Genomic DNA, 1,083,289 nt, shown 5'->3' on the forward strand with positions numbered 1-1,083,289 from the left:
GACCCCACCCGCCAGGCCTGGCCTAACTGGGTCAGAGCGTGACGCTGCTCCGAGGAAGGAATCGAGGGAAGCGGGGGGGTCCTGGCCCAGGACCCCTAAGCAGCTCCACCCTGTGTGACCGTGGGCAACTGTCTGGCCTCATTACCAGCTGTGAAAGGGGCCGTAGGCCAGCCCTGCCAGGATGAACATGGGGGCATGCGCCCCGGGGAGCCCTCGTGGAGAAACCCAGGGCCCCAGGCTGCTTGCGCCTCCCTTAGCCCTCGGCCCTCAGCCCGGCCCCGCTGGCTGTCTGGCCTGTTTGAAGGTCAGGGCCCACCCCTCCCCAAAACTGAAAACGAAACCAGGTGTTTGTTAGGAGGCTGCAAGGAAGCAGGTGAGCTCATCACCATGGCAACGCCCCACCTGGCCCCATCCTCCCCACCTGGAGAAGGTGGCCCAGTGCCTGGCTGCCTTTCACCCTGCCTGGACTCAGCACCAATTCACCCCCTGGGGCTCCCCTCCCTCTCAGCGTGAAGGGGACGGCGGGGCCTGGGACCGACCCCCAGAACAGATAGGCAGGAACCCGTCCTCAAGGATCCTGTGGACTGTCCCCTCCTCAAGACCGGTCCCCAAGGCCCCTGGGCCTAACGGCTCTGTTGGGGGTGGCCATGGGTAAGGAGCTTGGTGGGGGGATCAGAGGGAGGCCGGGGCATGGAGCATGGCGGGACTCTGGTGGCCACCAGTCCACCCACATGCTCTCCGTCCATCCTGGGGCTGCACCATCAGTCTGACCTGCAAGCCTTTGCTCTCAGTTTCCCCCACGGCCGTGCTCCCCTCTTGCACAGATTCCAAATCTCCAGTGTACCTGTCCATCTGCCCAGGCTCAGCCAGGCCTCTGGAGTCTTCTGCCACACGGCCCCCTGGGAGACAGGGCAGCAGACCCAGGCTGAGATCCCAGCTTGGCCACGCAGCAGGCGCCAGACCCCACGCCGCCTCTGTGGCTAGTGCCTCTTCGAGGGGCCTGGTGTGTGTGTGTGTGTCGTCCCCACCTGCCTCACGGGCGCCCCAACCAGGAGGCACCAAGTGCCTGACCTGGCATGCACAGAGCATCCCCTCACCGCTCAGCAGACACTCCCCTGCCACCCGCCCACCCCGGCCAGGTAGCGCACATGGGACACCTCAGCTCATGTCACCTCCACTTCCTTGTCAGGGGCAGGGGGAGTGCAGCCCCTCCTAATGAGAGGGACACTGAGGCCCAGAGAGGAGAGCTCAGTTGCCAGAGGTCACAGCCCAGGACTGGAGCCCTAGCAGCCCTGCCCGTCCCACCTCACCACCTTCCGGACACTCAGGGACCTCCTTCCCCAAACCCGTCCATGACTCAACCTCCCAGGACTCAGCGGGCCTTGAGCAGCCCCCGTGGAGAGCCCAGGTTTGAGGGCTGACCGAGAGGCTTTGCCATAGTGCCCCCTCGTCCCCTGGCTCCCACCCCAGGTCTGGGGCTTTGGGCTCTTGGAGACTGGACCTCGTTCCCTCCCTCACCTGCTTGGCACACCCCAGGACAGCCAGACCCTGGCTGGAATGACAACTCTGACCACACAGCCAGACCCCCACCTCCCAGTCTGGCGTGGAGTGATGAGCAGTGAGAGCACACAGAACCCAGGAAGGCACCTGACCGTGGGTGTAGGAAGCCTTCCTGGAGGAAGTGCCACAGGAGCTGAGAGCTGAGAATGGAATGGGAGTGGCAAAGTGGGTAGTGAGAGGGAAGAGCGGCTTGTGCAAAGGCCCTGAGGCAGAGGGAGTGTGGAGAATCTGGGCTTCAGAGGTGACCTGGCTGGGGCACTATGCTTGGGGCAAAAGGTCAGGACCTGGAAGGTTCTGAATGGGCTGTGCCCCTGGTACTTGTTGGGCCTCCCCCCTCCGCAGCCGAGCCCCACTGTGGTCTGTGGGGGCAAAGGCCCCACGTTCAGGCCTGGGAGGCAGCTGCCACCTGGGTTCTGGAGTCTGGGTGCGGGGTGGAGCGGGGACTCTAGGCCAGGTCCCGCTGGCTCCTGCCCACACTGTATTAGATGGGAGCACGTCAGGCACCCCTGCCGTTTCTGTCCTGAGACCCAGGTGAGACATTGGGACGCTGAGGGGGGGCTCCCTCCGCCCCTCTGTCCAGCTCAACCGGCTTTCACTCACCCTTACACTCATCTGTGCTCGCTCACCCACACACCCGGGGCCTGCGAGGTGTCCACACCCCTGCCCAGCATCTGCTGGGCCTCTTGGGGCCCTTCTCCCTGCACAGACCACGAGGCCCAGGGCCTCCATCTCCCCACGTGAGTAGTAGTGTGGTCAGTGCTCAGGGACACAGGCTGCAGCTCCAGCGCCCCAAGCTCCGCTCTGCCAAGTACCAGCGGCGGGGGCGGGAGCCTCCAGCTCCCCGGGCCTCAGTTTCCACATGTCACCAGGGGCTGGCTCGCAGCGCAGGTGGCCAGCATTGGCAGTAACAGTGCACGTCTCAGGAGCACCTCCCACGTGACGAGATGGGCAAGCGCAGCTCTGCGCACCTGCCTCGACTCCCCTCACGTAACGCATCTTGCCACACGTGCCGGTCCCCTTGCGGGTCACGCCGGCTCTCTCCACTTCCGCCACCACCTTTAATGCTGTAGCAACCGGCTGTCAAGCATGGATTGTGTAGGCGCTGCCCACCTATCCTAGGTGGGGCCGCCTGCCTGCCCGCACCCCTGCCAGGACGGCCATCTACCACCCTGAGGGGGAAGGCGGTCTCTCAGGGCTGCTGGAATCCCGCCTCCCTCACAGGAAGGCTGAGCCCGTCCCACCTACGCACCTGTCCCGCCCTCCACCCCTCCTGTGTCTCGTGGTTAAAAACGGTGCCAATGCTACTGTCCTGCCACAAGGGAGCCAGCAGCGAGGGAAGGCCAGGCCACGGTGGACGAGAGGCCCAGGCTGCATCCAGCCTCGGCCCTGATGTTGGTGAAAGGGGGCCAAGGGGCCCCCCGAGTCTGCCTCTGCCCCCTGGGCCATCACACGTGGTGTCCCGGGTACAACACTCCACCCCACCTTTCCTGAACTCCAGGAGTCTGTGCTCCCACCCCTAACGTGGGAATGTACCACCCACCTGCGGTGGCTCCGGGGCCCTGGGGGAGGTGGCAGCACTTTGGGGCGCACGTGTCCAAGTAGCTGTTACCCAAGCCCAAGTGGCGGTGTGTGGCATTGTGTAAGTGACATGACGCAAAAGGGGCTTTCTGGACGTGGCAATTCCTGGCAGCCAGGCTCGGTGCCCCCATAGGGCAGGGTGGAGGGATGCTGTGCACAGGGCACTCAGGCAGGCAGGAGGGGGCCTCAGCTCCACACCCGGTGCGGTGCAGCCCTGGAGCCTGCCTTTCTGAGTCTCAGGGCTGCAGTGGGGTGGGGGCTCGGACTCTAACCCCCAGAAGTGGCCATCAGGCCAAGCTACATGCCCCAGAACTAGGTACTGGGAGCCACAACGGGGGCTGAGAAAGAAGCCCCACAGACAGGGGATGCTGAGGCTCCATGGAGAGGGCAGCACACAAGGAATGTGGCTTTGGACACCAAGGGGCTGTCCATGGCAGTGACATGGGGGCTGACGTGCCAGGAGAGCAGGGGACCTGGGAGGACCCAGGGAGAAGGGAGGGACTGAGCATCAGCCTGCTCCACCCTGGGAGGGGCATTGCTGATGTCCCCATGGTTGGGTGAGGCCGTGGCCCATGCGCAGGGACCGGCTCGCATCACCAGGAGCCTCTGGGGCGAGGGGCAGGGAGCACAGTGTTGCAGCTGCTGGGAGTGGAGGCGACTCCCGCCCCCTCCTGAGGACCCATCCAGCCTCAAGCCAGCCCACCCACTTGGAGGCTGTTGGGAAGGGCCTGGGTCAGTTTTTAGCCACAGTGCCCCCTGGTGGCCCCAGCTGAGCAGGAGCTGGGGGGTGGGCAGGGGACCCTGCGTGGGGGTGCACCAGGACTGGGGGGCCCACGCCTGAATCTTGAAAGCCCCGGGCAGCAGGGAGACCAGGGAGTCCGCTGAGTGCTGGGCCAGCGGGGAGAGGGGGAAGGGAAAAACGGGGTGACACCTGTGTGTTGGAAAGACCCTCCGGCTGCTGTGAGCATGGACGGGGTGGGGATGGCTTTCCCCCAATTAAAAGTGAAGAAATAGGCCTGGAGAAACCAGTGCAGCTTGGGGGGACCCCTTGCCCTCACTAGAGGCTGACTTCCTGGGGCACTGCCCCTCAACCCTCTTGGTAGCCCCAGGCCACGTTCTTGGGCAGAGACCCCTATACCAGCACCTGCAGCCTCACTGGGGGACACCTGCTGCCCCCAAATCCTTCAGGGGTGCTCCCCTCCCCCTCTAGTGGGTGGGAATTGTGCTGGGCCCTCATCCCTCATCCCTGCACTCTGAGGCAGGCCCAGTTGGCACTGGCTTCCTGGAGTGATGCCCACAGCCAAAGATTGCAGGACACTGTGGTCCCTTTTGGGGTAGCAGGGGGACTGGTCTGCCCAAGCCCCAAAGGGCTGCTACACAGGGTGACCCCCAGCAAGTCCTGCTCCCTCGTACAGCCTGATGAGGCCTCATGGCTCCTACTCAACAGAGGCTGAGCCCGTGGCATAGAACTCGGAGGCCAGGGATGGGCCCAGGAACTGTCACCTCTCTCTTCTCACTCTGCCTCAGGGGGAGCGGGAGGGAGGAGGGGCTAAGACTGTGTGTGAAGGCAGGGGCCCTCCTGTCTCCACATGGACACTCTCACGTCACCTCCACCTGCCCACCCGGGAGCAGGCTGGCCCATGGGAGAGAGGTGGGCTCCCCAGGCCTGGCAGATGGGGCTCCCAACACCCGGGTCCTGCTCAACTCCCAGGTGTCGCAGGGGAGGCGAACCACACCAAGCAGCCAGCACTCAGGGAGTTCACGTTTCTTTTAGAACCAGCCCCCTGCCAGGACATCAGCATCTCCTCCCAGCTGGGCCACGTCCCTGTCACTTTGCAGGCAGGGCAGCCTCCAGGGCAGACGGCCACCCCCGTCAGCTGCTGGCTGGGAGACACTGGCAGTGAACTCTGAGTGTGGTCCCCTCCCCTGCATAGCCTCGGGCTGCTCAGTGCCCTGCTCTCCTCCAGGAAGAGGCCACCAGTGGATCAGAGGCCTCCTGGGCTGGGTCTAGGGGACTCCAGTTGATGAGTGGAGAGGCCCAGGACTGTCGAGCGGTCGGGCTGTTGCACAGGCTCACATCACCGCCTCCATGTGCAGGATCCTCAGGGCCTCAGAGATCTGGGCGCTGGTGTCCATCTGGCCATACATGCCCACCAGGAAGGCCCTGTGCAGCAACACGGCTGCATGCTCTGCAGGAGAGATGAGGACCCTGCCAGGCCGCACTGGCCTGACATCCTGGCTGCGGCGACCAGGCCCAGGGATTCCCAGGAGCTGCGGTCATCAGGCAGCTCAGAAGTGGAGCCTCATGGGGACGGAGGGCTCCAGAGGCACCAGGCGCCCTAGGCAGGGTTGGGGACGGGACTCACCTTGGCAGAGAAGGGTGTACTCTGGCAGGTTCCTGAGGGCCGTCTGCACCACCTCAAAGTCCCGGCTGCCCAGGCAGTACATAAATGTGGGCAGGAAGTCAGCCGCGATGCTGAAAGAGCCATGTGCTCAGGTGGGCACCTCCTCCCCGCACCCCAGACTCTGCCCGAGAGCCGCATGGCCAGGCCCGCCGGCCAGGACGAGCTGACCTGCCCAGCAGCCTGGCCCAAGGCACTAGGCAGGCCAGCGTGCAGCCCTCAGCCTGTGGGGCGTCAGGACACAGGCTGGCGTGCCGGGCTCACCTGGGGTTGCTCTGGATGGAGCGCAGGGCCAGAGTGAAGGCCAGGTTGCGGCAGGACTCCTCGGCCGAGCTCATCAGCCGCTGCAGGTTGGTCTGCGGGGGGGCAGGGGACGGGCAGGTAGTTACAAAGTGACTCTCCTGCCAGGGGCTCAAACCCTCAGGCTCTCGGCCTCGTGATGGCCAGTGGCAAGAGCAGAGAGGGCCTGCAGGAGACCTCGCTCCCCAGTCCCCACTCCCCATCGCTGGACGGCTCTGGGACCTCAGGGCCTGTGAACGGAAAGCACTCGCTCGCTGTCAGCAAGTTCTGGCCCAGAGCAGAGGGTAGCCCTGCCTTGGTTCCAGGTTGGACTGCGAGCATGTGGGCCAGGGCTGGTTCAGGCACGTGTTGTCTCCACCCTGCTGAAGCCTGGCCGCTAAGGGCTCTGCGGGGCTCATGGCAGGAATGAGGGGGTGTGGGCGGGCTTCCCTGCCACGGCCTCTGAAATGCTGTCCCAGTCCCTCCAAGTATGTGGCATGAGCTTCACATACCCCCACAGGAGAAGGCTGACGGGCTGCAGGGTCAGCCCTCCCCGGCCCCCAGCCCACTCACCGAGAAGAAGCCCAGGATCTCGGGTCTCCGCCGGGACATCTCATCTATGTCACTCAGAACCTCCAACAGATCTAAGACAGGCACGGGCACGTGAGGGCCAAAGCACAGCTGCTGGGCTCAGGGGTGAACCTCGGTCTCCCAGAGCGACCCAGAGGCAGGAGGGGGCAAGTCCCTGGGCCAGGTCCTGTGTAGCAGGACCGCCGGGCTGTGCTGCCCCTCACACCTGCCAGGCAGGGACAGACATCAAGGGCATCATGGAGACCCCTGGGTGGGTCCCTGGTCTAGTCTCTAAGGTCTCTAGTCTCTAAGGTCTAGTCCCTCTGCCAGAGGGACCCCAGCTCTTCAGGTGCAGTGTGGCCGATCAGAACACTGGCACTAGTGCCTCCTGGAACCTTCTGTACCATCCTTAGCGCTTGGTAAGGCCAGGAGCCCCCCAGCACCTCAGGATGGACAGCCCCAGGAGTTCTCCTGGCTTCTCCATTCTGCTAGGCTAGCAACCCCCAACCGTGGGCGCTGGTGAACTGGGAAATTTTCAGAGGAGCACACCCGCCCCCAGGACCCTTCTCCAGGAGACCTGAGGGGATTGGGATCTGCGTTTGTACCACATTCTCCCGATGCCTGTCCCGCACCGCCCCAGAGTCACGCTGTGGAAACACAGCACACCCCTCCCGCCAGGTCGCTGCCTAGCCCCCAGGCATTCCTCTCTGGTGAGGGGGGCTGACCCCCGGACAGCACACACACTCCCAGGCGCCCTCAGCAACGCATGCACTCAGCAGCCCTACTCCGCCCAACTCCTCAGACCCTCAGCTCTCCCACAGACCACCGGCCATCTACCCACTGCCAGGCCTCCCTTCTCCAAGTGTCCCCACGACTCCAAGGGGCTCCCCGATCTTCTGCTTCATCTGGAGCCTGCTCCCCAGTACAACTGGCCAGCACAACAGCCCTCCCCTGCCTCAAGCCGCCCCTAGGAAGCCCAGCCCCTCTCACGGCCCAGCAAGGGCCCTGCTGCCTTCTGGATGCCCCAGAGTGGAAGCCTGGATGGCCAGGGTTCCCATGGAACCCAGGGCGCTGCAGCCGTAGAATGGGAGCCCACCACCCACGGCGGGGCCAACCTGGCCCAGCAGAGCCAGACTCCCAAACTCACCCTCAACCGTCTGGCCCCGGGAAAGCCTTTTCATGTAGGAGGCCATCTCAGCTGCCGTCAGAGGGGTAAAGAGGGAGACGCTGACCAGGGGCAGGGAGCCAGCTGAGCTCTCGTCTGCAAGACAGGAAGCCAGTGCTGTCCGCTGGAGACTAAGACAGCGCGCCCAGGAGTGCCCGTCCACGAAGGGCTCGGGGGAGGTCGGCCTGGAAAACACTTCACACCCGGGCTGCAGAGGCCGTGCGTGTAGGCGAGGCCATCTTCCAAGCAGCCCCTGGAATCAGGACTCCGGAAGATATGGCCACTGCCTTGGGCCCAGCACGGTGCCTGTACACAGTGGGCACTCAGTGAACATGAAACAAGACGCCCACTGGGAGCCACCCGGGGGCCTCGGCACTCTTGCCTCCAGCCCCACACCTGCTCTGTTCCCTTCCCATGTGCACCTGCTGCACCGTGAGCGTGGATTTTCTCTGCCAGCCTGAGTGCAACCTCAAGGCAGCAGCCGTGGCCTTGCCTGCTGCAGCCCTGGCACACAGCAGGTGCTCGAGAAACGTGCCTGTGTGCCAGACACTGTGCTAAGTGTTTCCACGAACTGCCAGGAGCCTCACCCAACATAAACAATTCGGCAAAACCGGGGCAGCAGAATGGCCGCGAAGGGCCAGGAACTGCCTCTGGCCACTCAGCTTGCTCATCTGCCAACCATTCACTGTGCCAGAGCAGCCAACGGCCCCGCCTATAGGCACAAGGTCACCATTGGGGCAGTAGGGACCACAGGACAGAGACAAGGAACAAGAACAGAGAACAGAAAGGGACTCGGCCAGCTTCCCACAGAGGGGCAGGGGTGCTGTGTGGTCACGCTGGCCATGGCCCTGGGCCCACGACGCCCCAGGGACGCCCAGGACGGTCCCGAGGGCTGCCGGGCTGCTGGGGAAGGCCAGACCTGCAGCCCCTTCCCAGCAGAAACCCCATGGCCCCACTCACCCTCGCCCTCCTCATCCAGGCCTCGGTCAGTTCTGCCGTCCCTGCTGGGGAGGCTCAGCCCTGCGAGGAGGGACTTGAGCATCACCAGGTCACTGCTGTCAAAGGACAGGTCACTGGGGAAGAGCACAGGCTCACCGTGAGGACGCTGCCACAGATGGAAGGCGGGGGACGGGGAGGGAGGTGGACCCCGGTGACGTAGGGGAGCCTAGGATGCTCAGGAGGCAGGAGCCACAGTCAGCCAATAGAGAACGTCACGGCGCATACCTAGCATCTACGGCCACCGTTCTGCGGCCAGGGGTGGGAAGCTCCGGCCTGAGCCACCCTTGCTGCCCCTGGGCCCGAGCACTGCAGGCAGCATCAATTCCTGGCTGCCACCCCTGCCTCAGGAGCTCTCAGGCCTGAGCACTGATGTGGCCTTCCCAGCCACCTTCCCTGCAGCCCCCCAGCTGGACCCTTGCTGGAGAGGAGCCTGTGCGGGCCGGACACACATGTGCACACTCACTGGAGCGCATCGGAGTGTTTCTGCAGGAAGGAGACGGCCGCAGGGGCATTGTAGGTGATGTACTTGTGGGTGAACTGCACGAACTTGCTGATGAAGGGGGCCAGGTGGCGGGAGGACTTCCTGTAGTTCTGCAAAGGGGAAGCCGCGCAACGCAGTGTTCAGACCCCGAGCTGCACTGAAACAGATCCCTGTACCCCCATCCTGCTGATGTTGCTTCTCCAGAGGTCTCACAACGGACCAGCGGACACTACCAACGCCACCAGCTTCTGCTGGCCGCTGGTCAGTATGTTACAGGGCCCTCTTGTCCTTCACGAGCCCCAGTATAGACAGGTAGACATCCAGCTGGAACTCGTGACAAGAGGTGTCACAGGCTCGACAGAGGAGGCTGCACTGAAGCCCAACCGGGCTCTGAGCTGGATTCTGAAGAAAGTGGGGTCTCCCCAGGCACATATGAAGCTGGGGGCCTTCCCAGGGTGACAGCTGGTCCCCAAGGCAGGCAGCAGAAGCTCCCGGATAGGCAGCCTGGCCCTGTCCTTGCTGCAGGCCAAGGGGCTCTGCTCTGCCGCAGGGGTCCCAGGAGCCCTGAAGAACCCACGTCCCGTGTCTGCCCTCACCCGACGGCCTCAGGCGGAGAGGGGGAGGGACCTGCAGTTCTGGTTATAAAGACGGGCCTGGCCAGGGCCGTGGGGAGCAGGAGGTAGACAAGCCGAATGGAGAGTGATTTCAGAATAGTGGGGGATGAGGACGGGGTCACACGACTCCTGGGGTCCCCACCCCTGGGCCTGGGGCCCAGGGAACCTTCCCTCAACCTGGAAGGGGCCCAACTGCCCAGGTTGTGGCATCTGGAGGGCAGAGGCCAGCAGGACAGGACGGCCTTTGCTGTCCCTCCGGAAGGCCGAGCATGTCACAGTCAGGTCCCCACCAGGGCGGCACCCACCAGAAGCAAGTGGATGAAGGAGAGCAGACAGTCCCACAGCGCCCCCTGGTGCTCGCTCTGGAACACCTGCGGCTGCAGCAGCTCCAGGACGCCCAGCACGTGCAGGAAGAAGGTCAGGTGGTTCTGCTGCCGGAACTCCTGGAAGTTGAGGTGGGTGCGGCCGTGAAGGAGAGCGGCGATCATGGGCAGATGCCTGGAAATGACCGAGAGCACTCGTGGCCCATCTCCCCCAGGGTCCTCCTGAAGTCAGGTGCGCCCACCCAGAGATCCAACCCCAACCCCACGAGAAACGCTCAGCTCTGACACACAGACCATGCTGGGCCTCCCACACACATCACCGGGGAGCTCACTGAAGTGCCTGTCCCCGTTGGCGGGTCGGGGCTGCATCTCTAACAAGCCCCAGGTGACGCTGAGGCTGCTGGTCGGGGCGCACTCTCTGAGGGGCAGGGAACTGGCCTCTACCATTCCGCCTGGTTCTGGGCTTCAGGGGGTGGCAACTCACTGACCCACCCTCTCCTGGGGTCTGCCTGGCCCCTCCCACCGGAGCCTCAACCTAGTCAAGAAGCCAAAGACCATCACTGCCCCTCGAGGGCTACCACTGCCTGGGCCGGGGCTCTGCATGCGCATACATTAGCTTTTAGCTGCAGAAGCTATTCTAAAGGAACACGCAGAGTGGAGACAGGACCTGAGCACCCACCGGAGGGCCTGCTCTGGGTTGTGAGTGGGAAGGGCACTCTGCCACTGAGCTTCTCCGCAACAGAATCCCCCCCGGGCTGCAGGCGGGGTGGGCCAGGCAGTACCTGAGCAGCAGGATGGGGTGGGCCACTGCCAGCTTCCGACAGGCCATGTTGGCATCAGCCACTCGGTTCTCGGATGACCGGGAGTCGCTGGTATCCGCAAGGAGGGTGATAAAGCGGTGAATGAGACCGTCCAGCTGAGAGGAAAGGGTGGTCAGAGGTGGGGGAGACGCCCACCCACAGCATTCACGCCTCACCTGCCCATCCCACACTGAGTCTGCTGCCCACCACTGAAGGGGCTGCGACAGGGCTCAACGGGGCAGTGTGCAGGTCTCTGGGGCCAAGGTCCCTATCCCCCAAGGACCTGGCATGGCCATGGAGTGACTCAGAGAAATCTCCCCCCAATGATTTCCGGGCACTTCCGCAGGTCAAACAGGCTGCAGCCAAAGTGTGCAGACTATCTCAAACACACAGCGTTCAGAGTCAATGTTTATCTCACAGATAAGAAAAGCTCTCAATACCAAATGCCACAGTGACACATTGAGCTGGAGAAAAGCCAACACTGTACGTAAAGTATGATTTCAACTGTGTAAAACAATAAATAAAGACACAAAAATGGGAGGAAACACATTAGAAAAAAATCAACTTCTCTCCACTGTACCGGGAAGCAGGGAAGGTAGCAAATCCCACTCAAGGCCAAGCCAAAAGAAGGCGGGTGCAGAAGGCCAGCCAGGCCTGCACTGGCCCCCTCATATCCACCCACGAGGAGTGAAGGCAGGTGCCACATGACCTGCGCACACGGCAGTGTCGTTGTCCAAGCCCCACGCTGGAACCACCACCAGTGACCACCAGCAGGAGGATGGCAAACAAGCCAGCCTGGCTGCATAGTGGAATACCACACAGCCATGAAAAGGAACATGCTATCCACACGCATTGCAGCACACGAGGATCTCGAAATAACTACATAGAGTGAAAGATGCCCAACAGAGTGCACGCTGTGTGAGTCCATCAATGGAAAACTCTAGGAAGTGCAAACTAATCTGTGGTGACCAAGCAGCCCACAGTTGCCTGGCATGGGGCAAGAGAGCACTGCTAGGGACACAGGGCACTTCTGGGGGGATGGAGATGCTGTCTCGGCCGTGGGGTGGATTCACAGTGCACACAAATGTCAAAACTGATCACACTGTGCACTACACAGCTCGTATGTCAACAGTCCCTTATGAAGGAAAATGTGGGGGGATGTAGGCAGACACCCTCTCTTCTCTGCTCCATGCCCAGACGGATTCTTTAAGGAGGGAAGATAATTTCGGGATCCTCTAAGAGGTCAGACAGGTGAGGGTGGTGGGCCAGGCCCTGCCCTCAGGCGATGAGGAGAAGGACTGTCGGGGCAGCCCTTCACCATCGCCTCCCCCAGTTTCTTTTTGTGTGTTTAAATCTGAGAAGGTGCATTTCTCTACTTCCTAGACAGGGTTTCCACCTCACAAGCAAAAGACAGCAGTGGTCCTGCAGCCTGGGCCGCTGGCCCCTCACCTTGCAGACGCTGCTGCCAGTGGCGCCTGCGCTGTGCAGCAGGACCTCGTGCACAGGCACCCGGAGCTCTGGCCGCTGCAGGTAGAGCTGCACGAGGAGGTCGCGGCAGCGCTGGCCCAGCACGCTGGAAGAGACCAGATTCAGGGCTGCTGGGGCGGACGGGGCCGAGGACTGTCTGGGCAGGGCTGGCACAGCTGCTGCCCCCCTGATGGGCCATGTACCCCTCCTGCTACTGGAAGCCAAGCCCCAGGCCTGGGCTCACTCCCACAGTGCTGGCATGGGAGGGCCAGCCTCTGGTCACGTCAGCAAGGGGACAGGCGGGGCTCCTGAACCTATACATCGGCTCCTCACCTGTCGCCCCACTGCTGGATGCAGCCTGTCAGGTGCGCCGTCACCTTCCTGACGCTCTCGTCATCCCCACGGCAGCAGCTGAGCAGCAGGGGCAGCCGGGCCTGGAGGAGGCTGCAGGCAGCGGCATCCCCATCCTGGCTCCTGGCCTCTGCTTCTGCTAGGATCAGCTCCACCAGCCCGATGAGCTCTGGAGCCTGGACCCGCAGCACCAGCTCCTCCCGCCGCTTCTGAAACCAGCCACTCATCAGTTAGCCCCGGGACGGGACGGGACAGGCTCAAGCATGTGTCACCCCACCCTGTGGGGTGGGGTACACCCCCAAGACCTGCCTGAGGGGTGCGCTGGTCCCTTCCCTGCCAGATCCGAGGAACGTGGATGCAGGCCCAGAGGAAGTCCAGAGAAGCAGAAGGGTCAAACCTGGAAAAAAGCAGAGTTCTGGCTGAGCACGAGAAGCTTGTCTCAGTTTCCAAACACGGAATACGGGCAGAGATGTGAAGATAAAACAGAGAAGATGGGGGAGAAGCCCTGGTGATGGAAGGTTTAGGCCATGCACGCCCCTTCCCGAGGAGCTCTCTGGTTACGGGCTCGGATCAGCCACTGGAGGACGCAGGCCACCTATCCCTTCAGCCCACCCATCCTCTGGGCTTGCCGGCCACGCGGAGGGGGCATTTGGCACCCCTGCAGCACAGCATGGACAACAGCCGTTCACATGATCCCAGGTGAGTGGACCGTTCCATCCCTGACCTTCTGCCCTGACGGTCACCAAAGGCAGGAACACACGGGCCAGGCAGGCGCTGTACCCCTAAGGAGGCCATGCCCACCACAGAGCCCCCTTCCCAGGGCAACGAGAGCCCCAGTGGGTTGCCTGGCAAGCCCCAGGTACCCGAGGAAGCCAAGGGGAAGGCCCCCTCAATATCGCTGTCTGAACTCAGCTACCCGGGGCAGCGCTGGAGCGGGCAGCTGCCAGAAGGGAGCCACATGGCCCACCATACTGCCCACAGCAAAGCCAGAGGAGCCAGAGCTGCCAGGGAGGTGGGGGCGCTCACCTCTGCTCCCGGTTCTTGCCCAGCAGAATGTGGATACACTGGTGCAGTGTGGACCAGCTGGACTGATGTGTGAGGAGGGCCAGGAGGTATGGTCGGAAAGATGGCACCTGGGGGCCAGGATGACCTTTGCCCTGGGGTGGAAGGAAACCTGGGATGGTCCCCACTGGACCAACCAGTTCTGCTGAGTTGAGTCAGCGGACAATGCCCTGCTGGAGCCACCGGAAAGCAGAGAAACGGGGCCATTTCGAGGAAGACCTGGGACTCCTGCCCAAGCAGCAGCGTGCACACCAGGCCGAGGCCCAGCCAGCCAACTGCAGACTAAACGTGCACAGAGCTGAACCCATTCCTCAGACACGGGGCACACACACGAGCAAAACAACAACCCCAACCAGAACCACCTCCTCCTGCTCACAGAGCCCCGGGGCGGGCATCTTCTCCACAGACAGCCAGGGGCCACAGGAGCACTGAAGGAGATTTACAGAAGAAGGGGAGTGGTTGCTGCTCTCGGAAAGGCAGACACGTGTACTGTAGGGAATGCTGGGGGGACGGGAGGAGGGTCACTCCTCCCCAGCGACACTGTCAAGTGTTTTCTAGTTTTCTCCATGGAGAGACGAGCCAGGGCAGCACGGAGCAGGGTGCCCCAGCCCCTCCCTGCAGGGCCCTGAAATGGCCTCCTCGTCAGGGGCTGTGCCTCACTCACCCTCTGCTCACCACAGTGCCTCCGGGCCCCTCTGCAAAGACCTGAGCCCACGGAGCACAGACCCTACTCCTACTCGCCTGCCCCAGGAACCAGACCTGGCCAGTTGTAGTGACTGGCTAAGAGGGGATATGGGATCCATCTGGGCTGATGATAGTCAGGCCCAGGGTTCTGCCGGAACCAACAGAAAGAAACAGTCGTCCCCTGGAGGTGCTAGGCAGACACATGGTTTTGGAACGCCTGGGACTGCTGGAGCCACCGTGAGCATCACATCAGAGCCAGCACCCGCCACACCCAAGGCCAGGGCCGGCTGTCGGTCCTCAGGTCAGCACAGCCCACCTTGCTGCGGGAGAACAGGAGCCTCTGCTGCAGGTCTGGACAGCTGCTGATCACTTCAGGGTCCAGCATCTCCAGCCAGTCAACGAGGAGCCCCGAGCAGGGTCCCAGCCGCACGGCCTCCAGGCTGAAGGGAAGGCGGGGTGGACTCAGAGACGGCAAGCCAGGGCAGCTTATCAGGCTGGCCCTGTCCCGCCCGCTCACCTGCACCCATCAGCATCCTGCTTCCCCGGGGCTGGGGGCTCCTCCTTCTCCTGCAGCAGCAGAGAGCTCACCACCACGATGGGCCTCGAGGCCGGGAACACAGACGTGGCGGAGAAGAGTGCAGTCAGCAGTTCCTCCAGGTGAGGAGACCTCACCTCGATCAGACCCCGGAGGACTGTGGAGGAGACAGAAAAAGTATTCCATGTCATCCCAGCTTGGGAGGGAGACGGGTGAGCCCTCGAACTACCTGACTCTAGGACACACACACCCCCATGCCCCGTGGCCAATGATGCCCCAGTGTGCCCAAACGGGGACCAGCCAGCAGCAAGCAGTGGCTCTGGGATCTCCCTTGGGGGTGAAGGGAGGCCGTGGGAGAAGGCTGCTCAACAGTTGGTGGGGGATCACCAAGTGCACGAAACCCCAGCAGCAACCCCAGATGAGGCTGGAGGAGCCACAGGACCTGACCCACTAGGCTAGGGTGGGGGCTTCCCTGGAAACTGCATTTTATTCTTCACAGGCCCTCACGTGGGGCACCGAGGAGAGGGACCCCTGCACGGGCAGCAAGACTGGGGGTCTTCACAGTGCTGGGGCCCCGAGGTACCTTTGCCGACAAGCTCGGGCTCCACACCACACTTCTCCCCAGACTTGAGGGTGGTGACGAGGGCCCGGACAGTGGAGCTGACCACCTCCAAGTCCCCACGGAATGTCAGGGCCTCCGCCAGGTGCAGGAACCCACTCCGCACTGCAGGAAAGTGTCCGTGTGACCTGCCGGCCTGGTTCTGGCCTCGAACCCTCCCTCCCTCCTGTCAGTCCACCCAGTCCAGGGGGTCCCTGAACTGCCAACTCACGGGAGATGCCCCTCAGTCCCCTCGTGCACTTTCCTCCCTAAGAAACCTCTCCAAAGCCCTGTCCACTAAACTTCTCAGCCACGGCTACACAGATGCCCATCCAGGGCTCGCAGACCTCCGAGGGCCAACAGACCCCTCTGTGCTAACCAGGCCGTCCTGCTCCCTGACAGAAGGGCAGAAAGCCCAGACCCCACCCCGCAGGGGCTGGCTGGCCCTCTCCGGTCCCTCACCATCGGTGATCCTGCGTCGCGCCGAGTACTGGGCAGCGAACAGCTTGAGCTGGGCCTGCAGGGGTCCCCCCTCCACGGCCGGGCTGTCCAGCCACTGCAGCATCTGCATGAGCACTTTGAGGAAGAGCGACGAGAAGCTGGTATCCTGGGGCACGCAGCGCTGGGGGACAATTGGTGGCACGTGGCTACGCTTGCTCAGTGGGGGCCACACCCACTGACCCTGCAGCCCGGGGAACACCGTCACAACTGCCACTCTCAACAGTGGCCCCCTGGGTGCACCAGGACCTCACAGAGATCCTTTCACCCCACAGCAGGCGAGGTGACCAACCATTTGCAACTTATCTTCACGTGTTCAGAGAGAAAACATTAAAGAAATACACACATATACACATAGAAACACAAACAAAATACATTCACACATAAATGTAAACAGATAAACCAAATACGGCAAAATTCCTGAACCTAGAAAGTAGGCACACAGTGAAATCCATACCATTCTTGCCTTCTCTGTGTGCTGGAAAATTCCCACAGAAAAGGTGGGGCTCTACCCCAGCTCCGTAGGGAGAAGTTTCAGCAACCAAAAACAAAGGACAGCATCAGGACACCAGTCGGCCAGGGCCCAGGAAGGCCCAGCTGCAGAAGCCCCAGGCCTTGGGGGGACTAGGTTGAAGACTGAGGCCTTCACTGCACGGGGCAGAGCCCCATGTTCCAGAACACGCAGGGCAACCCCTTCTCCATGCAGCCACCCCTGGGCACAGGGCTCTGCCGCAGGACACATCCAGCTCTCCACGGCCCAAGGACACACACCTGGTACTGGCAGAGCTGGCGCATCAGAGGGCAGGCGAGGAAGTGGTGCCGATGCATAGACATCACCAGGGCCCCGCTGTGCGGGGAGTTCAGCAGGGTGGCGATGGCCTGTAGGAGGCGCACCGCGATGCCCGTCACCTCGGGGCTCCCCTGGCGGACTCGAGCCAGCTCCTGGCCCAGGGCCTGCTGCAGTGCGAGGACCACAGGGCGGGCGCTCGAGCTCTGCCACCGTGGGCCCGGGCTCAGCGGGAAGACCTGGAGTGGAGCAGAGGGCAGCGATCGGGAGGCAAGCATGGCAGGAAGGCAGCGCCCTGCCCCTCCCTCCTCTGTGGGAGCCCCTCTCACTCCATGCTCCCGCCACAACCACACTCCCCTGGTCGGCCCGAGACCCTGGGCTTGAAGCAGCGAGGGACCAATCCCTCCCGGAGCTGCCAGGAGCCAGCACGAGGAGCCCAGTCCCCATAAGACTCTCCACCCAGGGAGGAGAGCAGTGGGTGCAAGGACACTGGATCGGGACCTGCACAGGGATCCCAGCTCCAGGAGGGAGACCACAGGCGAGCCCCTAACCCCACAATCTCGACCTCTCCATTTATAACCCAGGGCCCTGACCTCAGAGGGGCATGAGAGGACTATAGGGCTGGGCCTCGGGCTCCAGAGAAACCTTGGGAGAGAAGGCATGTGTGCGCACACGTGAGAACAGCGTGTACACGCTCTGGGGGTGTGTGCAAGCGTGTAAGTGTGAAAAGACAGCACGAGTGCTCTGCAGTGAACCTCGCCGTGTGTGCAAGGAAGGGATGAGAACATCACATGTCCACAGAGAACCACGGGCTGTAGACTCCATGTACACGTGTGTCCAGAAGAGGCAAAGCTGCAGGAGCAGGGGCAGAGCAGTGGCGCCCAGGGCTGGTGAGATGGGGAGTGGGTGCTGAAGGGCACAGGGCTTCCTTGAGGGTGATGAGAATGTTCTACACTCAGGCGGAGTGACGGCTGCACAATTGTGAGCACGCTCATGCACTGTACGGCACGTGAATCCTACAGTGAAGACCGTGAACTGTAGAGCATGCGAATGCTTAACTGAAGACCGTGTGTAGTACAGCCCGTGAACCCTACACCAAAGATCGTGCACTGTACAGCCCGTGAACCCTACACCGAAAACCCTGAACTGTACAGCCCGTGAACCCTACACCGAAGGCCCTGAACTGTACAGCCCGTGAATCCTACACCGAAGGCCCTGAACTGTACAGCCCGTGAATCCTACACTGAAGACTGTGCACCATACACTCCAGTGGGTGGACTGCACGGCCTGGGAATCCGATCTCAACAAGACGTAAAAAGCACATGCTGGTCAGCAGTGAGGCCACGTCTGGGAGGGCTGTGTGAGAACGGAGGCCAGTCTGCCTGTTTCCCATAACTGGACACAAGCCAGGGCATGTGCCGACTACAGCCAGTCCCACAGGGGCCGGGCCACTGCTGCTGGGCCAGTGAGAAGCAAGGATGGTGGTGGGGGTGACAGCACCTCTGGGCATTGCCCTCAACATGGAACACATCTTACCAACAACCTGAGGCGGGCAACAGCATGAGCCCGATTGTACGGAGGAAGAACCAGAGGCACAGGGAGGGTAAGTAGCTCGTCCAGGGTCCCCTAACCCCCTAACCCCTAAGCCAGGGTTCCGACACGGGCGGCTGGCTCCCGAGCCCTCTCTCAACTTCGATGTGAAGTTTCAGGGTAAAACCCCTCTCTCCGGGCGGAAGGAAGGACTGGATGGCCCCAGGCAGGCCGTCCCAGGCAGCAGTACCTGCAGGAGCATGGCGGCCAAGTCGTCCTCAGGGCCGAGCACCCGCACCTGCGTCACAGCCCGGATCCTGCCCTGGCCTGGAGGCTGCTCTGGGCTGCTCTTGGGCTTCGGCGCCTCTGCACTGTCTGTGGAGAAAGGGGAACAGGCCTCAGCTGAAAACTCTTCCTGGCCGGCTTCAGTGGGGGACTCTGCAAACCAAGTCCAGCCTCTCCCAGGGGCCCATCACCTGGAGAGAAGAGCTGGCCCTGCAGAAGGGGCTGCACCCCGAGGACCCCTGGCCTTCCTCAGGCCTGCTGAGGCCTCTAAGGAGCAGGGCCTTTAACTAGGTACTTGGACAGCAGTCAGCGACAAACGCTTCCGCTGGGTCTGGGGAGGCCCCGAGTGGCCGTGTGCTGAGACAGGGGGAGGGGCGGTACCTCGCCGGGGAGGCAAGGAGGCTGTGAGCAGGGAATGGAAAGTCTGGCCTCCAGACGCTCCTCTCTCATGCTGAACCTCGACCAGGTGAGCCATGTAATCTGCAAAACAGCAGCCAGAGAGTTAAACACCTAGGCGACAGAGAGCAAATGCTTCCCTGTCCCACAGAAACCTGCAGTGGGGACACCCAACCCAACGCTCCCATGGAGTTCAAAGCTTCCTTCAGACTTCAGGAGCTGAGCCACAAGGTCTCTCAGCAGATGATCAGCTAGCGCTGACCCCAAACCCCAGGTGGTGCTGACTCAAGCTCAGGCCGTGCTGGCGGGCAGCAGCAGGCAGGGCCTATCCTGACCACCAGCCCCTCGACTTTCCTGCTCAAAGCTGCTGCCCTGAGAGCCATCCTGTCTGACCCCGAGCCACACGTGGGCCCAGGGGCTGGGCCAGAGCCTGCCGCCCACGCAAGGACCCCCAGGCTCTTACTCTTGTCCATGATGTTCTGCTCCAGGGTCTGGGGGTCGTGGGCCACAGCCTGGTCCAGGTACTGGAGGAGTTTGCTCATGCTGGACACAGGGATGCCGAAGGACTGCACAAAGAGCAGCAGCTGCTGGGGTTCCAGATCCTGCAGGGCTAAGGGCGACACTCACTCAGCAACCACCGCTTGGCAAGCTGGGCTCGCAGGAGGCTGGCCGGGGCCTGGACGGCCTTGAGCCTTCCCTAGACCCCAGGCCCCTCCCGGCCCCGGATGGCAGCACAAGGTGTGACTGCTGGACCCTCAGAGAGGCTCACGGCACACGGCCCGCTCTCTGAGGCTGTGGGCAGGCCTTGGCTTTTCCTCTTGGCTCTGAGCTCCCTTAGAATCATCAGTGGCTCCCCATAGCCAACAAGGCGCCCAGACTCCTCAGAGCGTGTCCTTCCCTGTGCTTCCCGAGCCAACCCCAGTGCTCACCAAAGGCCTGCTGACCAGCTCTCGTCCTGCCCAGGCGCTGGAAGCTGGGACAGGCCCTGCTGGCACGCCCTTCCTCCTTAGTGCAGGCCACCCAAATCCCTCCCCAGTCTTCCAGAACCAACCCAGCGGCCCCCAGCCCTTCCTTCCTCCCCTCCAAATTCTCTTTATCCCTCTCCAGCACCGACTGCTCACTCGGGGGCCCTCAGCCTCACCACCTGACTATCAGGGCTGGTGGGCAGGGTCAGTGCAGGTGCTGGTGCTCCCCGCGGAGTCCAGCACGGTGCCTCGTGCACATCAGCAACTCCACAAACATCTGCTGAATAAGTCCCCCAGAACTCAAGAGAGCCCGCGGGTCTGTCCTGTTATGTGCACCAGCTACAACAGGCTTGGGCCCACAAGCAGAGGTGTAAGGCCTGGTCCACCCTCACTTGCAGCTCACCCCTCACCCAGCCCAGCCCAGCCCGAGCCCGTACCAGCGTCTACCAGGCGAGGGACCTCCGAGCGGATCATGCGCAGCTTCAGCCAGTCGGGCAGCAGCAGCGCCTCCTCCGACGTGTCCACCAGGAAGGCCGTGGGGAGGGGCTTCTTCTCTGGGAACCAGATGTCCAGCAGAGCACGGAACTCACTGTCACCAGCTTCAGGAGAGATAAGGGCATAAGCAGCAGGGACGGCTCAACCAGGCCTTTCCGAGCCGTGCCACGTGAGGAGTCCCCGGCCCACACCGTCCCGATGCCAAGGCTGGAGAGCCAGTGCGCTCCCTCGTGTTGTAAGTGGGAATCAAGGCTTTGCAGGAACACGGGAGAATCCCTGTGAGGCAAGCATGTCCTCCGGGCCAGAGGCTTTGCAGAGTTCACTTATCTGACCCTCACAATCGCTGTGGCACCCCTTTTACAACTGAGGAGATGGAGGTGCTAAGCAGCTGGCTGCTCCCCTAGGGCCAGGCCCCCGGGCTCCATGTGCTTGCTGAACCAGCTCCTGCCAGCTCTCAGGCTCCATAAGGTCCCGCGAAGCCCACCAGGCCCAGGCCAACCTCCCCTCACTGTCCACATGCTTGGGACTCCCACCCTCCTGAGGGGCGGCCTCCTCCCCATGGCAGTGTCTCCACCTGCCTTCCTGACAGGGGTCAGCATCCCAGCAGAGCCCACAGGGCACCCATCCCAGCAAAGGGACCCATCCCTTCCCACCACTCCTGGACACAATCGAGTAAGTGGGGGAGCAGTCCACGGCGGTCAGCCGGGAAGGAGACAAGGGAAGGCTGCCAGGCCCAAGAGGGTTCAGCCAGCCGGAGGACCACCCGGCTCCGGACACAGCCCACGGCCAGTGAGGTGAGGGCCACGTACCCCAGGCCTATGGAGGACCTGGAGCTCACTGCTCTGGGTCTCCGCATCCCCTCAACGGCCAGCCCCATGTTTACACGTCCACCTCCAGAAACCAAGAGTTTCACTGGCGGGGCTGTGAGGACAAGGAACAGCAGGCACAGGAAGGTGTCCCGGGTGCTGCCTGTGGCCATCTCACAATGACGTGACAGTGTGTGGACTGGGCAGTGAAGAGTCACTGGAAACCAGGCTCTCATTACAGACCATCCATTTCCAGGAGCTCAACAGTTTACAAGGTGCCGCCACGTAGAGGACATCGACCGCTTCCCCCAAAACTCTCGGAAAGAACCACCTATCTCTACTCTACAGAAGGGGAGTGAGGCAAACCGGTACAGGGACCTGTCCCAAGCCAGGGTGGGCACGGGGGCTCTTCTCATTTTGCACACACCCTGCCCGGAGGAGCGGGAGATAATCAGGTAAAGACAAAAGCCTGCCCAGGACAGACACTGGGAGCTGCCCCTTCCACAGCCCACAGGCTGCTCACCACGGGGCGGCCCCAGTGTCAGGAGGATGACCATGGCGTGGACCACCAGGATGTGCATGGTGGCCGTCTCCCCACTGGTCCAGCGAAGAAAGACCTGGTCCTGCGACTCCGACTGGAAAGGAAGAGGGGTGAGGGGTGAATGCGGCCATGGCGAGGGCTCCAGGGCGCCGATTCTGGGGAGACCACACCCCTTACCCAGCTGTAGACCTCTTCCCCCTCCTTGCTCTTGCGCATGCGCCTCACGTAGCGGGAGAAGATGGAGAGCAGGGCCACCAGCACAGCATCCGACTCGGCACCGTAGGAGCGCTTGGAGAAGAGGTGGGACATGATGGTGGAGCGCTCTACGATGAGCCGGGCCACGTCCTGGGGGCACAAGCACGGTGTCAGAGGGCTCCCAGGACCATGGGAGGGCCTGCCTCCGCTTTTCACACCAGGCCAACAGCTGACGAGCCTGCGGCAGCCCACCGTCAGGCTGCCCCCAATCACGCTTGGCACAGCCACACACCCAGCCAGGATGGCCAAGACTCAATGGCATGCAGCGTGCTGATGATGGAGGGAAGGGGCCCCTGGTACTTGGGACCCCCTCAGACACACAGGGACAGGACCCACCAAGGGGGCTGGGAGGAACAGGCAAGGAGGAACAGTTCAGGACTCCCTGGAGGGGACACAACCCGGCCCTGACAGTGGACGTGGCTGTCACCACCGGCCAGCACGGAGAGGAAAGGACTGTGTGGCCAGCAAGGAGAAAGTGCTGACATCATCCCGTGAGCAACAGGAGGACGTGATTCTCAGACCCAAAGTGGAAAGCCATCGACAAATAGCCTGACACGGTTACTTGAATTCTGCGGCAGTAACATGGGGCACGCAGGCCTCGAGCCATCCCCAGGCCAGCCGCCAGACCTGAGACTCCGAAGAGCGAGGCCTGGAGACCCGGCTGTTATTCTGATCCAGCCCCTGGTGAGGAACCCCCAGTGACCTCTGCTCGTCTGCTCACTCACTCATCCTACAAAACCTGGCCCACAGGAACCGCACTGGATCACCGTGAGCTGAGAAGAGGCCGACAGGAAAGCAAGGCCAAGAGAAAGCCAACCGGAAACAGCAGAGGGAGAAGAGAAGGGGCATGTGCCCCCCCAGAAGGGACTGAAGACCTGCTGCCACCACAGCCCAGCCCGCAGGGGCGGCCCTGTGCCTCACCCTCCCCATTCTGAGCCAGCGCTCCTGGGCAAGGCCCAACCACCCCTTGGTGCTTGGGTGCCACTGTCCCATCCTGGGGGCAAAGAGCGACAGGCGCAACCAGACCTTGGTGACAATGGCTACTCTGGCCCCAAGCAGCACCTGGATCTTGTGCCCTCAATGCCTGCTCTGGGTAGGTCACCACCGGGAAGTAAGCTGGGCACATGGAGCCCCACCCCTCTCACCAGGGCGGGGTTGCTGTGTGTCCCCCACCCCTCACCAGGGCCAGGTCGCTGTGCTGGCCCTGCTCCTCCACGGACGTGTGCTGGGACAAGTAGACCAGGTAGGCGCTGATGGTCTGTGGGTCGGTCTCCATGTGGATGGCCTGCAGAGGAGGCTGTGTGAGTGCGCTCCGCAGGGTAGCACGCTGCTCCCACCCTCCCAGCCGGCTGGCGCCCTCACCTGCTGCAGCGCCAGGGCGGTGGTCGTCTTGACGCTGTCAAACAGAGGTAGCCGGGGCAGGTCTCGCAGCAGCCACTGGTAGCCCTGCAGCGTCTCTGAGTCCCCTGAGTCCTCCTCCATGGGGGGCTCCTTCTCCTCCCCGTCCCGCAGGCTGCCCTCCGAGAGCACCAGTGACAAGCCCTGCAAGCAGACACGTGTGCTGGGCCGGGCCACCATGCGCCATGCCTCCGCCAGAGTCCACACCCGACCTTGGGGACAGATTCATGCCCTCAAAGCCCTGGGAGGACGCGGGTGGTCCGGCAGGCAGATGCTGCGTCCTGTCAGAGCTGCTACGACTCTCAGGAGAAAACAGCCGCGTGAGCGGTGTCTTCAGAAAACTGTCATTCAGCACCGATAAAACACAGCAGAACCAGTGATTAAGTCGTTCTTGGGGTATCCCACGTCACCACCCAGGGAAGGAATGCGAGACACGTGAAAAAGGGTTCTGGTCCTTGTAAATCCTACTAGTACCATCCCTTCTGTGCATGACAATCAGCTAGAAAAGAGTCTGGGAGTGAAGTATTCCTTTTCTCAGAAGAGAGGACTGTGTGCCAGGGAGCAGGTGCAGAGGGACGTGCGGGCCTGGCCCCGGCCTCACCTTCATGGCCAGCACCCTGGAGGCCACCTGGGAGGAGCCGAGACGCCGCAGGAAGTAGTCCAGCACCTCACACGTGGTCTGCTCATCGGCCTTCGGGCCCAGCAGCAGGTCCTGCAGGCGGCCCAGGAGCTGCCGCTGCTTCTGCTGCCTCTGCAGGGACAAGGGGGACCCTCAGGGTGGGCCTGCAGGGCTGACAGGGGCTCGGGGCATCCAGGGGTGGGAGGGGCCAGGGGCTTAGGGACACAGACCTGCCGCTTCTTGGCCTTCTGCTCTCTGCTCTCGCCCTCCTCCTCCTCCTCCCCGGAGGTGGAGTCGTCGGCAGCATCGTGCAGCAGGAACTCGCACAGGCACTGCACGGGCAGCACGTCCAGGGAGCCCTCGCTGGACTGCACCAGGTCGGCCAGCCAAGGCATGGACTGCGAGGAGGCCTGGGCAGGGCGACGAGACACTCAGCTCCTCCTACCGTAAACCTGCCGCGGCCCCTCCGCCTGCCCTTCGAGCCCTCCTGGGGCAGCCCTGTGCCCACATGCTCATCCCGCTCACCCCGAGGCCAAGAGGCCACATCTACCAGCTGATGGGCAGGCAGTTACCTGCACACCAAGGAGCTAGTCCCCATGCAGCCCTCTCATTCCAGCATGCTCAGCCCTCTTCTGGCTATGAGCCCACTGAAGCTTCTGGAAGGCTCCCTGAGCCTCTCCTCCCAGAGGGACAGCAGAGCTCACCTGCCTCTGGATGATGTTGAGGAGGAAGTCTGGGTTTCGGCTGCGACACAGCAGGTGCCCAAGGCGAAGGGACTGGTTAAGGCCTTTCACTTGATCCAGGATGTGAGGGGGAGGCCTCCGGGGGGGCCCTCTGCAAGTCCCAGAGGACAGAGTCTGTCAGAAAGCCACAAGTGCAGCGCCCCCAGAGCAACAGCAGCGGGTGAGGGCAGGGGAACTGCCTGCCTCCGGCCTCCCAAAGGCCGGCGGTGGGCCCTCTCTCCCCCACCCCTGCTGCCAAGCGCTCTCAGCTTGAGCCAAGGTCCGGCTCCACGGAGAACTAGGACAGCAGCCTAGGGCCTGGGCACAGCGTCTCAGTGCTGCTCCTCTGGCCTCGTCCCACCCCACCTCCCACCTGCCAGTCCAGGCTCGAGTTCCGTGTGAGCCAGTAGGAGGGGCTGGGGGATCCATGCAACACGTACTGGGGGTCCAGGCTAGTGAGTTGAGACAGAAGAAGGCTGCTGCTCTCGGTGATGGTCTGCTTGGTGGAAGCAGCTGCCAGATGTCCCTCGAATGCCAGGATCTCCTGCTTCTCCCGCTGGGAGATCTGCAGCTCCCGATTAATCATCTCTGTCCGAGTCTCCTCGTCCGTCAGGGTGCACGGGGGGTAGGAGTAATTACTGGGAGCCACACAGGGAGGAACAGGTTACTGTGTCCGTCAGGGGCTCACGGGGCCAAGGAGAGTCACAACTCATAATGACGTCTGCCAGCCAGCACACAGCTTGAGCTGTCAGGCCACATTAGGGAGCCCCGGCGGGGCCATCAGCAACGCTATCAAAGTCAGACCTCTGCGAGGGAGCCCGGCTACCCGCACAACGGCACGCTAGCTACCTCCAAAATCAGGCCTGACAGGTGTCAGAATCCTGGACCCAGCGCTGTGTCCGTCCAGGACACTCCACACTGGAATCCCCTCCAAACAAGCCAGGCGGCTCCCGCACACACAGGGCACCCCGAGGCAGACTCGCTGCTTCCCGAGGCCCAGGCAGCTACCCAGGAGGCACGAGGGATCAGTCACCTTTCACGTGTTCTAAAATCTGATCGCTCTTCCTATAACGCCCACTCCTCTCAGGCCTGTTCTTAAGGCCCCAAAGTCCGTCCACTGCGTCAGCCACAGAACAGCCCTTCAGAGGTGCAAAAGGAGCAGCCGTCTCTCCAGCCTGGGCCGCACATGCCACAGCCTCACACATTCGTGCACACACACACACACCACAGCCTCACACATTCGTGCACACACACACCACAGCCTCACATGTTCATGCACACACCCACACCACAGCCTCACACACTTGTGCACACACAGACCACAGCCTCACATGTTCATGCACACACCCACACCACAGCCTCACACACTTGTGCACACACAGACCACAGCCTTACACTCGTGCACACACACACCCCACAGCCTCACACATTTGTGCACACACGCACATGGCCGCACCCATTCATGCACACATACCACAGCCTCACATACTTGTGCACACACACAGCCTCACACACTCATGCACACACACCACAGCCTCACACATTTGTGCACACACACACCACGGCCTCACACTCGTGCACACACGCACGCCACGGCCTCACACACTTGTGCACACATGCACGCCATGGCCTCACACACTCATGCACACACGCATGCCATGGCCTCACACACTCGTGCACATGCACACCACGGCCTCACACACTCGTGCACACACACATAAACCACGGCCTCACATGTTCCTGCACATACACGCGCCACGGTCTCACGTGTCCGTGCACACGTGTGCCACGGCCTCAGATGTCTGTGCACACACGCATGCCACGGCCTCAGGCTCTGCTCCATTTCAGCTGCTGCCCTCTGCCAAGTGACCCTCACCAACCCCCTTAGAACGCACCAGCTAACTGGACCCATCTCCCGTCACAATGACAGGCACTGGAGCACATCACACACACACCGTCCCGTCTGGTGTCAACACTGCTTTATTGGCTCAGCCTCAGAAGCAAGTACACGGCTTGCAGGGAGGCGCAGTCCCAACAGCCCCGGTGTCGGGCACTCAGGCTGTGCCCAAGTCCCATGCCCACCATGGACACAGGCAGTTCACCTGCTGCTGATCCCAGGCAGCTTCCATGTGTGCACCTGCCCAAACCGCCTGTCCTGGTCTCATGCCTCCACTCTGTCAAAACCACATCTGCCTCCTGATTCTTCCATTCCATCCCTCCTACCGTCACACCACTGTCAGCCTCAACTGTCCCCACTCCTGTTATGGCATGAGTGCTGCCCAGGATGGCCTGGGGGCCCTGTAGCCTCCACAGCGCCACCTCAACCCCACTCCCTCCCCACCCCAGAAGGGGGAAGAGACTAAAGCTCAGAAGACTCAGATTCAGAGAGTCACGCCCACAAATAAAGGAAACCCCGGAGGCAGCAGAGACAAGAGCCTCAGAGCAGCCAGGGAGCTCCAGAGTGTGCTCTGCCTCCCGCTGCAGCACAGGCCGCGCCCTGCCCTCGGGTGTGCTGGTCCTAGCAGCAGGGGCCAACTCACTTGGTCATCACCATCTCCATGAGCATCTTCAGCGTGGGGTACTCCTCCCAGGCGGCCAGGCCTAGGGAGCAAGGAGACAGCGGGTGGCAGCCGGGACATAGCACTCCCCCCAGGCCACCCACCAGCAGCGAGGGTTCTAGGCCCGAGACCCACCCTCTTCCTGGCTCATCATCCAGTCCCCAGCAAGGCTCTACTCCAGGTCCTGACAAGCAAGACGTCCCAAAAGTAAGAAATGTCCACACTGAGATGACCGTGAGCTGGCCAGTGGCAGCTTACCAATGTTCTCTGGGTTGAACGCAGCAACGACCAGCAGGAGGGGCCAGGCCTTCCAGTAGAGGGTTGAGATGGCAAGGTTCGGAGGCTGATACCTGAAACGCAAAGGCATTGACAGCTCAGTCTCAGCCGTACTAGGGTCAATGACAAGAAGTGGGCCGGGCAGGGCAGGAGCAGCACAGAGATGATGCAGTGACTGCTTGACTCGGCTGTTGCTTTAAAGGTGGGAACGTGGGTATCTGTGCCTCACTAACTCTCTCCTCAGAACCGGTCCTCCAGCGACACCTGCGCCCCCAGGCAGTGCACACAGGTAAGCATGGCGCTGCTCAGAGCCCAGCCACAGGGCTCACCACCAAGCCCACCTGCCGGCTCTGAGCTCCGGGCAAGGTCCTTCCTTCTGTAAGCCTCAGTCTGTCACCTACAAAATGCGGGCAATGGGCAAGTAACACATGCTCAGTAAGTGTTAGTTATCATTCTCAACCTTCCATCAGAAACCAGAAAGACCCCAGCATCCACTGATACGTAATTGTAATAATATTTAAAAGTCACATAATGCAATTATAATTACAGTCCTTTCAGATGATGACACAGAACGCAGCTATTAGAAAGAACGAAGGAAATCTGAGATGCTGACCTGAAGAAAGGTGCAAACAGGCTGCTGAGGGAGAAAGATCAAGTTGAGAAGCAGAACACACACTAGCAATCCAAAAAAGAAACAAAGAAATAAACTCCATTTACAACAGAGTCAAAAAGAAAAAATACTTAGGTATAAATTTAACAGAAGAAATGCAAGACTGACTTATCCACTAAAAACTACAAAACATTGTTGAAAATAATTGGAAGATTTAATACTGTTACCATGACAATACTCCCTAAACCGGTCCATATAGTCAATGCAATCCCCATCAAAATCCCAGTTGGCTTTTTTCTGGAAATTGACAAGCTCGCTCTAAAATTCATATGGAAATGCAAGGACCCAGAATAGCCAAAACAATCTTGAAAAAGAACAAAGTTGGAGGACTCACACTTCCCAATTTCAAAACTCAGCACAAACTACAGTAATACAGACACACAGACCAATGGAACAGAAGACAAAGTCCAGAAAGAAACCCATACACTTATGGTCAACTGATCATTGACAAGAGAGCCAAGACTGTCAATGGGAGAAGGAACAGTCTTTTCAACCAACGGTGCTGGGACAACTGGATATTCACATGAAAAGGAATGAAGTCGGACCCCTACCTCACATCATATACAAAAATAAACTCAATGTGGACAACAGACCTTAACGTTAAGAGCTAAAACTATACAATTCTTAGGAGAAAACACAGGAGTAAATCTTCATGACATCTGACGGAGCAATGGTTCCTTAGGTGGGACAGTAAAACCCGAGCAGCAGAGAGAGAGAAATCAGACCTCATCAGAAGTAAGATTCTTGTGCTGCCCGTATATCAACAGAACAGAACTGAGAGTCCACAAACCCACATGCACATGGTTAACTGATCTTCAACAAGGTGCCAACGTAAGTCAATGGGAGAAGAAAAGTCTTTCAACAAATGGTGCTGGGACAACTGGACTTCCACATGCAGAAGGATGAACTGGGACACCTGCCACACTCCACACACAAAACCTAACTCAGAATGGATCACATGTAAGAGCTAAAACTACAAAACTCTTAGAAGAAAAAACATAGAAGTAAATCTTCACAGGCAATAGTTTCTTAAATATACCACAAAGCAGAAGACACCAAAGAAAAACAGATAAACTGCACTTTACCAAAATTAAAACTTCTTGTGTCTCAGAGGGATTATTAAGATAGTGAAAAGACAACCACAGAATGGAAGAAAATATCTGCAAATCACAGATAAGGGTCTACTATCCAGAACATATAAAGAACTCTTACACTCCAACAGCAAAAATTCGAACAACTCAACTTAAAAATGGGCAAAGGACTCAAACAGACATTTCTCCACAGAACATAAGCACACAAAAAGATGCTCAACGTCATTAGTGATTAGAGGAACGCAAACCAAAACCAAAATGAGATGCTATCTCACGCCCACTAAGATGGCTAAAATAAGAAAGATGGATGACAAGGGCGGGCGAGGATGTGGAGAGACTGGACCCTCGGACACTGCTGTTGGGTATGTGCTTTTGTGCAGCCACTGTGGGGAAGTTTGGCAGTTCCTCAAAAACGTTACCCAGCAATTCCACTCCTCCGCATCCGCTCAAGAGAACTAAACACGTGTGTCTACACAAAAACACGTATGGCCACGTGCACAGCAGCATTAACAGTAGTCGAAGAGTGGAAACAACCTGAACATCCATCAATGGGTGAACGATAAACACGGTGAGTCCACACAATGGAACGCTATTCAGCCACAAAAAGGAGTGAGGCACTGACACACACTACAATGTGGACGAACCCTGAAAACATGATGCTCAGTGAGAAAAGCCAGACACAAAGACCACATACTGCATGAAATGTCCAAAAAAGTCAAATTTATAGGGACAGGGAGTAGATCAGTGGTTGCTAAGGGCTGTGTGCGGGGCGGCAGGGAGTGGGGGATCGGGGAGTGACAGCTAATGGGTATGTGCTTCTTCTGGGGAGATAAAAATGTTCTAAAATTAGACTGTGGTACTGGTTGCACAACGCTGTAAATATACTGAAAAACACCGAATCACAAACTTTAAACGAGTGAAGCATACATGAATCATATCTCAATAAACTGGTGAAGAAAACTGAGTGTAAACTCATTGCTGTCTACAAAATAAAGCGGCATGTTAATAAACGTAGGAAAAAAGAAGCTACAAGGTGAAGACAACAGAGGAGTGATTCACTAAAACCCAGATAACGGTGGGAGAAGCAGCCTCGGGTCATTCACTGAGCACAGGCTGGTCTCCCAGGGGTCTGTGGAAGGCCACCAAGAGCTGTCCTGTGGGGAGCCAGGATGGGGCAGTTAGCTTTAGCCAGAGGAGGGAGCAGGAGGCTTGTGGACGGCGAGCCCCAGGGACAGGGGAAGAGGAGGTCGTGTCTGGGGGAAGCTGTGGGGTGCACCCGTCTTACCCTGCGGGGAGCTGGATGTTCTCTGGATGGTGGTAGGTGCAGAGGTTCAGAACGGCATCAATCAGCTGGATCCTCTCCACCTTCAGCACTTCCACATCTACGACACAGGTTTCCAGAATCCCGTTCAGATTCCCCCAGCGGACATCAAGGCACAGGACTCGGGCCGTGGATATCAGAGAGCAAGAGGGATGGGCCTTGCTCTCCAGAAGTGGAGGGGTGGGGCAGGAGACTGACTCAGGCGCAAGACAGGATGCAGATGAAATGCAACCAGCGTTCCCGAGCAAAGGAGGTATAAGAAGCCAGTGAGCTGGCCTGGGGAAACTGAGGCAAGTTGTTGCTTTGTGGCATTTGAGTAGGGTTTCAGAGACCAAGCAGGACTCAGGGAGAGCAGCACAGCGGAGCACAGGGAAGAGCAGAGACGGGAGGATGCACAGCGTGTCTGGGGCAGAGGCCCCGGTGCAGCCAGGGTGGGAGGAGGGTGGGAGACAGCAAGCCCTGACCACGGGGGCTCGCCCACCATTCTGAGGGGTCAGATCCCAGCCCGTGGCAGGGGGAGACATGCATGTTTCAGAAGCGGGACCGCTCTATTTAACACCACTGTAGCAGTTCCTTAAAGAGTAGGCAGCAGGAGCACCCGCCGCAGTTCAATCCCAGTGAAAGCGTGCAAATCCCAGGGTGACCTCCAGAAGCAGCGTAAGGACTGAGCTACCACCAAGGACACGCGCTGTCCCGTTCCCAGAGCCTGAGACCAGTCGGTACAGCGAGTGGGGGCCACCAGACAGAGCTGAAATCTGGCTGCACTGTCAGAGGCAGGCCCACCAAGCGGAGGCAGGCCCACTGCAGCAGGCCAGAGGGCGTGTGCCCAGACAGCTCCTGCAGGGGTGAGGGGAGCGAAGCCCAGCGGGGAGAGGCTGTCACCTATGCGGGCCAGGACCAAGCCCCAAGGGACACTTACCATCTGCCTGCACGGCCGCAGCTCGCTTCACCAGGTGGTCAGCAAGTTCCATGGCGTCTGCAGGGCCGAGTGGCAGCTCCCGGGACAGCCCGATGACCAGGATGCGCATCAGCGTGTCCTCCAAGATGGGCACCTCGGAGCACAGGCGGAGGAAGAAGCTGTGGGCAGAGCAGGGAGAGGCTGGGCTCCGTGGGGGCCAACTCCAAGCCCACAGGTGACTTCCTACACAAGAGCCACAGGCTGGAGATGGGGACAGTCCCCCTCCCAAGTGTAGGAAAAGCCCCAGCTCCAAGTCTCATCCCGATAGGGAGGAGGGCAGCTGCCCACCCTCTCCCGCAGTCACTTGTTTCCAATGCCTCTGTGGACGAGACTTGGCCATCCCAAGGAGGAACGTGAGAAGGTGCCCGGCCCTCAGAGGGCTCAGAGCCAGGGGGCAGATCGGCAAGTCACAGCCTGCCCGACTATGAAATGAAAAGGGCAGAGCTCAGGTGGGTGCGAGATGAGCAAGCTGGACTGGGAGCAGGGACCCAAAGGTGGGTGAGTGGGAGCGAGCCTTCAGAATGCAGGGGGCAGGGCAACTGTGGGCTCGGGAAGACGGCCCGACACTGGCTGAGGGAGGAAGGACGTGTCTGTGGCAGTTTGGAAGCACGGAGCGGGCAGTGAGTCTGAGAGTCCTGCAGGAACAGGCACTGGCGCTGGCTGAACCCCCGCCCCTGGAGGTGACTTGGCAGAGACACCGCACACGTGGGAAGAACAGCACCCAGGGTTTGCGGGTGGACAGGGACGGTGACCACGAAGACTAGATGGTGGTACTGGGCAGGCTCCAGTGGGCCCCAGACTCGACCAGTCCTTACAGGAGCAGACGACCCCCACCCCGCACACAGGAGCCAGGTGGCAGGTGTGCTCACTTGCGGTCACTCTCAGGCGGCCAGTTGTCCCACTTGTAGTAGGTCTCCGGCTGCTCTGTGAAAAGTACCTTGTGGAGGCTGCAGGGAGGCAGAGAGGACCATCAGGGTGTGGGGGCCCAGGGGACCCTCTCTACCCTGTTAGTCCCGAGATAGACATACGTCTCCCACAGGCTGGGAAGCTGCGTGCTCAGAGGGAATGCCTAGTTCCTAAGCTCTGAGACTCCCCGTGGCACCTTCCAGAGAGTCTCCAGCAACCCCTCAATAAGATCGGGGGGGCTGACAGACGACAGAGCGGTGTTTACAAACCCCCACCCCAGCCAGACGGGACCCCACCTCCGCCTCCACAAAGGGAAGGCTCTGCCTGAGATGCTGACACCACACAAGGTGATCCTCTGTCACATGGCATGAGGGACCACTGCCCACTGGCACCTCTGGCTCCTAAGAGGCTGGCATAAGCTGGTGACCACACCCAGGGGTGACAGGCTCCTGCTGGGCAAGCCCTGTCACTCGTCACAAATCAGCCCAAGGAAGTAGCTGCCTATCTTTCCCCAGAGCTGTCTGGGCAGAACGATGCCGGGGGCCACACCAGTGCACGTAGTCCTTGGGGGCGAGCTTGCTGATGGAGGGGACGACGGTGTGGAGCCACCACACAGCGTCCCGTTGGATGGCGGCGATCTGGTTTTGGAAAGAGCGTAGCACCTCCAAGTCTGAAAGGAACGAGCAGGGTTACCGGTGGGCCACACGGCAGCCTGACGGGCTCTCAGGGTCGAGTTCGAGGCTGGTGCAGGGAGGGAAGCACTCAGAGCACCCCCATCTCTGCACCATCTACAGATTACAGAGAGACACACACACGGGATGGCGCACGCCAGTGCAGCTGCAACGACACTCTGACAACCCTCACGCAGGCCCAGGAAAGCCCGGGGAACTGACACCCTCCAATTCCAAACAATTTCATTCCAGCCAATCGCTCAAAGAGCCTCTACAGCCAGACCTTCTGGCAGGATTTGAAATGACCCAAAATAGGCTGGTTTAGACACCACCTCCCCTCTTCCCCCTCCAGCCCTTGGCTGAAGGGCCACAGCCTGAAATGCCCCACAACAGGCACCAGAACACAAGTGAGCAAATGATCCAAGCAGAGAACGGGCCCTGGACCTGGAGCTGGTGTTCTCAGCCCAGGTGGGCAGAACAGGAAACGGTAGCCTCCAGAAGCTCCCCGAGTCTCTGGCTATGTTGTGGGACTGCCCCTTCCCCGCTCTCTACTTGGGCCTTGGAGGATGGTCGGCAGCCACGGGAGTATCCACTGCCGCCAGGCCTGGACCCCTGAGCAGAGTCGAGCCTGTCCTGGAACTTACTCTTCTTTTCTCCTTTGTCCCAGGCGATGCCAGCCTCCTTTACCTGCGCCGTGATGCCCAGCATCATGGACACAGCCAGCACGTCTGTGATATGCACCACAAAGCGCTCCTGCAAGCACAGGCCGACATAGGGGGGTTTGCGTTCTGGAGGGGCCTGCACCCAAGGGGCCTTACTCAGGCTTCTTAGCACACAAGCAGCTGGAACAGGAGGACGCCAGGTTCGGAGGGCACCCAGGGACCACCGAGCCAGGAGAGGGCCGGGCAGGAGGTCTTGGCACCAAGAGCTGGTTGGCAGCAAGGCCGGGTCAAGCCACACGAAGGAGGTTCAGCCAACAGAGCTGGACAGAGCCCACGCTCCCGAGAACCGGACCACCACACAGGGCCGTCTGCCAACTTGCCTGCATGGCATTCGAGATCCTCCACAACTGGCCCCAATCGCTCCTTGTCCGTGTTATCTCCCTCCGCACCCTCGCAAACTTGAAACCTCCCCACAGCAGACCACCTGCCCCTCTGTGCACACACGTCACCTCCTCCCCGCCAACCCCTCAGTTCCCCCAGTGCTGCAGGCTCCAACTCTGCCCCACCTCCACATCCTGGGTGCAGCCGGCTACTCCCTCCTCCGTCCTCATGCGGGATGGAGCCTATGCCACCCTCTGGGGCTGGCCACTGCGCACATGGTGCCCCACGTGCTACAAGCCACATGAGAGTGAAGAGAATGCCTGCAGCCCCGCCACCAAGGCGAGCGGGGCAGGACAGCTGCACACCTTGAACTCCATGTCCAGGTACTGGGGCTCCTTGCGCTCCTGCATGAGCCCGAGGCAGAAGGCCTGGAAGTTGATCTCGTGCTTGGTCTGTTTGATGATCTCCCGGAGCAGAGCCCGCGAGGCCCGCAGGTAGTCGTCCTTGTTGGTCAGCAGGTCCTGGAACACCATGGCCAGGAACTGGGCGGAGAGACCACACAGGGAGCTGCTGTGACCACGGCCGTCCAGGACCATGCCGTTCAGCAGCCGCTTCTGTCCTGTCACAGGCCCGCCATCAGGCCCTCCTTCGGCCCTACAAGAAGCCTTCCCTGAGCCCTCCCAGGAAAAGGTCCCGCCAACAGCTTTCCTGAAGCACAGCAGGTGCGTCAGCGCACAAGCACACTGCAGCACGGCTCAGAGACCGACCGTTCCCCACGGTGGGTGGGAGCCTGCCCTCTTCCCAGCCCGGCTCTCGGACAGCAGGGGCTGTGTCTCATTTAACTCTCCTGGCAGTTGGCTCGTGGGGAGCTGGTCCTCGATAAACAAGGGCACAGGACAATTAACAGAGTCTGCCTGCAGGTGTGCGTGTGCACGCGTGCTCAATTCCAGGCACCTAATCCCCAGGGACAAACAATGGCTCAGCCCCGCCCTACCCCCCACCTCAAACCGGACAATTGACCCACTACCACTTTTCCTAAAATGCTGGGCCACAAGACGCCAGAGGGCTGACCACAAGAACTGGCACTGCGTCTACTTGGGGTTTTACATACAACTAAGCTGCTTGAGAGCCTAGCTAGTGTTAATAACAACAGGAGTGCTGTACTCGGCTCTCTCTTCAAAAGGGACCCTGAATCCAAGGGACTCGTGGCTGGGCCCAATGGCTGAAGGGCCACGGAGACGTCTGCTTCGTCTGGGAAAGCCCTCGGTCAGGACAGCCAGACCACCTCAGCCTGGAAACCAGAGCCTGTCTTAGGGCTCAGTGCTGCCCCCTCCTGACAATTTTGGTTTTACTTCCCAAAAAAGACGCCACGCGTGGTGACTGCACCCACTGCAGGCTGACCAGAAGCCAAACTCCAGTGTTTCAAAAGTTCACGGGGCACAGTCCCTGTCAGCCCCTTCCACAGCATTCTCCACATGGCTCGGCACCACACCACTCACTTCACCTAAACACCCAGCATTGAGGGTGATGCCACGCGCTCCTCTCTGCCCTGAGCCTGAGTCTGGTGTGGGGGTCCCAGCCCCCCTGAACCAGGGCCCGCCCTCCAGCCCAGGGAGCCCTGGGCCAGTGACCACAGAGCTGCCAGGCTCCCTACCTTTGGCGCCAGCTCCGGGCTGTGCTGCAGCACGGTGTAGAGGGTCTGCATGTTGTTCGGGTTCCGGGCGTTGGAGAGCTCGTTGAAGATCACAAACTTGATGGTGGTGCCCAGGTTGTCCTTGTGCGCGTTCAGCAGCTCCCTGGACACAAGCCAAGCAAACGGGGCGCCTGTGTGGGCTGGGGCCGCCTCCACAGCTGCCCTCCCTCCCTCCTCCCCCATCAACCAGCCAGACCTGACGCAGAGCATGTAGTGGTTGAGGAGAACTTTGGGCTTGAGGCGGATTTTGATCAGGTGGGAAATGACATCCATGTCCTCGGAGCCATGCGTGTTGCAGTTCATGCAGACGGACATCAGCAGGTCCTGGGCTGGCCTCGTCAGCTGCAGGGAAGGCCAGAGGATGACCCCAGCAGCCTCCCAGCCTCGGGCCGACAGGGTCTGGGCACTGGCACGACCCAGCAGGGTGACCCCCATGTGCACTGCAGGGCGCAGCACCTCCTTGTCCTCACCTTTGGGTTCTGCAGCCACATCTCCAGCTTCTGCACCGTCATCACTCGCACTTCCTTATACCCACAGGTGGAGGTGAGGAGCCGCAGGAGGTTCCGAGAGACATTATCGATGGGCTGACGCCGATTGAGCTGGTCCCGGAGCATGTCGAGAACATACTCCTCCACGCTCTCCGTGAGCTCGTCATACCTAGGCCAGAGGAGGGAAGGAAGGAAGGAAGGAAGGAAGGAAGGAAGGAAGGAAGGAAGGAAGGAAGGAGAAAGGCAGGCTCTCCTTGTGGGGCCCACCTGCCTGCCTTCCAGCCGTTGACAGGGGCCTGTGCCAGCTGGGGGGCCTGTGCTAGCTGGGGGGCTGCGCGGCACGCCTACCTGGGCATGAGCTGGCCCTCCTGCTCAGGGCTGAGCTTCTCCTCGGCAATCAGGAGCTCCGTCTGGCTGTCCTCCTCCTCAGTGAGGGAGGGGTGAGGGCTGTTCCCTGCATATAGAGCACCTCATAGACACCCGGCCCCCTATGCTGGGCTCCATGGAGGGAGGAGGTGACCCCAGCCTTCCCCGTCATGCTGGAAATCCTGCCCTCTCCCCAGGCCAGCCATCTGGCATCCCTTACCAGCACTGAGATCCCCTCCGCTGCGCCCCACCTCCCCCTGCAAGAGCATGCTCTTGGGTGGCATCTTGGTGTTGAAGGCCGTCTGGATGTTGTCCACGAACGTCTTGCAGTGTGCACTGTCCACCCAGATCCGCTCCCCCAAGGAATCCTCAATGTACACCTGCACATGACAGAAGCCGTCTTCTGCCTGCCCTCTGCTGTTCGAGGGCTGCTGGCCTGCTCCCCAGCTGGGCCACGGCAGGAGCAAGACAGTGCTTCCCCCGAGGTTCCCAGCTGCCGGGGGCAAAGCTCCTAGGCGGACCTCCCAGGACTCAGTGCAGGAGGGACGAGATGCCCCAGGGCTACCAGATGCACACAAAACACACTGTTTGCCTCTTTTTCCTTATGGGGGTCCAGTGGTTCACCCCCTCCTGTGTTCACTCCAAAGCAGTGACCTCCCCGAGCCTCCCAGGAGAGGTTGACTCGCCTTGACGAAGATCTCAGGCCAGTTCTCGTCCTCCTCGTATGCGGCCATGAGGAGGTTACAAGCCAGGACAGACACCAGGCTGTTCCCCTTGGCCTTGAAGTTGATGGAGGCGTCCCGCCGCAGGAGGCTGCACAGAGCCTGCAGGAGACAGCGCACGTCGCCAGGGGGAGCCTCACCCTGCACAGGGCAGAGCCGTGTGCTTCCAGGGGAGGCTGCCTGGGAGAGAGAAGAGACAGGGCCAAGGGCCACCTCCCTCTGCCCACCCCTTCTCAGGACAAAGGAAGGGGACACCCAGCTCTCACCTCAATGACACCCTCCGTGGCAAAGATGTTGGGCTTGATTTTGGCCAGGTACATGAGGCTCAGGTACAGGGTGCTGTCCGGCTTGGCCCGGGTGACCTTCAGCTGCTTCATGGCCCCGCACAGCACGCCCTCGATCCTGTCGTCATTGCCCTCCAGCTCAGCAGCCTCAATCTCGTCCAGCAGCACTGTGGGCAGCACTGCCGGTGCAGGCAGGACCCGTCAGAGTGGGCAGCCATGAGCAGAGACTGCCCACTGGGCCCCCCAAAGCCATGGGACAACTGGGCAAACCGTCAGAAACCCACCAAGCGAGGGTCTCAGGGTTGTGCTGCAGCTGATTGGGCTCCAAGGAGGACAATGCTAACAGGGAGTGGGAGCAGGGCAGGGACTGACGGGCCACACGCAGGACCCAGTCACGCCAGACCTCTCTGCTGAATCCTGCATGGCTACCCTGGAGGTATGTGGTCCCACAGCACGTTTGTTTTTCTACAAATTGGTGAATTTTTTCTTAAGTTTTCAAATGAACTGGTGCGATGCCACTCCATCTCACTTTTCTCTATTTAACTGCTCTGCCCCTTTAGTCGCCCCCCCCCATCCCACTGGGCGTGCCTTCTCTCCCTCTTCCTCCATCTATCTTCCAAGGGCTTCTGTTTTCATAGTCTTTGCAATCAACCAACTGTGGGTCCTGACCCTCCTTCCTGCATTCACTTCCGCCCTTCCGTATTCCTCCTTTCCACGTCCTGTGGGTTTCATCTATCTGTCGCCTTCCTCCTTCAGCTGGACGCTCAGCCCGTCAACCTGCCCTAACAGTTGGCACGGGCTTCTCCGAACGCCCCTCTCAGAAGCGCTCAGCAACATCACTCTTGTCTTTGTGTCACACGCTCAGGTCTAGAAGTTTTCTAATTTTCAACATGATCTCCTCTTTCACCCAAAAGTTGTTAGGATTGGGTTTTTAAATATCCAAACATATGCAGAAAGCGTTGTTATCAATTCGTAACATAACTGCACCAAGAACAGGGGATTCAACAATATGTACTGAATGCTTTCTAGGTGCCAGGAACAAGACAAACGGGCAGGATGGATGGACTGGAATGACCAAGATCCTGGCCTTGAAGAGATCCAAACGCCAGACACAGTAATAGCTGAATTCACCCTTTTCTCTGCTGTGCTTAGAAAAACTTGTCAAGTACTTTATCATTTAGACTATGCTTTTCACAGCTGTATTTCGTTTAATTGTCAAACCCCCCTTTACCGGAGGTGATGCTAAAAAAATAACGGAGCACAGCTCGTAACTGAGAGAATCAGGCCGAAGTCAGGACCTCGGTCCCCAGCAGCACTTCCAGTCATCGCTGGCACTGGCTGCCCAGGGGAAGGCACCGGAACCCAAGGTCTGAGGCCGCTGCCGCCTACTTGTCTCCCAAAACACAGCTCCAGCTGTGTCCTCTGCTCTGCAGGCCCCCAGGTGCCCCACTGCTAACTGCATCCGGCACGAGCATCTTCCCCACTGCCGACCTCAGCTCTCACCAGCACGAGCTCCCAGCCCTCGCCTGGTCCCTGGGCACAGTTCCATTCTCCAGGACACAGGCCAATGCTTAGTGGTTTCTTCTCCAACATCCTGGACTGCCTGTCAAAGTCTCAACCATCCTTTAAGGCCCGAGTTCATATTACAATTCCCTGACGAGCCTTCTCGCTCCCGATGCTGTCACATGAGCACGTACGTGCTCAACACGGGGGACTGGTTTGATGTTTAACAGATCTGCTCTACAGAAGATTGTGGAGCCACGAGAAATAACCCATGGGAAGACGATGCACCAAAGTAGGGGCAATTTAAGATGCACGCAGAGTCAAAAGCTTTCACGTAAACAAAAAGATTATAGATACGTTTTATGTTTTCCTTTAACGTTATTATATTACCTTCCCAGCTAAAAAAAAAAAAGGAGAGAGAGAAACTCTTTGTTGTTACTAACTAGGGTAAAAGGATAAACGGAAGCCAACCTCCTCACCCCAGGTAGAGAGAGGAACTCGCTAGAACGCACAGCCCATGCGAACAAGGACCTGGGCTGTCACAGTGACTGTTTATCCCCAGTGCTCAGAGCAGAACCTGTCACAAAGGAGGTGCTCAGCAAACATGTCACACGGACAACTGAACAAAGGAACGAACCCGTTCCCAGAGGACAGTTGCTGGCAGGCCAACAAGAGTGCAGCACACACCACTCCTCCCCAAAATGGAGACGACTAAGATCCATCAACACTCTCTAGTGGAAGAAGTGCTGGCCGTGCTTTGTCTGCGTAACTGACAAGAAGCCTGAGCATTACTTCATTCCAACCTCACAGGGAAGGCCACCTGGCTCCCTGGAGTGAGGCGCCCAGTGTCGACGCTTGCTCCTGCCACATACGTGGCGGCAGCACATTGGGGCCCACACCCCCCTGCACCATCTTCCCTGGGTCACATTAGTCCCTCCCCCACCCTGTCACAGAATTCGGAAGCACAGTGAGATAAAGGCAGCTTCGTGAGAAGTCCTCTGAAGGACAAACTCTCAGAGGACACCTCTCATTCACTTTCCAAAGAACCTACACTACACCTATGGTGCTAAGCCCAGAAATGGCCTTGACCGGACCCCTGGTGGACAAACAAGGCATAGGAAAGGTGGCATTCTCTGGGAAGCCTAGGGACCGACCTTACCTTCAATTGGGACCACAGATGGCTCTTTAATCGAGGGAGAGATAGCGCGTTTTTCTGCCACCGCGGCCTCAGCCAGGCGTCCCAGGGCACTCAGAGGGGGCGTGGAGGAGAGTTTAGGGCGCTTGGTGAGACCGGTCAGGGCCGAGGCACTGGCTAAAGCAGCCGCAGCATCCCGCTTGCGCTCAGAGGGCAGGCCGGAAGGGGCAGGCTTCAGCAGGGTGGAGGCCGTTTTTGATTCATTGGCCTGACCCTTTGAGCCCAGAGCAATGAAGTCTCCCGGTGGAGGGTGCCCTGCAGAGAAAAGAGGTGGAAAGACGTGCAGTTTACACAGCAGCCAGCGGCAGAGGCGGGAAGGATGTTGGAGACTCACTCCAACCTTCCTCGGGTCCAGAGGGGATTAAACACGGGTCAGGGGAGGCAAGAAACACGCCGCCCAGCGAGTCCACAGCAGAGCTGGGACAAGCACCGCATTAGTAACCACGCCGGCTGAGCTTCACACGGCGCTTACTGCACACCAGGTCGCCTCTGATTGACAAGAGCTGGTTCACTGATTCCTAACAAATTTCTGAAACACGCATCATTAGTCCCACTTACAGACGAAGAAAACGACGCACGGCGAGGTTAAGTAACGTGCCCGAGGCCACCAGCCAGGGAGCCGCAGAGCCCGGATCTGAGGCCGGCCGTCTGCAGTCTGCGCCTTCAGCCCTGCGTCTGTGCAGCCACCTGCCGCGCGCGCAGGAGCGCCTTTGGCCACTGTCTACCGCCTGGGAGGCCCGGCCTGGACCGAGATGCCCGCGTCCCGGAGGCAGTGCGGCTGTCCCGCCTCCCCCGGGGCTCCCAGGACCAAGGGCTGCTCGTCCAGGCCCGATTCCCGGAGCAGCACTGTCTGCGGAGAACCTGGCCGGGAAGACCCCGAAACCGCCCCGCTGCCCGAGCGAGGAACGCGCACCTGAGGGCTTGGCCGCCGCGCTGGGCCTGCGCACGGCAGTGGGCTTGGCCCGGTTCATGCCGACCCCGGCCCCGCGCCTCTCCTCTCCGCCGACGCGTCACCCGCGGAAAGGCCGGTGTCAAGTCGCCCGCTCATTCATTCGCCCTCGGCTGCTCGGGGCTGGGGGCCGGGGACGAACGGCCCCGCCGGGAAGAGCGATTGCAGGGGGCCGCAGGGGCCCCGCCTCGGCTCCGCCACAGACGGTCAGCCTCGCCAGCAAGCTCCCCCTCACCTCCCGCCCACCGCAACCGGCGCCCCACCGCCGCCGCGGTCGCCCCGGAACCGGAAGGCGGCCGTGCAGCCCTCCGAGGCCTGACTTCCGGAAAAACCGGAAAGAAAACAGCGCGGTAGGCGGGGAGGCGAGAGGGGCTCGCAGCGCCAGTACGATCCCTACAGCGCCCTCTCTCGGCGGGAGGCCGGCAGGGCCGTTACGTTTCGATTCAGCCACAGCAGGGTGGGGAGCGGGGTGGGGGAACGGGGTAGGGGGGCGGGCGGGGAGTGGGCGCTGTCACCCACTCTTTCTGCAGGTGAAGCTGACGTTATCTAGTGACGTGCCGCAGGACACACAGCTAGGAAGGGTGGCATCGGGATTCCAGTCCACACGTGCTGCACCTTCAGGGTGCTGCTCTCTATGTATGGATCAGAGGGCAGGTTCTGGGGTCCCGTTGCGGGGGCTGGGGGGGAGAGTTTGTGGAAATTGATAAAAGAAACCTTAACTAAACTGGAGTTGGGAAAGCCTGCAGGGAGAGCTCTCACGCCCCATCACACATTGTCAATTATACCAAACAGGAAGAGAAACTTGCCTGCGTCTCTGACGGGAAGTAAAACTACTTGCTACTGGAAGGAAGATTTCTCTCCCACCTGGCAACAGCCCAGCTAATGAGAAATGCCCCAGCTCAGCCAATGAGAAACACTGCAGCTCAGCCAATGAGAAACACTGCAGCTCAGCCAATAAGAAGCCGTTGCAGCTTTGAACTGCTACTCTCTGCCAATGGACTTTCCTTTAGAACAGCCCCGCCCTACTCCACCTTTCTCTATAAAAGCAGCTCCCTTCCTTTGGTCTCCAGAGTGGCCTATGGTTCACCATAGTATGTGTGTGCTGAATTGTAATTCTTTTGGCTACTCTCAAATAAACTTCTTTTGAGGCTTCTCAAGTTCTCAAGTTAATAGGGGCTAGGAGGGAGCCCTGGGGCTGGCAGTAGAAGTGCAGGGGGACCTGCCTGACTCCAGCCTGTCCCCCAGGGGTGTGGAGGCCACCCCATTCTCAGAACCCGATGGAAGCAGTAATCTGCTGATTGCATCTGTAGGGCTCTGTGGTTGCAGCCGGGCTAAGACCCTGCCTGAAGCCTTTAGATGTTGCTCTGCCATCCTACCCCAACCAGTAGCAAAGCCCGTCTGCTTTTGTAGGCTGGGAAAGGGGAACTGAGAGTCCTTGTTCCTGGTGCTGGGCACAGCAGGTGGGCATGACAGGTGGCCTCACTGTCTTCCAGCCATGGAGACTCCGTCCGAGAGCTCAGGCCACACCTGCCTGCAGCCCAGCACACAAAAGGGCCCAGCTCTTAGAATGTGCTCCTTGTCCCCTGGCCCACTAAGGAACGCAGAACTCCAGGGCTGGGCTCCCTGTGGTGAGCTCTTAGAGGACAGGGAGGGTATCAGGGCACAGAGTAGGGTTCACAGAGGATTTTCTGACTGAACACTTGAGAGTGGATGGGGGACCACTTTGTCCCACTCAGACAGACAATAACAAGTGCTGGCAATGAGGTGGAGTTGGTGGGAACCTGCAGCCGCTGTGGAAAACTGTGTGGCTGTTCCTCACACGTTTAAACACAGTTACCACAGGACCCTGCAATTCCATTCCTAGCTGTAGACCCAAGATAATTAGAAGCTAGTGCTCAAATAAATACCTGTACGCAGCTGTTCACAGCAGCACTATTCACAATTGCAGAAAAGTCTATCAATGGATGAATGGATGAACAAATGGGGTATTTCCTACACACAGTGGAATATGATTCAGCCACAAAAAGGAGTGAAGCACTGACACATGCGACAACATGGGTGAACTTTGAAATCATGGTGCTTAGTGAAATAAGCCATGCTGTGGCGGTGTCCCACATATAAAGCAGAGGGAGATTGGCACAGATGTTAGCTCAGGGACCATCTTCCTCACCAAAAAAACAAACAAACAAAAAAACCCATGAACTTTGTGGCTTGTGAGTTCTATCTCAATAAAGCTGTTATTGAAAAAAGAGAGGATGGATGGATGATATGTAGTGTGTGTTTTTAGGTAGAAAAAAATTATTTTATTTTTTTCCAGTTTACTGACATATAATTGACAAATAAAAATTGTATTTATTTAAGGGGATGTTTTGATATACATTGTGAAATGATTACCAAAAACTAATTAACATTTCCTTCACATCCCATAGTTACCATTTGGATGGCACATGGTTTTGAAACATGGCTGCAAAATTCTCTGAGATGCCTGACATCGAGAGGTGGGGTCTCTTCACCTCCGTTTCAATCTGGTACCTCTGAGTGCTTGGCCACCAGGACACAGCAGACATGATGCTGTGCCCATTTCTGGGCTCAGGCCTTCAAGAATTGGCAGCTTCCACTTCCTGTCTCTTGAGACGGTGCCTCTTGGAACGTGGCCGCCATGCTTTGAGGAAGCCCAAGCCTCATGTGAGGCCCACTCGGAGAGGAGCTGAGGCCCTGCCACTCCTGCTGAGCTCCCAGCCCACAGCCAGCACCAACTGGGCAGCCGTGTGAGGGCACTATCTTGGAAGTTGTCCCACCTGACGCAGCATGGAGCAGAGACATGCTGCCCCTGCCCATCCTTGCCAACCTGCAGACTCGTGAGCAAAATGCTGCATGTTGTTACTTTAAGTCACTAAGGTTTAAAAAAATTCTTTTGACATAATTTCAAATTTATGAAAAATTTGCAAGAATAGTACAAAGAGTTCCTGGATATCCTTCGCCCTGTACCCAAAATGTCAACATTTTACTATTTTTGTTTCATCCTTTTCTCTCTCTATTCAGATTTTTTTCCTGAACCATTTAAGGAAAAGGTGTAGAAGATTCCCATTTATACCTAAACACTTGAGTGTGTTTCCTAAAAACAAGGAATTATCTAACCTAACAACAGTACAATTATCAACGTCAAGAAACGAACATCAGGGCCGGCCCTGTGGCTTGGTGGTTAAGTGCGCGCGCTGCAATGCTGGTGGCCCGGGTTCGGATCCCGGGTGCGCATCAAGGCACCACTTCTCCGTCCATCCTGAGGCCGAGTCCCACATACAGCAACTAGAAGGATGTGCAGCTATGACATACAACTATCTACTGGGGCTTTGGGGGGGGGGGGAAAAAAAAAAAGAAACGAACATCAAAACAATACTCTTCATTAATCTAAGGCCTTATTAAGACTTTGTCAATTGTTCCAATGATATCCTTTATGGCAGAGACAATCCAAGATCCTGCACTGCATTCTGTTCCCATATCTCCCTGGTACCTTTTCCTCTAGACCAGATCTTGAGGCCTCCTTGGTAGTTCACGACATTGACATTTTTGAAGTGTTCAGGCCTGTTATTTAGCAGAATTCCCTTCAATTCGGGTTTGTCCAGTGCCGCCTCCTGGTGAGGTTCAGGTTACGCACTTTTGGCAGGAATATCGCCCTGATGCTAAATTCTTCTCAGTGCATCTTATCAGACAGCATGTGATTTTAATTTAACTTTAATTTGTCCCATTACTGGAAAAGTTAATTTGATTACTTGGTTATGGTGGTGTCTGCCGATGTCTCCTTGAAAAGCTACCATCCACCTTTGTGATGTATGAGAAATAAGTAGAACATACTTGGAGACTAGGTAAGTGTCCTGTATCCTCTCAAACTTACCGCTCAGTTCAGCTCCTGATGGCTCAAGCTGGAATCAGTTCTGATGATGATGGGCAACTTCCCTCCGCGTTTCTGACGTGGCATTCTAACGTCAGGAAGGGATGTCCCTTCTTCCCCATTTATTCATTTATTGTTTTCCATCACTGGAAAACAATATGGATCCGTGGATTCTTGCTTTATTAAATAGATTGTAATCCTTTGCTATCTTTGCTTGTTTGATGCGCAAATTGTCCTAGATTTGGTCAGTGGGGGCCCTGCCAAGCTGGCTCCTGTCTTCTTGTGACGTGACTCCATCATTCTTTAAACATGTCCTGGCTTGTTTTTCTTTCCCTTTCCTTACTTTTTAAGCCACTAAGTGTTGAGGTTGTTTGTTACACAAGAATAAATAAGTGATATGGATGGCTGGGCGGGAGGATGGAAAGAGTGACGGATGGATGAACGGGTGGAGCTGGGGAGGGTGAGTCAGTGGGTGGAAGGTGGTTCTGGGCCACCTGGGAGGGGAAGATGGGTCGCCAGAGGACAGACGAGTGGAGGGACACAGGGATGGGTAGACAGCCTGAGGGATGAGTTTGGGTCAATGTGTAAAGAAATGCCCCCCCTGCATCAGACTCCTGCCACTGTCCCCAACCTGCCCCATCAAGGCTGCCCCAACTAGCACTGGAGAAGACCCTCTTTTCAAACCTTTGTGGGGGGCGGTAGAGCTGCTGGCTTCTGCAGACGGCAGGGTTCTAGGAAGACAGTGGTCAGAGAGCCATGAAACCAGGTCCAGATTTCAGCAAAGACTGCCCAATGCCGGTTCTCCCCCGGGGCCTCCAGCTGCTCCGCATGCTGTGTGAGCTCTCGAGCATGGGGCCAGGGGCGGCACACGCTGGCAAGAGCCGTCAGAATGTGAGCTGTGCCTGCCCTCCCACACAGTCACACTCCTAGGATTTGACCCCAAATGTGCAGTGGCAGCTTGACCCTCATGGAGGCCCAGTGTCCAGCGACCTGGACTGGTCAGTGCAGACACGGGGTGTCCAGACAACGCGCTTCTCAGAAGCTGCTGCAAAAGGACCACACGGAGCCGTCCGTGATGAAACAACACAACCGGTGGTGCGTGGGCCAGTACGTAGGAAGTGACCACATCTATCTAAAAGTGGAAAAAGTCTGGAAAATAATACACCCAGTGGTTCCTCGTGGTTACAAGCCACCGCTCTGTGTGTTTCCTTTCTGCAATTATGTGAATGTCCCAGAAAAAAGAGTTTCCATTAGGAAATGAAGAAGAGCGCACTTGTCCATGGGGCTGTCACAGGATCCTCCCCGAGGAGGCCACTTGGGCCCCAGACTCCCCCTCTGCTCAGGCTCCAGTTCCTCCCCCTGCCCAGGACAGGACGGGCGGGTCCAGGCCAGCGCTTAGCTTGCACTGGCCCCTCCTCGGAATGCTTCCTCCATTCACTCTCACACTCGACAACCTCCTCTTCTTCCTTCAAAACCCAGCCTCCTGGCTCAGTTCCTTCCTCCGTGAAGTCCTCGGGGGTTCCTGTCCCCGGGCACACAGTGGCTGGTCTTCTGCTGGTGCCCCCATTACAGCACATCGTGCACTGGTACTGCTGTGCTCAAGGGCAGTGCCTCCCTGGGACAGTGCCTGGCCCTTGCAGACCAAAGACTGCCTGCCAGAACATTCTGGAGAAGCCCAAGATGCTGGGGTCGGGGTCATGGAGGTCAGAGGTCATGGGGTCAGGTGGACAGAGCTTTCCTTCCTGGGATTCTGGGACAGTGGCAGCCCAGAGACTCAGATTGTACAACCAGCTCTGAAGGACTGTCCGCCACTCGGGGAATTGGCTGTGCGGGGCCCAGGAAGGAGGAAGAGGCTGCAGCGGGCAGCGGGGTGGGGGACACCAAGGCAGCCCCATCCAGAATTCTGAGTCCAGGGGGCTTGGGGCAGGCCCAGGAACCTGCATTACACAGGCTCCCCTCAGACGCTGACATCCTTGAGACCCCGCTGTGTTAGCTTCCCGGGGCTGCTGTGACAAATAGCACAGACCGGGTGGCCTAAACAACAGACATTTATTCCCTCCCAGTCCTGGACGCTGAAAGTCCGAGATCCAGGTGTTGCGGGGCCACGCTCCCTCCAGAGGCTCTGGTGGGGGGATCCTTCCTACCTCTTCCAGCTCCCGGGGCCCTGGGGCGGGCCTCGGCTTGTGGCTGTGTCACTCCATCTCTGCCGCCTCTTCACACGGCCTCCTCCTCTCTGTGCCTGTGTCCCCTCCTTTATTGTCAGAGGATTTAGGGCTCACTCTAACCCAGGATGATCTAGTCTTGAGATCCTGACCTGAATTATATCTGCAAAGACCCTATTTCCAAATAAGGTCCGTCCTGAGGGTCCAGGTGGACGTGTGTGGGGCCATTCCTCAGTCCCCTACAATCCACACCGAGGACCACCAGGTAGCATGACCTGCGCCTTCCCTCTCACTGCCCATCCCAGCACCTCGGCCTTCTCGCTGTTTCTGGAATACACCTGGCTGTCATCTCAGGCCCTCTACTGGTGCTATTTCTGCATCAGGAACCCCAGGCACCCCCATGGCTCCTGACCCTTATCTGGTCTTTGCTCAACGTGGCCTTCCTCCCTTGCCCCAGAACCACAGTCCCAGCCCCCACTGGACCTGGTTGGCCCCTAACGCCATCCTTTAGAACACTATCACCCTGAAATCCTGTTACTTACCTATCTGTCTCTTTCCTTATGGCCTGCCTCCCTGCCTGATGTAAGCCACCAGCAGCACCTGGTCTGCCCGGCTCCTGCTGGATCCAGAGCCGCACGTCATGCCCAGCAAAGGTGGGCGGGAAGAGTGACCAATGTGTGTAGAGGCCCTGGCACAGAGGAGGGTCCCGTCTAGAGAAGCCATCATTGTGGGGAACTGGGTGCAGCCTGCAGGGATACGTCAGGCTGGCAAGCCCAGGACTCTGACCCCCACAGTCCCAGGTCCTCTTCGCTGTGACCCCAGATCCACCATGAGAACTCTTACCCCCAGGCCCTGACCTAGTGACTGCATGGTGGACACACGCCTCCACTAGGCCCCCCCGAGGCACTGCTGAGGGAAGAAGGGAGGGCGCCTGCAGCAGAGAACCAGCCAGGGTGGCCCCTCCCAGAACCCGCCACTGCCAGGACCTGGGGCGGCCAACAGGGTGGGGGACAGAGGTGAGCAGGGACCTGCCCAGGTCCCCCGAGGGGAGAGGGGTGAGGCTGGCAGGTCTGCAGCTGCGTGCGGTCTAACCGCCTCTGGGCCAGGAAGCAGCTGCTCCTGTCTGCGTGGCCCGGGCCCAGAGCTGAGCCCGACCTGGGCCGTGTCTCCCTGGGGTCCAGGTCTCCTTGCCTGGGTCTGGTGTCCCCAGCCCAGGCCTGGCACTTCCCAGCACTCATGGGGGGTCGTGTGAGATGAGATACTCCGTGGAGTGACCAGAGGGTGCCCGGGGGGGGGGCTGGTCCTTTCCCAACTACCTTGTCCACTAAATTTAGAAACCGCTTCACCCACACTGGAAGCCCCATTAGCCTGGTGACTGTGTTTCAAAGCTGTGAGTCAGCGGTTATTAGGACTCAGATGCCCAAGTCCTGGGCGGGGGCAACTTGGAGCCCATCTCCGCTCAAGCGGTGGTTTCGAGAATTTCCTCTGCTAATGGACCTTCCTACGCAGAGCGTTTCAGGCTGGAATCCGCCAGTGAGAGGCTACTGGGGTGAGGCTTGCTGGCAGTGCAGGAGAAGGCACTGATGCCTCTTGTCGACCAGTGCCCAGGAAGGCTGCTGCCCTGATAGCCCAGGGCCTGAAGTGGTCCCTTGGGGGTTGATATCTGAGACCTTGCTGGGCAGCCCCTGGCCAGTGAGCGGAAGCCCCAGGGAGGCAGCCTCTGGCTGGAGGCAGGGAGGCGCTTTCCAACAATTGTCTGAAAATAGAACAGGCCGGCTCACGAGGAAGTGATTACCCCGTCACGGGAAGGGAGCAAGTGGGAGCAGGAAGACTGCTTAGCAGGCAGGGGAGTCTAAGGTCTCTAACCCCGAGAGACCCTGAGTCGTCCAGTTTCTCATCCGCTGCCATCCCAAATGTTTGGGGAAATGGAACCGAGAAAGCAGGCCTGGGGGGCAGGTGCCACTCTCCCAGATGAGCTGCCAGGAGGAAAAGCTGGTCTCGGAGAGAGCATTTCCTCCCAGGCCCTGGGTATGCTTGAACAGAGAACTGACTGGGGGTGGGAGATGTTCTGGTCCCATCTGACAACTATGTCCCCTTCGGCTGGGTCACCTCCTCTGAGCCTCAGTTTCCCTTTCTGTTCAGTTAGGGTCAGGCTAGCAGCTCTTGAAGGCCTGTCACACTCTGATGTTGCAGAGTTCAGCAGCCCTGTCTCTGAAGACCTCTACACTGGGCGCCCGTGCCTCCAGGACCCAGGCTGGGCTGAGGTCAGGGCCCTCTGCTGGGCTCCAGGGAGAAAAGGCATCGGAGAAGGAAGTGCATTCCACCTTGTTCTGATACGGCTGTGGTTTCTGCACCTTCGAAAGACTGCAAGGGGGCAGGACACTCGTGTCAACCACAAAGAGCAGGGCAGATAGAAGCTGGGGGCCCCAGACTGGGGGGCCTGGACTCCTCTGCCCAGCCCAGCTCCTTGGAACCCTGGGGTCCCGGGGAACACAGTTTGAGAACCAGTACAAGGAGGCTATGGCTCAGGAGTAGAGAATCCTATAGCCCAACTCCACACTCCCAACCAGTACCTCACCAAATTCTAAAAGTCTGCCTGGAATGGCTGAGGCTGAGGAGAGGTACAGGCTTTCTCTGTTTTGGTGGCTGGTGGAAGCCCCCAGGGGCACCTTATGACCTATCAGCTATGGTGGGGAGAGAAGGGCAGAGGTCAAGGGCATGGGCTGGGTGGGCCGGAGGTCACAGCCAACATCAGGTGGGATTGAAAGGGGGTCTGGATGGGAACGGTCTCTGGGGGCAACAGACCCAGCCCCTCAGCCTGCACCCCCACCTGCTTTCTCTTGTCCTAAGGCTGGGTGGGGGATGGGAAGGGAGGACACTGGAGCAATGGCCACATCCCTCCTGCCCTATCCAGAGCAGTCCCGATCTCACCTCTTCTGCCTCACTGTCCCTATACACCATCTGAATGCCCCCGACACTGTTGGGGCCACACTGGATTTTGTTTCCTCATTTGGGCTTTTCAAGTTTTCTGCAAAGAGCATATATTATGTTTGAAATTAGAAAAATATCCTCATGCACTTTTCTTAAAAATAAATACATACATACATAAATAAGTGTCCCAGAAATTCCAACCCGTGTCCTCATCACAGTTCCCAGTGGATGTTTTTCACTGAGACATACCGCCACAAACTCATGCTACACTATGTGTCCTAATTTTTGGCTCAGAAATTATGGTCAGGGGCATTTTCCCAGGTTGGGTTAGTCCAATGTGACATTATCAGGCTGGAGAAAGGCCAGTGGAGGGAGAGGAAGGTCCAATTTCTGAGTATTTTGACATCAAGTGCAAATCTTCATTTGTCATGCTATCGACTGTTCACAGCTGGCCTTCGGCTGGGACCTCAGGGAGCATCTGCACATGACTTGGGCTTCCTCACAGTATGGCGCTGGGTTCCCAGAGCAGGAGGCCCAGGAGACAGAGCCAGGCAGGGCTGTGTTGCTAAGTAAATACAACAGAATAAGAAAGATATATTTGGTCTTTGTCCCTGGTTCCTGGCACAGAGCTCCTAAAATGCTTGAAATTTCCTGAGTGATGTGAGTGGCTTTTCTTACTCATAATAAGCCCTCTGGGCCATACCTGAGTTCATGCTAAATGAGGTGACTTGATGGGAGAGAGCCTAGACAGCTCCAGGAGGGGGGCTGGCTGCGGGAGGAACAACCACAGGATTCCAGGGTTGGAACTTCCAGCCCCTCCCTCCAACCTCCAGGGAGGGGAAAGGGCTGCAGACTGAGTTCAATCACTGATGGCCGTAATTCAATCGCTCATGCCTGTGCAATGAAACCCCACATAAAACCCCAAACAACGGGGTCAGGGAGCCTCCAGTTTGGCGAATACACCGATGTGCTGGGAGGGTGACGCCCTGGGGAGGACATGGAAGCTCTGCGCCCCTCACTCTCTGTATTTTGCCCTGAGCATCTCCTCTATCTGGCTGTTCCTGAGTGGTACCCTTTGTAATACAACTGTAATCCTAAATACTGTGCTTTCCTGAGTTCTGTGAGTCATTCTAGGGAATTACTGAACCTGAGAGGGGGTCGTGCGTGGGACCCTCTGAATGTGTAGCCAAGTCAGACAGAAGTGCGGGTAACCAGGGACCCCGGACTTGCGACTGCCATCCGAAGTGGGGGCAGTCTTATGGGACTGAGCCCTTCCCCTGTGGGGTCTGCGCCAACTCCGGGGGTTGGTGTCAGAATTGAATTGAATTGTAGGACACCAGTTGGCGTCGGAGAATTGGAGAATTAGGTTGGTGCTTGGGAAAACCTTTCATGACCTAGCCTTGATGGTACTTGACGTCACTTCCACTGTCCTCTGTTGGCCAAGGCTGTCATAAAGGTCTGGCCAGGTTCCTGGGGAGAGGACACACACTCCACCTCTTGGTGGGAAGACACTGTCACAGCCATCTCTGGAAAATACAGTGTGCCACAGACCTGAAATGGTGACTTGGCTATTGGCCTGCCACTGACCACAAACATCGGGGGATGAGCTGCGCCCGCCACCTGGTAGATACGTGGGGTGTTTCAGTTTGGGAGATCATGAATAAGGCCAGAATAAACACCTGTGCCGTCCTTTCACGGGAACCTGATTTCACCCACATGCAAATATCCAGGCTATCGTCCTGGTTCTCTGATCCTCCTTAACTTGGAGATGCCAAAGTTGTCTTGCTGGGTTCTTTGGAGGAGTCTGAGGAATGCAAGCTAAGTACCCAGCCCAGTGTCTGGAGAAGAAAAGTGACTCAAAATTTGCAGCTATTAATATCATTCTTGGATAATTCTTTGTCGTATAGGGCCATCCTGTGCATTGTAGGATGTTTGGCAGCATCCCTGGCCTCTATGCACTAGATGTCAGTAGCAACCCCCTTCCCCAAGTTGTGACAACCAAGAATGCAAGAATGTCTCCAGATTCTGCCACGTGTCCTCCTGGATGAGAACCGCCGCCCGCGAGCGACTCTAAGTTCCACAGGCGGGAATGGTGTGTTTATTTGCAGAGTAAACGGCATGTTTCCTGGGGTGGAAGAGGAATGCAGCAGACAGCTACCCGCCCCAGAGGTACCTGGTGAGGTGTCCGGGTGCAGGGGCGTGGCCTCGGGCCACAGTCACTGCAGGCCAAAGCCTTTGTAACTCATAGGGGTTTGGCCGCAGGCCCTTAGAGAAAGGAATGAGAGGGCTCTTGAGGCACCGGTGGCCTTGAGCAATGCTTTGACATTACCTGGGTCTCAGGTGCCCCACCTGAAAAACGGGCCAGGCTCTCCTGTTGCATCCGTGAACTAAGCGAGGTGCAGTGCCAGGGTGGGGCGGCGGCCGCAGACCCGGATGGCCCCACAGGGCAGCCAGGTGTGCCCTCTCCAACAGGCCCGCTGGCAGCTGGTGGGCTGGAAATATCAACAGGAGGTGGCAGGAACCTCTCCTGGGGAGGTGCTCCGTGAAGAGAATAGGCTGTTGCCCTGTGAATGAGGGAGAGGCAGTGGGCAGGGGGGTGGAGGTGAGGAAGGTATTTTCCTCAAGAATCTTGACCAAGTTGCTCTCAAATTGTGAATCAACTTTATTACTTCATAAGAAACAAATATATAATCATCATCATTATGATAACAATGACAGTCTTTTTACCTGAGATGCTTTACATTTTACAAACAGCTTCCACCATCTGATCCTCAAATCAATCCTACTCTCTGTTTAGGGATGTGGAAAGAGGCTCAGAGACGGGACCAATCTGCCCGAGGCCACACGGCAGGACAATGGCAGAGGGTGTTTGGAAGCTAAATTCTGCTTCCTTCCTCCCCAGGGCCCCTTTCCCCCCTCCCAGATTTTAAATTCGGAGGTGCCCCTTTCCCCTCTGCTAGAGGAAGAAAGGCTGTTTCAGGACTGATGGTTTCCAGACTGATTCCTCCCCAAGCCAACCAACAGCCTCCTTTGCCCCAGAAGCCAGGTGGGGACAAGCAGACGCTCCCCGGCCACCCGCCCCAAACGCCCACCGTGGCCACCCGCTGCTTCCTGGCAGAGAACTCAGTCTGCACGGGCCTGGTCACAGGGAACTGGGCCAGACACCCATACTCTTGGGAGGGGTCTTGGGTCTGCTGAAACTTTCCAGGAAGGACCGCTGTGGCCCAGCCAGGCCCTGAGAGTGGAGGCACAGTCGGAGGCAGAGGTGCGGGCCTGCCTCTGCACGGCCAGAGCGGTCCTGCCTCTCTGAACCTCTCCTCGCTGAACCTCCCGTTCCTCAACCTCAGAGGGCGGTGGTGGACAGCGCCGGACAAGGGAAGGCGTCTCAGAGCACTGCCGGCCATGCAGAGAAGCACAAGTCATTCCTTCCACGGTCAGCAAACACCCGCCTGCAATGGCTGTCCCCTCACAGAGCGTGGGGTTAAATACTGGCCCAGTTCAGTTCCTAGAGAGCTGTAGTTGTCCACCCATGGGGCAACGTGCAGCAGGATGTCCCCAAGTCTGGCCTATCCAAGGTTCCAACCCCTCACCTTTCTGGGGTTAGGGCCCCTGGGGGTGTTTATGGGAACTCTGGGGGTAGTAACTGCTGGGGACCACTTCAGGGAGACCAGCTGCCCCCTCAGGGCTGGAGATAGCCTTTGCCCCTGCCTCTCCTCTTCCCCACAGAGTAATGGATCGTGGGGCCTTTAGTGTCCCTCCCTGTCCCTGGACTTTGGCCAGGGCCACCTGAGTTCGCCCCATGGCACTCCCTACCTCCAACTCTCTGGAAGGAGGGCAGGGCAGCGTGGACCCTGCCCCTGCCAGCAGTGCCCCAGGCTCTTCCCCAGGAAGAGCTCCACACAGCTGGGAGATGGGGCCTGGTCCACCCAGTCCTGGGGCCCTGATGGTCGAGGGACTCTTCCCAGGGAGAAGAGGGCAGTTTATCTGGCATAACCCATGCTGCCTCTGCCGTCAAGCTGCAATAAAAGGGACCACCTATCAAGGCCGACCAGGGACCAGGCAAGGCGCACAGGTCCTCACGGCTGTTTAGAAACTGAACTCTCACGAGAGTCCTGCATGTTTCCCTCTCTTTCATTTCAACTTAATTTTATAGTTTTGAATAGGTAATACACTTACACGGTCCAACAGTGGAAAGGAAACAACATGAAGAGGTTTCGTTTCTGTCTGTGCCCCATCCACACCTGACCCCCAAGGCAGCCCTTTCTATTAGCTTCTTGTTTTCCCCCCAGTCTTCCTTTTGTAGATTCAGACAAGCACGAATCCATGTTTTCCTCTCCCTCCCCTCCTCCCTAAAGGCAGCACATCACACAACCAGTGCTGCTCTTTGCTCACACATTTACAACATACCCCGGAAGTCTTCATGTCCAAGTACGGGGATCTTCTGCACCCCTGTCTTTACAGCTGCGTGGTACTCCATCGTGTGATGTCCCCCAGTTTGGTTAGCCTGTCCCTTAACGATGACAACTTGGTGGTTTTCCACCTTTTGCTCTTACAGCTGATGCCACAGTGACGAGCCTCATATACTCTGAGAACAAGTAGGGTCCAAGGTAAGTGTGGAAGAGGCTGCTCCACGCCCCTCCTGCATTCCCACCAGCAGCATGAGAGGGCCCGTTCCCACATCCCCATCAGAGGATGTGGTCTGATTTTTGGATTCTGAGAGATGAGAAATGGAATTGCAATGTCATTTTAACGTGCTTTTCTCTTATTATGAGCATCTTTTCCTCTGTCACTTAGATTTCTTTTTTTGGGAATGATCTATTCATATCCTTCGCTCCTTTTTCGTCTTTTCCTTCCATATTTCTAGGAGCCCTTTGTAAATTAGGGAGATGGTCCTTCGTGACGTGGGTTGCAACTGCTTATGGTGATTTTTGCCTTAAGTCTTTTTCTGGATTTTTAATCATGATTAGAAAAACCTTTTCCCATTCCAAAGTTTTAAAGGAAGTCACCCACATTTTCTGCAAATATTTTAATGTTTTTTTAAATTTATTTTTTTTATTGTGGTGAAACATACAAGACATGGAACTTACCATTTTAACCAATTTAAGTGTACAGCTCAGTGGCATTAAGTAAATTCACATTGCTGTGCAGCCGTCACTGCCATCCATCTCCAGAACTTTCTCTTCATCTAATGGTTTCTTTCACAAAATGTTAAATCTTTGATCCATTTGAAACATATAATGCTGGTGTACAGTGTGGACAGACTGTGGAGCCAACTTTATTTTTTTCTAAACGGTTATCACGTTGTCCCAGCACCATTTATTAAAAAGCCCATCTTCATTCTATTTTATTAAGCCCATTTTAAAGTTGAGGAAACTAAGACTAGAGGGGTGAAATGAAGAGAACCCCCCACAAGGTCACACCATAAGTGTGACCCGCGTCTCTCACTTCTGCCTAATTCCAACCTCTCAATGCCCTTCTTTCAAGAAGTTAAGGAGAGTAATTAGACAGTGCTCTCTGTAACCGAATGTTAACATGAAAAGACTGCAATCAAGTTTGGGAAATGAGGACACTCACGGGAAACTCAATTATCCCCGACCACGGTGGCGGAGTCCTGCAGAGAGGGGCCACAAAGTGGGCGGCTGCAGCTCTGCACCCAAGGCCAGAGGGTGTTGGCTAGGAAAAAGGGGAAACACCTTTGAAATCCTGGGGGGAAATCACTCTGAAAACATCCTGTAGAGATGGGACAGCTTGCAACTGCCGCTGCTGATCTGTGTATTGGCGGCTGTTCCTGTCGAGGCCATCAGCAAACACCAGCACGCCTGGTTGTCCCACAAGGCAAGTGCGCCCGACAGAGCCAGGTCGCTTGGAAGGAAGCCCACGTTCTCCGCAGAGAGAAGCCACAGCCGCTTGCTAAACACAGAGCCATGCTGTGCTGCTAACTGCCAAAGGAAGACCCACAAGCTTCTTGGCACTTTTTCCTGTTTGTTTCCCAGGATACACCCAAAGGCGCCTGAGACCAGCAAACACCCCTCAGCAGATGCAGTGTGCGCCCGTGGGAGGCCTGCCGTCACTCCCAGAGCCTTGGCGGATTTCCCTCGCTCCTTATTCAGAACTGAGACGTGCAGCCCCATTGAGGCAGCTCATTATTTCCCAGAGAGGGATGCAGACACGGTCAAGGGGCTCAGCCTCCCGTCCAAGTGCTGGCAGAAGGGGAGTGAGGTGCTGGGCCCAGCTGCAGGCCCAGCGGTGTGACTTTGGACGGGTCACCTCTCCAGCTTCGTCCTCCACCTGCGCAGGAGGAGGCTGCTCCCCTGCCGAGGCGCCGGGCCCTGAACTGAGACCAGGGCGTCGTATCCCCGTTCTGGGCCCCGTTTGCTGGGCCTGTTTCCACAGGGCGACCATCAGCTGGGGTTTCCGGTGGGCACTGTTCCTCAGGGTCCTGGGGTGCTGAGGCTGTGGGTCAATGCCATTTATCACCATCTTACACTGTTGGCTGTCCTACATAAGTCATTCTCTTTACTCTTTCTTGATCAAAAATGGGAACTCAAAAGACAGATGGGGGTGTCCGTCAGGAGGGGACGCCAGGTGCCCTTTCCTCGTGTGTGGGGCTGGCCTGTCCCGCAGACGGTGGTGTGTCTTGGACGCGTGCAGCCAGGTGGTCTCCTCTTGTGATTAAACCACGCCACTCTGAGACTTGGATGTAATGTCCGGAGCACTGTCCCCAGAAGGCAACCTCCAGCCCCACTCCCCCTGCGGAGGCCGCTCCCCCCTGCGAAGACCCCTCCCCGCGAAGACCCCTCCCCGGGAGCCCTTCCCCAACGCGGGCTTCGGCTGCGACCACCGCTGGGGACGGCAGGGTCTCCCGAAGGCTCCGGTGAGGTTGAGGGGATACGCAAGGGCCTGCCTGGGAATTTGGGGTGCAGACAAGAGCGCGCCCCGCCCCGAGCCCCGAGAGGGCGCGCTCCAGGGGGAAATGGGGGTGCTCCTGGATCGGTGCGATGAACGAAGATGACTGCCGCCACTTGCGAGTCTCAGTGTGCGCCGAGGCTGCCACCACGCGGGCGGGCTACACCTGCGAGCACAGGTACAACATTACAGCCCTGCCCAGGTGGGCACGGGGACTGCTCCCCCGCCGCCGGAGGGGCAGACGGGGGAGGCTCGGTGCGCCTGCGCCGGCGGGGGCCGGGCCTGTGAGGGCGGGGCGGTGAGTGGTGGGCGGGGCCTATGGTGGGCGGGGCGAAAGCTCACGGGGGTGGTGGGGCCCCGCGTGGGCGGGGCGGTGGCGGCACGCGGTGGGCGGGGCGGCGTGACGTGCGCCGACGCCGATCCCGGAAGCGGTGTCAGATGCTGGGAGCCGGCGGGCGGGCTGGCGGCGGACGGCTGGGGGACTTGTTGTTCTTCGCGAAGTCCGAACCCGAGCGCGCGGCGGAGGCGGCGGCCCAGGGGGAGCGCGAGTGAGCGCGAGGAGAGCGCGTGCCCGCGAGGAGCCGCCGCGCGCCCGCGCCCCCGTGCGACGTCAGGTGAGAAGCGGCCGGCGGGGTGGGGCCGGGGGCGCGGTGGGGGCCTGGGGTGCGCGGCCCGCCGGCCGCTGAGTCATGGCTCCTCGGACCCGCGCGGAGTTGGGTTGGACCCCGAGACTGCGGGACACCTGCCGTCAGGTGTCCGCCTCGAGCGGCTGCGGGCTGGGGGTCTTGTCCCGCCCTTAGACGGGTCGCCTTCTTCTGGGAACGGGAGCGCCCCTGACTCCCGACCCCCGCTCAGGGCCCGAGCCTGGAGGCGGTGGACTCTCCAGGGCAGGGCAGGTGGGGAGCCCGGCGCCCGCCCCCCCCCCCCCGACCTGCTCAGCCTTTACCCCGGGGATCCGCTCGAAGCGGGAAGGCGGGGGCGAAAATAAATGCCACGTGCAGGGGAGCGCGGGGAGCGCGTGGTCGCGCTAGGCCAACTCGGCCTCGGTTACCTGGACGCTTCCGCTGACCCGGCGTGCGGTCCTGCCCGGCCCTGCGGCCACTTTCCACCCGTGACTGCGCGCGACATGGGCCACACCGCTCGGAGGTGGGCAGGGGAAGCAGCAGGGGACTCCCTGCCCGAGGTCACATTCTGAGCAGCTGATCTGCCCGGGGGTTCCCGGAGGGAGCCCTGATGTGGAGGCTTTGGGTGGGATGAGGGGCAGGGCAAACGTGTCGCTTCCCCCGTGGCCCGCGTCTCGTTTTTCTCATCTATGAATGGGGGGTCTCCATGTCTTCTAATTTTAAATGCGGGTTCTTCTGTGATTCTGCTGAGTTCAGGAAACAGATAATGTCTCCGGCTCCCTCTTCCACGCACCTTCCCCGGAGCCTCGGAGGGGAGGGGAGTATTTGGATCTGGACCCAGGTTTGTCCTAGGAAAAGCAGACCGCTTTGCCGTCTGTCTCCCACAGTAGTTGTGGGGTCTTCTCACCAACGCAGAACACATGCTGGAGCAGTCCGTGTTGGAGTTTGCTGAAGTCCAGCGCTCTCTGTCTTGTGTTAATGATTACGCTCTTGTTGACTTTTCACACAGCTCTTGTAGCTCAGGCAGAAGTGGGATGTCCCACCCAACAATTCCTTCAGCAGTTGACCAACACTCAGCCACCTCCTCTTGCCAGGTGTCTGACCTCGGGAAGCTCCCGAGATGTACACCCATGCCCAACACAGAATCACTGGGTGCCCACAAGTGTGCCTTGGGTGCCCACCTGCCCTCCCTTGACCCCTTTATTGGTGTTGGTGAGGTTTTGCTGTCACAGCGATCACCGAGCAGGTATCTTGAGAAAGTGTAGCTGTGTGTCCTGTGTGCCACCTCTGGAGCCCAGTCTCCAAGCCCATGTCTGTAGGGGGGGATGGTGCTTTTTAAAAAAATGTTAGTCTAAGCAGGTGGGAGGGGTCTGGGAAGTTGGTGGGCTGTGCAGGTGGGTGGGGCGCACCTGCAACCTGTTGCATTGTGGGTAGCTGACAGGCTTCCTGAGCACTTCCCTCCCTCCATGACCCAGGAGGAATGTTGAAGTTTGAGGTCTGGGGGGCGGGGGGGGGGGTCTGCTTTCAAAACTTAAAACTGGACCTCTCCTTATTCCAAAATAAAATGTTTATTAACTCAAAAACACAAAGCAAGGCTTCTCCCTGGAGCGCATTTGCTTTTTGTGCTTGAACCGAGCTGGACTTTAAGGGACTGGTTCCAAGTTCAGCGTCGCTTACTTTCAAGGTGGTTGCTAAAAATGGGAGTTGAGTTGAGGCTACTGGGGGAGTCGCTCTTCCTGAGTGTGGGGCTTGCTGCGTTCCACTCCTTTCTCTGGCACCCAGGCTGCCGCTGAGCGAGGTCGTGTTCCGGACTGTTCTTTGTCCACCGTGCTTGCTTCCACTCCGGCGAGTTTGTTTATAATCACAGGCGACCTAGAAGAAGTACTCCCTGAGTCTAAAGGTTTCTGGCGTGGACTTGCTGGATTCAGGGTCCAGTCCACACGGGAAATGGCTGGGAGCGTTCTCTGTGTAGCTGCTCCTCAGAGCAGTAAACAGTGACTCACCCTCCTCTCGGCACCCCCCCCACCACCCGCCGGTCTCTGCAATGGGAGATGCATTGCTCCGCTATTTACTTTTGCTTTTTATAAGTCACAGGCTTGTCATGTTTCCTCTTTCTTACAGTTTCAGGAAATTGAAAGTGTCATCTTAAAATCGTAGAATTTTAGAGCAGGTAGAGGTGAACCTGAGTTGCCACATGGTCCACACACACACAGACCCCATTTTAAATGAGGAAACCAAGCCCCAAGGGTTCCTTGCCTGGCCTGCCGCGGCAGAGCCCCGTGTCCAGGGGCCAGTGCCGTGCCCTGCCTGCTGTCTGGGTGTCCTGGGCAAGGCGGAGGCAGAAGGTGTTGGGGTAGAAGCCATCCCCCGGCCCCCCTCCCTTTAGTGCAGTGCTGACACATCTGCTTATGCGGCCCCTTTCACCTGCCAGGAATTGAGGGGAGCGGGTGTAGGTGAGAGCATCCCCTTCTCTCCATCCAGTGAGGGAGGCAGGCCTCAGACAGAAAGACCAGGACCAGGTCTTGGGCTCAGCCCTTGATATGTGCTCAGGAGAGGGTGCCCGCCCGCCACAGGGAGGGCAGGAGGGGGGCTTTCTGATGAAGCGAGGGTTGGGCAGGGGATGACAGAAGAGTGGGAGCCCAGCACAGATTGGGGGGTGGCTGTAAGAAGCCAGAGGTAGAGGCCTGGAGTGGCGACAGGCGACCAAGGGAATGGGGAGATTGGGAGGGACTCTGAGCCGGTGGGTCCCTCTGCCTGCCTGGGGGGCTGCATGTGAGGGACTGAGATGGGAGTCCTGATGAGAAGCCGGGGGCCTGAGCATCTGCAGGGAGACTCGGGCCGAGATCAGCAGGCTGGGCTCAGCAAGTGGACGTGGAGGGAGAGGTGAGGCTTGTGTGAATGCGGTGGGGGGTCATCACCTAGCTAGAGACACAGGTGGGCAGGTGTGGCCAGAGGCCTGTGTCTCTGGGGCCTGTTGGATGGGCAGGTTGTCGGGTTTTCCGGGGAGCGTCCTGGCTGCACGTGGAGGTGAGGCTGGTTGGAGCCCTGGGCAGCATGAGCCGCTAGGGAGACAACAGAACCCTGAAGGGGAGCCTGGAGGCAGAAGGACCACCCAGAGGGGTACACAGGGAGCAGGGGCCTGGCCTGTAGCTGGGGGGGTGGGAGCCAGGGGCTGGCAGCACACGGTGGGGGGGCGTGGCGTTCAGCCTGCTGTCAGCCCAGCAGCTGCCTGAGTCACCTCTGGATGTAGCCAGGATGACACAGCTTCCTCGAACCGCAAACACAAGGTGACCAGGCGTCCTCCAAGTCGGGCAGACAGTCATGTCTTGCCTGAGGGTGGCCAGCCAGGGCCAGCCTGCAGGCTGGGTGTGGGCCGGGCCAGTGGGGTGCCCAGTGAGGCACTGTGGGCCACACCCCACGTTGAGGGGAGCTGGGGTGGGGACATCAGCCGAAGCCCTTTGTCCGGAGGCAGGCAGGGTGGTGGAGAGCTCTCCTGGTTCCGGGGTCTGTCTTCAGTTGGCGAGGCAACAGCTCATTGTGGGACGACGACTCAGCACGTGCTTGTCAGGTGCCTGCTGTGTCTGCCCCACTATGTGGTGGGCAGCCGGAGGGGCGCTCAGCTTTGGGTCACCTGTGAAAGGCTCCCAGCCCCCCAGAGAAGAGGCAGCCCCATCAAGGATCTTCTGGCTTTGGGGTTTGCATCTGTCAGGGTGAGGCGGTTGCTGCTCTTCGGCCTGGAGTGGGAACCTGCTCCTCTAGGACAGAATCCCTCCTACCCCTCCCTGTTCCCAACTCTGGCATCCTTGGGGACCTGGGAGAACGGGAATGGAAGGGGTGCCCCATCCTTATCAGTTGCTGGAAGGCTGAGTGGGGCAGGCCCAAGAGTGGCAGCCGCCTTCACCCACACCCAACGGGAACAGGTGCCAGAGATTCAGCTTCCTGCCCGCATGCAGCTCACAGTCAAGACAAGCGGGCTAGTCGGGATAGTTGTTTAAGTCAGAATTGGAGCCCTTTGAAACTCACAAACCTCCTTTTCTCTGGGATAATCTCAACCTAGGGCCCCTGGGGTGGGGCCATTGCTCCCATCAGCCACCTGGCTTTATTGATGGAGAAACCCCCCTCCCCCAGGCCCTGATCCTGGGCCCAGCCCAGCGAGGGCAGGAGCATGCAGGGGGACAACTAGGGCTGCGAGTCTCCCAGACCAGCTAAGGCCAAGCAGTGGCCAAGCAGTAGATGTTTGCTGGGAGGTGGAAAGTAAAAAGTGACCCAGAAGGGATCCGAGATCCTGGCCTCGGGCGCACCTGCCTTCTGGAAGGGCAGTCCCAGACTGTAGAAGCTGGGCTACCTGCCCTGCCCTCCAGGATGCTCAGGGATGCAATGCCAGCTCCCCTGGGCGGAGTCGCCCTGCCCTGTTCTTTATGGGGCCCGGAAGGGGAGGGGTGGCCCTAGCTCCCTAATTTATTCCAAACTATGCAGTCACCGGAGCTGACTCCATCTAGGCTGCTCGGGTGTTTCCTTTTCTTTCAGAGGAAATGATCTTTCCTGTTAACCTTGTTTAGATGTACATCAGAATGAAGTTTCTGGGTTGAAAACCAACCTCTTCAGTTAGAAAACCAGTCGCCTAAAAGGTGTTCCATGTTCTAAGTGCTGAGTGTGCACGCTTGACCAGCAGCTCCTCCGGGCTGAGGAAGACAAGCATGGTTACTCTCAGATGGGGGAGCGGGCACACGCAGCGGACGTGCAGACCCGCCGTTCCGGATGCTGGGCTGGCACGGGCCGCCGAACTTCTCAGGTGACTTCAGTAGAATTCAGAAAGCCCCGGGGAGCGCGGGCTCGCTGTGCCTGGTGTTGCTAAGTCTTGTCAGCCTGAGGACGTGGGACAGCTCGCCAGGAGCATCCTCGTGTGAAGCTATTGGAGAGGCGTTTTTGGTGGTGACGGTTGCTGATGCAATAATGCTGGCATTAGACCCTTGATAGCAGGGGAAGCTGGCTTCTCCGGGGCCTTCCTGCAGCCGACGGGTGCCCGCCTGGCCTGACCGCTCCAGGCTGCAGTCTAACCCCAGCTGGGTTCCGGCCCGTCTCAGAAAACAGTTCTTCCTGTGTGCGCTCTGGTGGCCGTTGAGGTTGCCTGAGGTTCCACGGTTTACAAATACCCATTTTAGGACAGTTGTTTTAAAATCACTTGGTTTACCCACTGTTTTTTCACACATCCAAAACTGTCCTCTGAACCTCATTCCGAAAGCAAGTTCATTTTTCTAATGTTTGAAGTGACTTTAGGTCAATACTACGTGTTTTGTGGGTAGAGATAAGTGACAGTGCTGTTCCAGTCCCCGACCTGAGTTCACAAAGAAGGGCTCTCTGCCCCCGGTGCCAGGCCCACCTGGACCCCATCACTGATGGCTCTCCGATGAGTCTCTTGCGAGGCGGGCAGCCAGTGCCTCTTCCAGCAGTTGGTGGAGACTTCCCAGCAGAGCGGGTCCCTGAAGGGGCAGAAGCCAGATCTGGTCTGCCCAAGGCGGTGGGGGTCGTGGTTATAAGCACAGAGCTGCGTGATGGTGTCCTGCCTGGGCTTTCCCTGCCTCCCCCGGTCTCTGGTTCCTCAGGGGGCCCCTGGTGAAGACCCCAAAGCCTGGGCATTGAGAGTGGAGCCCCAAGTCAGGGACTCTGTCCTGGCATCACCCACTCGGTCCAGCTGAGAACCTTTGGGAGCTGGACAGGACCGTGGGCACCCTTGGTTCCGATCCCCTCATTTTTCAGAAGAGAAGCTTAAGACCCACAGCAATTACTGTGGGTAATTGCTCCCCAACTTTGCCTCAAGACGATGGCAGCCATCACCTCTGCATCTGCGTGCATTCGCTCCTCTAGTCCTCACATCACTCTCGTTGGACAGAAGGTCTGAGAACTAGAGACGATTCCTTGAGGTCAGGCCCCACCATGGTGACCTCTCATAGAGAGAGATATCTTTCTTGCTCAGACCCCAGGTGGGACCCCAGGGCTGCTCTTCTCCCATCTCTGCTGAGGCTCCTTGCCCATGGTCCTGGGCCCCCAGAAGTCTAGGGGGGCCAGCAAGATGGGCTCAGAGCCCGTGGACATGGGGCTGTTCCCTGGGCAACCTTGACCTTGCTGATGTGGGCGATAGACCCTCATGTGCAGGGGAGGGGGCCAAGCCTACAGAGTGCTGAGGCCCAGGCCTGTGTGCATCCTGGTTATCTTAGTGTGCTACCATGCGATTCATGGCAGGCAGGTCCCCAGAGGAGGTGTCCCTGCTCTGAACACAGCCCAGGACCCAGTTGAGCTGGCACGTCACTATGCGGGAGGCACAGCAGCCCCTGTCGGGTCTGGTTGGGGGTCTGAGCAGGCCCCTCCTTCGCTGGGGCCTTCCCTTTCCCATTGGGACTGGACGGGCAGGCAGGCGGGCGCAGCGGGTCCTTGCAGGGTGGGAGGGGCCTGGGGCTGTGGGAATGTGAGCTCCCAGCTCTGTAAACAGCTGGTGACTCACCGCACAGCTATGCCCTGGCGGCTCCAGGCCCTGTGCGCTGACGTGCTTGGGAGTGCGAGCTGGAACTGTCCCGCCGCCCCGCCTCACCCGACGTGGAAAAGTTTCTCATGGTTCTCCCAGCCGCCTGGCTCCTGCCGGCCCTCCTGGTGGCTTCTCCAGCCTGACTTTGACCCCAGCACCTGGAGGGAGGGGCGGCCCTGTGGGGTGCTCGTTGGGTCCCCCGCCAGATGCCAGGGGGTCAAGCCACTGTCAGGAAGCAGCTCTTACACTGAGATCGCCCCTCATTGCTGCGTGTCTGTCTCGGGCACTCGTGTGTAACCTTGTGAGGGGTGCAGAGGAGCCCAGGGCCCCTGGAGGCCACACCAGCTTGGCCCCACTGCCATCTTGCTCTCCATCATCCATCGTTAGTGCCTGAGAGAGCAGCCACGATGTGAGGGGCAGTCGGGGGTCTGCAGGCCTAGGTGCTGAGACCTCTGTCGTGTTGGCAGCCTCTGGTAGTGAGGGGCAGGGCCAGCGGGGGGAGGTCCAGGCGGTGCTAAGGTGAGGGTCCCCCCGGGCTTCGGGCGGGGTGGAGACCACCCACCTGAGTCTCACTCACTCCCCAGATGAAGGCTTTGGTGCAGCTGTCTCTGGGCCCAGTTTCTCTGACGTTCTCTCTGCTCAGTTCACCTCATGTGGCATTTGGAACGTGGGGAGCGGCCCCCAATCCCAGAAGCTGGTGACAGTGTACTGGCAAGTCTGGTGCCGGTTCCCCTCCTGCCGCTCGGGCCACTGGGCATGAAGGGTTTTACTGTCCCACAACCTGTGATGTCTGCACCGCCAGCCTGAAGCCATTGTTGCTGTGGGCTTCTCTGTTTCCATGACGACCATCAGGGGTTGGCTACTTCCCAGGGTCGCCATGGCAACTATCAGAGGGGAATCATGCTTGGGATGCTTTGGCTGGCTTTTTCATGAATGATTAGAATGTGTGACACAATGCAGACGCGAAAATGAGAAGGGCGGGCCTTGGGGGGCTGGCGGGCTGTGGGGACAACTCCCGCCAGACAGTCGATGAGCTCGTGAGGCGGCGGCTCCCACCTCTGTGGCGGCTCCCACCTCTGTGGTCCGGGCTGGCTGGCATAGGGAGCCCCTGCCCACCCTCTGGGCCTCAGGGCATGGCTGTGGGGCAGCCTAGGTGGCGGCGGTGATGTCACAGCTGCAGTGCCCTTTGCGGAGGTGGGTTTGCCGGGAGGGCGGGGCCGGGCCAGGGCGGGTGCGGGACTCTACCCGTCCCTCGTTGGAGTGAGCTCGGCAAGGGCAGGGGCTCCCCAAAGGGGCCCTTCTTCTCGGGATGCAGGCTGGCTCGGGTAACGGGCCCTTGCCAGGGCAGGGTGCTGTCCCGGGGCCGGCGCACTCCTCAGGTGCTGGGCACAGCTGTTCTTGGGTGGGGGCTTGGCCGCTGCGCGCTTTGGCCTTAAATGTGGCCTCCTGTGCCTCACAGGTGCAGACGTCTGAGCTCAGAGGGAGAGTCAGAACAGGAAGCAACAGCTGCTCACACCCGGCGTCACCCCAAGGCGCTGGCGCTCGCAGCACAGGCCCGGCGGGCAGCGTGGGACAGCCGTGTGGCTGCCGGGCACTGGGACAAGGTGGGTCCGGGCCGCTCCGTGGGCTGATGCTGAAGTGGGGGGTACGGCCAAGCAGAGGCCCGGTCCTGGCCAGGGTGCCCCCATGGGCATCCCCTCTTGATGGGCTGAGCCCCTCCTTGCTTTTGGGATGCTGACTGGATGGCACAGAGAGGCGAGCTGAGCCTCCTTGGAGCATCTCTGCAGTGGGACATCCCTGCTTTGGGTCACTTGTCACAATAGCACAGCCCGTCCCCAATGTGGCTGGGACCTAACCACGTATATTTCTGTGTTCTGTGATCTTCCAGTGACGATTTCCAAGCAGTTCTGTCTGGGTGCCTGTTCCAGGTTATGACGACTAACCCCAAACCAAACAAGGCGTTAAAGGTAAGGGGGCCAACCTCATCTCTGCCCCTGCAGCCTCTCTGTCCCAGAACCACCCTGAGCGTGAAGGAGGAAGCCCTGTCACCTGGAAGCGAGTGGGAGCTGTTAGCTGAAGGAAGTGTCCCAGAGAAGTGGTGACAGAATTGGGGGTTGTGGCCTCAGGAGACGCTGGCTCTGACGTCCAGGGAGATGACTCCAGGGTGGAGGGGTGGGAGGGATGGATGCCCGCTGGCCGGTATGTGCTTAGCACCTTGGCACCCAGGCATGGGGAGTGTGGCTTCTGGTCCTGCAGAGCCACGGGCTGGGCGCATGTGAACGGTGGTGCTCCAGCTCCCGGGCCTGGCTCTGACTGTCCGCCTCCCAGGGCGCCTTGGGCTTCTGAGGCCAGTGTGTGCCCTCGGGCCGTCTCCTGTCTCCCAGAGCTGGGTATGGCCAGAGAGGGGACTCGGTGCGTTTATGGGCTGTGCGTCTCTAAGCCTCCCCTGAGGTCCTGCAGGTCAGTGTAGCCCGGCCCTGCCAGGCCCTGGCTGGGCCCCACCAGGTCCAAGGGGTGCAGAAGGATAGGCTGCTGTGCCTCCCCGTCACTCCCCTGCCTGCCTCAGTCCTGCACCAGGCGCTAGAGATCCGCAGAGGGCAGCACACAGGCAGGCTGTGGCCTCGCAGAGTTTGGGCTGCTAATAGTAGCTGGGTGATGGTGGGTGGAGCCAATGGCCCCCATCAGGGAACTTCCTGCATTACATCATGTGCACAATGTCCATTGACCCCACAGTGACCGTCCCCATTCCCTGGTGGAGGAGTGAAGGCCAGCCTGGGATGCAGAGGGGGCACTGCCAGGAGCCAGGCTTGTCCACGGCAGTGTTCCGAGTGGTCTCCTGGGGTCCCTGCAGCCAGTCCTCCCCGCCCGCCACCCCCCTTGCACTCCTGGTACTAACCCCGTGCTGTGGCCCCACAGGTCAAGAAGGAGGCGGGCGAGAACGCCCCGGTGCTCAGCGACGATGAGCTGGTATCCATGTCGGTGCGGGAGCTGAACCAGCACCTGCGGGGCCTCACCAAGGAGGAGGTGGTCCGTCTGAAGCAGCGCCGGCGCACGCTCAAGAACCGCGGCTACGCCGCCAGCTGCCGCATCAAGCGGGTGACGCAGAAGGAGGAGCTGGAGCGGCAGCGCGTGGAGCTGCAGCAGGAGGTGGAGAAGCTGGCGCGTGAGAACAGCAGCATGAAGCTGGAGCTGGACGCCCTGCGTTCCAAGTACGAGGCTCTGCAGACCTTCGCCCGCACCGTGGCCCGCGGGCCCATTGCACCCACCAAGGTCGCCACCACCAGTGTCATCACCATCGTCAAGTCTGCTGAGATCTCCAACTCCGTACCCTTCTCGGCTGCCTCCTAGTGCCCGGCCGAGGGTTGGGCGAGGGGGCCAGTGGGGGGGAGGGGAGGGATGTCCCTTGTGCTCGTCACAGGGTCCCAGGGGGAACACACCCCTGATCCCCTGAGTCAAAGTGCAGACTCCACGGGGCTCCCAGTGGGGCGAGGTCATGGGGGCCTGATGAAGAGTTAGGGGCTTGTGAACCCGTGTACCACACGCCTGCCCACACACGCACGCACACACATGCACACACATGCACCCGGCCTTCCTCTGGGCCCTGCCAGCTCTCTCCAGACTGTCTGTTTTCAGGGGCCTGTGTCTTTTGGGGGAGTTGGGATGTAGGCAAGGAAGGTCCTCAGAAAGTTCCTGGCCCTGTGGCTCAGATGGCAGGGGCTCCGTCTTCCATTCCTCCCGCCAGCAGCCTGTCAACACATCTGTCCCCCTGCCGTGGCCCCCCAGCTGGCGCAGGAACCCTCTCACTGCCCTGACTGAGTCCTGGGGTCGACATGCACCGTGACCCTGCTTTAGCCTTAGCCCGAGACCTGTACCCTATGAGGCGGATGGAGGGTGGGCCGCTTGAGTGGGTGCATGGGTGCACATGTGCAAAGGGGCCTGCCTGCTGTCACACCAGAGCACCTGCAGCACCGGGGGCCTTGGAGGAGCAGCTCGTTGCGGGTGGTCACGGGGGGCCTGTGGGTACAGGTGGCAGAGAGTCACACGAGTGTTGTGAGTTTTCGCTCTGTGTTGGGGTGACCGGAGGGAGGTCCCCAGTGAGGAACCGCCGGGCTGGGGGAGCCAGCCCACCCTGCTGCTGCCCCACAGAGCCAGGGAAGGTGGCGCCCCAGCGTGGGAAGGGGGCGATGGGCCCTGGGGGCTGGGAGGTGGAAGGGGAGCAGGTTCTTCGTGGAACAGGGGGAGTTGGGAAGGCCTCAGGAGCGGCCGTGGAGCTGGGTGGGGCCTGGCTGCTGGTGGTTCCCACTGCTGGAGGAGTTGGGAGAGCAGGGAGACAGGTGGGTCAGAAGACGAGGGGGGCGTGATGGTGGTGGGCAGCGGGGGTGGGGGGAAGGTGGCAGGCACTGGGCCAGGAAGTCCACGTGGACCAGCCCCCTGGAAGCACCTGGATGGTGTGTCGGCACAGAGAAGACGAGGGGGCTCTGCGACGTTGGTGCTTAATTGTTGCCTGGAACCTTCACCTGCTCTTTCTGGGGCTTGGAGCCACTGATGACCTCAGTGACCTTTCCTGTGCTTCCGTTCCCTGAGAGCTACCACAGGGGCTCCCCATGTGGGCCGGGCATGGACTGCCCCTCCTGGAAGATGCGGGGGCCACGGCCCTGAGCCCCGAGTCCTGTCGCAGGCCGGAAGCCACTGGGCTCCAGCTCCTGGTTTCCTCTTGGCCTGCCCCCCACCACCCAGGGAGACCCCCAGCAAGCAGGTGTCGGCCGTGCCAGGATCAGGGGAGGACAGACGGCCCCAGGGGCTGTGTCCAGCTTCTGTCTGCTGCAAGGAGTGGACAGAAAGCGTCTGGGGCTCTCCAGCAGCATTGCCACACGGCCTTGTCCCTGTCCTACGAGGAGGCACAGGGTCTGGGGCACTGGATCCTTACACAGCCCAGTGTGTAACAAAAAGCCCCAGTGTGTAACAAAAAGCTGTTGATCCCATAGCCATGGTAGGTAATCCACATTGGATGTCAATAAGGACCATGGGGAAATATTTAAAAGAGAGAGAAAAGTATATATATATATATATATATAAAATTATATACACATTTTATCGTACAGACCTTTCGTAACTCTTCCTGTTTGATACTGTCAGTCTCTGAGAGCAGAGCAGCATTGAGGGTGGGTGGAGTGGGAGCCCGTCGCCCTGCCTGGCTTCTCAGGCAGCCAGCTCGCAGCCCCCGCTCCCCTTGGTCTTCCCTCGTGCCCTTCCAAGCAGGGTCCCGTGGACGAGCTGGGCACCTGGGGCATGCCCCCACCCACCCCGGCCAAGTGTCCTGTTCTGCGGCGGCCCCAGGTTCGCAGAGCGCCCCATCCCATGGGGTGCAGGTGAGCGAGTGGGCAAGCGCTGGCCGGGGCCGTCAGGCTCCAGGCTGGAGGAGCTGTCACCGAGGCCGCACCTCCCCCTCCTGGGACCAGGGACCGGGGAAGGAAGACTGGCTTGCTCCTTCCTGCTTTTCCTTTTGGATCATTGAGGTTTCATTGTCACAATTTTAATATATGAGTTTTTTATTTAAGACAAAAGGCAAGGACGTCTTTGTCGTGTGGGTTTGTTTTCCTGTCCCCTGTGCTTCAGACTCGCGCGTCCCCGACGCCGGCAGGGCTTGGCCTCCCGGGGGACCGGGCCGCCACCTCGTCATTTCGCACCGATTTTCCTCGCCTTTGCCTGCTCAGCAGTTTCATTTCAATATTTATTTTTATGCTGCTTTTATCATGATATAAATTATTGAGAAGAGACCCTGTGTCGTGGCCTGCGCCTTCCCTGTCCCCTCACGGCCACCACCTAATTTATTGCTGTACATCTCTGCTGTGATGCTTTTGTACCTTTGCAATAAAGAGTTTTCTGGTTTCAGATCTGTCTCGCTGCGTAGTTGGTGCTTTGGGCCGTGCCCCCAGGCCAGGGGTCATCCTGTTTGCTGGGTGTGCTGGGCTGCTAGAGGCCCCCAAATCCTGCCTCCCCTGCAACTGAGAGTGGGGTCAGCCTCGAGCGCCACTTGTGGGTGGGTCTCCCAGGCTTCAGAGTCCTGTCAGGACAGCCCCAGGGTGGGGACGGGGTCGGGTAGATGGAGGCAGCCAGGCTCACTTTCTGGACGGTGGGCAGAGTTCCCAGGATCCCATCTGTCCTGACCAGGAGCCCCCAGTCCGGGGACATGGCTGCTCCTTTCCAGCTGGGAGTGGCCCCTTCCCCTGGGCGGTGTGCCCCGGGTCACTGGGCCAGGACTCTTACCTTGTTTTGTCGGCCTGGGGCCCTGAAATGAGCTTGCAGGAGGCTAAGAAAGAGAGGGATCTGCCTGGGGCAGAAAAGCCAGAGCCAAGGGCAGGCCCTGTCCTCTCGGATGCTGACCCCTCCTCGCCGGGCCTTCCGTGGTGGGCAACCCCTGCCCCACCAGTCCCCCAGGGCAGAGGGGTCAGCACGTGGCCTCAGCCTCTGAAGGAGGGCCAAGCTTCCAGTGAGATCTTCTCAGGGCTTCTGAAACCTGCCGTCCCTCCTGCCTGTCCTGTGCCTGAGCTGACCAGGACAGCGTCTCATCGTAACCGGGGAGATGGGCTTCGGTGCCCTAACTCTGAGAGACCTGGCCCAGTTCCTTGCCCGCTCCAAGCCTCATGTTCCCTTCTGTGAAATCGGGGTGTGGATGAATGTGCTCAGCACAGTGGGGTCACTAGCCCCGAGCTGGTCAATGGCAACTGTAGATGTTTTCCCCCAGCTGAGCCAGACCCTGCAGCCAACTCTGGGGGGACCCCCGGTGACCCCCTGCTCCTCCTTGGGGAGCCCTGGGGCTGCAGTGCCGTGACCAGAATTGGCAGCCAGCCTGTGGATGTGAGTGGGGGAGGCACGGACCCTGGCCCAGCGCTGGGCTCCAGGAAAGTTGTTAAAGGACACCCTGCCCCCCAGGCTGCCCACCTGCTCTCTGGGCTGCCACCCTCTGGTCTGGATTGCTGGGGTCATGTCACAGATGAGGACACTAAGGCCATGTTGGATAACCTGGCCGGAGCACTGGGACCTGCTTGCCTCGGCCACTCCTGGCGGCACACAGTGGAGCCCGGGGCTGGGGAACCCGCTTTTTCATCAGAGATGGTGAGATGTCCCTCCTTCCCCTCCTCCTCGTGAGCGCCCACACTTCCCCTTGGTGGGGCGAGGCCGGGGCAGCGCTGTTGACTTGCCCTGTGGCTCTGCTCCACCCGCAGGCAGCAGGCCCACGGGCACCGTGTTTTGTCCTCATGATTTACTTCATCACGTTAGAAGGAAAAGCTCTGTCCACAGGTCGAGATGTCTGGGGCGGGGGCGGGTGGAGAGCTCCACCTCTTCCCGGCTCTGTGACCTCGGGCAAGCGGCTCAACCTCTCTGGGCCTCAGCCACCTTCCCGGGGGCTGTCGTGAGGATTAAGTGTGTGTGAGATTCCCGGTCCAGTCCTTGGCACGCAGCAGGTGCTCGGTCAAGGCCGACTTCCTCCCCCTCCCAAAGCACCAGGCCCAACAAGGCTGTCCCCAGTGTACAGGCCTGGCCCCAGGGCCCCCTGCAGCCAGGAGCCCAGCCGTGTCCGAGTCTCCGGGAGGGAGTCCTGGCCCACTTTCCCTCTGTGCACACAGCTTTGGGCAACTCAGGCCCCCAAGGGGTGGCCCTCTCTGGAAGAGGGCCTGCGGGCAGCACCACCTCCCCGCGCTCACCGTGGAGCTGGGCGTCTTGCCTCTGTCCTGCAGCCTCCAGAAAACCTCCTTCCTGGGTCGCCTGCTCTCTGGGGAGCGCCGTGCCCTGTCCCAAACCTGCTGACTGAGTTGTGTGGGGGCCCGGCCGTGGGAGCCCTGTGGGGCCTGAGCTGGGCCGCCTGGGGGTCAGCCAGCTGCAGGAGGCATGATAAGGCAGGTAGGGGACGTTCAGGCCGGGCAGCAGGCAGCAGCGGGAGGGAGACTTGGCATATCTTATCAGGCAGCCCAGCTGGGCCTGGGAGAGCCGGCTGGCCTTGAATCCCGTGTCCCCAGGCCCAGGGGGTGGGGGTGACACCTGGCCTTGACACCGTAGGCCAGTTCTCGCTCTGCTGAGTCCCTCTGAGACCCTCGGCGCCTTTCCCTTTTTCTCTCGTGACGTGGGAGCAGGTAGCCAGGAGGTATGGGCGGGGGGTGGTTGCTGGGTGGTGCCCCCGGGCCTTCTTGCGTACTGCGCTGGCCTGGTCAGCCCGCCCTGGCTCCCCGTGCCTGCGGGCTCTCGGACGCCCAGGCCCCTGCCCGCCTCTCCTCCCCCAGCCAGGTCCTCTAGGAGGCTCCCTCTCCCCAGCTGCTTCTGTTTCCTTCCCGTGTTTCTAAACCTGTTTGGGGCCCTTTGCAGCTTCCGGGGGGTAGGGCCTGTGTCCCAGGCTCAGCTGTCCCAGCTCTCCGGGCACCAGCCTAGCAGATGGAGGGAGGGAGAGGATGCAGGGCGAGGTGGGGGGGATGGCAAGCTCCAGGTATGAGCCCCATGACGCCCTGCTCTCTCTGGCCTTTGCCTATGTGGCCTCATCTACCTGCCATGGGCGGAGCTAGCAGGAGGCCCAGTTTATGGAGGAAACTGAGGCTCCGAGGGGGAGGTGAGTGCCCCGGGTCTCATGGCGGCACAGGGCAGGGCACTCCGTCTCGAGTGTGAGCCCTTTGCCCCACCCTGCTCTGAGCAGTGACCATGGCTGGCAGCCCCAGGGTGGACTGGGACGACCCGCCCCCCCGTGACTCCCAGACTTAGCCAATGGGCCTCCTTTGACCACCTCACTCGGTCCATTCGTCAGGGCACTGACCCTGCAAGAACAGAAGCCACTAGAGTCACTAGAAAACACAGTGTTTATGTATAAATAAGCACGATTCACCAGGAAGCCCGCAGGCTCTGCTGGTGGCCAGGGCAAAGGTTCTGTGCAGGCAGCCCGGGCACCTTCCACACCCACATTGGGCACACCCTCCCGGGGGGGGGGGGCTTTCCAGGGCTCCCCATGGCTGGGGGTGTGTGGAGCCGTGGTGGCCCTTCTCCTTCGGGCCCAATGGGCCACAGCAAGGCCCAGCTGAGTCACCCACCCCCACCAGCCCATGTGGACCCCACCCACTGGTGGTGCCCGGAGCTCCAGTCCTCTCGGGTCCAGGCTGCCCAACTCTGTCCTGGCTGTCGTTGCCTGCAGCTGCCCAGCCTGGGATCTGTCCACCCAGGGAGGCCATGCTGGCTCCCTGCCCCCTGGTGGCCACCTGAGCTGATGGCCAGGGGAGCCCAGCAGGTCGTCAGGGGGCCCACCGGCCAGAGGGAGGATGGGAGGTGGGCTCCATGGGCCTGGCAGGAGGGCTCCCAAGAGAGGCTTGACCTTTGGTAAGAGGGTTGGGGAGTGACGGGCCCTGTCCTCTCCCAGAGGCCTGAGCTGCCTGTCCCCAGCCAGGCAGCTGGTGACCCTGAGGCCCTCCCTCCTACAGCTCCTCGTCAGGGATCAGCATCCTCTTCTCCACGTTGCGGCTCTTCCTGCCTCCACTAGAGCCACCTGCCATGCCGGGGTGGGTGCCGGGCGAGGGGTGCCCGCCCTGGCCGTGCCCCGGGGCCTCATGTGTGGCCTGCTGCGTATAGTGCTGGTAGGCAGGGGAGAAGTTGTGGATTGCATCCTGCACGATGTCCTGGGGGCTCATGGTCTCCTTGAGGCCGCTGGAGATGCTCTGCATGGGGGCTGTGGGGGCTGGGGGCAGGCAGCACGTGGGCAGGGGCAGGGGCCTCCCTGGACCTGTCATCTCCCCCTCGTACCCCCAGCCCCGGGGACATGGCCCTGCTCCCCGCCGGTCTCGGGGCTGCCCAGGGCTGGGCTTCTGCATCTTCAGGTCCTGGCCTCTACCAGCAGCGGGTGACTCCCAGGACCCCCGAATCTTAGCCCCAGCTCCTCCACCCTGGGCTGTCCCAGCCCAGACCCCCTGCCAGGGGCCACAGGAGGGGAATGCCTTGGCTAGTTTCCACCTTCTCTCTGGCCTGGGGTGAACCCTTCACACCCATGGCCATGCCAGGCTGGCTGGAGCAGCCACAGACCGTCCCTGCCCAAACGGGCCGTTCACTAGCGATGCCAGCCCCAGGCCCCTCCGTCAGGCTGGTCCAGGCACCTGGGTGTGGTGGCCGGGACACCCCAGGCTCGGGTGGCACCAAACCCCCATCACCAGAGAGTCCTTGGGGCCCAAATGTCTGGTCCTGGTATCTTCCCCTGGACTAGATGCAGACGAGGCACCTGTCTGGGGCTCGGGGCCTCCAGTGGGGATGTCTCCCTCTCCATTGAGGTGACATTCCCCAGGCCCGTGTGCAGGACGGGGACAGAGACATGGTGCTGAGGAGGCCCAGAGGAGGCAGGGCTGGCCATGCCCCAGCACAGGCCCATGGCTGCGATGCCCCTGGTGCAGCCCCTCCTCACCCCTCGGCTGGCAGGGCCCGGCATACCTGGAGAGTTCTCTTTCTTCTCTGCGTACACCTGGCAGGTGAAGGCATAGCGCAGGGCGATGGAGGCAAAGAGCATCTCGATGCAGATGATGAAGTTCTGGTAGCCAGCGGCCAGCGTGCCGGCCCCCACTTTGCTCCCATCGATGACCTGGACCTCAGGGATGACCCCACACCTCTCCAGGATGGCCAGCAGCATCCCTGGGGGATGGTGACCGCCACTCAGGCACCCAGCCTGGACAGGAGGCTGGACTGGAGCTGACCCCAGCCAAGAGTCCCTCCGAGGCTGGCCTCGTGGGCTTGACGGGGGTCTGCAGGGGAGGACAAGGTTCAGGCCCCTGCAGAGACTCTTCCGGCTGGCTCTGGGACAACCTGTCCACGTGGTCCCGTTCCGTGGAGGGGGAGGCTGAGGTTCAGAGCGGTCGGGCACCTCCAGAGCTGGGGTCTTGGTACAGAAGTTCCCTGAGCGCCCGCCCTGACCTCTCCACCCCCAGACCTGGGGCACACCCTTCGCTGTCTGGTGACCATCCTCCTCTGCAAAGTGGGGGCTGGGAGTGCCCACAGCCAGGCCCAGGGCCTGGTGGGGACAGGGCTCCATGGTCCATCTGTGTGTCCACTCCACCCACAACGGGCCGGACCTACTGGGTGGAGGACTCACCATTTCCAACCACCCCCCGCCCCTGCACCCAGGAGCTTTATGGCTTCCAGCTGAGAGGGCTGCGTTACTGACCCATGCTACAGCTGGGGAAACTGAGGCGGGGCCTGAGGGTGCCCGAGAAACTGGGGGTGGGGTTTAAACCATGCTCTTTGGGCTCCAGCCCCTGCCTCACAGCCCCACCTACCCTGCCAGAAAGACAGGAAGATGACAGCCTTGATGGTGAAGAACTTGAGGACAGGCTCAAAGGGCTGCAGGAGCTCCCTGGTGGCGAAGTAGAAAAGGAACAGGGCGTAGAGGGCCAGGCTGACGGAGACATTGTAGATGAGGGTGACATAGAGGTAGCCGCTGCGGATACTGGGGCAAGAGCAGGTGCGAGGGGTCAGGGCACTCCCCGTGCCCCCTAGTGCCCTCCCCGCCCATATCAGCTGTGCCATTGGCCTGTCTCCCCCACCCCACCCGGAGCCTGGGCACCAGCAGCGACCCAGACCTGGACTCTCCCTCCAGGGCAGGCAGATGGCACCTGAGGGGAGTGGCCAAAGAGCTGGGGAGGACGCCGGCAGAGGGGTCTTGCAGAGAGTCCCAACGCAGCGGTAAGGATGTGGCTCCCATGCCCGCTCCCCCTGCCCCAATCTGCCTGGGCACAGCCTGCAGGAATCGGCCTCTAGGCTGTGGACACACAGGTGGCGTGCGCCTGTGCATGAGTGTGTGTGTGTATGTGCGTGTGACCGTGTGTGTGCACATGTGAGTGTTGTATGTGCATGAGCATGTGAGTGTGTGGGAGTGTCCGTGTGTGTGTGAGCATGTGTGCACATGCGTGTCCACACACAGGTGAGCATGTGTGCACGTGCGTGTGGTGTGCGCATGTGGCCCTAGCTCCTTCTGGATCGTGCCACCTCCCCTCTGCCTCAATGGCATGTGCCTGGGCGGAGCTGGGCTCCCTCCGTGAACATCCTTAAATCCACCCCTTGTTCTCCTCGGGGGGAGCCGCTGAGGGGGGCTGGGAATCCTCAGGGCACACACGGATGAGGGCTGCTCCTCTGGGTCCACTTACCACGGCCTGGCCCTGGCGGTTTCCAGGGAGGAGGGGAGGCATGTCCCCATGCCAGGATGACTTGGGCTGCGCTGAGCCCCACCTCCCAGCCCCCTGTCTGCCTCCCCCGCCCCAACGGCATCCCCCTCGCCTTACTTGAAGTCCCCATCATGGTATTTGCCAAACGCCTGCAGGATGATGGTGACCAAGGCCATGACAGGCTTCACGACGCAGAACTGCAGCGTGGCCTGGGAGGCGGGAGGAGGGTGAGGGGGGTCTCCACCTCCAGGGGCCCAGGAATGGGTGAATGGGGCAGCTGGCCGGAGCTGGCCTCCCAGCACACTGGGCAGTGAGGGCTGGTCGGTGGGTGGCTGGAAGAGCCAGGCAGGGTTGGGCGAGCCCCCCACTCACCTGCTTGCAGAAGCGCAGGAACCCGATGGAGTAGGACCTGCCGCGCAGGCAGCAGGTGCCGTAGAAGCAGCTGGACCTGGGGGGCGGCAGTCCCTGAGGGGGGCTCGGGAGGAGCGTGCCCAGACCGGTAGCTGCCCTGGGCGGGGAGGCCCCGCTGGGCTCCGGGGTGAGAGCTTACCGGATGGGCTTTCCCCGGATCTCAGCCATGATGGCACTCTCGCCCCCCAAGTACTGGAAACAGAGGCTCAGGAAGCTGTAAATGACAAAGGCTGCAAGCCGGGGTGGGGGGCAGCTGTGAGCCTGGGCAGTCCGAGGGCACCCCCGGCCTGCACAAAGGCTCCCCGACACCCCCCGTTTGACCCACACGGAACACATGGTGCCCATTTCCTGGAGTCACACAGCAGGACCCTCCCCTCTCAGGAACTCCCAGCCCCAGCTCTGGGACCACATGCATCCTCAGTGTCCCTGGTGGTGGTGAGGCCTGCAGCAGTCACTGCAGCTCTGATGCCCCCCACCTCGTCCAGGGACCCCTGTTTCCCAGCTGCAGTGCTCCCCTCCCTCAACTTGCGGGCCTGGCTCACCCTCAACATCGATAATCCTGGATATCAGGCGGCCCTCCCTACAGGGCCTCGCTAAGCTGGACTCAGGCCTGGTGTATGGGTGCCTGGGACAGGCAGTGGGAGTGCCCCCGGGAGTCCCCTTACTCGGCTCCCCTGCGCTGCCCAGCCTCAGGACCTCCGGACCCTCTCACCCTCTAGGGACCTCCTGGAGCCTGGGGCTGGGGCGCTCACCCTCGTAGCAGTCCCGCACAGAGTCGAAGTAGATGTAGTGCTGGTGGGCCCCCAGGAGGAGGAGGCTGAGCCAGGAGTCGAAGGCATAGACGGGCACAATGAAGAGCAGGCGGATGATGTAGCGCTGCTCGTTGGGGACGGTGTAGGAGCGCAGGTGCAGGTAGATCTGGACGAGTGGAGCAAGGGCATGCTGTGGGGATGGGCCGCCCACCACCCCGCTGGGTGGGCCAGCCCTCGAGCAGGAGGGACAGTGTGAACAGGAACCTTCCGCAGTGGAACACTCATTCACTCCTGTGCTCATTCATTCATTCATTCATTCAAGGAGAATCTCCAGAGGGGCATCCTTGGCCCCGGAGTGGGTACGGATGTTCCAGAAAGCAGTCTTGCATTTCGACTGAGGGTGTTCAAAAGGCCGATTCCCTCTGACCCCTTCTAGGGATTGGTCCCGGGGGTTGGATCTATCCAGAAATAAAGACAGAGGTTGTGTATGAGGGTGTCCTCCTATGAGACATGGTGGGGACCTGGGCATGGTGGTGGGCTGGGCTGATCACACTGGTGCCACCATGTGGAGGGGTACCGAACAGCCAGTAAAAATGACACCCCTGAGCGGGGAAATGCTCTGATAGAGTGAGACAGGTAAACATCAGGAGGACAGACCAAGTCGGCCCCCAAGTGTGTTGAAAATCATGGTGAAAACGAAAGGAAAGGCATCACCCTTTAATCCCTGGATGACAGGAAAATATGAGTGATTATCAGTCGTCTGTAAACCTTTCTAGATTTTCCACGTTTTCTACCAGGACATGAAAAACAGTGACAGGGTCTTTAGGAGGAAGAGGCGCCGGGGAGCCAGGCGCACAGGTGGCTGGCTGTGGTCCCACAGCACCTCTGGAAGGCTGGAGGTGGAGAGAGGGTGGGCGAAGGGCAGGCTGAGCAGAGGCCCGCGTGCACCCAGCTTCTAGGGCAAAGCACGGGGAGTGGCGGGGGCAGGCTGGCGTCAGGCACAGGCTCCTTATCAGCTGGTGTAGTGGGAAGGGCAGGGCATGACCAGCCATCAGGAGACCTGAATTCCGCTCCCGGTGCTGGCTCTGCCTGGCTGGGCAGACTTGGCAAGCCGCTGTCCTCTCTGGCCTTTGTTTCCTGTCCTTAAAGCAAGGAGTCCTTTCTGTCCTGTTGGGCTCTGAATGGGCCGAGAGTCTGGGACGACGCTGGGCCCAGGAGCTGCAGCCCCTGGGTCTCCGTCAGCCCTGTGCAGGCTGTGGGGCCCCAGGAAGCACAGACACAGGCGCAGCCCGTCCCCAGAATTACAGAAGGTCAGGGCTAGACAGAGGGGGAACCCAGAGCCCAGACTGTGGCTGGGACAGGGACAGCCCCCACCCAGGACTCTGGGCACCTGCTCCCCTTGCTGTTCCTTGTCCTATAAATCACAGCTTATACCAGACCTAAGACTATTCCACCACCAGGGTGTAGGGCATGGCTTGATGCAAATGAAAACCACCACCCACCTGTCCAGTCTACCTGTCCAGATGCCTGAGGGCAGCATGGTAAGACTCAGCGCAAATACTGCCTCCTCCAGGCAGTCCTCCCTTATGGCCCCCACAGGAAGGGACCACCTCCACCTGCGGCTCTCAGCTACACCATACTCTACCTGGCCCCCCTTACACACTTGTTCACCTTCTATTCTAGTTATTCAAGGCACATGGCAGGCGGCTTTCACTGAGAGGGGCATCTACTCTTACCTCCTGCCTCAGAGGCCTCTGGCCGCCCGCCCCACTGCCTGCCAGTCGCCTGAAAGGCCCCTCCTGAATAGGCTAGTGCCAGCTGGATCACCCTGAAGGGCAGCTCTGCTCTCAGCTCCTCCCACGAACAGCCTTCCCTGGCTCCCCAGCACCCCCCAGGCTGAAGGCCAAACCTCTGCACTGATGTCCAAGGCCCCTCTTATATGTCCCTGGCCTGCACACGAGCTCCCGCCCCCACCCTTGCTCTCGCTTCTCCGGGGCAGGCGTGTCCTCCCCGCGCCTCTGGAGTATCTGAGAATTCTCAGGACCTCAGCTGTGCTTGGGCACCACCCCCTGCTGCCTGCTCCCTGACTCTTCCCGGCTGCTGGGCCTGCCCTCCTCCCTCTGGGGGGCTGCCCTGTCTCCCCATGTGACTGTTCCGGGCTTGGGCATGTTGCCTCCTTCACGAGGAGGCTGATGGGGGCGGCCCCTCCTGGAGCCCTGTCCCCTCCAGCTGAGCTCTGACCCAGCTCTCGGCTCTCAACTCCCTACAGAGCAAAGTCCTAGCCCTCACCAGGCTTCCTGGGGATGCCACGCCTCCGGAGGGAGAAGGACCTTTTCCCTCCTAGCTACATGAGCCTGGGAAAGACCCCCGGCCTCTCTCAGCCTCAGTGTTCTCATCTATGAAATGGGACATCGCTGACTTCTGTGAACAGGGTGAGAGGCTGATAGAATACTCCAGGGGAAGGGACTGGCGCCCAGCTGGCACTCTGCACTCTGCCCTGTGCCTGGAAGAGACCTCCCGTCTTCAGGTCTGGCTCCCACGTGCCATGTTCTGGGGACAGCCCCCTCCCCTACCCCATCGCCCTGTCCTGATGCCGCCTCTGAGAGACCCTGGGCACTGTTCCTCCATCCAGCCAGGCCCCTGATATCTGCCCTGAGGCCATCGCTTGAGGTTCCTCCATCCCAGCAGGGCCAGCCAGGGCCACATCCCACAGAGAGCAGGGCCCGAGGGAGGTGCAGAGGGGACGGCTTACCTGGTGGCAGGTAAGGACCAGGGCGGTCCACACGAAGATACCCGAGATGCCGCGGGCCAGTGCGGTGGTAAGGAAGAGCCGGGAGGTGTCCTGGGAGCCATTCGCCACGTGGTCCACCTGCCGCCCCATGGGCACGGTGGGCATGGCCGCCAGGGGGCTGGGCTGCAGCCAGGTTGCCCACACCAGGGGGGCGCTGGCTGTTCCCAGGAGCCCTGAGGCATTAGTCATCTGCAGAGGCGAAGGGAGGACAGACAAGGAGGAGTGAGGGCAAAGGTGCTCCCGGCGGCTGGAGGCAGCCCTAGTGCCAGCCAGGGGGAGGAGGGAGAGGGGCAGGGAGGCAGCTGCGCTGAGCGGGCGTGGGAGGGGCTCCTCCTCCAGGCTGGGGACATGCCCAGGGCTGCCCTGGGCATCGGTCACCATCCCCTCCATGACCACCCAGCCCACTTTCCCTGATTCAGGGCAGCCCAGGGCGCCCTCCGTGTGCAAGGACCCAGCTCCAAGGCCCCGGCCTGGGGCTCCCTCCTGCCCCAGGGCTCAGCCACCCGGGCACAGACATCAGTCACCTGACCGACCTGGGGCGGTCCCCACCTCTGGTGCCCTGGGCTGGCGGGGAACCCGCTTTTTAGGGGCCAAAGATATCCGAGGAAGTGTGGGAGCCCCTTTGCCCTGACTGCTTGGGGTGGCGTCCAGGAACCTGGCCAGACTGGCCCTGCCAGCCGCAGCAGATGGCATGGGGTGCAGCCCCCACCCACTGGCTCCCAGGACCTGCCCAGCTTTGCCACAGGGCCCTCGGCCACCCCGAGCCCACTTGCTAGCTCTGAGTGCCTGTTCTTCAGCCGCTGGCCAACCTGCTGGGGCACCGTCCCCTCCCGCCTCCCACGCTCAAGGCCCCATCCCAGCCTCCTCTACTCTCTCCAGCCTTGGTCACGGGCCCAGCGCCTACCTCTCAGGCAGGAAGCTCCTGGCCTACCTCTGGGAGGCCCGGCCTCCAGGAAAGCCTTGCTGGTCATTCCTGTGGCCACGTGGCCCCACTGGCGGCCCCAGTGGGGGTGGGGCAAGGCCGCTATCTGGAGACTGTACCAGGCCCGGGGAGGGGTGGCCACCGCCTCACCTCTGGGGTGGCCCACCTGAGCTCCCTGCGGCAGGGAGGGGCTGAGGAGCAGGGGAGGAGCGGAGGGCTGTCGCCTCCCGCTGTGGACACTCTATCCCTCCCAGGCTGTTTGCTCAGCGGCAGCTGGCTCCCAGGAACCTGCTGGCCGCCAGGTGCCCTCGCCTGCCTGCGCCAGACGGCCAGGCAGCTGCCACCCGGGCCTGAGATAGGTGGGAGGGGTCTGCAGTGGGCCAGGGTGTGCTGGGACTGCATAGTGGGTACGGGTTTCCATTTGGGGTGATGAAAGTTCTGGAAGGAGATGGAGGTGGCGGTTGTACAACAGCGTGGGTGTATTAAATGCCACTGAGTTGTTTACTTAAAAATGAGTAAATTTATTATGAGAATTTCGCCTCAATTAAAAGAGCCCAGTCCCCAAGAGGTACATTGGAAACATTTCTGGGTTTTTTTGGTGGGGAGGGAGTAACAGATGGGTCACTGGGCCCTGCTTGGGGCCCTCCCTGACTGGTGGTCAGCGCTGTGCCAGAGGCCCCTGTACAAAGAGGCTTGGCCCCTCTGTCTCCTAGAGGTGGTGGCAGGGTGGGGGCCTCAGCTCATCTCTTGGCCCCGCTCTGGGTACAAACGGGTTCTGTGCTGTGACAGGCCCACACGTTCCCGTCCTTCCTGCCACCCAGCCCTCCCTGCAGCCTTGTGCGATAGGGGTCAAGGCCCCTTTGGAGGTGGGAATGGGAGACTCAGAGAGGCTCATCCACCTGTCCAGGGTCCCCCAGGGGTACAGGAGGGTCTGGGGTGAGGCCGTCAATCCCCGCTCCCCCACCCCTCCGCCAGCACTGACCCCCCCAGGGAACCCCCAGCCCTGAGGCTGTGCCCTGACTCTCAGATCCAGCCCTGAGGCCCTGCCTGAGCCTGCCCGCCAGTCTCCCATACCCAGCATGGGCCTCCTCTGAGCTCTGCCTCGGACCTTCTGACTCTTCTGCCAGCTGACTGCTTGTCCTGCCATCTCGGATGTCACCTCCTCTCTCCACCACTTCTTTAAATTCCACCTGGAATTCCCCATCCACCTGGTGGCTTTGCGTGTGCCGCCTGCCCGCCCTCCACAGCAGCTTCCGGGACCTGCTGCCCCGCCCAGCCTATGCCCCGTGCACGGGAGCGAGCATCCTCTGTGGGCTCCCACTGGGCCCCCGCAGGGGCAGCGGTTGTGGTCTACACCTTCTCCAGCCAAAGTCAGTTCCTGCATGCCTAAGGTGCTCACCCCTGAGCCCCACCTGTCCATGGTGCCAGCGCCTGGCCGGCTGGCACCCCGGGACCTCCAGAAGCATCAGCTCAGTGTGCACAGGGCACACTCTCTGATCACGGATATCGTTACCATTTACACACAACTGTGAAGATGGCACCATGACTGCCCACAGGGATGACGGCTTGGGGACCTTGAAGGGCGAAGACTCAGATATCAGGACAGGGACAGGACCAGCAGGGTCCCAGGGGACTCACTCGTGCTTCAGGCGGGGAAACCGAGGCCTAGGTCCTTCCCAGGCTGATGCTGCGGATGACTGGGCGTACAGCAGCAAGCATGTGGTTAGATGACAGAAGGACTTCCCCAGCTGGTGGCACCAGCGCCAGGCCTCTGGGAGGGCTCTGAGGGGCCCTGGACCCTGGACACAGACAGACGGACTTTGGAAGCTCTGCCCTTTCTTCAAAGGCAGACACACAGTGGGACAAGGCCTTTCTGATGAGGCCGGTCGCCAGGTGGGGAGGCCTGGTGGTCTCCCCGTCCCATGGCTCTGCCAGCGGCAAGTGGGGGCGAGGGGTCTCTGGCGTCAGACTGAGCTGGTTCCCGGCCCGAGGGTCCCTGAGCTTCCATTCAAGGCCACCGCCTGCTCTGATGATGGAGGCCAGGCCACGCCACTGCTGGGGTCCTCTACAGCTGTCCTAGCCTGGCACGCTCTTGTTCAGCCCCTGCCTCCAAGAAGGCCTCCAGAGAGCCCTGGCGCTGACGCCTACTGACTCGAGGACCCCTCACACACTCTGGGGAAGGGCCCTGCCCTTCCAGCCAGTCCTGGGCCTGGCTCGCATTTTATCACCCTGGGACTCTGCAAACGGGGGAGGCTTCCCATCGTCTCTACCCGCATCTTTCCCTGGCTTCCTGACCAGGTCCCTCCAGAGGCAGCCTCGGCCCTCAGCCTTGTCCTCCCCATGGTCTCAGCCACCTTGGCGGGCCCCTCACCTCTCTGGAGTCAAGATGAGTGTGGGGTTCTCCAGTCTCCTCCTTGGGGTACAGCATGCAGGTCCCTGCAATCCCTGGGGGGTCTGGACACCCCCCTGTGCCTTGCCCTGAGCTCAGGGGAAGGCCCCCAGCCATGTGGCCCTCCCACGGCCCGTATCCCAGAGCAGGACCACACGCCAAGCATGGCCCGTGAGCAAGCAGGAGGCCTGTGGGTGGGGGTGGCGTCGCTCCGCCAGGAGAGAGAAGGAGCCGGGCTGTACCAGGTAGGCATTGCCGGGAGAGGCTGAGCACCATTTGGCTGTCCGTGGGCCTCTCTAGCCAAATGAGACCCCAGCCCCGGTGGCCGGTGCCACAGCCCACGCCCACTCAGGAGAGGTGGTTGGACTGGCTGGGCTTGATTTCCCTGCCTAGGGGCTGGACGCTGACCAAGCCCAGCGCAGGACAGACCTGCCGACCCAGATCCGGGCAGCTGGGGCGTCTGACCACTGTTTACTGTGACCAGGTGACTGGACTCCCGCCAGCTCCCTGCCGGGCTGTGGGGTGGTTGAGAAGCCACGCCCGTCCCCAACCTCAATGCCCTCAGGCCAGCGCCTGCCTTTCACCCTGTGACCTGATGCCCGTGGCTCCTTGGCCTTGCTATTGGCACCAAACCTCTGGCCTGCCCAGCCTCCTTCTCAGCCGGCCTGCCATCAGGGGATGTCTCTGAGGGCTCCTGGCTGCTCTCCCACAGCGACAGGCTCTCCCGTCCCTCCTTCCCTGCCCCCAGCCCCTTCCAGCTGCTGAGAGCTGCCCGTTCTGGGCCGGCAGAGATGGGGTGGGGACAGGGGGGCAGGGGCATGCTGACTTGCCGCTCCCCCAGGCTGGCCCCACCAGGTCCTGTGGTTCTGCCTGGGGCCCTCCCCTGCTGGCGCCCAGAGAGTGGCAGGGAGGACTTGCCACTGGGCTTTCCTCCCAGCCCACACAATGGCCACTGACTCAACTAATACCCACCATGGCCTGGGGCCTGGGGGTGACTGGACAGGGGCTCAACATTGGCCAAGGGGCCTGGTGCTCAGGCCTCTAAGTTACACACGTGGGAGCGGGAAGCAAGAGGGGCGGGGCAGCGGCTGGGCCACGGGGGCCTCCCCGTCCCCCCAGCACCAACCTGTAGGCCTGGATGACAAGTCCCAGCCTGGCCACCCACCGTCCTGGGGACCCCAAAGCCATTCCTTCCCTTCCTCTGGGCCCAAGAGGTGAGTGGGGGACTGAGGGTCCTTCCAGCCCTGGTTCTGGGGTCCCTCACGTGGTGGGCGAGCAGGGCAGCATTGCCTCCTGGTGGCCAAGACGCCCGCTCCTCACCTGGCACCTCACAGGGCACTGAGACCCAGAGCCAGGGGTGAGCAGGCCCTGGGTCAGACATGTGGGTTGGGACCTAGCCTGGCCACTCACTGTGTCTGTGACCTTGGGCAAACCCTGGGCCTCTCTGAGCCTCAGTTTCTACCAGCAACTGGAACCCCCATGTGCAGCTCCAGTCAGAGTGGGGACTCAGGAGGCACTGGCCTCTCTGTCACCTGCTCCTCTTAAAGGTGGCTGTAGGCTGCTGCAGCTCGAGAGAGCTCGGGCCTGGCTGTCTCAGTCGGCCCAGTGTCCTGCCGGCCAGGTGTGCCGCAGGTGGACTTCTCTCAACTTCCAAGCTGCAGGGCTGACCAGCGCTGCCAACACTGTTGGCCCAGTGGGACGCCAGTGTGAGGTTCAGGACTGCACTCCCTCCTGGATGCTTCTGTCCTTTCTGTCCTGCCCATGCCTGGCCCGTGTCCCTCCTCCAGACCTGTTGCCTCAGTCCCCAGAGAGAATCTGCGTGTGCCGGGAGCCTGTCCATACCTGCCCGTTGCCCCAGAGTGAGCTGCCAGCCCTGGCTGTGTACCTGGGGGGGACCCTTCCATGTGGAGCTGGGGCAAGGGCACTGACCTGGGCCTGGCCTGGTCAGGCTGGCCTGAGACCCTTTTTGGTTACTAGGTGGCATCTTGGGGCCTGGAAGGAGGCACAGCCTCTGGGGCAGAGAGGGGGTGGGGGTACAGGGGCTGTGACCCTCAGAATTCCAAAGTGGGCTTTTTTCTCCAGGACCCTCCAGCCCATGGGGGTGCATGGGGCCCCAGTTTGGACACCACACCCCTCTCGTGGGTGTGTACACAAACACTCACACAGGTACACACACACATGCACGCACACAGCTCACCTCCCTGCTGGCGCCCTCAGCCGTGTGGCCAGGCCCCTTGGCCAGGTCTGTTGAGGCCTTCAGGCCTGAGAGGGTGGTGGGGGCGTCTGCCTACAGTGGAGTCTCCAGCTTTGGTTGTCCCTCCTCACAGCGGGCTGGTCAGTCCCAGAGACTATTGCTCCTGCGAAGCCCTGGCCTCTCCCCAGACTCAGAAAACTACTCCCTCCCGCCCAGCCAGCCCGCCCTGCTAGGCCGGCCCTACCTGCCTGGTGCAGCCCAGGCCACACCCTCCACCATGCCCTGCCCAAACTCTGGGACCAGCCGTCCCTCCCATCCACCATCCAGCGGGCTGCAGAGTCTCCCTCATCTGGGCGTGGATCTTGTCTGGACCACTGACCAGGTGTGGCTTTGGGTCTCTCATCTCTTTGGCCATCTGTGTGGGCGGGGGGTCTGACGTCCACTTCATAAGGTGCAGTGAGGCTTACATGGGGTGACACAGAGTCTGCCACACCCAGATGCAGTTATCCTTCCCCCCTCTGCTCATCCTTCTTCATTTTCCCGTCTTCGGTCCCCTCATCCCTCGACTGGCATCAGGGAGCTGGAGGGAATCCCAGGAGTCCTGTCCCACTCATTAACGGGGCGACCACGTGTGGCAGACCTTCCCTGGGCGAAGAACCACAGTCCTCGGGATGCGGGGCAGGGATGAGCTCTGGCCACAAAGGAGGCTGCGGGGTGTGGACACCCTGCACGGTCCTGAGCCTCAGTCTTCCCATCTGTGAAGTGGGCTCAACGATCCTTATGCTCCTGACTGGGGTGAGCGTTGACGGCTGAGCGCAGAGCGTGTGTGTCCTGTGTGCTGGCCCTGGGCCTGCGACATCCCGCTTGAGGCCTGTGTTTCTGGGTTTCTTTTGCTTGGAGATTTCCCCCGCTTTCAATCTCTCTCTTTCCACCTCCTGCCTCTCCTTCCTTCCAGCTGCCATGTTTCTCCCAAGGCCTCCCCATCCTACCTTCTGTCCAGCCAGGAACATTCGGCCTCGTCCCTTCTCAAGGCCCAGGCATGGGTGGTGGGCAGCCCGGTTCTAGCGATCCCGCCAGAGAGCAGTGCTCAGCCCTCCAGGTCTCCCTTTCTTCACCGCGGGATGGGGCACACGGCTCCGTGCAGCCCACCTTACACGGGCGATGGAGCCCATGCGACAAGACTGTCGGCCATTGTCCTCACACACACGGGGCATCCAGCCACTCCTGCCTCTGCCCTGGGCTTTATGGGGACCCATTGGAGAGACGGTCCTGGTAAGAATGTCCCCAAACTTAGGCTTATTTCTGAAAACTTCTCCCACCTTCCTAGGGCTCCATGCCTTCCATCTCCTCACAGTCTTTCTGGAATTTACGAGCCCTCCTTTCCCACCTGAGCCGTCCTCATCCCCACACAAGACATGGTTTGTCCTCTGTTCTCTGGCTGTGATGCCAGACAATAAACCCAAGATGACAGAGCACCTCTCTGCAGCCACCCTCCACAGCACTCCGGTTTCTCTGATTTCATTCTCATCAATTGGGCCAACATTCTAGTCACTTCCCCGAGTGCCCCTCTCCTGATTTCCAATTTCACTCCAAGGCGCTGAACAGAACAGCCGACGCCAGCTTCCTCGGCTGGTCCCCATGTGCCGCTGTCTGATTCCACGGGTTTTTTGTCATAATTGGTTCAGGTGGGTCCAGGGCTCGGTGGAACCCCCAGATAAGCTGCTCAGGATGGTAACCAAGAGCAGCCGCCCTCCCTGGCTTCTCTTGACCTCCAAGGGCACCCACTCGCCCTTGGCTCTGAGCTGGAGCTGCGTGCCCACGTCCACTTAGGAAATGGAGGGAGAGGGAGGGAGGGAGGGGAGCCGGGGGGCCTCAGCTTGCAGCACAGTGGAAAACCATGTTGGATGAATCACACCACGTGGGGCCAAGGACATGGCCTTGAAAGGGTGAATCTCATCTACCAGTGCGTGCCGCAGGGGCTGGCAAATCAGCCCAACGTTCATTATCTACATTCGGCCGTAAATTGCTGGAAGTTGTAATTACAGTCTGATCGCTGGGTAAGCGCCATATGCAGCCTTTCCATCTAAAGGAATAACAATTTCCACAGCACAGACAGCCCTGCCTGCGGAAACCACGGCTTTATAGGTCTCTTTATTGGAACATGTATCTCTCTTCCTGAATTATGGCAGCTGGGAGCAGAGCACCGCGGAAAGCAAACGGCCCGGAGCTCTTCCACACGAGTCCCGGGTCTTGATTTATAAGGCAGAGCAGAACAGCAAGGCACTGGCTTCAGTGACGGAAGAATTTAGTCTCAGTCTGTATTTTTTAAGAGCTACCAGACAGCTTCGGGCAGCTGTAAATAAATATGACTTGGAGAGGGCGCTAGGGACCCTGATTTCAATTATACGTCAGTTATACCACCACCTTTGGGGTGGGCAGCCAAGGGACAGCACAAGTCACACGGGGCACAACTGCGTTTACATCCGGGGCCACCTCTGATCACCAGGGCATTGCTGAGCGACTCACCTTGTCTTTCTGAGCCTTAATTTTCTCCACTGCCTACCTGCCTCTTAAAGGCGGTCATGAGAACTCAATCAGATGGCATGGGCACCACCAGTGCCTGGCTCATAGGAGGCCCCACAAAGAACCCGGGAATGAGTGTCACTGAGGGGCCCGGGGACGGGTGAGCAGCATGGACTCTGGGGACCTCCGCCAGGGTTCAAATCCCAGCTCTGCCACTCAGGGGCAGCTGTGACTCTCCATGCCTCATTTCCTCGTCTGTAACAGGGAGATGACGAGAGCCTCGCCCTCACCCAGGTGTTGTGAAGATTAAACACGTTACCACACGTGAGAAAATGCTGACCGCAGAGCCGTCGTGGCCATGGGCAGCGTGAGCTGGTCCTATTGTTACGCATTTAGGACCCAATCAGAACACCACGAGCTGCACAGCTGGATTTAGGCTCAGACTGAAGCCCCATCCATGCCCCAGGTCCCCACTTGTTACATGAGAGAAGCCTCGGTTCCATGGACAAAACATCTCATGTTTAGATGACAAGGGTGAATAATCACAGGCTGACACTGAGCTAAGAGATGTCTGCATAATGCTGCTCTGAGGTATTAATCTGACGAGGCCACGCCCAGGCTCCAGGACCGGGGCTGAGTGCTCCAGCAGCTGGCTCCCCAACCCCCAGTTCCCTTTATCCCACAGTGACTTGACCCCCACACCTGTCACGACACACAGTCACCTTCAGGGTCCTCACTTGTGTGTGGACAGTCCTTTCCCTTCTTCCTCGGTCAGCTCCTTTGTGCCCTTGAAACGTGTGTTGGTCCAGGTCCTCCAAGAGGCAGACGCCACGTGGGGTTCGCCACATAGGATCTGATCAGGGGAAATGCCGGTGTGGGAACAAGCGCAGAGGGAGCTAGAAGGTCATGGGAGCCAGGAGGCTGCAGTTCAAGTCCACCCGAGGGGCAGAAAGAGGATGGTGAGCGGGAGCTGTGCTGTCCAGGAAGGTGGGGCAAAGCTGCTGGGAGTCTTTGAGCCAAAGCTGGCCACAAAGGAAGCCTGTGTCTCCCGGAGATGGCCCTGCCTCAGTTTCCCCTGGTGTCCCCAAAGCACGCAGGTCATAGTAGGGGGCAGCCCAGGGACAGCCTGCGAGGCGCCTCTCCTGCTCCAGCGTCAGCATCTCCTCCAGGAAGCCTGGCGGATCCCCACCTGTGACTCCTGGCCTCCTCATGCTGAGGTTACCCAGTCACCCCGAAGCCGGTCTGTCCCTGCGGGTTTACCCAACTGTGCCCTGGATGAGACTATGAGGTCTGCAAGGACAGGGGCCTGCAGGGCTGATGGTGGCCCTGCAGGGACACAGCACTGGGCACACCCAGATGCTCAGTTTGCTGAGGGAAGAGCCCTTGAACAGTTTTCCTGTCCCATCTTCAGCAAACTCACGCTCCACGTTATTTTTAAATTGGACCGGTGGTTGGACCAGTCTCTCCTGTCACCTGTTCTGGAGGGGTTTCTAAAATCAAGAAACTTGCAGGATTTCAGAAGCTGTTGGTTCTGAGAAACCAGATAGATACCCCTTCTGATCTCAGGAACACACAGATGCCACTACGGTGTTTCCTCATATGAACTTAAGAAGTGATCCTAAATGCCCGGGGAGGGCATCTGGGGGCTCCCTCCATTTCAGGGATCCCAGCTGGCTTTGCTTCTGGGTCTCGTCTCCTAACTCAGCTCTCCATTGCCCCATTTTCTCACGAGACTGAGTCCAATGGCACAAAGATTTAACCTGCTGGTTTCCGGTACCACCAGTGACCACATCCCTGCAGCTGGAGGGAGCACGAGGGAGAGCCCAGGTGGGTCCCATGCTGCTCTCTGCTGGAGGCCGGGGCAGTCACGGGCCGACTTTCGTGGCATAAACGCCATCCTGAAGCTAGTGCCTCACCCCGTGCTTCTGCAACCCATGGGAATATTTCCTGAGATTATTTCCAAAGGACAAACTGACCCGATTTGAAAGCCTTTCGCCGGCTTCTTGCTGAGCTCAGCATCGAGTCCCAAGGCCTCAGTGCAGCACAGCAGGCCCTCTGCCAGCTCTCTGCCACCTCGGGCTCCACATTCAGCCAGCCCGACATCCTGCCGTCTGACCTCAGCAGCGCCCTGCCCCCGCCGTGCTTCTCCCACCACTCAGCAGTCCCTCCCTACAGAGCCTTCCCGGGCAGTCAGTGGCTGCCTAGTCTGCCCTGGCCGGCCCTCCCCTGGCTGGCCCCATGCCCGTGGGGTGACATGCATCTGCTCCCCAGCTTTTGAAGATGTGGCTCCTGAGGCTGGGTCTCTGCTCCCTGGTTACTAGCACAGTAATCAGCACACAGCAGGACAGTAAGAAATGTCTCTGGAATGGAAGCTGACAGCCCTCCAGCTCCCCAAGCTCACTCAGAGGAATCACAGGAAGAGGAGCAAAATGAAGAGGGTGCTCACAGCCAGCTGCCCGGACCCGTCTCATCCATGTGGACCACAGACTACACTTTTGCCAAAAAAGTTTTCCTCCTACCTAAGGCACGCTAACTGCACTTAGACTGTGTGACTGAAATTTCTCAGCACTGTTAAGAAGAATGATGAAGTATTTGGGATATGCATTTCTTTTTAATAAAAAAAAAATTTCCTCTAACAATTGATACTTCACATCGAGGGCATGACTCAGGCCCAGTAACTCATTCTTTCAATTCCCAAATGTATGCCACTATTTGGACCCTGGTGAGAACCATTCATAACTCCCCCAAGACACATTCCACGTCCTCCATCCATTGATGATCTTAGCGACCAAGCAAAGAGTCACCTGAGACATGCATACTTCTTCTTCCTTCTGACTAAATGAAGAAAGAGTCTTCACATCATTGAGGAGGTGTCTTGAGTTTCCACTTGGCCCTGTTGCACAGCAGGTGTGGCCAATAACTCCAGGGTCACCACACCTGGCACATCTGGATCACCTCCTTCAAGGCCTTCAGCCCCTCCATGCTTCTGTCCTTCACGGCCACGGCCAGGAGAACTGCTCTGTTTCCAGCTTCTTGAGACACAAATGTCACCAGGTTCTTTGCAAAGACATGGATGAGAGGCTGGAGAAGAAAACCATTTTAACTGCAAGAAATCTGTTTTTCCCTTAATGCCTTCATTAACCATCCTCTAGGAACCCAGACTGGCTTCCCACAACACCATTAAATCCCCACCCGAGGAGCTCAATGCAACAGTGATTCTGAGTTCAGTGAGACTCAGAACACTCCATCGTAAACACACTGCTAAGGAGGCATCATTACATTCGTGTCCTCAGTGCCTCCTGACTTCTCCGTCTCTTCTGGCACTCTCTTATCTGGAAGGACTAATAAAAGACAAGTCTGCAGAGGAGAATCTGTCAAATCTCACAGGCAATCTTTCCAGAATGGAGCACAGACAGCCGCTCATTACCATACATATCATAGCAGGGTCAAACTGAGAGGGAGGCTCACAATATCTCTGCTTGTCTGCTAGATAAGATGCTGATGGGCTGGGAAAGGCATCCACCAACGGCAGACAGATGCCTTCAGACCCACGAAGGCCTCGGAAAAAGCTGTCACCATGGGGATGGGGCTTGCCTATCAGACACTCCATGTCCCTATTATAGACAAATTATAGCCACAGAAGCAGTTTCTCCTTCACTGTGGGGATCCCTTCCCAACCACTTTACCTCATCCTGCCCCAGGAGGACTTTAGTGGTGAGCACCGGCTTGCTGAAGTCACTGGCCACATTGCTGGGTTCCAGGGAGACCAGGGTACCCATCTTCCCGAACTGGGTCACCACCACGAGGATGTGACTGCTGAAGGCTGTGCAGACCACCTGGGTGGGGACTCCACACACCACTTCAGTCCTCTGTTTCGATACCACCAACGGTTTGCCTTCCATGGCTGGGCCTCTTCAAAGGCACCTTTAGTTTATGTGAAAAAGAAAAAAAAGGACTAAGTCAATCCAACCACGTCAGATCTGCCTTGGGGCTCCAAGATAAGTGCCACTAGTCTTTAAGACAGAAACACAAGGAGGCCCGTTCAGAGTGAGCGTCTGTCCGCCCATCAGGCTCCACCCAGGGCTTGGTGGATTCGCTGATCGGACACACGTGTGTGCATGGACAGCCCGGTCGGAGATGCAGACTGTGCAAACACGCTCGTCTCTGCAGGCAGCGGGGAATCTCTCTCCCCGAGAGCGGCATTTCCCGCGCGGGGCCTGCCGTCTGCGTTTCTGTACGACCCCACTGCATCCCGCGGCACCATTCGGGCCCGGGACCCTCAGTCGCGCCTGGGGAGGGAGGCAGGCGCCGCAGGTGCACCACCCGGCCGAAAGCAGGGGGCCCCGCCCCACAGCGCCGCCCTCCGCTCCGCCCCCGGAGGCTTCTTTCCGTGTTTGGAGAAACCACCGGTCCCGCGGGAGGGGCAGCGCTACCCACAAGGCGGGAGCAGAGGACAGCAGGGCCAGCAGGGGTCCCCCGGAACGCCCATCCCCCCCCCCAGACCCTCTGCCGGCCCGCCAAAATGCCCACACTCACCGCGCCGCGCCCGGAAGTGACGCAGCGTAGGCCACTCGGGCCCCCCAGCGCGCCGCAGCCCCGCCCCCGACAGGCCCCGCCCCACCCTCTCAGCGCCAGGCCCGCCCCCTCGCCGTGCTGCCCCTGCCGGAAGTGCAGTCTGCGTGATTTCCGGTCCCCAGACCGGGGCCTCAGGTTCCGGAGCAGTGGGGTTCCGTTCTGCCACGAAGGGCCTGGCCGGGCACCTTGGGTCCCGGGGTCCGCTGCCTGGGGACAGAGGCTGCAGCCCCAGGCCCTCAGCAGAGGGACCTCTGGCTTCTCCAGGAGGCGGTTCATGGAGACCCCTCACCTCTGTGGTGGGGGAAACCTCAGAGATGGGGCTCTGGCCCCTTGGCTGTGGGCTCCAGGACCCCCTCCTAGACAGGGAGCTGTCAGGGGTAACCCAGGGCCGGGCAGGAGTTCGAGCCGGACACAGACTGCATTCAGGGCTATTGACGTTGGGGACGAGAGGCTCAGTGCAGAGCCGGGCTCAGTGCCAGTACTGCATGGCCGGTGGGGTTTACCGCCCAGGAGCAGATGGGGTCGGGGGCGAGTGACGACCGAGAGGGGCCCCCGGGGGTGGGAGATTCCAGCTAAACCAGGCCAGGGGGAGTCTTGCTGAAGGCAGGCCGGGTGCCCAGAACACCGGGGGTTGGTGGACGGTGAGGAATCCAGTGGGAAACAAGGGCAATCAGATGTGGAGGGTGGGGTTGCTCGCTAAAACTGGAAAATGCAGAGACCACACAGGAGTCTGAAAGACAGAGCCTCACTGAGAAGGAGTTCAGGGAGCCTGGGTAGAGTTTTCTAGGAGAGAATCTTCGCAGAGCCCTCTCTGCTGTGAAGTAACAGCCCTTTCAAGCCCTCTAGAAGCCCATCTGGGATATCCTCCCGTGTCACTGGCACTTACTGTGTGCCAGGCATTGTTCCCAGTGCTTTATTTATGGTAACTTATTGAATCTTAACAACCCCATTGAGTAGAAACGTTATCATCCCCTTTTTTATAGACAGGATGTTCAGGGTCGGAGAACTTGCCCAAAGTCACAAAGCTGGTAGGGCTGGTTCTGGACTCCAAACCCTTACCCTTAATTACTGGTCTGGTGGCACACGTGCCCAGGTAAAGGGGAAGAGGAGGGACCAGTGCTGCCCCTTCAGCAGGATGATTTCTGGTTCCTCCCCGAGAACCCTGAGAGACCCCCACTGCTTATCCTCCCTTTCTCCCAGCTGGAAGTTTTATTGGCAGGTGGGGGAATCTTGTGCTGATACTGCAGTAATTTGAGCCTCGAGACTCTTCCTCGGGGGATTAATAGCCCTTCAAAACCCCACCCCCAGAAGCCTTTCTGTCCAGTTTGCTGACAGCCCTGTCCAGGTGCAGTTCTCCCTAGCCTAGTCTGTCCACACCACTTCACCCCTTAGGCAGCCCTAATGTCTTTACTCCTTTCCCATGACTTAGTGATTCTCTCTACAATCTAAGTCAGGTCAAATGAAGCATGCTCCATCCAAAATGATTTCTGGTGGCCTAAAATAAAAGGCATGTATAAAAAAACATTATCAAGATAGACGTAAAAATCAAGAGGAAACTTGTTTTTGAGCTTTCTTGCAGCCAGTTCACAGAGGGAAAGATTATGAGCTTCCTGGTTCCAATACTCAAGAAGGAGGAGGCATATCAATTTCTCAGGAGAGTCTGAGTTTTGGTTGCTTCTAAATTTAAACACACGTCCACCCACACACACCCCAAAAGCAAATTGCCAGTGTACTGCTTTGCCATTTGAAACCTTCAAAAAGTTCTTTCACTTTTAGGCACCTGTTCATGTATTCTCTCTCTGTAGGCAAATAGACACCAGAAATCTGGCCCCCTCCTCCAAAAAAAAAAAAAAAACTCTGAAATAAACTTATCACTTTTGTAAAAGAGATGGTGAAGAACAAAGTGGATGATGTTTTGATGACACTGTTAAGCAAATATGGAAACGCTTGTCATTTGGCTATTTTTTGGTCTAGGTCTTTGAGTATGAAGGAAACGAGAGATGGGAAGTTTGTCCTAGGATGGGTGGTGGCATTCTGCAGAGGGGGCTTCCTGTGGCCTAAATGGACGTGTGGGCAGAACTGACACACTTAGAATAATGGAGGAGGAGCCCGTTGTCTGCTGTTGACTGCTCTCCAGTGCAGAGCAGTCATTGGACCGGAAAGAAAGATTTCTGTAGTGAATTCACTTAAAATGGGAATCAAATAGTAATAGTCTCAAGAGTAGGCAAAACAGTTTGAGGATTTATCTTGAAAAGTCAAAAAAAAAAAAAAGGGAAAATATCTTGAATGTGTCTTATAGTCAAGGAATTTTAGGTTATTAATGCAATTATACATTAATTTGTAGAACCAACAAAGAATTAATCGAGTGTTGATTTGGCAGGGTCATAATTCTTCCAGCAAATTGTATGATAGCTCAACACATTATCCTTCACATGGTGTGTGATTTTCCCAGCTCCGTTAGAAAGAGGATTGGTTTTGCTAAAATGTATGAGGGCACCATCAATTTTCCCAAGAGCCTCTCTTAATCCTTTGATATTCAAATCGCTTCCTGTTGAAGTACGTCCTGTCATTAGCGCTGTCAGATTCCTCCTCCTCAGCGGCTTGCCTGTCTCTGGCTGCCAGGCCCTCCCACGCTGGCCAGTGGCTTTGGGCTTGATCTGAACATGTCTCAGTGTTGCATTTATGGGCTTTCTGAAATCTTGCATCTTTCATAAGATTTACAATTTGGGTTTGCAGTTGATTTGCACTATGCTTCCGCAGCTTCACAACATGATTTCCAGGCGTTTCAACGTCGGGCGTGTGTGAGAGATTCTGGAGCCCTGCCGGGAAGGGTATTTGAGTGGAGCCCGATTATGTAAACGGTCAATTCAGTAGCGAAACTCTGTGTTATGACATTTCTAGTTTCCTCTGCACGCCCACAGGCACTCAGGTAACCGGACTTCAACCATCAGGACCTCCTGGGTGTGACAGTCCTGGGGTGGGTGAGTCCTTGGGCTTCAAAATCAACCTCTTTGGCCCCTTACTAACTTCGTGCTTTGCGGCAACCTGCCCTGTCGGCCTCAGTTTCTCAGCTTAAAAATGGAGGGAACGATTGTGCCTGCCTCTCGGTATTGAGTGAGGTGATCCCTGCGCAGTGAGTCGCTGGAACTTGATGAATTTAGCTACTCAATTTATCATTGACCGACTGTTCTCTCATCTTTGCATAAATAAAATCCTGCTGCTGTATACCGGATGAGGAGCAGCCTGAGTGCAAATCACCACTGGGACGCGGGGGGACTCACGTTCAAGGGTTCAAGTCGCTGTCTGTTGCCCTTGACCCTCGCGGCCTGAACGCCTGGGCCTCGCAGGACGCTCTCTCCAGGCTGCCAAGAGGGTGACCGCCAGGCTCTCCGGGGGCCCCAGGGTCTGCCCGAGTAACGGTCTTGCAGACACAGCATTCTCCCTAAGATCTTGTGTGACATGGTGATAGGTGGCACCATTTCATTTATATGAATGATAATCACTCTCACGTCTCAGCTGGTTTGTGGAGAGGAGCTGGGTAGTAATGGGGATTACACTTGTGATGCAGGCCTGAGACATGGGCATTAGATCTGGATATTTTATTATATTTACAGTACAGGTATTTTGGAATGAGTGGGGGAAGAGGTATCCGTTAGGATTCTTTCAAACGTAGGTGACAGACACCCGTGTGAAACCATCTAACGCCCCTAAAGGGGAACAGATGGGCTCATACAACTGGAAAACTCGAGACCCAAACAATTTCTCTCTCCGTCTCTTCTCTCTGCAATTGTGCTGGCTTCGTTCTCAGACGGGCTGTCCTGTGTTGTGGTAAAATCACCAGCCTCCGCACCCCAGTAGCTTTTCTTTCCCAGTATTCTCAGTAAAAGTTCCAGGATTGAATCTCCTTAGACCAACCTGGCTCACATGCCCTCCCTGAACCAATCACTATTTAAAAAATAAGTCAATGTAAAAGCCACTTTCCGTGCATTTGGGAGATAAAAAGTACTTCTAAGTAATGTATGCCGAAGGAGAAATCATAAATGGAAATTACAAAATATTTAGAACGCTCCCCTCTCCCCTCCCCCCAGCCCTTGGAAACCACTCACTTACTTTCTGTTTCCGTGGATTCGCCTGTTCTGGACATTTCCTGTAAATGGACTCATACACTCTGTGGCTTTTGTGTCTGGCTCCTTTCTCTGGGCATGGTGTTCCCGAGGTTCATCTACATATCAGTGCTTCATTCTTTTTGGAGAAACCAATTCTTGCCTGCTGAGTAATTGGGAGGATTAAATGACATCACATTTGCCAAAGGGCCTTGTTTAGGGCCTGACACAAAGAGGATATTTAATCAAGTTTCCTTCCTGTCATGAGTCACTGGAATCCGCTGGCGATGCCACATTCCTAGGCCCTCATGTGACCAATGGCTCCAGGCTCTCTGCACTCCAGGCTTTTCGAGGAGCAGGAAGGCCAGGAATGGCAGTGCGAAGTGATCTCTCTGGTCCCCTAAGTCTCCTCGATGGGTGTAGTGACCATCAAAGCCAGCTCCGATGGACTTTACGGTCATGAGGTCATAATGCCACAGTCCCCTCTCTGGAGAAAGGCTGTGACTGCAGAAGCTGGATCGTGCTATATTAGGACATACATTTATAAACAGTCACAAAAGGCTGCAGAGGCAGCAAGGCTGGGCGCAGCCACCATGGCCCACTTCACGCTGTCTATAGATCTTTCTCCACTTGGCGACCCTGCGGCTAAGGACTGAGAGAGACTCTGTGCTCTGTGGAACCCGGTTTTGCCCCCAGCCTCACCATTGCCTTTTCTTTGCCCCAGCTGGGTTTGCCTGAACCTGCTGGCGTGGCTATGTGCCTGTAAAGTTGCTTGTGTGGCACGGTGTCCCCACACACAATGGTGGCAAAGACCCTTGAATAAATTTTTGTTGTTAGTGCCGTTGACTAGATTCCGACTCCCAGTGACCCTGTGGAGAGCAGAGCAGAACCTTGCCTGGTCTCTTTGGGCCATCCTCTCACCTTCTCGCGCTATGTCAGAGAATGCTCTGCTGCTATTCGTCGTAGAGTTTTCACGGCCAATTTTTGGGGAAGTGGGTAGCCGGGTCCTTCTTCCTAGTCTGTCTAGTCTGGAAGCTCCGCTGGAACCTGTCTACCATGGGTGACCCTGCTGGTATTAGAAATCCTGGTGGCATAGCTTTCAGCATCACAGCCACACGCAGCCGCCACAGTATGACAAGCGCCAGACGAGTGATATGGTTCCCTGACCGGGAAATGAACCTGGGCCGCAACAGAGAGAGCACCGAATCTTAACCACCGGACCACCAGGGCTGGCTCTTGAATAAATAGCATCACAGAAATAAAAGCAATTCCAGTTAGGGTGCTCCACAAGACGGAAATTACCTTCAGCAACACCCAGTTATCTAGGAAAAGAAAATGAACAATTAATTTTTTCTGAACTAGGATTATCCAAGTTGAGGAAGGGGGCAGGATATAAGAAACATATTTGCTGCTGAGGATTTTGAAGAAAAAAGGATTAAAGGCAACTAATTGAAAATTACATATATTTTATTACAGAAACAAAACCCCGGGTCTATGTGAAATTCAAATTTTTCCCAAGGGAAATTAATGAATATCATTAAAACCGAGTCCAGTTCATAAGGATCCAGGGAGAGGTTCATCCAGAAAGGGAATAAATCCTCTTCCAGGGAGTGTTTAAAGGTCATTTCTGAGATGCCTGCAGCACAGGGTCAGAAGTCAAAATATCATTTTCCTGTAGAGGCCGGTGGTGTTCCCTGTTGGGTATAGTCAGCTTAGCCAGAGCTGGCGAGGGCTGTATGCCCAGGGGTGCCCTGAGCTTTGGAGTTTTATGTCAATAGGAGTATTTTTATTTAACATCACACAGTAAACAGAGAGAAAATCCTCTTTTTGGACCCAATTCCATCATGGCACAGAACTGAGTTTAGCACGTCACTTTGTTTTCTGATGAATTTTGTGAAGCTCAAACACGACAACCTTTCTGTTCCTAAAGTGAGGCTCTCTGCCCTCATCAGAACTATGAAAACTGCCTTGCACTCACATCTTGCACTACTTGTTTAGTTCTTTAATAAATGAAACCTTAATCCATGTACAATTTCTGAAAGCCTTTCTTTCAATATTTTGAAAAGTTATTTCCCCTGGCAAAGAGGCCACCTCATTGTCCCCTGTAGAGCTGAACGACAGAGCGGGCCAGTCTGCACAGGGACTCATGGCTGCTCGTACTGTTTTCTGTCACAAGGAGAGGACAGAAACCCACATGTTGCATGTCACGATGCCTCGACCAACGTTTGTTGAATTGATGGAATTCAAGTTGGCGTGCCAAACAATGGGTGGGCGTGGTGGGGGGTGGGGCTGGGAGGGGGGTGGCCCCGGGGCTTTGGCACTAACCGCTGATGACCCTGGACAATTGTCTCCTCATCTGTAAAATGGGCGAATTGGCCAGGTGGACTTCAGGTGCCTCTGATCCACTCCTCTGAGCTCCTGCCCTGGGATGGGGACAGGGCCACAGAGGAAGAGGTGGCTGGTGTTCCTGCCTTAGAGGAGCTGGAGATGGACCTGGAGTTGACTTTGTCCAGGCAGGGATGGAGTGGACAGGGCTGGGAGGGCAGGAGATAGCCTCACCCTTCTGAAGGCCTGTTCTGTGTCTGTGGGCTGGGCCAGACGGCAGTAGAGGAGGTTCTAAGAAGGCAGACTGGGCGCAGCACGAGGACTTTCTGACCACTAGAACTTTCCAGTAATGCCAAGGCCTTCCATGGGAGGGGGTGAGCACCCTCCCTTTGGTGGAGTCGAGACCAGTGGTCATCTGGGGCAAGGACTTGTAAGAGAAGGTTGGACTCAGAGTTTTGAAGGCTTTTCCAAATTCAAATGTCTGTAGTTCTGTAAGTCAATTTATCAGCAGACCTGATAAGCACAAGGAGATACTAAATCTTACTAGAATGTTCAAAACAAAACACAAAACTAAACTAAACAAGAACTGGCAAAGCCAAGTGCTGGCAAGAATGTGGCAGAACTGGGACTTTCTTGTATTGCTGGTGGAAATGGAGAATGTATCAGCTCCCTGGGGCTACAGCTTAGCTGTTTCTTAGAAAGATAAACATCCACCTGCCACATGACTCGGCAATCCCGTTCTAGGTATTTACCCAGGAGAAATGAAGATTTATGTTCAGAAAACACCTGTGCATGAATGTTTAGAGTGGCTTTCTTTATAGTGGCCCCAACACTGGATACAAGCCAAGTGTCTTCCACATGAGAGTGGTTAAGCAAACCTGGTCTGTCCACGCACTGGAACACGACTCAGCTGATAAAAAGGAATGGACTGCTGATGCATGCAACAGTGTGGATGGACCTCACAACCTGTGTGCTAAGTGAAGAGGGCCAACATAAAAGGCTGCATATACTATACAATTCCAGTCGAATGACATTCTGGAAAAGGCAAGATCATAGGATCAGATAACAGAGCGGTGGTCACAGAGTTGGAGGTGAGGGGCAGGTGTGACTGCAGATGGGTGCCACAAATGAAGTTTTTGGGACAATGGAACTTCTGTGTGTTCACTGTGGTGGTGGTTACATGACTGTATGCATTTGTCTACACTTGGAGCACTTACGTCATCAGTGAATTTTAGGGTATGTAACTAAAAAGAGTGAATAAATAATTCAAGCAAACAACAACAGATAGAACTGATGGAAAAATCCTACTTCCAACCCAAAGCAGGCTCTCACTTTAAATTAAGGCCCATCACCCCCATTAGGATGGCTACTATATACATATGTATAGAAAAGAACAAGGGTCAGCCGGGACGTGGAGAAATTGGAACCCTCATACGCTGTTGGTGGGGATATAAAATGGTGCAGCCACTATAGAAAACAGTATGGTGGTTCCTCAAAAAATTAAAAATAGAATGACCATATGACCCAGCATTTCCACTTCTGGGTATATACCCAAAAGAATTGAAAATAGAGTCTTGAACAGATATTTGCACACCCATGTTCACCGCAGCATTATGCACAATAGCCAACAGCTGGAAGCAAACTCAGTGTCCATTGATGGATGAATGGGTCAATAAAATGTGGCCCCTCCACACAATGCAATATTATTCAGCCTTGAAAAGGAAAGCGATTCTGACACCTGCTACAGCATGGATGGACCTTGAGGACATAATGCTCAGTGAAATGTCAGACACAAAAGGACAAATACTGTATGATCCCACTTTTTTGACGCCCCTGGAGTTGTCAAATTCATAGGGACAGAAAGTAGAACGGTGGGTGCCAGGGGCTGGGGGAGGGCGATGGGGGATTGTTGTTTAACAGGGACAGAGTTTCTTTGGGAAGATGAAGACGTTCTGGAGATGATGGTGGTGATGGCTGCACAACAATGTGAATGTGCTTAATGCCCCTGAACTGTACACTTTAAAATGTTTAAGATCGTAAATTTTATGTTATGTTACCACAATTAAAAGTTAAAAAAAAGAAAATAGTTGATTTAAGAGGATCCCATTGGCCAAATGTGGGACAATTTGAGCATCGAAATAAACAATGACAGCGACAAATGGAAAAAGAAATTAAGGGCCGTCCTGGGCCCTCGCTTACCCCAAACCCAGCTGCATGGCCATCCCCTTCACGCGGCCACAGATTCTCAGCCTTCTGCCTGGGCCCACAAGCCCTGAACACGCAGGGGCTCCTCAAACCTGTTTTTTATTTTCTGCCACCAAGAAAATGCCTGCGTGCCCCCTCTCTTTTCTGTGGGGGCCTTCGGGAAAGGGTGAGCAGGGACTAGACACTTATTCGAGGAACTGGAAAGAACACAGCAAAGAAACTCCTCTGTTCATTCGCTTCACAAGCCTTTGTTGAGCGCTGACCATGTGGCCGGCCCTGCATTGGTGCTGATGGTTCCCAGGTCCCTGTGCTGTAGCCCGCAGTGGGAGGCAGACGTGGAACAAGGAATCACAGGTGTGCACAACCCGGGGAGCAGCGTGGGGCTCTGGGCTCCAGTACCAGTTCTCCACGCACCTGGGTGTTGCCAAGCCATCCTCAGGAAGCTGCATCTTAGCCGGGTCCCGAGGGATGTCTGCTAGGGAACCTGGCAGGTGAATGTTGGAAAAGATGTGCAAACATCTGGCATTAAGCAGGTTCTGGATTCACCTTTTTGAATCCGGGCCCAGGTGGATTGAGAATTCTTTTCTTCTTTCTTTAAAATGTATTGTTATTGTTGTTGTTGTTAGAATAGTTAATACATTCGCACCCTACAATATCCCAGAACACAAAGGGGTATACAGTGGGAAGTCAGCCTCTGTCTACAGCCGATGCCGCCGGTGTCCCGCCCAGACACCATCACCCTCACACCTCCATGCACACAGGCCTGAATTCCACTGCCTGTGTCTGCATTGCGTTGCTGAGGGCTGTCTCTGAAAGTATTGAAATCACGCACCTGTGCATCCATTCATCCATGCATCCACCCATCCATCCATTCATCCATCCATCCGCCCATCCATCCATTGATCCATCCATCCATCCTTCCATCTACCCTTCCGTCCATCTATCCATGTATCCATCCATCCTTTCATTCTCCTATCCATATATCTATCTATGTATCCATCCACCCATCCACCTACCCATCGATCCATCCTTCCATCCATATCTCCATCCATCATCCATTGATCCATTGATCCATCCATCTGTCTATCCATGTATCCATTCATCCATTCATCCATCTACCCATTCATCCATCCATCCTTCCATCCATTCAGGAGTGAAACATTTGCTTGGTCATTCACTCAATGAGCATTTTCTGCTAGCAGCTGGTTTGAGGGGCCCTCCGCTGGTTTGAGGGGCCCTCCAGATGCCCACCGCCTCACTGCAGAGATGACAGGTGATAAGCAAATAAGTGAAAGTCAAGGCAGAGTCAGGTAAAAGCAGAAATAATGCACCCCCAACAAATGGAATGGGCAACAATTTCAAAGGCAGTGGAAAGGAAGGAGAAAATCTTCCCCTAAGAAAACAGCTGTGAAAAAGGATGAGATGGACCCATAAGTAAAAAGGTCCTAGAAACACAGGATCTACTACCTGGCGAAAAGGCCAGTCATGACACTGTGTCACAGAGATCATTTTGGGGTAGTGGGGGGTGTGGAATTAGGTAGGACTTCCAGCTTCCGTTTTTACACATTTATGTACTATTTATATTTTATAGTTAGCATCCTTTGTTTTTATAATCAGAAAAGAAATAAAAAGGGAAAAGAAGGAAACATATTATGGCCGTTCTAGCCAGGGAATCTTGAAACCCCCAGCCCCCGAGGTGAATCCAGGCAGGGGGATTTGAGGCGGGTCTTGGCAGGGAAATGGCCAGGAGCAGGGCTACAGGATGAGCTGCAGGTGGCTCCCAGCCTCAGGGTGGGGAGGGCCTGTGTTATCAGCGAACACCCCTGGGGGGCAGCAGAGGCCACAGAACGCTGTCTGCCTTGCTGAGCAGGGACAGGGCTGGGCCCAGCGTGGGCGGAGGAATCGAGGTGTCCTGTTGTCCTCTCTCCCGCTGGGGAAACCTTCCCTCAGACCCTTTCCACCCCCACTGCATCCTCGGGCAGGGCTGTCTCTCGGCCCCACTGGGAGATTCTGCCTCTTTCCTGGAGGCCAGGAGCCAGTTCTTCTCTTCTGCTCTGTCTCTCTGTTTCTCTCTCCCCCTTATCTCTCTGTGTCTTTCTCTGTCTGTCTGTCTCTGTCCCCCCTTCCCCCTGTCTCTGCCTCTCTCTGTCTCTCTCTCTTTCCCACACCCTGTCTCTCTCTTATCTGAGTGTCTCCCTCTCTCCTCCAGTCATCTAATGACAAAGCTCCTTGTCCTTCACAGGTTCCGACATCTGTAATTTACGTCACAGGCACCTGCTGAGCCCATCCCAAGGGCAAGACCCTGTGCTGTGCACTGCAGGGGTAGCAAGAAGACGCAGGCCCAGCTGCAATCCTCTGAGGAGACTGTCGGGTACACACAGGTAGCAGGATTATAAATCAGACCAATGCATGAGCATTCAGGATCAGGACGGGGAAATACAAGCTGGACTACACGGTCAAGGCCATAATGAAAACACAAAATGGGTCCCCCCTAGTCACTATTATGGAGCCTCAGGTTTAGCTTTGACCTTCCTGGTAGCCACAGAGAAAAGGGAAAGAAGATGAGGTATCTAGGTACCTCCCTCACTATCCATGGTCAGAAAAGCAAAGCTTTCCAGACTGGGGAGGGATAACGCTTCCCTCCCAAGGGTTTCTGGAGGGACGTGGAGGTGTCAGGGTGGTGCCCACGCGCTCTCTGGCATGTGGGGCAGCAGGCTTTCACTGCTCCTCACCTGGGATATAGCCCCAACATTGTGCTCAGACAGGACTGTAGGATTGGGGCGGGGGCCGAGAGCAAGGACCCAGCCTTGCCTGGGGCTAAGGCCTGAGGAACTTTGAGGACCCTGAGTTGTTCTCTGAGGAAATAGCAGGCCTCTTAGCCAAGCTTGGTTTTCATTTTTACAACTTAAAGAAATGGAGGCATAATTTGCATACAGTAAAATGCACGTGGTGTACTGAGAGTCTTGACAGACAGCTATGGTCATATAACCATGACCACAACCACGATACAGGACGGCGCCACCATCCCCAGAGTCCTTCCTGTCCCCTCTTTGTACTCAGCCCCTCACCCACCCTGGCCCCTGTGACCCCAATCTGCTCTCTGTCCATATAGTGTTGCCTTTTCCAGAAGGTCATCTGAATGGAACCACACGGTATGTACTGGCGGGGCTTTTGAGGAGGGTGAGTGGTGTGTGTGTGTGTGTGTGCATGTACGCATGTGTGTCTGCATGCGTGTAGGGGTGTGCATGTATGACTGTGTGCGTGTAGGCAGTGGGGTCAGAGGGCTTGACAACCTGTGGCCGTGCTGCTCTCCTGCTCCCGCCTCCGGTCCCTCTGTGTCTGCGGGGGGACACCGTCAGCCCACCATCCTGCTGTCTGGCTTGCCACCACCATCAGGGATGAGCTCCCTTGGGACTTAGCGCTGTCTCTTGTCCCCCATCAGCTGACACTTTAAGGCCCCCCTTGTTTTCAGGTGGTTCCTAGTGGCCTAGCCCCTCATGAAGGGCAGAGGTGGCCCCACTCTACTCCTGGGATGCTGCTGGGCACTTTTCTAAAGAAACGTGCGGTGACACCAGGAGACTTGGTGGTGGCGCTGCTGGGCGTGGAGGGTAGGTAGGGAGAGCAGTGTCTGCCCCCAGCACCTCCTGTCTCCCTGGAAATCCAGAAACAGTCTGGCAACAGCCTCTGGCATCTTCTCTCCTGCCCACAAAGGGGTGTCCCCTGCTCCCCCCGTGGCCTCACCCGCTTTCCCTCCCTGCCGTGCGTCTGGTTTCCCTCTCAGCCCCCCAGGGGCTGCGGCCCCGAAAGGCTGCACTCTGGGCTCAGAGTGGCCTGAGAGCAGAGGAAGGAGCAGGGGGGATCTGGCTTAAACTTGTTAAACCCGATGAACACTCCTGCCGAATGATCCCCGTCTGCACCGGGCCTTTTAATCTCGTTCGGGCCGCGGGATAATTTGTTTAGCTGTGCTGATCAGTTAAAGGTTAATTCAATTGGACTTGGGTTATTTATTTGTGCCCGGATTTGCTAAGTGTCGTTAGAGGTACATGAGGTCTTCATTATGGCGGCGAGATGGCTTCATTAGGGTGACAGCCACTCCCGCCGTGCCCTCCTCCTCTGCCCTTCTCCGAGGGTGGAGGTTGGCAGCCTTGGGGCACCGGGGGGTGGTGGTGGGCAGAGCTTTACCGCCCCAGCTCCTCTGTGCAGCCCGACTCGGGGCTTGGGCTCCGCGCCCAGGGTCCGGAGACCCGAGTTCTATTCCCAGCTCCGACGTTGGCCGCCTGTGGTTCTGCTCATCAAATAACCAATCCCAAATGAGTTTGGGTGACCTGCTTTCCTGCACTCGTCCCCTCGGGAGGGCCCTAAAGGCATCCACCTCCCCGAACTACAGTTTCCTCATCCACAAACTGGGGACAAAGATCTTCCCCTAGACACATAGGCTGGGTGAGCTCCCGTGGATGCCAAGGTCACGGGGAGGGCATGCCGGGTCAGTGGGCCGGCGGGGCTCTCTGCCCGGAGCCGGGATGTCTCTCCCAGCAGCTGCAAATGATGGATGGCACTGTGCGGCCCGCCCGGGATGAGCAGGACCTGGCAGCTGACCGCTTTCCTGCCCTGGGATCTGACGCCCCAGCTGGTTCCTTTTCCCAGCACTGTGTCCTTGCACCAGGGCTGCGCCTGGGGCGGGGGGCGGGCAGGTGGGCAGCCCCAGGCCAGACGACGTGTGACGGGTCATCCTCAGGCTGCTCTCCCGTCCCTGCCCATCCCAGCCAGCAGGCTCTCTGCACGTGGGCGGGCGTGCTGCGGAAGGATAGGAGAGCTCTGGGGTGGAGCTGCGGGGCCCAGGCCGGAGGCTGTAGCCACCGAGGTCAAGGGCGATGAGCGTGGGTTGGCAGGTACCCCCAAGGAGTACCCTGGGGCCCCCCAGAGATTGCCAAGAGGGCTGGGAGTGCTGAGAAGAGGGACAGAAGAAAGGCTCGTAATTATTCACCGTCTCTGAGGCAGCAGCCCAGAGCAGGGCAGGGTGGGGAGAGGCTCTAGGGGCAAAGGTCCGCACCCACATTCCTCCACCCCAGGGAGCACCCCAGAACCTGTGGGCTTGTCCTTCCATCCCTTCCGGGAGAGAAACCAGATCCGGAGTGGAGGACTCCCCCTGGGCTGTATTTCTTAAGTGAATGCCCCGTGTTCTAAGAGCTCAGGGGGTCTCAGCAGTTTAGACCCACCCCTCAGCTGAAGGGTGGAGGACTCTGAGGCCCATAGAGGTGAAGTGATGCCTCCAAGGTCACACAGTATATCAGAGACAGAGCAGGGACCAGTATCAAGAGCCACAGGAGGAAGACACTGATGTGGATCTAGGAGCCACGCCCACCATCAACAGAATCAACTTGTCAACACCTTGAAACAGCCCTGTGGGGGTGGTTACAATTACTCCTTTTCACGGGTGAGGACACAGAGGCTCAGAGAGGTTACATGACTTGGCCAAGCCCACACAGCTGTTCTGCTGTAGAACTGACTATGGAACCTGACTTCTTACCTACTGACCCATCTGCTCGTACCCCCACCCTGTACTCCCCATGAAGACAGGCACCAGGGGTGTTCTCGAGAAGACTTGGGGATTCCCCAGAAGCAGACCCTGAGAGAAGGATCTGAGGGATTCTGTCTCCGGGAGGTGATCTCCGGGAACTCCGGTGGGCAGTGGGGAGTGAGGCAGGGGAGGGGAGACAGCCGTCCGGGGCATGTCTTCCTGTATGTCACCATGTGCATGGCTGGCCACGGCTTCCTTCTGCTGGAGGACTCTGGGAGACATGGTGGAGCCTGCCTCAGAGCCATCCCTGCCCCAGCGTTGGGGGTCTTTATACACCAACTCTGTCAGGCATTTGTGAATGTCCGTGTTCCTGGATCGTCTCCTCCCATCCTCATGGTGTCGCATGGTCCTCATTTCACACATGGAGAAACTGAGGCTCAAAGAGTCTTGGTCGGGTCAGAGCCCAAAGTGCCTCTGCCAGGAAGCCTTTCCCAGTTTTCTCCGGCTGGGTCAGGGCCCCGCACTGGGCTCCTGTGCTACCCTGAGCTTCCACCATCACTGCCCCAATGGCATTCGTGATGATTGCCTCTGACCTGTCCCACTAGGCAGAGCCCCTCAGGGCAGGGCATGTTTCTGACTCCCCAGAATGTCCCCAGCCCCCAGCATGCTCTGGGTACAGGGAGAGGTCAGTCACGTCCTGGGTCAGTGTTTTGACGGTCTGTCTTACCATGTGTCCAGTTATCCATGCTGCCTAACAGACCATCCCAACAACTTTTTTATCATAGCTCGTGATTTCCTGGGTCAAGAATCTGGGCTGGGCTCAGCTGGGTGGTTCTGCTCCGCATGGCGCTGACAAGAGGCCAGTTGGTGGCACTCAACTGGAGGAGGATGGGCTGCTCTGGAGGGTCCGAGATGGCTTCACTCACATGCCTGGCACCTTGGCAGGGATGGTCGGAGGGCTAGGCTCAGCCAGGACTGTCCAGTCATCAAATTCACATTGTTGTGCAACCATCCCCACCATCCATCTCCAGAACTTGTTCATCTTCCCAAACTGAAACTCTGTCCCCATTAAATACTAACTCCCCCTCTCCCTCCCCCAGCCCCTGGCAGCCACCATCTACCTTCTATCTCTATGAATTTGACGATGCTAGGTCCCCATTTAAGTGGAATCATAGAGCATTTGTCCTTTTGTGTCTGACTTATGTCACTCAGCATAATGTCCTCAAAGTTCATCCATGCTGTAGCAGGTGTCAGAATCTCCTTCCTTTTTAGGGCTGAGTGATATTCCATTGTATGGAGGGACCACATTGTGTGTATCCAATCACCCGCTGACGGACACTTGGGTTGCTTCCACCTTTTGGCTCTTGTGAGTAATGCGGCTGTGACTGGGAGTGAACAAGTGTCTGTTTGAGTCCCCACACCCTCTTGATAAGCAGTTACTGAGCCCACAGATTCAAGGGAAGGAGGTGTAGACTCCATATCACTGGGAAGAGGGTCAAGAATTTGTAGCCATCTTGAATCTACCACACCACGCTACACAGAGAGAGAGGTTGCTTGGAAACATTGGGCCATGTAGCAAATCAGGAGGCAGCAGCAGAGATGGGCAGATGGTGGAGGAAAGGGGAGACGGGGGGGCCCCACGTCTGGGGATGCAGGAGAAATCAGGCTGGGTCCAGGAGTATGGGTCAGAGGCAGGCGGCCAGCAGAAGTGGCCCCGAGAAGTGAAAGCCCGGGGTAGAAGCATCTGGATAGGGCTGGGCCTGTTGTCCTCAGGCCTGGAGGAGCAGGGGTGTGGCTTCAGGGGCAACTTTGTCAGGGCAAATTTGAGAGGCAGCCATGGAGGCTGAGGGCCAGGGTGTGAGTCTGGCCTTGCCACCCAGGAGCTATGAGACCTAAACTCTCAAATGTCCTCCCCCTTAAGATGGGATGACAACAGCGTGTCCTCGCAGGGCGCCGAGGGAATTCAGTGGGAAAATCTGCATAAACCTCTTTTCTGGCTCACCATCGCGTGGGAGGTTGTGGGTGATGGGACGGAAGCCCACTGTAGACTTGCTTTCTACGTGAGGCAGCGTGAGGCTGTGCCCACGTGCATCAGTTAGAAGGGCTGGGGAGGGGCTTCCCAGAAGACCAAGCAGAGAAGGATCTGGGGGGATCCCAGGCTGGGGGTTTGGTGGGTGTGAATCACAGCCATCCGGGAGGCCGGCCACCTCCGGAGCCCGCAGTCAGGAGCTCTGGGTTCCGCAGACGGTTATTGGCTGGCAGGGTGGTTCCCGCCGGTGTAGCCAGGGCCCACAGCTCAGGGGCAGTGCCCGGTGGTCGTCCTGGGGCCCACCCTCCCGAGACTGGTGGCTGGCGCTGGGCCCGCTCTCCTCCAGGGGACCCTGCCTCCCGAGGGCCAGCGGCTTCCTCCCAGGGCCAGCTCAGGGCAGCCTTCCAGGCGGCACGCTCAGAAGCCGCAGAGTTTCTTGAGGTCCAACTTGGGAAGGCTGTAACCTCACCGCATTCCACCAGTCAAAACGTGTCCTGGGCCGGCCCAGACCAAGGGAGCGGAAATAGACTCCATCTCTCAGTGGGGAAGAAGCACTGTGGCCATATTTGAAGGCAATTTGCCCCCCAGGCCAGTGTGTGACAGCGCTGGGCTCGAGGCCACTTGATGGTTGAGGCGGAGGTGGGTGGGGGCAGCAGGAACCGCTGGCTGACTCTGCAGAGGGTGGGCAGGGACAGAAATCCAGAGGACAGGCCTGAGAAAACGGGCTCCCAGAGCTGGAGCGACTTACCGGGGTTCCACAGGGAGCCCTGGGAGCATTCAGTAGGAGCTCAATGTATACTTATTGCGTGAGTTATAAACAGTGAGCGAACCAGCCAGGCTGGACGGCAGGCAGGTCCTGAATCCTGGCTCAGTGCTCACCCCCCTAGCCCGCTGGTTGTTGTTCCAGGGCCAGCTGGCTGGCAGTGGGTGTCCTTTTGCAGCCCCTGCGAGGCTGGGAGGCCTTCGGGGGGGCACCCTTCCCCCTCCTTTCCCTGCAGGCCCTCCCTCCTCTCACCGCCTTCCCTCCCAGCCTGCCTCTGCCTTGCACGTCAGCCAAGATCCGATTCCCCCAAGACTGCCTCATCAGAGATTCCTTCTTTCTCATCACCATAATTTCTCATTTGTAGGTTAAGCTGCACCTGGGTTCTCAGAAATCTGCTCACTGTCTTGCAACTTGCTAAACTTCTCAAATGTCTTGTCCGTTCCACACCTCCCCCCCCACCGCCTTAGCGCTGGAGGAGGAAGCTAGTGGGAGTGGAGAGAGGGTGGCCGGGGAAGGGGCTGCCCAAGAACACCCTCCCTGACTGCGTCGGGGCCGCAGGGTGGCGGCTCCCCAGTGGAATCCGTAGGACTGTTTACCTGGAAACGGTGGAGCTCAGGCCACGTTCCCAGCTGGAAAGGAGGCAGTGTGATCTGCTATCTGTCTGTCTGTCTGTCCACCCTTCCCAGGTACTGTGGACTAGAAAGATTCGTCAGACTCAGAGCCTTTGCTCCAGGAAGAAGGCGGCAACCACATTTCCCAGCATCTTCCATGTGCCAGGTGCTCTCTACGCACTGCGATGACGTTATCTCTGAGCTCTGAAGATTCGCACCCCGCTGTAGTCCCCATCTGTCCGCAGAAAACCAAGCCTTGGGAGCATCATGACTGGCCCCAGGTCACAGGGACAGTGACGAGTGGAGGTGGGTTAGAACCCAGGCCTGTGGATTGCAGTTTGGTTTGGAAGAGAAGACATGAGAAAGGACACTGTGGCACAGCGTGGACTGTGCCGTGGGGCTGGTCCCCTTGTCGGGGCACAGCACAGACAGAGGCAGGAGGTATGGAAGCTCGGAGAAGACTGAGTCGCTCGACGGCTGTGTGGGGGGAGCAGAGGTGCGAGGCGGGCGCTGGGTCTCAGGCCTCAGCACAGCCCGTCTGGACCCGGTCATGCCTCTGGGCTCTGGCTCTGCTGGCCTGGTAGAGACCATACAGAGAGGTTATCAGGAGGGTGGCAGAATCTCTTTGCCAGAACAACTGCTGCAGAGGCAAAGGAAGGAGCCCTCGGAAGCCCGGGAGCGAAGCCAGAGCCCAGCCCAGACGGGGTACTCTGGGACCTTGGGAAGCTGTCACCAGGCAGGGCTGGTAGGAAGCCCCGCAGGAGAGAAGGCCTGATGGGCAGCAGACCCCAGAGCACTTCGCTGGTATCCCCAGGTTCCCTGCCTCTCTGAGATGGTCCCAAGGCCCATCCACCCAACGAGAGGGCCAGAGCCCCAGGCCAAGGACGCTATTCCTCCCTCCCTCCATCCTCCCTCTTCCCTCCTCCTCCCCTTTCTCCCTTTCTCCCTTCCTGCCTTCTTTCTTTCCTTCCACCCTCCCATCCATCAGGACAGCCACAGCTGCAGTGGGCACTGGGGCTACAGCGGTGAAGAAGATCACAAAGGTCCTCGCCTTGGCGGAGCTCACCATTCGGAAGGAGAGAGAGAGAACCAACAAGGTACCCACACGTCCATATTCGTGTACGCAAGGAATGCTGAGCCTTGTGGGAGAGAATAACTGGGGGCTGATTTGGATTGGGGGGCCGAGAAGTTTCTGATGAAGAGACGTTTGGGCTGGGAGCTGACATGGGAGTGAAGCAGGCCACGGGGATGGAGGAGACGCTGAATCAGCTTGTGCCGAGATCGATGATGTGGGGCAGGGCTGGAGCAGGGGGGATGAGCTGTGGGGGGCAATGGAGAGCAGGCTATTCACTGAGCCGCTATTTAATAAGCACCCCCGGATTCCAACGCTCCAATACTCTGGTGTCCTGGGCCGGCAGGTGGAGCAGGAAGGTGGAGGGGTCCTCACTGCATTGTCCCCCACCTGGCCCCCCACCAGCCACTGCCCCTCCCCCCAGCTCCTCCTCCAGGATGGGGAACAGCCTGATTCCCGGAAGGCAGATCAAGGCGGGGCAGGAGGATGTGAAGATAGAGACCAGCCTCTCTCTCCCCAGATGGTTTTGTCACCCTGAGCAACTTCAGCTCTTCTCTCAACAGGAAGCAGCTCCCTGGTGCCCCAGGCCCACCCTGAGGGCCCGGGCTTTACCTGAGTGTTTTTAGCCCATTATACAGATTATCATTTCATTAGTGAAGTCACACAGAGGGGACCGTGGGACTTTAATCTGTAAAAGGCCTTGCAAACACTGATCACTAAAAGTTAATTAAGCATTTTAATCTCCAAAGGCCTCTAGGCTGCAATATTCCCTCCCCGTGTTGGCAGAGAGAAAAACAGCCCTGTGTGACCGATGTTCCTGGAGACATGAGCCTGCTCCAAGCCTCAGATGGTATCTCTTGCACTTTGCTCGCAGGGACCATTCACACTGCAGAGTGACAGAAATCAGACATTTGGGGGGAAGGAGCGATGGCCCGAGATGATTGGGGTCCAGTGTGTTCCAGGCTCGCCGCTCTGTCCCCCAGGCCCAGACGGCAGCGAGGAGCTGGGAGCCAAACGCATTTATCAGCTTCCTGGGGACTTAAAACCCAATGGTCTCTCTACCTCGTCACTAAGAGAGGGGCTGCTGAGAAAGGCAGGGGTGCACGCCAGCAGAACATGTGGCCCCAGATGTGGATGCTGCTCTTTACCGTGAAGCCCACAGATTATCCTCTCCAAGGGCCTGCTGCTTAGTTCATTTAATCCACTCTTGCTTATTGAACACGTGCTCTGTGGGGTGCTGTGTGGGCTCTGGGGTTACCTAGGGGAACAAGAGAGATGATGCGCCTGCCTTCACAGGGTTTGTCTTCTAGAGGGGCAGAAGGACAGGAGACGCCAATCAAGAAGTAAGCCCATTTCAGATGGGGATCTGTGCCAGGAAGGGGCAACACGGAGGCAGGCAATGGCATTGGGGGTGGTCTGGGGAGGAGGTGACATTTCAGTTGAGACCTGAGTGCCAAGTAGAAGTCAACCAGGCTGAGTTTGGGAAAAGCCTTCCAGGCAGAGGGAACAGCATGTGCAAAGGCTCTGAGGTGGGAAAGAATGCAGCAGTGTATTAGTTTCCTGTGGCTGCTGTAACAAATTACAACAAACTGAGGAGGCTTAAAACAACAGGTATTTACTCTCTCCCAGTTCTGGAGGCCAGAAGTCTGAGTTCAAGGTGTCGGTGGGGTCAGTTCCTTCTGGAGGCTCAGAGGGAGAGTCTGTTCCAGGCCTTTCTCCCAGCTTCTGGTGGCTGCCAGCAATCCTGGTGTTCCTGGGCTTGGGGCTGCATCTCTCCAACCTCTGCCTCCATCTGCAAGCGGCCATCTCCTCTCTGTCTTTCTGCGTCTCTGTGTCCTCTTCTTTTCCTCGGAGGACACCTGTCATTGGATTTAGGGCCCACTGAATCCAGGATGATCTCATCTCCCTAGCTTTCACTTAATTACATCTGCAAAGACCCCTTTTCCAGATCAGGTCCCCTCTGCAGGTTCTGGGGGTTGGGACTCAGACCTATCTTTTTTGGGGGCCACCTACAGGCAGTGTTGGCATGTCGTGAGTGAGGGAGGTGCGTGGCACATGATGAATGAGTACAGGGTGGCAGGGGCCGGATGGCGTGAGGCTGTGGGCCCAGGGAAGGGGGTCACTTCCTTCTGCGTGCGCCTGGCAGCTGCTGCAGGGGTTTGCAAGGGACTGACCCCATCTGATCTCTTTGGAAAAACTGACTCGGCTGCAGCGTGGGGAGCAGACTATAGGGGGAGCAGCAGCAGCAGGGTGACAGGGACGAGGCTGGGGACCCAGGGCAGCAGTCGCGACAGCTCAGACTGGGGAGAAGAGGCTGGATGTTGGCCTCCGATTGGAGATAGAGCAAGAAGGATTTGCCAAACGAGCGGACGTGGCCCTGGGAGAGAGGATTGTATTTGTTCTTAAGTCTTCCTGGGGACTGAGGAAGGGCCAGGGCCTCTCCCCATTTTATTGATGGGAAAACGGAGGAAGCAGAACTCCTGTGGCTTCAGAAACAGAGCAGTGCTGAAGAGGACCCAGCATCGAGACCAGCCCCATCTAGCAGGGGCAGGAACAAGATGAGGCCTGCAGAAGCTTCAGGAGAAGGAGCAAGGGCCGTCCTGAGGTCCATGGCTGGACGGGATGTCACACTGCTTCAAAAATACATTCATACACAAAGTAAAACCATCCGTTGACCTTGAGGGCTGTGTCACTTTGCTTCTGCCATATCACCGTGGGGTGAGGAGGCAGAGGCTGGAGCGGGGACACTCGCCGTATGACTCTGGTGGGCGCCTGCTTCCCCTGGGCCTCCCTTTCTCATCAATTACATGGTCTCCAGGACTCCTTCCCACCCTCACACCCCATGGTTCCAAGTCTGAAAGAAGCTTCCGGCACTCTGCTGCCTTGCCAGGTTTGCTCTCTCATGTAAACTATGCTTCAGCTAAAAGGTTGAACTAATAATGAAGATTCATTCTGTTCTCCGGGTTTCTGTGCCCAGTGGGAGCGTTGATGTCAGAGATGCAGCCTCCGGAAAGCAGGGTGGCAAGGCCACAGGCCTTCCTTGGGGCTGGCTAGGGCAGGCTCAGTGGGCATCAGACGCAAAGAGAAGATGTGTTGGGGGAGGCAGGGGCCTCCTGGCTGGGGCCACGCACATGGTGCATGGACGTGTATGTCCACGGGTGTGTGCGGCCTCCACAACCCCAGGTTCAGAAAGCCAGTGTTGTCCAGGCCTCTAGGGCCTGGCAGGTGCTTGGGGACGGGCATACACTGACCGCACACCTGGAACACAGGGGTACCTTCAGGAGGACTCCTCAGTAACCTACGAGGAGAAGTAGCGGGTGCCCGGTCTGTGGGATGATTGCAAGAACGCTTATGGAGCACTGTTTTGTGTGCACCACAGAGGTTGAGGGGCTGATGGGAGGGTCAGGGAATATTCCACCAGGCTTCAGGTTGGTCCAACATCTGCGCTGGTGGCAAGACTGGAGTGGACTCCTGGTGAGCAGAAGTCCAAGGCTGAGAGTCTCCCATGGGAGACCACCCTGGCAGTGACCAGCGCTGTCTGTGTGCAGGTTTGTGGGTGCATGTGGGGGGTGCTTCTGGGGAGCAGTGATCAGAAAGAGAGGCTCTGGTGTGACGCTGGAAAGGCCATGGAAAACTAGACCCCATCAACAGGCCGTTTGGGGAGCCGGGAGTCAGAGCCACGGTGATGTGCCGCGGCGCTGAGTCTGGGGTGAGGGATGCCTGGCCTTCAATCCCGGCATGGCCTCCAAGGAGCTGTGCAGTCTTGGGCAAGTCATTCACCATTTCTGAACAGCAGTTTCCTTGTTGGCAAGCGCCCTACTCTGCGGGTGCTCTAAGAGTTAGAAATTGTGTGTGTGAAACACCAGCCCAGGGCCCGCCTGGCCCGAGCAGGTGCACAGCCCATCAGGATAGCTAATGTCTAATCATTGATATGTGGTTATTTTCATGTGTACTGTGGGCTGGGTCCCCTCCTGGGGCTGGGGAACACAAGGGTGGGTAAGGTCATCTTCAAGGAGCTTACCACCTAGCTAGAGGGGCAGACACTCTGACAAGCAGCTCCAATCTAGTGTACTCAGTGCTGTGATGGGGAAAGAGGGGCTGTGAGTGCTCAGAGTAGCGGTAGGTGTTCTTAAGGGAAAGCTCCATGAAGAGCTCTCCCAGCTTAGACCTAATAATTGAGTAGATCTTTTGCAGGTAAAGGTGTACAGAGAGCTCTGGAAGGAGGAGACAGCATATGCATAGGCCTAGAGGTGGGAGAGACCGTAGGCTTAGACCATGAGTTGATGATGATGACAATGATGGTGATGATGGTGATGTTGATGATGATGGTGATGATGATGGTGATGGTGATGATGGTGATGGTGATGGAGATATTGACAGTGATGTTGATGATGACAATGGTGATGATGGTGATGGTGATGGGGATAATGATGGCAGTGATGAAAATAGTGATGGAGATGGTGATGAGGATAATGAAGGTGATGATGATGGTGATAGTAATAATGACAACAACAATAATGATGGTGATGAAGATGATGATAGTGATGGAGATAATGATGATGGTGATGGTGATGATGATGATAATGGTGATGGTGATAATGATGACAAGTGATGACAGTGATGATAATAGTGATGGAGATGGTGATGGGGATAATATTGGTGATGACGATGGTGATGGTGATGGTGATGTTGAGGGTGGTGGTGATGATGATCACGATGATGGTGGTGATGATGATGATGGTGATGATGATGATGATGATGATGGTGATGGTGATAATGATGATGATGATGATGGTGATGGTGATGATGATGGTGATGATGATGATGATGATGATGTTGATGGTGATGGTGATGATGATGACGATGACGATGATGATGATGATGGTTATGTGATGATGATGGTGATGATGATGATGATGATGATGGTGATGGTGATGGTGATGATGGTGATGATGATGATGATGGTGATGGTGATGGCGATGGTGATGTCAGTGGTAATGGAAATGATGATGGTGATGGTGAAGACGATAATGATGGTGACGATGATGATCGTGATGATAATAGTGATGGTGATGATGATGATGATAATGGTTATAGCAGTGATGATGATGGAGAAGCTGCTGCTGCTGACAATGAGTGTGGTGGAGACAATGGTGATTTAGCAACAGCAGCTTCCTCCACCTTGGTCCAGGTTAGCTGAGTGAACTAGAACGAGAGTGCTGGCTAGTCAGGGACTTGGATGACTTCTCCTAGGTCTGAGTTTTGCTCTCTGGATCCCTCTGCCTTTCCCCTGGTTCCATGCAGACTACATACCTGGGTTACTCCTGTCTGTCTTCAGCAGGGCTTTGGTCTGTGCTATGTCCCATCCTAGGGACAAGGACCATCCAGGCTTCGATGCCCCTCGGCTGTATCCCAAGTCTGATGGGTTCCTTCACTGATGGCTACTCCAAGTCTGGTCAGTTGAGGGAGGTGAGTTTCCATCTTGGAGGAATTCGCCACCTCTCCCCGGTCCCCTCCCCTGTACAGCCCCTGCAATGAGATGACAGTTGGCAGCTGCTGGACCACTGTCTCCAAGGCTCGCTGCAACAATGGGGCAGAGCTGACCCCATTGACCGTACCCTAAACTCATCTTCCTGGACCAGCTATGTCTTCCTAACTTCTCCTTTAAGAGCAAGTGAGTGGGATTTGAAATTAAGATAAACTTGGAAGTGCTAGAAATCCTGCAGGTACCCCATGCAGCTGTGGCATGGTTTCTACTGGAAACGAACCGATCTTTGAGCCTCTGCTTCTAACTGGCCCCCTAGCCCACATGGGCACTGGCTGGGGATGCCACACTCCACTTTCAGCTGTGACACAGTGCCACTGATGTTCCAGCCATGCTGAGCATCAGCTCATTCCCATTCACGTGAAATGGCATAATATTCTGACACTATTGAAATAATTACATTTTCATGTTCACTTGACTAGGAAACAATCATATTTCATGTTCCCTTGATATCTCCCATCTCCAGAGCTGAGTCCTGAGCCTGGTGGCCCCAGGGTGGGAAGGAGGGAGGGTCTTATCAGAACAGAGAGGTGAGTGGTCTGCCTGGGGCTGCAGAGCCAGCTCATAGCGAGGGAAAAAGATGGGACAACCTGAGTCTGTGAGAGAGAAAAAGATTTTCTCAATTCCTTTAGCTCCCATTTAGCATTTCAGGGGCCAGACCCAGCCAATTATGTCCTAGAGTCTTGCTGAATGTGTGGGGCTGAGAGAATTCTGGATGTGGTGCAGCAAAGGGGAGTTCTGTCCTGGTGATGGGGGAAAGGCAGAGAGGTGAGGAAGAGGGACCTCTCCCCCTTTCAAAGCTGGGGTCCAGGGGACTTCAGAAGCATCCATCTGGGTGCGGGGACCTGTGAGAACATGGGAAGGTCAGGGGCCTCTCCCTGGTGCAGCATGGGGAGACTGGAGGCCCCTCTTCCAACACGACATGAGATGAGGGGCCTGTGGGAAGAAGCCAGGAAGATGGGCCAGAGGGTCCTAGCCCCACGTGACCTGTGGGGGTGTTCAGTGCATCCAGAAGTCCTGCGAGCCCTGCACAGAGGACAGAAGTTCCCCAAGAGGCTGGCAGATCAGCAGAAACGAGCTCTCAGGGATGAAGAGGCCACAGCCTGGGAGGACGTTGTGACCGGGGCAAATGGCCTTGAGAGAGGACGATGTGGAGCCATCTCGTGAATGTGGCAGCAGGATGGACGCCTGGCCCTCCCCGCTGATGTCCCCCGTGGAACTTGATATGCTCATGAGCTTGGCAAGCGTCTCCTAGCTTTTAATTTGTGGGAGAAGCGACCTTTTATATTTCAGATCACATGAAGTTAATTTGCACTCCAAGTTCAAGAGAGCTCCTGAGAAGGTACAAATGTGATTTCTTAACAGCTGTTACTGTAGGACTCAACATGACAGAAATGATGAGAAGCAAGGATGCATTTTTAGACAGAAAGAAATGCACGCTCTCTCTCTAGAGCCTGCCCAGGACGGCAGCAATCAGAAGGCAAGAACCCGAGGGAGCGTGAGGGCCAACCGCTCACCTTGTACGATGTCCCTGACCCGTAGCTGTCCTGGTTCTGTTTGAATACCACCAATGACGGAGAGCTCACTACCTCAGGAGCAGCCAAATCTAATGCTGGTCAGGTCTGGCTGTGAGAGGGTCTCTCCAGTGTTGGGTAAAATCTACTTTTGTTGGTTATGTTCAGCCCTCTGAGATGCACAAAATCATCCCTCTTCCTCCTCTCATGCCAGCCTTTCCAAGATTTGAAGGCAGCTAGCTCATCTTCCTCTTCTGCTGACCACCTCCGATTCCTTAACCATGATGTCCAGGTCCTACCATCCTGTCCCTGGAGATGTCCTGGTCTGCCAATGTCCCTACAGCGAGGCACATGGGATCAAACACAACGTTCCTTTTTCCAACTGACCAGCCAAGAATCCTATCACTTTCCATCTTCTGGACACCACACCTCTAGCAAGACAGCCAAAGACCACATCCATCGTGAGCCTCTGAGGTACTGCTGGCCCACATGGTCGGTATCCACAGAGAAGCCCCTAGGTGCCAGGTCCTGTGTCAGTCACTGTTGGGGGGCAGGGCGGGAGAGGCAGTCTGCAGGAGGGTGAACCGAGTCCAGTGATGGAGATGACGCTAATGGCGGCTGTGGGTTTTAGGTGGAACCTACCAGCCCATGGTGGTCCAGCTGTACTGTTTTCCCTGGGGTCCCGCCCCATGCCCACCCGGGGCCCTGATGATTGGGCCAGGGCTGGTCATCTGACTCAAGCTAGACCAATCAGATCAGGAGCTGGGGATAGCGGGTCAGTCAGTCCCTGCAGGTGGCTGTGGGGCAGTTTTATCCCCACTGGCTCTGGGAAATCTGAAGCCTGTTTGCAGAGGAAGAGGAGACATGCAGAGGTGGGTGGCTATGGGGAGAGAAGAGTAAAGTGTGAAGCAAACGCAGAGAGAAGTGGGGGTGGCACACACTCAGAGCCTTCTTGCATCCCTGCCCTCCCAGCCACATAGACCCAGAATGTCCCATGCGGGTGGGAGGGGGTGCTGGGGGTCCGGCCCTGAGGCCTGGCTCTGCATCCGACTTCAGCTCGCCCAGCGCCAGGATTCTCCAACGTCCCTGGGACCCACCTCCACCTTGTGGGCAGATCCCAGCCAATCCAGAGGCCCAGTCTCCCAGGGTCCCACCCTCCTCACCGCCCAGGGTGAGGCAGGTCAGGAGCCAATGAGGGGCCACAGCCCACTGCCTGGGGCTCCTCCTGCCTGTGTGGTTTTGCGCCTTTCGCAATTTGCTTCCAGCCACTCTTTGGGGATGTTTATTGGCTACTGGCTCAGTATCTGCCCAGGTGTGGGGCCAGCCAGGTGGGGCCAGGTGAGGCCTTGAATCAGGAGATGACTGCCCAGGCTGAGACAGCGTGATTAAGCACTTGGCCAAGAGTGGGTAAGACAGGTGGGCTCCATCCTGCCTGTGCCCTTCATTAACACGCGCAAGTGGCCTGCCCTCTCTGAGCCTCTGTTCCCTCCTCTGTAGGATGGGGACAATAACATCCCCCACTTCACAGACCTGCTGCGACTGTTCCAGGAGCCAGCGTAGGTCGAGCGCCTGGCACAGAACTAGTCCCGTGGAAGGCACAGGCCACCACATGAGCGTGCCTTTCAAGATGGCACTCTCACATGGCTGGCAAGGTGGTGCTGGTTGAGGGCTGGGAGCTCAGGTGAACCAGAGGCCTCGGTTCCTCTCCACCTGGGCCTCTCCATGGCCCCAGGGCTCCCTCGCAGCCTGGCCGCTGGGCTCTAAGGACAAATGTCTCACCTTTTATGACCCTAGCCTTGGAAGTTGGATAGCATCTGTTATGGGCTGAATTGTGTCCCCTCCAAATTACTATGTTGAAGCCCTAATCCGTAGTAACCCTGAATGTGACTGTATTTGGAGTCAGGGTCTTTAAAGAGATGGTTAAGGCAAAATGAGGTCATTGGGGTGAATTCTAATCCAACAGGGCTGGTGTCCTTATAAGGAGAGGAGATTAGGACACAGAGGGAAGGCCACGTGAGGACACGGGGCGAAGGCAGCCGTCTGCAAGCCAAGGAGGGAGACCTCAGAAGGAACCAACCCTGCCGACACCTTCATCTTCTGGCCTCCAGGACTCTGAGACAATGAGCGCCTGTTGTTTAAGCGGCCCTGCCTGTGGTATTTGTTATGGTGGCCCGATCTGACCGATAGAGCATCTCTTCAACTGTACTCTGTCCATCAAGGTGATCACAAAGGCTGTCCAGGTTGAAGGAGGGGACACAGAAGACTCCACCTCTTGAAGGGGAAGTTTCTGGAAGAGTGGGATCTGGGCAGGTAGTGCAGAAGGAGTGGGTGCAGGGCAGGCGGGCTGTGAGAAGACCAGCATGGCTGACACGGGGAGATGTGAGGCCAGAGTGGGTTTTGGAGCTGGCCGGCCAGGCCACATTCATGGCAGCCTGCTGTGGAGATCATTCACAGGCCTGACCTGGGCCTGGTAGTCTGCAACACTTGAGGGCAGATCACAATTCTGAGGCCTCTAAATGCCCAAGATGCAGCGGGGCGGGGGGTTAGGGGGTGGTGTGGTGGGGAGGACACACATGACTGAAAAGAGCTTCTCACCTTCCGGAGACAGCAGCCAGCCCCGAGGGCCTGGCTGCAGTGGATTCCACCGGCCGCTCCTTGAAAGCCCCCGAGACAGCAGGAACGGGACCCCCCAGGCCACCAGCTCTCCTGGCTCTGCCGTCTCCTGCCCGGCACTCCGATCCCCCCATGAAGCTCCTATAGGCTCCAGCTTGTTGACTGCCTCTGGATTTGTGGGCCGCAGGGGCAGGAGGCCCACGTCTCAGCGGCTTTTATTCTTCCCATTACTTTGTTTAACAGGCTGTTAGTGACAGTGCCTCAGACAGCGGGGAGCGACAGGGCACTTGGTGGGAGATGTTGTTACAGAGAGGTTGGAGGAGAACAGCTCCATGGCGGAGGCAGGAGCTCTGAGGTTCCATTTCCCAGAGCAAAGCCGAGGCCCTGGTGTGGGTGAAGGAATAGTGTCGGGGAGGCCACGGGAGCCGGCGGCCACTCGTCTGGGTCTCCTCCAGGACCACCAGGCACAGGTGGTCTTGGGGGCCTGCCCAAGCTAGAGCCCTGCTTCATGACCATTGAAAGAGGACTTCTCCCTTCTTTTCTCTGTTCCCTCTTCTCCCAGGTCCCTCAGAACGTGTCATTCGCTCACTCACTCATTTATTCACTCATTCACATACTCATTCATTTACCCATTCAGTCATTCATTCCCTCACTCATTCATCCATCACATATTCATTCATCCCTCACTCATTCAGTCATTCATTCGTTCACTCATTCATTCGCATACTCATTCATTCACTCACTCAGTCAGTCATCCATTCACGAAAGGTCCCTTCACTGCAGAGGACATAAAAATGAATGAGAAAAAAAATCCCAGTCTCCTAGGACCAACAGACGTGGACTGTACCCTAAAGAACTGGTCTTTCGTTTCCTCTCATTTATCTTCAAAATAGATTCCTTTTAAAACAGTCTGGCAGCTCAAATTGTTAAGCACAGAATTGCCATAAGACCCAGCAATTCCACTCCTCGGTGGACACCCAGGAGAAATGGAAACCTATGTTCACACAAAAATATGTTCATGAACATTCACAGCAGCATATTCACAAGAGCCTAAAGGTGGAAGCAACCCAAGCATCCATCAGCAGATGAATGGGTAATAAAATGTGGTCTATTCATACAATGGAATATTATCCAGCAAAAAAAAGGAATAAGGTTTTGATCTATGCTTCAGCATGGATGAATCCTAAAAATATGATGCTCAATGAAAGAAGTTGTCACAAAATACCACATCTTGTAGGATGCCATTTACATGAAGTGTCCAGAAGACGCAGATGCACAGAGACAGAGAGCAGATTGGTGGTTATCAGGGCTGGGAGGAAGGGGCAATGAGGGGTGACAGCTCAGGAGTGCAGGGGTTCTTTTTGGGGTGATGAAAGTGTTCTAAAATTGATGGTTGGTGGCTGACACACAACTCCATGAATCAACTGAAAGCCAGTGAACTGTGCACTCGGAGTGGGGGACATGGATGGTGTGAGTTACATCTCAATAAAGCTATTAACAAACAACAGTGCCTACCTTCACAGGGTTGTTAAGGACATTAGTTATTTCCTCTAAAATATTTAAAATAGCACCTGGCACATGCTGACGCTCAATTGATGTTAGCTACTAAAAAATGATGGATTCCTTTCAAGCACGTGAGCCCCACCTCCCCGGGGAGGGCCTGGACAGGCAGGGCCTTCCCGGACAGCTCCTTGCCTCCCCCTGTCCACGGCCGCTCACCCCTTTTCTTTCTTTTAACATCTGGGTTTCAGACACAGACACCTCTGTCTGTGGTTTTAGCAGTCTCCGTTGAGGGCCCTGCAGTGGCCTCTTCTTCCTCTCCCTCCTCCCTCTCCCAACCCTCTCCCCTTGCCCGTCCCCACTGCCCCACGGGGCCCAGCACTCTCTGGTTACGCTGCCTTTTTGGGGATTGACCCTTCTTGTCCTCCCTCCACTCACTTGTCTCGGACTCCCAGCTCCCCTGCTGCCCCCTGCCCTTCCACTCCGAGTGAGGCCAGCAGACAGTTACACACACACACACACACACACACACACATACACACACACAGACTCATGCACGCACACACACACAGTCCTTCCCCCATGCTTTGCTCGCTCCTGCAAGAGGTAATGTGGACGGGGCCACCCTGGAGGCTGGGGCCGGCTCCCGGGACCCCGTCTGCAGGCTGCCACCATGAAGCATGTGGATTCGTGACCCAGAGGACAGGCTGGCAAATCCACGGGCGAACATTTGCGGATACCATTAAACTGACAGAATGGGTAATAATTTAGACGATATTAAAACTATCCAACTTTGTCTGAGTAAATTAGAAGAATAAAATGAGATTTATTAAGGGCAAAGCCGGAGCAATCCAACAAAAGAGAACGAAATGGAAAAGGCAGAAATTTGGAACACGGCAACATGGAGGAGGCCCAGGAGGCGGGCTCTGAAGAGAAACGACATTCTAATCGTCGTAAGGAGCCCCCCAGGTCTCCCGGGGAGCCTGGGGCACGGCGCGAGGTTTAGCTGAGTCATCCTGCCCGGCTCTGGGATGGGTTCTTGGCCTCCTTCGGCAGTTGGTGGAACTGGCCATTGGCCGGGGGCTGGGCAGGGGCCGGTCACAGGGCTCCAGGTCCCAAGAGAGACCAGAGACCCAGCCAGGGAAGTAGGTGCCTGGCAGCGTGTGCACCAGCAGCGTCTTCACGTTTACTGAGCACCAACTACGAGGCGGGCACAGGGCTGGAGCACTTCACAGTACACCGTGGAGCACTCACTGTATGCTGGGCGCCTTCGAGGCGTCAGTGCTGCCAACAATTCTGTAAGTCAGGCACATTCACTCCTCGGCTGTGTGAGTAGCCAGGCTCAGAGAAGGTCAGCAACTTGCCCACGGTCACACAGCCAGGAAGGGGCAGAACCAGGGCTTAGACCCAGAGCTGCTGAATTCTGGAGCCAATAATTCTTCCAACTGTTCCACAACTGTGTTGGGCGCCGTTCTGCCCGGGAGCGGGGGGTGCAGAGGTGAGCACAGCTCCTGCCCCGGGGTGGTGCGGCCCAAAGGGAGAGAAGGATCAACCAACAGGTTGTTATGCTCCAGCCTGATGACTCTTCTGATGGGCAAACCCAGGGGCCACAGGGCCGCATGGCAGATCCCTGTGACCCATCCTGTGCTGGATAGTCAAGCACGGCCAGGCGTCAGCCAGCCATGGGTGTGTGATGTGGTGGAAATATTCCAAGCCGATGAAACAGCAAGTTCAAATGCCAGGTGGCCTCGGAGACTTGCAAGTCATTCCTTCCCAGCTGAGCCTCTGAGCCATGAAAGGGACGGTGGAGAGAAACGTGGCTGGAGAGGTGGGGACAGCTATGGCCTGGAAGCCTTGCCAGGGAGGTTGGATTATATCTTGTGGACACTGGAAGCCTTGCGGGGGGCGGGGCAGGAGGATCAGATCTGTGCTGTCGAGGGAGCTCAGTGGCCACATGGTTCAGGGACTGGATGGAAGGGGTTCATTCTTGAGGAGGGAGGTGAGTCGGGAGGCTGTTGTAGAAGTGATGAGAGCCAATAAGATCAAGTGAAAAAGGGCATCTAGGGCTTATCGCTTACCTGGGAAATCCAGGGCTTGAGGAGTGGCTGGATCCAAGGGCACAACTGAAGTCATTCTCTCTCTCTCTCCCCCTCTCTGAGCCCCTGTCTTCCTGAGGATGAGTTTCCTCCATGTAGTGGGGGACAATGGCCACCAGAAGTTCCCACCTCACATCCTCCCAGCATCGTGACCCGAAAGGGAAGAGAAATCTTGGAAGAGGTCAGGTCCTGAGCCATCCCTGACCTGGTCACTGTGGCCAGGAGAAGGGGTTCTTCAATTGGTCCGCTTGTCACTTGTGCGAGAAGCGCTGAGCATCACGACTGCCAGCCCCCACGGCCCTGGGGAGGGCTGGAGGCCCACGGGCGCCCGGCTGCCCAGCCCACTGTGGTCGAGGGAGCAGGCGGGAGAGGCTGGGCCAGCATGGGGCAGTGAGGAGAGAGTGCAGTGAACAGCTTCCATGGACGTTCAGAAGGTCAGATGGGCAGGATCTGATAGGATGGCTGGAGGTAGGAGGAGGATGGGATCTAGAAATGATTTCTAGGGTTCTGGTTTGAGCAACTGATTAGACGGTGGTGTCATTCACTGTAGTAGGGAGATCAAGTAAGAGGAGAAGGTTTTCAGGGAAAGGTGGTGAGTTCCGTTTCAGGCACATTGAGTCTGAGGTGCCTGCAGGACGTCTGGGGGGCTGGTATCCACAGAGAGGCCCAGGGCAGGGAGCCATTTGGGGATCAGAGTTGGCTGTCAGAGATGAGGTCGTGGGCTCCTGGTGGGAGGGGGCGAGGGAGAGGGTAAGAGGGTCTCGGAGCGGGTCCTGAGGAGCCCAGCATCTGCTGGCCGGGTCCGTGGGGGTGGAGAGAGGGGAGGAAAGGGGCAGGAGAAGTGGAGTGCAGTGGGGGTGCTGATGTCACAGAGCCAAGGGAAGATAGAGTTTCCAGATGGAGAAGGCAGTCAACCAGGTGTCTCAGGTGCCAGAGCAGTGTCCATGCCTGGGCTGGGGATCCTGTGCCCGCTCGTCCCCCTGTCTCAGGATCTCCTTGGAGGAGCTGGTAGCAGAGGATAATGGGCCCCAGGGGAGACGAGAGAGGTCTAGACTAAGATGGGCATTCAGCCCAGCAAAACCAATTAGGTTCAGGGCAGGGTGCCAGGCAGGCTCAGGGGGACCCCAGGCTGGAGTCCACTGGATGGTGCTAGTTGCCTCCCGTGGGCTCCCAGCATGCCTTGCAGCCCTTTTCTGGAGGGCCTGGTCCCAACACACACACAGAGCCCTGGGCTTCCTCATGGATCCCTCGTGCTGGGCTGTCACCGGGCTTCAGCTGCCCCAGTTGGTCACCCAGAGCTTGCTGTGCCTGCGTGGCCAGCCTGGACACCCCAAAGGAGGTGGACGGCAGGGCCCAGACCCTCACACACTGCTTTGTCTTTCTATGGGCCTGGCCACACAGTGAGTGTTGCGTGGGGGAAAGGCTGAGCCAGCAATCTTATCCCCATTTTGCATATGAGGAAAGTGAGGCTCAGCACAGGGTCTGGAGTGTGAGAAGAACTGAGATGGGGGAGCCGCTGCATCTCGGATGAAGGCAGGTGCCAACGCTCTGGTTGGCCTTTCCCCTCATGCTTAATGAGACCCCCACAGAGCGGCTGAGGCTGGCCCAGCGAGGCAAACGCTGGTAATGAGGGAGGGGAGAGAGCCCTCAGCACCCAAGAACTTGGCTAGCCTTCCAGATTGGGGGATCTACGTGGGGACAGGCTGGGACCCCCAGGAGCCAGATGGAAAGAGCTGCCATGGGCCCAGCTGAGGGACAGAAGTCTGGGGAGGTGAGGTGGAGCAGGGTGTGCTGGGATGACAGCTCTGAGATGGGGGGTGGGGAGGAGCGGCCCCCCCATGGCAGAGTGCTGCCTGAGGAGCACTAATGATGGCCCTGTGTCAGGGCTGGCCCCACGGCTCCTGCCACACAGGCATCTCTGGCGGCACCACTCCAATTAAAGATGAGTTGAGCATATCGTTAGTTTCCGAATCATCAGGAATCCAATTAGCGGCGTCTTAGATCCACTCAAGCAGTTCCGACAACTGTCCACACTGGAGAAGTCGGGGCAGGGGCCGGGGGCGGTTGCTATACGTTGACAAGCTGGACTGGGGCTTCGCCAGGCAGTCACTGGGTTAAATGGGCACAGCCGGGGAGGATTTGTGGCACTGCCAGCCGTGCTGAGGCCTCAATGGAGGGGTAGGCCCTGCAAGGCAGGAAGAGCCCCTCAAGGTGGACCTCACCCAACCCTGCAGCAGACTGGAATCCCCTCGGGGTCATCACAACCAAGGGACCATTCAGCTCAGGCCTCTTTTATGACAAAGAAGGCGCCACTCCTCCCACCGAAACTTGTGTGGATCTGGGTTCTGTGTTGACCAGGGTTCATTATTTGCAAATAACAGAGACCTGGCTCAAATTTGCTGAGGCCAGAAAGGAATTTACCAGAAGGCAGGATTCTGGGGTTTTGCAGATAAAAGGATGGGTCGGATGCCACCAAGACGGCTCTCCATCTCTCGTCCCTGCTGCTCTCAGCACATTCCTCTTCTCCAGAGCAGCCTCTTCCACCTGGGAGGGGGTGGGCAGTGGGTGACTGGGGGGCATGGCCCTAGAGCCTTACGTCCCACACCATCTGCCCCCAGACAGGATCTGCTCGGCTTCCTCTAGCTCTCATGGGGAAAAATCCCAGGGAAGGACTATGCTTGGTCAGGTGCTCACCCTGAGCTAACTGATGGTGGCCTGTCGTTACGGGCTGAGTTGGAGGTGGAGCCTATTGGACTTGCTCTTGGATTGGGGGAAGGTTAGAAAGAGGGAGTAGTCAAGGGTTTTGGCCTAAGCCGCTGGGAGGTTGATGCCATTGCTGAGATGGAGAGGACGTCGAGTTCTGTCTGGGACACGCTTGGTTTGAGCTGATCTAAGGAAGGGACAGTTGAATCTGAGGCTCTGGGGCGAGGTTGGGGCTGGACTTGAGGAAGGAGTGGGGGTGTTACCCTCACTGAGGAGCGTGCGTGTTTGAGCCTGGGAGACCTGGCCGGTGGTGGAGAGAATAGAGGGCCCAGTTTGAACCCGAGCTCAGTTCTTCCTCATCTGAGTGTGGCCTCGTGTGAGCCCTGTATCCTCACGGAGCGTCAGTTCTCTCCTCTGTGAAATGGGAACACATCTCCCACTCTGCAGAGTGGTGGTGACAAACACATCCAGACTTCCCTGGCCAGTGGTGGGGCCCCCGTCTTCGCTGGCTAGCTCCACCTGCCCGTGGGTGGCTTCTGTGGGGCAGGTACCAGAGACCACTCCCCATTGCAAACTCCAATGCCCTGAATGCTGGGCATGTGGGTGCCCCACCAGCTCCCTCTCTCTCCTCCTGCCAACTGCCTGCCGTTCCCTCCTCCCCTGCTCAGACAAGCCCAGGGTGGGCTGTGTCTCCAGGGCCTGCACTGACATCCAGCCTGCCCAGTCACTCTCCTGGGCCCACCGCTCTCCTTTGACTCACTTTGAGTGACAAGTTTCCCCTTGAGCATCCCTCATGGCCTGTGACCTGGGACTTCTCTCCCCGGGTCTGACCCTCCCCAGACCTCAGTGGGGCCTTGGGGTTGCCACTGATCTGCAGCCTCCACAGGTCAGGAGGGTCTCGATAAGGTAGGGGTGCTGCTCCCCCCCCAACAGGGGTCTCCAAGGACAAGTGAAGAAGACAGACACCAAGTGGGATTTAAAGCAGGTCTGATGGAGGCACGTGTGTCCTGCAGAGGCAGGGGGCACGGCTCATCCCCTGAGAGCCCCTCTCCTCACTAGGCCTTGCCCAGGCAGGGCCGAGGGTGTCAGCGCTGCAGAGGGGGCAGTGGCGGGGATGAGAGGAAGGGGAGGAGGCCCTGCTGTGGGCAGAAACACTCAGGGGCTTTGGAGCAGAGGTTGGCCTAGAGTTGACTGAGGAGTGGAGGGCCAAACCGCTCTTGGAACAATTAGGAACATTCTCCAGCAGGCTGAGAAGTCCAGACATTGACACCCCAATAAACACCTGTGTTCCCACCACCCAGACAACAAATGCTAACATTCTGATATACTCCCTTCCAATCTCTTTTTGACGTAACTCAGTCCCACCACGTTTTTATATACTTACAACACGTGCTTATATCCAAACCACCCACTGAAGTAATTTTCCACTTTGTATAAATGGTATCTTCCTGTCTCTGACATTCAGCAACCTGATTATTCGCTCAATACTAACCTTCCGAGATTTATCCGTGTTGGTAGGTGTGGGTGCGGTTCATTGATTGTCTGTTACGTTGACCATGGATCGGTGTTCCTATGTACACAGAGTCAGTCATTCACGTCCCTTGAAATGAACATGGACGCTCTTCCCGCTTCACTCTCACAGACGAGGCTGCAGCGGGCTGGCTCCTCACGTGTTCCAAGACGCGTGTGTGAGGGTTCCTGTGCATGGCCAGGAGTAGAATAGCTGGGTCCTGGAGGAGGCGCACACAACTGTAGGAGAAGCTACCCAACCGTTTTCCAAGACGATTGCGCTAATTTGCACCCTGGCGGGTGGGAGAGTTCCAGGGGCTCCAGACCCTCACCAACACTCCGCTCCGTCAGCCTCTGATCTTGGCCACCTGGTGCTTCTGAAATGGCATCTCATTGAGGTCTTCATTTGCACTTCCCCGATGGTGACCACGGTGGAGCCTGCCACCAGGCGTCCTTTTCTGGAACGTACTGTTCCATCCATTTTCAGCTCCCCGGTTGCGCTGTTCATCTTTTTTTATTGATTCGGAGGAGTCCTCCATATATCCTGGGTATTAATCCTGGACTGGTTGTGTGTGTTGCAAATATCTTCTCGTGGCTGTGGCTATCTTATTGCCGTGTTTATGTTGTGCTTTGTCATACAGACTGTTCCCATTTTGCTCTAGTTGGATTTATCAACTTTCCTGGCATGATTTGTGCTTTTTATGTGCGTTTAAGGAATCTTTCCTTGCCCAGAGATGGTAAAAAGTTGGCTTTACCTGTGCAGGTCTCTACCCCTCTGGGATGAATTTGTAATGGGCTGAGGCAGGAATCTCATGGGGTGTTTTCTATCCCCTTAGTCGGTTCCCAGACCCACTGATCACAGATCCATCCTTCCCTCGGATTAGCACAGCAGCCCCCATCTGGATCTTGGTCTGCTCAACGCCTCCTTGTGATACGTGGGGTGACTTGAGTTCTGGAAGCCCTAGGGGAGGAGCCTGGGAAACATGGAAGCTGCGAGAGGTGAGGAGGGCCTGAGGGAGCAGGGAGGCCACACAGCGTGCAGGTGGCTGGGACACGGGGAAGAGGTGGCGGGTGGGAGGCTTCTGCGGGGAGGGTGTGTGGGAATACCAAACGGTTACATGGAGAAAGGAGACACAAGGGATGGGCAACACTCGGGTTCCATTGTCTGTTCTGTGATAGAAGCTTGCTGGGCCCCCAAAACCTCTGGTGTGCCCACTGTGCACGCAGAGGCCTCGTGTGAGGGTCGGGCCTGGGGGCGGGTGGAGCACAGGCCCTTGAGTCGGGACGCCCAGCACCCTGCCAGCTCAGCCTGCCCTGTCCATGTGACCTGAGGCTAGCACTGACCCCGGCCTCCTGCAGGCTCCCCACCTATGGAGTGAGATGCGTGGGGGGTGGGGGTGGAAGGCTCGGTGCTCTGGATGTTGGCCCCAGCCTCACCGTCCACCTGCTGGTGAGGGTCACCCAGCCCCAGGGCTGAGGCCCACCGAGGGGCTGGGCTTGTTCAAGGCCACATGGTGAGTTAGAAGAGTGAAGGCCAGACCCAGGACTCCGGGCACCCGGGGCTGCTCCTGTGCCCCCTGTAGGGCAGCCATCCAATCTGCCCAGCAATGCTGCCTCCCTCGTCCCCTGTGGTCCCCACTCCTCACTCGGCCACCAGCTCAGGGTCCTCACACCAAGGGGCATGGGGCTGCTGGCCCAACTCCGATGAGGAAGTCAGGGGGTTGCCCCAGCAGGCTAGGAAGCCAGGACACCTGGGCCCTGGGATGGGGGTGTTAGCTTCCTGGGGCCACCATAACAAAGCCCCACAGATGGGGCGGCCTCAACAACAGAGGTTTGTTTTCTCACAGTCCTGGAGACTGGATGTCAGATATCCAGGTGTTGGCAGGGCTGGGTTCCCCTGAGGCCTCGCCCCTTGGCATGTAGACGGCCACCTTCTCCCTGTGTCCTCACATGTCTTCCCTCTGTGCGTGTCTGTGTCCTCATCTCCTCTTCAGTCCTGGTGGAGTAGGGCCACCCTAGTGACCTTTTTTTTTTTTTTTTTTTTTTTTTTGTGAGGAGGACTAGCCCTGAGCTAACATCCAATGCCAATCTTCCCCTTTTTTCTGGAGGAAGACTGGCCCTGGGCTGACATCCGTGCCCATCCCCCTCTACTTTATATGGGACGCCACCACAGCACGGCTTAGCAAGCGGTGTGTTGGTGCGCGCCTGGGCTAGTGCCCTCTTTTTGCCTAATTCCCTCTTTAAAGGCCCATCTCCAAATACGGTCACAAGCTGAGGTGCTGGGGGGTTCAGGACTGCAACAAGTGAACTGGGGGGGCAGAGTTCCGCCCATATTGGGGGGGCATGGAGGAGCAACGTGAGGGGTGTTGGAGTGTGGGAGTGGTAGGTTCATGAGCAGAGGGGACCTGGCCCTCATGACCTGCACTGAGCCTTGTGGAGGTGCACTGGTGTGCAGGGGGTGACACACAGGACATGGGATGTGCTGTGTGGGGTGTTGGGGGGTGTCGGCGGGGTGGTAGGTCCAGTCCTCTGGGGTCTTGACAGCACCTGGGGGTCCCTCTTGTGGGCAGGGTGGAAGTGGGCATGCTGTCCTCAGGCTTCACAGTGGAGCAGAAGGAGCAGAGAGAGCCCTGGGGACAGGTGACCTCAGGGACGGGCTGCCTTGGGGAACTTTGAGGACTGGGGACCACACCCAAGGGCTGTGGGTGCAATGCCCCGGTGGCAGGCGGCATCGAGAACCAGCCCGCCAACACGCACAGGCCCCCCTTTGTAAGGAGAAGGGAGGGGAGCCCAGACTGACTGGGGCCGCGTCCCCACCACCCGCAGAAGGTGCCCAAGGCTGGCCTTCAGTTGAGTCACAGGGAGCTGTAAATCGTCCTTTCTCTGTAGACCTCGGCTGGGGCCCGGAGGCGGCCCTGCACAGCCTCTGTATCCGACTGCTTCTCTCAGGGTCCACGCATTCCCCCAGAGCTGGAGTTAGGGACCAAAAAGATCAGTCCCCTCCAAGCCAGGAAAAGAAAGGCCTATGACACAGTAGGTCGGAGTCCCCTCGAGAAGGGACCCCAGGCGGGCGGCAGGGCTGGGGTCCAGCCCTGTGGTGCCCAGGAAGGGGAGGGGTCCCTGATGGGGGGCCCATGTGCCCCCCTGCTCTCTCCTGGGCCTGTAATTGGATCTGGAGCCTGAGAGCTTTGGCCTGGGGGAGGTGGCAGTACGGCAGGGGGCATAATGGGATCTCCGGGGCTCAGGGCTCCTGGGTTAAGCCTCAGGTGGGGAGAGGGGGCGACAGCCCCTCCGCAGAGGTCCACAGAGGCACAGCAGGCCCCCGTGTGGCCTGCACCGTGGTCCTCACAGGCCCGCCCTTGGCTCCCGGCCTCCTCCAGCTCCCTGTGGGCCCGGCGGCCCCCTCCCGTGGTCAGCGGAGATTAGGTGTGAGGGGCCAGACAGTCCGCCTTCTAAGGCCGCTGAGCCCCTGGGCATTAGGCAGCTCCTCCTGACCTCGAGGGGATTTGACGCAGGCATCTGGGTGGGGGAGATGGGGGCGGGAACGAAGGGGCCGCTTTGCCCCGGGGCATGGGCGGGGCCGAGCCAGTCAGGGGGCCGGCTGCAGGCTCATGCACCCTTTCATCAGAGGTCCCAAATGGTGGCCCAGACATGGGCTTTGTTTGAAAAGCACAATATTTTTTAAAAAATTAGAATCAGCAGCCAAGATTTCAAATGGAGAGATTTTACATTAAAATCTTATTTCTAGCTTTTTTTAAGGAAACAGAAGGCCGGGTGACACTGGGCTCCAATTCAGGTTCTGCTCAGACCCTCCAGGTCCCAGCTCACTCAGAGGACAAGCCCTTCAAAGTCCCCACACTATCTGGCCCCTGCTCCCCTGTCTCCCACTCGCTGGCCCTCGCCACACACACACCATCATCTCCCATCCTCTGACTGGTCTTCCCTCATCTCCCCACCCCCCGCCCTCTCCCACCCCTCACCTCATCTCCTGCCTCCCTCCCCTTTGCTTACTGGGCTTCAGCCACACCGACCCCCTTGATTCCTCCAACTTCCAGGCCTTCTGCTGCCCTGGGGCCTTTGTACTTGCCTCTCCTTCTACTCCCCCCGTTTTCCCACACCCTGCTTCATTCAGGTCTTTACTTGCACATCACCATGGCTGTGAGGCCGTCCCTGAACACCCGGTTTGAAACTGCAGCCCCCTGCTTTCCATCTCCCTCCTCCCTGCTCTGCCTTCCTTCCCACCACTGATCACCATAAGTGACTCTATCGTGTGTACTACAGAACACAAGGTGAGGCTGACACGGGCTGAGACTGCTGCTGTCGACTTCTCTGGAGCCGGGACCCTGGCTTCCTCACATGTGGGGGCCAGGTGAGCATCTGGAGGGAGCCCCTGGTACAGAAAGTACATGGGATCAATTCCCTTCATGCTGGGGAGACACAGGCCCCCCCACCCAGATCCAAGAGGAGGGAGCATGACACCCTTCTCAGAGGGAGGAGCACAGTCCTGAAGACCACGTGGGACCAGAGATATTGCTGGGGCCATTTTTAGAAAGTACAGTCTGCCTTAGAATCCGTGATGCTCGGAGTCCATGGCACGTGGACGGCTGGCTACCTGCTGGGGCCCAGGTGGACAGGAGCCCACCTGACCTGCCAGGTTTCTGAGCTGAGCTGCCCACCTTTACAGAGCCTGCATCCCTCTGTCACTTCTCGGGGGATCTCTGTATGCTAAGTCCTAGGATACAGACCTGACCTTGACCATGACCTTGACCTCAAGAGGCTTTTTAAAAGATATAATTTGCATACTGTAGACTTCACCTTCTCAGTGTTCAGTTCAGTGAGCTTGACAAACGCCGTTGCATCACACAGACCATTTCAACACACCAAAAAGGTCCCGCACGCTGACCCCTTGTAGCCAGCCCCACCTCCCCAACCCCCAGCCCCTGCAACCATGGATCTGTTTTCTGTACTAATAGTTTTGTCTTTTCTAGAACGTCATATAAATGGCATCATATAGCATGTAGCCTTTTGAGCTAGGATTTCCCTATGCTGGATATTTCATATAAACAGAGTCATAGACTATGTGGTCCTTTCGTATCTCACTTTTTTTCCACACAGCATAATGTTTCCAAGGGTCATCCACGTTGTAGCAGGTGTCAGTGCTTCATTCCTTTTTATGGCTGAATAGTACTGCATTGTATGGATATATCACGTTTTGTTTATCTGTTCATCCATCGATGGACAGTTGGGTTATTTCCACCTTTTGACTAGTGTGAATAGTGCTGCTATGAATGTTTGTGTACAAGTTTTTGTTTGAACAACTATTTTCAATTCTTTTGGGTCTATACCTAGGAATGGAATAGCTGGGCCTACAGTAATTCTGCGTTGAACATTTTGGAACTGCCAAACTGTTTTCCACAGCAGCTGCACTGTTTTGTATCCGACTGGCTTGTATGAGGGTTCCAATTCTCTCCATCCTTAGCAACATCTGTTCTTTTCCTTTCCTTTTTTTATTATGGCCAAACTGGTGGGTGTGAAGTGGTGTCTCATTCTGGTTTTGATTTGCATTTCCCTGATGGCTAATGATGTTGAGCATTGTTTCATTTCTCATTGGCCATTTGTGTATCTTCTTTGGAGCAATCAATGTCTACTCAGATCCTTTGCTCTTTTTAAAAATTGCATTGTTTGCCTTTTTGTTCTTGAGTGGTAAGAGTTCTTTGTACGTTCTGGATACTAGACCCTTACCAGATTTATGTTTTACAAATATTTTCTCTCCCCTTCTGTGGGTTGTCTTCTCAAGTTCTTGGTGGTGTTCTTTGACTCACAAAAGTTTTAAATTTTGGTGAAGTCCAATTCATCTATTTTTCTTTGGTTGCTTGTGTTTTGGTGTCATATCTAAGAAACTATTGCTAAATCCAAGGCCATAAAGACTGGTATCTATGTTTTCTTCTAAGAGTTTTACAGTTTCAGCTGTTATATTCAGGTTTTTTATTTATTCTGAGTGAATTCTTGTATATGGTTTCAGGCAGGGGTCCAACCTCATTCTTTTGCATGTGGAAGTGCCATTGTCCCAGCTCCATTTGTTGAAGAGACTATTTATCCGCCATTGAGTGGTCCTGGCCCACCTGTCAGAGACCAAGTGACCACAGATGTATGGGTTTTTCTGGACTGTCACTGATCATTACGTCTATCCTGATATTAGCATCATGCTGTTTGGTTATTGTAGCTGTAGTAAGTTTTCAAATGGGAAATTGAGAGTTGAATCCTCCATCTTTGCTCTACTTCCTCAAGATTATCTTGACCATTTGGGGCCCCCTTTGCAATCCCATATGAATTTTAGGTTAGCTTGCCCATTTCTGCAAAAAAACGCAGTGGGAATTTTGATAGGAACTGCATTGAATCTATAGATCAATGTGGAGAGTATTGTCATCTTAACATTGTTAAGTCTTCCAATCCATGAACACAGGATGTATTTCCATTTATTTAGGTTTTCTTTAGTTTCTTTCAGTAATTTTTTATAGATTTCCGTGTACCACTTTGTACCACTTTGGTTAAATTTATTCCTTTTTTGCTTGTGTGTGAGGAAGATGAGCCCTGAGCTAACATCCATGCTAATCCTCCTCTTTTTGCTGAGGAAGACCGGCTCTGAGCTAACATCTATTGCCAATCCTCCTCCTTTTTTCTCCCCAAAGCCCCAGTAGATAGTTGCATGTCATAGTTGCACATCCTTCTAGTTGCTGTATGTGGGATGCGGCCTCAGCACGGCCAGAGAAGTGGTGCGTCGGTGCGCGCCTGGGATCGAACCCGGGCTGCCAGTATCGGAGCGCATGCACTTAACCACTAAGCCATGGGGCCGGCCCCTAAATTTATTCTTTTATTTATTTATTTATTTATTTATTTATTTATTTATTTATTTATTTTGAGCTAACATCCATGCTAATCCTCCTCTTTTTGCTGAGGAAGACTGGCTCTGAGCTAACATCTATTGCCAATCTTCCTCGTTTTTTTTTCCCCCAAAGCCCCAGCAGATAGTTGTATGTCATAGTTGCACGTCCTTCTAGTTGCTATATGTGGGACGCGGCCTCAGCGTGGCCGGAGAAGCGGTGTGTCAGTGCGCGCCCGGATCCGAACCTGGGCCGCCAGCAGCGGAGCGCGTGCACTTAACCGCTAAGCCACAGGGCCGGCCCTAAATTTATTCTTAAATACTTTACTCTTTTTGATGCTGTTGTAAGAGGAATTGGTTTCTTCATTTCCTTTTCAGATTGTTCATTGTTAGTCTGTAGAAATACAACTGATTTTTGTGTGTTGGTCTTGTATCCTACAACTTTGCTGAATTTATTAGCTCTAACATCTTTTTTGTGTGTATGGATTCTTTAGGGTTTTCTATATATGAGATCATATCATCTGTGAATAGAGATAGTTTTACTTAGCATTATTTTTTTTGAGGTTCATCCATGATGTGTGTACCGATAGTTTATTCCTTTTTATTGCTGAGTAGTATTCCACTGAATAGATATGTCACAATTTGTTTATCCATTCATCTGTTAATGGACACTTGGGCTGTCTCCAGTTTAGGCTACTGCAAATAAAACTGCTATGAAGATTATTATACGAGTTTTTGTATGGACATATGCTTTTATTTCTCTTGGGTAAATACCTGGGAGTGGAATGGCTGGGTCATGTGGCAGGTATATATTTAACTTCCAACTTTTAAGAAACTGCCAAACTATTTTCCAAAGTGGTTGTAAGTTTTGTATTCTCAGCAGCCATGTAGAAGAGTTCCAGTTCCTCTAAATCATCACCAACACTTGATATGGTCAGCCTTTTCAATTATAGCCGTTCTAATAGGTGCTTAGATGTATCTCATTGTGGTTGTCATTTATATTTCCCTGATGACTATTAACCTTGAAGGTGCTCATTTGCCATTTGCATATCTTCTTTAGTGAAGTATCTGTTCATATCTTTTGCCCATTTTTTAATTGAGTTGCTTGTTTTCTTATTGTTGAATTTTGAGAATTTAAATATATTCTGTATATAAATCATTTATCTGATACATGGTTTGCAAATATTTTTTCCCAGTCTGTGAGTTGTCCTTTTACTCTCTTTACAGTGACTTTTAAAGAGCAGGAAGTTTTTAATTTTGATGATGTCGATTTATTTAATTTTTATTTTATTGATTGTGCTTTTGACGTCATAACTAAACAATGCTTATCTAAGTGAGGGTCACAAAAATTCTCTCCTGTGTTTTCTGCTGGAAGTTTTATAATTCTAAGTTTTACATTTAGATGTATGGTCCATTTTGAATAAAATGTTGTGTGTAGTGCAAGGTATGGATCAAAGCTCATTCTTCTTGTGTACAGGTATCCAAATGCCCCAGCACAATTTGATGAAAAGACTATCTTTTCTCCTTTAAATTGCCTTTTCATCTTTGTCAACAATCAGATGTCCGTATATGTGTGTATCTATTTCTGGACTCTCTGTTCTGCCCCATTGATCTATTTGTCTACATTTATAGCAATACCACCCTGTCTTGATTACTGTAGTTTTATAATCTGTCTTGAAATCCGATTGTGTTAGTGCTTCAACTTTGTTCTTTTCGATCGTTTTGGCTCTTCCAGATCCTTTGCATGTGAATTTTACAAATGGCCTGTCAATTTCTCAGAACAAAACAAAACAGAACCTGGCACAGGCCTGCGCTGATCTACGATAGTTGGCAGTTGTTGTGGTTTGTATTCTTCTCTCTCCTGCAGGCTGACCTTTCTAGGAGCTTCTCCTGCTTTTCCCTGACGTGGTCCCTCTGCTGCTGTGTCCACTCTCTGAACCTACTACCCCACATTTGCCTTTCCCCCATACAGAGACACCAGGCCCCTTGCATTACCCACTGAATGTCTTGGGGCCAGGGCTCATCACTTTTTCTCTGCAGCCCACAAAGAGGGTCGGGTGCGTGGAAGAGTTTGCCCTAAGGCTCTGGTCATGTTTCCAGACAAGTCCTTTATATTGTGGACTAAAATCAGGATGCTAGTGGGATGTCTAATGCTGCAGGTTCCTACTCATCCATCCATCCATTTACACATCCATCCATCCACTCCTCCATCCATCCAGCCTTCACCCATTCATCTATCCATCCATCCATCCTTCAGCTATTCACTCATCCATCGACCCTTCTCCTATCCATCCTTCACCGATTCATCTGTCCATCATCCATCCACCTTCCATCCTCCATCCATCCATTCACCTTTCACCTATTCACTCATCCATCCTCCCATCCATCCACCCCCCCATGCTTCACCCACGTCCTTCCATTTTCTACCCATCTTCCCATCCACTCACCCATCCCTTCCTGATCACCAACCGTGCTGGACACTGAGGTACAGAAATGCCTTCCAGGACCTAAGTTTCCCTGTCCTTAAATGAAAGAGTTGAATGAACTGACTTCCTAGGGCCCTTCACACTCTGGTTTTCTTTGATTTCTGTGCTAGGACAACTGATACCTGAGGCTGACAGGGTTACACCAGTTCCCTAAGAAGGACAAGGAGCTGGGCCAAGTCAGAGAGAGAGTGTCATGCCCACTGACTCTGGGGCAGACACAGATTACCATTTGCCCCTATTTGAGCCAAGATCCCAGGAACTGAGGTCCCCATCACAGGAGATCCAGAGATGGCCCCTGTTGGCTACAGGCAGCATTAACTGGGCACCTAGAGGGAGTCCCTAGCTGTCCGTGTCCAGTGGGAGCCTCCCGCTGACCTCTGTAGCCACAGCACCCTGAGGAAGCAGTGACTGAGCACAGAGGACTGAGAGACCAGTGGTGGGGGCCGCTCAGGCCCCAGGGCAGGGCCGGGGCCTCAGGAAGCCTCAGGCTTATCTTACACCAGGGCGGGGCCCAGGTCCTTGGTGTCTGAAGCCTCTGAGCTGACATCATCATTGGACCTGGAGCCCTGCTCTGGCTGCTGCTCCCATCCTCTGCATGTCCCCATCTCGTCTGTGCACAGCAATGGCTGTTTGCTGTTGCCCCCTGTGCTCCCGGCCAGGCTGTGTGCATAGTGTGCTGGACGGGCGGGGCTGACATCCCAGGGGGTGGCGTTCAAGGTGGAGGGAAGGCGGGGGTGGGGGAGGTGGAAGCAGCCCACTCCCTTCCCATCTGCCCAGCTCCACCGCCATCAGGATTCCTGGGGCTTGCCCTGACCTCCCAAGTAGCTTGGGTCCAGTTGTGACACCATCCAGTGTGGAGTTAATAACAGAGGTTTTTATCCTTTCCGCAGTTTTCTTGTTGCTCTGTGGCCTCTGCTCATTGAATCGGGGCCCCGGCTGCCTCGGGGGGGAGGCAGACACAGCTAAGAACAAAGAAATCAATTGACTTTCTGGATGAATTTTTAAAAACTCGCAGCAGAGGCAATATTCTGAAAGTGCAGAGGATTTCTTTTGCAAGAGCAAGGCTTTTTGAGAAAGAGAGGGTTTTGGGTGAGAACATAGATTTTATTGGCATAAGCCATTGAGTGAGGGAAGGTGGGTGAGGGCCTTTTTCCTGCCCAAAAGGGGGCAATAATTGGACTGAGGGGAGGCAGAGAAGGCGCTTCCTGGCCCCTCATGTGGCCCCTGCCTGGGCGAAGCCGCGTGGAGGTGGCTGATGGGAAATCCGGGCACGTTTAGGGGTCACCAGTGCAGGAGGCCTGGGCTTGCTCCGCATCCTGCATCTTGCATCTGCATGATGCCTGACGCCATCACGGTGGCCCCCAGGGGAGGAGCCTCCAACCACGGCTCCTGCAAAGATATTTTATTGTTATTATTATTATTATTTTGGTTCACAAAGCAAATGGTTTGTGTACTAGTTGTCTATTGCTGCATAATAAGTTGCCCCAAGCTTTAGTGAAGTAACACGTATCTCACATAACTCCTGGGTGAGGAATTTGGTCGTGGCTTAGCTGGAGGGCTCTGGCTCAGGGTCTCTCCAGTCAGGAGTCAGCTGGGGCTGCATCATCTGAAGGCTCAACTGAGGCCGGAGGATCCCTTCCAGGGTGGCTCCTGAGTGAGTCCCGGCTGGTGGCCGGGGCCTCAGTTCCCCATGTGTGGGCCTCCACAGAGTGTCCTCGTGACGTGGTGACTGGCTTCCCAGAGCAAGTGACCCATGAGAGCAAGGACGAAGTGCAGTGTTCTTGTGGTCTAGGCTCGAAAGCTGCACTCTGCCTTTTCCACAATATCCCATTGCTGCACGTTCAACGTGGGACGAGACTACACAGGGCGTAAATACAGGGATGGGGGCCATTGTAGGCCATCTTGGAGGTTGGCTGCACAGTTAGTGAAGTGCTTTCTAGATTTCAAAGCAGTTTGGAGGTTTTAAAGAACTCTACCGTCTACAGCAGACTTTTGCACGCATTGGCTCATCGACCGTGAGATGTTCCCATTTTACCTGTGAAGGGACTGAAGTGGGGGCTTTGTGAGCCGTGTGGCCACTGTTATGCCCTGAGCTGGGCCTCCAGGGTTTGTGGGGCCCAGGAAGGTCTCCTGGAGGGGAGGTCCAACCCCAGCCCTAAGAGTAAGGCCAGAGCCAAGAATGATAGGGGTCAACTCTCAGCCAGCGAGGAGCAGAGCAGGCAAAGGTCCTGAAAACGCAGCAGAAGTCCGTTATGGTGGGCCTGGGACGCCTGGCTGGGATGTTTGCCAGCAGAGACTGCGTCTCCGTGTGTCCCCTCCTCTGAGTCCCCAGCACCCAGCACAGGGCTCAGGCCCCAGAGGGTCTGTGCAATCCGGGGCCATCCCAGGTTGCAGAGTAGAAGGCAGGGGCAGGGCTGTGGCCACTGACCTCTCATGCTGCCATGTAGTCAGCTCCTCTAGGGGAGGCCTGGAGGCAGGGAGGCCTGATGGAGGCTGAGGCCCTGAGGGCCAGGCTGGGGGAGGCCTGAGATGCCCCCTGGCATGGAGGTAGTGCTGGTGCTGGGCCTAGCTCGGTTACAGCCCCCCTGTGTGATTTGGGGGGAGGCCTTCCCCTCTGGGGCCATCCATAAACCAAAGGATCTGACCAGCCTGGAGGACCCATGCCCTGGTCTGACCTTGGGGCTGAGGCAGGGGCCTGTTGAGGTTCTATGAGGGGCCTGGTGGCAGCATGGAGCCTGTGATGAGTGCCACCACCCAGGCCCCCGGCTGGCTCCAAGATGAGCCAGAACCTGTAGTTTCTGGGCCAGTCTCCACTCCTAAGGCCTCCTCCTGCTGCTCTGTGGACTCTGCCAGTTTCCCCTTCCCAGCCTTCCTGGGACCAACCCTTCAAACTGCCCCTGTGGGGCCTGGTGCCCTCCTGCGTAGACGCTGCCCCCCAGGGTGCCTCCCATAGCCAGCTGTGCAGCCATGGGCACATTCCATCTCTGAACCTCAGAGCCTCCCAGGGGCTGGACTCCTAGCTGCAAGACGGGCTCCACCACCCAGCAGCAGGTGTGCATCCCAGGGCCAGGGGTGTGGCCTCCCAGCCCCTCAGTACAATAGGGGCTAGAACTCTTATGTGAAAAAGACACTGCCGGGACAGAGCTGAGCTGGGAGCCTGGGGCACCTCCATAAAGGCGGTCCCTCCCCCAGGACTCATCCAGGAAGGGCAGGATGCTTTAGCCCTCGGAGTTTCATTTTGAAGGGCAAGCATTTTAAATTTTGATCAAGTCCACTTTATCGAATTTTCTTGTACAATCTGTGCTTTTCGTGTCCCATTTAAGAAATGTTTGCCAAACCCAAGGTCACCAAGATTTCCTCCTATGAAAAGGCGGGCCACAGCTGGGAGAAAATATTCACACAACATATTTGACAAAGGACTTGTATTCAGACTGTATAAAGATCTTTTATAACTCAATGATAAGAAGACTAGGAACCCAGTTTTAAAAATAGGCCAAGTATTTAAACAGATATTTCTCTAAAGAAGATATGGCCAATAAGCACGTGAAAAGATGCGCAACATCATTAATCCTTAGGAAAATGCAAAGTAAAACCATAGTGAGACACCACCTCACACCTATTAGGATGGCTGAAATGAAAAAGACTGACCACAGCAAGTGTTGGCAAGGATGTGGAGCAACCAGCACCCTCCTGTGCTGACGGCTGACGGAGGGACGTGAAGTGGTGCAGCCCCTTCGGGGAAGTTGGGTAGTTTCTGAAAGAGTTAAACATACACCTGCCATAAGACCTAGCCTCTCCACCCAAGAGAGAGGAAGGCCTCTGTCCATACACAGACTGGTGCACGAATAGGAGCTCTGTTGGTACACGGGCTAAAACACGAGGACCCTCCATCTGGATTGCCGGGGGGATTAATTTCATTCCTGGTGGCACATGGGAAGCACTGAATCACTGATGCCATATAATTACGTCTTGCTGTGTTGCCTTCATCTCACCCAACATCTTCAGTGTGCACGTGGGGAAACTGAGGTCAGGAGAGGGGCAGGGTGTTGACCAGGATCAGCGTCCAAGCTGGACTCAGCTGAAGGCCTCTTACTGCCCACCTCTGGCCCAGCTTGTGGAGGCCAAGGTCCCTTTTCTTCCTCTGTCTTGATGGAGCCGACACCCTTCTGCTGAACTTCTATCTGGGGGGACGGGGGTGCCTTCAAGATGCCCCCGTGGCTGGATTGGGGCAGCAGAAACTGGACAGACTGGGAGCAGACACCCCTCCCTGGACGCCTGGCTGATAAGCTCGCCATTGAAATAATGTAACTAGGAGCACCCAGCCCAGAGCCCTGGCTGGTCTGGGCGAAACTAATCCGAGAAGAGTCATCTGAGGCTGAGACCTGCTCTTTGCCCTTCCGGGCAGCTTGACAGCGGCAGAGAAGAGGGAGGAAGGGAGCATCCGCTCTGAAACCTGGAGCCCCGAGTTCCTGGCTGAGGACAGGAACACCCTCCGGCTGTGACACAGGAGGCGGAGGCTGTCCTGGTCCCGCTTCAGCCCCAAACCGCTCAGGCCTGGGGACAGGGGGTGGGCAGAGCTGGGCAGCTGGGGTAGAGCTTGGACCTCTGTGAGCCAAGCACTGCCTTGTTCCCCATTGTCCTGATGATTCTGTCTATTGCTACATAGCAAAGCATGCCAAACTCAGTGGCTCAAAACAGCACTCCCTTATTCTGCTCACACATCAGCAACTTGGGCTGGCCGGCCGGCACAGGCATGGAGGCTGTCACTGCTCCATGAGGCGCTGGACGGGGCAGCCTGATGGTGGGGCTCGAGTGACCCTGTTCAAGATGACACACTCAAGTGGGGGCTGGTGGTGGGCCTCTCCTGTGGCCTGGGCTTCCTCAGAACAGGGTGTCTGGGTTCCCAGGGCGGGATCCCCACGAGAGAGCCAGGTGGCAATTGTATCTCTGTTTGTGACCTGCCCTCAGAAGTCACAGAGCATCCCTTGGCCGTGCTACATCATGGGAAACGGAGTAACACGCAGCAGCAACCAAGCGACTGCTCTCGAGCAGAGTCGCTGAACGTCGCTGTGAGCTGGCTTTGCCAGGGTGCCCTCACCCCTGCCCGGGGGCATTCCCGAACATCAGGATCTATTGGGGTCCTGCCATACCCGGGAGATTGCGAGGAGGCTCAGCATGGGAAACGGGCTTGCCCACAGCATGCAGCTGCTAACCGCGCACTGGGGCCTCGGACGCGTCACTTTTCACCTGCCGTCCAGCACAGTTTTCCCTGTCGTCGCAAGCCGTGAAGGCTTGCCCAAAGAACAGTCCTGGCCTGGGCCTTAAACCCCAAGCACGGGTCTCCTTGACCATCTAGGGGGATGCACAGCCTGGGCAAAGGCCCGGTGGTGGGCCTGCATGTGCAGGCTGTGGAGGGGACAGGAGTGGCTCCTGGTCCTGGGCCCCTGGGTGGAGCAGGGAGGGGCTGGGCAGGGCCTGGTGGATCTGATGGCCAAAAGCCCGCCTCAACCTCCACATAGAGGGTCAGCCCCGGGACTGAAGCCTGGATGGGGAGCCGCCTCCCATGTGGCCTCGGACACCTCGGGGCTCCTCCTTCCTCTTTTCTTACCTACAGCAAGGGCGTGTCATCGACCTTGCCCCGGGGGAGAAAGAAGATGACAGCAACACCCCCCCAAGCTGCCAGGTGAGCCCCAAGAGGCACATAGTGGTGGAGAGCCCAGCTTTCTTCCTGGGGGTTGAGAGGGGTCCCCGTGTCCCTTGTCTGAGCCCCTAGCCTCAGACCAGCTCTGCTCCCCAAAGTCTCCAAGTTAACAAGTTCAGGGCTGAAGATTAACTAGATTCACAAAGTTGATGAAAAAAATCGAGATATAAATAAATATTCCTGGAGATTTTCCACCCCCTGCAGGCATGAACTTTGAATAATTGGAGAGAATTATGCTGAGGACTAATCAGAACTTTTTTTTCTTTTGCTAATTACCTCTGGGTTTCATCAGTGTCAGAGTCTAATCAACTCCAGACATCTTAATCGACCCTCGGGACATGCGAGGGCTCTGGTGTCATACCAGGGGAGGACGGGAGCTGAGGGGAGCACCAGTCCTGGGTCCAGAGCTGCCCTGGTCTGGGGTGGGGGCTGGCGCTGGGCAGGGCTCAGGGAGCTGGCTTGCGGGCCGTGGCAGCCTCTGAGCAAGACGAATGAAGCCCTTCCAGGACCACAGGCCAGCCTCCCTCCCCTCCTGTCCTCATCCTCGCCTTGTCTGGAGTTTATCCGGTTAGATGGATGGGGCCCAGGTAGCGGCTGACTTCCCTGAGGCAGGTGGGTGGCCGTGGCAGGGCCTGGGAGGCCGTTCAGGATTCTCGGCCAGGGATTCTCGCATCTCCAGGTAGAAGGAGGCTTTGCTGCCCTTCCTGAAGGAAATCATTTGCATCTGATGAAAAATTCCTCTATGGAGAGCACGGATCCAGTGCCAGGGAGGAGAGGCCGGGCCTCGGAGCTGCTGATGGCTGGATCACAGTTTTCTCCTGGCATCCTGAACGCAGGGGACTCGCAGGAGCTGTGACAGTGGGGCCAGGGCAGTCTCTCAGCCCCTCGGAGCCGGGCGCCCACCCCCTCGGCCTCTCTCACAGGCTTTGAGCTGGGCTGTGTCCCCAGGGGCTGGCTTTGATCCCCTCCCTCCTTCCCTTTGGTTTCGCAGCCCAGGGAAGCCAATTTCAGAGGAAAAACTCTGTAGGGAAATCCTCCTTGACATCCTCTGTTCAAGAAACCAAACCCCACTCTGAGCCCCTCAGCCACTCAGGCACCCCCTTTCCTGCCCCCTTCCTCGCAAAGCTCCTGGGAGATACTGGTGGGCCGGGTCTGGTCCCAACTCCCCTGGAGGCCCACGTTGCAGCCTCTGTTCAGGATGAATGGGCCCTCCCAGGTTCTTTGCAGCCAGCATCCTGCAGACCCCTTGGAGCCATGAGCAAGCCCCGACCCTGATGGGGGATGGGAGTAGCCTCAGGGGGTCGAAGAAGATGATGTGCCTCATGAACCCCCAAGCTCCCCAGGGAGCCTGGATTTGGGGTCCCAAGACCTGGCTGGGGGAGTTGAGGTGCTACCCCGCACTCCCCTGTCTGGGGTCTGCATACACCCAGGATGGCTGTAGTGGGTGTCTGGGACACATCTCTCCGGGGGGCCCCAGGCAGTCACAACTGCCCCCAGCAGGCAGGTCCCAGCTGTGATTGGCCGACAGTACCATCTTGTGCTCAAGACCCCCTGAGAGGCTGGTTCTCCCCCCATTTCCCTGTGGGAGCCCGAGGCTGTGGCTCTAGTGAAGCCTCGAGCCAGGCCTCCTATATCCTCTGCTCCACGGTGGTTGGCACCGGGACCCCAGACCCTTTTTCCTGCAGCAGATCGAGGGGCCCAGGTTGGGGCCGTGCCTGCGTTCCCAGAGCATCAGAGCAGCCGCTGCTGCCTCCCTCCTGTGCGGAAAGCACCGTCTCCCCTGCTCTGATCAAAGTGAGGGCGGGCCAGTCGGGGTTTGCTTCCAAACTCTCCTACAAGGGGGTTGAGATCTCCTTTAATTACAGAGCAGGGGGAGGCAGGAGGCCCAGGGGCTTTGCAGGGAAAGTGCCCCCCACAGGTCCAGCCCCTGCAAGTGGGGGTGGGGAGCAGAGGGTGTGGGGAGGGTGCACTGAGGAGGCTTCCAGGGAGGCACAGACCCCGGGGAAGTGGGGTTAGGAGCTCCACGGTGGGAAGACAGAAGTGCATGAAGGGGTCCTGGGGGAGCAAGGGCCCTGGGTGGGGGAGGGCCAGGGAGGTGGTATCTGGGGAGGTGGGTGGTCCCAGGGAGGCAGAGGGCAGAGTCTTGACAAGGCAAAGGTCTAGGGAAGTGGGGTCCTGGGAGAAGGGAGTCTTGGGGAGGTACGGGATGGGGGTCCCTGGGGACGTGAGGCTTTTTGGGGGTTAGGGATGAAAGTCCTTGGGGGGTGAGGGCCCTATGTAAGTGTGGGGTCCCAAGCAGGCAAGGGGAAGGAGCCCCGGAAGATGGGGTCCTGGGGAAGCCGGGATACCAGGGGTCTCTCTCTTTGGCTTTCGGTCTCTCTCCTGCTTCTCCATCTCTCTCGCTGTCCCCCCTTCCTGTCTTCCTGTCTCTCTCCGCCTGTTTCCCATGGGATCTCAGAGGCGCTGCTGAGCGGGGTGGCCCAGGGCCCCTGTGGGTACAGATGGGGACTGCAGGGAGCTGGCCAGGGCTTCAGTGGCCACGTCAGGTCATTCAGGCCGGGTTGCCCCAGGTGGCTGCCCCTCCAGGTGCTGGCCGGCCAGATGCCACCTGCAGTCCCCCGTCGGGGAGGGAGGTAAGGTTCCAGCCATGGCCTCGCACCTCCCAAGGTCCAGAGAGGGTGTGGATAGGCCCAGATGCCCCTGAGTCCCGGCTACCTCGGTCTTTTCTGCCACCCCTGCAACCTCAGCCAGAACTTGGAAGTCCTTTATTTCTGCTTCCCGGCCAGACAGGGCAGGCCAGCACTGATCTGAGAGGTGGAAGGGACCTCAAGATCCTTGAGTTCTTTTCTTCTGCTTCATACAGTCAGGGGTCAGCACTCCATGTGACACAGGAGGGTACCTCAGTTAGAGTCCCCCCAGTGACGTGGCACTGGAAGCTCCACGGCCAGCCATGGACGCCCTGGGGGCCCCCCTCTGTGCCTGGCACTCCACGCACGCTGACCCTTCAACTTCCAGCAGGAGCTGTGAGGTGAGGGGACTTCCCTGGGGTCATGCGGCTGGCGAATGGCGGACTCGGGATCCAACCTAGCCTGGATCCCCAGCCCCCACCCCAGAGGAGTGGGGGTGCTGCTTCACGCGGGCGCAAGGAGGAAACAGGAGGCAGCAAGGCCTCCCTCCTCCTCTCCAGGGGAGGCCGGATCCAGGGAGTCCGTGTGCTGCTTCTCCACCACCACCCCTGCCCCAGAGACACCTGTGTTCCTTCCTCACAACGACACTGCCCGCTGTGTGCCTTTGGGCGTGGGCCTTCCCCTCTCTGGGCCTCAGTTTCCCTTCTCTCACCCCGATTGGATTCCATGTGCCCTGAGGACCCTGCTGGCACAGACACCGTATAACTCCAGCTGGGCAGCAGCCTCCGGCCAGGGCCACCAGAGGCAGCCCCGCCCTCACGGGTACCCAGGCCCCAGCCGGCGGGCACCTGGCCTCCTTGGCCGCAGCAGGAGCATCCATCATCGCTCCTGATAGATTATCTGTCCCTCCTTCTGCGCTGCTCTGTCAGAATAATGTTTATCGCTTCACACGACAGTGACACGCCTCCCTCCTTCTCCTCCTCCTCCTCCCCCTCCTCCTCCGTTTTTCCCTCCCAGGCTGCGGGCTCCCAGCAGATATCAGGAGATTTTCTTGGGCTACTTTTGTGATCTTAATTTTCCCTTCCCCATCTCTTCACCTCCCCTTATTACATTTTGGGCTCTTTTTGGGCTTCTGGAATGAGCATACATTTTCCTGGTGATATTTTTTAATAAAAACCATCATTTATGATTATTTTTCTTCCCCACTGTCAGCCTTCTCATTTGATTTCTTATCAAGGCTGTTCCCCGCCCGCTTTGTCACCCACACAGACGGGGCCTCTCAGGTTTGCTCCAGAGCCGCAGGCCTCCCTCTGGCCTCGGGACACTCCTGTCTGCGCCCTGCCCCGTTTCAGCTCAGTCTTGCTTCCCTCTCTTCACCACGGCCCCTGGTCTCCCGGGCTTTCCATTTTCTCCTTCAGGTGAGGGCCACCTGCACACCTTCCTCAGCTCCGTGTCCTTGAAGGGACTGAGGTCACAGAGGAGTGGGGCTGCTCTGCAGGCACAGGGCTCAGGAAGGCTGAGCCCACACTCAGCCTGTGGAGTCTGCCGGGCTCCCAACAGGCCCTCAACATCATCAGGGCGGTGGTTTTCCCACCCCACAAAGGTCCCTGCCTAACTTGCAGAGGTCACCCAATAAAACAGAAGCTGGCCCACCACGCCCTGCCAGCAAGACGGAGGGGGGGGGAGCCCTTCACCTCTGAGACTCAGCTCCCCCATGTTTAAACAGAGACAAACTTAGGGTTGTGGATCATTCATTCATTCAACAAATATTAACTGAGGGCCTATGTGCTGGTAAGAGCCACATGTCTGTCCTAGGGTAGGAACCAGATCCGAGGTCTCCTTCCTGCATGCACCTGTCCTAGGGTAGGAACCAGCTCCGAGGTCTCCTTCCTGCATATCAGAGCCCACACCCACACTTGCACAGTCAGAGAATGGAGCCCCCAGCTGCCCATGGTTTTGCTGTGTGACCTTGGGCAAGTTACTGACCCTCTCTGAGCCTTCCTTGCTTTCCTTCTCTGGCCTCCCTCCGCGCTTGGCTGGACATTATCCCTTCCCAATCAGCCCCCAGGGGATCCTGTTTCAAGCAGCTGCAGCTTCTCGCTGCTAGCTCCCTCGTGGCTGCTTGCCAGTTACCCTGAGAAGCCAGAACCGTCTCGAGGCACCTGGGTCCTGACTGCTCTTCTCCAGCCTGCCACGCCCAGGCGTCTGTGACCAGCTGGGCTCTGGAGCGCACATCCACGGCAGGGAGAGGCCACATGGCTCTCCCACTCTTGACCTGGCCCCTGCTCCTTGGGGATCTTTGGAGAGGCGACTCTGCTGGGTCTGCTGGTGGACGGGCTCCAAGGCCCAGGGCCACTGTCCCGGGTCCTGGCCCAAGGTTGGCAGAGGAGTGAGTGATGGGGTCTCCCTCACAGCCCACCTTCTCCCTTATGAGAGGTAGGAGAGATTTCATGAATATTCATATTCTCTCATGAATATTCACGGTGACAATGATGCACTCCTCTCCATCCCCTTGCCCTTGGGCACCTCCAGAGCTCGTCAAACTCCAGCACCCTCTTCTCTCCAGTGAGCCCTGCCTGCCCTCGGCATTCACAGTCATCACCCAGCTGCCCCCCCCACCGGGCACCCAGAAAGGGGTGGGGACCTGAATGAACCTGGTCCAGGGAGACCCCTGGAGTTGGAAAGATCCCCACCGCGGTGCTCAGGAGGGCCAGCCTCCCATCTCGGCTCTGACCCACTCCCTATGTAAGGGCTAGCTCTTCCCTGGGCCTCAGTTTCCCTTCCGACCTCCCCGGGCCCTTCTGGCCCCGAGAGGGTTCATCCAGGCTGACGGCCCAGGAACAAACACGTCCTCTCTGATCCCAATTTCTGAGCACTCCATGGTGCTGGGACAAAGCTGGGAGGCTTGGGTTTCCTGAGGGTGTGCCAGGCTAGACTTCGGTTACCCAGGACAGGTAACCAGAGAGGCCTGGGGTCAGGTGTCTCTGCTGCCCTCTGTGCCCACGGCCAGGGACTGCTCAGCTGGCTGTCCCTTGGGACAGGCAAGACAGGGGGGCCGAGGGCATTCACCGGGATGGGAGCGGGGGCTGCACGTGCGGCAGAGGGAGGATTCTGATCTGGGAAGCTGGGGGGTGGGGGAAAGGGGGCTGGAAGACCTTCTCCTTCAGGGTCAGGCTGAGCCGGGACCTTTGCTCTCTGGGGCTGGACTGCCCGGAGGGAATCAGACTCTACTGCTGACACTACATGACCTTGGGCAGGTCTCTCAGCTCTATCTGTGTCCCTCTCCGTGCATGCCTTCCCCCGGCTGTATTCAAGGCTGAGAGCCCCACTCTGAAGGTATTTGGCCTTTTGTCCAGAGGGGGCCCAGCTCTGGGAGCTGTGACACAACCGCAGAGCCCAAACCTTTGAGATTTCAGGAGGCCAGACTCTGTCGCTGCTTGACCCCAGGCCCCTGCCATGCTCCCTCACTGCTCAGGAGCAAGCAGGGTGTCTGCTGGTTCCTCCTCTGCCCATGCTGACCCCTGATACCCCGTCTCCTCTTGGCTTATCTGACTCTCACTGGGCTGCAAGCCATAGGCATTCAGGTCCCCACCCCTTTCTGGGTGCCCAGCTCTGTCTCCTACCCATGGACCCTCTTTCAGGGTAAGAGGTAGCCCTCGGCCTGCACGCCTTGTCCAGGGGGCTCCGGCAGGAGGAGAGGGGTTGGCTGGAATCATCAAGGAGAATAAGCCCTGCCCAGCACCTTCCAGAGAGTTCCAAGACACTAGGCCCCCCTGGCATGTGCCCCCCCATCTCTGCTGTCCAGCTGAGTGCCCACTGTGTGCTGGGAGCTTTGCCTGGTTCTCTGGCTCCAGGGGCTCATGACCAGGGCCCCTGTGCGCTGCCCGAGTCCTCGCCTGTGAACTAATCGATGGCTATGGGGGTCCTGGTCCCTGGGGGTCCTGATCCCTGTGCGTCCAAATGCACACTCTGACGGCGGTCCTGGGGGCTCTGCCTTGACCTCAGTGCAGTGTGGAAGTGGAGGTTCTGAGCTGTTTAGTGCTAGCCCAAGGTCACACAGGGGGCAAGTGGGGCCAGGCCCCACTCATCCACAGTCTGCGCTTCGTGCCACCTTCCCGGGTGGAGGACAGATGGAGGTCCCTCGCCTGTGGGTCTCACTTAGGCTGACCCTGTGTGAGCTCCATAGCTGAGACCCAGCCTGCTCTGTGCTGTTTGCCTAAATTTGCTCAACCCCGTCTTCCTGTGGGACCCACGCAGCCACCGCCAACATCTGTGGGGACACGGTAGAGGAATACCTAATGAAGGCTCGGCGTGGCCCCACCACTGAGTGCAGGCTGGGACAGATGGTCTATCATTACCCATTTTTATTAATTACTGGCTCCGTGTGCCGCCACTGGCTCCCAAGCCCCAGGCTTGTCGGACTTGCTGCAGCCCCAGCTATTCTGGAAGGAAGAAACGGCCCTTCATTTAGCTCAACGTGCATTGCCTCCCAGCTTCCTTTGAGGCCACGGACGTTTCTGGCTCAGCAAGGTCCCTGGGGTACCGGGCCAGGGGAGGAGATGCGACTGTGCAGCTGCCACCTGCCCGAGGAGACCGGGAGAGGGGGTGGTACAGGAACAGGCACAGGGGGCCCCTTGGTACCCCGGCCCGGGGCATGGGTAGGCAGCAAGACGCTGGACCCCCAGGGACCCAGCTCAGGGCTGAGGCCGCCTGGAAGCCCCTCCTGATGGCTCTCTCTGCTGGGCATGACCGGCCTCTGGGAACAAGTGTGTCCTCCTCCTCCAGCCCCCAGACTCAGGCCCTTGGCCTTGGAAGGGCCTTGGGGCCCACAGACCCCCTGAGGTTGCAGCCAGCTTGTGTCCCTGGGCATATGTCTGGGTCGAGGTCCACAACCCTCTCACATTTGAGGATGGGCAGGGACCCAGCCTGATCCAACCTCCCTGGGGCTCTATGGTCCCGCAGACCCAGGTCCCAGGTCCAGCACTGCCTCCGACTTGCAGGGACGCTGGGTAAGTCCCTTCCCATCCCCGGGCTTCACACGTCCACCTGCAAAAGGGGGTACAGCAACACCTCCTCACTGAGTGCCCGGTGGCCTCCATAAGCCGCTGCCCAGGGCCTGCCTGTGGTGGACGGTCTCAGAACACCGATGCTGCTGCTCCTGGTTCGGCTTTTGGCAAGTCCCTCACTGCCTGTGGCCTCCGTGAGGGGTAACTGCGTCCTGCTGGGCTCCCAACAAGAAGGGACTAGAAAGTGCATGTGGGGACAGGGACTTACAAGTCCTGGGGGGCACTGATGTTGGGGGAGCCCCCAGGCCAGGCTGGGCCCTGCAAAAGCCTGTGTCTCCCCCCCGGCCAGGACACGAGTTCCCTCTGGCTCCCGTGTGCAGCCTGTTAGCCCAGGAGATAATGGGACGTGAAGCACAAGATTTCTAGTCAATAAAAAGGCGCCTTGGAGATTTTTTATATCTTGCTTCTGTCACACCAGGTAGGCGTTTTATCTGCTGCCCACTTGACAGTCTGTCATAAAGCTGGGTCCCTGCCCTGCTGGAGTCCATCACAGCCTGTCCCGGGCTGCTTCCTGCGGAGCCCTCGGAGCGGAGACACCGAGAGATCAGCTCCAGGAGTGGCGCTGCTCGCTGCGTGACCAGGAGAGTGGGAGGGGACCTTTGCAGAGACCCAGGGGAGGTGATGAGGTTGGGGCTGGGGCCACGTGGGAGGGGGGGCGGGCAGGGACGTGGAGGTGGACTCACTACAGGCTGCCCTGAGACAGGCCGAAGGCAAGGAGGGGCTGGCTGAGGGGCCACCTTGTCTGGGGTGGGAGGGGGTGTTCAGCCCTTCCCGAGACAGAGCCTGGTATGACATAGTGGGGTGCAAAAGCCAGCAGCCACCTGGGTTGGGCGGTAGTGAGCTCCCTGACATTGGAGGAAATCAAGCACACCCTGATGCCCCACTGGGTGAGGAGGCTTGAGTGGGAGAAGCAAAGGGCCAGCATCACAAGTGTAGGGGTATTTTTACCAAAAGTAATTGGGGGAGTACAATGTTCTGGAAAGAAGTAGCAGAGGAGATGATCTTTGGGGTCCCGGATTGACCCCTCCCAATAGCCGTCCTGCTTCCCACGTTAATTGGTGCTTTAATGGAGGCCCATGGGCTGGACAGCACTGCAGGCCAGGCTGTGGGCTTGGGTCCGCCAGCAGCCCCACAGGAAATGATTTCTCCAGAACAGGATCCTGGTGGGGTTTGATGTTTACAGCTGTAAATTCCAGCCCCAGAGCCAGACCTCTGCCTGCAGAGGCATTGAACGCCAACCCAGAGGCTGCTCTCAGGGCCACGTGTCCTGTGCCAGGGCGGAGCCGGGTGGCTGTGAGGGAGGCTGCCGCCTGGACTTGCGTTTACAGCCTCTGACCCGCGGGATCAGGCCAGATGGAGGGAGCTCAGCCAGGGAGAAGGGAGGCGCTGGCCTCCTTCCCGGAGGAAACCCTGTCGGTCGCTCCCTGCAGCAGAGTGCCGCCTGGCCGGGATTTCCTCCTTCTGCCTGGTTTTCCATCAGGACGGGGGCTCTGAGTAAGTGGCCTTCCCGTGGGGCAGGGGAGGGGCGGTCTGGGAAAGAGCAGCTGATGCGGAGCAGGAGGTGGGACAGTCCCGTCAGCATGGATGCCGCAAGGGTGGTGGTGGTGGTGGGGGGAGGTTGGTCCCCTCTCTGCAAAAGCCTCCTGCTCCCTGGACCCTGCCTGCCCACCCCAATCCTGGGCTCCCAGGCTCCTCCTGCCCAGGTGACTTCAAAGTCCTCTGCCAGGCACCGGCATGAGCAAAGGCCTGGAGGTGAGAACAGGCACACACCTTCAGGAGGCTGGTCTACAGGGGCAGGGGCAGGGGCAGGGGCAAGGCTGTGGTCTGCTCTGATCAGGAGGCCCTGGACAACCGCCCTGCCTCAGGGGATAGAAGGAAGGCTGAAGGGGGTGCCCCGAGGTCAGGGCAAGACTTTGCCCTGTAACTTAGCTCTCAGCGCTTTTGCCCAAGTCAAATGCTACCTCCTGCAGAAAGCCAGCCTGGTTGCCTGGGACAGAGTTAATCTCCTCCTTGGCATTTGCAGCACCAGCTTGCCTCAGGGAATATTAGTGCTCTGGCTGTGTGATCCTGGGCAAAGGGCTTGACATCTCTGAGTCTCCCTTATAAAATGGGGCTAACAAGGTTGAATTTCAGGGCTGCTGAAGCAACCTGCATAGGATTGTTGTGGTTAAATTGTGTCCCTAAGAAAGACAAACTGGAGTCCTAACCCCCACTATCTCAGAATACGACCTTATTTGGAAATAGGGTCTTTGCAGATCATCAAGTGAAGATGAGGTCATTAGGGTCATAATCCAATATGACCGTGTCCTTATAAAAAGGGGAAATTTGGACACAGAGACAGACATGCACAGAGGGAAGACGAGATAAAGACACACAGGGAGAAGGTGGCCACGTGACTGGAGTGACGCATCTACAAGCCGGGAACGCCAAGGATTGATGGCAGAGACCAGGAGCTAGAAGAGACAGGAAGAGTCCTCCCTGGAGCTGTCAGAGAGAGCGCGGCCTGCGACACCTTGATTTCAGACTTCCGGCCTCCAGAGTTGGGAGACAATGCATCTCTGTTGTTAGCCCCCCAGTTTGTGGCACTTTGTTACCGCAGCCCAGGGACACTGCTATAGGGACAGGTATGGGTTTGTTGGGGACACACTCCGAGGGCCGTGAGCTCCTGCAGGGTCACGCCAGCATGCCCGGCCTGCGTCTGCCCCTCCGTGGATCCCGTGTGCCTGGAATGCAGAGAAGTGTGGCTCCTCGCCCCGTAGCCCGGGCACTACATGTAGGCGCTAACGGATGACGGTGGGATGAGCAGGCGCACGTGGACGGGGTGCTCACACCCACATGGAGCACATATGCACCTGCACGCACATGCTTGCACTCAGGCCCAGATGAGCACCACAGCAGAGACGGGGTGCCAGCTCTCACCCAGACCCGCCCTCCTGCCCACTGGCCTCCTGCAGCGGCGGGCACCTGTGGCCCAGTGCTCGGCTGCAGTGAGCCACCCTGGGAGAAGGCTGGGGCATCGGGGGGTCCCTCCCTGAGCAGAGCAGCAGCACCACTGGCTGAGGGCGTGCCTTTGTGGAAGGGCATGCCTGCGGCTCAGTTCCAAAGCACCTACTGTGAGCACCCACTACGTGCAAAGGTGACAGTGGTGATCAGACCAGTCCAGACCCTGAGGGGCTCACGTGAGAAGTCGGAGAAAGGACGTGCTGCGGCCTCTTTCAACGTGATGGCAGGAGGGGTGTGCATGGGCTCAAGGCCACGTCCATGTGTGGCCTCTGACAGCCGCCTCCATCTTGGAGCCTCTGGAAGGACCGGGGGACCCCCACAGGGCCACAAGACAGAAAGCATTCTACCATTCGCTCGCCACCCCGATATCCTTGATCTTTCCCTCCAAGAAGGAAATCCTGGTGGTTGAAATTATTTTTAAGAAATAAAATACCTCTTGGTCTACATAAAAGCTTGCAAAATGTCATTTTTATTTTCTAGTTAAGGCCGGTTTTATTCCTTCACTTAACAGGGTGAACATATGGGGGCCACGTGAAGGGCGCCTGGAACTCCCTAGCCTTTAACACGCAGGAGAGCAACCCGGCCTTCAAAACCTGAGGGCGGCGAGCCCCTTTGGGACGTTGAGGAGGCTGCTTTCCCAGCCCTGCCCTGCCCACCCCACCTCTGCAGCCCTGGGAGAGGTGGCCCCTCGGCTCCTGGAACATGGAGACGCAACGGGGCCAACATAGGTGTGAGACCCCATCCGTCCATCTGTCCCTTCTGCCTTCAATCCAGTCTGCAAACATTGGTTGGTCATTGACAGTGCCCCTGTGCCGGGCCCCAGGGGTCTGTCAGGGACACAGACCTGATGGCTCAGCGTCTCTGGGGGCAGGGTGCCCACGGAGGAAGGCCCGCGCTCAGCCATTCTCTCCTGTGGGCCTCAATGTGCCACAACACCCTCACCCATTGTCTTCTATATTCCTGATAGTAAATGTGGACAATTCAGAAAAACAAAATAAGAGAGAGTGAGAGAATAAAAAGCAGCTATCATGCTGCCAGGTCTTTCTTCTATGCACATATACATTTTTCTTTACAAAACTGCGATTATACTTACCGTGTGATTTATAATCCATTGATTTCTCCACCTAACATCACATCATGTGGCTTACCCCAGACACAAGACGCTAACAAAGGCACACATTTCTGCAATCTCCGGCTTCCAAGGATGCAACATCACCCCAGTTTCCTCTCATCATCACACAGCTAAAAAGAGCCCCAGGGAGCAGGTGGGGAAGCCGGTGCAAACAGAGGTACAGCCATGTTCGTGGGGTCACACGGGGAGCAAGTGCAGAGGCCAGAGCTGAAGCCACGGGGAGCAACATGAGTGTCCAAAGGCCTCTCTTTGCCTTCCTCAGACTGAGAAATGATACAGCGGGTGGTGCAGAGGGAGGGCTCCATGTGCCCACCCTCAGGAGGACATGAGCAGGCTGTGGGGCCCCCATACGACAAAGTACCCTCGGCAAAACAGAGCGACAGATGGACACATGCAGCAACATGCAGGAAGCTCAGAAACACCGCACTGAGTGTAAGGAAGCAGCCGCGGAGAGGGAATACTCCATGATCCCGTGTTCATGAACTCTAGAACAGACTATACCTACCTGTGGGGGCAAAAGTTGGAACCGGGGTGCCTCCGGGGGCAGGGGGTGTGGGAACTTTTTGGGGTGGATGCTGTGTATCTCGATGGGGGTTTGGGCAGCAGGGAAGTATACAGTAGTCAGAGCATTCGACGGTCCCCCGAGGTGTGTACATTTTGTTATGTATAAACTTCACCCAAAAGAATTTGAAAATCCTTAACAATATTGAACTCTAGTTTCATGCTTTGCCCGCTGCCTGTTTAGGGGGGAAGCACACTGTCTGCATCTCACCTGGAAAGTGACTGACTGATGGAGAGAGAGAGGGATGGAGGGAGAGGTCGCAAAGCGAGTGCCCCCAGATGTCAACTGTGGAGTCCAGGTTGTAGGTATTTGGGGGTTAACTCTTTGTTATTTCAACTTTTCTGTATGTCTGAAAAATTTCCAAATTAAATGTGAAAAACAATTAAAAAGAGTCTGAGCTCTGTGGACAGACTGCTGGACGGTGGCAGCAGTTCACTGGCCGCGTGACTTTGGGCTGGTTTCTCAGCATCCTGGTGCCTCAGTGTCCTCACTGTAAAGTGGGGATGGTGATGGTACCGATCCTCGTGACATGGAAGAATGAATGCACGTCAGGTCCCAGCACACAGCAGGTGCTCGAGAAGCGTGCACTTTGTTGGCAGTACCCCTCAACCTGTGAGTTCGCCGGGCTGCCACGTGTGCTGTGGCTGCTCGGGGAGCTGAGGGACAGGCTGGGGTTTGCCTTGGTTCCAAGAGCAAGAGACCCTGATGAGCCAAAACGATCTTGAAAAAGAAGAACAAAGTCAGAAGACTTGTACATCCCGCTGTCAAAACTTCCTGTAGTAATCAAGATGGGGTGTCCGGCAGAAGGATAGAAATGTACATCAGTGGGATGGAACTGAGGGTACAGAAGTAAAGCCTGTGTGTATGGTTACTTTGTTTTCTACAAGCCTTTCAAGACAGTCAATGGAGAAAGAACAGTCTTCTCAACAAATGGTGCTGGGACAACGGGACATCCACATGCAAAATGAAATTGGACCCCTACCTCACACCATATACAAAATTAACTCAATGGATCAAAGACCTAAATGTAAGAGCTCAAACTGTGAAACTCTTAGAAGAAAACACAGGAGTAAATCTTCACCTTAGGCAAAGACTTCTTAGACGTGACACCAAAAGCACAAGCAATACAAGAAAAAAATTGGACTTCATCAAAATTAAAAACTTTTGTGCTACAAACAATTCCAACAAGAAAGTGAAAAAACAATCCATAGAAAGAGAGAAAATATTTGCAAATTATATATCTAATTAGGGATTTGTGTCTAGAATATATAAAGAACACTTACAACTCAATAATAAAAAGATAAAAACCCCAATTTAAAAGCAGGAAAAAGATGTGAATAGACATTTTTCCTAAGAAGACATACAATTAGCCAAGAAGCACATGAAAAGATGCTCAACATCATTAGCCACCAGAGAAACACAAATCAAAACCACAATGAAATACCACTTCCCACCCACCAGGAGGGCTATCATCAAAAACACAGAGAATAACAAGTGTTGGTGAGGAGACAGAGACATTGAAACTCTCAGGCGCTGCTGGTAGGAATGTAAAATGTTGCAGTGACTTTGGCAAACAGTTTAGGAGTTCTTCAAAATGTTAACTACAGTTACCATATGACCCAACAGTTTCACTCCTCAGTACATACCTGAGAGAAATGAAAACATGCATTCACATAAAATCTTTATGGGAATGTTCATAGCAGCATGATTCCTAACATCCCCACAGTGGAAACAACCCAAGTGTCCAACAACTGATGAATGGATAATAAAATGTGGTATCCCCACACAATGGAATATTATCAGGCAATTAAAAGGAATGAAGGGGCCAGCCCGGTGGTGTAGCAGTTAAGTTCGAGCGCTCCGCTTCGGTGGCCTGGGGTTCGCTGGTTTGGATCCTGGGCGCGGACCTATGCACCACTCATCATGCCATGCTGAGGTGGCGTCCCACATAGAGCAACTAGAAGGATGTACAACTATGACATACGATTATCTACTGGGGAGAAAAAAAGGAAAAAAGGAAGAAGATTGGCAATAGATGTTAGCTCAGTACCAATCATCCTCAAAAAAAAAATTAATTAATTAATTAATTAAAAAAAACAACACAACCCTACGATATTCCTTAAAAAAAAAAAAAGGAATGAAATAGTGACACACGCTACAACATAGATGAATCTCAAAAACGTTATGCTGAGTGAAATAAGCCCGTCACAAAAGACCACCTAGTGTATGATCCCATGGGTACGAAATATTTGGAATAGTCAAATCCATAGAGACAGAAAGTAGATTAGTGGTTGTCTGGGCTAGGGGGTGGCGGTGGGGGAGGGGAAGTGACTGCTAATGGGTACAGGGGTTTCCTTTTGGGGTGAAAAAATGTTCTAAAATTAGACTGTGGTGATGGTTGCACAGCTCCTCGAATATACTAAAAACCATTGAACTGTACACTTTAAAAGGGTGAATTGTATGGTATGTAAATTATACCTCAAGAAAGCTTTTTTTTTAAAAAAAGATAGCCTTGAGTTCAAGTCCTACCCTGCCCCTCTGGGGCCTCCTTGGTCAAGTTCCTGTCACCCCATGCAGTTCAGTCTTTTTTTTTTTTTTTTTTTGTGAGGAAGATCAGCCCTGAGCTAACATCCATGCTAATCCTTCTCTTTTTGCTGAGGAAGACCGGCTCTGAGCTAAATCTATTGCCAATCCTCCTCCTTCCCCCACTCCCAAAGCCCCAGTAGATAGTTGTATGTCATAGTTGCACATCCTTCTAGTTGCTGTATGTGGGCCGCGGCCTCAGCATGGCCGGAGAAGCGGTGCGTGGATGCGCGCCCGGGATCCGAACCCCGGGCCACCAGTAGCGGAGCGTGCGCACTTAACCCCTAAGCCATGGGGCGGCCCTGAAGTTCAGTCTTATCACCTGTAAAATGGGGCTGGAAAGATTGGCCTCCCGGTTATCACAGGGACCAGCTGAGAGGACAGATATGAAACGATTTTTCACTTTAACTTTCGTATTTAAATTTATTACAAAAGGAAACATAAACACATTGTACACAATCAAATGGGCGACATGGGGACACACTAAAGAGTAGGTCTCATTTTCTGGGGTGATGGGAATGTCAGTAACTTGATTGGGGTGGTGATGACACAGATGTATACATGTGTCAAACGCATAGAACTGTAGGCTTAAGAACGGTGAATTTCACTGCCAATAAATAATATGTTAAAAATGTTTTTAATAAATCGCTCCCCTCCCCTCTCTCCCTGCCTCTCAGCAGTCCATTTCCTACCAGAGGCACTGTTTCTTCTAGTCCTGGGTCTCCTCCCACAGTTCCGTCTGTGCACACACAAGCAAATAACATGTTATTTTGTTATACCTTTTTGTACACAAATGTTTAAAAACACACAATGTTCTACCCCCTGTTTTTTTGCCCTAAAGAACATATCTCGGAGATGGACTCCAATCAGCCTGTGTTTACACGGCTGCATGCGGATCTGTGCAGATGAGCCAGGATGCATCTGAGTGCTCCATCATCCACGGGCACTGGGGATGGCTCCAATCTGCTGCTATTACAGAGTGCTTGGTGAATAACCTTGCACGCGGTAATACATCATTTTTCACATTTGGGAGCAGTATCTGGAGGACAGATTCCTAGAAGGAAGTGCTGGACCAAAGGGTATGTATTTGGAATTTTGACATTGTTTCAGTGGTTCCAAGAGTGTCTGCATCCCCACACTATTGCACCCGGGTGTGCCATTAAACTTTTTGCTCTTCGCCCATCTGATGAATGAAAAGTCATCTCTCAGGGTAGTTTTAATTTGCAATTTTGTTGTTAAGTGTGAGACCAGGCACTTTTTGTATGTTTAAGCATCCTTTTTAATTTCCTTTTCTGTTCATAACCTCTGCCCACATTTTTCCCCACTTGGGTGTTTTTCTTATTGATTTGTAAGAGCTCTTTACATATGGGGACATTGGCTCTTTGCTTGGAATGTAAGTTGGACATACTGTTTCTTTTATGTATTCTTTTATTTATGGCTTTTGAGTTTTATGGGTGTTTGTTGTTGTTACTGTGAAGTTCCGCGCACAGGAAGAGACTGTCATCATTTTACTCTGGGTACCATTTCTCAAGATGGGTGAGGGGAGGGCTCTTCTCCACATTAATCCCAGCCACTCGTGTCCCTCCCTCCTTTCCAGGCACACCCTCAGGTGATTGACCTGCTTGGGTCAGTTACTCACAACCCATCCTTAGAGGAGAGAGGAGCCGACCTCAGTGGTGCAGAGACACGTGCGGAGTCCTCATTTGCTCTGAAAGCGTGCTCAGTCACCCCTCTGTGCTGGTTCAGCGTGCAGCACCAGGACTCAGAGGTGAGTCAGACTGTCCTGCTCCCCTGAGCTCACGGTCTGGTGGAAGACAGATGTGACGAATACCCGGCCAGGGAATCCCGGGGCCTCTGGGGGCACAGGCACCGATGGGGGCCAGTAACAGCCCGGGAAGGTGGCAGCCCCATAGCCCCAGGCCTTGGGGGCCCTCACTGCCCAGCTTGCCTCTCCCCAAGAGCGCTGGGGTGGGTCCTGACATGGTAGTTGGTTTGTTCAAATAAAAACAAGAATGTTGCTGCCCCAGTTCCTGGTCTCCCTGTGGAAAGGGACATGTTAACAGTACTCACTGCTAGGGTGGCCGTGAGGACTAACCGAACTGATGCAAGCAGCAGGTACATGCTCCACATACGGAGGTGAATTTTACAATTCCATATGGGTGTACACGTGTGTGAGGGTTAGGTGTGGACTTGGGGTGTATTTGATTTGGGGGTGTATGGACCAGGATGCCATTACAACTGGCTACACCAGCTACAATTTAAGCTCGGCTTCTGCGAGGGTGGGGGAATCCGGGTGGTCCTGTCCTTTGTCCAGATAACTGCACGTGGGGGGATGGGCCCCCCGGGGTGAGATCAGGGCTGTGTGTAGACTTGCCGAGTGTGGGCGTAATGTGTGTCTACAACAGAGGGGTTTTCAGGAGGAGATGAGTGTCTGAGAGAGAGAGAGAGAGAGAGAAAGAAAGAGAGAGAGAGATGAGGCAGAGAGGGAGAGAGAGAGGGAGATCTTGCCTCACAACAGACACAGGGAAGGAAGGAGGGAGGGCTCCGGCTTTATTTAGCCCAGAGAAGGATGCGCCTCCCCTCACCTTCTCCCTCCGGGTCTGCCCTGGGGTCTCTCATTCCCCCACCTTTTAGGGTCAGCAGCGCTGCTCTGCTCTCTCAGAGAAAACAAGAGTATATTTCAACATCTCAAGGAGCTGGAGAGGGAGTTAGGGTGTGAAAGGCAGGAGAGCCCCCTCCGCAGGAGAGCCCTCCCTGGAACCAGGTCAGGGACTCTGAAGGAGAGAGGAAGTGGGAAAAGGGGGCTGCATGCCGGCCTAGGCTAAGGAAGGCAACGCACCTCCATCAGGGACCTAGGCAAGAGAGACCCCGGGCCAGCCTCTGCCCCCGCCTTCCCAGGAGGTCTGAGCGCCCCTGCGCCCGGACTCAAGAACCGGACAGCCCGAAGACAGTGGCTTCGTCCTTGACTATCATCCGTCATCCTCCGGGTCCAGGAGTCCAGGGGAAAGTGGTGGCCTATCCTCCCCACCCCCGGGCCCCTTTGGGGTCTCGGTTCCCCGCTCTCCTGCAGGGACGTCGAGCCTGGTGGAGGCACGGGGTGGGGTGGGAGGTGCGCGGAGGGCAGGCGGCGACACCGCAGGCTGGATGGAGTTTATGGGCTGCGGAGAGGCCGCTGGACCGGACCCCGAACCCGAGCCCCGCACGCCCATCCTCGGCCGGGCCAGCCTTTGGCCCCGCTGCTCGCGGCCTCACGCGCCACTCCACGCCTGTCCCGGGGCCTCCTCCAGGACGGGCACCCCCAAGGCACCATCCTCACCCCCCAGCAGCCCCTTTCCCTTTGCCACTCGAGCTCCCGGGCGCGCCGGCCGGCCCCACCGTCTCCGCCTCCCTTGACCTGCGGGACAGGAGAGCGGGGCGGGGGCGGCGTCCGGAGGGTCGCGCCCGGCATCCGCCGGGTCCCCGCCAGCAGCTTCGACCCCGCGGTTCGGAAGCTGCGCGCAGGCGGTGCCGGGCGGGGGCGCTCTTGAGCCTGGTTTGGAATTTTCACCCTCCGCTCAGCCGCAGGGCGGGCAGGGGCGGTGGGCGGTGGGAGCCGCCCCAGGAGGCCGCGTGGCCGCTCGGCGCCGGCTCGGGGCGACAAGGGGGCAGCGGGTTCAGAACCCAGTTTAGAGCCCGACTGAGCGATTTCGGACCCACGGGAATCCGAGAGGCGAACGAGGGGGAGGGGGCCGGCAGGAGGGAAATCCGATAAACGGAACCTTCCGAGAATCGGAAGGAACCTGGCTGCTCCCACGCCCCCTCCCTACCCCTAGCCTAAGTGGGGGCGAGCAATGGGAGGGTAGTGGGGGTGGGTCAGCGATCTGGGGGAGGGCAAGTCTGTGAGGCCCGACCACCCTCTCGCCCATACCCCCGCACACGCCCGGCCCTCCGCAGACCCTGGAACGCGCGCCCCTGCGGGCTGTGCCTTTGCACTGGCGGACGCGCGCCCACGCAGGGTCTGACTTCGGGTCAACTTTCACCGGGTTCCCGGGGGCGTGTGCACACCCCCGGCCCAGGGGCCCACCCCCATCGCCACCAAGTGTGCCTGCTCCTAGACCTTCGGGGGCTGTTGCTCCACACGGTGGCCTGGGCGGGGGCAGGGGCGCGCGGGGCGGGCCGGAGGAGGGGGCGAGGCGGCCTCTGGCTCACCACGCCGGCCCCACGCCTGCTCCACCTTCCCCTCCCGCGTCACCCTCCGGACAGCCCCAGCCCACCGACCTGCGGGAGCGACCCCGCCGCCCGCCCCTCCGGTCGCCCCCGCCCGCGTCCCCCGCCCCTCCTCCAGCCCTCCCCGCTCGGCTCCTGCATGAAACCTTCGATCACGCTCAGAAAGAATGTGCTACAACCTCGGCGCTGCCGCGGCCGCCACCACCGCTCCCGCGCCCGCGCCGGAGCCGGAGCCGGAGCCGGAGCCGGAGCCGGAGCCGGAGCCGGAGCAGCCCGGCCCCTCGGCGTCGCCGGCGCCGCCGCTCTCCCGCCTGCCCGGCCGGCCCCGGGCTCGGAGCGCGCGGTCCCCGCCGCCGCCCCGCGCTCGCCCCGCGCTTGACGCAGTGAGCGCCGCAGCCCGGCTCCCGCCGGCTCCGCTCCGCTCCCCGTCGCAGGCTGAGCCCAGCCCCGCGGGCTCCGGGAGGGGCGGGCAGGGCGCGAGGGGGAGGAGATCTGTCTGGAGCCAGCGAGCCGGAGGAGGAAGAGGAGGAGGAAGGAGGGGAAGCCGCCGCCGCCACCGCCGCGCTCCGGGGACCTGGGCGCGCGCGCTCCGCTCGCCCGAGACCGTGCCTCCAGCCCCGGGTCCGCACCCGGCCCAGGTAGGAAGGGGCTTGTGGGGGAGGGGGCTGCGAAGGCTGGGGCCCTCTTTGCGGCAGCTGCCGGGCCAGCGGGTCCCCGCCTCTGGGGGAGGCGGGGAAGATGCTCTCCCCGGAGGCGGTGGGGGCGGGCGCGGGGTCCCCAGCGGCTCCCTAAGCCCCGGCCGCCCGGCCCCTGCGTCCTGCCCGGAGCGTCCGCGCCGGGGCCGAGTTGCCCCGCCGGTGGGGCTTTGGTTGCGGGGCTTTGCGTCCGCGGTTCCTGGGCGTCCCCCGGATTCCGAGGCGGGAGCACCTGAAGTTAGCGGTCGCCGAGCCCCGGCCGGACAAACTTCCCTCTCCGACGCCGCGGCCCGAAGGGCCAGGACTCCGGACCCCTCGGGCTAGGAGGCGCCGCGGGGACCCCGAAACTTTCCTGAGTGCTATGAGAGGGAAGGGCGGGCTGGGCAAGGAGTGAGGGGGTGGTCTTGCCTGCGAGTGCACGGTGGTAGCCGCGGCGCCCCAAGTTGGCCCGGAGACTGCCCCCCCCAATCTGGAACCCCATCCTGTAGTCGAGGGCGGACAGGCAGTGGACTCTGGGTGCCCAGCCTTCCCACAGCCGGCGTGGGGGAGCAGCGCTCCGTCCCACGCCACTGGAGCCTTTGGAGGGGGTGTTATAGGACCCCCCCAACCCCCCCAGTCTGGTCGCCTGGCTCTGCCTGCCACTGCCGAGCTCCCAGGAAGGACCTGGCTCGCGGTTATTAATAGGCGCCTGTGACCCGAAGCTCTCCCGGCCCGGGAAGCCAAGAAGCTGGGCTTGGCTACGGGCTGGGGCTGGACCCCAGGTCCAGAGCTGGCCCCCTCCCCAGCTCTGGTGGTCTCCATCCTGTCGCTCTTCCCTCCACGCCCCCTGCTGTCCTCCCACTCTTTCCTCCCCGGTCATGAGGTGTCGCCCCCCCAACTTTTTCTCTCCCGAAACTGCACGGTGTGGCTTGTGGCCGCCCCGTCAGTCAGGCGCCCGGGCCAGACTGGCGCGATCTGAGCCCAGTTCCCAACCGAGTCCTTCTCTGCTGAATGAGTGTGGGGTCCCTGGGGCCAGACTGCTAGGGATGAGCGGGAATTCCTCCCATCAGCGTCTCTTCCTCCCAATCGACACCGATGCACGACACATTCACCCGCCTCTGCGAGCCGGTTGCCACCCCATCCGAGGGGCAGTCGGGAGTGCGGTGGTCGCCGCGGACAGCCTGGGGGGCTGTAGAGAGTAGAGCGGACCTGCGAAGCTCCTGAGAGGATTTTAGGATGTACCTACAGCTGCATGTGCAGGGAGGAGGCAATGTCTTGGGGGCCCCCCTTCCAGCGTTGCCTCCACACGCCCCGAATGCCCAGGAGGATTCCGTTTCCTCCCCCACCCCACCCCAAGCTTGAGTGAATTTGAGGATTTAGGGACCAGGGAATAGGGGGTACTTCTTCCCACCTGCCGGTCTGCAGAGCCCAGCCCCCAAGCAGCTTGGGGGTCTTTGTCCCCAGGGCTGGCCGCCGGCCCCGCCCCCTCCTTTAACTCTGGGACCCCAACGCTCTCCAGCGCTGTGTGCCGCGCTCCATTGGTCTCAGAGCCTTGATAAGTGAGCTGTCGCATCTTTTCCCCTGCTCTGGGTCTGGGGGTGGGGTAGGGGGCGTGGAGCACAGTATTGGGTCCCTGACAGATGTCCTCGTGGCGGTGGCGCCGGCGTCTCTGTAACAGCATTAATGACTTACACGCAGGCCACCAACCGGCTTGGCCACGGGGGAGGGGCGACTCGGCCGAGACTCAGGGGACGAGGTCGCAGCCTGACGGCGCAGCCTCCGCCCGGGTTGGGGGGCGCAGCGGCGAGGACCCCAACGCCCAGCCCCGCCACCAATCCTCTGCGCCCCCAACTGTGCGCTTGGCTCTCTGCGCCGGCTCAGGGGTCCTTTGGTTGTGGGGGCCCTCCCGCAGGGACCTCTATCTCGCCCCTCCAGTTGACCTCTGAGCCCCTGAAGCCCTGACTGAGCGGCCACATACTTGCCTGGGTGCGGGAAGGTCGGGCAGTGTGGGTCAAGGGCGCTCGGAGGCCTCTGGCCTTGGCTTGCACGTGGCAGAAATGGGCTCATAGCCTTTGCGCCAGGGGAGTAGCTGGGAGGTCGTGATGTAACTCTGGGTAGGCGCCTTGCACAGTCCTGGCACCCGGATCCTTCCACAGCCTGGAGCTGCTTGGCCTGTGTCGGGCTGGGGAACCAGCCGGAAAGGGAAGTCGTCCCCTCTGGCAGGGGTTTGTCTGGGAAAGGCTGCACTGGGGCCTCGGCTCCCTTCCCTCCTGACGTTCCCTGCACAGGGCTGGTGAGGCCAGAGGCTGGAAGGTTGCTTCTCCCTTCTCGGACCTTCCAAGAGTGACCAGGGTGGCCTCTAGGGGAGGACCAGTTTCTCTCCAGTCGCAGCCAGCTGGGGAGGCCTCTTATCAGAGAGGAAAGGGGAGCCCACACACCACTCACCATTCGGTGTGCCCAGGCCAGGCACATCTGAGGTCGCAGTGTCCATCTGGTGATAAACAAGGGCCTGCCCTTGGCCTGTGGCCTGCTGGGACAAGGGTTCCTAGGGGCGGCCCAAGGAGATGGATGTCCCCCCAAGGAGATGGATGTCCCAACTGCCTGCTTCCCTGTGTCTCACCCCTGACCCTGGAGCTGTGATGTGTTTCCGGACCACACTGCCCCCCAGTACTTGTGTGTAGCCAGGGGGACACACTGGCTTTTGTCCTAGTACCCCCTCATGGCTCTGCACCCATCCTCAGAGGAGCCCCACCCCGCAGGCAAGAGCGGACCATGAAGCACGAAATTCCTAAATTCCGGGCTGGCAGGGGGTGGGCAGCTCAGAGCCCACTCCCCCCTTCCTGGCCAACGTTCTGTGCCCAGGTGGTGCTGGGGGTGGGGGGCTTGCCCCTCCGTATAGGACTCGCTTGTGCTGTGGGCGTTCATTCCCATTCCCTTCCCGGTCCCCACACACTATAGGATTTATCTTGATTTGCTGCCTTTGAATTGAGTCAACTCTTTTGTATGCTCGGTGAATTGCCCAGCTGCTGGCGGGGAGCGGAGAGCGTGCCGGGGGTACTGAGGCCGGGAATCATAGGCGGGCGGGGGACAGGAAGCGGGGAGGGGGCGCGGGCGCCGGCGGGGACGGGCCGGGCTGCGCGGGGACACGAGCGGGCCCTAGGCGCCACCCGGCCAGGCCGCCCACTGGGCTAGCCGAGGGTACTGCGGGAGCCTGCCCGGCTAGAGCGGGGAGACCGAAGGGGTCAGGAGGCTCCGTCCTGGTGGTGGAGGCTGCCCCTCGGGCTCTGCTTCCGACGGGCTGTGCGGCGTGGGGCAAGCCCCTGCGCCTCTCTTGACTCAGTTTCCTCGCCCGTAACCTGCGGAAAAGGGGGCTTCCGCACACGCGGGTGGGGAGGGTCAAAGTAAGCGGGAAGAGTGCGCGAGAGACCCCCAGGGTCCTCCCAGAGGTTGGGGTGAGTGAGGGAAGGAAGGGGGGCCGAGAGTGCGGGGTGGGGGGGGCCGGCCCTACCTGTCCCCCCGCACCCCCCCTACCTCGCGTTTTCTGCCCCTGGGTCCCTGCCTTCTCCCATGTGTGCCGGACCCACGGCCGACCCGGGTCCGGAGAACGCCGGGGCTTTGCCTAATATGGTGGGGGTCGCGGTGGCTCATCCTGCCAGCGGCTGTGGCGCGCTCCCCCACCCTGAGTGCCGCCCCCGCCCCCATTTGGATGTGGGTGGCAGGGCAGGGGAGGGACGGCGAGGAAACCCTTCTGCGCTTTCTAGTACCTCCCCCTCCCTCTGCCCCTGCCCTCCCTCTCCCCTCCCCCTGCGCTCGGCGGCCGCGGAGGGAAGGAGCGAGGCGGCGCGGAGGCCGGGCGCGCAGAAGGGGTTCGGGAGGGAGGGGGGACAGGGGAGGGCGAGCACTCGGCGCCGGACTCGAGCGGGAGGAAGAGGGGGTGGGAGGGAGCGAGCGGGGGGAGGGGGAGGGGGAGGCGCGCGAGCACGGGCCCCCCCCTGCCCGCGAGGCGAGGGGCGGGGCGGCGCGCGGATCGATGGGCGAAGCTGGGGAGGAATTTCAATCCCCGGAGCGAAGTTAGAGCTGGGAGGACGGCGGCGGCAGGCGCAGCCCCGGAACGGAGGCGGGCGGCAGGTAAGCGTGGCGCCCGCGGAGCCCGAGTCCGAGCGCGGCCAGGGCCGAGGCTGGGGGCGCGGGACTCGGCCACTCCCGGGACGGCGCGGCCGGACCCCGCACCTCGTGTCCCCCGCGCGCTCGCCGTGCGCCCCCCGCCCCTGGTGCGCCCCGGGCCCGGCGCGCCCTCCGAGCGCAGCGGCCAAAGTTGCAGGAACTTGGCGGCGGAGGAGCGGGCGCCCGGCTCAGCCCAGCAAAGCGGGGGTCCCGGGTCGGGGTCCCGCTGCCGCCCCCGGGTCGCTGCTGCACCTGGCACCACTGCTCCCTCGCTGGGACCCGCGGCTTCCCCAGCACCTCTTTCCGCTCGTCGGCCCCCTTCACCGTCCGCACCCCGCCCTACGCACCCCGAACCCAGTCCAGAGCTGCTGCCGCCTGCGGTCGACCCTCCGCGGCCCCTGCCCTTCCCTGAAACCTCGGCCCTGGTCCCTGACTCCATCCGTGCTCGCATCACCGTCCCTGCCCTGTCTGCCCGTCCTCCTGACGTTGCGCTCCTCCCCACCCGGCACCGGGGACGGTCCAGCCACACTCGGGGGAGGGGCCGCATTCCGCGGTCGCGGCCAGGGACCCTAACCCTTGTCTTGGGTGTGGGGGCCTTTGCTCTGAACTTGGTGGATGTTTTCCACCCCTCCCCCCACCTTGGACCCGTTCTCATCGTCATCTCTTGGCGGGGGGGGGGGGGGGGGGAGGTGCTGAGCCTGCTTGCCCCGACCTGCCTCTAAGGCAAGGGTCCCCCTTCCATCCTTTAAAATCCGCAGGTCACTTGCTTGCTGGTCAGGGTGGGGCCCCCTGTAGGTGTTTCCCCTCAAACACAGACTGACAACCTCTGGCATCAAAATCAGACTTTTCTAGGTATTAGCTGTGTGACCTTGGGGCAGGTAACCTCTCAGAGCCTCACTTTCCACATCTGTAAAATGGGAGTATGATGATAATGTGTATTTCATGGAAGGGACGGGGCAGTGAAGCTCAGCATCTGGAGGGTCCCTGGAGGCCTCTCCTTCAGGCTCGGGGGCCATGCCAGGTGTGCACTTCCCAGCAGAGCCTCAGGTGTGAGCCTCTTCTCTCCCACATGTGCATTGTGCATCCCTTGCTGGGGTGCAGTGGTGTCTGCCTCTCACCCTCTATACTGGTCGGGGGGGCTGTGCAGAAAGCATCCCCAGGATCCAAGATCCTAGGAGCCTTGGGGACAGGAGCTTTCTGGGGGTGCAGAGAGAGAGGGGAGATATGAAGGGCAAACCTCCCCACTCGATCTCTCTCAGGGGCATCTCCAAAGAGGCCCCAGTCTCTGCCTGGCCCTGAGAGGGGATGAGCAGATGGCTTTACGTTGCTTCAGAGCCGCACATACTCCCGTCTTTCCCACCTCGCCAGGCCCCAGCCTCTGCCCTGGGCCCTTGGACTTTCACCTTTTAATTGAACAAGCACTGATGGGACAGACTCAGACACCCCATTCCAGGTTTGTGTCCCACTTCATCAGACAAGGAGATGCACCTGGAGACAGAGGGACAAACTGCAGGCAGCCAGTGCATCAGAGGGGACACCCTCCTTCACTCTGGGTTCAGGAGGTCAGAGCTGGCCGGGACCCCAGCACTTCGGCCCTGCCTTTTCTAGGCACGTGGTGAGGGAGTGCTGAACACCCCCTGGGGGACAGAAGACCTCTGGGTCAGAGAGGTGGGAGCCATGCCCTCCCCCCAGAGGCTGGACCCTCTCCCTCCGGCCACTGTGCAGCCCCTCGGCCGTGGCAGCAGGTCTGCCGTCTGTGTGTGGTTCAGGATGATACAGCAGGCCTGAGAGCAGGCAAGTCCTGCCTCTAGGAAAAGCCAGCATGGGCACCTTATCTTGAGGCATGGCAAACCTGGGGAGCGGGGGCAAGGGGTGTGGTGGGTACCTGCGCCTGCGGCTGCAGGAGGCAAGGAAGGACCATGTCCCTTCCCCATTGCCCCCATACGAAAGCTCTGGAAAGCTCAGCAGTTCTTCCAAGTGCCTTTGGAAGTGGGTGCCCCACATCTGGGCTGAGGAGAGGCTGCTGCCCCCCACCTCGCTACCCACCCCCCCCGAAGAAATAGGTGGACAACGCCCCCAGGAGAGCCTGGGGCCAGAGCTCGCATCCTGTGGCCCCTCTCTTAGACCCTGGGATTTGAATCTTTGAACCCGAAATGTCTCCTTGTCAGCGTCACCGGCTCCAAGAGAGAAAAATTAGTGGGACCAAAATTATGACAGTGACTTGAATGATGGAGTAAAATGGGGCGTCTGCCAGGGTCCTCCATCTGTGTGTGTCTCTAACACACACATGCACACAAGCACACACACACCAGCTCTAGATTTCAGTGGGATTTGCTAAACACTCAGGAAACCCCCCTCTTCAGATCCCCTGGGTCAGAGCCCCCACCCCACGTGGCCGTCCCTACCCCGTTAGGAGCCCAGTTCCCTTTAGCAGAGGACCCTGTTTCTGAGGATGCTGTAGCAGCAGGAGAAATTTACGAGCAGAGGTTGGTAGACTTGGGTGTTCATATATCTCTGAGGAAACAAACAGGCAGACCCTGTGGGCGCCCGGGTAGGTGGCGTAAAATACATCTGGAGGGAGGGCGCAGGATGAAAAATGCCGGTGAGTGACAGGCGGCAGATAGATCTCCAGGGCCGAGTGGCAGGGCCGTAAATTTCCGGGCGTGAACCTGGAGCAGGTGGTGCGTTGCCGCGGACACTGGATACATTTGTCATCTCTCCAGCCCCACCACGTCCCTCACGTGGCCCTTCCTGTTTGGTCTTCTGTCATGGATTCTGGTTTCTCCCAACAGAAGTTCGGGTGTCTGCTGGCCCTGGCCGGGTCTCTGTTGGGGTGGCTGATGGTGGGGCTCAGGCAGGGGACTGGAGCCCTGATGTGGAAGGGACTTTGGTGTGATCCATCCCAGCGCCCACTGCACAGATGGGGAGACTGAGGTCCAGAGTGGGGCAGGGTATCATCCCGGGTTGCACAGTGAGTGGGGGCAGAGAGGAGGTGGAAGGGCCCTGTGCCCCTGCTGTGCTGGTTTGAGTCTGGTCATTTGAGCAGGGTAGGCACAGCCTCGGCTGCTGGGGACTCTTGCTTCCCGTGCCCCCCCCCCGTGCCCCCTGTGCCAGTCGGCAGCCCTGGAGGTGAGCAAGAAGTGGGGTGGCAGCTGTGGGTACTCAGCTCCTCTCTCTGGGCCTGCCTGTCCATCACCCTCCACCCGCCCTGCCCGAGTGTGGCCAGCCAGGACGTGGCTTTGCCAAGCTCTCCTGGGGACCAGAGGGGGTGGAGAGACCACTCTGGGACCCAGCAGCCATCTGGGGGCAGGAACCGAGACTCCTGGCCATGTGAGCTTGAAGAATTCCTGAAGGTTTATTCAGCAAACGTATGCCTGGAGCCTGGGGACAAGACCGTGACGAGGCCCTGGCATTGGTGGAGCTTGTGTCCAGGGTGGGGAGACAGACGATAAACATGCACACACAAAAACATGTGCCCAGTCCTTTCCAGTGGAGGTCAGCCCATCCGGCCTCATCTTCCAGAAGGGTCCAGCATCGTCCTAGGTCACATGACAAGAGAGTCTTGGAGCCCCGGCTGGAATCCTCCTGGGAGCCAGGACCAGGCTGGCCTCGGGCTTGGAGAGAAAGCTAGAACAGGGGCTGAGGGCAGCAGGGGCCCCAGCAGAGCTTGACGGCCTTCTTAGGAGTTGATGGTCAAGAACAGGCCGCCCCTCGGCTCCCTGCTCTGGGCCCTGGGGGATGAGGAGGAGCAGTGGGGAAACTGAGTCCTGGAGGCTGGCCCAGCGTTTGAGCACTGGGCCACGCCTGCACCCAGGTCTCTCAGTGGCAGCGCTGCCCCCGGCCACCCCTCCAGCGGGGACTCCGGTGGGAGACTCCCGTTAGGGACGCCTCCCTTCCTGCCCAACAATGAACCTTGGTTGCTCAGGATTTATGGCCAGTCTCGCCCTCAGGGTTCCCTCCCCTGTGAGCCGGCCCCAAGCTCCTCCTTGGGGATTCCCTCTGTCCCAAGCATGGGGGCTTCCAGGGGAAGGGTCTGGCTGGCCCTAAAGGGGTGGGCAGCATTTGGATGACCCGGGAGGAAGGGGTGGGCATTCAGACTGGGAGCAGCAAGAACAAAAGTATGAGGCCTTTTGAGGAGCAGTGAGCGGGGCTGGGGAGAGGGGCCCTGGAAGAGAGCTGCGGCGGGCAGGGCGTGGACCTCGCCTGGTGGCCTGCGTTTTCTGTTTGAGGCACCTCCCTCTGCTGGCTCCTAGGATGGACTCCCACAGCTGTGGGGCTTGGACTTCCCCTCTTTGGTGCCTCAGCACCCAAAAACAAGGCTAGGTTTAGGGAGAGACCACACGCTGGGCATCTGTGGGAAGGGATGAGGACCAGGGGGCGTAGCCTGGGGGAGCATCCAGCAGCCCAGCGTCCCCTCCCGGCTGTCCGTGTGGGTCCACTGTCCTTGTCAGAGCCTCCGATTCAGTCCCTCCATTTAGCAGGTGGGGAGACAGAGGCCCAGATAGGACGATGGCAGCAAGCCAGTGCCAGAGCTGGCAGGAGCGTCCGGGCTCAGCCCTGCTCCCACGCTCCGTCCCCTGCACCACACCTCCCACCCCACCTTGGAGAGAGCAGGGCCTCTTTTCAGGCTTCCCCCTGCCTTACGGATGGGGCCGTGGAGGCCCTGCCCACAGCTCTCCAGCCTGGAAGCAAGGGGGCCCTCTGAGGGCCACGCTCCACCCCGGCCCCTCCAGGCCCACTTTAGATGCCCCCAAGCACATGTCTCTGCTGTCTGCCCCTCCAAGGGCTGCTTCTCTAAAGGGCTGATGGAATAATGAGTGTTTACGAAGTCCTGGCCGTGTTCAGAGCCGTCACCAGTGCTGGGGACGTGGATGGCAGGATAGAAGGCCGAGGCTGCCCTTGTGCAGTGTGCCAGGAGCCTGGCCCTGCCACCCCCTGTCCGCGCCACCCCCACTGTGGGAAGGGGTTAGGTCCAGTGGAGTCTTGCCTCCTGCAGGGTGGGAACCCTGGGAGATGACTGACAGCCCGGAGGCTCCCGTGTGTTTACCGACAGATCCCGGTTTTATTTTCAGCAGGATCAAACTCTGACACCTCTTAGTCATTAGCTCCCTTTAGTTTAATAAACACAGACACACAAACAGGCAGCCACGCGCCACCCCATGCGCGGGGACGAGGACGGCTCGGGCCGGCTTTGGGGGCCGAGCACCGTGTCTGGCAAGGGGGTTCGTGGACCCTCCCCGTACACAGTAGGCACTGTGGAGAGAAGGCCATGCAGAGGGCGCAGTGAGCAAGCACCGCTGCACCAGGCACTGTATCGATCCTGTGTTGTCAGAGCCCCGAGGAGTGGCTGGGAAGGGCATCAGCCACCAGCACCCTGGACACGCTCGCAGCGCGGACACCACCTCTGCTCCTCCCCAAGGCCTCTCCACTGTCCCAGCCCTCCACAGCTGCCCCGGAAGCCGGAGGGGCTGGGGACCTCAGGATGTGCTCCCTGACCTGTACCAGGGCCTTTGCCATCCCCCCGGAGGGGTCTCCCCTACCTCTCATAGCCCTACAGAAGCTTCTGGAAGGGCCAGCTGCAGGTCAGTGGTGGCCCAAGGTCTGCTCTGCCTCTAGCTGGCCATGTGAGCTGGGGGCTGGCCACCTTTCCACCCTGTGCCTCTGTGTTTTCATCTGTCCACTGGGAGCAGAGCCCAGAGGCTGGGGCGCTGTGGTTCCAGGTCAGGAGGCCCAGGTTGTGGGGCGGGTCCCTTGCCCTTGCTGAGTCTGGTCTCCCCTCTGTGAGGGGAGGGCTGGTGTAGATGGTCAGCCGTGGTGAGTCTGATTGTTGATACTAGTTCTATAAAAGACAAAGTGACCGCTGATGCTAGTGGAGTCCCCGGGGCTTTTGGCTTTGTCCCGTAGGGCCCTCACTCAGCCCCCGAACCTCGGCTTCCTCGGGCAGCACGGGCTCAGCCCTTGTGTCCCTCTGTACCCTGCTTTGCAAAGAAGCAGAGAAAGAGGATGCTGGGGAGAGGAACAGCAAGTGCAAAGGCCCTGAGGTAGCCACAAGCTTGGCGTGTTGGAGGAAGGGCAAGGCCTGCGTGGCCGACCACCAGGGGCAGAAGGTCAGTGGGAGAGGTTGCAGTGCCCAGTTCTTGGGAAGAGTTGGGGCTCGCTCTCTTTGCCTTGGGAAGCTTTTGGGGACTTTGAGCAGCTAAGGGATGAGATTGGCTTATACGGTTACAAGATCCCTCTGGCTGGAGGGGAGGAAAGGATTTCTAGGGGCACGAGTGGGAAGGACCGCTTGGTGAGGGGTCTCTGCTGATCCCTGAGAGAGACGGGCACAGCCTGGCCAGGCTGACGACGCCGGTGTTGGAGAGACAGAGAGGCATACAGCATCTGTTTTGACGTTGCTTAAAAGATGGGAGCTGCGTTCCTGTAGAGAAAGATATTCTGTAAAGCAAAACCCATTTTCTCATTTATATCCTGTACGAAATGAGGGATGCGTTCATGTAGTTAGATTGTTAAAGCAAATCCTGTGTTCCCTGTGACATTCGTTAACATTTCAGAGATGTCTTTCTGGAGGAGAGGAAACCCCCCCAAAACAGATGGGGTTGAAACCCCGGTGTTGATCTAGCAGGGAGCCCTGGGGGTGAACGTGGGGCTCAGGGCCACGTCCTCAGGCAGCCTGCACAAGCGCTTCGTTTTGGAGACGCACTTGTCTGATCTTAGTTGGCAGGTGAGTGTGTGTATAGGAGCGTGCACTGTGTGTGCATGTGTGTGCGCGTGCATATGTTCACACATGTGTGTGCATGCGTACACCCTCCCGGGGGCACTGCCCCCTTCCACTCTTCGGAGACCAGAGCAGGCAGTGGATGCAGGTCCCACGAGTTATGTTGCCCCATGAAGGGCATATTCCGGCCTCTGATTCCTCAGCCTGAGGGTTTAGGTTCTGTAAAATGAATTTGTTGTCTGAGGTATTTTTTGCAATTCGGTAGGGTGGGAGGAGGTTCTAAAATGAAGGGTGCATGGAGAGCTCCCAGGGGCTCCTGCTGGCCCCCCCCGGTGGTCTCCACTTGGGCTGCCTGTGCCCTTGGGTCTGGAGCTGGCTGGCACCCGTGTCTGGAGGAGGAGGGGCAGGGGCACAGGGAGGAGGCCAGGGCAGGGACGAGACTCAGGCCTCAGAGACCGTTGCCGTCTGACAGATATCCAGGCTTGTTTTGGTCTCCTCATTACGGTGTCCCCACAGAGCAAGAACATGCGAGCTCTGGAGGCTGTGATGCGCCAGAGATGGCTGTGTAGAAAAACAACTCACCAGCAATCCAGTATTGCCACCTGGCCTTAATCCACCCGAGTCAGGGGCTGAAACAGGACGTCCCAGCCCAGGCAGCTGCACACGAAACGCCAAGACGTGTGGCCATCACACCCTCACTCTGATGGGCAAAAATGCACACACCAACACACATGACCACAAGGGCTTGTGCGCACACAGCCCCACTCCGGGATGCACACGAGACCTCTGACGTGCACACGTGTGCACGCACTCTGCACGCTCTAGTCTTTCAGGTGTGTGTTCAGACATGCCGATCGGCATTCACTTGGGCAAAGGTGTGCCCACCTGCTCTAAGGTGACATGTGATTGGCACGTGCCCCAGAGTGTTCTTGTAGACGTGCCCTCATACATGACCGTATAATCTGGCATGCACACATGTGTAGTTGAACGCGGTGCCTGTGTTCTGACATGTCCACTCAGTGGCCTCTGCACAGCTGCTCCAGAAGGCACCCGTGTCCGGGTGTGTCCCCGTGTGCACTGACACGCAGGGCAGCCGGGAGGCTATTTCCTTCTGGCAGATTGAAAGGAGGGCCCCGGGGGGTGGTGTGTGCGGGTAGGACACCCCCTCCCAGAGCCCCACCTCAGCTTGCCTGCCGGCTGGGGTGGGGGACTTGCTCCATCGTGGGTTCACCTTTGCTGTGCAGGGGCTGCACAGAGCCTGTGGCCACGGGTCAAGGGTCACGCTGTGCCCCCGTGGGGTCCTTAGGAAGCATGGGTAAGGCAGAGGGGAGGGGCAGCTGACTGTCAGGGGAGTGGGGGGAGCAGACCCCTTCCCGGCCGTGCAGGGGTCTCTGGGGTGGGCAGGTGGAAGGTGTGCAGGCAGAGGGCCTGGCCCTTCTGGAGGGGATGCACGGTCCATGGAGGGAGCCATGAGTCTAGATGGTGGAACCGCTGTGGCCCCAGCCAGGACTGGAGCCAGAAGTCAAGGGCCACGTCACGGAGGGCCCGAGTGCCCCGCTGAGGGGCCCCAGGTGTCCTCTGGCGTTGACCTCTGCAGAAGGTAGTGGACTGTGAGGAAGCCTGGATCCTTGGTGATGTCCGTGCCTCCCCAGAGGTGGTGGGATCCAAATTCAGGTCCTTTGAGGCTGGAACCACTCCGCCCCACCGGCAGCTCCTCTGCCCGTTTTACAGATGGGAGAGCTGAGCCTCAGTGGGGGAGAGGATGGAGCCGGCTTTGGCCCTTTGATTGTGGCCTGCCCCGAGCCAGGGGCCGGGAGGGAGGAGCCCACCTGGCTTGGGTGCAGGGGGAGGGCTCGTGGGGTCCAGGCTGCCCAGCGGGGTTGGCCTCCAACCGCCTGCTCCCTCTCCACTCCTGCCTGGGGTTCCATGTGCACAGGACCACCCGGCCACCCTGGGTGACAAGCCCAGGTCCTGCTGAAAGTGCTGCCCGACCCGCCCACCCCGCAGCCTGGGCCTCCACCTCCCACCCCCTCTCCGTCAGCAAATCCCGCTCCACTCTGTATCCCACGTCCCATGCCCCTCCCTGGCTCTTTCGTTAATAACAGTCATTGAGGCCTGGACCTTCAGAGCAGACGTGTCCGGTGGCTGAAGCAGGCTTGGTCATGTTGCCCATTTTACAGGTTAGGACACTGAGGACCCCTGTGATGCTGTGTGACTGACAGGTCCCCATGGGAATGCTGGGGGTGGGAGGGGCTTCTGTTTGCTGTGGACCCCCGGGGGAGCCTAGGCTTGTCCACAAGGGCGGGGGCACTGCTGTCCCTGGGACCCCGTCCGCAGGCTGTCCGAGAGACGGCGCTCTGTCCTCCCTCAGCACCCTCACACCTGACCCTGTCCCCACGCCCAGGTGCAGGACCTGCGGCCCACTGGTCCTCATCCTGCCGCTTTACCGCAGGTGGAGCCAGGCAGGGGACTCGCAGGGCGCCTCCGCCAGGTCTGTGGCTTTGCTTCTGCTCATCGTGCATTGGGCAGGGCGGCCCCTGGCATTGGCAAGGTGTGCCCTCCCCCTCCCTCCCCGCCTCCCTCCCTTTCCCCTTCGGGGAGGGATCTGGGCAGGGAGTGGGAGCCCTGGGTGGGTGAAGAGCAGGGTGTCCCCCTTCCCCATGTGCCTCTGACCCGGAAACAACTGTTCACCTCAGGCCGGTGGTGTGACATCCCCAGACCAGCAGCCTCCCCACTGGCCTCCCTGCTCCGGTGCCCCAGCAGCCCCCATGCTGTTAGACACCGTCCCTAAGATACTGACCCTCGGCTGCCTGCCTCCTCGGCTCAGTCACCTCCCTTTATTCCCCGGGGGAGGACCCATCTTAAGGCCTCCGCACCTGCCCCAGCCCCCACGTGGCGGGGCCTCAGCCCCTCCCTGTCGGGCGGCCTCTGGGCTGGTGCTCGTGCCGTGCCCTCAACCAGCATCCTGCACAGTCCCCTGCGATGCCGGCTCAGCCCCGGAACCCTGGGCACACGAGGGCACCCCCGTCTTTTCCCGCTTGTCTCTGCGAGTGCCCCTGTGAGCGGGCGAGGGGATGGGGGACACAGCAAGCAGGAGCGAGGGAGTGAGCCAGTGTGGAATTAGGTTCTGGGGAAGGTACTGAGGCCATAGGAGGGGGTCCTTCTGTTTTTGAGTGAAATCCTGAGTGTGACAGGATGGCAGAGGCCGAGGGCCTCAGGGCTGCTAGGTTATCCTGAAGGCAGCTCTCGCCGTTGGAACAAGACTCTGGCCGTCCAGGGAGGCGGCGTCAAGCGGAGACCCCGGGGTTGTGTGTGGAATGTGCTGGCATGCTTATCCTTTCTCCGTTAACAGCTTTATGGAGGTACAATTTACCTACCGTGACATGGTAAGCATGCGTACCCATCGCACATTTACACACCCATTGTGAAGTGCTGTTCATTGGTTTTCGTACATTTATAGAGTTTTGCAACCATGGCTACGAGCCAGTTTTAGAACACTCCTGTCGCCCCAGAAGGTTCCCTCACCTCGTTCCTTCACCATTGGCATTCAGTCCCACCCCATCCTGGCGCTGATCTCAGTAGAGTTACATTTTCTGGACATTTCACATCAATGGGATCACACAACTCGGGGACTTTTGTGTCTGGCTTCTTTCACTTAGCGTGGTGTTTTTAAAGTTCCTTCACCTTATAGTGTGTGTCACTCCTTATTTATTTTTATTGCTGTATAGTACTCCATTTTCCGCTCTACCACGTTTTGTTTATCCATATACCAGTTATGGGCATTTGGGTGGTGTCCAGTTTGGGGCTGTTCTGAATACTGCTGTGAACACTGGTGTGGAGTCTGCATGGGGACGTATGTTTTCATGTCTCTTGGGGAGAGTCCGTGGAGTGGAATGGCTGGGTCATATGGAGAGTGTGTGTTTAAATTTTTTACAAAGTGCCAGACAGTTTTCCAAAGAGGCTTTGAGGTTACATCCCACCAGCGATATGTGAGGGTTCCGGTTCCCCCACATTCCCACAGCACTTGGTAATGTTGGTCTTTTTTATTGTAGATAGTCAAGTGGGTGTGCGTGGTTTCTCACTGTGGTTTTAATTCGCATTTTCCTAACCAATGAGGTGGAACATTTCTTCATGTGTTCATTAGGCATTCATATTTCTTCTTTGATAAAAATGTCTATTCAAATCTTTTGCCCATTTTAATGAGTTTGTCTTATTTTGAGTTTCAAAATTATTCCAAGTTATTGTGAGAGTTCTTTATACATTTTGGATATGAGTCTTTTATCAGAAATATGATTTGCAAAGATCTTATCCCAGTCTATAGCTTGTCTTTCATTTTCTATTATTTTTTTTTTTTTTGTGAGGAAGATCAGCCCTGAGCTAACATTCATGCTAATCCTCCTCTTTTCGCTGAGGAAGACCGGCTCTGAGCTAACATCTATTGCCAATCCTCCTCCTTTTTTTCCCCAAAGCCCCAGTAGATAGTTGTATGTCATAGTTGCACATCCTTCTAGTTGCTGTATGTGGGACGCAGCCTCAGCATGGCCGGAGAAGTGGTGCATCGGTGCACGCCCGGGATCCGAACCCAGGCCGCCAGTAGCGGAGTGCACGCACTTAACCGCTAAGCCAGGGGGCTGGCCCCTCATTTTCTTAATAGTGTCTTTTAGAGCACAAAAGTTTTTATTTATAATATAGTCCAGTTTATCCATTTTTTTCTTTTATGGGCTATATTTTTGGTGTTTAAGAATTCTTTGCCTAATCCAAGGTCATGAAGATTTTCCTTTGTGTTTTCTTCTAGAAGTTTTATAGTTTTGGCTCTTGCATTTTGGTCTATCATCCATTTTAAGTTTTATAAAAAGGTGTGTAAGGGTCTGAGTTCATTTTTTGATATACTGATACCTAATTGTCCCAGCACCATTTTTTGAAAAAAGACTATCTTGGGACCATAAATGTAAGGATTTATTTCTGGACTCTCAGTTCTCTCTCTCTCTTTTTTTTTTTTTTTTTGCTGAGGAAGGTTTGCCCTGAACTAACATCTGTTGCCAATCTTCCTCTTTTTGCTTGAGGAAGTTTGTCCCTGAGCTAACATCTGTGCCAGTCTTCTTCTATTTTGTATGTGGGTCACCACCACAGCATGGCCCCTGATGAGTGGTGTAGGTCCATGCCCAGGAACCAAATCCGGGCTGCTGAGGCAGAGCACGCCAAACTTAACCACTAGGCCATGGGGCCAGCCTCCTCTGGACTCTCAATTCTGTTCCACTGATGTGTGTGTCTTTTCTTATGCCAGGACCACACTGTCTTGATTACTCTAACTTTGTGGTAGATCTTGAAAGTAGGTAGTGTAAGTGCCTCCACATTTGTTTTTCTTCTTGAAATTGTTTTGGCTATTCCAACTCTTTTGCATTTCTATGTAAATTTTAGGATCAGCTTGTCAATTTCTTTAAAAAAAAGCCTGCTGGAATTTTGATGGGCTTGTGTTTAATTTATAGATCAATTTGGGAATATTAAGCCTTCCAATCCATGAACATGGAATGTCTCTGCATGAATTTTAATCTTAATTTTCTTTTAGCAGTTTTTCTGTTGTTTTCAGTGTATAAGTCCTGCTAATTAAATTTCCTTTGTTATGTTTATTCCTAAGTATTTTGTGATGCTACCGTGAATGGAATTATTTTCCTAATTTCATTTTCAGGTTGTTTGTGGCTAGCACGTAGAAATAAAATTGAGTTTTGAATATTGGTCTTTTATCCTATGATCTTGCCAAATTTAATTGTTAGCTGGTTCCAGTTGGACTTTCATGGATTCCTTGGGACTTTCTACATGCAAGATCTTATCGTCTGCAAATAGGAGAGTTCTACAGTTTCCTTTTCAAACTGGATGCCTTTTATTTCTTTTTCTTGCCTTATCTCATTGACTAGCACCTCCAGAATAATACTGAGTGGGAGAGGTGCTTTGTTCCTGGTCTTAGGAAACACTTTCAGTCTTTCACCATTAAGTATGATGTTAGCTGTGGGTTTCATAGATGGTCTCTATCAAATTGAGAAGTTCCCTTGTATTCTTGGTTTGTTGCGTGTTTTTATCATGAATAGGTGTTGGATTTGGTCAAATGCTTTTTCTGCATCTATTGAGATGATCATTTGGCTTTTATTGTTTTACCTATTAGTATGCTAAATGACTTGAGTTATTTTCAGATGCTATCCTAGCCTTGTATTCTTGAGATAAATGACACCTGTATAATCCTTTTTCTATGTTGCTGGATTTGGTTTGCTAATATTTTGCAGAGGATTTTTGCACCTATGTTCATGAGGTGTATTGGTTTGTTATCTTCTTATGTCTTCGTCTGGTTTTGGTATCGGGGAAAATACTGGTCTCATAGAATGAGTGGGAAGTTTTTCTCTTCTCTTTTTCTGAAAGAGTTTGTGAAGGTTCAGTAATTATTTCTTTAAATATTTGACAGAACTTACCACTAAAACCATCTGAGCCTGGGCTTTTCTTTGCGGGGATATTTTAAATTAATCATTCATCTAAAAAAATGGTTATAAGTCTATTCAGATTTTCTGTTTCTTCTTCAATCAGTTTTGGTAATTTTTGTCTTTCTAGGAATTTGTCCACTTCATCTAAATTGTCTAATTTGTTGGCATAAAGTTGTTTGTAATATTCCTTTAACTCCCTTTAATTTCCATGGGATTGGTAGTGATGTTTCTTCTTTAATAACTGATATTGGTAATTTGAATCTTCTCTCTTTTTTTTCCTTGGTCAGGCTAGCTAAAGTTTTGTCAATTTTGTTGATACTTTCAAATAACTGAATTTTGGTTTCGTTGATTTTCTCTTTTTTTTTTTTTTTTCTGTCTGATCTTATTGTTCCCTTTATTCTGCTTGCTTTGGGTTTAGTTTGCTCTTTTTTTCCTAGTTTCTTAAGGTGGAAACTTAGGTTATTGAGATTTTTTTTCTTTTCTGTTGTGCACTGAAAGCTATAAATTTCAATATAAGCCCTGCTTTAGCTGCCTCTCATAAATTTTAGTATGTTTTGGTTTTATTTTCATTTAATTAAAGACATTTTGTAATATCCTTTGTGATTTCTTTGACTCATGGGTTGTTTCAAACTCTGTTGTTTACTTTCTAAATATTTGGGGATTTCTCCAGATTTATTTCTCTTGTTGACTTCTAGTTCATTTCCTTTGTGGTTTGGGATATACTTTCTATGATTTCATTTATTTTAAATTTACTGAGGTTTGTCTTATAGCCTAGCATGTGTCTCTCCTGGAGAAGGTAAGGTCCCTTGTGCGTTTGCAAGAATGTGTATTCTGCTGGGTGGAATGTTCTATAAATGTTGGGTCACATTGGTGAAAGTGTTGTTCAAGTCTTCTGTATCTTTGCTAATTTTTTGTCTAGTTGTTCTATCAGTTATTGAGAGTCAAGTATTGATATCTCCACCTAGTCTTGTCAAATTGTCTATTTCTCCTTTCAGTTCTGTCAGTTTTTGCTTAATGTATTTTGGGGCCCTGTTGTTATAGGAATATTGATTTATAATTGTCATGTCTTGTGGAGGCATTGACTTGCTTATCATTGTGAAATGTCCTTCTTTGCCTTTGGTAAATTTCTTTTCTTAAAGTCTATTTTGTCTGATGTTAACTTACCCACTCCAGCTCTGTTATGATTGCTGTTTGCATGTGTTTTGCCATCCTTTTACTTTCAACATAGTTGTACATTTGACCTTGTGGTGTATCACTTTTAGACGATATATATTTGGATCTTGTTCTTGTAACTCAGTCTGACAATCTCTGCCTTTTGGTTGAAATGTTTAGTCCATTCACATTTAATGTAATTTTTGATTTGATATGGTTGCCATTTTCTTAGTTGTTTTGTACATCTCATCTTTTTTACCCTCTGTTTCTCCTTTGCTGTTAGGTAAATACTTTTAATGTACCATTTTAATCCTCTATTGTTTTAAACTGTATTTCTTTGAGTTGTTTTCTTAGTGGTTGCTCTGGGGATTCCAGTGTGCATCTTAACTCATTACAAGTGATTTCAGATTAATAGTAACTTAATTATGGTAAAATATGGAAACTTTACTCCAATATAGTCCCATTTTATTTTTTCTCCTTTGTGCTATTATTGTCATAAATATTAGATCAATAATGCTAAAAACCCAACAATGTGGTGTTATAATTATTGCTTTATATAATCTTATATTTTCAAAAGAAGCTAAGGAAAGCAAAGAGAAAATAATACATTTATAGAGTCTTTTATATCCATCCACACATTTACCATTTCTGGTGTTCTTTGTTCTTTCTATGGATTTGAATTACCCTCAGACAGGATTTCCTTCTAGCCTGAAGGACTTCCTTTAGTATTTCTTCTAAAACAGGTCTGCCAGCACCAAATTCTTTCAGTCTTTGTCTGTCTATGACTGCCCTTAGTTTGCCTTCGTTTTTGAAGGATAGTTTTTTGGGGTATGGAATTCTTGGTTGACATTTCTTTCAGCGCTTTGACTATGCCATTCCACTGCCTTCTCACTTCCATGGTTTCTGATGAGAAATCAGCCGTTGATCATGTGTCCTTTACTCTACATGTGATGAATCACTTCTCTTGCTGTTTTCTCTTTCTTTCAACAGTTTGACTATGATGTGTCTAGGTGTGGATTTTTTGTTTTCATCCTACTTGGGGTTTGTTGATCTTGCATCAGTTAGATTAATATTTTTCATCAAATTTGGAAAGTTTTCAACTGTTATTTCCTCAAGTATTTTTCCTGCCTCTTTCTCTCTCCCTTTTCTCCTGGGACTTCCATCACATGTATGTTGGTCCCTCGGTGTTGTCCCACAGATGTCTGAGGTGTGGTTCATTTTTCTTCTCTATTTTTTCTCTCTGTTCTTCAGATTGGATAATTTCTTTTGATCTATCTTCAGGTTCACTAGTTCTTTCTTCTTCCATCTTAAATCTACTGTTGAGCTCCTCTTATGGATCTTTTACTTCAGTTATTTTACTTCTGAATTCCAAAATTTCCATTTTCGAAAATAATTTCTGTCTCTTTATTGAGGTTCTCTATTTTTGAGTCATTGCATCACACTTTCTTATAGTTCTTTAAGCATGATTGTCTTTTATTCTTTTTAACAGATGTATCATCGCTGCTTTGAAGTCTTTGTCTGCTATATGCAACATCTGGTGATATCCAGTGACAGTTTTTATCAACTACTTTTTATTCTAAGTATGAGTTACCCTTTCCTGTTTCTTTGTATGTCTTGTAATTTTGTATTGAAAATGGACATTTTAGATAATATATTGTAGCAGCTCTGTATTCTGATTTTTTTCCCTCTGAGACTTGTTACTGTTGCTGTTTTTTTCCTTTGTTTATTGAATAACTTGCCTGGACTTTGAAATCCATTTTCCCCTGATGTGTGACCATTAATGTCTCTGCTCTGTCCCCCCAACCACATTTTTTTAAAATCCTTTCTTTTATTTTAAGTTCTGGCTTCCTAGGAATTATCTCTGTGTTTGCTTAACTTAGTGGTCATTCAATGATTGGTCAGAGGTTGTGTGTGAACACCTCCAGCTAGTCAGGCTTCCACTCTCTGCTGATGGATCTGTGTGTGGTTTAGGAGCACATTCAAAGACCAGGCAGTTTTCAGATCTGCCTTGGCTTTTACTTTCTGCCAGACCCTATTGTGTCTCCTCTGTGTATGTCCGCACATTCACAGTAGGCCAGGGATTTGTGAATTTCTTGGGCCCTCTCTGCTCTCCCCTGTGCATGCATGCTACTCATCAGCTGGGTGTGTGTGGAAAGCTTATTGAGCACTGCTGTGACTGTCACATTTCATGTCTCTCTCTGTCAAATTTCTGGCGAGTCCACTGGTGTATTGCTGCCCCAGCTAGGATCACAGTCTCAGCCTGTTAGAACTGCTGGCTTTCCCCATTCACTTGCCACTGAGATTGCTCCTTATTACTGACATCGCTGCTGCTGAGTGTGAGTTTTGTACCTTCGGCTCTAAATCAAATCAGCCTCTGGCAGTGAAGCTTTTATTTTCACGGCCTGCCCTGTGCTGTCCTGTTAGGATGATGCACCAACTGAGCTGGGAGTTGGGGGATGGGAGCAGTTCCAGGTAAAAACACCCTAGATTTTCTCTGTCTTATTCAAAGTTCAGTAGTTTTCCATGAATAAATGCCTTTGGTCCATTTCTAGGATGCCGAAATGGTTATTTTTTATAATTTTGACTAGCTTTATAGTTGTTTTAGAGCGAGGATTTGGCGACTTTCTCACTGCACCGTGCTGGAAGTCCCACCTCTGCGGTATTATCTTCTAAAAAACAAAACTTTTAAAAACTTAACATATGCAGCGCCATGAATTATCACAAAGTGAAATTTATCTAAGAACCATTTAGGTTAAGAAGTAAGACATTAATGGCATCTCAGAAGTCCCTCATGTCCCCTCAGGATCGCGATCGCTCTTTCCTCCTCAAAGGGAAACGCTTCCTGATTTTTAACCCCACAGATTAGTTCTCCTGTTTTTATGCTTTATATGAATGGAACCACACAATATGTGTTCTTCTGAGGTTGCCTTCTTTGCTCAACACAATATATGTGAGATGCATAAATGTTGGTGTTGCAGTTATAGTTTGTTTATGGTGAGTGTTATATAGTATCGCATTTATCTTTTCTACTGTGGATGGACGTGTGGATTGTTTCCAGTCTTCAGCACTATGGATAGTACTGCAGTGAGCATTCTTGTACTGCCTTCGGTGGGCATCTGTACTCCTTTATGTTGGACAGGTACCTAGCACTGGGGTTACAGGTTGTGCTTATGCTCAATTTTAGTAGATATTGTGAGTTTTCAAAAGTGGCTGAACCAGTTTACGCTCCCATGAGCATGCCCCACCTGGCAGCACCAATTCAGTGCTGGTTGTTTCACATCCTTGCCAACACTTAATATTGTCAGTCCTATTAATTTTAGCCCTACTGGTGAGCACCTTTTCATAAGTTTATTGGCTGTTTGGATAATCTCTTTTGTGAAGTATCTGTTCAAAGCTTTTACCCATTTTTCTGTTGACGTATCTCCTTTTACCTTATACATTTGTGGGAATTCTTTATATATCTATAAACTCTTCCATTCTTGATTACGTAGGTTGCAAATACCTTCTCCCATTCTACGTCTTGACTTTTCACTCTTCCAATCACGTCTTTTAATGAGAAGACGTTCTTCATTTTAATGTAGTCCAAGTTATCCTTCATGGTTAGTGCTTTTGGTTAGCCTATAACAAAACCTTTTTTCACCTCAAGTTCTTGAAGATGCTCTTCCGTGTCATCTTCTAGAAGCTTTATTGTCTTACATTTGACATTTAGACTTTTGGTCCACCAGGAATTAATTTTTAATCTATGATGTGAAGTAGGGATCAAGTTCCAGTCCTGTATATTAATCCAGTTGATTGTACACTTTTTATTAAAAATATCATCCATTTTTAATAACCTTAATTAATGTATTTAAAATTAAATTTTTTATTTTGAGATCATTGTAGAGTCCCATGCAGTTGGGAGAAATAATTCAGACAGATCTCATGTACCCTTTATTCACTTCCCCCTGGTGGTACCATCTTGCACAACTATAGTATGGGATACTGACAGTCCAGATACAGAATGTTTGCTTCAGCACAAAGATCCCTCTGTTGCGCTTTTATAGCCACACTCAGCTCCCTCCCCCCAACCCCATCTCTACCCTGGTAACCACTAATCTGTTCTCCATTTCTATGATTTTGTCTTTTTAAATATGCTAGGTAAATGGAATCATATAGTATGTAACTTTTGGGGATTGGGTTTGTTTTCACTCAGCATAATTCCCTGGAGACTCGTTGAAGTTGTTGTGTTTGTCAATAGTTCATTTTTTTAAACTGAGTAGTAACATTATTTTTTAACCTAGCCTCTCCACATAGCACACTGTATATAGAGTGTATGCATGTATGTGTGCACACACATATGTGTGTGTCCTTGCAAGTGTGAGTGTGTAAGTACAGTTTCAGGGCTCTGTGGGACCTTAGTCACGATTCCAGTCATATAATGTGTCTGGGGGCTGAGAGTACAAATGGATAAGTGAGGGGACCAAAGGGTGGAGGGACACCTGGGGGAGAACACAGATTCCCAGCTCAGTCCCCACAGCCATGGGTTGCTAAGGTACCACCTGTATTTCTGGGTGTTTGGTATAATTTGGGGATTACAGATGGACCCTTTTGCCCTGGGTCTTCAGAGGGCTCATCTGGGCAGGCATGGTCCCACCTTAGCTGATGGCTGGAACTGGTGCAGCACAGACCCTGGAGAAGCTATGGAATTGTTGGCAAGGGCAAAATGTATCTTGTACCTTTATTTTTAATCATTTTGTTGAAGCCCTAACCACAGTGTTCATTTACAGTCCTCTGAGCCAGCCAGTTTCCCTGGTGTGGCCCATCTTGAAGCCTCTGCAGTCATGTGCCTGTTACAGGTGGAGAGTATGAGGTTCTTGACCAGGTTCACATAGTCCTGAAGCAGAGTGCCTGGTGGAGGGGGGTGCTTCTCTGCTCCCTTAGCTTTTGGTTGTCTCCAAAAGACCTAGAGTAGGGGATAGGAGCTCTTCCCTGAGCAGGCAGGGATCACAGCCAATGCCAGTGACAGAATGGGTACTTCTTGAGCTTTGTGAGTACTTGGCATCCTGAAAAGGGCACTGGGTCAGGATTTGGGGACCTGGCCACTAGCCCTGGCCCAGGACTGGCACATCGCTTGCTTGATATATTCTTCATAAATAAATGGACAGGTAGATGGGTGAGGTGGTGGAGATGGATGGATGGCTAAGATGGGTGGATAAGATGGATGGACAGATGATAGAAGGGTAGATGGATAACGGATGAATAAATAAATGGGTGGCTGAAAGACGGATGGATAGATGATGGATGGATGATGGATGGATGGATGGGTAAAATGGATGGGGATGGATGGATGGATAAATGGATGGAGGATGGATGGATGGATAAAATGGATGGATGATGGATGGATGGATGGATAAAATGGATGGAGGATGGATGGATAGATAAAATGGATGGAGGATGAATGGATGGATAAATGGATCGCTGAAAGGTGGATGAATGAATGATGCTAGATGAGATGATGGGTGAATGGATGATGATGGATGATGGATAGATGGATGGATGGATAAATGGATGGCTGAAAGGTGGATAAATGAATGATGATAGATGATGGATGAATGGATGATGGATAGATATACCTACAGGGACTAGAAAAGGACAATGTCAGTATGGACAGGGGCTTGGAAGAAATGGGAGTGTAGAAGGCCCCAGCTCAAGAGACTAATGTCACCAAATGGCAGATGGAGACATTTGAGGCACAGAGAAGTGGCTTGCTCAAGTTCACAGAGCCAGGTAGTGGCAGAATTGAGGCTTGAACCTAGCTCTGCCTGAGAGCAAATTCAGGCTTCCTTCCACACATCGCCCCTGGAGAGGTGAGATAGGTCGCCTCCCATGGAAGCTGTCAGTAGTCCTGGCAGACAGAAGGTCACTTCGAACCCTCCAAGCCCAGTGCAGTGGATTGAGGGGTCAGGGGTCTGGGGTTTCCATCCATGGCTGCCACTAACTGCTCGGCAGTCTTGGGTGAGTTACTCCTGGCAGCAAACGTTTATTGAGCACCTACTGTGTGCCTGGCCCTGTGCAAGACCCTGAGAGAACCGGGTTGATAAGACCCCATGGTCCCTGACTTTGGGGGCTCGCAGCCCCCCCTTGGTTTTCTCATCTGTGAAGGGGAGCAGGAGGTTAGGATCGACACATCTGAAGGCTGCATTGGGTTGGGGTTTGCAGCTCCCCTGCCTGTTCCCGCTGCCCCTGTCTTGTCCACCCCACTCTGAGCCCCACAGGTTGGCCGCTGGGGTGGGTTTTCCGTTGGTATCCGGTGGAGCTGTGAGAGCTGAGGGCGTCGTGGAAATCCGCGTGGACGACGCGTCTGTGAGTGGCTGTCTGGGCCCCACACCCAGGGTGTTACCAGGCTGCATCGAAAGGCTGGGCCAGGGAGCCCGGGAAATGTTTAACTTTGAAAAATGGACCTTCACAGCCCATTAGGCCTCAGCGGCGCGGCCCGGCGCCTCAGGCGGCTGGGAAGAGGGAGACGGCACGGCATGAAATCGCTGAAGTATTTACAGGCCAATTCTGCATTCCTGACCAGCGACGTCTGCCTGCCGAGCACAGCAGCACCGGCCCCGGGCTGGGCTCTCACGGGTGCACAGCACTCAGGACGGCCGGGGTGGCTGGCGGGGGTGGTGCTGGCACCAGGGACTCCTGTTGTCCCCCTCTGTGTGCGGCACCCCAATCCCAGGTCAGACCCTCCTGGCGTCTGCCATTTCCTCACTCTGTGACCTTGGACAAGCCACTTCTGCCCCTGGGCCTCAGTTTCTCCACCTGCGCTGTGACTGTGTGCCAGTGGAAGACAGAATGGGAGTGGCAGCTGCTCATAAGCTGCCATGAGGGCCGGGTGAGGGGCCCTGCAGCCTCTTGAGGGTGTAGAAGCCTTTCTCATGGGGCGAGGCAGAGGGGCTGCCAGCACCCACCTCCCCACGTGCTGCAGCCACACCCCAACCCCCAAGGCTGGTCACTGGGGCCTGGGCAGCTCCGTCCAGCCTGCCTGGCTAAGACTGGGCAATGGAGGACCCCAATAGCCCCGTTAGTGGCTGCAGGGACAGGCCAGGCTGCCGTGTGTGCCCAGGCTGAGGCCCCTTCCCTCTGGCCTCATGTCCACTCAGCGTCTGTCCTCCAGTGGTGCTTCTGTCTCCCCGGCTGGGCCTGGAGGACAGAGAGTGAGGAGGGAGCTGATGTGGGGGAGCAGGGGTAGGAGGTGGGTCTGAGTGGAGCTGGGGAAGAGGCAGCCAAGAAAAATCGGAGCTAATCAGCAGAGGCGGCTGCTGCCATGATGCTCTAACGTGGAAAATTGCATTACATTAGCTCCCTGCTCCTCACTGTATGTATTAGATGCAGAGTCACAAACAGGAAGCGCACGGGGCCAGTGACCTGCTCGCCTGGGCTGCAGCTGCCTCTGGCCGAGTGGAGGGTGGAGGGACAGGCCTGGGCCGGGCCAGGAAGTTTTCTGGATTTTTGGGGCCCTTGCGAGGACCCCTCCCCTCAACCCTCACCAGCTCTGCAACTTTCCCAGGGCTCGGTGACCTTGGGCAAGTTACCTCTTTCTTTAATTGGAAACTGGGGAAGCCTCCTTAATTCCTCCCTCGCAGAGTTGTGAGATTAAAGGAGAGAAAGTGAAAGGAGGCATCGGCTTCCTTCCGACTCACGCTGGAGGGGACAGTGGTCACGGCCCTCAGGAGGCGTGGCCGAGCCACACGTGCCCCTGGATGGGTGTCTGCTTGTGCATGCCTGCGTGCTCACTGGTGTGCAGGGCCCACTTCCCCGTGTGAGAGCACACAGCTGTGTGTGGATCAGCAGCTGCGTGTGCACGCGTGCACGCGTGTGGACTTGGACGCCGTGCATGGTAGGGGCACGCCTGCAGACCTCAGCCGTGCCGTGGCCCCATGTGAACACAGACAGACAGGTGTGCCTACACTCGCCCCCTCGGCTTGTCCCCATGGCAACCCCAGGTGCAGAGCAGGTGTCTGGGAGACTTGAATTGGTGCTGACAGGTGGGGCACACGTGATGGACTCCCTGAGGTGGCCGGGCCACTCAGGGCCCCTGGGCAGAGGCTCCAGGAGGATGTCCAAGTACTTCCCTCTCCCCGGTAAATGCTGCCAGTCCCCTGCAAGCAGGATTAGGTGGGAAGTGTTCTGGAAGTCCCCATCTGGCTGTGGTTCATGCAGGGTGAGCAGCGCACCCCTCGTGTGCCAGGGTATTTGTCACGCGAGGCCCCTGTGGGCCTGGCCGTATGCCCTCCATTTGGAGCTAAACAGCCACCAGGGGTGACAGGCGCGGCCGGGAGCCCGCAGTTTGTGGTCTTGATCCCACTTTCTGGAGAGGGAAACTGAGGCTTAAGTCAGCTTCAGCCGTAGGGCCCCCTTGGCCAGCCCAGGCAGATATGGGCCCTGCCCACCTCCATCTAGAAGAAGTGGACTCGGCCCACACCCCCCTCCAGCTCCCAGCCTCGGGATGCCCTCGCCTTAAACCCGAGTTCTGCTGCTCTGCCAAGTGGCTTCCCTGCTGCCTTCGCCATTTGGCTAATTCTCCAAGACCTTTGCTGCAAGACCAGGCAGGCCCAGCCCGATCCTCCCCATCCGCCCGCCCGTGAAGTCATCAGCTCAGTTGGCAGGGTTCCCATGGCAACAGTGCTGACATCACGCGGCCTGGGAGGATGGAGGACGGGGTGGGTGAGCCCTAGGAGGGGATTCCTGGCTTCTCGGTCGCCCACAGGCATGAGCTGCGACACTGCAGAGGGGTCTTCGGTGCTCTCCAGCTGCCCCGAGACAGGAAATCGCTTCTTTGAGGAGGTGGTCCTGGCACCCAGACACCCACCTACCCAGGTGCAGAAACCTTGCAGGAAGAACATGAGACGTGAGGCTCAGACACTAAGATGTCACGGTCACCATGCCTGGCCGGCTCAACTGCTCTTTGCCAAACTGAGACTGGCTTTGAGAGCCGCTGGCCACACACCTCACCAGGAGTCCATCTGGGTCCCTGAGACCACTGGCAGCTGGCCTGCGGCGGTGGGGGCGCTGGAACCCGCACGCGAGTGTCTTGGCCTCTTTGGAACTAGCCTAAGATTAATTCTAGAAAAAGGCAAATCCTTTCTGTCAAATGAAGGTGGGGACTCTGAGAGACTCTTGTCTTCTGTGGCTGCCAGCAAGCCAGGGGTGGGCTGCTGCCCAGTGCGTGACCACCAGGTGCTGGGGCCTCCTGCCCGATGAGCACAAATGCAGCCTTCCTGCTCCGCGCAGGAGAGTCAGGACCCCTCACTGTTCACGAGAGTTTAGCATCACGAGATGTTACAGATGCACGTTGCTGTCAAGGCCGGCAGAGCCCTGTACGTGCACTTGATGTGCGAGGGGGTGGGGGGTTGGCCTCCTGACTTTGGAATCCCCCACCCCCTCCCAGCCGAGCCAGGGCTGAGACGATTCTGCTCCTGCTCCTGAAATCGCTCAGATGCTCCTGCTGACTCGGTTGCTGGGAACCTTTGCTCCCTCTCTGCCTGAGAACCAGCTCTGGCAGCCCTGGTCCAGAGTGACGAGGACCCCACTGGCCCCCTCCCAGCGCCAGCCCAATCCTCTCCCCTTAGCCACACCCTCAGGTCAGGTGCCTAAGTGGAGGGCAGGAGCAAGCCCACTGACACAGGCCTGGGCCGAATCCTGCTGGAGGCAGAGTGGACGTAGCCCCCTGCCTGAGGCCCCCACTCTTAAAACCTGGCTGGTTTTGGCTTAACTGAGTCCCATTCATTCATTCACAAACATTTGCTCTGCAAATCTTGTTGAATCTACCCTGTGCCAGGCTCTGGGGTTGCAAGACAAAGTCTGTGCCCTTGTGAAGCGTGCATTTATTAAACACCTACTGTGTGCTAAGCCCTGTGCTGGTGTAGACACCAGGGCCCAGCAGCGGAGACAGACATGGTTCCTGTCCATAATCAGTTAACAGTTAGTGAGGGTGACGAGAGCAAGCAAAAAAGTGGGGAAAATGCGAGTGACAGGGTTCTGCAGAAATGGCCCGGGGCCATCTGCTGGTGGCCACAGGGTGGCTCCTTTAGGTGGGGCAGGCTGGAGTGGCTTCTTGGAGGAGGTGGCACTGGGCTGCCTTGTCCAGGCCGTGGTCCACGGCCCAGTCCTCGACCATTTGCTTTGAGACCTTGGAGAAGCCATTGCCATCTCTGATCTGGGCTTCTGGCAGAGGGGGGGCGCCCTGAGAGGCTGTGTCAGAGAGTTTGCTGTAAGCAAGGGCAAGTGGACAGGATGACGTTCCCCCTGGGGAACAGAAAGGAGCCCTCACCCTCTGGGCGGGAGAGAAGCCGAGTCAGGCTCCAGAGGGGGCAGGGGAGGGTCTCATGCCCACGTGTCTACACGGGGACACAGGTGGGCCTGAGACCTTGGTCCGGCTCTGGCAGGACAATCCTAGGCTGGCTGCCCGTTCTGCTGCCACCTCCCCCATTGTGGGTATCTGGGCTGTTGGGGGAGTGTGTACAGGAAGGAGGCCAATCCCTGGCCTCTCTGAACCTCTGCTGTGTCCTCTGTAAGGCGGAGCTGAGCACCTGGGGGTCCACCCGCCTGCTCCGAGGAGGGCTTGGGGGTGGGCGAGTGTTTGGGGTCTGGGTTCCTGTGCTTGCCACCCTCCCACCGGCCTTGGGGCCTCTGACGCTGTTTCGTCATCCGTCAAAAGGGCTTTCAGTGGGAGGAAGATAGTGGCACATTTGTGAAAATCCGTACCTGCCAGGTTTGCGATATTTCCTCTATGATTTCAGGCCCTTTTCAAGGCTGTTCTCCAGCTCCCGCCCGGCCCCATCCGCCTGGGAACGTCTCTTTTTTTTTTCCTCTTTTATCAACGTTACCTACTCGTGAACGTGGTAAGGCACTTATCATCATTCAGCAAACTCACCTGAAAAGACATTTACTGGGCTGGGAGCAGGGACGCCAAGAGGAACGCATGGGCCTCCCCGCCAGGCGCCAGGGTCCCGTGGGGAGGCAGCCCGCCGAGTGGGGGCTGCTGAGCAGGGTGATAAGGATTGTGGCAGGTCACTCTCTGCTCCTCAGTTTCCCCACCTGTAGAATGGTCCGAGGCTTCACCCGCCAGGGTCGGAGTGAAGAGATGTGAGAAACAAGGCCTGGAATGTGGTCATTGCTCGGTGAACGCTCGTCGCTGTCATCGTCATCATCGCTAGCCTAGCGGTCAGCTGGTCAGCTCGGGTGTGGGAAGAGAGAAGAGACAGGGGCCCAGGCCCTGCTGCAGGAGGGGCTGGGGTCTAGGTTCTGCAAGAGCTGGCCTGGACCGCCTTGACAGAGGAACAGGAGTTGCTGGATGACGGCAGGAAGGTGCGAGGGGTACAGATGACTTTCTGTCACATTTCTAACCAGTCTTTCCCAGGGAGGCCCTTCTGGATATTTTGCATCTGCCTAGCATCACGCCTTTTTTTCTGTTGCGCCTGCAATGGAGCATCTCACCAAATTTCTAGCCAGTTAGAGTCTGAGGGAACCTCAGCCTTCATTTCAGGCAAACAAGCAAATTTCAAGCCTCATTTTCATATTTCTAATAAGCACTTATCAAATTTGCGGCTCTTACGTACAACTCGTCAGGCTAATGCCTTCTGAATATTCCTGCCGCCCTGTGCCGCAGTTCTCTTCCCTGCACCCTCCGAGCTCTCTCTGACTCTGCTCAGCAGATTGGCACGTCAGCTTCCTGTCAGGTGAGCGATGACTGGGCTGCAGCCGCGAGAAGGTGGGCTGAGGGTCCGAGCCTCTGTTGGCATCAGCGGGGAGTTCTCCCACGACACCGAGAGCATCGGCCGTCCTGGGTCGAAAAACACTAATTAGCACAAGCACTTTGTTTTTGGCCTGGCATCTAAATATATGTATTAGCATACTCTTTCTCTTTTAATTTCGAAAGCTATATATATGTTCCTTCACTAAACAAAATTAGGAAAGTGCTGGAAGGTGGAGAAATAATCTGTATGGTTCCACCATCCAAAGGTGAGCATGTCAGCACTTTAGAGAATTTCCTTTGGTCTTTCCTTCTTTTGAGAGTTGGTTATAGAGTTATTATCAATCACCCTAAAAAAAAGCACATAAAAAATGGAAATGTGACTTACATACAGAAAAGTTCACAAACCCCCAGTTACTGCTCAGGGAATTTTTCACAAGGTTTAATCAGCACCTAAGTCAAGAGATGGAACGAACCGTCCTCCGGAAGACTCCTCCCGGCCTGCGTGGGTCGTGGCCCTCCCAAGGTAACACAGTCTTGGCTTCCAGCAGCATATTGCTGTCTGTTTTTGCATGTTGTGTACCTGGAGTCACACGTTATGTACTCTCTGTGTCTGGCTTCTTTTGCTGGGTGTTTCACTTGTGAGATTCACTCAGCTTTGTTGTTGAATGGGGTGGTTCCTCCATCTTCAGCGCTGTATAGTATTCCGTGATATGGAGATACCCCCATCTATTGATCCCTTCTCCCACTGATGGACATTTAGGTTGTTTCCAGTTTGGGCTGCTCTGAAGAGTGTGGCTAAGAACAGCCTTGAACAGGTGTTTTGTGGATATATGTTTGTATCTCTATCCACCTGGGAATGGACTTGTTGGGTCTGATCATTCACTGATCTTGAGCAATTTCCAAGTTGCAAAATATTCATCAACATTATAAAATGATGGTGCAATATTCAGTAAGGGGGTGCCATAATTTAGTCATTCTCCTGGTATTGAACACTTAGGTTGTTTCCAGTTTTTTTCTGTGGTGTTGGAAATCTTGGGCCATACATTTTTTTTTTTTCTCTCTTTGGGATTATTTTCTTGGTTCTTAAGACTCTTGGCTCAAGGGCGTGGGCATTCCAACCACACCCTTGTTTTTTAAAAATTGTGAGATGTAATGTCCAGTATGTATAAAAGAGTGCAGAAAACATATGGACAATGGAAAGAATAATTGTTGTGTGGACATCTTTGTCACCATGATCAAGGTTGACACAGAACATCAGCAGCCCCAGGGAGCCCTCCTGATTGCGCCTCCCTGATCACAGCCCTCTCTTTCCATTTCTGAACACAGCAACCAGCATCCCCAACAATATATTCGGGGTCGGCCTGTTTTCCAGCTTACATAAATGTACTCATTGCACACATAGTCTTTTCTGCCCTCATTCTTTGGGTCAACATTATTAGGGGGAGGTTTATCTATTCGTCGTGGGTGGTGGTGCTAGTTCATTTTCATTGCTGTAGAGTATTCCATTCTGGGACTGGGTCAGGGTCGTTTCCAGTTTGGGGCTGTGGTGAACCTTCTTGCGTCTCTTCTGTTGTGTGTGTGCGAGAGTGTGAGGTTTATACCCGAGAGAGGGATCGCTGTGCTCGGTATCTGCAACTTCCCACCACCCTGCTTTCCAGTGTGGTGTAAAACGTGTGCGCCAGAGCAGAGGATGAGAGTCCTGCTGTTTCACATCTTACCCGACACGAGAAGTCACTGGACTTTTGAAGCTTTTCTTTGTGAGTAATGAAGTTGAGCATCTTTTATGGTTTGGTTTTTGGCCATTTGGATGTCCTCGTCTGTGAACTGCCTTTTCAAGACTTCACCCCATTTTATTATTGAGGTGTCTGTAGTTTCCTCATTAATTGTAGGAGTTGTCCATAGATTCTGAATATTTTTATAGTGTATTTTTAAGAGCAGAAATTCTTCATTTTCATGTAGTAAAGTTTATCAATATATTCTTGTATGAGTGGGTGGGTAGAAATGCTTCCCTGCCCCCAAGTCATCAATATATTTTTCTATGTTGTCTTCTAAGATGTATAGTTATTCTTTTCCCATTTATGTCTGTAATCAACCTGGAATTGGTTTGTTGTGTGGTGTGAGGTAGGGGTTCAACTTCATTTTTCTCCCATGTAGGTGTCTAACTTATCAAGAAGTCTCTTGTTTCCCCGTTGGTTTACTATGCCTCCTTTGTCATGTCAAGGCTGATTCCTAGGTCAGGTTCTGAATTTTCTATTTTGATCCGTGTGTTCATTTGTCTGATCTTGTTCCAAACCATACTGTCTCAATTACTGTAGCTATATAATAAATTATGATTATCTTACAGAGTAAAACCCCCACTCAACCTTGTCAGCCTTGTTCTTCTTCATACTTAGGGCCATTCTTGGCCCTTTGCTCTTCCGTGTAAAGTTTAGAATCAGCTTGTCAAGTTCCACAAAAAGAAAGATCTGGGATTTTGATTCTGATTGCATTGGATCTATAGTCACTGTTGACTTTTTAGTAGATGTTCATTCTCTGCTCACTGCAGATGTTTAGAAATCCACTCCACATCTGTATATGGATTCTAAATGCAGCACTCTAACTAAGCTCTCTTATCCATTACTGTCTTTATACATTCTTTGGGATTTTTTATGGACATGGTTATAACACCTTTGAATAACTAGAGTTTTGTTTGTTCTTCTCTTTATTTTAATTTCTTTTTCTTGCCTTATTGCAATGGCTGAGACCACTAGTACAGTGTTGAGTAGCAGTGGTGGGAGCAGGCATCCTTGGGTTGTTCTTCATCTCAAAGGAAAAGTTTTAGTTTCACCATTAAGCATGTTGTCTGCTCTAAGCTATGCACATCTTAAGAGCTTTTGATCTGTGTTGCCAAAGGACTTTCCAAAGGAGTTGGGTCAATTTCACCATAACCTTACCAGCACTGAGTATTATCTTTAGGGGATTTTGGTGGTTGTTTTTAGATCATTGTTTATTTGATGAGGCTAAATGGTGTCTCACTGTGTTTTTTAAAAATTTGCATTTTCCTGATTATGCAGGAGATTGAACATTGTCCCATATATTTGTTAACCACCTGTATTTTCTCCTGAGTCTATTCCTTTACCCACTTGTTTATACATTGTTGGTGTTTCCCTGATCAATTTGAATTAGTTCTTTACATAATGAAGAGAATTATCATTTCTCTGTCACACTTGCCACAAATATTTTTCTCTGTATGTTGTGTATCTTTTAATTTTTATGTTCCTTTCCTTATTTTTATGTGGTCAAATCCGCCTCTCTCTTCTTTTACAATTTATTCTGTTCCTCCAAAGCTTGGAAAGCCTGTCTCCCTCCTGAGGACTGATAAGTATTGAATTCTGTTTTCATCTCGCTTTTTTTTTTATGGCTTAATATTTCATATTTAACTGTTTACTCCATCTGGAATTGGTGGAGCTGTGGGGTGTGAAGCGAGGAGTTAATTGCTGCTCACAGTTTATCAGGGGACAGGGCCTCATTTGCACTCCCGAGTCTCAGGGCTCTGGCTTCCCTGCGTCTGGGTGGAGTGGGCAGAGATTAAAGGGAGGAGGAGTTGTATGCAGCCAGCACCGCGATGGCGGAGCTGTAATTACCATCGGGACAGTCCTGTCGCTGCCTCTGCCTGACTTGAAGTCAAAAGCAAAGAGCTGTTAGCCCAGCTCAGCAGGGTCCTGGGTGTTCTCCGGCAAGTCTCTTGATGTGTTTGGGACTCAGTCTCCTCCCCTGCAGAAGAGGGTACTAAGGACACCTGTCCTGGGAAGCACTATCGCTGGGAGTGCTTGCATCAGGGCATGTCCTGCAAGGAGCAAGGGGTCCTCGTTGTCTGTGTGACCTTGGGCAAGTGGCGTCCCTTCTCTGAGCCTCAGTGTGTCCATCTGGAAACCGGGGATAATAGCACCATAGTTCTCACCTCGTGGGGCTCTGGGGCAGTGCTTCTGGTATTTGGTGAGTCCTCCTATGATGCACGGTTGTGGTCTTTGCTGTTATGACCCTTATTCAGGAGAAGGGGGTGGCTCTGTGGGGAGGGGTTTCTGTGTGGTCTCTAGGTAGGGCCATGGCCTAGCTGTGATGGGGGGGGTGGGGAGGGGAGAGCAGTGGGATGGCGTGTGGGGCCTCGCCATCCGACTGGCAGGGCTGTGTGCCGAGCCACAGCTGGGTTTCAGCTCTCCCACCCCCACCATGTCGAGGCCTCACCCTGCAGACCAGTCCCCTCCTGGCCCGTCGGAGCTGCCACACCTGTCAGCCTCATCTGTCCCATGGCCACCTGCAGGCCTGTTGGGGGCCTGGCTTCCTAGGCTCTGCCACAGTAATTCCTGAAGCGCTGCCAGGGGCCCCCTCCCCTCCATCCTCACCCCTGGGCGTCTACTCTTCTTTGAGACAGGCGCAGGAATGGTGGGACCCGAGCAGGGCAAGGCCGGCAGAGCCTGTGGGACGAGGGGTTGGGGGGAGGCCGACTCTATACCATGTGTACCACAGAGGCAGTAAGAAGCCATCTGGCCCCTCCGTGTGGGTCAGCGCACACTCACGTGTGTCACCCGGGCCTGGGACAAGTGCAGGACCTGCCCCCCTGCGCCTGACCCCCCAGGGGCGAGAAGGGGCCCAGCCTGGAGCAGAGTTGGAGGAAGGAGGTGGGGGTGGGAGGAATGGAGACCTGCCCAAGGTCACCCAGGGGCAGAAGGGGGCTCAGAAACCCGCGTGGGGCCCCCCTCCCAGGATGCCCCAGGAAGGCTCCACCCATGGCAGCACTTGGGGAGGGCCCAGCTTGGGATTCTGAGCCTGACCTGGGCCTGGGGCAGGTCAGCTCGGCAGCCCCTTCCGGCAGTCCTAACCCCCTTGCCCCACGATTCTCCTCTGAGTTGAAGGTTCCTCTCCATTATGCCACCTCCGTGGGGTCAGTGCAAGGACCAGGCACCCGTCCCCCAGCCCCTAGTAGGTGCCTGACAAATGCTGCCAAAAGGAATGCAGGGGACTTGAGTTGGAGCATCCCGATTGCTGAGGGCCTACTGTGTGTCAGGCAGTGGTCTGTGCCCACAGGGAGGCCAGCTCAGGGCCTGGCAGAGTCTTTGGCCCCAGAGAGGGCCACCCTGGCTGTCCCATCAGTGTGGTCAGGAGGTGACATTGGATCTGGGCAGTGAATGATGAGAGGAGCCAGCTGTGGCTATATCTGGGAGGGAGCCTTCTGGGTAGGGGGCACTGGTGTGTGCAAAAGTCCTGAGGTCCCCACATGCGGCAGAGGGGGAGGGACGTGTTGGAGGAATAGAAAGGCTGTGGAGTGGTGGAAGGAGCTGCATGAGGAGCCCAGCATGAGGTTGGCAGGTCATTGGGGGGGCACACCTGCAGAGCCTCAGAGTGGCCAGTAGTGCCCGCACTTCACAGATGGGGGTCCTGGCTCCTTACACGCGAGGCCGTGCCCAGGTAGTGGGGGAGGTCACCCAGACAGAGGGCCGGAGTCTTCCAGCTCCTTGGGGTCCCCCACTGCCCCTGGCCTCGATGGGGGTGGGATGGAGACTCAGGACCACAGGAGGGAGGGGTGGGTGCAGCTGCGGGGAGGCCGGGCTGCTGGCATCAGCAGGAGCCCCTCCCCCCACCTCGGGAACAATCATTGCACAAAATATGCAAATGGTATAATTACTGTTATTTGTTTTGCTGATATAAGTGTTTGAAATGCAAATGTCAAGTTTGGGCGCTTTCGGTTGCCCCCCTCCCCCACCCGGACGTTTGGAGTTTTGCAGGAGGAGGAGGAGGATTTGAGGCACCCCCCCACCTCCACCTGTGGACGCCACGGGGGTGAGTCTGGGCGTTGCTCCCCCCAAACCTGCTACCTCCGCGGGAGGGGCCCCCGACTGTGCACGCCATGCGCCTCAGAAGGGAGGCCTCACATCTCCCCCGACCTCCGCTCTGTGACCTGGGCCAGTTACTTGTCCTCTCGGAGCCTCAGTTTACCCATCTGTGTAATGGGACCCTCTGGGGCTGTTGTGTGTCCGGGCCCCAGTGCTCTCTGGCCCCTGCAATTCAATTGATGGGCTTGGGCCTCAGTTTCCTACCTGCAGAATTCCTGCACAGGTGTGTTCCTATCTGTAAAATGGGGACTTAGAGTCCCTGGATGGTCTTTGGGGGCCCTGGCATACCCCCAAATATTGTAGACCGGCTGTGTGTGTGCATTTTCCATAGTGGGTCCTCACCTTTGACCCTGCCAGCCCAGGGGGTCTCTGAGGCTTTCAGGGCTCCCAGCCTGTGGGTTCAGACGAGCCTGGGCTGTGACCCAGTGAGAGGTGGTCACCATCCTGCCCATTCTATGGAGGGGAAACTGAGGCACAGCATTCCATGGCTGGTCGAGGTCACACCGGTGAGCGTGTTGCTCAGATGCCGTTTCCTACCTGGGCCTCCCCATGCCCCGTGGGCAGAGCAGGTCAGCTCCCTTCTCTCAAGCCGGCTCCTGCCAGTCCCCCCGCAAGCTGCTCCGGAACCTCCACAAATCCGCTGGCACAGCGCAGTCCTCAGGGCCGGGGGCTTCATTCAGATCCCCAGCTTTAATCTGTTATCGACGCAGCTGTTGAGACCCATGGATTTCCAGCAGCAGTGCAAGTGCCATCCTCAAGCTGTGTGATCAACTTGAGTCCTCGAAGGAACACAGCCCCAGAGAGGCCTCGTGCCAGGCCTGCGGGCGGTGGGAGCTGGTGGCTCGCACCAGGGGTGCTCCTGAGCGCCGTGCGGGGCTGGGCCGACTGGGGAAAGAAAAGGTGTTGTCCAGAGGCAGGTGGGTTGAAGTGGGCCCCAGGGTTGCGCACGGCCTGGCAGCCCTCTCTGTGGTCAGCCCCTCCAGGGCCGTGCGCTGGCGGCTGCAGGCCAGAACGCCGGCTGCTGGCGTGAAGCTCAGGGTGCTCCCGCCCGGCTCTCTGAGTGGGCCTGTGTGGAGGACGGTGAGTGTGTGTGCATAGATGTGTGTGCACGTGGCTGTGCACATGTGGAGGTGTGTGCAGGACATATGTGTACACGTGTGCACGCGTGTGTGATCTGCGGGTCTGTAAGTGATGCTCATGGGGAGTGAAAAGCTTGGGCAGGCGCCCAGCACACAGGGTGGGAACGCAGAACCCACACGCAGACCGGGAGGGAGACAGAGCTCCCAGGGTTGGCCTGGCTTCTGCTCACGTGCATGGTGGCACGGGGCTTGCTGTGCTGCCTTTGGACAGCTTTGCTAGAAAGTCTGAGAGGAGCTAGAATCCCGCATCCTGGCCCTGCCCACCGCCGGCCACAACTCTAGGTGTGCCACGAGGCTCCTGAGCTGTGTTGCCTCGTCTGTGACGGGGACTCGTTGAAGTGGGGCTGGGTATACAGTGGATGCTCGGTAAGCACGCATTCCTGCTTCTCCTGGGTATACAGTGGGCACTCAATAAGCATGCGTTCCTGCTTCTCAGAACTCTGGAGGTTTTCTCAGCGAGGCATCTGTCCTTGGAGCGCTGGGTGCCGGGCAGCTGGCAAGGCCGTGCTCGGGTTGTCAGGGTTCCCAGGACCCGGAGGAGGAGAGCAGGCATCGGCTGGACAGACCTCCAATGCCCTGGAGGTAGGAAGGGATGTGGCATCCCGGTCCCCAGGCTGCATCCTCAGCCTGGCAGCCTCCTCCAGGGCCAGGCTGGGGGAGCTTCTGAGCTCCCCACATTCTCTCTCTTTTTATTCCAATTACCTTTTCCAAGACAGGTTTGGCTTCATTAGCATATTCAAATACCATCCATTATTATTCCAATTAGCTGTTGAGTAATTAACTCTAATTGACGAACCCTCCCCCCACTTCCCCACATATTTTTTGGTTATTTACATCCGCTGCTAACCAGCAATTTTAGGTAATTCCATGCCTCTCACTCATCTATTTGCACACATGCACGTACTTCCTCGCACGACAGCTTCCTTCTTGCCTTTCAATTCCCACTCCCAGCCCAGAGCCTGGGGCAGCTTCTACGGGAGATGGGAGATGGGGGGGTGCAGGCAGACAGAGCTGGGGACCCATCCCCACTCTGCCCAGGCCCCCCTGAGGGGGCCAAGGTGCGCCAGAGCCCCTCCCCCCACCCCCCCCCACCCCCCCCCCCGTCACCACCATCCTTGCTCCCAGAATCCTCTTTGTCCCAAAGATGCCGCCTAATCTGGGCTCCCCCACTCCCCACCCAATGGTGCCACCATCGAGTTGGTGGAATCCGTACCTTCAGTCTTGACTGCAGAGCGCGGTGGCATCGTAGCTCCAGGCTTCGTCCAGACTTGCCTCCCTACTGCAGCTCAGCTATGTGTCCTGGGAAGAGGATGCCCCCTCAGCCTCAGTTTCCCTGTCTGCAAAATGGGGATCAAGTGAATAAAGAGTGAGGGGGAAAGTCCTTAGCACAGACACGATGCTCAGTGTGTTGGGGTTGATGCTGTGATGAATGAGTGAGTGAATGGCCCAACCTTGTGGGCAGATCAGGAGATCGGGGTTGTAAACTGACTTGCTGAGTCATGCGCTCGTTGTATGAGCCATGGAGCCGGGCCTCGGGCCTCAGGCTTCTGTGTCCTGACTTGGTTCCGTCCTGAGTTGTTGGCGGGCCTGGTATACAGTCTGGTGCCCCCCGCTCCCACGCAGGGGTGCTCCTGGGGTGATGGAGGGGGCTGCAGGGAGAGGGCTGTTCTGAGAGGGAGTCTTTGCTTAGCTGGCCCTGCCTCAGTTGTTCTATCTGCCTCCGTCAAGGGAATGGAGGTGGGGGGGATTTGGACACATGGGGCCTAGGGCGCACCTGCCCGTCCCAGAGCTTCTGGGGCCACCACCCCCACCCCAACACCCAGGCCCCAGCAGAGTGGAGCCAGCTGGTATTGGCAGCAGGGACCCCAGGCCTGGCAGATCTGGACTCAGCAGTTCTGTAGGTGTCTTCCCTCTGCGTCAGCTGCTCTCCCTGCCCTCTGCCCTCGCTGTGCCTCCTTGGCGTTGGGCAGTCCCAGCTTCTCTGTGTGTTTACGGGGTCCAGCTCTCACGCACTCGGTGCACACAGCACCCGTACCCCCGTGGCTCAGGCTGACGGGAGGTTCCGAAAGCTGAGATGGTGGCAGGCTGCACTGCCTCGTTCCCCCCTCACATCCTTCCCTCTCTGCCTCCATGCAGTGGGAGCTGCCTTGGTGACCATTTGTCCTGCGCTTCGTCTGGACCCGTGCTCTTCCTCTGTGTCCTGAAGTGAGGAGAAGATGTCCATGACCCCCCTCGGGGAAGAATCCACTAGCCTGTACCCCTCAGCCATGCCGGGTCATCAGCGGGCCCTAACCCAAAGGTAAGGGATGCGCTTGCTCATTGGATTCTCTCGGAAGGTGGGGGCAGACAAGGCCAGTTCACCCCGACCTGTGAGACAGGTGTGTGGGGGTCATGGGACAGGCTTTGAAGGAGACGGTGTCAGATCCGGCTGTACTGCAGAAACAGTTGTCTCTTGGGGCTTGACTCCTGTAGAGGTGCTGCCCATCTGACGGAGAGACTGGGCAGAGGATGAAGGGGCTGCCTCAGGATTTGACGAGAGGAGCTTGTGGGGTCGGGGGCTCAGGGCCAGTCCATATCATCCCCTGCTGAGTCAGGGTGGCCTAGTGGGTTAGAAGTGGTTTCATCTTCTACCACTTTACAGGAATAGATGCAGGACCGTGTGTCTGAGTGTCAAACCACCATGTGTACAACATGACATCTGTTAATATTGACTTACATGGTATATTTGAAAAACAGGTTCTTATATGGAAAAAATTATCCACAATACCGAATTGAATACCTAGATGAGTAAGGGGGGTTGCAGGCTACCACCCCGATGGCACGCCCCATGTTCCAGTGACCCCGGCTGTGCTGTCTGCTGGGAGGTGGAAGGTAGCTGGACATGTTCTTTTCCTTCACCACTTTCAGAAATGGCAGATACGCCCTATTTAGTCAGCTGTAGCGTGGATTTCTCCAGGCCGTAGGTACTCTGCGCAGTTCTGGGATTCTGACGGCAGTTTTCCACCTTGGTTGGATCACAGGGGCCGTTACCTGGGAGTCTCCTTGTCTGGTAGAGCTGGGTTGTAATCTCTCACTTGACCAGCAGGAGGTGCTGTTGAAAATGGAACAGTACATGAAAGAGTGGATGCTAGGCTTCCCATTTTTGCAGTAGGTTGCTTGGCTGCTGTATTCAGGTGCTGAAGGACCCTGTAGACTGAGTTTATGTACGGTGATTGTGGTAGTTACGCTGCCTGTTGTAACGGACCGTGAGAAGGAGGCGTTTGGGATTTCGCAGGGCTCTCTCCTTCATCACATGGGGGCACAGAGACTTTTTCCAGAAACTCCAGAGGCATGCCCTTTGGAGGTGGTCAGAGGGCTCCGCAGACTTCTCCACAGCTTTAGAGTGAGACTTCTAGGAGATGACCATGGCGGGGAGGATGGAGAGGAGCCCGCCACGAGAAGACGAGGTGGCACAGGTTCTGGGCAGAGGGACGAGCAGGAGCAGAAGCCCTGGGTGGGCAGGCTTAGCATGTGTGAGGACAGGAGCCCAGGCCAGTGTAGCTGGGACTGGTGGGCAGGGGCGGGGGGAGGTGAGTCGGACAGCTGAGCAGGGGCCAGGTCACAGGGCGGGTTAAGCTGCTTGGTCACTGCTCCCCCTGTTGTTCTTCAGACGTCCATTGAGCGCCTGCCGTTCGCCAGATCCTGGCCGTGGCGGTGCTGGAGACCCTGTCCCTCCAGGAGCTCTGAGTCTAGAAAGAGGGAGGGTGTGAGGACGTACCGTTCATTCTGCGCCATGGTCCCCTCCCTTCAGCTTACCTCGTCAAGGAAGTCTGGGGGCTGGGTTCTGACCCCATCACTACCACCCATTCCCCGTGACAATGACCGGCACCTGCCCATCTGTAGGCCTCAGTTTCCCTCTCTGAAACATGAGGGTGTCCCCAAGGGCCTTCCTGATGGATGTTTCCTGAAGCTGGGAGTTGTTGAGAAAACAGGGCAGTCTGGGGTAGGGGTCAACTCTGACCATACCAGTAGCCAAAGACCCCCGTGGGCGTCCAGACTGCGAGCCACACAGTGGTGGGACATGACACCCTGATAGACAGGACACCTCAGAGGCCCAGGGCTGCAGTGGAGCATGGACAATTAGGGCCAGGCTGGATGTACTCGGCACTGCTGACCTCCGGCCATTGGCACGGCCACAAGGGTGCATGACAGCCCAGGCAAGCCAGAGCTGGGCTTGGCTGGGACTCCTGCGACAGCCCTGTGCTTTCCCACCTCGATGCCTTTGCTCGTGGTGGTGCCGTTGCCCAGGACACCCTCTGTCCCACGTCCATCTCTCTCTGGAGTGACTTTGGTGTGGGACAGACCCCATTCTGCTGATTTTTGGACAGAGAATGCTGGGCAAGTCATTTACCACCTGACATCCTGTAAAATGGAGATAATAGCCTCTCCCATAGGCGACCATTCAGTGGGATGTATGAATTGCCTGCATACAGTAGGTGCAAGAAACAGTGGTGGGTATTGCCCCCTCCTAAGTATGAAACAGGTGCCTGGCAGAGTTGCTGGGACATCACCTTAGATAAATATCAGTTCTTTTCTACCTTCCAGAGGTTCCCTCCCAGCCCACGTCGGGCTCGGCCTCAGCTGGGCTAGTCTGCGATGGCCACAGCCTGGCGGGACCCCCACCCCCGGGCCTCGGCCCTGAGCCCTCACTAGGCCCGTACGTCTCCATCTTCTCCCTCACTCGCCCCGGGCCGCGTGTTCCGCTCCGTCAGCCTCCTGAGCCTGGCAGGTGGCAGACACTGGATGAGTGTTTGTTGAATGAATGGAGGGGATGTTTCCCAGCCCAGCCTACCTAAGAAGGCAGGTGGCAAAGCAGATGGCCCGCAGCTCCTGTGGGGTCTGGCGGAGGAGCGTGTACTTCGCACAAGGTCTCCTTCAGGAACTTGGGGGTGGGGCGCGTTGCTTCCAAGATCCTTTCCGGATAGAACGTTTTGTCATCCAGCGAGTCGAACTTTCTCCATTCTGTTCCTGCCTCCCTCCTCCTCCGGTTCCTGGTCCTAAGGCCTTGTCCCTAGAAGTTGCTTTTATGGAAGCAATGACTAAGGGTCCAGAAGGAACCGTGTGTGTGTTCTGATGACCTCAGGTGACCTGCTGGATACGGCCCAGCCCTGGGTGTGCACTGTGTTCAGCACCGGGGACAGAGCCACCAGAGCCACCCTGGGCCTGTGGGTGCAGTGGGAGGGAGGCGTGTTGGCGAGAGAGGGATCCGGCCGTCAGCAGAGGCAGTGCCCAGCCCCCTCGGTAAGACCCCTGCCCTCCTCAGGCTTCAGTTTTCTTCTCTGGGAAATGGGGGTGATGCTTTCCCCAGTAGAGGTGGCGTGACATACCGGTGACTTGGCCAAGGCCACCCTGCAGATGGAAACCACCCACCCTCCCCTCCCTCGCCCCTGCCCCTCTGCCAGCGCTCTGCACCCCGGCTCCCCGCCCCCGCCTCTCCAAGGAGCAGGGTTATTTGTCTGCCGGATGGTGACAGGCGCAGTGGCTGGAGTTTGAGCTGCTGTCCAGAGATCAGCTGGCGGCTGCAGAGCAAACAGCCCGAGCTAATTAGCAAAAGGTCACGTCAGCTCCTGGAGCCCCCGCGTTTGAAGTTGGGCCCCACACAGGCAGGCGGGAAGGAACCCAGGACTTTGAGTTAGTGGCGTGGTTACCAGGACAGCTTCCAACCCCTGCCGACGGCACATCGGCTGCTTGCCAGCCCACGACTCGGAGGCTTCACTTTCTGGAGATTTCTGTAGCCAGGGGTCCAGCCATCCCCCCGCTGCCCCCGGCTGGACAGAGATAGAGACTCAGCCCCCGGCGTGCATGGGAGGGCTGGTGCTCACCGTCGCTGGCCTCCCTCCCCATGCCCAGGGCCAGGCTGTTCCGAGCAGCAGAGGTGCAGGGCTGGGCAGTAGCCGCCCACGTGCCCCCACGTTCCCTCTGACTGTTTTTCTCTAAGTAAATTTACTTAAAAAAAACTTAAATACATTTATTTAAAATGGAAGTTTTATAGCGCTACTACAAATGGAAAACAAGCCTCCTTTGCCATAAATAGAATTCATAATCATAAAAATAAATTCGGTGGAAACAAAACAATGTTATTAAATTCTACTTGGATGCTGTAGCCCAAGGGAGGCTCGGGGCCCAAGGCCTGCTACCACTTTATTAAAAAGGAGAACAGTGAGTGTACAGAGGTGTTCAAGACTTACCGGCCCCGACTGGAGACTTTCTTTTTGATGTAATCAGAAGCACTGAAAAGAATTAAATTGAGAGTAACTTTCTAATAAAATTATGCAGCATTATTTTATGCTGTGTTGGCTAGAGATTGAATTTGGCTGCACAAGGCAGAAACCTGACCATGACGTGGTTGAACTGCACATGGGGATTCATTTTCCTTATGTAAAAAAGGGGGCAGTGGGAGTGGTGCACAGTCCAAGGAAGTTGTCAGCAATCCAGGTTCCATATAGCTTCCTCCTATACCATCATTAGCATTTGTCCTCATGGCCTCAAGATGGCTGCTGCACCTCCAGCCATTGTACCTGCATCTCAGGAAGGAAAAGGGAGTTGGGTTTGAAGGGAAAGGAGTTTAAGTCTGTTCCTGGTTATGGGAAAGATAACAGCAAGCACCTGAGCCTGTTCTCATGCCCACTGTGGTCCGCTACTGCCTCATGATTGGTTCTCACTAAAGAGTTTCTGTATTTGCCACATATTTACTCATTTTCGGGCAGTAGACCCCCGCCCTTGTGGAGGTCATGAGGTCAGATGCTGGCATTTGTGAGATGAGTCACGGCTGGATCCCATGCTATCCTCCAGGGGCTTCCTTCCCCCTTCTACCCCCACCTGGCTCCTCTGTCCACAGTGGCCAGCTCAAGGGTGGCCCCTGTCTCACCCCCTGTTTCCTCTCCCTGCAGACCCAGGCTGCCCTCGCCCCGTGGGTGTCCGGGTTCAAGTGCCTGGTCAGCCTATACGAGCTGCCCACCTCTGGGCTGCCCTGGACCGGGGAGCTGCCCTGCCCCCCCCACAGGCCTTGGGGGCCCTGGGCCCCTTCCTCCCCATTCGGCCTCCCGCAAAGCCCCCCCTTGGCTTTTCTGTCCCTCCAGCTGGGGGCAGGCCAGGCTCCCGGGGCCCCGTTTCTGCTCCTAAATCTTCCTTTGTCTTTCTTGTTCTCCTGGACTGTGCATCCCGGGGGCCTGGACTCAGTAGTGGGAGGAGGGGCGGGGCCTCGGGAGGCCCCCTCCTCTGGCCTCTCTCTGGCTGGGTAGCCCCGGGGACCCCTCCTCCCTCAGGCCAGCGCTCCTGGCCCACTGCACCCACCTCTGCCACAGGCTTTGCCCTTCAGCCACGCTCCTCACCTCCTCCCTTCGTAGACCTTACCCCTGCCTCTGACCTCTGGCCTCTGACCCCTCTCCTTGGCATCAGTGCAGGGGACCCACTACAGACCCCAGGTTTAAATATGGGTTCCGTTGCTGACCAGCTGTGCAGTCAGGGGCAAGTCACTTAACCTCTCTGTGTTCTTTGTACCATTGGGGTGACGGCAGCTACTTGTGGGGCTCTTTGATTAAGTGAATGAGAGGGACCAAGGGGGTACCCCGCCTGTACCTTCTCCCCTCTCCCACCTCCCGCTTCATGGATGTCCACATTCTACACACGCGAGCATAAGCATCTCTGTGTGTGCATGTCCACGTGACCCCGCGGGGCCCCTGTGCGTGTTGTCGCCCTGCACCCCCGCCCCCCGCCCTCTGCACGCTCAGCCCCAGTGACTCACAGCCAAGGCCACAGCCTCGCTCCCCAGCCCCATTGATGAACTGTGAATGCAGCAGCCGAAGTGTTTAGGGGGTGTGCGGGGGGCGGGGTGGACGGCAGCCGTGGGGGAGTGAGAGGAAGAGCAGGATTGGGAGCAGGCCGGGGAAGGCGGCAGGCACGGGGCACGGGAGCCAGCAGGGAAGCCGGCAGGCAGAGCTGTTGTTTCCTTAGTAATGTTTTGATGCGGAGGGACGTGGCCCAGAGCCCCAGAGATCTCTGCCAACACGTGCAGGAGGGAGGAAGGAGGGAGGCAGGGAGGATGCACTTACTGAGCACCTACTGTGTGCCGGCCCTTCCCGTGCCTGAGCCCATTGAATACAGTGACCCTGAGTGACCATGCGCCTGCCCCCAGGAAATGGAGGAGGAGGGAGGTTGAGTGTCTTGCCCGAAGCCCGCGCCCGGGGGATCCGACTTGCCGATTGTGCAGGCTTGCGCTCTCTGAATGGAGATTGAAGGTACTTGGAGCCACCAAGGGGGCCTCTCTGCCTGTCCCGGCCCAGGCTGCTGGGGGCTGGCCCTCGCCCTGGACACGTGCATGTCCCCAGCCTGGCTGCTCGCAGCTTGGCCCTGAAAAGCTGTGTGCACATCTGCAGGCGCAGTTCCAAGCTCACCAGCAGATGCTCTGAGACTCTGGGAGGGGCGGGTGGAGGCAGGGCGGTGCGCCAGGTCTGTGAGCACAGCTGCGGTCCCACTGTGTGCTCCTGACAGGGGGAGCTGGAGAACCAGCCCCAGACCCCAGGCCTGGCTGGACATATGGCTCCTGTGGCCCTGACCCTTCCAGATGGGAACTGTGAGTGCACGAGAGGAGGAGCCAGGTCAGCACAAGGCTTGTGCACAGGAGAGGAAGCGGCTGGGGCTGCGGCCGTGTGAGAGGGTGGAAAGGGGAAAGGTGGGCTGGCAGGGACGAGATTGCTGGAGATGGGGGCGTTCCTGCCTCTCCTCCATTCCCCATTCTCCAGAGCATCTCCAGATCTTGCTGAGCTCCCTCCCTAGTAATCTAGAGATGAGAAGCCCCTCATCTCTATTAGTTATGGCAAGCTGTTGAAACAAAGTCCTCCAAAAATATGGTAATTCAAGTGATAGAAGTTTATTTCTTGTTCAAAAAACAGCCCAGAGGTCAGTGGCTCAGGGCTGGTTAGGGCAGCTCTGTCACCATCACCTGTGGCTTCTGTGTCTGGGACCAAAGTGGCTGCTGCAGCTCCCACCGTCATATCTGCATCCGAACTGGGCAAGGAACGTGCATGCCCATTTCTTTTGAGGGAGTGATCAGCAGCAGTGCACTTCAACTCCACTCACATCCCATGGGCTAGCACGTGGCCATAGGCCATGCCTAGCTGCAAGGGAGGCTGGGAATGGTAATCTTTATGTGGATCCAGCTCAAACTTTGGAGTTTAAGTAGTAAAAGAAGAGGAGGAGACTAGAAACTGATGGCCAACAAGAGATCTTGGCCACACATTCTTCTTGGACGTCCTGTGGCCTCAGGACCTTCTGGGAAGAAGAGGGTGCCAGGGACATCCTCAGCCTGGCTGGCTGGTGCAGGCCAATGGAGCTGGGGGCCACTGGCCCCCTCCCAGGGCCTCACCGTGGTCTGGGCAGAAGCCTGCTGTGCTAAAGGTTATGCAGCAACAGGAAATCATTAGCACAGTTTGAAGGGCCCCTAGAGAGAAGGTGACTGCATAATGAAGTGTCCAAACCAGGGCACTTGGCGAGGAGGAAGAGGTGGTGTTAGTAATTACCCTAAACACAGGGAGAACCATGGTGTGTGGTCGTCATCTCCATCGCCTAGAGATCATCCTGTCCGTGTCCTGGTTGGGGACGCTTGAGGCCCCGGGCCTCATTAAAGTTAACGACACAGCCGCTCCTGTGACAGCAGGGTCTCGGCCGTGTCCTTGTGTCCTCCTTTCTGTTCCTGAGCATTTCAGCCTCTCTGAGCCTGGGTCTCAGCGGTTCTGAGGGTGGGATGGCCCAGAACCTGGGAGGGGAACATTTTCCAAGAGCGGCTGGGGCCAGCCTGGAGCTGTCCAGGGTCCTGCCCACCTGCACAGAGTCAGGGTGCTGACTGCTGCCCCCCCCCACCTCTTCACACCCCAGGACCACCCTGCCCACCAACAGGGCCAGGTCTGGGTCAGGCAGCCCCGACCGCCTCCAGGGCCCAGCCTGGGCACAACCATCCATGAATATGCCCATTTCTCAGAGATGGCTCCCGTCCCCAAGCCCCGTCAGCCCCTGCTCTGTCCACCCTCGGCTTGTGGTGTGGACACCTGGTCTCTCTGCACACGCCTAGCTTGTCCCCCACCCACACACACACACAGTCCATCCCTCTCTAGTGTATCCTGAGCCCTTGCAGCCCGGGGCTGTGCGTGTTACAGCTGGTTCTAGCCCAGGGGATACCCGTCTGATACACACTGAGAAGACCTCTGGAACTCATCATGATCCCAAACCACCTATAAAATAGCGACCACAATAATTACAGCTCCCCTGTTATTTCAGAGGGTTCCTATACACACAGGATTCAATGCCGTGGATCATGCCTTCTGTCTTGAAACACCCTCTTCTCTGCTCTCGGCATCTGAGTTCCTCCTACCTCTGGATACTCTTCCTTCTCAGGTGCCTCCTTAAATATTGGTCCTCCTAGAGTCCCTGCCCCCACTTTCTTCCAGCCCCCATGTTAGCCACGTCTTCGTGCAGGCAGGCCTGGTCTCTCTACCTCCTGCCCGGCCCTCTCTGCCCAGCACAGGCCTTGGGGCATCCCCCCTTGTCCTGTGTCGTGGGCACCCCAAATTCAGCATGGTTCTGACTGCACTGACCGTCATATCCCCGCCCTCATGTTCTCTGGACCTGCCTCTCTGCTGTTCCCGACCTCGGTTGAGGGTGGAACCAGCCCACCAGTTGCTCCATCAGTGTTTACTCCTTTCTCTCCCTATCATCCGATAAATCACCAAGTCACATTGATCTGACCTCCCAGCTACCTCCTGTCTCTCTTTTTTGAATCTTTTATTGGAGTATAACACACAGACAGAAAAGTGCACATATCATAAATGTCTCTAGCTCAGTTAAGTTTCACACACTGGACACACCTGTGTCCCCAGTACCCAGACCTAGACACAGCATTGCCAGCCCTCTCCCCATGTCCCCTTCCAGTCACTCCCCACGAGGGACCACTAGCCGCCTTCTGACCACACTGTTGTGCCCATTCTGGAACGTTGTGTAAATGGTTCTCTCAACATTGTATGCGACACTTGTGTGCATTGTTGCGTCCTCATGGTCTGCTCATCTCGGTCGCTGGATTACAGTATCCCATCGCGTGGCTGTACCGTGCTGTGTTATCTTGCTGGTGGGCATTTGGGTGATGTCCAGTTTGGGGCTATTATGGATAGTGCAGCTATGAACATTCTAGTCTTCCTGTGCACGTTTGTGCACATTTCCATTGGATATGGTCTGTGTCCCTTGGCTCCGTCCGTATCTTTCCCTTTCCCTTCACCACCCGGTCCAGAACACCGTCATCTCCCCTTCAGCGACTGCGGGAGCTCCCTCTCTTCTCTCACACCCGCTGTTGTCCCACAGCGGTCCATTCTCCAACAACGGCCAGGGGGATCATCCTTCCTCCACTAAACCTTCAGTGGCTCCCCACTGCCTTTGAGATAAGAGCCTGTGCCTCAGCAGGGCCCCTGGGGTGAGAGCAGAGCTCAGACCCAGCAGGTCTGCCCCTGCAGCTGCTTTCACCCCATCCACCCTCCACCCTCCAGGTTCCAGCTCTCCTGGCCGCCGTAGTCCCTCACGTGCCCTGTCCCCACCCTCCCTTCCCTCTCACCAACTGCCTTTGCATGGCTAAGTTCTCTCTTTCTTTAAGTCTCTGCAGAAATGTGGCCTCTCTGGGGAGCTTCAGACTAGACTGTAAAGTCCCCGGCTCACCCTCCCTCCACCAGCTGCTCTTTTCTAATCGCATCCCACCGGTGTAGTGGAGTTCTGTCTTTCCCACCAGACTGGAAGTTCCAAGGGGGTGGGATCACGTCAGCCTTGCTCTCCTCGGCATCCGGGTTAGTTCAGCCTCTGGCACGTGGTGGGGCTCAGTGGCCATTTGTTTATTTGACGTGGGTATTAGGGGTGGGAGGGAGGTACGGTCCCCGTTTTGCGAGTGAGAAATCAGGAGCTCCAGGAGTGACGTGCCCGGAGTCATCAGCAGGCCCACAGAAGGAGGATCAGAGTTCAGATGGGGCTACGGACACCGAGTCCGGGAGGAAGCTGCCCTTCCCACAGCCATCGGCAGAGCTGTGGAGTCTTCTTGAAAACCAAAGACACGACAGGGCCCGGAGGCCTCTTCTGAAGTGGTGGGGTGACAAGCATGTGATCTGGCAAGGAGCAGACCCCTGGGGAGGCAGGTGGCTCCTGCACCCTCATCTCCGCAGGTGCCAGCCACCCCACACGCCCGCCCTGGCCCCTCTTTCTCAGCCCAGCCGACAGCATCCGGCACGGTTTTCCTCGTGAGCCCAGGCTGCCTGGAGCTGTCCCAGGCAGACCCTCTCCTTTTCAAACCCGAGCCCACTTCCGTTTCCTAGCCATGAGGAAGCCCACGTCCTCGCACCCAGGCCCAACCTGGACAGAGCCTAGGACCCTCCCCGTCATCTCTGTTGGGAAGAGGAAGGTGGGACCCACCGGCGGGGGCCAAAGTCTCCAACGTGGGCTACAGGCTTCCTCTTCCCACCTGATTTCCCCAGAGGCCGTCCAGCTCACCTCCACTCCCCTGCTCTGTGCCTGCTGGGAGGCCGTCCAGCCTCCAGAAAGGGGCAGCAGGCCATACCCCAACCAGCTTCAGCCTCTGAGGCTGTGTGCAGGGACCACGCACTCAGGTCTGGGGCCTGAAGGAACGGGAAGCCGGCTTCCCCACCCAGTGGGGCAGGGCAGGTGGTAGACCAGATGGCCCTCTGCCCCGGCATTGGGTGTCAGGAATGTGGTGGTCATGGCTGCCGTCCTGAGATCTGTAAAGGCTTTTCCTGCTCCAGGGCCTTGAGGAGACTGCTCCTCCCTTCCTGGGGCTGGATCCCCTCCTCCCCTGAGCCTCACTCCCATCTTTGTCCTTGGTTCTCTCTTCCACAGAGTCTGCTGTTATGATTACTTTTTATTATATAACCTAGGACATCATTTCGTTATTATTGAAAGTCACAACTGCTCGTTGCTGACAGCCTGCTCAGACTGATGGTCCCAAGGGCGGCCCCGCAGCCGTCCTGCCCTGGGCCAGGGCCCAGCCAAGCCCCTTACCAAGGCGCTCCCTGCTCACACGGCCCCTCAGCTTCCTCGTCTACAAAATGAGAACCAGCCTATGATTATCCACTTCGCTGTCTTGCTGTGTGTTTAATAACATTTCAATAAACGCATGTCAGCGCTTGTAAAATCAAACATTTTACAACAGTTAGCTGGCGTTATTATAACTAATTCTCTCAGCCCCGCGGGGTAGCTGCTGGCTCTCCGGTGAGGAAGCAGCGACACAGGGAGATTTAGCGACTTGCCCAGGGCCCTCAGCTGGCAAGTGGCAGCCCTGTCTGCAGAGCCCGAGCCCTCGACCCCTCTGCTCCAGCGGCCTGTCCGGTAGTGGAGCGAGAGGGGCAGAAGGGAACTGGCCACAGGGCCAGTCACTCGCTCAACCTCCTCCAGGGCTACGGCACAGGCCAACGTCCTCAGGGCTACAGGGGAGCCCCCTGGAGAGGGGTCAGGAGAGCTTGCTGTGTGCCACAGGGAAAATTCCTTTCGCTCTCTGGGCCTAGGAGTGCAAGCCCTTAGAGGGCAGAGGCCAAAGTTGAGAGATTCTCTTCTGATTCCTGGGGCACACCGATGCCATAGGCACCTGCCGGATAGTCACCTCTGCTTGTCCCTGCGTCATCCTGGCACGGCACCTGGCACATAGTAGGCACTTTAAACTCGCTGTCGACTGGATGGAGAGAGGCTGGAGCATCAGAGCCATCGGCCTGTGAGGTGAGGGTTCATCCTCTCTCGGGGACGATTTGTAGGGCGCCAAGTTCAATCCGTCAGACGTTCCTTTGGTGTCTGGTGGGAGCCTGGGTCTGGCTGGAGAGGCTTGGGGTCAGAGGGGCGCTCTGAGGGCGGACTACCCCCAGACGCGTCGGTCACCATCAGGGCTCTGTCGACCAGGAGCTGTGAGGCCTGCGACTCAGGGAAAGGAAGCGAGAAGCTCAGGTTCAAGTGTCCCCTCCATCCTAGACTCCCCTGTGACCCCAAGACCGTCCCTTCCCCCATCTGGTCCTTGGTGTGTCCATCTGTGCGGTGGGGGCCTCTGTGTCACTTGCTGTCCACGGCCCTTGGCCCACAGCTGCGGGGTCGGGTTCCGGGGCTGGTGCATTTCGTCCCTTCCTCAGTGGCTGGCAAACCGACAGCCTCTTGCCCGCAGCCCTGGGATCGCCTGAGCTGGTCAGGAGCCCGAGTAGCCTGGGCCTGGTCCTCGGGGCCAGAGAAGACAAAGCATGGACTAGAACCGTGCCCCAGCGAGGGGAGCGGGCACTTTAAACACGCACGGATGCCGGCTCCCACCCCCTCCCCGAGACCTCTTGAATCGGGACTAGAATTGGGTCCTGGGAGCCTGTGTTCTTTAAAAGCACACAATTGGTTCTGACCTGACCGTCTTCCCAGTTTGGGAAGCACAGCTTTAGTCCACCCCCTCCAGTGAGCGCCCCCTCTGACATCCTGCCTCTCCTTGCACACCTCTGGCGACGGGCAGCTCAGTCTTACACGGCAGCCCATTCCTTTTCAAAACATTTTAAAATTTGTTGTAAAATATTTAAGACATCTCAAAGATTTAAGAAATCTCTAATAAATATTTCACTAATTATAAAATATTGAATACAGCCAAAGGTATGAAGAGTAATATCACGAATACCTGAATGCTCCCCACTCCACCCAGGACGTGGGGAAGCCTGGGAGGGTGAGAAGGCCCAAGTTCAAATCCCCTACCCTGCCAACCTCCTGTGTGCCCCCTCAGAGCCTGTCCCCCCCACCTTTCTTTCTAAGTTTTTAATTGTGGCAGAATACACGTTGCATGAAATTTACCATCTTCCCCGTTTTAAGGGTGTACTTTGCACTGTCGTGCAGCCGTCACCACCGTCCATCTCCAGGCCTTCTCCCTCTCCCTCCCCCTCCATCCCCCTCCCTCCGGGTAAGCCCTTTGCTAGATGTCGTGATGATGATTTTCACTCTCTCTGTACGGACCCCTGGATGATAGACTGGTGGGCGTGTTTTCAAGCTTTAGATCTGTGGCAGGTATGGCGGGTCCTCTGGACAGCTGGCTCTGTCATCCCCATGGCACCTTTGTGAGTGGCATCATGCCGAGCACGTGGCTGGGTGGCTCACTCGTTTTCTCTGCTGTATAGTGCTCTGCTCTGCACACCCCCCAGGATGCTTTAATCTATTCTCTGGGTGGACATCCCAGGTCCGGTTGTGCACGTCCTTGGACAGCTGTCACGGCCTCTCCAGGGACACACCCAACACTGGAATTTTGGCTCACGGGCTACGTGCCTCTTCACCTTTATGCTATGTTGCTCTGTTGTTTTCCACTGAGGCTGTCTGGTTTACGCTCTCATCAGCAGGCTCTGAGAATCCTCCGGGAGGATGAAAGGGGTCACATGCAGTGTCCGGGCCTGGGCCCCCCTGCCTTAGGCACGCTCTGCAGGCACGGATGTGCCCGAGGCCCCTTCCCTTGGCCAGACACTCCCGTTTCCTCCTGCCTGCCCTCAGACGACCTGGCTTTATGTCGGCTCTCCATCAGGGTCACTCACTCACCTTCAAACACGCCCATGTCCACCTGTTGGCCACATGACGTGTGGTCATGCCCAGGGGCTCTGGGGCCACAGTGCCTGCGTTTGAATCCTGCCTCACCACTAGAATGCTGTGGAAACTCAGGCAACTTAAATAACATCTCTGTGCCTCTTCTGTAAAATGGGTAATAATAGTTCTGACCTCACAGGTTTAGTATAACTATATAATACATTAATAGATGTAAAGCTCTTAGGAGACTGACTGGTGCATAGTAGGTGCTATATGAGTATGAGCTTTATTGTCTCCCTTGAGATCTGGAACCAAACCCTCTGGATGTGGGCTGAGTGGTGCTGGACAGAGCTGGATCATCACCTCCTCTATTCTACCTAATGTATCTCTATTAAGTCAGCCTAAGTTGCCCTCTCAGGCGCCACATTTACCTGTTGAACCAGCTCTTGCCTCTTTCTTTTCCCTGTGGGTGATGTGGAGCCACACTTCTCCGCTGACCCCTTCCTGGAGTGGTTTTTGTCATAATTCATCCAGCTGGAGGCAATGCTTGGATCCTTGTCCTGACCTCCAGCATCTGTCCCCTTGTTGCAGGCTCTCAGAGTTTCTCCACGCTGCTGCTCACAATGAGAACCGAATAACGACAGAGCCCACAGACCCCCCCAGACCGCATGTGGGTGCCCCTGGCCCTTTGAGCTATACGTTGTGTCTCCCTCCACGCCCACCGTCACTCTCCTGCCCGGGCGCTGCCCTGTCTTGCACATACATGATAACTGGACAGAGCTGGATCATCACCTCCTCTGTTCTGATATATCTCTAGTAAGTCTACTTTGCTGGAGGCTCAGGCCCCACGAATGTGTCAGACCCTCCTCCAGGAGCCCTCCAGGATTGGGGGGGCAAGCGCTGCTGGCACCCCAACACCAGCAGGCAGCAGGGGCCGGGCCTGCATTCAGGGTGAGAATGAGCCCAGGGAACCGGCTGGTGACCCGCGGCAGCCTGCGGTCATGACCCTGCGTCCCAGAGGGAGGCTGCCGTGCCTGCAGTTCCCCCTGCAGCCAGCCTGGGGTCCCAGCACTGGCAGGGGGCCTGGCCGAGAGGAGACGAGACGAGAGCTGGGAGGGCAGCAAAGGGGAGCAGCTCCCCCTGCGCGCAGCAGGCGCGGCGGGTCAGCGGGGCGCAGTCTGAGACGACAGACAGACAGACAGACGGAGACCCAGGGAGCCGTGGGCGGGTGGCGCGGGGGAGTTGGTGTGAACCACAACACAAGCTCCCTCCCTGTTTCGTTCACTCGGGCGCTGATGACAGAGCGCGTCCTGAAAGAGAGCGCGTCCTCGCACCCCACTTGGGTGCTTTCCAGCCTCGTCAATTACACCCGAAATTGAATGTCCTCCAGCTGCTCCGCTGTCGGACGCCGGCCCGCTGGGAAGCAATAATTAGACACTTGTGTGTGCGATGTGTGTGTGTGTGAGCGTGTGCGTGTCCAGTGCTGAGTGGGGAGGGACAGGTGGTAGACCCACGGCCGAGGGGTCAGCGTCTGGGGACACTCAGTCGCATACACGTGGAGTCACACACACGGTCACACACACACTCCCCCCAGTGGGTCTCAGGCCCCCTTCAACCCTGTGCGCGCCCCCCCCCCACCCTGAAGCTGTCCCACCCACAGCCCTGCGATGGGGACTCAGGGGCACCAGTGGTCTCTGGGCGCCCAGCCCCCTGCCCATGTTGCTCCCCCCCAGTTTTTACTCACTTTGGCCCTTTGAAGCCTGCAGGAGCAGCTCTATTTATAGCAGCCAGCATATGGACCACGCTGAATTTTTCCTGCTCAGACACATGTTGGAAGGAACAGCACAGCACAGCCAAGTGCAGCCTCAGGCCCCTCCTCAAAAGGCAGGAGCTCTCCCCCCACACACAGTGGTCTCCAGCACCCTGGCTCTAGGGCATTGGGGCGGGGGCTGCTGCAGAGGGCGCCCCGGCATGCAAGGGGATCTTCTAGCCCAGGCAGGGTCCCCCGAGCCCCCTCTTCTCCCTCCCCCTCCTGAATACAGTCCACTGGGTGGATGGGGGAGGACGTCGAGGGGAGCAGACTGTCCCACACCAAGGAGAGGGGCAGCCCCGTCAAGGCTCAGGTAGGGCGTGAGCCCTGCCACACCCATGAGCAGCAGTGGGCCCTCAGGGCCTGCTGGATGCCCGCTTCTCAGGGGGAGGGCCCTCTGACCCACGGGATTCATTCTGCACATTCTTACAACACATCTCGTGACCCTCTGTGGGTGACACACGTTTGTTGAGCCAGGAACTGTGGTTGGTTCTTTCCATGAGTCATTGTACTTAGTCCTCCCGGGGGCATTTTATGGAGGAGGAGACTAAAGCTCAGAGTGCATGAGCCACTTGCCCGAGGGCACACAGCAGCAAGTGATAGAATCTGGGTGCAAGGTCAGGTTAGGGTTGTGCGATTCCATAGTTCATGTTCCCTTCTGAGACTCTGTAACCCATGGAGACAGCGACCCTGTCCTCTGCTCGTAAGACAGACACTCAGTGAATACTGAGTGAGCACATGAATGAGTGAAAGTATGAATGAACAGATGGCTATGGGAAGAGGGCTGGGACCACAGCTTTCAGGGCTGAGATGGAAGGGGTGAGTCTCCAGGGTTGCCAGCCAGTGTCTTCCCATCTGCGCAGAGGCCAAAGCCTGCAGCAGCCTTGGTCTTCCTCCCCGGGGTACCTGGACTTGGAAACAAGGCCTTTTATTCTGGTGGGGGTGTCTCCTGAGGCTCAGACTTGCCGAGGGCCAAGTAACTGGGGCTGAATCCTCCCTTTGCTCTTCTCCATGAGAGGAGCAGGGAGGGGAACTGACAGGCTCCGGACCTCCAGCAGTGGCCAGGGGGCCTCCTCGGCCATCTCGGGCTGCCCCAGGCTGACGGGGGCTTCCGTTCATTTCCTCGTTCAGCTCCTGACTCTGGGCCCTTCCCAGATGCCTGGAGGCTCCGACCATGTCCACAGTATTTATTCTCAACCCTGCCGATGGGCCTTCTCTCTGCCTTGTTTGCAGGGGAGGGAGATGAGAGGGGTTAAAACCCAGGGTCCAGGCTGAGTCTCTCCACCCTTGACTGTCAGGAGAAAGCACCCCCCTGTGTGGGCCATGGACCTGGCTCACCCCAGACCCCCAGGCCAGCCCTCCCAGTGGCCTTCACTTTCTACCTGCCCAGCCCCACGTTGGGGAGACAGGCTCTCCTTGGAGCACCAAGCAGGGCCGAGAACCGGAGACCCCTGATCCCCCACCTCTGGTCGGCTCGGTGGCCTCTGCCCCCTGGCCACCACCCTAGCCTCCTCCCGTCCCCCTCCCAGAGCATCTCAGTAACAAGCAGGAGAGCAGCCTCTTCCAGATCAATCTCGTTCTTGGTCTTTCAGCTGTAATTAATGTTTGCTGAGTTATTAGATTGATTTTTTATAGACTCAGCCACCAGGAGGATTTACACAGCTGCCAGGGTGAGCAGAGGGGCACTCGGGCCTTCTCGATCTGAGTCCAGGTCTCGCCCCCCCAGGAAAAATGCCTACCAACTCTCGGGCCCCCCCAGGCCTGGTCACACCTCCCGGACTTTGCTCAAACCCTCCCCCCAAATCCTTGCAACCCCAGAACTCCAACAGCCTGTGTTGAGCACGTGTGCTGGTGACACGTCACGTTTTCTCACATAGACCTGCAGTGTCCGTGGTGAGGTGTTCCCACTTTATAGAAGAGGGGAAATGCAGACTGAGAGGGTAAATGACTGGCCAGCAGAAGCCGAGATCAAGGATCCATCGTTTGCACCTGCCAAGTCCCCGTCCTATGAAGGGAAAGGGCGCATGCTCCCTGGGGCTCCCGACCAGCCCAGCGTGTTCAGACACCGTCACATTTCACTCTCATGACGGCCCCGGGAGTGTGTATCAATGGCCCCAGGTGTCAGAGGGTAAACTGAGTCTCAGGGAAGTTAAGACAGCTCCACAAAGCCGCCCTCCTGGTGAGCAGCAGGGCCCAGAGACGCGTGCAGTTCACGGCCAGCTCTTCAGGGCTGCCGCCCTCTGACGCTGGTGCTGACTGGCTTTCCCTGAGCCTCACAACCATAGACACTGCTCTTCTGAACCCCCAGCCTCATTGCCAGCAGCGCTCATGGGTCCTGCCCCCGGGTTCTTAGGGGGCAGGAGCTGGGCTCCCCCAGCAGATGGGAAGTGAGGCTCACAGAGGGTGCAGGGCTCCCCCATCCTGCTCCCTCTCGTTTGACGCTTTCGTCGTGTTGGTCATCTGCGGCTGTGTGACAGACTGCCCCAAACCTCAGGGCTTAAAGCAGCTGATATCTTGCTCCTGCTCCTGCATCCGGGAAGGGCTCAGCCAGGCGGTTCGCCTCCATTCCACGTGGCCCCTCCACTCCCGAGCCGGGCGCTCTTTCTAGTGACACCTCATCCTCCGGATCCTCCACACACCTCGAGCTTCTCCAGCAGGCCTTGTCAGGGAAGTTGCTTTCCTTATGTGGCAGCTGCTTCCAAGAGGCAGGAAGTGGAACCACCAGACGGTCATGCTTCACTCCTGCCAGTGCTGTTGGCCCCAGCGGTCTCAGGGCTGGCGGTTTCAGGGGCGCAGAGACAGGCCCACCTCCTGGTCGGGGGGCAGGGCAGGTCCGTCGCACACAGACAGTGGAGGGTGCAGTTGCAGCCATCTTTCCAGAGTACCGTCAGCTGTAAGCTGCTGCCTCCAGTTTCCTTACTTCCTGTGTGAACTATGTTTTCTCCTCAGACATTCTGAGAGCGCCTGCGCCTTTTCTCGTTTTGTTTCTCTGTGCCCCCCCAAGGCCTAATGTGACGTCCATCTGTCCACATGTGGACGACCTGGAACGTAGATCAGAAGGTCCTAGGAGGGTGGTGAGTCCTAACCTCGCCGGAGGGAGTGGGGTGTCCCTCTAAGACCCCAGCAGCCACACCCTGGGGCCAGCCCCTCCTGTGTCACCCCATTCTCCTGGAGGCCAACACGGAATTCACCAAATAAGACGCCTTCCGAGTCGTCGTGAGCTTTCCCGTGGAGATTTCCCTGTTCTTTACCCTACACTGAGCCAGCCCTGAATCATGAAAATCAGGAATGCACAGAAGACAGATCAGAGGTGACGTTTCACTTGATAAAATGACAGTTCATTCTTTACAAAGTGGTGCACAGTCTTCGCCTACACGGCCTTCCGGAGCACATCCGCTATGGAGGGGCCCCAAGCTCGTAAACCAGGAGGCTCCATCAAAAGCATTCCCTGCCTGAGCTGTAGCCACTGTCTGGAGGAAGTCACCTCCTGTGGAGGTGAGAACAACTCCAAACCCCAGACTGCAGAGACTGGCGTGAGAAACGAACCCCCCCCCCACATCTGGCCCAGGAGTAGTGGATCAAAAATCCTCAATAAGACACACACAGATCCAATTCCACAGAATATTCGAGAGATAATCTGCCATGATTATGTAGGATTTATCCAAAGAATTCAAAGATGGCTTAATATTAAAGAAATCTATTAATATAATACATGGTATCAGCAGGTCAGGCATAATGCCATGTTAATCAGTGACGAAAGGCATATAATAAAATCCAATGCCAGTTTCTGATTTTAAAGTAACTGCTAAAAATAGGACTAAAATTAAAGAATCTATGTCTCAGCTCACCAGCCAGTGACATTCTAAATGATGAGATTTTTAATGATTCCGATTCAAAAACTTTTATTAAAAAACCCAACAGTGCCCTTTATCGTTGTCCAGGAATTCTGGACATAGCAATAAGACATGAAACAGAATTAAATGGGATGTCTACAGGAAAGAATTGTAATTATTTGCAGACAATATGATTTGAGACCTTAGAAACCCAAGAGAACCAACTGAAAAATTAATTTAATATGAGAACTCGGTGAGGTCCTGGGCCGGATATAAAACAAACATATACAGCACAAATCAATAACTTTCATCTGTACCAGCAACAACTCTTTGGAAATACACGGTTCTCTCACAATGGCAGCAACGAGAACCCCATGAGATTCCCAGGAATAAATTTACAAGAAAAATTTAGGATCATTGTGAAGAACTCTATAAAGTTTTCCTGAGAGAGAGAAAAGAAAACAAGAATAGTGAGATATGGGCCATGTTGGATATTACAAACCTGAAGGTTCTTCCGAAATTAATTTGCGATTCAGTGCAATTTTGTCTGCGCCTTGGCAGCGTGTTTTGAAGAGCTGGATAAAATCATTCTGAAAGTTCGCCTGGAAGAAAATGCAAACAGTGAAGAAGACTGGAAAATGAGGAAAGACAGAGGGTGTCTTTCCTACTAGATCTGGAAGCTTATTATGGAGTTAGGGTGATTTAAATGGTGCTGATTTAGTGTTGGAAGGGAGGGAAGGGTTATCAATGGAACAGAATAGTCCCCACACCGCGGCCTCCCTAGGAGGTGACCATACAATTGATCACCCAAACTGGGATACTCTGTGAGCGAAACGGGACCTATTAATAGATACACTGGGATGGCAGGCATAAATGGAGACCACGCCAGGAAAACTATGATGTGTGGTTGCCTCCCTTTATAGGCGATCGGGGATTTAATATTTTTACAAATTCAGTCAGCGTACATTTCCTACTCTGCTTCTGGAAAGGACAGATGAGACCCAGCCCTGCTTGCCAAGAGCTTTCAGTCTCGACTTGGACTCTAGAGGGAGAGAGACAGGGAGTCAGATCTTTGCAGTGTGGCGTCATAGTGGGACGAGCACGGGCAGCTTTGGGATTACAGAGGGGAGACTGCAGCCCCATCAGGAGTCTGAATGGAGAACACTTCTCCGTGTACAGGGGAGTGGTTGGGGTGGTGGGAGGGGTTAGCGTTCCAGGTGGAGGAAACAGCATCTTAGAGAAAATGCAAGAAATGCAGGTTGATCATCGCCTTATAGAGCAAGGTGAGGGATGGTGAGGGACAGGCAGGGACCATTACCCAGGCCTGATTGGACTCTCCCAAGGGCACTGGGGAGCCACTGGGGTTGGAGCACTCTCCGTGTGCAGGGAGAGGAGGGGGACAGGCTTGACCAGCTGTGCCCTGTGGAAGGCACGCTCCAGCCGGAGTGGGGGAGGGAGCCTCACAAATCAACTGGAAGGAATAGATTATTCAATATACGGTGTCAGGACAATTTGTTGCCTCTTGGGGGGGGGGGGAATCTATTTTGATCCTTCTTTACACCAGTGAAATACTTTCCAGGTTGACGGTCAGACTGTAAGGATGCTCACGGTTAGAGGCGGGTGTCTGGTCTCAGAATGGCCCAGAGTTGCCCAAGCTACACAGCAGTGGGAGCCATGCGGGGTAGGGGAGGGACTGTGTTGATTTGATGACGTGAATTAACCACAAGAGCCTGTGGGCCCAGGCCTGGCCATGGTGCTGGCCTCCCCTCCAGGAGCCTCCTTCCCGAGAGGCGAGCTTGAGGCCACAGCGGGGCAGGTGCTGGACGGTGCTGCAGGAAGGGCCTGTGATGAGGTCCAGGGGTACTGTGCTTTTGTTCTCAAGGCTGAGACGGACCCTTGAGGCTCCTTTGCTCCTGGAACCCCGGAACCCCAGAACCCCGGGGGGCAGCAGCCCCCCGACAGGTGTCGGGGGGATTACTTGGTGCGTGAGGGGGCTGGTGATGGAGGGCAGCCTCCTGAAGGGATGGGGCCTCTTGGCATCTGATGGTACGGGCCGTGGTAGCGGTAATAACGAATACCCCGAATGTCTCGAGGCACTAGAGGACCCTGGCGGTCGGAAGATAATTGTGGGGCGGAGCTTTGTCAGAATCCCGGTGTCGTGACGGCACTCTGGTAACACGCAGAGAGAGCCCCGTTTGCGACGTGGAAACGCCCCAGCTGTGAGGGGACCGTGCTGGGCTGTTCTCTGCGTTGTCTTTGCGCCATCCCCCCCTCGCCAGAGCGGCACCGTTTTCCCCACCTGGCGTGGCAGCCACCAAGGCCCACCCAGAGCACGGTCAGCCAGGCATCGCGGACGTGTCCTGACTGCATCCCAGCCCATTGGCATCGCTGATAACTTCTCAGATTGGACTTCGCTTGGTATTTTATTTCCCTTATTAATTTAGCATTTGAGGACTAATTGCTAATTTATAATCTCTGCTCAAAAACCATGCCCAAAATCTTTAGCACAATTAATAGCGGCCAGGAAATATGCTCTGATTAAACGATCACAGCAATGGTGATGTGAGGTGGGACCTGTGTGCGCAAAGGCCTGATCGGGTGAGCAGGGTGGGCGACGGTCACCGTGTCTGTGTGAGGACCCCGGGGTGGCGGAGTACAGAGAGTGGAGTAGCATCCCCAAAGGGCCCTTCCAACTTCCTAGGACGAGGTCCTGCCCTCCCACTAGTCTAGGGTCAGAGCTTAGAACAAGGACAGAATCCCTGGGCTCGGGGGTGATCAGGAAGGTCTTTCCAGAGTTCGGGGCTCTCGGAGGTCAGGGTTCTACTAGGAAGAGCAGAGCCCGCAAGTCTCCACCTTCAGTCTCAAACCGGCCATCCCTCAAAACAACTGGAGAGATTCAGGTCAGACTAAAGATAGAACTTCCCGGCTGCCAGGGTTACAAGGGTGTGATGGGGAACAGTGCCAGGCATCCTCTGGACACCTAGACCCTTGTCTGGCGTCAGTGACACACTTCTCGACGGTAGGGGGTAGACCGCTTTCCTGGAGAGGGTCACACGTCCTTCCTCATCCCGGGAGACAGGCAGCCACCCACATCCCTGCATCCCTGCCAGCGCCTGAGCAGGAAACCATTGCAAAGTGATTTCTCCCTCCAACGATGCCATATATCATGTTTTTTAATTTAAAAGGATGCCCAGTGGAAGCATAACAGACCTTTAAATGTTTGGGTCCCTAATTAACTCCGGAGCAGCCTGGGGCTGCGGGCTGGAGGGGGGAGGGATGGAGTGAGCCCGGCGTCATCCCGGGAGGCAGGACTCCAGCCCCAGGCCCTGCCCAGAGCTCTTCCCGCTGCGACTCCTGGACCCGGCAGCCCAGCCCCCGTTCCGGGGCCAGCACTCTGTGCCGCACAGCCCTGGGCTCCAGCTCTTGGGGCCCTCAGGAAACTTGGGGCTGAGGCTGGAAGGTGCACTTTTAACACCATCAGCGTGGTGGATGCTGATGCTGTGTGCCACTGACCTCACTCTGGGAAAATCTTGACTTTCTGCCTCTGCAAAACCGTTTTCCTTTCTGAGTCTCTGTTTCCCCATCCATCTAACTGGGGGGACACTGACACCTGCCTCCCTGGACATTAGAGAAGGGGCTCAGTGTACAGTAGGCACTCAATACGTGCAGGGTCCTGGAGGAAATAAGAGGTCACCTCCATTTGCACACTTCCTGCTCCTCACAGACTCTGGATAGGAGGGTGAAGCCCGTGAGGCTCAGAGGGGTCGCGTGGGCCACCCAAAGTCACCTGGCAGGTGCTTCAGGCACTCGCCACCCTTCCCAGGCCATCGTTCGACCTTCCCTAGTGCCCTCTGCATCCCTGTGGGGTGGGGGGCGCGATGCAGGCGATGGTCACACTGCCTTACGCCTCCCGGAGGACAAGGCCAGGGCCAGCTGAGGTCGGGGCTTGCCAGACCCTACCCTGTGGCCAAGTCCCGTGGATCCAGCCCTGCTGAGTCAGCACTGCTGGACCGCCTGCCGCGGGAGCCCCGCCAGCCTCCGTGGATAAACGGGGAGGGAGAAGAAGGGGGGAGGGTAGGTTCTAGGTGGGCGACGAGCCGGGGACAGCCCTCACTGGGCCCCCCTTATGTGGGCACCAGAGTGGTGGCTCACCGAAGTAAAACTCACAAGGTGGCTCCAGCTGGCCTGCTTGGTCTGCCCACACTGCCTGGAATTGTGCGTCCCCTCCTCCGTCTACCTGGGGCCAAGGAGCAACTGGAGAAGGACGAGAGTGTTTATAGAGCAGCCATGTACCAGGCAGCGTGCTGGAGGCCTCGAATAATCCGGTCATGTCTTCCTCACCGTAACCCTGGGAGGGAGCGATGATCGCCATTGACAGAGGAGGAAACGGGCTCAGAGAGCTTAAGTGACTTGCCCGAGGTCACACAGCCAGAGCACGGCAGAGCCGACATTCACGTCCTCGCCTAGGAATCTGAAGCCCAAGGTGGTCCCGTGCCCCCTTCAGGCGAGCAGGTCCGCCCCACACCTGCCCTGGCTGGTCCAGGTCATATAGCAGCCCTTACGTGCCCATCGCAGCCCCGCGGGCTCTGCGGCAGAGCCAGGCCACAGAGGCAGGCAAAGATTAGCAGTAAACATGATCTATCGGCACAACATTGGAATGGTAAAAAGTTATCGATCTATAACTTTCCACTTGTCCCCCCACCTCCCCGTGTGCCTGGCCCTCCGCCCAAGTTTCCCTCTGGAGGCGGAGAGTCCGCACCATCAGCAAAATCCTCAAACCAGCCTGGCCCGGCCCCAGACTGCCCTGGCCTCTGGTCTGGGCTCCAGATCGAGGAGAGGAACAGTGTTTGTAGATGGATCGCTCCCGTCCCAGCCCAGCGGCGGCGATTATGCAAATCCGGTCATAAGAAGTTTAAAAGCCTGGAACCACCATATTTCTTTATTTCATTAGCGGCGACACAGGCAGCAGAGTTGACGTGACAGAACGAACTCAGTGCCAGCTTCACGCTGGCATCGTCCCTGGGCGACGGAGGTGCTCTCTGCAGTGGGGAACGCGTGTGAGTGTGTGTGTGTGGTCAGGAGACGTCACGGGGGGCTCCGGCCAGGGAGACACTAGGCTCTGGACATCTCACAATCGAAAGGGCCCTTGGAGGCATCTGGCTCAGCTCTTTGATGCTACAGGTGGGGAAACTGAGGCCTGGAGGCGGGTTGGGGAAGCCCTCGGGCTCGGGCTCACATCCCTGGCCCCTCGCCCTCTCCGCTGTGGCTGGTTCTCTCCACACCCCAGTGTTAAGAGGAAGGAGAGGATCCCCCATGGGGGAGGGTTCCCACAGTGCCTGGAAGGTAAGGGCGAGGAAAAGGGTGGATCAAAGACCAGGCTTCTCTCCCGGCACGCAGGGCCCTGTGCCCCACCTCCCGCCACGGCATTGCCCATCACTGCCTGCTTCCTGGACACCCCACACGCCCTGGAGCGGCGCCCTTCTCTGAATGCGTGTGCCTTCTACCTCCACACTTCTGCACACACCCTCTCTGCCTGGGATACCCATCACCTCTCTTCTTTGCCTAACAAACTCCTGTTCATCTGCTAGGACCCATCAAATGGAGGCCCAGTGATCGCCCACCCCTCCCTGTAGGGCTGGGCAGGGCCTGACGCCCCAAGGCAGCCAGGGTGTCCACGTGCCCACCCCCTCCCCCGGCACCAAGCAGCAGCTCCATGACCACTGGGCATGTCCCTTCGCTCGTGGGGCCTCTGGCTTCTCCCTGGGCCACAGAGGGCATGGTGGCTGTCCATGTCCCATGTCCCTCTCAACTTGTAGAACTGTGGTGAGACTTAGTGACGGGATGGCTCTGAGAGTGTCTTGTTTGTCACACTGTCATGGTCCTGAGGGCCAGGAACATAGCCCCCTTTCCTGGGGCCCTCCCATCTCTCTTCTTCCCTCCCAGGTCCCGGTGCCCTCCTTCAAGTGACCCATAGACACAAAGGCACTGTCAGACCCACACAGACACATGTGCATATGCACGTGTAGACACATGCAGGGCAAACACGTGTGTGCACACAGACACATGGATGGACACGCACACACAAAGGCTGGCCTCGGGTATGTGCAAACGAACCCCAACCACTTGGGGCACCACCTGGGTCTGGGGGCTCAGTCTATGCTGGGCACCCTCGGCCCCACCAGCTGCAGCCAGGGGGGCCCCCGAGCTGTCCCCACGGCCCACGCCCGCTGACTAAAGGCAGAAGGGAGCTGAGCAGGGACTGGCCCCAAATTCAACCTGCCTGTTGGGGAAATGACCCCATTTTAAAGACGAGCAAACCGAGGCCACACAGCTGGTTCCTGTCAGAGCCAGAAATCAAGTCCAGGTACCCCTGTGATGTGGCCAGGCTGGGCCCTGGGCCTTGGTTTCTCCCTCTAAGAATTGGGGTCATCGTCATGTGTCCCTCGGGGCTGTCGTGAGGAATTGGTGAGAGGGCGCGGGCAGAGATGTTGGCACCAGCCTGGTGTCCAGCAAGCCCTGGACGGCGTGGCCTTTCCCGGCCCAGCTCCCCGGGCTCTCCATCGTCTGGGTGAGGAGGTGCGTGGGGTATTGTGCAGAGTGAGGACGTGAACAGATGTGTGTTTCCAGTCCCGTCGATGTGTTAGGATTTACAGACCTGAGGAGGCTCAGGCAGGGTGTGCCCAACCTGAGCTGTGCCAGTGGCCACGTGGGCATTTTGTGTCCCCTCAGAGAGCAGTGACAGTTCCCACCGCCTTGACAACACGTGGAAAGAAGCTAATGTTTGTGACAAACCCCCAGCCCTCGGGGAGGAGGCGTTTTTACTCCCACTTTACAGCTGAGAACACTGAGAGCGGACGCGTCCCAGCCGGCACCCAGCATGGTGTGACTCTGAGCCAGGGTCCCGCCCTCCCTGAACTGCTCCCGTGTGCTGGGTGCCAGTGAGCGGGACACAAGGCCCCTGCTCTGGAGTGTACACCCCAGCAGGGGGAGGATCTTCATTCCAAGAGTGAATAAAGAAGTAACTGGGGCCGGCCTGGTGGCGCGAGGGGTTAAGTGCGCGCGCTCCGCTGCGGCAGCCCGGGGTTCGCCTGTTCGGATCCCAGGCGCGCACCGACGCACCGCTTGTCAAGCCATGCTGTGGCGGCGTCCCATATAAAGTGGAGGAAGATGGGCACGGATGTTGGCCCAGGGCCAATCTTCCTCAGCAAAAAGAGGAGGATTGGCAGATGTTAGCACAGGGCTGATCTTCCTCACACACACACACAAAAAAGTAACTAAGCGAGAAACACCTCAGGGAGATAGTATGAGGCAGACACGTCAGATGGGGTGATGGGCCGAGGGTGCTGCTTCAGAGCTGGAGCAGGGATGGCTGTGGGGGAGGCTGTGACTCTAGGACTTGAATGAGAGGAGGGGGCGTGAGAAGGAAGAGCTTTCCAGAAGAGGGAGCAGGGCCCTGCAGCAGGAGGAGGAGAGTGGTGTGTGCGGGAAGGTGAGCGGGGAGATGGAGGCCTGACCATGTGGGGCTGTGGGACCCGGTGTGGACCTTCATGTGGGAGGATGGATGTCCTCAAGGGCTGTTGGCAAGGTGGCAGGATCCCATGATGGCGCTCCAGGCCCCTCTGGCTGCGGGACAGAGAATGGATTATGGGGGACCAGGAGATGAGGTGGAGCCACCAGAGGAGATGGTGGTGGTTCGGACCAGGGCGGCATGGTGGGAGTGGCGGGAGGTGGTTGATTCCGGATATATTTGGAGGTGGAGTCGACCCCGTTGCTTCTGGACCTGGTTTTGGGGGTGAGGAGAGAGAGGAATTGAGGATGACACGTCGATTTTTGGTTTGAAGGACATGGTGGGGGGTGAGGCATGAAGAGCTCCCCTTGGGGAGTATGGACTTTGAGAGGGGAGCAGCGACGTCTCTGAGTCTAGGATCTGGGGGCTGTCAAGGTTGGCAAGATGGACTGGGAGCCCAGTGCATGGAGAGAGCATTGATGCCACGGGAGGGGTGGGACCACCTTGGGGAGGTGAGGAGAAGCAGTGAGGCCCAAGGACGGAGCCTGGCCAGGCGGACGGTTAGAGGTCAGGGTGAGGAAGAGGGTCCAGCAGAGGGGACAGCAGCCAGTGGAGGAGACCGGGATGGGAGAGGGTGGCGGCTCAGAGACCCGGAGCAGAAAGCACTTCAGGGAGGAGCAGCGGTTACGTGGGCCAAATGCTGCCGAGAGGCGGAGAGAGATAAAAATAGGAGTGTGCCCTTTGGAGCTGGCAAGACAGAGGTCACTGGTGACCTTGATGGCTTAGAGGGCGTGGGGGATGGACGCTGCACTGGAGGGGCTGAGAAGAGAAGATAAAGTGAGGTGGTGGAGATAGAAACCGCTGGCAACCTTTTCAGGAAAATCTGCCACGAAGGGGAGGGGAGACGGGGCAGTGGCTCGAGGGTATTCAGTTCAAGTTGGTTTTTTTATGGAAGGTTCTAGAACTGTGCTGTCCAGTACAACAGCCACTAGCCACATTTCTAGCGCTTAGTAGCCACACGTGACCAGTGGCTGCCCTGTTGGACTGCGCAAGTATAGACGATCTGCACCATCGCAGAAAGTTCCACGGGTGCCGTGTGGGGGGAGGCAGGCCCGGGCTAATGATGCAGGAGCGGGGAGGGGTCTGAGGGCTGCAGAGGGGACACAGGGGGTACATTTGAAGGTGGCCACTGCCTCTGAGTGTCTCTGAAGCATGGGGGCCGAGGGACCAGTGGGGGCAGGTGCAGGCAGGATGAGGGGACCATGACTGCCCATGCCTCCCAGGGCCCTGCGGCCTCTACCTGTGGCAGGATCTGAGTTTGGGGTGGGGGAACTGGTGTGATGCAGGTCTGCACCCCGCCGGCCCCACGCATACACTCTGTAGGTGTCCTGGGAACAGTTGTTTAGAGTGACTTACTGCTCACAAGGGACCAGGTCTGTGTGTGTGTGTGTGTGTGAACAAAGGAGGGAGCGAGGGTGGGGGGCTCGTGGTGGAGTGAGTGAGTGAATACATGAGCCCTGAGAGGAAAAGGCTGACTTGGGGACGGTCGTGATCTGTTCAGAACCTTTCTAGGTGGTTTAGCCAGTTCCCTGGACAGCTATTTCCCGAGGCCCTGCCTCTGTCGGGCGTCACAGGGCTCCCAGACCCCCGGGGCGGCGACCTGTCCCCCACCCGGTGACTCTGACGCAACATGCAGTGGCTCTGAGGGGGCCTTGAGGAGCTCAGCCTCTGCAACTGAGGGGCCTCCTGGAGTGACGAGGTGCCCACTGGACCTGCTGCCCAGCCCCCACCCCCGACAGGAGGACAGGCTCACTCCCTGTGTGACCTTGGACAAGGCCTTCTCTTCTCCGGGCCTCAGTTTCCCCTCTGTAAAGTGAGGTGTGGAACTCTGGGGTCCCTCCAAGGCTGAGGTCATGGGGGCTATCGAAGGGGCAGAGGCAACTCTTCCTGGGCCTGGGGGACAGCCACCAGGGTCACACCCACTCTCCTAGCTGATCCCTCCACCTGAGGCCAGGCTGGATGGGGAGGACTTCTCGTCCCCAGCAGCCTGGCTCCCACTCAGCCCAGGCTCTGAGGGCAGGTGTGAAGCACAAAGGTGAGAACGGGGCACCAGGTCTGCCCAGAGGGAGCCCAGGGTGGGGACACGCCCAGTCCTCAGGGCCAAGACCCAGCCCTGCCTCCCTCATCACGCAGGCCAGCGTGATGGAGGAGGCTCCAGAGTGTGGGGGGTGCACGGGGGAGGCGAAACTGGTCCCCGGACCCGCTTGCCACTCACAAGGTGCCGAGTCAGAAGCACAGATTCCTAGACTGTCACATTGGGGGTAGGGGTGCCCATGGTGGCAGTGGGAAGAGCAGGGAGCAGAAAAGGCTGGGGCAGGGCCCGGCTGGATCTCAGAGGGACCGGCACCCCCATGCACGCTTGGATGGGGCCACTTTCACGGGCACACATGCACACGCACACGCTCATCAGATGGTCCTGATGCACGTCCCAGTAAATGTGTGTCGAAATATATTCACCCCTTACAAACCCGGCCTGTGCCCTCATGCATGCAGACCTGTGTGTACACACAGGCACAGAGCCCAGCACACGTGTGTAAGCACATGTGTATGCATGCAGCTCTCCAGCCCCCAGAGCCCCCGTGGTGCTGAGGGGCCCTGGGAGAGGCAGGGAGAGGCTGGGCTGCCCTGGGCCCGGCCCTCCTCCTCCAGCGCCGCCTGTGATGAGGGCTCTTTAGGGCCTGTAATCCTCCTTAACTTGACTTTGGGTTATTTTGAGCAAGAGATTAAAGGTGATTACGATCAGCATTGCCGAGGCGCCACACTGGCTCGAGGGCCTGCTGCTCCGCACACCCCCGTCCCGAGGCTGGAGCCAGACTCCATCAGCCCCAGGCTGGTCACCACCCCTGCTCCCACCTCCCACTGCCAGCCTCTGTCTAGGATGCTCTTGCACGTCAGGGAGCGGGGCCTGTCGGCTGCCCGTGAGCCTGCCCAGCCAGGGGCTCTCAGCCTCTCAGGAGCCCCAGGCGACATAAATCACAGCATCGGCACAGGTCGTCTGGGCATCTGGGCAGATGGGGCAGGCGCATGGTGGGGAGGGAGGGAGGTCCCCACAGGTGCTGTGAGGTGGTGGAGATGATGGTGATGTTGGAGACGAGCTCCCCCTGGGATTGTAGGTTTTATATCACCAGCCAGTCCACGCAAGGATCCCAGCTTCTCTCTAGCAGGCTCCCTCCTTCGGGGAGGGAGACTCAGGCATAGCCCACCTGCACCCAGAGCCATTTCCGATCCCACCCAGAGAGGCCCAGTGCTCTGCACAAAGTCGCAAAGCAACTCCAGGCTAAGCCCTGGCTGGGTTCCCCATGGCCCACCAGGATGTCACCCAAGCCCCCACCCCTACCCCTTCTGATCTCTCCCCCTCTTTAAATCAGAAATAGACTTCCCCAGGAGCCAGATCAAAACTATTCTTTATGAAGTTTCCAAAAGGAGAAAGAAATCTATTTCACATCATTATGTTTTCTCCTAATTTAACCGCCTCAGTGCAGACTGGTTGCAAACGTCAATATCAGTGAAATACACTCAGCTGGCCGCCCGCCAGGCCACAGAGCGGTTACAGAGGCTGCTGTAAATCCACATCTTAACAAGAAAACGCACGCCCATTCGTCTGTCCTGCGGGAGAAATACGAGGGGCAGAGGGGTGAGGCCCGCGGGCCGGCGGTCCTCCTGTCGGGCGGGGCGGAGGTCTGCGAGGGAGTGGAAACCCCATGCAGCATCCAGCCACGTCTCCCCACACGCACCCCGGCCCCTGCCTGGAGTGCTCTCCCCGTGGTCCAACAGTCACGTCCTGGGCATCCGTGCCAGCACTGGGGGTTGGAGACGGGAGGGACAGGCCTGTCCCAGAGAAGCTCAGGGTCTGGTGGGGACAGAGGGGCACAGAGCAAGATGCTCTGGCGCCGGCACATCACGTCTGAGGGCCCGGAGTGGTCGGGTCCTCACCTGGGCCTGAGGAGGCCATGGGGAGCCTGAAAGCCACTCCCTCCTTCCAGGCCTTGCTGCCAGGATCCACCAACGTGGGATGGTGACAGCCCCAGGTCCCCCGAGCCAGGTGGAAAGCTGCAGAGACCATCCAGCTGGCTCCTGGGGGAAACTGAGGACCAGAGGGGCATGATGCTCCTGGGCCAGACCACAGGAGAGCTCAGACCCAGAACGTTGCTGTCCTGGGTGCCTGGACAGTGCCTCCCTGGAGGGGAGCCCAGGAACTCTGGAAGATTCTCTGCTGGCCAGGGGAGGACCCTTCAGCCAGGGGCTCAGAGCACCCCCTGCAGGTGGCTGCGAGTGCCTGGCCGGGCCCTGCTGGGAGCAGCAGGCATCACCTAGTCTTCAGGCGGTAAAGCAGAGCATCTGTCACATGAGTGTCCCGGGCTAGAGCCAGCCAGAGCAGCCCTGACACTCGTCAGCCGTGAGACTTTAGGTCACATTTCTGGGCCTCAGTTTCCTCATCTGACAAATGGGGACTCTGATGAAATGGCACCGGGCCAGGCACATGGTTCTTGATTCTCTGTGGTCACCACGTGGCCAAGCAGGTGGTGTCATTTCCACTTTGCAGAGGAGGAAACTGAGGCAGGGCTGGAGCCAGGGCTCACCCTTCCCTCCCACCCCCAGGACACACAGACGATCCTGGTGAGTACGTAGTGAGCACTTCCTGTCACCCTGCCTTACCCTGCATCATCGCAGGCCTCCCGGAATGTGGCTCAGCTGAGCTGGATGCAGGTCCCCGCTTGACCACTCGACTGGTGGGACGCCCAGCCCCTCCTGACCTGCTCTCTCCTCTTTTGTTTTGCAGCAGGACCGGCTGAGCTGGAGGCGCAGGGTGGAGCTGTCCGGACACCCAGGTCAATGGGGAAGGAGGCCACAGCCATGGCGGGATGCGGGTGGACGACGAGAGGTGGCTGGCAGTGAGGGAGGCACATCCCTCCCAGCACTTGTGCCGTGCGACCATGCAGTCTGGGACAGGACGCCCCTGAGAGTACAGGCACCCTCCCCTCCCGCCCCTCTGTCCCTTCGGGGGCTACAGCCCAGCCCCCCACCCAGTCCCCCCGGGCAGGCTGAGCGGGGTCTCCCGTGAGGGCGTTCCCGATGGCCGGGTGCCGGTGGGGCACGCTGTGGATGTGCGTGGCAGCCGCCACCCTGCTGCACGCGGGGGGGCTGGCCCGCGGCGACTGCTGGCTGATCGAGGGCGACAAGGGCTTCGTGTGGCTGGCCATCTGCAGCCAGAACCAGCCGCCGTACGAGGCCATCCCGCAGCAGATCAACAACACCATCGTGGACCTGCGGCTCAACGAGAACCGCATCCGCAGCGTGCAGTACGCCTCGCTGAGCCGCTTCGGCAACCTCACATACCTCAACCTCACCAAGAACGAGATCGGCTACATCGAGGACGGTGCCTTCTCGGGCCAGTTCAACCTGCAGGTGCTGCAGCTCGGCTACAACAGGCTGCGCAACCTGACGGAGGGCGTGCTGCGCGGCCTGAGCAAGCTGGAGTACCTGTACCTGCAGGCCAACCTCATCGAGGTGGTCACGCCCAGCGCCTTCTGGGAGTGCCCCAACATCGTCAACATCGACCTGTCCATGAACCGCATCCAGCGGCTGCACAGCTCCACCTTCGCCGGCCTGGCCAAGCTCTCCGTGTGCGAGCTCTACAGCAACCCCTTCTACTGCTCCTGCGAGCTCCTGGGCTTCCTGCGCTGGCTGGCGGCCTTCACCAACGCCACGCAGACCTACGACCGCATGCAGTGTGAGTCACCGCCGCTCTACTCGGGCTACTTCCTCCTGGGCCAGGGCCGCCACGGCCAGCGCAGCATCCTCAGCAAGCTGCAGTCCGTGTGCACCGACGGCTCCTACGCGGCTGAGCCCCACCCAGTGCCGGGACGTTTGCCGCCCGGCCGCTCGCCGCCGGGCCGCTCGCCGCCGCCGCCACTGCCCCCAGAGCCCAGCGAGGCCCCCTGCGCCGACGACGAGTGCTTCTCCGGCGACGGCACCACGCCGCTGGTGGCCCTGCCCACGCTGGCCACCCAGGCCGAGGCCCGGCCGCTCATTAAGGTCAAGCATCTGACGCAGAACTCGGCCACCATCACGGTCCAGCTACCTAGCCCATTCAACCGCATGTACACGCTGGAGCATTTCAACAACAGTAAGTCGTCCACCGTCTCCAGGCTGACCAAGGCCCAGGAGGAGATCCGCCTGACCAACCTCTACACGCTCACCAACTACACCTACTGCGTGGTCTCCACTAGCTCGGGGCTGCACCACAACCACACCTGCCTCACCATCTGCCTGCCCAAGCCACCCAGCCCACCGGGCCCCGTGCCCAGCCCCTCCACGGCCACCCACTACATCATGACCATCCTCGGCTGTCTCTTCGGCATGGTGCTGGTGCTCGGCGCCGTCTACTACTGCCTGCGCAAGCGGAGGCGCCAGGAGGAGAAGCACAAGAAGGCGGCCTCGGCCGCCGCAGCCGGCAGCCTCAAGAAGACCATCATCGAACTCAAGTATGGGCCCGAGATGGAAGTGCCTGGCCTGGCCCCGCTGTCCCAGGGCCCGCTGCTGGGCCCCGAGGCCGTGACCCGCATCCCCTACCTGCCGGCGGCCGCCAGCGAGGTGGAGCAGTACAAGCTGGTGGAGAGCAGCGAGACGCCCAAGGCCGGCAAGGGCAACTACATGGAGGTGCGCACTGGGGAGCCGGCGGAGCACAGGGACTGCGAGCTGGGCCGGCCGGGCCCCGACAGCCAGAGCTCGGTGGCCGAGATCTCCACCATCGCCAAGGAGGTGGACAAGGTCAACCAGATCATCAACAACTGCATCGACGCGCTCAAGTCCGAGTCCACCTCCTTCCAGGGTGGCAAGTCCGGAGCCGTGTCCACGGCCGAGCCACAGCTTGTGCTGCTGTCCGAGCCGCTGGCCGGCAAGCATGGCTTCCTGTCACCAGTGTACAAGGACACCTTCAGCCACGGCCTGCAGCGGCACCACAGCGTGGAGGCGGCCGCCGGGCCGCCGCGCGCCAGCACCCCGTCCGGCAGCTCCGTGCGCAGCCCGCGGGCCTTCCGCGCCGAGGCCACCGGCACACACAAGGCAGCGGCCACCGAAGCCAAGTACATCGAGAAGAGCTCACCCTCGGCTGACGCCATCCTCACTGTGACGCCCGCGGCCGCAGTGCTGCGGGCCGAGGCCGAGAAGGGCCGCCAGTACGGCGAGCACCGGCACTCGTACCCCGGCTCCCACCCCGCCGAGCCGCCCACACCCCCCGCGCCCCCACCCCATGACAGCCTGGGCAGCCGCAAGACGTCCATCCTGGAGCCACTGACCCGGCCGCGACCCCGAGACCTGGCCTACTCGCAGCTGTCCCCGCAGTACCACAACCTGAGCTACTCCTCCAGCCCCGAGTACACCTGCCGGGCCTCCCAGAGCATCTGGGAGCGCTTCAGACTGAGCCGCCGGCGCCACAAGGACGACGAGGAGTTCATGGCGGCCGGCCACGCCCTGCGCAAAAAGGTCCAGTTCGCCAAAGACGAGGATCTGCACGACATCCTGGACTACTGGAAGGGCGTGTCGGCCCAGCACAAGTCCTGAGCCTGCCATGCGCCCACTGCTGCGCCCAGCCCCGCCCCGCCCGAAACTCGTGATGCCCACTGGACCAAAAAGGACACAAGACTCTGCAGCTATTTGTAACCCAGAGACTCTCACACGAACCCAACACACACACGCACACACACGCACACGCACACCCGTGTGACAGTAGCCACTGAAGCCCGGGCCCTGCAGAGAAGGTGGAGACCGGGTGCTGATGGTGCCCACAGAATTGAACTGCGGCCGGGCGCGTGTTCCTGCCCCAAGCCGGTCTCCTGGAGTAAGCGACCTGTACACACACACACACACACACACACACACACACACACAAGGGACTTCGGAAAACTGTGTCTTAGGGATGGGGGGTGGGTATGGGGAATTTTTTTTCATTGTCTTTCCTCTTGATTCTTCTCTGCCTTCTTTCTTTTTCTCTCTCTTTCTCTATTTTCTTCCTTTTTTTAAAAAAAATAATAAAAGTAAAGTTATCTTAACAAGACATAAAACACGAGACATGGGGGCATGGCCGGCACGGCCTCCCGACTTCTCACGTGATCTCCTCCGTCCGTGGTTTGCTGTGGACTCTGTTCAGTCTGTCTCTTCGTTGCCACCTCCGGAGGCCACCAAGGAAGGCAGAGCAAATGCAGGCGGCCAGGTGGCCTCCTGGAGCCCTGCGGGAGGGGAGGGCTGTGCCTGTGGACGGTTCAGGGGTGGCTGGAAGGGGCACGGGCTGGGTGTGTGTGCTCCAACCCAGTCCCCACTGTACACTGTCGTCGTTCTATTGTACAGAAAAATATTTCTATATTTGCAATGTTTGCTGTAAAATGAGAAAGAAAACAAAGACTATGTCTACTAAAAAAAATTCTGCAAAGGAAAAAACCCAAATACTTGTTTGTGCTGGGTTTTTACTGTGGGGTTTAGGGAAAGAGTTGGGGTTTCTTTTATGTCCGGTGTAGGGGTGGTTTTATTGATCTGGACCTTGGGTGGGGCTGGGGTTACGGGTGGGCCACCACTGAGCTCTCTTCCTGAGAGAGCGAGAGTGACCCTGATTGACCACTGGCGAGGGGCACGCGAGAGCCGGTGGGAGAAGTGAGCAGCCGACACACGGCTGGAGAAGGTCCAGCAGCTTTGAGAATGAGAGGAGGTGTGGACGGGACAGGAAGGAGCTGAGGAGGCAGGTGCGGGGCCCTGGGCGTGTGTGGGTGTGCGAGAGGGTGTGGGTGTCTGGAGGTAGTTCTCGTGCTGTGTGTATCTGACTGTGTGTGTGAGCAGGAGTTCGTGCACAGAGCCCGGAAGCTGAGTGGGTGTGCGTGGCCTGTGGGCGGCCAGAGGTGACGGGTGAGTGTGGATGGCGTGGGTTTGCGTGTCTGTGGGGATGAGAGGTTGGAGGTGTGTCGGGTGGGCACCCTGCAATGGCTGGAACCCCACCTACAGGGAAAGGGCCCTGAGCCCCTGATACTGCAGGCCCCGGGAGGCTGGAGCCCTGAGCCAGCCTCTCAGACCCGCAGCCCCCTCCACAGGTGTCTTGCCCATCCCCCGCCCGCCTTGGTGTGGCCCCAAATTCCGAGACAATGGTTTGAGTGCACGTGTGAACAGCACCCAATGGTTCAAACTCTCCAGAGAAGACCGGCTCCCAACACCCAGCCCAGAGGCATTCCCTCTCCGTGGCTAGCTCCAGTGCTTCTCGCTGCCAAGGCCATAGGTTCCCTCTCATCCCGCCCTCAGGGGCCAGAGCAAGGCTTTGAGGGGGAGAGGCCATTTCTGGGCCCTCACGTCTACCTGCCAGCAGAGTGGGGGCCTTGTGCCCACCCCCAGCCCTGGGTCCTACAGAACCACCTTCTCCCAGGGGGAGGGGGAGACCAGGGCCCTGCAGGGAAGGGGTGTCCCACCCTGGCTCCTCCTTCCCACTGACGGCCCTGGGGCTGCTCTCCTGCCGGGTGCCAAGTCTTCCAACCACTGCTCTCTACCTGGCTGGGGTGACCTGTCTCCTCTTCCTAAGGCCCCCGCCCCCACCCCCTCCATCCAGGGCAAACCCATTCCTAGTCTCAGTTTCCAATAAAGACCCAGTGAGGCATGAGTGGGGGCTGGAACTGGATCCCAGAGGCAAGGGGGAGCCCTGGGAGATGCTGGAGCAGGGAGCAGAGGGTGGAAGCAGGTTCTCAGGGTTTGGTGGGTCACCAGGAAAGGACTTGGGCCTCCAGCCTGACTCAGCAGGGGGCTGGGGAGGGAGGAATGGGTGGGGCGTGGGGGGTGAGGGCTGGGAGCAGCCCTAAGATCAGCAGCCTCTGCTTGCACATCGCTGGTGACAGGACGCTCACCCCTTTCTTCAGTAGCTGTTTCCAGTTTGGGGATCATTTCCGAGGCTGAGTGGAAACCAGTGGTTTCTCAGAGGGCCCAGCTCTGACTCTGCAGCCCCAGCGGCCACGCAGCGCTGCGGACAGGGCCAGTCTGCCCTCCTCCAGGCTGGCCCACCCAGTCCTGGCCTCTGTGCTCAGGTGATCCCACTAAGGTCCTACATAGGAGGCCTCCACGTGGGGTGCACGATCTGGGTGGGCTCTGACTGGCTCCCTTGACTGAGCCCCTCCAAAGTCATTTCCGAGGACACCACACGCCCTGCCCCGCCCTTCTTGACCTGCCAGACCCTGGGTTCCCCCAGCTCTGGGCAGCCCCTCACCTTCTGCCATGGGGTCCAAGGGGGATAGCACAAGGGGAGCCTTACACATGAGTGGGCCAAAGATGACGAGGCCACACCCAGGATGGCAGGGGCAAGGAGAGGAGGCAGGACCCAGGGCTGGTGGGAGGAGGCCCAGAGAGGGGCCTGCCTCACCCAAGGTCACACAGGAATGTGGTGAGTCCTGGCCATGGGACAGAAGCGGGGCCAGGCCAGCCAGCCTGCTGCTCCCTGTCACTGAGGAGATAAAATTGGCTATTTATAGGGAATCGGAGGACGACGGGCACAGAATAGAGCTGCCTGCACCGGGTAGGCAGGGCAACAGGCCAGACGGGCCAGGTGTGTGAGAGGGACATGTCACCACTGAGAGCACTGCCACCAAGCAGAGGTCGCAGGGGGCAGGCAAGAAGAGGGGGAGGGTGTGGGGCTTGAGAGCAAGAATGCCCGTTCCAGAAGCTCAGCCCACCCCAGACACCTGGGTCAGACAGAGGCCGCCCCGAGTGCCCAATGCCTGGCCAGTCCTGGGGACGCAGACCCATATGTCTCCATGCCCTTCCTCGAAGGAGGTCATAGTGGAGCTGACAAGAGTGGCCACACAGAGGAAGAAGTACACACTTATTAAGCACCTACTATGTGCAGGGCTCTGTGCCAAACACTGTTGGAACCCAGAGAGGGATCCACTCCCCCCCTAGCCTCGAGCACCCAGGCCAGCAGGGCATCGACGCAGAGGGAGGGGACCTGGCTCAGGATGGGTCACAGGAGGCTGGAGGAGAGGGATCTCCTGCCTGAGAAGACCCTAGAAGGTCTCCCGGAAGGGGCGGCGTTTGGTCTGGATACGGGAAACCACGGTGAGGAAGGAGGATGGAGGCTACAAAGTTGGGAGAGGTTGGAGGCCTTGTGGGCTCAGAACTGAGTTCAGAGCACAGCATGGAGGAGATCTGGGAGGGTGAGCCCTACCCTGCGGCTGGGATCGGGGCCCAGCTTCCTGGGTGGGGGTAGGGGCAGCCCCGGAAGGCGGCTCGTGTTGGTTTGTGAGATGTGGGGTCTGGAAGCCAAAAGCATGGGCTCAAACCCAGACTCTGCCACTTGCGACTGTGTGACCACAGCAAGTCACTGACCTCTCTGCGTCTCAATGGAGTTGCTGACACCTGCCCCGTCCTCCTCTGCACTGGGTCACCAAGAGGATCAGGTGTCGTGTTGGGCGGAGGCTGCATGATCCATAGTGGTGTATCAGTTACCCACTGGCCTGATGACACCACATAACAGCCACGGTACACATTATGGCTCACATGCCAGCCCACCCACGTATCTGGGGGTGGCAGGTGGGGACAGGGGGCACTGGGAGGCCCAAGCTTTGCTTCACATGTCTCTTGTGCTCCAGCAAGCCAGGCCACAGCGATGGCTAGAGAGCAAGCCCCCGTGGTCACATCTGCTAATGTTCCATTGGCCAGAGAGTCATGTGGCTGAGCTCAACGTCTGGGCATGGGAGGTTCACCCCATCCACAGTGGCATGTGGCAACAGGCATGGACACAGGAAGGGGAGGCGTTAGGGCCACCTGAGAGCAGAGGCCAAATGCATGGCTGAGCCCTGCGTGTCCTCCCTCACCAGGGTGGACCACGGAGAACAGAGGGCAGAAAATCCAAGACGGATGTTCCTCATGTTTCATTCATTCAGCATACAATTGCAGAGCACCTACTGTGTACCAGACATCCTGGAGACATCAGCGAAACCTGTCCCCCTCCCTTGAGAATGGATCAGTCACAGTCCCAACAGGAAAGAGGTGACACCCAAAATAGAGTAATTCAAGGGCGGTTGCCTCCAAAGGACCATTTCCTGAGAGAGGGTGTAGGGGACCCACAGGGATAGCAGCACCAAGCTGGCAGCAGACCTTGGACCCCTGGGATGAGGGGAGAAGCTCGAGGGAGGGGTAACTGTGCAGAGAGCCTACCAGGGCCTGGAACGGGGCCTCCAGTGGAGGACCGCGATCCAGAGGCAACCCCACTCTCCTCCCTTCCTCCCTCCCTTCCCCCGCGGGGCTCCCCCTTGGCTGAATGGCCAGAAAACCAGGAGGCAGGGAGCCCAGTGATGGAGTCCATACAGGAGAGACCATGGAGAGACCCGGGGCAAGAAGAGTGCCGCAAAGACAGTGGGGGGGGGGGTGGCGAACGGGAGAGGCGTGGGGGCCGTTTGGAAGAGGCAGCCACTGAGCCAGCCGTCCAGTGCACACTGGTGAGGTGCTAGGGGAGCAGGAGGAGGAGGCCATCGCTTCCCATGCAGAGCAGGGAGACTTCTCCAGAGGTCATTGCTCAAGACCTTGAAGGACAAACAGGAGTGGGCACGGTAGAGACGGGGGGTGGGAGGAGAGAAAGGACTTCCACCTGGAGGGAAGGGCAGGGACCAAGGCACCCACCCCACCCCACCCCCAGCCCAAGGGGCAGGTAGGTGCAGCTGGAGGCCAGAAGCTGGGCAGTGGTGGGGCCAGGGGCTGCAGGACCAGGCAGGTGGGTGAGCCACGCTTGGATGGCCTGCCTCGCAAGCGTAAAGAAATTAGAGCAGGGCTGTGGGCAGTAGGGGGCCATCAATGGCATTTTATAGAATAATAACTTGTATTGATTTTTTTCCTATCTCAGAAGTAATCTTTTTATTACATAAACTTTAGAAAACAGTTAGATACAAAGAAGAAAATAGAAATCAGTTCATCTCACCACCAAGATAATCGTGGTTAACATTTTGGTATCTGTCCCTCCAGTCCTTTCTCTCTATAAATGCAGCAGGCTTGGAATTTACATGCTCCCGCAGACGTGCACAGAAGCATCTCCTTCTGTGACAGCACATCTTACTCTGGAGTCTCTGTTCCCTTGGTGGGGTGTAGGGTGTGGTGCATAGAGATGGGACAGTGTGTTTGTAGGATCCAGGAGGGACGATAACATGAAGATGCGTGGGAGAGAGAGAGAGAGAACATCTGGAACATGTTTGAGTAACAAGAGATGGGAGTTATTGCTTAATGGAATGGCTGGTCTTGGCCAGTACCACGGACAGTTCCCCCACCTCCTTGGAGAGAGGACTGTCCACAGGAATTGAGGCAGGTGTAGGGGTGCAGGTGGGCCTTGGGGGACTTCTCCTTTGGTCACTGCAACCGTCTCAGCACCTTTTCTCACTCCAGTGCATTGCTTTTGTGTTCTACTTTCGGGGAGGTATTTTTTTTAATTTTTAAATTTGAAATAATTACAGAGTCACAGGAAGTTGTAAAAATAGTACAGAGTCGCCCAGCTTCCCTCAGTGGTAAATCTTATATACCTGTAGTTCAGAATCAAAACCAGCAAGTTGTCTTGTCCATTGCAATTATATAATTATCTAGTTACAATTATGTAAACCAGACTACAGATATTATTCAGTTTTCACCAGATTTCACATGCACTCGTGTGTGTGTATGTAGGTCTTTGCACACTTATCCCATGTACAGAGATCTGTGTAACCACCACCACAATCAAGACACAGAACTGCTCCATTCACAAAGACCTCCTTCGTGCTCCTCTATAGTCACCCCCCCCCCAGCTCCATCCCTTCCCCCTGGTACCACTAATCGGTCCTCCATCTCATTTTGAGAATGTTACATAAATGGAACCAGACACTACGTAATCTTTTGATATTGGTTTTTTATTACTAAGCATAAGGTCCTTGAGACCCATCCAAGTTGTCGTGTGCACCAGTAGTTTTTTCCTTTTTATTGTTGAGTGGTATTCTGGTGTACAGATGATATAGAGTTTGACCATTCACCTATGGAAGGACATCTGTATTGTTTCCAGTTTGGGGCTTTTACAAATAAAGCTTCTGTGAAAATCCATGCACAGGTTTTTGTGTGAACTTCAGTTTTCATTTCTCTAGGATAAACGCTCAGGAGTGCAATTGCTGGGCTGTGTGATAAGTGCGTGGTTAGAATTGTAAGGAACTGCTCTACTGTTTCCCAGAGTGGCTGGACCCTCTTACATTCCCACCAGCAGTGGATGCGAGATATAATTTCTCCACACCCTCACCAATATTTGGTGGTTTTGCTATTTTTTTGCTGCAGTTGTTCTAATGGTGTGTCATGACATCTGCCTGTGGTTTTAGTTTATATTTCCCTCATGTCTAATGTTGTTGAACATCTTCTCAGATGCTTATTTGCCATTAGTATCTCTTCTTTGATAAGATATTTCCTCATCTTTTACCCATTTTCTGAATGCTTTGTTTGTTTTTAACTGCTGAGTTTTGAAATATCTTTACATTTTCTAGATACAAGGTCTTTGTAGGATGGGTGGTTTGCAAACATTTTCTCCCAGTCTGTAGCTGGTCTTTTTCTCTTCTTAACAGAGTCTTTCACAAAGCAAAAGTTTTAAGTTTTGTTGAAGTCTAGTTTATTAATTTTTTATTATAGATTATGCTTTTTGTGTCCTACGTAAGAACTCTTTGCCTGGCCCTAGGTCCTGGAGAGGTTCTGCTATGTTTTCTTTTAGAAGACTTATAGTTTTACTTTTACATTTAAACCCATAGCCTATTTTGAATGAGTTTTTGTATAAGATGTGAAGTTTTTGGTTTTGTTTTTTTGCTGATGGATGGCCAATTGCTCTCACACTATTTGTTGAAAAGACTGTCATGCCTGCATTGAACGGCTTTTGCCCCTTGGTAAACATTCAGCTAGGTGTGCTTGTGTGGGTCTCTTTCCGGGTTCTCTGCTCTATCCTGTCAAGCTACATGTTTATCCCTCCACCGGCACCACACTGTCTTAATTACTGCAGCTACATAGTAAATCTAAACATTGAGTATAGTGACTCCTCCCACTTTATTCTCCTTTTTCAAAATTGTTTTAGCTATTCTAGTTCCTTTGCCTTTCCATATAAATTTTGGAATAAGCTTGTCTATAACTACAAAACATCTTATTGGGATTTTAATAGGAATTGTGATAAACTGATAGATAAACTCAGGGAGAATTGATGTCTTTACTACGTTGAGTCTTCCAATCCATGAACATGGTATGTCTCTACAATTATTTGAATATTCTATAACTTTTTTATCAGCATTTTGTAATTTTTAGCGTAATTTTCAGATTTATACCTAAGCATTTTTTTTTTGAACTTATAAATGGTGCTATGTTTGAAATTTCGGTTTCCACAAGTTTGTTGCTAGTATATAGAAATGTGATTGATTTTTGTGTGTTGATCTTGTTCACTGCAACCTTGTTGAACTTACTGTTAGTAATGTCTCTTTTTGAACCTGATAATTTTCTTTTCTCTGAAGTTTACATTATCTGGTATTAATATATCCATGCTTGTCTTCTAAAAATTAATGGTTGCATAGTATGTCTTTTATCATTCTTTTACTTTCAACCTATATATACAGTTATATTTGAAGTGAGTTTCCTGTAGGCAGCACATAGTTGGGTAGTGTGGTTTTTCTTTAATCCACTCTGGCAATCTCTGTCTTTTAATTGATGTATTTAGGCCATTTACATTTAAAGTAATTATTTATTAGTATTCAACTTAAGGCTGACATTTTATTATATGTCTTTTGTTTGTTCCCTCTGTTTCTTGTTCCTGTTTCCTGTTTCTTGCCTTCCTGTGGGTTACTTGAACATTTTTAATAGTTTCATTTTGATTGATCTATAGTCTTTTTGAGTATATCTCACTGTATAGTTTTTTAGTGGTAGTTAGCTCTAGATATTACAATATACATATGTAACTTATCATAGTCTACTGGTACCAACATTTTATCACTTCGAGGGAAGTGTAGAAAACTTACTTCCATTAGGCCCTTTACCTTCTCCCCTCTTTTAAAATATGATTGTCTTAAGTATTTCCTCTACATACATTGAGCACTATATCTGATGATGGTTATAATTTTTGCATCAACTATCAAATATAATTTTGAAAACTCATTGGGTGAAGGACAGTCTATTATATTTACCTCCACTTTTACCCATTATATTATTCTTTCTTCCTTCCTGAAGTTGCAAGCCTCCTTGTGTTATAAATTTCTTTCTGTTTTGGAGCACTTCCTTCAGCAGTTATTTAAAGGTAAGTCTGCTGGTGATAAATTCTCTTAGTTTTCCTTCATCTGAGCATGTCTTTATTTCCTCTTAACTCCTGAAGGATTTTTTTGCTGGACATAGAATTCAGGGTTGACACTTATTTTCTTTAAGCATTTGAAAAATGCTACCTTCTGGCCTCCATGATTTCAGATGAGAAATCTGATGATATTCAAAGAGTTGTTCTTCTGTAGGTAACGCATCATTTCTCTCTAACTGTTTTCAAGATTTTTTCTTTGTGTTTAGTTTTCAGAAGTTTAATTATGATATGTCTTGACGTGGATTTTTTGTTTTCTGTTTGGAGATTGCTTAGCTTCTTGAACCTGCATGTTTAGGCCTTTCACCAAATTTGGGACATTTTTAGCAATTCAAAATAGTTTTGGGGGCCGGCCCCGTGGCCTAGTGGTTAAGTTTGGCATGATCCGCTTTGGTGGCCCAGGTTTGGTTCCTGGGCATGGACCTACATCATTCATCGGTGGCCATGCTGTGGCAGCGACCCACATACAAAATAGAGGAAGATTGGCACAGATGTTAGCTCAGGGCAAATCTTCCTCAGCAAAAAAATATTATATATTTTTTCAAGCCACTAAAAATAAAGTAGGCTGCTTGGATAAACACAAAGGTTTGAGAGACAATCAAGAGGTAGGGCACAGTTGAATGATAAGGTTCATCTCCTACACAAAGTCACTCCTTCAAGACTGGGAGAGGCGGCTGTTTTATCTAATGCATAGAAACCAACACAGAGTCAAAGAAAATGAGGAAACAGAGGAATATGTTCTGAAGGAAAGAAAAACCTCAGAAAAAGACTTTCATGAAACAGAGATAAGTGATTTACCTGATAAAGAGTTCAAAATAATGGTCATAAAGATGCTCACTGAACTCAGGAGAAGAATGGATGAACAAAGTGAGAACTTCAACAAAGAGATAGAAAGTACTAAATAGAAGACACAGCTGAAGACTATAATAACTGAACTGGAAAATATACTAGAGGGGCTCAACAGCAGACTAGATGAAGCAGAAGAAAGGATCATTGAAACTGAAGACACGACACTGGAACTCAGTCAGAGCAGAAAAGGAAAAAAGAATGAAAAAGAGTGAAGATAGCTTAGGGGACTTATGGGACATCAAGCAGAACAACATTTGCATTTTAGGGGTCCCAGGAGGAGAAGAGAGAGAGAAAGGGGCAGAAAACTTATTTGGAGAAATAATGGCTGAAAACTTCCCTAACTTGGGGAAGAAAACAGACATTCAGATCCAGGAAGCCCAGAGAGTTCCAAATAAGATGAACTCAAAGAGACCCACACCAAAACGCATTATAATTAAAGAGTCTAAAGTTAAAGACAGGGAGAGACTCTTAAGAACAGCAAGAGAAAAACAACTTGTTATGTACAAGGGAACCCCCATAAGACTATCATCAGATTTTTCAGCAGAAACATTATAGGCCAGAAAGGAGTAGCACAATATGTTCAAAATGCTGAAAGAAAAAACTTGCAGCCAAGAATACTCTACCTGGCAAACTTGTCATTTGAAATTGAAGGAGAAATAAAGAGTTTTCCAGATAAGCAAAAGCTAAAGGAGTTCATCACCACTAGACCATCCTTACAAGAAATGCTAAAGGGAATTCTTTAAGCTGAAACAAAAGGGTACTAATTGGTAACAGGAAAACATATGAAAGCATAAATCTCAGTGGTAAAGGTAAATATATAATAAAATTCAGAATACTCTAATGTTGTAAAGGCAGTGGGTTGATTGCTTAAAGATAGTACAAAGGTTAAAAGACAAAAGTAGTAAAAATAACTATAACTACAATAATTTGTTAAGGGATACACAAGATAAAAATATGTAAATTGTAACATCAAAAACAAAACTTGGAGGTGAATAAAAATATAGAGCTTTAGAATGCATTCAGACTTAAGTTGTTATCAACTTAAAATAGACTGTTATAACTCCAAGATTTTTAATGTAAGCCTCATTGTACCCACAAAGCAAAAACCTAGTAAATATACAAAAGATAAAGAGAAAGGAATCTAAGCATACCACTACAGAAAATCATCAAATCACGAAGAGAGCAAGAGAAGAAGAAAGGAATAAAGGAACTACCAAACAGCCAGAAAATAATTAACAAAATGGCAATAAGTACATATCTATCAATAATCACTTTAAATGTAAATGGACTAAATTCTCCAATAAAAAGACATAGAGTGGCTGAATGGATTTTAAAAAAAATCTATATGCTGCCTACAAAAGACTCACTTCAGATGTAAGGACACACACAAACTGAAAGTGAAGAGAAGGAAAATGATATTCCAAATAAATGGAAACCAAAAGAAAGCTGGGGTAGCTATACTTATATCAGACAAAATAGACTTTAAGACAAAGACTGTAATAAGAGACAAAGAAGGTCATTACATAATGATAAAGGGGTCAATCTAACAAGAAGACATAATTTTTGTAAATATTTATGCACCCAACATAGGAGGACCTAAATATATATATAAAAAAATAGTAACAGATCTGCAGGAAGAAATAGATAGCCATACAATAATAGTAGGGAATTTTCATACCCCACTTTCATCAACAAATAGATCATCCAGACAGATAATCAATAAGAAAATGTTGGCCTTAAATGGCACATCAGACCAGATGGACTTAGCAAACATATACAGAACATTCCATCCAAAAGCAACAGAATACATTCTTTTCAAGTGCACATAGAACATTCTCCAGGATAGATAATATTTTAGGCCATAAAACATGTCTTAATAAACTTAAGATGATTTAAATCATAGCAAGCATCTTTTCTGACCACAGTGGTATGAAACCAGAAATCAATTATGAGAATAATACTGGAAAATTCACAAATATGTGGAAATTAAACAACATGCTACTGAACAAGCAGTGGGTCAAAGAAGAGATGCAAATAGAAATAAAAAAAAATACTTTGAGACAAATGAAAATGAAATTATAACATACCAAATCTTATGGGATGCAGCAAAAGCAGTTCTAAGAGGGAAGTTCATAGCAATAAATGCCTACATCAAGAAATAAGAAAAATCTCAAATAAACAACCTAACTTTACACCTCGAGGAACTAGAAAAAGTAGAATAAATGAAGTTCAAAGTCAGTATAAGAAAGGAAATCACAAAGATCAGAGTGGAAATAAATGAAATAGACACTAAAAAGATAATAAAAAAGATAGATGAAACTAAGAGCTGATTTTTTTAAAAGATGAACAAAATTGACAAACTTTTAGCTAGACCCACCAAGAAAAAAAGAGAGGACTCAAATAAAATCAGAATTGAAAGAGGAAGTGTTACTACTGATGCCATAGAAATACAAAGGATCATAAGAGACTACTATGAACAATTATATGCCAATGAATTGGACAACCTAGAAAAAATGGATAAATTCCTAGAAACATACAACTTATCAAAACTTGAATCATGAAGAACTGAAAAATCTGAATAGACCAATTATCAGTAAGGAGATTGAATTAGTAATCAAAAATCTCCCAACAAACAAAAGTCCAGACATCTTCACTGGTGAATTCTACCAAACAATTAAAGAAGAATTAATACCAATCCTTCTTAAACTCTTCCAAAAAATAGAAGAGGAGAGAACACTTCCAAACTCATTTTACAAGGCCAGCATTACTCTGATACCAAACCAGACAAGGACACCACAAGAAAAGAAAATTACAGGCCAGTATCCCTGATGAACATAGATACAAAAATCCTCAACAAAATATTAGCAAAACTGAATTCAACAATACATTAAAAGGATCATACACCATGATCAAGTGGGATTTATTCCAGAGATGCAAGGATGGTTCAACATCTCAAAATCAATGTGATATACCACATAAACAAAATGAAGGATAAAAACCATGTGATTATCTCAGTAGATGAGGAAAAAGCATTTGACAAAATTGAACATCCATTTATGATAAAAACTTGCAATAAAGTGGGTATAGAGGGAACAGACCTCAACATAATAAAGGCCATATATGACAAACCCACAGCTAACATCATACTCAATGGTGAAAAGCTGAAAACTTTTCCTCTAAAATCAGAAACAAGGCAAGAATTCCCGCTCTCACCACTTGCATTTAACATAGTACTGGAAGTCCTAGCCAGGGCAATTAAAGAAGAAAAAGAAATAAAAGGTATTCAAATTGGAAAGGAAAAAGTAAAACTGTCACTATTTGCAGATGACTTGATATTATATATAGAGAACCCTAAAAACACCACCAAAAAAACCATTAGAACTAATCAACGAATTCAGTAAAGTTGCGGGATACAAAATCAATATACAAAAATGTCTTGCATTTCTATACACTAATAATGAACTATCAGAGAAATTAAGAAAACAATCTCACTTGAAATTGCGTCAAAAAGAATAAAATACCTAGGAATAAATTTAAACAAGGAAATGAAAGACTTGTACACTGGAAACTATAAGACATTGATGAAAGAAATTGAAGACACAAATACATTCATATGTTACTTAACAACGGGGGTACGTTCTGAGAAATGCATTGTTAGGTGATTTCATCATTGTGTGAACATCATAGAGTGTATTTACACAAAGCTAGATGGTACAGCCTACTACACACCTAGGCTATTTGGTACTAATCTTATGGGACCACCATCGTATATGTGGTCCATCATTGATTGAAACGTTGTTATATGGTGCATGACCATAAATGGAAAGATATTTCATGCTTATGGATTGGAAGAATTAATATTATTAAAATGTCCATACTACCCAAAGCAATCTACAGATTCAATGCAATCTCTATGAAAAGTCCAATGACATTTTTCACAGAAAGAGAGCAAATAATACTAAAATGTGTATGGAACCACAGAAGACCCACATAGCCAGAGCAATCTCGAGAAAGAGGAACACAGCTGCAGAATAGAAAGCCCAGAAATACACCCATGTGTATATGGTCAGTTAACTTAACAACAAAGGAGCCAAGAATATACAGTGGGGAAAGGACAGTCTCTTCAACAAATAGTGTTGGCAAAACTGGAAAGCCACATACAAAAGAATGAACCTGGACCACTGTCTTACTCCATACACAAAAAACAACTCACAACGGATCAAAGACTTGACTATAAGGCCTGAAAGCATAACACTTCTAGAAGAAAACATAGGTGGTAAGCTCCTTGACATCGGTCTTGGTATGATTTTTTGAATCTGACACCGAAAGCAAAAGCAACAAAAGCAAAAACAAACAAGTGGGACCACATCAAACTAAAAGGCTTCTGCACAGCAAAGGAAACCACCAACAAAATGAAAAGGCAAACTACCAAATGGAGAAAATATTTGCAAATCATATATTTGATAATGAGTTAATATCCAAAAAATATGAAGAACTCATACAATTCAATAACAAGAAAACAAACAATTTGATTTAAAAGTGGGCAGAGGATCTGAGTAGACATTTTTCAAAGGAGACATACAGATAGCCAACAGGTACATGGAGTGTTCAACATCTCTAATCATCAGGAAAATATAAATCAAAACCGTAATGAGATATCACCTCACACCTGTTAGAATGGCTATTATCAAAGAGACAAGAGACAACAAGTGTTGGCAAGGATGTGGAGCAAAGGGAACACTTGTGTACTGTTGGTGGGAATGTAAATTGGTGCAGCCACTATGGAAAACAGTATGGAGGTTCCTCAAAAAAATTAAAATTAGAACTACCATATGATCTAGCAACTCCAAAGACTCTATTTATCCAAAGAAAATGAAAACACTTGTAAAGACATATGCACCCCCATGTTCATTGCAGCATTATTTACAATAACTAAGACATGGAAGCAACCTAAGTGTCCATCAACGGATGAATGGATAAAGAAAATGTGGTATATATACACAATGAAATATTATTCAGTCATAAGAAAGGAGGAAATCTTGCCATTTGCAACAACATGGATGGACCCTGAGGGCATTATGCTAAGTGAAATAAGTCAGACAGAGAAAGACAAATACTATATGATCTCACTTATATGTGGAATAAAAAAAAACTGAATTCATAGATACAGAGAACAGATTGGTGGTTGCCAGAGGTGGGAGGTGGGGGGGTGGGTTAAATGGATGAAGGGGGTCAAAAGGCACAAACTTCCAGTTATAAGATACATGAGTCACAGGGGTGTAATGTACAGCATGGTGACTATAGTTAATAACACTGTGTTGCATATTTAAGAGTTGCTAAGAGAGTAGATCTTAAAAGTTCTCTATCCCACTACTGGGTATTTATCCAAAGAACTTGAAATCAACAATCCAAAGAGATTTATGCATCCCTATGGTTATTGCAGCATTATTCACAATAGCCAAGATGTGGAAGCAACCCAAGTGCCCTGCTATGGATGAATGGGTAAAGAAGATGTGGTATATATATACAATGGAATACTAGTCAGCCATAAAAAAAGACAAAATCATCCCATTTGCAACAACATGGATGGACCTTGAGGGAATGATGTTAAGTGAAATAAGCCAGACAAAGACAAATACTGCATGATTTCACTCATATGTGGAAGGTAAACAAACACATGGATAAAGAGAACAGATTAGTGGTTACCAGAGGGGAAGGGGGTGGGGGGTGGGCAAAAGGGGTAAAGGGGCACGTATGTATGGTGACAGATAAAAATTAGACTACTGGTGGTGAGCACGATGCGGTCTATATGGAAACTGATATATAATAATGAACACCGAAAATTACACAATGTTATAAACCTTTATGATTTCAATAAAATAATTGAAAAAAAAAAGTTCTCATCACAAGAAAAGAAATTTTTGTAACTATGTGTGGTGATGGACGCTAACTAGACTTATTGTGGTGATCATTTTGCAATGTATACAAATATCAAATCATTATGTTGTACACCCAAAATTAATATAATGTTATATGTCAATTATATCTCATTAAAAAAAAGAAATAGATTTTTTTCAGCCCCACACTCTTTCTTCTCTTCTTCTGGGACTCAGCTGACACAAATGTGAGATCTTTTGTTATTGTTCCACAGATTCCTAAGGGTCTGTTCATTTATTCCTAGTCTATTTTCTCTCAGTTGTTCAGATTGGGTAATTTCTATAATATGTCTTCAAGTTTACTGATTCTTTCTTCTGTTGTCTCCGATCTACTATTAAGCTTGCCCAGTGAATTTTTAATTTCGGTTTTTGTATTTTTCAATTCTACAATTTCCATTGTATGCTTTTTTATATCTTCTATTTCTTAGCTGAGATTTTCTTTTTCATTTGTTTCTAGGCTGTTCATAATTGTTTGTTGAAGCATTCTTTATGATTGCTGCTCTGAACTGTCACTTAATTCCGCCATCTGAGTCATCTCGGTGTTGGGTCTGTTCTCATCCAAGTTGTGATTATTCTGCCTCTTGGGACGATGAATGGTTTTTTATTGTGTGCATCATTTTTGTCCTTTGAAAGTTTTTTTTTTTTCTTTTTTGGCATACAAACAACAGTGATACTCAGAATCCTTATTGACTGGAATAGTATGGAATTGGCCAATCAAAAAAATTACAGCCCACTCAGCATAGATGCTGAGTGTAAACAGCCAGGCTGTCCATAACACTTCATAGAGCCTAACTAGCTGCGTTGAAAACAATATCTTTCTGAACTCTCTGAAAATATTAATTATATATATGTGTGTGTGTGTGTGAGGAAGATCAGCCCTGAGCTAACATCTGCCAATCCTCCTCTTTTTGCTGAGGAAGATTGGCCCTGAGCTAACATCCGTGTCCATCCTCCTCTACTTTATACGGGTCGCCACCACAGAATGGCTTGACAAGCGGTGCGTGGGTGCGCGCCTGGGATCCTAGACGCGCCCGGGATCCGAGCCAGCAAACCCCAGGCCGCCGCAGCAGAGTGTGCGCACTTAACCGCTACTCCACCAGGCCGGCCCTATAATTTTGATTTTAAATGAGTCCTTTTACCCATTTGTCTTAGTGTTTGCCACTAGAAACATTCCTTGGATAGCTGGTGGGTCTTGGCTCTCCGTTTATACTTAAGAGTGATGTCTTAACAAGCTCATTGGAATCTTTTGTGCCTCAGCAGGGTTTGCCAACTGGTGGGCCTTGTAGGATGATGTGGCGGGGCATTTTGTCGGGAGACACCAACGGTCAGTGCATAAGTCTTTTGTCTTGGGCCAGTTTCTCCAAAACTTACTCCTCTAATCTCCTGAGTGCCCACACACCTGGGAGATGAGTGAAAGAAGGGGACCAGGAGTCTGTGCTTCTTAGGGGAACTTTCACTCAAACCTGTTTGTCACATACTCTCTCTGTTTGCACCCTTACCTGCAGCTGAGCCAGGTGTCCCTAAGTCCGAAGTCTTTGTGGTTCATCCTCTCCTGGGACTAAATTTCTGAACAAGAAAGACAGTCACCCAGTGGCTTTGCTTCTTAAAGTAATATAATGAATGAATCCTCTGATCTTTAGCCCGGAGATTTGCCCTGTGTGTAATGAATTATCTTCTCCCCCACACATCTAGAATGGTACTATCCATGAACCATCCTTGAGAGACTTGAGGAAACAGTCACTCAAACAATTTCCTGTAGGACTTAATTCTTTCCAGAACTTCCATTGAGAAAGGCTGCCATAGAGTTTGCCCTGTCTTGGGGCAAGAGAGTGAGGCTTTTGTACCCCTGTATCCGTCAGTCATGAGCCACAAGCGGCCCCAGGGGCACAATTTCCAAGCACCTCCATGAGAGGTGGTGCAGATCCCCCCGGGGCCATCCTCCAGAGGAGGCTGCAGGTGAGGGCATTAGCAGCAGCGCTGGCAGCAGCTGGAGGACGGGCACAACAGGTGGGTACAACAGAGCCCGAGCATCTGGGTGGGCACCAACAGTGTCTGGTACAGTTTACCCCTTGCACCGTTCACGTGCATCACCCTCTCACATTTGATTTCTTCTATCTCATCACAGCTTCTCCTGGATTGGAGTGAGTCATAACTGCTGGGAACACTTACAAGAGGAGGGTGATTGGGGTGAACTTTGGCCCCTTTGTGCAGTAGGTTCCTAGCCCCTAACTGATGCTCATCATCTCCCTCCTCTGCCACCTGCTCTGGCTTCCCCTCCGCCCCCTCCCACACTGATGCTCGTCCAGATGTCTCACCTGATGTGTGATCAGACCCCCCGCACTGAGAGGTCTGAGTCCCTGTTTACAATATTTTACCGGGTCAATGTTGCCTACTTTTCTCATTTACGTTAAAACTGGACATGGCCATAGTAAGAGATGCCGCAGAAGCTACCTGAGTGTAAGTCACATTCCTCCCTGCACCACTACGTAGCAGGAGCCTTACTTCCTCCCGCTGGTCGCGTCCACCCCTCTTGCCAGTGTGGTGACCGCTTCCTCTGCCTGCTCCTTTCTTGCTAAAAGGAGTCCGAAGTGAACAGGCAGCGGCCATAGCTTTAAGTTTAGCGGGACTCTTGTCGTGCCCCCGGTGGAAGCATCTTGCCTCTGGAACCAGATCTCTGGACCCACAGAGCTGAAAGTTGTGGGGGTGGGAAGCAAACGCTCCCCCAATGGGTCACTAGCTGTGACGTGGAGCAGGACCACCCCTACTTGCTCCACCTGGGTTCTCGGAGACATGTCTTCTACTTATTGGAAAACAGCACCATAGAAGGGCCACTGTGTGAAGGCAGGTACCACACGCTGAGGAGGGCTCCCAGCCTCACAGGGTGTCATCTCCAACCAGGCCCCTCAGCTGTGTCTTTACAAGCTCTTCCATTGCTCCTTCAGGCTGGCAGTTTGGGGATGGTGTGATATGTGGTAGGACCAGCGGATAGCGTGGTCATGTGCTCACCAGCATGTCTTATTTGCCATCAAGTAGATCCTTTGATGTGAAGTGATGTTAAGTGGGCTCCTGTGTCAGAGACTCAGACGCTCCATGAGCCCCTGATTTGGTACCGGCTGAATAGCGGCTGGAAGAAAGGCACACCCATGCCTGGAATATGGATGGATCCCAGTTGGGATGCGTCCAGGGTGGAAGGGTCCAACGCAATCCACTTGCCCTCCACTGGTTGGTCGGTCTCCTTGAGAGATGGGACCATATTGGTGGTCTGGGTATTAGCAGTGACAAAAGCTAGCTAAGCTTTGGGGACAGGGAAGCCCTTGCACTGGGCCCATGCATGGCCTCCACTCTGCCACCCTGGCTATTCTGAATACAGACCCATCGTCCCAGCATGGGAATGGCCGAGGAGAGAGGCTAGCTGATACCTCCTGGCTGAGGTCTCTTCCTCCTTGGTTGTCTGTGCCTCCTCTGCAGCGGCTGCTCTGTGGTGCGTGTTAACATGTGATACGAAGACCCTCACGCTCTGTGCCACACCCACAGCTCCATCCTGCCTCTTCCGCAGATTTACTTGTCCCCCATCTTCCAATCTCGTTCCTTCTACCTCGCCAACTAACCAGCCAAGCCATGCGCCACCGCCCAGGAGTCCACAGATGTCCTTACCTCAGGTCCCTTACAGATATCCTTACCTCAGGTCCCTTCTCTGCACACAAAGTGGATGACAAAGGGCACTGCCTGATGCACTGCCCACTGGGGGACTTCCCACACTCCTGCCCCCCAACCAGCTCTAACCTGGGCTCTGGTGCAGCAATAGTTCATTTTCAGCTTACAAAATGTAACAGAATCGACCCATCCAGAACCAAGCTCAGGCTTCCTCTCTCTCCATGAGCTCGTCTTTGAGGAGCCCCCATGAGCCCAGAAGCGTGAACAGATGGAGAGGCATCAGTAGAACAATAGTGGTGACATGCGGTCTGAGCCTCCTTTCTGTGGATCTTTCCTTTTCCCTGTGGACCCGCTCAAACCCAACCCTAGACAGACTGCTGAGGGGCCAGTGTGATCTCACGACTTGGGTTGCTCATCACCCGGCTCGTGGTGGGGAGTTTGGGGAGCATAATCCCTTGAGGTCCCGTGGCTAGAAGCCCAGTCTCCACCAGGCAAAGTGGCATGCCAGGCGCTGCTTCTTTGGATTCGGGTGTGGTTCCCTGCTGCAGCAGCGTGCCCTTGCTCCAGAACCCGGCTCCTGCTCTGTCTGCAGCTCTGCACTGGGGCTGGGCTGGCTGACGTTCTCCAGAGCACGTTCATCTACCACAGATGCCGTTAGCACGTGGGATCTGCCAGGTGCTATGATATGGCCCAAGTGACGGGACTTCTTGCACCGCAGCCTGGAGCTCTCAGAGTCCTCACGTCAAGCCCCACTGAAAACCAGCAGCCTTGCGTGTCAACTCCTCGCTGTGTCGGATCAGCGTTCCCAAGTGCAGAGCGCGCTGCCTCTACAGGCAGCGAAACCAGCCAAGCCGTGTGCTGCTTCCTGCGTGGTGGAAGGTACGAGGTGCAATAACTTGTCTTTATCTTGGAGGGAACATCCTAGCATGTCCAGTCCACTGGACCTCTAAAACCTTCACTGTGATGTGGCAGCCCCCTGAATCTTTGCGGGGCTCATCTCCACCTTCCGGAACACGTGTATTCCACCACGGCATTCAGAATACTTGCTACTTCTTGCTTCTCAGGTCCAATTAATGTGATGTCATCAAGGTGATTTCTGTGGAATGTCCAGGTCACGCAAGTTTCTTCCTACTATATTGTGGCCGAGAGCAGGAGATATCATTATCCGGGCGCAAAACCGTGAGCGTCTACTGTCGTCATCCCAGGGGAATGTGAGCTGCTTCTGATGCACCCTCCTGCGGGGCATTTAAAAGAACGTATTGACCAAACCAAGAGCTGCGTGCTGTGAACCCGAGGCTGTGCTCCTCTGTCCTGGTGAAGGTAGCAAATACATCAGAGCAGCTACAACTGGGGTTTCTGCTTGATTAATTTGTGGTGGCCATTGTCACCTGTCGCAGTCCATCTGGTGTTGCAGAGGCTAGATTAGTGAAGTAAATGGAACCATCATGAGAACCGCTGCCCCTGATCCTTCAAGTTTGTAGGGGTAGCATGAACTTCTTCCACCCCAGCCTGAGATGGGATACCCTTTTTGACTTAGCATCTTGGCAGAGGGATCCAGTTTCAGGGAGTTCCACTTGGCCTCTCTTCCTCTAACAACTCTTATTCCACAGGTCGAGGAACCCACTGTCTGTCCTTCCAGCTGCTGTGTATGTTTATTCCAACTACACTTTCAGAAACCTTGGAAGTGGGGCTGACCTGGTGGCGCAAACAGTTAAGTGCACGCGCTCTGCCGCGGAGGCCCGGAGTTCACCGGTTCGGATCCCGGGCACGCACCGATGCACCGCTTGGCAAGCCATGCTGTGGTGGCGTCCCATATAAAGTGGAGGAAGATGGGCATGGATGGTAGCCCAGGGCCAGTCTTCCTCAGCAAAAAAAAAAAAAAGAGGAGTATTGGCAGATGTTAGCTCAGGGCTGATCTCCTCACAAAAAAAAAAAAAAAAAGAAACCTTGGAAGTGACCCACTGGATCCATTAGGAGACAAACCTGGGGTTCAGCATGATGGGCTGAACTGTGTCTCCTCCCCAAATTCACATGTTGCGGTCGTAACCCCCAGGACCTCAGCATGTGACCGTATTTGGAGATGGGGTCCTTTTTTGTTTTTAACTTGTTGGAGCAGATTTGTTTATTTATTTTTATTGAGGTTATATGGCTTACAACATTGTGTAAATTTCGGGTGTACATTATTATATTTCAGTTTCTGTATAGACTACATCGTGTTTACCACCAATCATCTAGTTTTTATCTGTCACCAGAAATATGTGCCCCTTTATCCCTTTCACCCTCCTCCCACCCCCTCCTCCACTGGTAACCACTAATCTGTTTGGAAATGGGGGGTTTAAGGAAGGAATTAAGATAAAATGAAGTCACTAGGGTGGGCCCTAATCCAATAGGACTGGTGTCCTATGACAGGAGGAGATGAGGACACAGACACACACAGAGGGAAGACATGTGAGGACACAGGGAGAAGACGGCATCTGCAAGCCCAGGAGAGAGGCCTCAGGAGACGCCAGCCCTGCCGACTCCTTGATCTTGGACTTCCAGCCTCCAGAACTGTGAGGAAACGCATTTTTATTGTCTGTCACCCAGTCTGTGTGTTTGTCATGGCAGCCCCAGCAGACTAACACAGCCAGGACTGCGCTTACTCCCGCCCCGTCTGCCCCTACTCTAACAGAGCCCACGGGTTCCCTGGGTTCCTCGGTGATGGATGTCAGCTTGGACTCTGCATCCAAAAGCTCTCGAAAGATCTGTATATTCTCCAGTGGACTATCCCCTGGGTAAAGGGCCTTAGGCACCTTTGGGGAAGGACTGAGGAAGTGACACCGCATGGCTTGCTCTGGTCCTGTGGGGTCCTGTTGTCACACTTGATGGGTTCTGGGTCTGGGAACGGCTCAGGTCTGGAACCTGGGCAAGTGACCCTTCCTTTCTCTCAGGACAGCTGACACCAGTTTTCTGCTCATCCTCTTTCATGTATTTCCATTATCGACGTGACGCAAGACACTTGTTGGCTGCCCACCTCTCTTGCCCATAGGAGCAGCGTGCCCGTCAGCCACAGATTCCGTGGCTAGGCTCCCTGGCTGCCGTTCTGACTCTGCTGCTCATTAGCGTAATTGCCTCCACGTGGCCGTGGGTAGTTGCGAGCTGCCGCGCGGCCTCTGCCTTTCCCGGATCCCATCATCACAATGGATACTCGCGAGCCTGCTTCCATCACATCGCCTCCTACCCAAAGCCCAGGCCTGCAAAGGACAGCCACTCCTGAGCTTCTCCCCGATGGCGGCCCCGCTCCATCCACGCCTGTGGCCTTGGTTCATGGCGCATCTTCCAGGCTTCCTAAGGAGCACAGACAGCTGGCGCATCTCCAGATCTTATCTAACATATCCATTCTGGCATGCCCCCTTCTAGAAGACTTTTAATCCCTTCCCCCCACTCTGTCATATCACTTCTGGCATTTACTTACGTGGACCATTAGCTTTTCCAAGCTTCCAGGAGCCATACCTGCTCATGAGGCCAGCCCTCGAGGTCCTTGCCTGGGCATTGAATCCTGTGACACATGAGAATGTCCCCATATTGAAACAATCTCCTTTATATAGATTTATATTCCGTTCCCCCTTAGTCTAGCATCCTCGAGATCCTCTCCCAGGCAGACTCTCCAAGTTCCTGCAAGGATATATCAGCTGGATCCTGTGGCTCCCCCGGTGTATGGTCCATCTCTTAACTTAGGAGACGCAGCGCTTCCCCAGGCAGGTCACGCGATGACTTGACCCTAGTTACTGGTCGGGAGGCGAGGCAGGGGCAGGCCTGGGGGGACTGCATCGTTCTGCAAGGCACCTGCTTCATCTGGAACTTCTGTGTGGTCTTCAAGCAGGGGAGCTGTGATCCCCCAACATGGAGGGGTCACTTCCACAGGCCCAGAGCGTCCCAGGAAATCTGAAGGCTCAACGTTCTCAACAGCATCTGCCCAGACACCTCCGCTCAGGCCTCAGGGTCTCAATCCCTCCTTGTCAAAGCTCTGACTTCCATACCGGAGACCCGATAAGGCTGCAAAGAGAAGTTCCTCTGTGCTTGCACAGAAGTCCCTTGCCTGCTCCTCACCGCTACTGGCCCTCTGGTCTGCCATCCTCTGTCCACAACCCTTATAATCCTATGTCCTCTGTGCTTCTCCGACATAAAAGACACTGCCCAGGCCAGGCATCTCTCCCCTTGTATCCCACCCACTCCACTGCAGATGGAAGCCTTAGAGCTGCACTTCTGAAGATTCTGGAGACCACCAACACTCCACCTGCTACCAGGAGGGGGGTCTCTTTGTCATTGGCCCAGTGGGTGACATCACCTTAGCGCCTCATCCTTAGAGTCTGCAGGGCCACCTCTAGTCCCAACGGTTTTAGGTCGGCTTCTCCAGAAGCAGAGCCCGAAACAGGAATGCTTGGCCAGTAATGAAGGGTCCTCCCAGGAGAAACCTGAGGGCGGGAGGAGAGGAGGAGAAGGGGAGAGTGGAGGAAGTTAAATGAGGGCGTGCTTTCACACGAAGTGCAGCCTCAGCCAGATTCCACGGGAGCTGAAGGCTAAGTTGTATCGTCGGATCTGTCCTGCCTTGTGACGAGGGAGGAATCTGTCAGGAATTGGCCCCAAGCCGCTCCAGCGGGGTGGGGAGTGCCACTCCCAGCAACCTCAACCACCCAGGGCGATCCTCGGAGAAACCGCAGGTGTGAGGGTCAGCATCGTTACCTGCACAGCTGCGGAACAACACACCTGGGGATCTGGGTGGGGCACCTACAGCCACCTGCCCCATCCGTGAAAAAGCTGCACCAATTTACACAACCGTGCGTGTATGTTCATGTTGACTTAAAGAAGCTTTGAATGTTTATTTAGCAAAATACATCAATCTTTCTTCTCTGTAGATTCTATTATTTTTACAAGAATATTCACAATAGCCCAAAGTGGAAACGACTCAAATATCCATCGTCAGATGAAGGGACAAATTGTGAAATTACCATAGAACTAAATACTGCTCAGCAACGAAGAGGAACAGTGAGAGGCACCAGAACAACGTGAGCGAAGCTCGTAACCCCCAGGCCGCACGAAAGAAGCTGCCACAAAGAGCACACGCCACGTGATTCCCGTGGATTCTATTTCTAACGTGCTGAGAATACCAGCCCACTCCCAATATAAAACAGTAAGATATTTTCTTTTGGTTTTTAATATATCTTCTTATCTTAAATATTTAATACTCTGGAATTTATTTTTGTCTGTCATATGAAGAAGGGATTTTAGAAAATTTCTTCCAAATGGTTGACCAGATGTTCAACACCATCATTGAACGATCCATCACGCATCCACTGACTCGGATGCCACCCCCACCAGCGCTAAACCCTCATCCATGCTGGCGTCTGCTCCTGGAGCCTGAGTTCTCCCTCATTGATCTCTCTGTCTGCTCCCCTCTGGATTCCCGCTGTTTTAGTCGGTTTAGTTAGTGATGCGTTGTGATATCTGGTAGGGTAAGCCCCTTCCATTATTCTTTCACATTTTCAAATGTTTCTTGGCTGTTCTCACACATACATTCTTCTAGATGAACGTTAGAATCACTATGTCATATTCCAGAAGTCATGCTGGGCTTTTGTATGGAATTGCTTTAAATTTATAGACTAACTTGGAGGAAAATTACATCTTTACAATATTAGGTCTTCGGGTGCAGCAACATCATAACTCTCTCTTTTTATTCAAAGTCTTTTTTTATACACCCTGGTGTAGAAGACATTTCTGTGTGTGTGTGATCTGCCCAGCAACCATTCCCCACGCCCTCTCCTTCTGCTCTGAGAGCCCCTCCTTCTTGAGAGAGAGAGAGATGCCCAGGGGTACTATCCTCACCATGGGGTGGGGGGTATGTCAACTAATCGGAGCTCATCAAAAACCTCCATCCTCCGCCAGAGTGATTGGTTCATGGCTCAAGCAAGACCTGTTGGTCCCTCCATGAGATCTGATATATGGATGCTGGGAAAGCAAGGGTCTCCTTTTCCCTGGAATTACCAGCTGTAAGGATGAGTTGGGTCTGGGGAGAGTCTGCCTGGGTGAGAAATGCAACAACAAAATAACTGACACTTACTGAGCAGTTTCTCTGTGCCAGGCACTGTTCTCTGAGTTTTACAAGAATTGAGCCAGTAACTGACCCTCACCATAACCCTATGTGATAGACAGGGGTGAGAGTCAAGGCATCTAATAACAGGTAGGACCCCAGCGCTGACCAATCAAAGGGACGTCCAGGCTGGTGAGTACCAGCTACATTTCAGCTCTGAAGGCAGAATCATCATCACCCCATTTTGTAGATGAGTAAATGGAAACACAGAGAAGCTTAGGAACTTGCCCAAGATCACACAGCTGGTCAGTGGTGAAGCCTGGAAAGTAGCCTGAGAGTGGGCTGTTACAAAGGGCTGACCTTAACCTTGGGCTGGCCTGAGGGGTGGCAGCGTATGCCGTGGTGATGAGCCCCCATGCCCAGCTGGAAAGACAGCGATCCTCATTCTGTGGGAGCAAGTTGTGTAAATTTCCCTTGTTGCTATTGGGACGCAGCATTTGCCGACAGAGCCTGGCCTTCTGGGTGGGACTGTCCACTGCATTTGGAGGAAGGGGGTGTCTGCTCTCCTCTACTGCGCTGCAGTCTGCTCCATCCACCTTTCTGGGTTCTGCTGACCGCTCCAGCGCAGAGACCAAGATGCGAATAGGCTGAGGGCCGGGGGAAGGCAGAGGGGCCAAGGCTCATGGCTGAGAACAGAAAATTCAAGTCAAGACCCATGACCTAGATCGCTCCTCTCCCAGACGCACGGCCTCAGCAGAAATTACATGCAATTGCAGCTGCCCAGGAGAAACTGGGTCCTTAGGTGACACCATCCAAGTGTCCTAGAGCAGACATGGTCGCATTGTTACCAGACAGGGGCTTTCTGAGGTTGAATTGAGTGACAAGGGGACAGGTGACGTTTGCCTTCTAGTCTCCTCTCCTGTTACTTTTCTATGTGAACCTCTCCTTGTGTTTCAGGGCTCATGACCAAGGCTGGGCCTGCTGGAACATTCCATCCCTCTGGCCAGGGTGTGCCCAGCATATATGATACCCAAAAGAATCATTTCTATCACCTCTCTCCTCTATAATCCTGAAAAGAAATGAATAACAAAAATGGCAAGAAAAGAAATGCAGCTGTGAACTTTTTGGGGGAGTTGAACTTCATATATATAAGCACACCTATAAAAGACAATAATTGATTTCTGTGAAACCAAAATATCTTGAAAAGGTACAATTTAGCCAACTCCTTTATTTTCTTGACTCATTCTTCAATTTTAAAACAAAAATTAGAATTAAAGAATACATTTCAATTTTTAAAAACTAGTCATATTCAGTAAAATATTTCATTTATGAAATAAAATTTGCACTTACCAAACCAAAATACTATGCACTGCAATTCACGCTCTGTGACACTTTTAAACACAAATAAAATCTCTCAGTGGTTGCACAGGACGAAGGCTTGAAGTCACTGAAGCTGTTTCTTTGCTTTTACAGTCACTGTATGGTGGTAGAATAATCTCCAAAGACGTCCACGACCTAGTCCCGGGGACCTACGTTCCTTCACATGGCAAAGGGGACTTTGCAGCCGTGAAGTGGGGAGATGATTCTGGATTATCCAAGTGGGCCTAGTGCGATCACAGAGACCCTTTCCCGGCTGTGATCAGAGAAAGAGCTGGGACAATGGAAGATAGTCAGACACAGACAGAGGACCAACCCACTGTCACTGGCTTTGAAGTTGGAGGAAGGAGCCACCAGCCAAGGAAGGTAGGTGGCCTCTAGAAGCTGGAAAGGCCAGGAAATGGATTTTCTCCTGGAGCCTCCAGAAGAAACCAGCCTTGCCAACTCCTGGATTTCAGCCCAGTATGACCCAGTTCAGATTTCTGACCTAACCTGTACCAAATGCACGCGATTTTAAGCCACTAAGTTTGTAGAAATTTGTTACAGCCGCCAAAGAAAACTAATACATGGTGCCGCCATCGCTTATGGTGAGTCTACTGTCGAAACAGGGAGAATATAACACCACAAGTCAGAGGCACTAAGTGCTAGTCCAGATGACTCCGGACCTTTATGAATTTGCTCTCAACTACACGTGTGTGGCCACCCTGGGCTGTGTTGGGGCCAAGGGTGTAACCAGGAGTTCGTTCTCCAAATTGACTTCAGGAAGAAGACAATACCTATTATACCGTAAGTGATGAAAACGTGCTCATTGGGAGCTCACATCCTGGATGAGTTTGCTTGGCGCCATAACAAAGGACCACCCACTGGGGGGTTAACAACAGACATATACTCCCTCCCGGTTCTGGAGGCAGAAGTCTGAGACTCAGGTGTCGCAGGGCTGGCTCCTTCCCGGGACTCAGGGAGAGTCTGCTCCACACCTCTCTCAGCTTTTGGTGGTCTGCAGTCAATCCTCGGCACTCCTGGGCTTGTAGACACATTGCTCTGATCTCTGCCTCTGTCTTCACGTGGCCTCCTCCCTGTGAGTCTGTGTCCACGTGACCCCCCCTTATAAGGACACCAGCCATACCAGATTAGGGACCCCCCCCAAGGACCTCATCTTAACTTGATTACGACTGCAAAGACCCTATTTCTAAATCAGGTCATGTTCACAGGCCCTGGGAGTCAGGACTTCGACATCTTTTGGGGGGACACAATTCAACCCATAACATATATATGTTATTAAAATTCAACAGTGATGGCAGCATTGCTTAGAACTTAGACCAGCGAGAAGACTTTTTCTGGGGAGGAGTGTGTGTCAGTGGTGCTGTTGAGAGTGGCCAGCGCACGGTGATAAGAAAACCAGATGGACCTTAATCAGCTTGTTATTGATTTTAAATCCTCCACGGCTCACACCTCCTCCCCACCCCGCCGCTGCACCTGGCGGGCCCCCGCTTCCTGCCACAGTGATAGAAACAGGGATGAGCCACTGTCCTTAGACGGACCACCTGGCTTTCCTGAGAGGCTCTGGGAGAGTGGGGGTCTGTCCGCCCCGGGGACCATGGCTCCAACCTTCTCCTGCTGCTCCGTGGAGAGCGCTGGCCAGCAAACGATGTCACACGGAGGCGGGAGCAGCAGAGCCATGCGACCTGCGTCCTCCCCGGACCTCGGCGTGTGCAATCTGGTTCGTCTGCTCTTGTGTCTGCTGCCTGGGGTTGGCATTCTGTTAATTCCAACAAGAGCAGCAGAGAAGTGCTCATGAATATTTCCTCTCAAGTTGTATCATTTTCCCCAAGCCCTTATGCATTTCTAATTTCGTGTTGTCATTATTTTGAATGGGCTCTTATTCCAAACGCTATTCTAATGGTTATTGCTGATACACAGAAACGTGATTCATTCTGGAATACATTTGTTCTTTTTTAAATGGATGTTTTAGTTTACATACAGTAAAATTCCGTTTTCTGGCATACAATTCTAAGAATTCGGCAAACCCAGAGAGTCGTGTAACCACCCCCCAAATCAAGATACGGTTCCAGCGCCTGGCAAATACCTCTCTGGAGTGGACCCTTGTAGCAAACCTTCCTGGGCCCTCCACCCTGGCTCCCGGGCTTCTCCATCCCGAGTCTGCCTCTTCCAGCTGACCTCACAGGATCCTTCCACGTCATGGGATCATGCCGTGTGCAGCCGTCAGTCTGCCTGCTTCCATCAGCATGATGCACTGGAGGTCAACCCGTGGTGTTGGGTGCGGCCTTTTTATGGCCGAGTGAGTTCCATTGCACCGTGTTGCACGGCTCGTTCATCCGTTCACCAGCTGAAGGACATCGGGTTGCTTTCTGTAGGGGCGATTAAGAATAAAGCCACTACAAACTTTCAGGCACAGATTTTTGTGTGAACACAATTTTTCCTTTTTCTAGGGTGGATATCTGTGATGGATTGCTAGTTTACAAGGTCGCTGTATGTTTAAGAAACTGTGAAACTGTTTTCCAATGTGGCGGTGCCATTTTGCCTTCCCTCTGGGAACGCAGGAGCCTTCCGTTGGCTCCAATCCTCACCGGGACTTGGTCGGCCAGCTTCATTGTAGCCATTTTAGTAAACGCGTCGTGTTATCTCAGCATCATTTTAATTTGCATGTCCCTAACGGCTGATGTTTTTATTTTTCATATGCTCATTTGCTAGCTGCAGGCCCTCTTCGGAAACACGTACATTGAGACATTTTACCCATTGTAAAATCTGGTTTATTGTTTTCTTGTAGTTGAGTTTTGAAGGTTCTTCGTATAGTCTGGATGTAAGTCCTTTGTTAGATACGTGATTTGCAAATGTTGTCTCCTGTGTGTGAGTTATCCGTCCATTCTCTTCATAGTTGCTTTCACAGAGCAAAAGTTTTTAATTTTGATTTAGTCCAATTCACCAACATTTTCCTGTGTGGACTGTGGTTTTTGTGCCATAGCAAAGAACTCTGCCTAATTCTGAGGTCATGAAGATTTTTCTCATTTTCTCCTAAAAGTTTCATGCTTTTAGGTTTGACGTTTGGGTCTATGATCCATTTTGATATAATTTTTGTATAGGATGGGAGAATAGATCAAAGCTGTGTAAACTTACATTTTTCACCAAATTTGGGGAGTTTGGGCCATGATTTCTTCAAACATTATTTAATGCACCCATTTCTCCCCTCCTTTTGGGACCCTGGGCACAGGGACGTTAGACCTTTGGGCATCGCCCCGGAGGTTCTCGGGACTCTGTTCATTTCCCCACTCTTTCCTTCCCTCTGTCCTCAGAGGGGACCAAAGCGATTGCTCCATCTGCCAGGTGCCTGACTCCTCCCTTTCAGCTCCTGTTGAGCCCATCCCACGGACTTTTTATTTCAGGTGTCGCATTTTTTCAATTAGGAAATTTCCATTTGGTTGTATTTTCTAGTTTCTCTTCCTCCACAGAGAAATCCCATCCTTCCATTCGTTTCAAGACTGTTCATCGTAACTACACGAGGGGTGGTTGGGACAGCTGCTTTAGAACCTTCATCCCATCGTCACCGCATCCGGCTTACCTTGGATTGGCGTCTGTTGATGGTCTTTTCCTGCATGTTGTTCAGATATTCCTCTTCCTTCGAGAGTCGAGTAGTTTTGGGTTGTGTCCTGGACATTCTGAATACTGTGTTGTGAGACTCAGGCTCCCGTTGACCCAGCCAACACGGGAGAGGCTCTGGAGAATGTTGCTTTGTTGTTGTTGTCGTTGTCGTTGCTTTAGCGCGTAGTCAACCCGGTTAGGTCCAGACCACGGGTTCTGGCTTCCTTCTGTAGGCGGTGGTTCCCGTATCAGCTCGGTTTCAGAGCCTCTCCTGTGTTGGCTGGGTCCATTGGCACAGGTGCCACTGAAGGATTGGTTTGGGATTTGCGAGCTGGTCCAGTTCCTGAAGCCTCTGATGTGCTTCTGCAGGAATGTGCTTGAGCGCTCGGGCATGAGGGCCTGTGCTGGTCACACAGAACTAGGCAGTGCCCTCCCCAGCTCTCTCCTCGGGGATTCCTTCACCCCGCCAGCTCCCAGGGGCCCCCTTTCCTGGTCTTCTGGCTACATACATATCTCCCCTGTGGCTTCCCTGTCAGTGCTGCCACGTAGGACGGAAAGGTGGCCCACTCTCGGGTCAAAACTGGGCCTCAAAGGAGGAAAAAACTGCAAGACTCACCCTGGTTTCAGGTTGTTACTCAAGTTTTGACTTCAGTTCCCAATTGGCCCGCCCTTCACAATCCTCAGATTGCTTTTTATATTCTGTCTGGAATTTTCCATTGTAATCAGGGGGTGAGACAGACTGTAGTTGGTTTACTCCATCTCGGCTGGCACCAGAATTCAGGATACACATTTTGTTTTTGGTGAGGAAGATTGGCCTTGAGCTAACATCTGCACCCATCCTCCTCCATTTTGTATATGGCACGCTGCCACAGCGTGGCTTGATGAGTGGTGTGTAGGTCCACGCCTGGGATCTGAACCCACGAACCCCAGGCTGCTGAAGTGGAGTGTGAGAACTTAAGCACTATGCACTAGGCCGGCCCCAGGATACACATTTTTTAATTGGCCGCCTATTGGGCTCTTATGAGTTCCAATATCTTTTTTCTTTTTCAATTAAAACTGTTTGATACATACACAACAACATATGAAAATATATGTAAATCATGACGTTTAATAACAGAGCAAACCCTCAGGAACCTATGCTGCTCCCGTGTCCATTCTCTGATGCTGTCCCATGGCCACCAGAGGGGACTACTAATCTTTATTGTCATTACAATCCTCCTTCCTTAGAGTTGTGTTATATGTGTGTATCCAGCATTTATTTTAAAATTATTTTTAGACACAAAAATGATGTCACAATGCAAGTACTTTTTTGCAACTTGCTTTTTTATCCAAAATTATCTGAAGATTCATCTACTGATGTGTGCGGCCTCAGTTCATTTACCTTCACTTTTGTGTCACAGGCCACCGTATGAATACACATCAATATAATTATTTGTTCATCTGTTAATGGAAATCGAGGCATTGCTAGTGCTTTGCTCTTGTGAACAGTGATGCCGTGGCCCTTCCTGTCCCCGTTTCCTGGAGCACATATGAGACTTTCTCTCAGGTTGGTACCTATGAGAGGAATTGCTGGGCCAAAGGCTATCACGGCGTCCACATGGCTAAATGATTGAAGTTAATCTTCAGAACAGCCAAACCGATTTATACTCCTGTTGGTGCTCGAGTTTCTGCTGACCCACATCCTCGCGAACACTTGGTAGTGTCAAGCTTTCATTTTTGTCAACTAGTGTGTACAAAACAGTCCCCCGAGGAATTTCCGTTTTCCTGACTGCTAATGAGATGGAGCATCATTGGCCATCCGTGTTTTCTTTTCTGTGGAAGCCTATTCATGCTTTTTGCCCACTTCTCCATTGGGTTGCCAATTCTTTCGTCTGGATTTTAGAAATTCTTCACTCTGGTTGCTAATCCCTCGTTGGTCATGTTGTTGCAAATGTCTTCTCTGTGTGTGTGACCTCTCTTTTCACCTTCTCTCTCTTGTCTCTGGATGGCAGGCATTCCCACTGTTATTACGGTTGGACGCATGAATTCACTTCTTCATGGTGCTGCCTTTAGTGTTTTTTGTGTGTTGATTTCTGTTTAGGGTGTGAGGAAAGGATGGAATACTGTTCCCACCCTCACCCTATAGGGATAACCAGTAGTCCCAGCGCCGTTCACTGAAGAGGCCATTCCCCCCACCGATTCTTATAACCACCTCTGTCTCATATCAGGTCCACACAGGCGTGAGTCTGTTGCTCAGCTCACTGTCCATCCTGTTCCTGTGGTCTGGAATGACACCTAACCCCACACAGGTGATGACAATTGATTTACAACATGTTCTATTAACTGAGAAGCTAAGTGCCCCCACCCAATTCTTCTCCAAGGCTGTTTTAGCCATTCTTTTTTTTTTTTTTTTTTTTTAATTTTTTCCCCCAAAGCCCCAGTAGATAGCTGTATGTCATAGCTGCACATCCTTCTAGTTGCTGTATGTGGGACACGGCCTCAGCATGGCCGGAGAAGCGGTGCGTCGGCGTGTGCCCAGGATCTGAACCCGGGCCGCCAGCAGCGGAGCGCGTGCACTTAACCGCTAAGCCACAGGGCAGGCCCAAGCCTTTCTTGACTCTTTGCTCTTTCATACAAAGTCTGGAATCAGTTTGTCAAGTTTCATTCAAGTCCTGTATGTGCTTCTAATGATTCACCACTCTATGGTGCTGCTGAGGTTTGGGGTTGAGGAAATTTTCTTTCTTTCTTTTTTTTTTTTTTAAATAATTTTATTTATTTATTTATTTTTCCCCTCAAAGCCCCCAGAAGATAGTTGTATGTCATAGCTGCATGTCCTTCTAGTTGCTGTATGTGGGACACGGCCTCAGCATGGCTGGAGAAGCAGTGCGTCGGTGCGCGCCCAGGATCCGAACCCAGGCTGCCAGCAGCGGAGCACACACACTTAACCGCTAAGCCACAGGGCAGGCCCAGGAAATTTTCTTATGCTCCCCTTTTCTAGGCATTTTTATCATGGATGGATGTTTCTTTTCCTTTCAAATGCTATTCCTTCGCTTATGAGATGGCCAAAGATTTTTCTGCTTTATTCATAATGCAGAAATGCAGAAATACATCTTCTAATGTTAAAGCACCTTTTCAATCCAGGATAAACCAGATTTGGTGATAACGTGGTATATATTTTTTAATGCTACTAAATGGTTTGCTAAAATTTATTTTTAGGATTTTGCATGTCTGTTTATCAGAGATTGCCATGAATTTCCCTTTTGCTTATCGCCAATGTCTATTTGGGCAGAGAGATTTCCTAATCCTCATAGAACACTCTTTCGGTCTCTTTTCTGGAGACTTGGAATAAGATTGGAATCACTTGTGCCTTGAAAGCTTTGCTAGAACTTGTTCAGGAAACAGGCTGAGCCTGGTTTTTACATTATGGGAAGATTTCAAAATACTGATTAGATTTTTGTTGTTATTATAGTACAGTTCAGGTTGTAGCTTTTGAATCTGTCTTGGTAATAATTTGTATTTTCCTGGGAAGTTGTCTATTTCATCTATAGTTTCAAATTTATTGGCAAAAAGATGTTCATAATATTCCCTTATTAACTTTTAAATGTCTACCGTTGTCTGCAGTAATGTCCCTATTTCAGTGCTAATAGTTCTATTCGTGTTTCTATCTTTTTTTAAATTGATTTGTCTTGCTAGAGGTTTGTCAGCTACACTAGTCTTTTCAAAAAACCAACTTTATTTGTCATTCCTTCCCCTTGTGTATTTTTTAGTTCATTAATTTCCAGTTTTATCTGTATTATTTTTCCTCCATTTTCTTTGGATTTATTTTGTTGTTCTTCTTCTAACATTTTAGGTTAGACACTTAACTCATTAATTTTTCCTTTTCTTCTCATATATGCATTTAAGATTATAAATCACTCTCTAAGTACCGCATAGTACTACAGTCATTATCATTTTTTGGTGTTTTCATTATTGTTTAGTCTTGAGTATTTTTAAATTTGCATTATGAGACTTTTTACCCATGAGTAATTAAAAGTATGTTTTTGAATTTCCAGATTAAGATTTTTAGGTTTTAGGGTTTCTTTCATTGTTGTTGATTTCTAAGCTACTTGTGCTGTGATCAGAGAATGTTCTTTCTATGCTGCCAATTCTTCTGTCCACTGAGATTTGATTTATGGCAAACATGCAGTCACTTTTATAATGTTCTCTGTGCACTTGAAAGCATATTCTCCAATTAATGCATGCAGAGTGCTATAAATATCTCAGAGATCAAGTTTGTGACTTTTGTTGTTCAAATCTTCTAAATCCTCGCTGATTTTTATCTGCTTGTTCTGTCTTTACCAAGAGGTGTGGGGAAATCCGCAGTGTGCTGGTGGATCTGTCAGTCGTTTCCTGTAGTTCTGTAACTCATTTTCTTTATAAAATTTAAAGTTGGGGCTGGCCCTGTGGCATAGGGTTGAGTTCGTGCACTCCGCTTAGGCAGCCCAGGGTTTGCAGGTTCGGATCCCAGGCAGGGACCGACGCACTGCTCATCAAGCCATGCTGTGGCGGTGTCCCATGTACAAAATGGAGGAAGATGGGCACAGATGCTAGCTCAGGGACAATCTTCCTCAAGCAAAAAGAGGAAGATTGGCAACAGATGTTAGCTCAGGGCCAGTCTTCCTCACCAAAAAAAAAAAAAAATTAAAGTTAAGCTAATGCAAGTTCAGAGTTATTTTATACTTGTACTAAACTGAACCGTTATCGTGAAGTAGTGACTCTTTTTATCCCCAATATTCTTCCTGCACGTTGATTAGAATCTTCACCTCCTTCCTTTCAACGCATCTTTGTACTAAAGACTTAGGTGTGTCTCTTAAACAGTATGTAACTAGATTGTGTGTGTGCAAGTGTGTATCTAGTCCAGCAATGTCTAATTGGAAGATTACCTTTATTGTGAATATTTTGATTAATCTTTTCCATTTTATTTCACATCATGCTTTCTCTCTGTACACTTTTCTGTAGTTTTTCTCCTTTCTTTGCCTTCTTTAAGAGAGTTTATTCATTCTCATTCCTCTTTTTTAAAAAACTCTACTGGTTTGCCCATTAAATATGTATTCTTTCAGCGGTTATTCTTGAAAACGCACACCTAATTTAACAAAATATAAAATGAATCAGTATTTTTCCCCTTCTCCAGAAACTATTTGGGGATCTTGGAAGGCGTTAACTTGAATTCTGCCCCACCAACTCTCACGCTGTTGTTGCCTAAGGTGTCAGGTCTTTCGGTTTTTTCCGCCCTACAAAGTAGACATGACCATTAAGGTTTGTCTAGACATATCTGTACTTCTGTGCATTTAGCTGTACCTGCACTTGTTTCCAGAGGTGTCTACAGGTGGACTATTGTCTTTCCTCATCATTCCTTCCGAATCTCAGACCTCTTTCTGGCACCATGTTTCTCTCTCATTTTGAAGGATGGTTTTGTTGCATCTACAATTATACCACTTTTCTGTAGGTTATTTTCTCTCCATCCTTGGAAGCTGGTTTCCTTTCGCTTTGTTGCATGTTTTCCTCACTTTCTCTTCGGAGTCAGACTTGGGCCCACTCGCTGGAGCGTGGAGGTGGCTGGTCTCTTCTCTTGGGCCTCTTTTAAGATCTCTGTCTGGGAGGCCCGCAGTCTCACCGTGATCAGTCTGAGAGTGGATTTCTATGTCTCCTGCTTTGGGTTCGTCTGGGCTTCTGTATTCTGAGAACTGGTGTCTCCAGTCAGTTCCGGGAAATCCCCAGCCCTTGTCCCTTCCCACAGCGCCTCACTCCCGTCCTCCCAGGACTTCTCTCTGCAGCACTGACCACACGTGTGTCGCACCCTCTCACTCGGTCGTCCACGTCTCATGACCTGTCTTTTTACCTCTTCTCTCTCTGCTACGTCCTTGGAACTCTTTGGGTCAACGTCCAGTCCCCCAATTCTTTCTTCAGTGGCCCTTCTGTGGCACTGAGTTCCGTGGATCCCTTCAGGTCTATTTTCTAGTCCACTCATGTTCTAATTCTGTGTTCAATGGTGTTTATCTGCTGCTTAATCTTTCCAACAATTTAACATTTTTCTCATGATCATCTTTGTTCTATTTTCCTTCTTTCCTAGTCAGCTGTTATGTTCTCTTACTTAAGTTTTCCTTCCCTGTTTTGTGTCTGTAAACACATTGACCATGTGTGTGTGTCTCTTGCTTTGCAAAGTCCGACATCCACAGTCTTTAGGGGCCGAGTCTTGTTTGTTATTTGGGTTTTTTTTTTTTTTTTTTTTTTGCATGTTGCTTTGCTTTCTTGAATGTTGTTATTTTAAAACCCATGGCATTATATATTTATGTCTTTGATATAAACATATAAATAACTGTTTGACCTTGACCGTGGAGATTCCCTGAAGCCTGGGTTGAAGTGTGTACCTTCAGAGAAAATTAGTGTCTGCTCCGGGCAGATACCTGAGCGCCAGGTCCACTTCGGATTATAGTCCTTACTTGCCATTTTGGGGATCGTGCAACGAGTGTAAAATTCAGGTTCCAAACCCACACCAGGGCTGGCCAGTGCCCCAGATCCCCAGAGGACTGAAAGAAAGAAACTTTCCCCAGGACTAGGGTTGAGACGGTGTCCTCGCTGGCTAAAGATCAGGATGTTTCTACCTCATTCTGTCATGACGGACGTGTCCTTTCTGAGTCCTGGCATCAGGCTGGGGTCTGATCACTGTGGCCTGTGTGCCCGGCCCAGTCCCTCTGGGTGCGGGAGCTGAGTCAGAGCCACACGTAGCCCTGGGGTATGTGCAGTGTCAGCCTCTCCCCCTACGTCTGGGACTCATGCTCCTACTTCATTCACAGACTCCCAGAATTTCCCTACTTACTTGCAGGTTCGTCCTGGCTACTTAACTTACTTTGCAGGAAGCAATCTCGGGGTTTTTGGTCCAGCTTCTCAATTTTAGCTCACATCAGAATCTCCTGGAATGCTTGTTAAACGAGATTGTTGGGCCCCCTCACCATAGTTTCTGATTCACACCATCTGGAGTGGGGCCTGAGAATTTGCATTTCTAACGAGTTCTAGGGTGATGCTGCTGCCACTGGTGTGGGGACCACACGTGGAGGGCCTTCACCTTTCAATGTTCTGAAGACCTGAAGGACACAGCGCTCCTGTTGGGGGAAGAATCACCACACCAGGAGTTTTCAATTAAGCTAATGTACCTGCCCAAAAAGACACTATCACGGTGATTTGCAAACTTCACGCATCAGAATCATCTGGATGGCTGATTAAAACATGTATTATACTTGCCATCAATGTGTTAATATTGGTTTCAAAGAATCAGCTTCAGAGTTTATACATTTCACTGATAATCTGTTTTTTAATAAAAATTCTGTTTTTCATTTATTCCTTCTTCCTGTTTTCTTTTTAGGTGTGTTTTGATGTCTTTTTAAGTTCTTGGCTTTTATTATTTCTTGTTAAATAATGAAAACATTTAATCCTATACGCTTTCCTTTTCGCAGTCTTAGCTGAATCCTGTATGTTTAAGTATCTAACCTTCTCACCATCATTATAGTTTAAGTGCGGTTTTTAATTTCCTCTTTGAGTCAAGACTTATTTAGGAGAATATTTTTAAAGACTAATTTAATTATAAGAATGCTTATTAATTACAAGTTATATTGCAGTGCCACTTGAGAATATAGTCTATATCATAAATATTGATGTTTTTGCATTGTGTTTCAATATATTGTCAATCGCTCTAAATGTTACAGAGGACTGAGTCAGACGGTATGTTGTCTGCTTGAATGAAAAATAATTAGAATATATTTGTCTCTCAAGTAAGTCCTATTAATTACAGGATTCAGATTTTCTCTATCTTTTCTTATTTTTTACCTCCTGAGGGAGTCCTGTGATTCCCCAGCTTACTGCCCTGAGCGAGTTTCCAGACCATGATGCAGGCAGGGGCAGCGGAGGCTGAGCCTGGTGGACGGTCAGAGGAGGACAGGCACACACAGAAGGTCACCAGGCTGCCGCACGGAAGCCTCCACAGCTCCCAGATCCAGCAGAGCCTGCATGGGCGCCTGACTCTGTTCACCTGACTCCCCAGCATCTGTGGCTCCCCCGAATTTCCTGAAGCTGGCCCAATGCAGACCCCACGTGCTCTAGGCCTCCTGCCCCCAGCCCCTGCACTTGCTGCCCGGTGTGAGCCGCCTGCACCGCGGGGCTCTCCTGCTCTCCCGGTGGCCGTGGACCAGCTCTTGCCCCGGACACCCAGCCGACTTCTGACACAGTGGAGAACCACAGCTTCTTCAGTGAGGCCCTCTCGAGTTCTCTTTCCTGCCCTAGCTTGATAACTCTTTACATTCTTTATATTAAGTCTCCCTGCTTAAATTACTGTGTGGTTTCTGTCTGACTGGATCCAGATCAAAACTTGAAAAATCAGAGCAAATTAACCCTAAAGCAGGCAGTGGGAAGGAAAATATAAAAAAGAGCAGAAATGAGTGAAGTTGGAAAGAGAAAAACAACAGAAAAATCAATGAAACCAAAACCTGGTTCTTTGAAAAGGTCAATAAAATTAATAAATCTTTGGAGGAGAGAGAAGAGGAAGCAGGAGGAGGAGGAGAAGGGGGAGGGGGAGACGCGGGGGGAGGGGAGGGGGAGACACAATGAATTACAAGGTCATAAATGGAAACAAGAACACCCTTCCAGTCTACAGACCACATTACACGTTACAGTCCCTGCAGACCTCGAAGGGAACATCACAACCAACGCTGTACTCGTAAATCCCAGAACTGAGAAGACCATATTCTTTGAAAGATATGGACCACCAAAAAGCTCAAGTCAAGAAAAAAGTAGAGAAACTGGATAGTCCTATGTCTATTAAAGAAATGAAATTCGTACCTAAAAACATTGCAAAAATAAAACTCCAGGCCTAGACGACTTCCCTGGCAAATCCTACCAACTATTTAAGGAAGAGAGAACACCAAGTCTGCACACGTTCTCAGACGTTGAAGGGGAGTCGTCACTTCATCCTCAGTCTGTGAGGCCGTCATTACTCTGACACCAAAACCAGACCAAGACATTACGAGAAAAGAACATCTCAGAACGTGCCTCATTAACATAGACCCAACAATCCTCTAAAAAAAGCCAGCAAACTGAATCCAGCGATGTCTAAAAAGGATAGTCTATCGTGACCAAGTGGGGTTACTCCCAGGAATGAAAGGTTGGTTCAGCATGTTAGGAATCAATGTAATTCACCATATCAACAGAGCAAAGTAGAAAAACCATCTGATTACCTTGATAGATGCAGAAAAAGCATACACTGCAACACCACAGCTATTCATAATCAAAATGCCCTGAAAATTATGAACGAAGCAGGACTTGAAGTCAAACAAGGGTATCAAAGTCACTCACAGAGAACATCACATCAATGGGGAGACGTTGCACACTTGCCTCTTGTCGGTAAACAAAACGAGAAGACCCACAACCACCACTTCTACACAACATGGTGCAGGAGGTGCCAGTTGACGCCATCAGGCAGGCAGAAGAAAAGTGATAAAAATTGGATTTGAGGAGGTAAATTATCTTTATTCGCAGACGTGACTGTCAGCATGGTAAATCCAAAAGAATCTACAAACTATTAGAATTAATAATGAATTTTGCAAAATTCACTAGAGACCTTATTTCAAGGCTTTATATAAAGCCACAGTAACTAAGAGAGTGTGGAATTAGTGATCAATGGAACAGAACGTAGAGCCTAGAAGTAGACCACCACATATATAGCCCCTGGTTTACAACACAGACACAACTATACGTCAGATGAGAAGGGTAAATTTTTCCATCAATGGTTCTGGAGTAATTGGATGTTCATGAGGAGAAGAAATGAAGCTGGACCTCGCACCATACATAAGATTCATTTGAGATGGAGCCTATGTCTAAACATGAAAGGTAAACTACAAAGCTTCTGGAATAAAATATGCGAGAATACCCTCATGATCTTGGGCTAGACAAAGATGTCTTAAATAATATGCAAAAAGTGCTAGCCATTAGAAAGTGATAAACTGGGCTTAACTGAAGTTAGAAACTTTTGTCATCAAGGGACATGATTAAGAAAATAGGTGAGGCCACAATCGGGGAGAAGTTATTTGTAACACACATGTCTGACAAAGAAGTCATATCCAGAGTATCTAAAGAATTCCTACAAACCAAGAAGAAAAAGGAAAACAACCCAATTTAAAAATAGGCAAAAACACAACTTCTGATGTCTGCCCTACATAGAAGGAGCTTGGAGTCGTCGCTCTGTCCTGACAACCAGTAAAAAGCTGAACAAACTGGAAACCAATGACTCAGATTCATTAGAGAAATGGGGTCAAAGGATAAACGCTTAGTCAGAGGGCTAGGCGGGTCCTGGGCATCACAGCTCACCAGAGCCTCATCCACCAGCAGACAGCTCCCCGGACGGCGCCACCACAGGAAAACCCGAACCGTAACCCAGGACAGGCTGGCGGCTCGGCGTGGACAAGGCTGAGCCCAAAACTCCAGGCCCAGTCGGAGGGGGCCCCACGGTTTGTGAATTTTATCTCCACCAGTTCTCCCAGGTTCTCCCAGTGAAGATCAGAGAAACGTCCTCTCCTGCTTCCTGGAGGGCGAGGGCAAGGGACTGTTTGCAAATACGCCAGAGCGCTCTGCTCTTTTTAAAGAGGCCACCCCAGGAGAAACTAGTTAAATTAACCAGAGCCTAACCTGCCCGACTGATCCAGGGAGAAACAGCAAAAGATTTAAGGAAGCCCTGAACAGAAGAGGACGGCCAAATGGCCAACTCACATCGGAAGAGGCGTCACCTCGTTACTCACCAGGAACCACAGTTAAAACAGCAGTAAGACAGCGCTCGCCTCACCGGGATGGGGAAACGGACTAGCAGAAAACCCCCAGTGTCAGCTGGGATGCAGTAACTGGAATTCGCCCGTCCCTGGGACTGGCGTTAGCTCAGCTGCCTGGCACAGTGCTTGGCAGCATCTAAGAAAGCCCAATGCGTGCTCCACCCCCGTGTGTGTGCCCCACAGACGTGCACACGTGTATTCTCCAGCAGGCATGAACATGAGTGTCCACAGGGTTCTATTCTTGAAGCCGAACTGGAAACTGCCCAAATGTCCATCAACAACAGAAGGATAAACCACGACATGCTCATACTGGGGAATTCTGCACAATTATGACGATGGATGAGAAGATCTCCCCGAAACTTAAATGTCCTCTCCATCACAGCAACGACAAAACGGTAACCCTGTGAGGTGAAGGATGTGCTAACTACCCTACTGTGGCAATCATTTCACAGTATGTATGTGCATGCAATCATCCCATTGTACCCCAAGCTTACACAGTGTCATGTGTCAATTCTATCTGAATAAAGCTGGGAGAACCAGAAGAGCCATTGCCTCCTGGAGGAAGAGGTGAGGATTGACTCCGAAGGAGAAGGAGGGAACTTTTTGGAGCGATGGCAGTGTCCTGTACGTGGTTGGGGGTTTGGGTGACACAAGTGTATGCATTTGTCACTTCAGATTTTTTTACATTTCACTTGTAAATTTTACTTCACAAGGAAGAAACTGTAAACATCTAGTGAACTCTAGTTAATCTTACAGATGCTGAAGGATCTGGCGAGAAGGGTGTGGATGTCAGTAATTTACTCTGAGATGCATTGAGAAAGAAGATGGATTGATGGAGTGATAGACGGATAGATGGGCGAGAAACCAAACATAGTAAAATATTAATGGTAGAATCGAGGTGATGGGTAAGTGTGTTCACTGTAAAATTCTTTCATCTTTGCTAAATGTTCTCCGTAATAAAAAGCTGGGAAAAAGTAGCTACTCCCAGCAACCAATCACAAACTTAATGTTGGTCAGAAGATGTCAGACCCAGAAGAACGCACACCGTCTGATTTCGTTCATATAAAGTTCAAAAATGGGCAAACCTCCAAGGGTGAGAGGTCACCTTCAGTGGGTGTCATGCCTGGAAGAGGGCACGTGACAGTTTCTGACGTTCTGATGATGTTTTGAGTTGGGTGCTGAAAACTGGAGAGTCTATTGAGCTGAGACTTATGATGTGTGCGTCTTTGTTCATATCTGTTATGCCTCAATAAAAATTTACATATAAAAACTCTTAGGAAAACAAGGATAGACTGGAACTTCCCTACGCTGAAGAAAGGCTCCACCGATAATCTCCCTACAATCTATGGTAGTGAGACACGAGGAGGATTCTCTTTAACAAAACAACAGAAACATCATTGCAAGAACATAGAAGCCCCCCACCCCGTCCCCTTATGGCCACTGTCCTTGCCGAGCGTGTAGTTCTGTAATTAAGATGGTTTGGCGTCGACGCTGGGGTAGACTTAGTGACCACGGAAAGGAACAAAAGCCCGGAGCAGACCTCCTTGCTCATGGAAACCTGATTTATGACCGGGCAGGCGGTGGAGACCACGCAGGAGAGAGTTGACTACTTAACAAATGCTGCCCAGACAATTAGTTATTCGTGTGGAAAAAATGAAATTGGATTTCTGTCTCACCCCATAAATAAAAATCCCTCGTGGAAGACAGTGTGGGAGACTATGGCGACGACCTCGCTGGGCTGGGAAGGTTTGCTTAAACAAGACGTAGAATGTGCCAAGCTTTAAGGAAAAGTTTGATAAATTTAACGACGTTAACATTGAGAACTTTGTTTATCAAAAAAAAAAAAATGAGGAAAAAAAAGCAAGTCACAAAGTGGGAGGAGATATTTCCACATGTGAACCAGCAGAGTGGTCTCAGAGCGTATAAAGAACTGCAAAAAATCAAGAAGAAAATGACCCACAACCCAGAGGAAAACGGACAATAGACAGAAACAAGCATCTCACAAAAGAGGGGACACAATGGCGAATAAACACGAAACGATGCGCGACTTGCTTGGCCTTCAAGGAAACACACTTGAAGACCCATGAGTCACCAGCCACGCTGGGACAGTCTGACAGCGCTGTGTGGCTGGCGACGGGTGCGCTGCTGGTGGAAATGCAAACAGGTCTGGGCACTTTGCAAAATAATTAGGCTTCATCTTGTAAAGCTGAACGTTTGCAGATGCGATGACCCAGCAATTCTACTCCTCATTAAATCCTAAAGAAATGTTTGTTTATGGGCCCAGGGAGACATGTAGCAGGATGTTCACAGCACATCGCTTTTAGTAGCAAACACTGGAGCGGGTCCAAATGTCCATCTGATGGGTGAATGGATGAATACATATCTGGGATATTCATACAATGGAATTTTACACAGAGGTGAAAACGAATGAATGATGACAATGCGCAGACCATACAGACGAACCTTAGAAACACCACGTTGAGTGGGAAAGAGTATGTTGCATAGACTGCATATAGTAAGCTCGAAGGCAAGCAAAACCCAACCACAGGTTGTTTAGCATTATAAGTGTGTGACAGCTAGGAACCGAGTGAAAGGATGAATAAGCCCACAGCTCGGGGTAGTGGTTAGCTCTGGGGTGGACCAGGAGCAGGGACAGAGTCAGAAAGGCTCCAGCTCAACGTAATGACATTGGGAAGGGAGGTGGGGGGTCCGGGTGTTCACTGCCTCATCACGCCCCAGAATGCACACTAGATGACACCTTCTCTAGCATGTGTCATATACTACAAGACCAAATTAATTAAACAGAAAGGGAACATTTCGTATACTCAAGCGTCGTGGAGCAACTCATGCCTGATACACACATTTTCTCTTTCAAGAGTAATGATTCATGTTTCATTCCACTTCACAGACAGGCTTACAGAAATATTTAGACTCAGTCCTTGGAAGACGTGCTGGCCCCACCGTCCCCAGACGAGTTGTCTCGGGCAAACCAGTGTCCCCTGTGTCTCGGGATCTTTAATCTCCAAGGGGCTTGGCTGGTGGGGAGGAACCTCGCTGCTCTTGTGCCTCGTCTGATAATCAATTCGCTAGTCTTCCGAATCTATTAAGCATATTTCCCTAAATATTTAAACACTCGCACAATTAATGAATCCCAACTAAGAAAAATAAACCAACAAAATTTCCCAGATATTTAGATATTGATTATAAACTTTAATCAAATGCTTTTAAATGTTTAATTAAAATCACAAGCTAAATATATCAGATTCGCTTAAATTGCTCCAAATGCCTTTATAACTAAGTAAAACCCACATGTTTGTGCCCCCCCTTCCTATGTTGAAGCCCCAACCCCCAATGTGACTCCCTTTGGAGGTGGGGTCTTTAGGAGGCGATTAAGGTTAAATAGGGTCACAAGGGTGGGGCCCTGATCCAATAGGGCTGTGGCCCCACGAGAGGAAGAGACACCAGCACTCTCTCTCTCTCAGCCGCGTGGTGACACAGCGAGCCACAAAGCCCTCACCAGAAACCAACCCTGCCAGCACCTTGATCTTGGCCTTCCAGCCTCCAGACTGTGAGAAATCAATGTCTGTGGACTAAGCCGCCCTGTTTGCGGTATTTTGTTAGAATAGCCTGAGCCAAGACACCACATAAATTATCACAAAGACTTAAAGGTGGGGGAATTTGGGGATGGGGTGGGGGAGATGTTGTGGTGGGTACCCGATCGTATGCTTTTGTCAAAATGTGCAGAACTGTGCTAAAAGGGGTGAATTGTCCTGTCTATAAAGTGTACCTCAGCAGGAAAGTAAAACCTTACAATTTGCCTGTAAAAACAGTCCCCGGACCTGCATGTGGTTCTCCATCATCTCTTATTCTCCTATCATCCTGAGTTCCTCTCCGTGGGGGCTGCCATCTTCCAGAAACAGAAAAGAAAGCGTGCGCCCTCCAGTCCGCCTTGTCTGTGAGATCTGGGTTCCTTGCAGGCCCCCACCTTCCCTGCGGCAGCAGCGCCCTCCCCCAGGGAAGCCTCGCCGGGGACGTGTTGACCTACGATCAGTCTGCATGACCTGGACGGTGAGCCCCCGGGATCGGTCACAGTCACCCAATGACTAGCAGGTCCTCATCATTGGCAGGGCATTGACAAGTACCATCCCCTGGGGGTGAGACGGTCTGCAGGATGACGCTCCTCTTTGGGACCGTGGCTCCTCTATCCTCAGGCACACGCAGCAGTGTCCACTCTCTCCCCTTGGTCACTGTGGGTGAAGCCCACTGCCCACCTGTGGGCTGCCTTCCTCGCTGCTGCTTAGCTGTGAGCACTGCTGTGTCCAGTCCTTCCTGTTCTGGCCGGTTCCTACTTTTTTCTGGTATCCCCCATCCCTTTGCAGTGCCCGGGGCCCCTTCCCGACTTGCACAGGCATGACAGCCCGCCCTCCTCCCTCGGACAGAAACAGCTACAGAAGCGCCATGGCACCCACTGGGTTCGTGCGTCACCGAGTCCTAAGATCAATAAAGCAACAAACATAACCCGTTCTATTCCCCCTTCCCTGCATGCCAACTATGATTAGCTATACTTATGCTAACCTCTTCCTCCTCAGGATCCTCGCGGGTCTGTGGGTTTTCCCAGACTGGAGTTGTTCCAAGTCACTTCATTTATCTGTCATCTGTGTGTGCTTGGTGCGAACATGGTTACAGCTGTGGCCAGGAGCCCTGTTAAGTTGGCCCGTCAGTCCTGTTGGCAGGTTCCCCGACACCCCTGAAAACATCCCGGCCTCTGCAGACTCTGCAGATCTGCTTCCCCGGGACGGCGAGGAGCCAGATGTGCTGCACGGCTCCAGCTCCGGGGGAGATTCAGGCTAGGGGAGGTCTGAGCAACGTGCGGCTCCCAGGCCCCAGACAGCGGCGCCTGAGACCCCAGCTTGATTCCGACATGGCTAACCCACGATGTTTTGCACCAAAACAAAAACTTACAGAACACCCTCTTAACATTCATTCTCTAAACTGCGGATTCTGTCTTCTCCCTGTCCGTAATTCCTCTCTACCATCTTGACCGCCCATGTAAGGCCGCTTTGTTGACATTTCCGAGCCTCAGTTTCTCCTCTGCAACATGGGAGCACCCTGGGAGTGTAAGCTGGGGAAAGGCTATCTGGCTGAGTGTGCACGGGGCCCTCTAACCATCCCTGCCATTTGACCCAGGATTGCCCAGGAGGTGCACATAAGGGATGCTCAAGGCAGCATTACAGGTGATTGCTAAGAAATCACCAGAAAGGGAGAGAAAACTATGATTTTCTCACAAAAAAGGTCAAATAAATGGAACACCCAGTGAGCCCCCTGCCCCCTTTGGAGCCGCACAGCTGAAGACATACCGCCACAGAAGGGGCTGGACGGGGGGGCCTCAGAGGAGCAGAAACACCACAAACCAGCATGTGCCCATGCTGGAGGAAGAGAAACATCCGAGAGCTGCAGGCCCGGGGTAAGGAGGTCATTGCACACACATGCGCACACACAAGCATGGGCACAACATACACCCACAAAAGGCACTGCACACGTGTGTGCACACGTCACAGAAGTAACACACGGACATGCATGTGTGCACACATGTGAAACACACAACACGTGTGTACACATACACACACACATGGGGGGAAGTTCCAGAAGACAAGATGTCCAAAGTGTACAGTAAGCATCTCTGGGTGTTGGAGTAATAAGCAATTTCCATCTTCTTCTTGAGACTTTCCTACATTTTCCAAATGTTTTACAACGACTGAGTGTGAACGTTACGGGAAACAGAAATCCCCAGATATGTTTGTTTTTCAGGTAGAAAACACCTTCTCTACCTCCTGGCAGGGTTGCCGCAGGAGAGAACCAATGGCCCTGAGCCCTGGGGCCGGTCCCTAAGCCACCCTCTGCCTCCCTCCTGTCTTGGGGACCTGTGGGCTATCGGGATCGCGTGGCTCCCTCTGGCTGCCAGGAAGGGGTGCAGGAGCTGGAGGGCTCTGCCACTGCCCTGGGCGGTGTTTAGCCCCTCTGGCCCTCGGGCCGGCTCCGAAGAGGTTAAGACGCTCCACCGATGCAAATTAGATTTAATTAATCCTTTTCATCAGTTGCAAATATACCTTCTGAACCCTATTAAAAACATGAATATGCAAATGAAGACCTTTTTAATTCTCATTTTCAAGGACGTGGTGTTGGGGTTTATGATTAGTGAATTCCGTTAACAGCCTGTAAACCTGGTGCAAAATTTAATTTACATTTTAAGTTTAAAAAAAAGAAAGAAAAGGCATGAAGGCTGTTGGTAATTGAGCTAATTATAGTGTGACACTGAAGAGGCCACACAGGGAGCCCAGGCCAGGTGGAGGCACAGGGACCTGGGCTGCTGGCCGTGCCTGGGGCCATCCACAAAGCCCCTCCTGGCAGGTCCTGCTGTCTGTCCATTTTCCGGATGTGGAGACTGAGGCTCAAGTAGCTGGGAGATGCCCGAGAGCATCTTGCACGTGGGGGCAGAGCCAGCATTGAACCGGGCCGCCTGGCGTCCAGCTGACGTGTGCGGCTGCCTGGGAGGAGGGGGCACTCTGGAGGGAGCGGACGATGGGCTTGGAGCATTGGGCTTGGCTCTCTGGGCCTCTGTCCATGGGGGACGTCGCTCACACTTCCTGGCTCTGCCACCATGTCCACGAACTCCCGGGTGCCCCGCTGGGACAGCCACTTCTCTTATTAGTCAAATAGGCAGACAATTCAAGGGCGCCTTTAACAGGCACAGCGGATTGGCAGGCAAATGCTTGGGCACTGGAGTGGTGAGGCGCCGCTGGGTGCCCGGAAGCCGCGTGGACAGGCCTGCCCTTTGTGGAGCTGACGTGCTGGCGCTGGCCTGTCCCACGCGGTGGCCACCGGCCACACGAGGCTTTGACACATGGCTGGTCCGAACTGAGAAGGGCAGCAAGTGTAAAATAAGACACTGGATTTCCAAGACCCAGGGCCGAAAAAGACGATAAAATGAATGTCTCATTAATTATTTATATTGAGTACACGCTGAAATAAAATTTTGGATATATTGGGTTAAATAAAATATATTTATGAAAATTACTTTCACCCGTTTCTTGCTTTTTCGATGTGGCTTCTACAAAGTTTCAAAATACACGTGGTTCACATGTAATTTCTATAGGACAGCACTGTTCTATGGGTCCTTGAGAAGACACTAAACTGATGAAAACATATGCATATTATACATACTGTATGTAATATATGTATATTATAAATAAAATATGCACAAAGAAAATGTCAGGTGTTAAGTGCCATAAGGATGAATCTGGCAGGCTCAGGAGGTGGGGGCGGGACCCATGTGTGTGTGGAAGTGGTGGCTTCCTGGGACCATGGTAACAAAGCACCATGGATGGGGCGGCTCCGACTACAGACATTATTCTCTGAGTCCTGGAGGCTGAAGTCCAGATCCAGGTGTTGGCAGGGCTGGTTTCCCCTGAGGCCTCTCCCCTTGGTGTGTAGACGGCCGCCTTCTCCCCATGTCCTCACATGTCTTCTCTGTGCGTGTCTGTGTCCTCATCTCCTCTTCTTAGAGGACACCAGTCCTGATGGAGTAGGGCCACCCTAGTGACCTCATTTGACCGTAATCACCTCTTTGAAGACCCATCTTCACATACGGTCACATGCTGAGGTGTGGGGTTAGGGTTGCAACATGTGAATTGGGGGGGACACATGATTTAGCCTGTAACAGAGGACAGGACAGGTGAGACTCAGGGCAAGGATGTTTCCCCCCGGGGAACAGCGAGGTGGGACCAGGCTGGCATGTTCAAGGCATGTTAATAGTTCTCAGAACTATTAACTGGGTAGGAAAAAATCCCCCAAACCTACTGCTCATTCCTGAAAAGGTACAGTTAGAAAATCTGGAACGTGAGTGGGGTGGGGACCAGAACCAGCAGAATAATGTTTACAAGCAAGACTGATTTAATTTGAATCTGGAACGTAGTTTTTTGTTTGTTTTGGCTTTCATTTGTTTTTTAAAGTAACGACCAAAATGGTTGAGAACGGTGGAATTTCTGAGAGATGCTGCCGATTTTACTTTAAAATGAGAATCTGGTGTTTCTGTAGGTTATTGCTTTCAATAAAATTTGAGTGTTTTGGAAATAACAACAAAAAACCCAATGAAATACATCAGTAGATGCTCTCATGGAAAATTTCCAAGACAATTGTGAAGTGAGAAACAAGCAGCGGAACAATCCACAGTTATTTGAAAAACCACACACAAACCCAATGAAACCAGACAATGTATTCGTGTGTGTGCCTGTGGTAGGTGTGTGAATCCACGGCAGATGGCAGAGGCTGGCATGGGGGCCGGCGGGGCTCTTTCTTTCTACTCTACATTTCTATTTTTGGGGAGTATTTCTTTTCACATTGAAAATGCATTAAAAGTGTGCAGTTAAAGAAAAGAATGAAAAGGAATGTAAGCCACAATAAGGCAGGCAGCTGGTTGGGCTAGATGGAACCTGCACTAGGGCCCTGCTCCCACTGTTGGCCCTCTGCCTGTGTGACTTTGGGCAAGGCCCTGCCCCTCTCTGGGCCTGAAGCAGGAATTTAAGCAGTTTGCTAAAGCCACCTATCTTCACTGTGCGTGCATGCATGTACACACACGTGACACAGTCATTCAAATACACAGCACACATGATACAGTACACGTGTGCAGATAGCCACGTATGTGCCAATGCAAACACGCATATATGCACACAGTGTATACATGCTTGCACACACCTATATGTACAGTCATACGTGTACACACAGACACAGTCTCCCATTTACACAGTCCCACATGCACATATGCGCACACACACATGCACACTCCCCCATGCACACAAGTCCAACTTGTACACACATGCAGTCCCCGTGTACAACCTGCAGTCATACATGTATACCCATGTACACATGTTCAAAAGCCATACATGTACATCACCCATGTACACACGTGCAGCCATACATGTACACACATGCACAGCCCTCTGCACACATGTGTACAAGTCATACATGTATACACATGCGCAGCCACACATGCATGCACACGCACCACCCTATGTACACATGTGCAGCCATACATGCACAGTCCTCTGCACACATGTGTACAAGTCATACATGCACACACATGCACAGCCCTCTGCACACACATGTACAGGCCATACATGTACACACATGTGCAGCCCCCATGTACACACATGCAGTCATATGTGTACACCCAGGCACAGTTCCCCATCTACACAGTCCCACAGGCACACATGCACACTCCCCCATGCACACAAGTCATACTTGTACACACCTGCAGTCATACATGTACACCACATGCACAAGTCATACATGTACACACATGTGCAGCCCCATGTACACAGATGCAGCCATACATGTACACACATGCACAGTCCTCTGCACACACGTGTACAAGTTGTACATGTACACACCAGTGAAGCCTCCACGTACACATATGCAGTCATACATGCACACACATGCACCGTCCCTCATGTACACATGCACACAGTCCCACATGTACACTTGTGCACAGTCCTCTGCACACACGTGTACACAGCCATGCATGTACACACAGGTGAAGCCTCCACGTACACGTATGCAGTCATACATGTGCACACATGCACCGTCCCCCATATACACGTGCACACAGCCATGCATGCACACATGTGCACTTGTGCATGCTCTCCTGCCTACACGGCCCTGGATTCAACACCCCTGGACCTCTGAATCATCCCTCCAAGAGCCCTGGGACAGAGGCCCAGGCCGTCACTCGGCTCTGGCGTCCTAGTGACATTTAACCAGGAGGGAAGTGGGCCAACTCTGACCCAGAAGCTGGGGTGGCAAAGGGCCGCTGATTTTGGTCAGGAGGGCTGGGTTTGGGTCCGGGCCTAACACAGACCTGCATGTGGCCTGAGGCAAGTCTCTGCCCTTCCCGGACCTTGGCCTCCAACCCTGACAAGATCCAACCTGCAGGGTCAATATAGGCTGGGGATGAGCTGCATTGGTGGGAAGGAGCTTTGCGAACGGGGCTGCTTCAGTCAGGGGAGGGCTTCACAGCCTTGAACGGGGCACACGAACCCCTAGGGCAGTGTCAGACGCAGGTTCTGCTTCACCCCTCCGGGTGGGACCTGAGAACCCGCATTCCCACCCAGCTCCCGGGTGAGGCTGCTGCTGCTGTCCACAGTCCCCATGCTGAGTGGAGAGGAGCTGGAGAAAACCCAGTCGTTTATTCGTTTCCAGAACACGAGCTGGGCGGAAGCAGAAGGGAAAGAGACACTAGTAAGTACTGTGAGTTTCTTGTGCTGGCTGCCCCACTGCCAGCTCGGGTGGGAGGCGGGGGTCCCGTGGAGGCCCCAGCAGGCGGCACCATCCACCCCGGGCGCCTCGGGGAAGCTGGAAGGAGCCCTGTGGCACACCAAATCCTGTTACATCCCGGCAATTACAGTGCATCGCGCGGCACTAATCCCTACAATTAGTCATTAGCAGCTTAAGAGCCACTTAGCGTCGGGCGCCCACTAATGAGCTGGCAGAAGAGGGGATCTGCCGGAAGCAGAACTTTCTGTGGCCTGGGTGCCGGGAGCTGGTGGGACCACGGCCCGCGAGCTCATTCAGTCCGGGCAGGTGGCAGGAAGAGGAAGTGGACACACTCCAGCAGTAGGTGAGGGACTCAGCCCGGAGAATGTTCTCTGCGCCCCCATCCTGGTCAGTCACGTCTGTCGGGAGGGCGGGCTGGCCGATGCTGCCCCTTCCTGCCTCTCTTCAGGAAGGAAAATCCCGGAATCGGAGCACAACCACTGTCAAGCTGGGGTGGTCAGGGCCTGGGGTGGGCTTTCCAGCTGGAAGGGGCCCGTGGAGGGAGGAAGGTGGGTGAGACCCAGGTCTCGCGCTCACATGAGGCTGTGCTGGGAGAGGGGACCCCCACCCTCCTAGCGCAGTGTGGGTGGGGCGGGGCAGGCAAGTGGCCCAGGCTCAGCCAGTCCAAGATGTAGGCAGGGACTGTGACCCTTGGGAAGGTGACACAGAGCTTTGGGAACAGTTTAGGAATCATTTGAAGGGTGGTGTTGGTGGGGCCCTGTGGCTGTGGGACCCCATGGCATGTGTTGGGCAGTGGGGCAGGTGGTGGCCAGGGGCCCCCTGGCCACAGGGCTATGCGGCCACCAGTGGGAATCAGGGCCGGGGCATGATGGAGTGTGGCTTCCCAGCTCTCTGAGTCCCAATGCCTCAGCCCCAACCCAAACCTTCCAGAACATTCATTTACTGCCTGGGTTGGCCGGAGTTTAGTTCTGACCTTGCAACCAAGAGCACCACTTTTGGGGGTGTCCCGCCTGGCCCCTGCACTCCCTTGTGGGCCCAGTGGTGACCATTCTCTCTGCTGCCCACTGGGCAGAGGTCAAGAGCTTCTGTCCTGGCCCACATTCCAGGACACTGTGGCCTTCCAGCCTGCATGACCCTCTTCCTGCCTCCTGAGCTCCCTCCTGCTCCCAGGGCCCAGCTGGACCCCACTACCTCAGCCGTCTCAGCGAGAACTGGCCTGCTCCCCCCTGCCCCAAGGGATGACTGTCCACATAAGCTCTGTCTGAGAGCCACCACCTAGTAAGCACCATGTGCTCGCAGGGAGGGTGTGATGTACACACACGCACACACACAGGGGCCTCACGTTTTTATGGGCTAATGATTTTGTGTCAAGTTCTGACCTGAGTGTTCCATTACTTTAGCAGCATCTGGTCTCAGCCTATTTCACACACCAGAGGCATGCCGGGCCTAGGCTGGGGCCACATAGACACACCTCCACCCACACCTGGGCCCGGCCCTGCCTGGCCTCCATGGGGCACGGGGAGGAGGGCAGAGCAGGAAAGAAAGGCCTGGTCGCCCGACGCCTCGCTCCCCGCCTGGGGCCCCAGAACGCTGGAGGGGCCTTTCCTCCCACGAAGGCGGCAGACAACTGCCATTGCGGGTTTGGGGCTCATGAGAGGAGGGGGCGCAGGACCAGGGGCAGATACGAGGTCTGCAGGCCTCAAAACCCCAAACCCCTATGCACTCTACCTTGAGAGTGGCAGATGGCACAGAAGGAGAGAACGGGGACTCTGTGCTGGACCCTGGCGCCTGGGACAGAGCCCTGTGCACAGGAGCGGATGGACCACAGTCTGAGTGGAGGCTGAATGAATGAAGCCTCTTTGACGCCTGCCTGAAATCCCCTGACCAGGGGGTCTCCATTCCAAATGCCGGGACCCCCGGAGCTCCCTCCTGGTTCCCCCAGAGGAGCTGTTCCGCGTGGCTCCGCCAGCCTCCAGCAGAGTTATGGAATGAGTGTCGAGCTGTCCCATCGGCAACAATGATGACACAGAAAGCAGGTGAGGGGCGCCTCAGTCCTCCGCGAGTGGTGTTCAGGGCCTGAGCCCATGGCGTGGGGAGCCCGGAGCTCGTGGAGGGCTGCAAAGAGTGCAGACAGCCCCAGGCTGGACCAGTCCCAGTCTGATTAGCTTGTGGCCCTGGGAAGCCACTTCGCCACCCAAGCTTGAGGGTTCTCATCTGTGAAGCGGGAGTGACAAAGTCCCTCAGGGCCGTACCAGTGATCGAAGGAGCCAGGGGCTCTGGAGTTCTGGCAGGAGGCCTCGTGGCCGGGCAGCTGACATTGCTGGTGACCCCTGGGCTGGCGGGGCCACGTCTCCATCTGAGACACGTTTGCGGTCCGAGCTCCGGAGCTGAGCGGCCCTGACCTGAACGCACAGTCGAGTCTCCTTCAGCTCGGCTGGGGTGGGGAGTGGAGGGCACAGCCCTGCCTCCCCAGGGTCAGCACCTGGAGGTGATGGACAGACGGCACGCTGGCCGCACTCTCCCAGAACTCTGGGCTCTAGGAAGCAGGTGCACCCATTCCCGGCGCCCCCGCTCACCCCTCCCCTGCAGCGGCCTCAGGGTGACTGTGCAGCAGAGCCGGCTGGCTCAGGTGGGGCCCTGTGGCTGCTCCCACTCCTCCGCTGGGCTCAGACAGCGGGCTCACTGTGCACAACATACTGACTATGGCGCCCGTGGTGAGGCTGCAGGTCGTGGGCCAGCGCGGTGATGGAGACATATGGGGTGGCTGATGTCAGGACTCGTTTTTCCCATGACTGGTGATGGGCCTGGAGTGCCAAGCCGTGCATGTGAATGGGCAGTGCTCCGGCTCCACCGCTAGGCCATCCATCTCTGTCCCCACTGTGCGAGGGGTGGGACCACCACCCAGGTCCCCTCGAGTCCCCAAGCTTCCGTCGGCTGGTCCCTCCCTCAGGCCCAGAGCTATGAGCATAGAGGCCAAAGTCCCTTGGGGCCTGCAGGCTGCACCCTCGGTGTGGGCCCCTTCTCATGAAGGCAGCCCCCCATCCCTGTGCCACCTGAACCCTGACCCGCAGGAACCTCAGGTGGGGAGTGGGGAGAGGGCTGACCCGAGACTTGGCCGTGAACCCATTAGCCCTGGGCACCTTGGTGGGAAGTGTGAGCTCCTGGCACCCCGAGGTCCAAACCCTGCGTTACAGTTGGGAGGACGGTGGTCCTGAGATCACCAAATGAAGGAGAGGATGTGAGTGTGGAACCAGCGCCTCACCTATGGGGGCTTGGGATTTGAGGAGACCCCTACCCCCGTGAGGGGCCCAGGCTGCCCCTGTTGCCAGCACCTATGAGAAGGGCTTGAAGCCGCCTCCCGGCCAGCTCCCGAGACCACAGAGTGCGAGGGTCATTGGTCCATTTGGCAGGCAGGGAACCTGAGGCCAGGGGGCCACTGTGTCCCATCTGAGCACTAGCTGTGTGTGGGCTCTGTGCATAGACGCGCAGAGAACGCCTCAACCCTCCAGATGAGCGGGCTGCTCCCTTGCTTCTGTCGGGGGTGGCTGTTCCTGGGCTGCCCACCCCACTGTCCCCCAGACCTCTCCTGGGCTTGGACTGCACGGGGGCCATCCCCTGGTGTCCAGACTGAGTGTCAGCAGAGGGAGCCTGTCAGCTCGGGGGCTCAGACACACACACACAAGCCGGGCAGGGGTGGCTGAGGAGAAAACTTTATTTCATAAGGAGCCAGGGACCTTGGCTGGTGGCTACAGGTCCACCCACCAGGCTCCATGCACGGCCGAGTTTGAGCGGTGTGTGGGCGGCGGGACACCATGGTGGTGGGGGGATATGAAGTGGGGCCACAGAGCACTGCCCCCAGGCTGTCTGCAAGAGCAGCCTCACGTTGCTTTCCAGGACGGAGGTGAGGAGGAGGGTGGGGCCCTTTCCTGCAGAGCAGGTGTGAACTCAGGGATCCAGGGGGGTGGGGTGGGGCATCCCGGAGCAGCTTAACCCCTGCAGGCCAGCAGTGTGCCCACAGGGGTCCTGTACACGGGATGCTGACCAGTGGGGGGTGACCGGGTCGGGGCTCAGAGGGTCCCATCATGTCATGACGCTGCCCTGTCTGGGCAGAGGGTGGGACATAGGCTGAGGAGGCTGGGCTGGGCGGGGGGCGGGCAGGGGTGGGATGGCACAGCTGGCCTGGGTGGGGCTGGGACCTGCTGGAGGCCGAGGACATAGGCACCGGCGGGCCCACGGCTGCCAGCTAGGCCACGGTCTGGCGGCTGAAGAGGTCGAGGGTGAGGGCGCTGAGGAAGGCCGGGATGCTGTCCTGGCGCAGCAGGTGCAGCTCGATGAGCTCCTGCACCGTGCGCGAGAACTCCGTCTCCAGCAGCTGCATCTTGGCGCCCGAGGGTCCTGTGGCCTGCAGGGTGGGAGGGAGACACAGAGGACACGGTTAGCGCGGCGGCGGGTCTCTGGGGGTCTCCCCGCTCCCTCCCCACCGGCCCCTGGAGCAACAGGACAGGGAGGAGCCGGGAGGCCCAGACAACCAGGAGGGCTGGCTGCCGGGGGGCCAGTGCAGCCTGGCTCAGGCGGGTGGGAGGCCACGGCCCTGCTGTCCCAGGCTTCCCTCCACTTGTCAGAGCTGGGGCCAGACAGGGACCGGCCGGTTCCCAACCCCCCCGCCGAGAGAGCCCGGCCCGTCTGCCCAAGTCCAGGCACTTCCCAGCAGGCGATGCTATCTCTTGGGCCTCCCGGGAGTGGCCAATCAGGTCCCAGTAGGCGGGGGTCTCATGCACATTTCTGGAATCCAGAAGCCAGGAGGTGGGGTGTGGACCCCAGCTCACCAGCTCTCAGGGCCAGCCTGTCCAGCCCTCCCCACTCTCCGACCCCAGCAGTCAGTTATGAGGAAGAGGGACTAAGGAGTGCTCGTGCCAGGCGCCGTCCTGAGCACGCACAGGGTTAACTCGGGTGCTCCCCGAAGGTGCGGGGCTGCGAGGGCTGATGCTGCCCCATTTTACAGAGGAACAGTAGAGGGGCCAGTGTCACACAGCGAGGGGCTGCTTCGTGCCCAGGCGGGTGCCGGGTCAGGGCCTCGCCCACCTCTGCAACCACTGCCCTGTTCTGTGCAGACCCAGCAAGGGCAGGGTCTCTGTCATCAGGGCGGGCGCAGGGCTGCCCATGGAGGCAGCCGACCCAGGGTGAAATCCTGTGTCTTCCTGGCCACGCGGCCTCGGCTGCAGAATGAAGGGGGATTCCCACATGGCAGCCCCGCTGGGAAGTTAACTCCACTAGGCGGGGCTTGCTGTAAACGCCCCTCTAGGCCGCAGTTTTCCCATTTGTGCAGCGAGGGAGCCGCGGTCCACAGCTCTGCCGGCCCACAGGTGCTGGGGACCCGCGTGAGGGGCCGAGGGCAGGGAGGGCAGCAGCAAGCAGCTGTGGGGGCCGGGAGCGGGGCGGGCAGCCCTGGAGAACCTGAGGGGGAGCTGCGGTCTCCGCCCCAGGAATCCTGGAGCCCAGGCTCTTTCCTTCCATTGCTTCTTTATGTAAATGTCACTTGTACTTGGGAGGAGCCACAGAGGAACAGGCCTGTCCCTCGGGACTGAGGAGACGAGCCTCCGAATACTGTGTGCCCAGGGCAGGCCCCCAAACTAGCTGGTCGGACCCTCGTGTGCAATGGGGAGACTGAGGCCCAGAGAGCTTGAGGCTGGCCCAGGTGACATGACAGGTCTGACAGAGCTGAGCCCAGCACAGGGGCTCCTGAGGGGGTGCAGGGCAGCCGGGGTTCGAGGCTGGGGGGCAAAGGCCGGAAAGTGCCTGAACACCTGGGCAGGGGGCTCTCAGTGCTCCCTCCCTCCCTCTTACAGACCCTCCTGTGGCCCCTGGAGACTCCCAGGGGCAAGAGAGGCTGCCTGACCCCAGACAGCGCCCTGCCCGCCCTGAGGTGGGCCTGGCCTGCCCACAAGCCCAGCCCAGGTGAGTGAGACACCTGGGGCCACCCTGGCCCAGGCTGCAGCCTGCCTGCTGGCCTGAACGAGCGCCACCTGTGAAGGCCAGCCCATGGCAGCCGGGGATGGGAAAGTGTTCAGGGTGAGCTGGGGCCCCTGCCTGGGAAGATGGAGCCGTAGGCCAGACAGAAGCCTGTGGCCTCTGTTGCCCGGTTCAGCGAGGCAGGGCCCTGGCAGGGGCAGCTTAAGAGGTGTCGGGAGCTGTGTGGGGTGGTAGACGCTGAGGGCCAGCCCCCGCCAACGGAATGAGCACCCTCCCGCTCTGCACATCTGACCCGGTCAGCTCAGGGTGGGCTCGGACACTCCCTGCCCTGAGGACCATGGCTGTCCTCGAAACTAGAGAGTCCCCAGGCTGGAGGGGACATGCCCGCAGGGGACAACCCAGTGACACACGCACACTCCTGATGGTGGGGAGACCCCCCCTTCCCAGACAGCTCTCACCAGGAAGGGCTTCTCCTCACTGATCCCCAAACCTGCCGACTCCCCGCTCCCTGGTTCTCCCTCAGTGGGATTCTCCTAAGGGCCACCAGAAGCTGAGAAGCACCGCCTGCGGCCCGTCCATGGGGCTGGGACGTGTCCTGTGTGCCCGTCAGTGCAGCCCCAGGTCAGGCTGGAGGTGGACATGCTTCTCCCGGCCCACAGAAGCCTGACAAAACACTCCCTCTCAAACCACGCATCTGATGAAGGACTCATATCCAGAATATACCTGCACCTCTCACTACTCAAAATAAAAAGACAAATGACCCAATTAAAAAGTGGAGAAACACCCTGAACAGACATTTCTCCAAAGAAGATACACAAAGGGCCAACAAGCACATGAAGCAACGCTCAACACCATGAGTCTTCAGGGAAATGCAAATCGAAACTGCAGGGAGACACCACCTCACACCACGAGGACGGCCACAGTCAAGGACAGACGAGGTGAGTGGGGGTGAGGGTGTGGAGCCCATTGGTGGGCATTAAAATGGTGTAGGTGCTGTGGAAAACAAAAGTTACACATATGACCCAGCAATTCCACTCCCATGTGCACGCCCGAGAGAAATGAAGACCTCTGTCCACACAAAAACTTGTGCGTGAACATTCATAGCAAGGGTATTCATGACAGCCACAAAGTGGGAGCAATCATCGACAGATAAACAGATAGACAACATGTGTCCAGCCACCAGTGGAATATTACTCAGCCCTGAAAAGGAGTGAGGTTCTGCTACATGCTACCCCATGGATGAACCTTGAACACATGTGCTAAGCCAGACACAGAAGGCCATGTTTGTAGGATTCTACTTATATGAAGTGTCCAGAACAGACAAATCCAAGGAGATAGAAAGTAGATTAGTGGTTGCCAGGGGCTGGAGGTTAGCTAGGGTGGGGCTGAGGGAGGGAGAAATGAGTGACTGCTAGTGGGTACGGGCTTTCTTGTGGAGTGATGGAAATGTTCTAACATTAGATTGTGGTGATGGCTGCACAAATAGGAATATATGTAAAAAAAACAAAAGCTCCCTTCTGCCAGCAGCCCAATGGGTGCTCCCCACTTCCCAGGAGCCACAGGGGGTGGCCTGGCAGTCGCCAGGCAGTTTGCTCTGCTGGTGTGCACGGCTCACCCCTGCACCTGGGCAGGCCTCAGGCCCAGCCCAGCCTGAGACAGGGGGAGCCCACACCTGCTGGCAGGCGTCAGCTCCACCTGACGGCCCAGAGGGAACCCGGGAGGCCCCACGTGGTCCAGGCCGGGATGTGCCCGTCGGGGGCTCCCTCTCAGACTCCAGGGAAGGAGTCAGCGCATGTCAGCAGGAGCCCGTTCCAGCTGTGCATCCTGCCCTCTGCCACACGACCCCACGACCCCTGAGCGGCCTTCAGACTCCCGCTCACTCCGCGGGCTGCCGCCTGTCTTGTCTGCTGCATGTCCCTGCCTCTGCTGTCTCGCTCGCCCCAGCCGCTCTCTGGGCAGCGGGCCGTGTTCCCTGCCCATTAATACATGCAGCCTTGTCATAGTTCAACAAGAACCATTTCTAAACAAAAGAAAGAGAAACCACTCTGACCTTTTACCAAGAAAATCCTTTCATTTCTGCCTTCTGCTCTTGATTCTGAATTTTTTTCCCCTAAATGTCAGAGGCGCTGATTCTCCTGCAGCTGTCGTGGGAGAGGGGGGATGGCGGGGCACAGCCCAGGCTGGGGGCTCTCCTGGCTCAGTGGGTGGGGGGACCCCTGGGCCCTTCACACGGCACTGCCCCGGCCGGGCCTCCCGTCCCCCGGAGGTGCTCAGCCGCCTCTGACTCAGGACAGCCGTTGTCTGGGCACCTCCCGGACCCGTCCTAACCCTTCTTCCCCCTGCTCTCGATGAACAGCCAACACCAAGCCCGGTTTGGATCCCCCGGTCCGCCCATCCAGCATTCATAAGGCGCCTACTCTGTGCCTGGCCCTGGGCAGTGGCGGGAGAATGAGGCCACAGAGATACCCGCTGTGCCTGAGGCAGGAGCACAGGGGGCATGTGGGAAGGAACGGTAACCAGAGCCACTTTCTCATCTCAACCCAAATCAAGGCCAATCCAGTGTCCGTGCCCTGCCAGCCCCCGTGGACCAGTGGCGCCCCCTGCAGGCCGCCAGCCTCTGCCCCAACTTGGTGCTGTGGGCCCAGGAGCCTCCTGGTGGCCGCGCTGTCCGGTTCCACTGGAAGGGTCTGGCCTCCTCAGCCGCAGCCAGAGCAGTGGGGTTATCGGGAGGTGTCACTGCATTACGCTGGCTGATCAATCTGCTCCGGGCTCTCGTGTTCAAACACCACCCGGTCCCCAGGTACCTTGTAAATCACTCTAATTAGGGGCTGTTCACTTAAAATTAGAGTGCAATTTTTTAAAAAGCAAATTGCCCAGTAAGACACGTTGGCTGTGGCTAGAAATATTTATGGGCGGCTGCACTGTCTGTCTGCGTCCTCTGCCCCTGGCGTTCAGCAGTGACAGGCTGCCATGTGGCTGCAGGCGCCCCGTGGAGAGTGAGACGCTCGGCCGTAATGAAGACCTCTGCTGCCCGGTGGCCGGCTGTCACGGTGCTGCAGCGGCCCAGACCTGGCCTGGCCTCGCCTCGGGGCCTCCTCCACCGGAGAGCAGAGCGGGCCAGCCCAGAAGGTTTCCCAGCCAGACCTGGGATGCTGGGGCCCGGCTGCCATGGTGCATGTCCGCGGAGCAGCAGTGGTGCTGGGGCATCGCAGGCAGGGGCAAGGCCCCCATTTCAGGGTCAGCTGGCCGGGGGCTCCGGCCCTAGCTGTGCTGCTGTGGGTCACTCTACAATGAAATGCACAACACAGTCCCTCTGTGGTGCTTGCACGATGCCTGGCTCCATGGGGGGTTTATTAAATGCGGTCTCACCCGCCACCCCTCAGGCTTCTTGGTGTCCCAACCAGCAGGACGGCACTTGGTGATGCTCCCGGAGCAAGAGCCCTGAGAAGGAAACTGCTCGGGGCCAAGGAAGGCCCCACAGAGCAGAGACAGGCCAGCCCTCTCCCCCAGGGGGTCTGCGTCCCCAACTGCAGGGGTGGTGAGGCTCGTGGGCAAGGGGCAGAGTGTGAGGGACTCCTGTCCAGTCAAGATCACCTTTTGCTGAGGGCACTGAAGAAGATTCCATAAATGAAGAAACACACGAAGGAGGAATCTAGAGACTAAACCCACTGCGAGGTGTGGAACCTGAATCCTGGTCCAAACACAATTCAGATAATACAACGAGATTATTCCACAGTCAGGGAACGTCAGAGCTGCTCTTCTCAGACATCGGAGCTCTGTGAACACTGCTCCTCTGTGATGTGGCACTGTGGTGTGTTAATGAAACGTCCCCACCGCTTCCTGAGGAAGTGGCTACACCAAGGCTGGAGGAGGGAGAACAAGATGAGCCTGGAGCATCTTGGGGTGCCTGAGAGGAGAACAGAAAGTAGGGGCGTGTCAGAAGGACACGGGAGCCAGACCTCAGGGAGAGAGACAGCAGGGAGATCTTGAAACATGGGGAAATTAAATAGCACTCTTCTAAATAATCCATGGGCCAAAGAGGACGACGTCCCGAAGGAAAGGAAACTGTGCAGAACTGAACGAAGGCGAAACTCGTCAAGGCTGTGGGCGGACCTGGACAGTGAGGGACACTACAGGGCTCGAAGCTCACGTCAGAAAAGAGGGGAGACCCCAGGACAGCTGGCCAAACTCCACCTCGAGAAACTAGAGAAAGAAGGGCAAAATAAACCCAGAACACGCAGAAGGAAGGAATAACAGGGCGCAGAGCCGGAATGAACAAAGTTGAAAACAGGACAAGAGAGAGTTATTGAAACTAAAGGCTGGTCCTTTGAAAAACAGCGATAACGTTGGCAAACCTCTAGCAAACTGACAGAGGAAAGAGAAAAGTTCCCAATATCAGAATGAAACAGATCCTGAAGCTATTAAAAAATAAGAAGAAAATACTACAAAAAACCCTGTATGCCCATAAACTTGACAGCTTATAGGAACTGGGTAATTCCTTGAAAAACACAAAGTACCAAAACTCAGCCAAGATGAAACAGAAAACCTGAATAGTCCTATAACCATAAAGACAATGAATCTGAAACTAAAAAGCTCCTCAAAGAGAAATCTCCAGTCCCAGGTGGTTTCACTGGAGAATTTTATCAAACATTTAAGCAAAAATTAACACCAATTTTACACAATCCCTCCAGAAAACAAAAGAGAGGGAATACTTCCTGCTCAGTATTAATCTGCTTCCAAAATCGACAAAGACAGCAAACACACAGAAAGAGTAAAAGAAAAATCCAGACCACATCTCTCATAAACTTAGATGGAAAATTCCTCAACAAATATTAACAAATGTAGTCTGGCAACACATAAAAAGACGATTACACCATGACCAAGTGGAACCTATTTTTATGTAAGGCTGGTTCGATATTTGAGATTCAATCAACATACCCACCGTCTCAATGGGGTAAAGAAGAAAAGTCACATGATCCCATCAATTGACAGAAAAAGCATTTGACAAAATGTGACATCCATTCATGATGAAAACTCTCAGCCAACCAGGAACAGAGACGCAGCCACTGCGTCCAACAGACAGTGCGGTTCCAATGCTGTGGGGCACAGACACAGACCAACAGAAGGAACAGAGAACCATGAGGGAGAAACACACAAAAGGGTAAAAGCAATTCAGTGGAGGAGGGGTGGCCTCTTCCACAGACTGTGGTGTAGCACTTGGACATCCCAGTTAAAAAAAAAAAGAATTCTGACTTAAACCTCACACCTCATACAAAATTTAACTCAAAACGTACCATGGACTTAAATGTAAAACACGAAACTATAAAACTTAAAAAAAAAACACACACAGAGGAAAAATATCCAGATCAAGGACCAGGCAAAGAATTCTTAGACTTGACACCAAAAGCACAATCCATACAATAAAACAAGGAAACACCCTGGAGCTCATCACAGTCAACAGCGTCTGTGCTGTGGCAGCCTGTGCGGAGGACGGAGGACAAGCCACAGACTGGGAGACCTTTGCAAGTCACGTGTCTGACAAGGGCGGGCACTGATGCGTCTGCTCTCCCTTCCAGAGCGTCAGGTCCACAGGTTGGTCCTGTCCAGGTGTCTCCCCACCTGGAAGGGCCGGTGCAGAGGAGGCCCAGCGAGCACTCGCCACGTCGATGGTGCTGCGCCAGCACCTCTCCTCCCAGCGCTGGCCGTGGCTGCCATGTCCCATTTATGTCTGTGCTTCAGTGATGACTGTCTATCCCCTACTTGCTCCAGGAGCGCAGGCCTGCTCTGTCTTGTCTCTGCTCTGTTCCCAGGATAGACCTGACCTGGGGCTGAAGTCAGGATGGGTGGCCAGCCGACGGCCAGCACGGCCCACAGGGGTCACCTTGCCCACATGCTCTCAGACGCCCTGAGGCCAGCTCTCCGCTCAGCACTGGCTTCCCTGAGAGAAGCTTGTTCTGTTTCCAGATAGGAAGCTGGGAGCTGCAAGGCCCGGGGGAGGCAGGCTGATTGGTGGCTGTTTTCACAGTGGCATGAAAATTCCATGTTCAGATCTGGGGGCAACACATACTTAATTGCACACGGCTTGAGGCGGCCCTGCTTTCTGCGCAGCCCAACCACTCCTGTCCTGGCCTTCTCCAAGGCCTGCTCCCTGAGCCTCAGGCTGCGTTAGGAGGGAGGGGCTGGGAGGATGGGAGCCCTGGGGAAGGTCACGTGGTTCCCACCTCAGGGTGGGAGGGGGACGTCAGGGCTGGTTCAGGCAGAGCCACGTCCTGCAGCAGGGACTCAGCCCGGCCTGCCTGGCCGCCTGGCCCGAGACACTTTGGGGCTGGGGGTGGCTCTGTGGGGGGCGGTGGGGCAGTCGCGACCGGCAAGTGTGCACTGAGGGCTACTGAAGTGCCAGGCCCCCATGACTGCTCAGTGCCGCTGTCTGCAGCCACCTTCCGGCCGCCACTCATGCCCACCACAGGCCTTTGGGGGGAAACGTGCCATCCCCACACTCAAACGTAGTACCTACCCGACTGCTCTGCTCTGACCCCTCCACCTGGGCAGCCCCCACCCCAGTGCTGGCCTGGTGGCACAGCTGTCCAACATCCGGGCTCTGAGGTCAGTCAGAGCTAGTTTCTGACCTTGGCTTCATACTTAGAAGCTGTGTGTCCCTGGGCACACTGACAAACCTCTCTGGTCCTGCCTGTAAACTGGCATGGCTGAGAAGACTAACGACATCAGGGGCGTAAAAGCACCTGGCTCGAGGGCAATGCACACAGCGGTGGCCAGCTTCAGCCCAGTCTAAAGGGGACGGGGGCTGTCCCTCGGCCCTGACCCCGTCAGACAGCCTCCACTGGGAAGGGAGCTGCCCCAGCCTTAGGCCCATCCCGCTGCATGGGGGACAGGTCTTCCACCAAACCCTGGGCCTCCCAGAGGCCCTCCCACCCCAGCTGTGGAGAGGACATGGGCCTCCTCCCCCCAAGGACCGGCTCGCCCCTGCTGAGGGCAGCCCCGTCGCGTGCGATCCGGGTGTATGCAGACACCTGCTCTCAGAGCTGCATGAAGGAGGTTCTGTCTTGATGAGGCCGCGAGAGAATCAAAGCACTCCCATCTTCAAAGGAGAATCTGGGTTTCTCAGCCGAGAAGGTGACACATTCCGTGCGCTTCCATGCGCTCACAGGCTGACTGGGGAGAGTGGCTCAGCCCATCAGTCATGAGCTCGCCTTCGACTTCCATGCTGGAGAAAGCCCCGCGAGTCTGCACTGTGGTGGTGCACACTCATACACACACACACACTCACATACAATACATCCTTGTGCAGAGAGAAGAAAAGGCCGCTAAAAAATACATCGAAATGGTAACAGCGGTCAGCTCAGAGAACTAAGACTAAAGATGGTTCATTATGGTTTTCTGCATTTTCCAGATTTTTTACTAAGACTGCACGTTATATTTGCAATCAGAAAAAATTATATCTAAATTATATCCACAAGAGCTGAAGAGCTTTGAGAACAGGCGAATAAGACACGTGCACACGTCGGGGCCTTACCCGCTGGTCGGGGCCTGGGGCCTGTGCAAGGCCCGGCTGTGGTGCGGACACCTTGCATCCGGCACTGGCACTCATGGGACATCCTGCCATGGTGCCCTGCTGCTACCTGTCAGCCTCCAGGGCTGGTGTGAGCTCGGCCCTACAGGGGCACCTGGCTAGCTTCCTCCCAGAACCACCCCACCTGTGGACAAGCACCTTAGGGGGTGCATTGAGGCCAGCAGCTTGCTGCCCACCTGCCCCCAGGTGTTCTGGGCTGCAGGTGACACACTGGGTGTGGCAGTGGGTGATGCTGCAGATGCTGGTGTAAGTCACAGTGCTACCTGGGCCACCCATGCCCTGCAGGGAGAGAGACGCACAAACTGCCCATCTGGCTCTTCAAGAACCTCGGCCTGTGGACTCCTCCTTCAGGCTGGCCACTAGGATGTGCTTTCACAGCCCATACCCGGCTGCGCCTCTCCCTCACCTCGGCTCCAGTGGCTCCTACCGCCTTGATGACCCTGTCCCAGCCCCACGCAGGCCACCCCTACCCTCTGCTGAGCCTGCCAGTTCTTCCCAGCCACGTGCAAGCTTGGTCTCCCTCCTTCTCCATGGCCAATGCCTCCTCACTCCCCCGAGGCCCTTCCTGACGCCACCCCCAGCTCTGACGCATCGCTCCGCCCAGGATGACTGGCATCCCTCAGGGCGAGTGGGTGACACGGGGTGAGGCCATTCTTCTCTGGGTCCCTGGTGCTCGGTGCAGGTGGACCCCAAGGAGGCCTGCAGCACGAGTGAACACAGAGGGACACAGTGACAAGTGGGTCAGGACAAGTCGGACAGAACGCTGAGAACGTTGTCCCGACATGAAGTTCCAAAGAACGGAAGCATGTCCAGCACGGGGAAAATAGCTCACCCAATTATCCAGCTTAATTGTACCGAGAAAAACGTCTAAATACTGCACGTTCTAATTATACCACAGTTATTGGAATTCACCGTCCCTGGCGAGGGGTGACCTTTTCCAAGAGTGATTTGTGGGGAGGGCAAGGCCAGGCACCCCAACAGTTGCAGATCAATCTCAAACCCACAATTATTATTATTATTCTATTTATATGGCTTTCCATCTTTCCTACGGGTGCTCCATTTTAGATCCACACACAGCTGCGCCCATAGCCTCACGAGGGAGGGAGAGGAGGGCGCACGTGGGGTGGCGAGGACCTGAGTGGTCATTTCCAGTGAGCCTCGCCCATCACAGGGGGGCACCTGAGGCTACAGTTCAGTGGCGCAGGGCCAGGCCCAGTCTAGTTTCTCCATTCCTGACCCAGGCCTCCTTCCAGGTCCTCCGCAGCCAGAGAGGGCCCATGGAAGGGAGCGGAGGCCACCAGGAGTCCTGGGGCGGGCGTGGGGGGCAGGGAGAAATGCAAGTGGGGCAGGCAGGAGAGCCCAGTTGGAGCTGCCACAGAGCAGGCCGCCTCATCCCCATTCTCTCCAGGGGGGCAGAGGGCCAAGTGCAAAGAGCCCCAGAAAGGACTCTGAAGGCCCAGCTTGTCTCTGGACGTGGTACTAGCATTCTGGGAAAGCCTGGGCCAGCCCTGCCACTCAGCGTCAGCTGTCTCATCCAGCAAATGGAGCCCATTTCCCCTTCCAGCCCTCAAAGGCAGTGACGAGGACAGTAAGAGAAACGTTAGGAAGCCTCTCTCTCCTCATCCCTCCATCCAGACATGTTGCACCACCTTGGAGTGATTTTCTCAGGAGCTCACGGGGGAACAGAATTGTCTGAAGAGCGATGTAGCCGGGGGAATGGCAGCGGCTGAGAGCCAGAAGACCTGCACTCCACCCCTGGCTGCCCTCCTGTTCACTGTGTGACTGTGGGCACATCGCTTCACCTCTCTGAGCTGGAATTTCCTGTAAATGGAGACACTGTGTCCGTGCTCCCACCTCAGATGACAACACACGTCGAAATGCTTGGCAGGTTTCCCGCCAAGATGGAGGAACAGCGACAAGTTTACCCACCCATCCATAACAGTCAGAGAAACGAGACACAAAAACATGAAACAGCGGTTTCAAGTTCCGGGACAGGAGGGAACGAAGGGCGGTGGTCCCTGAGAGACAGGAAACCAGCTCTGTGATGGTCCTGCTACCCCCTTGAGAGATTTTCTGGGCACAGTGAGGGAGGGGCCCAGGCAGAGCCGGCGGACTCTCCAGGTTGAGGAGACAGAGCTGAGAGCTGGGGGACCATGGCGGTAAGGGGTGCAGGACAAAGTGCCCGAGAGGAGAGCCTCACACAGAGAGAGGACTGAGCAGAGGGTCCCCGAGGACTTGGCAGAGCATGGACAGCACACGAGTGTAAGAAACTATGAGACCAGGAAAACGCCCGTGAGGATTAAAGCAACACCACCACAGGGCGTGAGCCCACAGAGCTGGAATAGTGCCGCCCCCGCCAGCCACACCAGAAAACCTCCTTGTCACAGGCGCAGGGTACAGGGCCAAGAAGGCTTCCCCTCAGCGACAGCAAAATTAGCCCTCGGCTATGTGCCACTCTGGTCCTGCTCACCAGTCTTCAACCAAGACCCGAAAGGATCACATTGCTCCCGTGATTCACTGCACCCTGAACCAAGCGTTAAGAACAGTCACAGGAAAACAAAAACACCCAGCCCCCAACTGGGAGAAATGCACAGTGTCTGGCACCCATCAGAGATGAGAGGCACGCAAAACCCAGGAAGGTACAATTCACAGTGAAGGAGAAATCAATCAACTGAAACTGATCACAACCGATACTGATGTCAGAATCAGCAGATGACATTACATTAGCTATTATGACTTTATTCCACATGTTCAAAAAGCTGGGGACATAAAAGGTATAAAAAAGAGTCAAACTGAACTTCTAAAGATGAAAACTACAACATATGAGATGAAAAGTGTCCTGAGAGGGATTAATGGCAAATTAGATGTTGTGGAAAAAACATCAGTGAACTTGAAAACAGCACTAGAAACCATCCACAATGAAAAGAAAAAAGTATAAAAGAAGAAAGAAACATGCATGAGTGATGAGAAATGTGCATCCAAGGATGTACTATCCGTGCCACTGGGCTCCTGAAGGGAAGGCCCAAGACGTGTGAGGCAGGCAGCTTCTGAAGCGGCTCCCATGGATCCCTCCTGCCTGCTATTTGCACCCCAGATAAACCCCTACAGAATGTGGCTTATATAAACAAATATGGCAGAGGGATGGCACGTCACTCCTGAGGTGGCGCTACAAGACTGTGACTTCTGTCTTGCTCTCTCTCCGGTTCCTAGAGCTCTGATGAAGCATGCTGTCACATAGTGAGCTGTCCACACAACAAGGAAGTGAAGGCAGCCTCTGGCCACCAGCCCATAAGGAAATGAATGCTGTCTACAACCATGCAAGTGAGTCTGGAGCTGATCCTTCCCCAGTGAAGACCTGAGATGACTGCAGCTCCAGCCGACAGCTTGACTGCAGCCTGAGGGCCATGCTGAAGGGAGGAACCAGCTAAGTGCACTCAGATTCCTGACGTTCAGAAACTGTGAGCCACCATGTTTGGGGATAATTTGTTATTCAGTGATAGATGACAATACAGGAGGACGGAAAACAAGTACTTGAATAAATAATGGCCCAAAACTTTTGAAACATGATGAGAATTAAACTGACAGATTCAAGAAGTTCAGTGGACCTCAAACACACACACAAAATGAAGAAAACAACACTAAGGTACATCATAATCAAACTATTCAAAACCAATGATAAAAAAATCTTAAAAGCAGTCAGAGAAAAAGACACATGACCTCAGAGATAAAGAAGACAGCAGATTTCTCACTGGAAACAATGAAAGCCAGGTGACAACTGAATAGCATCTACAAAGTACTGAAGACAATAAAAAACCAAAACCAGTAAACCAAGTCAATTCTATACCCAGTGAAGATATCTTTCAAAAAATGAAGACTTCTTCAGACATGTAAGAGCTGAAAGAATTCACTGCCAGCTGACTGGTACTACAAGAAATGTTGAAGGAAGCCCTTCAGACAGAAGGAAAATGAAGATGGAAACATCAGCCTACACAAAAAGAAGGAAGAACACCTCACTCCTTCAATGAATGAGGAAGTGGTAGCTGCATGTATAGATATATGAAAAATTTAACTATTATTTAAATATCTTTGAAAGATAACTGACTAGTTAAACAAAAATAATAACAATGTGTTATGGGGTTTATAATATGTGTATACATAAAACGTATTTCAAGGAGAGGCCTGAGGCAGGAAGGAGAGACCTGGGAGGAGCGTAAGGTGTACGTAGAGAGTGTAAGAACTGTGAGGTTCTTATACTGTACGTGAAGTGTATTATATCACTGGAAGTGACGAGATGTACACTACAAATCCTAAAGCAACCTGTAAAATAACAACATAAAGAGTTACAGTTAATAAGTCAAGAAAGGAGATATATGAACTTGTACAACATACGCAATTAATCCAAAAGAAGGCAGAAAAAGAGGAACAAAGGAGAGGACAAATAGAAAACAAATAACGAGATAATAGGCTCAAACCTAATCACAGCAGTAATCAACTTAAATGTAAATGGCCTAAAGACGCCAGGAAAAAGGCAGAGATTGTCACACTGGATACAAACAAAAGGCTCAATTACATGCTGCTTGTCAGAAACACTTAAAATCTGAAGACACAAGTAGCTTAAAAGTCAAAAGATATACCACACTAACAGAAGCCAAAAGCTGGAGTGGCTACGTTAATAGTGGACGATGTAGACTTTAGAGCAAAGAATATTATCAGGAATAAAGGACATTTCAAAACAATAAAGAGATTAACTTATAAATGAAATAAAAACCAATACAAACGCAAGAAGGAATAGATAAATCCATAATTATAGTCAGAGACTTCAATACCCCTCTCTCTACAATTCACAGAACAGGAAGACAGAAAATGAGCAAGGATACACAAGATTTGATAATACTGTCAAAAAAACTTCACCTAATTGACATTTATAGCACACTCCAGCAGAACACACATTATTTTCAAGTACATTTCTCTAGTTAGTCAGCATTCTGGACCTTAAAATAAATTTAAAAGGATTCACGTCATACAAAATATGTCCTCTGACCACAATGAAATTAACTTAGGAACTAGTAACAGAAAGATATCTGGAAAATTTCAAAATATTTGGACACTAAATAACACACTTCTAAATAACCAATGGGTCAAAAAAGGAATCAAAAGAGAAATTAGTAAGTAATTTTAATTGAATAAAGATAAAAACAAAGTACCAGAATTTGTGGAATGCCACTAAAGTAGAACTTACTGGAAAATCTATAGCACTAAACGTCTACATTAGAAAAAAAGAAAGGTCTCAAATCAATGACTTTGCCTTCCATCTTAAGAAACTAAAAGAAAAAAGGCAAATTAGACCCAAAGTAAGCAGAAGAAAGAAAATAAAGATCAAAGCAGAAACAGAAAACAGAAAAGCAATAGGAAAAATAAGTAAAACCAAGAGAAGTTTCTTTCAGAAGATTAATAAAATTGATAAACCTCTGGTCAGACTGATCAGGAATAAAAGAGAGAAGATACAAATTGCTAGTATCAGGAATGAAGGAAGTAATAGAGCATTACAAGTTCTATAGACAATAGTTTATAGACAATTCTTTCAAAGACACAAACTACCAAAGCTCACCACAAAAGAAAGAGTTAACCTGAATAGTGCTGTATCTATTAAAGAAATTGAATTTGTAGTGAAAACTTTCTCACAAAGAAATTTCCAAGGCTAGATGGCTTTCCTGGTGAATTCTATCAAACATTTAAGAAAGAAATACTATCAACTCAACATAAACTCTTCAAGAAAATTGAAGAGGAGGAACACTTTCAAACTCATCCTATGAGACCAGCATTACTATGGTACCCAAATCAGATAATAATATTACTAGGAAAAATCAAAACCAAAGACTACAGACCAAAAAGCTTCAGGAATATAGATGTAAAAATTGTAAACAAAATGGTAAGCAACGTATGTTCAATAACATATAAAAAGGATAATACATCATGATCAAGTTGGGTAGGAGGGTCTAACCCAGGAATGCAAGGCTGGTTCAACAGTAGAACATCAATCAAAGTAATTCAATATGTTAACAAAGAGGAGAAACCAGATGATCATCTCAATAGATACAGAAAAGATCTGACCAAACCCAACACGCACTCCCCAAAAATATCCTTAGCAAACTAGGATTAGCAGAGCATTTCCTCAGCCTGATAAAGCATATCTATAAATAGCCCACAGCTCACACCATATTCAGTGGTTTAAGATGGAACGCTCCCCCCTCAGATCAGAAACAAGACAAGGATCTTCACTCTCACTACTTCTATTCAACGTTGTTCTGAGGTCTACCTAGGAAAATAAGGCAAGAAAAAGAAAGAAAAGCCTCACATTTGGATAGGTAGAAGTACAATGGTCTTTCCTCACAGACATCACTGTCCATGTAGAAAATCCAATAGAATGTATTAAAAAGCTACTAGAATTAATACACGAGGTTAGCAAGACTGTAAAGTAAAAGATCAATACACAAAAATGAACTGTTTTATATACTAGCAACAAAGAGAAATTAAAAGTAAAAAACAATACCTTTTATAACAGCATCAGACTATGAAATACTTAGGGATAAACCTGACAAAAGATGTGAAACACCTGTGTACCAGAAACCAGAAGCCAGTGCCAAGAGAAATCGTTGATGGGTTGGAGGACTCACGATTGTTAAGATGGCAATTCTCCCCCAAACGATGTATAGGTTCAATGTAATCCTAGCAGGCTTCTAAGGTAGAAGTTGACAAGGTGAGTCTAAAATGAATATGGAAATGCAAAGAACCTAGAATACCCCAAACAACTTTGAAGAAGAACGAAACTGAGGCTAACACTATCTGATCTGAAGACAGTATTGGAGAGAGTGTGGTCCTGGTGAACAGATGGCCTGGCCCACGCCTCCAACCCCAGCCTCTCTACTGGGACCCCTGCTCTCCTTGCTTGGCTGCTCACCCTCCTGGCCTGCCCCACACACTCATGCCCTGAACATCTGCACACATGGTCCTGCTGCCAGAAATGCTCTCCCCTCTTCCAGCCGGAAAGACTTGTGCTTCCCCTGTGAGCCCAGCTCCACACCACCTCCTTGGGGCCTCCCCGCTCCTCTGCACTCCGGTGACACTTGGGAGACACGTCTGATGGTTTTCATATCGGGTTGTACACATATCTGTTTCTATCAGCAGCATCATCATAAATCTACACCACAACAAGCCCACAGCTCAGGGTCTTCTTTTATTGACCGAGCAACCTGAGAGGGAGAGGGAGGAATTCTCTCCCTGCTTGGACCCAAGCTGCCTCCCTCCTCCACTGGTACTGGAGGCCAACTCCACGTCCCGCACTAGACAGGGGTACAAAGACAGCTGAGACCCAGGCTGACTGTAAGGAGCGGGCAGTCCAGAGGGCACAGAGGCCAGACAAGGGAGGGCTAACGGGCCAAGAGAGCCAGGTGGTCCTGGCGTGTTTCAGAATGGTCCAGACTGTCCACATTAACATCTCTGGCCTGTGCTGCAGCCTCTTCCCTGGCCAGTGGCTGTGGGGGGCAGCTCTGACTGGTGGGGTCGGACGCTGTAGGGCCACTCCTGCAGGGGTCGCACTTCACAGGTGGCAGGCGGGACATGACTGGTGGTCTGGGTGCCCGTCTGCTGCTGAAGCTGCTGGAGTGCTCCTGCCTGTCAGGCGCATTATGCTGGCTCTGAGTTAAAAATAACCCCATGACTGACTTGGACTTCCAGAAAGTTCCATCTCTGCAGTCACTCTGATGTGAAGAGCGGCCAGACGTGCTCTGCTCTGGGCTTCGCCACTCACCTAGGTGAGCAGGCCCCAACTGGCTGAGACTGCCGCTGCTTCTGTGCAAAGTGGACAGTAGTTATTCAGAGCCCAGGTGCCGTGGGAAGAGACCGTTGTTTGTCCCGAGTTCCGACACATCCAGAAGACGCCCACTCGAGCACACGGTGGCGCAGCGCAGCTCAGCCTCTGTGTCCTGGTTAGAAGATGAAAGCTGTCTCCATCTCGCACAGCGCGAGTCCATTCTTCTCCCGAGCTTCCAGGCCAAGGGCTCTGATGGCAGCTTGATTTCTGTCTAGTTCTCAGTCCAATCAAAAGGCCGAGGTTGAAAGAAGCAAATAAGGTGGCTCAGCCTTGCACCAGCCTCACAGCCCCTTGGCCCCCAAGAGAGGCTCTTCCGAGGAAAGGAACAGGGTCCAGAGAGGGGGAGGGTGCTGGGAGCCCTCAGTTCAGAGGGACTTGAGCACCTGAGGCCAGTGTCCATCAGTCAGTGCAGCCTAGAGGCCCCTGGGCCCCCAGGACGAGGGAACACGTCTGCGTGCGAGGCTCCAGGGCACCACCCTCTCCGTGGGAAGATGCCCCCCTGGTCTGGCAATGTGACAGCCCCTGTGTGAGTTCACCTGGCCTGACTTGGGGGTCTCCATCCCTGCTGCAAACCACAGGTGTGCCCAGCTGAGACTGTGGGGAGCCGGGTGCGATGGCGTCCCCATGGCCCTCAGCCCTGGTGTTTCTGCCACCATCTTTGTGCCAACTACCCCACTCACTGCTTTGGCATCGGTATCATCTGCAAATTGCCTTGTTTTTCATCTTTGGCAGGGCTGGAAATCTGATCATGAAAGGGAATTTTCTTTTTTCTTTTTTAATTAGTACTTGGTAATATCACCAAGCTGTGAGTTTATGGCTTTGTAGATCTTGTGTTTTTGACACTAATTACTCACAAAGGCTTTTTAAACTGCATTTCAACTCTGCAACTGCCATGCCGGTAATTAAGCAAGAGAGGAAGCCACAACAGATTTCACATTTGCACACGGCCCTTCCCACCTGGGCTCCAGGCGTCCGTGTGGCCGCAGTCCTGGTGGCCCCCACAGAGACCCAGCCATTCCCGGGGCTCCGTCCGGCCCGGGAGGCCTGAGGTGGGTTCATGCAGGATTCTAGCCCTCAGCCATCCCGGCTGGCGGCGTGGGGTCTGCTGTCCACCCAGGAGCTAAATTATAGGCCCCTGACAGCAGTAAAGGAGCCAGAACTAGACATTTCACCCAAGACTCCTGAGACTCCGCACTCGAGGTGCCTGTTCCAACAGCTGACTGTCTCCTGGAGCCCCCAAGAGGGCCAGGCCGCCGCACAGGACAGACCTGCCCGCTCTGAGGTCCTCCCTCACCCACGGGGCCCTGCAGCCAGGTGCTCACCCAGACATTTCCCGAGCATCTACTGCATGCAGCCGCAGCGCTCTGTCTCTCCCCTCCCTCCTCCTCTTCTTCTACCCCCCGTCCCCCCCACACTCCCTGCCAAGAGGACATGGAGTCAGGTCGCTGCAGGCCCAAGCAGGGTGTCCAAGTGTTAAAGGCCACGTCCACCTTCGCCCTCCCCGTGGCTGAGTGTGAAAGCCAACTTGGGGGGAGAGTGACTGTGTCTGAACCCTAAGCCGGGGGCTGGGCTCCAGCACGGCTTACTAGTGGGTCTGCAAGATAAAATGGTACCTGGGCTTCCCAGTCACTGTGCTCCCGGAGTGTTTGCAGAGTCCCCGGGAACCTCCTAGAACGGAGAGTGGCTGGAAGAGCAGGATCTGGTCACTCTCCAGCAGGACTGTACCAAATACCACCACGGACCCTCTGCAGTCAGGGTCTGGCCACCTGCCAGCTCCCACACCCCTCTAAAGCTTCACTCTGAACCCAGCAGGATAGTGCCTTGTGGTCTCTTCTCTGTCTTCCTGGGAGAACCTAGAGGCTCTTTGACAGGCGATAAACCATCCGGACAGAGTTGCACCTTTCTTCTTGTTTTTAAGACCCAGGCCAAGCCCTCCCTGCAGAGCAGGCCAAACCTGGAACAGCCTGGCCTCCAGCGCCACCGAAGGCTCTGGTTCAATGACTGGGCGACATCGGCCTGCCCGCCCAACTGTGCTGAGGCTTCCTTAAACACAACTGGTTAGGCAAGGTTTAATGCTCCTTATTGCAATTCTATTTTAAGATGCAATTAAAACATCTCGTTGCCGAAGTACACAGCTCCTACTGGGGTTTTTTTCCTAATATGAGGGAGTCAGAAACAAAGATGGAGGCAGGACCTGGGCTCCAGACTCGTTTCTGAAGTGGCAGGTTTTGTCAGGACTGGTCTTCCGGGAGACAAGGCCGGGGAGATCCGTTATCGGAAGATGCCACCCCATGGGCGAACCATGTGGGTTGCTGAGCCCTCTCCCACCAGCAGCAGGGCAGGGCCACGAAGCCGACTTCAGGACATGAAAACCTCCTCCAGTCTCCACATTTCTGCCCATTTCAGGCACCACCATGCTGCCGCCACGGCGCGAGGGACACTTGGGAAGTTTCGTTTTTTGTAAGGGGACCAAGCACACCCACCAATGAGAGAGGCGCTGGACAGCGGTGAGCAGAACCTGCTTCTGGAATATTCAGGCAAGTCAGTGCAATCTCACTATGACTGAAAAGGCAATTTAAAAAAAAGCCGCCGATTTCGGAAGCATCTCAGCCAGTGTGGCTGAGCCTCACCCACGCTGGCTCCACTCAAGTTCACAACCTGTTGTATAACTGTGTGCATCGCCAGCCGGCCGGGTCACCCAAAAACCTAGGGAAACAGTGAGTGCACACACTTCTGTACAGGCCTTCCTCGACTGTAGGCTGACCTCGGGACAGGACAGGCTCATGCCCGAGCCTGGTGCTCCATCAGCGCTTGGGCTGGACTCTGGGAGAGAGTCTAGCAGGAGACCACGTGGGCCCCCAACAGGCAGATCCGGAGAAGAGAAGAGCTTTCATGAGGCCCTGCTGGAGGGCAGTTGGCCCAGAGGACAGGAGAGCGGAGCCTGTGGGGGGTGGGGGCGGCAGGGGCGGGCAGGGAGCTGTAGCTTGGGGTGGGGTGGGGAAAGTGCCCCGCAAAGCTGCCGCACGTGGGACCTTCTTGCTATGTTGGGGACTCTGGTCTGGCTGGGCGTCAACATCTCCCTTAACATTTGCCTTCTCGAGGCAGAGGGGGGTCTGGGTAACACAGAAGCCCAGGGCCCCACCCCTCCTTCTCCAGGGCTGCCCCACAGGATGATCAGGTGTGGCTCAGCATGCACTGGGCACTTCACAAAGAGGGTCCACCGGTCTGACTCCATCTTCCTTTTGGGGCTTCTCAGGAGACAAGCACTTGGAGATTAGGAACCCGGGCTCTGGGCTCAGATAGAGTCTGCCTCTCTGCCCTGCAGCCCCTCCTCTGAACAGGGGAAAGACTACCGCCCCGCAGGCAGCTCTCAGGATGCACGACCAGTGAGGTGTGCATTGGCAGAGAGCCACGGTCACTGTCACCTGCATCAAGCCTGTGCAGCAGGACAACAGGAGAGGGGGGGAACCACAGTGACACCCAGGGCTTGTCGTGCTCACACTGGGCACAGGGCATGGGGGAGGGACACAGGCAGCTACTGCCGTTAAGGGCACTGCCCAGGCTGGGCCTCAGGGACTGACCACAAGGAAAGACTACAGCGCGGTGGGGGTGGGGGAGCTCCTCCCCAGCGACCCCTCGTGGTGGACTGCTGGCCGGATACCCACCACCTGGGCACAGCGTGCTGGGCTCAGGGTTGGGAGGCCCCAATATTTATTCCCAGCCCGTCAGTAGCTTTTCTGACGCCGAGGCCGGGACTCGCGCTCCAAAGTGCGACTTGATCCCGCACAGGCCGTGCACAGAATACTAATGCAGGAGAGGCGGACGGCTGCGACCTTGGCCAATTAGACAGCCCTTGCCAACTCCCTTAGTTGTCCTGACGCTGGGAAGTCAACAACCAAAAAACAACGGCCCGGAACCCAGCTGAGCCCGTTTAACTCTCTGGTTCACGTCGACCAGGAGATGAGAGGCTGGGCCTTACCTCTGCCTCTCTGTCCCCAAGTTCCTGCGTGTTCCTCAGCTGGGAAACGAACTGGGAGGTTTCCCAGCCTCCAGCTCCGAGGAGAGGCTTCCACTCCCTCGGGAAGAGGTGTGCAAGGCCAGGCTGGGCCACTGTCTCCGGATCTCTCCGAGGGCTGGGAGAAGCCCTGAGTTGGCACCAGGATGGTGGCCATGAGCACAGAGATGTGCAAACACATTCAGCTCACCACACAAGTGACAGGCAGACAGGGAGCCTTTCACTGGGGCTGCACTCCGGGGACCTGTTCTAAGGCATCACCGTCCAGACTGTTGGAGGAGCCTAGACAGGGCCTGTGCCACTGGAGCCAGGGACAGACAGGAGGGGGTGCCGGGCTCCATGTCCTCTGCAGACTGCACGGCGCCAGGCATTCTAGAGCATTCCCAACGCCAGGCATGTCCCCGCTGCCCTTTCCCACAGGGGCTCCATCTTCTCGCCGGCAGCACATGCCCCCAGCCACGGCAGCCCTGGAAGTCACTGGGTGGCAGCCCCAAGCCTCGTGTGGCTGCCCCTCCCTCTAGCTCCGCAAAGACTGGCAACATTCTGGGCAAGTCAGAGCACAGCCAGGGTGGGGGTGTGGTTTGCCCTCACAGGACAGCATCTCACCGCCAGGGTGGATGATGCAAAAGCCACTTAGGGAGCACCCACGCCCAAGGGTGCCCTTCAAACAAGTCATTTGTACCCAAAGTGAACTTGAACAGAAGGGGCTGCTCAGAACCGAGGGGCGACCTGGAACCAACACACAATGAGGATGCAGGACCAGGAGGTGACTGCCTGGATCTGAGGGGTCATCTGAACCAGGGCTCTCCCCTCAGACGAGGACCCAGCTCCCCCAGCCACACCTCTGGCCCTCAGGAAGGAGACACTGTGTGCACTGGCATCATTGAACAGACCTGAGCGAACCCGCCCCTCACTCTGTGAGTGGGCATCCGAGTCGACCAGCGCACAGGTGCATGGTGCTGCCCTGCCCCCAAACTCCCGCCCTCAGACAATAGGGAGGAAGTGCCTCATTCTCTGCAAAAAATACTCCAACTGATGCAATTTGCGTGTGCAAAATGTGTGAAGTGCATTTTCCATTTCATCAGTGCCTCAACCTGTATGAAGCTGCTATTTGCTTTCAGACCCGTTTCACGAGGCCTGAATTATATTATGGGATTTTCTTCATCTTGCAATAGGAGATTTCATGTCCTGCTGATAGCTCTGCATTTTCATTGACCACATTCATTTAAAGAAGAAATTTCACAACATCTGCAGCTGATTTGCCCCTTGGTCCCAAGAATGGAATACAAATCATCTCCTCACACCCGGCAGGTATCTTTCTGTGATTTAATTTCGGAAATGATTTTTTAAAGGACTCCAATGTCCCTATCTGTCCTGGGAAAGGGAAATTACTCTTCCTTCTGGGGGTGTGTGAAGACCACATATCTTCCCCAACTTGCCTGTCCTTTTCCACTGAGTAAGCACCGGTTCTCTTTCAGGACACATCCCACATGCTGGAGCTGCAGGAGCCACTGTATTTACGGAGCAGCAAACCAGGCAGTGGCTGGCAGTACTGGCAGAGGCTGGGGACAGGACAGAGGGAGCTCAGCGGTTCAGGACAATCCTGCAGAGCTGGTAGTTTAGGAAGATTCAGGGAGCCTGGCACCTCTACCAACAAAGGGCAGGAGACCTTTAATTGTCATCTGTCCTGCACGATGCAACATGCAGGAGGGGCTGCTCTGTGCCTGGGAGAGGAAAAGTTCCACAGGCTCTCTCACGTCCCACCAGGGACCGTTGAGCACTCAGCTCCCTCCCAGCAGCTGCCATCACCCTGTCTCCCCCAGAGCAGGACATCTCCCAGGGAGCAGGATGTCTCCCCCAGAGCAGGATGTCTCCCCAAGAGCAGGACGTCTCCCAGAGAGCAGGATGTCTCCCCAAGAGCAAGTGTCTCTCCCAGAGCAGGATGTCTCCCTGAGAGTAGGATGGCACAGCTTTACAGGCACGTCCAGGCTGCAGAACCTGGGAAAGTCACCCGCCCTTCAGAACCGCGGTTTCTCCTTCTGAAAATGACGGAGAGTGGGGCCACATTTGATCCCCTCTGTGTGCCTGGTGCCCAGAACAGGACACGGCCTTGCTAAACGTTCGAACGGATGAATCAGCGAGCTCTTCCAGCGCCCGTGCCGGGCGCTGGGCCATGACCCAGCCGCTGCACCTGATTCCCAGCCCCTCTCTGCCCTCTGCCAGCAGCCAGGCTCTGGGTCCTGCGTGACGCCGGCCCAGGCCAGGGGCAGCCTGGGGTCTCCGTGACTTGTGCTCTCTCTCTCCCTCAGGTAGCTGTTTGTCTTCCAACTGCCAGGGCCCATCAGCTTCATCAGACACTGACTGGCTCTTTCTAAACACATACTCAGTCGGTCTGAGCTCCCGACAACACTGGATCTTTAGTCCCCTGTGGGGGCTACTCTTGGGAGCAGCTGCTCATTATGAGCAGGGGAGGGGTTCTGGGAGATGCTGGCAGGGGTGGGATGGGCCTGGGGTCAGGATCCCTGCAGGAAAGGGACCCTAACAGCAACGCAGCCAAGGATGGAAGCCATGTGCTAGATGCTCCAGGAACAACCTGTGTCACCCCCTCAACCATGTTAGCAGATGGACATTACCATCGCGCTGTCCCTCCCTCAACATTCCTCATGCCTGCAGTAGCCAGGCCAGTGTCAGGGCTCAGGGTACCGAACAACCAGACGGGACCAGCAGGTGGTCGGGGCCTGGCCAATCAGCCCTGCCCGCCCAGCGACAGGACCCCACCTGACTTGGGCCAGCCAACATGTTTCGGGCTGATGCTAACAGCCAACCGGGGCCTTGGACTGGAGGCTCATGGCCGACTGTCACTCCACATATCTTGTTTGATCCAGAGTGCTGTTTACAAATGTGAGTCAATGTTTTAAAATCAGGAAATTTAACATGAAAATTGGGAGTTTCCAGCTACTATGAAGCCTGGAAACCTGGGTCCACGTGCCCCATGGCCACAGTGTGGGCCGAGCAGGATCCCCGCCCCAGCCCCCACACTGCCGGCTGCTCCCCGAAGGCTGAGGCCAGTTAAGGGTCACAGCTGGGCCTTCGTCGTGGCTTCTCTCACAGGACAGAAAGGTCCCCCTGTGCTCAGGCTACCAGTGGTGGGAGATGAGAGGAGAGAAAGCTGCACGAAGTGTCGCGTGTCCACTGCACTCCCCAAAGCAGGCTGTGCACCCCAGGAACGGGGGAAGGAACGAGGGCTGGGTCCCAGGAAGGAGGAAGAGTTCACTTAATTCTGGGTCGAGGACAAGCCCGGGGCCTTGGTGGTAACTGTGCAGCCCACAGCACCCCAGGGATGCCATGTCCCCATGGCGGGAGCCTGGGCCACCTGCAGGACACCAGCCTAGGCCTCAGTGGGGCAGCCAACTGCTCACATTTATTTTGTGATATTAAATAATACTCTTTATGGACAATTTGTTACTCCAGAAAAACATGAGGACAAAAGCAATGCTCATCCGTCATCCAATCACTCGGAATCCTAGCAGCACAGCTAAAGCAGAGACAACACTCATTTCCTCGGTCCTCCTTGTAAGTGTGTGTGCTCGTGTGTGTGCAGTGGAGACACAAAGACACACTCACATGTACAGACATACATGTAGTCACACAGACACACTCACACTCTCACATGTACAGACACACATTCTCACACGTACACATTCTCACACATTCACATACACACACATTCTCACATGTACACACACATTCTCTCACACATTCACAAACACACTCACATTCTCACACGTACACACACACACACTCACACGTAGCACATAGTGGAGCGACTCTGTGATGCTACGTCTGGCCCCCAGAGGCACTCAGTGTGTGTGTAAGTCACCCACAGATATCATGTTACTGGCTGCAGGACCGTGCACATGGGATAAGCCACGTTGACTCATTAGTTCTCCCAAGGTATGTCATGTGTCTTTTCCTGCTCCTTATCCTGATGACATCTCAGTTGTGCAGAATCGCCCAGAGACCCCTAAAGGAGGCCAGGTGTCTCCTCTGGCCGTGTTCTGCTGTACAAAGTGTGTCCAGGCCCGACTGTCACCTGTGTGGGGTGGCCAAGGAAGGCCTGGGGGGCTCAGGGCTGTTGGATGGGGTGGATGGGACCTCACCCTTCCTCACCCCTCCTTGCCCCTTTCTGCTTCACCAACAGAGCTGGGATGGTCAGCGGGGGAGGGGCTGGAAGGCCTTGCTGAGTTTTCCCCACAGCAGAGAAGCGGGAAACTGCAGCTTCTCAGGGCGACTCCAGAAGACCCCTGAACTGGGCCTAATGGCACGCGTGGCACAAACGTACGTGGGGTGAACCGATAAGTCAATGGGGTGTTCCCGCCTCCGCTTGGGCAGAGCCTTGAGATGTCCTGAGGTGGCGGGGCCTGGGCAGTGTGAGCAGCACAGGACGACACTGAGCTGGCCACCAAGGCCGCGCTCCCTGGACTCGGGTAAGAGAGGGTGTTTGCTCTAAGAGCGCACACGGGGAGTGACTGCCCTCACGATGAATGAGCTGCCAGACAGGTGGCCCCCTGCCCTCCAGGAAGAAACAGCCACGCTCTGGTTAGGAAACACTGGTTAATTTTCCAGCAGAGCATGTGACCTTATGGGGGTCTAATTTCCTGAAGGGCCTGGCAAGGCATTCCCTCTCAGGACTCCCACTCACCCTCATCTGAGCAACAGCCAGTCCCAAATCCCCCAGACAGGTCTCCCCTCCGGGAGCGTGGGGGTGGCTGACAACCACTCAGACGAGGAGTAGAAGCTCCCCATTGGGGGGTCTGGACCCATTCCTCAAGATTTCCAGGCTGCTGCCCTTGCTGCCAGGTGTTGGGGGGGTGCAGCCAGCACAGTGGTGAGCCTGGACCTCAGGCCACACAGAGGAGGCTTTTCTTAGAGCCCACACCCCGTCTGAAAGGTGGAGGGGCATGGCCCTCACCCTGAGTTGCACGAGTACAGACCATCCTGAGGTGGATGCTCGCAGCAGGGCCACAGCGCTGTCCACCTCTGCCAGGGCTGAGAGGCCTGACTGGCACAGATGCCCCTCATCACAGGGAGACTCTCATTTAAAGATGACGAACAAAGGTGATGTCATGTGTGCTGGGTCTTCTGTCCAAAGACATCTTGGTCCTTGTCAACACTGGTCACCCTGCTCTGGAACATCTATGGACAGTGACTTTCTCCCTCCTCCCCACTTCCACCTTCCCAGGACCAGGACAGAACCCTGGTGACTCCAGGGTGACCCTCGCCTGTGTCCCCGAATAAGACGCTCCTTGGCCAGCAGGGTCAGCAGAGGGCACAGAGGACGACCTTCTACGAGGTGCCTAACGCACCTACAGGGGCACCCTGTGGGGGTGCACCCCGACTTCACCACCCACTGGTGGGGAGAGCATGGGCTGGGAGCCCTGGTTTCTTGGGTGCCTACCTCGTAAATGTGAGATGCTCTAAGTGCCAACTGTGCCATCACCACTGCCACAGCCAAACCTAACAACAAGCACGAAAGGGGAGTATGTTTGGAGTGCTCCAGAATAAGACAGCTCATCTGAAAACTTGGAGGAAATGGATGATTTCCTGGCAAATCACAAATTACCAACCCAACTGGACCAGTGAACAGAGCAGGGGCAGAAGCTGGGCAGAGATGTGCACTGAAAAAGGCACCAGGACGACATCCTTAAAGTGCAGATATTTCCAGTGTCATTAAACCTATTCTACATCCCAGAAAACACTGGAAAGATCCCGGCTGATTTCATGAAGACTGAGTGCCTCTGGGTACTTGGGAACAGAAAGGCGAGGGAGATCACGCTGATGCGGCTGGCCGCCTGGCACGGAGCTGGGGGCCAGCGGGCGGTGCAGAAGCAGCACGGGAGCCTTAAGGTGTTGGTGCAGAGGACCAGTGTCACCAGACTCGCTCTGGAAATCCCCCCGGCAGCCATGTGGAAGGTGACCTCAAGAGGCCAGACTCTGCCCACTTGTCCGTCTGTCTGTCCTCTCACTCACTCCCCAGCCCAGCTCTCATCTTCAGCGAGTGGGGTGGGGTTGGTCTGGGCTGGGTGTTGAGAGAAGCTCGGAGATTCAGGAGTGTGCAGTTCAAATGCTAGTGAGGCAGGAGGAGGCCTGGCTGCTGGCCCAGGGAGGGACGCCCTTCCACGCGTGGCCTGAGCGTTGGACGTGACAGGCGCTACAGCAAGGCGCTCTGATGTCCACACTGACCCTGGCAGGGTACCTTTCCAGCTATTTTCTCAAGGATGGTGACATACCTGCTCTTGTGGCGAGAAGGTACCCTGGGGCTAGCACTGGGTGTGGGCGTCACCTCATCCACTGGACTGGGAGGGCCCAATCCGGGGTGACTCTGAGCACGCAGGCCACCTAAGAACTGCGAGGGGCTGGGCAGGAGGGTCCTGGAGCCGCAGCCCCGGGTACCCACCTCCCGAACCCTGCATGGGGGCTGAGAGCCACGTCCTCGGTTCCCTGGGCAGACGTGGGGCAGCATGCAGGCCCCCCCAGCCCGGCCCAGAGAGCTGACATCTGAGAGCAGTCCGGGCGACATTATGTGATTTAAAAGTTAATTAAACAGAGTGGTATAAAGAACAACACCCCAGGTGTTTATTTCCAAAGAGCGTCTGGAAGGAAAAGGGGGAAAATCTAATAAAAAGCTTGTGAGCTGTGGCATCAGGAAGTAATCACGTCACTAAATCACCCATGTCTGCAGCAGCCTCCTAATGACGTGGCTGCCCGGTGGGCCCCTTGGGGTTGACTCCCCTCGCGGCCCAGGCTGTGCCAGGCCAGGCTCCCAGGGACATGTGGAAGACACAGGAGCCAAACGGGGGCTCAGGACTGCACGTGCCTGGCCTGCCCGGGAAGTAGGGTCCTCCAGAGGCAGGCAGACCCCTCAGAGTCCATTCCAATGAGTGCACTCACTCATTCATTCATTCACCTACTCACCCACCCCATATACTGAGTACTAAGTACTCGCCAGACCACAGTGTGAGGCAGAGGAGAACAAAGCACACAGCAAGGGCCCCACCTTAGCGTTGTGTGGCCAGATGAGTCAACAATGCACAAAGAGACCCAGCCCCTGGAAGCAGCATTTGGGCTGAGACTACAAGGATGTGTAGGGTCAGAGGGGCAAATGGATGGGGGGATTCCAGGCACCTGGGGACCCCAAGGCAGAAGGGACCTCAGATGTCGTCTTGTCCAGATTGCCACCTTCTGCTCACGGTAAGTGACCCTGCTTCAGCATTGCGCTGATGGAGAGCTCACCACCTCACAGGGCCACCTTCATGTCAAGAAAGCTCCAACAAGAACATTCTTTTGCTCACTGGGCTGAAACCTGCCTCTCTGGCCATCCTATCTGCTCACGGACAGTATAGCAACAACGGGGAGACTGGACCTCCGGGAAGGTGGGCCTGGGGCTAAGCATGGGTGCTCTCGGGGGCGGTGGGCAGTTGTGGGCAGCCCTGGGATTCTGGGGAAGGAAGGTGGGGACCCAGTGGCAAGATGCACAACAGTGGCCCATATTTGTTCAACAAATGTTCACCGAGGCCTCCTGTCTGGGCGCTGGGGTGGGTGCCCCCAGGATCTGGTGGGGACAGCCCAACAGGTGCTCCTGCACTTCCAGGAGCCCAGTCCTTCACGGCCTGCAAGGCCACCCTCCTGGCCAAGCAGAGCAGGAAGCCCATCTTCCTCCCCCAGCTGGGCACAGGTGGGGTCCCCTCCCTCCTCCGTAGTCGCTGGACACCCCACCATCCAGGCCAGCCTCCAGAGGCAGCCAGGGCTTCCTGGCTGTGAGTAGGGAGCCGAGGGACCCTGAACAGAGCCTCCAGGCTGGCCTTCCTCCTACGGTGTCTGAGCAGGAGGAGGAGCACACACCCAGAGCATCCAGCGTGGCCCCTAAGAAGCTCTGCCAGGAGCTGGGCCAATGCCCCTGTCTCCATAATTTATCAGGGCAATGCATGCTTTTCCTCTGTGGCTTTCCTCACCTCGACTCTCGTGTACTGTGTTGAGGCGCCATCCACGATTAATAGCACTCACTGTCAAGTGTAATTACCAGCTCCATCCCAGAACACCAAGCGCCTTCAACCATTCCATCCACTGGCTAGCTGAAGCCCACATCACTCACCAGTGGGCCGCCCTGCAGCACCTCTGTGCCTACCCTGGCCTCCAGGTCCTCTGGGCCCTGACATCTCTGAGCTTCTCTGAAGGAGAAGGTAGGGTGGCACCTACCATGGCCCCTCCATATTGGGTTCTGGACCCAATGGACCAGGAGGTGACTGCCCACGGCAGGCTGAGGCATGTGGGCCTGTTCCAGGGCCGCCATGCATCCCAGCCACGTGGCTGCCATGCCCTGACGCCCAGAGAAAGCCCGGGGCCTCCCTGTGTGCTGTGGAGGAGCTGTGCCTGGCCCAATGGCCTAATCAAGGTTTAGCAAGGCACGGAGACAAAAGCTGGGCCCAGGGAGCTCCTGTGGCCGCCTTCAAAATCAACTTCCAGAAGGACAGTGGAAGGTCAAGGGGTGTGGGTAAGGTGGGAAGGGGCCGTGTCAGAAGTGGGTGTGAGAAACAGAGAGCAAGGACATCTCAGTCCTAGCTGAGGGCGCGCCTGGTTTCACTTCCTGGAATCCAGGCCATTGAGAAGGCGAGTGCAGGTGCCCGCGGTGGGTCTCTGCCCTGTGACCTCTGCTACACCCCTCGAGTCTTCTGCCGGGGACTGTGGCAGAAGCATTAAATGTGACCTGATGTCCTCTTAGCGCCATGGAGGTGCACGGCCCGACTAACTGTGGGGGCCGTGTCTGGGATCTCCCAGTTACTGGAGCTGTCAGAAGAACCGGTCAGTCTCCATGAATGGAGGCATACGGTGGGGGGGGGGGGGGGGGGCGGCGGGGCGGTGGGGGGTGTCTCAGAGTGACGGGGGGAGGACAGCACCTTCCTGCAGGGCCCCAGCCGGTGCTATCTGTCGGGGTGATTTGTTAACTAATTCGTTACCCCTTGGGCAGATAATTCATCATCTCGCCTGCTTGGCCTGTTTCACTGCCTGCTGTCTGCATTCCCGTGAGAACAGAGACAAGAGCGACTAATAAAGGAAGGCTCAGGAGGCAGCTCTTGGTCTCTCCTGCCGAGGCCCCTAAACTCTTCTCAGCAAACGCCGAAGGAATAGAACCACGGGCCTACGGTGCTCCAGACAAACTCTAACTCCTCCCGATGGCACGTGCAATCAAGCCCATGGGCAGACCCTATATCCCCCAGGTTTGGACGTATAATGCCATCCTGACACGCCCCAATGTTAGGCAGTTCCAGATCACGACGGCTGGAGGGGGCTTCTCACAGGCCCCTGCACCCTGAGAGGGGCCAACCCCGCCTCTGCTCCAGCCCAGCTCCCAGGAGACAGCATCCACCAGGATGGAAATCACCAAGGAGCACCCCCAACAAACCGCGCCAGCCAGCCCACCCTCAGAGAAGGCCCACTATACCTGCCATGGCCAGGGGACACCAGGGTCAACCAGGAGGGGCCGAGGGTGAGATGCACCCTCTCCCGGTGCCTACAGGATGCCTTCACGGAGCGCAGCCCTCACAGGCTTGGCTGGACAAGCTGAGGGCCACTTGTCCCCCGTGGGCAGGAGGAGGCTGTGCCCCCCCACGTCATGCAGGCAGGCGGTTGGTCTCACTCCTCTCCCGTCACATCCCCGGGGTGGTGAGTGGATGGCTGAAAGTCCTCCTTCTGTCACTCAAATGTTATGACCCGTCTCCCGGGCCTCTCTGTCACACCCTCCAGTCACCCCCATCTCCCCAGCACACACGTCTCCAACGAAGGCCTGCTGAGCGTGAGCAGGGAACCTACTCTGCAGACGGGGAGGAGTCTGGATTCCAAAGCGCCTGGACTCCAGGGCCTCCCTTCTCTCCCACAACAGTCCCAGCAGCCCTGGTTTCTGCAGCATCCACTGTGCTAGGAACTGGGCCTGCTCCTCCCCAGTCACTTACTCCACAACAGCTGTTTCCACTCCCGGACAAGGTCACGGGGAGGGGGTCGGGGAAGTCAACTTACAAGTTACTCAGCTGAGCGCTCCAGCCCCTCCTGATACCCCCTTGATGGGGCAGCCTGGGATGGGCAGGCACTACACCCTGAGGGTCCTGCTGACGCCCCTAGAGGTGGCCGAGCCGCTCTTGTCCCTCCCCGTCCGCTGACCAGTGAGCACACCTGTCACTCCTCTCTTGCTCTCCCCTGACCAGTGGGTGCAGCTCTGGACTGCACAAACATGGGTTCTGGACCAGGCTGCCCAGGCACACACATATGCTGATCTTCTAAAGTGGAAAGCAAGCCATGCCTCTGGTTGCCACCCTGAGTCCCCGCCTCACTGTGGGCTGGGCAGACGTACAGCGGGGCCTGGACCCACAGTCGGAGCTCCTGACCCAGGACCCCACCAGGGAAAGAAAGAGGAGAGGCAAGGCCAATTGGAGGAAGGTGGGGAAGGGAGTGCTGGAGAGAGGATGCACTGCGGGGCTGACGACCAGGCCGTGCCTGGGGCCGGGTGAGAGATGTCTTGTCTCTGGTCACTGGAGGCCCCGTCGAGATGCCAGCTCAGCACCCCTCTAGGGGCTCTCAGACTTCCCACCAGCCCCATCTCCCACCCAGTCAGTCAGGAAACGCACGTGGTACCCGGGACCTCTGGGCCTGGGGTCAGACGAGGGCTCTGGGGCCAGGCTGCATTCCGACCACGTGGACGTGCAGAGGCTCCCTCCTGCTCTGCACCTGCCACGGCGGGACGTGTCACGGGCCTGCGCCCGTGGAGCGCACTGGAGCTGCCTGCCCCGCAGAGCCCAACTCTCCTCCCTGCATACATTAATTACGACAGAGTAAACAACAGTGTTTTGAAAAATGCATGTTTCTATGTGATTGCTTTTTTTAATTGGTTAGTTTAACATTTGAAATTTGATTTAATTTCAACTTGATTTTCCTCGCCACGGGGTCGGGCTGAGAGCCGGGGAAATCATTACTGGAGTGCCCATCATCAACGGCGGGGATCCTGGAGCGTGTGCCCCTTCCCTGGGTGCCCCGGGCGATGTGCTGGCCCCCGAGTGGCACTGCAGCCTCGTTTTCACTGAGCGGGAGTGGGGCGGGGATCTGTCCCCAAATCTCTCCCCTCCAGATCCCAGACTCCTGGGGCAGTGCGAGGCCAGACCTGCACACCCCTCCCCGCCTGCTCTGGAGCTGACCAGGGACGCTGACCTCTAGGGGACCTCAGCTTGGCCACTCGCTGGCTTCGAGCAACTCTGGGCACGTGGGAGCACTCATGTCCTCAGTTTCTGAGAACTTGTCACAGGCCGGGGAGGTGAGATTCGGTGAGATGCTCTCGTGGTGGGAAGGGCCTGCTAGCCCAGATGTTGCCTCCGTGAGGAGACTCACGAGACAAGGGCGGCTGCTGGCAGTCTGAGCAGGGATGAAGGCCAGCAGTGGCACCGGCCTGCTGCTGAGGGTGACGCATGCCCTGAGGCAGGCAGGCCTGGCTCCAAACCCTCCAGAGTAAGTGACCCCCCACTGAGCCTCTGTCCCCTCAGATGCAGAACACGGACAGCATCCACTGCAGAGCCCACTGTGGAGACAGAATGAGATGCACCCAAAGAGCCTTGTGCTCTGCTGGCCAGGCCTGCGTGCTCCACAACAGGTCCATTCACAGCGTGCCGATGCCCCGTTTCCCCCCAGGCAATAAGAAGGCCCACCCGCCTTCCCCACAGCCCTCACTGGCCCCCGCACACAGGCCAAAGTCACGGTGGGCCGATACGATGGGGAAGCCGAGATCAAGTGTGAGGAGGGGTCAGCTGCACTGCTTGCAGGCTCCGGGTGGGAGGAGGTCAGAGGAAGGACTCGGCACCAAGTCTACTTTCAGCAGCTGTGGGCTAGAGCCTCAGCTTTGCTGCTCACCCCAAGGCTCTCCGTGCCTCAGTTTCCCCCTTAAAACACGAGCAGAAGCACCACAGCCTGCCAGCTAACATGCGGAGACAACAGGGCAGAAAGGGCCGCTCCTGAGTCCACTGCACCTGCGCAGTGCCAGGGCCTGGGGGTAGGACGAGAACACACAGGGGTCAGGTTTAGGGATGACACAGCCAACGTTCCTGGCAGTCCCAGCTCAGTGCTGGACCAGGAGCCTGGGGACCAGCTCAGTCGGACAGCTAAGTGGCCGCACCCCACCGTGTATGCCTCGGTCTCCTCAGCTGTAAAATGGGATGGCAACACTGACCAGGGACACTCCAGCTCTGCTCTTCTCAGAAAACAGGTTGTGGGACGCAATGACAATAGGGGGCGGGGTCTCCAGGAAGGAGCTGGCCATGAACAGGGCCTTTCACAGGGAGGAGAGTCCAGGAGGCGACCCTGGTACGAGGGATTGGGCCCCAGGGGAGAGCTGACGTGGGGGCAGCAACCCTACTCTGACACCATCCAGCAGCTTCTCCTTGGTGTTCCTGCCCCGGACCCCTGTTTTGAAACATGGGACACTCTACACAAGCTATCTTACGTGATAATCCATTTGTTTCCCTATTTTGCTACGAACTGATTTAGTCAGTCAAGATCCTGATGTGTCTGCAATGACCAGGTAGCTATTCCAGCTCAAAACAACGTGCTGGACACTGTCAGCGGTCAACAGCAGCCTCACAGAGAGGCTACAGGACTTTGGAGGGACATTTGAACCCTGAAAATTGCCTGTAGACCACGGCTGACCCCATGTGGGCCCACTGGTTTAGGAAGCATCAGAAACCAATGTTAGGAAGGAGGGTCAGAATGAGGCCATGGCAGGTAATGCAGACACCAGCAGGGGTGTGTGTGCGGTGCACGGTGGGGGAGGGTGCAGACACCATTGCCTACATACGCGGCTGAGCCGGGGTGGGGCTCTAGACGGAAACAGTGATCCCTGACCCAGCAGTGAGTCAGCAGATGAGGCAGCAGGAGGTGAGAGCAGGTTCCACATAGCCTTCGTCGTGTGCAGAGCCAACTCCTGCCCAGGACTGTACTGGGCACTGGGGGTAGGTGTGAGAAAGGAAACTGCGGGGATGAATAAGGGGTCCCGCCCCAGAGGAGACTGCGCCCAGACAATCCCTCTGGGAACTGTGTCCTTGTCCTCTCTCTCTGTGGGTCTGTGCACAGGCTCAGGCCAGGGGCCTCACCTTGGACAGAGCACATGTTGTCTGTGCTCTGGGCACGGCCTACACTCTACCCACACTGTTCTCTAAAAGCATTCTATACTTTCCTGTCTCATGTCTGCGCGTGCTGGGTCCTCTGCCTATGTGACCTGCCTCCCACCAAGATTCTTCTCATCCTTCAAGATCCACCTTAAAATCTGCTCCTCTGTGACAATCCCCAGAGCCTTCAGATAGAATTAATCACTTGCTCATTCATTCTTTCATCCACCCACCTATCTATCCAGCCACCCACCCCTATAGGTTCCACCCATCCATCCGTCCATCCAATATTTATCAAGTACGTCTCATGTGTCAGGCGCTGTTCCAGGTGCTCAGGATACAACTGGAAATGAATTAGACAAAGTTATTGCTCTCACAGAGCTTATGTATTCTAGTGGGATAAACAAAAACCAAGTAAGCATGTAACACAATGTTAAGAAAATGAAGCAGAGGAGGGCCTAGACAGAGATAGTGGTTGCTCTTCCAGACAGGACAGTACTGAAAGGCCTGTCCACAGCGGACATTATAGCAGAGCACTGAATGTGGGGAGGGAATAAGCCGTATGGCTCGCAGGGGGACCCAGGAAGGAGGAGAGGCAGACGCAAGAGTCCTGAGGCAGCGCATACTTCGTGAGCCTCGGGGAGCCCAGCGGCCAGTGGGCCTTGACTGGAGCACGAGCGGACGTGTGCGAGGAGCTGAGGCTGGAGAGGGATGGAGACATGGTAGCAACTATCCTCCCACGGGTTTGAGACGCCCTGTTGGGCCTTGCCTCTGAGACTGAGCACTAAGGGCAGGATCGGCCTGGACACACTTTGGCCTCCCTGCTGATCAGCACAGTGGCCAGCACACGGCATGGTGGACTTCCTCAGGGAGCCCTGCCCAGCAGTGGCCATGCCGCAGGTCGGCTGAGAGGGAGGCTGACTCTGACCCAGAGGCCACGTCGGACTCTGGAGAAGCTGAGCTGGGGCCTCAGGCTACTCAGAGTGACAGGACAGATGGATGAGGGGCTGAGGGGCGTAAAATGTCACCCACGTGAGACTGATTCCTGGGAATGGCTCCAGACGTACTTGACCACATGTGGAGAGGTGGGCATGGAACAAGTGGCTCAGGCTGCCTGATGGCCAGCAGTCACATCACGCCTGCAGCCTGGGGGACAGAGCCCTCTGTACATTTTCCTGAGGCTGAAGGGAGAGCTAGGGCTGGGCACGGGCCTCGGGGCAGCCCCTGGAGCTGCCCTCCACCACGGCCCCCACTCTGGGGCCCCAGCACACACGCCTTCTGACCACAGCTTGTGGGGCAGGACACATGACAGTAAAAAGGGGACACTCTCCTTCTGCAGAGCTCCAGCGGGCCCAGACCACCGGCCGGGGTCAGTCAGAGCATGTTGCTTCTGCAGCGGGGCAGCTGGTACCCAGTCATCCCCCTGGCAGTCCTCCTGGACCCCAGCTCTCCACAGAGGATCTGCTAGGGGCCGGCAGGGACAGACAGGAGCTTTTCCAGGGACCGTCAGAGGGTCCTGGAACACAGGGCTCTGCACAGCCTACTCCTGTCCCTCTTATCAGAGATGGCCTCTCGGGACAGAGATCAGAGCCCCAGCCCCCATCCCGGCCCCCCGTGCCCTGTGCCAGTCTCAGGACACCTCGCCCACTCCACCCCTACGCTCCCTTCAACCTCCTCGGGAAAAATTGCTTTAATATTATTTACAACAGCGACGCATCGGAGGTGGGGCCAGACAGGAAGAGGAGTCTCTTTACGACTCAGGGAGGAATTGAGAACCTGAGAGCAATGTTTAGTGTTAACATCATCTCCTCGGTGAGGAATCTGGTCCTCTTGGTAACCGGAGGCTGTTCACACAAGCTCCCTGAAGAACACCTTCCACAAACTTTGATGTGAACTAATTAAGTTTGCACAGTTAATCAGGACTGGCTGCCTCGGAGACCTGGCATCCACAGACACACAGACAGGCGTGTGAGACATGAAGCAATTCATCCCTCATCTCCCGTCAGCCCTCCTGCCCTGTGCCCGTCCTGGGCCTGCTGTCTCAGGCCCTCTGGCTTCTGCTCAGATGCAGACGCTCAGGCCCTGGCATGAGCAGGTAGCCCTGCACCTGGGGTCTTGGTGGCTCCATGAGCTGGATGATGGCTTTTAATGACCCACTAAGGTCTCGGGACCCATGATCTAGCCCAGCAGCATGATGGCACCATTCCAACCAGTGGTCCACACGGGCTAGGAGAGGTGCCTGTGTGCTGACGGGCCCTCTCCAGGCCAACAGTGCTGAGACAGGTACCCCTGTGACGGGGAATGGGGACCATCTTGGGCCTGGGGAACAAGCCAGGGACTTCTGAGCCAAGCTCTGGGTGAGGCCAGGGTGTGCTCAGGCCAGGGACCAGGGCTGCCCTCAGACGCGGACCCTAGCTGGGCAGGGAGCCAGACACCGGGGTGTGAACGCCGACATCCCAGCCAGGTGCAGTGGGTCCCCGGGCTCTCCCCCTCCAGGACATGGCTGGCCAGAGTGGGTCTCCTTCCAGGGCCCACACTTGGAATCCTAAAGCTTTTCCAAGCACCCACTGCTGGTCAAGCCCTGGACCATGCTCTACAACAAACAGAAAGCAGAATCAGAGATGTGAAAGCAGGCTACACCCTCCAGAAGCTTCCATCCTGGAAGACAGTGGCCTGCACTAGAGGAGAGTTGTGCAAGGAAAGAGGAGGCAGTCGTGCAGGGGATCAGAGGGAGGGCTGCACCAGGAAGGTCCAAGAAGACTCAAGTGGTCCAAGGCCGCTGGCTGGCCCAACCCAGAGCAGTCTAGCTGGGCCCGAGTGACGGGGCCGTGAAGGGCGAAGGGCAGCAGAAGGCAGGCTGGCAGAACGGATGGGTCCATTCCATGGGCTAATGGGCCCCTGAGGGACTGTGGTGAGGGGGTGCCATGACCAGGCCTGGGCGAGGAAGCCAGGGCCAGGAGACGCAAGGCAGGAGGCACCGACCTGCTGGGAGACCATGGGGTTGGGATCAGGGGTCAGGTGAGAGGCAAGAGGCATCTGGCTGGGGGGAGAAGGAGGCTCTAGGTGTGGAGCTCCCACCCATCCTGGTTCTGGACACTCAATCTATGCCAGGAATGCCATCCAGTTCTCACAACAGCCCTCATGTAGGTGTCACCTCCAGCTACCAGAGGAGGAGACGAGGCTGTGAGAGGCAGGTGTGCTGGTCAGTGGTGAGCCAGGGCTCACTGCGGGCCCGATGGCCTCCGTGGTCAACATAGCAGCACTCAGTTGCCCAGGGCGTGGGAGGACAGGGGTGCTAAGATGACCACAGTGGTGGAAGCTCGAGGCCTGGGAGCCTTTGCCAAGCCAGAGCGGAAGGAGGAAGAGGAAGCAGGCAGAAGCCCGCAGGGTCGTCAAGGGCCTCCCCTGGCTGGGTGGTGTCGCTGGGCCATGTATGGGGCACACAAATGCAGCTGGTGCCCTGTGGGAGGTCCCACAGGCCCTTAGGGACCACTGGAAGGGTGGGCAGGGAGACAGGCTGCCAGGGCAGCTGACGCTGCAGCCGGGGAAAGGCAGTCACCCGGGAGGTGCAAAAGGGAGAGGGGCCTGTGCCTGAGGCCTGGGGGAGGCAAGGGGCAGGAGGGCCACGGATGAAGCAGCACCACCTCCTCCAGGCAGTTCGGGTGTCCCGGACAGCCCAGGAGCTGGGGAGTCCCCGGAACCTCAGCAGGACCTGGGCATGCAGCCTCCACTCTACGACTCCCCGGCAGCCAGCTCACCTCCCACAGGGGCCTGATTGTGTTTCTACCTGCCGCTCTGGGCCAGTTCTCATTCCGAGCACCAAGGCAGCGCACAGAGGGGCCAGCGAGGCCACTGTTCCTGCCCCGGGAAACAAGGTTTCTGGGCGTCTGGTAAGGCGAAGTGAAGTCCGGCCGTGGGGAGAGGCCCCCGTCAATGGGATGAGGGTTTGAGCACAGGGCAGCTATGACCTCTGGACGGGAACCAGAGCTGAGCGAGTTCCAGTAACTTATGAAAGATAGATGAGGACGCACGTAAGAAGGCTCTGCCCAGAGGAGAATCCCATAATTAAAACACTGTCTGCTGTGTCTTCCCCCTCTCGCAAAGAAGAGCGACACTTGCTCTAAGAAATCTTCTGGGTCCCCATCCCTCATGCAAATGAGGCCTGTTCTGCCGGGCTCTGCTCTCAGGAGACAGGCTGACGTTTCTCTTTTGATTTTTTCAGTCAGGGTCACTGCCGTGTCTGGGGCCTGCAGTGACCCGCCCTGCAGCCAAACCCAAGGTGTGTGCTGGACCCCACGGTGACCCGAGGGGGTGGAGGGAGGCAGAACTGGGATTAAAGCCCCATCTCTTGCCGGCCTGAAGTAGCCAGAACCTTCCAGATCGGTGTTGAATCATCTGTCAGGTTCCCTCTCCAACTCCTCGCTCGCTACTCTGAAGGCAGCCTGGGCTCCCCTGGCCTCTGACCACGTGCCATACTCTCCCACATTTGTCCTTCAACAGCCAATGCTGAAGGTGGTTCTTCAGCAGGACCTCCCCATGCCACCCCCGTGTCCCTCATTGACAACCTGTACGTATGAAGTGCTCAGGACCCCTCTCCAGGCTTGGCTGGGGGCTCCCTGAGGACCCCTGAGGATCCCACTGTCAGCACAGCCTCCTCCTTGAGGCAGGGCAGTGCTTCCCAGCACTGAAGCCTGTGCCTGCAGAAATGCCCCACAGACACGCTGAGTGCTATGCACGCAGAGCCAGGGCTCACCAACGCTTTACACGGGATCTGAGTGAAGACGGAAGGCGGGGCTTGTTGTGCAGAGTTCTCACAACCTATGTGACGTGGGACCTGCCAGCACCCTCGATCCCCGTACGTGCAGACGTGGCATTAATGTGGTCAGCTTGCTCCAGGATGTCCTAGTCTGCCCAGCAGGGACCACTGCACCCGAGAAGCCTAGCACGGTGACCCTGCACTGCTGACATGCTCCTCGGTGATGTCGGTGCTGCTAGTCCGTGGGCCACACATGGATAGCAGGCCCCAGACTGAAATGTCCCTAAAATGGACTGATGACAACAGCACTAACAGCTGTCTCATGCAGTTGCTGTGAGGGTCTCATGGGTAAAAGAACATCAAATTGGTCTGTGGGTGACTGCTAAAACTGAATGTTCATATGCCCCCAAAATTCATATGCTGAAGCCTAACCCTCCAAGGTGATGGTGTTAGGAGGTCGGGCCTTTGGGAGGTTATGAGGCCATGAGGGATTAGTGTCCTTATAAAAGGAACCCCAGGGAGGTCCCTCACCCCTTCCATCATGTGAGGACACAGTGAGAAGTCTGTGACCCGGAAGAGGGCCTCACCAGAAACCGACCATGCTGGCACCCTGATCTCGGGCTCCCAGCCTCCAGAACTGTGAGAAATAAATGTCCGCCTAAGCCGACCAGTCTGTGGTCTTCTGTTGTAACAGCTTAATCTCTCTCCCTCCTCTCCAGCCTTCCTCATCACAGGGACCTAAAAAAACGCCTGGAAACTGTGACAAGACTAAGTGTAATCACGCTCTAACCTAGGCTGTGCCATTAATCTCCCCGCCACCGAGCGGTAATTCAATTAGAGAGAGTCTGTAATGAGTTACAATCATCAATTAGCACCAGCACAGCTACTAGGGGAGCAGGCGGCCAGGAACCAGCACAGCCCACGTGGCTAATCCAAGTGCCAGCCCCATGGCTTGCCAGGCCCCTGTGCTGAGCCCGGGCACACTGGGGCTGGCGAGATCTGTGACCGCAGGAGCTGATGCTGCCCAGGCCCAGACTGGGCTCCACCAGGTTGCCCCTGATGAGGTGGGGAAGTTCAGGGGGAGTGGCTGACAAGGGAGCTGGAGGAGCCAGCCTAGGAACGGCCATACTGGCCCTGCTGAGTGACCAACAGGTGGCTGGCTTGAGGGCTGGAGGCCAATAACCAAAGAGGTCGCCCTCCTCCTGCCTCCTCCCCGCCCCCAGGCAGGACTGTCCCCACCAACCTGGCAGTGCCTGGGCACCCTCCAAGCCCACACTTGGTTGGTGCAGTGTCGGAGGCCCAGCCGCTGCCCCTGAGAACAGGCCTGACCTTCAGCCGACAGTCAGAGTGAGGGAGGTTGACCGCGCACCACAGCGTCAGCAGAACAGAGGTGCTCCCCTCTCCCCGTGTACCGGCAGGTAATTCGGCCATTAACATCAAACAGCAATAAGGCCTGAGCAGGCAGGGCCGTGTCCAGCTCACTCAGGACTGTGTCACTGACACCTGGCTACATGGCAATGCATGAACACACACTACACTGAATTCCACAGGGCAGTCTTCCTCCGCAACCTGGGACCCTAGAGTTCTGGCCATCAGAGCCATAGCCTCACTCGGACACGTGCTCCTAGATCCCACCTGGGGCAGACCAGGCACTGCCCAGTGCCCTGGCTAAGGGTTTTGGTGTGGATGGTGGGCAGCACCTGCTGCCCTGAGTGTCCCTTCACTGAGGCCCCAGAGCTACAAGTGGTTGAACGTGGAACGTCCAGCTGCATGGCCATGTCTTCAGGGTGTAAGGTGCTGTGGCTGTCCCTCCTCGCTGCCGTGAATGGGCAGGCTGGTGGGAAGGGCAGCTGCTCCTAGGGTCCTGGTGGCCCCTGCTTCCATGTAGGCTGTTTTTCTTCCTTCCAACCTGAAAGAGACCAATCGGGTTCCATGTCCCACCATGCCCTGAGCCTGGCCATGGGCCTGCCTGCATCCAGCCGTGCACACATGGTCCCCCGCCTTGAGGGGCTTCTATTCCTCATGTCCCCGTAAGTCCAACATCAATGCTGCCTTGCTCCTCGGAGATCCAGGGCACCTCATGTGGGATCATATGGAGGCTGGAATTTGGAGAAACGCTGATGTGGACTTAGAAAATAACTCACTGTTTACCTGCCTCCCTGCCCAGTGGACTGGCAGCTCCTGAGAGGGGCTACATCCTGCCTGCTTCTGAATTCCTAGCACCTGGCGTAAAGGCTGGGAGCTTGTGGACATGTGGAAACTCGCCTGGGTGGAGGAAGCACGCTGGGGAGGGAGCAGACAGGACAGGTGACTCTCACCTGGAAAGGTGTCAGGTGCTGGAGAAGTGCGGTAAGCCAGCAGGGGACACCTGCAGAAGGGAAGAGCATCTGGAGGGCCTTGAGGGACAGAACCCTTGATAGGCAGCAGTGGAGAGGGCACGGGGCTCCTCTGGAGAACAGCCTGGAGCCTGTGCCTGGCATGTGTGTCGCTCAGGCACCTGTGCTCCCTGGGGACCTGGTGCTGTGAGCGGCTTTGAGGAGGGAGGTCTGTGGAGTAGCCAGCGTGGGCTGTGGGAGGCAGATCTGTCAGTGGGACAGAATGACCTGGCTGGCGGTCCCCATGGGGTGGAGAGCCCCAGGCCTGGACCCATGAGAGTACTGGGGTGATGGGAGCATGCGAGCAGAACAGGGGAGTCAGGGAGCCAGCCAGGACCAGGCAGGCAATGACAGAGAAGGAAGCTGGGGGACAGGCTGCCAGAGCAAGATGTCAGCCCAGAGCCAGGTCCAGCCTGGAGACGGCTCGTGGGAGGAACCTGGAGGGCCAGGTGGGAGAACAGCCTGGAGGGGACACAGCCTGGGCTTCCCCGCACCTGGGGTGAAGGCAACAGAGAAAAAAGAGGGAGCAGGAACGCAGCATCTCCGAGACCGAGGGTTGGCAAAGGCTGCCGGCGAGGCGTGGAGAGGGGAGACTCCTTGTCCCCCAGGCCTGCCTGATAGCACAGAGGCTCCTCCCCACACCCAGTTGGTGCCGAGCCCCCTGTGCCCCGTGTCTGGGGTCTCACGACAGTGAAATGGGTGCCACCCACCAGAGCCCGCGGCCCCATGACAGGCTCTATCATGGGGAAGTTCAGGCACCCTGCAGGGAGCTGGCCTGACCACCTGGGAAAGAGGACTGTGGCTGCTGCCCCCAACCCGCCAGGCTCACTCCGGTCTTTTGGGAAAACCTGGCGGCTTCCATCCCCACGCTGATCCCCCTACTCAGTGTCTATGAAAACCTTTGTAAGGACGCACCGAGTCCAGGGAGCCAGGAGAACAGACCAGCCAGACCCAGTGACAGGCACTGTGTCTCTAGTCAGGACAGGCCATGTCTGGTGAGGTGTTAAAAGGAGAGCTTACAGGAAATGCCGTGGAAACAGCTCATCTTGTATCTTCAAACGTTTAAAGACCGTTCCCTCAGAGGCTAGTAAGGAAATCTGGTTACCACGGTTGGCGGGCAAAGGCTTATGATGGGATTTCCGGTGCTAAAGAGCAGGCGGGAGGGGCATAAGGCTCGGGGGATGGGGTGGGGCCCCAGCAGTGCAGACAGCAGCACCTCGGGGAGTCCCATGCAGCTCAGGGCAGGGCCAGGGCCAGGATCCAGCCTCCCTGGCCTCTCCCCTGCATGCTGTGATGCCCTTCTCCCAGAGTGGGACAGCGGGCTAGTGAAGACCACTGAGAAGTCAGAGGGAAATATGCTGTCCAGAGGAAGGGACCCAGAGAACATGGCCGGGCACTTGATGGGGTCTTCAGAGAGACTCAGGAGGCATCTGCAGCTGGTATGCGTCCCAGGTCACCTCTCCAAAGTGCGGGTAAACCTCAGATGGAGGATGGGCATCAGGGTCTGGAGCAGAGCCGGCTGGCACTTCCTTGTGTGTGACCCGGGGCCAGTCACCCTCCCACTGGGATGCTCCTCCCTTTCCTCCCCTGTAAAATCAGGATGACAACCCTGGCTATAGCCCACTTTGGGCCACTGAGTGGATCAAATGAGAAAACAGGTGAGAAACTGCCAAGAATAAGAGAAATAGTATCTGTTCACTACACGTTAGAGGAACGAACCATAACGGGCATGACAGTGGACGTGTCTTTAGCACGGGCCACTCCTGGAGGGCTTCCAGAGTGCTGACTTTCCCAAGCCTAGAAACTCCACATGCCTTGACCACTGCCCCTGCATGTGGCTAACATACAACTCAGTCCCCACCGTGAAGGCTGTCCCTGGGAAACCACTGGTGTAGCCCGTCCCAGAGGTAAGTCAGTGGGTTCCAGAGGCTTCACAGGTAGTACAGAATCTGCAGACCCAGCCTCACACCAGCCGGAAGATGGATGCCAGCAGTTATCAGCCCTGTTCGACAGCTCGGGCTGACCACCGGCGGGCCAGGGAGGACCGTCTCGCTGTGATAGAGCGAGTGCAGGACGGGTACTGTTACAGTTCCTCCAGCAGCACCGGCATAACCAGCCCTGCGGGCAGAGCACCAGGGAGGTGGCTCCCACTGTGGACACAGACTCGCGCTGGGCCAGTACCAGGGTGCATCCTCCTTCGCCTCATCATCTCTGAGCAGAGTGATGGCTTGTTTTCAGCGTCTCCTCAAAGTGGGGGCAGACCGCCTTCCGGAGCTCTTTCTTCCTCCTGAGGAAGCCCAAAGGACAGCAATGGCCGGGAGCAAGAAGCCACGAACCTCAGGCGGTGGGTGGGTGTGTGGCCCTGGGCAAGCCAGCAGGCCGTGTGGGCAGCGTGCTGGAAAGAGGAGTACCCACGGTGGGGACCCAGCAGCCCAGGGGACCAGATGCCGCTTTTGGTAAATGAGAGAGGTGGCTGGCGGGAGGTGGCTGTCCTCCCACCGCTCACAGACAACTCTCCTGTCTTTCTGATGTGGAGAGAATGCAGGGGCGGCCACGCTTCTGAGATCATGATGAGGAGGCAGTATTTTGTCTCTGACACACGCCCCCCGAGCAGGGCTCCCCCTCCCCTGAAGGCACGGCGTTCCACTGACAGTGCCCTGGGTGGCGACATGGGTACGACATGCTCACAGAGGTACCAAAGTGGCAGGAATCACGGCAGCAGGCCTGCTGGGGATGGAAGTGCCTGTGGGCTCATACTTTCATTGCGGCTGTGGCAATGAGGACATGCTCCCTTTCCAGGGACTCCCAGTGACATGGTGGACGTGCCATGCTAAGGTAAGCTGGGGACTTCCCATCGTCCCCCAGAGCTTCCCCGCCGCCTTCCTGCTTGCTGACTCGCCAGTTCTAGGGCCTGTCTGTCCCTCTACCTTCACCCTCTCCCCTCACAACAGGCTCAGGTAAAGCTTGCTTGTGCTCATCGCTAGGGTCCAACCCAGGCGAGGGCCCACCTTTCTCCCCTGAACCTCCAGTGCCCTGCACAGGTCCAGGCGGACACACGGCATCAACGCTGCTTCTTGAATGAACAAGAAACAACACAAGGAACAAACCAGCTCTGAGCCTTCTAGCCCCCAGATCTGGCCCGGTGCCAAGGATTATTCATCACACTGTGATGAAGTTGCTAAAACGTCAAAGCTGACAGCCAGTTCCACCAACTAGGGGTGGGGGTCACATCCAAGGAAAGAGCCAACATCTGTCACAGACAGAAAAATGGTCACATCCTCTGACTCAGCAATCCCCCTTTGGGATTCTGTCCCCAGTGAGAAGTCAGGAAAGGCAGGCCCCACCATGGAGATGACATGGCTCTGTCACATCAGGGAGGCCGAGACAGCACAGGGACAAGGACCCAGGAGAAGCACCTTGGCCTCGGCAGGTCTGGCTCCAATCCTGGTCAGCTGCCTTCTGCCTGGAGCCTCAGTTTCCCCCTTTATGAGAGAGGGGTGATAGTCCCGTCCACACACAGTTTGAGGACTAAACGAGATGCCATGTCAGGGAGCGGAGGTCACCAGCCCCACACCTGGCCAGGGGTGCCCCCTCAACTCTCACAGGCTGGGAATTTGGCTCCTGTCCTGGGGCCTCAATGTGGAGAGAGCACCATCAACGTAACAGAGCGTGAGCAGGGGAGCCCAGGGGAGGGGTGAAGAGGGGGCCCTAGGGCTGCGTCCTGCCACATGGGAAAAGCTTGTCAGACAGAGAAGGGAAGGAGCGGGAGCAAGGGAGCGGGCACATGGTGAGGGATAGAGTGACGTGGCGTGATGAGGGGCGGCGTGGCGAGGCATGACGAGGCGTGATAACAGGGAGCATTTGCAGGGAACGGGGTGGGGTGATGTGGCTAGTGGGGGTGCACAGGAAACTGGCCAAGGGCTGGATGGTGTGCTAAGGCATTCGGACAAAGCCCCCTGGGTCATCTTCAAGGACAAGGAGGCAGCTGGCTCTGGGGCTGGGGGGCTGGTGGGCTGTTCTGGTTTGAGGGAGTCACTAAAGACCAGTGACAGGCTATGCCAGGCCCGGCGAAGGCCAAGCTGACCTCTGCTACCTCCCTCACCGTATCCCTGCCCCGCCCCGCCCGGGGAATCTACTGCTTCACTCCCCTCCAGGGCCATGGTTTTTCACTTTCTCAGGCTCAGAGCTCTCTCAAGGTCTAAAGAGAATGAAAGCCAGGAGCTTTATCCCCCGGGAGACACCTCTGTGTAACCTCCAGAGGTGGCCCTGAAGCCCCTCAGGGAGCCCATAGGGGCATACGTGGGTCAGGGGACTGGGCGCAGCACCTGTGCCAGGATCGATGCTCAGGATTCCTGGTCCCAGAACCACTCCTGGGAGCTGAGAGAACCAAGCTGAGCCCCCTAGGTGACAGCTGGGGGGCTAGAAGGCACGTGGAACGGGGTTTAGGACCAGGTCACTTCTCTGAACACCCCATGTGTGGGGCTGTGCCTGGGAGGGCACGAGACGGGGCTGGAGGCTGTGAAGGAGGCATGGGGCCAGACTGGGAAGGGCTCTCGTGTCCAGTCCTGCCATCCAGCAGGTAGAGAGGAGAGGCTGGGGTCACACCCCTTGGCCTTCCAGGCTTGTTTGTCTGGATCCGGAACCTCTCCACTCGGAGGGAGAATGGTGCCCAGGAAAGGAAGACATGACCGATCAGCAGACAGTGGCCAGGCCCGGAGATAATGTAGCACAGCATGACTGCACAAGGGTGAATGAGGCCCAGTGCCCCCGCGAGGCCCAGCCCCCCGCGAGGCACTCTCAGCTAGGGGGGCCACACAAGCAGACGATGGCGACCACAGTGGAGGGGGATTAACTTGCCTAGGAGGGGCACGGAGGTATCGTGGGAGTGGACCTCACAGTTGGGCACTGGAGGGAGTGCAGAAGCTCCCCATGCCAAATGGTGGAACCAGAGCATGGCGGGGAGTGCTGGAAGACCTTACCACATGGCCAGGGGTCTCTGGGGTGGGCAGAGCCCTGGCAGGGAGGGAGGAGGCAGAAGGGCCAGCCCTTTGATCCTGATAATCCAACAGCATCCACACAGTGTGGGGGCTGAGCACGGTTTCCTCAAAAAAATAAAAGGGGTATTAAGTTGCTCTCACAAATCAGCATCACCCAGGGATGGCGAGCTCTTCCTCGACTGCCCAGTGGGCTCAGGAATTGACATGGGAAGGGACACCATCTTGTAACACACCACCTGCCACCTGTTCAATTGGCAGAGACAGGCCTGGGCGGGGTGAAGGGGCAGGCCCGGGCAGTAGGGGTTGGAGCCCTCTGACCCCTCTGTAGCCAGAGAGAACAACCAAACCCTGCCGCGGAGCTCCAGGACACCGGCAACGGCACCCGGTGGGGCAGCAATGGGCCGGGCCTGGGAGCTCTGGCAGGGCGCACTGCAAGCCGGGGCCGCCCGAGGAGGACCTGGTCTCCTTCTCCTCTGCAGGGTCAGCTAGGCAAGCACAACTGGTGCAAGCTCCCCAAGTGTCCACTGACCCAGGCCTCTGCCCCGGAAGGTCCTTTCCTTCTGCCCCAGTCAGATATCAGACGAGCAGCTCCCTGGCCACCCCTGGGGCAGGGGTTTTCTTCCACCCTGCCCTTCGTGCCTGCCGCCCTGGCTCTGCAGCGTGTATGCCTGCCTGTCTCTGCACTGGGGGCACCCACAGAGGCCAGCTGAGCGCTTCATCAGTAACTGGGCTGAAGCTGCCAGTTCATGGGAAACAGGAGCTGAGAGACCAAGAAGAGAACACCCCTCTGCCTGGATGACAGTCTGCCCTTCCTCTGGGCTGAAAACACCACAGAGACCAACTCAGTTTGGGCGAGACTGTGGGCAAGTCTGAGCCAGGCAGCCTTTGTGCATCCTCCCTGGCTGCTCACTGATCCCATTTAGAACGTCCCGGTAGATGGGCAGAGAAGAAAAGAATGCCCGGGCCCAGGGCAGGCGCTTCCTCAGGCTGGAAGGTGGGGAGGGAAGTGAGAGAAGGTTTGCAAGTGTAAAAGAAGAGATTATTCTAGGAAACCCCCAGCAGGTATAACGTGATCCCGTGTATGTGGAATCCCATGTGCTCCGTGTAACACGTAGTTCATATACATATACAGACTTGTATGAATATCTGATACGTATCAAGTGAAACACACAAGGTGCTCGCATAACAGCTTTTATGGACTGGACTGTGCTCCCCAGAATTCATATGCTGAGGCCCTAATGCCCAACATAACTGTACGTGGAGACGGGGTCTTTAAGGAGGAGAGTAAGGTAAAATGAGGTCGTAAGGGTGGGCCTACCCCTACAGCACTGGTGTTCTTATGAGAAGAGGAAGAGACACCAGTGAGCTCTCTCTGCCCCCACCCCTGGCGTGAGCGCCGAGGAAAGGCCATGCGGACACAGTGAGGAGGCGACTGGCTGGAGCCAGGCGGAGAGCCCTCATCTGCACCAGCCCTGATGGCACCCTGGTCTTGGAGTCACACAGCTTCAGACTGTGAGAAAACACAGTCTGCGGTGTCCTCTATGGCAGCCCAAGCTGACCAACACAGCAGTATCCACAGCATGGTCTTATTTTGGTAAAAACCCATCAAGCAGCCACACAACCCCTGTAACGTATTGCACACACTTGTGCTCACACACGTGCAAGGGAAGGGTATGGGGCAGGCACAGCAGCGGAAGAGTGTCGGGGGGGCCAGAGGGCAATCGCGTGGCCTTTAGGCTAACTTGGATGTTGAGGTTTTCCTGAGCACGGTCACTGTGAACCAGCATAACAGCTCCCTCTCCAGAGGCCAAGAGCCCACCTCGGTCAGCTGCCGGCCAGGGCCCGAGTCCTCCATGGGACCCCGCGCGCTGGCCCGACAGCTCGCACTGCGACCCCTTCTCCTTCGCTTTGGTGGTCGTACAGCCTTCCCTCCCCACCACCTTTACCCATCCACACAGCCGTGTGTGACAACGGGCTCCAGGTAGGGCTGAGGGTCACTGAGCTTGCAGAGAGAAACACTCAAATGCTCAAGTGCTCACAGATAAAATGACATGAGGCCTGTGGTCTGCTTCAGAACCATGAGGAGGGAAGGGGCTTTACGTGGGATTCTTGATACTGTTTTCTATACTTTCATGTATGCTTGAAATTTTCCATTGTAAAAAGTAAAAACAACAGTAATTGGAAACAAATCTAGAAACCAAAGGCCACTACTCATCCTGCCCAGTCAGTCATGCTGGGTTATCTGGGAAGCTAGCCTGTCCCTGCTCCCAGAAGGAGAGGTCCTGGGCCCAGAGCCCCACCCAGACTGCCTCTGTGCCTGGCCCTCAAGATCATGGCCACACATGGAAGAATCCCAATAGCACTTGTGGAGTTAAGGAAGCAACATGTCAGGTAAGGGCCGTTCCCACAAAGACCCCCTCCCACATCCTCCTCCCCTGGGACCACAGTGGATCGTGGGTCTTAACCACACTGAGGGCCACAGCACTTCTGGGAAGGTGAGATCCCTCTGACCTGGATCTCTGCACACGACAGACCACATTTCCTATACGGTCTCAGAACTACTGGAGCCCCCACAGCCCACCTGAGTGCCCAGGCGCTGAGTGCTCCTCCTCACACGTAAATCCAGGACTTCTGCTGGGAAGCTGGGACCAGATATCCCTTCAGTTGTCAACAACCAGAAAAATGGACAAAACATACAGGATAACTGTTTATAGATATTGGACAAGCGCTGCAGTGACCCCTGAGGAGACAAATGAGGTGAACCCACAACTGCCCATGTTTTGCCCACTGGCACTTCCCAGGCTGTGGTGCAGGGAGGCGCATCTCACATGCGTAGCCATCTTGCCAAGTTGAGGATAGAGGTCTGGACTTAGGGTTGAGGTGGCTGGACTCTGAAAGGCAGGGTTCTGCAGAGGATGGAGCTAAGCAGGGAAAGAGGTCCATGATCTGGACAAAGGTCCCATTGAATAGCATGCTCCACGTCCACAGGGTGTAACTCCATGAGGCTGAACACAGACCTGGGGGCCGGCCAGAGAACAACCCCGAAGCTCCCACGGACTGGGCGACACTGAGCTCTGCCAGCCAGGGAGGAGTCTTCAGTGAGCACCCGGGGCATTTACTAGGGACCCCAGCAGGGTTATGTCTTAGTACAGACTTTAACTAGCCCAGAATAAAAGCAAATCTAGACAAGCCTGGACAAAGCTTAAAAACAAGCCCTGAAAAGATTCAGCCGGCCCACGTAACTTAACTGCCTGCCAGAAAAAGTCCAACACCTTTAAAGGAAGACACTCAACAGCACCATATTCATGATGTCTATCACAGTAAAAGACTACTAAACACATAAAAAGGGAAAATGTGACCCAGAACCACAAGAAAGATCAGTCAATAGAAACAGGTCCAGAAATGATGGAATTAGCAGACAAGGATATTAAAACAGCAATCATAAATATACTCAAGGATTTAAAAGAAAACCTGAACACAATGAGAAGTATGATAGCTTCCAAGACAGCCCTCAATGAATTGTGCCTCGTGGCAGTCACACCCTTGTGTAGTCTCCTCCCACACTGCACCACAGTTGGTTTGTGTGACAAAGAGGAGATGACAGGAGTAGCAGTAGTCACTTCCAAAATGAGGTCATAAGAGACACTGGCGCTCCCCCTTGGGCTGGCTCTATCTCTGGTTCTCTCACCACTCACTCTGGGGAAGCCAGCTGCCATGTTATGAGGATGCTCAAGCAGCCCTATGGAGAGGCCCACGTGGTGAGGAAGCGAAGCTTTCTGCCAAGGCCATGTGAGTGAGTTTGGAGCAGATCCTGTGGACATCATCAAACCTTCAGAAGACTACAACTCAGGCCAACAGCCTAACTGCTTCCTCAGGAGAGACCCTGAGCCAGAACCACCCCGATAAACTGCTCCCAGATTCCTGACTTTCAGAAACTGTGTGAGGTAACAAATGTTTGTTGTTTTAAGATGCTAAGTTTTGGAGTAATTTGTTACATAGCAACGGATAACTAAAATGAAGGGAAAGAATAAGATATTAAAAAAAGGACCAAATGGATCTTTTAAACATGAAAAATACAATATCTGAAATGAAAAATCCATTGGATGAGATTAATAGCAGATTAGACACTCCAGAAGAAAAGGTCAGTGAATTAAAGACATGGCAACAGAAGCTCTCTAAAGTGAAGCACAGAAAGGAAGATTCACACGCACACAAACAGAGCATCAGTGACTGACAGGGTAACACCAAATGATCTTAAATATGAGTAACTGGAGTCCCAGGAAACATTAAACAATATTTAAAGAAATGATAGCCCAAATTTTCCATATTTGATTTTAAACCCACAAATCCAAGAAGCTCGATGAACCACAGGAGGAGAAACACAAAGAAAATCTTTAAATCAGCCGGAGTGAAAACGACTTTGTGTGCAAAGGACAAAGGCAAGACTGCTTGCCCTGCAGCCTCCTCCAAATCCTCGCTGCTCGTGAACTCCGACCACAGCCGAGGCCTGGGCTTTGCAGAGTGTCGGGGCCCTTGTCCTCAGCAGTCACGCTCCAGCTCCACCAGGGGCAGGCCTCCTGCTCTGCCCCTCTGTCACCAGGACCTTTCTGCCATTGGGACCCCAGCCTGACCTGTGCACTGGCACCTCGCTGGGCTCCGGAGCTGAGGGACAGGGGGTGCGGCTCTGTGGGGAAGGAAAGGGCAGACAATGGCAAAGGGGAAGGCTGTTTTTCGGAGGGCTGCTGAGAGTTGAGAACTGGTGCAGAGGGTGAGGGAAGCCATGTCCACCTCCAGGCCAAGTCCTCCCTCGGGACACAGAAACCAGCATCTGCTGAAGGTGTCCCACGTGTCCCTCAGCGTTTCTACCTATGGGACCTCGGGCCCAGTTTGCTGATCTGTAAGATGGGGTAACAGTAACTGCCCCCCCGCATGACTGTGTGGTTTGATTAGGATTATTAATCATAAAGTGATTTAGTTTACTCTAAGCTCCCACAGACCTAAAGCGTTAGTATTTCTACTGGATGAGCCAAGCTTTGTTCCCTGAAGTCTCACTGGTTTAAACAGATTCAGAACAACTCAAACACGAGCTTGAGAATGGTCATACCCTTGAACTAATAATGTAATTGGATTAAACTAATAACCAATCCACTAGGAATTTAGTCTAAAGATATAATCAGGGATGCAGAGAAAGGTTTGTGCGAATGGATGATCATCACGATGCTATTTTACAACAGTAAATAAATAAATCAATAAAAAAAATAGAGGAACAAGTTAAATGTCTGACCACAAGGACATATATTAAATAAATTATGGCATAACCAGAAAACAGCACATTACATAACCATTTTACATCACCACTGTGGGGAATACGTAATTGAGTGTAAAATGCTCATGACTTAGCGTCAAATGAACGAAGCAGGAAACGGAAGGATATGCTGTGGCCCCGACATTACCAGGAGGTACACCCAGGAGCACGGAAACCCCCAGGAGAACGCTGGCCAAGAACACCCTGGTGGTGGCGGTGCCACTGTCGTCTCCAGGTGAGGGGACTATGAGTGACCTAAATTTCATTCTATGCACTTTACTATACTTGGATAGATTTTCTGCAATTGTTTTTATAATCAGGAAGTCACAAACTAGTAAGTCTGTGTTTGGTTGACAGTGAAGTGTTGGTGGCAGCGAGGAAGGTGGTTTGAGCCAGGCTTGCTCAGAGTCCTTGGGCGTCTGGCGCCAGAGCCTCTGCCTGCCTGTACCTGGCGCTCGGGACACACTCCTTACGTGTGCCCTCCTCCCAACTCCCACTGGAAAGGCCTGGAAGAGGGTGTGAGCTGCAACTGCAGGCCAGGGCAAGGCGGCGGCCCAGGGGAGGCAGGGCTCCCCTTGCTGTGAGCATGAACCGTATATCCCACTCACCACTCTTCCTCCCCAGATCCACTTCCACCCAGCTCTTCCAAATGTCCACTCGAGCCCTCGACTCTTCCTTAAAAACTCGTTAATGAGGTCCCACTGCTCTCAGGATCAAGAGCCAACACTCTGCTCTGGCCTTCAAGGCCCTGCGTGCCCCAGACCCTGCCCCGTCACCAGCCTTCCCTTAGACCATGCTCCTCCGCACCCCTGCGGTTCAGCCCCACAGCCTTGTTTCAGTTCTGAGGATGCCCAGGCCTCCTTCAACACAGGACCTTTGCATAAGCTGCTGGAATTGAAACCAGCCCTTTCCACTGCTCTGTGTGCCTCACACTGTCACGGGCCCATTCTTGGGAAGAAGCTGTCATCAAGTCCAGCCCTGCTTTCACTCTTCATTACTGCCAGGAGTCCTCTGCCTCTCCTTGGATGCCTCCAGAGACCGGGAACACAGCTCTCACCGCAGGCCAGGCCAGCCAGTTCTTTACTCCTCTTTGTGAATCTTCATCCTGAGGTCAGTAAGCCTTTCCTTCTCCCGAGCTGAGGGCTGTGTCCTGGGATCCCCATTGCTGTCCAAGTCCTCAGGTCCCCCAAACAGGCCAACCCTTCCTCGGAAGGGACCAGCAAACACCAGGAAGCAGCAGATCTGCCTGGGGATTCCTCTAGGTAAACACGAGCCCTGGTCTCTTTCACCCCTGTCCCAGGGGCAGGCGAGTCTGGGCAGAGGGGGACCAGGGGCCACAACACATTCTATGTGGCTACTAGAACATTCTGAGTCATTCCAATTCCAGTCCCTGCTCAGTCTGGTCAGCATGCGTTCAGAACAACTCCATTTGAAATTCAGGAGACCCAAAAAAGGCCAATTCAAATTAAAGTGTCTATCTAGATCTCACTGGTACAGCAGGAAATTGGAATGCTCCACAAGTCGGCTTCTTCCTATAGGAGCCTGTGCATGGTCCCGACTGCCTGTTGGGAGGAAGCCAAGGAGAAACAGTGCGCAGTGTGCCCTCCCCAGGCCTCCCAGGTGGAACCCTGTCAGCTTTCCACTTCCCGGCAGGGCTGCCCATGGATGCACGGGCTCGCTCACCATCCTCCCTCAGCCAGGCTTGAGCCTGAGACCCCACAGCCCTCAAGAGTGGCCAACGAACGTACAGAGCAGGGATGAGGCTGGGCTGGGAGGGACGAGAGCTGGCTCCCGCTGAGCTCTGCCTGGCTCACTGTGTGGCCTGGCACCCCTTCCCACCTTTGGGCATCCCATCCAGGCCCATCCGAGGTGGACATGCAGTCTGCTCTCTAAGGCTCGCTGCCTGCCCTGGCAGCCTGATTCAGATCCTCAGTCAGAGTGGAGGAGCGAGAGATCGCTGGTGGTCTCGTCCACTTATTAGTCTATGTGGGGAACCTCAAGACCACATCACAAATGACCATGCTTAATGGGCACTTCTTCCAGAAGGAGCAGCATTCCTGCATGCCCAGAGATCTGAGTCTGGAGGAGCTGTCCCAGTCAACAGAAGCCCCCTCTTCCCGGGAACCACTCAGCTCCTCACTGGCTGGTGGCCTGGAGGCCAAACCTCTCGCTTCGTACCCCAACCTCAGCACCACACAAGGGGACGGCTCCTGGCCCCGGGCCCCCGGCTCAGCAGGGATCTCTGGGTACAAGAAAGAAAGGTCACACAGCCTCGTTGGTTTACCGATGAGAAGGCTGACAAGGGCCAGGCTCATGCACAAAAGTCCCAGTGCCCTTAGGGCCTGTATTTCCTCTGCTTTAACAACAAAAGAAAGCAAAGCAAAACTCCCTTTTCTCTCTTAGTCAGCTCAAAAGCAGATCTTCACTCCAAGTATGGATTCTAGGAACTGACTCGAAGGCCTGACCCTCTGCGTGAAGTCACTGTCCTCCTGGGACCTCTGCCTCCTCGTCCACAGAACGAGGCACCGGTGAAAGAGTTGAAGTCTGAGCACGGCGGTGTCACAATCGTTCCATGAAAGTCTAGATGGAACCACGGTGGGCAGGGAGGCAGAAAGGCCCGTAGCTTGACCGGACTTGTAGGTTCTGACACTCAGGGCTCAGGCAGGGTGCCTCCTGGATACTGGGGCTAGCAGGACCACACCCACTGAAGCGACGCCTGGCCAGACGGGCGGCCTGCCTTGCACCCGTACCACACTACGCCCAGCCAGCCATCTACCTGCAGCAAATGGTTTGCTCCTCACAACCCCCATCGGGGGACACCAGGGCAGGGGAATAGGTGGCTGGGCCAAGAAGAGGCAGTGCTGGGATTTAAACCCAGGGTTGGCCTGATCCCACGGGCTGGTCTCCGCCCTGGGGCGGGGCCAGTGGGCCAGAGGGGGAGAGCCAAGGGACACAGCATTCCTCAACCCCCCGGATCTGCCTGCGGCTGCTGGGCACAGAAGGAGCGTCCACTTGCCTGCCTGTCCATCTGGCAGAGAAGACCTTAGGAGCCACTGTGCTCTTAACCCAAACCCTGTGCCTCAGTGCCCAAGAGGGGCAAGGGTGGGCCAGTAACCCAGCCAGCACCCCAGTGCACGGGGAGGCCCGGAAGTTGCCCTGTTGGACGTTCCCTGGGTCCACACTTGCATCTTACCTGCCTGCTTCTTGACCCAACCACGGCAAAACTTTATTTCAATTCCAATGTCACCAGATTGAAAAGCACATCAGACAGTGGCCTGGTCCAGACCAGAGAGTGCCTCTAGTGAGGCTGGTCAGCAGATGAGGACGGAGCTACGAGCCTGCTCAGCCTCAGCGCGGGGTGGTCCAGGCTTCAGCCTGGCCAAAGGCCCCAACGTGTGGATACATCTTTCCAGAGGCCATGTGCCAAGGAATTGGCCCTGGGACCATCCCCTCCACAGAGCTCCACGAGGGGCTGCCTCCTGCCTGCCCCCTGCCCAGACCAGCTGGTTGGCCCTACTCAGCCACCAAGAGGTCAGGCGGAGGCCACAGCGTCCCTTCTCAGGTCCTTTGCTCTCAGTTTTCCCCCTAGGAGCCTCTGTCCCGACTCTGCTGTGCAGAAAGAGGAAGAAAGCTTAATGCGGGCCTTGAAGTTCAAACCCACAGCCATGAACACCAGGCGGAGGCCAGGTGCGCTCGGACGAAGAAAAGCTCCGGGACATCTCAGCCACTGTCAGCGTCCCAGAGGCTGCGAGGGGCCGCGGGGCTTGGGGGGCCGGTCCCAGGTTAACATCTGACAAGAGGAAGAGCAGGCTTGTTTCAGGACACCTGTCCATGAGCGAGTAGTGAGAGGCCGCTGTACAGGGTGGGGCTGGGCCTTCTGAGCCCCTAATTCCTTGTCCTCCAGCCAGAGCTGTTGCCATGGCAACGCCAAGGCCCACTCCTGGCTGAGTGGCTCCGGCTCCAGCCTGTGCCACAAGATGAGGCCGCCGGACACCTGAGCCGGGCCATGCAGGCTCCTCTCCCCACAGCTCGGCTTCTCTCCTGTCTTGGCCTTGTCCACGTCCTTCCTCTTGCTCCAGCCCCATCCCTGGGGGTGGCTCCAATGAGACAGCTCTCTCCCTGGTGGCTCCCTCCCTGCCTCCCCAGGGGAGGCACAGGGGGACAGAGGATGCCGCAGGAGGACCCTCCCTGCCTCTGCTGCCCCACCCACAGCAACTCTTCCTCCATGAAGCCAGCCCCGTGGTGGGCTGCCCTCTTGGCCCTCACTTGCCCTGCCCCGGCGGGCCGCAGGAGTCTGGGGCCTGTGTCCGTTAGACAGGAGTGCCTGAGGGCAGGGGTTTATCCCAGGTAGCTGGTGCCAGCGCAGGGCCTACGATGGGGGGCAGTGAGCGAGGATGGTGGAGCAGTCTGCTCTGTGCGTGACCAGCACCGAGGAGGGGCAGGCTGGTAAGTCTGCTTATTTACGAGGCTGCTTTAAGAGGAGAGAGTGAGGCGGCTGGAAGGTCACGTCTACACCCACAGGCAGCAAAGCGGAACACTTCCTCGGGGAGCAATACGCCCTGCGCAGATCTCAGCCTGTGTCAACATGCCCCAGCTGGCCGCCAGGTCCCCTCAGCAAGGGCCACGCCACGTGAGGGGAGCATGGGACAGGCAGAAAAGTGGAGAGGCTCGGGGGGGTGGGGGGAGGAGAATGGCTGCATGAGGTGGGGGGTGCTTGCTGGTGCCCACACGCCAAGTCCCTTCCAGGGCAGGCAGGCAGGCAGGCAGCGGGGCCATGGGCAAGCTGGGCACACACGGGGGCCTCAGCCTGAGCCTCTCCCCTGAAAACCGGACGACTGAGCTGGACCCTGCTCTGCTCATCCCCAGGGCCCAACAAGCAGAGATCTGCTGGAAGAGGCAATGGAGGGAGCAGGTCTGTGGGGGTGAGGGGAGGCCGACTGGACCCCAGGCCCTCCTGGCTGCAGGCCAGCATCTCCCTGGGCCGTGTGGGGTGTGGACTGCAGACTTTCCCAGGGGAGCAAAGATTCCAGAAGGTGGTGCCAGGAAATATTTACCTCACACAGTTCTGCCCAGTACGTCTGCTGGGGGGGAAGCTCTGGGTGTGAAAGGAATTGGGGCTGTTGTGATCTCAGGGGCTATGCCTGGCTCCCCTGCGTGGCAGGAGGACAGCGCGAGAATCCTCTCAGCTGCTTTTCTAGCATCTGCACTTTGCACACCGTGGGCCTTCACAGCCTCGGAAACATCCAACCAGGCTACTCTTCTCGGGGAAGAGGAGACCCTCTTGGGCTCCAGAGCACCCCACTCCACGGTCTCTCCCTGCTCTCCCAAATTTTGATTTCTCAGGAGCAGGAGCCCATGGGAAGCCCTAGGAGATGCACTGATCAGGTATGACTAGACAGAGGCAGATAGGAGTGTGTGCAAGTGTACACATGTGTGAACATGAACATGTGTGAGCGTGGGCGTGTGCACATGTGAGCATGAACGTGGGTGAGCGTGGGCATGTGTATGCGTGTCTATGTGGGAGTGTGGGTGTGTGTGAGCGTGGGTGTATTGAGCGTTGGTGTGTGTGTGCATGTCTATGTGTGAGCATGGGCATGTGTGTGCATGTTTGTGTGAGCGTGGGCTTGTGTGTGCGTGTCTGTGTGTGAACGTGGGCATGTGTGTGCGTGTCTGTGTGTGAGCATAGGTGTGTCTGTGCGAGCGAGAGTGTGTATGAGATCTTCGCAGGGCCAAGCATCACATACCACACCATCCACAGGGCCAGGTAACTTTACACACATGGTCCAAGTGCCCCATCCCAACGACCTAGGAGCCCACACAGCCATCCCCACAGTGCACACGGGGAGATGAGGCTCACAGAGGTGAAGCCACATGAAGATCCCGAGGCTGAGTGGAGGCAGGGTGACAGTCACACCTTGGTGGCTCTGGCCCAAGTCCAGCATCTTCCCATAACCTGACAGGGGCTGTCCTTGCAACAATGCTCCAAAAGTCACCTCCATCTAGCAGACGCTCACACGTCACCAGTTCTGGGCTCACGTGAGACACCAAGGGGGCCATGGACAGGCTGTGGGCCACTGCACCCTAGAGGTGTGAGCCCTAGAGGAGCAGACACACCACCCAGGACAACCCACAGCAAACGTGAGCTCAAGGCAACAACGGACAGGCTCTGTGGCCTCACACTCACCCTGCCCCTGGACCTCCATTTCCCCTACTCCTGGGACTCTCGTGAGCCTGCTGCCTGGGCCGGGCCCAGGCCAGGCCCCAAACGAGCAGCTCCCTGCCCAGGTGCTTGGTGGCCTAGCCCTCAGGAGGACTCTCGCCCCCGCGGAGATGGGGAGGCTGCCTTGGAGCTGGGCTGTGAGGGTCGCCTGATCTGGACACATGAAATGGAAGAAAGGACTGTCGGGGTGAGGGAGCCATGTGGGCTAGGGCTGCAGACTACGGCCCACGGGTTGAACCCAGCTCGCAGCCTGTTTCTGCATGGCCTATGGGCTAAGAATGAGTTCACATATTTAAATGGCCGGGAAAAGTTTTTAAAGCTATTTATAGCAGCTTTATTCATAATCACTAAAAACATGGAAGCAACCAAGATGCCCTTCAATAGGTGAGCGGATAAACTGTGGTCCATCCAGACAATGGAATATGATTCAGCACTAAAAAGAAATGAGCTATCGAGCCATGAAAAGACATGGAGGAACCTTAAATGCACATCACTAAGTGAAAGAAGCCAATCTGAAAAGGCTACACACTGTCTGATTCCAACTACATGACATCCTGGAAAAGACAAAACTGTGGAGACAGTAAAAGATCAGGCGTTTCCAGGGGTAGGGGGAAGGAGGGAGGGATGAACAGGTGGAGTACAGGATTTGTAGGGCAGTGGAACTGTTGTGTAGGATATGACAGTATGCTCTGTCAAACCAACAGAACTGTGCAACACAGTTGCACGGCGTGAACCATGGCTTTCACAGTTAATAACATAAAAGTACTGGTCCGTCACTTCTAACAAAGGCACCACACCCTGGAGGGCTAGGGACCTGGCCATACTCCCTCTACCTCCTCTCCACGCACATTTGTGGCCTGCTCGTAGATGTGAGCCCGGTGGGCGGTACAGGCATGAGGGGACAGTGCCCCTCCTCCTCCGCCCCACAGCCCCTCCTGGCTCTGCTCCTGGGCCGCACAGTGTCCCAGAGAGCAAGCAGCCTCAGCTTCTCCGGGGTTCACGTCTGTGACACTGGGGTGACAGTGCCTGCAGAAAAGTACTTGGACATTCTGGGGGGACCTCCCGACACAGTATCACATCTGTTGATTATAAGTTTGGGCACTAGGCTGAACAAGGTCCCATCTCTGAGCACTAGAGTCAGCAGGGGCCTGAGACGACCCTTGGGAAGCTCCCCGGCAGCGCTCTGGAAGCAGGTCAGCACCAACGTACCCCCAACCCCAAGGGCAGAGCCCCCGAGGGAGGGACGCCTCACACAAGCCAGACCTCTCGCGCAGGCACTGACTCCACACAACCAATCCTGTGGGTCCAAGCGTCCTGCCCACATCCCCAAGGAGGGACACGAAGGCAGAGGGGCAGCACCCTGCCGAGGCCCGCAGACACTGTGCCCCAGAGCCCTCACTGCAGCTGGGGAGGAGAAATCTAGAACCTTCTGAGGACGCTGAGGAGGCAGAAGCAAGCCCAGCCACACTGTGTGTGCTCACAGGGTGAGATTTCCACACACACACACCTTTCCTCTCACCCACACAACCACCCGCAAGTGGACATCATCACATTCCCACTGTGCACATCTAGAAACTCAGGCTCGGCAGCCAAGACACGCAGAGTGGCCACACTGGACTCGAGCGCCGTCTGTCTGACTCCAGGATCCGTATCCGTCGTCTTGCTTGTCAGCCCCTGTCTGATCCTGCAAGGCCTGTGGGTGATGCTGGGCCCTGAGGAGGGCCCGGGCAGGGAGGGCACCGACAAAGCTGACTGTGTTCACTGGGCACCATGAGTTCATGCTTGGGTTCTGAGTTCCACTGCTGGGTGGCCTGGCATCGTGATTCCATTGCCCGCTCTTTTTTTTTTTTTTTTGGTGAAGAAGACTGGCCCTCAGCTAATATCTATTGCCAATCTTCCTCTTTTTTGCTGAGGAAGATTAGCCCCGAGCTCACATCTGTGCCTATTTTCCTCTATTTTGTATATGGGACGCCGTCACACATGGCTCGATGAGCAGTGCATAGGCCCACACCCGGGATCCGAACCTGCGAACCCCAGGCTGCAGAAGCAGAGTGCACGAACTTAGCTGCTAACGCAACCAGGCTGGCCCCCCACGGCCCACTCTTATCATCAGTTTTCTCTCTCACGCAATAAGGAGGTTTCCTTCCCAACCTCCTTAAGAGGAGGAGAGGAAAATTCTTGTGCACTACAGCAAAACCAGGGCTGTGAAAACATCCTGCCCACACACGGAGCTTCTGGAAACTCCCATCCACCTGCACAGCTCAGCAGGCGCCCCTCGCAGCAAGCGCATGGCAGGACAAACCTTTCCAACAGAACTTGGAAAGCTTTGGACCTGCTTCTCCTCTCAGAGGAGCAGGCCAGGAAGGAGGCCAGGACCCCACTGGGACAAGCCGGAGCTGAGAGTTCCTGCCTTTTCTGAGAATGGCGGCCGGCAGGCAGCTCTCCCACCCACGGCAGCAAAGGCCAGCCCGGCCGGGCGCCACGTCTTCCCCTCAAGCAGAGCTCGTGGAGCTGAGCCCAAACCCTCAATTATCCTGGCGCACATCTGCAGAGCCCGCTCAACTGCAACAGCGCTCAGCTATTTCCAACTCTGACTTCAGCCCCCTTCCGCCTAAAACATCATCTTTGGGAAAATAAAATAAAGTGGCCAGAAGGCTGCTGTTTGCTGTGATCCTTCCCCAGCCCAGTTCAGCTGCGACCACACAAATCTGTGCACCAGCCCCTAAGCAGCAGGGCCATGACGCAGCATGGGGGGCAGTGGGTCCCCCAGTCCTCCCATCCCCCTGGTCCTCTCGGGCTCATCTCTGCTCCTGTAGTATCTCCCGCTTAGGAGCGCCAGCTCATGTCCAGATCCTTCCTTGTGGCCCTAACGAAGGCTCGGCTCTCTGGGGACGCCCTTCTGAATGTAGAAGACCAGAGTGAGAAGGACCCAGAGAGCATCTAGACCAAACTCCTCATTACGGGTGGGGAAACTGAGTCCCACAGAGTGCAGTGACCTGGCCAAGGGGCACAGCTGGGTCAGGAGCTGGCGCAGGGATGAGATGACTCCAGGGCACCTCACTTCCCGCCTGGCACTCTGGACAGCGCCAGGGGCAGAGGCTGCCTCTCCCTGCGTGCCCGGAAGGCAGTGACTATCTGTAGGTAGAGGTGTGACTCTGGCCGTGGGCCACCTCTATCCCCATGGTCAGTGTGCCGTCTGTCCTCTATCTTCTCTTTCGCTTTCTCCCTGTCAGTCCGTCTGTCCCACAAATCCTCAGCGAGCACTCTGCATGTGCCCGGCCTTGAGCAGGCGGACAGGCAGCAGTAGGGATGGTATGGTCCTCTATCACCGAGCTCAGTGTTCTTGGGGAATAGTGAGCAGGCAGACATGACAGCGGATCTGCCGTCAGGATCAGTTCCGGTGCCCTGGTTAGAGATTTCCTGCCAGAGGCCTGACAGCTCCTCCGTCGTCCTCTCGGAAGTATTCCCAGGGGCCCTCTCCGGGGCCCCCAAGCGCCTGACAGCACTCACCACGGAGCAGCTTGGAGCTCAGCATTCCAGGGTTTGGGGAGGCTGAAAAGAGGAGCTGCTCGCAGAGGGGGCCTGGCTCTGAGGAGGCCTCCGACTAAGTGAACAAACACACGCACACCATCCACCAAGTCTGCAGAGACCCTGATGCTTCAGGCCAGCAGGGCCTTGTGGCAGCCATTTCCAGTAGCCTGGCTACAGAAGGCAGGGGAGGCATAGAGGAGAAAGGCGACAGGCAGGGGCAGCCAGGAGCCCCAGCGGTGGGCCAGCGCCGGCCTCCTCCTCCAGTGCCCAGCTCTGGACAGCTGCCCCACGCTCCCTGAGGTGGGGGCAGAGCTGCTAACTCCCCGCAGGACCAGGAACATTCGGGAGGACTCGAGAGCTGGGCTGGGTAGCGGATGAGGCAGGCACGGCGGGGCTCTGATGGCAGGTCAGGGAGAGGAGGGGAGGGTGTCTGTGGGCTGGAGGCTGAACCAGCTGAAGGGACGGACCTTTGCCGGGCCCCTCCTGTTATGGCGACATATGACCCTCACCAGGGCCCTCCCGTCACAGCCACACACGGACCCTCACTGGGCTCCTCCAGTTAGAGCAACACATGGACCCTCATCAGGCCCCTCCCGTCACAGTCATACATGGACCCTCACTGGGCCCCTCCCATTATGGCGACACATGACCTAAACAGGCTGAGTTCTGCCTGAGGTGCCCGTCTGACTGGAGTTACCTTCTCAGGCCCCCTCCCAGTTGGGCCACACGTGAGCTCTGGGCAGACCCCATGGATGCCCCCAGGCCTGGCCCTGCAGGCGCCCACGTGTGCCGGGTGAACGGCAAGTGAGCGAACGCTTAGATGAGCAAGTGAAGGAGCAGAGTGGGACCGGGATCGAGGCCTTCTCTCGTCCAGACAGGATCGCCCACACTCACCGTCCATGTCAGGCGAGCTGGCAAAGCAGGCAGTATGGGACAGCCCCTGTGGAGGGGGTGCCTACCAGCTGGGCAAGGCTGTGGTAGGCTTTACCTGCAGACCTGGAAGGCCTCTCAGAGGGACCCCCACCAAAGGGGCCAGTGCTGGGCCTGGTGTGGAGGTGGCCGGGGCTGGGTCCTCACAGGAACGCTCACTCCTGGGGCTGGCATGGGCACACAGCCCCCACTCCAGTAGGAGGACGCAGTCTGTGGGGGAAGGGTCTACCCGAGGTCCCAGAGAGTGTCAATGCCAGCTTCAAATGCAGGTCGGCTGGTTCCAAACCCTCTGCTCTCCTCCCTTTACAGCAAGTCACTCCAGTCCTTTCCAAAGAGCCAGGATAACAAGGCAAACCCCCACCTGCCCACCCACTCACACCCACAGCATCCGACACCAAGGGGGTGACGAGCCTGAAGACAGCAAGGAAGTGGACTTTGTCCTCAGAAAAGCCAGGCTCTCGGGGGAGCGGCTATGAGCAAGAAGCCCTGAGGGGCGTGAGGGCCGGGCCAGGAGATGGGAGAGATGGAGTGAGGACACTGGCGCACGCAGCACTCGGAGGATGCCAGTCCAAGCACTGTCCTGCTGGTCAGCCAGGTGTTCTGGAAGGTTCCTAACTGTCAGGGGGCCTGTGAGAGGCCCGAGGAGAGAAGGCAGCACCAGGTGGGAGGTCTGGACAGAGGCAGGCCCATGCGTGCGCCCATCACACGCACGTGTAAACTTATGTGCATGCACACACGCACTAACGCACACATACACTCACTCACATACACGTGCATGCATGCACACTCTTAGGCCCTTGGAGTTGAGAGGAAGCCAAGGAGGGCCACTCTGCCTGGTTCCCAGGATGGCCCCCAAGCCTGTGGGGGCAGAGCCAGGCTTCCTTCTCATCCTTCTCCTGCCCTTGACACCCTGGGGGCGGGGGCGGTATCTGATTCCCTGAGGCCTTGGAGGATCAACTTTTGCTGAAGGAAGGAGGCTGTGACTCAGTGGTCTCGGTTCTTCCACTTGTCCAGCAGCCACTCCAGCTGACCCACCTGTGGTTGGAGCAGGTCCTGCACCAGGGGCTGCCACGGCATCTGGGGGATTCCTGGGGGGCAGAGCACAGGTGGGGGCACCCGGGCCTCCATGTCATGGACCGGCCCGGTCCTGTGCTACGTCCCCCCTGCTCTTGGGAGAGGCCGGCACGCTGGGCAGGGACACAGGACTCACCTGGCCCAATTACAGGGAACCAGCCCGAGATTTCCGGGGATAAATGAATACAAATAGCTCCTGCTTCCTGGCCTCCTCCCACCACCCCTGCTGCTCCCAGGGCTGGCCGATGCTTCAGCTGGTGGGTGGCTGGCGCTAAGCCTGGGGTGGAGGAGGAGGGGACAGAGACCACGAGCTGCTGGCCCCATGAGAGGGCAGGGACACAGGACAGAGGAAGCAGGAGGCACTGTCTGCCCTTGCCCCAGCCACCCCAACTCAGTTCTTCCCAGGACTCAGCAAAGTCTCTCCCCTTAAAGGCTCTGTCCACTCAACCAGCATTGGCAAGCACCTTGTGTGCCAAGCCCTGGCCAGGGACCAAGGATAGGGGCCAGGTGGCCCGTCAGATCCTGGCTCCTGTGCAGTCTACTGTCTAGCATGGAAGTCAGACCAAAAAGGGGAGGCAACAATAATGCATGCTGGAATCTGAGGGTCAGAGTCCTGACTTGGCAAAACTCATCGCCTCTTCATACCCACACAAGCATTCGAGTTTCCCACAGGCAAGGGCAGGCGGGGCCCTCTGGGGACCCAGATGCAGGTGGTTCCTGCCCCCAGGAACAACTCATCTAACAGAACGAAAGCCACATGCATAACTATCAGGCAAATGGAAACTGACACGTGTCCTGAGGGGTGTCAGTGGAAGGTGGTCCCATCCCTGGGGAACATGGGAAGCCTTCCTGGAGGAGGCATCTGTGAGCAGATCCGGGCCTCCATGCTGGGGTGGGACAATCTGACCAGGTGGACAATCTGGGGCAGGGCCCGACTGCAGGGTGTGTAGGGTGATGGACCCACACCAGAGAGGGCAGAGACAGGGGTCCTGGGGACAAATGTGGGCACAGAGGAACAGCTTCTGTCTGCTGAGGGTTCACTTCTCAGAAATAAAATCCTGACAGACCCTGAAACCCAGGGTGGAACCGCAGTGACTGCTGCTGCCCGCCCCCACCCCCGACCCGTTAGGCGCTGTGGTGGGTGTACGGCATGAGCTCATTTACTCCCAACACCTGACTTACAGACGAGGAGACCGAGGCTCAGAGCGGCCTCCAGCTGGAGAACTGCAGTGTGTGGCACTGACCCTCATACTCCAGCTCAAAGTCCAGCACCTTCCCTTGGCGTCAGTGTGGCTCCCAGCCCTGGGATAATGGGACACCCAGCCCACCGAATGGCTACCTCTGCCAGTTCCAGACAGGGATTCTCGGTGTCGGCTCTGAACACCCATGAGCACAGCTCTCCACACTCAGCAAAGGCCCTCCATCGCTTCACTGAATCCTCCCGATAACCCCGTGAGGCCTGAGGAATGAGAACACGGCCGGGGAGCTGAGCACTGCCCCGTGTCACACATCGAGGACACGGTGGCTGTGAGGACACCTTGGCTCCTGAGGCTGCGCTGCGTGACTCCACTTCTCCCGAGTAGGGAGGCCCAGCCAGAACGAGCGGAGGACAGGGGTACCTGTGGGTATCCACGCCTTGCTGGACATCAGCAGACGGCTGAGCCATCACCCCTCCTCTGTTGTCCTTTGAGGGGGCCGCCTCACACCTGCGGCTGCTCACACCCATTCCTCATGGCCTCGGAGCCAAACCTGCAGCTGGAAGGCAGGGGGCTGCCAGGACCCCAAGATGGGCACTTGGAGGAGAAGCCGGGGGAGTGGGCTAAAGGTCAAATAGGAAGGGTCTGGGGAGATGCATCAGGTCGCCAGGACTGCGGGGCACGCTGGACCCTGCAGGGACCTCAGCTCCCGAGACGAGCTCTGAGTGGAAGGTGTCAGTGTTACTGCACCAACACCGGGAATCCGGCCTGGAGTGAGCCGAGGGTGCTGATATGCTCCCAGAGCCTGAAGGCCTGGACTGAGCAAAACCAGGCCCAGGGGCGTGGGGTCCAGAGAGCCTGGAGGCCTAACGGTGCCTTCTGCCGTCCCCACTCTGCAGTGGCTCTTGAGAGAGAGACGGGTCAGCTCCCCTGGGGCGTGTGGCTTGTGGCCTCTGCCATGCCTGCTCCCCATCCTGGACCCCCTCCCTACCCTCCTGGCCTCAGGAGCCTGGGTGCGGGGCACAGAGGGCTCAAAGGTGGAGGGGAGCAGGTGCTGGATGGCCCCCCAGGAGCTGGAGCCGGCCCTACGTCATCCGTTCTCAAGGACATCTTGCTATGGCCAGATCTGAGGGCAGATGAGGAGCCAGGAGGCAATAGCGTGGTCAGGGCAAGAGGAAGCGGGACTAAGATGCTGGGTCTTCCAGGAGAGCTGCTCAGCGCTCCTGTGTGATGGGGAAGACTGAGTGTCCAGCTAATCTGAGACCCCACAGGCAGAAACAGATGTGGGCCACCTGTCCATCCCTCTGTCTCCACATGGGACTGGACAGAGGGTGTAGGCCATGGATAAAGATGGACAGTAATAAGCTACTCACAGACAATGTTTCTAGGACCCACGCAACAGGATATGCAGTGTAAACCCAGCATCCCGATTTTGGAAATACAAATTAACAGATTAAATTAAGTAAATGTATAAACTTATGCAAAGACGCCTGCATGTATGAAACACTGAAAGGAAATGCATCAGAGGTGGCTGTGGCTGTCTTTTGGAGGTGGGATTATAAATAAACTGTGTTCTTCTTTTGGATTTTCAACAATCTATAAATACTAAATACTTTGGAATGTTTTCCCAAGGTTTCGTTGGGGGTAGCTTGTATAAGATTAATCACTTCAGCTAATGAATATGTGAGAATCCACTGAAAACTATGGCTCCTATTTATAAATGTTGATACAATGAGCGATAAGTTAAATAGTGACTCTTCATAACAATTGTTTTGCTCTCTTGTTAGTGCCGTTGAGTCAGTTCTGACTCCCAGTGGCCCCGTGGACAGGACAGCAGAGCGGAACCCCGCCCAGTCTTTCTGCACCATCCTCTCACCTTCCGGTACTATGTCAGACAATTCTCCACTGCTATTCATAGGGTTTTCACGGCCAATTTTCTCGGAAGTGGGTAGCCAGGTCCTTCTTCCTAGTCTGTCTGAGTCCGGAAGCTCTACTGAAACCTGTCCACCATGGGTGACCCTGCTGGTACCTGAAATCCCGGTGGCATAGCTTTCAGCATCACAGCCACACGCAGTCACCACAGTATGACAACTGACAGACGGAGTGTGGTTTCCTGACCGGAAACAAACCTGGGCCCTGGCAGTGAGAGTGCCGGATCTTAACCACTAGACCACCAGGCCTGGCCATAAAAATTGTACATCTCTGTTTATTTATTTATCTTAAAAAAAAAAAAAAACCATGGGATTTCTGCAACGTATTGCACACCTATCAGTGATCCTGAATTATTCAAAAGTATGTACAATTACGCAAAAGTGAAGAAGTACATTTCTGTGAGTTTACTTACTTAGAGACTCTGAGTATCTGAATATTCTACTTATTTGAAGGTTGAAGAGTTTCAAGAAGTGTAAAAATGGACAAACAAGACCTAAGGAGTCTGAGAAATCCAGCAGAAATGCTATGACACGTCAGAGGAGAGCAGACACCAGGCTGAGATGCAGCTCTGAAAGCAAGATGGAGAGAGACCACCAAGAAGGAAGAAGACAGGTGGGAGGAGGAGCCGCCACGGAGGGGCCGCCAGGAGCCAGACGAAAACCTTCGAGGTGCAGACTTCCTGTAACGCCTAGCCCTGGAAAACTCGGGTTGGATCCCACAGGACCACCTCCTACCTCGTGAGCCCCCACTCCTCCCCCAGTCATGAGAAGCCTGCTTCCCTGTGACCCCTGTGCACCCTCCCTGTGACCTGGCAGCAGGCGCTCTGGTCACAGGCCACTCCCAGTGTCCTCAGAGCCTGGCCTCGGCCAGCACCTCAGCTGGGAGGCAGTAGGGTGGTCACGGGTTTATCATGAAATTCATGATGAAATGAGAGAGGCAATATTTCCTTTACACTCAATTCTGCTCAAAGAGTGTAAGTCACACTAGCTACAGTTTTTATATAAAAAAGAAAAAGAAAAGTTCGTTCTTTGTTTCTACATGGCCAGGAAAGGCTGATGGCCCATTCCACATCGTGGCGGTCCTGGGTGGTAACAGCCACTGCCCGCTGCGTCCTTCCTGGAGCAGCCATGTGCCACACTGGGACCACGGCACCATCTTCAGGAGGGGCAGCTCAGGCTGGCGGGGCAGTGACAGAACAGCCCTCTCCACCCAACTTCCAGCTCATGCTGCCAGCCTCCCCCGGCCCTGGTGGGTGACGCAGTAAAACCCTAGCTCTGCTACTGGGACCACTTGCCCCTCACCCCACAGTGCTTCATTCCCCATGACCGACCCAGCCCAGAAACCTAGAAGGCAGCCCAAGCCTCGATGCACACAATTCCACAGGCCCAGTGCTGCCCTGACTCAGGGACCCTGCTCGTGGGGCCCCCAGCCCAGCCCAGCACTGTGCGCTGGCAACACTTCCCAGAGCAAGTCAGGGCAAACATAGGCGGAGAGTTCCTGCCCTCCCACCTGCCTGTGGCTCAGGCCCTGGCCTCTCTGGCAAACTTGAAAAGCACGCGCTGGACAGAAACCCAGTGGCTTCTCTTTTCTTGTTCTGTGTGCTGTGTCTCACATTGACCTCTGGCTATGGTCCAGCTGCTCACTTTGGCAGCATCAAAGCCATCTCCCTGTCCCAACACTAACCTTCACCCCTTTACATCAGTCCCCAGTGGGTGCTGCTGATGCTGGTCACCCTCCACCTCGCTGCCCCTGCCCCTCCTAGGGATGGGCTGATGCAGCTGCAGGTGGAGGCCGACGTGGAGAGGAGGCTAGAGTGGGGCTGGGTAGGGGGTGGGCTGGCACTGTCTGTGGAGGTCCAGGACTGTGGGGTGAAGCTGGGGGTGGCCGAGGGGTGGCAGGCCCCCCTCCGCCCGGCTGACCATGCCTTCCCAAGCCCTGGCTGCTCCGGCTGTACGCAATACCCATCAAGGCAGACGGCCCCGTCACCCACGCCGAGGTGCATGCTGGTGGGCCTACCTTGAAGATGAGGCAGTCAGCCTTGTGCTCCGCGTACATGGAGGTCAGCCGGTACTGGTTCTCTGTGGTGATGTCTATCTGGTAGCCTGTGAGCGCATAGCAGACCTTCCGGAACTCCTGGATCTTAGTCTGGAAGACCTCCTTCAGCCGCTGGTTCTTCAGCTCTGCACTTTCCACTTGCTTCTTCAGCTCTGAGGGAGGAAAGGACGGACAGGTGAGCTCACCAGCCAGCTGGACACAAGGGGCAGTGCTGGGGCCACAAACCCGGAGGAAGGACAGGGACTCAGAGGAGCAGCAGTGTGCCAGGGGCAGAGGTCACTGACTGAGGGACAAGGTTGAGGTAGGGCCCCAACGTGAGCTACTCCTGCCCTGGGAGGGACGGGCTGCACGCCACACCAGCGAGCCCTGACGCATGCACTCAGTCACCGGATGACACGAACAAGCTGATCAACAGCCTGACCTTCTGGTAGTAATAATGATCAAGTTATTTTAGCAAAAACAGTAACTCTCAAGACAACAGTGCCTCTGAAAGCCAGCTACCTTCTGGGCTCTGAGCTCCAGACTCAACACCTGGCCTGGTTCCTTTCAAAAGGATTGGCTCTCAGCTGGCACAAGGACAACGGGGAGCACCGAAGACTGTCCCGAGTCAGGACACGATGGGCTGGCGATAACGGAGTGTGGACTTGCCCCCTTACCGGCCGACTTCAGGCAGGAATGCTCTGGAGGAGGGGGCACTGACTGGGAACCCTGACCCTGGACTGAGGTCCTGGGTCTGCACACACCACCCGGGTGATTTGACAAACAATGCCCAGTCTGCAGGCAAGTCATTGCCAGGACCAGATGCCCACTCTGAGAAGCAGCGAGGGAACAGGAACAGCGAGAGCAGAGGTTCTTTGGAAATGGCAGATCACGGTGCCCTGTGGGTTCCCCTGCCGGCCACCCGGAGACGAGACCACAGGTGAGGACAGGCTCCTGTGCGGTGGGTCTGAGCGGATTCCCCTGGGCCCACCATCCACCCACCCTGTGCTGCTCTAACTGGACTGTTCAGGGCAGAGGCCCCCTGAGCCCACCTGCCACTCCCACCACGGTTTATAGCCGCACGGGGAGAAACCAGCTGTGCAAAGTCAGCAGGAGGATACACAGCAATTACCACAAATCCTTCACTCAAGGTGCCTTCCAAGTAATCAAACCTCGATTTATCCCCCCATTAATTATCGAGGCTGGCTTTACTTAAGTGTACACGCAGTCGTCTCTGAAGTCAGCCGCTTCCTAGTGGTCCTGTCTGGAGCTGACGGCAGGGAGCCCCTCCAGGGCCTGGGGTTGCCCCCGGGCAGGACGGGAGACCAGCTGGCCAAGGGGGTTGTGGGGAAACCCCAGGTCTCGGAGGTGGTCAGCCTGGGTTTGAGTTTGGCCCTCTCTGCAGGCTGTGTGAGTCCCAGGACCGCCCCACTGTGCCAGGGACAACAGTCCCTCCTCCTCAGGCTGAATCACAGAACCCGTGGTGTGTCCTGTGCTGGTGTGGGCGCCCGTGTCCAGGCCTGGTAACCACCAGCTCCCCAACGGAGCTGAGAGCAGGCAAGGTCAAGTCAGCCAGTTTAAGATGAGAGGATGCAGTCAGGGTCACTTCCTGGAGGAGGTCGGGGGGACAGGGGACAGGGGAGCCTGCGGTCCAGGGACAGAAAGCCATTGAAAACCTCCCTACCCTCCTCTGCTCCTCCTGACCCTTGGCCTCGAGCCTGTCACCACACCCTCTGGCTCTTGGAGCTCGTTGGTCTCAGAGCCACCTTCAGAAGCTGTCACAAGGATCAAGTTAGATCCTTCAGGAGGCTGGCAGCTGAGCACTGGGAAGGTTCAGGTGACGCCTACGACGGGGGGAGCTCAGCTACGCACCAGGCATGGACACCGCCACCAATGTGCCATGAGGTGGCCGTGGACTCTCCCCATTTTACAAACGAGGACACAAGGCCCCAAGAGATCAACCACTTGGCCACAGGTCAATGGCAGAGGTACAGCTGTCCAACCCCAGGGCCAAACTCCTGATAACCCCACCGTCTCTCACATGCTCTGGAACACACCAGGTTCTGAACAGACACCCCAGGGCTTGTCTATACCACCTGCAGCTCTGCGGGGGACTCAGCTTGGCCTAGTACTGGCCACGCTCTGTTTCCGAATGGGGCGTCCTGATACCAGGGCACTGCTCCTTCCGGCCTCTCCACAGCACACAGAGGGGCCGCACTTGGCGCCCATCCACTTGAACGTCCGTCCACCTGGCCGTGTGCCCTGCCCTCACCTGCCCTCTATCCATCACCCGGCTCTACAGCCCTGGCACACATTGTTATTCTGGAGCCAACAGCCTCTCCGCCGGGGACGCAGGCGCGGAGTCCTTGATTAATTGAGTAATCAGACTGTGAAATCAAAGGGGTAATTGGCAGCTCTGACCCAAAGCTCTTCCCTGTGTTCCTCAGCCGGCCCGCCCAGGACGGATCCGTCAGCAGGACGAAAATCTCCAGAAGGAAAATTCACTGACCACGCTTCCGCAGTGATGCTTCACCCCTGCCAGAGACGCACTGCCTTTAATAGATCTCAGGTGTCCGATGGGAAAAATTAAATTTTGGTGATAAATGCAGCCTGACCTTGGAGAAGGAAGCAGCCCCTTCGCCTCAGATCTCAGCATGCTCCCTGTTACGCAGTTCACTGGCTCCAATGAGTGGCCGGAACTCAGGTCAATGAGCAGGGGTACGGCGGGGAGGGGGCCTTCCCTCTCGGGTGAAATGTGCCAGCCCACCAGGAGTGGCAGGGTGTGGCCACGCTCACTTTGGGCACCTGCTACTCTGCGCCAGCTACCAGGACCTCCAGGAAAGGCACCTTGCCACCTTCCCCAGCAGAGCCCTCACAACACTACGAGGCAGGTCTCCCAGTGCCCTTTGACGGGCAAGAATATGGGGGCTGGGAGAGGCGGTGACTTCCTCAAGGTCACACGGCCTGTTGGGTAGAAAGGGGACCTGACCTGTCTGTCTGGTCCAGGTGGGACAGGAGGGATGCAGCTTTCAGGTAAAGCCCACCTGGGTAAAGTGTGCTCTGGGAGGGAAACCCTGAACTGTCACCTTGATTTGGGGCATGGCAGAGTCAGTGTTTTGACCTCCCCTTTATTCTTGTAGTTCAATTGCTTACATAAACGTGAATGAATAATTCACATGATGCTTTGGATTGAATAAATAAAAGATGGGCTTTCTGCCTTGGAAGCGCCACGGCTCTGACACAGCGTCTTCTAAGAGCGAGCTGAGCCTTCCCCTGGGCAGGCTGAGTGGCCTGAGCGAGTGGCACTCAAGAGACGTCCTCTGGGGTCTGTGGTGACCCCACTCCACACCCACCAGGAGGCAGCCAGAGCCGCCCTGTCAAGGCCCAGCGGCTGCTTTCAGGCCTGACCTGCTGGTGATGACCACACGTGGGCAGGCAGAGCCAGCAGAGCAGACAAGTGGCCCCGTCAGGTCTGCCCAGAGCTCCTGGGCCGCCCACCTCAGACCCGCCCTGTCGTGTGAGGCCCAGGCCACTTGGCTGTGCTGGGGATGCAGCACCAGACACTTAGGATGAAGGCCTCACACCTGGGCCCCGGCCGCTGGCGCTCTGGGAAGCCTAGCCAAGGGCCCCCTCCCCTCCCCACCAGGCCCCTCAGCCCTGAGATCAGGCCTACACTCTGTGAGAGGCTGCTGAGACCCTTCACGCCCAGTGAGACTCACTCTCACTCTCTCTCGCCTCTCCTGCCCTCCACTGCGCTGGCCAGGGGAAACTGTTCATAAACCGCCATCTTACCTCCCTGCCCGAGGCCTTCCCTCCTCACCTGCTGCCACCTCGCCCCCAACACCTTGGGCCCCTCCTTCCCTCTCCAGCCCTTCACACAGGCTCTCCGCACGTCCTCGGTGAGGGACAGGGGATGAGGAGGGAGGCCGGTGGACAAGCAGGCGTCAGAGAAGAGAGGCACATGATCATCCCGAACCCAGGTGCAGAGGCAGGTGGAGCCTGTGTGGGCCAGGATGGACATGGAGGTCAAGGGGCAGCTGAGGCCAGGGCTTCTGAGCAGCGCCCTCTGCTCCCTGACCTGGCCTGCGGGCTGGCCCAGGCCTACTGGCGGCTTCCACGTCCACGGGAGGTCATCCGAGAGCTCTGGCCTCCACTCCTCCTCTGCCATCTATCCCCAACCCCTGGCTCCTTCTGGACTCACAGAAGGCAGCTGGGAATCTCCGTGGGAAAGATGCAGAACAAAAATAAACTTCGCTCTGTTATATAAAGGCTGGCAGGAGGAGAGCTGCTTCACCCCAAGAGCAGAGATGTCAGGATAAAGGAGCGTTCGTGGGCACATGCCTCTGTGATCCCGTTCACAGCCTGAATGTGGAGAACGGTTTTATTCCAGAGGGGTGGGTAGATCAAGGGAGAGGCAGAGGGACGGCCGGACGCAGACACGCAGGAGAAGTCAGGCCGGAGCCCAGCCTGGCATCAGCAGGGCTCCAGCACGTGGCCTCACTGGCCAGCAGAGCCCAACTGTGCTTCTCTTTCACTGAAAGTGCACACACCACAGCGACTGCACTTCCTTCTTACCAGTCTGCAGGCGAAAGGGCAGGGAGTGGGGGTGGAAAAGGTCTCTGCTCTGTGCTCTTGCGCAGCCCCGAGGGCCGCCGGCACTCGCAGCAGTACCTCCAGCTCTCAGTCAGACCCGCGGGATGGCTGACCCACACTCTGGGAGGGAGACGGGGTCCAGGCCTTTCAGAGAAGGAAGGAGCCAGCACCTGGCACTTTCCTCTCAGGTCTTTTTATTCCTGAGTGTTAAGACATACACGCAGATAAGACGGCGGCAGAAACGCTTTTAACGATGCAAACGGCTCTCAGGAGCGTGGCCACCGGGGTCCGCTTGCCCATGTCCCTCCTTTTCTGTGGGCCTAAGCTGTGCCCACACCCGAGCTAGGCCAGACAGCACTGGAACACAGCCAGCTGGGCTGTGGGTGATGGGTACTGCCCACCGAGGGAGCCTGGGCCTGGTCTGACCCTGCACTGACGCCCTGCTGAGAGCTGGCCAGCCCTGTCCTGCAGCTGTTCTCTGTGGACAGACAGACCTCCAGCACCACCACCCGCTCCATCCAAGTCCAGAACGATTCTGAAGTAGAGCAAGTACCGTCCCCTGCTCCCCAAGCACCGGCCCCCATCCACCGGGGCTGAGTGTGGTGGATTCAACTACCCTGCGAGGAAGCCAGCCGGCACGGGAGACGTCAAACTCCACAGAGAGCAGACCCGGGAGCAGAACATGGGGTTGCTGGACTCCAAGGTCGAGCTGCTTTGTGGCTTGAGGCCTCCCGCCAGGGTCACCCAGGAGCTCTGCAGCTCGGCCCAGGCCAGCCTTGGTGGCAGGTCAGGCCCTCTCTTCTCTGGGCTCCCACTCCTCCTTCTGCCCTATGTCCAGCCCCAGTCCTGCGAGGGCCCAAGTCCTCTGGACAGAATTGTAAGCTCCTAAGGGAAGACGTGGTCTGAATGAAAACTCTCTCCTGTGGCCATCAGGCCGTTGTTGAGTGACCGGCCTGCTGCCTCTGCAGTTCCGTCTGCGCTGGCTTTACTCCATGCCCAGAAGGCATGCTCGCCTCCCTACCTCAGGGCCTTTGCAGTTGTCTGGAGTAGCCTCCTCCGCTTCCTCACTAACTCTCATATGTCCCAGCTTTAAACTCACGTCTCTGGAAGAGAGCTAGTCTCTGGTTATATATTCTCAGTGCCCACTGTGTTTCCCTTCATAGTATCTATCATAATATAAGGAAGCATTTTTTAAAAAGTCTTTGCTTAATGCTCATTGCCTCCAATGACTCTGCTCCACTCAGGCGAGGACCAGGCCTTTGTGTCATTACTGTGTCCCCAGTGCATTTTGAGGATCCTGCAGTGCTACTGCCGTTTCTCCACTAACCCCAAATCACAGCCCCAGAGAAGCTTTACAGTCTGTTTACAGACGTCAACACATACACACGGGGACTTCCCTTAAGACATGGTGAATGGAACGGATCCTCGAACTCACGTGTTTATCCTTGCTCCCTCCCGAATGACAGTAGAGGGACGAGAGGCGGCAGCAGTGGACAAGAAGGGTGGACAGAATTTCCTCTTTCTTCAGAAGAGGAAAAGCAGACAGACGAGAGGACAGGGACTCAGCAGACCGGGGATAGCAGGAACTATCTCGAGGCCGCTGGAGCAGGAACAGGGCCCAGGAGGCACAAGTGCGGGTGGAGCCAGTGGGAAGGTCACTCCTCCGTCCCCCAGGTGACGGCAACGCCCCTCTCGCAGAGAAGACAAGTTTCCCCTGCAGGGACACTGAGCCCAACAGGCTCGGTCGGACGTTAGGCTGAGCTGAAGGAAAGGGTGACCCGGGAGAACTAAGAGACTGCTAAGAACCGCCCCCACCATCCTGGGCAGCCAGGCTCACGCCCACAGGGAAAGGCTGAGGACTTAGGGCAGCCAGCCAGCTGCGGCACAGCCCCATCTCAGCAGCTTGCTTCCTGAGAAGCCAACCTGCGAGATGCTGACACGGATCCACACCTGTGCAGGGAAGGAGGCGGCAGCAGAGGCTCAGTAGGAGGAAGTCAGCCTCAGCCCCCAGCCCAGCTGACCCAGTGGGGGTGGCAGGAAGCTCTGCAGGACAGCAAGGCCTTGCACGGGCCTCCTCAGTCACCCACAGGCCACCCCATCTGCACCCCGGGGGCTGCCAGCCGAGCTCCCCGCTGACCCCATCCCCCCACCCGCAGCTGGGTGGCCGCGCATCTCTGTGTCCAGTGGACCAGCCCGAGGTGGGGCCCCCTGCCAACCAGCCCATCCAGAGAACAGGCAAGCAGAGGGCAGCGCCTGCCTCTGACACAGAGACAGATGTGGGGGGCCGCCAGACTGAGTTGCAGGAAGCTCCTAACGTGAAAATGCTGGAAGAGAAGAGAGCAGTAGGCACAGCCACAACCGAGACCTCCAGCCTCACTGAAGAAGTCTGTCCGAAGCACAACAGGGCTGCTGGGAGGTACAAATATCATCACAGACACACACACCCAAGGAAGGGTTAAAAGATAAGCAGAGACATTTCCCAGAAAGTGCCCTTTTTAAGAAAAAAAATCCAGAGATGGAAAAATAACAAAGAAAAGAAAGATAAAACAAGAGCTCCTGGGAGCTCTGACTTCGAACCCACAGGAATTACACATAAAGAGATTACAGCCCTGGGAAGAGAGAGATTATCAAGGAAACCACATGAGGAAAACATCCAGAAGCGAAGGATGTGTGTCTCCAGGCTGCACAGGCAGAACCTGACGACGGTCAGAACGCCACAGAGAAAACCCACAGAATGCCCCAAGAATGGGTATCCCACTGGGCAGTGATTATCAGTTAACACCACCCAGGGCAGGTGACAGGACTGGTCAGTGGAGGGTGCGCACAGCTTGGAGGAAACTGAGCCCCCACCTAGAAGGTTACACTTGGCCACATGCCGATCTGAGTGGACCAGGGACACTCTCATCCACACAGGGTCTCAAAGATGACCCTGCCCATTCTCAGCTCCTGAAGGACACGCCCTACCAAACAGAGACACAGCAGAGAAAGATGGGATTCAGGGAACACCCAGCAGAGGGAGACCGGAAGGCAACTGCTCTGAGGGCGAGGGGGGGGCTGGGCGAGTGCTGGGCAGGCAGCCAAGGGGCATGAAGTCCCCATCAGAACAGGGAGACAGGGTGCAGGGGGACAGGAGGGACACAGCCAAGGACAAGAAAGCAATCCCAGAGCTGATGGAGGGCCAGCTGTGTCTCCAAGTCCTGGGAAGAGGGTGACAGCTCCACCAGAAGATTCAAGAGCATCAGACCCGTCAAGCAGAAAACCTTGACATGAGAGAATGAGGCACACGGTGAGTCTGGGGCAAAAAGACAGAGGCACCCCCCAGATGGGAGAAGCAGCCCACGCAACCACCTGACACTGTGTGCTCCAGCCATCAAAAATACGCACAAAGTCACGAGACTGCAAGGTACTGAATATGGATTCAGTACTTGCGAGGGGGGCAGGAAGACAAGTGTGCATGTGTGTGCACACTCACGGGGCATAAGAAAGTTAAGCCTCACTTCCACTGAAAACCCAAGAATCTGTGTGAGCACGGGCCATCCAGAAATGGAGGGGGGTGCAGAAGAGCAGGTGTGGGGGTGCTGCATTTTGGGGGTGCAGTAGCATTTGGCTTTTTTTGTGTATGTGTGTGAGGAAGATCAGCCCTGAGCTAACATCCACGCCAATCCTCCTATTTTTGCTGAGGAAGACTGGCCCTGGGCTAACATCCGTGCCCATCTTCCTCCACTTTACATGGGACGCCGTGACAGCATGGCCTGACTAGCAGTGCGTCGGTGCGCGCCCGGGATCCGAACCCGGGCCGCCAACAGTGGAGCGCGCGTACTTAAGCACTATGCCACAGGGCCTGCCCCCGCATTTGGCTTTTTATTACATGACAACGTGGGAGACAAAGCTCGAACTATAAGTGGGACCACCCCACACCCCTCTGTTGGGTATGGAGTAAAGACCCCCACAGGATGAGCTTCCTAGTGGCCTCACGAGGAAACTCCTGGACTTGAGGCAGGCAGGAAGGGGCTGCCCGCTCTGCCTCCCTCCTGCTCATGCCCATTCTCGCTGTGGCCAACAATGGTCACTAGGAGAGCATGTGCTGACTGCAGGGGCTTGGAAAGGGCTTTCGTCCCTGAGAACGATGGGTATGAGAGCCCAGGACAGGTGGTGGGGACCGACGTCACCAGGGGTGGCTGGTGCTGAAACTGGACTCCCCCACCACCCTCCCTACCCCCACCCAACGAATGGGTCCCCCACTATCCTCCTAACCCTCCCACTGTGGCAGATCCCACAGTGAGGGAAGTGGGAAGAGGGGGTGCAAGACCCAGCCCTGGTCACGGGCACAGAGAAGAGAAGCCCTGCACCGGCTGGGGACCGGGTCTCTGCCGGCTGAGCCATCAAAGGCCTTTGGCAGTCGCGGCTCCTGCAGCAGCTCTTTGTTTAGGAACTGGAAACAGCTTGTGAAATTTTCCTTTGGGGACTCAGGACAGAGTCATTTTTCTTTCTGAAAAGTGAATAAAAAACACTTAGCAAATGCTGCGCTTTTCGGGCTTTAAAAAAACAACAGAAAGGACTAATATTTCACTGTTAGAAAGAGCAGCCCTCGGAGCCCAGGCTGAGGCAGGCAGCTGTTTCTAAACCTGGCACATGTGGGTCTGCTCCAAGGACACCAGTGTGCAAGGCAAGGAAGAAGGGCTCGGAGACTGTCTGGCCGGGAAGGAGGCTGCCAGGTGAGGTCCAGGCTGCTAGGACGGGTGGTGCATTTTCCACTTTTCCAAGAGCCTGGACAACTAGCGCCCAGCTCTGCTCCAGGCCAGGAAGGCGGTCTGTGTGCCCCTGATCCTGGACCCTCTGCCCTCTTGTCTCTGGGCGTCCCCGGCTCCTGTGCACCTCACCTCTGTAGCCCAGAGGGGTCTTCGGGGCAGAGACGATGGCTCACCATCCCTGGGGTCCACACCACACACATGCACAGGGGGAGCGATGACCACCCATCTCTCTAACGCTCACCAGACTTATTCTCCACGGCCTCTGTTTTCTCAGCACGTCCGTAAAGAGGCTGAGGGAGCACCCCGAGTCCACAATGGGGACACGGAGGCTCACAAAAGGGATGGGACCAGCTCTCCACCGCCCACCACTGGCCTGTGGTTCAGACTGAGGCTTCTCTACCTTTAGGAACAGGGCTTCCTGTGGCCTCTGTCAGAGCTGAACAGTCAGGTGACGTCAGCTGGATCTGGGCCCCAAGGCCAAGGTTCTGCTGGTGATGAGGGTCGGGGTGACAGAGGAGGGCTGCCTTAGCATCAACAGCCGCCTCTTGGCAGCAGGACTAAACTCTCCAAAGCCAAGCCAGCTGCTAACTTTGGGCCACCCTCATCCCACAGATCTTGTGTGTCTTCCCTAGGTCCAGAAGGGCAAGACTGGAACCAAACTTGAGACTGGACATGGGGATGAGTGAGAAGGCAGGATGGCGCCAGGCTCCTGGCCAAGCTCCGGAGGACAGCGCCATCTGTTGTGAACAGGCCTGAAGGAGCAGCGGGTTTGGGGTTCTAGGTCCTGAGTTGGGTTTTGGCCTCCTTGGCTTCAAGGTGCCTGTGACAGGCCAAGGGAGGCGCCCGCTCGGTGTCTAGAGGGTCTGGAAGAAGGACACACAGTGGGGACAGTGGTCGAGTAGGTGGGAAGCCATGCCATGGTACCAGACAGCAAGGGCACATGGGAGCAGTGATCCACATGAGGCGTTGGGTCTGGAGAAGGTTGGGGAGAAGGAAGGGTGCCTGGGGGAACGAACGCCAACATGCTCTCAGTGGTCCCTGACTGAACAAAGACCAGGGAGGGAACCCGCGTCTGCAAGGGGCACATCCTCAGGTGACGCAGAGTCCTTTACATGGAGCTCAGGCCTGACCTCAGACAAAAGACTCACTGCGCTGGCAGTGAGAGACTGAAGCCCGCCCGAGGGCATTGTTGCAGGAGTCCCGTCCACCCTCTTCTCCACAGACCAGGCTGCGGCTGAGGAGCAGGCTGGGCCTCAAGGGTCCCCGTGGGACGTACTCCCGGGCCTCCTGGGCAGGTGGTGGGGAGCATTGGCTCTGCTCAGGCCCAAAGCCGGGCCTCGCTTCCAGGGATAAATTATTCATGTCTTGTAACTTCTAAACTATTTCAGTTTTACATTTTTAAATATTTAATAATTAGGTATCAAATATTTATGCAATTTTATTAGCAACCATGGGAGCCAGCACTGCAGGGCTGTGACTGTGGGTTTGCATCCTGGTCCTGGCTGGCCATTTGGAGGGAGGAGGATACGTGCCTATGGGCTGGACCGACGCCCCCAGGTGGGCCTCTGTGGGCGCCGAGCCTGGGACACCACGCACAGAACGGGTTCTTGCCCCAATGCAGCATGGGTGTCCTGCCAGGTTCCTCTTGGAGGCTGCCTTCCTGTCCCAAATCCAAAATCCAGGAGAGTGGGTGGGTGGGTGCTGATAGGTGCTGAGAGGCATGTAGCCAGTCTGCCGAGGTCCACGCGTACCCAAGCCAGCCGGGCAGCTGCAAGGTCCCAAGTCCCCTCCCTGCACTGTGCTCAGGCAGGGAGGCCTTCCCAAGAAAGAATGCGGCAGGGCACCGCGGTCCCCAATGCTGGCCTCAGTGACAGGTGGACAGGACCCCACTGTCCGCCAGCCAGAGCCGCCTGCTGGCCCTCAGGGGACGGCTTCGCCTGAGCTGCCTGGAGCCAGAGGGCCCCTGGGACATGGTCTCCATTATGAGCTGCCTTCTCCTGCTGGGCCGGAAATTGCACGTTTTACACCAGAAAGAAGACACTCGCCTTGGAATTATATGCAGATGAGCAGCACATGTGCCCACAGCCAGGCTGCTGGCAGACACCCACCCTGGGTACGCTCGGGGCCGGCTTTCACACAGGGCATCTCTGTGTGATTAATGGCTCACTCTGGCAAGCAGCTTGTCACCTTGCACAAAAATGATCTGAAAAGACACCAGCAATTACAGCCCACCAGATTATGGGGTGGGAGAGTCCTGGGGGTGACAGGCGGATGCTGATGTGATATCATATTCCCAGGAAGATGCCCTCCCCCACCACTGAGAACAGAGAGCGGGTGAAGCCCCAGAGGACGCCGGTCCCCCAGCCTCACCAGGCGCCAGGATCCCCAGCCTCCTGGCTCTTTCGGGAGTGGAGGACCAGCTGAGCCTCAGGGGAAGGCCACAGCCTGCCCCTTATCCAATTCTCAGAATGGCCCTGTGCAGGGGCACAGGGCAGCCATCTGACAGACGTGGGGTCAGGCCCAGGGAAGGTCAGTGCCCTGCTTGACAGTGCCAACCAGGGAGCAGAGAAGCCGACACTCAGGCCAGGCCTTCAGGGTGGGACGGGTCCCCCAAAGGCCACCAGGCAGTGCCAGCACTGCTGGGAGGACCACCCCTGAACACCGAGCGCCGCCTTGGCCAGAACGGCTGCCCTCAGCGGGTTGTTCAGGCCGTCCTGACCACCCCACCTACAGGGGCCCCTCCAGGAGTCCTGCATTTGGTAGCTTCATAGATCTCACTACCCTCTGACTTCATTTTACTTATTCACCTGTTTGGTTGTTTACCACCCATTTCTTCCAACTAAAGCTCAAACCCCACGAGTGTGGGGACCTGGGCTACGCTGCTTATGGCTGGTGCACATAGCAGGATTGAGAACGCTCATCCAGTGAACGCCTGACTCACTCTGAGTGCATGGGCTCGTCTTAGCTTTGTGACCATCCTATGAAGTGTCACTACATTCGTCTCCATTTCACGGATGGGGAAACTAAGAATCACACAGTTGGAAACTGCCTGAGGGACATGCTCACTCACGCACACACACACTCACACACGCCACCAGAGCCAGAAGCGGTCCCAAGGAGAGAAGCACACAGCAGCCACATCACATTACAAAACCCCTGAGACGTGAACCAGAGCATACCACTGCTTCATGCAAGCTTCTGGCAGCTTCCTTCCACACGTGCCCCAGCAGGGGCCTGGCAGGGGCTGACTGTGCAGTGGGGGAGGCCTGCGGCCACTGGGCATAACAGATGTTTCCTGGGAGCAGAAGAGTGACATGGGGCCCCCGGCTCACTGGCGCGGGGCGGGGGACGCACCACGGAGACGCACCACGGAGACGCAGGCAGTGAGATGCTGGCAGTTGTGGCACAGTCCTCTGAGTGTGTCTGTGGAAGGCTGTGGCGCTCTCGAGCCATTCGTGTGCACATGTATTACTAATTTCTGACAGTGGGCTTTCAGAACCCTAATTTCCTGGAAGGTGAGCTCCCTTTCAGAAGAGGGAAGCCTTTTCAGAGCTCATCTTTTATTGACTGAGTCATTTTCAAGTCAATCTGTCTGCTTTTGGCAAGACAAGAGTTTTAAATCCCCTCTCCCTTTCCCTCCTTTGGAGACGCAGCAGTCTATTAAAACCCACTAACGTATGCACCAAGGCCTCGGATCTGAAATGTAATGACTTCTTCAGATAGAAGCAGATGAAAGAGGACCCTGAATTGGTTCGGCAGCTGGAGCAGCCAAAGACAGAAGGCTCTGGAAGGAGGCCAAGGAATGACAGAGGGGTGTGGTGGGCAGCGGGTTAGCTCTTTGGGGACAGGGAAGGCAGCCCTGAGGGATCAGAGGGGTAGGACGGAGGCTTCCTGGCAGAGCCAGGCCTGGGCCTCCCTGGAAGATCAAGATGGAGTCTGGGGTGAGGAGTGAATAAATGAAAAGCACACTGGCTCTGCCTGTGAAAAGGAATGCGCCAGGCGCACATGCGCCCAGACTGGGGAGTGGGGAAAACTGTTCCGTGTGGAGGCTCTCTGGGGTGGTCAGCACTTCACTGTCGAGGACAAACAGTGGTGAGGCCTTCCGGGCCCCTCTCTGGCCTAGACAGTGGCTCTGGTGTCCCAGGAGTCTGCTTGGGGTCAGCGGCCTGGGGGCTCCATTCCAGAACCACACGCTAGTCACAGCACACATGACCCCATTTTGTAATTCCCCAGTGCCCAGCGCAGCAGGCAGTGCAGCTGTGACAGCCTCTGCCTGAGGAGGAAGCCGAGGCTCAGAGGCGAAGGACTTGTCTGAGGACACACAGCAGGTGGTGACGGAGCCAGGGCCAGCATCCAGGTTGTCTGAATTCTGCTACGTGGAGCAGGGAGTGGGGCTTTCCCTGACAGCCAATGAAGTGCGCAGCTGGTGGCTCCCACCATCAGAATTCAGAAGAAAATGCCATTGATGCAGCCGTGCCCCACCCCCCCCACCCCAAGTCTGGTCACAGGACTCCCTCCTCCTTCCAGTCTGTGCTCAGCTCTCACCTCTCCAACGAGGCCACGCTGACCACGCTAGAACTGCAACATGCGCCACCACCGCCAACGTCGTGGCGGAGCAAGAGAGGGAGGAGACTACGCTTCTAGGGGTGTCCCGCCTGAGGCTGGCACAGCTTCTGGAGCCCCTGGCCCCTTCCTCATAGCTGGCCCACCGCGCTGCCCGTCCAGGACCTGTGGCCTTTATCTCAGGACTGGGAGTCCAGCTCTCATGCTCTGCAACTGCAGGCTTTGCCCGGAGCGGCAGGGCTGCACTGCTTCTTCTCCCCCAAGTCCTAATGATCTTGTGAAAGTCAGAGGGAGGAAATTATTATTCCAATTGAGGGATGAGTGACCAAGACATACACAAGTGGTGTCACCTCCTGAGGCCCAAGACCTGGGACTGTTTCCTCACCCAGAAAAGGACTTTGCAGGTGTGAGCAAATTAAGGAGATTGAGATTATCCAGGTGGCCTAATGTCACCACGAGGGTCCTTATGAGAGGGAGGCAGGAGGGTCAGCAGGAGACCTGAAGGTGCTACGCTGCTGGCTGAGAGGATGGAGGACAGGGCCACGAGCCAAGGACTGTGGCCGCTTCTAGAAGCTGGAAACAGCAATGAAACGATTCTCCCGAGAGCCACCAAGATGAATGCAGCGCTACTGACCAACTGATTCCCAGAAGCCCGGTGAGACTTCTGACCCCAGAGCTGTCAGATAATACGTGTGCTGTTGCAAGCCATTAAGTTTGTGGTGATTTGTCACAGCAGCCATAGGGAGCTTACATGGGTGGCTGTCCAAGGATAGAGAGAGACCTCTGGATTTCCAGAGCTGAGCTCTGCTGCCAGTTAGCAACAGCAGCCTGAACTGGGCCCTCACCATGAGCAGCCCCGTGCCAAGCACTTCAGAAACACTGGTCGGCTATTGAGAGTGTGCTGTGTGCCGGTCATCACTCTAGGTTTGGAAGACACAGTGTGGTCAAAGAGATAAAAATCCCAGCCTAATGGAAGTCACATTCCAACTAGAGAACACAGATAAAGAACAACATAAATAAGTAAGACAGGTGGTGTTCCAGAAGGTGGTGAGAAAGCAGGGGAGGAAGGAGATGGCGGTCAGGGTGCACAGCAGGTGGTAAGCACTACGGAGAATGAGAAAGCAGGGGAGGGGACAGCAGTTGGGGGCACCTCACTGAGAGGGTGAGGCCTCAGTAGACCTCCAGGAGGACAGGAGGAGCTGGGCGGCTCCCTAGGGAGAGCACGTCGCAGGCAGAGCAAACAGCAGGTGCAAAGGTCCTGAGGAGGAGAGAGCTTGGACTGTTCAAGAGAAGCAAGGAGACTGGAAGCCAATTTGGAAAGCAAACAAGCTTTAAAAAGAACGACAAGGTTGGAGGACTCATGTTACCAAGCCTGTAGGGTATAGTGTAGACACCAGCAAATAGGTCAAAAGAAGAGACCAGTGGGCCGGCCCTGTGGCTTAGCAGTTAAGTGCGCACGCTCTGCTATTGGTGGCCTGGGTTCAGATCCCAGACGCACACCAATGCACCACTTCTCCGGCCATGTTGAGGCCGCGTCCCACATACAGCAACTAGAAGGATGTGCAACAACAAAAAAACTACCAACCCAATTAAAAAATGGGCAAAAGACCTGAACAGACATTTCTCCAAAGAAGATATACAGATGGCCAACAGACACATGAAAAGATGTTCAAAATCACTAACTATCAGGGAAATGCAAATCAAAACTACAATGAGATATCACCTCACGCCTGTCAGAATGGCTATAATTAACAAGACAGGAAACAACATGTGTTGGAGAGGATGTGGAGAGAAGGGAACTCTCATACACTGCTGGTGGGAGTGCAAACTGGTGCAGCCACTATGGAAAACAGTATGGAGATTCCTCAAAAAATCAAGGATAGAACTACCATATGATCCAGCTATTCCACTGCTGGGTATTTATCCAAAGAACTTGAAAACACCAATTTGCAAAGGTACATGCACCCCTGTGTTCATTGCAGCCTTATTCACAATAGCCAAGACTTGGAAGCAACCTAAGTGCCCATCAAGGGACGAATGGATAAAGAAGCTGTGGTATATATACACAATGGAATACTACTCAGCCATAAGAAACTGAAATCCAGCCATTTGTGACAACATGGATGGACATTGAGGGTATAATGCAAAGTGAAATAAGTCAGAGGGAGAAGGCCAAATACCGTATGATTTCCTTCATTAAGTAGTAGATAATAACAACAATAAACAAACACATAGGGACAGAGATTGGATTGGTGGTTACCAGAGGGGAAGGGGGGAGGGTGGAGGGTGAAAGGGATAATTCGGTACATGTGTGTGGTGATGGGTTGTAATTAGTATTTTGGTGGTGAACATGATGTAGTCCATGCAGAAATAGAAGTACAATGATGTACACCTGAAATTTTTGCAATGTTATAAACCAATGTTACTGCAATAAAAGTGCCTTAAAACTTGAAAAAAAAAAAAAAAAAAAAAAAAGAAGGATGTGCAACTATGACATACAACTATCTACTGGGGCTTTGGGGAAAAAAAAGGAGGAGGATTGGCAATAGATGTTAGCTCAGAGCTGGTCTTCCTCAGCAAAAAGAGGAGGATTGGCATGGGTGTTAGCTCAGGGCTGATCTTCCTCACAAAACAAAACAAAACAAAACAAAAAAAAGAAGAGACCAGAGACCCTAGACCAAAACACACACCATCAGCAGATTCTCAAAGCACCAGTAACAGCAATTTCACAGGGGAACCTTTCAACAAATGGGCCTGGAACAACTGAATATCTAAATGGAAACAAATGAACTTGACTCCTTCTTTACACCATATACAAAGTGAACTTGATATGCACCATAGGTCTACATGTAAAAGCTTCCAGAAGAAAACACAGGAGATTGCAACTTTGGGGTAAGCAAAGGTTTCTTAGGACAAGCGAAGCACTAGGCGTAGAAGAAAAAATGGATAAACTAGAATTCATCAAAATTAAAAACTTTTGCCTATCAAATGATGGCATTAAGAAAAGGAGTAGAAGAAAACAATCCAATTAAAAAATGGGTGAAAGATTCACCGAAGAAGATGTATGAATGGCTAATAAGCAGGTGAAAAGTGACATCAGTCATCAGGGAAATGTGACCGCAGTGAGCCGCCCCTTCACACCTGTCAGGAAGGCTGTCATCGAGGAGTCGGGTCATAACGAGGGTTAGGAAGAACGTGGACCCTCATATGGGGAATGTGAGGCAGTACAGCCACTTTGGAAAACAATTTGGCAGCTTTTCAAAAACTTAAAACACAAATTCACCACACAACCCAGCAATTCTACTCCTGCCCAAGAGAAATGTAAACCTGTGTTCACACAGAGACTTGAATTCAAATGTTCCCAGGAGCATATTCACAATAGACGAAAAGTGGAAACAACCCAAGTGTCCATCAACTAATGAAAGATATACAGAATGTGGTGTATCCATATTATCAAGGGAATATGATCTAGTAATAGAAAGACACAAAGTACTGACACGTGCTAAACACAGGGGAAGTTCAAAACATTACGCTGAATGGCAGAAGCCAGACACAAAGGCCCATATACTGTACAATCCACTCATATGAGATGTCCAGAAGAGACAGATCAATAGGGACAGAATGCAGATTAGTGGCTACTTGGGGCTGTGAGTGGGCACACTGACTGCAAGTGGGCAGGAGGGTCCTTTTGGGGTGATGGAGATGTTCTAAAATTAGACTGTAGTGATGGCTGCACAACACTGCACGTTTATGAAAAATCACTGTACACCTGCAACAGGTGAAGACTAGGAGTTTAGTTGTTTTGTTAAAGGCTATTACAGCAGTTTTAGGTTCATAGCAAAATTGGGCAGAAGGTCAAGAGATTTCCCATCTACCCCTGCCCCTGCACATACAGCCTCCCCCACTGTCAACAACCCCATCATATGGTACATTTGTTACCACTGATGACCTACAATGACACGTCATCATTACCCAAAGTCCACAGTTTGCATTAGGGTTCACTCTCGGCATTTTATGGGTTTGGACAAATGTATAATGATGTGTATTCACCATTATGGTCCCATACAGAGTAGTTTCAATGCCCTAAACATCCTCTGTGCTTCATCTGTTCCCGTCTCCTTCTCCCCAACCCCTGGCAACCACCGATCTTTCACTGTCTCATAGCTGTGCCTTTTCCAGAATGTCATATAGTTGGAATCTTACAGTGTGTAGCCTTTTCAGATTGGCTTCTTTCACTTAGTGATGTGCATTTAAGGTTCCTCCATGTCTTTTCATGGCTTGATAGCTCATTTCTTTTTAGCACTGAATATAATATTCCATTGTCTGGATAGACCAGTTTGTTTATCTACTCACCTACTGAAGGACGTCTGAGTAGCTTCCAAGTTTTTGGCAATTATGAACAAAGATGGGAAACACATCGATGTGCAGGTTTTTGTGTGGACATAGTTTTCAACTCATTTGAGTAAATACCAAGGAGCATGATGGCTGGGTCGTATGTTAAGAGTATGTTTAGTCTTGTAAGAAACTGCCAAAGTGTCTTCCAAAGTGGCTGCACCATTGTGCATTCCCAGCAGCAATGGATGAGAGTTCCTGTTGCTCTACATCCTCGCCGGCATTTGGTGGTGTCAGCGCTCCGGATTTTGCCCATGTTGATAGGTGTATAGTGGGATCTCGTTGTTGTTTTGGGACTTCAGTTTTGAATGTGCTAGTTCTGCAGTGCCTCAGAGACACCCACGTGGAGGTGTCAGGTGGAGAGCTGGGAGCCGGGGGAGTGAAGCACGGAGACCCACAGACCCTACAGACCAGCTCTTCCCTGGATGGATCCCAGCCAGGGCTCCTGCCAGCTGTTGGGTGCTGAGGCACCCTGATTTCCCCAAGAACGCTCCCCCCACTGCTGGTTCCTGAGCAGTAAGCCTTACCCAGGTGGGCTGACTCTCCATTGCACGGCACAGAGCTGTCCCCCAAGCAGTGGAGAGAAGGGTTAGGGAAGTGAATGAAGGTGGGCTGCTGACCATCCCTGGACTGCATCAGGCCCTACCCTGCAGACAGAGCCAATGCCCAGGTGGGCTCAGGCCCCGGTGTGTGCCAAGTCCTAGTGGCAGGGCCACCTGGGGGAACTTATTTACAGGGAACGGGTGAGGCAGGGCTGGGTCTCTGGCAGCCAAGACTGATGGGCAGGTATGCCCCTTTGTCTGCCCTGTCTGCCTGCAAATCCAGTGATGCAATTATACGACTTCTTTACAACTCCAATTAAACACCCAATTGATGGTGTTGCCCTTTATTACCCGACATTGAGAATAAACAAACAGTGAGGAAGGGAACAGACCAGGACACGCAGTAATTAAAGTGCCAGTCAGTTTCCAATGAAGCCCACTGTCTGGAAGCGGGAAGGGGGTGGGCTGGGGCCTCAGGCTGTTCTCCCACCTGGATAGTACGTGCCTGCCTGAGACCTATCAGAGAAGACGTGCCCGGCGTCTTGGTCCAGGGTCGACCCTGAGGCCGCCCTCCTTGTCCCTGTCTTGTTCCCTCTCCCGCACTACAGGGACTCTGCTGACCTTGGGGCACTGCGAGGCCTGGAGCAGCTGAGAACATGAGGCCACCACCACTCCTGCCCTGGGTCATCGCAGGCTCTGCAGAAGCCGCAGCCAGTGACAGGGACGTCTGTTCCGGTAGCTCTGGGCAGCAGCACTCCCTCGTGCCATGTGCCCCTGCTCTGACTCTCCCCGCCAGCAAGGACAGTGACCTCCCACCGTCCATCTTCAGGACTGTCTGCGCAGACACTGTCTGCCCACCACCCTCTCTCTCGGTGCCTCCCGTGGCCCTCACGACTGCCTCATGGGCCTGGCTTAATGTCCCATTTCACAGACAGGGAAGCTGAGGTTCAGAGAAGAGACGAGCCCTGCCCAGGCCACTCAGCTGTTAGGTGGTGAAGCATGACTTGTACTCAAGTTCTGACCATCAGGCCACCCGGCAACTTCCATCAAAGCCAAAAGTGACCTCAGCTTCCAGGGTCTTCTCTGCCCGCTTTGCCTTTCCTAGGGCCTGGAGCTCCTGCCTTTGAAGGTGGATGCCCTAACCCAAGCCGGCAGGCCACCATTTACGGAATTGAGTTGGGAGTGGAGTTGCCAGGCAATAGGAGTTGTAGAGCCACTTCCGCTTCTCCACGCAGAGAAGGTTCTGCCTTGGCAGACAGGCTCCTGGAGGCCCAGGTCAACGCGGCTGATGACAATGGCAGTCATCATCGTCACTGGCACACGAGCACACATCACGGCCCAGCGCGCATTGCACCAGGGCTCAGAGGCAGCCATCACGAAGGCCCTGGGACGGGGATTAGCCTAGTCTCAGAGCTGAGGGACTGAGGCCCGGTGGGCACAGAAACCAGAACAAGGTCACACAGCTAGGCCACAGTGGGGATTCCCAGGAGCCAGCGCTGCCCCATTCCAAAACTCACAAAGTCACAGACGCGCAAGGTTTCTCGTCAAGGCCGTGGCGAGAAAGCACCACAGCTCGTCATTCACCGGCTCAAGAGGCCCTTCCCTCTGGGACCCAAGATCACCTTGACCTGGACCCCAGTCCAGCTGCAGATGGCGGCCCAGGGGGTCCCACGCTCCCGGGGTCAAGCATCTGCAGAGGGCGCTCTGTGTATACAGGCGGTGGCCCCCTGCGGCCGAGAAGGGGGTGCTGCCACACAAGTCTGCGCCCAGGATCCCTCTTTGTCCCAAGGGCCCGGCACTCCCCTTCCCCTCCAGAGACACTAATGCGGTGAAGTTGAAAATTGGCCTATACCAAAGTAATTTATATCTTTAATGCAATTTCAATAAAAAACAAAACCTCAGTGGTGTTCCCCCCCCCCCAAAGCCTCAGTAGATAGTTGTATGTCATAGTTGCACATCCTTTTAGTTGCTGTGTGTGGGATGCAGCCTCAGCATGGCCATCAAGCGGTGTGTCGGTGCGCGCCCGGGATCCGAACCCAGGCCGCCAGTAGCGGAGCGTGCGCACTTAACTGCTAAGCCACGGCGCCGGCCCTCAATGGTGTTTTCCTGGACTTGACATAGTAATTCTAAAATTCATTTAGAATGATAAACAGGTAAGAAAATCTTTAAGTGAAAAAAAACAGTAATGGCTTGCTCTGTGACAAATATTAAAACATAATTGGAATGAAATAAAAAACACGAATACAGATCCTATTATGCATAAGAATTTAATAAAGATATGGACACATTATAAATCCATGGGGCAAGGAAGGATTATCTGATAAATGGTACAGGGGAACTGTTTAGTGATCTGGGAAAAGATCAATTTAGATCTTGACCCTATACCATACACCAAAATAAGTTTCAAGTAGATTAAATTTTTAAATATAAAAAAGAAGCAAAACAATCCCAGAAGAAAATAGAATTATTTATCAAATCACTAAAGAACTTTCTAAGCTTAAAATTAGTGGAATTAATAGGTGAAACTCCAAAAAAAAGTTAAAATTTTCCATACAAAGTAATCATACAGAAAAACTAAAAGTTAAGCTTCTACACAAACTTAATAGAAAAAGAGATAAAGGAGTACTGGTCATGAAGAGACCATTCTGAAGAGAAGAAATACAGGGGCCGGCCGCATTGCTTAGCAGTTAAGTGCACGCGCTCCGCTACTGGCGGCCCGGGTTCGGATCCCGGGTACGCACTGACGCATCGCTTGTCTGGCCATGCTGAGGCCATGTCCCACATACAGCAACTAGGATGTGCAACTATGACATACAACTATCTACTGGGGCTTTGGGGAGAAAAAGGGGAAAAAAAGAGGAGGATTGGCGATAGATGTTAGCTCAGGGCCCATATTCCTCAGCAAAAAGAGAAAGATTGGCAATGTATATTAGCTCAGGGCTGATCTTCCTCACAAAAAAATAAAATAAAATAAATAAATAAATGAAAGAAAAAATAAATAAAGAGAAGAAATAAAATATTCTTCCTTATTAGTAATTAAAATGAGATACCATTTTTACCTAAAATTAAAAAAAATTATGCAGTAAAATTGACATTTTTGGTGTATGGTTCTGTAAGGTTTAACAGTACAGATTTGTGTGCCGGCCACCCCACCAAGATTCAGCTCAGCTCTGAACAGTTCTCCGCCACACACTTGGTGGCACTCCCTGGCCCACAACACCTGTGGACACCCGCCTGCTCTCCGACTTGCACTTCTGCCCCTTCCAGAATGTCCTCTCAACAGAACCCTGCAACATGGACCCTGAGGACTGGCTCCTTCTCCCAACACAGAGCCTCTGAGATCCCTCCACGCTGTTGAGCACACCAGCGGTAGTTATTTTAATGCTGAGAAGTATTCCAGTGGCCGATGTACCAGGTTGTTTATCCATTCATCCATTAAAGGACGTTTGGGTTGTTAACCGTTTTTGTGACTATGAGTGACACCGCTATAAAAATTCATGAGTTCCAGTTCTGGGAAAGATGAAGAAGGTAAATTCAACCCTGTCTTTCACTGAAGGCGTCGATTAACACTGGAGAGAATGCATGGAACAGCCAACTGCAGACCCAGAAAAGTAAAAGGCTGCAAGCAGACTGAGAAAGGAACTGGAATTCTGAGCATCACCAAGCCCGAGGTGAGCTTCCTGTTTTAAGTCTACGGATCAACTTGGGCAGACTGGACATCTTCACGATGATGCATCTTCTCACCCATGAACTTGGTACGTCTCGGTTTATTTCGATCTCTTTTGACTTCTTGCCTCAATGCTTTGTAGTTTTCAGTATACAGATCTTTTACCTGTTTTGTTAGATTTATTTTGTTAGATCTAGGAATTTCATACAGGGGAGAGTGAATAGAAATGGTTTCAGCTTCCACATGTTAGTTGCTAGCATATAATACATATTATATACACACGCACACATACATATCATATCAACTGAGTTCAGCAAGGTTGCAGAATACAAACTCACTACACAAAATCACTGCTGAACTCACTTTGTTAGTTTTTTAACTTCTTGGGATTTTCTACATAGACAATCATGTCATCTGCAAGGAGGAAAAGTTTGTTCCCTTCTTTCCAGTCTGAATGTCTTTTCTTTCCGAATCAGGGTGAGAGTGAACATCTTCGCCATATTTCTGATCTTAGGGGAAAAGCACTGAGTCTTTCACTACTAGGTATGATGGTGGATGACGTTCGATGGAGCGTTTTTGTAGATGCTCTTTATCAAGTGAGGAAGTTCTCCTCTTTTCCTAGTTTGCTGAGAGTTTGTATGGGTGTTGCATTTTGTCAAATGCTTTTACTTCAACAACTGATTTGATCATGTTGATATCTGAATGCTGAACCAGCCTTGCATTCCTGGAATAAATAAAAAAATAAATTCCTGTAGGTTTCGGTTTTGAAATTAGGGTAATATTTGCTTCATAAAATGAGTTGAAAAGTACTCTGTCTTCAATTTTCTTAAAGAGAACATATAGAACTGGTGTTAATTTTTCTTTAAATGTTAGGTAGAATTCACCAGTGAAACCATCCGGGCCCAGAGATTTCTTTTTTGGAAGCTTTTTGATTGTGGATTCAGTTGATTTAATAGTTATAGGACTATCCAGATTATCGACTTCATATGGGTGAGTTTTATAGTTTTGCGTTTCTCGAGGCTTGCTGTTGCTGTTTGTTTGGACTCTGGTACCAGCCAGGCTGGATGCATGCAGAGAGCGAGTGTTGAGAGAAGGAAATAGGAGAAACCCCGCTTTTCTTCTTTTTCCATCCTCTTCTATCCTGGCCCCCAGGCAATCCTGCGGAGGTGCAGCTGCAACTAGACAGACGCCTAGAACCTAGAGAGAGAATCTTCTCTCAGACCCGCAGAGCTGTGACCCCAAGAGAGTGGGGTGAATCCTGTTACGTTCCTCTCTGTTCCCCCGCTGGTGCTGGCCTCGAACGCTGACGCACTTGTGGGAAGGGCACGGTGGGGCAGGAAAGCAAAGCCCTGGATTTCTGGCCAGAGGTCTGTGAAGGGAGCCATCAGGGAACCGGAAAATGTCGCAGAGGTCAGGGAGAGGAAATTCCAGAGGACGTTCCCACACAGCGAGGTATGGACCCCTAAATGTACCTCTGAGCTGGGCGTGTGGGGATCTGACCCTAAACAGCACACCAAGTGAGAACTGCACTGTGGGCCAGACCACTGCCAGGACCCAAACAGGCCAAGGGAGCACAGCAAAGGCTCTAAAACTGAGCTGATGGCAGAGGCACAGCTCTCAGAGGGCAGTGGGGACTGTGACTGAACCCACTCAGGCTGACTGCCTGCTGAAATCAACCAGCCAACAAAGATTAACATTCCCCACAGAACTTCAAAAAGACCTAGAATCTCATGACATGATTTTCAAAATGTACAGAATACAATCCAAAATTAAGTAGCACATGAAGAACCAGGAAAATATGAACCTGCTAGGAAAAACACAGCCAACAGGCACCAAACCCAAGATGACAGAGATGTAACAATTGCCAGACACTCCGAGAAGTGTGTGATTACAAAATATGTACCTAGCTTGTCACAGTCTACTTAGAAACAATATTTTACCACTGAAATTGGACACAGAAATCACATCAGCATACAGGCCCCTGCCCCTTTATGCTACTGCTGTCATCACAGTGACATACACCAAAACCCACCAGACACTATGTTTGCCTAGTACACCTTTCCCGTCCCTTCACTTTTAACTTACAGATATTGTTATACTTGATGTAGGTTTCTGACACTCTCCGCTTTTTACACAGAGGGGAAATTATCTGAATGCCTGCAGATTACTCATCAGAAACCATGGAGGCCAGAAGGTAGAGAAACAATGTCAATTATTAAAAGAAAAGAACTGCTGACCCAGAATTCCATATCCAGCAAAGATATCCTTCAGGAATGAGGGCAAGATAAAGATATTATAAGATGAAGGAAAACTACGAGGAGGATCCGTTACCACCACACTTACTCTAAAACAAATGCCAAAGGAAGTATTTCTGGCAAAAGGAAATGATACAGAGGGAAACTTGGAATTTCAAAAACAAAGAAAGAGCAACAGGAATTCTAAAGTCTAGGCAAAAATCATGAACTATTTTTCTCCTCTTATATTCTTTAAAATATGTTTGACAGTTAAAAGCAATAATTACAACATTTTATGGTGGGATTTTCTATGTTAAGAGAGTAAATACAAATGACTACTACTACATGGGGGGTGGGGGCAGTGGAACTTGACATTCCAAGATCTTATCATCCTCAAGTGGTAAAATATTAATTATAAGTGCACTGTGAAAAGTTAAGTATGTACACTGTAATCCCTAGAAGTCACTTTAAAAAGTATCCAAAGAGATAAAATTTTAAAAACTAAGATAAATCAAAATGAAATACTAAAAAATGTTCAAACAATCTGAAAATAGGTGGAAAAGGGAGAATAGGAATAAAATACAGAGGGCAAACAAAATGAATCATAAAACGTTAGGTCTAAAACCAAACGTGTTTTAAAAATTACATTAAATATAAATGGTCTAAATATGAATGGTGTGGTATCAGCGAATGTACAGACACTCAGATCAACGCAACAGAAGAGAGGGGGGCCGAAATGGACCCACATAAACCAGCCAACTGATTTGACGCAGGGGCAAAGGAAATTCAATGAAGACATGATATTCAACAAATGATGTTGGAACAATCAGACATTCATATTAAAAAACCCCAAAACCAAGAAAGGACCTTGACCTAAATCTCACATTGTATGCAAAATGGATCATAGATTTAAACGTAAACTTAAAAACTTTTAGTAGAAGACATAAGAAAAAAAGTGTCTTAACCTTGGGGTAGGCAGAGTTCTTAGATCTGACTCCTAGAAAAGAAAAACTGATTGCTAGAGTGCATCAAAATTAAAAAGGTTTGCTCTGAGAAAGACACTGCTAGAAAATGAAACTCCCCAAACTCAATACTAAGAAAACAATCCAGTCAAAAAATGGGCCAAAACTTGCACAGAGAATCCACCCAAGGATACAGGCATGGCTGACGTGGAACAAAAGATGCTCCACGACTTTAGACACCAGGGAAATGCGAACTGAAACATGCCAAAAGCCCACTACCCACACACTAGAATGACTAACAGACAAACCATACACCACGTGCTGGCGAGGACATGAACCATGGGACGCACATGCGGCCGCTGGGAGTGCAGACGTGCACAGCACTCTAGAACAGTGTGGCAGTTTCCCACAAAGTGAACTGTCCACTTACTACACAATCCGGCAATCCCACTCCCAGGTCTTTTCCCTAAAGAAAGGTACTAACATTCATGCAGGAACCTGCACAGTCATTTCTTGTCTTCAGTGCTCCTCAGTTTGATAGCGGCCTCCCTGGCTGTGTCTGACCCAGCTCCGTGGGCTTGGGTTCCAAAGTCAGCTCGGTCTCCGAGCCTCTGCCGGGCTTGTCAGACCTGCCCTGCGGGTGCGCATCTGGTCCCCTGGCCCCCGCCTGTGAGAGTCTGCCTACCTGGTCTCCATGCCTCCTCTGGCTGCCACCATCTTGGAGCTTCCTCTGCCTCTCGAGGAAGACACTGGGGCCCAGGCCACCTTAGCTCGGGGTCCAGAAATCTCTACCTCCCCTTCAAGGCTCCTCAGTTGCTCAGCCCCCCAGGGACAGAGACATCTGGTGGAGTGTGAGGGCTCTGGGGCGGCACATGAGTTCCCACTGCCCCGTCTGGGGCATCACAGAGCTCTGGGAGCCAAGCTGGCCAGCTGCACCACCAAACAACCGCCTCTTCAAAGACCCAAGCGGTCCCTCCCTCCCCACGTGCTGCAAGGCCCAGGCGGGCAGGTAAGGAAAGCCGCAGACAGAGACACAGGTGCTCCTGCTGCTCCCAGTGCCGGTGGGGAAGCGGGAGAAGTCCTCTAGGGAGGGCAGAGGAGCGGCTGGGGGAGGCCAGGGAGTCGGAATCCTGTTTCTCCCTCTGCACTTCCCTGTAATCCTTATGCCTGTTCGTTCAGAGGCACCCCCTCTAGCTGAGAGGAGCAAGCCGAGCCAGTGCAAGTGCAGGGCAGGACTCTTCCTACTGCGGGCCGGGGAGTACGACAGGTGGGTGGCTCTCACCTGTTCCCCAAAGGCTCTAAGTTGTCAGAGGCAGCTCCTGAGCCAAGCACGGCCTCTGGATCTCAGTGTTACAACCGTTTGTAGACCATGTGCAGCCAGACCAGGTGGCCACAGCAAACACTAGCTCTGTCACCTTGTGCCAGGTGCCAAGCCACATGGAACCTTGGTGTCCTCATGCGTGAGCCATGGCTAGCCGGGGCCTCCTTACTCACCGCAACGTCTTCCCAAGGGAGTGCCAACTCTAGGACTGCTGCCAAGGCGCTCCTGCCCCTCTGGCCTGTCCTCCCAGCTCCCTCCCAGCTCAGCCATCCTGAAGCACTCACTTCCCACACAGAGGAAAGCAGCTGGCTGGTCACCGTGGCTCCTCCAGGCTGCCTTTTCCCTCTGTCTGTCCCACCCTGATGCCACGATTTACCCTCGGCCACGCCCTGCGTCGCCCCCTAGGATCACCTGAGCAGGATGGTCTTCTTTCCCCACCAGGTTCATGCATTCCTTGCTGGTGGGACCCAAGGCCTGGCACAGGGCCGGGCACACACAGCGGGTGGGTAGGGCAAACTCGCATGATCCCTTACCTGGAATACCTGCCCTTCTGCTTGGCTCCTACTCGGCCTGCAAAGCTCAGCTGAAGCCCCCTGCCCTGGCCCGAGAAAGCTGCCCAACCCCCTCCCCCCCAACCCCCTCCCTGTGCCCCTCTGCACACACCATCCCCACCCCCAGGGCTGCTCTGAAGCCACCTGATTCCTGTGGCTTCTCCCTCACTGATGTCCTGAGGGCAGAGAACAGGTTCTACAGACACCCGTGAGTCCAGAACACAGTACAAGTCCAGTGGTTGCTGACCAATAAAGTACGTGTCGCAGCTTTGGGAGCGATAGCAGGCCTACTCGATCTCCTCAACTGCCATCACTGCACCCTCACACACGAGGAGACGGAGGCCTGGGGTGGCTGCCTGGCCCGGGGGCACAGGGAGACAGCACGGACTCAGACAGGCCTGCGTCAAGTTGGAGCCCATGTGCAATTTCCGCCACCCACCGCACCCTGCACCTAGGGCACCCAGCTGGCTCGGCACTGTCAGGCACTTCTCTGGCCCATGGCCGTGGCCTATCCCTCTTGCCCTGGCCAGGCCAGCACTGGCTGAAGTAGGAAGGAGGCTGAGTCACAAGTCTGGAGAGAGAAGTGGGAATGGAAGAGGACAGGCAGCAGACCTGCTCTCAGCCCAGGTGGCGCGAGTGCCCGAGTCGGCCTCGTCCCAGGGCCTCGCGGGGGTGTCCACTTCCCCAGGCAGAGCAAGTGGGCTCCAGAGAGGACCCCTGATGCCCCACCACCCTCCTCTGCTTCTTCCTCCTCCTCCAGAGACACCTTGAGATCAGCTGTGCCCACACAGTCAGGCAATGACAAATTTGATCACCTTCAACGTGTTGCTCTGACAAGATTAGGTTATTTTAATATTAATGCAGTACTTAATTAAACTGCAATTAATAATCTCTCTGGCCCAGCCTTGATAAGACGTGGCGCCACGCGGGGAGTCAAGAGCCAGCTGGGATGGCTGAGGTTTAGGCTCCTACCAACCCAGGGGTCTGTGCCCTCGGTGTGGATGTTTAGCAATTCCTTTGTCAAGATCCAGAAAAATCTCAAGCTTGTCCAGCCTAACCGTCAGTCAGAGCTCAGTTACCAGAGGGTGGGCAGCCGCCTCTCATCTTTCCATCCCCAGAGTGGCTCCCAGCGTGTTCACACTGAGCCTGGATGTGTCCTTCTCCTATTTAGCAAAGCTGCTTTCCTCAGAAGACGGGGCTGCCCTGCCGCTGGTCCAGCCTCCATCTCCGCCCACCCCACCCGGCTCCGTGCTCCCATGATCGTGCTGGTCGCAGCTCGTGCCACTGTGTACCTGCTCTATCTGATGGCCTTGCTCGCTCACAACGACCTCCTGGATGAAGGCCAGCAAGGCCAGTGAAAAGGCCACATCCTGTGCACAGCAGACAGGGACCCCCTGTGAGTGTTCTGTCAGGGAACTGGCCACATTTTACATGATCTGTCCATGCTAACTCCAGGGTGCCCGAGGGCAGGGGCTGCTGTACCTGCTTCCGCATTGTCTCTGCCCCTTGGCAGGGGGCCCAGACCAGAACAAGCCTGGCTGCTCCCAGCAACACCTGTTCTCACAGCGATGCGCCTGGGTAGGAGAGCTGCCCACTCAGAGATGGTGGGGCAGACTGGCCTGAGAGGTCCGGGGTGGACGGTGGACGGTGTCTGGGGGGTGGGGGTATTTGCTGGTGGCTAGAAGGCCCCCAAAGCCCTACTCTCCAGGACGTGTCTTTGGGGTACCCAGAGGCTCTGGTCAGAAGCCTCCAAGCGCTGAGGCTTCTCCAACTGGGGGGGAGGTCACAGATCACAGCCCGGGAGCCTGGTCCCCGAACTCCTAGGGCCCTGTGCACTGACGACAGATGCAGGAGGCCCAGGGGAGGGAGGGTTTGCTGAGTCACGATTGCTGACGACTCTGAGCCTTGCAAGGCAGAAACAAACAAACTCAGCCTCCGCAGAGGCCAGCATCTAATCACCGTACTCAGCCTGTAAGCCAGTGATCCATTCAGTAACAGCAGCGCCACTGCCATCTGTCTACCTGGGTGCTTAAGAGCCATCAACAAGGCGCCTGGCTATTCTAACACGCTCCCTCTGGGGACGAAGCTGCTGCCCGGGCAAGGGGACCAGCTTTTGGCGCCAGTGGGCAGCAGACACGCCTGGCCTGGGGGCAGACACCCAGCTCAGCCACGGGGTTTCAACTCTCTGAGCCTCAGCCGCTTCACTTGCAAACAGAAGTAGCACGTAGTGGGGCTGAGAGAACAGAGGGTCACAGGATTTCTGTGAAGAGCAAGACAAACGCTGGAACGAGGTTGTGGGTAACCTCAGGCTGCAAACTCAAGGCGGTTCTCAGAGCTCCCTCGCCCACATGGAAGCACGTCCTCGCCCACAAGGGGACACGTCCTCACCCACACAGGAGCATGTCCTCGCCCACAGGGCAGCACGTCCTCGCCCACAAGGGGGCACGTCCTCACCCACACAGGAGCATGTCCTCGCCCACATGGGAGCACGTCCTCGGCCACATGGGAGCACGTCCTCACCCACATGGGAGCACATCCTTGCCCACAAGGCAGCACGTCCTTGCCCACACAGGAGCACATCCTCAGTTTCAGCAGGGACACTCCCCAGGAGTACCCCTGAGAGCTGACCCTGCCCAAGCAACTCCTCACGTGCCCTTAACCTCCTCCTCTCAGTGCCCACCCTACCATGGCAATGGCTTGGTCACCCTGTGCCCCCGAGGGAACCGGGGTGACCCAACTCCTCTTTACCCACGCACACTTCCGGTCGGCCACAGCCCACTAGGTCTAGCCCAGGACATCTCAGCATCGGGCTCCCAACCTCCCACTGCCCAGGCCCCACTCCTAAATGAGCCTCCTAAATGAGGCTTCAGCCTCCCTCCTCAGCCTCTGTTGTCCTTCCTCACAGGGCCTGTGCTGGCCCTGTGTCCCAGGGCAGGCAGAGCACCTCCATGGGCTGTCACTAGCCTAACTTGGGTTTTTTGTTTTAAACTTTAGGCTTTTTTTTGCAAAGAAGGATTCACCCTGAGCTAACATCTTTTGCCAATCTTCCTCTTTTTTTTGCCCTCTCCAAAGCCCCAATACATGGTTGTACGTCCTAGCTGTAAGGCCTTCTAGTTCTTCCACGTGAGCCACCACCACAGCATGGCTACTGACAGATGGGTGGTGTGGTTCTGTACCCAGGAAACGAACCCTGGCTGCCGAAGCGGTGAGGGCCGAACTTGAACCACTAGGCCATCAAGGCTGGCTCTCTTAGGTTTTATTTTTATGCAAAACTTACATGGAACATGTTTCAGAGAGCCCAGTCATGGGACAACAGCATCTCCCGCACCCCTCCGGGCCCTTTCTTCTCCCCAAGGGCAATAACTCCACCTCTGCTTCTTAAAGAAATACGCTTGCACTGCGACTTCTGGGTCTGAGAGCTGAGGCCTTACATACCAACTCCCCCCACTCTGCACACGCCTCTCCTCTCCAGTGACCTCCTCCCAGTACTGCATGCCCAGAATCTCACTCCCATCAGGATCCAGTACCGTTGTGACTGTGTCAATGCTTTGCAGAGCTGGGCTGGGCAGCAAACAATGATTACTTGTTTCTTGCACAATTTTTGGTTTTCCCTGGAGCTAGCCCCTGCATGGTTTCCACCTGTTTAGGTTGCTATGTGCTCGTTACTAACTCAGCCATACCTCTTTGCTAACTGTCCACGCCTGAGCCTCCTAACCGAGGAGGAGCTTCCTTTTTGGTGGCGGCAGACATAAAACACGAGGTGTGAGTTCGGCACATGGGGCAGAGGTGACTGCTGCGTGCAGCCACGCATCTATGTCTATATCTACAGCAGGCCACGCGTGGCACACAGGTGTGGAAAGCTCTGCTCCACATCGCCTCTCAAGACTCTGGACGCATTACGTCCTGTTAACTCTATCTGTCTGCAGAAGTTCCAGAACCTCCTGACCAAAACCAACCTGCGCCAGCTGCTGCCAAGGCCACTGCCCCGGGTTTTCCTTCATCCCTCTCCCGGGCTGGCACTTGGCTCTCTGAATTTCACATCTTCTTTCCTAGTTTCTTTCTTCATTTTACTGGAGTGCACCCTCTACTAGCCTCCTGAGAAAGGGGATATGGGAGGTAAACGTTTTCAGACCTTGAACATCAGAAAATGTACTTAGTTCTTCCTTCCGACATGACTGAGGGTTTGGGCGGCCAGGCTGTGAGGGGCAGTCAGGCTCCTCAGGAGATCTGGAGGCAACGCCCGTGGCTTTCTCCCTTCCAGGGTTGCTGTTGAGAAGACAGAAGCTGTTCTGATTCCTGATCTTTTGACAAATGACCCATTTTTCTCCTTACTGGAAGTTTACAGGGTCTTCTCTTTGTCCCCAATGTTCAGAGTTTTCAGGATGATGGACCCTGGCATGGGAGCACTTTCATCCACTGGCAGGCCCTTCTGAGTGCCCACCAGCACAGGGAGGTCACCTCCTTTCTCTCAGGGAAACGATTCCACACTCGACCTCCTCCTTTCCCTGTTCTCTGCTTCCAAGTTCCCATTATTCAGATACTGGACCTTGTGGGCTGTTACTTTAATTCTTTTACCTTTTTTCTCCTGTTTTCCATCACTTGTTCTACTTTTGAGATCAACTCTCTCAATTTTATCTTAGAAATCTTACGATTTTCACTTTTGATATATACATATATATTTTTCTTTTTTGGTGAGGAAGATCAGCCCTGAGCTAACATTTGTTACCAATTCTCCTTTTTTTTGCTGAGGAAGATTGGCCCTGGGTTAACATCTGTGCCCATCTTTCTCTACTTTATATGTGGGATGCCTGCCACAGCATGGCTTGATAAGCAATGCGTAGGTCTGTGCCTGGGATCCGAATCTGTGAGCCCTGGGCTGCCGAAGTGGAGTGTACAAACTTAATCACTACGCCACCGGGCTGGCCCCAACTATTGATATTTTTAACTTATAAAAGTTTAATTTTCTCTTTGAAAAAAATTTTAAAGTATCTTGTTCTTGTTTTGTTGTTGAAACGTCCTTCCTTCTCTCTGAGGATAATCCAGGCTACAGTTTTATAGAGGTTTCTTCACTCTGATGGTCTGCTCCCTCCAAGCAGCATTTTTTTCCTCCTTGTTTACTCGCTCTATCTCTGAGATGTCTGGGAATCCTCAGTGATCTACTGGTAATTAGGAGTGGGTTCTACAGGCACAGGGTCCTCTGAGCAGGACAGCAAAGTCTGTCACCTGTACGTCACTGTGGAATGATCTGGCCGAGCTGTCCAGCTGGCGCCTCCACTGTCAGTGCCTTTAGGTCTTCTTCACTGGTCAGATCTCCCCAAGACAAGCCTGCCCTAGCGGCTTACAGCTAGCAGCTGGTGTTCCCGAAGGGAACGCAGCAGAGAGAGGGTGTAGGGTGGGCTGGTGCCTCGGTGTCCATCTGTACTATCCACTTCATCCCTGTGTCCAGCTCAGTGCTTGTCCTGAACCGTGTCCTGTCCAGGGGTCCTCTCCATCCCCCTCCAGAGCAGCGTTCACAAATGTGAGCGAGCATCTGGACGGCTGCAGATTGCTGCCCATTCCCAGGACTTCTGACCCGGCAGGTCTGAGACGGAGGCTGAGAATCTACATTTCTAACAAGTTCTCGGGGAGGCTGCTGCTAGCCTGGGGACCACCCTTTGGGAATCACTGCTCCAAGAGAATGAACCTGTTTTTTGTCTTCCGGTTTTCATTTTTGCTGGGGGAGAGGAGAGGCAGGTGCCCAGTGCGTGGAGTTGGGTGGGAGATCTGGGGATCTGACTGCCTCTTCATACACTCCCCAAGCAAGCCTGCCTACCCTCCTTATCTCAGCCAGGCACTGCCCCTCCCCCATGCCACTTGCTGCCAATTCTGGGCCTTTTGGGAGTGTGGTGGCAGAACTAGCTGGTTCCTGGCTCTACTGTTGCCAGCTTAGAGTTCCGTTTTCCTGAGTCTGCTCATCATTTTACCACCCACCCACCGACCTTCCACGTTCCAAAGGTTTGCTGTTGAATTCTCTCTTTGTGGGTTTAAGCCTTAAGAAAAAGAAAAACAAAACCCCCAAACCACCCTTACTATGATTTATGGGGCCTCGAGAGGCAGCAGAGCAGAGGCATGTGTTCAATTGGCATCTTTGCCTGGATGCCCGTGGCCCCGAGTCTGCCTCCTCCATCCTCACTCCAAGCAACCTGGCTGGGCCACAGGGCTGCCCGGGGAGGCCTGGGCCCTTGTCTTCCAGGCAGCCTGGGGCCTGACTTATGCTCCAAGGTCCGTTAGGGAAGCCGATGGATACCCTTCCCTGCAGTGTGAGACAGAAGCAACTTCTAAGCCCCGTCCGCCAAGGCCTTGGGCACCTGTCACAGTGCCCTCGCCAGACTCCAAGCAACCCTGTCCCCCCAACTGAGCACAGAACTGGCTCGACGGGAGAAGTGTGACAAACCTTCCTGGATAAAGGATCCATCCTACCAGGTGATGGTAAGTGACCCCTTCTATGAATCCTTTCACAAAGTAAGGAGCCACCTAAAAGCACTCTGAGTTCGCATTTTCAGCTCTTGAATTTGTCAAGAACACACAGATAGCTCGAGGCAGGAGAGGAGCCGTGGCTGGAAAAACGCTGGGAGGAAACGAGAATTCAGACCTTGAAAACCACAGCATGGCCACCCACTTGCCGAGTAATCTTGCAAGAGGCCGTCCCCTCTCCCGGCTCTCACAGGGGAGGACAGGACATTTGGCGAGCTGGCCATGAGGTCACTTCCAGGCTGAAGAACCCCTGAGCAGGCACTCAGGCAGCCAGCACGGTCAGTTTGCCTGGCAAGAGGGGGCTCTGTCTGCTGCCCCAGAATGGAGGCTCTGGGGACGCCTGTATCTCTGCATGCCCGGATTCCAGGATCCTCTCTTGAGATCTGGCTGCTGCCCAGTGGCCTCAAGCAGCTGCTGCTGCTGAGAACTGAACAGTGAGGAGGTGAGAAGAATGTAGAAGCACAGGGACTGGCTGCCCGGCAGGAGAGCAGAGCAGCACCCTGGAGGGTGGCACGCCGGGGTTCTGAGCTCTGGCGGGGCCTCATGCTGCCTTAGTGACAATCTCTACTCCGCCCAGGAGAAAGGGAACAGTCTAGGAATTCAGACATCCTTCTGTCACACTTCTTACTGTATCCTGATGCTCTGATTTACAGAAAAAGGGACAGAATTTAATAAGGGTCCCTATGGTCCTGCACAGAGGTTAGAGATCCAGACTACCTCTGAAAAATGAGATGAGAAAGGTTGTGCGTGAGGCATGAAAGGGTCTGTGTGTGCAGAGGTGTGAAAGGGTGCGTGTGTGCATGTGTACACAAGAGGGCGTGCACTTCGTGCACACATGTCCTGCGCTCGCTGTTCATAAGCCCAATATGAGATAACGGGAAAGTCGCTGCAGAGCAAATGTAACCTTATGAAACACCCAGAGGCAGAGTTCAGGTGAGGCTGGCAGATTGCTGTTCAACTCCATCCTGCTAGAGTCACAGCTGAACCCCACAATGGTGCATGAACCCCAGTCTCACAGAGGACAGTGGCCGAGGGTCCTGGGGATAGGTCATGGGAACCGGGACAAGACTAAGAACCAGAGGCATCCGATGAGGAGCAGTTATTGAGCGCCCACTGTGTACCAGGCACTGTGTTAGGGGCTCTGAGGCCTGTCGTCTATAGGACTGTCAGTCTCACTTGTACAGCAAGACCCTGCAGCTTCAAGAGGGTGACAGTGTGAGGAGGGGCAGACCTGGGAACCCACCCAGGGCTGGCTGACCCCAGGGCCCTCGACCTCACAAACCAGGCCAGCCCCTAGTCCTGTGTGTGCCAGACACTGTGCCGAGGGCCTGCTACCACCATGATCTCACAGGGCTGTGACCACTGTCCCCAGGCCCTTTGAGAAAGGCTACTTCCATGTCAGCTTGACAGTGAAACACACAGAGGGAGAGGGGACTGCATCTGAGACCCCAGACCGAGAAGCAATGTTGAGAGCAGCCCAGTCCAGACTGGGCTCGTCACAGCCAAGGGAGGAAGACAAAATGACGGCTACACACCCTTTCTGACTCTGACTAACGGATAACTGCCTGGCCGCCTTCACAGGGGTGAGATGACAGATGCATGAACAGGAAACAGGGAGGGCTTCAGAGAGGAAGAACAACTTAGAAACACGAGAAGCAAAAGTCAGGAAAACAGCAGCCTGACCCCCAATGCGCCGTCCCTGCAAATATCCCCAAAGCGGGGCAAAAAGAGCTGTCAGCAGACGTGAGAGCTGAGGGGCGTCGGTGCTGCTCTGACCAAGCGGGGAGCCCTCCTCCCAGGCCAGCTGAGGCCCTGAGTGGGCAGCAGCGCCAGGCACCCTCCAACAGCAGAGCAAGGCTGCGGGCGTCCCTCTGGACCCCAGCCCTCCCCACGGGGCCGCACTGTGTATGGTGACCCTGGGAATACTGGGCCCCAAAGGGTGTCCCCCTTTGTGCTGATGGACCTGCTTTTCTCCACCCTTGCAGTGTGGATGTTCCTGGGGCAGGGGTTGGCGACCGTAAAACCCTCCAAGGCGTGGAGTGACCAGGCTCCAGTGGTCACTTTCCTAGACTGGAGGTGACGAGCCGCACGTTCGGAAGCAGTTACCCTGACTGACAGCTGCAGAGCGAGGGGAAGATGTGTGTCCTAGGGAAAGCAGCTTCCCCTGGCCTTGCACGCTCTGCACTGGCGCAGGCCTCGGCCGCAGAGGGCTCCCCACGTCCTGCGAAAGGTACTCTGACCAGTGAAAGATGGTCTCTATTTCCACGGAGTACTGGATTTACTCATGATTAACTGGGCACTTGTAAACTGATAAGTGATTTTTGTCTTAGGGGATCTGAAAAGGTTTTAGCCCCTTGTGTCTCCACTGCTGCTTGAGTCACTTCCTGCTGTGATTTGCAGGCCCAGGCTGACTAACCCTTCAGCACTGCCCCCCAGTAGGCCCCGCCCCATCCAGGCTCTCCCGTGGCCTAGCTCCCTGCACAGGACGGACAGACGCTTGAGTTGCCCTACCAGGCCGTCTGGGTCGGCTTGCCCACTGACCGTCAAGGACAGGGAAGGTACCTACCTGTCACCTCCTTGGATGAGGGCAGACCGGCGGCAGCTTCCAGGTCTGCGGGGACGGGGCCGCCTCTCTCCAGGGCGCGCACGAGCTCCCGCAGCCGCTCACACTCCTCCTGCAGCTGGGCCCGGTCCTCGCGGAGCCGCTGCTTTGCCACGCTGGCCGGGTTCATGCTCAGGTGCAGCACCTTGGTTCTGCTCTGGTCGTAGTCGCCCTGCAGGACCACATGGCAGGAGATCAGCTCACCTCGGACCGAAGCCGAGGCTTCTGCGATGAAGACAGAGGAGACGACGCGTTCATAGAGCAGGGGCGCCTCCAACACCGAACACTGAGCATGAGAATCGGGAAAGTCTCACAGCAGACACAGCGCCAGGGGAGTCAGGCCGCCCAGGGTGACCCAGCCCTCCCCTAGCAGGTGCCACTCAGCTGGTCTGTTCCCCCAGGCTCCTGTGCCCTCAGCAGTAAGGCAACAGTGCCATTACTTACGTCAGGGAGTTGTAAGGAACGAGTGGGGGAGAAAACAAGAAAACCCCACCCAATGCACCTCTGGACATGGTAGGCCCTCAACACACCACTCTCTCCTCTTAGTCTTCTTAGGTGCCAACCGTAAAACAGACTGTGACGGGCAGCTCTTTAAAAGTGCTACACTGCTTAAACATTCTATTGGCAAATACTCTAGTGAGCTGGGGCTCTCGCTGGCCTGCAATGCCGCCCTGGGCAGGACTCTCGTCCACCCTTCTGTCCCAGGGTCTTTAAGAGTGGGGCCCATAGGTTAACAAAACAAACTTACAGAAAATTGTGAAGACAGTTCAGAGGGCTCCCATCCACCCTGTGCCCGGTGGCCCTGTCACCATGCTTCATGTCACGTGGTACGTTTGTTATCATTCATGAACCAACACTGACACGTTCTTGTGAACTAAAGTCTCCGCTTTCTTCCTGTTTCCTGAGTTTTCCCTAATGCCCTTGTCTGTTCCAGGGTTCCAGGCGGGATCCTACAAGACTTTCAGTCCTCAGGTTTCCTTCGGCTCCTCTGGGCTGTGACAGTTTCTCCGACTTGCCTCATTTCTGATGACCCTGACAGTGTTGGGAGTGCTGCTCAAGGGTTGTGTAGACTGTCCCTCTACTGGATCTGTCTGATGTTCTGCTCGTGATTACTGAGGTTATGGGTCCGGGGAGGAAGACTCAGAGGTATGGTGTCCTTCTCAGCATGTGCCATGAAGGCTGCACACTGTCAGGGTGACCTTGATCACCTGGCTGAGGTGTGTGCGCCTGGTCTCTCCACCGTCTGCTCCCGCCTGCCCATCCACACTGCGCTCTCTGGAAGGAAGTCACCGTGCACGGCCCACACCTCAGGCTGGGGGGCTGTGCTCCCCTTCCTGAGGGCAGAGTGGCTGCTATTTGGGATTCTTCTCTACAGGAGATTTGTCTCTTCCCCCCATTTATTTATTCAGTCACTTAGTGATGTTAGTATGGACTCGTGGATATTAACGTTATGCTCTGGCTCATAATCCAGTACGACTTCATCTTGCCACTTTGGCCACTGGGAGCTCTTTCACTTGGCCCCTGTGTCCCTCTGACGTGCCCCCTCAGTGTCTTACGTGTTTTGAGCACTTCCTTACTCTCTGGCACTAGAAGGTGGTCCAGGCTCACCCCGTGTGTCTCCTGCCCCAGTCCTAGAGCCAGCCCTTGCTCCAGGGTCTCGGGTTCCTTTCACTGGAGATGGTAGAATCCACGACACCTGGGCACTGGATGTGCTTGTTGCTACTGGGGTGGTGTTGCCTCTAGGCTCTCGCAGCCGACAGAGCCAGGAAATGTGTGTGTGTGTTGTGTGTGTATACCATGTGTATACAATCGTCTGTAAACATTTCTACATGTAGCCCCCTGGATGTCTAGTAACTGAACACACGTCCACACTGACGTCTCCCCCTCTGATCTGCCATCATGTGGTCATTCCAGCCCCCTCCCCTTGCTGAGCTAACCTCCCACCCCACAGGAAGGGCCTGGCTCCCACCATCCACCGTCCATCTACCTACTTGTTTGATCCAGTGCACCATGTAGCAGTAGAGAAATGGTACCCCATCTCCATGGAAACACTTTATCAGCTAGAGCACAATGCTCAGTGCACTTTCTCCTGCCTTTAGTTTACAAACTCACTCATTTCCAGAGTTACTGAGGTCAGCACCTTTCCCACCACCCCCTTCAGTAAGACTGTTTCATTTAATCTAAGTTGGGTTGTTTTGTCACATTCTAGATTCCATCCTAGGAATTGCCCATCCTCCTGAACAATTTTTAAAGTTTTGCGTACATTAAGGTTCACTCTTCGTGCTGTCAAGTTCAATGGCTTTGACAAATGTGTCGTGTCACGTGTGCAGCACACAGTGTCACACAGTGTAGCCTCACCACCTAAGACATCCCCTGTGTCACCACTCAGCCCTCACCCCACCCCAACTCCTGGCAAGCACTCATCTTTTTACTGCCTCCATAGCTGTGTCTTTTCCAGAATGTCACAGAGCTGAAATCACACAGGGTAGAGCCTTTTCAGACTGGCCTCTCTCACTTAGCACTATGCATTTAAGGTTCCTCCATGTCTTTTGGTGGCTTGCTAGCTCGTTTCTTTAATCGCTAGATAGTATTCCATCCTCTGGAGGGACCACGGTTTGCTGACCTACCCACCACTGTAGGACACCTTGGCTGCTTCTAGTTTTGGGCAATTATGAATAAAGTGGCTACAAACAGCCATGTGCAGGACTTTGTGTGGACATAAGTTTTCAAGTCATCATGTTTAGCTTGTCTCCTACCACAGCACAAATACGGACTGCACTTTCAGCCCTCTGCGTCTCTGCTGGGGCCCTCTGTTCCTGGGACGTCTCACTGAAGAACTCGTGCTCAGCCATCAGAGCCAGTTCAAAGACCCCTCTCTATTAATTTTGCTGTTATTTTCCAGTCGGCCTGGCAGCCACTTCTCTGTGAAGGAGCAGTTCCTTCTCCACTCCACAGGAATGGGCACCTGCCTGAGTCTAGTCAATGTTGAATCCCCTTCTTTCTGACCATGGCAATCAGTGTAAGAGTGGAGATGTGACCCAGGCTAGGCCAACCATGGTTTTTCCTGAAATTTCATATTCTGTAGCTGGGAGAGAAGTTTTCTCTTTCCTCGGAGGTTGCTAGCTGGGACGATGAAACCCTGAACTGTCTGTGACATGTTCCCATCTCTTTCCCTCCCGGCTTGGAAGAAGCCCACTTGCTAGAGGGAAAAACAAGGTCAACTACACAGAAACTGCGAGTGGAGGAGGCCCGACATCAGTGTGGGTGTTAACAAGCATGTGCCGAGTGACCTACAGTTCACCTACAAGACCCAGGGCCCAGCTGGCTGTGGCGACCTTGTGGGAGAGGAACCAGGCTGGAAGACCTCCCCGGCAGACATCACGGCATGCTGTAAATCGACAGTAACTGAGACAGTGTGCTAACGACACAAGGACAGACAAATTGACCAGTGGGGAGAGGATGGTCTCCCCAGTGAACGGTGCAGGGTCAACGGGATGCCCAAACGACCACACCTTACAGCACGCGCAAACATTGATTCCCGAGGGATTGCAAATCTACACATACAAGGTAAACAGTAAAGTCCTAGAGAGAACATCTTCCTGACCTTCGAGTAGACAAAGATTTCTGAAATAATGTTCAAAAAGTGCTAACCACACATGAAAAAAAGTAACAAACAGGACTTATAAAAATGAAGACCTTCTACTCACCAAAAGAGTAAAAAGGCAATGACAGAGTAGGGGATTCCATGAGACACATGAATCTGACAGGACTCGCACCCAGAACACAGAGGACTCACACACACCAGTCAGAAAAAGCCAGACAATCCGACTTGTAAAATGGGCAAAAAACGTGAACAGAGGCTTCACAAAGAAGATATCCAAAGAGCGAGTAACATATGAAAAGGAGCTCAAGTTAATCATCAGAGAAATGTAAACTGAAACCACAGTGAGGTCCCTACGTTCCTCCTAGAACGCCCAGTGGGCACTGAACGGATTCAAGGACCAGGGTGCAGAGCCACCAGCCCTCAGTGGCGAGAACACAGGCTGGGACGGCCACTCGGCAGTATCAACTAGAGGCGAACGTGCACACATCCTACAACCAACACCTCAGACTACGTACGAACATTCACAAGAGTCAGGCACCAAAGGTCACCGTCCCACTCTCCTAACAGCCCAAACAGGAAACGGCTCACGTGCCCATTACACAAAGTGCAGCGGATTCAACAACGGAAGACTGACATCAGCGGGAACAAAGATCTATGGGCACAAATAATATGGACGAACATCACAAACACAACGTTGAATGAAACAAGTCAGACACGGAGGAGTGGGGGCTGTGTGGTTCCACTGATACATCCTACAAAAACGGGCAAAACCGCTCTGTGCTGTTTGAGGGCAGGGAGGGGCTACCCAAAGACGGCGTCTGGGAGGAGCGGTGGGGGGGGCCCCCATGATGTCTGTCATGTTCTGTTTCCTGGTCTGGATGCTGGTTCCCTAAGTGTGGTCAGTTAGCGAAAATTCATTCCTGATATCTGCACTTTCTGTATGTATATTATTATTTAATAAAAAAGTTTTTAAAAAATGTGTATTGAATGAGTCCACGGGTCCTTTTTTTTTTTTTTTTAATAATTTTATTTATTTATTTTTTTCCCCCAAAGCCCCAGTAGATAGTTGTATGTCATAGCTGCACATCCTTCTAGTTGCTGTATGTGGGACACGGCCTCAGCATGGCCGGAGAAGCAGTGTGTCAGTGCACATCCAGGATCCGAACCCGGGCCGCCAGCAGCGGAGCACCAGCACTTAACCGCTAAGCCACAGGGCCGGCCCCACCGGTCCTTTTATACCCAGGCCAGTTCTGCCTCGACCTCCCCACTAGGTGAATCAATTAATCCTGCCTTTCTTTGTTAAGTTCATTTGCACCGGGTTTTGCCACCAAGAGTCAGGTCAATAGATGAGGGACAGGTACGGACTACATGCCCACTAAGCAGATGATCGATCAATAAACTGAGAAGAAAGCACACCCCGTTCTCCATCCCTTATGACAGGGACGCCCACAAGGTAGATGCTAAACAGCCACATTTGAACGACGGAACCCCAAAACCTCAGCCGGCTGTCAGGCTGTCCGTCCGTCAGCCAGCACTTCAGAGACGGGCAGAGCTGACCACGCCACACCAAGGGGCAGCTGCCATGTTTGCAGTTCTCATGACCCTTAAGAGTTATTCGATGGTCACTGGCCTCTTATTACTGCTCTTAATTCCAGCTCATCCATTTTTAATCTGTTATCTCTAATCCGCCTCCCCTCTGAGAAAGAACAACAACAAAATCTTAAATCAAGAATCCTACCCTACATATAATTTCTAAGTAGGAAAGATCCCAGTCACTCTTCAAGTTGGCACTGAAATGCGTGGACTTTATGACGACGTTCCCTCGGGGCTACGGTCCCCTTCCCGTGTTTGCTAAATCCCTCCCATCCCTCAAGGGTCAGTGCAGATTCCGTGGCAACAGTGGCAGCCTTCCCATGATGTTCCATTTCCCCTGGAGGACATAATAGGTGCATTGATGTCTACTGAGGACTTAAGGCCCCAGGACCCATGAGGAAAGATACTGTCAGCTGAGACAGTAGTGCACCCTGTGCACACTCACGGCAAAGCCCCGATCCTCTGCAGGGCTCACTAGCCAGGAACGACCTCCTCCCCGCATCGTTCCATTGGGCTGACTGTCTCCACTTCCAGGGCCCAGTGCAGGCTCTGGCATACAATAGGTGCTCAGAGAGAGTTGCTGAATGGAGCAGAGTTCTCTGACTCACATCACTTGCTAAGAAGGCTCGAGGGGCCTTGGTCCTCACAAGTGGTCACATCAGAGGCCACTTGTGGGGTCTTAGCCTCCTGCAGGCATGAGTGGACCATGGCTGCCCCCACAGCACCATGAGGCAGAGCTGGTCACTTCCACAGGCCAACAAGACTCGTAGAGCCAGGACGTGTGGTTGCTGGGGAGCCAGTCAGTCCCTTCCCCCCGGAAAGTGGTTTCTACACAGATCTAACAAAAAGTCAAACTCTGACAAGGCAGTATAGACACTCTCTAATAAAAATTTAAAAAGAAAAGATCAGCTTCTAGGAATGGCCCAATGTCTTCCACATAACAAAGCACATTCCCATTTGCTACTCTCTCTGGTTTCCATAGGACCCCAACGAGGTGGAAGGATGGGCTTCATCACACTCCTCTAGCATGAACTCAAGACAGGCGGCTTGCTGGGGCACACCGCTGGCATGGCAGGACCCTGGTCTCAGCCCACCACAGAGCTCTGGGGCCTCAGAGATGCCTGCAAACCCAAGGCCCGCTCCCTGTTCAGCAGCCGTGATAAGCTGATGTGCTCAGACACCAAGAACCATCCAGACACTTCAGAGGGAGCAAAGACGGGGCTAAATGCATGACTCTACCAGAGTCTGTTTATGATCAGTAACAAAGACGTATACATATGCACACACATACACGTGTGTACACACACACACATTTACAAAGATCAGAGAACCCCAGGTGGGGACTCGACGCCCTGGCCCTGGTGCTGCTGGGCCTTCTCTTCCACCCATGAGGTCTAACTCGGAGGCCCTGATGACTTCATGCCAGCCTGCAGGTCTCTCTTCTTCCCCTGAGTTCTCCTAGATCTGCTGAGAACAGCCCTACTCCATCAGCCGGCACAGAGGCTGTGTCTAAATGACTTGCCCTGTGTCTCCAGAGAGTGGAGGCAGAGCGTGACCTGGGTCAGAGGCCCCTCCCTTGGGAAGCTCTCCCCTGCAACAACCCCCCTCCCTTCTGTCTGGAAGCCTCACCTCAGAAGGACAGGGAGGCTGCTGCCTCCTCATGCGCTGAACACTGCATCCTCAGCCAGGAGGGACATTTGTGGGGTCCGAGGCCCTCAGGAAGTCACAGCAAGACACACGCCTCTCTGGCCATCAGCTGCCAGGGCCTCCCTGACAAGGAAAGATGCCACCGCAGGACCTGGGAGAAGGCCAGTGTCAAAGGCCTTAAAGTCTCCCAGTGCAAGGAGTCCACCACAGAGAACTGCCGTCTATGCTGAGGAAGGCCCTGTACCCTGTTCCAGCGGGAGGCCAGGGCCGGCAACAAGACCGGTGGTGCACACTCGTGTGGCTCAGGGGTCTCCCTCCCACCAGGTGCTCTAAGATTCCAGGGTCCTCTGAGATGACAGGCAGTGTGTCACTGGCCCCGGGACCCCGCCCACCTCTGTAAATGTGGGGCTGTGCACCAGCCCGACAATCGCCTGCCTGCCTTTCAGCTCCAACAGGCAGAGACTCTCCTCCTCCTCTGACAGTCCAGTCTCCCACCGCCTCTGTGACTTCTGCCCACACACGTCTCCTCTCTCCTCCAGGGGAACCGGGAAACGGCGTCCTTTATTCAGATCGTCAAGTTCTCCCGAGAAAGAGGCTGGGTGTGGACACAGTGATTAAGGGAACAGTCTCAGCACAGGAGCACAAGCTGCTGTGGGCACCATCCCTCCAAGTCACTGAAGGACAGTGCGGCCGCCGCAGGGCAGCTGATGAGGGGCCAGCGCCTGCCAGCCCTCAGCCAGCCACCAGCCTAGAACCCCTCAAGTGTGTCTCCAAAATGGAGGAGAGAGGGGCTGGGGGAAGGAGCAGCAAGATCCTACCTCTCCTGCATGCCACCCCTTGGAAAGTGAAACATCTTCCTGACGTCACTTTGCACCGGCAAAGGGCAGGTCCTGAAGTCCCCTTGCAGAAGGGGAGAGGGGAGATGCTGACTTCAGCCAGAGACCCACGGGCAATGCGTGTGAGGCCCCCAAGCCACCAGCAGAGAGCAGCAGGGTCTGCATGTGTGGCCCCCTCAGCCCTTTTCCTTCCGTGCATCACCTCGGAGAGAGGGCAGGAAAGTCCACCCACCAGGCCCAGCAGAAGACTGGAGGCCTGGGGCCGGGCCGCCCTGTGGATGCCTGCTGGGAAGAGAAGGTGCTGCACGGGGAGGATGCGCAGGGAGGATATGTGAGGCTCTTCACGGGTTTCTGAGAACCTTGCAAAAACCTCCAAGGATAAAGAGACATCCTGTAACTCTGGGTGAATCACAGATTTTCCGGGTTGAAAGGGATCACAACTTCACCCAATGTTAACAGTCTGGGAAAGAGAACCAAGCGTGTGAAACCCATCACCCTATGCGCTCTAGCACAGGCCCTCCCACAGCAGATGGACCAGCAGCTTGTTCTCTGGGGCCTCTGTGAGCTGGAGATGGAATGGGCGTCCATGTGGGACTCCTGTCTCCCCCACTGGTCCGTGGGGCCAGGACGGATGCAGGGAGAGGACGAGGACAAATGTTTTCTGCAAAGGGTCAGAGAGCACATGCGTCAGGCTCTGACGGCCACACCATCTCTGCTCCGCGTCTGGTGAGAAAGCAGCCTCAGCCAACAGAACGAGTGAGCGCTGTGTGCCGCGGAAACAAATCTGAATTTCTTATAGTTCTCATATATCCCAAAATACTGTTCTTCTTTGATCTTTCTTCAACCCTTTAAAAATGTAAAAACAAAAGCAGGCTGGCAGGCTGATGTGGCCTGGGTCCACCCCTTTTCCTAAGGCAGAGAGTCAAGGGTCCTTCTTTCCTTTGGGCCATGAAGCAGATGCTCTCCTGGGTCCAAGGGCTCAGACACTGGCCATGCTGCCTACTGGCTTCATCCCCCTGCCCCACAGGAGGGGCCTGTGTGGGGAGGTGGGTTCAGTGGCTGACCAGAGGTTACCTGACACGCCTTGGCCAAGGCGCTGGACCTTGCCAGGCCTGGGCCTCCTCCCACTAAGCAGGTATGGGAGGATCAGGCGAGATGGCGCCTGGACATTAAGGTCCCGGGGCAGGATGCTGTGGAAACATCCAACAGCCCATGGGCAGGAAGGAGAGCCACCAGCTGCCACCCAAGACCACGGCTTCTGACAACTGTTCTGTCATTCTGGGGTGAGGTGTTCCCCTCAATGGGAAACTGAAGGTAGAGAAAACGCTTCGGTTCTTTGAGGATATAAGGATCCAACTGAGAACCAGCAGGGCTTAACCAAACCAAACCAACCAGAGAGGGGAGTCAAAACAAATTCTTACAGATTTCAGATGAGCTGGGAGAAATGACAAGCCTGTGAAATCTGCAGGTATCAAAATGAGGGGCCGGACACTGAAGGCCTCAAACATCGCACATCTATGTAAGAACGTCTCTGTGGGGGTGGCGGCAAACACTGATTCGGTTACAGCAGAACAAGTCACTTCCCCAGTTTGGGGATGAAGCTGCAAAAGCTCGTGCTCCCCATGGCTCCGGCTCTGGCCACGGAGGAGCTGGGTCACCACCCCACCCCAAATGGTGCAGCAGGGACAACAGAAGTTTGGTCAGTGTACAGCCCTGCATCTGAGCTGGGATGACCTCTGACCTGGTCCTCATTAGCACCAAGCATGAGGCAGGACTTGGCCCTCCCTGGGGAGGCCTGATAGGCTGATTGAAAAGTCCAGAGAGCAACGCTAACACTGGCTCAGAACCCGGATTCCCTGCCGCCAGGCCTCCGCTTAAGCGGGAAGGCACCCTGGGTCATGGAGACAGCACCAGTTGGGTGCCTGCGGCCAGGGTCAGAGTGAGTTCTGCTGCTGACCACAACCCTGACCTCGGCCTTGAGCCCCTCCCCTGGGAAACGTGAGGACTGATGGGATGACGTCTGCTGAAGCAGTTCGTAGACTGTGACGTTTTGCACTGATGTTAACCATTTCTATTTACGAAACAGACTTCATACCTGATGCCCAGAGAAGGCAGAGCCCTCTGGAGACAACATGGGGAGGGGCCTGGGCACCAGGGTTCTGTCTCTGCCTCATCTCACTCACCCACCCTCTCACTCACTGAACCACCCCTCCCGCACCCTCTATTTCTCCCTCACTCACCCACCTACCTCCTTACTGTCATTTTGAGCCAAGTTCTTGACCTCCTTGGGTTCCTTCTACCCTTCCTTTCTCTCACTTATCCACCCACCCACCTTTCTAATCATTCAACCTTTCTTCCTTCCTCCCTCCCTCCCTTCCGTCTCTCCTTCCTTCCACCCACCCTTCTGACCATCCATTCTTTTATCCATCTATCCATCCATCCATCTAGCAGGTAGATTACTAGGCCCTGGGCTGCCCTGCAGAAGCACAGGTGTGTACAGGGCGGTGGAGCCCACCATTCATGAGAGGAGGAGACCTGACAGCAGGTCAGAGGCAGCCCAACACCTCCTGCTGGGCAGGACTGTCTGGGCCAGAGCTCAGGGAGCATAGAAGTCACTCCTGACCCTTCTAGGAAGGCCATGCATGTGTCCCCAGGCTGTACCAGTCCTTTGCTCCAGATGGAACAGTTCCTAAGGTGGAGGGCTGGGCCATGCCTGATGGCAACAGCTAAACTTCTAGGATGTGCTGCTGTAACCAAAAGCCGGAGGGCTGTGCAGGAGAATGAGCCACATCCGTCCTATGCATCAGCAGCCCATGTGCCAGGCACTCTGCTGGGCACTATGAATACAGAGGTGAAAGGGGCAAGGTCAGTCTCTACCCTTGTGGGGCTTACACTTCAGGGAGACATCTGTCTGCCTCTCTCCTTGGAATCACACGCTTGTAGCTGTCCATAACTCTCAAGTTTCAAATGCTCTGGCTTAGCCCCCAAGGCCCCAGCCTTTCAGTGATCTGGTCCTGCCTCTCTGCCATCTCAGTGGCCCACTAGCTCCCATGGAGCAGCAGGCGCACCACACAACACCTGGCTTCCCGCCCACGCGGGTCCCGTTCCCACTGTCTCCCAGCTTGCACACCTCACCCAGCTGACGGCCACTGCCCTCCAAACCTCCTCTGAGCTGCCCTCTCTCCAGGTACCCACCACAACCACCCCTCTGAGCTGCTGTCCCCTGTGATGTCCTCCCGGCGCCCAGGCACCCTCTCGTAGCACTCACTACGTGATGCTGGTATTACCTGCGTGTACGGCCATCTCCCCATGAGGCAGTGAGCTCCTTAGGTTAGAGACATGTCCTACCCCATGGGGACATGGGCAATGTGATCCTGGTCCCTCCTTTAGCACCTGAGCAGTGTCTGAGACATATGGGCCCTCAGTAAAGGAGAGAGGGATGGAGAGAGAAGGTCTCTGAGGCTTCTCAGTGGAGAGACGTTCCATCAAGTGATTCGGCAGCCACAGCCGGATTCCTTGGAAATGGAATGAGCCTCTGCTCATTCTCTCTGTCCTGTGTGATGCTGTAAGGACCCAGGGGAGCAGGCAGGGGCCAGAATCCTGTTCCCATTGTAAACATGAAGAAATGAAGGCCAAGGGGGCTAGGAAGCCTTGCTGAGATGGGGGTTGGTGGGGAGTGATCGGTGGGGCTGGGGTCCACCCCCAGGCTCGCTCTCCTGAACCGTACGATGGGCCCGCAGGTTGGGGTTTGGGATGGCGGAGCATAGTCTCCAGGCTGAGTCTCCAGGCTGCTCTGAACGTTCCTCAGCCTGGCATGAAGCAAGTGCACCAAGTCTGCCAGCCCCAGGCCTAGGGCAGGGAACTTCCCAACTAGGCCAGCCATGCAGAATCAGGCCATGAGGATGTCACATGCCCTGTGAGCGCAGCCTGTGGCAAATCAGTTCTGGGCACCTGAGCCCACCTTGCTTTTTCCTGTTTTACATTCAAATTGAAGAGTGCGCCTAAGGCAGAACCTGCCGAGGCCATTCTCTGACTGCTCTGCTTCCGCCTGAGGACCAGCGTCCGCAGCTGGTGCCCCACTTCCAGGACCCACCCAAGGACAGCAATGAAGCTGTCACTGGTCAGTGGGCCGACAGGGGTTGACCCACGTGACAGGACTGTGTGGCCGGGCAGTGCATCCATCGGGGGTCTGCTCGCTACACCACCCACTCCCTGGAGCAAGGAGGCCTGTCCTCCTGCTCTGTGTGGGCACACAGTGTGGCAAACACCACAGAAGGCCTGGGAGAGGAGGGAGACGCAGGCACCCACAACCAGCTCGCCTGGGGACGCCGGCCACCCAGAGTGGGCGTTCCACAGACACTCCCAGCAGGCGGGAGCTCCGTGAGGACAGGGCGTCCTCCCATCCCCCCTGAATAGTGAAGGGAATCCAGCTCCTTGGTGTCTCGTCCAAAATGAGCGCCTATGAGGACCACTGAGGAACCAGTGATGACACAACCTGGCCCCCCCCCACTCCGGCTTTGTTTCTGTCTGTAGCACCGATCTCCTTGGGACACGTCATGTCATCTTTCAACTGTATTTCATCACCTGCCTCCCCCAATGGGAGGAGAAGGGCAGGCACATGAGTAATAAACGTTTGTTGAATGAATGAATAATGATCATTAACATTTACTAAGCCGGGATTTGTTCCCGGGGAGGCTTACACAACAGAGCACCCAATTGGTGAAAACAATGTGAGAAGTAGGAGCCAATGATCCGAGAAAGGCCCAGGGCCGGTGCTCCTCCTGCAGCCTCAAGAGGCCTGGCCGGGCTGCCCAGCACCTCTCCGTCCTTCCCAGTTCCAGGCTTTGCCCTGAGAGTGATGTGCCTGGGCGCTGTCACTCTGGTAATGAGGGAGGGGGTGCTGGCCGGTCCCTCTGAGCCTGCCCCTATCTGCCATGGGATGCAGAGAGGAGCTCATGCCCCCGTGAAGGAGCGCCGTCCGGGGGGCTGGTGCCGGTGAAGCCGAGCAGATGGAGAGATCGAACAACTTTGCTGAAATCTGCTGCTAGATGACAGCTTTGAGGAAGAAAGGGAAAAATGGCTATAATCTTCTGCTAAAAATTTGTTGCCTTGTTTGATTCACAGCTGAGAAAACTGTTGAGAAACTGACAAGAATCTCGAAAGGAGAAGTTTTCAACCTTCCTTTGATCTGCTGGTGCAATTATTGACTAAACAGAACTATTTCACTTGCCGAGGAAGCGGGAGAGCTGACGCTTCTGTTAATGACTGCAGTTAACAGAGGAGACCACAGTTGGGGGCCTGGGGGCGGGCTGCAGAGAAACACCAGGGTGGACAGGACAGGGGAGCGTCCGCCGGTCTGTCCAGCTTCCTCTGCACCTGCTCCAAGCAGGCCGGGGTCCTGTGGGGCAGGTGCAGGGCATGAGCAGTCATGAAGGAGTTGGCGCAGAGCATGAGGGGGCTGGGGGGCTCAGGGAGCATCAACCAAACATTTCTGAGGAAACAAGGCGGAGTCTGAAGTCCAGAGAGGGTAAGAGGCTCGCTCGAAACCACCAGCAAACCCAGGGCAGGGCTGGGACCCAGGAGGGCTATTCCATGGGCCTGGGCAGATGCTCGCTTCCTGGGGCTCATGTGGCTCGCCTGTCCCCCAGAGCCTTGAGGCTCCCCGCCTCCTCTCCATGGCATGGATTTCTTTCTTTTGCTCAGATTCTGTGCAAGCTCAGATGAATGGCCATTTCCCTCGCATCCAGAACCACTATGCTAGCGTCCTGGTCCTGTGGGCACGTGGGTGTGGGGGGGTATCTGCTTCACTTCTGTTTGTGTTCAAGCTCTGTCCCCAACTTGCTGGTGGCCCTGAGCCTCCTGTCCTCGCTGGGCCTCAGTTTCCCATCTGCAGACAACTGAGGGTGGTCAACTTGATCTTGAAGGACCTTCCAGGCCTAATGCTCCTAAGACCTAGACAGAGGACAAACCCCCCCAGAGCTACTGCCCTGCCTGTGGATGGACCTGGAACCGAGAGTGGGCCGTGGCTGCCCGCAGGCAAAGGAAACTGCTGCCCCAGGCCCGCGGCCCCAGGGAGGGAGGGCGCCTGCCACCCTGGGCCTGACGTGCATACTAAGAGACCCTGCTGGAAAGACGCAGACATGAAGAGAATTAAAAAGCACAGTTAAATAACCTCCAATGCTCATGCATATTTACGAACCACCCGGCCTCAAAACTCAATCAATCTCTCCGCCGGCTGAAGGAAGCACAGCTCTGGGAGGAGAGCAGGGGAGCTCTGGGGATGTCCGCTGTGTCTGAGGGCAGGGCCAGGGCTGGACCTGCTGGATAGGGGGAGCGCAGCCCTCCCCAGGGCCCACGGTGGTGACCTCATGCCCCGCCTGGCCGGCTGCCCTCTGCTGCCTGCCGCAGCCCTGGCCTGCAGACCTGCCTCCGCCAGGCTCAGGGCTGGTGCCCCTGCTGCTCAGGAGCTATGTGACCTTGGGCAGGTCCCTCAGGCGCTGGCCTTGTGTCCTACACGCCTCACGGCTGGAGTGAGCGTGCACGGTTCTCACTTGGTGTTTTGTGGGCTCCCAGGGACATTCCCTGGCTCTGAAGCCTTGGGCACACGGCAGATCTGGGGGGACGGTGTGCTGGCACAGGAGGAGAGCGTGGGGATCGGTGGGAGGTCACGTGGAGCAGCACAAGCTGGATTCCCCCCAGATCTCCAGCACCATGAGTGCTGGCCCTCCTCCTCGCTCAGAGACCGAGAAACAAGCCCCGAGAGGATAGGAGGCCCATGCAGCCGCCAAGGACTCATCACTGGAGGGTGAAGAGAGGAGCAGTCCAGGGCTGGAGACAGGACAGCTGGACAGGGGAGGGAAAATAAGGGCTCGTGGAACCAGCTGCCGGCCCCTGGGGACCTGTCGCTCATTAGAGACACTCCACTGAGGGGGAAACCAGCTCCACAAGCCCATCTGCTCCGGGACCCATGGCCGTGCGCAGGAGAAGCCCCTGCAGCCCCCACCTCCTCCGTTTCTGCTCGGCCCCCAGACAGAGGCTTCCTTCAGAAGCTGGGCACAGGGCATTCCCACGGCCCAGGCACCCTCCCAAAACACCTGTGTGCAGGGCCCGCCACCTCTCTGTGGGCTGTCAGGGCCGAAAAATGACTTATGACCAACACTTTGTGTGACACTGTGGGCCCAGCACCCTGCAGCAGGCCCCAAAGGGACCAGTTCACTGTAGCAGCCAAGGTGGCTGGGCCTGGAGGAGGGACCACCCCCATGTCTCAGGGGGTCACCAAACCAGCAGCAGGAGCTGGGGGGCCAAGCGACTCCTGCAGGGGCCTGGGTCTCCGGGTCAAAGATCCATCTGGTGGGTCCAGGGGCGTGGCAGAGGGAGTCCAGAGCCTGGGGTGAGCAGTGCCTGCCTGGGCCAGAACATGTGGGGAGGGCCCTTCTCACACCACCCTCCCGACAACTGTCTCTCCCAACTAGCGCCCAAGAATGTGGAGGGCATGTTTATCCACCACCGGCTTCGTGGCCCTGTGTGGGCCCTGGGCACAGAGGTGAGCACAGCAGAGTGTGCCCTGTGGCTGGCACCAGCCATTCCAGAGGAAGATCACTAGGGCCAGTAGGGCCCAGAAGGGGCCCTCACCCAGCCAGGCCTTCTGCTGGCCCTCCTGCTGCCAGTAGCCTCCTCAGGAGGAACACCCAGAGGGAGGCCACCCTGTGCCAAATCCTGGGGCCTGTTCCAGGCTCTTAGGCCATTCTGTGGTCCTTGTCTGAGAGCTCTGGTGGCGAGGTGTGATGTTTCCAAAGATGGAGGGCAGGGACAGGCAATGAAAGCACTGGTGGCCTTGGCAGCTGGAGCAGGCTGCCCACATGACACTCCTAGTCACCAGGAGGGACAGCACAGGAGCTGAGACTGGGGGCTGCTCTTGGGCTAAATCTCAGAGCACCCAGCTTGCTCCAGATGGGCATCGCCAGCATGACCATCACCAGCGAACGCCTCCCCTGCCTCCCTGGAGATGAAGAAACACAGCTGAGGGGTGAGACGAGCTGCCTCAGTCACACTGCCAAGCGGGAGTGGACATCCCTCCTCCGCTCCTGCACAACCTGGGGGGCTTTACCAGACACCCCCACAGGACCCAGAGGAAGGCTAGATGCTGCCATCCCAGGACGCCATGTAGTGCCATGGAGGGCCAGGGATGCAGCTTCCTTAGCCCCAACAGCACAGGCCTGGCCCAGCAACCCCTCAGTCTCTCCTTGAGGTTCCAGGAACAGTCCCCCAGAAAGTGGCCCAGTGTGTGGTCCTTGGGGCTGGCATTCTGTTGCCCCAAACGTGACTTCCCTGCACCAGTTCTGAGACTTGACCACTCTCTCTGAGCCTCGATCTGCTCATCTATAAAATGGGGATACTACTGTTGACCTGCCCAAGGCCTGGGAAGATCAAATGCCCGATGGATGTGTAAAGTCTTCAACCACAAGCAGCTTTGCTGGGTATGCAAGTACCCATGAGGACCACTGGAGTAAAACCCCGAGTTACTCCTGACAGCAGCCTCTCACATCTGCCAGACGGACCCCAGACTGCCATGTCTCCACAAAGGCCTTTGGGCCACTGGAATGCCACACGTGTCCGAGGACCCAAGCCTTTCTGGAGACATTGGTAAACGCAGCCACAGTGCAAACCTAACCCCTGTGAGGAAGGAGGAGGTGGCAGAGACAGGACGCCCCTCCCCAGGACCACAGCTCAAGGGTGGGGGAACAGAGCAGCTGTGGCACAGGACACGGGCCTCTCCCCACCCCAAGAGTACTGCAGCTGGAGCCTGTCCAGGCAATGTGCTCACCCCACCGGCGGGCCACCAGAACCCTGCTGGTTTCAAGGAGTCCATTCATTGACCCTGCACTTCTTGTCTCAAACCCCATGAGTACCTGCAGGTCCCTTCCCTTTCTCACTCATTGAGCAAAAAGGCAGGTCTTGTCCATTTTCCCTCCAAACAGGCTCAGAAGCCAAAAGAATGTCAGAGCTGGAGGATGCCTGCACAGTGCTACACGTGGGCTAGGAGCTGCCCAGATGGTCACTGCAGCATGCCTACAGGGCAGATGCTGCCCTGTCCTCACTTTCCAGGGGGACCTGGGTCTCTGCGGGCTGCTGATCAGCTCAGGGCCGGCCAGCTGGGGCAGAACTGGGGGAACGGTCAGGCCTGCCTTTGTGTTCCTGCTCAGGCGCCTGTTCTCTGGCACAACTGTGCATGTGCAAGCAAATGCTGAGAAAACTAAAGAGCCTTCTTTCACCTCCTCTGAATTCCCATCTCTACCCAAGTGACCCCCAGCTTTACACAGCCCGAGTAGCGACAGAAGGCACGGGTCGACGGAAGATAGAGATGCCCAGCGGCTGGTCTCCAGGCACATCTCCATCTTGGGAGAAGACGGCAGAGACCGCTGGGTGATTCTTGCACCAATGTGTCCTGCCAGCCTGACCCGGGCCTGGGCTCTGCCAGCTACAAGCTGCGTGACCAGGCAAGTTCCCTAGACCACTGAGCCCAGACTGTACTGCCAGAGCCGAGGAAAACCATCTCACTGGGCAGGCGGGAAAATGCAGAGAGAACGCAGAGCCCCATCACACAGTCTGTCCACTCTCTGTCTGCCGTCCTCTTCCATGCCAGGCGAGGCCCAGGCTACCCCGCCACACACGTCTCCTTCCCCTGTGCCACCCTGCTGTCCCACACAATCTCATTTAAAGCTCCCCTGACCTTGAGCTCTAATCAGCAGACAGAGAACGGTGTGCACAGCCAATTACAGGACACGGTCATCACCCAGTGACTTCCACCCAGAGTCCTTCAGAAGGTGATCTGCTGGGAGAGGCTTGAAAACAGTATGGAGGGAAGGCATGGAAGACAACTCCATTAGGAGGGCTGGATAGTGGCCATTTGGGCTGAGGACCAGCTTTCATGGCCTTGGTCCCTGCCCCAGCCCTGCCCCAGGCCCTAGACCTATGGAGCCCACCTGCTGCTGCCCTACATGGGGCTGCCCTGCAGGCCCCACAAGTGGGCGCTGCTCCAGTGGCGGCTTTGGCAACAAGGGGTGTGGGGGGGCAGCAGATGTAGCTGAGTGGGGAGGAGTGGCCACTGACAGCTGTGCTGTACTCGGGCTCAGCTGCCCAAGCTCCTCACCCAGTTAGCAAGCCCGCCTACTGCTCCTGTCCACAGGCAGGGCCCCTCCCTGGCCTTCCACAACGTCAGAGCAGTGCACGTGGAAGGGCCCATGGGACACCAGCTGCCACTGGGGCACACAGGGCCCTGTATCTCGGGAGGAGGAGGAAGAGGAGGGGCACGGCTTCGCCTGTGTGTGCTCCTCCTGCTGCGGTCTGGAGGCTGCTGTTTCTGGCAGCCCCCCACCTGCCATTCCACAACAATGTCACTGGGCCTGCCAACTGACTGAGCCATGGCCCTGCTTGGTTGGGTGGATGAGCAGAAGCTCTTGAAGTCAGGCACCCTCGGCTGCCATGATCTCCCTATTACAGGGAGCAAACAACAGCCGGCACCTGAAATCCATGCTGTCTAAGCCGGGAAGCGCTGGCAGGAGGACTCCGTGGTTCCGGGCGGCAGCTGCAGGATCAGCTGGCAGAGGACGAGCGCCTGGCCGGCCACAGTCAGCAAGAGGGCTGAGCAGGAGATAGAGCAGCCCCCAGGCCTCGCCGCCCTGCGTACTCACCACAGACACCAGGCGCTTTGCTTCTCCCGCCCGAGCTCTGAGTTGTACCAGAAGGTGCTAAAAAAAAGCCGCTTAAAAATTTTTCTTTGAATTGTGGTAAAATATACATAAAATAAAATTTACCATGTTAACCATTTTTATGTGTACAGTTCAGTGGCATTAAGCACATTCACACTGTCATGCAACCATCACCACCACCCATCTCCAGAACTTTTCATCTTCCCAAACCAAAACTCTGTCCCCATTAAACACTAACTACCCACCCCCCCCCCAGCCCCTGGCGCCCACCATCTACTTTCTGTCTCTATGAACTCGACTCATCTAGGACCTCATACAAGTGGGGTCATATATTTGCCCTTTTCTGTCTGGCTTATTTCACTTAGCAGAATGTCCTCAAGGATCATCCGTGTTGTAGCAGGTGTCAGAATTTCCTTCCTTTTTAAGGCTGAGTAATATTCCATTCTATGGATAGACCACACTTTATTTATGCATTCAACAACTGACTGGCACTTGCATTACTTCCACTTGTTGGCTGTTGTGGATAGTGCTGTTGTGAACATGGGTGTGCAAATATCTGTTTGAGACCCTGCTTTCAATTCTTTTGGGTGTATACCCAGGAATGGAATTGTTGGGTCATGTGGTTAAACAAAGCAGCTTTTTAAAATCAGTTACAGCATCTGTGGTGAGGCATCACGAAGTCTCCACATGAGACAGTCCTTTCAGAATTTCTGTCCACAAACCCCCTCCACAAAACCTCCTTTCTACAAGAGGAATTACATAATTGGTCAGTATTTCCTTTCTCATTGGGCTGCCAGGAAGCCCCACTTCACCAACAATGTCAGCCTTGACGGTTAGAACATTTGTGATAGGTTTCTTACAGGAACCATGATATCACCTGCCAGGAATTCTATGCAGAACAGTGGGAACTTATCTAAAGGAAATAGATGTGATCACAGAAGATAGTCAGATGACCCTCACAGATTGATGGAACCCAAGTTCCCTGGGCAACTCTGGCTATTCTAGAACCTGTGGTGAAGATCCCCAAGCGCTCAAGGAGGCTGATTCCACCTTGACTATTCTAGAACTTACAGTGGAGAGCCCCAAGTGCTCAGGGAGGCTGACTCCACCTTGACCATTCTAGAACTTGTGGTGGAGAGCCCTGAGTGCTCAGGGAGGCTGACTCCTCCTGTCCTTCTCTGAGCCACAAGAGGAGATCAGGAGCACACGGTCCGGCCAGGTCCTCACGTGGCTGCTCCGAGCGCATTCCAATGGCCTGCTTCCTTTTCTTCGCATCACTGCCTCATTTATTTACTTGTCTATATAATCAGTCCCTTGTTTGTCTCTCCCCACAGCACACAAGCTCATGGAAGTCAGGGCCCTGGCTGACTCATCCTCCACCGTACCCCAAGTTAGAGCAGTATCCACACTGTGGTACCCAGTAATGGTGGGCTCGTTTACAGGAGGGGCAGGGCTGGTCAGCGCCAGCACTCCTGCAGGGCCCAAAAGTGCCACACTCCCAGGATCCTGCCTCCTGAGAAATGGTGGCTCATCATGAGCAACAGAGGTCCACTCCTTTGCTTCACAAATGAGGCCGGTGGGGTCCCGAGAGAAGCACTTTCCCAAGGCCACCTGATAACTCAGGACAAGCCATGTTGGTCTCGAGGCTCTGGGGCCATGCTCTGTACAACATGGCAGAACACTCAGACAAAGAACCAAACTCGGGAAAGGAAGGTCATGCCAGGAAGCCGACCAATCCATAGTGGGGCTTCTAGAGAACAGGAGTGAGGTGCAGTCCACCAGGACCTCTGCTGGCGTGGGCTTCGAGGTCAGCACCAAGTGGCCGCAGGCGTCCCCAGCCCCACCACAGTGGGCACAGACACCAGCACAAAGCGGAAGCTGCAGGAAGAACTGGAGATTTGGAAATGCCCAAGGACACACTTCCAATTCGCTCCCACAACACTGTTCACTTCTGGATCTTACGGTCAGTCTCACTGTGGGAAGGTGGACAGTGGCTGTCGCCTCTCCAGCACCCACGCCTGCCCCTCCCAGCACCCCAATTCTGGTTGGGGCCCTTCTGGTTCTGTATTCCCCATCCACAGCACTGGGGTGGTGAAACAACCTCGGCTCAGCCTCAGATCCTCCTCCTTTCAGGCCAAGGCAGTTGGTACAGGGAGGGCATGGGGCCCAGTGACACGCTCAGAATGAGTCTTGGGCCTTGAGCCCTGGATCACTGGACCACAGAGGCTCTTCCCTACTCCCAGGTAAACAGGTAACATCACCCCTGGAACAAAACCACCTGATTCTGAGGGAGGCCAGCGTAGGGATGGACCTGACAAGGTAGAAGGAAGAACAGAGACAGAGCAGGAAACCAGCACTCAGGCCTGGATCAAGCCTAGCCTGCCACTTTCTTATTTGAGCCACTTTGCATTGGGCTTTCTGATAATTGCAGTCAAAAGCACCCTAATTTGTAAAATGGTAGATTCTTCTTAAGCATAACCCACTGGAGGCTGCCATCGTCTTCCAGAGCAGCCAAGTCCTCTGTCACCACCATCATTCCCAAAAGAAGCTGGCGGGGAGAGAGAGAATCCTTGACACAGAGCAAGGGAATCTGAGGACAAAGCAGCCTTCTGCACCACATGACGAGAAGTCTCTCTGCCCTCAAGACCACCCTCTTTTCTAAGTGCCAGTGCAAGCTGCCCACTGAACAGAGAAGGCTGTGTGGGCAAAGACGAGGCTTGGAGCTGCCAAGGGAGGGCCTCTGCCACCACACAGCTCCAGACAGCGTGACACTTCAGCTCCCTGTTCCACCCAAGGCCCTCTCTGCAGCACCCCTACCTCTCCCCTCATGGGGCAGGGCAGGTGAGATGGGCATGCACATGAAAGCTCCTCTGCCACCCCCTCCCATTCTGTCCCCGGAACCCCTGATTTCTGCCGTGAGGGGCAGGGCAGTCTGGCTCCAACACGGACAGCACCTTTGTAGTGCGTGTCCCACGCTCGACTGTGACCCCTCGCATCACAGGACTGCGGGGAGCTTCCTGGAGGAGAGGCCCAGTCACTGTGGGAGCAATGCGAGCCTGGCTGCAGGGGAAGGTCCGGCAGGTGAGGAAGCAGGGAGTCGGCGGGCTGTGCCAGGGCTGTCGGGATGAGACCTGGACTCCACAGCAGGGCAGAGGTACCGCGTGTCCTCCACCCAGCTGGGCCTGTGCCACATGGTCTGGCCTCACCCGACACAGGAGGGGCAGACAAATCCCAGGAGAAGGGGCCGGGTGATGGTCCCCCACCCAGGCTGACATCTAGCATGTCTATACAAAGGACCAGTGACACAGCCCCTCTGAGGGGTGGGGCAAAGCCGGCAGGAACAGGAGAGCAGGCTCCCCCATGGCAGCAGGACGTGGGTCAGAGGGGAGTCAAGGCCAGACTTCAGATCCCCTACCCAGTGGGTGAGGGCAAGACCCTGGCCAGGGTCGAGGGGACAGGAGCAGGCTGGGACACAAATCCAGGGTGCCAGTGGGGTCATACTGGGTGCCAGCTGTACGGGGAGAGAGGTAACAGGCAATTAAAGGGGCACATGCAGGCACCACCCACCAGGGGCTGAAACCCGGCTGTGCAGGGCAGAGCGAGGTGTCCTGCAAGTCCTAAGACAATTACGAGGACTAAGCACCCGGGGCCCCCTGAGCTGGTTTCACTTCTGCTAGTCCTGAATTCTCTGGTCACGGAAACTCCTTGACTTGAAGGGAACCTGTGAGGACAGCTGGCTGTAGCAGAAAGAGTCCTGGATCTGGAGTCTGCCTCTGGCTCTGTCCTGAGAGGCTCTGGGCCTCTGTTCCCGGCTCGGACAAGTGGGAGTCGCTGGGCAGAGCTGCCCTGATGCTGGGGATGCCCCACTGGCCTGCCTGGACCGCCCTGTTGGACACCTGAGGCTGCACCTGGCTGAGCGGGCCCCTGGGGCGCGGGGCTGTCCTCTCTGCAGAGACGGGTCCCATGTGGACCGCCCTCGCCACATTCAGCCGTCCCTGCCTCCACCCCATCGGTGTCCTATGACAGGCCACTAGGAGCGAGGGCACGACCTCCCTTCCCCAAGGAGGACGAGACTCAGAAGATAAAGCATTTGCCCAGGGCACATATTATTGAGCGGAGGCTCAGAGGAAGCCGCTGTGCCCCACCCTCTGCCTGTCCGCCTCACTCCGTGGCTGAAACACTCTGTGATCAGAAAAATGTCACTTGCCTAAAAATGATGATTACATGTTATTTCTTAACATGCCTAATTGCTAGGTTTGTAAAGTGTTGGGTCCCTAACTTTTTTGTCTAAAAGCTTTGCAAGGACCATATGCAGATAAAGAGAGGTGTCAGAGCCACAGTCTGAGAACACCAAGACTTAAGCGACCTCAGACGGCACTGAGTACAAGTGCAGACACCAAGGCCGTGAGGGGCAGCAGCCTGTGGCTGGAGATGGCACCGTTCACTGTGCTATGTGCTTTTTGGGTCTTGAGCAGGGCCAGCGGCAGAGTGGGGCTGGATCAGACTCCTGAGGGTCGCAAGGTAAAAAGACCCCAAGACAGCTGCTCAATGGGGCCCTTGGGGTCACCACGTGGCCTCATCTGCAAATGTGGGCTAGCCAGCAGTGTGGGGGTCTAAGGTCCCATGATACCCGCTGGCACCAGCTCCGGGTCCCAGGGCCCATGGGGCGAGAAGGGGCTTAACATTCACAATGTGTCATTCTCATAAAAAATCAAAAGAGATCAGTGCCTGTGGAAATTTCTCCACACAAATGCACATCAGCCAGCTGGCTTTTTTCAGTCCTCAGTGTTAATAAACATGAGCAGTCTGGTGCCACCTCGGTGGGGGTTTGGGCTTTTTCCTCATTAAGTGTCTTGTTTTACATAGAACATTCAGGAAAGCAGGGGCAGATCAGCAAGGCCCTGGGACTAGATGCAGAGCCCCTGCTCTGCTTGTGGCCACAGGGGCATCAACGCCCAGCCCTGAGCTCCAGCCCCAGCGCAGCTGGGATGCAGGCCGTCCAAGATGGGCACACGCAGCCACCACAGGGTAGGTTACAGACCTCACAGACAGAACCCAGGGTCTGCATATGTGGACAGTACTAGGTAAGGGGATGAAACCGAAGAAAAGACCCACCCACAATGAAAACAAAAAAGAAGACACAATACCAAGAAGTAAATTCAACAAGAAATGTGCAAGATAAATACATATCCATAAAACATTCCAATGGGATACCAAGAGGACCCCAACTGATGAAAAGACACAGCAACGTTCTTGTGTAAGAGAAGTAACATTCTGAAGAAGTGCCATCTCCAGAGGTTCATGTTTCATGAAATCTAGCAAAATTCTAGACTGATAGGGGAAGACAGTAGCTAGACATATTGATTTTGAAGTTCATATAAAAATAAACAGGGATAGGGCTGGCCCCGTGGCTTAGCGGTTGAGTGTGCATGCTCCACTGCTGGCGGCCCGGGTTCAGATCCTGGGCGCGCACCGACGCACTGCTTCTCCGGCCATGCTGAGGCCACGTCCCACATACAGCAACTAGAAGGATGTGCAGCTATGACATACAATTATCTACTGGGGCTTTGGGGGGGAAAATAAATAAATAAATAAATAAATAAAATAAAAATAAACAAGGACTGTTCGGAAAATTCTGGTAAAGAAGAGCTGTCAGGGCGGGCAGGACAAGATGTATCAGATGCTGAAACACTGAAGAGCCATAATTAGAACAATCCAGAACTAGCCCTTGATCTGACACATGAACTAACAAGGGACAAGACAAAGAACAAAAACAGACCCAAAGACACATGGGAATCCAGGACACGAGGAAGGTGGCATCTCAAACCAGGGAGGAAAAGACAAGCTTTTCAACAAGCGGTTCTGGGACTACTAGGGAGAGGCTCTTTTAAAAAACAGGTTGAGGGGGCTGGCCTGGTGGTGTAGTGGTTAAGTTCAGTGTGCTCCACTTTGGTGGCCTGGGGCTCACAGGTTCAGATCCCAGGCACAGACCTACGCCGCTCATCAAGTTCAGATCCCAGGCACGGACCTACACCGCTCATCAAGTTCAGATCCCAGGCACCACCCACTAGACCAGAAAAATCTAAAAGTCTAACAGCGCACTCTGTTGTCAAGGCTGCTGGGACAACACGGTCCTGCGCTGTTAGTGGCATACACTGACGCACCTGCTGTGAAGAGCCACTCGGCAGTGCCCGTCGAGATGAACGCAGGTACCCTGTGATCCCGTTCTCTCTCACCTGGAAGTTCATCCTACACACAGACGTGCACACACAGGAAACGCCATATACAGAAGGACACCTGCCACAGCCTTGCTTGGGATCACAGAAAGGGAAGACCACCCACATTTCCGTTAACAGGCTACCGGTTAAATAAACGACAGCACATCCGCCAGTGAGGCTCCACGTAACCGTGTAAAGATAACCAAGACACCACGTACTGAGAGGAGAGAGCTCTCAAATGCAATAGGCTATCTTGTGAGCTAAAGGGGGGGGGGGTGGCAGGAAGAACATGTATTAGGAATAAAAATAACCCCAGTTCAAAAGAAGTTACTACATGAGAGGAACTACCTGAAATGCCTCGTGTGCATGATTCACTTAATCCTTGCCACCACCCAAGGAACAGGCCATTTCATCCTCATTTTCCAAAGGCGGGAGCTGGGACTCAGGAGGTGACGTGGCTCGCCCAGGCCGTGTCTGAGAAGTGACGGGCGGGAATCCACATCTAGACGCCCTCCCTCCAGAGCCACATCTTGGGCACTCTGCCCTCTGCCTGCACCCGCCCACGTGGGCCCGCTCCATTTACGCCCTGAGAATGCTGGCTGGGGGCCAGGCCTGAGGCTGGTGCTATCCGGGTGACCCAGGCAAGGCCACTGCCCTCAGAGGACCAGAGTGACCCACACACAGGTCCTGGGACGTGGGCATGCAGGCTCAGAGAGGGGTGACGCCGGAGCTGGGCCGTGAAGGACAGGCGGGGGGACCGGCAGATGGAGAGGGCGCTCCAGACAGAGCAGGTCATGAGAGCCTAGGGGTACTGCCACACCAGGGGCCGGGTAGGAAAGGGGAGGGGAGCCAAGAGGAAGCCAGCTGGGGGGCAGCAGGGCCAGCTTGTGGTCTGCCGGCCCAGTGGTGCTTGGCCTGGATCCCTACAGCCCTGGTTCCACCATGATGGCAGGTGGGGAGATGGGAGGCAGCCAGCCCTGCAGTCTTCACACAGACATCCCAGGATTTCAGGGCAGAAATGGGAGCCAATGGGGCAGGGAAGGGCCTGGACTCGACTAGGAGAGATGGAAGCGCAGCTCATGGCAGTGGGCTGGGATCTTTGGAGTTGGAGGACGTGACTGTGTCCCCTCTCTGCCGTGTGGCAGATCACTGGCTTCTGTGACCCTGGGCTTCTTTGTCTGCCTGGTGGGAATGACAACACCCCTTTCTCAGTGCCCGTGAGCATTATGTGAAACCGCCCAGCAGGGTCAGGCCCAGACAGTGCCCAATGCACGTGGCCAAGAGGGAGCCGTGCCTGGTGTTACAGCAAGGGGGGTGAGTGCAGTGGAGATCCATCCTGTGGCCACAGACACATCAGTCCAGCATCCCTGTCCTCTGGCTGCTCGGCCCACACTGAGGAATCAGACTGTCAGAGCAATATCAGTCTCTGGGCGCAAGCCTTCCTCACCTGAGGGAACACAATCTCCCAACCCTGGGACAATCTCTGGGGCCCACCTCATGCCCAGGTGCTCCCCAGTACCATGGCCTGCACGGTTCTCATGGCTGCGGGTTCTACCCCCACCAGGGAGCATTCCTACCCCCTCAGAGAACATTCCAGAAGTGTGGGCATCAAAAAACAACCTGTCCAGTAGCGGGTAGGATGCGCCCAGGGACCTGGTCAGCAGCCAGAAGATCCACAGAACAATCAGAAGCAAGATGGGTTCTGAGAAGCAGAGGCTGGGCCTGCTTTGGGTTCAGGACTCCCCGGCAGGTAGGAATAGGTGGGAACAAGTGGGAACAGGTCGGGCAGGAGAGGGCGCTACAGGTCAAGGACTGGCAAGTTTGCCCCTGGGGCGGCAGGCTAGACAGGAGCCTGCAGGCAAGAGGGAACCAGTGGGGGCTCAAGGTGGATCTGCTGTGTGGAAAGTAGATGGGGGGCCCAGGGGCTGTCCCAGCATCGATGGGGAGAGGGCAAAGAGGTGTGAACAGTGGTGGAAGCCCTCCCTGCCCCCCGGATTTGGGAAAGGGAAGGAGGCGGGGGCCGGAGAGTCTATGATTAGACAGCATTGCTTGCCTGGTGGCACAGGGACGGGAGTGGGGACGGTCTCCACGGGCACTGTGAGCTTTCCGTTCACAGGGAACCCAGCAATTTTCTACCCACTCCATTTCCAAAAGAGATACACTTATTTTAAATGTCATAGTCTGCAGGCTGGTGGTGGGGTAGCCCCATCCAGCCACAGAGGGGGAGCAGGCAGGGCTCTGGGGCACAGGGAGGGTAAGCGGGACCTCTCGGGGGACGGCTGCAACACAGGGGGCTCCATCCTCCCCAACCATCAACCTGCCTGAATAAGCAACACTGAGGCACTGTGGACGTGGGCTCAAACCCCAAGGATGAATTCTGCTTAATTACGTGCATGCTGGAGCACTGAGAGGGAAGGGTACAGATGTTTGCAATTTGCTTTAAAAAATATCCAAAAAAAAAAAACCACATGACTGATGGATGGAAGAGGGGTGGGTAGGGACGTCATAAAGCCATCACAGAAAACACACACGGCAGAATCTGGGTGGTGGATATGGGTGTTCACTGTAAAATTCTGTCAACGTTGCTGCATGTTGCAGAATGTTCCTAAAATGAGGAATATTCAGCAGGCTGAGCTTGCATGCTGGCCCCTCATCACCACCCGAGACTTGGGGTGAGCCAGGGTGGTGCCAACAGAGCACGAGTGTGTGGCCAGGCCACGTCTCCACACACGAAGCTGCTCCTCACAGAGGGGTGACTGCAGGAGGCGGCATCCAGCCCGGGTCGGGGCTCCTGACGGACACATGTCCGCTGGGCCCGAGCTGCCCGCCATGAGTCTGGCCCCAGACTGCACCCTCCGGAGTGCCACACAGCACACTGCCCCAGTAAACCCCGAGTTTGGCCCGTCAGAACACAGATGTGGAAAACCACGTGTGTCATGGTCAAGGTAAGCAGAGGATGGGGTGGTATTAACAACCCGAACTAGCAGCAGCAGAGGCGCCCTGCCTAGGCACCGTCACTGTGTTACCAAAGATGGCCTGCAGCGGAGTAGTGTCAGCTCCTCGTCCAGGGCCACAGTCAGTGCAGTACAGCGCCACCACCCACGCCCAGTGCCCACTCCTAAGAAGGGGTCACAGGAGGTCTGTCAGAACAAATGACACACATGCCCCTGCTGCCATTCCTCAACCATTTTCTTGGTTCTGGGAAACCCAGGCCAGTGGATAAGTGCGTGGGGCAGGGGTAGGTAGGGATGGGAGGTTGGAAAGGACCAAGGGCAGGAGGGAGGTGGGGGCTACCCAGAGACGCCAGGCTGGGAGGACCAGGACAGCTGGGAAAGGTGGGGTGAGGGTGAGGGCCGTGGGCTGCAGACCTGGGGCACCACGGATGCGTTTCCTGTTCTGTCTCCCCTAGTTCACTCCCAGAGCCCTGACTCCTGCAGCTACTTCCAGAGCCAGAGTTCCAGGCGGTTTGCTCAATTTCAGTCTTTGAGAACACTGTGACATGTTCAAACCCCATTCTGCCTCTAAAATAAGGCATGTCTGAGTTAGTCATTCATGTGCTGGCTGACTGTGGGCCTCAGTTTCCCCATCTCTGAATGGGGCCTTGCATGAGCCAGCAGTAGTCAGGGGCCTCCCAGCTACCTGTGTCCCTGACGGCTGGGGGGAGGTGCCGCCTCCTTGAGCTACATTAGAAACACACACGGTCGCCCCAGGTGAGTGTGGGAAGTGCCAAGAAGCCCAGACAGGCTGAGTACCCCAGGAGAAGCCTGTCTCCCAGCCCTGTCCAGGCAGTGCGTGGGCAGAGACCAGCAGGCACACTCCCCGCTCTGAGCGGTAACTGCAGTTCTGTAGCTTCACCAACCAGCTGTGGACTAATTACAAAAAGTTCTAACTAGTTGAGCGCCCTCTCCAAGCATATGTTCCCAATTAAGTCAAACTGCAGCTGATTTTAATCAATCTTCCTTGAAGCGGCCTGACTTGAAGACTCTCCTCCAGAGGGAGAGAGGAGAGAGGAGAGAGGAGAGAGGAGAGAGGAGAGAGGAGAGAGGAGAGAGGAGAGAGGAGAGAGGAGGAGAGAGGAGGAGAGAGGAGAGAGGAGAGAGGAGAGAGGAGAGAGGAGGAGAGAGGAGAGAGGAGAGAGGAGAGAGGAGAGGGTATTTGCATAAGGAACACTCGGGATAAACACATGGCCGGCCAGGCGGGGCTGACTGCTAACTGAGCCCTCTTCAGTGCTGCCTCCTCCCGCTGCCTGGCCACTGACCTGCAGTGCTGGGGGGCACAGAGGAGCGTGGGGGCTCCGGGCAGGAAGGAGAAGCACCTGAGCCAGCACACTGCAGCCAGGCCCCTTGGAAGGGTGTCACGTGCTCTCCTGCTGCTTCCAACACCCGGGGACAGAGGTGAGGGGGAGAGGTCTGTGCCCTCAAGATGGAGAAGACAGGGAGCAGCCACAGATGGATATCAGCATCTACTGAGCACCTACTGTGTACCAGGTGTGGCAGTCAGACATGGCGTTTGATTGCCCCAGTAGCCCCCCATGTGGGCATCATTATTTCCAATTTTATAGAGGACATATTGGGGGCTCAGATGACAAAGCCCAGCATGCCTAAGACCATGCAGGCAAGGGACAGGACAGGATTCCTGTCTGCCAAGGACAGCCAGGTCTGCCGACTCGGAAGCCAGTGCCCCCATGGCACCCCTCAGGGCTCCTCACCCCCCGTTTCCACGTGTCCAAGTCACCTGCAGACCCATTTTGATGCTGCCTGGACTGGCTCCCTGGGCTGGACACAAGTTCTACCTTGTCCATTCTGTCGTGACCAGAATGACTGGTCTTCCCACCCTGAGCCGCAGCCTTTGTTCCTGTCTGCCTGGGGGGGAGGGGTGGTTTTGGTGGCCGCCCTCAGTCCAGGGCAGAGCCTGCCCCATTTCCTGCATCCTCAGAGGTCCTGTGCACACAGGTGCTCCTCACATGCTGGATGAGTGGATGGCGGTGGGACAAACTCTCCCTCCCTGACATCAGGGTCAGACTGGAACTGCTGCCATGAAGAAGGTGACCAACACCCCTGAAATGATCAGCTCAGCCTTTAGGATATAAACCCCTCCTTGCCCCAGTGCATCATACAACGGACCCAGGTCAGGGTAGCCAGCATGGGCAGGTGGGGGCAGTGCTAAGGGTAGGGGAGCAGACCAGGGTCCCCAAGCTGAGGCTGGGGGACAGTAGGGCCATCAGGGACACAGCCCTGAGACTGTAGGGAAGCAGGCGTGGGCAGGGTGCAGTGGGGTGGGCGGACGAGAAGTGCAGAGGGGGAGCCCAGGCTCTGGAGGTGACGGGCCTGGGTTCAAAGCCCAGCTCTGGTCCTTCTGGCTGGGTGCCTGCAATCACATACGGAACCTCTCCCAGGAGAGGTTTCCTCATCAGGGAAACGGGAGTAGAGCGCACTCTCTCTGAGGACCACAGACACAGGAGACTTAATGAGAATACGAGGCCACAGGGCCCAGTGACAGCACACAGCAGAGGCTCGAGGCAGTTATGACTACTCAGACGACGGGTTAGGAAATGGGGATGCAGACCGCCTGCCAACACACTGACCCTTCTGAAACGAGCCCCATTTGAGGTACAAGGATGGTCCTTGGATTCAAGCTGAACTGGAAACGTGGAGAAAGGGGCTATAACATGGGACAGAGGCGGGCAGGAACGGCTTTTTGCTGTTGTCTCAGGATCTGGGTGAACAGTAGAGCTGCAAGAATCAGCAAAAAGTCCCCGGGCTCGAAGGTGGTGGGAAACAATCAGAGCAGTCACGGGTGAGAGCCAAGTGCCAGGGCCCCCGAGCACCCATGGGGAGGGGCATGTGGCCTCACCTCCCAGGCTTTGCTCTGGATATCCACTTCCGGGAACAGAGGAGAGGTGGATGTGTGGCTATCTAGAAGCCTCCACCACTCCAGTCCCCTTGGCTTCAGCCCCACCATCCTGCCCCAGGGCCGTGGTGGAGGCTCAGGGAAAATACCAGCCTGGGCTCCAGTCATCACAACTTCACAGGGGCCTCTGTTCCCCCAGGATGACGGAAACAGGCCCCACATGCCATGCCATCTCGGCCACGCTGTGGGCACTGCTCACACACACTCGGCTGCATGTGAACTCAGTGCTCCACACGGCTGCCATCAGCCAGTTCCCCTCTCCCCGCCCACAACCAAGGATGAGAAACCTGGGCACTGAGAGCCAGGCCACACCAACACCAAGGTGAGGACACTGACCTGTGCCCTCCCCATGCTGACGTGGACACCACCTGCCTCCTTGGCTGTGAGCGGCACCAGGAGGCACAGCAAGGCCCCCCACTGTACTCGAGGGCACACACGGAGCTCAGGAGGAAGTATATGGTCAACAAGGCTAATCCCGCTGGTGGAGCGCAGACAAAACTAGACCCTGCCCACCCTTGTCTCCAACACAGAAATTCTCGAGAGGGGCACAAACATTCCATCTTCCCAGGATCTGGTGCTGGTGGCAAACATCCATTAGGCATGGTGCTCCCCTGCACCTCTCACCTCATGTGACCCTCAACAACCACTGCAGGCTCCTTGTGAAGGGCCTGGAAGCCCAGAAGCAGGAAGAAAAGGAAATGAACACTTTTGGCAGGATGCACTGAACCCCAATCACCAGGGAGGCCTGGAAGCCATCAGCCATGATCTCAGGCTGTGCTCAGCTGAATACCCAGCAAGAGATTCACGAAGCCTACTCTGACACGGCACCGCTGATGGGCGGCCGGGGATTCACCTGCCAACAGCCCAGCTCCCCGCCTGAGGACTGCAGCCCAATTAAAACGGTACGAGATGACAGGTCCTAGAGCTGAACACGGTCCAGCCGTGGCTCACAGTACCTCATGTTATCAAAGTTGTCACTTCCCCCATCTCCAGGAATTGGTAATAAAAAAGAGACTTGATTCACCTCTAATAGGTGTCAAGATAAAATCAATGGTCTGTCCAAAATCTGGGTAATCGCAAACCTGCGGGTTGCTTGCCATGGAACAGTTTAGACATGAGGATAAAAATGAAAAAAAAACTAAAATAAAACCAGTGTAAACAGCGTCCAGCTCCACAACTGCAGGTGCAGGGTTCAGGCTTGGGTATAAACCCAGAACCCAACAGAGGAGGCCCCCCTGGGTTCCTCCCCCAATAAAAGCATAGATAATGCGGACACCAGACAGGCTCGGGGCCAGCAGCAGGGAGAAGGGGAGGAAATCAACAGAGTGAGGAGACTGGAGGGCCGGGGCTGGGGACAGGCAGCTGGTGGGCAGGACATCCTCCCTGCTGGGCTCCGGGACACACACTCTCGGCCAGCTAGAGGTGTGTGCGTGAGAGAATGTCCCCGGGATGTCTGTCGGTGCAGGAACCATGGACATACATCCAGGAAGAAAGCAGCAGGGCAGGGTATGCCTGATGGAACACTAGTTCTAGGACCGGTTTCTCCCAGGTGGCTGCCCGCCAGCACGTACCTGCAGGGTAAGCCGCTCAAGCTGCATTTCCAGCATCTTCTTGTCTTCTTCCAGACGACTCCGCTCCCCTTCCAGCTCCTCAATCTTCGACCTGCAAGGAGAGTGAGACCATGACAGGACACCCACTGCAGCCCATGCTGGAGAAGGCCTGCCCTCGGGGTGAAGAAAAGATGAAAGGTTATGAGACAAGGTCATGAAGTTTTGTTCCCAAATATACATACATGAAACTATGACTTTGAAGGGATGACATTAAGAAAAAAAGGGTAAAATACCCAAGCTCAGGATGGGAGGGTGCAACCAATGGCCTCTATTCCGGTGGGAAGGTTCTGCGGGGGAGGAGTTTTCACGGACCACAACTGGACAGGAGCAGGGAGGAAAACCAGCCAGAGGTGGGATAGGTGGGGCCTACGTGTGTCCTGGGCCCAGTGGTCCACTCCCAGAAGGTGTGACTGCGTTTTGGAGAGGACACTGAGAACTGAGAAAACAACCTAAAGCATCTCCAAAAATGAGGAACGGATGGAAGGATCTCCAATGTGGGCCGTGGAGACGGCTGATGACGGGAGGCTCAGGAGGAAAATCCAGGACGAGGAACAGAAGCAAGTGCTGGGGTGACCGTGTTGAGTCCCTGAGCCCTCTGGGCCAAGGAAAGGCCAATGGCCGAGACACGGAGGGGGGCAGATATCAGCTCACTGTAAGACAGCACCTATTTTCGTCTTCATTTTTAAACTTAATTTTTGGAATAGGTACCATATTCATATGATTTAAAAATCAAAAAGCGTATCACAGAGACAGTGCCCAGCACTTACACAGCGTCAGGAACAGAGCCTTCCCCACCAGCCAGAATGGTAAACTCACTTCATAGAGTGTTCAGGAAAGTCTTGGCTTGGGAGGGGGAGATGATTATCTCTAGACTGAGAACTGCTCCAGGACAGCCTAGCAAATCAAAGCAAGACCTGAAAGGACCAAATGCTTTCCAACAAACCCAATCACATCTCTGAAAAAGGCTCAAGAAGATTTACATGAGTACAAAAATGTTCAGAATTCAACAAGCCAAAATTCACAATGTCTGACATCTAACCAAAGATTACCAGGCATTAAAAGTAGGAAAACAGGGGCTGGCCTGGTGGCGTAGTGGTTAAGTTCACACGCTCTGCTTCAGCAGCCTGGGGTTTGCAGGTTCGGATCCCAGGCATGGACCTACACATACTTATCAAGCCATACTGTGGCGGCATCCCACATACAAAATTACAGAAAGATTGGCACAGATGTTAGCTCAGGGCCAATCTTTCTCACCAAAAAAAAAAAGAAAGAAAGAAAGTAAGAAAACATGACCTATAATGAGGAACATAATCAATCAACTGAAACCTACCAAGAACTGCACAGACATTAAATGAGCATCAAGGACATTAAAACAGTTATTGAAACTGTTGGAACAAGGGAACATTATTGCATCGCTCAGTACTTAAGTACAGATAATGGAAGATATAAACAAGACCAAATCGAATTCCTAGAGGTGGAAGCTATAATGTCTGAGATGCAAAATATACTAGGTGGGATTCATGATGGATTAGACTCTGCAGGAGAAAGGTTTAGTGCACTTGAAGACATAGTAATAGACACTATCCAAAGTAAAACACAGAGAGGAAAATGAATCTTTAAAAATGGAAACAGCATCAATGAGCTGTGGGCATCTTCATGAAGCAGAATACATGTGTAACTGGGGTCCAAGAAGGAGAGAAGAGAGGGAGGAACAGAAAAAACACTGCAAGAAAGTTCTAAATTTGATGAAAAGAATAAAGCCACAGATCCAAGAAGCTCAACAAACCCTGAGCTCAAGAAACATGCCGAAAACAGCCCCAATGCAAAAAATAATCCAACTGCTCAAAACCAGTGATAAAGAAAAATCTTACAAGCAGCCAGAGAAGGGAAGAGATGTTACACGCAGAGGAACAAAGTAGATTTCTCAGCAGAAATGATGGAAGTGAAAAGCTGGAGGAGGAAAATCTTTAAAATACTGAAGGAAAGGTAAAATACTGAAAGAAAGGAAAAATACAAACCTAGGATTCTACGCCCAGTGAAAATATCTTTCGAAAGCAAAAGTAAAATAAAGATGTTCCCACACACACAAAAACTGAAAGAACTCATCACCAGCAGACTTGCTCTGAAGAAATGTCACGGGAAGTCCTTCAAGCAGAAGGAAGATGACACCACATGGAAATAGGGACCCACACAAAGGAGGGAGGAGCAACGGAAATCATAACTACATGGGCAAATACAGTATTAAAATCTTTTACAAATATTTAAATTACTAACTATTTTTAAAGAGATTGTTTAAACAAAACTAATAAAAGTATATTGGGGGCTTAAGACCTAAGTATAAATAAAATGTATGACACCAATAGCATGAAGGCTCAAAGGGAAAAAACAGACAAGTGCAGTTGTAAGGTTTTATGCTATATGTGAAAAGATCTAATATCACTTGAAGGTAGACTGTGATCAATGAAAGATATACACTATAAACCTTAAAGCAACCCTTAAAATAACAAAACAGAGAGTTACAGCTAATAAGCCAAAAAAGGAAATAATATAGAATCATAAAAAACACCAGAAAGAAGCCAGAAAAACAGGAAAAAGGGAATGAAGAAGAGATTGGACAAGTAGAAAAGAAAATAGTAAGATGACAGTCAAACCTAATCACACCAACAATCACATTAAATGTAAAGGGTCTAAACGCCCCAATTAAAAGGTAGAGAAACTATCAAAACGGATGAAAAAGCAGCACACAATTATATGCTGCCAACAAAAAAGCACTTTTGATATGAAGATGTAAGCAGACATAACATGCTAACACTAAGAAAACAAACAGAGAAAGCTGGAGAAGCTGCTAATATGAGAAAAAGTAAATTTTAGAGCCAAGAATAGTACCAAGAAGGTAATTTTGTAATGATAAAGAGGCCAATTGACCAAGAAAGCATAACAATCCTAAACATTTATGCACTTATAAAAGAGCTTCAAAAGAGAGCTTCAAAAACTGATAGAAATGCAAGGAGAAACAGACAAGTCTACAAGTATCATCAGAGATTTCAATATCACTCTCTCAATAATTGACAGAATATTTTGCAAAACATCGGGCAGGATAAAGTAGATCTGAACACCACTATTAACCAACTTGACCAAATTGACATTTATAAACAACCCAACTACAACATCAGAATACACAGTCTTTTCAAGGGTACACAGAATATTTACCAGGACAGACATATTCTGGTCCACAGAAAGAGGCTCAATATATCAAAAAGAATTTTAGTAATTCAAAATATGTGACCATAATGGAATTACACTAGAAATCAGTAACAGATAGATATTGGGAAATATCATTTACAATGATGTTTAAATACATTCACCCAAAATATGAACTATGCAGTTCATCAACTATGCAGAGATAAATCTGGAAAAGTGATGCAAGGCCCGCACACTGAGAACTACAAGGCTCTCAGTTAAGCTGACAGAAATTAAAGACAAGCTGAACACATGGAGAGAGACACTGTCTGCATTCACGGGTGAGAGACTCAATACTGTTAAGATTTCACTTCTCCTCAAATTGTTCCACAGAATCAGAGCAAATCTCAATCAAAATCCCACGAGTTTCTTTGTACAAGCTGACAGGCTTATTCTAAAAATCACACGGAAATGTAATGGACCTAGAATAGTCAAAACAACATTGAAAAAGAAAAAGTTGGAGGGTAAATAGTACCTAATTTCAAGAATTATTATAAAGCTACAGTAATCAAAACAGTCCTGGCCTGAACACAGATAGACCAATGAAACAGAACAGAGTCTAGAAATAGATATACATGTACACACGGACAGCTGTTTTTGGTAAATATACTAAGGCATATGAGGGTAGAAAGGATGGTCTTTTTCTTTTTTTTTTCTTTTTTTTTTTTTTTTAATTTTATTTATTTATTTATTTTCCCCCCAAAGCCCCAGTAGATAGTTGTATGTCATAGTTGCACATCCTTCTAGTTGCTGTATGTGGGACGCGGCCTCAGCATGGCCAGAGAAGCGGTGCGTCGGTGCGCGCCGGGATCTGAACTCGGGCTGCCAGCAGCGGAGCGCATGCACTTAACCGCCAAGCCACGGGGCCGGCCCGCAGATGGTCTTTTTCAACAAATGGTGCTGGAACAATTGGGTATTCCTAGGAAAAAACCCCTAAAACCCATATTTTGTACAATATAAAAAACTAACTCAAAATGGAAATAAACCTATATGTAAAATGAAAAATTATAAAATTGCTAAAAAATATAGGAGAAAATCTTTGTGAATTGGGGATAGATAAAGGTTTTGTAAGTACGGTATCTAAATCATCATATATAAAAGAAAAAAACTGATAAAAACTTCTCTTTAAACGATTTCATGAAGAGAATGAAAAGACAAGCTGTATAATGGGAGGAAGTATTTGCAAAGCAAGTATCTGATAAAGGACTTGTATCCCGAATAATAAAGAACTCTCCAAACTCAACAACAAGAAAACAAATAGTCAAATAAAAAAAGGACAAAAGACGTGAACACTTTGCCAAAGAAGACATATGATGACAAATAAGCACATGAAAAGATGCTCAATGCCATAAGTCACTGGGAACATAAAAGCTCAAACCACAAGGAGACACCACTACGCATCTCTCAGAAGGATTCAAAGAAAAAGACTGGCCACACCAAGTGCTGGTGAGGAGGAACCAGAACTCTACCCTGCAGGTAGTGGGGTCTAAAATGGTACCGCCACTTGGCAGTTTCTTGGAAAGTTAAACATACAACTACCAGCCATTCCACAATTAGGTGTTTACCCAAGAGAAAAGAAAGCATTTCTACACAAGGACTTTATTCATAATACAAAGCCAAAAACTGGGGAAAACCAAATGTCCACCAACAAGTGTGCGCATAAACAAACTGTGGTACATCCATACAAGGGAATACCACTCAGCAGTGAAAAAGAACAAAGCACTGATGTGTGCACACAGTCATGTCTCACAACAACTGTGCTGAGAAAGACGCCGGACAAAGAAGAGCACGTACTGCACGACTCCATTTCCGTACAACTTTGTAAACCGCCCACCAGGCTGTGGAGACTTGAGAGCAGCTCCCTGGGGGTGGGGGAGGGAAGGTTACGATCCAGCAAGAGGAAGTGTTGGGGGTGATGGACAGGGTCGCTATCTTGAGTGTGGTGATGGTTCCACAGGCGTGTGTGTGTGTAAACCTATCAAACTGTACACGACGTATGTGCAGTTTACTGTACGTCACTTACCCTCAACAGAGCTGTAAGAGCACACACTGCAATAACAACCTCTGACCTTTAGTGCTTCACCCTGCACAGGCGCCACTACAGGTCCAGCCCGAGGTTGCCTCACCGGGCAGAGGAGCGTCTGCGCGCCATCTTGGCAGACGCTGCACCCCGCCCTCCCTCGGGGTGCGCCCATACCCCCTCGCAGGAGCACTCTGCGCATGCGCCTAAAGAAGGTGCTTCTGCGACTCGGGAACGCGCTGCCTCCTGAGGCGAGGTGCTCCAGTACTGGAGACGTCTGCCCACGCCCGGGTACCCGTCTCTCCTAGGGGCCACAGACGAGCACTGAGCTGGCAGGTGTGGGAGGTCTGCTGTGCAGCCCAGGGAACAGGGACGTTTACTAGAAAAGACTCTGGCCCCCGGCAGGGGCCGGGTGCTCTGCAGACAGCGCATATCCAATCCAGCAGGTAAGTCCTACTATCCCTGTTTTTTTAAAGGGGAAACCAAGGCTCACAGAGGTTAAGTGACAGCTGGGAAGTGGCCCATCAGGACAGGGACCCTGGCAGGCGGGCTCCAGTGTTGATGGCCTTACTGGCTAGGTCAGTGCTTCTCAGAGGTGTGAACCGACGCACTCAGTGAGGCGTCCCAGAGAGTGTGTCCTGGGGTCAGGGTCCGAGGCCACCTCCAGGAAGCCCCCTTCTGCAGGAAGGACTTCTGCATCTTAGGAACAGGCTGGATGAGAAGCCCCAACAGGGCATTACGGATTCTGAAGGCTTGTGAGCAAATGTTCTTGAGGGCTAAATTCAAATAAGCATATGTACGTAGCTGCAGATGTATTAATAAGGCCTGCTATAATCCATCCTGGCTGTCAGAAAACAAGGCCACATAAATAACACTTGTTTATGCATTTTAAAACCGGGTACTTTCTTTCCTTTGTCCTCCTTTTCAGGCAAACTGTTACCTTGCCCAGAGAGAGGGAGAGAGAGAAATGGAGAGAGAGAGAGAGAGAGAGAGAGAGAGAGAGAGAGGGAGGGAGAGAGGGAGAGAGGGAGAGAGAGGGAGAGAGAGAGAGAGGGAGAGAGTGTGTGTGTGTGTGTATTCAAAAGCTCAGAATGCTGGTTTGCCTTCAAATGGTTCAAAGCAATCAGTTCTGGTATAAGTTTCTTGAAATTGACTTACTGCAAGTTTTTCAGACATTGAGGGTATTCTATGAATTGGCTGATAGTCCAGATTATTTCTTGAGAGCACTCAGCCAGTCAAAGCAGGTGTGTGTGTGCGCACGCGCGCGCGTGTGTGTGTGTGTAGAAATCAGCAAGAAAGGGGTAGTTGTTATCTTGCCATCATCTATAATGAATATACCACATACTCGGGACCACTTCTGAAAGAACGATTGTTTTTGCTGAACTAAAAGACAGGGTAATGGATGTGGGGGGCCACTGGCAAGCCTCCAAAATGGCCTGGGGACAGGACAGCCAGTGGAACTGGAGGCACAGCTGGAAAAAGAGCATGTGGGCCACGACGTCACTTGTCCAGCTGATCACTCACGGGTTCCAGACCCCACGCCCTGGCCTGTCAGCCCCCGCCTGGCAGGTCGAGACTGCCTGCTCAGGACCATGCTGCCACACTGTCACTGCTGGCTTCTCTGTCCCCTTCATCAGAAGACCACCTCTGCATTTCTAGTGCTGAGCAAAGTGTTGGGCACACCATAGGCATCGACAACCACGTCCTTGAACAACGACCATGGCAATCTTGCAGTAGAGGCTGGAGCACAGAGAGGCCGACAGCACCAGCTCTGGAGTTGTTCATACACAGAAGGGGGTGTCCTGCTATAGACAATGTCTGTGTCTCCCCAAAATTTGTATGTTGCAGCCCTAACCCCCAATACAATGATGGTATTTGGAAGTGGGGCTTTGGGAGGTACCTAAGGTTAGATGAGGTCATGAGGGTGGGGCCCTCATGATGGGATTAGTGCCCTTTATAAGAGAGACACCAGAGAGCTTGCTCGCTCTCTCTCTCTGTCCACCTCTCGAGGACACAGCGAGAAGGCAGCTGTCTACAACCCAGGAAGAGAGTCATCAGCAGAAACAACCCTGCTGGCACCCTCATCTCAGACTTCCAGCCTCCAGACTGTGAGGAAATAAATATCTGTTGTTTAAGCCACCCCGTTTGTGGCATTTGTTATGGCGGCCTGAGCTAAGACGGGCTTTGCTACTGAGAGGTGAGGTGCTGCTGTAACAAATACCTCAGTGTTTGGAAGTGGCTGGAAGAGTTCTGAGGTGCATGCTAGAAATACGGATGTTGTGGGCAATGCTGGTGAGGGCTCAGATGGAAATGAAGAAGATGCTGAAAGAGTGGCTTGATTTCTCCTGACTGTTGACAACAAAATGTGAAATGAAAGCGATGCATTGAGGAAGGAAATTGTTAACGTTGTCTACTCCCTGATCTGATGTGAGGAGAAAGCACCTCTGTGGTCCTCTTCCAAAAAACCCAGAACCCCATTTCATCATGAAACACATCAGACAAACACGGAGTAGGGACACTCCATGGGCTCCCTGGCCAGTACTGCTGAGGTCGTGAAAAACAGACTGAGAAACTGTCAAAATACATGAAGCAAAAAATGCCAGAACTGGAAGGATAAATAGACAAATCCACAAGTACAGTTTGAGACTTTAAAATTCCTTTCTAAGTAACAAATAGAAATTGTGGACAGAAGATTAGCAAGGACACAGAAGGACTGAACAATACCATGAACCAAACAGATCTAATTGAAATTTTTAGAACACATCACCCAATTATATTGAATTCTTGAATTCTTCTCAAGCACAGATAAAACATTCCCCAAGATAGATCATATTCCTGGGGCATTTAACAAACCTTAACAAATTCTTTAAAATTGAAATTATACAAACTACATTCACAGACCACAATTGAATTAAACCAGATATCAATAACAGAAAGATAACAGGAAAATCTCCAAATATTTGAAAATGTAACAACACACATCACAATAACACACTGTTTAAAGAAGATGACTAATGAAATTAGAAGTGTTTTTAACTGAACAAAAATGAGAATACGCTATTATCAAAACCGTGGGATGCAGTTGAAGCAGTGCTTAGAGAAAAATTTGTAGCCTTAAAAGCTTATATTAGAAAACAAGAAAGATCTCAAACCACTAATCTAAGCTTCTACCTTAAGAAACTAGAAAAAAAAGGGAAAAAATATACGCAAAGCAAGCAGAAGGAAGAATATAAAAAGAACAGAAATCAATGAAATTGAAAACGGAAAAAAATAAGAAAAATAGAAGAAACCAAACACTGGTTCTTTGAAGAGAACAATTAAAATGCAAACCGCCAGGGCCGGCCCCGTGGCTTAGCGGTTAAGTGCGTGTGCTCTGCTACTGGTGGCCCGGGTTCGTATCCCGGGCGCGCACCGACACACCGCTTCTCCGGCCATGCTGAGGCCGAGTCCCATATACAGCAACTAGAAAGATGTGCAAGTACGACATACAACTATATACTGGGGCTTTGGGGGAAAAAAAAAAGGAGGAGGATTGGCAATAGATGTTAGCTCAGAGCCGGTCTTCCTCAGCAAAAAGAGGAGGATTAGCATGGATGTTAGCTCAGGGCTGATCTTCCTCAAAAAAAAAAAAAAAAAGTTAAAAAAAAAAAATGCAAACCTCCAGCAAGACTGGCAAAGAAAAAAAGAGAGAAACACAAAGAAACAATATCAGGAATGAGTTTTCCACATCACCAACTCCACACACACAAACCTGACAACTTACATGTAACACTCCAACTCTACAAAACCCAAAATCTACTCAAATTCACCCAAGATAAAATACATAACCTGAATATTTCTATGACTACTAAAGAAATTAAATTGTTAGTTAAAAACCTTCCACAACAGAAATATCCAGGCCTAGGTGGTTTTACTGGGTGCAAACATTTGAAGAAGAAATAATGCCAATTCTACACAATCTCTTTCAAAAAACAGAATAGAAAGGAACACCTCCAAACTCATTTTATGAGGCCAGCATTATGCTGATACAGAACCAGACAAGGACAGTACAATAGAAGAAAACTATAGACCAGTATCCCTCATGAATACAGACTCAAAAATCATCAACAAAACATTAGCAAGTTGAATCCAGTAATATATAAAAAGAACAATACATTACAACCAAAGAGGGTTTATCTTGCGATGGCAGGCTGGTTCAACACTGAAAAATAAATCAATGCAATCTACCACATGGACAGTCTAAAGTAGAAAACCCACATGATCATATCAGTTGATTCAAGGAAAAAGAAGAGATCTGATAAAATTCAACATCCATTCATGATAAATCAAGAATAGAAGAGAACTTCTACATCCTAATAAAAGACACCTACAAAAAACCTATAGCTAAACACCACTCGTAATGGTGAGAGCCTGAATTCTCCCCTCCAGACCAGGAACAAGGCAAGGATGTCCACCTTCGTCCCTCCAACTCAACATTGTACTAGTCTTGACGAGTGCAAAACACAAGTAAAAGAGACGAAAGGCATACCACTTGGAGGAGAAGACATAAAACTGACCAAATTTATACATAACAGAATATTGTAGAAAATCCCAAGGAATCAATCAAAAATAAAGACCAAAAAACCCTCATAGAACTGATAATTTAATAAGGTTGTAGGATACAAGATGAACAACTCAAAAATCATTTATTTCTATATAATAGTAATACTGTACAATAGAAAACCAAAGTAAAATTTCCAACTGATATAAAAAGACAATTTGGGTATAAATCTAATAAAACACGCAGAATCTGTATACTTAAAAGTACAAAATGCTGGTAAGAGAAATCAAAGACTTAAATAGAGATACATACCATGTTCATGGAATGGAAGACCCAATGTAATGAGAATGTCAGTTCTGCCCACATTGAAGTATAGATTTAACACAACACCAATCAAAATCCCAGCAGAACTTCTTTTGTAGACATAGACAAACTGATTCTAAAATTTATATGTAAAGTCAAAGGAACTAAAATAACTAAAACAATTTTGAAAAAGAAGAGTGAAATCGGAGGAATCTCACTACTAGATTTTAAAATGTACCACAAGGCTACAGTAATCAAGACAGTGGTGATGGGATAAATGCTTAGATCAGTACAGCAAAATGGAGGGTCCAGAAACAGAAACACAGAAGTATGCCCAGTTGATTTTTGCAAAGGCACAAAGGCAATTCAGTGAAGGAAGGACAGCCTTTATTATAAATGTTGCTGGAGCAATTGAGCATCTTTAGGTAAAAAATAAAATAAAAATAAATTCTGTGTAAGATATTAGGCCTAAACCTCACATCTTACACAAAATTTAACTGAACATAGATCAGAGACTTAAATGTAAAATGTGAAACTATAAAACTTTTAGAAAAAAACACAGGAGAAAATCTTTGATACTCAGGGCTAGGATCATTTTCAGACTCAACATCTAAAAAGAAGTTCCATGAAAGGAAAAATTGATAAATAGGACTTCATCAAAATTAAAGACTTTTGTTCTGTTAAAGACATTGGTAAGAGAATGAAAAAAAAAAAAGCTATAGACTAAGAAAATATTTGCAAATCATGAATTTGACAAATGTATATCCAAAATACATAAAGCACTTGCAAAATTCAAAAGTAAGTTTAAAAAAAAAAACTGGGTAAAATATTTGAACAGACACTTCACTAAGGAGGATACACAGATGGCAACTAAGCACATGAAAAGATGTTCCACATGAGCAGCCATTTGGGAAACACAAGTGAGAGCCATGATGAGACACCTCACAGCTAGCAGTAGGGCTAAGACAGAAATGTGACAACACCAAGTGCTGACAAGGACGGGGAGGCTCTCAAACTCTCAGATGTCTCTGTTCTGATGCTCAGTTCTTCTGCATCTCTGCTGCTTTTCCTCTAGTGGTTCTGCCAATGGCTGAGAGTGTTGTATGAAGTCCTGACTATCTCTATACACAATGTTTGTTTCTTTCTCCTTTCAGTTCTATCATTTTTGGCTTCATGTGTTTTTTTTTTATCCTTTGGTGAGGAAGATTAGCCCTGAGCTAACATCTGTTGCCAATCCTCCTTTTTGCTGAGGAGGATTGGCCCTGGGCTAACATCTGTGCCCATCTTCCTCTACTTTACATGTGGGATGCCTGCCACAGTGTGGCTTAATGAGCAGTGTGTCGGTTCACACCTGGGATCTGAACCTGCAAACCCTGGGCCACCAAAACGGAGCATGTGAACCTAACCACTATACCACCAGGCCAGCCCCTGGCTTCATGTGTTTTGAAGTTCTGTTGTTTGGCACATATACATTTAGGATCGTATGTCTTCTTGGTAGACTGATCCTTATGTAATGTCCCTTTTTGTCCACAGTAATTTTCTTTGCTCTGACATGTATTTTATCTAATATTAATTAATTAGTTAATTAATGTAGCCATACCTATTTTGGAAAAAAATTAGTGTTTGCATGCTACATCATTTTTCATCCTTGTATTTTCAATCTACTTATGGTTGAAGTGAGCCTCTTGTAGATAAAATATAATTGGGTCATGCGTTTTTATCCACTCTGCCAATCTCTATCTTGTCATTGGTACATTTAGATCATTTACATTAAAAGATATTACTGATTTCTTATGCTTAAATCTGCCATTTTATGTTTATTCTGTTTGCTCTTTTTCTCCTTCCTTGCCTCCCAGTGGGTTACTTGGACATTTTTTAGAATTCCATTTTAATTTATTTGTAGTGGCTTTAAGTCTGTTGCACTGTATAGCTTTTGTAGTGTCTGCTCTAGGTACTAAAATACACATTTGTAGCTCAGCCTCGTGGTACTGGCACTTTACCACCTTGAGTGAAGAGTGGAAACTACCTCCACGCAGATCCATCTGCCCTCCCCACTTTAAAATGGCAACGGGCATACGTGTTTCATCTGTGGACACTGAGCACCATGACATGATGTCACTGGTCTTCAACCATCGAGTGTCATTCAAAAAAAATGCAAGGAGGACAGTCTGTTATACATATCTCTATTTTGATCCATTCCATTGATCTTTCCATTTGGCAAGTCCAAGCTTTCCTCTGTCAACTTGTCCCTTCTGTTTGGAAAGCTTCCTCAAGCCGTTCGTTCAGAGCAAGACTGTAAGTGACAAATTCTCTTAGTTTTACTTTATCTCAGAACGTCTTCATTTTCCCTTCATCCCTGAAGGATATTTTCACTGGTTGACAATTCTTTTCTCTCAGCAGTTGAAAAATGTTGTGCACTTCATTCCGGCTTTTGCGGTTTCAGATGAGAAATTCACTGTCACTCAAATTGGTGCTCCCTGTAGATAATACAGTGTTTCTCTCTAGCTTCTTTCAAGAATTTTTCTTTGTGTTTATTTTCAGAAGAGTAATTAGCATGTGTCAAGGTGTGGATTTTTGTAGTTTTATACTGTGTGGAGTTCACTCAGCTTCTTAAATCTGTAGGTTTATGCCCTTCACCAAATTTGGGAAATTTTCAGTCATTATTTCTTCCGATATTTTTCTAGCCCCCGTCTTTCTCTTCCCTTCTGGGCCTCTAATTAGATGAACACTGTGTCTTATGTTCTCATCCTGCCAATCTCTGAGGCTCTGTTCTCCTTTGTTTGTTTTCCCAATGAGGTGATTTCTATTGATCTGTCTTTGGTTTCACGCTTTTTTCCTCTCATCTCCAATCGACTGTCGAGCCTGTCCAGCAAGTTCGTTATTTTGGTTATTGTATTTTCCTGGTCTATCATTTCTGCTCGGTGTTTTGTTGTTGTTTGTTTTTTTAATAATTTCTATTTCTTTACTGAGGTTTACCACTTTTTAATTTATTTAAAGAGAATTCGTAACTGTTCACTGAAGCATTTTTATGATTGCTGCTTTAAAATCATCGTCAGGCAACTCAAGCATCTGAGTCCCTAAAGTGTTGTGTCTGTTGTCTTCTCATTCAAACTATGGCTGCCCTGGTTCTGGGTATGATACGAGGTTTCTTCATTGTATCCTGGACACACTGAGCATTACACTGTGAGATCTGCATCCTAGTCAATCTTCTCTTGGCAGGAAGCTACCCTATTTAGGTGCCAGGTCCAGGGCACAGCTGGAAGTCCTGCTACCCTTGGGCCCTATTGACACGATGCTGCCCAAGTGGATCCAGCAGACAGTGGAGGTATAAGCTGGACTCCCCAATGGTCCCACCAACACCAGGGATGGGGAACGAGAGCCACCTCACTACTATGGGGTAGGAGCAGGAGCTTTCTGCTGAGCCTTCTGACCCTGGCTCAGTGGGGGGAGGGAGTGACCAGCCCCCTACCATCTTGCTCTGGCTCTTTGATGTCACCAAGTGGGGGTGCGGCTCAGTGCCCCACTCACCCACTGATACCTCTGCAACGAGTGCCTCCTCCCGTTGATAGGGGCATGGAAGGTCAGCTCCCGTCTAGCCCTGCTGACGCTCCCTGGGCACTGTCAGCTCTGAGGGCTGGAGGTGGATAGTGAGCCCCTGCTGGCCTAGCTGGCACTGCTGGGCAGGGGCTAAATGTTGCTGCTTGCTGCTGTGGGGCAGGGGTGGCAAAGAGACAGGTTTTTCCTGGGCATTTGGCTGGAGTGGGGTGGGTGTTGTCAGAAAGGTTTCCCCTGTGGCCAGGGGCACAGGCCTTTCTTGGAGCTTATGTGTGTGTTGTATGTGTGTATCTGTGGCTGGTCCGCATCAGTCTCTGCAGCTCCTTGTCCAGGTACACGGGCATCAGTAAGGAAACTTGGAACTCACCTCCACACCATTCCTCAAGTCCTGGGTCCCGATGCAGGCCACCCTCTCTCCACCTTGCAGGGTCCTCCTCGCTTGCTGTGTCATGTCAGGGTTTTGAGTTGTAAGGAGGAGGACCTGGGAGGAATGGGGCTACTCCATTTGACCAGAACCGTAAGTTGAAGATCTTTAAAAACCAGCATCTCCACATCCTCTTCTGCAGTTTATTTTATACCGTCTCTCCCTGTCTTTGAAGAATACCTGAGGTTTCTTTTCTTGAGAGAGAAAACATCAGGTCTCTGGGCTGAGGGATAACAGATAAAGGGCAAAGTTACCTCCAGTAAACAGGGTTACAGAAACATTTCCCGTGATGCTGAGCTTCCTACACTCTCCAGACAGGAGTGTCCCCCAAAGATGTGATCAGGCCAAGAGAAAAGACCAAAGACGGCAGTGTTGAGGGCTCCCCAGTGAGACAGCCCAGCCATGTTCCACTAAAGTGAAGCCACAGGAGCCAAGGCACAGGGCCTCTCCAAGGAGCTGCTCGGGGCCCTGCTCCTAACATGAGCAGACAGCCGGGACCACCGCACACCTGACAGCATCCAGCACAAAAGACCAAGGTCCAAACCACCAAGTGACGGAAAAAAGCAGCTTAGAGGAAACGGAGTGCACAAAGAGAAGAAACTTCAGAAAGTCCCTCGAACATCAAAGAGACAGTGGACACACTGCATTCATTAACATCAACAAAATGTTTTATATGTAAACGAATATTCAAAGAACAATAAGAAAACAACAAAAGAATATCAGGAAACAAAGTATGATAGGAGAAATAAAGGACAGGATGATAAATTTGAGAAAATTTTACAGAAAGTAAAAGATGGAAGATAGGGTCAAAAATGTTTTTAAAACAGAACTAATTCAGGAAGTTCAACATCCAAATAATACTCTCAGGAAGAAGAAATAGAGAAAATGGAAGGGAAGTAATAATCAGTGAATAATTCAAGAGAATTCCCAAGAACTGAAGGATATGAGAGACCAGATTGAAAGGCCACTGTCTCCCCAGCACAACACGTAAAAACAGACCACGCCAAAGCATCTTTGTGACATTTCAGAATACTGGGGCAAGGAAAAGATTCTTTGGGCCTTTGGAGAGAAGAGACGCAGGCACATGCAGAGGATCCGGATCTGAAGGCTCTGCTCTAGGGCATGACCGCCTGTACCGCCCACCGCAGGGTCAATGCAAGGAGTAGAGAGACATGATAATTCAACTGTGGGCACAGGTCCTGTGATGTGGTCACCAGCCCCACACTGCAGAACCCAGGGGTGGATGCCCCTGTTGTTACTGGCCGCCGGGCAGTGGGTCAGCAGAGAGGGCCCAGCTTTGGTTGTCAGGGGACTGCTCATGGTGGTGCCTGCAGCCCAGTGGGAGGAGTCTCCCTGACCATGGGCTTCCCCAACTCCAGCCTCCAGATAGAGCTACGGCGGGTAGGGGGCAGTGTGAGGCCACAAAGGCTCCCAAGGGTTCGCCCTGGCCTCCCTGATCAAGACTGGGACCCTCGCTGCTGGCTGGAAAGCTCATGACCAGCACCCTCTGGACAAAGCCCTCAGCCCAGAGCACCAGCGTTTGAGGGCTGCCTCATCCTGGCTGCAGCTACCTTTCAAATGGCATCACTCGCTGAAGCCATAGACCCAGGCCCAAGGCAGCAGCAGGTCTGAAACAAATGGAGGCTGGTTCTGATTTCAAGGCCCAGGTTGGGGGTGGTGACTGCGCGGCCTTGCCCCTCTCCAGCTGAGCCGCGTCTCAGCTCAGTCAGCCACTCTGGAGGCTCAGAGGGCAGGGGCTGTGCTTCCTGATTGCAGGCTCAAGGGTGGACAGAAAGCAGGGGTGTTGAACAAGGATTTGTTCAATAAAAGGTATTTTTTTTTTATTGATTTAATGGTTTCTAACATTGTGAAATTTTGGGTTGTACATTTTTGTTTGTCCATCACCATATATATGACTCCCTTCACCCCTTGTGCCCACCCCCCACCCCCAATGCCCCTGGTAACCACAGTCCAGTTTTCTCTGTCCATGTGTTGGTTTATATTCCACATATGAGTGAGATCATACAGTGTTTGTCTTTCTCTTTCTGGCTTATTTCACTTAACATAATACGCTCCAGGCCCATCCATGTTGTTGCAAATGGGACGATTTTGTCTTTTTTTATGGCTGAGTAGTATTCCATTGTATATATATACCACATTTTCTTAATCCAATCGTCAGTCGAGGGACACTTAGGTTGCTTCCACTTCTTGGCTATGGTGAATAACGCTGCAATGAACATAGGGGTGCATAAGCCTCTTTGGATTGTTGATTTCAGGTTCATTGGATAGATTCCCAGTAGTGGGATGGCTGGATCATAGGGCATCTCTATTTTTAATTTTTTGAGGAATCTCCATACCGTTTTCCATAGAGGCTGCACCAATTTGCATTCCCACCAGCTGTGTATGAGGGTTCCTGTTTCTCCACATCCTCTCCAACATTTGTTGTGTTTTGTCTTGGTGATTATAGCCATTCTAACGGGCGTGAGGTGGTATCTTAGTGTTGTTTTGATTTGCATTTCCCTGATGATTAGTGATGTTGAGCATCTTTTCATGTGCCTATTGGTCATCTGTATATCTTCCTTGGAGAAGTGTCTCTTGATTTCCTCTGCCCATTTTTTGATCGGGTTGTTTGTTTTTTTGTTGTTCAGTTGTGTGAGTTCTTTATATATTATGGAGATCAACCCCTTGTCAGATGTATGTTTTGCAAATATTCTCTCCCAGCTGGTTGGTTGTCTGTTCATCTTGATTCTGGTTTCATTTGTCTTATAAAAGCTCTTTAATCTGATAAAGTCCCACTTGTTTATTTTTTCTTTAGTTTCCCTAGTCTGGGTAGGCATGTCATCCGAAAAGATTCCTTTAAAACCAATGTCAAATAGTGTGTTGCCTATATTTTCTTCTATGAGTTTTATAGTTTCAGGTCTCACCTTCAGGTCTTTGATCCATTTTCAGTTAATTTTTGTGAATGGCCATAGCATATGGTCCACTTTCATTCTTTTGCATGTGGCTGTCCAGTTTTCCCAACACCATTTATTGAAGAGATTTTCCTTTCTCCATTGCATGTTCTTAGCACCTTTGTCGAAAATTAGCTGTCTGTATATGTGTGGTTTTATTTCTGGGCTTTCAATTTTGTTCCATTGATCTGTGTGTCTGTTTTTGTACCAGTACCATGCTGTTTTGATTACTATTGCTTTGTAGTATGTTTTGAAGTCAGGGATTGTGATGCCTCCTGCTTTGTTCTTTTTTCTTAGGATTTCTTTAGCTATTCGGGGTCTTTTGTTGCCCCATATAAATTTTAGTATTCTTTTTTCTATTTCTGTGAAGAATGTCATTGGGATTCTGATTGGGATTGCATTGAACCTGTAGATTGCTTGAGGTAATATAGACATTTTAACTATGTTTATTCTTCCAACCCACGTGCATGGGATATCTTTCCATTTCTTTATGTCATCATGGATTTCTTTCAATAATGTCTTGTAGTTCTCATTGTATAGGTCCTTCACCTCCTTGGTAAGATTTATTCCTAGGTATTTTATTCTTTTTGATGCAATTGTACATGGTATTATCTTTTTGAGCTCTCTTTCTGTTAGTTCATTATTAGCATACAGAAATGCAACTGATTTTTGTAGATTGATTTTGTACCCTGCAACTTTGCTGTAGTTGTTGATTGTTTCTAATAGTTTTCCAACAGATTCTTTAGGGTTTTCTATATATACAATCATGTCATCTGCAAATAGTGAGAGTTTCACTTCTTCGTTACCTATTTAGATTCCTTTTATTCCTTTTTCTTGAATAAAAGGTATTTTTTAAAAAAGAGTAATAAGAGCCTAGCACCTTGCAGTTTGGAAAGGGTGTGGGTGGGACCACGGGGCATCGTGCCATCCTCTGAGGGCCCCCAACAGCCAAGGGCCCCTCAGCCCCCAGAACCAGGGGTCTCCATGTGGCTGGAAACAGGCCTGGGGCTGGGCGGGTACGTCAGCAGGACCCGGATGGCAGTGAGTGCGCCATGGAGCGGGGACTAAATCCAGACAACATTCAGGATTTGCTAGAGCTGCTCTCTGACAGCAGAAAAGAAAGAACCCAGATTTGTTCCAGTTGAAAGGGTCCTTTGGCTATTGCCACTTAAATATATATACATATAATTTTACATGTACACATTTAATATATCACATGTACTTAATATATTGTATATACTGAACATATACATAATTCATACATAACAAATCTGTCTGCGTGCGTGTGTGTGAATGACAGAGGCACAGCCTGCGCCGTCCCCGTCCTCTGGGAAGAAGGGGTCTCCAGGTCCCCTGTGTGAGCAATGCCGGCCCCGGGCCCTGGGCCCCCATGCCCGGCCGTGCTCACAGTGAAGGGCACTGGCTGTGTGGAGGCTGTGGGGTGGGGTGACAGATGACAGGCCATCAGCAGTCCGCTTTGTCTTCCTCTGAACCGACCACTTCAGTCAACGCTGCTTGGTGAATTTTAGAGATTTGCAGCAAAAGCACTTCACGCTCCAGAGGAGGAGAGAGATTAAGAAGACACCTCGGTTTTCATTCAGAGGGAAGCCTTTCTGAAGCCTCTCTTGCCCATGGAGGATGGCGGCTGCAGGGACGGGGTGACAGTGAAGGCCTGTGTGCATGCGCCCCCCGCCCCGAGCCCCTCACTTGCCCCCAGAGAAGCTGAGGGGGCAGCACGGGCCCCACCAGGCCTTGTTTTCCACCCACTGGGCTGGGTTCTGGGGCTCCCCGAGCCTGCTGACAGGTGCGTTACGCCAGCACCCTGTCCCCACTGCGAGGGCTGAGGGGGAACCCCAAACGGGGCCGTGAGGCCGGGAAGGGTGTGCAGTGCCCAGAGCAGAAGCCTGGACGTCCGTGTGCAGTGTCAGCCCCAGGTCAGCCCCATCTGCTTGGCTCTGCCACCCGCCCCCCATGAGCAGCTGGACACGGGGAGCACGAGGCGCAGCACCTCCCGGCAAAGCGCTGTATGCAAGTGCTGCCCGATTCTAGTCATCAGCCACAGAGGCTCTTCTCTCCACAGCTGCGTCCTCCAAACGAGTTGGTTGGGACAAGAAGCTTGGATCTTGATGTAGAAGATATCATTGATAAAGTCTTTTATTTAGGTTTTTATAAATAAATAAAAATGAATAAATCCAAAGCATGCCAGCCTACACAAGTCTGATAGATGCCTGGCCGTGCTCACGTCAACAGCAGATGAGAGCCTGTCTGAGAGAGGAGAGCACCGTGCAGCAGCAGGACGGCCCCACCTGGTGGCTCAGGGACCGCAGGCTCCCCAGGTGGGGCAGGCCGCTTCTCCTCTCCTGCCACAGAGGAAGGATGCCACGCAAGGCTGGTGAGAACTAAGGCAAACACCCCAAATCTCATCACTCTCCTCCATCCATCACTAAAGAGCCCAGCCATGGCTCCCAGGGACAGAGGGACCAGGGCTCCACCTGCCTCATGGGGCATTCGAGGCCCTTTAGGATTTGGTACCAATCACGCCAGCCCTGTCCCCCAGGACTTCTCGCTGCCCCATGAAGGTGCCCCTGCGGCCACCTGGGACAGCCCCACTCTGCCTCTCCTTCTTGTCCTATTATTAAGACCCACTCAACTGCCACCAGCTCTCTGAGGCCCTCCAGCCCACCCCTGTGATTGCAGGAAGTACCTCATCAATAGATTGGGGCTGCTCCCCAAAGTCAGGTTATTGGAGGGGTGTTTTATTCATCTCTGCACACAGACGGCTGACTGCAGCTGGAAAGGGGTGTTCCCACAGCAAAGGCTCGGCCGGCACATGGCTGGAGAGACAGCTGATCCACCCCTGCCAAGGGCCCCTTCCATCTCTGCACCCTGGGCAGCCAAGGATGCTTTCCAGCTATAAATGTGGTTGTGTCACTCATCTGCTGTGAAACCTTTGATGGCTCCTCTTTGCTCTTGGGAACAAGGCCACAATCCGTACAAGGCCTGGAGTATCTGGCCCTAGCCTGGGCCCCTGCCGCCCTGCTGGTCTCTCTCCTTCATTACAGTGCCTTCCCTCCCACATCACGTCCTCACAACCTGCCTCCTCTCCCACCTCGACTAACCCTCCTGGCCCGCAGCCCCAGCCGGCTTCAGCCTTCACTCACACACATCCCTGGGAGCTGCCCCATGCCTCCACACAAGGGCAGACCCCACAGACGCCTCCTCACGAGGGCAGACCCCACAGACGCATGCTCCTATGGCACCTCTGCCGCACTTCCCACCATCTGTCATTACACAGGCATGATTCTATATGAATAATACCCCCCTAAATCCCCACTGAATGGTAAAATTCAGGAAGACAAAAAGATGTGTCCTTGCTCACCATTATTCATCCTCAGGCTCAGCCGTGAGGAAGCGCATGGCACACACTCAGTCTCTGAACAAGTGAATGACTGAACAAATGAATAGCAAGCAAGCAACTTCAGAATCTGGTGGGTCCCCAGAGACACTCTTCATGAGACCAAGGTCCATACATGAGAGATGCTTTGGAAATGATAGAGAAAACCTGGAATCCAGAAGAGGCCATGACTACCACTTAGCCCTAACTGTGGGCCAGGACATACAACCTGCAAAGTAGGCAATCCCACCACTTCTGACTAGAAACAGAACCTCGGGGAGAGGGTGTGCCACTGTCAAGGCCATTCAGCCACAGGGGAGAGCCAGACTTCTCCAGGTGGGCTGGGCCGAGGCTGCAGCTCTCCCTGACTCCCCACTGTCTCACTGAGTGACCAGGGTCTTCATCCATCTGGTGGACACCGGAGCCATCTGGGTCCCAGGTCTGTCTCCTGTGACCCACAGAAGCAGCTCATGGGGGAGGAAACTGGACACACCATGCCTGGCCTGTGGCAGATGTTCGGAGCAGAGGAGCTGGCTGATGGCACCGGAGCACCCCAAAGCCGAGGGCCGCTCGGACTGCGCTCCCCCTGCACCCAGAGATTCTAGAGGGACATTGTCAACTTGCCCATTAGCCACTTTCCAATTACAAATGGCAACAGCAGGGCCAACACAGGGACCCAAGAAGAGCCAGGAGCAGGCTTCTCAGCGAGCTCTGCCTATGTCTCCCTGTGTCCAGGGTAAGCGAAAGGAAGAGAGCTCTAGAAAAGGAATCCAGCCACGCCTCTCCTGAGAAGTGCTGCTGTGCCGGAACGGGGTCAGGAGAAACAGCGAAAGTGCTCCCCGGGAGTCGCGGGGGCTGTTCGCATGCTCGCCTGGAACGGAGCCTGAAGATGGCCTGCTAACACACTGGAGCACGGCTAGCCGGGCTGCTGCTTTGTGAGTAATTCTCTTCTGGAACCGGGTTGGTTCTGCATTGGCTCTGAACAAGCCAGTGCTCCCAGTCCCCGAAGCCCCTGGAAGCAGTGTGGAAGGCAGAGGGGCTGCTCCTGTCGTCTCTGTTTTGCTGGCAACAAAGACAGGCCCCATCAGAGAGTGCTGTGACACGAGCCTCTGTTCTCCTCTGTCCTGAGCCTGGGAACAGCCTGAAAAGGGATGTGAAAAAAGCCCAAACCAGCGGAGACCAGTTCCTCTGCAGAGAGGACACTAAGTGGATGGAACGTGATTTAAGAAGACCACATCCTCCAGGAAGGCGACAGAGGAGAGAGGCGCAAACAGACCCCTGGTGCTGCCGCGGAGTGAGGCACGTACCTGAGTGAGCTCACCTCCTCCCTGGAGAACAGGAAGCTCTGCTCAGTGGGGTCTGACTGAGACTTCAGCATCTTCAGCTCCATCTCCAGCTAGGAGAAAACACAGGACGAGGGTCAGGGGGGACGGGTGCTGCTGGAGCCCCTTCAGCAGGGGGCTTCCAAGAACCCTCGGCCAGGCACCTGAAATCCAGAAGGCGGCATCCAGTTTCCCTCGGCAGTAGGGCAGGATCCCCACCTTGTGTGGGGAAGCTGGTGGGAGACACCATTCTCCTGGCTCCCTCATCTCCTAGGAACCCAGAGACCTGAAGCTGCCAGACCTTAAAGTATTCTAGCTTGTGCAAACACAACTTCTTTCTCTTTTTTAGAACTTGTCTCCAGAATAGCAACAGAGACACACAGTCATTCTGGAGTATGTTGAGGGGAAATATGAAAATCTGAGGAAAAGGGGGACGCAGCAGTTGGAAAGAACATATTCTAAATTTACCAATGCTTTGATCTGTGTTAACAGTCACGGGATTTTATTTATTTGCTACTTCAAATTCCTCTATAGAATGACAGGTGATGCAGATTGCCCGGAAGGGAACATGGATTTTCAGACACCTGGGGGAATGGAGGCGGGTAGGGAGCCAGATGCACTGAAGGCTCCAGAAAGAGCAGGAAGTAGACTCCCACCCAGTGGTCCTGGGTAGAGGAACAAGAAGGGGCAGGATGGGCCCGGTGCAAAGCAGTCAGACTCTGGGCGGACCTTCCCATGAGTGAGCCCCTGGCTCCGGCGGGGCTGGGATGTGCTCATCCAAAGCAGCACTCGGCTGCCTTGGGCTTCAAAGGCCCCTCTGACCAGACAGCTTCTCTAAGGGACTTGGGGCCTCTGATGGCCTCAAACACTGCCAACAGCCTGGAAGCACACACTCAAGCCTTGTCAGCTGGTTGCAGGCTCAGTGTCGCTGTCCTCTGACTGGGCTCTGGCCATTCCTCAGGGCCTCCCCCACCCACAAGGCAGCTTAGTCCTCAGGGCATGTGAATCAGTAAGAGAGGAGGGCCAAGCGCAGGGGCTAGAGGGAGGGAGGGAAGCCCTGGTTTCGTTCCAGCTCTGCCACTTACTGGCTCTGCACCCAGGCCACTTGGCCTCCTTCCCACCTTCACTGTCAGCACCAGGTAATTCTTGCTCTTCCCGCTGGTCCCACAAAATGGACCTCCTTCCCTGACCCCAGCTCCCTGCTGAGAGCGCTCCTGCACCCAGTGCTGTTGGTCAGGGCACTGAGCTGGATGTGATCAGGGTCTGCGTGTCTGACTGCTGTACGCCCAGTTCCTGGACCAGAACAGGAGCTCAGTAACTACTGGTAGAACAAGAGTCTCCGTGTGAGAGGGAGGCAGGCGCCGTGCTGAGCCAGAGATGCAAGAACCCAGATCCAAACCACCAGCCTGTGCTCAGGCCCCTCAGCGTGCACCCAGGATGATCTCCATCCTCTCGCACAGACGTGGGTGCTGAGGCTCCTTCATACGATTCTCACACTCTGGTGGTTTTCTAGCTGTCTCAGACCGTGTGCTCAGTGCCCCTCAATTTCTCAGGTGTTTAGCTTGCCCACAAGGAAACGAGCAGGTGAGGAGAGGAGACAGTTGCCCCTCATTTTTTACAGGGCTTTCCAGGAAGGCACAGTCCACGTGGCGGGTGCAGCACCAAAAACTGGGGGCGGCCGAGAGCTCCCAGCTCCTGCACCAGCACGTGAACGATGCTATATCCTGTGCTGAGATGGACAGGATGGGATCAGCAAGGAAGGCACCGTGACAGATTAGCAAGGACGGACTGACGGGAGGAGAGCAGGGCACATTTCCACTTATCTGCCTTCCGGGCCTAAATGAACAGCCCAACATCTGCTGTGCTTGCTTCTTGAAAACATTCTCTCCAGGCCATTTCTAGAAAGGTCCTCCTTGGGCAACCTGATTTAGGAATTCTTGGGCCCAAGGCATCCACTCTATGAAGCCCCAATATTAACTATCAAGGTCCCTGGAAGAAACCTTGCTCCTAAATGGGACCAATGTATAACTGGGTGACCCCAGTCCTGCCCCCAAATAGGACTAATGCACAACCAGGTGACCTCAATCCTGCGCCCAAACAGGACCAATGCACAACCAAGTGACCCCAGTCCTGCCCCTCAAAATGGACCAATGCACAACTGGGTGACCCCAATCCTGCCCCCAAACAGGACCAACACACAACTGGTGACCCAATCTTGCTGAACAAGCATGAGCACCCTCTGGACCATGTTTCTAGAATGGCCTCGGCAAAGTTCGCAAAGGCAGAGGAGAAGGGTCAGAACCCAGTGACATGTGGCCCACACCTGACCTCCCTGAACTCTGGTGCCGCCAGCACCCACTGAGCTAGCCACTTGCACTGACAGATGACAGGTGCCTCTCACAGCATGCCTTCTGTCATTAGGGTGATGTCTCACTTTACAAAGTAAGCACTAAGTGACCACTTAGTGGTGTCACAAGATGGTGTCGCAATGTGGAACAAAACCTGTTCATATTCCAGAAGAAGCAACATTCACCGTGTCCTGTGGCCCTCTCCCATTATTCCCACCTCCCCCAGAAAGCTGGCACTCAGATAAAGTTTCCTCCTAGGAACCAAGTTATCTTGATGCACGGAACACTCTCTGTCACTTTTCTCTGAACTGTCTGGGTTCAGTCACTCCTTTCTGATGCCACCCAGACTGCTGACCTAGCAGCTGGTGGTCCCTGCCTTTTGCGGTGAGGTTCAGCTCACAATGGTCTTTGCTGGGTGGGCTCCCAGAAAGCCCTTGTCCTAACTGTGCCCATCCTCATGGCCACAGCCGAACAGACTAGTAGACACACTGGACCAAGAAGATTCTCTCCTGGAGGGACACAGGACAGGGCCTGAGAGTCCAGTCTGGGCTGATCCATCTCTCTCTGTTTGTTGGGTGGTGGGGCTGATCTCTTGAGCAGAGGAGATGCACATCTTAAGCACGTCTCCGTTCTTCCCCTTCTTGTTACAAAAATGGGAAGATATCCTACACGTTGCTTTATACCTTTCTTTTTTCACTTAACATATTGTGGAGATGTTTCCAAACCAGTGCATAGAGAGCTTCTTGGTTCATTTCTGTGGCTTAATAGAACTCCACCATGTGGGTACCCATCTCTTATTTAACAGTCTCCTACCGACAAACATTTAAACTGCTTCCCATATGACAGTGTTATAGTCAATGCAGAGGTGACCCAGCTCTTAGACACTCTGGTTCCCATGTGTGCAAGTTCATCTCAGGATGACCTCTCACGAGCCATTCTGCAGGGTCAAAGGGCATGTCCATTTGTAGTTTCGTCAGACACTGGCAGGCTGCCCTTAGGAGACGAACTACATGCCCCAATACTATGTATCAAAAGGCTGGATCGCTTCCCACGATTTAATACTCCACTTTATCACTCACTAAAGTCCTGTTTGTAACCGGGTCTGCTTCTGACATCCTATTCTGTTCCACTATTCTGTCCACAAGAATCTTACAATCTTGGGATCCTTTCTCTCCCCATCCTATCCCACCCCTCTACCATCAAAAAAAAAAAAAAAAAAAAAAGACCATCAAAAGTCTTTAAAAAAACTGTTTTAAACGTACAGGGTAACTTGGGAGAACTCACGTCTCAGGGTACTGGCTTCCTGCTAAAAGCACACAGCCCCTCTTCTCACGGACACAAGTCATCTTTCAGAACTCGCAAGAGCTTGTGGAAGGTCCCCCATTCAGATCCTACAAATTCCCTGTAGGCCCTTAGTCTTGGGTATTTTTTCTTTTTGCCTTTTTTTGTTGTTGGTGTTGTAAATGGGGGCATTTCTTCTACTCTCTCTGTAACTTGTTTTTGTATATACATATGACTTTTTAAATTTCTGCATGTGGTTTCCCATCCTTTACTAAATTCTCTGGCTGACTACAGTCATTTTCAGCTGACTGTCTCGGCACACAATCATGTAGCTGCAAAGAATGATCACTTCCCTCCTCCCTCCCAACATTTTATACCTTTGATTTCTTCCTCATCTCTAATTTTGATGACTAGTATCTCCAGAATAGTAAATTATAGCTGTAATACTGGCCGTCCTTGTTTGTGGCTTCACTGAAACTGAATCTAGGATCTTCTTATTTATAGCATGTCAGTTTTTGGTTGAAAAAGATATATTTTATCATGTTGAGAAATTACCCACATATTCATATTTTAAGAGTTTTTAATCAAGACCGAATGTTACATTTTGCCAAATGCCTCTTCAGCAAACATGGAGAAGATACCCTATGAACTGATATCCTAAAATCAAACCAGCAGTGCAGCCCTGGAGAAGCCTACCTGACATGGTGGATGCTAGCGTGCTGACTTCACTTCCTGACATGGGAACACGGGCTTTCACCCGTGTGACTGGTCTGCAGTCTGTACACACGTGTGTATGTGTGCATGCACACAACACAGGTGGGAATTGTCACAGTCGTGTCAATAGAACACTCCCTTCAAGAAGCTCTGCTCCTCCTCCCTGCTCTAGTACAGTCTATACAGTGTGGATGGTACTGGTATTTTGAAGATCTAGTAGAATTTCCTCATGAAATTGACTCAACTTGATGCATTTTCTGTTTCTTTTTGTTGGGGAGGCAGGGGCGGCTTTTCTGTGACAACTTTATAAATCAGTCTGTTTAGAATGTCTATCTCTTCTGGAGTCTATATTGATAGGTTATATTATCCTACAAAATTATTCATTCCATTCAGATTTTTATTTAAATAGAGTTGGGATATAATTCATAATTCTTTTTAAAGAATTCATGTAGAACTCCTGATTCTTTTTAGGTTTATTTTCATTTTTATTTATTTTCTTTACTATTGAGGTAAAGCTTACACATGGTAAGGTGCATAAATCTTATGTGTACAGCTCAGTGACTTTGTACACACGTCTACACCTGTGGCACCACTGTCCAGATCAAGATACAGAACTCTCAGTACCCAGGTCACTCTTCCAGGCCCCTCCCAGTCAGGAAGTCCAAGGTAATTACTCCTATTCCTTATTTTGAGTGGTGATGCTTTCTATTAATTTTTTACTAGGATTGTGAATAATTTATATGTTTTACTGGTATTATTTCAAAGCACAGGCATTTGGATTTATTATTTCTACCATTTTTCACTTTCTTATTAACTTCTGCTTTGATCTTTACAAATTCCTACCTTTTGCTTTATTTTGTTTTCTGGGCTTATTTTGTTTTCCTTTCTGAATTCTTGAGCTGGGTGGTTAGCCCACACATATTCCTTCTTTCTTGTTCAATAATACAACATTTACACCAGTGATTTCTCCGCAGAGCATGCTCCACTGTTCTCAACAGGCTCTGAGGAGCAGTGTTTTCATTATGATTATTTTCTAGATTTTATGCACTTTTGAACTGCATTTCTTCTTTGACCGAAGAATTATTTAAGACAGAGGCTTTTCTTCCTTTTTAATTTCCAAGTGTTCCAAGAGCTTTTTCTTTTTGGTTTTGTTCTTAATTTTAAATTCATCACACTGTGACCAGAGAAAGTTGGCTGAATTAGCTCTACCTGTTTGAATTTATAAAGGTTCTGTATTATCTGAAATATGGTTAGTTTGCATCAATGTTTTCTATGAGCACTTTTTAAAAAAAGTGTTCTTTAGTTTCAGGGTTAAGAGTTTTATATATATATACTAAACGGATGTTATCTTTTCTGTTACTTATTCTTGACCACTTGATATATCGGGGATTACAAAATACAATAAGTTCTCCTACTACCGCTGTCCCTGATCATTCCCCTCAAATGGCCCCTCATTTTGGCTTTTTTGGACCTCGATCCTGCTGGTTGTGGCCTTTTCGTCTGGTTTGCTTTTTTGTGTGAAATTCTCTCGATACTTAGACAAGTTTGTGTTTTTGCTTTAGTGGCTGCTTTCATAACTCAACTTTACACAATACCTGTACTTTTCTGTTTCCAACAGTTCCTATTTATTTCCTCTACTAAGTATCTGATTATCAAATACATCATCCTTATTGTTCCCCTTTCTCACTTAAATATGCTTTTACTATGTGATGTTCTCCTTAAATGGTATGTTTTAATCTTCAGCTACTGATGATGAGAAAAACAGCATTCTTATGTTTTCTCCCATCATCTTCCTTCCCAAGAGTTTTTACTAAATATATAAATTCTACATTGCCAGAACATGTAGCCTTTACATCTGGCTGCTGGTCCTCTCCATTACTGCATCCTCCTTCGTCCCGATGCGTTTTCTGCTCTGACTTCTGTCTTGAGGTCGACTGGCTCCTGGTTCACCTGCTCCTCTGGTCTCACTACCTCTCCTCTGAGCGCTTGCCTTTTGTTCTAGCTTCATGGATTCTGTTGGATTGCTAAGGTTTATTTCTTGGCAAAAAGTTCAGATACCATTTTCATCTGCTCAATGTCAGTTTTTTTCTGTGAAATTCTTTTCTGTTGTTTTTTTACAAAATATTTTGGTTTTACAAAATTGTGTGATGTTGCCTTTATTACTCATCATTTGAAAATGAGTTTTATTCAATCCAGCTTTGTGGAAAAGGCTCACATTGTAGAAAGGATGGGGCGTTTGTTTTGCTTTTACATCTGATCAGATGGTTCTGTGTGAGTTCCATTTGCCTTCACTCCTTCCCTCTGGTAACAGAGGCCGCTGTGAGCTTTCCCGTGGGAGCAAACGTCTCCTATCCTCTCCATCAAGGAGACACTAACACTTGTGTGTACGAGTCCTCAGTCAGCTCCACGTCTCCTGCTCCTGTGAACCGAAACGGAGCCAGGAAGCTTCCACTCCAGCTGCTGCGCCCCGTCCACGCTGCTGCAAATAGGAGGGCCCCTCGCTGGTGAGAGGTGTTTCATTAGCTGGCCCCTTCCCACTTCGGCACTGAGCTCTTTCCCTGCAGCACCGTATCCTGGCTCCTTCCTGCACACACCTCTACTGATTCCACACTGAGGGCCTCTTCCTCCCATTCAGGGGCTTGGATTTTAGCTGTATTTCTGTTTTGCCCAAATTTAAGTTCGCCTTTTTGGTTTTCATGCTTCTTGGTACTTTTGGACGATTTCCAGGTTCTAAAGAAGGGAGAAATGCTGACGGATGCCACAGTGTTCAAAGCAAAAATCAGGCCCTTTATTTTAACTTGTAACCTCAGACTCATAACTAGCACACTTTCAACTTTATTCCACTCCCCTTTGAGCCTTCCACCCCAGCTGTGCTGCACCCCCAGCCTCCAGAGGGCTGCAGCCCACACACGCTGACCTTACAGGGCCACGAGGATTGCTGGGCCTGCCCGCATCCTGCTCTGCAGATAGCCGAGCCCCCCCAAGTGCCCCGCACCCCTCAGTCCACAGCCTAGGACTGTGGCTGGCAAACAGAACACACGACACTTGTCCACAATTCAGTTTTCCGTCTGCACCCTGACTCCTGTCCACCTCTCACTCTGCCTCAGATGCCACCATCTCCATCAATCCTCCTCCATCAATCCTCCTCGAGCTGGAAGTCAGCTCCCATTTGCTTTATTCGACCATGTAATCTGACTTACGTACGTGACTCCAGTGGCCTGGATCCTGGAGGCTGACATGCCACCACTCAACCTTTAACCCCTATTCCCAGCTCAGGTCTTGGTTCGCAGGAGGTGCTGCAGGCACGCAGGCAGGGATACTAGAGTGTGGGGGTGACGTGAATGCAAGCAAATGCCCAGCGCTTCCCGGCGGGTGCAGCCGAGTGGGGCACAGCCTGGGGATGGTGAGCAGGTCCAGCCCCCACTGGGATTGCAGCAAGGGGCCCGTGAGCAGAGCCATGTGTGGGGTGGTTTCTAAATGTTTCTAAGGTAAATACACAGGGAATTAAGTCAATCCAGAAAGAAAGAAGATCTGGAGTCTGTTTACCTACAAGTCACCCAATTTAAGAAACTATTTAAAGATATCAACATTCAAAAGGAGGAAGACCCAATCAGGCTTAGAAAGAGGCTGGCAGGAGATGAGAATGAGTGAGGTTCCCGTGGATGACCTTGCTGACAGCTGGGAACACTGACCCACCTGCCGGGCCCAGGGTGGCAGCCCTGGCCACAGCCATCCCCCGAAGAAGCCTCTGCATGGTCCAGGAACTCTCCTTTTCTACCACTCCTCTCACAGTAACAGGCTTGTGGGATGCAGGGGTCCAAAGGGGAAGATTAGTGAGAAGATGCTGTTCCCATGCTGGCTGGATGGGAGCCAGGATGAGGGACGGGGGTAAAAACAGTCTCCGTGATCATTCACACGCAGGCTGGACCTCAAATCTCTCCTCTTGAAAGTGAGATGACAGCTCTGTTCCTGGAGATGTGAGCATTAAGTGGGAAAACCTGAATTCAAGTGCCCAGCCTGGGACATGGCGCAAAACGGGAGCTTAGTACATGCTGGATCCCCTGCCCTTCACCCACCACCCCAGAGCCCCAGAGCCCCTGCCCCAGTGCTCCCTTACACACCCCAACACAGACGCACACTCATATACACGCTCACCCACACACACTCTCACCAACACTCATACCACCATACACTAACACACACTCATACTAACCACACACACACACCCATGCACACTTGCACTCACTCTCACACACACTCACTTGCTGAGTGTGAGTGAGTCCCTTCCCCTCTCCTGTGTCCCCCATGCATCGTGGGGGGCTGGACGGGTGCCCCAGGGGACTTCCCTTCTCCATACCCTCAGGCCAGTCCTGGCTGGGAGCCAGAAGGCACAAGTGTCTGTCACCAGCTCTTTTCAGCCAACATAAGCTAATCCACATTGCTATTAGCTGGCACAGGAAGAAGTGAAGGGAAAGTGGAAAGGCATTAATATTGCAGTCTGCAACTACCTATTTCATACTTCACTGAGAAAAATCTGTATTTAGAGTTGGTTTTAAAAAAAGGAACACAAGGACTAATTGGATTGCATCTTCTGAGAGACCCTGCTAAATGACTTAAAACCATGAAGTCTCCGTTCTTTAACCCATTCTGAAGCAAATTTCCCTCCCAGCAGAAAGGATTCCAAAGACAAGTGTTTTCTGAGAGGGCTGGCTGCAACTGCGGCATGCCAGCCTGAGGCACAGGCCCGTGAAGGGACCGTGGACAGTGTCCCCGGGGCCCACACGCGCCCAGACGAGGTCCTCTGCCTGCTGCAGCTCAAGACAGCTGTTTCTCAAAGTTACCCTGAACGTCTCCCTGTTTCATTTCCAAATTTAATCTCCCAGAGAGAGGGCTCGCTCTGCCCATTTCCAATCTCTGAAGTTAATATACAGATTTATATTCCTTTCTTAGGCTTGCTCTCCTAAATTAAGGGGCATAATTACCAGCAGTGCCTGCTCCCAACGAATCAAGCACCCAGGGAGACAGGCTGGCAGCTCTGGACCTGCGGCTGCTGCCCTGGGGGAGCCGCCAGGCACACAGAGCCCTGAGCTACTGGCAGGCTGTGCTCACACACCAGACCTGGAGGTGGGGCGCTCCACGGCCCCCCAGGGGAAGCCAGATAAGTAAAGCCCGCAGTGACTGCAGGCCCTGGGTCAGCCGGCTCGTCTTCACGGCCCCTTCTGAGGCCTCTGCTTCTCGTTCTGCAGGTGAGAAAGGGAGGCCAAGGGAAGTGAAACATTCTTCCAGAGCCATGTGCAGGTCCCAGACGCCCCACCTCCGAGGGGTCCCAACTCGCTGCTACTTCCATGCCATCTCCCGGAGCCACACAAGCTGTGGGGACAGGGCATCAGGGTGCAGGTCATCTCAGGCATGGCTGAAGGTCCTGCCCACCCCAGCTGTGCAGGAGGAGGGTGTGGGAAGAACAGACCCCGTCCCAGGGGCCTGGCCAGCCTGGCCCACCTTGCTCTGGGGGCCACAAAAGAGTGCAAGGTGCTCTGGCTACAAAGTCACAGATCGGGATGGAGTCCCAGCCCCACCACTGACCCTGACACACCCAACATACAACTCTGGGACCCTTTGTTTCCTTTACTTGGAAACAGGCGTAGTGATACTGGTGTCACAAGGTCGCACGAGGGAGAAGTCAGATGGCGTATTAATGAAACCAGCAAGAGAACACACCTGCCTGCCCCAAACAACAGATGACCCCGCTGCCTCCAGGAAAGAGCAGTCAGGGCAGGGAGGCAGCTTATTTGTACCATTTTACCCCTTTATTTATGTTCTTCACTTGGCTCCATGTATGTGTGTTGCTTACTCAAACAGTGAGAAAACTCTAAAAATACCCACTTATTGGCCCAGAGCCTAGGCCAGTATCCACCAAATGGCAGACCACCCAGTGGAGCCTTTGTTTTCAATAGCAAACCACAGCTCGTGGCGCACACGGTCAGGCCCCCGCGCACACCACACCGCAGATCCTGACCCCTCCTCTGCAGCACGAACAACCCCGTGGACAGACCCCTCCTCTGCAGCACGAACAACCCCGTGGACAGACCCCTCCTCTGCAGCATGAAAGACCCCCATGGACAGACCCCTCCTCTGCAGCATGAACGACTCCCATGGACAGACCCCTCCTCTGCAGCATGAACGACCCCCGTGGACTGACCCCTCCTCTGCAGCATGAACGACCCCCATGGACAGACCCCTCCTCTGCAGCATGAACGACTCCCATGGACAGACCCCTCCTCTGCAGCATGAACGACCCCCGTGGACTGACCCCTCCTCTGCAGCATGAAAGACCCCCATGGACAGACCCCTCCTCTGCAGCATGAAAGACCCCCGTCACAGACTCCTCCTCTGCAGCATGAAAGACCCCCGTCACAGACCCCTCCTCTGCAGCATGCAAGACCCCCGTGGACAGACCCCTCCTCTGCAGCATGCAAGACCCCCGTGGACAGACCCCTCCTCTGCAGCATAACGACCCCCGTGGACTGACCCCTCCTCTGCAGCATGAACGACTCCCGTAGACAGACCCCTCCTCTGCAGCATGAACGACCCCCGTGGACTGACCCCTCCTCTGCAGCATGACGACCCCCGTGGACTGACCCCTCCTGTGCAGCATGAACGACCCCCGTGGACAGACCCCTCCTGTGCAGCATGAACGACCCCCGTGGACTGAGCCCTCCTGTGCAGCATGAACGACCCCCGTGGACTGACCCCTCCTGTGCAGCATGAACGACCCCCGTGGACTGACCCCTCCTCTGCAGCATGAACGACCCCCGTGGACAGACCCCTCCTCTGCAGCATGAACGACCCCCGTGGACAGACCCCTCCTCTGCAGCATGAACGACTCCCGTGGACAGACCCCTCCTCTGCATCATGAAAGACCCCCGTGGACTGACCCCTCCTCTGCAGCATGAAAGACCCCCGTCACAGACCCCTCCTCTGCAGCATGAAAGACCCCCGTGGACAGACCCCTCCTCTGCAGCATGAAAGACCCCCATGGACAGACCCCTCCTCTGCAGCATGAACGACTCCCATGGACAGACCCCTCCTCTGCAGCATGAACGACCCCCGTGGACTGACCCCTCCTCTGCAGCATGATGACCCCCATGGACCGACCCCTCCTCTGCAGCATGAACGACCCCCATGGACTGACTCCTGCAGCACGAACGACCCCCGTGGGCTGACCCTTTGTCTGTCGGCCCCAGCAATGGTGAGCTCCGGAGAGGCCAGACTGGCTGAGCCCACCCTCCACCTCCAGGCTCTAGCAGGTGCTGACAGAGCTAAACTAGCACTGGCTGAACTGCTGAATGAACTTGGGTGTCCCGTGGTTCTGCTCTAGGACCCTGGGGCTTGCATCCCCTGGCAGGGCAGAGCTCTCAGCCTCCTCACCAGACTGCAGGGAGGGCGCCTGTTCAAGGGGCCGCTAGCAGGGTCCCGTTCGCCTGGGCATCTGCTCCAACAACTGGGATGAAGCCAAGGTGTCCGTCAGCGTCTCTGCTTGGACCAGGCTCGCCTGGCTTTGGCAGATGCCAGCAGAAAGCAGCAGGGAACGGGGTCCTTGGGGTCTCTGCTGGTTTACTCACAGCCAGGGTTCTGGGAGCCTGTATCTGGGAGGCAGGCAGTACATCCTCAGGGCCTGAAGCCCACACGTCAAGGAGCCTTCGCAAGCGTGCAGAACTCTGGTTCTAGTTATAGACACTGGAAGCCCAAGAATAAGAGGTGACGCTGCCTATAAGTATCTCCTACACCAGGGGCCCTTCCTGTGTGAAGGGCAGGAAACGTTCCACTCTATAGGACCCATGACCCCGCTGCTGTCGTACAAAAGCAGCTGCAGGCAACACGCAGCCGAACAGCACGGCAGCTTTGTGGCAAGAACACTACTCACAGAACCTGCGGAGGGCAGGATGGGCCTGTGGGCTGGTCCGCTCACCCCGACCTGGACCAACCTTAGCCTGTTGATGAGGAAACACATCAGCCGGCACAAAGGCCAGAAAGCTGAAGAGGGCACCGTCTATGGAAACACCTGCCTAACAGCCCAGCAGGGTTTGCAGGCCTGCCCTCTGTCACTACAGCCTTCTCTACCCACTTGTCTCTGTTGCCACTACAGGGGTCCACTGGGACCACCGAGATGGGGAGACGCCCAGGAGATGAGCTACCAACAGGTCTGGGCTGCTCCCTACCCTGAAGGCACAGGGGTGAAGAACTTACTCACAAGGCCAGCACCCTGATTTTTCTTGCTGAAGAGATGGGGCTCTCCTGGGTGCTTCCAGCAGCCTGGGACGGTGGGGGGAAGGCAGCCAAAAGGGCCTGGGGGTGGTGGGCTCCTCGAGGGCCCCCGTGCTGCCTGTCAGCCCCTGGTGGCAGCCACCTGGGCCAGTCCCTGGTGTTCAGAGGACTGTTGACGCCCTGGACTACTATCAGGGGGTGCTCTCTCCCCCAGGGTGGGACCAAGCTCAGCTCAACCATGCTCCCAGCCCAGTCCAGCACACCCTGCTACCCGAGCCCGGCTTGGGTGTTCACACGAGCTTCCAGGCAAGCTTCTCACTGAAGAACAGTGCTAACACACAGTCAGGGCCCTGGTTCCCAGGGCATGGCAGCCCCCACGCCTGGGCACTTTTTGTTGTCCACAGCAAGGGGGCTCTATGGCACTTCGTGAGTGGGGCGTGACATCCTGCAATGTGCAGGATGCGCCTACAGATGGAAGAACTATCGTGCATTTGCACAACTTTCAAATGTCCTGCCATCATCGACACAGGTGCAAAGGCTGTTTATCATCATCTGAGCCTAGCCCTAGAACCTCACTCCTCGGACAAAGAAGCACAAAATGCTTTTTGCACACTTTCAGTATCAGTGAATTCTTCAGGAAGGCAGCTGCAGTTTTAGAGGGAAGATATACTTTGTTTTGCTTAAAACTCAAAAACTGTTCATCATCGAAGAAGCCTGCACTGCCGTGGCATGCTATGGGCCTCAGAATTCCAGCGCGACCCCACCCTCCCTCCAACCCCTCAGTGCCAGTCGGGACTCAGCGGCCACGTTCACAGCGTGTCCCTGGAGAGGCAGCATCTCTTCTACTGCAACTTTCAGGGTTGTCACACCCACAGACCGACTTAATGAAATACATATTATTATAAATTACTCTCCTGTTTCCCCTTTATCTTACACTCAAGATGCTACTGAATGTTGATATCGTGTGTGGCCAGGTGAGGAAGGGGACTTTACAAACCATTTGCTATCAAGGGTCCTGGGTCTGACAGGCTAAATTGCCCTGGGGGTCAGGTCATGAAGAGGGGGCACAACTGTCATGAAGGCCCACAAACCAACCATGAGCCTGAATTTCCCCTCCATCTCAACTCCACTCCCCTGGGGGGAGCTCAGGGACAATACCTGCAGGCTGCCTGCAGTTGGGGGTCAACATCCTGCTATTTGGGACACTTGCCCAGAGCACCTCCTGCCCAGCCTGCTGGAAGTCTCGATGGCCTTTGAGAACCGAAGGATCCCCAAGAGAAGGTTCTCATCAGAGAGATGCCCTGGGTCAGCCCTAACCCTCCATCTCTGGCAGGGCCAGGTCACAGGGCAGTCTCTGAGACTGAAAATTAACCAAGTCTATGCCCAGCAGGGAGACTGGCCCGCTGAGAAACCACACTACCACCTCGGACACCGCTGGATGCAGACACGCACAGGAGGTCGACCTGGAGTACAGAGGGGCAGGTTCCAGGAGAGGTGATAGGCAGGCACGAAGTGAGGGAGTGAGGAAGGAATTTTCCAGATGGAAAAGGAGGACCATGCAGCGGAACAGCACATGTAAAGGCATGGTGGTATAAAATACACAGAAATGGAGGAAATTTGGGAATCCCCAGAGGAGTGCATTAGGAGACAAGGGGAGAGAGGGCCTGCGATCAGTCACGAAGATCCTCATCTCAGAGGTTCCATATAGATGAGAGCCATGGTGCAAGAGCTCAGGGGGGCTGGAGCTGTCCAGGCGTCTGCTCCGATCCTCCGTAGTCAGACCAGCTGGCCACCAAACCCCATCAGAATCAGGCATGGGAAGGCGGCGAGAAGCAGGGTGGATTTACAGAGGGGCTGGGAGAGAGGTGGAGGGGGAGAGGACATGACAGGGGTCTCTGGAGCTGGTCGCAGCCCAGGAGGCAACACTATTTCTAAAAGCTACTGTTCTTAGGACCAGTAGTCTGCAGAGGTCAGTGGAATACTTAGAGAAAACTCCCTCAATGAACCAGAGACTAATACAATGAAGGTTGGCCAGCCTCCCAAAGGGACCAGAAAACCTATTGATTATTTACCCAAAGGCCACAGACCAAGACTACGTCCTAAACCTTCTGAGGGTGAAATCTGCTCAGGCTGCCTTGGGCAAAGTGCACACCATCGATCGCCTGTCCCCATCTGGCAGAGACCACAGGCCAGGTCCATGGGATGGTCAGCTGTGGTGCAGCCAGGACGAGACCTGGGACCACAGACAGGAGACTGGGGTCCCATCAGTGCAGCAGTAAGGTGGGGAAGAGCCTCCTGGCCAGGCCTGGGGGAAAAGGCATTTACCTGGACACAGCCCCAGACAACCAGACGCCTCCCAGAGGCCCTGGCATCAAGCAAGCACTTGGTATGTGAACTTTGGTTTTATTCATTTATTCCTGCAAATCTGTGTGTCGTGGGTGACCCTAAAGCAACAGCATACCCCCCGACACCTTCTGGAAGAAATGCCTGGGGCTCCTTGGAGGGCCAGGTGCACAGCGGGACAGGGAGAGAAGCAGCCCTGCCTGGAAGAGCACTGCAGAAGGGACAGGACTCCCAGCGGCTGGGCTGCCTGCCAGTGGCCGCATGCATGCCTTAGGCATTCCCAGCACCAAGCCTGCTCTGGAAAACTATTCTCCTGCCTGAGCCCCGCACCCCACACCAGGCACAGGGAGACAGGGCCATTGTCTGTGCAGACTGCGGGCGTGTCTGGGCCCTCCGTGGCACAGCACGTCCCCTGTGAGGCCCAGAGCCACGGCCATGTCCTCTACAACATGACCGTGATGCCCGGGGCCCAGCACCCCCTCTCTCACACCAGAGCCAAGCGATGGTGCTTGTGGCTGAGACGGAGGAACAGGGATGGGACTGAACCTCCCACCTGAAACAAACAAAATACATAAGACAGTGCTTCCTAAGACACTGAACAACAGGCAGCAAAGAACAGGATCTTGGAAAGACAGCAACCACGAGGCGAGCTTGCCGCCCAGCTTGCCGTCTTGAGAGGGTCCAGGACAGAGTACAACCTGGATTGAAGAGGCAAAGCCCAGAGTGCAGGGAGAGTGAGGCAGCCAGAATCCACAGTGCAGGGGTGTGCAGGGGGTCCCCTCGAATACGCACACAACTCTGCCTGGCACATGTGGGAGAGGAAAGACCCCCAGGCCGAGGACTGAATCCCGAGGAAGCATGAGAGGGAACAGTGCCTGCTCCCTCCGCCAGACTGGAAACCTCCTAATTCACAGGGCAGGGCACTCAGGAGGCCAGGACCCAGAAGTGGGCAATCATCAGCCCTTCCACACTGCTCCAGGACAGCCCAGCACATCGTAAAAATGCCATAAGAAAGGTCAAGACGTTTCCAAGTACTGATAATGTTTCACTGAGTCCCTGAATGGAGGTCAAGAACCTTCACAGGAATACTAGAGCACCCAGCATCCAACCAACACAGGTGTCAGAAATAGCGGAGAAGGACTTGAAACAGTCAATATACCCGGATTCCATATTGTGAAAAGTTAAGTAGAGACATGGAAGAAAAAAAAAAGACCAAAATAAAATATAGAGGTGAAAACTACAATGCCTGAAATAAAAAATACATGGATCATCTTAATGGAAGATTAGATATTAACTAAAGAGAAAATCAGAAAACTTGAAGACACAGCAATAGAAATGACTCAAAATGAAAAACAGAGAGAAGAATAATTTTAAAAAATGAAAAGAACCCAAGAGAGCCATGGGACAAGCATCCTTGAAGGAGGCCTTTCCAAAAGGATGAGCACAGAAAGTCCAGAGCTAAGAAACACAAAAACCTTCATGAAACATGAAGAAAAACACAACAAGGCACATCATCATCAAACTGCTCAGAACAGCGATAAAGAGACTATCTCAAAGGCCATCAGAGAACACAGACATGTCACCCGGAGGGACGACGATGTGAGCTGGAGTCAACATATCAGCATCTTTAAAGTCCTGAAAGGAAAAAAGGCCGTCAACTAAGAAAATTAACAAAACTGACAAACTTTCAGCTAGACTGATTAAGGAAAATAGAGAAGAATTAATTCACTCAAGTCAGAAGTGAGAGAGGGAACATTACTACCGACCTTAAAGAAGGAAGGATCATAGGAGAATACTATGAACAACTGTCCATCAACAAACCAGACAACCTAGATGAAATGGACAAATTCCTAGAAACACACAAACCACCAAAATGGACTCAAGAAGAAATAGAAAATCTGAACAGACCAGTAACAAGGAAGGAGACTCAGTAACTGAAAATCTCCCAACAGAGAAATGTCGGGACTAGACGGCTTCACTGGTGAATGCTACCAAACATGCAAAGGAGAATCAACACCAATCCTTATCCAAATTCTCCCAGAGTGTTGAAGAGGAGAGAACACTTCTTAACTCATTCTATGAGGCCAGCATTACCCTGATACCAAAGCCAGACAAAGACACTACAAAAAAAGAAAACTAAGACCAATAACCCTTTTGGATACAGGTGTAAAAATCTTCAACAAGATAGAAGCAAACCGCATCCAGCACAGAGTAGAAGGATTACACACCATGTGGGATTTATACCAGGTATGCAACACACAAAATCAATTAGTATAACACACCACATTAGCAGAGTAAAGAAGAAAAATTACATGATCATCTCGATTGAGGCAGAAAAAGCATTTGGCAAAAATCCAATGCCCTTTCATGATAAAAACACTCAGTAAACTAGGAACACTCAATGGTGAGAGACTGAAATGTCTCCTCTAAGATTAGAACAAGACAAGGATGCCCACGCTCACCACCACTATTCAAGATTATATGGAATTCTAGCCAGGGCAGTTAGGCAAGAACAAGAAATAAAAGGCATCCACACTGGAAAGGAAGAAGTAAAGCTACCTCGATTCACCTATGACATGATCTCACATGCAGAAAATCCTGAAGAATAAAAAAAAAAACTCTTAGAGTTAAACGAATCCGGCAAAGTTACAGGAGACTAAAATACTTATGAATAAGTTTAACCAAGGAGGTGAAAGACGTGTACACTGAAAACTACAAAACATTGCTAAAAGAAATTAAAGAAAACCTAAATAAATGGAAAGACATTCTGTGTTCATGGGCTGAAAGACTTAATACTGTTAAGAAACAAAACTCTTCAAAGTGATCTATAGATTCAATGAATCCCTGTCAAAATCCTAAGAGCCTTTTTTGCAGAAATGGAAAAGCTGATCCAAAATTCAAATGGAATTGCAAAAGACCCCAATTGCCAAGATGATCTTGAAACAGGAGGAGAAAGTTGGAGGAGTCACACTTACCAATTTCAAAACTTACTACAAAGCGACAGCAATCAGAACAGTGTGGTACTGACATAGGGACAGACATAGATCAATGGAACAGAACTGGAGTCCAGAAATGCACCCATATGTCTATGGTCAATTGACTATCAACAGGGGAGCCAGGACATTCAATGGAGAAAGAATAGTCTTTTCCACAACTGGTGCTGAGACAACTGGACATCCACATGCAAAAGAATGAAGGTGGACCTCCACCTCACACCATCTTCAAAATTTACCTCAATTGGATCAAAACCTACATGTAAGAGCTAAAACTATAAAACTCCTAGAAGGAAACATAGGAGTAAATCTTCTTGACCTTGGATTTGGCAACAGTTTCTTCGGTATGACACCAAAAGCACAAACAACAAAAGAAAAAATTGATAAAATGGACTTCATCAGAGCTAAAAACTTTCATGCACCAAAGGACATCATCAAGCGAGTGAACAGACAACCCAAAGAATGGGAGGAAATATTTGCAAATCATATATCTGATAAGGATCTCGTATTCAGAATATATAAGAACTCTTACAGAACATAACTCTTACAGAACTCTTACAACTCAACAACAAAAAGACAAACAGCCCAATTTAAAAATGAGTAAAGAGGGTCCAGCCCGTGTCATAGTGGTTAAGTTCGGCACACTCTGCTTTGGCAGCCCGGGTTTGTCAGTTCAGATCCTGGGCGTGGACCTACATTACTTGTCAGCTATGCTGTGGCAGCGACCCACATACAAAAAATAGAGGAAGACTGGCACAGATCTTAGTTCAGGGTGCATCTTCCTCAGCAAAAAACAAGAAAAGAAAAGAAAAAAAAAGGGTAAAGGACCTGAACAGACATTTTTCCAAAGAAGACATACAAATGGCCAACAAGCACATTGTTGAGAAGAGAAGCTCAACATCACTACCATCAGGGAAAAGCAAACCAAACCACATGAGACACCACTTCACTCACACCCACTAGGTAGCTCTAGTCAAAAAAAAACAAAACAGAAAATAACAAGTGTTACTGTCACCTCTCTCATTCCCGATACTGGTAATTTGTGTTTTCTCTCCTTTTTTTCTGATTAGTTGATCTCAAAGAACAAGAGTTTGGTCTCATCTATAGAACTGAACCCTAAACGTGACTGAGATGAAAACAACTTCTTCATTTCAACGGCCACAGGCATTTTCCCAAGATGGAACAAGAAGCAGAGGTGCAAGTAAGAGGCCAGGAGGGTCCAGAGACCCCTGGGGGTGGGGAACCCCACACGTAAAGACTGAGCTCTCTAATGGGCTCGTGGACTGAGCAGGAGCCCAGCCCGGGCAGGACCCAGCAGACGTGGCTCCCCAGAGAGCTGCCCAAGCGCCGGGCATGGACCTGCCTGCCAGCAGCGCCTGGCTCAGTGTGACCAGCCTTCTGAACTGCCCTGCGTCCCTCTGGTGACAAAGTCCCTCCCTCTTCGTGAGGCGGCCTGGCCTGCCAGACTCCCTCACAGCTCCAAAGCGTCATAAACCTTTAATGCTAATGGTACTCGAGGACAGCTCGCCAGTACGGCATAACCTCTAAATAGACACTGTGTATTTCAGTGTAGCTCAAGAGGATCCATGGCTCTATCCCACGGGCCTTACCCAGCTCCACAGAGCAGTTACAAGCAGGAGGCGGAGCAGGGCAACATGCTCTCCCCTCCCCCATGGCAATTCTAATTAATGTGACCACTTCTGAGCGCGGAGTGAGGATGCTCACACACCCAAGCCGCTTCATCACCCATTCACTCAACACACGAGGCCAGTCTGTGCCAAGTACCACAATGGTACTGATGGAGCTGAGGCTGGGCCTGCAAGAGCTCTCAACACAGGGGCCCACGTCCCAGGGATCAGGCCACTACCTTCTCCCCAGAGCCCCATCTTGGCAGGTGTTTCAGGCCTCTTGGAGGAGAGATGATGCTGAGATTAGCAGTGGGAATCCTGGTCAAAGGCTACCTTTCTGCTCAGCTTTGGACCCATCAAGTACCTGGGACAGTCTTGAGTGGCTGTTGCTTCCTGGTGAGGGGTGAGAAGGATCTGAAATTGACTCCCCTTCCCCTGTCCACTCCAGCCTGGAGGGACACACCAGAAGTGACAGGCCATGGGCAGCCATGATGGCTCACCAGCTATTTGTTACTGAGCACAGCCAGTCACCTGAGCTGGGACATACCCTCACCTCAGAAAAGGAAGCCCAGCTGGAGAGTAGGTCCAAGCCAAACTTTCATCCTAGAAGGCCAGCTTATCATTTCTTAAGTCAGCACATTTGCCAAGAAAGAGAACTTTAATGAAATCCCCAGCTTGCCCACCCCTGGGAACAGGCAGCTGGAGAGCTCTGGGAGCCATTATCCTTAGGGCTGGAGAGACTGTCTAGGGCAGCCCAAGGCAAGTGACGGATAAATTGTGAGCAAACTGTGCCTTAGTTCTAAAGCAGCAGAGGGCAGGACGGCCCCAAGAGACAGACTTATAGAAATCTAGCATTTCAGCTGAAAAAAATAGAAACAAAGCCAAAAGTTGTCCACATCTGGAGGCAGTATAGGCAACTCAGCCCCCACCTGTGTGCCTGGAGGGGCGCCAACCGACCCGATCGTGGTTTCTGCTGCCCCAGACCCAGCTCTGCAGAGATGGGAGCCCATCCCCATTTACACGTGAGAGGAGACTTGTCTGGGCCAATGGGGGATGTCTGGGTACGGCACTTCCAACAGGGTCTGGAGGTTTAACTGAATCGATGAGGCTGCCTCCTCTATAAGAGCAGCTGTTAACATGGTGGGGGCGTCACAAATTCTATGAATATCCAATGAAAGTGGGAAACTCCCTTCCAGAAAATACATGCACCTAACAGAAACTTTTCTACAACTCCAAGGGCTTTCTGGACCCCTTGATGTCTCCATGGATGCTGATGCTGGATGAAGACTTGTGCTGAGAAGAAACGACTGAATTTGAAAGGTCTGGCTAGGGAAATGGCCCTCCTCTGAGGTTATCTCTGCCAGATGGGGCTCTTTACTGTATCACGACAAACACAAGTTTCCATGTTTCCCAGTCACGGAAGGCACAGGGAAGTCCATCTACAGAAGAGTGGGGCAGACATGGTGGCCATGAGAGCTACCACCACAGGGCAGCAGAGCACTGCCCGGCAGTGGGCCTGGGGTCCACAGGAAAGGAAGCACCAGAGCAGGTCCTGGTTGTCAGAGAACTGAGGACGCTCTAAGCCCCTGCAATGAACCGTGGGCACCGAGGCAGGACCACGTCCGACCAAGCTCCATCTGAACACACCTGCAAGGCAAACGCACGGGAGAGGAATGCTCCCGGTGGCTGGTGAAGATGCTGCAAACCTAATAATACAGGAAGTAGTGAAATCACTCAGTGCAGACACAGTAAGAACTAGTAGCTGAGAAAGAGCTGACCCAGAGAGGGTCACTGTAGAGACATGAGAAAAAACAAGCTGTACTTAGCACTGGGATGAGGGCGAGGTCTGCTGTATAGGACTTTCCCTTGTCTGGAATCATTCCCATAATTTTTAAACATAAATTAACCAATTTCTATTTTGTGGCTGTTATACACTAACTCTCACTCTGTACCAGTTCTGCCGGGGGGCGGGGGGCATGACCCACCAGGGTTTTCACTTTCCAAGTCGGAAGTGCCCACCTTCTCCCCGTCTCCCTCCCCTGACCCCAGAAAGGGGTCCCAGGAGTCACATGGGAAAAATGGAGCTAGCAGCTGGATAAAAAAGCCATGTGCAAGTAACAGAAAGGATGAAACACCCAGGAATAAACCTAACAAGAAACATGCAAGACTTACTAGAAGAAAACAACCCAACTCAGGTCAAAGACGTGAGCGAAGACCTAAATAGGCAGAGACGTACGACATTCCGAATGGGAAGCATCAACACTGCAGATCCCAAGCGTCCACGTTAATTTATAAACAAAGGCAACTCCAACAGGATTGCTACGTGAAACCTGACAAGCCCACTCCACACTCTACCTAGGAGAGAAAACATGAGAACACCTAAGAAAATGCTCAAAAAGGAAACAATAAGAAGGCCATGCCCTATCAGGTATCAAACACTCTCTAAGGTTCTGGTAACAAACAGCGTGTCACCGAGTCCAAAGACAGACGTCAGTGGTCCCCCCGCATTAGGAGCCTTCTTCTCCTGTTTGGAAGGGGATCCAAGTATCTTCTGCAATCAAGGGCTAGGAATTTATATTCTAGGCAAAGAAACCATCTTCTCAGGCTACTGTCTCTAAAATGCAGATGGATCCTCGCAAGGTAACAAACTAAATCATCAGCCTCTTCTTATTAGATCTTTGCAAACAGGGCAAAACCAAAATGACTGGGCCCCAGACTGAGGGAGGGGCAGAGGGAGGATGGACTGCTTCCTCCTGGGTCCACACCCAGCTGCTCAACAAGTACTTTAAAATCGCCCCTGGCCTGCAACATGGGGCCCGCTGGCCCAACCCAGGTCTGGAGAGAGGCGATCATTTGAACCCCGCCTGCTATCTGCCCGCTCGCTGGACCTCCTTCCTGGTCTGAGTAACTGTGCGGACCAACTTGAGGGTGTGCTGTGAGGAAGTGAGACCATCACAACCATGCCTGTGCCAAGGGCCACGGCTATGGCATGTGTGACATGCACGTGTCTGCTAGAAGGAACGTTCAGTTCAATGCTGAGGGAGAACTGGGCTCTGTGAGACCGAAGACTTTCCAGGAGGTGGGAACAGCATGAGGAATAACACGGAAGGGGAAGATGATGATGTGCTCAGGACTGACAAGGGGCCAGATGGGCCAGCTGGCGGGGCTGCGGAGAGGACGTGCAGACGTGCAGACAGGGAGTGAGGGAGGACATCCGGGTGGGGCACGGCAACCACACAGTGGGAAGAGGACAGGCACACACAGAGCCTCTCGGTCCCTCACAATGGCTGCCCAGAAAACACTCGCTGAATCTGCCAAATTTACCCCAAATGTGAGAGGCATTTAACACCACCTGGTCCACTGTGTGTGATCCCTCCCCTCCCCGGGGAGGCTCATCCTAAGACACAGGGACCTCCAGGGGTGAGGACAGAGAGCCCAAGCCAGCCTCCATTGGGGCTGGGGGGAAGAGGGGCCTGTGGCAGAGAACCAGCAGTGTTGGCTCCACCAACATGTCCCTGCAGAGCCTGGGTGTGCTCAAACACAGGAACTCACTTCTCTTCACAAGGCTTCCGAGACGCTGGCATCTCTCTCCGCCTGCGGAGAAGTCCAGGGCGAGGGCACCCGAGCCTGTCTGGGGTGGAGAGCAGGCACAGAAGCTCCTAGGCAGGGGCCAGGGCTGGGGGAGGCCATGTCTCAGACCCTGGACACATGCTCGCTCAGGACCCCCCACTGGGGCTCAGGGGACAGACATGCAATGCCGTAAGAGCAGCAGGCACCATGGCCATGGGAACCCAGCCTCAGGGCAGCCCTCGAGGGGCAGAGGCTAGAAACCAGCTCTGTATCCTGGTCGCCTGGAGCCCTCTGCCCTGAAGCACTTGCTCTGTGAGGTGGCCAGTTGCCAACCCAGGCCTATACATCCCAGGGCAACTTGACGCTGAATTCTAAATATACCTCACTGAGCCATCCTCCCTACATCCCTGAAAATGGGCCCTCAGCAGCCTGCAGAGCTGCCCCAGCACTCGCCTCTGGGGAGCCAGCACTCAGCAGTGGATCTAGGCAGTTGGGAACAGAGGAGGGGACGAGGACCGTTGGGAGGCGAGCTGGCTGCAGAGTCCTGGGTGCGAGTCCTGCCAGCATCTTTTCCCAGGAACACACAACTCTGGACACGTGACTCCCCTTCAGTCTGCTGTCCTCAACTGTAAGGTGGGGACAGTTGTAACCCTGCCTGTGTTAACATACGAGTCAGCGTGGTGATGAACATGACGTTCAGGAGTCCTGAAGGCCCAGGCAGAGTCATGTAGTGGTGAACAGCAAAGCCTCTGGGGCTGGAGCCCACTAGAACGCTGGCCATGACTGGATGGATGTGGCCTCCGCCTCCTGATGTGTCAGGAGGAGGACACAACCACCTCACAGGGTTACAAGAGTTACGTCTGAAGCTCTCACAACAGCGCCTGGCTGTCAGGGCCAGGTAAGCGGGTGTTAATAAACTGGTATCGTCACCATCACCTAGGGGCTCACAAACTAACCCAACCTGCATAAGTCCACCTGAAATCAACTTTACTGTTCACTGGCTCATTTCATTCAGGCCAGGCACTGGACACCTAGATGGCGAGGACACTGTTTTGACCTAGAGGAGCCAGCACTGCCACTCAGCACTGCCAGCGACCACTGGACTTGCTCTCCTGCAGCGAAGGCCACCTCCCTTTACTGGCTGCCCTTGAGGAAGCAGGATGGCCAGGGTCATGGCTGGCAGCTGGCACAAAGGTACATAAGCAGCAGACCAAGGAAGACATCTGGGAGTGAGCAGATGCGGCAGAAAGGCTGAGACAGGGAGGAGGACAGGACCAGGCCCTGGGACACACACAGTGCAGTCCAGACCAACTAGGTCAGCCTCAGAGCAGACCTCCGGGCAAGTGCCAGAGGGAGAGAGCCCAGGCTAGCTGGGGTCGCTGCTGCCTCTGAGGCTGAAACACCCAGATTCTGACTCAGATAGTGCTGCTCGGGGAGAAGAGCACCATCACAGCATGCAGGGCCATGTCTGCCCCCCAACCTCCCACTTCAGCAGCAGTCACTGGGGCCCAGCCACTCTGCCAGCTCTGGTGTCAGGGCCAGGGGACAAGGCACCCTGTCCCCTGCCCAGCACCCGGGGCCCCACTGGATCAGACTCAGATACCAGACTGTGGGCTGCAGAGTCCCACATGTGGTCCCAGTGATTACCTCCCACAAGCCTTACTGACACGTCTACTAAGGACAAAGTTCTCCTGTCGTGGCAGAGGGTATTCCAGTGTGGCGCTTGCTCCCGTGGCAGGATGGATCCAGAACGTGAAATGAGTCACTATCAGTCATAGAACCAGGAGGTTCTTTTAATAATTTACCAGAAGGCAGCTGGCCATGCTGGCGGACTGTGATAAGGCCAGATTCACAGGCAGAAGGCGCATATGGATGATGACTGCAAGCAGTGAACAATGGAAGCTCACACAACTCCCTCCTGATGATTTACTGGCCCTTGACACTGACTTTAACAAGGAAGCATCAGCAGGCCCACTTGGCTTTGCACGGCCCCTGTAGAGTTTACAAATGACTCTCACCAGCATCCCGTGATCTGTGCACGAGCCCCTCAGAGCCAAAGTGAGCACTGCTGGTGCTTTTGGATGAAACCCCGAGGCTGGGAGAGGCCAAGTGGAAGGCCCAGGAGGGCTGCACGCTCCCAGATGAGATAGGACAAGAAAGAACGTGGTCCTTCCTACACCGGGACGACGAGACCTGCCTTGCTGGACTGCTGTCTGGTTGTAAAATCCATCTGTAAAGCGCTTGTCATCGGGCTGGTACAGAGCAGGCTCAACACGTGTAGCCACTGTCACACTGCCCACTGAGAGCTGGAACAAAGAAGGAAGAGCCCCAGGACATGGCCTGCCAGGCCCTGCCTTTCCACTTCTCCCTGGTCCAGCCACAGCCTTTCCAGGCAGACCCTCTGCAGGGCTCCCCGGGAGGCAAGGAGCAGAAGCCAGCAGGCACCATTAAGGGAAAACGTGACTCAAGGAAGGCGACTGTTTAATAACACAGACTTATGAGGGGTGTAATTCCTCTTAAGAAATAAATCTTCAATTCTCACTCCCTGACGTATATAAAATATTAGAGGAATTTTCATAGTTATAATCAAAAAACTCATTTCTCCAGACACTGCTGGCCATATCTAATTAGGTTGAGGTATGTTAATGATACAACTATGGCCCGAGACATCTTTCTTTGTGATATTAATTGCATTTAAAGAAAAAAGCATTGGGCCGGCCCTGTGGCTTGGTGGTTAAGTGCGCGCGCTGCGATGCTGGCGGCCCGGGTTCGGATCCCGGGTGCGCATCGAGGCACCACTTCTCCGTTCATCCTGGGGCCGAGTCCCACATGCAGCAACTAGAAGGATGTGCAGCTACGACACACAACTATCCACTGGGGCTTTGGGGGGAAAAAATAAAAAAATAAATAAAATCTTTAAAAAAAAAAAAAAAGAAAAAAGCATGAATTATGCTTACTAATTTGCATGGGATTGCTAATTAATAACAGAAAGTCAAACTGTCTTTGTCCTGTCACCTGCAATTAGCTAAAGATGTTTAAATTTTTCTTTTTTCTCTCTCTCCTTTCCTAAATAGTGAAACGACTTTGGGCCAGAAAACAGCAGGTGAGGGAGCTGCAGGCTGGGAGAGATGGGGCAGTAACCAGGCCCCATCCCCAACCGTCCTGGACAGAGGGAAGGGGGACACAGTCAGTGGTCCCTTAGATGTGGATCTCTCACAATCCAGGTCAGAAGGAGAAGGCCACCCAGAGCCCCCCGCTTTCCTAGGACCAGAGACACCCCTGGCAGCAGCCATCACCAAGGCTGCCACTGGAATGGGTGGGAGGGCGGCAGAGCCAGACCCAGGGTTGACTCTGGCTCCCCCAGCCTCATAGTGAGCTCAGGGCCACTGTTGCCCTCTTCAGTCTCCAACACCCCCACCGTCTCAGGGTAATCGATTACAGCAGAGCAGAAACCTGCTCCTAACCAATTTGTAGGCATTTTACGGGTAATCCCACTCCCTGAGGATTTGAACACAGATCTCTCGGGCTCCAGACCCCCACCCCCAGCACCACCCTGCCTGGCCTTTACCTCCTTGGGGGCCACAGAAGACACCGCTGGACCCAGGGAAGATTTAGAGGGAGAACAGAGGCTCACAGGCTCCCCAAGTAAGCGCAACATGACTGCATTCCTGGCCCCCAGGCACTGTCATTTCTCATTTTCCCTTTAACTGGGAAGGAGAAGAGAGAAGTGAAATAAACAACATGAAATCAGCTCAAGATTAGACAATCAAAGGCAGAGATTAAAAACCTGGCTGAGGAGACAGGTACAGCCCAGTTCCAAAAACAAGCTTGAAGGAACCAGCGCAAGGAGCCCATGGCATCCCGTCCATGTGCACTAGGGCCTCCAGCATCTCGGGGTGCGGGCATCCCCCCCGTGTGCACTAGGGCCTCCAGCATCTCGGGGTGCGGGCATCCCGTCCATGTGCACTAGGGCCTCCAGCATCTCGGGGTGCGGGCATCCCGCCCGTGTGCACTAGGGCCTCCAGCATCTCGGGGTGCGGGCATCCCGCCCGTGTGCATTAGGGCCTCCAGCATCTCGGGGCGTGGCCAAGAATCGACTCAGGGAAGAGCCAGGCCCCTGCATTCCTGCCTCTCTCTGCAGGGCCAGTGCCACAGGGACAAGGCATACTTCACCCAAAGCTCCCTGTGGAGCCACATCCCCAAAGGTCTCCCAGGGGCCTGGGGGAGGGGCTCCTGCACCTGGGTTAGGGCGCCATGTCTACAGGCAGCTCCACCCTAGCTGACATCAGAATCACCTGGGGAGAAGTAAAATAATACCGCCGCCTGGCCTGCCCTCCACAGATTCTAATCTAACTCGTCTAGAGTAGGGACCAGGTGTCTGTATTTTAACTGACTCTTGGGAGCTTTACACAGGGAACCGAAACTATATGGGCCAAAAATTAAAAAAGACACAGGCCAGAAAGCAGACCACCTTCCAGCCCCATGCCCCTGTGGCACCCTCATGAGGAGATGTAGCAGTGAAGGGCTAGGGTAGGGGCCGAGGCGTCTTCCCTTCTGGGGCGAAGTGGATGGCTGTGGGGCGATGTGCAAACGCTCAGCCTCGATGCGGCGGGCTTGGCACGTGCTCGGCACAGCTTCATCTCTGATTCCCCCTGCCTGTGTACATCAGGAACAAGGTCCTCGGGCACGCTGCAGTTCAGGTCAGCACCAAGGAAGCGATGCATGTTGACACAGAACATGGGGGTCTCCCCAGGGTTTCTTCACATGGATGCATCCGTGTTCAAAGAACCCCGCCCACTCCGGGCTTCCCTTAGTCACCAAGGAGCAGGCGCCACATTGAAGGGACCTGACATGCCAGTGGCCGAGGAGGAAGCACTGACCCCTGTGATCTGGAAACCAGGCAGGCCAAGCTGCCCCACCTGGGCTTGTCCCCTGCCTGCCCAAAGCTGCTGCAGGCTGACAACAGCCATGGCTGTTGATGACCCACTAATGACCTTCCCACTTGTGCACTCAATGTCACAGGTTACAGAGCTCTTTCCTATCCACAGGCCCACTGAAGCAAGCATGCCTGTCAGGCCCCACCCCCAACGTGGGGCTGACCACCCCCAGCTGGCTTTCTGACCCTGCCCAGGTGACAGCAGAGGGTGTTAAGCAGAGTCCCGGGCCTCCCAGTGAACAACAGGTCCAACAGATCCCTCCAGATCCACCAGTAACAGACGCTCACTGAAAAGAACTCAGACACACAGCCCACAGGCCTCCCCACAGCCTGAAGAGAGGATGGCTGATGTACAAGTTTAAAAAACACATGCACGTAAACTGGATTGTGCTGTCACACTGTTTTAGAGCCTGCTGTTTTCCTCCATTTAGCAAAGTATCGCAGCATCACCGCCCTCCCTCCATCATCCTCACCTGGCAAGCCCTGGCCCTGGGGAGACCCAATTAACCACCTGTCTGGCCTACGGGAGGCACCTAAGCGTTGGAGACAAAACCTACCGACCAGCCTTGCCTGAAATTCACAGCCATAAATCTCAAACAGCGCCAGGTGAGCATACCTCCCTCCCCTAATAGATCTCTCCCCGACTCCCCAGGATGAGGGGCGCACCTCCCCTCTCTCTAATGTCCCAGCCCGCCTACACAACCTCACAGCCCACCTCCCTCCCCTCCACCTGGAGCCCCCTTTCCATCCTGCTCCCTCCAGCACCATCACTCTTCCTGCTCTACTGTTCAAGCCCTCCCTTATGCAACACCGTGTGCAGCTACAGGCCACTTTCTGGGCCCTTCAGAGCTCACACCTCAGTGCAGTCTAACTCCGCGTATTGAGAATGTCTGTGGGTCAGTACGCTTTCCGTGCCCCTGAGGAAGCAGCTCTCACTAGGAGCATTGATGAAATCCTGTCCCCAGGACCACAGGCCACTCTGCTCCTCTCACAGCTCTGTTACAGCATGTGACCCAGCCAGTCCCTACCTAGAGACTTCCTTCTCTGGCTCTGTGGGTGCAGCTGCCCTCCCCAGGTCCCCTGACTCCTGGATGCCCCTCTCAGGCCAGATGTCCAGATGCTGGAGCAGCCTGTCAGGGCTCCAACCTCAGGCTCTACCTTCTCGGCTACCTGCGCTCACTCCAAGAACATGAGTACACCCAGAGGCTTCGCTGGCCTCGACTCAAGGCTCCAGATCCCCAGACCCAGGCACCCAATGTCCAACAGCATCTCAGACCTCCAAGTTTCCCTCCAAACCCGTGCTCCCCAATCTTGCCATTCCCACCCATGACCCCCGACCCACCACCCAGGCCAGAAGCCCCAGTGCCATGCCCGAACCCTGCCCTCATGCTCTCTACCTAATCTGTGTCTCCCTTCAGCACAGCCGAGTCTGACTACGCCTCCCCAGGGCACCCCTGCTACCCTTGCTCATCTCTCACCGGTCAGGGGCTCTGAGCACAGCCAAGCCTGGGCTCCCAGGTGCTGGTGACTGGGCCTTATCCCTGGTCTCATTCCTCATCCCCATCCCGTGCCTATCCCCCTAGGTCCCCTGCCTCATGAGTGGGCTGATTTCAGGTCCATCCAGCCCCTCCCTACAGTAAGGGCCAACAGTGACAGCAAGGACCACAACCACGATGACCACCTTGGCTGTGGGGAGAGCTGCCCAATCGATAAGCAAATTCAAGGACATATCGTTTCAACTTGGAGGTCATTCCCATTTTCAGGCTAAGGCCAGATGATCTTCTCAAGGTCAGGGGGTTGACAAGCGATGAGACCAAAACAGGAACTCCAAGAGCTCTCCCAACACTGACAGCAGCCATGCCCTGTACCCCAAAACCGGCTGGGGCAGGGCAACCCCAACACATACAAACATTCCCTGTGGCCTTTGTGTGTCCCTGCGAGGCTTAGTCCTCACAGAGACCAGACCAAGGGCCAGAGCAGCGTGGAGGGACTCAAGGCTTATATAGGACAAAGATGCTTTGAAGGCAAAGCCCGTTTGTCCCCCAGAATGGTGGTGACGAGCCTCTTAATACTGGAGCACCCAGGCCAGGGTCACGGGCCTCACCTGCAGGTGCCCACACCAAGGCTCGGCAGGCAGCAGCTGGGGGGGGCAGGGCTGATGGGGTGTGGGGAGAAAGCATGTCAAAAGTCAACCCACACAAACAACAGAGAAATAAATCTGTTGTGCAGCAAATCAAAATTGTAGGCTGGAGAATCCTGCATCTCAGGCTGGACACACTGTGTGGCAGAGCCCCAGCCAAGGCTGGGTGACAATCTAATGACAACACGGGGCACGTGGGGCAGGATAGGGATCCGTGTGCCATATGGCTCTTCATTGCTCACGCGGGTTTCACATCTGTTTTATCATCGCACAAGCCATGACCTTGGGCAGTAAGCACATGGCTGTCCCCACCTTACCGCTAGGCAGCGGAAGCTCCGCACAGTCTGTTGCTGGGAAGCCAGCACGCGGCTTCCAAACCCCATGTCCTCTCCATTCCCACCTGCGTTTCTGAGGCCAGAAGGACCATGGCTATCAGGGACCCACAGGCTTGAACCTGCAGGATAAGCCCTGATGGGAACAAGCACTTCTGCCTGGGGCCCAGGATCTAAGGCACTGCAAACCCCAGGCTTCCCTTCGGCCACAAAGGCCACCAAGAGCCTCAGGGACTTACCATGTCTGCTCTTTGTTTCTGGCCTCCCAGCTCCTCCAAGGCCTGTGACAGCTGAGCCTTCAAAACAAAGAAAGTGGGGTCAGTGGGCCATCTCCTCCCAGGGCAGAGGGACCACACCTCCCCCATGTCTGCTGTCCTCCCAACCTGCTGGGCAGGTGGCCCCCAGGAGCTAGAAAGCAGGAGCTGGCATAGTCAGGGGCTCAGCTGCCCCCTGGGGGAGGCCCCATGTTCCCACTGTTTGGAGAGGGGAACTGACAGGGCAGTCGGAAAGCATAACAGAATGCCAAGTCCACCTTAAAACCTGCCACTTGAAAGTGACTAAGGAGTTACGGGTGGGGAGAGAGAGAGAGATTCGGGCAGGAAAACAATTCACCTCTGCTTGGCAGGCTCACGTCTGGAAGAAGTAATTAAGGCAACTTTCCTGATGGGGCCAACATCCAGGGAAACCCCAGATGCCCCTCAACCATGGCCCACTCAACAGGACTCTGGAATCCAGGCAGAGCAGTCCCCATGCCAGGATGCCTGGCTCACCCCAGGGCAGAGGTGCAAGGGAGGTTCCTGACGATGGTGCCAGCCTGGTAAGAGCTGTGGCTGGTGTCATCAAGCTCAGCTCCTGCTTGTCACATTCTCCCACAGAGACCAGGCAGAGCCCAGGGGCTGCCACGCTCCAGCCTGGGCAAGTCCGGCTGGCATGTTATATATCTGTCTCCACAGAAGCCACCCTGGGAGAGGCAGCAGACCAACTGCAGAGCAGGAACACCAGTACTCAAAAGTCGGGGTCAACTGGGCCCAGGCCCCGATCGCACACATATGCCCTGCCTCCCAGCCTCAAAGCCCACAAGGTTTGTGGTTTGTGTGGCTTGCCTCAGGTCAAGGATTCCTCCTCGTGGGTCCTCAGTACCATTAAGCCAGGACATGCTCACAAAATGAGAACCGGTCACACACTTTTCTCCAGAGAACAGTGAAAATGAATGTATCAAGTGAGTTTCGGGCCACTATTTGAAACACTGCTTGGTAAGGGGCGCTAGCAGCCTCTGTGCAGAAGCACTGTGCACTCAGTACCCAGGCAGCGATCCACGGGGTCTGTGCACCACCACGCGGAAGGGACTGACTCTGAGAGGAGACAGCTCTTGTGCAGACAAGCAGAGCTGGGACCAAACACAGCCGGTCAGACTGGAAACCCTGTCTTTCCCCAGAGCGGCAGGATGGCAGACACACAGACATCACACCAAAGGCCGCTTCTCTTGCGGCCCCTCTGTAAGGTCACGAGGTCCAGCCCCTGAAGGCATGAAGGGAGGGAGACTCGCATGCGCTGCCGGGCAAAGGCAACATGCTGTCAGAGAGCTGGGACATCCCCGTGGTCTTGTCTGTCTACAGTCCGAGTGCACCCCAAACAGCCGAGGGCGCGTGCTTCCTCACGCGAACCCTTTCTACGAGGCCAGGATGCTCTTTAAAAGCTCATCGTGACTCTGCAAGCCCATCTGAGCTGATGCTCCCAGGAAAGTAATGCCAAGCCAGGGAGAGAGGAGGATCGTTACTGCAACAGCCGAGCCTTCTGAAGTAACACCTCCAAAGCCAGCCAACCACCAAAACCACCCCCAAGGACCAAGCGCTGAGCCTGATGCCCAGTCCTGCGGGCCAGTGAGGCGGGTTCTCCATCCCTCTGCCTCTGCCTCACCTCAGGCCAAGCACCAAGGAACGGGTGCAGCTGCCAGGGGGGCAGGCAGGGGGCAGGTGGGCAGGGTGGCCTCACAGGCACCACAGAGGGCACCCCTTGTGGGCGGGAGGTGGTCTGGAGAGGAGGCAAAGGGAACATCTGCACGGCCTGAGGTGGCCACTGTGGTCTGCCTGTAAATTCACCACCACCGAGAGCTGACGGTCCACAAACATTTACACAGAGAAAACAATCAACTTTACAGAGCAGGGAACAGCCATGCCTGGAAGCGGAGTGGTGCGCTCTCTTTCTGGCTGGCAGGTCCACGAGAGACTGCTCTGAGAGATGGAGCAGCCCTGGGTATGTGAGACGGAGAGGACACACCTCTCTGCTCTGTCCTCGTGCTCAGAGCAGACCTTCCAGAGCCTGGTCCCACGGACAGACACTGGTGTTGGAGGTCAGACCCCAAGGGAAGAACCCTGGGTTGCCCTCTGCCCCTCGCTGCCGCCATGCTCGGCCTCCACCTGTGCACTCACTCCTGGGAGGTGGGTCTTCTTACTGGTCCTAGTTCAGGAAGGAAGAAACTGAGGCCCAGAAGCTAAGCCGTACCCACCCCCACCCAGGGTGGGTAACGAGGCAGGAGGTGACCCAGGGCTCATGCTCCCCTTCCCACACCCCAAGCAGCAAGGAGCCCCTCAGAGCCCCATAGCTGCCGCTGCCTCCTTTGAGAGAAGTCCTCTCTGCATGTCCCACAAAGGACGCTCCAGCCTCCATGCCTGCCTCATGGCCAAGGGGGTGTGGGGCAGGAACCCACAACCTCTTCCCCTTGGTCAGTGCTGGGGTACACAGAGAACACCCACAAAGCAGTAAGAAAACAAAAGGTGTGACAGAAAAATGGACAAGAGATACAGACAGACATCTCCCAGCAGAGGAAACATATGTGGCCAATGACTGTATGAAAAGGGAATCGACGTCATTAATCAGGAAAATATACATGGAGACCCAGCAGAAACTACTACCACTTTGCATCCATCCATGTGATGGGCAGAAATCCAGGATTCTGGCCATACTGAGCACTGGGGAGGATCTATCTACACCAATGGTGGGAAGCACACGAGTAACGCACTTCAGAAAATACTGTGGTGTTGCCCTGAAGTCTCACACTCACAGCTCCTCTGACTCAGTAATTCCACTCAGGTATACATTCAAAGAAACTGTGAAACGTGCACAGCCAACCTGGACAAAACCAGTCCTCGCTGCACTGCAGCAGTAAAATCAGAGCCAACCGAGATGCCCATCAGCAGGGGAATGAATCAACACGCTGTGGTACATTTATGTGGACACAGAGGCCGGCAGGGAAAGGCAGGTGACCTGCTCACAGGGAAAATCAGCCTGGGGCAGGGCTGAGTCTGCCCATGGCTGTGCCCAGGCGACAGCTCCATGCTCACACACCTCTGCACTTGGACCCTGTTGAGTGAGTGAGGAAGCGACGAGCAAGCCACAGACATCGAGGGGTGACCACTGGGAGCCAGTCCAGACCCGCCGTGAGAGCAGGTGAAGCTTCAATGACCTCAGTGTTACGGCCAGGACGCCGCCACCAAAGTTTGTAGAACACTTTACCACGGTTTCTGCGAGGACATGACTAAGCAACGGGGCACAGCAACGGGCAGATTTACAACTGGCCAGTCGACTTAGAGCAGAGACTTTGACTACTGGGCAGATGCTGATCCAAGACGCTCATTCCTGTGCCTCACCCGCTCCGTCCAACATTCCCAGCAATGACTTGAAAGAAATGTAGAAAGCATGCTTCTCAAACCCTCATGTGACTGGGGATGGGAAATATTGCAAATACAATGGAGACCAACAAGATTTAGAGAGATCTCAAGAAGCCAGAATAATTAGCAGAAACCTGACTTGGAGAAAAGTCAACACTGCATTTGGAATCGAGCATTTGCCTGCATTTACCTAAGGGAGACGTGCCCTGGAGCAACTCTTATGAAAAACGCAACCCAGGGAATCAGGCCAGGAAGTGTCTGCCTCCGCAGCCAGGGTGGCAGGGGGCTTGGCTCGCTCCCACCAGCCAGGAAGCTGAAGCTCTGTAGGATTCTATGTCTCCTGGGGGACTGGGCCAAGTTCATCAAGGCGGACACTGACCAACTAAAGTGTTTCCAAAGAGGTGACCAAGACAGCGGAGGGCATCAGACTGAGTCGTTTAGCCACGAAGAAAGAAAACTTCTCGAGATGCAGGAGCTATCTTTATCCAAAGGACAGAAGCCACATCCACAAGGCAAAGAAGGACCACAAGGGGCTGACGACGCTCTGTCTCCATTTGGGTGGTGGCTGCAGAGACGTGTTCACTGGGTGATAATTCATTAAGCTTGTACACTTAGAACATGTGCATTTGTGTGTGTGTGTTATATTTCAATGAAAAGACAGATCTAAAATATATATATACTTCAGCACTCTGGAGGACAAATGAGGGAGAAAGAGAGGGACAGCTCTGCTACATAACAGGAAGATGTCTCTAAGAGCAGGAAGCTCACCATCACTGAAAATGATCAAACAACCTGTCACACTATCCACATGGGAGGGCAGAATGGGACGTCACCCAATGGCCTTCCGTGTCTAAGATCCTAGGAGCACAGGAGGGCTCCAGGCTGGGGATGCAGCAGGGTGGCCTCCCAACAAGCCCAGCAGGCAGAGGGGTAGGATTCCAGGAGGGTGGATGCACAACCAAGAGAATGAGACAGGGCAGGCAGCGGAAGACAGAGCCTCTTGGCTGGGTTTGCAGACCCTCCCGAGGGCAAAATCCACGGGTGTGGGATGAGCGTCTGTCTCCTTGGCTCATGCCTGGGAAGGGTGGGAAGTGGGAGCTCCTGAGAACAGGAGCACAGGACCCCGGGCACCATTCAAAGAGATGCACTGCTGCTGGCGCATTGACCACAAGGGGCTGTGCAGAGCAGAAAAGCCTGTTTTTCAAAATGCAGCAGACAGAGCAAGCCACAGTGGAGTGGGGGGAGGCTGTGGATGGGGGGTACTGAATACCTGGCCTGACCTCCAGCCTGTGAGGCAGATCCACAGAGGTAGAGCCTAGAAGCTTCCAGCAGAGTGCCTGCACAGAGTAGACATCCTATAAATCCCTCCCTCGCTCGTCATTCAGTAAAAATGTCCTGGGGATAGAAAAACAAAGGGAATAGCCACACACCCACAGCCCGCCATCAGGAAAGGCAGGACCAGGGACAACAAGGCTGCAGATACCAGGGCCCCAGGGAGGGCTCCCAGGGGACAGAGTAGCTCCCAGATGGGGCGTCAGGAAGGCCTCTTGAGGGGAGGAATTCTGCTTCTGGACAAGATGGAGCAACAGGCACTAGATTTATCCTCCTGCCTCAATCAGCCAGAAAACTAGACAAAACCACAAGACTGTGGTTTTCTGGCATCAGAGGAGGGCAGCACAGAACTCAGATCCTGAGAGGAGGAGACACCTGGGCTACCACTGACCAGCTCACTGCCCACCATGCAGCGCCTCGGGACACAGGCAGGGAGGGGACAGGCAGGAGCCGGCTGGACGCCGCAGGGCAGAGTTCCCAGAAGGAGGAGGAGGAGGGGCAGGTCTGAACAGACACTTCACCAGGGAAGATGCACAGACGGCCAAGGAGCATGTGAGAAGCTCCACCACGTTCTCAGTCACCAGGGAAATCAGACTGACAGGACCCAGAGTGGGACGGATGAGGGCTGCTGGAGCTCTCACACGTGCTGCAGGGAGACTTCTAGAAGGCGGAACACAAAACAGTGCAGCCGCTTTGGAAGACAGGTTGGCAGTTCCTGATACAAGTTAAGCATACGTTTACCCTATGACCCTACAATCGCTCTCCTCGGTATATACCCCAGAGAAACAAAAGTGTCCACACAAGGACTTGTATTCGGAGAGTCGTAGCAGCTTTATCCATAATGGGCAGGAACCAAAAACACCCTAATGTCCACCACTTGGTGAACGGATACACAAATTTGGGTACGGCCCTACAAAATGCAATCCCATTTAGCAATAAAAAGAAATGAACTGTTGATGCAACAAGTGGATGAATCTAAGTAGCACTGGGCCAAGTCAAAGGAGGCAGACACAGACCAACTGTGGGATTCCATCGACATGCGTGCCGAGGAAAGGCAAAGCCACGCTGACGAGAAACAGGGTCTCCAGGGCCTGGCAGAGGGGGCTAATTGCAAGGGGCAGAAAGGAAGCTCTGGGGGGATAAAATTGCTCCATACCATGACTGCAGTGGTGGTTACACAACTACATACATTTGTCAAAATCCACCAAACTGTACATATAAAGCTGAGGAATTTTACTGCATATAAACTATATTTCAACAAAGTTGACTGTAAAAAATTAAAGTTTCCAAAATAAGAAGGAATAATGCACTGAGGGTTGATCCCCTCTCCTATGCCCCCGAGTTAGTTAACCTGCCACCAAGAACAGTGGGGAGGCTTCTAGAAGATGGGACCAGCAGGGCCGACCCCAGCAGGTGCTCATGCCCCTTCTTCCAGAGTACTGCCCTCAGTCAGTACAGCCCACTCCTCATAAAGAGAGGGATGGGGGCTCTGTCGCCAACCCCCCATAAGGAGAGGGATCACACAGCTAGGGGATCTGCTATACAGTCACATTAGGCCGACCGCTGTCCGACTGCTGTCAGCTCTGAATTGGCTTCTTTAAAAATTATATTTTGAAGTCACATTGAAGTCAGACCTATAGAAAGTAGCTTGAAAATCATGGCAGAATGGACAGGGAGGGGTCAGGTTATCACTGAGGTTTCGGGCCCACAGCGGTCCTGACAAGTCAAAGCCACTACAAGGAAGCTCCGTGAGCTCCTGACTCGGAAGCTGACCCTGGCCCAGACCTCCCTGGGACCTAGAAGTCTGACGCCTGGAAGGCTTCAGTGGACAGGGAAAATGCAAAGTGCAGCCCAGAGTGAGGCAGGAGGGCCCTCAGACCCAGGCCCCAAGCAGAGAAAGAGCCGGCCCCACCTCTCCCTGGTCAAGACCAGACGCTACAGGGAGGTCTGGGCCGTGGGGCTCTGTCCTCCACAAACCCACGTCCCACACCACATCCTACCAGCAGCGCAGCCCCAACTCGTCACTCTCAGCACTGGACACTCGCTGGCCCCACAGACCCTCCTCCATCCACAGCACCCCTCCACACTGCCACTCTGTCTGGTCTGGTCAAGGCCACTGGAGTCTCTGGGCTCCATCCCCTCTGCACCCTGCCCTGGGGCCTAGGCTCGCACAGGATCCTGGGACAAAGCCCCAGCCCCACTGGCCAGGCCCCACACACAGCATAGCAGGACGGTGCCAGACCCCAATGGAAGCCCTGCCGGGTGCTGCATCAGCCCCAGGCATCCTGCTCCCTGTGGGGGAACCACTCAGTGGGGTCGGCCCCTCCCTGCCTTCTGCAACTACAGCTGTTACTGCATGCAGTCAGGTTCCCTTCTCCAGCATAAGGTCCGTGCCTCTGATCTCTGTTCCTGGGGCACCTGTACTCTGGCTGCGGGTCACATCCAAATTAGGGCAAAGCAAGACCCTACACATGCTCACACATGCACACATGCACTCACACGTGCACACACACTCCACACACACACACGACACACACCACACAAAGGTGTATTATTAAGTTGGGAAAATCAAATCAATCTTCCGAATGCTTTGAACAACCCTCATGTAACAAGGCTTACCTCCAAGGTGGAAGGCCTTATGGACTTCAGTTTCTTCAAACATAAAATCAAGGATTCTACACTTTTTCATCAAGTTAGAATTCCCCTTGAGAATTTATGAAAGTTATATGATCTCTACCCAGGAAACCATCCACGCTAGCAAAACCTGGCATTCACAGTAAGGCAGAGGGTTGTCTGGGATTTGCTTATCAACAATGGCCCACACACTTGATGAGCCTCCCATGTGATTGATTCGTCTGACTCTCAGCACCTCCCTCCACAGGGGAGGCACCATCACCATCACCCACCTGACACGTGAGCAGAGAGAGCCCACCATGGCAAAGCCATGGCTGCAGCTCGGGCTCCTGCTGGCAGAGCCAGGAGGACACCAGGCAGTCTGGCCTGGGTGAGTGCCAGCATTCAGTTTTGAATGAAATCCTGTTGAGGGGTTGAGAGGCATACCCGGCCCCAGAGGTGCACAGGCAGCCCAAGACGGCCCCAGGAGGGTTCTAGGAAGGTCCTGGGTGGGTTCTGGTGGGGCTCTGCCACAGGCTCAGCCCAGAAGTAATTTCATCAAAGGTCCCAGGATTCCCAGGGGCAACGGTAACTCCCCAACAGAACCAGATCTCCAGGGCTCCGCAGTCCCCTCAAACGGCACAGAGGACTCGTGGGGAAGAAAAGCAGAGATCAGTGGAGGGCCACACTGCAAGCGTCACCCCATAACCCTGACGCGGGATGCAGAGGGGCCAGGAGGAGGCCGCGGCAGACACAGTACCAGCCAATCACCCCATTTACAGAATTCTGACCCACAGCTTCGTTCTTTGCACACGAACTTCGCTGGAAGACAAGGTTCCTGCTCTGAGGACATTTCTAAACCTGTCAGGCTGAAAGGTCATGGGCAGGGCCCCTGATCCCCTACAGAGCACTGGCTTCTCCTGGCCACAGTGGCTGGGCTGAAGGGTTAGTATGCCAGACACCACCCTATCCCTTGGCAACCCCTTGGGGGTGGGTCTGTCACAACACTGACACCAGGGAACCACACCTTCCTCCCTAGAGTGGCTGAATCTTGTCCCTAAAAGACTGGTCAAGTCCTAACCCCAGAACCCGTGAAGGGACCTTATTTGGAAACGGGGTCCTTGCAGATGAAATCGAGTGAAGGATCTTGAAAGAGATCTTCCAGGGTTTAGGGTGGGAACAAACTCCAATGGCAGCTGTCTTTGTAAGAAACAGGAGAGGGAGATGTGAGACTCAGAGACACAGGGAGAAGGCCAAGTGACGACAAAGGCAGAAACGAAAGTGATACAGCCACGAGCCCAGGAACGCGCAGAACTTCTGGAGCCTCCAGAAGCTGGGAGAGAAGCCTGGACCAGACTTTCCCTCTGAGCTTCAGAAGGAAGCAGCCCTGCTGACACCTTGACCTCGACCTCTGGCCTCCAGGACAGCAAAACAGTAAATTTCTGTTGTTCAGAAATTTAAACCACCTGGTTTGTGCTTATTTCTCACAGCAGCCCCAGGAAGCTAACACACCCCCCACTCCAGGCCTCACAGCGTCAACAGGCATGGGGGTCACATAAGCCAGTGTGCAGGGTCTGTGAGCGAGAAGGCACTGTGTAAAGGCACCCAGAGCCCGCTGGGTGGGAGGGAAGGCCCTCGACACTCCCACAGCAGCATCTGAAATACACGTCCTCCATGTTCACTGCTGTCACGGAACTGAGAGAAAGGGCAGCAGAGAGCCCTCCCCACAGGACCAGTCTGAAGTCTGGTCGCCGTCACCTGGAGTCACCCAGACCTGACTGGCCATGTCCACCCCCATTACGAGACACAGAGGCCCAAGGAGACCTGGGAAAGGAGAGACCAGCATCGGGCAGGGACTGTGGCCCCACGTGGGCCTTGGAATCATTGTCCCTGGAGCTGACGAGACGTCTGAGTGGAAGAGCCTCCAACAGCATGTCACAGAGAAAGAAGCCCACTCGGTGACCAGAGCTCAGCCGAAGCAGCCAATCGAAACAAAACAACCTGCACTGAGTGTTGGGTGCGTCTGCCTGCACCAGCTGGTGGCCCCAGCCCGGTGACCGTGTCTCCCTGGACCTTCCAGTCCACACCTGGACAGCAAATACTGAAGGTCTCACCAGTTCTAACATGCCAGCCTTTCTCATAGAGGACTGGGAGACGGAGCACAACGTGCACCTCACCTGCTGAAGGTGTAGAGTCTGCTGGCAGCACTGAGTGACAAGGATTCTGAAGGCCAGGCCTCACACCAGAGGGATGGACCCCTACAGCGGTCGATTACCTGCCACTCCCCTTGGAGGCCACAGCCAGGCTCCAGATCAGAGCCCACCTTCCGGCTTGAGCTCCTGGACTCCTTCCTGCTGCCCCTGCAAGCATCACCCCACCCTGCAGACACGTCCAGGCACCCCCAGGAGCAGCCCCCAGCGCCCAGCCAGGGCACAGGTGGGTGTGGGTTCAGGTGTGCCAGGCATCGCCTCCCAGTGGAAAGCATCTCCTCTGTAAGCGCAGCCCCTTGTTGGGCCATTGTCTGTTCCAGCCACGTCCTGCTCGGCCCTGCAGTGATTCAGGAAGAGCAGGTGACGATGCAGCTGATTTATTCCTGCTTTTTCCCTGAGATTTTCTGCTCAAGCCAGGCTGCTGCCTAAGCAAGTAGCATTTTAGGCCATGTCAGTCCCACCCATTGTTCTTCCTCAGCCACGGGTGGCCTGCTGCAGGGCACGCTGTCTACAGCACTCATTCCCCTCAGGTTGTCCAGGCTCCTGGCTCTGCCCAGGATGCCGAGGCCTCAAGCAAAGCATGACAAGGACCTAACCTTGGGGCTCTCACCCCAGGAGGAGAGGAGAATGGTGTGCCTGGAGCCCTCAGACACAGCTGCACAAGGTCTGGGAGCTGGCAGCAGTGATCACTGTTTATTTTCTGGAGGGGGTTCCAGCAGGGCTCACAGAAACTGCAGTGTCAGGTGGGACTCACAGCAGGGTACTTCTCTCCAGGAAGCTGGCATCTGTGACAGAGGGCAGTGGGGGTCAACAGAGCCATCCCTTGCAGAAACACACACGTGCCCCTTTCACTCAGCCATGACCGTGTGCCCAGCACTGGGAGGTCCTAGACGTCACTTACTCCCAGTGACCCTGCTTGACCCCTTGCCAGTCTCATCACCTGGGAGAGGAGAGCAAGTAACTAAGTGGTCGCCAAGCTGGCGCTCGCTCTGCACATCCATCAGGAGGGATCCTGAGACGAGGACGGGGGTTCCTGCGGAGGTGAGCCTTCAAGAGGGGGCTCTGCCTGACAGCAGGAGACCAGGGAGCAGCAGGCTGGGGGTGCCGCAGGGCACATCAGAGGCTCCCCTCAGCCTCTCCTCACAGCTGCTTATGGTAAGTGAGACCAGAGGCACCTCCTGAAGGGAAGAGACACCTGGAACAGCCTCAGGCTGTCACAGACCCTCCCGGTTACTTTCCAGGGGCCAGCAGGGAAGTCTGGAAGGCCGGTGGAGTGTGGCGGAGGGGTGAGCACGTGGAAGAGACACAGGAAGAAGGGAACAGCCTGTCCCAGAGGAGGCAGCATACCTGGGAGCCCGTGTGAGGTGGACGAGGTATGGGGAGAGGACGCCCTGCCACAGCCTGGAGCCCCCGGCCACAGTGAGCGAGCGCAGAGCTGTGTCAGGCCTGGAGCGGTGCCCAGCGGCCCACACAGCTCTTCCTGGTGGGGGCACTGGTGATCCAGCTGGGCCTCCAGGTGGCCGCATGCGCTCAGACACCAGCCCCAGGCCACGCACCGCTGGTGACAGGGAGAGGCTGCTTGAGACCTCGTGTGGCTATTTTCATCTAGAAGTGAGAACTGCTGCGGAAGACCCAGCACCCCACCAGAGCACAGGAACCCAGGCACAGCAGAGAAGCAGTTCCTGTAGGTGGGGCACAGGCTGGGGATAGGCTGCTGTAAAACTTCTCGATGCCTGGGCGAGGGAGGATGCGAGAGCATTAAGCACAGTTCCCTCAGTCTTATGGGGGGGAAGCTACAGACCAGGGAAGTCTGGGGTCCCCCAAGGTCACAGGTCACATGGAGAGAATGAGATGGAAGCCTCAGGCCTCCTGCTTTTCTGCTCCACTTTACACATGGGTTAGTGACAATGTATAAGGAAAAAGGAGGAGACGATGCCAGTGATCAGGGGCCCTTCTAGGGGAAAGCATCCAGACCCACTCACGGCTTCTGTCCGGCAGTGGGCCCCAAGTGGCAGAGAGGAGCCCTTCCCACATGGACGGCAGCCCAAAGACAGGTGTGAGCTATACTTCTCATGGCTGCAGAGCACACTGACACACAAGCAGGCAGGCAGCTCACGTGGCCAGGTGCTCAGCCCAGAGCCTGGGGCTCTGATGGGTGACCCCCGGCTCCAGTGCAGCTGTCAGGACCCACTGACACAATTGAAGAAGCCGATATCTCTCTCAGACCTAGAGCGTGCAGGCCCCGCAAGGCGCTCAGAGGGCCACAGTGGGCACTCCTGCGGTGGAGACCTGGACCTTGTCCTGGGCTCAGTCCACCCCCTTTAACAGCCCAGGTGGTTATGCTACAGGCAGTGGTTCTCACAGTGTGGGCCTGGGACCACAGCTGTAGCATCAACCGGGAACTTGCGGGAAGTGCAGCCCCCCACGCCCCCTAAACTCCCCTACAGAGCTGGGAGAGGACCCAGCAGATGTGTGTCTTCACAAGTCCTCTAGGCCATTCAGACCATCACCGCACAGTTTAATTTGAAGTTAGACAACCAGAGACCAATCCCAAAGTCTCTGCATTCCAGCAGGATGACCTGAAACAAGGGACAGATCCGAATGTCAGCAAGGTGGTGGAGCAGTTTTCAGCTGTCCTTCCCCCCACAGAACATCGACTCAGACGATCACCCCTGACAAGAAGAGAAGAGATCAATGGAATTAAGAGCTGGTCTTTTAAAAAGATAAACAGGGGCCAGCCCGGTGGCATAGTGGTTGAGTTCTCGTGCTCCTGCTTCAGCAGAGCAGGGTTCACAGGTTCAGATCCCAGGTGCAGACTGATGTACCGCTTGTCAAGCCATGCTGTGGCGGCGTCCCATATAAAGTAGAGGAGGATGTGCATGGATGTTAGCCCATGGCCAGTCTTCCTCAGCAAAAAGAGGAGGATTGGCAACAGATGTTAACTCAGGGCTAATCTTCCTCACACACACAAAAAAAGATAAACGAAATTGACAAATCTTTAGCTAGATTAAGAAAAAGAGAGATAAGGCTCAAGTAAATAAAATCAGAAATGAAAGAGGAGACATTACAACTGACACCGCAGAAATACAAAGGATCATAAGAGACCACTATGAACAATTAATTATACACCAACAAATTGGACAACCTAGAAGAAATGGATAAACTCCTAGGACATAAAACCCATCAAGAATTAATCATAAAGAAACAATCTGTCTTGTTTTTGCTTTTTTTTATGTGTGAGGAAGATTAGCCATGAGCTAACATCTGTTGCCAATCCTCCTCTTTCCATTTTGCTTGAGGAAGATTATCGCTGAGCTAACATCTGTGCCACTCTTCCTCTATTTTGTATGTGGGACCCTGCCACAGCATGGCTTGACAAGTGGTGTGTAGATCCCCGCCTGGGATCCAAACCTATTAACCCCAGGCCACGGAAGCAGACCGTGCAAATTTAACCACTACGCCACCGGGCCTGCCCCAAGAAACAGACAATCTGAACAGACCCATAACGAGTAAGGAGATTGAATCAGTAATAAAAAACCTCCCAACAGACAAAAGCCTTGGACCTCATGGCTTCCCTGGTGAATTCCACCAAACATTTAAAGAACTAAAGCCAATCCTTCTCAAACTCCTCCAAAAAGTGCAGACACACTTCCTAACTCCTTTTACAAGGTCAATGTATGACCTTTTTAATGTATTATTGTATGCAATTTGCTAGTATTTTGTTGAGAATTTTTGCATCAATGTTCATCAGTGATATTGGCCTGTAATTTTCTTTTTTTGTGTGGTCCTTGTCTGCTTTGGTATCAGGGTAATGTTGGATTCACAGAATGAGTTAGGAAGCTTCCCCTCCTCTTTAATTTTTTGGAGGAGTTTGAGAAGGATAGGTATTAAGTCTTCTTTGAATGTTTGGTAGAATTCACCAGGGAAGCCATCTGGTCCTGGACTTTTATTTTTGGGGATGTTTTTTATTACTGTTTCGATCTCCTTACTGGTGATCGGTCTATTCAAATTCTCTATTTCTCCTTGATTTAGAAGGTTGTATGATTCTAAGAATTTATCCATTTCTTCTAGATTATCCAGTTTGTTGACATATAGCTTTTCATAGCATTTTCTTATAATCTTTTGTATTTCTGAGGTGTCTGTTGTAATTTCTCCTCTTTCATTTCTTTTTTTTTTTTTTTTTAAAGATTTTATTTATTTTATTTTTTCCCCCCAAAGCCCCAGTAGATAGTTGTATGTCATAGCTGCACATCCTTCTAGTTGCTGTACGTGGGACTCGGCCTCAGGATGGACGGAGAAGCAGTGCCTCAATGCGCACCCGGGATCCGAACCCGGGCCACCAGCATTGCAGCGCGCGCACTTAACCACCAAGCCACAGGGCCGGCCCTCCTCTTTCATTTCTGATTTTAATTATTTGAGCCTTCTCTCTTTTTTTCTTAGTGAGTCTAGCTAAAGGTTTGTCAATTTTGTTTATCTTTTCAAAGAACCAGTTCTTGCTTTCATTAATTTTTTCTATTTTTTTTTTTTTTAGTCTCTATTTCATTTATTTCTGCTCGATTTTTATTATTTCCCTCCTTCTACTGATTTGGGGCTTTGTTTGTTCTTCTTTTTCCAGTTCCTTTAGGGGCACACTGTTAGATTGCTTATTTGAGATTTTTCTTATTTGTTGAGATAGGCCTGCATTGCTATAAACTTCCCTCTTAGAACCACTTTTCCCATAAATTTTGGCATGTCATATTTTCATTTTCATTTGTCTCCAGGTATTTTTTGATTTCTTCTTTGATTTCTTCGTTGACCCAATCATTGTTCTGCAAACCATATATCTGATAAGGGGTTAATCTCCAAAATATATAAAGAACTCATACATCTCAACAACAAAAAAACTAACAATCCAATTAAAAAACGGGCAAAAGACCTGAACAGACATTTCTCCAAAGAAGATATACAGATGGCCAACAGACACATGAAAAGATGTTCAACATCATTAACTGTCAGGGAAATGCAAATCAAAACTACAATGAGATATCACCTCACGCCCATCAGAATGGCTATAATTAACAAGACAGGAAACAAGTGTTGGAAAGGATGTGGAGAGAAGGGAACTCTCATACACTGCTGCTGGGAGTGAAAACTGGTGCAGCCACTATGGAAAACAGTACAGAGATTCCTCAAAAAATTAAGGGTAGAACTACCATATGATCCAGCTATTCCACTGCTGGGTATTTATCCAGAGAACATAAAAACACCAATGCGTAAAGATACATGCACCCCTGTGTTCATTGCAGCATTATTCACAATAGCCAAGACTTGGAAGCAACCTAAGTGCCCATCAAGGGATGAATGGATGAAGAAGATGTGGTATATATACACAATGGAATACTACTCAGCCATAAGAAACGATGAAATCTAGCCATTTCTGACAACATGGATGGACATTGAGGGTATTAAGCGAAATAAGTCAGAGGGAGAAGGTCAAATACTGTATGATCTCATTCATAAGTAGAAGATAAAAACAACAAACAATCACATAGAGACAGAGATTGGATTGGTGGTTACCAGAAGAGAAGGCGGCAGGGGGCAGGGAGGAGGGCAAAAGGGATGATTAGGCACATGTGTGTGGTGATGAGTTGTAATTAGTATTTTGGTGGTGAACATGATGTAATCTATGCAGAAACAGAAGTATAATGATGTACACCTGAAATTTATACAATGTTATAAAACAATGTTATCACAACAACAACAACAACAACAACAACAAAAACGCATCCTAATCAGAAAGGAAGAAGTAAAACTCTCTCTTTTTGCAGATGACATGATCTTAGATATAGAAAATCCTAACGATTCCACCAAAAGCTATTGGAATAAATGAATTAAGTAAAGTTACAAGATATAAAATCAACATAAAAAATAAGTTGCATTTCTATACACTAACAATGAACTATCTGAAAAAGAAAAGAATCCCAATTACAATAGCATCAAAAAACAATAAAAATACTTAGGAACAAATTTAACCAAAGAGATAAAAGATCTATATACTCAAAATTATAAGACATTGACAACAGAAATTGAAGATACAAATAAATGGAAAGACATTCCATGCTCATGGATTGGAAGAAGTAACATTGTTAACGTGTCCATATTACCCAAAGCAATCTACAGATTCAAAGCAATCCCTATCAAAATTCCAATGGCATTTTTTTGTGTGTGAGGAGATCAGCCCTGTGCTAACATCTGCCAATCCTCCTCTTTTTTTTGCTGAGGAAGACTGGCCCTGGGCTAACACCAGTGCCCATCTTCCTCCACTTTATATGGGATGCCGCCACAGCATGGCTTGAGAAGCAGTGTGTCGGTGTGCACCCGGGATCCGAACCGGCGAACCCTGGGCCGCCGCAGCGGAACGCACACACTTAACTGCTTGCGCTACCGGGCTGGCCCCACAATGGCATTTTTGACAGAAATAGAAAAAACAATCCCAAAATTTGTACGGAAGCACAAAAGACCTTGAATAGCTAAAAGAATCTTGAGCAAGAAGAACAAAGCTGGAGGCATCACGTTCCTGATTTCAAATTATATTACAAACTATAGAAATCAAAACAGTATAGTATTGGCATAAAAACAGACACATAGATGAATGTAACAGAATAGAGAGCCTAGAAATGAATCTACGCATACACAGTCAACTAATCTTTGACAGGGTGCCAAGGATACAGAGTGGGGGGAGAGGAGAGCCTCTTCAATAAGTGGTGATGGGAAAACTGGATAACCACATGCAAAAGAATGAAATTGGACCCTTATCTTACACCATACACAAAAATCAACTCAAAATAGATTAAAGACCTGAAACCATAAAACTCCTAGAAGAAACAGGTAAAAAGCTTCTTGACATTGGTCTTGGTGATGGTTTTTTAGATATGATACCAAAAGCACAGGCAACAAAAGCAAAAAATAAACTAAAAGTCTTCTGCACAGCAAAGGAAATCATCAAAAAAAAAAAAGGAAAAACAACCTACCAAATGGGAAAAAATACTTGCAAAGCATATATCTGACAAGGGATTAATAGCAAATATACATAAGGAACTCATAAAACTCAACAGCAAAAATAGAAATACCCAATTAAAAAATGGGCAAAGGACCTGAACAGAAACTTTTCCAGAGAATAATACAAATGGCCGACAGGTACATGAAAAGGTGCTCAGCATCAGTAGGCAGCAAGGGAATGCAATCAAAACCACAAGGAGATAATCACCTCACACCCGTTAGGGTGGGTATCATCAGAAAGACAACAGATAGCAAGCATTGGTGAGGATATGCTGTACACTGCTGGTGGGACTGTAAATTGGTGCAGCCACTATGGGAAACAGGATGGAGGTTTCTCAAAAAATTAAAGATAGAACTGATTCACATGATCTAGCAATTCCACTTCTGGGAATATATCCAAAGGAAATAAAATCACTGTCTCAAAAAGATATCTGCACTCCCATGTTCACGGCAGCATTATTCACAATAGCCAAGACATGGAAAGAACCTAAGTGTCTGTCAATGGATGAATGGATAAACAAGATGTGGTGTATATATACATATAATGGAATATTATTCAACCTTAAACAAGTAGATCCTGTAATTTGTGACAACATGGATGAACCTAGAGGATATTATGCTAAGTGAAACACGCCAGACACAGAAGGACAAATACTGCATGACCTCACTTACATGTGGAATATAAAAAAGTGGAACTCATCAAAACAAGGTGGTTGCCAGGGGCCAGGGTGGGGTGGGGAGAAGAAAAGGGGGCGAGGTTAGTCAAAGGGGACGGACTTCAGTTATAAAGTGTATAAGATCTGGAGACCTAATGTACCACGGCTACAGTTAATAATAATTTATTATATACTAGAAACACGCTAAGAGAGCAGATCTTACATGCTCTCACACAAAAAGAACAATGTGAGGTGATGGGTGTGTTGATTAGCTGGATTGTGATAATGATTTCACTGTGTATACAAATATCAAAACACCACATTGTACACCTTAAGCATATACAACTTGTATTTTTCAATCACACATCAGTAAAGCTGGTAGGACAATGACTGGACCTCTACAAGCTTTAACCACCTCACCTCCCAGAGAATCATCCACCCCATCTATAAAATGGGTATGTAATTCACACCTCCTGGAGCTGTTGTGAGAATTAAACCAAAAACAGCACGTGAAGAATCTGGCACAACACAACAGCTCAATAAACAGAAGCCACTGTTTTCTGCTGAAAACCAGCCTTTTGGCTCTGACCTCCTATGCAGACGCCTCTGTCCTGAGTTTGGGAGCTGGTGCTGAGAGCAGGGTAACCTGTGCCATGTCTCTGCACGTTCAGACACCATGTTCAACCGCAGAGGATTCCCACGCCTGGGTTTCTGGAGTTGTTTTCTTCCCGTTAACTTCCTTCCTTTTTCCATTTCTCTTTAATATATTGCTTATCTTGTAACTCTGTCTCAAGACTCTTCATCTTGTTTTATCTGTGTGTTTTACAGGAGAGTCATCTCAAGTTCACTATATGAAGGGAGCAGTAAATACATACATTTGTGAGAAAGAAAGAAACTGGATCTGGTGAATGACCTACGTTTCAAAAGTTGATGTTCTTCCTGAAGCCAAGCTACCCATGCAAGGAGGCGAGAATAGAAACTGCCTTGTCTGAGCCCTCACACGAGTAACAGGGGGAGAGGGAGATGGATGCATGGTGATGCCCATTCTCCCCTGAGTTGGAAGTCGGAAATTATTTCAGATCCACTGTAACCCAAAATTGGGACTGTCCACATACCTCCATGCAGCCAGCAGCACTATAATCTGTTTTAATTAAATAAATTGGAAAAACAAATCAGATTGATATGTTCAATCAAGGTGGCATGTGCTGCATATTTATAGCTCCGTCGACAGAGGGGGATTCGTGACATACGCTACCAACTTCTGCAGCCGCTTTATTAAATGGAATAAATAAAATCCATGCAAATTGGCACAAACTTCACCAGAGACAGGCTACTGGGGTTCTCCCAGTCTCAACACTTCCAGTTTGTTTTAATGAAATGTTTTTGCCAGAATCAAAACATGTTCCCCATTAGAACTGACTGATTAAGCTAAATGGGTGAAATGTAATGACTCTGAAAGAAGCCGATGAGCTTCTCAAACTACCCGTGCCCACCCCTGTGCTCCCTCCCCTTCCCGTCAGTGAACAGGGAGGTCGGGGGAGCCACCCTCTCCCCGCACCTGCACCTGCGTGAGGGCGCCTGCAGGGCAGCACACTGAGTGCTCAACAGGCCCCGTGGGGCCCAGTGCCGGTCAACCTGGCCGAGAGCTCACAGCGCTGAGGGTGAGGGCAAGGCCAGGCCCTGGGCAGTCGTGGTGGCTCTCACATCAGGCAGCAGGGTCCTGGGGGTCCCAGAAAGAGAGGGGATAGAACAGGGGTCTGACAACTACAGTCTGCGTCCAAATCCAGCCCCCTACCTACTTTGCCAATTAAGTTTTATTGGCACACAGCAAACCCACCGTTTACAGATGGCCACAGCCACTTTCCAGCTACAACTGCAGAGCTGAGGGGTTGGGACCGAGACCATGTGGCCGCACAGCCCGCAGTATTGACTGTCTGGCCCTTTACAGACAAAGTCTGCTGACCCCTGAGTGAGAAGAAACAGGAGCTTGGGGAGAGGACTCGGGTGGAGACAGAGGCCAAGGCGGAGACAAGATATAAAGAGACAGACATGAAGAGAGAACAGAAAGAAAATAAGGATGCTAAGGGACAGAGACTGGAAACGAAGGAAAAGAGAAATTAGTGGAGGTGGGGAGAGGCAGAGAGAAGTACCCCCAACGCCCATCAGGCACACTCTGACCCCCCCAACACGGCTAATGACATCCTCTCCCTCTCAACGTCCTCCGGACCCTGCCTTCTAGACCAGCCATGATACATCAGGCGGGCGAGGGAGGCAAATGTCCTCGTTACTTGAGTTAATCCATCTCCGTAATCAGGCCCGGTGGGCTGTGGGGGCGTTTTCCCAGCATGCACCTCGCTGACCCCCCGTAGCTCTTTAGGAAGGCTGAACAAAACGGGCAGCCTTGGGGCTCACCAGGGAGCGACCGGTGCTCTGCTGCTCCTCCTGAGCCAGCGTGAGCCCCCCAAACGGTGCTTGCCTCTCGGCCGAATGATGGATGAGCTATCTGGGAGGTAGGAAGGAACCCTTAGCCATCGAGTTCTATGAAGTTACGTAACTCTTTACTGTGTGTCAACAGATGATGCTCAGTGAACAAACTTCTGACAGGCAGCTCAAAGCTGCTTTTAAAGCTTTCCAAGTGTGGGTAGCTCTGTCTCTGATACGTAAAATGTTACTGTTTAATGAAACAAGACTAGGAAAACCTGCCCTCCCAAAGCCTGGAAAGTCCAGAGTCCAGGGTCCAGGGTCCAGCGTGGGGCTGCTGTGACCTAGAGGTTGAGGTCAAAACCTGAGGTGTCTCCAAGCTGGTTCCCTTCCTTGGGGCCTCACAACTGAACCAGCAAGCAGCAGCACAGGCACCTGCTTCTGCCCACGTCCCGCGTGGCCCAGGAGGAGGGCCTCCCTGCCCATTAAGGGTCCCCCTTGGAGCAGGAAGGCAGAGCCGAGGTGGCAGCCCCTGGCCTGGCAGGTCTGGTGGGCCGTGCAGCAGCAGCTGAGGGGGCCAAGCCTGGTGAGTAGGGGGAGCGGCAGGGCCTGGGCAGACAGGGGCTCAGGCTCCTCTCTGGAGCCCAGTCCCCACAGCTGAGAGAATCAGCAGTCCAGGATGGGCCTGGGGAAGTCGACTGAGCAGCAGGCTGTGCCACGGTCAAGTCAGAAAGACGGGTCTCAGCTCCGCCCTCCTCCATCTGGGCCTCAGTTTCCTCAACTGCAAAGTGCAGACGACAACCCCTGCCCTCAAGCAGGGCGGGGCGGGGCAGGGCAGGGGAGGGGAGACGCGTCCAGCACTGCAGCTCAGTGCCCGTAGGTCAGCAGCACCAGGCGAATGGCAAACATCCCCCCGCTATCATTATCAGAGGATTAGCACATAGGTGCCAATCTGAGAGGGTCTGGAAGGCTGCTCAGAGCCTCAGAGGGGTGAAACGGGGTTCAGAGGCCCAGGGTGCCCAGTGTCTGAGCTGCCCCACAGTGGGCAGCATTGACCCAGAGGCCTGTCCCCACAAAAGGGTCAGTCTGGAGATGGGAAGAGGGTCTGGGCCAGGGATCCCCAGGCTGCCAGAGTAGGTGCTCAGTAAACATGAATCGAGAGAACGAATCCCCCTGCTCCTCCATGCACCGCCTCCCCCACCCGCACGTTCACACTCCCGCCCGCCCGCCCGCCCGCCATCAACGGATCTACTCGAGCCACTCGGATGTGCACAACAACTCCTAGCTCGACGGGGAAATTGCTGGGACTGAAGGTCAGTCAGGCCAGCATTCCAGGTTTTGGTGTTTTGCCTTAAAGCAAGGTTCTGCCACCCCCTCCTGGAATCTCCATGAGCCTCCCGAACCTGGAAGAAGGGCTGGCAAACTGCAAACAGAGCAGACTTAGACCCCAGCCCCAGGCCCAGCAGAGTGGCACTTCATCCTTCTCTCCTCACCTCCCGATTCCCAAGGAACCTCCACATCAAATGACCCATCTGCCACCTTGCTGGGGGTTCCTGTCTACAGTCTTTCCCTCTGCCTTAACCAAGAACCCCGAAATGCCTCCAGGTGCTCTCCTCCTCTTGGTCTACAGAGAGAATGACAGTCCCCACGATGGCCAAACCTCCACCCACCCACCCTCACTTTGGGGGCACAGGATGCCCACCAAGCCTGTTGTAGTAAAGAGATGGAGGCCAGTCACAGAAGGTGACAGCAGGAGAGGCGGGACTTGCCCCAGGTCCTCTGACCAGCTCCTTGCTCCTTCCACACGTGCCGACCGGGTCTCACGGCTGGCGTAACTGGCCTGGAATGCTGTCGGCGCTGCAGCTCTGGGCACGGCGGGCACTGCGACCTTTACATCCACTTCATCTGGAGCTCGTCCCAGCTCTTTCCCAAGCCCAAGACCTCCCCACCCCTCTCCAAATCCCTTCCTTTTGTTTGCTAAAGGGTTTAGTTCCTAAAGTTAGAGCCACGTTCTCCCTAACTCAGACCTCCTCCTGGGATGACGAGCATCCATGCTGAGGAGAATGGGGTGGCCCCAGGGCCACAGGAGAGCAAGGAAGCGCTCCCAGGTACTTGCTGTGTGCCTGAGTGGTGTTAGGCAAGAGAGAAGATCCTGATCGAGGGTGGACCCTTCCTTTTAAGGGCTGCACATTTTCCAAGATGCTCACGGAGCCACCTCAGAACCCAGGTGAGAATGGCCACGACGCTAAACGCGAGGTGGCCCCCTGACAACCTTGCTGGGAGCCTCCAGGGAGCTCAGTCAGCCAGTGACGCGATGCTGGGGCCGCTGGCTGTAATGCACAGGGACAAGGTGAGTACTTCATGCAAGTTCTCAATTTAAAAAGGTATCACCCTCCAGAAACTGTAGAGAAAAGCCTTCTGCTACCCATGTGCTTCCCCATACATGTCACTTCTGTCACATTTCAAGTGTTTGGGAGAAACCCCTTAGGGCCCAGCCAGCGATGCAGGCTGCCCACACTTGAGCTGTCAGAGACCTGGTCCCACTCCTCATTCAGCGACTACACAGCATGTGGCAGTGTGAGTGACCTTACCTCTCTACAAGGACAATGTACATCACCGAAAAAGGGACGAGAGCAGAGCTCTTGGAAAAGCTAAAAGCCCCCACGTGGGCCCTCAAACTCCACGCCCTGTCCTTACCCAATAACCAACCCTGAGAGCCAAGGCTCACTCTCCCCAGTGCGGCCAGCACATAACTGACTCATCAGGCACTGGGTCCTCCTTGTGGAAGGATCACTGCGGATCCCACATGGGGCAGGCATCCACACCCAGCCCACCCAGGAACCCTCGTCCTCAGCTGTACCCGGCACTGTCCCCTCCAGGGGGTGCTCCCTGACCTCCCATGGAGGCAGCTTCTCTCCAGCCAAGCTCCTTTACTCGCTCTGGGCAAACGGCACGCACAGCCCCTGCATGTGGCCGTCCAGTCCCGCTGACTCCTTAGTGCGCTGGGAGCTCCCAGGGCCTGGGGCCTTCCTGAACATAGGGCCTATGCACAGGGGTGCCAGATATAGACCGAATCAGAGGATGACTAGGGGCGGGGGGTAGGAAGGAAGACCAGGGGAGAGTGGAGGGGAAAGGGAAGAGGAGGACAGAGGAGAGAGGAAATGACCTCCTCCCCGCACAGGTTTCGAGAGAGGGGTGGGAAGGAGACGAGAAGGGGTCTTGGGTCTTGGCAATGAGCAACAGCCCCAACCCCACCTGGCCTGGACTTGGGAGCAGGAAGGGCCAGCTTTGTCTGCTGCCACCTGGTGGAGGCCTGGAGGCATACAGCTCTCAACACCAAGTGGACCTGGGCCTATGGGCAGAACCGGGCGGGGGGGCCAGGCGTGACCCCCAGGGCACACTGAATCCAACCACTGCCTCCACCTTCCAGAGGGGGTGGGGCTGCCAACTCCCAACACCCAAAGGCTGTCAGCTTCTCTCCACCTGCCTGCTGATGCTCCCAAAAGACCAGAGAAGAGTGACCAGCTGGCCAGGCCCAGAAAGGCCTGGCTGCTACCTCCCTAGGCTTGGATCCTCCCCAAGACAGCAGCTCAGGCCCAGGTGGGGCCCTCATGGGAGTTAAATGGGGCCTGTTGAGCAGGACAGGGTGCAGAAGGCATGCAGGAAAGGACCAGACGGCCAGAAACACACAGCCCTGCTCCACAAACCCCAGAGAGCAAGAGTCACAGGCCCCTGGTCCCAGGACAGCTTTGCAGGGAGGGCCGGGGCCTCAGTTCCAGCAGCTGGGAAGATGAGCATAGCCAGAGTCTAAAGCACTGAGAGTGGGCCCCGGGGGTAACCCCCAGCCATCAGACAGAGGATTTGAGGGAGCAGGAGCTCTGGGCAGGGGTCTCTATCCCAATGAAGATCTGGGGTCATTGTCGCCTGAGGGGAGGACAGGAAGCCAGCAAAAAGGGCTGGCCTGCTTCTGGAGGGCCCATGTCCAGGAGAAAACAGGGCAGGGACAGGAGCCCCAACGTGGATGGGGTGAAGGCGGCTACTAGGGCCGGGGAGCAGCTCCTCACCCTTCCTCTGCCCGGTACCTCCTGCCCTGTGTTGGGACCGGCCGTGTGAGCTTCCACGGCAATGATCACAACAGAGGAGCAGACAGTCATGGTGGCGAAGCTGGCTGAGCCTGTGGCATCTCCACCTCCCTGAATTCTCTCCTGACTCTAGGAGGTACACAGGAAGGCTGGGTGACCACCTGCTGCACTGCTGACCACGGAAACGGGAGAAGTCAGGGACTTTCTCTGTTGACACTGGGACAGTCTTGGGCAGGCCGGACGAGTTGGTCCCCCTGCAGGCAGGACTCAAGAAGGGGAAGACAGGGAGGAGAGAGGAAGCCGGTGCCAGTCTGCCAGAAGCCTTTGCCCTTGCGAGGTGGGGGAGGGCTGAGCCCGTGCTGTGAGCCTCAGGGCTGTGGGCCAGATGTGCAGGCCCCACAAGATAAGGGAGGGCGACCATGCTGGTCCATCAGTTCTGAGGTCACTGACGGCCCCTCATCACCCGACATACAAGAAACCCAAACATATGGCACTGGAGGTGCCACAACTGTCAGCCTCATAATGAACTGATTAGCGTGCATATGGCGCACAGACAGGAGGAATCTCTCACTGTAAAAAATGCCAGGGACGACTGAAGGTGTCAAAGAGGCTTCCCTGCAAATCTCTCTTCATTAATGCTTCATAGGGAACCAAAAGTGTTGTAATGAAATGGCTATTAGTGCACCTATATTTATGATGATTTGCTTGGTGCAGCATGGAGTTGACATCTAAGATCAGGACTGAAGGTCTGCGTGCAGCAGCACCTATCGCAGCCCCTGTGGGCCCCCTTTCCTGGCCACGGGACCGGAGCACGAAGCCGCGTGGTGAAGGCGGGCAGGCAGGTGGACAGCCGGCTGCACTCACCTCCATCTCCGAGCTGTGGGCGTGCACCTTCTGCACCATGTCCTCCGCCTCGCGCATGCGCCGCGTCAGTTGGGGCGAGTACTCGGCCGGGGTCAGCTCACTATCGTAGGACCCCAGGATGGCACGCATGCCATCCCGCTCCTGTGGACACAGAGGACAGGTGGTGAGGCCCAGGGTGGTGACGTGACACCAGAGAAACGCATGTGAGGGAAGACGCCACACAGAGACAGGAGCAGGAGTGTGGGCTTGGGATCAAGTTCAAGTGGCATGCCAGCAGGTAGGGGGTCCCTCACATGGCTCCTCAAAGAGCTGAGGCTGAACGCTTAGCAGCATCTAATTTACGATGTCAACAGAGCCCAGTGAGACCAAGACAAGGCCTCAGCTGCTCTGGAGTAGCAGCCCGAGCACGGCCAATGCCCAGCGAGCCTGCGGCCCCATCTTTGGTCTGGGCGCTCTCCCTGACCACTGGTCTCAAGCTACAGCAGTTGTAGAGACCTGCAATGGTCACAGAACCCACAGACCAGCGGCGTGTGCACCCCTCCCTGAGTCTGCTGTGTCCCCCATGTCCTGGGTCAATATAATTCTTGAGTTCCATCAAACAGGCCCAGGAAAACATCAATGGGATGAGGCCAGGAAGTAGGTTTGAGGAAAGATCCATCTAAGCTCCCTGAAAGGTCCCAGGATCCCCATTGAAACAGCTCTGGCCTCAACAAGCTCCTCGTCTTCTCACAGAGCTCATGGAACCCTGAGCCCCAACCCTAGGCTGCAGCATGTCACCCAGCACCAGCCACATCGGCACCCTTCCTCCGTGTTTTGGGCAAAAGCTGGTGCCGGGTAACAGTGCAGCTCAGGTTTTGTGGGATGACACACTGACCACACAGCGTCAGGACAAAGTCTTGGAGCCATACAGAATCACTGCTCAGGGGTGCCCTGCTAGAAAGGCTTATTAAGGCTGACAGCGTGAGCCAGGAAGTCAGGGGCCCTAGGAGAGATGGGTGGCTCCTCCTGAGCCAGGACTGGAAGATCCCTTCCTAAGATGCTCACCAAGGGAGAAAGTTCTCCACAAGGCCAGCAGGAAGAAGGCCTGTAGAGACCAAGGTGTCCCTGGGTCCAGGAACTAAGCTGCTCTGACAGGCCTGCATAAAAGGCACCCAGCACCAGGAAAGGAGCCTCTGACTCCCCAAGGGCTGCCCACCACCATTTCTCCCTACCCCAACTGTGGGCCTAAAACCACAGGACTGGACTCTTCCAGCCCCAGACCCCGAGTATGGACGGAGGAGACCTTGTCCCTAACAGATCCCAGGAGTGAGCTGGAGGCCAGCACCTGCCCTCCTCCTGCCCCACACTCCTCCCACCTACTGTCACGGACAGACACCCACCATGAGCTGCACAGTAGAGAAGATTCACCCCCACAGAAAGCCCAGGTTTCCTAGAGCACCGCTTCTCACACCCCCGTGCATAGGAACATCCTGGGGGGCTTGTTAAATGTTGACTTGGATTCAGCAGGTCTGGGGGGGCAGGCCTGAGAGTCTGCATTTCTAAAAGGCGCCCAGAGACGTCAATGCTTCTGGTGTGTGGGCCACACTGGGGAGCAAGATACAGAGCTCAGTGACCTGTGCCTGGGGACAGCATGGCCCAGGAAGAAGAGGGTCAGCTGAGGCCAGTGCTCTCATCCCAGAGCCTTCGTTCCCTGATGAACGAGGTGGGTAATCAGCCGATCTCAAAGGACGGCTGTGAGGATCAATACCATTATGGATGAAGCATCTGGCGCACACAATAATCCAACGACAGCAGAACGATCTTATCCACATCAGCAAACGCACCTCCAGTATTCACGGCACATCCCTTTCCAGCACACACATTCTGGGACAGCTGCTGGAGAAAGGTCAGTCCAGCCCTGGCACAGCCTCACTTTGCGACCCGGCTAGGTGCCCCCTCCCAGCTCCCAGCTCCACAGGACAGGGCATCCAGGTGAGCTGCAGGGTCAGCCCGCACCAGCACTGGCTCAAAGGCAAATTCATGGACCTGAAACAGACAGGGGGAGCGAGACCCCAGGGAACGCCCCTCAGGTGTTGGGGACAAGGTCCTCCTCCACTTGGCGTTCTTTTGCTTGGTGCTTCCATGAGCTGAGGCCTGACTATGCCACGTGGAGAGACCGTCCCAACTGCCCCGCTACCCGAGCATCGACACCATCCACCCACCCCCACCCAGGCCCTTCCTTCTCAGGTGAGACTGAAGGAAGACCGGGGAGGGTGGGCTTCCACGACCCTCTGCGTCCTCCCCAGAGAGCCGATCGGGCCCTCGGCTGCTGTGCTTGGTACTTCCCGTGCTCACAAGCCTGACTCGGCCATCGCCCCAGCATGGACTTCATAATTAGCTGATGACAAAAAATTCAATAACTGAGAAATTAAAGTTACAAATCCAACTGGAACTGGTCACATATCCGTGGAAAAATTTGTTTCCACAGGAAGGTTTATCGAGTGTCATAATTTTATTGAAATCCTATATCTTCCCATTGACTTTTATGGTTCCGAGCTGGTTACCAGAGTTATCATCACCAGAGCACCGATGCCACACAAGGGCGGGGAGGGGGACTTCCTTTCACAAACAAGCTGTAATTGTTTCCTTTATTGACCAATAAATCTCCAAAATGCTGCCTTTCACCACGGTTCTCTTCCATCACATCTCCAGGCTAGCAACACTGGCAAAGAGGAAAATGCAAAATTGAAAGTTTGTTGTTTGTACCTTTTAAAGAAATTGTTTTGTCATTAGTAGTAAAACAGCGAGGACTGTGCTGGTTTGATTTGAAAACGACTTTTTAATGACTGATTCCACTTGCAGTAAAGTTCGTTTCATTTCCACTTGAGCAAATGCCGGCGATTAATCGCTGCGTGAACAGGCGCCCAGCCTGTGCACAGAAGCCCCACACAAGGCGAGTGTCCACTGAGCGCCTCTCCTCGGTGCAGAACAGTCCTCTCTACAGGCAATCACACTTGCTTGTCACGTAATTAACGGCAACAGGAAGAGCATGGAAACAATGTCTCATGTACGAATAAGTGAACCAAGGACTGTGGGGCAGGGGTGGGGCGGCCGACGGAAGGGCCCCCCGACCACAGGCCTGGCCACATGGGGCTGCACACCCAGAGGAGTGCAGAAGAGCCGAGGGCCACACTCAGACCCTGCTCCACATGCACCAGCCCCAGCCTCGGTCTGCAAATGAGACAGCCCCACTCTCCCCACAGCTGAAGCATTTAGGGTAACATTTACTGACCCTCCGGCACACAGGCCTCAAGGAGATGGACCAGATGGAGAAAGTCCCACTCTGCCCTGCAGACGGAGCCTCCTGGCTGGCGCTGGACAGGCCCAGTTGGGCGGCAGAGCATCTGTACACATCCTACGGACCAGCGCCCAGTGTACCCATCGCTCCCGGTCCCCGGGCCACCACCTGCACACAGGGGGTTCAAGACAACGCCCGACTTGGGGACGAGGGTAGGGCCACTCCCTGGAGTAGGCAGCAGGGAGTCCAGCCTTGGGCCTCTCCGGATGGGCCGACAGGATGCCAAGACACACAGTTCAAGACACTCTCTCTTCCTGTCAGTCCTCCTGCCCCACCTCCTGAGCAGCTCTAAGCTCTGCAGGCTTGTAGGTGCGATCGGGCCAGTACCAAGGACAGGATAGGCTCTTCTGGAAGCTTGAATATACTCTGTAAGAGCCCAGAACCTGAGGATGGCAGAGAAGAAAGAGATTTTGGCAAATAAATGCTTTCTTCTTTTATGGAAATCAGGGAGTGGAGTGCCTCAGTGGTGCTGGGAAGTGGTGGGGAAAGAGACAACATAAAAAGCTGGGAAAGAGTCAAGATCAAGTCCAGGCCACAGCTTTCTGGAAAGGAAACTAAGGTGCAGAGGTGCACAGTCGCTTGTCTGAAGCGCCATAGGGAGGATGGGTACTGGCCGGCCAATGACCAGGAAGAGGGCAAACCCTGCAGCCCCAGGCCCACCTGGGCAGCACGAGCATGGACTCCGTGGGCAAGCGGATGACTGTCCCTGAACACACACATGCACAGCAACAAACAGGACGAGGCAGGAACCGTGCCCACTCCAGCTCCCCCAGATCCAGGGGGTGTGTGGGTGCTGAGTCCTGGCAGGGAGAAGGCTGGGCTCAGGGAGTCGGGGGAGGCCAGAAGGGGGCACCAAGGCTGATGACAGCCCAGGGACACAGAGGCGGTGCGGTGCAGTCTGATCAAGGACCCCCTCACATCTAACCCATCAGCAAACACTGCCAATTACATCCACAGGGAACATGCCTCGCCCCAACTCCCCACGCAGCAATCACCTGGGTGGGACTGGTCAGAAGCACAGGCTCCGGGGCCCACCCAGGCCTGCAGCTCCCATGATGATTGATTTGGGAAGCCCTGTCCTCAACAACAGCAAAGGACACCCTGCCTCCCGTCTGTCCCTCAAAGATGCTGAGCCCACCCTGGCCTCAGAGCCTCAGTTTGACTGACCCCTTGGTGTGGAAACTTCTTCCCCGGAACAGGTCTGGTTCTTCTCCGCCTTCAGGTCCAGCCCCACCAGCCATACTACCCAGCACACCTCACTGCACACACCCCTGCTTGTCTGCATCTTGGTCTTCTCTTCTGCAACTCCAGCCCCAGGAGGGAGGAACCTGGACGTCTTACTCACGACTCGTCTCCCAGGCCTGACATAGCTCTAGGTTGACAGGGGGACTCAGTGATGGGGGCAGGGGGATTTTCTCCTGTATCAGGCTATAAGCTCTTGAAAGGCTGTGACTTATAGGCAGGGAGGGAGGATCCTCCTGCACATGTGGTTTGATGTCAGCCCTTTCTGCAGCCATGGGAAAAGGTTCATGTAACTCCAGAATCCGATGGCTCTGGGTGAAGAGGCAAAGCTGTGGACAGGGAGAACAATGTTCTAGAACTATAAAGAGGATGAGAAAACCCAGATGGGTAACAGAATAAATTGAAGAGGCAAGAACACAGAAAGATGGAGGCTTCTAGCTAAAAGTGTGTATGTGTGTGTGTGAATGTGCATGTGCATGAGTATGTGCATGTGTGCACGTGTGTGTAATAACTTCACCACACCAAGTTCTCGATATTCCTGCTCACTAGAAGGTGGCAGGCACAGGGCGGGGTGCTTCTCGATGCTTCTGACCCTAACAGGCCCGATCCTCCTGCCACTGGCAGAAGAGACCCTCTGGGGAGCCCCTGCTGGTGTGAGGGGTCTCCCAGGAGCACTCAGTGCATCCACACAGGCTGCCAGAACCTCCAGCTACCCTGGAACCTGCTTCATTCATTCATTGGTTCATACTCTCAATAACCCTCTGCTCTAGTAATGCTAGGCTTGGGAGGGGGTGGGGCTGCAGGGAAGATGGGCAGAGGTGAAATGCAGGCTCCACACAGGGGCCCACAGACCAGGCCTGTAGGCTCCTGAGCGCTGGGGAAGGCATGCAGACACCGGAGGTCCTCAGAGGGAAGGCTGTGGGCACCACAGGTCCCAGAGGCTTTAGGAAGGCCTGGGCTTCCTGGCTGGGCGCAGTTGGGGAAGGGCCCTGGGCACTCCAGTCAGAGGGCACAGCATGAGCAGCCCCCAGAGAGCCTTGCAGGAGACGAAGAGATGATGAGCATGTTCACAATCAGCAGGTCCTCCAAGGGCGGGTAATTAACCCTGAGCTTTGAAGTGCAGCCCCAAAGATGCTGATAAATACCACAGGACAGAGACACGCATCCCATGCAGAGGCTGAAGAGGCACACATGGGGACAGGGGTGTCCCCTGGGCAGTGGGGGTACTTCTGCACACGCCACTATGACAGCAGAGGAGCAGGCCTGGCCCCCCTCTGGCCTGCCCTCCTGCTGGGTGTATATGAGGTACCACCTCATGGCACAGCGTCCTTCTCCAGGAAAAATCTGAAGCCTCAAGCCTTGGGCGTTGGTGTGGGAGGGGGCCGTGGAGAGAAGAGCAGGGAGGCCACGAAGACAAGGATGCAGAGCCACAGACCCCAGGGCCAGCGCAGGGAGGGCCACAGCCTAGAGAAGATGTAGAGCCCACAAGGAGAGCGCCCAGATGAGAGCTTGGACCCTGAAGGAGGCCAGCCCCCCAAAGGAGCACAAATGAGGGAGGAGGACCGGCCCTGCAGCCTCTAGCCCTACCTGGCCCAAATCCTTGCTTCACACTGACTAGCTGTGTGACCTCAGGAAAAATAACTGGCCTCTCTGAGCCTCAGGATGCTCAACTGTGAAAATGGAGAGAGCAAAGGAACCCTGGGGTCACTGCGAAGTTTGAACACAGCACTGCACATAAAGCGCGTCAGTGCAGAGGCTGGTGCTCGCCGGCTGTTCCGTGGATATTAGTGTCCATGGCTGTCACTGTGGTTCTCATGACCATTCTGTTATTTCTTCTACTATGACAACTACGACAACCACGCCTGCTTGGGACAATGGCCAGGACAGTCAGCAAGCAGGACAGGGAAAGGCCAGCCCCTCCTGCTGCCCAGCACACCCCCATTTCGGAAGCCTCCTGCCCAGTGAGGCAGGTGGGCACGCAGGGATCTACAAGCCCACTCCTGGGGGAAGAAGTGTGCGAGAGAGACGAAGGGTCTGCCCAAGGTCCCAGAGCTTGGTAGGGGCCCTCGCCTGCCTCGTGCCTCCTCAACCCAGGAGGTGGGCGGCACACGCAGTGCAAGGGGCCCCCTCCTAACAAACTCTCCACCCGCCTCCACTTTCAAGAAGAGCTGCAGGTGAACCCAGCTTCCGCGCATCCTCAGCTCCTCCAGAATGAAGCAGCAACCCTCACTTACCTTCATTTTCATGACGCCCACCTCCCAGCCTCCACTGCCAGAGCCGCTGGCCGGATTCACTCTCCTGGCCGCCCACTCAAACCTGGTGCCCATTCTGGAAGGACTCTGCGGGGGCCACTCAGCACGAGGGGAACATTCTCCGTGGGCACCTCCTCCCCGGCTCCTTCCACCCCACCATCCAACTCAACAAGTCTGTTACCTCCACTCAACTCAGTCACTCTGCGAAATTTTTTTTTTTTTTTAAGAAAATGAAATTTATGACTCTAAATAGCTACAAAGCCCTGTTCTAATGACCTCTCCCACCACACAGAGTCACCAAAAGAAATGGAAAGGGGGACCAGCCCAGTGGTGTAGTGCTTAAGTTCACGCACTCTGCTTCGGCAGCCCGGGGTTTGTGGGTTCAGATTCCAGGCGTGAACCAACACACCACTCATCAAGCCATGCTGTGATGCCATCCCAGGTACAAAAATAGAGGAAGACTGGCACAGATGCTAGCTCAGGAACAATTTTCCTCACCAAAAAAAAAAAAAAAAAAAAAAAAAAATGGAAAGAGATATAAGCAGAAATATGAAATCGCAGTCTCTGCTCCCGCCTGTGGTCTCAGCATCTTTGTTTTCTCTTGGCCGACCTTCCCCAGAGCCCTGCACCCATTCTTTCCTACATACCCACTCATCGGCCCAAGGGGTCATCTGCAGAGGTTCTGGCAGAGACCATCAGCCAAAACCAGCACCCTGCTCTAGAAGGAAGGAGCTCCACGAGGCAGGAGGCCAGCTGGGAATGCCAGGGTGAAAGCTGGCCTCCGTCTGAGCCTGGCCAGGTACTCGAGCCTGCTTCTGGGCCCAAATCCTGGCCAGTCACTTCCCAAATGAGTGGGGACAATGCAGAGATGTGCTGTGACTCCGGCTTCCTTGGACTCCACTGAGAATGAGGTCTGACAATAAAATGACAGTGACGAGCACTGAGAAGGTGTGGCTCTGGAGTCTGACAAAGGACTCAAATCCTGACTCTGCCACAAACCAGCTGTGCAGTTCTCGGCAAGTGACTTAACCTCTCTGAACTCAACCTTCTCATGCAAAATGGGGGCATGACCACCCCAAAGGTGGGTTAAAAGATGAACAAAGATTACTTAATAAACATGAGACAGCGCCTGAGGACAGGAGGCTGGGAAAATGGTCATTTGCAGTAGTGAGGGACACAGAGGCAGAGGGAGGACAGGGCCCTGCCCATGAGCTCTGCCTGTGCCTCCTTTCACGGGAGCACCTCCACCTCCCAAACGCTTGCTTTTCTCCTGGTCTATCCCTCTCTCCTCCTCCCCAGGCTCACTGGCCCTAAACACGTTAGTTATTTCCTCTCTGACACTGTCTCAGCCAAGGCTCACCAAGGTAAATGTGAACAGGTCACTCACACGGCATGGCGTTCTACACGTCACAGATCACTACTGCGTGTCATCTCGTCTGCTCTTCAGGACTCCGTCAGGCAGGCACAGAGCTGAGGAAAGCAGCTCATGGTGGTGGGACATGGAGCATGGCACGAGGGCAGGGCTCCCCGCCAGCGGCCAGCAGTCCCATTGTTTCCACGACAAGCCAAGGGACCGGGCATGGCTCCCCCCATCAGCTCTGCGATGGAATGGCCAGAGTGGCCAAGGCCTCCTCACCCCTCCTCACCAGGGCAATACTGACACCTACCTCTCTGAGTGGCCTGAAGATGACACCATGAGAGCACTGAGCCAACAGGCCAAGGCCAGCAGTTGCTGGTCCAAGGCCCCAACACAACCTGTGCTCCTGCCACCCAGCAGACCACCCATGCCAAGACCGTGGGGCCTCCTCCCTCGTCCCTCTGTCAATTCTAACCGCCCGTCCCTGTTGACGTGACCAGACAGCTTCAAAAGACCAGCACGTGGCCAGCACAGAGGCGTGAGGGGGATCCGCTGAGCTGACTGCCAAAGCCGCCCCCGGGATCAAGAGAGCCAGGAGGACGGCACAGGGACCCTCCCGGCCATGAGAGCGGTGCTGAGCTGACGAGAGGGCACAGTGGGTTCTCGGCGTCCTCCGCTGCCCAGGACTGGGAGTCTGGGCCCCATGGGAAGGAGGCCAACCCCAGAGGCTGTGGGTGCAGAGACTAAGGAAGGAGGCAGGCAACTTCAAGCTCCTTTAAAATAACAAGAAGCAGGAGAAACAGTCGCTGTCTGAGGACAGAGATAAAGTGAAAAAATGGTCTCATCACCTGGCATGTTCTGGAAAACTAACAGCATTTTAGAAAAATGAAATTGACTTTCTTTGGCTTGTATTTACTGATGCAGAAGCAACTCCAGAAGGAGGGACAATAGTGAAGGGAAGCGGCAGATGTGAGAAGTATAGCAACTCTGAGGGCAGCTCAGAGCCGCAAAACCACAGCTGGGCAGGCTCCTGGGGGCAGGCCCTCCATGGGGACCCGGGTGGTCTGCACCTCGGCCCTTGCCCCTCCCACCACCCTCTCCACCAGGAGCCCCGATTCCATCTCCCCAGGGGCAGGCTGACAGGTCTGGCTGGGCAGATGATGTCCACACTCCTTCCCGCTATCCAGGCCCATGATGGCCTGCCACTGCCCATGCTCCACAGCATCCTTGACTGCTCTCGCCACCTCTGGTCACAGCCTCCAGTCGTGCCACCCTCTCAAGAACAGCTCTGCTCACGGGACAGCCCTGCAAGGAAACGTGCAAAGGCTCCCTGCTGCCTCTTACCCTGTCTGGCCCTGGGGATCCACACCCACCTCCGCATCCTGCAGGTCAAGGACAAGAACATGACACCCAGGGACACTAGCACTTCTGCCCTCGACATATACCAGGACGTGGCCCTTGTAGCTTCCCCGACGGGTGCTCTGAACATTGGATGTCAGGAGAGAAGAGGACGCAGAAAGGAGGAAGGACATGGGAAAACACGCAAAGTCTGAAAAACTGCGAGGGGCACACAGCCTGCATAGCTGGCAGGGCCATGGGCTGGCATTCGAGATGTTTCTCTTCTACCTGACTCTGTTTCCTCCCTCTGCCTCCAGCCTGTACACTTTCTACTCCAATGCCAGGGAGATGGACCTGACCCAAAGTCCCCACATCACAGACAAAAGCACGCAACATGAGACCCTGAACGGGGCGGGAACACTGGGCTGGGAGGGTTTCCTGGGCCACCTCCATCCGGGCCTTTTCCTTCTGCGCGCACTGGGAGGTGTAAGCAAACAACGCCAAGGACTGCAGGCACAAGGAGTTTGGCTCACAGGGTCACAGGCTCTGCCTCTCCAGGTGCTGCCAAACTCCAACAGGGCACGGAGGTCAAAGGTGCTGTGCCGCGCTAGGCGACATCACCCTGACTCTAGCACCAGGACTCTAGCGCCGGGCACTCCCGAGCTCCCAAAGAACAGGTCTGTCCTACTCCACGGGCTCCACCGTGCAAGGCCCCGCAGACTGTCCCAACAACGGCCGCACCTCACAAGTGCCCCACCTCATGTTAACTGACCCAAAACCTCCCGGGCTTCCTGAGTCCAGGGGGAGAGACCAGCCCCGGAGCCCAAGGCAGGAGCTTCCCGCGGTGGACTGGAATCTGGTTTCCGATGGGTCCCTCACACAGGGTAGAAGACAAAAAAATCTGATCTTTGTTGGAAAAGCAGAACTTCAATGCAGGCATGAAATAAATTCCAAAGATAAAATGTGAAAGACCATAAGCTCATGGTAAAAAATCACAAAAAACAAATGAAAACAGACCAGCAAATACAAGAATTCAGAGAATTAAACCCACAGTATTTGGGTAAAGGAATAACCAGAAGCAGAATAGAAAATAAGTGTGCATGATATGTTTAGAACAGTAAAGAATGGGATTTAAATTATTAGTAAGAAACAATGTACCAAAGAAACAACAAGCATATTAAAAACAAACAAAAACAAAACAAGATACAAACTAAATAAAGTTAAACACGGTAAAAATAGAATAATTTAAAAATAAATTTTATAAGTAAAACAGCAATTTAGGTGTGGCTAAAGAGAGATTTAGTAAACTGAAAGATAAATCTAAAGAATAAACCAGAAACAAGAACAAAAGACAAAGAGACAGAAAATGTGAAATAAGAGGTTGAGAGATACACAGGGCAGGATGGGTTTCTCTCAAAATTACAGAAAAAGAGTAGAAAGGACAGGAGGGGCAACACTCAAGGAAATAATGGCGGAGAAACTTCCAGAATTGATAAAAGGAAATAAAGTCGATTGTTTACCAGCAACACAACTTCACTAGATAGAAGAACACAGGATGTATCTCAGGAGGAAGGAAAATGATCAGGGAGGGAAGGTTTGAGAAACAAGACAGAAAAATGAGTAAAGCAACTGACACGTGTGCTCCTCTACACAATCATGACTTCCTAAGATGGCAACACGTCTAAGTCACGGGGTGTGAGACAAGACAGAACTGAAGCAGCTCCTCACATGTTGATAAGGAATGAGCTGCGAGAAACACTGAAATATTTAAATACCTGCAAGATACACATAAGAAAGTCACAGAGAATGTGAAGGACAACAATAGTTTATTTTAAAAAGATGTGTGCGCACACAGTCTCTGGAAGCACAAACAAGAAACCTGGTTGCCTCCAGGTAGGTGAACAGTGCAGGTGGCGGGAGGACAGGCTAGGAAGTTGTACTTCTCACTGTGTACTCTTTTATAACTTTTCTATTTTGTAATATAGGTTATATGATCCATTGAATATATTACCTATTGAAAAATATACATTAAAATAGAAATTCAGAAAAAAAGATATAATTAAAATACAATAAAAGCAATTATGAAAAGCCTGGAGCCTTAACTTGTTCTAGAGGGGGGCGAGGATATCCTTAGCTATCCACTACATTAAATATACATGAAACCACTAAAAGAAGAGAAACAGAGAAAAAATGAGAGAGAGAAAAAAAGAAACGACATGAGAAAAAGTTCCAATAAATCCAAAAGAAGGCAAGAAAAGGAGAAAGTAACAAAAAAATGAGACTATAAAAAGTATTAAATAAGATGGAAGAAATTAAATGAAATAAATCAGAAGAATATAAACAAACTAAACTTTCCAATTACAAAACAAGGATGATCACACTGTACAAGAAAACACAAGCATCAGCTACAGTCTATTTACAGGAAACACAACCACAGAGAGACTCAAAGCAACAAATATGGAAAAATAGTAACAAAAGAAAGCTGCAGGGCGCCGGCCCAGAGGCGAAGTGGTTAAGTTCACATGCTCCGCTTCAGCGGCCTGGGGTTCGCAGGTTGGGATCCCAGGCACAGACCGACGCACTGCTTGTCAAATCATGCTATGGCAGCGTCCCATATAAAGTAGAGGAAGATGGGCATGGATGTTAGCTCAGGGCTAATCTTCCTCACAAAAAAAAAAAAAAAGGAAAAAAAGAAAGCTGCAGCTACAGTAATATCAGAGAACCCACAAGGCACAAAGTTTTCACCACAGTTAAAGAGGCTTACCATAGAACAATAAAAGGTTCAATTAGTGCATCAGGACTACATATGAGTTTACACTTATAAGAACACAAAATAGATAAAGCAAATACTGATAAAATGGCAAGATTCTAATATATCTCTAATAGTAATTGATAGATTGAGCAGATAAAGAAGAGTAAGAAATAAAAATTCTGAACAGCACTGTTAAAATTTCTGATCTAAAAGACATTTATAAAACATTGTCCCAAATTACATGGGGTGACACATTGTTTTAGGCACATAAAGAACACTTATAAAAATTTAGCAAGTTCTGTTAACATAAAACATGTCTCAACAAATTTCAAATGCAATATCATCCAGATCTAATTCTTAACTAAAAAGTGATTAGGTTAGATATCAATTCTAAAAATATTACCAAGAAAACCCAATACATTTCTGAATTTGAAAAGGTACTTCAATTAATAATAGAATAAATAAACACCATAGAGGAAATTTGATAATACGTAGAGCTGCATAATGAAAATAGACACTAAAGTTAGTGTGATCGTTGTGAAAATTCCTTGACTTTTTCTGCATTTTCACAACAAAAAGGTTTCTATAAGAAATGGCCAAGCCACACACCTCTGTACTATCAAAATGCCATACAGACGCCCACGCCCCCTAGACACATGCACCGGGACACAATGCAGACACGTGCCCCCACAGACACACGCTCCCTTGCACACATAAACAAACACCTAAACAACTACTGGGATGCAAGAAAAAGAATTTAGCAGGAAATTTATAAATTTATAGTTTATATTAGAAAACCTAAAAGCTGAAAATGAGCTAACAAACCAACTTAAAAATAAGAAAAAGAATAAAACAACACATGCAAAGAGTATAAGAATGAAAATAATAAAGAGCATAAATGAATAAAGGGAAAACAAAGACATAAAGATATGTCAATAGAAACTTCCCAAACTAAAATGTGTGGACCCGGAATAACAAAAGAATAAGCAAAATGGATTCACTACGGCTAAGGCCCAAATTACAAAATGGGGTCAGGCAGCCACGATAGGAACAAGGCCAACCATGTATTCTGCTTGTAAACTGGGGGACTTTCCCCAGCACCAGGCATTCTGAGGAAAACCACAGATCATTGTCTCTCTGCACCTAAACCAGCAATTGACTGTGGTGAACTTTATGGCCTTGCCTCAGAGATTTCTTTGTTCCAGCTGAACCACATTTCCCCTCCTCTGTTGTGGTTTTCAAATTTAAAAGCTTGCCTTTGTCTCTTCTTCGGTGGAGCATACCTTCAGTTCTGCTGGCAGCTATGTCTCCCCAGTTTGCAAACTGTTCTAGTAATAAAGCCTGCCTTTGTTGATTCCAAGGGAATCCTTGTTTCCAGTAACTTTCAGTCAACATTTCTTGGTGTCAGAAGTGGGTTCCAAAGCGACCACCTAGACCCTTCTCCACCCAGCCTTGGACCAACACATCGGCACCTGCAGGTGCCCACTGAGATCAGTGGCTCCCCAACGGTGTTGAGAACATCTGGGCAAGTCCTCTTGGATCAAGACCTCCCTACTCCTTGGTTGAGGTCTCAGAGGCTTTACTGCTTTAGGCGGGCTTCCCTCATTCGAGTCTGGCAGAGAATCCCACATTACAGGCAGGTAAGGAATTTATTGACTTGTGAGATATTAACACGGGTAATCCACCTTCTAAGTCTGCCACAGCTGACCAACTGCCATCAGGCACCCCAGCCGGCTTCATGTTTAAAAAAAACATGGTCCAGATTCCTGTAGATTTCTTAATCTCTGGACTAAAATCACCAGAGATGATCTAAAATTACATTGGCAAACCTGGGTCTCCTTTGAGATACCTAAATTAGTCTATCTTCGTGTGCGATTAGAACAGAGAAAATATAAGACTAGGAAATCACAATGGGAAGCTTATTTCAATTGGTATTTTAAGGCATCAAAACGAAACCAAAAATCTCTTGTTGCCTCTCTAAAAGAGACAAATTCCGAATTGAGTGAACAAATAACAAAATTGGAAGAAAATGCCGGCAAACGCACAAGCGAAGCTGCTACGCCACCTCCGCTGCCCCTTCCTCCTCCTCCCCTCTATCCCTCGCTCGCAGAACTTCCTTTCTTGTCCTTGTCTGAAATCTCTCCCCCACCTTCCTTCCTCGAAGCAGTTCCTGCTGCCCCCTCCTTAACAGCCCCTTTAACCTTCAAACTGGAGCGAATGGAGGACGCCAAGTCACCTTTGCTTCTTGGACAAAACCAGAATTACTAGCCCTAGCTAACAATTTCCCAGACGCTAAAGATAACTCTCTTGAATTCCAACAACACTTTGCCCTCCTTGTCAGTGCCTATCAGCCTGGATTTTCAGAACTCTATCAATTAACACACACGTTAGTTGGAAATGTCCTTGCCAGAGAATGGATGTTAATGGCTGAATGCGAAACTCCCCTTGATGATTTGAAACTTACAGGGGCCCAAAGCATTGAAAAGGCCCAAAAAACAGCAACCAAATTAATTCAAGCTATCCCTACTATTTTCCTCCCCAAGTAAACTGGAAAACAATCCAGCGTTGTATTCAACACAAGGATGAATCTGTTTTAAACTATTTCAACTGGTTTGAAAAGAGCTTCCAACAAAACTCCGGCTAGAGAAATAAGTGAGGAAACTTTAAATTTATTCAACTCACTTTTTATTGTGGGGCTTCAAGAAACCTAGTCACCCTCCTTAAACAACATGACCATGTCACTTTGGCAACCATATGGGACCTATCCGCTAGACTGATTATCAACACTGCTTGACGGCAAGTTTCAATCAAAAAGGGGAAATGCGGACCCCGAATAACAAAAGAATAAGCAAAATGGATACACTATGGCTAAGGCCCATATTACAAAATGGAGTCAGGCAGCCATGACAGGAATAAGGCCAACCACGTATTCTGCTTATAGATGGGGGGCTTTCCCTGGCACTAGGCCTTCTGAGGAAAACCATAAGATCAGTATCAGCAGCATGTGGCTGTGGTGAACTTTATGGCCTTGCCTCAGAGACCTCTTTGTTCCAGCTGAACCACCTTTCCCCTCCTCCTTTGAGGTTTTCAAATTTAAAAGCTTGCCTTTCTCCCCTCTTCAGAGGAGCATATTTTCTGTTCTGTTGGAGGCTATATCTCCCCAGTTTGCAAACTGTTCTAGCAATAAAGCCTGCCTTTGTTGATTCCGGTGAGTCCTTGTTTCCAGTACTTTTTGGTCAACAAATGTAAAGGAAAAAGTGAAAAAAATAGAATATCTAAGAACAGTGGGACAATCACAAAATGTGTAAGACATGCTTAACAAGAATACAGAAGGAGAAGAAAGTGAGAAAGGAGCAAAAGAGCGAAAGAAATATTTGATGTAATAATGGCTGAGATTTTTCAAAATTAATGACAGTCACCCAATCACAGATCCAGGAAGCTCAGAGAATATCAAGCAAGATAAATACCAAAAAAATCTACACTTAGACATATCATAGTCAACCTTCAGAAAATCAAAGACAGAGAAATTCCAAAAGAAGCCTAAGGGCGAGAAAAACACCTTACTTATCAAGGAATAAGAATAAGAAATACATTTAGCGCCTTGTCAGACCCATACAAGTGAGATGAGAATGGAGAGAAATATTTAACTCTTGAAGGAAAAACGCACCAACCTAGAATTCCATATCCAGTGAAATTACCCTTCAAAAGGAAAGGAGAAATAAAGACTTTCTCAGACAATAAAAATTGAGGGGCTTTGTTATCGGTACACCTGCCCCACAAGAAATATTAAAAGGTGCTCTCCAGAGAGAAGCAAAATGATGTAGGTCAGAAAGTCACACCTCCATAAAGAAAGGAAGAGCTTCAGAAAAAGACAGGTGAAGGTAAAATAAAACCTTTTACTTTTCTCAGTCTTAACTGATGTAACAGATAACTGCTCAAAGTAACAACAGCAATAATGCAGTGGGAGATGACAGCACACGGGTAAGCGCAATGAATGACAGCAGTGTTAAAGGACAGGAGGGAGGAATGGAGAATACTCTGCTGTAAGGTAACTGTGCCACCTGTGAAATGGTATAGTGTTATTTGAAAGTGGACTTAGATTACTTTTAAATGTATATTGTAAACTCTAGGGTAATCATTAACAAAAATTCTTGAGAAGTCTACTTCATGAGCTAAGAGTGGAGAAGAAATGGAATCATATAAAATGTTCAATTAAAACTAAACAAGGCATGTCAAAAGAGGAAGATAAAAAAGAAACAAAGAACAAGTGCCCAAATAGAAGAAAATAACAAACGTCATAGATACAAAACAAACTATATCAATAATCATTTTAAATGTGAATGTTCTAAACATGCCAATTAAAAGAGAATGCTAAAGTAGATTAAAAAAGACCCAATTGTATGCTGTCTATAAGAAACCCACTTTAAAAATAAAAAAAGACAGACTTAAATGTTAAGGGATGGAGAAAGATACACCATTCTAACCTCCATCAAAAGAAAGCTAGGGTAGCTTTACTAATCTCAGGCAAAGCAGACTTCAGGACAAAGAAAGCTATCAGGGATAAAGAGGGTCATTACACAATGACAAAGGGGTCAATACTCCCAAGAAGACGTAATTCTTAACATGTATGCACCTAACAACAGAGGGTCAAATACATGAGGCAAAACTGATAGAACTGCAGGGAGAAATGGATGTATCCCCTAGTATAGTGGGAGATTTCCACACCCCTCTATCAGTAATTGACAGATGCAGCAGGCAGAAAATCAGTAAGGATATACTTGAACCAAACGGCACCATCAATCAACTGGATCTAATTGACATTGATAAAATACTTCATCCAACAACAGCAGGATACACATTCCTCTCAAGCTCACATGGAACATTCACCAAGATAGACCACATTCTGGGCCATAAACATACCTAAACACATTTAAGAGAACAGAAATCACATAAAGTAAGCTCTCAAGAGCACACTGGAATTAAACTCGGAATCAGTAACAGAAAGATAGCTGGAAAATCCCAAAATATTTGGAGATTAAACAACACTTCTAAGTAACCCATGGACCACAAAAAACTTTTAAGAGAAATTTAACAATTTTTTTTTTGAGGAAGATTGGCCCTGCATTAACATCTGTTGCCAATCTTCCTCCTGTTCTGTCTCCCCAAAGCCCCAGTACCTATTTTTCTTTTTTTCTCCCCAAAGCCCCAGTATATAGTTGTGCATCATAGTTATAGAGTTGTAGCTCTTCTATGTGGGACACTGCCTCAGCATGGCCTGATGAGCAGTGAGTAGGTCCGCGCCCAGGATCCGAACCAGTGAACCCCGGGCCACCAAAGCGGAACACACAAACTTAACCGCTATGCCACCGGGCTGGCCCCAAACAATATTTTTAACAAAATGAAAATATGACCTACCAAAATTTGTGGGATATAGCAAAAGCAGAGCTTAAAGGGAAATTTATAGCATTGAATTCATATTTTAGGAAAGAAGAGAGATCTGAAATCAACCACCTAAGCTTCCATCTTAGGAAACGAAAGAAAGAAGAGCAATGTAAGCCTAAAGCAAACAGAAGAAAAGAAATAATAAAAATTAGAGCAGAAATCAATGAAACTGTAAAGAGGAAATCAACTGAGAAAACCAACAAAACCAAAACTTGGTTCTTTGAAAAGATCAACAAAACTGATAAACCTCCAGCAGGCTAACTAAGATAAAAAGAGAGAGAAGACACAAATTACTAGTATCAGAAGTGAGAGAGGGTCACCACTACAAACACCATGGACATAAAAAAGAATGAAAGAGTATTACGAAAAACTTATTTGATAACTTTTTTTTTTTTTTTTTAATTTTTCCCCTGAAGCCCCAGGCGATAGTTGTAAGTCATAGTTGCACATTCTTCCAGTTGCTGTATGTGGGACGCGGCCCCAGCATGGCCGGAGAAGCAGTGCGTCTGTGCACGCCCGGGATCCGAACCCGGGCAGCCTGCATCGGAGCGCACGCACTTAACCGCTAAGCCACGGGGCCGGCCCCTTATTTGATAACTTAAATGAAGCGAACAAATTCCTTGAAAGACACAAACTATCAAAATTCACAAGAGGAGAAATATGAAATCTGAGTAGGCCTATATCTTGAATAATTAATAACCTTCCTAAAATGAAAGCATCTGACTCAAATGGTTTCATTGGTGAATTTTACCAAAAATTTAAGTAAAAAAAAAAAAAAGATAGCAATTCTCTAAAATCTCTTCCAGAAAATAGAAGCAGTCATACATACATTTTTGCACATGATACATAATATTATGAATTTACCATTACAGTATTTATCAAAACCCATGGAACTGTACAAGAGTAAACCTTAATGTAAGTGATGGATGTTAGTTAATGATAATGTACCAATATTGGTTCATTAACTGCAATGTATGTAGCACAATAATGCAGGATGTTAACATTAGGCAAAACTGTGGGGTGGGGGAGATAATAAGGGAGCTCTATACCATCTTCTCAATTTTTCAGTAAGTGTAAAACTGTTCCAAAAGCAAAGTTTATTAATTAAAAAAATAATTCTAGGTATAAAAGAACATTCAAATAATCCTCCTCAAAAAACAAAAACAAAACAATAAAAAGCACTGGAGGAGAGGGAAGATGATGAAGGAGCTCCAAGGAACCACAGTGAGACTGAGCTCATCTCTGAAGAGAGTCAATGGAAGTCACGAGACACCGGACTCATCTCAAAGAGCATGCATTAGGGACAGACTAGAGTTTGCAGGTTGGGATCCCGGGCACGGACCTATACATTGCTAATCAAGCCGTGCCGTGGCAGGCGTCCCATATATACTTCAAAAGTAAGAGTTTAATAAATACATTTTCACACCAAGAAAAACTAAGATGACTCCTCAGCATCAGATCCACACCAAAGGGTATACTAAAGGGTATTCTACAGGGAAAAGAAAAATGATCCCAGAAGGCCATTTAGAGAGGCAGGTACTAAGAAGAGAACAGAAAGGTGAACAAATATGTATGAATATAAATGAACTTATAAAAACAACAGTTGAATGATATAACAGCTCTTCAAATACATAAATGTGTATGTAAATGACTTAACAATAACTGCCTATAAATTGAGCAAAAGGTGAGTAGATGCTAGTGTTCGAAGGCTGTTGCATTGCCTGGAAGAGAAAGAAGTATTAATTTTTATTAGACTTTGATAAAGAGTCTACGTTATAATCACCAAAATAGCTGCTAAAAAATTACATAAAAGCAAATGTAATGACAAGATAATGAGGATGCAGGAAATGGCTTATTCTACAACAAAGTATAAAAAGAAAGAAAAAAGAACAGAGGCAGAAGGCAAATAGTAAGATGGTTACTTTAAATGAAAATTTATCATTAAATGCAACTAAATTAAATTTTTCAACTAAAAAACATTTTCAGACTGAATAAAAATATAAACTCTGTTTCTAACCTGTATATGAGACACATCTATAATAAAATAATAAAAGGTTCAAAATGAAATGCAAAAAAGTAAAAGGTACAAATGCTGTAAAAAAGGATGCTGATGTATCTTATATTGACATCACACAAAGGAGATTTAAAGATCAAAATAATTCAAAGAGATAAAGAATATTTCATAATAATAAAAGGCTATATTGACCAGGAAGATGATAATTCTCAATTTATATGGGCCTAATAAAATAGCATCCAAAGATATACTGCAATAATTGACAAAATTAAAAGGAGAACAGACGAACCCACAACCAATCTGGGAAATTTCAATACAACTCCCTCAGGATCTGAAAGAAACAGAGATAAACATCACCAAGGATACAGAAAATGTCAACAGGATGATTAACCACTGATAAACAGATATTCAGACAACACTGCCTCTGACACTGCAGAGCACACATTCCTTTCAAGTGTGCATGGGCCATGGACAAACACTGACTTTCTGTGGGGTCATAAAGCAAGTCTCTACATTTCAAAGGATTGATATCATTCAGAGGATCTCTGAACACAACGACATTAAGCTATCAGTAACTGGACAGAAAATCACAAAATGCTTGGAAATTAAGAAACTTCTTTCTGAATAACCTATTGGTCAAAATAAAAATCACAACGGGAATCGATACATGTTTTGAACCGAATGATAAGAAAAATACGATATATCAAAACCACACTATGCATCTAAATTTACAGCCTTAACTACATACCTTAGAAGAAGGGATAAAAACCAACCATCTACATACACAATTCAAAAAGTGAGAACAAAGTAAACCTAAAGAAAGAAGGAAACAATAAATAGAAAACAGATATTCAGGAAACAGAATACATACAATACAGAATTGATAATGCCAAAAGTTGGTTCACTCAAATGACTAATAAAATTGATAAACCCTTGATGAGACAGATCAAGAGAGAGAGTAAACAACTAACCAAATAATATTGAAAAAGACGACGTAACTACAGACCATAAAAATATTAAAAAATAACAGGATATACTGAACAACTTTACACAAATTTACAAGTTTAGATAAAATGGACAATCTTTAAAAAACAAAGCTTACCATAACTGAATCAAAAAGAAAAAGATAATCTGACTAGTTTCAAAGCTATTAAGAGAAATCAAAGCCCCAACTTAAAACCTTCCCAACAGAAAACTCCAGGCCAAAATGCCTTCACTGGTGAATTCTAGCAAACCTTTAAGGAAGAAATACCACCAGTCTTATACAAACCGTTCCAGAGAAGAGAAAAGAGAATTTCCTAACTCGTTTTATAAAGTGAGAAAAACCATGACACCAAAACCTGTTAAGGACATTATAAGAAATGAAAATTAATTGTCAAAATCTCTTATAAACATAGATGCAAAATCCCTAAACTACTTATTAGCAAACCAAATAAAGCATTACTTGCAAAGGATAATCCACAGACAAGTTTGTTTATTCTTGAAATGCAAGTTTGGTTTAACATTTGAAAAGCAGTTAATGCAATTCTCCACATTAACAAAATAAAGAAGAAAAAATCATATGACCATCTCAATATAGCAGAAAAAGCATTTGATTAAAATTCAACATCCATTCATGACTAAAACAAAACAAAATAAAACAAAAAAACCCTCTTAGCAAACTCGAAATAGAAGAGAACTTCTTAATCTGATTAAGATTCCTTTACTACAGTCCACATTATCTTTAACAGAGAAATGTTGAAAGCTTTCCCTCTGAGATTGAGAAGTTAACAAAAAGACCAGCTATTAACACTTCTGTTCAAAGCAGTATTGGAGATCCTAAGCATAAGAATAAGGCAGGAAAGGACATAAAGGGATAAAAATCAGAAAGAAAAACTACTATTAGTAGGTGACACAGATGTGAACCCAGAAAATCCAACAGAACCTACAAATAAACTATTAAAGTAAGTTTAGTAATGTCACTAGATCAAAGTCAATAATCAAAATTATCAAATTATATTTCTCCATGCCAGCAAAAATACTTAGAAAAAAATTTTTGGAAAAGATACCATTTATAATATCATAAAAACAAAAAAACCCTATGGGATGTCCTTATAAAGGAAACTTTATGAAAATTATTGAGAGAAAATAAAGACGACCTAAAAACATGGAAGCCTGTAACATGTTCATGGATTAGAAATTTAATATTACAAAGATGTTATTTAATCAATGCATTCCCAATAAAAATCTCAGCAGGTTTATTGGTGGAAACTGACAGGCTGAGCTCTAAACTTCACATGAAAATGCAAAGGATCGTGATGTGCCAAGGCAATGGGGAAGAAAATGAGGGCGGCTCCTCCACCAGGTAACAAGACCTTCGAAAGTCTCAGTAATTAAGGCAGTGTGGTTTCAGCTAAAAGAGAGAGAAAGAGCCAGTGAAACAATACAGAGTCCAGAAACAGACCAATACATACAGAGACAATTAGTTTGGTGACGTAAGCAGCACTGCAGAGCAGTGGGAAGGGACCATCTTTTCAATAAGTGGTGTCAAGTCAATTGGATATCCACACAGGGGAAAAACAGAGCTTGCCACAATACAATAAAGCTTCACTTTGAGAGGTTAAGTGTGAAAAAGCAGAACAATAAAGAGGATGATATTGAAATATACATCAGTGACCTCAGGTAGGCAAAGGGTTCTTACACAGGACACAGAAAATAACAACCATAAAGGAATTTAAAATGGACAAATTAGATCTCATTAAAATTCAGAACTTCTGGGCCGGCCCTGTGGCTTGGTGGTTAAGTGCGTGCGCTGCGATGCTGGCGGCCCGGGTTCGGATCCCGGGTGCGCATCGAGGCACCACTTCTCTGTCCATCCTGGGGCCAAGTCCCACATACAGCGACTAGAAGGGTGTGCAGCTGTGACATACAACTATCTACTGGGGCTTTGGGGGCAATAAATAAAATCTAAAAAAAAAAAAAAAATTCAGAACTTCTATTAAGTTAAAGAGAGTGAAAAACTGCTACACACTGGGAGGAGATATTTGCAATACAAATACCTGACACAAAGCTAGTATCCAGAATATATACAGAATTCTTACAGATCAGAAAGAAAAACAGGCAGTGGATTTGAAAGGAGCTTCACCAAAGTGGTCTCCAAATGGCCAATAAACATATGAAGAGTGTTCACCCTCATTAATACTCCGGGAAATGCAAACTGAGAACACCCTGAGATCCACTACCCACCCTGGAATAGCACGAATTTAAAAACGACAAGATTAAGTGTGAACAAGGTTCTGAAGCACCAGGAACACTCCTTCCCTGCCAGTGCCACTCCCCACACCCTGTGTGAATTGTCACTAGCAGGGTGACAAACTGACACCAAATCTAAGGTGAACACATTACATACCCAATGACCGAGCAGTTACACACCCAGGTACACGCAGACAGAAATTCACATACGTGTGCACCAAGACAAGTCAAAGAATGTTCAGAGCAGCAACATTCACAATCGCCAAGAAATGAAGAAACACAAATGCCCATCAACAGAAGAATGAAAAGATATGCTGTGGTATACTCATAAAATAGAAATGAATTAACAGCAAACATCAACATGATTTTGAGCAAAAGAAATCTAATACAAAACATTACACACTGTATGATTCCACTTATATAAAGTTCAAAAGCAGGTAAAACTAGTGTGTGGTGTTAGAAGGGTGGTAACTGTGTGAGAGTGGGGGGGGCATCCCTGAGGGAGGGGAGTGGGGGCAGGCACACCTGAGAGAGGGTCGTGGGGGGGCACTAGAGGGAGGGGGTGCCTGTGATGGTCCAGCCCTGATCTTATAGGTAATCACACAAATGGTTGACTATTATAACTCGCTGAGCTGTACTCTTGGGACAGAATACTTTCCGTATGTATGTCATACTCCAATAAAAAGTTGGAAAAAATATTTTTAAAAAAGATACTCTGGGTGCTGGCCTGGTGGCATAGCAGTTAAGTTTGCGCATTCCGCTTCGGTGGCCCAGAGTTCACTGGTTCAGATCCTGGGCGTGGACCTACACACCGCTCACCAAGCCATGCTGAGGCAGCATCCCATATAGAACGCTACAACTCTACAACTATGATACACAACTACGTACTGGGGCTTTGGGGAGAAAAAAGAAAAAAGAGGAAGACTGGCAACAGATGTTAGCACAGGGCCAATCTTCCTAAAAACAAAAAAAAGATACTCTGCAGTTTTAGAAGCACAGCTACGGCTGTGCAGTCACACTACAAACAGCTTATCGGAAAAAACATTCAGACAGAAGACCAACTTGGTATTCCACCACTGATCCTGAGCACAGACCGGACTCAAATGGGAGATGCTGAAGGGCGGACCGCACATGATACTGACTTCTAGCACACAGATTCAAAGGAGTCAGAGCATTTAGTGAAAGAGGAACAGGAGGTGGAAAGGGGTGGGGGGACCCGGTCCCAGGGAGCTCTGACACACTACACGGTCTGGAAAATGAGGAGCCCTAGGAGTTTGTGAGCAAAGAGTGACATGCATGGAGACACAAGAAGATTAATCTGGGAGTTGTAATGACAACGAAATGAGAGAGGGGAAAAGAGGAGAGATGGAGCAGCAAAGAATATAAACATCCATGAAACGGAAACAAGGTCACAGACCAGAAGAGAAACACAGACCAGATTGAGCACCAGGGAAAGGCTGTGACTTATTGCCCAAGTCTCCAGTTCTTCCTGAGAAAATTCAGCTCTATAGGCCTGAGGTCTTCCACACCGTTGGCCCTGGAATTCTCCTAGGGACACACCAGGAACAAAAGGAACAAATGGCTCACTGGAGGTGTCAATGTATGATCTCAATCCTGACTCTCCAGGCCACCCGGCCAGCGGGGAGAGATCCAGAAAGTGACTGCAGCAGAGAGAAAGCAGCTCATCTGCGCATTCTCACCCCACCCTCCACTGTAGCAAAAGTTACACGTCAAAAGAGACGTGGAAGAGGCTCCCTGATAAAGCCGTTCAAACCCAGGTTTGAGAAAAGAAGGCTCTTGGGATAAAAGTTTTCAGAGTAGTCAAAACTCATTAACTCTAGTTAATTGGGTAAGAAGGCCAGCTCAATTGATGATGAGTGAATTAGAGGGTAATTTTAACAGAATGCAATTCTATTAACTTCCTTCTAGTAACTTGAATGAGCGTTAACGGTGTCAACAAATCATTTCTTGCTTGGCTTCTTTCGTAAGTAGATAAGGCTAATTTAGAATGCACACACCACTTGCTTACGACAATTAGATCCTGTTGGACACCCGTCTCCGGTACAGTCTTGTGCGGTTCTGGAGCGGCTGAAGCTTTAACACAAGATAATGTAACCCTTTTAAAAGTGGCAGAAACTATTATTCTGTGCTTGATGAAAATGCTTCCAAAATTAATCAGACATCGCCCTGGTCAGAGTAAACTGAGGACAGTGAGGAACTGCTAACCTTTCCTAATGAGCTGGTTCACTGTAACAGTGCCAGTGGTCCTGTTTGCAGCAGGCTATTCTCAGAGGTTAGGGAGGAATGAGGTCCCTGGGCCGGTGGAAATGCCCACAATCGCTCTGCTCTTGGCCTTCCTCGGGCCTCCAGTCCTTCCATCCACAACCAGCACACTGTCTCTGGCCGTCCGGGCTAACCTGTTCAATACGGCCTTCCTCCCCGTTTTCCAAGACTACCTTCTTCTCTGCTTTTCTTCATCTTTCACTCCCTTGGTTTCCCTCAGCCTCATTAAAAGATAATCTTACCTGACCAATAAAGCAAGTCTATTGTTTCCTGAGCTCTATTTCTGCTGGGTTCCCAAGTTCAGAGCAGCCTCGTAGAGGACAGGGCCACCTGTCTCGGATTTGTCCTCCTCTAAGGACCTACCCAGCCCTCCCCTCCAGGCAGCAGGAGGCGAAAGGCCAGCCCCTCACCAAGAAGGGCCGTGGTCCCTGTTTCATTCCTTCACCTGCCCTCGATCTGCACCAGGTGCAAAGAACGAGTTTCGCTCCTCTCCCCAACAGCACAGCCTGTCTGAGTCAGTGCCGAGACCCAGGCTCTGTCTCTGATTTCTCTGTCAGCTCCCCACCCCCACCCCTCCACCACCAAAACTTAGACAGAAGGGTAGAGGGATGCGCTGCTGCTCTGTCTTTCTCACCAGCAAGCCATGTTCTTGCAATTTCAACCTCCTGATAAAAAGCTCTACAACACCTATTGTAGGAAGGAGTGGGAATCAATTGAGATTTCCCGAAGCAATTTGACTTAGATTTCACACTGCTCTATTACAAATTCCATTTCATTTATGTTCGTTGTATAATGCATCCCAGCATTCACCCTGAACCAGCAGTGAGCTTTCTAACAGCAGGTCCTCACACGCGTGCTGACAGCGTGGGTGCCGTCTTAGAGAGCTGGTGTTCCTGGGGTGACGTGCGAGCACGGTGCCAGGGCTTCCTGCACTGTCTCCTCTGTCAGGTCTATACCAGGGAGGGGGAGGTGAGCCCCTCAAGGTGTGTCTATACCACACAAATGTTGTGGGGCCACCGGCTGAGGGAGCGACCGCAGTGTGGCCTGGCTCTGTGTTAAGCACGACTTCTCGGACGGGACACAGAGGAAGAAGAGCTGAGAAATGTAGGGACAGACGGTGAATGGGGTCCAAGCCAGCTCTAGCACAGTCAGAGAAGCCCCTGCCCCTCTCTGGGCCTCAGTTCCCCCATCTGCAAAACAGCGATTGAAGTCGATGGACTTGGTATTCTGCAGTTCAAAAGCTATAACATTACAAAATCTAAGCAGCTTTCTTCACTGGAAGGTAAGGACACAGGCTGCTGATGTCTGCGTGTACTCACCACGTGTAAGGCATCATACCAGGCGACTTCCACGCGTCGGCTCGCCCAGAGTTTCCTTCACTACTGCAGACCCAGCCCCTGGCACAGTGCCTGGAACCTAACAGGCTTCATGAAATACTTTCATCTGAAGGATGAATGAATGAAACAATCAACCTTCAGAACAACCACAGGAGGCAGGTGCTGGCACACTCTCTCTTTCAGAGGAGGAAATAGGCCTGCTGAGTTCAATGACTTGCCCAAGGTCCTTAGATCCTAGTGACAGAGCTCAAATCTGAACCCAGCTCTGCAGGAGGCGAGAGCCTGAGCTCTCAGTCATTACACGAACAGTGGGATGGACAGTCCGATGGAAACACGTTTTATAAATCAAAGCCCCAGCGCAGCTCTCGGCTCAAGCACTCACTGATCGCAGACAGCAAAAAGATCATGGGACAACAGAGATCCAGTGATCCCAAAATCTTCAACATTCACCCGACTGAGTCCCAGGGGACACATGACATGACCCAAGTAGCTCTCGCTGATTTAAAAGGTCCCTCCTCAACTCAGAAGGCCAAGCCCCAGACGGGGAGCTGACCATAGAGCCCAGGGACGGCGCTCCCTTTGTCAGATCCTCCTGCAGGGCACTGCTCTGCCACCCAGGGCCAGAGACCCAGATGAGAAGGACCCAAAGCACAATGACCCACCAGCTGGGGAGCATCCTCCACGAGGCCAAAGGAGAGCCGCGTGCTGCTTCACATCCCAGACTGAGAGTCAAGCGCAACGTCGCTTTCAGTTCATGTCCAGTGTCACGGGCACCATCCAGAGTCAGCCCAGTTCTGCAGGGAGTGCCAGAGGAGGGACCACCCTGCTCTCCAGGAACTCAGCCTGGGAGGGAGTCAGATGTGAACATCAAAAAAGAAGAGGGGGCCAGCCCAGTGGCACAGCAGTTGAGTTCATGCGCTCCACTTTGGTGGCCCACGGTTCACAGATTCGGATCCTGGGCGCAGACCTACGCCTTGCTCATCAAGCTATGTTGTGGCAGGTGTCCCACATATAAAGTAGAGGAAAATGAGCACGGATGTTAGCCCTGGGTCAATCTTCCTCAGCAAAAAGAGGAGGATTGGCAACAGATGTTAGCTCAGGGCTAATATTCCTCACAAAAAAGAATAAGAAGAAAGAGAGCAAAGGAGAGAACATGGTGGAGATGGGGGTGGGCCTGGCAGGGACGGGGTGTCTGAACTGAGCCTCGGAGGATGGAGAGTGCCCCGCTGTGCACCAGGAGGGGACTGCTCCAGCAGCGGGAACAGCATGGATGGGCAGGGCTGTAAAGGCACCTCTCCAGAAGGACATCAAATGGGCATCTGCTCAGAGGACTTTCCAAGCCCCACTTTCTACCTGCTAACACCATTTACGTGCATGTGTGCACACAGATCCTATGCCCCTCCGGCACCTGGGCTCCCGGGCAGACCACTATCACTTGGCTATGCTTTCTCCGAGCTCAGCCAAGTGGTCTCACACACGTCAGAGTCCCAGGACTCACTTCTGATGCCACCACAAGATACAGAACACCAAATATTTCACACCCCCAGCTCAACCAATGTCATTCATTCAAAAAATGTCATCAGCTCCCAGTCATGTGCCAGGCCCTGTGCTGGGGCCCGGGGTGAAGAGCAACAGGCAAAACACAACCCTTCACGTGTGCCATGTCACAAGGCTGGAGCCACATTGACGTCAGACCCCAGACCCTGCCCTGGCACCAGTGTGGGCGTGAGTAAATGACTCAGTCTCTCTGAGCCTCAGTTTTCTCAATATAAATGAGGAGAAATCGCATAACATAGGGTGATTTTTAGGACCAAATAGGATCAGGTAAAACTCATAATATCTAGTTCTAAATTTCAGTTATTGTTGATTATTATTATTAGTCCTACCTTCTTGGAATGTCCTCCCCCCTATTAAAAAAAACAAACACCTGCTTATTCTGACTTACCCGCCCATCTCAGATTAACTACAGCTGCCTCAAGATGCCTTTCCCAAGCTGATGACTGGATGGGAGCCCACCCAGGGGGTGTCCCAGGGCAGGGGCCCGCCCAGGGGGGGTCTCTCAACACACTCTGTGCCCCACTCTCTGGCCATTATCACAGCTTCATATTTCACGATTCTCTGTCTGCCTCCCCAACCAAATGGCAAGCTCCTGCAGGGCAGGTGAGACATTCTCTTTCACTGTTGTATTCTCAACACCCAAGAAAAAGATGTTAAAAATGTATTTGCTGGGCCGGCCCCGTGGCTTAGAGGTTAAATGCACGCGCTCCAGGGCTGGCGGTCCGGGTTCGGATCCCGGGAGCGCACCAATGCACTGCTCCTCGGGCCATGCTGAGGCCGCATCCCACATACAGCAACTAGAAGGATGTGCAGCTATGACATACAACTATCTACTGGGGCTTTGGGGGAAAAAATAAATAAATAAATGAAATTATTTAAAAAAAAAAATGTATTTGCTAAACGCATCACAGTACTTGGTCGGAGGACTCCGTCTGTGCCTCATCCCCTAGTTCCTGCTCAGGGTCAAGAGAGCACAGGCTGGCTTCTCTGGCTGGGCCGCCTCCCTCGACACCGACGGCTCTAAGTGTGGCTGGCAGCCTGCAGGGCCCTGAGTAGCCAGTCCTGCCCTGGCTCCTCCAGGCGCCCCCAGCTCCGGAGGGAAGGAGGGGAGTGCAGCGGCATCCTGTCTGCCTGTGCCAGGCCCTCCAACTGCTGCAGTGACAGGCTCTCTGCTGGAGCCCCACAACCACTCAGGACGGAGGGTGCAGTTAGACCCTGCAGGTGCCCACAGCCACGGGCACTCCAGCCCTCTGACTTCATACATCACACATGGTTGCTTCTAGGACATCAGCCTCGTGCAGAATTGAATGAGGCACTATCTCCGCTCTCAATATCCCCTATGCCAAGAGCTCCTGGTCACTCAGGGAGACGCTGCACGTGTCGACAAGAGCAGGAAGAGGAGCCTGGCACCTCCATGAGGATTCAAAGCTCACAAACCTGACACCCGCTCCCAGCTTCAGCGCTGTCCATGGAGCAGGGCTCCGACAGCCACTGCCATCCACACTTGGCACAGAACATTCCTTCCCCGGCAAAGCAGCTCCCATTCCTGAGGTGATGGCTGGTGCCAAGGCCTCTGTGTAAGACTGCCCGGGGGATGGGGACCCCAGGGGATGGGGAGACCCCAGGTGCCATCTCTCACCCTCCAGTCCCACCTCACACTGAATGGGGCAGCAGGACCAGAGGGCTCAGGGACAAAAGGAGCTCTAACCCCAACTCCACTGAGGCTTGATCTGAAGAACAAATCTGTCGCAGACAGAGAAGCTCTAGAAGGATAGAGAAAACGGACTCATGCTGTCCTCAAGGAGAAACGCAGAGGATCTCTGCTGAGTTGGTTCTGCAAGCCGCAGCAGGATCGCCGGTCAGTGGTCAGGGAAGAGGAGGGAGAGGCCTCCTGCTCCACATGCAGGAGAGCCGCTGCTCGGACGGTCCCATTTCCTGGGGCTGCCAAGAAGCGGTGGGAGAAGTGCCCGTCTCACCCGCCCCTGCAGACTAGGCTGGGAATATCCCAGAGCAGCAGCCCCTAACGCTCAAGGCCCCCCTCCTCAATTCTCCCCTTGCTGAAGACAGACGGCAGGACAGGTGTGAGGTGGCCATCCCCAAGTCACTGACCATTGACCATTGTCGGGAGAAGGGCTCATGCCTCAGACACGTGCTCCCAGGACCTCAGAGGGATCTGACAACGCTCCTTATGATCTGTTTCCTGACACGAGGTGAGAAAGCAAAGCAGCACCACAAACGTCAGCACGGGGCTCCTCCAGGGGCGACAGGCCGCACAGGCGTGCACACGCTGAGCAGCCATGAACTCAGACTGCGACAAACAAACGATGTGGCGCTGTTGTCTAAAGCGATCAACCGAATCCTTTCATAACGTGAGGTGCAGCCCCTAGAGTAACCTCGGGGCAACTCTGACTTCAGAAATATTTGATTGGCTTTACCTCCCCTGCTTTTAGACTTCCCTCCTTCTGGGGGAACTGGACTCCGGAGCTGGATTCCAGCTCTCCCACGTCCCAGCAATGCTTCCTGAGCAAACTACTCAGTCCTGGGAAACCTCGCTTCCTTCTCCATAGAACACATCAGGTGAGACGAGTGGAGTGAATGAGGAGATCTCCAGCACATACCAAGCTCTCGCGGTGTTCGCGCTGTGACTGGCGCATTGTGACGTACAGCTGCAGTGTTCACAGAGGGGACAGGGGACTCCTCCATGGACCACCCAGGGAGTCACAGGGCAAGGAAGCAGCTAGAGCCACACTCACCATCAAGAAGCCTTTGCTCCCCTTAACGGTGACGTGGCACTGAGCCCTGTCCCGGCCGGACCTTGTCGTGCACACCAGATATAAGAGGACAATGAGCTGCTGCAGGAGCACAAGACTGGCCATGGCGCCACAGAGTGGTCACTCAGGAACAGCCCGGGCAAGAAACAGTCCATCGCGGATCAGCAGGGGAAGGGCAGAGGGCAGGGAAGGGAGAGACGGAAGGGAGGGAGGGAGTAGTCCCCACAGGGCCAGGACGGCTGAGTAACTCCCAGGAAGGTTCTGTCTTTCTGCACACCTTCTGCCCCGTGGCTTAGCAGTTAAGTGCACGCGCTCCGCTACTGGCGGTCCAGGTTCGGATCCCAGGCGCGCACCCACGCACCGCTGCTCCGGCCATGCTGAGGCCGCGTCTCACATACAGCAACTAGAAGGATGTACAGCTATGACATACAACTATCTACTGGGGCTTTGGGGGGGAAAAAGGAGGAGGATTGGCAATAGATGTTAGCTCAGAGCCGGTCTTCCTCAGCAAAAAGAGGAGGATTAGCATGGATGTTAGCTCAGGGCTGATCTTCCTCACAAAAAAAAAAAGAAGAGACGCAGGCGAGTGGGAAGGAATCAGTGTGCAAACAAAACCCCTGACAGCCTCCAGGTCTCTGACGACCCCTCCGCTCCTCACATCCACCCAGAGGGAGGTGCAAAGAGGACAACCAGGATGCAGTGGTGAAATCACGCCCCGAGGGCGCACAGCCAGGAGAGCAGGCCACAAACCCAGGCCCCAGGGTGCCCCGGCCTCCGCCCCTGCTTCTGCAGAACTAAAGAAGACATACACAGGGGCCGGCCCCGTGGCGTAGCAGTTAAGTGCGTGCGCTCTGCTGCTGGTGGCCCGGGTTCGGATCCCGGGCGCGCACCGACACACCGCTTGTCAGGCCATGCTGTGGCGGCGTCCCATATAAAGTGGAGGAAGATCGGCAGGGATGTTAGCTCAGGGCCAGTCTTTCCTCAGCAAAAAGAGGAGGATTGGTGTGGATGTTAGCTCAGGGCTGATCTTCCTCGCACACACACACACTAAATAAATAAATAAATATTTAAAAAAAAAAAAAAAAGACATACACAATACGAAGTCAGTGCATCTCAAGACAAAGAGAGGCTTTATCCATAAAGCACTGGGAGGAATGAGAAAGCAAAAGGTCGCACTTTTCGACCTAAAACACCTCTGTGTGTCCTGAAACGTTAAAAAAACAAAAGGTAAAAGACACCCTGGGGAAAACCTACTGTGCACAAGTCAGTGAGAAGGCCCCCCCACACCTAACAGAAAGCTGAGCAGAGCAAGCAGACGGTCAACAGAGAAATGTAACTGCCAATCAACACGGGGAAAAATCCACAAAGACCCATTTCTCACCCAAAGCGGCAAGAAATAAAACGCACGGGGCGTTCACTCAGTGAGTGGGGCTGCAAGCGGCGCACCCCACACCTGCTGGAGAGGATGGCGCCGAGTCAGCCACGTTGACCACGCCTCCGACAAGTGTTCTTGCCCTTTACCCAGGAATCCCAGGTCCAGACAGATGTCCCAAAAGATGAGCTAGAGATACCGTTCAAGAGCTGTGTCCAAGGATGCTGGTCACATTAGCAAAAATAATGAAAAATTAGAAGCAATCTAAATTTCCAATAAAGAAAAGAGTTTAACTTTGGCACATCTATACATTATACAGCCACTAAGGGTTTTATTTTCAAAGACTGTTTAATGACACAGGCATTTGTCACAATAAGTGTGAAGTGACAAACAGGTCTTGTCTGTCCTCTTTATGGCTGGTCTCCTAATATCTGGAACAGCTGTGGGAACACCCACAGCACCTGGCACACGTGGATGTCAACCAATAATTACTAATAAATGGATGCATGCATGGACGGATGGATGAGGGGGAAAGGAGGGAAGGAGGGAGAAATGAAGGAAATATACAAACACGATTTTAGTGCTCTCTCTCGGTGAAGGGATCAAGGTCTTTGTACATGTCTTCTTTATACTTTCCAGCAGTTTCCAAACTCTCCACAACGCCCACGATTATAATGAGAGAAAGAAAGAGGCGCTGTATGTTAAAGGAGTCAGGGCTTACACCTAAGGCACCTTAGGACGCATTAGCCAACCCACCACCCATCACTCTGCAGACACCAAACCCGAGGCCCAGCGAGGTGAGGGGCCTTCCCCTGACTTACCTGCAAAACTGCGGCCGCTCCCCAAGGGCCCAGGGCTCATGGAAGGGAGAGTAATCCCCCAGGTAAGCCAACAACCCTGCCAGTACCCTGAGGGTAGAAATGCCCAGGTACAGCGTGGGAGAGAAGGAAACTCAGCAGCTTGAGGAGCTGGTGGGCGAAGGCCCGCTGGGTCCAGCCAATTCCAGCCCACTGGCTGTATCACCAAGTTGAACCACCCAGCGCTGGAGGGCTGGAGTTCTCTCCAGTTTCGGCTATTACATACCAAATAGCTAGGAACAGTCTCACACAGATTTTCCTGTAGACATAAATCTTACTTCTTTGGGATAAATGCCCAGAGTGCAATTGCTGGCTCGTATGGTCACTGCAGTTTAGTTTTTAACAAACTGTCAAACTGTTTTCTAGTTTACACTCCCAGTAGCGACGGAGGAGAGACACTATCCCCCTGCATCCTCGCCAGCCCCGGTGGAGTTGCCACTGTTTGTTCTGGCATCCTGACCGGCACACGGGACTATCTCACGCCAGTTCTACCCACCTTTCCCCGCTGGCTGGTGAGGTTGAACCATTTACTGCTCATCCGCCATCTTGCATGACCTCTGTACATGTCTTTGTCCGTTTTCTAATCACATTTTTTTTTACTACTGAGTGTTGAGAGTTTTTTTTTTTTTTTTCGGCTTGAGGAAGATTGTCCCTGAGCTAACATCTGTGCCAATCTTCCTCTATTTTGTATGTGGGATGCCGTGACAGCATGGCTTGAAGAGCGGTGTGTAGGTCCACACCCGGGATCCGAACCTGCGAACCCCGGGCCGTCGAAGCAGAGCATGCGAACTTAACCACTACCCCACCAGGCCGGCCCCCGAGAGTTCTTTCTGTATTCCAGGGCACGGCCTCTCATCAGATATGTGGTTTGCAGGTAGCTTCTTTCTCAGTCTGAACCTTGACTTTTCATCTCTTAACAGGATCTTTCACAGAGTAAAAGTTTCTATTTTTTATAAAGTCCAATTTATCAATTTTTCCCTTTATGGAATGAATCATATTTTTGGCGTCAAGTCTAAAAACTCTTTGCCTAGATCTGGAAGATTTTCTCTTATTTTTGAATAAAAGTTTTATACTTTTATGTTCTACATTTAAGTTCATGATTAATTTTGAGTTAATTTTTGTATAAAGTGTGAGGCTTAAATCAAGATTCACTTTCTGCCTGCAGATGTCCAATTGCTCCAGCACAATTTATTGAACAGGTTATCTTTCTTCCATTGAATTGCTTTTGCATGTTTCTCAAATATCAGCTGACCCAGAGCAAGCAGAAGAAAGGAAATAAAGATTAGAGCAGAAATAAATTGAATAGAGAATAGAAAAACAATACAGAAAACCAGCTGAGGGAAAAATTGGTTCTTTGAAAAGATCAATAAAATCGATAAACCTTCAGCTAGACTGACCCAGAAAAAAAGAGAAAAGATTCAGATTACTGAAACCGGAATGAAAGAGGAGACAGTATCACCAACCTTACAGAAACAAGAAAGGTTACAAAGGAATAAAGGAATACTATTAACAACTATATGTCAAAATGAAATAATCTAGGTGAAATGAACAAATTCCTAGAAAGACACAGACAACCCAAAACTGATGCAAGAGGAAACAGAAAACCCGAACAGACCTGTGGTAAGTAGTGGTGAACCAGCCCCCCACACCCGCCTGCTGTCTCTGGGGCTTCTTTGGTCCAGCCCTCCCTGCTCTCCTGGGACTACACAGGGTACTGTTAGCTCTTCTGTTAGGGCCCCAGGGCCCCAAGGCTCTGTCGTTTTTCTCTCTGTCCTCAGATTGGGTCATTCCTACGGTTCCATCTCCACCTTCACTGATTCTTTCCTCTGTTCCCTCCATTCTCCTGCTGAGCTCATCCAGTACATGTTTATTCCATTTCTGTATTTCCAGTTATTGTCTAAAACGTCCTGTTTCCCTAGGACACCGCATTCCTGGCCCTTTCGCATTTCTGGGCTGCCATCCTCTTCAGCTCCAAGTACAGGATAAGAAGACAACCACCAAGCCCAGGGCTCACCATGTGCTGCTCCTTGGGTCCCAAGGTCCCCAGCCTCCACTCTCCTGAGTCTTTTTTTTTTTTTTTTTAAAGACTTTATTTATTTATTTTTTTTCCCCTTAAAGCCCCAGTAGATAGTTGTACATCATAGCTGCACATCCTTCTAGTTGCTGTATGTGGGACGCAGCCTCAGCATGGCCGGAGAAGTGGTGCGTCGGTGCGCGCCCGGGATCCGAACCCGGGCTGCCAGCTGCGGAGCGCGAGCACTTAACTGGTAAGCCATGGGGCCGGCCCTCCTGAGTCTTTTAATGTTTGTGTTACACGTAATGTCCAGGGTTTTTACTTGTATTCAGCAAAAGGAAAAGGGAAAAATACGTCTACTCCATTTTCTTGGAAACAAAAGTCTTAGTTGCTCTTTAAAATTGTTCATTCAGCAAATAATTAGCCCTGCCTAGGTGCTGGGCACTATAGTAAATGCTACCCTAAGAAGCTTGCTCGAAGCTGGTGTCTAGCACTGCTCCTGGCTCACAGGTGACACTCAAAGTAGGTGAATATAACCAGATGAGGAAGGGCTTTGAAAGCATCTAATTAAATGATGGGTCACTAAACCCTCTCTGCCTGAGGAAGGGAGGACTCCATCAAAATAGTATTACTTCCAAGTTGCAAAGGTGCCAGCTATCACCATGGTGGCCCCCCCGGGGGCGGGGGATGCTGAAAGAGAAACTCACGCAGATGCCACCTTCTCCTGGCCGATCTGCCACCAAAGCTCCCTAAGTACATCCAGCTCTGCTCCAGTGAGACCAGGGTAAGCCTGCCTTCCCACCCAACAGAAGCAGGGAGAACAATCCCCTGGAAAAGTTGCTGGCGGTTGTTTCTATCCCCAGACAGAAAGAGATACACAACCCCCTAACACCCACAGCTTCTGGACTACTGCAGCTCAAGCACCTCCCACGCTGGTATCAGCCGTCCTGCATTTATCCAATAAACACTTTAATAGGCCCACTTTGTGCACCATGCCTGTTCTTCCTTCAGAGTGGTATTCAGAGCCAGAGGCCACAGCCACCAGCTGACCCTCTGAAGCTGAAAGTTACCTTCATGGAGGAAGACAGGCCTGCACTTAGAAAGTTTTGTCCCTACTTTCTGCATTCTCTTTATTTATAAAATTGTTCATGCAAAGATATTACCATGCATAATGCATTCAATTATGCAGTGTAAGATGTAGCCTTAATGGAGAAAATTCGAGTCAGCCACATAGACACTTCAGGAAATATTAAAAAAAAAAAAAAAAAAGACCTTGCCACTAACTTTCAAATGTGTTTGAATCCGCACACCTCTCACTATCCATAGAGACACAATATAAATATATAAACTACTGCTCATCTCATTTTCCCACTGATTTCTTGCATGATAATGTGCCTGGAGCTGACACCTCTCTTCTTCTCAGTGCCGGCCCGCATTAGCATGTAAATAGCTGGCAGATAGAAGGAAATGAAAGCAGGGAAGAGCTCCTTAATTAACTTTAATCCTCTGAAAATCCAGGCAGCAATCTGCTCTGACAGTTCTCCCAGGTCCTCCTCAGGAGGCCCTCACCCCGGCCTGGGGAGTCCTGCCAGGCCAGCACTGAGAGGGTGGCTGGAAAGGGCCAGCTGGGGAAAGTGACATTTGGGTATTTGGCCCACAGAAAGCTGTGCCATGACTGTCATCGGAACTTTGGGATGCTCTGCTGAGCCAAGCCTGGGTGGATACACAGGGGGACCTGCCAGCTGGGGGCCGGGTTGCTGGTTGGGTTCACACTTGCTGAGCACCATTCCTAGTCTTAGCTAATCCTCACCAACAGCCCTGCAGGTAGGTCCGGCCTTTCTCTTGAAGGTAAAGGGTCAGCACTGCCCCAGGCCTCCTGCCAGGCCCCAAGGAGCTCTAGGGTCAGGTGTATCTGACTCGTTTCCTACTCTCCAACACCCACCCTGCCCATCCAGAAACAGTACTGAGTCCATGGTTGTTGAACCACTGAATGAACGAGGCCAAGGAGGAGGACCTGGCCACCGGAAGACGCCACACACCTTATTCTGCAGGCAACAGGGATCTGGGGTGGCTCTGGGGCTGAGAAGTGACTTGGGTGCAGCCAGGCTTCCAGCACGTCACTCTGAGAACACACAGGACCCACAGGGCGATCCCCGGCGACAGTCAGGCAGTGGGTGCAGGGGAAGAAGGACAAGTGCGAGAGCAGCATGGGAGGAGGCGGCGTCGAAGCCACCAGATGCGATGGGCTGAGCAGAAAGGGCAAGTGGGAACAGGCCTGAAATAACCCACATCATAGCAATGCTCACAGAGCAAGTACTGCAGCTGTGGCTCTCGAAGAAGGTGCTTCTGCAAGCTCATTGTAACTCATGCCACCTGCCAGCCACCTGCCAACAACCTGACGAGGAGGTGCCATGGCAATGCCCATTTTCCACGATGACAAGAGGAAACCGTAGACCGACTAAGCGTGGCCAGGCTGCCCACAGCAATACCTGGTGGAACAGGATTAGAACACACACGCTCTGGCTCTGAGGGATCATCACTCAGACCACTGCAGGACCTCAGGTTTGGCCACATGGGGTTGAGATGCCAAAGAGAAGTCTTCTGGGCATGTGCTGGGAGGAGAGGAAGTACCCAAAAACACACTGGAAACAGTACTTTGGAAACACAAGCACTAGATCCCAGAAGAGACTGGCGTACAGATTCGATTATAACTCACAAAGATTTACAAATATGGTTTAGCAGTAAAGACAGCCTGGGCAAGGAGTCTGGAGGTTGGGGCCGAGGCACAGCACTAGCTCACCCAGCGACGTGGGCCAGTTTCTCCCTCTGCTCTGGGCCGCAACTGTCCTTCCTGTGCCCCACGGTAGTGGGGGCTAGGGGAGGGTGTCTAAGCAGTGCCCACTTCTTCTCCTGCTCGATCTCTCTGGATTCTGTCAGAATAAGAAGAGGCGACATGGGAATGGAAGTGGCCTGCTTTAGTGAAATGGGGGAGCACCAGGAAAGGGGGCCTACAGACATTTCTCTCCCACGTGAAGGGCACATACGTTATTTCCAAAGCCACCGTACGTGATATAGATGAGGACAGTTAAGGGGAAGGAGGGGATATGAACGTGAATAGAGCAGGCACCATGCTGGGCCTGTTCCCCGTTTTCCCTGCATTTCACAGAGGAAGCAGAAGCTCTGAGGGGAAAATCAAGCCCCAAGCCACACAGCTGGTAGAGTCAGAATTTGAACCCAGGCCTTCCTGACTGCACCCCACTGCACCATCGGCTCCAGGGGCAGAGTGATCAGGAGCCAGCAATCTCAGGAAGGTCGCTGACCCCCTAGACCTTTGCAGTCTGCAGTGTTCTCCAGCACAGAGCTCATCCCCCCCTGAGTAGATCTGGCATCTGTGAGGGACGGGTCTTGCCAGGGACAGCCACCGTTTGCCCATCGGCAGGCCAAGGAATCACTGCAGCAGGCGGCCTTAGCAGAGCTCTTGAGCTCCTGACATGTGATGCAGACAGATTGCTCTCCAGTCCACTGTCACTTCGTGCCAAAGGGAAAGCCCCAACGAAGACAGAGTCACAGGCCCCCTGCCACCCAGCATTCCCCTTATACATGCTTCTCATTATCTGCCCAGCACTTTGCATTTATATAGCACCATTCCTCTCTGGCTTACAGGTGGTAAACGAGGCTGGCTTATACAGGAATAAATCATGCTTCTGTAACTACCAATATTTCTTAACCGGAGGTTAATAAAAATCACTAGCAAAGGCTAGCCAGTGGATCTAATTTATTTAGAGACTTTCATAAAGCTGTGGATAAAGCCCTTTATAAAAGCTTATTAGAGAGCCCCAAGGAAGTCCCAGAAAAAAGACCGTCACTGACTGGGATTTGCAGGCCCAAGAGTGAAGTGAAAAGTCTAACAGAATCCCTCAAAGGAAGAAGAGGGGAGAGCGAAGTGGCAGCCAATCTGTCACCTAGAGAGCTTCCTTAGGCAGACGCCACCTCAAGGCCGGTTGCAGGGAGACATCCGGACAGCCCCAGGAGCTCCTCAGGAGAAGGCCTGTCCCCTGTCCCCGGGGCTACGTGCCCTCAGCTCTGGGGAACATGTGAGGGACATAAGAGCAATTAAGTCCACAGTATTCTCCTGGGGTCCCAAAAGGAGGCCAAATACCCACCCCTAGAAGAGAGGACGTGGCACCACCCCGAGGCATGGAGTCCACCCACACCCAAGTCCCTGGCGGCCACGCTGGGTTGGCTGTTCCTGCTTCATGGGGAGGAGCTGGGGGCACCAGCTGCGAACAGACAGGCTCAGGGCTGGACCGGCTTCCCTCCTGCTGGTTGCCCCCAGCACCGGCTGTTTGCCATGCCAACTCCCAAGCCCCCAGCCTAGGATCAGTGTCTCTGAAAGCCCCCAGGCCACTCGGACACAGGTGGTCCATGGGCAGACATTGTCCTGCTGAAATCCCCCCTGCCACCAACCCCTGCAGAGCGGAGGCACGCTCTCTCTGAAGGACAGCACTCAGCACAGAGACCTGGCTTCTCTCACATATTCACCTGCTGATCTCAACTGGACAGCTACGTAGACCAGAAAGGTCATCTTCCACTGTGCATAAAAATGCCGGACAGGGGGCCGCCCGGTGGCATAGCGGTTAAGTTCGTGTGCTCTGCTGCAGTGGCCCAGGGTTTGCAGGTTCGGATCCCAGGCGTGTATTGACGCACCACTTGTCAAGCCATGCTGTGGCGGTGTCCCACATGTAAAGTAGAGGAAGATAGGCACGGATGTTAGCCCAGGGCCAGTCTTCCTCAGCAAAAAGAGGAGGATTTGCAACGGACGTTAGCCCAAGGCTAATCTTCTCACACACACAAAATAATGCCGGACAACCTCTCCCACCCACGGACTGGCCTCTGCAAACTCAGGGCTGGCAGGCTTGCTAGGAAACCCAGCCAACAATCCCATTTTCTTCTTCTCCTCAGAGGCACCTATCACACCAGAGCCGCTCTGCCATGGCACAGCCCCTGCCCGCTGGACACCTGAAGCTAGTGAGGAGAGAAACCTTTAAACACAGTAAACTGACTGGGACCTTCCAGTCTAGAAGAATTAAAAGAACTTTGGAAGTGGCAAGTTCAGGAACTGTCCAAGCTCTCTCACATTTTTCTAGAAACCAGGCCCTGTGCATGGACAGTGCAGCTACACAAGCTGTGGGAATACCTTCCAGAGCTGATGCCCCCTTACAGGGCTATTGGTACAGCACAAATGACATTAAACCTTGCTTTCCACATCTGCCCCACACTAAACTCTGACTTCATAAAAAGTAACGTCATGATGCCTTGGTCAGCCAAGGGGCAGGCAACACTGACCACCACCAAGGAGCCAACATCTGACCTCGGGCCAAAGAAGGCAGAGCCCCCTTGGAAACCCACTGTGGCTCCCTCGCAAGTCCCACAAGCACACAGAAGACAGGCCGGTACTGGCCCAGTGCCACCTGAATTACCTGAGAAGCCACGCACGTGCTGGGTGTGATGCACGGTCACAGGAGCTACCTGACATGACCCTCACATGCACCCGGTTTACAGATGGAGAACATGAGGCTCCGAGACTCAGGAAAGGAGTGGGCTGTCAGTGAGAGGGTCCCTGTTCCGCCGCAGACACCCCAGGGTACCCTCCACAGTTTTTTTTACTGCGACCGGCTCTCTTGGGCAGACAGTCTGCAACCAACCTCCCCCTTCCCAAGCCCCCAGGTTCTGCAGGCAAATGTTACTTCTACGTTGTCCCCCATTCTCTAGACCCAGTCGAAGCTGGAAATGAGCTATGGCAAAAACAAGCAACCAGAACTCTGGAAGGGGGCCCATGGCCATAGCATAAAGTGCAGCACAGACAGAGTCGCCTCGAACGATGCTGTAAACCACAGCGACAAGGAACACCGTGATCTTGACTCTAGAGATGGTGCTGGGGACTGCTCCGGTCTGGAAGAACTTCCTCCCCTCCTCTTTGGCATTTTATTGGGGGCAATTTGGATCTTTATGGGTGAAGTTAACCAAGAGAATATTGACTCCAAACAGCACTCCCTGCACTTGACTGTTTTCCATTGGATGATGGATGTTATTTAATACCTTCCAGTCTGAGCACACTCCGGGTCGGTAAATACAGATCCCAGTTTATTGCTATTTAATAACTATTACAATGGCAGGGCCAGTCCTCGTCTACTGGGCCTAATGTTCCTTGAGGGTCTCATGAGAAAAGTAGTCAAACTCCATAAACAACTGGCTTTCCAGATTGGAAACACACATGCACACGTGCACACTCATACAAGCACACACGCACACGCATACTCACATATACAGACTCACACACGTGTACCTTCACATGCAGACTCATACACACGTGCGTGCACAATCATATACACATGCACGCTAACATACGCACACTTGTGCGTGTAAATATATATGCACTCACATGCCCAAGCACACATATGCACTCACACATGCACATGCACACACACGCACTCGCAGATGCCCCACTCCCTAACGCAAGGGGGCAGGGATCGGGACAGATGGGACAGGAGCTCAGGTCGGAGTCAGGCGCACCTGAGCCGGACATGGTCGCTTGTCTCCACCTCTTCTCCTGGGCACACTCAATCTTCCCCAGCTATAGACTTCTCCCAAAAAACGGGATTCTGCCCATTTTCAGAATGACTTCTAAATGGATTAGAAAAATGCTAATGAAAATGAGGTAATCTGATGGATGTTAGCAGTCACTACTATTCATGGAATGCCTACTTGTTCCGGGTCCCATTCCAGGGATTTGGCATACATTTACCAGAAAATAACTTTTATTAACAACAATCAACATCAACCATGCCGCATAAGATGCAGCCCAGAATACGCGGATGAGCTGTCCATCAGCCAGCTCGGCTGCATCTCTCCTCTTGGAAAAGCAGACTTGTCCTGACACTGTGGATAAATCGTGAGGGGCTGGCCTGGGGGATGCTGAGTGATGACAAATCCCCCCCCAGGTAATTTGGTGAACCACACTAAGCAAGCACAGAAAGCTGCACTCAGCTGAACGGGACCGTGCAGGAACACACAGGAACACGCACATCTCCGATACCCAGAAGATCCTCAGGTACAGCACGTGGTAGGGGCCGCACCCAGGCACACCTGGTGTCACACCTTCCCTCCGATTTCAGGTAGCCCTCCTTCCACAAGAACTTGCAAGCTGCAACCTTTCCCATAGCCCCCCTCCCCACTTCCACATACAACTTCAGTCTTATCACAGTAAAGTGCTGTATTGATTGTAGTATTTGTATGCTTCTTAACCAGTGAACACACTAAAACTGTGCTACCCTTTTTATTAGGTTTCTTTCCTTTTTTTTTTTTTTTTTGGTGAGGAAGATTGGCTCCGAGCTAGCATCTGTTGCCAATCTTCCTCTTTTTGCCGAGGAAGATTAGACCTGAGCTAACATCTGTGCCCATCTTCCTCTGTTTTATATGTGGGACACTGCCACACATGGCTTGATGAGTGGTGTGTAGGTCTGCACCCAGGATTCGAACCTGCGAACCTCGGGCTGCCGAAGCGGAGTGCGCGAACTGAACCACTACACCACTGGGCCAGCCCTGGTTCCTATCTTATTTTTAATGTGTCATTGATGAAGTTTTTGAGTGATTGTTTTCTGAGTCTTAGTCCCAGGCTCTTTCTCCCCAGAACAGAGAAACTGGAGCAGAGCTTGCCCCAAGAAGGCCACCTCCTCTCCACCTCCCCAGCCAGGTGCTGACTCCCTTCCTTGCACAGTAAGGCCCATGCCGACCTTGGAGTGCCAGCCCACCTGGGCCGCCAAAAGGCCCAGAGTTGGTCACAGATCCAGAAGGCCTCTACATCCCTCGAGAAATGAAATGGAAAAACAGGTTTCCAGAGAGGAAGAGGAGAAAAGATAGCCTGCTGGCCATGGGCCTCCTATAGAAGGAGAATGGCTGCTCCACACTCCCAGCCAGACTGGAGGGCACCAGGCACTCCCTAGCGTGGGTTGCCAGGGACGTCGCCATCCCTTTGAGGACATGTCAGCCTCTGCAGGTTACGCAGCACCTCATGGAGCACCCCAGAGCACGAATGCCGCCTTGGGTCGTGCTCAGCTCTCGGGGGAGCTGAGTGAGCCAGCAATTATGCCCATGTCAGAAGTGAATCGAGAGAAGCTGAGGGGCCCGCCTTCTCGGCCCACTGGAGGCAGTGAGTTCTCACTGACCGGCTGCCTCAGACACATTTCCACACCCGGAGAGGAAAAGGAACAGCAGAGCTGAGGAGGTGCAGCTGAGAAGGTCTGGGCGGGTCCCTGTGTGCCTCAGCCTTGGTTGGGGTCCTAGCAAATGGCTTGACCTATCAGGAATCAGCCTCGTCACTGGAAACAAGTGGCCATTCCAACAGAACCGCAATGACTAAAGGCCCCCATGAGCCTGCTGGGTGTCCTAGAACAGCACTCCAAACTCCCTGCTCCCTGCCTAGAGGCCTGGAGGCACTCCAGAGCCTTTCCTCAGCTTCTGACCCTGAGGTAAGCCCCAGACTGAGGACAGGGTGACCCTCCCTCAGACTGTGGGCACAGGGACCCTTCCCCAGACTGAGGACACAGTGACCCTCCCTCAGACTGTGGGCACAGGGCTCCTTCCCAAGACCAATGGCACAGGGCCACCCCCCCCCCCAGAGGGAGGGCACAGGGACTCTCCCATATTCCTTCTTTAGGCAGTGAAACCAAGGACAACGCCCTGGGGGCAGAGGCGACTGAAAGAAGAGCTGCCCAATAAACTAAAACGCTGACATGGCCCTCCGCAGGCATACTGGACCATGCCACCCCAGGCCAAGGGCAGACACACTTGAGCCAGGATTGGCCAGAGCAGCCCAGCGGCCTCTCGAAAACCTCTGAAATAATCACCAGGAGTGGCCTGGAGACAATCCAAACCACAGCAGCAAGATGCTGAGGCTATTTTTAGCAGTAACACTCAAGAGGTTGCCTGGCAGGGAACCACGTCTTTGAGCCTGACCATCAATTTTCACCTGCAGCCAACTTCCTTTCCCTTCAGGATGAAGGTTATTCAAAGATTTGGATTTCTTCGAAATTGAGTTAAAAAGGGAACAGGTCTCTACAAAGATGAGAGGGGATTTCAAAGTGTAAACAAGGACAATCCTGGCTAACAAAGCCCAGTCTTCCCAGGGCTGCCAGACGCCCTCCAGACTCAGAGGCCCACTCCAGGGCCCCCACATCCACTTGCGGGCAGGGCAAGGCCACCCGTGCTGGGGTGGAAAGGTCTAGCCCAGGTGCTGGAGGCCCCCTCCCCGTGCACCCTGCCAGGCCTTGCTCCTCCCTAAGCCTCAGTCTCTTGTGTGTAAAGTCAGTCCTGGACCTGGGGCCTGCAGCCTCTTCTCTAGTTAAGACCCTCAGCTTTCCCTGCTGCGGATGCCTCGGGCTGTGGGGCCCTGGAGTGACAGGCCTTGGGTGGATGCGGGTGGGGAGAGGGAGGCACTCACCTCAGGATGAAATTTAAGGAAGCACCAAACATCTCAGCAAACGAGATGGAAAGTATTTTAATGCAGTACTTTAGAAACTCAAAATTAATGCAGAAAACCCATAAACAAAATACCAAAAGTGTAAAATGAAGACAGGATCCACCCAGCATCTGCACACGTACCTTGCTGGTCCCCATCCCCTTCCCATGGGATCCCCCATCCCATGGGATTTCTCAGAGCCATGGACAAGCTAACTGGCATGACGACGTGGCAAGCTACAGTACGCAGGGTTTCACAAACAAATTTCACTGAAGAGACCTTTTTCTAGGAGGCTCTCAAAGGACTAGCATCCCCTGGGAATACACGTTGAACACGCTGGTGTAGCAAAATCTAAGGAATGAAGCCGAAGGTGGAGAGCACACCATTCCTGCCCGACCGAGCAACACCAGGCCTCCGCGTGCCACACATGAGCCAGGGCTGTGACCATACCGCACCAGGGCGGACCCCAGAGAAGGAAGAGCCAAAGTGAGATGAACAGGGACAGGATGGGGATCAGGGGACGGTCGAAAGCACACCCAGTGGCTCGGCCGTCTGCTTCCCCTCCCGTGAGCAGCACAGACGGGCGGCCACTGGCCTGTATGACAGCCAAGGCCCAGCCCCTGCCCCGCGGTCTGTCAGGAGCACCCCCAGGCGTGACCTAGCATCCCTCCACGCAGGGAGCCCGCGACCCAGGGGTGCACAGGACAATTCAGGGGGGCGCAGGAAACAGTGGAAATCCTACTCATACTAATTTTTATTAATAACTTTATTTTTTTAAAAATCTTTTAAAAAATGTACTCAATATTTAATTATTTAATATTCATCACTGACCACAGGTCACATATGTGCTTATAAAATGAGTGTGCACATATTGGCAAGCACAAGAGAAACTGTTTACAAAGGGCACACAATCAGGCCGGTCTGGAGAAAACACGGGAGAGAGCTGAGGGGGAGTCCGGGGTGCCATGCACCCCAGGTTTATCCAGTGGGGATGAGGTGACAGCACCCCAGGTGGGGGATAAGGTGACAGTACCCTAGGTTTGTCCAGTGGGAATGAGGTGAAAGCACCCAGTTTTATCCAGTGGGGATGAGGCAATAGCACCCCAGCTTTATCCGGTGGGGGAGGTGACAGGACGGGAGGGAGGCACAGCCTGCATGCTGGTCTCCGGAAGACGGGCTATGGGCCTTCTGGAACCAAGCTTAGAGGCTGTCTGAGGGGCAAAGAAAATCAGGAGCTGCCATAGGCACCGAGACCCCTTGCACCAAGCACAGGCAACTCCAAAGACCTGAAGAAGGACGGGGGGTGTCTCCAACCCCTACAACCCTAGGGCAGAGCTCCAGCCCCACCCCAGCACCTGCTCCCACCACCACACCTTCCTGCCCTCTGCAGCTGAGAGCTGCAATTCTTTTCACTTTCATTGTTGGGGAGAAAAGGCAATTAACACCATTTTCCAAGTTGCTAATTTTAAGTCACAGCATCAAAAATAGACACATCTGTATCAGCTTTCTTGCCGCAAGCACTTCTGAAGTCCCCACAGATCCACTCTAGGCAGGCTGCCTGGGAGGGGGAGCCAGGAGGGAGGGAGCCCAGGGTCAGGGTAGGGAAGAGAGGGGAATGCTGCTCCTCACCCACTAGGGGCTCCAGCAAGCCGTCCTCTCTGGGCCACATTTCCTCAGGGTCAAATGAACACTAACAGACATTTCCTGAGTACCTACTACACCAAAGTGCCTACTGTGTGCAACTGCTGGTGAGTGAGACAGAAAAGGTCCCTGCCCATCAGGTGAGACAAGAAAAGATGACAGGTGTGCCAGAAAGAATCAGGACAGAGGACAGGCATATGCAAAGGCCCGGGGGCATGGAGGTCCCCTTCCCTGTCCCTTCCATACCACCTGGCCCGCACTTTCCAGTTGGGCATGAGGAGTAGACTCTCGGGCTGTGCCAGGAAGGCAGGGAGCAGGCCCAGGCAGCCCCTGGGGGTGGAGGCAACATTTTCCAGCCCCAACAGCACGAATAAGCCAGGGGCCAGTACCATGCAACAGGCCTAAGTTAGTTAGCTCCTGTGACTAAAGCTAGGCGTTACCAGCTATGTGCTTTTTAAGCTCTCAGATTTAACTCACTATTATGGAGTGCGGACACAGGTCATCACTCCTAGCAAAAGAAAACAGGTCCAGTTCAAACAGCACCTCAGAGGGCACGTCACTGGAGCTGCTGTCTCCAAAGTCGAGACACAGCAGGGATGCTTTATCTCAGCCATGTCATCTAGGAAGCCCACTGGGATGGGGTGGAGAGCACCGGCTTCTGATCACACATACACCACCAGGACCACTGCAGAGGAGCCACACATGCCCACTGGCCAGGGTGCCCTGGGACTGTGAGCACCTCCACCCCTGCCTCCCCCAAACTCCCGTCCTCCATGAAGGCACTGTTAGGTCCACACAGCACCCCCCTTCCCTCCGCTGGCATATCCCTAAGGCTTCTGGAGCCCAGAAAGCCCTGGCACGGACAGGGTGGGTGCCAGGGGCTGTGGTTTCTTCCAAGAGTATATAAAAGTTAACAAAGAATAAAGACATTATCTGAACCCAGCAGAAGGCAAACCGAGAGCCCAGAGAGGAAGGCCCTTGGGTGGCGGGAGCCCACCGAGTGCGGCTGAGACCTGGGGAAGCCAGGCAGCTCTGCTCCAGCAGTGATGACAAGCAGGCGGGCCGCCCTCACCTCCCTGCCCCTCCGGATCCGAGCCCTGCTCAGCCAGAGGCGGTCCACGAGCACCTCTCTCCACACTCCCACAGACTCTATCTTAATAAACATCTCAAACTGGAGAGGGATAAAAAGCATTTTGTTTTGATTTCATTACATTTCCTAAAATTGCTTTTCTCTCAGGAATTTTTTTCTGCCGCAACCCAGTACCAGCTGCCCCCATGGTGGGATAATGCAATAATATTGGTGACAAGGCTGGCTTTCTAATAACTTTGCAAATGGCACTTTCCCATAACAAAACAGGTGGGCTTTTTTACTTAAATGGATGTAATAGAAAGGTCAGCCTAGAAAAGCAACCTGAAAGGACAATATATTAACACCTGAAAATTAAATTTTAAAGCGGAGAGGATCCTGCTTATCTGTGGAAGGAGGAGGGCCGCACACTAAGCAGAACAAATGCTCAATTAGAAACCCTAGGCTGGGGCCGGCCCTGTGGCTTGGTGGTTAAGTGCGCGCACTGCGATGCTGGTGGCCCGGGTGCGGATCCCGGGTGCGCATCGAGGCACCACTTCTCCGTTCATCCTGAGGCCGAGTCCCACGTGCAGCAACTAGAAGGATGTGCAGCTACGACACACAACTATCCACTGGGGCTTTGGGGGGAAAAAATAAAATAAATAAAATCTTTAAAAAAAAAAAAAAAAAAAAGAAACCCTAGGCTGGGGGTGTCTCACTCGACCCCCTCTAGGCTTCTCTGGAGGATCGGGCAAAAGTGGAGGGAAGCATTTAAGTGGAAAAAGAGCAGGGTCTGAATCTGAATTCGAGTTTCAAGAATGCGAATGCCACGGCCCCTGTGTGCCACCCCCCCTCCACACACACACACACCGTGGCGAGAGAGCGTGAATCTCGCACGGCCAGGAGAGGGGGCTGCTCCTCGGGACACCTCGAAGCGCCCAGGCTCCAAGATCCCAACACCAGGTCCGCAGTACAGACGCCACCAAGTAGCAGAGCCGCGTTAAAACCCAGGGAGGAGGGCCAGCCCCGTGGCTTAGCGGTTAAGTGAGCGCGCTCCGCTGCTGGCGACCCGGGTTCGGATCCCGGGCGCGCACCGACGCACCGCTTCTCCGGCCATGCTGAGGCCGCGTCCCACATACAGCAACTACAAGGATGTGCAGCTATGACATACAACTATCTACTGGGGCTTTGGGGGGGAAAATAAATAAATAAATAAAATCTTTAAAAAAAAAAAAACCCAGGGAGGAGAGCAGAACCCAGCTCCTGCGAGCCCTGTTAACTGGGCGTGATGCTCGGTCACAAAGGTGGGGAGAAGGATGGGGAAGGGACCCTGCCCTTGAAGAGACAGCAACTGAGGCAGGACAGCAGGTGGAGGCGCGAGAATGCCAGGCCTGCACCACGAGGGCACTCGATGAGTATTTATAGACACAGGACATGAATGAACCCCAGAATGCATGATCCTCTGGGGGTGGAGAGGAGCTGAGGTGACAGGGCTGTGGCTGCAAGAGGAGGGTGGGGACCAGGGCTGGAGGTGGACAAGTAGGAAGGCCCAGGCCTGCAAACATCCTCACAGACTTAACCAACAACACAGCCGACTAGTCATCTGAACCAGACACCACGAAGATAAGAACACGCTTCCACAGTGTGCTATCTCAGCTCAGCATAACCATCACAGGTCCCTGTTCCCCATCTCTGAAATGGACTGGGCTCTGCTATTTGACACTATCCACAGATGGGCAACAAGGACATCACCTGGGAGCTGGTCAGGTAGGTAGGAGCTCAGCACCCCCAAACTACTGACTCAAACTGCAACTTCACAAGATCCCACATGATTCATCCGCACATTAATGACCTATGCCCTAGAAGATCTCCTCAGGCTTCTCCCAGGGGGCACTGTAAAGTCAGACCAGGACCACAGTCCTGGATCCAGCACTCCTAAACGTTACTTAACTGCTCTGGCCTGCAGTGTTCCCATTTCTAACATGGAGAAGATAAAGATAACAATGCGCACACTAAGCACACGGCCTGGCCATGTCGTTCATCTCAAACATCAGCTCCCATCTTATTACCACTCCTCCTGGCTTACTGAGAAATCACCAAGGCCCTCTGCAAAGCCCCGGCCCAGGCTGCAAAATTCGCTTCCCTCAAACACCCAGGGCTTCAGGGGACCTGGCGGGAGCCACCTTGTCACACCAGGCTGGAGTGAGAGGAAGGGCTAGGCACCAGGACAGAGAGAAGGGGAGCACAGTGAAGGCCGAGGCCCCCCAGGAAGGACAGGCCTCAGGGTCAGCAGAACAGCCTGGTCACGGTCAGGCCTGAGATGAGGCCAGCCAGAGGAAGCTCCTCAGCCCATTTCAAGTTGGAGGGACTGAGGGCTTTGGTCAAATTCAGCTCAATACATCTTGGCAAGGCCCCCCAAGACCAGGCGCCAGGCCGGTGGGCCCAGGACATCACAAAGGGCGTTTGTCTGCAGAAGAAACCCTGATGACGTGGGTCCCAAGGAGGAGCATAACGCTGACAGCCCGTGGCTTAGTAACCTCCCCTTCTCAGAAAGGGGCTGTGACTTCAGCAGCTGCTTCAGCCCCACAAGGACGTGGGGACTGTCGGACAGGAAGACTGAAAACTGACCTGTACCTAAAGGCACCAAATACCTGCACAAACCACATGCACCTGCCCACCTCCAAGGGCCCCAACAGGATGGCTTTCAAACTGAAACTCGTGGTCAAGAGGAAATATCGTTGCACTGTCCACACACGGAGTGCACATCAAGGTGCAGAATAAAGCATGCATGGGGGCTGGTTTCAGGTGCAGGGGGTGGGAGGTGGTGAGGGGACACAGCATGATAAGAAATCAGAGATAAAAATCCAGCCTCTGTTCCCGCCCCACCCTGACTAGCTGTGTGGCCCAAGCCAGTCTCCAAGCTGCCCTCCAGCCTTAGTTTGCTGAGATGGAGCCAGGCCCACAGGTCCCATCCTCCACGCCTCGGTGGGTGGCAGAGGGAACATGTGTGAAAAATTGCTCTGAGACAGAGCAAGCCAGACACCCCCAAAGGACTGCTGTTCTTCAGAAGGTAGAACATGTACTGAGTATTTTAAGTATTTCCTTCTGTGCTACCTAAGACCAAGAATTGTCAGCGCTAAAAAAGAAGGCGTACAGGAGAAATCCCTTTAATAAGATTAGGAAACTCACAGACTCTAAAGGATGTGGGAAGAGGATGAAGATGGGTGATCAAAAGCAGCTGGGGGCGTTTCTGTTCTCTTGCAAGAGAAAAGGACATAATCTGCTTTTCTCTAAGAGAAGGCCTAATGTTGGAGCTGTCAGCGACGTGCCTGTGCTCAGGCCCTAGGAAGGAGGAGCACGCTGCCAGGTGCAGGTTCACACCGCAGTGGATGCAGGGGCAACAGAAACGCTGCTGCTGAGAGGAAGGGACCAGACTGCAGGGTGACCCCAGGTTATACCCAGTGAACTGGGGCGATGCTTATGCAGAATCTACTCACACCACAGAGCTCCTCCCAGCACGGGGCTCCTCCTCTGCATGGCCCTAGTCCCTGCTGTCCGTGCCACCGCACTTAACACTCACTGTCACTCAGGAAAAGCAGAAAGGTCCCTCTGAACACCACATTCAGGCTCCCAGAGGTTCCATAAGTCACCCAATTATGCTCAGAGATGTAACGAAAACAAAAAACAGAGATGTTTAAGATGCCAGCAGCCACAGATGAGATGTTGCTATGAGGGAGGCCTGATGGCAGGATGAAACTAGCAGGAGGCCAGGGTGGAAAACTGGAACCCCGTTATCTGAGTTCCAACTTCAACATCACTCCTCCCCTGCTCTGAGTCTCAGTGTCCCACGGGAAAAACACAAACACCCTCATCTCAAAGAGTTTCTATAAGAAGGAAAGAAAATATAGTGTGTGAAAAGCTTCATGAGCAGAGAGTACAGCTTACCACAGGATGTGCTGGTGTTGGAAGCATTCAAAGCTACACACACTCTCACCATGCGATCCAGATATTTAGGTTGAAAACATATGTCCACACAAAAACCTGCACAAGGATGTTTATAGCAGCTTTGTTCAAAACTGCCAAGACCTGGAAGCAACCAAGATGTCCTTCAGCAGGAGAATGGATAAACAAAGTGTGGTCCCTCCAGACAATGGAATATGATTCAGCACTAAAAAGAAATGAGCCATCAAGCCATGAAAAGATATGGAGGAACCTTGAAAACACACTGCTAAGGGAAAGAACCCAATCTGAAAAGGCTGCATGCTGTATGACTCCAACTATACGATACTCTGGAAAAGGCGAAACTATGGAGACAGTAAAAGATCAGGGGTTGTCAGGGCCTAGGGGGAGGGAAGGTGGGAGGGATATGTGGAGCACAGAGGATTTTTAGAGCAGTGGAAGTATTCTGTGTGATTCTGTAATGGCAGACACATGAAATTATGCATTATAGGTCAAAACCTACAGAAGGTACAACCTAAAGTGAACCCTAAACTATGGGCTTTAATAATAATGTAGCAATAATGATTCATCAGTTGTAATAAACATACCAAACTAATGCAAGATGGTAATAATAGGGGAATTGTGGGGCGGGGGAAGAGATATATGGGAACTCTCTACTTTCTTTTTTGTAAACCTAAAACTGCTCTAAAAAATTAAAGTAAAAACAACCACTTTTTTAATGTCACATACTATATGACTCCATTGATGTAATATTCTTGAAATGCCAAAATTACCAGAGATGGAAAACAGATTAGGGCGCAAGGAGGCCAGCGTGGCTTCAGGGGCAGCACGCAGGAGGTCTCTGGTGTGGTGGACAGTTCTGTGTCTTGGCTGAGTGGTGCTTCCATGAATCTACGTATGTGATAACATGACACAGAACCACACACACTGTTCCAACGTCAAAGGCCTGGTTTTGATACTGCACTGTCGTTTCCTAATATGTCAGCACAGTGGAAGCCAGGTGAAAGGTACATGGGACCTCCCTACCATCTTCACAACTTCCTGTGGATCTATAGTTATTTTTTACTTATTTATTTATTTGGTGAGGAGGATTGGCCCTGAGCTAACATCTGTCGCCAATTTTCCTCTTTTCGCTTGAGGAAGATGGTCCCTCTTTTGCTTGTGGAAGCTAACATCTGTGCTAATCTTCCTCTATTTTGTATGTGGGACTCTGCCACAGCATGGCCTGATGAGCTGTACAGAGGTCCACACCTAGGATCCGAACCTGTGAACGCCAGGTTCACCCCTGTGAAGCGGAGCACACGAACTTAACTACTATGCCACTGGGCCAGCCCCTATAGCTATTTTTTAAAAAACAGAAAACAAAACCCACCCACAGGCCCCAGCATGGAAGATTTACGTGTGTCCTTCCTTTCCTGGGTGCTGGTCTCCTACTTCCCCCCAGGGCTCTGCAGTCTCCTGCTGAAGGCCTAACGCATTCCTCCCTCCCTGACACACTCCTCTGTTGCTTTCCTTCACAGCACGAACTCCCTCACCGTCCTCTATCTTCATTTGTTCATCCTCTCCCACCTAGAGGGAGACCCCTGAGTTCAGAGGCTGCCTGTTTGGCTTCCTGCTCTTTCAACAGTGCCCAGAACACAGCTTGGCTCCCAGGAGACGTTCCGTAAGAATCTGCCAAATGAGAAAATAACGGAGCGAATGAGTGAGTTTGGGTTCTTTCGAGTCCTTTCAGCTTTCCCATCTGTCCACATTATGTGCTTTGAACACGTAAACTTTGCTTGAAGGTCAGCCTTTACAAATCCAGATAGACTATGAGAAAATATTTTGACAGAACAATAATAAAAGTAACCCACATCAAAATGTATGGGGTAGGCATTTATGATAAAACCTCTTAGAAAATAACAAACAGAAGGGGATTTCATTAATCCAATAAAGAGTATCTACAGAAACCAAACAGCTTACATCATACCTCGTGGTGAATTACTGAAGCTTCCCAAGATCTGCACGAGACAAGGACGCCCACTGGCATCACCTCTCCCGATGCTCTCCTAGAGGCTCCAGCAACAGGACGAGGAAGAAAAGCAGTAAGGCCCGAGGGCTGGCAAGGAAGCAGGACCGGGCGTCATGCACAGCTCCACGCAGGTCGGTGTCAAAGCCATCGTGACAATAAGCAAATTCAGCCAGGCTGTTGGGTCCAGGGTCAACAGACAACACTTAATTATATTTCTCTATTCCATTAACAAGCACATAGAAGACAGAATCCTAAAAGATACTACTAAAACTGCATCAAAAATAGAAAATACTTAGAAAATAATGTGCAAGATTTCTACCCTAAAAACTATAAAATATTGCTGATAGAAATTAAAGAAGATCTAAATAAACAGAAGAAATGATGTAACATTCTGGTTTAGAAGATAAACTAATGTTAAGATGTCCTTTCTCCCCAAACTGATTTATAAATTCATTGCAATCCTGATCATATTCCAGCAGTTTTTTGTGTACACTGACAAACTGATTTCAAAATGTACAAGGATATGCCACGAACCAAAATTAGCCAAAGACTCTTAAAGAACAGTAACAAATTTGGAGGATTTCACTACCAGATATCAAAATACTACACAGACACAGGAGCAGGCACTTCACTAAGCACCAGATGCCTCCAACCAGAGCCACAGGTTCGGTGCAGAGCCCAGGGGCCAGAAGTCACACACCTGCTGGGGGTGCAAACCGGGCAGTCACTGGGAAACAGTGAGCAGTCCCCAGTGAGACTGAACGTGGACATGCTCTGTGAACCAGCACTCCACACCTCAATGTGACCGACAGAAACGAGGCCACCGCCCACCCTGCCCCCCATGAGAACTACCACCCCACCTTTCCCCCCTCAGTGGACCACCCACCCACCCCCCAGGAGGACCACCACCCGCCTCTGCCCTCACCAGGGGCACAAAGCCATTAGGACACAGCACCTATTACCTGCCTACCTTCCTTCCAGAAAGCCCATCATCTCCTGTCCAGGACAGCATCTAAGGACAGGAGGGGCCACTTTAACCCAGAACAACCTAGGGTCTCCCCACTCCTGACCTGACCCAGGCCCGGACTTCTCCACGTACAGGTGGGAACCACCACCATCCCTGCGGCAGCTGAGTTACTTGAAATCAGGAAGGAATGGGAAGGATCTCAGAGCTAACAGCCTATCCTCCTTGTATCAAGGGTGAAAAATGGGGCCCAGAATACCTCCCGCCTGTTGGCAGGCTCTGGAAGGTGCTGGAGTTCAGCAGAGAACAAGAGGGATGCGCCTTGCCCTTGGCCGGAGCCTGGACCTCCCTGCTGCTGAGATGCTGACCTCAGAAAAGCTGGGCGAGCAGCTGGATGAGCCAGCACTGAAGGAACAACGTGGAGAGCCCCACCCTTACACACCTTCTACATAATTACAGGTGATTTTTTAAAGCTGCCATGTAAATATGAGGAATATAAAGACCTACATTTAGCTCAAAATAAATCATATGAATACAATACCCAACCCGAGCCCCTCAGCCAGAAAAGGACTGGGCAGCGTCGTGGGCAAGAGGCCAACCCTGGGCAGGAGGACGTCCTGGCAGAGTCGAGGGAGAACACGCTCAGGGACCCCTGAGCCAACACCTGCTCCCCTGGTCCAGGGAGGGCTCCCAGGCTTGGCTCACTGGGCGCCTGTGGATCATGAGCAGACCAGGTGGAGAGCAGCCTTCTTCTGGGACAACCTCTTCTGGACATGAGGCAGGAGGAACTCTGAACTCCTCTGAGAGACACCCCTTGTACTTCCGCCTCCATTTCCCAAAGGCTCGCCTCCTGCCACGTATCTGATTGCTCCTTAAGTAGCAGCAGCTACCTGTGCTGACAGGTCTCTACCTGCTCCTCAGCTCTCCTCCGAGATCTGAATTCATCTAAACTGCACATTGCAGACGAAGTCACCAGTCTCCCTGAGTCCCTGCATCATCTCCAAGGGTGGAAGTAACATCGGGACCCCAGCCATCTTATCCTTTCCGAGCTCATCTGGGAGTCAGGCAAAGCACCAGCAGGGCTTGTCCTTCGTGAACATCCCAGAGCAGTGCTCTTCAGACTGTAGACAATCACTTGGCCTGGTGAGGGGCTTTCTAACCTACAAGGACATCTCAGGGGTATGAGAATATCTGATCCTCCCAGCAAGCCACAAAGCCAGGGGGATGGGAATGATAATTAGGATGCCTCTACTCTCCAGAGAAGGGACTTGGGGTTAATCTGCTCCTGGTAACAGAGGAGCCAGCACAGATCCAGCACCTTCCAGGAACTCAGAATCTAGATGTCCTCCCGATGCTCCGGCGTGTGCAACCTCTCACCTCCCGACTCAGGGACCCATCAAGGGGAGGCGTCATCACCAGCAAAACATGCGCTCTGACCCTCGGGGTAAAGAGAACACCAACGACCTGTGTCTTTCTCCAAAGGCGGCTTCACTCTGAACTTTGAGGGGAGGGAGGGCGCAGAAAAAAGGGGAGGAGAAGCTTTTACTTACATTAAAAAATTTTTTTTCGTGCTGAAAGTTAGCTTTCACTGCTTAGGTTCTATAAATAAGACTCTGTAACCATATTGTAGAATATTAGGGGCACACTGGAAATAGCTCATTTCAAATAGGAAAATGGTTTGTGTTCACCCAGTTCTGGAAGCCAATTTTCAATTGCTTAAAATAGTCATGGTATTTTACCAAGGTAATTATGCTCTTAGCTATCAGAAACAATTAAACCCTTAGACGAGAGCCGCTTAATAAGGTCTCAAAATAAAATCGCACATTCCAAGCAGTGTACACTGAAATGTCAAGCACACAAATAGGACCCTGATGGGACACAGGCACTGAGAGCCCAATCAACTGGCCTGCTGCGGGCCTGGCCCAGGCCTCAGCGGAGGGCGGGGGCGCCGCACTGGCCACACTCCGCTCCAGGGCGCCGGGCTGGGGTCTCTCCCCAGGAGGGACAGACCAGCAACCAGAACATCCTCAAGGCCTGACAGCCACCATCCTAGAGGTGCCTGCAGAGGAAGCACCTCTCAACCACGAGCGAGCGGCGCTGTGGAGCTCACAGGGTTCCTGAGAAGGCGAGTGGCAGTGGACATCACCAGGCACTCCTATCACAAAGCAGCAGGCTCGCTGCATCCCTCCACAGACGGCCTGACGAAAGGCTTAATCACGCTGCTGGCCAACTGGATCCCCGCGTGCCAGACCTGGGGGCTGCGCCAGCAACTGGTATCAACCCATCGCAAACACACCTTCGAGCAACGGTCAGTATAAATAACCAGCAGTGCCGGGCAATCAATACCCACCCTCTCCCTCACTCAGCACAGTGCGTGGGAGCGCAGTGGGTTAGGGTGAGGACTAAATCAGGCCAGAAAGTGCCATCCACTTCCAACCGGCTGAACTAGGGGAGAGAAAGGGAAAATTTCCTGCCTTGGGAGCCCCAGGCAGTGGACTTCAAGGACAGAAAATCCCCAAGAAGGAAGCCAAGCAAAACCCTCATAAATGCCGAGGGATGTGGTCTGGGCAACAAGGCGCAGACTCCACAGGTGGAGGCCACACCACCAGCCCCAGTTGGGAGGCTTCCCTGTTCCAATGGGGGATCCAGTGGGGGCCTGAACATCCATAGAACCGATGTCATCTTGGTGAAACAGAGCAGGGGGCACAGCCCACAGGCTGCAGGCTCACTTCAGCCCCCAAGAACACTTCGTTTGGTGCTCGCGCGGCACCACATACACTAAAATTGGAACACAGAGAAGATGAGTGTGGGCTTGCACAAGGATGACACGCAAATTCCTGAGGCATTCCACATTTTTTCTTACCTGTTGATAGTCAATGGTCAAATCTTCCCAAAGGTGCTTACTCATCATAAATATAAGGATGGACTTGAATTCTGTATAATAATTGCTTTTCTGAGTCCTATACTTAAGTAAAACTAAACTATTGCCATCTCCAAAATAAAAAGTAAGAACTCTTTGTTTGACCCACAAGATGATTTGTGAATGGGAACACTTCATATAAATATCTAAATTGCTGTCTTCTCTTAAAAACTCAGAATATTCCTATGGGACCGCAGTGGCCAAGCCTGAGATGGGCGGCCCATCTTGGGTGGCACACACTCTCCAATTCACCCAGCCCCGCCGAGGGCAGGCATACCCCGCATTTGTGCTGTCTGCCTGGCACTTGTGGGCAGCCAAGTTTTCAGATCTTGGCATCTACATCATTACCCATCTTTGACCACACGTGTGGTGGGCCAATAATGTGACCAGATTACCTGACAAGGCAAAGGGGTTTTTGCAGAGGAAAATAAGGTTATGGACCTTAAAATAAGATTACCCTAGACTGTCTGGGTAGGCCAATCCAGTCACACCAGCTTTTAAAAGCAGACAACTTCCTCCAGCGCAGCAAGAGAGACGGAAGAGAAAGAGAAAGTGGAGAGATTTGAAGTGTAAGAGGGGTTCGACCCACCACTGCTGGAGGGGCCACATGCAAAGCATGAGAAAGAACACGGGCAGATTCCAGGAGCAAGGACTGCCAGCAAGAACAGGGCCCTCGGTCCTACAAACACGGGAACCGAATTACACAATGACCCGAAGGAGCTTGGAGGCAAACTTCCCCCAGGAGCCTCAGGACAAGAGCCCAGCATGGGCTGAGCTGTCCCTGATGGGGTCTTGTGGGAGCCAGTGCCCAGGAACCCACAGGGCTTACCCAGACTTCTGACCCACAGAACTGTGAGTTAGCACACTTGTGCTGTTCCCAGCTGTCACCCTGTGGCACTACCACAGCAGCAACAGAAAACTAGCACACGTGGGGCCTAAGGAAGAATTGTCTCGTGCCTCGACGAACTGGAGCCTCAGCCCCAGCCGCTCTATCCAACCACCACACCTCTGCTCAATGAGGAAGAGCTTGTCCCTGAAGGCAGAGGCCAAATGGGGCAAGAAAAACAGTCGCCCAGGCTTCCTGGGAGCCTTTCCCCAACAACCAGGGGTCCCCCGCTGATGCAGGACTTCAGCAATCAAGCTCAAAAAGCCATTGCCTGAGAGCCAGCAATCGCATTCCTGGGCATTCGTCCCAGAGAAATAAAAAGCCCATGTCCACACAAAACCCGTGCACCATTGTAGAGCAGCTTTATTTGCAATAGCAAGACCTGGAAACAGTGAAAACGCCCTCCAGTGGGTGCACGACTAGCCCAATTGTGGTGCAGCAATACCAAGGAGTACTGCCCGCCAACAAAGAGGGACAAGTGCTGACACGCAGCAGTCTGGTGCAGCGGGGCACTCCGCTGAGTGCAGAAGCCAGTCTCAAAAGGCCACAGACGGTATGCTTCCATGTATATAACATCCTGGAAAGGACACGATTTTAGGAAGGAAAACAGATTACAGTGGCCATGCTCGGGCTGTTGCAGGGAAGGGGTGATGTGACTATGAGGGTGACACAGGAGATCACCCTGCACCTTGACAGCAGCAGTGGTCACACGAATCTCCTCATGTGGTAACATGACACAGAACCACACACACATTGTGCCAATACCAGATTTCTGTGCCATAATTATGTAAAATGTAACCACTGGGGAAACTGGGTGAAGGGTACAGGAGGGCCCTCTGCATTGTCTTTGCAACTTCCTATGATCTATATTATTTCAAAACAAAAAGTTAAATAAATCATCACCTGGAGTTAACACTTCTCACACTGCTACATGGTGCACTGGATCAAACAAGTAGGTAGATGGACGGTGGATGGTGGGAGCCAGGCCCTTCCTGTGGGGTGGGAGGTTAGCTCAGCAAGGGGAGGGGGCTGGAATGACCACGTGATGGCAGATCAGAGGGGGAGACGTCAGTGTGGACGTGTGTTCAGTTACTAGAGATCCAGGGGGCTACATGTAGAAATGTTTACAGACGAGTGTATACACATAGTACACACACACACACCCCAAAGCAGGCAGTAGATGAGGCTGCCCGCTGCTCACCCAGGGGCTCCAAGGGCCACCATTCTGTCCCATGGCTGAGGCCATCAATGGCCCATCGTTCACTACTAAGACCTGGATGAGGACAAAACGAGATTCTACCAGCCCACAGAGCCTCCCACCAGCGTGACTTCCAACCCGTTTAACTAGCCTCACCCTGGACTCACTCGACGAACTTTCCCAAAGCCTCCTTTCCTCCTAAGAGGGCCAAATGCCCACTCCCTCCACGCAAACAGCCCAAGAGGTCATCAGCCTCCACCTCAGGGTGCACTCTTGCAGCATTCGCGAATTCATCACAGGCTGGGGACACGACTGGTCCAGGACAGGGAAGCTGCATCCCCTCAACACGGGGCAACCCAGAGCCTCTCACAAGGAGGGGGATGGACCAAGTCTTCTGTGGTTTGTACTTTTTCCTCTTTCTTCAATTTATCTTACAACTGCAAGTTTGTACCTTTTGACCACCCTCACCCATTTCCTCCACCCCGCAACCCCGCCTCTGGCAACCATCAGTCTGCTCTGTTTCTAAGAGTTTGGTTTTTTCAGATTCCACATCTGAGTAAGATCATGCGGTATTTTTCTTTCTCTGACTTACTTCACTTAGCATATTGCTAGCATAATGCCTTCAAGGTCCATCCATGTTGTCGCAAATGGCAGGATTTTCTTTTTTAAAAAGGTTAAATAATATTCCATTGTGTATATAAACCACATCTTTCTTATCCGTTCATCCATTGATGGACACAGGTTGTTTCCATGTCTTGGCTATCGTGACTAATGCCGCAATGAACACGGGGGTGCAGATATCTCTTCAAGATAGTGATTTCACTTCCTTCAGATAAACACCCAGAAGTGGGATTGCTGGATCACACAGCAGTTCTATTTTTAATTTTTGGAGGAGCCTCCGTCCTGTTTTCCTCTTCTGTGGCTGTCACAGTACCTCGTGAGCACTGTTTGAATGAGAGCCCACCAGGCTGATGCACTAAGCATCAGTGCACTAAGCTACTTCAGTGTCAGACATGGCCGGCATGCTCAGAAGAGACCCTGGGGTCATCCAGCCTGAGTTGTTGGCTCTGCAGACAGGAAAATGGAGACCCAGAGAGACTGAGCGACTTTCCTGAGGTCACTCATATTCCCAGGAAAGCTCTGTGCTTCCCCCATCAGAGACCACAGCCCACCCTCTGTCTCTCCTTCACAGGATGTCAAGTCCAGATGCCCCACCGCCCCAGCCGCAGGGAGTCACGCCCCATCTGACCCCTGCCCTGAGCTCAGACATCCTTGAGCCCACCCGTGCCCTCAGGGGAGGGTCTTGAACCACCTACAAGCCAGGCCCCCAGAACTGAAGTCATCGCATTCTTTCCTGTTTCCATGTATCTGGTCTGACCCTGGCAGCACCCCTAATTGTGGCTCTCTACCAACAAGGCCAGATTCTCCACACACCCCTTCATAAACAGCCACCCCTCAGGTCTCAGCTCAGCCATCAGCTCCTCCAAAAACTGCTGTGTGATGAGCTCCACGTGCTTCTGTCACAGGTGGCAAGTGTGTGTGTCTGCTGCGCCTGTGCCACTAGACTGTAAGTTCCAGGAGGTCCGTGACTGCACATCCGCATCACGGCCCTTCACGCAGAGCCGACACCAGCAGACACACAACACATTTGGAGGAAGAAGGGAAGAAGGGATGCAGTCATAACAGGTTGGCTCCATATAACCGACCATAACTGACCAGGCAACAGGACCGTGCCCTCTGCTTTGTGGAAAGGCAACTGACAGCTCTGGGTGGCAGCGTGTGAGGACATTTGGGGGATGTCTCTACTGTGGGGCCACCTGCAAAGCCAGGGCTTCAGAGGCAGCACCTGGGGCCTGTGTGGAGAGGTAGGCTGAGCCCCACTCGGGAAGCCCCTGAACCCATGGCCCTGAGTGACATGGCAGGCTTTTAGTAACTGAAATATGACTTGTTTTCTAAAAGTTTCATAACCAGGAGGTCCTAGTGACTAACAGCCTACATTTTCATAAAAAACGACCAAGAACAGGCAAATATTTGTCAGACACAACTCCTGATATTTCCCTCGTGGACCATCTTCCCCTGAGGTCAAGAGTGGCCCACACAGCCCCCTCACCATGGGCTTGGGGGCAGGCAGAGGAGTCTCTGCCAGCACACTAGACACCCTCACCCTTGCCTAGAGAGCATCTGGGGACAGAGTCGGGCTTTTTCCTTCCACATCTGAAATTTCAGTGTCCAAGGCAACATTTTAAATAACACTCTCTCACACAAAAACCTTAATTCATGCTCCAGCGACCTCTGCTTATCAAGCCAGACATCAGGAACAGAACAATTAGAGAGAATCCGGCCCCACAGAAGAGGCTAGGAACAAGAATGTATTCCACCTAGTGCATCTGGACACAGGTGCGTTTTCATCACAAACCCTGGGCCGCAGACCCACTGCGATTTACCGCGCGCTTGCCGGGTGCCGAAGGAGGAAAGGCTGCCCCCGGGGATCCACCAAGTCTAAGGGAGGGCTGACCCCACTGGGAGAGACACAAGGGCTCAGGGATGACTCAGATACCCCAGGTCAGTGCGGAAGGCCCGCAGGCTCTGCCCCCCAACCAGGAGGGGACAATGAACTACTGGAGACGTGTCTGGAAATGAGGGCCACATCAGGGCCCTCAGTCCCAGTAGGGAACACCAGGGTTGGGGGAACTCTTTTTTGCATTTCAGAACCCTCTCGGCAATCCAGGATAAACCACGCAGCCTGACTAAACCTCCAGACTCTCCTTTTGGCGAGGGGAGAGCTCACGCTGAACTGAGCCGTGACTCACAGGCGGCTCCGTGCAAGTCTGACTGATCCAGAAGTGCGGACGCAAATCACTGTGGTTGAAAGGGAATCTTGACACACATGGGGCCTGGAGAGAAAAGACTAAGAATGGACATGGTGGGGGGCGGGGTTGGCAGGGACTGGGAGCTGCTGACCTGGAAGACAAGCCCTCTGCGACCAGGGCCAGCCCGGCCACCCTCCGCCAAGCCCTGTACCTTGGTCAGCAACAGGACTCGCTTCTGAAGTCTCCGGGCCAGAGCCTCGTGCATCTCCCGCTTCTTCCTCTCCTCCAGCAGCTGACCGTTGACCTGGCGGACCTCCTCCTGGAGCTGCTGCCTGACCTTCTCCAGCCCCCGGGCACTACACGGAAAAGGCAAAAGGCAGAGCGATGAGGCCTGGCCCACAGGACAGCACCCCAGCGACAGTCCCCCCAGGACCAGGACGGCACTCTCACTCTGGTCCCAAAATAGAGCTGCACGTGCAGCCAGCTCACTGTCATTTCCTCACTTCTGAATAGCTACTTAAAGCCTTTCAGGAGTTTCTGGATTTCAAATAGACACCAGGGTGATCCCAGAACATGGCAGGCAGTGGGGGAGGGGACACAACTCCACACACAATGGGAAAAATTGTCAGCCACGGGGTGCTTCGGGAGACGGCAGTTCTGAATGAGCTCAATCACCAGCGCCAGCACTTCCCTCTGAATCGTAGGCGGCGGCAGATGTGCAGCTTGGGGCGGGAGCCGTTCTACAAATACTTTGCAAAGGCGAACACCAGCCAGACCTTCCACACGGGCCCAGAGGCCTCCTGCAGGGCTCCTCCCGAGAGGCCAGGCGCGGACAGGCCCGCTCCCGCCGGACCCTCAGCAGGCTGACCCTTTCTGGCCATTCTGCTTTACACACCTCCTGCCCCTTCAGGCTCCCAGCACCTCTGCCTCAGCTCATGCACGTGTCCTTTCCCACCTGCATTACTGCTGTTGTAAGAACTGCCTCTCGACAGCCCCCACTGACAGCCTCCGCCCCTACCAGGCCGTCCTTTCACACCCCAGATAAGGACAGGGCCCCGATGCAGAGGCTTCTTGCACTCCCAACCACCCACAGGCTGACATCCCCACCTCTTGGCACAGTAGCCAAGCGCCTTCAGAGTTCGGTCTTTGCCTGGCTTTCTCTCACAATGCCATCAGTCCTTCACAGTGCTGCCCCAGGGCCGTCCTCTGCACCTGGCTTTTCCCTACACATTCCTCGGAAGCCGGCCCAGGAGCCACAGTGAACAGCAGCCAGTGCCCAAAACTAGCGGGAAGACCCCATGACTCCCGTGATCATGCACCCTCAATGCTGCCTCCCCAAACGAGGGCCCACACGCAGACACCTCCACATACGTGCATGAGGGGATGATAATCAGGATGGCTCCCAGGAAGGGATCTCTGCAGAGGGGCCAAAAGGGAAGTCATCCTGAGAAAGGAGTGATCCTGCTGCGGGTGTGGAGCCAGATACATTACCAAGCGTGGGTGGGAAACTCAGTATTCGTGCTATTTCTTTAAGGAGAGGACACCTCTGCCCAAAGGAAATCTTTAAAATCTCAAAAAAATAAAACAGAAATAGAACATCATTAGGATTATAGGGTGACAACTGTAAAGTTTACCTGAGGTGACGATCAATAAGAACAATGACACTGCTTTGAAAATACAAAAATTGAGATGAGGGGCTACAGATGACACCTGCAGTCTTGCATCCTTCCTGGCATCTAATTATTTCCTTTTTGCTTTGATTACACAATTCCAAGAAAACTTGAATTCACCGGGATGGCAGAAGACGCTTTCTCTGGAGTAGTCTCCACTGTGCTCATTTGTTCTATTCCATGTCTGAGTGAGTACTGGGTTTTTTATTATAATTTAGTATAATTCTTTAAGTAGCTAAGTATAATTTGAAAACAGAACCTTACAAGAGACTTGGCAGAGAGCCCCTCTCTGGGCCACCCGAGATGGCCCACAGCACATGCCTTGGACCCACAGGAGCTGGGACCAACGCTCTCACTGCAAGGGCCCTAGCATTTCATTTTGATGGAGCCATCTCAAAGTCTTACACTAGTATTTAACCCAAGTGCACAGCTGGCCACCTGCATCTGCCACCTCTAGGTGCTTCATAACCAAAAACAAAAAATAAAAAATAAGTACAAACATTCATTTGAAACAGACATATTAAGAGGCTACTTTGAGTTCTAGTTCAATTTGAAACTATTCATAGGTCAATTTAATAATCAAGGACTGTGAAATCGACCCTGGAATCACTGAGTTCAGGTGGGGAAGTTCAAGACCACTTTAAATCACCGTTCCACCATGGTGACTTAATTAGAAGGGTGGCACTGCTCCCCCACTCACGCATGCAAAGGCAAGAATGTGGCCAATGTCATCTTTTGGGTGACTGGGCTTAGGGGGGAGGGGCTGCTCTGAGAAGCTGTCCTCAGCACACGCTTGTTAGGTACAGCCTCGGGGGAGGCTGACAAATCCTAAGACCCTCAGTTTTAGGAGCATGATGCCCACGTATCGTGCAGGGGTCTAACTGGAGACCTCCTCACCACAAGTAGGTGCAAGCACACTGTGAAAAGGGTGACTACTATCCACCTGTGGAGAGCCAAGAGCCCACCCTCTGGTGCCTGGGGGCCTGGGCCCAGTGCAATAGAGCTGTAGGCAGGCCTGCACAGGATACCTGCATCTGAGTCTGTCGGCTGCCAGCTCCCTGTGCACGTCCCTAAAATGCAGGTGGGCCTCAGCCCCTTGGGAGAGGGGACGGGGAGCCCCTAGCCCAGTCCTAAGATGGCATAAACACCAATATGTCAACTGCAGGACACAGCACCAGTCATGTGTCCAGCAGCACCACAGGAAGATGACAGCCTTTCAGGGCTTTGGGCTGGGCCCAGGGTGGCAAAGCTCCTGTGCCCAGTTAGAAAGAAAACCTGTCTCTCCCAATGATAAAATGCTTTTCATGCAATCAGGATGGGAAGGAATGAAGCCAGAGGACACTCAACCCTGAAGGAGACCGGACACTAGCAGGGTCAGCACTGGGAGGGCAGGCCCATTGCAGACTCGGCCTGAGTGTCTCTCGGCCTGCCCAGGCCCACGGGGTGAGCCCCATCCTCAGGTTTGTCAGCCCTGCATCGCCCTGTGTTCCTACGGCCTGGCACAAGGCCTGATACTCAATTTTTTAAAAGACAGAACTAGATCTAAAAATCCAACTTCAGCGTATTACAGGAGACGATGCTACTGAACACTCTCTGCAGAGCCTCGCTCAGGACCATCAGCAGCTTAGATCTACTCATTCATTCATTCACTAGGCATTCACTGAGTCCCAGCGACAAGCTTCCCCAGGCCCTGGAGAAGCAGCAGGGATCTACCACCACCATACGCCAGACCTCATGGGCTCTCATTCTAGGAGTATGCATCTCAGGCAAAGAAACCACACAGATACGTGAACAGAGGGAATGTAACATCAAGCACCATTAACCAGGCATAAAGCCATAAGGGGGTAACTGCAAGGGAAAGAAAGAGACCCCTAAGATATCAAGGAGGCAGCAACTTCAGGAAGCAGCTGTGATTCCTTGGGCTGTGGGAACCAAGGCAAGAGGCTGAAATCATTAAATCTAGAACCTTAGAGAATCGGAACTTAGAACTTTGGGGAGGCACCACCAGTGTCAGACCCAGGCCTCAGAAGAGCACCAGCCTGCTGAGCTGGTGCCCTGAGCGCCAGGAAAACCGCGAATGGGCATCAGCTGCTGCTGGCAGTGACAGGCGCTGCTCAGAGAAGCGACGGGAGGCCCGCAGGCCCGTTCTAGGAAAAGGAAGGAGTGCGTCCCTTCCTCCTGCCAGCCCTGCGGCCTCTCCCCAGCGTCCCCACTGGACAGGCTGCAGGATGCCAGCAGGAAAGCCAAGCGTGGGAAAGGGAGGCTACAGTCCACAGAGACAGTGCAGTAACTGCAATGGGCAGAAGACGGACAGGAAGCAAAGCGATGAATGCTTGATCACCTCGAGAGAGGAGGTGCAGGGGAAGAAAGCAGGAAGGACCCAGAGGCGAGGACATGCTGGGTCATCAAGGGGCGGGGGGGCCTCTGACTCACGGACCCTCAGGAACCACAGGGAAAAGAGCAGCCCTGCAGAGGCGACAGCAGGCAAAGGGGCAGGAGATCCCCGAGGGCCTGGAGCCCCCTGGGAGGGGCATGGAGAGGGTCTGAGCAGGCGCAGAAGGGCAGCGGATGAGGAGCAGACCGAGAAGGGCTACATTGAAGGACGTAAGAGAAAATGAGAACTAAGACAGTACTGACCGCCTTCTCAAGATGTCCATTCAGCTACAAAAGAAAGTAGACACGGGGGCCGGCCCCGTGGCTTAGAGGTTAAGTGCGTGCGCTCCACTGCTGGCGGCCCGGGTTCGGATCCCGGGCGCGCACCAACGCACCGCTTCTCCGGCCATGCTGAGGCCGTGTCCCACATACAGCAACTAGAAGGATGTGCAGCTATGACATACAACTATCTACTGGGGCTTTGGGGGAAAAAATAAATAAATAAAATTAAAAAAAAAAAAAGAAAGTAGACACGGGTTGGCAGATGGGGGTAAGAAGTCAGAAGCTGTCTATGTTTTGTACAAAAATCCCATGGGAAGCAGAGTAACAGCACACAGCACGCTCAAGGAAGGGCCCCACAGAGTGGGGAGTCTCATTCACACATGAGATAAGGAAGACAGAGAGCAAGGCCCTCAGGTAACAAGAATCGCTGGACCATCCGGCACAGGCAGGGGCTGGCTTTCCACAGGGAATCCAGTCAAAATGCCCCAAATTAGTTTTTCAAACCACCTGCAAAGAGATGGCCTCCCTGATCCTCGCATGCCAATGGGGGAGAAAGCACTAGACGTGGGGCCAGAAAGGGACGTCTGCAGCTCTGCCCACAACCTCGAGGGATCTCTCTACAGCGCGGAAGCATCTGGGTCGCCAAACCCCAGAGCCCCGATCTACACCACCAGCACCCCAGACAGCCAGCTCCTCTCTGTCAGGGATGTTCTCTCTGTTCAAACTCAGCCTTTCTTGTGAAGCAAAGAAGAGAAAACTCATAAAAAATTAAACCTCTAGTTCCATGCTTAAGCTGAACTCTGAGGTCACTGGCATTTCCGAGAACCTTTGGGAGTTCAAAATGAAGTTCTTAGTTCTTAAAGGAGAATTCGGGCATGTTTATTGATCAATGCTGTTTTGAGCTAGCATCTGCTGAAGGAAACAAGATCTGAGCTTTTGAGAACCCATCTTTGTACTCTGACGGGCCACTGCAGTCCACTTTAATGTAATCTTCATCAGAAAGCTCCCAGCCTAAGAATATCTACTTCCAAGGAACAATGAAAGGACACAACACACTCTGAAGTGGCAGGAGACATTTTAATGACTTTCTTCGAGACAGCGCTGATTCCGGCTCTGCCCCCGCACGACCCGGGCAGTCCCACTGTCTCTTTGTCTACCTTCTCCCAACTCCAGCCCACCACCCCGAGCCATCCTCGATGCTTAGGAACAAGTGTCAGGACCAAAAGCTGTCACAGACGCTCCCTGTGACAAAAGGCCCGAAGGCCTGGGCCATCGCGTCTGGGAAGGACCAGGACAGGGTGGTGCTGTCCATCCCAGGAAGGACAGTCAGCGCCTGTGGAACTCTGGCTCGATGCTTGGTGTGGGGCAAGGGCTTCACACTAACTCTTGCCTGGCACGTCTACATGGAGGGTGTAAACACGGCCACGGCCAGACCCAAATTCAAAACAAGAACAACTCTAAGGCGAGTAAACCCTGTAATCCATAACACTTGGACGAGATGTTCACATGTAAGCGTGGGATTAGGCAGAGAGCTGTACTTCTTTTTTTTTTTGTGAGGAGATCAGCCCTGTGCTAACATCTGCCAATCCTCCTCTTTTTTGCTGAGGAAGACTGGCCCTGGGCTAACAACCGTGCTCATCTTCCTCCACTTTATATGGGATGCCGCCACAGCATGGCCTGACAAGCGGTGCGTTGGTGCGCGCCTGGGATCTGAACCGGCAAACCCCGGGCCGCCGCAGTGGAGGGCACACATTTAACCGCTTGTGCCACCGGGCCGGCCCCAAGAGAGCTGTACTTCTGATGACTGCCCAGAAGTATTAACCGGACAGCAAAGGTTAACCCTCCGCAGGTCTCCAACAGGTTAAGATGTAAATACAATTCAGGAGCACACTGATTCTTAGTCATTACACTGTTGTATGAAACTAGGAAAACATTAATAAAATTTTATTCACACTTTTGCAAAACCCCTAAAGCATCTTGACTCTTAGGGCTCTGAGGAACACACACGATCTCAAAGCTTCTCTACTTTACTGACAAGTAAATTCAGTCGCTCACTTGAGGCCACTCTGCTCCAACCAGGACATGGGAATGCCTGACTCCAGGTTCTCCAGCACTATGCCCCAGGCACCCCACGGGGCCACCAGTCAGGCCAAGACAAGCCACCATCAAATAAGTGACTCATTGTCTGTCTCTGCCTGGGGCATAAAGGGCCCGCTATGCTATGTCAGGAAGGAAAGGACACACATAGGCCTGGCCCCAGCACCAAGGACCTGCTCTGCGCCTGTCTCATGCTCAGACATCACCTCCCCAGCCCCACCCCAGACTGCACAGAGCCACCCGGAGCGGGAGGCGGGAGAGGTCTTGGCTCCATCACAGATCATCAGGGAATCTTCAGAAGCGGAAAACTCAGCAGAGAGAAGTCTGCTTGTCAAGCGAATGGCAGGGAAGGGCTGTGAAAAAGCCAGGGCAGAGCTAAGGTCCCAGGAGGGGACAGTGGGCAAGAGCTGGCTGGTCCGACAGGGTGAGTGTGACTGGCGCGTAGGTCAGGTGCTACTCCCAGGCCCAGGACCCCCACCCTGCGTGCCGTCAGGCCTCAGGGACACGACTGAGCTGCAGCATATACCGGACGGATGTCAGGGTTTCTGCTGACAACAAGGTCACCACCAGCCCGATGGGACAGGGCTGCCAAGATGCCCTGGAGCAGCAGGGAAGGTGGGGCGAAGCCGGCAGGAGATGAGACCCAGCCAGAGGGAGGCTCTGAGGCGCAGGGCACCCTGTGTGCAGAGCCCTGACAGGGACAACCTGGAGGGATCCAAGAGCAGAGTGGGGGGGAGGCCAAGGGTGCTCAAGGCCTCACCATCTAGGGAGTGCCTGGGTGGGAGAGAGGGGAGGACGCGGCAGCTGGCTCCCAGGCTGGCTTCAGGTGGTCTGAAAGCGACAGGAAGACAGCAGTTAGATCCTAGAGACAAGAAATCTCTCTCAGACCCAGGGACAGAAAGCGCTGCTTGGTGAGTGGTCAACCTCCACCCCGAGGGGCTTTAGTTACAGATGGCCTACTATTCGGGAGGGAACCTGCAGAGAGGCTGCGGCGCTGGGGGCCGGATCCCACGCAACGAAGATTTCCTCGTGGTCTTAGGGTTTATTCTGGAAGCTACAGCCTGGAGGATGAACAGTGGATGGACTGAATGACTACAAGTTCAATAAAACACCAGCGGCAGCAGATCACACGCTAACCGGGTGTGCCCATACCCTAGAGTACTCACTCACGTCCAGGTCGGCAGGGAGGAGCTCGGGCCACACTGCCTCCTTCGCACTCATCCTGTGGAACTTAGCCACAGGTTCACTCCCTTTCCTCCAGTTTCCTCCAAGCAAGGCTTCAGTTTCCAAAATATTCTTCAGCAGCACCCTGAGCACAGAGCAGCACCTGGAGTGAGGAGCTGGGCAGTACTCTCTAAGAAAGGCCCCCCTGGGCGGGAGGTGGGTGCTACCAGCAGTAGGAGCAGAGTCCCCACGCTCGCCCCTTCAGGAGGGGCCAGGGCAGTCCTGAGACACTGCCGAACTGCCCTCACTGCACAAGGCCACAGGCCCGCTGGTGGGTTTGCCACGCCCTGTCCTAAAGGCAACCACGGGAAGTTGTGCTATAAGGCAGCAGAGACAGTTCACACCCAAGATCCTCATGCACCCTCAGCTATGCCCTCAGCCTGGGCAGTTTGCAAGAACATTTCTGCAGGAAAGACGAGAGAGGCCATGGTGGCCGTGGGCTACAGACCAAGGAAGGGCAGGGCCACCATTCATGTAAGAGCATTTCTGGAGGAAAGACGTTCTGAGGGAGGTGCTGGAGATGCAGACAAGGAAAGACCAATATCTGAATGGGGATTTGGAGACAATGAAAACCAGCCTGGGTCAGTGCATGGAACAGGTGGATAGCAAGAGAAGGAGCCAGCCATGCCCAGGACACAAGGCTCCCAGGCAGGGAGCCACCCACGAGGGAGGGCTGCACTCTGCCACTGACCCCGAGGATCTGCTCTCGCTCAAAGCTTCCCATCCCTGTGAAGGGCGTCACCACTTACCAGCTGTGCAAGCTGGAACCCTGGCACCACCCTCTAACCTCCCTTCCCTTCCCCACCATGCCAGGCCTCAGCAGACCTGACAACCCCACCTCCACACATCCTGAGCCCAGGCTCCCCCATCTGTACCGCCAGACCTGGTCCAAGCCGTCCCTCCTCATTGGCCCCCCACTGCTGCCTGCCCATCCCATCATCCCTCCTTTTTGCGTGGCCAAACACGCAAATCCACCTTAAAATGCGAATGCCAACACGCCAAGCCTCCTTTTACAGAGCCACAGCCTCCAGTTACACTCAAAGAACAGCCAACTCCAAGGCCAGACCCAGCTGAACTCATCCTCACCTCTCCCTCCCTGCCTCAGCCACTTCCTCCTCAGGCAGATACGTTTTCCAGTCAGAGCCCTGCTGCCTGCGCACGGCCCAGCCCTGCCACCCGAGTCGTGGCTCATGCTGAGCACACAGGCTGGGAAGCTCTGCCATCCATCTATTCACAGGCATCCTGTAGCCTCAGGTGATGCCCACCTCAGGCCACCTTCCCTTCCGCCACCTTACTCCAAACCTTCTCTTTCTCGCTCATGGCCCGGACTTCTCCTCACATCACCATCTGCCTCACTGACGTATGTTTATCTGTCAGGGCCTTTCTCCCTTCTGTGTCCTACCAAGGCAGAGATGGCGTGTACTCACCACTGCACACCCATGGTCTTCAACAAACCCTCATCCACAGTTCACACTAAGTCTAAGTCCGAAGCCCGAGTTCACAGAAAGCTCAGGGGCTCCTGGACTGGTCGAGGAAGAGAGGAGACAGGATAGTAGAGGAATGGCAGCAGGGCCAACTGGGTAATGGGGAATTCACAATCCCAAAGGGAGGGGCGGGCTCAGGCAGGTGTCAGGGAGGCTTCTGGGAGCAGAAAGCAAGGGACACCGATGGGGCTTAGGATGTATGAAGAGGCAGGCAAGGGCGGGAAGCTGCGTGAAGATCCCCTTGAGGCCAGGCTGCGGAGATAGTCTGCCCTGCCCTGCTCTGGAAGAATCCGCCAATGAAATGCAGAACTGTCTGCCAGGATAATGTGCCAAGCCCTGTGTACATGTGCTGCAGCCACAGGAAATGCGTGCCTGGCCACATGTACAGGGGACCTGGCCGGGAGTCACATGGCAGCTCCACAAGTACTGGTTTCAGAAATGCTCTCCCAGAGGGCAAGGGTCCTCGAAGAAGAGAGGCAACACTCCCAGCGAGTGGGTGTGCCCTGGAGGCCAGCACGGCCACGATGTAGCTCACTGCCAATCCCAGGGCACTCACAACAGGGGAAACTAACAGCGGCTTCTCAAAGGAGAGAAACAAGGAAACGGGGCCCTGGGTCCAACAACCACGTCTGACTGTCCACTCCTTGCCGATAAGGGAGCCTTTGATCTCTGCCCTGCCCAACAAGACACATATGCAAAGTGCAAAGCCCAAGTGAGAATTCAGGAGTATAAACTCCCCTCCCTCCGTGTCCCTGCCTTAACTGGGGGCGGAGCAAGCTGGCAAACCCACCATCTGCATTCATTAGAATGGGGTGGAGAGGCAGCGGTTAAGCCATTTTTTGCTTTTGGTGAGAAAGATTAGCTCTGAGCTAACATCGGATGCCAACCCTCTTCTTTTTGCTGAGGAAGATGGGCCCTGGGCTAACATCCGTGCCCATGTTCCTCTACTTTATATGTGGGATGTCTGCCACAGCGTGACTTGATAAGCAGTGCGTAGGTCTGTGCCCAGGATCCAAACCTGCAAACCCTGGGCTGCCAAAGTGCAGCGTGAGAACTTAACCACTACGCCACTGGCCTGGCCCTGAGGTTTGGCCTTTTTGAGTGCCTGAGAGGACCACCTTGACAAAGAGCTGGTTGAGATTCACATCATGATTTACTTCTCTGAAACTTCCCATGGGACTAAAGAAACAAGTGGAAGAGGTCAGTAGCCAGGAGTCCGGTAAAAGTTGGAACTCAAAGAACGCTCTCACAACCTGATCTTGCTGAACACCCATGAGAATCTGGGAGAATGGGTATTGCCACCATTGTGTCCCAATTCCCCTGAGGAGGGAACAGGCCTTGCTGGAGTCACGCAGCTGGGCGGTGGCGAGCCAGGCTCCTATTCAGACCCGGAGCACCATCTACACATGTGGGCGCCCTCTCACCACATGGCCAGCCTCGACCAACACAGCTGAGATAAGGTCTCAGGGGCAGCAATGGGACCACAGGCTCTGTTGGTCTTGCCAAGTGGCAGCTTTGGCATGTGGGGGGAAGGAAGGGGACCAGAGGCAAGAGGTGGGCAGCCCTCCTCTCTGGGTCCCACTCCTTGGAGAGGGAGCAGCGAGCCTCGCCCCACAATGCCTGGGCCTAGTATGGCACGCAGCTGTCTTTATTTACACCATCTAATTCCAATCTTAAATGCCTCTAAGTGTCATTGCACATTTCTCTGAAAAAAAAAAAAAAAATCCAAACAGCAGAAACAAAACCAGAGGATGAGAAACACAAAGGCTGTAATAATTACCAATCAGAGGAACGGCCGAGGGAGCAGGCCATGAAGCTGCAGTCTGGCCTCCCGGTCATTTCTGCCGAGCCACCTCTGATGAGCTCTCTATTCCTAACATCTCATCAATTCGAATCACCAAATTCAATTTGCATTCCCAGATAAACAGAGGCCACACAGTAAATACTCTCATCTGACCTTGAAATGTGAGAAGGAAAATTACCCTTTGCAGTTTCAATTCAATCCCAACCGTAATGAATAATCCAATTTAGCCCATCCGTTACCAACCTGTAATCACAGGGGTGGGACTGCCTCCAAATTGCAGGGGTGGGGAGCCCAAGCAAGGCAAGCTCAGTGCACCCCAGGCACACAGTGGAAGCCCCCAGGCCACTGAGACTCAGGAAATGAGGACACGGTAGAGGCCAGGAGGCAGGTTGGCCCCTCAAGTCCTACTGAGCAACTGCCCATACCCTACAGCTCCAGCCTTCAGGAGGCAGCAGTCTCACGTGAAAACGACGGTAGACAGATAATTAAGGTAACCATTACTCCCAGGGCGACACAGAGATGCATACCAAGTGTCATGCAGACGGTCAGTCCTGACCTCTCAGGATGAGGGAGAAGGGCTTGCCTGTGTATCATTTCACTTAAGCCCCACAGCATCCCTGAGGATGAGGGTCTGGCACAATGTCCCATGTCAGAAAGCAGAGAATGCAGACCTAGGGAGAGTCACACAGCCAGCAGGCAGCAGGGCCAGGCCAGGAGCCCAACGAAGGGTGCTGTGTTCCTTCTCCTGTACCTGTAGTCAGCAAACAGTCCACTGCCTGTCTCCGTAAATGAAGTTTTACTGGAACGCAGCCACACCCGCTCATCTATGTGGCATCTGTGGCTGCTTTCCTGTGACAGAGATTCTGAAGCTTGAAAAGGCAAAACCATGTACTATGTGGCCCTTCACAGAGACAGGCTGCCAGTCACTGAGCCACCAGAGCTGCCTGATTTAAGGTTTAGAAAGGCAGGCAGTGGTCAGTGGGATAAAGACAGACTCCCACCACACTGACTTCCCACCACCCCGCCCCGGGGCGCTCGCCCCCAGGGGAGCTAACAGCTACAGAAGCTCCTGCCAGCCTGAAGGGCCACGGGCACCGAGAATGCATGCACTCCTTACCAGAAAGATGACTCACATCCATGCCTTCTTGTAAGGACTCCCAGACTCCAGGGACTCTCTCTGTCTCGTCTGAATAGGACTCAAGCAGCTCCACCACGTCTCACGTGGCGGCGACCACCATGGATTTGCCCCAGGACGTTCTGAGGTTGGCCATGTGGGCTTGAGGACACCAAGAAGAGCTCAGAGCAGCAGACGTGGGTGTTCTTCCCAGTTTTCTCAGTTACACTGTGGCTCCTGCCTCCTCCTCCAGTTGAGGACACTGAAGTTCGGGGGGAATGGCCTTCCCAAAGTCATAGTGCTCCAAGCGGCAGGCAGGATGTAAACCACCCCACCGTCCTCCTACCCTCAGGCAGCCCGGAGCACCTGGTGCAGCCCGGGTGACAAGCTCCAAGCAAGGGAGAGAAAGGGGCAAGCGGGGAGCATTCTTGTGCACACCCTCGCTGAGAAGAAATCAGAGGGGGTAGAAAGAGGACTAAGATGGATGAGGTTGAGATGCGAAAAATAAACAAGCTTCAAATACTCAAAGCAGCCCCGTGATGGTGACGGGTAAACACATGCTTAAAACAGCTCTGGAAAGATGTACAATGTCCTTGTCCAAGCACCATCACTGAGTACTGATCCTCAGGTACTAAGCACTGGGCCTCAGGTACTAAGCATTAGAGCCTCAGGAACTAAGTATTATACCTCAAGTACAAAGCATTACACCTCAGGTACTAAGTCCCAAGTCTCAGGTACTAAGCACTTAGCCTCAGGTATCAAGCACTGAGCCTGGAGTACTAAGCAATGAACCTCGGGTACTAAGCACTGAGCCTCTGGTACTAAGCACTAAGCCTCAGGTACCAAGCACTCAGCCTCAGGTACTAAGCACTAAGCCAAAATGTGGTCTGTGCTCCAAGGCAAGGAGGGTAAAAAGATAAGAGCGTAGGGAGTTTGGGGGCTACAGAAGCACCTGCCTTCACACACCTGGACAATCTTGGTCTTGATAAGAAACACTCATGAAAAATCGGCAGACTGGGCAATGAGGAAACGTCACCCTCAGACCCAGTTCTCAGAGCCCTGAATCTCTAGAGACCTCGACTTCCACATCTACGAAGCCTGGACAACCCACATGAGAGATGTATAAGGGGAAGTTGTGGTGAGAGCACGGACGTCTGATCTGGCATATCTGGACACAATACTGGCCCTGCTATGACATGCTCCATGGCCTGGCATGCTCACCTTTCAGAGCTCCAGCTGCAGAAGCATAAGGCAGGACAACAGTGCCTTCCCTGGGGGCATGGATGCAAATGTAAAGGGCCTTGACCCAATGGCTCTCAGTGCCAACAAGATGCACCCCGAGTGTGGTGGGGAGGGGAGAGAGGGAGGCAGGGTACACGCAGAAGGGCCTCCTGCCAACACTCACACTTGCCCACCTTGGGGCATGTCAGTGACTTCTGCTGGACCCAGCTCCAGGTGGGGTCCCGAGAAGAGACCTCAGGTCAGGACCTTCCAGCACTCCATCTCCCCAAGAGACCATGGAAGGCCATGCTGCTGGGACACACAGTGGGAAGCAGCCCTGACGACTCCCAGAGGTCAGTCCCCCCATGCCAAGGCAGGGTGATGCTGATGCATGTGTCGTCTGGAGGGCGCTTGGTAAATGCTGACACGTCACTGTTTACTCACTAGAATGTTATGTCCACCTCCTACCAGTGGCACAAAACCAAACCTGAAATTCAAATGAGGCCATTTAAATAGATATGGAATGATCATCAAAAATTAGACATTACGGGATAAGAAAAATAAACAAACTACCCCCAAATTATCCCTGTGTCTCCCCTATCTACTGGAGTAGAGAGAGAGTGCATGCCCAAGAGCGTAGTTAGGAAGCTAAGATATTTACTGTTCACACATCCAATATATCGAGCACCCCTGTGTATCCAGCCTTGGGCTTTGCTTCAGAAATACACACAAATAAGACAATAAAAAAAAATTTAATGTCACAGCTCCTGTCCTCAAGGAGTTCACCATCTAGTGCAGGAGACAGACCAAAACCGGCAGTAGAGACAATCAGGGATGTGGCAGATGCAAGAAGCTGAGAGGGAAGAGAGAATTAGGCCCAGAAAGAGACTCAGGCCTTCGAAGGAGACTCAGGCCCAGAAGGAGAATCAGGCCCTCAAAAGAGTAGGAGGTCCTTGAAGGAGAATCAGGCCCAGAAGGAGAATCAGGCCATACCAGCAGAGAGCTGGGCTCCAGCCCAACATCTCCAAAGCTTTCCAAGCCAGGGCAGAAGGTCAACAGAAGGACCAGGCCAAGGAGGGAAGAGCTCCAGCAGACACGTGGGAAGTGGGGACTGTGAGAGAACTCAGATGAGAGGGTAAAAGAGATGGCAGGGGCCAGCCCCGTGGCATAGTTGTTAAGTTCGGCGTGCTCCACTTCGGCGGCCCGGGTTTCGTTCCTGGGTGTGGACCTATATCACTCATGGGCAGCCATGCTATGGCGGCAACCCACATACAAAATAGAGCGAGACTGGCACAGATGTTAGCTCAGCGTGAATCTTCCTCAAGCAAAGAGGAAGACTGGCGGCAGATGTTAGCTCAGGGTGAATCTTCCTCAGCGAAAAAAAAAAAAAAAGGAGACAGCATAATCTCACCACATCTCTGCAGAGTCGCCCAATAGCCCAATTAGCACCTCTGATGCTGAGGTTCCCAACATGCTCGACAATCGATTGCAGCGCATCGGCAAGCAGAGGTGGACTGCCTGCACTCAATCGACACCTGTGCTCCATTATAATACCTCCAGCTGCCTTGGCGGTACCTGATTAGCAAAGCCCATTCTGCCATTTATTTTCCCATCGATTTTGCTGTCCTCAACCCAAAGCACAAGAAGTCAATACTCAGTTAGGTGTGGCACCTTCGTGGGCAAGCTGACGTCAACTATCTCCTGGAGTATCACTGTCTCCCCGCTGAAGAGGAGCCCCCATCAGGCATGCAGAACATGGAGGCTACATGGGGGTCTCCCCTAGGGAAGGAGCAATCCCTCTGTGCATGTGACACTGGGGAACCATGGCCAACAAGTCCTCTAAATGCTGTCACTCCACTAATAAACATCTCTAAAGCATTTCCCAGGCTAGAACAACAGAAATGAAAGGAGAAAATGAGATTTAAAAAAATTACTAGTTTCTCTTTTATCCTTTTTAGTGAGAGGTGAGAGTAAGGGGAGCATCATCTGCTCACCCATCACTATGTCAACACAGCAACTCACTTATTAATCTCACTTCCTCCTCACCCCAGGCTTGGGGGCTTGGAGAGTTGACACTTGACTTGAGAAATGCCAGCTCTAAGTAGTTTATTTCCTCTTGAACTTTAAGAACTGACTAAGACAGAAATGACCTTTAAAAGGCAGGGTTAGTGCTTGTCGGAATTGCTGGAGTGCTCCTCTGCTTACACTTCGGGAGGGGGTGCTAGATCAACTCTCCCACGCTTGGAGGGCTGGCTGGCGCTCACGGGGAGGCAACTGCACTGCCAACCACATCTCTGCAGGTTCCAAGGCAGGGGTGGGTGGAGGAGGCCACGTGGGGGCAACTGTCAGGAGACTCCAAGTATAACAAGACGACCACCTGGACGGTGTTCCCTGTGGCCAGGGCTGAGGAGGCAGGAGCATCGTACGGCAGCAAGATCTGGGTCAGACGTGGGTTCCAACCTGGCCTCCCCCACTCACCAGCGCAGGACTATGAACTGAGGAGACCAACATTTACCTCTCAAGACTCTTCAGATCTGAACAGCTTTTCGCAAAGAAACTCACAGACTCCCTGACATATTGCAGACACTCCTTTTCCAATCTTCCAAATAATTTTTGTTGATCACCTCTCGAGTATCTATGGGGTATCTTCTTATGGACTGGCTGCCGCACGTCCTAGGTGACAATCAAGTGAAAATGGGAGGTCTCTACCCTAGGAGTTCCGCAGTTTATTCAGTGACAAGGCGAAGCTGTGGCCCAGGAACCAAGAAAAGAAGTCAGACAGGAAAGGCAGTGAGTCTCAGGAAAGGCACGGTGAGCTCAAGCAGAGTAGGGAAGGCTCCCCGGAAGAGGTGTCACTCAGAGGCTCTGGTCATGAGCCAAGAGTGAGTATCACGTCTGAAGAGGGGGACGGCACAAGTGAGGAGGCAATGCTGGACAGAGCCGGCCTCCCGGCTGAGACGGCAAGTTTACGTTATGGAGCAAACACCACATGGGGTGCAAGAAAAGGTAATAAAAAGAAACTGGAGACTCCTGCCCGGCGCGAAACCCAACCACAACAACATGCACTGAGACCAAAGGGCCTGGAAAGACAAGCCCACCCACACCCACCTTCAAGTCAGGCCAGTCAGGCAAGGACTGCAAAGGGACTGCCAAGAGCAAGGGACCTGCACCCCGGAGTGCGAGGGGTGAGGGTCAAGAACAGAAAAGTCATTTTAGGGGGCAGGGAGGAGTCACCTCATCACCAGCTTACTGACTCCATACAGACTGTCCTCTGGCTAAGGTCTGGTTTTCCACACAGACCCAACCTTGCGGAAAGAACACTTCAGGGACACTGACATCCATGCAGTGATTCTATTTCTCGTTGGAAGTCAATAAAAGGACATCTTACCTGTACACCTGCAGAGTGTTTTGAAGGCACAGCGCTGGGCAGGGGCAGAAGGGGAGCAATGGAGCAGCCCGGATATTCAACAACGGTCAGTAGACTCTGGTCAATGTAATTCAGAGGGAAAGTTTAGAAGTGTCTGAACAGAGAGTGTAGAAAAATAGAGGTTTGGTGCGATTATGAATACTCATCTAATTTTCTGAAATTCCAGGAGGAGAGGAGCCTGACCAACCGTGTGGACAAACACAGCAGTGCCAGGAGTGTCACATGGCCCCACGACCAGGTGTGGAGGAGCCGGTGACCTTCAGGTCCTGGGAGTGGCCTCAGGTCCCCATGCAAGCCAGGCGTGCAGGGGGACAATGCGGCAGGAAGCGGGAGACGTTTCCAGAGAGGCCTCGGGCGGTGAAAGCATCGTGCATCTGTATCTCCCACGCACACCACCCACGACTGCTCGTCTCCCACAGATGCCGGGCAGGGAGGGCCATGCTTGGCGGCTGCACTGCGCTTATGCCGAAGCCAGGCCCATCTGCTAGAGCAGATTAGAGACGAGACGAGCGCCCAAGAGAAGCAGACTTCCAAGCCACTATCGCGGATGCCTACTGCCACTCACCCGCACCATTCAGGGGGAAATTCACCACCAGTGTAATCACTTTCTGAGAAACAGACCCTCGGAGTTTACCTCACACCATCCAATAGCTGCGCCTTGACTTCCTGCTGCCAGCCCCAGGGAGCTCTGGGAGCCTCGGGAGCCACCGTGGGACTCGGAGCAGGAGCAGAAAGAGGAAGGAGCGGAAACAAACAGAGGGCCTAGGAGAGGTGTGACCGCCAAAGAGGGGACCTGCATGCTGGGACCCTCGGGAGCCACGTGCTGCGTCGGACATGAGAGATCTTCAACAGCACCGCCACCTCCTGCACAGCAGCACCCAGCAAGTGCCCTGAGCATCACTCAGCAGTGTGTATGGTCTATTTAACGTCACCTACTTGGCCAAGCCAAGTCCCATCATCAGCCCCGGCGGAGATGGGGGCGCCCAGGCACTGGAGAGGTAGTCAGTGATGCAGCGAGAGTGCCAGCTCAGGTCTATCTCAGTCCTGACCCTACACGAGTCGTGACTGCTAGCTCACATAGGGAACCACGGATTCACTGTTTGTTGACCAATAAATTGATGCAAACTGAGCACCTACTGTGTGTCAGGCACCACGCCAGGCAAAGGAGACACAACAGTGAATGCCTTCAAGGAGCTCATGGCAGAAAAGACACACGTCCTGGAACATGCAAGGAGTGCGTGCACCACCAGGGCCTCGTTCTCACCTCACGGCTCTCCCCAAACCTCTCCCCAGCCAGCAGCCGGCCCTGAACCAGTGCCCACAGGAGTGGACGCGCGGCCCGTCCTTCCCAAGATTCCTTGAGGCCTTCTAACCACCCTGGGTTTCTCCCAGGGCGATGTCCACCCTGGATGTTCTCACCCACAGGGCTCAGTCGCGACAGCACACGCCACAGTGAGCCTCGAGCATCTCTGCCCAGCTGTTACAGAGCTGCCAGAGAAAAACACCAATCCGTATCCACAGGCTGGTGTTCGATCTGAATTGAGATGTCTCACCAGCAGAGGCCAAGAGGACAGGCAAAAGGATTTAAATTCCATGAAACGCTCAAAGGTCCAGCCTTGCCTTGCCCACAGACATAAGGCTCCAGCAACCACAGAAACACAGAGACCTGCTACCGAAGCACAGACATCGACCACCAGACAGGATAATCCTCCTGTTTGTTTCCCACGTGGCTCTGAGTTCACCCTGAACATGACTTCACACATCAGATACTAAGAGCTTATGACTAAAAGACGGTTTTCTCTGAAATGACCCCTTTACAGCAAATTACACAACTGGGAATTTCAAGGGAGAAATGGCGATTGAGAGTACCCACTGCAATGCCCACTTTTACACGTGAGGGAACGAGCCTCCAGGTGCCCAAGTGGAGGGCCGTGTCCCCCCTGAGGAGCTCTCAGCAGTGAGTTCAGACTCTGCTCATCTTCATTCCACTCCAGCACGGAGCTCACACCAGGAGGACCCTCCACTCGCCTCCATCTCGTCCCCAAACGGCCAGGGGCCAGAGGACCAGCCACACACCAAGGCTTCCCCCATCCACCTGATTTACACAAAAGGAAATGAGGTTACTTTGGGGGGCATCTTCTCAATGAGCCTCACTTGGTTCTCAGGCATTAACTAACATTACAAAATCACTTATTGAATAATTGACTCTTTTTTCAGTGAGATACAATTGACATAAAATAAAATTCACCATTTTAACCATTCTAAAGTAAACAATTGAGTGGGTTTTAGTATATTCACAATGCTGTCCAAACATGAACACTAATTTAAGAAGATTTTCATCACCCCAAAAAGAAACTCCATACCCATGAGCAGTCACTGCCCATTGTCCCTCTCCCCTGGCCACCACTAAGCTACTTTCTGGGTCTATGGATTTGTCTACTTTGGACATTTCATATTAATGGAATCACACACACGTGGCCCTCTCTGGCATCTTTCACTGAGGATCATGTTTTCAAGGTTCATCCTTAGTGTTCCCTGCATCAGTGCTTCAGTTCTTCCACGGATGAGTAATATTCCCTGGGATAGATGTACCACAATTTGTCTATCTATCCATCAGTTGATGGGCATTTGAGTTCTTTCCATCTTTTGGCTATTGTGAATAATGCGGCTATGGACACTCAAATGCAGATTTTTGTGTGAACATGTTTTCAATTCTCTTGGATATACAAACAGGAGTGGTATTGCTGGGTAATATGGTAACTCTAGGTTTAACATTTTGAGGAGCTGCCAGACTATTTCAAACCCACAGTGGCTGCACCGTTTCACATTCCTACCAGTAATCTATGAGGGTTCCCACTTCTCCACATCCTCACCAATACTCATTATTTTCCGCTTTTTAAATTATTATTAAAAGTACTATGTAGTAACATATAATTATTTATGTAACTTTATTGTTATGTATGATATATAATCATCATCATTCTAGCCACCCTAGTGGGGGTGAAGTGCTAGCCCATTGTAGTTTTAATGCTTTTTGTGTGCTTGTTGGCCATTTGTAGAAATGTCTACTTAAGTCCTTTGCTCTTTGTTTTTGTGGTAAAATATACAAAACAAAATTTTAACCATTTCTTGGTATACAATTCAGGGGCATTAGTACATTCACATTGTTGTGTAACCATCCCCACCATACATCTCCAGAACGTTTCATCTTCCCAAACTGAAACTCTGTCCCTATTAAACACTAACTCCTATCCCCCTACCCCCCCAGCCCCTGGAACCCACCCTTCTATTTTCTGTCTCTGTGAATTTGATGACTCTAGGGACTTCATATAAGTGGAATCATACAATATTTGTCTACTTGTGACTGGCTTATTTCACTTAGCACAACATACTCAAGGTTCATCTATGATGTAGCGTTAGTCAGAATGTCATTCCTCTGTAAGGATGAATAACATTCCATCGTACGGATATATCACATTTTATTTATCCATTCACCCACTGATGGACACTTGGGCTGCTTCCAGCTTTTAACTATTGTGAATAATGCTGCTGCTTTTGAACATGGGTGTACAAGTATCCGTTCAAGTCATACTGTCTTCCATAGCACCTGCACCATGTCACGTCCCACCAGCAGAGCACAAGGGTTGCAATTTCTCTGCATCCTCACGGATACTTGTTTTCTGTTGTTTTGATAGTAGGCATCCTAGTGGATGGGAAGTGGTGTCTCACTGTGATTTTGATCCCCATTTCCATCCGATGCCAATCTTCCTCTTTTTGCTGAGGAAGACTGGCCCTGGGCTAATATCCGTGCCCATCTTCCTCTACTTTATATGGGATGCCTGCCACAGCATGGCTTGATAAGCAGTGCATTGGTCTGTGCCCGGGATCCGAACTCGTGAACCCCAGGCTGCCGAAGTGGAGCACACACACCTAATCACTACACCACCAGGCTGGCCCCTGTCCGTTTTTAAATTGTGTTGTCCTTTTGATGTTGACTTGTGAGAATTCTTTATATATTCTGGATACTAGATCCTTATCAGATATATGATTTGCAAATATTTTCTCTCATTCTGCAGACTAACTTTTTACTTTCTTGATAAGTGTCCTTTGACACATTTAAGTTTTTAATTTTGATGAAGCCCACTTTATTTATCTTTTCTGTTGTTGCTTGTGCTTTTGGTATCATATTTAAGAAACCATTGCCCAGGGGCTGGCCTGGTGGCGCAGTGGTTAAGTGCGCACGCTCCGCTGCGGCAACCCAGGGTTCGCCGGTTCGGATCCTGGGCGCGCACCGACGCACTGCTTGGCAAGCCATGCTGTGGCAGCATCCCATATAAAGGAGAGGAAGATGGGCACAGATGTTAGCCCAGGGCCAGTCTTCCTCAGCAAAAAGAGGAGGATTGGCAGATGTTAGCTCAGGGCTGATCTCCTCACAAAAAAAAAAAGAAAAGAAAGAAACCATTGCCCAATCTTACGTTCACAAAGATTTACAACACCATCATTTCTTCTAAGAGTTTTATAGTTTTAGTTCTTGCACGTAGGTCTTTGATCCATTCGAGTTATGTATATGGTTTTTTGTATATGGTTTAAGACAGGGGTCCAAATCTATTCTTTTGAAGTTGTCTTAGCACCCTCAAATGAGTTGCGTGTTAATTCCTTCTTTAAATGTAAGGCAGAATTCACCAGCGAAGCCATCTGATCCTGGGCTTTTCTTTGTTGGAAATATTTTGGTTGCTGATTACTTATTATAAGTCTTTTCAGATTTTCTATTTCTTTTGAGTCAGTTTTGGTACTTTGTGTATTTCTAGGAACTTGTCCATTTCATATAGATTATCTAATTTGGTGGCATACAATAGTTCATAGTGTTCTCTTATGATCCTTTATATTTCTGCAAAGTCAATACTAATGTCCCACTTCCATTCCTGATTTCATTAATATGAGACTTCTTTTGTGTTTGCTCAGTCAGTTGAGCTAAAGGTTTGTCAATTTTATTCATCTTTTCAAAGAACTAACTTTTTGTTTGTTGTTTTTCTCTATTGTTTCTCTATTCTCTCTTTTGTTCATCTGTAATCTTTATTATGTTCTTCCTTCTGCTGCTTTTTCTAGCTTGTTAAGGTGGAAAGTTAAGTTTTGAATTGAGATCTTTCTTCTTTTTCAAGGTAGGCACGTACAGCTATCAATTTCCCTCAGAGCACTGCTTTGGCTGTATCCCATAAGCTTTACATGTTATGTTTTCATTCTCATTCATCACAAAGTATTTTCTAATTTCCTCTGTGATTTCTTCTTTGAGTCATTGGCTATTAAGGAGTATGTTAATTTCCACCTATTTGTGAATTTCCCAAATTTCCTTTTGTTATTGATTTCTAATTTCATTCTATGTGGCAGGAGAACATACTTTATGTGATTATGAATCTTTTAAATGAGACATGTTTTGTGGCCTAACATGTGGTCTATCCTGGACACACTGTTCCACGTGCACTGGAGAAGAATGTGTATTCTGCTGTGGAGTGGATGTCCCCATGCCTAAATTTCCTCGCCTACAGATGGGGATCAACATCCCCATCTCATGAGCTTCTTACACAAATTCAAGGAGACGAGGTGCATCAAGAGTCCACTGTAGCCCTGTGTGCACAGTCAGTGAATCTGAATCCACATCTGTGGGCATGGCAGAAATAAGGCAGTACTCGAGATAAACTCAAGAGGCAGCAGTGCTGAGTCCTTCCTAAACTGCACGCTGGCTCACCTCTGAATCAGACTGATGCCAGGACTATTCTGATTTACCAGAAAAGTCTGACACAGAAAGGGGATCCACCTTGTGGCAGGAAGGAATCAGAAGTCCCAGAAGCACAGGCAGGTACAGGGGTTTACAAGCACATGCCCTCAGGGACACAGTCCACAGGAGCAGAGGCGCAGGCCCCACAAAGACAACAAAGGGCAGGGCTTCCGGTGCCTCTGGGATGACACTGCCGGGCACCTTCCTCACTATCCTGTGGGTGTCCCACTAACACTGAAGAAGAGCCACCATGTGGAAAGCTGTGGGCTTGTCTCAGTGAGTCACCCTCCTCCCCCTTCTCATGCACACATCACCACTGCCTTTCAGGAGAAGCCGCTCTGCTCAGCAATCCCAAAGGCATACAGCACCCAGCAATAGGAAGAAAAAGCCTGGTGACAAAGAAAAGTGCTTCTCTTTACACAAATTCTTCATAGGAAATGGATTTGAAAGTGGCCATCTGTCGATGAGATTAGCATCCCAAAGCTACACAACCACACAAGCAAGGAGCTGAGCCCAAACTTCATCACAGTCACAGAAAAAGCCCCATTTAAATGATAATCATGTTAAGTGCTTAGGAGGCATCTTACAGAAGAAGACCCCCACTGCACTCAAGCTTCCAGGAAGAGCAGTGACTCATGGTCAAGCTGAGGAGAGCTGGACCACACTGCTCCTCTCTCTGCAGGCTGTCTTCTGGCCCACTGGGAGGCATGGTGAGCTGGAAGCCTGGACCTTCTAAGCTGAGTCACTGAGGAGAACAGGAAAGTAAGCTGGGGGCAGTGACCAAGTGACTACTTCCTAAGACGGGGCCAAGGTTCCACTTCGGGCACACCTCCCTCAGAAAGAGACTGACCACCTGCAGCCCCTCGTCCAGGGTCTCTCCTTTCCCCTAGTCTCAACTCAAGCCATCCACTCATTTAGATGCCCCTTCTGTTCCCTACTGGTCTCTTCCACTGTCTCTTCAGGCTTCCTCTTCAAGATGCCTCGCCGAACGACTCTGCCAACTGCCCAGCCCCTCCCCAGCCTGGGTTAATCCAGCTCCAGATGATTCCACAGCACCTCAGCTTCCTTCCATCACAGCACCCCCTGCAGCGTGTCACTCACTCCCTGTCCCCATCAGACGGCATGCTGCAGGAGGGCAATGGCCACACAAAGTCCCAACAGAGTGTCCAAAATCTAGGAGGGGTCAGCAAAAACATTTTAAATGAAAGAACAAATGAAATGAATGGCAGACAAAGAGGCCAGAGCACCCGAGGACAGGGAGACACACAGGATGCAGTGTGCTGCTGCAGGAGAGCACGATGTGCCTGCTGTGCCTCTGCCAGCCCAGGCCCAGCAAGAGGCCGAGGCCAAGACTACTGCAGAGGAACCCCCGGGCCCAGACCACTCAGATCTGCAGACAAGTGAGGGGGGCCCTCAGCACTGGAAAGACAGAAGAGTTCGGAAAGGAGAGACCCCCGCTTAAAACATACACTGAAAGCAATGGCCATCATTAGGCTTCCCACGGTATGGATGAGTGCTCCTAGGAGGGGCATCGAGACGGCAGGACAACGTGCTCCTCATCCAGCATGCTTATGAAGCCCTGCTGAGTTCGGCCCAGCACCTCTGTCATATCCAATAAAGGAAATAAGGCTTAGAAAGGCTACGAAAGTGGACTCAGTAAGGATCAGAACCAAGAATAGGGCCAGCCCGGTGGCGCAAATAGTTAAGTGCACAGGCTCTGCTGCGGTGGCCCAGGTTTCGCAGGTTCGGATCCCGGGCGCACACCAATGCATCGCTTGTCAAGCCATGCAGTGGCAGTGGCCCATATAAAGTACAGGAAGATGGGCATGGATGTTAGCCCAGGGCCAATCTTCCTCAGCAAAAAAAGAGGAGGATTGGCATCGGATGTTAGCTCAGGGCTGATCTTCCTCACACACACACACACAAAAAAAGGATCAGAACCAAGAATAGAAATCAGATCTGATTCGGAGCCCACGCTCTCAATCGTGATTTTGAACAAGGACTTATCCTCCTGTTTCATGGATTAGATGTGACTATTATTGTGGTGTACCAAATGAAATGTTAGAAGATATAATGGAAGAAAAGATCCCAATAAAAACAACAAAAAAGATAAAAATGAATTTAAAAAATGGTGTAAAATCTATATGAAGATAATTTTAAATACTAACGACTACAAAAGAAAAACCAACAAACAGGCACATCCTGGGAGAGTTTCTGGGAGTCGACATCATAAAGAACCAACGCTCCCCTGAATGAGCCCTGTGGTTAAGGCACTGCCAACTAAAATCCCAGTTATTTGGAACTAGATAAACTGAACTTGAAGTTCACGTGAAAAAAACAAAGAAGCAAGATGTCAGAAAATATGCTAAAAATGTAACGAGAAAGACCTGGCCGCCTGGGTATTTAAACCACAGCACATAGCTCCAACAACTAAAGCAAGGTAGTGTTATTACCATCAAAACAATGAAACAGAATCTAAAAATCCTAATGTAGACTCAAATTTATATAGGAAATTGGCTTAAAGAAAAGACTGGTTATTCATAAAATCATGTTAGGACAACTGGGAAACTCTCTGGCATAAACATACAGTGAAATCCTACTTCATAGCTCCTATCAAAAGACAATCTCAGTGGATCAAAGGTGTTAGACATAAAACATAAAATCATGACAGAGGAAAATATGGGAGAATGTTTTAATGACTTAGGAAAGAGAAAGTCCTTTCCACGTCCACACAAAAACAAAAACAACATAGGGGCCCATGCAGTGGTGCAGCAGTTAAGAGCGCCCGCTCTGCTTCAGCGGCCTGGGGTTCACAGGTTTGGATCCCGGCGTGCACCAATGCACTGCTTGTCAAGCCATGCTGTGGCGGCGTCCCATATATACTAAAGGAAGATGGGCATGGATGTTAGCCCAGTGCCAATCTTCCTCAGCAAAAAGAGGAGGATTGGCATTGGATGTTAGCTCAGGGCTAATCTTCTCACACACACACACAAAACCAACAACATAGAAGCACCAAAAGAAAAGGCTGATGTATTCAACTAGATAAAAATTAGAAATTAATGTCTGGAAGAAAACTTTATAACCAAATAGAGGGAAAATGTCAAACTGGGAAACCGTGTTTTCAGACAAAGGGTTCATTTCCTTAAGCTATTAAAAACTCCTCTGAAAAGACAAAAAAACGAATAAAGATTATGAACAGACAGAAAACTATGTAATTAATGGCCACACTGAGAGCCCTTCACAAGAACAGTCCAGAGCTCACAAGAAGGTGCTCAGCATGGTAAGTTATTAGGGGAACCCATGGAAAGCACAAGGAGACACCCAGACACCACCCCGGTGGCTGAACAACTGACAATAGCAGTGCTGGCAGGGAGACCAGCACCTGGCATTCTCACGCCGGGCTGGCAAGCAGGGCAACCGGCGCCTTCTCATCAAGCTCACCATGCAGCGACTCCGCTCCTAGGATGTGCACAAGGGATGTAAGCACGTGTGTCCCCCAATAGACTTATACAAGAACAATCTACCAGCTATATTCCCGGGGGTTGAAAATTGGACACCCCTCAGACCTGTGCCGTGGCCGAACCGTCAGGCTCCTGCTCGGCAACAGCAGAGGAGAGCGGAGGCTGCAGCAGCAGCAGACGGGCGTCTCTTCTGTTTGGCACCTGTGGCTTGACATGTTCAAGATCCACCTATGCTGCTGTGGGATCAGGAGTTTGTTCCTCTTTTTTACGACATGATTAAGTTCTAGAATCGGCAAGACTCACCTACGGTAAAAGAGGTCTGAAGCGTGGCTCCCTCTGGTGGAGTGGGAACTGACAGGGAGGGGCACAGGGAAACTTCACTTCTGGTGACACGCAGTGTACTTAGGAAAAGCGTCCATGAGCTGTACACTAAGGTTTTTGCATTTTACTATTAGTAAATGACACCTCAATAAGGTTCTAGTTAAAAAAAAATACTCACATACCATTCTCACCTAACAGGTTCTCACCTGACAGAATCAGAAGGTCAGACTGCTCTGAGCAGGCCGTAGGAAGTGGGCGTCCTCCCACCACGGCGACGGGCTCCTCCCCTAGAGCTCTGCTGAGATACATGCAGGAGGACTTGGCACGACTAAGGAGCATGGCACCACCCACTGCTTGCTTCCTTCAGATCCTATTGCCAGGAGTTTGGCAGATGAACCCACCAAGATCAGTCCAGCCCCATAGAGCCGTGTCAGTGTCTAATAGGGAGGGAGTCAGGCCCCACAATGCATCAAACCCAAAGACAAGACGAAGGAGACTCAGCCCTGGGAAAGGGTCAGAAAGCGGTCTATTGACAATGCCTCACTCGGGCCTCAGCCACAGAACTAACAAGGTCCCAATAACATGGTAATTAAAGACAAGAGCTGCCAGCGTCCCTCTAATTAGAGATTCCAGACAAACGGCTCAGTCAGTGATGAGGAGCAGGACAAAGACAGAGCGGGGGACAGCCAAAGACAAATCTCCACAGCTGCTGGCACTGCCTACGCGTCCCTCTGTGGGACCTGGGAAATGCTGCAAACAGGTGATGGACTGGACTCCCCTTAATCGCTCTGCTCTTCTCAGACTGAAAGTGAAGGTGGCAGGGGAATGGGGTACCCAAAGAGACGGGAAGGTGCAGCCAGGAATCCTGAGGGTCACAAGCCGAGCTAAAGGATAGAGCTTTAAGACAACAAGGTCGCAGGGAAGAGATGGTGGCCACCTATTTGAAAATCTGACTTCAAAGTTCACTGAAGTTCTTCCCTTTAAAAACCACAGTGGGGGGCCGGCCCCGTGGCTTGGTGGTTAAGTGAGCGCGCTCCACTGCTGGCGACCCGGGTTCGGATCCCGGGCTCGCACCGACGCGCTGCTTCTCCGGCCATGCTGAGGCCGCGTCCCACATACAGCAACTAGAAGGATGTGCAGCTGTGACACACAACTATCTACTGGGGCTTTGGGGGAAAAAAATAAATAAATAAAATCTTTAAAAACCACAGTGGGGGCCAGCCCGGTGGTGTAGTGGTTGGGTTCATGCACTCCGCTTCAGTGGCCCGGGATTCGCTGGTTCAGATCCCGGACTGGGACCTGTGCTGTGGCAGGCATTCCACATAAAAAGTAGAGGAAGATGGGCATGGATGTTAGCCCAGGGCCAATCTTCCTCAGCAAAAAGAGGAGGATTGGCAACAGATACTAGCACAGGGCTAATCTTCCTCATCAAAAAAAAAAAAGAAGAAGAAGAACCACAGGGGCAGAGGCGGAGATGGGAGTGGGCTGCCCACAGAGGGCTGTGCAGGGCATCTTTAGGGTGATGGGACTGTTCTGTATCGTGGCTACGGTGGTAGATGCTCCATGATTGGTCAAAACCCAGAGCACTGTCCACAAAAGAGGAGTTTACTGTCAGCAAATTAAAACTAATCCAGATGTGGGGACCCAAACAGAATAACAACTGTTAAAAAACCACTACAAACAGCACTCTGCAAAGTTCTGTTGACAGTAAGGTCCAGCAGCACTCACATCTCTGGCCTGCACCCATCACAGAGATGGGCCGGGGCATCTCGGCTGAGAGAGAACACTGTTGCACAGGCCTGGGGAGGGAGCTGAAATGAAGTCAGGACTAAGTGTACATTTACAGAGAGTTTTCCCGTTCAAGAATAGTTAGATCAAAAAGATTCAAGCACCCCTTAGTATCCAAAACAGCATGGTACAAACAAGCTGATCTTTGGTCAGCAAGCTGGCTGCCACTAGGAGCTGTGGGCCATGCAATGACGGCTCATGAGGAGCAGGCTGCAGCGGGCAGGCACTGCCCCATGGAGCACAACCGTGTTAACTCATTTCTACCTCCCCTTCCCCTTCACAGGGAGCCCCTGCTGTTATTCCCATCAGGGAACCTGAAGTACACAGATATTAGTGAGCTCCTCTGACCAGCGGTTCAGATCCAGGCAGTCTGGCTCCATGCCCATCCCAGGAACCCTGTCTTACTGACTCTAACATGGCAAATCCCCTCACCTCTTCAACCCTTAGATTTATTAGTTCTTGCTGCTCCACATCCTCACCAGCATTTGGTGCTGTGAGTTGCTTTAGATTTTAGCCATCCTAATAGGTGTGTAGTGGTATCTCGTTTTAATTTGCATTTCCCTGATGACAAATGATGTGGAGCACCCTTTTTTATGCTTATTGCCCTCTACATATCTTCTTTAGTGAAGCGTCTGTTCAGATCTTTTACTCATTTTTTTCCCTTTTTTTTTTTTTTTTTTGGTGAGGAAGATTGGCCCTGAGCTAACATCTGTGCCAATCTTCCTCTATTTTCTATATGGGATGCCGCCACAGCGTGGCTTGATGAGCGTTGTGTAGGTCTGCACCCAGCATCCGAACTCATAAACCCCAGGCCACCAAAGCGTAGTGCGCGAACTTCAGCATCACGCCACCAGGCCAGCCCCTTTTTACTCATTTTTAAACCAGACTGTTTCTTATTGTTTTTTTTTTTTAAAGATTTTATTTATTTTATTTTTTCCCCCCAAAGCCCCAGTAGATAGTTGTATGTCATAGCTGCACATCCTTCTAGTTGCTGTATGTGGGACTCGGCCTCAGGATGGAGGGAGAAGCGGTGCCTTGATGCGCACCCGGGATCCGAACCCGGGCCACCAGCATTGCAGCGCGCGCACTTAACCACCAAGCCACAGGGCCGGCCTGTTTCTTATTGTTGAGTTTTAAGGGTTCCTTATATATACTGGATACAAGTTCTTTATCAAATATGTGATTTGCAAATATTTTCTCCCTGTCTTCTCTTTTCATTCTCTTAACAGGATCTTTCACAGAGCAAAGTTTTCTATTTTAATGAAGGCAAATATATCAATTTTTTCTTTTATGGATTTTGCTTTTAGTGTTATCTCTAGATACTTAGTGTCAAACCCAAGATTATACAGATTTTCTCCTAGAAGATCTAAGGGTCGTTTTAAGCGTTAAACAAGATAATGTGCATATAAAAGCACTTGGCCCAAGCTAAACATTCAAAAATTGTTGGCTTCTTTAAAAACATGCATACTTTTTGAACAACAATTCTGCTTCCAAGAATTTCTCCAAAGGAAATAATCAGTGATGCAAACAAATATTTGGGGACATGTGTATTAACCAGAGTATTATTTAGAATAATGAAAAAAACTGAAAGCAATTAAATGTCTAACAATAAGAGTTTGGCTAAATAAAGTATGCAGAAAGAAAGTAGTTTTACAGCCAAAAAGTTATGTTTTAAAAGAGTATTTAATACGGAAAATATTCACCAAAGATTAAACAAAATAAGAAGACCCAAGCCAACTAGGCATGTAGTATTCCATTTTCCTAAAAACTCCCTCAGGAAAACACATATTTTATATACATGTATAAATGTCAGGAAGAATCTAAGCCAGCACATTTACAGTGGCTTTCACTGGGCAGAAGGATTATGGGAAACCTTTATTCTCATCTGTTCTGTTTCTTTTCTCCCACATTGTCGAATGTTCTAAATGAAAATGTATTCCTTTTGTAATCAGAATTTAAAAAGTTATTCAAATAAAATGCTGACATTTCTTTCGCCTCCTTCTTCCTTCCTTCCAGGTGTGGAAACAAAACTTCCAGCACATGGAGAAAGCAGATACAGCAAACCTGGAGGAAGAAAACCTCCTCAGTCAGCTCCTCTGCCTCCTCCCCACTTGTGACCACAGACGCTGGCCCCGCGACACACAGGACAATAAGGAAATGCTCTTTACTGACTAATCAAAGGGAAACAGAGGGAGGCTGCCAAGAGAAGTTCAAGAATGCTGACCACAGCACAGTGGGGGCTGGGGTGGGGGGCCCAAGAAGAACTCAATCAGCTGGAAGGCACAGGATGAAAATGTCAGGTCGCCAGCTTGAACATCCAGAAACTGCTCCCAAAGACATGAAAACAATTTGGAGAGACAAACAGTACACATGGAACCACAGAAACTATCACAAATGGGAAGTGCCACCTTGGAAAAGATGACCCCTAAATGTGTGGGGCTCAAGGAAAGTCTGAAACCAGGGGTGCAGCACAGAGTAGGGCCAAGCTGCCAGAAGGTTGCAGATACGCCGATGCAGGAGCAAATTCACAGTCACTTGCTGGTCACTGTTCTGAGGTGTGTGAGTGCAGCACCAGATACAATGGACAGCCACCACAGGGGACCCAGGAGGGCACGACCCATGGTCAGTGAGGGTGAAGGCCATCCTTGAGGCCCCAAGACCCCATCCCGACACTGAATCAGCAGCTCTCACTGTGCACCTGAACCATGCCCTCAACAGATGACAGCCGACCACACAGATGACATGTCTGGCAGCACGTCAGGCACTGTTCACAGCACTTCTGCCTGTGCTCCTTCCACTCAAGCGAGAGGAGAGAGATGATAAGCAAGGCAAACAAACAGAATCTTTGAGAACCAACAAGATTTGGCCTAATTCCCTACAATTTTAGCTCCTGGTTCATTGCCAATCCCCAAAGTGTACCTACCTCATCACCTTGCTGACCTCAGTGGTCATAAAGATAACCCCCTAATATCTGCCTTCTCAGCTCCTGCCCTGCTCCCTCCCTGGTGCCCACCCTCTGACCTCAGCTCTCCCACCCAATGAGGTCTGACTGTGTCCTTCCAGTAACCACAACTCTGCTATGATCCCAACTAGTGACCCTCCCTTCCCACCCTTCAGTCACTTCTGTCCCTGCAACCCACAGACCGTTCACTCTACTTTCTCCTCGCCATCTCTCACCCCTATCCTCGCTTTCCTCCTCATTCAGGGGAAAATTCTAGTATCAATCATAATAATTACTCCTTTGCACACATCTTCACTCCCACTGCCCTCTCAATTTCACTGTAGTCAGCTGACAAAGCCCAAGGCTGGTCAACCCCAAACCTGCTGCAGCCCCTGCACCAGCACAGGTGCTATCACTGAGGAAGCCACACACCAATGTCCTGGCTGGGCCCCCTCGAAATTCAGGACAGCCATCCTCCAGTGGCAATCACACTACATCCCCTGGTCCTCATCATCTCTGACAACTATTTCATGTCATTCTGTCTTCACCAACCTCAGGCTTAGCTGCTAAGTCTTGCTTTGTATTTCCTTGAGAAAACAGAAACAAATGAGAGACCTTCCTCTGTGTATCCCCTCCTGCTGCCGTGGATGACTGTCCACGTACCAGGCTCAGGCAGACCCCTGCCTCCACCTCCTCTCATTAATGACGCACACCCCCCAGCACCTTTCCCCTCCCCTGGACCATTCCCAACAACATGCAATACACCAGGGCACCTCCCATCCACAAACAAAACCTGTCTCATCTGCACATCTCCCCTCCAGATGCCATCCCAAGCCTCTCATTCCCTTTACAGAAATGAAGCAACCAACCAACCCGCCCTGCTATCCCTCTGTCCTTTCTCTCTCAAACCCATTCCAATCAGGCTTTCCCCTACACCACTCCACAGAACCCACTATTGTCTCAGCCACCACGAACTCCACTCTGTGAAACCGCAAATCCTCATCTGACCAGGTCAAGCTGCAGCATTCACACAGTTGGTCACTCCCTGCTCCACGAAACACCCTCAGTACACAGCTTCCAGAACCCCCACAATCCTGGTTTCTTTCCTCTTCAAACACTCCACCTCAGTCTCTTTGGCATGTTCCTCCTCATTCCCCAGTCTCACAAAGGTGGAGTCTTCCAGGGTCAGTCTTCTGACCTCTTTTCTTCCCTGTCTACACTCATCAGAAGGAAATGGGGGTAGAAAGATTAACTAATAACCTCAGGAAGTAGAGAAGAGAAACAGACTACATGTGTATAGTTGATTGGTTACACAGTCCAGTAGGGAAAGGTGGTCTTTTCAAAAAATGGCCAGGTCATCTGGTCATCCATTTGGAAAAGCATTATTCTTGAACCCTGCGCTTCACACCATTCCACAAATTTCAGATGGACGGTGGACCTAAACACGAAGGGCCAGACAAAGGTTTTTGAAAAAAAGCCTTGTAGAACATTTGTCTGATATAAGTAACCAAAAATTTAAAGAGGACACAAAAAGAGGTAATCATATAGGAAAAAGTTGATAAATCGGACTCAAAATTAAGAACTTCTATTCACCAAAAGACACTGGTGGGAGCATTAAAAATTAAGCCACACACAGAGAGAAGATATTTGCCGTATAACACACGTAGATTATATAAAGAACTCCCACGAATCAGTAAGCATACATCAAACCACTAAAGAGAAAAACAGGCAAAAGACTTGACTACGCCCATCACAGAACAAGACATCCAAAGGGCCAGGAACACACAAAAGGGACTTGCTTGCCTCAATCTTCAGAGAAATGCAAAGTAAAACCCAATGAGATACCATTACCTGTCCATCAGAATAGTTTTAAAAAAGTCTGAAAATACCGAGTGTTAGTGAGAAAGTAGAGCAACCGAACCCTCACACACTGCTATCAGGACAATAAACTGATACTCCGGCTTGGAGAACTCCTCCACAAATGCATATCTGACGACCCAGAGATTCCACCCCTCGGTTTTTATCCACCACAAACACGACATGTTCACTGAAAGACACGGACAACAATGTTCACAGCAACACTACCCATAAACGGCCCCAGCCTGAAAACTACCCAACCGGCCACCAAGAGCCGAATGATCTAAAAACGATGGTAAATTCACAACATGGGATATCACAGAGCAATGACAAGTACACACAACACGCATGACGCTCACAAACTAGATGTGAGCAGAGAACACCAGGCACAGCCATTCTGTACTATTCTATACGAACGAAAGCATGATTCCACTTATACAAAGATGAAAAACAGGCAAGACTCCTCTCTGGTGCTGGCTGCCAGGCTGGTATCTCCCATGAACAGGGTGGGCCCCTGGAGAGGGGCAGGAGGAGGCTTCAGGGGCTGGGGACCCTGATCTGGGAGCTTGTTACACTGCTCACCGACAATGTGTGTTTCTCTTCTATACGTTACACTTCGATAAAAAGTGACAGAAAAAGTTAATGCCTCAAACTGAAAAGTCATTAAACAGCAAAAGTTACTAAATAAATGTAAAGTAAAATAAATGTCTTTTACAAGAGTTTTTTAAAAGGAAAAGCACATGTTCCTTCCACATCTGCCCTTCCTTTAATTTCAAAGAACAGAGAGAAGCAAAGCCCATCACGTCGGTGAGCGGTGAGTGCACTCCCAGAGATAAACAGAGAGGTCAGCTGCGGCCTCAGGCTGCTTCGCTTGGAAAAGCGAAGGCCACACATGATAATTTATTGACAGGATAGAGACCTGACCACAGGGAGGGAAGCTGAGGGATACAGCAGCAAAGCCTGACGGGGTGAGGAGGCAGATCTCTCGTAAACTGCTTCCGTAATCTGCCTCCTGCTGCAGATTGAAGGCCCAGAGACGCACACGCACGCACACACACTCACACAAGCTGGGCGGGTATGGCCAGGACACCAGGGAGCACTCAGGAGAAGGTGCAAGGACGAGCCGTGCGGGAGCCGCCGCACCCGCAGATGGTCACCGCAGGGCTATTTACAGCACGTTCAGGGGCAGCGCTGAGTATGGATCCAAGTGGCTAGAGAAAGAGGTGAGGGGGCGAGGGTCCCCCCAGGGGAGGCTGTGGCTCTATAAGGCGGAGAGCACATCAATGGGAAGGCTCTGGAAGGGGTGGCAGTGCTGTGGCAGGTGAGATGGGGTCCCCCCTGAGGGTCTCAGAGCCACTTAAATCTAATTCCTCTGAGATCAGTTAGGATCTGATTGTGTAATGTTGTCTTGGAGATAACAAAAAAGTGTAAAGCTGGCACATGGATAAAGCTAGGCATCACAGACAGCCAGGCAGGCCTGCAGGCCCTGCTCACGAGAAGAGGGCAGTCCAGACCCAGAAGGGAAGGGCCCCAAGGAACAGCCTCCCCGAGACTCACCAATCCAAAGGCTGTCCTAGTCAGGCAAAACAGGGATTCCCAGAAAGAAAAGGACGTGTCCAACTTGTGTGGTCAGATACAAACCCAGTCCCTCTTGAGCACGTGAGCTGTGGGCATCAACTCCCCAGTGCCCGGCCGCCTGGGGACTAACGGATGAAATCCGGTTCCAGGCATGCAAACCCTGTGGCTGAACGGGAACTGGAACTCTGGTTCTTTCTCTCTGGAGCACATGTCTTTTTCTCTGCTGCTTCTTCACGAGGTTTTGCATCTTGCATTTTTCTGCTGCCCTCTTGGGATTCCAATAGCGCTAATCAGCACACCCACGTTCTGCTTCACTTGCTGAGTTCAGAAGGTGAGGGGGTTGGGGGACATATAAACAGCTCTAGAAGGGTAGCCCCGATTGAAGATGGTTTCCAGGGCAGCCTCACAAATCATGGAGTTCCCCGGCAGACAACAGAAGGACCCAGGCCAGGGTCACTTAGATCCAAACTCAGCTGGAGAGGGCTGTGGCTGCTGGGAGAAGCTTCTTGTAGACATGTCAGGCAGGCTAGTCAACTGGGCTCCTCCAAGGAGCCCAAGAATGGATGCAAGGGGACGGGCTGGCTCAGGTTGCACCCGCCTACCGCCACTGCGCCCAGGGCTGGGGCTGAGAGCACAGACCTGTGGCGCAGCCCCCTGGTCAGAACACAGGCTCCAACCCCATCCCCAACCTTGACCAGCTATGCAACTCTGGACAAGGGGCTTTACTTCTGAGCCTCCATTTCCTTATCTACAATATGGGACTTTCTCTATTGCTCTGGGGATTAAGACAAGTTACACGTGAAGTGCGCTAGGCAAGGAAAGGACCCGATCAACTATGGCAGCGATCATGGGTATGATAAACCTATCAGTAAACCCCCACTCTACACCGGCTACAAGGGAAAGGACTGGACAGGAGCCCAGCTGGGGTTCCACACCATCCCAGGCAGCTGCTCCCGTCACTCTGCAGCCCAGTCTCCTCATTTCTATGATACAGGGTATCAGACGACCTCTGACATCTCCTTCAGCAGCCACAGGTTCTGTTGACAGGCAGCACAAACCAACAGAAGGTCATGCTCAGCATGTAACGCCTTTTTGGATGAAGTCCAGCTAGAACTGAACGAAAGTCTCATCTCTGACAAGAGGAACCAAGTCGAATCACTTGTCGAGTCGGCCTCACTGTACACAGCTCATCGTCTTGGGGTCCAGAAGGCAAGTCAGCAATGCTTCCCCCTTAGTCTGAAGACACACTTAAGACAGCTTCAACTCAGAAGACTTTAGAATGACCTCGTTTGGTGTGGGGTAACCATCTGATGTGTGTGGCGTTGGTCTTTGTAAGAAGTCCCACAGCATGACCTCATCAGTCAGGATCTACACACAGAAGGTGCCCAGTAAACGCTGGCCCATTCCATGGAGAGGCCGTGATGACCCACTGCTGCTCCGGCCTGATGTCTCAGTCCAGTGAAGAACCAGAGAGCTCAGAGCCTCCTAAACCCGTGCAACAAACTAGGCTGAAGACAGGGAAAAGACACCATGACAGGGCTGCACAGGGGGGAGACCGACACCACAGCACAGCATTGTGCCAGGGAGTCACCTGCTCTGCTTCTTGGGGCCCAACAGAAGAAGGTCATGTACATCAGTATGATGACCCAAGCACAGAATGAGAAGGCTGGGTCATGCGGCAGCGTGTGTGCGTTCATCCATGTGTGTGCATTCATCCATGTGTGTGCATACGTGTGTGCCCAAGTGTATATGGGTGTGCCCGTGTGTGTGTGTGTAGTCTTGTCTGGTTAACAAGTTAGGAAAGTGAGTTACACTAAAGGGGACCTCCCTTAAAAGAATGCACAAGAATCACATTGCAGACTTCTGTGCACCCGGCACAGCTCCGGGCACTGGGAACAAAGGATGACCGAGTCCACCCATCAAGGAGCTGTCACTGCAGTTGAAAGACTGATGGGACAACAAAGCCAGGCTGCCTGACATGCGGCTACACAGGACAGAGAGAGAGAACGGGCTCAGGGGCCAGGCAGGAGGGAAGGGAGATACAAGACCAAACAGGTCATATGTGTTATCTTCGAGGTGGTCACCTCGGCTCAGTGTCCCGGTGTCACCCCTGAGGCAGGCCAAGAGGGCCAAATAAAGCCATCAGAGGAGACTTCATTTGCACTGGACCTCAAGGGCCAAGGTGGAGTCCTTAAACTAAGCAAGTGGGCAAGGGACTTCCAGGGAGGGAAACAGCAGGAAGGGAACGGAATGTTTTGGGAAAGGTGTGTAGCCTAGCGGGGCAAGAAGGAGGATCTGGATGGGACAGCGATGAGGGGTGAGACAGAGCGTGTGCTGCGGGGCGCTGGAGGCCTGCAAAGAAGCCTGAGCTTCACCTTTCAAGCACTAGGGAGCCCTCACATTTCTATGTTCAGCTGTCATATGCCCGCCTGGGCTCTCTACTGAGCACCGGCCATGGCACTACGGAAGCCGGAGACTTGGAATCCAGCAAGTTCAAGGACAGCAGCCGGGGTCACTTTCTCACTAGACTGAGACGCCTGCCCTCCACACTTCACTCCACAGCACCTGACCACGGAGCCAGCCAAGCTCTCACGAAGCTCCTGAACACGGGCAAGCTCCCCATGGCAGTTCATGTTGCCTCTAAGCGTCAGTGTTGGGCAGCAACTTATTCCTCTCCTTTGCCTTCTTTTGTGCTACAGAGATAAGTAACACTGCTAATCTCCACTATTTCCCAGCGGCAAATGTTCATTTTTTTCTTTTTATTTAAAAAATAAAACCTCATCTTAGATTTGCAAGGGAGAGAACTACCCATCTTTACTGTACTAACAATCCGCCACCCAGAGGCCAGGCAGGTACTGCAGAAGGAAGATCACACGTCAGGCTGGGAGACATCGAAGCCCCAGAAACCTGAACTAGAAGGTCCACGTCCCCTCAAACATCCGCCAGACACAGTTCAGAGGCCTCTTGCCCACAATACAGAAACCCGCCCAACCCTCACTTCCTGCTAACTGTCCTGAGGTGAGAGCTACAGGCTCTGTGGGGAACGGCCAGCCATACTGGCCACGTAACCATCCCAACAAAAGTGGCTGCTAACTGCGAGGAATGCCCTCTGAGAGCCAACCCAGCTGTGGGAACCAAGAGCGCTGATGCTCCTGGTGTTGCGTGGAGTGAACGAGGCAAACAGGGGTCAAGGGCTGTTCACTCTCCACAGTTCTTACTCCTAGCTGGCAGTGGCTCCCTGTAGGGCGGGGTTATCTCGCACTTCACTTCCAGCCACACAACACCTGGAGCAGTTCGGGAACAGAGGTGGTCAAAGGTAGTCAATGTTACTCGCTGATAGACTGGGGTGAGGAGTCGAGCCAACCCCATGCAACTGTCGAGATATAGAGCTATAGAGCCAGACGCACACTGCTGCCCCAAGGCTACAGCGGGAGACCCAGAGCGCCTGCAGGTCAAGGCTGGTGAGGAACAGGGGGCAGAGCTGACAGATCCCACCTGACTGATGTCTGAGTTCTTGTTTACTCCTGAAACCCTGGGAGAGAAAGATGCAACTTTTTGGATTCCAGCTTTTTGGCAGGAATAAGAGATTTAAAAGAATGCCACAGCCAGGCACTTCCAAGAATGAAAAACCTGTTTCCTGGAAGGTGGTGATAAATGTCACCTGGCCTTTACAGTGCTAGAGGGGGTCTTGCTCTGACCTACCCAGCAGAGAGCATGGCTTGGCTGCTCCCTCTTGCCCTCCCCGCCCACGTCTGACATCGCTCTCTGCCTCCCCCTCCAGCTCAGAGCCTCAACCCCACCACCACTCCTGCACGTGCACAGCCAGAGCCCAGGTGCTGTCCGCAGTCCTGGACTCTGGCTGCGCACCAAGGAAAGTCCTTAGAAACCGTGGGTCCTGACCAGCACCCAGAAAGCAGGTGAAAAACTGAGAGGGAAGTTTGCCTGAGCCTCCGGTCCCGGCTGCATATCATAACTTCATCTTGGCAACTCCTTCTGTTTTTATTATCATCTTAAATAATTATTCTGGTCCTAGAGGGGTTTGGAGGGCAGAAATGAATGGCTCCTGCCCACAGCAAAGCCCCAGGGATCTGAGGAGGGACCTCTGCCCCGTCTGGACTGAGGTGCAGGAGCCACAGGCACCTCTCCCTCAAGCTCACCTCTTTCTCCAGACACACTTCACAAGTTGACATTGGTGTTAAAATTTTATCATTTATGTAACAGCTCAGTTATTAACGGAGTCTCATTTGCACGTGTCAGAAGAAGAGAAAAATCACCTAATTAACCACTTTCCCCATCAGCAAAAAGAAGGGGGGCTGTGCTGCCAATTTGTTTTCAAGTCCTTTCTTCCTACTCTCTGAAATTCGTTCCTCTTTAATCGGAAAAGATTTATAATCCTTTGTCATAAGGGACTAGAAAAATTCTCCTTCCAATTACGGGAATTTTAAATAGACCATACTGTCCTTCCCATACTGTCCTTCCCACTCTGGGAGCCAACCACCAAGGGGAGACCCTACGTCCACTGTGTCCAGACACGAGGCAGACAGCTCTGCTCCTAAAAAAGTCTCCATCCTGGAGGCTGTTCAGATGCAAAATAACACCCAGTCCAATCACTGAAAGACCAGAAGGAACAAAGATACTCGTTCCCATCACCTTACCAAAGTGAATGGCTGCTACCGTGCTTGTTCACCAGGCTATCTGCTCTGTGCACCCAGGCACCATTGTAGCCCCAAGCCAGCACAGTGCCTGACACATGCTCGATGAATATTTATCAGTTGGTCGGAGAAAGGAGGAGCAAGCTGCGTGGCACAGTGCAGAGAGCAGAGGCCTGGGAGCTAGGAAGGCCTCGCTCACCTGGAGCCTTGAACCTACTACTGGGTGTGGCTCACATCACCTCTCTGAGCCCCTGATCCCTCTTCTTCTGTAACATGAGAACAAGAGTCTACCCTCCAGAAAAGGCTGCCATGAGGTCACATGAGAGAACTCTAGGTCCTGGCACCGGTCGGCACGTGGCAGGTTCTCCACAGATACCAAGCCTGTTGTTGCACCCACCACCAGCACCAAATACTTTCAATCCAGACGCAACCCCCAGGGCTACTACCCAAAGATGGTGTTCTCCCCTGCTCCTAGGGCATGTCAGTCAGGTCAATGTCTGGAACAGGCTCTGCAGATAGGGCACTGCTCCCTCTTGGGACATCAGCCCCACAGCCAAAAGGAGAGAGACTGGTGTCTCCTTTAAGGCTTCACCACCCTGGATCAGGTTCCAGGACCCGATCACACAGCCTGCCCCTTGGCTATGCCACCTTCTCTCCTGCCGTGTGTTCCCCCTGCCTACAGACCCCTACAAACGAATAACTCCCACTGTGCTTCAGGTCTCAACTTCAATATCCCCCATTTCCTCGGGGAGCTGTCCCCTGATTCCAGCCTGCGTCACATTCTGGGCTAGTCCCCCACAGCCACGCAGTCCTCGCCCACACTGGCTCAGTGTACGGCTCCTTGCTGGATTACAAACTCAGCGAGGATACGGGCCACGTCGGCTCTGTTACCTGAGTAGAGGCATATGGTATGCGGTAATGCTCAATGAACACACTCCTGTTTGAAAGAATAAATGGATGAGGAAATGAGAGGAGGGAGGGCAGGAAGAAATGAAGCTGCACTGAAAGACTGCCTTCCCTAGACACGTTCACAGAGGTGAACGTGCAATCAGACAACAGACACTGGAGGGGCACCAGACAGGGCACACCACCCGGAGCGTCTGAGTTCAGCAGCTCCAGTACCTCAGGAGCTGTGAACCACAGATGGCAGAAAACTCAGACTAGGTCCCAAAGGGGACAACTAGGGGAAAGGGGATGACAGTGGGGGCAGGCGAGGAGCACACTCCCCACCAATGGCACTCCACAGTATGGCAGTGGCACGACAGACTGAAGCACAGACGAGGAGCCCTGGGCATCCCCAGACAGACTGACAGTCATGGATGGCACCCTGGACTCCAGGGATATGGTGGGGAGAGCGTGGGATGGGGAGGACCATCATGCACTCCTGAATCCTGATCACAAGCTATAAAACGCCCCTCCCAGGTGTGAGAGAAAGGGGTCCCCCAAGAACCGAGCAGAGAATTAAATATGCAGCCAGCATCTGAAAACCACCAATGGAGATAAGAAGTGTGCTCTTTAGCTGCCTTGAGCAAAACCGTCTCCAGCCAGATAAGTAATGACCACGGCTCTCCAGCCAACCGCTCAACAGGCAGTATCTGTTATTCCAGTTGCTGTGGTCTGATTACCAACACCCGGCAGGAAGCCAACGCTGGCCAGGACAGGTGGAGCAGGGACAGAAGGCTCCCAGGCACACACTCTCAGCCCGCCTGGCCCTCTATAACGGAGAGCCCATCAGAGACAACTGAGGACAGACCAGGGCTGTGCTGTGGCCCACAGAGGCATTCAATTCTGGATCTACACGTCAAACACACCACTGGCAACAGCAGTGGCCAGTGCTGGCCCCGCAGACCTGGTGCTCTCTCCCAGGAACTCGTGTGAGAAAGGATGAAATGTCAGCAGCAAGGAGAGTCCCACCACATACTTTTATGGAAGAAGTTCCCCTTAAGCTAGTTCTTTGCTTTAAGTGAATTTAGTCCTCGTTAAATTCTTAACCTGCAAACATAACTGTTTTGTACTTACATGCCTCATTCTGACATCCCTAATGCCTTTTCTGTGGAAGACGGTGCTGCCAAATCCCTTTAATTATGCCAGCACAGGTGAGTCCAATTTGCACCCGGCACATAAATCAGCCTGGTCCCTGCTCTGGGGCCTGTGCAGCCGGGAGGGCCAGGTCCAGTCTGAGGCTGCCCCCTTCCCATGTGTGGTACAAATGGCAAGAGCCTATTTCCCCCAGGTCCTGATGGCTTTGTGGCCATAACGTCCCAACCCGGGGCCTCTTCCTGGGACACAGGGAGAAGGACTAGGCCCCTCCTAAATATTGTAACAACAATGAGAATGACACACAGTTGGTTCTGAGCCCAAGATGGGGCTCCTGCCCAGCCACCTGAAGACAGAGTCCTGCCTCTCTCCACGTGCTGGACGCTGGAGCCAGGCAGGGACTTCACATCCGGTTTTCCGAAAGCTGTCCAGTGGTGAGAAACTCGTGCGGCCACCACCACCTAGGACAGCCTCCCGTCTCTCCGAGACCACAACACAGGCACAGCGCCTGTGGGGGTTTGTCGTGAACAAACAGGGAAGGAAGGGCCCTGCTGCCGGGTGCTCATCTTTGAATGAGAAGTTAGTAACGACCAGGTAAACAGACAGACGAGGCCATTCCAATTGGTGAATGCCGTGAGGAGGATAAAGTGCTGAGCGCCGGCCTAACAGTGTCGTTACGCAAGGCCTCGCCCTGACCCAACGGTGCCAAGGAACCAAGCAGGCACGGGAAGGCGCACGCCACCTGGTGGAGGGCAGAGGGTCTTGGCGAGCTCTGGGAGCAGCCTGAGAGGAGAGGCGCAGGCTCAGAGAGTGAGGGGCCACCCTGCAGGCTCCACAGAGCAGCGACAAAGTCAAATGCACGCTTTCTCAAGTCCACGTGGTGCCCTGTGGAGAAGGGATGAGGCCAAGAGAAGCAGCAGGGGCCAGTCCAGGCGCAACAGGACGGAGGTTTAGGCCAAGCTGGCGGTGGAGGGGGAGGGAAGCCTGCACAGCTGAAAGCAGGAAGTCCCCGAGCAGGAGGTCTTTGTCAAAGAAAGTCCCAGGCAATCCCAAGACAGCGCAGGCCACGTTCCGAGCCACACGCTGGCAAGGCCGTCCTGGAGATGGGGAGAGACAGGCTCCTGCAGGTGACTGCCCCCCTGACCAGGAGGACTTCGGACAAACTGAGGCCCCTTCTCCTCTCTCACCATCACCCCCCAAGGCTCACCCTTGGGCGTTGGCCTGTCCCTCTCATGAAGTCTTCGCAGGCCCCGTACCTCCCATTCATGGTCCCATAATAAACCATCCTCCAGACACCGTCTTGAGAATAGTCTCCCAGCCAGCATTGCAATACAAGCCCACACTCCTGTCCCACTGGACTCCAGGCCCCCAGCTCGAGCCTGCCTCGCGGTCAGAGGCCTGCAGTGCAGCAGGCTATGGCCGGCCCTCTCTTTCTTCACCTCACTCTTTCGTGCCTTCTCTCTGCCCTGCACCTCTTCTCCAGGCTCCCCTGGAACCCTCGGAGCAGAACAGGAGGAGAGGAGAGACATGCAGGAAAGGCCTTGCCTGATCACCATGAATGTGTCTAGCTGTTGGGGCCTTCCCGGTGGGCAGATTCCCAAGGCTGGCCCTGGCCTCTCAGAGGTGCTCACATGGGCTCCTGGGGGGAAGCTGCACTGGGCCACCAACTCACAGCTCTGCCAACACGGTGCCACTTCCCCTCTACCTGGCACTGGGGACCCCACCCTTGAGTCTTGAACGCCCAGCAGTTCGCTTCTCTGCTGGATCAGTATCCCTGGGTGGAATGCAAGAAAACCCCAGGCCTCTCCCTCTATGGGGTCTACAACTGGTTCCTAGAAAAAACATGTCACTTTGGCCCCCATCCATCCGTCCGTCTGTCCATCCATTTATCCTTCCACTCCTAGAGGGACTGGTTCCCCCAGCTGCTCCCAACATGGCAGCATTCATGTTCCCTCTCACCGTCTCTCAGGCTGACACACTCACAGCTCACAACCCTGACTTTAACCCTCGTCTGCATGCTCCTGGGAACACCTGCCAAGCCTTATGTAGCTCTCCTGAGGTCACCACTCCGACCTAGTATAAGCACTGAGGACGAAACACTTGGTCCCTCTCTGTGGGGGAGGAAGAAGGAGAGGCAGATGCACAGCACATGACTCTCTCTCCTGAAAGACCCCTCTCTCCTCCTCCCCAGCCTCTGCCCTCTCACAGCCTCCAACAATGGCTGACAGCTAAGGACGCCAGCTGGCGTTCAGGCACACCCTTGGCAAGGCCTACACAGGAGGTCTCTCCTCTTGTCTGGAATGTGGACGTACTTGTTCACAGCCTGTAGGGCCTCAGCCAAAACAAGAGAAAGAGCCTCATTTTAACCTCGTTTTGCAGTTGATGCTGTGGATGACCTTCCCACACTGTTACAACGTCCTTAGACCATGAGTCCTCTGATTCAGCTAGGGAGGGAGTCACCCCCGTAGCCCAAGAGGGTATCCTGCTGTGGCTCTCCCTCATCACCAATGGGGCTCTTGAGGGAGATCCTCTCAGGCCTGACCCGGCACCAGCTGTGTATCAGACCCTGGGGATGCCAGGATGCACCTGCCCCATCTCCCCTTGAGGAGTTTCATGGATTGAAGAGAGCCAGCCGGTGACCGAGGGAGTTCTCACTGGGGTCTGCACAGGCAGCATGGCAGAGGGGGGCACCGCGGCCTGGCTCCTGGAGGGTGGGCACGGGCACTCCACGTGAGACCATCACTGCCCAGCGCCTGGCAGCCAGGAAGAAGGTACGAGAGAGAAGGGCACCAGGAACCTGGCCCTGCGATGAAGCCACGTTTGTCCCCCACAGGTGGCACCAATGGGGACAGGATGCTCCGAGTTCGTGAGACCTTGCTGCACAGTGAGTGGAGGTGGGAAGGCCAGATGAGAGGCAGCCAGGAGTCCAGAAGGGACAGGAGGCCTGGGCAGCGGCAGCAGAAACAAAACAAACTAGAGAGGTCCTGGGGCAGAGTGGGCGTGACTCCCGAGGGGTGCTGGTCACTGCAGGGGGTCATGACCCCAACAGCCCCTCACCTATAACCATGCACACTCCTGCCAACAAGTGCCCTGCTCCCCATACCCAGAAACTGGGTCTCCAGGTTGATTTGAATACGTAAATTAGTCACGGTGCTCTGCACTTTTAATCTTTAAAAGGCCAGCCAACAGCTGCCACTGACAATCCCAACCCTTCACTGGGGCCAACCACGCGCCGCCAGGCCCTGGCGACCTCCCCAGTGCTGGGACATCACCCCCACCTCCCTGCGAGCCGCTCTCACCTCCTCAGCTCCCGGCCCTGGTGCTGACTGTCCTCTCACCCCAACTGGCCCAGCCACATGGCGCTCCTTTCCCCCTTCCAGGCTTCTCTCCAACCTGCCGCTCAGAGAGGCCCTTCTCTGGCTACCTCTGTGGGTGCCCACCCCTGAGCCTACTGTGCTCCCAACTATGCCTCATCCTTCCCACAGGTGAAATGCATTCGCTCACGGCTTTTTCTCTCCCTCAGAACACCAGTCCCAAGGGCAGGCGCCAGGCCCACTGCTCACTGACATGTCCACAGCAGGTGCAGGAGCCCCTGCCTCTCAATAAATGTTTAAGACAACCGAAAAATCAACCAACTCATCCTCAGTGTGAATTTAAACAGAGTTTATTTGGGATCTGACTCAGGATAAAAAAACAGATTTCACAAGGCCTAGATTTCAACATTGGAAAGTGCATCAACATCTAGGTCTTGTTTTACTCTCACTTAAAACCACCGGAGAAGGTACTGTCATCCATGCTCAACAGATGAGCAAACTGAGGCACAGAGCTGCCAAGTGGTTTGTCCAAGGACACTGGGAGTCTACCAGAACCACCCCAGCGTGCTGCCCTTACAAGGTTCTCAACCCTGGACGTGCATCATGGTCGCCTGCCAGCAGAGGATAACAAACGGATGGAAGCAGGGCCAGTTAGGAACGGCAACTTCTCAGCTGCCACCCAGACCTGGTGCCAGCAGCCTGGGGATGGTGCATGGGTGCCTGCTGCTGCTAACTGCTGCCTTTGGGCTGCGTCTACCTGGCAACACCTGAGCCCCACGCCACAGAGCACCCAGGCCCGCAGCGAGCAGGGGGTACCAGCGACCTCCGAGATGCCCCATCCGACTCACCTGGTGCAAAGGGGACAAGGTGCCATTCAGTGCTCAGAAATACCTATTTTAAAACTTGCTGACCAAAACACCCCAAAATGGATCATTTTAAAATAAAAGCGAATGCTGGAGATGTTCATGATATAGGATAACGTTTCTATTAAGACAGAACAAACTCGGGGTTATATCACACCAGTTCCGGTGGGATTGGTGTCCGCTGTATCCACTATTCAGGCTCCATCTCATTAACATAGCAGGCTTAATTGGCATTTCATGCCTACATTGTGTCGCAGAAACGAGCAAGGTGTAATTATGGTAAAAAGAGTGCTCCGACAGTTCCAGTTTAATTCATGTCATTCATCGCGTCAGAATAAGCACAGATGTTCCATTGGAGGACAGAGAGGAAGATGAGCGGCTTTCAAATGACACTTTTTTAGTTTAAAACTTTATTTAAAATAAAAAGTTATTTAAGTGAAATTTACAACACAGTGTTTTCTCCTTTTGTTTTACTTGCTATAGGGCATTAACTTTCAAAGGCTGGTTCCGCGTAATTTGATTTTTCATTTTCAAATGAACATCTGTGTTTAGGTCTAAAAAGCTCTTTGTTTGAACATACAGAGCCCCAGAAAGGGTCTGAACAAAGCCTGCCTCTGTAAACACTTGATTACAGGAAGGCCTGCTTTTCAGAGGAGCCAGGGGTTGGCAGGTCGGGGAGGTTTGCTCTGGCTCTCTCTTTCGAGTTGGTGAGCAACTTTCCTCTTTTCAGAGTGGAAACAACAAAGTACCCCCATGGGATAATTGCTTAGGCTCAGTGCTTCCACCCGAGGTGGGGACATGGGCAGGAATGGCTGCCAGCAGTGGATCCGCATGGTCTCAGGGAAGGCAGCCCAATCTAATTCCATTCCCCCTTCAATGGCTTGTGTCCGTGCGAGCTGCTGGGGAGGTACAGGGCCCCCAGGACCAGTAGGCAGGCGCCCTCGAGTGGGGGCTTCAGCCCGGCCATCCCTGGGCTCCCTGGACCCACCACGCACTCCCCACGCCCGCCCCTTGGCTCAGAGACCCCCTACACAGCTGTACCACTCTGAGTCCCACAGAGGACAGGCCTGCCTCTGGGGCCCCCATCACCTCACATGCCACCCTGATGGAACGCCTGAAGGTGGTACCCCAGCTCTGTTCCTGAAGTGGCACAGGCCCTCAGATGTCCAAGAGATGGGCAACTTTCCCATGCCTCAGCTTCCCTCTCTGCCAATGTGGATTAATATCTGAGCTAAGCTGCCCACAAGGCCAGTGGACGCACACCCAGAATCAGGTGCAGAAAAATGATTTTATGAGCACACAACATGAATAAAACAAGAACTTAGCCCACATCAGTCAACCCCAGCAAGGACACTCAGCAATGGGGGTCCCAGGGGCTGCCGGTGTCAGAAGTCATGAGCCCGGGAGGCATGGGGGCCATGGACCCCAGGGACAGCCTGACAGTCTCAACTGTGCTTTTCCTTGTTGTCCGCGTACAGAAGTAAGCCCAGCCTTCTCTACAATCATCCTCCTGGTTAACATAGGAAGTTCAGCCCAGAGCTCGTGGCAGCAGTGTGGGTCTAAATAGTTTGAAACACTTCTATGTTTTTATAGTGCTATATTTAGAAACCTCTAAATAAAACCCATGGAGAGTGCTGCAATAATATACATTTTTTAAACTCACTAATTGAATGTTGCCATTACAAGTGCTATTTTGGACCATCTGCTAAATATGTAATTTAGGAATTAAGATTCATATCTTACAGGATACGCTAATTATTCCTTTGAATCCATTTGGGTACTTTCTGAACACGCACAAGAAGTCCTACAGTTAGCAACAATCGCCCTCATTTCCATGGCAGGGGTCAGGGCCATGACAAAGGGCACGGTCAGGGGCTCAGCACAGCCACAAGGCCATCGAAGCCCAGGGATGGAAGGACAGCGAGGGTCATGAGGCCACTCCTTCCCAGTCTGAGAGGCGGTCTATTCCTGCAACAGGAATTCTGTACGTTAAAGCAAAGCCTTTCTTCTAAGGCTTCTACTTGCTGATGGCGGACAATTTGTCCAAGTCCAATGCGCACCACTATCCCCAGAACACAGTGCCTCAGACAGTCTGAAAACGTCCTTTAGCCACCACACTGCAAGTTGGCGACCGTGCTGCACCCGTGCCCCGTACCCGTGCATACAGTGGGCACGCCTCTGATAAACAACCAAAGCTGTCCCCATCCCGTGGTTCAGTGTCCTGATGTCCTTCTCAGGAGCCAGGCCCAAAATATCGGGCAGAGCCCAGAGGGCTCTGTGAGGCAGGGAACAGCAGTCCTATCACCTCCTTTCATGGGATACTCTACTTCTATTAACACAGTCCAAGAAAGAGCTCACTCGTGGCATCACAACGCAGCACCAATTCACTCTGAATTTGACTGGTGCAAAGCCCCAGAGTCATGCAGCCACGCAGCAGACGCAGCCTCTTCTCCAGCTTCAGTGTAGGCTGTGGGTTTTGGTCTCACATGTCTCTCTTTTGTCCCAAATAAAATTCACCTTGCTGAAGGATCCATCGTTTCAGACTATTAAGATGCGCTAGGGTTCCTCCATGGGTCTCACTGATCAATAAATACCGTTTCTGTATCAAGACTCACCACCTGCCGCGACGCCAGCCTGGGCAGAGTCCAGGATACACGCCCACAAGAAAAATGCCTCATGCATTTCACAACAGCTCCCCAGAAGAACAAGTAAACACTTTTTATCCAAACAAAGCTCATTAAGTCCTTGAGCTTCTCTTCTCTCTCCCCATTCCCTTAGGTCCTGTATATAACTGAAGGGAAAGAAGACTGATCAGGAAAAAGTAAAATGTAAAATGCAGAGAAGAATTTCAATATGAAGTCCCCAGGGCGCACTGAGGCTAAGTCCTTGGAGCAAGACTAAATTAAAAACAAAGAGGAACAGAGAAGGAACATTAACCGGAAGGGACCTCACCCCAAGGGTCCACCACTGGCACCTCACCCCCAAGTGTCCACAGAGAGGGAGGTGTGGTCATCGTAAAGATGAAGAGGGGCTCAGACAGATCCAGTCACTCGCTCATGGTCAAGACAACTAGTCAGAGGTAGACCCGGTCAACGTGGGCAGATGCCAGATTCCACCCGCTGCCCCCTCCTCTGCACGCTGGCCTGTTCCCTGTCTCAGCCGTCAACCCAAACTGAACAAGGACAAACTTCCAAGACCACGAAGCTTAGTGATCAGTGCTGCTCTAGGCAAGGAACAGCGCCCCAGATGGACGGGGTACAGTATCTCCCTCCGGTCATAAGCAAATTGAAATCAATGAAAAAGCAGGCTAAGGAAGGGAAGAAAGATAAACGACCTTGGGGCTTTCTAAGTGTATTAAAAGACAGAGGAAACCCAACCAAAGGCGCTGAACTGTGACCCTGACGCGGGAAGTCAGGGAGGACAGGCTCTATTTAACGTGGTCAGGAAGGCTCAACTGCATGACCAGAGAAACAAGCATCTGGACAGGAAGTGTGAGCCATGCGCCCGCAGGGCTGGGAGGGGAGGTGCCGAGCACACGGGAGCAAGTGTCTGAGCCAGGTGGGGGCTCGGAGGTCATGCTCTTCAAAACCCCACATGCACCACCCACACCCCTATGACAAGGGCTGAGATGCAAGACCAAGCGTGAGCAAGATGTATGTGACTGGAGCACACGCATGCAGCCCGGCAGGTACATACGAGGGCGTATCCACTCTGGAGGACAGTTGGGACGTTTCTCATGGTTAAACATAGTTATGACCCAGCCATCCCACCCCTAGGTATCCAGTCAAGAAGAATGGAAACTGTTGTTCACAAAGCCAATGTTTACAGTAGCTTTATCCAATCTCATCAAAACCCAAACAACTCAGATGTCCTTCAACAACCACACAATGGAACACTACTCAGCCACAAAAAGGAGCAAGCTATGGTTCATGTAACAGCACGGATGAATCTTAAATGCATTTGGCAAGTGAAAGAAGCCACACCTAAGACCACACGTTACATGAGTCCCTTTCCATGGCATTCGGCAAAGGGCAAAACTGGAGGGACAAAGAACACTGTGGTGGTGTCCAGGGCGAGGGATGCAGGAGGGCCTGACCACAAGCGGAATTTGGGGTGCTGGACGTACTGCGTGTCACCACTGCGGAGGTGGATGCACAGCCAGCGTGGTGACCGTACACCACAAAGAGTGGACACCCCTGTGCGTCAGTGACTTAGAACCAACCAGAACAGGGAGACTGGAATGAAACACAGATGGTAACTGGTGAGCCCAAGAGTACCGCAAACAAGGGACGACACTGGGGAGAAAGCAGCGCCCAGCTCTGGGGACAACAGCACTCTGACTACATGCTGCCCGCTACAGACAGGAAGGCCTAGGTACAAATACGGTGCCCTGGTGTTTCTCACAGTTACAGGCTAGCGATTCTGGAAAGACTTTATGTATACACTAGGACTGGACACGTAAGTACACAGACGGGGTGTAATGACAGCCAGGTTTCTCAACATCAAAGAAAGAAATTACAAACAAGGAGATTAGGATGATCCTGGCGGTGCTGGGTTGGAAATGGAGGTATCAGGGGCACTCCAGGTTTTTCAATGTCCACGCGGACAGGCAGACACAGAAATAAAGACAGACACGTGTGCATGGATTAGGACACACACACACCAGCTCTGTCCACTGAGAGGCCGAGAAGCATGAGCACAGCCAGCACCCAGATCCTGGCTCTTCATCAAAAGGAGCCAGGGCTCCTGGAAAAGTGGTCGATTCCAAGAAAGGGGCAGGGAAAATATAAGTTCAGAGTATCTCATGGTGCTAAAAAGAAAGAAAATGCTCAAAAAAACCCAGAAGGACAACTCGAAAACGCATAAAAGCCAACCCAAAAGAGCTCCCAATGGCCGAGGCCAAACCATCTGAGTAACAGCCCACAGAGTGAGATGAATGTCCCCAAGTCAGACCCATATAAATGACTGATTAGATGGACAAGCAGGGAGAAGAGACAAGTCCTTATCTAAGAATTCTGATTAGTGACTGTAGAAGAAACAAGGGAAAGAGAAAGTCACCGTGATGACACCACAGTAATAAGTAAGTGTTGCCAGTGAGATCCTCCAGTGAATGTAAAACCAGTGGGTGAAAGTGTGAGAGAAAACAGGACATTTGCAAAGTCTCAAAGCATCTCCCCCAAGGTATTTATTAATCACAAAGGAAACATCCCAGACTAACGGTGGAGAAACCAGCAGTCAAGGCTGATGGCATGGTGTCAACACGTCAACGTCACATAACCCCGACACAATGCACCAAGAAGGCAAAGCATCGTTTTTATGGTTTTCTGTCCAAAAATGCATGCTCTCAATCTAATCACGATGAAAAGTCAGGCGTGCCCCAATCTCAGGGCAGTCTACAAAATACCGGGCCAGTGCTCTTCAGAAGGTCAAGGTCATGAAAGACATGGAAAGACCAATAACCCATCCCAGATGGAAGAAATTAAGGAGACGTGACCAGTAGACGTAATGTGGGATTCTGGCCTGGATCCCAGAGCAGAAAAAGGACATGAGTGGGAAAATTGGCAAAATCTGAACCAAGTCTGTAGTTACTGGTGCTGTCTCAATGTTTAATTGTTCAGTTTTTGATAACTGTACTATGGTTACACAGGATGTGGAATTAGGGGAAGCTGAAGGGTGTACTGGAACTCTCTGAACTATTTTTGCAACTTTTCTGTCAGTCTAACACTATTTCAAAATAAAAAGTTTTTAAAAGAACAAGCAAAAGACATTCAAAAAGACAAAAAGGTGCGTGGCCCAACCACACCGCCATCCTAAACCCCAGGCCAACAGGCCTTCAGGCTGGGAAAGCCCCGGTCAGAGTGCAGTGTGGGCAGAGAGTCCCAGGGACCTTCCCCAAATAGCACACAGCTCCTGCCCTTCAGCCCGGTCAAGGCTGGGAAGCGCTGGCCCAGGCCCACAACCAGTGCATACTTTTCCCACCAGGAGCACAGGACGTGCACACACAGGGCACCTCTCTGGGAAGAGTCAACTGTGAGAGCTGAAAGTACATCTTAGCATTCACCATCCTACAGGGCTGCCTCCCACACAGCCAAGTCTAAACTGATGTCACCTGATGGGCAGACACATCACAGAGATGGGTGCTTCTATGACGTGGATGGTGGTTTTTAATGGGGACCAGCAAACTACAGTCTGCAGGACAAATTCGGTCCCAAGCCTGATTTTGTAGATATAGTTTTACGGGAGCACAGCCAGGCAGGTTTGAATACATGTCTCTCTCTGCTTCCATGCCCCAATGGCAGAGCTAAGTATTGGCAACACAGACCACCTGCCTCACAAAACCCACGAGGTTTCACCTCTGGCCCTTTACAAAGAAGGTCTGCCGACCTGTCTTACAAGGCCAACAGGTGGCACTGGGCTTACAATCATAACGGGGCCAACGATAGGCTATTGGGGGGAGCACTACTGCACTATTAGGGGTCCTTTACAGAACCATTTGTCCCAGGACAGGGGTGGCAAGGATTTTGGAGCTGCCCTGTAATAAGAGCTCAGAACCACAGCAGCAGCAGCAAACAGCAGAGCCCATGGAAAACTTGGATGAGAATCCAGAAACTGAGGGCAGCCCTCAGGCGTCTTTTCTGAGCACCCGTTTTCTCATCTGTCATTACTCCTCCTCCCAGCCCTGACAATACCAGAGCTCTCCCAGGACAACACACAGAGACATCAGATGGTGCTCAAATAGCATGGCGCTGGCTTGGGACATTTCTTAATGATCCTGGGACATACTCCACCATCTACAGGGTCAGAGGGGACGATCCCCATCAGGCCACACGGTGGGGCTGCAAACCTACAACCGTGTGCCCAGCCTCATCTGGGAGGAGCCAGGACCCCACCTCTGAGGACAGGAAAGAATCAGTGGCCAGAGGACACACAAGATGAGAAGAGGGAATGCAGGGGGCCCAGACTAGGAAAGGCGCCTGCAGGGGCAGGACGTGTACTAGGCCTAGGAGGAGAAGTGCTTAGGGAAGTAAATGCCCCCACTCCAAGCACAAGCCTCTCAGCCGCCCCCACCACCTGAAGGCAGAAGGGGAGGCCCCCCTGCAGAGGTGGCAGGCAGCTTTGGTCCCGGCCCACTCCTTGCCTCTTAACCCGATGTTCCTCGGTTTCTCCACATGTAAACCACAAGTGCGGGGAGCACAGGAAGAGCTCAGTAGGATACTAACAGAGCACAGCTAGCCCTTGGACGTCAGCTGCTACTGCCGATACACTCGCCCCCACGGGCCGTGACCTCTGGACAAATGTGCCTCTCGCACCTCTGTCTTCTCTGGCACTGCAACCTCAAGAGCGAGTGAGGAGGAGTTGAGCATGTGGATGAAACAAGTGAGGAGGTGGCTCCACTTGAATCAAAGCTGAAGGACAAATAAGACAACTTGATTCATCGTCATGTTTGCTGAAGCACCTAAAACACACGACACAGAGCAGGTGTTTAATGAATGTTTCCTAAACAAGAGGGATGAGGCACCTCTGTCTCCCCCTTGGGAGAAGGGAGAATCTAGCCAGGAGGATGACTGACCACAGCAGGCATGGGCCAGCCCTGGGGGACAAGGGGCAGGGGCACCCAGTCGAGACGGCAGGAGGGGTGCAGAAGAGAAGGACTGGGGGCAGGCAGGGCATGGGTGGGCGCTGGGAGGCAGTGCTCAGTGAAGTGCAGGGCAGGCCACGTGCCACACTGGTGCAAGGTGACTGGTGCAGGGCTGTGGCAGACAAGGCAAGACAGGTCAGCAGATTCTACGGGGAGCAAGACATTCCAGAATCAGTCAGAGGGCCTTAATGCAAGAGGCTGCACATCACCATTGCACACAGAGCTTTCCTGCCAGGGCCCCACCTGGACCTTAGGATCCTGACTCCAGTCTGGGTGGTGTCCCAGGCTCAGTACATCCATCAAGTCGGCCTCTGGTAGAGAGGACTGCTGTCAGCAATGAAGAAGTATTTGTAGTAAAAGGTCCCTGCCAGAGGAACAGGCGAAGGTACACAGGCAAGCACTCCTGGCTGGAACAGCACTGGCACCACCTGAAGAGGAAGCTCAACCCTCATGGAGCTCAGGCCAGTGGGAGACGGGCCCTGGGGCTCTGGTCCCTGCAATGCAGCCTTTCCTGGAGATCAGTCTGCGGCATGAGCAGAGGCTTCTCCCATCAGCCCTATCAGCCCCCATCAGCCTGAGCTGGGCCTCTCCTTCCCAATAAGCCGGACTTGTCCAGGAGGAGCCGAGGGTCTGAGGAAAGCTGCTGCTGCCTCCACACAGCTCCCTGGGGGCCCTCACCCCCCCACCCCCAGGTGCCTCCCCAATCCAGGGGAACCCTTGGCCAAAACTCACACACAGGTGTGGCCCTGCACTCCAGGAGTTATGACCATCCCAGACAGGCAGCTGCCGTGTCGGGTGATGGTGGGGGGAGGGGAGAAACTCCGGCCAAGAGGGGAAGCACATGCGGAGGACCCAAGCATGACGTGTCTGCTCATCAACAAGGCGCAGTGATTCCTTTAGATGCACAAGAGCCTCAAGAACTGAGGACGTTCAGCATTATGCAGAACAAAGAGTCCCTCAAGTCTCTCCCTAAACATCTCCCAGTGCCCTTGGAAGGCAGCTCCAAGGAGCCAGGAGAAGACCACACCACCCGACTCCGGGGCACTGAGTGGCTCTCAGACTTCCGTCCTGCCTGGGGTCCTGGCACAGTCCTACATCAGACAGCCTGTCACTCCTGCACACCCGCCTCAGGCCTGCCCACCCCTGCCTGGAATGAACTGGACCGTGCCCAGAGGACAGAGCCAGCCTCAACTCTCTGTGGCCCCTTCCCAGAACTTGGCCTGCACCAATACCCAGGGCACTATCACAGCCCCTGGTATGACCTGCACACAGAGGAGGAACCCCCCCTCCCCACCCCTGCCACCGACAAGCGTGGCTTCTTACTGTGGACAAGTAGACTATCAGCCCCAAGTCACATGTGCGGATAATCACAGGGGCCAAGTGTCGGCCCTCAAAGCCCAGGCTTCCTGGAACAAGTGATACAGAGCAAAGACCTAGGAGAAGCTTACCTCTCAGCCCCCCTCAGACTCTCCCTCCCCTCCACAGGTTTGTGCTTCTGGAAGGTGCATCTAGTCACCCCTGCTGCTCGCCAGCCTCTATCTTTTGTGACACCAGTGGACCTCTGGGAGGAGGCTCCACGCAAACCTTCCTCCTGGAGGCAGTGCTGTCACAGGCTGAGCAGGTCCTTTCCAAAATAAATGTTGGACCTAACAGGTTAAATGAAGGGCCGCAGATGTGTCGTCTGGTGTTCCACTGCGGTGTGGATCAGATCGTATTTTTAGAAAAGAAAGCTTCCCTTTCATGCATGTGCCATCTCTTTCCCCTACCCTCTGTGCAGACTGGGGCTGAAAAGTCCTTGTTCAAGACCCCAGACCCTGGCGCACTCACTTGAGCAACCAGCCACCAGGCAACGTCGTCAGCATCAAGGGCTGCTTTATAAACTCCTGCACTGACAACTCAGAGGTCGGCAAGGAAAAGCCACACGTCTGCAGGGCTACAAGGGGAGGCTTCCCGTGACTCCTGGCAGGTGGTGCTCCTACAACAGACGGGAGTTCACACCTGGGTCCAAGTTCCACTTCTGTTGTGTTGAATTTGCTCTGACATTTCTCCTGTCCAAACCTCCCTCCTTTCCCTCTCCATTCTCCCCCTACTGGAAAAATCGAAACAAGCAGCCCCAACAAGTGCCCTCCCTCCCCAGTTCTTCGACGGGAGAAGCTCCCGGCCAGAAACTACGTGCCCTTGGACCACCAGGGCCCATCTCCCATCCTTCCTGACAAAAGTCCACGTGGCACCAGGCATGCGGCGAGAGCTCTCCTCCTCCCACCTGGACGCTGCAGGCAGGGTGTCACAGAGCATACATATTTTAATTGGGACGAAGCTGGAAGATGCCACTGCAAGTGTCCCTTTGATTCACCACCCTGGGCCCTGTGGTGGATGGCCCCGGTCTAAAGCTCCCTCAGGCCTCTGAGCTCCTGGGAAGGGTGCAAACTCAAACTTGGGCCCGTATGCAGAAGTCAGCTGTGGGAGAGGTCAACGCAAGGACAAGGGTAGGAGATTCGGGAGGTGATCTGGGCTGAACGACAATGCCCCCTGAAATCCAGGGTGCTGCACTGGGCAAGTGCTGCATGCCCCACGTCGGCAGCCCAGACAACAGCCTCTCTGCTCCAGCCCATTCTCAGCAGCATACATAGCTCTGTGCTCTCCTCCTCCTCCTCCTTCCGAGCACCCTGACCAAGGGTCCCTCGTCTCCCTCTAAAGGAGTGTGCTCCCCGAGTACTGCGCTCAGCGCCCCTCTCCTCACTCCACCTCCTCCCATGACCGTCCCAAGGTGGCACTGTCAATGCCCTTGGCAGAGGAGTCCCGAAGTGCTCTCCATCCCAAGGTCTGATGCCAGCCCGAGTCCTCCTATTCCCACTGGGCCTCTGTCCTGGAAGCTCACAGAGGCACCTCAAATCTCCACACACCCAAACGAAGCCCTAGGCCTTTGGCAGCCCTGCTTCTCCTCCCCAGCTCTCTGGATTAAAGGCACCTCCAACCACACGGGTTTGATAGATGTCCAGACATCCAAGAGCCTCCCGGGCTCTCAGCCCGCTCCCCGCAGTGGCTGCCATGGCCTGCCCACCGCCCCCAGTGCCACACGTCCGGCCCAGCCCCATCACTGGACCTCCAGGACTGTTTCCTTACAGCCCATGTGGTCCCCAAAACCACCACCTCTCTCCTACTGATTTCCCACTGGCTAGCTCTCACCCCAGAAAGTCATCCTGTATGTTATACCAACTAATGCCTTGGAATAGAGTTCTGATCACATCACTCCCACACACACACACACACACACATCGAAAAACCCTCCATAACTTCCTCCTAGGCTGAAAATAAAGTCAGAACTCCCAGGGGGCAGCCCTCCTCATTCTAGCCACAAACTATCTCCACAAATAACATCCTCTGAAATAGGACAAGACTGTGGTCCACCAGTGTTGCACATCGACGCTAGTCGACAGAGCACCAAGAGGGCTTGGAGGTAACACCTCCAGGTGTCTAAGTCATCACTGAGATGTGGACAGGCCGCGTGTGGGGCCCTCATGCCTCTGAGACTGGGAGGAGATGCCTGCAGTACAGGCCAGGCTTTCAGACACCACGGCAAAGTCCTTTGTGTGGCGAGGGCCTGTCACCTTTCCCCACCTCCACCTGGCTTTCCGTGCCATTTATGAGAATGGTTCTCAGAAGCCGCCTCAACGCCAGGAGCTGTGTCTTCCACCACTGTGTTTCCCCAACAACACAAAGCAAAGGCTTTTTTAAAACACAAAACATTATAATTATCTTGGCGCATCATCCCGAGAGAGATTTGTAAACAGGAGCACATACTAGGAAAGGCAAGGATGGAGGAGAGACAGAGGTGGCAAACAGCCTCAACACCACACTGCACAAACGCACCAAGGTGTTTAACCTGAAGAGAGGAATTGTGGGTCTCAGAGAAGCTGCCTTCCAGCTTGTCCAGGGCTAGAGTGTGGACAAGGGTCACCCTGGTTTGTGTGGCCTCTGGGGGCAGAGCAAGGAAGGGATCTTCCTTCGTTCACCCAATGCTGTGGCACATGGACCATGTGCCGAACACAGAGACCAGTGATGGGGGCTCAGTGAAGAGAAGAGAACAGCCACTGAGGCGGAACACATGGTCTAGTGGGGAGATGGGCATGAAGTGGAGCCCTCATTGGGACATGCTCACAGAAACATGCAGCTACACAACACGGTACTGAGACTGGCACGAACATTCCACGTCTGGGGGGCTTTACAGGGAGACTGGACAAGTGGTGACCACAAGGTTCTTGCAAGGAGCATCGACACCCAGCCAAACGGGACACTCCAGACTGCAGGCTCCCTGAGGGCAGGGACCGTATCACAGCATGTACAAGACCAGAACTGGACCAGACAGCTCGGAAGGTCCTTCCAGCTCGGAGATCTCGTGGCGAGTTTGTCCCACACAACTGATTAGCAACCTCTGTTTTCATGTTAAGTGCGGGTGCTGGGAGCAGGTACGAGGATGAGCCCCGGTGCACAGTTAACCACCTTGGCTCCTCAACCAAGGTGTGCAGCCTTGCATCCCCAAACCCTGCACTCTGCAGCCCCACTGGCAGCTCTAAGGGAGAGTGGGGATGAGATGAGGCTATAAACAGGCCACATGTGGGACCCTCATGCTTCTGAGACTGAGAGGAGATGCCTGCAGTACAAGCTGGGTTTCCAGACACCAAGGCAAAGTCCACGTTTAGTCCGGCAGAGCCAAGGAGCACGTGCCCTCCTGCCTGGCGCTCCCAACGTGGGGCTGGCAGTTTCACAGCGTCCTGAGGGAAGCTCATGAGCATCTTCTTGCTTTCAGGGTAAGCATCTCTGAGTGCAACGTGGAGGAACCAGGCAAGGATCATGCTGCGGATCAGAACCATGGCCTGCGGGAGGTGCCACAGCCAGGCGGGCCTGACAACACTGGCCACTGGCACCAGAGCCTGCTCAACCACCTGCAGGAGACGCCTGTCGGGGAGAAGCAACTTCTTGAAGCATGACCACTGTCTCCATCGTGCCTCCCTCACTGGCCTGTGAGCTCCATGACCCTCTTGCTCTCTCCTAAGAATTGAGCCCACTGCCTGCCAACAGTCAGCACCACAGGGACAAACAGATCTGTGCAAACAGACAGACAGAAATGGATGAAGCAGAGACAGGCAAGCAGAGTCACAGATATATACACAGGTAAAAACTGAGGGAAAAGTCTGGGAAAAAAATCCTTAGTTGTTAAAAGTGATGGCCCTAGTGGGTGAAACTAGAGGGACAGAACTGTCGCCGGCTTACATTACGCATTAAGTAAAATGGTGGGATAAAGAGTAATTTCTACTGTTTTAATTTTTAATTAAATACTTAAATGGAAAACAGAAAATATACAAATATTTCATTGCAGTTGAAGAGCCTTGGTTCAGACAGAGGGAAGCTAGGGAATCTCAAAGGGGCCGGTCCCAGGTGACCACAGGCAAACTCTTTGCCTCCTGGGCCTCAGGACACTCACGTCTCCTCCCGCTCTGAACCGTCAGGATAACGTCAAAGTTTCAGCCCAAACATGGGGTCTCCTCAATGCGCCTCATCCACAAAAGAGTAATCACCAAGAGCAGGCAGAGCAGTGGTTCTCTCTGCACGTGGCAGAGGCATGGGCCACAAGGGAAGCTTCAGGGGCTGGGAATGTTCTAAAGCTTGACAGAAGTGCAGGTTACACAGGTGACCACCCAGGTAAACATTCAGAACTGTCTAGGTGTGCTGTCCACTTTATGCACTTCCCTGTACCTTACAGCTCAAAACAGTTTAAGTAATATTTTCCAGCTATTTGATAATTGTCACTTAAGAATCTAATCACTGAATCCTGGAACTACAAATCAGGGCACTGACTCATGCCTGCTCCAGTCAGCTGAGAGCCAGCAGTGATGCCACCCCGGCATGTGAGGGTGAGCCCCTGCAGGAGGCTCACCCCCAGGGCACTGAGAGCAGCCCCCGTCCATAAGCCTCCAGGGGAGGCCTGGCTGGTCAGGGCTGGCATCGTGAGTCCCACTTGCACAGATAAAGAAACTAAAAGTCACTCAGCAGTCACAGTTGGTACAGGGTGAGACAGAATTTACACTCAGATATGCAGAATCTGGAGCCTCGTGTCCATCAACCAAAAGGCTGCTGTGGTCAATAGTTACTTTTGTCTCCAGCACCCGTCTCATGGAGAACTGGCCATCTGCTGTTCCCTCCAGCTCCTGTGGGACTGTCTGTCCATCATGCCCTGACCACAGGGGCAAGCACATAAAACAAGACAGATCATCTGGACGTCCCATCCGGTCTGCTCAAACTGGCCCCAGGGGCAGCATGAGACTGCACTAGCTCGGGGACTGGAATGAATTTAGTAACCAACACCAGGACAGAGGCTCCGGGCCACCAGCAGCCTACTGACCAGCACAGGAAAAGCCTGACAGCAAGTGAACCCAGGCAGGGGACACAGTAGAGAGGTGGAGGGGGCACGGTTCCACCCAGGGTCTGTCTGTGACTGAGGCCGACACCCATTTCCTAGCCACTGGCAGAGGTGACACATTCAGCGTTTGCCTACCTTGGATATAGTTGGGCTTCCTTCTCTTACAACCAGGAGACACTACCTAACCCACCTGCCAGTCCTGGCAGTTCGTGGGGCCAGAGATGAAGCCGTGGCCAGCAGGAGCCTGGCTCCTTCAAGGATACACACTGGGGAGAGAATTCATTCCCAGGGGAGGCCACAGCCTGAGCTGAGCGACAACGGCAAGATTTATGGGGACGCTTGGTGCTGGGAAGCTGGTCTTGAGGCAATTAAGCCTATTTCAGAGTAGGTTTGGCAGGAGGTGCCAAATCGATCGACTCCCTCCAGTCGCCGTCCCCGCAGGTGAGGAATCAATCAGGCGAACGCTCCCAGTCTGTTCCTGCTGAGCCAAGAAGCAAAGCTGTTTACCATTCATGCCCAGAAATGAATAAATAAAGCCACCAATTAGTCAGCACCCTTTGTTTCTCTGGCAAAAGCTTTTTAGCTACTTCAAGAAAGCCAGTGCCCTGCGTGGCCCTCCATTAAGGCACATATGGACGCAGAGAGTCTCAGTGCCGCGCCTATGACTCAGGGAGGGGGGCAGCCCGGCCCAGCTTGGGGACCAGAGAACTCAGCCTTGAGAGCCAGGACCTCAGGAGGCAACCTGTGGCCAGGCTGGGCCACCTGCCCTGAGCCGGGAACACAGGCACTTACCGCCGGGAGCCAAGGTGCTCCAGATACAGACGCTGCAGGGCCCCAGTCCTCCACAGGTCACCCCAGAGCTTGGGATGAATTCGCCACCAGCTGGGCTGGTTCTGGGACCAGGCTCCTCACTTCTAGGTGCTCAGTGTCCACCCCACTCACTGCTGGTTCCTATGGCTGCCAGCTGGACAGAGTCCTGTCCCTCAATGCATGCTCAGCTGCCCTCTCCTGCAGCCTACTCCAGCCCATCCCTTGTCTAAGTGGGGAGCCAGCTCTCAGGCAAAAAGGCAGGACGTGGCCACCAGCCACACACACACCCAACCCCACCAGGGTAGTCACTCAGAGGGGACCCTGTGCCAGTCCACCTCACCCAAAAGGGCATCAGAAAACAGACAAAACCCCTCTACTGGGGCCAATGAGCACCTGACAGGGCAGCAGGTGGATGACCCAGTGCCAGGGTAGATGACCCTGGATCACTCCCACACAGGCTCATGGTAACGATACCCTATGACGTCCTGCTGTAAGGCAGCCATGAAGGCCAGGCTGTGGCCCCTGCTCACATAGCCCACCCAGCAGCAATGCAGCGGAGGACAGCTTGGTGTAGACTGGGGGCTCTGGACCCACGGACAGTGCATGCAAGGCAGGCCATCGAGGCAGCAGCACCAGGACCCCCTCTCCTGGAACCCTTCCAAAACTCTACAGGGTACAAGTGCTCTGAAGACCCTCTTTCTTAAACAAAATGTACACGGAGAACTAAGGAGGTAGACCTGCACTGTATGCACAGGGCCTCAACTCCAAGAGACCACACCTGCCACATTAGGAGGCTCCCCAAGGCTGACAGCTCCAAGGCCAAGGAGGCTGACAGGGCATGAGGGGCCTGGGAGAAGGGCCAGTGGGAAGGTCTGCCTGCCCTGAGGGGTAGACAAGCAGGAGCACCCCGAGTGCCTGTGGAGGCCAAGTCCAGGCAGACCAAGGAGAGCAGAGTCTCTGGGAGGGGAGAGGGGAACCAAGGAGCCCTGGCAGAGATCAGCTTATGAAAATCCCCAGCTCCACTGGGCCTAGAAGGGTCTGGAATCTCCACACTTCCCCTGAGAGCTGGCAGAACTGTGGGTCCCCTCCCTGGTACACACATGCTAGGTCCTCACACACCACACTGCCTGACAGCACACTAGAGGTTGCAGTTTATCCAGACCCTGCCTGGGAAGAGGTAAGAAAATCACTGGGCAGCAGCATCACTCACACACACTATCAGCGGCCCTGCCCCAACCCTCCACTTACTCACAAATCACTTCTTCATTCTGGATGCTAGGTGCTACACTGGGTACTGTGCAGGGTGCTATGTGCTGTGCAGGGTGCTGGCTGCTGTGCTGGGTATTGTGCAGGATGCTGGGTGCTGTGCGGAGTACTATGCGGGGTGCTGGGTGCTGGACTAGATGCTATGCAGGGTGCTAGGTGCTGGGTGCTGAGCAGGGGGGCGTGGCATGCACACAAGAATAGGGGCCAGTGTCTCTGAATCCAGGAACCGCAGTCTGAAGGGAAGGCAGCCTGCCTTCATTCAATATGGTGACAGTGAACAACAGAGGTGCCTCCCCTTGAGGTGTGTCACCAGGACTCTGCCTGGCCGAGACGGGGGCCTCCTGTGGAGGGGACATTTCAGGGGGACTTGAAGACGGAAGAGAGGCTGAAGTTTGCCGAAGAGCGAAGAGAAGCAGAGGGAGGATCAACTGGCATTGTAGGTGAAGAACAAGGGCACCACCTGCCCCAACCACAAGCTGGACATGCAAGGGCAAGGCTGGCGACAAAGTGGACCGCAGCTACGGAGGCCCCGAGCAGAGAACTGTGACCATGACAGTGACAGTGACCATGAGGATGAAGCAAGCCAGGCAGCCTGCTGAGTGCTTCACACGAACTGACACGTGAACCCTCCGACAACCCTAGGAGGTGCAACGAGTGTCCACCTCTCACAGGTGAGCGGCCTGTCAACAACAAGTCCAACACTGAGGTCTCATGGGCAACAGATGGCAAGGTCGGGCTACAGACCCAGGTCTCAGACCCCAGAGGCTCCTTAACTCCTAAGGGGGCAGCCACGGAGAGCTAGAGCAAACCCACCTTCAGAAATCCACCTGGAGGCTAGACGCAGAGCCAACGGGGGCAGGGCCCCCAGGGCAGAAATGCAGAGGCTGGCACATAGGCAGGGCAAGATGTGATGAGAAGGGACAGGGCAAGGCTGAGAGGAACACAAAGCAGCCACACCCTGGAAAAACACTGCAGGCTGTGTCCCAGGTAACGAGGCAGCAAGGTCACCAGCACAGATGTCTCAGTGCCTCTCAGTGCTTAGGGGAGTCCCTGGACGTGCAGGGCTCGTGGGAGGCCAGAAGAGCCAGTGACAGGCAGATGTCAACACGGACCCAACGTGGCAGAAACGGGCTCAGTGTTCCTCACAATTACTCACAGATAACAGGGCAGATCTGGGTGGGCAGACCCCATTAGCGAGAGCCACACCTGGGCCACCCTGTAAGAAGCCTTCACTCCAACCACTGGCACCAGGTGTCTACCTGGTGACATTTCACAAAACCAGGTGATGATGCCTTCCCCAAGTCACTTAACTGAGAGCCCCTGTATTTTCAGGACGAGATTTCTGACATGAAGTTCAAAACATCCTCTGCATATTTATGAGTTCTCCGTCCAGGTGAGCCGAGGGACTGCTCTGGCTAACAACCCGGCGGCAAATTCCCACCAAGGTAAGCAGCTCCTAATTGGTAAGGAGATGGTTTGAGGTTTGTGAAAGTTTCCACACAGGAAATGATGATTAACCGCCAACCCTCTTACCCAAATAGAAAGAAAGCACGTTCCGAAGCCCCAATGCTGCGCGATGCAAGTCTTCCAGACACTGTTTTAAGACTGGGTTGATATCTATCCAATGGTTTCCTGGGGTCTTTCAACAGCAGCTCTTAAAATAAACTAAGGAGAGAATATCGAGAAAGAGCCCTGACATTTGTCCAGCCTTAAAATCTGAGGAAAACAGACTCCCTGAAAAGTCAGCTCAAAGCATCTATTTAAAAATAAAGTGAGCCAGCACTCAGCTTCTAAGAAGCGGCCAATTAGCACCCAGCCTGCTGTCCCTCTGCCTGCTGACATTTGTGGTTCTGTAGATGAGAAAAGCCAGTGGCGGTCAGCCAGTCCCTTGGAGAAGGAATGATGTCCCTGTGCGGTTTCCCCAAAAATGGAGCTCCTGCCTGGGCAGGAGGTACAGTGACGGGGGACAGAAGACTGGGTGCAGTCCTACAGCCATGTTGTGTGCGTGGTGGGCTCCTCATCCATGAGGTGGGGGGACAGCAGCCTCTCTGCCAGTGGCCAGCGTGGCTGCCAAAATCTAGTGATAGAATTAAAGTAAGGGCTTACAGGATGGTCCACTGAACAAAAACTCCTACAGAAAGCAACTCCATCAGGCTCCCAGTTCACTGATCCAAAAATAAAAGAGACTGGACCTAAACGAGGACATAAAATGGGCAGCTTCAAATTTCATTCTCGAATAAAGAGCCAGGCCCCCAGAGACACACACGCAGAGGGGAGGAAAGACACAGGATGGGGCAGGAATCCCATCCCACTGAGCACACACACTGGGACCCTGGAGGGTCCTGGGACAGCCGGAGCACCTGCTCCCTCACAAGTTGGGTGAGGAACAGGGTGAGGGGAAGCTTTGACCTGACAGGAGGCCACAGTAAGTGTGCCCTGAACAGTCACTCAAAACAAAGATGTAAAGCTGTCCATGGCCTCCTCCCGTGCGTGTGGACCCTTCAGGGCTCTGCTGTGTGAGGCCCACACCAGGCACAGCTCTGCTCTGGAACCCCACGTGAGAAGACCCAGGGCCATTTCTGAGGACTGCCTGCTACTGTCACTTACAGAGTTTTTAAACACGCAGGTTCAGTAACTTACTGCTGCAAGGAAGTCTTGAGATCACCACTTGGGCATGGCGTTCAGCCCCACACTGAACAAGTCGCCTTGGCAACTGCACTGTCCGCCTCTGGTACAGGCTTCATTAGAAACCACAGACCTCAGAATAAATAACCCAGCTTCCCACTGCCAGGAGAATCAGCTGATAAACTGTGTTACTGTGCATCTAACAGGGCATTGCAGACAAATGGTGAATTAAAACTGAGGACTTGTAATAAAGCCGTCGATGTGAGTAATGATGCTCGCGTTGCAAAGGCACACCCGACTGCCTGTCTCCAGGGAAAAGGAAACACAACTGGGCACAAAACATCTGAATCTCTGCTCAAGGGGTCTCTCATTGACCTTCCCTTGGGGACAGGCATCACCTGTGCTGCCACTAACCATCTGTCAGAGCGCAGGCCACAGGCTGGTTCCGTTATTCCAGCAGATGTCTGCTCAGTGCCAACGTGAGTGGGGTCCTTGGCGCCCCCACCTTGGTCCATCGTAGGAAGACCAAGGAGAAGACAGTCCCTGCCTTCTCCGTGCTGACAACAGGGTGGGAGACAGACAAAGGCAACAAATGGTTTCTGAAGGTGTCACAGGACACACAGAGGGAGCTCTGGGAGCATGGAGAGTCGGGGCTAGGACAAGGCCAAGGGGGCAGGAAGTAAGAGCCCACAGGAGGCAGGCCTGGGCTCTATCCTAGAGCAATGCAGAGATGACAGTGAGTTGCAGGCCGGGGTGACGACATCACATGCCTTTCAGACAGATCCCTCCAGCTACGATATAGAGGCAAAGAGCTTCAGGAGGAGAGAGAAGGGAAGCTGGGCCAGGGTGGTGCACAGACCGGGAGGGCAGACGGAGAACAGAGGTGTTCAGGAACCAGTACTACTGGAGTAAGAGGGGCGGAGGTGACAGAACCGGCCCTGCAGGGGTCTAGCTGAAGGAGGGAGATTGCAGCAGCACTGCCTGCCAAAGAGGAGCTTGGGAAGAGAACAGGGTACGGGAGAGGAGTCTGGGAGAGGAGCTCTTGCAGCCCTCAATTACAAGGGACACCACTGTGTCTACAATGGCACAGCCACCAAGCCCGCTCCATTCAGGAGAGATGCTGGACAATGCCCAGGCCAGTAACTGTGGGTCTCGGTGCCACATTCCTGTGGAGGTGAGCCGAGAAAAAGGCCCACCGGGGACAGTGCAATCTGGAGGGTGCTGGTCCCCATGAACCCACTACCCTCAAGGACGCTGCTGGCACTGGGAGCGGGGGTCAAGACCTCAGGACAGAGTGAGAATGGAGAGCCTTGGAACCGGCCTGGACGGGGTCGAAGTACTGGCTACATGACCTTGAGAGAGAGGCTACATGACCTTGAGAGAGAGCCTTTAGCTCTCTGACTCGCACCTAAAGAGTAAGGCGGTTAGGCTCCCCACCTCCAGCACTGTGAGGAAAATTACAACCAATGCCTGTCAATTCCTGACAAACAACGGGCACTGGATACATAAGATGCACTTTTAATCATATTTACCTGTTACAAGAACGGACAGAGGCCACTGCAATTCACAGTCAATTCAATCTCTGGTCTGGTCCAAAGAGCTGGCCTGGCTTATCCACCATCAGTGCTCCAGAAGCTGCTGGAATGCTCCCGAGTTGTTCCCAAATCAATTTGGTTTGCATGAAGCCAGATGATTATTCCACTCTGCATATATTCTTTATAGTTCTCTGGTCCCAGACTAATTATTCGACATTTCTGCAACTGAACTGCATTTGTCATCAGCTAGCTCAGCCACCCCCTGGAGCCAGTAGCCCTGCTCATCTCATCACAAGGCTCTGCTTAAAAACTGGCAGAGACGTCAGCCGAGTCCCAGAGGCCAGGTTACTGTGTGGAATGCAACACTGGTCACTCTCAGGGCCGGCGGCTGGAGGTGGAGGAGGCCAGGCCAGCATCCAGACCAAGGCAGTTCAACTCTCATAAACAATCTGCTCATCAGGAAAGGACACATGAAAAGCAAAAGCTATGAGGGCTGTTTGGAGAAAATGACGGTTCAGTGCGGCTCCGGAGGACCTGCATCCACGTCACAGAAACCTCTCTGATAGGAGCCATTTAATCAACAGTCCTTAACAGAGAGCACTGTGTGGAGGCCACTCAGGTCGCGCCTGATACGCAGACTAGCTGAAAACAATAAAACCCAATTAACCTCTGTCAGAGAGAAGGCTGAGAGTTTAGTTTAGTCTGGAACCTTGGCCATCACAGGATATTGGCCGATGGGAGCCCCAGCACTGTCACTCCAAACAACTCCCTGTGCTACCAGCTGGGCTGCCTGCCTGGCACTAAAGCCCCTCTTGTCCTCTGAACTCGGGAAGCAGCACAGGCAGCTGCTGGGATCGTCCTCCAGCCAGCTCCACTTGGACCTGCCCGCATCCTCAAGCCAGTCTGGAAACATGCCGCTCTCCCAGCCGGAGCAGGAGGACCATCCACCGTCACCCTAGAAGGAGGCAACTGCTTAGCCCTCAAACGTGCTGAAACCCACTCTCGTTTCCCCAGCTGCACTCCGTCCACGGCCGGTCACAGGTAAATTTACTGTGGGAAGCAAGGAGGGAAACCAGAGGATGCCAGCAGGAGGGGCGCCTCATCTCCAAAGGGAGTGTTGATCAGAGATGTCTAGGATCACAGGGAGAGAGAAAAGTGCTGCCTGGTACTGATCAATTGGCCAGAGCAGAGGCGACATATTAACCCCACCCCTGCCAGCTTTCAGAAGAGGCCAGCAATGGAGATGGAGGAGAAGCCCCTCCAGAGGGTGAAATTGAATTTCTGGGCAAGCAGGGCTTTGATCTTCTTTCTAGGCCCAGAGCCAGTGGGAACTCCGCTAGACAGCTGAGGAGAGCAGGGACTCAGCGGCATCATGTCCGTGACAGGCCTGGCAGGACACCTTGCAGAAGCAGCGAGCTCCAGGGTACGGCTGGGGCTAACAAATGTGGGGGTGGGGGAGGCGGAAAGGTGGGGAAACAAGAGGCCCAAAAGGAGGAGCCTGCCACAGGAGGGCCAGGTCTAACTGTGTTTTTAACAGGTACGGAAAAACAAAAGGTTTATCTCCCCAGGACATTTGTGTGTTCTGTTTCCAAAGGGCTCCAAGAGGCTCCCGTCGACACCCACTCCTGTCTTGCGACAGCCCTTCCACGGCTGCTGGACTCACTACCTGCCAATGACAAGGATGCTGAAGAAATCTTGTTTCTCAAGGTCAGGTAAACAAAACTCCAGAACATGAAACCCTAGGTATTTCCTCTCACATGGGTAGAAAACACACACGGGGAGAGGAATCAAGATGGCGGCGTAAGCAGACTCGGAACTCACCTCCTCCCGTGGACACAGCCAATTTACAACTACTCGTGGAAAAATTACCCCTGAGACAGAACTGAAAACTGGATGAGAGGAACTCCTGCAACAACGGACAACCCTAACTGAGGTGGAAGAGGCAGAGACTCCCTTCTGGAGAGGAAAAAGGCCGCCTTCACAAGCCGCCAGCTTCACGGCCGCCGGGAGCAGCTCACAGGAGGGCTCATAGCCCTCCCTGGAGGCGCGGGGTCCTGAGCCGGGGAGCGCCCCCGCTGTGGGCATTTTGTGGACCCAGCACAATCGACACCAGCGGCATAATATCTGACTGTGCCTGCTACTAAAACACTGGGGAGCACCCCCAGAAAACCCGGTTCACAAAGAAACTAAAACTGGCTCTTAAAGGGCCCGCGCGCAAACTCACCCGTTTCAGGAAGCACCCTAAAATCACCAGAAAGAAAGGTGCACAGTGCTTTGGTGACAAGAGACTCACCTAATAGGCCCTGAGTGCATCTCGGTGAGGGGTGAGACCTCTCCAGGGACTGGGACATTGGCAGCGGCCATTGTTGTGGCCTGGTGTGGGCATGCTGACACAGACACCATTGGAGTTCTCCCTGGGGCCTGCTAGCCCAGGGTCTGCCCCACCCGCTAGAGCACCGATTTAATCCAGCTCAGCCAGGGCAGGCAGCCCACCCTAGAGACTGGCCCCACCCAACAACAAGCCCTCAGGCAACTTGTGGGCCTGCATAGATTGGTGACTGGATTCTCTGCAGCCTGGCAACTGAGCCGACTTGAGCAGGGCAGGGTGTGCACAAGGAGCGGGTGGAGAGTGTGGGGCGGTGGCAGAGTGTGTGGGGCTCCCGCCGTGGAGAGACTGGGTCCGCTTGGGGAGGTCGGGGCACTCACACGGGGCAGGACTGTGTTGACTGTGTGTGTGGACCTGTGGGCAGCAGGGCTTCTCAGCCGCAGAAGACTTGTGCTTCTCAAAGACCCACATAGGAGGTTTGCTCCACCTTCCAAAACCTGATACAATTGGGTGCTCCTGTGCCTGAGGCCAGCCCCACCCAGCTGCAATCCTCAGAGAGCTGACAAGAGACCTAATAGGCTAGAGGCTTACAGCAATTGTAAGGCCCTGAGCCTAACAACCTGCCACGGTGGGGGCCTACTCACTTAAAAGAAATACTGCAACACAAATGTGGTATTAGAACTTGCAGCCAACTGTGCTGGGGATCCCCACACCTGATAAAGAGACTGAAGGGCCCACAACAACTACAAGCAGCTGAGCATTACAACAGCCGGCCAGGAGCATAACTCAGCCTCCCTGGGCGCCTACAGGGAGAGCAAACAGGCCACAACAGAAAGATACACGTAGCCCACATAGGAGTCACCCCTGGAACATTGAGAACTGAGGGAAGCACACTGGAAGCCTCCTAAGCCATCAGTTACATAAAGTCACCTATCCAAGAGCAGGAGACGTAGCTGACCTACCCAATACGTAGACACAAGCACAGGGAAAGAGGCAAAATGAAGAGGCAAAAGAATACATTCCAAGTAAGGGAACAGGACAAAACCCCAGAAAAGGAACTAAGTGAAACAGAAATGAGCAACCTACCTGACAGAGAGTTCAAACTAAGAGTGTTAAGGATGCTCACTGATCTGGGGAGAAGAATAGATGAACTCAGTGAGAATGTCAACAAAGAAATGGAAGATATAAAAAAGAACCAATCAGAAATGAAGAATACAATACTGGAAACGAAAAATTCATTAGAGGGACTCAAAAGCAGAGTAGAGGATACAGAAGAACGGATCTGTGAGCTGGACGAAAGACTAGAAGAAATTACCCGAGGTGAACAGGTAAAAGAGAAAAGAATTAAAAAGACTGAGGACAGTCTAAGGGACCTCTGGGACAACATCAAGCACACTAACATCTGTGTTATAGGTGTCCCGGAAGGAGAAGAGCGAGACAAGGGGGCAGAGAATCTATTTCAAGAAATAATAGATGAAAACTTCCCTAACCTAAGGAAGGAAACAGACATCCAGGTACAGGAAGCACAGAGAGCCCCAAACAAGATAAACCCAAAGAGGCCCACACCAAGACACATCATAATCAAAATGTCCAGAATTAAAGATAAAGAGAGAATCCTAAAAGCCACAAGAGAATGTCAAGTTACTTACAAAGGAAACCCCATAAGGCTATCAGCTGACTTCTCTGCAGAACCCTTACAGGCTAGAAGAGAATGGCACGGTATATTTAAAGTGCTAAAAGGAAAAAACTTACAGCCAAGAATACTCTACCCAGCAAGGTTATCATTCAAAATGGAAGGAGAGATCAAAATTTTCCCAGATAAGCAAAAATTAAAGGAGTTTGTCACCAAGAAACCAGTGCTACAAGAAATGTTAAAGGGACTGATTTAAGGGGAAAAGAAAAGACCACAAATAGGAAAAATTATCTATTTCCATGATTAGAACGTAATGGATACAAATGCACAACAAAGAGGTTAGATATGATATCAAAAACATGAGGGAGGAGGGGAGTTAAAGAGTACAGCTTTCAGACAGAGGTCAAATTAAAGTGACCATCAACTCTGTATAGAAGAAGAAAGGAACAGAGAAGGACTACTAAAACACTGAGAAAAAAAAAAAGTTAAAAAATGGCAGTAAGTACATACTTATCAATAGCTACTTTAAATGTCAATGGACTAAATGCTCCAATTAAAAGGCATAGTGTGGCTGACTGGATAAAAAAACAAGACCCATATATATGCTGCATACAAGAGACACACTTCAGACCTAAAGACACTCACAAACTGAAAGTGAAGGGATGGAAAAAGATACTCCACGCAAATGGCAATGAAAAGAAAGCTGGGGTAGCAGTACTCATATCAGACAAAATAGACTTTAAAACAAAAACTGTAAAAAGAGACAAAGAAGGGCATTACATAATGATCAAGGGAACAATCCAACAAGAGGATATAACACTTGTAAATATCTACGCACCCAATGTAGGTGCACCTAAATATATAAAGCAATTATTAACAGACATAGAAATAGACAGTTAACACAATAATAGTAGGGGACTTTAACACTCCACTTACACCAACGGATAGATCATCCAAACAGAAGATCAATAAGGAAACATTGGCCTTAAACGACACACTACAACAGATGGACCTAGTAGATATATACAGAGCATTCCATCCAAAAACCGAAGAATACACGTTCTTTTCAAAGGCACATGGAACATTCTCCAGGATTGATCACATATTAGGCCACAAAACAAGTCTCCATAAATTTAAGAAGATTGAAATAATACCAAGCATCTTTTCTGACCACAACGGTATGAAACTAGAAATCAACTATAGGAAGAAAATCAGAAAAGCCACAAATACGTGGAGATTAAACAAAATGCTACTGAACAACGACTGGGTTAACGAAGAAATCAAAGAAGAAATCAAAAAATACCTGGAGACAAATGAAAATGAAAATATGACATGCCAGAATTTATGGGATACAGCAAAAGCAGTTCTAAGAGGGAAGTTTATAGCGATACAGGCCTATCTCAACAAACAAGAAAAATCTCAAATAAACAATCTAACAATGCACCTGAAGAAACTGGAAAAAGAAGAACAAACAAAGCCCAAAATCAGTAGAAGAAGGGAAATCATAAAAATCAGAGCAGAAATAAATGAAATAGAGACCAAAAAACAATAGAAAAATTAATAAAACCAAGAGCTGGTTCTTTGAAAAGATCAACAAAATTGACAAACCTTTAGCTAGACTCACCAAGAAAAAAGAGAGAAGGCACAAATAAGTAAAATCAGAAATGAAAGAGGAGAGGTTACAACAGACACCTCAGAAATACAAAAGATTATAAGAGAATACTATGAAAAGCTATATGCCAACCAATTCGACAATCTGGAAGAAATGGATAAATTCTTAGAATCATACAACCTTCCAAAACTAGATCAAGAAGAAGTAGAGAATTTGAATAGACCAATCACCAGTAAGGAGATCGAAACAGTAATCACAAACCTCCCCAAAAATAAAAGTCCAGGACCAGACGGCTTCCCTGGTGAATTCTACCAAACATTCAAAGAAGACTTAATACCCATCCTTCTCAAACTCTTCCAAAAAATTGAGGAGGGGGAAGCTCCTAACTCATTCTCTGAAGCTGACATTACCCTGATACCAAAACCAGACAAGGACAACACAAAAAAGAAAATTACAGGCCAATATCACTGATGAACATCGATGCAAAAATCCTCAATAAAATACTAGCAAATCGCATACAACAATACGTTAAAAGATTATACACCATGATCAAGTGGGATTTATTCCAGGGATGCAGGGATGGTTTAACATTCGCAAATCAATCAACGTAATACACCACATTAATAAAATGAAGAATAAAAATCACATGATCATCTCAATAGATGCAGAGAAAGTATTTGACAAGATACAGCATCCATTTATGATAAAAACTCTGAATAAAATGGGTATAGAAGGAAAGTACCTCAACATAATAAAGACCATATATGAGAAACCCACAGCTAATATCATCCTCAATGGTGAAAAACTGAAAGCCATCCCTCTAAGAACAGGAACCAGACAAGGATGCCCACTGTCACCACTCCTATTTAACATAGTACTGGAAGTCCTAGCCAGAGCAATCAGGCAAGAGAAAGAAATAAAAGGGATCCAAATTGGAAAGGAAGAAGTGAAACTGTCACTATTTGCAGATGACATGATTTTATATATAGAAAACCCCAAAGAATCCACCAGAAAACTTTTAGAAGTAATAAACGAGTATGGTAAAGTTGCAGGATACAAAATCAACATACAAAAATCAGTTGCATTTCTGTACACTAACAACGAAGTAGCAGAAAGAGAAATTAAGAATACCATCCCATTTACAGTTGCAACAAAAAGAATAAAATACCTAGGAATAAACTTAACCAAAGAGGTGAAAGATCTGTACACAGAAAACTATAAAACATTTCTGAAAGAAATTGAAGAAGACACAAAGAAATGGAAAGATATTCCGTGCTCTTGGACTGGAAGAATTAACATAGTTAAGATGTCCATACTTCCTAAAGCCATCTATAGATTCAATGCAATCCCTATCAAAGTTCCAACAACATTTTTCACAGAAATAGAACAAAGAATCCTAAAATTTATATGGAACAACAAAAGACCTCGAATAGCTAAAGGAATCCTAAGAAAAAAGAACAAAGCTGGAGGTATCACACTCCCTGATTTCAAAATATACTACAAAGCTGTAGTAACCAAAACAGCATGGTACTGGCACAAAAACAGACACACAGATCAATGGAATAGAATCGAAAGCCCAGAAATAAACCCACACATCTGTGGACAGCTAATCTTTGACAAAGGAGCCAAGCACATACAATGGGGAAAAGAAAGTCTCTTCAACAAATGGTGTTGGGAAAACTGGATAGCCATATGCAAAAAAATGAAAGTAGACCCTTACCTTACACCATATACAAAAATTAACTCCAAATGGATTAAAGACTTGAATGTAAGACCTGAAACTGTGAAACTTCTAGAAGAAAACATAGGCAGTACGCTCTTCGACATCAGTCTTAGCAACATCTTCTCAAACACCACGTCTGACCGGGCAAGAGAAACCATAGAAAAAATAAACAAATGGGACTACATCAAACTAAAAAGCTTCTGCACAGCAAAGGAAACCATCAACAAAACGAAAAGACAACCTAACAATTGGGAGAAGATATTTGCAAACCATACTTCTGATAAGGGCTTAATCTCCAAAATATATAAAGAACTCATGCATCTTACCAACAAAAAAACTACCAACCCAATTAAAAAATGGGCAAAAGACCTGAACAGACATTTCTCCAAAGAAGATATACAGATGGCCAACAGACACATGAAAAGATGTTCAAAATCATTAACTATCAGGGAAATGCAAATCAAAACTACAATGAGATATCACCTGACGCCCGTCAGAATGGCTATAATTAACAAGACAGGAAACAACATGTGTTGGAGAGGATGTGGAGAGAAGGGAACTCTCATACACTGCTGGTGGGAGTGCAAACTGGTGCAGCCACTATGGAAAACAGTATGGAGATTCCTCAAAAAATCAAGGATAGAACTACCATATGATCCAGCCATCCCACTGCTGGGTATTTACCCAAAGAACTTGAAAACACCAATTTGTAAAGGTACATGCACCCCTGTGTTCATGCAGCGTTATTCACAATAGCCAAGGCTTGGAAGCAACCTAAGTGCCCATCAAGGGACGAATGGATAAAGAAGCTGTGGTATATGTACACAATGGAATACTACTCAGCCATAAGAAATGATGAAATCCAGCCATTTGTGACATCTTGGATGGACATTGAGGGTATAATGCAAAGTGAAATAAGTCAGAGGGAGAAGGTCAAATACCGTATGATTTCCTTCATTAAGTAGTAGATAATAACAACAATAAACAAACACATAGGGACAGAGATTGGATTGGTGGTTACCAGAGGGGAAGGGAGGAGGGAGGAGGGTGAAAGGGATAATTTGGTACATGTGTGTGGTGATGGGTTGTAATTAGTATTTGGGTGGTGAACATGATGTAATCTATGCAGAAATAGAAGTACAATGATGTACACCTGAAATTTTTACAATGTTATAAACCAATGTTACTGCAATAAACAAAAAATTTAAAGAAAACACACACGGTAATCCCGTGCCTCCAGAGGCCACAGTCTGCACAGAGACGGTCAGGCAGACACACTTGTCTCCCTGACGAGAGGAAGACAAGCAAACCGGACACTCAGCGGGACTTGCTGCTCGCTCTGCCTGCCATCAGAGAAACAAACAGAGTTATTTCTGCACACATGGATGAGGGGTCCACGGAAAGGCTGCAGGGGTAAGGGGGGAGCTCACGCTGCAGCCCCCAGCCCAGGCTGACAGCCTCCCCTGGGGCCTGTCTGCAGCCACCACAGACAGAGGGGCAGAGAGGCGGGCAGCAGGGTCAGCAGGCACAGGGAGCTCACAGAACTCCCCCGTCTCCAACCTGACCTCTTAGAGAATCAGGGCCCAGCAGGGGAATGAAGAAACCTTCACCACAGGAGGATGATCCCAAGGCTGACAGAAGAGCAGGCACCACAAGGGTAGAGGACACTGCCGCCTTATAATGACCCTCCGTATCAAGGCAGTCTCCCGTGTCAGCACGTGGGCCTCCATGGGGCAAGACCCATGGTCCTGTGCCCAAGGTCCAGGGACAGCATGTCAGTCCTGCCAATGCTCTCCCCCAACACTGCTCAGCCTCCAAGGTGCAGATCCAGCACAGGCCCCCCTCAGTGAGGCCCCAACAGTGTGCCCCTTGCCCACCAGACCCGATTCACTCACTCTTGCTGACTCCTGCTGTTGCTGGGGGCTCTGGCCCTCTCTCCATAACAGGTACCTGGGGACGTCAGACTAGACTGCAAGCTCCACAGCGCTGACCATATCGACAGCCTGCTGGTGTCCACACGGCCAACAGAGGCTAGCACAAGATGGGCTGCAGTGGGCACCAACAAGCTCAATAAGCATCAGGCTGGCTGCTTCCTGTTCCTCCTCTGGGTCCTGGAAGACTTGGACTCCCAACTCTGCCTACAAAGCCCAGGACCTTGATAGGGAGGGCATGGACACAGCAAGGAGAGCTGAGCCGTCAGGACAAGGAGAAAATGAAAAACACCTGCAAGACTGCCCCATCCAGCAGCGTGGCTGCCGTGGCTTCAGGGCACCATGAGGGGCGCTCACATATTAAACGAGCACTGTCCTGGACAGCCATAGTTACTCACTTGAAACTAATTTTTGAAGGTGTTTTTTAATTAACACTAAGATACATTATGGAGTAAATTACACAAAAGTCATGGGTATTTAAAGAGATCATGAAACTGCCACAAAACGTCCTCGTTGGGGCAGCTCTCCTGGATGACGTGCCCGGCCATCAGAGCTCACCTGAGGAGAAGCCCACAAGCCCTGAACTTTGCCGCACAGGCAGCATCCAGTTGCTTCCCACACTGAAGCTACCACGTTCTGGGGCCAGAGAGGGTGTGGGACCTGCCAATATACATCCAGGGAATCAGGCTGTCTCCAAGCCAGAGCTCTCTCCTCTCTCTTCCAGCCTCACGCAGGAATGGCCTCTCCCAAGACAGAGTCCACCAAGGGGTAACTGAGCAAACAGAGCAGAGAAATAATGGCATCTAACCAAGAGGCGTCTGTAACTAAGAAGCAATTCTCTATACGTGAACGAGACATCTGAGAAAGCAGCCTGGGAATCCCTAGACCTTGGTCCCTAAGACATCAGCGGAGCGAGCCACTCCTCCCCCGACACTCCCCATCTTTGCAAACATGAGCTTGCACAGGTGTGTCTTGTCTGCCCTGCTGCACTATGAGCTTCTGAAATGGAAAACAGGTTATGGGCTTCTGCTGGGTCCCCATAGCCGGCCAAGTACACACAGCAGAAGCTCTTGGGGCCAATGCATGAGGGGCATCGCAGGAAGGCTCCAAAGCAGTCCTGGCCCAAATGCTTAAAAGGGAAGAGACAAGTGTTCTGAGGGCTGCCAAGGCATAATGCCCCTCGTTCTCTGGCTTTTTATGAGAGGCTATATTAAAAATGGCTTAAACATAATAAAATCTGTTACATTTATGGCAAGAAAATATGGAAAGACAATAAAATTAGCAGAGCATAGAAATGAGAGAATACTAAACATTTTTGGCTCTCCAACAGGAGCAGACAAGGAACAGTCGAGATTGTTAAATCGAAAGGAATTTAAACCAATTTGAAATTCAAAGTTCCATTTCTCCTTCCCTGCTGAGCCCTGTCCCCAGGGACACTGTGCAGAGCTGAGGGCAGTGCTGCTGGAGGCTCCCAGCTCATCTCACAAATGCGCTCACAGACATGGCCTGGAATAGCCATGACTGCTCTGGCTGGGACCCCAGGTTCTGATCTGGGGTGCCTGCAGAACAGCCCAGGAACGTCCCCTCCCACACACCTCACTCCTCACTCCTCCAGGGGCTTCCTTTACTGAACGATTCCAGTGCTCCACCCTGGTTCCTGGAGCTGAGGTCATACCAGGGCTGGGAAGCACACCAAGACGTGACAGTGGTTCTCTCCTTAGGTCTCCCTGGTCAAGAAATGGATCTGCTTCCACCAAAATGGAAATCGGCAGTCACAAAAGTCCTATGATCCCCACCAGCACAGGCCTGAGGGAAAGACCATGCATACCTGGAACCCCACCTGGAAGGAGCGCCAGACACCAGGGTGAGCCAGGTGTCTTTAATAGAGTCTGGTGAAGGGATGTGCCTACGTGAAAACAGCTGGAACTCACGGCCCCTCACTCAGTGCAGCCCTTTTCTCACGTCTCTGTGCTGCCAGGAAAATCAGACTCGGGAGAAAGGACAAATCTATTTGCATTTATCTCAAGATTCCGACTGCTGGGATAGCTCTTTCTCTAGGCCCATCTTACTTGGTTTCTGTTTGTTGTAAATTAATAGACATTATTTTTTAGAGCAGTTTTAGGTTTACAGAAAACTGAGCTGAAATTACAGAGTCCCATGTACCTCCCACCCAGTTTCCTGTTGTTAACATCCCGCATTAATGTGGCACATTTGTTACAACTGATGAACCAATGTTGACACATTATTATTAACGAAAGTCCATAGTTTACATTAGGATCAGTCTTTGTGTTGTGCATTCTGTGGGCTTTGAGAAATGTACAATGTTATGTATCCACCATTACTGTGCCATACAGAATAGTTTCACTGCCCGAAAAATCCTCTAGGCTCTACCTCCTCATCCCTCCGTCTTCCCTAACCCCTGGAACCAACTATCTTTCTACTATTGCCATAATTTTGCCTTTTTCAGAATGTCATACAGTTGGAATCATACAGTATGTAGCTTTTTCAGATTGGCTTCTGCTACTTAGCAATATGCATTTCAGGTTCTTCCATGTCTTTTCATGGCTTCACAGCTCATTTCTTTTGAGCGCTGAATAATATCCCACTGTCTGGATGGACCACAGTTTATTCATTCACCTAGTGAAGGACATCTTGGTTGTTTCCAAGTTTTGGCAATCATCAATAACGCTGATAGAAAAACATCCATGTACAGGTTTTTGTGTGGACATAAGTTTTCACATCTTTTGAGTAAATACCAAGGAACATGATTACTGGATCATATGATAAGAGTATGTTTAGTTTTATAAGAAATCACCAAACTATCTTCCAAAGCGGCTGTACCATTTTGCATTCCCACCAGCAATGACTGAGAGTTCCTGCTGCTCCACATCCTTGTCAGCATTTGATGTTGTCAGTGTTCTGGATTTTGGCCATTCTAATAGCTGTGTGGTAGTATCTCGTTGTTTTAACTTGCATTTTCCTGGTGACAGATGATGTGGAGCACCTTCTCATATGCTTATTTGCCACCTGTATCTTCTCTGGTGAGACATCTGTTCAGACCTTTTGCTCATCTTTTCAATTGGGTTGTTTTCTTACTAAAGTTTTAAGAGTTCTTTGTATATTTTGGAGACCAGTCATTTATCAGATACATGTGTTGCAAATATTTTCTCCCAGTCCATGGTCTATCTTTTCATTCTCTTAACAGTGTCTTTCACAGAGCCCAAAGTTTATAATTTTAATAAAGTCCAGCTTATCCACATCTTCTTTCACAGATTGTGCTTTTGATGTTGTATCTAAAAAGTCACTATCAAACCAAAGGTCAGCTAGATTTGCTCCTGTTACATCCTAGGACTTTTATAGTTTTGCATTTTACATTTAGGTCTATGATGCATTTTGAATTACTTTTTGTGAAAAGTGTAAGGTCTGTGTCTGCATTCATTTTTTTAGTTTAGCATATGGATGTCCAGTTGTTCCAATACCATCTGTTAAAAAGACTGTCTTTGTTCTATTATATCACCTTTGATTTTGTGTCAAAGGTTAGTTGACTACATTTATGAGGGTCTGTTTCTGGGCTCTCTATTCTGTTCCACTGACCTTTTGTATATTCCTTTACTGGACTGTCTTGATTACTGTAGCTTTCTGCTAAGTCTTGAAGTCGGGTAGTATCAGTCCTCCAACTTCGTTCTTCTCCTTCAATACTGTGTTGGCTATTCTGGGTCTCTTGCTGCTACATATAAACTTGAAAATCAGTCTGTCAATATCCACAAAATAACTTGCTGGGATTTTGATTGGGATTGCATTGAATCAACAGATCAAGTTAAGAACTGACATGTTGACAATATTGAGTCTTCCTATCCATGAACATGGAATGTCACCATATTTATTTAGCTCTTCTTTAATTTCTTTCATGAGAGTTTTGTAATTTTCCTCATATAGATCTTGTATATATTTTGTTAGATTTATACCTAAGTATTTCTTTTTGTTTTGTCTGTTTATTTTTGCTGCTAATGTAAATGGCATTATGTTTTTAATTTCAAATTCTAATTATTCATTTCTGGTACACAGGAAAGTAACTGAATCATATATATTAACTTTGTATCCTGCAACCTTGCTATAATCACTTATTAGTTCTAAGAGTTTTTTGGTTGATTCTCTGGGATTTTCAACACAGACAATCATGTCATCTGCAAAGAAGGACAGTTTTATTTCTTCCTTCCCACTGTATATGTTTTATTTCATTTTTTTGTCTGACTGCATTGACTTCCTTGACTTGCTCCTGATCTTGGCGGGAAAGCATCCTGTTTCATATTTGAATGAAAGATGGAAATATGTGATAACAAGAAATCAGCTTTTCTACCACAATAAAAACAAAAATCTAAGGTGACATCAGCTACAGGGCGAAGTGAGCTGTTCCCTTTATCTCTCCCCCTTCGAACTACAACTAAATGGATATTCACTGATCAGTGGAGGATACCCACACAGCACATAAGGATGTCTGAGAGACCCGTGCAGTTACACATCTGAAGGTGGATGGACTACCCCTGGGGAGGTGGTGGAGATAGGTGAGCACTCTCCAGGGAGGTGGTGGAGATAGATGAGCACTCTCTGGCCCCCTAGCAGCCCTGTACATGCATGCAACTGCTCTCCCGGCTGGAGCGCCCATAGCACCACTATGGCCCCAAGGGTGGGAGCACACCTTGGCACAACTGCAGGAAAAGGTGACGGCAGCCCTGAGCCCCAGCATGACTGCTCTCTCATCTGGTGGGAGAACCCACAGTGCTGCCACAGTCCCAGGGAGTGGCCCAGGCTTGGAGTCAGTGAGGAGGCCCCGCCCACCAAGCACAACAGCTGGTGCAACCTAGGAGGAGACAGCAGCAGATCTGCACGCCCGGGCAAATGAGCTCCCAGCTACCACGAATTCCCACAGTACCACTGTGGCCCCAAAGTCATGTCTCAGCGCGACTGTGGGAGCAGGTGGCAGCAGCCCTGAGACCCTGTGTGATCACCTTCCCATTCGGTGAGAGAGCCCACAAGGCCGCTGCAGCCCCAAGGAGTGACCAAGGCTCAGACTGGCAAAGTTGACAGGGATCGCAGTGGGCTCAGAATACACAACTCTTGTCCCCCATCCCAGTGGTGGCAGGTGGAATCTGCGACCAGACACTATCACTATGTGAAGGCACAAATCTACCCCATCAAATAGTATGAAGAAATAGATTAATACTCCAGACCAGAAGGAAAAAGACAAAAACCCAGTAATCAATCCTGAAGGCACAGAAATCTACAACCTGAATGACAGAGAATTCAAAATAGCTATCATAAGAAAACTCTACAATGGGGCCGGCCCAGTGGCATAGCCATTAAGTTCACACATTCTGCTTTGGCAGCCCGGGGTTTGCCGGTTTGGATCCCGGGTGCGGACCTACTCACTGCTCATCAAGCCATGCTGAGACAGCATCACATGCAGAGGAACCAGAAGGACCTACAACTAGGATATACAACTATGTACTGGGGCTTTGGAGAGAAAAAAGAACAAAGAGGAAGAATTGGCAACAGATGTTAGCTCAGGGCCAATCTTCCTCAAAAAAAAAAAAGAGGAACGTCTCACTTTACATATATTAAAAAAAAAGAAAACCCGCAATTGTAAATTCTCTGCCCTTTGAAATATAAATCTTCTACAAACCAGGAATGTCTTTATAATTTTATTTATTTATTTATTTTTCCCCCAAAGCCCCAGTAGATAGTTGTATGTCATTGCTGCACATCCTTCTAGTTGCTGTGTGTGGGACGCGGCCTCAACATGGCCGGAGAAGCGGTGCATCAGTGCGTGCCCAGGATCCGAACCCGGGCTGCCAGCAGCGGAGTGCGCGCACTCAATCACTAAGCCACAGGGATGTCTTTAAAAAAAAAAAAACTCTACAAGTTACAAGGGAACTCAGAAAGACAGTTCAATGAAATCAGGAACAAAATTAATGAAAAGAGGGAATTCTTCACAAAAGAGATTGAAACTATAAAGAAAAACCAATCAGAAATGTTGGAGATGAAAAACACAATGAATGAGATAAAGAAAAACCTGGAGTCCCAAGATCACAGAGCTGATATTATGGAGGACAGAATTAGCAAGCTAGAGCATAGGAATACAGGAATGCTTCAGATGGAGGAAGACAGAGAACTAAGACCAAAAAGAAATGAAGAAATTCTCCGAGAAATATCTGACTCAATTAGGAAATGCAACATAAGGATTATAGGTATTCTGGAGGGAGAAGAGAGGGAGAAAGGAGCACAGAGCTTGTTCAAAGAAATAATAGCTGAGAACTTCTCAAACCTGGGGAAGGAGCTGGAATTACAAATAAAAGAAGCTAATAGAACGCCCAGTTACATCAATGTAAAAAGACCTTCTACAAGGCACATATTTGTAAAACTGGCAAAACTCAATGACAAAGAAAAAATATTAAGGGGAGCAAGGCAGAAGAAAATAACCTACAAAGGAATCCCTCTCAGGCTTCCAGCAGATTTCTCAGCAGAAACCTTAAAGGCTAGGAGAGTGGAATGATATATTCAAAATTCTGAAACACAAAAACTTTCAGCCAAGAATACTATACCCAGTGAAAATATCCTTCAGATATGATGGAGAAATAATAACTTTCCCAGATAAACAAAATCTGAGGGAGTTCATCACCCCAAGACCACAATATGATCAAGAGGGCCCTCATACCTGAAAAAACAAAAAAGAAAGGGTTTACAAAGCCTTGAGCAAGGAGATAAATAGGCAGAAAAAAATCAGAAAATTGCAGCTCTCTATCGGAACAGGTTAGCAAACAATTATAACATTAAAGATAAAGGGAAGAAAACATCAAAAATAAATATAATCACTTCATTTTAACCACAAACGCACAACACAAAACAAAATAAGTTGTGACAACAATAACTTAGAAGGGCAAGAGGAGGGAGCTGGAACCTGCTTAGACTAAGGGAATAAGAGGCTATCAGAAAAATGGACTATCTCATCTACGAGCTCTTTTATACAAACCTCATGGTAACCACTACACAAAAAATCAGAATAGAGATACAAATTAAACATAATGAGAAAACCATCACAGAGAGCCACCAAACTGAACTGGCAGTCCAAAATACATGGGACGAGAAACAAGGGAAATAAAGAACAACCGGAAAACAAGTGATAAAATGGCAGTATTAAGCCTTCATATATCAATAATCACTCTAAATGTAAGTGGATTGAATCAAAAGACACAGAGTGGCTGCATGAATTAAAACACAAAACCCAACAATATTCTGCCTCCAGGAAACAGATCTCAGCTCTAAAGTAAAAAGAGGCTTAGAGTGACGGGATGGAAGACAATACTCGAAGCAAATGGCAAACAAAAGAAAGCAAGTGTTGCCATAATTACATCAGACAAAGTAGACTTCAAGATAAGAAAGACAATGAGAGACAAAGAGGGGCAGTATATAATGATAAAAGAGACACTCCACCAAGAGAACAAAACACTTACAAATATATATGCACCTAACACAGGAGCACCAAAGTACATAAAGCAATTATTAATTGACCTAAAAGGAGATATTAACAGCAACACAATAACAGTAGGGGACCTTAACACCTCACTTTCACCAGTAGATAGATCAACCAGACAGAAAGTCAACAAGGAAACAGTGGAACTAAATGAAAAACTCAACCAGATGGACTTAGATATATATAGAACACTCTATCAAAAATCAGCAGAATACACATTCTTCTCAAGTGCACATGGAACATTCTCAAAGAGAGACCGTGTGTTCAGAAACAAGGCAAGCCTCAATAAATTTAAGAAGACTGAAATCATATCAAGCATCTTTTCTGACCATAACACTATGAAACTAGAAATCAACTACAAGAAAAAAGCTGGGAAAGTGACAAACATGTGGAGACTAAACAACATGCTACTGAACAACCAATGGATCACTGAAGAAAGAGAAATCAAAAAGTATCTGGAGACAAATGAAAATGAAAATACACCATACCAACTCATATAGGATGTAGCAAAAGTGGGCCTAAGAGGGAAATTCATAGCAATACAGGCCACAGGCCACCTTAACAAACAAGAAAAATCTCAAATAAACAATCTTAAACTACACCTAACAGAACTATAAAAAGAAGAAAAACAAAGCCCCAAGTCAGCAGGAGGAAGGAAATAATAAAAATTAGAGCAGAAATAAATGAAATTGAAACCAAAAAAACAGCAGAAATGATCAAGGAAACTAAGAGCTGGTTCTTTGAGAAGATAACAAAATTGACAAACCCTTAGGCAGACTCACTAAGAAAAAAAGAGAGATGGCTCAAATAAATAAAATTAGAAATGAAAGAGGAAAAATTACAACAGATACCATAGAAATAAAAAGGATTATAAGAGAATACTATGAAAAACTATATGACAACAAATTGGACAATCAAGAAAAAATGGATAAATTCTTAGACTCATACAATCTCCCAAAACTGAACCAAGAAGAAATAAGAGAATCTGAATAGACCAATCACAAGTAAAGAGACTGAAACAGTAATCAAAAATCTCCCAAAAAACAAAAGTCCAGGACCAGGCGGCTTCTCTGGAGAGTTCTACCGAACATTCAAAGAAGATTTAGTACCTATCCTTCTCAAACTATTCCAAAATATTGAAGAAGAAAATGTGAAGAACACATCTTACAAGGCCAACATCACCCTGATCCCAAAGCCAGACAAGGACAACACAAAGAAGGAAAATTACAGGCCAATACTGCTGATGAACATAGATGTAAAAATCCTCAACAAAATATTGGCAAACTGAATACAGCAATACATCAAAAGGATCATACACCATGATCAAGTGGGATTTATACCAGGGATGCAGAGATGGTTCAACATTCACAAATCAATCAATGTGATGCACCACATTAACAAAACGAATAAAAATCACACGATCATCTCAATAGATGCTGAGAAAGCATTTGACAAGATCCAATATCCATTTATGATTAAAACTCTCAATAAAATGGGTATAGAAGGAAAGTACCTCAACATAATAAAGGCCATATATGACAAACCCACAGCCAACATCATACTCAACAGGGAAAAACTGAAAACCATCCCTCTGAGAACAGGAACAAGACAAAGGTGCACACTCTTGCCACTCTTATTCAACATAGTACTGGAGGGTTTGGCCAGAGCAATTGGGCAAGAAAAAGAAATAAAAGATATCCAAATCGGCAAGGAAAAAGTGAAACTCCTGCTGTTTGCAGATGAAATGCTTCTATGTAAAGAAAACCCTAAAGAATCCATCGGGGAGCCAGCCCAGGGGCGTAGCGGTTAAGTGCGTGCGCTCGGCTTCCACAGCCCAGGGTTCACAAGTTCGGATCCCAGGCACACACCAATGCACTGCTTGTCAAGCCATGCTGTCGTGGCATCCCATATAAAATAGAGGAAGATGGGCACACATGTTAGCCCAAGGCCAATCTTCCTCAGCAAAAAGAGGAGGATTGGCAATGGGTGTTAGCTCAGGGCTAATCTTCCTCACACACAAAAAAATACATATATATGTCTTGACATGAGTGCAGCCATGTTTGGCCGTTCCATTAACCTACAGCCACCAGCACACAAAGAAGTACGAAGCTGCTTTCTGTGTGATGGGAACTGGCCTTTCTCCCATGGAGATAGGTGCAACTTGTAAGAATCTCAAGGTCCTTTGGGCGTCACGGCCTGGGGCAGACTGGCCATCTGTGCCAGGCTGGGACGATAACCAGGGAAAACAATGCACGTACACAACTGCCAGGCTGGGATGATAGCCAGGAGGCTCAGTGCATGAATGCCACTGATAACCATTTGTGCATGGAAACACTAAATGCTTGCTCTGTAAACTCTTTAACTGCTTATGTAAACTGTTGAAAACTGGGGCCTGGTGAGAGTCTCACCTGTGGAAGGGACACCTTGCCCAGGAGGTGTGATTCCCGCCCAGCCGTGTCAATTGAAGGGAATCTCCTGGCAGTGGGGCGTGGATGTTGCGAGTAACCCATCTGAGGTGTTTGCTTTTCAGTCAACCTGGTGTTTCTCTTTCCGGTTGATTTGTGTCATTTCCCTCAATCAATGTGGATGTTTTCCCTTTCCAACCAATCTGATGTTCTTCCCTCTCATTATATGATCTATTCGAATCTGCTGCTATATCAGTCAATGTGGATGTTTTCCCTTTCCAGTTGAGCTGATGTTTTTCCCTCTTTATTATTTGACCTATTCGGATCTGTTTGCAGACTATTGCCTTTACTCTCCTCTATATAATAAAATATACCTTCGGTCCATTTGTTTGGAGTGGAAAGCTTCTTTTATGCCTCCAATCGAATCCCCCAAACCTCTCATAACATAATTGGCACTGTGAGCAGGATTCGATTAAGGAGATGGCTTTCCTGTTCAAACAAAAGGTAACTGAAGCCAAGGTAGAAGAAATTCCAGGATGGGAGGATCCTCCCTTTTGCACTCTGGCTGGGGAGTGGGCTCGTAGGTCAGGATTATGTGAATCCTGGGATGTTCATCTGCGAAATATGAGCCATTGGATGTGAACAAAGCTTTGCATGTTTCTTTTCTGGCACGGCGAGGTTGATGTTTGTTGACTGCTTATCGTCGGGCTATAGAAGACAGGGATAAAATACAAAGAGAGAAGGTGCTTCTGGAAAAAGAATTTTCAGATTTGCAGTCCCGGCTGATGTCACCCAAAATAGGAACTCTTTCCTTGCCATAAGCCTGGCATCCTAGCTTTATTTGGCCCCTCTTATGTGACAAATAGAGAGCTTGAATATGTATCCAATAATAATTTGGTGAGCCAGCGGTGAGGCTCTTTGCCTGTGGCTCGGCAGCCCTGGGCCAGGTGGGATGTCCTGGGAAACAGTCCAGCAGCTGCCTAGGTGATTTGCCCTAGGGACTGCTCCCAGTGCTTTCCATCTGACCTGGCGCCACTGACCCTGGGCACATTTTCTTATGACAGGGAAACAGGCTCTAGAATTATTTGTTTGTTTGTTTGTTTTTGCTTACATCGAGAACTCCGTTCCCCTCCATCTGGGGTCCTATCTCTTTAAGAGGCAGGGCTATCCCTACTGGAGCGGGAATAGTTGCAGGACTTTTACCCAGAATCTGTTAGATGCATCTATCTGTTCTGTTTGGGGTCCCATTTGACTGTCTGTTCTGTATGTTTGTAATTTTGAAGGGGAGGAATTCCATCTGTCCCCAAGAAAAGCCCTCTGGGCCACCTCTTGACTAAATGGGCTGACTTCAGCTAGGAGCCCGTATCCAAGAAGAACAAAGTTTTTCTTGTAACACCACATGGCCAAAATATTCCATAGACTCCAGAGAGAAAGTGGCCAAAATGGGGCAATTTCAGTTTACCAAAACTTATGTATTTGCTTATGCAATTGGAAAAAGCCAGCTAAAAAGTTAAACAACTAATGGGAAGCCTATTTTAATCTTTTGAGGCTTCTAAATAAAATCAGGAATACTGTACTGCCTCTTTGAAAAAAAGTAATTAAACATGCCAGCAGCGGAAGCCGAATCTGCTGCTCTTCTCCCCTCTCTTGCTGAGCTTCCCCACTTCAACTCACCCGGAATTCCTCATCTAAAATTAAGCAAGTAAAAATAAGTAAACTTTTGAAGTAATTTAAAATTATAATGGCTATTCTGGAAAACCTCTGTTTCAGACAATCTCACCTTAAGAGTCACCCTTAAAAGAGAGGATTCAAAACCTCTCAAAATGAGATGCAATCTTTAATTAATACACAGAAACTTCTAAAAGACAAAGTTATTTCAAAAACAGCTTCCAAAATCTTTTGGAGCTTGAAAGCTTTAGAGTTTCAAGCTTTAGAGTTTTGCTAAATTAAGTTGATAAAAATTTACTGAGTCTCTGGGTCATTTCCACATAAGATAAAACATTAAAAATTGGTTACTAAGCATAGATTTGTCTGCCTTTGGTTTCTTATCTCAGAGAAACTAAAAGATGCTTGGGTTTATTGATAAACACGTTCTGTGCATGTTGAGGAATTTTCTATGAGAAAATACACATTTTTAAAAAGTCTGTATATTGAGCCGGCCCTGTGGCTTGGCGGTTGAGTGCACGCACTCCGCTATGGGCGGCCCGGGTTCGGATCCCGGGCACACACTGACGCACCGCTTGTCGGGCCATGCTGAGGCCGCGTCCCACATACAGCAACTAGAAGGATTTGCAACTATGACACACAGCTATCTACTGGGGCTTTGGGGGAAAAAAAAAAGGAGGAGGATTGGCAATAGATGTTAGCTCAGAGCCGGTCTTCCTCAGCAAAAAGAGGAGGATTGGCACGGATGTTAGCTCAGGGCTGATCTTCCTCACCAAAAAATAAAAATAAAAAAATAAAAAATAAAAAAATAAAATAAAAAGTCTGTATACAAAAAAAAGCAAAATGTATGTTGTCCATAAAGAAGGTACAAAAAATAGAGATATTTTTTGTTGGTTTTATTAAAAAAGATAAAGTTGTCCTAAAATACTAAAAAAAAACAAAAGGGACACGAGACAAATTCTAAATGTACAAAGTAAGTGACAAAAGGTTTGTGAAAGTAAAACCCTGAGGAGTTTTGTACATGGTCAAGTTGGCTAAAGTAAGCTGGTGAAAAATTAACATTTGGCTTTCTCTCTTATAAAGGTAATTTTCCTAAACTTTTGGTCTGCTCTTTATATAGAGATTAAAAGGTGTTCCTTTGAGTAAGCCTATATAAAAGACAAAACATCTATGTTTTGTTAAAATAATTTCCTATGTTCAGAAGGACTGAGGTCTCTCTATTAAGGTTTTTGTTTTTTGACTGTTTTAACTCTCTGTTTGCCTTTGACTGTTTCTGTTGTCAACTTGATTAAATTAATAACTAGGCATTGTTTCCTATTTGACCAAGTGTTTTAAAATCTTTTGATATTTTTGATAAACTTCTGCCAAAATTAAAGTCTTTTTTTTAACTTAAAAAGATAATTATGGTGCCAAAACACAATTGTTACTGTATGTCATGTTGATGCTCACAGTTCTTTAATTTCTCTGATCAATTGGTGCAAATTCGTGCAGCGCACAACCCAGGCTTAGCATGATGGGTCCACAAAAAGAGTGGACCTATTCGGATCTGTTTGTGGACTATCGCCTTTACTCTCCTCTACATAATAAAATATACCTTCAGTCCATTTGTTTGGAGTGAAAAGTTTCTTTTATGTCTCCGATCGAATCTCCCAAACCTCTCATAACAATATATACTACAAAGCTATAGTAATCAAAACAGCATGGTACTGGTACAGAAACAGATACACAGATCAATGGAACAGAATTGAAAGCCCAGAAATAAAACCACACATCTACGGACAGCTCATCTTCGACAAAGGAGCCAAGAACATACAATGGAGAAAGGAAAGTCTCTTCAATAAACGGTGCTGGGAAAACTGGACAGCTACATGCAAAAGAATGAAAGTAAACCACTATCTTTCACCATACACAAAAATTAACTCAAACTGGATTAAAGACTTGAAGGTAAGACGTGAAACCATAAAACTCCTAGAAGAAAATTTAGGCAGTACATTCTTTGACATCGGTCTAGGAAGAATCTTTTCCAATACCATGTCTAGTCAGGCAAGGGAAACAAAAGAAAAAATAAACAAATGGGACTTCATCAGACTAAAGACCTTCTGTAAGGCAAAAGAAACCAGGAACAAAACGAAAAGACAACTCACCAACTGGGAGAAAATATTTGCAAACCATATACCCGACCAGGGGTTAATCTCCAAAATATATAAAAAACTCACACAACTCAACAACAACAAAAAAAACAACCCGGTCAAAAAATGGGCAGAGGATATGAACAGACATTTTTCCAAAGAAGATAAACAGATGGCAAATGAAACAGGCAAATGAAAAGATGTTCATCATCACTAATTATTAGGGAAATGCAAATCAAAACTACAATGAGATATCACCTTATACCTGTCAGAATGGCTATAATTACCAAGACAAAAAACAACAAATGTTGGAGAGGATGTGGAGAAAAGGGAACCCTCATACACTGCCGGTGGCAATGCAAACTGGTGCAGCCACTCTGGAAAACAGTATCGAGATTTCTTAAAAAATTAAAAATAGAAATACTATATGACCCAGTTATTCCACTACTGGGTATCTGTCCAAAGAACTTGAAATCAACAATTCAAAGAGACTTATGCACCCCTATGTTCATTGCAGCATTATTCACAATCGCCAAGATGGAGAAGCAATCCAAGTGCCCATCAACTGATGATTGGATAAAGAAGTTGTGGTATATATATACAATGAAATACTACTCAGCCATAAAAAAGACAAAATCGTCCTGTTTGCAACAACATGGATGGACCTTGAGGGTATTACATTAAGTGAAATAAGCCAAAAAGAGAAAGACAAACACCATCTGATTTTACTCATACGTGGAAGATAAACAAATATATGGACAAAGGAAACAGATTAGTGGTTACCAGAGGGGAAGGGAGTTGGGGGGTGGGTATAAGGGGTGAGGGGTCACATATATATGGTGACTGACAAATAATAATGTACAACCGAAATTTCACAATGTTATAAACTATTATGACCTCAATAAAATTAAAATTAAAATTAAAAAAAGAAAAGAACAATCTGCCCCCTTAAACAGCACCATCATCACCGAGCCCAAGTGAGTTCAGCAGTTGTCAATGTCTCTGGGAGGCCCCCTCCTCTCTCACTAAGGACTGTTCTTGGACCTCAGAGGCTTTATCCTCTCAGGGCACATGGTGGCCCCCCTGCACTCCAGAGAGCATTGTAAGGCTGCCCAAGTTCTTAATGTTACCAGAAATCAGGTGGGAAGCAATCTCAAGCCAGTGGGCCTCCCACGCTGATCATCTAGAATGAGAACGCCTCAAAGGAAACCTTCCTCGAGGAAACCTGCTGCTGCTGAAAATCAGAGACATCCTCCTTCAACCACCCGCAATGTGTGGCAAAACGGCCTTTTCTCTGAGACACGAATAACACATTCCCCCGAAAAACCAAAACTGGGGCAGTCTTCCCAGAAATGGAGGAACATTATAGACGCCCTCTAAACTCAAATCAGGATCTCAGAGAGACATCACAGAGAAAGGCGGTACCAGCAACAGAGGGTGTCAAAGGAGAGCCAGCACTGGCTCCTCCAGCCCTCCATCCACACGAGGAACAGTGCTGGGCACCCACCGTGTCAGGAGGAGCTATCTGGTGCTGCAGGGCAAGCGGGCTCTCTGGGGATCTGCCAGGCCCTCCTCATTCCAACTACAGATCTGTGTGAGGCCAGACTTCCTTCATGTACTTCAACTAAAGCACGCATCCCAACAGACTGAACGCAGAAGCAGACATGAGAATCCAACCACCTCCTATTCGACAGACGTTAAAGAAGATTTGCAAAAGTGTAAAACAATGTCATCCTTCTCACTAAATCTTGTTGTTTCAGAAAATATGTTTTTCTAGGCAGTACGCTCTTCGACATCGGTCTTAGCAACATCTTTTCAAACACCACATCTGACCGGGCAAGAGAAACAATAGAAAAAATAAACAAATGGGACTACATCAAACTAAAAAGCTTCTGCACAGCAAAGGAAACCATCAACAAAACGAAAAGACAACCTAACAATTGGGAGAAGATATTTGCAAACCATACATCTGATAGGGGCTTAATCTCCAAAATATATAAAGAACTCATGCATCTCAACAACAAAAAAACTACCAACCCAATTAAAAAATGGGCAAAAGACCTGAACAGACATTTCTCCAAAGAAGATATACAGATGGCCAACAGACACATGAAAAGATGTTCAAAATCACTAACTATCAGGGAAATGCAAATCAAAACTACAATGAGATATCACCTCACACCCGTCAGAATGGCTATAATTAACAAGACAGGAAACAACATGTGTTGGAGAGGATGTGGAGAGAAGGGAACTCTCATACACTGTTGGTGGGAGTGCAAACTGGTGCAGCCACTATGGAAAACAGTATGGAGATTCCTCAAAAAATCAAGGATAGAACTACCATAGGATCCAGCTATTTCACTGTTGGGTATTCATCCAAAGAACTTGAAAACACCAATTTGCAAAGGTACATGCACCCCTGTGTTCATTGCAGCGTTATTCACAATAGCCAAGACTTGGAAGCAATCTAAGTGCCCATCAAGGGACGAATGGATAAAGAAGCTGTGGTATATATACACAATGGAATACTACTCAGCCATAAGAAACGATGAAATCCAGCCATTTGTGACAACATGGATGGACATTGAGGGTATAATGCAAAGTGAAATAAGTCAGAGGGAGAAGGTCAAACACCATATGATTTCCTTCATTAAGTAGTAGATAATAACAACAATAAGCAAACACATAGGGACAGAGATTGGATTGGTGGTTACCAGAGGGGAAGGGGGGAGGGAGGAGGGTGAAAGGGATAATTCGGTACATGTGTGTGGTGATGGGTTGTAATTAGTATTTTGGTGGTGAACATGATGTAATCTATGCAGAAACAGAAGTACAATGATGTACACCTGAAACTTTTACAATGTTATAAACCAATGTTACTGCAATAAACAAAAAATTAAAAAAAAAAGAAAATATGTTTTTCATAAATACATTTTATATTAAGAGGTAACAAGTTGTTTTTAATGAAACTATAATACAAATATAGTTGTAAATAATTTTTAAAATTTCTTTTAATTTCCAAAAATGATGAATATTGATAGATATGACCCCTACAAACAAAAGCTCTTTGTTTTCAATAACTTTTTAGAGTAAAGGGTCCTGAGACTGAAACGTCAGAGCTGTGCTGGGGTAGGAACGAGAGTGTGCAGCACGTTCAGGTGGCGAGGAGTCCAGTCTCTGGAAGACCATGTGCTGAATTCTCACCCATCGGGTCATAACAACAACGTGTGTGTGCTTATTAACACGAGTGAAAAGCGTGGTAATAAAGAGGCAACACAACTATATACAACTATGTACTGTGGCTTTGGTGGGGAGAAGGAAGAACAAAAGAAAAAGGAGGAAGACTGGCAACAGATTTTAGCTTAGGGTGAATCTTCCCCTGCAAAAAAAAAAAGGAGGCAACACGTATTTAGCAGAGCCCTAAGTCCAGATCTGTGGAAGTGAGTCCAAGAATCTGCACTTTCAGGATCTTTCCCTCCACATACTTCTCAAGCAGCCGCCTGGGAACCTGTGAAATTCTGGCCTCTGGGAACCAAGGACAAGCATGTACCAGACAAGCCAACCCTTCCCAGTCCCGGGCAGAAGGAAGCTCCTCAGGTGGAAATCACACTCGTCACTCCTTCCGGCCGTCTGTGCACCAGGCACAGGGAGGTGTACGCAGGTGTTCAGTGCTGGCCTACGGACTGACCAGTACTGCTTGATCGTGGCTAAACCCACAGTGCTCTTCTGACCAAGTCTGTTCAGCTGTGTGCCCTGCCTCCGTATCAGGAAAGGGTCAGGACGAGCAGCCTCATGAACTAAGGAGCAATCAGGCTAACCAAGCATGAGAAACAGCCCTGATAAGAGGGCTGCGACAAGAGAGTGCAGGTGCTGGAGACAGACACACCTGAGTTCATGTCCAGACTCCAGTACCGTGTACACACGTGACCTTGGGGAAACTGGGGTGAAAGGAGGAGCACGGTACTTAGTGTGCAGGGGGAGTGCTAGGATCAAGGAGGAGGATGTGCATAAAGTTTCTGGTACCCATAGGTGCCTAATAAATGCAAGTTTCTTTGTACCTACTCTGTCTTATCCAGTTTGAACAGGACCTAGAGAGAGCTCTCAGAGGTACAACCAAACCTGCAGGCCAAATGAGCCTTCCAGAGGCCCCTGTTCCCAAACCAGCCGACCTGAGCTAAGTGCACTCACCAGATACTGAGGCCTCCAGGCCGTGTCCTCAGAGAGAAGAGGCTCGTGCCCGCTCTGCCACCTCATCCCTGTCCCATCTCCCTATACCTCCTCAGGGCCAGGTTATTGGACTGAGGCCACTGAGGGTCTCTCCAGACTGTTTTAACACTCTGCCAAACAAGGCAGGAAAGTGTACTGAGATTGCCTTACGACATTAGAGCATTGCTCTCCTACACTTGTACATGGAGAATCAATATGTGTGTTTTCCTGGGCTTGTTCCTTAAAATGAGCCAGCGGCAGTTGGGCTTCACGGCTGAGTAGGAACGTCTTTGGCTCAGAGCCTATCAAGTTCACACAAGTTACCAGGGAACTTGAGAGAAGCGTCAGTAAGAAGCCTTGACTCTTCTCATATGGGAGCCCTGAGCATGAGCTCAGGGGCTCAAGAAATTCGGACCCTTATGTACCTGGGACCCCTCTTCAGTCTCAGCAGACAGTGGATCAAGGAGCCCTAACCATCTGCTCTAGCTCTTGCTGCAAGGGTGGGGCTGCTTTCTCTGGGCTGGGCCTCCGTGAATCTCTTCCAAATAGGCAAGGAAGCAGAACCAAGAGATACGGAGACCAACCAAAGGATTCTCTCACTATCTCCTTCATTCAACAACAAACAACATTCAGATATTATTCACTTCTGGTTTTGTCCAAATGTTTGAGGAAATCTAGATTCTAACACCATCTTTGGGGGGAACGGGGGGTGGGTAATAAGGATTTTGCCTGCTTCCAAAGGATGGAGGTGACTCAGGCACCTTCTTCAACCTAAATGGCTCTCCAGATGGTATTTTCTTACTTGGGGTGCTGAGCCCAGGCATTCTCTGCTCTCTAACAGACACATCACAAAGTAGGTTAAGGATGTGACATAACTCTACATACTTCGTTTTCCTTCTCTTTCTGCCACTTGCACACATCATCTCTTGCCCTACGCAGCTCCAGAAACCAGAAACAGCTTATCAATACCATCTCTTCCCCAGGTGGAGGAAGATCTGTGACACAGTGATGTCTAAAAACCTCAGCCAGAGAAGACAAGCTTTTCCAGCCGTCTCTGGGTCACATGTGACGTGCCATCGCGGCTCCAACATACAAGGCTGACCCCTGCAATATGAAACAGGAACTTCCTCTAGCCCCTGGAGGTTCCCCACAGGGAAAGCCTGGCAGGCATCACACTGGGGCACCATGTGGTTTCAGGCAGTAACAGTCGCAACGGCAGCAATCGTTACTGAGCCTCCACATGTGCTCCTGGTCCACCATCACACGCAGAGACAAGGCAGGGCAGCAACGTTCCGCCGTCACACTGCTGACGAATAAGAGCCGGGACTTGGCCTGGGCCTGCACCCCACTCTGTGCTCTAACCACCACACACGCCGCCTCCTGAAGCAGCTCCCTGTGACCACTGTTACGTGCGAGTCTATGCGGGTGAGAGGGAAATGTGCCACAGCCTAATTTTTTTTAAAACCCTGCCACAGAGGGTTGAGGAGAACATGGCAGAGTTTCACACAGGTTCCAGAGGAAGCAAAGGGAATGGAAATACGTTAGCCAGCACAGAGGGAAGCTCTCCTCTTCCACACACTTTTCACAAATTGTCCTGCTCACTGTCTCTGTCCACACCTGACCCTTTCAGCTCCTGCTCTGCCGGCAGCATCTTCAGCAGACTCAAGGCAGAGACTGTCTCCTGCATAGCCACACACTTATTCCAGAACCCACTTGGCCTAATGAAGAGGGGGGGGCAGCTGCAACCAAGTGGCCAGAGGAGATACGTATTTCACTGTGGAGAGGTTAAAAAAAAATTTTTTTTTTATTGACAAAACAGAAGGAAAACTATACTGAGAGGTGGGGATTTGGGGCATAAATACCAACTCCCGTTTCCAGCTTGTTAAGATAAAGACAAGTTCGAGGTGAGGAAGCCAGTGAGGACTAGCTTCCAGTGCCCCCTTCACGATGCCACAATGTCACCTTGTGCTGGCTCCATCGCTGAAATCGCCTGAGCCCCCAGGGGCTGAGTCAGGGCTGAAATGACAGCAAGGACAGCACGCTACTACTTATTCAGCACCTACTACATACGGGGCTGCACCAGACCTTTAAAGACACCCTAGTAACGTTGGAATTAAACCTTTGTTACAGATCAGCAAACTGGGCTGAGAGACAAGTGACCAGCAGAGCCAACATGGGGACCCAGAGACCACAAACCCACACCTGGGATGGCAACGGCTGCCATTCACTGAGCACTCACGTGGTGTCAAAACTTCCACCATCTTCAATTCTCCAAGAATCTTGCAAAGCAGGTAGCATGAGCCTGACTTTCTAGATGGAAAAGCAGGAGAGGTTCTGAGAACCTGAGGAAATGAAAGTGCCTATAATCTTGGGTTTGACATTCAATAAGAGGCCCCAGAGCCCGGCCCTGGACGAGACAGACAGGCTCTCCTCTCACCAAGCTGACATTCCAGCACAGAGGGTGGACGGCGAGTGAGCATATGGGAGATCCTGCCTCAGTCTCACCTCCCCACGCGCATGGTCCGACCTCCGTAGGCAGGGAGAGGACTGAGGGTGAGGGTCGAGCATGATCTGAGGCAATGTGCTGCTCAATGCCTCAACAGCACCCCACATGGTGGCCATGAGCCTGAGCTCTGGCACGGACAGTGCAGCACTCCACGAGCTGCTGTTCCCACCCACTGAGCAAGCATGATTTAACAGGACACCCTGGTCTAAGCTAAGGGCTGTCATCTCACTCCACTACAGTCACAGCTCCCAACTGCCTCAGCCAGGGGGTGCACTCATAACCAGCCAGCCCACAGGGGCACAGCCCTTCCTCCTCCAAGTTCACAGGTCTACAGCCCAAGGCTTGCCAAGGAAGGTGTGCCCGGATGTCCCCTCTGCTCTCAGCCAATGTAGCTGATGCTCCTTGGCCCTGGCCCACAGGATTCATGGCCCTGGCAGCCTAACCTGGCCCCCAGTCTCTGTGCCCACCTCTGGTCTCTGGAGGAATCAGCTCATAGACCAGAGCCCTGAGCATGTGGGAAGAACAGCAGAAGTGCTGGGAGAAGCTGTCATTCAAACAGTGCCAGAGGCTGGGCTGGGGCAAAGGACACATCCTGAGAATCCCCACCAGCCACAAGAAGAAATCAGACATGGCCTTCAAGGCCATGATGCAAGAGGCTTCGAGAGACGCAACCCAAGCATGTTCCAGTATGGGCCGGTGTGAGGGTCTCCATGTGGAGAGATCAAACACACTCTGACACTCGTGTCTGTGGCATCGTGGCACCTGAAGAAGGCCAACCCTCCACCTGATCACTCCAATGAAAGCTGATGGTACCCATCGCCTTTTAGTGACAACAGGAAAAGTACTCACTCTGGGGGTTGCTGGCAGAGTCCTCACCAGGGCACCCTTCTGTCGGACCATCTCCAAGAAAGCAAAGCAGTGCGGGCAAGGACTAGGGGTTTGTGACAATGGAAGGTGGCCTTGTGTGCTTAGATCTCGTGTCACAAGTTCATAGAAATATTTAAAGAGCTTTTAAAAATTAAACAGATTACATCATTTGATTTTTTACTTTGTTTATAGTGTTTTCTGCCATGTAAACTTTTAAAATTTTTATATAGTCAAATTTATCATTTTGTCTTCTATGGCTTCTAAGGCTTTGTGTGCTACTTAGAAAGGCCTCTCTGAGATGATAAAAAATTTAATGTTAAAAAAATAAATAGCCTAAAGACCTGGAAGCTCTGTATTCTAGGTCTCACTACATCTAGGACCCAGGGTGGGGTCTTGAACAAAGCCCCTCCCTTCTCGGCCTCAGTCTCCCTGGCTTCTCCAAGGATCTTCCAGTTTGGTGTTCTATTATGTGGACTCTAAAGAGCCCTCGATCTGCTCTGCAACACACCAAACCACATGGCAGGCCATCATGGCTACATTTCTGTGGGTTCAAAAGCCCTGAACTGCCCTGCAGCACCTGGTCACCTCCATGAGCTATGCCTGGCTTAAGACCAGGCCCACACAAGATCCCCAAGTTGGTTGGCAAGGCACAGATGCCCATTCCAGAACCTCCCACACTTTGTCAGTCCTCAGTGTCTCCACTCAGCTCCCCGCCACCCAAACATCCCAGAAGCAAAGGCTTGGCCAAACTCATTGGTACTCAAACATAAAGAAATAGGAATACTGGTAGCTCTCTGACCAGCCCCAGGCCAGCACCTCACATATCCTTAAAGTGCCCCTGATAATACCCCTCAAGAAAAGAGGGCAGGTGCCTCTCCTCCCCACAGACAGGACCACAGCATGGAGAGGGTGACCAGCTCTGTCCAAGTCCCTCGCTGGCATCAGCAGAGCCGGGAACACAGCGGCTGTTTCACTGGAGCTAGGTTCTTTTCCCGTACCAAGCTGCCTCAAATGCAGGGCCGAAGCTGGTGCAGCCCTGTGGTGACAGGGGCACTTCTGATACTAGCAAATAAGAGGAAAAGGGAGGCAAGGGAGTCCAGTGCACTCTTGAAACCAGCCTGGATTTGTCCCATAAAAGGCTGACTGGCAGACCTCAAGGAAAGGCTCAGCCACATCCCAAACCAAGCATCTTGTCTACCGCCCCCCCCACAAAAGGAAGATGGGAGACATGGGCCCCAGCGCTCCCCAGATGGAAGGCAAGGTCCCAGCCAGCAGAAATCCAAAAGAGAGACGAGTCCTCAGGGCCTGATTGCAGATGGGGAAATAAGGCCGCAGGCCACCCAGCCTGGTCTCTGCACGCTGAGGGGACAACAAGATGAACCCTGGGACATGTGGCTTCCAGAGTAATTTTCCTACAGCAACTGCTACAGAACTAACCACTCAGAAATTGATTCCATTTAGGGGATGAAAATTTTTTCCAGTGCTTGAATAAAAGGGAGAGCTTCATATTTAATCCATTTCCACACCCCTTAACAATAAAACTTATTTAAAAGGCCCATGAATATGTAAATGTTGTTTTAAATACGGAAATGCAAAACATGCAAGAAAACAGTCTGGGTGTGAAATATTAATGGCATTTCATCTTGCTGAAAAAAGACAACACAAGCTGGCTGAAGTGGCAGGTTGAGGAACCCCCGGCTGGCAATGCCAGGTCAGCTGGACGCCGGGCCCTGCTCAGTCAAGAGGACCAGCGCCTGTGCCCAGAGAGCTCCCCTGAGGAGGAAGCGCCGTCAGTCCTGCCGCGGGCATGCAGAGCCTGGCCTCAGCCCACATCCACCTTTGCCCTACGGAGGCCTGCCCAGGCTCGCCTTTGCTCCTAGAACTCTGCTATTCCTGACCCGCCGCTGGCCAACACTGCCTGCCACCACTTCTTGGCCACCTCTGCTCCGTCACACTCCCCTCCAGAGCCACAGGGACCAAATCTTGTGTCCTTGCCAGCACAACCTCAGACTGCACAAGCTCCACCAGCACGTGTCTGCCCCTTGCCTCCTCCTGGGCAGAGCGTGCTGAAGGAGCACCAGAATGAGAGCTGAATCCTTCCCCACCCAAGCCAGGGTCAGGAGATCCCCGTGAGGATGGCATTCTCTCCCCAGGTGACAGAGCAGGTGAATCTCACAGACTCGGGAAAATCGAGCACAGGGTAACCTCCTGGGTCAGAGGCAGGGGGACTCGACGGCAGGCCACGCTGGGCAGGAACTCACCCAGCACAGTCCCATCCAAGGCTCAGAACCTTCAGGTCTCCGTGTGGAGCGAAGGGCCTGGAGGTCGGCCAAAGACCTCAGCTGGCAGGTCCTGCGGTGGGCTACACACATGCCACCTCCAGGTAGCAGCACACCTGGTACGTCCACTGAAAGTGAAGGCCCCAAAAGCACGAGGCTGATGACCCCCAACACAACAAGGCCAGTTTTCTTACAGAAAATCCTGCCACCCTCCCTCCAGGGAGCTCACACGACTTTAAGGACCTTCTTGCAAGGTACTGACAGGAAAAGGAGTAACAAGCCCTCTCTCCACTTGACAGATTAAGAAACCAAGGCATGTAGAGTAGTTAAGTTCTTAGTACTCAAACTGTGGTCTCCGGACCAGCAATGTCACCATCACTGGCAGCTTGTAGGATATACAGACCCTTGGTCCCTGTTCCAGACCTGCTGAACCAGAACCTGCATTTGAAGACCAACAGATGCTTCTTTACACTTCCTGAGCTGGAGAAGTGCTGGGCTAAGGGACTATTCAGAGATTATCCCATAGAAATCACACAGCAGAGAGGAGCGAAAAAACTCCCCACTCCACAATGGAAGCTGAACTCAAATGTTACCTCTGGGAAATTAAAAACACCCAAGTACCAACGGCAGCAATGGACTCCCATATACATCTCCCAATTTATCCTCAAGAAAAAGCCTGTGAGAAGGTACCGTTCTCCTGCATCGAGGCACAGGCCGACTGTCCAGCTTGTCTGAAGGCTTCATCTCTAAACAGCACATCCCCATACCCAGGTCCCAGGCTCTGCCCCCACCAGAGCTGCTCATCTAAACCACCCTTTTTCCAGCAGCCACCCCGGGCACTGCCAGGTGCAGATCGCACAGCCAGGAAACCCCTCAATGTTTGCCAGTGAGCCCAGACTTCCCTCTGTACCCCAGGATGGACTGGATTCTCTCCTAGGATTGAGGGGGGCTTGGTCTCAGGGGCAGAAGCCAGATGGTTACAGTCTGGAAAATGAGAGTAACTCAGATCCCAGGTTCAAGCTGGAAGAGCCGTCAGTGCTGAAGGTGTGTGCCCACCCTAAGAAGTGCAGTATTGGCGCCCTGCCTCGATGTGCCCGCCCTGTGGGTCTCACCAACATTGATCAGGAAACAACTGGAAGACCCAGAAAGCGCTGCTTAAGGGGAGGAAAGTGGAAGCCCGTTCCCAGGGAAGCACCTGTGAAAGACATCCATGCACCTCCAGTTCTTTCAGCCTCCGTCCTTGTACTGTCCTCCCCACCCCCACCCTCCCCTCTCCCCCCACTCTCTCTAATTGGCCACAGAATTTATAGGCTTGGTGACAGTACTCCCACTGGGGAGGCCATGGAGGAGGTTGTGAGGACCGGCCAGTGGAAGTGGCTTCAAATGCTGCCGGCACCACCTCACGTCCAAACACGGGCACTGCAGGCAGGTGCCAGTGCCCACCAGGCCTGATGCCTGAGAACGCCAGGGTCCCTCCATTCAGCCACAACTGTCACAGGTGTTCCTGGGTTCTCTTGTTCCTGCTAAGTCCCAAGCAAGAAGGGAAGAGGTTTGAGAACCAAAGTGATGGGCAGACTTAAGCAGATGGCCAGGAGTCCCTGGGCAGATCCCAGGGGCTGTGCCCACACTGCAGTGTCCCAGATAGCAGCAGGGGAGGAGTTCTGCCGCCGGCCCCCAGGCACAACAACACAGGCGCACTTGCTCAGCCCCGACCACCCCAGGTAGACCTCACGCAGAAAGGCTTGCTCCTAACGTCCCCTCGAGTGACACGGCTTTGAGGCACCAGCCATAACTCCTCCCACACGTCACCAGTGAGGGAAGGAGACAGACTCTGATTTCCTGAGAGGCACGTGTCAGCATGCGTGTGCCAGACACTAGACATGGGGCAGGAGCCCACTGGGCAGTCACCAGCCTCCTGAAAGGGCCTGTTCCACAGCTGGTAACCAATATAGGCTGCCTTCTACTGAGCGCTCACAGCCGGGCCAGGTGCTCGGACCTTGCGTGACAACCACCACCCAAGGAAGGAGGCACTGTTGTCACCCACATTCCGGAGATAAAGAAAACGAAGCCTTTGTAGCAAGCCCAGCCTCACACAGAGGCTAGCACCATGGCCAGAGACGTGCATCCTGTCTCCCCAGTTCTCTATCTCCTCGGGCAGCAAGGCGCCCCCTGCAACAATGCAGACACCGTCCACCCCTGCCCGGGGGACTGCTGGCAGTCAGCCCAGGTGCAAAGACAAGGGGCAGTCGGGGACAGGGCAGGACCCAGGTCCTCCTGGGACGGGCCCTCAGAGCCTCACAGGAGGCCCTCCATCTGCACGCACCTCAGGGCCTGCTGCAGTTTGTGCCCTGGCGGTTCTGAGGAGACCACAGCCGAGGTCTGAGGGCCCATGAAGCACATCCCTCCTGGGACAGCCCCGAGCTGGCCCGCATGGCAGGGTAAGACTATGGAAGGCAGGGCAGGCACTCAGATGCAAACGCTCGCCCTCTTTGTCAATGTCCCACCTCTGGGTCATCACTTATGCTATTTTGTGGTTTTATTTTTACTGTTTTTCACAATTCTAGCCAGATCTAACTCAAAAGCTACTTCTTCCAAGAAATGTTCCCTGATCTACTTTGTAACCAGAAAATAAATACATGTCTCCCCCTGAACAAACATCTGAGACATTTCAGCGCTTCCACTGTTAGTGTGCGTGAGGACACGTGCGCATGCACTCACAAGTGTGCACACACCCAGGCCCTCCGCACGGGTCATCTGTCTGTTCTCCTCCACAGCCCGCCGCACCCCGTGCACAGTGCACAGTCCACCCACGTGTATGTCACACTTGGTAAAGCGGCCGAGCGCTTGTCAGAGCCGTGATCTCGATGACACCACCCACCCGCTCAGAAGGACGCTGTCATAGCCGTGCTGAGGAGAACATGGGCAGTCTCCACCTGGGCTCCAGGCACAAGCCTGCAGCAAGAACCACCTGCCTGGGTGCCATCGGAAGGACAGTCAGATCACTCATCACTGGGGTACGAAGCCAGACAGCAGTTTCCTCACTAGCGGGACTCTGCACAAACCTTTCTCAGCAAGGCTTCTGCCGCAGCGGGAGGCCGAGCAGACACACGTGAAAGCCAACAGGCGCCGCGGCCAGGACAGGGTGTCAGCAGCCAAGGAGACCAGTGCCAGGCCAGGGGACCAGTGCCAGGCCAGCCGGAGGAGTCAACTCAGCCACCTCAACTGCTGCCGCACTGGGTCAAACAGGAGACCAAACTTGGTGGGGGGAGCCATGATGAACTGAAAGAGAAGACATGAAAGCGCCAGTCCATCCTCCACAGGCACTCCAGAACGACACTCCATCCGCCTGTCCCCAGTCCCGGTCGGGCTGTGGTGAGGACACAGGCACTCCAGAACGACACTCCATCCGCCTGCCCCCAGTCCCGGCCGGGCTGTGGTGAGGACACAGGCACTCCAGAACGACACTCCATCCGCCTGCCCCCAGTCCCGGCCGGGCCAGGGTGAGGACACAGCCACTCCAGAACGACACTCCATCCGCCTGCCCCCAGTCCCGGCCGGGCTGTGGTGAGGACACAGGCACTCCAGAACGACACTCCATCCGCCTGCCCCCAGTCCCGGCCGGGCCGGGGTGAGGACACAGGCACTCCAGAACGACACTCCATCCGCCTGCCCCCAGTCCCGGCCGGGCCGGGGTGAGGACACAGGCACTCCAGAACGACACTCCATCCGCCTGCCCCCAGTCCCGGCCGGGCCGGGGTGAGGACACAGGCACTCCAGAACGACACTCCATCCGCCTGCCCCCAGTCCCGGCCGGGCCGGGGTGAGGACACAGGCACTCCAGAACGACACTCCCTCCGCCTGTCCCCAGTCCCGGTCGGGCCGGGGTGAGGACACACGCACTCCAGAACGACACTCCATCCGCCTGTCCCCAGTCCCGGCCGGGCCAGGGTGAGGACACACGGACTCCAGAACAACACTCCATCCGCCTGTCCCCAGTCCCGGCCGGGCTGTGGTGAGGACACACGCACTCCAGAACGACACTCCATCCGCCTGTCCCCAGTCCCAGCTGGGCTGCGGTGAGGACACAGGCACCCACAGAGCCATCACACTGCCTCCCCTCATCCCCTGCTCAGGGAGTGAATAGCACATCTTGGGGGAGAGAGAAGACATTTACCATTCACTCAACAAATACTACCGGGCATCGATTTTGTGCCAAGCATGCAATGCCCAAAGCCCCTGCACTCTTACGGAGTTTACATTTTAATAGGGAGAAATACACAATAAACATCTCAATCAGCCAATCAATAAACAAATGTGTCCGATTAGTGCTATGAAGAACATGGAAGCAAAATCAGGAGGAAAAGGAGCAGCTGACAGCACGGGGAAAGACGGCCTCTCCCGCAAGGTGACACCTGGACAGAGACAAGGTGAGGGAAGGACACACACCGGTGTCTCAACAGGACCAAGTGCAGAAGCCCTACATCAGGGAGCATGCTTGGAATGTTCCAGAACCGAAAACAGCCATCTGACCTAGCAGATGAGGTGAGCAGAAGACTGAGGGAGGTGAAGCCCCAGTCACAGGGTGGGGTGACAAGGGGGGTGAGAGTGGCAGGGCCCCACAGCATCAACAGACCACAGCTTTCCTTGCAAGTCAAACGGAATGCCCTGGAAGGTTCTGTGCATCCAAGTGACATGAGCTGACAAAAAGGCCCCTCTTGCCACTGTGGGGCCCTGGTGCAGACAGACAATGCTAAGAAGAGGGCCGACCATGGGGATAGATCAGAAGCAGAGAAAGTGGTCAGGGGCTAGCCTCAGAATCAGGCAGATGATGCTGGCTAGCGGTGGGGCAGGAGCAGTGATTGGATTCTGGGTGTACTTTACAGGCAAAGCCAAAATAACCTCCTTGTGGTTTAAATGGGATATGAGCAAGACGAGAGGGTGGGAAGGCCCGCATGCCCAGAGCACTGGTGGCATCCTTCACTTCTAGCACCTTCCTCCCGCGTGCACCCACTCACTCCGCACTGAGTGTCTCCTTCATGTCATGAACCGTGCTCTGGCCAGAATCACAGTGGGGAAAACAGTAGCCCAAATATAGTGCCCACCCTGATGGAGACAATTAAACTAAGAAGTGTATGATGAAGGTAAACTTAACTACACAATACATAATCCAAAGGGAAGCCTAATTTAAATGGGAGTCAGCAAAGGCCACCTGAGAAATTAAAATTCAGCCAAGAGCTGAACTCAGTGCTGGTGCTAACAGGGAGACAGGAGAGGAGGGCGCAGGCCAAGTCGAGATGGGGTTGGGGTCCGGAAGCTGAAGGAGGACTGACGCGGCAGAGGCAGGGAAACAGGAGATGGTGAAACGAGATGAGGCTGGAGAAGTCAGGGGGCCGGGACCCCAGGGAGGAGTCAGCTTTTATTCCACGGGAAATGGGGAGTCACAAAAGGGCCTGGGGTGGGGAGCAGTACGATCTGATTTCCATTTTATAAGATTCCCACAGACAGCTTTGTGGAAGTGGATGGCAGAGCGTGCAAGAGTGGAAAATAGTGACACGAATTCTTGTCATCTGGAGGAAAAATGGTAAGTGACGGAAGAGAGGTACAGATTCACGAACACACGTGGAGCAAAGAGCTAGACCGCGTCAAGAAGAGCGAGCACCCACTTGCAGGTAAGGCCTAAGACAGAGGAGCACTGGCCCTGGGCCCTGAAGGACGCGTGCTGGGACCCGGGGCACACACACAGGTCTGCAGCGGAGAAGCAGGGGATGGTAACAGCAGGCATTCGGAGCATGGGGGCCTCAGTCTGACTCTTCATTCATTAAACACTTACCGAATCAGCACCAAGCCCATGCTGGACATCAGAAGTACAATCTTGAATGTACAGAGTCCAGACCTCAAGCAGCTCCCAGTGTAGCTGAGGAGAGGGACAAGGGTGGACAGGGACAAAGGCGTGAGCGCTACGGCAGAAGAGAACCCCACGTCGGAGGAGATCACTCCTACCTACATTCAGGGCAGCTGGGGGGCTTCACACCAAAAGGCTTCCTTCCGGCTCCAGCCAGGGCTGCCAGAAAGTGTCACCTTCCTCTCCACAGTGGGGGCAAGGCGAGCAGCACAAGCCCATGAAACAGCTCTGGCGGTCCGCTCAGTAGAAGACAGGCAGACCAGCAGGACCCCTATGCCCAGGAGGCTGATGGGGCTCTCCCCCTAGGGAGCTCGCACACAGCAGCTGCTGGCACAAACCTTGCAAAGCTTTCAGCAGGCGCCAGGCTGAAACGCCAACACGGGTGGAGGGCAGGGTCGCAGATAGCCCAAAGTCCTGCCAGGAAATGGGCAGACCCAGAGCTGCCATCCACTGCGCTGACCAGACAGGGCAGGTGACTGAGTGGAATAGCAGAGGAAGGGTGTTAAGGAATGGGAACCGGATTGGCACCTAGAAGGCGGTGAGTTCTGATGTTCCAAGATCTTCATTACCACAACAGGATGACAAAGTTGTCGATGATGCTGCTAACAAACAATAGCAGCAGCTACCATGTACTGAGAGCCGACTACTGGTCAGGCACTGTAATATGCGACTTATGTATGTGATCTCAGTTAACAGAGACAGAGACAGAGACAGGGTGAAGAGAGATGCTCAAGAATTGTTCACTGTGGTATGCGGCAGAGCTAAACTTTGGACACTGGTCTAAGGTCACGGTGCCCAATATGGAAGCCACTAACCAATGTGACTGTTTAAATTACAGAGGCAGTTCTTCACTCACACTAGCCACATTTCAAGCGCTCAGTAGCTACACGTGGCCAGTGGCTACTGCACGGAACAGCACAGACACAGAACACTGCCAACATCACAGGAAGTCCTGCCAGACAGTGCGATCTATGCCAGACAGATGGCCCACCTACCCCAGACAGACCGCGTGGTCTAAAGCGGAAGCCTGGGCTCTGGCCTCTGCACTGAAGCAACCAGCCAAGGAAGGCGGCCACGAGTGCTACCTCTCAGAGAGACTCCACAGGGCCCTGGGAGACAGTGAGGGTACGAGTAAAATTGAGGCTCCAGAAAGGGTGGGGCTTCCTCAAGACACCACAGCCATAAACGGAAGGAAGGTGCAGGGATGCAGCTACAAATGTGAGCCCCTGACGCTCCAAAGATGTGTGTGCCTGCTGGGGGTCATTTCTTCCCCTCTCCTGGAGAGAGACATACACGCTTCTCAGTGCTCCTCCCATGGCCAGGACATAGCGCTCGCACCAGGACTCCAGAGCCACATGCCGTGCAAGCCGTTGTGACCAGCACCAGCTGGGGGAGCTCAGCCTGGCCTGAAGAAGAGGCTTTGTGGTCTGGACCCACCAAGCTCACAACCAGCGTGTTCCACCGTGTCCTTGGAACTTATGCACTGCAGCAGACTGCCACTAAGGAATGCGTGGAGACAACCCATTGGACACAGGCTGATTCGACACCTGCCAAAGCCCATTTACATCGAGTGGCGCTAAGAGCCAAATGGATAGGCAAGGCCTCGGCTCTCACCACTGAAAACCCCTGGTGCCCATTCTTGCAGGGACAGTAACTGGCTAAGAATGAGGCCTGGCGCGGGGACTGCCCAGCTCAGGGGCAGGGTGGGCCATGGTCATCGCCCACTCACAGGCCACTCCTCTCCAGGACAGAAGGAGACAACTCTCCACAATGGATTCTCTGCAACAGGCAACCACAGTCCATGGCCTCCATGCTCTCCCTGCAAAACACAAGCTTCTTCCAGGGAAGACAAAGGGACAAGTGGATGTGGCAGGGTCCCCCCAGGATGCACGAGTCATCTTGGCAGGAACCTGAGGCAGAACTCAGCTGTGGCCCAAGGTCAACACCACAGTGCAGACCCCCCCTAGGGTCTCTGACTCCCAATCAAGACCACCCAGGTGATCACTGAGCCCCTGGGAGCCTGCAGAGGTGGAGCACCACGAACAGTAGACATAGCACAGAAGGATGAGCTCCAGCCAGCCCAGCGGGCGGTGAGGGTCAGAGCGGCACCACTCTTGCCCTTCAGCAAGCCTGTCCAGAGCCCTGACGACCTGCGCCTCTGCCAAACCTGACTTTCACTCGTGCTCCAGCACTTCCAAGCTGGTGGCCCTGTGACCAGCACAGCACAGGCAGCATCCCCACAGGCCTCACACCATCCACCTGTCTCAGTCACTGTGTGTATTCAACCTCCGATGGTTCTTTCCTTCGTTCTTTCATTCCACACTCACTCACTGAGCAGCGCATTGGACCAGCCTTCTTCGAGGTCCAGGAGCTTACACGTAGGGAGAGAGAGCACAGAAGGAGCACAGCGAAGGCAGGAATGCACAGGGCCACTGTAGACAGGGCAGTCCAGGATGGCCTCACTGACCAAGAAACGTCTGAGCACAAATCCCAAGGAAGGAGAGGCCAGGCCGCACAGGTACACCTGAGAGAGGAACGTTCCAGGCAAGGAGAACAGAGGCCCAAGTTCTAAGGGCAGGACGCCAGGTGGACTAGAGCCAGCTCTCGCTCCCACTGCCCCAGAATCATCTGTGTCAAGATCCTGGACTTCCACACTGCTCTAGCATCCCCACTTGCCTTGTCAGCATGGGCCATGGGCAGAGTCTGCAGACTCCAGCTACACCCTTCCCTGTCTTGAAGGAGACGTCTTCCTCATTTAATCTCCAGTCCAGATCTCTAACCCGATTGCAGACTCGATGGCCAACGACCAAGATTCACTTGGTAGTCTGACGGGCTTCATAATATCATCACATCCAAAACTGAATTCCAGGTTCCCTCTGCCTTCACCTGCTCTTCTGCTATGTTCTCCATCCACATAAGAGGCAAACCCATCATTTCATATGCTCTCCCCAAAACCTCACCCATGTCTTTTTCTCTTACCTGTTGTACCTGATCCAGAGCAAACTCTGCCATGTCTACCCTTCACACATACCCACAGCTTCAACCCCTTCTGGTCTTCTCTGGCCAGACACAGGAGACACACTTTCTCACCCCTAATGAGCCGACTGGGAAACTCACCACCGCCATGCCCTGAACTGTCCCAGAACTCACACTTTCCCAGGTACCTTGAAAATGATGACAATGACAACAACGATGACGACTGTAATAAGCAGATAATGATTTGCTCACTGTGCCAGGCACCAGTTGGAACGCCTTACAGAGGTTATTTTACTTAACTCTCACGGCAGTCCTACAAAGTTATCACCATCATCATCATCTTGACAGGCGAGGCAGAGGAAGGCCAATTAAACTGTCCAGGGACACAGAGCTCCTTGGCAGTGAGACCAAGATCCCAACACAGGCAGCCTGTGCTTACACCAGTCAGAGCTTCCAAACCCTCACCTCATGTCAGGCACAGCATGAGAGCCACGAGATGCAGAGAATAGGTCCCTCGTCATCATGAATCTTCCACACCCGCCGCTGGCCTTGCTGGACAGCTTGAGAGCACTATAACTCACACAGACACAGGGTGACAAGGCCTACTTACATTCCAAGATGGTTTGAGAGGACAGCCCAAATGCTTTGGACAAACAGCGGGTAAAGAGCCACATTAAAAATTATGACTGTCATGCTGACCTTAACTCACCCTTGGGAGGCGACAGGAAAACCCATCAACTGGGTAGATGCCAGGAAAACACACCAGCCAAGGGCATACCTCCTCTGAGATGGGCAATGAGGGTGAAGATGCTCATTCCACCCATTTATGCCTGAGTCCCCTTCACTAAACAACAACAACTCTCTTCCCAACATCGCCCATAGCCCCAGGCATCTGAGGAGGGCAGCAGCGGCCCGGGCCGAGGCACCAGGAAGCTGGCAGGGGCGTCCAGGAAAAGACCTGCTGGCCTTCTACAGCAAGACCATGATGCCAGGTGCTTCGGGGCTTTTCAACCTCTGATGACTTGAGGCCAAGGGCTCTTCTGAGACATCTACAGCCAAGAGGAGGCAAAATGTGATCTTTAAAACAAATTGCAGGGCCGGCCCCGTGGCTTAGTGGTTAAGTGCATGCGCTCCGCTGCCAGCAGCCCGGGTTCGGATCCCGGGCGCGCACCGACGCACCGCTTCTCCGGCCATGCTGAGGCCACGTCCCACATACAGCAACTAGAAGGATGTGCAGCTGTGACATACAACTATCTACTGGGGCTTTGGGGGGAAAAATAAATAAATAAAATTATTAAAAAAAAAACAAAACAAATTGCAGTGATTAGGGCAGCCCAGAGCTAGAGTGTGCTTCTGGGTGTGAACAAGCAGCACTTGAAGGTTGACTGTACAAAGGGACTCATCAGCCTAAGAGCCGGGCCCAGCCAGCGGGAGCACACAGTGCACAGCAGCACCAGCCAGGCTGATTCTTCTAGTGGCCACGGCAGAGACTCGATGAGCTCCGCCGTATCCACGTCATTCAGTGGCTTCTTTTCACTCACTTCTACAGGGTGTTCTACCTTAAATCTGCATGCAGGAAGGGGACCTGAGGCTTCACACAAGCGGGCTGCCCCTTAGCAATGCAGCGGGCCCTGACCCAGTCTCCACTGCAGCAGAGAAACAGTGAGAAAGGGCCCTCTCCACAGCCACGTCGAATGCTTCTCAGGGATGTGGGCGCCATCTCAAGTAACCATGTGCAGCACTGAAGACGACAGAGATGGATTCAAATCCTGTGTCTACAACTTCTTAGCTGTCTATCCTAGCGCCCAGGTTTCTCTGCTGTACAACAGAGGATAACAGCAGCACCCACCCTGGAGCTCTCAGGGGAGGCCCCATGGGAGGCACTCAGCACTGAGCCTGGTACAGGCAAGCACTTGATAAACACACATTGCTCCCGCCATCACCACCAACGCCACCACCATCACCGTGCTTACAGGGGAGAAACCTGGGTCCTACAACCTGGCAGGGTCCTGAGAAGCCCCTGCTCACTCCAGCACCTACTCTCCGAAGTGAGGCCTTTATTTCCAGCAAAGCAGAGAACCTGGACGTCACAGCCCCACATGTCCCTGCACAAGGTTCCCAGTCCTGGTGCTTCAGCACTCCTCAGAGCACGTCAGCCCCTTACCCATCAGACCCTGGAAGACAACAGTGTGGCCGTGGTCTGAGCTACAAGGCAAGGCAGCCTCCCCCATGGCCTGGCCCTCAGAGTCCCCTGGCTCTACCAACGGCAGGGCTGTGAGCAGTGCACGGGGTGTGTGGGTCCCAGAGACCCCAGGTTGCTCATGAGGGCCCAGCAAGGGCAGATGGGCTGCACACCAGCATCATATGAGCACTGTATGGAGAACAGGACACACCCGGATCTGCCCCCAAATCCTGAATGCTCATGTGTCCTAGGCACGCAACCACAACGAAGAGTATGAGCCTTAAGGAACCGAAACCGAAGCCAGGGCAGCAACAAAGGAAAGAAGCTTCCCTGTGCTGTAAGTAGACTCTTGTCCAGAGGCACTGACAGGCCGGTTCACACCAGTGATCAATGGGGCCCCTGGTGCTGCCCAAGGATGGCGACCAAAGAGAAACACACAGAGAGAACTTGGCCCGACAGCTTATGACCCCTCCACCGGAAGGGCATGCCGACACTCAGCTGCCCTGAAGATGCCCTACAAGCTGCCAACCAGAACTCTGCCCGACCCCTGGCTCCACGAGGGCAGAGGACTCGCCATATCACACCATCACATCATCCGGCGATCCCTGGGTCCTACTGGATGCCAGGTGCTTTATCACCACCTCACTTCATCCACAAAATGCCCTACAAGACACTAGCCCCATTCTGACATACGAAAAAGTTACAGAAATGTACTTAAAGCAACCAAGTCCATCACTACCTGCTGGAAGGAGGAGACACCACTGCCTCCTGCAATTTGGAGGGCTTAGGAAAGTTCATGCCTCTGAAAGCCCCAGCCCCAGTTTGAGGATGAGGCACAGGCCCAGCACCAGGCTCCCAGCCCACTGTCAGAAGGCACAAACATTAAGGAAGGTAAAAATCCCAGCCAAACAAATGGTAGAGTGTAGAACCAGGACTCTCCAGTAACAAGGTAGGGAAACACTCTCCTCTGCTCCAGGCACACAGCTGGAAGTATGTCATCTTATCTCCCCAGTGAGGCAGGTGATGGCTTGTCCACTCAGCTTCTGTGCATGCGGGACACTTTTTCCTTCGCCTTGTTTCCCACAAAGTTTGTACGAGACCCTCCCTTGGCTGCTACCCCTCGTTCAGTACATGGTAGGGAAGAGGGTCAGATTCTGTCCTGAGATGAACTGGAACGCAATGATGGCCGTAATGATGGAGAGAGGCCGATGCAAACCTAAGCTAAGGCAGCAACAGTGCGACTTCAGTGGAGGAGACAGACGCCAATAAGACACGCTTGGGAGACAAAAACCACAGCACCTGCTCTCAGGCATGGGCTTTGTGGGGTGCTGGAACAGGAATGCCCTGTGAACTCGCAGGACTCATCCCCCACCTACCTGGGCACTAGCTGCACCGCTTGTTCTCACCTCTTGCCAAGGTGCCTCTTCCCATCTAACCTGAATTTCTGCTTAACTGCCTTTAAAGAAGTGCAGAAATGAAGTCAGTTGTTCCAACCTCACAAGGTCTCCCAGCCCTCCACAAAGAAGGTCACTATCAACGGCGTTGTCATTTTGCTGCCTGTGACAACAGCAGCTGCCCACACCCCTGCCAGCTCGAATGACACTGTACACACATCTCCTCTCTGTTCTGGTCAGCAAGGGCCTCAAGGGCCCAGGATCCCAGCTCCCCGCCACCTCCCCATAGGGGCTTACACATAAATCTATTATAGATGAATGAGGCAGGAACTGCCCAACAGCTCCTTATTGTCTGACGCCTCAAGAACATTCCTGGACTTCTCTGCGCCCATTCTCTCATCTGGAAGAGGGAGACCACAGTAACGGTCTCCTCCATGGGGTGCTGTGAGACGAAATGAGACAATGCATGTAAGCACTGAGCTCGATGCCTGCAGGCACCCGTCCCACAGCAGAGGGGAAGACAGAGCTCTTTCGTGGGTGCTCGAGACTCACCCTTGTTCCAAGAGGTGGCTGCATCAGCTCTCAGAAGGAACCCAAGGGTCCTGAGAGGTGGACGATTGCCATTAGTCACGCAGACCACCTGCCCACCGCAGAGGGCTTCTCCCTGAGGCAGAGTCCATTCCTCAGCCAATCCCGAAAAAGAGATGAGATGGCTGAAGCCACATTTATGACTACAAGAAAAGCCGCCATCGGGCACCTGCAGATGGGAGTTATTTCTTCCTCATGGTTCTCCGGATATGGGGGCTGATCTTCCTGCTGCTGGTCAAAGCAGGTAATTTTACAAAGAACCTCACAGTTTGGCGGGAGAAAAATGCAAACAAGTTCCCTTTTCCGTAATAGTTCATTCTGTTTCATATTCAAAGTAAAATGAAGAGGATTGCCTGGAAAAATGTTAAAGCTTTAATTTCAATCACTTTTAATGCCCGTTTCATCTAACAGTAGCTCTGAAAGCAAAAGGCAATCTTTATCATTTGAGGTTTTTAAACTAAATTGATGTGATTATGTCCAACATTACCAGATGCTTTTAAAAGCCAATTTTCAAAGCAACATCAGCCCCCAAAATAAGAAAACCTTCCTTCTGGCTACTAATAAATTATTAAAATGGTATCTCCACAAGTGGATGAGGCTGTGGCAGATAATCAATGGCCAACAGGCTGGCTCCTCACAGACCCGTCCAAACCACCAATCGGTCAGTTCATGCGGGGCACCCAAGGGCTCCCATTGTGGTCACCTGCCTCTCAGCCTGTCCCTGAGCCCCTTGCTCACTGGAAGAGCCCGACCTCACTCAGCTGTCCAGCTTCCTCAAGTGGGAACTGGACTAGTTGAAGCTCGTCATGGAATCCCATCCTCTGTGGGTAACTCGTCTGAAACAGGCATCTGACCCCATTTGGGCCACCAAGGCCTGAGAGGGAATCTGCTGGCAGTGGGGGACCCACAAAAGGTTTCCTTGTTCCAAAAAGGAGACCCAAGAAAGAGGCCCCTCCTTTCTGCCTGTGGATGTGACACCCAGAACTTGGGCAGCCCCCCTGCCTGGGCACCAGAGAATGGCGATGACAGCCTCCTCGAAGAGCCCAGGTGTAGTTTCATAAGAAATAAATATTTGGTCTGTGTCCCCATTCTTGGCACAGACCTCCTAACCCTTGGGATTTCCAAGGTGAGAGGAGCATCTTTCGTTATTCATAACAAGCCCTGAGTTGATGCTAATGAGGTGACTCCTGGGGGCCCCCGACAGCTCCAGATGGGGGCTGGACACCAGAAGAACCAAAAGGAGAGGGCTGGAACTTCCAGCTCCACCCCCATCTCCAGGGAAGGGAGAGGGGCTAGGGATTGAGTTATTCACCAACAGGCAATGACTTACTCTAGCGTGGAAACTCCGTAAAAACCCCTGAACCACTGGGCTCAGAGAGCTTCCCAGTGGGTGGGGTGCCCAGAGAGGGCATGGAAGCTCTGCACCACCCCATATCTCACCCATGCATCTCTTCCATCTAGCCATTCTGACTGCACCCTTTATAATAAACCAGTAACCATAAGTAAAGCGCTTTCCTGAGTTCTGTGCATCGTTCTAGCCAATTATTGAACCTGGTGGGGGTGATGGAAGGAAACCTCTGAATTTGTAGTCAGACAGAAATGGGGAGGGCAGCCTTGTGGGACTGAGCCCTTCACTTGTGGGATCTTTGCCGACTCTGGGAGTTGGTGTCAGAATGGAACTGAACTGTTGGACACCCAGCTGGTGTCAGAGAGCTGGAGAAGCAGTGTTGGAACACATACCACGCGTTTGGCATCAAGAGGAAAAACCTAACACCAGGCCCTGGAAGGAGCCACGCAGCTGGACTTCCTGCCGGGGAAGGAAACACATTCCCTCCCTGCTAAATCGGGGGGTAAGGTTTTCCTGTTATTTGTAGCAAAGGCGTCCTGGCTGCTCTGTTACTCTCTGTAGACCTTGCCTGAGTGCACAAGCCTATACACACAAACATCAGACACTTTTCCCCGGGGTCCAGGTTTCCACACCATCAAGGGTTCACTGGGAGCCCACGCCACAGCAAAGATGAAAAATCCTTTCTCACAGACCCACACAGCAGGAAGCTAGCCGACCAGGGATCCAGCGGTGATCTGGCACACCGTTGGGATGACAGCATCATGCCGCCTCAGCTGAGTCTCACTGCCACACGGCAGGAACGTGGGGCACCCTGCAGCCCTAGCACCTGCCCACTCAGGCTAAGGCCGACAGAACAGCGAAGCACAGCTGTTCCCAAGCCAGGGGCACACACTCACCGGCCCCCAGCTTTCCAAAACAGAGTTGTCCCTGTGAACACACAGGCCGCCAGGCCTACCTGCTGGTGATGGAGTTGTTCCTGTCCTTCAGGGCAAGCTCTCGCTGCTGCAGCTCAACAATGAATCTGGAAAGGTCTTCAGGGGTCCTGTGGGATCAAGAACACACACTCAGCATCAGTTGTTTCCTGGAGGGGGACCTGGTTCTGCACACTAGATGGCCGCCAAAAGCCATGCCAGCAGCTGCTGATTCACAGACCCGGGATAAGTCAAGTCCTGTGCCCTGTTCCCAGGGCCGTATCTGCGGCACCATGCACTCACCACCTCCTGGGTTCAACCCTCAGCCCACCCCTAAGCTATGGCAGAACGAGAAAGTTATTTTTATAAGCCTTGATTTTATTTCACCTGTGGAAATAGGGTCAATACGTAACAAACAGTGTCACTATGCAGAGGACATGAAACGTTTAAAAAGCACCTACCAAGTCCCTGGCTCAGACGAGGTGCTCCGTACACTTCAGTTTCCTTTCCTCCCTTCTCCTTCCAACCCACACGTAACAGCAGCAGCAATAATAACAGTGAGAATAACAGATGCCCATAGGTACAATGGTGCTTTATAATTTTCAAAACTATTCCAGATTAATTACCTCAGTTAATGCTCAGAGCAACCCTGTGGTTTATTGTTTCCACTTTACAAATGAGAAAACTGAGACTCAAATGGCTGGTTCACAGGCCACTCTGCTTTGAACAGCACTGAACCTCAATCTGAACCCCATCCTCTAACTCAGCACCGTATCTTAGGAGAACACACACCAAGAATGTCTCTGAGAGACTGAAAGAAATATTCAGTGGGGTGTGCACACTCCCCAACACACACATACGGCACGCACGCTGAATGCTCCCTGCATGAAGGGGCCAAGAGGTGGGTGAGCTCAAGGCCTGAGGACTAAGCACAGAGCCGCATGGGGCACTATATGAGGCCCGCAGCCTCACCCTACTCCCATTTAGGGAACAACCACTCCATCACAGTGGTCAGAGGTCCACCTTCCGTCCACTAGCCCAGGGGGCCGTGACCCAAGCTACACCAACCAGATGCACACTCTGTGGAACAAGAGTCCTACGTAAAGCTACAAAGCAGGTGGGTCCTGGTCACCGTGGTGCTCGAAGGTCCTCTTCCTGGCCTCCAAAGTCACCACAGTGCTGGCTTCCAGGGGTGCTCTCAGGCCTCAGGTGCATCCTGGGAGCACCACCCCACACCCAGCAATAAACCTCTTCTACTGAAGTCAGCAGTGGGCACCTGGAGGCACATTTTAACCAAGGACCCCGCAAAGAAACCTGCTTAAAACCCAACCTCAAGTCCACGCTCCACAAACCCTGCAGGAGCAGACCCCTGCAGCCTCTCTGCCTCCCGCTGGCCTTCCCTCCACCCCATTTGCTCCCCAAAACTCTGTGTCAGGCAACCCTGTGCTTGCAAAGCTCTTCCCTTGGTTTTCCCAGGGCTAGCTCTTCTCAAAAGAGAGGGCTTAGGAAAAACATCCCTTCCTTGAAGAGGATTTCTCCATCAAGCCCCCAAGACACTCCCTACCCCATCACGGCACTGCCGAGGCCCACCTCGCTGGTGATTAGTATAGGGGTCTCAGCGTCTGCCATCACTAGAAGGTGAGCTCCCATGACCTCTGGCTCATTGGCAGTACGTCCTGAGAGCCCAGCACAGCCCAGAGACAGAGCAGGGCCCCGCATAACTCCTCACACCTGGGCCTCTGCCGTCACACTCTTCCGTCGGGTAAGTCCGTGCTCTCTCCCTTTCAGATCACCACACAGAGGCCTTCCCTGACCACCAAGGAAAGGCCCCTCTACTGGACATCTGTGAGGATGTGGCCTCAGTGTGGAAGGAACCGGGAGGCACCGTGCAGAGATTTCCACCCACACTCCTCCCTAAATACAAGCGGGCTCTGCGGATGAGAAAATGGTTCCGTTGAAAAGATGCTTCTCAGTAAAAGGCCTCTGAGAAGCTGACATCTGGGAAGTGTGAGCCAGCCTTCAGCACCACTTCCCACTCTTCTCAGAGCTTCCTGCGGCTTTCCAACCTCAGGGAGTGAAAAATACCAGTAGGAAGATAAGTAAGCAAAATAAACAAATCCTTTCGAGCCAAGAGAGATTGTTTTCTGTAACGTTGTAAAGAGATACTTAAGCTGTTTTGTATTTTTCTGTTACTTAGTCAAAGGGGTATGCAAACTGTTACTAATCAATGAGAAGATGTCTTTAAAACAATAAACAAAACATCTTGCATGTCCACATGTGCAAGGTCCTCCAGCCCCCGTGGGCCAGCACCAGCCGACGCCATGTGGGAGAAGCAGACGGATGCTGCAGAGGGTGAGAGAGGAAGCACGACCCTGACCGCCCTCTTCCTCACTTCCCTGCCGGGCTGGGCCGTGTCCACTCAGACCTGAAACAGTGGGAAGGGCCCATGGAGAGGCAGCTGCCAGGCAGACAGCCACCAAGTCGCGGGGGGTTCATCTAACTGAGATGCGGCTCTCTCTCAACAAGGGCAAGTTGCCCACAATACCCTCCAAGTAGAAGCCTTCCTGGAATCTGGAGAGCAATCAGCTTGTGACACCAATTTAAAAACAAGACTCTTGCCCTGAGGTACAAATCAGCCCCACAAAGCCCGAGAGCCAGACTCACTGTTAGCCAAGGCTCTCCAACCTCCTTTGAAGTGAAGATAATTTGAAATATAACAATTTAATAATGAGAAAATTGGGAACAGTTCAAATGAAGAGAAAAATGAACTTATTATGCTATCCTTCTGAAATGCTCTACTCCCACTGATGCCTCGGGGCATCGGCATCTTCTTGTGACACCTGCCCAGACCAATGCACACATAAGGTGCCACAGGGCCGCCCACAGCACACGTGCCACACCCAGGATGGCCTGAGTCTCATACATCCTTCCGTTTAACGCTTCACAGAGGCCATCAGACACTCGAACAGTTTGGAACTTTTCAGCAGCCATTTCAACTTAGCATCAAGGGCCTGGCTCCATGTTCGCATAAACCAAGCAGGAACTGTCTTGCCTACATTCTCCTATACTCCTCCTTTCCCACGAAAGAAGACCAGCCATGCAAACACATGTCCACATACCTGAGGAGCAAGACCTCAAGGCATGTGCCCTCTGAGTTTGTGCCACCCCTTCCGGAGAGGGTGGAGAGAGCTGCTTTCCCTGAGACAGAAGGGGGTGGGACAGCTGGGGTGGGTCACCCCCACACAACCAAAGAGCAAGTCTACACGCCTTTGGACGGCCACAGCAAGTCTGGCTCGCACACCACTGAAGGCGAGCTCTCCAGCTGGCTGGTTCACAGCCACACCCTGGACCCAGATCCCATGTGCCATCTTTCAGATACACCACCCTCTCTGGCAGAGTGAGGACTCGAAGCTGTACAGCTTGCCTTTCTTGTGGGCCCAATTCCAGAAGGCTAAACTGCACAAGCCAGGACGCCCACTTCCATTCTCACTTCAGTCCTGTCCCAGCAGCTGCTGGAGGGAACACAGCAACTGGACAACCTTTCCCCTCATGGCCTCTTGGGCTGAAAAACCTGAGGCAACTACTTCGGCTGAATCAAGACTCAGGTGTCCAGTCATTCTTGCTAGCCATGATGTTTCAACTTCTCCTAAAAAACACAAAGCCCAGTAAGCTAGATGACAACACTCAAGAATTTCACATCAGACCAGTTTATTCCACCCACAGAGAAGAGAAAGGGCAGGAAATCTTCAAAGGAAAAACAGACGAACTAACTGCAGAAGACTGGAGTCAAGTCACAGCTCAGACAGCTCCAGGCTGACCCGCCAGCTCGACGAGGCTTCCTTACGCTCATTTCCACAACCCCAGACCTAGGTGCAGCGCAGCACTGCCACCTGACGACCCCTTGCACACCCATTCATTTCACGGAGCAGAAAAAGACAGATATCCAGGTACACAACTCAATCCCGTTTTCACACTGAGAATGGGAAACAAGGACAAAACATAGGTGACAGTGAAACTGATGTAAATGAGGAACACAAGTGTCAATGAGAAATAATTATTAATCAATACACTGCATGGCGTGGAATTCTGTTCACCCTTAGTGCTGCAGTGTTGACCAGAAAGAAAACATTCTGTTGGAGGAGTGAAGTACATGAGCTTTAGTTAGAATGGTTTCAGAATGTCCCACATGAGAAAAAGACAAGACAGTACAGTGGTTTTTGCCAAGTGTGGACACTCCTGAGGCCACAAGAGGGGGTGAGCCAAGGGTGCGGTGGAGTTTGATCAAGCGGGGTGGGGGCCTGGCAGTCCCTGCACCTCTGCGGACATTAACAGCATTATCATGCCTGCAAAGGAAGTGGGCGAGTACTGGGGACCACAGGACTCACACGTTAACCTGGTCCCCCTAGGGCACGGATGAGGAGGAATTCAGGAGGTGTCTGGCCCACCAGCGGACTCGACCACAGGTGGACGCGCATGTCCCCAAGGCCCCGGCCAGTCAGCACCTCGGGGCCTCCACGCCGGGAGGAAACCCAGGTGCTGGGAGATGGAAGAGCTTACTCGTCTGGTGCGGTGGTTCCCGTGACCTGGCAAGTCAAGTTGCTGTCCTGCCCCAACGGCCCAAGGATGGCCGGGCCGCCCAGGAGGACGAGGTAAGAAAAGCCACCAAAGTGGGAATCCACACCTGTCGACCAGCAACTGTACTTCCAGGAACACACCTCAAGGAAGCGACCAGGGACGAGCGCCACAGATGGCTAAGGAGGCATCGTGGCACTGTTTGCTTTTAATGGTGGTAAAATACATGTAACATAAAATTTACCATCTTAATCATTTTTAAGTGTCCAATTCAGCAGCATTAAACACATTCACATTGTTGTGCAGCCATCACCACCACCCATCTCCAGGACTTTTTCATCTTCCCAAACTGAAACTCTGTCCCCATTAAACACTCACTCCTCATTCCCCTCTCCCAGCCCCTGGCACCCACCCTTCTACTTTCTGTCTCTCTGAATCTGGCTCCTGTAGGGACCTCATATAAGTGGAATCATCTAGTATTTGTCTTTTTGTGACTGGCTTATTTCACCGAGCATAATGCCCTCAAGGTTCACCCATGTGTGGTATGTGTCAGAATCTCTTTTTATGGCTGAAGAATAACCCATTGTACGGACAGACCCCATTTTCTTTACCCATTCATCCATCAGTGGACACCTGGGCTGCTTTCACCTTTTGGCCATTGTGAATAACACTGCTATGAATATTGGTTTACAAATACGTGTTCGAGTCTCTGCTTTCAACTCTTTTGGATATATACCCAGAAGCAGAATTGCTGGATCATTCCATTTTCAATTTTTTGAGGAACTGCCATACTATTTTCCATAGCAGCTGCACCATTTTACAGTCCTCATGTCACTGTTTTTAACATTAAAAAAAAAAAAAAAGCTCAACAACAGAAAACCAGTGAGTAAGTTCTCACAGCCATAACATGGGATACTATACACCCATTAAATCTGATGCTAGGCAAAAAGAGGGGCTACATGGTTGCTACAGACAGCAGAAAGCACAGAACATGGGAGGGCACACTCACTTCTGGTCAGGGTAGTGGGATCCATGTGGTTTTGCGGGGTGCGGCATCGTAAGGGGGTGGAGAGCGTCTAGAATAGTAAGAGTGGTCTGTGGACCATCTGCATCAGAATCATCTGGAATAATCTGAGACCATCCACTTCCACCGCTCAATCCACTGACCTGAAACCCCTGCAGCTAGGGCTCAGGATCTGCCAGCAAGTTCCCCGGTGGTTCTTACGCACAACTTAGAACCACCAACCATCTGCAGAAACAGAGGAGGAATCCAAGCGGTAAAAAAATCCTATGACTCTGCAGATCAAGTTCAAAAAACTCCCTGTGCCGTTAAGAAAACCACTCACTGGACATCTGACAAGGAAACATTCTCTGACGTTCTCTGTCAACTGGATGGACAGATATTAGGTTCCAGAATCTAGCCCAAATCTAAAAGAACCCAGAGGACAAGGCAGAGTCACTCAGCTACAAATATCATTGCAAGAACTCTGGAAACAAACACCTGAAATCAAGTGACTGCTTTGGCTACTCTCTAATAAAAGACTACCAGAATTCTTGGCAATTTGATACATAATCAAACATCTCCTTCGAAATAATATAAGGCTGCTATAAACAGGGCGGCTCCCCTGCACAGCTCCAGGGAGAGCCACTTCCACAGTTCGTGGAAATACTGTTTCTGAGACGAAGTCATAACACGGCAAAGTCGCTGCACACTCCCAGACAGGGGCTACTCCAAGCACTTACACATATTAAGCCTTCAATCCTTCCAGCTGCCTTACAAGGCAGGTACTATTATTATGCCCATTTTATAGACGGGGAAGCTGAGGCACAGAAGAGCCAGGCAGCCAGGCTTGGAGGCCACGCTACTGCGTCCAACAACTTCAAACTAGGTTTATAAAACAGGCCATACACACAATACCATTAAAACAGTCAGTGTAAGTGACAAGAGAAAGTATTTTAAAATGCTAACGTTTGTCTCTTTTTAACAGCAAATATACATATACATCGAAAAAAACAAAACCAGAAAATAAAGTTAAGTGCATTAGATTAAAAATATATCTGTGCTGGGCCGGCCCCGTGGCTTAGTGGTTAAGTGCACGCGCTCCGCTGCTGGCGGCCCGGGTTCGGATCCCGGGCGTGCACCGATGCACCACTTCTCCGGCCATGCTGAGGCCGCGTCCCACATACAGCAACTAGAAGGATGTGCAGCTATGACACACAAGTATCTACTGGGGCTTTGGGGGGAAAAAAATAAATAAAATTTAAAAAAATAAAAAAATAAAAAATAAAATAAAAATATATCTGTGTGGAGACAAGAATTGGAAGAAAATTTTTAGAACAAGCAAGAGTTGTATTACAGTCGCAGGATTCCTAATGTTTTCCATTTTTCAAAAAATTTCTATAATTTTGTTGTGAGAACTTTCTACAACAACCGTTTTTTTTTTTTAACTATAAGGTCTAGCTGTGGAAACTGGGGGCCACAGGGACCAGTTCTGACAAGGTGAGACCGTACATCATGCTCTATGGCTCACAAGTGGCTTTGTGGGCTATTCCCAAGAGGAGCTCCCAACCGTTGTAGTCCAGCAACCACAGGGAAACCACCGTGAGGACACCCTGAGACTGATGTCTGTCCACTGGCCTCGTACTGTCACAGAAGCCAAGTGTGGGAAGCTACCCACGGCTCCCCTGGCTTGATAATATCAGAAGGTCAGTCAGCACCCCCAGGGCCAGCTCTGCACAGTGCATGGGGACCTGAAAGACCACCCGTGCCATTCCAGAGGCCCAGGCCTCTTTCTCTTGTGCCCTGACCTACGGCAGAGAACAAGAGGCAGATGTATAAACATGTGTATACAGTATGTTATACATCATATGTGCACGTGCGTTTTCCTATCCACGCTCTCCAGGTTACACAGGTCTGAGAGCTGAGCACAAAGTCAGAGATGCGAGAACATCCTCCCAAGGTACAGCCAAGACACCTGGCGTGCTTTCACACAATCACCCCTCAAGTAAACGGTCAGTGCAGGAGGTACCAAGGAGGGACAGACAACCACGTGCCAAGCAAGAAGAAGGCACACAGGAGCGGGGACGCTGATTTCTGGGCCCTGAGGAGGGAGTTCATTTATTCAGAACTTAAAGACCACCTGGCCCTCGGGCAGGGCCCTGGCCAGCACTGCACACAGCAACAAGTGCACAAATAGTATTCTGCAGAAGCATGCCCTCCTCCTCCTGGAAGAGCCGGGTGAGCCGGGCTCACACAGGTGCTCAAGTGCAGTGTCTGCCTCCGTTCAGGCACCCAAAGCTGCACCTACAATGTATTTCTAGGCACAAAGAGAATCAATCAATGATATGTAGGTATATTTATAAAACAATTTAGAAGGATTCACCCCAAATGGATAGCGACGATACCTCCAGGTCAGGGCTGAGACTGGTGGTGGAATCAAAGGGATCTTTAACTTCATGTGCATTATTGAATTTCTTATGATGGGGATTCGTATGTTACATGTATAAGTACAAATGAAAACTAAGGAGCCCCTCCCCGCCCCAGCATGCTAACTATGAAAATGCCGCTGGAAACGCCCAGCTGGAGAAGCAAGGGAGCTGACAGAAGTTGGTGTTTCTCCAATGTGTGCTCAGCATGGGCCCAGGGCACTGGGGACCAAGGGAGAAGGGCATCTGGAAAAACAAGAGGGGACACACCAGGAGATGTCCTGGAGTTCAGGCACTGGGACTGCATCCTGCAGGAAGAGAGAGCCGCAGCCATGCACCACTCACCTGCCAGGAGCTCCAAGTGCGAGTGGAGGAACGTTCCTAAAGAGCTGTTGAATCATGAAGGATTATTAGACAACTGCAGCCTTCATCACACATCGAATCAAGGACCCGAGGCCAAAGTGCCTCCAACTGGTAGGAAGACTGTTTATTTTCCAGAAACCTCCTGACCTGCTGTGTGGCTGGAGCTACTCAGGGATGTTTACCAAAGGCACTCTGGGGATTAGGTAAACGCTCGTAACTAGCAGGAGTCGGGCCAAGTATCATCACAGCCCAAAAATAGCCCAAGCGCACTCCAACAGGAAGATCAATCCACCCTCAAACTTCACTTCACACACTGAAGTGGGGGAGGCCTTCAGAGGGCCTCAGGATCCTCCAACTGGAGATGACAGGAAAGTGACAGTTCCAACTGCAGCCCAAGCTGTGACAGCTGCTGTTTAAAACCCTGGCTTCAGCTGCAAAGCCTTTTAACTCTAACTGGTGGGCTCTAAAGGGGGAAAAAAGTCTTTTTGTTCAATCCACAGCTGAAGTTTGATTCAAACTCAGCTGTGAGCAGAACAGCAAGGCCTGGGGAGTTGAGCCCAGTGGTTTATTTTCAAGGTGAAGGCATTCCAGCCCAGAAGCAGCCATTCTGAGGCTCCTAATAGCAGATGCCAGGACTCATGAAGCCCAAAGTGCCAGTTTCAGTGGGTCTGAAAGACATGAGATCCAGAGGACGCCAATTTCTAAAGCGAATGAGATAGCAACAGCCACAAACTAATTAACAAACAGGAAACCTCAAGCTCTCTTCCAAGGAGCTACAGCTACTTTCCCGAGAACAGAAGCCCACAGGGTGCAGGCCACAGTCCAGAGGATGACTTCAGCTGGAGGGCCCTACAAGAGGGGACGAAACCCAAGCGAGATGGGCATCTTCCCAGGGCTCATGTCTGCAGGAAGTATGCAGAACCGGGAACAGAAACCATTAGAAGCAAAACTTAGTGCTAAAACCCGAGAGGAGGACAAGCATTCACGGCTGCAAAGTCATGGGTGGCAGGATGTCCTGTAAAGCCAGGTTCTTCCTGAGAACGTGACACAGCTATGTGGGGGGTGCAGCTGCGGTCAGGAGGGATTCCTGTCACCAAGGTGAGTTAAAACAAAACCTGGTAAGCATCCCAGGATGGGGAGAAGGAAGCAGCTACTGTAGAAGAAGAGGGACAAGCTCCAGGCGGCCCAAACCTGGGCCAGGTTCTGAAGGGTCGCCTTCTGGTGGCTGTTCCTGCTGTGCACAGCCCTGAGGCCACTGAGCTGGAGGTCGGACAGTCCAGCGAAAGGAAGGCTGTGACCAGTGGTCCTGAGACCACAGGCACCCAAGCTTCAGAGGACTGGGAAGGTCACCAGTCCCTCTCGCCACCCGGGCCAGGGCTATTCCATGACATCTTGGCCATATAGTGGACAGTGGCCATTCATATATCTTCTAAAGCTTCCCATTTCCCAGATGGACAGAGAACAAGTCACTCTTTCCCCACAGAAAGGTGGCCAGTAACAGATGAGGTCTCAGGCTCCAGCAGCCCTCCCACACCTCTCTCCAGCCCCTGCACGCGTCCTAAGGGCCCCCCAGCAGCACACGACACAGCAGACCCTCATCACACTGCAACTCTCCCCTGTGATCAATGATGGTTTTCATATGGAAACAAAGGTCTACCTCCTCACCAGTCATACTGACTCCCTAACGAGAAGAGAGGCACAAAAAGGCATATGCTTCTCTAATTTACTGCCCCAGAAAAATAAATTACTGCACATCAACGGACCCTCACTTTACTCTGAGACATATGCTTGTTCTCCATACTTCCCCACTGACCACAGGGGAGCCACACGGGTGTCCAACCCCAAGAGGTCTGCTGACAGCATCACTGCAGATGCATGTCCCGTACTCTCCAGCACTCTGGACCCCCTACCCCGGAGCTTCTGCCTCCTCCTCAGATCTCCTCTACCAAAAGCACTCCCTGAAAAAACTGCTCACTGCCTCCAACTCCACTCCACCCATTCCTCTCCAACCCTCTCCAGACAGGACTCGGCTCCGAACCTCTCCACTGAGACCACTCGGGAAGGTCAGCTCTCACGCCCAATCTTAGCCGTCAGCTTACCAGCCTTTTTGTAGCATCTGACACAGTGATGGCTCCCTCCTCCCTCACACACTTTCCTGTTCTCTCCTAGGACGCTACCCCGTCCCAGTCTTCTTCCCACCTCACTGCTGCTCCTTCTCAATTTCCTTCACTGGCCTCTTAACACTGGAAGGCCTCCCGTCTCAGTTCTTAACCAACCTGCTCTCCTCCCTACCCATCTCCTCCTCTGGGGCTGTACTCATGACCATGACATTCCATGGCTTAAATACAAGCTAAATGCACTCACAACTCCAGATACTGAATTCTAGAGTCATCCATTTGCCTGCTCAACATCTCCTCTCATCCAAGAAGTACCTCGAACTTAGCATGCCCAAAACCATATTCCTGACCCTCCTCCTTCTCCAAATCTTGTTCCTCCCATGTCTTCTCCACCTCATAAAATGGAATCTCTGTCCTGCCAGCTACCCAGGCCAAAAACTGCTAATCCCCAGAGCTTTCCCACACCCTACCTCTAATCTGTCAGCAAATCCTATCAGATCTATCCTCAAATAGATCGCACTTCAACTACTTTGTACCAGCTCTACCACAACCGCCATGATCCAGGCTGCCATCTTTCCCCAGACCATCACGATGCCTCGTAATTGGTCCCCTTGACATCGTACTTGCCCTTCAAGCATCTATTTTGCAACATGGCAACCACAGTGATTACTTTACAATGTAAGTCAGAAAACATGCCTCTTTTGTCAAAACTCTCCAGCGTGTTCCCACCACAACACCAAGTAAAAGCCAAAGTCACCACCAGAGCCTATGAGGCCCAATGTGGCCTGGCTACAGCTGCCTTCCTGACTCCGATCACTGGATTCGAGCCACACTCCCACCTCAGGGCTGGCACTTCCCTCTTCTAGAAGACTCTTCCCTGGGTGTCTACATGGCCTGCTCCCTCATCAACCCTTTCAAGCCTCTGCTCAAATGTCACTGAGTTCTCATTTGGGCCTCCCCAGCCAACCTGTATAAAACAGTAAGCCCCCTCTCTCCTTCCAGAAAACCCTCTGCCACTCTTCCCTGCACTACTGTCCTTCATAGACTTAAGATGCTATATATTTTACCTATTTATTTATTTGCTGTCTTTCTGCTTCAACTGGAATGCAAAGCTCCGTAAATCAAGGAACTACTTTTATTTTGTTGTTTTTTCACCAGCTGTGAATGGAGAATAATGCCTGGCACAACAGCAGGCTTTCAAGAAATATTAGTTGAATGAGTCTAAATCAGGATACCTTTCCAGAACAATAACTACCAAACTAAATTCTACCACAGTTTAAACTCAGACTACTGGATTAGAAGTTTAGTTACTACTGGCTAAATAAATTACAGTCCATCCATTTAATGGAATCTGTTTAAAATAAAAAGAATGAAGAATCTTTTTATATGTTTATATAGGAAGGTCTCCAAAATGCATTGCTAAATAAAAATACAAGAAGCAGAACATGAGTATACTATGCCACCATTTGTATAAGAGAAATAGATAATAAATAAGCATAGCTGTATTGGTTTATATATACATTAAAAAGGTCTCGAAGGATAAGCAAGACAAAAACAGTGGCTTCCTGTTGGAGCAGACAAAAACTGGGCAGATTTATCACTATTACCTTTTTAAGAAGTTTTAATATTTTTACCAAGGAAATATAACACCTATTCAGAAAATAATTGTCTAAAGCTTAGTGTTATAAACTTACATTGTGGAATAAGATATTATTCAAAAATTTTCTAAAAAGAAAACAATTATTCCATGATGAATTAATGCATAAAAATCTAATTATAACCACTTATAATAAAATCATATGTTATTCCTAAATGACGTTTAGCTACGTGTAACACTAAGAATAATTTGCATTATAAGTGGGGCAAAAATATATTAGTAAAAAGCTTCCTACTTTTTACTTTTTACCTATCTAAAATAATCAAGACTGGTAATTGATCCCAAAAGTTAGCTAAAGTGGGGAAATCAAATGTTTTATATATATATCTCTCAAACAGTTTAACTTAAAATATTACAAATATACAATCATTCCCCAAGCTGCAAACTTTTTCTTCAAATATGGGTCCACTAACTTAAGTTTCATCTTACATTTTTTGCATAAACCACAAAACATAATCCATGATTTTAGCTTTGTTTCTCTAAAATGGACACCTGCAACCTTCCTAAATTCTACTTTTTCTCTTAATCTTTTATAGTCAATTCACTTTATCCAAGAATTTAGCAACTTTCCTTTAAGACTTTCCAACGCATCTGACTTCGTTTTCACAGAAACATTGCTTTCTTCACACATTTATTTTTCATCGGCCTCTACAATATTTAATTAAATTATGTAATTACAATAACGTGCAATTGGCAGAAACAGGCATATCTCGGATGGACCAACACCGCCTCCTGGGAGCGGGACTGGGTAAGCAAGCGCTCACAACTATCAGCAAATTCTGGAATGATCCACACAAAATGCCAGCAAGTGCCCTACTGGGCAGTGACCCCCCATCCCTGAGAAGGGAGATGACAGGCAATGGGCAGGCTGCTGGAGGCCCTCTGTGGGTAGGCAAGGACCTGCAGTAACAGGGCCATGGCTCACTGGCGAGCACACATGCCCACAAGTACACTGATAAAGACAAGCCTGTGACCAGAATTCCACGTCTGAGGTCCAGTCTCCAATCAGTGAGTCCTGTGGCTGGAGAACTCCATATTTCTCTGTGGAAGAGGAAGACCTGGAGTCCACACTGACCACCTCAGTCAGGACTGTGGAGGTCACAGGCTCCCTCACATGCAGAATCTCCACAGTCCTGGCTGTGGTCAGCAGCGCTAGCCACCTGACTGTGCCCATCCAGGCACTAGAATGCTGCTGCAGCCCTGACTCGAGCCATGGTTTGTGGCTCTTCTGCCAGGACTGGCTTCCCACTCCAACCTAATGAAGTCTAGATTGCACCCAGCTGTCCACCAGCCAGCACCTCAGCTTAACTGCTTCAGGGAAATAAATTACATGGGTCCCCAGACATGTAAATAAAACGAAGAAATTTCAAATTTATAGTTGCTGCCTTCAAATTCTTTCTCCCAGCTCAGGAAGGATTAAACGGACTTCAAAGCAGCCTGGGTTCCAATTAAGCCAGTGTGACCACCCCAGGGACGCTAGAATATTCCTGTGATTAACAAGAGGCGCTCTTTGAACTGCTCGAGCTAAAAAAAGCTCTCAGAACCTTTCAAACAAATGCTGTAATTCTCTCTCCCTGCTCCCTCACTCTTTGGAGAAGTTGATCTTTTGAATGCTGGAAATATTCAAAAAGGCAGCTGGATAATGGCCCCAAACACAACTTCAGCTAGAAGCTTGGAACAGGGGTAGTGAGCGGAGGGCTAGGCCACAGCTGGGCACAAGCAGGCTGGCCACCATCCACACCACGAGTCAGACCGAAGCAGCTGAGCGGGGGGAGGGCCTGAGCAGAACCATGCCTGGCAGGAGCAGAGGGGCCCTCTGCCAGACTCCCACGTCCATCATGAAGCCCCAGGGCCCCGGTGATGAGGACCTCCAGCAGAAAGAGGCACTGCGCAGAGCATCCATGGGCAGATTTGCTGGCCCACAAGAACAGTCGTCATCTCGACACCTGAACAGTGCACGTCACAGAGCATGCTTTCAGAAACAGGCCGACGGTGGTGGGAGACTGAGCTGGAATCGGTGGAACAGGCAGTGCCCTCATTTTACCGAGGAGCCACTGCAGCTCCTGCAGCCAAGGTGACCAAGAAAGACGCACGTGAGCTCAGAACATGAAATGACCCCAGAGGGGCAGGTGGCACCCCAGTACCACAAGGTGGCAGGTAAGCAAGGAGGCAAAGGCAGGTTGTCTCAATCTGGGCAATAGATATGTTGGAAGGGCACATGTGACCCATGGGGAAATCAAGCCTCATTTCCACTGTGTGACTACACTATGACTTCAGAGATGCCAGGTCACCACCTCTGACTGATCTGCTCCTGGCCATGACTCAGTGTTCGAGAACTAGAAAAACCTTCCCCTCTCCCCAACACACGCAGCCTACGTACAGGGATATCTCCCGGCAGAGAGGCAGGAGACTGCAGAGCAGGGAACAGTGAATTACAAATCAAGTTGGCTGGCTTCTAGGGTGACAATCAAAGGCGGCTTGGGAACAAAGGACTGCTTCAATACAGACACTCAGAGAAGGAGGCCCGCAATAGTGAGATGCTCTCCAAACCTGCTGAGCAACACAGGGGAGAAAGGTCTCAGAACCTTGGAAAAGCAACAGGCATGTTGGAGACCTGGGCTATGGTCCCAGGAGGGACCCAGCTGCTATGTGGCCCTGGGAAGGTTATTGTACCTTTCTGAACTTTGGTTTATCCATCCTGCGGTGAGAGGAAGGGACGAGGGGAAGAGGAGCTCTCATTCTGACCTGGGATTCTGTTTCTAAAAACAAAAGTCCCCTAAGAACCTGCTCCCTGATCATGTGAACAATGGGGGAGAACAAGTCAAGTGAAGGAAAACTTCCAGGCAGAGGGCACAGTGAGGGCTAAGTCCTGAGGCACAAACGATCCTGAGGGGGATCTAGGAATGTCAGGACAGACCACAGGTCCAGAGCGCAGAGGGGAGAGGGCAGAGGGCCAGAGCGGGGGGTGCCTGGCAGCCAGGGTAAAGCCTTTGAGTTTTATTCTAAGCCTGATAACAAGCTACTTGAGGAGGAGAAAGACATGGTTGTATTTGGTGATTTGTTTTTAAAATGTGTTTTAAAAAGAGATGTGCAGGGCCGGCCTGGTGACGTAGTGGTTAAGTTCGTGCGCTCCGCTTCAGCAGCCTGGGGTTCACAGGTTTGGACCCTGGGTGGGGATCTACGTACCGCTCATCAAGCTATGCTGTGGTGGTGTCCCACATATAAAGTAGGGGAAGATGGGCATGGATAAGCCCAGCGCTAATCCTCCTCAGCAAAAAGAGGAGGATTGGCAACAGACGTTAGCTCAGGGCTAATCTTCCTCACCAAAAAAAAAAATAAGAGAGAGAGATGTGTAGCAATGTTAATAGAACTGGAAACAACCTCAATATCCCCAACAGTGGGGCAATGATCACAGGACCCCATAGGGCGGCCTAGCAGGTGGCCACAACAAAGGACACCATGCAAGTGTTTTCAGGAAAGTACTAAGATTTAGGACACAAAGGAGATGCATGCAGCATTTCTGAAGTCCATGTATTGACCCTGACCCTGGAGAGATCCACAAGAACCTCTTCAGAGAGGTCACCTCTCCGTGGTGGGAGTGTAAGGTGTGATTTCCTCGTCTCTCTTTATCTGCATTTTACTGCTTTGTGGAGAACATGACTTGTGAGATAAAATTAAGAACAAAGTTCCACAGCCACCCTGCTCCACTCTTTTGTCAAGAAAAACAAATATTTAGGAACACAAATTGTTATTTACATGGAAAAAATCTCTTGGCCCCGTCCCCAGAGGCCCAGAGTAAAAGTATGCATCTGTGCTCCAGGCGCCCCCATGCACTCACAGGCCAGGCATGGCTGGGCACCATGACCCCACACCCTGGACAGGTGGTGCGTCCGTACCACATCGAGTTACAGGAACACAGAACAACCGGCAGTTGGTACCAGTGCCATATTGGGGGTGCTGACAGCCGAGGCAGGTAAGGGTGGGGAGGGGCCCACAGAAGGTTTCATGAGAGAATAAACCTAAACGATGAACGAGGGTCCTCTAAGAGAATAAGGGGGGGTGGCTTCTCATTCAGGCAGTGCTGACCCTGGGCCTAGCCTGAGCTCTGGCCACAGCTCCTGCAACCATGAGGCAGGTACAGTGTCTTGATAAGCGCTGTCCCCGGGGCCCATCCTCACGGGATCCAGCCACACAGAAAGGCCACAGGAAGGAGAGTGGCGCAGCCTCCCGGGCGTCCATGAAGGCATCACATGGTGAACAAGCCAGCCCGGATGTCCCACCCCGAACAGCACCTGACTGCAGCCACTAGATTAGCCACAGGCCACCTAAGAACCATGCAAAGCTATCCAGCACTGTTTGAGGCCACGAAGGGTTGGCATGGCTTGTGTGCAGAACTACATCACCGACACCGTGAGCCACAGAGAGAAAGAAGGTGGAGAAGCAATGCTCACTGCAGCTGTGTGCAGATGGCCGAGGAGGTGATGCAAGAGGAGGCCGAGAGAGGGGCTGGGGCCAGGCCAAGGGGCATCTTGTCAGCCACATTACAAAACGAAACGACGACTTTATCACAAGAGCAACAGGCAGAGTTAGGTGTTCAGAGCTTCATTTTACAGAGAGCCCTCTGAATGCTGGAGTGAAGAAGGGCTTGGAAGAGGCAAAAGTAGAGACAGGAGCAGTGAGGCGGCCACTGACAAGGTTTTAACACAATGTGACAGCAGTGAGGACAGGCCAGAGCTAGAGGGAACTGAGGAAGCCTCCAGAGAGGGAAACAGGAGGCAGCCATACACTGGCTGACAAGGGAGGGGAGCCCAGGATGAGACCGGGGTGTCCGGTACGGGCGCGGAGTAGATGGGGTGCCGTTCCAAATGACGGGGAACAGAGAGGCAAGCTGCTCATGGCTGTGACAGGCAGGAACATGGGAGGTGGGCTGGCCGGCACAGGGATCAAGAGCAGAACAGCTTCTTTCTCTCAACAATTCAAAGGTCTCAGCTGGAATACAGACAACCTGCCAACACAGCCAGGATTTAATACTGCCTCAAGAGGGTCCAATTTTACCTCTTGCTACACTTTGGGTGGCTCCAGTTAAAGAATGGGTAGAAAAGAGACAGGGGAGAAAATTTGGAAAACCTCAACATTCAGTTGAAGAGAAGCACATCAGAGCAGCAGCTAGGAACATCTACTGAGCACCATGCAACTGACCCCCACCACTGCCCCTACTGTCCAGGTCATGCGCCTCGACCAAGAGGCCTAAACCATTTGCCTGAGGTCACACAGCTCCAAGAGGCAGCACCAGGACTCAAGCCAGCTTCATAACCGAAAAGCTAGAAAGACTCTCTGCATTCTGTGGAGTCAGAACCAAAGTGTGTGGAAAAGCGCACGTGTGCACACATCCCCTGCAAAGATAGTCTAACTTTATGCCTGAAAGGACCCGGCAACTTACATCTGATCTGCCCTTTGCCATATAAAGAATCGCAGAAAGCACTGCAGACGGAGTGAGGTGCTGGATTCACTCAAGTCCAGGCCCAGCTGCCAGGTCCCTTCTCTGAGCCTCTAACCAGAGAGTCCCACCTACCTTATCAGGCTCTGGACAGGTGAGACCACCTCGCCCAAGACAGGCCCATAAAAGAGGTAATAAATGAGCTAAACCAGAACAAGAGTCCTTTAGGATGCCACTCAAAGCTAACTATTTAGAGACCGCATCTGTTACAAAGGGCACATGTAACAGTGGAACCTTCTGGTAGGCAGATTCCTGCAGCAGTGCCCCTACAAACCAAACCAGTCTTTTTCAAAACAAAAATGTAATTCTTTCTCCAAGGAACTTCTTCCTTCAAATGCAAGTGGGACTCCAATACAAAAGGAGATAAAGCTGAAGTGAGAGGACAAGAACGCCACTCTCCCCCGACCCCGATCTTCCCCACCACAGATGCCTGTGAGTGCAGGATCCAAGGAACCGTCAGAGTCCAAAACCAAACCACTACACGCCGAAGGACATCCTGAGAGCACAGACCTCACATAACAAAGCACTAGTCACACAGGCACCTCACAACACTGCTCAGGCAGGAGAGATGGGCAACGTTACAACCACTTTTGTGTGTGTGTGTGTGAGGAAGACTGGCCCTGGGCTAACATCCGTGCTCATCCTCCTCTACTTTATATGAGATGCCGCCACAGCACGGCTTGACAAGTGCGTCGGTGCACGCCCAGGATCCAAACCTGCGAACTCTCAGGCCGCCAAAGCAGAGCGCACGCACTTAACCGCTGCGCCACTGGGCTGGCCCCCGTTACAGCCACTTTACACACGAGAAAACAGAGTCTCTGGGCAGCCCTATAAGTAGGGTCCTACTTCTCAGTTGTGAACGCTTCTCTCACCACACCCTCCTCAGCCCAGCTGTCCCATGAAGCAGGAACAGACACGGAGGAGCCATCTCTTACCAAGTTCTTCCAAGACAATCCCACAACGCCAGTCAGCCCCTACACCGCCAGTCAGCCCTGCCAGCTTGGATAAGGAGGGATGGACGAAAGAGACCACAGGAAGGTGCATCCTGGGCCCTTGTCTACTTCTCTCCATGTGCCTGGAGGCCCCAGTGGGTGACATTGTTCTCTTTTCCTTGTGAGAGTGACAAGATGTAAGTCACAGAGCATGCACAGCTCAGAGTCGGAAGCAGGGCTGGCACAGAAAGGACGTGCTGCTCGATTTGCCTGGAGTGAACAGGTGAATGAGGGCATGGCTAGGTCCCCAGACCCTGAACCCAAGGACACCCATGCAGGCCCAGCAATCCCAGCCAGCTGACCCTGGGGGTGCAGCTGTGTTTCACCACAGTGTTCTGACACGCTGGTCCTTGGCCTGGCTTCATGTTCTTATCTCCCACACACCCGTCCACCTGCAAACAAACCAGTCAGGCCTCCAGAAGCTTCCGCATAGCAGATCTTGATGACTTTCCCAGGCCACCTGAATCGATACTGTCTTCTTTCTGCACTACGCAGCTTGGTCCAACTCAGGAGCCACATGTTCCACAGGATCCTCTTGTGTCTCCTCAAGACACAGAAGTAAAAAAGAGGCTACATACAGCATTTTTATGACTCCATTTACTAAGCAGCCACACAGTGCCAAGTACTAGGTACCTTGTAAGCATTATCTTTTTCAGTTCATGCAGCCTGTGACAGGCATTCTAAGTTACCAAGAATGTAGCAAAAGCACCATGAGAATGAAAACTCGCAACTACAAATCACTGCTAACTTTGACCCTGGGACAGGCACTGGACCAAGCGGGCTGCAAAGCCAAGCAGCCTCGGATGGAATCCTGCCACAGCCACTCGCCAGCTGCGTGTCCTCATGATGGCTGTGAACCTCTCCTGCTTCCACTCCTTGTTCATAAAATGGGTTTGACAAGGGCACTCACCACCTCGAAGCCTGCAGGATCCAATGAGTTAATGCAAATGAAGTGCTTACAACAGCGGCTAGCATGTAGAAGGGGCTCAGCGAGTGTCCACTGCTGTCCTTACTTCCACGCAGCCTTAAATCCCAACAACCCTATAAGCAAATAGAGGCTCAGGGGAGTGACATGACTGGCCCAAGGACATACTGCTAGGAAGCTGCAGAATCACATCAGAACTCTGGACACACATGGGCTCTCAGACCAATTCCCATCGACCCCCATCCCCACCTCCAACCTCCTCATGACACTCTAACTCTGCAAAGGGCCCCAGAGGTCTCAGCTGGAAGCTCCTGTTTCGGTGCTGAAGGCCCCGAGTCTCCCAAGAACACTCATGTCTCCTTGGGGAAAAGGATTTCCCTGGGAAAAGCCACAAACACTGCGTGAATCATGTGCTTCCCAACAGAGAAAATGAGATGACACAGCCACCCCAACAGGCAGAGCGAGTGCAGTTGTGGGCACCAGCATGGGGCAGCTGCTTCCCACCTGGGTCCGCTCCATCTCCCAGCCATATCCAGCACAGCGATGAGCAGCCTTCCTCCTGCCGTCTAATAGGGCCTCATGGGAGGGAACTAAAGGATAAGTAGGACTGAGAGCCTGAAGAGCTGACACGCACCTGGCTGTTCACAATACCATCTCAGCCCTGCCCACTGCACAGACGAGTCTGGAACCCTGCACGTGCTTCCTGGGCCCTGCTGTGGACATATGGGAGGTCCGGAGTCAGCCGTGCACAAGGCCGTCCCGTTAGACACTATGGTCTGTGTGTGTGGAACACCTCCACAAGCTGGGCTGGTACACACACCTCTGGCTGAAGCTACAGCACCTGCCAGCAGGCCGTGACATTCTCAGGAGAATCTCCTTTTCTCCCATTTATAAAGAACTTTTATCAAAATTATACAAAGTGTAAATAGTCAAACTACAAGGTTTGCTATGGAAATCAACAGCCCTCTGCCCTAAACTCTGTCTCCTGCACCACTTCCCTTGGCCCAGAAGCAAATGCTCTAAGGTAGCGGAGCCAATTATTTTGAAATTTACCTCCATTTCTCTAGATAACCTGCTTGTACTACCATCCTTCCTGACTTCTTCCTTTAGGGCATTATCGATGACTTCCCACTCCAGACGATGAGGATTCAGCCCTTTCCTCTCACCCCTTCCAGCCTCGAACATACACTCCGGCCACCAATATAACTGAGTCCTAAGTCTGGCTGGATCAAGCCAGCAGTTCCATTCACGTGACAAGTAAACACCATCCACACCAAGGCCACGGGAAACCACCTATTTCCATTTCCTGCACTATCTGTGTTTTCCCAGAGGCTAATGATAGGATCGTTCTTTTGTTTGCTTAGTCCTCAGTGTACTTACCACTAATTCCACCCTGAGCTCTTAAAACTACCCAAATCTCAAGGAGTCCAGAGGGATGAGGTTGCCCATCAATTCATCTTCAGGAAGAACTCTTTCCCAGAGCCTTCCTCCTTGCTCCAGAAGGTCTGAAGACCCTCCTCCCCGGTGCACAACTGTCACCAGGCTCTCATTCCCTCCTGTTCCCAATATTCCTGTCCCCTGCATCCAAATTCTCCCTCTTTCATCGGTTACTCTTTTTTTTTTTCTTCTGAGGAAGATTGGCCCTTTGCTAACATCTGTTGCCAATCTTCCTCTGTTTTTTCTTTTTTCTCCCCAAAGCCCCAGTACATAGTTGTGTATCATAGTCATAAAGTTGTAGCTCTTCTATATGGGACACCACCTCAGCATGGCTTGACGAGCGATGAGTACGTCCACGCCCAGGATCTGAACCCCGGGCCGCCAAAGCAGAACACGTGAACCCAACCGCTTAACCACTGGGCCGGCCCCGGTTACTCTTTTTTTAATAGAATGCATCCTCCAGTAGCATTCTGGAAAAGGATAGGAGGGAGACACGTTTTTTGAGACTTTGCAAATCCCAAAATAGCTTTAGTCTGCCCTCTCACTGGACTGTCAGTTTGACTGGGTATAGAATTCTAGGTTGTAAATCATTTTCCTGCAAACTCTGGAATGCACTACTCTCTGCTCGATTCTTATGCTGCTGTTAAGAGGTCCAAAGCCATTCTGATTCCCCACTTGTATGTAATCTATTTTCATCCTTCTGGAAGCTTACAGGATCATGTCTTTGCCCTAACATTCTAAAATTTCACAGAAGGTGCCTTAGTGAGGGTACACCTTCATCCACTAGACTGGGCACTTTCAGTCTAGGATATCTTCAGTTCTAGGAAAATTTTTTTGAATTATTTCATTTTATAGTCATCCCTCGGTATCCCTGGGGGATTGGTTCCAGGACCCCCACAGATACCAAATTCCGCAGATGCTCAAGACCCTCATATAAAATCGCCTAGTATTTGCATATAACCTACGCACATCCTCCCGTGTACTTTATTTATTTTTAATAACGTGGTTTTTATTCTTTTGTCTGTTAATACAGTGGATTACATTGATTTTTTTTTTAATAATTTTATTTATTTATTTTTGCCCCAAAGCCCCAGTAGATAGTTGTATGTCATAGCTGCACATCCTTCTAGTTGCTGTATGTGGGACGCGGCCTCAGCATGGCCGGAGAAGCGGTGCGTCAGTGTGCGCCCAGGATCCGAACCCTGGCCGCCAGCAGCGGAGCGCGCGCACTTAACCACTAAGCCACGGGGCCGGCCCCTCCCGTGTACTTTAAATCATCTCTAGATTACTTGTAATAACTAAAACAATGTAAATGCTATGCAAATGGCATATATCCTGTATTGTTTAGGGAATAATGACAAGAAAAGTCTACGTGTTCAGTATAGATGCAACCATCATAGGTCTTTTGATTGCAGTTGGTTGAATCCATGGATGCAGAACCCGCAGACGTGGGGGGCCAACTGTAATCTCCTTCCCTTCATTTTTTGCTGTTTTCTTGACAATTCCTTCTATCAAATGTGGTCCACATGGACCAATCCTCTGATTTTGTTTTTTGTGTTTGTTCTTTTTGTCTCTTTGTTCTTCTTTCTAGGAGATTTCCTCAACCTTTCCAACCCTTGCATTGCTGTTTTTTCTACATCCACTAACGTAGTTTTACTCTTCTGGAGCTCTTCTTGTTCACTGCATGTTCTTCTCACAGAATTCTTTTCTTGTTCCAGGTTAAAATATCTACTCTCATCTGAGGATATGTATGAGAGGTTTTCTTCTTGAAGTTTTATTCCTGCATATAGTCACGTGCCGCATCAAGACGTTTCGCTCAACGACAGATTGCAGAGACAATGGTGGTGCCATAAGATTAGTACCACGTAGTCTAGGTTTGTAGTGGGCTGTACCACCTAGGTTTGTGGAAGTACACTCTGATGTTCGCACGATGACACATTTCTCAGAACATGTCCCCATCATGACTGTAACTTGCATTTCCTCTAAGTTGCTTTCATTCCTTTGTTAGTTTTGGTCTCTATCTTTTAGCCTAGCAACTTTCCTCAGATATCTCATGCGCTCTAAAGGAATGACCGGGGCTTGTCCACCATGAGCTTCCCGCAGGAGGAGCCAGGGAGCACAGATCGCAGTGCCTTTGGTCTCTTCCTGATCTGGTCAGGGCCCCAGGGGAGGAGTTCTAACCCTTGCTTAGTGGACAATGGTCAGACCGCCAGGACTCAGAGAGCCAAGTGGGGTACAAAGGCCAGTAATCTCGGCAGCGGCTATGCGCAAGTTCACTTAATCACTAATATTTCCTGTAAGGTACCCCACCCTCTAAAGCAGGCCATTGGCTTGCTTTACCCTCTGCTCAGTAAACGTCAGTCTTCTGCTGGGCAGAGGACAGGGAAGCTGCCCCAGCCGCACTGAACGAGTAGGGACCTGGGCTCTGCCTGCCTCAAAAGCTGACTTCCAACCGATTCTTCTTCTCTGCCCACTGGTTGCCACTCTACAGGTGGATGATGCTGCAGAGCCTGTGCCTTCTGAAATCTCCACAGCACAAATCAAGCTGCTCCTCAGCTTTCACCTCTCTCAGTCAGCACTTGGTTCTCTCAGGTCAGGAAGTCCATCAGCAACTCTGCAATCCATGCCCAGCTTCCAAATGTGATGCTGGTGCTTCCTTTCACACCCTCCCTGTTCACAGGAGCTTTTACCTTCACTGTGGTTGTACTACGTCTCAGGAAGAAAAAAGTAGACACAGCTATTCAATCCAACTTCTTCACCCGGCAAGCTTTATTTCACTTTTACTATTCTCCACACCCTCCAACTGGTTCTGGAAAAAAATCTAGCAACACAAGGTCCCATTTTACCAGTCAGCCATGTGCCTTAGGCTTGTTTACTGATGACCCAAGGAAGGGCCCACACTGACCTGCATGAAGCTCAGGATGCCAACCAACAAGGACCATCTTCAGTCCCACCTGTGCCCCACAACCACCAAGAGGGCTTGCTAAGCATGCAAAATACACCCAAAGAAAGGAAATTAAATGAAATAAAGACAAAGGGAAAAATAGGTGCAACAAAAAACATACAATGGAATCAACCAAGTCAAAAATCACTTATTTGACAAGTCTAATAAAGCTGATAGACATCTGGAGACGCTGATTAAAAGAAATGAGAGGAGGCGTAAATCACCAAGACCAAGAAGGAACCAAGGGTGATCAGTGCAGGCCCCACACTCAGTGTAATTCTGAACATTCGAACAAGTCTGAAGAGAAAAGAGATGCTGCTAAGACCAGTTACTTCTGGCTAGAAGGACTGAAAGTTGGGTTCAGAAAAGAAATTTTACTGTCTATGTTATACCTTCCTGTAATGTTTGAGAAAAATGTTAACTGCCTGCAGGTATTATATTTTAGATGTGTAGGGAGATTCCCTGCATATTGGAATACTGGGTCATCTTTATTTTCTGCTTTATCCTAAAAATCTATTATCTTCTTTAAACTTTCTACATTTAAAAAATTAGCATTTATAAAGAAGCTGCAACTAAAATCATACTTAACAGTGAAATAGTGAATGTTTTCCCCTAAGAGCATGAACAAAATGAGCTGTCTGTTATCACCACTGCTATTCAACACTGTACGGGAGGTCCTAGCCAGTTAACAAGGCAAGAGAAGAAATAAAGGGCCTTAAGATTGAAAGGAAGACGTAAAACTATCTTTATTTGCAAACAGCACTACATAGAAAATCCAAAAGAATCTAAAAAAAGTTCACTGGCACTAAAAGTAAATTTAGCATTTTAGTGCAAGATACAAAGTCAATATACAAAAAATATTACACTTCTCATATACTGACTAGCAGCAAATATTGGAAAGTGAAATTTTTTAAACTTTTACTCAAAATAGCATCAAAAATATAATATTTAAGATTAAATTTATCAACAGGTATGCAAGATGTCTTTAATAAAAAGATATGCTAGAAATAACTGTTGTTTGGTGAGGTGCGTGGCAAGAGCTGTGAAGCCCAGAGGAGCTGCACAATTCTCTAGGATGAAATCTGTGTAAGTAAAATGTTGTTAGTAAGTACTTCAGAAACCGTATGCTTCAATGGAAGTCCCTGGAGATCTGTCAATGCCTCTACATTCCATAATAGGTTTCTATCTCAGGATCAAAACTCTTATTTCAAGGTTCTGCCAAGTTTTTCCGTATCAGAGTCCTACAGGTACTCTGCCTGATGGTGTCAGGTAACAACCACATAGTGTTCACAGTCATGATTTCAGCTGTTATTTAAAATGCTGATTAGCCACAACAGTGCTTCTTTAATTGGCATCCAGCATCTTCTGGGCCAGTGGTTCTCAGCTGGGAATGCCTATCAGACCTACCCATGGAGTTTTATAAAAATAACGATGGCTAGGCTCTATTCCAGACTTACTAAGTCTCTTCATTTGATATTCTTTGGTACATTCCTGGGATATTTTGTCTTAGGATTATTATATGTTATATCTTAAGATTGTTTTCTCTGTAAAAGTTATGTTCATCCATTTTGATAAATCTGATGTCAACATCCACTGACTTCTTTGAAAACAGGCTTAATCATTATCCTCATAGATATTCTGTCTGATTTTTTAATTGCCTTTTTATCTTTGTTCTGGATGCCACAGAAACAACCCAATTTCCTTGTCAGCTGCATTATTCTTATTTATAATAACCTCATCAGACATTTCACATTTGAAATTTATCAGTAATAAATTAACCAAAGCCATTAAGTGTCTGTCATCTGTGGGTAGTTTTGTTTTACTCGGATGCCTGCCTAGAGGCTGTGTACAAACTACAGGCCAACGTTTGCATCTTCCCCAGAGAAGGACAGTCTCAGAGGCTCATGGAGAAGAACTAGACCAGACATCCCAAACTACTAGCCTCTCAGTGCACAGACTCGGAGTACAGGCCTCTGAGGTGACATCATTCAGACACACCAGCAGACTGAATCAGGACTTCCTCATTCTTTTCAGTCAAGAAGCAGATGGTCTCAGACTTCTGCTAACCCCAGATCTCACAGGGTAAGAATTAATTACATAGAACTAATGAACTAAAGAGGGACATTTTATCAAGGTTCTTTGTGGATGCTGGTTGTAAGCTGTCTTTTCTGGATACTTAAGAAAGTTATTACTCTTTCTTCATAAGCTATCTAACATACAACAATGTGATAAAAAGGAAACATTTTTAAATGAAATCTGACCCTCACTGACATCCCAGAATTCAGAAACTCTTACTGAGTCTCCTTACTTTTCACGGCACTATGATTATTTGCAAAGGTTCAACAAGAATCTCTGCCGTTTTAAGAGGATAGAACTGGACAAATTGTACAACAAAAGCCTTACCTGGAGTGTCACATTCGAGAACAATGCTCAGTCAATAAAGCAATGCAAACCATTTTTAAGGGTCAAAGGATGCAGGCAATGCCAACAAACCCCTAGGAAAGCAGCCTGGTTACCCGACTTACAGGGTCCAGCCTCACAGGTGGTAAGACAACTTCCAAGAAAGCCAGGAAACTTAGGGTATCTGGGGGAACCTCACCCAAATTTATGGGTATGGCACGTGAAACTAGTGGAGAGAATTTATTGGGCTTGGTTTCCTAGCCTTGAGATGGCAAATAATAGACGTTTTATAATTCCAATCTGAGCTCCCTTACGTAAATTTCCAGAGAGAAGTTAATTTTGTAACTGATCACAACTGTATGGTTCTAGGATTTTGCACAGCCAAAGAGAAAGCCTGTAAGGTACACCAATACTTCTAGTGCAACTACATCAATAATCTGGTCAAACCTGTTGAGACCAGCCTTATTTTGTGATCAAGAATAATCTTTCTAGGGCCGGCCCTGTGGCTTAGTGGTTAAGTGCATGCGCTCCGCTGCTGGCTGCCCGGGTTCGGATCCCGGGCGCACACCGACGCACGGTTTCTCCGGCCATGCTGAGGCCGTGTCCCACATACAGCAACTAGAAGGATGTGCAGCTATTACATACAACTATCTACTGGGGCTTTGGGGGAAAAAAAATAAAAAGAATAATCTTTCTTTGAGATTGTTATAATCACAAAGAGGGAGGCAACCTGAGAAACTTAAGTGGGCAAAAAAAGATGACCTGTGTCCTGTCTAGCTTACTCATTAAGGTTATTTCTAACTTTCATCATCTTTAAGCTACTTTACAAGTTGGTAAGTAGAAGAAAACTGATAGCAACACGAGTGATTCGTGTCACAGAAACATCAATTCTATCCTGTGGAACGCAGCTGATTCCTGCCCGCTGGATAGTGATGGTTTCCTCAGTGTGGCATCTATCTGTAAATTAATTCCAGGGGTCCCTCTTTGACGATAAACACATGATACTTTGAATTCTCCTTTGGACCACTTTTCGACCCTAGTTCCTTCATTAATTAATGAGTTAAATAACATACTTGACATCTCTAGGAAAACAGATTAAATACAACCTACAAGATCACTATATTTAAAATTATAAAATATTGTTGCAAAAAATGAAACAAAGAGATATACCACGATTAGAAGGGTCAATAGTGCTAAGATATCAATTCTCTCCAAATTGATCTAAAAATTCAACGCAAAATCAATAAAAACACAACACAGGTTTTCTGCTTGTTTTTTTGTTTTTTTCTGTGAGGAGGACCAGCCCTGAGGTAACATCCAATGCCAATCCTCCTCTTTTCTTTTTGCTGAGGAAGACTGGCCCTGGGCTAACATCCATGCCCATCTTCCTCTACTTTATATGGGACACCGCCACAGCATGGCTTGACAAGTGGTGTGTCGGTGAGCGCCCGGGATCCGAACCAGCGAACCCCGGGCCGCCGCAGCAAAGCGCACGCACTTAACTGCTTGCGCCACTGGGCCAGGCCCTACAACACAGTTTTTTGTAGAAACTGACGATCTATTTCTAAAATGTATATAGAAAAGCAAGAGAATTACTAACAGCTAAACAATCTTAAGAAAGGAAAACAAATTTAGAAGACTTGCAATACCAGATTTCAAGACTTACTATGAAGCTACAGTGCTCAAGAAAGTAGAGTATTTGCCTAAGGATAGATACGTATCAGTGGAATAAAACCGAGTCCAGAAATGGACCACCACATTTATACCAGATTTATTTGACAATAGTGACAAAGCTGTTCAAAGAGAAAGGAGTAACTTTTCCAAAAATGCACTAAAACTTGATAATAGGGGTACAAAAGTGAACTGTCATTGACTCAAGCATCACACCAAACATGCGATGGATCATAAACCTGTACATAAAAAGTTAAAACAGAAAGCTCCTAGAAGAAAACAGGAAAATTAATTTGCAGCCATGAAATGGAAGAAGATTCTTTTTTTTTTTTTTTTTGAGGCGATCAGCCCTGTGCTAACATCCGCCAATCCTCCTCTTTTTTTGCTGAGGAAGACGGCCCTGGGCTAACATCTGTGCCCATCTTCCTCCACTTTACATGGGACGCCGCCACAGCATGGCTTGCCAAGCAGTGCGTCAGTGCGCACCCGGGATCCAAACCAGCGAACCCCGGGCCGCCGCAGTGGAGCGCGCGCACTTAACCGCTTGCGCCACCGGGCCGGCCCCATGGAAGAAGATTCTTTAAAGCACAGAAACCACTAACCATAGAAGAAAAAACTGATAAATTGTATTTCATCAAAATCAAGAAACACCATTAAGACATCAGAGACTGGGGGCCAGCCCAGCAGCATAGTGGCTAAGTTCACGTGCTCCGCTTCAGTGGCCCAGGGTTTGCAGGTTCAGATCCCGGACCTACACACCGCTAATCAAGCCATGCTGTGGCTGCGTCCCACATACAAAATAGAGGAAGACTGGCATAAATGTTAGCTCAGGGCCAATCTTCCTCACCAAAAATAAGAAAGACATCAGAGACTGAATGGCTATGGTTAATTTATTACTGATAATTTTCAAATGTGAGAGGTCTGGTGAGGTTTTACAATAAGAATAATGCAACTGACAAGGAAATTGGGTTGTTTCTGTGGCATCCAAATCAAAGATATAAAGACAATTAAAAAATTAGACAAAGCATCTCTAAGGATAATCATTTGTATTAGACTGTTTACAGCTAGTGTGAAGAAATACAACTGATCTTTTAAATACTGATCTCGTATCCTGCAACTCTGCTGATCTCGGTTACGAGCTCTAAGAACTGTGTGTGTGTGTGTGTGCACGTGTGTGTGTGTGTGTGTGTGTGTGTCCATTAGGTTTTTCTACATACAAAATCATGTCATCTGTAGACAGGGAGAGTTCTTCTTCTTCCATTCCAATCTGGATGTCTTCTATTTCCTTTACTGGGTTACTGCCCTGGTAGAACCTCCAGGACAATACTGAAGAGAAGTGGCAAAAGCATCTATCCCCTCTTCGTTTTCCTTCATGTTCCTCATAGTGGATAATCTCCACCAACAACCTTCACGTTGCTGAGGCTTCTGACTGCTCAGGTCTGCAGCTGAGCTTACCTGTGCATTTTCATTTCAGTTAACTATGCTTTTCAAATGTACAATTTCTGTTTGGTTCTTTTTTATAATTTCTTTTTATTGATATTTTCTATTTCTACTGATTGCTTTTTCCCCTGCATATGAGTTATACTTTGTTTTTTTGCTCGTCTCATAAGTTTGGTTGAAAAATGAACGTTTCAACTCTGGAAACCAGACTCTCTACCCTCCCCAGGGTTTGCTGCTATTGCTGCTAGTTGTAGTTATTGTTTATTTGTTTAGTGACATTTCTAAATTAATTCAGTCATGTCTCTATCTTTGTTGTATGTAGCCACTGAAGTCTACTCAGCTAGTTTAGCCAAAGGAAATATAATTTCAATCACAGTGAAATATCACTTTATATCCACACTAAGACGGCTATAATTAAAAAGGCAGACAATAACAAGTGTTGGTGAGGATGTGAAAAAACTGGAACCCTCATACACTGCTGGTGGAAATGTAAAATAGTGCAGCCACTATGGAAAAGAATTTGGCAATTCCTCAAAAAGTTAAATAAAGAGTTACCATATGACCCAGCAATTGAAATTGAATCTACTCTAGGTATCCAAGAGAACTGCAAACATATGTCCACACAAAAACCTGTACATGAATGCTCATGGCAGTCCTCTTCATAATAGCCAAAACTGGAAACAACCCAAATGTCTATCAACTGATGAATGGATAAACAAAACATAGTATATCCACCCAATGGAATATTATTCACTCCTAAAAAGGATAAAGGACAGAGACATGCTATGACATGGATGAACCTTGAAAAGATTATGCTAAGTGAAAAAAGCCAGACAGAAAGGCTACATGTGGTATGATTCCATTTATATGAAATATCCAGAGTAGGCAAATACATGCAGAAATAAAGTAGATTAGCGGTTGCAGAGACGGGGGGAAAGGAGAATGGGGAGTGTCTGCTAACAGGTACAGGGTTTCTTCTGGGGGTCGTGAAAATGTTCTGGAATCAGATAGTGGCAACAGTTGCACAATCTTGGGAACACACTAAGAAGCACTGAATTATACACTTTAAAACAGTCAATTTTATGGAATGTGAATCATATTTCAACAATTAAAAAAACATTAAGAAAATGAACAGCGAAGCCACAGACTAGATGAAAATACTGGCAAGAAATATACTTGATAAAGGACACATATACAGAATATATAAAGAACTCATAAAAATCAATAAGAAGAAGAAAACAACCCAATAAAACTCTGCAAAAGACTTAGAACAGACACTTCCCAAATAACATATACAAAGCCAGTAAGCACACGAAAAGGAGTTCAACACAGTCACTAGAGAATTAGTCACTAGGGAAATGTGCACTAAAACCAAAAATAAATACTATTTCACATCCACTGGAATAATTAAATAATTTTTTTAAAACAGTACATCAAATATTGGTGAAGGTCTGGTGTAACAGGAACTCTCAGACACTGCAGATGGGAGTGTAAAATCGTATAATCATGTTGGAAGAGTTTGGCAACCTAAATGGCCCAGCAACTGTACTCCTAGGTATTGACCCAAGAGAAATAAAAACACAGGTAGACACCAAATTTGGACATGAATGTCTATACCAGCTGTATGCACAATAGCCAACAACTAGAAACAACCCAAATGCCCACAAACAGGAGAATGGATAAACAAACTGAGGTATATTTGTAGAGTGGACTACTGCTCAACAATAAAAAAGAATGAACTACTGATAAATCCAAAAACATGGTTGAATCTCAAAAGTAAGATGTTGGGAACAGGTAGGGCTGGGAACAGGGTGAAGCAAGAGAGATGCCGGGGCACCAACCATAACAAGGTGTTCACTCCGAGAACCTCACTCTCAGGTTGTACAGTCATGCACCACATAACGACATTTCAGTCAACTACGGATCACACAGATGACAGTGAGTGGTCCCATAAGATTAGTACCACATAGCCTAGGTGTGTAGTGGGCTGTACCATCTAGGTTTGTTTAAGGACACCCTATGATCTTCGCACAATGAAATCGCCCAGTGACATGCATTTCTCAGAACATATCCCCGTCGTTAGGTGACGCACGACTCTACAAGGCAGGTCCCAGCCTCTCTCGCCTCATCCTAATGTCAGCCCTGGGCAAAAGAAGACAGCAATTAAAGAGTAAACACACAGTACAATTCCATTTAGTCACAACTGAAGAACAGACAAAACCAATCCGTGGTAATAGAAAGCAGAACAGTGGTTGCCTCCTGGGGGGAAGAATTGATTGAAAGAGAAAGAAAGAACTTTCTGAGGTAATGGAAACTTTCTACAACTTGATTGAGGTGCTGATTAACAGGTGGTACTTTTTCAAAACTTAAGGTCTGTCCATTTCACTGTATATAGGTTATTATCTCAATTAAAAATTTTAAAAGAAATTGAAAATAGTTTTTTTTTAAAAAAAAAGACCAGACTGAATGCCATTGTCAAAGCAAGTGAACTAGATCTAGCAACATAAAAGTATTCTTTGAAGTCATCTGGCACACTTTTGGATCTCTGAAATGGGTTTCTTGAAAGCAGAGACAAACCTTTAGTCCCAGGAAGTTAGTGGGACCAAGGATTCATGCCCTAAACGTGATAAAGGCAAGAATGTGTCCTCTGCCTTCACTTACAGGGGACTTCCATTATTGTCTAAGCAACCAGATATGCCTCCACCCCCCCACCCCACCCTAGCCTTCCTGCTGAACAGTTCAGTGGGCCCTGGGGCAGGTGGGCAGCACCTTTGGAGCCCCAGATTCTTGTTGGGGTGATGGCTGAGAGCCTGAAAGCTACCAGGGCAGCAAGAAGGATGTGAGGACAGGAAGCATTGTCATCTAAAATAGTCTGTCCTGAAAAGCACCGTGATTTAAGATTATAGCAGCTTAGGGGGCCGGCCCAGTGGCACAAGTGGTTAAGTGTGCGCGCCCTGTGAGATTCGGGGATTCACCGGTTTGGATCCCGGGCGTGCACCGAGGCACCGCTTGTCAGGCCATGCTGTGGCGCCGTGCCATATAAAGTAGAGGAAGATGGGCACAGATGTTAGCCCAGTGCCAGTCTTCCTCAGCAAAAAGAAGATTGGCAGATGTTAGCTCAGGGCTGATCTTCCTCAAAAAAAAACAAAAAAAAACAGAATATAGCAGCTTACTTTTTTTAAGTTCATAGGGCAAAATTTAAAAACACTGATAACATCAGTGGAGCTGGAAACAACTGAAGTGTACACTAATAGGGAAGCAGTTAAATAAAATATGTGTATTCCTATGGTGAAATAACAGACAGCTACTAAAAAGTAAACACCAGAAATTCCACATAGGTCAATCCAAGGGAAAATCAATCATATAATAAGGCCATTTGTTATGCGTGTCCACACACACAAAAATTATCTAAGAGGACTTACACCCAACTGTTAACATCAACTAATTCTGGAATTGAATGCAATTTGAAAAAGCAGAGAGATATGAAGAACTTTCACTTTAATTTCCTACTGTCTGTATTTTTTTTTTTTACAGGGAGCATGTTTTGATATGATACTTGTACAATATTTTGAAAAGCCTGCCACAGAACTACATATATGATCACATTTGAGTTTAAATTCCGTTTGTGGCCTTGAAGGACTAACTGCGGGGACAACAGTTTTCCAGTGCAGCCTGCAGAGACCCTCTCAGGCCATCTTGTAAGATCAAAGCTGTTTTCATAATAATACTAAGCTATTCTTTGCCTTTTTTCTTTGTTTTTCCTTCACTGTGCTGACACGTGCGCTGAAGATACAAAGCAAAGATGGGTAAACACGTTAGTGAGCCAAACCCCCAGAACCAGCTTTATTAGCAGTCATTTTCTTCTCATGGCCACACATTCAAAACTCAAAAACAAGGACAATTTCACTTAAGAATGTCCTTGACGCAGCAGTAAAAAATATTAATTTTATTAAATCTTGACCCCTCGTAACATAACCTCAACATGCTGTGTGAAGAAATAGGTAGCACACATAAAACACTTCTGCTGCAGACCAAAGGTGTGAGCCGTCATGAAGAAAAGCACTTCTGTATTTAAGCTGTAAGCTGAACTAGCCACTTTTTTTTAATTGATGTTTTAATAGTTTTTAACATGGTGAAATTTTGGGTTGTACATTTTTGTTTGTCCATCACCATATATACGTCTCCCTTCACCCCTTGTGCCAACCCCCCACCCCCATTGCCCCTGGTAACCACAATACAGTTTTATCTGTCCATGTGTTGGTTTATATTCCACATATGAGTGAGATCATACAGTGTTTGTCTTTCTCTTTCTGGCTTACTTCACTTAACATAATACCCTTTAGGCCCATCCATGTTGTTGCAAATGGGACGATTTTGCCTTCTTTTATGGCTGAGTAGTATTCCATTGTATACATATACCACATTTTCTTGATTCAGTCGTCAGTCGAGGGACACTTAGGTTGCTTCCACTTCTTAGCTATGGTGAATAATGCTGCAATGAACATAGGGGTGCATAAGCCTCTTTGGATTGTTGATTTCAGGTTCGTTGGATAGACTCCCAGTAGTGGGATGGCTGGATCATAGGGCATCTCTATTTTTAATTCTTTGAGGAATCTGCATACCGTTTTCCATAGGGGCTGCACCAGTTTGCATTCCCACCAGCTGTGTATGAGGGTTCCTGTTTCTCCACATCCTCTCCAACATTTGTTGTTTTTTTGTCTCGGTGATTATAGCCATTCTAATGGGCGTGAGGTGATATCTTAGTTGTTTTGATTTGCATTTCCCTGATGATTAATGATGTTGAACATCTTTTCATGTGCCTATTGGTCATCTGTATATCTTCTTTGGAAAAGTGTCTGTTCGTTTCCTCTACCCATTTTTTGATCAGGTTGTTTGTTTTTTTGTTGTTCAGTTGTGTGAGATCTTTATATATTATGGAGATCAACCCCTTGTCAGATGTATGTTTTGCAAATACTCTCTCCCAGCTGGTGGGTTGTCTTGAACTAGCCACTTTTTATGGAAAACCATTTTACTTGAAAAAATGACTGACAAACAATAGTTACTCAAACTTGGGTGTTTGGTAGACATTTTCTCAAAAATGAGTTAAATAAGCTTCTCACTTCAAAGAAAACAACCAAGAATATTGTTGCCAATGACAATCTCAAGCTTTCAAATATAAGTAAGAATTTTTTTTTAATTTTTATCAGCCACCATAAGCTTGACAGATTCCTAATATTTAAAGACTTTTCAATAACTGGTGGTGATGTTGGCTCATGTGATTTTCTTATGATGTAAAATAAAATATGATAACATTTAGAAGATCTACATAACTCAGTGAACCAGTATTTTTGAAATGACCAATGTATGATGTTACATAACCATGCATGGCTAAAATGTCCACTCAAAGAGCAAGCTAGACCAATGAATGTTAACGCAACAGTTTGAAAAGATAATTGATGGTTTTCAGATCCTCATTACTACTAACCTATAACAAATTCTCACTTGTAGAAGACTTAATATTATTATGATGCCAATGCTAACCAAAGCGATCTACAGATTCAGTGCAATCGCTATCAAAATCCCAATGACATTTTTTGCAGTAATAGAAAAATCCATCCTAAAACTCATATGAAATCTCAAGGGACCCGCAATAGCCAAAACAATCTTGGAAAAAAAGATCAAAGTTCGAGGGCTCACACTGTGATTTTAAAACTTACTACAAAGCCACAGTAATCAAAACAAAGTGGTCCTGGCATAAAGACAGATAGACCAGCATAAAGACAGACAGACCAGTGGAAGAGAACAGAGAGCCCAGAAATAAACACTCGCACATATGGTCAAATGATTTTCAACAAGAATGCCAAGACCATTCAATGGGGAAAGGACAGTCTTTCCAAAATATGGTGTTGGGAAAACTGGATATCCACACAAAAAGAAGGAATTTGGACCCTTACCTATGACCATATACAAAAACAAACTCAAAATGGATCAAAGAGCTAAATGTGGGGCCGGCCCCGTGGCTTAGCGGTTAAGTGCGCACGCTCCGCTACTGGCGCCCCAGGTTCGGATCCCGGGCGCACACCGACGCACCACTTCTCCGGCCATGCTGAGGCCGTGTCGCACATACAGCAACTAGAAGGATGTACAACTATGACATACAACTATCTACTGGGGCTTTGGGGAGAAAAAGGGAAAAAAAAAAAGGAGGAGGAGGATTGGCAATAGATGTTAGCTCAGGGCCAGTCTTCCTCAGCAAAAAGAGGAGGATTGGCATAGATGTTAGCTCAGGGCTGATCTTCCTCACAAAAAAAAAAAAAAGAGCTAAATGTACGAGTTAAAACTATAAAACTCTCAGAAGGAAAGATAGAGAAAAAGCTTCCTAACATTGGATTTGGCAACGACTTCTTGGCTAAGACACCAAAAGCACAGGCAACAAAAGAAAAAATAGATTAAGTTGGACTTCATCAAAATTTAAAACTTCTGTGTGAAGGACACTATCAGGAGAGTGAACAGACAACCCACAGAATGGGAGAAAATATCTGTAGATCACATATCTGATAAGGGTTTAGTACCCAGAATATATACAGAATCCTCAACTCAGCATCAAGAAAACAAATAACCCAATTAAAAAATGGCAAAGGACTTGAATAGACATTTCTTCAAAGAAGAATTACAAATACCCAATAGGCACACGAAAAGATGCTCAACATCACTAATCACTAAGGAAATGGGGGTCAAAACCACAATGAGACCATCTCCCACCTATTAGGATAGCTACTATCAAAACAAACAAACAACAACAACAACAAGCAGAAAATCAGTGCTGGTGAGGATGTGGAGAAATGGGAACCCTTGTGCTCTGCTGGTGGGATGTAAAAGGGTGCAGCCACTGAGGAACACAGTTTGGTGATTCATCAAATAATTAAACATAGAATGACCATACGATCCAGCAATTCCACTTCTAGGTATATACCCAAAAGGATTAAAAGTAGAGTCTGGAAGACATTTTTGCACACCCATGTTCAAAGTAGCATTATTTACTATAGCCAAAAGGTGGAAGCACCCAAGTGTCCGTTGTTGGATGAATAAACAAACTGTAGTACATATGTACAATGGAACATTCTTCAGCCTTAAAAAGGAAGGAGATTCTGACACATGCTACCACATGGATGAACCCTGAGTATATTACACTACGTGAAATAAGCCAGTCATAAAAGTACATATACCGTATGATTCCACTCGTATGAGGTCCCTGGAGTAGTCAAGTTCACAGAGACAGAAAGCAGGATGGTGGGTGCCAGGGGCTGGAGGAGGGGGATGGGGAGTTAGTGTTCAATGGGGAGAGAGTTTTAGTTTAGGAAGATGAAAAAGTTCTGGAGATGGATGATGGTGATGGCTACACAACAATGTGAAGGTACTTAATGCCACTAAACTGTACACTTAAAAATGGCAAAAACGGTAAATTGTATGTTATGCATATTTTAACACAATTAAAAAAAAGAAGAAAGAAACTACAACTTGTTTTTGGAATAGTACCAAAGAATAATACCCACAATTATCTGAAAAGCCTATTAAAATATTTCTCCCTCGGCTATGGGGAAATAAGCACTTGCATCTACTGCTGGTGGGAATGTAACATGGTACAGCCCCTGTTGAGAACTGTCCAACAGCTAACAAAAGTACATATATAAAAGTGTGTGTATAGATATATATACACATACAATAACACACACATACTATATATATGTGTATATATATACACACTATATATATACACACACATATACTATATATGTATATATAAACATATACAAAAGTGTGTGTGTGTATATATATATATATCTCCTTTCATCCAGCAATCCCAAGTCTAAGAATTTACCCAGAATACCACACCAACATAGGTAAATGCATATGCACAAGGTTATTCATCACAACATTATTTGTAATTGCAAAATATCAGAAACTATCTAAATATCTAAGCACAAGAGATTGGCTGAATAAACTATGATACATACACACAACGGAATACTAAAAAATAGAAAGAGGAATATCTATATAAACTTATCATGCAGTGATTTTCAAGAGATACTATTAAGTGAAAAAAGTAATGTGTCAAAGAGTATATACAATATGTTACCTTTTATGTGAGAAAGAAGGGGGTAAAAGAAAATATACATATTTCTGTTTATATTTACAAAAAGAAACACAGGAAGGATAAACCAGAAAAAAAATAATATCGGTTACTTCTCAGGGAAGGGAGGAGGAGAGTAGAGAGAGACAGGATGGAGAGACACTTCTTCGGATATGCGTTCTCATAGAGTTCTGACCATGTAAAACACACTGACGTTCTACATATTCAAAAAATTAAATGCAATAAGTAAGAATGGGAGTGAAAAAAATAAAAGTAAAGAGTAAAGTGAGAAAGTAACCCTAATCGTTACTTCAAATGAGGATCATAACCACTCAAGAGTAAAAAGGAAGAGAGGGAAGAGAAAGAAGGGGAGAGAGAGAGAGAGAGAGAGAGAGAGAGGGAGAGAGGGAGAGAGGGAGAGAGGGAGAGAGGGAGAGAGGGAGGGAGGGAGGGAGGGAGGGAGGGAGGGAGGGAGGGAGGCTGGCTCACTCAAGAAGAAACAGATACCAGGAGAGCCCTCTCTCTATTAAAGCAACAGCATTTGTAAGACAAACCTTCCTACAAAGAAAACTACAGGCCCGATGGCTTCACTGGTGAATTCTACAAACATTTAAGTATGAAATAATGCCTATTCTATACAAACTCTTCCAAGAAAACAGAAATAGAGGCAACACTTCCCAACTCATTTATGAAGTCTAAATTACCCTGATACCAAAACCAGATCAAGATATTACAAGAAAAGAAAACCACAAAGCAATATTCCTCATGAACAGAGAAGCAAAAAACTTTTAAAAATATTAGCAAATCAAATCTACTATAAATAAAAGGATAATAATATCATGATTAAGTGGGGTTTATCCCAAGAATGCAAGGCTGGTTTAGCACTGGAAAAAAAAAATCCATTAACATACTAACTATATTAACGGAATACAGAGTAAAAACCTTATCATCATCCCAAAAGATGTAGAAAAAGCATCTGATAATATTTAAAGCTCATTCATGATTAAAAAAAAGAAAAAATAACTCTCAGTAAACAAGGAATAAAGGGAACATCCTCCACCTGAGAAACAGCATCTCCCAAGAACCTAAAGCTAACATCACACTTGATGGAAACCTGAAGGCTTTCTCTCTAAGACTGGCAACAAGCCAAGGATGGATTCTCACCAATTCTACTTAGAATTCTACTGGAGGTCTCAGTGAGTGCAATAAGGCAAGAAAAAAGAAATGAAATAGATGAATAAGTGAGTGATGAAATAGTAAGCATATGGAAAGAAAAAAAACCTGAAAGCTGATTCTAAAATTTATGAAAATATGAAGTAACTAGAACAGCTAAAAGAATTTTTAAAAAGAAGAAAAAAGTTGGAGGGCTTCCTACCCTACTTTAAAAGTTATCATAAGGTTACAGTAATTATGACACTATTGTACTAGCGAAAGGATAGACATATGGATCAAGGGAAAAGAATAGCCTAGAAACAGATCCATGCATATAAGGTCAACCGATTTTTGTCAAAAGTGCTAAGGTAATTCTAAGGAAAAAAGATAGTATTTTCAACAAATAGACATCTGTATTGAACAAAAAAAAGGGACCTTCAACTATGACCACACCACACATAAAAACTAACTCTAAATTAACATAAAAGCTAAACCTAGACAGTTTCTAGAAGCTTGAGCTAGGCAGACACAAAAAGCACAAACCATAAAAGAACAGAACTGACAAATCAGACTTAAAATTAAAACCTTTTACTTTTCAAAAGACTACTAAGAAAATGAGAAGGCAAGCCACATACTGGGAGAATATATTCATTCACCAAACATCTGACAAACTCCACCAAGAATATAAACAGAACTCTTATAACTCAATAATAAGCCGAGAAACAACAATCCCATTAAAAAGTGGGCAAAAACCTTTGAAAAGACACTTCACAAAAGAAGACACATGGATATCGTATAAGTGCACACATGGGAAAATGTTCAACATCATTAATCACCAGAGAAATGGGAATAAAGACCAGTGCAGTACTGATATACACCCACTAGAATGGCTAAAATTAGATAGACAAAGTGCTGCTCAGGACAAGGAACAACCAGAATCCTCATACCTTGGTGATGGGATGGGCAAAACAGTGCAGCCAGTTTGGAAAAGAGCTCAGAAGCTTCTCACCAAGTTAAAATATGCTTACACATCACCCAGAAACCCCTCTCCTAGGTATTCACCCAAGAGACCTGAAAACATGTACAAAGACTTGTACACAGGAGTTCTCAGAAGCTTTACTTGCAAGAGCCAGACAGTGCATAAAAATTACGGTATATTGGGGCCGGCCTGGTGGCAAGCGCTTAAGTGCGCGCGCTCCGCTGCAGCAGCCCAGGGTTCACCAGTTAGGATACCAGGCGCGCACCGACGCACCGCTTGTCAAGCCATGCTGTGGCAGTGTCCCATATAAAGTAGAGGAAGATGGGCATGGATGTTAGCCCAGGGCCAGTCTTCCTCAGCAAAAAGAGGAGGATTGGCAGATGTTAGCTCAGGGCCGATCTTCCTCAAAAAAAAAAAATTACGGTATATCCATTCAACGTAAAAAGGAGCAAGCTACTGATGCAGACACCAACATGGATGAAGGTTTTTGAAAAGACATTTGCTAAGTGAAAGCAGCCAGACACAGAAGACTACACGCTGTACAGTTCTGTTTACATGTCACTCTAGACAAGGCAAAGCTACAGTGATGGGAAGCAGATTGCTGTGGCCAGGGGTCAGGGAATCGATGGCAAAGTGTATGGGGACTTGCAGGGGCCGCAGAAATGTTCTGTACTTTGACTTTGGTGGTTACACGACTGTTACACATTTGTCTAACTGCATAGAATCGTACACATTTTAAGGGCTAATTTTATTATATGTAAATCATACCTCAATAAACCTGCTTTTTAAAAAATAACAATTGTGTAAAAGTGTCTGTACAAGCACACCCAGAAGGCCTCATGTCACACTATTAGCACTGATTGTTTCAGGAAGGCAAGATCAGAAGGGGAAGGGAGCAGGGAGGCAAGGAATTGGTGTAACTCAAGTCCTCTCCAGGTCAGGTTCTTTGCATACGGGATTGGAGTCAATATAACTTTCTTAGGAGAACACAGCACAAAAATTCAATCACGAGCCACAATAAGACTCATTTCCAAACTTCAAAGTTAACACATTAAATACTGTAATTCGAAATTTTAGGTTAAAACATTTGTAAAATCAGTTTCTATAAACATGTTAATTTTTCTGTGCTATCACAACTAAAATTGTTCTTTTTAACCATTAGAATAATTCCTTTTTATTTCTAATTTTGTCCATCAAATAAATATACTGTAGTAGGTAGCTTCTGACATGGCTCCCAATGACCCCGCCTCCTGGAATTTACCTTCTGCAATCCTCTTCCCTCCAGTGTGGACTGACTTATGACTTGCTTCTAACAAAGAGCATCCAAGAGTACAGCAAAAGTGATGGGACGGTCCCTCCGTGACCCTGCTACCAAGACTGGCTTCCACCCTGCTAGCATTCACTTGCCCTCTCGCTCACAAACCCTGAAAAAGCCAGCTTCCATGTTGCACAATGCTCTAGAGAGGCCATGTGACAAGGAACAGAGGGATGCCTCCATCCAACGTCTCATGAGGAACCCAGGCCTACCTGCATGTGAGTGAGCTAGGAGGCAGAGCCTTCTCAGAGGAGCCCTGAGATGCCTGTGGCCTTGTGAGAGAGGCCCAGGGCCAGAGGACCTGACTAAGCCGTGCCCGATTTACGACCCACAGAAACTTGAGATAACAAACGCTGTTGTTGTAAGCCACTAAGTTTTGGGGTAACCTGTTATACAGCAATAAGTAACTAATATAATATCCCTAATCTCCTCCAAGAACCCAGGCGGTAGGTGCTATTGGCTCCATCCTACAGATGAGAACCTCAGCAAAGGAAGTGACTTCATCAGAGGCAACCTGCCATCCACCATCAGGCCTACAAGTCCTGGCTCCTCCCCCCACACTGCCTCACTCTCCAGGATGGCCTGAAGTGGTTTCCAAGAGGTCAAGTCAGAACAAACCAGCAAACGTGATCCTCACTGGTACTTATCAGGCTCCACTGCAGCCCCATATCAAAGCCTTCAACTTCTATGCCCTCACCAAGACAGAGCGCAAAGCCCTAGCCCTCTGTTCCTGATAGATCCATTCATAAAATGCATATAAGACAAGTTTTTCCACTACAAGCTAAAGCAAAAATGAAAAAAGAGAAAAAAAAAAGAAAAGCTTGGACCTTGGCAGGTGGGTCCAGCTTGAGCCTCCTTCTCAACTCTGAAACAGTGAGAGAAGCGCCATCCACGCCCTGGCGTTTTCCTGTAATTCACACACAGAGAGACGAGGAAACCGCATGGGGTAACAGTCTGGGGACAGGAGAGCTTAGGACACATACGAGGCCCAGAGAGGTGAGTGTGGCTAGAATGCGGGCCCGTGGGAGAGTGATAGATGACGTGGCTGAAACACAGGCCACACCCACGCTACCTGACAAAGCTGCAAACTGGTGATCTTCAAAATACGGCTTACTGGGCCCAGGCAGTGTTTTTTAAATCAAAAAATTTATATAAAAATCCATACTCTTAAATCCTGGTGAAGCAATTGTCAGGTGGGGCTCAGGAGGACCAACCCCATTAGACAGCACAGGCACTCTGGTTCACCTCCCCCAGCCCGTCACCAGGACCTTCTGCAGACATCATCTGCTTGGCCCGGTATCCATTGGGCGAGAGGACCCAGGCATCAGTGATTGTTCACGTAAACGGATCACAGAGGGAAGGTCTAGACTGTGGGGAGGCATCAGTGATGATCTACCTTGCAGAGGAACCGCCTGAAGATAAGGCAGGCTCAGGCATTTGTTACCTACACTACAGTTAGAAGTCGGGCAGGCAGTGTGAGTTCCAATACTACACAGGAAACAATCCTTTCTGGAACAGCAGCGTTTCTCAAAGAAAAAGGAAGAGGTCCAACGAAAATCCCTTGTTTATTTCCACGTGGATATAAAGAGTGAGTTTGTTTTTACCTTATTTTTAATAACACCAGTGTAATCCAGAATTAGGATGGAGGTAGCTTACAAATTAGAAAACCATATTTTGGGCCGGAAACGGAGGCCCCCCAGAGGCTGTAATCATTATCCCCTCCCCCACATCCCCCTCAATGATATGACCTTTGAATTTAGGGAGACAGTCAGGAATTCCCGTGCGCCCTCAGAAAGGCCATCAGCTACTAAACTGGTAGAGCAGCAAAGGACAGAGGAGGACTGAGCTCAGACTCCCTGGGGACCAACTCTCCAAGGGGTAAAGCTTGAAACAATTCCTTCTGGGGAAGGGGGGAGCAGGGTAGCTTCTCTCTCCCACCTGCCTCTGTTCCAGGCTAACGTCACGCCCCGAGGAAATCACAGAAAAGGATGTCATTAATAAATTTATTTCAACTTTCTTTTCAATGGTGCTGAAAAGTATATGCAAATCCACCCATAATTAGGTTTAAAAATTCCATTTCATGGGATAATCAGACTTCAAAAAACTCAATTTTAGTTTTAATCAGATTTTAACAAGGATATTAAGTCCATTTCGTTTAGAAAAGGGAAAAACTGTGAATTTAACACAAAATGTATTCAAGCTTAGCCCTGGGAGATAATTAAATAAAATTAATTTGGCAAGGGTTGTCAGTAAATGGAAGCACTCCAATCCGTGGTTGTTTCTGATGGAAACAAAAGCAACTCCTTCCTGTAAAAACAGACACAAGGCTTGCTGCTCACTGAAGAGGGAGTGGTAGCGTGTTCATGTAGCACGAAGACGGGAACCCCTAACCAACCCACCAAGACAGAAAGTCCTGGGTAGCCTCCAGAGGAGGTGCTGGGAAGGGATAAGGCTCACACCCTCTCCAGGAGGGGCCTGGAGACCACCAGGGAACGGGCCTGAGGGTGATAGGGGTGCAGGGAGGAGAGCTTGGGGGTCTGTGTCTGTGCTTTTCCACTCCAGCTCCCTCACCCATCCAGCCATCAAGGGGATGAGATAACGTGCCCCCAGCCCAGCTCTGGTAGCCCCCCACCTCTCGGAGAGCCCGCCTTCCCTAGCCCTGGAACAGGCGAGGCCCTCCTGCTCTGGTCCCCCGGCCCCATCCCCTTCGGCACCCTGTAACATAACAGTGCTCTGTCAGTGTCAGTGCGGGGACCACGCTTATCTTGTTTTCTGTGGCATCTCCAACCTGGCATCTGCCAAGCTGCAATCGCTCAACAAATATCTGCCGACTGAACAGATATGATCACAACCCCTGTTCCTGGGAACTCTTGGCTGCCAGAAAGAAGGCGAGACAGAAACGAGCATTTCTCAGCCCTGGGAGCCACTGTATAAGGGCTTCCCCTTCAGAGTTCTTAACTAAAGGGTAATGTATCCTTCAGATAACTCCTGGCCCCTCAATAAGACCTTGTTGTACAAGGTTGATACTAGTGGAGCAGGCGCTGAACCCATGACTGAGGCGCCCCGATCCCGCACTAGGTGCACTTCCAATAACTACCCTCAAATAGGGTCACATCCCGCAACCAGATTCTCCCAAACCAGAGAACAAGAAAGAAAGCAATCACCATGATCCTGCATGTGCAGAAGCTGTAGGGAAAGGAGAGAGCAAGGCTCTGAGCTGGGTAGCCAGCCCTATACTCTAATGCAGGGGTCAGAAAACTATGGCTTTCAGGCCAAATCAGCCCACCACCTGTTTTTAAAAAAATAAAGTGTTACTGGAACACGGCCATACATTCATTTACTTAGTGTCTGTGGCAGCTTTCCCACAGGATAACCAATGGTCCTGTTTTGTCCTGGGTCATGCCAGTGTTAGCATGAAAAGCCCACGTCCCAGGACAAAAGGGAGAATTGGTTGCCCTATTCTGTGCCACCAAGGCAGAGCTGAGGACTTGCCACAGAGACCTTAGGGGCCACAGAGTCCTAAATACTTACTACCTGGTCCTTTATACAAAAAACTTGCCAAGCTCTGCCCTAAATCCATCCCATCATACGTCCTAATTGTTTAGTTATGAAAACTCAAAAAGAAAATCTAGCCTACTGAATGGATGAAACGAGAGAAAGCACATTTCTGTTACTGAAAGTCTTTGTAGCCAAAGAATCAAGGTTAGCTGACCTGTTAGCGGCCCCTACTGGGAAGTCTATGACACTGCAGCTAAGCTCTAGTAAACAATAAAAACGCCCAAACCAAAAGAAATACCAGTAATAGCTGCCTGTGACTCTTCTCCACTCGGTCTAGTAAAAACCAAATCTAATTTCCCTATAAGAGCCAATAAGAAAATGAGCTTTGATTTAAAGGAGCCTACTCTAAAACCAGCATGCTACAACTTACCTATTCTAAACAATGAGTGACACCTGCATTTTGTAAATGCAATCCTAACAAAAGGCAAAATACTCCCGAAACCTAACTGCAGTAAACTCTCGCAACACAGAACAAGCAGAAGCCAGAAAGAGCAGATGGGAACACAGAGAACTGGTGTCTGAATGTCCTCCACACAGACTCAGAAACCACCCCTATCAGCTCAAAAGCAGACAAACAGCAGTGCTCTGAACGATTAAATGAGGTAGGAGCCTGCCCCCCTTGCTGTGGGAGGACTGTTTGGTTCCATGAAACTGAAGAGTAGTTTGCATGTAATAAAAAATTAATTGCTAATCTTCTAACTCAGCCGCCTCCGCGAACTAGATAGTATTGTGTTGCCGCCTCAGAAGTTAAATCTTCCTCTCTCTCAAGTAATTACCATCTTACTCCACCTCGCAGAGCCTCCCCCAGCTGAAGAGCAAATCCCAGAGCCTGCCAGAAGGTGTTCAGCTCTGAGCAAAGGCAGGGAGGTCAGCTCTCTGGCAGGGTGGCAGGCCGTCCTTGCCAAAGCTGGGCTGGGAGCCATCGGGTGTAAAAGAGCTGCTATCAGCTGATGGGATTCATGCCCATGGACGTGCTGAGTGCTACTCAGGCTAAATGGATGGGCAGCAAATCAACAGGAGCCTGTAAGTGCCAGCAGCAGGCTGATCAGCTCACAAAGACACAGGATCCAGCTGTATGGCACCATGTGGCCAGCCAGATGGACAGAGGTTAGGAAGGGAAGAGTCCACCATGCACCGGGACCAGCCAAGCAGTCCACCAAGGGTGGCATAAACCCACTGGGTGACCTTGGCCAGTGAGCCCCTCTTGGAACCTCTGGTCCCTCCTCTACCAAGTGGAGGTAACACCTCACCTCATCCACGGAGTTGGGAGGAAGAGCAAATAAGACACTAAGTCAAATGGCCTTTGCGAGCCCTCAGCAGCTCTCCAAGGTGACCCCAGCCTCAAATGGAGCCATCCTGTCAGCAAGGTGAAGACCCTAGAGGGTCTGACTGTCTGTAAACAAACAAGCCCTGGAGCCTCTTGTTGGCCACCGATTTCCAGGCCAGAGAAACCATCTGGCCTTCTGCCCCCCAACACTATTCAAACCCAGCAAAGACACAACAACCAAGGCTTGTCTAAAACTAAATCAGATACTCCTGCAAAATGCTGCGGTAGCATTTTCAACTCACCAAGCCTAAGAGGCTCCCCCTTTACTTTCACTGATCAAAACTGTCTGTCCATGTCCTGTGAGGGCAGAAGCTGTGAGGCATGACTCTCTATTCCCAGAGGCAGCCCGATGTCTGGCAAATGGCAGGTCCTCAAATAAATGTGCAAAGGATGAATACATGAATGATCTTCCTAACATCACAGTTCTATCAACAGATGATGGGGTCAGAAAGAAACAGGCATTTGCCTAAAGAGGAAACAGCACAGACTAGAAAGAGCCTGGCCTTGAACACAAGACCCCTTCAGAAGTCAGAAGACCTCCAGGCAGGGAGGGCCACCACCTCAACTCTGATTGTCCCTACGAGTCAACTACGCTTTGCTCATGGGCACACTGTCCCACTGAACCTGATGGGGCACCCTCATCTCCTGGAGAAGACCACCGTCCTCCCCCATGCTACAGGGCTGGGAAACCTGCACGGAGTCAGAGAGCCCCAGGGACTCCCACCAGGCAGGGTGGAGCCAAGGACCAAAGCCCTGTCTCAGTGAATTCAGGGAAGGAAAGAGGCCCACGGAGAGGAAGTGCTTTCTACCACAAACAGTGTCTATTACCCACCTGTCACCTGCAGGATTAAGTCTAAACTCCTCAGCATGACCCAAAACACCTTCAGGATCTGATCCCTGCCACTGCTGCCACCTCCCTTACCCCCTCACCACGGGCTCTGGCTAGAACCATTTGCAACTACGTGACATCTAAGCACGCCAGTCCCTCTGGCTTGTGTGCATTTGCACAAGCCACTTCCCCTGCCTAGAACATGCTCCCAGCCTCTCAGCCTAAGGTCAAGCATTACCTCTTCCAGAAGCCTTGCCTGACACACCCGTGTACTGGCTCTACTAGATCTGACAGTTCTACTCAAAAACTGCCTCCCCTAGAGCTGCCTCCCAGCACCCGGCACAGGGCCTGACACATTGTAAGTGCTTAGGAAATGTCCACATATGAACACAAGGAAGAAAGGAACATCAGTAAGAGGCCGCAGGAGGCAATGGGAAGAAGACAGGCCAGCCATCAGACACGAGGGCAAACCTCACGCCCCTCTGAAGAGACCCCAGCCTCTACCCTCCTCTCATCGCTTCCTAGCAGGAAGGCCCAGGACTTCAATCAAATAAGGCGCGTCAAGACCCGTCTTGCCAGCTGCCACATAAGGAAGTAAATGATTAGGACGTACTGGCTCCCTGACCCCTTTGGAGACTAGCAGCCAACGTTCATCTCTACCACCATCCATTTTGAGAAGTTATTCCTGATGAAACAACTGCCCCAGCCATAAGACCCTTGCTCAGCACCACTCCCAGACCACAGGGCACAGAGCCTGCTGAGCAGTGACTGTGTCTTCAGCATTTCATCCAGCTAGGCCGAGTTCCCAGGAGCCTCAAAGGAAAGGAGAGTTTTCAGTCCTGCTCACCTCAGGGGCCTGATGGTTGCAGCTGGCTCTTCACTCACTGCACAGCTGCCCATGGCTGGCCTGTGTCCTAAAGGCTTCCGCCGGATCTTCTCAGGCTCAGAGGCCCTCAGGCATGTGGAGAGGGCTCCACTCACTCATGGGGGAAGGGGAATTGTGGCAGAGAGAGGATCCATGCCCAGCAATTCTGCACGTCCCTGGGGGATGCCATGTGTCTCTCGGAAGGCCCTGCCTCCCCTTTCGGGTGGCCATGTTGGCCGCCTCCTGCTGGTGAAGCTGGCCAGGCTATCCCCCAGGCCTCAAAGATACACGTACAAACACGCACATGCCAGTCCCTTGGAAATTCTCCTCACTTAATAAAGAGCCTGGAGGGGCTGGCCCAGTGGCGTGGTGGTTAAGTCTGTGCGCTCTGCTTTGGCGGCCCAGGGTTCACAGGGTTGGATCCTGGGCGTGGACATACACACCGCTCATCAAGCCATGCTGAGGCGGCATCCCAGAGAGCAACTAGAAGGATGTACCACAATGACATACAACTATCTACCGGGGCTTTGGGGAGAGAAAAGGAAAAAAGGAAGAAGATTGGCAACAGATGTTAGCTCAGGGCCAATCTTCCTCAAAAAAAAAAAAAGAGCCTGGAGAGAGCTGCATGCTAAGAGTTGAGGTCAGCACTTTCAAAATTATTGTAGGAAAAAAACCGATTCCAGGTGTTTGATAGAAATCCAGAAATCTCACCACCTTTCCTCTCAAGTTTCAAAGCCTCAGACTTCACAAATGTTACAGCCACAGCCCCCACACCCGTGCATGGGCTCAGCACCCTCCTCCTGGGACAGGGGCTCACTCGTTCTACATGGCCCACCCTGACCCCTTCTGGCACCTCTAACCTTCAAAGATACAGGTAAGCAGCAAGTAAGGGGCAGAACAGGCAAGAAGGTTTCTACCCAGACTGAACACAGCTAGACCCAAAGAAAGGCAATGTCCTATCTCCCAGGAAGTACAGGCCCGGGGTGTGTCCCAAGGTCTCCTTGCTCCAAGGGCATCGTCCCCCTACCAGGGAACAGGGACTGACAAGCACTGCCGGCCACCACACACCAGTCAGTCTGCCTATGCGTGGAGCACATGATGGGTAGAGGGTGCCACCCTCTTTCTGTGAATGAGCAAGCCATCTTCTCTGCAAAGCCTCCTGACCTGGGAAAGGCCCTGGTCCCCAGGCCCTGAGGCCGAGTCCCCCATCACCTGCTCTTCCCACTCCACCTTTGCTCCCTAGGCCAGCTCGGCCCTGCCTGTTGTGATCATACGAAAGAGACTCAGATTTAAACCTCACTGCCAGGGGCGAGTCCGGTGGCATAGCAGTTAAGTTCATGCATTCCACTTCGGCGGCCCAGGGTTCGCCGGTTCACCTCCTGGGCATGGACCTACTCACCGGTCATCAAGCCATGCTGAGGCAGTGTCCCACATCCAAGAACTAGAAGGACCTACAACTAGGATATACAACTATGTATTGGGGCTTTGGGGAGAAAAAAAGAAAAAGAGAAAGATTGGCAACAGGTGTTAGCTCAGGGCCAATCTTCCTCAAAAAAAAAGACCACTATGAGATATCAAACAAAAAAAAACCCTCACTGCCAGACCTGTATACATCTGAAAATGCCTTCTGACTATTTCAATGATGCTTCAAATGCAAGTGTCCCAAAAAGAGGCGACAAGCTCTCCCTTCCTAAGAGCAAACCTGTCCCTGCTGCTGTCCCTTCTACCTGCACCCTCTCGGAGCCCCCACCGTCCCCAGCTCCCCCCATGTAACCCAGATCACCTCTTCTCTCGTCTCCCAGCTCCAATTGTCCCTGCACCACTCCTGCTCCAAACTGGAGCCAAGTGGTCATCTCAAAGTTTACCGTGTCATGGCTGGTAAACTGTTTCAAAGGTCATCAATGAAGACGAACGTCTCAGTGTGGCTCCCCGGCCACTTGGGCTGACGGAACACAGCCGTCTGCCATCTCTTGGACCGTCTCTCAGCCCACCCAGGCCCCCTCTGTCCTGTCCTGTGTACTCATCCTCTTCTCTCGCCCCACAGGCCTTCGGCAGAAGCCCTCCACTCTCCACCAGTTACCGCTACCCTTCACATTTAGCTCTACCATGTCCCACAGCAGCCCCTCCCCTAGGTCATGCCCCTCTGAAAGCTCCCAGAGCACACGACACCTCTCTCCTGGTGCTGGCTGCCCCTTCATACAGTCTGTGTGATGCTTTCAAGAGCATGTACCTCCCACGAGGGCCAGGACCACATGCCAGGGCTGCCTGAGCCCTGCACACCACGACTGCCCTTTGAGGCCCAGGCTCAGCCAGGCTGCCCCAGACCCAACGTGTATTCTGCCCACGAGCTCCCCAACACAAGTGTGATGGGAAAGACATCAAGGACCCTTGGCAGGGACAGCCTGTGACCTAGGAGTCCCACTACCAGTGAACATAGACTGACATGACACAGGAGTATAACTTCCAGCAAAGGGTTCTAGGGCCCTTCCTCAGGCAGGAGATTAAGAAAATATGCTGCCAATAAAGCAGATGGAATTATCAATCAAGAAAAAACAGGCTTCCTGAGAAAAGGCCTCATTCCATCGGCACTAATGAACAAGTCACTAAAGCAAGCTGGCTGGAACAAGGTTTATTTCCTCAGAAGTGAGGCTAATTGTACCAAATTAAGGATGGGGAACAAGACAATTTATCCTATCACCTCACCTGAGCTTGCTCTGTTCCAAGTTCAACATGATTATTTCCTCTTGTGTAATAAACCATAACTGTGAGTGCAAAGCTTTCAGGGAGCTCTGCGAGCCCTTCCAGTGAACCACTGAACCTACAGGTGGTCCTGGGGACCTCCCAACCTCAGAAGTGAGGGCAGTCTCCTGCATTGGCCCCTAACTCCAAAATATCGATACAATGAAATATGAAGTACCTTTTAAAAAGTGATCTCTCTGTGCATGCCATGGGAAGAGTGTCAGGGCGATGTTAAGCAGGAGGAGGGAGCTGCAGGACAGTGCATTTAATACACTACAACTGGAGTTAAAGGGGAAATGCACTGGCATATGCATTAGCTTGTACATGTACAAAGTATTTGTGGAAAAATGCACAAAAACCAGGAATGCTATTGTCTACGGGGAGACTAGTGGCTGGAGTGGCAAGAGGAGACCTCATCCCTGTCAATCTGTCGTGTCATTTGAATACCGAGCCACGTGAACGCATCACCTGTTCAAACCAGTTGCTCCAGCCCCTTACAGATCTGAAATGATAGAAGTCTCTCCATGACTCTTCCCCAAAGGCCAGAGAAAACACCCAGCCAACTTCCTTATCCCCTGAGGCATCAGCACTTGTGCCCAAAGATGCCTGGCATCCAGACCATGTTAGTGCCTGTCACCGTCAACAGGTGTGCCCTCAAATAAAGACCCCATTCATGGCAACAGGGGAAGCTCAAGACACAACCATTAGAAATAAAGTGAAAATGCAGTACGCAAATACACGTGAAAAATTAATAGTCTCAAGGTATTATTCTGATACCACCTCCCGACCAAGAATGACACCAGCTACACAAAACCAGGCTGGAGAGCTCAGGAGGAAAAAGCTCATTCTCCTGCCCCCAAATTAGTACAGGCTTCTCAGTGCCTGCTCAGCAAAACCCATGCAAGGCCCCTGCCCTCCAGAACCACTCACACAAAGGGTCCGGCCACACAGGACTGCTCAGTCCTCCGGAGAGGCTGTGCACCTGCCCCTCGTGGAGCTTTGCTCTCCCGGTTTTCCAGGATGATCTCCCCTCTACCCTTCACCTCTCAACACTCGCCGACAACCTACCTGTCCTTTAACACCTCCACATCTCTTCCAGAGTCCTCCTACATACCACCTCCCTGCCTCCCACCCAAGCTCGAGCGTCCCTGACTGTCACTCCACTGGGGCCACCCTGCCCCCATCACTCAGTGCTGGGCTTCCTCTCCTTACTAGACCGCAGGTTCCAGGGTACAGGGATGACTGACTCAGATTTGTCACCCACGAGCTCCACTCAGCCTTGCACAGAACCTCACCCAAAGCAGGGACGAGTCCAAGTCTGCTTTGGAATTACCAGTGAACTCTCTTCATGCAAAGTGTCACAAACTTGTATGTATAGACAAGTGGTGGCATCCAAACTGATAAATCAGGAAGACCCACTCATACCATCTCCGGCCCAGCTACTTTCATGCTAAGAGTAAATAAGACTTCTTTGTTTAAAAAAAAAAAAAAAAAGCAAGTACTCAGCTATTTCTGAAAGCTATTTTTTAACTTATTACAAAAGCTCTTCAGTTAATAAAAACGGTAGTTTAATAACTCTAATCTGTAGCCCCTATTGGTCATCTTTTAAAATATCCATGTAACTGAAAAAGCTTCCTCACTCTACCACGTGAGTTCAAGTTTAAAACTCTCCAATGGCAAAAGGTTGGAGATGTTAGAATTCACACCAAGTCCTTTGGAGCCAACGAAAATTAAGATCATACAACGCACTACTTTCCTCGGACAGCTAAATCTTCTCATCTTTCATGAGAGCAAGAAGGCAATCTGTGCCTTAGTGAACTGGCCACTGAGACAGGGGTGAAGGTGGTCCCACGTTTTGGTCAACAGCCCAGGGAAAGGCTGGAGCTGGAATGGGAGCATTCCGCCCAGTTAGTTCTGAAGAGCATCACAAATGTCTGACACGTCAACATGTTATTAAAGCCCTTCCCATATGCACTCTATTTGAAACCTGGCAACCCGGGGAGAGCACCCAATGTGGTCCTCAGAGGTCATCTTGCTTATGAGCTGCCCAGGCCAGAAAGAGCAGGGACGAGAGCCAAAGCCAAGGTTTGGTCCCCACCATCAGCCCCAGGGTCTGGGAGTCTCAGAAGCAGCAGCAGTGTCTGAACAGGCTAAAGACAGAGATGCCCTCTCCAGCCCCCGCTACTGGCAGGTCCCGGGAGCTTAGGTTCTTCTGAACTCTCCCCAGGGAAATCCAAACAGCCGATTTTCCACCCAAAGGAGCACACAAAAAGCAACCTGAAAGAGCATCCGCTGGTGCGAGGCCAGCAGCGCCTCTGGCACCACCTCCCGGCCCTTCATCTTGAGGCTCCCGAGCACTGGACTTGAGAAGGGGCGGCCAAACCAAACAACAGCTTTTAGTGCATCCACCACCTGAAGGGGCAGCTGGCTGCTTCCAGGACAGAGGCCGGTCCTTCGTGCCACTCAATGTGCTGGGCCCTCTCCAGGTGGGCCCAGAAACGCAGGGATGAACCAGACTCGGCCGAGAGCTCACAGGCGAGAGGCTGACGAATGGTGGAGCCTGGATCCCCAGCAACCTTAAGAGGCTGAGAAGTAACATGAGGGTGAAAGGAAGAAGCCTATTAGAGAAAATTCCAAACATGTATAGAGCAACATTACAGTATAATCAACTTCCTGTGCAACACAGGTTCAAAATTATCAAGATTCTGCCACTCTTGTTTCATCTAATCCTCTACCCATTCTCCACTCCCAACTGATTTTTTTTTTTTTTTACCTATTTTATAATGTAAATTTTACCTCAAAAAAACTTGACCTGAGATCCTCCTCTCAGGACTCTGACAAGGGGAGACATATGTAACCCACTTCCCTATCAAGACACAGCAGAGCTCCAGCCCCTTGAAGAGTGCGGCCAGGCCCCTCCCAACCAACCCTCGACGCTTACTTCAGGCATCACCATGCCGCGGTTTGGGTGCGGTTTTTTGGCCTTAGATTCTATTCTAAAACGATTTTTTTAAATTTCAACAGCTTTCTCTCTTCCAGTCTGCCTGGATTTGTGTGTATTTCAAATGAAATACTATTTATGGAAGATTGTCTAAAAGCCAATCTTGCCATTTACTTAAGCGGGACCCCAAAAACTCACTCTTTCAGAGGGTACTTCCGAGCAGTGTCCCAGCCTGCACTGCAGTCAGGACGAGCAGAGGCCCAGGAGACACAACGCGTTATCAAAGCTGTCGCAAGGCCAGGCATCACCACACAAGGAGGGTGCTCCATGAGGACCCACAGAGTGGAAATAAGGACATTTCCTCAAGTCTCAGTGCCAGTTAACAGCAACACTACTGACTCACTGGGTGGTTCTCATCCTACAGACACTGGCTCATGTGAGGAACTGGGTTTCTCTATTTCCACGGACTGCCAGGAGGCTCCAGGCCAAATATGCAGCCACCTAGAGCTGGGTGGACAGGCCCCATAGCAGGAATCCCAGGCCACATCTCACACTTGGCTTCATCTCAGATGCTTCCCACCTTGTGCTCCTTCTCCCTCACTCTGTCCACACACACCTGTGTTTGTATGCATGTACATACACGTGTAGATACATCTTTGTACTTTCATTAAGCCAACCCGAATTCTTTCTGAATGAGAAGGGAAAAAATAATACAGAAGAATGAGATGCTCTCCAGGTAGTTTTCTCTACAAAGGAAAGTGAGGGGGGATAATATTTACCAAGCATCTATCCAGCATCTTCTGCTTTATGGGCCAGAGTGGGAAAAGAATAGGAGGGAGATCTGCCAGGAACATCTGCACCGTTTCTCCCCACAAGCTCTTCTTCCCCGCTCCAGGGTGCGACGAGGGTCTGTGCCACAGCAGCAGTAGCAGTGAGCTGACGGTCCATGGAGGAGCCCTCCTGGCAGGCATCTTGGTTTCTTCTCCTCAGAGCCCTCCTCCGCCTCTGCCAGCCAGCCACTCTCTCCACAGGTCAGGGCCAAGACCGCCCCGCCAGCAAGCCAAATCGCTGCTTAAGCAACCAGCCTGCTCTTGAGCCCCAAGGCCTAGATCAACGAGAGCTGCCCATCCAGAGTGCCAGATACCCCGGTATGACATGAGAATGCAACATGTAAATGCCTTCCATCCGGGCCACCAAAGTTGAGCTCTGGAGCACTTGGTCTTCATCAGAGGCAAATGCTCACTGAGGGCCGGGAATCCTGGACATGAACTGCCGGCCACATCTCCCAGGACCACAATGATGGTCCATGAGATAAACACCCCTCTGCCACAGGGGCTTCTCCTCCTGCCACCGCGTGACTCACCGAGAGGTGCAGAGCCACTTGCTTGCAGGGGCCACCTGTGCACTGGGTCCTAGAGCACAGCCCGCACACAGTCAACAGGCATGGGCCATCTGACGGGGCAAGGAAACCAGGTTCTGCCCTTCAGGGGCTCACCAACTCAAGCTACAGAACAAGTGTTTCAAGGCCCAGCCACCTGGAGGAGGCCATGCCCACAGTCTGCAGACAGATAGACCGCAGTGCCCCGACAAGCCAAGGAGAGGCAACAGGTCTCCCCTCACGGTTCCCCCAAGCGGTGGAGGGTGTGCTGCCCACCCTTCCCGCCTGGGACTGTTTCATTTTTGACTCTCAGCAGCCAAGAAGGGAAAGAAGGGCACATCCGTTCCTTCTCAGGTGCCTCTGTCATGGTGCCTTAAAAAGGAAGCCTTTGTCTCCCCTCTACAGATACAGGCCCTGTGTACCAGAACAAATGATGATCCAGGAGGACTGAGCCAGGCTGCTTTCCCATCCCCAACCAACATTTCCAGTTCCTTGTGACAGAAAGCATGAGGATGGGCGTTCTGCACAAGGAAACGCCAAGGCCATGAGAGGGGCCCAATACAGACAGGAGGATGGACATGCTGCACAATGAAACGCCCAAGCGGTGAGAGGGGCCTGATACAGGATATGCTTGACATGCTCAGGAATGCAAAGTACTTTAAAAGAGTTTTAAAGTCCCCCAGCTTTAGGGCACAAAATGACACCAAAATAAAGGGGACTGAGAGCTCTCCTAGGCCACTGGCAACACATCCTCCATGAAACCAAACCCTCACGAAGACATAAGGGCAAGAGGAGCCAGTGACCATGGCCCTGCATGAGGCGGAGGGTCTGTAAAGAGAGCTATTCAACTCATGTCTCCCACCACCCACCCTCACAGGGCACACACCGAGATAGGCCGAGAGAAGAAAGAACAAGAGATCCAGGGCGATGCCTCCTGGTCCCGCCTCTGCCACAGGCAGACTGACACAGCAGCACCAAACTCTGAAGGGTGGCTGCCATCCCCTATCTCCACCCAAATCGCCTCTCCAGTCCCACTCATGCTGGTTCTCCCCTCCCCCTGCACCTAGGACAGTTTCTTCTCATCCTCAGGACTCCCTCCTGCAAAGGCACGGTTCCCGTTAGACAAGAGCCCGTCCGTGGCCACAGCCAGAGCCTGTGCATTGCTGGGGCCACACTCAGTAGGCCTGAGGAGGTGTTTGCCAAACGGGTCCAGACACCATCCCCACAACCATCAGGGCCTGAAAGAAGCCTGAGCTGGGTCAGAGCCACAGCACGTGTGGCACGGAGGCGGCAATGACTGCCTCAGCACTCTGCTCCCAAGACGCTCAAACGCAAACACTCTGACTACAGGGAGGTCAAGGCTTCGCGCCGGGGCGACACGGGAGCATCACAGAAGAGCTGCAGTGAATCAAGATCACGGAGTCCATCAGCAGCCCCCAACAGCCCTGTGCTGATTGGCCTCTGTTACTTAAATGATCACTTCACTTCGCTCCATTAGTAAGGACCTGTTCTCCTGGATGGAGCTCAGGCACACAGCTCCCCAGTCTCAGTCACTCAGTGCTAACAAAGGCCAGCCCATCCTTCAGGGCCTCACCCCTGGTCTCCCGCTTGTCTCAGCAGAATCAGAGCCTGTGTCCCCAGGTGGCCAGCCACCCGGGAGAAGAGGGCACCAGGGCCTTGGGAGGAGTGGGATATGGGCCTGACTGACGCTGGACTCTGGGACATTCAAAATGAGGGGACATCTGCTCTGCCCTCGAGAGAACTGAAGCCAAGCTGGACAGAAGGAAGAGGACCTCTAGTTTCTGACACAAATGATGCTGGCCATGAGAAAGGACAACAGTGCTCTGGCCACGTGCAGTTAACCCCAGGATGACCCTGGGTGATGCTGTACAGGCCACCACTCCTCATTGCCTCATAGCTGACACTCAAGGCTGTCAGGTGGGGAAGCCCAGGCTAAATGCCCACTGAAATACCTCCCAACTATTCCTGCAGCCTGCCTGAGATACTGGCTCTCCAAAGGCCACGGTAGTTGCTGAAAAAAATCTCCCAGGCAGGGCAGGCCCTGGGGTGCTGCTCCGGAGGAGGGCTTCAGCTCTCCAGCTCACACTGGGTTCACTCCGCCATCCAAGTCCTCCTCACACAAATCCTTTGCCAGCAGCCACGCAGCCCCCTCCTCCCTTTCGGCCCTCTCTTAAGACACACCCCACTCTGCCCGGGGACTGGGGGACTTGGGCACCGACAAGGGAGAAGCCTGGCTCTTCCCATACCCCCAGGAGGTCTGGTACCAAACAGGACTTTAGGAAGCATCTGCCAAGTCTGAATCAATTGGGACACCAGAGATGCCTCCTCATTCTCTAAAATAATCCCCTGGGAATCCAGCATAGCCTAATTTGTCTAAATCCTTTTACTATCTGGCTTTAGAGTTTTTAAATCAATTTAAAAGGCAGTACAGAAGTAGAAGAGCCATATCTACAAAGCTGGGAGAAAAGCCCCCAAAAAGTGCTTCAAGAGCAAAATGAGAAGCACAGAATTACAGACATGCTGACATGGGGACCTGCTTCTCTGAGTGCCTTGCTGTCTGCAGCGCCCAGGACAAGCACACGTCAGGGACACAGCCCTGAGGAGTCTGGAGAGTTTTGTCTGGAGAGCATGTCTCTCTTATATTCCCGACAGTGCTGTAAAGCCCACAGCCACATGGCCAGCCCTGAGCATGCAGAGTCAGAGGGAGTGGGACTGTGCCAGACTGGGGTCTCCGTCAGAGCTACCAGCAGAGTAGCCGTTTCCCCTCCGGCTCGCTCGCGCAGCTGCAGCTGGGCCCGCAGGGGCAGTGAGCCTGTCAGGGCTCCTGCTCCCTCCACACCTGGCTGCACAAATCCAGTCCGGCCAGCAGGCAGAAGCCGGTCAACATTGCTGCAAACTCACATTGGAAACCCCACCAGGGAGTGGGCGGGAGAAGGGCAGGGGCTGCTCTCGAGCCCAGGCGGGGCTGTAACAGAAAGAATGACAGTTGTTAGGAAGCTCTCCGCTACACTTTTTTTCTGATCCCCACTGGGACACAACAGCGTGAATAACACAAGGGGCTTGTCACAGCAGCCAAGTAAGCCAAAAGAGGCCCCACCCTAAGTCACAACTAACCACAGACACAAATGCACAAAAACAAAGCAGTCATGCGCCGTGACTCACCCACTCACCGATTAAATGCCCCCTGGATACCAGGCACGGAGGCTCTGAAGACGAGCCCCTGCTCTTAAATCAGTCTTAAGACTGAGAATAACCAGTAAAGACAACAACCACAGCTTCCAAGGCAGAAAAAAGCTGGGACTCAGCCACCAGGAGAATGAGCTGCTATTTAAAGGCCAAGAGTCAATGCAGGGGAACAACTGCTTTCGTCGCTGGCCTCCACAAGGACGCGAAGAGAAGTCCCCAGCCTCTGCCCCCACACTCCTCTGTGCAGAGGACACTCACGCTCTGGGAGCCAACACATCACAGATGCGCAGGCCTGAGGGAGAGCCAGATGTGGCTAAAGGCCCCTGTCCAGAGCCTAGGCTCCAAGAGACCAGCTCATGGTGAACAAATGAGAGAGTGAATGAATGAATAATAAATAGGAACACGGCCAAGACCACTGAGGCATGAGCATGCAAGACGAGAAGAAAGGGCCATGCTCACAAGTACCCAGAGGGTAAACCACTTCTCCTTCCTCCTCCTCTCACACCTCCAAAGAAAACCAAACCAAGACCAATTAAAAAGGACCAAGATGCTTGACAGCTCACCCACCTTCCCCAGCACCGACAGTGCTTCTTGTATTGATCGACCCAATACCTAGGTAATTAGAAATCACGAACACAGTAACGAGGGTAATAAAAGTGTCCAGTTTGGTCAATACGATCCTTTCTTAGAAGAAAATTATGCACTCCCCCTCACAGTCCTCCTAATTGGCCCCGCACATCAGGGGAAACTAGTCCCCAAGACTTGTCATCTGGCCAGCCTACAAGTGTTTTTGGGAAATGTCCAGGTCAGCACTTGTCAGTTCCCAATTTTCACTCCAGGTGATGGGTCAACAGTTTCAGGGGGTGCAGCTGCCAGGCTTCAGAGCCAGCAAACCCGCCTGCCTTTCTGTCTCCCCAGCACCAGCATCCTCCGCAACCCCTCAACTCCATCAAACCTGCAGTCTGAATGACAAGTATTACGCCCCACCCCCACCTGGCTGAAACAGGCCAGACTCAGGCACAAAGGGACGAGGAAGGAGCCAAATCACAGAGGCATTCCTGCCATGAGCCAACTATTTCCTCTATAAAATGGGAAGCTGACTACAGAGGGGCTCAACGTGCATTCCATGCCTATTTAATAAGGTCCAATATGCATTGCTAAATAAACTTTTTAAAAGCCAAACCACTGGAGAGTCCTGCCTTCCTCACTTCACTTTGAATCTCTGCTAAAGCCTTTGAAAGCGTACTGCTCAAAGTAAGTGATAACGCACGTATACTATGATGAAAAGGTAAAGAAGGACAACATTTTTGGAAGACAATTTAGCAACATCTATCAATTTCAAAGGCATTTATCTTTCGAGGTAAAAAATCTACTTCTAAGAATTTATCCAGGGGGCCGGCCCCGTGGCGTAGCGGTTAAGTGTACGCACTCCACTGCTGGCAGCCCGGGTCCGGATTCCGGGGGCGCAGCGATGCACCGCTTGTCAGGCCATGCTGTGGTGGTGTCCCACATAAAGTGGAGGAAGATAGGCACGGATGTTAGCCCAGAGCCAGTCTTTCTCAGCAAAAAGAGGAGGACTGGCATGCATGTTAGCTCAGGGCTGATCTTCCTCACAAAAAAAAAAAGAATTTATTCAACCAATACAGCACTGCTTATTGGGAAAGAAAGAAAAAAAAAACACTCCACTGGAAACAACCTAAATGTCCATCAAGAGGGGACTGAAGTAAACCACAGACCATCCACACTGCAGAACACTGTAGCTCTTTAAAGTAACTCAGTAGAACTATCTTTGCCGTTGCAGAACTACTGTTGGAAATTCAGTGAAAACAGCAAGGTTGCAAGGTGGAATTACAGAATGAGCACCACCTAAGAGCTTGTATGTTCACAGGACATCTCTCGAAAGGCACAGGCCTTTAGCAGGCATTGCCTACACAGACAGACTGGGGTGGGAGCAGTATCCCCCCATTGCCCACCTCTGAGAACATCACCCCCTGAGAATAGACAGAGCACCAGGAGATGGTGGCCAGGCAGTTGCAGCCCAGGGTAACCCCAGAGGAGGCCCCCCGCAGATGGGGAGGGATCAGGCCCACTTTCACTTTCCGTCTCCTCCTCTTCCACAGGGCTTGGGTCTGAACCCACAAACCCCAGGCCACCGAAGTGGAGCACACAGACCCAATGGCTACATCACTGGGCCGGCCCCTCTTGTGTCTTTTGAGAGCAAAAGTTTTTAATTTTGATTAAGTCTAACTTATCAATTTTTTTCACTTATGATTCATACTTTTTGAGTCCTAAGAACTCTTTGCCAAACCCAAGCTTCCAGAAGTTTTAGTTTTTACATTTAGATCTATGCCCCATTGAGTAAAATTTTGCATACAGTATGAGGTATCTGTTATTTGTCCACATGGATATCCCATTGTTTCAGCACCATTCGTTGAAAAGACATCTCTCTCCCATTGAATTATCTTGTCACCTTTGACGAAAATCAATTGAGTCTATATTCTTGGATTGTTCCCGAACTTTCTATTCTGTCCCATTGATTTATATGTCTATCCTCACACTGTTACCTCTGTCTTGATTAATGTGGTTTATAGTGTGTCTTGAAATCAGCCATTGTAAGCCCTCTAACTTGCTCTTCTTCAAAGTTATTACAGCTATTCTAGGTCTCTTCCATTTCTACAGAAATTTTTGAATCAGTTTGTCAACTTCTACAAAAAAAACCTGCTGGGACTTTGACTGGAATTGCATTGAATGTATAGATCAATTTTAGCAAACCAACATCTTACCAATAGTGAGTCTTCCAATCCATGAACACAGTATTTCTCTCCATTTATTTATATTATTACTTTGTTGTTAGTGCAGTCGAGTTGATTCCGACTCCTAGCAGAGCAGAACCCTGCCCGATCTTTTTGCATCATCCTGTCACCTTCTGTTGCTATATAAAACAATGCTCCACTGCTATTCATGGGGTTTTCATGGCCAATTTTTTCAGAAGTGGACGGCCAGGTTCCTCTTCCTAGTCTGTCTTAGTCAGGAAGCTCCACTGAAACCTGCCCACCATGAGTGACCCTGCTGGTATTTGAAATAACAGTGGCATAGCTTTCAGCATCACAGCAATACGAGCCACCACAGTATGACAACCAACAGACAGGTGGTATGGTTCCCTGACCAGGAAATGAGCCGGGCTGTGGCGGTGAGAGCGCCAGATCTTAACCTCTAGACCACCAATATTGTTAGGTTAGCTTTAATTTCTCTCAGCAACACTTTGTCGTTTTCAGTGTACAGATCTTAACATATTTCGTTAAATTTATCCCCAAGTATTTCATGTTTTCTGATGTTATTGTAAATGGCACGTACTTCCAATTGTTTGTTGCTAGTATATACAAATTCAATCTATTTTTGCATATTTTCATTGTATCCTGTTAAACTCACTTATTAGTTCTAGTAGCTTTTTGCAGATTCCCTGGGATTTTCTACATAATTATGTCATCTCCAGATAGAGTTTTTCTTCTTCCTCTCCAGTCTGCATACCTTTTATTTCCCTCGTCTCCCTGCACTGGCTAGGACCTCCAATACTGTGGACTAGGAGCAGTGAATGCAGACAGCCTCGCCTCACCCCCAGTGCTGGGGGAAGCCTTCATCTTTCACCAGAGCTTCATACTAGCTGTAGGGGTTTGTAGATGGCCTTCATGTGGTGGAGGAAGTTCCCCTTCTTTTCCTAATTTGCTGCGAGTTTTTCATCAGGAATGGGTGTGGGTTTTTTACAAATGCTTCTTCTGCATCTATTGAGATAATCGTAAATTTTCTCTTTTATTCTATTGAAATAGTAGGTTACATTAATTAATTTTCTGAAGATAAGCATCCTGTATTCCTGGGATGAACTCGCTTCCACTCCATTTTTCCATCTTGCCTCCCTCAGTTCTTCCTTCTCCAGTGCCCCATACAGTCCTGCCTAGGTCACAGACACCTCCAAGGGTGTCTCCCAGTGCCCACCTTCAGTACCCTCAAACCACTCCCCCAGACGGACCACACTCCTAAGGGATGAAGTTCAGCGCATTGCAATTCTCCATACACCACACCCACTCTGTACTGCTGCTAAATCCCTCAGTCCAACTTTCAAAGACCTGTGATAAGGATGTCCAAACACCAAGTTCGCCTACCCTGCTCCCCATACCAGCGTCCACCCCGAGCGCACAGGGGCCCCCCTCCTCTGCCAGCACGATGACGCTCAAAGTCGTGAGGCCCCAGCCTGCCTCTAACCCACATGACCTATGTGCTGGAGACGAGGTATCAAGCAACACCAAGGATGGACAAGCTTGTCTGGCAAATAAGGAAACACAGCCCAGGAGGCTTCCCTGTAGGTTCACACTGGCTGACTCACCCAGCCAACTTGCCCTCCCACCTCTCATAGTATCTCTGGGCTCCTCAGGATGTAAGAAATCCCAAACCGGGAAGAGGGTGATCACTGTCATGCCATGTAGAGTCTTCAGGGGTTTGGTCTCTCCAGGTGTTAGAACTGATCTCTGTTCCTAACCTTTGAGGTCACAGAGCCCTCTGAGAACCTGAGAGCAGCCACATCCCCTGTCCACAGAGGAGAGCCCACGCAGGGAATACTTGGTCTAAAACACCAGAAGCTTACAGACCCCAGGGGTTTAAGGATCTTAAAGAGACTGGTCAAGAACAGAGTAGGTGTGGGACAGTCAACAGTGGCCACTGGCTGCCCAAAGGCAGGCAGGAACTGTAAGACCACAGGCTCCTCATAGCCGTGCTCACCAAAACCTGGTTCTGGCAAGAAGTCCCATGGTAGAATGGCAGTGGGCCTAAAGCCAGGAGTCCAAACAGACTGGTGCAGCTCCATGGAACCCGGCGGCTCCTGAGGCCACAGGGAGCCAGGATCACCAAGGGGGGTGTGCCACCTAGTGGTGGCAGCTCTCAGAAACCCACAGAGACACTGGACACAGGCCAGAGGCTGGGGTCATGACATGCCCCAGTCACGTGGCCTCAGTCCCAAAATTATGTCAATGCCTTGCCCTAAAGGCCCAATAGACTCAAGCCCACTCTAGCCCCTTGAACTTCTGCTTCCAGGACACTTACTGGACTCTGACTTACTGCCATCTGTTGGAGCCGGCCGACCACACTTTGAGGGGGTAGGACCTGAACCAGCACACAAAAGCATGTGTCTACACGCACCCACACACAAACGTGCATTTTCATGAGGAGAAAGTCGGTGATTTGCATCAGATTCTCAGAGAGATCATGAACCCATGGTGAGAAATCAATGTTCTAGAAGAGGCCTTCCATTTACAGATGTGGAAACTGAGGCGTAAAAGAGACCCCACAACACAAGGGGGCCAAGCTGGGGCCAGACGGATGTCCAGCCATAGTTTAACAGGGTCTGAGACTGCCCATCCTCACCCGGTTGCACTGACACCATGAAGAGGTGAAGGGCGTCTATCCTAGAGCCACTCCTGGCAGACCCCGCTCTGACCACCCAGACAGCGGCTCCCAGACAGTGGCTCCCAGAGCTCCCTCCTTGTCTACCCGCCTCCCAGAACAGTGCCTGTGTCTCCTGCTCAGGCCCTCCTGCAGGGACCCCACGTGCAGCATGGATCCCAACATTTCCCTGCGTCCTAAGTCCCCCTGTCTGCTTCCCACCCCCATATTCAACTTAATTAAATGGGGACTCTGCCGAGTCACCCTCCTACTCAGAAATCTCTAATAACTGCCCAAAACCTGGCAAAAAAAGATAGCCAAACTCCTCACAGTATTCAAGGCCATCCCAAGACTCAAGTCCAGTGCCTGGAGGGGCTAACCCACCGGGCCTGGCTTCAGCCCAGGCGTCCACATCCATACCAAGCTCTCCAGGTGATTCCAAGACTGGGGCATACTCACACTACAAGTCTGCGACTCACGCCTGTTATACGAGACAGGTACCCACTTAAGCGGAGCACAAGTCGCTGGAGGTAAAGGCCTGCCCCAAGTGCCTAATGAGGCCAGGAAAGGTGAGGGGCAGGAGCTGAGGTTTCTAAGGTGCCCCTGGAAGTGGCCCAGACACAACCAGCCACAAAGCCCATGAAGGAGAACCTTCCCTTTACAGTAGGCCCTCACCAAGGGGGCCACAGGAGACAGGGCAACGAGGCCGTCCCACCTGCCTCTCTAGAAGGCAGCCACTGGCTGCTCAGAAGGGACACCGTCACCAACACTCTGCAGTCTGTAAGGCAGTTGTGAAGCACACGGTGATGTTGCTCTCCACAAGCACAGAGAAGGAAGGTAGTGCACCCCCTTTCCAACAACCAGAAAGCTGGCCCAGAGCCGTGCAGAGACTTGAAAATGGCACGTTCGCTGGTGGGAGAGGGAGGCAAGACCCTAGTCTCTGCTACACTGTCTGTTTCCCCACCACAAAGGCATGCCCCTCCTCTCCTGCCCGACCCCAAGATGGCCGTGGGCACAGGCATCCCCCGCCTCTGTCAGCCCTCGGGACCACCCCTCCTCTCCCTCATCCAGGGCCTGGTTGCGAAGGGCAGGCTGAGTGAGCACCCCAGAACTCCACCTGGGCAGAGGCCCAACCCCGTCTGGCAGTCAGCCTGCGAAAGTCCGCTTACCCGCATGCCAGCCATGCTCAGGGGAGGGCCCTCAAGCGTGGAAGTGGGATCAAAAGAGCTCAAGGAGCTTTCCAGCCTGGCCAGAGACAGAGCTGGCTGGCCTGACAAACACCAACTGCTTTGTGGCATGCACTGGGTGCTCCAACAGTCCAGCAGCCAGACCGATCAGGCACCAGTGGGCCTCTGATCTCATGCACAAGAAGGAAGTCACGGAGGCTCTCTTCTGACAGGAATCTCCCTGGAAGCAGGAGGGAAGCTTTCCAGTGAGTTAATAAGTCCAGAGAACAGGAGGAAGCACAAAACATTTAGTTCCCGCTGGGGCCAGCCCTACGTGAGTCTGGGTTCTGCAAGTGGAGTTCCAGATGAAACAGCAGCCTCATCTGTCCTCTGTGACTCAGGGAGGCGAAAGGAAAATGAAGACAGACAACTGGAGTCAATAACGCCAATCGGAACAGTCACTGGTTCCAGAACCAGCAGTGGGACAGTGTAATGACAGGACAGCTCTTTAAAGAAGGTTCTCAATCTTGGCCCAGTTTCCAAGAGCAGCAGGAAAGACAACCAAGAAGCTACAGTCTTAGAATCACATGAGCAGATAAAACAAAAGGCTCTTAAACACCACAGGCCTCGTGCCCCAGGCTCCAAGGACTAATCCAGAATGACCAGTCCTCCACCGTCTCCCCCAGGCTGGAGCAACCAGGCAACGACAAAGCTGCTGGGGCATAGTCGGTCTGCAAGGGGTCCCAGCTGAGAGGCAGGCAGTAGCAGAGCAACGCTCGAGAAAGACGGGCAGCGGCAGAACAGAAGGGATGGGTAGCAGGGGGCAGAGGCAAGATGCCCGCCCTGCCTGCCCTGCCCAGAGACAGCAGCCCCGCCTGCTGCCCCACTCTGCATCCTGCCACTCCTCGCTGGCAGTAGCTCAACACAGATGAGGTGAGGAGGCTGCTGCAGGGGCCAGACTGGGGCAACAATCCTCCGTTTATGGTGTTTTCTGTTTTCACCCCTAAAAATTCAGTTCATCTCCACTCCTTACAACCACCTAAAAGGAATGACTTCCCCCAAAAGCAATTATTTCCTCAGTATATAAAAAAAAGAGTCGTTTAACAAAGTCAAACAATGCAGGGCAATTAAATACCTGGCACCACTTGGCTGCGAATGCTCCGACCTTAAACGAAGATGTCATTACGACTTCGGCAGGGAGAGTCACTGAGTTCCGTTTCCCACCCACTGTGAATGTACCTCATTACACCTGAGCAGCATCCAGCAGAAGCTTCCCCAGCAGCCGCTGATAGGGCTCTGCCGGAGGGAACTGGGGAGGCAGGGTGCCACCGTGTGCAGGAGAAGATGGGGACACTGAGAGGCACCGGCGCCTCCGCCTACCTGATGCTCAAGCCCGTGGTCTGGTCCAGTCTCTCCCAGCTCTGCAGCTTTGCCAGCAGCCTCTGAAAAGACATGGATGTAGAAACTTAGAGCACCACGCCCCATCGCCTCCTGTCTGAGGACCCCACGACACTCCGGTTGTCCTTCACACCAAATCACTACCTACCATCTCTCACCCACCACGTGCACATCGATCCCCAGACCGGTATCCTCACACGAAACTGACAGTGATGATGAGGACAGTAAGCCTCTCTGATCCTTTAGAGGAGCCTGCACTTATCTCTGAGCTGAAATGCAGAAATGCTCCAAGTCTGCTCCAAAGCAAACAGGTTACTTCCCAGTTGCTGAAGCTACACTGCACACTTAATGCCTCATTCATTCCTGCTCCCATAAATCCTGTGAGAATGCCAGCAGGCTAAAAGGAATGTAGGTGGGGGAGCAAACAGTCTCACGGATGGTCCTGCAGGAGTCTGTGCCCAGAGAGCAGACGCTGGGCCCTGAACCACAAGAACCCACTGCCTCCCCTCATTTTTCAGGTGCTCTTGAGGACGCCGGGCCCCAGGGCAGGCGGACTCAGCAGCCTAGAGCCAAATTCCCCCATCCGACATAGCCAACTAAGACCCGTGGCCCCGGATAGGAGGAAGCCAGCTCCGAAAAACGGAGAAGGTGGTAACACCCCCACCTGGCACTGCCCACAGGCTTGCCCTTGTACCTCACAGCTGCTCCACGCTGACCCACATCCCCTAGAGCCCTTTGAGTCTCATCCCCTTCCAGAATGTAAGCAATGTGAGGGAAGGGACCACGTGCCTTTGGCCTTCCGTCCCCTCTGCCCAGAGCCAAGTGCAGTGCTGTGAACACATTCATTCAGTCACTCAAATATCTCCTGAGCCCATTATGTGCCAGACACGTGCTTGGTTAACAACTTCATCACTACAGCCGATGCTGTTACTCATTACACAGATGAACAAACCGAGAGGTTAAGTAACTTGCCCAGGGTCATACAGTCAGGAAGCATCCACAGCAGGATTTAAAACTAGGCAGTGTGATTCCAGAGCCAAAATCTTAACCAGTTTCAAAATAAACTACATCCACAGAAAAAACTGCTCAGCTCCAGAGTTGTCTTTCCAGGCTAAGTTCCTACAGAAGCCAGCATCCGAGAGCGGAACTCTGCTCTCGCCCTGTGACATCTCAGGCTGGCAGTGAACCTAATGGGTGGCGCAGCTGACAGCACTGAAGACAGTGGAGTAACTTTTAGTCTCCTACTAGACTGTGGAAACGATCAGGAAGTGGTGACAGTTTACACCAGGCAAACCAGAGAAGTGAGGTGAAGCAGTGCAGAAGGACAGAAAGACTCTGGGCCAGGAGCCAGGAGGCCTAAGTTCTTCTGGTCCCAACTTGCGTGCACTAGGTAAGACAGAGAGCTTCTCTGAATCTCAGTCTCCTCATCCGCCCAGAAGAGGACTGTGCGATGCTTTCAGCACTGACGTCCTATGACCATCTCTACAACAGCGTCCCTCGAAAGGCTACCTGCCGAGTCCCAACAGCAGACACCGGGGGAAGAAACATAGCACAGGTGCCCCTTCACGTCTGGGTGGTAACATTTGTTCAGGTACCACACGCCATCTCCTCTCTCTGACGCACCATCTCTATCAGTTTTCCTATTGCTATTGAGTGGCTTAGAACCACAAATTCACTATCTTACAGCTCCATAGGTCAGAAGTCCGACCACCCGGGTCTCAATGGGCTAAGATCAACGTGGCGGCAGGGCTGCGCTCCTTCTGGAGACTCTGAGGGAAGAATCTGTTCCCTTTTCCAGCCTCTAGAGGTGCCCACATTCCCCGGCTCGCAATCCCTTCCTCCGTCTTCAACGCCACCAGCAGCAGCGGGTCAAGCCCTCCTCATAATGTCATTCTGACCTCCTCCACCGCCTCTTGCTCCTGTGAGGACCTGTGCTCACGCTGGCTGACCCAGATAACCCAGGGGCATCTCCCTGCCACCAGCCAGCTGACCAGCACCCTCACTTACCCTCTGCCATGTAAGACAGCAGATTCACAGTTCTGGGGATCAGGACATGGCCATCTCGGGAGGCCACTATTCTGCCCACCACACCAGCACAGCGGCTTCCGTATCTTAGGTGACCAGCCAGAACACTGGACTGAAACATCCAGGGTCTAGACACACAGAGGACATCCCACAGGGAACAGCTAACTGGGTCGGGCCCTCACCTCCTTCTCCAGCTCCAGGTCAACCAGGTTCTCCTGCATCTTCTCCTGACGCCCCAGCCTCCGCCGCAGACCCTCCAGTTCCTCCCTGAGCAGCCCGTTGGAGTCTCGCATCTCCCTGGCAGGACCAGAAATAGTCACTCAAACAGCCACACATCCCGAGGCAAGTCCAGGAGCCCCAGGAGCACAGACACAGCCCCCAGGGGGCTGCACACCCATGGTTCTGAGCCCTAACCCAGGAAGGCTCCAGTCCCACGGCCCACACCCGCCTCACCGCAGGTAGACGTTCTCCTCCCTCAGCTGCTTCAGCTCCCTCTCCATCTTGGGCACCCGCACCAGCTCAGACTTCATGTTCTTCACAATCACAGCATCCTGCTCCTGCAGGGACAGCTTCTGCTCCAAATCCTAATTGAGGCCAGGGACAAAGAGGAGAAAGTGACAGATACCACAAAGTTCTCTGATACAAGCCAAACTGTCCCAGGTCCTCAGCGACCTCCATGGCCCTGCCCCCTCCTCTGGGAAGACTGCCCTGGCTGCACCAGGTGTGCCTCTGTGCTTGAACTCAGTATACGCTTCTAGGGAAGCCCCCCACAGTGGACCGCAGGCTAGCGTCACACTGCTGCACTGTGCTGCCCTCAGAGGCAGGAAACTAGTGCACATCTGGTGCAAAGACAGTTAGCAGAGGCTCCCTGAATAGACGGGTCGGTAAATATCCCACTCCTCCCGTGCTAAGTCTGTTTCTTTCACTCTAGCAACACACATGTAATGACTGAATCTTTTCCATAGTGAGGACAGCCTTTCCTTTACAATCTCTAGTCCCCTTAGGACACAATGGAGACAGCTGGCATCCATTAGTGACAAGTCAAAGAACAGGTTAAGAGTATGAGACTGGAACCAAATCAGTCAGTCATTTGACAAACACTAATGGGGCCCATCTCTGTGCCAGGTACTGCATCAAGTAGCAGGAAAAGGGTGATGCAGAAGACAGATGAGGTCTCTGCAGGGAAGAGCCTAGAGTCTGGTGGGAAAACAGACATCAGGCCATGCAGGCAAATACTGAGAAGTGGGCCAAGGGCTGAGGACGGGAGGATGAGGGGCAGAGCAGACATAATGGGGGTGTGTCAAGTGGGGCTTGGGGAAAGGGGCACAGGGAAGCACTGTAGCCACAGAGAACAGCATGTGAAAGACCAGAAGCAAGAGGGAGCAGGGAGATGTCTGAGACCTGACAAGGCAAGCACAGCTGGAGAGGGAAGCAGACAAGACGGAGCCGGGAGGGCAAGAAGGAGCCCCCGGATCATACAGGCGGGGGCCCAGAGTTGAGATATTACTCTACAGGCAATGGGCAGCCATGCCAGTGACCTGGAGTCACCGTCCCCCTGGCAGCATTCCTCCACAGTGAAGTCAGGCCGACCTGCTTTGAGAGCCAGCTTAGTCCACACTAGCTATACAGTGTGGGGCAGGTGTTTCGACCTCGCGAAGCTAGCATACCACCTTCACAGCACTCATCGGTGCTTGAAGCCATCATATGTTGACTTTTCCTTTGTGTATTTGCTGTCCATCTTCATCCACTAGAATGCGAGCTCCCTGGGAGCAGAAACTGTCTCTTACTCACAGCAGCATCCCCAGCCCTCAACAATCAATCAGCGTAAACAGCTACAGCGGGCACAGGCAGCTGAGTGTCCCCAGAGGCCACTCAGCACACCCCCAGCTCAGAAACAGCTAGGTGGGCAGGAGGGCTGAGCCCACCACTGGGATGTCTCCCTGACTCAGGCCAGGGACTGACCCGGAGTAGCTCACCTTAATCCTCTGCTCCTGGTCTGCCCTCATCTCCTGGCTGGCCTGGAGTTCCTGAATCTTCTGATTCGCTTCCTGCCATTTTCTATGAAGAGAAAGGTGTATCATGTGCAGAAACAGGTATGTGGTGAGACCAACGATTCCCTCATCCTAAAAGCTCTTCAGTGTCGACACACGCACATGCACACACACACACCCCTGTACACTCCCTGCAGGGACACCCCAGGATACTAGACTGTAGTCCCTGCCAGTGGCTCCGTGGCCTCAGTTGCCTCACGGGGACAGGGCAGGTAAGTCCAGAACACCTGCAAGGTCCTTTACAGCCTTGGTGCCCAATAGCTCTCCTCCCTCCCAAGAGCTGCTCACAACTGCAGCTTCCACTGGCCCTGGTACAGCCACAGCCAAGAACACACTCACAACTGACCCCCAACTCCACCAAGTGGCCGGAACTCTCCTAAGACAACAGCTACTACGGTAAAGTCCAAATTCTTAGGGAGAGTATTCAGTCTTCTGCCCTCATCTCCAGGCAAGTTTTTTCACACTTCGGTGCCCTTGCTCAGAATGTTCCTCTACCTAAAACGCCCTTTCCCAACCACATCCCACCCACCCCAGGGGATGTCCTACACAGCCTTTAAAATCTAGCTCAAACAGAGTATCTTCACCAGAAGCTCTCTCTGAGCAGGAGTCCCACCCCCTGCGGAGGGAAGAAATGACCGCTCCCTCTTCTTGTGCTCAGAACATTTCAATCACTGCTCTGTTCTGGCACTTACCATCCTGGTTTCAGAGGCCCCGGCCTCTGTCGCCCCAGTGTCTGTCCCCCAGACAGTCTGTGGACTGGGAGGAGAGCATCTGAAGGGACACGTGCAGATTCTCAGAGCTTCAGTGCACACAACGTTCGTGAACACTGGGTGCCCAGACCAGAGGGCACAGGATGACAAACCTGGGACTTCCTATTTGTGGCTTCCACATGGTTAACAACTGGACATCCAGCTTAGCACACAGCCCTTCAGGCTAACTAAATCCAGGGCGACAGGTGGGCAGGCTCCCCTGGCAAAGGGGCCCTGCCCACTCCACACTCACTCACTTGTGCTGCAAGTCCAGCTGCTCCTTCAGCTCCTGCTTCTCCGACTCCAGGCTCTTCACCTGCATCTCCTGGTTCATCACACTCCACTGCAATTCGGAGATCCTCCCCTTGAGTGCACTGATGGTCTGAAAGCAGAGAAGGGCAGACAAGAGCTGCTCACTGAGGCTCCTGATGCACAAACGCAAGTGAGCATCACATACAGAAACGGACGGGACAAACACCCTCACAAGAGCCTGTCCCCTCCCAAGGACAGGACAGAGCCATCTTCTCCTGCAGAACACATGACCGGGGCAGACCAGACACCACCCTTCAACCCAACCTCAGAGCACACCAGCCCGAGCCCTGCATTTCCCACAAGCCAACAGGAAGACACTGGGTCACAGTGACAGGTGGTCTCAGGAGCAAGACCTGCTGCTGGCCAAGACAGGCCTGGCCTCACACTTGGGCCTCCATACCCATGCCCCCATGACGTCCCTTCCCACAAAGCGTCTACACGTGCCCCATGTCCTGTCACCTTGGACCCTCACCAGTCCTGGCATGCTCTGCATAGTTCTCCCTCCACACCCTGTTCTCATCTCTCAGCCTGGAATTCCTTCTCTAACCCCCCACATGCCACCATTCCAGCAACTTACCAAAGACACTACCTATGCCCCACAGCCAAGTACCTGCCAAGAAGTTGGAAATGAGGGATTAAGGCTGTCCTCAGAATGACGCTACAAGAGCCACACAGAATGGAGAGGAGTTGCAAGAACGCTGTGGAGACTGAGGCGCTCCCAGGCCACAAGTGGTCAGAAAGGGAAGCAGAGGCCTGGGGAGGCCGCCCCTGAGCAGAGCCCAAAGGACAGCAAGCCCAGGGGACATTCGGGGGCAGAACAGCCACCCTTAGCTCGGACTGCACCCTCACCAGGCAACCTTCTGGTGACCGCACTACCCTTGTGGCTTCCCCAGAGGAAGAGAGCATGACAGTCAAGCCAACAAGAAAACCCACACCTCTCAGGAGCGTCACTGTAAGTTAAGCGGAAACGTGGCCACACAGCCTCTGAGAGCTGAGGAGAGCCAAGGACAAGAACCAGACCTGCAGACTCAGTATAGTACACAACACCTGGCAGTCCCTGGGGGGCTGCCTCTGCAAACAGGGCCACGGCACTCGTTCACCTGGCCACGAGAATCTGCACCAACCCAGGACCTGTTTAAATGCATCAGCACTGTCTGCCCACATGCCCCCAGGGAGGCTAACACGGTGCGTCTGCGTCCCGCACTGTCGATCTACACGGTTTATTACAACAGTGAGTATCAATGTGGGAATCAAAAAAGAATGAAGGCACTGAAAACGTCTTTAACAATGAACATCTCCTTTGAGAAGTCTTCCTGAATTCAATAAACGCACACTGGGCACCAGGCTGTGCTGGCCACAGGGGTCAGACAGCCAACCCTATGGAGGACAAAGCTATGGGGAAGCCAGGCCATCAACAAGACAACTTCATAGTGACAAGCGTACGAACCAGGGCACTGTGATAAGAGAACGCAGTTAGGTGGGGGGTGTTACAACCTTAGACTGAGTGACCATTCGGGGTCCTCTGCCCAACTGGCATGACCTTTCCCAGGCTGGCTCCATTCGGCATCCAGCTGTGACTTCTATGGAAGTGTCTCCCTATCTTGCTCCTCAGTGGACAGTGTGCAAGACTTGCCCTCCCCCACGAGTCCCCATGCCCCCACCAGAACACAGCACAGGGAAGCACACCAAGGACGAGCAGGGACTTGTCTTCAGGCCGATCACAGCTCCTCTCCTGCCAACATCCACATCAGAAGACAGATGTAGGAACAACCTTAACATGCTCTCCAGCGTTGCCAAGGCAAAAATAACCTGGAGCCTGCTTCCAAAGATCTATCAAGTGGAGAAAACCAGGCAGAGACAGAATACCAATGATCCCACACCCTCAACTCCTCCCTTGGCAGCATTTCATCTTTTTCCTTGCAGCTCCTGTGATCTCGAGCAGCACAGCAAAGGGACAGGAAAGGTCAGAAGAGTCCAATTTCCCTCAGCATCAATGTTTGGGCTCTGTTTCTAAAATTTATACAACCTTGGTAGAAACAGTAAGGACTACAGTTGGTATATGCTCTGGTTTCAAAGATACTCTCAGATGCTAATAGACCTTGCTAATAATCAAAGAAATGCAAACCCAGAGGCACCTAATTACATCTTCTGAAGAAAAAAACCACAAGTATTTCCAGAAAACATCACCATCCACGACAGGTAAGACTACAGGGAAACTCGAATGCTCAACAACGCTGTTAGCACAACACGGCACCTCGTGGCAAGCCATAGAGCGAGCTACAACTGGTGATCTTATGACCCCACTCCTAGGCACTTGTCCAAATAAAATAATTCAACAGAGGCAAAAAGGCTACGTATGTGAAGCTAGCTGCCACATACATACGCATGTACATTAGCATGTGTGTATAAAAAACAAAATATTTAGAAATGATAAAATATAGATAGTCAACTATTAAAAATCATAATTACAAAGACTAAAAAAGTGCTCAACTTATTAACTGAAAACCATAGAATGGAAAATTAATATTTTTACTATGATTACAAGTATGTAAAAAATGAAGGCACCCGTGTGGGAAGGAGAATTATGAAATGAAAATATCAGGGAGCTACAGGGGGAGTCTGGAGCGCATTCACTCTTCTCCCTGGAAAAATGGCTAGGGGAGAGAGTGCGGCCCCTGCAGGGCCCCTCACCTCGCCAGCTTCCGCCAGGCCGTCCTCCTTCTCCCGCAGCTTCTTGCCGGCCGCATCCAGGCTCTGCTTACACAGCCTGTTGCGCTCTAGCTGCTCCTTCATCTTTTCCTCCACCTCGGCCTCCCGCTCCTGAAGCTGCCGAATGCGTGTCAGGAGCTCCTGGTTGCGGTCCACCTCACGCTGCCAAGAGGGGAGGAAGTGGTGAGAGTGGGTCAGAGCAGGGAGACCCCACTCCACTCCTCCCTCAGGACAGGACTGAGACCCAGAGAAGAGCCACCGAGGAGCCAGGAGCAGACCCAGGGCAAGAGCCAGGACCCCATCCAACGCAAGTGCTCCAGCCACGGCAGCAGACGGGTAAGAGGCCAGGCCCCTCTGGGAGGGCACTCGGCATGCATCACCCCCCACTGTCATTAACTGGCTGCTCACAGTGACCATCTGCAGGGAGGAGATGGAGCATGGAAACCTCGAACTCAGACTCGACCTTGGAAAGCAGCCTCAGAGCTTGGCAGCGCCAGCAGCTTTCATTTAACTGCACTCAGGCTACCGTTACAATGAGTCGGCACCCCCTCAATGAGCAGACGACTGGGCAGGGACAGGCGGCGTGGACATGAGCCTGCAGACAGGAACAGCTGACCCGGGCCCCAATCTGCCGTGAGGGCACATTATCTCCCGCAAATCTTCAGAGCCACCCTGTACTCATACCCTCGGGGGCTGTGTGGCTCGTGCTGGTAAGGAAGGCACAGAACTAAGACTCCTCTCTCTGATGATCTCTGGGGGTCTTAAGGTTCAACTGTCAGCCACTGAGGAGGTTACCCTCAGCCAGAGAGGCAAAGGGACCACCAACTGGGAGCCAGAATCCCAGGAGCAAAGGTAGTGAGAGCTGGTTACATGGGGCCTAACACTGCACACCTCTGACCTCTCATCAGGAGGCAGAGTGGAGAAGCTCCCTCCAAGGACCACAAGGTACTTTCAAGGCCCACCTTACTCAGAGTATATGCTTACACCTGGACCCGCCAGCCCAGCACCAAGGAGGGGCTTAATAAAAGCAGAGACAGGGTCTCGGCCTCCTCGAGGGAAGCTGATCCAAGACTCAAAGGAACTCAGGGGGATGAGGAGCCGCAAATACAGCCTCCAAACAGCCAAGGGACCCTTCTGCAAGGCAGGAGCTAGGGTGCCTTGGCTGTGCAGGGACCTGGTAGGCACATCCCAGGCCAGGATGTGGCACCTCTACTTGGGCTGCCAGTCCCAAGTGCACATGGGGCAGTCCAGGCAGGTCCCGAGACCTCAGACACCAAAGTCTCACCATCTAATAGGTATTTCCAGGTGGGAGGGCTGAGATTCCCACTCACCTGTCCTCCCCATCCACTGCCAAACTGGCAGGCCCCGAAAAACCACTGCAGACGCCCCAGATTCAAAGGAACAATTTAAAATCCACTGGCTCAGATGGTTCCGGGGTCGCCTTCAGCTGTGTCTGTGGGCAGGGAAGGAAAGGCCTCTCAGAGGGAGGCCCCACTTCAGCGAGGGCCCCAGGATTAGGTTTGGTCAGCCCTGCACCCTTGCATTTCCCCAAGAAAGACTTTCAGGGACCCTACAACAATCCCGGCCTCATTCAAATGTTTTCTGAGCACCTGTAAGGTGCCAGCACCCACTGGAGATCCAGGGCAGTCAGGACAGGCCCTGTCCTCAAGGACTCATGACCCAGAGAGACTCCAATAGCCCCACATCCCGTGCCTTCTACCTGAGAGCCAGGGAAGCACACCAACACCGCACTCCTACAGTCTGATGGCCCTGGTGCCACCTGCCCAGCCTAATAAGGGCACTTCAATACTTACGAGATTCCCATGGCCTCTCCCTCCCCCTTCCCACCAGTTCCCGCAGGACTGTCCCTCCTAGGATGACGCAGAACATCAGCATCAGCGAAAGCCCTACCTCGCAGAAAAACACCACTTAGAGCAGCCCCAAGGCCAATGCCAAACCAGCGCTACCCTACCCACAGACCACGTCTCTGAGCTACTGAGCCACACTACACACCACAGCCGGGAGTCTGCATATTGGGTCCGAATACATCCAATTAGCATCACACCCTGGAAGACATCAGCTATCTTTATAGGGACTAGGATAGCACGCGAATACGCCACATAAGGCAAGAATGAGGCCAGACATGCAGAGAGGCCAGAGACTTTCTGGTCCCACGCTCTGCCTGAATCTTGGCAGTATTTCCACAACCCATCAGCACTTATTGAAAAACCCTGGCAAAGTGCTGTTAATCAAAACACAGGGCGCGAGGGATTTATGCACCAAGTAAAAACCTAGCACCTTCTCTGGGTAATCGGGGGGTACACGTTCCCAGCCTGCCCTGGGTAAGCCAGGGGCAATAGGAAGCAGCCCTGAGATTGGGGCTCTTTGCTCTGAGGCCCGATAACCCATGTGAGCAAGACCCAGCCGGGATCTGAGACCCTTACACAACCCAGTGACTTTCTAAGCCTGTCACTCTCATGCCACCTGGTATTTCTGCCAGATCTGCATCCCAATTCTTCCAGAGGGAGGGGGAAACCAGGAGACCCAGCAGAGAAGAATGCCTACCAGCACCTCACCGGGTAGACACGGCAGGGCAGCTGTCCCTTCACAGGTGTCCCCTGCATAGTGCCCTCCTCGAGGATGTAGAGCACAGTTGATATCTATGGCCTAATAAGGAAGGCCCTGGCAACACAGAGGTAGAGCGCCTGGACTCCCAGCTAGTGAGGCTCTTATTTCGTACGGTCTGGCAGGTATCGTGCACAACCCCCTTGCTCCAGGGGCTGGCCGGCCTGAACCCACCTCATAGCTCCTGGCACTGGTGCTGGCCACTCGCTCCAACTCCACTCTAGCCCTCTTGTGACTCAGCTCCATCTGCATCTTCTCTCGCTCCATCTGGATGAGATGCGACTTCGAACGGATCTGCTCTGCCCGTTCCTCCAACTGACCAGGTCACACCCAAAGGAAAGAGAGAATCCTTAGTAGCTGCATCAAACAGACGAGTGGCTCATTTATCACTCACTCACTGAGCTCGCAATAAGGCTCTGTGCTCAGCCTTAGGGAAGAAGGAAGAACACTGGGTCTCTAGTTGGGAAATAGGTGCAGGGAGGCAGCAAAGAGATGATAAGGAATGAGAAACGGAAGGCATGCTTTAAGATGACAGTGTGTAGGCTTGTTATAGAAAAGACGGTATATTAGTTCCCTACTGCTGTGTAACAAATTACCATGAACTTAGCAGCACAGAATACCCGTATATTAACTGTCAGTTCTCTGGGTCAGAAGGCACACAGGGCCGCGTTCTCTGATCAGAGTCTAACAGGCTACAACAACAGTCAGCCAGGCTGTGTTCTCATCTGGAGCTCAGGATCCTCGTCCAAGCTCACGTGACTATAGGCCTGAGGTCCCATTTCCTTGCTGCCTGTTAGCCCAGGGCTGCTGTCAGCTCCTAGAAGCCACCCGTATTCCTTGCCATGTGGCCCTCTCCCATCCAATGCCAATAAGGGAGAATCTCCATGTGGAAGCCCTCTCTCACTCTGCTCTGCATCTAACTTCTGTCTGATCTCTCCACCCAGATTCAAAAGGCTCACCTGATTAGGTCAGCTCACACAGGTACTCTCCCTATCTTAAGGTCGACTGATTTGAGATCTTAATTATATCTGCAAAATCCCATTGCCACAACACCTAGTCAGCGTTTGATTAAGTGGGAGAAAGTGCGGTCCACCAGGGGTGGGGAATTTGGGGGCCATTTAGAAGCCAGCCTCCCACAGAGGGTAGGTAAATAAAGGCGAGTTCAAGCCTTGAAGGGCCTCAGAAGACACGCCAAACAGTTTCCCAGAATCACTGATTGTAAGGGTCTCTTCTGCACGTGGGCTAGAGGCTGGCCACTCCAAGAACGGCCTGCAGTCCAGCAGCACAGCATCTCCCAGGCACTCAAAGAAATGCAAACTCTCGGGCTGCATCCCAGAGATATCGAATCAGAATCTTCCTTTTAAACATATTCTCAGAGGACTCACATGCACATTAAAGTTCGGGAAGCATGGGCTAAAGCATGTGGCTCTCAATTCAATCAAGGAGACATGTCAGTGTCTAGAGACACTGGTGACTCTCACAAGAGGGGGTGGTAGTATGCATTTGCTACTGGCATCTACTGGGTAGAGACCAGGGACGCTGCTAACCTTCCTACAAGGCACAGCCAAGTCCTGCAAAACAAAGACTTACCCAGCCCAAAATGTCAATAGTGCCGAGGGTGAGCAATCCTGGGCCAGAGAAAAGGCATCCTCTCCACCTCCCCCCAACTCTTTGGGGGCCCAAGTCCACCCTTTTTGACCCCTCTGATATTTTCTCATTTCAATCCCCACCTCTTGACATTTGGGGGCTCCTAACTCTACCTATCAAACTCACTAGCCTTCCTAGTCTCACTGTGTCTGCAGCCAGGGCCCAGCTTCTCCAAAGCACGGCGGGACCCCAGTTCCGGGGGCACCACTGCACAGGGACCAGGAGTTCTAGAAACATGGGTCCATGGGCCATATCTTGCTGGAACATTGACTGTATCTGAAGGAAAATAACTGAAACATTATTGTTATATTTAAGCCAACACTGATGTGTAACAGAGCAGACTATAAACACTTTCAAACGGAAACAGGAACTTTAATTAAAAGGGGGGGGGGGGGGCCGGCCCGGTGGCATAGTGGTTAAGTTCATGTGCTTAGCTTCAGCGGCCCAGGGTTTGCAGGTTCAAATCCTGGGCATGGACCGACACACCGCTCATCAAGCCATGCTGCAACAACATCCCACATACAAAACAGAGGAAGATTGGCACAGACGTTAGCTTAGAGCCAATCTTCCTCAGCAAAAAGAGAAAGATTGGCAACAGATGTTAGCTCAGGGCCAATCCTCCTCAGCAAAAAAAAAAAAAATGGAGGGGGGAGGGGACTGGCAAGTAAGACATACTGATCTCTCCTCCAGGCTCCCCAGACCTGTCGGGTCTCAGTTCCCTCACTGGTAGGAAATGGAGGCATGGTAGGAAAGAGGGCACCCCTGACTGAAGTCCTGGGACAGGACAGGGCTAAGTTCAGGGCCAGAGGCAGATCTTGTAGCCACATGACTCTAACAGCTTGCTCTGACTACACCACTCATTTACTGATCCCCCAACTGGGGAAGCCTTAACAGCACTGAGTGAAAACTAGGGACCTCTGGAATTCTAGATTCTACAGCTCTGACCGACAGGCAATTCTAACACTTTCTTAGACCAAAGTTGCCAACTTCTTATTTTGCCAGTGAGTAAGGATCAAAACTACAATCTATTACCATCTTTATTTCAAAAAATGTGTTTTAACACCAAAGACAAATATAAAAGACCTAATTTCAGAATAAAGAACAATCCTTGCCAAAAAAGGGCAGTGAGCAAGTCAGCCCACCAGCAAGCATACGGTAAATCAATCACTCAGCAAATGAAGGCACACAAACATACCGCGTGTGTTTTCCCAAATGCTGCATGGCATGTGCCTCCTCAGGGCTCCTGGAGCGACAGGAAACCCTTTGCTCGTCTGACCCAGGATGTTATCACGGAACGGCTCCAGCAGCACATACAGGGTTGACAGGAAGGAGGAATCCAAGCAGAGAAGCCAGGGACTGCCTGATGCAGCCGTCTATGCAGAGAGGCCGGGGCCTGAGCAAGGCTGCAGACACCACATCCCCCTTCCTGTGTGGCCCCAGTGATCCCTGCCCCACTGGCACTGACCCCACAACTCTTTGGAACCTGAAGTCCTTCAGGAGACCTGACCTCCTTACAATGTGTCTTCAGTGAGCACTGCCAAGAACTTGGAATAAAGTGAAATAAGACTAGAATCAGAGTAAAACTGTAAAAATCACCCCATGACAGACTGAAGCAAAAATCTGCAAATGGCCCCCCATAGTCTGAGACCATTACACACCCGATCCGTCACCCACTGCCCTGGCTTTCCAGCTAGGCTGACCACGAGCCTGTGTTTACAACATAGCCTTCCCAGGTACTCCACTTCAAGGAAGCCAGCAGCTGGCTGGAGAATGCTGGTGGTCATGCTCCCAGGCAGTTTGGGGTTTTTCCATCAATGAAATGAATAAACTGGCTTTATCCCCCTATCATTAGTGTCTGTGAGCTCACTGGTGTGAGCACTGCTGAGTACCAGACCCACTCTGGGGTGCTGATTAATCAGGCTGGAAGCCAGGACAGTTCAGGGCCAGACCGTGGCCTCCAGCTATCTTCCCAAAACTGTGAATGCCCACGTTGGAGACCTGGGAGACGGCCAGCTGGCCTCTAGGCTGCAGAGACACTGATCTGCCTCAACTCAATGGAACTTGAACAGGCCCCACCAAAGGACAGGTGTCTTTGCCTAGTGACCCCTATTCCAACACACGCTATTCATCTGAACCCTGTGGAGCTTGAACCAGCCCCACATAAGGACAAGTGTCTTCAGAGACCCCTGTCCTGAAACACCCGCTCATCTGAACTCTATGGAGCTTGAAGAGGCCCCACGTAATGGCAGATGTCCTTACCTAGAGACCCCTATCCTGACACATGCCACTCACTTGAAGTATATGGAGCTTGAAGAGGCCCCACCTAAGGGCAGGCGTCTTCACCTACAGACCCCTATCCCGACACTCGGCACTCACTTGAATTCTATGGAGCTTGGACAGGCCCAGAGCAGATGTCCTTATCTAGAGACCCCTATCCTGACACACAGCACTCACCTGCATGCTCTGCTGGTACTGCATCTGCAGAGAACCCTGGGCAGAGCTGGAAACATCCAATCCAGATCCTCCCTCCACTCTTTGAGAAATGAAGTTGTTCAAAGATCTCAGGGTGGATAGGACGGTGGTGTTTTCCCCCAGGTCCTCCATGGCCATTTCCCTTCTGGAGGAAGACAAGGGCAGGGTCACAGTGAACATTTCCATGTGCCATCAGCTCTGACAGCTGCCCGCTGAGGGGGTACCTTTGGGCAGTCCCACTCCCTTAACGCTCTCTCAGAGACCTTAAAATATTCCAGTGTCCATAACCACATTCTTCGGGATTAAGTGGGAGCACATACTGCCAATTTATCAGAGAAGAGATGGACGCATAAAAAGACAACACACCACAAAGTCACTGACAGTCAGAGTGTTGCCAGCACACCAGCTCCCAGCAGGAGGTGGTCAGCAGGCAGGTGGCACATCTCCCACATAAACACTCACAAAAAGTCTGGCCTCTGGGAATCAGAAACAGAGCCACAACAGTGGCAATAAGGATGATGACCATAGCAACGCTAATTATAATATACGTTAACAATGACACTAATAAGATTACTACTATTTCCAACCAGGTACCAAAAAGAAAGGTATCCGACATTTACTGAGCATGGAGACTTCTTGAGCCTCAGTTTCCTCATCTGTAAACTGAGGATCATGAAACCCACTTTGCAAAGTTGTAAGGATTACAGTGTCTATAAGAAGTCTCCAGAGGGCAGATGGTGCGACTGTTGTCACACTTTTGACTATCATTCTGCTTGTAATTTTACACAGGACATATCAATCTTCACAACAGGCAGATTAATTAGGTCTTTCACGCTTATTTTAGAGATGATATAAGAGGAGGCTTCAAAAACTTACTGAACTGAGATTGGAACGCGGGTGTCTCTGGCTCCAAAGGTTGAGTGTGTTCCACAAGCAAATGTATGAAGGGCCGAAGACAAGCAGCGGCAAAGAACCTGCATCTCCAAACCTGTGCTTATTACGCCTCACACCAGGCCGTCTAACAGCCAGAAGGCGTGGAGCGTCCCAGGCACAGTCAATAGCCAGAAGGTATGAATGCCTACAGGTGCACTGTTTTTTCCCCTTAGGAAAACAGCCGGCTCTCACTGATTTCCCCTACGTATTAGACTGAAAACACCTCTCCCCACTCAAAAAGAAGATGCAGAATCTTAGATTCTGAATTTCCCATTTAACAAGGACACTGGCCTTGTGCATGCACAGCCCTTGTCTTCTGCAGGCCATCGTTCCCATCTCTGAACATCATACCTGTTTGCCCCACCTCTCATCCCTACTATCAGTGGAAATGGGTTGGAAGAGAGAACAGAAGCACCCAAGTGCCCTGAGCCTCGCACATATAGGCCTGCATGGTGGGAGGCAGCATCACTCTGCTCTGGACAGCAAATCCTTCCATTTGCCAAGATTAGACCAGAGCCATACTCTCCATCCCATGATGGGAAATTTAGCCAACATATCCTCTTCTGGAGAGGCATCCCGGGTAAGAACTGATGGACGTAATACACTAGAATGAAAAAGAACACATACATTTTCAACTGTCTGGAACTAAGCCGCTCCATAAGGCAGGCGATAAGGCAGCAGCTCAAACTTCATCCTCCTTATCCAAGAGACAAATCTTCCAGCCACCTAACCACTGAATCTGAACCCCTCTCAACAGAAACCTGGAGCTGGGAGTCCAGAGCACGCTGCCTCTCCCCTGCCCTTCCCGTCCTTGGCAAAACGATGGCTGCGGAAACCTAAAGAAATTACGAGGCTGCTCATCACTCCGCGACACCACTTCACGCCGCCACGGGCACCATCACGCGGGCCTGATAGTTCGCCACCCGCTTTTTCTGCTTTCTCCAAACTCATACTAGGTGTGAAACGCAAGCCCTCATTCGACGAGCTGCAGGCAACGTGACTCTGGGCAAGTCACCTCCAATCTTCCCGCCGGTCTCCTTAGTTGTAAAGCGAAGTGGCAGCACTACCACACTGCTCAACTGAAGAGGCGCAGGGGACAGCGCTGGTCACCGCTCAGGGGCGGCACCCGAGGGAAGAGCATCTCTTCCCCTGGACAGTCTCGGGGGAGGCCGCCTGCGCCTGAGGACCAGCCGGGGAGAGCGGACAGGTGAAGAGCCCCTCCTCCGTGGGCGCCCCGGCCCTCGCGGACACTGGCCATTCCCCGCTGCTACCCCTCGGAGGGAGGGAGTCCCCCGCAGGGGCCGCCGAGAGAAGCCGGGGCTCGGAGCCCGCCCCAGGCTCAGCGGGACGGCGCCGGGAGCAGAGGGGGCGTGGAAGGGGCGCCGGTCAGGGCCCCAGGGGCGGACAGAGGGAGCGGCACCCGCGCCCAGCCACGGCGGGCAGCCCTGGCCCCAGCCCGGGCAGGCACTTGCAGCCCAGGCCCCAACGGGCTGCCCCTCCCAGCCTCCCGCCCCGGCGCCCACCCGGGACCCCCGCCGCCGCGCTCACCCAGCCGCTCACCTCACCTCACCACCGCCACCGCCGCCCCAGCCGCCGCCGCCGCCGCCTCTCAGATCTCCCTCCTCTCCATCCGCGCCCGCGTATCGCGAGACGTGTGGCTGCGCTCTCGCGAGACCTAGGCGGGGCTGGCGGTGGAGCTCCGGGTCTGCGCACCGGTGGGTTCCGGGGCCTCCGCGTCGCCCTTTGGAGCCCCCACCCCGGGGCACACCGCTCGAGACCGAATGCCGGACCGCGGACTGTCCGGGTGCCCTGCCCCCGTAGGATGGGCTTCCACTGAGGCGGTTGCCTCGCACCGTACAGTGTGGAAGAGCACCGCCCGACGGTGGCCTCGGAGGGCCAAACTTTCCTGCACTTTCGACTGGTCCCCACATTTTGCTACTGTGGTATTAGCTTGAGTTAGCGCGTTCTTTTACTTTTCTCTGGGCCCACTGGGAAAAGTAAAGTACCATGCTACTAGGCCTTCCTCCCCCTGCCCTGTGGGCCGCCAGGGTCCCCCCGTCTGACCCCCTCTCACCCTGTTCTCAGGGCGCAACAGCCAACAGGCCCCTCTTGAACTAGAGCAACCCCGTCCTGTAACTTGGGTATCACTGTTTCTGGGTTCTCATCCCTCCTCCTCCCTGCACCCCCAGGCCGGGGCTGAGCGCCCCAGGGTCGTCGCTGAATACCCTTCTTCCAGACACAGTACTCGTTTGTGTGCCCCGGGAATTCAATGCGATGGGGACAGGGACGATGGGGAAGAGGTGGGTCAGGGGGTTCTCTGTACTCAACTGACTACAGCCAAAAGTAAAATGAATAACTTTAAAATCCGGCCTGCAGCGTACTCCAGGGAGCTGGACCAAGCCCTGGGACTCCTGGAGATTCCTGGGCATCTACCATTTCTTCCGCAGCTGGTCTTTGGGATGTAATCATCCTCACAGTCAACGAACTTGTCGAGGGATAAACACACCTCCACAAATGACTTTGAAGAAACCAGCAGATTTTTTTAAAAATGGAAATCCCTCAAGATGACACAATCTATATAGTTTTACAAAGCAGCACCAAGTTCCTGGAGGAGAATAAAAGGAAATAAATGAACACACCACATCGCAGCTTGCTTTGGCAATTACCTTAATGGTCTTGGGAGCCTGGAGCATTACAGCAACACACATTCGCAGGAAAAACCAAAGCGCACCCACCCCATGCATAATTCATACCAAATGTCTTCCCTCATTGCTCTGGGAACTCTCACTGCTTGAAGAATGGATGTTTCTAGATCATTCACCAAAGAAATGGAAATTAATCTCCAGTCTGAAATTTCAGATTTTTCTACATCGCACTGTATAGCCAAAATAACAACTGGAAACCTGTGTGCTGTGTTCTTGGAGCCATGGTGGAAACCTGTTTCTCTGTACATGCTAACAGTCTGTAAGATGAGAAGTGACATACAGGTGTGTGAATGTCTGTCTGTCTGTCTGTCTCAGCGTATTCGTGTTTATCCTTCTCACTGTCTTCTCATCCTTTTATCTTTGCCTGTCTCCTTCTCATAACGTCCTCTTCACAAATCATGTTAGAGAGACTGCTGTTTACCATATATCGTGGACACTGGACACTGAATATAGTTTTGTCCTATCTTTTTGGTTTTTAAAAAAAAAAAAGGTCCCCCACTTGTCCTGCTTGCCGCATCTCCCAGATCAGATCAAGCTCCATCTCCCCAGCCACACTTCAGGAAAGAGCTCAGGCTACATTTGCAGTGAAAAAGGACCAGAAGAGGCAGAAGAAACTCTCAGTCCTTCACAGACCCCTTCACTCTTCGGTATTGTGTGGCCAAGAGGTACACCTCTGATGACTCTTTCCTGCTGGCTTCAGGTTTCACAGTCCTTGTGTTCTGGAACTCCTCTGTCAGTCTCTTCTGTAACCGATGGCTTTGACTTCCAGCCCAGGTTTTACAAAGGAATGTTCCTCCGGGGTGCAGGATGTCTGGAGCCAAGTCCAGAAGGGACAAGCACAGACTGATGAGCCTGTCGTGATCGAGGCCTCGGATCCCTGTGGCATTGGGTGCCATGTCACTCAGAATCACATCTGCTCTCCCACCAGGAAGCAGTTCTCGGATTCTTTGGAAGGTTCTTGGGTCAGTCACATCAGCAGGGCACAGAAAAGTTGCTCCTTCCAGGGGGAAGATGTGAAGAAGATCTACCCCAAGTACAAAGCCAACAGGAGCGCTGGGATCTAAGGAAGAAATGGTGAATGCGTTATTTATTTGCACCTTGCATCTTCCCACAAAAATACATGCAACAAAATAATGAAGTAGAAATAAAAAGTCAGGACAAAGGAAAAGAGCTACTGTGCAAATATGCAGACACAGGCTTTTTCCCACTTTCTATACATCCTATAAAAACACATGGTGGGGATTGGTGGTCCTTCACTCTGCATCTGAGGAAACTGAGGCCAAGAGGAAAAGTGACTGTCCCAGAGTCACAGGGAGAGATAGGCAGACCTGGAGCCACACCCTGAGACTTGACTTCATGTCTGATTTCATTTCACTCCATGAGGCTTGCTCTCCGTGAAAGGGTTCTTATCTCTGAGTGGTCTTTGTGATAAACTAAAATAGAAAATGACACACTCATATATCAAGTGCCTCTGGATTAAATCAACAAATCCATTCTGCAGCTTAATCCAATCTCTTTTGATATAGAAACTATTAGAAACAAGCCAGAGAAGGGGAAGATAGAGAGATGCCAAATAAGGTACCAAAAGTAATGTCTTGCCATATTTGAGTGATAGCCACTGTGACAGAAAAGATGTCATTGTTTCACGTTACCAAAAACAAGACACCGCGCCTGCACAACTGCTGTCCCCAGCCTCCCCCTCGTCCTCCTCTCGTACTGCACCCACATTCAAAGCGCTCCTCCTCACAAGCCCTGACGTCCTCTCTCTGCATCACTTCCCTCCACAGAGGGGGACCTTTGCTCTGCTGACACAGATCAGGGTGGGTAAGGTAAGGGTACGGCCACAGATTTGCTAGCTCAGTCTGCTTAATAAAAGGCGGGGGGGAAATGTGTATTTTATTTCTCTCTAAATATCGGAAGTCCAGGTATTTTGCAGGTGAAAACTCTCCATTTCCGGCCGTGGAAAGTGGGACAGCTCACATCTCATGTTAGGCACTTGACCCTCTTTAACACCCATGTGCCACAACCTCAGCAGCGTCCACTCAAGGCAAACGGCTTTGGTCGCATTTTTGCAACTTCTGGGAGGAAAAGAAACCAAGTCATATTATCCACACACTCCTTGCTTCTGCCACTTCCTCCTACAAGTTCAACCTGGCCGCTTTTCCGCTTCTCCTGAAGAGCAGTTAGGGGAACAGCAGCCACTCAAACCAGCTGGTAGCAAGTCTGTGGAGGGGCCCAGCAGTGGAGAAGGAGCTGAAGTTTCTGACACAACTTCATTCACTTGGTCGATAAATAGTTAGTGAGCTAAAAAAAATTTAGACTGTTCTAGAGCCCCTTAAGGCATCCCACCCACAGTAATGCGGCTGATGAATGAACCTGGGGAGCAGCATCCCCAGGTCTATACTTTTAGCAGGTCACTCAACTCCTCTGAACCTCAATCTACTCATTAGGAAAATGGGCACAAATGTCCCCACTCAAAGATGTTTGGGCGAGATCTTTGTGACTGTCACATGTCATACAATGCCAGTGGATGCAGCACCCTCAGACTTCCTGGCAGGAAATACTAATGGTAAGGATATTCACCCCACATTGTGCATAGTAGCAGAAGACTGGAAAGCAACCTTGACGCCCAGACGAGGAGCCAGGATAACTGCCAACAGCACGCCATTCTCTAGAATACTAGGCAGCTAGTTACAAGGATGACACAGTTTCCTAAATTTTATGGGTGGTTGGTTTATCTGTTTATTAGTCAGGGAACCTTTTTGATATAGAAAATCTTTGACAAAACCCTAAAATATAAAACAGATAAAAGCTGAGTCCCTTGGGTTGAGCCAGAGTGGAGAATCCAGAGGCCTGGCTGCGAGGGCTCCCCTGAGCAGCCCCAGCAGGACCTCCAAGAAACCCACGGCTTCCAGCAATAGGATCCAGAAACCTCTGGGGTTGCTTCAGTTGTACTGTCACAGAAAGAAGGCAATATATCAGTAAGTGAAAACAATAGCTCCATTAAGGCTCCAAATCAGCAACAAGAGTGTGGTGTAATATCACTTTCGAAAAAGAAGTTATATATGTGTAGCTATGTTTGCAAACACAAATTCCGGAAGGATGCACACCAACATATTAAAGCACATATTAATGTGGTGTGGTCTGAAGTGGTTTTAATTTTCTTTATACCTCTCTACTTTGTCTTTCATTTTGAAAATGTCAGTGTCCTATCTTTACCATTATTACTACTAAACCACCAAGTCAGAAGTATGCGCCTTCACCAAGCGGCTCAGCTGCCCTGTATCCCTGGGCAGAAGGCAGCTGGCTGGCATCTACAGACTCCTGGTGGTCAGGGGCCCTAAGAGCAGCAGGAGGCCCCACCTGTGCCTGCAGCATTGACTCGCTGCACTGCCACCTGGCTCCACGCACCAGGAGCTGCCCCACAGTCCAACACCCGGAGGCCGGGCCGCAGGATCCGGTGCCTCTCGTTCACCTCCAGCAGCTTGAAGGCACTTCGACACCGGTAACTCTCCACCTTCGAAGCCTTCACAAACGGGTCTTTCAAATGCCGCGTCAGCCACAGGTGCTCAGCGCCTGTCCGACCCTTGTAGTGACTCCCAGCAGTGTGGAAGCTTTGACGCCGAAGGGAAGCACACAGCAGCTTCAAGGACCTGATGAGAGAAAAAGGGAGCAAGCAGGTTGGCATCATATAGACCCACAGGTCACGAGCTCAGTGTGGCCCTTGGTTCAACCCAAGCATTTTATAGGCCCAAAAGGGGATGCGACTTGACAAGGCTACACAGCCAGAAAGCAGGTGTTATGGGCTGAACATTCGTATGTTGAAGTCCCAACCCCTAGTACCTCAAAGTATGACTGGTCTTTAAAGAGGTAATTAAGTTAATATGAGGTCATATGGGTGGGCCCTAATCCAATATGACTGGTGTCCTTATTAAGGGAAAATTAGAACACACACACACAGGAAAGACGAGCAAGAAGACAGCTCTCTACAAGTCAAGGAGACAGGCCTCAGAAGAAACCAACCCCACTGACACCTTGATTTTGGAAATCTAGCCTCCAGCACTGTGAGACAATACATCTCTGCCCTTTAAGCCACCCAGTCTGTGGCGCTCTGTTATGGCAGACCCAGCAAACTAACAAAGCAGGCATCCACCCTTCAGTCAAGAAGTGTTTCTTCTCTCCTGAAGTTTTCTTCAAAAGGAAAACTCAAAAATCAACGACAGTCACCTTATTTATATCAACCAAAATTTTCCCAGTACTGGTTAATGGTACTGATAAAATTAGCAAACATAATATTCTTTCTCACCTGGTGCTAATATTCATTAGGCTCTGAGACTGTGAGAAACCCCATGAGGACAGGTCCTTGCCTTAGTGACTTAGTTCCATGGCTTCAGTGGCTAGCACATGGCCTGACCTGTCACATTTCTTAATAAAATTGAAATCAACCTGTGTGAATAGTTGAAGGGCCTCTCCGTGCTCTTCACAAGCTTCACTTCTACCTGCAGGGCCCCCTCACCTAACCCCTCCTCTTCTCTACCTGCACGGCCAGCTCACCTGCCCCTCCTCTTCTCTCCCTACAGGGCCACCTCACCTGCCCCTCCTCTTTTCTCCCTGCACGGCCCCCTCATCTGTCCCTCCTCTTCTCTACCCGCAGGGCCACCTCACCTGTCCCTCCTCTACCCATAGGGCCGCCTCACCTGTTCCTTCCTCTTCTCTACCCGCAGGGCCCCTCACCTGCCCCTCCTCTTCTGAAGCCCTCTACAGCTCTCTGCCCTCCCGTCGCTCCTGGGGAGGCTTCGCCGACTGTGGCTTCGTGTTTGCAGTCCTCCTCGAGCCCCCTCGCCGGGCTGACCGTGTCAGGGCCAGGACAGAGGTGGGACCTGCGCCCCTTCGGACGAAGAAGAGTGGGGCGGCCTCTGGCCACTCCCGCTTCCCGCACGCGTGCAGCAGGCGCTCCAGAAACGCCGCCTGAGCGCACGGACGCCCCGCTCTCCCCGGCCACGGCCCCTTCCCGGCTCACCTGGCCTGCTCCCCGGACCCCACTCCCCGACTCCCGCTCACCGGGCCATGGGTGCAGACCTGCTCCGGCCCCCTGCTGCCGGAAGTGCCCGCCTCGCTTCCGGCTCGAAGCCACGCCCCCGGCGGCGGCGCGCAGATTCAGAAGGCGCGCGCGGAACCCCAGCCAGCGGAGACCGGTAGTGAGCCGGGTGAGCCGGGGATAGGGGAGGGGGCGAGCGGGCCAGGGGAGCCGGGGATAGGGGAGCGCGGGTCTGGGGTGGGGGGCAGCTTAGCTGAGGCCGCAGGAGATGGATCAAGGACTGGGGTGAGGGCCTGGGGGCGCCGGGCCCCTGGGAGGGACGGCCAGGGAACCTACATTTAGGAAGTGCCCGCGCTCTAAGTTTATTGTCGCTTTCAACCCTGGTAAAGGCCTCAATTTACAGACGACTCGACTCAGAGGCCACATGGCTAACAAGTGGGGCTGCCCAGCCCTGTTGCCAGTCTCCCGGCCCCTGACATTAGGTCGGCTCTCTGAGGATCCGTCTAACCGTAGTGCCAAGCCGCCTGCTCCGGGAGATGTGGGCCAACTAGACTTCCACATCCAGTAGACCCAGGCTTGGGTACTGGCTCCACTATTTAGCCTCTCTGAGCTTCAGTTTCCTCCTCTGAAAATGAAGAAAGTAAGTGTTAGTTTTTAGAGTTGTTGGGTCTATTAAATGGGATAATTTTTGAAAAAAAATATATAGTCAGTGCTTAATAAGTGATAGCTGACATATGCAGTATCCATCCTCATCACCGCCACAGTTTACTTAGGAAGCCAGGACTTGGGGTGTGAACAGGTCAGCGTCAGGACAGAGTATGCAGGCCTAAAGGGAGTCTCCGCCACAGATACCCACTTCCTCCACCACCAGGACCCAGCTATAGGTCCCTTTTCTCAAACACAGTAACTTCCCAGGAGGATCCTGGTCCTGAATCCTGTGTCTAATCTGGTGTGGTCCCCGGAGTAGGAGACTTGTGTTCGATGAGCCCCAGGCTGGGATAGGGATGGATCAACAGAGACCTTGGTCCTGGTTCTCCAGCAGCAACCCAGATGTGACCCTCAGGGTCTCTTGCTGGACCATGCACACGCATTCGAGCAGGAGGGGCCCTTGTGGATCCAGTGCCCTCTCTGAGTGCCAGGTCCCAGAGCAGCAACGGTTGTGAGCAGAGTATGAACTCCTGTCACAGGACGGAGGACCAGCCAGGCCTGGCTGGGTGGACTCTCCACTGTCGGGAGCATTTCTTGGCAATCTGGAGGTCTGCTACTGCAGAGAGGAAGAAGCCAGATCCTAGAAGGCCACATTAATGAAAAGGCCAAAGCTAAAAGCCTGACCCAAGAACCGTTGGATAAACTGCATGGTTATCTTGGTGTCAGTGGGGCACAGAGGCTGGACTACCCTCCCACTTCTGAAGAACAGCTCTGTGCCAAGGAGTGGGGAAGGGGAGATGTGGCCATCGCCTGACCTGCTGCATCAGCCCTGGCAAATGAAGGGCCTGGGCACTGATCCCACTGGGCTCTGAGGGCCAGGCCTCTTTTTACCGCAGAAGATCATTTGTTCAATGGCAGGCTTCCACCTGCACCGGGCAAGCCACACATGGCAGAGCTTAGAAATTACCACCAAGCTTCCCCTCCCTGCCTTCCAATGCACAGTTCTGTTCCAGCTGGACCCTGGCCACTGCAGTACACATGCTTCCATCCACGCCCAAGTCAAGCTGACCCAGCCCTCTTGCCTTCCTCATAGAACCCAAGGGGACCATGGGTGCCTCCAGGCTCTACACCTTGGTACTGGTGCTACAGTCTCAGCGAATTCTCCTGGGCATGAAGAAAAGAGGCTTTGGGGTGGGCCGGTGGAATGGCTTTGGGGGCAAAGTTCAAGAAGGAGAGACCATCGAGGACGGAGCCAAGAGGTAAGGGAGGGGTAGGTCTGAGCCCAGGACCAGCTTCTGCAGGGGATAAGGATTTGAGCTGTAGAGCCAGACCCCTGATGTCACCACTTAGAGCCATGTGACCTGAAGCATGTACTTAACCCTTGAGCCTCAGTTTCTTCATCTGCAAAATGGGAAAAATAACGGTACCTGTCGCTTAGGATTGTTGTGAAGATCAAATGAGAAAATAAATATAAAGAACTTGGAACAGTGCCTGGCACATGGTAAGTGCTGAGTACATATTAGCTGTTGCTATGGGGGTTAGGACGTATGTGGGAAGCTGCTGTGCACATGGCCTGGGTTGAAAAGTTCTGGCTTTCTCTTTCTAGCTAACAGGCCGGTTGGTCACTTGTCACTTGGTTTCTTGGTTTGTTCAGGGGGTTGAAGATGAGGGTTTCTATCTGAACCCTTTTGCACACACAGTCTCAGTTAATCCTCAACACAGCCAGTTTCACATGGGAAGGAACTGAAACCCAGAGAGGTCGAGCAGTGTGCCCAAGATCACACAGCCCCCCAGACTTCAACCTCTTTGCCCCTCTTCACAGGCTTGTGTGGATAAAATGAGATTGTGTGTGTAAACATCGCAAAGCACTACACAAACCTTAGCTCCTGCTGATGTTCTTCTTACTCTGAAAAAGGTTGGCAACCTGAAGTCCACTCTCCCTGGAGAGGGCAACAAATCCCCAAATGCATACTACCGAGGTTTCTGGAAAGGACGGAAGCTGCCGATGCTGCAGCCCAGTGGCTTTCAAGTTTTGGGGTTTTTTCCTTAAATCACAGCCCACAGTAAGCAATGTTTATACTCTGATATAGCGATGCCCTTACTACATGAAAGCATGCTCCAATATAATTTTTTTTAATTGCCAGTCACAATCCACTAAGTTGACCTCATGGTGCATGACTGGGTCCCAGCCCCCAACTTAAAACGCCCTGCAGGTGGTGTCCCTGCATGCACCTTCCCTCCCTAGGCCTGGGACCCAGGGCTGCTGCCACACGGATGCGTCTGGTCGTTCATTTTGGCAAGTGCTAGGCAATGTGGCTGGAACCCGCTGAGAGGACACAGCTGGGAAGAGACCCAGTCTGGGGAGACTCGGGTATCCAGCCCTGTGAGCAGTGCTGGGGTGGGAAGGGTGCAGAAGAAACAGCATGGAAAATGGACAGCAACAGTGGGTGCCAGAGGTCTGCTTTGCCATCCATTTGAATGTCTGTGTCCTCCCGAGACCGTTCACCGGGTCACTGATTTATGTAGCACCCACCACCTAGGCACCGCTCAGTGTCGGGACACAGAGGTGCGGGTCCCAGCCCCTGCGGGGCTCCTACCTGCTCTGGCCCGCGGGTTCAGGGGGCTGTGTACAGACAGCAAGTCTAGTGAACACCCCTAGTGGTCTGGGGCATCCAGCATAGGGAGGGAGAGCAAGTAACTGGGCACGAGGGAAAACTCCCGAAGGACCTGAGTTTGGTCGGAGGGCCGGGTGGAAGGTGGGAATGCAGCACTTGCAGAAGCAGAGGCTGCAGAGGCAGGGCCGGTGCAGAGGAGTGTGGCGTGGCCAGAGGGCCGGGGAGGGAGGGGAGGCCGGATGGACAGGCTGAGACCGCACAGGAGGAGCCCCAGGTGGCTTCACTTCAGCTGTGCTGGTGACAAGCAGACTTCAGGCCCCCCAAGGCAGCCCTAATGTATTTTCTTATGAACTTTCTCAGGATCTAAGGGACTTTCCTTCCTGCCCTCTCAATATTATTCATTTCTTCAGTGAGACACAGACATAAGAAACCGTGACTCCAGACCCTCAGTACTGAGTATAATGGTGGTCTTTCCTAAGACCAGGTCTGAGATAGGGGAGGAACCTGAAGGACAGAGCAGGACACATGTAATTTCTATCCCCAGAATATAACTCGAATCCATCCGGGTCTCACTTCCTCCACTGCCGCCGCATTCAGACCACCCCTTCTCACCTGCACAGGTGCAGTAGCCTCCTACCTGGTCTCCCTGCTCCTCTGGTTCCCTCTGAGGTCCTTCACACAACTGCCTGCTGGGTGACCTTCCTGAAACTACGTCTGGGTCTCTTTGTCTCTGTCTCTGTCTCTGTCTCTCACTCATTCACACATTAACACCCTTTAATAGCTCCCAGCGCACTTGAATCCAACCTCCTGTGTCATCCATTGAGCCCCACCAGGGTCGGGCCTCACCCTTCCCTCCCCACACTCTGCCCCTCCCTCTCCACACTCTGCCCCTCAGACACCCCCCTCTTCCTGGCTCCTCATCCGGCTGGCCCCTCCTCAGCCTTCACTTGTAAGAAGGTGCCCCCCCCCAGCTATTCCCCGTTAAGTCTCATCCTGTGTATATATTTCCTTCACAGTACTCTCACCCTTTCTAATCATTTAATTATTCCCTTTCCATCTGTCTTCCCCCAGAAGCACTCCATGAGGCCAGGTCTGAAGATGTTTTATAAGTCAAATTGGTGTTGAAATATAACATGCATATAGGAACATGCACAAATCTTCACCAGGGAATTTTTAGGACACGGGTCCACCTATTTAACTGGCACGTGGATCAAGAGATGGAAATGGAGCGGGGACCCTGCCCTCTGAAGGGCAGCCTGCACCCTGACTTCTGTCGTGGTGATGATTTGGGCCTATTCAAAATAGCACATAAGTGGAATCCTGCAGGATGTACCCAGTGTGTCTGGCTTTTTCCCAGCATTTTGCCTGCAGGTAGCAGTGGTCCATTCGTTCCCACTGCTGTATAGTATTCCAGTTATGAATATGCTGCAGCTTATCCATTCTGTGGACAGGCATTTGGGTTGTTTGTGGTTTGGAGCTGCAAGTAGTTCTGCTAAGACAGCCGTGCACAGTCTTCGGGAGCCTGTGTGAACTTCTTGCTGGTGGATATTTCCCTGGGAGGAGAATTAGAGGTGTTCAGCCTTAGTAGATACTGCCAGTTTTCCAAAGGAGTTGTGCTAATGTCAGTTCCCACCAGAGGTGTGTGAGTTCCACTTCCCCAAGTCCTCAGTGACACTTGGTATTTTCTGCCTTTTTCATTTTAGCCACTCTGGTGGCGTGATGATACCTCAGTGAGGTTTTCATCTATTCGCCCTGATGACTCCTGAAGTTGGGCGCCTGCTCGGTCTCTGTGGCCACTTGGATATCCTTTTTTGTGAAGTGTCTGCTCAAGTCTTTAGCACATTTTTTAAATCAGGTTGCCTGTCTTTTTCTTACTGATGTGTAGTTCTCTGTACCTTTCACTCTGTCCTTCCTGATTTTCTGCCTGATAGATCTGTCCCTTTGTGATAGAGGGGTATTGAAGTCTCCAACCATGACAGTGGGTTCGTCTGTTTCTCCTTTAAGTTCTATTCATTTTGGCCTCACATAGTTTGATGCTCTGTTGTTAGGCGCATACATGTTAAGTAAGGGTTGTTGTGTCTTCTTGGAGAACTGACTCCTTTATCATGATGTAATGCTCTCTTAATCTTTGGTAACTTTTGTTGCTTTGAAGTCTACTCAGTCTGAAATTAATATAGCTGCTTCTGCTTTCTTTTGATTAATGGTAGCATTTATCTTTCTCTATCCATTTACTTTTCATCTATATGTTTTAATCTTTATATTTTTTAATCTTTATACTTTATACTTTTAATCTTTATATTTAAAGTGTGCGTTTCTTGTAGACAACAGATATTTGGGTCTTGTTTTTTGATCCACTCTGAGGATCTCTGTGTTTTAATTGGTGCATTTAGACCTGTGATGTTCAGAGTGATTATTGACATAGCTGGTTCATATCTACCCCATCCATTACTGTTTTCTATTTGTTGCCCTTGTTCATTATTCCTGTTTTTATCTTCCATTCTTTTTCTGCCTTTTATGGTTTTAACTGAGCATTTTATGTGATTCCATTTTCTCTTTCTTAACATATAAGTTATCATTCTTTTTTACTTTTTTTTAGTGGTGGCCCTAGAGTTTGCAATATACATTTACAGCTGATACAAGTCCACTTTCAAATAACACTATAAGGTACTGTGAGTACCTTATAATAACAAAGCAATCCTGATTCTCCCTTCCACCCTTGTGTCATTGCTGTCACTCGTCTCACTCACACATCAGCGTCCACAAGCATTTATATGTAAGACATACACATAAGCATCCATAATTGAACACATTGTTACTATTATTATTTTGAACAAACTGTTACCTGTTAGATCAATTAAGAATAAGAAAAAAAGTTTTATTTTACCTTCACTTGTTCCGTCTTAGATGCTCTTCCTTTCTTTATGTAGATCCAAGTTTCTGACCTATAAATTTTCCTTCTCTCTAAGGAATTTCTTTTAAGATTTCTTGCAAGGCAGGTCTACTGGCAACAAATTCCCTCAACATTTGTTTGTCTGCTAAAGTCTTTATTTCTCCTTCCCTCTTGAAGGATAATTTCACAGAGTAGAGAATTCTAGTTGCTGGTTTTTTTCTCTCAGCACTTGACATTTTCACTCCACTCTCTTCTTGCTTGCACGGTTTCTGAGGAGAAAGTGGATACAATTCTTTGTTCCTCTGTAGGTAAAGTGTTTTCTTCCTATGGCTTCTTTCAGGATGTTTTCTTTGTCTTTGATTTTCTGTAGTTTGAAGATAACATGCCTGGATGTGGGTTTTTTGGTAATTTTTCCGCTTGGTTTTCTCTGAGCTTCCTGGATCTGTGGTTTGGTGTCTGACATTAATTTGGGGGAAAGTCTCAGTCATTATTGTTTCTCATGTTTCTTCTGTTCCTTTCTCTCTCTCTCCTCCTTCTGGAATTCCCATTAAACATGTGTTACACTTTTTGTAGTTTCCCACAGTCCTTGATGTTCTCTTCTGTGTTTTTTCAGTCTTTGTTCTCTTTGCTGTTCTGTTTTCAAGCATTCTGTTGACATATCCTCAAGCTCAGAGACTCTTTCTTCAGCCGTGTCGTCTACTAATGAGCCTGTCAAAGGTAGCCTTCATTTCTGTGACAGTTTTTCATCTCTAGCATTTCATTTTGGGTCTTTCTTAGGATTTCCATCTGTCTGCTTACACTGCCCTCTGTTCTTGCATGCTGTCTACTTTCTCCAGTAGAGCCCTGAGCATATTCATCATAGTTGTTTAAATTCCCAGTGTGATAATTCCACATCCCTGCCATGCCTTGTGCTTGTTCTCTCTTCAGATTGTGTTTTTTGCCTCTTGGTGTAGCTTGTAATTTGTTCTTGACAACAGACATGATGCGCCAGGTACAAGGAGCTGCTGTAAGCAGGCCTGCAGTGATGTGGGGGTGAGTGTGGGGGGAGAGGAAGCGTTTAGAGTCCTGTGATCAGGTCTCGGTGTTTTCATGAGCCTGCGCCTCTGGACCGCGACCTTCACAAGAGTTTCTTAGGTTTCTCCTCCTCCCCACATTAGGTGGGACAGGATAGCTAGAGCCAGCTGGCGTTGGGTATTTCCCTTCTCCCATTTCAGTTAGGATCTGGTTAACTAGTTCCCCCTGAGGCACCTTGTGAAGAACAGAGGGCTCCGGAGTATTTCAAAGTGGTTCCTTTCCCTTCCCCTTCCCCCTGCAGGAAGCATAAGGGGGTTTTTCTCCATTATTTACTATGGGCACCTGGTCGAGCTCTTGGAATTAAATCCACAATATTGCGCCCCCCACCCCTCCCAATGACTGAGTGCCTCTGGAGTTTTTAACTCGCAGACTTGGCCACGCTGAGCCTCCATCAACTCCTCAATTACTGTTCAGGGTTTCCTGCCCTGGCACTGGTTCCCGCAGCGGTTTCTGCTCATGAGTCTGCACCGGGAAGCCGTGACACCCTGTATGCACCTGTCTCTCTCCAATCATGGGGGCTGCGGTTTGCGTCCCCTCTCATGGATCCAAGAAGAGTTGTTGATTTTTCAGTCAGTTCAGCTTTTTACTTGTTTAGGATGGAGTGGTGACTTCTAAGATCCTTACATGTGGAAGCAGAAACCAGAAGTCTCTTTATACATTTTAGACTTGAGTTGTCAAATATATGTATTGCAAGTATCTTCTCTGTGGCTTGTGTCTTTACTCTTAATGATATTTTGATAAACACAAGTTTATCATTTTAATGTAATCCCATATACAACTTTTTTCTTTATGGTTACCATTTTTTCATCCTTTTTAAAAACTCTTTGCCTATCCCAAGCTTAAGAAGATATTCTCCTGTTTTTTTCCTAAAACTTTTAGAAGTGTTAGATCTTTAATCCACCTGGCGATAAGTTTTGTGTATGATGTAAGGCAGAAGGTCCAGATTCATTTTTTTTCCATATAGATATCCAGCTGATACAGCATCATTTATTGAAAAGACCATGTTCCCCCACTGCACTGCAGTGTCACCTTTGTCATAAACACAGGACATACGTGACATAGAACCGTGATGTCGGTTTCCTTTTCCACTGTCTCCAGTGCCTGCACAGGGCAGGCCTTCCATAGGCATGACATGGCTGGATGGATACACAAATAAATGAATAAACTCGGCATAGCTGACCAGACGCTGTGCTGGGCCCTGGGAGTCTGCCCTCCAGACACTCACTGGATAACCAGAGGCCAGAGGAGCAGCAGTCTCGTGCCCACAACCTCATTCCTCTGTCCTGACCTCACCCAGGTCACAGAACCATGGTAAAACCGATGACTTTTTCTTGTTGTTTAGACTTACTCACAGCTTTATTATAAAGGTCTCAATACCCCCTGGAGAACACCCTCCCCATGGCCACAGGGCATTAGTGTTTCCATGCTCAGAAGCAGTGAGCCGGAGGGCCAGGCCATCACCCTGCAGATGCTCTTCATGAAGGCAGACCCAGGCCTTACCTGAGACAGAGAAGTTTAGCATCCAGGGCCACACACCGACCGCCCAATTTAGACCAGTCAGCCTTGGTGACCACGTGGCACCATGCTGGCTGCTAGGGCCTTTGGGTCAGCTCCAAGGAGCTCTCTCCAGGACCCCTATCTCCTCTTCCCTGGGGCATTGGGGCACCAGCCCGGAGTGTCAAGTGTGTAGGATGGAGCCAAGGGTAAGGACACCCTCTGACAAAGACTGCTGTGCCCCTGCCCCTGTTGGGTGAGAGGGGCAGGCCGGATGGCACATTCTGATACACGTGAGGAGCAAGCTGAGATGGGTCCCAGGACCCCAGGGACTCCAGCAGCAAATGGGGCCTTGCTAGCCTTGAGGATGACTTTGCCATTGGCCCCGGGCCACTATGGCTGCCCCTGTTTCCTTATGTGCACACGTGCATGGAGCTGCTCCCTAAGCCCCAGGCCCTGGCTGCCCCTGCTTCTGATGTGCAAGTGAATCACGGTGGCCTGGGTGGTGAATCTGGTGCACACTTTATCCACTGCACTGCCCAAAGTGGGCCCCAGATCAAGAGCCGGGTTAACATTCCCTCCTCGCTCACCGGCATGCAGGTGCAGGGTGGCCGTGTGCAAGTGGTCATCCCTTCCTCTCTGCCCGACATCCCTGTGGCGGAAACCCTCTGAGCATCAAGGATGATGCATTCTTTCACGGGGGAGGTTCCAGGCACTGGGGACCTGGAGTCCCTCAGAGAGTCAGGTTTGGGATTTTGCTGTGTGGAGTGTACCCGTCTTCCTGGCCAGCATCCCTGATGGCCCCCAAAGCAGTGAAGAGGCAGAGCGCCGTGTTCAGAGAACTCTGGAAGGCGATGGAGGAGGAGGATGACTGAAGCGGGTCCCTGAGCTGCTGCACCACAGGCCTCCCACACCCACTGCGGCACTTGGCTGCTCAGGAGTTTGTGTAACTTATTACTCATCCTGTTCTCCATCTGGCGTCTGGGGAAAGGAGCATCACAGAGATACAGTCAGACACGTTAGCAAAACTGTAACATTGTCATCTCTGCTGTCTCATTATCCCTGTCTGTGAAATGGAGATTTAGCCCTGTCACCGAGGAGATATTGGTGTCTCATACACTGCCATGTACTCAGGGAAGATGAACCAAAATTAGTCAAAACATTAAATCAGTGGGTGAAGTTTTTAAAACGAGATCCACCAGCCGCTGCCAGAGCTGGTGAGCCCCGCTGGGCACTTCTGTTACATTTAATTGGGGAGCCATTTGCACCCCCCAAGTGAAAACACACATTCGTATTTCCAGGTCAAGTCTAATTTTAATTAACCATCTCAATGAATAGATTCCAGCTTTCAAAACATTACTCAGGCCTGCATCCAAAATGGCAGCAAACGGAGGCAGTTCCTCTCTAGGCCTGACAGGAAGTCGGGCCGGTTCCAGGCTGAGAAAGGCATCTCTTTAAATAACACCACTCAGCCCAGCATGTGCGTGCTGAATGAACACGGTGGTTCCCCGACTCCTCGGTACAGGCACAGGAAGTAGTGATGCACTGTGTTCCTCACCTCACCTGAGTTCAAAGCTAAAAACCTTTTTACATACAACTATAAATGGTCAGACGTAATTAGAACATTTTTGTAGACAGAAATAAATACAGGGCGGTGGGGAAGTAAGAATCTCTAAAGGGAGGAACAGGCTCTGAGCTTTGCGGCTGCAGTGGTTTCGGGGGTCCCCAGAGTCCTGAGCACGGCACATCTTCCAGAAAGCGCTTGCTGAGTGACTGAACAAGAGGCGGAGTGAGAGCCCACGCTGAGCAGACAGGATGAGAAGTCAGCAGTGCAGGGGCTTTGTGATGAGCATGTTCACATTTTTTATTCTCTAATATACAACCGTTGAGCAACGGGTTGAATTCCTTGAGGTGCAGGATGTTGCCCCACTGTTGCATGAAAAGTGCAGGTACGATGTGTGATGTGTCTGCGGTTTTTTAAAGGGATGTACAAGAGAGAAAGACCCAAAGGAAGAACACTGAGATGGAAACAAGGGCTCCTTCTGGGTGATGAGTCCATGGGTGCTTCCCAGATTGTCTACAGTGAAAGTTTTTGAATAGGTGACAGCATTAGAATGTTTAGGGGGCATCCTGGTTCTGCTCGTGGTGAATCACACCTGTGTGCTCAGGTGGTGCGATTACCCCTCAGCCCCTCCACACACTGGTTGAGCTGGTGGGGAGAGTCCTGAGAGTGGGTGAGGAGGGAGGAGGCAGCGAGGCAGGCCCAAAGCTGTACATCCCCTATGATCAACCTCGGGTGTTGGTTTGGGGAGTTGGTTTGGGGAGTCGGTGGGGGGGGTGTCTCCTTGGTGGAACAGAAGTGAAATCGGGCCTCCTTCAGGAAAGAAACAATAGACACCTGCGGTCTGGTCCTGCGCCCTCTGAGCATGGGTGTGAGGAAGGATGATTCTTTGGGCAGAAAGGCTTCAGTGTGGGGCCCAGGGCCGCAGAGCCTGCAGCTCACAGAGCAGCGTTCATAGGCTGCCGCAGCCCTGCAGGAAGAGAACGGGAACCAAAGGACTGGGTGGGGGTTCCCAGCTCCACCACTGGCCTCCCGTGAGGCCCCCAAGCTACTGAGCTTGGCCAGGCCTGGGCTGCCACGTGGTACAGAGGGCGTTGAACTAACAAGGCCTGTGCGCCCTGGGCCAGCGCTCATCACAATCTGGACCCCTCCCCAGATTGTGAACCAAATCGGAGTTTTTAAAAGGTCCCCAGATAACTCCAAAGTTCTGCCAGGTTGGGAGCTACCGGTGCATTCCAGATGATGTCCCTGGGTTTCCAGCCCATGCAGCTCACTCACAGCTCCCTTGACCCCTTCGGCGCTCCTCTATCCTCCCAGCACCTCTCTCGGGTTCTGCGTGGACATGGGCGCCTTGCTTTAACTGTCGTATTCTTTCCATCTGCCTGTCTCCTCGCCCGCAGGGAGCTGCAGGAGGAGAGTGGTCTGACCACAGACGCGCTGCACAAGGTGGGCCAGATCGTGTTTGAGTTCGTGGGTGACCCTGAGCTGATGGACGTGCACATCTTCTGCACACACAGTGTCCAGGGGATGCCTGTGGAGAGCGACGGTGAGTCTCAGGGCCTGTCCCTTCACCACAGCAGGTGAGAGGGAAAGCCAGGTGAGGAGCTGGCCCTGGGCAGCCCTCCCTCTCCACGAGGCAGGTGCTGCAATGCACCAGCACCCAGCTGAGCTTTCTTCCTATCGTGTAAAATAAGAGATACAGTCACGAGGGTTAAAAACAAAAGTACATCAAGTCCCTCACACAGACTTGCTCAGTTAATGCCTCACCAAAGGTCAGTTTGAATCTCAGTTGAACATCGGGCCTCTCCCTTCTCCCCTGCTACAGAAATGCGCCCTCAGTGGTTCCAACTGGATCAGATCCCCTTCAGTGACATGTGGCCTGATGACAGATACTGGTTTCCCCTCCTGCTTCAGAAGAAGAAATTCCACGGGTACTTCAAGTTCCAGGGTCACAACACCATCCTGGAGTACATGCTGCGCGAAGTGGACGAAGTCTAGGGGCAGAACCGTGCCCGCCCTCCGGGCCCAGAGATTCGGCTGCTCACAGCTGCACCGTCGATGTCCCGAGTCAGGGTTTACATTTTCCGTTTGGAACACCATTGGACAGGAAGGAAAATAAATATCTTTTACCTTTTCAACATTGTTCACCCAGCCCCACCATAGCCAGCCAGTCACATCCTCAAGAAGCCACCAGGCGTGCTGGGCTGTGCCCCATGCCACTGGACACACATGGGAGAGGAAGAGATACAAGCCCTCGGGGTGAAGAGGACAGCTTTTCTGACTGTCCCCATGGTGGACAGCTGGTGGGAAAGGGCTGGGCAGTGATTTGCTCACTGCCACAGGCTCTTGGTGGAACCACAGGGTGGGGCTAGAAGGTGCGTTCTCCTCTCTCACCACCCCCCCCTTAAAGGGGAAACTGAGACACAGTCAGGGCCCAGTGTTAACACCCAGACCTAATGCATCATAGGCTAGTCACTTTCCCTTAGCCCCAGAGGACGGGGCACTTGTCCTGGTTTCTGACCACTGGGAAGAGGGGAGTCACCACCCACTTATGCAAAGAACTCACAACTTCACCCAACTCTTATAAATATATTTAATAATAGTTGTTCGTGTGAGTTTATTGATAAAAATCTCGTAATGTAGATCGTTTGTAAACAATTCCAGTTTACGGGGTGTAGAGTAATCGATTCCTGCAGCCTCATAAAGTGCTTCAAACATAAAGCTGACTCACAAACAAGAGGAGGGGCCTTAGACGCAGAACAATCCTGACCGCAGTCGGGCCAGAGGCCAATGCGTCCCCACGTTAGACCTTCTAGCTTACGCCTTCCCTTCCTATTCTGCGTCTCCGGCTGATGACTAGAACGTGTCTGTAGTTACCACTGAGGAAGCGGGACAGGCTGGGGGACCTGATCCAGAGGCACACTCCCGCAGGCCAGGCTGAGGCTCCAGCCTTCTGGGGAGAACGGGTTTCTCGGAATGGCAGGAATGGCAGGAATGGCTCCCACGGAGATAAGATACTCAGATGTCCTTTCACGGGCCGTGGCAAGGCTGTGGTGGTGTGTGGGCTCTCCTGGCCAGCAAGGAAAGCTCCGGCAGCAGGAAGGGCGCAGAGGTGATCAGGGACTCCCCCACCGTCACCCTGGGGCCTCTACCTTGGAACTGAGAGCGGCCCCTCCTTGCCCTCTCCAGGACAAAGCTGAGCAGAAGGTGTCAGGCCCCGAGGCTGGGAATCCACCAGCAGCCCAGGTTCAGGGCTGAGAGGGAAGCTTTGTGGAAAAAAGGTGGCCTCTGCTGTCCCCAGCCGATGGGCATGGGGATGATGTGACCTTCCCTACATCACTCCCAAGAAGTCCTCCCCAGCAAGTCTCCTTCCCGTTGACGTCTCTGTGGTGCCTGGGGGTGGGAGGGGATGGATAGAAGACATCCCTCCAGATGAGCCTCCGAAACACGAGGCCAGGGCTTCAGCCAAGAACCTGCTCCCAGTTTCCACCGCAGGAGATGCTACCAGGAGCGAGGAGCACGTCAGTCAAGTTCCCTTCAGAAAAGTACATTTGACGTCTTTGGTGGTAGAATTCTCCCTAGTGACCTGTACAAGGATGCCTTCACCTGCTGTGGGAGATGCCCCCGCAACGGCCCTCTGCCTTCTGGGCGCCCAGCCCCCGCCACCCACCACACGCAGGGCCTGGTTGGGGTCTCTTCCCAACTCTCCACTGTCCTGTGGTCGCTTGTCTCTCACCACCTGCAGACAGGCCCCAGGCAGGTGAGCAGCAGCTGCCACAGGACAGGACAGAAGCGGCCCGGCGGTCATGCTTTACCGTTCAAGTGTACCCAGCGCTGGGAGGGACCAGCCCCATGGGGCCGCAGGATCCGCTCAGAGCAGCTGAGAACCCGTTTCTACAGAGGCGGATCAAAAAGCAAACAGCCCAGAAATGGACGAGTGATCCAAATGGCCCCTGCTGGTTGGGCTGGGGTTGGGGGGCGGTCAGTGCCCTCTCTTTGGCCAGGAAGGCACATGTCAGCTGTCGCGGGGGCTCAGGCTGGGGCAGGGCACTCCCCCCTGCCCCGGCTGCTTTGCTGGCACAGGCAGAACCCATGCATGGGGTGGGCCTCGGGCTGGGGCGGGGCACTCCCCCCTGCCCCGGCTGCTTTGCTGGCACAGGCAGAACCCATGCATGGGGTGGGCCTCGGGCTGGGGCGGGGCACTCCCCCCTGCCCCAGCTGCTTTGCTGGCACAGGCAGAACCCATGCGTGGGGTGGGCCCCATATGTGGCTGGACCTAAGAGACACTCTCCCCTGGACTATGATGTACGTCAGCTCAGCAGGGAAGCCCACCTGTCTGTGGTGAACCAAATTCCCCGAGAGCCTCGCCCTCCATTTCCAGTCCTGCAGGCTGCATGTGGATATAGGGGCAGAAAGACTCCCACATCAGACACACAGAAAACCCCCTTGAGTCAGGCTCGTATCCCTGGGAGGCAGGAATCTCAGAAATCCTACAGTCCTGGTTCGAGCCTCCTCCAACCCCACCCCCAGCCATTGGGAGCAGTGAGCTCCAGAAGGCCCGAGGGGCCAAGGGGGCCAGTTCCAGGCCTGGGAGCAAGGCTCCATGAGGTGTGTGCATTTAAGGCCAGAGGCAGACACTCCAACCCCAAGAGCTCCGGGAATGGCCAGCCTCCTCGGAGCAGGTGGCTGGGTCAGCAAGGGTGGGAGGGAGGCTGGAGGAGGGTCCTAGTCGCCCAAATAAGTGAGGTCGGTTTAAAAGGGGTTAACCACAGCAACCCTCCTCCAGAGCCCCAGCCGGAACACCCTCACTGCCCTCCCCTCCTCTGCCCTTTCTCAGGCCTCGAAGCTCATGGTCTCCAAAAGGGGGGCGTCTATACAGGAAGAGAACAGAGCAGTTCCTGGCACTTGGACAGACAGCAGAAGCCCCAGGCACACCACAGGGTCACAGTATGTGCATGTGCACGTGTGTGTGCACGGAGTGAGGGACACGGACACTCCGCCCCGGAGGCCAGTCCCAGACCAGGGCCCTAGGGCACTCACTGGAGCATGTCCCCTGAAATGAACACTGTGCGCCCAGCAACCCTCAGGTCCCCGCCTTCCCTCCTCACTCCTGCTGCCCGCTCTGGCACTCACACTGTCGCACCACACCCGCCCTGGGCTGTCTGCCCTTTCACTGACCAATCACGTGTCAGAGATACAGCCACCTCCTGTCCAATGGCAACATAGGGACAGTCCTGCCTTCCGTGGGGTCTCAGCCTCCCTCCACACTCAGCTAATCCAGACCCCTCCCGACTGTTCTAGCACATGGGGTCCCCCTGCACATGCCCCCAGGCTCCATCTGCTGTGTGAGAACCATCCTTGCTGCACTGCCTTCACTATCGGGAGAAAACCATTCCAGGGAATCTTAACACTTCTCAGGGCCAGACCAACAGGCCACAGCACGGGTGTGAGGGCAGGTGGGGGGGCAGGAGTGGTCGAGGGCAACTCGGTTTCCACGGATGCTCAGAGGCCTCAGGGCGTGTCCTCGGCCCTGCTCCCCACGAGGGGAGGGGAGCCATGGCCATGTGGACCCCAGCCCCACCCAGCCGGATGTCAGCTCTTCTGCTCCAGAGGTGTCAGCCCGCCGCCAGGGACCCCTGGGGGTGGGGGTAGCGCCGTCTGAGGGGAATTAAACAGGGACACACCGTTTGGAAAGAAGTTTTAGTGAGGCGCCAGGGGCTCGCGCCCAGGTCCTTGGCACTAGTGAGGAGACACGCCGTCCTGCGGGGACCTCGGCGGGGTCAGGGTGCTGTTTGGTCCAGCAAAGAGGCAGCTCAGCTTGGGCTTCAAGTCGTTCCACACCTTGCTCATCTGGAGGAGGAGAGGGGGCAAGAGAGGGTGAGAAAGACAGGGGCACCGGCCCCACACCCTAATGCACTGGTCCTTCAGAAAACGCCAACGAGGGGCCTCAGGACAGCCCATCCTGTGGCAGGGGGCAAGAGGGGACACGCCGCAATAGCCACCACCAGGCCTGTGTGTCGCCTCCCCCAGAGCTGCCCTTTCCACTCCCTGCAACGCGGCACGTTCCTCCACAGACGAGGCCCAAATAAGGAGAGCGCCCGAAACCAGAGGTGACAACCGGCCGGACCCTCGACCCAGCACACAGGACCGAAGGGGCAGTCTGCTCAACGCGGAAACTTAAGAACCTTTGTTGAGTCATTTCCAGCACGTTCTCTAACAGCTCAGCAAGCGCTGGCCTCTGGCTCAGCAGGTCACACACCAAGACAACGTCCACCAAATGAACACAAAAATGAATGAGGAATAAGGCGGGAGGAATAAGACGCCGCCGGCACTTGCCAAGCACTCTGGTATCCAGGCTGAGGAATGGATACTGTGGGTACAAGCAGCAGGGAAGCTGTGAGTGAGGCAGGTGTCCCAGATCAGTGCTGGGGGCCAAGTGGCTCATGTGATAACAGAAAAGCAGAGTGTGGCCCTGGGGACATGCAGATGAAGCAGAGTCTAGTCTAGGCACTACGAGACTGGGGACTAGTCAGCCAGCTACAACAGAGAAATTTAGGATCAGGGTGACCGGACCCAGGTGGTACACAGACTCACCCGGTGTCCCCTAGGGTCCTCTCACCCTAGACCCACCTGGTGTCCCCTAGGGATCTCTCATCTCAGACCCACCTGTGTCCCCTAAGGATCACTCATCCCAGAGTCACCTGGTGTCCCCTAGAGATCTCTCATCCAGACTCACCTCCTGTCCCCTAGGGATCTCTCATCCCAGACCCACCTGTGTCCCCCTAGGGATCTCTCATCCCAGACCCACCTGTGTCCCCTAGGGATCTCTCATCCCAGACCCACCTGTGTCCCCTAGGGATCTCTCATCCTAGCCTCACCTCATGTCCCCTAGGGATCTCTCATCCCAGAGTCACCTGGTGTCCCCTAGAGATCGCTCATCCAGACTCACCTTGGGTTCCCTAGGGCTCTGTCATCCCAGACTCACCTGGTGTCCCCTAGGGTTCTTTCCCCAGACTCACCCGGTGTCCCCTAGGGATCTCTCATCCCAGAGTCACCCAGCGTCCCTGCTAAAAGCACAGATTCTGACTCCCGGCCCCCCGAGATCCTGAGTTAGTAGGTCTGTGGTGGGATCTGCACCTCATAATCCACATGTTAAACAAACACTCCAGGTTGTTCTGGCACAACTGCTTCTAGACGAGGGTCCAGACTGGCCACTGACCTGGTCAGTGACAAGTGCCTCCCGACTGGATTCACAATCTCTATCCTCTACCCCACCCTTCAAGCCCTTGACAATGACCTTTCTGAGATATGGATCCAAGTTCATTCTAAGTGCTGCTCACAAAAAGCTCCCTGGCCTCCACGCAGAACTGCCAGCATCCTAGACTGTACCCCACCCTACCCCTGGGCTCTGCACAGGCCTCTGTCAGAGCATGAGAAGCCTGTTCCTCTGGCAGGCCAACCGGTCAGGATATCACACTAGTCTGTGCAGTCCCTGGTGACAGGGACAGCTGCAGTCCAGCTGTGTGCCCAGCACAGCCACAGAACCTGGCACAAAGCAGCTACTTGCAGTCCGTTACCCACCAAATCCCCAGGCCAATCTTAGAAGGCTGGGAGAGTCATATTTTATGCCATTTTTCAGGGGAAATTGGGCCACAGAGGTTAAATAACCCAAGCAAGGCTGCAAGAGCTCATAACAGCCACAGAGCTGGGATTTAGAAATTCTGAGACTGTGCCCCGCCCCCCCCACCCCGGCCCCGTGCTGTATCAAGGAGCCGGAGGTGGCCATGGGCAAATGCATCCTCCATTAGGAGGTGACTGTGCTCCCACGGCTAACAAGAGGCATCGAAGGAACCCAGGACAGACAATACCAGAAAGCAGGAGGGTGCAGAAGCTACACAGAGCGAGCAAAGCAGAACTGGACAGGGATCACCTCTTAAGTGTTTCTTCAGCCCTGGCCAGACACATAGCATTCTAGGCTGTCTGGAGATGGACACACATGTTGCTGTTTGAGAAGGGTGGGCAAAGAGCCAAAAACACAAGCTGGAGTTATACGGCTGTAGACAATTCCGGCCAGGCAAGTGTCGCTGCAGCTTGCAATGTCTTGGGACAATCACAGCATTTCTCCTCAAAGGTTTGGGAGCCACCATCTGGAGGAAGCTTACCAAGGGCTTCAGGAAAATATCCCATCTCTGTATTCCCGACCTCCTCACACTGATTCCCCGCCGTCTCTGCTCTCAACATATCTCAATTCTTGGGGATTCTATATGCTCTACCTCTGCCTTCTGGAATTCCTCCAGAAGATGAGAAACTGTTCCCTTATAGTCTCACTCTGCTCCTCCCACCACCATCCCTCCCCCCAGAATCACGAGGACAACATCACCATTACCACTCTGGCTACACAAGACTAGGGGATTCAAACAAGAACAACGTGTTAACGGTCCCGTGCTCACCCCAACTCCACTAACTTTCCCACATGATTCTTCGAGGTCAGCTGCAAAGGCCAGCAGACTGGCAGGAGGGGCCGCTGCAGAAAGAAAGGTGCTGACCAACACAGGGGTCGGTGCAGGGGGAGACCCACCTCCTTGTGCCCCTGGATCTGTGAGTTGACGAAGGCCCCGAGGATGTGGGAGGTGAGGGGCAGGTAGACGTGGACCAGCTGCGTCTCCTGGTGCAGGCAGTACAAGGAGAAGTAGTTCCGAAGCTCCATCGTCTGGATCGCGTTCTCCTGCTGCAGAGGAAAGAGCCTCCCCTTGCACCTGGCCCAGCAGACGGCAGGGAGGAAGAGCACCCCGGCCGACACGCTGCCTCTTCCTGAGCCCTTCCTCTGTGTAACTGCCGAGGCAAAAGCCAAGCCACACATTGCAACCAGGCGTCCAGAAGGTGCCGAGGGAAGAGAGAGCACCAAGCGTCACTCTGGGCACCAGGGGCGGCTTTCCCACCCCCAGGACCCCCCCACACGCTTGTTATACCAGTACCTGGGCATCGACATCCTGGAAGCTCATTTAGCCAACCAACAGTTGCCCAGAAGTACGGTTCCAGGGTCCGGCCCCACCAGGTGTGGAAAGGCTCCCCAGGAGGCCGCCCGAGGCGGCCCGCGCCCTCCGCCCCCCACGCCAGCACTACCTCCATGATGCGGGACTCCAGCTGCTCCACGGACTCGGGCTCGCGGCTCTGCACAGCGGCGCTCGTCGCCGGCCGCTTCATCAGGCTGTACGTGTGCAGGGCCCGCTGGGGCTTGTGCAGCAGCCCCTTCTCGTGCCGCGCACACAGGTCCTGTGGGGACAGAGGTGGCGCGCGAGGCCCTCAGCCATTAGCCAAGAGGGACCCAGAGCCAACGAAAATGCTGGGGCCCCCTCCCGCCTGGCAGGAGGAAGCACTGAAAGGGGAGAGATGGGAGGAGGCTGGGAAGAGACAGCACTCAGGCTCCCAGCACACGGCCTCAGAGGCAGTGCTGTTACCGTCCCGGCGAGAGGAGCCCTTTCCAAGCATGGCTTTTCCTCCTCAGAAACGGTTCACATGCACCCCCTCACTCCACGCTCAGGAAGTGTTCATGGAACAGAGCAGTCAGGTGAGTGGGCCCAGGGTCGAACCACGAGGGGGGCGCAGTGCGAATCAGCACCGCAATCAAAACGTGGAACAGGCTCCCTTCAGAGAGGAAATGTACAGTGCTGGGACAGTCCTGGACCTCAGCTCTAACGCTGCCCCATGTCCAGAAAGCCAGTCCCTCCAGCAGCAGGAAGACCAGACGTCTCCAAAAGGAAGAAGCACTGGCATTTCCCTGGGGCCCTAAAATATCCCCAGTCAGAAATCTTGTGGGAAATACTAGCCACAGAACCACAGGGCGGGACTTTCAAGGCCACCTGGCTACCATCCCAACTCAACAGAGAAATCCCTTCTGGAACATTCCCCAAAGCGCTGGGCCAGCTCTCCTTGAGCTCAGCACAAAGGATTCTGTGGCTTCAGAGGCGATCCATTCGGTCACCAATGCTCCGACAGTTAGAAAGCCAGCCCTACATGGAGCTGAGGTCTGACTTCCCTGAACCTCCACCTGGGATGGCTGGAAGAGGACATCTTCCTCTTTGCTGGGCCAGCCCCTCACATATTTATAGAGAGCTATGATATTCACTGACACACACACACACGCACACATAACCCCTGTTCTCAGAGCGGGGGAAGCCAGAGGCCCGTCTGCACGCCTGCTGGGGCCACAGCCCAGAGACTCCGCAGAGCCCGCCAAGGAAAAATAACATCGGCAAGTCTGCGTAAGGCCTGTCTTCCCTCTGCAGCCCTGGCTTCTCGGTGTTTTTTCCATTCCCCTAGAGTTACACCCCTGAAAGATCATAAGATCCTTCTCAGAGGCTCTGTCCCTGCCCAAGGAGCAGCCAAGACTCACTTTATAGGACTGGAGCAAATCCAAGAAGAGGTTCAATTTCTCCACCACATCATTCTCTTCCTGTTTGCCCTGGAAAACAAGAGGGGGTTAGCCTACGCTGAGCACACGCAGCACCCAGAGACCCAGCTGGGGAACACACGCCCATCCACAGGCCTGGGCAGGCTCTTCCCCCAGAAGCACCAGCCAGCTCTGCAGAAGAGCCCCCTTCCCATGACAGCCCACCAAACACGAGGCAGAGGAGCCTCAGCGCCCAGCAGTCTGACGAGATCAAGGGCCTCGGTTCCCAAGGCCATCTACCCACTTGTGCTAGCCCTGCATGTCCTCCCAGCGTCCCAAAGCCAACATCTTCCCCGACACACACACAGGGAGAGCCCAGCACCTCAAACGCCCTCCTCGCAGCTTTGCCAGCACCCCAGAAACCTCGAGCTTCTATTTGGAGCTGTGAGCGGTGTTGAAAAGGGGAAACAAATGGGAGGGATGTGGCTGGGAATGAAGAGGAGGCTTTAACAAAAGGGGAAAGGAGCACAGGCCTCGGAGGGGCGAGGGGACAGCAGCTGCAGGACCGCACTTGGGAAATCAAGGTGCGATAAGAGAACAGACGCCTTCACTCCTAGGCTGATGCAGGAGATGGAAAAAGGCCACCAACGGCCACACCGCACACAGCACATGAGGGGGGTGGGCCAGACAGGTGCTCTCGTCTGGATCCTGTGCGCACCTCTGCTCACAGGCAACAGAGTGATGGAGTCAAACCTACAGCTGTGCGGTGAGCACGCGGTGAGCCCCACAGCTCATTTCCCAAACCACAGAGGCCACAGCAGCCTGGAGGGCAGCCCTGTTAGTGGAATGGGGTATCCTGGTAATAACAGAGGGGGTGAAGCCCTGCTCCTGGAGCCAGCCACAGCATCCTAGGGACACGAATATGACCCAGGCTGCCCCAGGCCTGCCAAGTGTGCTCCCAGTAGCGGCAGCTCAGGGAAGGACGCACAGACAAGCCATCATGCATACGGCCCACCAGCACTGATGCTCAGAGCCACTCCCAGGCAGGAAGAGTCCACGCCAAAGCCCTGGGCTCAGGCCACCTTGGGCAGCGAGCGTCCACGCTCAGCAGATGGCGAGTGACTGAGGGAAGGCAGTGGGAAGGAGCAGCGTGGTCTCTCCACTTCCTGCTCCAGGAACAGGCAAACACAAGCCCATGAGGCCACCACAGACCCTCCGTCAGTCACCACAGCTACACACTCAGGGCCAGGGTGGTTTCCTGGGAACCCCCCATGCTAACTCTGTGGTCACAGCCGTGGGCCCTGCAGGGCTCTAGCACAGCTCATGTCTCTCAGCCACCAACGTTCACCGAGTGCCTCTCCCAGGTGTTTGCTGAGCCCCTCTCACAAAACACTAGCTCCTTGGGGAAACTGAGCCCCTTCTACAACCTCTAGAGCTCCAGGCGTGGCAGAAAGGGAAAAGCTGGGCCGGCCCTGTGGCTTGGTGGTTAAGTGCGCGCGCTGCGATGCTGGTGGCCCGGGTTCGGATCCCGGGTGTGCATCGAGGCACCACTTCTCCGTCCATCCTGAGGCCGAGTCCCACATACAGCAACTAGAAGGATGTGCAGCTATGACATACAACTATCTACTGGGGCTTTGGGGGGAAAAAATAAAATAAATAAAATCTTTAAAAAAAAAAAAAAAAAAAAAGAAAGGGAAAAGCTCATCCCATAAACTGCACATGGGACTTGGTGCAGGGAGGGTGCAGGCAAAAGAAAAGAAGAGGACGAGTCGATGGGAATATAAGCACCAGACTGGGAGCAGGGGACTCCCACCCAGGCTGTGGTACCAACTCAGGTCAGGACCCTGGGACTCTCAAGCTCACTGAGCTCAGAGGTTCCAAGTAACTCAATTCCATACCCACAGCTGAGATACTAGCCAATAAGGTTATAGGAAAATAACAGCCATGTTACAGGTTTTTAAAACTCAGAAAAGAAAATACCAGATGGCCACAGGTGCCCTGATCCCTCCTGACTAGGCAGAGGGCATGGGAGAATGGAGGTGCCTCCTCTGATCTAGTATCAGTGGTGACTCAGGTCCTTCCTGCTCGTGTCATTTGCCACCAAGTCCCGTTTCTGGTCTGATGCCACACACCACCCTACACCACCAACACGAGTGCCTTTACCAACACACACATCCCATCAGCACAGGAACAGCAGCCCACTCTGAGTCTCACTTGTCTTGCTGGGATAGAGTTATCTAGGTCTCCCAACAGGTCTGGGGAGAATAAAACCAGGATTCGTAAAAACAGACTTAGGAAAACTAGCCCTCAGATGTCTTCACTTGCACAGCGAGAGTGAAATGGAACTCACTGTACTGGATGAAAATTCTGATGGGTGGTTTGTCTGATCCAGTTTCATGTTAAAACTACATTAATTTCACTTCAAGGTGAAAACCACCAAGGAGGGTGAGGAATATTCGAGAAACAGCACCTCTCAGACGTTAAATTCCAAAGCACCATTCGTGAGATATCAGAGGATCTCAGAGTGGGGAGGCACTTCAAACAACAAACTTGGCCATGTCAGAAGCCTGACCCAGCTCTCCCTCTTCAAGGCAGACAACCGGCATCAAAGTTTGAATCAGAAAAGACTGGAGGGGGCCGGCCCCGTGGCGTAGCGGTTAAGTGCGCACGCTCCGCTGCTGGCAGCCCAGGTTCGGATCCCGGATGCACACTGATGCACTGTTTGTCAGGCCATACTGTGGCGGTGTCCCATATAACGCGGAGGAAGATAGGCCCAGATGTTAGCCCAGGGCCAGTCCTCCTCAGGAAAAAGAGGAGGATTGGCAGATGTTAGCTCAGGGCTGATCTTCCTCACAAAAAAAAAAAGAAAGAAAAGACTGGAAATCACTGCGTTAGGAATTCCCATCCTGTATTCTGCATAACGCTGGGGATTCGTGCCCCGCCCCCCCCCCCCCCCCCACCAGGAGGCTACCTGTTGAAGAGGGAGCTTTGTGGGCCAAGGGCCGAGGTCCCTGCAACCAGAATAGCTTCACTTTTATGTTTTACAGACTGAGCTTTGAGGAAAGGTTCAACGGGCTAAAAAGAGTTTTTTAATCATCTGTCCACCCTTCTCGTTTTTAATTGACGGGGAAACAGGCCCAGGGACCAAAGTAACCAGAATAAGGTCCCAGCACGAGACACCAGCCAAGCGCAGAGCAGGCTGCCGAGCTCGCCCCCTTCTCTATCCGGCCAAACCTCCCACACCACGTTCTTGGTCCTCCCGCCGTGGAAACATGGGCACCTCTGGGACCTGGAGATGGATCAGGCCCAGTGCCAATTGTGAGACGCCCACACCGCCCTACACTCAGTTTCTAAAGGGAACACCCAGGCCCTGGAATCACAGAGGAAGAAACCCCAGGACTTTCCACACCAGCAACGAGATCAAGTTCCCTCTTCAGCACTTAGAGACATCCTGGCACCTGAGCGCCCCCCTCAAGCCTGAAAATCCCCCAATTCCACAGTCACAGATCTGACTTACTGCTAATGAGCTTCAAGTCTCAGACAGGCAGCAAGGTTTCACAATTACATTGTTTTAATTTACTTAAAACCATCTACTAGGGGCCGGCCCAGTGGCATAGTGGTTAAGTCCACGTGCTCCGCTTTGGTGGCCCAGGGTTTGCCAGTTCAGATCCTGGACATGGACCTACACACTGCTTTTCAAGCCACACTGAGGTGGCGTCCCACAGAGAGCAACTAGAAGGATGTACAACTATGACATACAACGATCTACTGGGGCTTTGGGGAGAAAAAAGGAAAAAAGGAGGAAGACTGGCAACAGAGGTTAGCTCAGGGCCAATTTCTCTCAAAAAAAAAAAAATGCTATTAAAAAACAAAAAAACATCTACTAGCAGCCTAAAGACCATTTCCCCAAAAACTAGGCAGCAAACTCTCACCCTCAAAATTATGTAACAGTTTTATAGCATAAAAGCACCAGATGAACCCTTCGGTCTGACGGGAAACACTGTATCTCAAATTAATCTCCAACCACTACAAGAGTCTTTGCAGATCTCTACAAAGAGCAGCTGCCCGTACAGCAGAAGCGCTTCCTTAGTTAACTGGGTATCTAGTGTGAAAGAAGGAGGGAGTCTCCCAGGGTGCTGGGAGCTTAGTCATTGTTCTAATGAGTTATCGAGTGACCAAATACTGGGACAGCAAAACGGGAACTATCTGGGCCACCCAGAAATATCCTGGGAAATCCAAGATTACATCTTCAAGGGCAGATTATATCTTCTAACCTCAGCAAAGTCAACTCTCAACAGACCCAATTTGTTTTTATCATTGGCAACTCTCTTAAGAGCATAACTGGGTCACGGGGAGCCACCCGGAACAGATGGAGACATGCAGTTCTGAGCCGAGAACAGCTGTCCACTCACTCGAGACTCAGAACTTTGAAGTCCACCTAAGAAGGAGACGCTCACGCCCGCCAAGGCACAAAACATTCTTTGGAAAAGGTGCCGCAGAGAACAGACTCACTCACCTGCTGTGCGGCCTTGTCAGCGAGCAGTGCAAATTCAACAGACAGGCCTTTCAGCGCCTGCTTAAGGAACCCCCATGTGCTACTGTTCAGAGTGGCCCAGGAAGGGAGCGGGGTTGTGTCAGACCCTAAAGCACTGAGAGAAAATGAAACACAGGAGAGGAGACACTCACGACCTGGAAGCTGACCAGGCAGTCCAACCTGACCCCTCCCTCTGCCTGAACACGTCTCCCAACCTAGACCCTCGCCACTCAAAGAGTGGTCCGCGGGGAAACCGGGAGTCTGTTAGAAAGGCAGGGTCTCAGCCTCCCTCCCCCAGACATGCTCAACCAATTCTTCTCAAGACCCCCAGGTGATATGTGTGCATCGGCAGATTTGAGAAGCATGGTTCTGGAGGCTGCTGAGCGGGGCACAGTCCTGGCCAAAGGTCTTGCCTCTCCTCCAGAGCAGAGGAGGCATGACCAGCCCACAGTGTCCTTTACCAAGTCAAACAAATCTTTTTTTAAGTCTAATCCTAACAATAGGGAAAACGCCCTATGAGAAACTGGCAAGCATTCATGTGTTTAGGAATCCACATTTCTCTGCCTAAATTTCCCACCTTTTTTCTTCTAAATGTGATCTCCCATTTCTCCAACCTCCTTCTTCCCCTTTTGAGTGAACCAGAGGTCAGAATGAGGGTTATTAAGTAAATGCACCTTCGGTTCCAAACCATCCCCAAAGTCTAAAGACCCCCTCCCCACCTAACCAGCCCCTGCAGAACCCAACAGGGTCACCTGCCTCAATTCCTTCCCGAATATGAGAAGGTCAGCAGCATTGTCGATGGCCCGTGACGCAATCCGCTCAGCCCGATCGCGAAGCTTGTAAAAGCTGTTGTAGATATTTCGAATCAGCTCCCGACTAATGGCAAACTGAGTCTGGATGTCAGCTGGGAGGAAGTCCTGACAGGGCGAGGAGAGAGAAAAAATGGGTAATACTAGACATGAGACCCTTTCAGAAAAGATGGCCCACAGGAGATGAGACAACTCCATCCGATAGAGCAGGTCAGTGAGCCCCGATGCCCAAACCCGGGCCAGGCAGAGACCGGCCCTGAGCCCACTTCTTCTCCAGTGCCTGCACCGGACCTCCCTCCTTGTCCAATCATGGATACACCACCAACACTATGGATCCCGGGACATACGACTCTAGTGTCCACTGAAACTGGATCAAACTGGAGGGCCTGCCAAAAAACACTCAAATAATAATCTTCAAGTCTAAAACAATGAATGTAAAGTGTTGACTCTCCACGTGAGGGGAAGGCCTCCTGTAGTCTTCATTTATTCTGAAAGAATAACTTTCTACTAGTTTTAATATTAACTACCTATTAATATTAACTAAATAATATTAACTAATATTAACTATGTAACACTTAGAAAACAGAAAGCTTAAGGAATAAAATGAAGGTAAAAGAGTCTGTATTTTTTATGGAGAAGCAGATAAAGAAAGAAAAAAAAAGCTACCAAATAGCTACCTTCCTCCTTTTTAGAAAAAGACCAGATTAACTAAATTTTAAAATAAACCAATGCAACAATCAATCCTGTGAAATCCGAAAAGCTGGAGACCAGGCATATGTCTATCTGAATCATAGATGCCTCAGGACATGGTGCGAGAGCCTGGTGGGCCCTGGGGTCAGACAGCCCAGTCCCGTCTGGGCTCTGCTGCTTAGAAGGTTGAGACTTCAGCAAATGGCAGCCTCTCCAAGCGTGTTTCCTCACCTGTGACATGGGCATGACACCCACTATATTTTAGAGCAGCTGAAAGGAGGGTTAAAAGAGAAAAACATGCAATGCATCTTAGCATGATCCCTGGCACATGGTGGAGGCAACTCGTAAACAATATCAATTGTTAAAATTATCATTGCTCTTGTTAAGAAGGGAAGCCATAATCAAAATGAGAAAAATACCTTGGCCCGAGTAGCCAGCTTACAATTCATGAATTCATCTCCCACAAGCTGTGCCGATTCCTTTAACTTGTTCTGCACATCCTACAAAAGGAAAAGAGAAGCAACTTCACCCTCATCAGCTGCAAAGAAGTCAGTCTGAGACAAATGAAGTCAATAAAAGGCAGGACGCAGGCCTTTCTCAAGAGAAATGTGTTTCCACATGTCGCTTTTACATAAGTGTTCCAAAATCTCTTCACTGTCTCCTCTCTGGTTTTTTTCCATTGACCTTCAACTTTAGGTGGTCTTCCACAGACAGGAGAGCCTGACTTACTAACAGTACTGCAAAACCGCCAGCTCAGGAGTGGAGATCTCTCTCCAGAAAAACACTAACTCATCTACAGACCACAGACATCAGACAGAAGTCGGATTCATTAGATCCGTTAGGTCCACGTGGGGCACAGAGACAGAAGCTGAAGTCTTTTCCTTCCTGTGAATCAATTCACGGGACCGGGGCCCCCAGAGCCCGGGGAGCTGATGGACAGCACTTGGGCTCCCAAGCCCTGCTCTCCAAAAGCAGGCCCTTGGCAAAGCCAAGCCTTAAGATAAGGCCCCCACAAAGAGCCACAGGAAGTACAGGCAGAGAGGCTAACGTGAATGGGCAGCTGTGTATGGGTCACAGAATTCTAAAATTTCAGAGATGCCTTAACAATCATCTGTCCCAATTCTCTCATTTTACCAAAAAGGAAAATGGAATCAGAGAGGTTCTGGGGACACCCTATCTGTGTAAAGGCAAGGGTCAGCAGAGCCTAAGGCCTCCAGAACGGGGACGGCACCCAGCTCTGCGCCCAGCTGCACCCTCCCCACTTCCCCTTGCTCTGTCCTGAGCCGTGCACAGCTCCCACGTCCCACCACATTCCTCTTCTGGAATAAAGATCCCTGTTCTAAGGGAACCTGTCCACCCCCAGGGTTCAAAAGACCCCCATTCCCAGCTCAAGGGCAGAAGGTCACAGCAAGCATTCACTAATGTCTAGCATGGCTCCCATAAGAGGGGCAGCACTGATGGGTACCCCCGGGGTATCACGGAGGGAAAGCATGCAGCCTTCCCTAGCGGTAAAAGGCCCCTTCCACCTCTAGGAAGTGAGAGGATAAGGCAGGCAGGCTTGCGCTGTCCCTGCCTTGGCTGCTGGAGTCCAGCATCTTTATGCAGCAGCAGTGAGGGTGGGGGCTGAGCCCCTTCCCAGGTCCCTGCTCAAGAAGGGGTTTCCTCCAACTGAGGAGACGGGAACACACATATTCCACTGGCCGAGCGTCCTTGCTGGAGCCCCCCACCACCACCCCCCCTCAATGAGAAGGTCCCTCGGGCAAAACCTCTCTTCCTACAGAAGAGCTAGAGGCCCCCGGGGCAGGAGGCCTGCCAAGGCAGTCTTCCTCCTCAACTGGGAACAAGGGCTTTGCCTCAGCTTCCTGACTAGGAACAAGTTTGGAGAAAGAAGCTGCCACTCTGCTTTCTACCTGGAATCAATGTACGCACAGAGATAATTTCCAGGACACAAGTCTACCCTGCAGGTCTGCTAAGGAGACTCGGCTTGTTCTTATGGCACTTAGTCAACGTGGCCTTTTTTTTAAGTGAACGCTTATTCACATCTGGAGTCTAGCACTTCTGTAAACCCTCCAAACCATACAGCCTTCTGTGTATTCGCTTCAAATCCCACAGTGACCGCACCGAGAACCCACCACTTCCACCTGGATACCCTGAATCTTGCAAGGTCAAAGCCAAAGACGCCTCCTAAAATCATACTCAACCTGCTATTTGGGAAGAAAATAAGTCCTATTTATGGCGGTCGGGTGTGAAACAGATTCTGTCAGGGCACCCAGACAAGGGAAATGAGACAAGAGGGGAGCAAGAGAACAAAAGCGAACTTAAGAATGAAGAAAGAGCACAGGGACCGGCGGGACCCACCACGCGGACTGCATGGACACAGTCCCTAATGTACTCACAGGACCACTGAAGGACAGGAACAACTTGAGGACCACGTCCTCAGAGAAGGGGGGGTGCCGGGCCACCAGGTTGATGAAGCGCTTCAGCGCTCTCCTCCGGGCCTCGATGAACTCCCTGTCAGCTGAAGACAGAGGACACGGCATCACCAAGCAGGGCCTGGGGCACCACCCTCTCCCAGGGGAGACCGCACTCTCAGGGCCCAGCCTCCACGCCCAGAGTCCTCAGAGCATCTTAGGAGAGAAGCCCAGAGCAGGCCACACAGCCAGCGAGGGCCCTGGACAAGGAGTGACAGAGCCATCCGCTCCCCACCCCACCCTCGCCCTGCCCCCCACAAACACACTCGGGTGCAGGAACCGCCAAGGAAAACCACAGATCCCATTTGTTTTAATTAACCGTATTTGACCCCCACTTCAATCATCTAAATTAAAGACTTCTATAATCCCTTTCTGGAGCTTCTCTCTATGAACAAATAGGTTTTACTATACTTGTACATTAACTCAACCCCGTGTTCCTATGGACATCACTTATAACTCCCTCTGTAATGGATACAATTACTAATTGCTTTCATTTGGGTTACATATTTTCACTTCAAGGCGAAAAAAAAGTAAAAGGGTACCTTGATGCATTAAGGGTATTTAAATCTGATCACAAATAGAAATAGTATTTAAAATATTTTTTTATGATACTGAAAAGTACAGTTGGATGAGGTTCCCTCCCCACTCAAGACCACCAGGAACCCTTCTAGAAGGCTGTGCTTTCATAATGCTGAGCCACACAACTAAGCATCCACATGCACATTTCCAGGTCCCCAACAGTAACTACACTGAGTGGACTGTGATGTGTGGATTTCAGTGAGCACTCGCCTGACTTCCAAAGCACTTCTGGCCTCGCTGCCCTTAGCACCCTCCCCCCTTCAATGTGACATAAATGATTTGTTCTATGGTGCTCTCGTGGGGCAGGAAGAAAGTTACATTATCAGATGCTGAGCTGGTCAGTGACCAGTGAGAAGCAAGAGTACTTATGTGCAATGTTAAGAGATTTCAGAATGCTGAAAACTGGACGACTGTATTAAATCCCAAGCTATTTCCCCATTCGAGTACAGAGTTACTTTAGGATCATTGGGAAAATGGGAGAAAATAATCTGGTCAGCTTTGGGCACTCACCTTCTCATTGAGTTTTATTTAGAATTTGAGAAAAGCACTGTGGGAGGATCGGTGAGACCCCAGAGAAGGCACCACCATCTCCCTGTGCTCTGGAACCTGGGAGAAACAGGCCAGCCCAGATGGGGCTGGAGCCACCTGTGACCTCTCACCTGGCCCCATGTAACTGCAGGTGACGCAGTGAAGATGAGGCAGCTACTTATGTGCTATTTTTATCTCCTTTAAGATGCAGATTAGATTGCCTACCTTACATTTACTTCTGCTCTCTTCCGGGGGACCACCTAGTGCTGTAGTGGGACCCACTGCTCAGTTCACATCACTTTGTGAGAGCAGGCAAAACCAACAGTGCTCCTGGTCCCCCACCCGGGAGCTCTAGGATGTCCTGGCGACTGCCCTCTGGAAAGGAGAACTGGGGCACGTGCTTTCTCTCCTGCACAATGGGGCACCTCCCCACATGTCAGTCACCAAGCAGAAGACTCACGTAGGCCAAGGGTACGAGGTGACGTCCCCCTCCACGTGCCACACCTGGGCTCTAAGCCACAGCAGCGACCCAGGACTCCCAAGGGGCTGGTACTGCTCTGCAGCCCTGCTGCCATCCCCTTCTATGGGGCAGAGGGCCCCTAGGAAGAAGGAAGACCACCCCCCCAGCATAAAGTGGCATCCATCACCAAGGCAAGACCTCAGGGCCCTGGAGGCGGGCCCACTCCCTTCTGCCCCCCACCCCCCAGCAAACCAGCTTTACCTCCCAGCATTCTCTTGGGTGGCAGGGCTGGCACCATGCGGTACGGGAACTTCTGCAGCAGCATCTCGTGGAAGACCACAAAGTCATTGTACCGTCTGTACACAGAGGACTGGAAGCGCTACAAGACAAAGGGGTCAGCGCTCAGACCTGACATCAGAAACATCACCTCTCACTCTTTCCCCTTAACTTCTCTTTCTGCCACTGAACAGAACCAACAGAAATAATTTAACTAAATTCCTCGTCTCCTCTCACCAGGCCTTTACTAAAATGAGAAATCCTGTACCTCCTTAATGTATGGTAATACAGCTTTTAAACACTGCATAGCTCTAACTTCATTTTTAACTACCTATTATTCTGGATCTTCTGACAGACACAGATTTCCACTGCGAAGGTGGGCATCCATCCCAGCCTTAAAAGATAGCACAGAACAAGGATGCATCCTTTACTTCATCTTAGGGTGTGTCCTCCAGGTGCACCTTCAAATAATGCTGACACACATAGCTCTGCTGCCTCCTGACAGAGACCCAGCTGTCTACAAGCAGAACAAATGTTGAAGATGGAGACTGACACTGGACTCAATGAAACTGCCCATAAATCCCACCATAAACCTGATCGGTGACAAACCTGCAGGCTCCCCCAGGTTAGCATCATATTCAAGAGCAACCTCATCGGGTTAGAAGATAAGAGCTTACACAAGAAACATGCATGAGCAGCCACCTTTAAAGTTAAATGTGCTATACTAATTTCTAATTAAGATTACTAAGTGAAAGAAGCCAATCTGAGAAGGCTACTTACTACGTGATTCCAACTCTATGACATTCTGGAAAAGGCAAAACTATGGAGACAATAAAAGATCAGGGGTTGCCAGGAGTTAGGGGGAGGAAGGGATGAACAGGTAGAGCACAGAGGATTTTCAGGGCAGTGAAACTACTTTGTATGATGCTATGATGGTGGATGTGCATCATTGTACATTTGTCTAAACCCACAGAAATTACACCACCAAGGGTGAACCCCAATGTAGACTACGGGCTTTGGGTGATTATGATGTGTCCATGTGGGTTCATCAATCCTAATAAATGCACCCCCCTGGTGCGGGGTGTTGACAGTGGGGGAGGCTGTGCCAGTGTAGGAGGCAGGGGGATTATGGGAAATTTCTGTTCCTTTGGCCAATATTGCTGTGAACCTAAAACTACCCAAAAAAATACAGTCTATAAAAAACATTAATTATGCCATATGAAGAAAAACTATGAAATCAGGTGTGTTCACCTCTATTCGGGACCCTGCGCATCATGCCACGGTTGCATTTACTCTAGACTCCAGCAAGAACGGTGAGCAGGGTGCACATCTAGAGAACACACGTGGCCCAGAAGGCTTCCCCCACTGTTTAAACATTCACAGGCTGACCCCTTCACAGACATTTCAGGAGGTAACCCGGGCAAAATTACCTCCTTCTAAAAATGCTCACTATGAGGCAATCAATTTACTTAAGGAACGAGCAGTTTGATGAGACTAAAAAAAAGGCCAGCTCCAGAGCACTTGAAGAACAGCAGCTTCTCAAACGCTCGGAGCCACCCGACCTCCGGGATGAGGCCCCAGAAGGAGAGCTGGTGCCTCCTCCACTGCGGCTAGTTCTCACTGCTGACTGCGGCCGAGGCCGAGAACCACGGTGACGCCAGACGGCAATGCTGCCCTAGAAATAATCCGAGGAAATAATCCCAGGAAGGGGCTCCTTGCCTCGCTGACCTCTGGAGCAGCACCAACAAGTGTCACAGGCTTTTGTCACTGCGGCTTTAAAACACAATGAAACTCCATCCTGTGATTCCTGATTCTCACAGAACACAGTGAACAGCGTGAGGGGAACTGCTCGTTAGATTCTGAAAACACGTCTTTTGACCTGGGGTGACAACTGTGAGAATTTTCCACCCAAAGCCCTGGCCATGCTGCCTGCGACCGGGGCGGCTCTCTCGCTGGCGTGGGGTGCCGCTCCATCTTGACGAATCCCCCACAAACACAGCCCAAGGATGTTCTTAGTTCATCAATTACTTAATCCCCAGGATAAAGAATACAAACTCCCATCAAAGTTTATTCTAACTGAACCAAGAGATGGAAAGATAATGGACGAAAGGACAGAAAGGTCAAAGCTGCTGATGCCACACAGCTCTACACGCACACGGCCAACCCTGGAGCCAGGCGTCTAGCATCTGATTACCTCGGATAAGAGGGGTGCCCCTGACGGAGAGGCAGCATTATTAAAGGGATTCGGAGTCCATATTCTACGGGATCCACATTCCAATCCTCAGGGATTTCCTGATATTGCAAAACTGGCTGGCCTGTGTCCGGGGTGTGTGCTCTGCAGACCACCTGTCTGAGCTTCCTGGGCAGTGGCGTCCCAGAGCACAGGGATGGACATGGCGGGTTGAGCTGGGGGTGTGGCTGAGCAGAACATGACACAGGGACACACACGCTATGGAAAGTCTGGTGGGCAGCATGGCTCCCTGCCACCCGGTATGGGGTCCTACCTTTAAGCCGGGCACACTGACTGTCTCCCTCCAGCCCTTCTCCCCTCACATCGCTCCTGCCCCAGACCTGTCCCGTCTTCCCCCACGATGTGCCCATTACCTGGCTGGAAACCTCATACTCCACATGCTTCAGGAAGAGGCCCTTCTTCTCGGGAATAAGCTCCACCTGCACGGTGTCCCTGGCCAGCAGCTCCTGCAGGGTGTGAGAAAGCAGCAGCGGGTTCCCCTGTGGCATCTGCATTCGACTGGGGTCTGGGTCCCTGCGCTCGCTGACCTGGGGCGTGGGCAAGTCTGGAGGAGAGAAGGCGAACGCCCAATGAAAACTGCTGCTCACAAAGCGCAGGCTCCCTCCAGCTCTCCTCCCTCTGCTCTGTGCTGGCTCAGCACGTGGACTCTGGCCACGTCCCCCAGCCAAATCCCATCTCGCCAGGTCACACTCATTCATTCACGCTGTGGAGCTGATCGCGGGGCGCGTCCTTCTGCTCACACCAATCACCACACCGTGAGGCAGCCACCTGCCTGTGAATCAGCAAAGACGCCCACATTTCTAGGACCAGCCAAATCTAGTTTTCAACTTGGGGAAAGAAAAAGAAGTGAAATATTTATAAGTCGTGCAAAAAAGAGTCCTTCTTTTCTCTAGAGTCGAGAAAAGAGGTTAAAACAAAAGAAACTAGCCACATAATTGTCTATATGTCCCAGTGTTTCTAGAATTAATGCATACTGCTTTCATAGGCCAAAGCAATCATTCTAATATGCAAAAAACCTATATGCTTGCTTAGAGCTAGGACTCCTGACCACACAAATCAAAGAATTAAGCCTAAAACTTCAGCTTCCTTATAGACAAGAGTCACCATGTGTCATTCACAGAGCAGCAAAAACAGAAGATTTTATGCCTAACAACCTGCAAACAAACAAAGAAATCACGTTAAAAAGTCGTTTGGTTTTGAGTACAGAGCGAGTTTTAGAACTTCAGAGAGAAAAAAGTTCTTTTCAAAATAAAAAAAAACAATAAAGTTAAGGTATCCTACAGGGGAAAAAAAGGTCTTATTCCAATTAACATTGCTATACATAAGTACAACAGACTGTAGATTTCTTTTCTTTATTTTCCAAATTTTCTACAATGTGGTTGTATCGCTTTTTATGATTTACTTCTTAAAGTAATTCTTCAGTGCAAGATTTGGTCTACATTCTAAAACAAAATTAATGACTAGATTATTTTCATCAGTGAAATCACTCAGCATTTTAGGATTTAAAATGAAGCTGCCTTTAACTGACCTTAAAGCTTAAGAAAAAAAATAAACCAAGGCCTTAATGTTTATTTGGGAAACCCTAAGGGCCTCATAAAAACTCCACCCAAAAACTAAGTATTATATGCTCTAGAGCAGTGAGCTCCCAGGTGAGGGCACTCGTCCCAGGTCAAACAATCCACGGGGTGCAGGAGGAAAATACTAGCAATTCTAGGTGTATTTCTTCTCTCTTCCTTTTTACTTTATATTCATGTTATTATATGTACACAATACAGTATATTTTATTGTTCTTATAATGTACATAATTATGTTATTATAATGTACATAATACAGTAGGAAAGCACATGCATATAACATTAAAATATGTACGTGTACGGGCCGGCCTGGTGGTGTAGTGGTTACGTTCGCGCACTCCGCTTCGGCGGCCCAGGGTTTGCAGGTCTGGATCCCAGGCACAGACCTACGCAGCACTGATCAAGCCATGCTGCAACAGTGTCTCATATATAAAGTGGAGGAAGATTGGCACAGATGTTAGCTCAGTGACAGTCTTCCTCAAGCAAAAAGAGGAGGGTTTGAGGAGGATTGGCAACAGATGTTAGCTCAGGGCCAAGCTTCCTCACACACAAAAAAATGTATGTGTATAGATGTGCATGTATAAGTGTACGTGTGTGTGCATGAGTGTGTGTGTACATGTGTTTATGTGTACGAATGTATATGTACATGAGTGTATATGTGTATGAATGTGTGTGTATGAGTATATGTGTATATGAGAGGTTATGAGGGGTATGTGTATGTGGGGTATGTGTATGTATATATGTGTGTATAAGTGTGTGTGTATGTGTGTGTATGAGTGTATATGTACATGAGTGTGTACCTATGTGTATGACTGTGTGTGTATATGAGTAATATGTGTATATGGGGGGGTGTGTATATGCGTGTATGTGTTTATGTGTGTATGTGCAAGGGTATGAGCATGTATGTACAAGAGTGTTTACATCTGTGTATGACTGTGTGTGTATATGAGTATATGTGTATGGAGGGGGTGTGTATGTCAGTGTGTATTAGGAGTCCCCAATACTTAATGGCCAAAAAGGCATGGAGACCACAGCTCTAAAAGGTACCTGTTCTCCGAAGTCATCCCAAGAACCCAGCCCCTTTCCGTGTAGAAATATTCTGATGGCCCTAAAACTGTATTTACAGTCTCCTTAGGGACCACACGTATCCTCAATGAGCCAACAGGCGTCTCTTAAACACCCCCTCCAGGGAATACAGTGATGAATGAGAGCACTGAGCTCACTGATTCATCCATCCACTCAGCAAACAGCCAAGCACAATCTATAAATATCTGAGCTCCAGGAGGATGAGAATCACGCCGTGATAGCTTTAACAGCACCCTGAGAGTCAGAGAAGGAGGCCAAGACACAGCACCAGCACGCAAACTCCAAGAGGACAGGTTATTTGGCTCTGTCCTCGGATGCATCCCGGCTGCTCAGGGAGCCCGGCACACAGGAGGGGCTCGAGGAACACTTGCTGAATGAATGTTTACTGACACATTGTATTTTCAGAAGTGAAAAATAGAGCATCTCTGGGGAAAAGCAAAGTCTTATTTAACCAGACCACAGAATATGTGGAAAAACAGGAAATACGAAAGCTAAAAAGGTAATGGGGGAGGAACACTTTTATCAGAAAAAATATTTGCAAATTGTATATATGGTAAGAGACTTGGAGTTGGAAAATATAAGAACTCTTAAAACTCAGTAAAAAAAAGAGACAACCCAATTTAAAAATGGGCAAAGGATTTGCATAGAATTTCTCCAAAGACACACCAATAGCCAGTAGGCACACGACAAGATGCTCAGCATCATTAACCATCATGGAAATGCAAATCACAGCCACAGTAAGATACTGCCCACCATGATGGCTCTAATTTATTTATTTATTTTTTTCCCCCAAAGCCCCAGTAGATAGTTGTATGTCATAGCTGCACATCCTTCTAGTTGCTGTATGTGGGACGCAGCCTCAGCATGGCCGGAGAAGCGGTGCATCGGTGCGCGCCCGGGATCCGAACCCGGGCCGCCAGCAGCGGAGCGCACGCACTTAACCGCTAAGCCACGGGGCCGGCCCTGACGGCTCTAATTTAAAAAAAAAAAAAAGACTGCAATGAGTGTTGGCGAGGATGTGGAAAACCCTCACATGTGCTGATAGATAGGTCGACGGTGCAGCTGCCTTCAAAAACGGTCTGGCAGTTCCCCAGAATGTTAGAAATAGTTACTATACAACCCAGCAATTCCACTCCTAGGTATATATGCAAGAGAAATGAAAATGCATGTCCACACAAAGACCTGTACAAATGTCCACAGCAGCGTTATTCATAAGAGCCAAAGAGAGGGAAAACCCAAATGTCCATCAACTGATAAATGGATAAATAAAAGTGGTCCATCCATACAATGGAGTATTATTCAGCCATATAAAGGAATGAAGTACAGATTCAGGCTACAACATGGATGAACCCTGAAAACATGATGGTAAGTGAAAGAGGCCAGTCATAACAGCCCACGTGTGGGATGATCCCATCTACATGAAATATCCAGAAGAGGCAAATTTACAGAAACAGAAAGTAGATTAGCACTTGCCTAAGGCTGGGAGAGAATGGGGAGGGACTGTTGAAGAATAAGGGGTTTCTTTTGGGGGTGATAAAATGCTCTAAAATTGACTATGGTGACGGTTGCACAACTCTGTAAATATACTAAAAACCATTGTATTTTACACTTTAAATGAGTGACTTGAATGGTATGTAAATGATATCTTTATAAACCCTTTAAATATAAAAGGTAGGTGGCATCAGTAAGAATGGCAGAGTACAGGGCTGGCCCCATGGCTTAGCGGTTAAGCGCGCACTCCGCTGCTGGCGGCCCAGGTTCGGATCCCAGGCGCACACCGACGCACCACTTCTCCGGCCATGCTGAGGCCGCGTCCCACATACAGCAACTAGAAGGATGTGCAACTATGACATACAACTATCTACTGGAGCTTTGGGGGGAAAAGAAAGAAAAGAAAGGGAAGAAAGGGAAGAAAGGGAAGAAAGGAAAGAAAGGAAAGAAAGGAAAGAAAGGAAAGAAAGGAAAGAAAGGAAAGAAAGGAAAGAAAGGAAAGAAAGGAAAGAAAGGAAAGAAAGAAAGAAAGAAAGAAAGAAAGGCAGAGTAAGGACCGCCAAAAATCCTCTCCTCCACAAAAGCAATGAGAACACTGGCAAAAATCGCCAGAATCAGCTTTTTGAGAACACTGGAAACTGACTAAAGGTTGGTGGCACTCCAGGGTACATGTATTGATGTAATAATAAGTTAAAATGAGGTCATCCTGGAGTAGGGTAGGCCCTTAATCCAATGTGACTAGAGTTTTTTTGTGTGTGTGAGGAAGATTAGTCCTGAGCTAACATCCGATGCCAATCCTCCTCTTTTTTGCTGAGGAAGACTGACCCTGGGCTAACATCCATACCCATCTTCCTCTACTTTATGTGGGACGCCACCACAGCATGGCTTGACAAGCGGTGTGTCGGTGCGCACCCGGGATCCAAACCCTGGGCCGCCACAGTGGAGCACGCACACTTAACTGCTATGCCACCGGGCCGGCCCTGTGACTAGAGTTCTTATAAGAAGAGGAGAAGACCACATGAAGATGCAGACACACTGGGAGACCATGTGACAACAGAGGCAGAGATTGAAGTGCTGCGAGTGCAAGCCAGGAACACCAAGGACTGCCAGCCACTCCCCGAAGCCAGAAGAGGCAAGGAAGGATCCTCCGCTATAGGTTTCAGAGGGAGCATGGCCCTGCTGACACCTTGATTTCAGACTCCTGGCCTCCAGAACCATGAGACAATAAGTTTCTGTTGTTTTAAGCCCCCCAGTTTGTGGTTCTTTGTTATGGAAACCACAGGAAACTCATACAAGAGACTTTACAGAATTAGTTCAGAAAAGTCATTAAATAAACAAACAGCAACAACACCTGGGGGGATCTGATTTCCCAAGTTGCAACATGATATTATTTAAATTGCCCAGTTTTCAACAAAAGTTTATGAGACATGCAAAGAAACAAGAAAGTATGGCCAGAGACAGGGGCAAAAATAATCAATAGAACTGTCCTTGAGGAAGCCCAGAATTGAACTTATTAGACAAAGACCTTAAATCAACTATTTTAAATATGTTCAAAGAACTGAAAGGAACCATCTCTAAAGAACTAAGGAAAAGTATGAGAACATTCAGGGAGTATCTCACCATCAGGGAGTATCAATAAACAGAAATTATAAAAAAGAACTAGATAAACTCCGGAGTTGAAAAGTTCAATAACTGAAATGAAAAAGACCAGAGAGGCTCAACAGCAGATATAAGTGAGCAGAAGGAAAAATCAGCAAATTTGAAGACAGGTCAATTGAGATTTTTCAGTCTGAGGGACAGAAAGAAAAAAGAATGAAAAAAAATGAAGAGATCCTCAGAGACCTGTGGGACACCATCATATGCCCCAACACAATCATAATGAAAGTCCCAAAATGAGAAAGGGTTAGAAAGAATATCTGAATAAACAATGGCCAAAATTTTCCCAAATTTGATTTAAATAATCCAAGAAGTCAAAAAACTCCAACCACAGGCCCGGCCCCACGGCGTAGTGGTTAAGTCTGGTGTGCTCCACTTCAGTGGCCCAGGGTTCACAGGTTTGGATCCTGGGTTCAGACCTACACCACTCATCAGCTATGCTGTGGCAGCAACCCACATACAAAATAGAGGAAGACTGGCACAGGTGTTAGCTCAGGGACAATCTTCCTCAAGAAAAAAAAAAAGGAAGATTGGCAACAGATGTTGACTCAGAGTGAATATTCCTCTCACACACACACAAAAAAAAACAACTCCAACTAGGATAAACTCAAAGAGATTCACGCTTAGACACATCATAATTCAACTGTTCAAACTGTACAAAGACAAAGAGGAAAATCTTGAAAGCACGAGGAGAAAAGTAACTCATCAAGTACAAAGGATCCTCAATAGGATTAACAGCTGACTGTAGGCAGTAGGATTACCTATTCAAAGTGCTGAAAGCCAAAACAGTCAACCAAGAGTTCTACACCCAGCAAAACTATCCTTCAAAAAATGAAGGAGAAATTAAGATAGTCCCAGATTCCCCAAAACTGAAAGAATTCCTCACTAGCAGGCCTTCCCTACAAGAAATGAATCCACATGAAGAAATAGAGAGCACCAGTAAAGATGACCACCTTAGCAAATATAAAAGACAGCATAGGGGCCGGCCCGGTGGTGCAAGCGGTTAAGTGCGCGTGCTCCGCTGCGGCGGCCCGGGGTTCGCTGGTTCGGATCCCGGGCACGCACCGACGCACTGCTTGGCAAGCCATGCTGTGGCGGCGTCCCATATAAAGTGGAGGAAGATGGGCACAGATGTTAGCCCAGGGCCGTCTCCCTCAGCAAAAAAAGAGGAGGATTGGCAGATGTTAGCACAGGGCTGATCCCCTCACAAAAAAAAAAAAAAAAAAAAGACAGCATAAATGTACTTCTTATTTTTCACTTCTTTTTCTAGCTGATCTAAAAGACAACTGTGTAAAGCAATAATTATAAATCTGTTTTGATGGGCATACAATTTATACAGATGTAATTTGTATGATGATAACAGCACAGAAAGGGGAGAAGGAATGGAGCTATACAGGTACAGGAGCAAAGTTTTTATACACTACTGAAATTAAACTGGTATAAACCCAAGCTAGATCATTATAAATGTTCATTGTAATGCCCATCGCAATCACTAAGAAAATAACAAAAAAATACAGGAACTGAAACAACAAGGGAATTAAAATGGTACACTAGAAAATACCTATTTAACGGAAAGAAAGCAGTAATGGAAAGACAGAGGAAAAACAAAAGTTCTGGGGGAAAGATCATTGGGGAGCACCAAGAGGGCTCTATTAAAACTTTTAAATAAGATAAAGTTTTCTCTATTAAGCATGTACTAATTTTTATGATTTTCCTGATGATTCAAATAAGATAATCTTCCAAGACAGTATATAAACTCGGTAATGATCACCAAATGATGACAGGCTGCGGAAGAATGTGAACTCTGATTGCTGGAGAATTTATTTACAAGACAGAACCCAAAAGGCAGATTTTAAATCAAAGACACTATTCTCACTCTTGATCTGTCTCAACCACCTTAAGAATAACCCCTCTATAGAAGTTTCAATCCTAAGAAAGCTACGATTCCAAATATCGATTTACTAAACTAGGACAGCCATGTTTTCAAAAAAAAAAAAAAAAAAAATTGAAATGGAAAGAAGATCATTTCAGACAGGCTACACTGTCACGTGATGGACCACACACTGCAGAAAGAGCAGAAATGCCAGGAAGAAGATTCCGGTTTGCTGGAGTAAACGTTAAGTTCACTGACAAGACTTGGATACTCTTATCAAATGGACACCCTCTTAAACCAACTTAAGCAGCCCCACAAGGCCAGTGCCTGGAAGATGCACTGGACACCAACCCAGCCCCTACACAGTTAAAACAGATTAGACAAGAGGCCAGCCAGGCCCTGTGCTGAAAGGCTGTAGACAAAGGATGGGTTTTGACCTCAGATAGATGCGGGTTAAAATCCAGTCTCTGTCATTTCCTAGCTGTGGCCTAGAGAGTGTCCACCTCTGAGCTCACTGTTTATAATGAGTAAAATGGGGGTCAGGATGCCTGCCCCTGGGCCCGGCCATCACGTCTGCACCTTGATGATGGCAACAACCCTGTCTAGGCCTCTCTAACAGCGTTCCCTACCTGCTCCTACCCTTCTGGCACAAAACTGCTCAAGTTCACCTGGATTTGGAAGCCCTGGCCTTGAAATGCCACTCACTATCCATGAGACACTGGGCAAGGAAGCAGCTCTCAGAGCTGCAGGCTAAGCGCCTTGGGCTAACACCACCTTGCACAAATGGCCATTGTGGGAAGTGAAGGAGACAGCAGAGCTGAAAATAACCGGCAACTGGAAAACGTTCAGTAACCCCCCTCACCTCCCTTCAAGATTTATTACATTCCAATCCAAACAGATTTTGTAAATCTGCAGCCTAAAACTCAGAACCTACTCCCCATGACAATATGTGTTCGGGGCCACGAGTTCCAGGCAGCGGACAGATCAAGGCCTTACATGCGACACGGATGAGGCTTATGCTCAGCTCCTCTTTGGGTATCTAGCTACCCTGACAGAGATGCCACAGGCTCCAGAGTGACTGTAAGACAGGCCTGGCAGGTGTCACAGAAACCAGCATACTGATGGGAGCTGTGTCACTTCCAGGCCAGCCACCAACACACTGTGTGACCCTAAGCAAATGACTTTGCCTCTCTGCAGCACGTAGAGGGAAATAGCCAATGGGCAGTATTTAACATCCATTCAGCTCCAAAATTCTGTGATTCTTCAAGTCGGTTATCCACAAATCAAAAGTAATGAAACTTCAAGCGCACGTGCGTGCACACACACACACACCCCACTATCCTTCCCAACATACTTCCATCAGAACCTCCAGGCAGTAATCCTGCCACTGGGATGCATCCAGAGAGGTCCAGCCCCACACATTCTGTTAGCAGCTAACATCTGGGGCCCTGACTCACCAGAGTGCAAAGCTTTGGGAAACAAACTGGATTTGCCCAAAAAACCTGCTGCCACACATGCCCTGGCTTCACCTGAGCAAACCTTAGCAAATGCTGACCAGTGCAGAAGGCAGAGGTTGGGAGACCCTCTGCACGGTGAACACAATCCAGCCACTCACAGGAGGCCATGCCTAGCCCAGCCTGGCTGGCCAGCTCCCCAGGATTCATGCTGACCCAAGTGGAGGGGCTGCACGAAGACTGGGAGATAACACTAACTCCACTCGGCCCAGGCACTCCCTGGGGCTCTCCCCGCTGGCGGAGAGCCTCTCACGGTAGAAAGTGCTTTTTAAGCCATGATAGGCCATTTGGCCTCCAAAGGCAGCCAAAGAGGAAGTTTCCTTTTGTCCCCATTTAGTGGCAGGTAAACACAAACATGTCTTCTGATGGACTGCAAGTTCAGTGTTCTACCGCCACACGGATTCACCAGTACGCCATCTTCGGCTGCTGGTTCCCCAGAATGTGGGGATGACAAGGACGGGCGAAAGATAACACAGTCACAGGGCTAAAGTCTCCAAACTGAGCATGCATCAGAATCACCCAGCGGGCTCGACTGAACACTGATGGTTAAGAGAGCTATTATCATAAAAAAGAAAGAAAACACCGTTGGCAAGGATGTAGAGGGACTGGAATCCTTTTGTGTGCGGCTGGTGGGACTGTAAAAATGGTGCAGATACTGTGGAAAACAGTATGGCAGTTCCTCAAAAAATTAAACATAGAATCACCATCTTATCAAGCAATTCCACTTCTGGGTATATACGCAAAAGAATTGAAAGCAGGGTCTCAAAGAGATATTTGCACACCCATGTTCATAGCAGCACTATTCACGGTAACCAAAAGGTGGAAGCAACCCAGGTGTCCATCAACAGATGAATGGATAAACAAAATGTGGTCCATCCATACAAGGGAGTATTATCCAGCCACACAAAAAAAGGAAACTGTGACACAAACTACCACATGGATGAATAAGTGAAGACATTATGCTAAGTGAAATAAGCCAGACACAAAAGGACAAATAATGTATGATTCCACTTATACAAGGTACCTAGAATAGGCAAATTCAGAGACAGAAGTAGAATGGTGGGCGCCAGGGGCTGGGAGAAGGGGAATGGGAGTGAGTGTTTAATGGGGATAGCTTCAGTTTAGGAAGATGAGAAAGTTCTGGAGATGGATGGTGGTGATGGTTGAACAATGTGAACATACTTACTGCCCCGACCTGTACACCAAAAAATGTTTAAAATTTTATGCTATGTATATTTTATAGTTAAAAAAAAAACAAACACAGATTGCCAAGCCCCAACCGCAGAGTCTAGGGTGAGGCCTAAGAATCTGAATTTCTAACAAGTTCCCAGGTGCTGGTGCTGCTGCTGGTCCAGGGGCCACAGTCTGAGAAGCACTGTCATAGGGCATGCAGAAGGAAGGAACCCAGTGCCTTGCCCAGATCCACACCCCAAGATCTAGCAAAGATCGGGTGTTTCTTAACGCTGCCGCCTTGCTTGTATTTATTCATCAGATGGGGGAATGGACAATGACATTCCAGACTACAACTTTTCCACCAAAATAACATGAAATGGGGTCAGTAGGTGTCCTCAATTCTCAATATGAATGTTCCTTCTCAGGCTCATGAAACTGTTTCTACCTTTGATTAAAAACTTTTCTAAGCTACTCTGTTATCCTGAAATTAACAAATTGTTCTCTGGAAATGGAAGCAGAAGTTTCCTCATCCTTATTACGGACACGGCCTCAGAAATGAGAATTCAGCAGCTCTGAGGCCAGGGAACGCCAGGACCTCCCAGCCATCAGAAAGCAGAGCGGCCTCCGTCTACAGGCAGCACTCCTCAAAAGGGACCCATCCCCGTCAGTTCTTTGATTATCCCTTACTCGGGAGCTCAAACAGAAACTTGTCATGGCCTCAACTTCATTAACTTTAAGGTTTATTTTTCTTTTAATAACTTGTTTTATGTAACATGACAATATTTTGAAATAAAGAAAATCACTCCAACCCTACAATCTGTATACGCCCATATTCATTTTGCGTATTACTCTCCACGTGCACAGGGCTATAACATGACACAGAGACGATTTTTTACATATCAAGCATGTTCCCATGTTTCTACATGACCACATTTCTCCTTCAAATTTTCTGTAAAAGCAAAAACCTCCTAAATTCCTAGCCACTCAAATAATCACTATGAACACTGTCTCATTTCCATTCACTCTTTCTTCTTATATACCCTTTAAATACACTTACACCTGTTTCAGTGTGAAATATTCCAAATATACATGAAAATACAGAAAATATCAGAACACATGTATCCACTACTGAGATTTCATTGAAGATGACATTACGCCATTTTTCTGAAAAAAATGTTAATAAAATATTACAGATGCACACCATCCTCCCGTCCTTTCCTCTTCAAAAGTAACCACTATGCAGAGTTGATGAGTATCATTTCCAGGCAGGTCTTTGCATTTTTCCCGAATAAGTGTCCACAAAGTACAAATATTATATTTAATTAAACATAATAAACGTGTATAATTATTTTCTTTTCCCATGGGTTTTTTAAACCTTTTTATATTGAAATACAGCATGTGTATGGAAAAGTGTACATATCAAAACTGAGCAGCTCAATGAATTTACACACGAGTGTAACAACACTCTGCAGATAGGGAAATGCAACCTACGAAGCTCCCCACATCCCTCAAGTTCCCTGTCAGCCACTTCCTCCCCAAGGGAGACTGCTGACTTCTAACACCACAGGTTATTTTTGTCTGTTTCTATATTATATAAATGGAATCAAGCGGTAAGTTCCTCTGTTTCTGACTCCTTCCACGGAACATGGTGTGTGCGACCCACCCACGTCACTGCACGGAGCTACGGACAGTCCATTTCCACTGCCCTAGGTTCCACTGTGGATCAGGCCACATCTAGCTATTCGTTCTGCTGTTGCTGGGCATCAGCATCGTTTCCAGCGTCTTCCTATGCTGCTATGAACATGCCAGCACACGTCTTTTGGCAGACACACGTACGCACTTCTGTTGGACACATTCCTAAGAGCGAAACCGCTGGATCCTGGGATTTCATACATTCAGCTTAGTAAGTATTTCCAGTTTTCCAAAGTGACTGAGCCAACTTACACTCCCATCAGCAGGAGTTCCAGCTGCCTCCCACACCGGCCAGCACAGTATTTTCTGTCTATCTTTCCCTCACCATTCTGGTAAGCCCATGCCTCTTTAACATAACTGGAATAAATTCACCATTTTATCTTGATTTTTCTTCCTTTTATATTATAAACACTGTTCCATATTTCTAAGAAGTTAAGACTATTACCTGTACTGATTGCACAATATCTTAGGCATGGAACTAAAAATCATTTAGCCATTCTCCTATTAACTGTCTTCTGCTATTATAAATAGCATGAAGAACATCCTCCTTCACAAAATATTTTGCTAAGAATTCCACAGTTTTTCCTGCTAATGGACACTTGCCCAAACGGATTTTATATGTCCCTATGGACAATAAATACCACATCACTAACAGACACATATCGAGTAAGACTTTCTTCAGAAAACCTCTTTGGAGAGTTACTCAAGTGGAGGGCTGCACAAAGACCTGGAGATACCCTTAACTCCACTTGGCCTTGGTAATCTGTGGATGTATCCTAGTGGTATTAAAAAAAGAAAACTAAAATTTTAGCTTTCTGAGGATCAGAATGGCAACTGTTCTCTAAGGAGAACAGATCTTAATGCAAGGTTTCCTCAAATCCACTGCCATCCTCAAAAATGTTCTTTTATCCTTTTTCAGCCAGCAAGCACTCCTGTCCTCCCGCCCCCTTCACTCACCTCTCTTCAGCCACACCAGCTGCCTCGCTGCTCCCTGAGCACAACACACATCTGCCGGCCTTAGAGCCTTCGCACTGTGGTCTCTTCTGCCCGGGACGCTCTTTCCCCAGATATGCGCCAGACCAACTCCTTCATCTTGGTGCGAACATCACTCTCTGAATGACAGTTACTCAGTGACAACCGCAACCTGCGTCCTCACTGCCCCCCACGGCGCTCTAACATATATCATTTACTTATTATGTCTACTGAATATTGTCTGTCTCCACTACAAGAACGTAAACTCCAGGACAGCAGGCTTTTTTGTTAATTTTGTTCACAATTAATATCCCAGTGATCAAGAACAGTGCCCAGAACAAAGTAATAAACATTTGTGGACCGAACAAAAGAAATCTAATTCACACGAGCAAGGAAGCCACATAAATTAATCAACGTCTGGTCTGTTTCCCAGGCAGGGTAACAACCTCCTGCCCTCCACGCACCAACGAACCTCATTAAGGTCTCACTGGTGACAGGAACCGTGCCTCAGTGAGCCACCGCGAGAAGCCAAAGCTGCTAACGCAGAGGACAGCTGTCAACGGATACTGCCACGGTGAGCCCTGAGCAGCATCCTCACACTGGCAGTATCTTCCCACCTCCCCATGGCGCCTCTGCCAATTGTCAGCTATATCCATGTCTTCCCAAAAGAATATATGGCAAAACCCTGATTATATAAAGTTGTAATGTGCCATATGGATAACCAACCTACACAGCCAGAGAAGAAAGTTTTTCATCTTCCTGCAACGGTTTAAGTGTTTTTACCTTGAAGCAAAGTATAAAGAAACAATCTCTTAAGGTCCCTCCAAGCCCTCTGGCACTTATTAGCTGAGAATTTCTCAACTGAATCCTCTCCAGCCTCCAAAGCTCAGTTCAAAGACCACTTCAACAGCCAAGTGTTTCCTGAGCCCCAGGGAGAGATGATTATCCTTCCGACTCTCATGATTGGCTGGGATCTCCTTGTGGAGCTTTCCTCAGTCTGTCTCGTTCGTGGGTTTCTCCCACACTAGGACATACGCCCGTCAGGAAGCTTTGATCTCCCAATACTGTCTCGCACAGGGGAGGCACAGAGCATGTGCACCCAAGAAGTGTTTTATGATGGACAACTGGGTTTCCACACGCAAAAGAATGACACTGGACCCCTTCCTCACACCATACACAAAAACCAATTCTAAATGGATCACAGACCTAAATGTTAGCGCTAAAACTACAGAGCTCTTAGTAGAAAATATGGAAGTAAATCTTCATGACCTTGGGTTACGCAAAGCCTTCTTAGATATGACACCAACAACTAACACAAACAACAAAAGAACAAAACAGATCAACTGCACTTCATCAAAATTAAAAAGTCTTGTACTGCAAAAGGCACTATCAAGAAAGTAAAAAGACAGCCCATAGAATGGGAGAAAATATTTGTAAATCATGTATCTGATAAGTGACTTGTGTCTAGAATATATAAAGAATTCTTATAGTTCAAGTTTTTTATAAAAAAGACAAATTACTTAATTTTAAACATGGGCAAAGGATCTGAATAGACATTTCTACAAAGATGTACAAAAGGCCAAGAAGCACATAAAAAGATGCCCAACCACAACAGAATTCCACTTCACACCCACTAAGATGTTTATAATCAAAAAGACAGGCAATAACAAGTGTTGCTGAGGACATGGAGAAATTGGAATCCTCATACTTTGCTGGAAAACAGTCTGGCAGTTCCGCAAAAGGTTAAACATAGGTTACCATATAACCCAGCAATTCCACTCCTAGTTATATATCCAAGAGAAATGAAAACCTATGTCCACACAAAAAATTGTACATGAATGTTCATAGTAGCATGATTCATAATAGCCAAAGCATGGAAACAGCCCAAATGTCCATCAATTGATGTAAACTGATAAGTAAACTGATAAGTAAAATGTGGAGGATCCATATAATGGAATGTTGTTCAGCAATAAAAAGAAATGCAGTATTGATCCATGCTACAACATGGATGAACCTTGAAAACATTATGCAAAGTGAAAGAGGCCAGACACATAAGACCACGTATTATATGGTTCTATTTATATGAAATTCCCAGAAGAGGCAAATCTATAGAAACAGAAAGATCAGTGGTTGCCCAGGCTGGGGGGAGAAGGGGACGGGGGGAATGGGGAGTGACTACTAACGGGTACAAGGGCTCTTTCAGAGGGATGAGAATGCTCTAGAATTAACTGTAGTCAACATTACATACCTCTGTGAATACACTAAAAACCACTGAATTGTATATATGAAAGGGGTGAATTATATGGTATGTGAATTATATCTCAATAAAGGTATTAAAAAAGTTTCAGGAGTTCCCTCTCTTCTCTCATTCTTGTGAATACACACTAATTACTTTTCTACCCCAGCACTGTGCCCAGGACACAGACGGCTTGCCATCATGAATGAAGGGAAAGTATCATCCACCTAGGAAAGGCTTTGGCTCTTTCAGGCACAGGTAGAAAAGTCTAGCTGGTGACGCTGCCACAAAAACTTCGAGTGGCTGTGCTCAGTACCTGGGAACCTCCCTGGTGTGGCCAGGGAGGTTCGTGTGGCCTTGAAGCTGCAAGTCAGTAGAGCTGGAAGCAGCCACAAATTCTAAGGAACTAGTCAAGTTCCCCTTAATAAAGTGCTCCCCACCTTCTTACCCTTCCCATGAATTCAAAGGCAGGGATGAAGATGGTGGTCTGGGCAGCTGGGTGTAATACTGACCACCATTAACCCAAGAGCCATGACCAGTGAAACTTCTCTGGGACTGGAACCTTACTGGATGCTTATATACCATCTCTATGTAGGTGCTGTGATCCCATTTTACGGATGAGAAAACAGGACCCAGCTGGCCGCACAGCCCGCCCGAGGTCACAGAACAAGCCAGGTGACTTGTGGGGCCAGTACTCGCACCAGGTTACCCAATGACACCAAATCCTGTGTTCCCTCGTGTGCTGACTCATGCGGCCTCACTGGACACCCAAAACACGGGAGAGGAGCAGAGGCAAGCACACCCCAGACCTGGGGCCGGATTCCAGACTCCTCTGTGACTGTGAACAAGCAGCTCACCTCCCTGCACTCAGCTCTCCCATCTCTAAAATGGGGACAACGCCATCTACATTACTGTTCAGGTGCAAGAACCTTTTTAAAAAGAAAATACATGAAAGCATCTAGCACAGCGCCTGGTGCCTGAGCTCTTCTTTTTCAGAGGACGTGGACACCAGGCAGGAGATTCCCAGATCAAACCACAGACCAAATGAACTGCTGGCCAGGGCATGTCGCTGCCTCCAGCGCTGGGTTCTAAGACGCGATGTGACAACAGCACCTTGTTCTCATCAAGAACCAAGCAGCTCCCCAAGTTCCACTGGCAATCACAAACAGGTCATGGATGGTCCCTGGGACCTCAGGATACGTGTGAACCACATGCACACACTCACACACACAGACGTGCTCAAGCTGTGAGTGGCTACTCCTCTCCAAAGGAGACGCAAGAGACCAGACCACGAAGAGGAAAAAAATCACCGGTTTGTTTCCTAAAGACGTCACAAAACTGGAGCCGAGGGCCGAAACAGTCACCTCTCAGAGGACTTCCTCTGACTCTAGTCGGAGCAGAAGGAACCAGCAGAGGGGTCATCAGACTCTGCTTCTCCGTGAATCTCACCAAACCTGCTCCTCCAAGGGCCCATTCAAGCCGAGGCTATTCCTCAAAACACCTCTTGGGTCTCTCACTTGGAGAACATTTCTATGTGGGGAGGCCCAATGACTTTTTCCAGAGTTTATAAAGAAAACTATTTTAGCGAATTTGGGGAATCTTGGAATGATTTACAAAGTAGGGAGTTCAAAGTTCCAAAAAGAAACCTCGTCTCTCTCAGTTTAACTAAATTCAATCCATCTGGGGGCTTTGTTCTTTTTTTAAACCCTCCTCCCGGGTCTAGTTGGTTCAGGCTGAAAGTGACTCAGGTTTTCTAGGATCTCTTGACATGAAATAGTCCAAAACATCTGACAGGACTAAGTGCATCTCAATCCCAGTAAAGGCTGAGGGAGAACCCGCATTCACAACCAAATGAGGTCCCTCTAATGAAATTCCAAGCAGTCACCCGATATTATAAGCCAAGTGAGATACAATGAAACCCACTTAAACAAACATATATTGATCTATGGAAGAAACTACAGGAGTAAGACAAGGTCCCTCCCTTCCAGCTGCCTGTGGGGTAGACAACCAGGAATGCAATTAATCAACCATAAAATGACACGCCTCGGAAACTGGCATGAACAAATTCGGAACTGTGAAAAATGTCACAGTAAGGGAAATATTTAGTCAGTTTTCCCCCTCAACTAAATTTCTTCTAAATCTAGAGACCTAGTTTTCCACGCAAAGAAGGTTAGACTCTCATCTAGTGTCTGTATACCCCAAAACTCCAAAATCGATTACCTAGGATAATCTGAATATCTTCATCAGATGAGGGGAACCCAGCCCGCACCTCCCAAAATTTGTGACGTGATTTGTTGTTTGAGAGCTATTACAGTCAACTCAATAGGAAACAAACTCCGTTGGACACCCAGGGCCCAGATGAACGAAATATTTTCGGTAGATGTGGTGCAGAGCTGAAACCCAAACTCGAGGGCCGGCCCTGTGGCTTGGTGGTTAAGTGCGCGCGCTGCGATGCTGGCGGCCCGGGTTCGGATCCCGGGTGCGCATCGAGGCACCACTTCTCTGTCCATCCTGAGGCCGAGTCCCACATACAGCAACTAGAAGGGTGTGCAGCTATGGCATACAACTATCTACTGGGGCTTTGGGGGCAAAAAATAAAATAAATAAAATCTTTAAAAAAAAAAAAACAAACCCAAACTCGAACCACGCAAGGAACAGCTCTCCTGGGAAACTGCTGGGCACGTACACACACATCCTGAACTGACACGCACTTTCATTACATCCATTTCATTGTTTTAAAGTGCACTCCGTTCTGAAAATAGAATGACAATGTCGTACAATGGTCTTAGGTGGTATTTCTGAGAACAGTCTCACTGTAAGAAAAAGCATCGAGAGAGGGAAAGTCCTGTGTCTGGGAAGGGCTGGTTATGCAAATCCTGAAGGGAGATTCATCAGTGGTGGGTACCCGATGCCAGCCTCCACCAACCATAGCAAGTAGACAACACCTGCCACTGGGTGCCGCTTCCCAGCCGAAGCTGGACATCTGGCGTGGGTACCAGCTGCACCCTTTACTAGCTGTATGGCCCTGGGCAAGTTATGGGACCGCTGTGTGCCTCAGTTTCCCCATCTGTAAAGTAGGGGTGATAAGACTACTTACTTCACAGGATTGCCATGAGGGTTAAGTTATTTTATACACGAGGCACGAAGAGAGCACCTGGCACACAGTCCGTGCCCTGAAGGTTAGTCACCAGCACCACCACACTACTCCTTCTCTGCAAAGAGCCCTAAACAGAAATCTCTCCCACAGAGGAGGCAGAAGATGGGAATACCTTCCACTCATGACACAGGCTATCTTAGGGGGAAACATGCCCCCTGCCACATGACACAGTTAAACTCTGAACTCTTGCAGAGACTTCCAGAGACTCCCTCCTTCACCCTCCAGCCTGGAAGGAAGGTCAGCGGTACACACGTCCTCCCAAGATAAAGGAGTGCACACACACAGACCTTCCTCAGATTCTGAAGAGCTGAAAATGCACTTTTAAATCTCCCTTTGGTGCAAAACAGCAGCAGCGAGTGGCCAATTCCTGGAAAGCCGATCCACCCCCAGCCTGGACTAGAATTTCTCAGGAGTTGGGAGGGGAAATGACAGTTCTAAAGATAATTAACTGTGCTAAGTCACGAATGTCACCTGACTCTCCTTCACGGCAGATGGCCTTTGCCAAGAAGGTGCTTTTAACAGTAGAGGAGGTTCCCAGATGTCCCTCCTGCTGCTACACAGACACCAGTCGCCCCGGGGTCTGGGTCCTCCGTCCCGCTGGTCCCAGGGGCCACGGAAACAGCCAGACTCACCAGTGCTCTGGGCCGGCGCCAACAATACTCAGACCCAGACAGCAGAAACAGCAGCAGCCGGGGGGTCTCCTGCTGATTAACCATAGGATTCTCCATTAGGAGTGGATGTTGATACAATATAGTATTTCACTATAAACTCGCCTCCCTCTAAGTAAATCCAATATTGACTAGAGAGTGGAAACAAAGGGAATCCAAAATTCCTACAAAACTAGATGAAAACAAGATCCCTTGCCTCCACCTTTACTTGCCAAATCGTGTGTTGTTGGCAAGTCCACCTAACGTCCCAGGATCTCGGGTTTCCCCCCAACATTTTCTACTGTGAAACACACTTACAGAAAGGGGTACAGAATGTCTATGGACAGTGTAACAAAATTATATATCAAACACACATGGAACCACCCTCCAGGTCAAAAATCACCAGACTACCAGCATCCTGGAAGCCCCCCGTCTTGTATCCCTTGTAGATGGGAAGCGCCTTTCTCCTACCGGAGGGGACCTCAGCCTAATTGTCACGGTATTTCCCTTGCTCTTCATTTATAGTTTTATCACCTGAGGAAGCACCCTACACAACAGAGTCCAATTCTGCATGTTTCTGAACTTTATGTAAGTTGGAGTCACACAGTACATATTCTCTCTCTCTGGCTTCTTTCAACATCCGCAGCGGAGAGTGAAGGAACTCAGTTCTTGTATTTGCAAAAGGTCATTGAACACAACATCGCAAAGGTCATCAAAAGACATCTTCCCAGCTGTAAAAGCCTAATAACTGAGTTTCCTAAAACTCGGATTCAACACGCACAGCTGACACAACATAACAGTGGTACCTCTAGGGTGGAGAACTAGTTTAGTGGGAGGGAGACTTTGTTTAACAAGTGCAAGCATTAGGACAAGCGTTAATACTGATTCAATTTAAAGAATCATTGTCTGAAAAACATGTGACAACATGTATCTTTAACTCAAATTTTATGACATTAGCACTTTAGAAGCACAAATAGCACATCTTTGATGCATTATTTTGCAGACATTAAATAGCAAATTATGAAAACTATTTTTAGCGGTGTAGAAAAATGTTAAGTGAAAAGAATAGGCTATAAAATGTATACACACTCCAAGGATAACTATGTAAAAAGCAGATGCACAGGAAAAAGGAAATACACCAGAACGCAGTGGTTGTGTTAAGGTGGTGGAATTATGGATGATTTCTCTGTTTACAAAATGTTTGTACTCGCGGTTATATTACTCGTATAACAACATTCTCCTCAAAGTGCCAATTCACATATGACAATGAAATCTGACTGGTCTCATCACCACTCATTCGTAAGACTTCTTGTAGACAACTTTACCAGCACAAATCAGGTTATGATTGATTCTTGGGAAATAATGTAAATATGCTTCTCAGAGACATTATGTAATCACAACTTTCTCCAGTCCATATCAAGCTTCCCTGGAATTAATCAAACATCTTGTAATTTCACATTACATTTGCTTAGCATACAAACTCCAAATTGGTTAAGAGTTATAAAAGACCCCCCCCAAAACACGTCCTACACACACACACAGCAAACGTGCTCTCCTGCAGCCCAGCCAACAGAACACAGCATCAAGTACGGCCTCAGATTCTCCTAGCGCTCCACTAGCAGAACACACCTCAGACCCTCCTGAGTCCACCCAAAAGGGGTCCCACGTGATACTTTAATACTGACATTTTCCCAAAGGACATCTATCCCTTCAGTCTGGTTATGATTTTTTAATGATTCAGTAATAAAAACATGCAGAGGGTGAACACTTCTTCAGACGGTACTGTGATCAGGAGTCACACTCTTCGCATACCTGTGGGGTGGAGGCCTCCTACCGCATGCTCCGAGGCTGTGATCACTGAGTCGGCTCCTCCTAACAAACACAGCAGGGCCCAATGCTATACACACCGATCCTGCAACTCACTGCTCCAGTCTCTCCCCGTCCTCCCAGCAAACATGATGGGTAAAACATCTCTTTTTGTGCTGCGTTCTTCTTAGGAAGGGAAAAATAATAGCAAAACAGAATTCCCCCACCCGGGACGCATCACTATCTTGCAAACCACAAATTCTGGCAAAATCGGTTCTACGTACTAGTGATTCAGTTAGTTCCTCTTTCTTCAAATTGACGCAATTTACCTCGCAAATTGTGTATGTCTGTGTGTGTGTAACAGAGAAAGGAGAGAGAAAGAGAGTTTAAAGACCAATAACTAAAATACTATACACATTGCTACCATTGTTAATCAAATTAAAATGTGATACCATCCTAAAAAAAATGATAAAAATGTAAATCAAATGAAACATTTGAGCCTTTTTTTCATAGCAGATATTATTCTAGATATGGGATGTAAAGAAAAATAATAGCTTCTGCCTGTCAGGAGTTGACAATGGAAATGTGTGTAATGGAGGGAGAAGGACGGACAGGAAGGTTTTTTGCCTGAACGCAAACAGTACTTTGAGGTACAACTTACAGTCAAATGCATACATCTTAAGTGACAGCTCAATGAATTCGGACAAATGTGTACACGCAAAGAAGCAGGCAAGGTGCTGGTCGGAGCACAGAGGGCATAGAAATCACACAGGCGTGCAGAAAGGGTGGCAGCCGGTTGTGGCAGAGCGGAGATGTCGAGCAGAGTTCAGACCTGACCCCAGAGAAAACCAGGAGGCATCCAGAGGCTTTGCGAAGGCAAATGGCCGGGAGCTTCCTAACCAAATGGAATGTACGGAATGCCATCAAATGAGCCACTCAAACAGAAGTGAAGCCATTCTCCCTTGTTCTGAAGACCAAGTTTAAGTCCGTAGGATTGTAGGAAGCAGGGCTGTGATACACAGTGGTCGTCTGTATATATTTGCATCAGTGTATGATGCAATCCCAAAAAACCAGATTAGACAATCAAGCACACATCACACATTCTTTGCTGTTCTTATTCTAAGTCACAATCATTGAGCTTTATAACCTCAAAACAGGCCCTGAAATAAACTCTCATCCTGCACAGTCAGGGAACGGAATGTTCCAATCAATCAGATATTTTGATAGTTATAATTTTAATATAAAATCCACAAAGAGTTAATGTCCAAAATACAAAAAGAACTACGACAAATCAGTAAGAAAAAAGATAATCCCTTAAGGAAATGGGCAGTCAAAAGACCTGAAGAGTCAGTTCAGAGAAGCCATACAAGGTGAAAATTATACAAGAAACTAAACTTCACTAATAAATGAGGAAATGGAAATTAAAACAAAAATGAAACATTTTCATAATTTTTCTAAGTCTGAAGGGAGTTTAAAAAAATGGTATTTACTGTTGACGGGATGATGGGGAAAGGATGCTTTAATATATTGCTGTTATAAGTATAAATTGGTATGGTAATAGACACCATAGAGGATAATGTTAGTAGCTGTTAACACAAAAACGTGCAAACCCTATGACCCAGCAATTCCACTCCTGGGGTGTCTACTTGTGGGAAGCAGAATAATGGGCCCCCACAGATGTCCACATCCTAACCCCCAGAACCTGCGAATCTGTTAGGTTACGTAGCAAGGGGGGATTAAGGCTGCAGATGAAATTCAAGTTGCTAATCAACTGACCTTAAAATAGGGCAAGGGCTGTGGATTATCCAGGTGGGCCCAATGTAATCCCAGGGGTCCTTAAAAGTGGAACAAGTACACAAGAGGGAACAAACCAGAAAGATGACAGCAGGAGAAGGGTGTGCCCAGGGTTGCTGGAGAAAGGAGGACCACCAGCAAAGGAATGAACGAGGCATCTGGAAGCTGGAAAAGGCAAGGAAGCGGACTCCCCCCAGGGCCTCCAGAAGGAATGCAGCCCCGCCCACACCTGGATTTTAGCCCAGGGAAACCTAATTTGGACTACTGACTCCAGAGCAGTAGATGGAGTCTACTGTCTACCGTGAGATGATAAATTTGTGTTGTTTAAGCCACTACACTTGTACTAATTTGTTACAGCAGCCACAGGACACTAACACACCGCCCCAGGGAAACAAGGGCAGGTATGCACAAGGAGGTGCATGTTTTCTGAGTGCACACATGTGTAAAATATAAAAACAGAACTGAGAGGATCTATCCCAAACTGATAACAGTGGTCACCTCTGGTAAAAAGGGGGTGACTGCAATTGCGGTGAGACTTTAACTTAATCTATAATGTTCTATTTTTTTTAAAGAAAATATGTTTGTCCATGTATTACATAATTGAAAATTAAATTTTTAGGAAGGGAGTTACCGTGCACAACTTAAGCTTCAAAGAATAGAATATAATAAGACTCGACGCTGAAAACCACAGCGAACACAATAATTTTTTCTGACAATCCCAAAGGTACTACAAAGACCTAGACCTCACACAATTAATTCTAATGGTAAGACGTGGCCGTGTGGATAGAACACCAGAGAACAGGAAATTCCTTCTAGGTCCATAAGCCACAACCCCTCCTTCAACAAAATCAGCCTTTGCTAAAGTGTGAGATATATACATATCATCCTTGGGCAAAATTCACTCTCAAAGGCGTAGGTTTTCTGACTCCAGCCCACCCAACCTCGGTCACCACCACCACACACCCTCTAACACTGCCCACTTTGGGCAAGTCACTTGCCTCTGGGTTTTAGTTCTCCCAGTGTAAAAAAGGTTTGCTCTACCCCTTCACCTGCCTCACGGGAAGGTTGAAAGGTTTTAAACAGAATGAAATGACAGGCTTCCTCCGGACAGTCCATGAACCCCACTTTGAGACTCACCTGGCTGTAGGAAAGCGTCCGTAAACTGTGAACTGCTACACTGTCTATACCATGAGCATGCCTAATAAAACCATCACCGCCCCAAGGAAGGGAGACTAGGGTGGGAATTCCAAGTGAAGTCACAGGGCGGGCAGCCTCAAGAGCTCGTCCCAAATGACACCATAATGGCAGCCAGTGGATGAGGCCTGTATGAAACATTTAGTGCAGTCCCTCTATGTGCAAAGATCCTTGAGCCACCATCACCATCCAGCAACTCTGAACTGCTTTACAATCTGCGGGGGAACAAGCATTCCTAGCCAATCACAGCCTCCCATTTTCAAGTGTGACCCAGCCAAGGGGGCCAGTCTGGGGCTCCAGTGAAGGTGGGGCCAAGCTGTCCACGCTGGGCTCTAACGTGTGACCACATGAACACAATGTTCTAACCAACAGCAAGAGCCATTACCTGTTTCTCCTTACACAGCTACAGATTAAGAGGAAAAACATCAAGACCGATTGGGGGAGGGGGCTGCCATGCCCCCACCCCCCGCCCCAGCGCAGCTTCCTTGCCACTCGGGCCTCCCGTTTCTCCCTAATGAATAAGCTGTCTAGGAGCCCTCCAGAACTCACTTTAAGTACGGCCTCCTCAGGGACACCTTGCCAGACCCCCTAGGCAAAGTCCCCCAACGTTGTGCCCCCCAAGAAGAAAGAGTAACTCGCACCAACATCCACCTACATCTATTCTCCAGTTAGAGGACTGGAGAAGGGAATATTTAAATAGGAGCAGCCTAGAAAAGCCAAGCCTCGCGCAAGCTTTTAGTATTTACGCTCACCCATCAAGAAAAGCGCTGATAGAGAAATAAGCCCGGTTTACAGATGGGAACACCCAAGTCCTGAGCGGCCAAATGACTCGTCCGCGGGCCCGCGGTCCAGGGCTGGGCCCCACGAGGCTGGGCGGGGAGTCCCCGCAGGAAGCGCGCGGCCGGCGGGCCCCGCCGCCCCGAGGGATCGGGACAGTCCCAGGAGGCGCGAGAGGGAGCGCGGCGAGGGGCAAACCTAGACAGGTGCGCGGGCTCCAGGACCCGCGGCGGCACACCGAGCCCCCCGCCGCGGAGCCACGCGCCCCCCAGAGCGTGAGGACTGGAGAAGGGACACGGGCGGGCGCGGGGGTAGGAAGTGAGCCGAAGGCGCGCGGGCGCGGGGCGCGGGGCCCGGGCCGCGCGCGCGCGCGCGCGGGGGCAGGTGGGCGCCGCCCGCCAGCGCAGTGTACCTGTCGCTGCCGGACCCGCCTCCTCTGTCTCCGCCTCAGCTGCCGCAGCGACTGCCGCCGCGGGCAGCGGGTCCATCACGCCGCCAGTCATGTGAGCGCGCGCCACGTGACTTCCTCCGCGCCCGCCTGGCCGCAGGCCCCGCCCACCAGTGCATCGCCCCGCCCAATCCCCGCCCACACCCGGCCTCACCGCGCCCCTTGCCCGGCCTAGCCACGCCCGTGCTCGGCCTCGTCACGCCCACTCCCAGTCTCGCCCCGCCCCAGCCACGCGGCCACCGGGAGGACAGGCCCGCGCTCCCGCCCTGCGTCCGCCGCGCCTCCCCGCGGGCGCGCTGCCATCGCCACCGCCCCCTCGTTCACTCCCACCTGCCCTCGCTCGGGCACCCGCTCAGTCATTCATTCACTGAGCCGCTCACCCCTCGCCCGCTTACTCACCACTTCCTCATTCGTCTGCCCACTCACGCACCACGTCCTGCGGTCGCTCAGTCGTTCACCCGCTCATCCACCACCCTATTCATGCACTCACGCACTCATTCATTCCTTCACTTACCCACGCACCCACTATTCACCCACCCACTCATTCACTCACTCGGCCCTGCATTAGCTTATTCACCCCTTCATTCATTCATCCACTCACCCACTCATTCATTTACCCACCCCGTTCCTTCATTCACGGCCCGGTTTATTCACCTCCCCCTCTATTCATTCATTCACCCATTCCATCCTGCATTAGCTTACTCATTCACCCCCCATTCATTCATCCACTCACCCTATTCATTCATTCTGTCACCCATTCAATCATTCATTCATTCGTTCACCCACTTCATCCTGCATAAGCTTACGCATTCATTCATTCATGTGTTCACTTCCGCACCCGCGCAGTCACTCACTCACTCTGTAACTCACTCAAGTCTACTGGCTGCAGCCTGGAGGTCAGGCAGGCCCTGCGCTGGACGCTGAGGATACAAAGATGCCTTAGGTACCTCCTGATCCGGAGGACCGACAGGTGCCCAGAGTGGAGCAAGTGTCCTGACTGTTCCAAAACAAGGCTGTGAGAGCAACGCAGAAAAGGGTCACCTGGATGGGGTAGAGCCTGAGCTGATGCTGGAAGAATGAGGAGATAAGCAGGAGGAGGAGAGAGCGGGTTCCAGCAGGCGCAAAGGCTTTGAGGCATCTAACAGCAGCAAATGCTGTGGTCTTCCTGCAGCTAAAGGGGGAGCGACGGGGGCAGAAATGGCAGCAGAGGAAGCTGGAACAATTGGTAGAGTTCATCAGGGAGAGCCTTGTTTCCAAAGTAAGGATCTGGGACCTCCTAATACTGATGCCTACCAATGCCCAGGGAGTGGGTTACAATAACCAAGAGGCCAGACCCCCTGCCAGGGTCCTAGGAAGGGTCCCCCAAGTAGTTAGTTCCCTTGCCGTAGCTGCTAGACCCTGCCTCCGTTACAGACCACCGCACTTAGGACATTCTTGTCCCAGCACACCACAACGTCCATGTGAGCTGGCACAATCAACGATGCTCCCCTCCACTATAACCTAGGAAGCGCTGTCGCCCTTCTACAGATGGGCTAGGAGCAGCTTCCCAAGTCACAGTGGGACTGCAGGATCCTGTGACAAACACACCTCCCATCTGCTGCAGCTTCCTTCCGCCACCCTGGGCTTCTTTTCAGCTCCTATGGCATCAAATGACGTGCTCAGCACTTTACCCGACTCCACGTCTCTCCCCTCCCCAAACAGACACACACACACAAACTCTGCTAACTTGCTAACTTCCTGGAATTATTCGTTTCGTATCTCCACTAGATTATAAGATCTTTATCAAATTTTTAAAAGTTCATTGCACTTTGAAAACTGTGAAGCATTAAACGAGTATAAAATTAGACATTATTCAAGAATAATAGCGTATTAACTTTATTATTTGACTTTATTTTAACACCCCTGACATATGGTTACACAGCCTTTAGTTCAGTGGTTCTGGATCTTGGCTGCACTTGCTAACCACCTATGGAGCGTTCAAATGTGCTCTGCCTGGAGCCCATGCCCAGAAGTTCTGATTTAATTGGTCTGGGGTGTGGCCTGGACATGGGATTTTTTTAAAAAGCTCCCCAGATAATTCTAATGTGCAGCCCAAGTGGAAGACCACTGCTTTATTTATTTATTTATTTATTTATTTATTTATTTACTTATTTATTTATTTATTTATTTATTTATTTAGTGAGGAAGATCAGCCCTGAGCTAACATCCATGATAATCCTCCTCTTTTTGCTGAGGAAGACCAGCTCTGAGCTAACATCTATTGCCAATCCTCCTCCTTTTTATTTTCCCCCCAAAGCCCCAGTAAATAGTTGTATGTCATAGTTGCACATCCTTCTAGTTGCTGTATGTGGGACGCGGCCTCAGCATGGCCGGAGAAGCGGTGCGTCGGTGCGTGCCCGGGATCCGAACCCGGACCGCCAGTAGTGGAGCACGCACACTTACCCGCTAAGCCACGGGGCTGGCCCCAAGACCGCTGCTCTAAATTGAACAGTTTGCTTTATTCCCACAAACCTTTCCTGAACATTTACTAGGTACCGAATTGTGTGTGGCTGGTGGGAGAAGAGGGTGGGAGAGGAACACACAGATAATCAGATGAGGTCCCCGGCCTCCAAAGTTCCTGATGGACTTGAATGGAGGAGCAGAACACAACAGGATTCTCCCACCATGAGTGAAGCGAGTGTTAGGGCTGGAAACATGGGTGTTCGGGAAGGAAAGGTGAACGAGCCGTGGGTCCTGAGGTGACCAGCTCTGAATGCCTCCAGAAGCGGAAATTCAGTCGTTGCAAGTTGTGGGCTCCGTTGCCAGATATCTCTAACAGTTAGAAAGTTCTTGGGAAACGTGCCCTGAAATAGGTCTGCCTGTAACTTCTTTAAATCCTCACCAAAGAAGCCCAGTCCTTATACTATTTCTGTTTCATTCAAGGGACATTCAATTAAAAATTTCTGATTTTTAAAACTTTTTGATTCATGGGAAGAATCCAATTACATTAAGACTGTTAATCTGTTTTTTGAGTCACATTTACTGCTTTTCATTTAGGAAAGTGAGAACTATATAGACAAACTGCCAGTACTCAGAATGCAGGACACTGAAGTGGGGACTTCACTGCACAGGTGCACATGCAGAAAGGGGCTGTTATCAGTCATCTTGCTAAAATACAAGGATTTCCAAGTCCTGCTAAGGACCTTTCAAAAGAGTTACTAAAATGCTTTGAGGAGTACATCCTAGAAATATTAACAACAGTCGATATACTAGTCGGGATAGGCTATGTCATGCTGCAGTAACAATCTCAGATCTCAGAGGCCTGATATAACAAAGAGGTTATGCTCGTCACAGTCCCTCTGAGACCCAGGAGAACGGAGCAGCCACCAGCTTGAATTCTGCCACCGTGACAAATGGAAAGTGGTCTGGAGGGTCTGGCATGAGCAATTAAACGCTCTGGCTCAGAAGTGACATACAGAGCCAGCCCCCAGTGTTAGCGGTTAAGTGCGCGCGCTCCGCTACTGGCGGCCCGGGTTCAGATCCCGGGCGCGCACCGGCGCACCGCTTCTCGGGCCATGCTGAGGCCGCGTCCCACATACAGCAACTAGAAGGGTATGCAACTATGACATACAACTATCTACTGGGGCTTTGGGGGGAAAATAAAGGAGGAGGATTGGCAATAGACGTTAGCTCAGAGTCGGTCTTCCTCAGCAAAAAGAGGAGGATTATCATGGATGTTAGCTCAGGGCTGATCTTCCTCACAAATAAATAAATAAATAAATAAAAATAGACGTGATATACAACACTTCTACTCACAACTCATTAGCCGGAACTAGTGACATGGCTCCACCCAACCACAAGAGAACCACAAGTACACCACTACCATGTGCCAGAAAGACAGAAAGCCAGAAATATTTGGTAAACAGCACTAAATACTAACCACCCTAACCAAACTAACATTTATTGAATGCCTACTGTGTACTGAGCACTCTTCTTAGTGCTTTTTATTTACAAACTCATCTACTCCTCACAATAAATCTATGAAATAGTAGTATGATCGTCTCCATTTTGCAGGCAGGTAAGGCCAGAAAATTCAACACATGAAGATCACAAAGCTAGTCAATAGAAGAGCTGGGATTCAAACTCAGACTGTCTGGTACCAGAGACTATCCTCGTAGCCCCTGTGACATTACCTCTATGCTATAAAGCTAGCAATTCCCTCCAACACTCTTAATCAGGAGATTCTGGTCCACCCACAACCTCTTGTTTTAGGAGGCTTAGTATGGAAGCTGCCTACAGCTCTGTAAATCATATTGGGGGGAGGGAGGAAGAGGGATTCTAAAAGCAGAGAAAATTATAATAATTTTATTAATAATATTAATGGCCCCAAACATTTGTTAAACACTTACTATGTGACAGGCACTGTGCTAAGTGCTGGACCAGTATCATCTCACTTAATACTGTGAAGGTCATGAAACCAAATCCTCCTGTGTCACTATAAGATACCTTCCCAGGCAGTGCTACTCAAGTATCCATTCTAAAATTCCTGTCTGGAGTAAGGAGATTTGCTCACATCCTCCATCAGCCCCAGGAAAGTTTAAATATCTCAAAAGTGTTGGCTCTCCTAATTAGACTTTGGACAAACTGCTTAAGTTCCCTCAGGTTCAGTTTGCTCGTGTGTAAAATGGATACATCAATATTGCTGACTCCACAGGGTTGTTCCTCAAAGGTTAAGGTTTAAATAAGAGACTTCAGATGGTGGTCTGAACTGATGCAGAAGTCCATTCACCCTCCTTCCCCAAACATACAGAAATTCTAGCTAAAATTTTACCCCCAAAACTGTTTTCATTTTTTTTGTTTTTTTATTTTTTGGAAGATTGTCCCTGAGCTAACATCTGTTGCCAATCATCCTCCTTTTTTCCTTTTTTCTCCCCAAAGCCCCAGTAGATAGTTGTGTGTCATAGTTATACATACTTCCAGTTGCTCTATGTGGGGCGCCACCTCAGCATGGCTTGATGAGCAGTAAGTAGGTCCACGTCCAGGATCTGAACCGGTGAACCCCGGGCCACCGAAGCAGAACGCGCAAACTTAACCGCTCCAACACCGGGCCAGCCCCAGCCAAACTGTTTTTAATACATTGCTGGAGTCAAAAGCAAGAAAGGGTGCCAGATATAGGGAGAACTTCAAGTTACAGGGATGAACAAAAGCTGAAGCCAAACAATTCACCGAGCTTTCAGAAATAATAAAGGTCTTAGGAACTTGGGTTAAGGCAACAGGAGAGGAAGGCTTAGGCCCGCAAGGATGGGAAATGGACATGAACTTCCTAGATAAAATCAGGATTAACGAAGGGATGACCTACCAACCTTTAGAAGCAGCACGAAAGCTGGCTGTCCACACAGGACCAAGAATGGAGAAAAGAATAACCCTTGAGGCAATCCCACTCCTCGATATTTACCCAAGAGAAATAAAAGCATATGTCCACAAAAAAAAGGCTCATTCCTAGAAGCCTCATTCAAATAGCTTAAAACTGGAAATAACCCAAATGTCTATTAACAACAGACTGGATGAGCATATTGCTGTAGAGTCATAGAATGGAATGCCACATTGCAATGAAAAAGTACAAAATACTAATACTGGTACCTGGAAGTAGGGTATTGTTATAGAAAATACCTAAAAATATAGCACTGGCTTTGAAATTAGGTAATGGGTAGAGATTGTAAGAATTTTGAGAAGCCTAATAGAAAAAGCCTGGATTGCCTTGAATAGATTGTTAGTAGACATATGAATATTAACAACTTTGCTAGTGAGGACTCAAGGAAATGAGGACTCTGGTATAGAAAACCTATATCCTCTTAGATGATGGTGCTTAAATGGTCATAAACAGACTGTTGGTAGAAATATAGACATTAAAGGCACTTCTGGGGAGGGCTCAGAAGGAAATAAGGAACATGTTATTGGAAAGTGGAGGAAAAGGGATCCTGTCATACAGTGGCAGAAAGCTTAGTTGAATTGTGTCCTACAGTTACACGGAAAGGAGCCCATCCAGATTGCAAGAAACAATAAAATTAGGAGACTCACTGTCAGGAAAGGGTACTTTGGAGAGAAAACCAAGAGTGTGTCTGAACAACCTTTTTCTAGTGCCCAGAGAGGAACAAAAGGTCACAATATTTGGTCACACAGAGGGCTCTTTGAAGAGATTAGATGTGTGCCATCTCAGCAGAAGCAAAAAAATAGAGATAGAATTATTCAGGAAAGACCTGTGGATGAACTTCTTTTCTAAAGACATTCATAGGAGACCCACAAGGTTTTTGAGCATGTTATATCAGCAGAAACACTGCCAGCTTTGACTGAAAGAGACAGAGAAGATGAAATGAAAGAAGGCTGTCTGACCCCCAAAATTCTACAGGCAGAAAACAGACTGATAATACTACTCAGTTGCAGACATGTGCTACCTTTTATGAAAAAGGAAGGAAGACTCTTAGGGTGGAGCCATGGGCCCAGAGGGCAGAACCTCGAGCCACAGAGGATAATCCCCAGGCCTTGAAATCTAATTGAGTTTACTCCATTGGATTGCAAAATTGCTGGGGACTGCAATTCCTTTCTCCTTCCATTTTTTTCCCTTTTTGAATGCGAATGTTTCTAACTGTTCTCCTATGCCTATCACACCATTGTATTTTGGGGTTACAGAATTTGTTTTCCTGGGTGCAGAGATTGAGAGGAATTTTGCCTCAGGATGAAGTGTACACAGAGTCTCACCCATACCTGATCTACACTATTTAGATGATGAGATTTGGGACTTTTTAAGGTAATGAGTTTTTTTTTTAATTTATTTATTTATTTATTTATTTATTTTGTGAGGAAGATCAGCCTTGAGCTAACATCCATGCCAATCCTCCTCTTTTTGCTGAGGAAGACCAGCCCTGAGCTAACATCTATTGCCAATCCTCCTCCTTTTTTTCTCTTTTTCTCCCCAAGGCCCCAGTAGATAGCTGTATGTCATAGCTGCACATCCTTCTAGTTGCTATATGTGGGATGCCGCCTCAGCATGGCTGGAGAAGCGGTGCGTCAGTGCGCACCCAGGATCCAAACCCGGGATGCCAGTAGCAGAGCGTGTGCACTTAACCACTAAGCCAAGGGGCCAGCCCTGAGCTAATGAGATTTAGATGAGATTTTGGACTTAGTTGATGCTGCAATGGGTTGAGACTTGGAGGGATGTTGGGATGGGATGAATGTATTTTGCATATTGGATGGATGTGAATCTTTGGGGGCCAGAGGGTGGGCTGTGGTAGACAGAATAATGCCTCCTCAAAGAGGTTCTAATCCCCAGAACTTGTGAATATGTTACCTTACATGGAAAAAGGGACTTTGCAGATGTGTAAAGTTAAGGATCTTGAGATGGGAAGATTATCCCGAATTATCTGGGTGGGTCCAATGTAATTACAAGGGTGAATATAAGAGGCTGACAAGGGAGCCAAAGTTAGGGAGAAGGCCGTGTGATGATGGAGGCTGACTAGAGTCATGCAGTCATGAGCCAAGGAACGCCAACGTCCTCTAGAAGCTAGAAGAAGCAAGGAAAGGATTCTCTACTGGAGCCTCCAAAAGGAACTAGTCCTACTAGCCCCTAGATTTTAACTTGTAAGGCTCATTGCAGACTTCTGACCTCCAGATCCTTTTGTTGTTGTTGTTTTGAGCCACTAAATTTGCAGTACTTAATGCCATCGAACTGCAAACTTAAAAAAAAAATGGTTAAGGTGGTAAATTTTATGTTATGTGTATTTTACCACATTCAAAAGAAAATTAAAACTTTCTCACAAAGAAAACTCCTGGTCCAGGTGGCTTCACTAGTGAGTTCTATTGAACTTCTAAAGAAAAAATAATAGCAATCTTATGCAAGTGGAGCTTATGCCAAGAATGTAATGTTGGTTTAATTATGTGAAAAATCAAAGTAACTCACTGTATTAACAGAAGAACTATATGATCACTTCATATGCAGAAAATATAAACTGCAAGAAAAAATAATGCAAAAAATGCAGAATAAAATTGACAAAATTCAACACCCATTCATGATTATAACTCTCTGCAAACTAGGACTAGATGGAAATTTCTTCAACCTGATAAAGGGCATCTATGAAAATCTAAAGGTGACTTCATACCTAACGCTGAAAGACAAAACATTTTCCCCCTGTGATTAGCAATAAGGCAAGATGTTTACTCTCACTTCTTCTCAATATTGACTGGAGGCCTAGCCTGTGAAGTAAGCAAGAAAAAAAAGGCATAAAGACTGGAAAAGAAGGTGTATATGGAAGGATATAGAAATTTTTAAGGAATCTAAAAAAAAACAACTCAACTAGAACTAGAATAAGTGAATTTACCGAGGTTGCAGGATACACCACCAATATCCAAAAATCAACTGTATTTCTATACAGTGGCAACAAACAAATGGAAAATGAAATTAAAAAACAAACTATTTCCCCAATTTTTCCAAACCCTATAGAATGTATAACATCAAGAGTGAACCCTAAGGTAAACTATAGACTTTGAGTGATTATGATGTGTCAATGCAGGTTCATCCTAGGTAACAAATGCACCATTCTGGTGAGTGAGACTGATAAAATGAGGGCAGCTATGCATGTATGGGGGCAGGGAGTATGTGGGAAATCTCTGTACCTCCCTCTCAATTTTGTTGGGAACCTTAAACTGCTCTAAAAAAGAGAAAAAGTCTTTTTTAAAAAACTATTTCCCCAAACTCTTTCCGTAAAAGTCTGATGCCAAAATAAAACAAAGATATTAGAAGAAAATTACCTTGATAGGAAAATCAGACAAATATATTACAAGAAAACTACAGATAATATTCCTTATGAACATAGACACAAAAATCTTCAACAAAATATGAGCAAATCCAATCCAGCAATACACCTAAAATGGATAAAATATTGTGACCAAGTGGAATGGAAGTCTGGTTTAACATTTCAAAATCAACCAAGGTAATTTCACCACATGCATTAGTTTCCTAGGGCTACCATAACAAAGTATCACAACCTGGGTGGCTTAAAAAACAGAAATTTATTTTCTCACAGTTCTGCAGGCTAGAGATCTGAAATCACATTGTTGGCTATTCTCCTTCTGAAACTTGTTGGGGAGAATCCTTCCTGGGCTTTCTAGCAGAAGTTTGCCAACATTTCTTGGTGCTCATTGGCTTGTAGACATATCACTCCAAGCCCTGCTTCTGTCGTCACATGGCTGTCTTCTCCCCGTGTGTCTCTGTCTTCACAGGCATTTTCGTTTTCTTATAGGGACACTAGCCATATTGGATTAGTGCCCACCCTAACGACCTCATCTTAACTTGATTACATCTGCAAAGACTCTATTTCCAAAGAAGGTCACATTCCTAGGTACTGAGGGTTAGGACTTCAACATATCTTTTTGGGGGACACAGTTCAACCCACAACATCATGTTCATAGAACAAAGGAGAAAATCCATATGATCATTTCAATAGATGTATAAAAAGCATTTGAAAAACCTCAGCATCCATTCATGATAAAACTCTCACCAAACTAGCAATAGAAGGGGGCTTTCTCAACCTCACAAAGGCGTCCGCAAAAAAACAAGAGCTAGCCATCTGGACCAGTATGATAAAATATTGAATGTTTTCAATATTTGAATTGAAACGTTAAAATGCTTGGGAAGAAGGCCAACATGCACAGTCTCATTGCTCATATCAACATTGCCCTGGAGGTCTAGCCAGTGCACAGAGAAGCAAGAAACAGGAAAAAATGCACATAGGTAGGAAAGAAAATCTGTTCATAAAAAATATGATAATGTGCGTGGTAAATTCTGTAGAATCTAGAATCACTACTAGAACTAGTAACAAAATTTAGCAAGTTTGCAAGATACAATATCAAATATAAATATATATTTCTATACATTAGCAATGTACAGTTGGAAAATAAACTTAAATATAAACCAATAACATAAAAAAAGGAAATATTTAGGGATAAATTTTTAAAGATATGAGCAAAACTTCAATGAAAACTATAATACATTGCTGAGAGTAATTAAAGATCTAAATATTCATGGGGGCTGGCCCCGTGGCTTAGCGGTTAAGTGCACGCGCTCCACTGCTGGTGGCCCCGGTTCAGATCCCGGGCGCGCACTGACGCACCGCTTGTCCAGCCATGCTGAGGCCGCGTCCCACGTACAGCAAGTAGAAGGATGTGCAACTATGACATACAACTATCTACTGGGGCTTTGGGGGAAAAATAAATAAATAAATAAAATTATTAAAAAAAAGATCTAAATATTCATATTGACATACTGTTAGGATGTCAATTCTTCCCAAATTAATCTAGAACCTCAATGCAGTTCTAATCATAATCCTAGTATGCCTTTTTCATAGAAATGTATATGCTAATTATAAAATTTATATGGAACAGCAAAATATCTAGGATAATCAATACAATCTTGAAAAAGAGGAACAAAGTTGGAGGACTCTTCAAGATTTCCATAAAGCTACAGTAATCAAGATAACTGGTGGTATGGTTATAAGGAAACACAAATAGGTCAATGGAACAGCATAGAGAGCCCAGAAATTAACGCACTCATATATGGTCAATTGATTTTCTTTTTTTTTTTTTAAAGATTTTATTTATTTATTTTCCCCCCAAAGCCCCAGTAGATAATTGTATGTCATAGCTGCACATCCTTCTAGTTGCTGTATGTGGGACGAGGCCTCAGCATGGCCAGAGAAGCGGTGCGTTGGTGCGCGCCCGGGATCTGAACCCGGGCCGCCAGCAGCGGAGCGCACACACTTAACCGCTAAGCCACGGGGCCGGCCCTCAATTGATTTTCAATAAAGCTGTCAAAGTAACCCAGTGAGGGAAAGGATAGTGTTTTCAACTAATCTTGTTGAACAACTGAATGTCCATTTGGAAACGTGAATGAACCTCATCTCTTACCTCATATTATAGAAAAAAATTAACTCAAAATGGATCATGGATCTAAATGCAAAACTTAAATTCAGCCTCTAGCAGAAAACAGCAGAAAAAATCTTTGCCACCTTGGGATAGGCACAGATTTCTCAGAAGGGGACAAAAAGCAGGATCCAGAAAAGAAAAAATTGATACATTGCACTTCATAGAATTCAAAACTTCAAAAATTCAAAACTTCTGGATTTCCAAAGACCCCGAAAAGAAAATGACAACACAAGCCCCAGACGATGGAGAAAATCTGTGCCATACACATACCTAACAGAAGACTCACATCCAGGAAACATAAAGAATTCTCAAGTTCAATGTTAAGAAGATAACCTAATAAAAAATGGGCAAAAGACTTAAACAGAAACTTCACAAAAGAAGATATAAAAATCATCAATAAGCACATGAAAAATGTGTTTAACACCACTATTAGGGAGATGTAAATTAAAATCTCAGTGAGATACTACGACATGCTCACCAGAATCATTAAAATCAAAGACTGACAAAACAAATGTTCACAGGGATGTGGACCAATCAGAATTCAGAGGAACGCAACGTGGTATGATGGGTTTGGGAAAATGTTTGGCCATGCTTAATAAAGGTAAATATATACTTAACTCTATGAACCAGCAATTCTACTCTTACATATTTGATATCCAAGAGAAATGAAAACATATTTGCACAAAGACTTATATAAGTATTTACATAGCAACCTCATTTACAATAACCAGAGACTGGAAACAACTCAGATGTTCATTAAGAGTAAAATGAAGGGCCTGCCCCGTGGCTTAGCGGTTAAGTGCGCACGCTCCGCTACTGGCGGCACGGGTTCGGAACCCCGGGGCGTGCACCGACGCACTGCTTCTCCGGCCATGCTGAGGCCGCGTCCCACATACAGCAACTAGAAGGATGTGCAACTATGACATACAACTATCTACTGGGGCTTTGGGGGGGAAAAAAAAGAGTAAAATGAATAAACAAATTGTCATCTATTCATCCAGTGGAATATTACTCAGCAATAAAAAGGAACAAAGCACCAATATATGCAGCAACAAAGATGAATCTCAGTAACATTGTGGTGAGTGAAAGAAGTCAGACATAAAGTAAATCTATTTTTCCTTTTGTATAAAATTCTGGAACAGGCAAAACTACAGGACGATCCAGAAAAAGGAAAGTGAATTCGTAATAAAAAAAATCAGGATGGTGGTTGCCTATCATTGCCAAGGGCACGGGGGAATTTTAGGGGATGACAGAAATACTCTATCTCTTGATAAGGGTATCACTTACACTGGTATACACATTTGTCAAAATTCTTTGATCTCTAATACATAAGACATACCCATTCCTTTTATGTAAATTATACCTCAATAAAAATTATTAATGAACTGCTAGCCAAAAATCTCCTACATATGTGGAAATGTAAAAGAATTCATAATGAAATACAGATGATTTGGAATTGACAATGAAAGTACTACATAGAACTCAAGAGAAGCAGACAAAGCAATGTTTCAAGGGAAATGTATAATCTTAAACGCACATACGAGAAAACATGAAAGACTGAAAATTAATTAGCTAAGGGGTCACCTCTGGATGTCAGAAGAACAGGGTAAATCCCTTTATTACTTAAAAAAAATAAGAATTTACATTGGCTCGTCCTAGGTGCTTAGGCAAACTACCAGCCTGAGACCACTTTGCTTTTGAAACAAGGTTTTGGGGATCGCCAGTTTGGGCTACAGATCCATGCGAGGGCTTGTTTATGGTCACAGCTTCTCAAAGATAAGCCTCCCCCACTCTGGGTCCTTTCTGTATCAAGTCAACTTTCCTTATAATTTCCTGCTTTGGTGAGGAAGGGCAAATTTAATTTTGCTTCCCTCTTACCCTGAGGATATATATACATAGCCTTTGGAGTCTCAGTTTTAAGGGACAATGGCTTTCTATCATACTCCCAACATTGTACAGACCCTGGTCTTTAACGCCTTCCACATTCTATGAGGCCATCTGCTGAAGCTCAAGTTCACTCAGGCTGGCAAATGCATTAGTGCTCTCCTTACTTTCCCTCGGATTTTAATTCTTTATTTATGATAATCATAATTCTTTATTTATAGTAATTCTTTATTATCTTCTCAGGTCTTCAATGATTTTAATAAGGTGGTGTTTACATTTTATCCAGCATTTTAGTTGTTTTCAGCAGAAGAGTTGATCCAAATAGCCCATCTAACCACATTCTCAAACCAGGGAGGCGCACAGAACACAAGCAATAAAGAAAAATATGGATCATCTTAAGTGCCAGCAAGACAAAACTGTGTGATGAAAGACACCATGAACGAGGCGAAAAGATAAGGCACAGACTGGAAGAATATACTTTAACATAATTAAAATTTAAAGATTATAATCCAGAATATGTGAAGGACACATCCACTTTGATATGAAAAAGACGAACCACCCCACAGAGGAAAAAGATGTGTATGGGTAATTCACTCAAAAGGAAATCTGAGAGGACAATAAGCATATAAAAAGATGTTCAACTTACTATTAATTAGGTATAGTGAACGTCTGTCATTATCTCTGGGCCATTCGGCATCTGAACCTTTCTTTCTATGTTTGAGGAATTCCCTCCTTTGAGCATCTCTTCCCACTGTAGAAGGCAAAATGTCAAATACTCATTTCCCAGCTGCACCCACCTGGGTTCACATTGGAAGCTGGGGTCATGAAGCAGAGCGGCCTCCACGACAGTGGTAACTCATGGCAGCTGCAGCGCGTGCCACCCTCCTCCCAGGGGAGTAGAGGCTGTGGGCTCCCACCAGCATCCAGGGTCCACTGTCAGCGGTATCAGGCTGAGCGCTGACATCTGGGACTCAGCAGCAGACTGGCCAGCTCTTGGCATGATCTGCACATTTCTGGCTGCTTAGCTTTGAGCCTGATTACCAGCCCTCCTGGAGATTTTAGCTGCTTGTAAGAATTTCCTTTTCTGCTTAAATCAGAAATCTACTTACATCAGGGAAATGCAAATTCAAACAACAATGAGATAGATATCCTTTCATGTATGCGAGATGATGAGAAACAAATATTCCCACTCTGCTGGAGAGGGTATAAATTGGTATGGATTCCTTCGAGGACAATTTGTTAATGTGTAAAAAATTGGAATGCAGATAACTTATGACCCAGTATCTTATGCCCTACTTCTAGTCATATTCTCTAAACTATAGCTCATGGAGACAAATACAAGACTGTTCACTGTGGCACTATTTATAACACCAAAAAAACAAAACAACCTACTTTAATGTCAGTGTGAGATGAATAATAAATTGCAGTATATTCAAACAATATATGAACCAGAACAGCATGTACCAAGATGGATAGATCTTGGAAACATCATTTTGGGTGAAAAAGGACATTGCAGAAGGATATGCATAGTATACTACTGATGTACATTTAAAGACATAACATGCAAACACAGGGGGCCGGCCTGGTGGCGCAAGCAGTTAAGTGCGCATGCTCCGCTGCAGCAGCCTAGGGGGTTCGCCGGTTCAGATCCCGGGCATGCACCAAAGCACCGCTTGGCAAGCCATGCTGTGGTGGCATCCCATATAAAGTGGAGGAAGATGGGCATGGATGCTAACCCAGGGCCAGTTTTCCTCAGCGAAAAAACAGGAGGATTGGCAGATGTTAGCACAGGGCTGATCTTCCTCACACACACACACACAAAAATATGCAAACACAAATGAGGAGGGGTAAACTGAGATAAGGTACATCCACGTCAATATCCTGGTTGTGATGTTACATTATAGCTTTGAATCCCTAGGGGAAACTGGACAAGGAGTATCATTTCATACAACTGCATGTGAATCTGCAGCTCAATCAATTAAAACTTCATTAAAAGATACTAAGCAATGTATATATTATTTATAGATACATGATGGCTTCTTCTGAGGAGGAGGGAGAAAATGGAATTTAGGAAAGATAGGGGACTTTGAATCTTTTTTTCTTTCTTTAGAAGAGAGATCTTGAGGCAAATATGGCGAAATGTTAACATTTAAAAATCTGGATGTAGCTGAATAGGTGTTTATATACTTCCCTTTGTGTTCAAAAATGGCCAAAAGATTAAATGAGATACTGTTCATAAAGTATTTATGCCTGGCTCATAGCAGGTGCTTTGTAAATCTCAGCACTCTTGATGATTACGGAGCCTATTAGCCAAGAGGGTAAGGTTTGCAGTATTTGGCATAGCTCCAGAGAAGTATATTTTTCTTCAACTCATCCCCCAATTTCTCCCTTCTGCTGAAGGATACATCATCACAAACTTCACTTTCCAATTCTCATCACCCATCTTCACGAAGGACCACAGCAAAGGCATTAGTCCCTAAGAGAGAGAGGCAGCCCAGCACGATGGTGTGGAGGGGAGTGGGGCGCAGCCTCTGAGGCCAAGCCGGCGGCTGGATGCCTCCACCGTACACAGGGAGATGGGCAGTCCTGCCTCATAGGGATGCCCTGAGGACAAAGTGGGCAAAACGCGTGGCGTCTCAGAACAGAGCCTGGCAGCTTGGTTCTGGTTCCCACAGGGCACAGCTGGGACCAGGGTGTAAATGCTCCCCACCCTGTGGACCTCACGATCCTGTTTCCAAGTCAGTATTTTTGACCCATGTTACAGCTGAAGAAGGAGGCTCAGAGATCAGTAACTTGCCCCAGGTCCCTTGGAGTTAAACAAGGACTGTCTGATTCCCGACCCGGCCCCGCATTTGAAGAAGGTGAACGTCTGAGGAGAGAGGGTCAAGCTGGCCATTGGCCGAGGCAGCAGATGGGCTTGGCGGAGTGAGAAGAGGGGAAGTTTCGTTGATTTGGGCCATATTTGACCCTTTGGGTCCATCTACCCCTCTCCCCACCTCTCCCTGCTCTGCGAGCTTAGAGACAGCCCCGTCCAGATAAAATATCCTGGAGAAATGTCTGAGAAACTCATCTGAGATAAAATTGCTTCCCAGGATTCCCACTATGTGAGGAATTTTAAAACGAAAGGAGTGAAAAAGCAACCTCACGTCACTACTGAAAAGAGTGGGCCGAGATCGCCATCTGTAGGTGAGTCGTTTCTTCTGCTGCCTCTTCAATTCTTTTCATGATCCCTAAACCCAAAGGGGCCCCCGGAAATCACCTCCTCCAGCCTGCACATTTCACCCAAGAAAAGACCAAGGCCCTGTCAATTCAGCATCCCACTCAAGGTTACCCACTCAAGGCAGGAGAACTACTTCCAGAAATGATGGCTTTCAATAATTGTTTTTCTTTTAAAAACATTTTATTGTGGTAAAGTATACACAAGATAAAATTTATCATTTTAACCATTTTTAAGCGTTCATTTCAGGGTATTAAGCACATTCACATTGTTGTGCAACCATCCCCACCATCTATCTCCAGAACATTTTCATCTTCCCAAACTGAAACTCTGTCCCCATTAAACACTAACTCCTCAGTCCCCCTCCCTCAGCCCCTGGTAACGACCATTCTACTTTCTGTGTCTATGAACTTGACTACTCTAGGTCCCTCATATAAGTGGAATCATATAACATTTGTTCCTCTGTGATTGGCTTATTTCACTCAGCATAATGTCCTCAAGGTCCATCCATGTTGGAGCACGGGTCGGAATCTCCTTCCTTTTTAAGGCTGAATAATATTCTATTGAATGGATGCACTACATTTTGTTTACCCATTCATCCATCAGTGAACACCTGGGTTACTTCCACTTTTTGGGTATTATGAATAACGCTGCTATGAAAATGGGTGTGCAAATATCTGTTTGTCTCAAGAATTTTTTTTTTTTTTTTGGTAAGGAAGATCAGCCCTGAGCTAACATCCATTGCCAATCTTCCTCTTTTTGCTGAGGAAGATTAGCCTTGAGCTAACATCTGTGCCCATCTTCCTCCACTTTGTATATGGGACGCTGCCACCAGATGGCTTGATGAGTGGTGTGTAGGTCCACACCCGGGATCTGAACCCACGAACCCTGGGCCACCGAAGTGGAGCGCACGAACTTAACCACTATGACACCAGGCTGGCCCCTCAATAATGTTTAATGAACTATTTGGGGGGAATAATTTCAGATTTACAAAAATGTTGCAAAGATAACTCAGAGAATTCTCATAAGCCCTAAGGTTAACATCTTATATGACCATGGCACATTTGTCACAACTATGAAGTTAACATCAGTACATTGCTAGTAACGAAATTCCAGACATTATTTTGATTTCACCTGCTTTTCCACTAATGTCCCATTTCTGTTCCAGGATCCAATCCAGACTACCACAGTTTACTCAGTCAACGATTTTTTTAAAGATTTTTTTATTTATTTATTTTTCCCCCCAAAGCCCCAGTAGATAGTTGTATGTCACAGCTGCACAACCTTCTACTTGCTGTATGTGGGACGCAGCCTCAGCATGGCCAGAGAAGTGGTGCGTCGGTGCGTGCCCGGGATCCGAACCCGGGCCGCCAGCAGTCGAGCGCGCGCACTTAACCGCTAAGCCACAGGGCTGGCCCTAGTCAACGATTTTTTTAAATGATAATTACGAACACTACATAGCAATGTGGACAAAAACACGGATGATACAATGTTACAGGAAAAAAAAAGTAAATTGTAAGATCATATCTGCGCAAAGCTGGCATTATTGAAACTATTTGTATAGAACGTGTCACAACAATCTTGTGAGGCACAGAGCATCATTCTTGCATTTTACAGATGGAGGTGAAGCTGATGTCACCCCACTCAGGCCCCCAGGTCCCCAGTGCATCCCAGCTGCTGCGGCTGCTGGTGGCTCTCAGCTGTACCTTTCTGTGGAAAACTGTTCCCGGTCCACATCCTCAGCCCAGAGCTGACCAATACGGGGCACAATCGGGCCCCTTGCCTCCAGGTTCCATTCGTACTCCAGAGCTCCGAGGACCAGGTGAGGCTAGACCTCAGCTTCACTCCTTCCCCTACCTCCTCTGCCTGCCTCACTCCTTACTGTTTCTCCCAAGAACACTCTCTCATCAAGGACCCCCGGCCCAGGCTCGGCTTTTGAGGAAGCTGGTCTAAGAAATTCAGAGAGGCGAAGTAACCGGCTCCCTGTTGCACAGCTGGAGGGTGAGAACCTTGCTCTCTCTTCAATGTCGAATTCCAAAGCGGCACTCAGACGCCCTCTGCTCCAGCTTCTCATAGGGCAAAACTCATCCCAAGGGGTCAGGGACATGAGTATGAGAACTGACCTTACGCAGGGGCTCCCCAACGCTGTACAATCACCCCAATTCCACCAGCACTGCTGAACGTCGCAGGAGCCTGGACTCAGGGGTATGGCAGCCTCAGGATGACGGACCAAGCACAGGGCAGTAACCCAGCTGAGTTTTCCCACAGATCCGTTCCTTCCAACACAATCTTAGGAAGAAGCTTGTAAAGAAAACAGAAGCAGGCGGAGCCACTCCAGATGACATGGGACTGGCAGCCCTGATGGCCCATCCACTAGACTTCTAGAAAGTTCTGAAGCCCCATGACAGAAGTCAGAAAATGCAATAGTACCTCAAGCAGTCTGAAAAAAAACCACAGCTCTTGACTGTCCATTTTCAAATGTGCTTTTGCTGAGTTTGAAAGGAATCCATGCTTGGTGTAAAAAAATTCAAACACTGCAAAAAAATATGACCTCCCTAATTCTTCGGCCAACAGCAAACCTCACCAGGGTTTATAAGGCCCCACGCCATCCAGCTCCTGCCCATCCCTGGCGGCAGTTCCTACTATTCTCCAGCCACTCACCATGCTGGACAGAGGCCTTTCATCTTCCCCACAACTGCCATATTTGTCCCCCTACTGCCTCAGGGCCTTTACGCTTCCCAGTCCTCTTCCAGAAAGCCCTCCCTCACTGCTGTTCTGTTCTCTCCACCCCTCCCCGTGCAGCCCCCCCTTCTGGCTTCTTAGGACTCAGCTCAAATGTGTCCTCCTCAGGGAGGCCTCTCTGATCCCACATCTAGTGATGCCTTCCACTGCCCCCCAGTGATTGTCATAACTTGTCTTCACATCTAGCTAGCGTGACTGAGGAACTGAATTTTTCACTTTATTTCATTTTAACTAATTTAACTTTAAAAAGTGATACTCGATTCAGCTATTGGAAAACTTTTAAGTATGTTTGGAACAATTTAGGTATATGAATCTACTTTATCAACCGTAAATTTTATGAAATCTAAACACAGATCACGCATTTCTGATGAAACTTTAGTGTCTGAATTGAGATGTGCTGTACGTAAGATACACATTGGGCTGCCAGGACATTGTATGAAAAAAAGAATGTAAAATATCTCATTAATAATTTTAATATTAATTATATGATAGAGTGATAATATCAGAATACATTGGGTTAAATTAAATATATAATTAAAATTGATTTTACCTGTTCTTTTCACACTTTTCAGGTGGTGACTAGATAATTCTAAATTACACATGGGGCTCACATTCTTTTTTTATTGGACGACACTGATCTACTCCGTGCTGGGGATGAGCCAGGCTATCACTCTGTATCAAAGTTTGTAAAAAGGTCAATATTGACACAAGGAATTCTCGACAACTGTGGTCCAGCCAAGACATCACATCCTTTATTTATTAATTTGTTCTTTCATTCACTTACTCAATCATTCATTCAGTCAACAAACATCTCCAAACACTTGTTCTCTACTGGGCACTCTGTCAAGCTCTGGTGCTCCTAGAAAAAGAAATCACAGTTCTTGCTCCCAATCTTCCCCGAGTTTAGGAGGATCTCCTATCTCTTTTGTTCACTGGCATTAACATTTTACCCTACGTGCTTCAGCACTTGCAATCTTTATCTACACATTTGAGAGTAAGTTGCATGTATCATGGAGTTTTACCCTGAAATACTTCAGGGTGTATTTCCTTAGATTGGGGAAGTTCTCTTACATCACCCTAGTACACTTATCAACTTCAGTAAATTTACCCTTGGCAATATATTTTATCTAACCTACTGTTCGTCTTCCAATTCTGTCGGTTTCATCAGCTGACTCAATAATATGCCTCAAAGCCGTTTCCCTCCAGTACAGGACCCCGCCACGGTCAGGCCCTGGAATTACTGTCATGTGTCTCCAGGTCCCAAGTCCCACTGAAGCAGAGTTTTCTCTCCCATTCTACAGGTGAGTAAACTGTGGTCTACAGAAGCATAAAGATCCACCTGAGGCCGTTCGCTGGGTCAGTGGCACAGCTACTGTAACTTGTCCTGGTCAGCCAGGGACTCTAAATTCTTACAAACACCCAGGACTGAGCTGCAGCCTCTTGAGGATGATATCACTTTAAGAATTTCAAATTTATGCACAGCCATGAGAGAAGCTTTCTTTCGACGTCTCCACAGAGGGAAGCCAACCTGGCTACACAACTACTTTGGAAAAAATTTGACCTCATCTTGCAAAATTGAAGACGCCCTACCCTGGAACCATCCATTCCAGCCCTAGGTTTTACGTTCCTCAGATAAACTCTTGCACACATGTCAGAACGTTCTTCGTTTGCACCATTGTTTGCAACGTCAAAAAACTGAAACAACTTGAACTTCCATCGACCAGATAACAGATACAGAAAGTAGAATGTAGTCTAGTGGAATGCTATTCAGCAGTGAAAATGAATGGATGTAGCTTTGCACGTGAAAATGAATTAATCTCATAAACATAGTGGAAAAAAGTGCAAAATCCAGAATAATACATACAGATAAGGTTCACAAACATGCATTATGTTGTTTGGTGACATATATATTACTCTCTCTCTATATATATATATATACATACACACACTAAATATATATTTTCATACTATATATACTAAATGTTTACATTTATCATGCTCTTGTCTTTATAGATATAATTTTATAATAATAGTATCTTATGCTATGTATAGTTATACTAGTTTATATAGTTTACATATTTATAATACTATTTTATACTACATATAGTATATATAATGTATATATAAATATATTATAATACATAAATATATATGTTTACTATATATAGTATTTTGTCTGTATATATATCTACTCTATATTTTACCCTATATAACTATATATTTACTATATATAGTATTTTATCTATACACAGTATTTTATCTCTATACATTTTAAAAATACATTTTAAATACTATAAATACTATAATAAATATATAAAATAATTTTCTTATTTATATAATACTATATAAATGTAGATAAAATACTACATATAGATAAAATACTATATATAATAAAATTATAAATCTATAAAGAAAGACAAGGGCAGGATAAACATAAAATGTATTGCTGTTTCTAGACAGTTTTAAACGTTTTAAAACTTAGAGTCGCACGTGTGTGGAATCCCCTGCAGCTGGGCTGCCCGTGGAATTCCAGCACTCTGAGGATCACAGTCTGAGAACCATGGGGCTGGTAGCTGTCTAGATTCTGCCCACTGAGGTTCAGTTCCTTCCTACTTGATAGAAAAATCACAAAGAAAACGCAAATCTGTTCTAACAACCCAGCCTCTCTTCAAAACGTATACACACAGCAATTTTGCAAACAGAAACTTGGATGGGACACTGCTGTTTCTCAATTTTCCCTCATAAATCATTTGTTTTGTTTTTGTTTATTTTCTTTTCCCACCATTTAGATTCCTCCTCCCCCAAATCAATGGTGTGTGGACCGGTTGCAGAGGGAGGATGAGATGCCCAGGGGCCTGGGGAATCTTTCAGGAGGGGTGGAATACTCTGTATCCTGAGTGAGGCCATGGTTTCCTGGATATACATATTTATCTGTCAAAACTCATCTGCTGTTCACTCTGAAGTTTGTTTGCAAATGCGAAGGTCAGCGCCCGGCACATGTATGTGCTCGGTCATCCAAGGGTTCTCACATCGTCCAGCACTTCAAACAAAACAGTGGAGCTGCTGTCCACAGAGGACCATCGACAGAGGAGCAACGGGAAGCTCTCCCAGCTTTGCTTTCCTTCTTTGTTTCCTCTGGCACAGATGTTTCCTTTCCTCTTTATATTAGAAGAACAAGGCATCGTCTCCCACACGGACACATCGACTAGAATGAGCGCTGATGGGTGCCATGGTGCATTTCTGTAATCTCTAGAGGGCTCTCGGGTCAGCCCTCCAGGGACATGGCCCAGAACAGGCGTGTCTCCACCCACACCCCACAATCACATAGGTCCAGGTCAGCTCGATAAGTATATCCCAAATCAGGCCATCAGAGCTAATGACAGCACCATTTACTGAGCACTTATCATGTGCCAGGCACCATACTCCACATATGTAAGAGGGTGAATTAGATGTGCAAATGTCTTCATTTTTCTAAATCACAATAGATCTGATAACAAGCCTACACTCATCTGGGTAAGATGAAATTCAATTTCACTCTTTGTTTTGTTTTAGGGGAGGTCCTTCAGGCCACTGAGTTTGGGCCACAATGCTGACAAAGCAGCCCGGGCTGGCCCGAGGCTGGGAGGTGAGGCGGGAAGTCAGGCCTCTGCTCACACTAGCACCGGTCAGGCCCTCCAACCCAGCAGGATTTCCAAGACTCTGCTGAGGCTCCAAGGTACCCATGAGCCATGTCACTATGGATCCTGGGACCCCCTAGGGCCAGCGTGGATCTCCGCCACCCTGTCCATTGCCCCCCAGGCTCAGGGACTGGGTACTTTCCAGCTTTGAGCCTCCTTCTGAAAACAGAGAGTCATCTCCACCCTTCAGAACCTGGTCAGCCCTCTTGAAAATACTTCTCATTCTTTTAAGATAAGGCTTCAGGAAAATAAAGGCACACATTATCCACATTATCTTATTGGAACCTCTCCCAAGCCTATGAGGTAAGTACTATTATTGTTCTCATTTTCAAGATAGGGAAACCGAAGCTTAGAGATGTGACATAAACTGCCCTAGGTTATCTAGTAAGCAAGGGAGGCGGCTTAGAGTCATCCCAGCTCTCTCTCCCCTCAGCCCTAGGCCCCCCCAAGGGGGGACACGGCAGAACATTTTTCATTTTAATAATTACATATTAGTGTTAAGCTGAATTAAAAGACAACTATCCCATCAAACTCATGATTTCATGGGAACTCTAAATTTGGCCTTAAATGAATTTAAGTTTAAAGATGGAGTTTTGACGTGTTGAAATTAGTTTCTAGGCCTAAGATGCAGCGACTCCTGGCCTCGGTGCCAGGTCAGCAAACTGAAACTTAGATGACTGCCACGTCTGTAAAGACTTCGCTTGACTAGAAACGTGGAATATCCAGGCAGCCTGTCCCCAAATGCCAAACCAAGTCTGGGCCCTATACTTATTTGCTTGTTCCTTCTCACCCCAAACAAGTTGACTATGTGGCCCCAGCCAATCAGATACGTTCTATTTTTCTCTTCTTTATTCTTTATCCTGTAAAAGCTTCCTGCCTTCCATTCCATTTTACTGTTCTCTGAATGGAGACTGTCCCTTCATGAAGTTTAAACAAAGTTTGTTCGCATCACCTAAATTGTCTTCTTTAATCATTTTTTCACAGATGGAAATGAAAGTACTACCTCTGGAAGCATGGCAATGGGCCGTACTGCCTCTCAGCCGAGTAAGCTCAGAGATGGAGCCTTGTCCCACACTCTGGCCACTGGGCAGTGATTCTGACCCCAAGGGGCTCCATAATTGGCTGCAGGGTCCAAATCTTGGGAGTGGGTCTAATCGAGGAACTGGGCTTGATTAAAGGCCCTAGCAGCAACTTGCCAACTCATTTTACCCACCAAAGTCTATTTCTGATCCTCTGCAAGAGCAGGAGGGGCAGAGGCAGGCCACCACCACAGGGGACAGCAGGCAGGATGCTTCCTCCTCTCCCACGTGTCTCACACTAGCATGTGACGCCCCCATGCAGATCTCCTCTCCCAGGGCAGGAAGCCTCTCCTGAATGTTGGTGGTGCAACACACACGAGAGACAGCTATCGAACTCTTATGTGGTGGAATGAATTGGGCTACTTATTACAAATGGGGGCAAACCCCAAATAAAGCATATTCACACGTGTGTGAATGGACCTATCCACAAGGATACTCGCTTTGGCAAAGGATGGGCAACAATTCAAATGTCTCCCACTAGGGCTAAATAATTGTGGTGCATCCTGAGACATTTTGACTGAGGGAAGTGGTGCACACCTGCCAGGTAACGAGGAGGTGCTGAAGGAAGGACAATGGAGATACCGCACAGAGACGGCCTGTCGTGGGAGCTTTACGGCTAAATTCTGGAGGCTTCCAGAGAATCAGCAAACCGGTGAGATTGTTTTCTCTGACTCTCCTCATCAGTCTACTCAAGGGCAGACGACTTGGGCAGTTAACCAGTTTATTCAAAATATGTAAAGCAAGATTTCCTTTCCTAGACTGCAGTTTTTTCTCCCCCCTCTCTAGTAAATATTGTTTTTGCCTTGGTTTATTGAACAGTCTTTTGGCTGTCTCCCTCAAATCAGCACATTTAATTTGCATGTGGATAACACCCATATGACCAAGCCATTCTTTGGCGATCCACACCCTGTGAAAAAGAACGAGGCGGGTAAATATGTACTGACGTGGAAAGATCTGATGATAAATAGGGTGCGAAAAGCAAGGTGCATTTCAGTGCGCATAGCACGCTGCCACTTGCATAAGACATATCTACATACACACACACGTGTGTGTGCGTGCTTGAACATGTATGGAATGTCTCTGGAAGCACACATGAGAAACAAGTAACTGTGGTTGATTCCAGGATGGCAAATGGGCTAACAGAAAGTTTGCACTATAACCTTTTCCTTATGAATTTTCTACCCCGTGCATGTGTTACCTATTCAAAATTTTTAAATTATTTTTTTACAAATGGACTTGTGCTCTTTTGGTTTGTTTGTTTGTTTTGCTGAGGAAGTTTCACCCTGGGCTAACCTCTGTGCCAATTTTCCTCTACTTTGTATGTGGGTCACTGCCACAGCATGGCCGCCAAGGAGTGGTGTAGGTCAGCGCCCAGGAACTGATCCTGGGCCGCTGAAGCAGAGCATGCCAAACTTAACCATTAGGCCATGGGGCCAGCCACTGTGCTGTTTTAAAGGTTGTGGTTTTTCAGTCTTAGGATCCTCCAGGTGGAACATCGGGTTTAGAGGAGGAATCAGAGAAGGTGGTGGAAATGGGCTCTCAGGCTGACTTGGTACTTGGAATTTTCTGCCTTAGGTCAACCAAGCCTTCTGATATCACTGATATAATAATTTATCCGTGGGGTTAAACTTGATTCATAAGGTTGTGGCATTTTTTAGTATACTCAGAGTGGAGCTTGGTCTACAGTAAAGAATCTGACCTTGGGGACAGACAGAAGATCCTAATACTGATGGAGGATTTTGATCAGGTTTTGTAGTTCCCAAACTGAAACTCTGTCCCCATTAAACACTAACTCCCCATCCCCCTCCGCCAGCCCCTGGCACCGACCATCTACTTTCTGTCTCCATGAATTTTACTTCAGGGCCCTCATATAAGTGGAACTCTACAGTATTTGTCCTTTCGTGACTGGCTCATTTCAATAGCACAATGTCTTCAAGGTTCATCTGTGTCATAGCAGGTGTCAGATTTCTTCTGTTTTTTTTTTTAAAAGATTTTATTTATTTATTTATTTTCCCCCCAAAACCCCAGTAGATAGCTGTATGTCATAGCTGCACATCCTTCTAGTTGCTGTATGTGGGATGCGGCCCCAGCACGGCTGGAGAAGCGGTGCATCTGTGCACGCCCGGGATTGGAACCCGGGCCACCAGCACCTGAGCTCGTGCACTTAACTGCCAAGCCACGGGGCCGGCCCAGGTTTCTTCTTTTTTAAGGCTGCATCATATTCCACTGTATGGATACACCACATTTTGTTTATCTTCATCCATTGATGGACATGTTGCTTGCTTCCACCTTTTGGCTATTGTAAATAATAGTCAAGCTGCTGTGAATATGGATCAACAAATATCTGATTGAGTCCTTGCTGTCAATTCCTTTGGGTAAATGCCCAGAAATGGAATTGCTGGATCACATGGTAAATCTATGTAAAATTTTTTGAGGAACCGCCATACTGCTTTCCACAGCAGCTGCTCCATTTTACATTCCCACCAACAATGCACATGGGTTCCAATATCTTCACAATGTCACTAATACTTCTTTATTTTTCTTTTTTATTAATAGTCATCCTAGGGCCGGCCCTGTGGCTTGGCGGTTAAGTGCGCGCGCTGTGATGCTGGCGGCCCGGGTTCGGATCCCGGGTGCGCATCGAGGCACCACTTCTCCGTTCATCCTGAGGCCGAGTCCCACATACAGCAACTAGAAGGATGTGCAGCTACGACACACAACTATCCACTGGGGCTTTGGGGGGAAAAAATAAAAAAAATAAATAAATAAATAAATAATAGTCATCCTAGTGGCTTCTCATTGTGGTCTTGATTTACAGTTCCTTAATAATTAGTGATGCTGAGCATCTTTTCATGTGCTTATTGGCCATTTGTATACCTTCTTGGAGAAATGTCTATTCAAGTCCTTTGCCTATTTTTAAACTGGGTTGTTTGGTTATCTATCTGTATCTTTATATTAAAAATGTGTGCCTGTTTCACTTTGACAGTCTATGTCTTTTAATTGATATATTTCGACCGTTCATGTTTAAAGCGATTATTGAGACAGTTGGATGAATATCTACCATGCTTGTAACAGTTTTTTGTTCTTTGTATTTTGTTCTTTCTCTCCTTTTCTGCCTTCTCTGGTTAACTGAGTATTTTTTATGGTTCCATTTTCTCTCTCCTTTCAGTATATTGTACTCTTTTAAAAAATTACTTTAGTGGTTGCCCTAGAATTTGTAGTATACACTTACAAATAACTTTCAAATAACACTATGCTGCTTCAGGGGTAGTGCAGGTACCATACAACAGAGTGTGCCCAATTCCTCTCTGCTGTCCCTTATAACAATGCTGCCGTTCTTTTCACTTACCCACATGCTATAATCAGCCAATATACTGCTGCTATTATCAGAACATCGTTCTGATCTACATGCTTTCCCTTCTCTCTGAAGCACTTCCAATATTTCTTGCAAGGCTGATCTAATGGTGACAAATTCTCTCACTTTTTGTTTTCCTGAGAAAATCTGTATTCTTTCTTCACTTCTGAAGGATAATTTTGCCACACACAAAATTCTAGGTGGGTGGGTTTTTTCTTTCCACATTTTAAATATTTCACTCCACTCTCCTCTTGCTGGCATGGTTCCTGACAATTCTGATATAAGTCTTATCCTTGTTTCTCTACAGGCTTTTTCCCTCTGGGTTCTTTCAAGATTTTCTCTTTGTCTTTGGTTTTCTGCAGTTTGAATATGAATTTCTGGTACTCCTCCTGCTTGGTGTTCTCTGAGCCTCTTGGCTTTGTGTCTTGGTTTCTGTTATTAACTTTGGAAAATTCTCAGCTATAATTACTTCAAATATTTCTTCTGCTCCTTTCTCTTTCTTCTCCTGGTATTCTTATTATGTGTGTGTTACAATTTTTGTTATTTTCCTTCAGTTCTTGGACCCTTGATTTTTTTCCTCATTCTTTCTTTTCTTTGTATTTCAGTTTGGGAAGTTTCTAGTGACATGTCATCAAGCTCACTGATTCTTTCTTCTGTTGTGTCCCATCTACTGATGAGCCCATTAAAGGCATTCATTTGTTATGGTATTTTTGATCGCTAGCATTTTCATTTGATTCTTTCTCACAGTGTTCATCTCTCTGCTTACATTGCCCACTTGGTTTTGCATGTTGTCCACTGTTTTCATTAAAGACTTAGCATATTACTCATAGTTATTTTAAATTTCTGGTCTGATAATGAGAAACCCTCTGTCATATCTGAGTCTGGTTCTTGCTCTTGCTGTCTCTTCAGATTGTGTTTTTTCTTGCCTTTTAGCATGTCTTGTAATTTTTTGCTAAGAACTAGACACAATGTTTCATATAATAGAAACTCTGGTAGACCAGCCTTAGTATAAGGTTTTATGTTTATCTAGCTAGGAGTTAGGCTGTTTGCTATTTGCAGAATGCACTACAGAAATGTTAAAGGAAATTTGTCAGGGTAAAGGGAAAAGGTAACAGATGGAAATTTGGATACCCACAAAGGAATGAAAGCACCAGAAGTGGCAAATGGGTTGGTAAATATAAAAGACATTTTTGTGTCATTTAATGTCTTTAAAATATATCATTTAAACCAAATATAACAATATATTGTGGGGTTTATAGAACAGAATTACAATGTATGGCAACAATAGTATAAAAGACAGGAGGGAGTAGAAGGAAATAGGTAAAGGGGAGTAATACTATTTAAAGGGAGACTATGATAAGTCAAAGATAAAACACTGTAAACCCTAGAGTAATGAGTATAAAAAATAAAAGTGGTATAACTAATAAGCTAATAGTTCAGATAAAATATAATAAAAATAGTCAATTAATAAAAGAAAGGCCAGGAAAAGAAGAAGGAACAAAGGACACATAGAACAAAAACAAAATAAATACTAAAATGGTAGATTTAATCCCAACCAGAATTATAATTATACTGAATATAAATAATGTAAACATTCCCTTTAAAAGACAGACATTATCAGATTGGATTAAAACAGTAAGATCCTATTATATGCTATCTATAAAATCCACATTAAATATCAAGCTATTTATAGGTTAAAAATAAAAGAATAAAAAATTTATACCATATATATTAGTTTCCCAGTGTTGCTGTAATTTGTACCACAAACTGGGTAGTTTATAATAACAGAAATGTATTCTCTCGCAGTTCTGGAAGCTAGACATCTGGAATCAAGGTGTCAGCAGGCTTGTTTCTTCTTGATATTCTGAGGGAGACTCCATTTCATGCCTCTCTCCTAGCTTCTGGTGGTTGCCAGCAATCCCCGATATTTCTTGGCTTGTAGATCCATCGCCCCCATCTCTGTGTCCATCTTCACAGGGCATTCTCCTCTTTGTGTTTTTGTGTGTCCAAATTTCCCTGCTCTCACAGGACATTAGTCATTGGATTAGAGCCCACTCTAATCTGATATCATCTCACTTCAACTTGATCACATCTGCAAAGACCCTGTTTCCAAATAAGGACACATTCACAAGTGCCAGGACTTAGGACTTGGACTTGTCTTTCTAGTGGACACAATTCAACCACAACACCAGGCAAATACTAATTAAAAGAAAGCTGGAGGTTAGCTGTACTAGCAGTAGACACTACAACAGGGGACATCACCAGGAATAAAAAGGAATATTTAAAATGCTAAGGCAGCCGATTCATCAAAAAGACAAAGCAACCCTAAATGTGTATGCACCTGTTATAGAACTTCAAAGAACATGAAAAAAGTGATAAAACTGAAAGTAGAAATACACAAATCCATCATTAGAACCGGCGATTCCAACATTGCTCTCTCAGCAAACTGACAGAACAAGTGGACAGAAAATCAGTAAGGTTTTAGAAGACTTGAACAAAGCTCTCAACCCACTTGACCCAAGTGACATTTATTGAACACTTCACCCAACAGCAGCAGCACATTTGTCAAGTGTACAAGGAACGTGCACCCAGGTAGATCACACTCTTAGCCATGAAACAAATCTCAATACATTTTAAAAAGGATTGAAATCATACAAAGGTATGTTTCAGTCACAACAGACTTCAACTAGAAAGCAATTTTGGAAACATGTCTGGAAAATCCTCAAACATTTGGAAATTAATAACACATTTCTAAATAATCCATGGGTCTGAGAAAAAATCATAATGGAAGTTAGAAAACACTTACAACAGAAAATACAACGTATTATAATTAGTGGGATGTAACTAAAGTAGCATGTAGAGGGAAATTTACAGCCTTAATCTCAGGTGGTGTCATTCTGCTCCCTCCATCACACGGTTCCCTATCAACCTCTCATCCACCGGTTGCAGGACCATTGCTTAGATCTTTATTTCACAAGGGTTGCAGAATGCTGCCTCTCCAATTTTATTGATCCTTCTGCATGTATTAGCTAGAATTCTTCAATAAAGAAGGACAATCCCTATTCAACTATTTGGTTACCTTAAAATATAAGGTAAAATAAGAGAGGCAAGATTACTTATTTTTTGCTAGAGTCTTTTGTCTTTACAACAATGAGATAATGTCCCAGCAAGAGTCACCTGTGATGAATGTTTTTTTTTTAACAGCATTATGAACTAATGGATTTAAACATACTTTATTTATGTCAATCATATGCAGTTTTTTATTCTTTTTGAGGCTCAAATTGTTCCAGTGGGGGGCCTCTTAAAGCTGGCTCCTGAGTCCTTCCCCCTCAACAATTTATTATAAAAATTTTCAAACATACACAAAAGTTGAGAGAATTTTACAGTGAAGAGTAAATCTACCACCTAGAATCTATAATTAACATTTTTTTTGACCAACACTACCAATACTACTTACCTTCATCAAACACTTTTTTCAGTTCAGCGTGTATCCTTCTAGGCCTTTTTCTATGTATTTTACCTACGGTATTAGTTAGCTCAGGCTGCCGTAAAAAAAATACCACAGACCGGGCAGCTTAAACAACAGAAATTTATCTCTCACAGTTCTGGAGGCTGGGAGTTTGAGATCAAGGTGTTGGCAGGTTTGGTTTCTCCTGAGGCCTCTCTCAAGACACGGGCTGGCGCTGCCTCCATCTGAAGGCTTGACTGGGGCTGGAGTATCCATTTCCATTTCATATGTCTGGCAGCTCGGTGCTGATGCTGTCTGGGGAGCTCAGTTCCTCCACACTGGGGCGCCTCCACACACTGCATGAGTGTCCTCAGGACAAGGTGGCCAGCTTCTTTCAGACCCAGTGATTCGAGAGAGAGTGAACCGGGAGCAAGCATATCATTTTTATTTTTTATTTTATTTTATTTTTTTGTGAGGAAGATCAGCCCTGAGCTAACATCTGATGCCAATCCTCCTCTTTTTTCTGAGGAAGACTGGCCCTGAGCTAACATCTGTGCCCATGTTCCTCTACTTTATATGGGACGCCGCCACAGCATGGCTCAACAAGCAGTGCGTCGGTGCACGCCTGGGATCCGAGCCGGCAAACCCCGGGCCGCCGCAGCGGAGCACGCGCACCGAACTGCTTGCGCCACCGGGCCGGCCCCAAGCATATCATTTTTAGGACCTGGACTTGGAAGGTACACAGCATCACTTCTGCCACAAGCTATTCATGAGAAGCCAGTGACTAAGTCCACCCACACTTCAGAGGAGCAGGGTTTGGCTTCCCCTTTTGAAAGAAAGCGTGTCAAAGAATTTATGAACCTATCACAGATGCACTTTTACACTCACATCTGTGATGCTTTGATTCCTGAATGTTGCTCCTGTTACACTGCAATTCTAAGACGGCAACAATCATACATGCTGTACTCACCACTGTATCCCCAATGCAGAGCACCTCCCACTTAGGCACTTATAATTTGAGTATCAATTACAGTGCTTCTCAGGCATTTGAGGATAGCGGAACTGCTGATCTTGGTCCTCTCCCTAGAACACTATGAGATATATTTTGAAAATGTAAGTTTCTTTTTTTTGCATCATGAGCACAACACAATTTCACCTGCATTAAAGGATACAATTTTCCCCTCACTGGGAAATAGTAATGAGTGGCTACTCTATGCAACACATGCATGCCACAAAAGTCTTTCCTAAGAAACATGCAGCTGGCCAATGAAGGTCAACTATTTTCCAGCTTTTTTTTTTTTTTTTGTGAGGAAGATTGGCCCTGCTCTAACATCTGTGCCCATCTTCCTCTATTTTGTATATGGGACGCTGCCACAGCATGGGGCTTCATGAGAAGGGTGCAGGTCTGCACTCAGGATCTTAACCTGCAAACCCCAGGCTGCCGCAGGGAAGCGCCCGAACTTAACTACTATGCCACCAGGCCAGCCTCTGTTTTCCAGCTTTTCTGTGAATATTTGCTTCTTGTTCATTGATTTGTCACCTTTAGCACCTTCTAGAAGAGAAGGGGTAGCATAGCCCAATGATCTATGAAAACTGCAGATGCAACTAGAAATCAAGAGCATAACTTTGACTTCTAGGAGAAATCAGTTTGCCTTGGTGAAGGCGGTCCACAGGCCACGCACACAAAATGAGTTACCCCTCATTTTACAGATGGGATAACTGAGGCAGAGATGCCAGGAGACTTGCCCAAAGTTACACGGCTGAAAAGTAAGATGAGGAGGATTCACACCTAGTATTAGGCAACCTAAGAACCCTAGTTCTTTTTTTTTCTCTCTTTCAATTGTGGTAAAATATACATGACATTAAACTTACCATGTTAGCCATTTTTCAGTGTGCAGTGCAGCAGCATTAAGCACATCCACACTGTTGTGCACCATCTCCACCATCCATCTCCAGAATTCGTTCATCTTCCCAAACTGAAACTCTGCACTCATTAAACACTAATTCCCCATTCCCCTCCCCCAGAACCACAACCACCGGCTGCCACCAAAATAAGAGCTACAAATACAGAACACCCTTTCCAGAGCCAAACCCACCCTCCAGGGCCGGCCCCGCCCCCGCGGCTGGCTCCGCCCCGCCCCCACGTGACCCGCGCTCGCTGCAGCGGAGGCCTCCGTGGGCCGAACCACGGCGACCATGAGAACGGGGAGAGGTGGAATTACAGCCGCCGCGGTGGGCTTGGGCGTAAGTGATTAAAGCAGCTCTCATTCATTTTCGTATCGTGCCAGGCAATCGTCTTCCTAGTCGTGTTGTCCATCTCCGGCTCAACGGCCGAGAATTCCTTTTATATTTTGGAAGCGTCCATCCATGTGCCCACTCAGTGGACGAGTCTAAACACCGACACGTGAAGGGGGGACCTAGTAATGTAAGCTAAACTGATGAGAGGCTAAAGATATCACAATAAAAATAGTTGGTTGAACTTACAGTTTCTTGTAGTATTACTTTTTGAGTTACATATTTTCATGCAGTTCCCTATACCAAGATACCTTCTGCTCCCTCCCTGCGGCGTCACCAATAGTTAAGTCCTTCGCCGCAGCGCCCGACGGGAGAAGGAGGTGCCTGGCTGCCATGTTGGACGGAACCACTCGCTCCCACAAATGGGGGAGCTCGAGCTCCCCATGAGTTTGTAGTTACACCAGAGGCGCTTTGGTGATTGGAGTTTCGCACGTGCTTCTCACACGAGCGTTATCGTAATCACCAGTGGACACAATGCTGCCCTTTTGTTCCTCTGGCCACGCTGTCAGGAGTCAGGGCGTGGGCGGCCCACCCCCGCTCCGAGTCTGATGGAGCGCCCCGAGCACGCACATGGCCCGCGGTCGGCGCGCAGTGCGACCTGGGAGAGTCGGCAGCGCGGCGCGGCGCGGCGGGGCGAGGTGCGGTGCGGTGGTAGCGGCGGGCCATGCAGGACGCGGAGAACGTGGCGGCGACCGAGGCGGGCGAGCAGCGGGCCGAGCCCGGGCAGCAGCAGCAGCAGCAGCCGGCCTCCGAGCCGCCGCCGGGGGAGGACTCGCCGCGGCCCGCGGGGGCCGGCGCGCAGGAGGCGGCGGGCGGCGAGGACGCAGCGGCGGAGGTTGAGACTGGGCTGGGGCCTGACGTGCGAGCCGAGCCCGCAGCCGACGGGGAGGAAGCGGCCGGCGCGGCTCCCGGGTCGTCTGCGGCGCCGCTCGAGGAGCCCCCCGCCCCCGTCCCGGCCGCGGGCGAGGCGCCGGGGGAGCAGGCCCAGGACGCGGCGGCCGAGGCCGGGTCCGAGGGGGCGGGCGGGGAGCAGGGCGGGGCGGCGGAGGACGCCGGCGCGGACGAGCCTTCCTTCAGCGACCCCGAGGACTTTGTGGACGACGTGAGCGAGGAAGGTGAGGCGGTGTGGCTGTCTGCGCGGAGCTTCCCGAGGCCCCGAACGCGGAAGGGGTCACCGCGCATCTTGGAGCCCACCAGGGGCTTTGCCCCGTGGAACTCAGCATGGAGGTCCCCATTCTCCACTCGTCGTCCCTCACGTAGGAAAGGTGTCCTGTGACAGCCTGGGTGCTTTCATTTCTCTCCAAAAAGAAAAGAGGGAACAGGATGGAGACTACTTGGGGAGCCAGTCATTTGCACTCTAACCGGGAATTCGGGGAGTGGCGACGGCAGACGGCGTGCACGCAGGAGCTGTGGCCGTGTGGGCAGTGGTGTGGCTATTAGGGTCGAGCAAACAGGACACTCCAGTGCTGCACAGTCTCGGGTGACAGTTTTCCCTCAACAGGCCTGGATGCCTCGAATGACAGCCACACCTGTCAAAGGTCTGAAAGTGACTTAGTGCCGGCTTCTTAGGGGCAGATAGGACGCTGTCCTCAGAATAGGTTATGGCAGAGCTGGTTTCTTTGCCGCTGCCCCACGGAAGCGTTTTCTTCCAGAGAGTTCTTAGTAGGACAGTGCCAGGCCGACTCTGCCAGCCACCTGTTTGGTTCTCCCTTTTCCTAAGTGTAGGCAGACGCCATTCTTGTGTTGGCAGATCTCAGGGTTTAGTGTTGTTGACTGTAGCTTGCTTTGCCTTCCTTTCTACATTGATTCAATTTATAGGCAATACCTCTGCTTCCTGCCTGGGAAAGCCTGTCTTCTAAAGTGACTTTTGGTGATAGCTAATCTCATTTGTTTTTACTCGTGTATGTTTTGTTTTTAGCTATTTGAATTTTGCAAGCTGGGAGCACATCAGTGGGTTCCTTTGTGTATTGACTGTTGTAGTAAAATAGGAAAAATAAATAAAACATCAATGAAGTAGCCAGTAATACACCAAAAAAATAAGATGTTACAACATCGAGATGTAAATGTGTTTTTGAGATATTGTGTCTGATCACACTGAAGTTGAGTCAGAATTATAAAGAATCTCAAGTAAAATGAGAAAGAAAACTTAGGGAACCAACACAGAGTTGTCAACTTTTAATTTAAACATAATTTTAAAGAGCTACCTGTTACTCTCGCTGTTAGCGTACATTATTTCGTAAGACAAAAGATATTTTAGCATGAAAAGCAGGAAAGGCTCCACAAGCTAGTGAAGACTTGAGAGCCACGGACTGGAAGCCCCTCAGCCAAGAGGAAATGTGTTCCTTATGGCGAGGTAGGTTGCTGAGAACTCACGGGGAGGCGGTGTCGCTGGGACACCCCCTCCCCATCCTGCTGCCCAGACCAGCATTCGTTTTTACCGCACCAATTTATATTGTATTGTAAAATCGAAGTTTTGATGTTAAAGCCTATTTTGAGCTCTTCAGTATTTACTCTGTGATTGATTTTTTTAAAGCATTATTTGAGCACATCTAATTCATACAAGATTTCTAGCATGTGAATTATTTCCAGAATTGGAGTGTGTGGCAGTCAGAGGATGCTGCAATGAGCATAGGCCAGCCAGGCTAGGTGACTGCTGGGAGGGCCTTTGGGAGCTTTGTGATCCTCATGTTTTTGCCAGAGTGAGCTGTGAAGCTTCTGGTCCTAAGGAACTAAAACTGAGCAGGCCAGCTGTCAGTTTTTTTGAGGCTACTTGGTTATGGTCAGTAGCTCAAGTACAAATTGTGGGGTGAGAATTGCCCAGTAGGGGGTCAGAGAGCACTGCAGAAGGCAGTAAGGGTTCTTTTGAAAATGGACTGAGTCTCCTGAAAAGCCCTCTCGTGGGTGCAATATAAGCACCACAAAGTCATCTTGCCTCATTCTTTGAGACAGATCAGCACTGATACCAGCTCAACACGAGGTTGACATAAGGGAAGCCGTATTGTAACTTTGAATGATCTCTGACTAACTCTGGATTTTATGGCCCCTCCCAGCTGCTATAAGTTGGTAACTTTGTTCTTTTGAGTTCCTTAGAAATGTGGTGATCCCTGGGCAGAGACTCTGCTGATAGCCATCATCAATGACAGCTGAAAGATTAGGGTACAGGGTGTTGCTCCAGTCTCTGATGCATATCCAGTAAAACAAAAGACTGCCAGGGACTAAGACCAGATGGATGCCCCCACCCTGAGACCAGATGCCCCGCCTAGAGATCAGAGGGATGCCCCTACCATGAGACCAGATGCCTCCCACACCTGGAGACCAGCCGTCTATATAACTGGCCTGTAGTCTTTGTTCTGTAAGATGGTGCTTTGAGACATTAGTCAGCCATCTTTTCCCTTGCTAGCAGGCTCTTATAAACTACCCTTTCTCTGCCACCATCTTGCCTCTTGACGATTGGCTTTTGTCTCTCAGTGAGCAGATCGTGCCCTGTGTACAGTAACAAGCACTGTCGCGCAGTTGCATCTCAATTAGTCATCCTTTCAGTTTTTCAACTGCCTTTGGTGCTCTGTCAAACTGATATATGATAAAAGTTTTAACTAAATGTCTTCTGTTTTGGCTCATTAAACATTATTTATATTTGCTATTTAGTTTTGAGAATTGCTTCTTTCTTTCTCTCCTGGAGCCAGATTGGGAATCCATGAGTTAAGGGTGACCAGGTGCGAATGCTGGTAATGGTGAAGGAAATGTGTTTCTTCATTGTGTAGTTACTACGTTTATTCACCTTACTGTGTTTGGGGAGATTCTTAGAAACTAGAGAAGGTTGTGGGAAGAGTCCACAGTTTGTATAAAGGCTGAATTTGTTATTGGAAACCTTGTAAATTCAGATCAGGCTTAACAGGCCATTTAATTGTATGGTAAGTGAGCTTTAAAAATAACCCAAGGATTTCACTCCAGTCTCTCTAGGGAGGATGTCTCGCATTGCTATGACTCTAATCTGCCTCTTTCCTTCTTTTTTCTCTTCTTGGTCTCAGTTTTATCTTCTTTGAAATTTAAGTGGCAATTCTTTTTTTAAGGTAATATTTTCAATATCATTCATAAAAGCGTTGAGTTTAATTAGATATAGTTGATAACAAAGCTTACCTCTTGAAATTAAAGGACTTGTTTCCCTTTTTGTGGACTTTTTTAACTTTTTATGATGGAAGATTTCAAACAAAAGTGGAAAAAATTCATCTTAACTTTTGAAAATGAAATGCAACAGAGAATATTTCCTGACGTGTCTTATTTAGCACGTTGAAATTCTTTAAGAGCGTGATACAAAAATTAGAGTGATAATTAGGTTCCGGAACACATAGATACGTGAGTAACAAGCCATTATCTTCAGCTGTTGTTTAAAAATTACCTTGTACTCTCATTCTGGCTGTATTTACTGATGCAGTTTCATCTCATGAGTGTGCTTGGATGGCAGCTTTGAAAGGTGTCTTTCTGTTCCAGCTCTTAACCCACTGCCTGGTAATTTTACAGCTTTCTAGATTAGCTAATTGAGTTTAGGATTTGTACAGAATTTATATTAAAATGGTAGGGTTTGCTTTATGTGATCTGATACTCCACTTGACCTCCGAATGTGCATCTCTAGAGCCGGTCAGGCATTTCTGTGGGTGCTGGAGGGTTATGGTCAGAAGGACTGAAGGCCTGAGACAGGCTCAGGTAAGACTGCAGAGGGCAGGGCTCAGATGGCATTGGACCGCCCGGAAAGACCAGTGGGCTTCCAGTCTGCTTCCCAGACCTGTTCGTGTTGGTTCCTCCCAAGTTTCTATTTTCTAGTCCTTTTTATACCTGTCTTTCCTTCTTTTCTTATGGAAACTGGCCATTTTGTGTAAATGAAGCAATCCTAAGAAGTTTGAGTACTTAAGATTTGGGTTCTATGATCCTAATTTTACAAGCAGGTGATGTGAACGTAATACATTTTGGGTTTTTTGAGTGTAGTTATGAAAATATTAGTTAACATATTGTTTGCTATGTTCCAAGCACTGTCCTAAGCATTTCTGGATTGAATGTCTATAAATGGCTGGTGTCAGCAACAGCCCTGTGAGGTATTTCATGGACTTGGAGACAGTGTCAATCGTGAAGCTGTAATGTGTCATTATTTGTGCGCTCTCATGAGCTTCAGTGTTCTCTAGTCTCCTGGTTTAGATGCTGGTCTCAGCCCCGTGTTGTTTTCTAACAAGGCTTGTTTTAGGAATATTGGGTAACGGTTGTTTTGTTTTAAACTAAAGACAGTGCCTGGTGGTGGGTTGCATTGGAGGTGGGTTGGGGAGGGCTCACCACAGGCATCCCCCAGCTCACTTTGGGTTTTTCTGATTCCCAGTGAAAGGCTTTCCTCTTTGTTTGCATTCTGCAATAGTAAAGTCTTTTTTAAAAAATTCATTTAAAATATTCCATTATTGCCAGAAATCGATTGACGTATCTTGACTATCAAAACAGAGTGTGAACAGGGCCGGCCCTGTGGCTTAGCGGTTAAGTGCTCGAGCTCCGCTGCTGGTGGCCTGGGTTCGGATCCTGGGCGCGCACCGACGCACCGCTTCTCCGGCCATGCTGAGGCCGCGTCCCACATACAGCAACTAGAAGGATGTGGAGCTGTGACATACAACTACCTACTGGGGCTTTGGGGGAAAAAAGTAAATAAATAAAATTATTAAAAAAAAAAAAAAAGTGTGAAGAATTGACGTATCTTGACTATCGAAACGGAGTGTGAAGAATTAAAATCTTCCTAATTCTTTCAAATGTAAATTTTGAGGCAAGCCAGGGCCATGATTTCTTTTGTTCACAGTGGAAGCATTTAGGTCAGTTATTCATTTTTTGCTTCTTGGAAATGTGTTCAATATCCTAAGCTAATAGATTGTTTTGGTTGGTCAAAAAAAGTCATTTGACAGATCTTTTACTTATACAGAATTACTGGGAGATATACTCAAAGATCGGCCCCAGGAAGCAGATGGCATTGATTCGGTGATCGTGGTGGACAATGTTCCTCAGGTGGGACCTGACCGTCTGGAAAAACTCAAAAATGTCATCCATAAGATCTTTTCCAAGTTTGGGAAAATCACAAATGATTTCTATCCGGAGGAGGATGGAAAGACGAAAGGGTGAGTGATGTTCCCCCTCACTGAAGAGTATTTTCTTGGTATCTGATGCCTCACCATGGCCGTTTGACCTCATTCGTTTCTTCACGCTGCCCTCAGCTGGCAGCTGTGCGGACAGAGTGGTGAACTGGTCCTGGGGTCATCAGGCAGGGAGAAGGAAATGAAGGGGGATGGCTCTGAGTTAGGGTATTGTAGGTTGGCTGCTAAATTCTTAAGAAATCACAATATTTAAATCTTCTGCTGTCAGAACACTAATCGACACAAGATACATCCTGGGTAAAGGGCCCGACAGATCTGGAAGCTGGCAGAATTTCAGGAACGTTTTACATATGGTATTTTATTAATTTAAGATGTGCTTTTTTTTTTCTCATTTTAACATCTCTGAAATGGGGATACTTCTTACAGTCTAGGTGAAAGCGTTGTGTCGTTGCTTAATTAGCAGCTTGTTTCCCTAGTGTTACCTAAAACAGTGCATCTTTTAAAAATGGTAGTGTGAGGTGTGTGTCCTGGAGTTTGCTTTTTAAATTCAATATTAGGTTTTCTGTGTTGGTGAATGTAATTCTAGTTCCTTCATTTTAAATGCTGTGTATCCTCTTGTATCATACAACAGTTTGTCTGTTTTCCTAACAGTTGACATTTAGTGTTTTGCAATGATAAACAGTCTTGTACCTATCCCCTTTTGAACAGGTGTAAGTTTCTTTGTTACATACCTAGTAGATGAATTGTGAGGTTGTGTAAAATGCCCCTAGACAATGTCTGCAGTGCTGCTAGACAGTGTCAAATTATAACAACCACTCGGTTGTTACCAGTTTACTCTCGACCGGCAGTAACAAAAGTTCTGTTTGTGGCTCCACAAGCTTGTCAGACTTTCTCCATTAAAATTTCATGTAAATATCAACCTTTGAGAGTACAGGCAAAATTGTCTTTTATAGGATAGGAGTGAGAAAATGGTGAAGTTTAATTTTTTTTTAATACAGATTTTGGAAACTACCTAGAATAGTTTTAGGTTCTAAAAAAATTATCCAATACAAGTAACACGTCTAATATTTTCTGTTTCGGGAACTAGGTGGAAGGGTAACCTCTGCTTTGACCAGCAGTGTGTTATACTTTTAGTTATGAGAGCTTTTGTAATTTTACCTGTAATACACAATGTTAGACTATCCATGTTTTTTAGATTTGCCAACAGCTTTATCAAAATAATTGACGTACAGGAAACTTGCATAGTTTTAAAGTGTTCAATTTCATAAGTTTTGATGTACATACGTCTGTGCAGCCATTACTACAGTCAAGATAATGAACATTTTTATTAATTAGCTTTTCTGTAATTTATGGTTGTGAAGTCAGAGACTTTGGATCTTCTGGTAGGATTTCGTTTGTGTTTAGGGAACTACTCTGCTAGTGATGTCACTGCCTCGGGGGCGTGGAGTAAGACGCTCACAGATGCTTACAGTGCTTAACGACGCCTGTGCAGGGGTCTGTGTGTATGGTGCATGACCTGTCTGATCTGAAAGTCCACACTTGTGCATGTTGCCCTACTTCTCCCTTCAGGTACATATTCCTGGAGTATGCGTCTCCTGCCCATGCCGTGGATGCCGTGAAAAATGCCGATGGCTACAAGCTCGACAAGCAGCACACGTTCAGAGTCAACCTCTTCACTGACTTTGACAAGTGAGTTCTGACTCCGGTCCTGAGAACCTGGACAGTCACCTGTGCCTGAACGGCTCGGCATTTCTCGGGGGATTGCTGGTTCCATTCTCCAGTCACACCACTGCAGGACCATTTCACATGCGTGGCCCCCTCACTCCTGCCAGTAGCTCCCTCACCACCAGCAGCCCCTCACCTCATGGCTCTTAGTCATCCTTTCCCTGCTCTAGGGGAGACAGAGGAGGAGTGCAGAGCTGCCTGTGGTTGAGAGGCACCAGCCTCATCACCATTCTGGTCACTCACCCCTTGTTCTGATCGTTACTGTGTGGTACTAAACAGTCTTTTTCTCTTCCAGGTATATGACAATCAGTGATGAGTGGGATATTCCAGAGAAACAACCTTTCAAAGACTTGGTATGTTGTATAAATCTGTAAGTAGTTGAGAGAAATGCTGGCTAACCTCTGGCCTTGAGGTGGTGAATTCCTCAGGAGTTGAAGATGCTGACTGAATTAGTCACATCTAAGACCAATAGTTATGAATACATTTTCTTTGATTAAAATTAATGAAATATATTACATTCCTTGCCTTTGGTTCTTTTTCTAGGGAAATTTACGTTATTGGCTTGAAGAGGCAGAATGCAGGGATCAATACAGTGTGATTTTTGAGAGTGGAGACCGTACTTCCATATTCTGGAATGATGTGAAGGATCCTGTCTCCATTGAAGAGCGAGCGGTGGGTATTTGCTGACACGTGGAGACTTACCTCTGAATTTCCTTAACAGAGGGGAACTTGGGTACAAGAGCAGGTCAAGTGAGGATAACTCTTTTCTTCCAGCTTTGAAATAAGTCATGAGAAGTGAATAAGCTTCTCTGTTTTTCAGTTAAGAGATTGAGCAGTAAATTCATGTGAAAGGAGGGGTCTTTGCATTTGGCTTTTGTTGTCGTGTTAATGTTGGCACTGACTTTTTCCACAGAGGTGGACAGAGACATACGTGCGCTGGTCTCCAAAGGGCACCTACCTGGCAACCTTCCATCAGCGAGGCATTGCTCTCTGGGGGGGAGAGAAGTTCAAACAGATTCAGAGGTTCAGCCACCAGGGGGTGCAGCTGATTGATTTCTCACCTTGTGAAAGGTAAGCTGTTAGAAAGTGCAGATAGAGTCTATTCTTTTCACCTCATGCCACCCTTCTACAGATGATTTTAAACTTTTTTATTTTACAGTAATTTCAAACTTAATAGGAAAAGTGCAAGAAGAGTACAGAGAACTCCCATACACTGGTTACCAAGAATCTCCAATTAACAGTTTGTTGCATTTGCTTTGTCAATTTCTTCAGCTACACTTACCATACTTTTTTCATCAGCTATTTGGGAGTAAGTTGAAGTGTTATGTCCCTTTACCCCAAGTGTGCATTTCCTAGAAACAGGAAATTCTCATACATACCCACACTACAGTTACTAACTTTAGGGAACTTAACATAGACTTAATACTTTCATTTAAACACTAGCATTTTCCAGTTTTGTCTCTTGATCCAATAATGTTCTGTGCAAAATATTTTTTCTTCAGGATCCAGTCCAACATCATGTATTTTGAAGATAATTTTCTTGTGAATGAATTTTTCTCATGTATGAAATGATCCATGTAGTAAAGCTTTGTGTGAGGAGGTGTGACATGAGGAGCTTGAAGGAGCCCTGCCCACGACCCTGTAGCATTCTCCTTGCTGTCTGCTCACGGCTTCACTGCCCAGAACGCTCTCTCCCCCCAGTTCTCTGAGCCCCCTGAACAGGGTTTGTCTCTGAAGCCTTCCCTGGGTTGCTGGTGCACTCCCTGTCCCATCCTCTGTCTTTGTCGATGCTGTGCAGCGATGTCTGTGCAACATTTCAGCATCTTACTATGTAGTCTGAGCTCATGTGGGACTGATGGGAGCACCTTGTGTTGCAGGGCTACTGAGACATCGTGTTGCACCTGCTTTTTTAATTTTTTATTCAATTTTATTTTATTGAGGTCATATTGGTTTATAACATTGTGTAATTTTAGGTGTTCTATTATATATCAGTTTCCATATAGACTGCATCATGCTCACCACCAATAGTATAGTTTTTTATCTGTCACCTTACATATGTGCCCCTTTACCCCTTTCGCCCACCCCCCACCCCCTTCCCCTCTGGTAACCACTAATCTGTTGTCTTTATCCATGTGTTTGTTTATCTTCCACATATGAGTGAAATCGTGTGATGTTTGTCTTTCTCCGTCCGGCTTATTTAGCTTAACTTAATACCCTCCAGGTCCATCCATGTTGTTGCAAATGGGACTCTTGTCTTTTTTTATGGCCGAGTAGTATACCGCTGTATATATAGACCACATCTTTATCCGTTCATCAGTTCATGGGCACTTGGGTTGCTTCCACGTCTTGGCTGTTGTGAATAATGCTTCAGTGAACATAAGGATGCATAAATCTCTTTGAATTATTGATTTCATGTTCTTTGGATAAATACCCAGTATTGGGATAGCTGGGTCATATGGTATTTCTATTTTTAATTATTTGAGAAATCTCCATACTGTTTTTCATAGTGGCTGCAGCAGTTTGCTTTCCCACCAGCAGTGTTTGAGGGTTCCTTTTTCTTCACATCCTCTCCAACACTTATTATCTCTCACCTTGTTAATTATAGCCATTCTGACGGTGTGAGGTGATATCTCCTTGTTCTTTCAATTTGCATTTTCCTGGTAATTAGGGACGTTGAACATCTTTTCATGTGCCTTTTGGCCATCTGTATATCTTCTTTGGAAGAATGTCTGTTCATATCTTCTGCCCATTTCTTTTGGGGTGAGGAAGATCAGCCCTGAGCTAACATCCGTTGCCAGTCTTCCTCTTTTTGCTGAGGAAGGTTAACCCTGAGCTACAATCTGTGCCCATCTGCCTCCATTTTATACATGGGATGCTGCCACAGCATGGCTTGATGAGTGGTGCATAGGTCCGCACCTGGGATCTGAACCTGTGAACCCCTGGGCCTCTGAAGCAGAGCGTGTGAACCTAACCATTACACCACTGGGCCAGCCCCCCCCCCCCATTTTTTGATTGGGTTGTCTGTCTTTGTGTTGTTGAGTTGCATAAGTTGTTTATATATTTTGAAAATTAACCACTTGTGAGATATATGATTTGCAAACATTTTCTCGCAGTTGGTGGGTTGTCTTTTCGTTTTGTTCATAGTTTCCTTTGCCTTGCAGAAGCTCTTTAGTTTGATGAAGTCCCATTTGTTTCTTTTTTCTTTTGTTTCCCTTGCCTGAAAGATGCTGCTGAGACCGATGTCCAAGAGTGTACTGCCTCTATTTTCTTCTAGGAGTTTTATGGTTTCAGGTCTTAAATTCAAGTCTTTAATCCATTTGAGTTAATTTTTCGTGCGTGGTGCAAGATAATGGTCTACTTTCATTCTTTTGCATGTGGCTGTCCAGTTTTCCCAAATACCATTTTATTGAAGAGACTTTCCTTTCTCCATTGTATGTTCTTGGCTCCTTTGTTGACGATTAGCTGTTCGTAGATGTGTAGTTTTATTTCAGGGCTTTCAATTCTGTTCCATTGATCTGTGTGTCTGTTTTTGTGCCAGTACCATGCTGTTTTGATTACTGTAGCTTTGTCGTATACTTTGAGGTCAGGGATTGTGATACCTCCAGCTTTGTTCTTTTTTCTCAGGATTGCTTTAGCTATTCAGGGTCTTTTGCTGCCCCATGTGAATTTTACGATTCTCTGTTCTATTTCTGTGAAGAATGTCATTGAGATTCTGATTGGAATTGCATTGAATCTATAGATTGCTTTAGGTAATATGGACATTCTAACTTCTTCCAATCCGTGTGCATGGAGTATCATTCCATTTCTTTGTGTCGTCACCGATTTCTTTTAATAATGTCTTATAGTTTTCAACCTATAGGTCTTGCACCTTTTACTCCTAGACATTTTTTTTCTTTTTGTTGCAATTGTAAATGGGATTGTATTCTTGAGTTCTCTTTCTGATAGTTTGTTGTTAGAGTATAGAAATGCAACTGATTTTTGTAAGTTGATTTTCTATCCTGCAACTTTGCTGTGGTTGTTGATTATTTCAAATAGCTTTCTGGTGGATTCTTTAGGGTTTTCTATATGTGAAATCATGTCATTCGCAAACAGCAAAGGTTTTACTTCTTGCCTTCCAATTTGGATACCTTTTATTTCTTTTTCTTGCCTAATGGCTCTGACAAAAACATCCAGTACTATGTTGAATAGGAGTGGTGAGAGTGGGCACCCTTGTCTTGTTCCTGTTCTCAGAGGGATGACTTTCAGTTTTTCACCGTTAAGTGTGATGTTGGCTGTGGGTTTGTTGGCTGTGGGTTTGTCATATATGGCCTTTATTATGTTGAGGTACTTTCCTTCTATACCCATTTTATTGAGAGTTTTTGTCATAAATGGATGTTGGATCTTGTCAAATGTCTTCTCTGTATCTATTGAGATGATCATGTGATTTTTATTCCTCATTTTATTAATGTGGTGTATCACATTGATTGATTTGCCATCAGTGGCATCCCTGTGAACCATCCCTGGGTCCCTGGTATAAATCCTCCTTGATCATGATGTATGATCCTTTTAATGTATTACTGTATTCAGTTTGCCAATATTTTGTTGAGGATTGTTGTATCTATGTTCATCAGCGATATTGGCCTGTAATTTTCCTTCTTTGTGTTGTCCTTGTCTGGCTTTGGGATCAGAAGGATGTTGACTTCTTAGAATGAGTTAGGAAGGGTTCTGTCTTCTTGAATTTTTTGGAATAGTTTGAGAAGGATAGGTGTTAAATCTTGTTTGAATGTTTGGTAGAATTCTCCTGAGAAGCCATCTTGGTACTGGACTTTAATTTTGGGGGAGGCTTTTGATTACTGTTTCAATCTCTATTTGTGGTTGGGCTCTTCAGATTCTCTATTTCTTCTTGATTCAGTTTTGGGAGGTTGTATGAGTCTAAGAATTTATCCATTGCTCCTAGTTTGTCCAATTTGTTGGCATATAGTTTTTCATAGTATTATCTTATAATTCTTTGTATTTCTTTGGTATCTGTTGTAATTTTTCCTCATTCATTTCTAATTTTATTTATTTGAGCCTTCTCTTTTTCTTAGTGAGTCTGGCTGAGGGTTTGTCAATTTTGTTCATCTTCATATTTTCATAAATGTTATGTCCTCTTGGTGGAGTGTCCTTTTTATCATTATGTACTGCCCCTCTTTGTCTCTCATTGCCTTTTTTATATTGAAGTCTGCTTTGTCTAAGTATGGCAACATCTGCTTTCTTTTGTTTGCCATTAGCTTGGAGGGTTGTCTTCCATCCCTTCACTCTGAGCCTGTTTGTCTTTACAGCTGAGATGTGTTTCCTGGAGGCAGCATATTGTTGGGTCTTGTGTTTTAATCTATCCAGCCACTGTGTGTCTTTTGATTGGAGAATTCAGTCCACTTACATTTAGAGTGATTATTGATATATGAGGGCTTAATACTGCCATTTTATCACTTGTTTTCCGGTTGTTTTCTATTTCCCTTGCTTCTCAGCCTGTGTATTTCTGAACTGCCAGTTCAGTTTGGTGTTTCTCTATGATGGTTTTCTCGTTTTTCTCTTTATTTATCATTTGTGTCTCTGCTCTTATTTTCTGTTTAGTGGTTACTGTGAGGTTTGTATAAAAGATCTCGTAGGTGAGATAGTCTGTTTTCTGATAGTCTCCTATTTCCTTAGTCTAAGCAGATTCCATCCCTTTCCTCTTCCCCATCTAAGTTATTGTTGTCACTACTTATTCCGTTTTGTGTTGTGAGTTTGTGATTAAAATGAAGTGAGGATAGTTACTTTTGAGGCTTTCCTTCCCTTTATCTTTAATGTTATAATTGAGTGTTTGCTAACCTGTTCTGATTGAGAGCTGCAATTTTCTGGTTTTGTCTATCTATCTCTTTGCTCAAGGCTTTGTAACCCCCCTTTTTTTTTCTTCAGGTATGAAGGCTTTCTTGGTCATTTCTTGTAGGGTGGGTCTTGTGGTGATGAACTCCCTCAGCTTTTGTTTATCTGGGAAAGCTTTTCTCCATCGTATCTGAAGGATAATTTTGCTAGATAGAGTATTCTTGGCTGAACATTTTTGTCTTGCACAATTTTGAATATATCATTCCACTGTCTCCCAGCCTGTAATGTTTCTGCTGAGAAATCCACTGAAAGCCTGATAGGGGTTCCTTTGTAGGTTATTTTCTTCTGCCTTACTGCCCTTAATATTTTTTCTTTGTCATTGGCTTTTGCCAGTTTTACTAATACACGCCTTGTAGAAGGTCTTTTTACATTGATATAATTTGGAGTTCTATTAACTTCAGTTAAATGTAATTCCAGGTCTTTTCCCAGGTTTGGGAAGTTCTCAGCTGTTATTTCTTTGAACAAGCTCTGCTCATTTCTCCCTCTCTTCTTCTGCTGGAATGCCTATAATCCTTATGTTGCATTTCTTAATTGAGTCAGATATTTCTTGGAGAATTTCTTCATTTATTTTTAGTCTTAGTTCTCTCTGCTCCTCCATCTGCAGCATTTCTATATTTCTGTCCTCTAAATTACTGATTCTGTCTTCCATAATATCAGCTCTATTTTTTAAGGACTCCAGATTTTCCTTTATCTCATTCATTGTTTCATCTCCAACTTTTCTGATTTTTTTTTTTTTTTATATTTTCCATCTTTTTTGTGAAGAATTCCCTCTCCATTAATTTTATTCCTGAGGTCATTGAACTTTCTGAGTTTTCTTGTAACTTGTTGAATTTTTTTATGGTAGCTATTTTCAATTCTCTGTCATTTGGATTATAAGTTTCTGTGACTTCAGGATTGATTTCTGGATACTTGTCATTTTTCTTCTGGTCTGGAGTGTTAGTATACCTCTTCACGCTGTTTGATGGGGTGGTAGTATCTGGTCGCAGATTCTGCCTGCCACTACTGTAGGGGCAGGAGCTGTCTTCTGAGCCTGCTGCCACCCCCGGTAGCTGTGCCTGTCTGTTGGAAGCTGTGCCGACAGGGCCTGGCTGCTTTACACATGTACGTGCAGGCGTTCTGGCGAGGATCTTCTGTTTTGGCTGACCAGCTGAGCTGGTGTGGCAGATGGGAGGGGAGAGAGGCGCTTTCCTTCATGTGCATGATCCTGCTCTGCATGCAGTGTCTGCTGGCTTGGGCTGCTTGGCTTGGTGTGGATGCCCCCACGATTGTTTATCCACCTTGGTGTGAAGCCTTCCCAGAGGCTGGGAGGCACCTCTGAGAATGCAAGTGTTTCCATGGGGTGCTGTCTTTTTTCCCTTTCTCCTCTCAGTATCGCACACCAGCAGCCCCGGGAGGTCCTGCTCCCTAGATCGCTACTGCTCGGCAAGGGAGAGGAGATCTCTTTACCTCTTTCCGCTGCCTCCCAGGGAGTCCCGTACCCCCACCTTCAGACATATGGCTGTGTGGATCTCTGAGACGTCTGTTGTCTTGTGTGTGTGTGTCCTCCGTGGTTAATGAATGTCCTTTTCGTTGTATCTTGGTTGGGAGAGACTAAGGGAAGAGTTCACTCCGCCATGATGCTGATGTCACTATTCTTCATTTTTTAAAATCTTAGTTCTCTCTCCTCCACCTGAAGCATTTCTGTATTTCTATCTAAATCACTAATTCTGTCTTCCATATCATCAGCTCTATTTTTTATGGATTCTAGATTATTTTTTATCTTATTAATTGTTCTTCATACCTAGAATTTCTGTTTTGGGGCTGGCCCCGTGGCTTGGTGGTTAAGTGGGCGTGCTCCACTACTGGCGGCCCAGGTTTGGATCCTGGGCGTGCACCGACGCACCGCTTGTCCAGCCATGCTGAGGTGGCGTCCCACATACAGCAACTAGAAGAATGTGCAACTATAACATACAACTATCTACTGGGGCTTTGGGGATAAAAAGGGAAAAAAAGAGGAGGATTGGCAATAGATGTTAGCTAAGGGCCGGTCTTCCGTCAGCAAAAAGAGGGGGATTGACATGGACGTTAGCTCAGGGCCGATCTTCCTCACAAAAAAAAAAATGGCATAGAATTTCTGTTTGGTTTGTGTTTTTTAGAGTTTCAACTGCTTTGGTGAAGTATTGCTTCTACTCATTAATTTTATTTCTGAGCTCATTGAACTGTCTTTCTGAGTTTCTTGTAACTCGTTGAGTTTCTTTGTGATGACTGTTTTGAATTCTCTGTCATTTAGATTGTAAATTTCTGTGACTTCAGGATTGGTTTCTGCAGACTTGTCATTTTTCTTCTGCTCTGAAGTGTTACTGTACTTCTTCATGGTGTTTGATGAAGTGATCCTTTGCTGGTGCATTTGTGGTAGTATCAGGTCGCAGATTCTGCCTCCCACCACTGGTGGGGTAGGAACTATGTTTTCTGATCCTGCTTGTCTGCTGGAAGTTGTGCGCGTGGGGCTGCTCTACATTTGTGCGCTGGCGGCAGCCACTTGGCAGGTTACGCATGCACACACACACACGTGGGGCCTCTGTGTTCCACTGGTGGGTTGCTCTGGTGTGGCACCACTGCACTTGGCAGGGCACTGGCCAAGCTGGTGCACTAGGTGGGAGGCAAGGAGCACTTTCTTTTGCCACAAGCTCTGTGCTTGTGGGCTCTGCGCTCACTGGTGGGTTGGCTGAGCTTCTGTGCTTGGTGGTGGCTCCTTTGCAGGGGCTGAGTTGCACCATTCAGTGGGGTGTCTTCCCTTGGGCAGGGCCATTGTGGCACTGTGGGTGCTCCCACGGGCTGGGCTGTAACTTGAAAAGCATTTGCGTGGGCTGGGCTGCCCCCGCCGCCTGTTACAGTCATACTGGCTACTGTGTGAGGACCCACAACCTAGATCGCTGCTGCTGGAGACCGGGAGGGGTGCGCTCACCTATTTCCACTGCCTCCTGGGGACCCACTCCCTCCACCTTCAGATGACTGGCTGCATGGATCTCTCAGATTTACTCTTGTGCTGTGCACGGAATCCTTTGTGGGTTAATGAATGTCCGTTTAGTTGTAACTTAGAGGGGAGAGACAAAGGGAAAAACTTAACCCTGCCATGATGCTGACATCACTCCTGCTTTATTTTGTTTTAGCTTTTTAGCATGAAACTTTTGTAACATGGAAAACTAAAAGAGAGTACTTACAGTAACATCCATATATTAATTACCTAGATTTAATGATTTTTTTATTTTGCCATACTTGCTTCAAAAATTTTTTGTGTCTTTTATAGTGGTAGGCATGTGTACAAAAGTGTGCATCACTTCAGAATAAAGATGTCCTGTGTAATAACAATTCTGTTACACACCTAACAATGCTGGTAATGATTCCTTAATATCATCTCATATTGATAAATGTTCAGGTTCCCCATTTGTCTGCAAATAGCTTTTATTTACAGCTAGTTTGTTCAAACCTGGATTCAGTCTGGTGTGCACATTGTGTTTAGTCCTTTTTTCTCTTAATCCTCTTGCATCTTGAGCTGTACGTCCTTCCCTGCCTGTTTTGATATTGACTTGTTACGACAGGACCAGATGGGTTGTAAATTGTCACCTTGGGATCAGTCTGATTCCTTCCTTGAGGCGATGTTTAACTTGTCCCTGTTATCCTTGTATTTCTTGTTTACTGTAAGTTCTGTTTGATGGATGTTGGTTAATTTTGATAAAATAGTTTTTACGTAGTGTATTCTTGCATGTGTTCGCAACCACTTTTCCTGTGTTTGGTACAGAATAATTGATATTTCTCATTCCAGCAGCAATATGTGGAAATCGGATCCACATAGAGACTCTTGGTCTCTGTGCTAAGATGACAGGCAGGTTAGAAGGCTTCCTCCATCTGTTCATCTCATGTGAACCTGCCTCAGTCCTTCAGGCAGTTACTTCCACCTGCATTCTCATAGACATTGTGTTGCTAGACTTATCACATTAAGTTGTGATTTGTCTGTTTACACATCTGTCTGTCACTCAAGGATAGAGATTGGCCCATCTCTTACTCATAATTATATTCCCGGTGCTCTGCAAAGTCCCCAACCCGTGAAATACTTGATTGAGTGAGTGAATGCCTGCTTTGGTCATACAGATGACAATGTGAAAAATCTATTTTTCAGTCAAGCACTTAGTTTCTGTAGTTCAAGGATAGTCTTGTAGTGTGTCCTTTCGAGGTGTGTAGGATAGGTCTGAGGAGGGAATTTAACAACTTGTCGGGGGAAGTGACTCCAGCCACTATTACTAATCTAGTGAATTAGGATGACACAGAGCCTTACGAGGAGAAGGTGCAGTCATTAGAAGTATTACTGAGAAACCAGCAAGGGGGCTGGCTCTGTTCTCTCTTGCGTCTGTTTCTGCCTTTCCTACCTTGCACTGTTCTGAGAGAGCGGTGTGATTTAGATAGTTACACTTTGTGTAAGCTACATGCATGGGTGCCATGGGTGTCGACAAGGCAGCAGTTGGGTGAATAATTACCAGGAGAAGCCCTGGGCACCAAACGCCCCATCAGATGTAGACTTGCTTTTGAACCACACGTGACCAGCTGTTCGGTTCACCTGTTGTCTTCATTAAATTTCAATGAAGATAAAGTCTGAGGATTCCATATCACTCCTCCCACTAGAGCACACGAGCAGACTTGTTTGGAATCTGTTGGATCTTTCCTTACCTTGATTTTAGTGGAGAAACATTTTAAGATGACCCTTGGAGTGCCCTGGTGTCAAGAGTGACCCAGTGCTTAGTGACGTGGAGATGGTTCCACTCCATGTTTCCAGTAGGGTCTCCTGATGAGAGAGCATTGTCAGGGAAGCCTGGGGTTTTGGAGGAAGTGCATGAGCCTTGACTGCTTGTTGTGGCAGCCTCTCCCATGCCTGGAGTGACCTTCTGGAGTGGCAGCTCACCCCTCCACTGTAGCGTGGGTGCAGGTGTACTCACCACATCTGCACATAGTTGTGACCTCCAGTGAGAAGATGGAGAGTGCAGGAGATGATAAAGTCTTTGCTCTGTTACAGGTACCTGGTGACTTTCAGCCCCTTGATGGACACTCAGGATGACCCTCAGGCCATCATCATCTGGGACATCCTTACTGGCCAGAAGAAGAGAGGGTTTCACTGTGAAAGCTCAGCCCACTGGCCTATTTTTAAGTAAGTAGACCACTGGTAGCCAGTGATGACCTCTTTGTAGCCTTTGCTTTTCAATGACAGAGCCTGGCACTTCTTTTCTTCTTGTTCTTTGTAGATGGAGCCATGATGGTAAATTCTTTGCCAGAATGACAGTTGATACTCTCAGTATCTATGAAACTCCTGTAAGTGACTCAGTTATCTGAGAAAAATGAGCAGCCCTGTCAGTTGCTTGTCGGATTCACTAGCTGCTCGCAGACGAGTGCTTTCCCTTAGCTTTTGGTGGAGGAGCTGTATGCGTGCAGAGTGAAAGCAGGGTCCCCCTGTGTTGTTACTCTCTCCTGTCCTGGATTCTGGTCTTGAATCTGCCAGCCCCTACTTCTGCTGCTGCAGGGAATTAAGGATGGGAGTTAATGAAATGGCTTGGGGATGTGAATTGTTTTCATTGTTTGTATGTCACCCTCTGTGCTGACACTGCTCGCTTAGCAAGCTCACATCAGAACCTCTTGTAGCCTTTTTGTAAAAAATTGTGTATATTATCAAGACATTGGCGTGATTTGACTGAATCATAACCCTCGTTTTTTCTGGCAGTCCATGGGTCTTTTGGACAAGAAGAGCCTGAAGATCTCTGGCATAAAGTAAGTGACTGTCTCACCCAGTCAGGTTGGTTTGCTCTCTCATGTAGGCGCTGGGCTCTTACACGGTAGAGAAAACACTGTACTTGTTCTAGGCACAAGGATGGCACAGCAGGTTTGAGGCTGCTACCACCTGGGCTGCTGGTTAGTGGGCCCCCACTCAGCCCTCCTGTTAGCCTTCCCCTTTCTGCACAGAGGTGCATCTTGAGGGCCGCGGAGTCTCGGGTCCGCTTCCTTTCATGTTCCCTGCCTTGGAGCCAGAGGCTTGGGGGTGCAGTCTGAGGAAGAGGGGGACTGCTCTTAGTTGAAAGGTCTTCTTGTTGCTCTGGTGATCCATGCAGTGGGGTTTGGATGGCCTTCACCAAATTGCAACTCTTATTCCTTTTATTTTTACATTCTTGGCAAAATTATGGCTATCTAGGAACTGATTCTCAATAAATGCAGAAGTGAAGATAGTCTCCACAGAGGGAAACTCATGAATTGTTCATCCCAGCACCTGCCCTCTAGGGTAGTTACATAGTGGAGAGAATTGCCCTCATTCTTCCTTAATCCTCTTACACTTTCGATTTGGGGTTTTTCCCCTTCAGCACCTTAATGAATCCTCAGAAATCATATAGCTGGGCCCAACAGCCTAAAACTCATTTTGCTTGCCGTGTAGCAGCAGGCTCTGTGGTGGTGAAGAGTAGGGGTGGTTGCAGAGCCTGCATTGTGCATCCTTACTGATCCACTGTGTGGCAGTATTAGCATCTCTGTCTTTCCTCACTGGCAAAGTCAGCGTCCTCATGTCCCAGAGTTGTTAGGAGGATGAGGTGAGCTGCACATACAGTTCCTGGAGCAGTGCTCACGGTGGGCAGCTCCCAGGTAAGTATGAGCTGTGGCTCTTGGTGGTGGTAAATGTGCCAGTGCCAAGTTTTAATACAGGAGATGAGCGCTTAAGTTCTCTGCTGCTTTTCGTTTTTGTCATCACTCAGCCGGTCCTTATATAACGTTTTATTTTCTTTGTTCCGCAGAGACTTTTCTTGGTCTCCTGGTGGTAACATAATAGCCTTTTGGGTGCCTGAAGACAAAGATATTCCCGCCAGGGTGACCCTGATGCAGCTTCCTACCAGACAAGAGATCAGAGTTAGGAATCTGTTTAATGTTGTGGATTGCAAGCTACATTGGCAGAAAAATGGAGATTACTTGTGTGTTAAAGTAGATAGGACTCCAAAAGGCACCCAGGTAAGCAGATGCCAGTAGGCAGGGGTCACTCCCTCTCTGTGCAGCACCAAACTGGCCTGTTCTGTCTACAGGATGTTAATGGGTTTTGGAGTTCACACATTTGTGAGTTATTCTCAGACCCACCTAATAGCAAAAGTAGTTAGCTGGCATGTCATGGCTAGAGCTCTTGTCACGTTCCAGCAAGGAGCGTCGTTTTTTCTGTAAAACTCTGAGTGGGTGATATGTTCATGTAGTTGAGAGTTCACAAGGGGATTCAGTGACGTCTCCTCCAGGCATCCGTCTTCCTTCTCTGGGGGAGTCAAAATCAATGTGTTTTCTTTTTAACACAAAGAGTAGCATGCTTGACACAGTTCTGCACCCAGGTTTTGTTTGTTTGTTTGTTTTTGCTGAGGAAGATTTGCCCTGAGCTAACATCTGTGCCATTCTTCCTCCATTTTGTGTGTGGATTGCTGCCACAGCATGGCTTGACGAGTGGTGTAGGTCTGCATCTGGGATCTGAACCCACGAACCTCGGCTGCTGAAGCAGAGTGCACAGAACTTTAACCACTTGGTCATGGGGCCGGCCCTAACACCTAGATTTTTTTGTTTGCATTATTTAGTATTTAACTTATCAAAAAAACTGCCTGATTTTTCCCTCTAATGAAAGTATTCCTCTTCCTTTTAGAAAAAGAATTTTTTATTGAGGTGTAATTTGCATACCATAAAGCCCACCCTTTTAGAGTGTACAGTTCGTGGTTTTTCTTACATTCACGAAGTTGTGCAACCGTCACCACTATTTTCACCACTATTTTTTTGTGTGTGAAGATTAGCCCTGAGCTAACATCTGTTGCCAGTCCTCCTCTTTTTGCTGAGGAAGATTGGCCCTGGCCTAACATCCGTGCCCATCTTCCTCTACTTTATATGGGACTCTGCCACAGCATGGCTTGACAGGCGGTGCATAGGTCCATGCCCAGGATCTGAACCTGTGAACCCTGGGCTGCTGAAGCAGAGTGTGCAAACTTAACCACTGTGCCACCAGGCCAGTGCCTTTCACCACTATCTTAATTCCAGAACACTTGCATCACCTCAGAAAGACATTGCACTCCCATTAGTCACCCCCGTTACCACATTGCCTACTCCCTACCTCCTGACATCAGCTAATCTACTTTCTTGCTTTCTGTCTCTATGGATTTCTCCATTCTGGACATCTCATGTGAATGGCATCGTAGACTGTGTGGCCTTTTGTATCTGGCTTCCTTCAGTAGCATGTTTTCAAGGCTTCTCCAGGTTGTGGCATATATCAGTATCTCATTCCTTTTGATGGCCAAGTCATTTCCCATTGTACAGCTGTACTACCTCATGTTTGTTCATTCATCTGTTGATGGACATTGGCTTGTTTCCACCTTGGCTATTATGAATATTGCAGCACCCTGCTTTTTATAGAAGAGTATTTCTTGAAGATCATGCTGCAGGATATTCCACTGTTTTGAAATAGTTTAATCAGTCCCCATTGGTGGACTTTTAGGGCATTTCAGAAGTTTTGCAGACAAGCTGCCATGAGTATCCATTTTTTTTTTTAAATAATTTTATTTATTTATTTTTCCCCCTAAAGCCCCAGTAGATAGTTGTATGTCATAGCTGCACATCCTTCTAGTTGCTGTATGTGGGATGCGGCCTCAGCATGGCTGGAGAAGCGGTGCGTCAGTGCGCGCCCGGGGTCCGAACCTGGGCCGCCAGCAGCGGAGCGCACGCACTTAACCGCTAAGCCACGGGGCCGGCCCTGCCATGAGTATCCTTGAACCTACATGTGCATGAGTCTGACCTTTAAGGCAGTTCTTTGAAGTAGAATCTGGGCCAGAGAGAGAGAAAGTGTATCCAGTTGTTCTCCATGAGACTACCAATTTGTACGTCCATCAGCATTTGAGAGTTCTGGTTTCATCATGAAGGGTGTAATTTTAATCACTTCAAGTACTCACATCTTTACCAGGTGTATAAATTTAATCTTTCATTAAATTCTTAAGTTGTCCTTTGATTTAAATCTTATGCTTTCAGTTTCCAGAATGTCACCCCTTCCTTTTTTTTTTTCTTTTTAACAGGGTGTTGTCACAAATTTTGAAATTTTCCGAATGAGGGAAAAACAGGTACCTGTTGATGTGGTCGAAATGAAAGGCAAGTCCCCCTGTGGTTATGTGTAGTTGAAGGGTCCTTATGTGCTGCTTTATACTTATACTTTGAAACTTCAGTGTGAATTCACTGCCAAAGCAAAAATGGTCCAGACTCTGGACTGTAACTCACAGTGAACAGTGTCTGTCCCTCTTACAGATCATGCGTTCGTGAGTTTAGGTTTTTCTTTTGTCCTTTCCAACTTCAGTCTCTTAACTTTTCTAGTTGCCAGGCAGAGATGCCCCGCTCTCTCTTCACATCGGTTACACAGAGAGGGGCAAGGACTCCAGCCATTTTTCACACTGAGGAGAGAATGTGTGAGGACTAGGTTTTCCTTACACGTTCAGCGACAGCAGAAGAGCTCTTCTTACATGCAAAAGTTCTCCGTTTAATAGAGCTTTTCTTTGGACTCATGAAAACTGTTCAAATGCTGTGTTTCTGCCTTTAGGTGGAACATTTAACCTATGTATTTTGTTTGGTTGGTTTTCTGTTTTAGTTTTGTTTTCTGTTTTGGTTGGGAGGGAAGGAGGGAGGGAAGAGGAAAGTACAGAGATGGGAAAGTGTGAAACCAGGCCACCCTGCCTAGGTAGAAGGACATTGGTAACCCTCCTGAGGCTGTAGAATTCTACTGTGAGTTCAGCAGCGACGGTAAGAACGGTGACGTCCACAGGCTACACCCGACATCAGGCTCCTCACAGCCCAGCTGCGGGCGTGACTGTCAGGAAAGGCCAAGTTTCACGTAGGTCACCTTGCACGAATTAAATGTGCTGCTTTTGAAACTCCATAGGAGCCAGAGCCTCTGTTCCTGTGCCTGCTCTGTGGTCCTTTTAATGAATTCAAGAATTTGGGGCATTTCTCTGGTTCAGTAGTGAAAACTTTTAACTAATCAGGAATGTTGTTTTCTTAAATGACCAAAGAGGGACTCACCCTTTTTCTTGGTTGTAGAAACTATCATAGCCTTTGCCTGGGAGCCAAACGGGAGCAAGTTTGCTGTGCTGCACGGGGAGGCTCCTAGGATATCAGTTTCTTTCTACCACGTGAAAAGCAACGGGAAGATCGAGCTCATCAGTGAGTAGTCTCGGCCCGTGCGGGAGTGGGCGGACAGGTCAGTGCATACAGGATAGGACTTAGTCGTTGCTCCACAGAGGGTGTGCGGCTGGCCCCGGAGCAGCTGCTCAGGCCTAAACCCGCAGCTGGATGAGTCCGTGTGATTTCCCATTGTTCATGAGTGGTGCTGAGGATGGTGGCGATGACTCACCTGGAGTGCTTTATATCCACGAAGAATCGGCCTTCTGTGAGCTCCCGTGGAGGGCCTTGTACATTCGTGTTTCTAGACTTCAGCTCCCACCCTTGTTTTGGGTGGATGGTCTCGTCTTTTCGTGGCCGCAGCTGCTGTCTCTGGGCTTGGGGGGGTCACATGGCCCACCACCCTTCAGTCTGGATGCCCTGGTTCCCACTCTTGCTCTACTCTGCCTGCAAGGGACCTCGTTCATTCCCCCGTTTGTGCTGTAGAGGTAAGGAGGGCCCTTCTTCCTCAGCAGTGTTGGCACTGTCAGACTGGGACTCTGACTGCTGGCTGGCTTCTTGCACAAACTGGGCTCCTCCAAGGCCTCCTGTTCCTTCCTCTCATCCTGCCTCCTCAGTGCTCAGCGTGGAGCTCACACGGCAGGGCCTTAGTGCTGTGGGGTTGAGCTAATGCCGGCCTGTTGCTTCATAGCACTTTCTTCGTGTGGTGACTGAGGAAATGGAAGATCTCTCGATCCCCACCCTGGGGAGGGGGCTCCCGGGTGCATCACACAGGGCTTCCTCAGTGTGTTTATCCCAGTACCTGACTGGGATTCATGTGACCCAGCAATAGCTTTTCCTGAGAGAATTCTGTAATGAATTTAGTTTTCATTTCCTAAAGCTTAGTGGTGTTTGTGATGGAATCATTTTGTGATAGGATCTTGGGCTGTCTCACAAGGTTGATTGAATTATTAATTCCCTTGATATAAAAGGAAATGGGGACAGTCATAGGCTATCAGAAGATTTCTCTCGTCTCGTTATAAAACAGACACAAGTATAAAAGGCCTTCTACCCCCTGAATACTCTGCGTCCTCCTTTCCTTGAATGCTCAGGGTCGGTGTTGGAGCTTCTCCCCTCTCCCCACTCTGCCCGTGTTTCTTGGATCTACTGCAGGCTGAGATAAAGATACCCCAGATGTTAACTTTGTGTCCACTCTAAGTGAAGAGACCCCCAGGGTACACACTGAACTCCCCCTCCAGTGGCTCTGCCCGGGTCCTTGCAGGACATAAGTGGTATTTAGAGTATTAGGATATTGGAGAGATGATGGATTTAAAAAGTTTTTAGGAGCATGCCATTTAAAAAGATGTTTGAGTCACTGGAAGAATGATTTTAGGCTCTTTTGGGTCCCATATCTCTTTGAGCATCTGCTGGAAACTGGATTCCTCGCCGTGGTGTAGAGTCCCTGTGCTAATGAGTATTTACTCTAAATGGAGTTCTTTGTCCCATTACCTTGTGAAGTAAATTGTTTTGAATATAGAATGTTATTAAAAACAGTATTGCAGCTCCAAAATACCCCCGCCCCCTCTTTTTTTTTAAAGTGTAGGTCATAATTTAAGGTGTATTTAAATGATGGGTTTTCTTGTTCTCACAGGTAGCAAATAGGCATGGTACATAGAGAGAGAGTTCTGGCTAAAAGTCGGCTTTACGAGACGTACCCCTAGGGGGCAGCGTGAACCCACTGCCCATCTTTCGGTCTTGACTGCATGTCCTCTCTAGAACCTTTACAAAGACTTCATATTTTCTTTCCTTGCAGAAATGTTTGATAAACAGCAGGCAAATACCATCTTCTGGAGTCCCCAAGGACAGTTTGTGGTGTTGGCTGGTCTGAGGAGGTGGGTTTCTGCTGTCTGTCGTCTGCTCCCAGAGTGGTGCTCTGTGGGCTGCTGTGGAGACCCTGACCCTGGAGCCCACATCTTGTGCTCTGGGCTCTAAATGGTAATGACGGTGCTGTCATTCCTTGAGAACTTGTCAGAGAGGGTGTTCTTGCAGAAAAGGATCATCCCAGTGTCGGTAGGTGGCACCTCATTGTTCCACGGTGTCTCTGTCGTGCTCCCCAGACTTAGGCCAAGACCAGGCAGAGGAAAACAGTCACTTGCAAATGCTTTCAATTACTGGCCCTGGAAGACATGTCTGCATGTTGTTGTTCCATCGTGGTTAAACAGGAACTCTTTCTGGCAGTCCAGTTACCCTAACGTAAAATCCACGTCATCTTGTAGGAAGAATATTTACTTAGACAGCTGTAAGCCTGTCTTCACTTCACCAAGAGAGCGGAAACATTGTCCTCCCTTGCTCTGTACTTAGTTGCTGTTCCAACAGAACGTATAGAAACAGTGAGGAGCTTGCAGTGTTCCTCCTGTGTGTTAGCAGAATACCCTTAGTTGGTTATTTTCCTCCTTCATTGTAGACGCTTCCTATTGTGTTTTTGGAGGCTTGGCCTCAGATAATCTTCTAAAAATAATACTAGCAGACATATACAGTGCTTATCACATGCACTTTATGTGTCTTCATTCATAGCATCCTCAGGACATCCTTACTGTTATTATTTCTACATTCACAGTGAGACAGTGGTTAGGGAGTGCCCGAGGTGCTGCATCCATGCTCTGTATCCTCACCATAGAGCCTCTCCAGGAGGGGGAATGCGAGAACAGGGTGTAGTACATAAGCCAGGTTCTTCTTGAAGGCTGACCGTGCTGTCTGTCTCCCCAGTATGAATGGCGCCTTGGCATTTGTTGACACTTCGGACTGTACGGTCATGAACATTGCAGAACACTATATGGCCTCCGATGTGGAGTGGGATCCTACTGGGCGTTATGTTGTCACCTCTGTGTCCTGGTGGAGCCATAAGGTATGCGGACCTGTGTAGCCTTGGTGCAGTATGAAACCAGGCTGTGCTGGGCTTGTGGCTGACTCTCCTCACCTCGGGAAGGGTACCAAGCACGGCATCACCTTCTCCCTTCCTGTGTCTCAGCAGGGGTGGGCCTTGCTGATGATCCGTTAACTAGTCGATCTTTCATGCCCAGCCCAGGCTGTCTCAGAATACTCTCAGCAGAGCACCTAAGGCAGCCAGCCTTTTCCATAAATAGGTTGGCGTTCCTTGGTTTCTCTTTTTCCTAAGTTAGATCACGTCTATGCCTGCTACAGCCCAAGTCCAGGCTGCCATCATCTGGTGCAGTAACCAGAGAGCTCTTTAACATGGGAATCAGAGTGTACAATTTCCCAGTTTATAACCCTCCCACTAACGTTTAGAATTCAATCAAGCTGCTTACTGTGGCTCATGGTTGGAGGGAGAATTATTTCCCTCCAGTTATTTCCCTCTCAAGGTTCCTGGTTTGAACCATCATTATCTGGTCGCCCAGCCTGTTAGGTCCTCTGTGCTGTAGCTTCTGCTGGCCTCTGGTGTATGCCCCACGAGTGTGCCTGCTCCCTGAGTGGAGGCCGCACTGACCCCAAGCACCCATGCTTCTTCCTACTTCATGGCCTTTGCACCCCTCCCCTGCCTGGAATGTACTTCCTGTGGGTTTGGTGCTTCCTACTGTTCGGGTGTCCTCAAGCGCATGACCGCAGAGGCCCCCCTCTCCTGCCTGATCACTGCGTCCTCTCACCCTACTCTGTTTTCATAGTGCTCAAAACGGTCTGAATTTGTCCTAGTTGATTGTTAGGAGTTCATTATCTCTTTTCCTGCTAGAATGGATCATCGTGAGGGCAAGAGCCTTTTTTCTTCTGTTCTCAGCCATGTCCCAGCATCTGAAACTGCGTGGCACATAGTGTTTGCTGACTGAGTGAATTGGCATGCAAGAAAACCTTTACCATTCCTGTTTTTAATTTCTTGAAAAGATCATCATCTTTGTCTGGCAAAAAGTTGAGAGTCTGTCAGTGGAAGTAGAAGTAGGGTTCTGTGAATGCAGAAGGAGGTTGAGTCGTGGCGGGAGCAGGGTGTGGCCACTGGTGAGAGGGCTTCCTATCCTGGGGCCTGGAAACTCCCTGGAGGGCATGAAAATGTGCGTGTACACAAGTGGCTTTTGGGGGAGAGGATCCAATTCCTTTAGAGTCTCAAAAAAGACACATAACCTGAAGAATTTAAAAAAGTCTGTGCTCTGCCTCGCCCTGTCCCCGGGGGTGGGGGGCAGAGTTTGTGTCTGTACAGTGTCTGAATGCTGCTGTCTTTTTTCAGCACTGTTCCCCAGCTCATTACTCCCCAGCTGATGGTCAAGTTGGCTGAGGATTTCTTTTTGTATTGGATTGCTGTTTTTTAATTGGTTGGGGTATTGACGGTTGAACCAGCTCATGCACATACACGGAGCCTGTGAGATCAAGTAAGGGTAATTCTGTTTAATGACCTAATGAACTTTTAGGAACACAGACTTAGCAGACATCATCTTTCCGTTCAGATCAGGATATATTGACCATACCTATGTCCTGATTTGTTCAAATGTCGCCCCATGAGGCCTACCTTGACACTTAAAAACCTTTCAGATTGTTCACCACTCTGTGTTAAATTTTGACATGGTCCAAAAGTGCTGGTCTGGACCAAGATTACCCTGGAGAATAAACTAAGGCTCTGCTTTCTTCATCAAGAAAGTCTTCTACAGAAAAAATGTCAGCTGAACTAGACAGTCTGTCTGGTGTGTAGTCACTTTACCTTCTGGCACAAGTTCCTTGTCGCAGATAAAGCCTGTGCTTTATTAGCACTGTTCTAGCTGCTATGTATGCTGCACTCCGTAATTTACAACATAAGTTTTTGTCTCTCTTATTTATCGACTGTGTTCCCCCTGCTGCATGTCAGCTCAGTGGAGGGAGTGGAGGGAGAGATCTTTGTTTTGTTCACCAGTGTCTCTCAAATACCAACAACATCATTTGGCAAGTTATTGGTTCTCAAACATCTGTTGAATGAAGTGGTTAATTTTGTTGGTTCTGTTGGCAGTAAAGATCTCAGGATCTCACGTGTTGGTGTAACTCAGTGGAGTGAGCAGCTCTGTTTGGCCTCTTTTCTCTCCTAGGTGGACAATGCTTACTGGCTGTGGACTTTCCAAGGACGCCTTCTGCAGAAGAACAACAAGGATCGCTTCTGCCAGCTGCTGTGGAGACCTCGGCCCCCAACACTCCTGAGCCAGGAGCAGATTAAGGTCTTGGGTCCCCACCAGGTTAAGGGACGTGGAAGTGATTGTGAAAGAGAAAATGCAGTTCTTTTTTCCTGTTACTGTTGGGGTGGTGATGAGTGGGAGTGGAAACGTGACGTTTATGGGGCCCCTTTGAAGGGATGCAAGAACAATAGGAAGCAAACAGAACAAGATAGTGAACTTAGGTTTTCAGGGTAAGGCCATGTCAGCACCGTGCTAGGAAGTTTGCATGAACTGAGGGGCAATGAAAAGGTGCCAGGGGCTGTGAAAACATCCTCTTAGGGTTAGGAGGGACCCGCCTGTGGGGTTTACATAATTATGGTAAGAGGTGCTGATGGCATTAGGGCAAAGCTAAGAGGAGAGTATAGCCCCCAGGAAAGGGAGCAGCCTCAAGGATGGGAACCTCAGAGAGCAGACACTGAGTGCTCCTGGGAGGCCGTGTTCTGTTCATCTGGGAGGGTGTCATTTCCTGTTGGCAACTTCCAAGATTACATTTTTGGTTCTTGCTTTGAATGTTTAAATCCTGAGTGACTTGTCTCTGTTTTCAGCAAATTAAAAAGGATTTGAAGAAATACTCCAAGATCTTTGAACAGAAGGATCGTTTGAGCCAATCCAAAGCCTCCAAGGTTAGCCTGGTTCTAGGACTGAGGATACGCAAAGAGCCCCCGGCCCTCCCTGGGGAGTGGGGCCAGCAGAGGGCCAGTGTCAGGCTCTGGGAGGAGGGTAGTGTCTGCTCAGGGAGAGTCGTTTCTCCAGGCGGGGAGAGTCTGGTGGGGGCAGCTGTGGGCCTTAGGGCCTGACTGTAGCCCTCTTGGTGGCTGGCTTCTCAGATACGGTGGGGGTATGTGGGGGGCAGTGTTAGAGGAAGAAGATGAGACCAAACACACCCCACCATTCCTGTCCCGAGTCTCTTTAAATAAAGTAGGCCTTACATTAGGTGGGGTTACTGCTGACCACGTGTCATTTTCATTTGTTCTGTAACTTTACCCCAACTCTGTACATAGGAATTGGTGGAGAGAAGACGAACCATGATGGAAGATTTCCGGAAATACCGGAAAATGGCCCAAGAACTCTATATGGAGCAGAAAAATGAACGTCTCCAGTTGCGAGGAGGTAATTTTATTAGCCAAAGATACATTTTTAAAGCATATATTTGCTAAAATATTTTTCTTCTCTGCATCTAATTTCCCAAGTTTTTCAGTAGAGTGTTGTCTGAAGATTCTTAAATTATCAAAGAATCGAGAGTTTCCTGCTGCCTACAGTTTCAAGTCCATAGTCCATTGCTGTGTTCACACTGGCCTCTTGGCTGGTGTGTGTGTGCATGTGCGTGTGTGAGATCCAGGAGGTTGAATCCACCAGCACTGGTGTGGCTCCTGCATGTCTGCACGCCCTCATAGCCCCTCCTCCTGCTTCTCCTCTTAGGCGTGGACACGGACGAGCTGGACAGCAACGTGGATGACTGGGAGGAGGAGACCATTGAGTTTTTCGTCAGAGAAGAAATTATTCCTCTTGAAAATCAGGAGTGATCCGAGAGCACTGTGGTAAGACTTTTTCAGACAGGAACAATTAATATCTTCTTGGTTATTTTTTCTTTTCTTTCTGTTATCCCACAAGTTAGAAAATATCTTGTTTAAGGTAATGTGTGAAATTTCATGAGTTCAAGGTTAGTAAGATCCTTGCATGTGAACTGGCGAGAGTAACACGCAAACCCTGGATGTCCGGAGCTGGGGCTCCTCATCTGAAAGCTCCGGGCCTCCAGCTCCGGTTTCAGGAATGGCACCTTTCAAGCAGGGTTTTGTTGTGGATGAGAAGGAGGGCCGGGGCAGACACTGGGCGGGTGATGTGACATGCCTGGAGAAGAGGAGGACCATCCCCAGGCGGCTTTGTTAGAAGGCCTCGGTGTGTCCAGCAGGGAGGAAAGATGGGCATTCCCGGCCATGGTGCCCAGTTCTGGTCAGTCCCAGTCGGTGCTAAGACCAGAGCCTTCAGAATCCGCTCAGGTGTGGCAGGGAACCAAAAGCTTCTCCATAATGGAGAAAGGATCCAGAGGTTCTGCACCTCGAGCTGACGTGAAGCGGGGGAGGTCTGGGGCTTTGTGTGCTTTGGGGCGTCCACGCAGTGCTGTGCTCAGGGCAGGGAGAGGCTCACAGCCCACCAGAGTAAATGTGGTAGTTCCTCAGGCGTGGTCTCCTCATCAAGGCTGCTCCCCACGACGTCCATTCATCTCACAAGCATCAGACTAAAGCAGGTCTTCGGTGTCCCTTCCACCTTTTCTTTTTTTTTTTTTTTTTAAAGATTTTATTTATTTATTTTTTCCCCCCAAAGCCCCAGTAGATAGTTGTGTGTCATAGCTGCACATCCTTCTAGTTGCTGTATGTGGGATGCGGCCTCAGCATGGCCGGAGAAGCAGCGCGTCGGTGCGAGCCCGGGATCCGAACCCGGGTCGCCAGCAGTGGAGCACGCACACTTAACCACTAAGCCACGGGGCCGGCCTCCACCTTTTCTTTTAAGGTTGTGTGGTGTCTGCGTGCTGTACCTGCTCATCGGGGGATGACGGTGGTGGTGACTGTTCCTCATGTTCACTTGTCATGAAGGTGCAGGACAAAGAGTAATGGTTGTTCCCTTGTTGCAGCGTCACCGTGTCTCGTAGTGGACCCGAGGTCATCCTTTTGCAGACAGCCTGCACAATTCCTGAAACTTCCCCTGTGCTTTCTCCTGCTCTGGACTGTGACTGCACCTGGATTCTTCCACCTCCACACATTGTTGTGCCTTTTAACCCCTGGTGTCTGCACTGGGGGAGGTTTTAAGGCACTGCTTTAAATTTTTTCTTCTTTGGGTTTTTTTTAGTTACACCACCAGTGTTTGCTACTTAGGCTCTTTGATGCAGTGCTCCAGCAGGTGCTTTTCCTCCTGCCGTGGGTGGTACTTCTGAGGTGCACCATCCACAGCTGAGCGGTTTCCCTGCAAGGACCCTTACTGTCCCGTGTGTGAGGGCCAGTGTTGCTGTGTCCTGGACGCCAGCAGGGAAGCAGGGCACTGCTGTGTCCCCGAGTGCTCGGAGGGCAGTGCAGCAGGGGCTCCCCCGCCATTCAGGGTGTGGCAGGTTCTCTCAACAGGCTGAACGTGGAAATAAAAGCAAACCTGGATGAAAAAGCTGTCTTTCTCCTCTTTAAACGTAGATAGCGGCCTTGAATTTTGGTGCCTCTCCCCCTCCCTGCCGGCAGTAACGGCTGCTGCTGGGCTGGTTACGTCCATCTGCCACGTGCATACGTGGCGAGGAGGGAGACACCCACCCTCATGGTCTTGTCTGCATTTTCCTCTGAGCCCTGTAAAGTGACTCCTCAGTCAGTCCAGGAAACAGTGTCTTCATGTTCTTGTCTACGCTCGTCATTTCACCTGATGAGAAAAAGGACCCTTTAGACTTCTCCGGGGAGTTAGACAAGTTTGCAGACTTACGTTGAGAGCTGACATGGTAGCCACTATTATACGGCTTTGAATATTTAACTTTTTTCCCCCTGCTGAAAAGGGAGTGAACAAATCCATGTAATTTCAGCCCATTTTTGTTCGCAGTGTCTTGCTACCCATCAGTGCCTTGTGAGATTGCAGTTTTTTCCGCCTCTTTTTCTTTCCTGGAACCTGGAGCTTAGTTTAAAAAGCAGCGAAGCACGGAACAGGCACACTCGAAAGTCACCACTGTGACATGTCCAACCCTCAGTGTTTTGGGATTGGAGGAGGATCTGTCATCCGTGGGGCAGAAGACAGGCGGACGCCTGCAGCCTGGTCAGCTAGTGCTGAAGCGGTGCTGGTCCTGTGGGCTTCCAGCAACCGTGTTTGCAGGCTGCCTACCGCAGGCTCGTCCTCACGAAGGCCCCGGGTCCCCCGGGTGAGGCAGGCGCTCTGTGCTTCTCCTTTCTCGTGAGCCTTAAAATTTCTCTGCGTCTGTGCTTTCTCCACAGTCCTTAATTGTTGGGTCCTGCCGGTTAGCACATCTGCAGGCCTTGTCAGTGCACATTCTACAGTGATTCTTGTTTGCTCTCGTCTGTAAGCTTGAGTGTGCCAAGACCTAGTTTTTCTAATTTCATGGCAGTAAGAAGAAAAAGGCACACGGTTCTATCATATTAACAGATTATTAACAGAGCTTTCAAAAATTTTTCACTGTTTTAAACTTGCTAGTTGTAATCGTTTTACATAACTTGTAAATAAAAGAATTTCTGAAACACTTTTGCCTGCTGTAACTTATCCGCTCCCGTTTCCCAGGGCCGCCTTGGAGAGAATTTCTTGACCCAGCCTGTGGATGGGAAGAGGTGGGCAGAGTGTCCCCCAGCACTTTGGCTCGGGGCATCTGGGTGGGTGCTGGCCGGGTCTTGGTCGTTTATCCAGGAGGTCAGGATGAGGGGATTTGCCTTCACGTTGTAACCCATAGATCTGGCTTCTCCAACAAGTTCCTGGGTGGGTCGGAGGCCGGAGCCTTCGTGGAAGGGGGCATGGAGGTTCAAGGGATGCTCCTCCCTCTCTCCTCGCCTCACCCACGTGGCATGGAAATCTTGGGCCGCATCATTGACCTGGATGCCAAAGAGGAGGGTGTGGCCACGCGCAAACACGTCCTGAGCATGCTACCATGTACGTGGTTGGTCAGTGCTGCTGGGCCGGGCAGACTTGAGAGCTACAGTGACCTTGAGCAAGCAATTTACCCCGAGGCCCAGCCCCCTCTGCTGTGCTGGGCATCTGCGCCCCTTTCCGCTCTGGTGGTTGGATTACTCAGTTTAACTTCGTGGATCCAGTCTCTCTGATTGTATCAAAATGCAGGAGTGAATACTGACCCCAGCTCTCAGCAGGGACGGTGCTGTCATCTGGCACTGGTTGGCTGCACGACCGGGCAGGTGCAGCCGGTGTTGGTTGGTTCATGGTGACTTACCTGGGGACTGCAGTGGAAAAGTTGAGCGCAGCATTTAAGCAGTAAATGCACCTGGTGGTTAATCTGAGTAAGGCCTTGGGTGCGGTACGGACTGAGCATGGGAAAGGGGCTAAAACCCTTTAAGGATGTGTCTTTGGGAAAAAGCCCTGACAGCTGAGATGATTTCATTAGCTGTTAGCTGGTGGCGTTTGACCCCCCTCTGGGGGGGAAGCTCCAAGGCTGACCTTGGCCTGCTCTGTGAGGGCCCCTGGGGTGGAGGGGCAGCACCTCTTAGGCCTTTTCTGTGGCTGCCCCCTCTCCTGGGCTGGGCGGGAGAGGAGGACCCCACCCTGCAAAACTGTCTCCTCTGTCTTCTCTCCCAGTGTAGCTCTCAGGCAGGCTCACCTGTAGACCAAGTGAGGCAGCAGAGGAACCCTGGGTTGCCATGGTGTTAGATGAGCACGTAGATGTGAAGGCTGGACTGGTGCCTGGTGCTCGTCCCCGTGTGCCCAATGTGCAGCCGGCCTGTGCCCACTGGGGCCTGGGCCACCCAGCTGCTCGGGGCGTGCCTGAGCCATGTGGGCAGTCCCGGTGTCACGTAGACAGTTAAGGACCAGCTGGGCTCCCGGGGGACCTGCTGATGTCACTTGGGCGGGGTGGGTGGGGCAGAGCTGACTCGCAGACAGATCTGTCAGCAGCCAGGGTAGCAGGGAGCGCATCCTTGGCTGGCCACATGCCCTCCTGCCCTGCCGCTGGCCCCTCCCCAGCCTGGTGCAGCCCGGCCCTGAGGGAGATGGAGCCCAAGGACCAGCAGCTCATGGTGAGCGCCCTTCCTTGCCTCCCCTGATGGCCCCAGGGATGCGCATCCCTGAGGCTGCCTCCTCCCTGCTCCCTACCCGCTGCCTGCAGCACCAACTAGGTACAGTTGAGGTCTCTGCCCTCAGCTCCCCCAACCCAGGGGTCTCCAGCCTTCCCTCACGGAGACCTAGTGACCCCCTGCTTGCCTACCTCCTCACCCCAAGCCCCTAGATACCCCCTTCATTCCCTGCCGTCTGAATCTCATGCCCCAGGGAGCTAAGGGCCTGGACCAGGACCCCCAGGTGGGGTGGGCACCGCGTACTTTGGCCCAATCCAGGCCCTGTGAGGCCTGATCAATCCGTCTGCTGGCCGACTTGGAACTGCAGGCCATTTGACAGTCGGGTGCTGAAGCCAGGGACTTGCCCCCAAACTGTCAGCTGGTTACAGAGAGACCTCAGTCCTGACTGCCCCTGGGGAGAGCCATGGCTACTGTTTCTGCCAGGAGGAACTTGCGCATCCCACGGATGAGAGAACAGAGGCCCAAAGGGTTGCACTGGCTTGCTGGGGCCCACAGCTCATATGTGGTCGAGGTGGATTTGAGGCCTGGGGTTAGCGTGATCCCAGAGGGCCTCCTGTGGAACTCCCTAAGAATGGGGGCAGGGCAGAGAATGATGGCAAGCAAAGCCCATGGAATTCCTACTTGCGAAACCAACTTTCCCTCTGAAAGTGCTCACGTCCTGGGTGAAGGTTTGGGTCCCTTCTGGTGGTGGGTAAAACAGAAGTGACTGAGTGAGGGGTTAAGACCCCTTAGCAGCTGTGTGGCCTTGGGCAAGTTACTTCACCTCTCGGTGCCTCAGTCTCCCCATCTGAGACTCAATGAGGGTAACAGGAAGGACAGTGCTCCTCTCAACTGTCATTGTGAGGCGTGAACATGTGCTGCGTGTTAGGAGGTTAGCGCCTGGCGGGGCACTTGGGGTTCGGTGGCCTTGACTGCTTCACTAAGAGCGTGGAGCTCACGAGGTGCGGGGGGAGGGGAAGGAGGAGCAGGAGAGAGCATGGGCCGGGGGGTCTCTGGTGTACTGGGAGAATCAGCAGCTGCCGTGGTGTCCTGCCCACAGGTAGTGCTGCGGATCCGCCCACTCAGTGACACAGAACTGGAGGAAGGAGCCACCGTCATCGCCCACAAAGTGGGGAACCAGGTGAGGCTGTGGGGGTGTGGGGAGTGTGTCCACGGGGTCGCAGAGCTCACCCTTCCCGTGCATACTTCACCTGTGTCACTCACTCACTCACTCATTCAGTCATTCCTTCAACAAATGTTAATGTCGAGTGCTCACCATGGCTGGGGCTGTTGCAGACATGAGTAGAGCCAGGAGGCAGACAAGGACCTGCCCCACCCAGCTCACTTTCTAGTCGGGGGTTCGGGGCAGACAGATGTTGGGGGAGTTCAGTGCCACAGAGAAGAAGAAAGCATGGCAGAGGTGGTCCCGAAGGCCTCTCTGATGAGACATGTAAGCAGCACCTAGAAGAGGGGAGGCCAATGGTCTTTGGGAGAGAGGGATGCTCCAGGCCCTGTTGCAGGAACGGGCTGGGCTCGGGGCGGGCGAGCCATGGGAGCAGGAGACGGCAGGGAGGCCAGCGCAGTTTTAGCAGGTCCAGGTCCAGGTCCAGGTCTCGACCTGTAGTTTTGAGAAGGGCGGCAGGAGTGGGATGGCGCGCTGCCACCCTGCCGAGGATCCCTGCTCCTCGGAAACAGGCTCAGCTTAGACAGGTTGATGCCCGTCATAGTCGCCTGCCAGAATAAATGCCAAATTTGGGGGAAAACAAAATTTTGTCAAGTGAATTGGATTTTCGCATTTGTTGTTAGAAAGGCAGCTTTAGTGAGGAATTGAGTGTTGTTCCTAGGAGCATGTCTGCACTTCAAAGACAAAGGGCCCTGGTGTTGGGGACCCCTGGCTGACACTGCACACCGGGATTGGGGCACCCAGTGCTGACCCGGCAGGTGAGGAGCTGGGGGGGCAACGCAGCGGGAAGATGAAATGGACGGAATGTCTGGGGTGGGGGTCAGAGAGGCTGGGGTGAACCAGTGCTGAGTTCATATATAACTAAGCAATAAAACAGGATAGAGCTGTTGTAAAATCGAGGGAAACGAGTTTTGCAGGAAAGGGTCTGGCTTAGCCACGAAGAGTGCTATGTAGTTTTAGTAGGGAAACAGCATTGATCTAACTAAATTCTCGCTGTAAGTGCTCCGGGAGGCGGGGCACGGGAGCTAACCCCTCGGGATGCTGCAGAGAACTGACACGCGGATTCAGGACACGGCGTGTGCCCGTGTTATTACATAGAGACAGGGTATTGAGTGTGTAATGTTGGGGCAGCAGGGCTGCACCCGCTCACAAGTCTTCATGCTCAAACTGTGTGCCCCTCACTGATTAAAATAACAAAAGTTAGAGGAAGAAGGGAGGACACTTTAAATAACTTTTAAGACCCATAATTTGCTGGAATCGATGGTGGCTCTCAAAGTAGTCTCACCACTAGTCCCCAGACCTTGACTGACTGACCTCCTCCCAGGGGGCTGCCCCGCCGTCCCTGGGTCAGGACCTCCAGTCCCATCTGGTAACGGAGGCCTCAGGTGCACCCACGTGTGGGTCAGAATGCCCCTTTTGTCTTGCCTCCTGCTGTTTGCCGGCCACACCCCTGGGAGATGACCTACCACACCTGAAGACAGCGTCCCCTGCTGGCCCCAGTCCTGGCAGGTCCGTGGACACCCAAGGCTGTCTCCTCAAGTTGAGGATACCTTTCTCCTTAGAGGGAGAATGTCTCCCAATGCCCTGGCTTTGGGGATCGTGTGAATCTAGGCAATTAGGACACTTCTGGATTTCATGGGGGAGGGGCTTGGGCTGGGGGGATTGAAATTAGACGAGTGCATTGTGAGAAAGGAAAACTGTGTTAGCAAGTTGACCTCAGGTTTTCTGGTGCCACAGCCCCCTCAAAATCTCGAGGAATGTTGGGATTTGGTCACTAGGCTCCGCAGAAGAGTGTTTCAAAACGATATGGGGATGTGCATGTGGGTGACAGTGTGCGGTCACAGGTCCCCCTGGATCCCTCTCCACCTGCGCACCCCCCCCCCTTGTCCTGTCTGGTCTGCCCTTCTGGGCATGTGGGCAGGAATGTCTTGGGGCCATTTCAGAGCCCACCTCAGGCCTGGCTCCCAAAGGCTGCCTTGCTGTGTGCTGTACAAAAGACGCGGCCCACTTTTTAAAAATTGAGGTGAAATTCACATAATATAAAATTTGCTGTTTTAAAGTGAAGAATTCAGTGGCATTTAGCACATGCACAGTATTGTGCAACCACCACCTCTATCTAGTTCCAGAACATTTCCATCACCCCGAAAGGGGACCCCGCACCTATTAAGCAGTTGCTCACCATTTCCCCCTCAGCCCCTGGCAATACCCACCTGCTTCCTGTCTCTGTGGGTTTGCCTCTTCTGGATGATTCACGTGAGTGGGATCCTACAGTGTGTGGATTTTGCCTCTGGCTTCTTTCACCAGCATGACGTTTCTGAGGTTCGTCCATGTTGTGCATGGTCACTTTCTCTCTTAACTTTTGATTTTGAAGTAACTTCAGAAGACTAAGCAAAATGCTGCAAGAACCCTACAAAGAGCTCCCCTCTTCCCTGTACCTGGGTTCCCAGATGTGAACACTTTTACCACGTTTGCTTCGTCCTCCTCTCCCTCTGCATACACGCTTCTTTTTACTGGCCCGTTTCAGCGTGAGTTGTGGACATAATACCCCTCCACACCCGAATATTTCAGTGTGCATTTCCTCAGAACAGGAACGTTCTGTGACCCCAGTACAGTGAGAAAAATCAGGAAATTAACATTGATACAGTCTCACCTAATCTACAGATGTATTCACATTTTGCTGATTTCTCTCCGTAATATTATTTATAGCCAAAGGAAAAAAAATTTTTCTCTAGTCCAAGACCCAGTGCAGCTGGTATGTTTTGAACACGCAGTGCTCAGTGCTGTGCACATGATCTCATTTACCCCTCATAGCTGTGGGTTCTGGTATTACGTCCACCTTACAGATGAGAAAACCGAGGCCCAGAGAGGTGAGGGAACGTGTCCAAGGCCTCCCAGCTGGTGATGGGTGGAGCCAGGGTTGGAAACCAGGCTTCGGGCTCTGGAGCCTCAGGCCCCAGGACTGGGCTGAGAGCCCCCGATTCCTTCTCCAGCTCAGGGTTGGCCCACAGCGCCACACAGGGGAAACTGCGTAGAAGGGGCCGCCCCTGAGTCCTCCTTTCCTCAGATCCTCTCCATCACTGGAAGGAGAAGAAAAGCATAAAGGAAAAGAGAGTTAGCTTATGTCATGGAGAAGGTCCTGGCTAGAAGCTGGGCCAGGCCTCAGGGGGCTGCTCCCAGCCCTGCCTGACTCCCCAGGAACCTCTGGGCAGCCCTCACCTCTTGGGACCTTGGTTTCCAAAGCTGTGGACCAAGGGAGGGGTCGGGTGGGTGGCCAGGTCAGGGGGCTCTTGGTCAGCCCATTCATGCCCCCTAGGACTCCATGGCTCCTCCCTGGAGCCTGGCCCTGCAGGCCTGGATGGGCAGCTGAACCCTCCAAGCCCCTCAGCAGACAGGAGCTCCTTGCACAGTAAACAGAGCTGACTGGTCTCTAGCAGCCTGACCCCCTCCCCTGGGAAAGGCTCTTTTGAACCTGCCTGTCCCCGGAGGTCCTGAAACACCGCGCTTCGTAATCACATATTTATGTGAGATGGAGGCCCCGGGAGGGGCGACCCGGGCGCTCAGAGAAACGAAGGCGGGGCTGGAAAGCTTGGGTGGGTCCTTTCCTTCTCCAGGTGCCCGTGGGCCCCTACTCCTCCGTTCTCCCCTTTCCTTTGGGTGATGCAGCCCCCCGAGCAGGAGGTAAAGAGGTGGGGCATGGACATACGTACTCAGGGTTGTGGGGAGAGTGCAGCAGCAAGGCTGCCCACTCAGCAGTTGACAGTTTACACTGCCCCTTCCTGTCCCTCGGTCCATTACGTCGTCAAAGGCCCGTTCCTGTAGTCACTGGCCAGCCAAGGGTGTTGTGGTGGGAGGGGCTGTTCACTAGGACCTCAGCCCCCAGGGCCCGACTGCTGGCAGGAGTGCTGGGTGCTGTGCTGGGGCGGCTGTGGATTCAACGTTGACTGGGCGCCAGTGCGTGAGTGCTGGGGGGTCTGGGGGGCTTACAGTCAGGGCTGTGGGGTGCAGTAGCCAGGAGATGCTGCCCCCTCAGATAGAAAGCAGAGAGGCTGCCTGGGGCTGAGTCCCCCCAGTCCCTCTCCTGGCTGAGCACAGAGGCCTGTGGCCCTCCTCGGACCCAGACCAGGCCCTTGGATGTCGTCGAGGGCAGGTGCCAGGCCTGGGGTCCTTCTGGGGGCGTGGAGCCTGTCCTGCTTCTGTGAGCAGCCCCTTCTCTGACCCCTCCCTCTCACTGTCCATAGATGGTGGTGCTTATGGACCCCGGCGAGGACCCTGAGGACACACTGCGCACACACCGGTCCCGGGAGAAGACCTTCATCTTTGACACTGTTTTCGACCAGCATGCGTCACAGGTGCCCGCCCCACCCCGCCTACGGCTCCCCTGGGCCAGGCTGGCCATGGGCGTCTCACCAAACCCTGAGCCCCCTTGGGACGACTTGGTGGCCAGGTAGTCTTGTCCATGATTTCTCACAAGGGTCTCCCTGATGAATGAGGAGATGGCGCTTTGGGTGATCCCAGGGGCAAGGAGCAGGAGTCCCTGTCCATGGGTGCAGTGGGCGACCAGGTGCCCTGGCTTTACAAATGTTCTCACTCATCCATCCATCTGTCCACCTGTCCGTCCGCCCACCCATCCCTCCATCCAACAAAGCACTGTCCTGTCCACCCTGTGGTGGGAACACACTTCCTGCCCACAGGGCTCCCATCCCAGCAAGGGAGACAGACAGTGAGCAGGTAGATACAAACAGATTGCTAATAAGTGCTGTCGTGGGGACCAGCGAGGCACGCGGTGGTGAGTGGAGCCTTTCTGAGGAGGCGCGTCTCAGCTGAGACCTGAGGGAGGAAGGAGCCGGCTGAGCAGAGGAGGGAAGAGGTCCAGGTGGATGCTTTGGCATACCTACTTTCTGAATGAAGAGCCTGTGGCTCCGCAAGGTCACACAGAGGCCAGAGTCAGGTCTTACTCCTCCTCCCCACCTTTTACTGAGGACAGAAGGCTGTCCGGTATGTCACCTGACCCTGGCCTGTGAGAGGGGCCTTGTCACCTCACGTTGCAGAGGGAATCCCGGGGCTGAGGGCAGACTACACCGAGTGAAGGACACTCACTCCTGAGCCCGGTGGAGCAGGATTTGAACCCAGGCCTGCTGAAGCGGGAGTGTCACACCACCAGGGCGATGAAGTCTGGGGGATACTGGGCCCCGAGACAAAGCCAGGGAGGGACGCAGGGCTCCATGCTGACTCAACCCTGTGCCCAAGTGACTTTCCCTTCCCACGAGGCGTGGGAGCCCAGGGAGTCCCCTTGCACTCTGTACCACGTGCAACTGCCAAGACGCTCTCCTTGTTCTTGACTGCAGCAGAACCAGTCTCCCCAAAGCTAGGTGACTTAGATCCACCACTTACTGCCTCTCTCATGGTTGTGTGGGCCAAGGAGGATCAGCTGGGCAGACCCTCACAGGGTTTTAGTCATATATGGGGGGCAGCAGTCATCCAAAGGCCTGACTGGGCTGATGTCCAAATGGACCCCTTGCTCGGCTCTCAGAGGACTTGCTGTTGGCCTGGAGCTGGCTGGGCTGTCACCTGGAGCCCCCACATGAGGCTTCCCTGTGTGGCTTGTGCTGCCTCACAGTGGGATGACCTCAAAGCTCTGAGAGGGTGAGCTGGAGGCTGCCAGAGCTCTGGCGGCTCAGCCCACAGCTGGCATGGCACCACTTCTGTCATGCTCTACTGGCCAAGCAGGTCACCAAGGCTGGCCCAGCCTCAAGGGAGGGAGTTGGACTCGAGTGGCGGGAATCTGCAGCCTCTTTAATCTACCGTGCCTTCTTTTCCTTCACGCCTGGCAGCTGAGTTAACACGGAGAGCATCTCAGGGAGGGCCTGCTCAGAACACACCGGCCACCCGTTGGCACTAGGAATGTCCCCCTCCATTCAGGGCTGTAATTATAAGGACGGATGGGCTTGGCACGGGCAGGCCCAGCTGCTGTCTGGGCACACACGCTTCTTTCACTCCTGAGATCTCAATGGTAGCGGAGGTGGAAGGGACCTGGGCATTAACACTTATGAGCAGGTACTGTATGCCACGTGCTGAGCTTAGCTGTCTGACAAGCATTGTCTGACAAGCCTCACAGCAACCCTAGAAAATATACAATAATATTGTCCCCATTTTACAGATGGGGAAACTGAGGCTTCAGGAGGTCAACAGCTTGCTCGAGGTCACACAGCTAGAGAGCTGCAGAACCAGGACTTGGGCCCAGACTGTGTAAGTCCAAAGCTGGGGGAAAGCAGGACCAGCTTTGGAGTCTGTCCAGCCCAGGCTCCGATGCTGCCTCTCCCTTCTCTGAGCTGTGCAACCAGCCGGGGCTGTTGGCACAGTGAAATGAGATGAGGAGCAGGGCACAGAGTGGGGACCCAGGAAGGGCAGAGGAAGTGGGGACTGTCCTTTCTATCCTGTCCAGCCAAACCTACACACCCTCCAACACCAGCTCTGGAGGTGTCGTTTCTTGAATACTCCTGTGGACAGGGAGCTCACTACCCACACACTCTTATTGCTATGTACTACTGCCTTAAATGAAATTATGCCAGCCCGAAACTTTCACTCCCTGGTCTTAGTTTTATCTTGTAAAGGGGAGTCATAATGCTCTTCACAGATTTCCAAACCCTGTCGCTGCCTTCCAGTGCTTTGCAGTCTTTTTGATTTCTCTCAGTTCTCGCAGCAGCCCTTGAAAGGACTCACGAGCGTTTAGTACCAAACACGTGTCAGGGCTCGTGGCGGGAGCTGCGCACACCTTCTCATGTAATCCTCCCTCGCACCGCCCTGTGTGGTCGGCCTCGTCTGGCCCGTGAGGCCGGGCACAGCTGAGGCGGCGTGCCTGAAGCGCACGGACGCTGACACTGCCTCCTGCTTGTCGGTCCCTGTCCATGTTCAAGGGGAACAGGACATTCGCAGGCACCGCACAGTTGTCCTCTCCAAACAGCCAGGGGCCCCGACTCTGGCCGAGCTGTCCGTTTCACCGTCTGTCCTTCTGTCTGTCCGCAGGAAGACGTGTACTGTGCCACCACCCGGCACTTAGTGGAAGGCGTCATTTCTGGGTACAACGCGACGGTGTTCGCCTATGGCCCCTCAGGTACCGCCAAGGGCAGGTCCCGAGGAGGGAGTGGGGTGGGGGCCCGGAGCACCTACTGTGTGCCGGCGCTGCACTGTTCTCTCTGCACCCTTGGCTCCTTTCATCCATGCAGCAGCTCTGAATGGCAGCTAGAATGATCTCCTTTTTACATGTGAGAAAACTGAGCCTCACGGAGGTAGAGTGACTTCCTCAAGGCCACACAGCTGGTAGGAGTGAATCAGGAATTCAGTCCAAGCCTACACTTTGCTGCCCATGAGAACTCAGATTTCTTCTCTGTAATGACTAGTTGGGCTCGACGCACGCTCGCAAAGCTAAGCTCCCTCTCTCTCCCTGAGAACCGGAACCACAGAGGGTCAGAGCTGCGTGGGCCCTACCCCCTCACTGTGCAGAGGGGGAAACTGAGGCCCTGAGAAGCGCCTTGTCCAAAGTCATAGCTTGTTTATTGCTTTCTTTCTTTCATTCATTCATTCAACAAGTGTTAGCGAGTACCTCCCATGTGCCAGGCTCTAGGGAAGGAAGAGCGGTCTGGTCCTTGCCTGTAGGGCGGACAGATGGGGGGAAGGTAAGGCCTCCCATGAAGAGGCGCGCCTTAAAAAGCATAAGACACCAATCCTCTTCTTATAAAAGCAACACAGACGTCTTAGAGGGAGCTGGGGAGAAGAGCAGCTGTCTCGCACATCTCTGTCCTCTGACACGGGCTGCATCCTGCCTTATGTCTGCCCCCTCTCCCTGCACCCGGGTTTCTCCACAGAGTAGCCATCAGGCTGTGCAGACAGCTTTTTTTCCTTGTTTCCAAAATGGAAAACAAGCGTGTCAGAGCAGCCAGGACGGTTTCACGACAAAGGAGGCCGGTGCGGATGGTCTCTTGGTGGCACAGCGTCCACGTGGGGTCAAGCCCGCCTCAGGAGTCCCCACCTTGCGGGGGGTCCTGCTCCTCCTGCAGGTGCAGGGAAGACCTACACCATGCTGGGCACGGACACAGAGCCTGGCATCTACCTCCAGACCCTCACCGACCTCTTCCGGGCTATCGAGGAGACCCGGGACAACATGGACTACAGCGTGTCCATGTCTTACCTCGAGGTGAGTCTGCTGCCCGCCTCAGTTGCCTTGTCTGCAAAGCGGGCATGTTCCTGTGTGTGTAAAGCCTTCTGCGTGTTACCCCCAAATGCCTGGTGGGGCTCCAAGCCCCAGGACATGTAAGTCCCTGCACTTCTTTTGCACAAAGCTGCTTCATTTCCAGTTGTTCTGTCTCATCCCAGATTTATAACGAAGTGATCCGGGATCTCCTGAACCCCTCCTCGGGATTTCTGGACCTGAGGGAAGATTCTAGGGGCAGCATCCAGATAGCAGGCATCACAGAGGTCTCCACCTCCCATGCTGAGGAGGTGAGTGTCACGGGGCCCACGGAGGGAGATGTGGCTCAGCAACAGTGGCCACGCTTGCCAGAGCTCACGAGGTCCTCCTCGTTCACGTTCATGAAACAGACCAGCCACAGAGCTCCACAGTTGTTTCTGAGCTAAGGGAAGGAATGGCAGACATCTGCGCCCACATCCCCGCTCTCCCAGCCTGTGCTCAGGGCAGACGTCAGTAATAGGTCACATGCTTTTCCCTCTGTGTCCAGAGGCAGCTCAGAATCCTTTCCTACACGGCACCCCAGGCAGTCACGACCAATCAGAGTTGGCCTCAAGCCTGAAATCCACTTGCCATCCCCGATCCTAAGTTTGTTCCTGTAGGGAGGGCCAGTTGTACACATTTCTACAGCTCTCTGTCTCTTCTGTGTACCTCCCCTCTCTCTGTGCCAGCCCATACTCGACACCGCCCTCAGGTGGGCTCCCGGGCAGTGAAGGGGAACCTTCTGGCCTATTCTTGAACAACGACTGTATCAGTCTTCCTCCACACGTGCTCTGTAATCCTAGCAGGGCCTGGCACACAGTAAGTGCTCAGCAGAGGCTCGTTGGCCTGATTTCCACAGCTGCTTACACAGCAAATGAGTTTCAGCCCAATTGCCAGCTCCAGTGAATCCATGCAGCTGCCTGCAGTTCTGTATGGAAAAGGGTTCTGGGGCTGCACTTGGTTCCGTGTGAAGAGGTGGGTAATCCGTTGGTGATGTCTGCCATGGGTAGAGGACGGGCAGAGGCAGTACAAGTGTCAGCAACCTGCCACTCCTGCTGGATTAGTTGACTTGATTAATTAATCACTTCCTGCCGCAAACCGGAAATTGCTTCCACTGGATGAGGTTCTGCCATCGGTGTCCCAGCCATGGGGGCTGGTGAAGAGTTGCCCAGAGGAGCTCGGGGGCCACCCCTCCTTGTCTTGCCTGGGTGGCTCTGGAGGGAGTGCGTGGCCACTCAGGGGCCCTTCACCGCTGGCCCTCCTCTGCCTCTGTCCTCAGATCATGCAGCTCCTCACCAAAGGCAACCGGCAGCGCACCCAGGAGCTGACGGCCACCAACAAGACGTCGTCGTGCTCCCACGCCGTGCTGCAGGTCACCGTGCGCCAGCGGAGCCACGGCGCAGACTTGGAGGAAGTGCACGTCGGGAGGCTCTTCATGGTGGACCTGGCAGGCTCGGAGCGGGCGTCCCAGGTTCCTGGCCCCCGACAGACCTCCCTGCCCCTTCACCCCCCATCACAGCCTCTCCCCTGTGTCCATCTGCACTTTAGTCTGTGGGAAGGAGGCTGGCCAGCCTTGTCCAACAGTGTCTCCCACACCTCCCACCCAGGAGGGGCGCTGCTGGACGTTTGTTGAGTGAATGGATTCTCAGCAAGTGCTGGGTGACCAAGCCCACTGAGCCAGTATTTGTGGGGGGGCTCTCTGCGTGCAGAGCTCTCCTGGGCACCAGAGGCATGAAGACGAATGACACCCAGACCCGCCTGCAGGGAGCTCAGAGCCTCAGGGGGCGGGGGGAGACAGATGTGGGAACAGATAATTACCGCACCGGGAGATTCGGGGTCTGCACAGAGGCAGTGGGAGCCCAGAGGAGGGTGGGGTCTCAGGGCAGAGCCTGAAAGGGTCATTATGAGTTTGGTGGGGTGCAAGGAAGAGCATGTCAGGTGGAGGGAATAGTGTGTGCAAACTGTGGCTGTTGGGAGGACGATGCACAGTTTACTAGAGCTCGGCAGTCCCTCTGAGGGTCCCGCCCGCCTGCGACCAAGCCCTTGGCTCACCTTCCTTTGCAGCACCTGTTGCCGGGAGTGAGGGCCATGCTCACTTTCTGCAGTGGCCTGAGCATCCCTTGAGGGCAGTACACAGCCCAGGGCAGAGATGGAGAAGGAGCTGTTCCTCCAGGCACGGGAGGCGGTATCAGAACAACAATAATATGATCAACAAACGACATTTTCACATCCTTCTACTGCACCAGGCACTTAGCATTCATAACCCCCAACCTCCCGGCGCAGTGTCAGGTGGGCAGCATCAAGCTGGTTTCACATGCGCAGAGCTGAGACCTGGGCGATGGTGTGACCTGGCTGTGCACGAGGGTATCAGGTGGGGGGTCTCGCTGGGGACCGGGAGGAGTCTGACCCAAACCCCTGCCTTTCGCTGCCGTGGTGTTTGTCCTCTGGTCGCGCCATGTGCTCTGTGTCTTTGGGGTTGATCATTGGGTTGCTTCACTCATTCATTTGTTCACCTGCCCTGCACCTGGCCCTGCCCTTGGTGCATCGGCTGCTGGAATGAGCAGGGCCTGGCCGGCAGGCCTAGACTCAGACTGGTTTAAAATATAGTGTTTTAATAGAAAATTGGAGGTACGGTAAGGCCAGCAGATCAGGAGATAACTGCCATTGAAAAGATAGTTTCTTTCTCACTGATCCCAAGAGGAGGGGGCATGCAGTGCCATGCAGGGCCACACAGGGAGCACCAGGGTCCGTCAGGTGGCAGAGGGAGGGGGGAGTTGTGGACAGGAGCCTTTATTGTGGTTTCTGTGGGAAGGCAGGCTTAGGGTTGGCTGGTTTGGATAATTCCACCAGGCTCTGGGGCAGACGGGCTGTCCCTAGTTGTCTGGAACCTGGCCCTGTGATGAGGGCCTGAGTGTGAGAGCCCTGTGGAGGAGGGGTTGGGGCGTGGGCTCTGCGTTGGCTGGTTTACATTTGAAAGATGTGCTCGTGGGTGAGTTGTTTGCTACCTCTTAACTTAGCTAACTCTGGGAGGGGCAACAAAGCCCCAGATGTCAGAGCATCAGAACACAGAAAATGAAAGACACGGTTGACAGACAGATGTGGGTGCAGACAGTTTCATATCGATGAAGCCGAGTGTGATGGAGGACCGAGACTCTTGCCTGTCCCAGCTGGGCTTGGCTGTGTCCTCAGGGGGCAGGGTGGGAACCAGCCTCCCCAGGACTTGGCTCTGGGAGAGGCCACCGGACAGGGGGTCCAGGCCCTGGGTCCTTGCTCTCGCTCCTCCAACTTGCTGTGTGCATTTGGGCAGGCCACTGCCCTCTCTGGGCCTTGGTGGCCTAGTGGGCTGTCTTTAGGATCTGCTTGGCTCTCACGGGCCATCATTTCCTCATAAACAATCACTCACAAAAGTGTTTGTTCCCAGCATGAGGGAATAAGGCACAAGGGCACGAGGTCTCTGAGAAAGCCCCTAACTCTGTGCCACAGACACGTGACATGCGAGTAGCTGCCCTGGCTCCAGCCACGCCGGCCGGCAGCTTCACTCCTGCCCTGAGGGGACTCCCACCTAATGAAGGAACGTTTAGTGCTGGCTTCTGTGGGCCCCGTCCTGAGGGGGCCTGTCCACACGTGACCCGTCCAGTCCTCACCGTAACCCTGGGAAGTCGGGGCGTTTGCCCGAGATGAGTCGTTTAGGCCATTCTCAACCCACCCTCCAAATTGGCTCTAAAACCTGTGCCCTTAAAGAGAACGTGTTATTTTCCGCTCTGATTTCAAGTATAATAAATGCAGTGCAGAGAAGAGGGGCAAGCACAAGGGAGAGAGCACCAGTCCCTGCACCGGAGTCTCCCCGGCGGCCGTCTGGGTCCCCCGGCTCCTCCATGCGTCTCCGTTCATTCTTCCAGCACACGGCCATCGAGCCCCCACTGTGGCCAGGCACCTGTGGTGTGCTGGGCTCTGGGGACACTGGCCAACCAGAGTGACAGCCCCCTCACGTTCTGGTGGGGGAGCAGGTAGGAAATATCGAACCCATAAAAGAGCAAGGTAATTGGCAGGAGAGTTCAGTGATTTGAAGGAAATATACAGGATGGTGTGGCTAAAGGCAACAGGTAGGCTGCTGCAGTGTCCCCGGGGGAGTGTGGTTGAGGGTGCTCCCACAGGAGGGGACGCTAAGCTGAGACTGGCAGAATGAGAGAGTTTCGGTGTGGGGGTCTCCCTAGATAAAACATACACATTCATATTTTTATTATAAAAATGGGATTGTTCTGCAGACTTCCCTCTAACCCATTTTTCTCTCATTTAATAATGAGTGTCTTTCAACATTAGTAAATAGCTCTACATCACCCCTTTTCATGGCTGCGTAGGACTCCAACATAGAATCCTGTGTCATTTGTGTCACTGGTCCCAGGATTTCAGGAGTATAATCAGTGCATGTGGAGCCTGAGCATCTGCAGGGTGGGGTGGGGTTACTGTGCCCCTCCAGACCTCAGGCTCCTCCCTTGGGGACCAGGATGGGAGAGATGGCGTGTAGAAAAAGACCATCTCGCCACCAGCCTGGCCTCTCCCTGCTCAGACTCAGAACCGAGGCAAAAGGATGAAGGAGGGTGCGCACATCAACCGTTCCCTGCTGGCACTGGGCAACTGCATCAACGCACTCAGCGAGAAGGGTGGCAGTCGGGCGCAGTACGTGAACTTCCGGGACAGCAAACTCACGCGCCTGCTGAAGGTATGAGCTGCAGGCTGGGGGCAGGGGGCTGCAGCAGCTGATGGCATCCTCCAGGACTTACCTGCCGGGGGAGAGGCCCAGACCTGGGTCGAAGGGCCCTTCCAGGAACCCCTGAAGGCAGGAAAACACCATAGTAACCATCTCTAGTGACTGCCCGACCCTGCCTGCCGTCCCTCTGAGTGTGGTCCAGCCTGTGCTTGCATACTCCCAGGGGCAGGGAGCTCACTACCTTATCGAGGCTGCCTGTCCCATCACGGACAGTCTGACTGTGAGAAAATTCCTCTTTATACCGAGCTAAATGCTGTTACCTCTACTCTACAGCAAGGCGGGGTATAAATAAACAAATAGGCAAAGCAATAAATAAATGTCCCTGTAAATTCAGCCTCTTGGTCTAATCTGCTCTCATCAGAGTGGAAATCAGATGGGATGGGCCTGGGATGGGGGGGTGCCACCGGGCAGGTGGGGGCCCTGGTTCCCATCACCCCCAGCTCGTGCCTTCCCCCGAGCAGGATGCCCTGGGAGGGAACAGCCGGACAGTGATGATCGCCCACATCAGCCCAGCCAGCACGTATTTCGAGGAGTCGCGGAGCACGCTGCTCTACGCCTACAGAGCAAAGAACATCAAGACCAGGGTGAGCCGCCCGCTCCTTTCCTCCCTCCCTCTCTCCCTCACTTGTTCCCTCACCTGCTCACTGAATTCTCAGACAGCGCTATATCAGGAGGCTCTAGAGGAGGGCCCTTCCTTGTCCCTGCCAGCTTCTGGTGGCTCCTGGCGTTCCTTGGCTTGTGGCCGCCTTGCTCCATCTCTGCCGCTGTCTTTACAGGGCCTTCTCTTCTCTTCTCTTCTAAGGACCTTGAATTTAGGGCCTCCCTAATCCAGGACCACTGCATCTCGAGATCCTTCATTACATCTGCAAAGACCCTTTTTCCAAATAAGGCCACACTTGGGCTGGCCTGCTGTTGTAGTGGTTAAGTTCGTGCACGCCGCTTTGGTGGCCCGGGGTTCGCACTTTTGGGTCCCGGGTGTGGACCTACAAACTGCTCATAAGCCATGCTGTGGCAGCGTCCCATATACAAAATAGAGGAAGAGGGGCACAGATGTTAGCTCATGGCCAATCTTCCTCACCAAAAAACGAAAAAAAAATCAGGAAAAAACCCAAAAACCAAATAAGGCCACATTCACAGGGTTGAGGGGGTTTAGGAGGTGGGCTCATCTCTGTGCCTGGCAGCACTATAAGCTCTCCATGTGATTTAATTAATTCTCAACAACCCTCTCCCTAGGAGGTAGGTCCTATTACCACCCCATTTTACAGACTGGACAGCTGCAGAGAGGTAAAGCAACTTCTCTAACCTGCCACAGCTAGTGCAGAGCTTGCTCCAGAATCCATGCCTTAAGCCGCTGTGCTAGTCTGTCTACACTGCTGTGCTGGTCTGTCTACACTGCTGAAATCAGTTTAGAGGATTCCTCTCTTCAGGCTGTATGAGAATTCAGTGAGATAATGCAGGTTGGCCACTTAGTGCATGAATGACTTGTAGTCAACACGTGATAGGTGTTATTTTATATTATCATTTGTCCACAAACACGTGACGAGCCCTCCCAATGCCCAGCCCTGAGCTAGGCACCATGATAAAAAAAACCCCATAGGAGGGAGCTTCTGCTCCCATGAACTCTGGACTCAGCAGTGGGAGCAGGGAGATATTAGACCTGAACTCACACAGATAAATACATGGTCTCCAACTGTGGCACGTGCGCTAAATGAGAGCCGCAGGTGCTACAAGAAAGAAGGTGAGAGGAATAACAGAGAGGCCCCAGTTAAGAGGGCTCGTCCGCAAAGGGAGCGTGAGTCGGGCAGGGTCCTTCTGAGAAGCTGACGCTGGAGCTGAGGCCTGACTGAGAGAGTGCGTGTGATGTGTGACTTAGAACAATTGAGCGTGTGCCCTGCAAACAAGAATTGTACCCTCCATGTCTAGCAAAGAGAAACACAGGCCCGTGTGCTCAAGGAGCCTGCATCACTGGAAAGCCCCACAGTTCCCATCGAAGGGGACGGGACAAGTAAACTGGCACGTCCCTCCCACGGGCCTCTCTGCAGCTGTTGGAGAGAGCGGGGTGGACCCGTCTATGCAGATGGACGGCCTCCAGACACATGGTTGGATGAGAAAAGCAAATTAAAGAATAATAGCCGTAGTCTGATAAAATTTACATAAAACCCCGAAGCCGTACCTACACCAAAAGAAATCCCCGAATGTATCTCCCTAGATACACACATGTACAAAACTGCACAGAGAAAGATCTGGAAGGGCACGTTGCAAAATGATAGCAGTGGTGACCCAAGGGGAGGATTTTTTAAAAAAACTCTTGATGGATTGTTTGAATTTTTTATTGTGGCCAAATATACATAACATAAAATTTATCGTTTTAACCAGTTTTAAGTGTACAGTTCAGGGGCATTAAGGACATTCATGTTGTTGTGCAGCCATCACCACCACCCATCTCCAGAACTTGTCATCTTCCCAAACGGAAACTCTGTCCCCACTAAACACTAACTCCTATCCCCCTCCCCAGCCCCTAGCACCCACCATCTACTTTCTGTGTGTGACTCTGACTCCTCCAGGACCCTCTTGTAAGTGGGATCATAGAGTATTTGTCCATTTTGTGTCTGGCTTGTTTCACTCAGCATAACGTCCTCCAGGTTCGCCCGTGTTGTAGCGGGTGTCCGAGTTTCCTTCCTTTTTAAGGCTGAATAGTACTGACTTGAATTTTCATAACAAAAACGTGTTTGCATGTTTCTGGTGTAAATATATCGCTGCTAAAACGTTTCCTTCATGGGGCTGTCGGCCTGCCCCGACCTTGGCCGGGTGTCCTGCCGCACCAGGTCAAGCGCAACCTGCTGGATGTGTCCTACCGCATCGCGCAGTACACGGACGTCATCTCCAACCTGCGCAGGGAGATTGGACGCCTCAAAGCCAAGCTCGAGAGGCAGGAGAAGGAGAAGCGGAGCGGCCCTGGCGTCAGGGACGTACAAGGTAGAGCCGAGAGCAGCCCTGGGGCCGCGGACGACTTTGCCCCCCGCCCGGCAGGCCAGAGTCCCTGCCCCGGGCCCATCACCTCCTCCCGTCCTGGTGCTTGGTGCTGGGTCCACTCTGAATGTCTACACCCAGGCATCCGGTTACCCTGCCGTGGGCTTCAGTCCCAACTCCACCAAGCCTTACTGTCTCGGCAAGACCCCGGCTTTAATTTCCTGCCTGTAAAATATGAGGACTGGGCTGTTTTCTCTTTCTTCTAATTTCTTCCCTTTTTACGTTTCTTCTCACTCTCCTACTTTTTTGTTTTTTCTTCTCTAATTAGTTTTTTTTATATTTATTTATTTATTTATTTTCTCCCCCAAAGCCCCAGTAGATAGTTGCATGTCATAGTTGCACATCCTTCTAGTTGCTGTATGTGGGACGCAGCCTCAGCATGGCCGGAGAAGCAGTGCGCCGGTGTGTGCCCGGGCTCCGAACCCCGGGCTGCCAGTAGCGGAGCACACACACTTAACTGCTAAGCCACGGGGCCAGCCCAAATTAGTTTTTTTTTAAATAACTTTTTTATTTTGGAGTAATTTTAGATTGACGAAAAACGTTGCAAAGATAGGACAGAGAGAGCCTAACTTCCCCTGTTAGCATCCAGTGCCTTTAAAAAAATTACTGAGGGGGAACTCGTGTAACATAAAACTCATCACTTTAAAGTGAACACTTCATCCAGTGGTATCTGGTGCATTTGGTGCATCCATGATGTTGTGTAACCACCACCTCTGTCTAGTTCCAGAACATTCCATCACCCCAGAGTGAAACCCATACCCATTAGGTAGTTTCTCTCCATTCCTCCCTTCTCCCCAGATCAGTTTTGTTTAGGCGTCCTTTTGGGGTTAGAGGCCACCATAGTTTTACCATAAAATCATAAAATTAATCAGTAAGTTAAAAAGGTACCTGTAAAAATACCTATAACGAAGTCAAGTTCAGTAGACATGAGTCAGGAATACACACACGTACATGTTCTTTTGGTTTATTAAGATAAGTTTTACCATATTTAAAAAGGACTTTTGAAAATCATAAGAGCCAACAGCCCAATTTTAAAAAATGGGTGCAAAAATGAATAGGTAATTCACAGAAGAATTCCTGGTGGCCAATAAACCTGTGAAAAGATTCTCAGTTGCATTAGGAAATGGAGATACAAATTTAAACAATTTTCATTTATTGGATGGCTAAAATTAAAATGTCAGGTAGTATTAAGTGGATAATATAAAAAAATATAAAATTAAGCGTGGAAATGGCAGCCTTAAACACTAGTATTGGGAGTGTAAGTTTTTTTTTTTTTTTAATAAATTTTTATTTATTTTCCCCCAAAGCACCAGTAGATAGTTGTATGTCGTAGTTGCACAGCCTTCTAGTTGCTGTATGTGGGACGCGGCCTCAGCATGGCCGGAGAAGCGGTGCGTCAGTGCGTGCCCGGGATCCGAACCCGGGCCGCCAGCAGCGGAGCGCGTGCACTTAACCGCTAAGCCATGGGGCCGGCCCGGGAGTGTAAGTTAATGTGTCTCTTTGGAGGCTGGTTTAGCAGAATCTGTTAAAACTTGAAGTATGTATTCTGTGCCCCAGTAATTTCACTCCTGCAAATCTACCACAAGGCGCATGCCCTCGTGCGCCCGAGGAGCTGTGTGACCAGAAAGTGCCCGTCGAAGGGGGCAGGACAGTTAAACTGGCGCATCCCTCCTGTGGACCGCTTGCTCTGCAGCTGTTAGAGAGAATGGGGTGGACCCGTCTGTGCAGACGGATGGCCTCCAGACACATGGGTGGACGAGAAAAGCAAATTAAAGAATAACAGCCATAGGCCCATAGAATTTACCACCAAAACCCCCATACATCTGCTTAGAAAACTGCGCAGAAAAAGACCCAGAAGGGCACATGTTAACATGACAGCAATGGCTTCCTGCGGGTGGGGAACTGGGATCGGCCGATGGGCGAGCAGACGATGGAGAGGGTCTTGATGTCTTGACGTAGTATTCCAATTTTTGTAATAAAAAGATGTTCCCGTATTAGTTGTGTAAATACCTCATCTTTATTGTAATAGCGAGCTGTGTTTATTGTTCAAAACTTGCAGAATCCTACAAAGTATAAGAAGAAAACGGAACTCGCTTACTTAGAGTCCCACAACTTGGAGTAACCACTGTTAGCATCTAGCTATTTCTGTCCACTCTTTTAAGTAAGTACCCACCCACCACCCATCACACACACGCCCCCCCAAAACTGGGAGTCAGGACCATCTATTTCACATGCTTATTGAGAGCCTACCATGTACCAGGCGCAGTTCTCAGTGATAGGGGTGCGTGAGAAGGGAGGTCTAGAGGGCCCTGCTCTCAAGAAGTACGCATTCTCATGGGAGAGAGAGACAATGAATGAGGAGGGTAGAAATCTGAGGAAAATAAAGCCAGGCAGGGGACAGAGGTGCAGGAGGAGGGGAAGGGGTGCTATACCAGCTGAGTGATGTGGAAGGTCCTCTCTGAGGAGGCAACATTTCACTGTGGGCAGGAACGAGCCTTGCAAAGATCCGAGTTCAGAGTCCTCTGGCAGAGGGAACTGCACGTGCAAAGGCCCTGGGGTGGGAACGGATTTGGTGAGTTCAAGGAGCAGAAAGAGGCCCATGTGGCTGGTGCACGAAGAGAGGGGGTGCAGTGGGAGATGAGACTGGAGGACAGGCAGGGCTGGAGGGTGGACAGGGATTTATCCTGAGCGTAACGGGAGGCCAAGGAGGGTCTGAATAGGAGGGCGATGTGCTGAGCTGCCTTGAGACGTGTAGTCATGAAGTGGAAGAGAGACCACTCAGCAGAGCTGTGATTTCCCTCAGCCTGCGGATGGGGCAGGTGGAGGATTCTTCGTGGTTGGAGCCTTGCCTGGCGAGCGTTACAGGAGTACAGGAGTTGAGGGAGGAGGCCAGGGTGACTACAGGGTCAACTGTGAATGCCAAGTAGAGGAGGGAATTAGAAAATGCTGACACTTTTTGTTATGGGGCACTTCCAATACTTTGGAAGGAGAAAGAATAGCACAGCAAGCCCTCACAGGTAACACCACTCAGTTTTGCTCCCTCTGTCCTCTCACGCTTTTCCCCCATCATGTTATCTAGACACAAATTCCAGATATCCAAATTCCAATAAGACATTGTCTTATTCCTAGACATGTCAGGATAATCTCTAAAAAATAAAGACTCTTTACAAAAACATAAATACAATATCATTTCCATACCTAAAAAAATATGAACAATGGGGCCGGCTCGGTGGCGTAGCGGTTAAGTTCGCACGCTGCACTTCAGCAGCCCAGGGTTCACAGGTTTGGATCCCGGTTGCAGACCTGACCACCACTTCTCAGGCCATGCTGTGGTGGTGGCCCATATAAAGTGGAGGAAGATGGGCATGGATGTTAGCTCAGGGCCAATCTTCCTCAGCAAAAAGAGGAGGATTGGCATCGGATGTTAGCTCAGGGCTGGTCTTCCTCACACACACACAAAAATGAACAATAATTCATTCATATCATCAGATAGCCAATTGGTGTTCAAATTTCCAACAATCTCGTCAACATCATAAATCTCTCTTGTTTTTGAACCAGGATCCCAGCAAAGTCCACACATTGAATTGGGTTGATAAATCTTTTCAGTCTCTCTTATTCCCTGGGCTTCCCCTCCCTCTTTTTTTTTCTGGTTTTCCTTTTGATTCTTTTTGAAGACACTGGGTCCTCTGTCCTGTGGAGTTTCTTACTGTCTGGTTTTGCCAACCACACATTCCTCTGCCCTCTCTATTCCTATAAATTGGTAGTTGTGTCTAAAGGCTTAGGAGGGGGTTTAAAAACTTTTTTAAAAAACAAACTTGAGAGCGTGTCATATTTGGCGGGGGAGAGCTCAAACGCGGTCGTGGAATCGAGGGACTAGAGGGGCCCTGGGCCAAGGGAGTGACGAGCCTGGAGGCTGCGGCCGGGCCAACGACCGGCCTCTGGAAGCCCGTGGAGGGGGAGGCGAGGGTCAGTGGAGGTTGGGATCTCCAAGGACAGAAGATCAAGGGACAAAGGTTCTTGGTGGTGGCTGGATTGTCTGTGAGGATTTTAGAGTCACCCAGAACGATGACGAGAGCAGGGATAGGAGAAACTGAGAGAGCCCGTGTGAAAATTGTCCAGGGGTGCGGGACAGTGGCCACTGTTTTGAGGAGGAGCTGGTGATAGAGTCTCTAACTGGCTCCTCAGAGGAGTTGGGAGACAAGCGTTGAGAGAGACGACATGTCCAGAAGGAGCCCCGAGGAGCCAGGAGGACAGCCACCCCAGCTCAGGCCCGATAATCGGGTGGTGGGAGACAAAACAGCCACCTGGGGAGGGCTGCCCTGAGACGACCACAGCCTTCATTTCTTCCCGCTTGATTGCGATCTAGTTGACACATCACACTGCATGAGTTTAAGGTGTACAAAAGGATGATTTGATACATGTATATATTTGAAATGATTACCACATAAGGTTAGCTAACACATCCTCCTCCTCACATAAGCACCATTTTGTTTTGGTGGCGAGAGCATTTAAGATTTCTTCTCTTAGCAACTTTCAGGTATACAATACAGTATTGTTAACTACAGTCACTACTAGATTCCCAGAACTGACTCATCTTCTAACTGGAAGTTTGTACCCTTTGACGGACACCTCCACATTTCCCCCCATCCCCAGCCCCTGGCAACCACCATTCTACTCTCTGTTTCTACGGGTTCTGCTTTTTAGATTCCGCGTGTAAGTGAGATCATACAGTATTTGTTTCTCTCTGTCCAACTTACTTCACTTAGCAAAATGCCCACAGGGTCCGTCCACATTGTTGCAAATGGCAGGATTTCCTTCTTTATTGTGGCTGAATAGTTTTCCATTGTATATATATATACCACATCTTCTTTGTCCATTTATCCATCAATGGGCACTTGGGTTGCTTCCGTGTCTTGGCTTTGTGAATAATGCTGCAGTGAACATGGGGTGCAGATATCTCTTCAAGATAGTGATTTCATTTCCTTTGACTATATTCCCAGAAGTGGGATTGCTGGATCATATGGTAGTTCTATTTTTAATTTTTTGAGGAGCCTCCATACTGTTTTCCATAGTGGAAACAATTGAGTTCTTTATGTTCCCACCAACAGTGCACAAGGTTCCCTTTTCTCCACATCCTCGCCAACACTTGTTAGTGCTTGTCTCTTTGATGAAAGCCATCCTAACAGGCGTGAGGTGATATCTCACTGTGGATTTGATTGGCATTTTCCTAATGATTAGTGATGTTAAGCATCTTTTCATATACTTGTTGGCTATTTGTGTGTCGTCTTTGAATAAACGTCTAATCAGGTCCTTGGCCCATTTTAAAAATCAGATTATTTGTTTTTTGCTGTTGAGTTGTATTAGTTTCTTATATGTTTTGGATATTAACCCCTTAGCAGATATATGGTTTGCAAATATTTTCCCCCATTCCATAGGTTGCCTTTTCATTTTGTTGGTGGTTTCCTTTGCTGTGCAGAAGCCTTTTAGTTTGATATAGTCCCACTTGTTCATTTTTGCTTTTGTTGCTTGTGCTTTTGTTGTCAAATCCAATAAACCATCACCAAGATCTATGTCAATGAGCTTTTTTTCCTATATTTTCTTCTAAGAGTTTTATAGTTTCAGGTCTTACATTTAAGTCTTTAATCCACTTCGAGTTAATTTTTGGGAGTGGCATAAGATAGGGGTCCAGTTTCATTCTTTTGCATTTGAACATTCAGTTTTCACAGCACCTTTTATTGAAGAGACTATTCTTTCCCCATTGAGTATTCTTGGCACCTTTATCAAAATTAATTGACCATATATGCATGAGTTTATTTCTGGGCTCTTGACTCTGTTCCATTGGTCTTTGTATCTGTTTTTAAGCCAGTACCATGCTGTTTTGATTACTATAGCTTTGTAGTATAGTTTGAAATCAGAACCTGTGATGCTTTGAGCTTTGTTCTTCTTCCTCCAAGACTCTTTCTTCTCACTACAAAGACTTAATGTCTTTTGTAGTGCCACATGGATTTTAGAATTATTTTTTCTACTTCTGTGAAAAATGCCATTGGGATTTTGATAAGGATTGTATTGAATCTATAGATGGCTTTGGGTAGTATGGACATTTTAACTATATTAACTCTTCTGATCCATGAACATGGGAAATCTTTCCATTTTATTTGTGTCTTTAATTTCTCTCGTCAGTGTCTCATAGTTTTCAGTGTGTAGGTCTTTCACCTCCTTGGTGAAATTTATCCCTAAGTGTTTTATTTTTGCTGATGCTTTTGTAAATGGGATTGTTTTCTTTATTTCTTTTTCAGGTAGTTCATTATTAATGTACAGAAACACAACTTATGTTTGTATGTTGATTTTATATCCTGCAACTTTAATGAGTTGTTGATTCGTTCTAACAGTTTTTTGGTGGAGTCTTTAGGATTTTCTGTACATAAGATCATGTCATCTATAGACAGAGACAGTTTTATTTCTTCCTTTCCAATTCTGATGCCTTTTATTTCTTTTCCTTGCCTGACTGCTCTGGTTAGGACTTCCAGTACTATGTTGAATATGAGTGGTGAGAGTGGGCACCTTTGTCTTGTTCCTGATCTTAGAGAAAAGCTTTCAACCTTTTACCATTGAGTGTGATGTTGGCTGTGGGTTTGTCATATATGGCCTTTATTATGTTGAGGTATGTTCCTTCTATACTCATTTAGTTGATAGTATTTTATATGAAAGGATGTTGAATTTTGTCAAGTGGCATTTTCTGTATCTATTGAGATGATCATATGATTTATTTTTATTTTTTAAATTTATTTTATTGAGGTTGTATTGGTTTATAACATTATGTAATTTCAGGTGTACGTTATTATATATCAGTTTCTGTATAGACTGAATCGTGTTCACCACCAATAGTCTAGTTTTTATCCATCACCATACATATGTGCCCCTTTACCCTTTTCACCCTCCCCTTCCGCTCTGGTAACCACTAGTCTGTTCTCTTTATCCGTGTGTTTGTTTATCTTACATGTATGAATGAAATCATATGGTATTTGTCCTTCTCTGACTGGCTTCTTTTGCTTAACATAATACCCTCAAGGTCCATCCATGTTGTTGCAAATGGGATGATTTTGTCTTTTTTTATGGCTGAGTAGTATATCATTGTATGTATATACCACATCTTCTTTATCCAATCAACAGTTGTTGGGCACTTGGGTTGCTTCCACATCTTGGCTATTGTGAATAGTGCTGCAGTGAACATAGGGGTGCATAGATCTCTTTGTATTATTGATTTCATGTTCTTTGGATAAATACCCAGGAGTGGGATAGCTGGATCATATGATATTTCTATTTTTAATTTTTTGAGAAATCTCCATACTGTTTTCCATAGTGGCTGCACCAGTTTGCATTCCCACCAGCAGTGTATGAGGGTTCCCTTTTCTCCATGTCCTCTCCAACACTTATTATTTCTCGTCTTGTTAATTATAGCCATTCTGACGGGTGTGAGGTGGTATCTCATTGTAGTTTTGATTTGCATTTCCCTAATAATTAGGGACGTTGAACATCTTTACATGTGTCTGTTGGCCATCTGTATATCTTTGGAAAAATGTCTGTTCATATCCTCTGCCCATTTTTTTGATGATCACGTGATTTTTATCTTTCATTCTAAATGTGGTATATCACATTTATTTGATTTGTATGTGTTGAACCATCCTTGTGTTCCAGGGATAAATCCCACTTGATCATGTTGTATGCTCTCTCTTTTTTTTTTTTTTTTGTGAGGAAGATCAGCCCTGAGCTAACATCCATGCTAATCCTCCTCTTTTTGCTGAGGAAGACCGGCTCTGAGCTAACATTTATTGCCAATCCTCCTCTTTTTTTTTTTTTTTTCCCCAAAGCCCCAGTAGATAGTTGTATGTCATAGTTGCACATCCTTCTAGTTGCTGTATGTGGGACGCGGCCTCAGCATGGCCGGAGAAGCGGTGCGTCGGTGCACGTCTGGGATCCGAACCCGGGTCGCCAGTAGCAGAGCGCACACACTTAACTGCTAAGCCACGGGGCTGGCCCTGTATGCTCTTTTAATGAGAATTTTTGCACCTATATTTAGCAGGGATATTGGTCTGTAGTTTTCTTTTCTTGTAGTGTCTTTATCTGGCTTTAGTATCAGGGTAACGCGGGCCTTGTAAAATGAGTTTGGGAATGTTCCCTCCTCTTCAATTTTTTGGAAGAGTTTCAGACGGATTGGCATTAATTCTTCTTTGAATGTTTGGTAGAATTCACCCACGAAGCCACCTGGTCCTGGGCTTTTCTTCATCGGGAGGTTTTTGATTACTGATTCAATCACATTACTCATTGTTTGTTCATTCTCTATTTCTTCATGATTCAGGTTTTGCAGGTCATATGTTTCTAGGAATTTATCCATTTCTTCTAGATTACCCAATTTGTTGGCATGTAATTGATCCTAGTTCTCTCTTATGATCCTTTGTATTTCTGTGGTATCAGTTGTCATGTCTCCTCTTTCATTTACAATTCTATTTATTTCAGTCCTCTCTCTTTTTTTCCTGGTAAGTCTAGCTAAAGATTTGTTAATTTTGTTTACCTTTTCAAGAACCCAACTCTTAGTTTTGTTGATCTTCTCTATTGTTTTTCTATTCCCTATTTCATTTATTTCTCCTCTTATCTTTGTTTTCTCCTTCCTTCTTTTGGGTTTAGTTTTTTCTTCTTTTTCTAGTTCCTTGAAGTCACTGCTATCGTTTTGATGTGTACCTTTCTGGATCTTTTCCTGTGCAGTTTTGTACACATAAACGCATCCAGAGAGATGGTTTGTGTGTATGTATATGGGGGGTAGTTGGCTTTGCGTTTTTATATAAATGATATCAGACTATAGCTATTATTCTTTAGCTTGCTTTTCTTATCCAATGATGTGTCTTGGAGGCCATCTGTCTGCATAATTGGGTCAACTTCATTCTCTGTGGCAGCTGCAGAGCGTTACATAGGGTGGACGTGCTGGGTTTGCTTATCCCATCCCCTTTGATGGGCACTTTGGGGCTTTCTAGTCACACAGCCTCCTTAAGCACGTGGGTGCCTGTTTCTCTTTGGTAGATTTAGGGGGCTCAGGTTTCTGTTGGAGCAAGAGGGTGAAGGAAGATTTCAAAGAAGAGGGGCTGTGGTTGATGGCAGACTGAGTCTCATGGGGCCAGCAGAGGTCTTGGGGGACTGGTGGGGGTGGAAGATGGGGTCATTGTGGAGAATTTACAAAGCTAGGTGATGACAGAGAAGCTTGGGCTTCTTTGGGGTTGGGGGTCAACAGGGATGCATGCCACAATGGCTTTCACCCTGATGGCCTCTTAGTTGTTGGGACTGGTCTTAGGTGGTCTGTAGTGACAGGATGGACAGTGTTATGGAGGGGATGGTGGTCTCATGGTGAGCCCTGAGGGGATGATGGGCTTCCCTTGGGTTCTGCTATGGCATGCCTAGGGTGGTGGTGGGATGCTGGTGTGCCTGGCTCTGTCAGGAACATCGCTTTATGAGCATTTCCCAGGATACTAAGTACTCCCCAAAAGCCTTTTTTTAATGACTGCAATGATTCCGTCATCTGGATGCACCATAATCCAATCCCAGACTGCTTGACATTTAGGGAAAAGGTACCCCTTGACCACTGCCCTCAAGGTCAGAGGAACACAGTGTGGACAAACTGTGTATAGAGCTATCTATTGGGGCAGGCAAGGAAAACCATCGTTTAATTACAGGGCAACTATTAGGTCAGAACTTACCAGGGGAAATAAAAAGACAAAAATAGTTTTGTTCTGTGGAACTTACATTCTAGCAGGAATGGCAGATGTTAAACATTTATCACAAAACGTTACCTAATTACTGATATACAGAGGACTGTGAAGGAGAAGGCAGGGTGTTATCAGAGCAGGTGGCAGAGGGACCCAGGTTGAGGGTCTTGGACGGTTTCCCTGAGGAAATGAGGTCTGAGCTGAGATAGCTTAGCCAAGCCCCACCCCTCCTTGGATTCCTGAGCCTCCAAACCAGGTAACCTGACCCCAAACCAGGCAAAGAGAGGGTCTAAATTCATCTAAATTATCCATCCATTGATCCACCCATCCAAACACCCATCCATCCATGCGTCCATCATCCATCCTTCACCCATCCATCTGTCCATCTATCCATCCGTCTATCCTTCTGTCCATCCTCCACTCATCCATCCTCCACATATCCGTCCTCTGCCCACCCACCCATCCACCCACTCATCCATCATCCATCCATCCATCCATCCGTCCATCTACCCATCTATCATCCATCCTTCATCCATCCATCCATCCTTCACCCATCCATCCATCCATCCAACTATCCATTCTTCCTTCCTTGCTTCCTTCCTTCTTTCCATCCATCCACCCATCCCACTATCCATCCATCCATCCATCCATCTATCAATCATCCGTCCATCTGTCCATCCATCCAACCATCCATCCATCCATCCATCCATCCAGCCACCCAGCCACCCACCCACCCACCCACCCCTCTATCCGTCCACCCATCCGTCCATCCAGCCAGCCAACCATCCACCCACCCATCCATCCATCAATCCCTCCATCCATCATCCACCTACCCACCCTTCCAGCCACCCACTCACCCATCCATCCATCGTCCATCCATCCATCATCCATCCACACATCTGTATAGAGCTCCTCCTTGGGCCAGACCCTATTTTGGTTGGCAAGCATGGAGTTCAACCCTGGCTTAGGCAGCACCACTCCTGGTACAGCCGGCTTTCTTCCTGCTCCCAGCCACGATCCCCGCCAACGACACAGAGGAGGATAGCCACCTGCAGATGAACAAGATTCAGGCACAGCTCATTGGGGCCTTCAAGGAGCAGTTGGAGATGAGGCGCAGCCTGGTGAAGCTGGAGAATACCAACATTGAGCTGCACATCGACACGTCCCGCCACCTGCTGACCATTACAGAGTGAGTGTGCCACCCATGGACACCACCCAGGGCCCCAGTGCCGTACCTCCCAATGGGACAGGGAGGCCAGCAAGGAGCAGAGGGGGCCACTGGTGGGAGCTCCTTTTTTTGCTACTGTCCAGCCTCCCCCTACTGCCTACAGGTCCCCAAGGGGGACTTTAGCCAAGGGCATCCTCTTTTCCCAGGCAGGACCTGGCTTGATCCCTCCCCTGCTCTCTGCCCCTGTAGTTAGGCTGGACCAGGTGGGAGGAGGCTTCCCGGTCCTTTGATCTCTTTGTCACAGGCTGGAGTCCAGAGCCAGCCCGGGCAGGTCAACTAGGAGCAAGCCCATTTTACAGAAGAGGCTGTGGAGGCTCAGAGGGGATGTGGGTGTGCACCAGGTTGTGCATCCATTGGCCAGGACTCTTTCATCCATTCCACACCTACTCCCTGTTCATTCCTACTGGGAGTGGACTGACCATGTGTAGAGGGACTGACCAGACAATTTATCATCCAGACCAAGGTGTGTGTGAGGGTGAGAGGGGCCGCTATTAGCAGTCACACGGGGACAGCGGGTGTCACCTGGGACTGCCCTGGACAAACTAGAACACATGGCTGCCCCGCTACGGGTAACTTAAGCAGCGCTGTGATTTAAGTCCATTTCTTCTCCAGTCCTCCCCACATTTCTCCTCTTCCTCCTACTTCATCCTTTCTGCTTATTTTCTTAATTATACAAACAGCATGATCCCTGCATTCAAGGAATTCTAAATAAAAGGAAATGCGCTCTCCATCCTGTCCATTGCTCCCAGCCCTGGCTCCCTTTGGTCCTCCTTTCTCGCAGTTTCCACATGATCCTCGTGGTGTAGATTCCGTCTGGCACCCTAACGTGCACCTTTGGGGGTTTTGCCCTGAGCCGGGGTTATCGCAGTTAATCCTCGCAGAGCCCCAGGATGTCCTCTGTCATCCAAGTTTTACAGCCCAGGGAACCAGGCTCAGAGGGCATGTTCACGCAGCAGGTGGCCCGGGGTCACCCAGACGGCCTTGGTGGATCTGGGGTTGGGGGCGAGCTGGGCCCGCTGCAGAGTCCGGTACTCTTCATCACTTGGCGATCCTGCTGCAAATGTTTACTGCTTCTTTATTCCCTACCAGTTTTTGTTCAGACCTTTCTGTTTTTCACAAATATAGAAGAGATCATATAGCAGACCCAAATCTGCCCCATTTTTGTGCCCATGCCTGTGAGTAGACCAGCCAGGGCCAACAGGGACTTGGGGACAGGAGGTGCCAGGCCTCCCAGCCCGGGTGTGGCTTACACTCTGACCCCTGACCCCTCTGTCTGGCTGCAGCTGGGAGCGGGAGAAGACCCAGCACCAGACGCACAGGGACAGGACGCCCGAGAGGGACGAGGAGCCAGTGGAGCCCGACGCGGATGGGGGCGAGGGCGAGTCCGCAGAGCCACACGAGGTGGCTCTGGCCAGAGAGGAGGTCAACATGCTATTAGCCGAGCAGCGGAAAACTGCAGCCCTCAAGGTGGGGGAGAGGGACCGGGCGCATCCATGTCACAACGGTGGTGACGAGGGTTGCTAACACTTGTTGATTGCTGCCGCTGCACCGGCCCTCTTAAGGCAGTCCCATGGAGCAGGGCCAATCACGACCATGTTATAGTTGGGAAAACCGAGGCTCAGAGAGATGAGATAAGTTGTCCCTAACCCCCAGGGAGCAGGAGGAGCGGAGATGGGACCTGACTGGGGTCTGACTCCGAAGTCTGTGCCCCTTTGTGTTAGACTTAGGGCTACACTGGGGGGCTGCAGGGGCCAGTGCACAGGGCAGGAGGCCCCTGAGGGACAGAGGAGCCAGTGGCTGTGAGAGTGGGGCAGGAGTGGCAGCATGGGGGTCCACCAAGACCCCCTACCTGCCTGGGACGGCCGGCTCTTCCACCTGGACCAGCAGAGCCTCCAGCCCCCAGGGATCCTTGCAGTCACCCGCCACGCGGCAAGCCCCTTACCCTCTGCAACGTGCGCTCTGTCGGCATCTCACTCAGTCCTCCCCCGAGTCTGGTCTCGGGCATGTGGTAGGAGGACAGGGACGTGGCCAGAGGACGCCCAGACCCCAGGTTCCTCCCTGGGGAAAGAAGTCTTCTCACGTTCTTGTCTTCTGAGAAGACCTAGCTCTTTATACAAGCTATTTATGGAATAGCTAATTGTCAATAGTCTCCCTTCAGAGAAATGACAGAACCGGCGCTTGAGGGAGACGCTGGGGAAAGTGCCAGTGAAGCTGGCTACTCTTTCAGCCCGTTAGTTAGCTGTTTGCCGGTGGGTTTTCGGGCAAGTGGAGAAAGCGTCTTATGACATCACGTTGCTAAAGGCGCGTGGCATTTATTTCACTTAAAAGCTATGAAGCCAAATCAAGACCCTCTTAATATTATCACCTCTGCCCACAGCAATCTGGAGATTACGTGATCTCACTTCCCAAGTCCTCCAACAGTTAAAAATAAGAAAATGCCTTTTGCTCAAACCAATAATGTGCATTGGCAGAGAGCATGCATGATCTTCAAGAGCCAAATATAGAAATTGAGATGCAATGTAGCATATAAATGTGAGTCACTTAATTAGTTAATCAATAAAAAACAATTCAATGTTTTAAGTGTCCAGCTCAATGCCAGGCCCCAGGGACATAAAGATGAACGAGATACTCTGTGTGACTTAAGCTCACAACCTATTGGGAAGAGACACAAACACAGCTGTCCACAATTCAGTGTGGTGGCACAATGACACACGTAGGAACAGGTGCTGGGAGCCAGCGGAGGGGGCTGTTAATCCAGCCGGGGGGTCGGGAGGACTTCAGGGAGGACAGGAGGATCATGCTAGGGGAGCTGGGCCAGCTCCTCCCGGAGTGGTCCCCTCTCAATCCCAGAGGGTGGAGAAGTAAAAGGCTGGAGCACGTCCTCTTCAGCTGCACAGGAAGTTGTCACCCGACCTGTTCCTGGGACCCTGATTCTGGGGTGGGCATACACGGCAGCTTTGGCCCGAGTGTTCCTTTCTGGGGCCTATGTGGAGTTACATGGTGTGGTGGGTAGATTTGTGTGTCAGCGTAGCCGGGCTATAGTGCCCCGTGAGTCAATCAAACACAAATCTGGGTGCTGCCCTGAAGGGGTTCTGTAGTGTGACCAACATCTGCAGTGGGTTGGCTGAAGTCAAGATTATCCTGGATAATGTGGGTGGGCCTCATCCAATCAGTTGAAAGCCCTTACCAGCACAAACAGGTTTCTCAGAGAAGAAAAAATTCTGCCTCTAGACTGCAGCATCAGCTCCTGCCTGAGTTTCCAGCCTGCCAGCCTGCCCTAAAAATTTTGGATTTGCCAGGCCCACAATCACATGAGCCGGTTCTTTAAAATAAATCTCTTTGTGTATACATATATATATATATATATATATATATATATATATGTATACACACACACAAACATAAATATATATATGTGTGGCCCTCTCCTATTGGTTCTGTTTCTCTGGAGCCCTGACTGACCCACAGAGTAAGGTTTCCGGTCACTGGCGGGTCTCCTGGGGTTCCCGGCTGAGTGTCCGCAGGTGGGGAGCGGTTCCCGGTGGCTGTAGTGGATGACCTGGTCCTCACGTCTCCCTGCTCCCGCACACGCCTGGCTTTGGTTTGAGAGAACCAGGACCTCAGTCCTAGACAGGATGTCTGTAAAGTGGTGGGTGTAGAAGGCACCCCTCAGAGAATACTCTGTGAGGACCAGAGACAGCTTGTGAAGGCTTCCTAGTGTAAACGGGCAGCACTGGTTTCCTGTGGCAGACACAGTAGGGAGAGGTGAGCCCTGGGTGCGTTCTACAATACAGTGTATTAACAGAACATTTGAGGTACAGTAAGCGCAGTAGATCGGAGATGACTCATTGAAAAGATAGTTTCTTTCTCACAGATCCCAAGAGGAGGGGGCACGCAATGTCACCAGGGCCTCATGGGGAGCACCAGAGTCAGTCAGGAGGCAGAGGGAGGGGGAACTGTGGGCAGGAGCCTCTGTTGTGGTTTCCATGGAAGGAACGTGCGAGGCGGGGTGAGCAGACTTAGGACTGGCTGGTTTGGATAATTCCAGTGGGCTCTGGGGCAGAGAGACCGTCCCCAGTTGTCCGGTACCCAGCACTGGGGTGATGAGGGCCTGAGTGTGAGAGCCCCGTGGAGGAGGGGTTGGGGTGCGGGCACTGGGTTGGCTGGTTTGCACATGAAAGGTATGTTTGTGGATGAGTGGTTTGCCATCTCTAGGACTCGGCTAACCCTGGGAGGGGCACTCCCTGCAGGGTCAGCAGGGCCCCAGATGTGAAAGCGTCCGCACACAGACAATAGAGGACGAGGTTACCGCAGGGTGACGGCCACACGTCCTCAGAGCTGCTCACCCGCGTGTTTGTGAGTACTATTTGCAAACCCAAGTGCATGAGAATGAGCAGACCCCGGGCACCTGCCCTGAACTCTTGGTCTCTCCACCAGGCCGGGCTGGAGCAGCGGCTGGCCAACGCCAAGAAGAAGGCCTCGCAGATGGAGAAGCTGCTGCCCCGGCAGGCCATCAGCAAGGACCAGAGGGAAGTGCTGCGGCTGCTGTGCAGGGCCCACGAGCTGGAGGTGGAGAACACGGAGCTGCAGGCCCACAGCCTGCGCAGGAAGAACCTGCTGTGCCAGAAGGACTTCGTGATCCAGCGCTACCACCAGCACCGGCGGCTCTGCGAGCAGATCATCCAGGACCAGCAGCAGCTGATTCGGGGTGAGCCCGCCCCGCCACCCCTGCCCGGCACCTCTGCGTTTTATTATTGTGTTCTGGAGAGACTAGGCGGTGCATGTGCGGAGACGCTGGTCTCCCTGCCGTCCCCACCCTGCCCCGGCCCACTGCTCTCACTCACTGGCACGTCCGCCGTAGATGGTCTGTGCAATGCGTGTGCGGGTAAAGGGATTTTTTACACGAATAGGAGCACACCGTGCACACTGCTCGGTGCTCTCCTTTTTCTCACTTATTTGGATGTCCTGGAAATCACTTTGTAAGAGCATGGTGACCTGCCCTGTCTGCAGAAATGCACCGTGGTTTATTTCACCATCTCTGCCAGTGGCTGCTTGGGGTCTTGCAGCCTCGCGTTCTTACGACTGGCCCGGCTTTCCCTCCTCTGCGTCTCCGGGGGCAGCAGCTCCGGGTCAGCTCCGGTGCCGGCTGTACCCCTCCTTCCTGGTGTCTCTTAGCTCCTGCTTCGGACTTTCTCTTCTTTTTTAACTTTCTATTTCGACAGAATTTGAGACTTACCGAAAAATTGCAATACTACAAAGAATTCCTCCAGTTTCCAAGGATTAACATTTTTCACTTTTATTTTACATTTTCTCTCTCTCTCTCTGTGTCTCTCCCTCCTAAACCATTTTTGGATACCCTTAAATATCGCAGGGTATATTTTCTAAAACAAGGACAGTGTCTTCCATGACCCCGGGATATTGACATAGGTATATTACTAATCAACAGGCCTCTTTCGAATCTTGCCTGTGCCCCCACAATGTCCTCCATGCTGACAGAAAACCCTGGACTGCCCTTGCTCTCAGTTGTCATGTCCTGTGTTTTCTTAATTCACTGGTGACCCAACAGCTGCTCACCGGGACAACAGGGCGGCTGTGTCAGACTGAGGTTACCGCTGTCATCAGAAGACAAAGAAACTTCTAGAAACCAAGTGCTGTCTTCTGGGCTCCATTTAGGATTGGGTGTGGGGTGGGGGAGCCCCCTGATATTCCTCTACCTTCCACACTGCGGAGTTGCCGCAGAGCATGGAGCAGGATGCAGGGCCTTTCCTGGATTTCTTTGTGTGTTTGTAGCGGGTGGTGTCTTCCAGAAGCACACGGGGCGGGGCGGGAAGGGAGCTAGGATTCATCCTCTGCTCCCGGCTCCCGTTCCCTCCTCCAAGGTCAGTTTTCTCTGGGCTGAGGCCAGGCTCTCTCCTTGTCTGCCAGATGCAGTGGGAAGGGGGAAGGAACTAATTCCTGTTCGTTTGCTCATTTGTTCACACATTCAGTCATTTGATAAACCTTTTCGGAATGCAGGCTTTGAGCAGCAGGCAGGACCTGTCCTCATGGAGTTGACGGTCTCCTTTGCGGGGGCAGACACACATAGTTAATCACATAAGTAGTTTTGTAATTGCAAACTGGGACGAGAGCCGTAAAGGAGACACGGAGAGAACTGTGGGAGCAGAAGATAGGGGCTGGCCCAACCTCGTCCGAGGGTGGTGGTCAGAGAAGGTTCTGGGAAGAAATGATACTTGAGCTGTGACCTGAAGGATGAGGATGCCTCACCTAGGGAGAGCAGAGCACACCTGAGGCCTTAGTGCACGTGTGTCCATGTGTCTATATGCACACGAGTGTGCACATGTCTGTGCTTGTGTGTGTAGTATTCGGGGCTCGAAGGAGCTCGGTGTGTTCAGACATCCTCATCATCTTCATCGTATTTTTATGGTCAGCACTTGTTTAGGCTGAGTAGTGAGCTTCCCTTTGGGGAGGCATCTCCTAGGGCCTTTTATAGTGGGGAAAAGACACTTTATTTTAAAAAACTGTAAGAGCATTAAAGAATGTTTTAGAAAAGAAAACAGGTTACCTATAACTGAACCCCCCTTCTCGTCCCTGCCTATAAGCAGTGAAATTTTGTCAGAGCTGTAATTATGCCATCTTTCAATTTCTTACTTTAACTTTTTTTATGGAGGTAAAACTCACCATTTTAACCATTTTTAAGTGTACAACTCAGTGGCATTTAGCACATTCAGAATGCTGTGCAGCCATCACCTTTGTCCAGTTCCAAAACATTCTCACTAGTCCATAAAGAAACCTGTACCCATGAAGCCGTCACCCCCCCGTTCCTCTTCCCCAGGCCCTGGCATCCGTGAATCCACTCTCTGTCTCCATGGGTTTGCCTGTTCTGGACATTTCATATAAATGGGATCATTCACTATGTGGTCTTTTGTGTCTAGCTTCCTTTGCCCTGTTGTAGCATGCATCAGAACTCCGTTCCTTTTCCATCGATATATCACATTTTGTTTCTCCTTCACCACTTGGTGCACATTTGGGTTGTTTCCGCCCTCTGGCCGTTGTGAATATGCTGCTGTGAACATGGGTCTGCAAGTTTTGTCTGAACACCTGTTTTCAATTCTTTTGGGTATACACCTAGGAGTGGTTCTTTACCTTTTAAATTAAATTTTATTTATGCTTTAAAATTGTTAATAATATTATTCTACGATTAAAAGGCAGTACATGAACATAATAAGAAAATTTTTACAATAGAGAGACACATAAAGAAGACAATATACAGAAATCTCACTCTCTGGAAAAACCTCTTTTATCATTTGAAGAATTTTGCCTTCAAACTTCAAAAACAACATACTGTCTTTTTAACAAGTGACGGCGTTTTGCCTGACCTCTGCTCCCCTTGCTCCTGCAGACGGTGGCGTCCCGGTGCCGGAGCCCCTGGCCCAGCGGTACCGCCTGTACTCCCGGGAGCTGGGCGAGGGTGCGCTGAACCGCCTGCTGCTGCTGCACTCGGTGATGTCCAGCTCCCTGCGGGTGAGTCCGCCTCCTCCTGGTCAGTGCCGTCCCCTCCTGCCCAGCTCTGAGCCCCTGGCCTGCGCACCAGGCCCCTGGGGGGGACCGGCCCTTGAAATGGACAGGGGAAACTTGGAACCGCCACGAACCAGGCTGCCTGGAGCCAGAAGCACCTGGAGTGCTGGGCAGGCCATGTCCTGGGGTCAGGGCTCAGGGAGTTTTGGGAGAGGTGAGCACCCCCTGGGCCCCGAAGATTTGCGCTAGGGAGGAATCCCTGGGGTGGGCCAGTGAGCTGTTCACCCACCGTCTCTAACCCTTGGCTGTTGCTCAAGATTCTGCATGGGAGACAAGAGGCCAGTGAGAAGGAAGCCTGAGCCTGGGGTGGACCTTGTTACCTCGGTGACCCCGGAGAGGCATCTTCTGGGAACCTCAGCAAGACACTCCTAGTGTTAGGTCTTTCCTCTTGGGCTCGTTGGTTCTCCAGGGGGCGCCTCCAGGCTCTTGCATGAGGACAGCGTCTGGTGCTGATCCTGGGGTCTCCCTAGGGAAGAAGGCCCAGGGGAAGGCGCTGCCTTCATTATTTAGACAAATGCTGTTGTCACAAGCTCCACCCGTGCCCTCGGCCAGGCCTGGTGTCTCCCAGCCCACATACCCTCTGCTTTACCTTCTCGAGAGAAGAAAGGAGAAACTTCCAGGCTTTAGCCAGAGTGGGTGAGGGGCAGTTGCCCAGAGCATGGCGTGAGGGAGGGGGTCCAGGGATCCGACTGCATCTAAAGCCACTTCCCCACCCCCAGTCACAGAGGTACCAGGCACCGACATTGTCTATACCTTTGGAGGTGATGCTGTGTGGATCTAGATAGTTCTCAGCTTCTGCTGCTGCCAGCGAGGTCTGCTGGCTCAGTTACCACTCAGACATCTGGCTTCCCGCTCATAGAATGTTACTGCTGTGTGCTGGCCTCTCCCGCTCTTCCCACACACATGACTAGAACAGTCCCTTCCGTCTGGAATGTGTCAGGGTCCCCGAGACAATTCTCAGGTTCAGTTCACTAGAAGGACTCACAGAACTCAGAAAAGCTGTTGTACCAAACTGAAACTCCATCCCCATTAAACACTGACTCCCAACCCCCTCCCCCAGCCCCTGGCACCCACCATCTACTTTCTGTCTCCATGAATTTGACTCCTCTAGGGGCCTCATATAAATGGGATCATACAGTATTTGTGCTTTTGTGTCTGGCTTATTTTGTTAAGCGCAATGTCCTCGTGGTAGCAGGTGTCAGAATCTCCTTCCTTTTTAAGGCTGAGTAATATTCCATCGTATGGATGGACCACATTGTGTGTATCTGTTCACCTGTCGGTGGATGTTTGGGTTACTTCCACCTTTTGCTGATTGTGAATAGTGCTGCTGTGAACATGGGTGTGCAAATATCTGTTTGAGTGCCTCTTTCAATTCTTTGGGTATAGACCAAGGAGTGGGATTGCTTGGTCCTATGGCGATTCTATGTTTGACTTTTCAAGGACCTGCAGGCTTTTGAGGGTGCTCTGACAACATCTCATTTGTGCACCGTTTTTGCTCAAGGATCAAGGCCACACCCTGGCCCCCTTCCTTGCACAGAGCCTCCTTTCAGTCTGGGATGGGAGGTGCAGCGGGAAATGAACTAATGGGGCGGCTTGTGGCCTCACTGCTAGGTGGTTTCCTCCATGTGCTGGTGGCCAGGAAGAAAGGGATGTTCCCATGGCCCCTCAGGGACCCCCGCTTGACAAGGACACTGCTTGCCTGTGTCCATGGTCCGAGCTGCCTCCCTCAGCTCCTCTGTCTGGTCCCAGGATGGCTCTGTTCTGAGCATCTCTCCCCCACCGGAGGAGTCCAGCCGAGACCAGCCGGACGACAGGAAGGACCTCCCGTGGGGCGCCCAGTTTGAGCTGCCGCCGATGCTGCTGGAGACGGACAGGTAACAGCTTCCCCTGTCCTGGCCCCGGGACTCGTGCCCCTGGGCACGTGGCAGAGCCCCTGTTTTGTCCCATGAAGTGTGGCTAGCGTCCCCTTCCTCGTGGGTTGTTTTAAGCAGAACAAGTACATCCTAGAAGGTGCGCGCTACCCGGAGCAATTCTAAGGTCGTGGAGTTGGATGCTAAAAGACCATTTTCACTTTCTATTTATTTTTGTTCACTGTTAGCCACTTCCTCCCACCCTCGATGCTTTTTTCCCTTTTTCTCTTCTTTTTACTTTTTGTTTTGATATTTCCCTATACACCAAAACTTAGGCCAGTAAATTGAACACCCGTAGACTTGTCACCTAGTTTCAATAGTTAACATTTGCCAGTTTTTGTCACTGTCTCAGTCAGCTCAGGCTGCTGTAACAAAATACTCAGATGGGGCAGCTTAGGCAACAGACATTCCTTCTCTCACAGTCCTGGAGGCTGGACGTCAGATTGAGGTGTCGGCAGGCTGAATTCTGCTGAGGGCCCACTTCCTGGTTGGCAGACGGCTGCCTTCTTGCTGTGTCTTCATGTGGGGAAGAGATCTCTCTTCTGCTCTTCATAAGGCCACAGTCCTATCAGATCAGGGCCCCACCCTTGTGACCTCATTTAACCTCACTTACCTCCTGCAGATACAGTCATGGGGGGGTTGGGGCTTTAGTGTAGGAATTTGTGGGGACACAATTCAGGCCATGGCGATCACGTATTTCTTGGTTACATGTTTAAAGTAAAACACAAACATGGTGACATTTCACCCCTCCCTATGTTAGAGTGCAGTTCTAAAAATGAGGTGTTTCCCTCCAGAACCACAAGGCAGTTATCAGCCCTAACAAAATGCGTGATACTTCTTCAACATCATCTCATATCCTACCTGTAGTCAAATTTCCCGAGTGTTGCCCCAAATGCTTTTGCAGCTGGTTTGTTCCAACCAGGATGTGGTGAAGGCCAGACATTGCTGCAACGCCCACGTCTAACCCGGGTCCTTTGGGGTGATGAGGACACCAGGGCTCCGGCAGAGGAGGGGCAATTCCCACAGTGTATTTGTGCATGTATGTGCATGCACACGCGTATTTGTGTGTGCGTGTGTTTGCATGCATATGCGTGCACAGACGCGTGTGTTTTATATGGGTGCGTGTCTGTGTGTGTTTGTGTGTATGCACGTGTGTGTATAAAAACAAAGTGCCCCGTCCCCCTAGATCAAGACCAGACGCCTGTCCCACTGGCTCCTGGCCCGAGCTGCTGTCCACCCTTGGCCCACACCTGTGTGAACTTGCCGCTTGACCCGCTGATCAGAGGGCAGGTGTCAACCCCACTCTGCACCGGGCTGCTTGGAGGTCGGTTGTGAGTGAGCCCGGGGCCCCCCACCTCCGTCCTCAGTCTAGAGCGGAGGTGGGCTCGGCCTCGCCTCTCCCAGAGCCGTACCTGCAGTAGCAGCCTGGGCTGTGGTGAGACAGCAAGGAGCCCCTCAAGCTGTGAGCTGGGACAGTGCTCCGTGTTCTAGACAGCAGGAGAGGAGCTGTGTCTCCTGGCTGATGAGTTAGGCTGATGCCACCCACGGCCCAACCTGCAGGGCCCACACCAGGTTCCCATGGCAATGACAGAGGCCCGGCACACCTTTTAGCAGGGTTGAGTCCCTGGGACCCTGTCTGTGGGCGATTGGCAGCCAGCCGGTGAGCCAGGCTGACCAGGGCTGGACTCCTGCGTGTGCCAGCGCCCCACAGCTGATCTGGTCAAGCGAGTGGTGCCTGAGCCTCAGGCGCCTCGTCTCTAGGTGGTTCAACACTGCCTCCCCCGCAGGGCTCTAAGTGCCTGATGTGGTGGGGACACAGTAAATAGAGCTCCTATTATGGTGATGACCCAAACGCAAGGGGGTGGAGGAGGGAAGCTGACCAGCCTGCCTCGTTCAAGTAGGAGTCTGGTACGGGAGTGGTGCTTCTTTCTCCATTTCTCGTCTAACTTTCCAATTGCTGTTGGCTCTGAGTCAGTTAGAATGCTTTTGGCTGTGAGTAACAGAATTCGTAATGAGAGTGATCTAATCAAAACAGATGTGTATTGTCTGATGAGAATTTGGGAGGTGGGTGGACCTCCCTGGTCCTGGGGTGTTTAATTCAATGACTTGGTGATGCCCATGAGGCCCTAGGCATTCCCCATCTCTGTTCTGCTGTCCCTGGCACGTAAATAATGTCTCCTCTTATGGTCAAAGAGGCTGCCACAGCTCCATAGATCACACCTTCACATAACCACATCTAAAAGAGGAAGGGAGCCCCTTTCCAGAAGTTCCCCCAGTAGATGTCTCCTAACAACTCATTGGCTGAAACTCGATCACAGGCTCACTCCTAGGCCAATTCTCTAGGGAGAAGGGGAAAGAGGACCACAACAGGCTTGGGCCAACTATGACGCGTTTCTTGGGGCTAGGCACGTTGTCACACCGAAAAACACTGGGGCTTGTTATCAAGGAAGTGGGGACTGGCTGCTGGGGAGGCAAACAGCAGTATCTGCTAAACCTCATGACATGTTTATTGAGCACCGACTGTATGCCAGGCACCAAGAAGTGAACAAGATGGACACAGTCCCTGTCCTCTAGGAGCTGCCCCTGTGGGTGCGAGGGGCAGGTGAGGAGAGGGTAAAGATTGCTCTCTGACCCCGAGGGAGATTCTCATGTAATGTCCTAATTCTGGGGCTGGTGTAAGAAACATTGTTGCCCTTGGTGGCCATCTCTAATCCCTCTGTGTTGGCTGGCTGGGGCCTCTCCAGCCACCGTGGCACGTTCGTGGAGACTGGGTGTGTGCACGGTCTCGTTCCACGTGCGCATGGGTTTGGAGGGGCTCAGGGTCTTGTGCGGGGTTCACCGTGGGCGTCTGTCCCCAGTCCCTGCTCCTGGCCATGGTGTTGCACTGCCCTGTGCTCTGCTGGTGGCACCCAGAGGCTTTGCCAGTTCACGTGGGCTTCAGCACCATGGTGTTGGCGAGCCCCTGACAACCTTCTCAGTAGTGCAGGTCATTACTGCCCGACTTTGTGGATGAGAAGGCAGAGGTGAGGAGCCCACGGCCACTCGTCAGTGCTTGGGTTCAGTGCTTGGTGTCTTGTTCTTACACGGTCACTGGTGACCTGACTTCACAGAGAGCTGCTAGAAATGCTCTGTTCTTTTTACAGTGGAAGAGTAGAACCATGGAAATTTCCAGCTGAAAGTCTGTCAAAGGTCCTTGTCCCCTCCAATGGCCAAAGTCTTCCACACAGTCCTATAGGGAATCACATGGCTCTGTCCCATCCTCATCTCCTTGCTGTGCCTTGCATGTGCCAAGCTGGTCCCTGCCCCAGTGCCTTTGCCCATGTTGTGCCCCCTGCCTGGAATGTTCTTCCTCCAGCACTTGGTATGGCTTTCATTCTCATTCTTTGGGTCTCAGCTTATGTATTCCCTCTTGTTCTGTTTCTACACCAACTGGTCTAACACTGACAGGGTGTACGGCCGTTCAGTTCTGGCAGTGACTGCCCAGAGTCAATGCCAGATCCCACCAGTGACAGGCTCCCTTCTCCACAAGACTGTTCCCACATCAGATGCTAGCTGCAAGAGAAATCCCCAGGCCACCTGCACTTCTGTCCATCTGGGTTCCCATGACCCCCTTGGGTTTGATAATTCAGAACTCACTAAAAACACGATACTTAGGATTCTAGTTTTACTATAAAGCACACACATTGGACAAGGTCTGGAGGGGTCCAGGATGCAAAGCTTCCATGTCTACACTTCCTGTGGAGTCAGGCTACATCAGCCTCCTGGCACATTGATGTGTTCACCGGCAGGAAACTCCCCCGAGCTTGGTGTCCAGAGTTTTTATTGGAGTTTCATTGCATAGGCATCATTGATGACATCATTGGCCACAGAATTGACCTCGGTCTCCGGCCCCTCCCCTCCTGGGGGTTCAGCTGGCCCAGAGTTCCCGCCTCTAGCCGCCTGGTGGGTCTTTGTGGTGAGCAGCCTGTATCCTGATGCTGTCTGGGGGCCACCAGGAGTCACCTCATTAGCATACAAAGACATTCCTGTCACTCAGGATGCTCCAAGGGCTTTTGGAGTCGGTGCCAGGACCTGGGACAAAGACCAGATCGATTCTTTATTCTGCCAGCCTCCCCACTGAGGTCTGTCCTGACTGCCTGCCTGAGGAAGTCTGACAGCTCATCTCTCCTTCAGAGCAGTGTCACAACTGGCACTGCTGTCCACAGTCATCCTCTTGTTGATGTGTGTCTCCCCCCCTTAGCACGCAGCGTGCTCAGGGCAAGGCCATGCCTTCTGGGAGCCAGTGCACACTTGGCTGCAGGTACAGGCTCTCCCAGGGTGGGTGACCAGCTCCTAGATGCCTGAGGGAGGGGGCCAATGAGCCCGCCTGGCCCCAGAGCACAGCAGCGTGGCAGAGGCCCCTCGCCCTGACCCGACACCTGGGCTGCAGCGGCCGGAGGTTCAGGCTCTGGTTTTCCCCTGCCCACAATGGAGGAGAGAGGGGCCCTGGCGGCTGGCTCTGCTGATGCCTCTGTGTTTTGTCCACAGTGATGGTTACAAGTCATCGAAAGCCACACCATCGAAAAAACCTGGAAAGCAAGATTCGCTTCTCCCTCCATCTTCCCTCTGCATCCTGCTAACTCCTCCAATTCACGAGGTCGGTGTGTGCGGCGCTAACCAGGACCCTGGGCCCTGGGGAGGCCTCCCTTGCCCCAACAGGGTCGTCGGGGCCCATGAGAGTTGCGCTGGGCCAGGGGCAAGTGGGAGAGAAGCTTCCAGAAGGACTCTTCTCAAGCAGCCGTCACAATGGCAGTGACCACTCACTGGGCCTGGCACCTAGTGGAGTGTTTCAGTCACTGAGTTAGTGTCCTGGGGCCACTGTAACAAAGCACAGCAGATGGGGTGGCCTGAACCTGTACAGACATGTATCCTCTCCCAGCTCTGGAGGCCAGAAGGCCGGGATCCAGGTGTCGCAGGGCCGCGCTCCCCCAAAGGCTCTAGGAGAGGCTCCTTCCTGGCTCTCCCGGCTCCTGGTGGCCCTAGGTGTTCCTCGGCTCGTGGCTGCATCCTCCATCTCTGCCTGCGTCTTCTCGTGGCCTCTCCTCTCTGTGTCTCTGTTCTCCCTTCCTGTAGGACACTGGTCGTTGGGCTTAGGGCCCACCCTCCACCCAGGATGATCTCATCTCGAGATTGTTAACTCAATTACATCTGCAAAGCCCCTATTTCCAAATAAGGTCTCATTCTGAGGTCCTGGGTGGACATGGGTTTGGAGGACACCATTCAGCACTACGGACACTCCACCAGCCCTGTATGAGCCTGGGGTGGTCATTACCCTCAATTCGTAGACAAGAAGTGAGACTTGGAGAGCTCAGGCAGTCGCCCTGTGATGACTACTGCTGGCTCCTGGTGGCTCTGCGGAGCCTCACTTTGCTCGCCTGGGAGTTGGGGATGATCACTTCCCTCCGTGGGATTAAATGAGCAAAGGAATCAGAAAGCTCTGTAGGGGCTCCTGTGGAATCCCACTGGGTTTCCCCTCCTCCAGAGTGTGGGCGCTTTTGGGGCTCGGTATCGTTTAATTGCTAAGAGGTTGGGCTCAGGAAGCAGCCAGGCCTGGGTTCAAATCCCCACTCTGTCCCTTGCTAGCTGTGTGACCTTGGGAAAGTTACTTCATGTCTCTGAGCCTCCATTTCTCCACCTGTAAAGTGATGGATCCAGGAGCCTCAGAGTGGTGCCAAATTCAAGGAAACAAGGTGTAACAACCCAAAGGAAATTTCTTCCTCTAGAATAACAGCAAAGGGGCCTTTTCCCATCCCCTGAGATACTCTTCTCATTCCCCATCTCACTCAGTCTCCAGCCCCAAACTGCCTCCCACACCGAGCAAACGTGAACTTCCTATCTCCCTCCACTTCCTTCCATCCCTCTTTGGTGTGATCAGCCTGGCCTCTCTCCCAGCCAAGCCAGCGAGAAGTCTCCCCTTCCTTGGGGGTGGGGCCAGGCGGTGGGAAACCAAATGGCAAATGTCAGAATCTCTTTGGCAGATGGGCGGGCTTGGGGGGGCGGAGAGAAAGCTGGGAATCTTCACAAATTGGTAATTTTGCTCCTTTCTTATGAACCATTATTCAGAAGCTATTAGTACTCAGTATCACTCCTAATAGTACAAGGGCGTGGTCTCTGGACACTTCTGGCCGCCAACCTCTGGGTCACTGTGCTGAGGGTGCCCTCCTGCCCTTGCCGGGGTGCTGGGGAGTTAGGGTCCCGTAGGGGAGGCCCCCTGTCAGTGACTCTGGGAGCAGCCCTTGGGCGGGGTGACCCTGAGGCCTGAGTGTGGCACTGTCTCTAGGGCGTCCCAGGCCAGGGACTGGCTTCATCACATGCCTTCATTGGCCCTTGTTCTACCCCCAACGGTGTTCCCCCCAAGCAAACTACTTGCCTTGAGCCACTGTCTCCAGGTCTACTTCTGGGGGCCCAACCTGGGGCCACAGTGACAGCCCGGTGACATCTGACCCCCCTGGCATTGCTGGTTTTCTGCAGAAGCCGAGCTCCCTGAGCGTGAAGAATTTGGTGTCCAAGCTGTGCTCCCCGGCCGGCCTGGAGCTGGGCCCCGTGCAGACGGCGGCGGAGGCTGGGCTGAGTGCGCAGGCCCTCAAGGAGATGGCCGTGAGCACCAAGAGCATCGCCCTCATCGCGGCCACCCGGCGCTCCAAGGCGCAGGACCGCGAGGGCGGCAGCGGCCGCTCCTCCCTCCACCTGCCGGAGGAGGTGGCCCCAGACCCCAGCCCGGCAGACGGGAGGTGGCCCCATGTCAGCCCGTGCAGGGACCGCTCTGTGGAGAGGAAGGCCAGGAGGCGGCGGTCACCCTCGTTCACCTGGAGCGTGCAGCTGGTGGGTGGACAGCAGCCCGGGCGCCCCTGTCCCAGGGGTCCAGCCAGAGCAGCAGAGAGGGAGGGTCAGGGACTGACCCCATCAGAGTCACAGTGGATGCAGGAGGGCCCTGACAAAGGAGATAGAGGAAGAAACAGAGCCCCCACAGCACACCCCACTTACCATGTCCCTGCTCCGTTCTGATCTGAGGCCACATGTGCACGTATTTTATGTGGTTATAATCCCAGTGGGAATACAGCTTTGTGAGCTATTTATTTTTTCTTAACATTATTTCATAAATATTCGTGTGCCCACATAGCATAGTATTTTAACTTAAAAAAAGGGCCATGACTTGGTTCTAGAACATATCACTCAACAGTGCTTGTGTGGGAGGTGAGTTGTGAAGTGCTAACAGCCATGAGATGATTCTTTCCCCCGGTGTCTGGCGCTGGCCCGGCCCAGACGGGCCCTCCATCTGTGTCTGCAGAGGAGTGACTCCACACACGAGCCCATCTCGTGGCCACTCTGTGGTTCTTGGTCCCCTTTAAAGGGCCACTTAGCTTGTCTTTCATTTTTGACTGTTACACAGAATGCCTCAGCATCCCCATCAAACAGTGCTTTTCATTTCGCGTGACTTTCTTGGGATATTGGACAATGAAAGGCAGAAGAATCCCAACAGAATAGGATTAAGCAAAAATCCGAGAGCACACTGCAGTGTCAGACTGACTGCAGTGGGTAAAATGGTGTTTGCACCATTTTAGGTGGGCGGGTGGGTTCCACACAGGCTCATAGGGAAACAGCTTTTACTTTGTGGGGTTTCTTCCCCACTGGCCACTTGGGTACGTTCAAGGGGGAGGGGGAGTCAGTGAGCAGCTCCTCCCCGGGCGAGGGGGCTAGTGGCCGGGGGTCTGATGGATCCCCGTTCTGCCTGTGCTGGCCAGCACCCAAGCCCTACCAGACACACAGTGGGTGCTGGCTGACTCAGACTGAAATTCCTCTGGCAGTTACTCAGCAGACCTAAAGGTAGGACAGGAGCAGGGATCAGAAGGTATATTAGTCAGGGTTCTCCAGAGGAACAGAACCAGTAGAATGTAGATCGATCGATCTATCTATCTATCTATCTATCTATCTATCTATCTATCTATCTATCTATCTATCTAGAGATTTATTATCAGGAATTGGCTCATGCAATTATGGAGGCCAACAAATCTCAGATCTGCAGTCAGCAAGCTGGAGGCCCAGGAGAGCCAATGTTTCAGTTTAAGTCCAAAGGCAGGAAAAAGCCAATGTCCCATCTTAAGACAGTCAGGCAGGAGGAGTCTCTCTTACTCACAGGAGGGTCAGCCGTTTTGTTCTATTCAGGCCTTCAACTGATTGGGTGAGGCCCACTCCTGGGCAATCTGCTTTACTCGGTCTATTGATTTAAATGTTAACCATCACTGTGGGTTTGGATGAGAACCCCCTCCATGGGGGTGGGGAGGTTGAGCAGGGAAAATGGGAGGGATAAACAGCCAGAAGAGCATCATTCATGCATTCATTCATTCTTCTTTGGGGGCTGAAGGAGAATGTTAGTGGTGATTCTGCCCATGATGTTCACTGAGGCACCCCATGTGCCTACAGCAGTCTACTGGCACACAGTAGGCGCTTAATCAGTGCGTGGCTTCAGCTCAGAATGACCTTGACATTTCATTCCTCCCTACCTGCTCCCCTGCCCTGCTATGTGACTTTTCCCTGCAGGCAACAGAGAAACTTCAGCCCCTCTCCATGGACCGTGTGGCTGAGACCCAGCACCCCGCTGCACTCCCTCAGCTGTCAAAGTCGTCAGGAAAGAGCTTTTTCCCTGCTGTCCCTGCAGCCTCCAAGATAAAACCTAGCCTCAGTTTCCATGCAGGTACAGGATCAAAGAAAGAAAATAGCATGTTTTTTTTTTTCTGTATCTTTGTTTGTTTTGTCTTTTTCAATTATTTTATTGAGGTCATATTGGTTTATAACATTGTATAATTTCAGGTGTACATTGTTGTATATCAGTTTCTGTATGGACTGCATTGTGCTCACCACCAACAGTCTAGTTTATATCTGTCACCGTACATATGTGCCCCTTTACCCCTTTCACCCCACTCCCACCCCCTTCCCCTCTGGTAACCACTAATGTGTTCTCCTTCTCCATGTATTTGTTTATCTTCCACACATGAGTGAAATCACACAGTGTTTGTCTTTCTCTGTCTGGCTTATTTCGCTTAACATCATACCCTCAAGGTCCATCCACGTTGTTGACAATGGGACAATTTTGTCTTTTTTTTATTGCTGAGTAGTATTCCATTGTATATATACACCACATCTTCTTTATCCATTCATCAGTTGAAGGACACTTGGGTTGCTTCCACGTCTTGGCTATTGTGAATAATGCCTCAGTGATCTTGGGGGTGCATAAGTCTCTTTGAATTGTTGATTTCAAGATTTTTGGATAAATACTCAGTGGTGGGATAGCTGGATTGTATGGTATTTCTATTTTTAATTTTTTGAGGCATCTCCATACTGGTTTCCATAGAGGCTGCACCAGTTTGCACTCCCACCAGCAGTGTATGAGGATTCCCTTTTCTCCACAGCCTCTCCAACATTTGTTATTTTTTGTCTTGCTAAAAATGGCCATTCTGACAGGTGTAAGGTGGTATCTCATTGTAGTTTTGATTTGCATTTCCCCAATAATTAGTGATGTTGAACATCTTTTCATGTGCCTGTTGGCCATCTGTATATCTTTTTTGGAAAAATGTCTGTTCATATCCTCTGCCCATTTTTTGATCGGGTTGTTTGTTTTTGTTGTTGTTGAGTTGTATGAGTTCTTTATATATTTTGGAGATTAACCACTTGTCGGCAGGAGCTGTGTTTTCTGATTTGCAAATATTTTCTCTCAGTTAGTGGGTTGTCTTTTCATTTTGTTCCTGGTTTCCTTTGCCTTGCAGATGCTCTTTAGTCTGATGAAATCCCATTTGTTTATTTTTTCTTTTGTTTCCCTTGCCTGAGTACACGTAGTATTCGAAAAGATCCTTCTAAGACCGATGTCAAAGAGTGTACTGCTTGTATTTTCTTCTGGGAGTTTTATGGTTTCACGTCTTACCTTCAAGTCTTTAATCCAGTTTGAGTTAGTTTTTGTGTATGGCAAAAGATAATGGTCTACTTTCATTCTTTTGCATGTGGCTGTCCAGTTTTCCCATCACCATTTATTGAAGAGACTTTCCTTTCTCCATTGTGTGTTCTTGGCTCCTTAGCTGTCTGTAGATGTGTGGTTTTATTTCTGGGCTTTCAATTCTGTTGCATTGATCTGTGTGTCTGTTTTGATTACTATAGCTTTGTAGTATATTTTGAAATCAGGAATTGTGGTGCCTCCAGCTTTGTTCTTTTTTCTCCAGATTGCTTTAGCTATTCAGGGTCTTTTGTTGCCCCATATGCATTTTATATTCGTTTTTTTTTTTAGAGTTTAATGTCTTTGGTGAAGTATTCCTTATGCTCATTAATTTTATTCCTGAGCTCATTGAACTGTCTGTCTGAGTTTTCTTGTAACTCATTGAGTTTCTTTATGACAACTATTTTGAATTCTCTGTCATTTAGATTGTAAGTTTCTGTGACTTTAGGATTGGTTTCTGGAGACTTGTCATTTTCCTTCTGCTCTGAAGTGTTACTGTACTTCTTCATGGTGTTTGATGAAGTGATCCTTTGCCAGTGCATAGTGGTAGCATCAGGTTGCAGATTCCACCTGCCACCTCTGGGGGGGCAGGAGCTGTGTTTTCTGAACCTGCCATGTCTGCTGGAAGTCGTGTTGGTAGGGCTTGTCTGCTTTTGCCCGCTGGCTGCAGCTGCTTGGTGGGTCACACACGCAGGGACTCTGGTGTGGAACTGCTGCCTTGGCCGGGGACCATCTGAGCTGGTGTGCTGGGCGGGATGGGAGGATTACCTTGTTTTACACGCGGGCCCACTCTGCACTCACAGGTGGTTCACCTGGGCTGCTGGGCTTGTTGGGGGCGCCCACGCAACGTCTGAGTGGCGCCACTCAGTGTAGAGCATTCCCACGGGCTGGGCTGCAACTCCGAAAGCAAAAGCGTTCCCACGCAGGCCTGCCTGCCCCACCCCGCCCCCTTATAGTGGCGTGCTGGCTGCTGCATGAGGACCTGTGACCTAGATCGCTGCTGTTGGGGAGGGGGAGGGGATCCACTCACCTCCTTCCACTGCTGCCCAGAGATCCAGTCCCTCCACCTTCAGATGCTTGGCTGCGTGGGTCTCTCAGATGTCCTGTTGTGCTTTGTAGGGACTTCTCTGTTGGTTAATGAATGTCCATTCGGTTGTAACTTAGTGGGGAGAGACTAAGGGAACAACTCACTCTGCCATGATGCTGATGTCACTCGTTTTTTCTGTTTAAGACTCTGTCCCTCCTCTCAAATGTAAATCTTTGGGAAGTGTGACAGTTTGGGCTGTTATCAGTTGTCTGCTCCTTGGTGTGAGTGGGCTTCAGGTTTTTAGGGTAAGGAATGGGCCAAGGCCACTGACTTCATGAAAAGAAATGTTTACACAGGCACCCAGTTTTGCTTCTGGCCTGCCTGACACCCCAGTAGAATTTAAAATAATGATTAAAATTGTGCACATACAGTTGGCGGCCTTTATTCAGTCTGTCCCCTTGGCCCCTATGGCTTCTTTCAGTGCATATAGGTTTGCATCCTGGCCCCTGTGGTTGTTGTTATTACAAAAATAATATATGCTTATTGTGAAAGCTTTGGGATATAGATAAAATTATAAATAAGAAAAACTCACTTGTACACCCTCCCTTCCAGAAATAGACACGATAAGATGACTTCCTCACTATGGATGGACGGTAACGTGAACATCTCTCCCCTGTTATAGGATATTGGACTTGTTTCCAATATGTCACAATTGCAAAAGCAGATTGGTGGACCTCAGTGCTCCTCAAAGAGTGCCCACAAACTGTCACCGACCTGCAACAGGAGAGTACAGAAGTTGACACAGAGCATTTAGAAAGGCATGTGGCAATTTGACGGAACCACGACTTGTGATCAGTGGCCTGGATTCTGCCTTTTCTACAATTTTCATTTATTCTTTCTAGTGATCCATTCTTATGATATTTACAAGAGCATCAGTCCAATAGAGAGTGGAAAAAACAGACAAGCGAGCTAGTCCTCTCCATGGATGGTTGAGATGGCCTATATCGCTGGTTCCATGATAGCAGCTCACATTTATTTAGTACTTACTCCGTGCTAGGCACATCACGGTGTCAATCCATTTGTCCTCATGCTATTTCTATGGGGTAAGGAACGACTGTTATCCCACGGTACAGATGAGTATGGGTACAGATGAGTAAACAGAGGCACAGAGAGCTTAAGGAACTTGCCCAAGGTCACACAGCTGGGAGTGGCAGAGTTGGGATTCAAAGCCAGGTAGGCTGGCTCCAGATCCCTAGTTCTTACCCACACCTCCAGAGGCCCTTTCATGTCCTGTTTTATTAGAGTCCGTTCTTAGTGGGTCAGAGGGTGAGTGCATTTAGGGCTCTGATGTACACTTCAAGGACAAGGGAAGCACTGGACACACCCACGCTCTGGCTTGCTGGTGGGTGTGCGGATTCACAGCTGGATTCACAGCCACGCTTTCAAAGGCTTTTCAGAAGTCTTTCATCTTGAGGATGAGATTCAGATTTGTCTGTGATTTCTCAGTTCGGCCACTGTAATTACTGAGAACAACACAGGCCTGCAGGAACACTTAAGAGACTTAGAAAACACTTAGAAAACACTTAAGAGACTTTAAAAAACACTTCAAGTGTTCTTCATTCTTATGGGATTTGCTACCTTCAAATGTTTTATTTTTTTTCTGTTTACGTGTTCATAAAACAATAAAAAATCACAATGAATGCAGAGCAGTTAGGAGCAGGGATTTTAAGAGCGGGGAGCGGGCGGCCCCGTGGCTTAGCGGTTAAGTGCACGCGCTCCACTGTTGGTGCCCGGGTTTGGATCCCGGGTTCGGATCCCGGGTGCGCAGCGACGCACCGCTTCTCCAGCCGTGCTGAGGCCGCGTCCCACATACAGCAGCTAGAAGGATGTGCAGCTATGACATACAACTATCTACTGGGGCTTTGGGGGAAAAAAAATAAATAAAAATAAATAAAGAGCGGGGGGCTGGGGTGGCTCTCAGCCCCTTTCCTCCCAGCCGGCCTCCAGGAGGGGCCAATGGCAGCACCCACCTGGGGGAGGGGAGCCGTGAGTGCCCGTGAAATAATAGATGTGGGGGCCACAGCCAGGCTCTGCAGGTGACTCGTCATTACTGCTTAACCAGAAGGTTCAAGTCTCCTGCAATCCCCTCCTGCCCAACCCCAACCGCTGAAACTGATGTTTCTGTCTCCTCTAGAGATGAGCCCCTTGGAACGTGTTTGTATAGGTGATTGCAAAAGGAGTTTGCTTCCCCAGTGGTTTATTATGAAATTCCCAACACATGCAGAAGGAGAGAGACCAGCATAATGACCTCCTACATAGCCCTCACCTGGCTTTGACAACGGTCAATGCTCTACCAATTTTGTTCTATGTATTTCTTTGTTCGTTTGTTATTTTCTTTCCTGGAGATGTTCCAAGAAAATCCCAGATCATGTCATTTCACCCATAAATATTTCAAGAGCTCTCTCAAACTGGTAACAGAGTATTACACGTCATAGTTGGAAGAACTGAGAGCAATTCCCTCATATCATCTAATGCACAGTCTGTGTATAAAAGAAATCAGGCTTTTGCAAATAAAAATGAGTGGACTGTAACTGGCCCTCTCAGCTGGCAAGAAAGGGCACACTGGAGCCGGGCTGAGCCCCCAGCCCGCAGAGGGGTGCTAAGCCCTCCTTTGTGGGCTCTCCAAGGAAAGGCTGGCACCTCTTCTCTCAGCTGTGTCTACAGAGCGTCCCTGTAGGGGGCAGAGATTCTCTCCACAACTGTGTGTTCCTGTGGTGGAAAAGTCAGAGCATATTGGAATCGATGGTCCAGGATCTGTAGCCCAGCTGGTTCAGATGGGTAAACTGAGGCCAGGGGAGTGGCAGTGACGTCTCCAGGATCACATTGCACATTGATGGCACAGCCAGGATTGGCACCCCCATGTCCCTCCTGCTGAGCCTGGCCGCCTCTGCTTGGAGGAAGAACATTTGTACTTGGCAAGTGTACAATGAGGCCTCCACGTATCCCATTTCTCCAGCCGGGGGCCATGCAGGTCTGTGCTGAAAACGGACCTTCCCAGGGAGCCCGAGGATCATGCACTTACAATGTTTGCAGAGGCCTGGGCTCCCCAGGGCAGGGCCCTGGGCCGAGAGATCCCGGGGCTTGCAATCTGATTGCTCGTTCACAGTTTAGGGCAGTGGTGTTGCTGGTCCTACATTCGTGCCCTGATGTGTATCGCGTCTGGGTGTGCAGTTCTGAGCCACGGCCCTGGGTGCATCTGAGGGGAGGGCAGAGCAGCCATCACTTACAAGCCAGTGGGTACCAGGAAGGAGTGGACCTGTCGCCTCATTCATCATCCACAACAACCCTATCTGGTAGGGGCCCGTTTCCCAGAATGAGAAACAGGGAGCAGAGGGGCGAAAGGAGCTGGCCAGGGCCACACAGAAACCTGTGGGTGGCGGCCCAGGTCTGCTGACCCCCAAGTCTCCACAGGTGTCCCTACACCTGTTCTCATTCCCATCCTGGGGCCAAGCCTGAGACAGGTCTTCCCTGATGCAATCTACCAAGCTCATGTGAGGAGAGTGAAACCCGTTCCAAAACCTTTCTAAACAATGGTTAAATTCCTCTAAATGAGGATCTCTTTTCCCCCTTAATTAACGACTAGAGCAGCTTAGAATGTTCCTACCTAAAGCAGAGACTGCACACTGGCAGTCCACAGACCAAACCCAGCCCTGAGCTTGGAGGAGTCTGGTTGACCAGCACCACGTTTTAAAATAACGTGAAAAGTTAGCTTGCACATAGAATGCAAAAGTCCAACTTCTCTTACAAGAGGAAGGTCTGGAGACAGATGGCTCCCTCCCTCCCCGCCTTCAGAGCCTGACTTGGCTGTCAGCTTCTCTCGGTGAGGTCTTCCCTGAACTCAACCATAGCATGTGTCCCCGCCGGAGGGACGACACATTGGACTTATGTCCTTGTTCATTGTCTTCCTCCCCTACCGGTCTACAGGCCCCGTGAGTGCAGGGATGTTAGTCTTGTTCACTGCTGTGTGCCCAGGGCTCTGAGCAGTGCCTGCATGGAGTAGATGCTCAATGAGTGACAGTCGAATGGACGAATGGATGAATGAAGGAATGGTCTCCCTATTGCTGAGGCCAAGGGGTCTGTTGCTGTTGACCGTTGATCATGCCGTGTCTCTGTCTCCTTCCCTCAATTGTGTTTCCTCACTGGACCTTGTGTGCATCTGACTTTGCTGGCCCTGGAGTTCTTCAAGTCCAACCCTCACACTCTTTTAAAATTGAGGTAAAATTCACATAACAAAACTCACCGTTTTAAAGTGTGCAACACAGTGGCATTTAGTACATTTACAGTGGTGTGCATCCACCACCTCTGTCTAGTTCTGGAACATTTCATCACCCCACAAGGAACCCTGAGCCTGGTAAGCAGTAACTCCCATCACCTCTTCCCCCGGCCCCTGGCAACCACGAAGCGACGTTTGGTCTCTGTGGGTTTCCCTAATCTGGCCATTTCATGCAATGTAAAATCATACAACATGTGGCTTGGTGTCTGGCTTCTCTCACCGAGCATCATATTTTCAAGGTTCATCTAGGTTGTAGCAGGTGTCAGCAATTCCTTCCCTTTTAAGGCTGAACAATATTCCATTGTGTGGACATACTGCATTTTGTGTATCCGTTCATCTGTTGGTGGACGCCTCTGTGGTTTCCACCTCTTGGCTACTGTGAATAGTGCTGCTATGAATATCTGTGTACAGGTTTTTGCTTAACTATCTGTTTTCACTTCTTTGAGGTGTATACCTGAGAGTAGAATCTCTGGGTTGTGAGGTCTTTCTTGTCTAACTTTTTGAAAAACCGCCGAACTGTCTCTAATAGTGGCTGCACCATTTCCCATTCCCAGCAGCGGCGTACGAGGCTCCAGTCCTCGCTAGCACTTGTTAACTTCTGTACCCTTCTCATTTGAGAGAAGGGGAAACTGAGGCTCAGAGAGAGGAAGTGCCCTGCCAAGGGCCAGGTAAAGAGTCAGCTGCAAACGTAAGACTAAAGCCCAGACCTCTCGACTCCCTGTTCAGTCACTTATTCATTCAGCAAGAATTTATCACACACCCATCAAGTGTCAAGCTCTTGTCTAGGCCCTTGGGAGATGGCAGGACACAAAATGGGGCCCTTCTTCTTGTGGAGCTGACTTTTAACTACGGGGAGACAGAGAGACGGATCAGCACAAAACGTGCCAGGCCGTGAAAGTGTTGGGAAGAGGATAAAGCCAGCGAAAAGGATAGAGTGTAGAGACAGTGTGATTGTGGCTCAAGCAGTCAGGGGGCTTCTCCGCAAGGTGACCTGAGGAGGGGGGTCCCCAACCCGTTTCTGGGGGAGAGACCCACTTCTCCCCCCACCACGCCGCCTGTACTTCCTTTTCTGTTTGATGATGTTTCTTTTTTTTTTTTTATAATTTTATTTATTTATTTTCCCCCCAAAGCCCCAGTAGATAGTTGTACATCATAGCTGCACATCCTTCTAGTTGCTGTATGTGGGACGTGGCCTCAGCATGGCCGGAGAAGCGGTGCGTCAGTGCGCGCCCGGGATCCGAACCCCAGCAGCCAGCAGCGGAGCCCGCGCACTTAACCACTAAGCCACGGGGCCAGCCCTTGATGATGTTTCTGATTAAACTTTGTTCAATAAACCCAGAAAGTCCTCTTCGTTGGCATGTAATGGCCAGCTCAGGGCATGGAGGGAACAGAAGAAAGATGGAAAGGAAGAGCGTAGGTGCTGGAGAAGGGGAAAGGAACCAAAGCCAGAGGAGGGGGAAAGTTCCAGAAAGGACAGAGCTCAGGAGTTCCTGTAAAAAGTAACCCCCTCACAGGGCTGTGGGGAGTACAAATGAGGTAACCTCGGTAAAGAGCCAGCAGGTAGTGGGTACTCAATGTACTGCATCTAGTATTCACTGTTTCGTTTTATTCCCAGGATTCCCTGGGTGGTCCCTAAAAATACTGTTCTCTTCTCTCTGGTTCACTGTTTAGATGAGAACACTCTCCACGTGCCTGAGGTCAGCTTCACCTTCCCCAGCGCCATGTGGCAGAGCAGCACAAGCCCGAGCAGGGTGCCCCTCCTGCCCCGGGACATCCGAGGTCAGTGCCTGCCTCCTCCCCTCCCTGTGCCAGCCCGAAGCTCCCACTCCACTGGCTTCCAGGATTCTCAGGCTAGTCTCCATGGGGAGAAGTTGGGGGGTGACAGCAGTACACATACCCTCAGACATGACCACTCACCAAGCGCCCCCTCATCTGTCAGGGAGTGACAGCAGTACATGCACCCTCAGACAAGACCACTCACCAAGCGCCCCCTCATCTGTCGGGGAGTGACAGCAGTACATGCACCCTCAGACATGACCACTCACCAAGCGCCCCCTCATCTGTCAGGGAGTGACAGCAGTACATGCACCCTCAGACAAGACCACTCACCAAGCGCCCCCTCATCTGTCAGGGAGTGACAGCAGTACATGCACCCTCAGACAAGACCACTCACCAAGCGCCCCCTCATCTGTCAGGGAGTGACAGCAGTACATGTACCCTGAGACAAGACCACTCACCAAGCGCCCCCTCATCTGTCAGGGAGTGACAGCAGTACATGTACCCTGAGACAAGACCACTCACCAAGCGCCCCCTCATCTGTCGGGGAGTGACAGCAGTACATGTACCCTGAGACAAGACCACTCACCAAGCGCCCCCTCATCTGTCGGGGAGTGACAGCAGTACATGTACCCTCAGACAAGACCACTCACCAAGCGCCCCTCATCTGTCGGGAGTGACAGCAGTACATGTACCCTGAGACAAGACCACTCACCAAGCGCCCCTCATCTGTCGGGGAGTGACAGCAGTACATGTACCCTGAGACAAGACCACTCACCAAGCGCCCCCTCATCTGTCGGGGAGTGACAGCAGTACATGTACCCTGAGACAAGACCACTCACCAAGCGCCCCCTCATCTGTCAGGGAGTGACAGCAGTACATGTACCCTGAGACAAGACCACTCACCAAGCGCCCCCTCATCTGTCGGGGAGTGACAGCAGTACATGTACCCTGAGACAAGACCACCCACCAAGCGCCCCCTCATCTGTCGGGGAGTGACAGCAGTACATGTACCCTCAGACAAGACCACTCACCAAGCGCCCCCTCATCTGTCAGGGAGTGACAGCAGTACATGTACCCTCAGACATGACCACTCACCAAGCGCCCCCTCATCTGTCGGGGAGTGACAGCAGTACATGTACCCTCAGACATGACCACTCACCAAGCGCCCCCTCATCTGTCGGGGAGTGACAGCAGTACATGTACCCTGAGACAAGACCACTCACCAAGCGCCCCCTCATCTGTCGGGGAGTGACAGCAGTACATGTACCCTGAGACAAGACCACTCACCAAGCGCCCCCTCATCTGTCGGGGAGTGACAGCAGTACATGTACCCTGAGACAAGACCACTCACCAAGCGCCCCCTCATCTGTCGGGGAGTGACAGCAGTACATGCACCCTCAGACAAGACCACTCACCAAGCGCCCCCTCATCTGTCAGGGAGTGACAGCAGTACATGTACCCTGAGACAAGACCACTCACCAAGCGCCCCCTCATCTGTCGGGGAGTGACAGCAGTACATGTACCCTGAGACAAGACCACTCACCAAGCGCCCCCTCATCTGTCGGGGAGTGACAGCAGTACATGTACCCTGAGACAAGACCACTCACCAAGCGCCCCCTCATCTGTCGGGGAGTGACAGCAGTACATGTACCCTCAGACAAGACCACTCACCAAGCGCCCCCTCATCTGTCGGGGAGTGACAGCAGTACATGCACCCTGAGACAGGACCACTCACCAAGCGCCCCCTCATCTGTCGGGGAGTGACAGCAGTACATGCACCCTGAGACAGGACCACTCACCAAGTGCCCCCTCATCTGTCGGGGAGTGACAGCAGTACATGCACCCTGAGACAGGACCACTCACCAAGTGCCCCCTCATCTGTCGGGGAGTGACAGCAGTACATGTACCCTCAGACAAGACCACTCACCAAGCGCCCCCTCATCTGTCGGGGAGTGACAGCAGTACATGTACCCTGAGACAAGACCACTCACCAAGCGCCCTCTCATCTGTCAGGGAGTGACAGCAGTACATGTACCCTGAGACAAGACCACTCACCAAGCGCCCCCTCATCTGTCAGGGAGTGACAGCAGTACATGTACCCTGAGACAAGACCACTCACCAAGCGCCCCCTCATCTGTCGGGGAGTGACAGCAGTACATGTACCCTGAGACAAGACCACCCACCCAGTGCCCCTTGTCTGTCGGGCAGTGACAACAGTACATGTACCCTCAGGTTCCAGCAGTCACCAAGCGCCCCTTCACCCCTTCATCTGCACTCAGAAGCCATACTTGGTCAGTGGCTACTTAACTGGACAGCACAGGTCTAGAACACGACCAAAACCATGCCACCCTGGTTCTTTCGTTCAAAAACATTTGCTTGTTTTATTTGCTTGACTACAACCTCTGGCCAAACTACATCCCAGAAAAGCTGTAGTAATTTTACACAGTCACCAGCAGTCTCCTGAAGGTGCAAGTTTCACCATAACATCGTGGTCCTGGGTGTTAACCTTAAAACAAAAGACACAGTTTTTTCTGCGTGCCTATTCCCCCTCGTCTTCTCCCTCTTCCCTCTCCTTTTCTTCTTCTGTTTCTGTATCTTGAAGCAAGAAGGACAGCGATGTTTCCTGGGTGTCTGCTAAATCCCAGTGACGGTTTAAGTCATGTTAGCATCCATGTTCATGTCATCCTCACTCCAGCCCATGAGGCTTGTCTGGATCCTTTCTGGAGATGGGAAACGCCCTCTGCATCATTGGCACCATTTTCTCACTCCCTGAACCAATGCACAACCACCTGTCCAGAAGGATGGGTGTAAATCAACAATGGGATTAAGGACCACCAGAGAGGGCTGGTCCCCTGCAGGAAGTTCTTCCTTATGTCTAACCTCAGTCCTTCTTGCTGAACCTTTAACCCTCCTCATGTTAGTGTTTCAGAAAAGGTTAAGAACTTCTCATTATTATGCCTTTCTTTTTAAGGTTCCTTGTGAAAATGGTCTCAGAGGTGTTTACTGGCTGTGACCTTGGGGCCAGAAGCTCGCAGACCAGAACAGGCTGAGTAACAGCCAACAGTTCACGGCCTGTTTAAACAACTTGTCGTTAAATGTGAGGGGCGGGAAATGTTGTGCAGAGTTTCCCCCATCCTCACTGCGTGTCCACCACAGTGGAGAGGTGGCTGAGGGGAGTCCTGTGGACAGGCCTGCTGTTACTAGAGGAGCAGAGGCCAGGACAGACTCAGAAGTGAGGCCCCTGTTTGGGGAGCGAGAGTCTCACAGGTTCCAGAAGGTGGCCCCGGGCATGGGCAGGCTGGCAGAGGGAGAAGAGCCCATGTAGGCCTTGAACTGAGTCTAGCAGGCGGTTTAGGCCAAGGCCAGGGCGTCCACACTGGGAGGGACCCAGGCAGCGACTCCAGCTGGGACTCTGGCTTCACTGGGGTTTGCCTTGACCACAGACTGAAGTCTCCCCACCCCCCAGGGTCTACAGACTGCGGAGGCCGACGCCACAGCCCACTGCACCCCAGCAACCTCCGCAGGCACCAGGGCAGCAGCGCCAAGAGGCCAAGAAGACCAAAATAAAGATGGCAGCAGGCAGAGCCAGGGGAAGGCCAGAGAGGCTGATCCTGGGCGCTGGGGTCTCTTGCCCCAGAGTTGGATTTGAGAGATGGGGGCCCTGGCAGGGACACTTTGCGGGGGCAGCCCGCCCTAGCTTTCCACGGCCATTTGCACAGTGTTCGCCTCTCCAACCACCTGCAGAAGCGGGGCTGTCCCTGGAGCATCAGAGCCTTCCCCAGGACCCCTCACAGGGGAGCTAAGGGCCTTGTATGGGTCGTTCCCAATCACAGGTGCTCTTCCCAGGATCACTCCACAGTGCGGTTTCTGCTTCGGGAGAATGCTCTCTGGGGGCTGGGACACCAGGCCATCGCCCTCCAGGTCAGGATCAGGCTGAGGAAGCCTCTGGGGACACCCGAGTAGCTGCCAGCAAGAGGAGGAGAAGAATTTGTCCCCCAACTCCATGTATTAGTTGAGGTTCTCCAGAGAAACAGAACCAGTGTGTGTGTGTGTGTGTACAGAGAAGAGGGAGAGGGAGAAAGGGATTGAGATTTACTTTAAGCAATTCATTCACGTGATTGTGGGGACTGGCAAGTCCGAAATCTGCAGGGCAGACTGGAGACCCAGGGAAGAGCTGATGCTGCAGCCTTGAGTCTGGAGGCAAAATTCACTCTTCCTCAGGGACCTCAGTCTTTTTTCCTTTCAGCCTTCGACTGATATGAGGCCCACCCACACTGGGGGGGGTAATCTGCTTTCCTCAAAGTCCACTAACTGATTTCAAAGTTAATCTCATCTAAAAAATACCTTCACAGCAACATCTAGATTGCCATTTGACCACGTATCTGGGTCCTGTGGCCTGGCCAAGTTGATGCATAAAATTAACCCTCATGCCCCACAAGCCTTGGGCAGCCTGCAGAGTGACACTGGTCCCCTCCCCATGTGTACACAGGCTACTGGACAAGCCAGCATCAGGGAAAGATGAGAATGTTCTCCCATTCCCATGACCTACCCATCCCCCACTGTGTTCTAATGTCCCTCTCAACACCCCAGTTACGCAGAGGGGAAAATGCTGCCAGCTGTTAGAAACTAGATAGAACTGTCAAGGTGCATGAAACCAGCCATGTTAACCAGGAACACAAAAGTCCCGGTTCTAATTGCATTAGGATTGTATGAGCTTCAGTCATTTTTTCCTCAAGATAGGAGAAAACCCAGAAAATCTCTGCACGCTGGCCCGTGGGAGCTGGACCATCACCTTGTCTGGCTATGCTTTTGGCACTTGCTGTGGTTGTCAAACCCGCACCCTCATCCCTTGCTCTCGGGTCACCTTGTTTGGAGGCCATGGGGACCAGCGCCACCTCCCCTGTGGCAGGAGCCACGCTGGGCAGAGCACCTGGCAGGACCAAGATGGGGAACAGAGACGAGCCCTGTGGATTTTGGGAATCGGCCTGTAGCACGTCAGGGCAGGGAGGTGGCGGTGGTGTTGTGGTCTCGTTCCTGAGTGGGAAGCGGGTCGTATTGGACTGTGCGTGCCTGGCACGTGGTGGGGTCCCCATAAGTGCTCTGCGAACTGCCCAGCTGGACGCCACGGCCTGGCCTCCCCCTTGCTGTAACCCCTGCTGTCAAGGAAGAAGTGCTAGGGGCTTCGTCAGAGCCATGTTTTCCTTTCTGGTCTTCTTGAGGAGAGTGTGGAGGTAGGCAGGTGGGTCCTATGAACCTTTGGGGGCTCTGCTGCCTGCTGTGCGGCAGACCTGCCATGGCGCTGTCAGAGGCCCATTTCCCTCGCCTGGAGGGAGGTGCAGAGCCCGGGGTGGGGGGCAGAGTGGGAGGACTTCTGCTTTCCTGCCCAGCTCCAGATCCTGGGTGGGGCAGAAATTGCTGGTTGCCTCTCTATGTCTGCTCTCTTTCTTCCGTGATAATAGGACCCCCAATTTTAGCTGGCCACGTGGCTCCCAAAAGAAAGACTGTATTTCCCAGCCTCCTTCGCAGCTGTGTATGGCCACGTGACAAAGTTCTGACAAATGGGATATAGGCCAGAAGCAGCTGCTTCCAGGAATCTTTATCATAAAGGATAATCAGCATGTTCCTCACGCCTCTTTTCTTCTTCACTTCTTCAATCCTGGAATTTGAATGTGATGCCTGGAACTCTAGCCACCGTCTTGGGGCCATGAGGGCAAAGGCCATGCTCTAGGTAGGATGGAGGGGGGAGCCGGAAGGAGCCTGGGTCTGTGAGGAGCAGAGATGCCTCTCAGCACTGTGACATCCTGCCTCCAGACTTTAACTTGAGAGAGAAAGAATGTCTACCCAAAGACATTGTGGTTTGGTGAACCTCATCCTAGCTGATAGATGAGGGGAGACCCAGGCAGTTGGCAAGTCGTGGCTGGAGAAGTCTCTGGTACTTTTGTGGAGTGACAGCAGAGGAGTAGAAATGGCAGCATTGGGGGACGAGGCATGGGGGTCAGGCATGGCCCCTGAGTTGTTCCTGGGGTGGTGTAAGAGTACAGCAGAAACTTCTGGTCTTTCTACACCTCGTCTTGAGTCAGGTATAAAAGTTGGCCAAGAGAGAGCTGTTGGATCTCGGGAGTGGGGGTCTTCACTGTGAGGCTGTGGGGTGGCCCATGCCTCTGAAAATGAGCTAAAGAGGCACTTACATCTCAGGAGGTCCCAGCCTCGTGGGGGGAGTGTATTAGAGTTCCCAGCAAAACAGAACGAATACAATGTGTATATATAGAGAAAGAGATTTATTTTAAGGAATGGGCTCATGCGATTATGGAGGCTGGCAAGGCCCAAATCTGCAGGGTGGGCTGGCAGGCTGGAGACCGAGGGAAGGGCTGATGCTGCAGTCCAAGTTCAAATCTGAGTCTAGAGGCTGCCTGCTGCAGAACTCCCTCTTGCTGAGGGGGAGGTCAGCCTTCTAGCCTATTCAGGCCTTCAACTGATTGGACAAGGCCCACCTACGTTATGGAGAGCAATTCACTTCACTCAAAGTCCACTAATTTAAATGTTAATCTCGTCCAAAAACACCCTCACAGAATGATCCAGAGTAATATTTGACCACATATCTGGGCACTGAGGCCCAGCAATGGACACATAAAGTTAGCCATCCCAGAGGGGGCACACCCAAGGGCCACAGGAGGCCAGCAGAGGACCAGGAAGAGCCAGGATGGAGAAATACACACCCCCTCTGTGCCAGCCACCGTCACAGCTGAGGAGGCCCTTGAGCTCGGGATCAACCCGGGTGACAGCAGCCGAGGGAGGATCTTGAATTTGGCCGTGTGAACCCAAAATGACTGAGGAAGATTACACAAGCGTCCGAGTGTACACAGGGGTTCTATTTGAGGACTGAGTTCATGTGACCGTCGAATTTGTGCCTGTGACATAAAGATCATCCTGTGATCTCACCACTTAACAAAAGAGAGAAAGTTATATAAAGTGAGAAATAAAAATGCCCTCCCTCATCTCACGCCATCTTGGAGGTAACTTCTCTTTAACAATTGGGTGCGTGTTCTTCCCAATTTTCCCTCAAAATAATCCAAGTTAGAAGGGTCTCAGTTTAGGTTCCCACAAATGTGGAGACTGCGACAAGACCAAGGTGCAGGTGGTTGACCCCGAGGGCCAGGAGGCACTTGCAGCCCCTGGCAGTGGAGGGGGCCGTGGGGGCATTAACCCTGCAGGGTGGGAGTCCAGGCAGTGGAGGGACCCAGGGCAGAGGATGAACACTCAGGGGTGAACCTCAGAGCAAAGAGCACTGCAGCCAATCAGAGCCATCCACGCCTGCAGCGGGACTCAGAGGCCAGGCCCCGGGCTGTGAGCACGGACCAGAGGCATCTGGGACGAGAAAGTCCTGTACACACTCACTCACACTCTCACGCACACTGACACTCACTCTCTCACCCTCACACACTCACACCCTCCCCCTCCCCCACACCCATGCACCTGTCTCCAGCCCCCCTGCTGTCGCTCCCTCTGCCCCCTCTGCTCGGATTCCCCTTCCCCACCCTCTCTCACAGCTCTGGGTCCTTCCCAAGCTCAGCGCAGAATCCCACCTCCCTAGAGGCCTCCTTTCCTTACCTGCTAGCCCCACGCGCTCAGAGCCTTCCCGCTCACTGCACCTCCCCACCAGGTGACGACTGCCTTTCTGCAAGTGTCCCCACCTCTGCACCCCCAGCTCCTTGGACCAGGCCCTGCATCATCCCTGGCCCAGGGCAGGTGCTCAGGAATAGCTGTGGAATGAACGAATGAATGAATGAGTGCAGACGCTGTGCTGAGAGCTGGAGCGACAGGGCTGGGGTGCTGGCCTGGGACATCGTGGTGCTGTGGGAGATGGGTCCCTCAGCAGACAGCGTGCAGCATTATGGGCTGTGCAGATGTGTCCACACACCACGGTGGCCCTCCAGGGGCCTCGCTGTGTGTGTCCTGGGATCCAACGGAGACAAGAGGAAGCAGGTGCTGAAACTAACAAGATGTCAGGGATGTGTCCAGATGTGTGCCCAGCACGTTATTCATGGCCTCGTCACAAGCCTCAGGTGCCGCCATCAGCCTGTGGCCCAGGAGGCGGGACCCTTGCTTGGTTACTTGGTGAACAGGTGGTGAGCCGGGATTTGAACCCAGGTGTGTGGCCTTTTCCCTTGTCACCTCCAGCAGCCAGGCAGGATGTGCTGGGCAATAGGGAGTCACAGCATATTCCTGAGCAGGGGAGAAACCTGAGTGTGTGTCATCGTTGCATGGTGCGTGGCGGCTCGTAGCTGCTTAGCGAACATGGGCTGAGAGCTGGGGGATGAGGAAGGAGGATGTTAGAGAAACAGGGTCCTTAAATGTGTGTGTGTGGAAGGAGGGGCAAGTTATGAAACCTGGTGAGAATTTGTGTTATATACGTGTATGCATATGCACACATTTGTGTATCTGGAGGTGCAGGTGTGTGTGTGTCTACACCGACCCATATGTGCTGCAGAGAACAGCTTTGGCAGGAAATCCAAGAGACTGGTCACAGTGAGGGATTCGGTGGCGGGCGAGGAGTGGGTAGGAGATTCCCTTCACATTGTACACGGTTTTGAACTATTGGATTTTTACCATGTTCACATAACGACCTAGTGCAAAAAAATTATTTTTAAAACAGCCATGGTTCTATTATATGCGGGTGTGGGCAGCTCTCTGAGATAAACCAACTGAAAAAAAATAAAGGTTCAGAACAGTAGGTATGACATGATTTTATGTCTGTATGACGACGCTTATATAGATGTATACAAATGTGGTAGACATAGATATTTCTGGAAGAATTCCGAAGATGCAAAGATGAAAACTGGTGCTGTGTTTGCAAAGTGAAAGCCACTGATGAGCGGTAGGATGGGGCTGTGAGGGAGGGTGGGAAATTCCCCTTCGAAAAGGATTCTTTGTTCTGCAGACGGAGTCTCCCCAAGTTTCGAGAGCTGGTGAGGTCCCAGTTAAGCTTATGGGGTTTCAGAGTCCTTTGTCAGGGCTGTGTGTGTGTGTGTGTGCATCTGTGCCCATATCTGTGTACCTCTGCATGTGTATGAGTGTGTGTGTCTGTGCATATGTGTGAGCATCTGTGTCCGTATCTGTGTGAGTACAAGTGTGTGTGTGTGGTGTGTGAGTGCACTCGTGTGTATCTGTGTATGTGTGAGTGTGAGCCTCTGTGTGAATGTGTGTGTGTGCTGGGCAAGGAGCAGGCCATCCCATGGGGATGGGAGAGCTTCCCTCCCAGGAAGGGAGAGCTTTGTCAAGGGGACCTTTTCGCTAAGAGCTTCACACGCATTCTGAGACATCGGGCTGCGTGCAAGAATTGACACAAGAACTTGACACTCTGGGCAGAAATACAACTTGTGACTTTTTTTCACAAGTTTAGAATTAGCTCAAGTACTACTCAGCAGGATACTTACCGCTAGGAAGGATCAGGTGGAATGTCCGTGTAGTTTCCCAGATGGAAAAGGAAGATGAGCCCATGGCACAATATTTGGATTTCAAAAAGCTTCAGCGATTGTTTCGTATTGTCCTAAGAAGAACTACGTAGTCACTTTTCTCAGCTCAGTGCATTCCCAGACTTCCATAGACTAAAACCCCTGCACAGGCAGCTGGGGGTCTTGTACTAACCAGACTAAGGAGGGTGGCCACGTGGGAGAGGGGGTCAGAGCCTCTGCCTGCAGAGAATGGCCAGGGGGCGGCCTGCGGCGACATCCCTCGGTGGGTGGTTGGGGTGGGTTTCCCTGTGTGGGAGAAGCTTCACTGACAAGTTGTAAATTCACGAGAACACAATTCCTCATGCAGCCAGGACAGAACTTGCAGGAACAGACCTGGAAGGAGGAGGAGATGCCCTGCCCTCTCTACCGTAATGGTCTTTCGCCGCAGGTGTCAGAGAGCAGGAAGAAAGGAAGATGTTCTCTGTGTGCTGGCTTAGCGTCCTGTGGCTGCTCTAACAAAGCTCGACAAGCCCAGTGGCTCAGAACCACAGACATTTATTGTCTCGCAGGCCTGCCAGCCAGAAGTCCGTGGTCAAGGTTTCGCCTGGGCCGCACTCCTCCTGAAGGCGCCAAGGGGAGGATCTGTTCTCGCAGCCTCTGCTGGTTCCTTGGCTGTGGCAGCGTAATCCAGTCTTCCCATGGCGTTTTCCCTGTGTGCCTGTGTCTCTTTTCATAAGGACACCAGTTTCATCGGATCAGGGGCCCACCCTCTTCCAGTCTGATGTCATCTGAGCTAATTACATCTGCCACAACCGATAAGGTCACATTCTGAGGTGCTGGGGGTTAGGACTCCAACAGATGCACCGGGGGGCAGGGGGGACACAATCCAGCACATAACAAATGGAGAGAAAAGAAGTAGAGAAAGGCGACCGGTGGGCCGCAGGTGTGTAAGGACGTTTGCCAAGGGCCCTCAGCTGGGCGCTGGGCCCACCGCAGGCCTGATGTTTCATTGGTTGCATGAAATGTGTCATTTGCTTTTTATTTTTCATATACAACGAGATTTGCTATGTTTATTTGCTATGTTTAAATTCTTATTAGGATGTCTAACAAAGTTTTTTCCACTATCCCTTTAACTATGCTTCTGTAAACTATTTGTAAAATGACTTCAAATACACATATTTAAATGGATCCACTGGACCCAAGTGGTAAATAGTGACTGTGATTTTTCCTGGTATTCGAGGGTTAAAGCTGAATTAAAAGTTGCAAACTTGTCTTTCCCACACCCAAATGACCAACACATGCAAAACCTGGGCTGACCAAATGTGTGGCATCAAATTGCCTTTTTTTGTGTGTGAGGAAGATTAGCCTTGAGCTAACATCCGTTGCCCATCCTTCTCTTTTTGCTGAGGAAGATTGGCCCTCAGCTGACATCTGTGCCCATCTTCCTCTACTTTATATGGGACTCCGCCACAGCATGGCCTGACGAGTGGTGCGTCGGGTCGGCGCCCAGGATTTGAACCCGTGAACCCTGGGCCGCTGCAGTGGAGCGTGAGAACTTGACTACTACGCCACTGGGCCAGCCCCTCAAGTTGCCTTTAATGGCTCCATGTGGAGCCTCCTCCACCCTCAGCCAGCGCGGGAGGGGTTCCAGGATGGGCTGCCTTCCGGGCCTGGCTGCCTCGTTCTGCCCTGGTGGTGGTGGGGGTGCCATGGCTGCACACCTGGAGCCTCACTTGTCTCCACTTGCATTTCTCTCCGAGTTTCTGCTTTTCCATCTGTTCGCTGGGGCCAGTGGCACCCACCTGCCTCCCTCCGAGGGCTACGCTGAGGGTGGACATGATTGCAACTCTGGTGGAAATGCTTTCTCTGCTGGCCTTACATGTGGGGCAGAATCAGGTAAGCTCCCCACCACCCTTGAAAATCTCCTGCATCAACTACACAGAGCAGCATCCGTTTTAAGGCCAGCCGTTTAAGGTTACACAGTCAACGCGAGAAGCCCCGAGCTCGACTCAGGAGGGCAGCAAAGGAGGCTCCGGGCAGACACGTGGCTATTCTGGCAACTTTAAGAGAACCGGCAGGTGTCATTGGGGACTGGTGCATTGATGGAGGACGTGTGACGACTTCTGAACAGCCCCCACCCATCTGCAGGCAGCATGGAGCCTGTCCTGTAACCTCACTGGGGGTCCTGGTATCTTGTACAGGACAGAGGCCGAACGTGCAAACGAGGTGACTCCACTGGGAATGTCCTGTGTTTATTTCTGTGGTTGTGGTTGTTCCGAGGCTTCCTTGCAAGAGCAGAGGGACGTGCGGGAGCCGATTCAAGAGTGTGACTGAGAGAGAGATGGGCAAGGAAGAAAAGCCCTTTGGAAAATGGTGGAGAGAATTAGTGGGGTTTTCCTGAGGAGAAGATGCATAAAGTCTGAGTGGCCCAATGGTAGGGAGTGAGCTCCACAACTTGGAGGTGTGCAACTGGGGGAGAGCCCCCTTGTGTAAAGAGCGTGATGTTGGTGACTAAGCCATCAGGTGAGAGGAGGTTTAACCATCTTGGGCTCCTTCCTGAGAGTCATCCTAATTCCGAGGCGGCTGGAGACTCATTCCCCCAGCTGGCTTGTCCTTTCTGACTTTGCATGGATTCACTTGTGGGGGTCATCTTAGCCAGTGGCTCCCTCCTCAGGGGTCCCCAGGCTCCTGTCCATACCCCACAGTAGCCTTTAGGATGAGGAATTGGGAGGCTGGATCTCACTCTTCCAACATTCTTATAGCTCCTCCAGCCAGGGCCCGGGCCCACCCAACCTTGGCCCCTCCAGGGTCCTCCCCATTCCCTCCCTTTGGGGGCTCCCACTGCTTCCAGAATGAAATGCAGCCTCTGTGGCATCTGGCCCCTACCGGCCATTCCAGCAACCAGGAGGGGAAAGCAGAAGGCGGTGGGGAGGGTTTGCCAGGACCAGGTTGTGGAGTTAGGTGCCAGGATTTGGCTTGTGGACCCCTGGGTGATGGCACCCATTTACATCACTTCCTATGCACCCCCTTTCCCTGAGTTAAAGATGCAGTTATCCAACTGTCTCCCTGACAGCTGTGATATCCAGAAGGTGGCTCCCTCTCTGCACGCACAACATCACATTCATAAAGTTTGCTCCCCCAAACTGTTGTCCTCCAGGCACTCCTCTCTCTCATGGTGGCACCACCATCCACCCAACCGCCCATGCGGACATCGGGGTCTCACCCTTGACTTCTCTCTCCTCTCTCCCCCCATCAGCCAATCCCTAAGCCTACTCTCTCCTCTATGCGCCTTTCTCCAAATCTCTCTCCATCGTCCTCTTCCCCCCGTCTCCTCTCCTGCCCCCACCCAAGCCTAAGACACCATCCTCCCCATCAGGACCACCGCGGTGCCTCCTAGCTGGTCTCCCCCAGAAATGCTGTCAGGGGCCAGGACTTTGCACACCCCATCTCTCTCAATGATGCATAACCACCGTAGGAGGGAGGAGGGAGGGGCTGTTATTTCAAGCATGAAACAGGTAAGGAACTGAAGCTCGGAGAGGCTGGAGGACCTGCCAATAGCCCCAGCGTCAGGGGCTGGGTTCCTACCACTCCTGTATTACCCCACACCACTCCCAAAAGGTCTGAAACAGAAACACAGCAGTGAGCCTGGGGTGGGGCTGAGGCAGGAGCTCAGTCTTAATCAGGAGGGTTCATCTGTTCGTTCTCCTGGGTTTTCACATCACCTGCAAAGAAGGAGAGTGGACCTTGCAAGTCTCACACCTCCTCTTCGTGTTTTTCCTTATTCTGTTGGTGCTCACACCCATCAAGCGCCCAGAAGTGATCAGAAGCTGCTGCTATCAGGCACGGCTGGTATTTCCTGCCCAAGCCACAGTTACTTCTTTTTCCTGTTGCAACGCTGGTTAGGAAACCAGAAATAGTTGTAGCCGGTAGGGGACATCGCGACAACTCGCACTAAAACCGCGGGACTGAGCCAGGCTGTGGTCAGCCCCAGGGAGGCCGCAGCCTTTGCACAGTGGTCCAGGGGCCCTAAAGGTGGGACGCAGCCAGCAAAGTCGCTGTGGGCAAAGACAGCCGGTGGGGTCCACCAGCTTGAAGGAGCTCGGGGAATGGAAGACCGGGAGATGAAAGTCACCACGGGGGGCATCTCCAGGCAGAGCTGGCTTGCTCACAGACCCCCCATGGCAGGTGCCCTCCCAGTCAGGGAGGTCACTGGAGTGCAGTGGAGCTTTGGCTCCAGAGCCCCAAATTTGGCTTCTGATCCCCACTCTTCACTTACACAGCTGTGCATCTTGGGCTAGTTGGTTAACTTCTCTGAGCCTCTGCTACCTTTTCTGTAAATGAGGAGATAATATGCAGCTATTTCAGAGAGGGTAAGTAAAAATGTAGGTGCGTTGCTAATGTAAGAACTAGGTTTTTTTTTTTTTTTAAATCAAGGTGTAATTGACAAGATAAAATCAACCATTTTAAAGTGAACAAGCTGTCACATTTAGCACATTCACAGTGCTGTGCAACGGTCACCTCTGTCTTGTTTCAAAGCATTTCATCACCCCAAAAGGGGACTTGGTCCCATCGTGCAGCTTCCCCCCATCCTGTCCCCCTAGGGAAGGGTGGTCTTTATCTTAGCTCCAGGTCCCATCAGCTGAGACCCTCGCCCTGTGTCAGAAGCCCGAGTCCTGGCACTCACCCAACGGCCTTGGAGCTTTGTTCAAATTCCCAAAAACCCTTTTGCAGTGTGAGAGTCTGGCTCCTGGGTACTTGAATCTCTATTTAATTCAAACCAACCTTCACCAACCTTCCCAGGGGCTGGGATCTCATGGGAAGCTCTTCAAAATCCACCACATGCTTTATCCTGGCAACCGGTCTGAGAAGTCTGGCTGGAACTCAACATTAGAGTTTTATTTCCTGTGTCCCACTCTCATTTGACCAGGGAACCCTCTATCTTATCAAGGGGCACCCATAACCCTCTGCATGCCACCATTTCAGGGGACAGTTGGGAATTGCTGGCCTAGTGGAAACTTTGAGTGCCTCTGAATGCAGGTCCTCTGGGTACTGATTTCATTTCATCTTCATCATGTATCACTTCTTTGTAATTAGCAAAATCTTGGCTGGGGAGGTTTTTTAATGGAAGTATAATTTATGTATGACAAAATTTATCCTTTTGAGGGTACAATTTTACGAGTTTTGACAAACGCATATAGTCATGTGACCACCCCCACTACAATCAAGATACAGAACTATTCCATCACCCCTAAATTTCCTCCTGCCCCTTCCTAGTCAATGCCTCCTCAAACCCCAATCCCCAGAAAGCCCCTGTCCCTATTGATTTGCCTTTTCCAGAATGTCACTTAAATGGAACCACACAGTATGTACTATTTTGTGATCGGGTTCTTTTACTCAGGGGAATGCATCTGAGGCTCGTCTGTGTTGGTGTGTGGATCGGCAGTTTGTTCTTTCTCATTGTTGAGATGTATTCCAACGTACGGATGGGCCACAGTACATCTACTCATTTGTCAGTTGAAGGATTTGGGGTTGTTTCCAGTTTGCGGCAATTGTGAATAAAGCCACTAAAAACACTCCTGTACAGTTTTTGTGCCAATATGAGTCTTCATTTCTCTTAGGTTAATACCTAGCAGCAGGTTGGCTGGGCTGTAGGATGGATTTATGTTTAACTTGTCAAGAAACTGCTGACCTGTTTTCCAGAGGCTGTGCCATGCTGCATTCCTGCCAGCAGTGGAGGAGAGTTCCAGCTGCAACTTCACCAGCACTTGGTATTGTCAGTTTTTTAAAATTTATTTTAACCATTCTAATAAATATTTAATAGGAAATAACACTTAAAAACGGTTTATTATGTAACTTTTGATAAATATTATTATGGGCTACTTGTGTCCCCCTCCAAAAAAAGGGTATGTTGGAGGCCTAAACCCCAGGACTTCAGAATGTGACCTTATTTGGAAAGAGAATCTTTACAGAGGAAATCAAGTTAAAATTAGGTCATTAGGATGGGCCCTAATCCAATATGACTGTGTCCTTATAAAAAGAGGAAATTTGACACAGAGACAGATGCACACAGAGGGAAGTTAATGTGAAGAGACACAGAGAAGACAGCCATTAACAAGCCAAGGACAGAGGCCTGGACCACTCTCCCCCTCACACCCTCAGAAGGAACCAACCCTGCCAACACCTTGATCTTGGACTTCCAGCCTCCAGACTGCGAGAATAAATTTCTATTGTTTAAGCCACCCAGTCTGTTACTGCAGCCCTAGCAAACTAATACACATACAAAACAACATAGGTGATACATCTCTAAGCTTTGAATCTATTAATAAAATGACATATCTACCACCACCCAACTTAAGAACTAGAAGGTAACCAAGAGCTTTGCATCTCCTGCCAAGTGCTCCTTCCCCTGACATCCCGGTGCCTGCCTAATGGAGGAAACCTCTTTCCAGGGAGTGGAGTGAGTGGACTTAGGGAAACCGAGGCCGTGGAGGGAGGCCACTGCTTTGGGAGGTTAGCTGAGAAGGTGACAGCCGGAAGTGGGTAAAGGGTATCCATTTGGTTTTTGCTTTTAAAACGGGAGAGGCGGGATTGTGTCTAATGCTAAAGGAAGGATCCAGCGGAAATGAGAGGCTGGAGTACTTGTTTGTTGTCTCCCCCGCTAGAACAGAAGATCCGAGAGGACAGAGCCTTCCTGTCTCCTTCTTCAGACTCGACGTCTCCAGGTCCCAGCAGGCGGGGACTCCTCGGTGACAACAGTCAGGGAAGGAGTGAATGAAGAGATGGCCTTCCATCAGAAGCCAGCCCGCTGTCCACTGGGAGGAACCACGTAAAACACCACCGGCTGAAAAAGTTCTGTGGTGCACAACAATGTGAATGGACTTAATGCTACTGAACTCTACACTTAAAAATGGTTAAGACGGCAAATTTCGTTATGTGCATCTTACCACAATTTCAAAAAGTCATTGCTACTAAGAACAACGTTCGAGTGCTCACTACGCATTAGGCGTCTTGCTAAGCGCTTTACATGCACCATCTTATTTGGGTCTCACTAAATCCCGCAGGGTGACGTCACTACCCTATTTGATGGACAACCTCAGAGAGGTTCTGTCACTTGCCCAACGACACATAGCGAATCCAAGGCCCTGGCTGGGGAGCATCACAATCCTCTGCAACCAGTCGGTGCTCGCGAACCGGTCTGGTAGACAGTAGCCGCTGCATAAGTGTTGGTTGAGACTGTACCGGCTGCCACACCGCGCTGCGCTCGCACAGCAGCGCCCCGCGCCGGGCGGCTGCCCGCGCTCGCCCCACTGGAGGCGGAGCCAACGCCGCGCCCCGCTGAACAGGATTGGCTGCTGGGGAAGGGGGCGGGGCTCGCGGCCAGGGGGCGGGGCCTATCTTGGGTCGTAAATACGGCGCCACATGGCACTGGCTGGGGAGGGCGGAGGTGGAATGCGGAGGGCGCAGGCGCGTGGAGGGCGCCCCTCGGTCTCCGTGGCCCCTCCGGCGATCGCGACTTCTCGCGAGAAGAGGAGCGGGAGGCGGGGCTCCGGTGCCGGGGGCGGGGCCGGCGGAGGGGCGCCCTCGGGAGGGTCCGCGGGTCGCGAGACGGCGGCGGCGGCGGCGGCGGCGGCGGCAGAGGCGGGAGGTGAGGTGAGGTCAGGGGTGCCGGGCGAGGCGAGGGGCGCGCGGTGAAGTGAGGGGCGAGAGGCGCGGGTGAGGGTCGCGGGCGGGGGTCCCGGGCCAGGCGGTCCCTGCTCCTCCAGCTGCCCGGGCCGGTCCGGCGCCGCGGCCCCGGCCCAGCCCCCGCGCCGCCGCTGTGTGACCTTGGCCTGGCTCACACCTTCTCTGATCCCGGCCCTCGCGGGGAGGGGGAGACTGGGGACGGTGCGCGGGGCGCCCACCCTCAGGGAGGCTCCGCGCTCGGTCAGCTCCCGCTGTGGGCCGGTCCCCGCCCGGCTGCTGTCGCCCTGCGCGGGGGCCAGGCGGTCTGGCCCTGCTGGGGGACGGCGGCGGTGGGGGCATCCTCCTTCACGCTCATCCGCTTCCTTTCTGGGCTCCTCGGGAGTCTGGAAGGAAAATCAATAACTGTGCAGAGCCGGCAGAGATGCCGCAGTGTCCCGGAAGCCTTTCACCGGAGTGTCCCCGTGTGGGGACCCGCGGCGTGGCCGAGGTCCCGGGCTGACCCCTCCACCAGCTCCTCGGAGAGCTGGAGAGTTTCTCGGCATCCTCAAGCTGTGGGCATTTCCCTGTCGCCTGAGCTTGGCTTCCCGCGGTCTGCTGACCACTGACCACTGACAGCCACTGCAGACCCCGGGGATCCCGGCGGGTCTCGGAACACTGTCACTTAGATAACCCTTTGCTCCAGAAACAGCAGTTCTTCCTGGTCGAGGAGAGGAAACCATGTATTAGTCGCCAACAGTAGGACTTACATCCTCTCTTTGGGCTCCTGGCCACCAAGTCATTACTGACAAACCGTTGGCCGGAGCTGAGGTTCTGTCTGGCGCCCAGCACAACAAGCCATAGTGTTCCCTTGATCATTAAATTATTTGTTTTATAAATCGACGCCGGAGGGACTCCGGGGACTGGGGAGAAGGAGAATGTGAATTGCAGGCAGAGCGGGTACAAGTGCATCTTTCAGGGTGGTGTCCCCTGGAGTGTGGGTCCAGGCCGAGGGTGGCTGGGAGGTGGCTCAGCTGGTCATCACCTGCCCCCACACCAGGACACAGGCAGCCCTTCTCTGTGAATGTCTGGAGTGGGCAGTGTGAGTCAGGGCTGGTGTCTGGGTGGAAAATGAGAGAACACCGGGATGTTAGGAGATCGCTTATGTGAAGGTGGCACTGCTGTGAATGGGGAGCGTGCTACATGGAATTGCACAGATGGTTCGTTTTCTCGCAAATTAGTTGATAGGACTTTGGGCTGGCTTTTTCAGGCCAGCGGTCCTGGTCATTGTTACTCAGTGTGCGGCTGTGTCATCAGTTCAGCAAACACAGAGCTTCTGATCATCTGCAGGATGCCAGGTGGGACTGGCTGCTGGTGTGCAGTTAGCCTGACTTTAACATGGTGTGGCTGGTGCTGTCACCCAGGCACTTACAAAACGGTGAAGAAAGAGGAAGCAGCCAAGCTTATTTCTCGGTGTTGGAGAAGTTTTCCACGGCGGAGACGACTTGTGAATGGGACTTTGAAGGCTGAGTGAAGGTTGGGGAGAACATTCCAGGAGGAGGCAGCAGGGCATGCAGAGACGTGGAAGCGAATAGGACATTTGGGGGGCAGTGAGTCCCTGTATTCATTGTGGGAGGGGTTTGAGGATGAGGGTGGAGGCCGAGACTGGAAAGAGGTTTCTGACAGAAGGGTTTTGAATGCTGTTCTAGAGAGTTTGGATTTTTATCCCTTCAGTGAGGAGTAGTCGAGATTTTGGGTGGGATATGATAGAGCTGTGCTTCAGAAAAGTAACACTAGTGAGTCCGGAGGTGGGGAGGTGGAGACCGAGTTGGGCAGAGTCGTGGGGGCGTGGGTCCAGGACAGTGGCCAAGACGGCGCTGGCACCTGTGCTGAGGAGTGCTGGAGCGAGTTTGGAGAGGGGAGGGGCGAAACCGCATTTGATGGTTAGACTTGGAGAATTTGTGGTGTTTCTGGGCCATCCCACATGAGATGTGCTCTCATAGAGAAAGAGTGTGTCCCAGGATGGAATCTGGGAAATACCAGCTTGGAAGGGAAGAGTGGGGAGGAGAAGCCTGTCGGATGGCTGACATTGGATGTGCAGTTTATTGCCATTACTGCACATTCATCAAGGCTGGTGGGGATTCTCTTCTGGAAAGGTCTCCAGGCTGAGGTGCCATTCGTGGAAGAGAGACTAGTTATTGATCCTACTGAAACAAATGTAGCTAGTCTCTCATTTTTAAGAAAACTGGTATCTTATTTTTGATTTTCAAATTGTTTCTTTCTGCTTCTCTTAAGAAAGTAGTGGTTGGTTTCACACCTACTTAGTGTGTCTGTGGCTGCAGCCGGGGCTGATGTCCCCAGTCTCTTGCCAACAGACATACCTAATGATAACTGATTCAGTAACTCAGTACTTCCTGCAGTTAACCAAGGTGGTGGTTTCTGTGACTGTTGAGAGAACTTTAAAAATATTTCAGAGAGGAATGGGGAACACCGGGCAGAGTTGAATAGGGGGAGAGGGGAGCACAGCCACACACAACACAAGAGGATGAAGCGAATGCAGCCTGTTCGGCTCCAGAACACGACCAGCTGGTGCTTTCCCTTCCAGGCAGGAGAATGGAAGGGTCTTTGGGGAGTGTGTGTAGCCCAGAAGAAAGGACCTAAAAATAGTGACATCAGGGGTCCCCAGTCAGGAGGCCCTGCTGGATCACTTGCTAATGAAGCTCATAATTAATAACCCCCTCCCAGGTTCAGAGCTTCCAAGTTCTTTTAATCCCCCACCCCTTAAACAGGAACAGATAGCCAGGACACATGAGGAGACCTCTGATTCGGAAGATGGAGACCATGGAACACATTGGAGGCGGTGGAGAGTGTGGAGGAAGAAGACTTGAAAACAGACTGTCACTGATACACACTTGGAGATAAGAGACCATGTTGCATGCATGAGGCAAGAACAGGATGCTCTAAAAAAAGGAGTGTTCAAAGAACCAAAAAGAAGACTCTTGGATATAAAAAACACAATGGCAGAAATAAAAAATTCAGTTGGTGGGTAAAATATAAAGTGGAGGGACTTAGAGAGATGAATTGAAAAGCACAGAGATGGAAAATAAGAGAAAAAAGGAAATTAAAGGAGCAGATCAGGAGGCCGACAGCTGAAGAATAAGAGTTTCAGTAAGATGAACGTGGGAGGAAATCATCCACAGAATGGTACACGATAACCTCCTAGAACCAGAACTCTCTGCATAGAAGGGGCCCCTGAGGGACCAGCACCACGGATGAACATGCAGGTAGCCTTCTCTCTCCCAGTCTTGGTGGGTTCCTGTTTGGGGTATTCAGCGAGTGGGGAGCAAGTGTGGATGGTGAGGGGTGCCAAGTTTCCAACAGCGACTAGTGAGGGTTTGGGAAGCAAGAGAGCTATTTGGAAGTGCGTCTGAAGCTGTCGGTTCCGGAATTTAGGGAATGAGAGTTCAGATAGAGAGAGAGTGGAGGCATGCTGTTGTGAAATTTCAGAACTCTGAGACAAAGAGGATTGTGCCAGCTTCTAGAGAAACAGTAAAAACAGGCCACCAATAGGTCATCACAGAAGGAAGCAGAATGGCTTGAGGACCCATCTACAGCAACACCGGAAACTGGAAGACAAGAGAGCCTGGCTTTCAGAATGCTGAAGGAAAATATTTTCCACCTTGAACTTCATACTCAGGCAAAGGAGGGTAGAATAAAGATATTTTCAGACATGCTCCAAAAGTTCCCCTCTCCTGGACTTTAGTGAAGTGACTGGCAGGCATGCTCTCCCAGAATGAGGTGGTGAATCTGGAAAGGCAGAGCTAGAGGACACAAGATTTTCCTCAGAAGAGAGGTGAAAAGAATCCGCTAGATGAGCTGGAGAGATGAGGATGCCAGCCAGGCACCGGGCCTGGAGAGCAGGCGTCTCGTGACCCGAGCCGGTCAGAGGCTCCTCAAAGAGAGTTTTGGGGAAGGATGAAATTGATAGGGCACCTGATGCGCTGGAACATCTGGAGAGGAGATTTAGACGGTTGGCGGAGTTGGGGCTGGATTAGTGATAAGTACATAGAAAACAAAGCAAACGAGAACACAAGACTGTTATTAGTTGCAGGGAAAATAAACCGTTGTGCGGGAAAAGAAAAATAATTATGGTGTACTGAAGGCTCAGCTGTGAATAGCCTTTGCACAATGATAATCATTTATGTAAACATCGAATATTGCTCTAATTGAAATGATGATATGCCTGTCTGGAGAAGGTGCGGGGATGAGCAGGGCGTGGCTGTGGAACAGGTCGAGGGGAAGGAAGGGCGGCTGGGTTTCCACCTGCCATCGTGGGAGGTGAATAGATGATGCCCACATGGAGCAATCCGGTCAGGTTACCTCCTAGAGGAAGGAGGTACCACCAAAGGATTCAGCTAGAAGAATGAGGGAGAAGGATGGAGGTGGGTAATGGGAAAGGGATGGGGGCTGCTGTGTTTTGTAGTAAAGTCCTGAGAACGATTTAATCTTTAATATGTGTGCATCACATTGCTCAAGATAAAGACAGAGTCGCAGGAGGCGTCTGACTCTGGAGGGAGAGACCCTGATCTTGCCTCTGTCTTGTGCAGGGAGATCGCTCACCAGGCCCTTTTCTTATCAGGCGAGTTTGCTTGTTCTTATTTCCTCTTCCTTATTGTAATTGTTCTCTGTATCCTGTCTCCTAGCTATGGTTACATATCAGAGATTTGCCTCGTTTAGCTTTTTTTTTCTTTTAACTTGTTAAAAGGATTTTTAGACATATCCAAAAGTAGAGAGAATATTATTATGAACTCTTCCTTACCTGTCCCCCAGTTTCAGAGATTATGAAATCAGGGCCCCTCGTGTTTATCTGGTTATTGTTAGCATAACAACTCTTTGTTGAGTCCCTACTGTGTGCCGGGCACTGGTCTGAGCCCTGAGGCTGCAGCTGTGATGAACGGGCCAGGACCTGCCCTCTAAAGTGTATATTCTGTGCTGAGAGACAGACAGTGAGCACATAACCAGTGACTAGGTAGTGCTGGAGGTGACGACAAAGCCCTGGGGAAACAGCAGGGCTGGGGCTGGGGGTGGTCAGGGAGGCCTTCCCTGATGACGTGAGCTCTGAGCAGAGATCAGAAGGAAGGGGGGATTGAGCCGCAGGAAACCCCGGTGTAGGCCAGTGAATGCAGGTCAGGCAGGGGAGCCTGGTCAGAGTAGTTGATGAACAGCAAGGGGGCTGCTGTGGCTGCAGTGGGGCCAGTGGGGGGGGGGCAGTGGGAGAGATGAGAGTGTGGGATCCCAGTCATATAGGACTTGTCATGGGCCATTGTAAGGATGGGAAATGGGAAGCCATTAAACTCCAGTGATTGGAGAGTTTTGAGCAGAGACGGGACATGACCTGACTTTTAACAGAGTAACTGTGACCACTGGGTTGAAAATGGATTGTTTGGGCTCGAGAGCAGAAGCAGGGAGACTGTCGAGGCGGTTGCGGTAATGCAGGTGAGAGGGGATGGTGGCTTGGACAGGGCAGGGGGAGAGTTGGTGCGGTGGAGGGGCTGGGAGAGGTTAGAGTCTGCATCTGTTTCGAAGGTAAAGCCCCAAGCAGGTTCTTAAACTAATCATGGTAAATTTCTTATCATTATTTTCCCTTGAAATAATTTCTTTGACTTAACTCTGAGAAATGAGTTATTTGGATTCCAGAGTCAAATACCATGCAACAAACATCTGAGTCTTGTGAGGAATATGGAAATGTAGTAGACATGATCTGTGTCTTCTAAGAACTTGAACTCTAGTTTGGGAATATGGGACTGGTACATGGGCACTAGTATCCTGTCTACTTGTGAGATACGGACGGGGCTTGGAGACCAGGGACGGAGAGACCAGTGTGAGCAGAGACCCGTCTGTGCTGGGCCCGGCTCTGTGGGGAAGTTACTTCCCTTCAGAGGCCTAGTTCAGGCTCCATTTTCATTTAGGTCTTCTGGGATGTACATCAACCTTCCGTTCCCATCAATGTGACCATTTATTACTTATTTTTATGTGGATACAGTGTCAGATTTACTTCACGGGGTTAACTGAATACAAATGAAGTAATTTTATAAGCAAATAAACCCTAGGGAGGTACCTAGGTGGTACCTAGGGAAAGTCTGTCTTACAAAGGGGGTTTTAATCCAGCACCAGAGCGTCAGTTCCAGGGCTGGATGGCACAGGGTGCAGAGAGTAAATGTTGACACCGCTAACAGAAACTGTCCGAATTTCTGTTGACTACAGTGGTGGGAACCACAGTGAATTATTTGCCTTATATAGTGTTTGCAAAGCTGGAAGAGATGTAGGTAGTTTCTGGTCTTTTTGCCAGTAGCATAAATAAATAAAACTTGAAACATTCTTGGACTTCTTAATGAAGGTCATGTCAGTTGATTTAATGCTCAGAAGTTGGTTATTTGGACAAGAAGAAGCAAATTCTCTCAGAGATAAAGGTACTAAAAGTCTGAGTGTCTAGTAAAAACCAACCAATTCTGCATTAACTATATCCTGCAGAGGCTTGGTGGAGTGGAGTGGGTAGGAAGGTAGGCTCTCAAATCAATGGCCTGAGTTCAAATGCCCGCTCTGAACAGTTGCTAGCTTTGTAGACTTGGGCAAGTTGCCTGTTTTGCCCCAATTTCATCACAGTTAATGTGAGGATTAAATAAATTAATATATGCAAGGCCTTGTAACAACACTTTTGAAACATTAGCTATTATTATTATAGAATCAATTGAAAACATGCCGTTTTCTTTGACTGCTGGTAACTGGCTATTGGTAGAAAGCATGAGTCATAATAAAAATAACATGTTATATTTATATAATACAAATATTTGAGGGCCCGATGAAGGTGGAAAGATAAATCAGGCCAGTGGTATGGTCTAAAGAGGGTGTTATACTATTTTACAAAACACTCAGCTGCTATTTTCTCGTTTTCATACTCTCAGTGGCTCTGGTTAGCAGAAAGGCCCCTATTGGTCTTGTTTTATAGAGGAAGAATTGAACCTCAGACTTAAAGTGATGCCCCAGGCCGCCCTGGAAGACTGGAGTTGGCCTCAGAACTCCTGCCCTCTTCTCCCGGTCTCTAAATGTCTCTGTAGGACTTGGGTGCTGTGTTTTTATTCTGTATTGTGGAAATCAGAGCTGGTTCATGGCATTCATGTTGAAGAGAAGAGTTTTAGCTTCTGGAGATTGACTTAGGAAGACCACTAACATTTTTTTTCCTTGAAATCAAATGTATTGAGGTATAATATACACGTAGTAAAATGCACACATTTTAACTATATAGTTCAATGAATGTGGACGCATGTATCCACCTGTGTAAGTATCACCAAAATCATATCAGAACATTTCCATTACTCAGAGTTTCCTCCTGTTCCTTTGCAGTCTATGATTTCTGTCACTATTTTTGCCTGTTTCAGACTCCCTATAATTGGAATCCTGAGGTGTGTACTCTTGTGTCTGTGTTCTTTTGTTCAGCATAGTATCTGTAGATTCATCCATGGTGTTCCCTGTGTTGATGGGTGACTCAGTGGTTTGTTCTTTTTATTGCTAAGTAGTTTTCCACTGAATGAGTACACCACAGTGTGTTTATTCCTGTGCTTGTTGGTGGACCCCTGGATTGTTTTCAGTTTATAGCTGTTTTGAATAAAGCTGCAATGAGCATTCTTGTACAGGTCTTTGTGTGGACAATGATTTCATTCATGAATAGTATCTTTGGTGTTGTATCTAAAAGGCATCACCTTACCAAAGGTCATCTAGGTTTTCTCCTATGTTGTCTTCTAGGAGTTTTATAGTTTTGCATTTTACATTTAGATCTGTGATCTATTTTGAGTTAATTTTTGTGAAGCGAGTAAGGTCTGTATCTAGATTCTTTTTTTTTCCCCATGTGGATGTCCAGTTGTTCCAGCACCATTTGTTGAAGAGACAGACTATCTTTGCATCGTTGTGCCTTTGCTCCTTTGTTGAAGATCAGTTGATTGTATTTCTGGGTTCTCTGTTCTGTTCCATTGATCTATTTGTCTATTCTTTTGCCAGTACCACACTGTATTGATCACTGTAGCTTTATGGTGAGTCTTTTTTTTTTTTTTTTTTGTGAGGAAGATCAGCCCTGAGCTAACATCTGTGCTAATCCTCCTCTTTTTGCTGAGGAAGACTGGCTCTGAGCTAACACCTATTGCCAATCCTCCTCCTTTTTTTTTTTTCCCCCCAAGCCCCGGTAGATAGTTGCATGTCATAGTTGCACATCCTTCTAGTTGCTGTATGTGGGACACGGCCTCAGCATGACCGGAGAAGCGGTGCATCGGTGTGCGCCCAGGATCCAAACCCGGGCCACCAGTAGCAGAGCGCGCGCACTTAACCGCTAAGCCATGGGGCCGGCCCTATGGTGAGTCTTGATGTCAAGTAGCATCAGTCTAACAACTTTGCTCTTCTCCTTCAATATTGTGTTGGCTATTCTGGGTCTTTTGCCTCTCCGTGTAAACTTTAGAATCAGTTTGTTGATATCCACAAAATAACTTGCTAGGATTTTGATTGAGATTTCCTTGAATCTATAGATTAAGTTGGGAAGAATTGACACCTTGACAATATTGAGTCTTCCTATCCTTAGTCCTTTGAACATGGGGTATCTCTCTGTTTATTTAGTTCTTCTTTGATTTCATTCACCAGAGTTTTGTAGTTTTCCTCATACAGATCTTGTACATGTTTCGTTAGATTTATACCTAAGTATTTCATTGTGGGGTGTGCTTATGTAAATGGGATTGTGTTTTTAATTTCATATTTCCATTGTTCATTGCTGGTATATAGGAAAGCAGCTGACTTTTACATAGTAACCTTGTATCTTGCAACCTTGCTATAATCGCTTGAGCCCTTAAAATTTCATAGTTGGAAAATCATTGATAATCTAAGATTTGTATATCATGTTTTGATGGTCAGTTTGATTGCTCTTTAAATAGAGTCCCTAAGCATTATTATAGAATATCTACTTTTATGGATCTTGTAGAACCTTCGAGGAGCTGAAAAATCTGCTTGGTATTTTTTAATACCATCTTTTCTGACTTTTTCTTTTTTTTTGAGGAAGATTGGCCCTGCACTAACTTCTGTTGCCAGTCTTCCTCTTTTTCTTTTTTTCTTTGGTCCCCAAAGCCCCAGTACATAGTTGTATATCATAGTTGTAGAGTTGTAGCTCTTCCCTGTGGGATGCTGCCTCAGCATGGCTTGATGAGTGGTGAGTAGGGCCGCACCCAGGATCCGAACCAGCGAACCCTGGGCCGCTGAAGCAGAACGCGCGAACTTAACTGCTACGCCACTGGGCTGGCCCCTTTTCTGACTTTTTAAAAGTCTCAGCATAAAAAAAAATTTTGATCTCTATGCAAAAAAGGTTGATATCAGCTTTATTCGTAATAGCCAAAAAAAGGGAACTAACCCAAAAGTCCATCAATTGGTACATAGATAAACAAATAGTGGTGTAGCCATACAGTGGAATACTACTCAGCGGTAAAAAAAGAACTTACCACGGACACAAGCAACAACTTGGAAGAATCTCAAAAGCATCTTGCTAAGTGAAGGAAGCCATATAAGAGCCTACATCCTGTATAATTCTGTTTGTGTGACATTCTAGAAAAGGCAAAACTATAGGACAGAAAACAGATTGGCAGTTGCCTGGGGCTGAGTGTTGGGGGAGGATGAGGGAACTTTTGGGGTTGATGGAAATGTTCTGTATTTAATTGTAGCGCATCTTAATTGTAGTGTACATTTGCCAAAACTCATCAAACTATACAGTTAGAGAGAGTGAGTTTTATCGTGTGTAAATCAGACCTCAATAAACCTGATTAAAAAACAGAAAGAAAAGCAGAGGTGCCAAAGTGATTTAATCAGGAAAGGATGTTTGTTTTTTTTAAAACAAATTGTGCTGGAACAACTGGGTATCTATATGGGAAGAAACGAATCGCAACCCCTCCCTCTGGAATACCTGTGTTGGATAGTGGCCAGAGTTCTCTGTAGTTAACATTCCTTTCCACGGTGGCAAATACATTAGTTTCCATTTCTTAACACTTACAGTTCAGTTCTCACTGGCTTGATCACTTCTATCTATAATACGTAGTAAACGCACACACACACACAACCAACCCCAGTCCAAATGACAAAGCAAATATATATGTTAGTCCGGGTTCCCAGAGAAACAGAACCAATAGGACGTGTGCATATGTGTGTGTACAAAGAGATTTGTTATAAGGAATTGGCTCACGTGATTGTGGAGGCTGAGAAGTTCAGAGCCAGGAGAGCTGATGGATGTTCCATCCGAAGTCTGAAGGCCTGAGAACCAGGAGAGCTGATGGTGTAAGTTCCAGTACAGTCCGAGTCTGAAGGCAGGAAACCGATGTCCCAGCTCGAAAACAGTAAGGCGGAGAGAGGGAATTCTCTCTTCCTCCTCCTTTTTGTTTTATTCAGGCCTTCAACAGATTGGATGAGGCGCACCCACACTGGGGAGGGCCATCTGCTTTCCTCAGTCTACTGATTCAAGTGTTCATCTCATCCAGAAACACGCTCACCTCACAGACATGCCCAGAATAATGTGTGACAACTATCTGGGCAACCCGTGGCTCAGTCGAGTTGACACATATAATTAACCAGCATATAACGCTTGACCTTTTGGACTAGTTCTGCCGTAAATGTGTGCAAAATGCCCTTCTATAGGTCTTAATGTGGGTCTGGCTATGTGCCCCTCTCTTCCAGATCAGGATGACACGCACCTGGATGTGAGGGAGCTCAGCCCCCAGCTGTCTGCTACAGACCACCCTCTCTTTCCTCTCATTTTTGCCTGCTCTTGGGGTGAGGGCTGCTTCGGACCAGTGGCCTTACGTGGGCAGCCAGTGTGGGGAGCTTGCTTCCTGGGGCTACCAAGTGTGCCCCTGGCATCATACCCTGCCATGTTGTGTGCATGAAAAGAAATGCTTAACCAGCTCACCCTCAGCTAAGAAACAGTGCTGTCTGCCTAGCCACAGTGTTTGGGGTTAAACCTGACCTGATTCTTGATCGGTAGCGTTTCTGAGGCCTTTGACAAAGCCGTTATAGAAAACCAGCCCCTGGAAGGTGAGGCTTTGGGATGAGACTCTGCCATCAGTTCTCTTGCAGGAGACAGAAGCTGGGAACTGACACGCAGCAGGCCAGCTGTAAATCATGTCCTCTGTGAAGCCTCTCCAGGCTCCGCTTCTTCAAAACTTGTGGGGCTGTTTGTTGACTGCTTTCTGAAATAGTGGGAGATTTACGTTTGGAAATAATGCCCTTATTGTTAGAATGAAAAATTACTTTATGAGGTCAGTGTTGTCCCCTGACATGCTTTTGAAGAGGTCAGGACCACGACCTTGGCTGGCTTTCCCCACCGTGCTTCTCTCATCCCAGAAGGCACTGAAGTGCTATCCAGAGCATCTGGCTTGAGCTGCCTGGGTACCTGGGCCAGAAATTCCTAGATGTCCCATTCCCTTTTAAAAAGTAAACCTCGTTGTTGGCTGTGCTCTCTGGTAGTCTTTTTCTCTTTCTCTTTGCAGTTCTAAGAAACTGTGAACTGATGGTCCATGCGTGTTTTAAAGTAGCCACAGCCCTTTCCTTCACAGGACTGCCCCCACAGGCCGTTTAATGCACTCAGCCCGTCCTGTTTCCACAACTGCTGTTTATGTGGCTTGTTTGAGGTTAGAAATGACAACACAAAGGACCGCCCTTGTTCCTTGATGTTAAAAATGAGCCATGGCCTCAGCCTCATCGGTAACTGCTGTCTCAGCGTGGTGTTTAGGTGGTCGTCACCTTGATTTGGAAAGGCCTGGAAAGGGCTGCAGCCGAAGCAAACCTAGTTCCATGGAGGACTGCAGGGTGAGACAAGGCTCCCGGGACCAGCCTCGCCGTTGACTAACTAGACACATGGGGTTTGGGCTGCCTCAGAGGCAAGACCTGTCTTGTTTTCATGCACCCACCTGCCCATTATCAATTTTTAAAACTAATGTTTGTCTAATAAACAAAAGTCAGCCTGTTGAGCTTTGGTGCAAGGTTGTGAGGGTAAGTTGTTTCAGTGGCAGGCTCTGAGTTCAGCCTCTGTTACAATTCTCAACCAGATTTAAAGCCTTTTTTTTTTTTTTTTGACATACTGTCCTGCATTTTGCTTTATTCATTCAACAATACCTCTTGGAAGTTCGCCCAAGTCCACTGTTATAGCTCTAACTCATTCTTTTTTTTCCAATTTTTTTATAGCAGTAAAATACACATAAAATTTATCATCTTAACCACTTTTAAGTGTTCAGTTCAGTGGTGTTCACGTTGTTGTGCAACCATCACCACCATCCATCTCCAGAACTTGTTCATCTTCCAAAACTGAAACTCTGTGCCCATTAAACACTGACTCCCCATCGCCCTCCGCTAGCCCTTGGCACCCACTCTTCTACTTTCTGTCTCTCTGAATCTGACTCCTCTGGGGACCTCATATAAGTAGAATCATGCAGTATTTGTCTTTTTGTGACTGGCTTATTTTACTTAGCATAATGTCTTCAAAGTTCATCCACGTTGTAGCAGGTGTCAGAATTTCCTTCCTTTTTAAAGCTGACTGATATTACATTGTATGGATGGAGCACGTTTTATTTATCCATTTCTTCTTCAGTGGACAGTTGGGTGCTTCCATCTTTTAGCTATTGTGCATAGTGCTGCTATGAACATGGGTGTGCGGATATCTCTTTGAGACCCTGCTTTCAATTCTTTTGAGTATAGACTCAGAAGTGGAATTGCTGGATTAAATTATATCATAATTTTATATGGTAATTCTATTTTTAATTTTTTGAGGAACCTCTACACTATTTTCCACAGTGGCTGCATCATTTTACAATCCCACCAACAGTACACCAGGGTTCAAATTTCTTTACATCCTCACTAATACCTGCTATTTTCTGGGGTGTTTTTTTTTTTTTTTTTGGTAGCCATCCTAATAGGTGTAAGGTGGTATCTCATTGTGGTCTTGATTTGCATTTCCCTAATAGTTAGTGATGTTGAGCGTCTTTTCGTGTGCTTATTGGCCATTTGTATGTCTATTCAAGTCCTTTGCCCGTTCTTGAATCAGGTTGTTTGATTTTTTTTTTCTTGTTGAGTTTTATGAGTTCTCTAAATATTCTGGATGTTAATCCCTTATTGTATATATGATTTACAAACATTTTCTCCCGTGCTGTGGGAGCCTTTTTACTCTGTGGATAGTGTCTTTTGATGCACAAAAGTTTTTAATTTGCATGAAGTCCAATTTGTCTATTTTTGTTGTTGTTAATGCTTTAATTTCTTATTGTTGTGTATCTTTTTTAAAAGGAAAATTGTTTTTTCTGATAGTAAAGAACAATAAATGCTCAATATTAACAAAAGCAGATTTAAATACAGAAAGCCATAAAGAAGTAAGTCAGAATCACCCAAACACCCACTCTCCAGGGGTATTCACTGACACTATCTCGGAGCTGGGCGGTGGTGGTGGTGCCCTTGACCCCTGTGTGGAGGCCATGCTCACCACATGACTGGATCGTACCTGGTAATTTTCCCTGCAGCTGCCCGCAGGGAGAGGCTGTGCTGTTCACGGGAGTGATCTAATCTGCGTGATGTAAGTTACAAGTCTCATTATAAATCAATCAATTCAGTCGCTATTCAAAAAAAGCTGCAGATCTGCTGTGCTGATGAGGAAGGAGCCCTGGGATGATGCTGCGTGACCTGCTGCTGGCCCAGGCAAGACAGAGATAAATCAGCTGGGCTCCTCATTCCTCCTCTGGAGTCAGTGCCCATCATACTTCAGTAGGTTATTGATTGACTGAGAACAAGACTTTAGACAGGAAATGTATTAAAGACTAAAAGATTGTTACGTTTGGTGCTAATACAACAAATGAGGAAAGCATTAGAGTGACTTTAATTTCATCAAACATCTTCATGTTAAAAGAAGACACGCTTTCTTTGAACTTGAGAAGGACACTCGGGACGGTTAACAAAGAACCATCAAGGGAGTCCGTTCCGCCTCTGCCGGCTTCGATGAGCCTAACGGGAGCGGGTGGGGCCGGTTCCAGGCTGACGTCCCTTCTGCGCAGGGACTCCTTCCCACTGGAACCCTGGTTCTGGGAGGTGCTCTTTGCCTCAAGGACTAGTGCCTTCGTTGGGTCAGAAAAGCCAGGATACCCCTGCGTGTTTGTGGCAGAGACACAAGAGTCAGCGGCTGAACTCCTAAGGAAGCGTGAGCCTTCCAGGCCCGCTCTGTCGACCAGATCTAACTTGGAATAAGAAGAAACTGGTATGTGTGACTTCAGTCCCTGGGGAGAGCTGGGAAAGCATGGGCGGGTGTGCACGTGTGCGTGTGTGAGTGTGTGAAGTCCAACCATGACTGCTGCATAAATACTTGTTAAGTGGAATACCTTGGCTGCGGAAGGGAAGGAACTGTTGATGTATGCACCCATGTGGATGAATCTCAGCGTACATACTGTGTGATTCCATGTATATAACACTCTAGAAAGTACAGCCTGATTTGTAGTGACAGAAAACAGATCAGCACTTGTGGGAGGGGAGGGGCGGGGGGGAGAAGATTATGAGGGGCTTGAGTAAGCTTTTGGGGTGATGGAGATGTTCACTGTCTGCTGTAGCGATGGTGTCCAGGTGCAGACATACCTCACATCATCAGGTTGTACATTTTAAATAGGTGCCTTGTGTGCCGGTTATACCTTGCTAAAGCTGTTTGGAAGAAAGAGGACTTTCAACAGTAAGAGAGCTGAGGGCGTGTGTGTGGAGCTTGACTTTTAGAGTCAGACTTGAATTCAGAAGTTGCTTTGACATCTCTGAGCCTCAGTTTCCTCAGCTGGAAGACGGTTCACTGCCCTCCCTGAGATTGTGTGCAGAGGGTGTGAAGTGACATGCAGTGTACACTTCTCTTCTCAGTGCCTGGCACATTGGAAGAGCTCATCAAATGGCAGTTGCTATTACCAAGACATTATCACTATATATATTGTTATTATCCTAAGAATATTTTGACCATGTCCTTTCCTTGCAATTAAACTGAAACTTATTAAATTATCAATAAAGAGAGAGTTTTTACAAAAGGTTGTAGGCACTGACATTGGTTAATGTGCATATACTACTTCTCGGCTGAAAAGTAAGCCAAGGTGCGTGGGTGTCAGGCCTGGTAGAACCAGAACTTGTCTGGTTCTCAGCGTTCCGTATACGTGGAGGACGGCACGATCCTTAGTCTGTGGCTCATGCCTGTGTCCTCGGCGGGGACTCTGTGTGACTCGACTCATCATCACACTGCTTATGGGTCTTTTTTTTTTTTTTTTTTTTTTTATTTTATTTTTCCCCCCAAAGCCCCAGTGGATAGTTGTATGTCGTAGCCGCACATCCTTCTAGTTGCTGCATGTGGGACTTGGCCTCATGATGAACGGAGAAGTGGTGCCTCGATGCACACCCGGGATCCGAACCCGGGCCACCAGCATCGCAGCGCGCGCACTTAACCACCAAGCCACAGGGCCGGCCCTGCTTGTGGGTCTTGATCTTAAAATTGGAAACTGATCTCTCAAATCACTTGACATTTGAAGTCACTTTTTCTCTTTGCTGCTTTCTCAGCCTTGGGTAAACCTTTTGTTTTGATGTGGTTTCACCTTTATCTCTAGAAACTGTTCACCTTTTTACATCCTTGATGACGTGGGTTCTTAGGATCTAACTTTAGGGCCGGCCCTGTGGCTTGGTGGTTAAGTGCGCGTGCTGCAATGCTGGTGGCCCGGGTTCGGATCCCGGGTGCGCATCGAGGCACCACTTCTCCGTCCATCCTGAGGCCGAGTCCCACATACAGCAACTAGAAGGATGTGCAGCTATGACATACAACTATCTACTGGGGCTTTGGGGGGAAAAAATAAAATAAATAAAATCTTTAAAAATAGGCTGTAGGGGCCCGCTCGGTGGCTCAGCGGTAAAAGTTTGTGCGCTCCACTTCGGCAGCCCAGGGTTCACGGGTTCGGATCCCTGGCACAGACCTGCGCACTGCTTGTCAAGCCATGCTGTGGCAGTGTCCCATATAAAGTAGAGGAAGATGGGCACAGATGTTAGCCCAGGGCCAGTCTTCCTCAGCAAAAAGAGGAGGATTGGCAACAGATGTTAGCTCAGGGCTACTCTTTCTCAAAAAAAAAAAAAAAAGGCTGTAACCTTGTGTGGTCATAGCCACTGAAAGGGTATTTGAAGCTGGTGTAGTGCTGCTTGCTCTTATTCCCTGATGCCCACGACGTACTCAGAGGGGACCAGCTAAATGGCCAGCAACAGTTGTGTAAGAGACAAGCAGGATATTTCACTTCCAATCCCAATAGTTTCCACGAGTATGATGCAGTTATTACCATCACAGTGTGTAATAATTATATAATAAATGTATAATGTATAATAAATACGAAGCTGTGCGTCACCCTGGCACATGGGTGAGGGGAGATGTGACCACCACCCCCCAGGGTAGTGATCGGCCAGGTTTCTCTGCACTCTCGGCTGGGTGTCCTTTTCTGGGGGGCTCAGAATTGAGAGCTCTGGGGGCTCAGGAAATACTAGGTGAGAGTGACAATGACCAGAGAATGACCATCTCAGCAGCTTTCTTGCAAAAGCCCACACCTCCCTTTGTGCGCTCACACACACACGTCTTCTGTGAGTAGTGTTACTTTTCTCCATTAGAAAAAGATGAATGAAGAGTAAACAAAAGCTTCAGAGGTGGATGGGGATTGCATCCAGATCTCAGCCTCATGAACTTCTAGGTTCATTTCATGAGGTTGTATTAGGTGCCAGGTACACAGCCGAATGTGTACAAGAACTGTAGACTCAGAGAAGTGCACGCTGGGAGAGGCCGCGAGAGGGTGCGTGGTGCGGGCCTCTCCCCTAGAACGCCCCCCAGACCTGATCCGTCTGTGCTCTGATGGTGCAGTGACAGTGGGCCCAGTATGTCTTAAAAACAGCCTGTTCTGGGTTTGGGCCATTTGTAATTGTGAGTATGTTCCTTCTTTCGTTGGGCAAATTCGGTTTCTGGGTTTGTCTTCTGCAGCTGCACGGGAGAAGCCTGCTCCCTCTCCCACTTGACAGCACTCCAGGTAGCTGAAGCCCCGACACGCGTGTCCTCTGGCCTAACAGGCCCCGCCCTTGCAGCTGCTCCTCTTTCGCAGGTGCCGGGAGGGAGGAGAATCAGGCCCCGCCCTTGCAGCTGCTCCTCTTTCGCAGGTGCCGGGAGGGAGGAGAATCGGAGACTTGTCAGCAGCCCGCTGTGATCAAATGCCCGAGGAGAGGCAGGGACCCACCCAGCAGACACCCGCGTAACCTTAACAGCTACCCAGAGTACAAGGAGGGGGTACATGCCAGAGCATAGGGGTGCAGATCTAGAACTTTTCCAGAAACCTCAGATGATCAGGTCACACTCACTATTTGTCTTTACCCTCCGTTCCTGAAAGGGCGGTAAGATGGACCAGTCACAAATATGGGAGAGAGAGATGAATTTGACCACTGGAAAAGTTTAGTGCCTTCTGGGGACCGGTGAGGGTGACTAGCATTGTTTCCTAGGGCGTGGCTGATGTGACAGGACTGCCGTGAGTGCAGGTGGCTGGTTTCCTGTAAGAACCACACAGAGGCCAGGTACAGTGGGTCTGCACCTGCAGGTTTGTGTGTGTGAATGCGAAACGGCACTGCATTCACTTTTTTTGTCTACCTCATCCCTTTTGCCTTGTATCCAATTCATATGTGTCACTCTCCCATCCTGTGTGGTTGCTTATTTTTGAGCTACGTGGATAGCTGAACGTTTATCCCAGTTTCAGTGTCCATCTCTGTATTTTCAACTCATCTTTCCAGCCTGTCTGCTCATCTTTCTGAATCCAGATTCTGGGAGAACCTGGACTCGGTGGCAGAGTGGGCCAGATATGGTGCCGGTAGCTTGGGGGATTGGACCCTATGGGGAAAAGAGTCTAGCAGAAGATATTAGGTAAGCTGGGTGACACACTGGCTGAGGGATCTGGCAGGGGACTACGGGCATGTTGGCCCTGCGGGTGACCTCTTTTTTTTTTTTAATTAATTTTATTATTTTTTTTTTTTGTGAGGAGGATCAGCCCTGAGCTAACGTCCATGCCAGTCCACCTCTTTTTGCTGAGGAAGATTGGCCCTGAGCTAACGTCTGTGCCCATCTTCCTCCACTTTTTGTGGGACGCCGCCACAGCATGGCCTGACAAGTGGTGCGTCGGCGTGCGCCCGGGATCCGAACCTGGGCCACCACCAGCAGAGCGCACACACTTAACCGCTACGCCACGGGGCCGCCCCCGATGATTAATGTTTGCATGACTGGTGTTTCCCATCCTTGGGGAGGGGAGGAAGCAGAATGCCAACTGGCCCCGACTCCTGCCACCTCAGTCCATCCCAGTGGTACCAGGCGGGAGTGGGGGCAGCTCCCTCTGGTCCTTGCTGTCTGCAGGGGAGGGAAGTCAGAGTGTGACTGCCCTACGTTGTACTGTCGCCTTCTGCCTGTTGGTGCCAGGTGTGGTCAAGGCTCAGTTCCCCACTAGACCACACTGAGACCACCCTGGAGGGGGAGTCGGAGCACCCACCACCTGCATCCATGGGCAGGGTGGGAGGTCAGCTCCCTGCTCAGCCCCGCAGACACTGCCCGTTGGGGTGGAGCACTGCCTGTGTCTGCCAGGGAGGGATGAGAGATCAGCTCCTAGCTCAGCTCTGCCAACAGACATGGTGCCTGTGAGGGGACAGGAGAGTGCCACCTGCCTTTGCGGGGCAGGGGGTAGGATGGAAGATCAGCTCTCTGCTTGGCCCTGCTGAAATTGTAGGGGTGGGTGTGGGTTTTCCACTGGTGTTTGGCTTAAGTAGAGTGGGTATTGCCAAAAAGATTTTTCTGCTCTTAGGTTACTGCAGAGTTAGGAACAGTTTCCAAGACTCCTTTATGACACCAGTAGAAAGTGTGGGATGGGTCCCCAAGACCACCCTCAGGTTAGAGAATTAAGTAAAAGAACTCACAGAACCCACTGAAAGATGTTGTACTCACAGTTATGGTTTATTACAGCAAAGGAGTCAGATTCAAGTCAGCCAAGTGAAGAGACGCAGGGGGCAGAGTCCAGGAGGGTCCCCACGCGGAGCTTGCAGTTGTCACCTCCCAGCAGAGGCCTGGACAGTGCTGACTTCCCGGCATCGATGTGTGATGACACGCACAGAGTATTGCCTGCCAGGGAAGCCCCCTGAGCCTTGGTGTCCGGAGTCTTTACTGGGGCTTTGTCATGTAGACGTGTTGACTCCCAACGTGGCTGACCTCAGTCTCCAGCCCCTGGAGGTCAGAGGTTGAGCTAATACCAAGTGGCCCACAGCCCTCACCTGAAATCACATTCTTAGGCTATCTAGTGTGGCCCAAGGCCCCCAGGTAAACAGAGACGCTCCTGTCAGGCAGGACCTTCCAAGGGCCCAGAGATCCCCTCCCAGGAGCCGAGGGAAGGGCAGAGCTCTCTGGGCGAGGTTAAATCCTTTACAACACAGCCACCCTTTCCCATCCTTGGGCTGAACTCTTGGGAGCAGACTCTTCTTGGAGCTTTTTCTCCTGTGCCTGTTGGCTGTTCAGGGTCTGTGGCTTCTGCAGCGCCCTGTCTGGGATGTGTGGGAGACAGTGAGGAACCTGGCAAACTCACCCCCTTGTCGCTCCTCACGTCCGCACGTCCCTAGACTGTTCGCCTCTTCTTCCCTCCTGTCAGCGTCTTCCTGTGCTTGTTGGTTGTGTAATGTCCATAGTTCTTTAGTTACAAGGGACAGATCTGGGAGGAGTGGGGCTGCTCCATCTGGGTGGAACCAGACGTGTCACCAGGCAAGGCGTCATAGATGTGGGATGTGGCCTGCACTATGCTTTACCTTCTTGTTACCGTTTTTTGTTTCGCCGTCCTGCCTCTCCTTTTGTCCTCGGCGCCCCCCCCACAGGGGTCTGCGTTCCACACAGTGACTGCTCTGTCAGGCCTCCCCTTCTTTGGTGCAGGGGTACAGGATCTCCAGTCTCCTCGTCAGTCACACTCGTCTCTTAGGCCTGTCTAAGCAGCGTGAGTCACGATACACGGAGAAGTCGAAGCTCCTGATCAGGCAGCTTAACAAAATCCAACTCGTGGAGGGTGGAGGTGGGAGGGGGAGAAGCAGGGCGGATGACGGCGGAGTGGGGAGAGGATCTGAGACACCAGCCAGCACCTGTCCCCTCAGGATCTAAGACGGCAGGAGGAAGCCTCAGCTGGACCTTCATCTTTAACGTAGTTTTTCATTGCCTTTCCAGGTGCCCGAGAGTGCAGTGTCCAGTCTCTACATGAAGCTCAAGTGAAAGGATACGGGTGCCAGGGCCCCACGTCCACGGACAGAATGACCAAGACCCGGCTCTTCCGCCTGTGGCTGGTCCTGGGCTCTGTCTTCATGATCCTCCTGATCATCGTGTACTGGGACAACGTGGGCACCGCCCACTTCTACCTGCACACTTCCTTTTCCAGGCCGCATCCCCTGGAGCCCCTCCCGACCCCCGGGCAGGGGGAAGAGAAGGAGTTCACATCAGACGTGGACGAGTTTTTGGAGAAGCTCTTCAGTGCCGGCATGAAGCAGAACGTCCTTTCCGGTAGAAAGACAGAGCAGCCCTCCCAGCTGGCCTCCAGCAGGCCTGTGCTGAGCAACATGGAGGAGAGGGTGAGGGGCTATGACTGGTCCACCCACGATGCCCAGCAGAGCCCAGACCTGGACAGGCGGCAGGCCGAGAGGAGGAGCGTGCTGCGGGAATTCTGCGCCAACGCGAGCTTCGTGTTCCCTACCAAGGAGCGCTCCTTCGATGACATCCCCAACTACGAGCTGAATCACCTCATTGTGGACGACCGCCATGGGGTCATCTACTGCTACGTGCCCAAGGTGGCCTGCACCAACTGGAAGCGCGTAATGATTGTCCTGAGCGAGAGCCTCTTGGACCAGGGCGCCCCCTATCGCGACCCCCTGGACATCCCCCGGGAGTACGTCCACAACTCCAGCACCCATCTCACTTTCAACAAGTTTTGGCGTCGCTACGGGAAGTTCTCCCGCCACCTCATGAAGATCAAGCTGAAAAAGTACACCAAGTTCCTCTTTGTGCGGGACCCCTTCGTCCGCCTCATCTCGGCCTTCCGCAGCAAGTTTGAGCTGGAGAACGAGGAGTTCTACCGGAAGTTCGCCATCCCCATGCTCAAGATGTACTCCAACCACACCAGCCTGCCCGCGTCGGTCAGCGAGGCCTTCAGCGCGGGCCTCAAGGTGTCCTTCGCCAACTTCATCCAGTACCTGCTGGACCCCCACACCGAGAAGCTGGCGCCCTTCAACGAGCACTGGAGGCAGGTGCACCGCCTCTGCCACCCCTGCCAGATCGACTACGACTTTGTGGGCAAGCTGGAGACCCTGGACCAGGACGCGGCCCAGCTCCTCCGGCTCCTCAAGGTGGACAAGCTTCTCCACTTCCCCCCGAGTTACCGGAACAGGACTGCCAGCAGCTGGGAGGAGGACTGGTTTGCCAAAATCCCCCTGGCCTGGAGGCAGCAGCTTTACAAACTCTATGAAGCAGATTTTGTTCTCTTTGGCTACCCCAAGCCTGAAAACCTGCTTAGAGACTGAAGGCATTAGGGGAAAATCCCCAACACCAAAAAAAAACCCTGCTCGTGTTGTTACTTTAAAACCGAACGAAGGGTCTGCCATACCACGACCATCTTCTGAGGATGGCGATGGGTCGCCACATGTATTTTTTTATGGCTTCTTTTCCCTCCCCATTTGACACATTGCAGAATTCCACAGTGCTCCTGTTGACGAGGCAGCTGGGAACTCCCCACAACCACACCCACACTCCAGTTTTTAAACTAACGTACAATTTTGCAATCTAGACTGTTTACTCCACTGCCTATCATTCATTGAGTACTGTGTTAATATTGTTTTTTAAGATTAATATATTTCAGATATTTAATATGAAAAGTGGAGAAGGAAATGATGGAGTAAAATGTTACATCTGCTCGTTCTGCCTGCTCTCATGGTTATTCTGGTGGAGTGACAAACGCACAGAATAAGGGGCTCTGAGCGACCTAATGCTGATGTTCTGACCTCAGAAGCTTGGTTAAAGGAAGGGACCTGTCGTGGTCATCTTCAGCAAAAAGGAGGAATGTAAATTTGAAATCAGGCCTTAACTGTATTTGTAAAAGCAGAGCAGACAAATCCTTCAACAGGGAAAGCTCTCTTAGGTGCTGTGTCAGAAGAGGGAAAGTGGTTCTATATGGGTTTTATATTTGAGATCAAGTCAGAGGTACCTGACTTCCAGGTCACAGTCACAGAGGGAGGAGTTGAACCCAGCTGCTCCCTTTAACGTATAGGTCATGGACGTGAGGATTTGCACGTTTGGCGTGGGTAGGAGTTTGTCCCTAGAATACGTTTCCTGATGTCGACAAGGCGAGGCTCGGGTGTGATTTTCATCACAGACCTGCCTGGTTGGGTTCAGCTCCAGTGTCATCCACTCTGGAGGATGTGACAGACACGGGATCGTCATGTTTGATGGTCCTGACTTGGTAAAGTTGTCTGTGCTAGTCCAGGAAGGCTCTCTCTAAACGTCTGGTTCAAATTCCTTTGCGGTCTTTGCTGTGAACCTGTAATTGGTGAGGAATCCGCAGTCAGGTCGTGGTTTGGGCATCACCCTTGATCTCGTCTTCTTCATCTGGAGCACTTGGTCCTCAATGCCCAGTTCCTGAAGGGCTGGCAGTACACGAGGAGGGCTCCCCCGGGTCTCCTTGCTTTTCTCGGCTGCCAGATGGCACTGAGGCCTGTTTGAGCTGGTGGCCTCTGGGTGCTCACCTTACAGACTCGGGGCTCCACGGTGCTGGAAACCACCACTCTCCTTATTGAAGCTTCCTTTCTTTTTATGAAACAGTCAGCAGCAAAGATACTGAAGCTTGAGTTGTCCAGTTTTAGGATAATTGTCTGAAGAGCCATCGTCACTTTGGATATCTGTTGGGACACCTGTTCATTCAGTAGTTGTCTGTGGTCCCTCGTGTTCTGGGCTTCAGGTCACCAAGCAGACAAGATGGCTCTGTCTTCGGGGGACTTTGTGGTCCTACGGTGTGGGACGAGAGCAGGGCCCCCCGATCCCAGTCCAGTGGGCTGAGTGTCTTCAAGAACAAAGCCTCAGAGAGTCAGAGATGAAGGTGGGCTTCCTGAGGAGGTGGTGTTTGAACTCGACCTGAAGTGGGGGGTCAGGTCTTGATGTTCAGGGTAGAGTGTGTGACATCAGCAAAGGCGCAGGGTGTGTTTGGAGACAGTAGGTACCAACCGCTGGCTTTCATTGCTCAGTGCATCCGTTGTGTCATTTCACTCTGCTCTGATGTCGATGTGTTATCAGTGTCCTGTCCTCTAGCGAGGACACCGATGTGTTGTCAGTGTCCTGTCCTCTAGCGAGGACACCGATGTGTTGTCAGTGTCCTGTCCTCTAGCGAGGACACCGATGTGTTGTCAGTGTCCTGTCCTCTAGCGAGGACACCGATGTGTTGTCAGTGTCCTGTCCTCTAGCGAGGACAGCGATGTGTTGTCAGTGTCCTGTCCTCTAGCGAGGACAGCGATGTGTTGTCAGTGTCCTGTCCTCTAGCGAGGACAGCGATGTGTTGTCAGTGTCCTGTCCTCTAGAGAGGACAGTGAGTGGTAGGGGTGAGGTGGCGCCGGGATGTGGACCCAGGTCTACTCCGGAGCCAGTGCACTTCCCTGCCACCCCACAGGGAGGGGGATGGGGCCGCAGGTGCTCAGAGGAGGCTCAGAGGGGAGGGACTCGAGAGTGGAGCCTGGTTGCCTTGACCTTCAGTCCCAGGAATGGAGATTTCACTGAGGCAGCAGCGAGCCGTGGGGGTTTGGACAGAGGAATTTGAGTGCTTTGGGGTCAGTCTGATGCTGGCGTGTGGAGTGGAGGGGCCAGGGGTTCAGTCAGCAGGCGATTACAGCCGCCCTGTAGAGAAGGGGCCACACCCGGGATGATGGGACAAAGGAGAGACAGGAGACGCCTGTTGACGGAGGAACTTGGAGCCGTTGAAGGGAAGAGGCGCTGCCTTTTTCCGTGGTCTTTTGGGGTGAGGAACGGGGCTGGAGGTGTTGGGAGAGATCCCCCCACTCCGTTCCAGTTTCCTGGGGCAGAGTCAGCGAAGGGATTATGATGGAGGTTTCTTCAGATGCTTACAGGGCAGGATCCCCCCAAGCACACTGCTGTCACTCAGATATGCGAGGAAAGGGAAGAAGTCAGGAGAGTGTGAAAAAGACCTTCCTTTTGACCTTTTTTTGTTGTGGTCAAATACACAAAATATAAAATTTATCATCTCAACCATTTTTGAGTGTACCGTTCAGGGGCAGAAAGTACATTCACATTGTTGTGCAACCATCACCCCCATCCATCTCCAGAACTTTCTCATCTTCCCAAACTGAAACTCTGTCCCCATTAAACACTAACTCCCCAGTCCCTGCCACCCCCACCCTTCTACCTTCCGTCTCCATGAATTTGACTATTCCAGGGACCTCATTGAAGTGGGATCATATAGTATCTGTCCTTTTGTAACTGGCTTATTTTACTCGGCATGATGTCCTCAAGGTTCATCCATGTTGTAGCAGGTGTCAAAATGTCCTTCCTTTTTATGGCTGAATCATGTTCCGTTGTATGGATGGACCATATTCTCTTTATCCATTCATCCATTGATGGGTACTTGGGTTGCTTCCACCTTTTGGCCGTTGTGAATAATGCTCTATGAACATGGGCTTACAAATATCTGTTTGAGTCACTGCTTTCAGTTCTTTTGGGTACAGACCCAGGGGTGGAATTGCTGGGTCATATCTGACCTGGTAACGTTTTATAAACTGAGTCATTGTGGGGAAACACACAGACTTTACTGGACCTTTGTCTTGCAAATAATACCTCACAATGTCAGAGATGAGTTGAGGGAATGTCCTGGGAAAACAAGATTGTATTTGGGATAGTTTCAAATCTCCTTTACATGGATTAAATACTGTGGATTTCAGTCCTGAGCTTTAATTTTGAGTAACTGGTATTCTTCAAAACAAGCCATAATGTTTCAAGTAAATAATGTTATGATTCTGAAATACCTCTCTGCCGTCATTGGCACGGCTCTTGGCATCTGCCTCTGTTGGTAGGTGCTCACTGAAATGTGGTCATTTAGAGAATGTTCAGACAAATGTCAAAACTTACTGGGCTGTGGGCTCCTTAAGGGCAGAATGCGCATCTCCCTGGTTTCTCTAGTCCTGGTTCTTCGTGTACTCACAGCAGGTAGGTTTCTCTGAGCATCGGAGCATGTTGGCAGGGATGTCGAGGCCCAGGGACTGTTGGAGCAGGTGCCAGCCGTGTCCACACAACCAACCAAGTTCTAGTGCCAGGGTGCCAGCCGCCACCTGGGCCCAAGGGGTGACTCAGGATGTGATGGCAAAGTCCCCCGGGCCAAGGCGACGGGTTCGAGGAACAGAGGGGAACCCCCCACCTCGGCCCCTTTCTGGGGCCTGTGCCCAAAAACTCATTTCCTCTTATTCTTTGCATTTCCCTGACCCACAGAATAATATCTTATAGAGAAATTTGGCTTCATTTTTTTTCTGCTAAGACACCAGAAAATTTTTTAACTTGATATTGTACAGTTAGATAATTTAACCAAACAATTCCATAAACTTAAAATTCCTTAACTCTGTTTGCCTCTGTCTCCAGCACTCGTCAACACGTTTACCCATAATCCTAATAACACCATGGTTTGTGGTACAAAATCCTCACGTGTCATCGGTGAGCCCCAGCATGGCCCCCAGGGCACTGTACCTGTTTACAGTTGGGGAGGGATGAGGGGAGACTCGCCCAACACTCAAAGCTGTGGGGGGCTGAGCCTGCCCTGGACCGGGGCCGCCCGACCTCCGGGCTGTGCGTTTTCCACCTCCCTCAGCTATTTAGCACGGGTGTGTGTGTGTGGACACTGTCAGTGTCCTCTTTCCTCTTAAAATGTTCCATACACTTCTTTTTTTTTTTTTTATAATTTTATTTATTTTTTCCCCCCAAAGCCCCAGTAGATAGTTGTATGTCATAGCTGCACATCCTTCTAGTTGTTGTATGTGGGACGCGGCCTCAGCATGGCCAGAGAAGCGGTGCGTCGGTGCACGCCTGGGATCTGAACCCGGGCTGCCAGCAGTGGAGCGCGCGCACTTAACCGCTAAGCAACGGGGCCGGCCCTCCATACACTTCTTCATGCATCGATACAGCGTATCCACTTATGACTTCTAATGAATATTTAGGTGGCATTCTGCTGTGTTGCTTTCGCCGTCTATTTTAAAGGAATTTCCACGACTTGAAGACTTTTGAGCTTGTTTTTCGGCAAAGGCTGGGGTCTTGTTTTCTCTCCCCAGTGCTGTTAGTGGGTATCCATCGTTTGACAGAAGGTGGGGCTTTAACCCGGCCCTGCTACTTAAGGGGCAGTCAGAGGGGCTGCCCCGGCATGGGGGCTGGCCCACCCTGCACGGCCCTGCTCTCCCCAGGGCGGGGGCTGCCCTCTGATCGGCAGGGAGCACGTGGCTGGGAGGGCAGGGAGCATGTGGCTGGGAGGGCAGGGGAGACATTCCCTCCCTTGGGATGTGACAGGAGCTGGAGAGGAGAAGGCAGGCATTTGCGGGACAGAGTAAGGCAGAAACCTGAGAAGCGTGGCCATCTAACCTGTCTGCCCCGGGAAGCTCCGTGTTAAAGCACTCGCAGACCCCGCCCGGTGTTTCCAGGACTAGAGTTCCCACGGGTTTCATTGTAGCTGGATCTCTGCCCTCAGACGTGAGCAGCGACAGCCCCTCCTGCAGTGTGAGTCTCCCTCCCATTCATCCGTGCCTAGAGCAGGGCCTGGTGTGCCCAGGGCACCCAGTAACTGTTATTGAGTGAGTGAATGCAGGAATGAAAGAACAATGCCGTTTAGCCTCGTTCTGGCCCCTGAGCCAGGAGGGCTGCCATCATTCTCCCCATGTGTTTAATAAGGGGACCGCGGCTGGTGGAGCTTCAGTGACTGGCCCGAAGTGGGCGCGGAGCTCACTCCCTCTGATATCTGGCGCTTTCTAAGCCCCAGGTTGTCTGCGGGGCTCATGAGGGCAACTTGCACTATTCCTGGGGCGGTGAACTGTTCGCATCTGTTTCAGAGAATCATAATGTGTCTTTTTAGTCCCTTCCTGTGTTCTCTCTTCCCTTTGAAAGATGCTGGCACTCCCCCTTTCCTCCTCCAGAGAGAGCGAGGATTGCTGTCTTCCACACTCATCTCTCGCAGCCCACTGCTGAGGGAGGCCACGGTCATCAGGAGCCAGCCGGGCTGCCCTCTCCCTCCCCTGCCCTTCTCCCCTGCCCCTCGTCTGGAGAGGCCTCAAGGGTTGGAGATGGGAGTGGAGGACGCAGGCAGGCTGGTCTGGCCCTGGCGGATGGCTAGGAGCTCATGGACGTCTCCCTCCTGTGGGTCCAGGCCCCACAGTGAGGTGTGCATTGTGTGAGCGTGCTGGTCCCCGTCCCCAAATAGCCTTTCGGAGCTGCCCAGGCACGCATCCCCGGACATCAGCCGCCTCAGCTGCACCTCTGTGAGGGGACCTAGCTCTGCACCAGCTGTGCCGGCTGTTTGTTAAACGTGGCGCCATATGGGTTTTCGGCGGCAGGACGTCGGAACCTCCATTTCTGGTGGGGTTTTCTCCTCAGCATGTGCTCTCCCCGCTCGGATGAGAGGGCTGCCCAGAGGGACGTGTGATGCTCTTGGCAGATGGCTTGGGGGCAGTCTGTTCTGCTTGGGGGCCCCCCCTGCCGAGTAACAGGCTCCCAGAGCACACAGACTCCAGGGGGTCCGCTCACCCAAGCAAATTATCCAAGAGTAATTATTGCTCATTTATTTGTAAACTACATGTCTTTTTCTGCCCACCCCACACTCCAAAACCTAAAAATATGAAAAGGTAAAACTTGGATAGCATAGACGTAATTGATCTAAAAATGTTTAAATGTTTCTCCCAAAAGGGAAATTTGGAGTGACTATTATGGTAGATGTCTGTTGTCTTTTGCCAACACACATTCCTCCTTCTGGTCACAGAGCCTGTCTCTCTCCCTCACCCTTAGCCCAGGAGGGTTGAGCAGGTCCATCCCCACCCAACACCTGAGCACTGGCCAGGCGGGTGGTCACCTGCTTGCTGTATACAGGCTGCACTCACAACCCAATCTGGACCCATCAGACCCCGACCCTCAGCTGGAAATCTTTGGGAAGGGGCTTTGTGACCAGCTCTGCCACTCCTAGAAGAGCCACACGGAGACTAAGACCACACAGTGAGGGCACGGGGCCGAGGGACGGAGCACGGGACCGCCTAGAGGACGTGTAGACGTGAGGCTGGGTCCACCTGCACTTTGCAGGTGTGGGGCCAATATGTTTCCACTTGCTTGAGCTCATTGGAGCTGGATTTCTGGCACTCAACATACAGGATCCTGACTCGTGCACTGTTTAATAGCTACACTGGCATCTGATAAACTAGGTTAAAGATGCTCCACTAATGACGAGAAACCATGTGACCTGAGCGTATAGCTTATTGTTCATGTTGGTATGAACAATTTATCAGCATTAGGAAACCTTATAAATATTTTCTTACTCTGCCAAGACCCAGTGACAGGGGCAAAGGTCCCCTGTCGGGATACCAGTTCCAACCAGCAGAGGTTAATTAGGGGCTGTGGGATTCTTTTTCCCTTGGGAATTGTTTCTCCATGCATTGTCCAGAGGGAAGCCAATGAGGACTGACACCTGGTTAGCACGCATCTCCACACTTGCCCTTGGGTGCTCCTGATGCGGGTCGAATGTTGTTCCTCAGGCCTGCCTGAAATGATTCAACTTGGCTGTCCTGGTCGCCATCTGGATCACATTTGCTCACGGCGATGGCACCGTCACGCTGGTGCGACAGGGATCTGTTGGGTGACTGTCGGTGATGAATGAACACAGCCTGTCTACTGCCTTCTGCACTTTTTGCATCTTTAGTGTTGGAGCTGGAAGTCTTGGTTGGAGGCTGGCCGGCTGGTGGGACCATGAGCGTGTGTGTGGTGAGTCTGAGAGGTGGGTCTGAAAAGTGCAGCGAGGTCTTTGCGAGGGTGTTTGACTTGAACTCAGAGTTAAAGCCTGGGCCTCCAACACTTTGGAGACTGGGCACGCTTGTGCTGGGTGTGCATTTGAGTGGGACAGCTGAACTTTGAAGAGAAGAAAGCTTCCTCGGAGGGGTAAGGAGAGGGTGCCAGCCCGGTGGTTAGCAGAGGTGCCCAGAGCGAAGGGATCTGCACACTGGTCTGTGAGTCAGCTTTCTTTTCTGTATGGTAATACATTGTCCCACGAGTGGAAAGGTTTTTGTACACTCAGAACTCCAAAGAACAGCACCACCACTTAGGTGAATCCGATAGAACGAGCCATTCGGTGAAGCCTGGAGACGGTGCTACGGTTCTGCATCTCTGCATTTGTCCTGGGCTGGGGGAACCAACAATATCTCTTGTGGTTTCATTTCTGCAGTCATGTGGAATGACCACCTCGGGAGTGGTCATAAGTCATGTGCCTAAACACTTTGAATTCCTTGCGTGAAAAAAGGTCGGGCACCGTCTCTCTTCCCTCCCTAAGCACCATCCAGACTGTGGGGTTGGTTAGTGGAGACATGGCTGCCCCTTCCGGTTTCTGGGGCAATGTTCTGCTTATAATGTTTCAAGAGCTTCAAAGCGCAAGGGCCCGTGCTTGGTGAGTGCCCCGGCCGGGGTCAGCAGAGGCCACTGTGCTCATCTCAGGAATTCCTGCAGGTGTGAAGGGAAGACCAGAACGAGAGGGGAAGAGTGCAGAGCCTAATTTAGCGCATGATGGCTGGGCCAGCGTCCAGACCTTCCAGACGCGAGGGGCAGGACAGCAGCCGCGTCCAGCATGCTCACTCTGGCGGACCGAGCTCGAATCTCAGCTCTGCAGGGCCAAGGAAGCCCCAGCCAGGGAGCAGGTGAGGGGCCAGGCAGTGACCTTCAGCCTCAGGGCTTCTGTCCTAGAGTTCACTTTTAAGCAAATTTGGGTAGGAACCTTTAAAATGCTTTTTTCACCCAGTAAAATAATAATGGTAATAATAAAGCTATTTATTTTCTCATTAGATGGCTGACCATCCTGTTTAAGAGAATGGGTTTCTCAGAAGAAAAAAAAGTTGACCTTGTGAATAGATTTTCTTGGATGAATTGGGGATGGTGGTGATGGTTTCAATTGGTGTTAATTTCAATTCTTTTTAAAATTGTGGTAAAATATGCATAACATAACATTTACCATCTTAACCATTTTTAGATGTACAGTTCAGGGGCATTAAGCACATTCACATTGTTGTGCAACCATCACCACCATCTGTCTCCAGAACTTACTCATCTTCCCAAACTGAAACTCTGTCCCCATTCAACACTAACTCCCTCACTCTCCCCCAGCCCCTGACACCCACCATCTACTTTCTATCTCTATGAATTTGATGACTCCAGGGACCTCACAGGGAATCAGACAGGATTTTTCCTTCTCTGACTGGCTCATTTCATTTATCATGATGTCTTCAAGGTCCATCCATGTTGTAGCATGTGTCAGAATTTACTTTGTTTTTCAGCCTGCATAATATTCCATTGTGTGGATATCCACATTTTCTTTATCCGTTCATCCATTGATGGACACTTGGGTTGCTTCCACCTGTAGGCTATTGTGAATAGTGCTCTATGACATGAGTGTACAAATATCTGTTTGAGTCCATGTTTTCAGTTCTTTTGAGTGTAGACCCAGGAGCAGAATTGCCAGATCATATGGTAATTCTATATTTAGTTTTTTCAGAACTGAATTTCAATTCTTTTTATTGCCAGAAGTGTTTGCAGAGGATGGCACATGATAGTAGCACATAGCAGTACTCCACAGTTGAGTTTGCTTCCTTAAATCCACGTAGAGTTACACTCATTAAGGCAGAGCTGCTACCGCCGTCCTTACATTAGCTGTGATGGGGTGGCCCCGTGTTCGCTGCCTCTGGCAGGTGGGCAGGTGCTGTGAGCGAAACTCCAGTCTCAAGTCCCAGATCAGGGCAGTTTCCAGCAGGTCGTGCAGAGGTCTCATCTATTACCCATCAAACCGCAAGCTGTGTGTCCACTCTGAAGGATATGGCACCTTCACGCCCTCACTGGGGAGAAGCCACTCCTGATGTGCACAGCTTGGGAGACCCGTGCTGGGTGGTGCTACCACCAGGCTGGGAGCACCTGGCACCTCAGCGGTCTCATGGCAAAATGGGGAGGTCCTTCTGCCCTGAGAGAAAACAGGCCCTCGGTGAAAACTGAGCGTAAACTCCAGGCACGTGAGAAACGGTCAGAAAAGCAGTGTAATTCCAAACTCAGTACGGTGATGACCCTTGAACCACACACCCTGCCCCCACTAGCCCAGGCTTCCATGTGACCCCTGCGTATCTCTGTCTGTCTTTCATGGCTCCTCACTCTCCATCTGCCTCTGCGCCAGGAGCTGGGGGCAGTGGTGGCAGAGAAGGGAGAATCACTCGCCCCAGACTGGGCCCTCAGAGGTGCTTACTGAGGCTTGTCGGAGGAATGAAAGTGGGAAAGACGAGAAATCAAAAGAGGACAGTGCTCATCTCTGTCGTCCCCGCCTTGCCCAGCGCGTCCCTGCGTCACCGAGGTCTGTCACTTCATGCCTTCATCCAGCCCGCTCAGCCTCCAGAAAGGAATCGCGAGGCTTGTCGAGACAGAGTCTGATGCATGGTTCTGGGATGGGTTTTTCCACCCTGCTCACTGGAGGACCACAGAATGGGGCAGAAGAAGCCAGAGAGGTTGCTGGGCAGAGTTTGAGAGAGGTGTGTGAAGCAGAAGATCGAGGACTTCTCCCAAGATGGGGACGCAGCCCCTGTTTACAGCCTGATGTGTGTCCTTATGGAACGAGCACGCACTTCCAGACATCCGAGCTTCTTCCCAGGGAAATTCTAGTGGAAATTCTGGCTTTGACGAAACCACTTTACTTCAAGGCAGTTTGCAAAAATCGGGGGCTTAAAAACAATCCAGATGAAACCGTTCTGCCATTTTCAATCGGTTGTCTTCCAGAGTATCTTGCTTCCAGTAGGTTTCCAGAATATTTTGGTTTCAAAACTTTGGGGCACAGATTCGCAAAGTGGGTTTTAAAGCGTCAAGTTTCCAAGTAGTTTTGAAAGTGGTCTGGGTCTCTAAAAGGTTTGGTGGAAAAACGTCTGGGTTCTAAAATGTTTCCCAGAGCACAGAGCTCCCGCGCGCTGTGGGAAGGAGGCCGGGGCAGGAGCGTGAACTGAAGAGGCTGCAGAGGGGTGTTGCTGGGGGTGGACCAGGCCGTCCCCACTTGGGAGGGCCTGTTTGCCCAGCCCTCAGCCAGGAGGTGGAAGGGGCTCGGCACGCCGTCTTCTGTCTGGCTCAGGTGAAGGTGTTTGTGTCTTCAGAAATCCATTCCCGTGTGTCATTTCTCCTCCAGCCGTCCCCTGGCAGGGCATTCTGCTGATGGGCCCTGGTCTCTTTGTGAGGAGGCCCTCTTTCTTCCTGACCTCAGCCTGCATGGCTGCTTCCCAGATCCCTGTCCCCGGGCATCCCACTCGAAGGAGGAAGCTGACTTGAGACCAGACTTTCCAAGGAAGGAGGGCTCATTTGGGAAAAGGCATATTGATGGAAATTCCAGGCTTCGTGGAAGGTTCTTGTAAAGTCATGGGCCGAGCCAGACTCTATAATCATATGGATTATGGGTCCCATTTTCCAGATGGGGAAATTGAGACCCAGAGAGGCCGTGATGACCTGCTCAGGTCCCACCAGCACTCAAGAATCCAAGTGTTCTGACCCAAAAACCTGCTTCCCGCACCTTTTATGAGCTACCCGGCAGCACTGAGCACTGCCTCCCGGCAAGGTGTTCCACCCAGGCCCTCCCCCACCGTCCATCCGTGTCTGCACAGGCTGTGTGTCCTCCGAGCAGAACCCGGACCTTTACAAGAGCCAACCTGGGACTAGACAATGGCTGGACGGAAGACGACAGGCCTGGCCTCGGGATGCCTCAGCCTCAGACTGGTGACGGTGGAAAAGCAGGGATTTGGCGGAAAGGGCACATAGCTGAGAGCCAGCCGCCCGTCCTGGGGGCGGAGTGATGTGGGTGACTCCGAGTGTTGGCAGAGAGGCCCAGAGCAGAGGGGAGGAGAGAGGAAAAATCCAGCACTTAGGAAAAGCATCGCTAGGCCAGCCGAGGGAGTGGCCGGGGCATTAACCCCGTCCCACCCGGGAAGCGGCCCCACCATGGGCAGCCACGCCCGTCCAGGGAGCCAAGAAAGTCTTGCCTGAGATGTGTGAATTAATTTCGGGGCCCCTTCCCGTCCAGCAGAGCTCACGCCACTTGGGCAACAGCCAGGGAGGGCTGGGCGTGCCTGCACTCGGCGCTGCTGGTTCCTTATCTGCCAAGAGGACGAGGATGTCCGAGGCCTCGGCTCTAACAGTGGCCGTGCACTCCTTACAGAAGCCAGTCCTGATGCCCCTTGAGGGACAGATCTCAAGGGCATAATCCAAGGGAAACCGTCCTGGTACAAAGATATTCAGGCAGCATCAACCCAGGGGGTGGTGGGTGCCCAGCAGCATCCCCACATCCTTATATCCTCCTGGGAAGTGGGAACCCCATGCCCACAGCGAATAGGAAACCAGGCAGCCCTGGCTCTCTGTCCCCAGCCCTCCCCTCTCCCGGCTGGAACTGCTCCCTGCCTGGCTGGTGGACCCACGCGGGGCGCTAGTTACCTGGCCGGGAGATGTGACCAGGTGCCAGGGAAAGGTGAGATGGAAGCCTTAGTCATCCTGCTAAGAAGGCCCAGAAACACGGACTCTCTGAGTTCCTCGAGGCTTCCCGTCATGGAGTTCTAGGCTGAGAGCGGGTTGGGATGTCCCCACGTAGCTTCCCAGCCCTGGCCCCACACGCTGTGGGATTCGGGGTTCAGGGCTGTGTCCCACCTCCCAGAGACCAACGGGCTCCTCTCTACCTTTGCTCTCTGCTGGCTGCTTGGGCACGCTGTCCAGAGGAGCTGGAAGGACCTGCACGTCGTCGGGGTAGCTGCTGGGCGGCAGGTAGGCCGGCGGACGTGGAGTTGGTGCCGAGCCTTCCCGGGGAATTGGACCTGGGCGCCTGTGGGCAGGGCTGCATGCTGCGGGTCCCTTCCTTCGTGCTGGTGCTGGACCCACCTGGCCAGCCCCATGCCTCTCTGTTGCCTGTCCGGCCCCTGAAGGCATTTGGGTTGGCCCCCCCGACAGCCGAGGACCCCCATCTTGGGGGCACAGAACTTGCTGAGGTCACAGAGAGGGAGGACTGGTGGGGAGCCCTCGCGCCAACTGCCCACCCAGGCTTGTTTCGCTCGCTCCTGCCGGCAAGGCACAGTGACCACATAGCCCTCTGGTGGCCGCTGTGGCTCTTCTTGTTCATGGGTGCCCCCATGTTGAGAGCACATGAGGGTCCCAGAGGGCTAGAGGCAGAGGAAGGAGAACGGCAGGCAGCCCCTCACGCCCCACCGCACCGCTCCGTCAATCCAGGCCCTCGTGAATCTGCTCCTACCTCCGTCCAGGGCTGCCAGGGCCCGCCATCCTGGCTGGCAGAGGCCAGGCCCAGGCGGCATCACCTCCGCTGGGCAAGGATGGCAGCCTGCTCACGGCCTCCCCTTGGCCACTTCTAACCCATTCTTCCCCCGAGACGACTCCTTTGGGCCATAGAGGCCTGCGAGTCCTGACCACAGGCTTTCTCCAGAGCCCCTCCGTCTTGTGTCTTCCCACCCATATTCTGTGCTCCCCACTGGACCCTCTGTGCTTCCACATGGAACCATATGGGGAGCACAGAGCTTCCATGTGGGGAGCACCAAGCGTCGACGTGGAGAGCACGGAGGTTATTCTGCAGGACTCTTCAGAGGTTGCTCCTTGGTGCACCCCCACCTCATGAAGTCATCCTGTTGAGTGAGTGTAAAATCTGTACAAGTGAAGGAGTTGGAGCCAGAAAATGTTTGAGTGGGAGGAGATCTTGGTGTCACCCTGGAGCCCAGGGCCACCTCCCTGGCAGGTTGGGTCAGCCTCGCCTTGCACACCTGCCATGGCAAGGGGCTCACTACCTCACTGCCCCAGGGGGCTGGATACCTCTTGCGTTTACCATCTCTTCCTGATATTGAGCCAACTCTGCCCCCCTTGAACTTGGGAGCGGCACAAATCCGTGGCCTCTTCCACATTAGATGCCTTTAGATCTCAGAAGACAGCTGCTGGATCTTGTCTCCTCCAGGTTAAAGGAAAACTCGTATGAAAGCTGGCATGAGTGGAGGTCAGAGCCTGGCTCTCTGACCCAGCCTGGCCACCATCCCGTCACTGCTTTGGGGGACTCAGAGACGCCACCCCTCAGCTTCTGCCTCCACTTCCTGAAGAACCTTTGAGCGGGTGAACAAAAGCTGCTGCAACCATTCTGTAGGGGTTGTGAGTGATTCCGAACCTCTCAGCTGGTGAGACTCCGAAATCTGCTCTGCTCCGCAGACTGTCACGCCTTGAATGGAAATGTGTTCTGTCTTATGCAAACACCTCGTGTATTATGTAAGAATTGGCCGCCAGCTGCATCCACTTTCCCCAGCCTTTCTCTGAACCCTGTGCACTAGGAGGGTGTGAAGACAGCAGCTGGGCGTGCAGCCTGGCCACGAAACTCGGGTGTGCCTGTGTGTGCACACACACGCATGTGTGTGTGTTTGCGTGCATGTGTGTGTGCATGCGTGTGTGCGTGTGTGTGTGTGTGTGCATGCATGTGCCGGCTCCAGGCAGAGGGAGGGAGGAGTAGTCTGAGGACCAGCTAGAAGTGCAGGAAAACGCAGCCCCAGCTGGCAGCCGCGCCTCACGCTAGTTGCGGTCAGGGAAGCAGGGGGCAAGCAAGCAGATCCTCCCTCAGGTGCACGGACAGAGGCTGGGGGCAGTCCACGTGCAAAGAGGAGTGTGGAGCATCAGAAGACACTATCAACAGAGTGAAGAGGCTGCCACAGAAGAGGAGAAATTATGTGCAAAGCATATATCTGATAAAGGTTTCATATCCAGCATATATAGAAAACTAAAATTCAACACCATAAAACCAAACGACCCCATTCAAAAACAGGCAAAGGACTTGAATGGACAGTTGTCCAAAGAAGGTCTAGGAATGGCCAAGAAGCACGTGACAAGCTGCTCAACGTCGCTGGTCATCAGCTAAATGCAAGTCCAGACCACAGTGGGATTCCACCTCACCCCCCAGGAAGGCTGTCATCAAAGCAACTGTGCTGGCAGGATGTGGGAAGTCAGACCCCGTGCACCGTGGCTGGGACCGGAAGATGGGCCCTGCGGGTCCGCGGTGCTGAGCCCAGCGGCCTGGCGCCCAGGGCTCGGGGGAGGTGGGCGTCCTCTGAGGCTCTCCCGCCCCCCGCAGCTCAGCCCCTCAGTGGTCCAGGGAGGAGGTTCCTCTGGGCTTCCTCTGTGCTCAGCTCTCCTCAAAGTGAGGGGCTCGGCTGGCAGGAACCGGGCACAGGTGCCCCAGGAGGGCTCGTCCCACGGGCCTATCTCCTGGGGGCGCCCAGTGCTGCCTGCATTCTCCAGGACGTTCCCCCAGGCTAGCTGTGCTCACATTGCCGTGTGCAACGAGGCTGAGCGTGTGCCCAGCGGGGTTGGGGTGAGCGCTGCCCTGGAACCCACGCATCTTCTCTAGCACTGGCTGGGCCTCCAGTGGCCCTGTGCGCTCTGCGAGGAGACCAGCTGCTCCACCGGCGAGCTGGCAATGACAGCACTGCCCAGATACTAGCGGGATGGTGGAGGAGAGGAGCTCTGCCTGCGGAGGAGGGATCGTGGCTCTAACGTCTTCTGGGAGGGGACACTCCGAGCACAGGGTCTTGTCCACCTAGAGCGCTCTGTCCCCCTGAGGCAGCCAAACTCTCCCCTCAGCTGGCATCAGCTCCCAAGAGTTTGAATGACAGAGCTGGGGGGTTGGAGGCCACACTGAAACCTGCCGCAGGGAAGGGGTCTGGGGGCTGCCTTGGCCTTCTCTCAGTCCCAGCCTTCAAGGTGGCACCACCTCCTCCAGGAAGCCTCTTTTGGTTTCTCTCCCCATCTCCTGACAGCTGGGACTTCGCTTTTCCCCAGATCTTGGCTGCGCTTGACCTCTGCTCCTCTTCTGACTTGGGCCTCCACCTCTGGCTTGACTGTTCCTCTGGTGGACAGTTCCAGAATTCCCCAGGCCCGACTTCACGTGGGGCTCCATCGCTTACTGGCTGTCTCTGAGGAAGGTCACTCCCTGCTCTGGACCCTTCTGGGGGATTCCAGGAGAGGTGTAACTCGGCCTCTCCCAGCCCCTCCTGAGGGATGGAAGCAGCACAGACAGTTTTTTCTCCTGTTGTTCAGAGCACGGGGCTGTGGACAGGGCTCGAGCCGGGCCAGTGGGGTGGGGCTGGATGCGGTGGGCTGTGAAAGGGTGGGACTGGGCCTCTCTGGACCTCGGGACCGTGAGGTGTGCCCAGCCCTCTCTGCTTCCCTGGGGAAGACCCCTGCCGCTGGGCCTGGGTGGGAGGGGCGTGCTATCCACAGGTTAAAAGGAGGCCCGTCTCCCTCAACTGGTGACTTTGATCCAAGTTTTGTTAAAAAAAATTTTTTTTTCGTGAAAAGAAGTATAGATAGGTTATGGAATAGAGTGCAAAATTACTATGAGTTTTTCAGATAAAACACAAGGTTTTGGAGAAATTCCTCCTTTTAGTGGCAGCTCTGTGCTAGTAAAGACAGGCTGGCCGCCATTGATCGGGGTTTGCTGATCACCGGGTGCTGGCCTGCTGAATCTTCCCAACAACGCTGTGAGCCACATGTTTATTTTAAATTTTCTGGTAACCTCCTTAAAAAGTAAAAAGCAAGAGGTTAAATTAATTTTAATAATATGTTTGACCCAATATATCCAAAATATTGTCATTTCAACTTGTAAAACATATAAATTTATTTGTAAGATATGTTACATTGTGGGTTTTGGGCGTTTTATTTTTGTACTAGGTTTTCAAAATCCAGTGTGTATTTTTTTTTTTTAATAATTTTATGTATTTATTTTTCCCCCAAAGCCCCGGTAGATAGTTGTATGTCATAGTTGCACATCCTTCTAGTTGCTGTATGTGGGACACGGCCTCAGCATGGCCAGAGAAGCAGTGCGTCGGTGCGCGCCCGGGATCCGAACCCGGGCCGCCAGCAGCGGAGCGCACGCACTTAACCGCTAAGCCACAGGGCCGGCCCAGCCAGTGTGTATTTTATACTAACAGCTCATCCCAACTCAGACTAGTCACGTTTCAAATGCTCAGATAGCCACGCATGGCCAGTGGCCACCAAGTGGACAGTGTAACTTTGTGGAGTGGGTTCCGTGGCTTCTCTGGTTTTACAGATGAGAAAACTGAGGCTCAGAGAGGCTGTGGCTTGCCCAGGGTCTCACGTCTCTTGAGGCCCTGCCCAGCGCCTGCTGCAGGGTTTTGACTCTGTCCTGGGCAGGGGGCCTCCCCAGGGTATTGTCCTGGCCCCTTTGATTCAGGGCTGGACGCTGAGCCTGCCCTGTAGCCCTGGGGATGGCCCCCAGCAGTTCCCCCACCCCAGGGGTGGGACGTGGCGATGCCCTTCTCCCGCTGACCCATGGGGATACTGCAGCCCCCACTGCCGGTGCGCAAGGGGACGTGAAGAACAGGCCCTTAGAGATGCTCCCTGTGGGGAGGGGACCAGCTCTGAATCTGGCCAGCAGCCCAGGTGGTGTGTGTCCTGAAGGGGCCGTGCGGGGCTGGGCTCACCTGGTCCCAGCACTTCCCACCAGGGGGCAGCCTCTGCTCAGGCTCGGGCCGGCCCAGGGCTCTGCTAGGGTTCTCCACGGGCGGCGGGCACGCTTCCACAAGGGCGGCTGTGCCCGGGGCTTGCTAGTCAAAGTGCGTGGGCAATTCTACGGCCGGTGAATCTTCCTGGAGTGGTGGGCCCAGGACCTTAACCCGGGACGATCTTGAAGCCCTCTGAATGTCAGGGTCTCTGTTGGGGGTGGGCGGGACGTGCCCAGCACAGAAGTCAGGTTCTGAACAGGCCACTGGGAGGCACAGGGAGATCAGACCCCTGCACAGCTGAGCCAGGATGGCCTGCAGGGGTCCGGTGGCCTCAAGGAGGGCAGGGGCTGGTCACCCAGGCCTCTGATGCCCTCACATCCCCATTTTCATGGTGAATGTCCCTGGGCCTCCCACACCCACAGCAGGAAGTTGACCAGAGCTGGCCTCCCCCAGGCCAACCCAGCTGTGAGGGGGTCTCCTCAGCCTGGCATGGCTGGGCCCACTCTGCAGGCCCGAGTTTACACTCAGCTCTATCACTCCCTTGCCATCTCTGAGAAGGGTTGCTCTCTGCCAGGCCCCTCTTGGGGGATTCCAGGATACATGTGGCTTGGCCTCCCCAGGCCCTGAAGCCCCACGATGTGTGCCCAGGACCACTGGGCCCAAGCCTCTCCTTGGGCCCCTCTATTCTGGGGGTGGCCAAAGGTCGACCTGGAGGCACGTGGATACAGAAATGTGCACACGCGTGCACGATGCTGCCTGGGTGTGCCAAGACCTGGCCCCCAGCCCACCCTGGGTAGGGAGGCTCGTGCCCCACCCTCCAGCGCACGCTTGTCCACTTGTGGTGGCCCCGAGGGGAAGGATGCTGGTGTCTCTTCCCATGAGTTGCCACCTCTGCCTGGACCTCTGACCCCAAAATCCCATTTTCATGCCCTGCAAAGCCAACTGCTGGAAGCCCCCTTTGGGAGACCCCTTTGGTGAATGAAGAGTGCTTGTGTTGGGGAACAAGGGCTTGTCCCAGCTTCCTGGGACAGGGTCCCACTGTATTTCAAAACCATGGTCCTGGTATGGATCCGTCTGTTCCACTCAAGACATGTCTTGCTCCTGAAATGTTCTGTCCTTCTCTTTCCTGAGGCTTCAGCCTACTAATACCTCCCAGCCTGCAGGCTTTGCCTTCTCCCAGCCATAGCTCCTCTCCAGGTCCCAAATCCTTCATAGCATTAGGCCTCCTCCTCCAGGCAGCCTTCCCTGACTACCTCCCTGGCTTCTTCTAAACATCTGCTATATTTGAACTTGGAATGGTGGCTCTCCCCACCCCCACTGGAGTTTATGTTCTAATCACCTCTTACCTGGGCCATTGGAAAGTATCATTATTTACCTTCTAATTGAGGGATCCCCTACATACAATTAGGTGCAGAAATCTTACATGCACAGCTGGATAAATTTTCACATGAGTCCACCATGTAACCACCACCCAGACCAAGATGCAGCACATTTCCAGCCCCTGGGTGGTGGGATGGCCCCACAGGGGTCTCCTGCCTCCGGTTCCCTCTCCCTCTGCCCAATTCATTCTGCTCTGCTGTCAGAACCTTCTTCCTCTAGCCCGGCTCCGACCAGAACACTTCCTGTGCTCAAACTTTCCGAGACTCCCCAGTGCCTGCAGAGCCTCTGAAATCCTCAGCCTGATACCGCAGGCAGGCCACCCAGATGGCGCCCGCTCCCCTTTCCAGCCCCTCGCACTCCCCTCCATGCACCTCCCTCTCCCGCCTCCACGCCTTTGTCCGTGCGGTTTGCCTGGCCAGAGTGCCGCCCCCACCATTCCCTTACATCCCAGTCCAGCCTGTCGCTCTGGGGCAGCTCCCAGAACCAGGGGCCGGTGTCTCCCTGTGTGACCTGCCCTAGCCCACCCTCTGGACCTTCTCCCGTTCTCCTGTGACATCCTTATTTATGTCCAGGTTGAAGCCAGGGACCAGCCCACCCCACACGCCTGGCCCTGGGCCTCCCTTGGAGTAAGTGCTCCATGAACACCTTTTGGAAGAACAGATGTGGGAGTTTTGCCTGGCTCAGTCAAGGTTACAAACAACCAAAAGTGACTTTAACAAAATTAAATGAAAAGAAAAAAAGAAACAATTCTGATGTCTGGCACAAAGATGGTGGATTGAACGCACGCATCTGCTTTCACTCCCTTCTGAAGCGTCACTAAAGTGACAGTAATGAGATATTTTTACAGGCATGGATCTGCAAGGACGAGGACGGGCGAGGATGTGACAGCAGCCAAGGGTTAGTAGCTGGAAGCAGATGACAAGTGGTAAATGACACAGCCGTCCCAAGAAGAGAGAATCCTGAACAGCTGTGGGGAAGCCAACACTAGCCTGACTTGCACCCGGAGTCCCCAGAGGGCCTGGGAAGAGGTGGAACCAGGGAGTGGGTCAGGGTGTGAGAGACAGTCAGACTCTAGATGCAGACTAGACTGCATCTCCACTGACTCCATGCAGCCCCTCCCCAGCCCCACTCTGAGAGGGTAAAATGCTGGGTGCCCAGCCTAGGCAACCTAGGCGCCACGGAGAGCAGGGGTCCTGTACTGACGGCACATGGAAACAGACGTCCACTCCACTCAGGAAACGGGAGTCTTCTCTGGGAACTCTGACCAGCCTAGTGGAGAGACCCAGTGATGGTACTAACATCAGAGCTCCCTGGCCAGCCAGTCCGTCCGGTCAGCAAGCCCCATCCATGTGCTCAGAGCTTCCGGCAGCCTCCTAGCCCCCAGACAATGGCTTTCTCCTTGCTGTCTTTCTTGGGGGGTCCACTGGTCGAGGAACTGAGACCCCCACCAATAGCCAGCACCAACTTGCCAGGCATGTGAGGGATCTGCCCACCCCAGTCGGGCCTTCAGATGACAGCATCAACCAACATTTTGACGGCAGTGTCATGAGCAACTCCGAGTCAGGACTACCCAGCTACGTTCCTCTCAAATTCCTGACCCACAGAAACTGAGACAAGAAGTGCTCGTTTTTGTTGTTGTTGTTCTAACTTTTTATTTTGACATAATCATTGGTTCACGGGAAGTTGCAAAGATAGTGCAGAGAGGTCCCGTGTTTCCCCCAGTGGTCGCATCTTATATAATTACAGTACCATATCGAAACCAGGAGATCGACATTGGAACAACGTGTGTGTATAGTTCTACGTCATTTTATCGCATGTGTAAATTTGTGGAAACACGACTGTGCCCGGAACAGAACTGCTCCAGCACCACAGAGATCTCCCTGTCTGCCCCGTTACAGTCACATCTGCCCCCAGCCCCACCACCCCTCATCCCGGCAACCATTAATCTGTTCTCCATCTCTATAACTGTGTCATTTCAAGAATGTTTTATAAATGGAATCATACGGTTTGTGGCCCTTTGAGATGGGCTTTTCTCACTCAGCATAATGCCTGGAGACCCATCAAGTCGTTGCATGGGTCAATAGTTCACCCTTTTTATTGCTGAGCCATAGTCCACGGTGTGCCTAATTGTGGATGGACCAGAGTCTGTCACTATTTTTATTTCAGCTCCTCTAACAGGTGTGCAGTGGTGTGTCATATCATAAACGCTTTTCATTTGCATTTCCCTAACGGCTAGTGATGCTAAACACCTTCTCATGTGCTCATTTGCCATCCATATATCCTCTTCCGTGAAATGTCTTTTGCCCACTTTCTAATTGGATTTGTTTAAATGTTAAGTTTTGAGAGTTCTCTACATATTCTAGGTATGAGTCCTTTGTCAGACGCGTGGTTTGCAAATATTTGTTCCCGATCAGCATCTTGTCTTTTCGTTCTTTCAGAGGGTCTTTTGGAATGCAGAAGTGTTTGATTTTGATGAGATTCAATTTACTGATTTTTTTCATCTAAAGATCGTGACTTTGGTGTCAGTTCTAAGAACTCTTCACCAAGCCCTGGGTCCTGAAGATTTTCTCCTATGTTGTCTTCTACAGGTTTTATATTTTACATTTGAATGCATGATCCATTTTGAGTTGCCCTTTTAATAAGGTGTGATGTTGAGATGGAGGTTGACTGTTTCACCTGTGGATATTCAGTTGCTCTAGCATCGTTTATTGAAAAGGCTCTCTTTCCTCTGCTGAATTGCTTTTGCACTTTTATCAAAAATCAGTTGGCTGTACCTGTGCAGGTCTTATTCTGAGTCCTCTATTCTGTTCCATTGATCCATGTGTCTGCCCTTCTGGCAATACCACATAGTATCTGTTACTGTCACTATCTAATATGGCTTGAAATTGGGTAGAGTAATTCTTCTCACTTTATTCTTCTTCAAAATTGTTAAAACTATTCGAGTTCCTTTGCCTTTCCACATAAATCTTAGCATAATCTTGTCTATATCTACAAAAAATATTGCTGGGATTTTTATGGGAATTGTGTTGAATCTGTGTATCAATTTGGGGAGAATTGACATCTTTACCATGTTGAGCCTTCTAATCCGGAACATGGAATATTTCTCCGTTTATTTAGATCTTCTTTGATTTCTTTCTTCAGTGTTTTGTAGTTTTCAGCATAAAAGTCCTGTACATGTTTTGTTAGATTTACACCTACATATTTCTAGAATTTTTTTGAGTGATTGTAAATGGTATTGTATTGTTAACACAATAAAATAATACAACAGAGATACAGTACAATAATACCACAAAAATAATCAATGTTTGTTTCTTTAAAAACGGCTTTGGTGAGGTAATGTTAACATAACATATAATTTACCCATGTAAGTGATTTCTAGTAAATTTACAGTGTTGTGCAACCATCACCACAATCCAATTTTAGAACATTTCCATCACGCCAGAAGTTTCTTCAAGCCCATTTACGGCCAATCCCTCCTTCCACCCAAGCCCCAGGCAACCACTAACCTGCTTTCTGTCTTTAGAAACCTGCCTCTTCTGGACATTCACATAGATGGAATCATGAAATATGTAGCCTTTTGTGTCTGGCTTCACTTAGCATCATGTTTTTGAGGTTCATCCGTGTCGCAGGTATCAGCACGTCATCCCTTTTATTGCTGGATAGTTTTCCATTGTATGGATGGACCACATCTCATTTATCCCACTCCCCAGTTGATGGACATTTAGATTGCTTCCAGTTTGGGGCTGTTATGGAGACACCGCTGGGAACATTCATCTACATCTGTGTGTGGACACGTGGTTTCATTTATCTGGGGTAGATTCCTGAGAGTGGAATTGCTGGGTCATATGGTAAATTTATGTTTAACTTTTTAAAGAAACTTCCAGACTGTTTTACGAAGTTACTGTACCATTTTACATTCTCACCAGCAATGCACGAGGGTTCCAATTTCCCCCACATCCTCACCTACACTTCTCATTGTCTCTGTGATTATAGCCATCCCAGGAGGTGTATAATGGTATCTCATTGTGGCTTTCATTTCCCTAATGACTAATGATGTTGAGAATCTTTTTATGTGCTTATTATCAATTCATATATCTTCTTTGATGAACTGTCAATTCAAGTCTTTTGCCCATTTTTAAATTAGGTTGTCTTCTTATTGAATTGCATTTGTTACATATTCTGGATACAAGTCCTTTATCAGATATATGCTCTGCAAATATTTTTTTCTCAGTCTATGGCTTGTCTTTTCGTTTTCTTAATGGTGTCTTTTGACGAGAAGTTTTTATTTATGATGAAGTCCAAATTATCGATTTTTCTTTTATGGATTTTTTTTGGTGTCACGTCTAACCCAAGATCACAGAGATTTTCTCTTATGTTTTCTTATAGAAGTTTCATAGTTTTGGCTCTTACATGCAGTTCTCTGATGCATTTTGAGTTAATTTTTGTGTATTATGTGAGGTTTTACTGTTTGTTTGTTTTTGCAATACCCAATTGTCCCAGCACCATTTATTGAAAAGCTTTCCTTTCTCCATTGAATTTTCTTCCTACTTTCATTGAAAATCAATTGACCATAAATACAAGGCTAATTTCTGGATTCTCCATTCTATTCCATTGATCTGTATGCTTATCCTGGCACCAATATGACACAGTCTTCTTTACTGTGGCTTTATAGTAAGTTTTTAAATTGGGTACTGTTAAGTCCTCCAACTTTATTCTTCTCTTTCAAAATTGTTTTGGCTATTTTAGGTCCTTTTCATTTCCATATAAATTTTGGGGCCAGCCTGTCAATTCCTACCCAAAAAGGCCAGTTGGGATTTTGATAGGCATTGTGTTGAATACAGTCGGTTCCTCCACATTTGCGGGTTCCATATCCACGGATTCAACCAACCACGCATCAAGAGGCCTACGATGGTTGTGTCTGTATTGAACATGTTCAGACTTTTTTTTCTTGTCATTATTCCCTAAACAATACAGTATAACAACTGTTTACATAACACTTACATTGTATTAGGTATTGTAAGTAATCTAGAGATGACTTAAAGTATACGGGAGGATGTGTGTATGTTATATGCAAATACTACACTATTTTATATAAGGGACTTGAGCATTCATGGATTTGGGTATCCAAGGGGGTCCTGGAACCAATCCCCACCCCTCCCGACTACCAAGGGATGACTGTATATAGATCAGTTGGGTAGAGCTCAACGTGCAATATCTCTCCCTTTACTTAAATCTTCTTTAATTTGTCTCAACAATGTTTTTTCATTTTCAGTAGACAAGTCTTGCACTTCTTTTGTTACATTTAGTCTTAGGCATTTTGTTATTCTTTATGCTATTGTTAATGGAATTGTTTTCTTAATTTCCTTTTCAGAATGTTTGTTGCTGGTATATAGAAATACAATTGATTTTTGTATATTGATCTTATATCTTGCCACCTTGCTAAACTTGTGTATTAGTTCTAGTAGCTTTTGGGGGAGATTCCTTAGGATTTTCTACATACAAGACTTTGTCATCTGTGAGTAACAGTAGTTATATTTCTTCCTTTGCAATCTGGATGCCTTTAATGTGTTTCTTTGTTTTATTTCATTTTATTTTTGCCTTATTCCACTGGCTAGAGCCTTCAGTATAATGTTGAGTAACAGTGGCAAGAGCAGATATCCTTGTTTTGTTTTTTATGTTAGAGGGGAAAAATTCAGTCTTTCATCATTAAGTATATTAGCGTAGCTTTTCATAGATGCCTTTATCAGTTTGAGGAAATTCCCTTCTATTTCTCGTCTGTTGTGAGTTTTTATCTTGAATGGGTGTCAGACTTTGTCAAATGCTTTTCCTGCATCTATTGAGATGATCTTCTGGTTTTTGTCTTTTATTCTATTGATGTGGTATATTACATTTATTGATTCGTGTGTGTTAAACCAACTTTGCATCCCTGGAATAAATCCCACTTGATCACGGTGTATGATCCTTTTTACATGGCACTGTATTTGGTTTGTAATATTTTGTTAAGGATTTTTGCTTCTGTGTTCATTAGAATATTGGTCTGTAGTTTTCTTGTGATGTCTTTGTCCAGTTTTGGTATCAAGGTAATGCCGTCATCACAGAATGAGTGGGGAAATGTTCCCTCCTCCTTTATTTTGTGAAAGATTTGGTATTAGTTCTTCTTTAAATATTTGCTAGAATTTACCAGTAAGACCATCTGGGCTGGACTTTCATTTGTGGCAAGAGTCTACATTACTAATTCAATTTCTTTACTTGCTACAGGTCTTTTCCAATTTTCAATTTCTTCTTAAGTCAGTTTTTAAAATTTGTGCCTTTATAGGAATTTGTCCATTTTGTCTCAGTTGTTTACTTTGTTGACATAAAAGTTTTTTCATAATATTCTCTTATAAGCCCATATTTCTGTGGGGTCAATGACGTCCCCTCTTTCCTGAATTCGATAATTTGTATCTTCTCTCTCTTTTTCTTGGTCAGTCTAGCTAAGGGTTTATAATTTTTGTTGATGTTTTCAAAGAACCAATTTTTGATTTCGTTTATTTTCTCTCTTGTTTTTCTGTTCTCGGTCATTGATTTCCGCTCCAGTCCTTATTATTTCCTTTCTCATGCTGGCTTTGTGTTTAATTTACTCCTCTTTTTCTAGTTTTTAAGGTGGAAACTTATGTTATCGATTTCAGACTTTTCTTTTCTGATGTAGGTGTTCAAAGCTATAATTTCCCTCTAAGCACTGCTTTATTGCAATGCTTGATATGTTGTGTTTTTGTTTCTATTCAGTTCAAAATATTCTCTGTTTTCTCTTGTGATTTCTTCTTTAACTTGTGTTTTTTTGAAATGTGTTGTTTATCTTCCAAATATTTGAGGATTTCCCAGATTATTTTCTGTTGTTGGTTTCTCATTTAATTCCATTGTGCTTGGAGAACATATTTTTTTTGGTGAGGAAGATTGGCCCTGAGCTAACATCTGTGCCCATCTTCCCCTATTTTGCATGTGGGACACAACTACAGCATGGCTTTATGAGTGGTGTGTAGGTCCACGCTTGGGATCTGAACCTGCAAACCCCGGGCCGCCAAAGTGGAATACACGAACTTAACCACTAGGCCACCGGCCCCTCCCCGGAGAACCTACTTTGTATGATTTTAGTCCTCTTAAGTATATTGAGACTTGATTTATGACCTAGCGTATGGTCTATCCTGAGAATGTTCCAGGGGCACTTGAGAAGAATGTATGTTCTGCCACTGTTGGGTGGAGTGTCTACAACACTCCAACTAGTGTAGGTCTAGTTGGTTGATACTATTGTTCAAGTTTTCTCTACACTTGCTGATTTTCCGACTAGTTGTTCTATCAGTTAATTAGCGTGAAGTATTGAAATATCCAACTAATATTGTTTAATTTTTTCCTTTTGATTCTGTCAGCTTTTGCTTTATGTATTCTGAGACTCTGTTGTTGGAGGCTTGTGCATTTACAGTTGTTGTATCATTATGCACTGTGTCTCTGTCTCCAGTAGTATTTCTTGTGTTAATGTCTATTTTGTCTGATATTAGTGTAGCCACCCCGGCTCTCTTATGGCTCTTGTTTGCATGTATATCTTTTTTTCAGTCCATTTACTTTCATGTATTTGTGTCTTTGAATCTAAGGTTGACACAGCATAGAGCTGGATCTTGATTTTTAAAATTTTTTAAAAATACAGTCTGAAAACCTCTGCCTTTTGATTGGGGTGCTTAGAACCCAATTCATATTTAATGTAATTATTGACATAAATAATATATATCAACCTAATTCTCCAATTCTCTGATGCTAGCTGGGTGACCTACAATTCGATTCAATTCTGACACCAACTACCAGGAGTCAGCACAGACCCCACAGGGGAAGGGCTCAGTTCCATAAGACTGCCCCCAGTTCAGACGCCGGTTGCAAGTCTGGGGTCCCCGGGTTATCTGCACTTCTGTCTGACTTGGCTACACATTCAGAGGGTCCCACACATGACCCCCTCTCGGATTCAGTAATTCTCTAGAATGACTCACAGAACTCAGGAAAGCACAGTATTTAGGATTACAGTTGTATTACAAAGGGTACCACTCAGGAACAGCCAGATGGAGGAGATGCTCAGGGCAAAATACAGAGAGTGAGGGGCGCAGAGCTTCCATGTCCTCCCCAGGGCACCACCCTTTCAGCACACTGGAAAGTGAGTTCGCCAACCTGGAAGCTCCCTGATCTCGTTGTTTAGGGTTTTATGTGGGGTTTCATTGCACAGGCATGATCGATTGAATCATGGCCATCAGTGATTGAACTCAGTCTGCAGCCCTTTCCCTTCACTGGAGGTTGGAGGGAGGGGCCGGAAGTTCCAACCCTGGAATTCCATGGTTGTTCCTCCGGCAGCCAGCCCCAGTCCTGGAGCTGTCTAGGCTCTCTCCCATCAAGTCACCTTGTTAGCATGAACTCAGGTATGGCCCAGAGGGTTTATTATGAATAAGAAAAGCCACTCCCATCACCCAGGAAATTTCAAGGGTTTTAGGAGCTCTTGCCAGGAACCAGGGACAGAGAAAAAATACATATCTTTTATTATTCCACAGTTAGGTTTACATTTTTCAATTTTGCTATTTATTTTCTGTATGTCTCCTGTCTTTTTTCTTCCTCAATTCCTCCTTTACTGACTTCTTTTTTGTTAAATAAATATTTTTGTAATGTACCATTTCAATTTCTCTGTTGATTTTTTTAAACTATATTTTTTTAGTTATTTTCTTAGTGGTTGCTCTGGGTATTACATATGCATCTTATCACAGTCTCCTTCTGATTAGTGCTGACTTAATTCCAGTAAAACAGAGAAACTTTGCTCCTTATAATTCCATCTCTCCCCACGCTTCTGTGCTATTATTGTCATATATGTTATATCTATGTATGTTATAAATACAGAGGTAAAATTATTTCTTATATAATTAAATATATATAGTGTTATTTATTTATGCAATCTTATGTCTTTTAAAGAAGTTAAGAAATCATCAAAATATGTTTATGTGGCCTTTTACATTACTGTACATAGTCACCATTCCCAACACTTTTCATTTATTTCTGTGAATTCGATTTACTGTCTTGTATCATTTGTTTTCAGCCTGAAGGAATTCTTTTAGAATTCATTGTAAGACAGATCTGCTAGCAACAAATTCCCTTAGATTTTTTGAACCTGGAAGTGTTTTTATTTCACCTTCATTTTTGAGTCATAGTTTTGCTGGATATAGGATTCTGGATTGACTGTTTTTTTAAAGCACTTTGAACATGTCATTCCACTGTCTTCTGCTGGCTTCCCTTGTTTCTGATAAGCAGGGAGCCACTAACCCTATTACTGTTCCCATATGTATGAGAGTTGTTTTTCTCTTGCTGTTTCCTAATTTTCTCTGTGTTTGACTATAACCTGTGGTGGCCATGGGCTGGCAGGTGCAAGCAATAGATCTGTCCTTGCATCCTTTGTTCAAGACCCAAGTCTCAGCAGATGGCGCCATTTGGCCTGTCCCTGGCTGATCCGGGCAGTGAGAAGAAGGTCCAGCCAGAAGACCCTGCAGGTACCTTCAGCCTCCAAGATGGGAGGGCAGACCCCAGGATTGCCTGCACCCCAAGACCATGCTATGCCGGGGATGGGCAAGTCACCAGAGAGAAGTTGCTGTGTGCTTAGAAAGGGGCAAGAGCAACAGTGTCCCTTCCTGTTGGACGGGAGGAGTTAAGGAAGGTGACAATTTATAGGGAAGATTCCTGCCCCAGGAGAGAATTGAGAGGAGGGCATTTGAGGAGAGAAGTCAGTGGGGGCAGAGGTTTGGAGGCTCGAGGCTGTCTGAGTAACGCGTGCTCCTGTCTGCCTGGGGACAGGAACACAAAGGGCAAGAAGGACCTGGTGAAGCCGCCATGTCGGCCTAGACGTGATCATGATCCAACCACAGTGACACTGCCGTGTGAGCTTGGCCGTGTCCACCATCTGTCACAGTGACACTGTTGTGTCAGCTTGGAGGTGTCCACCATCAGTCACAGTGACACTGTTGTGTTGGCTTGGACGTGTCCACCATCCATCACAGTGACACTGCCATGTGAGCTTGGACGTGTCCACCATCCGTCACAGTGACACTGTTGTGTCGGCTTGGACGTGTCCACCATCAGTCACAGTGACACTGTTGTGTTGGCTTGGACGTGTCCACCATCAGTCACAGTGACACTGTTGTGTTGGCTTGGACGTGTCCACCATCCATCACAGTGACACTGTCGTGTGGGCTTGGATGTGTCCACCATCCGTCACAGTGACACTGTTGTGTGGGCTTGGACGTGGTCATGATCCAACCACAGAAATACTGTCATGTGGGCTTGGCCATGTCCACCATCTGTCACAGTGACACTGTTGTGTCAAGTTGGACGTGTCCCTCATCAGTCACAGTGACACTGTTGTCTGGGCTTGGATGTGTTCACCATCAGTCACAGTGACACTGTCATGTCGGCTTGGACGTGTCCACCATCAGTCACAGTGACACTGTCGTGTTGGTTTGGACATGTCTACCGTCCAGTCAGAGTAACGCTGCTGTCCTGCCGATACCCCCTTGCAGAGACTGGGCATCCCACCCCGGGTCTGACTGCCTCGGAGCCTTATCCCAAGGCTGGCCCTGCTTCCCTAATGCACTTCTTCTCCAGGCCTCAGTTTCCCCGTCTACCAAAGCCAGGGCCTGCTCACCTTCTCGGGGCTTCGGAGAGCCTGGAGCGTGGGAAAGCGCTTGGCTCCATGTCCTCCCCAAAGGCGCACCAGGCCGTTGTGCCAGCCCTGGCTCCTGGGCGGGCGCCACACTCTGGCGCCCCAACAATGGCCGCCTCTGAGCAGAGCTGTGGGTGGGCCGTAACCATGGTGAGGGGCCCGCAAGGCAGCCGAGCCGACTCGCCGTCCAGGGTCAGCCGGGCCCGTGGCCCTGGTTACAGCTTTGTCCCGAGGGCTGGAACTGGTCCCGTGGAGCAGGCTCTAAATGGCTGGCTGTAAGGGAGGGCAGTGCTGACCGTAAAGGAATGGGGCTCTTGGCTGCAGAGAGGGTTGGGGTTGAGGTGACGGCGGCAGAGCTGTTTCCCGGGTCCCCAAACCACCGCCAGGTTCGGGTCGGAGCGTGGCCTGAGTCACTGTGCTGGCAGTGCCCTCCCCACAGGGCCACACGGAGCACCTCCACCCCTGCCACACCCCCTCCCTCTGTGCTGCCACCTCCACAAGGCTCAGGGCCTGGTGCTCCGGAAGTAGGCTGCCCCCTTCTCCAAGTTCCGGGATGTTCCAGGCAGCTGGCCAGAGTACGCAGGGTCCCCCCCAGGCTTCCCCCGGGCTCCCTCACAGCCTGCACGCGGCACAGCCACTGGCTCTGCCCGCTTCCCGCTCCCTGCCTGTCCCCATGGCCCCCCTCAAACGAGCAGGGACTGGGCATGAGCATGGGGCCTCTGTCAGGGCCCAGAGTGACTAACCTCTCTCCAGCATGGGCATCCGATTACCCCCCCAAAATCACGTTTACAAAATCCATGTTTGCAAACTCAAGACCTCTTTAAAAAAAAAGTAAGGAGAAAAGCAATAAAAATGGCACTAAATATATATCCAACCACAGCCGTTTAAATACCTAGAAGACTCGGGAATCAGATTGCCTGGGTTCATATCGCAGCTCCGGTCATGAAGACCCCAGGTGGGGCAGGAGAGTGAGCAGAGAGGGAAGTGGGGGGAGGTGGCCCCGACTCTGGAGGAGGGCAGCCCGTCCCCCAGGGAACAGAACCAACTGTCAAAGGTTCTACCACCGACCCCCCCGCTGGGAATGGGACCCTGCCCCACCACAGGGGCCTCCAGAGGAGGTGGGGGCGGGAGGGCTTTGGGGGAGTGGTGTGGGAGGGAGAGGTCTCTTCCCTGTCCACATTTATCCCCCCCAGCCATCCTCTCCCCTACTTGGAGCCTACTCAGCCCCCTACCACAGGTGTTCTGGGCTGCTCTGCCCCTTCTGGTGGTGGGGCTGGGATCCAAGCCCTGCTGGGGGGCCAGGGAAGCCTGGGGAGTGGACTTTCCTGCTATCTGCTCTCCCCACCCATGGGGACCTCAGATACGGCTGGGGGAGGCTACAGCACAGGGAGGCCAGCCAGACCCCATCCCACCTGCTTCTGCAAGCAGAGGCACTGCCCCCCAATAAAAAACCAAGACCCCCAACCCAGAGAGGAGGCTGAGCCCACCTCTCTATAGGACCCTGTCCCCCATGGGCCTCCCCAGCCCGGATGAGTCGTGCCCCCAGGACCTGCCAGGACACCTGCCAGAGTGGATGGCCCCAGGGTCAGGCCCCCACACCAACACCGCCTCAACCTCCTGGAGGAGAGCCAGTGGGTTGGGAAGACCCAGGGCTAGGGGCTCGATGCCAACTTGAGGAGCCCCCCCAGCCCTACCCAGTGCTGGGGGCTAGCACACTGGGTTCCTCCTGGTGACATCCATGATGCACCAGGGCTGCCCAGGGGGCCTGGGGCACTCTGCGGGGAAGGGGTGTAGGCATGGGGCGCTGAACCTCCCTTTTTGCCCCCCCACCTCTGCTTGGCGATCTTGGGGCTGAGGAGGGGGGCAGAGAGGGGAAGCCTTCGGGCCTTATCCAGGAGGCATGCTCCCAAGAGAAGAGGACCCCCACTTCCCAGGCTGCAGAGAGGACACAGCCTCTGGCAAGTGCCCTCAAGAGGAGAACAACCCTCCTGGGCACCCTCCCTCGTCCCAGCTGCTCTGCTTGGCCCACTTTGAGCCCCTCAGGCCCTTCCTGCCCAGGTGCTGGGTGGAGGCCACCCCCCACCCCCAAGTCCCCCGTTCTAGGGGATCCCTCCTGCCTGGGGTTCCTCCCCCAGCGCTGCCCAACACCTGCCCACGGTGCCCCAGTGTCCTGTCCTCCATCCCCTGGGGCCGCTTATCACCTTGTGCCCTGGGGTCTCCGCAGCCACCACTGATGGGGCTCGGGGGGCGTACCGCGCCCGGGACCCTCACCCACCCGGCTGGAGAGAAGGGCCGCTTGGTGCTGAAAAGACAGCTCCGGCCGGTGGAACTGGGAGGAGGAACCTCAGGAGGAATGCACGCGCGCCTGCCGCCAGCGATGCAGAATGACCTGCAGAATGACCGAGGGGGTGAGGGGCGCCAGCGGGGTGGGAAGCGGGAGGTGGGACAAAGGTCCGGGTCTGACGACTGACCGCCCCTCGCTATTAACACCTTGCCCCATGCCCCCGCTCCATGTGCCACCACCTGCAGCCCTGGGGCCCCCGCAGCCCCCAGGCTTATAGAGACGGTTGATACCCCATTTTGCAGAAGGGGAAACTGAGGCTTCAAAAAAGAAGAAGAACCGTAAAGAAGTATTGAACTTTAGTTGACGATATGCCTGTTGAGCATCCAGGGCACAGCGTGCCGGTGTCCACGCTTACTCTGAGACAAAACCCAGGATGGACAATCCGTGATAGGGGAGCAAACGTTCTTTGTGGAATCCAGGCAGTGGGTATACGGGTGTTCACTGAACATCGGTTCAACTTTTCCGTGTGTTTGAATTTTTCATAATAAAATGTTGGGGGTGAATTAAAAATGCAAATTTAAGAAGGACACTCCAGCCACCACAGCCCCCAGGTCCTGGTGGCCTGCTCAGAGGCAGCCCCTGTACCGGGTTTTCTGAATCCCTCCAGGGATGGTCGGTGGAGGGTCAAGCGTCTGCACATCTGTTCTTTATGTTCCAATGATGTAGGGGCCTCGCCACCCCCACTGCCGCAGCAAGCATCCCTGTGGGACCTCCAAGCTGGAGGCGATTCCCTGCGTGGGACTCTGGCCGGGCATGCCTGCAGGGCCCCCCGTGACAGGCAGCACTCACACCACTGGGACCCGGGAGTCACTTCCCCCCTTGTGGGAGCTGCCTTGGGGGCCCAAGGGGGTGACAGGTTTGCCACTCAAGCCCACCTTCTGCCCTAAGCAGAGGAACCTCACAGAGAGGAGGCGTCATGGCAGCCCCCCACCACATTGCTGTGGTGGCCCCGGCCCTCCTGGGTCACGCTGAGACCTGGTCAGAGCTCAGTGGCGGCCTCCCTCTGCAGCCCCCAGGCGTGGTGGCCATCGAGGAACCGTGGCAGCCGTTACTCAACCTGAAGCAGGAAGCCGTGAGCCGAGGCTTAGGAATCCTGGCTGGGCCCTGGTGTGGGGACCTCAGCTGTGCCAGGCCAGGCTGGAGACATCCCTCAGGGCCTGGCATGGAGCGGCCGTGGCCTGACCCAGTGCCGTCTGGGTGGACGGCATCCTGCTGCACTCGCCGGGCGCTATCCACCCCTCACAGCCACCCCATTTTACAGAATAGGAAACTGAGGCTCGGAGAAGTTGTAATTTCCTCAAGTCCACATGGCGTTTATTCATTCCATCCTTCGGGCCAGTGTCAGGCCCTGGGTTCTGCAGTAAATAAGACAGGTAGGGCCTGGCCCTTCCTGATTCTCCCTGTCTCAGCCTCGGCCTTGGGCCCAGGCTGTCATTCTGTGGGGACAAAACCCTAGGGCCCAGGTGTGCAGACCCCACCCTGTCCGGGTGCTGGACTTTGCAACCTGAAGTTGGGGTTGTGGAAAACCCGTGTCTGGATCGCCCTCTGCTGGTTGGTCTATTCCTCACGGGCCCAAGAGGCTTTAGGAAGGGGCTGGAATATGGGGGCCAGGAAGGCACCTCCCACCCTGGGATGACCAGTAACCTCTGTCCTGGTGGGGAGGAGTGGACAGAGCAGAGGCCAAAACAGGGCAAAAGTTGGTTATGGAGCAGAGGTCTCAAAGTAGTCGCCCCTGGGGCAGCTTGCTTAGAGAGACCTGGTTTAGGTCTTATCAGAGTGGCCAGTATCTAAAAACAGAGATATTGGACAAAAAAATATAACGTCAGATTTTTTTTTTTAAATGAGAAGATCTGCCCACTTTGAACCCACATTTCCCTGTACATAGTTGGAGGGACCTGAGAATGATGGCGGTATGTGCTGTCCTGTTAGCCACAAGACCCCACCAGTCCCTATTGCCTGCACCACCTGCCTCATTTAGTCATGTGGCCCCATGGGCATTTGAACTCTCTCCCCGAAGAGAGTGGTGTTGGCAGCCTGTAGACATAACCCTCCAAGGGCTGCAGCCTCTTTGCCAAGACAGCTGTGTTTCCCCAGGCAGTCCCAGCCCAATGGATCTGCCCTCTCCCACCAACACCAGACGGAGAACTGAGGGAAGACAAGTCTGAGAGATTTGGCTTAGCTTGCCAGGAGCAGGGGGCTGCCCCGGTTGACCTCGTACGGCTCCTTCAGCTGGAGCACAGCACCCTGCTGAGGCCTCTGGGTCTCTGGAGGAAGATGTGGGCTCCTTCCAAAGGGCCCTTGTTATGGCACAGGAGAGGGACGGGAATGCATGGGGGGAGGAGCAGATTGAAGTCGACTCTGGAATTTGCTTCCAGTCAGCAGGGAAATGGGCTATGGGAGGTGGTGAGGTGCCTGGCCCTAGAAGGGTTCAAGCAGGGTCTGGTTGCATTTACTCATTAATTTAACAGATATCGGTGCCTGTGCTGTGCCAGGCCCTGTTCCAGGTATGGGAATCCAGTGGTGAGCACACAGGCCAGCTGGCCCATGTCAGGGAGCTGACTCCAGTGGGGGAGAGAGCCAGCCAGCCTGTAAGCAGGAGAATCCATGAGCCATAACTTGCTACTTGGGATAAAGGGGACGAATGCAATGGTGACAGAGACTAGACCATGGCTGGGGATGCGGGCGGTCTTTCTGAGGAGGCAGCAGCTAGGAGAGAGGCCTGAACCATGAGAAGAGCCGGCCAGCCTGAGTGCTGGGAAAGAGTGTACAGGGAGGTGCCGGTGCCAAGGCCCTGAGGCAGGGATGGCTCAGTGTGCTCCAGGACTGGAAAGGAGGAGGATGAGCGAGGGGAGAGATGAAGCCAAGATGCAGGGCCTTTGGGCCGCGGTGGGAGGGGTTGGGTCTGTTCTCATGTCTCAAGTGCAGGGACCCGGTTATCCAGGGAGCAGGAGGCTACAGTAGACCCCTCAATGGTTCCACGGCCTCTATTGGGAGGGGGTGTCTCTAGCTTGTTCAAGGCTCTAAGTGATTTTCCCCAAGTCAATCATTCATTTATTCGCTTAGTCATTCAGCAAACATTTCCAGAGCTAGACATGCCCTAGGGCAGCTGAGCTGGGGGCTGGGGTAAGACCCGGTCCTGACGTCCAGAAGAGGCAGTGTGATGGGGGTTGGGGGCTGGAGGAAAGCAGAGGACGTCAGAGCCCAGCTGGAGGTCAGGGACGGCTTCCCAGAGGAGGTGTCATCTGAGCTGAAGGAGCAGCCAGCATTTCTGGCCACGGGGCTGCAGCGCTGAGCTGGGGCGCGGTTGCAGACAGGCCAGACAGGCACTGCACTGTGTGCTGAGGGTGGTAGGAGTCACGGAAGGGTTACAATACGGCTGCAACTCTTGCAGCAGGACGCTCTGAGATCACAGCCCCCTGCGCCCCATTTCATAGATGGGGAGACTGAGGCCCAAGGATGGAGTGGGTCTGGGGCCCCGGCAGCCTGATTTGCCCCATGGCAGCTTGTAACCTGGAGTGGACAGAAGGGCTGATTCGAAGCTGACTCAGCTCAAGGCCAACAGTAGAGGTATGGAGTGTGCGTGTGTGGGCCCGTGTGTGCCTGCGTGTATATGTGCGAGCACGCACGTGAAATCTGTCAGACCCGGACCTTTTGGCTCCATCCCTCATTTGCTGAGCAACCCTAGGCAAGTCACTTAACCTCTCTGAGCCCAGTTCACGTTGTAAAATGGGTGTTGCCTTCCACACCTTGCCAAGTTCTGGGCCCTTGGCTAGAGGCCAGACTCCCCACCCCCAGCCTCCCCACCCCCCACAAGAAAAGAAAGCCTGGCGTCCTCTTGTACTTCACCTCCCACCTTGCATTGCACTGCTACTGGAGAGGCAGCCCGTCACCTGGAGGGGCGCCTTTTGTCTACAGGGAAACAGGCCCAGAGGGGGTGAGTAGCCAGCTCAGGTCACAAAGCAGGGCCCTGGCACCATGAGCAGGGACGCCCCCATCAGGAGGCTTAGAGCCCCCAGGGGTAGGAGCAGCCTGGTTTCATCACAGAGCCAGGCCGGGGTCCCCGCTGTGTGGGCTAACCCCTTGCCCGCCACCCGAGGGCTCCCCGGCCCCTCCCAGTGGACACAAAAGCCAGGCCTCCCGCAGGAGGGGCGGGGAGGGGCTCTTGGACCAGCTGGGCCGGGACAGGCAGGGAAGTGAGCGGAGACAGGAAGGAAGCTGCACTGTTGGAGTCTGGGGCCACCATTGTCTCACCTGGGGGCGGGGGTGCCGGCGTCTCCCCTCTGTCCCGCTCAGCCCAGAGATGGCTCCTCAGCTCTGCAGGGCAGCGGGGGCGCTGGGCCCTCCCCTCTCCGGGCCCCACCCTGCTGCCCACTCCTTCCCTGCCCCCAGCCTCAATTTCCCCATCTGTAAAACCTTAGAGGGCAAGACGTTTGCGGCAGATCCGTGTAGTGCCTAGAATCCCACGGCAGGCGACATCATGACAAGTGCCAGCCAGCGCTCTAGTGCTTTGCCTGAATCAGCTCGTTTGAGCTGCACCATTCCTGTGAGGCTCCAAGTGTCCCCAGAAGCTCAGGAACGTACCCAAGGTCACACGTAGGGCAGCAGGGCTGGGACTCAGACCAAGCAGCAGATTCCAGGGTCCGGGGCCTTGACCACCGCGCCCTCCTGTCTGTGCTGTCCTGACCTGCTGCTCGTTTTTAAATAACTCACTTGTAAAGGTCGCAGACCTGGTCAGCCTCATCCAGAGCTGCACAGCTCCAGTTTAATTAAGATAGATGGACAGATGGTAGACAGATGCTAGATTGATACATGATAGATAGGTCGATAGAAATAGATTGATAGATGATAGATAATGATAGTAGACAGATGATTGATAGATAAAGAATAGATTGATAGTTATGACAGATAGGTACACAGATAACAGAGAGATGTGATAGATGAGCTGGGGTCTGAAACCAGGGCTGAATGACCCCCAGCCGTGCTCCCTTCCCCCACATGGCCCTCCAGGGCTCCCTCCCGCCCTCCCTCCACCCCCCACAGGAGGGGGCAGGGACAGCAGCACGTCTCACTTCCAGGTGGGAAGAGGAGAAACAGGAAAGACCCCTTCCCTCCACTCGAACAGAAGTAGGAGGAGAAGGAAGCTTCGGGACCTCCCAGCAGACTCTCTTGGACTGGGCAGGATGCGCCCCTGAGGGCTGAGCCGGAGGGGTGCGAGCCCAGTGGTTCTGGGCGGGGACCAGCTGGGATCTTCTGACCCATGGAGGGGGCTCCCCACAAGCCTGTGTCCACCTCAGCCCCACCCCACCGCCGCTCACAGCAGCCAAGTCCTGCAGCCTGCTCAGACTTTATTGAAAGTGGAGCTGGAGCGGGGGGCCCCAGAACCACAGACCTCTCCCTGCAGCTTCCCCAGGGTGGGCTCCACTGGACGTGGGATGGCCGAGGCTCGCTCCTGGGACTCCGGGCACAGCTCAGTAGCCCCCCTCCCTGCAAGCATCCGAGACGCCAGCCTCAGCTCCAGTCCCACCCGTGGCACAGACTCGGGGGCGGGTGTGGACAGCGGAACCTGCTCCCAGTGGCCGGGTGGCAGAGGAGCTGGGCGGAGGGACCAAGCCGACAGCCCCCCTCCCAGGCTGACGGGGTCCTGGGGATGAGGATGCACAGCAACGTCCCGGCTGCTGTGGGGGGGCGGGCGGGGCTAGGCGGCAGGGGCAGGAACGTTACCCCCAGCTCAGGCTCCTCCTGGCCAGCTCCACCTGGGCCAGGCGGTGGTCGCTCAGCACCTGCACGCGGGTGATGGCCGCCAGCGGCCTGTGGCGGTGCGCGAACTGCAGCACCTTGTGCTCCTGGGCGTGGACGTGGAAGTGCTCCGCGTCCGAGCTCACCTCCATCTGGGAGCCAGAGGCCAGTGACCTGCGGCCCTGCCATGGAGCCAGGCCCTGGTCCCCTGTCTTGCTCCGATGTGCTCTTGGAGTCCCAGAAGCACGGCTGGGTGGGCCCAGGGGTCCCCCCACCACGTGGAGCCCCCCATCACGCAGGCCCGCCCCAGATGGGAGCTCTGAGCTCCTCTCTCCTCGGAGGCAGCCAGGGTGGTGGGCACCCCGTCGCACACCCCCGACCCAGCAGTGAGGCTCTGCTCTGGCCTATTTACCTCTGACCATCCAACAAGCCCCACCCCCATGGGCCCTGGGAGGGGACAGCGGTGCCCCTGGAAGCCAGGGACACAGGAAGCCCAGCTGCCTCGCAGCAGCCTTTGCATACAGCAGCAGGGCGGCCCCGATGCTTCCATAGGCACCCAACCCCCAGGCCTGCCCTGTCCCCCATGGGCCTCCCCTCTCCACGGGCCTCGCCTCTGCTCCCATCACCTCAAAGGGCTCCCCCAGCACAAGTGGGAAGACGCTGGACACCTCCTCCTGGCCCCAGCGGCCGCCCTGGAAGGCGTTGCCCACCATGGTGGCGCTGGAGAACCGGGGCTTGATGTGGAAGACAATGTCCCCCTTCTCAGACAAGAAGTTGATCTCAAACCTGGGAGGTCATCGGGGGGATAGCGAGAGCAGCAGACGGCAGTCATGACCCCCTCCCCAGGCCAAGGAGGGGACCCCTGGGGAGGGCGGTGTCCCTTACTTGTCCTCTCCAGAGTCAGAGTGTCCCTGGACCAGCAGGTTCCAGCCCGGGACCAGGCCCGCAGCACAGAAGGCTTCAAACTGCAGGCAAAAGAAGGGGACAGAAGCCTCTGCATCCGTGGCCTCCTCCCCGTGCGCACCCCACTTGTCCAGGAGGCCCCACCAGCTCGCGCCACCCCCAGTGTGTGCTCACAGCACTCCCTCTGCAGCGTTCCCTCCGTGATAGGCTGGCAGTCCTTCACCCCGTGCCCTCTGCCTGGGCACGAGGAGAGGACAGCTGTGTGGGGACGAGAACAGAGTCCACCCACCTGCAGCACCATCCCTCCAGCTTCTGTTGTGGTGGAGCGAGCCCAGGATATAGGCGGGTGTGCTGGGCGGGGGCGCGGAGCCCCACCCCGCGATGGCCTGACCCGTCACTCTGCCCTCCCTGCCCCCACTCCTCCCTCCACCCTTGGCCTCCCCCTCAGCAGGTCCTCCATTCGAGCATCAGGGACAGGGTGCCCCCCGGGCCCATCCAATTCCTCAGGGGCTGGTATGGTTCTCAACTTCCCCTCGCACACAGGCTCCTTCAGACACCTAGGGGAGGAGCTTCTCTCCCATTCTGGAAGGAGGGACGCAGCCACTCGGCCCCCCAGCCCCTTCAGCTGGGGTCCCAGTGACCCAAACCCTCCTGTCTGGTCAGGTGAGGCAAGGGAGGGGAGGCAGGCCTACCTGCCCTGACCTTCAGAGGTCCACTCTGATCACCTGGGGCCTCCAGCCGGTGTCCCCCAGCCCGGCCCGGCCTGGCCCAGCCTCCCTTGCTGCCCTGCTCCGGCCAGCCCCACTGGCCCCACGGGGCACCGAGTGGGGATTAGGCTGGCCGCTGTGGTCAGCGCATTCCAGGGCTCTGGCAGCTGGGACTGGCTGGGGGAGGGCCTTTCCCACAGCCCAACGCCCCCCTGGCCTGGTGCCTCAGTCCCTCGCAGCTGGGCCAGGAGGGGGTTGGGCGGGGCCCCTCACGGATCTGGAAGGGCGGAGGGGCAGGCCCGCCAGGCTCTCAGGGCCTCCTGGCTTGACGGTCTGGGGAGCCGGCCGGCAGAGGAGCCAGGCTGGGTGCACGGAGCACTAGGGCTGCACTGTGCGGTGAGTGTGCACGTAAGGGTGCAAGTGAGTGTGAGCGTGTGGTGAACCTGGGACCATGTGGCTGTGTAAATGCAAGTGAGTGTGTGTGGACACATGAGTCCATGCGTGTGCAAGTTGTGTGCGAGTGCCACACTCTGGCTCTGGGTGTCCCCTGCTGTTTCCCTGCTGGTGTCTCAGGAGAACGGGCACTTCTCTGGCCCCCCAGGCCCCCAGATGCCCCCAGGCCCTGAGGGGTGATTGGCCAGGATTGCAAGCCCCATGCGACCCCTCGCCCCCCTCAGGCCCCTGCCTTCCCCTGGACCCCTGTGGGTCCCAGTGGCCTCTGCCTGTGTGCTGGTGGCTGGCGTGTGCCTATTCAGTTTTGGGGGGGTGCTAAGGCCGAGAGGGGCCACGGAGATGGCCCTGACTGCCCACTGGTGGGCAGCAGTGCAGAGGCCGGGCCCTCGGTGCTGTCCTCCCCTGCAGGGCACGAGCAGGGCTGGCGGGGCCTGCAGGGGGCAGTGCTGGGCAGTGCTGGGCAGTGGAGGTGCTGCGGGATGAGTCCGCCTGCTGTGCTGCCCTGGCTCAGACACCTGGCCTGCCCTGCGCTCCATGGCCTGGCAGGGCCGTCCTGGCCACAGGCTGCAGACCCCGGGCACCTACTTCCCCGCAAGCAGCACAAAGAGGGGAGCCCCTACCACAGTGGCCCAGCAGGAGGGTGGAGCCCAGTCCTGCCTCCCTCCTCCCTGTCCTGTCCCCTGTCCAGGGGGTGCTGGGACTGGGCAGTCCTGGCGTCAGCTTCCGGGTGGGGACACGGAGCCTGGACTCTGGGTACAGTGCTGGCCAGTGCAGTCCTGCTCCGCAAGGCTGACCTCTGCTCCCCATGCCTATCCCCTCGGCGGGGGAGGGTGGCCCTGGGCGGCCACAGCCCTTGCTGAACACAGGCACCTGGGCTATTGTCTCCTCACTTTGGGGTCAGCAGGGGCACCGGGAACGGACCGCGGGAGTCAGCTGCCTGCAGCCCCAGCAGGGCCTCAGGGGCCTGTGGGTGGGGCCTGGCCCCAGACTCTGGACGGGAGGCCTGGGTGCCTCTGCCTAGGTTGGGGAGGCCTGAGGGACCCCTGATTCGGGCAGGCCCGTCCCTCTCTGAGCCTCAGCCTCCCCAGCTGGGCAACGGGGGTTGGTTTCAGGGAGGCCAGAGGACCTCGAGGGGGCAGGGTGTGAGCCTGGCCCTTCCACACCAGCCTGGAGAGCTCAGGAAGCCCCGCCCAGGATGGAGCAGGCTCTGGGCCTCGGCCAGCAAGGTGTAGCCTGTACTGGCGGGAGCACACACCTGGCCAGGCCTGTGGCGCTGGCTCCTCTCCCACGAGGGTGGGGGCAAGGAGCCGCTGGAGCTCTCAGTGACCAGGACGGCCAAGGGCGCAGAAGGCCCGAACGGGGCTGGGGGACGGCCAGAGGGACGCCGAGGCCCCATGTGGCCAGCTAGCCCTGCAGGCCCACCCCGACGGCATGGAGTCCAGGTGAGACCCCAGCTGGGCCTCAGGAGCCGGGCCACAGCGGGTGGTGCCCCCGCCCTGAGTTGCTGGCCAGCCGGGGCGGGCGCTGTGGCTCGGGGCCCAGGAGCACACAGACCTGCTGGGCCAGGCGTGCCCTCCTCCCCTCCCGGATGTGCGGTTTTGCCCCTGGCTGTTGACTCTCACTGGCTCCCGAGGAGGCAGCGGGATCTCCACCCAGCTCGGCTCAGGATCTTCACCAGGATGGCCGTCTGGGCTCCACAGCCCATCCTCAGCCCCGGGGCTCCCATCGCCAGGCGGCGCCCGGCACAGGGCTGGTGCTCAGAGATGCCTGGTAGATAAATCCTGCCCATGGCACGGTACTAACCACTGTCTCCCCAGGGCTCACTCTGTGCCAGGCACTCAGCTAAGCTCTCCACGTGCATCGTCACGTGTACTGCACCTGACAACACCGGGAGGGTGGCACTGTGATCACCGTTTCACGGAGAAGGATAGCAGGGCACAGAGAAGTCAAGCGACTTGCCCAAAGTCACACAGCTAGGGAGTAACAAAGCCGAGATTTGAACCCAGCAGTCTGCCCCCTAGACATGGAACGCTTCACCCGGCCAGGATAGGGGGTTATCAGGGGCAGCTTCCTGGAGGAGGAGGCACCTAAAGCAGGTCTTGAAGAATGAGTAGGAGTTAGGAGGTGGCAGGGAAGGGTGCCTTTGGGACAAGAGAACAGCAAGAGCAGGGTGGCTGGGCCCAGCACTGGGAGGCAGGGCTGTGCTGGAGGCAGGCCCGGCCACCGGGGTGCTGATGTCAGGCAGGGAGGGTCTGATACACCTCAGTGGCCCCAGGGGTGTCGGGCACAAGTCCCCTGGGACAACTTGACCAGGACTGCTTCATCTTTTGGGGAGGCCAGCCCAGCTTTCATGGGCTTCCTGGAGTCAGGCATCATGGGCCAACTTGCGCGATGAGGAAACTGAGGTTCAGACAGAAGAAATCACCCCCAGAGCCACGAAGAGGGATGGTGGCATCAGGACGGGAGTGCAGCCTCTGGACTCCCAGTCCAGTGCTCTTTTCAGCACCCCACCGCAGTGCGAGCCCCAAGCCTGGCCCACTGGTGGGAGATTCCGGGTGCCAGGCCCTGGCTGTCGGTGGTCTCTGGCTGGGCCAGGCTGCCTTCAGAGCCCCCTCAGGCTCCAGAACATTCCTAGGACCCCCCCACCCTGCCCCCAGCCCACATCTGGAACCACTTGGTGATGGTGAGGTCAGCACAGAAATTCTCAGCCCCCACTTGGCAAGGAGGCACGGGCAGCTTGTGCCGGGCGGGGCGGCGCCAGCCCTGGACACACAGCCTCAGGCCAGCTCTGCCCTGGTGGGGTGCGTGGTGGCCTTGGGACACAGCGGGCACTCTTTTCCCCCTGCCAGGGCCGTGGCGTGAGTGTGCCTTCCAGGTCAGCAGGGCGAGCAAGGGCAGTTTGAAAGCGCCGTGGCACCATTGCACAGATGGGGACACTGAGGCCCGGGAGGTGAGGGGCTTGCTGGGAGCCAGCACAAGCAGCAGCAGAGGGCACCGAGCTCTGGCTTCCGCTGCCCCTTTGAGGACCTTGGCCGTGAGGCCTGTTAAAGGCTGGAGCTGCCCGGGGCTGGGGAGGGTGGTCCGGGGTTCACAAGGACCCCAGGGCTCTGGGGAGGGGATGGCACTGTCCCCCACTCCCTGAGGCTTCCTCTCCTGTCCCTTCCAAATCCTCTGACAGCTGTCGCAGCCACCACCTGCCCCGTAGAGTCCCGTTCTCTCAAAGCTTGGTTCAGTCTCTCCTCACGCCTTCCTGAGCTCTCCCTCGGAATAGCACTCTTCCCTTAGGACCAAGGTCACGTTCAATCCAAGCCGTTCACTGAGGCCCTACTGCATGCGGGAGCCGCCTCGGACCCTCAGAGGGCTGTGGAGGAGGAGGCGGGGCAGAGCCCGATGCGTGGGGGCCTCTCCTCTCCGCCTCCTCCAACCTGCCAGCGGGCACCCGCGCAGCTCCTGGCACACAGTAGGTGCTCAAGAAAATGCAATGACCCTGCCACTCGGGGCAGACGGAGGCCCCCAGGCTCAGGGAAGGGAGGCATGGGATGACCCAGGGATGGTCTCTTGGCTGTACTCGCTGTCGCTGACCAGCTGACCGACTGTGCGCTCTGTGCTGCGCTGGGGGCTGTCACTCATTCCTGGGCCGGGTGGGGTACAATCCCCACGTCGCTGATGGCGAAGGCAACTGGCTGCCTGTTCACTTACTCAGCAATTATCCTGCCTACCATGTGGCAGGCCCTGAGCTGTGGTTCACAAGACAGACAGACGGAGAGACAGACACAGTCCTTGCCCTCCTAGAGCTCCCAGTGTCTGAGGGACGGGGACAGATGTTAAACGACAAATTCAGCATCACACCATTGAATTATCATTATGATAAAAGCTCTGAAGGGAAGGTATGGGGCATGACAATTGTGGACAGGAGGGACCTGGCCTGATACTGCAGTCAGGGGAGACTTCCCGGAGGAGGTGACATTCAAGCTGAGCCCAGAAAACGAGGGCCTAGCCAGAAGGGGTGGGGGGAAGAGTGTTGCCAGCAAAAGGAACAGCATGTGCAAAGGCCCTGAGGAGCAAAGAGCCGTGGACGAGTGAACAGCCAGGATGGGGATGGAAGACGGCTCTCTACCCCACCTCTGCTGCCTGGCTGGGCCCAGCCCTTCCTGGCCTCCTCTGCCAGGCAACCCCTCCCCCTCCCCAATTTGGCCCGGCATTGTTCCTGACCCAGCCGCCCACCCAGTGCCTGGCCATTGTCTGGGTCTCATGCTTCCCGCCCTGGAGTCTCTTATCGCCCAGAGAATCTGCTCACTTGGGGGCATTTGGGGGCTGATAAGGTTTTACTGGAGCCGACAACGAGCCGGGGCTGCCAGTTCCGATGCCGCCCCTCTCGCTGGCATGGGCGGGCCGGCAGTGGCCTGAGGGACACTCAATGTCGGCCTGGCCTCCCTCCTGCGGGGACCCTGCGGGGTCCTGCCCTCCTGCTCCGCCCCTTTCCCTCCAGGCCCCGCAAACCAAAGCAGGCCCATCTGCCTCGGACAGACAGAGAGCCCGGGCCCCTCTCTGGGCCTCAGTTTCTCCATCTGAGGTCTCCAAGGGTGCAGTGAGCAGTGCCTGTGTGCTCAGCCCAGGACAGAAGCAAGGCTGAGGGGACACGAGGGTGGGGCTCCGGGAGGGCCAGGCCACTGAGACGCCACGCCGGGCAGCTGAGGCCAGTGCTTCTCCCTCTGTGGCCGGGAGCCTCGGGCAGCAGATGGAGCCCTACCCAGACAGGGGCTCCCCCAGAAGGAGGGTGGAACCCACGTCTACCGAGAGCCCGCCTCGCGCCAGGCCTTAGCCCCCTAGTTCTCATGAGCCCCCTGGGAGGGGGCATTGTTACGCCATCCCGTTTCATCTCCCATGTTACAGATGCAGCAACTGAGGCCCAAAGGGGCGATGGAACTGCCCAGGCTCACGGAGCTGGGCACTGGCCGGGCTGGTATTCATCACCACTGCCCTGCAGAGGTGGGGCTGGGATGTGGGGGCAGGACAGAGCCTCCCCAGTTCCCCCGCCCCCATTTTCCCAGCTCCCACAGCTCTGCTCCTTGGCCCAGTGTGTTAACAAGGGCCCCTCCCTTTGCAGTCCTCAAAGTGGGTTTATGTCCATTCACACCCTGCTGGGTGAGGGCTTCTGTTCCCATTTTACAGATGGAGATGCTGAGGCCACTTTGGGCAGTGTGTGTGTCTCCTTGGTGAGTCATTGCTGTGAATGACCTTAAGGGTCACTAGGGAGCCTGGTCAAAAGGATGTGCCTGAGAGACTCCCAAAGCCCTTGGTGGTGCTGCTTTCGGGGGACCAGGGCTGTAGGAGAGGGCTCCCTAATGGCCCTGGATGGGGTGCATCGAGGCCTGGCAGGGGCTGTGGGAACCTGTTGGGCCTTGACCCGATACCAGCCGTGAGTAACCCATGATGGCAGCCATCTTTGAGGAAGCTCAAGTAGCCTGGACAGGCCAACCAGAAAGGCTGTCAGGGCTCTAGGGCCATCGGCCAGGAACAATGGCCAATGGGAGGCCTCTGTGGCAGGCCAGGGGCTGGGGGCCAGCTGGGCTGGGCAGGGCGGGGCAGGACGAGCGGCCAGCTGACATCTGGCCTGGAGGGGGGACCATAATGATTTCTCCAGATGTGCACTATGCTCCGACAGCCTCCAGGGATGCAGGCTGTGCAGGTCTATAAACAGTCTCAGCAGCAGCCTGGATTTGAGGAAGGAAGAGCTGGGAATCCAATTCGATGAGAAAGTGGCTGGGGGATCCCGGAGCTGAACTGAAGATGGCCTGGTGATGGGGGTGCTGGGGCCTCAAGGACCCTGGGAGCCCCTCCCCCACCTCCAGGCCAGGGTCAGGGATGACCAGAGGGGACACAGGACACCGGGAGTGGGTTCAGACCCCGGTCGGTAGAGAGTGGACCTCCACGTGCTGGTTTGTGACCTGGGGGCCGTGAGCCCCCCGGGTGGGGTTGAGGCGAGGGGAACCAGACGCACGCAGCCTTCCTTTGCTCGCTCCCAAGCATTTGCAGAGCTCCTCCTGCATGGCGTTGTGAGGAGCAAGACAGAGCACGTACTGCAGTGCAAGATTCAGATAATAGCCCGACAAATACATGGGGTATTCTAGATGGTGCCTCGTGCTGGGAAGAAAGTAAGAGGATGGTAGCATGGAGCTGTGCAGTCCAGTTCAGCAGCCGCTGACCACACGTGGACGTGGGGCCCCTGCAACGTCCAGATTGAGACGTGAGTGTAAAAAAGCACTGGATTTACAAGACTTAGTGCAAAAAAATATATAAAATAGCTCCTTCATAATTTCTATATTGATTACATGTTAAAATGATAATGTTTTGGGTTAAATAAAATATATTATTAAAATTAATTCCACCTTTTTAAAAACTTTTTTTTTAACCCGGCCACTAGGAAATTTAAAATTGCATCTGTGCTTGTGTTCTCTCTCTACTGGATGGTGCAGGATGGAGATGGCAGGAGGGGAAGGGGGGCTATTTCAGCAGGAGCAGGGAGAGTGCTCTCAAGGAGGTGACTGCTGCCTTGAGATCTCATGTGAAGAAAGACCCAGCCCAGGAAACCCGGGAAGAATGACCCAGGCAGAGGGAACTGTAGGTGCAAATGTCCTGAGGTGGGAGCAGCAAAGGGGCCAGGTGGCTGGAGTGTGGGAGTGTGGGGAGCGGTGTGAGGCAAGGTTGTGGAGGTGAGCTGAGGCCACACTCATGAAAGGTACAGGCTGGGGCTTCCATTGTCCTCCTAAAGGCTGGGGGCAGCAGCATGGGGAATGAGCTGGTCTCCAGGCAGGCTCTGGCCCAGCACAGCCACAGAGCCCCTGGCCCTGCCTCCACCTTGGACACCAGAGGTCAGTGCTGTGCGCCGTGTCCCCACGCCGGGGCCAGCCACTACATGTCCCCCGCCTGCTCGGGCTGCCCCTGCTGGCTTCGAACGCTCCCGCCAAGACTGTTGGGAAAGGCTCAGGGGAGCCGCCAGCTCCCAAAATAACTTCACACCAGTTCCAGGACATCTGTGAAGAGGCGGGGTGCCGGATCCCGGAGCTATGAACACGCTGAGCCCTGTGTGGATGGGGGGTGGGGGTGGGGGGTGGGGCGGGGCTGGGAATGGGACAAGGGGGGGACAGGGAAGGGGAGAGAGGGACAGGGGGAGAAGATGATGGCTAGAAAAACCAAGAGATGGGCGGAGACTGTAGAGGCCCATGGAGAAACAGTCAGGGAAAGGGGCAGAGGGCAGAGGGCAGCGAGCGCAGACCCCAGATGGGGCAGCCCCAGCCCCTTTGGAAGGGAGCCTCCCTCCAGCCCCCTGCCCAGGTGAGGCCGGCCTCCAGGAGAGGGAGAGGTCTGCACCCCTGAACAGAAGGTGCGGTTGGATGGATGATCAGCGCCAGGGCTGGGGCCCCCACAGCAGCCAGAGCCCCATGAGTCCCTCTGACCAGGCTGGGCCCCACAGGGCCTCAGAGGGTCTGAAGGACTCGTCTCCTAGCCTCCCTATTTTCCCAGAGGGGAAACTGAGGCTCAGAGAGGCCGAGTAACTTGTCTGAGGACCACAGCACATGAGTGGCAGGCAAGGACACGGCTGGCCGGGCACGATTCCCTCTGCGTCCTTCACACGCTCGGTCATCACTCCCCCGGCTGGCAGGCAGGCTCTGACAGAATGTTCTTCCCCTGCCCTGGGGACCCAGGGGTTTGGGAACTGTCCTCTGAGCAGCGTGGCCAGCACTGGCTGAGCCTGTGGAATTTCCCCAGCCTGAGGAGCAGCAGGGCAGGGGAGAGCCGTAGTGGGCTGGAATCTAAAGGGTAGGGGTGGGGAAACTGAGGCAGAAAGGGGCTGCCTGGGGGCCTGGCCCTCCCTGCCCCAGGGCCCAGCCTGAGATTCTGGAAGTGGGGACTGAGGGCTGGTCTTTTGAGATTAAAGGGTCTTTAGTGCAAGATCCTCATCTGGTCCACATGATCCATCCATCCATCCATCCATTCATCCACCCATCCATTCAACAAACACTGAACGTGTGCTGGGAGCTGGGAGGCCACGATGAACAAGGTAAACAATGGCAAGGGGGGAGGGGCAGAGGCCGCGGGGAGGCGGGCAGCCGTGGACTGTCTGGAGTCTGCAGGGTCGGGGTGCCCCCAGCCCACGCCTCCTGGAGAAAAGAGGCGCTTCCTACTGAAAACACGTCTGTGAAATGACCCCAGCAGTCGCCCCGCCCCACCACACTGCCTCCCAGGTTCTGTTTTGTGACATGGAAATTTCACAACATGTTTCTCAGGAGAGAAAATAAAAGCAGAGAAAACCTACTTGCGTGTATGACTCCAGGGGTGACAGAGGGCCTTCTAGGGGCCGGGGAGGCCCGGATGAGGGCCAAGTTCAAGAAGTGAGTGCCCACGAGGTGCCCGAGGGAGAAGTGGAACATGGGAGGGGCAGGTGGACTCGAGCGGGGCGCCCATCTGGCTGGAGGGTGCCTGTCCTTCGGGCCACAGCAAGATGTTCCGGAGGAGGGCCCGGGTGTGTGCAGGACTCGGGGCCCAGGACAGAGCCCTGGGCACCTTCAGGGGACAGGAGAGGGCCAGGTCGAGAGGCAAAGACAGTGGTGCACGGCCAGCAGAGAGCCAGGTTTGGCTCTCTGGTGGACGGTTTCCCGGAGAAGCTGATCTACCTGATGAAATGGAGCAAGAGGTCCCTGAGAGGGACCTGGGCTTAGCCATGGGGGGCTGGGGGAGGTGGAGGGCAAAGTGTGAGTGGGCAGGGAGGAAGTGAAGACCGTCGCTCCCCCTCGCCTCCCCCCTCCTTCTCCCCACTCCAGATAGAGGCTCAGGGCCTGGGTCCAGCATGGCAGCTCACCCCGGCCAGCAGGGTCACCAGGGTCCCCCATCCCCCGTCCCCATCTGACTGCTGATCCCACTTCCCTAGGCTGGGACAGGACACAAGATTCTTTCAAAAACATTTCCTTTGCAAAATAATCCTTCGAAATATGTTTTTGGAAACGGACTCCTGATCTGAACAGGAAGAAGTTAATTACAGTCCCTCCCCAGAGGGGCGTGGGGGAGGAAGCCTGGTGGTCAGAAACATGAGTGAGGGCCAGGGCAGCCAGCTCCGACACCCCACCCATGCCCGGCCTCACCCTCCCTTCCCCATGACCCTGCTGGGCCCGCCCATCCCCCCGGCACCCCCCTACCCCCCCCATCATTGGCTCCCAAGGAAGGGGCCAGGCCCCTCAGCCTGTAGACAAGGAGACAGAGACCCACTGAGGGTCAGGGACTTGGCCAAGGTCACAGGTTTGAGGCAGAGCAGAGCAGAGCCCCCTCCCCCTGCTGCCACGCGTTGTCCATGGGAGAGTGTGTGCATGTCTGTGTGCATGTGTGTGCATGTAGGTGCGTGTGTGAAGGTGAGTGAGCACATGCCACGTGGAGGTGGGCTGAGGAAGGCACATGGGGTCTGTGGTGTTGGCTCGGCTGGAGGTGGGCCTCTGCAGGCCTGACTTCCTCACCCTGCCAGGCCACACTTCCCAGGTGCAGAGGTGCTGGCTGGACTAGGGCCACAGGAGGAAGGGGACGGGGGCTCCTATCTGCTCCTGCCCTTAAACCCCAACCACCCTCCAAACAAGGGCCATCTGGGTTCCCCGTGGGCCTAGACGAGGGCCCATGAGAGACTGTCTTCTGGATGTCTCTATGTCCATCTCAGTAAGCTCTGATGTTCACGTTCTGGGTCATATCTTACAGGTACTAGGGCTTGTGGTTCTACTGGAAGTTTGGGGAATCTAAACTCTGATCTTTGCTTAGTGATTCAGCCAGGGGTCTTACAACCCAACCTATAGAACCAGGGTTCATCTAAGTGTAAATCTAAGGAATAAGCCCTATGGGCCATCCTTCCACTCGTCTATCCTTCTGACCATCCACCTACCCATCCACCATCCATCCATCCATCCATCCATCCATCCACCCACCCATTCATCCATCCATCCACCCACCCATCCATCTGTCCATTCATCCATCCATCCATCCACCCACCCACCCATCCATCCATCCATTTATCCACCCATCCACCTATCCATCCATCCATCCACCCACCCATCCATCCACACACCCATCCATCCATCCAGTCATCCACCTATCCACTCATCCACCTATCCATCCCCCACCCACCCACCCATCCACACACGCATCCATCCACCCACCCGCCCACCCTCCACCCATCCATCCATCCACCCACTCACCCACCCACCCACACACCCACACACCCATCCACACACCCATCCATCCACCCACCCACCCATCCATCCACCCACTCACCCACCCACTCATCCATCCATCCATTCGTCCATCCAACCAATGTCCTTCTATCCATCTGTATTAGTTTCCTATTGCGCTCATAAATTACTATAAACTTAGTGGCTTAAAACAACACAACTTTATCATTTTACAGTTCTGGGGTCAGAGATGGGTCTTAGAGGCTAAAATCAAGGTTTTAGCAGGGCTACACTCCTTCTGGAGGTTCTAGGGGAGAATCTGTTTCCTTGCCTTTTCCAGCTTCTAGAAGCCACCTGCCTTCCTTGGCTTGTGGCCATAGCCTCCATCTTCAAAGCCAGAAATGATGTCACTCAACCTCTGCTTCGGTCATCACATCTCCTTCTTTGACTCTACTTTTTCACTTATAAAGACCTTGTGATTGCACTGGGCCCACCCAGACGATCCAGGATAATCTCTCCATCTCAAGATTCTTCACTTAATCACATCTTCAGAGTCTCTTTTGCCAGGTAAGGTAGCATATTCACAGGTTCCAGGAATTAGAATGTGGACATGTGGGGGGCACTATTCTGCCTGCCACATCATCCTTCCATGTATCTGTCCATCTGCTCATTCATCCATTCATTTTTCTGACCATCTATCCACCTATACATTATTTAGCCATCTGTCCAGTCAACCAGCCAGCCAGCCAGCATTCATCCATCGGTCTTTCTATCCATCTTTCCATCCACCTATCTATCCTTTTGTCTACCCACCTACCCACTCATCCATTTATCTGACCATTCATCCACTATCCATCTCTCCATCCATCAGTCCTAACTTCCATCTTTCCTCTCCATCATCCGTCCATCATCTATCCATCCATCCATCCACTCAGATGCCCATCTGTCCATCTGTCTGTCCATATGGGGCAGCAGGCTAAGTGGGGGGTGATCAGAGAATCACAGAGGATGTGGTGGGGGCACAGGGTGGAGCCCCAATCCCTCCCTGACTCTGCCTGGCTGAGTTTTCCTCTTCCTCACAGCTCCTTCCTGGAACCATCAGTTGTCACCACACCCCCCCATAGACAAATGGCTTCCTCTGCCACACCCAGCTGCCCAGATGGGGGATCTCCGAAGACGGAGGCCACAGCTGACCCTCTCGGTCTCTGGTCCAGGCCCCCGAGGAGCCAGCAGATACCCTCTAATTCAGGCAGAGCCCCAGCGGCTGCAGAGGGGACCCCCGCTGCCCAAATGGACGGATGAGGCAGGGATGAGTGGGCGCTCCCTGACCCCCACGGCTCCCTGCTGCCCCTCCTGGCTCTGTGCAGGGGCGAGCCCTGGGTTCCGGGAGAGGCTGTGGGAAAGGCCCCTTGCAGACCCTTCGCTGGCTTTAGGGCGTCTCGTGGGGGAGTGTTGGTCACCCCAGGGCTCAGGGAGAGGACCCTGGACCAAGTCCAGGATGATTTGATGGAGAAAAAATGCCCCCAAGAGGAGTATTGCGCCTCAACTGCCAAGACAGCCCTGCTTATCACGTTCTCATCCTCCTAATCTCCCCGCCGGGACGAGCGAGGGGGCTCCGGGCTCTCCGGCCACTAGTGGGGCCCGAATCACAGGGTCGGACCCTGGGCATGTGCACACTCCCTTTCTGTTGAATCCCACTGTGTCTGTCCCTCACTGTCTCTGTCCCTCACTCTCTTTGTCTCTCCCTCTCACTGTCTCTGTCTCTCATTGTCTCTGTCTCACTGTCTCTGTCTCTCACTATCTCTGTTCCTCACTCTCATTTTGTCTCTCGTTGTCTCTGTCCCTCACCGTCTCTGTCTCTGTCTCTTCATCTGTGACTCCTTCCCTCCCCAACCATATCTTCCCTCTCGGGGCCTCACTGTGCAAAGGAGCCCCTGCCCTGTGGTCCAACAGCCCAGGATTCTGCCCTTGTGCCCACCCCACCCCCTGGCCTGAGGGACCTCGTCCTCAGGAAGGCCTCCTAGTGGCCATTAGGAGTGACCTCGGCCCAGGCAGCAACCCCCTCGCACGCCCCCCAGGACCTGCATTCCCTCGTCTGCCTGCCCAGGTGCCGAGGTGTGGCCAGTCTGGGTCCTGGACCAGGACAGGGTGTCGTCAGGGCCTGTGACCCAGCATTGCCGGGGTCAGTAGCTGGCGCTCAGGAAGGAGTGCGGAGTGAGCAGGTGGGCGGGCAGGGGGGCGTGTGGGTGGATGGGTCGGTGGATGTGTGAGTAGTTGGCTGGGTTGAGGCAAAACGGATGACAGATGTCTTGGTCCCCACTGGGCAATGGTGTCACGTGTGCCCAAAGCTGGTCCCACACCCACTGGCCAACTCCGTGCCCCATGATCTCCCACGTGTCCTCCCGCACGCGGGCCAGAGAGGCTGCCACAGGACCCTGGCACGTACCCTCCAGAGAGGCAGACAGGAACAGGCGTGTCTGCCTCATGGGCCAGGGCTCCTGAGGAGGGGACAGGAAGGGAGGCGGGTATGCCGGCGGGCATCCCCGAGGTCAACCAGGAGGCAGGCTGGGCAGGGCCGACGGTAGCTCTAGAACACTAGGTCACCCCAGCCTGCTGGGGCATCTTTCAGGGCCTCGAGGTGCCCTCCCAAGAGCCCTCCACCCCGAGTCTGGGACCCAGCCAGGTCTGCACTGGTCACATCCTGAGGGGTCCTGCGGCAGGGGACACCTACTGCATTACAGAGCCAGTGGGGGAAGGAGTGGGGCTGTGGGAAGAACACATGGCGTCAGGATCTGAACCCCAACTCCGAGCCCCCCATCTGCGTGACCCCGGGCCAGAGGATGAACCTCCGGGGCCTCAGCATCTCGATCTGTAGCACGGGCCCAGTGGCCGCCCTCCCTTCAAGACGGCCAGGTCTCTCATTTCCGTCCCCACCACCGGCGCCCGGCACAGCTCTGGGCCCAGACAGAAGGCTCTGTGCATTTGCTGATGAGGCCTGAGAGCTCCAGCCCCCTGGATGGCGCAGGGCCTGAAGTCCCATCATTGTCACCTCTGCTCACCCTGTCTCCTGAGACCCCTCAGCAGGGGCCCCCAGGCCCAGAACCCCGGGGAGACCAGACGGGCAGTTGTCTAATGAGGAAGGGGAGTGACAGGGCTGTGCTGTGTCTGAGGCCACCCCTAGGGCCCATGTCCCAGCACCCCTGCATCTCCCAGGGGAGCAGTGTGGGCCCCTTCCTCTTGCTCCCTGATGCCACAGCTGCCTCCCACATCCCACTGCCCCTGTGAGGCTGGGGCGCCATGAGGCTAGTGAACCGGGTGGAGTGGGTCATTCTCCAAGGGGGGTGGTGGACGGGGCTGGGGTCCAGAGAAGGAGAGAGGCTGGTGGGTGGGGACGGGGGTCTGGCAGGGAGGGTTGCAAGCCCCTCTTCTCTCCCCAGGCTGCTCCTTCTCAGCCCCCCGCCCGTCATGAACACACACACCTGGGCATACTCGTGCATGTCCCCCGGCAGCTCACCTCGCACTGTGAGTATTGGTGCTGGGCTGGGAGGGGCACGTTGGGGGTAAACTGGGGCAGCAGACCCCCACCCACTCCTTCCTCCACCAAGCACCAGCCCCCTGCTGCCCTGCTGGTGGCCTGCGATGTGCCATGGGCCCACCCTGACCTCAGCCTTTCCATCTAGGCAGTGGGTTGTGGTCCTGAACCCTGAAGGACGGCCCCCACATCCACCGGGGAGTCTGGTTTATGGTTGGATGCCCCCAACCCCAATCCCAATGCTCTTTGTGGTGGGGGGCGGGGTAGGGGGCAGTCAAGGCCAGAGGGCCATGCCAGCCGCCCTGGGGACTCATGGCCAGCAGGCAGGACTGGAGCACAGGGCAGGCCCCCCCCTCATCAACTCAGGCTCTGCCCAGGGTGGGGGCTGTGTCCTGTCCTGTCTGTCTGTCCATTGTTCCCAGGCCACCAGGGCCCGACCACCCCACCGCACTGCAGAGACGAGGAGCTGGGGGAGGGGGTGTGGGAGCAGTGGTGGGGAGGGGAGGGCGGGACCTGTTAACAAGCTCTTCCCAACCCCCACCCCCCTTTACCCCCCAGGCCCTTCCCAGGCGGAAAATTCAATTAGTTTCGAGCAACTGCTTTGCTGAAGAGCCAGAGAAAGGGGCAGGGGAGAAAGAAGACCCGCCCAGCGGCTGGTGTGCGCTGGGGGCTGGGGTGGTGCGGATGCAGGAGCCAACCGCCAGCTTATGTCCGTGTCTTTCTGCCGAGCCCCCGGCTCTGTGTGTCTCTCAACATGTCTCTGCGTGTGACTGTGTGTCCCTGGGTCCCTGTGTGCCCATGTCTGTTCCCTGCACAAACATGGCCCTCACAGCCCTCAGCACCCCCAACATGTGCCCCCCGCCTCAGCCATAATTGCATCCCCCATCATGAGTCACTCCAGGCTGTGGTTCTCATGGGTAGACGCCAGGTTGTGTGTTGTGGGGTGAATGCAGAAGGGTAAGACCACCCCCTGCAAACTGCATCATGCCATCTCCTACTCACAGGAGCCCCTTGGCTCCCAGACTAGGTGCCCCCTGCCCTGGTTCCACACTGGCCTCTTGTCCAGTCCCCAAACGCTCCAACCTTCTGGCCACAGGACCTTTGCACGTACTGTCCTCCCATGCCTGGCAAGCCAGCCCTTCAAGAACCTTGCGCTAGAGTGGGTAGGTCCTTCTTTTCACTCTCCCGTCATCCCTGGGTGTCACAGCAAGCAGCCAAAAGTCTCCCTCTGCAAGGGAGTGGGGGCAGTCCTGTCTGGATCACTCTGTCCCCGTGCCCAGCGTGGGGCCTAGCACACAGCAGGTGCTCAATAAATGTTGGCTGAGTGGATGAAGTGCCAGGCCCACACAGAAGCTTAGAAAACAACAATGAATCCTGCAGCAGACACACCCTTCTCTGCCTGGTAAACTCCTATGCACCCTGCTATGGCCTGGCTTCCAGTATCGCCTCCTCCAGGATATCCGGAGTGCTCTGAGGACCAAAAAGAAGGAGCCCTGCAACTTGGCCCTCAGCCCTGGGGTGTCTGCACTTTCCTCTGGGACCCATTCTCCCTTATCTCTGGCCCAAGGTCTCCCTTCACCCACACAGGCACCCCTGATTGAGTGCCGACCCTCTTCTTCCTGCTGTGATCACACTCAGGGCCCAGGGGAGAAGATCTGATCAGTCTGCCTCTTCATGGAAGGCCTCCATGCCACCCTGAGTGCAGGATGGGACAGGGGTGCCCACCTGACCCAGCCCCTCATCCTGGCACCCTGTCCCCATGGCTCAGCTGGTCTTCCTCCTTCGACCCTCCTCTTCCTCCCCTCCCCAGTTGCAGGGCCTCCCTGAGCCCCGCGTGGGGAGTGGGGGGCACCCACCTGAGCCAGGGGCACAGCGGGTGTTCAGGACACAGAGCTGTGGGGGGACAAGGGGTGGAGGTACTCACACACCCACTGGAAGGACAGGTCGGGGAAGGGGGGCGGCTGCCTCTCTGCTCAATTCTTTATTGGGGTCCCCAGACACTGCTGGGGAGGGGCTGCTGCCTTCTAGGCCCCTGCAGCAGGTCCAGGGTGGAGAGGGGGTCCCAGGGCCTGCTAGGAAGGAAGGAGGTTTGGGAAGACCAGATGTGGGGAGGGGCCGTGTGCAGAGGAATGTGGGCTGGCCCCTCCTTCCCTACCCTTGAGGAAGGACAGAGGCAGATGGCAGCTGGGGGGCTGAGGACAAGGGGGAGGCCCAGCCAGCCCGGCCCAAGGCTCCTATGGGCGCCTATGGCCCCTCCTCGGGGGCGACGGGGGACACAGCCTTCTCAAGTTCCTGGTCCCTCACCCTCTGCCAGCTGTGTGCAGCTGGGGCCTCGCCCTGAGGAAACCCAACACTGGTGGCAGGGGGGCCGAGAGGCCCCAGCCAACTCCCTGACCTGGGCGGGGGGCCATTTGTGCCCGGCTATACCACTCTTTGTTAAAAGGGACGACATGGGTGAGCGCCCGAGCCTGGAGCCTGGCAGATGACATCATCCCGCTGAAGGCTGGAGAGCACAGTGTTGAGGCGTGGGGTCCCTGTGCTGGGCAGGAGCAAGGAGTTGCCCAGCCCGTCCCCCACCCCCAGCCTCAGTCTCCCCGGGTCGCACCTCCCCCTGCCCAAGCTCTGGCAGCTCCTTTCTCCCGCAGGAGCCTCGCCACCTCCCAGAAGGGACAGGGCCGAGCCCACGACTCTGCCTACGTTCAGGATGAGGGACGAGGCTCGGAGACGTGGGCACTTGCCCAGCGCCCCTCATGCCACGTGGAGCAGGCTTGGACCTGGAGGCCCACTGTAGAGCCCGCCTTCTCCCCACCCCGCCCTGGGCTCTTTGTGCCCTCCAGCGCCCAGCCCGCCACCACCCCACTTTGCAGAAGAGGAGACTGAGGTCCAGCCCAGGGTGCCAGCCCCCCGAGCCCCCCCTGCCCCAGCTCCCTGGGTCCTGCCCAGAGCCTGGAGGGAGGGGGCCATGCGGGGAGGGGCTGCCAGATGGCTGTAATCCCATGTCAACAGGGGCTTAAACACCTGCCCGGTCTCCTCCCACCCACCTCGGGCCTGCCCCAGCATTTCTGCACATCTCAGCTTGCAAGGGGCTTTCCCGCTCCGCCAGAGTCTGGGGGGCCTCTGCCCACTCCTCCTGGGACAACTCGGCCTCCAGCCACAGCGCGCATCTGCCAGTCTCCCCAGAGGGCCCACCCTGACTCTCCCTCCCCAGGCCCCCAACAGACCCCGTCCAGTGGGTGCCTGGCCGGGTGACTTTCAGGCCCTCTCAAGCCTGGGGGTCCCAGCCAGGACCGCGCCCACGCGAGCCGAGGATGAAGACACCAGGCAGCTCCGGAGGTCCGTTCCATGGGCCCAGCCTGTGCCGGCTGTGGGGGAACGCAGGGCAGGAAGGTGGGAGCTCATCCTCCCCCCGCCCCCTCCCCCCCCCCCCCCCCCCCCGCCGCCCAACGGGCCCTCCTCCTCCTCCTCCTCCCCCCCCTTTCAGGGTCCCACAGGCCTTTCAGGGCTGACGATGGCAGGTCTGGATTTCCATGTCAATGGGCCGGCAGGGCTGCCTGGCAAGCTGGTTAACAAGCCCGAAGCCCCACTGGGGAGGCTGTGCTGGGCGTTAACACCAGCTCCATTCTCCCGGGGGCTCCGTGGCCTCGCGGTTGCCATGGCGCCCTGCGTGGCCTTTGGGGCCACGGCTAATCCTTTCTCTGGGCCTTTCATCCTGGCCGCCCCACCCCCGGGCTGGTCGCTGGTGACTCGGGCATGCCCAACAAGGCTGGTTTCTCTGCCGGGGTCAGAGGAGGCCATAAATCCAGCCCCGTGGCCCCCAGGCCCCTGGACCCAGCCCTTGGTCCCTGGCATTGTCCCCACCTTCCCCCTCTGGGAACTCTGGTGGCGGGAAGGAGGCTTTGCCAAGTAGTCAGCTCCTGTCCAGTTGAGCGGAGGGCCCCAGGCCCGTCCTCGGCCCCGTCCTCTGCTCGTCTGTCCACACTCTCTCCTGGGTCCTCATCTCCATTCACTGTCCCGCGCTCCCTCAGCTTCGGCCAGGGCCTCTGTGCTGTTCCTGGAAGGTGCCAGGCCTGGTCCTGCCTCAGGGCCTTTGCTCCAGCTGTTTGTTCTCTCACCTGGAATGTTCTTCCCCATGCTCCCCTACTCACAGCCTTGAGTCTTCACTAGAATGTCATCTTCTCCATGAGGCCACAGGCCCGGCCCCTCCCAGCTCCCTGCACCCGCCTCAATTTTTCCCGCAGCCTTGTCCCTCCCAACGCGCCATGAGGAGCATTGTGTGCTGTCCTTCCTTCCAGAACACCAGCTCCACAAGGCAGGGACACAGCAGCAAGGAGGTGGCTGGCCTCTGCGTGAGAGAATGGGAAGCTATCAGCTCAGAGAGGGGGAGCCTGAGTCCTGAGGACACACAGCAATCGAGAAGCGGATGAGGTCCCAAGTCTGGGCTGGTCTGACTTCCCACTAGAGGTCTTCACTGTCCCCTCTGCCTCCTGGGCCCAGAATCTCACCACGGAAACCACCTCTCCCTGCTCCAGCATGGTCTGTCCCCAGAAGACGGAATCCTGGGGTCCTGCAGTTCCAGGATTCAATTAGCCTGGCCTCCAGGCCCAGGCTTGGCTCCTCACTGCTCCTCCCCTGCCTAGCTTCTGCTTGCATGCATCCAGTGAAGGGGCGCTCACCACCTGGGCGGTGCAGACAGGGAGACTACCTCCTTGCATGGGCGTGTTCCCAGTTCTGGGCTCCAGCTCAAAGGGACCTTGCTGGGGCCTCCTGGTCTTACGGTACATGGGTAATTGCTCCCTAGCTGGACTGTGGGCGAGTGGCTGTTACCAAGGATTCAGGCCTGATGTGCCCTGAGTATCTCCTGAAATTAGCACCCAGGGAGGCTGGGCCTGGCTGTTCTCCCACAGCCAGGCACCTGCTGGCTCTCACCACCCTCTCTGGAGTCTCGAGGCAGTTGCATGAGGCGGGAAGGACAGGAAATGGCTCCATTTTACAGCTGAGAAAACTGAGTCTTAGGAAGAAAAGCCAGAGCCTCCTGGAGGAAGCAAAGCCTGATTTCTGACCCCAAGGCCTCCGCCCAGGCCATCTGGCAAGGGGGCAACAGCCCAGGGTCACTGCTTCTCCCTGAGGGACCTCACACCACCACCACGACAGCTTTCTGAGCCTTAGTGTACCCAGTGAGATGGGCGCGACAGGCACCCACGTGGGCCTTGTGGCCGGGGCCCGGGCCCTCCTCCCACCCCCACCCCCAGGGATCTCCGCTCCCAGGGGCCATGGGGACTGACAAGGGGCTGGTGGCCCAGATCCCTGCCCTGCGGCGGCCTGGCCAGGGGCAGCCCTGAAGGTGGGAGCCATCCAGACAGGCCTGAGCCATCTGGGGGTGAGGGGACAGCAGCACAAAAATGGGGGTGAGGGTGCCGGCTGGGCAGGGCCCCTGAGAAGGCGGCCCCAGAGGGAGGCAGAGGCCAGGAGGGCATGGAGGGTGGTCGGGGGTGTGGTGAGAGAGGCCAGCAGCGGAAGGGCCATGGAGGCCTGCAAAGCCTCCGGGCGGGGTGACAGAAGCCCTGCCAGCCTTGGTTTCCTCATCTGTTACAGGGAATGAGGAAGGGAGACCCCTCCTCCCGGAACAGCAAGGGCCCCGCACACCGCCAGCGTGGAAGGGATTGTCAGGGGCCCTGAGAGACGGAAGGGAAGCCGAGCGGGGAGGCCAGGCCGGGAGCCTCTCTCCGCAGAGCGTGGGCGAGGGTGAGATTCCAGAACTCCCCAGGGAGACTGTGGAAGATCCAACCTTGCAGCTGCCATTGGCTGTGCTGTCGAAGCCTGTGGCTGTCCCCACCCTGTACTTCCTGCCTTCCCACTCTTCCCGGAGGCCATCGGCTGACAAGTTGTGAGGGTCAGGCACCTCTCACTGTATGGGAGACATCACAGCCCAGAGAGGACAAGGGACTTGCCCGAGGCCACACAGTGGAAACCTTGACTGTGAGCAGAATGAATGAATGAGTGGATGAATGAATGAAGGTCCCTGTGCCATGGGCTGCCTCCTCTGAGCAGGAGAGCCCTGGAGGAGGGCAGAGCACGGGCATGAGCAGGCCTTCTTGCTGCCCTGGCCACTGCACTTGGGGGCAAACACCAGCTTCCATGGCCTCCCCCTCCCCAAGTCCAGTCTTGGGTGGAGGCAGCAGAGACAACAGCCCTCACCTGCAGCCACCCCGCCCGCTGTGGGGACACCGGGCCACTCACGGAGGCTGGCACAGGCCCCTCGGGGGAGCGCACGGATCTGCCGCTGTGTGGGTGCCCGCGGCCTGGAGCCCTGCCGGGCGGCGAGTCAGAGCAGGCTGGCCCACCTGGGAGCAGGCCGGGCTTCGCGCCTGCGGGGCCCCGAGGCCCCCACCCACTAGCTCTTCCTCTCCCCCTAACCCCAGCCTCAGCCCCCCTGCCCAGCCCACTCAACTGCTTCTTGGCACCAACCAAAACCGGGGTGCCTTTGTGCAGAGGGTTTACCCTCTCTGGCCTCAGTTTCCTGACTTGCACCATGCAGATAAAGGCACCCCCTTAGGGCGTGGCTGTGTGGACCCAAGAGAAGCCCCCTCAGGAGTGAGGAGCGCGGGCTTGTGGAGGGGGGCTCAGCGGAGACTTGGCCGTGGGAGGCCGCGGGCTCTGGAGGGAGGCAGATCTGGGCTCAGCTCCTGCTAGTGGGTTAGAAACCTCCCCTGAGCATAGAGCCTGCGCTGGGGATGCAATCCACAATGAACAGACAAGATGGGGGCTCTGAATTCCGGGGAGGCCGGACGACGACAGTGACACAACAATGGCAATAATGATAACAACCGCCACGGCATCTCAGTGCACTCAGTGTGCACTAGGCCTGGGGGCATTCGCTCCTCAGATCCTCACGACTCCCTCCAAGGCCAGCCTTCTCATGACTCCCGTTGTACAGTGGAAGAAACTGAGGCACAGAGAGGTCCTGTGACTCCCCTGAGGTCACCCAGCTAACAATCAGCAGAGCCAAGACTTAAACCCCGGGGGTGTGGCTCCAAGAGGCAGATAAACACGCCCAGTGACCCTGAGCAAAGCGTCTAGACCCCCTCGGCCTCGCTTTCCCCAGACTCCCCCGCCTGAGGTGAGGCCCCCAGGGCAGGCTCCGCGCAGTCAGAAGAGGGACGTGGCAGACGGGAGTCCTGGGCGCAGGCTCGACAGCTTGCAGGCTGTGGGGCCCCCACCGCACTTGCCCCCTTTTCAGTCCCTGTAAAATGGGGGTAGCAATCCAGATCCCCAAGACGGACCCACAGCTGAGGAGGGCAGGCCCCTCATCAGGGAGTCTTCCAGCACTCGCTCAGCTGGCTGCAGGCAGTAGCCCCCCGCTCGCCTGAGCCTGTGGACTCCAGACGGGCCCCACACCCCCAACCAAAGCCGGCTGGGGCTGCAGAGACAGCTGCAGGCGTGGACCACCCCCTGGGGGGCGGGAACAGGGGTCGTGGGAAGGGGCCGCGGGGGAGGGCCCTGTGGACACACCTGGGAGGCCCAGCCTCCCAAGGGACGCGGGAGATGGCATCAGAGCCAGCCCGGCCTGCCTGCAGCCAGACGGCCACCCCACCCGCCCGCCATCCTCACTGGCGGCCTCTGGGGAGTGACCCTCCCTCTGGCTCCACGGAGGCGAGAAGGGGAAGAGGCAGAGGAACCGGCTGTGTGGGACACCTGAGCCCGCTGACCAGGCCTCCCAGGGGGCGGCTGCCCGGGGGCTGGGAGGCAGAGACGGGGCCCGTTCCCACCGTCTGCCCCCAGAGGGCCCGGGAGGAGGCAGGTCAGCAGGTGGCAGGCCAGCTGGGGCCCGGGCCTGCCGCCACCCGCTTCTGCAGGCCAGGGGAGACAGGCTGGGTGCCTCTCGGCCTCAGATTCTGTATCTGTGATCAGGGACACTGTCCCTCCCCTCCCAGGTCTCCTGGGAGCAAGACAGGCGGGCAGGCTATTACCCCACTTCACACAGTGAGGGCCGAGACTCCGAGCAGGGCTCACGGGAGACACAGTGGGGCTCCCAGCTCTGCTGCTGTGGGGCTGGTGATCAGGGCCAAGGAAGCCACCCTCGGCGTGGTGCGTCCCCAGACCCGGCCTCAGTCCTGGCTCTACCACCCCCGCTGGGTGAGCTCAGAGCCAGGCTTCCACAAATTGTAAAAGGCACTCGGGCAAATCAGCTGAGCCCGTGTCTTGGCATGGGTGATGACGGGGCGGAAGGCGCCTTCCGGCCGGTGGGGCAATCACAGTGGGGCCTCGCTGGCCCAGAGCCTGATGGCTACTCGCCCGGCGGTCATGCCCAGACCTGAGGGCTGAGAGAGACACGTCCCACGAGCGAGAGGGCCCAGCAGAGCACCGGGTGGTATGGGGTAGTTGGCTCTTCTGCACGGACCCCTCTATCCTTGGGCTGCGCAGGTGCCTGGGGCGCCTAGACCCAGCCGGGTGCACAGGGGCAGGGCGCCTGTCTGTCCATCCATCCTGTGTGGAGGTGGGGACCGTAGGCCGCATTCCCGCTGAGCAGGCCTGGCGCTCCCCACTGTCTGAGCCGCCACCCCTGCCTCCACCAACCACCGGGCCCTGTGCCCTTCCTGACTCACACATGTCAAGGGGTGCCCCCCACAGCCCTGAGGTCAAGGGCGGGGGCACTGGCATGGCAGTGAGGGGCGATGCGACCTCCCAGGTCCGTGGCACGTAGGGGTGTACTGGGTTGAATGGTGGCCCCCCAGAAAGAGTGGTCTAAGTCTTAACCCCCAGAACCTGCACAGGGGACCTTATTTGGAAAAAGGGACATTGCAGATGGCATGAAGTGAAGGCTCAAGATGAGATCATCCTGGATTTAAGGTGGGCCCCAAATCCAATGACAGGTGTCCTTCTAAGAATAGGAGAGGACACAGAGACACAGAGGGAAGACGGCCGGGTGAAGGTGAAGGCAGAGATGGGGTGATGCATCTACAAGCCCAGGAACACCAGGATTGCCAGAGGCGCCAGAAGCTGGGAGGGGGGCCTGGAACACACTCTCCCTCTGAGCCCCCAGAGGGAACCAACCCTGCCGACACCCTGATCCCAGACTTCTGGCCTCCAGAACTGGGAGACAATAAATATCTGTTGTTTTCAGCCAAGTTTGTGGTCATTTGTTACTGTGGCCCTAGGACAGGAATATGGGGGACAGTGGATCTAAAAAGATCCCCCAGGACCTGGCTGGTGGGGGAGGGGCGAGGGCCTGGGAGAGGGGCCCCCGCTGGGGGACCGCTTTGGCGGCCCTCCCCCAGCACCTTTCACAGACATGAGGGGCCGCTCCACAGACCCCTGACCCCCACTTGGGCCTTCAGCTCACTGGTCCAGATGAGTGTGGGGGTGGGATCACAGCAGACTGGGCCACCTGGGCCAACGGGACCAGAACAGACTCAGGTCTGCCTGGACCTCCTCCTGCAGCCCAGCCATGGGATCCCTCCCAATACCTACCTTCCCATAGGCTGGTACCCTCCGCCAGGCGGGGCCTTCTTCTCACTCCTGTCTCCTCCAGTTCCAGCTCCTCGAGGAAGGACATCTCCCCATGGCCTGGCCCAGCCCTCGCCCCATCCACCCCAGACAGGCCCTACCTAAGTTGAGTTGCCTCTGCAGTCTGATCCATCGTCCAACACAGCTCTGGCTCACAGGAGGTACTGCATAAATGTTCCAAGAGGGGGCAAGCAGTGGGTACGGAGCCTCGGTCAGCCCCAGTGACTTTGCACCTGCTGTTTTCTACCCTGGGATGATGTCCCACGTGCTTTGTGACACCCTCTGGGTCTCAGCCCACATGTCACCTTGTCCATTCTCTCCTTGACCATCCAGCCAAAGCGTGTTCCCTCGTCAGCTCAATCTCCATTCCCTTCTTTTCTTTTATCATGATGACCCCTACATGAGCTGTATCTGTTTGCTTACACACTCTTGGCTGGCCCCCAAAACAGTGTGAGCTCCAGACAGCAGGGCTGAGTCTGTGTTGCTCATATTCTATCTCCAGGGTCCAGCACAGGGTCTGGCATCTTTTTTTTTTTTTTTTTTGTGAAGAAGATCAGCCCTGAGCTAACATCCATGCTAATCCTCCTCTTTTTGCTGAGGAAGGCCAGCTCTGAGCTAACATCTATTGCCAATCCTCCTCCTTTTTTTTTCCCCAAAGCCCCAGTAGATAGTTGTGTGTCATAGTTGCACATCCTTCTAGTTGCTGTATGTGGGACGCGGCCTCAGCGTGGCCGGAGAAGTGGTGCGTCAGTGTGCGCCCGGGATCCGAACCCGGGTCGCCAGTAGCAGAGTGCACGCACTTAACCACTAGGCCACAGGGCAGGCAGGGCCTGGCATCTTGATGACTCTTCCAGCCACATTGGGTGACTGCTCAGGACTGGGCAGGGTGACCCTGAGATTCCCAGCAGGAGCCCCCCAGTGGTCTGCCCAATACCCACCTATTGAAGGCCTCAGGATGAGCTGCCCCTCAGCCCCTGACCTCTCCTGTGTCTGGAGGGGCCACCAGGCCTGGCCCTGGGAAGAAACACCCAGCCCCAAAGGCCATCCGCTTCCAAAGCCAAGCTCAGTGGTGTCCAGAGTAGCCGCCCAGCCAGAAGAAGGTTCTGGAGTGAGCAGTCCAGGGGGAGTTTGTGGCTCCAGCCACCAAGGGCCCTGAACTCGGAGGTGGGCTCCCCAGGGTCCAGCCGTGTCCTTCCAGAGCTGGCTGTGTGCCCCTAAGCAAACCCTGCCTGTCTCGGGGCTGACGGCTCCTTAGGGCAATGAGGACTCGGGGAGTATGTCTGCTGGGGCCTGGGCTCTCGGGGAAGCAGCAGCTCAGCCTGGAGGGGTACAGGAGGCGCCGAAAGAGCCACGTCTCCACCTGCCCCCAAAGTTCCACAGCCAGGCCCACGGGCCAGAGGGAAGGAGGCTCCACACTCAACTCGCTCTGCGGACAGAGGCAGCTGCGGCCACAACAGAGGTCAGGGACAGCTCCTGGACGAAGAGGTGGGAGAGGAGCAGACTCCAGAAGTCCCACTTCTCCAGGCAGCGCCTTCCTGATGGGGCCAACCTCCTGTCCAAAGTTGCTGCCACCCGCCGGACAGGAAGCACGTGGTGGGGGCCACACCCCGGCCCTGGCCCCGACCTCCGCCCAGCACTCTGGCTTGGCCTCCGCCTCCCACCTTGGCCCGGCCACCTCTCTGGGGAACCAGGCTGAGGCCAGCCTCATCCGCCTCCCCCTTCCCGAGTCTGCAGCTGTGCTGGAGGGAAGGCGCCGGCTGGGGCTGCCGGGGCCAGCTCTGGGTGTGTACACGTGGACACAGGCATCCTCTGCACACGGCCACGCGCTCGTCAGCTTGCACGTGCAGCCCCGCAGTCACCATGCTCTTGCCGCCCCCAGCGCACACACGGGCTCATCCACATGCGTGAAGGTATGCACACATCTGCACACATGTGCCGACACACATGTGTCTGGGGCACCAAGAGGAACACAGCTGGGCCTCTCTTTGCCCAGCTGGGCACAACGGCCCTGCAAAACAGATCCTCAGGACTGCAGGGGGAGAGATGGTGCTAGAGGTGGGGCGTGTCCAGGCCCGGCAGCTGAGGCATCTCGGCCACTTCCCACCGACAGCTCTACTCATTCCCACACTTGATTCTTCAGGGAGGAAATGCGAGGCCTTGCCGTTAGGACCTGAAATCGTCAGCCTGTCCTCCCCTTCTTTCTCATCTCCACTGGCAGGGACTGGCCTGCGGCTTCATCAGCCGAGGATGAGCCTTGCAACCTGAGCAGGGGCTGGGGAGGACATTGTCAAGAGGAGCACAAGAGCTGAAGAAAGCCTGGAGAGAGGCAGGGAGGGGCTGGGGGCAGTGCCAAGGCTGCTGTGCACATGTGTGCAGGTTGTGCACCAACCAAGGATAAATGCTTGAAATCCAGCCCATGCTCTGCTCACCAAGCTGCAAAGAAGGAGTGCCTTTTCCCAAGCAGTGGCCCTGGGCAGTGGGCACGGTGCCTGGCAGGGTTCTGAGGACCCAGTGTGTATACGTCCCCGCCTGCGTGGCCGGGGTCCCTGCTTCCTCAAGATCCCATGTTGACATGCGCCTGTGTGTGCTCCTACCCTGGAGGATGCCCATCAGCCCCCAGACCAGGGCTCCCGTGGGCAGGGAGGCGCATCCCTGTCTAGCCGGGGATGCAGCTGTTCCCACGCCATCACAATGGCCACACAACAGGGGCCCCTGGGGACGGAACCTAATCGCGGGCTATTGAAGACCTGAAAGCCGTGGCCGCTGCCCTGAGCCAGCAGACGGCCCCGCCCAGGACATCTGATCCACCGCCGCCCTCGCCTCAAAGGGGGACACTGTCCCCCCAGGGGCCCCCACCCCACCGGCAGAGACAAGGAGGGAAACTGGGTCGCTGGGATAGAGTGACAGCAATGGCAGGCGGGGATGAGACAGGAGTGTGGGCGGCTGCCACCAGGCACGGCCAGCCCCTGAGGATGCTCCAGGCCTGAAAGAGATATGCCCCAGGGGCACCCAGCCCTGGGGGGGCAGGGGACTGGCCTCGGAGCCCCAAGGAAGGCCGCAAGACAGGGGAGGCAGCTGAGGAAAGGGAAACCATCTGCAGAAGACCCCCACATCGTGTTGGGGACAGAGCCAAGACTGGGATCCCTCCCTTCCCCATCTAGAGAGGTACCCCAGGTCATGCTGCGGGCTGGGGTGTGGGGACTGGCCACCCCGTCCCCTCCCCTCTTGGAGCAGGCCAGCCAGCCACCCGCTCCTCGGCCTGGTATGCAGCTTCTGCTTGGTTTCCTGGCCGGGGCAGAGCTGTCCAGGGGCAGCCTGGGAGAGTCAGGCGTGCCCAGGAGCTCCTTGTGGGAGCAGTGACCCAGCCCGTCTCTGTCCGAAGGGCATTCAGCATCACCACCCTGCCCCTGCGCCACGTACGCATGCTCCCGTAGACCCTGCGCAGGGGCCCTCGAGCCTGGGCCCCGCAGGACTACGGGATTTCCAGGGTGTGGGAGACACACAGGAGGTACGAGCCCACAGATGCCCGCTCTCAGGGGGCTGAAGATGCCTGCTAACTACGGTGTGACCGTGGGCAGGGCCCTGCCCTCTCGCCTTGGGTCTTCCCATCTGTGAGACGGAACTCAGCTCTTTCGGGATCTTCGCACGCCCAGCAACCTCTTAGCTCCATTTGGTTGCCACCATAGTCGAGCATGTTCTGGGTGCCAGAATGTGTGCTGGGGGCTGGAGGGGACCCAGGGATAGACCAGAAGGGAGTGAGCCTGGAAGACTTCCCCAAGGAGGTGGCAGCTGGGAGGGAAGGCTTGGACAGTGATGCTGAGACCCAGGGAGAGGGGGCAGCGGAGGCAGAGGCGCCAGCTGGGAAGGTGAGAAGAAGGCCGGTTGGCTGAGCCCGGGGGTGTGTGGGAGCTGGCGGAGGAAGTTGGGAGGTTGGCAGGCAGCAAACGCCAGGGACAGGGCCAGCCCTCCCAAGTGGGTAGTGAGGAGCCAAGGAGGATGTCAGACCAGAACCCCACTTCCAGGATTCGGGGGTTGGCCCTTGTGTCTCATCCGAGACCTGCTCCAGCTCTGGGCAAGGAATCAGCATCTTGGCCATGGAAATGGCCTGGAGTTCTGACCCACCACCCACCCCAGGCAGCCAGGGAAAGTGTGCAAAACTCACCCAGAGAGGTGTGTGGGCTCCCTAAGATGGTCCAGGGGGTGGGCTGACTTCGGCCCTGCCCCGCTGCACCTTGGTCCCACCGAATCAGCTGCTTGGGAGGAGAAAGGGGCCCCTGGGCCCTGCCTGGGCTGACATCGCTGTCAGGCGAAGTGGCTGCCCAGAATGACCTAGAGGTTGCCCGGGGCATGCCCTCCCTGCCCGGTCCTGCAGCTTCCTCTGGCAGCGAGGAGATTTATGGCCTGGGCAGCAGATGCTCAGCAAACACTCGTGGTCACTGAGGCTGTGCTGAGCACAGAGCTGGGTCCTCCCTCCTGGGGGCGCCAGAGAGGGGGCACTCCGGGAGTCGACTTGGGTCCCCCTTCTCTGCTCATTCAGATGGCGGTGGTAGACAGCACCACACCCAAGCGTGTTTCAGAACTGGGGTGGGGGCACCTGGGCAGACCCTCCCCACCCCAGCTATGTTACCCAGGCCAGCTCACTTCCCTCTCTGAATCTCTGCTTCCTCATTTGCAAAATGAGACGGACACGCCCTGCTGAGCCTGTGACCCGGGAGCCCCCGCATCCCCCTCCACTTTCCTGCCCCCCCTCGCCCTCTGGCTCCAACCCTCCTTGCAGTTGGCACAGCGGGCTGACATGCCCTCTCTCCACGGCCTGGTTGGCATCGCCGGCACAGCCTAGGGGCTGTGGGGGAGGGTGGGAGCACTTGTACTCGAGGGCGGGGTCTGTGGGGAGCCCCCCGGCGTGGAGGCAGGCGGAGGGGGGCTGGAGAGCTTAACCTGGCAGGCGCATCGGCAGTTCCGTCTGCTGCTTCTGTCAATATGAGCCTTCCTGTTTTGGAGATTAAACCTCGGCTAAGCAAACAGCTTTCAAGGAGGCCTCTCCCTGCCACCTCCCCATCCCCAGCCCCTCCTGAGGCTGGAACCACCTGGAGGCTGTGGGGGTTGGCAGGGCGGGGAGCCCAGCTCTGCTGCCCCTGCCCTCGCCAACCCCAGGACCACAGCCCAGGCAGCCCGGCCTTGGCCCCAGCCCCCACTGACCCCCGCCAAGGCCACCGCCGGAAGCCCCCTGTGTAATCCTTCCGCTCCTGGGCGGGCACACTGTCCCAGTGGCCCTGCCCGCTGCATCCTCTGCCCTCATGTAACCTCCTGCAGGACGAGGGGAGCAAGCTGCTCCTTGGGGCCTCACTGCCAAGTCCATGCCCACCTGGTGCAGACCCCGGGCGTGGCAAGAGAGCCACCCTGAGCGCCCCACCGAGGGCCGTGTCTGGGGAGAGACCTGTCATCTTGTTGGTGATTTTTCCTCCTGGGCCTCCCAGCACTGTGGGTTGGAAAGTTCTTTGGAGCCTGTCTTGTACATAGTATAGGATGGTTAGCAGCATCCCTGGCTTCTATCAACTGGATGTCCTGGTACTGCCTGACCCCCAGGGCGACAACCAAAAATGTCTCCATTCATTGTCAAATATTCCCCCGGGGACCAAAATCGCCCCTGGGTTGAGAACCCTGGGCTGGTTCCTGCAGACCGTGTGTGTACAAGAGACCGGGGCTGCAGAGAGAGGGCAGAGCCTCAGACGCTTGGTCCTCCCTCTGAGGCTGGCCTCAGCCCAGCCTCTGTCCTGTTCCCCCTGCCTCCCCCACCCCTTCCCAGCAGGGTCCACCCACCTCTGAGCAACCTGGCCCTGCCCTCCTCTGAAAATACTCCCCAGACTAAGCTTTACTATTGGCAGAGCCTCCCAAGGAAGGGAGGAGGGCGAACAAAGGCTGAGATGGCCCCCAGCACCTCCCAGCTTCCTCCCTCCCTGGCCACAAGGACACAAGGCCTGGAGGGACAGACAGACAGATAGGGAGGTCCAGGGTGGACTCCTGTTGTCTGAGCTGGACCTCAGAGTCACTTCTCCTCCCTGTATAATGCAACTTAGACCACATCCTTCTTGCTCACAGACCTTCTGTGGCTCCCCAGTGCCTCCCAAGCCTGACCCTGAGGCTCCTGCTCACTCTCCAGCCTCATCTCCCACCACTCCTCTACCCCCCCCAAAATCGCAACCTCTCCAGACACTCCCAGGTGGCTCCCTCTCTCTGCCTTCCCATCCACCTCCGCCTGCCCAAACCTTCGAGCTACAGGGCCACAGTCACCATCTTTTCCTAGAAGCCTCTCCTGAGCCCCCTACCCTTCGCCCCGGCGCACAATGGATTTTCCCTTACCCAGGCCTTCAGCACACTTGAATTTGAACCTCTTCCAGCCACCCCCCACCCTCTGTTTGGGGACATCTGGGTGCCTAACGAATCTGCCCCATGAGACTGTGAGCTCCCTGGGGTCTGAGTCACCTCTTAAACTCCCCCGGGGCCAAGCAGAGCCAGGAATGGAGAAAGTGCCCAAGGATGCTGTTGAACAGGTGGGTGAATGGACAGGTGGACAGGTGGATGGATGGGTCCCACGGCAGTGGCTTATCTCTTTGTGGGTGTGACTGCCACTCCTGGGTACCCCTCACTGCCAGGGCAGTCTGGAATATCCATCGTTGCCACATCCACCCCCACCTCTGTGAGTGAGGGGGAAGGCTGCAACATCAGCCCGTGTGACAGAGGAGGAGCCTAGGGTCAGGGAGACACAGAGACAAGCCCAGGATCACGCAGTAAGCAGAGTCCACTTTGAGCCAAGCCTCTGACCCTGCTACTTCCATCCATCCCAGAGCCCCTCCTCCCAACGCTCCGGGGGCCTAGTCCCATTGACATGGGCATCGGGTCATGACTGGGGCGGGGGGTCATGCCTGGGGCCTGGCAGGCACCAGCACTGCCATGTCCCACCCCCTACCCGCCTGTGGCCGCAGCACAAGCTAGCCATTCTTGGCAAGACAAAGGCCGGCTGGGGCAGAGTAGCTCTGGTGTCTCCCCGGTGGGTGTCTGGCCTCTGCAGGATGTCAGTAATGGGTTCTGGTGGCCAAGGCTCTGCTCCTGGGGGCTGCAAATCAGATTAGCCCAGTCCAGCTCTGGCCCAGGCAGCCCCAGCCCAGAGCCACCAGGAAGAGATGCAGCTGCCAGGCCCAAGCCTGCCGCCCTCTTGGTGTGCATAAACCCTGGCCCCGAGAGACCCCCCTGACCTTGCTGTGGGGTCAAGGCCATGCCTCTTCTCATCTCTGGACTCCCATGTCCAATCTGCAAGACCAAAAGGTTGACTGAGACCTTCTGAGGCCTTCCTGAGACAGTGTTTGGAAATGCTGCCAGTGCGAAGCAGGCACACAGCGTATGGCCACCAAGAACTTCCACAGGCGTCAGCCCCTGCCGGTCACCACAGCCCTGCGCTCAGGCCCCATCTCCCATGCCAGCTCAGAATTCAATAGGCAGTGTTGCTGGGCCTCCTTACCCTGAGACCTATGTTCCCCGGGGCTGGGTGCTTGGGAGAGGGAGGCAGTGGAGCACTAGCTCTCTTGAGCCTCTGTATGTCACATATCTACATCTATCCATCCATCCACCCTATCTGTCCATCCATCCCTCCATCCCTCCATCCCTCCACCCCATCCATCCATCCATCCATCCATCCATCCATCCATCCATCCACCCCATCCATCCATTCATCCATCCATCCATCCATCCATCCATCCATCCATCCATCCATCCATCCCATCCATTCATCCATCCACCCATCTATTCATCCATCCATCCATCCATTCACCCACCACATCCATCCATCCCTCCATCCATCCCTCCATCCCTCCACCCCATCCATCCATCCATCCATCCACCCATCTATTCATCCATCCATCCATCCATTCACCACATCCATCCATCCATCCATCCATCTACTACATCCATCCATCCATCTATCCATCCATCCATCCATCTATCCATCCATCCATCCATTCACCCACCCCATCCATCCATCCATCCATCCATCCATCCATCCATCCATCCATCCATTTATCCATCCCTCCCTCCATCCATTCACCCACCCATCCACCTCATCCATCCATCTACCCCATCCATTCACCCACCCCATCCATCCATCCATGCATCCATCCGTCCACCTACCCAACCAACAAATATTTCTCAAGTACCTTATATATGCCAGGCACTGGTCTGGGGACTGGGGCACAGCCGTGAACAACACAGTGTTTCTGCCCTTAGGTAACTGACATCTGGCACCACCAATCCACACATCATCTCTCTGTTTGTCCATCCATCCATCCATCCATCTGTCCATTCCCTTACTCATCTGTTCAACCAACGTTAATTGAGCACTGATTTTGTGCCAGGCCCCGATGAGGAACAAGCTGTGGCCCCTGCCCTCATGGAGCCCCAGGCTAGTTGGGCAGTCAGGCAGTTATAATCTCATGTGGTCAGTACCAGGATGGGGGGTACCCTAGGAGGTTGGGGAGGACTTTCTGGAAGAGGTAGCACTTCGCTGGCCTTGAAGGGTGTCCCCCAAAGCTTTACTCAGTCACCTAGGCCAAGTCGGCCTGGCCACTCTGACCACGACAGGCCCCAGGGTTCAGGCAAAAGGGCCAGGCCATCAGTGCTCACTGGTGTTGTCTGCCTGCAGAGTACCAACGTCCAGCCAGCCCGGGGCGGGCAGGGCAGGGAAGGCGCCAGCCACAACCCTATTATCGAGTCGAGTCAAATCCTGAGACCCACAGAGAGAAGGGAACTGGCCCAAGACCACACAGAGTGCAGGCCAGGGGTGAGGGGTTCCGGGCGGAGCAGGCGGGCAGCCGGGACCGGGCTGTGCTGGGGGCTCGATTCACAGCTGTAGACTGTCTACTCTTCTCATGGGGGCAGCGCCCACCCCAGCTGCAGTAATGGGAATCAGCTGCCGCCGCCTGCTGTGCCCCACTCCTGCTGTGGAGCCGGCTGCTCTGAGCTGCTAAGCCAATCCCTCTCCATTACCTCCCCTCCTGCCAGCATTGACTCTTCATCCAGAAGCTTCTGGGCTGGGGCCCTCACTGGGCCACCGTGGCCCTTAGGAAGCTCCAGGTACCCTGGCATCTAGGAGGCCCCCCACATCACTCTCCTCCCACGGCCTCCCAGCAGCCTTGAGGGCAGGCATTCTCACCTCTGCCTGTGAGGCCCCACTGCCCAGCTCCACCTTCCTGTCCCCACCTCGCAGTGGAGCTGAGGACCGTGCCTTCCGTCTCTGGGCTCTGCCGCTGGGTTGGAGAAGGCCTGTTCCCGGGACACTGAGCAGGACCGCCTCGGATGACTTCCTGCGAGTTAATGGGTCACTCATTACGTCTCCTGGATCTTCCCAGGAAAGAGACAACCCAGGGGAGGCCAGCCCCAAGGCCCCCAGGAGCCCATGGAGAAGGGGCTTCCAGAACCCGGTGGGACTGACTCCATCCACAGGAGGCCCCAGGCCAAGGCCCAGCAGGGAAGGGGGCCTGAGCTCAGATGGGGACACAGCACTGCCTCGGAGCCTGACAGGGAGGCAGAGTAGGGCCCCACGGGCAGCAGGCTGGCCCACTGTGGCCTCCCTGGTCATGTGGGTCCCATTTTCTCTGCCACTTCTCCACCCAGCCTCAGTGGGCAGGTCTCAAGCCATTCAGCCACCCGGCTGCCCAGGAGCCCCACACTGGGGCTGGTGGAGGGACCGTGCTGGGCAGAGGTCAGCTGCCCAGGAGGCTAGAGGGCCAGGCTGCCTGCTTGTCTGACCTACTGCCCATGAGCTCCTTATCAAATGGACGGTAACGTCATCCTCCTGTTATGGGTGGGGAAGCTGAGGCTCAAAGGAGGAAACTCCCAGGTCCAAGGTCTTAAAGCTGAGAAGTGGCCCCTCCGGAAGGCAAACAGTATGGTCCCTAGTACAGCCTCCACCCCCTCAGCCCCCTTTCTGAGGACCCTAAGGCCCCAAGGGGCTTCCTGGCAACTTGGTCAGCCATCCCCATCCCCTCCCCAGCTCCCCATTTCCTGTCCTGGGCCCAACATCTCCCCCTACCCCCGACGCTGTTTGGCCCAGTGGGTCCCTGGAGGCAGCCTTTGGGCCTAGGATGAGGGCAGGGGAGGGGAGTGCCTCAGGCTGGAGCTGAGCCTGGGGAAGGGGGTGGGGGAGGTCGGCCACCCCTCTAGAGTTTTCAGACCTCAAGGAGTCACCACGAAATTCCATTCTCCTGACAGCAAAGAGATTGAATCACTCTCGCCAAAGCTCATGGCCCCCACAAGAATGCTGTAAGGCTTCGTCCTGCTGTTCCCAGACGGGCAGCTGCTCCTGGGCCCCCCACTCCCACCCAGCCTGGCCGCACAGAGGTGCAGGAAACCCCTGCCGGGCTCCATGCCATGCCCCTGCCAGGCTGGGCAGTCCCTCTCTGGACAGCTGCTCCACCCCTCTGTGGGTACAACCCAACAGTCATTCTCCTCTGAGTCTCACCTTGCTTTCTGTACATTGGGCACATTGTTCCCACTGTCTAGTGTGTCGAAGGGCCACGTAGCCAGGGCTTTGTAGCACAAGTCAGAGAAAGCAAAGGTGCTCTGGAGCTCAGGGTAGGGAGTCCCACCCCCAGGGCTGGGGGCCACTGAAGGGCTGGCTCATGGGATCTTGTCAGGTGGTGGCAGAGGGTGCCATGACTGTATGCCACCCACCCTCCTGCCTCTTGCAGAATGCGCCGCACCTCGTGAGTACCACTAACGATGGATGCCACCAACCTGAATCCCAGGCTTCGGGCACAGCCCATGCAAAGATTTGGGGGCTCAACAGTGCTTGGGCTATGGGGGAATGGGGAGGGATTGCAGGGAGCAGCCAGAAAGAGGCTGGGACTAAGTCATGAGGTGCATGGACACCAGGCCAGGACTTGAACTCAGAAGCCAGGCGGAGCCCTGGAAGATTTTGATGTGTGTGCGCATGTGAGTGGGGTATGAGGAGAGCTGTCTGGTTGTGGAGTGGAGAATAAATAGAGCAGGTAGATTGGAGACAAGAAGACTAGGGTGGAGGCTGCCCAAGAGGTCCAGGGGAGAGATGAAGGCGGTGGAGGAGGCTCTGGCTCAAAATAGCCCAGATATGGGATAGATAGGAGTTGGTGGTTGCGTGAGGGACATGGGAGCACAGAGACCCTTCAGACCTGAGCTGGGGCTGGGCTGGGGCTCAGCTGACTGTTTGGGGGTGACCTACCCAGCTATCGGATCCTTGTCTCTCCTGCCCAACCCCTCCTCTCCAGCTGCCTGGAGGCTCCAAGGCTGGGCTCTGGCTGATGGGGGAGGGGTTTATGGCAGGAGGTGACACCACGGGAGACTTGTCACTTGGGCACAGCCAGCACCATCTGCTCAGGCATCTGCCCGCCTGAGGTGGCGCCTGCTAATTACCTGAGAGGGGGGTGGGACAGGAAGAGGCCTGGGAACTCCCATCCCCTACCCCACCCATCACAGAGGGGCTAGGGGTAGGGCCCCAGGGCCCAAAGAGCAAATGGGCCACAGCCCCCTGGGCCGGAGTCTGGTGTGTGTGGGGGGGTGTCCATAAATCTTTGTAGAGCACCTACCATGTTCCAGGCCCTGTTCTCCTGCAGGTGACATTCAGGTGGAGGGAGAGGGACCATGAAGGGGAGTGTGAACAGCTAAAAGTGTCATTGCAGGCAGAGTGGTAAGCGCTGTGAAGATAACTGGCTAGTGGGCAGAGTGAAGCGCTATGGGGGGCCCAGAGGAGCGGTGGTGGTGGCAGAGGGCCTCCTAGGAGGGGATACCAGCAGAGCCCGACGGGAAGGAGGCCCAGCCAAGCGGAGAGCCACCCCCGGCTGCGCTTCCGGAAGATGCTGCGGGCAGGGGACCCTGATCCCGCGCCAGGAGGAGGGTGGTCCTTGGCCACTTCCGGGCCTCTCGCCCTTACCCTCGACCCGAGCTGCAGGCGCGCATTCCTGCCTTCCCTGCTCGTGTGGTGGGCCGGGCCGGCCCGTGGGAAGGGCCGGGGGTGGGGGCCGCCGTGTGCCGGGGAGGCGGGGCGGGGCACAGCTGGGCCACATCTGGCCCGAGCGCAGAGGGACCAAATGGGACAGAAGGCAACCTTTCATCGCGCGCGCGGGGAGGGGCGACCTCAGTTTCTTCTCGCTACGGGGCGCCTGGAGGATTTCGGGGGACCAACCCCGCGACGTTGGGCCTGGACTTGAGGAAATTAGCTAGGGGCTGGAGGTGGAATTTGATACAGGTGCTTTCTCGCTGGAACCTCGTGTCCCTATCTGTGACTCCTCCTTGATGTTAAGAACCGCTGCCCTTGACCGCGCTCATGTCCACCCAGGCGCCGTCCCAGTTGCTTGGCCAGCACCATCGCAAGGGGAGGAAGCCGGGCTCGGGGAGGGGAAGTGCACAGCGAGGAAATAAGGACGTCCCCTGTGGGACGACTGAGCCTGAAGCCCCTGTCCCAGAATCCCGGTCACCGCCCCGAGGGCGCGCCCCTCCGCGTGCCAGACGCCGCAGTGCAGCCCCCGCCGGCGCTAGCCAGCCTGGGTTTCCCCTTCAGGGCCACCAGGGCGGGCCGGGCCCAAAGCCCCACGCCCCTCGACTGCCTGCTGGGGGCGACAGGGGCGGGGCGTGCACGTGCGCAAAGGGGGCGGAGGCCGCGGCGCCCGCGGGGCAGTTCCCAGACCCCCGCCGCGGCCCCACGTGGGCCCTGCCGGGCCTGAGGGGCGACCCGCGCGAGACCCCGCCCCAGGGCCCGGGAGCCAGTCAGCGCGCGGCGAGGGCCGAGCCTCGCGAAGGGCCCCGCCTCCTGGGGGGCGGAACCTGGGCAGGGAGATATAAGAGCTCGGGGCACAGGCGGGACACAGCTGCACTCGCCGCCGGACCTGGGGTCCTTGGCGCGGGTGTGCGGGGCAGGGCGCACCGCGCGGCCGCCACACCACCATGCTCAAGCGCTGCGGCAGACGCCTGCTGCTGGCGCTGGCGGGCGCACTGCTCGCCTGCCTCCTGGTGCTCACCGCCGACCCACCGCCGCCCCCGGTGCCCGCCGAGCGCGGCCGGCGCGCGCTGCGCAGCCTGGCGGGCCCCGCGGGGGCGGCCCCGGTGCCGGGGCTGGAGGCGGCGGCGGCGGCGGCGCCCGGAGCGCTCGCCCGCGAGGTGCACAGTCTGTCCGAGTACTTCAGCCTACTGACCCGCGCGCGCAGAGACGCGGGCCCACCGCCCGGGGGCGCCCCCCGCCCCGCCGAAGGTCACCCGCGGCCCCCGGCCGAGCCGCTGGCACCCCACGACGTCTTCATCGCCGTCAAGACCACCAAAAAGTTTCATCGCGCGCGCCTCGACCTGCTGCTGGAGACCTGGATCTCGCGCCACAAGGAGATGGTGAGCCCCCGCGGCCTGGGCGGGCGGGTTAAGGGGTGCCGTCTTGTCCAGCTGGTGGCAGTATCCGATGGGCGCCAGACTGCATCTCTGGCCAGCCACTGGGAATATCTGGGGGCTGGTGACGTCAGTCCATCCCCTTCCAGGCCACTTTGCCTGGTGGAGCCACTCTCCCCATACAGTTTTAGAAGTGTCCAGTGGGGACCCATCCCCAGCCAACTTCCAGAGTCCTGGATGGCGTGCACTGACCCTACACCAGCCACCAGTGCTTGGGGTTGGTGCCCTGTGATGCTTCTTGCCCAAACATTGGAGCACATTAATAGGGTGTTATTGTCCCTAAACCTCCCCAAGGCAGATTCTGCATGGGGCATCCACACTGGGCTCAGACCCTTCCCTGGGAGGAAGATTTTCCCTAGAGGTGGAGTGCGGGATTAGGACTCCTGGCTCAGGGGCCGTCCTCTCCCCATCCCAGTCATTGCTGAAGATATTCTGGAGTTGGGGTGGGTGTTGGTGAGCCCTGGAGAGTATATCTCAAAAGAAACAGCACTGAGTTTCGGGGTCTGTGCAGGGGACCCTCTCCCCACAGTGCAGGAGTCTCTGGAGCCTGGAACCTTGTGCTTAATATGCCTTAGTTGCGCATTGACTTCCTACACACACATAATAAAGACACACCCCACTTTGAAAATCTCCCTTGAGGCTGCAGCAGGACGGTTGGGTTGGGGCAGGCGGGATGGGGACAGAGGGTGGGCCCTGCAGAGGGAAGGGCAGCAGGGGAACATCCTTGGGCTGGGAGATTCAAGGAACTAACTGGGCATTTGGGGTGAGAGTGAGGGACTCTTGACTGGGGCGGGAGGTCAGAGAAGACCTTGCACCTCTTCCTCCCCGTTTAAACCCTCGAGGCCTGGGGCCTTCTGGCCTGACAGAGCCTTTTTGGGGGCAGGGTCCTGGTGAGGTCATGATAGGGGCTGGGGAGTCAGGGTCCTATCTGGTCCCAGGGTGGGGAGGGGGCCCTGGGAACCCCATGGCAGCCTCCTGGGAACACAGAGTCCCTTTCCCAGGGGCTCAGCGGGCCGGTGGGAGGGGGTGGCGGGGGCCGTGGGTTTTGTTTGGCGGCCGGGCCGTTAGGATTCCCAGCGCTGGGCGGCTCTCACGCCGGCCGCTTGGGCAAGGTAACAAAGCCCCTTTCTCCAGCGGAGAAAGGCGTCCGGCCTCTTGTGTGCAGCTATGCGCTCCATGGGAACCGCCGCCGGCGCGCTGGCCACTCAGGTTGCCTGGCGATGAGGGGGCCTATGGGGCCCCCCCACATCCCTGACTGACAGCGCTTGTGGGGCACCATCCCTGAGCCAGGCACCCCCACCCCCAGGACTCTGCCTCCCTGCTGTGTGACATTTGGCAGCATTCAGCCCACTCTGGGCTGACACCAGCTCTGAGCATCTCTCATCTTGGACTTGGGGGGCTTTCTCTAGCACAAGGGATGTGGTCGGGGGTCTCAGATACAAGTCCTAGCCGAGCTAGGTGATCTTGGGCAAGTGACCTAGGGCCTCTCTGACCCTCACTCTCCTCATCTCTGAAATGGGGAAAGCATTGCCTTTCCAATAGAGTGTTGTAAAAGGACTAGACAACTTGGAGATGCAGGGCATGAGCCCAGAGGGCACTCAGAATCAGGTGGGGGCCATCACTCCCCTGGGTGCTGAGCTCCCCGTTGAAGGGCCTCTCAAGTTTCCTTCTCGCCAGCTGACCCCACCCAGAAGAGGCTGAATCTGCCCCTAGCAATCAGTTCATGTGTCACAGCAAGCAAGAGCCCCTCTTACAGTGTATTGTGGGGCAGGGGTCCTTGAAACTGTCACAGCAGAGGGTCCTCCTTTCCCAGCCCTGTGCAGGGTGATTCAGACCCAGTCTGCTGGGGGAGACTCAAGGAAGAAGGGCTGGGTGGGGGAAACCCAGAGAGGCTGTGTGACCTGAGAGGGGGCATCTGACCCACAAGCGGGTGGGGAGGAAGACTTCCTGGAGGAGGGGCCATTTGAGCTAGACTGAGAGTAGAAAATACCCAGAAAGGGCACCCTGGGCATCATGAACACAAGTGTGAGGGATGTGCAAGAAACTTCCAGCAACTGGAGTGACCCGGGGAGGGGCAGGGGGAGGTCAGCGGGGCCACAGTGGCAGGCCTTCACGTCCAGGATGAGGGGCTCGGCCTTTGGCCCACACGGTCCTCCCCCACCCCTCCCAGGAGTGGGCCAGGCTGCAGCGGCTGCCACCGCAGCGGCCACAATTGTTGGGGGAGAGCTTGGCATCCTGTGTTTCTTTGAATCGCAGCTCCAGGAACAATGCCGCTTCCTGTGGGTGTCCCCCGGCCTGCCCCCAGCCAGTCCTGCTGCCCTGGCTGCCCTGCTCTTCCTCCTCCAGCCTCGTCGTCAGGGAAGTGGGGAGGGGGCCTGGGGGGGGTCTCTGTCCCTGGAAGGCAGGGCCAGGCTGGACCAGCATCCCCTCTGCCCCAGGGTATGACCACAGGCAGGGGGCTGCCCTTCTCTGGGCCTCAGTTTCCCGACTCGGGTAGTACCGGTGCCTGCCTCCCAGGGCCGTTAGGGAGATGAAAGAAGAGAGTCAGTGTCTGCGCTTTGCTCTGGGCACCCGTGAGCTCTTGTCATGCCCACTGTACAGAGAGGGAAGCTGAGGCTCTGAGCGGCAGGCGAGGCCCACCCGGGCAGCCCGTCCCTTCCTCTCCCGGTTGCTCTGATGTGGGGAGGCGGGAGGCCCGGCACCCTCACACCCCCACAGCCCCACCCTCCACAGCACTCCCTCTGGGCGGTCGGCCTTGCTCCCCCCAGCCGAACAAAGGTGACTTGAATCTGAACAAAGGTGACTTTAATCTCCGTAGCCTTGGGCTGGGTTTTTAGGGCACCACCAAAGCGCGGGAGAACAGGCCTCGCTTGATCTCATTAAGAAAGCATTTTCCTTTTAATCCAGCGGCAGCAGCGGCGCGTCTGCACCGGCCGGCCTCAGCCTCCCACGGCATTCCTGGGCTGAGATGCTGGGGAGCGGGCTGGAGGCTGGGTGCGAGTCTGTGCGTGCGGGCTGCCCTGGGGTGTCCACTGGGCTCCGGAAGGAGGGCCTCCTGTGTGGAACCTCCCACCCTCCTTAGCTCTAAGCCTGTGACCCACAGCTCGTGGCCTCACCTGAGTGTGTGCCCGGGTCTGGGGTCAGGCTGGGCAAGGAGCTGAGGCCGCCCAGGTGAGGGTGGGCACCCCATGTGGGTCTCCCAGGTCCTTGGGTGCCACGCCTGCACATGCTAGATCCTCCCTTGGACCCGTTTGCACACAGAAGGAAACTGAGGCCTGGTGGGCATGGAGGCGGGGGTCTCCTGCTGCCTGTGCTCAGAGCACCCCCCACCCCCATCCACCCCCGCTCAGGCTTTGCACTCAGCCGTGCCTGGGTGCGCCCGGCGGCACGCGCTGGGCGGGCGGCAGAGGAAGGAACATTCCTCCCCGTGTGCAGACGGGCCCAGGCGGGCGCCAGCAGCTCCTGGCCCCGCCCTGTGGCCCCCCTTCCTCGGAGCGATCCTGGCAGGGGTGGCCCCATGCCGGCAAGGTGGAGCCTTGATGTGGCCTTGGGCAAGGCCTGTCTGTGAGGAGCCCGGGTTTCCTCGCCCACCCGCCCCAGCAGCAGGAGGGGGGTACCGGGCCCCATGGCTGCTCGGGGCACCGATCTGTGGGCTGGGCCATGTCAGACTTCCTGCCTCAACCCTGCTGACCGTGGGCATTTCCATAGAACAGCAGTGTGGCTTTGGCTCAGAGAAGGTGACCTGCCCGGCTGGTCACACAGCCGGGGGTGCGTGGACCCAGCGTGAAGGCCTGGCCCGGAGGACCGCAGTGCTGTGGCTGCACCCCTGCCCGCCGGACCTCGCGCCCAGCCTGGCCCAGTTAACCAGGCCAGCTGTATGGTAATGGGCAGCGCGGCCACTCCCGCTTAAGGCAGCCGAGTTAAGGCCGGCCCGGCGCCCCTCGCGGCGCGCGCGGCCCGGACAAAGCTGGCGGACAATGCCTGGTGATTCATCCTCCCTCCGGGCCCTTTGTCCGCCAGGGCTTGGCAGCCGCCCAGCAGAAGCCTTTGTCCCCGGCTGATTGAGACTTGGCTTCCCAGAGCCGACCTCCTCTGCCTGTCCCCGCTCCGCCCTCTGCCCCCTCCCGCAGGCCGGGCGCTGTGTCAATAAGGGTGTGTGCCCCACCAGGTGCGCGGGGCAGGCGGGCGCCGGTTACCTGGCGGGTGGGCGGGGCGCCCCACCTGGCTCGTGCCGGCACAGCTGCCAGGTGACCTTGGGCGCAGCTGTCGACATGGGGGGTAGGGTCTGCATGAGCCCCAGCCCTGCTTCCACTCGGGCGCAGCACTTGAGCCTCACTCTGTGCACAGGGGGAAACTGAGGCCCAGAGAAGGGAGGGGAGTGGGCAGGACTGAGCTGTAGCTGCTGAAACCGCAGGATGCCCAGCCCTGGACCCCCGCTGTGGCCCGGGGGTGGGGGACACAGGGCTGCCAGCTCAAGGCCGTGTTTCTTCTTCCAGACATTCATTTTCACCGACGGGGAAGATGAGGCCCTGGCCAGGCGCACGGGTGAGCCCTGGACTTGGGGAGGCGAAGGGGCTCCACTCCCAGGAGGAAACCCTCCTCTCCACCCTCCCACCCCCGCCCCTCCGGAGAGGTCACGGAGGCCACGGGCCTGGGAGGGCAGTTTACTCAACGGGTTTGCTCAAGGCCCCGCCCCACCACTCGGCCCCCCCAATTCTCATGCAAATGAGGCCCTTTCAGCTCCCCGGGCCCTTTGAGCTGATGTGGCGGCAACAGGTGGCCGGTGCTGGGAAAAAGCTGCCTGAATGGGCCGGGGCGGGGCGGGGCCGCCTGGGGAAGGGGTTGGGATGGGGGGGCAGGCACCAGGCCTTGTGTCCTGCTCTGGGGAGGGGGCTGAGGGGAGAGGCCACTGCAGGGCACAGCCTGAACCCAGGGCGCCTTGGGACAGACAGCCACCTACTCTATCCTGCTCTGTCTCACAGGGCCTGCTGGGTAACTCCAGGCCAGGCTGCCCTCTCTGAGCCAGCTCGGACCCACTTACAGCCCCCTCCCCTTGTTCACAGGCAACGTGGTCAATACCAACTGCTCGGCTGCCCACAGCCGCCAGGCCCTGTCCTGCAAGATGGCCGTGGAGTACGACCGTTTCATCGACTCGGGGAGGAAGTGAGTGTTGGCCTCTGGCTGGGGCCCAAGGAACGTCCCCAGCTCCAGGCACCTGCCCTGGCAGTACCCACCCCTGGCACGCCCTCCTGATGGCCCTGCCTCGCCCCCAGGTGGTTCTGCCACGTGGACGATGACAACTACGTGAACGTGCGGGCCTTGCTGCGGCTGCTGGCCAGCTACCCGCACACGCAGGACGTTTACATCGGCAAGCCCAGCCTGGACAGGCCCATTCAGGCCACGGAGAGGGTCAGCGAGAACAAGATGGTGAGCGTTCCACCCACACATACCTGAGCTGAGTGGGAGGAAGCTGAAGGTGTCCTTGCAGCTTGGGGCGGGGGTCTCAAGATGTTCCCCTCTCCTACAGCGTCCTGTCCATTTCTGGTTTGCCACCGGTGGGGCTGGCTTCTGCATCAGCCGTGGGCTGGCCCTGAAGATGAGCCCGTGGGCCAGGTGAGTGTTCTGGGGCACAGGTGAGGCTGACCCACCAGCTAGGTTGCCCTAGGTCCCAAGGTCCCCCTGAGTGAGGCCTGGCTGGGTTCATCTTCCCAGCAGCGGGTATCCACAATCTCATATGCCTGGACCGGTCAAGTCGTGCCCCACCACCAGCCATTTCTGCCTACCGGGCACCAGGTGTAGTTAGCACCCAGGCCCGGGCACCATTGGGCAGGACCCCTTTCTTGCCTTCGGCCCTCCCCACTCAGAGAATCCTCAAGCTGGGAGAGTGGAGGGTGCTATGCTGGGGCTCAGGGAGGGAGGGAGCTGCGGGCAGGAGAACTTGTTAGGGACACAGACGTGGTCTGCACCCTGCTCCATGGGGGCACATCCACCTTCTCTCTGAGCCTGGCTTCTTTGCTCTGTGCAACACTCTGCCTGGCAGGGTCCTGCCCAGCTCCCAGTGGGCAGCCAGCTCCCACCTCTGCTCATCCATTCATCCCTTCCCTCCCGCAGCGGGGGCCACTTTATGAGCACAGCCGAGCGGATCCGGCTGCCGGACGACTGCACCATCGGCTACATCGTGGAGGCCCTGCTGGGCGTGCCCCTCATCCGCAGCGGGCTCTTCCACTCCCACCTGGAGAACCTGCAGCAGGTGCCTGCCTCGGAGCTCCACGAGCAGGTGCGCCTCCCCTGGGGGCCCGGAAGGGAGTGTGGACAGAGGAGAGCCCAGAGGAGAGCTGCTGGGAGAGGAGGCCAGGGGCAAATCCTAGAGAGGAATGGAGTGGGTTGGGGGGAGGAGGGAGTGGAGGGTAGGGTCACTCTTTTAAACAGGGAGGTCAGGAAGGGCCCTGCTGTTGGCTGCCACCCAGACCCCAAGTCCCCCCACCAACACGGACCCCGCTCAAATCCTGTTGTCCATCCTTCCCATCTTTGTCTTCAGTGCAACCCACCTGCTCTGTCTGTTTCGGGTCTTGTCCTGCCTCAGTAGATATTCTCTCATCTGCGGCTGGTAATGCTACCAGCCCAGCTGAAGCCCCCACTTTGGACTTTATTCCTGGGGTGTGCAGCGCAGGTGGGGGAGGTACAGCGTGGCCAATGGACCTTCCTTCTTGGTTTGAGGGAGGGCCGAAGGCAAGGCTGTTCCCTCATTCAGAGCCACATGGGCAGCCTTGGGCAGAGCCGGGGGCGTTGGGGCCCCTCCTAGCATCACTGGGCCCCTCTCCCTGCAGGTGACCCTGAGCTACGGCATGTTTGAAAACAAGCGGAATGCCGTCCACGTGAAGGGGCCCTTCTCAGTGGAGGCTGACCCATCCAGGTGAGGAAACTGAGGCCCAGGTAGGGGCGGGGCTGGCAGAGCTAGAGCTGGGGGTCACTATAGACAGTCCCCAGGAGCCCTGCTCAGGGTGGCGTGGGGCCCCTCCGGTGCTGTGGGTCTGAAGATGGGTGCTCAGCACCCCCACCCCACACGGACCAGCCCCCCCTCTGTCCTCACAGGTTCCGCTCCATCCACTGCCACTTGTACCCGGACACACCCTGGTGTCCCCGCACCGCCATCTTCTAGCAGCCACGGCTAAGACCCCGTCCCCGGGTGCCCCTGGTATCCAAAGGGCCTGGGGACCCTGTTGTGTGGCCCTGGCCTTGGCATTCGAGGCTCCCCCAGGGCTGTGCCTGCGTGTGTGTGTGTACTGTGCGCCCAACCGTGTAGCAGACTGCTGGGCAGTTCTGCTCTGCTGAGGAGCCAGCAAAGTGCCACTCGTCTGTCTTTCTGTGTTCCGTGGGGTAGTGCGCTCTGGAGCCCAGGCCCTGGCAGGATTTGTATGTCAGAGGTCACTCTGAGGGCAGTTTCATTATTGCGTTTATTTGGAGGTCTTTGGGCAGCATGGGGATCAGAGGCTGCTCTGCAGGGATGTGCAGGGCCTTTTCCTTTCTGCTGAGCGCAGGACCCGTGCTGGGCGCACCTGCACCCTGGGATCCTGGCACCCCTGCCTCAGAGCCCCCAGGACGACTGAGCTGTGCTTCCCACACTGAGCTCAGCGGGCCACCGTGGCTCAGAGGAACAGTGGCCCCTGCCCAGGGCCAGCGGCCCCATTAAGCCCCAGGGGCTCTGTGGCTGGGTGCCCAGTGGCCCCGCTCCCAGCCCTCCTGGGCCCTCTCCCACGTCTTCCCTTTGTCTCCCCGTGAGAGGGAGTCAGAGCTGAGCGTTTTATCTCCTCTCCAAAGTAGAGAGAAAGTCGCCCATAGTGGGCGTGTCTGTAAATATCGTGACAGTATTTTTTTACTGTGCTTGTTTTTCGAGAGGGGGTGGGTAAAAAGTAGGATGTTTTTGTCTTTGTTTTCAGGGGGGTGGGGGAGGGTGTTATTTTATCTTTTCTGTGGATCAGAAAAAGCAGAAGCCAAACTCGGGATAACCTTTGTTGCTAAAGCCGATGGAAGCGTCTAACACTCTGTGTATTTATGTCGCCGTGGCACCTGCACTCTCGGCCGCCCTCCTGCCTCGTACCTGTCTCCCGCCGGCCCAGCTGGCACACCTGGCCCGTGGGGTGTGTTTTGTCTTCTGTTTTTCTTTCTGCAAAGACATAGCTAGGAAAGCAAATGTAAGGGAAAAGTTCTCAGGGAATTGGAGTGTGGTTGCTATGGTGACGTCTTTTGCTGTGAATAAAGGTGCTCTTTGGGGCAACCCGGGGATCCTGGTCTCGGCTGGAAGTTGGGCCTGAGCTGGGGGTCCATCAGAGGTGCTGCAGGGGGGACTGGGGACTTGTTTGCATTCACATGGGGGAGGTAGGTAGAGGACACCCCAAGCCAACTCTCATGGAAGGGAACCTGGGATGAAAATAGCTACTTAGGTGCCTGAGAGGCGTGGCCAGCCCAGGGTGCCCAAGATTGCAGTCAGGGGGTCCCAGCCAGGGGAGCAGCCCTGAGGCTCTGGAGCCCCAGCCTGTGCCAGCTTGGCCCAGAAACCTCCTTATCTGGCTTCATCCCCATCACAAGCCCACGGAGGCCATATCCTTGTTCCATTTTGCAGATGGGGAAACTGAGGCTTGGAGTGGGTGACGCTCAAGCTCAGGCAGCTGGGCTGGTAAGGTGGTGAGGAGCTCAAACTGAGGCCAGGCAGGATCCCGGCCGCCCCTCTTTAATGCTGGTGATGCTGCCGTTGACCCCTCCTCTGTGAAAGGGCTTGATGCCCACATCGACCTCGGGCTGGGCCCCCACCCCACCTGGCCAGGTCCTGGGAGGTGGGGCGAGGAGTCACACTGCCCTTGTTTTCTAAAGAAAGCAGCTCCTCGGTGCCCTTTCTTCCTCAAACAAGCCTTTGCGGGTAAGCTGGAGTAGGGGGGGCTCCAGCCCAGCCGGGGAACCCCCCACCACTGCCCTGGCAGCCGCGAGGCAGCCCTCACTTCCTCTTCCTCCAACTGAGCCTCCACCGCCCTGGGGCTGGCTCTGCTGGGCTCCTGGGCCCCAGCTGCCCCTGCAGGTACCTGCTCTGTGGGCCGGGCCTCCAGGTTCCCCCTGACCTCCACGCCCCCCACTCTGCTCTGAAATTAGCCTTAGCAACACACCAGAAAGCCAAGTCATTTGAAAGGTGCCTCCCTTCCCCACTGCTGACCTGCTGGGGGCAGAGTGCCAGCCCCACCCCCACTAGACACATGCTCACACTCAGCACCCCTAAACAGGGCTGGCTGGGGAGGGCCCCCTTCCTCACAGCCCTTGCTGGTGGCTGCCCTGGCCTGGGGGCTGACTGGCCAGGGCCTGACCCCACCTCGGCCTTGCACAGCCCTGAGTCAGCAGAGTGGTTTCCAGAAGGCCTCAGAGCAGCTGCCCGGGGCGGGGGGGGGGTGGGCAGTGACTGGGACAGTGGGAGGGAAGGGGGGCCCCTCACCATCACCCAGCCTGGCCCCCATCTGGGGGGCGCCCCCAGACTCGGCTACCGTCACCCCTGGCACCCACCGTGTGCCAGGCTGGGCAGAGGCGGTGACCACACCTCATCGGATGGCGAAGGGCCCATCCTACGGACGAGGAAGCCGAAAATGAGCTGGGAGGAGCCAGAGCGGAACTGCGGCCGCGTGCGGGCAGAGGCGGTGGGCCTCCTTCCTGCCCGGGTGAGTCAGAGGAGCCTTCTGCCCTGGCCTGAGGGTAGACCCAGGGCCCCAGTGCCGCCTCAGGCAGCTGGCACGGCCTCAGCACAGAGCTGGTGGGCCCCGGGGCACAGGTGTGGCTGTGCTGCCCCGCAGGTGGAGTCGCATCAGAGTTGGGGCCATCCCCTACTGTCCCAGCGTGGGGTGGGGGCACTGAGCGGGGACAGCAGAGCAGAGGAGCCCGGGGCTGGGTGGGGAGGAAGCCCTGCCCCTCCCCCAGCCTTGACCTCCGTCTAAGAAATGGGGATAAATGTCAGGGCCTGGGAGGGGTCACTGAGGAGCAGGGGCCATCAGCCTGGGGCCCTTTCCTCTTCTAAATAAGCACTGAGGGAGGCAGGGAAGTTCTCCCTCCTCAGAAGGGGAAGCAGGTCCAGGAGGGGTTTTAGGGGAACTGGGCAGCCTGGTTTCTTCCATCTGCTGCCCTCAGGGGTGTGAGGAAGGGGGCCTTCCCTGGGAGGATGAGTCATGGAGCAGAAGGGGGACCTCACTTCTCCCTGAGGCATGTCTGGGGCAGCTGTGCCCCACCTTCTGGTGGCATCGTCACCCCCAACCCATATCCTGGGCTTTCAGAAATAAGAAGTAAAACCGTAACCATAGGGCTGCTGGGTGCTCAGCGAGGGTGGCAGTGCTCCCCCAACCCCCCGCTTCCGTGCTGCCAGGCCGGTGAGGGGGTCTGGGAGGAGCTGAGAGGGGTCGGCGGGGGGGTGGCCCCCTGCTCAGTTGAAACAAACTTCCTTCAACTGAGGCCATCACGGCTGACTTCCCGGAAGAGGCGCATTGGAGCTGGAGTAGGAAGGCTCTGTGGAGGTGGAGTGGGGAGAGGAGGGTGCCCCAGGACCTAGCACAGCCCGGGCAAAGGTGCGCATGGGGGGCCGGTCAGGGAGCCTGGAAGGCTGTAGGGCTGGAGGTAGGATGGCGATGCTGGATCTCCATGGCCCTCCCCCGACTTGGCCCACCCACCAGCAGGAGACCAGGGCTTTCCATGAGCTCTGAGGTGCCAGAGGCCAGACCCTGGTGGTGGCTTCAGCCAGTGCTGCCCTCTCTGGGCCTGAGGTCAGAAGGGAGGGGGATGGCCAGAGCTAGCCTCATCTTTTTGTCTGTCAGACCAACTGGCCAGTCCTGCTGCCACCCCAGGCCTTTGCCCCCCCAGCCTCACCAGGTGTTCTTGGAGGTGACCCTTCCCCAAGCCCCTTCTGAGCCCAGGGCCAGACACACCAAAGGCTCTTGGTACCTTGCTGGAGGGTCCCAGGGACCTGGGGGCTTGTCGTCTCGGCCCTGGAGGGTACCCAGATTATGTCGCCGTGCTGAGTTTGGGGGCTCAGACACGCCCCTACTGCCCCCGCCCACACCTCGGAACCCCCCTCCGCATACAACCCACCGTGGTCCTTGGGCGCCGGCTGGTGGCCAGAGCTGGTGATTTCTCTCCCAGCCAGATCGACCTTTCCCAGAACCCCCGCCGGGATCTAGGGGCGCAGCCCCCGCGGGGCAGGGAGGAGACGTCTCTGCAGCCCCGGGCTTGCTCTTAAAAGTTCACATCACGAATCTTCACCTTATTACCAGTATTTGATCCATGCAATATGTATCCTGTCAAGAGGCAACAGGCCACCCCTGCCGCCCTTCTGTTCCCTGGCTCTCGTGTGGGGCTGGCCGCTGCATTTCCTCACGGCCCATCCCGGCGGAATCCCTGGATCCTCCACCTCTGCTGAGTGACCGCTCACTTCCTGCACTAACGCTGTGGTCACAGCTGAGCCCCAGGCCAGCAGCATGAGGTCACCGGGAACTAGCTGGGAATGCAGATTCTCGGGCCTCCCCAGCCCATCGGGAGCTCCGGGGTGGGTCCCTGGACAGTGTCCACCAGCCCTGCCCTGAGTCTCTCGTCCTCCGAGGACCCAGTGCCCCCTGCTGGGCATTTCCCTCACTCCTGGAGATGCTCTTGTGGCCCCTTGCAGACCCTTCTCCTCCCTCCCTCCCTCCGGAGCCCCCAGTTGGAGGAACACAACACCTGCTGTCTCACACACACACCCACCCCCATTGTGGGTATCCATGGGCCCCCTCGCCCCGGGGAGATTTTGGTTCCTGGGTCACAGCCACTCTCTCCCACACTGCTCCTGTGTCCATGCCTGGTGACTCTGGGGTCCGTGATCCTTCCCACACCCTTGGCCTCCCCTCCTCCAACATCCTGCCCCGCTTTGTCCCCACTCCATGGCCACTCCCCAGACCTTGCAGCATCCCACTCGGCCTCCACCTCCTGTCTGTCCAGCTCACTCCCTCCGATTTCCTGACCCCCATCCCTCACTTCACCATCCCTCACCTCACCACCCCCCCCCACATCCCTCACCTCACCCCTCGCAGGCTTGTCCTCTGGCCTTAATCCCAGGTCCAGTCATGCCCTTGAACTCACCTTCACCTCCCTTGGTTCTCTTGCTTCCACATCTTCTCTTGGCCAAGCCTGTAGTCTCTGACCTGTCGCGCCCGCACCTGGGCAGTTGGAGGAAAACGCTCCCCGCAGCGAGTCTCACCCTGAGTTCCAGACCAGGAGCCACAGGGGCCCTTGGGGAATCCCACGTCCCTGCTCCGTAGCTCTGCCACAGCCCCAGGTGACAGCTTGCACCTTCTCCTCTCTCCCTACTTCCTCTTCAGCCTCCCTCTCTGTTTCATGAGACCCTCTGCCCCCCCCCGACCCCCCCCCGCTTCTCCCCCTACCCCCCCACCCCTCAGGCTGCCCAGATGCTCTAATCACAGGGCCAGTAGGAGGGGGCACGCTCTTGTCTATGGCCAGCCCCTCCACTGTGACCTAGGTCCCAGCCCTTCTTGGCAACTCAGGAGCATTACTCCACCGTTAATCGTCCCCTCTTCCTTCCTGCGTCCATTCCCTCTGTCTACCAGATCATTCCCAGCAGCCTGTCCCCCATGCTGCTGTTTTCCTGTCTTAGCGCGCAAGCCGCAGGACGGACACACACACACGCACAGCCTTCTCTGGGCCTGCCCCTCCAGCGCTCGCTCTATTTTTCTGCTTCTTGCTGTCCCCAGGTTCTCCTCTCCCATGCTCTCCTGAGCCACTGCCGGGCTTCATCAGACCTGTTCTTGTCCAAGACACCAAGGGCATCCCGGCTGCGGAATCCGCCAGTCACTCCCCAGTGCTCGTGGGACCTGGCCATGAGCAGCATTTGACGTGGCCCCCATCCCTCCTTGACGCTGTCTTCACGTGGCTCCCTGGACACCCATGTCCCGGACTTCCTCCTGCCTCACTGGTCACCCCTTCCCCCTACCAGACCCGGTCCTTGGTCCTGGTGTCTCCTCAGCACTCACTCCTTGGGGGATGGCACCCGGCCTCATGGCTTTAAACAGAGTATCTATACCAAAGACTCCAGTCGACCAGCTCCACTCCGAGCTCTCCCCCGAGGCCCAGGCTTGTCCATTCCGCCACCTCTGCACACCTGCCCTAGACTAACATGCCTTAGGCTCAACATGTCCGAAACTGGACCTCTGACCTCCCCCGATCCCATCTCAGTTTATGACAATACATCCCCCCAACAGCTCAACCCAAACCCCACACCCACACAGCCTGCCAGGAAGTCCTGTGCTTTACTTTCCAGAAGCCAATCCCTGCCACCACCCTGGCCCCAGCCGCCCTCAGCTCTTGCCTGCATTGCTATCTCCAGCTTCTGCCCTTGTTCCCTTCCCAACTCTGCAGCCAGGGCGATCCTGTTATAATGAATGTGAGGCCATGTCATTCTGCTCAGACCCTCCATGGCTCCCACCTCCCTCAGAGTCAATGTCAAAGTCCTTACAAGGCCCACAGGCCCTTTTGCCATCCCCCTACCTTTGCTTCATCTCCAGCCACTCTCCCCTTCACTCTCTCCACTCTGATCACCCTCACCTCCTTGCTTGAACACACCAGGCATGTATCTGCCTCAGGGCCTTTGCACTGGCAGTTCTCTCTGCCTGGAACTCTTTCCTCAGATATTCTCAAGACTAGCTTCGTATGGCAGGCAGAATAATGGCCCCCAAAGATATCCACATCCTAATCACCAGAACCTGTGAATATATTACCTTACATGGCAAAAGGGACTTTGTAGGTGTGAACAAATTAAGGATCTTGAGATGGGGAGATGATCCTGGATTATTCAGGTGGGCTCAAGGCAATCACAAGACTCCTTACGAGAGGGAGGCAGGAGGGTCAGGGTCAGAGCGAGAGATATGAAGGTTCCACACAGCTGGCTCTGATGATGGAAGAAGGGGCCAGGAGCCAAGGAATGTGGCAGCCTCTAGAACCAGGATGTCATTGTACCCTCCGTGATATACAGACAGGGAAACTGAGGTCAGGGAGGGCAGCATGTGCCTGGGGTCTTTCCTCCGTGGCCCCTGGCTCTCACTCCAAGCCTGGGCTCTCTTGCGTAGGCCCAGAGGTCCCCCGTTCACTCTTCTTGCCACATGGCACCCTGGAAACCCAAGAGCCTCAACCATTTCCACCCCTGGGGACTCAGTGTCCCCCCTTCAGAGCTTACCTATCCTGGGCCCCCCTTGCCAGAAGCTGGTCAAATCGGAGACGGCTGGGCCCGGCTGTTGGTGTGTGCTGGAGGCAGAGGCTCCGCCCAGCACCCCCGCTCACCCGGGTGCCCATGGTGCCCTAAGAGCCAGGAGCCTGGATGCCAGCAACACCACGAGAGCCTGGCATCCTCCTCGGGGCCTGGCAGCTCCCTCACTCACCTGTGCCTGGGCCTGTGTGCACTGCCTGGGACACAAACGCTCGCCTGGTCTAAAGGTGCCTCCCCCAATTGCAGGGGGTCCTAAGGG

At 52.5% G+C, this 1,083,289-nt stretch overlaps 14 protein-coding genes and 1 non-coding gene across 38 annotated transcripts; 8 read left to right on the forward strand and 7 right to left on the reverse strand.

Annotated features, from left to right (window-relative positions):
- Positions 1–4,888: 4,888 nt before the first annotated feature.
- On the reverse strand, positions 4,889–41,695 carry INTS1 (integrator complex subunit 1). 2 transcript variants are annotated; one of them, XM_087417451.1, is made up of 47 exons: positions 41,424–41,695; positions 40,475–40,765; positions 37,795–37,991; positions 37,493–37,630; positions 37,027–37,186; positions 36,789–36,894; positions 36,423–36,609; positions 36,149–36,294; positions 35,914–36,055; positions 34,625–34,801; positions 33,861–33,969; positions 33,095–33,215; positions 32,509–32,586; positions 31,601–31,758; positions 30,646–30,742; positions 27,582–27,673; positions 27,306–27,366; positions 25,206–25,403; positions 24,748–24,877; positions 24,274–24,453; positions 24,026–24,175; positions 23,389–23,568; positions 23,207–23,311; positions 21,949–22,116; positions 21,754–21,865; positions 20,367–20,528; positions 19,428–19,574; positions 18,950–19,048; positions 18,534–18,658; positions 16,738–16,992; positions 15,931–16,090; positions 15,454–15,594; positions 14,853–15,027; positions 14,652–14,775; positions 13,616–13,746; positions 12,899–12,986; positions 12,572–12,798; positions 12,221–12,344; positions 10,754–10,887; positions 9,954–10,146; positions 9,017–9,144; positions 8,515–8,627; positions 7,537–7,650; positions 6,393–6,463; positions 5,805–5,896; positions 5,505–5,569; positions 4,889–5,327 (listed from the first exon to the last, which is right to left on the reverse strand). In XM_087417451.1, exons 1-47 carry the CDS (start codon positions 41,479–41,481, stop codon positions 5,212–5,214), a joined length of 6,525 nt encoding a protein of 2,174 aa, XP_087273577.1. In that variant the 5' UTR covers positions 41,482–41,695; the 3' UTR covers positions 4,889–5,211. The 2 variants fall into 2 exon arrangements, with proteins under 2 accessions (XP_087273577.1, XP_004440955.1); XM_004440898.3 differs by having other exon boundaries at positions 5,505–5,614.
- A 16,095-nt stretch (positions 41,696–57,790) lies between these two features.
- MAFK (MAF bZIP transcription factor K) lies at positions 57,791–68,863 on the forward strand. 2 transcript variants are annotated; one of them, XM_004440897.3, is made up of 4 exons: positions 57,792–57,961; positions 65,950–66,094; positions 66,379–66,457; positions 67,407–68,863. In XM_004440897.3, the coding sequence occupies exons 3-4, from the start codon at positions 66,422–66,424 to the stop codon at positions 67,836–67,838; spliced, it is 468 nt and encodes a 155-aa protein (XP_004440954.1). In that variant the 5' UTR covers positions 57,792–57,961; positions 65,950–66,094; positions 66,379–66,421; the 3' UTR covers positions 67,839–68,863. The 2 variants fall into 2 exon arrangements, with proteins under 2 accessions (XP_087273578.1, XP_004440954.1); XM_087417452.1 differs by lacking the exon at positions 65,950–66,094 and having other exon boundaries at positions 57,791–57,961.
- A 4,452-nt stretch (positions 68,864–73,315) lies between these two features.
- On the reverse strand, positions 73,316–86,297 carry TMEM184A (transmembrane protein 184A). 6 transcript variants are annotated; one of them, XM_087417456.1, is made up of 9 exons: positions 86,126–86,297; positions 83,178–83,338; positions 80,579–80,806; positions 77,827–77,992; positions 77,214–77,304; positions 77,036–77,111; positions 76,781–76,872; positions 75,779–75,948; positions 74,206–75,137 (listed from the first exon to the last, which is right to left on the reverse strand). In XM_087417456.1, exons 3-9 carry the CDS (start codon positions 80,804–80,806, stop codon positions 74,662–74,664), a joined length of 1,299 nt encoding a protein of 432 aa, XP_087273582.1. In that variant the 5' UTR covers positions 83,178–83,338; positions 86,126–86,297; the 3' UTR covers positions 74,206–74,661. The 6 variants fall into 6 exon arrangements, with proteins under 6 accessions (XP_087273580.1, XP_087273584.1, XP_087273582.1 ...); XM_087417454.1 differs by lacking the exons at positions 83,178–83,338; positions 86,126–86,297 and adding an exon at positions 73,316–74,199 and having other exon boundaries at positions 74,940–75,137; positions 80,579–82,446; XM_087417458.1 differs by lacking the exons at positions 83,178–83,338; positions 86,126–86,297 and adding an exon at positions 73,316–74,199 and having other exon boundaries at positions 74,940–75,247; positions 75,775–75,948; positions 80,579–82,446.
- Positions 86,298–91,233: 4,936 nt separating this feature from the next.
- Positions 91,234–97,471, reverse strand: PSMG3 (proteasome assembly chaperone 3). 3 transcript variants are annotated; one of them, XM_087417460.1, is made up of 3 exons: positions 97,331–97,471; positions 92,332–92,569; positions 91,234–91,726 (listed from the first exon to the last, which is right to left on the reverse strand). In XM_087417460.1, the coding sequence occupies exons 2-3, from the start codon at positions 92,545–92,547 to the stop codon at positions 91,574–91,576; spliced, it is 369 nt and encodes a 122-aa protein (XP_087273586.1). In that variant the 5' UTR covers positions 92,548–92,569; positions 97,331–97,471; the 3' UTR covers positions 91,234–91,573. The 3 variants fall into 3 exon arrangements, with proteins under 3 accessions (XP_087273586.1, XP_087273587.1, XP_004440952.1); XM_087417461.1 differs by lacking the exon at positions 97,331–97,471 and adding an exon at positions 93,182–93,197; XM_004440895.3 differs by lacking the exon at positions 97,331–97,471 and having other exon boundaries at positions 92,332–93,016.
- A 66,171-nt stretch (positions 97,472–163,642) lies between these two features.
- ELFN1 (extracellular leucine rich repeat and fibronectin type III domain containing 1) lies at positions 163,643–238,724 on the forward strand. Of its 3 annotated transcripts, none has more exons than XM_087417462.1 (3): positions 163,643–164,210; positions 203,618–203,780; positions 235,063–238,724. In XM_087417462.1, the coding sequence occupies exon 3, from the start codon at positions 235,356–235,358 to the stop codon at positions 237,843–237,845; it is 2,490 nt and encodes an 829-aa protein (XP_087273588.1). In that variant the 5' UTR covers positions 163,643–164,210; positions 203,618–203,780; positions 235,063–235,355; the 3' UTR covers positions 237,846–238,724. The 3 variants fall into 3 exon arrangements, with proteins under 3 accessions (XP_087273588.1, XP_087273590.1, XP_087273589.1); XM_087417463.1 differs by lacking the exon at positions 163,643–164,210 and adding an exon at positions 168,259–168,374; XM_087417464.1 differs by lacking the exon at positions 203,618–203,780.
- A 54,212-nt stretch (positions 238,725–292,936) lies between these two features.
- MAD1L1 (mitotic arrest deficient 1 like 1) lies at positions 292,937–767,234 on the reverse strand. 6 transcript variants are annotated; one of them, XM_004440893.3, is made up of 18 exons: positions 766,988–767,232; positions 764,477–764,639; positions 760,550–760,690; positions 757,733–757,912; positions 754,987–755,111; positions 753,906–753,987; positions 752,383–752,513; positions 752,112–752,226; positions 749,887–749,948; positions 684,093–684,179; positions 570,575–570,719; positions 508,235–508,375; positions 483,590–483,646; positions 452,786–452,874; positions 431,013–431,103; positions 398,889–399,096; positions 362,216–362,406; positions 292,937–293,646 (listed from the first exon to the last, which is right to left on the reverse strand). In XM_004440893.3, the coding sequence occupies exons 2-18, from the start codon at positions 764,630–764,632 to the stop codon at positions 293,488–293,490; spliced, it is 2,160 nt and encodes a 719-aa protein (XP_004440950.3). In that variant the 5' UTR covers positions 764,633–764,639; positions 766,988–767,232; the 3' UTR covers positions 292,937–293,487. The 6 variants fall into 6 exon arrangements, with proteins under 6 accessions (XP_004440950.3, XP_087273594.1, XP_087273593.1 ...); XM_087417468.1 differs by having other exon boundaries at positions 766,993–767,011; XM_087417467.1 differs by lacking the exon at positions 766,988–767,232 and adding an exon at positions 765,371–766,682.
- LOC147913653 (U6 spliceosomal RNA) lies at positions 565,305–565,406 on the forward strand. Its single transcript, XR_015548644.1, has one exon. It is a non-coding gene; the product is annotated as a U6 spliceosomal RNA (small nuclear RNA).
- An 843-nt stretch (positions 767,235–768,077) lies between the features above and the next one.
- Positions 768,078–773,249, reverse strand: MRM2 (mitochondrial rRNA methyltransferase 2). Of its 2 annotated transcripts, none has more exons than XM_087417475.1 (3): positions 773,194–773,249; positions 771,496–771,785; positions 768,078–769,192 (listed from the first exon to the last, which is right to left on the reverse strand). In XM_087417475.1, exons 1-3 carry the CDS (start codon positions 773,199–773,201, stop codon positions 768,750–768,752), a joined length of 741 nt encoding a protein of 246 aa, XP_087273601.1. In that variant the 5' UTR covers positions 773,202–773,249; the 3' UTR covers positions 768,078–768,749. The 2 variants fall into 2 exon arrangements, with proteins under 2 accessions (XP_087273601.1, XP_087273600.1); XM_087417474.1 differs by lacking the exon at positions 773,194–773,249 and adding an exon at positions 772,439–772,677.
- NUDT1 (nudix hydrolase 1) lies at positions 773,210–786,054 on the forward strand. The gene is made up of 4 exons (XM_014795645.2): positions 773,210–773,339; positions 774,912–775,077; positions 784,853–784,998; positions 785,278–786,054. Exons 2-4 carry the CDS (start codon positions 774,926–774,928, stop codon positions 785,448–785,450), a joined length of 471 nt encoding a protein of 156 aa, XP_014651131.2. The 5' UTR covers positions 773,210–773,339; positions 774,912–774,925; the 3' UTR covers positions 785,451–786,054.
- A 3,084-nt stretch (positions 786,055–789,138) lies between these two features.
- Positions 789,139–831,585, reverse strand: SNX8 (sorting nexin 8). 5 transcript variants are annotated; one of them, XM_087417470.1, is made up of 11 exons: positions 831,495–831,585; positions 806,794–806,984; positions 804,175–804,292; positions 802,272–802,393; positions 800,295–800,375; positions 799,133–799,293; positions 798,359–798,491; positions 793,846–793,914; positions 792,576–792,725; positions 792,031–792,177; positions 789,139–789,302 (listed from the first exon to the last, which is right to left on the reverse strand). In XM_087417470.1, exons 1-11 carry the CDS (start codon positions 831,583–831,585, stop codon positions 789,192–789,194), a joined length of 1,374 nt encoding a protein of 457 aa, XP_087273596.1. In that variant the 3' UTR covers positions 789,139–789,191. The 5 variants fall into 5 exon arrangements, with proteins under 5 accessions (XP_087273596.1, XP_004440949.1, XP_087273598.1 ...); XM_004440892.2 differs by having other exon boundaries at positions 792,031–792,180; XM_087417472.1 differs by lacking the exon at positions 831,495–831,585 and adding an exon at positions 831,058–831,262 and having other exon boundaries at positions 792,031–792,180.
- Positions 831,586–864,829: 33,244 nt separating this feature from the next.
- EIF3B (eukaryotic translation initiation factor 3 subunit B) lies at positions 864,830–897,452 on the forward strand. Its single transcript, XM_087417476.1, has 19 exons — positions 864,830–865,295; positions 870,125–870,317; positions 871,863–871,982; positions 872,314–872,371; positions 872,562–872,690; positions 872,932–873,089; positions 882,946–883,077; positions 883,172–883,238; positions 883,645–883,691; positions 884,699–884,909; positions 886,985–887,057; positions 887,997–888,119; positions 889,870–889,948; positions 890,823–890,961; positions 893,114–893,239; positions 893,782–893,859; positions 894,238–894,346; positions 894,656–894,774; positions 895,866–897,452. The coding sequence occupies exons 1-18, from the start codon at positions 864,845–864,847 to the stop codon at positions 894,757–894,759; spliced, it is 2,397 nt and encodes a 798-aa protein (XP_087273602.1). The 5' UTR covers positions 864,830–864,844; the 3' UTR covers positions 894,760–894,774; positions 895,866–897,452.
- LOC101405986 (kinesin-like protein KIF19) lies at positions 896,934–962,693 on the forward strand. The gene is made up of 23 exons (XM_087449234.1): positions 896,934–897,116; positions 897,491–897,537; positions 897,657–897,853; positions 898,895–898,947; positions 900,044–900,124; positions 904,405–904,515; positions 907,190–907,277; positions 908,221–908,357; positions 908,537–908,662; positions 909,670–909,861; positions 912,958–913,110; positions 913,620–913,742; positions 915,984–916,134; positions 926,952–927,129; positions 928,452–928,635; positions 931,606–931,876; positions 934,568–934,689; positions 936,493–936,617; positions 941,181–941,289; positions 943,164–943,514; positions 945,231–945,384; positions 953,706–953,813; positions 957,280–962,693. The coding sequence occupies exons 1-23, from the start codon at positions 896,934–896,936 to the stop codon at positions 957,378–957,380; spliced, it is 3,345 nt and encodes a 1,114-aa protein (XP_087305360.1). The 3' UTR covers positions 957,381–962,693.
- Positions 962,694–970,862: 8,169 nt separating this feature from the next.
- CHST12 (carbohydrate sulfotransferase 12) lies at positions 970,863–992,976 on the forward strand. Of its 3 annotated transcripts, none has more exons than XM_087417477.1 (2): positions 970,863–970,915; positions 991,239–992,976. In XM_087417477.1, the coding sequence occupies exon 2, from the start codon at positions 991,322–991,324 to the stop codon at positions 992,579–992,581; it is 1,260 nt and encodes a 419-aa protein (XP_087273603.1). In that variant the 5' UTR covers positions 970,863–970,915; positions 991,239–991,321; the 3' UTR covers positions 992,582–992,976. The 3 variants fall into 3 exon arrangements, with proteins under 3 accessions (XP_087273603.1, XP_087273605.1, XP_087273604.1); XM_087417479.1 differs by having other exon boundaries at positions 970,878–970,910; XM_087417478.1 differs by lacking the exon at positions 970,863–970,915 and adding an exon at positions 984,300–985,229.
- Positions 992,977–1,029,305: 36,329 nt separating this feature from the next.
- On the reverse strand, positions 1,029,306–1,033,926 carry GRIFIN (galectin-related inter-fiber protein). Its single transcript, XM_014795609.2, has 6 exons — positions 1,033,890–1,033,926; positions 1,033,321–1,033,427; positions 1,030,888–1,030,967; positions 1,030,629–1,030,788; positions 1,029,988–1,030,154; positions 1,029,306–1,029,750 (listed from the first exon to the last, which is right to left on the reverse strand). The coding sequence occupies exons 1-6, from the start codon at positions 1,033,924–1,033,926 to the stop codon at positions 1,029,735–1,029,737; spliced, it is 567 nt and encodes a 188-aa protein (XP_014651095.1). The 3' UTR covers positions 1,029,306–1,029,734.
- Positions 1,033,927–1,068,213: 34,287 nt separating this feature from the next.
- LFNG (LFNG O-fucosylpeptide 3-beta-N-acetylglucosaminyltransferase) lies at positions 1,068,214–1,077,044 on the forward strand. The gene is made up of 8 exons (XM_087417480.1): positions 1,068,214–1,068,707; positions 1,073,258–1,073,306; positions 1,073,825–1,073,924; positions 1,074,035–1,074,188; positions 1,074,289–1,074,374; positions 1,074,873–1,075,038; positions 1,075,589–1,075,674; positions 1,075,854–1,077,044. The coding sequence occupies exons 1-8, from the start codon at positions 1,068,273–1,068,275 to the stop codon at positions 1,075,918–1,075,920; spliced, it is 1,143 nt and encodes a 380-aa protein (XP_087273606.1). The 5' UTR covers positions 1,068,214–1,068,272; the 3' UTR covers positions 1,075,921–1,077,044.
- Positions 1,077,045–1,083,289: the final 6,245 nt, after the last annotated feature.

This window comes from Ceratotherium simum, chromosome 26 (genome assembly GCF_057802395.1).
Source record: "Ceratotherium simum simum isolate JZ-2026a chromosome 26, ASM5780239v1, whole genome shotgun sequence".
In the NCBI taxonomy this organism is placed as follows: Eukaryota; Metazoa; Chordata; class Mammalia; order Perissodactyla; family Rhinocerotidae; genus Ceratotherium; species Ceratotherium simum.

Coding starts and splice junctions, on each gene's coding strand:
- SNX8 (XM_004440892.2), bottom strand. CDS start 831,585: ATGACTGGCGGCGTGATGGACCCGCTGCCCGCGGCGGCAGTCGCTGCG. Junction 806,985..831,494: donor GGCGGGTCCGGCAGCGACAG/GTACACTGCGCT, acceptor TCTCTCCTCCAG/ACTTGCCCACGCCCCAGGTC. Junction 802,394..804,174: donor ACCCAAGAGAATGCTGGGAG/GTAAAGCTGGTT, acceptor CTCTGTCTTCAG/CTGACAGGGAGTTCATCGAG.
- EIF3B (XM_087417476.1), top strand. CDS start 864,845: ATGCAGGACGCGGAGAACGTGGCGGCGACCGAGGCGGGCGAGCAGCGG. Junction 871,983..872,313: donor CTCTTCACTGACTTTGACAA/GTGAGTTCTGAC, acceptor TTTCTCTTCCAG/GTATATGACAATCAGTGATG. Junction 893,240..893,781: donor TGAGCCAGGAGCAGATTAAG/GTCTTGGGTCCC, acceptor CTCTGTTTTCAG/CAAATTAAAAAGGATTTGAA.
- MRM2 (XM_087417474.1), bottom strand. Junction 769,193..771,495: donor AGTCAATGCTGCAGGCACAG/GTGGGGCCTCCT, acceptor TTTCTTCCTTAG/ATCCCAGCGCTCCTGTTGGC.
- NUDT1 (XM_014795645.2), top strand. CDS start 774,926: ATGGGTGCCTCCAGGCTCTACACCTTGGTACTGGTGCTACAGTCTCAG. Junction 775,078..784,852: donor ATCGAGGACGGAGCCAAGAG/GTAAGGGAGGGG, acceptor CCTCGCCCGCAG/GGAGCTGCAGGAGGAGAGTG. Junction 784,999..785,277: donor GATGCCTGTGGAGAGCGACG/GTGAGTCTCAGG, acceptor CCCCTGCTACAG/AAATGCGCCCTCAGTGGTTC.
- ELFN1 (XM_087417462.1), top strand. CDS start 235,356: ATGGCCGGGTGCCGGTGGGGCACGCTGTGGATGTGCGTGGCAGCCGCC.
- LFNG (XM_087417480.1), top strand. CDS start 1,068,273: ATGCTCAAGCGCTGCGGCAGACGCCTGCTGCTGGCGCTGGCGGGCGCA. Junction 1,073,925..1,074,034: donor TTCATCGACTCGGGGAGGAA/GTGAGTGTTGGC, acceptor CCTCGCCCCCAG/GTGGTTCTGCCACGTGGACG. Junction 1,075,039..1,075,588: donor CCTCGGAGCTCCACGAGCAG/GTGCGCCTCCCC, acceptor CTCTCCCTGCAG/GTGACCCTGAGCTACGGCAT.
- TMEM184A (XM_087417458.1), bottom strand. CDS start 81,007: ATGGAGGGGATGGTGACCGATGCCCAGGGCAGCCCTGGGCATGTCCCC. Junction 77,993..80,578: donor TGGTCCTTACCTGCCACCAG/GTAAGCCGTCCC, acceptor CCACTCGTCCAG/ATCTACCTGCACCTGCGCTC. Junction 75,949..76,780: donor TACCATGATGGGGACTTCAA/GTAAGGCGAGGG, acceptor CTCTTGCCCCAG/TATCCGCAGCGGCTACCTCT.
- PSMG3 (XM_087417460.1), bottom strand. CDS start 92,547: ATGGAAGGCAAACCGTTGGTGGTATCGAAACAGAGGACTGAAGTGGTG. Junction 91,727..92,331: donor TCCTCCTGGGGCAGGATGAG/GTAAAGTGGTTG, acceptor TTTCTTCTCCAG/CCTCTCATCCATGTCTTTGC.
- CHST12 (XM_087417477.1), top strand. CDS start 991,322: ATGACCAAGACCCGGCTCTTCCGCCTGTGGCTGGTCCTGGGCTCTGTC.
- MAD1L1 (XM_087417467.1), bottom strand. CDS start 765,474: ATGCAGGTTCTTTGCCGCTGCTTGTCTTCGGCCCTTCATACATTTGCT. Junction 749,949..752,111: donor ACCTGGAGCTGGAGAAGGAG/GTGAGGGCCCGA, acceptor ATGTCTTTTCAG/AGGCTGCTGGCAAAGCTGCA. Junction 684,180..749,886: donor ACCACGGGCTTGAGCATCAG/GTAGGCGGAGGC, acceptor TTGATCCCACAG/GACCCCTGAAGACCTTTCCA.
- LOC101405986 (XM_087449234.1), top strand. CDS start 896,934: ATGTCCAACCCTCAGTGTTTTGGGATTGGAGGAGGATCTGTCATCCGT. Junction 897,117..897,490: donor GAAGGCCCCGGGTCCCCCGG/GTGAGGCAGGCG, acceptor CCCGTTTCCCAG/GGCCGCCTTGGAGAGAATTT. Junction 941,290..943,163: donor TAACTCCTCCAATTCACGAG/GTCGGTGTGTGC, acceptor GGTTTTCTGCAG/AAGCCGAGCTCCCTGAGCGT.
- MAFK (XM_087417452.1), top strand. CDS start 66,422: ATGACGACTAACCCCAAACCAAACAAGGCGTTAAAG. Junction 66,458..67,406: donor AACCAAACAAGGCGTTAAAG/GTAAGGGGGCCA, acceptor GTGGCCCCACAG/GTCAAGAAGGAGGCGGGCGA.
- INTS1 (XM_004440898.3), bottom strand. CDS start 41,481: ATGAACCGGGCCAAGCCCACTGCCGTGCGCAGGCCCAGCGCGGCGGCC. Junction 12,345..12,571: donor ATCCAGCAGTGGGGCGACAG/GTGAGGAGCCGA, acceptor GGTCTCTTCCAG/CGTGCTGGGCCAGCGCTGCC. Junction 10,888..12,220: donor CTGGCAGCAGCGTCTGCAAG/GTGAGGGGCCAG, acceptor CTTTCCTCTCAG/CTGGACGGTCTCATTCACCG.
- GRIFIN (XM_014795609.2), bottom strand. CDS start 1,033,926: ATGCACGTGGAGAGCTTAGCTGAGTGCCTGGCACAGA. Junction 1,030,968..1,033,320: donor AGCGCCACAGGCCTGGCCAG/GTGTGTGCTCCC, acceptor TTTTGCCTGCAG/TTTGAAGCCTTCTGTGCTGC. Junction 1,030,155..1,030,628: donor TGCTGGGGGAGCCCTTTGAG/GTGATGGGAGCA, acceptor TCTGGCTCCCAG/ATGGAGGTGAGCTCGGACGC.